We start from the raw sequence: 1,027,920 nt of genomic DNA, 5'->3' as shown, positions 1-1,027,920 counted from the left end.
GCAGCCTGCTGTTGCTCCTCGGTGCGCAATGCGATCTTGGTTCCCGAAGATGTGGAGTCTTCGTTCTGGAAAGGATTGGGCAACTTATCGGCTCCTTGGACGGTTAGAGAGGGTGGTGAGGTGCGACTAGGTTGTTTGGATTTATATGAAGGTATCTCGGGCAATGGCATCGTCGGCTTGAGAATTGACCGGGGCGCTGGTCGGGCGGGAGCTGCTAAGGACTAAAAAGACGTAAGTTAGCAACGCAATTTAGTAACAATCATGAGAATTATATCGCATACCACACGTCGGTTACCCGATCCTGGTTTTAGGGTGTCCAATCCACCAGGGCCCATACTCTTGCTTCGCGACTTCTTTCGGCTTCTATTATCGGCCAAAGAGCTAGCCACGTCGACAGTGATATTTTCTTTCTCCATTCTTTTGCGCACCGGCGAGTGCCCGGTCGACTTTCTAGGTCGGCGCGTGGCCGGCATGGTTGTATCTGGACGAGAAGACATTTTGGCGGTAAAAACAACGGAACAAAAGCTAGGATTTTCTTATATGCCGTGAAGTGAATGACGTCCCATACTCTAGGACGTGATTATTATATTGACTTGCAGCTTTAGTGATGTTGTCGCATAGCGGTTTAAAGGGCGTTCCAAGGTGAATATTGGCTATATCCTAATACCAAATACTTCACAAGTGCTTAGAGTATAGCTAAAACCTACTATAAGCTCTGTAGGTTGGCGGAAGTGGTACGTGACGCCGAAGCAAAAATCGAATTGCACATGTCTAAGTTAAGTGAATTTGGCGATCGCGTCGGCGAGATCCTTGTTTGTAAACAATTGAAATGCGAGGTGGGGGTTAACAGGCCCACCGTGCTACGCTGGCAGGTACGTACCTCTAGAATTCCCTGGTGCTCATAGTGGCCCGTGCACAGTATAGTGTAGCTGTACTAGCCACATTGTTCTAGCCCTCCTAAAGGTGGATTACAAGCGTCGGAAGCCACAATTTCAATTTGATCGGGCTGAACCTCGGAGAGTGGATCCGTTTCCTCCCACAAGCGAGCCCACACAACTAAACTTTTGACATTTTTTTCCACTTCCCAATTGAACCTTCGGCATCTTTTCGCAAAATCGCAACCACAACAAGACCAACGACTCCCCCGATCCCCAACCACATTTGCGACCTCGACAAAACATCGCAAACATGGCTACGGAATTGACTGTTCAGTCGGAGCGTGCTTTCCAAAAGCAGCCCCATATCTTCCAGAATGCTAAGGTCAAGGCCAAGTCCGCGAGACCTGGCAAGGTAAGCCGACGCCCTTCTAATCCTTCTTGTTCCCTTAAATTATTGGTGAAGCTGCGTACTAATGCATTTTACTCTCTTTTTAGGGTGGCCGCAGATGGTACAAGGACGTCGGTCTAGGTTTCCGAACCCCCAAGACCGCTATTGAAGGAAGCTACATCGGTACGTGAATACGCGAATATTAGTTGGGGAACGATACGGAACATTTTTCGGCGTTGGCAGTTGGGCACCTCTCGGAATGCGAAGCCTACGATCCAGGACAACAAAATTTTAAGATGTGATGGGAAAATTTGAGGCTAATTGTGTTGGCAATACAGACAAGAAGTGCCCCTTCACCGGTCTCGTCTCTATCCGTGGCCGTATCCTTACCGGCACCGTCGTTTCTACCAAGATGCACCGAACCCTCATCATCCGACGCGAGTACCTCAAGTTCATCCCCAAGTACGCCCGATACGAGAAGCGACACAAGAACCTCGCCGCACACGTCTCCCCCGCTTTCCGTGTTGAGGAGGGTGACCAGGTCACGGTTGGCCAGTGCCGACCTCTTAGCAAGACTGTATGTCCACCATTCTTCCATTACTCGAATTCCAAAGCCACCCGAGCCCTGTTACGTGCTATGTAACGATAATCATAAATATTTGGTTACTAATTTGTGCGACGCGATAGATTCGATTCAACGTCCTGCGTGTACTTCCCCGAACTGGCAAGGCGGTGAAGAAATTCAGCAAGTTCTAAGTTGGGGAATCTTTCCTGGGCATCGATGGCGTTGTTGCTTCATGGTTCTTCGAGATCTCAGATTCGGAATGGGCAATTCATAGGATTCCTGCCGGGGCACAGTGATGCATTATAGGCAGTTCTGAGAAATAAAAAAACGGATATACCAAACTTATTATGTGTCCTATGACATGGTGGCTGTGATACGACGTGGCATTCATGGTTATTTATTGCGGCAATCCGGACACAGCTTAGGAGGCGGCAAGGTTATTTGTACGTCAGGTTCCTAAGTCGTTTGGCACCGGACCAAATAACCTATTCTGATTTTCTTTACGGCTTCTCCTCTATTGTGACCCCAACAACGCTTACGGATTTCCAAGCCGCCAGCAACTATTAAGCTAATGGTATGGCCGTAACACTCGCTTATAAAGAATCGTATTCTAAATATGTGTAGAAGCGGACATCCCCTAGGTAATCAACTACGAAGTAGGTAGTATAACACCACGTCTAGACTCTTCCTCTTATTACTAATCTGAATTGTCATTTTATACGACGGCTACATATTTGTCTCCCCATTCTGCTTGCTCTATGGGCGCCACCACGCAAGCCAATAGATGACATTATTAAGAGTCATTAGAAAACAAGACCATATAGATCTGCAGTTTTATCCATTCTAGAGTCTCGCTGCACTTCCACAAGTATACAATGTTATCCTAAGAGCCATAACATTAGAGGCATAGTATCTAGGAAAACGTGATTAATCAAGACGGAGGACGGCTAGGGTCCAAACTCCCACCACAACATTTTATCACACAAAGTACGATACCATATAAATCCGAATAATAACTCGTCCTATAGGCGTAAAAGATAGATACATGTACCTAGGTATGTCTGAGAAATAGTTGTCGTTGAAGCATCGAGAAATGAAGACGCAGTTAATTGTGCTTAAGTAACGGCCCAAAATGATTGGTCTAAATCATTTGGCGGGCCGTTTATCGCGCTATTCGAATAATTCTACTTAGATACATATCAATCTTGATAACGAACTTTTTGGCATCACGGATTTTTGTCTCGAGCATCTTTTCCAGCTCTACGGAGCCAACTCGTTAATTACGTACTACTAGCTATAGTGATCCGTCATGGGCTGGTGGGATAGCCTCTGGTCGTCAAGCTCGGGCGATGATCCATTGCGAAAACTCGACCCCAAGCTCCGCGAATTCCTCGAACGAGAATCACCCGTAAAATACAGCGCCGCACAAACTGCCGCAGAAGAGAAGGAGCAGAAGAAAGTCGCAGCGGATAAACATGCGGAAGATAATAAAGAGGCGAATAAACCACTTGTACCCAGAGAGAGCCAGTTCCAAGACGGACGATATGCGCATTTATGGAAGACGTACCGACCTTTAACTGAGGTGGAAGCCGAGACCAAGAGCGAGCATGAGAAGTTGATGGATGTGTTAGAGGGCTACAAGGAGCGCAAAAATCAGATAGGCAAGGCGGCGTTGGAGAATTGCGCACTCGAGCAGGTCGATTGGCGACAGTGTATGACGAGTCCGAGCTTCACAGAACGAATGACCTTATGCCGAACACAAATTAAGAAGTTCGAGAAATGCTACATGACGCAAACCGTAGGTGCTCATATCGCATTGCTCTCTTTTTTACTGGTATTCGCAAGGACCATGCTAACACATTTATTCGTTATGCTGCAGAGATTACTGAAAGCCCTAGGCTATTTATCAACCGCCGATCGCTCCCCTGAAGTCGAGGAAGATATCCAACTGCACGCCGACACACTCTACCAGCGCCTACTATCCCAAGAGGCTGAGGTCGCCGCAGCGAAGGAAGAAGGACGTCCGATCCCAACATTCCCACCCTTAATACCAAGAGTCTCCATAGCTGCGAACCAACTACAACAGAAAGCGCAACAGCAGGAAGAATTAACAAAAGAACAACAAGAGATGCTAAGGGAACGTTTAAAAAAGGTGGACGAAGAAGACCGGCCCGCAGAAGAGGAGGCCATCAGAGCAGAATGGCGCGCAAAGGCCGAAGTCGCATCGCGCATACAAGATCTATGGAAGAAGCAGGATGAAGAGCGCAAGGCGCGAAAAGAGAGGGGAGAAGAGACACTATGGGATAGACTTAGCGGGACATTTGGTGGTGGTAATGAGAAGAGGTGACATTTGCTCATCACACTCACGAACTTATCACGAGAAATGTAAAATTGAGTTATGAAGCTTGTGGGATCTTAAAATGAAACAATTGTAAAATACTTGTAACGAACACCCACATCTACAAAATAATTCCTCGTAAAAAAGAGGTATTGAATCAACGAAGAAAAGACAAACCTGACGAATCCATGCGCCCCTCGCAGCTCCACAATTCAATTGATTGCTTATTCGGATTTGACTTCATTTTTGGCGACTTTCTTTCCCTCAACAGCTATTTCAATCGGTTTGATCCCAGCACGATAATAAAAAGGAAACAAAATAAAGGCAAAAAAGATGCAAAAAATTAGGTCTCCCTGGGAATCGAACCCAGATTGGCGGAATATTATACTCAACACGATTGATTGAAAGCATCAGAATCCGCAGTGCTAGCCATTACACCAGGAAACCAGTGATTGGTGCGTGATTTTTCGCCTCTTTATAGTGTATTATATAGCGTATGATCCATAGCACTGTGTTAACCATTTTAACGCCAACGGTGCATCTACATTAGCCAAGTCGGATAATTGATGTGCACAGTACGTATAGTGTTTATACCCTTTTCATGTCTGTTGTAGTAAGCGAACTGAGACAATCCTACGATAGCAGAAGGCGAAATGGCCATTGACGACGTGTTCCTTGCAGTAGGCTCGTATAGAAAAGCAAAGTAACGTAGCGAGACAATATTGTAGATGTCTCAGATAAGAATGGAGCAGTCAAAAAGGGAAACCGATGCAGCACTAGGTGTTGGCGAATAAACCCTAACAAATAGGCCAAGTTCAATTCCCAATCCTCCAGGATGATCAGCAAAAGACCTACCTCCAAAACATGACGAGAGGATGGCGAAATCAGGGACCCATTTGACAGCACCGCCAAGAGATCGCCAAGATGCGCGGCAAATGCTTAATTCAAGACCTGACTTAACTTTGGTAGAACTCTTTCTTCTTTTCTTCGTACCATTTTCTCTTAGGTCGTCAACACCTTTGGACGTGCGGAGAGGGGACCGATATGGCAATTCAACACCAATTCCAGGACTGTAAACGCTGAGGGTGTTGGCATCCTTAGTCATAAATTTATTGGGTTTCAAACATAATCACCATCAATTAACAACCATTATGACGATATTTTTGCTGGGGAAGAATTCGTTCTATTAACAAATAAAACTCTCAACTACCAAAACAAAAACGCAATGCAATGTACGCTTTCGATGATTGCTGACCAGACGGGTACAGCGTAATCTAAGTCCACCTCGAACATCCTAGCTATCTTTAATCGAGGCCATATCTCCCTTGCTGCGATATATAAATACGAGCTTTTCACCCTCGTGATGGTTCCATGCGGGGTACGAGATATCTTGTGCTACAACGTGGTAAAGCACTGTCCGAAATTCCTTACGAAAAGGAGATTGGGTAGCGACCGAGTAGTAGGAGGGGTTTGCTTAGCAGCATGCTTCGTCGCATGCACATAGACCGCAGCAGAATTCGCATCCGGCCTCTTTACAACTGTTTAGTATGAGGTTGAAGTGTTAGAATGGGGATTGCATACCTTCACCACCTCTCATTGTGCCATATACGATCGGGGGTTCTGAAGTCTGTTCGTGAAACCACGTTGTCAGTTGTACTGCTTCGTTTGGTGTGCTACAAACAGTAGAGGGGGGGAGGAAAGGGCAAAAAAGAACTTACAGGCTGCTGCGCAACGACGCCGTCAGTGGCAGTCATCTCCATAGGAGCTTGCTGTTGGGGCTCTTCAGCGGAAGGCATTGTGATGGATGAGTGGAAGATTTAGTTTGCGAAAACTAAGATGGTAGAGACTGGCGGACTGAAATCGATGCGAATATCACGAGTCAAATAGTGAAGGATCAATTGATGAGAAGAGCGGTGAAGTTTAAAAGCGTTTCTGTTGGAGAGGGGAAGAAGGGTGTTCTTATGCGGATATAACGGCAGACAAACCTGATCCCACGTCCCAATGCTCATCCACTCGTTCCTGACTGCGCAAGTGGACTAGGGGCGTACAACAACATAACAAGGAAAGGACGATAACCCCAGACCTTCATCCCAGAAGGTAGTAAGTGATAGGGGATCCGAACTTAATGGGGGGACCCTTGCCTTGATTGGAAACAGCGCGGCGCCAAAGTCCCTGGATAATATCAATTGCCAGCCACAAAACTTAGTGGTGTTAGTCGGGACTTCCTTCTTTACTACACATGTACCTGGGTACATGCATACGTAAATGATCATACGGCAACTGATGCTTGCATTGATGTTTTCATTGATTAATGTACCTACATGTACGCCCCTACATGCGTACACAAACATGAAAAGATAGGCTGCTGGTTTATCCATTCATCGTAAGCTTCTGCGTCACGCCGTTCATGCGTACATTTTACCTAACACCTCAATTGGATAGGCCCGCAGCCAATCAATTCCCCACGTCCGGGAACACGCAGATACGGAGAATAGTTAGGTACACCTTTGTTACATTCACACACCTGCTATCCCCAGATTTCAATCCTAGCTCAGCTGAAAGGAATGACTTATCATTGCTAATTAATAGGTTTTATACGTCGTATCTACGTGTCAATTTACGTGGGTGTCACTACATCTATCGGAGGGATAGTTGGATATCTAACCGTCAGAGTCTAGATCAATGTCATGTCCTGTAGGACTTTTGCAGGTATGAATTATGCAGCAGGCCGCAATTGCTGATATGATGAGAAGTACGAGTGAGATTTGTTTGATGATTTATAGCCGAGGCCTCCTTCATAAAAGTCATGTTGTGGAACGAGGATTTTCCTTGTTTATCAATTATCGCCAATCCGTGGCACAGTAAGGAACTTTCTTAATAGTAGCAGGTTCGAATCGCACCCACACGTTAATGCTCAACGCACGTATATAAATATGTTTGGGTAGCCCTGTAAAACATCTAACTGAACTAAAGCATGTTCAAATGCAAATCTCTCATCCTTTCATGAAACAACAGCAATAAAACCCAGTCATTCGGTCCGCTTAGCTAAAGCACGTGGAAACTCTCTTAAACTTGCTCGGATCGCTCTAGCCATTGGATGGCTTGCCGAGTTCCGATCCCGGCTAAGCCCGAGGGGTACATAATCATTTACGTACCCGTATCTGTACCTCCCCATCCTTCCCCCCTGAATACGACACTGCAATACACCACAAAAAGACCTCGTCGCGCATCAACTTATCACATAATAACACGAGCCATAGCCTCCCAAGAGTAGCAACCTAATTAAAACATACATATATGGCTCAATTGCTGCTATCAAGAATTGAAGAAAATACAATATCGAAGGGAGGCCTCACAAGAATCCAAGGACTTACGTACAACGTATAACGAAGATGTGGTTGTTTGCAAGGGCTTAGGTGAGCCACCCGGCTTTAACGTATTTTGTGTCTATCATAATAATAATATCGCTATTGTTGTATGGTCCGCGCGGGATCCGCGTATATCTGTGGGTATCACCGCTATAGTTGGGCAGTGGTTGAATTGTATCCAATGCTTGTTTGCGTGCACGAAATAAGCAGACGCCTCTTCCACCGACACTGCCACTGCCACCGGCTTGTATCTTTGATACACCCACCAATGGTAACATTCATCATAAATATCCCCTTAGAAATGGCGCGCGCGACCGTCAAGCTCGTAGGATCCAGGCGGGGCATAAGCTGCGGGGGCGAATCCGAATTGAGGGGAAGCTACTGACGGCGATGATAGCGGCGACTTGTATTCAGAGCTGGCGGCCGTCGATGGCCGGAAGTAACGGTCTTGCGGTTCCGCACCACCGTACACGGGGCCCTCAGGCAAGCCTACCGAGTGATCGGGAGGCGTGTAGAACCCGACCATTAATGTTCCCTTTCGCTGGCGGTGCACGAGAATGGCACCATAGATGAGTTGCATGAAAGAGGTTCCACTAATAATAGTATCAGTATATCGAATTTTCGTATATTCCCGAGGTTTGCACTCCATCGAATAATCCCACACCAAGACATCGGCACGTACAATAGGAATAGAATCAATACCGCGGAGACTATTGCCTCTGCGAACAGATTTGGGAGGAAGATAGCGCCCCAAATGGCAGATTTGAGACACGCGCCCGTCAGATACAGCCCCGGAGGCATGCGACTCGTGGCGATTAGGATGATCTCGACAATGTTGATAACGACGTTGAGGAGGGTGATTGCAATTGAAACACCGGAGGCAGCTCTGTAGGATTCCAACCAGTCTAAGGTTAGCTTATTTTCTCTTTACTTTTTCCTTCTGTTCCCTCCGTTATTCGGAAGGTCGTGGGAGCGCCTACGCTAAAAACCCATGATTGTGTTTTGTTATCTCGTCATGCCTGTGCTGATCCACGAACCATATGAGATACGACGCCGCCGCTAGCAAAATGATGCAGACGATAAACTGGATAACCCAAGCGGTTACATTGATGCCCTTCTTATATGGATATTCGAATCGTGCCATGGCGTCGGCTTTGAGGAGGTCGATATCGCTATCGCCCCCGTCGGTGTTAGCGTCGTCGTCGCGGTACTACGAAAGAAAGAAACTGGTAGATATAAAAATCACCGGAATAAAAGAGTGGACGAAGGGGATGAAGAACAAGATGGAAAGGAATAATCGGACGTGAAAATTAGCATTAGTTATGGAATGTGACAGCGGCAGAGACCGTAATTGCGGTTCTCCTGGTACAATGCAGCCGCAACTTCTTACCCCGTACAATACACCAATTTCTATGGATTGTTAGCTGTTGGTCCTCTGCTGAGCCGCCGCCAAGGAGGCCGGTGCGCTCTAAGGCAGACGTTTTCTCGGCGCACCCATTGGGACTTGGGAGTCCCCACGCTTTCTACGGTGGGCGTTACTCAGCATCTCGACCCAGATTTAATATCAAAATTTCCTTCTTTCTATGGGGGAAGTAGGCTAATTCAGTTATTAACGTTCGTTCGTTCAACTCGGCCGACGGCGTAGAGACGGTCGAGTTACAAAAGGACAACCCCTAAAATGTTCTCCTGAGACGTACATATCAAAATAATTAACGACGCGGGGATCCCAACCATTTTTCGACTTCGTTTTTTACGTTTTAAGCTTCTTTTCCCACTTTATTACTTAGGCATATGCCGAGTAGGAAATATTAGCTAGGGCTGTGCCACGGACAACCAAAGGCTCTAAGATTGATCGCCCAGGGTCTGAATGTTCTGCCAAGGCTCAGGGCTGAGAGCTTAGCTAGGGGTTCTAACTCGGCCGAGAAAAGCGATGGGTTATGTAAGGGTCTGCGAATTTCGCACATTGACCTAAATTCGAATTCGAAAATGGATCCTTCTCTCTTATATATTGCCGGGTATTAGATATCTTGGATGACGTATTGTGGCTGTGATGACGTCGAAGGCTTCGGTAGTGGTGTTAAGCATTCTACCTAGGTGAAGCTGAAAGCTTGGCGGCTCAAGTGATACCCCTGATACCCACATGGAAAGGCGGGATATTCCTAGATTAACCAATTTTTATCATCCATGTATTATTGCAATTATAATGATCAATAATCATGGTCAGCTACGGATTTAGTCGCCGACCATTTCATAATAAGTCACCGCCGTACGGTTTATATTAATTCCGATTCTGATGTTCTGGGTATCTTGAAGAGGCTACCTGTCGATGCTGCTTACTTTCTGAGGTGATTGAGAGCATCAAGTGAAATGAGATCGTATTGATCTGACTTCGTTCTCTTCGGCCCCCCATGTTATTTACTATATTACCTTCTTTCCAGAGCGACAGCCGTGCGCTCGAGGAAAGCATTGAAGTCTTTGATCTGTTTGAGGTTCCCACCACCATCGCCAGTAGCGCTAGCCTGACCAACCACCTGAGAAATTAACAATTCTAGATTGGAGAGTTCGGCTGCTTTCTGTTCCTTTGGATCAAGGTCGGGCGCTGATTTCCCGTTTTCGATGGCCAATTCGATATCATCCATCGCAGAGGAGAGTCCTAGCTGGTGCTAGTAGAATTATTAGCAACATGAAGTAAATGGCAGATAATTCAGCTATTGAGACATACCATGGATTCTTTATTGGCTGTTTCGTGACGAATCCTCACTGCATCCATTTTCAAGGCTACCTGTTCCCTCTCCGCTCGAATGCGCATGATTTCCGACCGAAGTGTGAGCTTTTCTTTTTGCACCGATCGCACCCGTTTCTTAAGCGCGTGCATCGTATCAAGTACAATAGTCTAAAAATCATTAGCCAGTACACATTATGGCATTACTATAATGACTTACGTGCTCTAACAGTCGTGTTCGTAGTTCTTCCTGAAATGCCTCTAAAGCTCGCAATTTTGTCCTAAATTCTTTCTTCGTAGCTGAATCTTTCGCGTTAATAGCAGCCTGTTGAAGCGTCTCTAAACTAGATTCAATGACTTCGTCGCATATTTGTGATAACACGTCAATCACATTAACGCCGCCACGGTTGGCGAATGGAATATCGGAATTGAGGATATCTGCATCGGTGTCATCTTCGTTGAGATGTATGTGTTTTGTATACCGCTGCACAATAATAGGAATTGCTTCGCCGTCGCTTCGTCTTCTTGAAGCCTGCTTATTCTTATTGTTTGGTGGCTTGGGATGTGATTGTCTCGCAGGGCTCTCTTGGGTTCTTTTTTGTCTGCTTTTCTTCCTTGGGCGGGTTTCTTCAACCCTCGAATGCAACTCTGGCGATGGTTCTCGGGGTGGACTAGTTCGCGGTCGTTTTCGACCAATCTTTCGGGCAGCTGTCTGAGCGTTGATTTCCTCAGCTCCCTCATCATCGGCCTCCACTTCTTCTCGTTGAACTTCATCTTCAGCTTCTTGATCCTCAGCCACGGGTTTAGATTTTATCCTCAGCTTGGGTTTTCTAGCACTACTAGTCCCTGCGGCCTCGGGAGGCGAAGATAGCTCATCTACTATACTAGGGGTATTCAATTTGTTCCGACTTCGTGTGGATCGTGTAGAGCCAGTGGTTGCTGTATCATCGCTCCTTCGTGGTCGTCGATTCGTGGGCGAAAGTTCGTCAACCTCATCGATTGGCGAACCAACTGATGTTCTCGCAGCCGTTCGAGTTGATCGTGCCGAAATCGCGCCTAAAGTAGCTCCACTTGCTCTGCTCTTTCGTGCTAATGGTGAAGATAATGTTACCTCGGCTGTACCCTCGGCTTCGTCGTTCGTCACAGTCCTTAAGAGTTTTGCGCTTCGAGTAAGACTTTCGGGGACCCTAATTCGTCGTCTATGCCCACTTCCTGGGGCTTCGGCTGGGCTTTCGGTGACTTCTTCGGCTATGGCTCCGACAGATACTCGCGAGGTTACTGATCCGCGGGATACTGGTCGCTGTACGACCGCCGGCAATGACTCTAATGTTTCCTCCTCATTCTGTGGTTCCTCTTGTGGTTCCTCCTGTAATACCGGACTTGGATCTGCTGAGGGTTCCGGTACATTTTCGGGACTCTCCTCTTGAATGGCATTGTAGGGATCTGCTTTTGCCCCACTAATTCGGGCTGATATCCTCCTCGATGATCTAGTGGCACTAGAGGACGGCTGCGAGTCTGGTAGGCCGGCATCTAGGCTCAATCGTCGTCGCTTCGCTGAAGTATTCGGTTCCGACCGTGGTATAGAGGCAGGCGGAGGAGGTGCTGGTGGGGAGAGAGTGGGAGATGCTTCAGATACTTCGGCACCGGGAAGGATGAAGCCAAACGAGTCATCGGCAACTTCATGACGTCTATACACCAGAATATTAGAATATATATCAATTTCAGCTTTCAAGGGGAATTTACATACCCAGCCCCGCGCATACGCTGTTGCATGCGCTCTTCACGACCTAATGTTTCTGTGAGCTTGTGTTCGAAATTCCCGTAAGTATATTTTGCTTACTGGTAGCCATGTTGTCTTCTAATACTAATTGATTAGTACAATCCAGAAAAAAAGCCTCTCGGATTACATCGCTTCCAATGTTATATGGTAAATACAGCCCAATAAAGTTGACGTAGTTTCCAAAAGTGCTAGACGCGTCGCAACACGTGCCACAAATTTAGGTAATTGATGGATTGAAGTGTGGCTTGCGATACGGATGCCCCCACCTTACAAGTCCGATGTGGCGCGTGGCGTTGTGGCGTCTCATTTTCGGACCTCCGATAATTGAACCTCTCCTCTCTCGTATCTCCGAAACGCATCATCTTACAGCTTCATCTTACAACTAACATCCAGTGGCTACGGTTCAATTCACCCGAAAAGATAAGATATTATAGACTATTTAATACTCATATCAAGCCGGAATCCATGAATATCAACCCTGTTGTCGAAAGTAATATGCACTTCTTGTGTCAGTGTTCCTCCTGAGTCCTCCAAGCTCGAATCTCCTTTAACGTGGCTATCTCATTAGTTCCCGCTAGCATCGAGATTAAATTTCGGCCCCAAAAAGTTAAAGAAGCCTAACCCAACGTTAAGTTCGGATTCTCAGGGGTGTTGACTTTCTGAATCATAGCAATCTCCTGAAGACGACTATGGGTGAATTCCTGCTCAGGTAGGTGTTCAGTATTGATACAAGGGTCGTATATAAAATCCTACTTTGAGGAACTCACGAATACGCGGGATCGGCATTTGTATTATGCTTCACATCCTAAGATATTCTAGAGTGTCATAAGCGACATACCATTGCAATATAATTGGGATAGCGGTAGATGGTAAACAACTCTCGGTGTGACCATGAGCTGACCCTTCCGCTGGAGATCCTGTGGTATTATAATACATCTATTCTAACATTTTATTATAGCATTTCCATGCAGATGGGTATATCTAGGTATATCTAACTAATTAGGCCTCAATACCTGTATGAATGTACGTTCTCTACGTATGTTGAAGTCACTCCATCTTTTACGGGCTATACATATTTTCCCGTCAAATCCTAAATAATGGATTACCTACTGTAGTAGATGCGCTACTAGATAGCATGGAAGAATAATAGGTAGTAATGATAGAATATTATTTGCATTCGGCAGATTAGCCCATATTTTATACCTAGGTACAATTTATCCTATAACTCATTATTGCCAGCAAGCTTTGCTTGGGGTTGTCATACACTTGCTGGCGGGCATACCATCAGGCGCCTTTATAGAAAAACCTGTTCTTTACTGCCAATATAGGGTGTTAACTATGGATACTACTATAGAAAAACGAGGAGTCGTTCAGGACAAGAATATAAATACTACAAATACCCACGCTTCCCTACAAAGCAAAAATTGGCTTCAAGACGTTATCAGGGTGAAACATTCACTCATTCTCTACCTAAGTACCTACCTAGGTACCTATATAGTAAGAAAAAACGAAATCGTGGTAGCTCCTATTATGTATGGTGGCTGCCTAGTTAAGGTAAAAGCTCGGACTTCACAAGGAGAGTTGCTAGTCTATAGGGAAGTAATGGAATGGGAAACTGCTTCTACGTTGTCTACTGCGACTGCCTAGTTATGAGATGTCCAGTTGATATGCCTTTAGGCGAGTGATCCAGAAGGCCTTACCCCTGAAGAATTAGGTGCGTATCAAGACTCTCAGTAACTGGATTCCCACGAACCACCGGAAGGTAACTTAGCTCGAGGCACTGTTTAACCCCCTTTTTGTGTTATGCCGATGGTGATTGGATGTTTAGGCCCTTGAACCCCTAGACGTGCTAAAAGGCCACCAATATGATGGGCTATAGCGTACTGAGGCTCCCAAACACCTAGTGTGCCTTCCTCTCTAAGTGATTATTCGACTAGAGTACCACGGCAACGGCGGGGAAAAATCGCACATCAAATCACCTAACCAGTGCCATCCCGTTCATTTCTTGTTTTCCTACCAAGGTCGACTGTTCCTTCGGAGAAAAAATATCTCTTCTTTCTTCGTCCTACCATTCACCCTTCACCCAAGCTTTCACACAATACACTTCAATCTTTCTCCTTTTCTTCGTGGCGCACGCTCTACTGGTAGCTGAACAACTCAGCTTCTAGGCGGTCGCATTTGTCTCATCATTACGGAATACTACTATTTCTTTTCAACATTTTGACATCGAAGCCCTAACTCCATTTTCCGAGTTCTTCTTCCAGCCTCACGATTTCTTTTTTCTTACCAAGGCCAAGCTGTCTCAAAGCCATTACACAAGGTAAACCTCAAAACTCCTAACACCCTTTAGCAATAAATACTAATTATGCAGGCAAATAGTATCCTGTCGCATTGTCGCATCCTGTTGCGTCCGTGATAGATCTTGTAATCAGTATCATGAACTTCAAGGAGCTTTGGCGCGTGTCGCAAAAATCACTAAAGCATTGTTTACGAGAGCTCCCTCTGGATTTATTGTGAGTATTCCACTTCTAGATTTTTACTTTCTTTGTCACTATCGCACATATTATGATGTTGTCGGATCAAAATCTGATTCTAACTGTATCAATAGACTCTCTATTCTCTTGACGTGATCATGTGTCGCCTCGAACGCCTTCACTGCCCCGATTGCGGGATCATAAGCGAGTATGGCTTCGGAATCTGCAAAAAGTATGATGAATTGGACAACAAAGATCTCATCAACGCGCACGACGAAGAATACCATCTCCTCGACAGAAATTTTTTCTTTCGATGCGAGAACTTTGCCTGGCCGCCAGTTCAACCAATTCCTTTGATTCGGCAAGTATGCGACCGTTGCGATCCTTTAAGGACTTACTACGATAAAACAGTCATTGGGCTCGGACCGCAGCTTCGCAAGGCAAGCAGATTGAACAGGAACGGAAACGTCGAGAAGATCGACGCGCCAAACACAGACAGCAACGCCTTGCGAGCGCGGCTTGGTGAACTCCCTCATCGAGTCCTTACTATTAGAATTCCCTACTGCAAGCTCTGCAACCAACCCGATATGTTCACCAAAAAATGCAGGGGTAAGACAATATTTGGTATCAAGGGAGTCGAGCTCGAGGGCAACTCCATCTTAGGCAAATGGTGGTGTAGTAAGGCAGCCCGCCCATGGGTCAGTACCGAGATCCTTACCGGATTCATTCACAAGCCATGCACTAGCTGCGTTGACCGCGAGATTGATATGCGCCGAAGAGTACTAGAGTTCCGACAGACGTGTAACTCACTTGAAGCCTGGGCTGTTTGGAACTGGCTAACCCTACGAGGCACTGGACTGGTCGACTTCTTCTCCCACGAAACAACTAACATCGGCCTACCTGATAGCGAACCTCCCGACCTAAGACAATTCCAGGCCATCATGGCCAATGGTTGGAAGGCTAGAACCGGGTTTCCATTCGAAGAGGTCATCGAATTAGACAATTTATGCATTTCGCTTCCGTTCACACCTCATCATAGACCCTTCTTGACGCTTTCAGAATGGAATGGGTTTGTGGGAGTTCGTCCACGCATGGTTCTCGATAGTGCACTCATGCCGCTTACCTCCGCGGGTTTCACGCACATGGTTACCTTTGATTCACTGACTCCTGTCACCGACGACGCCGACACTGAGATGGTAGACCGAAGACATCGCCGTGGCTTCTTTCGACTATCCGAGTTTGGAACGTGGCATCTACAGGGCTCGAAGGATGCGTTAGCCAGATGGAGATTATCACCTGTTGCATCGCAAATGTATATTCAAGATGCAGAAGAATCTGAGGAAGAATCTGAGGAATCCTCAGATAAGGATTCTTCGTCGGACGGCTTCTAAGTCGCAGAGTGACATGCACAGAGAGTAGGGGGTGAAGGGGTCTACCTGGATCAAACTCTGCTCGATCTGGTGAATTTTACTTGATTTTCCTTTTCCGGCGTGAACATAAGTAAGATATACTATTCGTCTTGATAAACTTTGTTGACCATTCTATAGGCATTTTGCTATTTCGATACTACCCTTTGGCAAGTTAGAGATTGGCAAGATTTAATCTCGTCGATTGGTTCGATGAATTTGACTACGAGTTCAGTGCACAGTTAGGTGGCTCGTGCTACGTTTCATGATTCTTTCGAGTAATGCTTCTTCGTATGCATGGTGGCTTACATCTACGCGACCGAGTAGAAGCATATTGATCGGGTGGTTTCTTGTTGTTGACTCAGGGAACTGGATGCTCGTCTGCGCTATAGGGTGCTTTCCCTTGGCGAAGAAAGATGTCACATAATTTGATCGCCCGGTTCTGATTTCTATGGTACTTGCCTTGTTTGTGCTACCATTTGGTTGTTCGGTCGTGAAGGAGGACGAGAGGAGGATAATAAGGGGGTGATAGGGGATAATAGGAGGTGGCTAATGTGATGAGGCGGGAATTCACAAGCCACACAATGCAGCTGAGAAGGTACTTAGGTACTTTAACAATACGCTTGTGCATATGTATATACGTTGAGGCTAGTACTATTACGGTAGCTTAGTGTAACAAAATGTCGGACCCACTTTCCCAGGATACACGTAATGGTCGTCATCGCTATGCAGGCCTGGCAGGCGTGACCTTCGCGACACCTCTCCTTATACATGATTTTAATTTCAGCTTTCACAATAAGTCTGCCTAAAACATACTAAACCCACATTTCTTTGCTTCATTTCCCCCCACGAAGCTCTTATGACTATCATCGTGAGAGTTACTATCACGAAATTCCCCGAAATATAGGTAACTTCTGCGGCTCTGAGGTATTCTTGAATCAGGGCCGCCGGATACAGCTCCATTCTACCTCCAACTGCCATTAAGAGCTAGGATAGCTCGAACCAGACCACTCTATCAAGATGACTGCATGGAATGTTAGTGATTATACCTGCACCTCTACATCCGCAATATTAAACGAGTTAAACCTAACGAATATGGTTGACAGGTATTCCGAATACTGGGAGACTGTTCCCATCTACTTTCCAAATGTATCCTCATCTTCGCTATCCATCGGAACCGGAGCGCTGAAGGTAAGTTTCCTAGCTGTCGAGACATCGTAAATTTAGGCTAACACAGCTCTTTAAGGTGTCTCATTCATCACACAAGTTTTCTACGCCGTCGTCTTCTGCACGAGATATACGGATTTCTTTACCGAGACGTCGACATGGAACTACTTCTTCAAGCTATTCTACATCCTATCGTCCTTCTACATCATAATTATTATGCGATGGCTATTCCCACGGACTAGAGAACGCGAGCTTTCTTGGAAGTTGGGCGCTGCCGTATTGATGGGGTCGCTTTTCATTTCGCCCTTCACCATGCTCATTTTCGAGCGGAAAATGGGTTGGGGCTTCTTCTCGGTTAGTCCCCTCCCTTCCCCTCCACTATACTATCCAAGCAAATGAGCAAACCATCTAGTCTGTGCCCAACCAACTAACACACTTTCTTAACAGTGGATGTACGACTTCTCCCTCATCCTCGAATCCGTCTGCGTCCTCCCGCAACTACTCCTACTCCGCGAAACCACCGTCCCGACCGTTATCGACTCGTTCTATCTAATCACGCTAGGCTCGTACCGCGCCCTATACATCCTGAACTGGATCCTGCGCGAGCTCGACGTCAACGATCGCAAGCCGAGCACCGTATCTATTATCTTCGGTGTCATCCAAACCGCGCTGTACGTCGATTTTTTCTGGGTATACTACACGCGCCAGCGCGTCAAGCTACGGGGTGGCGGTGTTGTCGACGCCGATGATATCCGTCGGGGCTGGTTGCTCGCGCGTATTTTCGGTAACAAGCGATTCGCGGCCCAGGCCTCTGCCGACGATGAGGAGAGTGCGCCGGCGTTAGGTGGACGTGGCGGAAATCAGCGCAGATCCAAGTGGGGATCTAGGGGTATCTCGATTAGCGCTGATGACGGTGTACATGAACATGAACGCGAGAGGGGACAGCAGCATGATGCGGATGAATTTACGGATGCTACGGTTGATCCTGATGCTAAGATGAGAGATCCTGATGAGCTGGCTAGGGCACTGGATGATGATGATAGTAGCGACGACGAAGGGTTACCGCCGGCTGCGTCGTCGCATGCCGAGCAGAGTAGGAGTGGTGTGAGCAACGGAAGTGAGTGGCGAGATAACTAGGCTAAGTTGTACTTAGCTTGGTAATATTCGCACTGGTATTTGGATGGTCAAGGAAACGGGCAAGGGAATTTGTACGACTAAACAAGTTCGATTTCCTCGTGCTTCAGGGATATGAAAGAGGAGGAAGATGTGTTACTCTACTGTACTGTTAGCATCACGAGGGTCATCAACAAGGCGTACGGTATGCGTGGAGGGAGTCATGGCTTCTACGCTGTGGGGTTGTTTCGAGGATAGCCAGTTCTTGAATTTCCCAACTTATTGAGATATGGATTCTCTCTGATTTTGTGTCCATTGTTTGTTTACGGACTTCAGAATTCTGGAGTCGCGACTCGGCAATTAGTGCATCACTACATTATTTCAGGTACCAAGATGGTTAGGTATTTGGTAATGCTAGACGGTATCTTGTATGCGGGCCCTGATCTAAGTGAAGCTATCTACACCGAATAATCGTATAACCCGACACCTGCGCCTCGTGCTCAATGACTATTGTCATTAACATCATGATCATTCCTCATGATGCCCCTGTTTATGCTCGTTTATGTACATTCGTATCTGCGTATATGCTATGTAATGTGAAGAAAAGAAGACGCCTCTCCGATTTGCTTTCCCACCTCTAGATGATATGCACCCCTCATCCCAATAGACCGACAATTGCCCTAGACATCAAAATTGCGGTGGCTAGGGAGACGCCAATATTCGTACCACATTTTGGGAGAAAAAAAGGAATTGAAAAGTCCAGCGATGAATCATAGGAGGACTCAAACCACGGACATCATCGTGAGCCACACTAGGTACCCGGGTAACTAAGGCGCATGCGCGATCTTCCAATATGCCCTTAGAAGCGCCAGGCCACCGCCCTGTGTCTCAATAGTCCTGCCGCGCCCGCGCCTATTCGGGTCCTTTACGGCGCTATTTTCATCTTGGCGTTTCTTAAGTTCACCCATCGGTGTGTCCTCAGCGTCGGTGTCAATGTCTCCATCTAAAGGCTTCTGTATTTGGTCCGGATCCGCAACATGCAGCCAATTCGGATGATGACTCTTTGGCTTGCCGCTATTGGGTGGTTGAGCGCGCCACGTCGTATCGTTCGGCACACCATAATTGCGGTAATCGACTTCGCTTGCATCGCGCGGCACCCCGTCGTCTTCCATGGTGGGCCATGGCCCGTCCCAGCTTTTGAGTAGGCCTGCTGTCCACCATTGTCCGAATCTTCCTGCCTTGTCGCGAGTACCCAGTGCTGCACGCACATTATGTTTCAACCAGCCTCCGTACGAGGAGCAAGCCTCACTGTGTGATTTTTGTATCTCAATGAAAGCGCGCATTTCGGGATCAGTAGGGGATTCTGGCGCAGATGTGGTAATAGGGGCACAGAAAGCCGTGAGGTGATGGAAGAAAATGCCTTTAAATGTCTGCCCGTCTTGGCTGCAAGTCCCGCTTGCGTCACACGGATCTTCCATAACGCCTGCGCGGCCCAGGCCGTGCCATCTTGGAAGCCGTCTAGGATATATCGTTGAAATTTCATCAACAGGTGTGTCTAAAGTCAGATCATAGCCGCTTGCCTTAATCACGTTTCGAATCAATTTGTGACCGTCTAAAAGGTACGACGCAGCTCCTGTCGCTTCCCAAAGTCCGCGAAGTCCGGTGAGAAGTACGCCTTGGTTGTACGACAGGACCATGTTATTTCTCCGGTCACATTTTGTATTGTTGTTACCCGTGTCTGTGTACCCACTGATGTGAAAGCCATCTGTGTATAGGCCCCGACTGTCGGTCATGTTCGAATCAACAAGCCATTTGTAGCCTTCCACAGCAGCCTTTAGATACTTCGCATCTCTTGCTCCAGTATTGGCACGATTAACAGAATCATCATTAGAGCCACCGAAACCAAAGAATGGCGACGTGTTGTCATCACCTGGGAAGTATAGGTACATCGATATAGAAGCGGCGATAAATAGTTCGTTGGTTATAGCGTTCTTGTATGGCAGTAGGCGAGGATTCCAGACCATTCCGCCGCCACACAATTTGGTGTCCCATCCAGTAGATGCGAGATCCCAGAAAATACGGGCTCGGTGGGCGAAAGCAGGAATCCAGAGATTTCCATGATATGTCTGGTTTAAAAAGAAATCACTGATCCTCTGAAGATTATCCGTTTTGGGTTGAGTGGCTGCATTTTTGATGTCTGATTTAAAATGCAAATCGCTATGCATGTTCACAAGCTGAATGGTCTCGAGCCAGCCGAGCACCACCCAAAGGATATCATCATATGCCTCGTTCCGGATGGCAAATGCATCTTGACCGAAGTAATACGCGGTAATCTGTGCGAAATATTTATCAACCAGATTTGACTGAAATTTCCAATCTATGGAGCTTTCCTCGTCCGAATTGATGTGGATCAAAGCCTCGGAAAGGCTACGCACTGCGCCGGAGATGTGCGTGCCCATGACGGCAGCTGTCCAGTCGATTGCGTCGGGCCATGTCCCAAGCCATGGCGTGAAATAGTCCTCCTGCATGACATGCATGGCATCCAATACGTCGACCAGCACATTTAGATCCGGCGAATGGGATTCCTTATCTCGGACCAATGACGCTCTATCTTCGGCCGTGTTAGGTAACCTATAAGCACGGCTGCCGAAAGCCAAAAGGATGGCAGAAGATATGACCCGAAGAAGAGGTGGAACCATCTTGGTCACCGTGCGACTGGAGCCAAAAACTATGTGGGTGGAAAAGGGATGAGAATTTAAAGAACCACCAAATCTCGAATTCCAGATTCAAACCATGATTAAGTAGAGAAAAGATTGATATCTAATAATATATATATAATTCAAACCATTGAGACCGGGGATGGTAAGCACGATGATTTCGTGCGGTTCGTTCTGTAGAATTTGAATCCGCCGAGGGAGGAAAATTCTTTGAAACTGGTCACGCGTGGCTTCGGGCGAAGGATTTTTGGCTTGGAAAAGGGAGTAAAAGGTCCGACAAGATACTTAAGCCACCATTGTATTACATACCAAATACGAAGTACTAACGTCGACTTCGAATTGTACGTAAGACGTATCAAATAATTGTACAGTATAGCTTAAATTTATTATGAACCCGGATAGAATTCTGAGCCATTAAAGGCGGGCAGTCTGTTTTAGCTGAGTGTGGGGTAAATGCACTAATCCATATTCATACTAGCACTTTCTTCACGGGTATCTCGGTATTGAACGGAGATGTACCTAAGTATTTCAAATAGGGGTTTCACAGTGTGTCTTGGTTTTATATGGGGTACTTACTCAGGAGTTCTACACATGTTATATACGCCACTGCGCCACTCTGCATATAACAGTTTTCTCGCAATTTAATCTTGATGTCATTTCGATCTTCATCGACATGAGGATAATTAGACAAAAATATCAGTCTATTGTCTTGTTGATCTATCTACGGTAGTTCCAAGTCTATGGACTCGGGTTTATATGAAGCAATTGACGGCCATTACAAGCTTGTCACAATAACGCCTTGTCCATCACCGGGAGGCTGGTACATTCCCTCGATAGTAAGCCCAGCAGTACCAAGAAGCTCTCGCCACTGAGACTCAGTCCTCTCCATAGCCGACAAGATGGTCAACATCATCAGATCCCATGTGGCAGGAAGCTGAGTACATCCGGTATTAGGAAGGATGAAATCGGTAACAACAAGCTTCGAGTATCCCTTCTTCATCGACGAAGTAACGTTTTTGAGGATTCGGAGGCATTCAGGGTCGGCCCAATCGTGCATAATAAATTTCATAAAATAGATTTTAGCACCTGAACAGAGAATTAGGTCAGCGATTGATGAAGAAATAATGTAGGTCTATTTCGCATCTTACCTTCCACGGGCTTATCAGTGAAGAAGTCAATTTTACGCTTCTCTACTGTGGATGGGAGCTCCACGGCACTATCAAGCACTCCTTGTTGATCATGAAGGACAAACTTTTCCCCTGCCATATCTGGAAACTCATCAAGGAACTCCTTAAGGTCATGCCCACGACCGCCAGCAACATCAACCAGCAACGGTACATTAGCATCGATGCTACCGCCAAGAAGCTTTTCCTTGACTGGGAACCACTTCACCCAAGACGGTCGGCTACCCCTGTCACCTTCAAAGAAGGTATTGGCGTCATCCCAACGCTCCTTGTTCTCCGGGCGTGTAAGCCACGGGAAAACGGCAGCATCGACGTTGAATGCCTTTTGGAAAGGACCATGTAGAGGATCAGCCGGGTTTTTGAAGCTCGTCTCTTTGAAGTATTCAGGGGTTATAGCCATGATTCGCATCGCAGTATCATAACTATGGGTATGTTAGTAAAAACGAGGCTACTTGTAATTGGTTGGGGGGTTGTATACATGAACTTGATCATGCCTTGTGTTAGGCGATCGTTCATATGCTTCGTCCATTTGCTGGTTCCATACAAGCCATCCCCCTTCTCGGGTACAAAACCGTAAGTCGTGAGGACGCGTAAAAGACGCCCTTTACCCTAGTTAGCAATCCACACGTATATTCAAGATTATACAACGGCCGATCGAACATACTAACTAGGATTTCGTCGGCACCATTCCTTTCGGCAATCTCTCGGGCGGAGGCTGTCCCCTTTTCTTCGATTATACCAAACGCATTCAAGGTCACGCAAGAACGAATCGCCATGAAGATTGACGGCTGCGATCCGACTGGTCAGATTAAACCAACACCAAAAGTTCTAGGCAAGCCACATACCAGGTAGGCAAATTTGATAAGCGAATCCTCGGGCTTCTCGAGGGATCGAGTAAGTTGGCTTGCAGTATGCAGGGCCTGTACCCTGTTTTCTTCAGAGCGAGAAGTCTCAGAGTTCTCGGATAAATAAGCTACAAGCTTCTGAGCGGCCTCAAGGGCCTCAACTCTTTCCGTATCAGAGAGCATGATGAACAATTTTTTTTACGAGATTGATTTAATTCGACACCAACAAGAATTTCCAGACAAAGAAAGTCGGTAGAAGAAAAGAAGAAAAGAAGGCTCTGAGTGAGTGATATTCAACTGCCTACCCCTAAGTACATCCCCAGGTCAAATACAGTAAACAGGTATATGCCAGGGTATGTAGCAGACAGCTCTCCATATTGAGGCGAATAACATCTAGGTTTTGGATCCCACACTGCGGTACGACATGGTATTATGGTTGCACCAACACCCATCCCTTCTCTATTAGCATGCCCGACAGACTGAATAATACAGAATTCGTGTACCGGGGAGAAACGGACTCTCCCGACGACCCAAATTTCATTACGGGACCAACAGCGTCTGTAACACCCGTGCGGAACCAATAGCAATGATGCTTGGGATTGCGCTGATGTGGAGAGAACCAACAGGGGAGCAGAGTCGGGAATATGTCTTCAATTGGTAAGAATGTTACATTTTATATGTAAAGCGCCTTTTTATTTACATATGAAATATTAACTAACATAATCATATTATTCTACGAAGTCTTCTTTGCATTTACTCAATAGTCGACTTCTTGTTAGCTATCCTGAGCCGTTTAAGAGCCACTATAGTACACAAGTAGGCAAGCATGATATATTTATATGCAGCAATTAAAATTCGACCGCGCGTTCTGACTACTTTCGCTATTTTCGTCCTGTCAGAAAAAGATCGTCATGTGCTTGGGCCTTTCTGCAACGGAGCACAAATTTTGCAATGAATAACATGGTGGAGATTGGTACGATAATCGAATGAGAAATATGAATCTTTACGGCCCCTGGGCGATGAATGAGGAGGCTCTCCATATTACACCAACCCGCGCCGCTTACTCCCTTTTCCGAGGAGTCTAAAATAGTCTGAATAACTCTATCTCAAGTTCCCACCAAGCTAACCATGATTGAAAAGAAAGCTTAAAGACGCTCTCGGACATCTTGGTGGTCCGGCAATAACAAATTTGAAGAAAATTATTCTACAGGGTCCACGAAATGCCAAGGAGTCTGGTAACTTTCCCGAGAGGTGTCTGCCTCGATCCCTGTATTCGGTCAGGATGACAGAAGGACCTTGTCAGTAAACTTCTTACCCCTACCCCCTTACATAGACCCAGGTATCTGATATGCACGGAATCATATTACGTTGGAACCCGGGGTATAGCCAATGAAAATTTCCCATGCAGTTGTGGGCGAGCCATATACTCTTTGCGGAAGTTGTCGTAAGCCGGTTAACCAATCGTATTTTTAAAAGGACTATAAGGGCTACTACCGTATGGATAGCCTTCGCCTCAGCTTTGTGTGAATACTACTCGCCTTGCTTCGAGTCTCAGCAACAACAAAATCCGTCATGGCTGACGAGACGGACTATGTCACGACGCTTTACGCGGTCTCTTGGGTGCTCGGCTCGATAATCATAATCGTTTGCACTGCGAGAATTTGCGGAAGAGCCTGTACGTCGAATCCTAAATTAAAAATTTTCTTTTGTTTTTATTCCAGAAGAGTTACGAATATAGAGTCGAAACCAATATAGTGTCTATTAATACGATCGCTAATGTATCGGAAACAGTTATTATTCACCAAGCTGGATGGGATGATTTCTTTATGGTTCTTGGGGCGGTATGTTGCAACTTTCGAGGTATAGAATTCGAAATTCTCTTGTTACTAATGAATCATCTAGCTGGCCGCAATCGTTTGTTCTTCGCTCGTTACTGTTGGTGCATCCCATGGTCTAGGCAAGCATACGAAAGACATCAAAGACCCTCACGATCTCTCCGAAGCCATCAAATACACTATTATCGCTCCCACTTTGTCTATCATTTCTTCGACATGTAGCAAAATTTCGATTATTATCTTCCTTGTACGGCTTATGGGGGTTACGGCGAAGAGATGGCAACTGTTTACCCTTTGGGGTTTATCTATTGTCATGGTCGCGTTAAACATTTTGGCGATCGTAGTTATTGTCCGCTTCTGCGATCCTCCTGCGAAACAATGGGATCCGTCTCTTCCAGGAACATGCCCAAGTATAAGCCCACAATTCCAGTAAGTTGCGACTATAATATTTTGTTGAAGAACTCCCTGTTGACTTTCCATAGGAGCGTTGCTGGTACCGTCCAAGCGGCGTATAATGCTTTCATCGACATTGTGGTAGCGATTTTCCCGACGTTAGTTATCACGAAACTCAATATTACCCGCAAGATGAAGATTGGCTTGTGTTTCTTGATGGGTGGAAGCATTTTGTAAGACATCGAATATTATTTAAATACCCGAAGTTGCTAACTGATTGGTAGTGCGGCCGTTGCTACCATCGTAAAAGTATATCTCATCGAACAAAATCTAGACAACCACGACGATATCACATTTGCCTGGGCTTCTATAACATTATGGTACACGTAAGTTTTCGCTGCCCTATTGTTGTAACGATAATATGCTAACGAATGTAGTGCTGAGGTACGAATTGATGATTAATATCGGATCCAATTGCGTTTATTCTGTATACTGACCTCATTTATAGATGGACGTCCTTACTATTGTCGGTACTGCCCCAGCACTGTGGCCTCTATTCAAGATATTCGCGAGTCGAAACGGCAGTTACGGCAGTAATTACGGACCGTACAAGAATGCCTCGGGCCACCCTGAACCGCTTGAGGGGTCAGAAGCCTTCCAGCTATCGAACTCGAAGAGTTCGAAAATTAGAGGGCCGGCTACGAGAGCCCTTCAAGAGGTGGATGATATGCGAACAAAGGTGGATGATTGTGAAGCATGATCTGCATTGGCATAAAGTATCGGGTATGGGATTTCAGGAGTAAAAAAAGGACATTAGGAGAGGGTATACGAGCACGGCGCGACGATACATATTCGCGTGCAACAAACAAGAGAATTCTAAGGTCGACATATAAGCTATGGGAAGAGCCTTTCGGAGGCAACTGCCCAAGTCTGTCTTCCTCATCCGCAGAGTATTGCCGGTAGTAATTCAACTCGTGTCTCCCTCATCGACGCCTCACGCTTGATTGAACCTAGGGCTGTTCTTCCTGTGGATAGAGTACAGCATATGCGACTTTGTGGGGATATTCAAACCACTATTAACCTTATCACTGTATTATTTAGCAGAACCTTGGTTATTTCGGTGGCTGGCTCCCGGTAGGATAGTAACATTCAAAATACTGAAGTTGAATTTCACTAATAAGACAGCCCGACCACCAATACGTTTAATCCGGGGTATGCCACACCACATATCCTAACTGTAAGAATCGCTACTCCGTAAATGATAAAATATCTATGTTGGCCAAATAAAATAAAGACTGGAATAGAGGATCTCACCGAAACCCGATGTCCTTAGCATAGCGTGTTTGAATTCCGAATTCCGAATCCCGGTGCTGATTTATATCAGCTGTAAAGCGTGTTGGCAATCAATCGTCGCTCTGAAAAAAATAATACAACATGTCGGCTATCAAGAAAGTCGTCATCTTTGGCGTAAGTAACGCTTGAGGCTTTTGAGATGGGAACCTCTAGTCCTTGTAACATGCACGTTAGCTCACTGGTGTTAGGCTGCGGGAAATTTCGGAACACCTATTACAGCTGCTCTTGTGAAAGCTGGCTTCGATGTCACTATAATAACTCGCATTAATTCTTCATCAAAATTCCCGGACGGAATCCCGGTTATTAGGACGGAATATACAGTTGAGAAATTGACTGCGGCGTTGGTAGGTCAAGATGCAGCGGTTTCCGTTATCGGCCCTGCCGGCATCTCCGTCCAAGTCGCCTTAATTGACGCTGCCGAGGCCGCGGGCGTTAAGCGCTTTATCCTTGACGAGTTCGGATGGGGTCCCGGTTTCTTGAGCCTCCCGGAATTCCACGACATTGGGGCCCAGAGGCGGGTTGCTTGGGACCGAGCGAAAGACATCTCCCAAGCTAATCCCAAATTTACTTGGACGGGAATCAGTATTGGCAATCCGATTGACTGGGTGAGGCGATTAGTCAATGCGTAATGTGGACCATCCAGGGCTGATTTAAACCCCCTAGGCGCTCAAGCGTTTCCCCACGATGGGGTTTGACCTTAAACAGCGGTCCGCGCTCATTTACGACGAGGGTTCGGAGACATTTACCGGCACTACGCTAGAAGGGATCGGACAGGCCGTCGTCGGTGTTTTAAAGCGCCCGGAAGAGACCGCGAACCGCTTTGTGAGAGTGCGATCAATCCAAGTGTCTCAAAATCAATTGCTCGAAGCTTTCCAACGAGTAACAGGACAGCCTTGGGAGGTAAAGCGCAGCAGTACAAAAGATCTCCTCGAAAGCGGAAGGAAAAAACACCAAGAAGGGGCCGGTGGTTGGATCCTAGACCTCCTTGTTTACCAGCTCTATGCGCCGGGTGAGGCGCGTTGTGTCTTGGCATCAAAAGAAGACTCAGATGCGCAACTCCTTGAAATCATAGAAGAGAATGCCGATGATATTGCTCAAATAGTAATACGCTCCGCTTGAGGTTGAGTAAAGATCGATACCGCGAAGGGGCTGCATCGTTACTAGCGATTCTAGAGACATATTGATTCCTTATTTCTCACATGAAACATGTCTAATCTAGAATCCCCAATTATCCCATTCATGTAATAGGTAGCCGCGCTGGCTTATGCTTCGTTAATTGAAATCATCTTTTCACAAGCTTAGAAAATACCTGGCTTTTAAGATCCCGCGAAAACTATTATAAATCTCCCATGTTCTGCGATCCCCATAGTCATTTTCGTCCTCCGCGAGGCGCAATTAAGTGAGTGATTCTTGTTATATCAATATTTGTTGAGGGTTCCGCAACGAGGGCATTCTATTAAACGCCGTTGCCCAGGGATGGGGTATCGGGTGTTCCACGGCGGCGACGGTGGGGTCGCACCCTGTTGGTTGCCCTGGCCTCTCTTATCCCCACTACCAGGATCCGGTTCAGCTGTGGGACCAGTAGGACCAGTAGGACCGGGGGGATAGGGAGGATAAGGAGAACAAGGACAAGGACAAGGGGGTCCTGGCGGTCCCTGAGGCCCCCGAGGTCTAGGATCACCACCAAGACAGTCACAACCACCACGACCATCACGACCGTCATGATCGACATTACCGTCAGAACTGTCACAGCCTTCGGGACCTCTGGGACCAGGAAGACCCGGCCATTCACCAGTATTAAGAGGATGGGAGGGGTCGGAAGGTATTGATGGTTGGTAGATCCTGTAGATGACAATAGCGAGAGTTCCACACCTAAGGATTAATGTGACGAATAGGGACGCGATAAACAGGAGCACGATGAATATGCGTGTGATAAGTAGGAGCGTAATAGCCTCGCCTGACGACATCGTCAAATTGCGAGTCAACTTGTGGAGCCTTGCGAGGAAAAACGAGACGGGCCAATTCAAGAAGATGCTTAGTATCTTCAAGCCTAAGCAGATCTTTGTAAACGACAGCACACTGTATTATTTGTTCCGAAAAGTGTTTTGTTGTGGAAGTAGGTAGTTGGTCTATATAGAGCGGACCGTGTCTGAGACCGCAGATAAATACCTAGGTAGGTAGTATTGGTGGCTTGATATATCTTACGTAGTTGGCTGCGCTTTTTAGTTCCTCTAACCATGCCGTGTTCGTGCCTAGGACAACACGAAATGCAGAATATACATCGCGACAATTCTGTTTTAATAACGAACGATAAAGGTTTTATGCTTTAGCATGGTCATATTTCAAGGTGTTTGCGGCTTAATATTGAGGATAGTAGTCTAAGTACTTATACGTATCCCTCCCCCTTCAGTTGCCTCGGCCTTTCGTGGCCATGATGAATTATCTAATTTTTCCATCTCACAACACATTGCCTCAAATTGCTGACGGCATACAGTTGAAGCCAAGGTAGGTGACTCGTCCAGGCTTGAGTAGCCATCCAGCGCCTGTTTAAAAATCAAACGAGCCTCGTCATACTTCTTCTGCAGGTAAAGTAAGTTAGCTAGGCTTCCAAGACTATCCATAACTGCTGACGAATGTGGTCCGTGAGCTTTGGCAAAAAATTCCACAGCCTGTCGCGCTTTTTTGGCCGCTTCTGCGTATTGTCCCAGACCCTTCAAACAGAAGGCAAAGCCGTAGGACCACAGAGCCTTGTGCTCATCCCCAAGACGCGACACCTGAAGCGACTCCTCAATATCTTCATAGAGAGATTTAGCTTTATCATATCTATCTTTGTAGCGTAATAGAGTGGCAAGGTTGAGTTTGCAATGAATTACATCACTGTGCCCGGGCTGATGATTCGCGAGAAAGCCGGCTAAAGCACTTTGATATAAATTCTCTGCTTCATCCCATTGCTCGAGTCGACGTAGGACCCCACCTAAATTGATCTTGATCCTAAGTACGTAGATATGATTTTTGTTGAGCTTCTTTTCATAGCCACTGAGTACTTGCCGATATAATACCTCGGCATCTTTGTACCTATTCTGCCTAGTGTGAATTGATGCTAAGGTTGCTAGATTATCAAGTGTATTTAGATTAGTAGGTCCTGAGCACTGAGTTAAACTCGCCCTTGCTTCTGTGATTAATTTTTCTGCTTGAGTACCATAGCCGAGCCTTTGTAGAGTAGTGGCAAGATCGATCATACCCACCAACGTATCTTGGTGAGTGTCTCCTAATACTTGCCGTAACATATTTAGCGAATCACGTCCGAGTTTCGCTGCCTCCTCAACTTTACCGGAATCTCTTAGCCCCAATGCTAAGTTTGCCCTCGTTTGAATGGTATCTGGGTGATTTAGCCCGAGATTCTCTGACCGCCACCCGAGAGCACGAGTAAGGAGCTCTATGGCTTCTTCGTTGACACTGCGCACAAGAAGAGTCAAAGCAAGATGAGCAACGCTGTCGATTGAGGCAGCCGAATCAGACCCCAACGTCTGCTCTCTAGCTTCCAAGCATTGCCGTTGAAGCCTCTCAGCATCTGCGAATTGGCCCAACCCGTGCAATGATAATGCATAGTTACCAAGACTTTCGAGCGTGTCTTTGTGCGCCTCTCCTAGCATCGACTTCCGCCCCTCCCACGCGCGGAGAGGAATTTCTGCGGCTTGAGAATGCTCCCTTTTCTTCTCTAATATGACGGCCACGTTGTTCAAGCTGCGGAGTGTTTCGGGATCGTGCTCCCCGAGACTATTCTGTAAACCGTCCAAAGACTCTTGAAGAATGAGCTGGGCGGTGGTGTATCTACCATTGTCCTGATATACCAGGGCGAATTTTGCTGCTACTCGAGACTGATCCGCCGTCAAGTAAGCAACATTCGGTTCATCGTTGCTGCTGCTTGAGAAAAATGCATCTATATGAGGGAGGAGGTGTCTACGCAAATCGTTGAGGCGATGCCATTCTATAGAATGAGCCAGTGCGACCCCAGCCGACCATCGGGCCCATTTTGCTTGGCTACATGTGAGGCGAAACTTAGCCCAGTCGTGTTGAAGTGGATGCATTGAGAATACACCGGACTTGAAATCACACTCAACCAAAGAAACGGAATCAAGTAACGCAAGCGCATCCGTATTTTCGCCATCCTCGGTTTCCGTGGTTTCCGGTAGCGACCGGATACAGTTGAAGGCCTGTCTAATGCCGACAGGGTCTTTCATTGTGCTTGGCTGTCTTGCATTCGGGATTGGCTGACAACCTTTGTGTTGAAGGAACGGGAAAAGGGGAAACGACCATAAATAGTCTACACAACCCGCCACTTTATCGATAATTCTTTGACCCCGTCCAGATGGCGCCGATTTGAATAGTTTATCCGGAATGTCTTGGAAATGGAGATACGCGTAAATTTGCAGTATCTCTAGAGCGCGATCAACAACGGGACCGTTTCGTTAAGAGATCATTGTTTCGAACGAACACTCAAAACTCGTGTAGACAGAATACCTGTATGTGTCATTCTCATGTTTTTCGGGGAGCTCAGCCATCAGCTTTTGCTTGTTTTTTTTTGGAAATATTCCCTGTAGTCTTCGAGTCGACATCGCTTATGACGAATTGGCACAGCGGCATGCGCGAGGGCCAATGGAAGGTAGCCAAGTTCTTTAGCAATATCGCTGGCTATCAACCTGTTACCCTGTGTATTTGGGTATTCGTGAACTTCCTTGAGAAATAAAGATATACCTTCTTCGGGATCCATGCTATCCAATTGATAGTTTCCTGCGGTCCCGGGAATAGCAAGGCGGTGGTTACGAGTCGTCATGAGGATGCATCCCCGGTGAGTGTTCGGGAAGTATTTCCGGATCGAGCCTTCCTTCAAGTCGACATTATCTATTATCAGCAGCCATCTGTCTTGACTCGTTGACAGATAGTCTATTCCATCATCACTAGTGGCCCTACACCCAATTTTCTCAGCGATGGCAGCAAAGTCCCTCTCAATGGTCACAGAGGTGCTGGCGTCTACTTCAAACACCCCTAAGAATCTTTTAATTGTTAGTAACTATATCAGTGTCCTGTACATGGTCCGTTTCCCATACTTATCTCGATGAAGCTCTGCAAATCGGAGACACACTTGAGTCTTCCCAGCACCACCTATACCATACACGACGAAACATTTCTGTATTGTATCGCCTTTTTCTCTAATTAGGCTATGCTCGATTGCATTAAGGCAATGGTCCCTACCAACAAAATTAACCCAAGCTTTATGTCGGACAAGATAGAGAGGCTTTTGCAGAGTCTGGTTGGCGGCTGATGATAATTAACGCCCGTATGGCCATGGGATTGATCACAAAAGCAATAGGTTAATTCTTTCAAAAAGGACGACTTACAGTCAATAGGTTCTGCTGGTGGCCTGTCTTGTGGAGTGAATTGTTCTAACACGGCCTTCGTAGCAGCAGCAGCGGTCCCAGCGGCGTAATCCTGCCACTGTTTGTGCTTGTGTGAGTCGGCATAGCCACAGACACCTTTAATAACAATTCCAGCAAAGCTTTGGAATATGCCAGCCGACTCCATCTCAAAAGCGATAGCACCGACGGGCTGGGAAATTCGGTCACGGTTACTGGCGCACTTAATGACCATGTCACCACATGCCATCACGCCAAAATGAAGCTCTGGGACCCTCTCTTCACTTCCATTGGTGTGGTTCACCCGTTATCTCCTCTTTGATAATCCCCTATGCACTTGAAGTGCCTCATCACATCCCAGTTCGGTACATGACGCGTTGCGCGCTTCCGAGCACGTTTGGTCCCCTTGTGAAGCGCACATAGGACACTCTAGGTCCCCCTGTTGGAACCCGCGATGTTTGTGGCGATAATTTGGTAAGAAGAGGACATCGGAGTCAATGCCAGGATATGAGTATATACCTTTGGTATCCCTTTGTCGTACATTCTCTAGATGCTGGGTCCAATGGTCTTCAAGCCGCTGACGTGGTTCCCCACCTTGAAGCGTCTCCGCAAAACAGGTAATGTGAGGACCTGATTTCATGTGTTCCCCTGTATCTATTATCTCAGGACCGTCGGAGTAGCTGAGCGCAAAGTCGTATTGCATAATCTTGTGGCTTATGATTACGTCACCAAATAGGATGTCCTGTGATGATTTATTGTTTCTTGGAGTTCCACCACATATTCCAACCAATAGCGCAAGCCTAATTCTCGGGAAACTCGTTTGGACGTAAGCTGCAGCCGTGGCAGCAGCCTCTTTGCCTATATGTGGTAGTTGAACAAGGACAACATTATGATTTCCAATTAAACCGGTAATGTATTCGTTCCAGTCCCCTCTGGCTTTCCCGTATTCTCTGCCATCGTCAGACCATATCCGATCGCAGACAAGCCGAACAGCATCAAGCTCTCGTCTCAAAGCACAGAAAATGGCCACCTCGAATCCATCGCGGGTCTCTGGAGGTGATCTCCAATCCATTGTGCAACTAGAGTGGGGTTATGGGACGCAACGGAGTGACTTGTCCAATACGGGTCGTCCCCGTTCGTGGGACCTAGTTCAAGTTAGATAAAAATATAGCAAAAACGTTCGAATGAATTACCATCAAAACTCCTGGAAAGGCCATGGCAACAGTTTATCTAGGCGTGAGGACCCCGATACTGCCTTGTCAGATAAATATCGAAATCCCTCATATTGCAGAGGCAGCAGATGGAGTTTCTGCCCATATCTGTCTTTTGGTAGTTGGGTAGAACAGAAGATAATTTTTGGGCTCTAAGAGGTAGGCTGCGCGCTGCACATAGAATGTCAAGCCATCATTGCAGATATAATCTTGCACCTTAAGTCAAATACTACCCAAGTAGTAACCCCATCTTACACGACGATACGCTTCTTGCATCGGTAAAACACCAACCAGGAATCCGCTTCGTAGTGCCTCCATTTAGAGAAGCCCAAGCTTGAATGGCTGTGCACGTCATTGGGGTAATAGGGGCGCAATGGGCGGGAGGCTCAATCGTTGATAAAAGCGAACCGCTAGTCGCGATTGTAAAGTCGTTCGAAGAGCGAGAAGGCTGGAAGGTTAATAGGGGATTGAATGAGTGCTGTGTTTTTGCCGGGGTACAACACCCTACATGGCAGAATAGCGTCAGACCAAGTGCCGACCGTATGGCGTATACTGTGAGATACTGTGCTACTAAGACACTCTTATTTGGACAGTAAGAGTCCGTACTATCAACACTTGTCGCACGGTCGGCACTTAGTCTGACGCTATTCTGCATGGATGTTTTCAGCCCCGAAGAGAGCCAATTAAAGTCATTTTCTGTGACTCAGGTAGGTCTCAAGCCATGCCCATGGATCTCGAACCCTCTGAAATCAACTAGAATCCTCTAGAAATAGCTACAGCTTTCTGGGGATAACTAGAGAAATCTTATTCTCTGTGAGTCGCATGTAGTCGTTATTTGAGTCGCTGCATATATAAAGACGAGCATTTCGCCTCTGAAACAGGTAAGTAAAGCAGCAAGACAACCTCAATTGACGCTTATTACAATATCTCCTAATCGCCGATCGCAATCTTGACCTTCACAATCATCAAATACCATTCTGCATTTTTCGAAAATGACTTACCAAACCCTTATCATCGGTCATCGCCTCCCCGGAGTTACTCCCTCGGAGTTCAAACGCCGCTACGAAAGGCACATGGCCCACATCCGAGAGATGGCGGGGGTACATTTCCCGCTGTTACACAGGAGGCGATACATCCAGCGCGCCGACGGAGAAAATGCCACCGTTATCGTGGGGCCGCAGGCAGATTTCGATTACGACGTTCTAGCCGAAATGGTGTTCGAGAACGAGGACGCGGCTAAGAAGTTCTACGGAATCCTTGGCGAGGAGGAAAATGCGAAGTGGATCGAGCAGGACGAGAGCGGGTTTTTCGACAGGAACCGGGTCAGACTAGTTGTGCTTGGGGAGGTGGAGGTCACCGAGCGAAAGGCGTGATTTTGGAGGGATATTGTGATGTGCGACGTGGTAAAGTAGAGAAGATGGGCGTTGGGATTGGTTATTTCGACTGTGCGAGAACAATGTGCTAACATTTGCTTTTAGGATGCGTTGCCAAGCATCGCTCCGGTGGTTTCGATTGAGGCGTCTGGCTTTTTTTTATTACAGATAAACCATGCGGATGACAGAAAATAAGAAAAAAAATTGGGGGTATGTTCTTGTTCTTCCATCGAAGTGATCGTAAATGAGGCGTCCCATCTTGAGAAGCCGAAATACATTGCACTTCGAAATGAGCAACCGGCGTAGATGCTAACACTTATACATAGGATACACGAACCTCTCATTTTAGAACCGCTTGGTGTATTCTTGGTACGTACTTATCGCTCATGCAGGCTCGTTACCCATCTACACAGTGCCCGAGAGGAAACTCCCACAGAGCTGAATAAACCGGTCTCGTTGCTCCCAATGCGACATGTGGCTGGCGCCTTCAATCGTTACCCATTTGACCTTAGGAATTACCCAGAACCACGGTTCGAAACACAAATCCTTTACTTCATCGTGACTCCCATTGATGAGTAGCGTTGGTACTTGGATATTATGGCCTTGTTTATACCCTTCCCAACCTTTGAAAGCGGTACCCTCAATTATGAATTCCGATGGACCTTGCCTGTGTCGCGTAGTAAGCATGGTGAATTATACTGAGCTCACTAGGAAACCACTTACATTGTAAGGTACGAAGTTGGGTCATCTTTCAGGTGTTTGAAGGCTGTCTGCACTGGCTCTGGCATAGGGTCAATGCGACAGACATGTTTCTTGTTAAACACGATCGCCGCCTCTTGAAACTTGTCGCTCTCATGATCGCCTTTCCTGTCGCATTCCTCTAAAGTTTCGCGGACCTCTTGAGGTAGTCCAGCGAGTAGTTCTTTGCAACCTTTGAGGTAGAGAGGAATGCTGGCTGGGGAACTGACCAGTACTAGCTTCTTCAACCCCCGAGGCTGGCGGGAAGCGTATGTACTACCTAACATACCACCCCAACTTTGGCCGGCAACGTAAAATCCTTTTTCGCGGAGCTTCAGGTGATCCACGAGATTGTCGAGTTCTTTCACGAAAAGGTCAAATGTCCAGAAGGTATCGTCACCCTTCTTCTCTTGAAGATGCGTCGACTTGCCACATCCTATTTGATCATAGAATATAACGGTGATCCCATATTTGTCATGAAGATCGGCCAGTGGCGTCAAGTATTCGTGGCCGCCCCCTGGACCTCCATGTAGTGTAATAAGAGGTATGGATCCGGAGTCAAGACTACCAACTATCTTGTACCATGTTTTACACGGCTTGCCGGCGCCAGGGACATCGTAAGCGACTTCGCCTTCTATAATATTATGTGCTGCCATTTCTGATCGGGGTACGAAATTTGCTGAAGAAATGACCAGTTTTCAAGATCGACACACGTGCGTGAAGGAAGCGAGGTGAACTCGAAGGTAATAACTGGGTATAAACATTCAAGAAGATACTGGCACGGCCGAGTTACATCCGAGGCAGGAAATAACATTTCCATCTATCTCCGTCTTTATCAAGTAAGATCCGACTTCGCGCGGGGAATCATTGAAGAGCAAGGAAGGTGATGTGCTGTGCCACATCGAAATATGCATACAATTGATGGTGCGTATGATCCTGCGAGCTGAATATGTTGGCATTCGCTAAGCTCGCTGTGTTCAATATGGCAGGTTTTCTTATGCTGTTGGTACAATTTTTAATTTGACCTAGGCCAACTGCTCGCGACCAACGTAGTGGGGCCGTCCTTATTTTTCCAAGCCAATTCAGCTTCGAAGAGAGACGTTCAATGCGTTATGTGAATCTTAGCAGGTCCCGTGATGCTGGAGGAGGGTAACTCTTATTCGAAGGATCGTGAGCGAAGAATCGAGTTAACACCGACGCAACGCTGGTATTTGCCACCCCATCCGCGAGTTTCAACCAATGTTGATTAGAGACAGCGGAATCATTCACCCAAGTATTCGAGCCGTTAGCCAAGGCTTTGTTGTAACCAATTTCATTTGCGTAAGAAAGGAGCCCCCCAACCCCTAACTCTGGCGAACCCTCAAGTCCCAGTATGCCGTATAGCGTGGTGACTGGATCCCAGGATTCGCGAATGGTGCTACATCGGCCTACGTACCATTGGTAGGCCGCGAGTATGGGAGATTCGGGCGGTGCGTAATTTCCTAGCCCTTCGCCTGAAAAGATGTTACCGCCAAGCTCAGCGCCGGAATAGGTGATAGGTATGTTTCGCGGCCAATTATTTACGACGTGATACGTCGCCGCGGGGTCAGAACCACCAAAATTGAACTCCCAACCGGAGGGGTATTGTCCACCCATTACGACCAACTCTTTGACCTTGGCGGATATGAGATCCGGGCCCGCAAGAGACGTGACATCATCAGGGGGGCTGTCCAATAGAGCAGCAAGATTAGTTAAAAAGCCTACCGAGATCAATGTTATACTTTGATCCTCCGACGATGATAGAACCGAGCGATACAATTCCACCGGACTCGGTGTCGAGGAAGTAATATTCAGGGCGCGGGGCCAGTTGTAAGCTACCTTAGCAGCGTATTCACCTAAACTACTCAATTATTAGCCGATGTTAATCGACGAGCGACACACAACATACACAAAACCTTGGGTATCGAAAAATGTATCGTCGGTTAACGGGCGGATAGTCGCGATCGGAATATTCCCATTTCCAAAATACGTATTTATAGCACTAACAGTTAATGCGCCATATGATGAATTTGTATTGACAGCAACTCCGCGCAAGTCCGCGAGTCCATAGTTATGCAGCACGTTAGCCACGGCTAGAGCACCGACATCATCAACATCGGAGAAGATGTCGGTGTCAATCACTATGGGCTTCCCGCGATGGCTCACGGCGCTACTGACAGCGACGGATAGGTGAAAGCCCCATAGGATGAGATTCAGTCGGCCGGAATACATGGTGAAGATGAGAAGGAACGATATCAAACGGAAGGCAAGAGAGGGGTATCTCCACCATATAATGTCAATCTCCGACTTCGACGGATCCGACCGGGCCCGAAACCCTTTGTTCCCCAATCTTAGGTAGGTTTACTAGATCATGGTGTTCATGGCCTTTTCATGATGCAAAAATGGCAGCGCTTATAATTACTAATTCTATTGTGTATGCCAATCACAATGTAAGGCGCAGGATTTAGATGACACATTTCGGTATTTAGTATTGTATTCAATTCAGTCTCAAATTAAAAACCGAATTTGTAAATATGTTGAATCACTGGAGTTTATACGATCTGCTCTAATAAACACTGCTTTATCGCGTTGAGCATATACAGAATCCGAGAGCCAGCAGGTTGGCCGCCCGTATTCTCAAGCCCCCTAAACTCCGACAAGTCTCAAGACACCACATACTCAAAACATTCAACATGATATACAATCAATTCAACTCGCTCAGCCGGCCATCAACTCCAGCTTGGCGCTTTGCGAATCATCCATCGTAGAAAGCTCATAAAAAGCGTCGTTCAAATTCCTGATACAGTTTCGGACTGATCTCATCACTGCTCATGCCGTGGACCTCCCATAGGACGCCCTTCTTCGCGTAGTGTTCTAGTAAAGGCTCGCTTGTCTCCTGGAATTTCCGGAAACGCGCCTTATATACCTCCTCGCTATCATCCGCTCGTTGCACAAGCGGTTCGCCCGTAATATCGTCAAAACCGGGTACCTTCGGCGCATTAAATGTGGTGTTGTAGACCCGACCGGAGGGTTCGTGGACCCATCGCGATGAGATGCGCTTCATGATGACATCAAGCGGCGTCTGTATGGAGACCGCCCAATTGATCGGTACGATATCATCCAGCTTTTCAGCTTGTGGCGCAGTACGAGGGAAGCCATCCAGTAGGAAGGAAGCAGCAGGGTCCTCAGTTGCTTGTGGGGACAAACGCGCTCCTGCAAGAGGATCTGCCTCCAGGGCCCCGAAAGTATCCGCCGCACCTTCTAACGGAATATCATCTCCTATCGTAGCCGACGACGACGCAAGTGTCATAACACTCGGTCGTCCGCCGAAGAGCCAACCGCGCCTACCCAACTCATTTGTAATCAACCTAAGTATTAAATCGTCGGATACAAGGCCACCGGTCTTCATCGTCTTCTCGACCTTAATGCCGAGGGGTGTGCGATTCTTGACATTTTGTCGGAGCAAGTCGCCGGAGGAGATGGCGGATAACTGGGAGAAGCGCGCGAGGAGTCGCTCGGACTGTGTGCCCTTGCCAACTCCTGGCGCGCCGACGAGGATTACGCGGGCCGCTCGGCGGAGTCTCATAGTACGCAGGGAAGATACGGGAGGAAGTCGAAAAAAGTGGGATGCGAAAGACGACCGTTATCCCTTGAGAACGGACTGCGGGATATCTCGGACGTTCCGGATAATGTGGTGGTGTAACACGGATATTTGAGGGCGAGATTTTAGATTGCGACGGTCTTGTGCGATAATGCAGGATTGGTTCGATACAGAATACTCCTTGATGCGCAGGTGGTAGTGGGCGCGCGGCGACTATCTAAAAAACCCGAGAGGGGAGAAAAGACGATGTATATCAACAAGGATCCATTGTGCTGAAAAGAAACGACAAGTATATATATAATACGGATCTAATAAGAGAATTGTTCGTTAATTTAACTCGTCAGACAAGAAGGACGAATCAATCCTCTAGTACAAAGTTAAACAAATAAGAAATAAGTTTAAAAGTGAGTCCTCGCAACTCGAAGGATGAATGTACGGGAATGTATGGGCTGATAATGATAGGGTCTTTGATGGGGACCCTGCCAATTGCGCGGGGAAGAGTTTCTTATGCAGAGAAAGATCAGCCAACCAAGTTTCTTGGAAACTCATCAAAAAGCTTGTCACACAATCTTAGCGTGATCTTTCTTGTTGAGTTGGCTAGATTACCCGAAGACCGGACTTTCCCCCCAGTCCAGTCCCGCAAGTCCCACGGGAAGCTCGGACCAAAATCAACTCGGTTAGGGATACCTGGCTTATCTAAGTACCTGTAACTAAGTACTCAAGTACCCATATACTTACGCACGTGTGTAAGTTCCCAATAGGACGGCTCAGTTTAAATAGCACACGAACAGTTGCTTATAATAGAAACTCCGACTAATAAGGGTTGATGTCCTGCCATTCGAATATTTCGGTGATTTCAAGTGCATGTATCCCTTGCTCATAGAAGGTATACGTTGTAAATGCGTTGAAGTGCCTTTGCATTAGGTAGTGATACTAGTCTCAGGCGTTTCATGCAGACGACTAGTAACCATGCAAGTTAGCCCAGTTCTATGTGTATTTGCCTTCTGTCATGTTTTAGTGCGTCGAGGTCTTCCCGTAAAACTCAATGGCGCCGCTACCAGATCAATGAATAAGTCTATTAGAAGATATTCACATGTCTAGACTTCTTATAAGGCTGTTTCCCCGCATATTCGGATACAACCGCACTGGAGTTCGAAGGCATTCAATTATGTCCCGATTTATCCCGGTACATGTGAAACCAGGTCACTACGGCTCTCAAGACCAGGTTGGTGGGATACATATGGTTAGGCAAGATCTGGTTGAACCTGTGAAACCCATCTATCCGGTAATTGCTTTCGACGACATAACAAATGCAAACCTCGGGCGAGGGCAGATACCTAAGATGCCGAGGCTAAGACCACGTCGAGGACTGGCTGAGCATTTGCTGCACAACCTGGTATGATGCATGTTCGTTAGTATAGGTTCGTTTTAGGGCCTGATGGTGCGATCAAGCAATATAACTCGAATTATGGCAAGTACGTAGCATCCATATGCGCTGTATCATAACCTTCTACGGTAATTCCAAGGTGGCCTAAATCTATTTTTTTTAGCACATTATTCGAGGGCATGTTACAATGGAAATTGGTCATGAGAGGAATCTTCATTTCTAAGTCCAGGTCGAGCAGGCCAACCTATTCCATAGTACAAGCGCCAGACCCGACGACCGGCACCGATCATATACCTACAGACTCGGAGGCGGAGCGACCGCGTACCACCATATCTAGAGCTCTTTTCCAAACTCTGCGTATACATATCGTACAGTCGTTTAGACGGTCCGTCGTGGCCGGAATCGTCATAACGACCAAGTGCGTCATAGTAGATGTAATCCTTTTCTCCGCCTTAACCACCAAAACCAAAACCACTGCCCCCGCCGACGCCTTTTTGTTGCATCTCTTGCTGTAATAACTCTGACACTTTCATGTGGACATCGAAGAATTTAGCAGCACATCGGTCGAGGCAGACACTTTCGCCTTTGTTGAGTTCGGATTCTCGGTAGTCATTGGGGACGCATTTTTTCGCACATGCCTTGGTGAGTCTATAATATATAATTAGATTACAATGTGTATTTTTAAACGGTACATCATCTCTGAAGGCAATACAATAGAATAGTTAGAGTGTATCTTACCGGTCGTGCATTTGCGTTAAAAGTTTTAGCTCAGCCTGGACGGCAGAGATTTTCTCCTCCGACGTGGGTTGCGGTCTTCCAAATCCGAGGAAAGACATATTGCTCTGATGTGTGAGTTGACGAGCTTGGAAAGAGTTATTGTTTTATTTTAGTTGACGTTATTGTTCTCGTGATAAATGAAGAGCTTGAATAAATTGTTAAGCTTTCAATCCCCACATTAAAAGAAGTATTACAGCACCAGCCACTAAATCGGGTAGGCGGTAAGCGGACTAATAGCAACTCCGGACAAACTCCGACAGAAAAAAAGGTAAAAATCTACAAATTACGGACACGTTGTGTGTTACGTCAATTCCGCTATCCCAATCACCAATTGAAAAATTGTAGACAAGAGTCTCAAAGGGCTGCTTTGCTACATTAGCAAGGCAGTCTGCATTGAAACTGTAAGTCTTATACTATTCCATATCACTCAATTGATCCGTATCATGATGAGATTGCTTTAAGAACCGTTGCGACTGACACCGCTCACGTGGTGCTTGATCTCAATTAGCCAGCATATCTGAACTTGATTCAAGATTTCCCCCATTTATTCACACGGCTCAATGGCACTGTAACTAATTGAAATACAAGTTCAGCAATGGAAGGTGGGCAGTGCCTTAGGTTCCTACGTCCATATCTTTTCCAATTGCCATCACATAGGACGCCTGTCTATGCGCGGTTCTTCTCCGTTAATAGCCGCAATCCGGCCAAGCCTGGGTGTTCACGTCGGTCTTCGTTACAGAAAGCACCACACAGCAGATGTATACAAACATCTACATCTAAGAGGACCACCGTAATCAGCTCTGATGCAGCAGAGAGTGATGCTGTCACCTTACCCACCCGCCGAGTCACAGTTGACAATCGGGTTCAAAAGTTGAAAGAGTACAATGCTCTTCACTACCCAAGATTAGGCCCCAGGTCTAATCGAATTAGCATACCCAGTTTTCGAGAGAAGTATCGGAATGTTGCCGATATACCAGCCTCGGAAGAGGTTATTCTTGAAGGTCGGGTCATGTCGGTTAGGCGGTCTGGGTCTAAGCTAGTCTTTCTTTCCATCATGGGTGGATATGAACAAGTTCAAATTATGATCAGTCTGAATCAATTGTCAGATCCAAAGCCAGAACTTGGCCAATTTAAGGACACCCTTCATCCATTCCTTCGCGGCGATATCATCTCTATCAAGGGTACAGCCATGCGAACAGATGCGGGCGAACTAACATTAAAAGCAAGCGAGCTTCCTACACTACTAAGTCCTGGCCTGGCAATATTGCCCGAAAAACTTATTGATCAAGAGAAGATGGTATTAAATAGGCACGTTGATATGTTGGTAAACCGTCGTGCCTCTGACGTACTTCGCCTTCGTTCGCACATTATCAAGTGCCTGCGCGATTTTTTCCATGATCAGGACTTTCTAGAAGTCCAGACGCCTATCTTAGCCGATTACGCTGGTGGCGCTGCCGCCCGGCCATTTTTGACCTCAGCCACCGAATTCCCACAAAAGGAGATCTCATTACGCATTGCTCCTGAGTTATGGCTTAAGCGCCTAGTTGTTGGGGGCAATGATAAAATCTTCGAAATTGGCCCATCATTCCGTAATGAAAGCGTTGATACCACACATAACCCAGAGTTCACCATGTGCGAGTTTTATTCTGCTTACTCCAATCTGGCCGACTTGATTGCGATAACGGAGAATCTCATTGCTCATCTTTTCGAAGATGCCGAACGCCTTATACAGATCAAACTTCAGTCTCTCGAGAAGCCAAGCATCAATCTACCCAAAAGCAGCTGGCGACAAGTTGAGTTCATTCCCGCATTAGAAGAGGCTCTCGGCTTTCAACTTCCGGACCTCTCACAACCCGATGCACTGCCAAAGCTTATCGATCTTCTACACGGTCGCATGGATTTTTTTCAATTGTCAGGATTGACATTGGTTAAACTCCTCGATGCGCTTGCTGGCAAGTACTTAGAGCCTCCATCCCGAGAGCAGCCTCTATTCATCATCCATCATCCTACTTGCATGTCGCCTCTCTCCAAGTCCTTTACCTGTCCCAAAACCGGTCAGCTGGTATCCGCCCGTGCCGAATTATTCATAGAAGGTCGTGAGATCGCAAATATGTACGAAGAAGAAAATAGCCCTTTCCAACAACGACGTAAATTCGAACTGCAGCTAGAATCCCGGAACGGCAACTCAGAAGTAGACGACGAAGGTCCTACCGAAGTGGATGATAGTTACATTCACGCCCTAGAGCACGGGCTACCACCTACAGGAGGATGGGGCTGTGGTGTAGATAGGATGGTTATGATGCTCTCCGGGTCATCGAGAATTAGCGAAATTCTAAGTTTCGGAAACCTGAGGAACGTCGTATCGATACGCCAAGCCGCAAAAGATGTATAACTTTTGTCAATTATTTGCAAGCTTCAGAAGACAGCCTGTACCCATCATAGACGATACCCGCCATATTAATCTATAGACCCGCAGCGAAATTAGAGCTTTCTGTACATTAGTATGGGGTTCTAGAGCTCTTTATTTGTATTCTTATCCTACTCAGTTTCATCTACACGGTGTTATTCGCAGTCACCGTCGATACATCTTGGGGATTTCTGAGTTTGGCGTTTCATAGCTTTAACAGCAACATGTTACCCCATGGTATTGGGGAAGCTACCACCCCCTAGATCCGGTTAAGAGTGGATACATCGGCACGGAGCTGTATTTCCTATTGTGGTATTCCCATATCCGGGTCCGCCGAAAGATCGGCATCCCAAGAAGAAACTCTATTTATCGGATTCGCCACGGTAAGATTACTTTGTCATTTTTACTTAATTCAATATCATACGATGCCTCATGGAGAGCGCATTTTTGCTTGTGTTTCATAAGTGTTTTTATTACTATAAACAAATCATCGCGAAAATTTCAAAGGACTCATCTCTCCTCGATCATTCGCTTATATCCCTGGATAATTTCCTCAGATTCCGATTCCGCCAGCGAAAATTCAGCCGTGAAATGTTACCGAGGCAAATGTCCTGCCAGTATGGATATGCGTCAATTGCGAATGCCGAGAAGGTGTCCTAGAGTAAGTACTTCTAGCCAGCAGAAGATCAATTCTCTCTTCCGGCGCACCAGGCGGCCAGGTATAACCATAAAAACAAATGTGTATGAGTCGCTCTCAAGACCATGAGTACCCTTTTATGTTGTCGCTAGAGTAGGTCGTTACTCGTGTATGAGTCATATACTGCAGAAGACCTGCTCCAGGCTGAAAAAAGGGTAATCAGTCGAGAGAGCTATGCGTCGAAGTTGGGTATCTGAAATAGGGTGAACGAAGAAATAAACCGTCAATCCGATGGTGTCGCAAGTAATGACATCGGATTTTCATACAGCCGAAACCCCATTCGGCCGATGATAAATGTCGAAGGAAATAAATCTACCAGAAGCCGGTAGGCGCAGTGTTCCATACGGTATTGTAAGGACCATTGTCCCTAATCACACCGCACGCCACCTGGACGGTCTGGCGATAATTCTCGATAACCGAGTCCCAATCCGAAGCAACCCTGGTGTCATAGACACCCCCCATCTGTCGCAATCCACAGCGAGCATATTCTTGGTCAATGTAACGCCGGATACGATCTCGTTCATCTCGATTCTCCTGTATTCTCGATTGGGAGGAGAGTCCAGTTTCATATTCCGCATCCAGATTTCTGATTCGTAGAAAGGCACGTTTGAATATAGGTCTCAGTTTGATGAATCCTCGATCAACATGAGTCCTAGCATACTTCATTGCAAGAAATGTTCGTTCACGCCATAGCCAAATCTTTTTGACCCTCTCCGGGAGCTTGGGGCCCGGTCGCAGACCCAGAACCAAACCGCGCTTTTTCTTGCCACTTGCCGCTAAGATGTCCTTGATAGACTTCACCGCGGTTAGGAAGAAAGGAAATTCGGGATTGCAAATTTCTTGCGCAGTTGCGGTTCGCGTTCCGTTAATGAACTCGTCAATTGTCCGGATTTGGCCGCGGTCAAACAGAATTTCCAGTACTTTTCTACGCTCTTGGTAGAAGTCGTCAACGTGGAGGTCCAAGTTAGTGCACAACTGACATCCCACACACTCAATCTGGCTCCAGTGCCGACTGATGGACCGAGTTGTGAAGAAGTACGAAGGAAGTTTAGCGTGGCAATAGGCACATTCGACTGGAGTGAACTGCCCTGTCGTGCCGCTTGTGGTCGCATACAGCGTGTCTTTGTCCATACATCCTCCGTTAACAGCGAGAATTAGATCGTTGTTGAGAGCCCGACGCATCATGTCGGCGTAGGCCCCCTCTGCGGGTGCAATGTCCTCGTAGTAGAGGTTGTACAGAGCCTCTAAGATGTATCTGATGGTACCCAATGCGAAGGGAAATCTGTCTAGGAATTGACGCATTCCAGTACCAGGCGTAAACCAGTCGATACCATTCTTCAGGGCGAGAGGTACAGCTATACGTAGGACCGCTACGATACCTCTGCGAGTATCAATCAATCCGTGATCCGAAGGAATCACTCCGTACTCGCCTCTGCGTCCATCCGATTGGCGCTGGATACCGTGGTAATAGAAAGGTGAAAAATCAGTTCTCACAAACTTCTTTCCCTTGGTTTCATTGTGCTCAATTATCATCTTGAGCATCGGGATGGTTGTGCCAAAGTGAAGGAGTTCGCAATTGTGAACACCTAGGACTTTCAGGTTCGGGAGACTCTCAAGAAACATTCGGACAACGGCCACATCTACGTTCGGAGTAGAGTGCAAGTGCAGTACCTTGATCTGGTGCCCGCGGACATCGATGCATTTCACTATATGTCTGTTAGTATATGTGCAAAGACGTTTATACCATGTAGACTTGCTCAATTTGTACGTGTCGATGACACGTCTAGCAGCTGAGGGGGTGAAGTACCATCCCTTCGGCTTGGCAGGATAACCAAACTTAAGAGGCTCATCTTCTCCATCCTCTGCTCCTTCGTAGGAACGTCGCACGTTGGACACCATGAGAAACGTGGGCGGAGACGGCTTCAGGAACTCTCCCTTCTGCTGAACGACAGCGGAATCCTCTCCCGCATTAGCCTCGTTGATTTCCTTGTCGGTAAATTCCAGATTGAGGAAATTGCCACGCGTCGTGTCAACTCGAGCCTGCCTAAGGGTCAGTCATGTTTGGTCGTTCGATGTATTAGAGAGAAACTTACCGCAACCTCATTGAGAGCGTACAAGACCATCTGACAGCTTCGACTAAAGTTGGACATATCAGCCCAGCGATCACCGATAGTCTCGATGAAGTGGAGGCACAGCTCCGGTGTCTGAAAGACACGAGTCAAAGCCGACGGCTGCGTGCTTCTCGGTAGAGAAAATTTGCCCTCGATTTGGGCCTTGCCCTTCATGTCGGCCTTCGACAAAGGGCTGCAACGGGGCAGAAGAGGTGCCTATACAATGGTTAATAGGAACATCGAGAAAAACAGCGGACCCTACTTACGCTCATGACAGAACGCGCGAGGAACGGATAGTTCGCAAGATCGAGCATCGCCCGATCGAAACCAGTTACCGACTTCGGCCGTGCTTCCCTATAATTCGAGTTGCTGTGGTCATTCTCACGAGGGTGGCGCAGAACATTCATCTTAGCGCACTCATAAACATCCTCGTTCGAACGGCCTAGGCCGTGGTCAACCGTGCCTCGGTCGCGGCGGAAGAAGACAAGTTGGTGGAACCCCTTTCCCTGGCGCTCTTGTCGGTACACGTGAGACAACGATCCGAATCCCGGATACTTGCGGACGATGGCGTTCTCAGCAGCCTTTTCTTCATGGGTTCGTCGGAGGAAAATCGGATCCTTGGGCTCCATGAAGTACGCGTGCTGGTTCGCGGTGGCGTAATACTTGATGAGATTAGGGTAGGGTAGGTCCCGGGTGGGACGAATATCCTGTATATAATCCATGGTGGCGAAGCCACTCAAGAGGTCGCGAACTGCCTGGCGAGTTTGATTAGTCGACGTACGTGTGTGATCAAGGTCACGAGAGGTATAGGTCTATGAAAGAAACTAGTTGAAGGGGCGAAAGAAGCAATGTGTTTAACGAAAAGTTGAATGAATAGGTGCGCCGATACGGAAGGAGACTATTAATAGCAATGTTCAATACGAAGCTATGATGAGTATTTTCTCCCCGGCGGGCGTAAGAAGGAAAGAGCCAGTTTATATACGCGTGGAAATAGGGTAGACAAAAGCGAAGCACCCCAGAATAGTAGAAAGAGTAACGTACCTAGTTGAATGTTTTCAATCTGTAGGATAGATATCGTCCTCAGAGAAACCCCTAGCAGCTAGGAACCTGGGTAATAAATTTTTGTTAGTATCCAGGTCAGAGTTAAGATCGGGGAGTTATTGATGGGCGTAATGGATTACTCAATGGTCCTGATAATAATGAAAGGCTGGGCAGCTACGAATGCTAAAATTCGTAGACAGGAAGGATCGCGCAGGAAGTGAACCTGCGTGTATAACGGGTAGTCAAGCAGTAATTGGTGTCCATGAACTTACCTGCAAGAGCTCTAGTTTGCCAGAATCAGTATCAGTAACCGAAGTCGCGACAGCTAAGAGTCGGGGACTAGACTGACGTGCTAGCCCTCGGAAGGATACGTCAACTAAGAAGTGTAAGATGTAGAAGCGATGATGACAAGTCACGATGGTAGAGAGGTAGGAGAATATTGGAGGCAATATTATCTACTCTCTTGAGGTAAATTGAGAGTGTGGTGAGGTGAGATTCGCGGAGAAAGAAAGAGTTAGGCTTAGGTATGGAAGAAGCAGATGGTAGAGAAAGGGTAGGCAGAGATAAAGTGGCGAGAGGGACTGTAGAGCATGCACAGGGCGCATATAGGACGGAACATTCGAAGTAGCAGGAACACTTTCAGGGCGCTATGCGGCAAACCACGCTCTATGGCCCTAGCTATAGATGTACCTTGAGAAAACACCGTCGAAGAACCTTGTAGGGGTTCAAGGGAGGTGCACTTACCGCGGGGTAGTAATAAGAAGCTGTACAAGTGTTGAAGGACTGGCAATATCCCTGGAAAGAAAGGGAAGAGTAGGCAACTAGAGAGTCGTCCTTTTGCAAGAGCGAAAAGATACATGTAAGGTTGTCGAGTAGGCGTGCGCCTTCCTGCCTCGACGCTTGAGTAACAAGGCAAACACCGCTACGAGTGGGCCCCAGTAGATGGAAAATCAGGTATTGTTCAAGTGATTTTTTAAGGGTACTAAGGTCAGTCACCTGTAACTACGTCAGTTTTCCTATAATCGATATACCAAGATGGAAAGAGCAGGAACCTTGTAGCGTTTATAGCGCCCTAGACGACCGCAAGAGAACAAGGATCAAACATGACCGCAAGAAACGGGACTATAGTGGTAGGCGGTCCACAGTTAAGACAAGAAGGTGCATTACCAGGTAACCGGTTGAAGACGAAGAAAACATGCTCATATATGTACTTCAGTTCCCGCTAGAATAGGATATGATGCTGGCGATGTGCGAACCCGAAAAACCATCCCATTTAACTCTATTCAAGGAATTAGATAAATCCCTAGGTATGTATTCACGCTCCTTTATTCAATATCTCACCTATGTTAAGGGGCATTGGGCCCATCAATGGATTGTAAAGGCGATATTAACCAACAGTTACTCCCAATGAAAGTTACTAATTATTTGTTTTTTTGTGAATATTCTAGCCCACGCCGTCCTTTCTCGTTTCTCTTGTCCTATTGGCCGTTTCCGCGAACCCAATCTGTTCGGGCACGAGAGCTTTCCTATATTCCAACGTATATACTCGTCCTCCAATACTCCTGGCGAGATAATTTCCACTTGAGCGATGGACGCGCACAACCATGCAATGGGCCTGTGACGTTCGCGTTATTAAAAAGGCCAGGAGAGTGTATCGCTATTGTTGCGCGCAATACCAATATGTATGGCTATGGCTTCTATCTGCCATAACACAGCTGAACAAGAGCTAAAAGATTACGCCCAATGCCGCCAGGCAAACCACCAAACTCAACATTGCCAGCATAAGATGAACCCCCGACTAGCACAGAAGGCCTTCCTCGCGGAAGACAAGCCATTACAACCCTTTCCCGCACCGCCAGTGTAGCCGTGTCCAACTGTTTGGTTGACCAGTAATTCCACAGCAATCCCTTGGGATGAACTGAACTTCCACCCCATGCCCCAAACAGGAGCGCGCATCAGACTAAGTAAGATTACCTAGGTACCTAGGTAGGTATGGGAACCTTCAGCGCCCACAATTTCAGTCTTGGGTTTGGTGTAAGGTGAGTCAAGATCCGGTCTACACCCTATACATCTTTGAATTCACGGCGTGCTAAACCGAGAAGAAGTTTCGATATATACTATTTCGGGCTCATCTTTACCCTTGAGTAGTCAACCTATAAAATAGTCTTAGTCGGAAGAATCTAAGAGCCAGTGTTTTGATTGTTTTGACAAACTATTACCTATTGTATACTCGGGTGATGATGCTCTTTAACCGATAGCACAGGGCTAAGTACTACTAAGCTTAAATGTGATCTAACAGTCTCGAGATGTTCAAAGCAGCAAGCCAGCTCTTTCTTTCGGTTAGAACTGTATGCGCTGAACTCCTATCGCGCAAGAGCATGCTAAACAAAGCCCATGGCCAAGACAAACTGCGTTCCCCAGGCGGCTATATCATCGAGTCGCCGTATGCTAGCACCCGTCACTACCCTATTGACGTCTAATCACAATCAATCGAGACCTTGCCATATTTCTATCAATCCCCTCTAGAAGGAACTGTTGCTAACGTTTCCTTGAATGAAGCCCAGATAAAATCACTCCCACAAATAGATTAGAGGGAGTTTTGCATCCCACCGGACCATGCCGAACCAACTTACCCGCCGACCCAAATAATCGCAAGAGGATAGGGGCAACGCTTAATAAAAGAAAGAAGGTTCAAATCAGAATGGTCGTGACCGATGATTGGAAGCATGATTGTAATAATTGACCCGGACGGAAGGCGGGCCTACGACCTGTCTAGCAAAGCAAGAATACCGATCGGGGTTGCTCTTTCAAAATCCGTTCTGCCGCCACACTAGAATTTTCGGAGGGTTATAGGGGAAAGAGCGGTCGGCTTCACATCACGTCAAATACGCAAGCGCTGTCGGAGACGAGCGAAAGGGACCGGGTACGCATTACCGGGGGTGCCGCATCCGTCCATACCGCCATTTGGGATAGAACCGAGGAACCTGGTTCACCTGGGGTAGGGCCGACGATCGAAAGGAGAAACGGTGGATACACGATACGAGCGATGGTACGAATTCATCAGGTACCTTGATAAGGGTCCCCCGTAATCGACGGCACATGCCATGCTCGCACATACATATGATCGATGAGGGGGAGGGGGGTAGTAAAAAAAGAAAGGGAGAGAGACGCAGCTACCATGTGTATCACACATATGCTCGACAGGATTTGTCCGGTTCGAGTCCCGGCGATGGCATCAAGTCTAACACTAAGAATCGATAATGCGATCGGCTCGCCATATGGTTGTCACGCGCGAAAGAAGTGCGTATCGACGGATAGATAGGCAGACGGAAATACGCCTGGCTGATATACATATAGGTTGGATGTACGCAAGCTGGGGGGATGAACGGCCGTCTTACGTATACTACACCATTCCAGTCTGTTGTTAGGGGGGTCTCGTCCAACTACATATGCACCCTACGTGCTCACACAGCCTGCAAGCCAGAGAGTGGGGATTGCATGAACTTCTACACACTCTGCTGCAGGCCATCAGAAAGAGGAGGATAAAAAGGGGGGTTGAGCCATTACAGTGCATTTACCACCAAAAAGTGTGGTGGGATGGACGGGATGATGATGCCAGATAGACTAGTCCCGGATCGGGGAATGAGCAGCTGTGCCGTCCTAATTGATACGCAGGCGAAGTTCTGATAACGACCTGGATGTCTGCCGGCTAGGTAGGTAGGTAGTTGGTCACCGCCTCTTACGAAGAGCTTGCGAAAACAGCTCGAAACGGGCAGGCAAAATGTAAAATAACCCCTTGTGAAGCTGCTCCCGAAATAAAAGGAGCTTCTCCAGATGCCTCTTATGGATTTCGAGAGATGCACGAATGGTGGGGAATCTAGTTGATCTGATGATGCCCACCCCTTAACATTCGTTATTTCAAAATATGAGAAAAGGAATCGGAGATTTCGACATTCGCGGCTAACGGGCTTTGCCCTAACAGGGGGATTTCGAAGGGAATAAATAATAAACTGTAGCAAGGATCACAAGCTTCGAGCTAGAAAGCGGGAGGGAACCATTTACGTCCAAATCTGGCCTGATAGGATGTAACACAGTTGATACTGCCCGGAGATTGTCCTACCCAGGTTGCATGGAGCTCAATTGCTTTTATACAGACCTACTCACCCGGATACCAAAGATATCTGAGACAGAAGGGAGGCGAAAATGTTGAAATTGTTACCAAGTGACCCGTGACGGTCATGAATGAGAAGAATCATCTATTTGCGATAATTGATATCGAAAGAGGGATGGAGACCGATCGCTCATCTCGAAATTATTCTCCAAGAGGATGTGCTACCATCCCTGTCAGTTCACCTGTGAGAGATAGATTTACAAATTGAACACCGCCTCTTTCTCCAAAATTTGAATTTGTGCGCAACGAGGGATCATGCGTAGAACTAGTTCAAACGTATAGGAAAAGTTTTCATCTAAACGATTACCTGCTGCCTACTGCCTACCTAGATATACTGTCTGATAGGACTTATGAAAGCTGTAATAACCACTTATATATATAAAATCTGGCGATGATAATCCTCTCATCTGACAATTAAAGGGATTATTAAGTTGAGATTCGCTGGCTTTCCGCCAATCGGCTAACTTGCTAGCGATGAGGGTGGCCTAGCTATAGTAACAGTCGGCTAGTCTATAGTATTTAGGTATTCCCTCCTATATAAGCTACTGTTATTTTAGCCAAATTGACGAATCGCCTAGTGACGATCGTCAATCACCCCACCTTGATATCGCCTTCGAGCAGCGAGTCACGAGCATATGTAGGTTATGAGAACGTGGATTGGTAGTTCCGTAATGATGGCTTACGCCCCCAAGCAGGCTGCTGAGACAGATCGGACTTCTCAGCTCCAGTCCCCAGGTTTCCAGCGGTCCTTACGGATTTTGGTGGCAGGTTGGCCAGGACAACGCAACGTACAACCAGTTCTGGCGTCATCAGACCAGACAGCTTATCTGTGTCCGGGCTAGCTTGAATGTATGAACTACCGTAAAAGATCATAGCGATCCCTGAGGGTGGTGAAATCCTATGTGTATTATTACACCGGAAGGAATCTAGACCCGGACATTCGATCTACTACTACGTATGGCGTATTCGGACATTGCATAAAGCCACACCAAGGAGAACCAAATCGAAACAAATGAGATGAAACATTATTAGGTATGTGATAGATTCATCTCTAATAGGCTAACCACATACGTATATGCAAAGGGCTCTCGCTAAGAGCCGGCTGCTACAGTATAACATATGAAGAAGCTACTGTAGTGAGCTCTAGGAAGTATATAGCCAATAAACCAGGTTAAAGCAATCAGCGTCGAGGTCAGCCGCTGGCCAACGATGGCGCAAAACAGCATGAGAAGGGAATGCTTTTCAAACAGCTAGGTCCACAACAACATCAGGGAAATCAAGTCATGCGCTTATTTTTAGGAGCTTTTTAAGAGCTCCCTTGATCGGAAATTCAGGGCCTAGACAGCTACACTACCTATAGGACACTTAAAGCACTGATAGGTGGGAAGGTCCGCGATAAACGCAGTTGGGTGGATTATGCCGTGTACAGGCAAGACAAGTACATCTGCTGTACAAGATGAAATGTAACCTAATCCCGATGCTTAGGTATTCGACGGGTGCGCTAGATGGCATCGTGACAGTGACGCTGTAAGACGAAGTAATGCATATAGAAAATTCATCGAAGCTTGAAATTATTTGCTACTTGATACTATATAATTCAAATAACTGACTACTTCCTCACCTTTCCCTTAGGTATCGTGTTCGCTTACAAACGCTAGCGCCTAGCACTGGACATGCTTCAAGTTGGGTGATAGAAACCGCCAGACTATGCATGTTGTGTTAGGGAAACCGAATTTATGGTCACGCCGATTTCAAAACCCATTTGTCGGGCCTCGTCGACTGGTATTTTGCGTAAGCTGTGACACGCGACCTATTGCACCATACTATTTGACGCTATTCATTGATCTAGCCGCTCGTTACGGCGCATATTTCATCAGGCGCCTTGATTTGTGAGAATTGAATACCCGAATAAGATTGAATCCGTTGGTCGTGCGCTCGTTTGAACTAAAACATCGAATCTATCTATTCAGCTTGGTTTTTATTGTTGAGCGGCGCATGTATGCGGTTCGGAACGTTCATTCAGACTTGGCAATCTCATCGCAAATATTTCGGCTGTCCTGATCAGATATATATTTAGGTAACAGCTAAGCCGGGGACGTCAATGTAGAAACTACAATGACTAATAGCGGATTCTCAGACGGCGACCGAACGATTAAACGTGCTGGTCCCTGGATTAATGGGTAAACGCCTGTCGCTCCGAATTTATCGACTCTAGCGCTGTAATTACGTATCGGAATAGCTTAGGAAGGTAGTAACTAGACGAGTCTAGAATATAGCGCCCGCGACTTAGTCGAACGATTTGCGCGGTTCTAATGAGCGTTGTCGGGCGGATCGCAAATTGGCTGTTGCGAAATCATAAAAAACCCACGGAAGTTGGTTAGTTCGCATCTAATATTCAGACTAAAAAGGAGAAGAGTAGGAAGCTATGAATATTAGTAGCACCGAATTCAAGATTATACCAAAGCGCATTTCTTGAACGTTGTAAATCAAATTCGAGGCTTCGAGCCAATGTAGGAGATACCCAACCTCAAGCTTCGCGCGCATATACCATGCTCTTATAAGGATGAACATTAGATACGCCCTTGTTGCGATAGGCATATTTAGATCGAGTAATCCGTAGATTATACCGCTTAAAATGATGGCGTTTCGGAATGAGGTTATTATCAGGAGTGAGCCGTGAGCGCCTAGCTTTCGCATACCAAACTCCACTTTCTCGGAAGACCCATCCCCATCCATGTCAGGGTCTCGAGGAATTATAAATGAACCACCGACCGGCCAGTGGTTAGAAATAAATGAAAACTTGAAACAAGAATCGCTATTGTAGAGATTTGATGGTAAATAAATCGTCGTAATACGATCCATCGCTTTTCTCGATGTAATAAAACTGGTAATGTGGATTGTTCCAAGATTCGCATACTCATCTCCATCTCTTCAAGAGTCCCTTTTCTTTCCTTTCTGGTATATATCGGTTGAAGGGTAGCTTCTGATCGACATAGTTCGAGGATGGGGGGCATCCACATCATTTTAGCATCAAGCCCATCTAGCCTGTTAGCTTCAAATGTCACATGGGTTAAGCGTGCACTGTCTGACCGTTTGCTGCTGTCCTGCAGCTGGTGGGTTGCTCCCCTAAGACCGCTGGGGACTGCTGTGTCGAGATAAACGTGCTTTAGCGTTAAATGATTAGTAGGGACGAGTAGGGACATGCAGGCAAAAGGCGTGGGCAAGCTAATACTCCTGTACGCGTCGGTACTTCTTAGGCAAGTACAGAACTCCTGACATTTCCTAGGCTGGCAGATCTACTTTCGCAATCCCACAATTCATCCGAATCATTACCCAATAAGCGTAATCTGCCAACCCCCCCTAAGACAATAGGAGCTATCCACACCCCGGCCCTATGACCGCGGGTTGCAGAACAATATGCAACAAGTCTGCATTAAGTCCTGCAGCAATGAGGGCATCTTGCATATCGGCTTCATTGGATGGATGTAATGGTTATTTTGTGTTGGAGTGGTATAGGCGCGATCATTGCCGTCCTATCATCAGCAGTGTCGTCCGATTCCAGAACCGAACCGAACTTGACGACTGCCAGGTTCGGCAAGCGGTGTCTTGTCAGACTGGAGGTGTGTTAGGGGGACTATGTATGTATTATGGTATTATGTATTAAGTAGGTCGTGATTGAATTGCGCTTCCCACCCCAGCTTATTGAATAAGCAAACAAAAGGGGGGGGGAGGGGACCCGGCTACATGTTTTCATGCGCGCAACAAATCTCTAGCACCAGCAGCGGCACAAAGGGGTAAAAAGAAGAGAAATGGCCAACGATCACCGCTTGGCGACTAAAAGGTATAATTGTTCGTTGGGTAGAAGAGGGTCTACCTTGAAGTAATATTCCGAGGTCTCGAACGAAAAAAAAAGTAGCGGTTGTGAATCAATAGCTGGTTAGTTGGACCTACTTGGGCCCCTCCCCCTGAACAAGAGAAGTCCTCGTACCTGGGGCAAGAAAAAAAGAAAAAGTCGAGGCTTTCCTTTCAATGGGAAATGCTTCCGTTCTGGTTTATTCCAAGAGGGAAAACGCTGGCGCTTGGTTCTGACCACGACTGTCCATTGAGACGACTGGGAAACGTCTTGTCCCCCTTGTGCCCCCTGTCAATAGCCCATGGCCACTAGCGCACCAGTGCATATTAAACGACGTTGTAATTTCGTCGAACGAGCTAGACAGGGCCTTCATTTCAAAGAAAAAAATATGTCGTGGGCACAGACCATAGCCGCAAGATTTGCACGATGACCCAGCAACAAGTTAGGTAAGGACCGGGTTCTCATGGGTTCTCATGCGAAGAGGAATCTGTACTGTAGCATGGGGAAATCTCCTGTATCCAGGACCCCAGACCCCTTGTGTATTAGTCCCGTCAGTCAGACCGAAGAATTTTTTCTTTCTGTTGTTGTATGTAGTGTATGCATAGTACGATATGACTATTTTGTATGAATAATAGCATCGATGGTGTTTGAAATGTTCCTGCCAAGATTGTCTGGACTTTAATGTAGCTAATGACTATGAAATTATGGATATTGGTATTTTGTATTTTGTATTTTGTGTGTATTGAAGATTCGGTCTGATGTGGATTTTTTTTTTTAGGAAAACATCCATTCATTTTATTAGTCAGAAATCCAAAATGGCGTTTCCTGTGAATAGGATAACGATATTGAAATAATTGGCGGGTCGTCATTCCCCTACCCAGTCGTGATTACCTCGACTGTTTTTTTTTCTTTGGCTCTTTAGAGTTTCCCTTATCCCCTGTGGGAAGGGAGGTGGAAGGGCAATTAGTGCTAATGTACTGTTGTGGGTCACCTGTTTTCGCTCAACACACCCGCGACCCGCCGGACCCACACAAACATCCCTGCTCATCTGCCACCGTGCACCAAATACTGTACCAGGTACATCCAGGAAAGCCCTGGTACAGGCTGTTTTCTCCTGTTTTCATGCTAGACCTTGCCAACCTCCAGTGGCTAGGAAGGTACAGTCGCAGTCACTGTACTTTCACAATCGCGAGACTGTGCTCCCTTCCATGTCACTCTCTTTCCCGTTAATCACGAGACAATAAATAAGGCCCGGCAGAAGCTGCTGTCCTTCCATTCGACTCTTTCCCTCCCACCCTTCTTGTCGTACTTGAAATTTTAAATAACAAGTCTTCTTGTTCTTCCACTTCTACCCGAAGTTTTCCTCCAAAGAACACTAACGAGACAACGAAGTGTCATTTAATACTACTCAATACCCCCGAGTAGCTTGCCTATAGTTTAATTTCCCCTTTTTTCCAGTGATACCCATCTTTTGATACCCAATTAGTTTTCCTTTTCAATCCCAAAAAATCCTTCCAATTCATCAAAATGTCTACCGAAGAGCAGAAGCCTGTCGAGGTCGCCGAGACCACCCCTGCCGTCACTGAGCCCGTCCCCGAGACGAAGCCTGCTGAGGACAAGCCCGCCGAGTCTACTCCCGTGGCCGAGCCTGCTGCCGCTGCTGATGCGCCAGCTGAGACCACCGAGGCTGCTACCGATGCCGCCGCCGCCCCCGCTGAGGAGGCCAAGAAGGAGGAGGTTAAGCCTGTCGAAGCTGGTACCCTTGAGCACAAGGGAGCTCCCGCCAACTTCCCCAAGTAAGATTTAAATGGAACTAGAATTGGACGAACACGACTAACCGGCTCCAGGAACTTAATTTACTCCAAGCAGCACTTTTGGTTCGGTACTGAGGCTACTCCCAAGGACAAGCTCGCTACCTACCTAAAGAATGAGAAGGCTACCGAGGTTGCCCAGCACGTCGCTGCCTGGGCTACTGAGACCGGAAAGGGTCTTCTCTTCTACGGCAAGGAGAGCGACAAGACCACCCCCACCGGTGCCATCCAATTGGTAGGGCTACTCTTAGTAGTATCGTATAATTAAAGCTAACGCATCGTAGGCGGAAGCTTCCGAGCCCACCACTGAGGGTGCCAGCAAGTTCTCCTTCACTGCTAAGGGACACAAGCACACCTTCAAGGCCCCCACCACTGCTGACCGTGACAACTGGGTTGAGCAATTGAAGCTCAAGATCGCCGAGGCCAAGGAACTCGCGACTACTATCACCGAGAGCGAGACTTACAAGTCAACCATCGAGAGCTTCAAGCCTACTCCCCCCCCTAAGGAGGACAAGCCTGCTGCTGCTGAGGGTGAGGCTCCTAAGGAGGAAGCTAAGGAAGAGCCTAAGGAAGAGGACAAGAAGGAGGAACCCAAAGAGGAGGCCAAGGAGGATGACAAGAAAGACTCCAAGCGCCGATCTGCCAGCCGAAAGCGCGCCTCAATCTTTGGTAACTTACTAGGCAAGAAGGAGGAGGCCAAGAAGGAGACTCCTGCTGAAGACAAGCCCGCTGAGGACAAGCCTGCCGAGACTACCGAAGCTGCTGAGCCTGCTGGTGAGGCCGCTGCTGCTGCCGAGACCCCTGCCGCCGAAGCTGCTCCCGCTGAGGAGGCCAAGAAGGAAGAGCCCGCTAAGCCCACCCCTTCCAAGCGCGCCAGGTATGTTATTTACCCGATTCAATCAGAAGTCATTCACTAACCTAGTATAGCCTTTTCGGTGGCCTATCCTTCGGTAAGAAGAAGGCTGAGACTGAGTCTGCCCCCACCACTCCTGCTAAGGAGACTGCTGCCGAGGCCCCAGTTGCTGAGACTGCTCCTGTGATCCCCGCTGTTGAGACCACTGAGCCTCTGTCTACTGACGTCGCCTCCCCGGCAACTGTCCCCACTGAGACAACTGATGCTACTCCTGCCACCAACGGTGAGACTAAGGAGGTCAAGAACGAGAAGCGAAAGTCTTCTCTTCCTTTCGGCTTCGGCAAGAAGGAGAAGGCCGCCACCTCTGACGAGGAGGGTGAGAAGGTCAAGTCTCCCCCATTCTTCTCCAAGCTCCGCCAGACCGTCAAGGGTAAGGGCAAGGCTGAGAAGCCTGCTGAAGAGGCTAAGGCCGAGGACAAGCCTGCCGAGACTGCTGAGGCTTCCGAACCCGCCAAGGAGACCACTGCTGAGGAGCCCGCTGCCGCTCCCGCCACTGAGGAGACTCCCGCAGAGAAGCCTGCTGCCGCTGCTCCTGCTCCCGTCACCGCTGCCGCATAGAGTGCGCGCCGTTTCGGCCTATGGGCCAATTAATGTTTTCGTAAAGAGTATCCACGACACTGGGTTTGGTCGGGAACGGATCTGCATTTCAAGATACCCTACGAGACTGGTTCTGAACTGATACCCCAATTTGCTGCTGATTGCCGACGGCCTACTGTCATCTTATCTAGATGGATAGTGTGTTCTGTCCGCAATGTGGAGGTGGCGTACATGATCTTTATAACTGACGCTTTTTGCATGTCTTGTTCCGATTTGCGCGGAGAATCGCTTTTGTTTTCACATCTTTTCCTAATACTCAGCTGATACCCAGTATACCCCCTGTCATTTGGTTGATGCGGATCAGAAAATACCACCGAAACAGTACATCGACGTTTCATCTCTTTAAGTGACGGAGTGGGTAGTGGAATTTGGAGTGGTGGAGGTGCTCAACGAAGAGTACGCAAAACCCTCACATGGATCAGATGTCGCGCATTGTGTTTTACCATATAGGGTGTTCACTTGCCGGCTGAAGCATTCTCTTAATAGCTAATAGAAACTCATGTGTTCGGCGTTATTATCTTTATTGCGGCCCCTTGTGACTTGTAATTTGTATTTATTTCCTTGAAATCTTGAGGTCTTCGTATATATTTTACATTTTTTCATCCAGCAGTGCATTTACCTTTGTAACACTGTTTTTTTCATCGCAGTACTGTGATCTATAAGCTTTTCATTGTAGTGTACTTTACAGAGAGGATACGACATTTGTTCCTGATTCGCTTTTACATCCTGTAGTGAGTAGTGGCCATGCCTTGTACTAGTTTAGTATTCTGATCCCCAAGTATCAACTAGATGGTATTAGAGGATACTTGGCATCATTCATAGTTCTGATGCGTTATGCCAATTGCTGAGACATATCTTACGTGTATACTCCGAATCACTTTACCAGAAATACCCCGAAGGACATCAAGTCACCCGTCACTACAAGTAAACAAAGAACTCTTGGCCAGTCCACTGAGTCAGTCCTGACGATTATTCACAGCCATGCCTTGTTCAGTTACGGGAGAGGCTTCGGGTAATGTTTGTTTAACGCCTTCTACTTCTCTCGTCTTCTTTTTCGCCTTTCTTATTTCCTAACGTATCCTACCAAATAGCCAAGACAAGGAACCACTACAATTCAGCAATAACAAGAAATCTTTGACACATCTATAAGAAACAGCTCGTACTTTGATTAAGTTCCAGGATCACGAGCACAACAGCCAGCATGGCGGAAAGATCCAGCATACCCGAGAAGTTCGGGCGACCCGCACGCCGTTATTATATTGATAGGGTTAGAGTAGGCAGAGACGCTAGGATTGCCGGTCAGGCCAGATCAAACGTTTATGCCACACTCAACAGACCTACCGAGAATACTAATCCTCGGGCACAGGTAGCAGCAGAGCCACCACACACCCCTTATGATATCCCGAGCAGACCTCAAAGCGCATCCACGTCGCCCATGGCATACACTCCGTCTGACAGGTCCGATGAGCCCGAGTTAATCGATACGCCTCGGAGATCCAGCCTTCCTAGCATGTATCGACCGATATACAAATCTAACGAATCCGAAAATAACCAGGAGCCTTTGACGGATCCCTTCGTCGAACCACCTCGTCCCATTCCATCGATTAACTCTCGAGGCACCCATGTGCGCCACAGATTCTATGGCCATCCCATGTCCAACCCGGTACACGAGTCCACTCTGTCCGACACATTTAGCCCACACACTGTTGACAACTTCGATGCAAGCTCTTGGGGAAATCAAGAGAGTACGCCCACCAGAGCCCCAGCGGGTGAATCCACCAAAGGACCATCTCGCCTCCAGAACGACCCCAGAGCATCGACTAATAATGCATCTACTCAGACCGGTTCATTCAATACAGCGACCAGAAACAGAAACAGTAACGGAAGGGCAGGTAGTGGCGGAGCACCTGTTAGAGAGTCTGTATCGAACGTAACAAACCCTTTCACTCACTCCCGCCCTGCTCCCGCTCCTCCTCCCCCTCGCTGGGAAAACAGAAATAGGGTAGAACGCCAAGAGGCGGCGACGACCACTACCAGACATCCCAGCAACAATGGTGACAACGTGGCGGCCACCGCCCCTGGAACTGATGGCAACCGTCGGACTCGCGTGTCAATCCCTATCACCTTCACGATTACCATTGAATATGACCCCGTTACTAGCTCAGTTGTCGCAACACCACAGAATGTGCCAGTTCATAGGGAACGGTGGGATGATCCAGCTTTCTGGCGCTAGGCCAGGGCGCTAAGATAACCTGTCTGGGAATATCGAAGAGTATGAAGGAGGTCCGATCCTAGGCTATGGTTAGTTACAATAGCAAATTGGTTGAAGTGGACGCAGAACAACCATACCTGCTAGATAGTACACGGCATAACAAGATTGAAACGCTGTATTTGGTTCCTACATTTTGAACATTCTCGAGTGATTTAGTGTATCTAGATGTAAGCATTCTCCATTTCCACTTCAAGATCCCACCTGTACGGAAAACTAAAATTCAATTATCTTGGGTATCGATGGTACATATTATCATTAATTTCTTGCGTATTACCAGCCAAAGCTTGTCCAATTCTTCATAGCCTTCATCCACTATATTCCCAAAGCCGAGGCAGGTTTAACTCCAAAGGAGGCTCATGGTCACCAAACCTAAGCCAAGGCAGAGATATCCCTTTCGTACACCCGAGTAAATCGAACCAGCACCCGAAGGCGTCGTTGTTGCCTCAGGACTCGTGCTGCTAGCCGTCCCCGATAATATCGTAGTCTTCGCGGCAGCGTCGGAACCTGATCCCGAACCTGAGCTAGTAGGTCTCGTCTCCGAAGCCGTAGTTATAGGCCATCCAAACTCATCCGTCGTAGCAGGCGGCAGCGTCGTGATCTGCGCCGCCACCACCGTAACCTCCTCCATCGCAGCCCCAGACTTATACGCCCAGAAGCAATACGGCGTCTCCGTGGGTATGTAATCGCCTACCGTGTTATCGCCAAAGCTAGCACTAGTATACGTGACCAAAAACGGAACCGCGTTCTTGGTATTCGTAGCCGCGAGGTCGGCCAAGGGCGTCGGTTTGCCCTCGGAGCACTCCGTGTACGCCGTAGGGAGCGGTTGGATACCACCGGTCTGTGGGCCGTTGCGTCCGCAGCACACCATGTCCGATAAGTTCACCGAGTGGTTGGTACCTTTCCAGAAGCTCGGCTTCCAGATGTCGTGCACCGTGTTGATGATCTCGCCGTCGCAGCAGAAGGTCTGGAAGTCGGATTCTTTGAGCCCGAGGGTTTCGTTCGCGCATTGGTAGGGCTCGCCGTCGAGTTGGATGGGCTCGGCGACACACCATTTTTCGATTGGGCTTGTGGGGATTTGGGTTGTGATTGAGGAGACCGACATGGTTGCGGAATTTGAGGGAAAACTTTTTTTTGGTGTTGACTATATGCTATACAAAATTGTGACTGTATGGGTGCAGTTTCTTATTAGCGGTACTTAATGTACAATAAATATTTTCGATGCCTACTAGGAGAAAAGACCTAGAAGTCTATAAGGAGAGAAAAGAAAATCTCATGATCATATAGGCAGCAGGCGCAGGTAACAACATATTGTTCGCTTGGCTCACCTAGCCCAGGCGCCATCGTCGAGCATCCACTTTGGCCTAGACTTTTAATTTCGGACCGCCCTGGAAGCTGGCCCTGGGCTTGCGATCCTTCATTTACGGCATAGAAAAAAGATTTCTTCTCTATTATATTACGTCGTAACGTTGCAAAACTAGAGAATTTTGCACCTCGGTTGGACACCGTCATTGATCAACGGTGACTAAATCGCGATGATGAGGCAAAAGTTGACGTTGATGAAGATCTTGAAGCTGAAGCAAACATCTAGCTGCTAGGGCTGGCACGCTGCCAGAAGTAAGTGAAAATGACGCGACCCACTATAGATAAACCTATTTGGGTAGATATCAGATTAATATAAAATTAATAAGATTTTCTCGGATAATTTAACCAAATATATAATATTATAAATTTAATTTCAATTTTTTTTAAATAATTATAATTTAATTTATTTAATGAATTAAGTTACATCATTATACAATATATATTAGAAAAATTGTGATGGAAAATGTCCGATAGCTTAAAGTAGGTCCGACGCGCCATTTTCACTTACCTCTGGCAGGCACGGTAAGGGTAGTTCTTCGTCATAGACTCCCCTCTAGAACCCTTGCAAGACGCCCTGGGCGCCTAAACTGGGTGCCTGGGTGCCTACCTAGGTACCTAGGTAGGCAATAGCGGTCGGGCCAGGTATTTAATGGGGTCTTAATACAGAGGGGCATCTAGGTACATTTTCTATAAAAACTCGATGACGCACGTGCCATGACCCAATTCGCTAGCATCAACCTTTCACTTAGCTTGGCTTAGCTTAGTCAACAACTTAATCATACTTAATATTCCTAATCTTACTAATCACACTAATCACTGATCAATATGGAGGACGATGAAATTACACGGCTGCGACGTCAGCTTGCAGAAAAACAGCGTCGACTTAAAGATGCCGAGAATCACGCAGCACAATTAAAGCAGAAGCTCCGTCCCACTACATTGATGGAATATATCGAATTCTGCCATGAGCTGGTTTTCACCAAATTTGTCGTCGAGACAAACAAAAGCCTTACATCGAAAGGCTCCATCACGAATTCCCAGAACAAGTTATGCCCAACGCGCCTTTTGCCCTGGCCGGATTTTCTGGAACAGCAGAGAACAGCACACGGAAAGCTTATTCACGTCTTTCCTTCCCAGACCAATGCGTTCCAGAGTCATGCCTATCTGCATGGCCTAGGCGAATGCATCTCCATGAAACCAATTGCTAGCGAAAAGGATCTGGAACGTTTCTTGCATGACGGTGTAGAAACCCCAGTCAGGCTTATTTTCGATCGCCTAAAAACTTTGCAGGAAGTGAAAAACCTGTTTGACATTGGAGACGGTATTGTTTTCGAGAACCACCCGAATGCTATAAGCGACACCAATGAAGAGGTTTGCCAGCGACATACTACTCCGCCACCACCACGAGATTCGGCTAGCAGCAGGCTGCGGGCAGATCAGATTTGCGTCTACAAACATAATAATACGGGTTCACTTGAACGCAGCATCGCGTATATCGTCGAATACAAGGCTCCGCATAAGCTTACCCTGCAACACCTCCGTCTCGGTCTTCGCCAAATGGATATCATCGACGAGGTCGTCAATCGCCCTACAATACCAACGGCCCAGAATCCAGAAGAGCGGTTCCAGTATCACGCAGACCGGCTAGTAGCATCTGCAGTTACCCAAACATTCCATTACATGATAGAAGCAGGGCTTGACTATTCATACTTAACAACCGGCGAAGCGATTGTCTTTTTACATATCAATTGGGCAGATCCAGGCACCCTCTACTATCACCTAGCCGAGCCGAGCTCAGAAGTACAGGCGCACCCAGACAGCTTTCATTACTGCACAGCTGTCAGTCAGGTCCTACCTAGCCTTCAGCCTTATGGCGCTTGAAACGCGAGGTCACAGGCAGGACGAGCGTGAGTCAGCAATCGCAAGCTTAGAAAAGTGGACTGTGGATCATGACGCCATTCTGCGATCTATTCCGGCTACCGATAAACCGACGCCACAGAGCTCAGCCTGGAAACCAAAAACATACAAAAACAAACGCCGGGCGCCTCTCCCGTTCGGAGAATCGCTAATAGCGCCGGTCGTGAAAACCCGCCCGGACACTAACATACCTAAGAAAACCAAGACGCCAGAATCATCTGATGACGAGCCCGAGAGCTGGGTAGGTTCTTCCCCGATCGCGAGCCGGCTCAGAAGCCGTGTCCAATCCCGCCCACGGGAACGTCAAGACTGTACTCAACAGCAAGGCGCTAGCGATGTCCAAAACTCGTCTCGCCGCCAATACTGTACGCAAAAGTGCCTCCTTGGATTGGTCCGGGGGAATCCCCTCGACCAAAAATGTCCCAACGTTACGTTCCATCAATGCCAACGAACCAATAACCATCATCCCGTCAAGTATGCAAAATGGCTTCAACTCCTGAAGCAACAGCTTCGCCAGACGTTGGATGACGGAGTGGTACGTCTCGAGAAGCAAGGAGCACGGGGCGTTTTGTTCCAAGTTACGCTGCTTATGTACGGCTATACTTTTGTAAGCAAAGGTACGGTACCGGAGTTTACAAAGGATCTCGAACACGAAGCTATGGTGTATCGTCAGCTGCAGTTTTTACAAGGGGACAGCGTGCCCGTTTTCCTCGGTGCAATCGATCTTCGGGACATTTCGCGAACTTACTACTATGACTTGCGAGTGCGCATCACGTACATGATGTTTCTTTCTTGGGGAGGGGGCAGCTTAGATGATACCGGGACAGCACATTTGATGGGGGAAGATCTTAACCAGCAAGTCGTCCAGTCTGTGCAGGCATTGCATAAAAGGGGAATAATCCATACAGACGTCAGGAAGCCGAATATTTTATGGAACCAGGAGAATCATAAGGTTATGATAGTAGACTTTGAGCGCGCAATCCTGACAGATTCCCAACAGCATTCCCTAGCTCCGCTGGTATCTAATAAAAGGGGACCAGCACGGGAACTCGAGGCTTACGAAGCTGCAGGAAAGCGGCGTCTACTAGCTAAGGATGAAGTGGAAATGAGTAGGGATATCATGCAGGCGAGGCTAATACTTCATTTCTAAACTGTAGAGCCTGATAGATTTTAGGGCAATGCTTACCTAGGTAGATAGGAGAACTCTTTAGCCCCTTCTGAATAATTACCCTTATTATCCGTAACTTATACAACTTTTTTACCTATTCGCTTGCTGTTTTTAATAACGATCAACTCTAGGAATTATTACTAAGGAAACTAGTATTATTTTTGAATAGTACGATCCAGATTGCCAGCCCAATGTCAGCTTCATGCGTGCACGTAGGTACCTACCTGGGTACCGTAGTATTGGTACGAATTTGAACTGTGCTAAACAGACTATCTGAACGTACAGACTGGCATTTTTTCTGTTCCCTATGGCGTCCCTTGCAGAATACCTAGTAGTAGCGCGTCAATCCGGGGTAAATTCAGTTAGCACTTGCATAAGCGAAGCTGAGCTTACAGCAACTTCAAGACTTCTACAACTTTTCTTGCTTCCTATCAATATTTTTTTTTTTTTTTTCGCAATCATTCTTAACTCGGATCATCTGTAGATTGGTCTTCAAATGCCATCTTACAATTTCTTTTAAACTTGTATCATGATGGAGTCCTCTACGGCAAGATTAGTTGCCATTAGTGATGGTTCTGGGACACTAAATGGAGATCTTTCGGGGGTCCCTATGGATTCCAGGACCCATTGATAGACATTTTAGTCAAGAATCAACTCCCTCGCCAAATTCTCGCTAAAGAGTTATAGAGAAACATAATTGACAATCGTAGCAGTTCGTATTGAAGAAAATGTCTCAAACACATTCCCAATACCTTGTCTTCACTCGTGATGCCCGAGCCTAACCGGCGCATCGCCCAAAATCTTCAAGATCGCTACAAGCGCACCTCGCGCACTTCGCGACGCGGAGCAGGAGACCAAAGCCGTACTTTAAACCCGCATCTCGTTCCAAAAGCACCAAACCAGTAGGAGGCATCTCCGAGATGCAATGCTCTCCAGGTCCATTTATATAGGATTCTGCAACTCAACTCCGAATAGCGGCAAAGCAAAGCCTTCCCCCAGATTGCCAACCCCAGCTTAGTGTATACAAGTTCCACGAATCACCACCAACTCAGAAATCCGAAAAAGAAAGATCGTCGGCTACGGCAAGCGACACGAACTATTGCACGAGGGCGCGGCACAGTAGTGTAATCCGCGAGATTGGTACCCCATCAAACCTGTTAAACCTCAATTCGCGTTGTGCGCCGTGAGACAGTTACTGGAGATATAGTGTCACGTTTGTTCCAGTGGTGTTACAGCCAAGCTAATAGTATACTAGACATAATTACCGTGGTGTTCAATAGACTTCCAAGGTTTGATCCGTCTTATATCTTGGTGGCTTGCCGTTGCGCTGTAGTTCCGGTTGTCTCTACTGATGGTCATCCCGTGTCTCACATCCTCCCACATGTGATAATTATCTTGCTACTTATGATCTTACCGACCCCAAGAACAGCCATGATAAGCGTATAGGGATATAAAATTCGCGCCAGTAGGCTTGGTGTAGATGTCTCAGAGGGTATCAAAAGAGATGCTTGATATCAACCAACATCTGTCGTCGCCAGCCCAATGCAACTTCCCCTAGACTCAAGATAGAGAGAAAAAAATAGCTACTTAGGTATAGGTATAGCGTCTTCAAAAGCTCGCCGCCTATTATAACCCTATCCATATTGACCGCCTGCCAAGAGATAGTACCTAGATAATTATAGCGACTTCAAGATCATGTATTTGGGGTAACTAGTCGTACTACCATAGAACTGCATTTGGTGACAGCAAAAGCACCTAGAGAACGCCTCACCCAACACCATCACAAACATCACAAATTGGATGGCAGACTCGGCCGCGTCGGAAGCAGTTATAAAAATAATGGTTCGTCCGTGATGTCATTCCCGTCACCAACGGCGGTGTGCTTACCATTAATCTATTCGCCGACTCGTCCGTCACATAAGTGAGACCTACCTCTTATTAGACACTCGTCCGAGATTCGTATGTATACCAAGTATCAATTACATTAGTGACGCGTAAGTACAAGTAGTACTATCCATTATCATATATATCTGTAGCAAGCCTCCAGCCGAAAAAAAAAAAGATAAAAATAAAATGAGATAAAAATCCGACGTATAGAATTAAAAAAGGGGGGGAAGAGATGTTATCGGAAGTTAAGGGGCAATGGCGGTATTTTGGGCGCCTCCTAATTTGTGTACCCAACCCATTTACCCAATTATATAAAAGGGATTACAGGTTGGTGGTTACAATTATAGATGAGAGCACCTATATTTCAGATATCAGCCGAATGATAGCTCGTCTGTATGGTGACATTTCCGCGTCACCGCGTCAGTAAGATTTTAAAGTGACGGGCGAACTTCGCGCGCCTATCTGCACTCCATCAATGCGCTCTGATAAAATTTGGAATACGAAAACTGAATAGTGATAGATCCTTCAAATATCATGATGATTTGGGCCTTATAGTTTATGAAAGACGAGTTTTTTTATGATATGTAACTTTGACTCACCTACCGGCTCCGAGGTGTGTGGCATCCCGGTAGTGGCACGTTGGATGGTATTCACGGCAGTTGGGAGACAAGCGAGCACGTTGCTATGATTAGAACGGATTACGGAATTATGACTCTCTATGATCAAATCATGTAACAACAAAAAAATGCAGTATCACCAGTATTATTCGTGTTCCATTAAACGCCATAGCCATGCAACCTCAATCCAGCTCTCTCGCGGGAACCTCCCCATCCGACATTACGGCTGCGCTGAAGTTCTGTAACAACCGAACAGCGTTTTCTAACCCGCCCCAATTACTTAATAAGTTTCGAATGGCATCTATCATTAGGTTTGGTATGGTAAGGTTTGGAACGGTAAAAAATATTGCGAACTATGCTGTCCTCTTTTTTTCGTGTACTTGGGAATGAGATCTTTTTTGACGCGGAAACCGTAAAGTTGCTAAGAATATGGTGATACGTGAAGTTTACTCCTCTTCGTCATGTTCGACAAGGGTGATGAAGGGTTTATCGCCCAACAGCGCCTTGCCCTTTAGATTTGTAATCTCAATCATGAAAAGGTAGCCCATGACTTTGGCATCAGAGAGCTCCACAAGTTGGCCGGCAGCAGCAGCAGTTCCTCCTGAATTGTCGAGTCAGTCGATAGGACGGGCTTGGAAAAACAAGGAAGCTGTTCCAAAGGCAAGAAAACAATGACAGTTCATGAATTGAGGGTTATCTGGTATCAGATGGATACTGGGGCTTTCCAGCTAGACTCTTCGCTTGTATGTATGTGAAAATACCAGATATCGACCCCGCTGAAATCGGTGTATGGCCCTGAGTGGAATACCCACCGCCGCCAAACCTGGCCATGGGTACACTCCAAGTACGGCAGTACCTTTAGGCACTGTCGTATATTTGATTCGCGCCCGTACTTCGTGGCGGGCGAAACGGTGAATGGCTAGATTTGCCCCTCATACTCATTGGGAATTTGCTAAGGCAGCAGGGTGGGTTTATCGTCGAAAGAGGGGCAGATAAAAGCCAAAAAAAAAACATGAAAAATTGGTCTAATTCATGTAATGACGTGTATGAAGATTTTAAGAGATATGGTGGGAAAAAAGAAAAAAGAAAAATAAAACCACCAAGCAATGCGACAGTGAGGCGTGGAAGACAAGGATTCTTCTACTTACCAGTAGCAATGATGTCGTCCACAATTAAGCACGTCTGGCCAGGTTTGATGGCATCTGTTTGCACCTGGAACTCGTCCTTGCCGTATTCTTTCTTGTATTCAACAGTCCTGCAAGCACCCGGCATCTTGCCCTTCTTTCGGACTGGAACGAATGGGCGGTTGAGCCTCAATGCAAGTGTAGGCCCAAAGAGGAAACCGCGAGCTTCCAGACCCACTATGACATCTGGTATCTGGTTTCCGAATCGCTCTCGTATTAGGAGGATGAGCACCTCCAGTAGGGACTCGAAGGCGACTGGGTTCTGGAAGATCGGGAGGATGTCGATGAACTTGATACCGGGGATGGGGAAGTCGGGTACGAATCTGAGCGCGTTGATGACCAGTTTCTTAGCAGCCTCCAGCTTCTCCTGCTCGTGTTCAAGCAGGGCAGTTACCGATTGACCGGCGAGTTCGGCGGTACCGGTGGCGGAGGAGGTGGGCTCTCGTCGCGAGGCATCGGATGTAGTAGTAGAGGACGTGATGCTTGGCTGACTTGGGTTGGCTGCCACAGGATCGACGGGGGTGTTGGAGGTGGCTAGACCGCTCATGCTGAGGAAGAGGAAAGGAAGAAAAAGAAGAGAGGAAGAGCGGCGAGGAGTGAGGGCGGGCTAGACGATATGTGTACCTGGCCGACAGGAAAAAATTTTAGGGGTGTGGCACAGTGGAATGCCCAAGAGAGGAGTAGAAAGAACGAATGAGATGGGCAGACAAGGCAAAGAGAGAAGGCCAAGTCAGACAGGACAGGCAGAGACAAGGCCGCCTTAGAAGTGACCGCGGAGTCACTCACGCACAGGGGGGGCCGGGATATGGGATAGTGTGTTGAAGGAGGTGTAGGCGGTAGGTAGCCTGCTTGCCGCCAACCCGGGTGGTAGATAATTATAATAATAATAATAATATCGACTGCAGCCCTAGTGAGTAAAAGACCTGCGGGATGTATGTATGTACGTAGTGGTAATGTATGTATCGTATGTATTGTCTGTATGTATGTACGTGTACTGTACCGTTAGATACAGTACGGTAGTATATACAAGGTTAGGGGGCAAGTAATAAGGAAGAAAGGGGACAAGAGAGGAAGGAAAAAGAATAGTGAGAAAAAAAGGATGCCTTGGAGGTGCGACGGTCGCTGGATAGGCAAGACGGGAAAGCTAAGACAACGAGGTTGCTCAAAAGAGAGTGGAGTGGATTGGATGAGGGACACAGAGTGGGATGAAGCTGAGGAGAATTATTTCTTTCCTTTTTTTTTCCCCTTCAATTTTTTTTTTCTTTTGGAGGGGTAGATTTTAGATTTCTTCTGATAAAGGAGCAAGGTATAGCTTTGTATCAATCTACTCAATATACCTCATCTATCCCTATTTCAACTGGTAATTGAGGGGTATCTTAAAGTACTCAGTACGCACGAAAATCCACCGACCAGCTAGCTGGGGCCCTAAGGCGGGACTAGAGCAAGCTTAAATGATAGCCCACTTACTAGGATAGGCAAGATATCCCCAAATTGGGTTCAGGTTGTTGACGGTATAGAATTACTGTACCTTGTACGCCTCTTGTAGCAGTTTGTAGAAAAAAGACCGGGTTGATCTAAGAAGTAATTTTAAGCTGCAGTGTGCAATAAGACATATCGGTGTGATGAAGAATAAAAAGTAATAAAAAATAAAAAAGAGCAATAATTATTCGGCTTCAAGGCACTTTAATTATTCCACATAATCAGGTACATACATACTTAAATAAATAAGACAATATCCAGGACGAATGATGAACCCCTCTGCCCCTCTCAGGACCGTAGGCATAACAGGTGGGCGGAGCAGGGGTTCTCTTTACTGTACCTAGGTAACTCCTCGGTGCCAGGGTGCTCAGGGTTTGTTCAGGGTGGCTCAGGTTGCTCTCTCACCACTACTTAGACAACCCCACCACGTACTTGCTTGGTTGATGCCACCATACCGAACGAAGAAGAACTAGAACGTCTATGGGATACATGGTATATGCAGACCTAGGCGCGTTATCAGGGATTATATTCTTTTGCTGATGGGTTGTTCCGGCCAACGCCGTGCTTTTATTAGTACCTACCTTTACCTAATCGTGGCCGTAGCTAACCAAACATACCGCGCAATGCGTTCGGAGAGTCGGTAAAGACCCAGTGAGCCATATTACATTACCTGCTCACCATAAGACTCTACATTCCGAGACGTGCCCGCAGAAGCGTGAGCAGCTATGCATGTATATGCGGTGTGAGGAGGTACCGAGTAAAAGAAAGAAAGAAAGAAAGAAAAAAAAAATCAGGGAACACGCAGCAGCATTGTTTCGCTGGCATTACTAGCATGTATGTACACACATGGATATATGTACCTACATACTTTTATACTAGGTAATTTGTTACAGAGCATAGTTACAGAGTACTGCAAGAGCTGATTCCTTCTAGAAGCATTGGAACCCTGTGAATTCATCCGAAGGAATGGGATGATCAGTGGGAAGGGTTGCGGCATACGAGTTTTAAAAAGAAAAAAAAAAGAGTAAAAAACATCAAATGTCGGACAAAAGGTATATAAGAATTTAACACCTTCCTAAACCATTATCTCGGTCTTTGAATAGGTTTACCGTAGGAACTAGTCTAGGTCTTGAGATGGAGGACCCGAATGGTACAGTATCTTGCTTAAGAAGATAGATTTGAGCAGATATCATATGTCGAAAAAGACAAAAATGAAGTGATAGAAAGTTCCTAATCATTCTTTATTAATGATAATGTACCTATGTAAGTACATGTATACACATATCAATACGTCTACAAATGTATGTATACGTACATAACATGCAGATTGCCCTATCTGTACGGGTGAGTTACGACTTATAAAAACAAATTACATACACGAGAAGAAGCATTTACATCGATGCTACCTGAGTATATGTACGTATACGGTAGGTAGGTAGTATACATTGATCCAACCGTATCGAGTTAATATACACTTGCATATAGAACTTTGATAGTTGTAGGTCAAAAAAACTCAATGCCTCCTCAGGTAGTACTAAGTTACAACTGAGTAGGGTTATACTGCTAAAACAAGTTTGAAATAAGGGTCAAGGATCAACAAGTTAAGCAACTGCAACTGCTGCAATTGCTGCCCACCGTCTGCCCCGCCCTGGACAGTTAGTATCCATCAAAGTATTTGGGAAATCGCGATTCGAGTAGAGCCCACAGAGCCTTTCTTTCCGACCCCACACTTTACTTCCCCAAAGGACTTTCTACCTCTTTTTACGAGCCATCCAACTTTATAGCCCCTTCAGCTTACATTACACCCATTACACCTACATCAAATCAAATTCAGTCAATACAATAATACATCAATACATACCATATCTACATCAAATAAAAAACATCTTTTCAACAATAAAGCCTGCTTCTTTTTTAGCCCCGAGGCCTCCTAAGTTCTGACTCATCGCAATGCTTCCCCCGTCTGCCCGTACGTCCGGAATATTCCATTACATTGATACACCCATAAACATACAATCTCCCATTCATCCTTGTACTGCACTGCACTGTACTGTAGGTAAGTCTATGTACGTGCGCCCGCCTCTCTCCGCTTTATGGTGGCTCGCAACAACCCTGCTTGCCTGATCAGTTTTTGTTTCAATACGATCCGGCCTTGGATTCCTTGGCTACCAACTACCTATGTATGTACGCCCCTGGATAGCTGGGGCAGAAACGCCTCTGCACACATAACGAAGGGGTCCTTAATCGCCACTTCGCCTGTCGTGTGGAGCATTTTGATGAGGTGATCGAGGTGATCATTGACTAACAAGGTGCTATTGATGCTGCCCGAAATCGTCTCGTCAACAACCGAACCTTTTACATACTCTTACATACAGCGTTCCGGAATTCAGTTAGAACATGCGTTAGAAGGGATCCCGCCCTGGCTAGCTAGTTATCGCTTCCAGCCTCTGCCAGTTTACTTACCAGTCAGCCCAGTCTACGCAATCATTAGGGACCACTTAATACACTATTATCTACAGCTAACAAGACTCGTATCCCACTAATCGACATGGGGCTCAAAGAACGGTGTTGCGCCTCAATCGCCGTCCGCTCTGGTAGCGTCGAATCAGACCCAACCGTTGGCCCGCGTTTCGATCGAGGTGGCACAACGCACTCTGGCACCTTGCAACCACATCTCTTACATGCTCAGCAACCGAGACAGGGGATCTCATGTCCCTGCTGTGACCTAACAGGTTATGTTTTTGATGTTGTAACCACACCACTTTCAACTCACATGCTTGGACTGGAACTGTAAAGCACATCTAGGCGCCTACGATCGTTCCGTCGAAGCTCTAACTAGTATCCGTCTAGTGTTCTGGCCAGGGAGGATACCCGGATGATTGGACGCCCAGCATATGGGAATTTGTGACTGCTACAGAGCAAAGTCTCATCGACTGGGTCCTATTCTCAAAACGCATTAGGATTTGGGTTGATACAGCCTCGCACATATCAACCCGCTGATCTCGCCGAATCACAGCTCAACATTCTACCGCGATATCTGCACTTAATTGAATTGCCAGGTTTATCTCCTCTCCTTTGCGTAAGCCGGCCGTTTTCACTCCTGGATTTGGCCGTCATACCTATTTAGCTAGGGACTAATAAGCATCGGCTCGTGTTCCTGAGCAAGGGATTCCGATAACGACAGACACACCATTTCAAGTTTTTTCTTACAATCTAACTGTCCTACCCACCGGCCAGTTTGTTGGCTGGCTGAAGAGAAAACGGTAAGCCGCACTCTTCAAAGCAGCAAGGCATTTTTTCTAAGCTGTGAGCAATGTACGCACGTTTCTATCTAGCTGGGACGGGCTCTTTGAACTATCTCGACACCGCAATTTGGCCCTTTGCGGAAACCCGGCTGGCTGAAAAGAAACGCTGTATCATTCCGAGATACTACAACCCACTTTCTGAGGTTCTAATTGAGCCTTTAGTATCCGCATGGGTTATTCAGCACTGGGGTGCGCACTATGTACTTTGCAACCTGCATTGGTTTCACCTCAACGCCCTCTATGCATGGAAGCCTTTGTCTTCTCAGCGTTTCAGCGTATCTCTAGCCTCCCCGCATGTTGAGGTACCTTTGACCGCGCTTTTATTACTGCCTTGTTTGTATAAATATGCCGGGAGGCTAAACCGCAAGTGAGTCATTGCATGCGCTCACCGCCAGTCTCCCGGGTTTAGTTGAGTAGATTTTTCCCTGTCGATCCATAAGGCGCCCTGGCTGGATCGGAAGCCTAGGAGATAGTCGGGGTTTCGAACATCTCAAAACCTGTCATAGGAAGTCGACACTAGACATTGACGGCCGCAGCCTTGTCAAATGGCGACGTTTCCCCCTGGTGGATCTGCAAATCCCGTCGATCACTTCGAACGACACATCACGTCCACTCATCAGCCCTGGGATGTTCCAGGCCTTTTAGCCAAACAACCAAAGACAAAATGAGACATTGATACCCGGAAAGCGTTGCTTTCTTCTCAACCTGCAGCGGTCTCGTCTTCCGGGTTGAGACGCCGTCCCGGGAAGTCGATTCCATTTCGCCACCAGTAGACTTTCATGATTGACAGACGCCACCCGCCATATCGGAGGGGGCGCACGACATACTGCAATCGGCCGATTCAGACATACGCTAATATGGTTTCATTTCCATCTGCTGGTGCTGCCGTGCGTTAGATGGCCGAACCCGATCTTGGGCGGATGGGTTTAGGCGACCGGAAGCGCTTTCGGATGTGTGCCATTCAGCAGATATCACCCACATACCTACACCCTTTTCGTATTTGCCGATTGCCCCCAATATACCAAAGTGTATAGTACTATGTGACCAAACCGGCGCCAAGCGCCCACGCTTTCCTCCGGCCGACTAGGTATCTCCACAGCGACTCTGGCGATGGCTTTCGGTCTCTTCAGAACTGGCACACCGGATATGCAGTATTTCGTGCATTATATATCTCCCCACCAATAAGTGTCTCCGCTTCTATGCAGAGATAAAGTCGCTGTAATGGAGACTATTAAGGTGGGCTTGGATAACCCTTCACTCAGCAAGCTACTCTACTCTTATCCTAGGGACGCGTGCATCGCGCGCTAGTTCTCCTAGCAGTGCAAAGTAATGAGGCACATATGCATCTCCATTTCAATACACGTCACAACTGCACACCATCTTCCTCGCAAGCCATAGCAAGATTTGATTAGCAGTCAAGGGATATCTATTCTTTGGTATTTATTCTAAAAAGGGTATCATCTACTCCGCCTTGGGCATCTTTGCATAGAACGGATAAACAGCAACTAAAAAAATAGCAAACAAGACGCCTATGGTCCTGTAGGTAGCCCGCTGCCTGACAGCCAGAATACCCGTCGACCGAGCACCAACAATTCCCTTTAACACATCTGATAAGATTTGATCCGCCCGTCCTTGGACATTGAGGCGCAACATTTTGCTGGCTACGCTTAACCGAGCTGCAAATATCTTTTGGGTCGCCAATCCAGGCTATCCACATCAACTCGACAGAGATCCCTCGTCCCTCCATCATCCTATCAACGAAAATGCAACCGGATGATGGAGAACAGCATGCTTTGCAACACATGCAACATGACGGCTACACTTGTAGGAAGCAGCTCCGGCCACACTGCTAGGTCCATCTTCCCCTCGACGCTAGCGTTTACCCCAAAGATCCACCGAATCATACCCCTGAGCACGATGCCCGCAGCCAACTCACAGGCCCAAGTAACCATGGACGCGTAAAATGTTAGTTCGAAATCGTACAGCTCGTCGGGATCATCGAAGGCAAAGTATGGATACACGTCTTTGTTGGCTCCGAAGTGCAACACCAGGATGCTCCCTAGGAATGTGAGCATGCTCACGTTTTCAGCCAAGAAGCGAATGAATACATTTCTGGTGCAGATCTTCTGGTACGAAGCGTATGACTGCGTCGTTAGCCCTATCATCGAGAGCACGCGGTGGTAGGGTTGCGTCATAGTTATCGGAGTGAGGACGATAAGGAACCCGGATGAAAGGGCTTGAAGCCAGATGAACTGGGAGGGTGAGCGGAGGCGCGCGTACAGGGCGCGAACGTAGGTTTGGTACGTCAACATGAAGTATCTGCTCACGGTTAGCTGTCTCTTCTGGGTAAGTCGGTGTACCCTCAGTTAATCCCTACAGCTTAAAGATCCAGCTCAGAGGATAGCTTCCTACTCGCTCCCCTTCGGTTGCGCCGAGAATCCAACCCGTAAGCGCGTCCAACAAATGGACCGTTACGACCCAGCTGTAGACGTAGACGATTGTTTCGAAACTGTTATGCGGTAACGTCCTTAGATAGATTTCGGCGTATGCCTCTCCTACCAAGTAGGCTAGCAGACCAACGGAGAGCGCGAGACAGAACCAGACGAAGCGTACGAAGCTGGCAGGTAGCCACCGGCGCCGCTGCATCAATACCGGTATAGTTGCCCGTGGCCGGTCCGTGATCTGAAGTGCAGCGTCCGGATCAAAGGAGTCGATACCTCGATTAAATCTCCCCCTCCGTCGATTGCGGTCTCGGCCAGCCGACAGCGTATCTGTCTTGCCTGTCCACCACGAACTAGTGAATATTCGTTGGGTCTCGCTGAGCGAGTGCCTCAGGCCTAGATGGCGCTCGTGCGTCATGAGAATGCAGAAGGCAATAGCTACAGGCATGGCCATGAGGACGAACGTCCAACTGATCCAAGCTGTATTGTGGATTGTTATGAAGCGCGCCTCCGGTATTAGGTATATCGGAATTGGCGCCGCAAGAGATATGATGGCTATCAACGAGACTGTCAGCGGGAAACCGAGGGTCGATGGCCACCAATTGAGAGAGTAGAGGTTGAACACTTTGGTGATCCATATCAATGCTGTTAGGTTATAGAATCCGTAGTACACCAATAAGAAGAACCAGAAGTTGACCTGTACGCGCGCTTCACCGTGACCGGGTACTCGATGCTTCGCGGGAGGCGGATCATTGTGTTGCGGTTTCGAATGCCCATGGGAGTCGGGTGGGAGGGGGTATTGCGGGAATGGAAGAGCGCACCATGCTACTGCCTAGATATTGCAATATAACATATTCGTTAGTTTACTTGATCATCTTGCTTCTCGGTTTCTCTTGCCATCTCATATATCTAGGGAACTTCCACGCCTACGAGACAAAGCGATAATCACATCACACAAGATTAGTAGCTTGAATTGCGACTCACCAAAGCAGCAGGCAGAAAAACCAAGACAGCCCAGCGACTCCACCACCGTTCAACCACGCGTTTGACGGCCGTCTGCCGCGGCGCAACCCACAGGTCCCTCACGCTCCGGCGCATAACCCTTATAAACCGCCGCCAGGTCCTTACCGTTCTCCTGGCCGCGTACGCGCATCCCCTACGGCCGGTATTACTACTATTACCATTATTATTATTACTATTGTCGTTATCATAATCATCGTTGTCTTCGTCACTTTCATCGTCTCCGCCTGAATCCGAGAGGTCGCCCGCTGCGACTAGCATCGCGCCGTAGCCGACGTGTACGCTACCGCGTCCGCCGTTTGCGGAGAGTAGGCCGAGATGTTGTTGTTGCTGTTGTTGGGAAAGAGCGCGGGAGGATGTGGGCATGGCCCGGAAACGGCCGAGGAGGGGGGAGGCGTCGCTTGCGTGTTGACGGGCGGCGCGGCCAGTTTCGGTGCCCGGGATGAAGGGGAAGAAGTTTGGCATGTTGGTTGCCTTCTCTTCTTTCGCTTTGGGTTGCGCCTCTCGTTTTTCCTGTTTCTACCTCCTAACCAAACTCTATTCTTGGATTGGGAATCCCCCACGAACCTCCTCGGGGTATGACTCCTCGCCGTTTGGTTTGTGGCGGTCTCACGCCCTTATTTATGGCGTAAGATTAGGACGTTGGTGGTACTGGTCCTGGGCCTAGAGGATACGGCGTACATGTCGAGGTTCTTTCGGGCTTATTGTTTTTCTTTTCTTTCGTTTGTCTCTTCCTTTTTTTAGAATATGGAGGAGGGAGAAGACGGAGAAACGTCGAGGACGAGGGTGGATGTATAGATATTGCGTATTCGTCGGCTGGATTAGGCGGCTGGTTTTCTTGCTCCGGGCTTGTTTGTTTGTTATCTACAAAGAGGTAGGATTCCGGTTATGCGAGCTGGTAGCAGATATGTAGGTAGGTGTCGTCTACGCGAGCTCGTGATCGCGGTTCGCTGCAGGCCGCCCGATTATGCGTCCGTTGTTGGTTGGTTGGTTCGTCGAACTTGCTTCGACCTACCTATGTATGTACCCCGAGCACGTGTAGAATCTGTATGTAGGTATGTATGTATGTATGCGGACAGACGGACAGACGGACATACAGGTAGCTAGACAAACGAGAACGAGAACGAGTATGCGGTACGGTACAGTACGATGCGATACAGAACGGGTACCTGAGTGAGGATGAGGTGAGGCGTACACACGATGTATGCAACTACCTAGATACCTCCAGCTACCTACCTATGTAGCTCGGTAGGTCTGGGGGGAAGGTATACGGTAGGTACAAAGTATAGTTAGTAAGGTAAGAGGTGGTGGTGGAAGGCCCGAGGAGGAGAAACACAAGACACTACAATACAAGGCAGGCAAGAGCCATGCGTGCCGTGCATGTGGATTGGATTGTCGCTGCACGAAGGGAGCGCGTGACGATGACGCTACGTAGGTACGTACATTACCTAGCATTTTAACACTGCTACACTGCATATACTCTGTACTAGGTACACATTTATTGGGTCCCTAGCCGAACCTAAACAACCTAAAAAGCTCCTGTGGGGCCGGCCCTTTTTTAATTCTTTATTTCCCATTTGTACATTTGTAGAGCGCATCCTCGAATCGAATTCAAGCTTCCAATTTTTTAACCGACACAATAGGTCAATAATAGAGGGGTCTAAACCACCATTGTCCATTCAAAATGCAATCTCCAACTTTGCCCGGTTTCCTGTGTGGCATGCTTTATACTTGATTCAGCTTTGTGGAAATAAACATTCATTTTCATTCATATACGACGTTTATCTATAATGATACACCCCTTCGAGTCTAAGTACTTGTATACTTAGAAGGCTACATATATGTATATAAGTACGGTAGGTACTGTACCTATGTAGATAGGTAAGATGATATGATTAGATTCGATAGTGGCTTATAAGTCAAAAGTTCCAAAGTAGGTAGGCTTATACCAGAGTCGTTTCATTATCACGAGAAACCGGTCTACCCTGACAGGTTAGGTTTGATGAGTTTCGTGAGATTTGCTAATGAGCCCATCACGTCAGATCGATGTACCTAGCCTTATACACGTGTATATGAGACTATATATCTTCCTACGCACGTAGTAGGAAGTGAGGTATGTACATAGGTTCATGGGGTATATCCCATTCAGTACAAGCCGACCCCAAACGTGAGCGTGGGCTGCAATGCAACATCAAGCAGCAAATCAATCCCAAGTTCATTGATCTTATTCCCCACGACCTCGAGTCTAATCGGTCGATCTCTGCTTATATCCATCACCCATGGGCGGAAATAAATGGAATAGTTCCGCTGGAGATAGCCTGCTTTACTTTCTCACTTCGAAGCAATGGGAAGCGAGGTGACACAAGATAATCCCATGCATTTTGGCATGTCCTTGTCTAACTCATTCTGCAGTACTAGGTACTGTCCCACGTGCTGTGATTGCTGAGGTCAACATCTATATCCACTATATTCCCATCTACAGGTTTTGATCTTAGCACGCCATAGGAGAAAATGACGAGAATATCAATGGAAAGAATTTCCTTGGCAAATAGTAAGAATAAGCGTGTAACAATAATTATTATAACTACTTCGGATTTTATAGCCATCAGCCACCGTGGAGTGCATTGGGGAGTTCATTAGAGATACCTCTAGCAACTGATCGGAGAAAGCCAACCCCAAGAAAAAGAAAAAGCGGCGTAGTCATTTGAGAGAATTGATAGCACGCGCACATACTCGATTCCTTCCTTCTCCTTATTGGAATCATAACCCGACATTAAATCCCGTATGCTTAACAAATTAGAAAAATTCTCCAGAAATATGCTTGGCGAACTACGCCAGCAATAGATCATTTCATCCCTTGTGCCTTGTGGGTATCGTAGGTTGCCATTTGTCAGCTACAACTCTACAATTACATACACCTACACAAATTCAACTCCATCCCAATCTTACGATTCTATCGGTCGAGGTTTCAGGGACATTTCACAGTGCTTACGTGCGCTGACTAATTCAGGGGGGGAAGGGGGACGAACACGGGGAGTGGGGCGTTCTACCCGCAAAGCCGACATTTTGGGGCTTTAATATAAAATTTCTGTTCAATATTTGAGGGGTGCCATCATGTGTTACGTTTGGAGAAGTCTCTGGGGGGCCTGCGCGTAATAGGCGCCGCCTGTTGAGTACTGATTAAGGCAATAGACTTCCTCGATAGAGAAAGGCTACGAGAACAGTAGAGGGTATAGGCCATGATTGGGTAATCAAACTATCAGCTAAACAAGGATTGGCCGTGCGTCGGATTTATAAATTCACGAAATGAGAGTACGATGGGCGGGCTAGATGGTTACACAAGTGGGCATATGAGATGGTCAAAAATGATACATTGAGCTTGTTGTGCATTAGGAGGTATCGAATTAGAAGTGATTTATGTAAAGGTGAGTAAAAATAGTACTAACAATGCCGGTCTCATTATTTAATTGAGGTCCGGGCCGGACAGGAGTATAGGGCTCTAGTGGAGCATCGGGGTTGATGGGGGTTAGCGCACTGCCGCCGGAGAGCACATGGTAGCAGTAGAAATCCTGCTGAACTTCGTCCGATGAGCTGAACTGGGGCCTTCCCGTGGGCCATTCCCGGGCTTATCCTGCAGCCTTACTGGCAGTTCCGACCATATCCCTGAAACCAGGGTCGGTTAATAGGCTATCTCACAGCCACTTTTTTTTTTAAGTATGGCAGAACGATGAATAACCTATATGCCAGGGTAAAGGCATGAATGGAGGGAATGAGATGGCGCCTGCTTTGATCAGCCATTGGAGATTAGACGCACGAGAGGCGTATGGATAGATGGTCGGTTAGACGAGATGGAACTTCATCGTCTCCGACATGATCGTCGGCTCAGCTTTTGCGAGTATTAGATTGAATTCTTCTATTTTTTGAAATGAGAAGCTGCAGTATGTCATCAATGACGTTGGTATAGAGGTCGTCTAGGACTGTTGCTCGGATAGATCCCGGCCTATCTCAATTTAGTATAGAATTGTAGATGCGGCGCTGCAATCCTAAGTACATCGGGTTTGGAGAAACAGTGATCAGTCGTTGAATTCTGCTTCCAATCCAGCCTCTTCTTCCTCGTACACTTCGGAGTCGTCATCTTCAGGGGTATCTAATGCTTCCACTAAAGGCTGCTCATCTTGAGCCATATCCTCAGGCTCGTAAGTGATATCGTTGTTCTCGTGCATAATCTCTACGGCAGGCTTTTGATCGTCAAGAAATCCAACGTGCTTTGTGGTCGGTGGGGGCGATCTCGTTTGCTCTTCTAAGACGTCCCCGCTCCATGGTTTGCATTCCTTTACTAGCTCGCCACACCGCAGACAGGCCCACCCTTCCCCTTCTTCACGTTCCAACCTGGTCGCTAGACACACATAGCAGTATATACAGCCACATGGGATCGTCTCATATGGATTCGTGATATCGGTCTGTGCCGATCCCACAACTCCGCTCGAGGCAGCAGCTAAAACTTCAGTCTCTGATACGGCCGAGTTTTGGTCCTGGTAGCAAATGGCGCACGTACGTTCGGGTAGGAATGCGTAATCGCCTTGTTTGCCGGAATTATCACCTTCCGTATTGACGTTGATAATCTCTTTTGTCTTTCTCCAGGTGCGAGTAAGCCACCTACGCCATCTGTTGATACCGACTAAAGGTAATACAAATAGTAAGAACTCGGTAAATGCATGCCATACTAGCTGTCGATTAAGGTACTCGAAGGAGACTTCTCGGCTGACTTGACTAGTAGGCGGTGCAAGACGCATTCTTAGAACTCTATCCAGGATTGTCCGGTACCTCCCGTGTAACAGAAATGCAAGAAACGAAACAAAAGCGGCTACCGAGTGGATAGTCGTAACTTTGGATGTAAGCTTTGAGAGCTGTTGTACCATTGGCGAGGGTTGGTCGTATCCATTATCGTGATCTAATAACCAATTCTCCCATTTAGTCCAACCATATTTGCCTCCAACTGTTATCAAACCGTAGAGGCTCTTCTGCCATTTGCTAGGAGGCGTTAAAACCGGTCCGTCTCGTCTCGCGTCGGTATATTTTAAGTTTTGTAGAGCAGCACCATAAGTCGCGTCATGATCCCACACCGTAAGTTTGAAGAGTATCATGCGAAGTGCAAGAAGTATCTCGGCCGACCAGTCATCTTTTAATGTTCCTCCAAAATATTTAAGTGCTTCACCAACTTGATCGCGTAGTTGCCCTACTAAGTCTTCGTCTAATAGCTCGGCGTCGACTTGACCGACTCGAAAGGCGGGCCGCGTACCCTCGCGAGATGAGATTACTTCCCATGCCGATAGGGATGAAGTTCCGAGTCGGTTCAAGGGGTATGGTAGTCGTGTTACCTCCGACCAAGCTCGGGAAGCTTGGTGATTAGCTACGATCCGAGCTTGAGCTTCCCGTTCGCGAGCCTCCCGTCGTGCAGCCAGCCGCTGCTGGGCTTGGGCGAAACTGGTCGAGCTCATCTGAGTAGCCGCATGATACCACGTTGGAAGCTATTGTTATTGTTGTAGATGGCGTCATTCATGCCATTAGCTCTCCCTCTCGATATCAAAATCAAAACCGTTGAGCGGCGTAGATATTGTAACGTGTAACGTTTAATGAGGCTTAGAAAGTCGGAAGTTGTGAATTGATTTCTGGGGAAGAGCTGCACGGGTCGACGCACGGGTTGATGGTTGATGCACGGGCTAGCACACTGCATAGTGACGTTGTGGGAATTTAGTGCTAAACTTTCGGGGTACGCCGAGGTAAAAGGCAGTGCAAGTTGAGTTTAATTGGACTTGGCCTGCAGCCAGCCTCGGTAGTACCGAATCTATACATGACTTACATAAGCTTTAAGCTAGGAAAGCACTGTATTCGCACGTGTCTCTTAATGCGTAATATAAGCTTATTATAGTGTATACCTCTCAATAGTTCACACGGAGTGTATCCACATACCTCAAGTACCATACATTTCCCAATGTGGATAATATGCGTGTCTGCTATTCCGTTCTTGATTTTTTTTCCTTTCTTCAACAATGGATCAATTGATATGCCTCCCCTAGCACTTACATATGGCCATCGTCTTAATCCCCTGATTCCGATTTGAGTTAACCAACACCTTCATCAAAAAGGAACATTACATTGGAATTTGGAAATAACAACTAATATCGGTAATGCAATATCTAGGATAATATTGCATCGCTGTTCAGCCAATGAATAAGACAAACAGCTTAGTCAATCTCTTGTGCGTGGCTTTTCATTTACAATAAGCTCGACCGCCAAATCCTAGTTACTTGAGGCCATCACGAAATTCAAATCTAAAGATGTGTACACAATCTACGCCATGCAGTGTAATTAGAGAGATATACCAAGCTTAGTTAGGCGACTACATGTTACAGACGCCGATGCTCGCAGGCGCTCTCTCGTTGGTGATTGGTCGCTGGGATCCCGGAGGTCACTCGTATTATTATGTAAAGGAAGCAGATTGTGGCAGAGTACCTGTGTCTCATATTACGATCTCAAAGTCAAGACAAGCATTAGATCAGTTGCATGTAGCCTCATCTCTTGAAGCGTAACCCCACGAGATACGTAGATATATACAGATATATGCTATTGTTATGTACTAGTATTATTGGAAAGTCCCGATTTGAAGTCTGAGGCTCTATTCGACGGTTGTATCCTTTTTTTACAAAAAGACAGGGGTTGATTTTTATGTTGATCCTCGTGGGTTTACCTCCTTTAGCATTACCTATCTAGGTACCTAACTTGGGTCACTAAACTGAAAATTCTAGGGCTTCCATGCATAAATGGACACCTGAGCATTATTGATCCTACGAAAACCACTCTACCTACTTCCTCATTTACCTCTAAACAACGAGTTGCAACGATTACTTACCTAGACAATTAGATCTATACTCTAGATAGGTATTGATGGTATGGTATGCGATGCTACTGAAACATTACTAAAAAGCGATGATGATGGGCTATGCAATTGTTACACCGCACTAGTTGAGTCCAAGTGTAGACCGCCCCCTAATCCTCACACCATGTAATGAGGTACCTACGGAGTAGTAGACAGGTATCTTACGCGCGAAATAACTGGACGGCAGTACACGTAGTAGGGAACCACGATCGCATATGGTACGCCCAAACTAGACACCCCCCTGTTACACAACACCCACCCACCACATTATCAAGCACATCCCGTCAACATAATTTTCCCCCTCCATCCCGTGCTGTCCGCCCCACTACAGGGCTGACGGCCAAGATATTTCCACCGCTGACACCAGCCCAAGGGGGGGCCCATGGGCCTCGTTGTCGGGTCCTCTCCAGAGAACCGTACCTCCGTACACAGCCGCTTGCTGCTGTCTGGACCCATTTAATGCCTTTAGAACCCTGCTCCTGACGGACACTTGTCAGAACTAAATGTGAAGCTTGCTCTCAGCTCTCATTATATACATTAGCATGAGAAGTCGCTCATCGGCTTTGCAGTTTGTCAACCGTGCTTATGCCGCGTTTCTAATCTTCCCAACGGACCACGAACGGAAGTTCGGCGCGTTCAAATACCTATGGTCGCAAATTCATCGGCGATCGCTGTACCAATCCGGCAAATCCCGTTCGCATCGTTGACGGCCTCATGGTGATGAGTCGAGACAGTGACAATACGGCAGGCAGCCTTAGCCGGCAAGGTTCCGCGGCCTCGTCGCCTGAAGGTTCGGAATCAAAGGCTGCCAATCGGTCCAAGGCAAATATACGGGTTTCGTTAGCATGCGTTCAGTGCCGAAGCAAGCACGTCAAATGCGACGCCACACTACCCGCATGTAATCGCTGCCAGCAAGAAGACAAGCCTTGCTATTATGCAAAATCAAGACGCGGCATTCGCGATCCCAAAAAACGGAGTTTAATATCGGACAAGCCACCAGCCACTTCAGCAGGGACCTTTTTATCAACGCCGGGTCTCTCATCTCAAGCACCATCGGTCCAATCCCTTAACGATGTACCCAGCGGTTGGACTGTTCATTCAACGCCATCCACTACGAGTGTCTCACCTAAGAGCGAGAAGGAGTTATTACTCGATCTATTCTACAGTTTTTTTCACCCTAGTTACCCGTGTCTTCCGCCCAAACGAGTCTTCTTTAACCAGGTAGAAACCGACCCGAATTCTTACCACTTTTTGCTCGCAGTCGTCAACTATTGCGGGTCGCTTTACACAACTCAAGTCCCATCGGATGACTTGAGAGAGGCAGCTTTTTCTGCAGCATGTGGGTCGTTACCCTTCACAGTGCAGTCCGTGCAAGGGCTTCTCATTCTGAGTATTGCCGCTTTCGGAGAGATGAAATTTGAGCACCACGCTGGATGGGCCAACAGAGCGGTCACAATAGCCGTCGAACTCAGGATGAACCATAAATCATTCGCTGATGGCACGTCCAATCCTGTACTTGCGGAAAGCTACCGTAGAACATGGTGGTGCTTAACTTTCCAAGACTCAACTCGAAACTTATGCGATGTAGGGTCTACACTCTCCATCGCAGATGTGGATTCCGATGTAGATTTACCTTGTGAAGAATGGGAATATGAATCAGGGGTGAGTGTTTTCCACTCTTATCACCATACCCAACGTGAATTAGTTTTTTAGGCTCATACAGCAAAATCCTTGGATCAATAATCTCAATATTCTAACATGTCTCAAGATTATACCTCAGCCTATTTCTCAATCACAATACGAGACACAGGTCAACCTAGGACGCGCCGATTTCTCTTCGATGGCATACCTCATTGATATCTGTAAGATTCAAACTGATTTGGTCTTACCCTACAATGAAGCCCCGGAAGACAAAAAGGCAGAGATATTCGAGCGAGCGGATTCTCGAATCTGCGATTGGCTACGGCGCGTCCCCAAATGGAAGATGAATTTAGTCGATCCAGATGGCATGGTTGACGTGATACTTTACCATGGTCTTGCCATTGCGCATGAGTGAGTTCTATTGAACCATAAAATAGATAAATATTTATTAACTTCTACGGCATTCAGAAACAGACTGCGTCTTAGACAATCGGCCCCGAGAAGTGGCCTCAATATTCGGGAATACTTTCCCTTAGGCCCAGCGAAAGGCCCCGACCGTAAGGGGCAAATTGTCAAAGGATTTGGTTGGAGCTCTCACCCTATTGACATCCAGGCCGCCAATGGATATTGTGACCTGTTCCGACATCCCTTCCCAACAATGAATCTGCGCGCCGTATTTGCGACCGGCACACTCCGAGTTTTGCTCGCTTATTTGGATGCCTGTGTTTTCCTTGGACTGGATTCGCCAGTTTTTCGAGAACGAATCAACAGGCTCGTACAAATACTCACAACACATGGGGAAACGTGGCCGCTTTCGCGTAAAATTGCGGATGACATCAAAATGGTCGCAAAGGAATACCTGACTCCACGAATAAGTCGGAGTTGGCGACCGGGTATCTCAGAATCTGAAGCATGGGCTGCGGTTTCGAGCTCTCTCTTGAATGAAACGCCAACTCTCGCTTCTGACTTCAGTTTTGAACCATACCCACAGGTTTACCAAGTGGAAGGCTGGGCCGTCCATGATAACTGGCCAGCCAATCTCAATATATACCAACCATGAAACAAGGCCGTCTACTCTTTGAATGGGAATGCATAGCGGGGGAGGGTTATCTTACTACATGGCACCGGAAATAAGGGAATTTCCGGCGGTGTAACGATGGGTAAGGGTCCGTATACGACACGGAGGTGATCTCTGTCCAGTCTAGGTGTATTATGATAGGTTACACCTTGGATATTCAAATGGATGTCCCGTTAGGAATCACGGGGGGAACGCGGGACTAGAGCAAGATAATGGTTGTAACCCTTTATGAATTTCTTAGTAGTATGGATACCAAACATGCCTCGTACAAATATAATAAACATTGATTGACGTTTGTTATTTTCCTAACGACCTAGGTACCTATCTCATCATTTCAATGCTATCCATGTAGTATACAATCTTCAGTATACATAAAATACATTAACAAGTTTTGTACCTTGGTATACTTAGATGCATCTAATAAACGTGGAGCCCTGGGTGTATCCGTAGGTACCTACCTGGCCGGGTACACTTTCAGTGGGTGCCTAGGTACTTCCCTCGGGTATCCATTAAGCGTGCTTCCCACGCGTCGCGGGTAGCTACCTAAAGGTTATTTTTTTATGGAGATCTAGAAACTCTCTAGGTGATCCCTGCCTTCTAGCCCGAGTTAAGGTTCCAATAGTTACCTAGGTACCTACCTACCCCACTAAACTTTCTATTCATCCCACCTTCATCATTGAAGTAAATACCTACTAGGTAGTTGCTAAATTCACCAACTCTTCACCTGGGCACTCTTCTTCAATAACCAACCCACCCACCCAAGACGAGTTCTACAACTTTTCAATTTCTATGATACCCAAAAGCATGAAATTATAGAAATGAATTTCGCTATTGAGGTTCCCGGCGCAGCGACGCCACTGAGCCTCTACGAGCTTTGTCGCACTCTTCAATACGCATCTTCCCACGACAACAACCTTCGCCAGTCGGCTACCCAACAACTATCAACTTGGGAGTCGCATCCTGAATACTACCCAACCCTACAGGTATGTCTCTGAAGCTGTCTAATACCCCATAAAAGTAGGAATATGCAACTAACAATCTTTTATTAACAGTCGGTATTTCTCGATCAAAGACTCCCCACGCATGCAAGATTCCTAGCTATTATCCAACTCAAGAACGGTATCGATCGATATTGGCGAGGACACAACGTACAAAACTCTATTCCGAAAGAATCCAGGCAAAAAATACGGGATAGACTATTCTCGGGAACAATTAAAGAAGGAGATAGGCAACTAGCTCTACATAACGCTCTGGTCATAGCAAAAGTAGTCCGCATCGACTTTCCCTCGGCTTGGGCTACTCCTTTCACCGAACTCGCCGAGCTCCTTAGAAAATCGAAGAATGGAGACCAGGTTGAGCTCTCTGGAACCTTGATGATACTTCTACGTATAGTGAAGGAACTTGGAACAGCGCGTCTCCGTAAGTCGCAGACGACACTCCAATCCATCACACCGGAGCTTGTGTACATCCTATGCGAGGTATATGATGCCAAAACCTCGGAATGGTTAGCATTCCTACAGAACGACCAGAGTGTCGCGGAGGGCGATGGGGCATTGTTAGCTATGGAAAATAGCCTTGACGCTATCAAGGTACTTCGCCGACTTTTGCTTGTGGGCTACGAATATCCACACAAAGATAAGACCGTCCAACAAGTCTGGAGTTTCTCCCAAGCACAATTTGCACAATTCCTCGGTTTCATCGAAAGTGATGATTCTAAGATACAGTGTTACCATGACCTCCTAGGAAAGCACCTATTGCAGTTTACGAAGCTCCATATCGAGATGGCGGATCAACATCCCGCGAGCTTTGCATCCCTCCCGAATTCTGTGGACCTAGTTCGTGCGTACTGGGACCTCACCGCGAATTTCGCAGTAGTGTTTAACAAGTCGGATGGAATACGACAAGAGTCCTGTGGATCTGGCCAATCAAAGGCTAAAGTCGAAGGGCCTCTTATAGAGAGACTCGCACTAAAAGGCCTACTTCTAGTAAGGGCTTGTTTGAGATTGGCCCACCGCCCGCAGCAATCCATCCGTTATCGTTCCAAGGAAGAAGTACAGGAACAAGAGCAGGCGATCAAACTCTTCAAAGTTAACTTGCTCAAAGATGAGCTCATTATCCAAATCGCCAATGCTATCATCACGCATCTTTTCGTCTTCCGCAAAGCGGACCTCGATGCATGGGAGGAAGATCCGCAAGAATGGGAACAGCAGGAAGAGGGTCAAGGTAACGCTTTTGAATGGGAAGTTCGGCCATGTGCAGAGAAACTATTCCTGGACCTCCTCATTTATTATAAGCAACTTCTACTGCAACCACTCTTGTCTTACTTCACGACAATACAAAACCCGGAAGCAGACATTGTTACCAGGGACGCAGTTTACACTGCCATGGGATTGGCTGCCCAGTCACTCAGTGAGGAATTTGACTTTAACAGCGTACTCAAGACGATAGTGACTGCTGATGCGCAACGAACTGGTCCATATTGTCAGGTACTAAGGCGAAGGATCGCTATCCTTTTGAGTCAATGGGTACCTGTCAAAATCACAAACGAAACACGTCCGTTGATTTATGAGATCTTCCGACATTTCCTCAACCAAAATGACCAGAATAACGACATTGTCGTGCGCTTAACGACTGCGAGGCATTTCAAAATTGTTTTCGATGATTTTGGTTTTGAAGGAGAAATGTTCTCCCCATTCGCTTCCGATGTGCTCGTGCAGCTCATCAATCTCCTACGAGAAGCAGAAGTCGATGAGGCCAAGTTGGCAATACTTGAATCTACAAGAAGTCTCATTCAGCGAATGGAAACACATGTTTCCAATTTCGGCGACTTGATAATGGATGCAGTTCCAGGCATTTGGGAGTCTGCTGGTAGTCTGGGTTACCTGATGAAGGGATCAGTTTTGGCTATCATCCAAACACTAGTGATGTCGATGAGGACAGAGTCTCAACGATATCACTCCATGATCCTTCCCCTCATTGCCGACGCGACACAGAAGGATTCCGAACTATATATCTATCTAATCGAAGATGCTCTGGAGTTGTGGTCCAACATCCTAACTCAGAGCCAACCTCCCTTATCCCCGGCTTTAGTTAGCCTTGCCGATACAGCTATCAAATTGCTAGCGGAGCAGAATGACCATTCTTTTGCACTTGCATCCATCCTAGGTTGCTACATTGTTCTCGCGCCCGAGACGATACTTGAGGATCAACACAGAGGACCGGCTCTTACTGCACTATCCTATTCACTCGAATCGAAGACCCGCGAACAAGTCTCCCTCACTGTTAGATACACTGAGTCGCTTATACGACTATCTCACGAATTGGGTGGCACAGCTGGATTGCAGGTATTAGTTCAGGACATGATGGCGACGGGTTTTCTACCCAAAATCCTCGAGGGAATCCATGATTCCTTTGAAGCCAAACAAACATCTGGTCCCAAGAAACGACATGCCCGTGTAAAATCTCTCACTCTCGTCGATTATTTTACAATCCTTTCCAGGATTGCTATCCTCGAACCTGCCATGTTCGTCGAGTTACTCGCGTCGTTAGGTCCACTCGATCAAGTCTGGAATTGGCTCAGTGCTGAGTGGTTTTCTTCATTCGACAGCACGGGCGACTACATCAGATTGAAGGCTAACTTCTTAGCCTTGACGCGACTACTAGAGCTCCCTGAGCCCATGCAAAATCTCGTCCTATTGAAGCTCCAAGACTACTTCAACATGTGGACAACTGTTATGCTCCAGATATTGAACTGCTCACCTCCTGACGCCGGTGTTGACACATTAGTACTCACTGCGGAGATAGAAGGCACTGAGTGGGATACTCCAAAGGACATCAGGGAGCGCGCTCTATTCTCAACTGATCCGACAAAGACCGTCCACTCCCTCCAATTTGTGAAGGAGAGACTCGACAGTCTAGTACAGAGAGTCGGCGGGGAACAGGCCTTCCGAGATAACTGGGCGGTTAATGTTGATAAGGAGGTTATGTCCGGTTTCGAGGCATTGCTGGCTCTTCCCGGTGGCGAAACTTAGTGCGTAGCAAAATTGGAAGCGCTACGGCACATAAAGAAGCCCGAGGACCTCAAGAACCCTGAGGGCTCTAAGAAAAAGAAGTCCAAGACGATTCCGCCGCATATAGCACGATTGAGAGAGCAGAGACTAAAGGTCAAGAAATGTGGCTGGCGACCACAACGCAAGGATAGGAAGACGAAGAAGGCGGAGATGAAATCGAGAAGGAAGCGCAAGCTAGCGAATCAGATGAAGAAGCAGAAACAAACCCAGAAGAGAGAATATCTTAGCTTGCTTGCTCAGACGAGGGTGCTGCAGATTAGCTAGACCGCCATTTAGCTTGCAGGACTACCTGACGCCCGAATTTACGCGCTTGCTAAACGAATTTGATGAGTTAATTAAGCTAGGTAGATATGCGAGGGCAGGTGTTTGGAAGATACCACGAAATTGAGGTGTTCTGCTAGAAGGCGGACGTAATTTAGCTAAGCAACTGTGAATAAAGAGCTATGATGCAAATATGGACACAGATAAGTGTAGCTTAATGCTGCTTTGCTAATGTTTGATTGAGGTTGGTGATATGTACAAGTGTGAAAAGATTGATAGTGAGCATTTGACTCGTAATCTTATGCTCACTTAATGACGCAACGCCTAAAGGGAACGAGATATGAGCCCCTGCTCTTATGGAGTGGCGATGCTAGTTTACAATGGAGTTATCACCACATGAATTCACGCTCTCCGTAACTATTCCAAGGTTTCTACATGTGTACGGAATTAATGTAAGTCCATGGGTGTGATCTCGGACTTATTCCTACGGAGTCCAGCTCCGCTCATTTGAAAGCGAGTGCGATCCAACCACTGATCACTGTATCATCCAACATGAGTTAGTATTCGATGATAAATAGATATCCGTTCATATACAAATGAAAAGGAGGCTGGAAGTATGAAATGAAAGTACGCACAGCACAGCCCACCAAGCGGCGTGACAGGACCCAAGAATCGAAACCGCGCGGGGTCAAGCACAAGCGCGTAAATACTACCGCTAAACATGGTCATGCCGCTAGTAAACAGCACGCCGGAAATGGGGTTCTGGTTCTGCGCTGCTACGAGTAGAGCTACGGAGTGGATTAACTGTGATCGAGATATGTTAGCTGGCTAGCTCGTTTGTATCTGCCTAACGCTACGTATCGAGCCGAGAAGGTATGAGAAAAGAAAGGGAAGACGGACTTGATAATGCGCGGCAGTAGCAAAACTAGCAAGTCTCGCTGGATCCGTAACGATCTTCTTCAGGCCATGAGCGCCGAAGGCTCCGAAACCGACAGCGGACGCGCCGTACAAACACCCGATGAGCCAGAACATGGCGCTTCGTCGGCGGTTGGTGGCAGCAGTGGCTTCGGGGTTTAAAAGAGGGGTGATTTCTACGTAACTGGGCATATTCCTGCGCTATTGTCGTTGTGTAGATGACGTCGCGTTGTTGACTAAAAACTAAGTTGATAGGTACAGTAGGTACTGGGTGGTTGACGGGTAGGCTGATGTGATAAATCCGAGGTTCAGGAGGAAAATCGGAGTTCCGGCGCCGATGTGCTGCGCAGGTAGTACGACATCGAGATTAGGTAAGAGAGCTTGGCGGGGCTTTTCTTACTGGGTTGGATTATGTAACGAGCTCTTTCGTTTCATCTTCTATTCTTTTACCATTCATATCAAGAAATCATTCAACGTCGGCATCCTGTCAATTTATTGAATCACTAGATATTTTTTGAAGTTTGACTCGATCGGCATGTATATTATGAGAGTGCGTTCACTGTGCAATTATTCATGATATTTACAATCGAATACTGTCTCCCAGTGGCTTCAGCCCTCCAACGCCCCCTTCGTCATATATCTTCCCCACCCGTCCCGTTTTCCAGGTAATGGAATCGTGTCGAAAGCATGAGCCCCCGGCTTGGTTGCCGCGTCTATAGGTTCGTCTTCTTGAGGTGGAGGAAAACCGGTATCTCCACAAACTCACATAACACACCCACTCATCACTCACTCATACTAGTGTTCGAGTTCTATGACCATGAAATCGATGTCTTCGCGTAGTTTCCCTCATCACTCCAATGTAGGCACAAGCCGCCCAACAATAGCGATAGCACAGGTTCCAAGGAGTCCCTGGCAGGGAAATCATCGAGTTTAGATGATCATTGGATCTTGTTTGCGAACTTAATGATGAACTTGGTGGTCTTCGTGATCGGATGGTGAGAAACAAGGTATAGAGTTAGAAAATGATGTTGACACAATGTGATGCTTCGAGATTGAAATTGGTATCATCGTTGATGTTGATGCTTAAACGACAAATGATTAAGGAAGATAGGTGGGAGAACTCATTCACGCAGCTATTTATACCATTTGGTCTCTCCGTAAGTTTACGCTATGAACCAAGCAATTCGGAACGAAGCTTCTTCGAAAAGTCACATCAAGTCTATTGAAGTTTATCGACTAAAGTTATCCAATAACTACCTGTCTAAGTAGGTATGCGATCGGACCAAGGTTCATTGTTGGAGGCTTGAGTTTACTAGTCTTACAACTACTGACCGGGTGATAGGTCACTGCCATAATGAGACGAGACTCACGACATAGGAGTGTAAATCACGACCTCGTACTGTTATTTCCAAGGTGGAAGGCTCAGAACAAATCTATGAATTACAGCAGTGGCTACCTACCTAAGCACCTAGGTAGTTAGAGCCTAACCCCTGAGTCAGTTTGGATCGAACGCTAATATCCGCACATCAGGTATTCAAGGTTAAGTTATACATATGGCAAGCAAGATGCGAGTGTTGAAAACCCCAAAGGCGCTCCATACGGCTTTCTAATTAGCATAAAAACCACTATTCATAGTATGATGGTCGTTGGTTTGTCAGGCTCTACATGAATTCTTGCCAAGATGTTTTGCGCTAAGATCTAACCGTCCCGCGCCGCATCTAGGATTTTAGTTCCCGTGAGCGACATCACTCCCCACAAGAGCCATACATCGGAGCTTTCCGAGAGCCTGGCACTCACGAGACAAAATATGCCTTGACGGTTAAGCATTCGGTGACAGAAGGGCTCAATATGGTCGCTATCATAATAGCTAGTAGATAGGTGCTCAGGTAATCAAGCCCTCAAACATAGCAGAAGGACGGAATGCGCCGGAGCGGTACCAACGCGTCGAGGTATGTTCTACTTATAGCAGGGTCCTCATGGTATCACAATGCTAAGATCCTGCTCCGAAACTCTGTTGCTACTCTTTGCGACCGCTGGCATAAACGTAATCGATTACGAACACGATAATTCGCCCCGTTATCTCTGCCACCGCCATGCGTAGAAGGTAACGCTGCAATCATCTCGTTTGGTAGTACAATTGGAGATTTACCATGACTTAAGAGAGCTGAGTCAAGGATTATGATTCTAACCCACTGGCAATATTACCTGAGATAAACAGAAAAACTTTCGAAGACTACATTCACGTCGCAAAGTCCTATAGATCTTAGCTAAGCTTCCCATTGCTTGGGAGATTACATCTCAAGGAATAGTAGGATATGTGATGGGTGGCCGCATGCAAACATTGGATAGGCTTTTCCGTCATAATATGCGGCCGATCGACAGTACCCACGTGGTACAGGCATTACCAAATCAAAGGATCCCACGAGAAGGGTACCGGAATAGTAAGCATACTTCGTCATGCCATCAACGGAGTTACCGGCTGGAGCATGGCTAATGCCATTTATATTGGTTCAATGCAGTACTACTTCGTAAATGACGGTCTGTCGAGAATCGCTGTGTCTTTTGTGTCACCGTTCTCTTCGGACCCGTCTCCTGTATTGAATGACCCTAAGTCGATAGGATACTCCGGTAGGTCCACATCAGGGACGGTGCGGAGTTCAAAGGTTCATATGCCCAAGTAAAAGTTTATGAAACTTTGCTTGGAATTTCATTATTATCTAATAGGTTTTGGCGTTTTAAGCCTAAGATCTAACTATCATGTAGTTATGAACCGGTGAGTAGAGGTTACACGACTCTCGTTTCATCTCCCACCGCCACACCATTACATCGACCGGAAGAATGAGGAATCATAAAACGCGGCGACCTCATGGCAAAGTTAATATATCGTCGAATTGGCTCCGGCAAATATTTGCCCAGGTATGCTAGGACCTTTACCGTATCCCGCGCAAGCGGCGCTGGGTGGTACAGGATCGACGCCGTAAAAAATTCCTTTTCAGGTAACAACCCGCGATCTCACAGCAGTTTTCCCCCAGCTAAGCATGCAACTACCAGGAGAAATGTGCGGTTTTCGTCCGCAACTGGACGTCTGACTTTCCAGAAATTAAGGACAATGCGCCGTCAAACAGGGGCAAGTTAACTCGTATGGGTATGAAGGGGCGAAGACGTTCAGCCTTACATGCGTGAGGCCTACCGCTTACCCCGGATTTTGGGTGTATATGCAGCTGAATAAATACGACAAGCCGCCTTATGATAGTCACCGAGTTTTATTATTCTCTTCTACCTATCTTTATCCCGACCTAGTCCCGCCTCCGAGGCTATCCCGAACACGAATGTCCTTCCGCTCGTTTTTAGTTTCTTAATCGGCCGGCCTGTATTGGAGAATGTTAGGTACACGGCTAATAAAGGGCGCTTCGCTATTCCTCTTAGGAAGCTGTATGATATTACAGATACAGGCCGCGGCAAAATGTTATCTTTTAGACGGCACGGAAGCAAGTTCGGAAAACACGTTATGCAATCCTAAGTATGCAGAATTCCATATTATTCACCTGCCTTATTTATGTCACCTCAAAATCAGCCTACACGAGCAGTTTTCGAGGACTGGGCTTCTGGGTATTTACTTTAAAACCCCAAGTTACGCCATAATACTTTCTGTGGGCATTATAAACTAACATCAGTTATTACAGCGCCACTGGTGAGGCAGGGTCCCATAGTGCTTGCTGCAATGAAAAAAATGGAGATGCTTGCCTATCGACGGGACTATGTCTGAACACCGTCTCAGTGCAACAAAGCCATCTGCTATGGGCGACAGCATGTACAGACCCTACATTCAAAGATCCTAGTTGCCCTCAATACTGCCAAGGAAGTTAGTAACTCCCTCCTTTAAACTATCGACACCTGTGGACTAATGGAAAATTATTAAAAGCCAAGCTTGACAATTCGTATTTGAGAACCTGCAATGATACTTACTTCTGCTGCGAGACTCTCGGGAACACCTTGACTACGGAACAATGCTGCAACCAATCATTCAAATTAGCCAAGACGAATGGTATCGGTACCATTGTCGCACAACTCAAGTCCGGGGTAGGAGCGATACCACTGGCCACAGGTTCTCCCCTAGGCACGGCTTCTCCTACCATCTCGGCATCACCAGAAACCAACTCTACCACAGCAACGCCGGGACCTATACCCTCTGGTGCTGTGGCAGGATTAGCCGTCGAGGCTGTCATTCTTGCTTTATCCCTTGCAGGGTTGGGATTCATGCTCTGGCGAAACAGGTTGTTAGATAAGAAGTTGAAGGAAGCGGAAGCTGCAGCGATAGCAGCCAGGAGCATACAGCAACAACAGCAGCAACAATTACAGCAGCAACAATACCATTGGCAACCTCCGCCCTCATCACATGCGTATAGCTATGCTAGTCCGACCGAGACGGAAACACCGAAATTAAGTGAGCTGCATGCGATGCGCGTTTACCCCGAGCTCGCCGGGACAGAGATCGGCACTGAACTCCCCTCCGAGGCGAGATCTCCGCGTACCCCCCATCCTGAATAATAAACTGGTGGTGGATATAGTTGGAATTCTTTTCGTTCACGACTCGCCAAGGGATAGAGATAGCCCGATCAAGTCTTGCTTGGCTACTATCTAGTTCCTAGGGTGGACTCGGGACTATTACTCATCAATATATAATTTTAATGCGCCTCGAATACGCAGTTGCTGGATTGAATTGCCGGCTCAAAGCCGGGTTTCCCGCATTGGGACATATTGTAAGCCAATGGGATCTTCCAAGACGCTTGGTGGTTGATCATATATAAGATACAAATTACATCACCGGCCCCCCCTTTTATTAAAGGGGTAACAACCTGTTATATATACCAGTTTAGATTGATCAAGCAATGATAGCAATAACGATATTTCGTTTGCTTAGCCCGCTTACAAGGCTGCACAACTGATGATTAAATATTCCGAGGCATTGTTTGATATTCAGCATGATTGTGCCGTGCCATGTCGATTGTTCTTGGATAAAGAACAAGTTGCAACTAGGTTAAATTGGAGGAGATATCCAATGCAAATTCAACTCATCCACTACAAAATTTACTACGAAATCTACTACTACGCAATCTACTACTACACAGACTACTGCACAGACTACTGCACAGACTACTGCATAGGTATCATAAGTGCCCGCCTGCTTCTGGACGGATAGTATACTTGTAGAGAAATCAGACACAATGGAACCAGAATCCTCGCAATCTCAACAGCCAGTCACCGTAGTGGATACCCACTATCTCCATGATGTCTTCGAGCACTTTGACGAAAGAGGCCGAATCATCGACGATAAAGTAAGGTTCAGTATTCTTTGCCGACTCTGTGGTGAGAGGAACCTTGCCATCACAAACAGCAAATTCGATAAAAAGTCACCCAAGACACACGAGCCTTGGGGCGTTCTCCCCAACTGTGGCCATGGCTTTGGATTGGAATGCCTCTATGCATTGATTAACACCGGAGTGGAGGTTAAAAAATTACCTGGATGTCCAACATGCCATACTCCGATTTTCGCATTCGGGAGAATGAACCTTTTCGAAAGCGTGAATACCAAAATGGCAGTACCGCTTACCGACGAGAACGAGTTTCATCAAATCAATCGAGCCAGGAAAGCCATATGTTCCCGGACCACCCCACTGGACAAGATGATAGAGATCCTGAAGAAAGGTGATAGCGAGCGCGTCGACTTTAACAGGAAACACATGATTGATGTTCTTAGGTTTGTTCGGCAGCTCCACAGGAAGGGAAAACCCGGGCCGGATCCAGCGAAAATGGGATACCTGCTGCAATTTCTTGACTACGAAGAACTATACGAATAACTTGATGGAATTTAGTTTCGTCTAGGAAGAAATCGCAAGAGGGGTAGGAAAACTCGATACGCCTTGAGGTACTCGTTCCTCAGATCTGCTGCTTTGCTCAGATGACCAGGGAGGTCCGCATAGTTCATTTGCCATGGACAGTAATCATAGACAAGTAATATCAGCACACCTCTCTAAAAAGAGCGGGTTAAGTTCGTATGTACCTAAATATTCATGGATTATAAACCCCGTGTATGTTCTACTTCGTGGGGGATAATGATATTGGTGATCTTTCTCAGGGAAATGGTTCAAACTGTGCGGATTCATTTATGTTGGGGATAAAACATATCCCTACATCTATGCCGAACTCACAATAACACCATCTTCATCCCCTATTCCAGGGGCATTCTCTGCTCGGCTTTTTCCCCTTTTCTGGTCCCGTTTGTACATAAAAGCCACCGTGGCCGTGATGATCGCCTGTGCTCCAAATGCAGCCGTCGAAAATATAAACCCCCTCCTAAATCTCGGCGCGTCTACCTGTGGGAATGTGAGTAATGGTACCCAGGCGTTGAAAGCGTAGCCCATTGAATTCATAATGCCGATGACGATGCTTCGCTCCTCGGCGTCCGCGCCACATATTTCGTTTGCCCAACTCATGCTGAGTGGTCCGTACGGCACGGCGGCATATTGAAGCAGGAATGCGAACCATTTCAACCCGTCGGGGATGTTCCAGATGGCTAAGACTAGTGCTGCGAAGCCACCAAGGAAAGTGGAGATGGACATGATGCTAGCCCGACGACGTATCGCATCTGAGATAATAGCGAAGGAAACTGTGAGAACGAGCTGGAGTGCTTTTGAAGCCGTAGGTATAATATTCTGTTCTAATGGTAAGTCTAGTTTATCTTAAGAGGTAGCTGGGGATGATGGTGCTCACTATTCGTTCTACGGACTCACCCTTCGCCTTCAGCCAGAGGGCAAATGGGTTAATGCTTCCTGAGGGTCCGATACTGATAAAAATTACGTATAAAATGGTTAAGAGATAAACATGCCATCGTCCTATCTCGGTTATTAGTGCGTCAACCCTGATCCAATCCGAGGAGGGAATAACTAACCGAATATGCGTTTGAACGCGGAGCGCCCAAGTTTTGTGCGAGGGGCACGTCCGATCTGGTCCATACGCTTCTTAGCTAGACCACGATCCTACAATTCTTGTTAGATGCTTCGAAATATGAGATGTTTTCACATTAAACTTACACTCTCGTTCAAGTAGAAGGCTCGTGTGTTTTCAGGGAGATCCGGCAATATAAAGAATCCAGCGAGACAAATCGGGAGACTTATAATCCCATCCACAATCTGCGCGCACCTATTAGCAAAAGCAACTAAAGAGTTTGAGATGTATTCTTGAACATACAAAAAGCCACCGCCAACCGGCTAAACCATTAACTCCATTCAAACCCTTATACACACCAGCTTGAAGATAACCCGAGAACATACCAGCCGCCGCCGAGGAAGCGTGGAAGATGCAAGCTCGTTTTCCTAACTCGGAAGGTTTATACCAAGACCCGAGGATAGTATGCGCGGCAGGGTAGAAAATGGACTCGGCCAAACCAACGAAGAATCGAATAGTGATAACGTGATTCGACGTCTTAGCAGCAGTGAGGCAGAACGTCAAGAGCGTCCATAATAACTCACACGACGGAACCCATATCGATGGCCTGACCTTCGTCATAATGATTTGCGAAGGAATCTGGCCGATCACGTAACCCACCGTCCACGCGGTGTCCACGAGGTTGAGTTCATTCCCATTCATCTTCAAATCTTCCTTCATACCGCTCACAAACGCGTTGGAAATATTGGTCTGATCCAGGTTTTTGATGAAATATCCAAATGAGAGCATGGTAACTAGGAAGATGTCGAGTTTGTGGAGAAAGGCGCGCTCTTCATGTGTCCGGCCTGGGTCGTAGTCCCAAATGTATGACCACCATGGTACCTTGGCCTTTTCTGATGGTTCTAATTCACGTCTAGAGGACTCTGGCAGATCGAGCGAAGATTCATTTACTACTACATCTTTCGACGTAGTAGGGTGTCGCTCAGACATGGTGATGAGTGAGTAGTTACCCCTTGAGTGTGATGGGTTGGGTGGTACCAATTGGTTGTAGATTTGTGTTACGCGCCGGTAACAGAGGGGAATGATGTGTTTATACAAGGCGGCAAACATCAATCGAAACCATAATGGTAAGTACGTCCGGGTATCCCTTGAACTCCTGATGTTATAGATCGGATATATGCCCTCGTTTTTTATTATCACGATACGTAATCTCCGGATTGATAACAATTGAATAGCTTAGGTTCGCCATGACGGGGTCGGCTGTCGTGATACCAGAGGGAGAGATTCCCGGTATTCTAGGGGTTTGATTGGTGCCAGACATGCTCATATTCCTTAGTTTCATGCCCAGATCGATGTCATGATTCACATATCCGATGGCGTAATCGGAGATCACGAGTCTGGGGAAAAAGTCGCGTGGGGGGTTACCAACAATGTACTTGTATTGGTATGATTAAAATAAAACCCATTTCTTCACAAATTTACATCTACTATTTTGTAAGCTTCGAACCACTAGGAACTCGGAGCAGCAAAGGGAATAGAATGACAGACCAACCACGTCGAGAAGTCTCGCTGAACAGCGAACCACCAACCCATTTCATGTCGCTCCCTAGTCGTCTAAGACTAATTGTCGAGAGAACCCTGAATTTTGAATATTCCGAGCCAGTCTTGGTAAGTACACGAGTCCTTACTACCTAGGTATACATGATGGTTGAGAATAGGTGCAATCCAGGACCACGTAATTGCTCTAAGTACATCTTCGTTTCGTACGAATTCAGTTTTCGAATTGAGAAACGATTTTTCCTTTTCGTCTACTAAAGGATGAAGAATAAACTGATCTACAAGCTTCTGCTAGCTATTATTAGTCCGAGTCAAGATGGGAAGTGTAGAATGTCTTAGAGAGTGAGAAGGGAGGGAGGGGGCGCAAATGCTATCGGACAATGCCTGAGGCATTAATATAATAAAAAAGCAAAATAGTTGCAACTCCGACCCTAACCCTGCCGCCTTGATTTTAATCCTAATTCCTCTAAACCTGCTGGGTAAGATTGTTAGAGCAAACAACCTCAGGTAGGAGTGTTTGAGTCTTGGCATCAGTATCTTGCTTTTGACAGATCATTGTGAAAAGAAAGTTACGAGCTATTAAAATCTTGATTAGTTACCGATTGAGTGGTATACCTTAATAATATTGGGGGTGTCGCAATTTCCAGCCAGCCCCTCCGTTTAAGCCAGCCTCGATTGAATTCCGACTGAGCTGAGGGTCTGGATATCTACCTCAGGCTCAACACTAGCAACCATCTTCACACAAGAACCCGTTGAAGATTCTCAGCGCAGAGTAAGACATTATAACGGAATATACCGAACGTGCTGGTGAAATATACAGTGGAGCGAAGTTGCAATGGCATAAAAAAATGAGATCTCGGCGTTCGTGACTTGCCTGCTTGTCTACTAGCATTATCGACCAGGGTTTACACCGTAAAATTGACCACTGTGAGCACCGCCCACGTGCTTCCAAGCAACAAATTAAAACAACACAAGAAACTGAGTGAGAATTTCATTGCAGTGTCTTTCTTCAGAACGAATTCTCTCGTGGAAATACATCCATAGGACTCAATTTATATTCTTGAATATTTGAGGTTTGTTAAATAGGTTATCCTAACTAGCGAACAAGATAAAGGCGATGGTGGAATCTTGATGTCAATTGGAAAAGTTTGAAGTTCTGAGTTGTCGTATTACAGGCTTGGTCGAGTCACATCACAACCAGGCCAGGAGGTAACCAACCTCTATTCATTGGCAAGGTGCTTGACCCGATCCCGGTTAGGTACTAAACATCTTGAGCAAAGATGATTTATACCCTTACTAACACTTATAAGGCTGATAGAGGGATAGCATTGTTAGTGCTATCCTGTCAGTGACCTCGGCTTTTGTTTGAATGAATACAATAGCCTATTACTTAAGGACTACAAAAACTAGGGGCCATAAGTGGTCTGCCGGCCCTTTAGTGAAGCTCTTATAGCACCTTATACCTGATTAGGAGGCTATGATTGGTAAGTTCGCGATATTTATAAAATCAGCCAGCCCTATCTGCCTATGCGTGTGAAAGAGTATGGGGTGATGAATAATCTGCAATGACCCTATGCCCAAACACGGCCGTCATGCCTCCAATGTTACCGAATGCTACGTTGTAAGCATTCCTTCCAAAACACAAGTCCCGATGCTGGTACTCGATTGGCGGACACTATGCGATCAAGGAGGCGAGAATCCCAGAAGAGTTAAATGGTCCTTCCAACTAGCAGGTGTCCTGGAACCAACGAATGTTGGGCTGGACCGATCGCCTACCGAACGATCGTCATTTTGCTTTTGCTGACACCCACATGTCAGTGCAGTATTGAAACATGCGAGGATTTACCCCCGCGTCATATAAGTACTGAGCTTGGTGTCAGCCAGATCAAATTGTATGGCGTAAGCGACGTGGATCTCGCTTCATCACTCCTCAATGAATCGCCCAGCATGCAATAGCTCTGCATTTGCATCGTTCGCAACATACTTCTTATGGCGAAACCACCAGCAGAGGTAAGTAAACCCCACATTGATGCTACCCACGATGTTTCGCTATCGCATTGCCGGAACCAGAGTGTCGGAACATACAGGTCACTAACAATGTCGCGATAGTTAACGGGCCCCTCGGAGGTCCCTGACATCCTGACGGGAATCATCATACCAATAGTCTTCGCGAGCTTAGTGGTTATTGGTCGCCTTTATTCGAGGTTAATACTAAAGAACCAATGGTGGGATGATGCGTTCATTTTGGTCGCATGGCTATTCGCCATTGCGGTTGTCACCATCGTCGGTGTCGAAACGATTTACGGACTCGGGCATAAGTTCAGCAATATCCCTCTCCATCTACGACCCGTTGGCATCCGATTATCTTATGCGACGATAAGCTGTTACCAAATAAGCTTGGTCTTGACAAAAATCAGCATTCTATTCTTCTACCTGCGAATCTTGAAGTTGCCATATCAACGTATTCTCATTTTCATCACCTTCGGCTGCGTCATAGCGTACGGCATCGTCTTATTCCTTCTCACATTCTTCCTATGCAACCCCGTGGAGAATCAATACGAGTTCGATATTAGGGTAGGTCAATGCTTGAAATATTACCCAATCATGACGGCGTCAGCAGCCCTACATACAGCGACCGATTTATGGTTAATCGGACTGGTGCTCCCTCACATTCTCAAGATGCATCTTCCGATACGGCAAAAGATAGCTCTAGCATTCGTTTTGACATTGGGTATATTTGTGGCTTGCGCTTCTCTGACGCGCATGGCTGTAGCTTGGGAATTTCTTAACCCTAAGTACGCGCAGTGGGACTCGTTTTCGTTCGCGATCTGGACCACACTAGAGTCGAGCTTGGGATTAGTATGTGCCTCGGTGCCGATGCTCAAGCCACTAGTTAGGCAATTGATGGGCATGAAGCCATCTTCGAAGCCCGAAACCCTGAAGAATGTCCCTCGAACTAAAGGTCCGGGTAGGGAAGAGAATCAATTTGACCAGTTTGTTTCCGACGCCACAACGTTATTTACGAGGACGGGGGTTGATGACGGAATACATCTACAACCGATGAAATCGAATCCGGAGTCGAGGCCCCCAACAGCCGCAATAGCAGGTACAATACCGACGACTCCGGAAGAGAGACTTGCAAATACTGTATGATACCCCTTGGTTTCGGGGAAGGCAACCGGATGTCATGGTTAATGAAGCAAAAAGTAACGAATTATGATTGACGAGATGTTGGCCATTCTATCACAGCTCAATAATAATAACTTAATTGTCGTTATTACGGCTTACATCGTAGAGCCTCACGAATGTGACCCAGAGCGTAGCATCTTAGGGTACGCGGGATGACCCGCATACTTTGTGCAACATCATGTCCTAGACTATGCCTTGGTTGGGCATATTAATCGGTGACTTGCAGATGCATGGTACTCCAATCGGTGACATCGAATCTCGATCATGATGCGCCTCCTGCGTATGTATCCCGAAAAATGATGCGCCACGAGGTTTATCTAGCTCAGCGGAGTATACGAACGCTTTCTTAGCCTTTCCAAAACAACACTTCTCGAGTCAAATAATACAAGGTGAATTTGCACGTCGAGGAGACTGTGGTCAGGCTCGGTCGTCCCTAGATGTATTTATTAGTACTAGGTCCATACACACCCCTACCTGATACTCCGGACGAAGATGGTGTAGGTAGACTGTACTATTGTCTCAGTACGATGATACAGATCACAGCAGAGAAGTGGCGGAAACCCCCATGCACCTCCCGGAAGATATCGGTGGCAACAGTAGCCGTCGGGCTTTTCAGCCCGCCAATTCACGCTCTAGCAAGCCTGTCTTTGACTGTCATAGTAAGCTGGGTGAAGAATTTCCAGCGGATTATATTCAATATGCACATCCCCTCTCTTTACATGCAAAACCAAAAGCAGACACGCCCCCAAACATTTATACAGGGTCAACACGCCTATATCTTTCGTGTTACCGGCACGGTCGACTCAACTCTTCAAGCCAGCTCAACAACAACAAATATTCCTTCACCTAGAGCAGCCCACGAGTTGGGGTCACCGAATTTTGAGTACCCTAGATACCTTCTATTCCAGCCGTAGAGCAATTATAGAACCAATCCGGCCGCCTGCGAACTTCACAACGAAGGACAGTGGATACGTTAAGCTAGGGCTTGAAAATCCATCATAGCATCAGTAAGGCATCCGCCAAACTCAATGCCAACGACTCATGGGCTTAAATCGGTATGAGGGCGTTCTTAATCACCGCCAAAGCAAAGGATAGTGGAATCGGTATAATAGCCTAGTACACCTAGGCAACGGGTCGTCAGATACGGTACACAGATTGGAAGAGAAACAACACACTAAGCCTATAAGGTGATTTTGTGATAGTATTTCTATTCATGCCCAGTCGATGATCTTTCTCGCATGATCATATGATACCTAGGTACATTTCATCGAAGACGCAAGGCTAGATACTACGACACGTAGTGGTCCGCTTCGGGAGCCACTTCGAGCATGGTGTACTAAGCTAGTATTCAAAGTGGAGGAATACGTATCTGCCTACGTATGCCAGAGCTAGAGTCTGAGAGGTTGTTTTTGACGAGGGCCCTAACACGGTACATCTATTGATTTTAGGTAGCAAAAAATGGCATGGTCGTACGTGCAATGTTAGTTGGAGAGAATATTAATAAGCTCATGAGAACGAAAGCCGTGTCACCGTTCCGCTCCAACGAATATGGTGTATATGTAAGCTGGAACTAGGATGCTCAGTTGTTAATCTGCGAAACCTGTATGATATCCGTAAGGGAGATTCGACCTGAAGAAGGTAAGGGGAATGGGGTATCCCTAATGATATATAACCTCCAGGGCCAGGTGATGGGCTGCAGCTCTTCAGCTCTTATAGAGAGCTTAAGTTATATTGATCCGCAAGTTATGTCTTCTACCCTTAGAAGATGCATGTGACTATTAGTCACCAAATTCTAGGTATCGAAATCACCATCCCTGGCTTAATTTAGCGTAGAAAAATACATTGTTTTCTTCTAGAACGTCTGGAATGGAGCCTCCTTCCAATCTAGAGGTGTATTTTCACGACTTACTACATGTTGAAGGATCTATTTAGACATTCCTTTAGCTATCTGGGTGAGTATAGAATGAATATCATGACATCAAAGCTCGAGTCTGCTACCTAAACAATATTGATCTATCATATGGCTAATGTCTTGGACGTTCGGGTGCCTGCAGCGCATAATCGATAGGTCCCGAATTTCGAGAGAATATTAATCGTAGGGCAGGGTACAAACACCTGGGATCCTATCGGTAGTGGAATGCAGCCAACCCTATCGGAACTGCAGCTGGAAGTTCGCAATACATCCCCCTCCATTACACGGATATAAAATTACTTGATTTCGCCGTGAGGGGTATCCATTGGATAACACGATCCTATTGGAGCAGAGCGGCGCCTCGGCGTATGAGAGGATATAACTGACCCAAAACCCAACCACGTGCGTCACTCACAGTAAGTCTTCGGGAATGAATAACATCCCAATTCCAAGGTTCCTGAAAACTCTTAGCTTTGCTTTCCTGCATCATGCACATGCCTAACTAACAACATGATTGTATCCCCTCTCCCCTCTCCATACACACGTAAGCTAGAGGGGACGTGGATAGGTATTAGAAAGCGAACTGATGCAAGGAGTAGCGGTCTCGATGAAGTTTGCAGATTGCGTACAACAATTGGCGCCGTCGCCGTCGTTGTATGGCTGCGATAATCCTAGCAGGACCACGACAGCTGCAATAAGCAAGATGACGTGGCAGTGACTGCACTACTGGAATCCGGCAACGAGCTAATAATCGGAGAAGAAAAAAAAATTATTCCAACTCGGTATGTATTTTCTGTCTGACTATTTCATAGTCCATCTCACTCGATTAGGTGACCAAAGCCGAGCATTCGCAAGATAGTAGAAATCCGTCAGTATATTGTCCTCGTCTAATTCAGGGAGTATAAAGTCCTTAGCCTTGGACTCTCTAGTAGCATTCGGCGAGATTTGATATCTTGGTAGATTTGGGATCTAATGATGCTAACCTTGGACCTAGAGAATGGAATAGTCAGCTGTCACAACGACAAGGTCAATTTACCCATTTAGGGGTCTTGTCAGTTTGTTTGGGCTTAGCATGAATAGCAATTCGGAAATTTTCGAGGTTGGTTCCTGACCCAATGAAAATTAAAGTCCCTTGATGTTCGTTGGCTTAGAGACCCCTTTTTGGATCCTCCTTTTTTACTATTTTATTTTTTTCTTCTTTCCTTTCTGTCGCCCACTAAACAAGCTTAGCAACATGTGAATAATACAAAGATTCTATATTAAGATAGGATGCGATCTTACCTTGATTTAGGTCTGATCTTTTTCTTTTGTGTCTCCACGGTAGTTCTAATTCACTTCCGGATCTTCAACGGCTTCTACACATTTTTGTGTCAGCGTAACAATGGCAATTGTGTTGATTTGATCTGGCCGATCCAGACGCATCCACAAAAAAGCTTGGTATGGACGAATTGAGTAGAGAACCTGGGGCTTGACAGGGACATGGCCTACCAAGTTCGGATGAGGATATGAGCACTGATCACATTATTTACCCGTAAGTGGACAATGGCGAAGTTAGGTAGTATTGTTGCGACGATTGGGGCCTTGTCATCTTCATATCGTCCCGGATGGAATGAAGGGGGCATTAATTGGCATAAATGTACAAGTAACAGAGAATGGTAGAAATTGGTGGGAGAGGAAAACAGGAACAGGAAATAATGAAATCAGATGAACCCCTCCAGTATCCAGTAGCCTAGGTAGGTACAAGTGGTGTAGTATACAAAATGGGTATGTGGTGTGTTCCTATTGATCGTTCCTGCTGTTCCTAGTCGTAATTGCTGGCTTAGCCGCAGATCCCCCTGATCTTAGTCCGTTATAGGATTAGAGGGAATAGGTGGGGTGTACATCTGCCACGCCGCTAAATTGGCTGCATCTTCGAAGTCACTAATTCATGCAGACGCAGGTACGAGTTCTAGGTTCCTACCTAACCCCTTGTCCGCTAACGCCCATTGGTCACTCAATTCTCATCCACCTACTGTGTACGTACTTGCTCTTACTACTTGCAGGTAGTAAAGTTATTCACAATAGCAAGCACCCTTGTTTTTTTTCCTCTGTGGCGTCTGTCTTGAAACCAACTTTCTTGTTCGCACTCCCTCCAAGTCGCCAAGGTTCAATGTTCCCTGACGCCGTTCTTTAATCTCAATTAACCCACCCCCTTTCCCATTTCTCTCATTAAGTTAGTGACCTGGCCTCCCTTTTCCCCCTCTCACATCTTCATTGTCGTCGCCTTTCTTTGCCCGGAAGCAATTCTGCTAAGTCACTCATTGTAAACCGGTGAACTTTTTCACCAAGTCGCTCCTTAACAAACATTCAATTCAGATCAGGCGTTGAGCACCCTCCATTGTTTGCGCCGCTCGATTCTGTTTCTGTGTGTTTGCTTGCCACGTTCGTTAGATAGCTATTGTTACTTCCTGGTCCGATTCTCGACAAGAAAGCCTGCATTCCAGCAAACAATTCAACGACCTAAGACAATTTAATCTGGTCAAGAAGACGCGAGACAGATAGCCAAAATCCATTATCCTTGAGATAACCTCACACTCGGGATTACCAGCAAACATAATTATCAAGGTCTCCCTGTCGCGACATCGAAATCATGAAGTATTCGTCCGCGATTATTCTGGCCGCCGTCACGGTGGCCAATGCCGACTGCAGTGCCTTTGAGGAGTTTGGAAACTTCTTCTGCAAGAACGCGGTTAAGCAAATCAAGTACAATGGCCTCGACCTCGCCGGCAAGTACCGTGCCGTCGCCTCGATGGATAACTCTGGTACCTGCACGTTCGAGGACAAGGACTACTCTGGTCCCATTGCCCCCTTTGACGAGGATGTGAGTATACATTTTCCTGTCGCGTAAATTGTCTCCGCCGCCACTAATCCCGATCACAGTTGACTCTCCACTTCCGAGGTCCTCTCAAGCTGGAGACCCTCGCCGTCTACACCCCGTCGTCCAGCAGCAGCAAGCGTGACGTCCCTAAGCCTCACTCCAAGCGCCACGGCCATCAGCACCTCCACAAGAAGTACCACGAGCACGAAGCTGAGAAGCGCGCTGACATGGTCTCGGCTTACATTGACGGAAAGCTTGTGTCCTGGGAGAACAACTATTTCGGTCCTAGCACCACTCCTGCTCCCGCAGCTACAGCCGCCGTCGCTTCTGCCTACAACGCGGTTACCAGTGCTGCTGAGTCCATCAAGAGCAAGGTCTCGTCTGCCGTCAGTAGCAGCTCCTCCGTCCCCGCCGGCGATTACGAGCGTGTCGCGTACTACAACGCCAAGGACCAGACCGCCGATGGTCTCGTTTTCCTCGCCAACTTAGGTGACCCGTCGCTTTCTGGTACCTGGGACACGTAAGTACAAAATTAATATGATTATATTAAATCCGGATACTGATCCACTTGTAGTGTTTGGGGTTCCAGTTTGGCTTACTCTAACGAGGACGGCACCAAGGCTGCTGCCTCCCCCACTGTCCTAAAGGATGCTACCATTTCTGATGACGTCGAGATCATTGTCGCTTCCGACAAGGAGTGCAAGGATGACTGCGGAACTGTCCGTCCTGGTGCTGTCGCTTACAGTAAGCTTTCCTAACTTTGATATAGTGCTGTCTTGACGATTTTATACTAACGTACATGCACAGAGGGTTTTGAGGGTGCTAACAAGGTCTTCCTCCTGAAGTTCTCTATGCCCCTAAGTGGTGACAGAAGCTTCAACGGTGACATGCCTGCTGTTTGGGCTCTTAACGGCAAGATCCCCCGAACTGGTCAATACAGCAAGTGCAGCTGTTGGTCTGGTGACAACGCGAGCCCTCAGCAGGGTGGCTGTGGTGAGGCCGATATCTTCGAGGTCCTTCGCTCAGGTGACACCAAGGCTAAGTCGACCTTCCACTTCGCCGCCGGTATTGGTGACTCTCACTACTTCGACCGTCCCACCGACGTCAACAGCCCCGTCACCGTTGCTGTTGTCTTCCAAGAGTCGACTTCTTCCACCACGATCAAGGTCCTCGATGACAGCTACGACATTGGCACTAGCCTCACCTCCGACCAGATCGAGGATATTGTCAAGGATGAAACCGACCTTGACCTCTTCAGCTTGATGTCTTTCGCTTTGTCGTAAAGAGATTACTAGCTACGAGGGACGCGGGGTCATGGGGGGTTACGTTACGGTGGAAGGAAGGTTAGGGTGAAGTTCTTGGTGCGGTGATAACGAGCATCAGTATTCTGGACTTGCGTTGTGATTTCTCCACGATGGATATAGGAGCAGCTTTGTTTGCGAGGTCTTCCCCCTGCTCTACATTACTTTTTCCTGCATACTAAGTCGATTGATTTTTCTGCATATCACCGCTTCGTACATTGCGCTAGTGGACGCTCATCTCTTCGATTACACTTTTTTGCTTAAGCGTGAAAGTAATTGCTATTGTAAAAGATTTAATGTTTTATTGTAAATCAATGGATATATACCCTTGTAGACGCCTTGCTAGGCCTATCGACGAAGATCTAAGCAGAAGTTAGTAGATGTGAGTGAGGTTCGTCGTGACACTTTGAGGCTCCAAGGTTTCGGGAGCATCCCGAGACAGTCGGTGCTCCGTACTACTGGGTCATTCAGCGACTCGAGTCCCGGCGCACTGGGAAGTGTATTGTAGTTTGTACTACATCAGGACTCGGACCCTCATGACGTAGGTGTTCTAGAATAATTTGGTAAAGTTGGGTTTTAGGTAATCATGGAATTCGTTTATTCTTTACCTGGGCATGCGCAGACGCTTGTGGGTGAGTTTCATCACCGCATATCTACAACTATTTGATGCGCCTCGCTTGGGTTTATACGGTTAATTTAGATGATACACCACGGAAATGTACGATATTTGGCGACATTTTGCATACACTTCAAAAAAATTGTCGAACTTTCGCCTATGATACCAAAACCCTCCCACCGTTGGTGTAACCGCCGCATCGGCAATATTCAATTTGACCCCAACGAGCTCGGAAGCGAAAAATTACCACTTGGAACTTTCTTGAAGACCATGAATAAGGAGCTTTCCTTGGACGCTTACTACCGGCAACGCCGGACAGATGTAAGGCTGCTTAGCAGAGGGGCGTTCGTAGGGCTAGGTTAGCTAACTTCGGGATATCCGAGTAGCGGATTGAACTAGAACCATATGCCGAGTTTCACTAGAAAGCGACCATATAAAAACCTGCTTCCTAGCCTCCCCAAGAAGTCTCGATCAAAATCGGATAGGACACATCTATATTCCGTTTGCAGGTGGAAAGGCTTCTAGACCTAACAAATCGGATATCTTAATATGCCGTGAATGAGGTTCTTAACTCGGTAGATGGAAAATCGACCGGAGAAGCTGGCGACGCGCGTACGATCTGGTGCGACTGAGTTCATTAGTAGCCCAGGAACAAAGTGAAGGTACTAGAAATCTCCAGTATAACCCCGCGGCGAGTTGCGTTCGTTAGCATCATGGCGTACAAATGGTGTACGGAAGTATTGGTGATGCTAAACTCGCGAAAGTAATTCGTGGATCCGATGAGGCTCCAATGGTGGCACGACGGTTTGGGCGCTTAGCTTTAGTTAGTTAGGCGAAGACCCCCCGACAGACTCCAACGACGTCACCGGGAGAAATAGCTAAGGGAATAGCGTTAGTCGCCTCAAATATTTTGAATTTTGCTGTTACGAGCTTTACCGGGAATACTATGTCATCGTGCTGATAATCTGAGTTTTTCCGTGTTTGTGTCTGTCGGTGCTTCCAGATATTGAACAGAAATGGAACATCGAATCTGAGCATCTGGTCCGGATTGGTGGTACGGGTTGGGAAGGACTGTGTTCCTATTGAAGGATACGATCGAAGATGGACCTGCAAGCTGCCGTGTTTTCTGCGGACCAGATCTCGAACTAGTGTTGCAACGGTGGGTAAAAATGGAAGCATCAACGCATCGCACAGGTAGGACAGGTACCTATCCGAGTTAAAGGTAACCTCGTAGCTAGTGATTCGCTCAGTTTTTGTTGCCGTCTGCGGAGTAAACGCTCCGCTTAAGAGCATAGAAGCACGTAGCCTCTTCGTACATCGCAAAATATTTGCAACAATCGAGAGTGACATCGTCGCTTCTGTTTAGAAATTGGGTCGGAAGACGTCACTAGATCATAGCTTAACTCCCGCTGCGGACATCGTACCTAAGCAGCTGAGCTCCATCCGAAACGCCTGGATGTCCTTATTAAATCTAAACCTCAGGAATGGCTTATTTAGACCGGCGAATGTCATTCGTATTCTAAGCCATACCCAATTCGAATTATATGAGTTGATCTTAATCGCCGTTGGGTGGAAGAAATACGCAACTCCTGGACCGCTACCTTGTAGGGTCCATAAATATTGCTCTTTGTTTGGAATAGAAAATAAACTTCCCTGTTATTATCACTAGAATAATGGCTGGTAGAAGGAGAACGGAACCTGCGGTTTCAATGAACCGCAGGCCTCGAAATGAGCTTCTCACTGCCGATGATGTTATGGAAAAGCCAGACACCGTTTCGGATGTCCTTCCGGATGTAGTCCAACCTGGGTCTAGTTTACAGAGGGCTACTCCCAATTCAAGAGAGTCTGGCCAGACCACCAGCTCAAGTTCGAGGTTCGCCGAGGCCGCGCGGCGAATCAAGGGGAAGCGAAAGAGAATCCCAATCGGTCGCATACCGGGAGAGAACCTAGGATGGGTTGAAGACGGCTATATTGAGCTAGATCCTTCACACAGCCGAAGAGGGAAGAAGCCGATTTGGAGTTTAGGCAGACCTTTGCCGCATTTAGTCCCCTCTTGGTATGACAAGCAAGCCGGGCCGTCTTTGGGCGCACTGCCGGAAGACCTTGCGGAGCGTGGGGCTAACCTACATAACCTGACTTTGCCGAGCGTCGAACAGCAGGAGAGCACGGCGGAAAGTGAGAACGCGAGAGCCAGGAGGACAGCGGCTGGAGTTGCTCACAGCGATAAACGGAACGACGTAGGGCAGCCTGTATTCGATTATCAACCAGGAGAGGACAATTCCACCCGCAGAGAGCGTACTAATGACACGCACGATACGACGAGGAGTAATAAAGATGATGGCCCCAACTATGCAATCGACAGTGAACCGCTTGGCCAGCCGGAGCATGATGATGAGTCAGACGGAGATCCAAGCAAAAACCCCAACTGGTGGGCCCGTATACGGGGGAAGCACCCGGAGCCGTTGGCTGAATTCCTTGCGGTATATATCCCTGTCCTACGTCCTATTTTGAACATCCTCTTAATGTGGCCTGGATTAACAGATATTTAGACAGGTATTGCCGTGTTCATGGGGTTGGGGGCAACGCTCTCAGTGAATCTTTCCGCCAACCAAGATGTCAAATATGGCACTTATGAAACTTCATGCTGGGCTTGGGGTTTCGCCTGGATGTTTGGTATTTATTTGGGCGGTGGAGTTTCGGGGGCACATATGAACCCGGCCATATCGATCAGCCTGTCGCTATTTCGTAAATTCCCATGGGGAACGTGTCTCGTTTACGTGCTCGTACAATTCGTTGCGAGCATAGCAGCCGCGGCTTTGGCTTATGGTATATATAGGGATAGTATTCGGTATGTCGATCCGACTATGACGAATACGGCGAAGACTTTCTTCTCAACCCCGAAGGAGTGGGTGTCGATGGGCACAGCCTTCTTCGCTCAAGTTGTTGGGAGTGCGATTATGATGATTGCTGTTTTCGCGTTGGGCGACGATCGCAACAATCCACCTGGTGCAGGAAGTGAGTAGCCCATTTCCCGTTGAATGTTAGATACAGCAATTGCTAACTTGCTGTCATTTAGTGCACGCTCTGGTAAGTGTTTCCTAGAAGGATTTCGTGACATTCACCTTACCAGTCCTTCCATTCTACCCTTACTCCTACACAATCAATTGCTAATAGAGGAATATAGGTGCTTGGCCTATTAGTCACCACTTTGAAGTTCACATTGGGTTATAACATAGGTTCGGCACTAAATCCGGCCTCTGATTTCGGACCTAGAGTCGTAGCCTGGGCCGTTGGCTATCGAACACCGGAAGTTTTCCAGACGGGATGGTGGTTTTACGGTCCTTGGCTTGCGACACTGGTCGGGTCCATCCTTGGATGCACATTGTATGATGGTCTCATCTTCGTAGGAACCGAGAGTCCGATTAACCATCAGGTCAAAGGCGGAATTAGGAAGCGCATGCGAAGGTTGTTTGATTTCACGTCGAAGAAGTGAGGGGATGCCTGATGTTGTTATTAGGATAATAATATCTATATTAGAATATGATCTTTTATCTGAAAATTCTTGGGGGTATATGTACGAAGCAAAATACCTGTAAATATCGAGAAATGTTCGGTAAGTCAGAGGCAATTACGTCACCATGCTGTCGTGATAAGGACTCAGTTTAGCGACGACCGCCAATAGGAATAGCGCTTTACCTTCCCTACCAATCTACCCGCTATTGGTTAGCCTGTGAATAGTGTACCGAGGTAGGTGCTGAGTAATTGGTACAGGTGGCTCGTGCGCCTAAACTGGAACCACTTTGGGCTTTACCGCAGCCGAAGGAAGGAATGGTTGGGGAAAGAACGGCGACCCATGAACAAAATACCGAGGGTCTTTGTTTAATGTACCTAACATTGAAGGTTTAACCTGCAACCTGCCATTTTCAACATCCTCGCCGATTTCTATCATTCCCTTTACCCAGGGTCATCGTAGCCGACGAACCTCTAGAGTCGCCATTTCCTTTTACCTCTTTCATTACCTTTCACAACATCTTAGGATATCATAGGATATTGCTATTATTTCGATTGAGATGGCGTCGCCACCCAAGCCATGGGAGCGTGCCGGCGCGACAGGTTCTAGTAGTAAGTTCCGGCGTTTCAATTTCACATGTCAATAGCCTCATCTTTTTCTCCATACTAATTTTTATCTCTAGCAAGCATTGCTACGCCAACAGCAGCGGCAACTACATCGCCGACCACGAACGCAATTACGGCACCCTCATCCGTGACTACTGGTACTACTGCCACCTCTACCACGCCGACCGTCCCTCCTCGTCCCGACTCCCTGAATTCCACGGTAGCTCAGAACGCGTCGGCGTATAGTCGAATGCCATATAACAATGCCTACAATCCATACTCATCCCCCTACTCCAGAATGGGGGGAGGTTATGGTGGTGGAATGTACGGCAACTATGGCGGCTACGGTGGTTATGGAAATATGTATGGAAACATGTATGGTGGCATGCCGGGGATGATGCCGAACGATCCGAACAACCCGAATAGCCTCACAAATAGGTTCAGCAATAGCACGCAAGCTACTTTCCAGCTCCTTGAAGGAATTGTTGGTGCCTTTGGTGGTTTTGCCCAGATGCTCGAAAGCACTTACATGGCGACTCACTCGAGCTTCTTTGGTAAGTCAAGTTGATATAAAACACATGCATCATTGTTGGGTGTTTCTAACCATGTGATAGCAATGGTGTCTGTGGCTGAACAGTTTGGCAACCTGCGAGATACCCTCGGATCGGTTCTTGGCATCTTCACCGTCATGCGATGGCTTCGTACTTTAATTGCCAAGATTACCGGAAGACCACCTCCAGTTGACGCGGTGGCACTCACGCCTGCATCTTTTGCTCGCTTCGAAGGTCGACAAGTACCATCTGGTGCCAATGGCGGTCAATCTAAACCGAGCAGAAAACCTCTTATTTTCTTTGTCCTAGCAGCTTTCGGCCTACCATATCTTATGAGCAAGGCAATCAAGGCTCTTGCCGCATCAGCTGAAGAGGAAGAGCGTAAACGACTCGAAGTCGCGGCGCAGAACGCGCCACTCGACCCTAGCAAGCTCGAATTTTGCCGTGTCCTATACGATTTCACCCCCGAAGCCGGCAATGCTACCCAGGGCGTTGATCTTGCTGTGAAGAAAGGCGACTTTATTGCAGTCCTCAGCAAGAGTGATCCCTTAGGTAACCCGAGTGAGTGGTGGCGTTGCCGTGCCAGAGATGGTCGTCTAGGTTATCTCCCTTCAACATTCCTAGAAGTTGCTAGAAAACCTGGTCAACCAGTTGCAGCCATCAAAGCCGCCCCGGCCGAGCCCCCCAAGCCAGCGCCTACCGTTCCCGAGTCCGAACCACCGGCCGTTACCAGCAAAGCAGGAGATATTTCTGCAGAGAGCTTCCAGAAGTCACAGTTTTACTCCTAGAAAGATAAAACCTCATTGGACGAATGGGCCGCGAAGGTAGCGGATCAGTCTAGAGGGGTGCGAGGGTTGCCTTTCACCTTTCGGCAAATGAATCCTCAGCAAGACAGACTTGAGTCATATCGGACACGATTTAGATCTGGTTTCGGAGATGAGCAATAGGAGGGTTAACTACAGGCCTTGAAAGACGCACTTGGCGAACAATTGTTTCTTACTCAACAAAAATTGTCCAACATGGCGCAAACTCTAGCTCGTCTCGAGAATCATCAATGGGTAATTGCTGGAATTTCCAAGGGACTCGTTCAGGAGGGAAGTATCGGAGTAGATACTGGGAGCTCGACGTCGAATTCTGAGGACCCAGCATCTGAGATCGAGGATCAAGTTGCCTCGCTCTCTATTGAAGTATCAACACCACCAAGTTCGCCATTCGCAATCAAGGATAAACAGTCATAATCTAGTTCCCTTTATGACTTGCGTCGCTAAAGGATACCACGCTTTCCTGTTGATCGTTATGATTCTATATTCGAGATGAGTGCTAGGATTCGTCCCCAGCAGCCTCGAGCGACGGAGAATGGCTATGGTGGTTGTCGGTACCAAAAGAAGAAACCACATCGGTACTTCATTCACTACGCCCCGGTGGTTTCATTAATGGTCATCCAATTAGTTATCCTGCCCCTCTTACCATATTTGAGGTTCCTAATGACCAACACCGGTGTATCTACATAAGCAGGCATCCCGGATGTCCTAATCTTTATGGTGATTACGTCAAAGATGCTTCTCAGTATGTGTCACCGGGTTGTCTCTACGGTAAACCTTCTAAAACGGCTTGGACGATGGTTTACGTTGAGGATCCTGACGAAGATTACTTTGACCATTTCAATCAGGATTATTTCGGAGTTATGTCGTCGTGGACCCAGACCTTGTATGCGCCACCTACGCACACGATTCCAATTGACAACGCGTGGATGGCTTTTTCGGTTTGATATTTGATTTGATGCACCGTCGGCGAGTATATTCGCATGTTGCTGTAGGTTATTGATTTGGCGTTTAAGGTTTCGTCAAAAATCCGGGGCGTTATTCGGTCTTGAGGAAGGGAGTGATGGGAAAGAGGAAACCCGTAATCACTCAATCATCGAGGTGGTGGTTGATCGACGCACATACAATGAGGAAGGCAGGCGCAGAAGCTGTTGTGTTGACGGTGCGGAGTATGGTGTTGGTACTACCCAGGCGTACTTGATTAAATGGCGGATTGTGAATACGATAGGCGATGATACGGGCAACCAATCATCATTTACGACAAGTAGGCATCAATTCGATGTTGCGCTACAAAACTTGACATGGATTCCGACATCTTGTCCTCCTGGGTGGAAAATAATAACCAACTGAGAAGCACAACCAAGTCTAGTGAACCGTTCCACTTTGACACGAGATACCGAAAGACTGTCAATTGGTTCGGCCACTAAATCCTACCCAGTACTCCGCTGTACACATCCCCATGTTCCACTGATTTCCTAGTTTTCACTTCAGCTTCTCACCTAGCTTTTTAGTGCAAATATTATCCTTCAATTTCTCCTAGAGGAATTGATGATATTTAGTTCATCCAACATGTGTTGGTTGGGCAAGTACATATCTTAGTTGGCCAGTACTAAGTCAAAAATTAGATACCCTTACTTAAAGAGATACACTTATGCTATTCTTTTTCCGCCTCGCATTACATTGCCTCGCAGTGATATTTATAAGTAGAATTGTGGAATAGGGGACACCACTGAGCCACCTTGCTGACATCAATTCTTGTATTTGATTGCTTCCCTAAAGTCAATGGCCACGTCGTTAAGTAGTACCACCAGCGCCGTATGTACTATACGAGTAACACTAACGACGCCCAGAGAACCCGTATTTATCCATTATAATCAGAGCAATGCACTGACTGAATAAAACAACACCCAAAACACTATAAATATAACATAAATAGAAGTCTATAAAAACACCCCACTCTGTTCATTTTCATCGTATTGAGAAAAAAATGGGTGGTATCGAACACATACCGTACCGTACATCGCGACCTCTCCTCTAAGATCTACGTAGGTCCTATCTCCCTCCTCTGATATTATGTGGCCATGCCACATCCCTATTGCTCCTCTTCTTCCGTCTCTTCGCCGTCTCTTGATATTGGTATACTCTTGATCTCCTAACTTACACCCCTCTACCCGCTAAGAGTAGGTCCAAGTACCAAAATCGTCAAGAAACAAAAACATGGCCTGCGAACGATCGCCCCTATACCGGGTTTTCGAACCCTAAAACCCCCGCTTTGGGTCTATACCATATGCATTTTTACTCGTTCAAGGTCATCTCCTCATCCATCCCTTCTCCACCGATCTCATGCCCACATAGCTCACAGCCGCAAACCCAAACGCAAGCTCGAACCCAATATCGGCACCGCAAAGTCCACCAATCGGGCCCGTGAACCAAGGCTGCGACATACCTAGTATCGCACCTAGAACACCCATGAAGAACGCCGCAATAGCCGCATATCCAGGTGGCAGGAGCTTCGCATCGGCGTAATCCTCAGGACTATATCGAGCGAGATCACCACGGCGGAAGACGAAGTGTTCGGTAAGCGACACGCCTTCATATATGGCAAGCCAGTAGCCGATGATAAGCATGAAGCTTTCGAGTGCATCTTCGAAGTGGTCGTAGCCGGGTATCGCGACGCCGATATAGACAGCAGTACCAACAAGCGTCCATGCGAAACGGGGCACGCGGCGGGTGCGTTCGGATAGGGCTTGTAGGGAGAGAGATACCGAGTAGGCATTCGGGCAGTTGTTACCAATAATCGATAGGCCTAGCAGTACGACGCAGAACTCGCCAAATCGACCCAGGGGCGGAACAAGGACTTGGGCTAGGAGGCCGCCAATGTGTGCCTCGTTGTACGCCGTATAATAGGCCTTGTTGGTAGCCATGGCTGTGGCAACTGCAGCGCCCAGGAGCTCGGTGAAACAGAGGGCGGTGAATAGACCGCCGAATGTCCAAAGGAAGACACTTCTTCGAGAGCGGTCTACGGGCTGATATACGGTGTAGTCGGCGGCGTATGATGTCCAGCCTGTAGCGAAACCAAAGACCGAAGCTGCGAAGGAAAGGACGGCACCGGCTTCAGTGGGTCCAGACTTCAGGGGCAGGAGGCTATTGAATTCCCCTTTATGGGCGAAGGTGCCAAGAACAATCATGAATATTATGAATATGGGGATCCATGACCATTTCTCGTAGGCGTGGACGATCTTGTAACCAAACGTCGTTATTCCTAGCGTTGCGAAGCCAATGACTAGAATACCGGCCCAACCGGGTACATCGCTGTTGACAGCATGGAAGAACTGTGCGCCAACAATCACATTGACAGCGGACCAACCAAGGCAAGCAAGGATATTGAATATGGCAACTGTAATTTACAGGAGTTAGAAAGGTGTCTTCCGGCCAGGGGGTGCTTGTGTAAACTTACTTAATTTCACACCATAGTAGCCGAAGAAGAATCTGGATAATATCATCTGGCGAAGGCCGAATCGGGGTCCAAAAGTCGAAAAGAGGCACACCGGCGCAATGCCTAGAAGGTTGATAAATATGATTGTTAGAGCGCTGTCGACGAAACCTAGGTTGTATACCGGCAGAGCTAGAGCACCGATAGCAAATGACGAAACCACCATATTCGCCGAAAACCACTACGCCACGTCAGCATATAATTTCAAGGGGGCATTTATAAGTATATAGTAGTTCATCATACCAGTGTTCCGACTTGTACCATACTTGAGTCCGTTCTTTCATCAGTAGGGACACGTTCGATACCTCGTTGTTCGACACCAAACTTGCCAGCGAAGCGCTGTAGTTTAGCATACATAGACTTTCCAGATGTGAGATCCTGCCCGCTAACGGCATTACCATCATTGCTGAATCCAAATCCATAATCAAAGGTTGTATGAATCTCCTTTCGCGAGCAATCAAGCTCGTTGCTAGAATTGGACGACGTCATCTTGACTTATCGCCTCTCAGGTTTCTTAGAGGTAAGCGAAGCAGGTAAGGCAAGCAAAGGATTTGTTTTTGCTATTTTCGTGAATCTGTTGATGAGGCAAGACAAACCGCAAACTTGTTGGGCTGAATTGAAGTTAGCGACGGATCAATTCCGCGCTCTAGATACCTAATAGCCACGTGGTAGTGACACGATCCGACGAGTTAAGGTTTTAGAGGTGCTGTAGGTTGACTTAAGTAGTTTAACTGTATCGTCGATTCCGTTGGAGGATTTCCTTTCAAGCTTTCGAATGGGCTCCTTAGGACAACTCCGCCATCCAGATAGCGGTCGGGAATGGTCAGAACTAAGCCAGCTAGGTAAGTCGGAAGACTCCGACCAGATCGACAAAAGGAATGGGAAGAAGAGTGTTCCCTAGATAGCAGGTTGCGTTGGCGTGTGTGGGTTGGAAGAATGGGGGGCGTATTCGCGGTAGCTGGTCCTGGCCGGTATTGGCGCTGGTACTGTGACACAGAGCAAGGCTAACTTGTAGTGGAACAGCGAAAATGCAACTGTATGGTGCAGAAGTTGTGTATCTGGAAAGAAATTCGGTCAGGCCTGGAGAAACGAAGACTTGATTAAATCAACAGACCATTGGCCAGAGAATCCAGATAAGCAAAATCGATGGAGGGATGCAAACTATGTAATCCTCGCGGCTGAATTGCGTTGTGGTTACAGCTGAAATCCGGGATGAGGAAAGAAAGTAGTAGTAGTAAGTAGTAAGAAAGGTAGCTAGCTGTCCAGTACCAAGTCCAAGGCTGATGGTAAACGAAATGAAACGAATGAATGAGAAAAAGGCCGCGTAATGCGGGTCTATATGCGCACGACATACATTATGTAGTTAAGCTGATGTTCGTTCAAAGTACGGCGGAAACGAGGGGAATATGAGTCGTCGGCGATGTTGACTATAGAGGTTACCTGGAGGTTACCAAATGAATGGACGGTTAAACTCGTAACCCTTTTCTTCTAAGCACAATGACCCATAGATACTATGGGGGAAATATCGTAACGATGAACCCAGATTAAAAGCAATATGATGTTCTTGAAGCATATATCATGACAAACTCTAGCGACAGCTTGTGCCATGGACGATCGTAACTTCTGTAAAGAGCAAGCAATCAAGCATAGTCGGGGCTAGTTGAAGAGGATCAACCCAGCAAACAAAGGGTATTTCCCACACAGTGTTCACCATTGAATGCCTCCGGTGAGTTGTGAGTGCGTCATGAGTAGAATACTTTGAATCTTGATCGTTCATTAGATCTAGCTCTACATGCTAGCGGCGAGTTTGATCTAACCTTCGATCTAGACTTTGAAGGGAAGTTGACCCTGCCTTATCCAAGTTAAAAGTATCGATTAATCCTGAATCAGGGAGGACCTACCTAGGATACACAGCTGAGCTATGGGGGAATCCTTGGAGGTGGCTGGGTTCAAGGATGATATCGATCCGATGTATCTTTTCCGATGAGAGGTGAGACATCCCGAGCGCTTACAAACCCATATACTGTATAATGATTGGGCGATAAGTAACACCACATATCTTGAGGCTTCGTACTATTATTCAATTCTGTTACGTCCATTGGTCATTCCTGATAAGTGTGGCTTTTATTTTAACGTCGCCGACCTTAGCTCCGTATTGTAATTGAAACTTATTACTTAAATAGGGAGGTGGGCAAGTGACTAAGGAGATAGGGGATGAACGGATGAAGCTTGAAGGTGAAGAAAGCTTCGCTCGCTCCCGGAGAAAAAAAGAGGAAGAAGACAGCGGAGTCGCCCGAAGCTCGGGGTATTTCTTAAGGAGAGACCCAGGTACTCGGGAACAACCCCAAAGAAATATAGTCTTAGTCTGCAGTAGCGGGCTTCCGAAGCCACTTCCCTATCAATCCGTCCCTTGTTCCGTCCCTTTCATCCAATGAGGAAGCAGCTGTTTATCGATCTCCCCCCATCCCGTCCTTGGCAATTGAGTTTGGGGGTGTTCAGCTTGAGGATCCCCCCACATTGTATGTGTGTGTCCGATTTCATAAATCTATCGCCATTCTACTTCATAAAAAGACATAAATAAGGAGATATGGAAGATGAGATGAACATGTTTGAGTTCTGTCGGTGAGAAGAGAATCCAACCACGTGATATCTTATTCTCGTTGTCTGGGATAGATTGCGGCATCCTGCGCGTTAGCTCGTGTAAGGCGACGAAAATCCAGGGGTTTAGGGAGCCCACGTCGCCGCTCAAGGAGAACTAGCGGACCGGAGCAAACACAACATCATGCCGAGCAAGGTGTCCATATGTGTGTTTGTTACAGCCAAGAAACTTCATACTATCTACATATGTTGGTATCCTATATCCTTGATGTGTTCAATTGGTTAGGCTTCAATTCCGTGCTCTATCCCTTTTGTCACAGCTGCTTGGCATATACGGCGAGGATGGGAATGACCAACGACTAGTATTACACACCCAATTGACCGACATGGGCATGAACAAGAAACATGTCAATTCTAAGTTAACTTCTAAGTTGGCTACACGACCTCATCCGTACGATCTCGGAATCCGGAAAGCTGGGGTTTCATCCACGTTCCAAGACTTCGGGAAGAGGTGTCACATCCTCGTGGTATGTGTGACCCGTGTTACCAACAACTCCGTACGACAGTTAGGTAGGTCCGGAATGGACGATAATTCCGCACATTAAATATATAACGCTGTAAGCACTGCACTAACGTGGTCATCCGTATCGAACAAGGACATCCTTGATGATATAAGCAAGCAACCCGCTGTCTAATTTAACTGCTAAAGCGTACAGAATAGGGAGACAAATACCAATATGGCCATGCTAGGGCATGGCTACCCTCCTAAGCGATTGATTCCATACTTAGGTACTATATTCACGCTTAATCTTCCATCTAATCCAGCATTTAGTAAAACTAAAAGATGCATCTAGGGCCGTATTAACCCATGAGGATCTCCCTCGATGAATGCTGCAATCTCCAGTATGGCCCGCCTATTCTTTTCGTTATGTGCCACTCTGTTTACAAGCGCCAAAACAAAGGTGATGTACTTTAGCGGGAAACAACGCTCGGCTAGGGCAAGCTCACAATCAGCCGAAGAATAGCAACTCTTCCCCCAGCCGACGATCCAAGGGATACCTTTATCGTCGATAATAAAGCTAGTTGGATCCAAGTGTGAATTCGTCAAGATGAATTTGTCGCTTCGATCGAATTTCATGTATTTGGCGCGGTCATGTGCTGGTCGCAACTTGTTGATCTTGTCGACGAGTGTGTTTAAATATTGCTCGTATTCTAGACCATCCATACGGAATGGAGCAGGGAAATCCCCATGCACTAGTGCCTGAAGGCGGTTCATTCCCACTGGGCCAGGGAATCGAGAGGTTTCCTTTTGCATGTACCCCACCACCTGCGTGATATCTAACACAGCATGGGTTCTCTTTCTCAAAGAGTCGCCATTCCAGACGTCGACAAAGGTATCACCGCTGATGTAGTCCATGATGATGAATAGGTAGCCGGTGAGCTCGTCTCGAAATACTCTATGTATTCTGGGGACGTGGTTCCTCATCACCCGCATCCCTTGGATGAGCCACATCATGTCTGCCTCCACCTGAGTGACGCCGGGTCCCCATTTAGCCACCAGATTGTGGGAAATACGCGATATAGTATTCCGAGTATCGTGTCTAAAGGATATCACTGGGGCTCGGCTCTTATCGGTAATGATTTTCGCGAGTTGTTTGTCTGGTATCCTTTCTAGCTCGTGAAAATCAAAGTCCTCCAACGGAAATGGGAACGTTTTGTCGAGGCTTCTGGTCTATAAGAGTTAGTCAGTAGCTAGACGAAGAGGATATTAAAAAGGACATCGAGCTCACATCGCGGAGTTGCAACCCGCCATCTCTACCGTGGTCATTCCGCCCGAAACTGCTACCTGGGAGCCAACATGGTGGTTCGGGTACCGGCGGGAGGTGAATAATGTATGCCTCGAAAAGGTGTTCCTCATCGGCCGAAGGAGGGATCTCAATCGCCTTGGCTGGAAGGAATGCGTCCAATAATCCCGGAGGCGGTTCTGGACGATGCCGAGACTCTGCAGGCAAACTTCTCGTAAGGCGGCGCGGACCTCTATGGGGTGGGGTGGGAGGGGGCATTGATCCCGCCCCTTGGGAGCGGTTTAGCTGAAGGTTTCTCGCCATAGGTAAAATGCCTTAAACCTGTGCTGGAAATGATACAACGAAAGTAATAGAAATCTGGGATATGAACAAAAGTTGAACTAGAATGCTTCAACATTGAAGAAAATGGACGGACTAAAAAATTCTATACCATTGCTATGACATATATGTATCAATTTTTGAAATTTAGCATTTGGGCTTCCAAAAGCGCTTGCTCAGTGTAACTAAACCGTGGTTGATTCCTACCTTCTCAATTGCACTGAATGCTGCTGTAGCCTGAATTCAAATGATGCCCACAGTCAATTAGACTTGAACGAGCCTTCTCATATAGGTATCTAACATTTAGTTGTAGGTGGCACTTGACCACAGCGTTTTTGATATTCGTACGACATGTATAATCTTCTCGTCCCACAACCTGATTCTAGACATCCCATATGCTCTCACATAGTCATTTGAATTAGGGCGCTCAGGACTGTCTTACATTTTAGGTATTCTCACAGAAAACATAATTAATATAGTACTCATAAACCAGGTCAGACCGTATGAATAATTGGTTTTGGTCAAGAGCGACTATATTTGATGGAGAAGAATAAAACCTGATGAAAATATGGTACACATAGAGATTGCGTGAGTGGATGATGTCATAGCGTTCTAAATGGCAAGAAAAGAATCCCTTTCAAATTACGTAGGGTGGATTTTATTTTTGTAGTGGATATACGATTATCCGATCCGTACACCCCTTGCTCTCTTGTACCCAACCCGTATTCCTTTAGAAATCCTCTAACCCAAATAGAGTTAGCGACCAACCCTTCGTTTCTATTTTTTCTTCTCGAAGCGAAATCTGAAATCTTGGAACCTTGAAAATTCCGTCATTCAGCGCCGCCGCCCAATTACGGGACTCGGCAGCCCCGGTACGAAAGGCTATGCTTAGCTTCCACATGGTCTTTTTCTTTTTTCGTATCGTCACTTATTTCCACTACAAAATATGGATTAGTACTAGTTTTTTATTAAATCGAATACTAAAAATTCACAAGTTATTCCTAGCAGAACTCGTCTCGCCGAGCGGGGATTTCGAACGAGATCGTTGGATGAAGTACTGATGCTTTTCCTGGTTGACTACTGGCACGCGAATGACGATCCTGTCAGCAGCCCTGATTGGAACCTCTGACAGCTGCTGACAACCCTATCTGGTCAGAATAGTGGTTGTTTGGCGAGATCTCTAAGTCATATTTCGTCATATTCCATGGCAATGAACTCACAGCCACAGACCCCTGGATCAACCAGCCTTTCAGCCGCGTAATAATCTGAGGGTACCTACCTTTTGCTCTCGCTACATATGTGTTATGTACAGTAAGTAATTGGGTAATTCGGTTCACATGGATTGGCTGTGATCGTGGCGCACATAAGGCGAAAAAAAAAAGAGACAAACTGTCTGCAGACTAAGTACCTCCGAATTTCTGACACCACCCAGACCACATTAGCGGGTATCCATCCGAACGATTTCTTATATTACGGCAAACCGCCGTTCGCTTCTCTTGGCCAAGTGATCCTAATATGATTCCTCTTTTTCTCTCTTTTCCCTCTTCTAGTCCGTGTTGGATTGGGCCCACTCGCTATCCCTCTTCTGAGTAGGTGGTAAAGAAGGATTCTACCCGTTACCTAACCCAAGTTTTATTTATTCCTCTACCTAAGGTAGCTCAGCTATCAAATAAATTCGGATCGCCATCATCCAATCTTCGATTCAACACTCGTTCGAACCGACACCTCTCTGGGCTACGGCCTAACAAAACCTTACGAAAATGCAATTCAACTTATTATTGCCGGTTATCACGGCCCTTTCGTTATTAGGAAATTTGGTTTCGGCGTCTCCCATCTTTTGCCCAGACGTACGTCCGCACTCAAACCTTCATTTAAATATGATATCATTACTAACAGCAAAACTAGTCAAAACGGGATGAAATTTTGAAGGGATCGATGCCAGCTGAGGAATGCTGTAGCTACGGAGTCTGCAGAGGCGCGGTCGTTGTCGCGATGGGACGAGCAGAGGAAAACGAGAGTTCAGCAATCCGTTACAACACGAAGCGATAATTCATCGAGATTCATCGAGATGGATATTTCCCCCCATTCGGAGAGCACTCCGTATCCATCACGACAACCTCAAAAAATACAGCAGCATGATATCGGCGTTTTTTCTAGTGGTTCTAGCATATCACCATAAGCAATTGGCGTTCGGGGAGGGGCGATCGGTAGCCCGAAATGATTTTTTGAAATGATTTGGCGGCATCCAATGAAGACTGGCATCTGCGAGATAGGGACGAGAAAGCGTTCTGCATTGCATAGGCACGGCACAGCGGAGTTAATGGCGTTGCATTCGAGATGGATCTCGACATTAGGAGGCCGAAGACGACGTTACATACCGTCTATCTATCTTCTTTTTGAGAACACTCACAAAAATAACCCCCAACCATTGTTGGAAAATCTATACCGGAATAATTACTCGGTAGCTTACAATACGACTATGAGGCTCAGTCCTTCCTAATTTATTCGTTCCAAATTATTGTTTTATTTTGCTACGAGGGTCCCATGAAGTTTAGTAAAATAAACAATACTAAATTGAATTCGATATTTCATCTCCCGGCACACTTAGTGGGTTCACGATATCAATTTGGCCGAGAGCCAAGAGAATAATAGCGCAGACCCTTTCTTTTATTGCTGTGCTAATTTCTCGTATCTGCACTGACAGCAGCAGCAGCAGCGAAATGCGGCTATTCTGTTTGATAATGCAAGCGAGATCTTATATCACGTCTTCTAATCTCAGTCATGCAACTATTGCTCTATTGTTAACATCAGAATAACATTCGAAGTCGAACCATGGTTCCGGACCATAAGCTCCAGCCAGGTGTGGTCAGCAATGCCATGTGCTTCTGTTGCAATTCGCAGCTTGGCTACCATTTGCTAATACATTGTCAGATTGTTTTTCGCTCAATGGAACTTCGATAATATTCTGCATTTAGATGGAGTCTTCGGTTATTCTAACTGTATTGCGATACAGTAAGAAAACATCTATCCATCTAACATGGATCTTGAATCAAGCATATTTAAGGCACAGACGACTAGTCGGCGCCTTACACTCATCGTCGCTACTTGGTAACTTCTTGGCTCAGACTAGGTATGGCCTAAGTCTGGTCTTAGTGTTTACTGCGCTCAGCTTATCACAAATTCTCATATACCCTAGCTCGTAATATCATCAACAAGCTATCTAGAAACGGCGAAGCTGATAAGAGCTGGCGTGGCTCGTATTGGTCGGGACGAATCAACGAAAGAAAGCGCCCAATTGAGCTTTTGATATAAATACGACCCCACCACCACCACTGCATCGTGCTATAGGTATAGACTTGCGGGAGCTAGTTAGCTCGCGCGTTATCACGAGGGCCTCACTTGCGTGGGGCTTCTCGTCTTTTGTTTTATGATGTATCGTGTTTACTGTACTACGAGCTGGATGGGATTGAGATAGGTCCGTCTAACCGAGGTTTCCACCTACGAATGAATAGACCGGAGAAACCTCTCGATAGCGTGCCTAAACTTACGAGCTCCGAGAGGGGACGAATGGGAATTGAAGGCGTATGCAGTACCACCCTCCCAGCCTCATTCAATCGCGAATACGCTGTCGGAGTTTGGTAGTACGCCACCCGATATCTTCACAAGCATAAAGGCTCGACTAGGTTAGTAGGAACACCTCTAAAATGCTTTTGTATAATAAGCAAAAAGTAGTTGTAAAATACCTACGTACCTAGGTAGATAACTCTAGATCTATCATGACTCCGTCTATGATTCTGGGCTGATCTCGAACATCTTAACCAAGTACCAATCTACCCTCAACAGACCCACCCGGACATGTATTCAACTATCATCAGAATTAGTTTGTCCGAGAGGCCCATAGCTCCATCCCAACCACCCGACTTAACAATCCGTGTCACCTTAGTCCCCGGCAGAGCACACACACACTAAACTCCACTTAGGGCAGGTCTAGGTCCCCTAACCACCCACACTCGTACCTAACACAACTGCATATAACTCATTGTAAGAGCGTTTGCATCCCAAGCAGCCGTGAGTAGAAACCACCGCGGACTCAATGGCCGGGGCGACTATCGCGCCAAATAGGGGCTTGTGGTTTAGTGGTATAATACTCCCTTAGCACGGACACACCAACGGCATCATTCACGATGTTTCTTTGCCAGAAGGTGTTCGTTTAATAACTTGGGAGTGGTCCGGGGTTCGATTCCCCGCGAGTCCAGTATGAAGAGGTTAGATTCCTCTTGTACCGCAATTTTTTTTCTTTTGCTTTTTGACTCAATAGATTAATGTTTTTGAATGAAGTAACAATTAGATGCCTCTATTTTCACTCTATGTGGCCACTGCACGCTTTCTTCCACAAGCGTAGCAACTTGTTTTTACGCAACTTTTAATGTCTTCTTCTATCTCTAGATGTTGCCTAAGTATCCCCCGAATATCTACATTGATTTCTATATACCACCACTCTTCCTCCTTTAAAGTAACACAACGACAATGCCACCCGCATCGTTAATGCTCGCTGTTCAACATATAAATCAATCCATCAAACAGCAATCATGGCCTTATTTCCGTGTATGTATATATATCCACTTAGATATCTAAGTAGTAAGTAGGTAGTTAAATGACGTCTATCCACATCCATCACAGCACAACTAAATTCCCAATCCTCAACCCTTGGCTTTCGACATGGTACCTCCTCCTCATGCCCACACTCTTCGCCGTCTTGAGCAATTCATACGCTTCACTCCCACCACCAGTCATAAGCATAGCAATAGGTCTATGCCTTAGTATGCCCGACGGCGTAGTCTGCGGTTCATCTAAAAGCGGGCGTATAAATTTCAGCGCACTGTCGCTTTCCCTTCCACCTCTTCTACCAGTCCTGCTCTCACCTCCGACCTCATCTTCGTCTTCATCCTCGTTTCCTGTACCATCGTCCTCATCATCCGAAACCACAACAACTACCTGTAATGAACCCTTTCCGGGCGCAAACGACGGAATATTCGCTAATTTCTCCGAGAACGAGCACCCACCTCTCCTCATAACAACAACTTGATGCTGTCGCGCCGCTGCATCGGGTAATTTACCATCACAAGCCTGTCCCGCGAAGAAGACCTTCTGCCATGACAGCGCGAGCTGCGCGTCCAGCTGTGTAGCTGCAATATTCGGATTTGGGGCTTCGCGGACATCCGGTAGAGACGCGGCGCCCACACCTACGGGTGTTATAGCAGGCAGTTCGATGTAGCGGAACTTAGGATGTCTGTCAGATAACTCGTCGGATTGTTGGTTGGAGCCGAATGAAGTCGTGGCGGGTTCGCGGAGGGCGGATGTGATTTGCTGTAGGAATGAGGAGAATAAGTTAGTGCTGCCAACGTCGGCGTCTAGTTCAATAGCCTGGGCTTCGAATGGAGTTTCCGGTTCGTCGGACGTAGAGTTATGGTGTTGCTGGGGTGGTTCTTGAGGAATCTCGGTCTGTACGAGAAGATCGACAATGACGGAGTCGCGGACGCGGTGGAAGAGGGGGTCGGACATATCCTCGAGGACATCGCGGGAAATGAAGACTTTTTCGTCACGGCCTAGTGGTAGATTGCCAATACTATAGACTCTCCAGGCTCGTTCAGACGTCTCCGGCGGTTCTTCCATGAGGAGGGCTAGCTTCAGACCAGAAAGACTATTGATCATAATACCTTCACTTCCCATGCGGACGAGGTTATGTCCGCCGAACATAATATTGAACGCACTACCGACGGATTGTTGGGCATTGGACGGGAATTCGATGACCGAGGTTTGAGCCTGCCTAGTTACGGCACAAATCCCGTCCGTCGGAAGCATATAAGGAGGTAAGGTCCAGGGAAAGTATGTATAATTTTCTCTCGGGTTTTCTGAAGGTTTTGTCTGTCCTTCAGATCCGCCCAGCTTCGCGATCGGGTCTTCTAGAGTGCTATGAATATTGGGGATTTGATGGAGTCGAATTAGAGTGGCCGCATTGTAAAGGTCCGGCCTTGCAGCAGCAGCGGAGCCAGATATTGGAGGGAGAATAGGTGGGCGCGGACATGTATTTGTGAAATGAGCATTGAAGTAAGGCTGGATGGCCTTTTCTGTTGTTTGTTTAGGCACTGAACGGCGAGTTTTCTTTCGAGGGATAATCAGTGGATGTCCTTCCGTAGTAAATACGTAAGAAGCATCAAGCTGGTTCAATGGGTGATCTGGGTCGAATAGCAGATACAAGTATTTGGCGGTCTCTCCGAGGAAGAAACTCTCCATTCGGTCGCTCTTCTCTCCGGTGCGTACATCCTGCAAACCAGACCAACCGCATTTTGTCCAGCATCGCCTCTTGATATCTCTTAGTACCATTTCACCTACATATAGATACCAAGGGTCCCGAGTGGCGCGGTACAGGTGATAGGTAGATTCGATGAACTCCGGCCGGCCAGGCCACCACCCAAGACCACCCTCGACGTTGCCATCACGGACAGACCATCGCTCAGGAAGAGCGGAATACCGCGTCCAAAGAGCCGAGTAAACTAAATGGGTCTCGATGGCTTCATCAAGTTCTCCAGCCAGGGCCAACAAACCAGAGTAATAGGCACCTAGACTATCGATCCAGTACGCCTGTGGAGATCCAGTAGACATATGCGCATTTACATAATGTGGGTGATGGAGACCAGAGTAAAGGTGTCGCTTAATGGCAGCATGAGCATGATGCCAGGCTTGTAGGAAAGAGTCAGGAGAGTTATCTTCGTCTGAGAGCGGACGGTAGATTTGATTTGGGTCGAGCCCATCTTCATCGGGAGTAAGAGGCATTGTTCGGTTAGGCAGCTCATGGCCTGACAACAGGATATGAGTCTTCAAAGCATATTCGAAGAAGCTGTCAATTCCTGCGCCGATACCAGAGAAACCCCCGATCCAATGTCCTCCTTCAGCATCCACACCAGCCCCAATAAGGCCAATATTGCTTCTCCTTGACCAGACGGCCCAGAAAGCCCTCTTGGCTGCTTGCTCAAACCTTGGGTCTCCAGTAAGACGACTCAGTACGGTGAACTCGAGCACCAAACTACCTGCCCCGGCGCTACACGTTTCCGTGATTTCAGGGTCCTCGGGGGGCTTCGGGTCTAGGTTGGATTTAGTGTGAAGCGGCGAGTTCAAGTAGAACGGTATTCCGTGACGGAGATTAACACGTGGATAGGGTAACCCGGTTTGAGTATAGAATGCCGGGAGCAAGCGCTGGGCAAGATCGAGGGCAAGCCGCAACAATTGCCCGTTATATTTGAAACCATTTGGCCAGGGTATAGGATGTTCTTCGATGTCATCATCATCGTCAACTATCCTCCGGGGTTCATAACCAGCAATAGGCAGATCTCCGACGGCAAATAGGTGGGCACTTAACAATCCACCAACACCCCTTATTACGGTTTCAAAGACTTGAACTTTACTATCAACATCAAAACCTCGACCGCGGGCACCTTGGCCCGAGGGACCGGACCGTCCGTCTCCGTATTGTGCAACCAACGCGGCAACACCGTCTCGGAATTCGCTAAGGGCTTTGGGTCCGGTATTTTGACTATCGGGGGGCGCGGAGGCAAGGATAGCTAGGGACGAGAGACTGTCGATAAGGGTCAAGGAATAATTCCCGAGGACGTCATTAAGCGCAATGTTTCTCGGATTGAGGGGATCTCGAGTTAATGGAGTACAAGACACGGGCCGTAACTATAAAAAAACAATTATGTATGAGCTAATGCACTTTTTCTCTACGTTTTGCAGATCGGAAACCTTTTTTGTGACATGGATATATACCTCATCTTCGGGAAACGCAATCTTCATATAGTTATCGAAGCCGTGGTAGAACATATCTACCGTGTCTTGTCTTAAATCGGCGATGCGACTGGGTCGCATCGACTCTACTACACCCAGCCATGACACCAACAGTAGCGCGTATGGCACGATCAACCTGGAAAAGGAGCCATGGTTCGTTGACTTGCGCGAGATGGCCAAGATCCAATTGCCCATGCCTAGCAAGGGCATTACCGGTAGGGAAATGCAGAAGAAGGCATGTGTATGAAGAGCAATCACCGGTGCGAGGAGGGCACGAGCCGATGAAGCTTTTCCCGGTATTCTTGGGATCGACGGAGAAAAGGAAAATGTTCGTTTTTTTAATATGGTTGGGACTTGTCTTTCTCTTCTAAATCAAAACCAACAAAACAACGCGAATGATGAATTTAGAGCATGATGGTCGAATGTTGGATGGGATGTAATTGTGGTGATTGTATTAGGTATGCGGTCATTCGACAATCGAAATCGAGACGAACTAAAGATACCCGTTACACTAACAATTATCTAGCTAAGATAACCTTATTTCACGATAACCTCCTTCGTACCTTCTACCAGTAATTGGTTCTGGACCGGGCTGAGGACACGTGCCAATGTCGGAATGCAGTTTCCAAGGTTACAAGCTCGGTTTATGTAATCATCCGCTACTATCGTGCTATCGATAAGAAGATGAAGAATGACGCCGATGGCTCGCTTACTTAATAAAATCTTACGCCAAGATTCTCTCAAGGCTGCGACAACGCCGACAACCTTTCCCTCTACATCATTTTTTTCGCTTCTATTTCAATAAGACTGGCTTCCAACCTACACTACATCGTACGATATGGTAGAGATCAAGCCCATCATTCACGTCGGTCTATCACATTTATTACCCGCACCGATATACGCAAGTACAATTACAGTACCTACCTACCCAGGTACAAGGCATACAGTGCGCAACTGAAATGTATGAGCTTTCTTCACTTAACTATCGTTACGTACGGCGCTCTAGGGTTCACTTCGGCTAGCTATCATATACAAAGCTGTTCTACGCCAAAATCGCCGTTACTACCTGGTCTCAGCTATGACATTGTCTCGCGGCTAAGTGCTTCGCCGCTGGTGAACATACGGTCCCACGTGCTCCAGTGCCTGGGCACCTCATAGCTACACCGACGGCTGAGACAGCCAGCGCACACTTCATATGAAGGTGGGCGGCTTAAGTAGACGAGGTAGAGGTACGTTCGTATCGGCTTGTTAATCAACTAGTCTTAGCTCTACCCGAGGAATTATGGATTCATACCCGGAGGCGTGTGAGAATATCTAAGCGAAAAAAAAGCACGCAGATGCACATCTTGGACGCAGAATGCTGTGTAACTCGCGGAGATCATGCGGTGTCTCCCTTACATATCAGCCTTCTCGGAAGCCGATTGGTAGCTTACCCAGCTTGTGTACGCGGCACATATAAAGTGCTTTCTTGCGCTTACTAGCTCAAAGACGACGTAAGGGATCATTCTCGAGCAGTAGCGTTACCAGGAATTCCTCAACAATACCTCCAATATTGCGATCTGCTTACCCTACGAGGCGATGAGATCCATTCCCTTGGGTTAACGAGGTTCTCCTTGGAATCTATACCTGAATGGATTCAATTTTGACGATTCCCAGGGCTTCGCAACACAATCATCACCTAAAATAACTTTGGTAGCCGCTATCGGGAGCATGTGCAACATTGCTGAGCCGCAATCCTTGCATAGGGTATTTGGCTTCAGGCATTGCTGGCCATAGACTTCTCGTGTCAAGATTAGTGGCTTACTAGGGGACGAAACATAATGTGCCTATTGTTTGTCCAAAAGCAAGGAGGTATAGGAATGCTACAGTTCTCAAAGGATAGGTATCATCCATTACTTGTTACTATTTATCGACCACTGAATATAGGCCGACGAGGGTTTCTCTCCTTCGAACTTTGACGACAGGGGAAGGATGCTTTGTAAGTTGTTCGTCACCCTGGAATCAATGTTTACCCTCAATTATGACGACAAAATGGAACTCTAACAATGGGTATCCCTTGGCCGAATTGATAAAACTCCACTAATGAAGTAGCATAATGTCGCCTAAGCCGGGATTCCAACTTCGCCGCAATTATTTTGAAAATACACTAGATGATGGGGACTATAGCCCGTAGCTTTCAAAAGTTCCATTGGGAACCCCCTATACAATTCAAGTATTCGGGCTTCAAAGACAACCTTGTAGGGGTCCTCGGACGTACTCGGAAATCCGCTGGTTCACCGACTACTACGTCGCCGAACACTAGTCCCACAAGATAGCCCGACGCCAATATACTATTCTCAATACACTACCTCTCGAAGACATCTAGTGGTAATTACGAGCCGACTTGGACATTAAATAGTAACCGATTCAAATTGACCTTCTTTCGGCTTTAGGACTCCGGCACCCGGCTTTTGAGACCTTGTTCCCAGACGTTACGATTTACCGGTAGGTATACGATTTGGCTCTCTGATCTCGGGTGTATATCCGCTAACAGGGGCCCCCCTAAGGCATTTCAAATTAGCAATTCGGACAAGGAACATGGGCAGATTTGTTTACATCGAATGGTCGCCAAGGCCAGCTAACGGCCCGTACGATGGGTCCTTGAAATGCTCCTTGAAGTAATGTTAGCGTCCCGTCCGTGCGATAATCAGTCGAGGACCTTCAAAAAAGGATCTCGAAAGTATTGCGAATTTACCTAGTTTCAAGCCGCGTAAGTCTCGTTTTCTTGAGAGGACTGACTAAATTATACTACCGACTTAAAAGCGAGGTCCGAGGCTACATGCTTCTCCCTCATATTTGAAACCTCGTAATTGTCTTCACATACACAGTAAAACAGTAAAACCTCCGTGGACATTACGTATACAAGGGTCCCCGTGGGAACCCCGGCGTTGATCGGTAGCCGATGCGAATGTTAACTCCGCAATGTCCTAAATACTGTATACAAAATATACAAACCTACGGCATTATCGCCATTATTGTACTTACCCTACCCTAAGTACTCAGTACTTCCCACCCTAGACAATTTCGAGGCCAGGTTTCCCTCATTTAACGTCTGTGCCTCATGATGCGTGACTAGGGCGTGCAGTAATATCCAGTTCATGCAGGTTCAATTACAAGTTTTGAGCATCTTAGAAGAGAGGGAAATAAAGAAGGTCATCTTAACTATCCAGATATCAGACGTTAAAAATCATCCTTGTGGTACATTGCAACATGCTTTAGCTGCTTAGGTGGTTTACTGATTATCACCAATACCCTTCCCCTTGGTACTCCACTGATCCGTGTGTCAAGTCCCTTACAAATATGTATGTCATGATACTACCTACCAGAGTGGCCGCCCCTCTTTCGAACGAAAGAAAAAAAAAGGTCTTGACCGCTATCAACGTCCATGTCAGCAGCGTAAGCTCTAACGCCTCGGCTCCAAGCTGTCGGGTTAGCTTACAGGCACCAGTCTGACAAATCTTCATCGGCAGTTGCACGTTTTTCTAGCAAAAAAAATTATGTGCATTCGATAAGCTTGTCAGTTCTGTGCCCCCTCCAATTCGGGCTCCGCGCGGATCGACCGCGGACAGATGGTAAAGATGAGCGAGCCGAGAGGGAAACATCATACACATCTACACATCACGACAGCACACAAAAAATGAAGGTAGGGAACAGAAAAGCGAAGATCGCATATAGTTCCTTACGCTTAATGGATGAATATAGCCCGGTACAAAATGAAGAAAGATAATCTATGTCGGTATGCGAATGTGTGCGTGCGTATGTTCTCGGATCACTCTTGGGATCCTGCTTTTCTCAAAATACTACATACATACCTGCAGCCCTGCTTCCTACCAAGTCTAGCCCCCCTTGCTCCTTGCTCTTCTACTGTAAGTGTACTTGGTGCCGCACCCTACCCAATCAAATCCGGTATAGTATTAGCTGGGCACGTTACACTGGCTTCTTCGAAAAGAAGCTTAACGTCGTTTTTTTTTTTCAACGTCTTTCCAGGGTTAAGTACCTACGGGTACTTTTTTTTTCCTCTCTAGCGTATACGAGCGAGTACAAATATATGTGTCAAATCTATTTCGTGACCGAGGAGCTGTAGCTAATAGCTAGGTAGGTAACAAGGAAGGATTTTCCCTATTATTACTTAGGTTTTCTGTCTAATGCTGTCATGTCATGTTCTTTTTGGCGTTGATACTCTGACTTTGCTCTTATTATTCTTTTTTCTTCTATCTTTCAGCTAGTCTCTTTTTTTGGTACGAATACTGGGGTGTGGGCAGTAAGCACCTACTAAGGCCCTGGCCCGGGGCCCTGGGATGAGCAGGTCATTCAATACACCACCACATTACCTACAATATTGAATGGTGGGAAAAAGTCAGAAGGATGTCATCTGAGGACGATGGTTATTTTATGCGAGGGGGCCAGAAAAAAAGACTACTCGGTGTGTAGTAGGGAATAGGTAATAGGTAGTATTGCATGCACATGGATTTCCTCGTTTGCACTGCTGCTTTATTTCGCGGGCCAGTGAGAGTCAGTCCAATCTCCCAAGGGCGCGGTTCACGGCAAGCTTCCTTGGACGCCATTACACCCCCCAACCAATGCGGGATACCCGGTCTTGGGGGATGCGTTATTGTTATTGCGGTATTCCAGCCCGGCTTTTCTGGCACGTAAAAGAGATCTTCCTAGGAAAAAGGGGCGGTGTCACTAACAGATTTCTTTCTAAACCACCTTCCCACTCCGTCTTCCGTCCTCTCTCTTACCTAGTTGATACGTGCACATCTTCCATATTCTTCTTCCGTTCGTTTTCGCTCCATCCTATCGTAGGAAGTAGATATATCCCGGTCCTGAGATGCGCCTAACCCGGTAGGTACCGTACATCCATCCATACATCCCTCTTATATGTGTACGTACGTAGTAGGCATCTTTCCTAGCCGTCGGTCCATACCAGTTCCGACCCTAAATTTTACTTGCATCATAAGGCTGGTTGATTATGGTCTCTTCGATTCCATGGATGTTATCAGATATACTCACCCATGTCTCCGCGGAGGCAAGGCTCCACCCCAGAGCTGAAATCTCTTGCTTATCAGTCGGTATGGAGGAATATCATGCCATTGTCGTTGGGCTTACACACATTTTAACGCAATAATACCGCTTAGAACGGGATGGCCGCGCGTGGGGAGAGACGGAGATCGAGTCAAGTCACAGGAACATAATGCCCATGCAACCATAATAGCACGTGGCTTCACGGCTCGATCGGCCCTATGGGGAGCTACCAAGTGCCGTGTATGCAACTCTATATCGTACTATGCTATATTCCATCTCTACGAACTAGTCCCATTTGCTTCATGAAGGATTATGTCGGTCCCCATATCTCATCTCAAGACATAATAGAAATGTACACTACTTTGCTAAGACATGTTAAAGGGTATTTTACCCCTGGATCCACAATCCAGGCAGAGTTAATATGAAAGGCGTCTCGGCATATCTCAAGATCCAAGTCCACAGTCATCCCCACGTGTCCGACTTTTTCCCACCATGCACAAGACAAAGGCGGTAAGGCGTCCGTCTCCAGCCCTCCGGTTCTCGTGTTGGAGTTGCGGAGGCTACTCCTAAACTGTATGTCTTAGTCACAGAGGCCAAGCTTTGCCATCCATGGAATAGTAGTAGAAGTAAAAGAAAGAAAAAAGAAGAAGAAAGGAACATCATTATAGAAGCCAATATTATAATTAGAAACAGGCGCAGCGCGCTTCCGTTGACTTGTTTTGTTTCAAACTTTTTTTTGTTTGTTTTTGCCTTTTTCTTTCTCTTTCCAGCCACCTTTCTTCCGCGCGGATGGGTCAATATGTTGGTTCTCCCTTGCAACCAACACTCAAAAATTCCGACCACGCTACTGTTCGCGTGTAAGTGTGAGGTAAGTAAGTGTGTAATGGGTAACGGTTCTGGGTGGGCGAAGGAACAGATTCGAAGCGGCACAGCAGCCGCCCATAGCTTTGTCCCTGACAAGTCACAGAAATAGCTACTCAGCCACTCGATTGGGGAGGAGAGCAGACGCCGTAGCGGAGACTTTTGATCCCGGATCTCCATTCTACGGATCGAAAACCAGACGGGGCGTATGTAGGGACTTTCTGTATGTTGATCTTGACCTGTTTCATGAATTGGAACTTTGTCCTTCATCATCGGTGTCCCGCCTTGCCCGAGCTTCGCAGGTCTCGCAAACTATTGCCTTGGAATAATATGAGGGTACATAGACATAGGTATTTTCCATAGACTTTTCGAGAAGACCTAAAGAATTATTACATCTGAAACACGATAATGACTCCTTTGCTCCTCATCAAAACGGCCACACCACCGTATTTTCATACCCCCCTTATTAAGCCAAACTAACAAATATCTTTTCCTTCCTAAAACGAAATACAAATTGCCACCTGTTGCCTGATGATGATAATGATGTCTGGACATGTCAAATAGTAAATTTAACATAGAACAGCTAATACCAAAATAGCCCTGAAAAAATGAAGGCCGCGAAGCTCGTGATAATGTACCCATGCTAAAGAGCAATGCATCCCAACGCCTTCGGTGAACTCATCCACACCCGAGCCTCCCCCTGAGCCCTCCCAAGATAGAATGAGGACCCCTAGAAACAGAAATTGTGCAAGTCCTTCCAGTAAATATTACCTCATTTTCCCTAGATTCCCTGCGAGGATGGGTACTCCTCTACGATGGCGATATGAAGCCTCCCGCCAACTCCAAAGCAATCGCTAAAATTATGACATTGAAGTATCTTCTAGTGATGTGTAAGCAGCCGCACAATTATTATAATGATGTCATGAGTAGCGGTGATGAAAATCCGTATACTATGTTGAAAAATTTGACAAAAATCGCCTCGTAACATTTAGTTGTGGTGTTCGCCCATTGGCAGGGCACCATATACATGATCACTCCTCTTTGAGAGTAGCTGCTCGCACGCTTGCTTTGCCACTCGCTCGCTTCGACTCTCCCCGGGGTCTCTCTCAGTGCTTCCTCTAGTAGGCAATGTATTCGGGTGCTCCATGATGCCGTTCATAGCATCTGGGTCAGGAGATTCGGGGTCCGGCTTACAGTAATTTTCTAAGATGTAGTTTTCCTGCTCAGAGGATATTTCGCGACCATCTTCGTACGGGAGGGTCACAGTTGGGTTGGCCCAGGATTGCTTCCCAGTCGGACGCTTACTCATGGCCTTCTTAGATTTTCGGCGAGGCTTTTTTGTTACGTCTTCGGGGTCGAATTCCTCAATGCCGAGATCGATCAACCGCTTGAGAATGTGGCCCTCCTTCCACTCCCACGCCTGGCAGCCCCCATACTTCTCTTTCATCAGTTTAGCTAAATCTGCGTAGCGGCGTCGGTCGAGCTCCTCAACTGCACGTCTTAAAGCTTCATCCTATTTATCAAGTTAGCTACCATAGACCAGTTATGCTGGTTCTGGTTCAGCTCCTAGCGCACTTGTCATGTACTTACCTCAGAAGCAGGCCACTCTGCGTATTTTAATACAGCGCGGGTAAGGTTCATTTGTAGTGACTCTTGTCGCCTTTTACCGAAGCGTTCTTCGTATTTCTTCGTAATTTCTTCCCAAATTCCCTTCCCCTTGTCGTTGTCCATTTGACACCTGAGTTCCAATATGAAACGGTCCTTTTCAGGAGCATCAGGCCTCAAGGTGATACTTCGACCGGACGGTTTCGAACTCGAAGAGGCGTCATCCGCCGATGTAAGCTGGGGGTCCACCATATCCGCATCGTCGCGTTTTGAAAGGGTTCGGTTTTGGGTCCGGGGTCTCTTCGGGGGTCTACCTGATCGGCCATTTCTCGAGGACTTGGAAGACTTTCTCCTGTACGGTGCAAAGTCCATAATCACCTGCGGCTGGTGCACAATGTTAGGGAAGTGATGATGCATATTGTCGATTGGTGTTACCGAAGGAGCTAGATCTCGTGGATCTGGAGAATGATGTAGAATAGGTACCTGCGCTGGAGCAGGAAGAGGCATATTTTGAGGGTGGATAGTAATCGGAGGCCTAACCAGATCCGTAGGCGCAACCGAGAACATTGACGGGTGCGTCATTTGCGGCTGCATGTCCTCGGGTGCCTCGGTGCTTGAGACAGTATAATGGCCCCATTGAAATTGAGGTTCCGAGACCATTTGTCCATGGTCACTAGAAGGTTGGTGCGCTTCTAGGCCGGGCATTTCTAGGAGGTCGGCGGGAGCGTTCATCTGATAGTTCCCCCACGGCCGTGACGTGTTTGGAGGGGTGGGCTGTTGGGAGCTTGCCCGGTGCTGGCTGTACGGATGCATGATCTTCGCAGTCCGTTCATTCATCGAGGGTGATCCCGCAACTGATACTGGAGTAGGGAGCGAAGAATCATACGGCACCGAATAGTTAAACGGAGGGACCTAAATAGTGTATGAGTTTACCACGCATTTGAAATCGTAAAAAGTTAAACAACAGAGACTTGAGACTTACTGAGGCGTAAGAGGTAGGAATATCGTGAGAGTATGCGGAACCAGCGGGAGATGATCGCCGGTCTTCAACCATGCCCGAGTCTCTCGAGAGACTGTTGCGCATTTGGTCTGACCTTGTACGAACGTATACTGTCTCATCCATTTCAATGCGGGTAAATAGTTGTATGTTGGGAGCAGCGCGCGTTTGGCGACTAACAGAAGCGAGGTGGGTGGGTTCGCCGTTGGAACTAAGAACAAGTTCGTGGGGATGGATGCTCCTTTAAATTTGTTTGTACTTATGGATCATTAAGCGTTTCTCAAAATGTGTAGAATATGACAACACAAAGCGGATGAAGTCAGTCGGACTGAGAGAAAATATGCCTTTTCAGGTCCCGGCCAAGCGCGAGGCAAGATCGGGAGGCGAAGGGGTATTATAGTCAAGCCGGAGCCTTGTCTTTCGTAGGGCAGTCAAAGTTGAGGTGGGAACCGGAGGACATATGTACGTCGTCGAGCGTGTTCCTGAGAGCTAGTACACGCTTTCGAGTCCCAGACCATGGGAAGAGCTCCACAAGGTACATTGATAGGTAAATGTACAAGAACATGTTACATAGTACCTCTATACCCACCTCTGCGTTCGAGATACATCCTCGAAAGGTTGACAGGGGTCAGAGGTGACAGGGCAAGCTATGTATGTATGAGGGGCTTGGATCTAACCATTGCTGGGGAGTGATCCAAGTGTTGCCTGTGGAGCCTAGAAAGCCAGACGCATGAATAGCCGCCGCAACGTATGTAAAATCACTACAACTTGCCCCCCCTGGTGGGCAGATTAGCAGACACCCCCCCAGTGTGCCGACTGATCAAGGGCCCCCGTCACCGGAATGCGTCCATTAAGCGCTCGAAACAAGGATCACACTGGCCGTCTGGGTATGTTCCATACCAGAACTGTGGGAATGGGGGGAGACAAGGCTCATCAAGGCTTAGGAGGGTGACTGGGAAGACAAAGTAGCGGGGTGTGCGGTAGACTAGGTGTGTGGGAGCTTTGGATGGGAACTACCTGGACTATGCCATGGCATAGCATCAAAGAAAATACGGGGCAGCCGTAGGGCAGGCGTGGGAAGGGAAAGCAAACGACTTCCACTTCATATTCCCCGTTAATCTTGACTGGGAATCGAAAGTTAAGCGAACGAGGATGAGGATATGTGCCGTAGACTGACAGGCATGATCAAACCGTACTCAGCACTGTGCTGGCATATGGACAGGAGCTCGAATATCCGCCTGTGAAGGTACCTAGGTATAACATGTGTACGTATCTGATGTAAATCGAGTACAAGGTACATTGGCGATTCATGAGGTTACATTGGGTCTTCTGCGGATATGGACCAGGGTATGTAGACCCAAGGGTACGGCGTTGAGGGTGTGTGGAAGAGCATATCCCTAAATTGGGAGTCGCATACAAGGTAGCTGACAAAACGTTTTACTTGGAAAGTGACGAAAGCTTGGTTTTTCTGCTTTCTTGTCTAGACCAAGGGCCGCGATGACGGAGAAGGAACGTCTATTCGCGACCAAGCTACTATAGAGCCTTTTCTCTCATAGGATCCGGATGCGAACTTGATCGAGCTTGGCATCAACGAGAAACTCAGTAGACATTAAAAAAATATGATGATTAATTAGAGCAAGGAGAATAAAAAAGGATAGGCGAAAGTAGCCGGCCAATGAGGAGAGATGACTGATCCCGATGTAAATGGAGCCCGTTAGGAAACCATGGTCCTCTGAGACAATGAAAATTGAAGCCATGGAGAACGTACTTCCACATAGAAAGTTACCTCACAAACTCGGATTCTCATTTCCCCCGGTCTGTGATAGTAGTTCACAGCACCCCTGTGGGGAAAGTCGAGAAACACAGTCGAAGAATTGTAAGGAGAGACGGGGTACGAATCTCCCACACATCTTTGAGTCACTCGGAACAACATGTTGCTGTGCAGATTTCCGAAGTGAAGAGCGACGCAAAGCCTCGGATAGGTCAGTATTCGAATTAATATGAAGATTAAGGGTTTTTCCAGTGCCGCGAATCACGCTCAATAATATCGAAGGGTTTCAGCGGTTGCCTGCGAGAATGAGAGTGGTTGCTACTCAGGGAGGCAGCCATTGCGCAGTTAGAAGCTTCAACAGTGTTGCAACTCTCCTTGAGACCGACGATGCTTCGATCATTTGCAACGTCGCCATCAGGCTGATAGCAGATAGCTGGTCTGCCAGGCCGGCCAAGCGCGGCCTAGCGTGTATAATACAGCTGGGTAAGGAATAGTTAGATAAGTAGGTATGTGGTTTCCTGACCATAGCGGCGACCACGATAGCGCTTGAAGCGTACCCTGGTTCGGGTGCGGCTATGAATGGATTGATTGACGACTCTAAAGCCTAAAAGCCGCGATGGCTCGAGCTCGGTGACGGAGGTGTTCGGCGTATGAACCACATCGTCAGGGTATACGAATCACTTACATGCAATAGCTCTGCCGAGCACCGAGCTCCGATCTACTAAGGTCCTGGGGACCGAGACGGTGAAGGAACATTTCAAATCCCTTCCAAGGTTCCCATGTATTCCCATGTAATTAGATAGTGGCCAAGGAATTTGGGGTCCGTTTGGGGGGGTTCTTTGGAGATGGAGAGGGGAACAAGGGTGCCAGGTAGGCCATGTATGTAGGTAGACGGGGAAGGGAGAGAAAGCGAGAAAGAGAAAGAGAAAGAGAAAGAAAAAAAATAGTGTGAGACGATTTGATCTTCGAATCGGGTGAGGTAGAAGGAGAAAGTGGTGGTGGATTGTGGATGGGCCATGAGGGAAGAAGGGGTTAATTGACCGGGGCATCTTTGAAAATGGGCTGAGTTATGTGAGAACGGATGGCGCAGTGCCCCACACGAACTAGTACATATATGGATTAGATAAGTACTATACTTGCGTACATCTATACCTACTTGAGATGATAAAAGTATATATGTATAAGGTATGCAAGTGCATAATAATTTGATGTGTGCCACACGAGATGATAGCTATGGTGGAGCCTGCCGTTGCCATTACGGTGTTTTCTTTCCTTTTAAATAATAATCTCAGCCAATCGCGGAGTCTCGCAATAATAATCCATACATCCATACACACAATACATACCTACATAAATTCTAAAAAGGTATCTGGGGTTGAATGTTTATGTATTATGCTAGGCATGTAGGAACTATAGAAATGGTAAATTTCCCCCGTTGTCAAAAGGACATGTCCATTTCGCTTGAATGCAGCACTATACCTAACTTACGTGTACTACATTAGAACCCATAAACCGTCCCACAGGCCCACAAACGGGGAAATAGCCCTAGGATACCGTTAGGTATACTTAGGTGGCTAGTAGAGTGGCACAGATCCGCTAGATAAACTATCCATACCTATTTTCTCTTTCTCTTTCGCCCTGGCCTACATTAGGTAGCACACAAATAGGCTAAGCTAAGGCTAAGCTAGCGCTATTAGTGTACTTACATGTAGGTACCTGGGAGACTATAAACACTGAATGTACTCGGATACAATATTTGCCGAACGAACTTGGAACTTTTGTAGATAGTAGTCTATGTATTTTTGAGCGTAATTCAAATAGATAGCTCTCGTTAATGCCTCTTACGTCCACACTCATACTAAAAAGATTAACATTTTAATATTACGTGGGGTCCAGCTATAGCATACTATAATGTCTATCAATTGAAAACTCGGGTACTTAAAAGATTTTAGATTTCGGGTGTTATTTACTGCGGGGACTAAGCCACTAGCGGTAAGGTACATCTGAGTGAGATCAATTAAGTAAGAGGAGGACCATGGGTGAGATACTCATTACATACATTAGGTAGCACAATATTTTTAGTTAGGAGGAGATTCGAAAGAGGCGGAGGGGAAGAAGAATTAGAGTGATAGTCGTTTTACATACCTAATACTTACTAGCAGTCGGCGTCTATGAGCGGCGACGCGATGTGCAACAACTATTTCCTTCCCGGGGTTTACCTAAGAGCCGACATACACGGAATGATTCTGGTATAAGTTATGCCGCTTTTTTGCGGGTGGCATCTATTATGTGCGAAGTCATAGGTTGTTGTCGGTTCCGAGGGTATGGGACGGCATACAATAACTATTGCGCAGCGATGCACCTGAGTGGTCGAATATCGATGCTGACTTCGACGAGTGGTGCATGGAGCGTCGGGCAGAAGCCCAAAGGAGAAGCGGAGATGAATGCAGTACATAAATGTGAAGAGATTACGACATGCCGACGGGACATCGATCAAATGACGGCAAGCCGGAGGGGACGGATCAGGGGTCCACCCATGCGTCTCAACCAGCTTGGGGCTGCTGGGTTAGCTTGGTTAGAGCCCGCGAGGCCGGCATACATAACCATACATACATACATACATGTAGTATGTAGTATGTACATATGTAAGTACACATGTATACATGTACCTTGGTACTGTAGTATACATCGGCAGTGTACTTAGCGTACCTAGCGTACTTACTTGAGATGAAAGGGAAAAAGTGAGTACAGTGCGAACTAAAAACGTGAGGTGGATACCGTTTTGGTAGGTCGAGCGGGGGTAAAAGGAAGGACCATGTTGCAGCACAGCGCTTAGCGCCTAGGAAGGTGGCACTGCACCCTTAACCCCAATTTACCACGAGCTCTTAGTGGTTGATCAGCGACATACCCTGGCAATAAATTTTAGGCGTTCCGGCCAGTCGGTAACCAATCACATCTGGCCACACCTTGTCCCATACAACGGCCAAGCAGCCTCAGCACCCCATCGCAGCCTATACCAATTTTCCTGTCATCTGAAGGATGTGTGACGCTGACTCGAACCATACTTGCGCACTTGAGGCATATAAGGTAACTTTTTACATCTACCTAATATGTAGAATGCTGGTATAAATTAATGATGATGCCAAGCAACCCTCACCGTCGAATAGTCAAGTGAGCCTCTAAATCGATTTTAAGTCGGGCCGTAATCCCTCTGTGCAGTAGCGGTAAGTCCGTGTACGTACTGTCAGCACTCTATTTGAAGGTTTATACCAAAGATGTCGGCACATAACACCAGAACCAGTAATTCTTATCCCTCTGCCTATACTCTCATATCTAGACTATAGGGCTGAGTTATTGTTGGTTCTATATTCGGACCGTACCGTAAGGAGTCATTCGGCATACTACCGAAATGTTGAAAGTCTGCAGTTGTCCTAGTTTTCTTATTCCTATTCCATCTGCCCGGTGACGCTTCCGCCCCTATCAAGGGATGATGAAGTTAGTTAGGAGATAGTTGTATACGAGATAGAGCCTAATCGAGTAGCGCGCTCGACTCTACTTTCCAAGATGACTCTCCCTTGCGGTTAGCTATGCCAACCATCACACATTCATCCGCGCGCTTGTTTGAAATCCATTTCCCTTATTCGCCCTCTAAGCCTCTGGCCGTGTTGGGAGTGACCTGGTAAGCGAGCCTGGCCCAACTCTTTTAAACCAACAAGTACTAATAACCGCGGTTCCACCTATTGTAGCCAACAGAGATACTAACACATTTGGTTAAGGTCTAAGTACTTTGAGAGAACACGGTGCACCGGGGATCCTCACTTAAAGTCAGTACGTCTCCATTGACTAGGGTCGGATCCCGATGGCAAAGCCCTCATTCATTACGCTCTCAGACACAGTACGGTAGCTTCTAGGCCACGAACCCGAGCATTTGGATATCACTTCATGCAGAGATTATTCTCAACCATGAAAGCCTTGTATCATTTCGCTCTTCGACCCTTGCGAGACAGGACTAGGACGACGTCTCACTCTCCAGTTAATCGGGAATATTGGGACTTTTAAGCATAAGGCGACCAATACATCCTACGAGATGAAAGGGTTTCAATATGAATGCATATAAGCGCCGTCCCCGTGCATTGAGACGTATGCAGTTTGCTCTTTTCAGTCTATGTACGTACAATTTCTATTCCGGAGGCAGATAGATCCGCGACTGGACTACAATTTGACGCGACCATCCGTGGCTGATGGCCCATGCTGTTCGTGTAGTTTAGGAACACAAGCTTAATTTTGTTTGTTTCCCCCCGGCTGGGGTTTCTAGCCGATCCCCAGGCATGCTACTGGTAACTACTACCCCTAAATGTACGTATCGAGCACATCAACACTCAATAGGGGTTCCTAACTATGATATGAATCTGCGCTTATGACGCTATAATGGAATACGAGCTCTATTTTCTCTCCGTGAGTGCGTCCCTTGTGGACTTGCGTATCTTCGAAGGCGTGATAGAATATGTACAGTATTTTTCCGTGTCGCTAAAGCTTGACGCTCTGTCATTTACATGTATGGTTGGCAAGGCGAGGTCATACGAGCCATCTCTAGACGGAACATCGTCTATTCGAGGTGCATTAATGAGGAATGGTTCATCTTGTGTTTAGGAAGACAATTCTCCTGTGCCCCTTTTCTCAGATGTACTCCATCTATGAAAACACTGGTTGGGTTTCAGGGGTTACCACCACCACCACCTATTCAAACTCCACATCCTTGCCATCATTTTAAAATGATAGCTATCGTTTAATTTAATTATTCCGAAGCCATCTCCAATAAATACGCCTCGATTAAATATGAAGCTTTTGGCAGGTGAGAATAATGATCAACAAAAGCATCTAGACTCAGCTAGTAATGAATTCGCACGGGCTTAGACCGAGGCGAAACCATAATTCTCCCCTAGACTAGCATCGACCATCTGATGCTCTAGGGCCCGGTTCGCCTCTCTCTTCCCTTACACAAGTAAAAATAGAGGAAATTCACGTATTCATTCCGTAGTCGGACTAAAGAAAGAAACCAAGCACCTAAAGTTATTATGGCTACCCACTCTATGTGAGAGAGCCCCTGCTTGAACTAAGCCCTGAACCCAGTCAGGGTCATCTCTAAAAAAGGAGAGGGGTGTTCTAGTGACCCCATGCCACGGCTGCTACGGTTCAACTGGGATCAGGGCGTGGCAGGTAAGTGGTGAGAACACTAAGTATTGAAGCGGACCTTTAGGATGCACGGGATAACCCCAGATTAGCAGACATCAGCAAGGTCTAAGCTTCAGTAGTATTGGATTCATCCCATGCGCGGATGAATGGAATTGACATTTCTCATTCACATATTCCTATCTTAGATAGCGTATGGCTTAAGGGGTCCCAAGGAAGCGGACTCCATCCACTTCGTGATTTTACTCTCCTTGCGTGTCATATGAGCCCCCCCAGAACACTTGAGGGTGATAAGAAAAGGACGTGGTGCATAGGGGTAACCTACATGGCTTGAAGCCAATCTCTGAACAGACACATATTCGCCGCTAGCTTCGGAATGTTAGCGCCGATCACGATATATCGAGTACATTAATTAGAATCTCTTGACATCCTATCCCGTATGTGCGTCACTTGGATTGGACGCCAATCCTTTGGTATCGCTGACACTATACCCCATCTATTGGCCAGCCCTATGATCTAGGCGGTATGGATGGTGAGAAAGTAGTCCCGGACTAGACCAAGCCGAAGAGGGAGGATCTATCTGTTGGTCCTGTTTGTAAGGCTTAGGACTTGGTAATGCCCAGTTTTCACATGGGGTTGGATGTGGACGATTCTATAATAATCGCCCCCAAATTCCTAGCTTGGTCTGTGCCGCATAAGGGCTGGGCGACGAAACACTTCATCTGTTGAGGGAAGATAGAAGCCGATCAAAACCCGAGCTCTGAAGGAAGAACAAGCAGGTCGGTCTGTTGATGAGGAGACGATAAACTTGTGTGTAATTGTTTTTCTCAGCCGTGGCAAGAGCGGGACCCGGGGAGTACTGCAAGTACACCAGAGACTGGAGAGGTATTAACAGTCGACCGAAAGCGTGCGAAAATGTAACCTTGGCCACCAACAGCTTTCCTTATTCGAGATGAGGTTTTATTAACTGCGCAGGATTGTACATATCCTCTTACTTCAACGTCACGTACATGACCCGGGACTGGTATTGGGAACTGAGTCCTTACTGAAGCCGAAAGAAGCAAGAGAAAAATGAAAGTGCAAAATCAGCCTGACCAGCATCGCCGCCGCAGCATTGCAGTGGCCCCCAGGTTTTCAGACAGCGCTTATTCGACAATGGAAGATGTCGTCTTCCTCGACCGCAACTTGTCGCTGATCAGCGGTGGCCTGCTACACGAATCATGCGACCGCTACGCCGGCCATTCTCCGCTTGGTTTCGACTTTAGGAGTTTAGCCATAACAGCCACCTTGTAGGGTCCGGTCGCCTATTAGATAGGTAGGCTCGCTGACTCGTAGGCCAGCATGCCTTGCCTAGTCTAGTTCGCTTTTACAAGGACCGAGGCGACGCCTAGCCCCGGGGTGAGAGAGCGAAATCGACGGCAGGGAAGCTTCTCTTTATGGAGTTAGCTTCGGTAATAATTTTTTCGCCGCCTATCACCGAAAAATCATAGTGGCTTTTCAGAGCTCCCCTCTTTTTTGCTTTTTTTATTGATCATAAATTTTCTTTTGAGGGGAAAAGATAACACGGGGACAATTCACCCCATCTAGCAGTCGTTTTAAGATCAAACAATTCACAAACTGGGCCGGTAACCTCGAGGACAAGAGGATCTCAGTTGTAACGTAGACGAGTGGCAAAGAGATGAGAAGGTCGTCATAATGGTCATGCATGACGCCGCGCAATCTCTTGCTACCACAATTCTCCCCATGTAGGCACTGCCGAGTAGATTTTCCAGATCTTCTATTGTTCCAGAACCACATTCTGCGACATAGTTGCCTCGTGGTTCGCCCGCCTTGCACTACTCCATAGCTGACTTCAATGTAATGGAACATATCGACTTGCCACGATTGCTTTCAAAGTGTAGAATTTCCATATATTTATTATATTAAAAATGTGTGAGGTGGCCTACGCCCGAACGAATATCCGCCCGTAGGGACCTACGTACGTACGTATGCCGACCTACCAAGCAGTTTAGGTGTCCAGCCAGCTCCGACGTCACCCCAGAGCTACCTCACTCATGCCACGAGGCAAGTTTGAATCCTTCGACCCTGCGTTCATACACGCCCCACGCCAAATTGACAGGCACATATGTAAGCTGGCATGTATTTACATACTTACAAAGTAATAGATATGAACTGGGAACCGTCCTACCTAATTATTCCTAGTCCCAACATCCCGACATCGTGGGTCCTCATTGGACCGAGCGTCTGATTAAGGAGCCCATAGCTTCGATAATTCAGTACTACGTCGGGATGCACAAGAGAAATTAACGAGAGCGAGGAACCAAATTAAGGAAGAATCTAATGTATATAGATCTGATAGACATTCCTACGGGAGTCGACTAGCCCTACGTAGCTATACTCCGTAGTACACCCTCGTTTTACCCCCATGTCAAGTCGACATAGTGCCTCATCGTAGGCTATTCTCGAAATAGATGAGAGATCTGGAACGACAATCCTTGTACATGGTACCAATCCCAATTACCGTCATGAAGGCATACTAGCATGTCCCTTCGACTTCAATTACATCAAAAGGAATGGCGGTAGATCATTTCAAAAAGCATGACAATTAGGAAAAATTCCGTCAAGGCGGAAACAAGCGTAGCATTGCAGAGTTACCACGCGTTCACCCTGCATCCAGCTGCTAGTAAACATACCTACATCATATTATGCCCTGTTTATCTCCGGCGGTGTTTTTAAACAAGCCGTTATGTTCCGCGAGCGCGGAAAGTAAACATATTCCTTTTACCTATATACTTGTATACCTACAAGTTATTAGATAGTATAGATGGAGACCGGGACGGATGAAATTCCCGCTGATCAAAGCTGAGACCGTCCCCCACTACTTTTGGGGATTTTCGGCGATAATGTCAGCGATGAGCGCTAAGCAGTTTTTTTTTTCTTTTTCCTTTTTCTTTTCCTTTCTTCACCACAAGGGTAGAAGAAGAAAAAAAAGATTAAACCTGTTTCTCCGGAGTATACAATTCGAAGTTATCCTAAAATTAAACCCAGACAGCGGTTCTCGTTCCCATCTCCTCCCCCACCCTTACCCATACTCCCTCCGTGGGCCGCGGATAACGGGGCAAGGAGAGCGGACGGACCAAGATGTCCTTGAACCACGTTTTTGGGGGCTGAATAGGCGGAGGTGAGGAGGATCAGCCCCAGCTTCGAAGTGGCTTCTCTAAATCCTTCTACCGTCTTTCTAATCACGGCAGGTCAAGTAGATCGCAGGGCGTCACATCGCGTCTCATCATCAGTAACAATCAGCAACGTATTCATTTTAATTGAACAATAATTAATACAACCCAAAATAAGTAGTCCAGGACCCCTGGGATCCTGGGATATGAACGATGGCACGGTACGGTATGGTATGGCATGGCATGGTATGAGATGAGATGAGATGGAGACAGGTAGTAATGGCAATTAGTATTAGTAGCTATACAAAGGCAAATACTATAGTACATCGGCGCTTAATGGCCATAGTAAACAAAGGCAAGCTACTAACTTGCATTCCCAACCCGGTACTTGCGCGCATCCGCATCCCATCCCAATGCCACGAGCCAACAACACACACACACACCCCGACATTTTCCAACCCCCTCCCAAGCAAGGAACCAAAAAAAGATCGAAAACTTCCAGATTGCAACGTTGTTGTCGTCGTCGCGCTGATCTAGGACCCAGATACGATGTACATCAATTACATCAACCCATCTACACACCTATTACCTAGGATGTAAGTAAATAAAAGACCACTACGTCAAGGAATCGCTTAACGCCCCCGGCATGCATTCAGGTCCGACTTGCCACGCGACTGGCATCTCCACCCATGATATTATGCTACTTACTTACTGTATGTATGCGACGCAAGAATGTACATACATGCATACATACATCCCAGGATAGCTGGGTAGGGCAGGAAGGTAGCAATCCGGAGCAGCCCTGTGCAGCGTCCTGAAACAACATCCAGTCTATCGACCCGAGAATTGAAAGAGCGGACGGACTAATCTCACCCCCAAATTCCTATCTTCCGCTTCGGGCAGGTAAGTCTTTTTTGGCTCGTTCGCTATCTTCGTCATTACGTCGGTCTGTATGCCGAGCTCCGAGCGCCTTACATGGGGGGTACTCTCACACAACTCCGGGGCTAATGCTAAAGGTTGCGCGAAAGAATGGTAATGATAATGGTAAAGGTGGTGTCGTCCTACTCGGTTTGACGGGTACCGATACCGAGCTGGATGAATTCCTTCCCATCCTGCTATTTCTAGTGCGTAGTTTTTTGATCTTCCCGACCCCTCATCAAAGCTTCTTGATCGGAACCAATATGGTCTCTTAAGGCCGGTATCAAATACTATTAGTTACATGATCGTGATGTGACTCGTGCTGACTCGTGCCATTCGCTGGTAGCGAAGTCGCGAATCGGATGGCGTATACTCTGCCAAACTCCATGACACGATTCGTGATGCTCGGTCCCGACTGTGCCGTAGAGTGCCTCGGCCTTCTAAGCTTCAATCTCGTTAAATCGTAAATAATAGATCCAACAACGTCGTAAGATCAAGTGGCTAAGCCTGGACTTTGATTCGTCTTGTGCACAAGTCTTTGCCCCTTTCCCGTATTCTAGAATGTCATGGCTTTGATCGTCGCTTTCGCTATTGGACTAGGTATAGCTAGGTGCATCTAGCTCTAGCTCGTTCGTTTATTCATATTAAGAAAACATAGCCTAGGATAGTGTTGAACAATTTCAATTTCGTGCCTGGCTCCGAAGAATGCTAACTACACGATGAATACACACTCCGAACGACCAAACTATACAGGTATATCATATGTAAGCAACCACGTTGAACCCCGACGCTCCTGGTATAGTATCTCCCCCGGCCCCTCCTTTTTGCAATACCGTTCGCAATGCAGAGGGATATTAGACCACACCTTGCAATTCGTCTCTCTTTAATCGTAATCAATCTATACCGGAGTGCCACTCCCGGTGTTGAATGTAATTAATACCCACCCGGGGTGGCAGATGAAATGAACAATCTCCTCGCATCTGCCCCTTTGTGCGAGTGAGGCTTCTGGTGCTTCGTCTAGTCTTGTTCTCGTTTCCTCGTATTCTCAAGATTATATATGTAGAAGCATGTTATGCTTTTACTCAACGTTTGAAGCGGGAAATTTAGATGTATGAATGATGCCATCGGCATCAGATAGATCCGGTTATTCAGTGGCGTTATTGGGATCTGGAAGCCAATCCTACATGCCTTCTAGAGGCTGGGCGAAAGTGTAGTTAAAATCTAACAAGCCATCGAGCATCCAGTGTTGAGGATCAAAGAAGTCATAATTGGCATCACTTCCATAGCCCATCCCAATCATGCTGTTAGCTCCAGCATTCAAGCCGTGATTCGCTGTCGGAGTTATTCCACCATTATTTGTCGCCATCGACGTTAAATTCGCTAGGTTGTTATGAGGCAAGAGTGTGCTATCCATATGGGTGGAAGACGCTGAAGACTCATTACCTGAGTCTGGGTTAGTTGGATGCTTAAGAGCTGCCAAAGAATCAGTCAGCCCTCCAGAGCACGCAAGCGTGGTATCTATGGAGAGGAAGGGAGTCGACTCACCATCAAGCGTACCTCTCCCTTGAGCTTGGTACTCTTCCCTCCAGCGCCAAATCGAGTCGAATACAAGGCTCATACTATGTCGGCATCGTACTTTCAGTTGTAGGCTATCGTCGATTAGAACTGAGCTGTCGTCGTCCTGGAATGTGTTGTTTTTATTGTCAATTCGCGCACCGTTCCACATCTGAACGATTAGCTCTGCTAGCCGCCATTGAAGGTCATTATCTAACACGCTCGTCGAACGGATTGCTTGGATAGTCTTGTGAAAGAGTGCCCTGCCTCTCTCGAATTCTATCGTCTTGGAGAAGAACGACCTCATCAACTTCAACAAAGCGAACCCAGCAGCAACAAGCATTTGTTGTATATAATTCGTAGCGTATAATAAAATGTTCTGGTTTGAATCTAGAAATAGGAGGTCTAGGAAACTTGTGATAGCTCGCCATAGGCCCATTAGGTCATCCATGTAGCCGGGAGTGCTACTTGAGTCGAAAAAGCCGGCGAGACGAAGGTGGACATTAGCCGCTGTTAAGTGTATCTCCACGATCGGTGATAGACGTTGAGAGAGGATCGACGTTTGTAATTCTTGGAAATCTCGGCGGTATACTCGCATTAGCATTGCTCTGTGCTCATCGCCAGCTACACCCCTAGGATCGCTTGCATTACTATACATTTCCTTCGATACTTTATCGCAGAACCTCTCTATCCTCAATCTGGCCTCAAGCTCAGGGGATAGCGTAAATGGGCCCTCTTCGCCAGGACGGATTGCTAACGTCCAGTCGTAGAGTGTACTAGCAGGCTGACCGTAACCTGTTCCGATTGTCTGAGCAACAATGTTGCAAACTGCCCACGTTGTTACGCGATCGTGAAGTTGATCCTTGTTTAACTCGACAGACACGCGGGAAAAGTCTTGAGTATGATTCGGTCGGTGTAGGCCAATGCCTGTGGCAGCTTTCATCATCACCCCACACAAGATATGAGTTGGATCCGCCGTGGTTGTGCTCGTTGGTAGTGGCCAAGTACATAATAAGCAAAGAGCTTTCACGACGAAGTAACTATTCGGTACGTCGCCTACAGTACCCCATAGTAACCTATTCAGAGGTCCACTTGAGAGTTCGTGTAGTATACTGGGCTTGGCATGATAGCGTCGAGAAGCAATGGCAATAATAGTCCAAAAGAGTAAGGCATGTTGTTGATAGTAAAGATCGGGTGACTGATGTTCGTTTAAGAAAGGGAGAAACGGGTGATAACATGTAAAGAACTCTTGAAATAGATTGTGGACGTCCTGTTCGGTCAGCCGCACTGTCTCAAGCTCATAAGCATAATGGGTTGCGGCTAAGCTATACGACCCTCCTCGTTTAAGAGTTAGAAGGGAGGTGACAGCTTCATCGGATCCCATGAGCGAAGGATTTCGGGTATGCGAGTACGCACTATTTGCGACGGGGGATTGCAATTGGGACTGGAGGTCTTCATCGTCTTCGATTACAAAGCCTTGCGCTTTCGCTTGTGATATCTTACGTCGTAATCGATCAATCTCCTTTTCCATCTCAGCATGCTTGGACCTCTTGCCGATACGTTTGAAATTGGACTCGATCTTGCACTCGAGTTTTAGACGATTACATCTCGAACAACTCTGAAATGGTTCTTGGACAACATCGCACCTCAGTTTCTGCTGCCTACACTCGTTACACGCACTGTCGAGACGATGTTAGTTAGATATCATATGTATATATATGTATATGTAGTAGTATATATATAGATGACATGTACATTATATATAGTTGATTTAAACAGTAATAGTAAGTTGCATGAGAGGTAGTTGGTAAGGGTTAGGTAAGTTGTGACTAGGTATGACATATAAGTAGATAGATTGGTTTCGTTCACGTACCGCTTCACGCCCGGTTGCCTCTTCTTTTCGGGCTCAGCTAGAGACTGGTCTTCGTCGCCGATAGCGCTCCCGGGACTACTATCGACTCCGATACCTCCTTCGCTGCGTTTCCGCTTCATGGAGCCATGGCGATGGATGCTCACAGGGCTGGTAGGGCTTGTAGACGGAGCCGAAACGGCGCCGACAACCGTGTGACCATCCATGCACTCTCTGGACTTCCCAATTGCAATTGACAAATAATATCAAGCGGATCCAGGGTGACGAGATGTGACAGGCCGTATAGGTAGTATATCTGAGGCAATTTTTGTTTCCTCCGTAAGGCGCCGTGCCGTTGTACCGGCCGAGGCTGATGCGTATTTGCTCAGCTATTTACTACTGCGTTGCGCGCGTCGAAGTCCGAGACCGATCACGGAAGAGAACAATTGGAGGAGGAGGAGGGGGGGGTCTGACTGGGCTAATAGCGATAAGAGGATTATGAATAGTAGGTAGGAAATTTTGGGTGGGAGAGGCGGGCGGCTCTCTACTCAATGGAAATTTTGGTTTTAATTTTTTTTTTGCCGCTAACGCGGGGTGGGCGCGTGGGAGAAAGCCGTGGGAAAGTGGGAAAAAGTAGCAGAAGTGGATACTAAAAAAGAAGTATACTAATCAAACGGAAGGTGGAAAACAGTTATGATTTGCCTTTTTTTTTCTTTCTTGTCAATTGACTTTAAAAAAATTTAGTATGCAAGAGTCAGCACTACTCTAAACTTTAAAAAGTCTAAAGTCAAACGGAGAAAAAAAAAGTATTCACAACCTTGGAACCTTGTGTGAACATCAGCAGGTAGAACCTCAATTGACCAAAGGGATGAGTGGGATTCGACCAGCTCAAAGGGGCTCGTAAGGATTTTGGGAATGCACGTAGGGTCAGGTACCTAGATTACCTAAGGCTACCTAAGGCAATTAAAAGTGCCCGAACAACAAATCAACATCCATCTAATAAAGAATGAGTTGTTCATTGTGAAAAGTTCTGCAAAGTTCAGTCGTTGAACTGCATGAGATGTACACCTCGCATGCGATGGACCTTGGCCACTTCCTGAGGACGAGTAAAAATGAGGGGTAACGCGGTCACACTATACTCTTCTTGGCTAACGGAATACTTGTTAAGGAAGGTAATCCCGGTCTAAGGGGTCAGGTGCTCTTACCCCAATTTGTTCTTTCGAATGAGAACCCTGACAGCTTGGGAAACAATATTATAATTCACTTCGCAAATTACTTACAACTTCCAATTGACTGCGAACAAACTCTTCTTACCTACTATAAAATGGTATAGAAGCTGAAAAATTTGCAATTGATTTGGTGTAGCACAAAAAATCAAAGTGGTCTCATGTTTGACACTTTCAATTCAACTAAGAGACTAATTACTTTAGTTACCTCTTTAGCACTTACGTAGGTAGTTTCTAATAAGCAAGGGACTAGTCTTTTATTATTCTTACCCTAAACTAAATAGGTAAGGTGGCTAGCTCCCCCAGGAGGTCATAGCGTTTTTAAACTATACGTATGACCTGTGCTGGAACTACCGAAGTATAAGCGGCCGTTCTTCGGCTCCCATCGGTTTGAATGTCTTAATTTCTTAGGTTTCTTAGGTACCTCGGATTACAACATCCTTGACTTTTAAATCCGACAACATGCGAATCACCTACATCCTTACAATCACATATTCCTACATTTATCGCTTGAATCCTGCAACACAATCACACTAGGCCTCAAGCTACAGCCAAAGGGCGACGCATATCTACATTTTTCATGTGATATATATTCTCTAATCTAATGTCTTCCGAACAACAACGGGAGCCGCCGTCGCCCCCAACACGTCGAGAGCTCTTCGAGGGCCGGTTACAACCACCATCTAAGCCGCCTTCAGCCAAGTCCTACACTATTGCTCCAGCATCAATCAATGAGGTTGTAGTAAGGCGTCAAAATGAAAGGCAGGCGGCTCGTACGTGCATATGATCAGCCAGACTTAATCTAACATCCCATTTTAACATTACTTCAGGAGATCCCGTTGAGATCTCATCCGCGGCGACGGCCCAACCATTCGTGGATCCTGCAGTTCTGGAACACCGAAGGCGCATTAGCGACCCGGATTAAACGCCCTATAGCAACCTCTGACCCCCAACTTGCAACGACACGGCCCGTCTCCTATCTACCTGGTTACTGATGCATCTTTTATCATCATGATGGGGATCAAGTCATCGTGTTCCCAAAATCGGAAATCGACGAAATATGCCAAGCCGAAAAGCTGCACGTCATCTTTCCCGTTTTGAAGACTTACGTTCGGACCGGAACCTCCTGGAGTACCCCCAGCCGCTACATTGCGTCTATGCCGGCGCTATGCATTTGACTACTCCTGCAGCTTATTCGTCTTCGACTAACGCCCACCCGCAGTCCCCGGGGTAGCACAAAAGCGCCCCTCTCGTCAATGATGCAGGTTTTGACCATTAATCGTCGGATCGGTCTAAAGCGGCGATATCTTGCATCCGTCAATCTAAGCATACTGTTTTGAACATACAGATTAGTTACGTACGTATCCACATATGTATCTGTATGTGAAGGAATATTGGGGGAGGTCGCCTATAGATGCTAACGATTCTAATTTGGATGGTCGTCCAAATTGCTTCATCCATGGCTTGGGCCTCCTACGTTAATATATTGGCTCTGGAGCGCGGGCCGGGCGTTCTGGTTACTGTATGAGTGTGAGCCGAGAAGGATCAAATATGCTGACATTCATTTCCACATGTTATCACCGGCTTATGAGCAGCCATCCGGTCGGTCGTGTAACGGGGGCTTCGGGTTCCTCGAAATGGTACCCGCAAATATTGACAATTTCATGTTGGGACAATATTCTCGAACGATATCTACTAAAATTCCTTAACCTTCACAGTTGATACGATGCTGATGAACAAACTCAGGCTTGGCTTCGGTTAAGTCGCCCCATGCACTGCAAAATTGAGTGCAGGAAACAGGAGTTTTGGTGCTCCTATGGTGTTTCTACGGGACACGGCATCACACGCGACATTATAAGGCTGGCCAATATACATGGTGGCAGCCGCTAGTGGTTTCGACGTAATTACAACGCTTATCCTAATGAGTCACCTTCGGACTTCCTAAATGCCCTACGTAACACACATGCTGTGTTCCTGTCTAATTTGCTCCAGGTTTGAAATGGCTTCATTGAGGTAATCCTTTGTGGCGCAACTTCTTGCGAAGGTCGAGTAGGTACCTAGGGGATTATATAGGCCAAATAAGGGGTACTCTTGTGAGGGCCGTTCAATTTTCACTTCATATTATCGGCCACCCAATGGAACACCTCGCGGTTTATTGAAAGAATAGCATTTAGATCGGCGAGTTGGTCTATATCGACGGTTAGGCACATTAAATACTACAGTTACACTTTCAGGGGTGCATTCAACATCCCTGTTGTTGATAGGATAGTTCCAGGGGACACCTGCGAAAATGTTACGCCAGAAAGACACGGCTACAGTTCACACTGCTAAAGCTAACTTCTTAGCTTTCTGTTTCTTTGAATGACTTTTCAGCAACTGTCGTGGTAACATACTACTTGAATAGTCCATTAGGAAGATATGAATCCAATTTATAGATAGTTAGATAATTGTATGGTAGCGAGAACAAAAAAAAAAATACCGACTTCAATTGAATTGAGTGGTTACAGCACAGAGCCGCTGAGCTCAGTGATAATTATAGTGGCTTTCAATAGGTAGTAGGCTTCTAAGATTATGACACAAATAAAAAAACAAACGAGGACGATGATAACATTTCACAACGAGTTGGCAATTTTATATTCAAGCCAAAATATTCACGAATATACGAGTCTATCCATCAATCCAGCCAGTTATCCAGCCAACCAGCCATTCCAATAGCCCTAGATATTTCCCAAATCCAAAAGTACCTAGATACGCGCAATGAATACAACTCAACATCCCAAACGTTCGTCATAACTCGTTAGTTTGCTCAGAATTGAATCGAATTGTGATCGAACCAAGCAAGCCTGCCTCGTCCAGCTAGGCCAACTTGCCCGCATCGCTGTAAATAAATTTAAACTCGCCGTATCTTCAACGCTTGAAGCTCTTCCTCGCCCAACGAGCAGACGAAGATAAAAAATGAAAAAGGTATAAAACTCCTTCAGCGCAAATTATTTCCCGCCCCAAACTTTTCCCAATCCCCGCTGATAAATTAAAAATAAATGGCCTTTGAAACCCGGGTATTGCTACAAGCATATTACAACTTGCCCTCTTCATCGTATTTTAAGGCGATTGTCTCCTCGCCCTATACTGACTCCCGCCACCTCCATTACCACCACTTGTATTCCGTCTACGCCCACTAAACAAGCGTTTTAACACGCCTTGTTTCGGCGGTCTCTCATCCTCCCCAACATCCGCATACGCGCCCTCGTACATGATCGGCGCCTGCTCCTGATCCGGGTCTTGCATTTGTTCATGTTCGTACCTCTGATCGTGCTCGTATTCATATCTCTGCTGATCGCGTTCATATTGCTGATCGTGATGTTGGTTTGCCGATGTCATTTCCGGTTCTGGTTCCGGCTCATCACTTTCCATATCCTCGCCCTGGTACTCGTACCATAGTCTAGGTACTAAGAGTCTATACGGAACTGTGATTCCAGCCGGGTCCTTGGCGTTAACCTCGACGTTCAGACATACATCGAGTCCGCCCTCAAGATCGACTTCATGATGCGCTACACCCTTCTTCTTCAACTGCTTCGTCGTGAGACCCGTAGGTGTGCGGTGGAACGGCCGCGTCGGCGGTGCATTCTCGTCTGACGAGGCTGGGTCGTAGTAATTCTCGTACTCGTTCCTCATCGGTTGCGTAACGGCGCGCTTAGGCGGGCGTGCCGTGAAGAATGCGTCGTCACCGACTTCATATTCGTCATTGCCTCTACTTCGAGGTGGTGGCTTGGTAAGTTTCCCGTTGCTGGTGCTGTGTCCGTAACTTGGTGCAGTTTGAGCATAAACGGTAGGTCGCGATGATTGCTGTCGTGCAGGAGGCGCTTCATGGACGCCGTCATAATCTTCATCCCCGCTATCCGCGCCCCAATCGCCGTTGATACCGCCGTCGTCGGGTCGGTCTGTACTATTCCTCCGCCCGAACAGGTTTCCACGTGGACGAGAAGAATCAGCTCGACCTAGCGACAAGGTTCGTAGGAGCTTGTTTGGTCGAGATCCTCCGTCGGATGAAGCTCGTCGCGAGAAAGATCGCATAAAACTACCACCAGAGAGGGGTGGCCGCGAACGGTCCGCGGGGTCGTGTGACGCATCTGGACGGACAGAGGGCCCTCGCTTCTTGGACAATGAAAACCTGCGGAGGATGCTACCACGACGACTACCCGGTGGTGTACCTTCAGGAGTAATTTCGTACTCCTCAGGTGGCGGCGTAGGCGGTGGTGTCTGCCCAGGTACATACTCACGAATCGAGCACCAATTACGATGAGGTAAGAGATGTTTGTTATTACGCGGCTTGCCGTCGACACCATTAGTGAAAATAGGAATCATATCCTCTTCGGTCTCCTTATCGAAATGGTGGACCTTGTTTCGTTTGTTAAGAATATCGGCCATTAGATCGGGAGGCGGCGTATTGACGATGGCAGATGAGATGATGTTAGGCATGTAACGGAAATCCTTGTGTTTAGCAAGGTTCTGCTTTGGATTTGAGTAGAACTGCCCGACTGCTGCTAAGTGCACATCACCACTCAATATCGTCACTCGGACAGACTTGTCTCCGGCGATATCTTGAAGGTCTTCGATTGTGAATCTCCGCTCGTTCTTATGGTTTTTCGCTGTCCAATGGTCGTCAAGGTCATCAAGAACTTCGACACCTCCGTCGAAGCGATTGAGGAAATTGCCCAGCATTCCCGTTTTTCCAAGGGCTTTGATGGGATCCATCAATCGCGAGGTCAGACTACAGATTATTAGTACATGCTGTATTGTATTTGTTGTAGGGAATAGTACTTACATGTTCTCTAGCCATACGAGTCGAGGGTAAGCAATAGGAACTCCTAATAGAACGAGCAAATGCTGCGTCTCGCCTTTGACGATATCCTCATAGCAACGTTCCGTGAGTTTCTTCCATGTATCCTCGCGTACCACCTCGTCTCTCGTGCGCTCAGTCCGGCAATCAACAGCGAGGAGCGCAATTTTGCTGCCTAGGGACATGAACAAGCTGCGACTCTGCTCTTGGATATACGGTCCTAGTTTGACTCCCAAAGCCCAACTCGGCTCCGTGTCTTCGGTTTCGTCGGGTATGCTCTGGTGTTGGAAGAGCATGTAGTACTTGAAAGCGACGTTGCCTAAGCCACTGAATACTGGCGATTTCATGAAATGGTGGGGATAAGAACCGAAGCCATCTATAATGTCGTGATCGTCATACATATTGACCATAGGAATTTGACAATTGGCCAAACCAAATAACCCCTGGGAGAACCACATCATGTACCGTTCCAGGTAGAAGTGTTCCATTTCATTTTGCATTTCATGAGTGAAAGGAGCATTATTCTTGTGCAGCGGATTCTTAATTTGTAGCCAATTCTGGAAGTGCTTGGTATCCCGCATGATAGCATCGTTGTAAATTTGGTCTCCGCCCCCGATCATCACATGGAATGGTCGAGTTTGATGGTTGTTAAGCACATCACGCCACATGGGATCTGGTCCACTGAACTCATCTGAATTCACACTTAGACTGAACCCATTACAACTGTGAAACATAATGTTCATCGATTGGCCTCGAGCAGGTACCCAAAAGCCTGTTGCGGGACCGTGATTAATGCGGTAGGCAATTCTTTGCTGAGTGCTCCCAAGTTCAACCTCGATGTTGAACCTCCAGAACGTGTGGCCCCTCTCAGCATGTAGACGGAATCCGCGTACATCCTTGTACTTCCCGAGCTTCTCACCGTCAACCGGAGTACGTCTTTTGCGACTAGCAAAAGAGCCAGGCGGATCGGGTGCGGTCCTCGTGATTTCGAATAGGCCGTCATCAGGGTCTAGCCTCGACACGTCTTTAGCTTCTTCCAGATGTTCCACTGGTCGCACATAGAGTGTCTCCCCCCGTCGACCAAGTTTGGGGATACCGGCAATTGGATCCACATATTCTGGTGGAAGGACTTGTTCTCCACGCAATTCGGCGGGTGGCGGAGGTAAGAGTTCAATGGGTTGAACGAAAAGCCGAAGGATCGGCGGGATATCGTAGGACGACTCTGAGTCTTGCGTAACGATCATAACGGTGCCTCTCCATATTTCTTTATCTAGAGATGCGTCGTTCTGACTTACTCGCGCAAGTGGCTTTTCATGGCGAATACCGCAATAACGCAACAGCGGTCCACATTTGAGATACAGTGCTGGCTTGAATCTGGTCGGACCCTTGGTTTCATCATACACCGCATTGAAAGCATCCAACTGCGGTGGCCGCGTTGTCGTACTACTTCTACGCCTGCCATGGTTCTCCCACCACGGCGTGTTCTTATCCCCAGTCTGAACAGGTTCCTCTTTAAGATCCAATAGAGCGCCACCCAATGTTCCAACTGTGGCTTTCTTCCATTCGTCTAAGTAACTCGGTGGTTGGTACATCCCTCGACCAGGCTTGAGCTTGCCTCGGTGCATGTAATCATGAATGCCAAACTCATGGGGGGTTCCATCAGAATCATACTCATCATATTCATCTGGGAACTTTACGGATTTTACTGTGCTTCTCGTGGGTGCTGGCAGAACTTCTTCATCCTGCACTGAGGGTTGATAGGTTGGTTGTGATGGAGGTGGATATTGATTGTTCCCTATAGGATCGCCAGGGCCGAACCCAGTTGTAGTAGCGAACCCTCTCTGTTTGGTTGGGGGTTCTTCATAGTAATCTTCTTGGTTGAATTGCTTTCCTCTTGCTGGGGGTCGGTCGCTAAATTGTGAAGGAGGCGCCCCCGGTAATGTCTCATTTCTAGGTTTGATAGTTGCCGTTGTCGCGCCAAAGTCTCTGTACGGCTCACTTGGTTTCTCAGCTGGTAAGCTGCGCCTCTGATAGGCTGCAGATTTCTCCTCGGCGTCTCTGCGCGCAGCATACCATGGATCACCAGGCGGGTTCTTCTTGAGTTTGTTACTTCCACTTCGGCTGATAGCGAAGCCCCCACTTGGTGGAGTGACCGGTGACGGTGGTGAATTACTATCCCCATCTTTTGGTAGATTGATGTCATTCTTCGCAGCTCTCTCACGGAAGCTTAAGTTACGCTGGGGTAACCCGGATTTTTCACTGTTTGTAACGTTTTGATTCTTAGCGACTGGGATGCGAGGGGGCGGGGATTGACTGGGTGGCTTGTCTTCCTCCAGCGAGTTCCGAGACAAAGAACTTTGGAATGCGGCCGCCGACGGCTGTGCTTGATTTGGATCAGCAACAACTGCACGCGATTCTTCATACTGGTCCTGAGGTTGACGACGGTCTCTAAACCGAACTTGTTGTCCATTTGAGCGCTCTGATTGGGGCAAGGGTTGAACTTGAGCCTGAGAATGAGGTTGTAGTTTCTCTTGAAGCAAAGCCTTTTCTTTTCGTGCTGCGCGTTCTCTTGCTCGATGCTCCGCTGCTTCTACACGGGCTCGCTTCTCCTCTTTGGTAATACTATCAAGTGTAAGTTCGAGTTTTTGAAGCGGCGATCGATCGTCGGCCCACGTCGGACGTTTCGATGGTGCGCTGAGGGTCCCTTGTCTTTTAGGTAAAGAGGGATCCGCCGGATCTTCGTTTGCTGCTCGACGTATGGATCCGGATCTCTCACTATCCCTATCTAATTGACCACCAGTCCCTCCATTTTCATCAAAATTCTGCCTGTTTCGGTCGAGTATGGGTGCTCTAAATTGCCTTTCAGCCTCAGGAGTAGCATCTTTGTAATAATGGTCTGACTCCATGCCCGCCATTCGAGCCTGCGGGGACCCGAATCGAGGAGAACCAAGGCCGGGAGAACTGAATCTAGGAGAGCCGAATCGGTAAGCTGATAATGGTGGCCCAGGTTGACCGTCGGCGTTGTAGGTGTATGTCGGAGTAAAAGCAGGGCTGCTGTGTCTGTAAGGGTCTCTGTAGCTAACTGGCGGAGCTCTGGGAACATCGGGAGCAGCTGGAGGAGGTGGAGGTGAGGCGGCAGTGATGATTTCGTCGTGAGGGCTGTCGTCTGCTTGGTTTCTACTGGTGCGTTTTCGCCGTCTCTCTTGAAGCTCCGGAGCGTATTGATTTTGTCCGTAAGGAAGAGAAGGTGGACGAGGAGCTAACCCGTTTCCTTGGAAATTCGAGGCCGCAGGTGACTCGAGAGGACTAAAGGTCGACTCTGTACGGGCGTCGGTATGTGTGGTTTGTACAGATGCCCGATTCGATCGCGACTGGGGCTGTGGTTGGGATTGGTATTGGGACTGAGGCTGGGAAGTGGATTGATCTAAGGATTGTCTGCGATCGGCATTGTCAAAGTCGCCGGACATGCGACGAGCTTTGGACGGGGGCAATTGGCCCCAATATGGCGTGGACATGATAGGCAGCTGTCAGGTTCAGAGATGATTGGGCCGCAAAGACAGGCTGAAGTCTGGACTGACTGGGGAGGCGTGTCGGACTAGCTCTCATATGCGGGTTTCCATGGTAGACCAATACGATGCAAACACATGCGACTCGGGCAGTTGTAGGTAGCAGTTAGTTAGGTAGGTAATTAACGCAGGGGAAACAGGAACGCCAAGAACGGAGTTGTAGTCGCGGACATAAGAGTCGTTCGAAGCTTTGGGTGTATTGTTCTAAGTTAAGGTGCTCAGAAGAAAAAAAAAAGAAAAGAAAATAAATTGGCTGGTAGAGCTCAGGGTATTTCCAAGCTTTCCGAGGCTGGTGAGAGTAAAAAAGAGACCAGGATCTTTTTTTTCTTCTTTCCTCTTTGGATCTCGGGAGCCTTGTAAGGCAAGCCTCTCGATTTTTCTCGTTTGAATCCTGGCGCGGAAGATGGTGAACAGCCCATGTAACCTGGTAAGAAGCAGATCTAGCTAGCCTCGTACAATTTTACCCAACCTCCGAAGAAGACGTTTTATTCTCCGTTATCATTGTGTGTGAAGATAGCCCATTCGGAAAAGAAGCGGTCAATCATTCGACGGAGTTTTCTTTTTTGTTCTGCTCTGTGTATGCAGGTGGATTCGTCTATGCAGACTAATATGTAGGTACATATAGTATGTTAGTTGAACAAGCTGGGAATAGGAAAATTTCCCTCTTCGAACGGTTAGGTACCCGGAGCTGAGGGGCTCTCTAAAGCTTGGATTTGTCCGTCGTATTGTGTGAGACAACGAGAAACCCGAAATAACGGTGGCTGGTCACAAGCGCGGATCTTGATGATTGAAACTATGTATACTGTATTTGATATATCATATAAGACATACGATAGTTTCCTTTCATGAAGGCGATATCATAAGACTTACTTGTTTACCTACTTAAGATACCTGATTTCACATCATCCAGATAGGCAGCTGTCAGGTTCAGCGATTCTAGGTAGGTATACTTAGATCTGTATGTTGAATATCGATTTCATGACCTAATCGCCTTGCCTCTTAGTCAAGTATTCGCGTCTTCTCGAATTAAAATTCAATTAATCCATTTTGGAAATTGATTGAGTCTCGGATTGATGGCGTGTCTCCAAACTGGTCAAACTCGAAAGTTTTTGGTTCTTTAATTAGATCTCGACAGTAGTGTATCTGTAGATCTTAGTTCGGTGGGTGATATCATCCTTGTAAGATGGAATGCATGCATTCCACCAATCGTGTCAAATCAACAGTAGACCTTAAGACTTGATAGACTTCAATGTTGAGTCTGTTTTGGTCTTGGGGTGAAATTGTATAAATTAGTCGAGGATCGAAGAATTGTTTCATGAGCAGTGATTAGTTGAACTTTTAATTTTATCGAGATGCGATAGAGTTTGGCTGAACTTGAAGCTGGGCAAGCGGGCAAGTACGAAGCGGCTGCATGCATCCGATTACGTAGTCTGATTCCGCCAATGAATCCATTTTCGTACTCTGCGTTTGTCACTATAATAAAGTATTAATAGTAACTTGGCCCAAACATCGCCGATTAATCTGATGTTAATTCTCAATTTTTGAGTCGCAGGTGTAAATAAATAGACTGAGCAATGATTCTAACCGTTAGGTGTTTAAGTTTCGCGTCTGTTAGTTCATTCATTCCAGATGCATTATGTGCGCGCAGAAACGGCTTACTCTAATGTACCCCTAGATGTTGCCTTTTAGGGGTCTTGGATAACTGAAAATAACCAATCATAGCCTTTGAAGCTGGGGTAATCTCCACTTCTGGCGCGGCCTTGTGGCTGAGAAGCGCATTTTAGAACACCTGGCTTTCTGCTTTACGTAAGTCAGCAGGGATTATCAGTTGGTATTCAGGGTAGGCAGGAGCAGAAAAGATTGGACGGAGCCTAGGAGCCGCCACCAACTTGCCCGCGCCCCAACTTGTAAACTGTAAAGTCTAAGGTGTAAGGACTGGGGGGAGATTCATCCTCTCTTCCCTATTATTTCTTCCTTATTCACTTTTTATAGGTTTATATCAATCACTTCTGTTTACGTGGGTATCAACAAATTTGTGAGATATATTCTGATTAGCACGTCTCTTTTATCCATCCTTCGATGGAGAGACTGCCATCTCTTAACTCGCCAAGACATTCTTTCAGTTTCATAAAGGGGTTTCGTACAGTGCCTTGAGCGAAGGCGTTTCGTTTCGTCTAGTCGTTTTTTTTCTGACTACCTACCTCCAATATTTATCTATTCATCCTACATACGAAATACTCGACTCGTTCGTCGGTTGCCGACTTGTCTTATTCGACCTCGTTCCGTCCAATCCTATCGATCCTATACCTACATCCCTCGAACTTCGAATTTCTTAGTGTCAAGAGTCGCGTGGCGTTTTGACCAACGCCTACTCTATCCCACGCCATGAAGCCTACTACTTTGGTCGGCCTGGTTGTTGGTAGCCTGGCTGGACTAGGAACCGCGTCCTTACAACGCCGAAATTTCGATTCAAATGACTATTATGTCCTCCATCTCGAACGCGACGCCCACCCCGATTTAATCGCGTCTCGATTAGGTCTACGAAATGAAGGTCAATTAGGTCAACTCCCCGGTCATTATGTATTCTCTACGTTGAAAGCCGAAGACGATGTCGTACGACGAGCGGTGCAAGAACGAAGGCGAAAGCGATCACTCGGTGGCATGGACGTCCTTGATGGTGTGAAATCCTCTCACAAGCAAAAACTACGAGCACCCATGCAAAAAAGAATTATTCCACCAGCGCCAGCCGGTTACGTTCCTCCCAAGCGAGCAGACAAGGCAGATGCGAAGGCCGTGGAGAAGCAGAAGTCTGTCATGGAGAAACTTAGCATTTCCGACCCGATTTTCAACGAACAATGGCATCTTTTGAATACTGTCCAAGTAGGGCATGATGTGAATGTGACTGGTGTATGGTTGTCGGGGGTCACAGGCAAGAACGCAACCGTAGCTATAGTGGATGATGGGTTGGATATGTACAGCAACGATTTGAAGCCGAATTATTACGCTGCTGGTAGTTGGGACTTCAACGATCAAAGGCCAGAACCCCGTCCGACTTTATCCGACGACAAGCACGGTACCCGATGCGCTGGCGAAGTTTCAGCTGCGAGAAACGATGTTTGTGGTGTTGGTGTCGCATATGACTCCAAGATTGCTGGCATTCGAATCCTGAGTAAGCTGATCAGCGATGCCGACGAAGCCGACGCGATGAACTACGACTTCCAAAATAATGACATTTACTCTTGTTCCTGGGGTCCACCGGATGATGGAAAATCAATGGACGCTCCTGGTATTCTTATTAAGAGGGCCATGCTGAACGGTGTACAGAAGGGACGTGGCGAAAAAGGGTCGATCTACGTTTTTGCTAGTGGCAACGGTGCCGCAGCCGACGACAACTGCAATTTCGACGGCTATACCAACAGTATCTACAGTATTACTGTCGGTGCCATTGATAGGCAAGGAGTGCATCCTTACTACTCGGAGAAGTGTTCGGCTCAGCTTGTTGTCACCTACAGCAGTGGCAGCGGAGATGCTATCCACACTACTGATGTTGGCGAGAATCAATGTTACAACGGACACGGAGGTACTTCTGCTGCTGCACCTCTAGCTGCTGGTATCTTTGCTCTTGCCCTCGAGGTTCGTCCCGATTTATCCTGGAGAGATATGCAATACATCGCATTGGAGAGTGCGGTACCTATCGATCCCGACAACAAGGACCTCGGATGGCAGACTACCACCATTGGCAAGAAGTTCAGCCACACCTTTGGCTACGGCAAGATCGATAGCTATGCTCTCGTAGAGATCGCAAAGACCTGGAAGAATGTTAAGCCACAGGCGTGGTTCTATTCGCCATGGTTACATGTCCACCAAGAGATTCCCCAAGGCGATGCAGGACTGTCAGTTAACTTCGAAGTCACAAAAGACATGCTAAAGGAGGCAAACCTCGAACGACTTGAGCATGTTACGGTGACAATGAATGTGGAGCACACCCGCCGAGGTGATCTGAGCGTCGATCTCATCAGCCCGAATAATGTTGTCAGTCACATCTCAGCTGTACGCAAGATGGATACTAGCAATGAGGGTTATGATGACTGGACTTTCATGTCCGTCGTGCATTGGTAAGTACACTACACTATTATCAAAGGGCTCATAAGTGAGCATTGAGGCTAATAGCAATATAGGGGCGAGTCCGGAGTCGGTAAATGGACGCTCATTGTACGCGATACTAAGGTCAACGATGATTCCGGTACTTTCATCGACTGGCATCTTAAGTTATGGGGTGAAAGTATCGATGCTTCCAAGGCTACACTATTACCCATGCCGAACGATGATGACGATGCGAATCACGATGTCACTTCCACCGCCACGCTACCCGCTGCGACCACCAGCCTACCTCCTAACCCAGACGCCACTAACACGGCATTGCCTACCGATGTTCCTTCAGACCACCCCGAACGTCCTACCAAGCCTAGTAAGACGTCTGGCGACGAAGTTGCGACGGAAACAGGCACCTCGGCTGCGGAGACCACAACCCCCGGAAGCTCGTGGTTGCCTTCGTTCCTCCCCACCTTCGGCGTCTCTTCTAGAACGCAGGCCTGGATCTACGGCGCTCTCGGCCTTATCGTTGCCTTCTGCGCTGGTCTCGGTGCATGGTTCTGGTTCATGCGTCGAAAGCAACGCCGCAACAACCCCCGCGATGACTACGAATTCGAGCCCCTCAACGCCGACGACGGTGGGGACGGTCTAGCCGCTACTGGCGAGAAGGGTGGCCAGAAGCGACGTGCGGGTGAATTGTACGATGCCTTCGCAGGCGGCAGTGAAGACGAGGACGAGCATGATCTAGAAAGAGATCATTTCAATATCGCTAGCGACGATGACGAAAGCGATGACGACGAAGATGAGGAAGAGGAAGTCCATAACGAGAAGCAGGGTTCTAGGTTACTAGGCGATCGAAGATAGTATCTAGGTTGGTTTAAACAGCTTTAGTAGAAGCAAACCCTTTCTCGGGAATTCATGAACTCTTCGGACTATCATCGAATCCTAGCATCACCGTAGCTTGCGTATTTGCTTGCTATTCATGTGTATATAAAATACTTATCATAGTATCGGCATATGGCATGTTCCCGTACGGCGTTTGGGTGGGGAGAATTGTATTCCGTTCGTTGATTGATCGTGTAAATTTCTCTTATGAAACATTGTATCCTGTGAATCCAAATCGTGTAAGTAAATAGGTATGTTAAATTGCAAATTCATCTGAAGTGGGATGTAAGTGACATTTGCCATGTTTATAAAATCATTTGAATAAAACGAGCAAGGCGATGCTTGATAAATATATAAATTGAAGCAGAAGCAGAACTAGTGCATGATAACATGAGGCTCGTCTACACAAGAGTTGATTTGAATCCCCCCAAACGCCCATGATTTCCCTAATCGCCTCCTTATGACCGACCCTTGCTATCTCATGTAGGCACGTTAAATGCCATCCTCCCCAATGCCGTTCTCCGAATTCTCATGAATCGATAATGTCCATTAAACACAATGGCCAATAATTTTTGTTCGTGGAGATGTAATATGTGTGTATGTAAAGGAGAACGACGCTTTTAACAAGCAGGATATCAAACCCTCCTTGGAACATCATCCCATCCCCTCACATTCCTTCCCTACCTTCACCCCGTATACGTAGACCCTAACCCCTCCTCCCTCTCCATATCCCTGACGTACTGCTCCCAGACATCCGCGACCGAGCCATAAAACTCGACATGTGCATCCGCGAGGCCACCAAACTGTTTCTTCAGCTCGATTCTCTTGATCCGTTCGAAATCAACTACTTCCTTAACGACTTCCTCATCGAAAGCCTCGCTTGTTTTCTTCGCACGCTCGGCTTCGGAGGTTAACTCATCGATCCGCATTTCCAGCTTACGCAACCGCTCGCGACGGCTCTGCTCGTGGTCGACGCCCCGCACATCTTCGATCTTGGAACGTATGTATCCACCGGCACCGCCGAGCGCGCCCGCAGATCCGTACCCGTAGCCCGAGGCCAGAGTGTCCCTGTCGGCAGTCGATTTATTGAGATACTCAGTCAACTGTTCATGATCAAGTTGTTTCTGCTCTCGCGCCTTGAGCAGATTCTTCAACGCCTGGCTATACGCCTGCATATCCCGCAGACTACCAAGGTAGTCCTGGTCCGTGTGTTCACGTAGCCGTTTCAACCCCGCCGCAGTATCTTCCACACTGGCAGCGAAACCATGAACCGCGCTCTCGACGCCCGGTTCGAGGGTGATGAGTTTCTGGAACTGCTCGGTGAGATCTCGAAGGTCTGTTTCGAGGTCTATTTCCCGACGGGCGACTCGCGCTACGACTTTCTCCACATGTCCTAGATCCTCATCCAATTTATCGCTCTTCTCGCGGACTTCGATGAATCGCTTGTCGTGCTTGTGTACCTTGGTAAAGGCATTAATAAATGTGTCGGCGAAGTTGTCGAAGACACCCCCGGTCCCTTGCTCCGATGCCGTGCTAGTTCTAGAAGCGCGGGATTTCATAGTCGCATTCCAGTCGGGGGATTCGAGGAAGGTGTGGAAAATGGGGGCTCGGCGGAGGATAGGGTGCAAGGTGAGGCGCGCTAGGAAGCGTTGTAAGGAGTAGGCTCGTCGGTTTGTGAAATCCGGACCGAAGCGATCGCCTCGCACATACTCCATACGTTGCTTGTCCGGCAAGGGGGGTACGGCGCATGCTGGGTAGTCCTTGGAGAGGGTTTTGTATAGAAAGACGAAATCGGTGAAGCGACGGCGGGAGGTGAATGTTGGTTTTTGGAAAGAAGGGAATGTAGACTAGTGTATGATAGAGATTAGCATATGGTCCTCTAAGGCATGGTAGATGTGTTGGCGTACATTTGTAGTAATTAGATACGATACGAAGGCATCTTTGGTGCCATCTTGCTCCTTGCGGGGCTCGGATACGGTACATTCTAGTATATCGCCTGATAGACCGGGATCTTGGTGTTGTAGATCCTCTCCGTGGTGTTGGTCTTCGGCGGTGGGTGGCTCTGCTTCTATAGTCGGTTCTGAAGAGCTGGACCCCGCCATCCCGGATTCGCTGTTACTGCTATTCCAAGGGATGTTGGAGAATGTGTCTTCGTCAATGACCGCCATGGTGGGTGGTGGCTCGGTCCGGTGGTTCGCCGTAGCCTTAAGCTGCAGCTCGGATGACGAGGTATTCTATTTGTAGAAGATTATATGGGGATAATGAAAACTCTGTCGCACTAGGCCGTTATGGAATGCGCTTAAACTTCAAGGCAGTGTAAAAGTAATGATAGCTCTAATTGTCGAAATGTGAAGTTGTCGAAGTTGATGCGGGATTGAGATTGGGATTGGTTGTAAGTGGGGAGCAGGTTGCGGATTGAGAGCTGCCTATCGGCCTGTAAAGCGCCCTGTAAGCCCTGTAAGGTACCTACGTAAGTCACTATTTCTGACACTAATGGTATGACGACGTCACATTATGCACTAATATGGTATAATTTTATGAATGTCTATCGATAACGCCTCACATCTTCCCTCTTCCTTCCTTCCATCAACCCTTTTATTCTACCTACTACCATCTCCATCAATTTGAAGTATACACATATTTAGCTAATCACTAATACAAACATGACACTACCAAAACTACCGCCAACCATGGTCCGTATTATCTCTACGAGAAAACCAAAGACTCCCCATCTTGACAATATCTACTCTTCTGGACTGATGAACTTTACCCTCTCCACACGCACCATATACCCCTGTCCCACATAAAGAACCGCAAGAGATAGGCACCCGTTTATGTCAATACTCCAGAAAGAGCTTTTCGTATCATAACACACTCTATCTATCTTCTTGTTTCGGGAAATGCGCTCCCTAGATGGCCCATAGCGCCTCATCATCTCGCCCAGGGTTTTTAGGAAATACTTGACTCCCATTGCGTTCAAGCACCGGGGATTCTCTTGAGAGAATTCCGTCATTGCTATAATGTTGGCATCTTCCACCCCATGACACAGCCCTATACGCACAGGTTTCTCCTCTTCGTCTGCTCGGACCATCTGAGTCGTAATGAGGTATGCCACGACTCCAGGAGCTTCTATAATCGAGGCGAGCATAAGGCGCTTTGCTTCCAATTTGACCATCATGGCCAACGGGAAGTATGGGATGTATTCACCCTCCTCCTCGTCAAGTTGCTCCAGGAAACATGCATATGGGCCCTTGCCGATCAACAATTTTACATCTTCGTCTATCTCGTCTTCCAGATAATCCACACCCAGTCCCATATCAGTTTCTGTATCGGTTTCCGTATCAATCTCTGGGGCTTCAACCTTAAGCGGTGCCTCGGGGGATTCTCGTGGTGGACTAGGTATGGGTTCGTCGATTCGAGGTCGCTTATTGCTCCGGCTAACAGTCGGAGTACTGGCGCTGGCGCGTTTGCTAGTCTTGGCTCGTGGCATCTTGTGAGAGCCCAAAAAGATAGAGGTAAGACAAGGCTTGTTCTTGTTCAACAACAAGTTACAACAGAAGAGTGAGTTACCGCAAAACCGAGCGAATGCAGCCTTTCAGATTGTTTTTCTGCAACCCCCTACCTGTTGTAGAACGGGATGAGCCGACCAATAAATAGCCGTGACGCGCCATCGAGTGGCTTCGGAAAGGAGTGTTTCCCGTGCCACAACGAAGTAATCGTCGCGTTTGGCGTTATATTATTGCTCGGATAGGAATAGATGGGATGCGGCCACCTGAATTCAGGAGGTTGGAGTCACTCAGCGCCCAGATGGCAAGCCACATCCTAGATAATTACGAGTAGAAAAAGCAAAGACGGCAGTGAACCACACCGGTGTAGAATACAATCACGGAGTATATTATTCTCACGCCACCCCCACCATTACTTTTTACAATACAAAGCCCAAATTATCCCTATTCTCATCAATCACCCTTCCCCACTCAAGTAGCAAACGGAACAAGTACACCTCCATATCCTCCTTTCTAATCGCCTTCTCAGCCCACTTCCGTCCCTGCTCCGCGATCCAGCGAGCATCTTCCCGGCGGCCATCAGTTAGTTGCTGACGCCCGTTTATCGTTCCCCTGTTCTTAAGCCCTACAAAATACGTCAAGGTACTATGTAACGCATGGTACCGCAGATCAATAGGTACAAAATGCACCCACGGCATCAGCCGCTCCGTGTACCACTCGCGAAATATAGAGGACAGTACCGGCACACTGTTAGACCGAAGCGTGCTGAGTAAATCCCGCGGTGGGCCGTCGGCTGTGTCTAGTAGCATAATATACCGATGTTCAAGTGCGTTTCCCGGTTCTTTGAAACCGAATTCTTGTTGCAATAGTTGACAATTTGGGTCTTCGCATGGCTCGGCGTTGGAAAAAGAGAACTCGAATGGTAGAGGCCCGTTTGCTTCTTTTAGGTGTACCCCTTCGTATTGGAATTTGTCTTTTTCTTTGACTTGGATGCCGAGGAGCATGGATACTTTGTCTACGGCACTGGCGTTGTTTGCAAAATGTACTAAACGGTGCCGATGCCCGCCGAGTAGGGATTGGGGTGTTACGATTTGAGAATCTCTCGCATCACCTTGCCAGAAGACAATGTCTTTTTTGGCAGCAAACTCGATCCCGTCCCGCTCTTGATTAGTGTCAGGACGAACAAGCGGGATCAGGATGTCATTGAAACTATCCGTTTTAGAACCACTGAAAAGAGGCAAGAGGTCCTGGTGGAGCTCGTAGAGATGAGGCGTAGTGTGTAAATCGTGGAGGTTGAAAATATCGGGTTGGTGACATGGATCAAGGAACATGTCCCAGTCTTGCAAAAACTGACCTTCGGAATGCGGTTTGACACATGAAGAACAGAAATCCCGGACGTCCCAGTGGACACCTCCGCGGGTAGCCGAGCCGGGTGGGCATGCTAAGGCTTCAAGTTGCCGAAACTTCTTTGGGGAAACGTAAGGCTGGGCGACTGACCCCAGATCCGCCTTCGATACGTCGATTGGGTTACCCCCTACTAGCCTGGGGTTGTCATTTTCGCGTTTGCGATGAGGGATTAATTGAAACCGCGACTTGCTCCCAGCCGCCATGGTTAATCTGTGGATATCGTCCCATGGAACCAAGACTCTCGGTCGCTCTTTGAGATTGATGGCAATCGACATGGGAGGAAGATGTTCAGCGAATTTAGAAATCATCAATCCCGCTTCATCCAACATCCGCTTCTGCGATGGGTCTGTTGGCTGATTGTGCGATACCTTCCCGTCTGAAATTTGAATGATTCCGATGTCTGGTAGCCCCTTCAATCGCTCTAATCCTTCTTGAATCTTCCGTTGCTTCGTGCCCCAAAATGGAAGGATATCCTTCTCAATCTGGTCGAATCTATCGACTACAACCGACTTTCGTTGTTGTGCGAATTCGAACCATTTATCGAAGTTTGGCGGTGGATTGCGACCCTGATGCCGATCCTTATATTCGGTAACCGCGAGTTTTAATGTTGTACTGACGGTCGCATGTCGGAGCCAACGATCCGCTTCCACCCTGTTCTTGTAGACAAGATCGTCTACCGGATGGCGTTCTAGCTGTTTACTCTTTGCTACAGCATATATTGTCGAAGTGGTTATAATAAAGGCAAGTAGTAACATGAGAAATACTCGCTTGAAAAAGACAATCCATCTCATGTTATTTGCGTATGTGAAGAGAACGAACCCGAGCGAGATAATAGAGAGCACCGCCAGCGGCTGACCGACCGAGGTCTGTTGATATGTTCCGATCAACAGAACATTCTGAACACTCGCGATGATTCCAGAGGTGAAAGTTGCGATCGCCGTAGGTTCCAATGCCGTTGAATCGCAAACCCAAAGGGACGTCGATATGATGAGAGTGGAAATAAGTAGCGCCGTACTAGACACATCGAAAAAATAGAGAGAACCGATTCCTCTAAAGGGGTGATGGCCGATGATCTCGCGATGCTGGGAGATCCGAGTCACCATCCATAGGAACGAAACGCCAATAGATGCTAAAACCAGCAATCCGCCAAGGGTCCGAAGACGGCTCTTCGTAGTTCGCGCCCACGAAAGTACCCTCCATAACATCACTATGATGATCGCATCAACGGAGATCCCTAGCCATTGCATGAGCGCAGTAGATGAGCTCTGATTCACCACGGTCGAACAAAAATATGTAGATTTTGCACCGAGATCGCCGGCCATGAAAACGCCATAACTAAAAATAACAGTAGTGAAGAGAAGAGTAATGGGAGAGCTGATGAGCCAGTTCTTGAAGTCTTCTAGAGGGCTGCCCCACATATCTTCTGGCTCATCAGATGGAATATGAGGGGTGCGATGAGAGAAGAATTCATAAGCAGCTAGGAGTACAGGAAGAAACGCCTATGTGATATCAGTCTCATTATCCCATATATATGTAGCTTAGATGAGCCGTGTTATACATACCTCTATGCCTTCGGTGGCGCATTGAAAGTCATTCATTACTTTATGCGCGATCTCTAGTCGGAAAACGATGAGAAATATGATACATGGTAGATAAAATCGACGAGGGCGGTGAGGCATGGATGACTGCATTCCTTTCAGAACAGCCTCCGAGTCTATTGTGTAATGTCAAAAAATGAGTTCTTTTTAAATTGGTGTTTTGAACATACCAAATCTACCATCTGCGCCTGGAAGCCATTTTGAAAACAGGCTAGCTACAAAAGCTATGACGCCTGAGATGAATAGGAGTAAAAATGAGGACAGTCGTGGCTGATCTGTACAATATTATGAGTCCCCAAACGTCTCGTTTGATAAAGTCGATATCGGAATGAGTGTACCTATTAAAGAATGTCTTTGCAAGGAAGATGATAGCCAGATATATGAGGCAAGAAAGCTATGTTGTGTTAGTTGCCATTCTCGGTTACTTGACGAGACTCAGGGGTTACATTTACTTACCAGACAGCTGTCAGCCTCGAGCCTCCTCCATCACGTGCCATTAGAACTACATAAAGAGTATTGTCTTATCGAAGCCATTCAATGAAGATATGGCATTTGATTATTTTCTAATTTCTAATAAAGAAGTGGATTGAAAATGCGTTGTGAATGGTAACCAAAAGAGAGCCATGTAAAAAGTTCCGAAAATGGAGATCCCTATTTCAAATTATTTCCTTAAACTGTTTCCTAAAACTGTGGCGCAGCTAATCTTAGCGCGAGTTACAGTGTTGATACTATCCCCTTTTAAAGCATATTACTAGCCGTTCAATGCATAATGCCTTGAATTAGCATACTGTCCCAGGCATCGTGTCAGGATTATAGAAATCACAAACGGCACAAAATATACAGACACTTATATTTAGAGGCATAAAATGTTGTGTCTTTCCTGTCGCTATGGAGTTATAAATATATTAAGTTCTATAAGAAGACTGAGGATAGGTTACAAAAGAGTCGAGAAGTGAACAGCCAACTATTGGGAATACGGCTTAGTTGAATATTTTAAGGAGTGAGACAGCATTGAGATACCTAGGTAGGACTATATTGTGCGACGAACTGGTATCGAGAATACAATATATCTTCAATGCTGTTTGAGTAATGATGGCAAGTAATCAACTTAGTACATACGGCTTTGGTCCTGAGGATTTGATATGCCTTTTCCATACTATATAACGGCGATCAAATCCAAGACCGTATCTTGTGTATTATTAATGGAAAGAATAGGAGAATAAGAATACGAGATACGCCCAAGAAATAGAAACTCCGGGTGAAACATAAAAGCAAATTAGTGTAAAGTTGAGGTATATTCGCCGTATGTTGCCTACCATAAATGGCATCAGATAGTGCTACATTGACTTTGTGATTTCTTTTCCTTTTTAATCATGGGAATGTCGACACTGCGTAAGTGAGGTTGTAATGCATCTTGATCGGCAATAAACTGTCATAACAAAATGTATGATAGAAAAGTGCAAAGTGACAGTATGTGTCATTCTATTTAGCCTCAAGAAAACGCCCATACCTGGATCGGCAGTAACCAAGTCGTACATTCACTTGGGCATTTTGGATTGCCGTTTATCGAAAGCCAACTTTATTCCATGAACCATGTGTTAAAAAGTTATTGGTTAGAAAATAATATCTCCCTGGGGATTTAAAAGACCCTATCCGGGTTGATGTATGGCAATTGAAACTCATAGTATTGTTTCCATGTGCCATGGAGATACAACATTAAATTCGTCTTTTCCCCAAGAGTATAGAATGGGATTGTATTTGTCCCTATTGTTAGCTAATGGGATTACCCTATTTCACCATGGAGCCATATCAAAATCGTAACATCCGGAGTTCTCCTATATGATGTGAGTTGGCAGCAAGAACATTATATTAAGTCGTTCTGCATACTGCAACTCACCCATTAGAATAAAATCACACATGGCTTCTAACCGCATTGAACTCGACTAAGCAACGTTACGGCACACCTTATCTGAAAATTGCTACAGTCTATCTTCTCATGTACGTCATCAAGGCTAAGGTACGATGAGAAAGCAATGAGCTAATTTAGTAGCTATCAAAGACGCCACCCCCATCTTCCATGGCTTTTGGTATAGAACCCCATTGGTTGATGACACCCATGCTACTGACTATTGGGCTTCAAGACGTGACAAGCTGTGTGACAAGTTGGGGAAGCGGGAATGGGGAATGTCCGTCGCGGTTTGAGACGGCATTTACTTCAATCAACTTCCAGAGCTTCACTGGCAGCCTTGAAAACTTGTCACATGCTAATCAAGGATCTACGCTTCTCCGAGTCGTGGGTAGTAGTAGATGCGAGCTTCAATCTAACAACGTGGTTGGGATCCTACACAAGAAGTTGTTGCCGGTCTTGGTAAAGAATTCCGAGAATATTCCTCGATGGAATTGTTGCCAAACCTACCACATGAGTTGTTAAGTTCCAATCGCGTTCAAGTACCTCGTATGCTTTTCTATTACCCAGACATCGCGGTTTTATTTTCCATTATTCCCGGTGTAAGTTTCCCCGAACCGCCAACACTTCGCCAGCTACCGTTGTAAAGGACGGAGAACAGAGTTAAGGAGGGGAGATATCGGTACAAGATACGACTCGATGGTAATAGAATGGCTTCAATAACATTATCCTCTGCGATATTATCGTTTCTGATTCTGGGCTTGAGTCTAGTATTTGGCATAAATTCCATAGTAGAGAATTTGATTTTCGTGGCATTGTCCGGATCTCCAACTACCCCCTGATGTTCGATGTTGAAATTGGAGGTTGGACAACTTGCTTTTTCTCCTCATATTGGGCATCAATTATTGCCATTCGAAACTCGGAGGCGCCGAGATAACAGACGAAATAGGCTGCAATGACAATTTCATGAACGCAACTGTTCACAGGGAAGAAGGACCCTTACTAAACGGCAGTAAGCAAATATTCGGTCGTCTTGGGATACCTTCGACTCGGCAATTCACCAATATTTCCCCTCTATTTTCTTCTTCATTATTTCTTCCCTGCTTCGCCTTCGCTTGACAATGTGATGCTGCTGCTGGTTGTTGTGCGACTTGAACGTACACGAATCTTGCCTTACAATTTCTGATAATGAGGCGTCACTTGGTTATTTGTAACTAATATCAATTATTATACGATCCGCAACAGCCGCCATAAAATTTCTAATAGGCTGCAGAGCTCACAGGTAGGGCTGAGTGATGGACACATCACATTGAGCGGAGGCGAGACCCTGAATACTACCGTCGCTAGATCAATTTATTGTATCGGACCCTTCCTGTAGCATTGGGGATCTGTTTTGGGAGGGAGCACGCGTGATTAGAGCTCTAACATTACGGACGGATTCCCAATTGAAGACATCCCTGACTCGTTTGTCAAAGATATCCTGCAGTAGGGGTCTTTTGGCGTGCGTCGGGGCAAGGGGACTACACCGAGAATACCCAATCATGAGTCAATTATTCATAGGTACTCCGGTGACTTACGACAAGTGCCGAATTGATCTATCGTATTTTGCGTGACAGCAGCGGACCGGCAATCTTGTTACTTTCTCTTTTTGAAGTTGACAAGTCAATAACGGGGAGACGGTCCCGCGCAATATAAGCCTCAAAGCCGACGGGTAGGCATGTCAGACTCGAACCTATCCAATGACAATAGGTAGCAGAAGAACCTTGGTGGAATTGTCTAGGCGAATTCCAGATCTCGTTCGAAGATTCTTTACTAGACTCTGTATGTCTTACAATCCTAAAAAAACGCTAATGTGACGGAACTGTACGCAGAACTAACCCTAATAGCATGGTTTTTCCTTGAACGCTTTGCTATTGGACGACGGAGGAGCTAACCCCATGATGAACCACCCTAGAACGACCCTGTGGTTAACCTCCATCTGCAGGTCTTGTAGACCCTAACATGGGTTCGCGGGGGATGGAAAACATGGCAAATGCGGGGATTCACAGCTTGGTAGCTTGGTATACAGCACATACGAGTTTCTTTACATGATCTAGTGAGGCAGCTATGCATTCATTGGGAAGAAGCCAAAAAGATAGGCGATCATGTGGTACCAGTTATATAACAAGGAATAATATACCCTGAACCACTCGCAGATTCGACCGGTTGAAACAAGAAATAAGAAAAAAAATATCAGACCCAGCTTTAAACCTCTCAACATATGCTAGCCAGCTTAGTCTTAAAAATGATCACCGAAAAAATTGAAGCGAGATATGGCAACCTTGTACGATGTTTTTATAATAGGGAGAACCTAGATAGCTGACGTTGCTAGCGGACCCGGATTAGCTCCACCACTGTTGGCTCGTCGTGGATTACCTGAATAGGCAATCCGAAGCCTATAAAATTGTTGCCCCTCGTGATGGACCGTCTGCTGATGAATCATCAGCGGTATTCTTTGTTCGACATAGGGCACGTGGGGGGTGATGCTAGGTTCGTGACGGCTAATAGATGTCAAAGCTACGGTATTTTTCTGCATTTCTGCAGCGTTCTGTAGCCTTACGGTGTCACCGAGACCCAAATTCATACATTTTTACAGACAGGAATTATATGCCCGTCGAGGTTGTCAATCACATATCGGATTTCCAAACTCTCACCGGTCCCCCTCACCCCAAATTTACCTAGTCAAGGCCAGTTATAGACACACACACACACACATGTTACTGTACCTGTGGAGTAGACCACTTCTAGCTCTAGATTTATCAAATCCTCGTCCGGCATCCGGGAACTTAGCCCCCCTCTCTAGTTTAGGAGGGAAGCGGAACCCCCATGAGCTGACTTCCTCATTTGCCTCACCGTTTAGTTAGTTCCAGGAGTAATTCCAACCGGCTTTGTCTAAAAGGGACAAGGGCAGGAGGGGCTAGACTTGGGTGCTATGAAGCACCTTGGCGGAAATGGCATTTTCGGCCCACGATAGCTCCTAAACCGGGGTTCTAGAGCTTCACTATATATGACGTCCCGGGAGGAACACCACCTCAATGTTCATAGCACCTCCTCATTCCTCATTCTCTAGTCCCCTTTCCACTCCCATCCTCGGACACCCAAACCTTCGACTATCCTTCGTGTTTCTTAGCTCGGCAGGCTATAAATATCACAGACGAGACAATACATTGTCTCGTATAATTAGAAACAAAGGAACTTAACGTCCTCCACATTCCACAAAGGACTATTCACAATGTCGAACCTAGCTCCGAGGATGTCTCGAGTTGCCCCTTCAGTGGGTAGACTTGCTCGTGCCACTCCCCGTGTAGCACCAGCAAGCGGTCTTGCCGCTCGAGTAGCTAGCACAGCCGCCTGCCAATTCCCTACCCCTCAAGAGAACACACGCCGCTCTTTCCACAACACACCGGCGCGCGCCTCCAAGCGTGAAACTATTCAGAACAGCCCTCAAGTGCTACCTGAATTCAGCTTGCAGGACAAGGTTATCGTCGTTTCGGGTGGTGCACAAGGTCTCGGTCTCGTCCAGGCCGAGGCTCTACTAGAAGCAGGCGCTAAAGGTATGAAGATTGACAATTTTCTTCCTCAAGACGATACTAACATTAGTAAAATAGTACACGTCTATGACAGACAACCCGAACCCGGCTCCGGCTCATCCTACCAGAAGGTAGCCCGTCGAGCCAGAGAGGAGCTAGGTACCTCATTAACCTACCACCAAGTCGATGTACTAGACGCGGCCGAAAAGCTTCACAAGGTCACCGAAGAGATCGTCGCCAAGGAGGGACACATCGACGGGTTGGTCGCTGCAGCTGGTATCCAGCAGGAAACCCCAGCTCTAGACTACACTGCGGAGGACTCGAACCGCATGCTCGGAGTCAACGTTACCGGCGCCCTAATGACCGCGCAGGCCGTGGCCAAGCACATGTACGAGAACGACACTCCCGGTAGCATCGTCTTCATTGCTTCCATGAGCGGCACCATCGCCAACCGTGGTTTGATCTGCCCGTAAGTTCTGCATCCTACTCCGAACACATTCAAAATTAGCACCAAAACTAATCTAGATTCCAGTGTATACAACGCCTCCAAGGCTGCCGTCCTCCAACTAAGCCGCAACTTGGCCATGGAATGGGGTATCAAGAACATTCGAGTCAACACAATCTCCCCCGGCTACATCGTCACCGAGATGGTGCAGAAGCTCTTTGAGAAGTTCCCCGACCGGGCTGTCGAGTGGCCTAAGCAGAACATGTTGAACAAGCTCAGCAAGCCCGAGGACTACCGGGGCGCCGCCGTCTTCCTACTCAGCGACGCCAGCCGCTTCATGACTGGTGCCGATTTGCGTATCGACGGTGGTCACGCCGCCTGGTAGAGAACCAAACTACATATAAGTAGAAATGCGTGAGAAAGTCCAATGAAAGGGAGATATAATGTCGATATCTACTTAAATTGGCAAGTATAGATATAAGCTAGGGCGACCCATCTCGAATGAACGAACGAAACGCAAGAGCGTTTCTTATGGTTCATGGCTGCGCTTGAGGATTATGGATTTGGAATAAGTGTACTACCAAATATGAATATATAGCAGCAAATGCGATAGATGGCGGCGCTTTGAACATACCTCAAATGCATTATATTATACACCCAAGTTTGATGCCTTTTCTCATAATCGTGATTTTCCGGTCCTTTTATTTTCCACATTATTATTTTTTTTTAGAACCGTGATATTCGTTAAACTTAGGCCAACGGTAAAGTAACGCCCCTCGGCCCTAATCTACCCACAACGCCGCTCTTGAGCCGTAATCGCCTCTCGATATCACCGGCCGGGGACCCTTGCGCCTGCATAATCAGCATCTGCCGTAACGTCCCGACATCCAGGAATTCCCTTCCCTGGCCGATGTTTTCAAATTCGATGTCCGCGCGGTCTTGTAATCGCTGTCGGGCGTCGAGCGCACTTAATGTGGGATTTTGCGCTGCAGCGGGGAAATTGGGTCCTGAATGCGGTCCCGGCCCTGTGAATTCGGGGTAGGGTGTAGCGGTGGATGAGTTCGATAGTGTCGGATTCGGCGTTGCGACGCCCATTTGCTTTAATCGTTGCGAGAATGCTGCGTTTGTCACGGGATTTGGGTCTGGATCTGCGCCATCTGCTTTAATTGCTGGGGGTGAGATAGTTGAGTCAGCTGCGCGATAAAGAAAAGAGGGCAATGCTGGAGTGCTAAGCTACTCACTGTCGTCCTTTGTGAACGAGGCACGTGGTTCCGAGCTTCGTTGCGCTGCCGGTCGCGATCGAGCATGTGGAGGAGCAGCAGTACCAGGCGTCCTCGTAGGGAATTTGCGTGTCGCCGATTGGGCGGGTTTTGATGCTTTCGCTCCCATTGTAAGTAGTTTCTGTCCTAATTATTGTCGGGAGAAAAGAAAAAAAGGTGTGAAAGTTAGAAGTTAAAAGAAATAATCCCAGATGACGTTATGATTGCGTTTACAGTGCATCGGCAAAGAATCCCAGGTGCCCTTCCCTTGGAGCTTCCTATCGGTAAGTCCCGGTAGAAGCCGGAGCTTGGGCCGTTGTATGTACCCAAGTACCCAAGTATCACTATCACCGTTCGATCTATAATCTTACGTAATCCAATTTCATAAACCTTCCCTTGCTTCTCGAGCTGAACATTTAAACTTGATACACTTTCCCATTCAAAAATATTTCATGTTTCATAGAAAAATATCTTTAAACCCATGATCTGCCTTATTCTACAAAGTTATACCTTCATTCGCATACGAAATTCCCCGTCCTGTCATTAGGATTGACTAATTTTTCCAAGTGATAGTCTTCGTTCGAACCCATTCCTCCAATCCCGTCTGTGTGTTGAATCGGCCATATCCGCTTGCTTTAACTCCTCCATGAGGCAGTGTTACTTCATCATGGATAGACATGTTATTGATATGCACAGCGCCGCTCTCGATACCCCTTGCAAACCGCAGGCCGGTTCTCAAATTTTCAGTGAAGACGGAGGATGTGAGACCATATTCGGTGTCATTGGCCAATTGTAGTGCCTCCTCTTCAGTCTCAACCTCGATAAGGCTCACCGATGGACCAAATGATTCTTGCTTGTATAAGTCCATTTCTGGCGTGACCTTATTGACCACTATCGGCCTTAGTCGCGTCCTCGAGCTCTCTTCGGCGTCAACGTCTCCATGTAGGAGCTGAGCTCCCTTGCCAACTGCATCCTTTAGAAGCTTTTTATTCTTTTCCACGGAATTGGCGTTGATTAAAACTAGGGCATCGCCGTTGGACGGGAAGACATGTCCGATTGTCGCAACCAACTTCTCTCGGAACGCTTCACTGATATTTTTATGCACGATTATTCTCTCCGTGCTCATGCAAACTTGTCCAGCGAAAATGAAAGCTCCTATGGTGCATTCCGTTGCGGCAGTATTTAAGTCCGCATCTTCCCATACAATCGCTGGTGCCTTGCCTCCAAGCTCTAGGACAAGGGGCTTCAGATACTGACCCGCAGTCTTCGCGATGATCCTACCCACAGCTGAGCTACCAGTGAAATTAATTTTCTTGATACTCGGATGTGCGATGATCGTCTCTGTGACTTTGGGCGCATTGGCCGGATCAGTCACAATGTAGTTGATTACTCCGTCGGGAAGACCAGCTTCGCTAAAAACCGAGACAATAGCGCGGTGAGACCGAGGTGACAATTCAGAGCCCTTGAAAACGGCCGTGCAACCAGCAGCGATAGGGTAGAGTACTGATCGTGTACCTAGGATATACGGCGCATTCCTTTGGATTTATCAGCTATAATTATCGCCAGCCATCAATTAAGAGAGGTGTTTACCATGGGGCCATAGCTAAGATAGCGCCATAAGGTTCTTTCACAACCATCGCCGAAAGATTCATAGCAACTGGAGGGACAGCACCCTCAATAGCGCCGACTCGCCCAGCTACATCCTTAATCAGGTCGATGCCGAGATTGAGATTACTCTCCGCCCATGCACGTGGTGCGCCGACTTCATCTATCAAGTATTGTGCCAGCTCACTTCGCCTATTGTTCATAATCTCAGCTGCCTTGAGAAGAATATCTCGACGTTCGCCTGCGGGCGATTTTCCCCATTCTTCGCTAGCGGCCGCAGCAGCCTCAACGGCTGCGATAGCATCTGCCTCCGTCGCTATGCCACATTTGTGTATAAACCTCCCAGTGTCGGGTGAAACCACATCGAAGGTCTTTTCAGCATGACGTTCTTTGCCATTAATGACGAATGGTACCACGTATGTTGACATTGTTGCGGAGACTTGATGAACGAGTTCAGCTTGGGATGTGTGCGGCGCTTTGCCGAATTATCTCTTAGTCCTTGGTGAAATGCTCTTCTCGGTTACGCTAAAAGAAAAAGATAGTAGGTTTCAGTTCGAGTATCACCCAATAAAGACTTTCTGAAACCAACAAAATCCGGGGAGATATAAACGTGGTTGTCACCTTTTGTATATACGCGAATTTCGGTGTATAATCTCAAGGTGATCTCAATATTCCCAAAGATCGATCTTAAAATACGACCTTTCATAGATATCCATCCCGCTTCCCACCTGACGTCGAGCTCATGCCCCTCATATTCCTGTATACCGTTGCTAATTGGCCCCGCATCTAGTTACATAGCGCTACCCCGAACCCCTTGTTTCCCGGTATATTCAGACGGGAAATGAATAATAAATTAGCTGTGATACCGGCTCCGTGGGTAAAGCCTATGTTACTTTCTCTCGGTTATTGAAGGGGGTGTAGGTACCTAGGGGTATTGTATTCCGATCGAGGTTCTCTAAGGATGGGCTTGCCGCTTTGTAAGCTATTAGTACTGACGGCATGTGACGGACAAAGGCAACTTATACCTATGTTCCGCAAGGACATAACTACATATGTAATCGTCACTTACATATGAGCTGCTACGATTTGACGGATAGTTAAAATACTACGGACCAATCGGATTACAGAAACCCTTATGTATCCAGTCGACTGCTGGCTGAAAAGCTCTAATTCGATGGAGATAATCGTCATATTACTAGAAGTTGAGCTCTCCACGTTTTTCGGAGCCTCTCGAGAAACGCCGAAAAGTTCCAAACAAGCGATACATCCCACGCTTAATCTACAGTGAAGCATACCTAACGCGGAGATGATCATTGTACCAGAGTGGGTTTCAATGCAAGTTTAGTCCGCCCGAGATGCTCTATAGCGGGTTCCGATCCATAATGCAGACAGCCCTAACTGGTACACCGTCCCTCTAGTTTTGCTCCCGAAACCACCTAAGCAGTAATCCGATATAATATTTTCTTCAGTACTTACGCCGGAGAGTCTTTTTCGGGTTTAGATTGATTTCTGCTTTTTAAAGAAATGAGAGTCGTGTTATAATGAAACCCACTATGCAGCTTGAGATATATGGGGTCGCATCTCTTACTTGAAAGGTTCGATTATGATATACTAAGCTATATGTTAACTTATTCGGACTGGGTTGAACGTTGAAAGTAGTGCCTATGAGCGGCTCTCCTGGGATAAATGGATACTGCTGTTTCGGTAAGACTCGCTATTGGACGCTTAGTTTTGTTCGAGGTGAGCATCATGGATTCAACCAATAGTAAATAGACCCGAAAAAGCCAGAATTGGTGTTTCCCTGCCACTCGGGAACAAGTAATTTGCTTCACAAGTAGATCGGGTCGCGCCCCTATTTGCGGTTTCTTTTGGTCGGGATGTGGTCACCAGAGGCTTTGTAACAGCGTTCATAACGCTACCATCTCTTTAATACTGATATCTGCATATGTGCGGGCTCTATTGGGTATCTTCGTGAAGCATTCCATTTATCAATACAACCTAACCAATTGGCTCTTTTGCCGTTTCTGGTATGTCTATGTTCCATTTCGGAAGTCGAATCCCCAACTCATCTTTCTCGCAAATAGTGTCATAACAAAATTCGTGAAAACTCGTGTCCTATCGTCTTGTATCCACAACATCGGGTCACCGGCCGCCATAAATATCCCGCCTCTCTAATATGGACCGGCTTCTCATCTGACTAGCGAATTGCTCGACCTCCATCTTAACGATATGTTCGCCGGGGATAACGACTAAACCCAGATACCGCGATGTCATATCCGCCGTTACGGTGGCTTGTCCCGATCCGGCTGCGGCGGCGGCGGCGGCGGCTTCGGCTAGTTTCTGTTGCGACGGTTGACGGTATTCGTAGGTGAGTGAGAGGACTACGTTACTATGCTGTATTTAACAAGGCCGGATTAGTATGGCGTTATAATATAAAGAGTATAATCATAAAAAGAGCACAGGACGACGAACAGTGTCGGTGCATTTAAATGTGCCTATGAATAGCCTTCCATCCGTCGTGTAGATGCGCAGGTTCTTGTTGATGAGGGACTTGAGGAATGTGTCTGCTTCTTCCTTCACAGGAATGTTCTCCATTACAGCAACATATATTTCCTATGCGAGTCGTCCTAGAAGTATGGAAAACGATGTTTCAATTGAAGAGTATGCTGGGTTACTCAAGATGCCTTGTGTATGATTACAAGGGAATATATTTTATGTGTACGACCATCGGAGTTGACAAGGACCGCATGTACCGCGGGGCTTATCGATAGAATACTAGCTTCCTATCGATTACGAACCCCTGTAAATAGGTACTTAAAGTCGCCGGGGCCGTCCCTGCCTGGACGCGATCATCGTCGCAGCGCGGCGTTGAGTCATCATTGCCATAATTATTTGTCTACAGCATTTCGAGGCGGCGACTTCCCTTATTTCTCTACTCTCTATTCTTAGTCCAACCTTCGACCTTCGCTTCTACAGCGAATTCATTAATCATGTGGCCACACCTAAACCACACATGAGCATTTCGCCTCCCTAAAACTACCAGACAGCTCATCCTTATTCCTGACCATCCTCCTCCCAAACCGACACCATGGGAGTAAACGGCCTCTGGACCGTAGTCCAACCCTGCGCGCGCCCAACCAACCTCGCGACCCTAAACCGCAAGCGACTCGCCGTCGACGCATCGATCTGGATCTACCAATTCCTCAAAGCAGTACGCGACAAAGAAGGCAACGCGCTGCGCAACTCGCATGTCGTGGGTTTCTTCCGGCGCATATGCAAGTTGTTATGGTTTGGCATCCGACCTGTGTTTGTGTTCGATGGGGGCGCACCTGCGTTGAAGCGTCAGACGATTACGGGCAGGAAGAGGAGACGTGAGGGTAGGAGGGAGGATGCTGTGCGTACAGCGGGGAAGTTGTTGGCGGTGCAGATGCAACGTATCGCTGAAGAGGATGGGGAGAAGCGCAGACGGAAGACGGAGCGTGAGGAGGAAGGGAGACGGGAGATTGATGAACCGGTTGAGGAGATTCCGGATGTGAGTAAACTGGTTTATGTCGATGAGCTGGGCATGAACCAAGCCGAACGGCAGAAGAGTCGGAAGTTTTACAAACAAGATGCGTATCACCTTCCCGACTTAGATGGCAGCATTGAAGGCATGGGCCGGCCGGAAGATCCGCGTATCATGAGTATTGAGGAGTTGGAAGAATACGCGAGACAGTTCGATAGAGGCGAAGATATCAATGTTTACGATTTCAGCAAGATCGACTTCGAGGGCGAGTTCTTCAAAAGTCTACCGGCTGTGGATAGATACAACATTCTGAATGCGGCGAGAATACGAAGTCGATTGAGAATGGGTTTAAGCAAAGACCAGTTGGATGGCATGTTTCCTGACAGGATGGCGTTCTCGCGTTTCCAGATCGAAAGAGTACGCGAGAGAAACCATCTTACACAAAGACTCATGCAAGAAGCTGGCATGGCTGGAACAGATCTTACGCTGGCGAAGAATGCTCGTATAGCTGGTGAGAAGGATCGCGAGTATATCTTGGTCAAAAATGAGGGAGCTGAAGGTGGTTACGCCCTTGGTGTTGTGAGCAGAGAGAAAGACCGCGGCGAAATCCACAAACCTATTGATGTGGACGCATTGGATTTCCAGTATCAAGCCAAAGAAGAGGATGAAGAATGGGAAGACGACGATGACTTTGAGGACGTACCTATTGAAGGGTTGAATAGGTTACCAAAAGTCCCTGAAGCGGCTCGAGCTGCCTACGACGCTGCGGTACGAAAGCAACAACTTCACGATGCTGGGTTGCAAAGTGATGAAGACTTGTTTGGTGCCAATGAAGATGAGGAATCTCTATTTGTTGGAGGTAATAACGGTGATGAAAACCTTTTAAATGATGAAGAGGAAGATCTCAACCGAGCCATCGCCTTATCGCTTAAGAATCAACATGGGGTAGCCTCGGGAGAAGAAGAGGATGAAGACGAAAACCAAGTATTTGAAGACGTCCCCGTTCCCGAGTGGACTCAAAAAGCCGTCGAGCAGTCAAAACCAATTGCATTTTCAAGTGGCAACATGATTGCACATATTGTGAATAATAGAGCCAATGCATCTGTACCAAAACCCACGATTCAGCGACGGGACAGTAATGATAGCAGCGACAGCGAGGTTGACTTACGGGCTGCTCTAGCTTCAAAAAGAAAGAAGAAAGCTAAGGCACCGACATTCCAACGGAAAGTTGCTCCCATTGTCTCGAATGTGAAGAATCCATTTGATGGACCTTTACCGTTTGAGAAATTAGATTTAAAGTCTAGTATTTTCGCAAATATAGAAAAGAAGCCCCCTGCCAAAGCTCCCGAGAATGGAGCTGGTGAAGAGCGAGATCCCGATGAGGAATTTGCTGGTGGATTCATAAGAGAGGATGAAGAAAATGATGTACAAGACACACAAGTGCAAGAAAGTCCAGAAAAGCCCCGACCATTACCACCGTGGATGATGCAGGATGAGACGGACATTCGAGAGTCATTAAAAGCCCAACGGGCAATTGAGAATGAAATCAACGAGCAGGACCGAGAAGCAGCACTTGAAGAGGAAAGACAGCGGCGTAAGGACGCGATCATTGAGATTGAGTCTTCCGACGATGAAAGTGATGTGGAAATTATCGAGGCTCCTCCAGTACCTCGTCAGAAAAGTCCTACAGCTGTGGAAGAGACTCGAAGTACACCACGATTATCTCCCGCTACTTTAACTAGAGTCAATCCTCCTATTGCTGACGAGGAAGATCAAATTGAGGATACGCGGCGAGCAGACTTTGTACAGGAAAAGACTACTTCTCAAGTGGAGGCGATGGATGACGCGGTTTCCAATCCAAAATCACCATCTAAATCATCCTCACCCGAACCAGTGTTTGAAGAAGTTGAGATTCCACAGCCTCCAGGTGAGCCTACCATTGATAACACTGACGCGCGAGCCGAATCTCCAGAACCAACATTTGAAGATGTTGGTGTACCAGGACCGGATACTATTGAACAGCCCGAGGCAATAGAAGCCGCAGCCGAAGATGTCAATGACGTGCTCTTTGGCGATGCCGAGTTCGATGACGGCGAATTCAGTGATCCCGAGGAAGAAGAACTTCTCGCCCAAATGGCCGAAGAAGCTGAAGAGCACGCGCGTTTTGCTAGCCAATTGAATAATAAGTCGGAGAAGGAAAATCAAGAGGCTTATGAGCGAGAACTCAAAGCACTGCGAACGCAACAGAAAAAGGACCGCAGAGATGCGGATGAAGTCACACAAATCATGATTACCGAATGTCAAGCTCTATTGCGATTCTTCGGTATTCCTTACATCACCGCGCCCATGGAAGCTGAAGCTCAATGCGCTGAACTAGTGAAACTTGGTCTCGTTGACGGCATAGTGACAGACGACTCGGATACCTTCCTCTTCGGCGGTACGCGGGTGTACAAGAACATGTTTAATAGTAACAAATTTGTCGAATGTTACCTAGGATCCGATCTTGAGAAGGAACTTTCACTTTCTCGAGAGCAGCTTATCTCACTAGCCCAGTTACTAGGCTCTGATTATACAGAAGGTCTTCCTGGAGTTGGACCCGTAACCGCCGTTGAAATACTTTCCGAGTTCCCCGGTAGAGACGGGCTTACGAAGTTTCGAGACTGGTGGCAGGATGTCCAGACCCATAACCGACCAAAAGAGGCAGACCAGTCTTCTACGTTTCGGAGGAAGTTTCGCAAGTCTCAAGGCACGAAGCTATTTCTTCCTACGATGTTCCCGAGTCCAGCTGTATATGATGCTTACCTGCATCCGGAAGTCGATAGCAATCCGGAGCAGTTCCAGTGGGGTGTACCGGATGTGGCTGGTCTTAGACAATTCCTCATGAGCACAATTGGATGGAGTGAGGATAGGACGGATGAGGTTCTTGTCCCTGTGATACGGGATATGAATCGTCGCGAAGCCGAGGGTACACAGAGCAATATCACCCGGTTCTTTGAGGGCGGCGTCGGCACCGGAGCGAAGGAAGCTTTCGCGCCGCGCCAGAGGGCTCAGGGCAGTAAGCGCATGGCCAATGCTGTCAATAAGCTACGCGCGAATGCAGTAGTCGACGGTATCACCACCATTACTGAAGACGCAGTGAGCCCTGCAGAGGACGAGGATCTTGCGCCACCGCCCCAACAAACCGGACGGCGGAAGAGGAAAGCTACAAATACGGTTACGATTGATGATGATGACGATGATGAGGATTATGCAGATGGCGCTGAACGGGATGGAAATGTAAATGGTAAAGGAAATGGCGTTCAGAAGGCTACGGGCAAGCAAAAGGGGAAAACTGGGAAAAGAGGAAAGAGGGCTAAGGCGTCTTCGTAAAGCTAGGATACATGCTTTGATATATAAATCACTTTGCATGTATATGTGCTATTCACTAGGTATGCGAATTTATATGCCTACGATGGATTTATAGTGTATAATATATATATGCCATATCCTCCTCCAGTGTGAAATTCCCTCAATATGTTCTAATGACGATGTATAAATACCGCAGGCATCTTAGCGGCCTAATGTACTTGCCAACCCACCGATTCGCACAAAAAGATAAAAATGTGATGCAAATATGCATTATAAGAACAAGAAAATATAGACCAAATTCTTTCAAAAGGCAAAAGATTGATCGACGCAGGGATCGAACCTGCGACCTACCGCGCTCACATATATACCATCGCAAACGGCGCTAATGCGTTGCTGCTTAGTATTAGTGTAAGGCGGGTGTGATAACCACTACACCAGTCGACCACTTGCCACTCGGATTTGTGGGTGCTAATCAGATGGTAAATTGCACCGCTGCATTGCTTTATATCTATAACGCTATGTGAGCCCGTGTGTTAGTGAACTAGCGCATACAGCTTTGTGGGGGCTTTGAGGCCGCTGAGAGTTTGTCTAGCAGTCTGGATATAGGGGAGTTTCTTTCCTCTAGCGCATTGTGATAGGTGTTAAGCGCTGTAGTTTAGATGTTTAATATACCTATTACTCGAAGCTTGTATGATGTCTGGGTACTTATCCCAAGCCAACTACAGAGAAGTATAATATTCAAGATTTGCAGGTAAACCTATTGAACTTTCTATAGTTGTATGTATAAGTCTTACTTAGAATACCAGATCACTCTTTCCCTCTCTACAATGCCGAGTAGAATGTGTTATAGAAGATGCCTTCCGGGCCCTGTGCTTGCTTCCAGAGACTATAGTAGGTCACTAATCGATAAGGATTCTGAAATAGGGAACTGTATGCAAGACTTTCCACCAACAAATCCAACTTAAAATTTAGCTCACGAACTTACAACGCTCAATTCAGTAGAAAAGAAAGAAAACAATGAGGAATACAACCGCTAGAGTAATCCTGCGGCATGCCCTCGCCCGTCCCGAGCCAGGAAGAGCGTTAGTTTTTCCCAATTGGTCATAGAAATCGAAATCAAAATATTTACCAAACCCCGCCCACAGAAACAGTTACGATGTAATAACTCGACAAGCCAGCCTCGCCAGTGCGAAACAGGCGCAATGTCTTCCTATACGAAGTTTCAGTCTTACTGCCTCTTCTCAACTCACCCCATACAATAACAAACAAAACCAACGATCCTTCCACACAACGAAGAACTCACCCGCCAAGGCAAAAAACTCCAAACCTCCTAAAAACCAAAAGAACCAGAAGCCGGAACCCGCACCAACAAACCGCGCCGAAAACGACAACGAAGATGGCGAAGGATCGAAACACCCGCGCGCAAACCCCGAGGAACCCCTCGACTTCTCAGACGTGCACTCGCGAATAAAGCAGCACGACGAGCGGTTCCGAGACACTCTCAAGAAGATGCGCACAGGCGGACGATTCAACCCCGATCTAATGGGCAATCTACGCGTAACGCCCAACCGCAAAGAACCCGATATCACATATCCCTTACGCGAAGTAGCGCAAGTGATCCACCGAGGCGGACGTACAATTTCAATCCTCGTAAACGAGGAGGCGTATATCAAACCCATCATGAGCGCCGTGCAGGGAAGCGAGGAGTTCAACCAACAGCCGCAGCGGGATCCTGATAACGAGCTCGAACTTATTATCAAGATCGAGCCGGAGAAGCCGGATGGTTTGATTCGAAGGATCAAGGCGGCTTGTCTGGATTGGAGGGATAGGGTTAGGAGTATACGGCATAAGAGGGACAAGCAGGTTACGGCGTGGAGAAAGGATGGGGCTATTGGTCCCGATATGAAGAGGACTGTTGAGAAAGAGCTTGAGAAGATTATTAAAGCCAAGATGACTGAGATTGATGAGGCAGAGAAGCAGGCGCTCAAGGCTGTTGAGGTTAAGTGAAGTACGATATAGTATGGACGAACTTCGACATAAAATCGTGACCAGTGGAGCATTACATAAAAAATAGTTGCAAAGTAGTTGATATTTTCGGTCATATAAAGTCAACAGAGATGTGCATACCCATGTGTATATATAGATGTACACTAGACTAGGTGTTGTTACAAGCGTCTCATGATGCTGCAAAATAAATCCAGACCCGTATCTAACATTCAGGATTCAGGATCATATGTACACATCTTAACTCTAGTAGAGTAGAATAGAGCTGAAGGCTTTTCATATAGCTATAGATCATGCCTTAGGTCTCACCTCCTTCGCTCTCGCACCACCAGCCTTAGCAGTAGCCGCAGCAGCTCCTCCGGCAGACTGTCCCAATAGACTCCTAACCTTCTCTTCAATACCCCTCTCCGCCTGCGCCCTCCAAGTGCCATGTCTCTTCATATAGCTCTTCAGCGTCCCAATCGTATCGCTCGGATCCGCATACTTAGGCCCATCATATTTACCCAGCAGCGCATCCTCCAACACCGCCGTCTTAACCTCTTCCGGTGCCTCAATCGGCCTATCCTTAAGCACCTGTTTTGTCCACAACCTAGCGTCATCCGACGGCGGCACAAAAAGACCCGTTTCGGTACTCTTGCCATACCACTCACGAATCGTATTCGGCCAGACATAGTGCTGCGGATGGAAATGCTGTCCCCCACCTAATACCCTCGCCTGTCGTAACGCCGTCTCCCCCTGCGCATACGAATTTCCCGTACCGACCGCAGGACCCCACCCGGCAAGTGACTCAAGGGTTAGCGAGGGGTTATACGGTAATGTTGACCCGGTATCCCGTTCTTCGAGGTACGCTCTCACGCGTGGACTATCGTCTATTAGGGGTGTATTATCCGCTCCCCCAAAGCGTCTATCCCCATCTTCGCCATCTCTACGGCGTCCCCTTCGCGGTCGGTCGTCTCGTCTACCTCCTCGTCCACCACCACGTCCCCGTCCCCGTCCGCGACCTCGGAAACCGCCGCGGATGATATTAGGAGCTCTGCCATCTGAGCCGGGTTCGGGGAATGCGACACGCCGGAAATTGAGGCCGCCGCGTGGGCTCTTGACGGTGATTACATTCGGGCCTTGAGATCGCGGCGTAAATGCGTTCGAACCCAAACTCTCCCCATTCCCCGTAGGTCTAGCTCCCGAGCTCGTAGCGAAAGTCTGTCGTGACGGGGAAGAAGAAGCGACGTTATCGATCGTAGCAATTAACTCGTCAACAGCAGCAGCAGCACGTTCGCGGCTACTCGGCCTTCGAGAAGGATTATCGTTATTGGAGTTGTTATCGGGACCGGCACTTCGGTGCGCGGATATGGAGAATTGTCTTAAGGAATTTGCGATGCCGTCTGTTAATCGGGTTATGTCGGGTCTTGTGCGGCCTATGGCCGTGTGTAGCGGATGCCGAATCATTGTGGCCTCCGAGTGATGTGGTTGTGTTCGATGGTGGAATTGAATTCGAATTCAAGTTTAATGGAAATTTTCGAGATTTCGATTAGATAAGCCTGCAGCTTTGGTGGGTGGTTTTCGGTTTGTTGAATTGTATACGCTAGTCAAATATAGTTATATCATGGATACAAGCATAAGTCCCTTTAGAGACATTTATAATTTCCATGACAGCGAGCTTCATTTTATTTCTTCAATGATTCAAATTCATAAAGTCATCTAAGATCCCTTTTTAATGACATGAAACGCCGGCCTTATTAATCATGTAGTTAAACATCACCTAGCTTTGCAATGGCTTGTTCATGCCTCCCCATGTTATCGTCTTGATATTCAAGTACTCCTCAATACCATACTTAGATCCTTCTCTGCCGAATCCAGATTGCTTCACACCTCCGAAAGGTGAAGCAGTATCGGAGATTATGCCGGTGTTGATGCCCACCATACCGACTTCCAGAGCCTCGGCTACTCTAGTAATTCGCTCCAGGTCTCGCGAGAAGAAGTAACCTGCCAGACCAACTTCAGCAGTATTTGCTAGATCCACAACTTCTTGTTCCGTTTTGAATGGGAACAATCCAGCTACAGGTCCAAAGGTCTCTTCGCACGCAATGGCCATGTCCTTCGTCATACCCGTGATAACAGTAGGTTGATAGAAGTTAGATCCCAGGTCCGGCAACTTCTGTCCACCAAGAACCACCTTAGCACCCTTCTTCTCAGCATCTTTGATATGGGCAGCAACTTTAGAAATGGCCCGGTCATGGATCAAGGGTCCATGTGTAATGCCTTCATCAAACCCATTACCTACCTTGAAGGCCTTGACCTTTTCGGCGAACTTCTTCGCAAATTCGTCGTAGATACCCTCTTGCACGTATATCCTATTGGCGCACACGCATGTTTGTCCGGATGAGCGGAATTTAGAGGCGACCGCGCCTGCAACAGCTGCATCCACATCTGCGTCATCAAATGCGATAAACGGTGCATTGCCACCAAGTTCCATCGACAAAACCTTCAATGTTGGAGAGGCTTGTTTCATGAGAAGTCTTCCCACATTGGTCGATCCTGTAAAAGACACTTTCCGTACGACGGGGTGAGTCGCCAGCGTCTCCCCAACTTCAGGCGTATTCGCCAAGGTCGTCACAAAGTTAACAACACCTTTCGGTATTCCAGCCCTATGCGCCAATTCGGCCAAGGCTAAAGCGGTAAAAGGTGTCTCCCCCGGCGTCTTGACAACAACTGTGCAGCCAGCTGCCAAAGCGGGACCCAACTTTCGTGTAACCATCGCAGCAGGGAAGTTCCACGGCGTAATTAGACCACAAACACCGACAGGTTGCTTAATAGTTAGAACCCTGTTACCTGGCACCGTAGCTGGTATCGAGTCGCCGTATGTTCTTGGTGCCTCCTCGCTAAACCACTCGAAGAAGCTTGCAGCGTAGGTTACCTCCCCCTTCGCATCCGCAAGTGGCTTGCCATTTTCCCATGTTATCAACTTAGCGAGGTCGTCTGCATTTTCGACCATCAAATCGTACCATTTGCGGAGTAGTCTCGCCTTTTCCCGACCTGTCTTTGTCCGGAAGCTAGGAAATGCCGCTGCAGCTGCGGCGATAGCTGTTTCGGTATCCTTACCGGTGAACTCGGGAGAGGTGCCGACGAGCTCACCCGTAGCAGGATCAAATACCTCAAAGGTTTTTCCCGATGCGGCCTTAACCCATTCTCCATTCACATAACAAACATCGGTTTTGAAGAGTGAGGGGTCGTTGAGCTGTATAATGTGAAAATGAATACATGCTAGCTATATGATACATATTATAAAAGTAAGCTTACCTTTGGTGCTCTACTAGATGCTAATCGCGTCATGACGAGTGGCAGGCTGGTTCTTTGAAAATTGGATCTCACAGCGAGTCGTGATGAAGAGGTAACAGTCCTCTGTATACCCCGAAGGAAACTCATTTTGAAAGATACGAAGGGTATCGGTTAAATAAAGCAGCTCGATCTCTAAGGAGGCGAACTTGAACGAGATCTAGGGGTATTAATCGGCCCTGTGCATACAACAATTTCGTAACCTATGACCCGATTTGTCATGATACTCTCAAAAAGATGAAAGAAATAGTATACAACAAAGTGACGTCGGTGGGATAGGTACCAGATACATTAAGCCTGACGACATCGGTCAGAAGGCAGAGACGCTAAACCCAGGGGAGCAATCACTGTGGGGTACCTACGGCACAGAGGGCAACTGCCTTGTCCCTTGCTGCTAATAGGGTAGGTACAGCACTGTCTCGATAAAATACGTTAACCCCGAGGGCGCTATCCGAGGTTCTAATATTTATCATCGAAAATATTAGTGAACGATACACCTACTGCAACCTTCAACTTACAACCGATTCCCTCACCTCCTTAGCTAATGGTGTGTCTAAGCAGACCTCGACTAAGAACAAATCGACACCATTTGCCTCATTAAGTAAAAACCAGAGGCGAGGAATCCCGACTCTTATAATGGTGTTTCTCAGGATGCAACGTAGTCATTCCCCCGCATCTCTTATACGATGCACTCCAAAGACGACGTGATCTTGAACCCCAAGTCAAGTTTCTATGTCTAAATAAGGTAGCTTTATTAGGTGAACTTATGTCGATCCAGCATGGGACCGGCAGAGATATTCCACCACTCTCTTAGCAATTCAGGGGACTTTTATCGGTTAGGGATGATGACCTCGTTCTTATATTCCGCCGACGGTATAAGAATAAGAACATGCTTCAATTCCCAGTAAACTTGAAGAGGAAAGTGAAGATCCCGAGGCAATTTGTCGCTAATTCATAATCTACTAAGACGGCCACCCGTATATACTACATGGAAACTCACATACACTCGGTTCATATGTGTTAAATTAATTTATAATTCTAGTTACTGCTAGAAGTCTACCATGTATAATCTCGCGATGCTGCTAACGCAGATTAGCCTGGTGGCGGCAAAGCCAGTGGCACAAGCAATTGTTAACACAGCGAATTCCGCAAACGCCATTGAGCCCTTTGATGGCTTCATAAGCTACTCCATCGAGTTTGCCTCCTTTCCAGATTTCGCTGGTAAGATCTTCGGCTTGTCGGATACTTAGGCATTGGATATAACTAATATCTTTTTAGGTAATAAGTCAAATCCCAACGATTTCTCAAACAACTTACTTGACAACCTCGGCGCCTTCAGTGGAATAAAGCCGTATATACGCGTCGGGGGAAACACCCAAGACTACGCCATATTCAATTCCGAGCTGACAATTGCGCTCAATGGTACCTACAACCTTTCAAGATCTGCGGATTATCCGACAACTATTGAAATCGGACCTTCATATTTTGAATCGTACGAAACTTGGCCCGACGTGAAATTCTCACACGGCTTCAATTTGGGCGGGAATCACGACAACAGAAAGCTAGCAACGCTCCTAGCGACCGTCCCTTTAGCTTGTAAAGCAATAGGAAAGGATAAACTGTACCTATGGGAATACGGCAATGAACCCGACCTTTTCGCCACAAGCTCCCAAGGCCCCGTCCGACCATCCAATTACAATGAATCGGACTACGTAGCAGAATGGCTTGAAGGAACCCGAGCCATCAAACGAGTGCTCAAGGATGCCTGTCCAGATCTTGTCAGCAACGATACATACGGATACTTAGCACCCTCATTTGCCGGCACTAGCAACCACCTCAAAGCCCCTCTCACATGGGCCGACGGCCTCGACGAGGACGGTGATATCAAGCTCTTCTCCTCTCACAAGTAAGCCAATTTTACTCCCACCTCGAGACCATAACTCACAACCTCCAAGCTACATATCCGGCGCCGAAACCCCGGGCGTAACCCTCTCCAACACACTCCTAAACCACACCCGCACAGTCCAAAGCATGTCCCAACACATCGCCGAAAATGCCTCCGTGCACCCCGGCATCCCCTACATCCTAGGCGAAACCAACTCCCTATACAACCAAGGCCGACCCGGCCTATCCAATTCCTTCGGCGCCGCGCTATGGACCATCGATTTCGCATTATACTCCGCCTCCGTCGGGATCCGCCGCGTGCATTACCACATGGGCACCGATTACCGGTACGCTTCCTGGCAACCCATAGAGACGAACAAAACGACGGTAGGCACCAAGGCCCCGTATTACGGGAACGTGGCTGCGGCCGCTTTTATCGGGGAGAAGGGGACTCGTGTTAGTGAAGTCGCGCTGCAGGGCGAGGGGGATAGGTTGGATGGGAGTACGGATGTTGCGTATGCGGCTTATGGGGCGGATGGGGGGTTGGTTAGGTTGTTGGTTGTTAATCTGCGTGAATATAATTACACGCTTAACGGCACCGGGGGTTCGGATTTAAATCCAGAGCCGAGACCTACGCGGACTTATCAGCTTTCTTTACCTACTTCATCAAATCTTGGGTTAGAAGAGGCGACGGTGAGACGGTTGTATGCGAATGGCAGTGATGCGGTTACGGGTATCACGTGGGATGGTTGGAGTTATAATTATGAACTTGATCATGGTCGACCGGTGCGCTTGGAGAATGTTACGGTGGGTGAGACGGCGAAGGTTGTGGGTGGTACGGTTGAAGTTGGTGTTCCGGATTCGCAGGCTGTGATTTTGGATTTTGGGACGGAGTAGAGGAGAAATGAAATGTGTAGCTATTTCCTTCTAGATAATTCGAGAGGCGATAAATATACTAGACGCACTTTCATCTACCCAGTACATTTGTGTGTTAAAGAGACGTATATACATGGAAATGATATGTGCGAATAGGCACTAGATAGGAATGGAGGCTGGTAAATGAGACTGGAGACGCGGATGAGCATTTGCGATGCTTCTATATGAGCACATCAAAGCTACCGTTCAATAACTTCATAAACATATATGCAATATGGTCTAGAAGTACATCGACATCAAAGCCCCCACGTTCGCTTCAATGTAGGTATACGCATTCGATATCTCAAGCATCACATCCCACCGGAACTACGACGTCACAAGACAAGTAGCAATACCGTAACGGCCCGCACATACCCCTGTAATCATAAGTGATGTCAGGAGAGGCACACGAATTAATTATGGTCGCAGAATCATCAGAATAGGGAAGCCGTCGACATGGACAACTCAAAAAAATACGAGAAATGTATCTCAGTTAACTCTGTGGGTAGGTAGTGTACATCGTACATGGGGGTTGACCCCTAATATCTCCCGTGGTATAAATCCGTTTTCACGGGCAACAGTAAACTCCAACTCCCTTAACACCAGACCATACCCCGAAATTCCTTTCCTTGTGAAACAAGAGTCTTATAAGATTCCCCCGGGCTTCTACATGGCATGCACTTCGTGGTATTATATCCTGGTGATATCCGCTTCCAGAGCGAGATGAAAAGTTCACCAACCATTCAATTTCTGATGGCGCTCTCCATAGTCATTAGACCAACCCTATCCAGGATCTGAATTCGGTCCCTCACGCATACTGGTCTCGTAGGGGAGCTTTACTTTCGAGCGTATTGAAAGCCGTCGTCCGTGGCGTATACAGCAGCCCACCTGTTCTCGGTGTCTGCGGAATTCCATGCATTTCCCAATTGCCTCCTTTTAAAGCTGCTGGCGAAGATGTCTCATCCTCGTCGTCCTCGTCAACTTTATCGTTGGCTGGGTTCGGTAGTAGGGCCCATATTGTTAGGCCTAGGTTAGCAAGGTAGATGCCACTATTATAAAAATTAGCTGAGAATGCCGACGATAAGAGTATGCTTTTCTCTGCTTACAACATGATACACGTCACGGCGAAGGAGCCTTTTGCTTGTCGGCAGTAACCCTGTATCTTTTGATTTGCTGCCACAGTACAGGGCTTAGCGATATACCAAGCTACTGAGCTTGGATACGTCGGATCAAGATGATCTGGGCCCGCTTGCCCACCCATACTCGCCGCGTATAATGCTATCATGGAGATATTGATAATCGCGGCAATAATTGGGAACCACACGTGCATAATGAACGCGATGAGTTTCGTGAGGAGGAGGAAAAGACTGAGGACGGATATGGCGACATTGAAATTAGTTAATCTACGTGTATAGTCAGCCTTTTGCTCTGGGTATAATAGAGGCTAGCCATCACGCACAATTGAGACCACACAAATGGGATATCCGGATATGGTTCATAGTTGGCGTATGAATAGAGGATAACATTTGGGCTAGAGTTGAAGCCGAGTTCATTGCCGGCCCGCCATAACTTCGTTCGGTATAGATCTGGTTGAGCAATGCCGAATAAAACCAGTACTGCCACAGTTCCGCCAAGCTCTGCTATCATCGTAATGTACATAGCTCTCGTCGACCTCCATTGTCGATGGAGTAGTTTGTAGCCCATTTTGAAACAACCCGCGCCACGAAGGATCTTTCAAGTGCGGTCTCGTGAGGGTCTAATTTCTCGAGCACCGTGGATACGGCTGGATCGCGACAGAATTCGGCTAAATAAATGCGCGGATTTCCCTAGGCTGGCTGATATCGCGACAACGCTGGACACCAGCAAATCGACTAGTACTTCACATTGGAACGCCTACAATGGCGACTATCGTCGTAGGAATTGGACCAAGATCTCGGCGGGAATGATGAAAGGTTTTTACGTCAAAACTCACGAAGGAGATCAAGGTTAAGAGGAGTTGGCGGTCGGTCGGCCATTTTTAAGGAAATGGGCGCTAAACGACGAGATGGTGCCGGAAGGGTGGCTGCAGGTCAATCACAAGGGTGCGCTGTGATATGTGCGTACAACCATTAAAGACCAATGAGAAGCGACAGCGGCGATGTCGAGCAGCTGTAAGCGCCGGCTTGTGGTTCGTTAGTGGGCGCTTCGCCCCGGCACACCTCTGGGCGAGGATTGTGTCCCGCAGTGGCATTGGTCAACCATTTCACCAACCAGCTGTTAGGCGAACCAGACGAGCCAATAGTTGCGAAAGACGCTGGTCGGGTTATGCATATAACTACCAGGATTCTCGTTGGATTGTGGCCCCCAGATTTTCTCATCCCTTTCGGATCTTGGTGACCGATCCCGTTCCGTTTTGATGAATGCAATGGCCCCCAAAAGCCAAGATAGGGAGCTAATTGACTGATTATCTGGCCATTCTGCTGCGGCCTCCATCTGATAATAAAAAGAATCCATCTTTGTCTAATATATGCGATAATTGATGCTCTAGTCATAATATCCTACGCTTGACTAGGGGTTTATATTTGCGAACGTGCGTTAATGTAATGAATGTGGAGTACTAGCCACGTTGCAATGCGAGTTAATTATGAACGGATACATAGCCCTTGCATGCGGCTACGAGGTAGAAATGAATGGCTGGTCCTCAGTGAAGAGGAATAACAAACATGTCGGATAAGACCTGCTACTGTACTAAGTAGGGGGACATAATAAAACAGCCCTGACAGGTTACTAAGTGAGAGATGACTTTTTTTTTTTATAAAAAATAAATAAATAGTGGAAATGAATCTCTAATGTCTTTACCTTTGTTGAGAGAATGGCATTGAAGTTATAATTATGCATTTATGAATGGTCATTTGGTTTTGAGATCTGGAAATGTCTTTGGAATGGGATAGTAAATTTAGATGCGTAAGACCCTGCATGTGGCTGGGTTTGAGAATGATTGCAAAGCAAGACAAGCATATTCGTAGAATAAAAAAACTCGAATTTTTTTACTGTGGATAGATAGTAGCGAAATTATGGAAATTTCAAGAAGGGAGATAGAATAGAATAAAGAAAGCCTCGGGAATGTGTGTTTAAAACAAAAACGAAACCTGTTCCAGGATAAGAACCTCAACGCAAGGAAGGTCGGTCAGCGCTTGTCTTTTTTGTCACCGGGAAGACCCGCTAAGATCGCTAGATGATGGCGTTTGATAGCTTGAATGATGGATATCCTGATTAGGATACTCACACACAAATAGATACCACAGCCTTCCAAGTCTCTAACACGCAAGCCAACAAAGCCTCCCCCCGATGATAAGCCGACGGGATCGAAGATCGAGGATCGCCCAAATCGGTCAGCAGCAATCAGCTCGGGGGATTGAAGAAAGGCTTCCCGGGCTCGTGACTTGCGTAACAGACACACCAACAAGTTCGCCGGACTCGCGCCATTTTGTGAAATCAGACTGGTCTAGACTTATAGATCGACACGACCGACGAATGCCCATTTGCTCAGCACAACGGAGGGCTCGGCCAAGCTTGGATAGGCTCCATCGTCATCGTTCATTATCAGGGGAAATGCTCCGTTAGAAGCTGCAACGAAATCAAGATCTCTTTCCTGCCGATTTCCCATGGGGAAACTACCTAGGTAGGCGTGGAGAATAGGTGTATCGAAAAAGGGATTGACGATCCGAAGCAGGAGAAATACGTTGGAGCCGGCATGCTGATGCAAGAAATCTTAGAAAGTTAAGAGATCAACACTGGGGGCTGGGGCACAGGGCACGTGGAGAATATAAAATCCACAATTGTCGAGGGTACTAGGTATTGTTTCGAAAGAGAAGAAAATAATAAGAGGAAATTAAAATAAAACGGATTGGGTGTTCGCTTCGTTTCGTTTAATGTCCCTGCCCAGATAGGAATATTTAGGTATAACTTAGGTAATAAAAGTTGCTAATGTAAGCAAGCCTATGGGGCTCTTACCTATTGCGAAGCTTTATGAGGTTTGTACTTACCTAAAGAGAGAATGTGGGATTTATGTAGGAACGGATAGTTACATATGCGGTACATCCGCCCCTCCTACACATATTAAAACAGAAAGAACTGTGTATATCAATCGTACGATAGCTATGATTACTAGAGGGTTAATGTAGAGTATGTGCCGGGATTATAGGCTTTTTAGTAGAGAGTTTATGTACCCAGAAAGGTTATGGCTGTCTACTGAAACCTAGAGATTTATAGTAGACATACCTATTCTTTGAACTTAAATAGCTATACGATGGTTTACGACGCTACATAGAGATTTCGTTTCAGTTTGTAGTTTATAGCTACATACATTATGTAAGTTGAATCAAAACGTATACATGTGCTTAATTTCTTCTTTTTAAGCACCGAGGCCGTACAATAAGCAGTATAAAAATTATCTGAGTACTATAAAATAGCGGACCACTAGCTCTGCATGGTGCATTCGTTCATTGAAAATCCCGAGAATCCTGCTTACTGCATTGATTCAAGCCGCCTTTTCTCGCTCACTACTAGTCATGCCGGCAACGTATTATATCATGAGATATGTGGGGGAATGTGTTGTCATAGACATTTACGTGTATGCACCTATGTAGGCTGTTTACCTTATACCTATATCGTACCACTGGAGGACAAGTACTTGTATTATTATAGATAATCTCTCATATTTATGCTTTTAAGGTTGTTTTACGCGGAGAGATGCTACTTGCGCACATCATTCAGATGTCCTGCTACCTTTATAAGGTTACGTTTTCCAAAGCAATAGGATACTTCGTGTAACACATCACGTAGGAGATGTGACGCCTAAAAGTTCTAGCCTCGGTTCGGTAATGTTAATGTACATGTTATACAACGTCAACCTTGAACGTCAGTTAGTACATACATATGTACTTCCCTAGTCCTATCAGTAATGCACATCAAGTACAGTAGAAGTAAACTCACGATGGGTCAGCTCCCTCCCGCCCATAATATAAAAGGTAGAGACGTGCGAAGGATGGTAATATTCAACTCGACTCTAAACTTGTTTTGACTCTCTTCTCTTACTTCATTTCACTTATTCAAGTGCATATCAACCGTAGGGTAATAAACAAAATAATATGGATTACTTCTACATCCATAAGGGATCTACTTGTCTCCAGCTTGTAAGATATATGTGGGTATACATAAGATGGATGTATTTTTCGTGTGGTACAATACTTGGGTAAGTACCTAGGTAGCATCTTCTCCCGCACGGAATTCTTAGTGGTTGGCCTAGTTAGGCTTAAGTGATCAACAAGCTCCAGAAACCCCCCTGCCCGCTAAGGAGATCTTCAGTGATACTTTCCCCAAAGCGATACCCGAACTGCTGGAGTTAAAAAGTCTACTAGAGGGTCTGGAACGTGAAAATCAATTAGACCCTTGTAAACCCAATTTCTTTCGGATCTGGATTCGACGGTACTTCTCCCACGCGAATGTTTTACTTCAAACCAAGAAAACGAGCCGAAGCAACTCTATTGCTGCTACTTGTTATGTACTTGCTAGCAATACTTTGCTACTTTGCTACTTTGCTACTTTCCAAGGTTGCTAGAGACATTGAACACAGAGCACACACATAGGCACATTACAGCGCAAGCACAGCGCAGCACACCAAACCCAAATCCAAACCTTCCACTCACATTTATTTCCACCTTTAACTTCTGTCCAGTTAAAGAGAAGAGAACAAAATATCGAGGAAAAGAAAAAAAAAAGTACACAGTTCACATTGCTACCCTACCAAACCTACTACATACATCCCATCCATTCCTACCTATTATCTTCAAGCCAAATGTTTTTGTACTCTTACCATTGCTACTACTATTACCGCTCCCTATTATTACTATTGCTCTAGAATCCCATTAGCTCTGATCCGCAACGAAAGAAAAAAAAATCCCTCTTACCTAAGCTACATATCAATATCATCCCATTCAGGACATCCAACCCTGTCGATAGATCCATCTCTATCAGTATCAGTGCATGTCAGGTCCTGGCATGGCGTAGGTTCCCGTAGGCGGCCAGATCACCTAAACCACGCAACCCAGTCCTACCACAATTTTTTCTGGCCTTAGCAGTTCCAGTGGGCTGGGCTTATACATTATACATCTATCTAACGTCTATCGTCTACCAACTCATCTTACATCTCGCCCTTCCTTCTCTCTTTCCCCTTCTCTCCAACGAACTGTTTTCCATCTAGCTGTACGAAGGGGATAAATCTAGCGTTGGTTTAGGTAGAGAGCAAGAGAAAAAGAAAGAGAAGGCAGAATAAAACATAGGAAATTTGGAAACAGGGACCATTCGTATTAATCACAAGCCAAGCCCATCTTCGTCTAAAAAGCGCCTCTGTCCGGTTTGGAAAAAAAAAAAATCGGAGATCTTCAAATGCGTATATGGTTATGAGGAGGACCTCGGGCTCGACTATTCGTATCCACATCTCTCATATCCGTCCTCGCCACCTCTTCTCCTCCTCGACCTCCTCTTGTCCACGGGCCTTACGCCATCCATGGCCACAGCCCGACGGTTCTCCACTTCCCAATTGTTGCTAGTAGGTTAATTCGGGGCTATTCTCAAAGTGAGGAGGAGAAAGCTTCGACTTTGGCGCCGGCGTATCTCGTGTGTTACTGAAAGGAGAAATATTTCCTTCATGACTCTACAAAGTAATCCAGACAAGCCTAATCTCCCAACCATCTCGGGCAGCCATCCGACCTTCGCCCTTGAAGACAACGCCCGTCCCGAAGTAACCACAACATCTGCAACAAGTGCTCCCTCATCCGCTTCCGCTTCTGCCGCTTCTGCTGCTGCTGCTGCCGCTGTCGCCGCCTCCACTCGTCCCTTCGCACGAGCGGCGCGGCAACGCCATTTTCCACTCGCTAATGATACTGCTGGCCCTGTAAACCGTATCCTGGAGGAGTATTCGACGGAGATTGGACATTATGGTTTAACACCTGCTGCGGCCCCTCATCAACAGTCGTTTGTTGGGGACTCGACGGTGTGGTCGCTGAACGAGTCAAACACGAGATCGAGGACAAATTGGGCGGCAAGCAGGGCGAATACCACGGTAGTACAACAGTCGCACTGCACTACCACTTCGGCGACAACACAGGGGAAAGGGAAGAGGTTACCGGAGGGTGAACCCGACGACCGGGAGACGAATCGGCGCGCACTCAAGAAACCGCGCGCTCGCCTGACGCCGCCCCGCAAAATTGACCTGAAGTCTTACCCCAAGCCTACGTTTCCACCCAAGCTCGCTGACGGCCTGACCTCCCCGCTATTCTTCTCGCATCGGAATAGACCGCCCATCGCAAGACCTCTTAGCTTTTCCGGGTCTGAGGGAGCAACCATGTTAAAAAGTGTGCGGGACGGTACCGAGGTCACGACTCTAAAGCTTGCTCGGGGCACCGTAAGCTCCACAAGTCCGGGGAGATCTTCCAGCACGCCTGGTAGTTGGTCTTCGATTGACGCCGGGAACCTTGCGCGGAGTCCCGAGTCCCTAGTTTCTACACCAGGACTACAAGCGCTACAAGGTATCGGTGTCCTCGAATTATTAGAGCGCGATGACAGGCCAACTTTCATTGTGGATATTTTAACTCCAATTGGTAACACATCAGACCCCCTGGCTTTACTTTATGCGAATCCGGCTCTTCAATTTTCGGATTCCATTCGTCAATTACTTTCGGTAGACTCTCGCGACAGCGTAGAAGCGCGGGATGAGTTTATTCACTTCAAGAGTTGGGTGAAGTCAGGCGGTGGCAACGTTGATGAAGGCGATATATTTCTCCCCTCATTTCGGTACGGGGGATTTAGCTGGACTTGCTCAACTATTCGAAATCGGTATCGATTTGTCAGTGTAAATACTAGTGTTGCCTCGATCGCGCGAACCTCACCTGAACCGTTATTGGACCGCGAAACTAGTATCGATTCGCGAACTCGGGACCTTACACCCATTGCTCAAGCGAAATCTCCTAGTGGTGATATCGTGTTACCCGATCGAGATTACTTTAGTATTGCTAATCCTATTGAGGTTGAGGGTCAACTCCGGCGGGACGTGAGTAGCGATGGGGAAATCAGCGCGCCGTTACATTACGACGACGGTATGACGCCGGAAGCCATCCCACCTGTGTTACAGCCTTCCTTCGACTGGACTCGTATACCATTTTCTCAGGATCTTCCGGAACACATACAATTCGCTCGCACAAGAGATTGGGCATCGACACCGCTCGGTCCAATTGAAACGTGGTCTTCGGAACTTCGCGCCATGGCGAATATGGTTATGGGTAGTCCTAATCCTGCTGCGATGTATTGGGGTCCTGAATTCACCACCATGTATAACGAAGCATACGTCGCTCTAGCTGGTGCGAAGCATCCTTCACTCATGGGTCAGAACTATAAAGACGCGTGGGGCGAGCTCTGGCCCGAATTGCAACCTATTTTGGAAAGTGCTTGGAAGTCAGGCCAAGCAACAATGAAGAATGACGACCGTCTCATTCTACGACGTAACGGTTTCGACGAAGAAACGTTCTTTTCGTGGTCGATCGTACCTCTCGTCGGCAATGATGGCTCTGTTGTTGGTTTATTCAATCCAGCCTTTGAAAATACTCGACGGAAAGTTGCTGAAAGGAGAATGTTAACGCTGCGCGAAGTGGGAGAAAGAACTGCCTTAGCTCGTGACGTGAAGAGTTTCTGGAGTCAGGTCAACAAGGGCCTCGAATACAACGAGGACGACATACCTTTTAATCTGGTTTATTCGGTTACTGAGGACTCTGACAGCGACGTTTCATCTATGCACTCGGGCAGCTGGGTCAACCCACCTCAGCTGATGCTCGAGGCTTCTCTCGGCGTACCTCAAGGCCACCCATTGCTAGTTGAGTCTCTCAATCTAAGGACAAGTAGCGAAGGTTTTGCTCCGTACATGCGGGAATCCATGTCAAAGTCGGGGCAACCTGTTATCCTATCCGCAGATGATGGATCATTACCCGATGGTCTAATGAATGGATTAGCGTGGAGAGGCCCGGGCGATGCATGCAAATCTATCGTCATTTTCCCTGTCCATCCGACTACCGGCAGCGAGAGCGTCGTAGGCTTCATAGTGATGGGTGTAAATCCCAGAAGGCCATACGATGAGGACTACCAACTTTTCATTAACCTATTATCTCGACAACTCGCAACTTCGCTAGCGTCCGTCGTCTTATTCGAAGAGGAAATTCGTCGTGGTCAGAAGGCAGCCCAGATCGCCGCAGCAGATCGCCAGGAATTAACAAAGCAATTGCACTTAAGAACACAAGAGGTTGAGGAGAGCGAACTAAAGTTTACGAGAATGGCCGAATTTGCTCCAGTTGGGATGTTTATCGCCGACGAGGAAGGTCACATTACATACAGTAACGATATGTGGTGGGATATATCAAGACACAATAGGTCTTCGGGTGTGGATACATGGATGGAAAGTGTCAAAGACGAGGACCGACCAGCTTTACAGACAATATGGCGATGTTTGCTTAGGGATAAGATTGCGATCACCCACGAGTTTCGGTTCAAGTGTTCCCGTCACGAAGGAGAAAATGTGATAGATACTTGGGTGTTGATGAGTGCATACCCAGAAAAGGATGCCGATGGTGGCATCAAAGGAATTTTCGGGTGCGTTACAAATATCTCGCAACAAAAACTTGCCGAGCAGATACAAATGCAGCGACGAGAGGAGGCGGTCGAACTCAAGCGGCAACAAGAGAACTTCATTGATATTACGAGTCACGAGATGCGTAACCCATTAAGTGCGATCCTTCAATGCGCAGACGAAATATCTGGCACATTATCGAACATCAAACCATCCGGAGAAACCAATGGGCAGAAGGAAGCCTTGAGATTGGCCATGGAGGGTTGTATGGAAGCAGCTAACACCATAACGCTTTGCGCCAGTCACCAAAAGCGAATAGTCGACGATATCCTCACCCTTTCCAAATTAGACTCACAACTACTTCTCGTCACCCCCGTCGATGTTCAGCCGTTAGCCGTAGTGCAGCGTGTTTTGAAGATGTTCGAGAGTGAGCTAAACACGAACGGCATTGAGATGAAGTTCCAAGTCAAAAATCGATACCTTGATATGGGCATTGACTGGGTCAAACTTGATCCTTCGCGACTTTTACAGGTCCTAATCAATCTGATGACAAATGCTATTAAGTTTACACAATCGCGTCCTCAACGATCGATTGTAGTGACACTAGATGCTTCCAGTCAGATATCAGAAAGGACCGATTCTGGTATTCAGTACTTTCCTAGCGACCGCGCCGACAGGGACGATATGACCGATCAGCCCGAATGGGGTAACGGAGACAAAATCAATCTTCATTTCTCCGTTCAGGACACCGGTCGGGGCTTAGATGAGCACGAAAGGAAACTCTTATTCCAGCGCTTCTCTCAGGCCACTCCCCGAACCCACGTTCAGTATGGTGGATCAGGCTTAGGTCTATTTATATCCAGAATCCTAACTGAATTGCAAGGAGGCCAAATCGGTGTGACTTCTCAGAAGGGCATTGGCAGCACGTTCTCTTTTTACATCCAGAGTAGGAAAGCAGACGGTCCGTCACCCGATGCGCACGCCGCATTGCCGATTGCTCCCCCTCTGACACGTGCTCCCGGGTCCTCAACGACTATCGAGACGCGGCACCCGAAAACCGCTTCTCAAGAAATGCTTAGCCGCTCTGCGAAGAGCATTGCTTCCAAACCACGATATTCGGAAGATGGCAGACGCCTGTTTGATGTTCTTATTGTGGAAGACAATTTAGTCAATCAGAAAGTGCTCCAAAGGTCACTTCGAAACGTTGGGAACAGCACCAAGGTTGCTAACCATGGAGGTGAAGCCCTGGAGGTATTGCAACAGTCACGGTACTGGACCGGTAAGGAAGAATCTGGCGAAGATATCTCCGTTATTCTGATGGATCTTGAAATGCCGGTGATGGATGGTATGACCTGTGCTCGCAAAATTCGGGAACTCGAGAGGAATGGAACGATCGTCAGCCATATCCCCATCATCGCCGTCACGGCGTATGCGCGGCCCGAGCAGATAGAGAATGCTAAGGCCGCAGGCGTTGTATGTATTCCTTTTATCCCATTGACAAATTTAAACAAAAAGCTAATCAAGTCATTCTAGGACGACGTCATATCTAAACCGTTTCGTATGCCCGAGCTCATACCGAGAATAGAGCAATTAGTTGCAGTCCACACACCATATGCCGAAGCTTTGGCAGCATAATAGTCATGATACCCAATCCAAACTTCATCTCGACAGCACTTCAAAAGGACAGAATAGAACAGAGCAAAATATTGAACAATACAATATTACCTACCCACCCACCTATACTTTTTCTCGCCCACGAACATCTATCTCCCAACTCGCTTCACACGTTTTTATCACGCAAGGCGTTTGGCTCCATTAGGTCGGACGGAATCATTTACTTTTTTTCTACGACTGGGGTGCCGTTCATCAAGACAATACAAAAGTTTAGGGGTCGGAGTTCGATTTTTATTTCGATTTGTCGTGATTACCATCGTTTATCGTTTATGATCATTATCATCATCTACGTCCCCACGCACGTAGCAGTTTTAAGTACAGTACAGAATTCAGTTCGGAACAGGCAAATTTTACATACCTATATAGACTTTTATTTCACTCGGGGATGATTGGTTTCGGGCAAGTACCTACTACGAAAGGGAGTTCAACGGCGAAATACGGGAGCAAACAATCTTGGGCCAGAGATACATATATGATACACATACGAGGAGTTGGCGTAATTAATTTATTATGATTTTTATGGAAAGAGAAGAGGGGCGAGACAGTACGGCGCGACTTTGTTACGCTCCGGTTTTTACGAAACGAACGATGATATTTAGGTACATTTTTAATGCTGCGGGCTCGATCTACGCTACATATACAATTTTTATATCTTCTCTCAAGCTTTCGGACCGGATACACACACAGCAAGTTAGGAGTCGGGTTAGTGATGGAGACGGGGTTACGAAGTCATGCCCGACATGACATGTTGTGACGTACATACGCAGATATATCCTCGAGTTCGCCTGCTCACGCATACATGTAGTAATTTGAATCAAATTTTGATCGCAATACGTTTTAATTCTCGATTTGATATTTTGAACCCGGATGATATGCCGTAGACCATATACACGATATTATAGGTAGAGTCATACCATCAATACAGCAAAGACTTAGCAAGAGGCAATTTAGAGATTAGGTTTGGGGTCAAGAACCCCCCGCCCCGAGATACTGCTGTTGAAGTAGAATAGACGCTGTCTATCTGGTACCAGAGCATGGTCTAGATAATACGAGTACTTAGCGCAATGCGCTCGAATATGCGATCAAGACCCGATCTCACCCTTCTTCGTCCCTTGTACCTTCCTTTCCTTTACTAATGATCACGCTTTTTCCTCGCTCGTAATGTCCTAAATCCGCAGTTCCCAAACCTCAATGCCGACACCAGCGACAACCACCCTTTTCTTTCCCTTGTCCTCGTCTTCATCCTTGCTCCCAAAGATCTCCAAATTCCCAGTGTCAGCAATGGAACTATATCGCTCGTCAAGCAGCTGTGCCTTTAGCTGTTTCCCCTCGTAGCCGGCTAATCGCCAGAGCTTAACGCGCTGATCATTGCTCCCGGTGACAGCATATGCGGCGTCTTCACCTCCGTCCAGGCGCGCGATAGCCACACCTGTGAGAGCCGCAGCATGTGCGGAGCGAATGATGGATTTACTCTTTATTGTGACACCTGGCTTTTCTTGGTTTGTGGGGGAAGAGGGGAAAGAAACGCGCATAGATCCTAATGCATTATCGTCGCCTCCTGTGACGATGAGGTATTCAGACAAGCCGCCATTATGAACGGCGGGCAATTGGCGCACATCGAGGGATTTAATGGTATTTTGGTGTAGTTTTGTGACAACTGGAAGGGGTTCGGAATCAGCGGAACTCTCGTCTAATCCCCGCTCTGTGTTTGTGTAAATAGTTAGATGCCCATCCGTAGCGGCAGCCAGGATGTGATGTTTTCCTAGATGCCGAACTTGTGTAAGACATGCTCCCGTATACGTATGTCTCCTTAACAGGCGAAACCCAGCTTGTTGTGTGTAGACATAAGTTTGTAGCGTCGAGTTCGACAGCGTCATGGATATGGTGAATTCGTATGCGCCATCACCACCGTCCTCGGCGCAATCTACATCAAAATCCGTAATACGCGCATCGCCTATATCAGTTCGATCAGGAAATACGGCTTCGCATACAACGGCTAGCCCACTGAAATCGCCGCTTTCAAGCTGGCTAAGCTTCCACACGAAGAATTCCTCATTTCCGCCACTACTGAAGAGGTACTCATCTTTGTACCACTTGAGAACCTGTATGCCTGTAGCATGTTTCTCTAGCGCCGCAACGCAGCGTAGCCTTGGGTTATCATTATTGGCGTCTTCATATCCCCATATCCGTATCACGGTGTCTTCAGCCGCTGTAGCGATGTAACGCCCAGCGGAAGCGCTCACCGCTTTGATCTCGCGCCCGTGACCTCCAGATTTCAGCGCCTTATGGGGTGCAAGCGTCTGTGAGAAGACATGCATCTGCCCCGCCTTGGTGAAAACGAATCGGAACCCGTCGGGGTAGTGTCTCAGGGGAGCCCAAGCGTAGCTCCTGGAGGAGCCTCCGCAGTCAACTGTAGCAACCTCGTGACGTTGTGTCTCATTCCAAACAACAAATTTATTGCTTCGAAAACCGCAAAGCATCAGATCTTGGGTTCCATTACCGTTATCGGAGAACCAGGCCCCTTCGACAGAAGATACAAATGGCGGTAAAGTCTCGTGAATTAGCGCGGCGCTGGATTCGCTACCCGTCGTAATAATTTCGTGGATCCTATATTTGCCATCGCGACACGTGCTCAAAATGTAATCACTTGGTTGGTTGTCCCGACTATGGAGAGGGAGTATTGAGGTTATTGCCTCATCTCTGTGTACCTCGATCGAAAAGTTACTAGAATACGTGCCATCCTCGCCCCGCTTGAGAACCGCAATTATTCCTTTTCTTGACCCAAGAACGAGATGCCCTTGAGTAAAGGCTGCAGCAGTGACCATAAAGCCCGGCTCTAGATCGAATTCAACATGTTTTATTGTCGATGTATTCGGATTGACCGAAATGATAACGGCTTTCGTATTGCGCAAGATAGTAACGAGGAATTCTAACTGGCCGCCATTCGATGGGATTCTGGAGTTAGATAGGCAGAAAATATCCGCAACCTTTCCATCCACCTTTGTCAATAATCGAAGCGATCGATTTTCCGATTCGCTAAAGTGATATACATCGCCATTACTTGTGCCGACGAGAGCTATCGGATAAGCCACCGATGATCCAAACAGAGCATGGGAAAAGACTATTTGGCCGATTTCCTCTGGCAAAATTAGCTCCGTCCATGTCAGCTTATCTTCAAATACACCGAGAAAAATCCGGCCTGAGTTTGTAGCAGCAAGTAGCCGGCTGTCGGAGATAAATGTATATCGGTTGAAGGCTTCTTTGGCATTTTTGGGCTTAGAGGCCCGCGGTGGTGAGACCAGACTGCTGGAAGGATCGATCGGCTCTGGGGTATCTTTTGTTGAATCGCTTGGTTGAGAAGATTGCAACACATCTGTCAGAGACCACGTAATAGCTTTCCCGTTTCCGTGCGTTCTATTGGCATTACCATTCATTATTCTCGGTGATATATTCTTCACCCCTGTCCCTATCAGAGCAATCTTTCCATCAGAGCCGCCAGTAGCAATGAGGGAGTCATCACCTTTGGATACCATAGCGTGAGACCAAATATGTTTCCCGCCATGATTCGACGAGGTCAACTGGTGTGTCAGCTTGGCGGCAGGTTTCTCGGAAGGTTCACCGGAAGTGATGGTGCCGGAAAGCTGTAAGTTTAGAGGCAGGTTCCATTTCTGAGCCGTAGCGTCTTCGCCAAATGAATAAAGTTCCACAATATTAGACGTCTGGAATAATGGTTGGTCTTCCGGAAACTCGACTTGCCATATCCTTGAAGCATGTCCCATAGCCGTCGCCAGGCACCTTGCCGATGAATCGTCTAAAGCTGTAATCTCTTCATTGTTGCCGAATCCCGTCTCTCGTGCATCCGATATACGATTTTCATATCCGTTTTGGGTTTGATCTCGATTTCTTTCAGTGATGTCCCAAACCCGAATGGTCCTGTCGTCACTACAGCTCACTAAAAGTCTCAGCGCCTCTCCCCCTGTGGTTTGTATTTCAGGGGAAATATGGACCCCAAAAATCGATCCTTCATGACCGGTAAAAACGAAGAGAACCTCGCAATTTTGTTGGTGTGTTGACGTCTCGAGGTAACATTTCCAGACTAATATCTCACCGAATACTGTACCGGCAGCCACAAGCACGCAATCCTGAGACACCCAAAAGAAATTGCCCGAATACAGGATTGGTCTTGAAGGGGATTGTATACTGTCGAAGACGAGTGAACCGGTTTTTTTATTTACATGCGCTTGTATCACCTCGTTATGGGCAGTGAGTAGGACAATACGGCCACCCCCAAAAGGTGAGATTCTCCCATCAAAAATCCAATCAGGTGCCCGGGTCTCGGTAATGGGTCTTGTCAGGTCCTGCTCGTTACTGCGGCCTGAAATCAGGGCCTCGATGATATCTCCGGGCAAAACCTTGATAGAGTAGGCACCCCACACAAGAACCTGACCGGGATGCTGGGTTGGTGGTACAGCGATGCCATGAATAGACTGAGCCCGAAACACGGGTAAGCAGCCACAGAGGCGTGAAGTTTGCACATGATAGATCTTGATATCCGTATCTTCCCCTGCTAGAACATATTGCTGCCCGTCTGTTGAAGATGTGTAAAAAGACAAAGCCGTGATGGGATTCAGGACATGTTCCCTGTGAAGGAGGCCGAAACTAGCCGGCTGCATGAAGGGTCAGTGGGTGATGCCCTGAGGCGGGGCGTACAGAAATTTTGCAAGCCCTGCAGGATAAATCGTAACTTACCTCGCGAGACATCGAGGCCAACTACTCTGCGTTAATGCCATACGATTCTGTAATGGGGCACCTGATTTTAAGTTTAAGTGCTCTTGCTCGATATAAATAAGATCGCATGTTACTGAGTTTACTATATTTAAACTTCAAAGATTTTCTGGGGAAATCTCGAGCCCAACTAAAAATAAGCCACGTGATTGGTTCATTTTCAAAGCTCTGAGTTCTAATTATTCGCAAGATCAACGCCCAGAAAAAACACACTAAATTACCTAGGTACGCAAAATAATTTGAAGGTTGATAAATTATCATCTCAGTTCATTATATCAGAATAGAAAGAAACCATCATAATGGTCCGGGTATTTTCCCCATCCCAGGAAACCTCTCGTCTAATCGATTCCTTTGATCTCCGGAGAAACCCGGCCTTCACTCAATCTTCTTGTCATACCCAAGCCTAAAACGCCGGTTTAATGCAAAATGCACAGTCCTGCAACCAACCAGCCTCCTTGCGTGCACTAACCACGTGTTTGTATTTTCGTAAATGGATAACACGTTCGTTGTTTAACGAGCGTGGGAATAAGGCTCGTAGGCCATGTCCGATCGGGCACCACCACGCTGCGGGACACCGTAGTTGTTGTTGTAACCCGAGTTGTGCTGCGGGTCACCGAGCGGGGCGTACGAACCAGTGGGTAGGAACTTCTCGGATTCGTCACCACGACCACGCGATCGTCGGTTGTACGGGCGGTGCTCAGGCTTGCAGCAGCAGACAGAGAAAAGCCAGAACAAACTGGCACCAAGGGCGAAGGCGACACCAATCCAGATGCAAGCCAAGAAGTTACCGTTCCAGCTAGCGTCTCCGCCGTACTTCGAAGTGGCGGCCTTGACCGCACCGACTACTACGAGAGACATGGCAGTCATCATAGCCGCCGCGGCGATGACGGCGAGGGTAGCAATGCCGGAAATAACCCAGGTAAGGCATGAAACTAGACGAGAGCAGGCGGTGAAGAGACCGACGATAAGCTCAAGACCGAGACCGACCATAGCAATGATGTAGACAACTTCAGTCCACTTCATAAGAGGCTTGAAAGTGTTTAGGGCATCCTTAATATCCTGAGGGATGGTGATGTTTGCACCGAGCTCCTTGCCGAAGTTGTCAATGTAGTCCGTGTTGAAATCCTGCTCAGCCCAGTTGAATCGCGCCTTGGTGCAGTTCTTGTTGGTACCGTTGGCGGGGATGCTGCAGTAGTTCCATAGGGTAACGTCGTAAAGCTTGTCGATTCCAAGTTCGGCGGCGGTGATGTTGTCGCCAGAGCCGGAGCCGGTAATTCCGTTAATAATGCTAGAGACATCTTGCGGCGAACGAGAGCTGATGTCATTCTTGGCGTTGTTAACTGCGTCGTTCACGTTGTCTTCGCCGTTGTTGACGGCATTTTGGATGCCGTCGGTGATACTTTCGGCGTTGGTAAGGTTGCCGATTAAGCTCTGAAGGGTAGCGGCGTCGACGCTAACGTTTCTAGTATCGACTTGGAATAGGTAAAGGTTGTTGTTGGCAACTCCGGTAAGACCGGCAATCAGCATACATATGATGCTGCCGACTGTTAATATGAATGGCAGAGCCACGCAAAAGTATCTACCGACACCCATGGTTTTTTACCAGTGCCCGAAAGCGCGACGTAGATAATAATATGGTGTTTGTATATGAATATTCTCGTAACGAATGCAAAACTGTTGATCGAAACGAGAGTAGGTTTGTTTTATCGTCAATAAACGATTAGGATGAACGAGTAAGGAAGATGAAAATCCCCAACCCGACAACGGCGTAGGCAAAATAAATAAAGATGTAGTACGAACGAACTTCAGGGAATCAAGTAAGCGCAAGACGGTTGTATTTATTACGCAGTTGGAGGGTCGATCTGGGTAGGACTGACTGGTCAAATTCACTGCAAGCGTTGCGTGGCGCAGTTTCCAAAACTGCTTGGATCCTAATGGCAGTACGGCAGTACGGATAGTATGGGTACAAGTTAGGTACCAGCCCTGCCAACTCACAGGCATTAAAGACTTTCCGGGCGGGTGTCCCTTCCTAACCCCTACACCCTTTCCCTTGAGGGAAGACGTCAGCTCACCTGGTCAATGGCTTGTCTGCTTGTTTAGTTCAATGCTCAGCCCCCCGTTTAAGACGCCAATTAGGTCAAGGGTATAACCCCACCTAGAAAAAAAGAAAAAGATCACTCAGCAATCCCATACTATGTACAGCCTTAACGAATGACAAAGAGGTTTACGAAAATTCGTACAACTCAATAGCTCGTGATTGTGATTGTGATTGTACATTTTCCCGAACCACCATAAATCATAAGGTATTATTATGCTATTACTACGGTCGCATATTTATTTTATTGTTCATACTCAAGATGCTTCATGTAAATTCTCGAGTCCTACGTTAAAAAACGCAGTTTAATTAGGTGCAGCAGCTGAAAGTTACAAATGATCCTGGCTTACAAAGGACCAAGATAAAGGCCTATCACAATTCCAGCTTGCACAACTGACCGGGGGGCCTTAATAGCCACAACTGGCTACGTACATTTATAGGGGTCTTAAGATCCCGGCATAACATCAAACTTTCTGCAGATACGCAGTATTTTTTTTCAGTATTCGCTAAGTACGGTTACATGTAGCGGCCTAATAATCCGGGTAGTGTCAGAATACCGAATTTTTGTACCATGGCTTTTTGCGACGATTAGAAACAAACTGATAATAGTGCAGGATGTTTGTTTCGTATGACGCAGCAATCAAACACGGCTCGGCAGGCGTATTTAGCGACGAAGCAGAAGTAGAAGCGAAAGACAAGACAAGAAAAAATGAGCGATCAGTGGATGGATACAGAATAGGGCCAAAGTTGGGTTGCAAAAAAACGTCAACTTGAAATGTCGATCGACGTGGCTAATTGTACCAAGGTATTTCGGAAAATTTCGACTTTTCGAACTTTTGTTTCTTGTTTGCCCCATAACATTGAAGCTTCTTTCAAATGGGGTGTGTTCTTGCGTTGCGGCCCGCGTGTTCGACTGCGTAGACACTGTGGCGTCAGCACACAAAAGTTCTTGGAGGAAGGCAATGCAAATGCCCTTGACGCGTCTTATTTTTTTTTTTCCTCTCCATTCCCCATCTTGAGACTTTGTACCTAGCTACTATATGTAAGACACAGCCATGTTCGAGTTTACGAAAAACATTTAACTCAAGCTAAGGAAATAGAGCTAAGTCGAAAAGAAACAGGTTTCCGATCTGACACTTCGAAAGCATATAATTTAAATTGCATCATGATAACGGAGGATGAGTATCAAAAACGGAAACACAAGAAGGATGACGATGAGGGGGATTCCCGTTGAGACCTTGTCAAGCCGGACTAGGTACCTGCCAGTGTACATTTGGATGGACTGATACATGTACTGCCCAAGTGGGCTCCCTCAGCTTCTGTAGTGTGGCTGGATGAACTTGCTAGGCATCTATAGTTCTAGGGACATGGTTAGCATGGTTAGTAGCTTGGCGGGGTTTTACTAGGCCGGCTAGGGCAGGCCGCGGGGCAGATCTCAGACGAAGCCGACCTAAAAATAGGGAAGCCTGATAGAGTTCCACAGAACATGTGGCTTACATAGTTAGGTGCAATTCCAGCGTACGTAATTCTTCGTAGCCAATCTTGAAACTCTTCACCATCTCGAGACGAACAACGACTACAACATCAAATATTATATAATAGGGCATATACCCTCATGCTTCCGAGTGCCGGGTTCCGAGAAGAATTCAGATCGGAACCCCACCCCTCTAATGCTACCCGCCGTATTCAAAAGATGGAGGGTTGACGATTCTAGATCCTTGCCCAATCCGGAAAGCACCGAGCGGACCGGGTCACCTCGGGGCTTATTTGTGGGTGTCAGGTAATGATAGTGATGACATTAACCGGTCGAGGTTATTCATACGCCGTATTCTACGTATTATTCGTCGTCGACCTAGGTGCCTATTCGTGTGCGCCTCAATTAAGAGGCTGTATCACTTCGGCATGATTGCTACGAAAGTAAGTAATCTTACTTACCTTAAGAACTTACACAACCCAATCAACATTCAACCCAGGACTTTTTTGTTGTTGTCACAGACGAGTGAATGACGAAAGACAAGAGACACGTTATATAGTCTTGGCTCGCAGCGGATGCAAGACTTCAGATGTTGGTGAACATAACACAGCACTAGGTCTGTCATGCGTTATTAACTCATTTAAAACCTCCATCAACACCTAATGTTGAGGCTTCTCACGGTCGAGACATGACGAACTAACTAGCCCCTTAACTCCGAGTCAATAACAATTCGCTTATGACGCATGGAACTATATTCCGAGTCAATGGAAGAAAAAACCTCAACTAAAGATATGGTAAAGCCTAAACGAATTATATCCCTCACAGGTTGGGACTGTACGGCTTATGATGTACCAAGGTAGAATATCCAAAGATTCGATAACACATAGGACGTCCTAACCAACCGCATCGGATTCTGATTGGACCATTCTTTTTATCAACAACGAAGGCAACTCGAACCTTTGTACATGTTAGCATTTCCTTATCTAGGGCATGTTCTTGGCTAATCAATTCAGACTTGCTAGAGGCCGTCGTATATGCAACTACCACGATGTCGGTATTAATTGCAGTGTCAAGCTTTCGCCAGACTCCAATAGAAGTGACAGACAGCGTTGGAGTAATTACCGCCAAGTGAAAGTAGAATTGACAAGCCGAAGCCAAGATGGTCGAGAAGACTACACTGCTTGCCTTTCGATGCTACGTACGGAGCCGCTTTGTAGGTTTCTGTAAGTGATCGCCACCGCCAAGCATCGTGATATCAAGAAAAGTGACGCGCGGGTTTTAGAGCGTTAGAACGGACATTAACATTTTATATGACATTATTATATGCAAAAATAAGCGCAGCCAGCAGCTTGAAACGAAAGCATGGATTAGTTGGAGTGTTCGTACCTATCGGACACCTAGAATCAACTGCCACTGTCCGTTTTAGGCAATACAACTCACAACGACGAACAAAAGCCGGGCTCGAAGTTGAGATCTTTGCAGGTAGGTGGCATCGAGTTGCCTGATCGACGACGAAGAATGTTTTTCATTGGAAGCATCGAAAATTTTACTAGATTGCTCCCGCCTGCATGTCACCTTGATCTACTTAACGTGCCCGCTCCAGCTCCGTCGTCGACCATTCGATTCTACCCATCCGTGCTAATTCGCGCCTTCTATGGATGTCTTAGGCACCAGAACGATATGGGGGGGGGCCCGACCTCCTACCGTACCTGGCATTATTATGATGGTGCTTTACCATTTAACCCCACACGATCAATTAATTTTTTTTCTTCCCTCTCTTTACAAGTGAACCGGGAATGAGGCACCAAACCGATCTTCCTCCGAAGTCTTCCTTTGTTTGTTACCAGAACGACGACCAAGTCAATGTGATTTATTGTTACAATCATCGTTTATTATTCTCTTTATTGCAGGTCCCCCAAAAAGGTAAACTCAGACGACTTGACTCGAGCCGGAACGACGGAGCCCCGCTAAAAACTACATAGGCGTTTTTATAGCGGTCTAGTGCGTTAGGTAACTTTCCCGCTAAACATCAACCACCTGCAAGGCGCACACACTAGCATCGGGACGGCGTGATAGACCATTTCAATCCAAGCATGGAAGCAGCAACTACCTAGGTACCTAGCCTACATACGACATCACACACTACCTAACATACGTAAAAAATCTGGAGGTGAGTTGGATGATAACAACCTTAAGCTAGGTGCCACCTGCTTCATCAAAGCCAGTACCTGCTGCAATTACGGTACATACACATATCCATTTAATTAGTCGACAATTAGTAGGCGAGACGAAGTACCCTTTTTTTTTTAACTTTCCGTTTGTTAATTTCAATCGAACGTTTATCTTCTTTTCCCTTTCCTCAATCCATCAACTCATCCGGGGCAAACCAAACCAAATCAACTTTAATCAACTTATCACGAAGCCCGAATTTCCAACGTGCTTGCATTCATTGTCCTACCCGATCCGACCGGGTAGTTCAAAGGGAAAGAGGAAATAATAATAATATACAACCGCGGAGCCCCTCTAAAATTAAAAAAGGGCGACATTTCTATTTGCAAATCGTGTATTGTAACAATCAGGCCAATCTAGCCCAACGTCTGCCGTCACCGCCGACCTCGAGCTGCACCGGAACGTTTTCCTCGTCATACACACACATATATAAGAGAATCCACAACATAACACAACGCAACACGCACGCGCGCATAAAGAAATAAAAAACAACTTTTTATTTAGGCACACCTTCGGCCTAGTGCGTATCACGATCAGATCAGGCTACTTTATTACTTACACGTATTTCACTTGTTCTTCTGTCTGTCCCGTCTCTACAGACACACATCAAGCTGGGACGCACGTACATACGTATGTGTATGTATGTTGTATGTACGAGCTTGACTGGTTGCTGTGTGTCTGTCGTCTGTCTAGTGCATTGATGGTATGTACCTATTTCTGCTACTTCCACTACTTCTACTTCCACTTACACACTTGCACTGCACACTTACATATAAGACGGTGAGACGGTTACCCTCGTTGCTTGGCGCCGCGGCCAGAGATCCACCAGAGTCTAGCACGTTCTTCTGACCTTCTTTCTTGGCTACAAGGAACCCCCCCTTGGCCCTGCTTGGGTATATTCCATGTCTTATCTTTTCCCTTTCCATACCATTCACATACCTTACTCATCCAGTTCGCTGCAGTAGCAGAGCAAAGCAGACTGCAGAAGGCCCAGAAGACCATTCTCCCCGCATTTCCCTTTCGTTTTTGGTGCATTACCCCCAAAAAGAGAGGAGAAGGGCAAAAAAATTAGACGATTAAAAAAATACATACACAGGGACGGCCCCAAACCTTCGTGATCGTCATCATTATCAACCTCCCTCCCTTGGCATACCCTCTTACCTCATCCTCTCTCTCCTCCGCAACTCTCCGGCTTTCTCTCTGGTTGCACTCAATTCTCCAGCTTCCACCTCCCCCGCGCCGCATTGATTCATCAACTGCCGACCTTCATACATGTACGACTCAGATACGCATGGCCCCGTAGCTGATTCTTCCGACCTACACTTTAGATTAATTACCTTACCTCCAGCCTCGACGTCGCCAGCATAGCCTCTTACGCAATACTGTCAGTCATACCTTCTCCCTCCGATACCTCCGTTTTGGTCTGCGACAGCACCTCTATTCTACCCCATCTCCATCTTCCTTTACTTTCTCCAACCTCCCTCTCCCGCAACTGCCCGACTTACATGCTCCATGCAGCAACGGCTTCCGCTTACTCTATATTCTAGCTACAAAGACGGAGAACAAAACGGCTCCCACCTCTTCCGCCGCCCTCCTCCTCTCTGTCCTTGACCGACTATTCCATCCTCCCTAGCAGCGGGCTGGGCATAGACGAATAATAATACCTATCGCACCATTGCGCCTCCATCGACAGAGTGGTGGGCGCCTGGGCTTTTTGTATACGGTGTAGAGAGCAAGAAAAATTTTCTGTACCACGAATCTATACCACATAGCTTTCAAAATCGTCGGCGCCTAATACGAAACCATGGGAAACCAAGCGTCAAAGGAAGGAGGAAGCTCCAAGGGCTCGAACGGCGCATCGGGCGATCGTGTTGACGAACTGCGATCGTATCCCTCGTTCGGAAAATCCGATACCAAAGAGTCCTCCCGCTCCTTCAAAAACCTCCGATCCAAAATACCCGGCGGTGGGAAGACGGACAGCCCGCGAGGCTCGGCGATCATGTCTAATGGGGAAGGATACGCCGATAAGTCGGATGCTGCATCTGTAAAATCTGCACGTAGTAGCAGATCGAGAGCTAGTCGTGCCGATTCCATTGCCTCGCCGTCGTCTCCTAGATCGCCGGATGTATCGAGCCCGCAGCTCGACGACTCGCAACCACCTCCCTCTCCTGTCCAGTCAGCTTCTATTCGAGCTGGCCACGGTGATATACATGCTGCACAAGCTTCCGGTGAAGTTGATCATGTATCTGACCAACCGCCCTCTGGGGTCGTGAACCCCAATCCACACATACAGCAGCAACCTGGAGCACCTATTTTGGTTAGGAGGGAGAATACCATTAACCCAATTATCTCTGTACCAGGAACGCCTTCGAACGAATCACCGGTGGGTGGAGTTGCTATGAGTGACATCAATGATATCGACCTTGATGATTTCATTAAGCGCCTCCTGGACGCCGCATACGCTGGAAAGGTCACGAAGAGCGTCTGTCTCAAGAACGCCGAAATCGTTGCCATTTGCCAGAGAGCTCGCGAATGCTTCCTATCCCAACCCGCATTGCTTGAGCTCGATGCGCCAGTCAAGATTGTTGGCGACGTTCACGGCCAATACACTGACCTAATTCGCATGTTCGAGATGTGCGGATTCCCACCAAGTGCTAACTATCTTTTCCTCGGAGATTACGTCGACCGAGGCAAGCAATCCCTGGAAACCATCTTGCTCCTACTATGCTATAAGCTCAAGTATCCCGAGAATTTCTTCCTCCTGAGGGGCAACCACGAATGCGCCAATGTGACGAGGGTCTACGGCTTTTATGACGAATGCAAGCGACGATGCAACGTTAAGATTTGGAAGACGTTTATTGACTGCTTTAACACTCTTCCAATCGCAGCTATTGTTGCAGGAAAGATTTTTTGTGTCCACGGTGGTCTATCACCAGCGCTTAGCCATATGGACGATATCCGCAACATTGCTCGCCCTACCGACGTTCCCGACTATGGTCTACTCAACGATTTGCTTTGGTCCGACCCCGCCGACATGGAAGCGGATTGGGAAGCCAACGAAAGAGGCGTTAGTTATTGCTTCGGGAAAAGAGTCATCACCGATTTCCTCGCTACCCACGATTTCGACCTTGTCTGCCGAGCGCACATGGTTGTCGAAGACGGATACGAATTCTTCAACGACAGGGTTTTGGTCACGGTCTTTAGCGCTCCGAACGTACGTCGACCCCATCGCGACATCCCATTATTTATATACTAACTGGATTCACTAGTACTGCGGCGAATTTGATAATTGGGGAGCTGTTATGTCCGTGTCTTCGGAGCTCTTATGTAGCTTCGAACTTCTAAAGCCCCTCGACTCTTCCGCGCTCAAGAGCCATATTAAGAAAGGCAGAAACAAACGGAACAACATGCTAAACAGCCCGGTACGTCATTTCCTTGCGTCGTATTTAACTCCTGCCTCAAATTAGCTGACGTTCTCATCCTTAGCCTGCGGCCGTGTACCCCCAGAGTGTGTAAACCCTTTTCTAAAGGGCTACACAACGGAAAGCCCTTACTAAACAATAATCATACGGACGAATTCATTTCACGTAGAAACGAATTAACCAAACCAAAGAGATAGAGTATGAACCAGAGATGCATTCTTATGCTAAAAAGGTCTCCTCTCGCCTCGAATAGTATCCATCACTACCGGAAAGAGAGCCAAGAAGTGCGGTGTGCGAGGAGAATATAGCGGCAAGTCCCGAAAGCCAGAGCCGAAAACTTAGCCAGAATCAAATCCAAACCTCGAGGCAAACGGTGCCATGAGAATGGAAAGGGCGAGGGTGTAACAATACCCGCAAAATACAAGGGCAGGCTGGATAACAATTGCCATATTCGCCAATAACAACAACTACTACAGTCCGGAAAGGTCTCCATCATCGCCGACGGCTGGAAAGGGGAGGAATGATAGATAAATCCTACTCATGAAATTATTCTAGTGGATTAGGAAATGGGGAGGAACAGGCGTGTGTCGTTGCTGTTGTTACCACAAAGGTCCTTGCCGTTTTTATTCGTGTACAATTATTATGGGGTTTCAGTTGTGTTGTTAATCACTACTATGGGTACGACCTCCTTAGGAAGGGTCTATGTTGGTTGAGATGACCGACCCCCTTCTTGTCGGAGCAATTATTAGGTAGTTATGGCAAAATTGGGTGGGTTTTTATTATTCTTGATGGTGTTTATGAAGTGTGTTTTGTTTATTGTGTTTGTTGGCTGATGATGATGGGTTTCTGATCGTGATGATGATGTGGTGTTGTGTCGTGATTGACGGTTTGGATGTGTGCGATCTACGTTCTTCGATATTTGTTGGTATATTAGATGCAGTGTGTTTAGGTACTGGCTTAGCTGTTCTTTAAGTTAATTAACTATCACCAACAGCTAACCTTAGTACCTAACTAACTGTCTCGTAAGATGGAGCTAGTAGAGCTCGTAGTACATCGCTAAATTCGTCTGGGGATTATACGAGCCTACGCTAAACAGACTGACTCGTACTGAGCGGTCTAATGAAGTTAGATCGATACATATGTAATATGTAAACGATTACTGATAATATCAAAAATAATAGATGTGTAAGATATAAAAATGGTAGAAAAAAAAAGCATCGTTTGATTAAAGTACTTAATACTCGGCTGCTAGAGCCTACTAGCTATATGTAATTAAAACAGCATATTCATCGTGTAAATCTGCAGTTGAGTCCATTGGTTCTGTTGTCTCGGACATTATCAGGTATCGTTCTCCCTCTTAGATTATCGTTCTCCTAAGGCCAGCAATACTTAAGCAAGTTACCTATAAGTATGGCGGGTTTTATCGTTGTGGTATTCATGTAGGTCCTTCCATAATGGCAGAAACCAAAGCGGTCGAAGCGATGGAGCCAACTGGTCCTGTAGGATGCTCCATTTGGATAAATCATCGCGTATTAACTAACTCAACACTGTCAAAAAGATGGGGTTCCTGGAGTATAAGGCCTAGTCCTCGTACCTGGCAGGCTTACGTCTGGGTCGCGAGCGGTCAATAGGCGCATCATCATCGTCGTCACTATCATCGCTGCCACCGCCGTGGTGTCTAGCCCCGTGATCATCCCTCCAGCTACTACCATTGTACTCGTCGTCGCCGCTTGCGACCTTCTTCATGCGTTCTCGCTTGGAGGCCGGTCGTGCATCATTATCAGACAAGTCGAGGCCGTTGAATTCGGCACCTGAGTCTCCTGGTGTCGAGAGTGGACTAGACTCCTCTACTTCCTTAACCTGTCGTCGAGTTCGGATGCGAGACGGCGTGTCTTCGTCGGCGGCCGAGTCAGAGTTGAGCTCTAGTCGGGCTTCCGTATGCTTAAAACGGTTACTGTTACTGCCTTGGGCGCTGCCTGGGACGCTACGTGAAGGGGGGTTTTTTGTACCCCCGATAACCACCGTATCCGCCTCGCCTCCCTTAGCTTCAGTATTGCTGCTCTCTTTTATATGCTTCGGTTTTCTACCCCGACGCTTCGGCGTAACTATGGGTTTGCTTTCTTCTACCAAGGCTTCGTCAATCTCATCCAACGTGGCATCGTCAATAAGTCTTCGGGGCTTCTTACGTTGGCGTTTCGGCGAGGCGTCGCGTTCGTTGTCCTCGTCGATTTTTCGGTTCTTGGGTGCTGTATTTGGGAAGCTTTTTCTTGCTTTCGGGTCTCCGAGTCGTTTTCTAAAACGGGATAGATTCTGCGTGGATGAACCTTCGTCAACGTTAATCATTACGTCGTCCTAAGAGTCAGTCCCGGGACTATACTCACGTTCATCGGAATCATCTTCGTCAACACCACGCTTTCGCTTGCGCGACTTGTCAATGTTAGGGAATAGTTCTTCCGGAGGATCAAGGACATCATCGTCATCTTGTTCTGAATCGACTGTGGCAAAAGTCTTCTTCTTAGGTTTGGGGCCTGGCTTACGACCCGGTTTCCTTCCCGGTTTGCGACCAGGCTTCTTTCTTGGCTTTTCACTGTCGTTCTTTGTTTTGGCGGCCTGCTCCTTGGCTTTGCGTCGTTTCTTCTCAGCCTTCTCTTCTTGTAAAAGCTTCTTCGTGAGATTGGGGAAATTCTCGCCGTAATGGAAAAATAGTTCCTCTCCAGCCCTTATATCCCGGAGAGAGGTGAATTTAATGCGGTATTCACCATTCACATAGAGGATCCGAGGGGTCACATTGCAGTTAGTTTCCTGATGGTTAATATAACGGCTGAGATTACCGTATATAGCGGCATCAACCCAGATACCTTCTTGTTCTAGCAGAGTGAAGAGATAAGATGAATTAGAGGATTCATCGAATACATCTCCACGGCGCGCCTCGCGGCGGACTCCTTCATCTTGACTGATAAGCTCACCAACATACTCGATGACGAACTCGTCCTGGGCGATATCCTCGGTTGCGAAAAGCCCGTAACCGGCAATTCTAGACCTTCCAAGCATGACTGACTTCGACTTGCCTCGTTGTAACGCGCAATTTTGACAACCGGTGTCATGCATATAGTCATTGTCTGCATTTGCTGGGTCGGCTCTTTCGGCCGCACCACAGCTTCCACATAGGGCAGGATCGCATTCTCGATTTAGCTGCACACATATGCAAGGCTTGTCCTTTTGCTTTGAGGTACACGCCCTTCCGTGTGAGTGGCAAGCGCAGCCGGTAAATTTATTGGCACAAATCGTTGCCGTACATCTGCAGAATCGTTCGCACATGATATGATTTTGAACGCATCCGCAGTTCTTGTACGTGCAGGGTCCATCGTGGTTGCATGGATCGAAATAATCCTTTTTCTGATGTTCGTGGGTGTTTGTATGATCTTGCCAATCCCCTATGAGCATCTTCCTCTTTCTATCATACCAAGGTAGTGGTTTTACCTGGACCGGCAGAGGAGAGGACTTAGGGAGAGCTAGTTGACTGAGCTTGCCTTGTTCCTTGAGCTTATCAAGTTGGCGGTTGCAATCCCAGCAGGGTCTCCCGGTAGCCACGGCTGTCGCGCATTGTACCGGAATGCCCGTATTTTTTAGGGTCGAGAAAAGCGAACTGAGGACCATTGTCTCGGTTTCGCTCCATCCACGAGCCCGTGTTCCCGGTCGCCCATTTAGATAGCAGTCTTCACCACAGGGACTCTTGGCTCTGCGGGAGGTAGGAGAACCTTCTCCCTTTTCATCTAATTTTGGCATCTTTTGCTGTTGCATCAAAGGTGTTAAGCCACCAACCACCTCAACGGAGAACCGTTTCCGCTCGTTATCGACACCATACTCACCATGCTCGCAAGAATGGCTTGTACAGATCAAGCAACCAAGTAGCGCGTACGTTTCTAGGAAAGATTCCACGCCCGTGTGTCCCTCCGCAACCTTAGACTGGCTAGGGGTGTCCTTCATCCATTTCTTAGAATCGACGATGGTGTCAACCGACTTATCTAGTAGGAGGACGTCGCGAAGGGCCACAGCGCGCTCACGCAGAGCTGGATTGTTGAAAACTCGATCGAATGCTTCTGTGAACAGCCCTACTACTTTAGCTGATCGCGGAGATTCGGGCTCATCGACACAAGAGTTCAGGATACTTGACTTTTGTTGAGGAGTGACATTATCATCCTGATTCGCCATATAACGGATGAGTGTAGCCTTCCTGCAGATCTCTGGGGCAAGTCTGTCCAGCCACGAATCGAGATACAGCAATAAAGTAGTAGCACGCTCCTTTTGAATGGTCTTGGTCACTTTCTGGTGCCTGCTTAATGTGGCAAAGCCAGAAGTCTTGTCCATATTCTCCAGATTTTCGAGCCAGCGGCGATAGACGCCCTCCTCATTGTCCGCAAGGTCTCTTAGATGAGGGACATATGTAAGCATAGTATTAGGAGAGAGGATATTTTTTCTGATCTCAACGTGATGGAAACTGTAGGAGGGGACAGTATCCATGTTGGTCTTGATACAGATGACTTGATGGTGTTCTCGCTTTTCTTGCTTACCAGACCTCCCCTGGCCTACTTGCTATAAAGTTGTTAGCCAATCACATTTCTGACCGCCTGGTGGTTAAAACAGCTAATTCAAAAATCTCCAGGGACGAACCTTTGTCTTAATTCTGATCGTATCCGGGGATCTTGTAGCGCTCTCCACGGGGGTACGCTTCATATCCTCGAACCAGTTCTTCTTGCTTATGAATCGCTGCTCAGGCGCCTCCTTTTTCCAAGCAATATGAATAAGGCGGGCGGTGAGATTAGCGGCGTCTGCACCGATCTCATCCGAGAAACCCCGTAGAGTTTCCTCGAATTTTTCGGCGGTCCATTCAATTTTGCGTGGAGTGTAGGATTTAGGAGTTCGGTGAGTTGTAGGAGGATTGTGTTGACTTGATGAAGGTGTTGCATCTGGTCCATTCGTGACATTGCTACCGGATCTCACCGGTAATGAGGCCATCTTCCCATCCTGGTTGGTGGATTTGGATGCAGATCCTTGGATTGGCCGAGAGGGTGTCGCCGTATAATTAGAAGTAGAAGCTGAGTTCTCATGAGTGGTTGCCGAAGTTGAAGTTTGTCTATCTGGACGTAACAGACATGTACCTGCCACATTGTGACTGTGTGACGCCGGCCTTGGGTGAGACTGAAGTTGGAGTTGGGGTTGCGGCTGTCTGGCCGTTTGAGGGGTAATCTCTACAACATCCGAGTCGTCCGAGTCGTCCGAGTCTGATACGACGGTGGTCAAATCTATATGTTCCCTCATCATCTTGATAGGCTTCTCCCCTCCTTCAGGGGGTATGCCTTCCAGCTGTGAATCGGGATGTTCCTCTAATCCTCCTCGCCCTTGAGTCTACCAAGGATGCCGTGAATTTGACTGTACTACACCCATCGTTTGGAATGAATTATCCACAAATAAATGAAGAATTTTAATCGTGAGGATGGTTGTCGCAGCTGGCACGCTTCAAAATACAGGGCGCGTTTTCTAGTGGAGCAAGGCACCCTTTAAATTCGATGGCATATGAAAAGTGTCCGAAGATTAATACATCAATAATACAACGTTAATGTAAGAGTAACGACTGGGCACGGTAAAGTCATTACACGTACGTAATAATATTTAAGACTAGGTAACAAAAGAATTACGACCTAGATGTGAATTCAAGCTTTAAGTGACGCGTCGATGAGATAGATGAGATTAGAGGCATCGCGTAAAATGTCCCGAGCACAAGCTATAATTTTGTCTTATCTAATCTCAATAATACAGTACAGTAGCCTGGATGGCTGCTTCCAAATTGTCGCCATAGCCAGACCTTCTCCACTAAATTACTACCTAAGTACCTAAAGCAACCTAACCTTCAAGGCTCCTGCCAGGTACAATGCTTCTGTAGATATTAACACAGGCAATTAAGACATCTCCAGGGCTATTTTATTCTACTGATCAACTCGAATAAACGCTCTATTGCAATGTACCTCACTAGCACTTAATTCTAGGATGATACATTGATCACCCGCTCTATTACACAAATAATTCATGATCACTCGCTATTTAAGCTTTTCTTTCGAGTCAAGTCCCGGCAGTTTTAATTGCCTAATAAAGAGAGAATTGATTTAATTGATACGCATTCAACCCGTAATAGATGTTCAATCGAGAAGAGCTTTCGAAGACGGCGTCGTTTTAGATCAAGCGCCAAAACAGCAAGGGCCGCACTAGAGGGTACGCTACTAACAGAGCCAATTGCTTCTTTGGGATTAGTACGCAATATTAGAGCCGAAAAGATACAATTTAGCAGCTATGACGTAGCAGTAGAAAAAGGGACCAGCCTTTTATTGTTCCCACTTTTTTCGATTGTCTCTGGAGCTTCTTCTCTGGCAGCCAAACAGCCAGCCCCAAAACCCACTGACCCCATCTTCTCTTCCAACTCTCCCATGCTGCTGCCCTGCCGTGGGACCACCATATCTCCATCTTCCATTCATAAATAGAAAAGTATGTACCTTACGTATGCGATCGTCCAAATCCGTCCACCTTTTTAAAACGAAGATCGCAACACTAAATTTCATCCGTCTCCTCCGCACACTTTCTCTTACGAACTCTTTTTATTTTGTGATTACCCATCATACCATACATATAATAGGTAATAGCTATCTCGCTACCGGCTCCGCCTCCGCCTTAAGCGAAATATAGCAAAACATCTAAAGCCTTCCTAGGCGCTTCTAGCACCACTACGTCCATACTACTACCACTATTCCCTCTGGGCTTTGTTTTCCGACGTCATTGTATAATCCTATCTACGGCCCGCCGTCCAATCCACCACCCACGATGCATCGGACATATTCTATGCGCCAGACTCGGGCGCCAACCGCCTCTCAGATTCAAGTCAGTCTCGTTATGATGTTCAATGTGGTCTAAGACACCATGCTAATCTGAGCACTCAACAGAACCCCCCTCCCCCACCATCGTCCACCAAGTCTGGCAGACTGTTCGGAAGGGGCGGGTTCGGTAAGTTACATGATCGCCTCTATTGCTTACTTCCTTCAGTCCAATGATAGGCAACCAATCTCTGACAAAAACATAAAGGACATGCGCTCCGTCGCAATGCCGCTGGCGCCTTTGGGCCCGACCTGGCCAAGAAACTTACCCAACTTGTGAAGATGGAAAAGAACGTCATGCGAAGCTTAGAACTTGTCGCAAAAGAGCGCATGGAGGTTGCCGTACGTCGCGCATCCTACATCCGAACTATGTCTTATTTCCCAAGCTAATGCGGTTATGTAGCAACAATTATCCCTCTGGGGTGAAGCCGCCGACGAAGACGTTTCTGACGTCACCGACAAACTCGGTGTCCTTCTCTACGAAATCGGCGAACTTGAAGACCAATACGTCGACCGTTACGATCAATACCGTGTTACCATGAAGAGTATCAGAAATATCGAGGCATCTGTGCAGCCTAGTCGGGATCGTGAGTGTTGCTAGGCAGAAGAACCCGTTATTTTACCCCACCAGCTAATACCAGGATAGGAAAACAAAAGATCGCCGATCAGATCGCTCAACTAAAATACAAAGAGCCCAATTCGCCCAAGATTGTCGTCCTCGAACAGGAACTGGTCCGCGCCGAGGCTGAATCACTGGTTGCTGAAGCCCAGTTATCCAACATCACCCGCGAGAAGCTGAAGTCGGCATACGCATACCAGTTCGATGCTCTGCAAGAGCATTGCGAGAAAGTTGCCATTATCGCCGGATATGGAAAACACCTACTCGAATTAATTGACGATACACCCGTAACTCCTGGCGAAACCCGCGCCGCGTATGACGGCTACGAGGCTAGCAAGGCTATCATTCAGGACTGTGAAGATGCGCTGACTAACTGGGTGTCATCGAATGCGTCCGTGAACCCGAAGCTATCCACAAGAGCCCGTACGCTGTCTACAAGAAGACGAAACAACATCAAGGCACGTTCTGAAGGTCTGGATTTATCCGGTCAAGACGCACCATTAAACGACCGTGAATCCTGGGTTGCGGCCGGTGATCACAGAGGGGAATATGAAGAAGATGAGGAGGAGGAAGATGAGCAGGCCCATTCCGTACTAGATTCCGACGCGGGATTAAACGGCGAGCATCGAGGTAGAGCCCCAGAGGTGGTAGCTTAGGCGACTTAATCGCCTTTTCTGGTGGACAGTAGTAATCCAATATTAATGTCTAATATGAGGAAGGTTGGTGGGGTCTTGCATTGCTTCATGGAGCACATCGTTTTTGTCTCAGCAGAGGGAGGTTTGGAGATGTTCCTGGCCTGGATGGGGACGGAATGAACGATTGGGGAGGTGACATGATGATGAACGGGCGGACGTACAGGAGATCTGAGTAGCAAAGTTGGAAGGGTTCGCAGCGAATATGAACGTTGATGATGGCGCTCTTCTTCCGTTTCTCCTGAAATTACCAGACAACAGCAACAGTGTTTTTACTGTACTTATGGTGAGAAAGAAAAAAAGAATATGGGGTGTAGCTTTGCTAGGAATGATATACGAAAGATAACTATTACAGAAGAGTAACACAGATACGTTAAACATTTTACATGAATACTTGCATTTTTCGATATTGACATATGTGTGGTGCATGTTCCTAGGAACAATTCTATTCGTTTCCTTGTGCAGCAACCCAGACATTACTTTCGGTTTGATGAAGCCTACTGATGGGGAAGAAAAAGGAAAAAAAAAAAAAAGTTGCATCCACCGGGATTTGCACCCGGGACCTTTCCAGTACCATCGCGTCTTAAGTAGATGTGAGAGGAACGGGTTAACTACTACCCCATAGATGCCTTCTTCTCAACCTTTGATCGTTTGCGGCAATTATCAATCATTATCTACAATGTGTTATAAGCTTTAGTAAAGCGTGTTTGCTGAGGAAGGAAGCGATGGATATGAAGGATGTACGCGAGGAAGAAGCCTTCGGACGGAAGGTACGGGGTGTGCATATTCTACTTAAGCCTACGTGCGTTTATTGGATCGGGTCGAATATGGCTTCTCCAAATTAGTTTTAATGGGAGAATATCTTTCGTAGGATTATTTTTGCTTCATTTTGTTTCTCTGTCCGCGCAAATTCTGCAGTAATAAGTTATTATAAATGAGGGTGCGCGGAATTATTCACGAAGTCGGTGTAGGAAGGCCTTCAATGAAGCTTCGTATTGTTATTGTGTAACTAGTAGACTATTTGAAAGGCCTTCCCATCATAAGCTCGTTCAATTTACCAACTGGTTCCTAATTCCGTAGGACCTATGTCGAAGCACCTTAATTATACTGCCTAGTCGTTTTTATATGGTAGGGAGATATATTGAAGCAAGCAGAGGAGGATTAGACCATGAAGGAGAAAGAGCATTCTCAAACCAAAGCTACTAGGATCATATCATTGATCATGAACCACGATCTACCATCCATACCTCATAATCCCCTATAATCACTCATTCAATGATCTCTTCACACATACCTCAACTTCAAACCTAGAGCAAGGCAACCCCAAAACTTATTCTCATTCAATTTAACGCCTGTCCTCCCCCTACTCCCTCTATTTTCCTGTTATAATCCCTAACTGTTCCCTGCCGGTTAGGCACCTAGGTAACTTAAGTCATCCATCTAGTTATAGATCGCTCGACTCCCCAACAGCACCCTAAGACTCTTCTCCCCAGAAAGTTCCTGCTTTCCCCGACCGCTCCTGGCTAACCTCTGCTTCAAGCGGCGTACTAGACCTCCTCCATCTGGTTGAGTCTTCATCTCGGGGCCGAACGAACGGCCCATATACGGCCCCTCCTCAGTGAACGCGACGCGCTGCGCCCGCGCTCTACGGTTTTCCCACCCGTCTGTCGGACTATCGGTCGCATGATAAATAGCTACGATCTCGCCGGCGACATTAACAAACGACCCATGTCCCGGACCAAAGGGGCCTGTGCCATGCTTCCGCGTTTGCACAAGTGGCTCCTCCCCTTTACGCCACGATTCCGGGTCAAGGGGGTCCCCTCCGATGTACTGCAACATTCCCATCTTGTATTCGTGAGTCCAGCTACCAGCACAAGAATATACCAATCCTTGCCATGAGATACCGCCATCAGGTGAGCGAAGAAATTGTGGTCCCTCGTTAATACCATGGTCTGTGCCATTACCCTCGTGCGTGATCTCCCATGGGTGCTGCGGGATCGATATCACAATAGCAGCGCTAGCAGCACTCGTCGGGTCCCCGAGCTTCATGATAAAGAGTTGTTGCACCAAATCGGAAGATTCATCCGGGTTGTCGAGCGGCCAGCCGGAATACGCGAAATACGTGTCACCATTCAATTCAAACACAGTCCCATCGATAGCCCACTGATCTGGCATCTCATGAATACGGCCTAGAAATTCCCATTGTCCTATGCATGGATCTTCAGATGCCGGGGGTCCACCTAGAACATACATCCGATGGCTTTTGTTGCCGTGGGCCGGGTTAGCAGCAGCATAGTAGACATACCATCGACCGTGTAGAGCATGCAGTTCAGGAGCCCAGAGATCAGCAGAGTGATCGGTACCTTGAGGTGGTGTCCTATGAGCGTTAGTACTATTTGTACCTATGAAGATGGCAAATAAATATTAAGAGGGTAAATGTACCAGACTACATGTCTAGAAGCAGAGCTTTCTATATCAGCCAGGCTCTGAGAAGACCATATCTCAACCCTATTTCCAGCAGTGAAGGTCTGGATATAAGTGATATTAGCATTAATTTCTAAAGACGCAACTGGTATAATATTACGAAACTGCTGTGTGCTTCATAATAAAATCGTGCGACTCACAAGATAGTAGCGCCCACGGAACACGGTCACGAAGGGGTCCGGAGTGCCCACCGAGGTGATAGTCAAAGTCGAGTTATCGTACTGCATGGCGGCGGGATCTTCCAGAGATAATAGCGACGCCAACGCGCGGCTCGCACCCGTTAGGGCCTCCTTGAATAAAATATACAACATTATGCTCGCCTTGCGGGTCTGACTTTCGGCCGAATGACGTACTATCCAGGGTATATTCGTTTCAGTGTGCCGATCGTGTGAGTGTCTAATTAGGTTTTGATGTTATTGGTTGTCAACGAGAAAGGTTTGAATTTGATGGGTCGTACGTAACCAAAGGCCAAGACGGGCGAATCGAAACACGATCTATATGCGAATACCGTTGGAATCCCGAATGCTATAAGGTTATGATCATGCAGGAACAGTTTGTTCTTGTGAGTACCTAAGGTAAGATGGTCGATCTTGTGGTAGGTAGATGACGACGCAAATAAACAGGGGGGAGAGGGAAGAGGGGGGACACAAGGAGCAAGACAGGCGACACAGACAAACAGATAGACACAAGATGAAGGATGGCAAAAAATCAACCTTTTTCGATTCGTGCACCACACAGCGATGCAACGGATCGATGCGTCTCTTTTTTTGAGTGTAACGTACAGAGAAATATGCAGTGGGTATGATTTGGAGAAGGACTCGATATTTAACAAAAATCCCAAGTAACTTCCAAGACTTCAAAAAACGTTGAATCTTCTTTAAGAGTAAAGTAGTGTGCCACCGACGCCATGGAGAGCGGACGGTCGCAACTACCCAAATCCACCCACAACCACGTAAGGTTTCCCCTCCAAATACCTTCAATGTTCAAATGTCCATACCTTCCCAAGTTAACTCCTTATTTCGTAACTCCCATTAAAACCATCAAGCAAGGCGTAGCTTCCCAAAATGTAAAAAAGAAGAATTTACACTTCAATGTTCCTTCTCCGTTTCTTCTCCCCTCGCACAGCATACATATGCAGGTAGATATGCAAAAATGGATAAGTCGAATGGTCTTTAGGTATAAAAAAAAGAGGAAGTAGCAAGTAAGTGAAGTAATGGCAATGACCTCCATCCTATCGCCGCGCATCGATTCGCTTCGCTGTAGAATCTTTTTGTATAAGAGAAGAGCGCAATGTTCAATGTTTGTTCCTTAACCTTCCAACGCCCTGCAAAAAATCAATGGTATAATTGATGACGAATAGAAAAGATGATGATAAGAAGAAAATAAAAAAAAATGAAGAAAATCGAGAAAAAGAAAAAAAGTCGAGGGCCGATCCGACCTGGGATTCATTCCGACAAAGGAGAAGTATTTCATGAATGTGTAAGCCGTTGCAAGGCAATGGTGTGCGTCTTGCTTCTCGTCATAACCCCCCAAAATATATATCCAAAAAAATTCCAAATTAACGCCTTGGTCTGAGCCGAAAAAAAAAGGTTGCTTATAAACCAGCGTAAACATGCTCTGCCTCCCATTTAAGGAAATCTCCTAGATCATGTCCGAGGTTATATCCCATCGGTACAACATCCACATCGTCACCGCCGGGACTTCGAATAACTTGAAGATCCAACATCGGGCTTTGTGGAAGACTGGCGTAACTCTCACGGCAGTTGTATTCCTTGTAGGACTCCTTGGGTGGCACATCGGGCAATTCGTGTGGATACATCTTGGACAAGTCCAGTTGGAGTCCGGACATGTCCCGACTATTCGTCCGGAGGCCTTGGATGGAAACTTTTCGTGGTGGAGGTACCTGCCATTGGTGGTGTGGACTATACGGGTTATCTTTCTCAATTTCAGTGTATGATACATCCGAGTAGTCCTCGCCTGATGTCGTACTCGTAGGGCTAGGGGCTTCGTATTCCTGGGTGACGAGTGCTCCGGGCCTTGCGAAATGCCACGAACTAAACCAATCAGCGAGATCTTCGACCTCCTCGGCTTCTCTACGGCGGATTGTGTCGTCGCTCTCGGAAAACCAATCACCGGCGCCTCCAGAGATGGCCATCTGGAATGCCGTCCAATCCAGGCCTTCGTCCGCCCCGACCTTCATATCCGGAATGAGGTCGGACTTTGCCAATCGGATTGGTCCATGCCTAAATATAGGGCTGGTCATGGAGCACGGTGCTGATTGAAGGAAAACATAATTCGAATCGGCGACTACGTCTCGCGATCCTGAGAGGTTTTGGCTGTTGAATAGAGTGTTGGTTTGTGGTGTAGAGATGGTAGATGTTTCGGGAATGCTGGGAAGCGCTGTCTTCAGGCTTCGTCTAGCGAGTTGCGCTGCGTGCCTCATGGGCGGCGTCGAAAATGTGGCATCCCTATATTCAATGGGTTCATCTCCGATATCTAATCGCGACTCACGAGGGTTAAATTTGTGTTTGGGCTGTTCCGTTGCGAAATCTTTCTGTGCAACAGGTTCAAATGGTGGTACAGCTGGTTTCTCAGCTTTTGGTGTCGCATCAGCTTCGAGTTCTGCTACACCAGCTGAGCCAATTCGGGAAGGTAGGTCTTCGAGATGGAAGGGCTCGAGAGGTGTGTCACTTGTCTCGGATTCGATTGTTTCCGTTGACTTCTTTGCGACCGACTCTTTCGCAGCCTGTTCCTTCAAAGCCGCCTTTTCCGACGCTACCTTTTCTGACTGCTGCATTATTGATTCCCGGCGCAGCTTGTACGCCTCTAATTGGCCCGGTGTGAGCATTTCATCCACCTCAATCTTGTGGAAGAATTTTCCGCTGAAAAGGTCAGTGACGTTATCGGATAACGCCCATATCGGACCAGTCTTCGCGGAGGACTTGCTCGCGGACGGTTTTCGGTACGACTTCATCGACATCGTCTTTACTTTCTTGGCCTTCTTAGACTTCTTCCTTTTTACTCCGGTGGATAGAGATGTAGGTCGTTGCGTTTTTTGAGGGATGGGAGAAGAGAAAACTTGAGGTTCTGGGCTAGGTGAGTTTCGCGTTATATACACAGGGAATTGAGAAGCCCGGCGTGCTGGTATGGGTTGCGGAATAGTTGATGGTGATGGTTCAGGTGTAGGAATCCTTGGCAATTCTTTGGAATTATTCCTGGATTTAGTAAACGTATTTTCTGCGAGTTGCACTTCGGCTAGAGCGCTTCCGACAGCTTTAAATGCTTCGTCGGCTTCTTGTATGAGTTGCTGTATGTTATCCGAAAAGCTGGAAGTTGATTCTTGTCGTCGCAGGTCTTGCTTCGACGATGTCGCTTTGTCTTCTAGTCGAGCCGATGGGGCTTCTAAGGTGTCAGAACCAAAATCTGACAATTCTTCCAGACGCTCGAGAGATTCCGATGATCTTGCACGGCCCCTAGGTGGGAGTTGTGGTGGAAAATCATCGCCCCCATAGCTGGTTGCACTGGAAAGTTGGAGTGATTCTTGACTTTGGTCGTCCTTTGACGATATGGAACAAAGAGGCGACTTTGACCTCTTTGAATCGATTGATTGAGATAAACTGGAGTCGTTGTGGCGTTCCGAACTATTCAACGAACTATCCGAAGATCGCGGGGTTTCGTACGAAGGAATTGGTGGTAAAGGGTCCAGTATATCATGAATGCTTTGTTCCCTACTAACTATAATCGGTGGCGGCGGTCGTTTTCTACCATAGGGCCGTCTCTTAGGGCCCACGGCCGTAGCGGCGGCGTCTTTCCGTCCCGCTTTGATGAGATCCAATCGGTCGGTACTAAACAAATCCCCATCCTCACAGTCATTTTCAACTCTCCTCTGGGAAATAAACCTTCGAATGCTAACGCCTGGTCTTGATAGCATCATGGTTGTAGGCAGACGCAAGGGAAGTTCAGACAGAACGGAAATGGGAACCAGCCGGTCACTGGGGGGCAGGACTCGACATATATTGAGGTGGGATCAGCGTTGGTGGGTGACACAAGGCTCTGGTAGACCAAGGAAAAAAGGGCCAGCTGCATTAGAGAGATAGAGTGAGAGCGAGAGTGAGAGGGAGTACAAGGTGTATACATGGAGGTATACAAGGGAAGAAGATACCTAGAAATGGTACCTTACCTACTTCCTCTGCCTACCTACTGCCCAGGCCAGGTAGTGCTGAGCGCATCTCTAGTCACTCGACCCCATGCCCCATGCGAGTGGGCGAGGGCAGGGCCCATGTACATCAGAAAGGAAGGCAATTGTATTGATAGATTGCGGGTGTCCTACCCTGGTAGCTAAGTACCCTTATGCCCCCGGTAGCTTACTTAGAGTACGACGTACCGACGTACAGGACGTACACGAGCGTGGCTCTGGCGAAGGGAGCCCTGCTCATTCTGCGATGGCGGGAAGAGATGGGGGTCCTGCAGAAGACACACACACAATACTGGAGACAACCCAGGCCCTGCCCTGTCCTGACAAGCCCAGCCAGCAGCACATCAGTTTTTTTTACTGGGTCGAGGGTATTCACTAGGGACAGTCGTTATTTTTATCAACGTATTGGTCCACCTCGGGAATTACTTTGAACCTATGTGCAAGTCATAAACTCCAGATGGCTTGAATCTATGTATGGTACATACATACGCATACATACCACAGTTCGTACGTACGTATGTAGGTACCTTTTCAATTCATTCCCCTGCTGAATTGATGCGGATCGGTCGGGATATTTGGGAACGATTAATACGTACCCCCGGTGAACATCTCATATCCACTTCCAATTCCACATCCGCATCGAATTGTACATCCATTCATCCATCCATCCCCCATGAAGCGGATCTGGATCATCAACTTATTTGCGCGAAAAGACCCTGGGGGAAGAGGAAGAGAATGACAGACTACTGACTGATTTCCTGCGCGTTCCTAGTATGGCACCACAAGGGAGTATCAAAGGGGAAGTCCCCAATTGCCATGCACTCGCTGGGTTACATTGATACGGGGGAATGGATGGTTGATTGAAACTAGGAGGTAGTCGTAAAACGGATAGGATAGGCACATTTTGGAAATTGAAATGACTGCTATTATGCCTAGCCCGTTCTTGTCCTATCAGCTGGTTTAGTTGGCCAATATGCGCTGTTTACCGTATCCTGGCCACCGTCATCTGAATTGGAATTTTTGCATATGTGTGTCTTGCCGGTAATCATAGCGCGTAAGCACAACACAACAATTACCATTATTTTTTTCTCTTTCTTTTCTTATCTAGGACCGACACACGACAACGGGAAACGTAATGCTCTAGACGATCATAGAATCGGCCACCGAGTTGCCCCCATGTCGCGCGCTGCACTGCACTGCAGATACAACACAACGGAGGCTTCGGTGATGAATTCCAGTTGTATCTCGGACACCGGCACCGCCCACTTCCTACTTCCCACTTACTTGGGGGAGCTTTTTTGAGGGGTAAAATGATGGGCCGGAAAAGCGATCAAGTATCGGATTAGTTGGAGTGTTGGTAGATTCAAGGTACTGTATCGTACTGTACCTACGGTCCCGGGACAGGGGATCGAATCCTTTAATACATATGAAGGTGTGAATAAAACGTAGGTAGAAGGGGAGAAATGCGACGTGGGATAGACAGGCAGGTAAGCAGGTAAGCATCTAAGCACCTAGTAAAAAAGGAAGGGAACCGAGGCCCTAAGCCAACAGGAGAAGAGGTGGATATGGATGTATCTCCTATGGAGTATGGAGTGATGGAGACTTAACAACTCGGTCAATATTCCCATATTCGTATCCTAAATGCCGTCAATCGATGGCGATGACGGAGATATCTTGAAATGACCAAAATTCCGGTCGGGGCTAATCGTTTGAAGCGCTCAGCCAAGACGGGGATATACTAAATTAATAGAGACAAAAGAAATAAACCCAACTTTGGCTATCATTTCGTGGAATGACAAAGATGACTCGAAAACCTCGATGCGAATGAGGGTGAGTCTCGTGTGAAGACTAAAATGATGTACTATATAAGAAAGTCAGAAAGTGTAACGTATCGAGAGAATGTAATTTCGCATCTGAAGCGTAGGAATGGACGTGGTTGGTTGGAGGGGGTCATAAAACAATATCTGTACTTAGGTACTTAGATACTTATTAAGTGAACGGCATACGGCATACGGCACCTTCTATTCAGGACCTAAGGACTCAAGTTTAGTGGCATCATGGATCACCTAACTTTCACGCTAGGGTACATACTAGGGACCTTTTTTTCAGCGATACATGAACAGGGCAGGCAGGCTTGTTTCTCTCCTTCCTCCACTTTTTCACTTTTATGGTTAGTACGGATCGGGAAACCAAGAAGAAGCCAAGCCAATCGTAATTCACACGTGATTCCCGAATCATTTTTGTCAAAACCAGCCCTACCTGCAGTAAGATTTGGAGTACAGAGTACATGCTCAGCCCGTATTTATGTCTTACAAACAAGCAGTACAAGTACACAATTCGTTTGTTCCAACTTCATACCAAAACTTTACAGGATGCTCCATGCAGTAAACCGCTGCCAAGACTTTACCTGAGCCACCACCATTTTAGGTACAATACATCATTCATTACATCAATTCTTTAAATGTTTCTCGGTAACTCACCGCGTATGCGACCGAGAAGGCCAAACATTCAGTCTCCAACACGAACTTATACATAATCGCCAATGAGATTATAGCTTATAGTAAAAATTCGTCTCTTTTCTCTCAGGTGGCTTCAAAAATCTTTTGAAATAAGCGCCAAGTTGAACATAAGAACCTATCGCATCGGATAGCCCCCATCCCCCATTCACATCCGGATCTCGTTGCACCCGGGTCCAGCAGGCCCAGCTAGGACCACCTACGATACATAACGTAGGTAACCACTGAACTGATCACGACTGTTATACATGACCAACTACATCACTTCTACATTACTTACACAACCGCAACACCGCGCCAATTGCAGTATAGGTTGTTCGCCCAGGTCAATCTAACGCAGGCCCTAATTCCGCATCGCACAAATGATACCCCACAACCTTGGAACCGACGGTCTTTCGTCGAGCGAGTAACCAATCATGTTTCCTGTAGCGGCTGTGTTACCAACGTATTTGAGATCCTACTACCCGGACGCGTAATTGATCGCCTTTTTTCCCCTTCTGCGACTTTCAGCGAGCGATTCCTACTTTCAACCTAAATTTCTTCTCCCTCAAATCAAGGAACGGGAAATCCGGTATTAAACAATGCCGAACACCTCGCAATTCACACCTCAGACGGGTAGAATGGACATCCGGCAAATGGGTTAACCTCCATGCCGATCTAAGCCTATTGCTCACTAATATCTGTAATATCTGTAATACCGTCCCGTCCGTTACCTATCCCGCTCTTGTAAGCTTATCGAACAATTGCACCGCCTTTCTGTGTTCTATGTATGTAACATTCGCTTTCGCACGTACGCCTGCCTACACACACGTACACAGACACATCCACAATCACATACACTTACATTAACGTATAGGCTGTAAATTGCGGAACGTTAGCTACGGAATCGAAACCGCACTCCATCCACATAGCCATGGATGTGTGTAATAGGTAGGTAAGTACTTGTTGTCCTGCTATTTTTGAGCTGCTAAGCCTTACTTTTCATTTGTATTTGTATCCCGACCCGAGCAGGGCCCTGTGATAGGTAACAACAAATTACCTGGGTACAGAATTCTCCACTTATTCTTTCTTCAGTACCCATTCCCATTCTCCATTCCTAAGCATCGGAGGGAGTTGATTAGGTATTCTAGGCATTGATCGATTGACTCAGTGTAAATCGAATTATGTAAGTACATGTATGAAATTTGTTCTTTTGCCAATTCTAATAGGTTACTATATTAGGAATCATCCGGTATACTCGGTTAACCTAACCCATATATCCCTAACCGGGGATATGTTCTTTTGAGTATACCCATCCCGAATTTCAACGGAACGCCGAACTACTTATGTACGATGAAGCCGACTCGCATAACTGGGCTTAAACATGGGTCGGACGCCGCTACGATTCTAGGCATATAAAACCATTTCCTTTACTTTTTAAACTCCCCTACATTATGTAAACCCGCAATTCCCGTAGTACATGCACATTTCACCGCTCAACGAGTGACGAGTGACGACTAATTCGTAATAGGATCGTGAGATGCCAAAAATCAAAGATGGATTTTCAGGTCCTAACTAAGCTAAATCCGTCAACCCCCGACGATTTGCATAATGAACTCCTGAAACAAAGGGTATAATAAGCCAGTTCAACCGAAACCTATCGCCAAAAATGCTGAATGTTGTTGGTATGGACCTCCCAAATTGAACCAAGTCCCCAACGCCAAAGTAAGTAAGCCTATCCCATCATGAAGAAAAAAAATGCCATTCTTCCTTCGTAAAAGAAAATTCCACGTGTCGTACCTATTCTTCTCCGCGGTTCCTCGAATCCGGGTTAGGAAGTTGTCTTTCCCTAAATACAACCACCCTTGTTAGTAACCATGAGGCTCCTCTTACCAAGTGGACATAGACATGCAAGTTGCGTGCTATTAATATCATATAGGGCTGAAGCAAACATATCCCTTACCTACCTAGGTATCTAGGTTACGGTGAATGTGCTAGTTTCGTTCATCAGGGCTTCACCGGTGGTCCTGGTGGCAGAAACACAGAATCTGTACTCGCCGGGCTTGTCAATCTTGAGGTTGGCGAAGACCAAAGTTGTCCTCCCGTTAGCATATTTGCTATCTTTACATCCGTCGACCGCTAGGAAGCCGGTGTCTGTCGCGGTGACGAGAACAACGCATTTCGAGTCCTTGGCTAGCTCCGAGTCTAGCCCGACGGTGACCGTGTAGTTGCCGTTAGAGCCCGAATGGCTGATGGTGGGTTTGGCAGGCATCTTGATGAATTCTTAAGTATGTAAATTGCTGATGGTGTAGTAGTAGATCGATGTTGGTAGATGTATTCTCGAGTGATTGAGTTACATTGTTCTCGAAAGGAAGAGATCCCCATCTTTGAACCTAGAAGCGAATAAATAGATTCGACATTCTTCTGAGGTTGCACTTCAATGTTGGGCACAGTGACTATTGTGACTACTCGTCTCCTTCGTGGAATCAACGTGTTGGTGAGAAATTCAAGGAGTCGCCATGGCGAAGGAGTGGTTCTTGCTTTTCGAGTCAAGTCTACGCCTGAATGCCATGGTAAGTGGACCTCAATCTTCATTGGTAACTTGATGATAAATGTCCCGTAGTTAATGCTTAGGTACTTATCCAAATATCATATCTCAAAAAACCAGTGAGGAAACCGTCGAGTAATATCTGACGATATAACACGAGGGGAGGAATATCTCCAACTTAAGCCTGAGTGTATGATGACGTCATTGTCATTATTCCGAATAAGTACAGCAACAGGCTATTGAAATTAACGTACGACTTCGTTAATCACGAAGGACCATCTACTATTCAGAATAGTTACACAATGTCAAATCACCATTTATGATCCGGGTATGTACGTGCTCTTGACATGGAAGCAATGAGACGACTTCAATCCATCATTTCATAATGAGGGTTAGGTACCTTAGTACCTATATCCTACTAGACATATAAGTAATCAACTGGGAAGCAGTATTCCTAATCATTTAGCGAATCATACAACGTTATTATATGACTCTTATCCCTTACGAGCTGACATAATAAATAGTATAATTCCAAGACATTTGATAATTGGTTGACTAGACCTTAATATAGACCAATCATCTTAACTATATCTTAGGTACAGTAGGTATCCTCAGCCAAACAAGAAGCTTACTAAAAAAGACAAAGGAATAAATTTGTCCACGCGCTATGGCGTTGATGTCTCATTATGTAACCCTTTGGCTTCAACGCCATGCAAAATGGCGCTGTATTTTTTATTGCTTGGGGTTTACATCTCCGTAATTCCGCCTACATACTACATACAAGGGGCTGACGCGTTCGTCCGCTCGTATGGTATCCGTCTATCTCTCCCCGCCAAAATTGCATCTCTTCCGCCGTAACCACTCATTTCCATTCTACCCCCTATGTAGGTCACCTACTATAAAACAAACGAAGAAGGTGGGTTACATTCGACCCCCAATCTTACCGATCTCTGACAGCTGAAACAGAAAACACTCACACGCAGCACTAAAGATCTAAGAGGCCACTTGAGTTACTTTTGTTCGGGTCCTTTTTACCCCTGACGCTTTATACTGTACAAATCGACGATCCGGGGGTTACCTATCGTATGGCATCATCCCCACTACCCCATACGGTAAGCCGCCTTCGGTCTTCTCAGATGCAGGCTGACCACGTGAATGAAGATTTGTATGATGATATGCATCGTCTGTGCGAATATGCAGTTCCGAAGCACTAAACATCTCCTTACTTTACAAAAAACCCTTGAAAACTACAAGTTCACATCACATCTACTATCGAATTACTAGGAGTTGACGACTGACCAGACTGGTATATCTACCCGAGATCCTGTGTCGAGTTTAGTAAGCATCACTCTAACGATTCTGCCTAATACTTGGGGCGTAGGCAGACAAACATCCGTCTCGAATTATACAGCTAATCGAATCCTCCATTTCTCTGTGTGACGTCGGAGGCTCTGATGAGGGCCTTTGATACTTTCAATATACAACATTCTCATGCGTCGACCCCCTGTCGACAAGGTTGGGAAAAGATCCCCGTTTGCTTCACATTTACTAGCGACTCACAGCTGTCAGTATCAAGAACCATGTCAACTATTGAGCATGTGCCGACAGAAAACGTGTTGCACATGGCTGTTGAGAGAATTGAGCTTATATCTACACCATGGGTTTCTATCCCTAGGTGTGTTCGGAGAATTTGGTGGGCATCACTCCCGCTCCTCCCCGCTGCTGTGCCGCGCTCTTCAATCTGCCGTCTCTTCACCCACAAACCACGAATCTCTCCTGAAAAATGATTAGAATTAGAACAGCCAAGGAGTCCAGATCAAAACCACATACACTAGTGAAGTAATTAGATCTAACTAACTCAGCCTCATAGATATGAATAACTTCATCTGGGACGATCAGTGCCCCGAGTAGGCAACGAGAAGCCACTCTCACACGAAGGCGAAAGCCGAGCTTGTTTCAACGGAGCTTGATTAGAAGGTAGCCGAGTAAGCTACTTCGAGCCCTCGACTCCAGGTTTGCCCAAGTTATGGTTCGATAGGATCACACACGTCTTTGCCAATACATATAATACATGCATACGCTACATATGTACATGTGCTTATAGACCTGCCTAATCGAGCCGCGGCAAGCGAAATCTGATCCACGTTTGAATAGAGTTAATTCGACCCTTATCTGGGAAATCTATTGAAAAAAGTGTACGAACCTGTACTAGCACCTAACATACATAAAAAGGTACACATGTTCATGCCTCTTGCCCCTGCAGCAAACCCGATCCTTCAGGCGGATCTGGCCCGTACGGACACCCTGGTCCAGCGTCTAGGTGTTCCACTCAATCTGAGACGAAAGCGAGGTACGCCCAATAAAAGAGGTCGGAAACAAAACGAAACGGCATCCCGAAGCGATCGGTCGATAAAAGCTTGGTGTAGGAGCGAACTAGCTAGCAGTTTGGCAACTGTCAACTGCGCTGTGCTATGCTGTACTGTAGTTGTTGCTCCGTCCTCGATCGGCGAGCTTAAGCCCAGCGTACATAATATCGCTTCGTTTTGCCCTGCTTGGCTTTGAACTTGCAGCAAGAAAACGCATCCTCTTCCTGTATATCCGATTCCGATTGACGTGGCTAGACTCTGTCTAATAAATCCCTTCCGCATTGTAAAGCAAGAGGCTATTGGTAATGGGGACATATTCGTGGGCTTAATCATTGGCATTACGTCTCCGTTCAGATAATTGAGGGCTAGGCACCATAATTGAAATGAATAAGCTACTTATGGAATAGGTAGGAATAAACGAATTTTCCGGCAAATCGGAAATAATGAAAATTAGGCACAGTACAGGGCCTGGACGATGTGATGGCGGAAAATACTGCTCTTCCAATCTCCGCCGAGTTGATTCATCGGCCCCCAAATTTGCGCCGTCTCATCGCATCGTCAGTAATAAAACAGAACACATATTCACCATACACAAAAACCGATGCCGCGGCTCGCGCCTATGAGTATTACACAAGCGCGGTACTACTGCTCAGATAGGTAGGTCGACATACCTACGTAAGCGCAGAGTCGTGAGCCGAGGCGCTTATATGTCATCATCGTCATAATTCACGGGCAGAACCGAGTCTTGACGATCGCTTCTCAACAAGCCCAACAAGAAGATCATGAAACAAACTCGTGCAATTTAGAAACGTCTATGGAAAAATTCTTTACATAGTATCCCAACTTCCTTCTCCATCATCGTAAGAGCCGCCTTTCGTCTTGTTTCCGACCCCGTCCCACGTAAGCATATTCGTCAAGTAGAGAAATCCAGAGCCCGGATGGCGGTATTATGTGGCGAACGAACGCGAGTTAGAGACTCGCACGTGTGTGATGTGAAACAAACAAGGTAGGAAGGGAAAAGGTTGAGAAGGACAATGACGTTGGTGATGACGAGATTTACTGGCGTTCTTTCGCCTTCTCTTCTGCCTTTTTCATTGCAGTCGATGTAGTCGTCTTGAGGTACGACTCTCTCGCATGCTGAGGGTCAAAGGCTGCGTGGCCGGGGGACGGCGTAGATATGGTTTTAGCAGCTTCTTTCTCGGCAGCCTTGTTTTCCTGGCTTAGTCCGGAGGATGACTTGCGGTTGAAGAACTGCTTGAGCCGTAGGCGGTTTAATCGGCTGCGGGAGAGAGATGAATCCTTCTTGGACCCCGCATTCTCTACATGTTCGGCCTTGGTCGAGTTTCCCATCTTGGTATTAATGTGTTGCCTTGAAAATGTGATGTCGTTTTTGTGTGTTTAGTGTGGTGAAGTAAGGCTTTTCCGATATATAGGACCTTGGTGCCTCGTTAGCTTTACGATAGACTAAGGGGGGTAGGGGCATCTTACCGATGAGTAGGAGCTGTTGTCAAGTAATCGTTGGATGGAATTAGACTTTAGATAGATAGATATAACTACCTCGTGAGTGACGTATAATAGTAAAGGCTCATCATAGGGAGGACAAGCCTGGGTGTTGGCGACGTTATATAATTTTCGTGCAACGGGAACGTCATCTCATGAACCCCTAAGAAACACGACAAGAAAACTACGCACGATCTTTAAAATCGTAGTTGCCTTCTTCTTGTTAGATCCCAACAAGAGTGAAGGAACCGATTGTTTCGAACATGATACTGAAGTTCGAGCCGCCGTGTGGGCGACGAAGACATCTGACTGATCTCGCGAACCTTAAAAAACATGTGACAGCGATTCCGATTTCCTGGCCTTAATTTGGGACGGTTAGAGAAGGGATTTGTGTACTAGCCATTGGACGTTAGTGTCATCTTGAATAGGGGCTTCCCTCCTATAACCTAACAATACGAGCTTCGCTTTTTCACGGCGTTGTTGGATAGCTTCTTATGAGGGCCGTGCGAGATTTGGTTTACGCGGACTAGCTTGGAGTTCATCATCTAGTCGTGGCTGAAATGTTATAGAGTAAGGAGCTTATAGCTTAGGCATCAAAAGGTACGTAGAGGCTATGCCGGCGTAGGGATGTTAATTGACTAATAGATAACCTTATTGTTAAGCTTCCTTTTCGAATTATGCTCACATCGTATCCATATGGCACTGAATCTCTCTCACTCGGGGCTGAGTAGTAGATTGATCAGATGACTTATCGACCGTTTCCTGTTAGGCATGGGCGTTACGGACCGGTGGCTTAGCCGCTCGGAATATGGTTCGCTATGACGGGACGATACAACTGGTTTGTTTCACCACGTAGATGAAAGCGGCCGTTAGCTGTCGAGCTTCGGCTCAACGACGACGGGTAGGCGGGAGGTTCTGTTTTGACACTTATAATGTTGGGCTATGAGGCTCAACAACCCAACGATGCCGCACATACCTACCTAGCGACGATGCTATGATCTGTTTTCGGGCCTATTCTCTATGTTTAATCGTGGTCACAGGGAGCGTCCTATGCTAGAATCGGGCTGACTTGCCGGTGCATGTTTTGGGGAAAGGGTAACGTAAAAGTGCAGCAGTTGAGTCATCTTGGGCATGAAATAGGTAGATCAGATTCAATTGCTGGATACAAGTAGCTGTTTAGCCTGGAAGTAAGTCGTTGGACGAACTCAGAAAGTACCTAAGCCAAGCATAGCCAACGTTGAAAAATAACCGTTACGTCCGATATAGCATGTGAGCGGCCCGTGAGTCTCTTAAGATGGATGCCATTTAATATTAACCGTCTTCCTCTTCTTCTGAGTCTGTTTCTTCATCTTCCTGCGTGACATAAGGAACGAACCGGAAATCGAGGAAGCTCACTGTACCACCTTCAACCTCTACCATGAATTGCAAGCTGAGTACGCCTTGGCCGTCTCCACGGAAACTAACTTTATTTGCTATACGCATAGCCTCGCTTGCTGATTTGATGAAGTCAAATTTGAAGCTTTGACCCCAACGCTCGCGTACTGAAAACGTCTCAAGAAGATCGCGGCCGTTAGAGAAATCCACACTGGCACTGCCGAGACCCCCTCCACTTGACAGGCTTAGGTATGGTGAATTGGGCGCGGCAGCAATGGCGATGCGTACCGGAGCCATGGGTGCTAACTCGGAAAGGGAATCCAAAAGCCATCGAGCTTGCATGATGATCTTGAAAGAAAGATCATCACGGTCAAAAGGTATGTCGTCAGGTGATTCGGGAGTGTAAGTGACCATATTACATTGAGTTTTCACTCCGGTCTCGTCTAAGATGATACTCAATGGAGACCCATCTTCCTCATACATAAAGCAGCATGTGCCTGGCATGCCAAGAGTCTGGTGGTTGAAGGCATCTGGCCGGTAGTTACGTAAATTGCTGCGGTAATTCTCCGCTTCGGCCTTAGCAGCTCGAGCGGCCACGTCCGTGGCTCCAAATATTTGCAGTGCTTCTAACAGAGCAATGATGTTCATTTGGAATTGTGGTAGGATGCCACCCTCTCCCGGCACGTTCAAAGTATAGGAGGTGAAAAGAGTCTTATCTAGAAAGGCGACTCCTGAAGATCTTGTTAGATCTTAGCTTTAATACGAGTAGTGCCAGTAGCTTACCTTGCATTACGCGTGAATGGTCAGCGGAGAATCGCATGCCATCATGTGTTATCTGGACGTGAACCTTGGGAGTGAAGCTGATACATTTTAGGAGTTGGTATATCTGCCTCGTTGAACTTGCTACTGCTCGGAACATTGGTTGGTCTGGATGGACGGATCCAGCCTGAGAAGCCATGGTAGAGATGTGTTACTCGACTAGAGAGGCCCTCTTTTGAATGCGGATATAGTCTTAGTGGTAAAGGGAATTTTGCTTGCAGAAGTAGCAGTAGCCCCTAATCACGTCAATGTAAATAATTAGGCAACCAAACGGTATGCACTCGTAGGCCTTAATTCATCTATAATACACACCAACCCTCCCTTGGCTTGAGGTGTTTCTCTCGGGGTATCTTCTAGACGTAAACTCCAACTGCACAGAACATGTACACCGTGCCAAATCTATCAATAGGTTAGGGAATTAGTCGGATATTTGGATATTATAGTAGGGGGACGTACGCAACGGCCAACGAGGCAGGGACTCCGTAGATAGGAAGGTTCACGAGAGATCGGTCTGGATACCATTAGTCAATTACCGGTAGAGGAAGGACTGGAGCAGTCGGGTACTTACTCAATGCGAATGCGCCGGTCAGGGAGAGGCCGAGGAAAAGGAGGACAAATCCAACTAGGAATTGGCTACCCTTTCCTACGGTGGGGAGAAATGGACTGCCGGGTGCAGTTTGCCAAATCTCATGCAATGAAGAATCCATGAAGAGTGACGAACGGTAGGATTCGGTGGTTTGGTCGCGGAATGGATAGGCCGATGGTTTGTTCGGATGTGAGTAGATAGAGAAATACGTCAAAGCAGCTTATAAGCTTTGCGCTGTCATAGTATGATTCTTGGAAAGAATGACGGTGGTGGTAGAATTTGGTGTGTGAATTGAATACGAAAGAACGAGCTCTCCTGTTCAGCTTTGTTTCTATTGGTTGTAGCTCTTGCACCGAACTTTACAATTAGGTGGCCTGTCCTTTTTTGGCTTAGCTCCAGCCTTATTAACCTCAGGACCATCCAAGCTACGGTAGTGTTCTTTCCACTTTTACGTAAGCGGTATGCGCCTGCATGGAAGATTTTATCCAATCAGAGGTCTAAACTTGCTTCCCCACGTACCTTTTTTAAGTCATTTCTACATGCCTCCGCGTCAGATCCCCGACTTCTCCATGCGCTTGTTCAACTTCAGCTTTGCGACTCGAGCGCATCAATAAAAGAGTCGAGATATCTCCTACTATCACAACGCTGTATTATACGGCGCTCGAGTAGTGATAATGCCGAAGGACGAAAGTGAGTTCTTAATTATTCTACCCAAACTAATCACGCTGCTAATCATTCTGGTTGCGATAGACGGTAAACGTAAGGCTAGCGACGAGCCTACATCCCCCGTCGCTACGAAGCGGGCGAAACACGACGGTTCAACAGAACCGGAAAAGAAGCCCATTATCAAACCTATTCCTTTCCCAGAGAAGGTACCTACCCCTGTTCTAATTCATTGCGATACAGTAACTGCACATTTCATTGTAAAATACAAAATCAAAATAGCCATTGATCGATCGCCTCCTTACCTCATCACTGTACAAGCAACCGCGGTGTGATTATGCGCATCCTCGTGTAGGGTGTAAAAAATGTTGCTAACATAATACTTTAGCCCGCGGTAATCGAAGAGCGAAATGGCGAAATTGAATTCCGTGTAGTGAACAACGATAACGAACGCGAATCCCTCATCATCCTTACCGGCCTTAAATGCATCTTTCAGAAACAACTACCTAAGATGCCCAAGGACTACATCGCGCGACTCGTCTACGACCGTACACATCTTTCCATTGCGATCGTCAAGAAGCCCCTCGAAGTTGTTGGCGGCATTACTTACCGACCATTTAAGGGCCGTCAGTTCGCTGAAATTGTTTTTTGTGCTATCAGTAGTGACCAACAGGTGAAGGGCTACGGCGCCCATCTTATGTCGCATCTCAAAGACTACGTTAAAGCGACGAGCGATGTGATGCACTTCCTAACTTACGCCGACAATTACGCTATTGGATATTTCAAAAAGCAAGGATTTACTAAGGAAATCACACTGCCCCGATCCGTATGGATGGGTTACATCAAGGACTACGAGGGAGGTACGATCATGCAATGTTCTATGCTTCCACGCGTTCGCTATCTGGAGATGGGACGCATGCTTCTCAAGCAAAAGGAGTGTGTACAAGCCAAGATCCGTGCCTTCTCTAAGTCTCACGTCATCCACGCACCGCCTAAGCAGTGGAAGAACGGTGTATCTCCCATCGATCCCCTCACAGTCGAGGCCATTCGAACTTCGGGCTGGTCACCGGATATGGACGAATTAGCACGGCAACCACGACATGGGCCGAACTACAACCAATTACTCCATCTCCTCAACGATTTACAGAACCACCAGTCGGCTTGGCCATTCCTTAATCCGGTTAATAAGGACGATGTGGCCGATTACTACGACGTGATCAAGGAGCCCATGGATCTCAGTACCATGGAAACCAAGCTTGAGGCCGATCAATATGGTACACCCGAAGAGTTCATCAAGGACGCGAAGCTCATTTTCGACAACTGCAGGAAGTACAATAACGAGTCTACTCCCTACGCGAAATCAGCGAACAAGCTAGAAAAGTTCATGTGGGCCCAAATAAAAGCTATCCCCGAATGGTCTCACCTCGAGCCCTAGATTAGCAGTTTAAGGGAAGCATTCAAGGAGCAGCTATTGGCTACACGGAACAGGCTCAAGCGCGGAGCTAAGCAACAAAGGCCGGACGATATGTATATCCCGGAGACTATGGAACGGGAAACCATTATGACGAGACAGGGAGTGCGCAGGAGGAGGGAGTCAGCGTCAGAGGCTTCAGGTACCCCACAACCCGCCACTGCTGCTGCTGGTGTTACCACCACCACTCCCTCGCATCAGATTTACACCAACCCCTCGAATAATGGCACCCGCGTCCGCGTCTCTGGTACTAATATCGTGCTTATTCAGAATCCTCATCATCAAACCGTCGCGGTCGACGCCGACGAAAAGAGTCCCGCTTCTGGACATGGGTATCAGAATAGTAGCGAGGCTAAGGAAGAGGAGAAAGTTCCTGAACCAACCCCGACTTCGACTTCAATATTAACTCCGGTTCCAGCTCCGGTTCCGGTCAAGAGGGGACGTGGACGACCTAGAAAGAATTTCTCCGATGTGGCCGCGACGGGTGCTGGGATACCGCGTTAGGTTCTCCCTAGACATTCTTTTACGCATGTCTACTAATGTACCTAAGTTATTCAGCCCGGCAGATATGGGTGGAAGAAACGGATGGTCAGGTGTTACGGTCGTTTAATCGGAACTACTTTTTTTTCTTATGGAGTTTTACGGAGTTAAGGCAATACGGAAATGTCGCCTTGGCTTGGCGGTGGCGTTATTACTCAGCTATAGGTTACGGTGGCTTTCTTTTTAATCATTTTATTGCTTATCTGCGTGAAGTTGTTTATTTTGCCCGGTCCGTTCGTTCCGAGTTCTCGGTGTTCAGGCCGGAGTTGCCGGGACGCGCGGGGAGGCGCAATGCATGCATCCATGTATATACATCGAAGTATTTTGCGAAGATGAGGTAATCCTATTATTACCTTAGCTAAGGTATCCACCACACAGTACTAGGGGAATTGGTCACGCGAGTAAGGCTAGGATAGGGTTGGCGCATAGCAAGGGTGGTTGTTTTTGCTTTGTGTTTCTCGTCGTCGGAGTTTAGGCATGAAATACCTGGTAGTTTAGGCAAGTACGTGATAGGAAGTACCAAATAAGCATTGTTGTTATTGCTATTATTCACTAGTGTGTCAAGTTATTGTTGTGTATGAATATGTGTCACCGACACGATACGGAGTAATGACGTGATTGTAGGAATTGATGGTTAGGCTGTACAAATGTGCCCCTAGCATGGATTACGGATTTGCTGACATGATGTGGGAAACGACTATTGGGCTAAGCGTGGCTGTTATGTGTTCAGCCTCATTCCATTATATTGGGTCTTTCGTTACTAGCATGTGAAATATTGTTTGAAACCCGGCCTTTTTGTTTTATAGTAGGTATGGGATAATGAGTTTCATTGATGCCATGATAGATACAAGATATTACTTTGGTCTAGATGGACAAATTAGTCAATTGTTGTGACTTGGTTTACGTATAATCACGTATAGATATATAGTAAAATAGGTGAATGGGTAGATATTATAAATGAATTCAAATTCTTTGTTAAAAACAACGCTCCTCGATAAGAAACATCAAAATCTCGCCAATAAACCCGTGAATGCAACCCGCCTAACTCCTCATGTCAACCCCCCCTATGTTTAAGTAACAAGTGAATCGATGCCTCCCTCCTTGTATCTACCGTCTCTCGGGAGAAGGCTGATACCCATTGACCCGTGAATGTCTTGTGATCAATCGAGGAATAGGTGCTCAGAAAATCATGAGTCCGACTGCAAATGGGGATTTCCGTCCACCATAGCACATAGGCCGTAGCAACGATAATAAGTTCGAACGCTTGAGGTCTTTGCTTCGCTGACCGGGGGTGTTGAATATGGACTGGGCAATGAAATATGTTGAATCAGTCCTCGCAGCGCTAGTCTTTATAGCCATTGCTCATCTTAAGCGATTGTCGTCCTACGAATGGATAATCCTAGAGCTTCCTCAAATCCTTGCTCATAAGTCTTCACTTAGCCCATTCGAAGCCATAAACGATTCCAAAAATCTCATCAATATGCCGTGGAAAAAGAGAACAACTCCGCACTTCAATATGCACTTTGGTATACGCCTAATTAATTCGTCTCCGAGAATACGTAATAGCCATCAAGGCTCGTGGTAAAATATCGATTGCAATATCAAGAATACACCGGGGGTGACCGTGCACTGGAAGCATATTCCAAGCTGATAGAACTTTTTAGGAATTAAGGGGTATCGAATAATTTCGCGCCTAGTTCTTCCTTGCATTCTCCTCCAAACTAGACACTCCGGCCTCGAAGGTCGGGCTCTTAGGGAAGAGAGACATAGGTTTGGGTGCCAGACTGAGCTGTTCTTTGTAGACGAACAGCCGTAGCACTGACGGTATTAGTTTCGCTAGCCGGTAGCCGCAAATCTGAATAGTCGCGGCGTAAGCCACGTGTACTCCTCCCTGGTAGGTAACTTTGTAAAGAACGCCCAGACGAACGTTCGTCTGAAGCCGGCGGCTCTTGGCTTCGACTCGGGGCTTCGTTGAATAGAGCGTACCGGAGTACGCCGTGGAGGAAGTCCGGAATGTCATTCCATTGACCGGCTCGTGCTGCGCTAAGCATCCGGGGCGGGAAGAGTGCTTGTGGGACGAGTGCGACGTTATCCTGATTCCTCACGATTTGCTCTGTAAGGAAAGGAAGTTCGCCGGACTCGATGGCATTCTTCAACCATTGTTCCCACTCTTCATCTAGGGGAAGCGAGGTGTCCCCCGCCTCATGGCGTGCGGCTCGTTCGCGGAGACGCTCATTCAGAGCAACCCCAACGCTCGTTAGTTCGCCATCACTATCTTCTTCCTCTTCCCCTTCCATATCTTCGTCCGGGGCCGTTGAATCATCTCCAACGTCCTCGGTCTGTGTTGCGCGGGCTGTTTGTGGTCTATCTTCAGGTTCAACCCATTCGGCAATGTCGTCGAAAGCGGTATCCCGGATTACTATCCCGGAATCCCGTTCAAAACGTTCCTTTGCCCATTTCGTGCCCTCCCATTTCGTTAGGTTCGCAATCTCGGAGTGGGTAAGCCGTAAGGCATCGAACGCGCGAAATAGTCGTCGGTGCCAAGGCCATCGGCTTAGTCGTATGCGGTGGATACGATGGGTATAATCTAACCCAGGGTATTTGGCTTCTTGGGTGTCGAGATGACCGTAGAAAGAATGGACTTCCTGGCGGACTTCAGGAATTAGGTTTCGGTGAAGGAGTGTGTGGAAATTCTGGGGATCGCTCGTTCGGGGTTTGGGGAACATAAACTCGTGGACGAGTTGGTCAACTGGGCGGCCCTTCATGTTGGCGGAGACGAGCTGTAAATTGTTGAAAAGAGTTAGGTAAATAAAATTTGGATCAAGTTGATAGATCGCTTTCTGCTTTTGAGATTTGAACTGGTGGTCTCCACGTAGGTGAATAACACCAAAGGCCGTGACTCGAATAGAATACGATGGAACGTAGTAGACGATGATTAGGAAGTTGAAATGTCCTGACAGGTGTGCTGCTTAACGTGACAGTACTCAGGGTAAGTTTCGCAAGCAGAGAAAAGGCGACACCTTAGGGTGACTAGGAAGAAACGCCCGTCTTCTAGTGTGTCGCTTAGTTTGGTTTGATTGTTTAGTTGTGGGTGCGTAAAGTGTTGTGTGTGTGAGTTGTGGTGTGTTGTATTGTTGTAGTGGAGGGGCTCCAGTTGGTCAGGATAGTTGCCCAAAACGATTGGGATGAAGGAACAAAAAAAAGGGATCTGTGCCTCGGATACGATACGATACGATTTTTTACGTCGCAACGGCCGAAATAGAGGCAAAGGGAGTGTGAATAGGGTATGAATAGGGGTCTAGATTTGCTAGATTCGTACTATGTAAAAAGGCGTTAGATAATGAATGAAGTGTGTAAAAAGTCAGCCTTTTCTTTGGTGTTAAAGTGTTAGAGGGGAGAAACTGAGGCGGCTACGGACCGAGATACGGAAGTTGGATAATTCTAAGCGTCGCAATCGCAGGCAGCGTAGGTATCGGGTCAATCAATCTTAGGCAGGTAGGGTACAAGCCAGCGTAAGGTCAAGTCAGGTACCTACGATACATTCGATACATACAATACCTTTAGTACACTTAGTAAGATTATGCTCGGGGTCCTTGATGCCCTTGATGCGCATTAGGATGAAGGTACTTCTCTACTTACAGCTTACAAGGGGGGGGGGGAGGCCTAAAGATAAAAAAGAGGGACTAGAAGGAGGGCTGGAGAGAAAAAGAAAATTTAGAAAGGAACGAATCATATGCTGATCACAGCGTGGATACAGGGATATAGGCCCAGAAGGGCGGTGTTTTCAAGCATCCACTATTGGCTAGACTTCCAAGGTTGTTAGACTTGTTAATGTAGACGTTACACCCAGCGCTACTGAAAGGTACATGTGGCATCCAACCCCTTCTTGTTCTACTCTTTCAATTCTACTGGCGGTAGGAACAACCAGAAATCGGTACGTTTATAGTTCTATATCGGTATCTCCTTCTATCTGCGGAGGCTACTGTACGTATCCGTACTATACCTGATCATTAACCTATCCTGGCTAGATATGGAGTTTAAAGATTTAACTTAATTCACTTTTTCTTTTTTCTTTCATAAAATTCTAGAATTCCAAACACGATCCATTGTACAATCCACCCTCGTTTCACCAAGTTCAACGGCTAACGAAACAATCCCACCGGCCTTAAATCGTCTATGTAGCATTTTAATCATCTGACAAACCGCTTACTCGAATCAAAAAGGGTCGCCAAATACCACGAGGAACAAGAGCCGCAATATAACCGAAAGTGGCCCAGAAGGCTATCGTCTGCCGAAAGGTTGTCGTGTCATATGTATTGATTCCCTTATACGGCTGAGATCGGCCTCAGACAATTAGATTGCTTCATATATAGGGTCTTCGATCCGACGCTCCTGGAGTACTACTACGGACCCTGATTTTCCTGGATTTCTACAGGCTTATGCCGACTCCGACGGAACCCCCACCATAAAAAGACATTCCAACCTCCATGTCTCCGAGGTCCCCCTTATCTTCTAGCAATATTTCTTAGTCTAAGGATATAAAGGAATTCGCCTCTATTTAGGAATCCTAGAAGTCTAGATGCTTAATGCGCTAACTCTCTTTCATTAAATAGTTCTATTGTCATGCCTAGTATAGTACCAAGGTACAGAACAACCGCTACCCGTTTTCCGTTTCGAGCCAAGGCGGGAAAGGGCTCGAGTAGAGCCTGATCTGCATCGGCGTTCTAATACTGAGCCTGTAAGTACCCGGAAGCTGGAAGGAAATCGGGAAATCGGCAAACTTTTCAATTTTTATGCATGAGTTTCCACCGTCAAGTCCGGTATTACTAGCCAACCTGCCAAGCCCATTTAACCCATAACACGAAAAATTCGAAAATTCTCCTTGAGTAAGGGAGGATCCAATATATTTCGTCAATTTTATCGGCCTAGTTCCTACAAAATCCCAAGTCCCCCTTCCTAATAGACCGGGGTTACCATTGAAATATCTAATGCTTGAAGTTTGATATATCGAAATTTTACGATGATAAAATCGCGAGACTTCATTGAGTCCTATGGAATTAATAACTAACTACTTGGGTATCTAGAATTGCAATGTGCAAGAATTAATATAACCTGACCAGCTCCTCGAAAACTACTCACCACTTCCCTGTCAAAACCCAATCGCTCTCTATTTCATTTATTGCCGCCTGGACAGCGCTCCTCACCGGCTGACGGTCTGTTCCCGGCCGGGGCCTTACGAACTCGGGACCGTTTGATCGGAGTGCCGCGATCCACTTGTTGTCATAAGCATCATTTGCCTTTCCAAGGTCTTTCCACGTGTATAGATACACCCCGATCTTGTCCTCGACTAAGTCGATAGTTACCAAGCCGTCAGTGCAACAGTCCCGACAATTCCATGTTCGCTCACTAGGCCCGTAGGTACTCCGCCAGTTAGTTTGTATCCCAGCCCACACTCCGGAAGAGATCCTTATTTTAGTCTTATATGACATGGTTGCTTTCACGAGCCCACGAGTCTTTTGAAATTCACACATTCGAAAGCGGTGCCGGTGATGAGGACAAGTCTGAAAAGTCCACTTGCCCCATGGCCATTGCAACATAACATACTCGCGTCCTAGGATACGATTCTCCTTCTTGGGCTCGATGACGAGCCTCACAATTTGCCGGAGAAGAACAGAGCCATCCTGCCAATATGGATCAATCCAATACGCCAATTCTGGCCGGCGGTTTCCTTCCCCTGTTACCACAGCGTGGCACGCCAGACTCCGTGCTCTCTCCATCTGTGCCTGTGGGTACCTCGCTCTTCGAATCCAGTCGAGATGGTAGAAAGCTAGAGCATATCGGATAGAAGGGTGAATAGGGTCAAGTGGGTCCACCGTAGCAAGTTTGGGAGGTAGTCTGGACCATATTCGCTCACTCTGCTGGACTTCATCATAATCATCCATGTTAGGCGGCCCGGGACACCTTTCGAGGATCCACCGTTTCTTGCTTGACGGAATGTGTTGGTTATACGCAATTGGCAAGAGTAGCGGGTTATGATGTGAGCAACCATTGTGTGGCCCGTAGACACAAGGCAGGTTACCGGTCCACCCCTGGTGCGCACATTCGATTTTGAAGGGATAACCCGTGAGATATTCCGGTTTTCTCTCGGTTTCCCTAATATCCCTCGACTTCTTTTCATTATTCTTCCTATAACAAAATGATGAATTCATCGGCATATTTGCACGACTCTGTGTGTGTATGTATGTAGGCTTTGAAGGGTTGAACAGTTGGTGGATTTATGAGTCAAAAAGGAAATAAGAGAAATGGAATCAAACCAACCATCTATGGAGGGAAAACGATATTTCTACCCTTAAGCTTTTCGCATTCGCGACTACCTTCAATTCGGAAATCTTATTTATCTACGATGATCGGTCTTCTTAATCGAATCTTGGAAACAAGCAAGGCTTGATAAAGTTTCGCTCAGGAGACAAAATTCTAAATCGCTCAGATGACCGAAGTTTCAATGGCACTCGACACATCTATTGCCGTGTTGCTGCCTGATTTTGTCCCAATAAGATAGTTACACAGGAAGTGGCAATGGAACTCTGGAGGGGAACATTGACGATGGTTGGACGCGTCGACTGAAACTCCAAAACCCCTCTCGGGAATTCTCACGCGACCATGGGATCCTATTAATGCGATTTGGTAGTTTTGTTTACGAAATCATGCCATCATTGACGTGAGGGTATCATGCTCGGACCCTGACCATTTGGGTTAACCCCTTTACTACCTGCCCAGATATTCAACACCATCGTTCGATGGCATGACATTTTAGGTTACGCCACCTGTCTATTCTTCCACGTTCCTTAAACAGTTAATGCAAACTAGGGTTCTAGACACCACGATCGAGCAAACCTTTATCTAGGCTTCGTAGCGAAGAACATCAACCCCGACCTGCTTCCATAAGCCGAAAAAGTCAGGGGCTATCTTCAATTATGCCTTAAGTTCACATTGCTAGGCAACATAGTTTTTAGAAGGTGGCCCTTTGCAAATTCTAATAACTAGGATTGGTTGACTCGGTACCGTTCGTGAGGGAAGGATCGGCTCTTGAGGTCTCAAACCTTCACTGGAGATGGCTAGACTCAGAGTTCATCATCCAGAACGTTAAGTAAACTAGCCCTTGCTGAGTGATGAGGTCGAACCTTCCAAGCTTGTGTGAAGACGGCAAATGTTATCGCATATAGGAACAATTTGGATCGAATGATGATGCGTTTTCGGATAATCGGGGATATCATTGCTCATCATGACTATACTTGGTAAGTTGACCCTCTTCTGGGGAGACCAAAGAATAAAAAACATAGGAGTTTATGGAGTAGATAATTACGTATACTAATTGACGATGTTGATATCCCGGCGTCGTCGAAATCAACAAGATTGATATCCATGAATCCCGGGTTAATAAAAAGACCTCGTCGAAGTCAAGAAGTTTAAACTACACCATATTCATATCTATTATTCTCAACTTTAGAGAATTATCAATATCTCCCTTGGTTATCCTCGAAACTTCAAAAACCACGGTCTTTCCCCTGATTGATACTATGGTGGCGGTACTTAGGTACTTCTAAAGATGCAACTTCAGCCTCAGCGGGAACTTCCGACGCATGACATCTGCTAGTTCTGCAAACGGCGGCTACCTGCGTCTAGCCACAACCCCATTAGGTACTAGGGGGATTTAGCCGCGGGTAGCTAATCCGGGGAGACAAACTTGTCCCTTTCCAATCTTGGCATTCTTATCTTTTATTTTATTTTTTGTTTTTATTTTTTGAACACGTCTTCGAATTAAGGTAGCTTGATGTCGACACCACACGCCCATATGTGTTGGTATTACAAGCTGGGATGGAATATATGAGGACATCCCTTCAATGGGCTCGCATTGGGTCGATTGCATTGTTTGTATTCCTTTTCTCGGTCCACGTGTTCGCATACGAAGAATTGTCCGATGATGCGCTTCGTAATATTCCTAGTGCTATCGCCGATTTCGATATTAAGACCGGTTCGTTGCTGTCGCCTATCCTGATACCGAGGGTACCTGGTACACCTGGGTCGACTGCTGCGCAGCATCATTTTGTCGATTTCTTCGCGCGACAACTACCGAAGTGGAAGATTGAATGGCATAATTCGACGTCGAAGACCCCTGCAACGGGCGATACGGACATTCCCTTTAAGAACCTCATATTTACGCGCGATCCGCCATGGGCTCAGGCTGGCGATATCGGGCGATTGACGCTGGCCGCGCATTACGATAGTCTTTATCGACCAGAGGGGTTCATTGGAGCGACGGATAGTGCTGCACCTTGCGCCATACTGATGCAGGTGGCGCGTGCAATAGACGAGGCCCTGACGAAGAAGTGGGATGCTATGGAAGCTTCAGGTGATGCTGGGTTGGGATTAGAAGAGGAGAAGGGTGTTCAAATCTTGCTACTAGATGGGGAGGAAGCTTGGGTTGAGTGGACTGCCACAGACTCCCTCTACGGTTCAAGAGCACTTGCTGAGAGCTGGGACACGGAATTGCACCCAGCTACTTCAACATACCGAAACCCCGTGGATTCAATCAATCTCTTCCTGCTTTTGGATCTGCTGGGAGCGCCAGACCCCAATATCCCCTCGTATTTCCTCCCAACGCACTGGGCCTATCAAGGCATGGCCAAGATCGAAGAAAGACTGAGGAAACTTAGCCTTCTTCATACAAAACCTAAGAAACCATTCCTTCCAGATTCTGAAAAGCAGGCACAGCGATTTACAAGAGCTTTTGTGTTGGATGATCATATTCCCTTCATGGATCGAGGTGTCAATGTCCTTCATATCATTGCTACGCCATTCCCGGATGTGTGGCATAAAATGGAAGATGATGGTGAGCACTTGGATATCCCGACTGTGGATGATTGGGCCAAGATCGTTACCGCATTCGCTGCTGGGTGGATGGAGTTGAATCAGTTTATGAGCCAACCGCCCTCATCGAAAAAACCCGAGGCGACAAGAGATAGATCGGAGCTATGATACCAATTCAGCTTGGGATGCTTAGCTACCATGTCTAAATACCTAGTAGACTAGCAAATAAAATTAAGTCCCTATATATTTTGTCTATTATGTATGTGATATGTGCAACTCGGTATCGGCCTTTACCACGTTATTTTTCTTCCCTTTGATAAATTCTAGGAACTATGACACTTGATTTGTTATAGCGTATTTATAATGGGCTAGCAGCTACAGGCTTTAAGGTTGTCGCTAACAATTCAGGGGACGCATGTTAACGCCGGGTGAGTGGGTACCTAGACTTATCGATAAAGGACTTAATTATCAAACCACGTCAGCCATAACGACGCAGTACCTAACCTAACAACGGGTCAACTGAAAAAAAGTGGAACGGGTGTTCTGTTCAATTCAATGTTGAAGCTCAATTAAGCAAGTCGCAGCAACATCTTGATTCACTCTCAAGCTGCCATTGCATTACAACAATACCGACAATGCGATTTTACAGCTCTTTCGTAGCACCCCTTATGCTACTGGCTGCCGGCGCGGCTCAGGCAGCTTCGTCGTGGAGTTTTGACGATGCTAAGCTCACTGTCAATTCCAAGAAAGCTGGCGCTGGTACTAAGGAGAAGTTCATTCGACAGTATGTGTCTAGGAAATAAAAAATAGGAGGAAAAGGACCAATTCTAATACATATATACTTATAGTTTTGACGACAAGTCCGAGCTCCCCAAGTCGCCCATCACCCTCGATAGTTCCGATAGCCTCAAGCTCGTGCTGACAGCGAAGGAGAACGGCAAGGGCAAGCGACCACACCAGGCATTCCTAGTTCTACGAGAACTCGCTTCCGGTCTCGAGGCTCCATTCCCCTTGACGGTGAAGGACAATGGGAAGGCTGTTGTTGAGATTGTATGCTAGCCCTTGTTTCTCACACTTTGCCTAGGATTACTATTCTGACAGAATCCCGTGTAGAAACATAGCGACCTACCCGTCCAACTCGCCATTGAGACCGCGCCCCTCGAGGCCTCTCTGATAATCGCCTCATTCGGCTCTTCCAAGGGTTTATCCACGATTGTATTCGACGTACAGCTCACGCGTGATCCGGCCGCCGCACCCATCGTCTACGAGAAGCCCCTCCGCTACGGAAAGCTACCTGAGATCCACCACATCTTCCGTTCCGACCCCACGAGCCCCCCCAAGATCGTGTCCCTCGTCTTCGTCTTGGCCGTACTGGCTACTGTCCCAGCTCTGTTCATTGCCGTACGTTTCCCCCTTTGGATTTATACCACAAGAATAAGCAGTACATAGATCACTAGCTAACTTATTTACAGTGGATCGTTCTTGGTGCCAACGTATCACACCTCCCCAAGGCTCTGGGTACTGCTCCTCTCGCCCACGCTGCCTTCTTCGGCTCTATCGTCGCCATGGAAGGTGTTTTCTTCCTATACTACTCTTCCTGGAACCTATTCCAGACCCTACCCGCCGTCGGCGTTGTTTCCGTCGTCGCTTTCTTGAGCGGTGCTAAGGCCCTTGGTGAGGTCCAAAGCCGTCGACTGGCCGGAGAACGATAAGCGGAAGAGGTGGAAGTAGCGATTACATGCCTTATTCCATCAATTAATGGAGATTGGTTGTTATGCCTAACTAAAGGCCAAGGAAGGACGCCAGTTGTGTCTACATGAGACTATTTGCTAATCTAGACGTATCATTTGGTCCCTTCATGATCTCGGCATCTGGAATGGCTAGGAAGAAAGTAAATAGGGAGGTAGATAAAATGAGAGATGATGAAAAGAAATGTACAACATGAGATTTAAGCACATAATTCCTTCCGGACTTGCTTCCCCATGGCCGGGTGCTTTTTCCGTCTCTGTGACTAGCTGTGATTATGCGTATACGCAAGTTACTAATTTTGATACCTCATTTTACCTTGCTTCAGGAATTTAATTGAATCTGATGAGGTATATCAATGATTACGATATAGCTTTAATTCCGGTTCAATAGTGCTGAAATCGAACTAGAATCATAGGAACACAGCGTTTACACTGAAGATACTTGACCAATCCCTCGCTCTGAGACTTGTCTCAACCGGCTGTTGTCCTACCTTCGTATTCATTTCTATTCCCTTTCTTCTTGATTAATTAACTAAATCCGAAAAAATAGTCACTATTTTCTTCTGCGAGTTATTTTATTTGATATTCTTTATTCGGTATGCTTCGCTACCAGCACCTCCAATGCTGCTACGTCCACTCATTCATTCATAACACGCTTGAGCGCTTTCTATATGTACTGAAGCGCTGCTGATGCCGCGCTCTGAGAGGAGATACCTAATAGTCCTCCAACATCCACGATTTTCCCATCCTCTAATTAGTTCGGGTAGGTAGCCCGCTCATAGCTGTAATAGCCAAGCCAAGCCAATGCGATGCAATGCAAATACGTACAAGAAGGCCGGTTATCTAACCACGGTCTTCACTATTAAAAACAGTATACGGAGGGTTAGGCCATTCGAAAAGCCATTCTCCAGAATAAAGGAGAGGGAACATTCCACTTTCCAGAATCGTACCCGCCTCGGCCTTAAGCTCTTCCTTTTCCTTTACTGCGCTTTCTTCCCATTCGCCGCCGCCCGTTCCTGTTCTAATTTCCGCTTATTCTCCATCTGCTTCTCATACGGGATCGTCAGACAATTGATGCCGAGGTAATTACATATACTCGTGGTAACGAGGTACGCCCAACGGGAGTACACGATAAACGCGAAGACGAAGTACGCCCATAGGTACAAGTGCTCGACCTGCGCCGTTACCGCAGGCAGACCAAATCTCGGCAGGTTTCCTAGGATTGCGCCGCCTACGAGGGGGACTAGCATGACGGTCCAGTAGGGAAAGGGCTGGCGGGTTAAGTGCGCGAGAATCATTTTCGTGGTCATGCGGCCGAAGACTAGGGACATGGTTAGGCAGAATAGGACGAGGTGGTTTTCGCGGAGGAGAGTGGAGTGAGGTGAGTATAGCCATGCGCCGATTGAGAATGTGTATACGCCCATTGGTATCCACTCGAGGAAGACGGGGAGGACGGGGAGGTTGTTCCGGCGCCGGGCTTTGACGACGTTGAGAACGCAGAATGGCATGTGGCCGAAGAGTAATGAGCCCACGATGACGAGGATCCAGATATCTCGGATCGAGTGGTCGCCGACTAGGTGTTCGTATCCGAAGAGGTTGTGCGCTCCGACTAGGTCTACGATGCGCTCGGTCCAGATACCGGGCCCGTATATACCCGAGAGCGCCATGAGACTGCAGGCGATTAGGAGACCTTCGGTTGGTCCGTTGACGTAGCCTAGGTATAGCGTGTGCGTGTGGTAGGTCTCCCAGGTTGAGAAGAACATGGGTAGGCAGGGGCATAGGGCGGTGAAGACACCTGATTTCGAAGTTCCTAGTGCCATCGCGGCTGTTTCTAACAGGCTGCCAAGGGTACAGTTTAGGGAGTCGATACCGTGGTCGAAGAGCTCGCCCAAACCGCTCGATGTGCCCGTTCGTCTCGCTTGTTTTCCGTCGATGTTGTCCATAGTCTGGTACATAAACAGACCAAAGGCAAAGCTAAGGTATAGCCATGAGGGACCCTAAGATCGATCATACAGTCGTTAGTGGAGTTGCGATCACGAGGGTCGTGTGTGGTAGCATACCGGTCCTACTAGATCTGGCATTACTATAACTAGTAGCGCAATATTAACTAGAATGAAGCCGAACCCGATCAGGGTCACCATGTTGGGTGCGAGCCATAACGGCATAAGCTCGACGAAGGCATTCCACTAAGCAGATATCTCTTAGCACTATGCGACGTTACGGCGGCTACGAGGAGTTAAGGACGTACGTATGGACGAAGGATATAGTATGATACGGGCGACTTGTCGACAGACGAGTATTTGTAGGATTTAAGGTGGATGAGAGCATCGTCCGAGATACATTCGGCAGCAGCCTTTTCTATATTTTGGTACTATGTTAGAGCTATATGGTTCCTTTTCGGCGGCATAGGAGTTGCCAAGGTTCTACATACTGCTATTATTCGGTGCCATCGTAGCGGGCCGGTTCTCTCCACTTGATCGAAAGTCGTAATATGCCGGTGATCGAAGTCGAAGCTGGTAACGATCTGAACTAGGTTGAAAACCGAAGAGAAGCGTAACGTGGTGTTAACGAAGAGCGGTAGAATACCTCGGAACAACTCTTCGCGAAAACCGGTTTCTCGTATTAACTGGATAACCTAAGAGGGAAAGAAATATACTTTCCACGGCAGCTAGCTGCTGGTTGAATCCATGGGATACACAATCTTTATTTACCTAAGTGAGGCTCCCAGAGCAGAAGATGTAAAGAAAATTAATACAACCGTGTCATAAAAAAAAAAAAAAAAAGGTTGTACGCGTAGTAGTTGTAGCTAGTGTATAGGAGAAAGGAAAGGTCGGCAAGTCGGTGTGAATTGTAAGTGGTAGAATGCGATGGGTTTAGATGGTGGGGCCGAGATTGATACTTGAACTTTCTTTTTCCTTTTTCTTGTTTACAGTTTAGTCCCACATGCAAATAGCGTGCCGTGTCCCAGAACGTGGGTTGTAGATCACGAATCAAATTGCCTGCTTTCTTGACACCCCCTTTTTTTTTCTCCTTTGATATGTTCCATTTAAAGCCCTGTCGATTCATGTACTGGTCAGGAACAAATCTTGGAGAAATAAAAATAGAGCAAGGAGAATTATCGTTGGTTGATTTAATTGTCAAGCTCGATTAACTGAACAGCTAATTTGACAGTTGACATGTGAATTTAGGTAGGTCCTAGGTACCTATGTATACTACCACAATCAGATTGTGTAACTGGCTGACTGGAAGCTCTAGGGGAGCTCTCCAGCGCTATCCACTATGACTTAATGATAAGCACTGCACAATGGCGTCACGACTACTATAAATCTTGAAGGATTCTCGATCATTGTTTGAATCCAGTCTCGGGTAAAACATCAAGACCTTTAAATCTCAATTATTAATTTTAAGCATATTGATGCTTAAGTTATTCCACGATGGAATATTGTTGTTAAATAATTTGCTGTATAGCAAAAATTTGTACCTGAATCCCTCCTCTACGCTCCCATTATTTGATTTGCTGTATTTCCCCAAGCTTTTAATCTGTTAAGCTCCCAAATATGATATTATGTCAGCACGTCGTACGGGTCTGGTGAGACCATTCCGACCATGTGACTCGAGTATTCACCCTTACACAAGGGTGAGGCTCGTGTGATGCCCCCCGGGCACCTTAATGAGTTGGTCTGTTAATCCAATAACAGCAAACATCTTCAATGTCGTCGAAGATACACCGGTGTCGCTTGTAATATGAAAACTTCAAATGTCGCTAGCAAAAAACCCAAGTGATTGGGTTCATATTGTCATTCCTTATAACAGGAAGACACCTAAGGAAACACTGGCAGCGAGAACGACGAAGCCAACCATGCCTTCGGCTCCGACGGCACGGTGCCCGGCGTTGCCGTTACCCGATGAGCCTGAACCATCATCACTACCCGCCAGACCAGTGTATATGGCGTTAGAGTCGGTAGCTTCGGAACCGCTCTTAGTAGCTGAGGGGGTTGAGCTCGAGGATGTGCTGTTGACTCTTGTCGGGTTCGAGGCACCACAGGGGTGGTCCTCTCGGCAGGCGCTGGAGCAGGTGTTATCCTGTCCGCACGCGGTGACACACTGGTCACCCCATTCTTGGCAGACGAAGTAAGGCAAAGTGAGAGAGTATTCGGAAACGTTAGGTTGTTTGTTGTCTCCGCACACGCAGCCGTAGGTTAGGGTTTTCTATCGAGTCAAAACATCAGTTATTGACACATCGTCGACGCCGTCCTACGAAGAGAACCTACCGGATCACAGTCGTTGACTAAGGTAGTCCCCGGAGTTGTCTGTTGGCAGATCAAAGGACATGTGCTCTTTTCAGAATTACACCAATTTGCTAGATATCGCGTTAGTGTCACTGTCGGGACACGATAGACAAGTATGAAGAGGACATACTCCTATCAGTCAACGACACACTGCTAGGGTCAATGACATAGTCAGCTCGAACGGACGAGACGAAAACCACGGCCGAAGCCAAGATGTTCCTTATCGAGGGCATTATGTTCGTATTTGTAATTAGGGCCTGGGTTTAAGATCCGGTCGAGATCGGGTTGTGATTAAAAATATTTTTATTTTAAAAGCGACTGTGTGGTATTAAATCCAATATACAAACAGGAAGAATTATTAGGTATAAATAATAAAAAAAAAGGTATTAGGAAAAAAAAAAAAAAAAACAAAGAACAAACTGATAGACCGACGACCGACTTTAAAAACGAGAGGAACGGCCCTGGGATACGAAGGGGGAACGAGTGGAATGTTGAGGGTAAAGAAGAAGATATGGTAGAGCTCCAGGATGAGAGATGGAGAGAACCGGGGGGTGCGTATCCTACATATTGTACTGTATGGGGTACATTAACTACACTGGACTACACCTGGGCATTCAATGAAAAATTAAAAGGAGATATTCCCTGTCCGGTGGTGGCCTCAGCGCTATCTATCTACGCTACTCCAACCTCATCCAGGTTATTAGTGGCTTATTTTTTAGCTGCTTCCGACAGGGATCATTGAATTGACAGCTACCTAGGTACTGTACTGAGCTATCGACCTACCTATTTGTACCAGTCCGTGTGTAAGTCAACCATAGCGATGCAAGTCAGTAAAAAGACGAAAGGCGAAAAGACTCTTATCCCCTGTCATGTTGTCATTGATTTCGTTTCTTTTGCATACGAGGCCGTCCCGTTAAAACCTAAATAACCCGAGAAAAACCTTGGCTTTACATATGTAGGCTTGGGGGATTATTAAAGACGACTTTCTTCATGTCCGCGTGGCGTAGGCTTGCTTATCGTAGTGAATTAACTAGTAGCTTCGTGATTTTGGATCCGAGGGTTCTCGAGCGGTCGATCTCTCATAATAATTCATTCAATCAAATCAATCAAAATCAATGCCACTTTCCCAGCTCCCCTTGCGCCCTTATCCGGAATAGGTCTCACCCGGCAAGGCCCCCCGGTCTCGTTTCAGAGCCTCAGCAGCGTACCATTCGAAGTCACCAACCCCAATAGGATTTGCAGTGTTTTACTCTCTCTTCTATTTGGACATACATAATATGTACATAGGAATAGAGTATGGTAAGGTCAGCGCTGATCATCTGCACTCATCGTCCGATATCCATAAAGTTGAAAGCGTCATCCAATATCGAAACTTCGGGCATACTCTTGAATTGTAAGCATACATACCTAGGTAACTTATTTTATTAGGTATATGTTGTATTAGGTGCTGTTGGAATCTACCTAGTAACAAGTACATAGAAATGTAAAGATAAAATGCATGTAAGAACCTACAGCAATCCACAATACCTAACCTGGCACTGATGTACAAACTGTGGAGTATTAAAGTTCGGCGTAGTGCGAGCAATTTTATTGGATAAGAAAAGGATCAGATGCCATTTGGGGAAAGCGATTTTAGTCTTTTTCCCTTTTTTCCCTTTTGCCGTCCTTGTACCTCCGCGCTTTTTTTTTTTTTATTCAAACTAGCTTGAGGCGACAATTCTCGTATTGCACGTACGAAAGGTTGGACTGCAGGTTTTGAAGCGGTTCAAGGTGATAACACATGCAACCTATCACGCATCCCCAGCTTCGCTTAGAAGCGATGGTATGGGGGGTTTGAGCGGCGATTTTATCATGCATGCTCTTTACGAACTGAGTCGGTTGCATCTCTCCGCTGATATGGGGATGGTATTGGAGCATTGAAGAGGCGCTTGGGTCTTGGAAAAAGACACACTGTGCGTACAATGATGCTAAAATAAAATCATGAGAATATGCCGGATTCCAACGACTTGATATCAACCATAGATATGCTGCCGACTTGACCCCGCAACGAACAAATCACTTCCGCTCCCGTATAAGACATATTATTTCTGTCTCTTAATTTCTAGACGAACAGCGGGAATTCCCATGGTAACCACAAGTATAGAGCAATGATGTCTAATAAGCTTAACAGCCTGCTATTTATCTAGGTACACAAGGCTAGGCGTTGAGGGTGTTACTGCGTATATCTCATATAAGATGCAGCAGGCTTCCCGATTCAATTGGAAACTTGGATGTACTGTGTAGTACAGATTTCCAGTTGGGCATGGAGATATGTAGGTCTCCAGCCCCTCAGTGGATTCACCCAGCACAGCATCTCGAAGATGTTCAAACGCCCGACCAGAAAAAGGAATGTCGTGCCCCGGATTATACACCAGGATGAGGAAGCACCACATGTGGGTGCTTGCACAGTACAACGGAGTAACGCCGATGTTGCGGAGGACCCTGAACTTCACCCGCAACCGACACTACGCCGTACTTCTACCGACTATAAGATCTCCGTAACTCCACACTCTCTGCCTCTGAAGAGCATCATATCTGCATCTATCCATATACATAGATAAGACACGGCTTGACCGCCTCGTCTTTATTCATCCTCACGATGTTTTATTCGAAAAACAATACCATCCTATCGACCTGTGAGCCTACAATTTAGGGGCTCATGCAACGTAGCCCCAGCCTGACGGATCGACATACGTAAGATGTTCCCTGCAGCATATTCAACTTCTTATTTCGGTAATCCAACGCAACATCATTCTCGCTACTCCCTTTTCTGTATTTATCAGTTCGATTGTTTCTTCGTTTTGTATCAATAATGTATGTGTAGTTTGTTGATATGTGATAAGAGGCCTAGGACGGTATCAATTGCGAAGCTCTAACTATTATACTCTAGGTATCCTCAGCATTTTTACTCTACCTATGGAACATTCAATTGGTATAAAGATTCAGACTCCGTTTCAAGAACCAACTAGGGCCTCAATTGGTGACCAAACTAGTATTTCTTTTAAGAACAACTGTTCCTGTTCTTATCAAAACACCAAACACTCACTCAATACAATCCACTTCAGGGTCTTCACGTTGACGATACCAATACGATGTGGAATGTAAATAAGTTTCCCATCCTACCTAGGTACACAGGATCGAATAGTACTTAGCTATACGAATAAGCTATTCGTCTCTGGGTTCCAGGTGGTATTTAGGTCATGCAGCTGCCGTACCCGAGAGTAGGTTCACAGTTGACTTGACGGCAATGGTGTAAATCGAATGCTGTAGTGGAATAATTCTAACGTTCGTCTTAGTGGTGCTTCCATAGGTATCCCACCTAGGTAGGAAGTATCTATTATCATGACGAATCCTCAAGACGAGTTATATCATTAATAATTTTACTAGCTTCATACGATACAATTGGTGAAAGAAGATTGTCTCAAAAATTAAAAGTATAATCGCTAACAAAGTCGTTTGCGGTTGCCATTGCGAACGAGATCCCCTAATGATTATAAGTGCCGAGCCCCGAGCGTGACGTGGGCTGTTGTTCTTCCCCCACGTCTAGCGCCATGAGATCCTAGCAAAGGGTAATTGAATGCGAATTCACAGGGGATACGTACCTACAACTACCCCGACTCGACTCTTTAATCTTCAATTTTCCCTAAGCGCCTAACCAACTCGTAATCTTGAAATATTTACACTTCTTGCGCTTCTCAATTCCATTCAATCCTCTTCCCCCCTCTCGCCAATCTTAGACGATAGCCCTAGTATTGCGACATCCGACTCGCGGATAACCGCATGTAGTTTTTTGCGAGAGTAGACACTCCTCCAACGTATCACCAAAAAGCCCGCGACAACCACGACATGGCATCCGCAGTAGAAACCCAACTCCCAAGCGCCCTCCTTAGTAGCAACCCTCTAGACAAAAGCGTAGCGCGCAAGAACCTATCACAAGCGACTTCATACTTAAACGCGCCTCCCTCCCCACCAGCAACCGAGTCAGACAACGAGAGCGAAAGCGACCAATGGCGAGGGATCTCAGATGTGATCTCGCAAATACGCAACCAGGAAACGAAGCGCGAGGACGACGCGCCGTCAGACGGCTTAATGGAACCAAATACTGCTCCTGATAACGCAGGTGGTAACGAACAGACGCGAAGAACGGAACAAGAGGACGACCAAGCCGATGCGCGAAACCAAGATACAGAACAAGAATCCGAGGACGTAATTTCACCAGTAACATCCCCGCCATACTGGACGCATAACCCAGGCCACACGCGAGTAGCCTCGAGTACATCTGTGGAATCTATACCTTTCGGCGGCATCACGCTGCGCGATAACGAGAATAGTAGTCTTGATGAGCGCGGTAGTGCGTGCTGGGCTAAGAGTGTGGAGATTACGGATCATGTTACGGTTAATGGGAGTGCGACGAATATTGGGGCTTTTATAGTGTGGAATATTAGGGTTGAGACGTTGAGTGTGAGTTTCACTTTCTTTGTATTGGGATTGGAGGGAGAGGGGAGAGAGCGCACGTACTAATAAAAAGGTATAGGGCAGCTATATGAACATACGGAAACGATACTCAGAGTTCGACGATTTCCGATGGCGACTGATACGCACGTTCCCGAATTTCGAGGCGGCTGTGCCTGAATTACCGCCTAAGAGCATCGTGTCGAAGTTTAGACCTAGGTTTTTGGAGAAGCGCCGGGCTGGCCTGCAGTATTTCCTAAAGTAGGTTGTATCGATCGCTAAATATTATTGCGAAGTGGTTGCTAATGAAGTGACGACAGCTGCATATTATTAAACCCTGAATTCTCGGGGTCGCCTATCTTGAAAGAGTTCCTCTTCTCATGACCTCTATGCAACTACTCAGACTGAGATGCCCAGTAGAAGGCATCGTATGATCTCGACGTATGTCACGAAGTAATGCTAATTCTGTACGAACACAATTGCTTGGATATCCGAACCCACAATTGGAAGTTGGGACGGATTCGGAACGTGCCCTTTTTACCCTTTTATTCATTTCATGGCACGTATCCAGTATTTATTTTTACGACAAGCCGATGTACTTTGGAACTCGGTGGACTTCAGATACGAATATCTGAATGAATTATGTTTTATATGTAAATTCTTCTAAGAATGTGGATAATCCCGTTCCTCTGTTTCTCTAGGCCGAATCCTCTGTCTATACTGTATAACTCAGCTGTGAATCGAATGATCGAAGAAAAAGAAATTATCCAAGGTGGTCTAGGGAGATCGTTTCCGAGTAGTGATAAATCGGTTGGAAGTGTCTCGGCCACCAACGCCTTGTCTATCACCGCCAAAAGTGGTCCCCTATCGCGCTCTTCGAATCCCGGGATATATAGATTACACAACCCCTGAACCTCTAAGGTATTGGATGGTGTCGCATCTAGTTCTGTAGTCCCATCGCCATTCCGATCCTCGGTGGTAGTACAAAGGGCTCCGGGATAATCTCATCTGGAACCAAGCCGGCGAAGAAAAAAACCTAGGTCGAATCCTAGCTCGCTCATTTCTGGCTGTTGATCATGCTAAGGTAGCAGTTCCAGCCAATACTGACGATATTGACGACGAGCACTCGGTACTCAAGAGGGACCAGAGTGAAATTACCCATCTGGACGAAGGGCCAGATGAGGTAATTAGTCTGGAGAGCGGGAGCATAGCTCTTGGCCAACTTCTCCTTAGGTGAACCACCTTCCATCACGGCCATACTGGACAAGAAGATACCGATGAAGGTAGGCGCGAATATCAACTGGTCAGCTGCTACACGTGCCAGCATCTCGGCCTTCTTATTGCGCAACACCACTGACCGCTGTAAGATCCCATACCAAGTTGTGGCTGCGGGTCCAAAGATAGCTAGAGTGGGAAATTAGCTTGTGTGGGTCTTTATTTTTTCAATTCTCGTGACTTGGTTTTTTCTTCTTCAATTTTATTCCAATAAATTTATGGATATAGTGGAGTTGTACTGGTTAGTTGTTGGGGTGAGGGGAAAAGATAGAAAGATAGGGGTGAGGGAATTGAGAGGACAAGACCCATTTGATGTGGGGTAGCAGTAGAGAGGTGTGAAGTGAGTTGGCCGTGGTAGGTGAGGTAAGAACGGTGAGCTCGAGAGAAAAAAAAATTGTGAAGCTTGGTGATGTTATTGTGATAATAGGCAAATAACAAATAAAAACATACCGCCACCATATAAAAACATTCGTCCAGTTCGGGCAAGCTCGTGCTTTTCAAGACCCTTCTTCTCGACGGCCTGTTGCGCCGTGATGTCGCCGACGGCGAAAAGCACAGCGGTGGTGACGCTCTGCGTCAATAAGGGCCTCGAGGCCAGCTTTCGTTGGTACCTACGAGACAACACCCCATCAGTAATCCACACGCATATTTATAATTTATAACATACAAAATGCCATCAATCAATCTGAAGGCATTTAATATATCATAAATAGAGTATGGTGACATTCATCCTACATACCAGCGAAGCATGGTTGCGTTTCGATGCCGTTATTGAAGGGAAAGGGTACCGAATATGAATTTTATGAATTTGGAGGTTTCTCCTCAGTGGTGCTTTGTTGCAAGTTTTTATGTGGGCTTCCACTAGACCCCTAAAACTCTAAATTTCCCTGCGAATTGCAAGCGTGCGGCTATTAAATTCTATTCTTATATCAGATCCAAAACGTAACATTTATACCCGTTTCTTGCCTATACACGCCAATAGGAAAAGTTTCCGGCGACTTTCCATCTAACCCTAAAATCATTCATCTAGTCAGCTCTTTTTCCCTTAATGAAGTAATTGGTAATCATCCATACCGCATATAAACATATTCCTCATCGTCACTTTCCTCCTTTTCATATCCTCCTCACGATTCTAGTTTTTCTTATATATGAATTGATATGGTTAAATTTGGGATGATTCCAATTCTCTGGAAGTTCGGATGAAATAGTAGTACTTGAAGAGACTAGCAAACTTTAAGCAAACATAAACCCCTTTTCAGGCTCCAGTTTCTTGAATATTCGGGAATTTGCTGATTAAGAACGTATTGCACTATATCTTCATGCTTTCGCTACGGCTGCGCGACTTTAATACATGTAACTATGCACAGGTAGCTACTTAGGTACCCCCAAAGTGTCATATGTTTAGATACACACTAGATAATCGACAGTCCACTTAGTGCTTACCTGTTTTTCGAGTATTAGTTCTTATCTAGTTGGTAGATATGAAGAAAACGTGAGTATTTGTTACTTGTCACATAAACCCCATAATTGACGTTGGTTAGAGATAGTATATTCTTCAGAGGATCATGTTACGGTCACCAATTAGATTCGGTGAAATTCGGACTTCGTCTAGTACCGATCACACCGAGATCCTTGATGTTACCCCGTGCGTGATCTGCTATACCCAACTTGAGGTAGGATGCGACCTACATAACTACTATCATGTTTTTAATAATTATCTACTTTTTCTGTTATATTATGATGTGTGATCGTTACTCACCATGGCACCGTTAAACATAGCCATAATAGGGGCTGGGGTAGGTGGACCGGCAGCAGCAATCGGTCTTGCGCGTAACGGTCACAATGTGACTCTCTATGAAAGAGACGCTTCGATAGGAGGCATAGGCTTTGCCTTCCGCATTACGCCCAACTCTGAACGATGTCTCAAATTTATGGGTATCGATGCCTTAGCTAGTGGAGCCGTGGTAGCCGATTTAGTGCGGATGATGAATAGCAAAGGCGAGGTAATGAAAGAGTTCCGAGAGAACCAGGATCCGAAGGTGGCTGAGAAGGGGATGTCTCTCTTTGCTTACAGAGTATGTATACGCCCGCTTATTGTCTCGGGGAGGGAATAAGGAGATTATGGTATTGGATTCTGATTTGGCGTGTTTTAGCCTGCTATCCAGAAACAACTTATCGACGAGGCCGAGCGTAATGGTGCTCATATAAAAATGGGAGTTGAGGTGGTATCAGTCGATGTTTCTCGATGCGCGATCAACTTCACCGACGGGTCCACGTCTATCGTGGACCTAATTATCGGCGCAGATGGCGTACATGTAAGTAAGAATGGCTCCCCAACATAACATCTAATAACACAGTTTCCAATATATAAAGTCCCGTGTCAGGCCACAAGTTATCGATAGTAGCGTACACTTCCCCAGAGCGTCGACAAGGCATAACTGCCTAAGAGCTGTAATTCCAATTGAAGCTATCAAGAACGATCCTATCACTTCGAATATGGTGAATGATGAACTCCGCATGGCTGCATGGCGCGACAATAAGCAGTTGATTATCGGTTATGTCGTGGACGAAGGTAGATTACTCAACATAGTTTGTATCCACCCCGAAGAATTGTCGGATCGGCAAGCTTCTTCAGGCAATGATGGTGAAAAGACATGTGAGAAATGAGCTATAAAACCTGCATTAATGAGCATAACTAATAATTATATAAACAGCGTATAACCAGAAGATCTCGTTGGAAACCGCACGAGATATATACAAGGATTTCGATAGAGTCGTGGTGCGTTTACTCGAACTTGCTGATCCCGGTGGCTTCCGAGTCTGGAAGCTTATGGACATGGGCGACATTCCTCGTTGGAGCGCGGGCCGCGTAGTGATTATAGGGGATGCGTGTCACCCAGTGTTACCATTTGGGTTCTCAGGGGCGTCAATGTCAATCGAAGACGCCGCGACTTTGGCTGTATTATTCCCATCCGACATTAGCTTGGCACAAGTGGAAGACAGGCTGCAGCTCTATGAGCATATAAGGAGGCCGAGAGTGACGAAAATAAGGGATTATAGTCGGATAATACCTTTCGAATTGAAGGCCCAGGCGGGTTTGAAGGATTTTAGGCAGTATTTGGATACCTATGACGCCGTGGCGTATGCGAAACAGGAATTAGAGAAGTACCAAGATTCGCTACCTAGTTAAAATTCGTTGGTATTTAGTCTTGAAAAAGAAGACAATCTAACTCATAGAATCTCTTGTGATCGCGTAGGCCTGCGATGTATAATGTTTACTCTTATGAGAGGATGATTTTGGTTTGGTAGGGCTGTATTTTCTCCCTTTGTCATCATAGTCCTGGGGGGGATTTCCGCGGGTTACTGACATACAACATCCCGGACCATTGGTATTCGAGAACTGCGTTACTTAATATTCGTTGTCTCATTCATTTCTTTATGGCTAAACTTTTGAAATACAGTCGCATATAGCGACTGGACTGGTGTAATCGGCGATATTGTAATTTCGTGTATTTAAGCTCCGCCCATGTTCATTTCTCTACCATATCATTACCCTCGTTGCTTAAATAGAAGACTTATCAATCGTTTGTCCCTTGAAACTTTCTAGACCCTCGCCACCCTGTGTAGACATGATTAGTAAGTCATCAAATCGTCAATTTGGACGGAAACTTACATAGCTTGTGAGTGGTGAAACCTCAAGGCCTCCATCAACATCTCCGTTCTTGACAGTAGCACCAGCGGCTTCCACCCATCGTCGACCTTGTTCCTTAATATGCCTACGGCTGGTGGTGGGGCTGTCCTCAGGTTCCTTCTCGAACGAGCCATCAGCTTTTTGGGCTGGGTCTGCGTTCTTCAGTGGAGAGAACTCCTCTTCACGCTTAACCTCAAAGCAAGCAAATTCGTTTAGGTTCAACCACTTGAAGTTGTCGAAGACGAATTGTTCGAGCTTGATACCATTCGGAGTCTTAGGGTCAACTGCTTCGCCCTTTTCGGTATCGAAGAAGGGGATCTTCTTCCGGGCAACATGTGGTGGGAGCTGGTTCACAGCATCTCCTAGGCCGTCTAGGTAGTCAAATGAGTAGTAGTGATTGACGATGTTGGCGGCACGGAATTTGAGAAGGTTGGGCTGCTTAGGATCCGTAGCGTGACGAGTGGCATCGTCAATCTCGGAATACTCCACTACGTCGGGCTTGCCATTCTTTTGGAGAATGAGACCAACCGACTCCTTAGCATCACGCTTTCGTACAACCTTGGTAGCAATCTTGACCTTCTTCTCAGCAGCAAAACCAATGAAGACTGGATCAGCCACCTTGGCCAAGCAGTTATCAACACAGTAAGCGTGAATGTGCTTGATGTTGGGGCGCATCTTGTCGAGAACACCCTCATCCTGTAGAGCCTTGTATAGACCACCGTTACCATCTGGGGCTACTGCAACCTTGCCCTTGCTAGCTAGCATGAATTTGCCATCGTTCGTGATGCAGGGGAGCACACCCTGCTCAAAGATTGTAACGTTCTTTGGGTCTAGGCCAAAGTAAGCGTCACCCTTTGCTCGGTTGGCGTTCTCTTCAGCGCTCAGCTCGTCAAGTTTCTCCTTCTTGAAGAACTTCTCGGTGGGCCCGCGTGTTGGGCCACTGGTCATGATAAACCATGGGATGACAGCCTTGCTGGGGTCTGCTGCTCGCTCAGCAGCCAACTTTTGAATCTTTTGGATCCTTTCAGCCTGGATTTGGAATAGCGATTTGTGGGAGGGGAGTTTGATGTCAAAGGCACCCTTGGGAGCTTTGCTTCCCAAACGAGTACCCTGACCACCGGCTAACAAAACTACCGCAACCTCACCCTTCCCAATTAGCTCTAGACCAAGATTATACCATCTTTCAATATCTTCGGGCTTCGAATCGATAATGCTAGCATTCGCCGAGTCGGGGAGGGGTTCGACGACGGCTTGGCCTTCTTCTTTCGGTGGGTTTAGAGCAAGTTCTCGTAGTCGGATGACTCTAGCGGGGTCGATCTTCTGGAGCTGTTCGAAGAAAGTCTTCTGTTCGGTTTCGCTTAGGGAATCGAAGAAGGTAAATACATGGCCTTGACCGGCTTTTTCGTATTGAGCCTTAAGGTTTTGTACCTCAGCTGGTGTAAATCCAGGCATTGTGATGTCAATGGATATGTCGTTGGGTAACAAGGGATGCTACAAGGCACTGCTATTGGAAATTGGAGAAGGAATTGGGAAAGATAAATCACCAATCCAAGATTTCAAGGAAGCTCAGAGTTTTTGCTTCCAAAGCTGACCTTTTAAAGAGGCGGAATAGGCTATAAAATTGAGAAGAGACGAGAGAGTCAGGGGACGGGAGCTAAATAGGATATGATGATTGGTATGAGGGGCTGAGGGGCAGCGACAAGGGGAGTCCTAGAGCTGATGATGGTGTGGGGGGTTAGGGGGGGAAGGTACCTTGACCGGGGGGCGCTAATGGGTACAGTTAGCAGCTTCAGCTTTGCATAGTACATCCATGTTTAGTGGTAGACCTCTGTGTAAATTGAGCTTTTTACCGCCTAGAATCTTCGTTTTTAACTTCCCGTCCTCTAAAACTGACTTCTTTAACATGGTTGGTAGCTACTGCATCTTGCATCTCACCGCTTCAATTGACCATGCGGCAATGAAATCACTTCTTATTCGTTAGTTCGCTCAGATCAAACTTCGTATATATTCCGAACATCTACATGGGTCCAGACGTTGTGCTCATATTTCAACGGTGATGAGCAATTGTACGCTGACGACGTGCAATATAGACGATATTGCAGCTTGAATTTTCCCGAAGAAAAATTCATATAAATACGTAATCCACACGAGTCAGGAATTGACTTCGCATAAATTCGCGCTACTACCTGATCTGCAGGTGTTCCGTAGCTCTGGAAGAATTGGTACATGCGCTGTCGGTTGTTACATGTACGAATATCCCTGACTAAGTATCTCGTAGGTTCTCTGATTCAATATTGAATACGAGGGCCTGAATCGAAATACCGTTAACCACAACCAACACGAAAATGTGAGTTTCTATGTAAATGTTTCACTATTTATACCACCTCTAGGCATTTGATAAGAGGTGATGAGGCAGTGCTGATGGCGCCGGGACGAATACGAACAGATCTGGTCTTTCTTCTAGGTACATTTGGAGAAACAGGGGAGAACCTGATCCGAGTGTGGGTACATGTATCGTAACCACATTAGACTGCATACGCAGAAGTTGGTACCCACCTACCTAAAGTAACCTTAGAACTCCAGCGCTATCTCTAAGTGGCGACTACCTACTACAGCTCTTCCAAAACGAGGCGACATCATACATCCGGCAGGCTAAGAGCTGAAGATCTTCAGGCACTGGCAGTTGCAATCCAAATGCAGTATCACACTCTCTTTTCTTCCCATGATGATTTTAAAGTTCAACCTCTTATTTCAATTAAGATTACAAGCGACATAAGCCGGCGGAATAATCAAACCGTTTAGGGGAATCTCAACTTCAATTAGACTTATTTCTGGTACCAATATAACGATATTGCCCGCCAAAATGGCGGCTGAGGACAACCAAGAAAATCCCGAGGAAGCAGATATTCTGAAAGAAACAAGCTTCAAAGGGAGGCTTCAATTGAAGGATTTCATGTATGCAGGAACAGGATCCGACCCATCGTCATTGTCACCAAGGCGTAGCCAAAGACTGTCAGCGCCTCAGTCTGCCGCTTCATCGCAGTCCTCGTCAGCAATACCAACATCGCCTCTGAAATCTAAAAAGCGAAAAATAAAATCAGAAGCATCAGATACAGAGGACAACACCAATAGCACCAATGGATATAAATCTAAATCCAAAAAATCCACCACCAAAACGTCCACCCCATCACCCAAAAAACGCATCCGCAAACCCTCCTCCTACGCCCCGCCCTCAACATACGCACACCTTCCCCTCCTCCCAGACGCCCTAGCACCAAACCTGCTCATTCTCTTCATCGGTCTAAACCCCGGGATCCGCACAGCGCAGACCGGACACGCATACTCACACCCATCAAACCTATTCTGGAAGCTCCTCCACAGCTCCGGCATAACACCCATCCGATGCCGCGCGCACGAGGACCAATCGATGCCGGCGCGGTACGCGCTCGGCCACACTAACATCGTGGCGCGCCCCTCGCGCAACGGCGCGGAACTGAGTAAGGGGGAGATGGATGAGGGTGTTGCGGTGCTGGAGGAGAAGTGTAGGAGGTGGAGACCCGAGGTTGCTTGTGTGGTTGGGAAGAGTATTTGGGAGAGCGTGTTTCGCGTTCGTCATGGACGTGCGATTGGGAAGGGTGAGTTTAACTATGGGTGGCAGGAGGAGAGGATGGGGGTTGTGAAGGAGGGTAAGGAGGTTAATGGGGTGAAGGAGGAGCCGTGGGAGGGATCGAGGGTTTTCGTGGCGACTAGTACGAGTGGACTTGCGGCTACGCTGAGGCCGGAGGAGAAGGAGAGGATATGGAAGATTTTGGGCGATTGGTGCGTCCAGAGGAGGAAGGAGAGAGCGGAGGTGAAAAAAGAAGACGATGGCGAAGCTCTTGTTAAGGACGAGCCGCTTGACACGAAATAAAGAATGTGTCCCAGCGCTTACCGGGGAGGCCAATAGCATATAGCGACGTTTGCTGATTCATTTGTGGGAGATACCCCTTGCAGATATATACCGTTTACTCGGTCTGAATTGCTTCGCGAGCAGAAAATCTATGCTCAGCTTATTTAATTATATAACCCATCATTTCGGCTACGAGCAAGTGATTGTAGAAAAATCTTAATTTGTTCAAGGATAAATGCCACTACTTGAGGCTATTCTACTGTGTAACGTATAAGCCATGTATCACCACGGCTTTCACCGTTTCTCTTCCCATCTCTAGTTTTTTCTCTCGATAATTCCAGCATTTTAGAACTTCCATCGGGATATCAACTCTTTTCGCGTCGCCGCATGCCTCATCTTGTCTTGTGGTGGTGGTATCGTACTCAAAACGTTATACGTACAAAAAAACAAAACGATAAACGGCAAGGGGAAAGACTACTCCAAACTCCATTCACGTCTTCATTATGATTATCGTTACGACATGCATACAATGGCAATTGCTGTCGTGATGACCGGCCACCAACCCACAGCACGAGCTAGAGCTTGCATATCGACAGCGGCGTTCGGGTCTTCGGTGCCACCGGCTGCTGTGGTACCATTCGGTAAGGTACCGAGGAGGTAGATGGTGGAGTTGTGCGTGGTCTCGTTGTCAGCTACAGTCACAAGCGATTTGTTGAGGCCGTTGTAACTACCGTCGCCAATGACGGAATTGAAGTATGTCTGGTTTCCGTTGTCGTCGCAACCGCAAGTCTCATAGGTGTCACACAGACAGGTGACAGGCTTGGTCTCGTTCTTGTTCGTTGTCGAGTTGTGATACCAGTAATGGTGCGTGTACGGGTAAGCGTACGCGCCGTAAGCCAGACTCGCGCTTACGAACCCTAGACCTCCAAGCGCGGCACCACCGAGAACAAACGGCGCGATGCCGGAAGGACTAGGCGAACCAGCTTTGTAGGGTTGTTTCGCACCACCGCCGTAATATGTGCCTCCTCCGTATCCTGGCCGTACACCGCTCCCCGTTGTTGTCGCACCTCCAACATTGGACGATGATGACCCTCGACCACCACTGGAAGAACCACCACGACCGCCGGAACTGCCACCGCTAGAGCCGCCAGTACCACCTCTACCACCACCTCCGCCGCCGCCCTTGCGCTTCCATAGTTCTTCGTTTGTTTCCGCGCGTTCCGAATATTGCGATTCTGGTTGTATATCTGATGATCGCGTATCTATTACGGCGGGTTCTTTGATGGCGACGGCATTGATACCCTGGCTACAGGCCGCCAAGCCGAGAATAGCGTGTGAAAACTTCATCTATAAATCGTCGTGCTCGGTCGACAAGCAAATTGGTAGCAAACAAGAGAGGTTGATGTTGATGCTACTATAGTCGATATTATGGATTTCGTCTGGATAAGATTGGTCGAACTGGGGATACTTGGAAATATGTCGGAAAAGCTGGATATATGTAGAATGGAGTTAGTTTTTACGAGTGAACCCTGGATAAGGTGATATGGTGGTATTAGGATGACGGCGGTGCCTACCTGCCAAGCAAACTTTCTTACTCCTCATTTCCTTATTTGTATGAAAGTAAGGAAGTTAGGACTCAAAAGTATTTGGAAGAGGGTGGCGCTGTGGCCATTCCTGACCTTCCGCCAAGCTTTCTCCATTGTGACTATTGACCCATGACACATAGCGTATATCTCGTACATAAAGAAGTTTAGAGTTTCCGCCTAAAACATCGTTTCCCCAAACAAAGTTCCCGGCGGACTCCAGCCTCCAGCGGTCTCACCAAGTACGCATGTACTATATTAGACGTTGGCTTATGGATTTGGTATCCAAATTATCCTATGAATTGGGGGGATAGCATTCACACACCTGCCTAGGCTAGCTAGGTTATTTTGATTCCAAGGATCATCACTGACAAAATATTATAGGAAATTATTAAGTCGATCGGATCGGACAATTAAGTCGAATTCATAGGTCTTCTGTACCTACCTGGGTATGTATGATGCGTTCTGCAGGTCCTATCAAGGGTCATTATGATGTATGTTAGGCGGAATAAGTGCTGATGGCTTGCAAGATGCATACCCTTATTAGGGTTAGCGTATACTTAATTAGGAATAGTATGTTGTAGGGTTATGCTGTCTAGTGGATAGAACCAATCGTATCAGGCATCTACCCCATTAATTGGTAGGGCTTGTGTAACTTGGGCGAGACGAACTCTGAATTTCATCCTTACCAAACTTGAAATGACATCACAATCTAAGATAACTTAGATACAAATGAACATTTTCTCGATAGTGCCGATTTGGAATAGCTTCAGTTAGCCTAACGAACCGTTAATTGCATTTTCTACTCAGCCTTGTAATCTAATAAGCGCCGCCATTCAACGGTTCCACTCGACCGCAGCCTCGGGTACCACTTGATCACTCAGCTTGCCTAGCTGAGCGTCAAACTTGGTTTCACCCGGTCCCGTCAAGCCACAATCATCTCACATCGGTTTCATTTCCTCTCTACATCACAAGGCTCATCATGGCCGACGCCCCAGGGCCAGATTCGGATCGAACTTTGTTGGACCGACTAAACGCCCTCAAACCTACCACGGTCAACCTAGACCCATCGTCAAAGTAAGGTAACCTCATATTTTTTCTAGTATGCCTCGTTTAAAATTATGACCGCTACCTAGATATGACTGCCCCCATTTTATTATAGGCGGCTTACCTTTACTAACTATCATTAGGTCAGTTGTTGGTTCTACTATAGAGCCGGCCAAACCTCTATCAAGGGAGGATGCACTCTCGGAAAGGCTAAAGAGCCTCCGAAATCAATCCGGTGACAAAGTATTCGCCACATCCGGCTCGGGGGCGAATAATGAAGGTGGTGATACCATTACTTCATCATCTCCGAACCAAACACCACAGCCACAGTCCGGCCCCCAAAGTTCGGTCATAGATCCGGAAGTATCGGATGCCGCACCCACGGAGGAAAGTAACGATGATGCCGATCCACTACTCTTCACAGATGACCAGACACTTGAGGAGCTGCTAGCGGATCTAGAATCTGATCAACCATGGCTCGATGAAGTAGTAGCCGAGGAAGAAGAGCACCGTAGAGTTATATCGCTTCTAGATGAATTAGGGAAATCATCCAAGACCGACGAAGATCCAGATAAGGACCCCGACACCAAAGATTCTTCTCATAATGACGGAGATGAGGATAAGAGTGATGATGATTCCGACGGTGAACAAATGACTCGTGAAGCTGACGACATACTTGCCCAAGCTATGGATGAAGTGGATTTAGAGAAGGCTAATGAACCTCCTCCCTCTCAGTCTGAGCCTGGACCAACTTCGCCAAGCCACGACGTAAAACCGCCCACCCAAGGTGACCAAATAGATAACCCCAAACCGGCGCAGGAAATCGGTGAAACAGACCCCTTCAACTTACCCGCAGTACCATCAGACCTACAAGACCAACCGGGTGTCCCGGACTCTTCCCAAGACGACAAGGACGACGCCGATTTCGCCGCATCCATCACCTCCCGCATGGCCGCTCTCAGAGTTAACGTTTCTACTACCCGTACTCTCCCCTCAGCTCCGACCTCAGCTGTGGACGATTTTGGTCTACCTGCAGCACCTACTTTCGCGCCGGCGGATCGGCCCGCCCCGGGGTTGATCAAGCGCTACGGGTTCACAGATGAGGACCAGAAGACGTGGTGCGTTGTGTGCCTAGAAGACGGGACTATCCGCTGCTTAGACTGTGATGATGATGTGTACTGTGCGCGGTGCTGGAGGGAGATGCATGTTGGGCCGAGTGCTGGGTATGATGAGAGGGGACATCGGTGGGAGAAGTTTGTTAGGGGGTGGTGATGTTATATACCTACTGAATGAATGTATGACTGCTTGTGATTTTTTATGGCGATAATGGATTTGATTGGATTAGGCTTGATTATATGCTAGATACCCTATTACGATGCTCTATACGAAATGTTCACCTTTTCACCGTGGTTCCACTTGAAGTTCTTCGATATGATGTCCTATAGTAAACCGCCGTGGAATAGCTAGTACTACTTTTACCTCAAAGCATTCGCAAAAACATATCACACTGGGAGGAATAAATACCATAATCCCGATTCCTTATTTTTTACCCTAATCACATAGACGCCCAGTCCAATCATACAATCTCAGTAAAATGACCGCCATCCAAATATGCTCTTCTGCCTGGAAGAAAAAAATCCGGTCCACACCCATACTCCGTACATGTGCCCCTTTACCAATGATGTTCCCTACCGCCTTACAATCGAGACAGATAGATATGTATGCTATACCGAAATCCTTTCGTGTATACTCAGAACTACTGGGACGAATTCCGCGGCCTGCAGAACCAGCCACTATTTCCCCCTCACTCCACAAACTCTCACGACCCCGAACCACCACCATTCCTCTCAGCACTCCCATTCTTCGGGCGTCCCGTAATATCCTGCCACGTCGCACCAAACCGTCTCCCGGTACTCCTCAACAGACCCTCCTCCTCATCAGCCTCAGCCTCCTCATCCATACCACTTAAATCCAACTTCGGCGTTCTAAACAAACTAGTCAAAAACACGATTAAGAACACCCCTAAAAACGCGAATTGCGCCCAAAACGCTACCGCACCGAAGAAGGGCCAGTTGAGGGTGACACGGTTTAAGAAGGTGGACATTACGGTCGGTGTACAGGTTTGTTGGGGTGCGCGGCCGTGGTTGCTTTGTTTGTTGCCGTCGGCCCATTCGGAGCACGGCTTTACGGCTTCGGGGGTTTCCAAGCAGTCTGGACGCGCGAAGGGGTGACGTGGCGGGAGATCGCAGAAGGTTTGTGTGCCGTAGCTTGCGTATTGTGGTGCTACCATCATGGCTACGGCGTAGTTGATGCCGAATGTGATGAGCGCTAGCATTACGGTGGCGACGAGTAGGGCTTGGGGTAAAGTACGGCCTTTGCGGATTTGGAAGATGCGAAGCCAGAGGAAGCGGATGCCGATCGCGGCTACGCCGGAGACGGATGCGCTGAAGAATAGTAGGATGAGTAGGGCCATAAGGACGTAGTCGACGGGGAAGGCACGCGCAGTTTGCACGAAGAGCCAGTTTATCGGCTGGAATACGTTGATGTGCGCGAGGATGTAGCCGCAGTGCTCTTTGCAGACCGAGTTGGCTGCTTTGTCGATGCCGGTGATGAGCATCGATACCCAGATGACAACTGCGAGAAGAACGAGGAGAATGCCTCCAATCAATTTAATAGGTCGGAATATAGCACTGATTTTCGACCACGCTCTTACGACGAATCCTTTACCCTCTCCTTGTGCCTCGGCGGCGAGTCGTTCTCGTCGAACGAGTGTTCGTTCCTCGCGGGCAAGAGCCTCTAGCTCACGGCGATCTTTAGCAGGCATACCTTCAGGACGACCCGCATTACGCATCTCGAGCTGGCGCTGTCGCTCCCTATTTTGTTCTAGTTGAGAGGCAGTATTTTCGGAGAGTTGGGGCGCGGATACGGAAGGAGCGGATTTGATGAATGAGACGGGGAAAAGGGCAAGGCCAGCGCCGGTATATAAGACGTAAAGGAGGGTACCAAGGGTAACGAGTAGACCGATGCCGAAAGTTAGTGCCTTCTCGCCGTGGTTCTCGTCGAGCAGTCGCTTGAAGAAATCGAGATCGAGGTGCTTGCCATCGCCGCGAGCACCCGCTGCGGGTACGAAGAAGCCGACGAGGAAGATGATGACGACTAGAAGTATGAAAGCGATGGTATACTTGAAAGCACCCCAAAGACGACTCGCGAAGGTCTGGTTGCCTTCCTGCTCTTCGACCTCATCATACTCTTCATACCAGAAATAGGAGAAGGGGATAATGAGCAAGCAGAGCAAGGCATCGAAACTATATAAAGAGTAATAGACGATCTTGAGAGTATATAGGATGTGTTCGACGCGATCCGGCGTGGCCCATTCTTTCTTGGTACCGAGGGCAGTGGAGGTAGTCGAGGAGACAAGGGCGATGTCGACGGGGAGAAGGAATACGGTCGCGAGAAGAGCCGTAAGACTGATGATGGCGACGGTACTAACGATCGCGGATCGTTCACGAGGTGTCTGCCATATAAAAGTGGTGATGCCAGCAGCAATGAAAGCCAAGACAACTGCGACGGCGTAGGCCACCCAAATAAGGGAGGTCTGAACGTAGCCTTGGGCAGCCATTTTGACGATGGCGAATGGTAGCTATGATTTCGCAACTGCAGCAACTACAACTACTGGGTAATGGGTGAATCGAAAGTAAAAATGATCAAAGGGAAATTGAATTGAACATTGGAGAGAATGAAGTTGACGCAGGCGAATATTACCCCGCGTTGCTGAGAGGATGGTGGAAGGATTGGAATGTCGGGAGTGTTGTTGTTGATGCTTGGATCTTTTTGCTTGGTGCCAGTGTCAATCAATGCTGGTGCTGGCCACAGGTGCTGGAGCTTCCGTCGTCATGACGTATTAGTTACAGTTAAATCCCCCCTATCTGCATAGCAGTCCTATCTTGCTTACGTACATTCCTTTTGTAATGGGGTGGTTTTACCAAATTAACGTTATATCCATAATTATATAAGCCCGCTTTGATGTATAAACCTACTAATCAAGGTCCGGTAAAGCTGAGCAGGGCTTACGGCTTCGATCTTTAACTTTGAAATTGTTCGTCAATTCTTCAATTATTTTTGTCAAGGTCAAAGCCAGGACTCTTGGTTATCTACGAATGGATAATTAAGTGGTATCTAAAATTATAAACTGGATATGAGTTCTTCCTATATCGAACACTAGTTATCCTGCCCCGCTTCTCCGAGCTGGCGTCGTTATCCTCAATTCCTTGCGCGTGTTACGCATTGATTAAGATGACACCGTCATTAGATGCAAAGAATCGGCGATGCTCGGTCATCTAGTACGCTAGTCGCTTAAGCTCCTATTGTCTTATCGTATTCGGTTTCGGATTTTATAAAGTGATTTCCGACTCCCCTACGACGCAAGGGACGAACGTGTACGCCGAGATAGGCGAGAACGAAGTGCCTTTGGAGATATCGCAAGCTCTGGAAGCTGTTGGATTCTGTGATGGTGGGTATAACATCAAAGAACCAAATCATTCAAGCTCCGCTCGTACGACATCCGTTTGGAGTTCGGCGGGTATCCCATTCCCCCCTAATTCTGCATGGTTATGAGTTGAAGGGCCTTCGAGTTCCGACCGTGTCGCATTAGCGTCCAGCTCTTGTTTTGTATACATCATAGGACTCGCAAGACTCCCATCAAGTTCTGGTTTGTATAATGGATAATCTTCCGGTCCATCATGGGGCTTCGGAGCAGCCTCCGCCTCCTGTACTCTGCCTACTCGTCTTCGACGATATCGCATTATGAGTAGGGCACCAAGGCCCAGAAGGAGGATACCTCCTATCGTCCCACCTACACTGGCGCCAATAACAGCCTTAGTTGACGGGGGGCTCTCATTTTCATTTCCTGGTGGTGGTGATGCTGCTGGAGTTGTTGCTGTTGCCTTGGATGGGTCGTTGGCCCATGTCTGACCCAGAAGGAAAATTCCCCCTGCTGATACCGAAACCTGAACATTGTCCAAGGGAAATATAGAAGAACTAGTCGAGTCGAAGCTAACAGTCATATCGCTCGTTACCGAAGGCCCGAAAGAAAATGTACTAAGTGTATCGCAGGAGTCGCTTGTTACCGCCGGGCCCCCCGTCAAAGTTGCTTGACAATTCTGTGAATCCCGATTGAATGAAAATCCACTATTCCCTTACACCGTTAGCGCTGATAAACTTAATGCTGCGCCGTGGAAAGGTATAACCTACGTGGGACAACACCACACGCCATCGGGAGATATGGCGCTCGCCGCAGTTTCCCAATACAAAGGGCAATAAAGTCCTGGTGAATATGTTTGAGATAGGGTTACGTATGCGTAGTTTGTGGTCGACTCAAACGAAGATGATTGTACTGGGAAGCATTGTGGGACGCGTCCATTGCAGTTGTCGGGGTTATCCGTGTAAGCTATCGCTGAGCAAGAGTCCGAATAATAGCAATCGGTGAAAGTTATGTAACTACATTCTGGCGCAGGTGTAAAGACTGTGGTGAGTGGCGGGTAACTGGTACTAGAGCTAGTCATAGTTGTGGTAAGAAGTTAAGGAGGCTGAAGCGATTGCTAACGAATGGACGATGTGTGAGACATCAACATTAGTATTACAATGTCGGGAGAAAGAGGTTTGGGGTCGCATGTGAGATTCTCACACCCAAACGAAGTTGGGTTCTCTTTCCAAATATGCGCTTCGAGTTCTAGTTGGTCGGTGGAACCAACCTTTGCTAACGTGCCAGGGCGGTATAGGTTTTGTCAGCACTACCTACGTTGCACGCGGTTTAATTCCGAACTTCGCTGCTCAGACAATAAAATTTGCAAGAAGGGGGAAAACGCGACCAATGGAGCCTTTCAGAGGGATGCCCTAGCTTATGAGAAAGGAGCATTACGTGCTAATACCATTAACATGGATGTCACGGGTCTCCTGTTGAATGAGAAGGAGATTTCGGACATACTAAACGTGGTACGGCGGAAGAAGATCGTTCATAGGGATGAGCAGGACTTGGCAATTCGCGTGGTTCGTATCCCTGTCTCCCATCAAATCGAATATATAGACAGTTAGCCTCGCTGCTTGTCTGACGATATTCAAGCTTTTGGCATGAACAAACATCCCCCATCCGACAGCCCTAAACGATCCCCCCATGGAGAGCGATTATGCTCCTAGGTCTCAAAGATGGCTGTGCCTCACATCGCCAACAAAAGTTTCAGACTCAGCTAGCCCATAGTGGAAAGGGGCTGGTTATGTTAGTCGGAGCCGATCCCTCTACCATGTAAGGGCCTATAAAAGTGATCGACCACATTACGAACCAACATCCAAACATCAGCCAATCAGGGTCTTAGGACCGACGAGCATTTTCCGCTTCGGGAATATTTTCAACATCTCGGCCAATCAGACTCTTGAAAACTGCTGTATACTCCATAATTCAAGGAGCTATGGCTACCTACGATATCACAACTGATGTGTGATGGCTAACTGCAAATAATGTCTAGATTCTATACGATAATTGATAAATGATTCCCTTACTTCTCCTCCCAAGCAGACAAACTCGAGGGGAAATATGAAGGAAGTTCAGCTAGGTAAATTCGCTCATTAACTGAGTGGTTTTGCTAGGGTTCCAAACACGCCATGATCAAGGATACCAGGTCCGTATCAAGGGGCCGTCGCTTTCGTCGAAGTCGTTGGTGAAAATGCTTGCCCAATCGGGCGGCGACTTAGGCCAACCATCGGAACACTATCCGCCCCCAATGCCATCGGAAATCGTACTACAGACTCGGGATACATGAGTATATCTTCGGAGTAATCGTCTTATCCTACCCAATCGAATACTTCCGGGTACGCAATACTGTGCGTCTCCTCGATTAGCCACTCTAGGGGCTCCCCACTATGGAATCAATTAAACTCGACGTATGTTGGGCGTGGCTGGGATAGATCTTGAAATTCACGATCGATTCATCGTACATAAGTACACCTACGACAACCAACCATTACAGTCTTGCGTGAGGTTCGGCTTTTGGGTCCGTGGTAAGGAACCCACATAGATACATTAATGGTGTGGGTTACATAAGGACCCCCTATTCTTAAGTTGCTGTGTGAAAAAGCGTCCCAATTCATCATTTCTAAAAGCTTGCGCCAAACAGGAGCGAGTAGCACAACTCCGAAAGACCATAATTGGCTTCGTTAACTAGAGAGCTCTAGGCCATCCGTGACGTTCCCCCATCGTGCAAGCGGCCAGTCAATCAGAGGAGTCACTCTGTCTTTCCAAAGGCCCCTATCCCCGCATACCGGTAATACGTCAATCGCCCGCTCGACATACGTCGAAGTGAGACTCCACATACGCCCTTTTTTTCATGTTCGTGCCATCAGGTACGTGCGGCATCATGCTCCGAAGCCCCTTGCTATCAAGGTATCTGAAGAGACGAACCAGGATGAAAGCAGTTGCATCAACGCCCATAGTCCAGGCATTTCGAGCGTAACCGAAGAGGAGCACCATGTTCGGAACACCACTTAACATCGCACCATTCCAGACGAACTTATCTTTCCATATTAATTCTTCGCCGTCGACCCTCATCTTTATGTTACCACCAAGCTGCATGCGGAAGCCGGTTGCGGTAATGGTTGTGTCCGCTTGCACAAGCCTCAAGACCGGTTGGGGGCGAGGACGACGAATAACTCTAGATGTTACTCACCACTTACGCGTTGATCCCAGATATTGTGTCGTGTCTGGAAATGGGGATCAAACGGTACCCAACTCGGAAGCAGCTTCTCGACAAAATTGCGTAGTAAGACTTTTGCTAACCGAGGGGTCACTCTGGCCACTATTAACCAAGCAGCTATCCAAATAAGGTGTAATAGACGTCTGGATAGATTAGTAAAAGACAACCTGACGTACTTATGCGCCCAGATGAGGTCGTTCCCCATTGGAAAGGTATGGGAAGGACTTCATTGAAATAGTATAATATATTGAACTGTTGGTCGCAGCTACCAATTATAGGAGCTCGAGAATGTAAGGGGTACTTCTTTGTCCCCGGACCAACAAACATGTTGGAGCCAGCACTTGCTACTTAAACTTCGGCACTGGGGAGAAGTACCTATTCATTCTTTGATTAATCTCACAATGGCAGAATCTCGCCTTAGAATTGCTATTATAGGTGGCGGTCTAGCTGGCGCCACCTTAGCAAACGTCCTGATTCAAATTCCGCATGTAGCAGTTCACGTCTATGAATCTACACCGGAATTCTCGTCGCGCGGCGCTGCTATTGTGCTAACCAATACTTCTCAGAAGAGCTTTCAGCGGGCGATACCATCAGCCCCTGATATCCTCAAAAAGACTGGCGCTGTTCCTAAAAACTCAACTCAGCTTATCTTAGTACGTAAATCCTCAATATTAAGGCGCGTTTCATACTGGTGGTGGTTAACAAATATAGGGATCTGGTCCGGAAGCCGGCGCCGTTATTGCTGATCTTGGGAACTCTGGCACTCCGGGCCTAGTAGTCTCTCGCTTTTCGCTTTTGCGCGAACTCCTCTCCCTATTGCCCAAGGAGATTCTTTATACTAGCAAGAAACTCACGAAAATCATTGCGGGAGGTGACTACGTTGACATTCTATTCGAAGATGGTACTTCGAGTCAATTTGATGCTGTTATTGGTGCCGACGGTATTTTCAGCAGTGTTCGCAAGCACGTTGTGGGGACTGCGGCAGACGAGGCGTATTCCGCTTCGCCGGCTGGTTTCTGGGACAGCCGGAATTTAATACCGTACGAGAAAGCCAAATCCGTTCTCGGAGAGGAGTACTTCAAGCTCGACCGTCAATATGGGTGGATCGGCGACGGAGCATTCATCATGCATGAGTTCTTGGAGGATCGCGCTGTGGTGCAGTGCGTCATTTCCGTTATAGAGAAAGATCCCCCGAAGGATCGCAGAAAACGACAACTCACAAAAGAATATCTGACAGAGATTCTGAGCAATTGGCTTGATGGTCCAATTGCTAAGGGTATGATAGAGGTAAATCTAGCCCCATATCTACCTAGGTAGGTATTCCATGAAAATAAGTGAGCTGACAGCCTTGATAGCTGACATTAGATCAACCCGAACCCTCTGGGTACTCGCAATGGGAACATAAGTTAACTCTGACCTACGCTAAAGACCACGTCTGTATCGTAGGTGACGCCGCGCATTCAATGACTCCGTGGCAAGGTTTCGGGGCCGGCATGGCGATTGAAGATGCTATGGTTCTCGGAGTTCTCTTCCGTAACATATCTTCGCCTCAAGGAATTAGTGCGGCGTTCAAAGCCTTCGATGCCATGAGGAGGGTAAGATGTGAACGAATCATCCATTCAAGTCAAGGGACAGGAGTGATAATGTGTGGTCGGAACGAGGAGGTTGGGTTGGATGTGGACAAGTTTAGGCAATCCCTTTTTTCTAGATGGGATGTTATTGATGCTATCGATTACGATGTTCATGAACAAGAAGCTCTAGAAAAGCTCAGAGAGACTTTAACTGGAGGAAATTAGGTTATAGATAAGGTAACCTTTCGAGGATTCCGATGAGCCTTTTTTTTCCTGGTTCAATGCGACCTAATATCATGCAACACGTCAGCAACGTCAATAACGAGGTCTACATTAATTACCTAGGCACTTAGCACATTGCGGATTCATCAGCAGTACCCCTCTTCTCAAAAGGTGACCAAGTAAGCCATTTTCCTTTGGTTCTTTTGCACTTCATAGATTCCTGTTCCTCTTCCGTTCGATAACAGGCATCACGATAGAAACATCTCGGCAGTGCTGTCCATGATGGCCGACACCAAACAGACTGATTTTTCTGTGAGCTTTTATTCACGTCCCATACTCTCCATATATCATTATATAATTCTATTCAACTTCACTTATATGTGGAAATGCTCCCTGATGTCGGTTGTCTTCCCATTCTTCAGTGAGAATTTCTCAGAGAACCATCTTGACTGCGGTGTAGCGGACGGATATTTTCCGCTTTCGACGTTACAACGACCCTATAGAGATCAAAAGAAGCAGCGCCTTACTCTATTGGATGCCAATGCCAATGCCTTACAGGTTGCGAAAGCGCATGTACTATCAGGATCGCCAGCAACGGAGATAAGGACGATCGAGGCCGACGTAACAGCACCTCTGGTCCAGGAACTTAAGGGCGTCAAGTTTGACTCTATCTCCATGTTTAACTTGTTCCACTGCATCCCTGGTGGTTCAGGGAAATGGAGGGCATTCGGCATCTTTAAGGAAGTGCTATCCGACGATGGTGTATTAACGGGCTGCACAGTTCTTGGCGAAAGACATGCCCCAAGCAGTCTTCCTTGGTGGTATAATGCCTTATATAACAGAATTGGCATATTCCACAACTGGGATGACACAAAATCGGATGTCGAAAGTGCCCTGAAGAAAGAGTTCGCAGAGGTGGACACTTGGCTTGTCGGCATGACTTTGCTCTTCAAAGCAAGAAAACCGCGAAAGGCTTGAGTGACTTACTTAGGCACACTCATATCCAGAGGCCAGATAAGATCGGCCGATTCAACTTGGCATCTTCGGTGACTTGGGCTATACAATGTGGTACTTATTCTCAGTATTGGCAGTCAACTTGACGGAGTTCCCTATGACCTGAGATTTCAAAGGATTTAAATACCGCGTGTTTTTTAGGTGCTATTTTAACAATATCAAGGATTTTTATCCGAACCAAACGAGATTCATCTCATCGGGAGTAGATATTGGCTATTTCACATAGGAAAGGAATATACACTTGTCTGACTGCTTCGTGGGAAAAAAATCATTCCTCCAGCCAAACAGGGGCAAGCTCCCTAACCTGCGGGGGCCACATATCTGGCGAAAGGAAGGTACTTTTCCTCTCCTTGAAAGCGTTATAAAATCTCTTCAGATTCAACAATTCAGGATCCGCCACAAGGCCAACCTGATATAGTTCCTTAGCGAACTGTAGAAGTGAGAACAAAACGCAGTCGGCGATGGTAACTTGTGTCTCCGGGCTCCCTTCCTCGTATCGGCCGTTGTAATAAGGTTCGAGGTTCTTCAGGTTCTTCTCTGCCCAGCCAATAGCTAACTTCGCGGTAATGGGACTTGTCGGTTCGCGTCCAAAGAAGAGCTTACTTCCCTTATGGCAAGCGAAGCCGAAGAAAGCTGCAGCCTCGTCGACTATAGCCAATGCTTCATTGGTTGTGGCTCTCTCGCGCGCACTTATGCCTCTCATTGAAGGTTTGGCAGTAGCAACGAACTCCTTCTGCCATTCTTCTTGAGGATTGTCGCATATGTCTTCGAGATATTCTAGAATAGCGATTGACTGTTTGATAAATGTTCCGTCTGGCAAGGCTAGAATTGGTAACGTGCCCTTGGGCTTTCCGGGAGCTGATGTTTCGAGAGTAGGGGATATGGTCACTGGTGTGATTTTGATGTGTGGGGAGTTGATGAGCCCCTTTTCGTGGAGGTAAATGAGTACGCGACGAGGGTACACTGCCCCTGGGAGGTCAAAAAGTTCTAAGTATGCCATTTTTATTCAAGATTCAGTAGTTGAATTTTGTTTGACTTTCATACACTCCTTACTCGCCCGCGGTTCGCATTGGCCCTTAAGTATAATGTTCTCGACCCTGTCTCATTACCGGCTAGATATATGAAATGTCTCCGAGAAATGTGTCCGCGGCATAACTAACTTGCGATGGGTCACTCCTAAATGTTTACCCGCCAATTAAATGTTTCCGTGATTAGTATAGCAGTTAGTAGGTAAGTAGAGAGTATTACTAGGACTCATCGTGGTTGTTTATATCTTTAATCCGGTGGTGTTGTGGTTACGTAGATGGCTTGTAAAAGGAGGCGCTTACCCCCTATAATTACCAACTGGATTAGTGCAAAAACCGCCAAGCCCTCCCCCAAACACTGCTGGGTTACGGGGCAATTGGGACATGAACGGGGGCTAAAAATGGGGTGGATAAAACATACGAGGTTCAGACGATTTAAGAACTCTCGAGCTGTGTAATCACCGCGCCTCTGATGTTTCTTCGCATTAAGAAATATGGTTGATTTTCAGTTGCTTCTCTGAAGCAACCTAGGGAGATGTAGGGGGCAGCCCGCAGATCCATGTAGGTGTGCAAATTAGGTACGTCGCACTCGGATTTCTTTTTCTCTGAGAAATACGAATGTCGCATACTGGATTAAACAGCCGTTTTATATTGGGCGATTAGCTGCTTTTAACTCTCGGCGGTATCCCGATCTTACATCACGAAGGATTCAGGAAGGAGCAGAGAACCTCGGCATAGCTCCGTTAGCCTTCGGCAGCGGGCCGATTCCGAGGTGGGGCTAGCTAAACCGACTTATACGGGATACTCTTAGCATACCCTCACCATCTTCATTTCTCTCCTCATCCACAATCATTTTAGTTGTGAAGCTACTCAACTACCGCTGCAATTTATTACTTCTTCTAATACCCTTGCCCTAGATCAAGTACCTAAAAATGGCCGACGCCAAGCTCTACGTCGAAGCCTCTGAGGCGCGTAAGTTCGTCGAAGCTGTACTAGCAGGGAACGGCGTTCCTGAGGCCAATGCTGCCGTCGTAGCCAAGTGCCTTGTTGCTGCGGATCTGCGGGGCGTCGATACACACGGGATCAACCGCATCCCGTCGTATATGGCGCGAGTGCGTGACGGCATCCTCGACGCCACTGCGTCACCAGAGCTGACTAAGATAACGCCTGTGGTCGGACAAGTCAACGCAAAAAATGCCTTCGGCTTCTTGGCTGCTGCAATTGGGATGGATGCCGCTTGCGGTATGGCGCGCGAATTTGGCATTGGTATGGTCAGCATCAAGCATTCGAACCATTACGGTATGGCTGCTTGGGTCGTTAAGAAGGCAATTGACGCCGGTATGATGAGCCTTGTGTTTACCAACTCGAGCCCGGCCCTGCCTCCTTTTGGTGGTAAGAGTAAGTTGATCGGAGTTTCTCCGATAGCTTGTGGTGCTCCTGGCGGCAAAGAAAAACCATTTATTTTGGACATGGCGCCATCCGTTGCGGCAAGAGGAAAGATCTATAAGGCAAAGAGGAGGGGAGAGAAAATTCCATTAGATTGGGCCCTAGATGCTGAAGGTAAACCGACGGATGATCCGGCTGCAGCGCTTGAAGGTGTCATGTTGCCAATGGGAGGGCCGAAAGGTTCTGGTCTATCCATTATGATGGATGTGTTTTCAGGTGTCTTATCGGGTACGAACTCCGTCTGGAGGGTTGATCATTCTAACATTTTCTAACCTTGTGTTGCAGGATCGGCATTTGCCGGTGGAGTTACAGGTCCGTATGATACAAGTAGACCATCGGATGTCGGACATTTCCTCGTAGCCATTAAGCCTGACCTTTTCATGAGTCTTAATGACTTCCGAGAGAGAATGGACTTTCTCTACCGACGCATTGTTGACTCGGAAAAAGCTGCTGGCGTTGATCGGATCTACTTCCCGGGCGAGATTGAGCAATTGACAGAGGAGGAAAGGGAGAAGACAGGAATCCCTCTTGTGCAGGCCGAAATTGACGCCCTTAATGAGGAAGCAAAGCGTGTCGGAAAACCTCCGATTGTTGTAAAGGGCCAGTGAAGTAGATCAGCTTTCGGCTAGATAGCCGCTTAGTACCTAGGTATGTTTCGGATCTATCCGATTTGGTGTAACCAACTTGCAAGTTCAAACCACTTGCATATAAAGCGCCTACCTATGTCTATATATGAAAATTTTATATGTGCGAAGTTATAATGACTTTACTGTAACCGTATGCCTAGCTGCTACCTCGATATTGAGCCTGTAAAAAATCAAAATCCGCCCCTTGGTCTGCCTGATTCACCGATCTCATGTACAAGCCCCTATAACCTCTCATCTTCTCCCTTTCCTTCCAGGGGTGCTCCGAGCCCTCTTTGCCAATCTCCGTGCGCCTAATTTCGCGTCTACGCTGGATCTCCTCGTCGCTGATCTCAATTTTTAGTAGGCGCTGCTCGATGTCGCATGTAATCGCATCTCCATCCCTCACAACTCCTAGCACTGATTCCGGATCTGCCGCTTCAGGAGAGACGTGAAGAGCAATCGTCCCGCCTGCTGTGCCGCTCATCCGACCATCTGACACCCTCAACATATCGGTCACACCGCGCGCTGCTAGCTTTCGCGGGATCGGAATGAGTCCGGCCTCCGGCACTGTAAGCACAAGTATCAGTAGATGAACCCCCTTATTCAAAGCGGCAAAAGGGATACATACTCCCCGGGTTTCCCACCGGACCAATATTCTGCAGCACCAATACACTATCCGGAGTGACATCCAAATTCTCATCATCAATCCTCGCCGCCAGGTCCGCCGAGCTGGTAAATACCACTACGGGACCTGAGTGCTTCAATAAGCGTCGATCCTTCGACGCACTGGCCTTCATAACCGCGCCCCCAGGCGCCAGATTACCTCGCAGCACAATAAGTGAGGAAGCCGGGTATAGCGGGCTATTGAATGGCTGGATACAGCTCAGTTCTCGGGGTACGGGAATCAGGCGCTCTGCATCGAGCTCCTGACCTAAAGTCTTCCCCGTGACGGTTAACGCTTCAAGATGCAATAATAGTCGCAGCTCACGCAGTAACGCAGTCATGCCACCCGATGCATGGAAATCGGTCATGTAATTCGACCCGCTAGGTTTGAGGTCGACAAGTAGCGGGGTACGACGGCCAACTTCATCAAATGTGTCGAGCGTTATAGTCCCGGCAATGCGGGGATGCCTATTGATAATAGCCATTAAGTGCACAACGGCGTTTGTTGAGCCACCAATGGCTTGGAGGACAGTAATGGCGTTGAGGAAAGACTCTCGTGTTAGTAAGGATTGGGGTTTTAGTTTGTTACCGGCGGCGATGATCTTGACGGCGTTGGCGCCTGTTTCTTCTGCTATTCGAAGACGAGCTGAGGAGACGGCGGGTGCAGTTGCTCCTTTGAACGGCATGAGACCGAGGGCGACTAATATGCATGCCACTATCGAATATATAATTAGTATGAGGGTTTCAAAGTGTGAAAGTAAAAATAAAATGAACTCCCAAATTTTCGGAGATTTGTCCGGTTACACAGAGGAAAGGGGGAAGGGGGTAATAAATAAATGAAACATCCTCACTTGTACTCGCAGTGCCCATAACGCCACAAGTTCCGGCCTACTCTCGAATTTATGTTTAGCATAGGTACTACTTCTCAAACATCTCGTCCCCTTTATTTTGTTCTTAATATTCTTCAGTAGGTGCTTACCGATGGCACCAACTCCTCATTCAACGCAGCAATCTCCTCAATATCAATAACACCAGCCCGATAATTCGCCCAGTTATTTCTACAATCAGTACAAGCTCCAATCCTCACACCCCTGTGGCTACCAGGCAACATCGGACCCGTAACGAGATGTAATATCGGTTTATTCGCCGATATCCCACCCATCAGCTGTGCCGGCGTCGTCTTATCGCACCCTGTCATCGCTTAGTATCCCTTCCTTTTCATTCCCTCTTTGTACATAAAACGCTCCCTTAAATAGCGAACCTACTTACCACCAACAAGCACAACCGCATCAACAGGCTGCGCGCCAATCATCTCCTCGGTATCCACACTCATCAAATTCCTCAAAAACATACTCGTGGGCGCAGCAAACGACTCATGCAAACTAATCGTCGGGAACTCCACCGCCAGTCCACCCGCAAGTTGTACACCCCTCCTAACCGCTTCTAACAACTGCGGAATATTAGCATGACACGGATTAAACCCCGACCTCGTATCCGCGACCCCGATAATCGGGCGTGAGAGCGAGTCGTCCGTGTACCCAAGACCTTTTATAAATGCTTTGCGAAGAAAGAGGGAGAAATGCGCGTCCCCGTAGGATGTGAGTCCGCGGCGCATGCCCTCGCCTTGCGTTGGGTCGATGGGTTGAGAGAGGTTGTAGTCACGGAGGCGCTCTGCTTCTGCCTCGGGCTTGGCAGTAGCAGCAGTGCCGGCGTCGTCTCCGGTGTTCGTCGGCATTATGGCTAGCTAGGCAAAATAAAACGATATAAAAGTTATAATTCTTCAAGACCGTCAAATTTCGTACTTCACGAGACAGTTACATTGACCTAGGTAGCGTCATGATAATTACGTTCATCCTTATTGGATGTAGAGCTGCGGAGCCCCGATATGGGAATCGCGTTAAATAATGCCGATGGCTGCGGGGGTCCTTCATCACGACATACCTTAAGACTTACCTAACGCTGCTAGGCTAGTCCGTTGTATGAATCAAAGAGTTACAATCATTCAGAGAGAAAAACACGTAGAAGTATAAATAAGTAGGTATATATAACGTAAGAACCATTAATTCATTTAGTGCTCGTTCCTATCGGATCACTTTTCCCTAGTCTACATGCAAATGCGCCGTCGGCCAGCATGTGGCCGTTTTTTTTTCGTAAAGGATGGGGAGGCAGTGGACAATATGAGTTCGGAAGTGCGGAAACCACCCGGAAGACTTTTATGTGTTTTCCTCCCTGCTTCGCCAAACCAAGCAAAGCATACGAGTTCCCTTTTTTCCACTCTCAGGATGCCAATGCCAATCCATCATCGTATAGATGTGCATCAGTGCCACCTATGACACACTAGGGAACCTAACCAGCCGCCCATCTATAATCCATGACCTAAAACTCGCCGAACGATGAAAGAGCAGCTTATCTTGAGGACATAGCCTTGGTCACTAGTCTCTTCAACGCCAACTCCTTCTTCTTTAGGTCATCAGCAGACGACTCCTCAATCTCGAGCTGGGCCATCGCATCGCTGAGCGACTGCTCGATCTTGTCCTTCTGGCCACGCTTGAACTTGAGGGAGGTGGTCGGGTCCGAGATGATCTCCTCGACACGGCTGATGTAGGACTCGAGTTGCTGCTTAGCCTCGAATCGCTTGCTGAAAGCCTCGTCGCTGTTCTTGAACTTCTCGGCGTCTGTTAAACATGGTTAGCTGTCTTGCATTTACTATATTTTTAGGTATGATGGGACTAACCGTTGATCATGCTCTCGATCTCAGTCGATGAGAGCTTACCAACAGAGTTGGAGATGGTGATGTTAGCACTGCGGCCGGAGGTCTTCTCAGTAGCAGTGACCTTGAGGATACCGTTGACGTCGACCTCGAAGACAACTTCGAGAACGGCCTCACCAGCTCGCATGGGGGGAATAGGAGCCAAAGTGAACTCTCCCAAAGAGGTGTTGTCCTCACAGTTGACACGCTCACCCTGGTAAACGGGGAATTGCACAGTCTGTTGGTTGTCGGCGACAGTGGTGAATGTGCGCTTCTTGATGGTGGGGACGGTCTGACCACGGGTCACGACGGGAGCGAAGATGTTACCCTCCATGGCAACACCGAGGGACAGAGGAACAACATCCAACAAGAGAAGGTCGGAAGTGTCGGCAGACGTGGCCTTGCCGGAGAGGATACCGGCCTGGACGGCGGCACCGTAGGCGACAGCTTCGTCGGGGTTGATGCTCTTCTCAAGCTTCTTGCCATCGAAGAAGTCGCTGAGAAGCTTCTGGATCTTGGGGATACGGGTAGAACCACCAACAAGCACGATCTCGTCGACAGCGCTCTTCTCGGTGGACGCATCCTTAAGAACCTGGGCAACGGGTTCCAAGGTACCGTTGAAGGCCTTGGCGTTCAAGTCCTCAAATCGGGCACGGGTGATCTGAAGGAAGAAATCCTCGCCGTCGAAGAGCGAGTCGATTTCAATGGTGGTTTGGGCACCGTTGGATAGGGTTCGCTTGGCACGCTCACAAGCAGTACGAAGTCTTCGGAGGGCTCGCGGGTCACCAGAAATGTCCTTCTTAGTCTTGCGCTGGAACTCCTTCTTGCAGTGGTCGAGAAGGTTGGTGTCGAAATCTTGACCACCAAGATGGGTGTCACCAGCGGTGGCCTTAACAGTGAAGACACCACCCTGGATGTTAAGGAGGGATACATCGAAAGTACCACCACCCAAATCGTAGATGAGAACGTTACGTTCCTTGTTAGACTTGTTGGAACCCAAGCCGTACGCGATGGCAGCGGCGGTAGGTTCGTTGATGATACGCAGAACGTTAAGACCTGCGATAGAACCAGCGTCCTTTGTGGCTTGACGCTGGTTGTCGTTGAAGTAGGCAGGTACGGTGACAACTGCCTTCTCAACCTTCTTTCCGAGCTTAGTCTCGGCAATCTCCTTCATCTACAATTATTGTTTGTTAGAATTCAAGGTTATTGCGATTGACGTATAGGGTAATGTGTACGCACCTTGACGAGAACCATGGCAGAGATCTCCTGGGGAGAGAAAGTCTTTTCCTGTCCTAGGTAGTCGACCTGGACAACGGGGTTGGTGCCTTGCTCGACGACCTTGAAGGGCCATGATTCAATGTCCTTCTTGACGATGGGGTCGCTGAAGGGTCGACCAATCAAACGCCTTTCGCATAACTGGGTTAGCTGCACGAAATTGAGAGTGCAATATTGCGGAGCTTGGTCAAAACGTACTTGACATCGAAAACGGTGTTTCGCGGGTTCATGGCAGCCTGGTTCTTGGCGGCCTCACCAATCAAACGTTCCTTCTCGTTGAAGGAGACGTATGAAGGGGTAGTGAAGCTACCCTGCTCGTTGGCGATAATCTCGACATTGTTGCCCTCGTAGACGGCGACACAGGAGTAGGTCGTGCCTATTGCCCACAGCGTGGTGCGATCGTCAGCGGATATTCATCCCACCACATGAATTTTTTTGGGGTGCGGCGCATTTGCGACAAAGTGATTTTGTGGGCGAAAAGAATTGTAATAACTTACCTAGATCAATGCCGATGGCACCATCGTAAACTTCTTCCGCCATTTTGAGAGATGATTCTCAAGTGAACAAATTCCTAAGGATTACTTGTGGTTGCGGGAGAATTTGTTCGGGGGACGATGGGTCAGAAGGTAGATGGAGGGATGTATGGAGGGGAATTTCAATGAATTTTATGCGGGCGGTGAAAAATATAATTCGATCCCTCTCAATTTTTTTTTTCTTTCCCCATCCCACCTTTGCCGCCGGGACCAACTTAATTCCGGTTTAGTGCGTTAGGGTACCTCGAGTACGTACTGTGAGGGGGGGCTGCGGACGGCGGGCGGATACTCCTAAGAAAAAAAAAATATTCAGGGTCCAGATACAAACGACCCCACCAAATACCTAATCTGTTTGCCTACCTAAGATGGTTCTACTCCGTAAAGTACATGTAGCTCTGCTCTAGCACTCTTGCACTCTGTAAATGTTTGTTGAGATACTAAAAGACCTCCGATTTTCTAGAAAACTTTACTATATACGGATATGCCCAGTACCTGAATTCCCCATGTGTTCATTGTAAAAATTGTGATTTATTCTTATATACCTCCAAGGGAGCTAGCTACTCGAAAGTAAAGCAATCGACTTGAACAGCCCTATTCTATGTAGGCCATAGCTACAGCATGAGCAAACACCTGCAAGATTTTTTTTCCAGCATCAATGTTGACAACCACTCCTTTTCCCTCTCTTTCCTGCGACGATGATTGTATAAATCAATTTCCACCTTTGTAAAAAAGCAGATTGGCAATGTCCCTTCGGCTACCTAGCTAGAAGGTACATAACTCAGAGAGATAAACCGAAAACTCCACGAAACTCACTAAAAAGCACATCCATCGTAAATTTTACCACCAGCCGTTGATCGAACGCAATGTCCCGAGAAAAGGAGACGTCAACAGCGTCCGCATAGACAATCACAACTACCTATGCGGATCATCCCTAAACACTTTCTAGTGCGGCTCGTAGCCTGAACCTACGAGTGTTTCAGGAGGTTGAAGTGAACCACGATTTTCTCCAACTCCATATTTAGACCATTAGGTGCTTTCTCTCCCTTCGGAAGGGCTGCGACTAGAGACACTTCAAGCCGATTGATTCCAAAATGCAAGGTGACATCGAACACCAGCTCATCTCGTCTGTCGAACGGAGCGGTAGGCGGCGGGTATAAGCGTAGCGTATCGTGAAGCACGTTCAACTTCCACTCACGCTGTTGGGCTTCTAGAAACGGCGCCACTTGGGGTTTGAGCTGTAAACGGAAATGACTTGCGGGTGCATTGAAAACAAGTTCTTGTTGTGTCTCGGTAGCACTAGCTGGAATCGTAATTGATAATCGATTATCAAGTTGGAGACCAGGGTGAGTTGTGATGATGAGCTTGGGGAGGAGAGCTTCCGATTCCTCTGTGACTTGGTTAGTTATATGTAATTAGATATAAAGGGAATAATCCTTACTAATTGGGTGCGGACGGTATTTCTGGGCTTCGAGCATCTCCGCAGGTGAAAGTTTAGGAGGGGGTAACGGCGGTGGAATTGCACCGTTAGGTACACCGTTTGAGGGTGGCATCACAGGAGGTACAAATTGTTGGTGATTTATCAACGCAGGTGACGGTCGAGCGGCATCGTCGGATTTTGTAAGCCCTGCTACCGACGGACTAGGAGGACCAGCAGAAGCTGACAGACTTCGAGCCTTCTCGAGTTGACTTAGATTGACTGACGTTGCTGAACCACTGAACGGATTCTTGGGCGCGGGTGTACCATTAGTAGCGGGCTCTCCCTCTCCAGATTGGCCTGTTACAGGTGCCGGAGAGCCTGTAGCGCTCGTCTTGCCGCCAACATGGATAGTAATCTTCTTAGGATGTACGGGAGTTTCCGAGTTGGGCGGCATCTTCAGCTTGATCTTTGGTTGAGGCGGTTCCGGGACATGAAGCTTAGCTTCTTTTAGTTGCTCGAGAAAGAATTGCTATTACTGTTATTAGACCCTAAAATGCCCGAGGAGTCTGGAGAAGCTTACCTCAAGTTCCTGGGCCATTAGGAAGATCTCACTGCCATCCTCATTGTAGTGATACGCATTCTTCCAAATTAAACTGGCCTGATCCTCAAAGGCAGCCCAGGCCTTGAAATCGCTAACATATGTTGCTGCACCTCTACCGTGTTGACCTCTGACTTGCTTCTGCAGTCCCTTAAGAGCTAGAGGTTCGGCAATGACCTCGAAATAATCCTTCAATGTTCGAGGCGGTAGATGAATGAATGGTTCAAAATAGGGGTATTCACCACTAAATACGTATTAGCCAAATGCATACACTAGGAAACCAAGGAGGAGTGTACTTACGTCTCATCTTTCTTTCGGAGCACTTCCTCGACAATTTTCTCCTGTGCTTGCTGGAAAGACAAGCCCTTATAAGGCACATTTTCGTACTGCGAAATGGCCTTGCCAGGGGTTGGACCTCGAGAGGCCACTTTCTTAGCATGCGCAACAGGGTTCTTCGGTGGTCGTCCAGGCCGTCGTCTTCGAACGGCAGGGCCCGGCTCACCATCATCATCATCCCCTTCAGCCTCATCGTCGTCGTCTTCAGCCTCCTCAGCATCCTCCTCCTGCTCTTCCTCTTCCTCTTCTTCTTGCTCTTCTTCTTCCTGGCCATCGTTCTCGTCTTCTTCACCGCCGCCTTCTTCCTGCTCTTCTTGATCATCAGCTTCTTCCTCATCAACTTCTGGTGTATCCTCTGCATCTTGCATATCAACTTCTTTCTTACCCTCTTCTTCGTCATCAGCTTCTTCATCTGCTTCATTCTCGTCTGGTTCGGGTGTCGGAGGCAACGGAGTAGCAACAGCCTGATAGTTGCCGCTCTTATACGCAGGATTATATTTAACCATCAAGTTGCTAACGGCTTTACGTACTCGCTCCGCATCACCAAAAGCCTGGGATGAGCGATCGTTGGTTTCCTTCGCATTCGAAACGAGTCGTTTGAAATCACTCTCGAGAATTGAGAGTGTGTCGTACTCATTGTTCTTTAGCTTTCGCTCGATCGATTCTAGGGAAAGGGGGAGTCGTATTTTCTTATAGTATTCCGGGTCTTCGCTCCGAGATGGGAGCTTCTCGAAAAATGGCGATACCGAACGGCCACTATAATATAGTCAGCATTACCAGGTACGGATAATATATCCAAATTTAATAGCTAGCGGGCACCGTATGATTGAATCCAACGAAATATCCGCAGACAATGTGAAAATAATAAATGGAGTAACCATACTTTTTGTCGGTGGTAGCTCTGATTGACTCTAAAATGTTCAATCCATATGCGGTCGTTGATTCGGCAGACTCGCCATGCGAAAGATCTCCGAATTCCTAGAGTAGCCGATCGTATTAGCGAAAGAAAAGGATTGTGGATTGGAAACAGCGAGGCATCAAAAGAAGCGGGATTTAAAGATAGGAGGTTGGAAGGTTTGCATGGAGGATAATGAACGGGCCTTTGGCAGACGAGCAGATGACATTGGCATGCATTTTTTCTTCAGTAGCTTCGTCTTAGACCCTGGTCAATAGCTTCAATTCCCCTTCTCCAAAAAAGAAAATCATAGGATGTTCGCATCAATGCTGCAGGACAATACACCGCGCCTGTATTCAAACCGATTCGACCAAGTTGCAACTGCGCATACGCGCAATTATGTGGAATATATAGATTAAGGACATAGGGGACATAACCTACCTCTTGCAGTCTGCGACGTTTTGCGGCTCTATCATTCGGATCATTCGAGTCAAGGCCATTTGCGCCGCTCGCCTTCCTCTTGTTCTCCATTACTGCAACGGGGAAATAATCGCGGGCGCATTCAGAATCGGCTCAAAGAGACACAGATAATTATCTAGCGCCCCAAGAAATCAATGGCGAAACGAATGGTGTTAATTCAGCAATATTGTCTGCGAAAATGATGGGGTTGCAGGACCCGACGCGATGCGATGGTGGTGATGATTTGTGGACTATCCGACGCGGCTGGCTGATGTGCCACTAGGTAAATACTGGGTATTTCCCGCCGGGCTAGCACAGGTTGATGCCGTTTCTAGTTGAAAATCAATGCCGAGACAAATAAAAAATAATACTGCAGTGCAGTGCAGTGCAGAAGAATGATTACATGAGTATGGGGTGGTTTTCTAATGCATCAAGCTTCACCAGTGCACACAAGAACGAATTATGGAGAAAGTTTCCGGCGCAAGCATTTAGGTGATGGGTGGCATTAACGATTGGAAGCAGCAGCTAAATCAGCTTGGACCAACGCAAACGCCGTTACCAGCCAGCCGCTTCCATTCTCGGTTTGCAGGTGGTACCTAGGTACCTATGTAAGTAACATTACCTAATGCGCCACAACCTTAGGTACATTTGATCAATGCACCTAGGCACATGGTAGGTGCGTTGTTATAAGTGCAGTGCCCACCGCCTATAGGTATAGGTACCTAATTATGTCATAGCCCCTTCCTTGTTGCCCGTTCCACAGGGCTGTTGCCATTGTTGTTCTGCCCCTCAGCCCTCAGTGCCTAGGGAAGTGAGATACCAGGGGTACCAATTACTTAGCACCGTTGGTAGGCAGTTTCCCAGCCAATAGATATCTAGCTAAGTACTATTATAACCTAACAATCTATATAACATGTGGCTTGTGCTCAATGAATGCCCCCACTTCAACACTGTTTACTCCCCTACATATGCAACTAAAATTTGGGAACCGCAACCTCAACTTTTAAGAAACACGCCTTTCTTATTTTCTACCTCTTTAAACCACTTCGATTCTTAAGTCGCGACCTCTTTTTCGTTTTCTTTCTTAACCAACATACTTTGGCTTGCAGCAACTAAACCCTCTGAGCAATCCAGGGTTTCGTCAAACAGTTTCACCTTTGCGCAGCAAAACTTATAGACGCCCGTCCGTCTCGGAAGGTGACGGCATCGTCTCTCGCTGACCCCTTCACGCGACAACATATATTGTTTGCTGATCAGCCTACCGCCTTGGAGACCATCCTTTCTCTCCTATAACCCTATCTCCTAGATATTGGCGCAACTTCGCGTGACTGCGAAACTCCACGAAAAGAAGAAACCCGCCATTTGCAACTATCTAAGCAGTATTTGACTGCTCAACTCGCCAAGATGCCGATGGACATTGATATGAGTCGACGAAATAAGGTACCCCGTCCTCTTAGCGATGACGAACGCGCACGGCTGGAGGAGTACATCGATTCTATCCACTACTCAGCTCGGTATGTTACTTGGAGTGCATTTTTCGTCACATAGTTCCCCTCCATGAAGCCTTGCTGACAAAGTGAAACTAGCTATTCGGACAGCGAATACGAATACCGACATGTTCAGCTCCCGAAAGCCATGCTGAAGGCCATTCCCAAGGACTACCACGACCCATCCAAGGGCACATTGAAGTTACTGTGGGAAGATGAGTGGCGCGCGATTGGTATCACCCAGGTAAGATTCTCCCATGCTAATTCCATAACCACAATTAGAGAGCTAACCAAGTTTAAAATCCAGAGTCTAGGTTGGGAACACTATGAGGTTCATGAACCGGAGCCACACATTCTGCTTTTCAAGTGAGTCTTCTCCGCAGGATTCTCGGCTTATTTTCTAGCAATGCTGACTCTGCCTAGGCGACCTCTAAACTACCAAGCACCTCAACAGTGATCCACGAGCAAGCCGAACTAGAAGTTCACCGACCTTCCTCATCCTTGTAGATTACCACTCTTGACACGTCTACGACTGCATAGCGACGTCTGCATTTACTAGGGAATAATGCTTCGCGATGATTTATGGCTATTCCTAACCGACACAAGTCTCCCCCCTATCTAGTTTCTGCTCGACCTGTTAGTGGATGGTTGCGATCGTTCTTTTGTTGAGATTGCCGTTAAGCTTATACGGCGAATTTCGACTAGAACATCAACAGATATAACAGGGGATGGTTAGTTATACGCGTTCGTTCTAAAGGAGGTTCGAGCAACATAATTGCGAGGAGCCCCCCCCACCACAATGAGAGAGTATGGAAACGCGGCACAAGCCTAGGCTCTATTCTTGATAGAACACGAGTAACCGTGTTATATTAGTTTCCATAGGTCTATGAAGACCCCTAGGAACCTAGATAGGAATAGAGCATCATGATGTCATGAAAACTTTTCTTCTTAAAGTTTGCAACCAACTGAGAATGTCTACGATAAGCTAAACCGGGTCAATAATGATATCGACTTCATAGCAGTGAATCGATCGCAGCATTGTTAAAGTGTAGCAATAGTGGTTTAGAGTGTTCACCCATCAACCCGGAAATTTATTTTTATCTGCAGGGTCTGGTTGGTTCACCAATGACTTTGCGGCCAAGGCTCAAATCCCACACGTCCAGACCAGCGATAGGTGCTGTACCTAGTGTATAGCGCAGGCGGTAGCCTCCGAGAAAAATCGTGTAAGCAGGATGGTCATATTAACACAATATATCCAACATATGATTCTATCTCACCGCGTTTATGAATAAAGACAGATCACAAAAATATTTGTATATTACATTAGGGGTATTTGACATTTATATAGGTACGACAACGTTGAATAAGAATGGCAGGTCGATGACATATATGAGGAAGGTAATCTTTAATATTAAATGCAGAGGGATGTACATCCGAATACACATAAAGAGTAACCAGGTACAAGGTAACTGCTAGGTGTCTGACCTGCCGTTTCTAGAACCTCCCGCACCCACCCGGAACATCGGGAGTTGCCAATTAGGTTAGTCAGATGCTGTTTGATAGGTGCAAAATGACCAAAATGACTTAGAGCGGTACTTAAGTACATTGCTAATGTATCACCTCGATAAATGGACCCTGAGGCGATGCAAGCTGGCAACATTCCATTATCCGTATGTAAATTTCCAGGCAGGAAGGGAAGGCTCAGCGCAAGTTGAATACGGGAAAGAAGCTACAGCCCATCATCGTATGACGTCGGGAATTATCTTGAAAAAGTAAGTTCACTCTTAAAAAAGTGAACACGTTTACACATTTCACACTTTTGATTTATTACGACGCGCCGTCTTTTCATTCAACTACTCATTCCATAGTTTGGATTATTTACTTGTCACTTGGAAATGGAAACCAAGGGATGGATGTGTTTGTACACCCAGTAGCGCATACACTTATAATATGTACATAAACCCATTTCGACACCATTGGAATTTAACCGTGTAGCACCCGCTTGGTTCCTAGGACTCCCAAGACTCGACTCCCTTACTACCTACCTCCCACACTACATCATACGTATCCTCCTACCAAATACCGAAGGAGAGGAAAGGTCTAGCCTTGTCTTGCCTTTTCTCCTCCCAATCTAATAATTATTAGGTGTCCATACCTCCACCTATATACCCGGCACGCGCCCCCGAGTCCGTCATGAAGTCCGCGAAACTCTTTTACCTGTCACTCTTTACGCTTTGGGGGACACCTGGGCAGTGTAAGAGCAAAGAAGCTCAAAATGATTCATGCGCAGTATGTCGCCTTCATTGTATAACGTAGTTATCTATTTCTCTCTCGCGGCCAGTTCTCTAGCTGCGACGCCTTCGCAATATCAATCCCTCATCTCTAACGAAAATGAAACCTTTCAGATCTCCCCCCGAGCCATCGTATCCGACGCCTGTGCTTCCTACTCTACTCTCGAGAAACTAAACCGCAGAGTCAAGCCTGACCTAGACGAACTGACCAGAGAAACCGACTTCTTCTCCTATTACCGCCTGAACTTATTTAATAAAAAATGTCCCTTCTGGAACGACGAGAATGCCATGTGTGGCAACATAGCTTGTGCTGTGAACACGATAGACAACGAGGAAGACATACCTAAAATATGGAGGGCGAGTGAATTGAGTAAGCTAGAGGGTCCATCGGCGAAACACCCTGGGAAGAAAGTCCAGAAAGAACGACCACAAAGGCCACTACAAGGTTTATTAGGAGAAAACGTTGGCGAGAGTTGCGTGGTGGAATACGACGACGAATGCGATGAGCGAGATTACTGTGTGCCAGAGGACGAGAGCGTCAGCGCCAAGGGTGACTATGTCAGTTTGGTTCACAATCCGGAACGTTTCACGGGATATGCTGGCGATGGTGCTAAGATGGTATGGGATGCCATCTACAGGGAGAACTGCTTCCAAAAGTCATCATTCCCACATTCTGCCTCCCTTGGAGTCAGCCCTCTGGCTAAGGGACCCGCGGCACAGGATTTCCGCAATGTGCTCCAAGATGCAGAGCGACAACAGATATTACAACAACACCAGCAAAACCCAAGCACCACCTTCACCCAAACCGGGCTGGAAAACGAGGGCGAGTGTCTGGAGAAACGTGTCTTCTACCGTGTGATGTCCGGCATGCACGCGAGCATCAGCACTCACCTCTGCTGGGACTTCTTGAACCAGACTACCGGCCAATGGCAGCCCAATGTGGGTTGTTATAAGAGCCGCTTACACACCCATCCCGAACGCATTTCAAACTTGTATTTCAACTACGCGCTCATTACCCGTGCGGTTGCCAAGATCGGCCCACACTTACAGGACTATACGTTCTGTACAGGCGAGCCGGGCCAGGACGCTGCTACGAAGGCAAAGGTTCTTGCCGTAACACAAGGAGCAGCCTCGGTGCCTCAAATATTCGACGAGAGTCTCATGTTTAAGAATGGTGAGGGCCCGTCACTGAAGGAGGACTTCAAGAATCGATTCCGAAATGTCAGCCGCATTATGGACTGCGTAGGTTGCGACAAGTGTAGGCTATGGGGCAAGCTGCAGACCGCTGGATACGGAGCAGCGCTGAAGGTACTCTTCGAGTTCGACAATGACAGCGAAGACATCCCAGTGTTGAAGCGAACAGAACTTGTGGCTCTTTTCAACACTTATGCCAGACTTAGCAGCTCTATGAAAGCTATTGTTGGGTTCAGGGGCATGGTGGAAGCAGAAGAAAAATCTAACAAGAACATTATCCCTGATCGAGCCAAGAAGCCACATGCAGTCGGTATCTCGACAACAAATGCAGCGAAAACAGCCGAAGCCGAAGCTGAGTCGGAAGAAGATGACGAGTGGGATGAGGAAGAAGATGATTTGCCACCCAAGAGGGAGCGCAAGAAGCCCGAAACATTCGGCGAAGTTTTCGATCAGGAATTTGGTAGAATAATGAAGGTATTCAAGATTGTCTTAAAATCATGGATCTCCTTCCCAAAGACCTTGTAAGTTGAAACGCATTAGTAACACTCCCCTAACAAAATGCTAATAAATCCAATAGTTACTATATCCTCCTCTCAGAACTTAACCGCCTCTGGCAATATTATATTGGGCTGCCGGTTACGCCACGTACCTGGACATTCCAAAGGCCGAGCCTGGACGAGCTGTAAAATCGTAAATGCATATTCGGGCTGTACAGGATTAGTGATCTACTAGGCGTTTATATCTGCATACCCTAATTACTGGCGAAAATGTCAAAACTAGCATTCGTGGGTGGAGTTCATGGCGTTTCATTGATGGATGGATAGTATTCAACCTACCCAGGTACTTAACACAAGTTTGAGGCTGTCATTGTGTATAGCAAATAAGCAGCGTTCACCCTACCACTACTATTGTAGAGGGTAAATTCGCAGAGTTACATATTGTTATTGAGAAAATAAGTTGTTGTCTCATATCGTCGTTACCGTGCCATTTCCGTATTTTTCAGCCCTCGTGGGTATCACATTACACTGGTGCCCGCATCCCAGTCACTGGCCCCCCTCTTCCCACGAACAGGTAACGCCACATGCGTCACCACGTTACCTATCTTGACTTTAATGCCGCTAACAGGCACCCGTATCGCTTGGGCCTCCTCTTTCCAACTCACAGGTAACGTAGCTAAAGTAGAATGGCTGGTATAAACCTGCTCTGTACGCTGCCTCATCTCGGGAGAAGGCGCAGCATGGGACCATGCGATGGAGATGTGGAAAGCGTCTTCGCTACCGTCATTTCCCTTGTTAGCATTATTCATACCACTGTTGCTATTAAATGCGTAAAGTGGCGGTTGTCCAAATTCTTGAGCTAGCGTATTACACCGCTGGAGCAACTGCGCGAGTTCGGGGTTCTGGCCCTGTTTTACAGCGGGAGAAGCCGCTGTAGCATCTCCTTCTCCGCGACTGCAGCGCCTGCTACCACTGCCGGTAGCACTATTTGCCCCACCTTCAGGGCACCCATAAGGAGAAACAACTCGTGCGCTCCCTACTCTCAGCACTAGAAATGAGCGCTCGGATTCCCTCGTGCGATGCCATTCTAGTCCTCGTGGTACGAGGTCAAAACTTCCACCGCCTAGAGCACCACCGCAGCGTGCTATCTCGGTTTCTAGGCGCTCAAGGAAGACGTCTTTCTGTGCAGTGGTTAGGGCTAAAGGCCGCGATAGACTGACATGCAAAGGTTGCGGCGCTCCAAGATCTGATGTTAAAAGGGATGTCACGTCCACTAAGAGAGAAGCTAAGTTTTGCTGCAGTAATGAGAGCAGAGAGGTCAGAGTGGTGCGTTGAGTGGGGGTAGGATGCCCTGTATATGTTAGTTATAAGCCCGTAAATGCGCCACCGTTAGATAATGGGGATACTTACACTCGATATATACATGGCTCGGCCAGTTGCCGACTTTATGAGGATTTACTCTCTTGCGACCTTGATGCAGCGTCGGGTCGTCGGTTGTACTCACACGTACAGTAGATGCGTATAGGTCATGGAAAGAAGCTGGTAATGGAGGTAGAGCTGATGATTCGCTAGATACTTCGTCATGACTTGTCTTCTGTCTCTTCGCAGTTGTCGCAGGTGGCGCCTCCCCGGCCTCAGACTCGGAGTCTGAGGAGTAATCTACTAGCGCCATCTACTACCTAGGTAGCAAACTGCGACATCGCGGTAGTCTCTACCTCTTCCGAACTGTGAAGTTGAATGAAGCTCACAGTAAGTTAAACGTCGCATAAGTTGAACTTAATGGCACCCTGTTAATAGACGGTGAGTTTATGCAGGTTCATGTTTAAGGTGCCTTAATGGTGTGGCATTAGTTCCTATTTTAAGTCTATTGTTACCTACCCGGCCCGCATTAGTGGCACCGCTGTGACGCATAGGGCTGAATAGGTTTATGTAATATCACATCTCTACTTTGAGGTAGATTACTAATAGCTTTACTCATTATTACACAGAAACCTAAGTGATGGAAGCAGTCGTGATTGTTTTTAAAATTGTTTGATTTCATTAGGTACTTCTGTTCATACCCCTACTTGCCGTATAACATAGTAGAAAGGCCATCTAGAATTGCAAATGCTTTTGTATGTAGCTTAGAAATAAGGTATGCGTAAGTATTACTTCCTATTATTGTAGATGCGAGTCCTAAGTTAGTAGACATTCCATATGTCATTTCAGGGTAAATGTCTAGGTATGAGGAAATAGGAAATATGTATCCGGTTTACATTAATGCACAGCGACTAAATGGGGAAGTATAGAGAGGGTGAGTGTTAGATTTCTATGGGTATAAAAATGTATGTAGTGCCATCTTCCATATCTTTATTTCCGGCGATATTATAGAAACCGTATACTAGTCCGTAGATATTACCAGAATACCATTGGTTATTTGCTACTGTCGGTCAAACAAAGAGAAGTCGCGTAACAGTGTGTGTAACTAATCGTGTAACGAAGAACTCTTAGATAATTACTTTTATACTATCATTTCGAGATGTGCAAATTTCAAGTCCTTCTATAGTCACTCTAATCCATCCGTTAGGTCAATTAGGCATGTTGTTGTAGGACTTAAACATGCGTATCCCTGAGACTCGAAATTTGTATCACCCACCAAGATGTATACCATCGCTCTCCGATTCGTTATATCCATTACTGAACGGTTGAGATGAATTTCCAGCTTGCCCAAGGATAACCGTACAGAGAAGACCCCTGGAAGCAACGAGAGTGAATAAGACCATACCCCTTAAGGATTTAAAGTTCACCGTTCGGTTGGTTTGACAGCCGTCAACACGTCTCAGGCTGGGCTTTTCTGCTCAGGGCTCTTGTAAGCCCTGGACCACACACAACCAATGAATCACTTGATTGTCCTAGGTAGGTGTAATTCACCATGTATTTCCCCCCCTCGGCGTTCCTACCTTAAGTGCGTTCTCTTACATATCTCACTTGTCGATGCGGTCCTTCCTTGCCATTCTTGACGGCGGTCCGTTCTTCACCACTAAACCCTTTCCCTACCTTGCACGGCGACCTTTCCCCCAATACTGAGAACTTATTTGCTTTCTTTCCATTCCCCGGCGCCAACCTTCTTTCTATCGTTGAGGATCTCTTTCCTTCTCTAGTCGCCGAACTTTCCTTCACTGGGGAGCTTTTTTCTTCCCCCGCCGTTGAAATTTCCTTCATCAGTCAGAGTACCTTCCTTCCCTCGGCGCCGACCATTTTTTCATCACTGAGAGCTTCTTTCCTTTGCCGACGACATCTCTCCGTTGGACATAATCCTTTACCTCGGCGATTGCCTTTTCTTCATCATTGAGCATTCATTGCCCTCTCCTATCGCCGATTTTTTCTTCGTTATTGGTGATCCCTCCCCTTCCTTTACATATTGATCGCCGACTTTTCCTTCTTCTCTGGCTTTGCCCACAACTTTCGCCGCAAGTGAACCTACAGGGTTTTCGGCGTCCACTCTTTTCATTTTTCAAGCTGAAAAATCATTACCGACAAGATGTCTTCGGTAAGTTCTTTTTTTCTAATCTTAACTCCATGCTTTGTATCACGCAATGAGCCGCTGCCATCTTCTACTTCGACGGTTTATGACGTGAAAAGGGTAAACCTTGACATGACATATAACACCGGAGCACCCAGTTCATGCTTTTTAGTCCTTCTTGGCTTCTTATTTGTATAATTTCCTTGATACATGATGAATGTATCTTAGTATTTTATACAAGACCCCTAATGACGACGTGGGGGTCATTAACCTGTTCCTGTTGATCTTGATCGTCATTTCCCTTGTCCCTGTCCGTTCCCGGCGCCACTTAAAGCTCCCCTGCTGCATGACGTCATGTGCGACTTAGGCGTCGGGGAGTGGGTCGACAAGGATACGAGGACCTGCAAGGATGGGAATAAGCTTTGGAAGTACCGGTTCGGCTCGGTGCCGCATCGGTGGTTACGTCATAGCCATGCCTCTGAACGCGTGTGTTGCAGGTATTGAGTTGGCAGGGCTTAACTAATCTTCGAAATTTCAATAGTACATTCTTCTTGCACTCCATGAGGAGGAAGCTTTCAATTTATACTTCCCTCCGCAACTCCCAGCTACTCCCAAGACCCCTAAACCCTCCAAGAAGACCAAAAAACCGTCAGCTCAAAAGCCCAACAAGGACAACAGCTCCCCTCAAACTCCGGACTCCATAAAGCGTCGCTTTTCTCTCGAGAAAGCTGGCAAGACTATCAAGAAAGTTTACTCTGACACTCGCGATCTAATCGGCAACATGTCTGAGAGACCTTTAGACGCAGTCAAGCGTGCGAGCAAGAAAGCCGACCGAGCCCCTCACCTTCGTAAGAAGAACCAAACTGGCATGGACACTATTGATGTTCTTGACGAAACCGGATTCGGCGGAGCTTATCATCACGATGGTCCCTACGACGCAACACTGGCTTCACGCAATCGCGACAAGCGATATGCTCCCGTAGAAGCTGTTAAGTACGGTAACCAAGAGGCTCTTAAAGCCACCCCGCGAGAGAACGTCGTCGACTCTCTAGAACGCCACGTCCCTCTTCAGGGAACCGCTACCATTCCTCCCGGCGCACGAGATTACGGTGGTCGCGTCATGAACTACGAGGAAGGCGCCGATTTAATGCGTGAGGCCGATGCGCCCGGCGGTGCTTACAAGCGATGGGACAATGTCGTAAGTCATCCAATCCAATTGCCATTTCCCCAAACGTTTAATAACTCAGACTAACAAATTTCCAGAAGTACCACCCCAACGATCTCAAGGGCAAGGGAGAGCCCTCTTACACCATCGAAGAGGACCAGAAGAAGCAAAAGCGCATGCAGAACCAGACCCTCCACCCCTCGGGCGTCTATGAGATGCAGCCCACCGCACGCACTAGCGGACGCAACGATAAGGACGATGACGTCGTTGTGCGACAACGCAGCACCAGTCTCGGATCCGCCGGAACTTCTTCTCCTAAGGGCAAGCGATTGAGCGATGGTATCAAGCGCCGCATTGGTAGTCTTCGCCGAAAGCACGATGAGCCTTAAGTAATTCGATCCGATGTACTTGGGTAATCTCGTTTGCTTATTGTGCACTTGTCGTCGCGCTATGACTTCTACTTGCACCCCCACTAGCACGGAATTGCATGGCATGCATGCATGGCTGTGCTTTTTGTTTCTTTCGGCGTTTTCTACTTCGCTGACTTACGACTAGATGCACGGCTAATTGCCTCCGGTCGGGTTTCGCAGAGTTTTCGAAGGAGCTTTATGCGAAAGGCTCTAATTATTTCGCACATTCAACTCAATGCATCAGCTAATTGAAAGAATGCGAGAACGAAGGAACAGACGAATTTCACGCTCTAATACACCAAAACTCCCCCACATTTTCCTTTGTATTCAAATCGGAATGATTCCGAATGGTCACGTTTTCTTAGACATGACGCCGCATGGCATGGCACGGTATCGCAGGAGGGCAACGTAATGAAAAGCACGGCGATGGAAGTAATGCATTTTTAATCTGGTATGGCATGTTCGGCCAGGTTTCGGAAAGATAGGAGGAAATAAAGGAAAGGAAGATGGCAAAGGTCACGATCAGTTCACAGAATGAGGGATACCAGATACTACTAGTTCCCACGATTTAATTGCTACACAATCGCCTCGGGTTCCTATAACCCGATGGCCAAAAGAAATACTTCATGTTTAAGCCAATTCAAATTCTGTGATTGTCAGGTATTATTTGTACACTAAATAGTGTCTGCTGCTGTCTCTTGATCTTTTCGGCGAAAGCAGATCTTTTAAGTGTCGGACTTTTGCGGTCGAGACTTCCAGAATACAAATCTTCACGAATCGATATAATTTCGCGAATCCGCATTCTACTTTCATGACCACCTCTCTTTTCTTCCTATCTTACTCAAAAACGCCCCTCGCTCCTCAACTCATCACAAATACCCTAATCCAGCCGCTCCTAGAACTTCTCTCAACGTATCCCTAACCTCCTCGGCGCCTGCCGCAAATCCAACTCTGCCGGCAATCTCCGCACGTCGACCAGCACCAAGCTCATTCCACCTCGCCAGCAGTGCTCCATCCACAACCGCACGTCCCGCACCGGCGTCAACCCCTGGAGGAAGACGACCCACGACACCTGCTTGGACAGCGGCTGGGGCGCGATACTCCTTGGGGTTGAGCCCACTGTGGTGCGGCAGCGATGAGAGCACTTGACCCGTCAGGAACGACAGCCGGCGGTACTGGGGCTCGGAGAGCGGTGCGAGTGTGGCAAGAGCACCTGTAGGAGAAGAAAAGAGGATAATAGAAGGAGGAGCTTGTGGAGAGGGAGATGATTCTCTAGTAGTGTTGCCATCGGTTGATGCTCCGTTGGCTGGAGTAGCGTTGTTTGTAGCAGATTGAGCTAGGTAGTCGGAGTCGGCGGGTAAGGTACGAGGAAGTAGCATGCTACGCGTGGGAGGATGCGCACCAGCTGAAAATGTGGTTCGGTGGAGAAGAAGATGGCCTTGTAGGGATTTTGGATCTATTGCGTCGTTAGCATGTGTTAAGCTGGAATAATTAGGACGAAGGAAAACTTACGATCGGGATTAAATTGTAGAATATGGATTCCACCATCTGAATCACAGGCCACGATCAACAGCTCATTCCCATCTGGGAGAAACTCTACCGTGAGTATCTCCAATTTGGTAGAACTCTTTCCAAAGAGCACCATCCTGTAGGGTTCTTCTGTGTAGCCTGTGAACCAGACACCCTTGACGGCATCAGCCATAAGGCAAAGACCAGTGCCCTTGAGTTCGCGAACCGCTGTCACGTAGCAACTCATATCCATAAATGCAACGGGTAATAGAGTCCCATCCTCCTTCAACCCACGAACCATGCACTTCTGCCCTTGAGCCACCAACATTAGACCTTGTGTGCCAATCTCAGAAAGAGCCGTAACTGCACCCCTAGGAATATCTTCGTTTGCGATCAGCTTGAGCTTCTTGTTTGTCTCTGGTTTTCCCGGTTCGGGAATGACGGTCACGATATCGTACACGAGGACTCTGCCTCTAATGGGGAGATCTTCGCCACGAGATACTGCTGTGCCGACAGTGATAAGATGCTTTCGTTCATTCGTCGACTCCGAGACTTCAAGGTTGACAGTCTCTACACACATTACCATCTCGCAGGGTTCCATCTCGATAGTGTCAATGATCGTCCAATTACTAGGGTTTATTAATTTGATCTGGCCGCGCCGAACTGAGGGCTTAAAGGCAAGATCTTTTTCTTGCTGCCATTCTTTATGATAGTCGTCTTCTTTCGGCAATTCGAACGGTTCTAGTGTATCGCAACCCACGACGAACGTACCAGAGGGTGGATGATGGGTAATAGAGTGTATGTCGGTGTTTAGAGGGATTTTCCTGAGGGACATGCCTATTTCGGCATAACTGCTGTTGCGGGTCGGTATCTGGGAAACACGTGCGATACCTTTGGAATCTGCATATATAAAGCCACGCTCACAGCCTTCAGTGTGAAATGGGCTCATGCCCCTAACCCCATCACCTTGTAATCTTAGGACCTTTGGCAGAGTCTTTGACGATTTGAGGACGAAGCTTGGGGAACTTCCTGGCAAGAATACTGTCTTATATCCGCCAATGTTGTCACATCGGCGCATAGGTGGTGTCTGTTGTTGTATTTCATCTTCATCATCTAAAGGTATTATTGGATCGTCGGCTAGAACGGGATTAGGAAGTTTCTGGAAGTGAAGAGTCGTAGAAAGCTCTTGTGACTCCGTTGAAGGGATACGGAAGGGTTGGTATATCGTTATGTCATCGTTATCATGTCGAGCCTATAGCTGATTAGTTGCGATGCCGTTGTTAACAGAGCCAGACTTGCTTACAATTAAATAGGGGTACGTCGATGTCAGATCACCAAGATCGGCTACTAATATTTCCTTTATGATATCTTTAGCAGTTCCCCGCCTTGCTGCAAAATTGGCTGAAAGTACTGGAGGCACGAATGGCAAGCCTTCTGCAACATAAACAGGACTCGAGAGATTGGGTAGGGAGTATACCTAGAATTATTAGTAGCGATACTAAGATTTCAGGAACCCACTTACATGTAGTGCTCCAGCCTTGCTGAGCAAAAACATTACTATATTTTCACCTTCCTTGAAGCCTTTATCACTGGGACTTTGAGAGAACAAGCCAGTTCTATCTTCGTATAAACAGCCAGTGGCCCATTTCGTGGATGTGAGTGCCGAGTCTTCCTTTTCAAGTTCCTCGAGTTCCAAGTTTTTGAATATTTTAGCAATGAAGACACTTGCGTCATCCCGTACTAGTAGAATGAAGGGATCAACAATGCTTGCGAAATTTACCCTTGGTTCTGCACCTGTCTCTTCGTCGAGCATTGGTAGGATCTGAGTAAGTCCAAAGTCTGGTCTGGTGTATTAGTAGATATCTAATAATTATAGGAGACGATCTTACCTCCATCGTAGCAGTGGACAGCGGTTTTGAGAACTTGAATGATTCTCATATGGTTGCCCATAGTACCAGCTTCAATGGTAAATCCAGCAGCGGGTTCAAATTCTGTTCCAGTTAAGGCCTCAAATCCTGCGCCTGTTAAAGCATATACGTCCGAGGTTTCGTATCCATCCAAGTCGATCTTGGGAACAATCATAAAACGGTCATGTTGCGCGGACGTATCATAGTCCGCGGCTATGGCTGTAACTCCCTTCTCACCCTGTAGCGCTTTCGGTATCGGTTTCTGCGCGTCCATAGTCCAGAAGCCCCGTGCTTCTGGGAATTCGAAGCGCCCAATAACTTTCGGTTGTATTTCTCGGTTAATTATAGCGAGAGATCCGGCTTCTCCTTGACCGCATGCACACACGAGGCTTAACTCGCTCGTAACACCGGCCTGATTCGTGTCATCTTCTTTTATAGGTGATGTCGCTTGCCCAAGGGCAAAATCCCTTATGGGTGCGATGCTTAGAAGGCGATCATGTATACGAAAGATGAGCTCTCCCGACTTCGACATATTCGTGGGCTGCTTAGCCGTTGTATCATCTTCGTCGTATAGATCATCGTCATCGTCCAGATCTTCCATATCCTCATCATCTATATCAAGCTCTAATGAGGAGTCTTGCAGACGTGGTTTTCTCCTCCCAGATTGACTTTGTTTGCGTGTCCAACCGATCATCAATGAATCGGAACCTTCGCTACCAGCGAATACACAAGTTTTATTCACTTTACTTAAGGTTGTAACGCCAGTCGGTATGATAGTCCCGCCGGCCTCTGGTAAAACTAATCGAACGCTTAATCCAGATACGATTCTACCATCAACTCTGAATGTAATCATGGCAAGGCGACCGTCTCGAAGAACCATTAAAAATTCACCATTTTCCGCGGATAAAACCTCGATTTCACAACCTTCCAGCCTTAGTGCAAGGTCGGATTGATCAGCTAAGCTGAAAGATGTCGATTGCCTTGCAAATTGATTTATGCCTACGCCATGCGATTTTCCAGACTGGTCGATGTGGATAAGTTCGTTTGTACCGACTAGGAGAGCACCGCCGACCGGCGCAGGCAGCGCGATGACGCGGAACAAATCTTGGGGAAGACCTGTCACTGATAGAATGGTTGTAGAGGCCTTCTGATTAAGATCCAAAGTAAATACCATATACGTTAATTGGTCTTTTCGACCGAGGACTAAAGAGGGTGATGTAGTCGAAGATAAAATGCCAAACGTCGGTTCCCTATACTCGTGGAGAAAGGCAAGATGTACGGGGTGGATTAGAGCAGGGTCAAGGTTAGGCAGTCGAAGAACAAATGAGGTTGAATATGGTGTCTCTTGACTGCTGCTAATTCCATTTGCGAGCGCAGTGGATAATTCTTTCGCTGGTCTTGGCCCATCCAACTCTTCATCCCAATCGTCCATGTCTATATCTTCTTCTGCACCCTTGAATTGGATAATAGCAAGGCTCCGCGCCCCAAATTTCAGGGCTGCACATCGGCTGCCCGGGTCTGCTGCTAGGAAATTGGCATATTGGCTTAGAGGAGCAGCCCACGGACTCCCTTGAAGGTCCTCTTGTTCATAGTAGTGTATGGAGGTGGTATTCAACGAATTCTTCTCGGGATCCCATTCGACCATACTAAGCTTCGCGTCTCTGAATGCTACCAACAAGGCATTCCCGCCGGATGCGGTCGTCTTCGACTCTATGCGCGCAAGTCCTGTTATAGTCCCAGCCAGTGGGAATTCAGCAACAAGTACCAATTTCGTGAAGTTGGATCGATCCGACCGAACGAGCAGGGATTCGCCGCCGAGGAAAGAAGCTTCGAGGCCATCGTCATCATTTACTCGAGAGTCGTAATGATCGGCGGACCTAGAGGATTGCAATTGAGCATTCTGGGCTTTGTCAAGCTCTGCAGATACCAATTTAGTGGTGAAGATCTGAAGGATAGATGCTCTTGCGACAACGAGATTGTTGCTTTGCGCCGAGATGAAGGATAGCACCAAGGAATGTGTGACAGCCGTCGGAGGCGTCAACTCGGCATAGCACTGCATTTTGGATTGCGTCTTCTCATTTCAAACGCAATGTTGTTTGGCGCAATGCGAAAAAGACGTGAATTGAGAAGGAATGGGAAATTGAATTGAATTGTCAATTCGCAAGCTATCAAAGGTGAAAGCGCGCTAAGGCTACAGCTCGTAACGTGCAGTTAGGTACCTAGGTGGGTACCTGCATAAGCCAGGCTCTTGATAAGGAGATAGCTCATTAAGCAAGATATGCATCTATACGAGTTGAGTTTACGTGCTGTTAATTTCATAATAATTAGATAATCTCTCTTTTTATCTCATAAGAACAGGCTTAGGTAAGATACTTGTAATCTCCCAGGTACCTTTGCTTTTCATGGTAGTCACTCCAAATGTTCATTGACGATCTCATCGAAAGAAGTCACAACATGCGCAACATGCGGGTGCTAACCATATATCTAAACTTTAGATACTTTAGAAGCTGCATCTAGGGGATGCCTTCTCATTAAATATTATACTATAATTAATTTTAAAATAGTTTTCTAACGTGTGTTGGTGTCATCTTCACCTCTCTTACTCCTCTACACCGCTAAATGACGAAGACTACATGACTCAAATCATCGCCAACCAACAAGCATTTCTCACAAAACCTCAACTAATTAACGAATATTTGAGCCATAGGTATCTATACAGGTAGTTAAACTACCAGAGAGCACTTAGAACCAACTTAGAAACCTACTCCATCAATTCATCAGGGTCATTTAGCACATCTCGCTTCCTCTCTCTACCTAGGAATATCACCACTTATAACGAGGGGCTGGGTCAGTTTCATATATCATGGCAATAGCGACAAGCGGTATCTTCCGCTTTTTCGATCTCCCGGCCGAGTTGAGAGAGGCCATCCTCTCACAGCTACTTGTCTCGGACAACGATATCATACTCCATAACACGACTAACTTCATCCCGCCGCTCTTAAATACCATACACTTCCTAAACTTCTTCCTCGTAAATATGCAGATGTACCAAGAAGCGTCCGCCATATTCTACTCTAAGAACCGCTTTACTTTGAACGGCCAGAGCCATCGCTTGCCTGTACATCTCACCAGCCGGGGCGGATTCCTTAGCGAAGAGGGACAAGATGCCCGTAGGCGCGTGCGCAGCTTAACGCTTCATCTCACGAGAGTGGGAGGCGAGTTTGAGAGAGTTCTAGGACCTGCAATCTCCGATATGATCCTCAGCGGTAGTCTGCGTGATCTAAGACTACGCCTAGGACCGCCGAGTTGGCGTGCTCCTATCCGGCCGGCCGACTCAGATATGGTACTACGACCTCCGTTCCAGGCGCTTTTAAGACTATTGGCCGATCCATACTTGGAAACCGTTGAACTGCTGGCTTGGAAGGTTCATCTAAGAGTTTTATGTCCATTTCACCGGAAAGCAACTACCTCGTCAAAGAAAGACACCGAGTCGGTAGACGACCAAGGAATAGCTATTTTGCGTGATGGGCCTGGTTGGATCGAATTAGATTGGAAGGCTATGGTCAAGGCCTTTGGTGGAGGACAGCAGATAGTCACAATCGGCGAACGAAAGTATTAAGACCTTAAACGAATGAATGCGATCGATCAGGGTCTTGGCGAGATGCATGTCTTCTTGCTATTCGGTCTAGACGACTTGGAAATCTTCCCGCGTGATCTTCCGAAGTCCATCGGTACTGCCAGGTCTAATGGGCGAACGACCAGCCAATTGGCCCCAGATTCAAATGGAAGGTTCATTTATTGGACATCTTAAGTCATGGGGCATATTCACGCCAAGCATGACTAGGTAATTCTAGCAATTTCGATGCTTCAGCGTATCGAAAATGTGACAGCCATGGCTAAAGTCACAACGCTTGATCAAATTTCGATTCTCAAAGCCAAGACACGACAAACTCCGTCGATAACCCAATGATGCCTTATCTACCAAGGTGTTACGTCTCATCGGACTTTCCGCAATACGCGACCTTTACCAAGGCCTCTTAGCCGGGGGCGATGGAAGGGAATATCAAGATACGCTGCCAAGAGGGCTCAGGTCCGTATAATTTATGTAGCCAGGCTTGCCCAATCACCATCTAGTTTCGGCATTCCCTTAGCTAGAAGCTAAAGCAGGCCCTGTCGATCACCCGTCGGCTACCATTCGTGAGACTTTACAGCTTACCCCCAACACGCCACCGTGCCCTGTCTTACCATAATCTGAGCCTAGAAGCTTGGCTAAATCTATTAGCAATGGACCGAGCTATGTGATGTATCCAGCAGAACACGATAGGACGGAACTGGTTTTCAACAATGAACGAAACCAATAGCATTTTTGATCCGTCGATCAAGTTGCCGGCTGCAGATTGGAAGACAAACCCCAGGGACGAGATTGCGCAGGCAGGAAGCACAATAACAAGTATGACTTATAGAGGTTCGCCTTGCGCAATCTTGGTATGCTTGGAATAAGCTTGGCGCGTCGTCTATCAAGCGGTGTATCGCGGATTTCGCTCTGCCGAGTAAAGGCTTATGCCGCCAGCCTTTTCATATCGTTACAATCCTCCTATCAACATCATAGATACATCCCTCCTTAAAGACATCAGGTACTTGTTCACGCTTGCCTGAATTCGCGGTGCTCTGCGACACGCGTAATAGCCTTGGCACCGAGGCGCATCCGAACAGTAATACGCAATATCTCGTTATCATAATCCTATGGTCCTACGGGAAGGCTTTCATATGTGCCAAGAAAGGGTCTTAGTTACCTGATGTATATCCGAGAAATATACATTGCGTATCTACCTTGGTACTCATATCACATATGACGTTTGCCTCACTCAGAATTTCAAATAAGCGTCGATCCGAAGCGTGGTGCTATCACAATAATTTACGATTATCAGATACCTCGGCATTTGCTCAAATTGGCTACCAAAAGTAAACATCAAGGTTCTTATCGTAGTAGGCACTTTTATTAGATTTGGAGTCCGGGGAATGCCTGTCGATACCGAATATTTATTAATAAGCACGACGTCATGGTCCTTTGCGTTACCATAATCTTGGGATCCCATACATCCTACAAATCCCATTTCCGAACGCAGCCACCAATTTACGAGATAGCGCTTTCTGATATAATGAATGGTATGTGACTCTAGGAAATGCTCATCCCTTTCAAGGTTGCTTCTTTTCATTACCATGCCCGTGCGACGGGATCGTAGCCCTAGTGTGCAATAGAATCCCCAACATGCTTAAGCTATCATATGTATATCTCTGAGGTGAGAATGGTCGCGTCGGAATTATGACGTTTCTTATTCGCTAAATCCTCTGCATCTTACATCCTTTTTCATATAAAATCCCGCAGGCTTGCAGTAGGCAAGATAGATCTTCATTGCGAACCCTGCTCACGAGCTACGTACACGTGTATACCAAAGACGATCGCGCTGATTTAGCGTAGCTTTCATATTACGGAAAGCGAGACAAGCTTAGAAAAAAATAAAGCGATATCTCAACAATTACATGGGCCAAGATAGACTATAGTATGAAGCTCATCTAACAGAATATTACATTTTCATAGGCTTACCTTTCCTTACCTCCCATCGTACTCCAAATTGCGTATGCGCCTCTTAATCTATCGTAAGATGTCGTACAACCGAGGGAAGCCAGCCTCGACGCAATCAGTCCCTCGCATCGCACCACTCACTCGATCTCCCCTCCCTCCCTTTCCGCTCTTCCATCGCGTACATGAAAAATGGTCCACGTGCACTAGTTCGGCAGTCAACCGAATATAATACTAGATAAAGACACCGTAGTTCCATTGGGTACCTCGTAAACGGAAAATGAGGAAATGAAAAGAAGGTGGTAGAAGAAGATTGAAAGGGGAACGCCCCAATTGGGTCGGACGTCCTTTGGTGTCGCTTTTCTTGTCACATTTCTCTTCGCTCCTGCGACTTATTGCGCCCGTGCGGGCGTCATCACGACCGAAAGCTTGGTAGGCTAAGTAGGGAGAGGTGTAAGCCGGTAGTGGTAAGGCGCGTGGGGTAGGGGGGAAGAGGGTGATGGGAGGAATAGAAATTAGAAGATGGATGGCATCCCAAGACCGTGGATAAGGTAGGGAAGCGAGACGTCAGGAGCTGCTCGTCCGTACTAAAACCTTGCGTTGCAACGCCGCCGGCATTAATTGTGCAGCCTACATAATTATAGTATAGTTCTATAGATGTATAGTTATATGTACGAGGTATGTATATGCGTGCGGGTAATATACTCATTATCCACCTCGCCTGAGAAAAAGAGGCTACCTGTAAAAGTCGGTGGGATATTATACCTCGCAGGCCTATGTGTTATGTCGATCGGAGATACTGCACTCAACTTACTATACACCGCGTCTACTATTATAGTAGGTACATAGTAATACTACTATCTATGCGTTGAAACATCGGCACGTTTCCTAAGCTATGGACAGGGAAAGAAAAGAAGATAAAATAAAAAAAGCGCCGCAGATAATAAAACAAAACAAAATACTACCGCCAAGCGTCACCATTTACTTGGCAGCAGCATCGATTTTCGTACTATATGCACAATGCCTAGATTTGGTTTCAAACTTTTGAGGTCAGAGAAAAGAAATGCTTGTTTGATTTCTGGGCATCTGGGCCTTGGCTTGGTAAGCTATCTGCCTCATCTAGCTACCCGGCCTTTATTAGCTAGGATGTGCTGCGTAAGATGCGCCTCTAAAACGCTAAGCTATGGGTATTTTATAGTGGGCGTAAGCTATCGAAACCCTAGAGCTCTCTATCTGATCAGCGGAGGGGCATTCATCCCGTGCAAGCGGATAAGGGTCCATCTCGCCCCAGTGTCTGATTGGTAGATTTGTTAAACTCCGTGCCCGTTATAGTGCTAATAATAATACCTATGACATTAATGGTCTCTGTCTGTTTCCCTGCCAAGGAAACACTCAAAGATTGTCTTCGCTAAAGTCCGTCTTGGTATGTTTTGCTAGGCCTGTCGTGTTTGTAAATTGTCTTGTACCTGATTAGTTGCTAGAGGCTGCGTAGGGGGTTACGATGCGGTCATCATCGGCTGTGGGTGTCTGCAGCTGAATACCTTGGTACATAATGTGGAAGATCCCTAAGTCAATCTAGCCACCCATTTCTTATTGTTGCTTGGTCATCTAGAAGCTTGGTGTGGTTTCGAAAAGCAAGGGATATAAGATGGGGGGGCAAGCTTGAGCTTCATAATTAAACTAATCACGAATTACGATCGCTTCTAAAACGAAAGTTAAGTTGTATGTGATGGTGGAAAATGTAACCAGGGGATTACCTTTAATTCTCATTGACCCTTACTCCTTGCGGATGTTGTATGCGGTCCCCTACTCCGCTATGCTGTAGCTAGCTAAGCTCCGTAGAACACGTCAACGTGATTGACGCCTCGGACATGCTCTAGCGCACATGGCTTACTGGCTGGCCCGCTTACACTTGAGACTACTGCTACATATTCGCGCAAAATAACAGGGGAGACTGCAGAGCACATGCTATTACTGTCATGTTAGTTGATTTTACCACCACATGTGAAATCCAAATCGTTCCACTTGAGATTCCAAAAATGCAATACATTTAAGCTAAACCAGCTAAGAATCCCATGTCTATCATCAAGGTGGGTAGAGATAAGAGTCAATCTCCCGCAGATAACCGCCAAGAAACCCAAGAACCAAGGTGTGTACCCATACGTTGTACGAATTTATGTATGTGTATGCATTTCAGATGTCCTAAATCCAACCCATCCACCCATCCCAGCCGTACCTATCCATCGTATCGCCCAAAAGGGTACCCTCAAAACGCCACGGGGAAAAACAAAGAACGAGAGGCAAGAGACCGGCCTCCCCGCCAATTTAGGTGCATGCTATGAAGTAGATCGTTACAATAATTTTGGCCATGTCGTAAAGTTTTAGTTCGTCGTTCGTAAGCGCTACGTTTTTTTTGTTCAACTTTTGTCTAGTTGGAGCGCGTGCTTGCTCGCTTGAAAAGAATAGGTAATCATGTTTGAAAGAAGTGTTGAAAGGAACCCGCCCAATGATGTTGTTTTATTGATTTACTCAACAACGGCAACCTCGTGATAATCTTCCTTATGCTCACCAGGGTGCTCGCCATAGTGGACGGGACCGAGCTTGAGGAAACGCAGGCTGCCGACGCTGCTCTGGCTGGAGCTGCGACGGGGGTGCATGGCGGGCTTGATGCTCTGGGCGGTGGGGTATGAGGCAGAGGTTGTGGGAGCTAGAGACAAGAAAGTCAAAGGCTGCTCCTTGCGGACGTGCTGGGCGAGGTTCTGGCTGGCGCTAGACATTTTTGTTGATAATGTATAGATGTTTAAACTTGTGGTGTAGTTTATGTTCGCGAAGATAAAGTTCGAGGCGCGCTCAAATTTTGTCAAAGTTCTCAACAGAATTCTAGTTTGGTCTGAGTATTGTAGGTCTTTGTTGGATGAAGAACAATATGAAGAGAGCAAGAATAGATTTTCGGGAGAATGGGATGCGTCCTTTATACCCGTCGACAATGGCCAGGCAGCCCCTACGGAGGAGAGGGCGGGAAGCCAGGAAGCCAAGGGCTTTGTCCCCCCACACCACCCCTATAACCATTGCACACTATAAACATTTTGGTGTACACCGATAAGTACCAGGCTCCGATCTCTCTGGTAGGTAGCAACCGGGGCATCGGTGCGTTTCTGGTAGTGAGTCGCCAAGACTTGCCAGAAGGGTTTGTATTTTTCTTTGTGCCGCAACCTGCGGGTAGTTTCAGCAGTCAGCATCCGCGCCCCCAGGAATCCTAAGAAATCCAATCCCGGCTCGACGGAGTGATAATAGGTAATGGTGGTGACCGGGGGGAAGCCCAGACCCTATCTTTTCATTTTCCATATTTTTCTGATTGGGCGCGCCGACCGCTTGCCCGCGGACATAGGCGGCACATGTCCGAGTTATGAGCGCATTGCACAAAAGGGCTGTATACGCACGCACGGGGTACACGTGGGGTGCTAATTGGCAACGAATAGCCGGGCGCAAAACAATCGAAGGAGCAGGTCAGAACACACGAGCCAATGCGAACGAAAGGGAGATTTTGCTCTTGTGGTATATTGTATCCGAGGTATAGTCATCGACTTAATCTGATTGGGAGGTGATTAGTAAAGGTTCGATCGCATCCTCGGTTTCAGGTGGCCTATGGTGGCAGACGGGCGGGTGAGCGGGACATGTTCGATCCAAGGCGCGGTCGCCCGCGGCTCATTCTGAGGCTTTGAGGCTCAAGACAACCGAGAACATATGATAATGAAACAGAAGGGGTGTGGAGAAGAGAGATGCGGCTCCTCTTGACTTTAAATCAACAGCAAAGGCACCCGATAACCCGGGGCATCACGGCGAGAAATGGCTCTGAATTCGGAGGTTGGACAGCTTACGATTGGGTGGGCCAAGCCGCTAACGGGAATGTTCGGAGAGGCCCTATAAGATCTCGCAGGGGCGCCCCGGAGATATCGGTCTTTCCTAAAATGGAAGCTATTCAGCGGAAGTGCCGTCATGCAATCACGGAACACAGCTGCTCCTGCTTCATAACTACGCAGTCACTTCCGTAGTAAGATGAGCAATAATCGGGAATTTGAACTTGGAAGCCACGTACCTGCACTCCGACTTATATGCATATATGCATAAAAGGTAGGTTCACTAAGGGATAGGGGATGTCGTATTAATAAAATGCGTATGATAGCGAGGAAAAGGAGAAAAGGGGGTATGGACATTTCCTCATATCTAGTTCTCAAGTTTGAGGCATCTTTAGTGGAATTAGCAAGGCTAACTGCTAATATGGGTTGTAGGACAACTTTGAACGGGAACGGGATACGTCGCTCCCATCAAGGCAAGATTGTGAGATGCCTGCGTGCTTCAGTCTGGCGAACTTGCCACCCCTATATCTCAACCCTATGGCACCATATTAGATTATATATACATTAAAATACTATAATAAAGCATTTATAGCCTGTGTTGAATGTTGGAGATATCTTTAAATACGCGAGGCTACCTAGGTGGGTATTATCAATGGGAACCAGCGTCCAGCCCCCAAGAAGCCCAGTGCTAAATTTGTCAAGGCTGGACGGAGAAGAACGTATTATGCGTCATAGTTCAAGCATCATCGTGCTCGAGTTCGGGCAGGCCCTCAAGCGCGAAGAGGTAGCGGTAGTGTACCTCCTTGAGTTCTTTCGGCTACATCGGCGCCGTGGGGGCTCCATTCGCTTGCGCTGAATGTGTCTGGGGTGAGTGTTGCTTAAAAATAAGATAGATGGAGCAAATGAGGCTAATAGATAATCATATCCTCATCAAATTGCACCTATTTGCCACGCGTCCCTCATCTAGTAATGTCGGTTAATGTAAGTACGTCGAACAACTGGGCTGAACGGCGAACAATGGTATCCTATTGCCCGCGCAAGTACCTAATGGGGACCATATGTAACCTTCCTACGGAAATGCCCGCGGCGAGGCACATCGTAAGGTGTGTGATGCTATGGTACTGGCTGTTCAATACTCGGTAGCTTTGTGGGCATAAGTAACAGTTGGGGCTGCAGAAGGTGAGTGAGGATCGAGAATACGGGATCCTGCAACTATCCTGCAGTAGATCCAATCCTCGGTGTTTGTTGAGTACATGTTCATGTTGCGGCGAAGGTAGCCTTGACCATTAACAAGAAACACGAATCCTACGTTGGTTCGGCCTCGGAAAGGTCTTCTGGTGATGTAGCACAACAGCATTTCATCTCGCAATGCTTAGGCTAATACAGAAGGCGATATCATGTACTTAGTTATTCTTAGTCCTACGAATATGATGGTCAAGAGAGAAGAGCGTGACGAAGCTTCCGAGAAAAGATAGTCCGGTATCAGGGTTTGTCGCGAGCGCGAGGACTGTACTTTCCTTCTTGGGTACTTGGAGAGCTAAGAGGGTGTCGCTCTATAAAATACATAGGGGAGGACGCCGCTGTATTGCGTATAGCAGACTGCCACAAGGTCCAGAGCGCACTCGATGGAATCTTTTGGCTAAACAGGATATCGGGTCATCACGACCGTAGACATACTGGGAGTCAGGAGCCTCGGGTCCGAACAATTTGCCTCTCTAAGGATACCTTGATAGCCCTGGATCCTTTAAGAGACGATATTCGTATCCCAAGTCCCTCGCCATAAGGTTCTATCGTCTAAATTGCTCTGTATGGAATTCTCTATCTCTCTTAAACGGTTGTACATCCAGGTCTCCTAGCAATTAACGCTTGACAGTAGGAAACCCCATCAAGGGCAGAGGCAGTGATTCTATAATACATTGTGTACTATTTTAGCCACAGGACAAGGAGTCGACTGCTCTCCAGTATATTCTTAAGGCTGGATTAAAGTGAGCTTCAACGCGACGAAAGCATCTTAGCATAACCCATAGCCACACCACCACCCACATCCTTCTCTCCATCTTCAATCCCCTACTCTTGTCTGAAATGCGCCTCTAAGTATATGCGGCACTCGGTTTGCTGACTATCGGATGGAGAAATCGGGAGGGTTATATGTCTAAGTTCAGACGGAGTATCGATAGGAGAGGCCTGGTGAAGTTATGGCTGTAAAGATGCCCTGTGAATCTAGGGAGCATCTTCTACGCCGTGTTTCAGGCGCTAGGGACGGGACTCATTTAGGTTGAGTGGTTTGAGGCTTTTCGCGTCTAATACATTCTACATGGGGTGAGTACGTTGCTTCAGGGGCAAAATATCAAAGGAGCCGTAGGCCCTAGGAAAAACCCCGAATGATAAATGAATTGTATTTGATTTGCCGATATTATAGCTAGACAGATAAAAATAGATGGTTTAAGGAGAATGGGTATGATGCTTTGTAGACTTCATGTGGAGAAAGAAGGGGCATAAGATATTGTCTTTTCGATGGTGTCCGTAAGGGATGATATGATCTGACTACGCTACCTAGGTACTCAATAACATCATGATACAGAGAATAGTTAGCAAGAAACTGAACATTACGACTACTCTAGGGCTTGAATAAAATGCGCCGGTTGCTGCCTCTCCCCTAGATTGCTCCTGTGCATCCCATTTGTCTATCATGAAGGAGCATGGCTTACAAATGACGCTAACCCTAGATACCATATTGTTATTAATCACTCATCTCACCAGAAATATCTTGCATGCGATTTAGTATCCATACATAGACTTAATGTTACATGTATATTCCGTTACACCGGTCTACGTGTACTACTCCATATACGATGGCTAGGTTGGTGATCAGTGGCATAAGACGCATCCTACCTGTGACTCCTACGCGTGGCATGCTCTTGGCCCTGTATGACGGCGAAGTGATGATGAGTTAGGGTTGGTCGGTATTAAGGGGGGAAGGTCTCCTGTACTACACGAGACGCTGAACATTGGAACCTTGGAGTTGTGGTAATCACACGTTTTTCACTTCTGTAAGGGTGGGAACACGGATGTGGAAGGGACATAGGGGTAACCAGGAATAATGGAAAGGACAGTGGTCTATTGGTTACTATCACTTGCATATGAAGGAGAAGGTGTGATTCATACAGCATGCGAGAACCAGCTGCAGTTTCTTGTTGGGACTAATTATTGTTGCAAAGCCATTCGATTACTGTTCTAAGTACACATATGTTCACTCTACATGTCTCTGCTCCCTCGTCAGTCAAGGTTTCATGAAGACTGAAAAAACTTGACTCCAAGTCGTTCCCGCACATCCGATGGGAAATAAATTCGACATCAAGGGTGTGAGTCTCAATGCTGCCACCCCTTTCATTGAGGTCATCAGGGTAAGGAAATATATCCACTCCAAGCCGGGGAGCTAGCATTCACACAGCCGTTGTGATCATGGACATGGTCCTCGACCAACCACACAGCGTAGTATTGGGACCACTGTGAACATGCTGCAGGTGACTGATGATATTCGAACTATTGTTACCATCTAAGGTCGTTCTGTCTGTTTTTGGTATTAAGCAGGGCCCTAACTTTTTCAAACTTTACGGGAAACTCGTCAACAACAGGGAGTAGATAGACCTCAAAAGGGTCGGGCCGAGGTCGGTAGCACCATCGAGGCAAGCCCACCGCCTCTGAAAAGGGGAACAAGCCTAAAGTCTGTTGGTAGCTAGATTTAGTAGGGAACTCCTGACATTTCCTACCAGGGGGTTTCCAGCCTCACTAGTGGTCCGAACGAGACGAATCCACGCCCCATGACTCCAGATGCACAATAGCTTCTCTGGGCAATACACGTAACGCATCTTTACTCCTTCGTCGACACCCGCGTTGGTTGGTCATCGCATATATCTCCTCTCCGAGGCCCCCATGTTCATCGACTAGGTGTCTTGCTTCTAGTAGAAAAGAGTCGACCAACATACACGGAAAGCCGTACCGCTTCCACGATAGGATAAATTTGCCGGATTTCCTTCGTAGTTGTATTTATGATCGACACTTTTGGGAAGATAGACGCGATATTTCCGCTACTAGTGATGACAGAGGTGGCCAGACCCGACAGTCTAGTACGCAACGCGCAGGCGCTTATTCTCACCACGCCGCATAGCGATTGGCTAATTTTCGCGCGTAGGGGACCACGAGCATGAAAACTCCGAATACTTTGCCAGGCCGAGATCAAAATAGGAAACTCTGCTAAGAAATCCAAATGAATTAGTAACTCATCTGAATTCCTGATTTGCTTGTGTGATGAAACGTCCCATTGCCGCTCTGTCCCGCTCTATCCCAGCGCGCCAAGTGCAAGAGCATGTATACTACGCGAACTCAGTAACTTAACTACTGCAGTGACTAGTAAAACATATCGGAAACTGACTAGGATCCTCCAATCTAAGAGTGATATATTCTGGGTAGAAAGGGGGAGAGTTGCACTGCTATTTCCAGTGGCCCCTGACTCGGGGCAGATTGAATTGTGGGATAGCGACGGCTTTAGGCGAACCACAAGATATGATGGGATTAGACAAAACACCCACACTAGTATTGCACAAAGATCAAAGGGTCAAGCGCAACAAGTCACACTTGGTGGATGGTATGTCCAGAAATTAGAGAGATCCAAGGTTGAACTCTCCCCGAGAAGAGATCTCGGCCATCCCGATGTCAGTTGGTCAAGTGGGAGGTCGGACTAAGTCACTGACTCCACGTCAGGCTCATTAAGTTGATACTTGGGAGTAAAGATCGAAAATGCAAATTCGCATAGACCGGTTAAAAGACCTTCAAATAGGTCAAGGGCTAGAAATATGTGAGTGATACGGCGAAATTGCCCTTCCGTCGTTATTAAGCCCCAGCGAAGGCTTTGCGCCAGGCAACCTCCCGCTGCAGACAATCCAACGTTACCTAGGTACGGCCGTAGGTTCGATATCCGATGGTGACTCCGGCCGACATAGGGCTCCTCAAGATTAGGGGGTCACTTGATCCAAAACACCTGTAGGTTAGAAGGAGAGCCCCGGCATTGGGGGCGGGACGTAAGAGCAGCCGATGATGTGGGTCATTTCTTCGGCTGCAGCTCTGCGAGACAGCCGAATACACATTCTTAAGGGGGAGGGATGGTCGCATAAGCGGCGGGCCATAAGGCTGGTTGTTGTACCAGATGAATGTTGGTTGGAAGATTATATTAACGGCTACATCAAAATCTTTCACTCTTAGTGCTTCTTTATTTTCTGACTAGTTTCTAAAATAGGATATACTATTAGCGTAGTACTTAATAAGATTCAGCGAATGACTCACTGTTCAATTTGAATTCAATTGTGTAACAGGGTGATTGACGCGAATGGGCTGAGCTGTTTGTCTTGAATGATCGTGACTGGATGAATTAACCTGTCGTCTATTTCATTTTTTATTGGGGGTCCACACCCGATCGAGAGAGGCAGGTAAACGAGTGCACTATTGCAAATACGGTCTGAACTTACAATTGGATAGAAGGCTGGAGCGATTAATCTTCGTCGTCGTCTTGATATTCAGATCAGGGACCGACGCTTAAGTCGCCCCTCGGGTGACAACGGCCACGACCCAACAGTTCCCGAATCTAGGTACTAGGCCGGCAGACAAGTTAAGTCGATGAAATGATGCCAAGCCAAAATAAGTGTAGGTACGTATGTAAGGCATGTATGTATGTGTGTATGTGCCGTAGATTCCCGTTCAACTCGATTTCTCCCTTACTTCATGCACAGCTGTTCTGCATCAGGCTAAGGATTATCATCAGATGGTAGACAACTGGGCATGCTGTACTTGGTCTCTCCACGGCAGTGTTGCCCCATAGTACGCATGTTCGCCCTGTACGAACGATGTTAGTCGTTAGTTGTTAGATGGTGAATAAACACAGGGCCTAGCAGTTCGTTCTATAACACCCCGGCAGATTGAGATGGACGGTAGCCGGCCCGTCCCATTCGGCTAGTTGGGCATACCGTGCAGGCATGTAAAACGCATCGAGAGGGTATGACTTGCCGTCTCCGGCGGATGAGAGGTACGGCCATTGGGCATTGGCATCATTACAGGTTGGAGCGGACGGGACTGGGCCAAGCGGCACAGCTTCACTCAATCGGGAGAGGGCGAAGACGCAATGACCCTGAGAGAAGTATTCTGGAAACTCCCCTTTCGAACACGAATCCCGGTAGTCTGCAAAAATTGGACGGGCGAATATTCTCTGCATGAAATGATGCGCCGCCGGCGGACAAGGAGCAGGATCGCAACGCATGTATGTCGCTCTACATGTAAGTAGTGTAGTGGTGTCGTGCGTGGGCACCCAAGCCCCGTGTTCTGTTACGCATCGGGTAATTTTCTGTTCTTGCTCTTTTCTTATTTATTCCTTCTTTTCATCTCCCGATTTTTACTGCAATCTACCGCATAAAATCGTGGGACAAAAACTGTTTGTGCCATGTCATGACTTACATCCCATATACACATACGATGCGGGTATGGATGATGCTTGGATGTTGTTGGAGAGAAGACTTGTAGAGTGGGTGAGATTAAGTTACGTACCTACCTAGGTACATATGTAGGTACCTAGGTATTTACGTACAGCCTGGAAGGTGTGAATTTTGGCCCCCTGTTGGTGGGAAATCTAGGCAAGTAGGGGTACAGATGTGCCTGCTAAGATATCCTACTCGGTTCCCGTTCTTGCTTGGTGTGCTGGAGTACCTATATTATATACGTAGATACTTAGATACAAGTTCAGGTACCTTGGTACTTGTTTATGAATATTTGAAACAAAGAGGTGCGGTACGTACCGAAAACCCAACCCCCCCTTGCCCCCAGAATTTGCTCCACCTGCCTGGACTTTGTGATTCTCCCATGTTTCGTTTTTTCCATTCTCCCATCATCTCGCCTTTCGCTATTTTATCTTATTTTTTTCCCTACGATTAGGTACCTATACCTAACGGGTATATGTATGGTTTGATAAAGCCACGCCAACTGGTGATCTAAGCCGCCTTGACAGGGTTATGCGCTTTTCTCCCCTACTTACTGTAAGCTCCACGAAGCAATGCCAGGGGCCTCACTTCAACTTAACACATGCCGCAGATGTTCTTGGTACCTACATACCTATAGATTTGCAGTTGGCTAGGTCAGGTCCCAACGGGAAGGATTCAGAGCACATCCGCCCAGACGGACGATTTATTATTGCCCTTTTCATTATTTCATTTTCTTATTTTTATTTTTATTTTTTCAAATTATCCCCCTCCTTTCCCTTTTCGTCTCGAGAGAAAAAAAATAATACTACATTTCGCACTCGGTCCATATCTAGATCTCCCTGTCTCATTGCCCATTGCTTGCCTACGGGATGGCCCACTTTCCACCACCCTTGGAGCTAGGTCAGGGCAAGCAATCGGGAAAGGATGGACGGGGGTTAAGTACGTAACCCTCTCACCCCAAATAAGCTGTCGGGTCCGGCGTCCAGTGAACACACAAACATCGAAGCTCTAGCTGTGTGGCGTCCCTAGGCAAGTCTAACAGCACTTGACATGCCTTCGGGGGCCTCGTGAAGTGCTCTGCGGGAATCCTTAGCACTAGGAAATCATACTATTGTTGGATACCCATAGCTGCCTAGTCCTTTAGCGGGCAAAATATGGTAGCACACATGATAACAACTAGGTATAATGATGAAATCAAAAGCAGCCAACGGTTACAATCAAAAAAGGAAGCAAACGCAACAGCCCCGGGATCATTCGCATGTTCTGCCAACCGGTTTGCAGGAACTGTCAGACGTATATTTCTACTGCTAGGGCAGTGGTCGACCCCTAAGGGCCATTGTCCAACTAGATTGGCCCGTCTGCTGGTGAGAAGAACGCCTGTGGATGGACTACTTGCCTACAGCACCGTGCCTTACCTAACCTTACAACCACGTCCTCTTCCTCTCTTGGCCGCCAACGCGCGCCCACACACTCGATTCAATCTCATTTTACATACTCCTCTCCACCGGTTTCTATTTTGTATTCTGTCTTCCTGATCGGAACGCCGCAATACCCCTGCTTTGTCCACGGGTAGTTCGACCCTAGTACGGGAACTGAGCCATTGACCTGCGTGGTGGAAATGCCTTAGGAGAACGACTTTTTCTAGAGTACCTTACCAGATGACGTCCGCTTCTACACCCAATGGTTCTTTTCCAAGGACCGACCCTAATCCCAACTTCTCCACCGAATTCACGGATGCATAAAGCTGCTGCCGCAGAACCCACGCGTATCTCGCGGCCGCCATTCCACACTTCCAACTGCAGCAAGCTCATATTACACTTTCCCCTTTTCTCTATAAGTTCTTCGACTGTCTAGATACATGTTGGAAATAAGGAGGGTGACTTCCAGTCTGATGATAGTCGCTAATTTATACACACCACCTGTTATTTTAGCCCGAAGTTGTTCTACTCCCAACAGGGCATTCTCGAGATCTGCTGCGGCGGCCAAAAAACACTTCGCGGTAGTCTACTACCAACTGAAGCATCCCGCGGCTAAGTCGCTTATATCACAGTTTAGTCGATCTTGTGACAAACAATCAGGGACCTGACATAGACATACCCGTCTACACAAAAGGTGATTCACGATCCCGCCTCGAGCAATATAAATTCCCTCTCTTTCCCACTACGATAATCAATATTGTTTCTCATCGTCATCACGCACTCTACTCAACATCTGATTCAAACTATTCGAATCAATCTTTACGAGTAACTATCTACATACCATATTCGCTCCGTCCTTGAAATCATCAAGACCGTCTCATCAAAATCACAAAGTTTCCTCTTGGATTTGAATATACCGTTCGTCTACCACCTTGACTACACACACGCTTGTACTTACTCGAGACGAATAGATCTAAATCATTTACATATTGCGATTTCCGTCACAATCCGAGAAGGCTCATCTTCAAAATGTGCAAGATTTACCAGATCACATACTCATGTGGATGCACCGAGCCACAGGAAGCCCCGTGTGCCGAGAGCCCAAACAGCATTGGAAGTTGCGCTAAAGGGATAAAGCCAGAAGCGGTTAGCAACGATGGTCCGTGTGATAAACACGCTTAAGCATCAAACGCTTCTATGTAAAGGGCATCGACTTTATAGTTCCTGTCCTTGACTGACTTGGCGTTCTGCTTGGAGATATCTACTGGTAGGAACCCTTCTGGCGAACATGGTCGGACGGCTGGGGAGTGAGGGCGCAGGATGGAAGAGCGTTTTGCGAGCAATCGCCTCGATACCTCAATTTGCCTTTCGTCTATTACCAATGGTTGTCGAAAACTCGGCCTGGCGTCAGCATTCGGCAACTCTACACATACACTCTCTCGAAGTGCTCGGAAAGGTGGACTACATCCGGTAGTCGTTGTTTCTATTATTATTATTATTATTATTTGCTTTCTTTTCTCTGGGAGCAATCTGACCCGGATTCCATTGACGCCATGGAGCGGGCTCTTAAAGGGGGGGATTCAAAAAGCTACTACTAGTTTTGTACTTGACTGGCGGGTGGGATAATTTCAGATAGTCTTTTTTTTCCCTTTGAATTACATTGTTTCATTTTTCTATAACTCCGAGTCCATTGCCACAACTCTTAAAAAGTGTTCACCGAAATTCGCGTCGAATGGCATGGCAGAAACGGCTACCAGCATGCGGTCAAGTCGCGGCCGTAAAACGTGACACGAGGAAATATAACGGCCACTTCCGCGGTCAAAAGTGGCCATCCGAGGGCACAGATAATTACTACAAGGCAGACGTGGAGGGAGTCATCGTCGCACTTAGAGCACAGAGAACACAGGAGAACAAGAAGCAGTAGAAGCCTTGATTATCCATGTCAGTTGGGTCGCAACCCCGAATGCGCGGGACTTATTCAACCAACATTGCTGTTGGCGGCCAACACGGAACAAGCGTATTTTAGAAATACAAAAATAAGGTGAAGACAAGCTGACGTTGCGAAGAAAATGCGCCGCATTGGAAGAATCCTACCGTGGCCGTGAGTTGAATTGCAGGTAATGAGGCGCTACTCGCATCCAGTATGCATCATGTGATTATTGAGGTGCAAGCGAGAGAAAGTAACAAACTAAAATAAAGAATTTGAATGTGATGGTTGGAAGAAAAAAAAAGAGAAAGTCATAATTTGGTGGGTGATGATTGGAGAAAGGTTACGATTTTGGCGAAATGATTGATCATTTAGCCTAGATCAAAAGTCAGTACTCTATCTCTTCGGTAGCATTATCCCTTGCGTGCCTGGCTACCCAATGTAGCATGTAGCATGTAGCATGTAGGTATACGACACATTTCAATTGAATGTACGTCAAATCGGCAGTTACATAATATTGGGTAGCTGCGACGTCGTACAATATGTATATTTATATTAAGGGTACATTACCATACCACTTTCCTATCTGATTGGCTGTTTGAAACGATACATTTGATGTACATCTCAATAGCGAATACTATTTAACGAGAGGGAAAAAAAAAAGAGGAAGGGGAAGGGGAAGGGGAAGGTCTAAAGCAAAGAGGAGACAGAGAACTTTCGGCGTCGGCAGGTACGGTGATTCATAGACTTGTCTCTGCTGCCCACCTTGGTCGTACCTGACCTGTAATAACCAGTTACCTAACCTAGCAGCCCTAGCCTAAGTACCTAATCAAATGGAACGATCGGATCTAGTTTTCCCACCTCCAGGTTTCTTCCCACACAACTCAATCTAAATCTCCCTTTTTCTTGCATCTTCTCCCCCCACACTCTACCACTACGGACCTACCCATACATCCGCCACACACAAATGAAAAGCGCAGTATCGGGGACCTAGTTGCCTAGGTAGATTAACCTGGATCAATGACTAACTACCTAGCTTGGTAATTCGTCTAGACCGATCATCCCTATTCAGATTGATGGTTACTCATTTCGTTCATCGCGGTTCTCCAACCAATGGCGACCCTACCGCAACCCTACATGGGCGCGTCAGCCCTGTCACATCGCGTCTAATTACATGACTCTGCCCGTAAGAGCGTAGGAGTATACCTTCGGCCCGACGACCAACAACCTTGATCTTCATTGGCATTACATTTCTACTTTACTTATTCGCTCATTTGACGTTACAGTCGGTCGAGGTGGGAGGGCGAAAGCCCGCCACTGGTTCTCTACTTGCTCGACACCGCGCCATCGTTAAATGCGCGTTGGCCCGTTAGGGCGGCCCGGTCCCGGCAAATACGACATTCTATCCTGTTCTGAGCATACAACATCGGATTACACGACATTTTACGAGCTTTTAGTCTCCTTTCCCCAAGGCAACCTACCTTTATGCCCCTTTATTCTGCCCTCTTTTTTTTTTTTTCTAGTTGTCTTATCCTATATTATTTTTCTTCCATTCCGCTGCCAACATTGTGTTACCCAAGTAAGCCCTTACTACCCCTAATGCAACCTATAATCACCGCCTATTCGATCGCCTTCAACCCAAGACTCGGATGGCGATGGAAAGCTGCGTCTATGGGCCGAATTAGGGCAGTGTGCTGACCGAACAATACGAATGTGTCAAACCAACAAACTATGGTCTTACGGTCTACGTAACTCATTCTAGCTGATTGCGAATTAGTCTTGGCAAACCAACGGCTGAGAAGTACCTAATAGTGGTTCTATAATCTTGATTATAATCCGGAGATACACAATTCCACACACAACCGTGCTGTGCAGTCGACCGCATTCGTTAAAATCAATACCCTGGATAAGTACATATTTTGCATCAGTCAAACACAAGGCGGAATATTGTTCGGTGGACAAGAAACGTTCTTATGTCTGCATCTTCATGGATCAACAATGCCATTCAAAAAATACGCTTGTCGCCAACGGCGCTGCCGTCATAGATCGGCTGGAGCGGATTCCTTCCCGCTTAACCTGGTAACGTACCTAGGTATCCTAGTGGAAAAGCTGCCATTACCCCTGCGTCCATCATCGCCTCATGCACAACCCTTGCGGCTCCGGGATGATCTAAACGTGTGGCGGCTACGGCGTGTATTCGGCGCGGTTAGAAACCGCCTCATGGCGTCTAGGATAGTTCCAACGTCGAGAACGAAAAGGAAATGAGTTTCCTTGGCTACCTAACTACCTACCTAGGTAGCCAACCTCGCTCTTACCTGACAAGCTAGGTACCGCTATCTGGATAACCCGGATTGTTCAACTTCCACAGGTTATACTGATGTGATAGAATGTAGCGTTGGTGGTTGCCAAGTGGGCTCTCCAGGTTGCGGATTGGCTGCACTGAAGTCACATTAGGCTTATCCTATAATCTTAAGTTCATCGAACTCGCCCTATCAGCCTTGCCTCAGATTTGTAGGCAGGCCAACCGAAAACCAGACCCATGGTTTGGCTTCGCCAGCCTATTAACTCTACCCGGAAAGCTCTTATTCCCATGCAACACACAGGGGTTAAAGAAGTAAGGGAAATTCCACAATGGCACAAAGTGCCTACTGCCCCCCAACTTGATTGGTCAATTCGGAGCGGTCTTGGCTTGTGGGGTTGCGTATAATCGATAATCGTTAACCTGATCGTTCCCCGTTCACTTACCAATGATCATACCTATATCGCACATACCTAGGTATAAGAAGGGGTATGCAGAATATGCATATCGCAATCCCCGAATAACTAACATATATGGTAAACAGAATAGGAAACTATGTTATTACGGATGATTTCCCAATTTACGCTGGATCCTCCGTGACACCGCCCGGTTAGGTATTCAGCGCGACAATCTTGCTGCAACAGACACCCGGGTGCGCGATTTAGCTATGGTATGAACGCAAAACACAACTGCTAATTGAACATGTTAGCACTTTGCACGGCGTGAGACCGGAACGACAGGACATTTCCTGGTTCCGCTGAGCTTGCAGGACACCTGTTCTTTTGCTCTCTGTCTAATGTCACCTTGTCTCAGGCTCTGTGGCGAGATAAGACTCACCGACAATGCTCATTTCTCACCGAGCTTGACGAATATGTCTCCTTGGCGGGTTTCGATATCCTCGTCGGGTTCTGTTATGGGGTAGTCGAACGGAGATTTGCTTAAGCTCGGTTCAAACCGCCCCACCGACAAGGTAAAATTCCTCGTGCGACAAATAGGTCGTGTCGAACTTCCGGAATCTCTATATCGCCCTATCGAGTCTACCCAGTTTGATATAGCTTGGTTTCCGTGGCCATTCCTTTATTCCCTAGTTATATCATGATTGCTAATCAATTTAGAAACCTCCTTATCCCCGAGATTTACTACCTAGGTACCGTTACTACAGTCAGATACAGATTGAAGAGATCATGCGCATCATGCGACTACTTGGGTTTCTCATATCTAATACCTTGATCACAAGCCTTTAACAAATGCTGTATAATGACTGAGCTATGCGGAGTTATTCCGTAAATCAATTGGGACTGTGTACATTCTGAAGAAAGCCCCACGAATACTACTTCCGTGGTATTCGGCGCTCGTTTTTGCATCGCGGCGGTGTTAGGATCTTCAATTGCCCTGGTCCGACCTTCCAATATGTTACTAGGTGACCCCGAGTAGAATGGCCCCCGCTCACTATCTTGCAGTCCTGAAACTAACCGCCCTGTTTATACTGGACAGAGATACTAAGCTTATTTAAATCCGTTCAAACATATAACGAATTGACATAAGCTATCTGGCTAGGGGTCCTGCGTAGGGATCGTGTTGCAGCCACTGCCTATAGGCTTTGGGCCACTTTGAAGCCTATTCCCTTAAGAGCCGAACAAGTAAGATTGATCATTTATAGAGCCATGCTGACGGTATCAGATCATTCTATAGGTATCATATAATTTGGAACACTATACTGGTTAGTATAATGTCGGCGTCGACTTACATGCGCCAATATCACAGTCAAGCGAAGGACTCGGGCAGCAGGATCAATCTTTGAAATTCAGCACAATAATATTATGTGCCAGAGTTATACCCTCTATTTCGTTCACGCTGACGCAATTAAAACTAGACTGGGAGGAAAGGTAAGGATTCTTTGCATCTCTCACCGCTGTTTATTGATAGCCACGCAGCCCTGGTGAAGTCTTCAGACTTCTCTATATGTAAGCTCAAAACATTAGAAAAGAAAAACACAGCCATAGCAGACTGGTTAAAATCGCCTGATTGACCCAGTTCACGTCAGTCTTGACAAATAGTTACATCCGTATATCGTCGAACCTCGTGGCCAAGAAGGACGCATGTGAGGGAATAGCTAACCTAATCATCGTCCCCTTGCTGCTTCTGGTACATTATAGCTGACGTACGCGTTCAATGCAGTCAATTCTATAGACGCCCAACAAAGGTTCCTGTCGCTTAACGTTTCTATATGTGTTCTAGTGTTACTGCGAAGGCCTTTCGGTTTCGACCGAATCTAGCGCACAGAATGCAGTGTGACTACTTGGTCGAGCAGTTCAATATCGGGGACTGCATCTCCCAGACGGCGATCTACCCATCCGGACCAACGTTTTAGTCAGCTTCATCACCCTGTTGATTACATGAAAAAGATAACCATTATCTTACCCGCTCTTTACGCCATCCCCAGTCGTGGGGGGCAGTTCCGTACTATTGAGATTAGATCAGACCGGGCACACCTTCAAACATAATGTCGCCCACCGGTAGCTTGCTAAGAAAACTGGTGTCGAATTCAGATATCAGCGGTCCCGAATTCGTAGAAATAACCAGACCATGGGGGGATATTTTCCGGTTGAGATGTGATTTCTACAGGCTCGCCTTGCCGAGCTGGCCGGAGGTTCTATAATTATACGAAAGGCTCAGCCGAACCTCCCGCCAAGTCTCCCAGTTTATGGGAATTGGCTAGAACAACTGACAGGGTGTGCATACTGATCTGCCCTTGCTTAGGTACCTAGTACTGCATGAACTATCCCCGGCTTGCCCCAGCTGCCCAGTCACCGGGCATAGCCCACTTACAACTACCGCCTTTGGGACATGGGCCCAAGCCACTATCCTTCCTCGCTGTTCTCACTACCAGCCTTATGGCCCCAGATCGGTACTCTTACGTTAGACACCGCGCCTATCCCGCACAATCGCTTTCGGACCCCAACCTTGTTCTTACTCACCTCCTTATTTACAAAGCACCTCCGGAAAGAGAAGGATGTGCCATGTGACAATATAATACATATATTTTTTGGGGCATTTTAGGCGGAAATCTCCGCCTTTCCACTCTCCTCCCTCACGTGGTGTACATGTGGTTTACGGCACATGTCCGTTTGCGCGCCGGCCGCCACCTTCTTTCTTCAATTAACTGATCGCACCCTGCGTCAAACATGAAACATGGAAAATGCAGTTGTTCCATGTAGAAGCTTTTTTCTTCTTACGTCTTTCCCCACCATCTTAGCTTATTGCTATATAGGGCACCCAGCAATGGTCCCAAACCAGATAAGAAAAAAAAATGAATAAAACGGACCTTCCAGCTGAGCTGCAAGTATGAGGCGAGAACGCCGAGGAAACAAAGGATCACGGCACATAGGATGGAGGAGTCTTACGTCTAACCAATCTACGTACGCACATACCAGACCAGGCTCAAACGCACGGAACTTTTCCAACTTGAAACAAAACGCCCCAATGATTCAACCCAAGACCCAACGTGGCGGATCTCGGAATACGACGTTGTTGGTCACTGAACCACCACGAACCCCTACGAAACCCTATGTACATACATATAGCATATGTAAGGTAGATTATAGTAGGATCGCATCATACATAGTAAGTAACAGGTACATGCCTCTATACCAGCATCTAGGGACGCACGTATATGCATGCATGCAAATCATCCCAACCCGCCGCCAATGCCAAATCGAAATCTGGTTCGGTCGCGAAAAGCTAACAGGTAATAATAAGAATAAGCCAATATAAAAACAATGATTTTCAGTCTTTCACTTTGTTGGTAATAGGCAATTACAACACCTCACATATAACCAGGGGGCATATTATAGGGTATCGTTCTCGTAACTACGACTTTTCACCGGTGGCTTATTCATTACCATCCGAAAGAAATCCCCTAAAGCCGGATCAACCACTTCGCCTTTTTTTTTTTATTTTTTCTTTCGCTTTCGCAAGCAAATTACGCGGTTCAACCACCATGATCATGATATGACGTTACAATGTTACAATCTTGTATGAATACGAGAATTTGCCAAGCTCGGTAGGGCAGACAGATGTTATAGGTAGGTAATTAGTTATTAGTATAGGGGTAGATTACTTCGGAAGATTCACAGGATACTATCGCGTCATTATTTGCAAAAACAAGGCAATCGGATTCACTATAGTAGTAGTAGTTCTAGAACCTAGGTAGCAACAGAACAAGCAACAACTAGTAGTGCGTTCGTTGTTTCGCACGCCCCAGCTCTTTTGCGTCCATCTGTGCTTTTATTTTTATTTTCTGCGCCTGTCCAACTACTCCCGACCGCACTCTCCTTTCATTTTTCCGCCTCGATCGTACCTCGTCGTCCCTACTTAGCCCTCTCCTTAAGAACAGGACGACCGCAAAATAAAACAACCCCACCCTCAAAATGGCGCAATGTCAATCTGCCGCCCATACATCGTCCGTCTGCCTCACAACAAAGGGAGGACCAAAGACGGGAAGGGGAAAAAATGGAGTAACAAGAAATCAAATGCCAGTCCTGCCTCTTCTGCTCTTTCTCGCGTCCCCTACTAGTGTACAACGTGGACTAGAGAAAAAAGATCTCCTTCGCCTTTTTCTCTCAAACGACTTCCTTTTTTCCATCTTCTGCGATGACTGCAAACTTTTTTATTCTAGTCTGATATATGTGTGGGTGCCTGGAAGGGGGAGGGGATCTTTTCCTCTATGATGATGCATTAAGCCTGCCTAGTAGAACGTGCCACTAAGACGGGGGAATAGTAGTAGTAATAGAAGAAAAGAAAATAGTAATAAAAAACCAGAACGAGAAACCCCTTAAATGCGAGTGTGAATGATGCGCGAAACGCCGTGAATGTATACTATGCAAGAAAGAACTAATCGTTCTTAGGGGAAGTAGGAGAGCTATGGATCTTGGTTAGCATACTACTATCGATTAATCAAAGGGGGATGTGACATACAACTTCGGGCTAGCACTACCACCAGGGCCAGGTGTCTTAGGAGAGTATCCAGGAGACTGCGAAGATATTAGCATGGAATCGGAAATTTCAGTAACATGGCTAGAACGAACCGTAGGCGAGTACTTGGGACTCGCTGGGGACTGCTGTGCTCCAGCACCCCGGTAGGATGGGCTCGTCGGCGAGTAGTGTATCGGCGAAGTTGGTGAGTAACTGGGCGATACAGGCGAATAAGCTGGCGACGCAGAAGCCGCATGGTGACGAGGGGACGTCGGACTGTATGTCGGACTCGTGGGAGAATAATTCGGTGACGCAGGAGAATTGATATTGGGCGAGGTCGGAGAATAATGCCTCGGGGAGGTCGGTGACGTCGGCGAGTAGTTCGGTGATGTAGGACTGTAAGTCGGGCTGCTAGGGCTCGGGGCTCTAAATCCAGGCGAGCTGGGAGAGAACGATGGTGAAGCTGGACTGAATTGCGGAGAAGCATTGTATTGACCTCCTCCCATTATCGGAGATGTAGGCGAATAGCTGCCACCGGGAGAAGTTGGTGAATAGCCTCCACCATAGCTACTGAATGGAGACGTAGGTGTTGCACCACCAGAGAAAGGACTAGTTGCCCCTGGGCTTCGTCCTCCGTAGGGACTGGCACTACCAAATCCACCATACTCTGTTCCGAATCCTGAAGGCGAGTCGGAGCCGGCCCCAACGATTGGCGAGAAGTTACCCATACCCATTGAAGGTGACGCAAGAGAGATACCGTAACCGGAATCGGCCATCGGAGATCCGGTATCGTAGGGAGTCGCAGCGCCTTCCACTGGGCCATCCTTCATGTTCATGCCGGGCATCAGAGCCAACCTGGAGTTGTCAGAGATGACAGTGTCCAGCATCTTCTGGTCTAGGAATACATCGAGATGACCAGTTCCCATTGGTGCGAGTTGACCAAGCATAACGTTCTCGGATATACCCCTGCAGTCATCAACTTCACCGTGGGCAGCAGCCTCTAGAAGAATCTCGACCGTCTCTTCGAAGGAACATCTCATCAGCGCACCAGTATCAGCTCGGTTGATACCATGACGAGTGACGGCGGAAATAGCACCGCGATATGTCATGACATCAACTAGGAGAGCAAGATGACGCTCGTTGACGTAGGAACCATCAAAAGCCAACACTCTTCGCAACTCATTCAATAGGGCAAGTCGTGCAGCTTCGATACCAAAGACATCCAAAGTTTGCCATAGATCGTTTGTAATTGTGCGTCCGCAATCAACCCCAGGAACTGCAAGGACTTGTCGTAGAGATGTACCTTGAGTGTCGAGATACCATTCCTCACATAGAGGGTTCTCTTTCGCTTGGATTAGGGCGCCGCTCTTGTCTACGGCTATCTTGACTCCCTTGTTTAAGAAAGCTCGCTCGATGCCGCGAATTCCTCGTAAGGTCAAGTTCTCAAGCAGATGTTCACCCAAACGCTTAAGCATCACGTCATCCTCGATCGCCTTATCGCCATCGTCCTTATCTTCTGTCATAGGACGAATTCGGATGACCTGGTTGTCCGCGTTGTTGTCGCTGCAAATGACAGCAAGATCGTTAGGATATTCCTCTCTAAGACGAATAGCCACATCCTCAACGGTAAGTCCCTTATCAAGCATCTTTTGTCGATCCAGAACGAAACGGAGAAGCCATCTTGACTGTCTATCAATCGCTGGCTGACTGTCGTCGGGCAGTAGGAAGTATGATGTAACGAAATCTTCATCAGCCTCGATGTTGGTAGACTCGATATCGGGATCATAGTAAATCTCAGTCATTGCCGTGACAGAGCGGAGATTAGTATGCTCAACTACGCTTCGAAGCGTCTTGGCGTGTTCTTGCGATGTGTCACCATCCAAGTAAACCATCATAGACGGGGTTTTGATGTTGCTCGCGACGTTCAAAATTTCCTTTAATCTGGGTACACCGAGTGTGATATTCTTAGACGAAATACCGGTGAAATGGAACGTGTTGAGCGTCATCTGTGTGGCAGGTTCACCAATGGACTGTGCGGCCAATACACCAACCATCTCGCCAGGGTTCACCATCGACTTAGACCAACGGGTTTCTAGCTCACCCATAACGTGTCGGAAGGCTAGCTTGTTAAGCCGATGGAAGACAGCCAGACGTTTGTACGCTAGTCGAGAACGTAGTAGAGCCTTGAAAAGAAGCGTTGAATTATGATCAGCTTCTTTGGAAACATCATCGGTACCGCGAACCATGATCATGCGGTCCAACAGATCCTTCACCACGGGAATGACATCCTGCGGAGAAAGATTACTGCGCTTGGCATCATCAACCTTGAGAAGTTTCTTCGATGACTCAATAAGCCGACCAATGTTAAGAGGAAGTTGGAAGGCATCCTCTAGCTTTTCGGCCTTGATCTTCAAATTCCGGAGGAAATCACGGTCTTTGCAAATCGCCTCCCACTCCATATCTAGGAGCTCCTGAACGTGCGCGTCACCCACGAGATCTTGACCGTACTCCAATGCTTCAAGCACCGGCGGACGGATACCCTCCATTACATCGAGACGGTAACGGTTCTCGAAATCCACATCCCGCAGAACCCAGTGATCCATTGGCTGTTTCTCAATGTGCATGGCATCGAGACCATCTTCACCGTAGATGAACTGGATGATATCACCAAGTGAGTTACGAACAGTTCCATCATACCGAGCGCAAACATCTTCGAGAGCCTTGACCAGACGACGTTGAATGTAACCAGTCTCGGCTGTCTTGACGGCAGTATCAATGAGACCTTCACGACCAGCCATAGCGTGGAAGAAGAATTCCGAAGGCGTTAGACCACGAAGGTAGGAGTTCTCGACGAAACCACGAGCCTCTGGCGAGTAATCATCCTTGGTGAAATGAGGTAATGTTCGGTATTTGAAGCCGAAAGGAATACGCTTTCCTTCCACGATTTGCTGACCGACAAGGGCACTCATCTGGGAAATGTTGATAGAAGAACCCTTCGAACCAGAACGAGCCATAACCACAGCGTTGTTGAGATCCTTGAGATTGTTTTCAGCGGTGGTACCCGCCTTGTCTCGAGCCGAGTTGAGAGCCTTGGAAACCTTGCTTTCGAATGTTTCTCGGACATTCATACCCGGAAGGGCCTCTAACTTGTTGGTAGTCGCATCTAATGTCAGACTTGCTACCTCGGCTTTTTGCTCGTCAATGTGGACTTGGACGCGCTCAATGGTTCCCTTATCCGGGATGGTATCACCAATTCCGATACTATGACCATTGTGGAAGAGCCAGTAATTAACTACTCGTTGACATCCATTCAAAAAGGCCATAGCACCCTCGGGTCCAAGTTCATTGTAACAAAGGTGGACAATACCACCACTAGCCGCACCAACATTCTTCTTTGTAAGCAGACCAAACAGTAGCTGTCCAGACTGGACAAGCACACCTTCATCCGTGGGCGGGTTCCAAGTACCCCCGGGAGGCTTGGTGTAAAGGCTGATCTCCTTGGGAATGATCATGCTCACAATCTGTTTACCAGTCCAACGAGGTCTTGGTTTGAGAATAGCGGGCCGGGGAATTATACCGTCCCAGCCAGGAACCCAGAGCATGATGTTATAGACTTGTTCTCTTGTCATGAAAACGTCGCGTCGGCACATCTTGTACACACCGGCTAGAGTATCTTGGACAATACCCATCAACGGTCCGTTTCGTTGAGGAGAAACAATGTTGAGGGGAACCAAGCAGAGTGTACGAATTTCAGCTCGCGTCTCCTCGGTCTGGGGTACGTGCAAGTTCATTTCGTCACCATCGAAATCGGCGTTGTACGGAGAAGTAACCGAAAGATTGAGTCGAAACGTGGAAAAGGGCATGACCTTGACTCGGTGTCCCATCATAGATTCCTTGTGTAGAGAGGGTTGACGGTTGAATATGATATAATCACCATCTTGAAGGTGTCGCTCGACCTTCCATCCATACTCAAGGGTAATCTGACCAGCGCGCTTGTGATGCTTCAGATCGATTCTAGTTCCATCGTGCCTGATCACATACTTGGCGCCAGGGTGTTCGTTGGGACCATTCTCGACTAGCTTGTGAAGGCGGTCGACGTTGTAAGGAGTGACCGTTTCGGGATAGGTTAGAGTACGCGCGATACTTCGAGGTACACCAACTTCGTCAAGCGAGATATTGGCATCACCAGTGATGACGGTACGAGCTGAGAAGTCAACCCGCTTTCCCATCAAGTTACCACGTAGTCGGCCTTCTTTGCCCTTTAAACGAGCACGGATGGACTTGACTGGTCGACCACTCTTCTGAAGTGCCTGAGGCTGGCCAGCAATGTCGTTGTCCATCATTGTAGCGACGTGATATTGTAGAAGTTGCCGGAATTCTTCAAGGATATGGGCCGGGGCGCTGGACTCGATGGCGGATTTCACATTGCTGTTCGCACGGATGATATCACCCAACTTGTATGTCAAGTCATCCTCGTTTCTCAGGCCTTGACCGGTGCCGTCCATCGAGATACTGGGTCGAACGGGAGGTGGCGAGATAGGTAGAATCGTGAGAATCATATGGTCTGGTCGTGCATAGCGAGGATCTAGACCCAAGTCGATACAATCCTCGTCGGAGATTTTCTTGAGGATATCAAGACAGTGAGCTGGAGTAAGCTCCTTCTTAGTAGTGGTTTTAACACCGTCCTCGTTGACTTGCTTGTAATTGCCCCAAAGTTGGAGGGCAGTCTGGCGAACGATAGGTTGAATGTTACCACATCCACCATGGCCGACGGCTTTCGGTTTGCTACCTGGCTCGTACTCCTTGTCCTCGTCTTTCGGTACCTCGTTACTGCACACTTTCTTGTCTCGGCAAATGGACCAGACCGCCTGGAAACGCTTTTTCGGATCTCGAATATTCATTGCTGCAGCAAACTCAGGATTACTCTATATTTGGTCAGCATCAACAAGATCCAGGTTAGTCAAGAATTAAGAGCTAGAATGGTACTGACTCTGTCTTCCTTAACCTTGCTGCAGTTCTCACAGACGCATTCCAGGATCTTCTTCGTTTTCTTGATGAAGCCTGGATGGAAAACAGGCACTGCCAATTCGTGATGACCGAAATGGCCAGGGCAGGTAGACATAGGTTGCAAACAAGTAGCACACTTGAATTGGCGGTCGAGGGAGCCAAGACGAGGGTCGTTAAGACCTCCCTCGCGCGGCTTGGTTCGGTTCTCATCCATAGTTTCTGGGTATTGAATTTGCGCGACACTCGCGGCCTTGATTTCCTCGGGGCTCAAGATGCTAAAACGAACCTCTTGGATCGTCTTGAGCGGCGCATCCGAGTGCTCGAACTGAAGATTCGCCATCTTGATTGATTTGCTAGCCAGAAGCTAGACTAAGTTAATTAAATTGGTGAAATAGCAAGTATTCCGATGGTTTGCGTGATTATGATGATACCTCGATTGATTCGCGAGGTAGAAAGAAGTGAAAAGTCGGAGTGAGGGTGACGCGAAAAAAATAGGTGAGGCGCGAAAGAATTCGTTGATTCGTGAATCGTAAAACAGAGAGCGGACGATGTCGGTCGAAATGAAATAATAGAAAAAAAAGTGTTATACACGACCGACCGCGCAGAGAATGATGGAAATTGCCGTCGATATTGGCATTAAGGATGACGCTGGAGGGCCCGTTGCCAACCAGGCCAAAGGCCCGAGTAAGATGATTGGGACCGTGCCAAGGCGCGCGCACGTCGATTGAAGAATCGCGCCGATCGAAAAATCACTATTCGGATGTGAAAGGCAATGTCGAGATGTCGCGGGAGTCAACTCGATGCGATACCCGAGGCGCGTCGTGATGTTCGGTCGACGGTAAGATTGTTGTTGTGGATTGGGAGAAAGACCTTTCCTGGGAAGGAGTTGAGGAAACTAAAGACTAAGGAAAATGAGGCAGAACCGCCACGGCAATGCACTAGTCCGTTTTCGGTACGATACTAAAAAATAAAAGGAAGTAAGTTTCTCCGTGCGGCTGACCGAGTCACAATGGTGGGTCTCTTAAAAATATGTACTCACGTACGTACCTTTGATGTATAGATCTTGTTCCCTCATACAAAGGAATGTCGAGGCTTCTCGTTTGAGATGCAAAGATATATGTATGCAGAACTTAGAAATAGAAAGTTATGGTGAAAGAATTCCTTTTCATGTCAGAATGGGATGAAAAGGTAGAAGTAGAATGTCCCATAGCTATTTAGTTTTTTCCGAAGATACCTGGGTATATGTACACATGTACAGGCCTATCCGATCAGTGAGTCAAGCACGGTGCATACAAACGGCCAATGCGCACCTTCTAAGTTTTTACAGTGTGTGAGCACAGCAGTGAGCACATTATTTCCCCATACCCAGACAGCCAGATAGTGCGAGCCACACAAACAGAATTTAGAGGTGCATCATAGTGCTTATCGGCCAAATTGATCTGCACTTTAAATACAGTGGGTGTTACTTACATCATGGGGATAAACTCGGGGACATTGTGCACTGTATCTGGGTAGGTGGTACCTACCGATCTACCTAAACGTCATATATCCCCTAAAACAGTGCTTAAGGCCCCTGGGCGCATAGAAACCTCACTAAATCAGACGCCACGGATGATACTCTCAAGATTTCTTTTTGATATTAGACTATCGCACTTATTTCTTCCTACCCCTCGTGCCCTTCGCAGGGACTGTTTTCTTAGTTCCAGCGGTCTTTTCCTCGTCGGGAACCTCGCCCTCCTGTGCCTCCCCTAAACTCCGACGGCGCACAGTACCCGTCGATACTGCCACAAATTCTTCCTCACTATCACTCTCGCCAAGGTTGAACAGTACCGGCATCCGAAATCCTGCGCCATCAATTTCCTCATCGTACCCTTTGCTCAGATCCAGAGTCAAGACATCAATATCCTCATCCTCTTGATCCAACCTTCGCTTATTAATCTCTTCCTGCGGGTGAATATCAAATTCGTCCTCTCTTTCGATATACTCCACATTTTCCTCTACCTCCACGAAGTCCGGTGCCAATGCTGACCACCGCTGTGGCGTAGTAACCGACCAAATGTAAATACGACCGGTTTCGAGTCCACACGCGGCTAGTACAGCTCTGTGGGGATGCCATTCGATGACGCCCTGTTCCTCTTTAGGTCCCTCCAGCATTCGAACCAAACTTCCGTGATTTCGTTCCCATATATATAATTCGTGATTGTTATACGTAGACGCTGCCACGTATTCTCCGGTCGCGCTAAAGGTGACGTGATTCCATGAAAGCCTATTGACGACATCTTGGAACTTGTGTTCTAGTGGCATCTGTATCGTATCGGGATCGAGGTCCTCCGCGGAGAGGTTCGGTAGGTGGAAGGTTCTAATGATGCGGTCCTGGGAATTAACTAGCAACTCACGCCCAGAACCCGTCAATCGTAGCGTAGTCACAACAGAACTACATATCTTCTCTGACCATATTATTCCGCGTGTGTTGGCATCTATGATGTTGAAGCGACCTTTGTTTGTGCCTGCAAGTATGTGATCTCCCGCTGCTGTCCAAACCGTCGCCGTGGTCATTTGTTTTGCGTCCTCTTTCGCTTGTTTTTCCTTCGTTGCAGCATCGGCATCGGTATTCGTCCGTTTCGGCGCGGAAGGAAGTGTGTGTTTGGCGTCGCTCGAACCGGTCATGTCGACAAGCGATGGGGCTTCGTCGAATATGGAAGCTACGAATAAGTTGCTATATTGATATTGCGGTCAGCACACGCTAGAAGCCAGGCTATAATTCCCAGGAAAAACTCACTGATTCCATGGATGTAAATCCGCTGTATAGATAGGCGCGCGAAAGCGCACCTCTCGATACCTAGTACCATCCTGTAGATCCCACAGAACAGCTCTCCAGCCTTGACAGGCGGAGAGCAAGTAGCGACCACATCTAGACCAACTAAGTGAAGTTATGGCCGCTCTATGGCCTCTTAACTTCCGCGCCACACCCATGGTCTCGAGATCCCAAACTACTACTGTGCCATCGACGCGACCCGAAGCTAGGCAATCGCCTTTGCGATTGAATCGAAGACATGTTGTATGACCGGATCGGATGGTGTTGGTGATATTCTCGGGATAGTCTTGGAGTAGGTAATCGTCGGACAGTAGCAAATTCATTTTGGCGCGTTCGTGTTCAGTGACTCGGGAAGGGGTATAATCGCGATTGCGACGCGTTTATAGTATGCTGAGGAAGTCACATGCACTCTTTAGAGTAAACTCGGAAATAATAATTTATTTGTGACCGTCAATTCCGATCGTAGTTGCTCTGAAGCTCGCGGCAGTTAAAAAGTATCTGTGTAGCCTTGCAGCTCATCCAGGTAAATCTGCAGGGATCTGTGCAGGGAGTCCCCGCTGATCCCCCACTGTAAACACACCCTAGCGGCTAGGCTTTGTACCTATCTTAGTACCTAATAAAGTTGAGTATAACTCATCTTGATACAACTTCAAGCTATTTTTTTCATCCACTGCAAATAAACGTGGTTTCATATCCTTTTCAAATCAAAATTCGAGAGTTTATATTGTCTCAAAGAGAAATTCTTTGAAGATGGCCAATTCAAGGCAGGATATCCCCTTCGAATAGGTTTCTAGATATAATGTATCTAACACTTACAATCTTAGATTTGAATATGTGAAACAATTCGAGCAAGTCGATAATTTACTACCAAATACTTGGATCGTGGTGCGAATAGACGGCAGAGGGTTCACAAAGTAATACTTCCCAGATATTCAAATTCGTTTCATAGTTCTATTCTGATTTGTTTTGTTGTGGTAGACTATGCGCCAAGTACAATTTCGAGAAACCCAATGACCGTAGAGCTCTTGACCTAATGAACGCTGCCGCTAAAGCGGTGGTGGCTGAACTCCACGATATCACTATCGCATACGGCGTTAGTGATGAGTTTAGGTACAACATCCCCTAAACTCTACTAAACAGTAGAACCTCGTACTGAGTGTTTTCAGCTTCGTTTTTCACAAGACTTGCACCCTTTTTGAAAGGAGGGCTAGGTGAGCCACTCGCGATACTATAATATCTACAAGCATCTTATATGGGAGTGTATAGCAAGATAACCTCGACAATCGTCTCAACATTTACCGCATATTATATCCATCTGTGGTCGACCTATTTCCCAGATACGCCACTATCACCACCGCTTCCTAGCTTTGATGGCCGAGCCGTTTGCTACCCCAGCGTACAGAACTTACGTGATTATATGAGTTGGCGCCAGGTAGACTGTATGTAATTTTCATATGTATCATACCGGTTCATGAGTGCTAACTGGCTAACTGTATAGGCCACATCAACAACTTATACAACACTACTTTCTGGTCGCTGGTCCAATCAGGGGGGATGGATGCGAAGTCTGCTGAGAAATTTCTATCGGTGCGTTATATTTTACTTCTTGATAATACCTAGGTACGGTCTAACTAGTATCTAGGGAACCCTTTCTGCCGACAAGAACGAAATCCTGTTCTCAAAGTTCAAAATTAATTATAATAATGAACCAGAGATTTTCAAAAAGGGAAGCGTAATATATCGAGATGTCAGTTTTACCACCTGAATCATCAGTTATAATTACATGCTGACGATAACTAGTACGAACTCGTCGAACCTGGTAGTCACGATGTAGCAAAGGCAGCCGATGAGCTGGCAGAGCCTGCCAAGCAATCGAAGACACAAGAAGAGGGCGACAGAAAACGGCGTGCGAAAGCTAGGGTGTTAGTCGATCATCTAGATATTATAAAAGATGACTTTTGGGAGAGAAGACCTTGGTTGCTATCCAACAAACCAGGAAAAACCCCCAAGGAGACGTAATGAAAGTTTAGTGTCTTGAATTATTTTCTCTTCTTATGAGGAGCTATCTTTAGTCGCGTATCTCTCGTGCCGTAGTCAACCGGATATATCCGACCCCTAACGGACCCCTGAAGCACCCATACCTGACACCACTGAAGCCACAATGGGAACCGAACGACTGAAGCTTAGAGAAGACGCCGCAGACGAACAAGTTTACAACGGTTTGTCTTATGGCGAAATAGCTGCTCTTACGACTGCCATCGTCATAACCGCTCTCGTCGGTATAATAGTTTATGTGAGAGAATGACATAGGCGGTATAGACCACAACAGGGTCCTCAGTCGTATGAGATGCGTTAAGCAGATTGCCAGTACTAGCATCTTATCGAACGCAAGCATATATGCCCACTCATAGAACTTGCGACGCATCTAGCCATGCCCTCTCGTATCTCCCCAAGGCGAAGCGTCCTCGAGCAAATCTTCTGTAGATCTCTTGTAGCGCATCCCTAGAAAAGCCTGTTCATCCACCAGACGCCTTCAGCTTTCTCTTCTCTTCTTTCCGCTTCCTCCTCGCATCTCTCCTAGCGCGACGTTCTTCCTTCGTCTCCCCAGCCTTAATTCGTTCCCGCTCAGCTTTCTTCACCTTCTTCTTCTCGACCTTTTTCGCAGCCCGTTCCTCCGCCTCCTTCTTCACAAGTTTCTCCGCTTTCCGTCGTCTCTTCTCTTCCCGTCTAGCCTTCCTTTCCCCCTTCGTCTCCTTCTTATCATCCTTCTCATCCCCTGCAGCAGAAGCAACCGGCGTCCCCACACCACTAACAGGAGGCGTCAAAAGTCCGGTAACCGCACCCACCGTGCCTTCCATAACCCCACCCTTAACAAACGACGAGTATAAACCTCGAGTCCCCGTATATTTGCTAGCCGCGCCTTTCGCAGTGATTTTCTCGAGAGCACCGCCTTTTAACGTCTGCTTCATGGTACCAGACTTAGTATCGATGCCCTTAAGCGCTTGATCGAAGGCGTTCAACCACCACGCGTCGATTTTGTGCTCATTCTTCTTACTACCCAACCCTCGTCCCTCGTCGTGTCTCTTGATTAGGATATGGTGCGCGAGTCCCGTATCGTCGCTCGTAGGGTGAAGCGTATGCCCGGAGCCCCGCCAGCCCTGGGCTGTCAGGAGGGCGTGCGCGTTCATCGCCGGAGGTGGGAGGAGTGATTTGTCGGTCGTATATGTATATGCTGTGCCGGATTGACCTTTAAATGTTTAATTAATGTTTCAAGAATACATATTATATTTCTGAATTAGAGTCGATTAGAATTATACTGGAGTTTTGTTATGTTGAAAGTTGAAGGATAAGGAAAAATTTAGTGGATCTACAAAGATTATCACCGATAGTGATTAAGCGCATATATTAATCTCCTTTGTCGCTTATATGCTTTACCACGATTTAGAGTACCCGGTAAATGAATCAAAGTCTGATTATGGGGGTATCTGTTTAACTGAATACCTACTTCTATTTCATGACTCTACAAATATTTCCAGGATATCCTCAAGTTGTAATGAATATATATGTTTCTTCTTATCATTCATATTCTCACTGCATAGTCCTATTGAATCTCTAGCTTGCTGTTGGTTATGCTCTCCTATAGGTGTATCTATACCAACCATACCCTCTTCAACGACCGTACGTCTTATTACCCCTGAACAACAACCCGCGAGCTTTGTTGCTTTGGTGTTGGTGTTGGTGGTTGGTGTTATTGGCCAATGTACCGCATGTTTCGCAGCGGCTACTGTCGTCGCCATGATTGTGGCGGTCGTGGCTGCGGCGGTTGTGGTTGTGCCAAACCTATCTCTTCTGCTCTGCTCCTATGCTTGTTGCCGCCGTCGCGAGGTATATACAGGGTTCCAATAACAACAACATTCCCTATTACCATCATAACACGAGCCCTTAATTAATACCAAAGAAGGGTACTAGGTATCATAAGAAGTCTTCTGTATAATCCTCATACTCAATCATAAATTCGTCCACGTTGAAATTAGAATCCAAACCCTTCTCCACCAGAATTAACCTGCCCGCATCGATATATGCTTCCTTGAAAACAGAATACAATTCAGGACTTTTTCGATAGTGTGGGATGAATAGTTGACTGTCGCCAGTTACCATTGCAACCTTGAGAGCCTGGTAGACCTCCTCGGGCTCCTCGGATAGGTCTACCGACTCACATTGCCCAAAATCGATTAGGTATAGCCCTACGGCTCGATGTTGTGTCCCAGGAGTCCCGGGAGGTCCCTTAGGACCTCTCACTGCCGACGTGCCAAGGACAAATTCGACGTGATCGCCGTTAACACCAGCGCCCCAATGCATAAGAGCATATGCCTTCCCCATTGAGGCTGCTATGTTTGGGGTGTCCAGGCCCAGGCGTTCCATAGACTTCAAGTAAAGAGGGAAATTCCTAAGAGAAAACTTCTCCCTCGTAAATACCCCATCATCTCTTCCGAGGTATGTCCTGGCGAGGCAGTGCTTGTTTGGCGTGCTATCGAGAATATGCTGTACTACACTTGGGTCCAGAGCTGAGGCGTCTTCACGAGGATAGAAGTAGTTGATCAGCGATTCCCGAACGATTTTTGGCAACGGGAGTATGCGTTCCATTTGAACCAGGGTGCCTCGAGTACGACAATCCTCGGGCAACTTAGGTAGGTATTCTCCCCAGAAATCATCGTTTGTGCGATTAACGATGGAGAATAGACGTGGGACTCGGACAGTACTCTCGACCATCTCCCCATATAGACCAAAGGCTTCCAGGACGGCACTGTGTAACGAATATTCCTTTTTTAAACTTGTTCGAAGCCGCTCGTTTCCTCGTCGTTCTTTCTTCATTGCTAGGGCGTGTCCAAGTTGTTCGAACACACTACCTTGGAGGCCTTTACCGATTTCTACGACGACTTGAAGTTCTGGATGGGCTACTGCATGGTGAAAGCGACGAGCGAAGGAAGATTTTATCGAAATAATAGAGTTAGGAGTAAGGGTACGCCTAAGGATAACCTCATGTGGCATCAAATTGAGCTCTGTTGCCATTATGTATTGATGAGACGCATAAGATTCGTCTTGGTCATATTGAGCGGCCATAATGCCGCAAATAATGGGAATAGAAAAGATAACCACATGGGAAAGGGTTTAATGTATCTCCCTTTTGAAAAACAATAACTATATGTATTAGCTTGATGCTATATAGTAGGTACTTAGGTAGGTAGGTAGGTATATGTAAGCCAGCAGTTGGTAGTTGTAAGTTGTTAGATTTATAGCAGAGAGACAGATGGAGAAAGGAAATTTCTCTTTTAAACACGCCCTCTTGGTTAAAGTTAAAACACCAACGTTCCTACCGCTTAGATTAAGCTTGAAAAAAGGTCTCATAATACTGCGCGTATGGCGCGACATTACTATATAAGAGACATAAGTAAACTCTATAGTTACATAATTGTAACACTTACTCCATTTGGCAGTATTTCAAGGCGACGGATCGGACGAATCTTGTTCTTTTCTCACCTAGAACCATTTCCTACTCGTTGGTTAAGCGAAGGAATCTGAAACTGGTAGAAGGCGAAAAGAGGGGTGGGGGTTTGTTGGATCAGGACTTGCCTGTTGTCAGTATCATACTACATGTACCCGTTGGCGGTTGGCATGACTTTAGCGATGCTAGGTTACTTGCTGTTCTTTCCTTTATCCTGTTTCTCCTCTTTTCGAAGAATATTAAGTTAGAGCATGAGATATAATACAAACCTATTCGTTTGGAGCTCCTTCTTTTACACTCTAGTTTTGGTAGCACCGTCTCTCTCATACACTCAAATCTAGTATCATGGTCGAGTTAATTAAGTAAGCCGCTATGATAGCATTGGTCATCCGAACAGTTTGGATTTCCTTTTAGATTTTCGCTACTGCAATGTGTCTAGGCAAGGTAGGTGGGATGAGAGCTGGAAGGAAGGTGTTGATTACTAAGGAGATAGAGAGCGAACTTTCGTGACTTCCAACCGTGGGAAACAAACAAGAAGGGGGGTTGTAGGGGAAAGGTGAAGACAGTTCTCCAGCTGTTTGACGTAGGAAGTACTATTGTATCCACTGATAGGGCTGAACCGGCCGGCGTAGGTACCTACCTACCCACTGTATCTAGCCCCCCACCACTAAATCCGAACCCCGCAGGTGGCCCCTCCACCCCTCCAATAAACGAACTTACGGCGCAAAGATAATGCTTTTGTTTTCATTCTTCATCAGCTACAACATTTTTGTCTTCTTTCTTCCCACACACCCAAAATAAATATTCGGCGTCTACAGTTCTTTTTTCAGGAAGAGTTGTATTAATAGTTATTTCTTGAAGAGTACTTCTATTAATATCCATACGCTCAATTCCTTTCACCAATTGTTCCGAACGGCGACCTTGATTATTTCCCTCCAGCAGCATCTCTTCCGCCGTTCACTTACGCTCTCTAACTACCGAAGCATTGCATATTACAGTAGGTAATCGCCATTCTTTATGTTCAGCCAGAGGGAGACGGCACACTAAATATGAACAATTGCTAGGCGAAAAAATAAAAATCACAATGCTCCGCCGTCCACCGACAACCCTCACCCTCACCGCCGAAGACGTCGCAGCCTACGAGGACGGTCGCTTCGCTGCTGTCGCCGCACAGGCTCAAGCACATTCTCGTCACAACTCCCGGGCGCCGTCGCATCAACCACAACCAACAGCAATGGACACGTCCTCATCATCGCCTACCCCATCCCCACCACAAGCTGCCGATGATGAAGACATGCGGGATGTCGACGTCGAAGAAGGCGATGATGCAAGCGATTCATTCATAACAGAGCCTCGCCGCGCTGCCCGTGAACAGATCCGTGGACGCGAAACATCACCCGGTCAAGCACGCGCCGCATACCTCCAACAATTACGAGCAGCAAGAAACCAACCCGGCGGTGCTAATTCTACCACTACTGCGGCGGCTCCCCCAACTCGAATGCAGCGTATTACAGGAGCAACCCAACAACCCCCTGCGACGAGAATAGCAGGTGCAGGTACTACGACACGCGCCGGCGCGAGCCGACAGGGGAGCACCGAACCTTCTGTTGCTCCGCGTATGATGACAAGAAGTAGAGAGGAAAGAATAGGCATTGCGGGGCCAAATACGGGGTCAGGGACGGGACAAGCCGCGGGGTCGAGAAGACGGTAATGCTAAGAAGCGAAGCTACTTACGACGATATCGAGCAAACCAAATTAAGATACAAGGATATCTCGTCGGTTATTGTCAATAGTCAATCAGGATACAAGAATGCGTTGGCTATGCTGAGTATATCAATAGTAGTAAGTGTTTTTGTTCCTGGTTATTTCAAAATGTTCTCTCTAGGTGGACTCGATTGCTAATACTTGATCCCATAGCAAAGATCTAAGATGGAAGTCCAACCACGAAGTTTTCAGCCCTCACTCTTCACCACAACAGCACTCAGTCACTTCTCCCCACCTAACATTTCAAAAATGTAGCTCCCCCCATGCGCCTCTAATCCCAATATCAAAGTACAGCGAAACCCTCAGATCAAGATATGATTTCTTCCGCCTTACAAGCTTACTATCGTACAACCGCACTGAACACCAGCGTCCCGCTCTGACGGGGCTGCATAATGGCTCTTCTTTGCAATCGTACCAGAAGCGACTTCTTCACTGCTTATAAGTCAAGCGTCTACCTACAAAGTAGGTAGGCTGCCTATTGCATTGCAGGTTGATTTAATGTAGGCGAAGAATCTATCTGGTTGGCTGGGCGGTGGAGACTAGGAAATGATACTTTCGGATATTTAGGGGCGCTGGGGTCTGCTGTGTGATTTTGTTTGTTAGCGTGATTGGGGGTGAGTCTGGGTGGCTGATTGTTAAGCTAATGGCAGAGGTCAGAGGATGTTTATGGTGCTCTGGGACACAACAATGGCAGGCTATCTCTCGTCCTTCCAGCGCTACCTACTCATAACAGACGCCACAACCGAAGCTGCTTCCAACGGATTCAGAATACTACTAGTAAAGCTGAAAACACGGGTTGGCATAAGCGTCTAGGTTAGAAAAGAAACCGAGGATAGGACCGGAACTTGGAAAGGAAAGGAAAATTGGATTAGATTCAAGTTCCTGTAAACTTCATCCTGAGCTTGGCTATTTTGAAGATGTTCGGGTGCTAGAGATTAGCTTGTCCCATATCACAGGATACACACAAGATACAATGCAACAATATCCTTTCCATTATCACATTTTGAAAGAGCATTGAAGACTTAAGTTATTTGCAAGTGATTAACGCCAGTTCTGAGGCTTCACTAATACTATACACAAGCGCGCCTCCCCCGATTAACCAGTCCATTGACAAACCTCCCCTATTCCGTCCCTTGCTCTCATTCTTCCTTCTCTTTCGCCCTCGCCTGCTTTCTTGTCGGCTCATGACCGAAGCCGATGCATGGGACGGGAGCAGGTGCATAACGTAACTCAACGCAGACGCAGCGCAATACTTCGTCCACTGCTAGAGCAATGCCTCAACGCAAGTAATTTGAAATCATTCGGCCTCCGCGAAAACAAAATAAAAAGGCGTGAAAGAAAATCAAAAGGAGGAAAAAACCGCAGAAGTAATGCATTTTTGGCCTGGGGGATCAATCATATCATATCCTCCGATTCCCTCCATTTCCTTTCCATTCCCCTTTCCCGAATTTTTTCCTAACGCCGTGCCATGCCATGCAAAAAGTGAAATAGAGAAAAGTGAAATTTCGAGGAGGGGAATCCTCGAAGAAATGCGCGTGTGGTATCATATAAACCATTTTTCGCGTGGATGAAGGGCACTTGTGGTATATTGTGCTGCGCCCCATCTGCCGTATACTCAAACAACAAAAATCATTCTCGACAGGTCAAAACGTGAGCGCAATGTGGGGAAAAAAGTAGAGCTGTTTTCGTCATCATAGCAAATCTCTATCTTCGTATAGTGTCCGCCTGGTCTTCATACCCTAGTTCGACGACCCTGCGGAAGGCTTTAGCTTGATCTTTAATTTGGTTGGAGCCTTTGGCGCCGTGGTGGTAGGAGAGGACGCGGGTGGTGGTGCTTGATGCTGCTTTGCCAATGGTGTGGGGTTGCTAGTCGGTGCTGCTGACGGAAGCGGCTTGCGCATATCCGGCAGGGGCTTTCTCGGCTTTCCACTGCTGCCCGAGATCGGCTGTGACGATTGAGGAGGGGGTTGAGAAGAGGCAGTGGGGGTGGCGGCCTTGTGAGACGATGAACGTGGAATATTTGAAGATGACGCAGCTGGAGCGGACTCCGAATGCTTAGTCGTGGGTGTACCTGGGTTGACAGACGGACGTGGGCTACGGCCTTTGGACTTGTCCTTGTCCTCATATTTTCGGTGTTTAGGCGTAGCCCGAATCGATGCAGCTTGAGATGTTTCGTGCTTTCTCTTGTGTATCTTGTCCCAACCCTTAAACTTCAACGTAACCAATTTCTTGGACTTCGGTTTCTTGCCAACCCTCTCTAAGTCCTTTCTAGGGATCTTTGAGGTATTGAGTTTGACAATCTTAGTCGGTCGTGGGCCGTCACTATCGGTACTTGCTCTCTTAAGCGGCCTCGAAGATTTCGCCGGTGCTAGAAGGCCATTCCCATTGGGTTTGGAAGTTCCTGCCTTAGATTCGGGTTGCTGCTGAAGTTCAATAGTAGGTCTCACAAGCGGCTGCACAGCGATGCTATCTCTCTGAGGTGTAGCTGCTTTAGGAACCTTGGGCTTTTCTTGAGAAGCTGAGGGCGTACCTGCTCGGGACGTCGAATTGGTGGCGGCTGACTGTTTCGCCTGCTTTAGGATGGGCTTTTCTTTAACCTCCTGTGGGACTGGAAGTTTGATAGAAGGAAGAGCTGATCTTTCTTTCGGTGGCTTCTCCTTTGGTTTCTCCTTGGCTTTCTCCTTTGGTGCAGACATCTGTTTCAGGGATGGCAGAGTCGTTTTAGGTGTTGGCTTAGGTGTATTGTTAGTCTCTGTGGTCTTTGGTTGTGTAGGAACGACAATCGGTAATGGAGGAGCTTGAGTGGCTAAAGGTGTTGCGGCCTTCGAGCTGGTGCTCATATTGCGGTTTAGATTTAGAGTAATCTTTCGTGTAGGCTCCTGTTTAACCGGCAGTGGTGGTGGTTGTACAGCATAAGGCTTGCGTGGTTTCGTCCTGTAGTGTCGTTTGAATGTTATAAGACATTTATGTCGACCCTTCTCACCACGCTCGACGGTCCAGTACGTGGGATATTTAAAGTTCACTATTAGTGAATGGTCTTCGTCGACTAGAATTGAGCAAAGTTCGAGGACATTGATCCGCTCGGACACAGTCAAGACGGGCGAGTTCATAGCGCTCCAAAGAGCCTCGTGCAAATCTTCGTCATCTGTAGTCTTCTCTTTTAGCGCCGCGAGGGCTGCAGGGAGGCTGTTTTTGCGCGCTTTTGCCTTCTTCCTCTCCTCGAGAACCGTGTCATCCTTTTCAACGATAAGTTCGTCACCATTTGACTCTGCTGGTGCCTGTTTCTCTGGTTCTTCGTCCTCTCCGATGGCCATGCTGGCAAAGCCACGACATAGCGCTTTAAATAGTTTGTCTCGGACAAATGGTGAAGAGTCCGTACTGGCTAGAATGAAGTAAAAACGTAGGAATTTCGGGTTTGTTAGCATTCCTAGTTCTACCAAGCACTCGCAAGCCTTTATACGGACAAGATCGTAAGTCCTATCTTGTAGGTATTGAATGAACATAATGGGATCATTCGGTATAACTTTAGCCTTCATGAGACGGCAGAAGGCATCAAGTGCTGCTATGGTGAAGCAGTTCTGGAATGAAGGAGAGTACTCATCCATTCTACGGTATCGCTCGATCTCCTCAATTGCCATATCGCGAAACTCCTCGGGTTCCATGTCGACGGCTTCGGCCATCACTTCGTCTTCGTCAGCGTCCCCAAAGTTAAAAGAGATGGACTTTTGCTGCTTGACTTTCTTTTCGTCCGGGATTTGGGATAAAGCTAGAGCTTTGATCAACTCGCAAATATAAGGTTGGTCCGAGTATATGTTATCTGTGTTGTCATTGCTCTGCAGTTGCTCAAGAATGAACACGCGCCCCTCCTTGGGACATCTGCCGTCTTCACCACGGACGCGAGCTACAGCCATTGGGATACTGCGCTGAAGAAAATATTGACGCTTATCCGAGAAGTCATTCGGGAGGGGTGAGTAAGTCCCCGGTTGACAGAAGAAGTATTTGAATATCTTGAGTAAGTGTCGGAGTCCGATCCATTCCACTGGGTCTTTCACCGCATGGTTAGGAAGTTCGTCGGCAGCCAAGAGGCGAATACCATAATAGTAATTTGTATCCAACACGGTACGGGTGAGTATAGTCGAAACGAGAGGGTGAGGGCCTGACTTGACGAAATTTCGTCGGAGGAACAGCATTGTATCTTGCTGCGCAACCACATCCCTATCTTGCTGTAGTTGCGACGCGTACATATATGCTGGAAGATTCGTCTGCATATCGCAGATCCACTCAAAGTCGGCATCCATGCGAACCCATTCGAATGACTCTAGGTCCATAGCCTTTTCAGTCTCTTCATCCCAATCTCGGAAATCCCATTCTTCGATCTCTTCGGGCTGCTGCATGACATCTCCCAAAAAGTAGAGAAGCCTGTGATTGTCGGTATCACCTCTTGCTAGTGCCCTCTCACGATTGCGGCGAGTCTTCTTAAGTCGCTTATACTTCGTGTTATAGGGTATTTCAAATTTGACATGATGCGCATTCTCCTCACGAATCTCTACTATATGCTCGTAAGGTGTGCCATCAGCCTCGTGAATTCGGATCGTCATCGGTCCCGTAAATGCTTGTTGTAACTCGCTAGCGTAGACTGCGTGGTTTTCTTCCAGCACGTCTCTCCAAAATTCGTATTTGTCGAGAGGCCTAGTCCGATCGACGTTATCTTGGACCTGACGAATCGTCATTTCCACACACAAGCGTTTCCGATTGAAACGTTGATGGACGTCAAAATATGGACATCCCGATGCAGTCACCCACTGGTTCCAGAAGGGCTCTAACTTTGTTCCTCCAGCCTTTTCACAAGCCCGACGGAAAGCGTCCGATCCAAGGACCTCATCAGCAGCTTGGCCAGAGGTATTGGCTTTGCTAACCATTCGGGATATGATTTTGGAAATTCCGGTAGAGCTAGAGGATTTAGATAGCCGGCGATCGAGGATGAATAACACCACCGGCGCCTTGAGATTCATGTATTCGACTTCAAAGCTGCCTAAGTGAAGATGTTCGCCAAGATCTTGCAAGGATGGACGCTTTGCATCAAGCTGGACGATTTTATCTGCCATTTCTTTCATTCGGAATCGGTACTCGTTGTTGCCGCATAATGCCTTCATGAAATGGTCGGTGAGGAACCATGCGATCCCGACGACAAGCCAAATATCTCCCTTCGTGTTGGGGACTATGTTGACTCCGAACCACTGACTCGCTAGTGAGTATATGAGGGTTCGCATGATTTCGATTTCGGTGTCGACAATTTCTTCGGGATGGAGAAGTCTATTGCTGCAGAGAGAGAACGCGCATAGTGGTACGGTATCCTCAACCATGTCGTCAATGAAGCAAACCTTGTAGCTCTCAAAGGGATAGCGGCCAAAGGTCAGGCAGAAATGGTCTATCGCTGTAGCGAGAGTGCAGCAGGTGTTTCGGACTTCGTCGGCGCGACCTGGCAGACAATACCCGTGTACTTTAACCGCGAATACACCGAGTTTCATATCATCTTCCTCAGTGCGAAATTCTGACCAGAGGTCGACATGTTCGAAAGGACCCACGGCGAACCCAATATGCTTAGCGGCCTTATTACGATCAACCTCGAATGTCATCGTCTTTTTCGTCTCGTCTTCTTTGTGGATCACTTCGCCCGTGAGATTTCCTGAGCATACTACTGTCATATCCAACATTTTATCTTCTTCCGCGAGCGGTACATCTTTTGGCCTAAGCTCCTCGTCGTTATGTTTCCTCTTATGGATTCCATTAACACCATTGGAGCCCTTAGATTGCTGCTGCTGCGCGGGGGTCGGTTGACGGAAGACATCACCGAGAGTTCGGGGGAGAGTGATAGAAATTCGCCAAGAATTTCGAGAACCGGGATCGTCGATACACGGAAAGATAGCGGATGCCGTTCCAGGCTCGATAGAATGGCGTGTGTAGACATGAGGGTATCTAGTATCGGCTTCGTCAACGCCAACAAACTGGAAGCCATCGTTGACGTTCCTAAGCTTGAAAGGTATGCGGATTCTGTAGCCACCTATGGTGCCGTCGGGATGTAAAAGAATATCTTGTTGATCAGATTTTTGGGAATTCCGATTCTTTTGTAGTACTTCGTCTTTGCTAGGAAGCTTGACCTTTATCGATCCGTTAAGTGGCGTACAGCATTTGAGATCGTGATCCAGCGCCGAGACTTCCTTACGTCGATGGTGCAGCAACGGCTCCATGCGGTGTTTCCTAATCCCCCATTGAGGTGCCGACCATTCGTAGTGTTTAGGAGTTTGTATCCATTCGCAAGGATCTTGGTAAGTCGCCTGGACTTCGCAGTTACTAACGGTGATTTGTGCCACGTCAATTTCGCATTGACGGGCATCGATGTAGACCTCGGAGACATCGGCAGTGGGCACAATTAAGATATCGGACCGACCGTGAACGCGCTTCTGGGCGAAATCGATTTCGATATCGACGTTCTGATTAAATACAACGTAGGGACGAGGAGGGGTATCGTCAATGGGGTCCTCGAGCGCAGGAGGTTCGTCAACAATGGCGACCTCTGGCTCTACGGTGCCCGGCATCTTGGGCGTCTGCGAAGCCGCTGTGCTTTCAAGTGGTCGTAATCATCGGTGAACCGTGCGTAAACAATATATCTTTATGCGAAGGTGGTGCGCGAAGTATGGTCTTGGGTAGAAAACAACCTGCGCAAGGTGACTCGGCGGTAGAAGGATGTTGAAAGGCGTCGGAAGATTTGCGGTGGAAAATAATGGTAGTGGAATAAAAGATAGCCTCGCACGCGGGTGAAAGAGCGCGCAACCAACGAATACGCAACGCCAATACGCGTAGAAATAAGACTGGCGGATTATTATTATGGAAAAAGAGAGGTCCCTAGCTCTATTGAGAGAGCAAAGAACCAAAAACTATGGAGACGGGAATTATTTATCGAAATATGTATTAAGTGACGATCAACGACGACAGCTTTGCGCGCCGTCTCACAGTTGAGCTGTAGAAATGATGTACTTAGCTAGGAGCCCTGGAGGTGTTGGTACTTGATTGAGAAATCTGGGGCTGCTAAAACTTGAGATGTTATGTGGTCTGTGCGTTCAGGTCTATGCAAGAAAGTGGAGCAATCTTATACTTATATAAGCGAGCTACTCGATGGTACGTACCTAAGAAGTTCGAACGAATATTCTCACCTAAAATAGATTAGTGGCGTACAAGAAGGTACCGAGCCGATGGTAAATCCCCACTCCACTCCAAGCCACTATGCAGCCAGGCTATGATAAAAGGCAAATTGTAAATTACAGTACTCATCAGTCACAAGAAGGCCTCGGATTTTACTATTTTTGTTGAATTTCGCTTTGACTACCTATGTGTATAAAGGTGAGTCACTCATATACATCATTCAACGCTATTTATTTCGTCTTATTTAAAGATTAGACGCGATGTAGCTACATACATTTGGCGTGTAATAGTGCGCATAGCATAGCAGTGTAAAGTACACTCCAATCTGTGCGGACAGACCCTCCAGCAGCATACCGAGACATGCGCCTGTTCAAGTCCGCCACATATGTAGCTACGCATGCATGTATGAATCCAGTGACATATATACTGTGTTCACATCGATTCTGTATTAATAATTTGGATGCGCCGCCAATCCGCACCCACGCCGGACAAATGTCCATGTCTTAAAAGCAAAGACAATTAATAGTCTTCAACCCAAATGTGTCAATTCAATGTTGTCGTTGTCGCCTCTCCCTTCTCTTTTGCCTCTCGTGAGCCTTAAGGGTCTCCATGTCTCGGTATTCCTCAGGTAACTCGAAGTCGGACTCCGGCATATCTGGGATATGATGACCCCAGGCCACGACGGTCCTACCTCTTCGTCGACCTTTGCTCAAAGCTGCGTCGCGTTGGTGTTTCTTTGCAAAAAATGAAGTGAATTCTTTCTCCACGAGTGGTTCTTGGTGTTTTGGAGGGGGTTCGCCGCGAGATTTCTTCGAGGCCGTCGCCGTGTATTTCGCCCGCGCCATTGCCTCATCAAGAAGTTGTTTTGCAGATGGATCGACATCACTGTAATCCGGTGGGTCGCCGTCGCTGACATCGCCTTCATCATCCGCGCCAGCATCAATCATCTCTACGTCCCCATCTGAGCCCTCTTCTTCGCTCAATTGTTCGTCCTCCTCCTCTTCGCTTGACTTGTCTTCGCTTTCCTCTGCTTCTTCTGCTGCGGCGCGTTCTTTCATAAGTTTTCGCCTCTTTTCTTCTTGGGTCCACATCCTGAACTTAGCAAGGATCGCCTGGCAGCCCTTGATGAAGTGATCTCGAGCAGGTTCAAATGTTTTCTTGCGGCTTTCCGTGACACCGCTAACACCCATTATTCTTAGCCAGTCATGGCCTTGTAGCTCGTTGAGCAATCGAATAATTTGATCCTTCTCATGTTGTGCGCGACCTTTCTCCGTATTTCGTATATTCTTCTCTAGCCTTTCGGCTTTCTTATGTGCAGCTTCAAAATAGGCATCTGTAAGAGGATCCTCGAATTTTTTGCCATTGTATTTCGGTTCGAGGAAATTAAAATCAATTCGTTGTGAATCGTGTAAGTCGAGGAAGAGATTATCGCCGTATGTTCGCACTGTGTGGCAGTGGGGCGAATGGGTAGAGTCTAGCGCTGTTCGTGGAGGGGAGATCGGAGGATGCGATTGATGGGGATGGAGTTTAGTAGTGGTATTATTACGGAGGGGATTCGTATCGACAAATACGATAGGGGTATCAAGATTAAGAATATCTAAATTGAAAGGATTTATCGTTAGCGATTGAATACAATGAGAAAAGATGGCAGGATGATTGAAAATGCGAAATGGTTGGTAACACGGGAATTACAATCAATTATAAATTTATAACATACGTTGTTCTTTAGGATCATTGCCGATTACTTCGTCATAATCGGGAAAATATGCCGAAAGCTCACTCTTGAATCGAGTCGCCTCCTGTGACCGCAACTTGCGACCGGGCCGTTCTGCTGCTGCCGAACTCGTATCCGCTGCATTTGGTTGTAATCTGTCCAATTCATGTTTAATTCCATTGATCGCCTTTTCCTTGTGTTTTTTAAGAACTGGTTCTGCTACTGTCGCCGTCTTGTTGGATTGCAGTTGCTGTCGCGCAGGAGCAGCAGAGGGTAAAGTGTTGGTTGATGCGACGATCGATTCGTTCGTAGGGGGTTGTTGAGATTGCGTCTGCGGTTGCGGTTGCGGTTGCGAATGAGGTTGAGGCTGTGTCTTTACGGTAATTGATTTAGGAGGGCTAGTAGGAGGAATGGGTCTGGCTAGAATCTCGACCGTAATTCTTGCCCTTTTATTCTTAGGAGTGTCGTAGTTATTCGCAATAGGATCGAGAGGACGTTTCATTCGAGGCGGACTGGATTGTTGTAAGATATTTTGGGAATTTCGCGTCCTGATTTGCGTCGCGATAACATGAGCGTGCTTAGCAGCCAGATTATTAACGTCAAGACTTGTTGCAGGGGAAGTTGAATTGATGTTTGGTTGCTGATGCTGGTGGGCGCGTCGCTGGTAGTGGTTTTGGGAGCGCTGAAGCGCTTCAACTCGTCGCGTAGAAGTGGCCATCAGTCGAGGTAGAGGCAGAGGTGGTGGGAATTGACATGACGATCGCTGGTGGCACAAAACAAAAAATTGATATGGTAATTTACCAAATGCGCATTGATACCTTGTCGGTAGGATTCTTCTTCAGATTTTTTTTTAAATCTTACCAAACCAACTTGGAACCTTGGAAACTTTTCTAGGCGTCGCTGTCATCAATTGATTGATTGAATTGTAGGTGGTCGCTGGAGCACGTAGTAGACATTTGCAGGTGCAGTTGCACGCGAAAGTCCCCTAATAGTGTACCCCCAAGTACCCTAAGGCATCCCCCTTATTATAGGGGTTTTAGGTGGTGTTTTGGCGTTAGACTTTCCCAAAAGATTGTTTAACGCTGTCTTAGTTCCCCTAACCACAAAGTACTTCAGGGTCCATGAGTCATTGTTCCATAGTTTGCACTGTGCCGTTAGCTTAGGTAATTGCAACCAAATTACCTAAGATACCTCACATAATAAGCTCCTTTTAGATTTGCATTTGAAGTTTACAATGCTGATCTTTTTCCTTATGCCTATACATTATTATCGCACATTTATAGAGGTGATGTCATATTAGTCCAAGTATCTAACAACCCAATGACTTCTTTTTAATGTAAGGGATACATATGTAATTCTACATAAGCCACTTGCTTTTGGTTGTTTCGTCAAAGAAAAACACTTGACATTACTAATACTTCTTGTCGAAAAGCATGAGTACTCTTTCACGCAGCAGGTACACAACTCTCTATCTTAAGAAAGTGGAAGCCAGAATTATACTTTCAGGAGGCATAAATAAAAGGGGTAACTGTTGATTATAACCAGTAAAATAACTAAATTTCTTAGATTCTAACTATAAGGCTTTCTTATATCTATTCCAACCTTCTTAATATATCTTACTAAGTCCAGTTATTCTTTTCAACGCCACTGATGCTAGACCTTATAGGGCCTCAGCATACCAATGCCGTTTAACCGGTATTAGAACAATTACGTCATTCTAAACAAAGCTATAGGCCGGACGAGGCATCCAAGTCGAATTAAATTCTCCTTACATTGTATATACCTACTCGAACCCAACTCATAAATACTACCTTAGATAACCTATGACAAGATAATTCCCGATTGCAATACTTTAACCCCAAGAATCACCTATAGCATCATGTCCACGTTATATCATAAACCTTCTTAATTCCCATTCGCAGTTCTTTTAAGTGGCAACATGATCGAAACTGAGCCTACTAACTATACGCCGCTAACAGCTTCGCCTACACGCAAACGATCGCCATCTCCAACCCTATCGCCTTCGCGGGGCCCGCAACATCCCGCCCCAGGACCGGGGTCACTCCCGCTAACCCCACCGTCCTCTCCCGGTCCGCCCAAGGAATCTAAAGCTTCTTCCGACACTATTACGTCCCATCAGACCCACGAAGAATATCTAGATTCTCTGAAACCTCCGTCCGACGAAGAGTTCCAAAGATTAGCGAAGTTGCAGGAACAGCGCGAAAAGGAACGCAAACATCGCACCCAAGAATTGCGCCGCCGGAGCGTGGCTCTCGCTCACAAGAGCATGGAAGCAAAGGAGGATTTCGTAGAAGCGAAGGCTGCTGCTGAGGATGAACAACTAGGAAGCCGGCATTCTATCATAGGGCTTATTAAGTCACAATCCAGACCCAATAATAAAGATGCGACAGGGGAGGATGCTGCGGAAGATTCCCTCAGATGTAAAGCGGCAACCCTAATACAACGGACTTACCGTGGATACCGTGTCCGAAGAGAGATGCAAGGATTAGGCTTAAACGCAAGTACAAGATGGACACATGCGATCAGGGATGCGCAATGGAAAGACCTAAACACACCACGAGCGCGACAGGCTAGTACATTTAGCATGGAGGATATAGATGCGCGGAGCCAAAGGAGACCAAGCAGCAGTCGATCCGCAGCGCGCCGGAATTGGATGAAGGCCGCAACAATAGCCCGACGCGCTGGTGGAGACGAAGACTCCGATCATTCGGATAGTAGTTCGTTATCGTCGTCGTCATCGCTCGACGAGCAAACCTTACAGAACATGAGCGCAGAACAGAGGGCAAAGGCAAAGAGGAAAAAGATGAAGGCGCAAGCGAAAAGAAGAAAACATGCAAGAATGATGGGGCTACAATACTTTCTCGAGATGTGTGATTTGAAACATCGCTATGGATCGAATTTAAGGGTGTACCATGAAGAATGGAAGAAATCCGATACTAACGAAAACTTCTTTTACTGGCTGGACTACGGAGAGGGCAAGCAAATAGATTTGTCAACTTGTCCCAGGGAACGGCTAGATCGCGAACGAGTCCGGTATCTCAGCCGGGAGGAGAGGCAATATTATCTAGTAAAAGTCGACTCGGAAGGTCGTCTAGTCTGGGCGAAGAATAGTATGCGGATCGATACTACGGAAAATTGGAAGGACAGCATCCATGGTGTCGTACCGGCCGACGATCCCACACCGGCATTCGCTCCCGATGTCGAGACACATATACAAGCCAAAGCTAGCGTGAGCTCGCCTCCACGACCACACAACCACTCAGGTTCGGATTTATCCTCGATATCCTCACGGGAGTCGGAGTTAGAAGCTGCGATGGCGGCGAAGTATGCGAACCCCAACCTCGATGATGCAAAGGGTGTTAAGAAGATCCGACATGTATCAGCCGCCACCATCTTTAACAAACTCCTCCGAAAGACTGTTCGCAAGAATACATGGATCTTCGTCGCCGACACATCGTTCCGTCTATATGTCGGCATCAAGAATAGCGGCGCATTCCAACACAGTTCATTTTTACAAGGATCACGAATCTCCGCTGCTGGTTTGATTAAGATCAAAAACGGTCGTTTATCGAGTCTATCCCCACTATCAGGCCACTACCGCCCACCAGCATCCAACTTTCGTGCCTTCGTGCATAGTTTAGAGGACGAAGGTGTCGATATGTCGCATGTCAGTATTAGCAAGAGCTATGCAGTCCTAGTCGGACTAGAAGCATACGTCAAGACGAAGAAGAAAAGTAAGGACGTGGTGCAGAAGATCACGCATCAGAAACAGAAACTATTAGATCCCGAAGAAGCTCGGAAGGTAGAAGAGGCAAAATTAGATACTAGCCAGAGCGCAGCTAAGGAGCGTAGGTTTTTAGAGAAGGAGAAGCAGAAAGAAGAAGTTCGCCGCACGGAGAATAAGGCGACTTTTAAATTCATGCGCAGGTTGGGGTTTCGGCCCAGAGTACCGAATGGACAGAAGGATGGTGATCCGGTAAATGGTTCTGGGGCTCATTAATGATGGAATGAATGGATAGCATTGGTTTGGTTGCGCTTAAGGGTCTTTCGGTCGCGAGAGTTGGCGGTTGGCGGTCGGCGTTCACCTAATGATATCCCTTGGGCTTCTAGAGGTGGTACTTACGTATGGATCCGGAGTATACAATAGCGTTCAGTAACTAGACCTACATTATAACGATCACATTTAAAATTGCAAGCCCTCTCGACCTTGGGATTGACTTGCTATTGCATATACTGCTATCAGGTATATTACAATAATCGCCCAATAGGTGGAATTTATCTTATGCTACCTAGGTATTTACAGGACTATCATGACTTCTTACCCGCCGATTTGATAGCAGAAACATGATTCGTAACCAGGCACGTCCACTCCGAGGAGCCGGTGTAGATAGTAAACCCATCATTGTGTGTTTGACCCGTGCTAAGCGTAGTTCCAAGTTGCCAGAACAAGTCCGCAGCCAGACCCTTAGTAGAGAGCGACGTGTTCTGCCATTTGCCTTCGATACCACAGTGGTCCGTTGAGGATCCATCTAAATATCTTCATTAGCTTCACGACATCTTTTCGCATAACTTTCAAGTTCAAGGGACGGGATTAAGTACTCACATTCTTCAAACAAACACGGCTTTCCCGCCGCAGCACAAGCCTTTCCATGGGCCTCAATCCAACCATTCCCCCAATCATACTCAGTACCCCAAGTACTAGGGTACAAATGGAAAGTTCCAAAATCCAGAGTCTCAATCTTCAGATTCGCCGCGAAATCCAAGCCCTCACCAAACTGGTACGGATAGCTTCCATCTCCAGCGAGTCCGAATCCCTCATCTCCCAAAGTGACCATATGATCCGGATCCAGGCTCTTAACGTATTCAGACGTCGTCTTAGCCCAGTTAGTCAGCACGCTGGTCTCGCAGCCGTTGCAGCGCGGCTCATTGGCGAGTTCCCATGCAAACACGGCGCTCGAGTTGGCGTAGCGAGATACGACGGCTTTGATGTACGCTTTGTATTGCGTCTGCGCGGCGGTGTTGGTGTACCATGTCTTTGCGCTGCCGCCGAAGGCCGTTACGTACTGTAGATCGGAGGTTCGAGGTTAGTGGATGGGGTTCGGAACGATCCGAAATTGAGAACTCACAGCAGCTATACCACCGTAATCACCCCAGTTATTCACGAAGTTGATGATTAACTTAATACCTCGCTTCTCCGCTGCTGAGACCACGTAGTCTAGGCGCTGCAGACCATTCGCGCCGGTATTGATAGTCGAGCCGCGGGCGGATAGGTATTGAAAGTACACCGTGCCGGACCCGGGTTGAGAAGTGACGTCGTTGAAACCCCAGACACGCAGGATCTTGTGGCCGGCCTTGACCAACTCGTCTAGCGTCTTATCCACGTCCGCATTGTTCGTTAGGAAGCTGATCCAGTAGCTGTTGGTACCTGCGTAGTACTTGGTCTCCCCGTCGATATTGAATAGTAGACCGTCTGTCTTCGCGAAGCCGGTAGCCTTGGGGGACACGGCGGTTTTGGAGCTAGTTGCGACGGCGCTTGATTCGGGGACTGGTTTTTGTTAGCATTCTGTGTTTTTTACTGCGTCTTTGTCGCATACGTACTGGGAACGCATTGCGAGTACCACTGGTTTGTAGGTTGGCAGCTAGAGCCCGAAGGGCAAGCCGACTCTCCCGTGAAACCTTGGCCGCCACATTGTGCCCATAATTGTACTTCGGCCGAGACAGCGCCGGCGAGGGAGAGGAGTCCTGCACCGAGATACTTCATTTTGATTGTTGATGGACGGGTTCCAGGTTAGCTCCTTCACACGGAGAACTTACTATGAAGACCTTGGGTACTACTTATAACCAAATATTTTAGATACGTAATCGACTAGACCTAGATATTTATATAATGGCTGTAGCCCGTCTGGCCGATGTTTGGCTGTCCCACCATCGCGGGTGAAGTCTAGGTTGGTAGCTCCTCGGTCAAGGCGGATCATAGTGCTCCATCCATACATTTGGAGAAAGGCTGTTTTGATTTTATCGATTATATAGTTATAGTCCTCCAATCATCTTGGTGCCCTGGAAGTAGGATCGCCTCTACGGATGCAATGCAACGAGAGATCGAGGAGCCCCCGGTATCACCCTGTGGATTCCCCACACGGTAAAGTGAGGAACGGAATTATAAAAAGCCAGGCACATAGCGGGTAGTACTTCGGTACGGTCTAGACTTCTAGGGGCTAATAATGTGAGATGTACTGCGGAGCAAGTGGTGCCAGTCCCTCACGCATTGAAGAGGCTCACGGGAGCTCACCCGATTCGGAAGGGATGAAGTCGGCGCAACGCTCTCCGAAATTTCTAATTTGAGCATAAATTCCAACCCTGTTTTGTAGGCCTGTTCTATTTGTAGAAGTAAATATTTGTTGGCGATGGTTTGTTATTTAAATGTCTGAATTCAATTGATATGTGGCATCCCTCTATATCATAGGATATATATCTGAAAATTGACCGCTGGACGATACCATGGTAAAGTATTGCTTGAGCGGCAACATGTTTGAGATAGATATCGAGCTTCGTTCTGACGTTGATTGCGTCCACCAGAGTCCTATTGCGCTGCTGTCGGGCTATTTCCGTTATTGGTAGACGTAGGCACCTTCTCGATGATCCCAGTGCTGTTTAATGGAGCTGAATCATCGTGGATGTATAGCTTCATCACCTTCGGTCCTGGATAATGGCGTGTCGCATGCACAACCCACCAGAATGCCGAAATGGTAAGAGTGCCAACAAGAATTACGCTGTTATAGTTCATAGCTTCAGCAGTCGTTGGTATCTCATATGCTACACAATTAAGTCAGTGTAAGTTATATGGGAATTGTGGGTTAGCTTACGGAAGCAGAAGAATACGTCGAACATTGTTATGAGCAACACCGCCACGAGGTTGATGGTATAGCCAAACTTCCCCATATGGAAAGGCCCTGGAGGAAAATACTTTCGACCAGTTATCATGTTTGCGGTGAACGGAATCGCATATGATACTGTCGTCAAAACGATGAAAGATCCCGTAAGAGCCAGGAACGCGGATGAGCTTCCAAGCGGGATTGCCCCGAGACCCGTAGCAATAACCGAGACGAACAAAGTCGCATAAATGGGACAGCTTAGCCCCTCATGAACTCGACCGAAAACACCAGAGAATGGCACGGCGTTATCCCTAGCCAATGCCCAATAAGTGCGCGAGTTGGTCAAGACGGTTCCTACGCAGCAGCACATACTGCTAATAAACAATATAAACAAGAGGCCGAACGTTGCGCCTGGACTTCCTGTTGCTTGTTGGTAGATGACGGCGAGTGGGTACGTATTAATGCCGCCTTGAAGTGCTGAGAGGTCTGTAATAGCATAGCTTAGCGCGATAGCAAAAACGAATGCATACAGGAACCCCAGCCCTAGTTGAAACCCGATAGCTTTCGGAAGATCTCTCCTCGGGTTTGGTAACTCCTCCGCTATGTGAGTTATGGCATCAGGAGTACCAATCGTGAAAGCGCCGTTTAGCACGCCCAGGATGAACGCAACACCCCCTTGCCATCCCGTCACTATATCGTCTTAGTCAACGAGTCGGGTCATTTTATGGAGACATGGTTAGACGGTCTTTGGGGATACTGACAATTATTTTCGTCAAATGAGCCCCATACAAAGTGATTGGAAGCGTGGGCATTCGGCTGCATCGCCGATATCACAATGATAGTTATTATGCCGCCGACAACAACGAAGAACATGCCACAATTCTGTGTATACGGAACGAGTTTGTTGGCAAATATCACAAAGATCGTCGAAATCCACAGGACACCAACGTACGTGACGTAAACGTGCCATGCATCCGGAACATAGGTGTCTTGGTGATAGGTTGCATATAACTGAACAAGGATATTGGCCGTGATCTGGACTAGAGCCGCCAAATCAAACATCCAGCCGTAGAAGTTGATCCATCCGGTAAAGAAGCCGACAGTTCGTCCCCAGTTCGGACCAGCTGCGATGGTTGCCCAATGGTAAACGCCACCGGCGGTGGGAACCGATGAAGCAAGCTGAAGGTATGTTAAAAATTGTCTGAGTTTTCGGAACGACCCGAAAATCTGGAATAATAAATAAGGAAAAATGAAAAAGTTCACATACTTCAGCCAAGCTCAGGCCTATGAAGGAATACCAAAACACTGCGACGATGAGACCGAAAATGAGGCCTGGTGGCCCTCCATTGACTGCAGGTAATTAAACATAAGTTAATTCGATGTTGTGACATGATATGATGGTTCCCCGGGAATATGGTGTTGCTTACGAATCGAAACTGATATTGACGAGCCTAGAGCTGCCCAGGCATTATCCACTGTAAGAGCAATGCCGACAATTCCTAGAAGACCATATTGGCGTTTCAGTTGATCTCGATAGCCAGCAGCATTGACTTGGACACCTCGGTCGACGGCGGCAACAGTATCATCGTCTAAACCTCCAAGCTCTGGTTTCTTCTCATCCAAGGCGGGTGTATTCTCCGATATGCTCATTTTGGCGATCGGAACGGTCCGAAAAGGTTCAGCGAAGGTGGGTGTAAGCGTAAATGGCTTGTTGCAGTATCGGATAGGCTCCGAAGACAGATTCTTACTCTTCGTCGTACATCAAGTACTCGGTATGACAGAAACATACAAAATAAAAAGCAAGAAAATAATGAGGGGGTTCACTTGAAATCAGATAAGCAGCATTGAAGTGTCGCATTGCAGACACATGCAAGTGATAGGTTGCATGTGTAAGATTCCATGGGGAAGCATTGGCACGCTCGTTCTTCTAAACCCGTCAGCCAGGTTGTGATTGAATTGTTGATCCCGGTTCAAGATATGAATCGAGAGAGATAAGTAAGATAAGGCGGTCCCTCATCCGCGACGCCCTACCGGAGGATATAACCCGATCGGATGAGATCGTCATAGCTAAGCTGTGTGCTTTATGATCAACCTAGCCGTCCTTTAGAAGGTGTTTCTCGATACGTAGACTTCTGTATATCGCAACATATCTCCTTTGATCGCGGGTTGTAGTTGGAGTAGCCAAGATAGGCGACGTAGAGGTACATATCAGATGGAGACGCAGAGTTGCTCCGCTGTAACATTTGCCAGGGTCTCTTCGGCTTTAATGGGGGGATAGGAAACTATTACAAGGGGGGAACCCGCTGTTAATTAGCACATATCAAGAAATATTGGTAAAGACTGTTTGTAAAAGACCCAAAGTAGATAAGAGAAAGGCGCACTAGAAAGACAACTAATAGATATGAATGGTCAATATCATCCCGTCGCCCGTTTGATGGTTGTTAAGATGAGATTCCAGGGCAAGAGGCGAAATTAAATAAATAAAATGCATATATCGGAGCAACTTGATAGATGAATAATTAAAAATCAACTTCGTATACACGCATGTTATGCAACAACTAGAAGTTGAAAGAATGCCCCTTTTCTCATGGTAAGCTTCCAAGTTTGTTCGGATCAATCTTAAAGAGCCATATAGGGGGAAAATATTTTGCTGTAATTTGCCTTAGTCATTTCAGGTTCTTGAATTTGACGCGCAATGTTGATTTCACCTCTAGTGTCCGACTCGCGTATTGACGATGGTGTGGAACTGAGAATGCCTCTTAGTCGACGCGTTGATACATATGTATATGTGTAAATAATAGGGGAGAAATTGAGGGTTCGAATCTGAGAGGAACATTCAATTTTGGCGTCTTTTTCTATTGAAGAAAAATGGAATAATCAATCATAAAAAATGGCAAAAAAAGCTCGGCAGGACAGGAGTCCATCTGTAGATCACCCCCGAAGGGAGTCTTAGACGAACTCCTGTAGCAGTTGAAGCCTACGAAAAGTCCACATACAGGAAGACATAGCGACAGGGTTTTTACTGAGGGGGGCGGCCATCTCACCACTAGACCACAGGGCATTGCCTGTGACCTACGGGAGATGGTCAAAAGCCTACATTATATTATGCTATTTAAACCTAGGGCGGGTGATTGGGTATTGCTTGCTGGGCTACTATTGCGTCGTTGCTGTACGAACACTGGTTCTCCTGAGGCATCAACTATTTAGTACAAGGTTGCTAAGGAACCCGAAGCACCTACTTAGGAGCTAGCACGCGGTTGGGGACCTCAACCTGCTTGACAATATGCATGGGCACACGTCTTCCGTACAGCATCGTCTACCATTAATATATATACCTCTCATTCGTAGACTAGCGGCGGCGTGGTTTTTCGAAGCTGAAAGTAGCGAGTTCGAATGAGAACATCTGTTTTCAAATTTGAATTAGGAGATGAAACCAAAGGCAACCCTCCCGGCTAACATGCAAATTTCTAGAGTGGCGTTAGCTATCGATCTACAAAACCATCATACATGAGTTACTTACTTCGATTCCAATTACGTAGGTAGAGTATCCATATCCCGTCATCGGTGAGTTCCCTTTGATCATTCACCCTCCCAGCTGTTACTCCCAGACTCCTCACCTTCTCCACCAGTATCAGGCAATATTCGACCAACTGAGAACTAAAAACCACCCGATCCTAGAATAAAAGACGTAAGTGAATGAAAAAGGTACAGTTGTTGGTGGATCATTCGACTATATAAATGATGATTACCAATCGACGTATTGAACCCCTGGATGACTAAGCAACTCCGTGGAATTCCGTCTCCATGCACGCCCCCTGAGTGTGAAAATAAATAGTAGACTGGTATTGCTTGAGTCCGCTATCTCATAATGGGATATAGACGATAAGACTACTATCGTATTCACGTATTACGATGGCTCAATCAATCCCGAAGACCACCAAGACATGGAACGTCATAGGTCAGGAGGGCATCGAGTCCCTCAAGCTTTCGGAGCAGCCTATTCCTGAACTTGGAGATGGCGAAGTTTTGGTCAAAAGTAAGTCTGCAACGTAAGAATATTTGGAATTCCACTAACTATCAACTATAGTCCAAGGCGCATCCCTCAACGTAAGTTCTCACATATCTTCCCATCACCATAATGAACTAACAATGAATCCAAGTTCCGTGACCTCATGGTATCCGAAGGCACATTCCCATGGGACGCCAAAGACGGCGTAGTTCCAGGTTCCGATGGTGCTGGAACCGTCATTGCCATTGGAAAACGTGTATCGCGTTTCAAGCCCGGTGATAAGGTCATCACAGTGCTGACTCCTCCACTAATTGCCGGCTCCTTCAAAGAACAGTTCCTAAAGTTCGGTCTTGGAGCGTCGGTTGACGGCACGCTGCGGTCGGTGGGCGCATTTGACGAGCACGGTCTTGTAGCAATGCCGAAAGGCTTGTCTTTCACGGAGGCGGCTACTCTTAGCTGCGCTGGTCTCACGGCTTGGAACGCATTGTTCGGGTGTTCGGGGAGGCAAGTGCGTGCCGGCGATTGGGTGCTCACGCAGGGTACGGGCGGGGTGAGCATATTTGCGATTCAATTTGCCAAGGCGGTCGGCGCAAGGGTTATTGCGACAACAAGTTCTAGCTCGAAGGCGAAGTTGCTTGAGAAGTTGGGTGCCGATCATATTATCAACTATCGCGAGACTCCCGACTGGGGCGCAGAAGCTAAGAAACTGACCGGAGGAGTTGGTGTCGATCATGTCATCGAAGTTGCAGGCCCGACAACGATGAATCAAAGTGTTGTGAGTCTTAGGCTCGACGGAACTATCACCGTAGTTGGATCTGTCGCTAGTAGTGGCGATGTTCCACAGATGCCCACTTTGCTGGATTGTTGGATGAGTCTCTTCACGTCTCGGGGAATATGGATTGGAACTCGGCTTCAGATGGAGGATATGTGCCGAGCTATTGAAGCCAATGTCAAAAAGCTGCGTCCTGTTATTGATTCTAAGGTCTTCAAGCTGGAACAGACGAAGGAGGCGTATGAGTATCTAGCCTCCGGTAAGCACCAGGGAAAAGTCTGTATTGAAATCGCTTGAAGTTGAACATATATGGTATATCAAAAAATTGAGAATAAAACCACACATCCAATAATGAGACCGCATAGGATAGTGAATAGAACACATATGCCTTTGGCTATAAGATCAGATGGTGGGTTTTCGGCCATGAATTCGTTCCACCTGCCGTACGGCATATTGGAGAATATTGCGATGGAATAATGGAGATCTGGGTTAACACGCTCAGAAGATTGCCGGAAGCACCATTTCATTCTGGGAAGCAACCTTTTATTATCTGAGAAAATATCGTCCGAGGCCGAAAAACGCTCGATCCCGCTCCTCAGCTAAAGACCGGGCGCGCTTTTCTGCCCATAACTTTTGATCTCGTAGGACCTTCGCCTTGGCGTCTGGATCAAAATATTCTGCTGAAGTTAGATAGGGGCCGTGCAGAGGGGATTCTCGCAACACTACGAACGTACCCTTACAGCTAGGACAATAGTATTGCCATCTCGTAGCCTTCTCAACATAACCTTCGCCATCAACGTATGCTGTGTAAAGCCCGGACTTTGTCACAGAACGTGTGTCCATGCATGAACAACATTTTCTAAAGTTACCGGTCGCTTCGCAATTGCAATCTGCCCAATGGCTGCAAGGCGGGCCGTGAACTGAGTGAGTGCTTCCCTCAGCTAAATATCTTGCATCAAACCTATCGTTTTGTTTTATAGCCTGTTGATACGAAGGTGGACCGGGGTGACCAGCTTGCGAAGTTCTAGGTCTAGGCTTTTTCGACGTATTCGCACTTGAATTGCTGTCGAACCTGTCCTGTCTTGCCCCTGATCGAGACCCCATTGCGATTTCGTGCGCGAGATTTTGTTAGATAAGACAGCGTGAAGATACACTACGAACGTCGTTGGGCTACTTGCTTACATATAAAAGAAGGAAACGAGGTCTTGACATACAAATTGCTTGAGAACACAGTAGTCATAGGCATGGCTTGGGGCTATGTATAAATTACAGGGGGTGAGTATGCTGTATGCCTCGCCGCAGCAACCCCACATTCAGCTTGATGCGTGTCGATCATGATATAATAAATCTAGATTGCCGAAATATGTATAGATGAGCGCGTGTCTGAGTAAATGAATTCTTTCGTTTTACAATTGATCTACAGCTATCTGCCTAAGTATTTACACTGTTTAAACTCGTTGGAGGAGCTCTTATGGATGATCACACCGCACAACAAATCCTCCGTTTCGTGGTTGTAAACATACACAACCCTGACGAGCCCGGGATGCGGCCTGGCCTCATTGATATCCTTCTGGGGCATAGCAGATACATTGGACGGAGGCCAGGACCAAAACATATAGCGCGTCCATTTGAACAATCCATTTCCTTTGAGGGGCGTCTCAAGTCTTCTGAAACCAGCATGCTCACAAGCTATACTGTTTAGGGGCCATTTAAACTCTTCGCGGTTCTCGAAATAGTGCGGGTAGACTTTAATTTGTATAGGTCCTGGCCCTCCTGGGAGTTATTGAATAATATGTTCTAGATAGTTTTTCTTATAGTAACTGGATCTGTTCTTATCATCTTTGCAGGTGAACCCAAATCTTCTACTTTGAGTGTCCTCTGGAGCATGTTCCTCACCAATTTGTCGCCCTTGAGCAAAAATTCGACCTTGTTTCTCAATATTTGAAAAATGTTGAAAGTATTCTGGCACATTAACTGTGTGAGAGATACTTTTCATCTTATATTCATCGTCGCTCTTGGGGATATTGGATGCGTGTATCTGGTGAGTTTTGCACGGACATCTGTGCTCCAAGCTGTTTGTAGAATTCAGTACAGACAGAGGATGGCTGGCACTGAGCAGTAAAGAAACGATGGTGGTAGGTAGTAGAAGCATTTTATGGGCTAATTTTAGGCGTAAGATAGTACTAAGGAGCTCTGAAGCCAGAGGAGCACAGGCGCTATTTATCTATCTAGGTGTGGGTGTCAGCTGCATGCTAGGGCTCTTTATAGCGACTCATAGTTAATGCTTACGTGGCTGAGCATGTTCCGCTCTAGGAACACTCGCTCGTAAATATCACCACCTGATATTATGGCATATTACCAACTCGCAACGGGGTATAGGGAAGATAATGTTTCAATTGTTAATATATGATTTATCTAAATAGTTCGCGATGTGTTGGCATTGATCTGTCTGATAGAAAGACCATCTTTGTAGGTATGTGCTAGATGTCTCACTTGCTGCGTCTGACTCTTATTGACGATGGTCACGTTTAATATCATAAATTGCCTCATGCTACAAGTTACTCGTACACGGCAATGGTACAGCAACTCTACCTAGGTACATATTCCATGAGTTTCGTTTATTAGTCTATTGAGCTTCGCCCTTCTCAGACTCGGCTTCAAGAGTCTCAACAGCATCAACGTAAGGAGGTGGATCTAACGATGAAGCGTCACCTTCAACCCAAACCTGCGCGAGCTCCTTTTCTATTTCCTCGCGGCGTTGCTTCCACTGTTCGACTTGTAATAGACGCTCATGAAGCTCCTGTAATTCGCGTTCGACTTGCATCTTCTCCCTCTCGGTTCCGATGCGCTCGAATTCCCATGCATCTCCATTATCGCCACCTCCAAGGCTAAGGTTGAAGGTATGGTACTTCTTCAGAGAAGCGCGCGTTGAAATGGTGATTAGAGCTATCAAATGTTAATTGAGGAGTTGAAAAGAGGACAATCATGGATAAACTTACTGATACCCCTTTCCTTGCATGTCTCGTACAAGAGACCCTCTACGTCGCTCGAGACGGCACTAGTACCTTCATCGATGACGGCGTATTGAGGCTCATGATACAGCAAGCGGGCGATACCAACTCTTTGCTTCTCACCACCACTCAACACATCTTTCCATTCCTTTCTAGTATCCCAGCCTCCTTCACGATCGGGTAGATAGCCAAGTTTAGCAGCGTCTAAAACTCGCTTCAATTCGTCTTCGCTCTTGCGCTTAAGACGCATATCCAATTCGCCATCCGGGTAGATGACCTGGTCACGTAAAGTACCGACACTCAGGTACGGTCTTTGGGGTAAGAACATGATGCCATCCTCGCCGATAGACTTAGGTCTACTAACCAAGCCACGGTAAACTGGCCAGAGTCCAGCAAGTACTCTTGAAATGGCACTCTTACCCACACCATTGGGGCCAGATATCAACAAGTGCTCTCCTCGTCGGACAATCATAGATAGCGAATCAAGTAGCTCCTCTCCACCCTGTGGCCACAGTCCAGGAGCAACAATAGGCACATGTTCGAATCGCACACCATCAAAGCCTTTCTGGATAGTACCTTGAACATCTGAAAGCGAGTATAACTCGCTACCGCTCGGACGAGTGAAGTATGCGTTGGCATGGACGCGGTGTAGCGTCGAGATCAAGGTATAAACGCGACTAGTGTAACCAGCGAGTTCGGACAGGTCCTTGATGGAGTACATCATTCGGCCACCTGCATCCGCAAGCGAAAGCATGAGGCGTTTATTCGTGATGAAGTCCTTCATCCGATTTCGTTCCCGGCCGCTTTTCTCAGCGCTCTCGACCATTTCCATTGCTCCTCCTAAGCCACCCCAAGCCGGGAGGAAGACTGGCAAGGAGGAAAGGAGGTAGCCGTAAGCACTCCAGCTGTATTTTAAGATGAAGTCTTCCATGATGTTATAGCGGATCTTTAGTAGGTATATGCCTTCCATCCAGCTCTTAAGGGACTTGAATTCTTTGTTCAAAAATGTCTTTTCCATTTCGGCGCCGCCATAAAAAGCAACTTCTTCGGCGTTCGCGATTAACCGGGCGTGTAGACTTCTGAAATCTCCCTCTTTACGTCCCTCAACTGCCTTTAACTTTCCGAAAGGTGGTGACATTCTCCGCAGAATACTCGCTGTTAAGAAGTAATTGCTCATAAGACCAGTTAACGCAAGCGGTCCTAACGATCGGTATAATTGGTAGTTGAATACGCAAAGGTCGACGAATGGTTTTCCTAGTGAAGAATACAGGTTCGCGGCGGAAGCACAGAATAATGTCAAGTCCTGGGTTATAAATTGGTCGGCTCCTTGTCCAACCCCACCATCTAAATTGGATAGCTTGTAGTAGTTTAGATTATCGTTTAGGTATAGATCATGGATATATCTCGTTAATCGGGTTCGGAACGCAATAGACACTTTCGATTCTAGGAATTTGATCATGGAGTTGGTGTAAGAAGCAAAACCTCCAAGTCCACACCACTTGATTTAAGAATTAGTAACAGGTTCATAGTAAGGTCAGTGATAGGTTTCATAGCATACCTTTAGTATACCCCAGAGGAATAACCGTCCATTGCCTGCAACTAGATCTCGAACAATCTCACCATCTAACCGCGCAACTACTAGCGATAGATAGGTGCGCAGCATTAGAAATACGCCGTGGCTTACTAACAACCCCGCCTCTTTGCTCGTCCATCGCGGTATCATGATACTCATCAAGCTTAGAAACTGATGTAAGAAGGCGAGATTCAGCCCCGGTTTCGTCTGCGCCGAAGGAACGGTGCCATCGCCGAGCCCCGATACCTTCGGAGGGTTCAAGAATAGCCGACGATGCGCCTCGAAGGTCAGCGGTTTCGTCCTATGTATGACGACCTTGGACGTCCCGTCCTTATACGGGACGTACACAGTCCTCGACCCATCCTTATTAAACACCCACGAATTAGTGCGCACAAGCTTACGACCTTGCTCTTTCTCTTGTCTCCTACGTTTCCACCATCTCCGACCACCTTCTGCGCTGAGAATTATAGATGCGGCGAGGGTGAGGGTCGCGAGGAGCTTGGTACGGCGGGAGGTCTTTCGTATGCGATTACGGATCAGGTTCGTGTATTTGTCGATAAAAGCTACGAGGATGTCTTCGGACGCCGAGTGACGAAGTGTGGATTGTACCGCCATCGTGTCATGACATCAAATGGGGTCCGTCTGTAAGCTGTTTACTTTGGTTGCCATTGGCAATGAAAGGTGATGGTTTATTACGGGATTGGTCTCTTCTAGGCTGTATAAGATCGATAGGTTAACGAAATAGTTTGGATATTTGTTATTATATAGTTAAGTATTATAAACATGTCTTTGAGGAAGGATTGAGGCGGAGAAGAATAAGAGATGGAATAGCCGGGATAGCTAGGGTAGCTAGTAACTCCGTCATTGGTGACGATTGAAAGCGACTTAGCTGAGGCATGTGATGACCCGAGGTATACATTTGGGAATGTACCTGAGTATATTCGGGAATCTAAAGAAGTTAACTTGATGCTATTGGTTAGAATTCAAGGTTAGGTTCGGATAGCATCATGTGATCAATCTCTTCAAGGATGAGCCACATTTCCCCAGGATCTACGACCAAGCTGCATGTGGTAGCTGTGGCTTAAACCATGGAGTAGAGGCTTTAATTACAAAAGTCCGGGGTGGAAATTAAAAATAACCTTTAAGGTTAGTAGCGTTTCTCCTATTCTTTCCTTTTTTCTGGATCTATTTTCTTCTTCTTTTTCTATTTTGTTCATTTGTCCGGATTGAAGCCCGTAAGTTATTAAGTATTATAGTTATGAAGAATGAGGATATCTCAACCTGGTTAAATTCGCGGGAAGGCTAACGGACCGATATTAAAACAGTCTTAAGATCCCGACTGGATGGATGTTGAGAGATAAAAATAACTTGAGATCTTGGTTCGTCCAACTTACTCACATAGATAATGGGCTGTATGGGTCATATCTCATATCTTGAGAGTTGGCATAATTCCCCCTCGTATCATCAATGTTTGTTAAGGGCTCACAATCGTTGTAATAATTATGGGAGATCAGTTGATCCCCGGAACCTCAGAAACTAAGGTAAAGCCATGTCTTGTGCTTTGGAATAAAAAGAACGAATAGCGTAGTTCCATTTCCATGGTTCTCAACCGTCACTCTGGCGGGCGCCAACATAACCAATCAGATCCCAACACCGAAAAGTTGCATACTTCGTTCGCCTCGACAGTCTCACTTTCCATGCAAACACTTAGGTAGCTATCCTAGCCCTCTCGACGCTAGAGGTTACCGGTCACTTATGCATAGTGGGCACTGGACACTGTTGTAGCGGTAGCGGAATGTCTCTCGCTATACCCGTGGATGCACTACTGAGATGCGGTGGGCAAGTAAGGTCACACAATAGATGGTTCTTATCATCTATTCGTCTCGGTGACGCTTTGAATGGCGTGCATGTTCTTTACTTGTGCAGCAGCCATGGTTCGATTTTTTCTGTTTAACATATCGGGTATCTTAGGACGAAGATAGATATGGGAGAAAAGTTTGTGTTATTCGTAGAAAGAAAATAGTAGACATGCAGCCGCAACACCCACCTACCTAACGTACTACCTATGGAGAAATATTCTGACCCTTGACCCTTGACCCCAACTTGGTAGGTCTTGTGCTTAGAGTGACACCAAGTCTGCATGTTAAATTTCATGTACATCCAAAGACATTTATAATAATGAAAATGGGAACACTCGTCAGCTATCTGCCTTGCCGTTGTATTACACAAAATTATCCAACAACTGACAACCCTCCAGCAAGTAGTACTAAATAGTATAAATAATATGTGTAGACTAAAGTGTGTACTAACTGTATTGTTGAGAAAAAGAGAGGAGCTATCGCAAGTAATGATTAGAAGCCGGCGAAATTGCAAATAATTAAGTACCTAATTCTTTGGTAGGGGCTAAGTTACACTAGACTGAGCGGATGGGGGCAGCACTAAGTAGTGTGATACCGAAAGTGGGCTAGCTTTTGTTAGTGATCTCTAAGAGATACTCGTCTTTAACTTAACAGATCCTAATGGCAAAGAAGTTCCGTCCTGGTCCGTTTCAGTAATAATTGTACGGAGTACACTGTGACCCTCAGAAATCCTACTGGTTGAATCGTTATTGGAGGGATCCACCTAAAGCGCCCAGCTTTTGGCCGCTATATGCAGTAACAGGGCTAACAATCAACTGGGGGGGCAGGTCTACCCCCGGTCGTAGTGATTTAAGCAGGCACGCTAGCGGCTTTCCCCCTGGTAAAATTGCTCCGTGCTCTCCCCCAATGTGGTTCAGTTTCTCTACGGAATCATTTCGCTTGCGATTCCAGACTTTCTTCAGCCTCTGCGAAACGAGACACCAGAAAAGAAAAGAGTGAGCGTGTGTGTGCGTGTGAGCGTTGAGAGCGAAAGAGAGAGCGAAGGGAGTTTTAACCCCATTCATCTTTTTTTCTTTTTCTTTTTACCACCTAACCTACATACTACACCACATTACAGCCAGCTCTGTTTGTACTTGTACAATACCTACAATACCCTTACCTTACCCTACCTACGAATTACCAAGGTACCAAAAGCTTGCTTCCCTCATGTTACCTTAGGTACTCCCATCTTCCAGCTCCAGGCGCTTGTTCAGTTACTTCCAACCTCAATCCCATTTTCAATTTCGTTTCTCCCTTTTTCCTAGGGTCTCTCTCCGGACTGTCAGGATTTTTTGGGCATTTGTGCCAATTTTTTCTTCTTCTATTATTATTACTTATTATTATTATTACTACTACGGCTATTTGTGGTTATTTTTCGAGATACCCGCATGAAGAGAGAGAAAGAGAGGTACCTTCCGAGGCTCGTCATTCTGTATCCGGGTAGAAATCATTTCGCTCCTAGACAAGCTTGCAACAAGTTCCAAGCCGCCGCCGACCCACTTCCTAATCCTTCCCTCGAATTATCAGAATAAGCCTCCTTCACGACGCGCGCCGGTAATCTCGACATTTTCTTCCTCATCGCATCGCTCTTTTTCGCCCTCCCTTACCTCGTGGCCATCCGAAATTCGGTCTACCATCTGCGCTTCGATCTAACCGTATCAACTAGCCTCCCATTCAATACGATCGTCGTCGCGGCCACGGCTACGATACCGATTTGGCCGCCCGAGGCCACCAATTGCTGCGTCAGGGGGTTGGGTACCTATCCAAGGTGAACTGTCGCTGAACACCGAGGTGAGTGATAACTAATGATATGTTCTTTTTGTTGATCGCAGCCATTCTTTTATCCGATTTACTCTACTTGGAAGGCACTGTTGGTTCCAATTGACCTTCGACGTGGCTTGCGCTAAGTCTGACAATCTTCTCGAAACCACCACGTCGTAATTCATTTGAGACTTCTTCGCTTCAAAGCGCCTTGGCTTTTTTCGCTCCTTGCTTCTATCCCGCGTCTTTGTCCAAGCGTGTCTAGTCATCTAACCAAGTATTGTTTTATAGCGCGATAGTGTACCATCCCCGACAATCAGCAACAGTTGGTGTTTAATTGAGGAAGATGTCCAAGGGTGCCGATGAAAAGGTACAGGCGGAGCACGACGGCTCGAGGGAAAAAGACACAGTATCGCCTGAGGATGGGTCAGGAATAAGAAAAGGTCGCGGTCTATTAAACGTCCCATCAAGATCATCGTCGCAAAAAATACAGTCATCTCCGGCGACAACGGGGCTAAGCGGGACTACCGCTGACGATCCAAGAGATAGTATTGGTGGCCATTCTAAGGAATCAAAGCACAGCATGTTGGGCCGGCGTCGGAACGGTAGCGCATCCAGTAATCATTCTGGGGCTGCCACGAATCCTACAACTACACCAAGCACATCGCAGCCAAATTCTCCGGCTGGGGCTCCTCAGCGGAGGAAAAAAGGCGGGTTACTCTCGCTTCTTGGCTGCTGTGTTGTTCCTAACAACGCCAATACTCTCGAAGGTGGTGAGGATCCACTTCCTTCACACAAACTCGACAAGATTCCTCAAAGACCCTTAACTTCTAGCCGGCGGACTATAACACCTTCCGACCAGACCGCTGGTAACAAGACTCAGGCCTATGAGAAGGAGAAGGATTCACAAAATCAAACGGGCACTGCTACTTTGGACACTTCCAAATCCACAAAACGAGCTTCGGCTTCTACGACTCAGGATCAGTCGACAGTTGGCGACCGTGAGAGTGAATCAAAACAGACTACTCTAGTCGGCGTGTCGGGCCCCAGCATCACGGTCAATCCGCCGGTTGCAGAGGATCATGAAGCGGAGGCGGTTGCAACCGAAGAGCCTTCCACTAGGGACGTTGACGGCGATGTTGAGATGGCGGATGTCACACCAGCCACAGCCGAACCCGTCAAACAACCTAGTGCGGGAACCGACGAACAGTATGCGAAGCCGGTTCCCCCTCCACCACCAGGGCCAATACCTGTTGCTAACCCTGTCCCCGTCACCGCGGAAGACACATCAATGGATATGGAACAAGGTCAACAGAAGTTCCTCTTACCGCCTATCGAATCCCATCTCAAGGGTAGGAAGTGTCTCGTGCTAGATCTTGACGAGACATTAGTACATAGTTCCTTCAAGGTAAGCTATGGAATGCTCTACGGAATAAGAAATAGGCTAATTTTCCCAGTTATTACATCAAGCCGACTTCACGATACCGGTTGAGATTGAAGGAAACTATCACAATGTATACGTCATCAAACGACCAGGTGTCGATCAGTTCATGAAGCGGGTGGGCGAGCTTTATGAAGTTGTAGTTTTCACAGCTTCTGTCTCCAAGGTATGTCCTGTATGCCATTCCAACAGTTTCGTGTCTAACCAAATTTCAACAGTACGGCGACCCGTTACTAGACCAACTTGACATCCATAAGGTTGTCCACCACAGGCTGTTCCGCGAAAGCTGTTATAACCACCAAGGCAATTATGTTAAGGATCTTTCTCAAGTCGGCAGGGATCTCAAAGACACGATAATCATCGACAACTCACCTACCTCATACATATTCCACCCTCAACACGCCGTGCCCATTAGCAGTTGGTTTTCGGATGCCCACGATAACGAACTATTAGACTTGATACCCGTTCTCGAAGATCTGGCCGGAGCCAACGTACAGGATGTCAGCCTGGTTCTCGATGTCACTCTTTAAACTTCGGTTAATAATTTTTCTATTCTACAAGGACGACAACTCCAATCAAAAACCACTACCTAGGTAGCAGTTTATCATAGCGGCGGGCGTTTGGTGACAATCAATAACTTCAGATTTTGGTGTATATGTACTGTTTAATCTTATATACCGAGTTGGGTTGCGTGAGCTCGCTCCGCCCTCCTTACCTTTACCTCCTTTCCTGTCCTCGACGGATTTATCTCGAGCTGGTTCAGAGTGTAACCGCGCAGCTACTACTCAATTCAATAGAGGGGTTTGCCGTTTCGAAATTCACGTGCGAAAGTGTAATAGTTCCCAAGGAAGATGCTCGGGCAGCGCGCAAGAGTATCAGTTTGGATTTTGGTACATGGTCAGAGGAAGGGTTCGGTGCTGCTATATGTGTCGGCTCCAATAAGTTGAGCCGCGCAGTCGCCGCCGCTGCTGCTGCTGCCACCTCGGTATCCGAAAGCGATACAACGTATTTGTTCTTTTTCATTTGTTTGTTTTTTTAATCTGTTTTCGACGGCGGTGCCCTATTAAGCTTTATACACACGAGAAGGAGTGAGATTCGAGTGCGGGAGCGAAGTTGCGTCTGCTAGCAGGCTGGAGGAGAAGAGGATCTAAAGCCAAAAAGGAGGGAGGGAATTCGGTACAGAAGCAAAGAAAGGGAGATCGAAGTAGCCTAGGTACTTGGCGGTCGGTTACAAGCAATATCATCAAGCAGATCTCGGAACGGCACGGGACAGCCCGGAGAGCTCGGCCACTTATCAAGTATTTACACATTGGAAGCTAGTTCGGTAGGAGCCGCGAACGGTGACGATGGCGGGAATAGGGTTGCTCTGCAGGACAACAATATACCAGATCGATGCAGATTCCCAAATTGATATATAAACCCTTGAAATAGAAGACCAGTCAGCTATGTATACCTGGACATTACGCTTCGTTCTTTTCGAGTTTTCTACTGCTGAATTTGAACTGTACTACTTGAGGTGAATTACAGTGATCTCGCTCATTGTAGGTCACATCCCATTAAAATCGCAAACTCATAAAAGGACGAGATAGACGGTAAGGGCAATTATAAGGTATGTTCCTAAATCGTTTATCAGAATGTCGATAAGTGCTCCCGTTAATCCCTATATATGTACATAGAACCATTTGTTAGGAAGTTACTCCTTAGTCTAGATAATCTAAGCAGAACCGCATATAGATACCCCCTTTAATTGAACACGACCTATGAAAGCACTAGCTACCGTACTAGATCCGCGATGTCACCAAACTAGTACGGAGAATAGATCCCGCCGATGAAGTACTACTAGTGTGACCAACGATTTCCTTAGTCCAATGCTAGCCAAGACCAAATAGGTAACATGATACTTTCCCCCCAGCAAGTAAAATGTCACGATCTACTAGATCTTGTTGCGGTGCGGAGATACATGTCAATCGAGAGGGAAATTGTCTTGTAACATTCCACCCAATAAACCCCATTAACACCAGTTTGTCGTTATCTTTGGTAGCAGGCTACGTACAGTCACCAGGAATAGTTATAACTATATGTGGGCGTATAATCATCCTAGTGATATATGGCAGTAATCCAGCGGGCGGGGGGCTAGGCCATTCCCTAAGGGTTAATACTTCAACACCACAGTCTTCTCAAGTAAAGATCACATCGCCCCTTATCCACATCACGTATTCATCATTCATTTCATTCATAGCTCCTTCACTACCTAGCTACATAAAAAGCACGCATGGCCAGCATCTTTCAATAAAGCCAGAACGATTTGGCGTCAGTGAGCCCAAGTGCTCCAGATGTCAATTAGCAAATACACAAGACAAAACAATCATGTAGCCTCAATCTTAGCACCACTCGAGTACCTTTTTTCCTTCGGGGTATTCTCCTGCGCTAATCCTCATGTGTCATCAATATGGCCCAAGGCGCAGTTCATTGCAAAAGACTGAAAGCGAATCGAAGAAAAGCAAACCGAAAAATGCCAATTTTGTTACAAATCCCTGAAATTCTGGACTTTGAGTTGTCCTAGTTGTAGTTTCCGTTATCCGCCTTGGTGTTTCCGACGTAAGCTTTCTGGCCTTGGTTGGTGTGGCGGTTGCGACAGTGCTTGGCGATGTGGCCGATCATGTTGCAGTTGTAGCAACGGGGCTTGTTCTGGTTACCGTTACCAGGCTTCTTGTTTCCGGTGCCGTTCTTTGAGTTTCCCTGGGGCTTCTGCTGGGTAGTAGGCTCAGGGTTGGTAGCCGGCTTATCCTCAGGGGTAGGTTCGGGGTCGACAACAGGTGCAGGCTTCGTAGCAGGCTCGGGTTCCGCGGTTGACTTGTCCTCAGAGATAGACTCAGCCTCGACGGAGGAAGAGGGCTCAGTAGCGGAATCGGTAGAGGGTTTAGTAGCAGACTGGTTGTCGGTGGCAATTCGCTTCTTCTCGAAGTCAAAGATACACTTCTGGCAGATGGAGAGTGAGCAGTAAGGGCACTCGAATGAAGTGATGCCTCTCTTGACATTGCAAGATCCACACTTAACCTTGCCTCTGTGCTGGGTCTTCTCACAGGACGAAGAGTGGAGACAAATATTCTGCTTCTCCTCCTTGGTCTGAGCGTGATGTGCCTCCCAGCGAACTTCCTGTTTCGCCTTCTCCTCCCTTTGACGGTCTTGCTTCTCTCTCATTTTCGTTTCCTCCATAATCACGCGGGCTTCCTCTCGAGCCTTCTGAAGGCGCTCTGTCTCGGCCTCTTTCTCCTCTCGTTCCTTTCTAGCCTCTTCTTTGGCCTTCTCTTCTTGCCTTCTAGCCTCCTCTCTACCTTTAGCTTCAGCCAATCGAGTCAGGAACTCCGCTAAAATATGCCGATTTAAAGCATCTACAGCCTCGGCGCGGCGTCTAGCCTGGTCGTCGAAGAAGAAATAGTAAAAGTTGTTTCCCTCATCCGAAGTTGCGGAGTCAAAGGGATCGAAGGAGGACTCAGAGCTGGAAGTGCTGCTGCGTCTTGATGAGGATGCAGGGGGGTTGAGACCTAGATCGTATCTGGTACGTCTCTGGGGGTTGGAGAGTGTCTCGTAAGCCAGTTGGATCTGTAGCAGGTTAGCATAGCTCCAGCGATAGTAGATGAAGGTGCGAAATTACTCTTTGAAAGGTTGCGGTCGCAGCCTCAACATTGCCGAAGTTCCTGTCGGGATGGTGGATTCTGGCAAGACGGTGGTAGGCTGCTGTGAGCTCCTGCGGCGTTGCAGTGTTTTCCACCTCGAGAGCGGCGTAGTAGTCGAACTCCGGAGTTGACGGCATGATGGGCAAACGATTTAAGGGTGAGGTCTAGAGATGAAATAGAGCTGATGTGTGGAAATGACAGATAATGAAGTATCCGGATAGACTATTCAGATAGCAAGAAACAGAACGAAAAGCCAAACCCTTGAGTGCGGCGTGCTTGATAGGATTTGGTTTGGAAAGGTGTAAAAGGGCGTCAAAATCTCAAATCAGTCGCACAGGAAGAATGATGCCGGAGTAATAATAAGGCACTCGGTTGAGAAGAATTAGAAAATGTTGTACCAAAGTGGTCCAAGTAACAAATGACAGTGTTGTTGACTAGTTCGCACGTAAGGATACCTAGGCAACGAAGAGATTAAGAGACAAGTGCGGGACGAAGCGTGGAAGGAGGTTCATTGTCGAATTAAAATCTAACAAAAAGTGCTTTGGTGGTAGGGACGAGGCACCTTCCTTCCATTACATCTATCCAGGCAAACCTACATCAATACATGCACCGTAGGCCGCATGTAGGTGGTTGAGGTGTGCTGTATAAAGTACCGTACATACCCAGATAGGTACTCGCTAGAGTACCATCCATTAAAGCACATGATTGCCCAGAATATTTCCTGTGTACCTACATTGAATAGAGCCATACTTCCCACGGGAAGATGGGATATCAAATGGATCAAATTCGGAGTCGTCCCGCTGGTGTTCAGGTTCGAGGTTAAGGGTAATAGGGCTATCCTTGACGCCGCGTTTGCTGTGGCTTGTGTTTGAGCCAATCATCTAGGTAGATAAGACACGATTGCACGTGATTATAAGGTTTAGCGTGTTTCGTACGGCTACGTGCAGATGTATTGTACCCCTCCAAATACCTTCACCTACAAAAGATTCTTCTTTCAGTCTTTCTATTCATTAAGAAAGAAAATAGATATGTATAGAAATCAATCGCGATAGCTCAATTCTTAGTACTCAGGTATCTGCCTAAAGAATTCCAGCATAACTTGAGTATAAACCCTCTTTTGTCCCCCTGTGGCTGAAATATGACATCAGAGTCTGAGCTAGGACTGTACGGGCACGGTACTTCCCGTCCTTGCCAAACACAAGAGGGCATTCAGTTCCATACTTCCTAAGTAGGAAATCCTTAAGTATAAGGTTATACCGATGTATGCATGATGATGTGGTTGTAAAGTATAAATCCACAATGCTGAAACCATTTTACAAGTATCATTCCAATATTTTCTTCCTCCTTTTCATATCCCTCTTCCTCGTTGGGAGAAGATACTACCAATTCTCTTCCATTCTAGCAATGTCCCTATCCGTGAGGGGTTTGCAGGCGCCACATGCACACCGGAAGCCCCATAAGATATACAGTTCTCTCGGAGATAGACGTCCGTACGCAACTGTGAGCTCGGTGCCCGCCGGTACGTCTCGGTTAACTCGGAATTCCATCGTACAGCCCGGTTCGACACGATAGGCGACTGAGTTGATCGGGTTACAGGCGTGGTTGAATCGCGCGCCGATAGAGTAGACACATGAGATACTTCCGACGCAGAATCTAACCGATCATTGTACTTGATTAGAGGATTCCTTATAAGAGAGTGTAGGGTAGGGATCTACTTACGCATTCGTGAGGAAGATAGCTTGGCGCACCTCGTGCGATCCGTATCGCTTGTGGCCGTGCATACGATAGAACGTCTCTCGTAGTTCCGGCGCAAGATTCTCGAGTTCCTCGTACAGAGTCATGGGTGTAGCCGTCAGCATAGGCCTCTCCACCAAGATAAGCTGGCCACTCTCCAGATCCGTCTTAGCGAATATACCGTTGCCGCCGAGTTGGGATGTCCTAACCTCGATATACTGGTTACTGTACTTCTCAGGGTTTGCCAGGTGCTCGATAGGAATCTCTCCGTAGTCCTCTGCATCCTCGTCCTCGACCAGGTGGTGGGGCTTTACGGTCGGTTCTTCGACTTCGTAGCTTGTATTCGGGCTACTGCTCTCCTCAATCGACTCGCTGTCTTTGGTATCAGGGGTTGATGGAGTGCATTGTCCGTCACTGGTTGCTGAACCTGCTCCATCGCCGCCGTGTGGAAGCTGGACGTCTTCAGATCCGTCGGACTCCTTGGTACTGAATGTAGGTGAGCATGGGGAGGATCGTGGGAAATTCTTTAGCCAAGCGACAAGTACGATCATCTGTTTCTTCAGATCCTCAATCTCGTCGTCACGATTGTCCCCGTCGCTATCATCGTTAACCGACGTCTTATTCTCTGCTGTCGGATCGCTTGAAAGGGGTGATACCTCTGTTCCAGCTAGGAGAAGCGGGGTCGCATCGCTATTAGCTATCGGAAGCTGAACCTCTTGGATCTCCTGATCAATACCATCTACGGTTGATAGGGACGACATCGTAGTGGGTCTGAATTTGCTGTTGGGGATATTGGCGGTTGGCGTATGCCTGATGATTAGCTCATCCTACGAGGCGGGTGTTATGGTATGACAAGGAGTATGCTATGGTGTGACACTAAGAAAATATTGTATGGTATGGATTATTCAACGAACTTCGGATTCGGAACTTGTTACTGTTCGTAGCAAACGAGGGTGTGCGCTTAGGTCCAAAAGGTACCTAAGTATGTTTCCCCTATACCTGAGTTAGTTCCTTCGACACCTGTGGGGCCTGCATACGCTAAAGATTGTGCGACTCACTGGAAGCTCCCTCTTTGTGGCACATGCCTGTTTCACAAATTGGGACGCCGATATAACAAGACGATATTATGGTACTTTCTTAGGTCATGCGATTAATCCTTTCAGTATTGATAGGTAGGTGAATGCGATCGGTGTATGGCTCATAGGGAATAGGGGGGTGGTAGCGTTAGGCAGTGGTTGTCTCAGATTATCAAAGGAGAAGAGTGTCGAGTGCTATTGGTCGTTATGCAAGTAGGAGAAGCTTAGGTATCCATAGGTGGGTGGTCTGCTAGGTTGATTACCTGCGTATCTAGGTAATGTTTGAGTGTCTTGGTCTAACAGTAATAGAGGTGAAACTAAAATCAGGACTCGGTATGTTATAATCGACAGTCCTTAATGGCTGATGAGAAAGAGCGCTATCGTGTTACATATATAGGAGGTAGCTACATGTAGGTGATGTGGGTTTGCTCCGTTCTTCCTGCTCATTGCCTCCAACACCAAGGCAGTAGGCTGTAGCAACCCCGTCCCTAGGTTAGGTAGGTGCTATACGTAGTAAACGCCGAGCTTCCTATGTCGGGTGCTTGTGATATATAACACGCCGAATAGGTAGTCGTGACCTAGCTCATGCAGTAAGCAACCGGACATCCAGTCAGTGATATCTATATTTACAATGGTCCCACCCCCTGAATGAGCATGACAAGTTGGCGAAACTCTACCTCAACCTTGCTCCGGCAGGCTCAATAGTAGCTAGCACATAAATACTATAACCTTCTGGTCATGGTTAATATTAAACCAAATACGTCTCACGAGTATCTTAAGAAGTTGGTATTGAACTTCATATGAATCATGAATTTCATCGGTTACGAGAGTGAATATTTTGCCCCCCTACCTAGGAGGACACATTTTCACGGCAGGCTAGGTTCACAAAAGATGGAGGCCATGTAGGCGGAAACGAGTATAGATCCATCATATCATACGACGAACGCCGCTTCATGGCACTTCTAGGAGAATATTCCTGTTCATATTGAGTTATTTGTAGGTACTACATTGTGCGAATCTGAATAACTCCTTCTGGATTATCTATGCTTATACTAGTGGACTTCTCGTGCCGTTTAATGCTACTAACGGTCTAGTCTCGGAAAGTGTTGCACAATAGAGGCATCAAAGCCTCCTATTGCGCGTTCTTTCGTTTTGGGGGTGGGCCTTGGTTTGAGGCACAGGGAGAAAGAACGCAATGCGAGAAAAAAGTTATTGGTGTTTGTGGAAGCGGACCCCGATGGCAATCGCCCAGGTATTTATGGATTTTTTGCACGTCAATATGGCTATTTCCTCCTACTATCGCGACTGGTGCCATTAAACAGCCTTTCCCTACTATACTTTGGTATCCATGTTATAAGATGTTTTTATTAGGAAGCAGCGAGTTTTGTTCTGACATCGTGCATCGTGCTACCCCTGAATGTAAGCCGTGGTATACCCACCGTTCACAAGATAATTATGTGAGAAATCCTTCACGATATCCCAAGAATGAGACGCGTAATCAGTCTTACGAGCATGAGGCAAACTTCTATAACAGATTTGAGGTTGATCCGGTTCGGATTAGAATTGTCACCGACCTTCTAAGAATGGAAACAAATATATGTCCGGTTGTTTACTAGGTGTACTAGGTGCCTAGCTAGGTATGTATAGGACAGTTCCGAATTCATGAGCACATCGACAGTTAGCTACGGCAGCTCTGATGATCCTTGAAGTTCATATTATACAACCCAACACCGTATCTGATTTTTCCCTCTCCTTTTCTTCGGGTATGGCTGAGTCCGGTAGCACACCAAACCCCTTTATCGTGCGTAAAATTCCATAACTTTTAAGAACCAATAAATGTCTATTCTAAAAAAGGGAGGTTAGACCACTGTTCACGCCTCCGGGCATTAGGCTTTCACGATAACCTGATAGCCCCCGCAAGGCTCTATAAGCATTGGGTGACATGGCCCCATTCGGTAGAAAAGGAGTAACAAAATTTGAAGTGTTGTCTGCCTCAGCCGTAGCACACAACCAAGAACACGAGTCCTATTTTGCAAGCCATTGGTGTATCACACAACATGATTGATTACGGGCTTATTTATTGTTTGTAACTCCTTGGGGGCTAGAAATAATATCTTGTTACTCTTCTGGATATGATATCCGTGAGGCAAATGTGGCATAAAATCAATATGCTTGAATGATCTGACCCTTATTTTGGTAGGGGTGTTTTATTATGCTCCTCATCACCTCATACTGGACCTACATATTGTCGTTTGCCGACACAGGGGGAAAGGAGGGTTATCAGGATTAGTATTGCATGTAGTATGCTCATCACCTGGTAGAATTACCACGACCAAACTTTAGTAAGCTATGGCTTGTTATACAAGGAAATTTGCCGCGATATGATTTTGATAAAAGGGACACATCGTCGGCATCTAACTGGCGTCGGAAGTTTCTGCCTATCTAGGAGTCCTGGCCGCCTCATGGTTACACTGCTAAACATTGGGCTTACACATCTATTTAGGTAATAATATCTAGGTAATCATGTTTAGTCAGTGTCTATATTAGTAGGAACATTCGACATTTGGAGGATTAGAATTATTCCTTCGATGACTCTTCCTCGAGTTCCTGGTTTGAGTGGCTTTGGCCAAAACTTGGAATATAAATATTAATTCAATAATAATAGTAACAATCATCTTAAATTTATACCTTGAATTTCATGTACACGGCAAAAGTCCAGAATTATGTATGGTGGGGTAAGTCTTGATAATGAGGGGAGAAGCATCTCATCGTCTTTGACGCGTAGGTCCTCAATCGGAATATACCATGGCGCAGTAGGCTTGACGTCGTAGTCAATACCAACAGGCTAATGCATTAATGATATGGCTGTATCATAGTTCGTATCCACTAGGTGTTACCCAACTGAATATCGTGGCCAAAATAGGCTGCGAAGGGGCCAGAGCCTTGAATCCTATTCGGACGCCTTCAACATGGCGATGGGTCTTCGAGTAGTGACTGAAGTAAGATTCACTTCTGCTATGGCGTACTAGCGTGGACTATCTACAGCTCATAACATTTGGGGTCATGCGAGAGACCTCGATTAGCCCTAACTTGACGGAAATCTCGATGGGAGCCCTATGCCAAAACATAGTGAGTCGACCCAAATGATCCTCCCGCCCATGTCGTGCATGGCAAGTCCCGCGGGGTCAACATGATGATTGAATGATAATTGATATGATCAGATCGTGATAAAATGTGTGATAGCTCACTCCTGAGGCATACCCAATAAGCCAAGGCGAAGGAGCTTCCTGCACGGTAAAAAATAGCGTCCTCGTATGTGAGACAGCGACTTGGGAACATGAAATCTAGATTGAGCCTTACGCGCGGGACTGTGCGTAAAGACTAAAGAGGTTTGATGAGCCCCGGCAAAAATAGCGGGAGGATCAATAAGCATACAACACTGATTTCTTCAGAGAAACGCCCCGAAACTTTTGTGCAAGGTATAGGCTAGCTTCATGAACCTGTCGGGACCGAATTCGGGTTCAGACTCGAGGCGGAGCGACCTCAACGGAAATCTAAGACGCGAGAGCGAGGGTATTTTAGTAAAATATGAATCGCCGTTGTCAGTCTAATCATAGCGTGTGTAGTGATTGGTGCTACGAGGTTTTGCGATAGGCGCGAATTTGCCGAGGGTAGTACAAAAGTTTTTTTAACCTTCATGATGAAGCCCGCAAAAATGATCGCCGACGAGAAACATGATACCTAACTAAGTTAGCGTTTTATATTTAATAGTAATGAGCGAAATGTTTCCGAGATCAGCTTCCTAAAATGTTCGAGGCTTGAATTTTGGAATAGTAAACATAGTACACAGCCAAGCTTACTCTGAGCTCATCTTCTATGTCCTCTGTGGTCAACAATTCAGCCTCTGTTTGAAACATGAAACGCGTATCCCAACTAAGAAAAGTACGTACGAGTAGGTATGTATGTGGTAGGGGCAGGGATTGGCATAGCTGACGTGCTGAAGTAAGCTTGCATTGCATCTAATTGATATCCAAATAGGGACAACGAAGGCGATATGGTTGCAGAGGCGACATATATTGATGGGAATGCAGTGTTACGCAGCCGAAAGCCGCGCAGAAGGTGACCAATGCGAGATCGGTCTTGTCATTGTCAGACCCTGTCGATGCGAGTAATTTGCGACCGCGTAGGCTTGAATTGGCGAGGTGCAGCTGAAACCATCAAAAAAACCTGCAAACCGGTGAGTTATATTATTAGAGAGTAGGCGTTAGCAGAGTAGGTAAGTGGTTCTGGAATGCGACGTGGTTGATCCGGGGTACGCCTCATGATATTATTCGTACGTATCTACTTAGGTAGGCATGCGACCGTATGCGGAACCCCAACTTCGCCCCTGACGCACCTATAATCAATTTACGGATAGGTGGTAGGTAGCTTTTGTTGCCTACTGTAATCTCTGTTCGCCCAATTATATCGATGCCTTCTTTTTTTACCCCCACGGCAAGGCAACGAATCGTCCACCCGGAACAGGTCCATAACGAGAATACTTAGAAAGGTTAATACAGCCCGCCGCGCTTTAAGTTCTCTCTAGGTGTGCTCCTGGGATATAAGTCTAGGCACGGCCCGGCTCGGCTCAACAAGCCGTGGGTGATTTATCGTGCATGACGTCGACATAGTAACACATGTTCCTTGCATAAGGCAGATCCAGGGTGGCTGAGGTTGTATGTAGATACCTACATGTAGGTAGGTAATTTTGTGTCCTCAAGTGTGACAGTGTCTGCAAGCTGCGCTGCGCTGCGTCTGAGGATGATCTGCATGCTACTTTGTTGTCCATCTACCGTTCATCGTACCATCTGTAACCAAAGGTTGCAGCAGCAGTGCAACAAAAACCCGCCGTTTCGGGACCGCGGCAGTCAGTACGTAGGGCCGATTTTAGTCAGCTCATATCATGGCAGTTGGTCCATGATATTGAGGACTTACTTTTATTGTCCCCGAGTCCATGGCACTTGATACCATTGACACTCAGTTGGTACTCAATGCCCTTGGCACCACGGCAGTTGCCTAGTGGAGGATCAGCAAGGTTTCCAAAGCCCGGGGTTGGGTGTTAGAATCGTCAATTGGTTGAGAGACCCTGTTACCAGCAAGCATTCAAAAACCGGTACCCAACAATTTGAAGGTCTTGATAAATTATCCGTTCCAGTCAGGTGCTTAGATCGGTGTTCTTTTCAAATCCCATGATGAGGGAATAGTTATCCATCCAGCCATCTCGATCTGGTTTGAAACCGGAGCGCGGGCCGGGGATGGATTCATATTCCTTCTTTCTTGTTGCGTCGTGCGATGTTGCGATCGTTAGTCGTTATCCCTCTCTATTGGCCTGTAGCCGGGATAACTTAATGATCATATTCCTATTTTGTTAACCCTGGCTTGCAATTAATTCGGGTTAGTATCAGTAGAACGCCCTCGATGAAGGTTGTAACGAGGGATTCAAGATTGCCTTAAGTGATCCTATCTGAATACCCTGTAATTTGAACGTGTTGGTTAGATATCTTGGGAATAGAGAAAAAAGGAAAGAAAAAGAAAAGGATCCAAATGTCGATCTTAGCCGAGCAATGAAACAAGCCTATAACAGCAGCATAACTTGCTGGTTGATGTTTTCTCTAATGTAGGATTAATGAACGAGATGTGACTATATCTCATCTCTAACCGAGAATAGCATAGTAGTCAGAGACGTCAGTTATGCATGCATCTGTCATAAGCTGGTAAATGCAACGTCACTCGTCGTCGAACCCTCCGCCGTTTCAAGGGGTCCTCCGAGAAGCCTAGGTTTGTTCTGGAAAGAAAATAGAAACTTCTATTTGTTGGGTGCTTGCTGTTACTGCAGGTGTTATTACCGGGTGTCATCAGAGACTATTCCGTTATTCCACTAGTTCAACATCTTCGTGGGCGCGCTCGTGGGTGCGGAGTGGGAATCCTAGCGGTTAACGCACCCCACGTGCCGCGACTCGATTTTGATAGAGTGAGGACGGGCTAATCCATTAACAGCAGGACAGGAGACGGGGGTGCAACGAATCCGAGTGTTGTTGAGTGGTGGATGACAAGTTGGATAGACCTATTCTGGTCTTATTCGGCCTGCTCGGTTGCAGGGATAGTACCGGATTTGGACTTTTGAAGGCTTACGAGTGGCTAGCTCGGAGGACGTGTGCGGCCGTATAATTGGTGTGGCACGTATTGTTACGAGCTCCGGGGTGGGATGGAGTTTTTTTTCTGGGTGAGAATCGATTGACATGCAAGATGCTGGCAATACTAGTAATGCTAGTAATTCTGGTAATGCTGGTATGCTGGTAAGATGCTGGTCCATGTAGTTGAAGGAAGGATTGAGGATTCTGAGATTGATTCCTCAAAGATTTGGAGTCAGCGGTCCAGCGCTGGTCGGGGGCTATTTAAGGTTATTATTGGCTTCACAAGCGCGCATGCTTGCCTAATCAGGGCTTGTCAGGCCGGGTTTACTGTGGCTAGGGTCCCCTAAACTTAAAGCCATGACGGGAAACTTCCCGCCCCCACGTTCATCACCTTAGTACGTTACCTGCCTGGGTACAGCAGCTAGGTGCTGGACGATAGGTACCTTTAGAGCATATTTGAGCGACTTAGCTAAGCCTAGGTACCTATATCTATCAGCTATATCAGCCACTTTAGCTGGGTTTGACTTTGCCTTAGCATAGGCCTATCCTTTTAAGTTCAAATTCACAGCTTGCATTAACAGCTTCTACCTAAGCTCTTTCATAATTCCCACGGAATTCCTTGCCGAATTAGGTAGTTTTGATGGCGCTAATGACCTACATAGCAACCATGACACGCGCCATTAGCGTTACCCATGGATCTTTACGTACCCAGGTACCTAGATGAGACGCTGATACGAGTCGAGTACCTAAAGTTAGGCAATGTAACGCTAGCACACGGGATTTACAGGGCGCATGCAGCGCATGTCGCTTAACGCTTAGCTTCCACGTAACCTGCCAAGTCCAAAGTACAAAGGTCCAAGTTACGAAGTACGACATCTCACATCCCACATCGTCGTCTTTCCCCATTTTTCCGTTCTCCGTTCCTCTACCTACCTATCTACCTTCTCTCTACCATACCGACATCTCTTCTTAAAGAGAATGGGATTTTCTAACGGCCCGCCCGTTGACCCAAACTGCCGGATTTGGAGTAAAGTCCGATGATAAAGTCTTGAATGTCCTCCAATGCCCTCTAACACTTGTCCGTCGGTACATCCGTCCTTGTTGTGGTCCGCACTTATTCCCGTGGAGCTGAACCTGGACTATCTAGGCAATGTTATAGCGATCAGAGTATGAGTTTTGCTGGAATGGTGCTACCATTGGTACACAGTTCCAACTGCTTCCCGCTTTTACTATATCTCTGAATTCGTCTTGCCGAGTCTGTCGTGTAGCTTGACTTGCATGATGGTGTTGCGAGAGGCTTCATGTCACTCTCATTTCAACATCATGTGTTAGCCTAATACGTTCAGCTTGCATGATCCTGTCCAGCCTTGGCTTGAGAATCATAGAGTTACATAGTCATTGAAACCTGTCTAGCCGTAGATCGTCGGTTCAATGCTACAGTAATATACTCTCCATGGTTCTTCCTCCTGTGCCTGGCGGGAAGAAAAAAATTCCCCCTTTGGTAACGTGTTTCTTGCGCGTAACGAATCAAACCAGACTACCCAGATGACTGACCACCTAGCTAGTCATCTATTCTCCATTCCTCTTTTCAACGAGAATGTAACCCCTCTGACTGCTTCAGGATGCGATCCTGGCGTAATCTCGTGCCTAGCCAGGCGGATGAGCTATGTACAAGGCGCAGTATCAATCCCGGACCCCAACCAACATCTCTATACCCGTCATAACGTCCGATGTCTTCCTGGTTCCACCGGATTTTATAGCAATTATTCCACTCCCGAGAGCATGCCAAGTCGTGCCTCGGCTTCCAGACCGGAGCTATGCGGCACGTAACCAACTTGTTGCCGTCCTCCTGGGTCTCTCGTCTGTCATCTGGTTCGAGCTGTTCCTTTTTTTAGTCCCCAGTTATCGTCTTACCAAACTTTGACGGATTTTTCCCTCCCGCCGTTCCGCACTGTCCGAGTGTCAGACCCAAACTTGTTGTTCTACCTACGGCGAGGCATATTCATGTAGTTCATGTAGGCTGACTAGGCTAGTATGATATACATGATGCAAACGCCCTACATACCCCCGGTTATACTAGCATGATACTGGTATGGATCCGGGGTGTGGTCCATGGATCCTGCCGTAGGGCTGATGTAGCGGCCTAATCTACCGTGGCTGGCCAATAACGAACCTAGTGTCAAGTCTCCGGATCATCTGGTTACACATGGAAACAGTATATAATGCCCACGTTCTCTCCCTAGTCACCGATCCTTTCCCCTCGACTCATCGCAAACCACTACTATCGCTCTCCTTCTAGCCTAAGACAACCATCCCGATACACGCTTGACGTTTCAGTCATAAACAAGACGCCCCAAGTATACACTCTAGTCAGTCGTACCGAGCAATAGCCGTTATCTAACGCACTAAGTATGATCTTCCCCTGAATAGCGGTTCGCCAATCAACGACTCATTTTTTCCGTCACGTTGCTCCTTACTAACATCTGCTGACGCAATCTACTTTAAAGGAGAATATATAACAAGTCATATCCCCACGTCGAAACAGCACAATCTACAGAAAAACCAAAAACATTACTACTCAAAAAGAGGCCTCGTCTTGTCAGATAAAAAAGAGAAGAGTGGCGAGAGACTTCGAAGCCAGCTAAACTCGAACGATCTACTCTCGAAAATCTAGCAAAGCGAGCCTGACGAACTTCACACTTCGGTCATTTCACAACCGCGACAACAACCAAACCCTCTACTACACATCTTCAAACCTACGACAAAATGCCTGAGTCCGGATCTGACGTTCCCACCAACGACACTGGCTCCAACGGCAATGACAGTGGCTCGGAGAGTGGCTCTAGCCGTGGAAGAAGCCGCAGTGGGTACAACTAAGCTACCAGCTTTTATCGAAATTCGGTATGAGGCATGATGGGATGGAGTTTATGCGCTTGATGGACTTTGCTTCTACTTCTTCCATCTTCCATTTCAAACACGTTCTTCGCGCTGGACGGTTGGTCAGGCAGGGATACCCGGTTCACCCCTATTTTCTTGGACGGCGGAATACTGTATTCTTTTCTTTCGATTTATATTCTCTTTTTTAACCGTTTCATTCTGTACTTTCACCGGGATGAATCTTTGTATCTGGGCGGAATACTATATTTTGGGATATACACATTTTAGATATAGACGATGATTTCGGATCAACCCCGAAGTCTATCTGCGCAAGCAGCGGCACACAGAGGACTTTCACGCGGTCTTGAATAAAAGTTATCATTTCCTTCCTCACGTAAACTAGAATCTCTCAGATACCCTCCAGTGATATTGGCGTTTATCCGACCGCATATACCTAGATACTTTGTAATCGTGTCCCGCGATGAGAACCCCTGTTCTAGCTAGGCACCTACGCAATGCCAAGCAACCGTACAGCAATCCTACAATATGCTCATCTGCAAAATTTTCTTTCCTTGTTAACCAAGAACAATATGACAAATATGTATCAAGCGTCTAGCCACGGCGTAGAGAGCACCGCCAGCGCTGTGCCGCTGACTAATATGGACATAGTGGGTATACCGAATATACCGAAGGATTACGCTCTAGACTGAAGATTTCTCATTTCTGCCGCACGGGATGGGCCGCCCCCATGATTACGCATTTTCATGACTAGTTTACGGGGGCGCCGTTCTTAGATAGGTAGGTAAGATGCTACGGTGTCTAGGGAGGTCTAGTTTCATGAAAACCCCCTATTTCTTATCTTATGTAATCGAATGCTGTTGTAATAGTTTCGTAGTTTCTTATACCATTTCTAAACCTTATGGAGAAGGTCAACTCGAATCGCGCTTATTGACCTATGGCGGAGATCGGCATACAGTACCGACGGGTTTATTTTCCGAGAAAAGGGGAGCCGGCCGTCGTCCCTATCCTCGTAATTTCTTCACATTGAACTGCCCTTTCTAGTTGGTAAATATTCGTAGTTAATCCAATCGAACCCGAAGTTAAGCATATGACTCACTTCTTCTTAAAACCTTCTTAAGAGGACTAACATACGAGACCGAACGTAGTTTCGGTTGACCGTGCGAATTATCTGATTTCAATGTCCAAATCGTATATCGTAGTGAATCTATAAGCTTAGAGAAAATTTGGTGGACATAGTGAGATTTTAAAATAGTGAGGGATCTCCCATATGGGTGGCTATATGCCGTTTTGTGGTAGCATTTTTCATGCTGACAACCTACATTAAGCATGGTATTAAGACTCTTGAGTTTTTATGATTGGATATGCGTATCTCGTTTGATTTCAATGACAACTTAATATGTCGCTGGCTGTTGAAAAATTGTTGCTGACGAACTCTGGAACAATGGGCTGGATGTTCAAAAATTTCCAAAATAGTTAGGGGCCCCTTGTCTAGGTGTCAGTGGCTTACCGTGTACTTCCAGGGTTATTAGGTATCAGGGACAATCGCTAAGTCCCTAAAACGGGGTGTAACTTGGTGGGATCGCGTGAAAATTTTAGAGTGGACCACGGCTCTGATATCATTGATCCATGTCCGATAGTAACCTGGAAAATAGGTACCTAGTAGATGGTTTCTGATCCTAGGTAAATGTTCTGTTCGACGGTGAACCGACTGATGGGTAATTAAGCAGCTAATGAAGAGTTCACCTACCTACCTAGGTACATAGCGGGGGCTTGACTGGTTCACGCTAGACCACAGTGTTTCGACTTATCTAGGTACCCTAGGTAAGTAGTCGGGGAAGTTGTAGTGTCGATGGGCTATCGCAATCAGCTATACAGCCTGTAATCGTGCCGTGGGGGAACTCAGGTGTCTGTAACCTGCTGTGCATTCAAGCCCCTAATTTCAGGTTCGTATGACATGGTGTGAACATGTCATAAATGAAACCTATATTCATTTAATTGATGGGAATAAGTAGTTCACGGAACTGGGCATAACTATTTCCTGATGATCACTCAAGCATTTTTGATGATATAACTGAATCAGCTAAGCAGAGACCTTGCGCCGCCTTGAATCTGATCCCGGGTATCTTGTTCCAGTCTGGTGGGATACGTAGGATGCTAGATTTACATGTAGGTACATAACATCATAGTGATCTCATTACATCATATCAGTCACGATCGAAAAAAAGTTCTTCTTCAATGTTACGTAACATGGCGCAGAATTAAGTGCCATCATCTATTGCTACCTTTCAAATAGAGGGACAAGACTTCCTATTTCTATCTCCATCATAGAACGGAATTTGATTATGTCAAGAATACTTTACATGTGACGGACGATCTACGTGCATGCACTGATTACGTACCTGCAGGTATCATACTTTAGCGCTATAAATAGACCCTGAAACCGCTAGAAAAGTGGACGTTCTAGCGCGGGTCCAGTACGTTGGTAACGAACCCGACTGGGCGGAAACTTTAACCTACCTAGGTAGACAGGTATTCTGCAAACTCTAACTTTAACAAACATGCCCCTTTCCTATCTTGAGGTTAGGAATGAATACGCGCCTGTCGTCGTAGCAGGATACTTAATGCTATCAACTATTATTCTACTCTAAAGCTGTGATCGTCAACATGATGTTCAATCAATGGATCAAGGCGCACCGCCCTTCAGAAAGATAACAAGTAGAATTGAATATTATGTCGTATACTGTGGAATAATATTATTTATTCAATCTGTTGAGTGTTACGGAGACCCCCACCCTCAAGTTTTTCCCTGATGTTACTAGAACCGTTCTCGACGATTTCGCGCCGCTTGCCTACCTGTATGCCTACCTACCTAGGTACGTTCTCGTTTTCGGTACGAAGGATGCGAGGTCGCGTTGCGAGCTTGTGCCGTTTGCTTACATACTCCATCCGAAAATCCATCCTCCACACGAGCTAACGATCGCGATGTTTCGGCTCGCGAAGCCTCGCGTTACCCGTACCTATCTTACCGCTGGTAATAATTGCCAAACAGGGTAAATTAATCCGTATTCGACCCTATCGTCGACCAAGCCGCAAACCAACTGTTTTTTATTCTCAACATGTTGGTGAGCATCACCTTTCACGATGAAAGCGAGCCGAAACGATGGACGAAATTACTTGTACGACGCGGAAACTGCTACTACCGAAGCGATAGATTAGGTTCTTAGATGCCTAGATACAGTGGCTTTTGTGCCATTAGCTAGACAGGTAGAGCATCTGTTAGGAATATACTGTTGCGTTAAGTTGGTTCTCTGTTAATTTAACTTGGCCTCCAACATACATATAGTATCGGTATATGCGAGACTTCGCGCTACAGCCAATTGGTTTCCTAGTCTGATCATCAGCTTTGTGGAGGCCGGGGTAGGACGTGATTGCGCATATCCCAAACATCACACCTGGTCGTCAAATTATGCCTAAACATGTCTCAGGGCTGAGTCGACGGCGCAAACAGGTTTTGTGTACCCTCCCCCTTATTTTAGAATGTTGACGGGGTGGCAATTTATGATGAAAACTCCTGTTCCACTATCGGCCTATGCCATGTTTCATTTTCCAGCCATGCCTACCGACTGAAGTTTTGCAGGGTGCCCGTTTGATTGGGGTTGACCTTGACGTGATTGACTGCCAACCTTCGGTGACTGAATTTGAGATAAGATGAACTTTCTATGAATAGAAACTAAGAACTTGACAGGCACTTCGTCATCGGAACAGCTCCGACGTGTTAGGCACCTCACAGAATATGCCGCAAGTTGTCTTTGGGGCACCCGGTGGCAGTACCCGGACGGCTATGACGGTGATACCCCAAATTTTCGAAGATAAGAGCGCTATACGTTGAATTATATCGTCGTGTTCTAAATCGCTCGAGACGCACTTCCGCAAGTAGACCGAGGAATCTTCATCACCCCCACACTGTTACACGAAGGCGGATGTTGTCCGACCAAACGGTGATCTTTTTCGGATCTAGCCGGTTTAGCAAAAATAACTGGCAACGCTATCTCTAGTTGGCCAGGCTCGGATCATGAATACAATATTAGGAGGCGCTTGATCTTCCATAGTTGAGCCGGCATACCTTTTCTACGTATTAGTGATGCAGAAGAGATCCCAGTGAAAAGACGCCGGGAAAACTCCGTCTATTGTAGAACTAACCTCGAGTTTACCTACAGGATGGTCCCGACTGCTAAGAGGATTTGCTTAGACACTACGGGAATGATACAACGAATGTCTGACTACACAGGCGCGATTTACAGCACTCCTATTTCTCAGTGTCATCAACGCTCCCATAGTCTAGCGAGACCGCCTCTCCGAATATTAAGCGACCGCGCGTCGGTAAGTGACGCCGGTCACGAAATAGGTAGCCACGTCAAGCCCGCGTAACGCATACCTAGCCCTGCGGACTTCCTTGGCGATATCTCGTTGTTCCTCGGCGATAATCCGATCGCCTGGATTACATCCTGGACATGTTTAATATCTCCGCTGAGGATGTTCGGGCCTCGGTCTATTTGTCACAATGTTAGATCCGGCCCGGGGAGCCGCTCCTTATACTCCGCCACATCTCAGTTGCAATCGTAGGTTGTTGGTAGAATATTTCCGGGTATTCGTCGCATCCTCACCGCCAAGCCCGATATGGGCTACGCCTTTCTCGGCGACTAGGATACAAACGCAGTAACACGTAGCGAGCAGGATTCTCTTAAGCTCTACTTCGACTCATTTCACGTAAGAGACACAAAAGCTGAACGATGAGTGAAATTAATGTCAGACCTGTTTCCATTCTTAGGTGATAGTATTTGAATAAGCTAAACACCGTGTGATAGGCTTCGGCCCTCCTGTTGCCATAGAATACTTGCCGCCGTCTATTATTCAGATAATTGTGAATCAAAATTCCTTCCATCGCGTTTTCACCCGCTAAAACTCTAATAGATAAGGAACAAACAGCATGTTCAAAGGCAGAGATGCCCTTGATCATGACCACATCCAAAGACGACCCGTCCCGTATAGGTCCGGATGCGTTCTCCCGTGCAGGTAATACTCCAAGGAACTTGAGTGAATGAGCATATTTAGTCATGCCGTTAGCCCCATATCATACTCCTCATTTTCAGCGCCGACGCATTAAACCCTCGCGGCGAGAGCGGGCAGAGCGTCCTACAGTTCTTGCACCCCGCCGTTTTATCATCCAACACATTCAAGCAATCGCATATCCAGTACCGCCCCCCATTTCGCGTAACTAGCTTGTCTCCGGGGTTATGGCAGCCCGATTGGATACCGCAGGGTATACAAAATCGCCGTAGATTCACGATTACCTGCTCGTCGGACAGCGACGTCCGTAGCAGAGCCTGTACGGGCTGGTCACTGTCGAAAACATCGCCTGATAGTACCCGGAAGCACATATAGCAACCCAATCTCGGTGAATTCGGGTTCACCTTAGTCTTAGTGAAGTGCTGTGGGAAGTCACGCTCGGCCCGTAGAACGAAGGATAGTTTGGTTTCGTGGGGTGCTAGCTGCGGGTCGATAACCTGGTTCATTGTTCGTGATAGTCGGTAGAGGCTTATTAAATCCTCGTACGGTACATACCGGCAGATTCGGTCGATTATGTCTTGGGGGAGGAGCTCAAGATGACAGTTGCCCCTCAGAAGAGGTAGTTGCACTGGCATAACGTTCAAGTATTGATGTATAAACCTCTTTGATAGACGACATGCGAACCACTGTACCCGATCCTCATGGCTTGGAATAGTAATTAGATTCGATACCGGAACTAGTAGCGGCTGGTTCGGGATTGGCGCTGTTTCCAGGGGTTGGTTGGATATTAGTTGAAGCCAGTGCCGCTGGTAGTTCTGCTCGTTCTTGGTTTGGTAGTTCGTTGTCATGGAAGAAGACTGATGTCGTTCTATTTCGCTTTGAATAGCCATGTTGAGAGTTAGGGTGCAGTTGAGAACCTGTGACTAGAAGGACCACTGAAAGTAGAGGCAGCTATGAAAACAACCTTACTGTATAGCTGAGAATTACCATCCAGTGGATTCAAGAAGGCGATTTATAACCTAGTTTATACTTGAGTCCTGAACATAGAACTGCCCAGGTAAGCAGTTTCTAGAATCAGTCAGCCACGCAAAGCCCCATGCAGGCTTCTTTAGGGGAGAGTGACCCGCACGATATCTTGAATGGCTACTTACATGGTTGGAAATAAAGGATGGAGCATTGTACTCGCATTCAGCTTGGCTGAGACACTGTAAGGCTTTAGCTGTGCCTACATTGCCATTTCTGCAGCCCAGCGTCATAACATCGAGATAGGCCAGTAGGTTCTCTGGTGCGACATTGCTCTCTTAATTTTACCAGGGTATTGAAGCTGCAACCATAGGATGACTGGCCCATAATGAACAAAGCGTCAACAAATTCTCAGCGCCATCACATCATATTACATATGTTTGTACCCAAGTCGTTGGGTCACCAGATATGTTCGAGAGGCAAATGGAAGTCTCACCGATACTAGTTGGCGCGAACACACACCGGGATCCTCATGATTGGCGTTAATTCGTTTAACTGCAAAACACCTTATTATGGTTCGTGTGAATCTGTACATTCAAACTACGGAGGTGACCCCATTGGATGCAAACATCCTTGGGATGCTGCGGACGTTGGTGCTGTCTTTCTTGACCCAACATATCGGGTTAGTAATGGTTCCATTCTACGATTCATATCTGTTCAACTTTGAAGATGAGCTAGTATGTAATGATGGTAAGTCATAAAGTGGATTAAAGAAAATACCTACCTAGGTAGGTTGATTACGCTAACCCTCGTGTACGGTATTCCGGATGCTTTCCGATTATGAGACATCAACATCTTCCACGCTCCCATCGCATGTTCAGAAGAAATATCAGAGACATCAACCTCTATCGGCGATAATTGATATTTTCTTCTTTTTGTGATAGTTGCCAATCATTTCCTAGCCACGTCATTCACATCTCGATGCAAGATTTGGAGGCTGACGCAAGGTTGACTTAGCGTTAAGCTCAACAATAACCACCTAAAGTAGACTGGAGGCGCTGAAGCCATAGTACCGAATCACTTGTTGTTAGGGGCGGGAGACTAGCCTCTCTCATCGTAGGATAAGTCGATAAAACAGGGGCTGGTACTTATAAAAGCTATGAGTTCATTCACGAGGCGGTAGGATACGATAAGAGCTCCAGTTCTTGAAATTACAGTCAGAAATAATCGAAACATGTTTTCTCCATGTGTAATAAAACCAGGGTTTGCAATGTGATATATCACATACGTCCTGCCCTCCTTATGTCCGAGGAGTTTGACTAGTTAGTACTTGGGGGTCATTTGACTCTAGTTGCATATGTACTACACTACAACGTGGACCGGAGGTTAAGAAACACTCTCTTTTCCGGGGCCTTGGGACCTATCGGCTTAGAAAAGTTAGCTATCCGGTTCACACACGACTCAAAGTCGGGATTGTTTTTCGATCGTCCCGAAGTCTCGGGACAGTTTAGCAATCTAATTAACTAGGAGTATTAGAGGGAACATCATGTTCAATCTACCGAATATATCAATAATATGGCCCATCTGGGGCGGCGGGTTGGGTTTCATCGTGCTTATGAAAAGAGGAAAGGCTCCAGGATTATTTATGGATGAAGATACCGTCGTCTAAACCGGTGTGCTTGTCGGTGTGAGATGACATAAGTGAACGGGCCAACAGCTGGAGCTGCCAGTTGGACCAGTATCTGAACGGACAGCCGTTGCTTCTGAAGACGGTATGCCGAATTTCCATAAAGTCTTCGATCTCCCGACCCGACAAACCCGCACCGATTAAATTTCCAATCAATAGATTGCGTGGCTCGGAACCGATTTCAGCTCTTTGCCTGAGTCAAGAATCAAGATGTGCGGGTATCTCCGTTGACAAGATGGGGGTTCAAACGGTCAAGATTAGATCTGCGAGTTTACATGCATAGACTAGGTACTTAGATATCCAATGGAGGACAACTGTCGGCCCTGTCGCATGTACCGAGAATGTGATAACCGAGCGTAGTTTGAGAATCGACAGCCCTGGAGGATCTGATCGTAAGATTTGGCATGGGGATGGCATCTTAATCCAATCTGCACGGCCCATCCCGTCTCAGTTAGTGCTGACATTAGATGCTGTTTCGGGGAACCATTGCGAATCATTACGATAGCAATCATAGTTGGGTGAATGTATTGGCGGAGGAGCAAGGGTTTCCTTGCATAACTGTCTCCCCCTTTCCTGCGGTTAAATCCTGTCCTTTGTCCTCCCAGCCGTGTTGATAGGCAGTAATTTAAAGAGGACCCTCTACCTGGACTGTACTGTCCCCGAATTATCAAGCCCTATCCTGGTATTCATCCATGTTAAAGGCATCTCACTACATAAAATATCGTCAGCTATTGCGCAGCCATGTGGTAAGCCTCGAAGATCCAGAGGCGCGGATATCAGTTACCCGGATTGTCGGATTATTATCATCATCCATATCATTATCCCGTTTGTTCAACTTGGGATTATTGATGATAAAGCTCCAATTATTCATTGGGACTCTTTGATGGTCTACGTATTCAAAGATGCTTGACCCCCTCGGAAAGGCACCTATGCCTGAGTACCCGGATCTCTGTCGGGTAGGTACCTAATATATCATTTCTCACTTAGACACCTACTGAGGTATGAATCCGAAGACCCTCAAAGGGTAAGCGAACACACGACCCAGCCATATACCAAATCTGGTTCAGTACTGGTTCCCCGTGATCTTGACGGTCATGCGTATCCCAACATGAACATCGAATTCCTTCGATACTACTCTATTACCTTAACTTCTGCTTAAACGAAGCAATCTTTTGCAAGCTTCTCCATAAACACTAAGAATAGCCATTCGGCGGTATTACCCTTGAAATATGGAGACTATGCGGGTCTTGAGCCCTATGACTAGGTACCTAGAACGAGAAAATATCTGCGGGATGCCGAAGTTGAAAGTCCTAGAGATGTTCACAGCTTTGCTATGTCGTTAAGATCTATATGGTGGGGCAAAGGCCCGTAGACGTAGTCTCTTGCTCTTGCCCGGGGCCACCGTAACATCACACATTAACGATAATAAGTGTCTGGCAGTGAGATCTGGTATGATCCCTCTTGGAACTTGAAGGGATTAAGTCTAGTGAATCAAGGCTTGGTGTCTAGACTCCTCAATTGCTCCACATTTTTGTTCATCGCAATTGCAAGGAGCCCTATATCGAGGTGGCCCAAGACGTATCGTGCACCTAAATCCCTTACCGCATGTCTGCATATATCGGGTCGAGAATACAGCCCGGCGATACCAAAGACCTTGCCCGACTTTCTTGCCGCCGCAGCCACTAACTTAAGGGCATCCCGAAACCGCGGGTGCTCCCACTCTCCTAAGATGCTTAGCTCCAATGATAGGTCATTGGCGCCGAGCAGCAAGACTTCGACACCTTCGACTGCTGCTATTGCGTCGATATTCTCTAAGCACATCTTGGTTTCGACTTGGACGAACACCGTGGACCCTACGGCATTGACTTGAGGAATCATCTCCTTCGCAGCAATTCTCCGAAAGTCAAACTGAGGCAGTGCCGCTGTCAGGGACCGTTGACCATTTGGGGGATACTTGGTCATGGAAACGGCGCGACGCGCCTCTTCTACTATTACTCAGACTCTAGGTACCAATTACAGACGTACTAGAGGAGATCCATACCGGGGGTACTAATGTGCGGAAACACGATGCCCATTGCCCCACCGTCAAGAACCCTTTGCACAAACCCACTTCCACATTCGTACGGCACTCGAACGAACGGCGTGATTCCGGATAGGAGCGACGTGGAGCATAGTCTACTTGCATCCTCAATGCTCATCACTGAGTGCTCGAGATCGATAAAGACGGAATCATATCCGGCGGCTCTAGCAAGAAGTATGATCTCATTAGAGGTTACAACCTTGACACCAATAGCCTAAGAAACGTCATAGTTAGTAATCTGGTAGTGAAGAGGTGCATAATATCCTGCCTTACCGTGCACATCTGGTCTTGGCTAACCTTCTGTAGGAGGTTGTTTTGCAGCATCTTTAATCGATTGGCGAAATAGGGGGTCATTCACATTATGGATGGCACGTGAGTTAAATGCTTGACAAGGAATTCAAATCCCGAGAACAAGGCATCCGAATGAACGTTGAAGACATAATTGACTGTATGGTGTGGACGTCCAAAAGAATATCAAGCATGGGTCAGCATCGCGGGAGCCACCTCAATGCTACCTTCGGGGACCCATAGCCGCTCGGAGACCCACTGCCGCTCCTACATCATCTCTACCCCTCGAACCCATGCCGAAGGGAATGTACGAGCACAGTGCGTTTACTACGCACTCTTCAATACGATGACTGCATGATGCGTGGTGACTAGGTGCAATTCACGGCTCTGTTCCTAGTAGGACATCGCTGGTATATTTCCTTTAGTGAACAACGCACGCCAAGCTACTGCACGTACTCTAGCCATTCTAGATTGAGCATATCGAAGCTGTACGCGTCTTCTGCTTCACCTAAAGCAATAGAAGGAGATTCTTCGGCATGTACCATGTTAGCAGCCGTTTGTTGCGGCGCGGATCTCCCTGTACTGCTTTGCGTTGTGACCCGTGTACCTTGGCCCCGGCCCATGAATTGAACATCGGGGTCTTTCGCCATGGTCTCCAGTCTGCCTTGAAGAGTTTCTGGTCGGCCGGCGGGCTTTTCTGGTGGATTTGGGGTTTCTATTAGGTTGAGAAATCTGACATTGAAAGAATCTCCATCTTGACTTGTCGTGACTTCAGTCCCCCTTTCATTCCGAGGGTAGCCAGATAGAGCCGCGACGGCTTCGTGGATACGTTTCAGGTCAGCCCCTAGAGCAATCGCAGTTGCACTTCCATATCGACCCATATCATGAAGGACGCCGATTGCCTTTCCAACACGATCCGATCCTGTCGGGGCTGGGAGAACGACGTCAATGAGTATCAGTGCTAGCGCGGCTAAGAATGTAATCTCAACGTTACTAAAGAAGAATATCTCTATGTCATTGTTAGATTTAGTCAATTATCAAGCGACCAAGAACGTCATAACTCACCAAGAAGATTCTGGTCGTGAAGCATAGCGATTATATCCAATGCAAAGTTTGCGGCGTTAGCACAGCTTCTTAGCACGGCGAATGAGGTTTCAAGCAGTGAACTAGCTAAAGCGGGAGGCTCGCCGCTACTCAAGCGCCGCCGTAAGAGGTATAGAAGGATCGGTTGGGCAGCGATAATAACACACTAGTAAATCTTAGCAGTTGGATTCCTTGGGGGGACGAAGACTGACTGACGTGGCAATACAAGAGATGTAATGTCGCTGCAGGCCTCGATATCGCATGGAGGGAATGTCCAAAGCGAAAATGCGGTAGGACACTTATACTCCGCCCCAGTAAATGCAGACATCTAAGCTCAGCCATTATTTCTTCCGTCAATGGAGAAAGCTTGGTATCGATGGTATGATGTTTAGAATGGACTGTTTCCCATTAGAGATGACGACGGACATCGCGCGCCAAAGGCTCTTACGCATAATGATCCTCGATAATCGACAGGCAATGGTAAGATTAAGGGACGACGTATTGTTTATGGCCAAACCCGAACTCTCATCTAGGAAGATGTTATCTACATCTTGCGTTGGGTAGTTCGGAAGCATTCCGATGGCGGCAGAATACCTCCGATCTAATATGCAGACAGTGTGCCATAACCTCCGCGCTGTCTTTGTCTCATCGCTTTCGATTCCAATGGGAGCCTTTCTCTGATCATCCAAATTGCGACAGCGCGCTATCGCTATCGTTTGCGCTATCTTCTTGGTATCAGCCCGTATCTTTTATCCATTAGGTAGACCTACATAGAGGTATGCTACCGCATGCATATCTGCACTATGAGCATATACGGAGAGAAGACAGAGAGCCTCTATTGCCAAAAGTGGATAGAGTAACAGTATAGTGTTGGATGGAACGGCGTCTGAGCCTTGTAGAAACTCTTGGAACCCCGGGGGTCGAGAGCCGGTCGCCCCCTTTTCTAGGAATAGCCTTCCAAGAGCCACAACAGCAGACACTTGCACAACCCAAATTTTTGATTCTGTATGCGGAAGACCAGGCGCCGTATCGTCGCCTCGAGGAATGGATATTGTGTGGCCATCGAAGAGACAGCCTGCGTGAAGATGGAAGTCGACTATATGAGCGAGGTAGACGATGTAATCGTGTTCTGGTAGATTAACCGCTGAAGTACTATCTCTCGACTCTTCTGTATCACCCACAGCATGGCTAGGTCGTCCGCCCGATTCCGTTCCAAGAATCCGACACACATCTTGACTCAACTTCCAAACGGAAGCTGGCGGTTCTTTCAAATCAGCGTTAGCTGTTCTCCCACTACTAGTGAAAGTAAACCCTCCTGGTGTTTGCTTTTCCTGGCCGTGTCCACTTATATTCGAGTCTCTCATCTCGGTATCGAGGCGGTATTGTCCCCTCTGGTCTTCCGCCGAAGCCGAAGCCGAAGCCGAAGCCAACACCGGGTCGGGTTCGCCGGGAGAGTCGCCATGAGAAATTGTTGCCCGACGCTCAAGGGCACGCAAGTGTCTAGCCTTTTGTTAACTTGGATAGCGCTCCACGAGGACACGAACCTTTCGGAGATCACCACTTTCCTGTCCGTCCCATCGAAAATACAGGATTGGTGCCGATTTGCACAGCTTACGCACGGTGTCGTTCCTGAACATTTTACTTTTCGTTGTCGGCACCGTCGGCAACTTATTGGGGTTAGCAGAGGTAAACTTGGTTGTATGTGTGAGACGTGCGCATTGATAGCTCTTCTCTTCGTGAAGTCCTCCTTGGCAGACATCGCATCGGACAAATTCCGTCCTAGTTGTTGTCGAACAATCCGGTCTGGAAGATCGGGGTTGACTCCGAAGAGATTACAGCAAGCTGTGCGGCCTCTATCTTCGTCTATTAAGAAACCTCACTTTGGCCCAGAAGCAGTTCGATGCGTAATAGGCAATACCTAAATACAGTGTACTGAATCGGGATACATACGTTGGAGACAGGGGTCCTTATTATGATGGAGTGGTTTGACAGTCAGGGGTATCGCCCCGCCTCCCGAGTAGGTAATATTCCATTTTCTACTTATTACGCGGTTGTTGAGAAGCGAATCTCTAGGAGACACACATGGACACATCTAAATCAATCGCTTCCGATTCTATTTCGAAGAGAGAGTCAAAAATACGTGAATTGGCATGAATGGTAACTAGTATGGCATCATCCTAATCTTCCCTCCCTTTCCCTTATTTTTCTAGCTAAAATTCAAGATCGTAGACTAGCGTCTCTCCACAAATCTTCTCACGAAGTTCTTGCACCCTAACCGAACACATCAGTAACGAATACCGACCAAATGGGCGCTGAACTGAAAAACAAGCGTGTTACCTACTTCAAATGTGCTGGGTGTGTCGCGTAGCCCTTGAGATCTTCGGCCTTTTCTAGCACAGATACCACACCCAGATTGCACACCCAGATTGAAACCCAGACTGAAACCCAGACTACGATGTGCCGTCAAAGCAAGAGGAGAGTTCACTTCCAATGAGACCAGACCTGGGACCTTACCCAACATGTCCTTGAGGAGTGTTTCCCATTCTCCTTTCTGTTCAACTGTCACACCAGGATTGAGTTTGGTGAGGGAATAGTAGGCTGTTAGATTCTGTTTGAGAGCCGTAAAATCATGATGGGCATGGACGAACCAATGTGATATATCGGCATGACGAAGACGGCGAGCTCGAATTGCAGCAGGATCAAATATAGTAAAAGGTAAGATACTCTAAAGAAATTCAATACTGAAAGGCTATGTAGGTAGGACTAGAAGCTCGTTGCATCTTATTTCGTTCTATCGGAAGCATATCCCGATTTTAACGCCGTGACTCACCGATGCTCCGGGTTTTCCCGGCAGGATTGCAGAGCGATTAATAAGACTATACGTTGTCGGCGAAGTAGTTATTCTCGAGTAGTCTTATAATAATCGCGTGGTGGTTTAAAGACTGGTGTAAGATAGTTGTAGATGCCGTCCAATCTTCAATTAGTTACAACTACAAGGCTTTGGGGGTTGGGGTTTACCCGACGACTTGGAAATAGCGATGAGTCTGCCAAAACGACGTTCTCGCGCCTGGCAGCAACGAAGACGATAACTTCAGCTACATCCGCCGGTGTTAAGGGTTCGTAGCTAGCATACACTTTGACGGCCTCGCCTTGTCTCCTCCGAACCAGGCGATCGAAAATTCCTACATCGGGCTGTCAGCGGTCGTTCACTCCTCGTCTAGCTCCCTCCGGCTTTACCGTTTGGGCCTGGCCCGGACCTACCTCAATCACTCTGATCCTCGTAATAATGGACTCTTCACTCGGGTTTTGCGTAAAAGGCCGAACCGCCGCTTCGGTGGCACAATGGATTAAGTCCTTCCACACAGATAACCTTTCTTACCGGCTATACTTCCGACGTCGGTGATTTCACCGGTGCCACCATTCGGTCTCGTTTGCATGGCTTTTGGGACCTCTTGTGTCATATTGGTCAAATCAATTATCCTGATATCCTCGGTGGCGATTTTGCGACGCCTTTGACTTAGCCAACAAATAGACTCCAGTGTTACATAATTCGGTCCCTAAACCCCCTTCGGCATCCTCGGACCGCATTCTGATGGTTTCTCTTGAATATGGTTTCGGTGCCTGTCTCAACATGACGGAAGTGATTCCGAAAATGAAGCTGTGGGAATTTGCTCGGGGTTCCACATCCGCAATGCGTTTTAGCAACTAATGGGGCAATTCTGTGTACGATGTCACAGCGTGACCAGCTTTCAACCTATAATCTTTGGTATAATCCCCTTGATTAATTAAGTGTCTCGGTCTCATCGCAGTAATTCGATACTGTATTTCCGCCTGAATAGAAACCGCCATGTCAGGGGTCGTCGCCCTCGATACTTTCGACCCAGAAGGCACGCAATATATGCGCCAGACTTTTCCGGATGTTATTGAGCCCGGTCATTCCTCGCATTCCTCCTGGCCCGAACATGCTGTCGGGCTCTTCGTCGCGAAAAGCAAGGTTACCGCGGACCTGATCCGGCAGACTAAGGAATTGAAGTTCATCGTACGCCATGGCGCCGGTTACGACAACATAGACGCCGAGGCATGTAGAGAGAAAGGTGTCATACTATGCAATCTCCCGGGCATAAGCGTTAGTACTCATCTATCTAGAGAAGATGACTCGTAGTCTTACGAGACCGATAGGCTCTAAACGTCGCCGAAGTCGCCCTGGCTCTCGTGGGCGCTTGCTCCAAGAACCTCGTGGAGGTATCGAGGCAAATGAGAGCTGGTGAAAGGCTTAATAAGAAGTTTAAAAGCCTTTACTCGGCGACTTTGCTAACGGAAAAGACTTTCGGCATCATCGGAGGTGGCCGAATCGGTCAACTCACAGCAAAGAAGTAGTATGTCCGCAACGAACGTCAACTTCTACTTCAACTTCTACCACGAATGTCATGCTGATAATTCTAGTATCGGCGCCTTCGACGGTAAGATCCTAATGTGCGTATTTTGATCCGTTTTGCATAGCCTGCTGCTGATCGCTATAGGTACGATCCCTACATTCCGACAGATGGAACGACCCCTTGGAGTCTGATCCCACATGAACGGGTTAACTCAATCGAGGAGCTGGCGCCTCGCGTCGACGTGCTGTCTCTTCATGTACCTCTTCTCCCTACCACGAAGGATCTCATCACGCTTCCGATAATGAAGAGTATGAAACCGACCGCAATACTTATCAACGTGGCACGTGGCGGGGTCGTCAACGAAGAAGACTTATGGTCGGCTTTGAGAGGAGGCGTGATTGCGTCTGCGGGTGTCGACGCATGGGTCAGCGAGCCGCCGATTAAAGGGGTTTACGGGGATGTTTTGGAACTGGAGAACTTGGTCATGAGCCCTCATATCGGCGGGTCTCCAGCGGAGATTCAAAGAGCTACCTGCATCAGCATGGTCGACCATATGAAGGGGATGATTGATGGGAAGCCTCCTAGAGATCGAGTCACATAGAACCAACTACTTTGGCTATATTGGTTACTTAGATACCGAGGTAGTTATGTACGAAAATGTCTATTGTGTTTATGAGGTTGCGATAACGCCCATTTAGTAGCGAAATGAGTTAAATGAAATTAGTGGGCGCGGTAGGCTTAAGACTTGACGCCGATTTCTTCCATTCATGTTGCGAAAATAATGAATATGGGATCGGGTTGGTACTTAGTTTCTCCTAGGCCCTTGGAGATATTTTCGGATCGCTTCCGTCTCGTGTTACACAAAGTTTTCCAGATGCAAAATATTTTCGGATACATCCGAAATCTGGGAGCTGTGATTTTTACAACTTTGGTTATCTTCTGCCTGAGACAGCCACCATATTGATCAAGACCTAGCAATCTTCAATTCTTTTTCATACCAGGCCATCATTGCCTTCGCATCTCCATTGACAACCACAAGGTCAAAGCGCCCCTTCGCCTTTTTCGCCGCTTCACCGTCCGCTGTTAATATACCTACTTTCTTCCCATGCTTCTTCGCGCTCGCGACTACTTTATCAATGGCTTCGAGAAATGCGATCTCGGTAAACTTGGCCGGGGTGTATCCCAAGATGGACAACGCAAGATCATTAGGGCCGATGAATAGGAGGTCTAAAATCTATCAGTCATAACTTAAACACAAACATGGGAAATCGGTAACTCACCGACGCCATCTACCTGGGCAATCCCATTGACATTTTCCACCGCCATCGCGGTTTCAATCTGAACCATTGTGATTACGTTTTCATTCGCCGTAGCGATGTACTCGGAGGGTGTTTTGAACCCATACTCTATACGTGCAAAGGGAGATCCTTGTCCTCTTACGCCAGCAGGAGGAAATTTGCCCAATCTCACGACTGATTCCGCTTCCTGGGCCGTGTTGACCATGGGTACCAATATCGCGCTCGTCGGATGTTAGGCTTTGTTGTACTCATAACAGCAGTGTGGGAACTTACTGGGCTCCCGTATCCAGGGCTCGCTTAATGACCGTTCCATCCTGACCTGGTATGCGGACGACTGGGGAGACGCCCAACCCGGATACCGCGGCGACCATATCATGCATATCGGCGTCGCTTATGTTACCTATCCACAAATTAATACAGACACCTGCTAGGTATCGATGTAGACGGACCATGTTCACAATCGATTATCACAGCCTGCGACTACGCGTTAGCCCAGATTTACCGCGTTACAGCCATTCCACTTACGTCAACGCCAGTCTGAGCAACTATCTGTGCCGTTCTCACCCCCTTAAGAGTCATGAAAGTCGCAATGATCACTTTCTTCTCGTCAAGCAGGTTCTTGAGACGAAGCCTGGGATTAGTTACCATGGTAATTCAATTCGTCCAATTGCAATATTCAATCGAACGAACAAAAATGTACTTCTAGTATAACTGAGAAAATACGCTGTTCATTTACCAGAAGGTTTGAACATATCAGACAATAGCCCTGGTGGGAAATACGCTCGGAATCCCATTAGACGTCGGCCTATTCGTGGCATAGCTGAATTAGGAGGGACAATATGGTATCATCGTCTCAGATATCGAATAAAGCGTATAGGATCGATGAATGATTACCGATGTTGACAATGATACCGGGAAGAAATCTTGGTGGGGTTCGGGAACCCACCACCGAGCGTAAGGGTGCGAACTCGACATCTCATCCCCTCGGAAAACCAGGCCCGACTGTTATTGTCAGTAGTTGAGCTGTATGAAGCGATACATCTTGGGAAGTACCGGTGGAGCCCTTATCGCCGATACAAGGACAAAGGAGCTCATGGAACAAAGAGGCTACTTGTGTATGTATACGATAGTTCCCGTAGCAGATACCTGCGATCTCTTCGCGCAACAACAGAGTTGTTAGCCCCCCATATGGTCGGTCTCATGACGGTTATGCTGGTGCCACTGATGCTTAATGGCAAGCTAGATAGATTCTGTTCCTGCGTGTATCATTAAATCCAGTACAAAGTATAATCCTCTGGGTTGGGCTAGCACGACGTTTAACCGAAGCATAGAGAAGAAGGCCGTAGCGTTCTCAATTATAAACATCATCGGTAATGTTCCGCACCTTTGTACGCCGTACCTGTATCACAGCGGCGATGAGCCGAAGTATCTCATCAGTGAGCGGTGGGGCGTTTGCGTTAATGACATCGCTAGTACTTGGACATCGCGATTCTAGTTAAAGAGAGACAATCAGGAGATTTGAAGCAAAATGCCTGCTGATAATCGATTTCCTCGTATATGACTACCTAATGAAATGACGGCATAGGTACCGCTACGATTTTTCAGGGGTTGGGGTTGAAGTTGGGGTTAGGGTTAGGGTCTTTGAAGCCATTCAGCTCACCGCAGATACCTACCGTTTACGGTAGACTTCGCTTCATCATTGAGGCATCGCGTTGGGGGCTATTTATGCCTCACAATTGAACGATCTTCATGATGCTGAAGTGTATATACCCATCTCACTGCATCTATAACTCAGCCTCTGTTGAACTATAGCATACTCTCGACTTCAGCTCAATCTTGGTAGGCCCTTATTAATGGCGCAAGAACGTACGTAAGGTGTTGTGCGAGTCATTCAAGACGACCCTATCTAAAATTGGCACCTAAGTATCAAATATCCGTCTTCTGATTCGTCAGTTCTTAAGATTATGGGGCTTGTCAGCACTACATTCAGCGGAGTTAGGGATTCGGGATACTTCCGATTGAAGTAAGTCTCCATATACGATGGCATAGTAGACCATTCGAAACGAGTTAGGCTTCGCATCATGGGCCTATTTTACCTGGAGTCCTCTTCTTATCTTACTTACCCTGGTAGTTAGCGTGCTCCGTTAAATAGACGACTATTCCGACTTCCAAGATTGAAAAAATGTCTATAGGATCATGGAATCAATTCCTTCCTGACAACACATAATAACGATGGTCGGCTATACGCGAGCGCGTCGCAACTCAAATGAGATTAGCGAGGCGTCGACTTTACTAGAGGGAGAAGAACGCTCTGATCGGCCTCAGCGCCCGTCGCATCGCCCCCATATATCTTTGGGCTCAATTCCGAGCGTGCACGTTCCCAAGATCCACAATGGGCGCACTATCATCAATTTGTTGACCCTCATCGCATTTGTTGCCTCTTGCTCGAGCGGGTTCATTGGAACCCCTGTGACGCGAGTCTTAGAAGACATCGTTTGCAGGAAATACTATGGACTTCAACAAGATGGCCCAATTGACGAGAAAGAATGCAAGGGGACCGAGGTTCAGGAACGGGTAGCGTTTATCATGGCCATTGCGGGCAGTCTCGATGCCGCAGTCGGTTTTCTCGCGGCTTTACCTTGGGGTTTTGCAGCTGACAGGTAAAGTGTCATCATGCCATAGGCATTAATGGGGATAAATCGACTTACTAAGCATAGGATCGGGCGAAAGCCGGTTTTCATTATCTGTCTCTTCGGAACGGTTCTGAACATTCTGTGGGGAGTGACGGTTTTGTACTTCAATAACGTATTGCCTGTAGAATTGATCTGGCTTGGCTCCGCCGGCTATTTGATCGGGGGTGGTAACGCTATTCTCATAGGGATTATACTGAGTATAATCACCGACTCTACTACCGAAGAAAAAAGGTTACTCGCCTTCCCCAATGGTAACAGTGGAGGCTAACTTGATTATAGGGGTGTTGCATTCGTACGTCTTCACGTCGCTAGTATGTGTGGTGTTCTGCTTTCGCCATCGATTTCGTCCTTCGTGATGGAAAAGCTAGGGCCGTGGCCACCAATTTGGGCCGCTATGGCCGCCCTAGTGACGAGCGCTATCCTGTTCCTTTTCGTCCCAGAGACGCTAAAGCACCAACCGGAAGGAGAAGCTGCGCGGGCGCCGGAGGTTCAAACAGAGCCCCAAGCCAAAAATCTCAAGTCACAAATATCGCAATCGTTTACCCGGTTCAAGGAGTCCCTGTCCATGCTCAAATCCCCATCCCTTATCCTCCTTCTTTTGACATGCTTGGGATCCATGCCAGTTTTGATCGCAACGCTTGGATTCATGGCCCAATTCATCTCAAAGAGATATGATATCAGACTCGCGCAGACAGGTTACATCCAGACGGGATATGGAGCGGTTACAGTCGTTCAAGCAATAGCTCTTCTACCGTGGGTTTCACGGTATATCATGAAGGGCACGGCGCCCAAGTTATTGCGAGTAAAAGATGAACACCATCGCGATCTCTACCTTGCGCGTTGGTCGTACGGGTTCCTAGCCGTGGGAATACTCATTCTTGCTATCTCGCCGAGCCTCCCTGGTTTTATCGTTGGGTTGGTTGTCATGGCTCTTGGTTCTAGCTTTAGCAGCTTGACTAAGAGTCTTATGAGTTTATACGTCGACCCAGAGCATCGTTCTCGGCTTTTCAGTATTGTGGGCATGGCAGACGTCATCGGTAGCTTGTATGCCCAGCCGGGTCTTGCCGGACTCTTTACATTGGGCATGCAACTTGGCGGTGGCTGGATTGGATTGCCCTACTATGGGTTAGCGATAGTCGTCGCTCTCGCTGGTTCCCTATTATTATTCGTTAAAGTACCTAAGCAGGTTAAGGATTCATCGTCGACACGCGAGGATGGGGATGATTCGGATTAAAGATTAGATGTGGCTGGGCTGGGTGAAGTGGGACGTCAAAATAGATGACATCGGTTAGACTGGAATGGGCCATCCCCATCTTTTCTCATTTTTACCTACCTCTTAGATGTAGAAATTATTACGATAGAATGACCTGAGCCTGGTGCTCGATAGAATACATATCAGCATAATGATTAACTTTATGGTTTACGACGACGAATACGAAACAGTATATAAGACGCTTCAAGGGAATGTCAACACTACCTGCCTTAAGCGCTCTTAAGCGTCGTTGACAGCCGCGTCACTGAGGGTTAACTGCGAAGCGGGGCGCATATCGCGGGGCAATCTTTTGATACTGTAGATACATAGGTAGGTACCTTGGAACGTGTCTCTTATCTCGAATATGTCCGGGGTAGAACGATGTTACTGTCGGGACTTCTAGCCTTTTGCCGGCATATGTCTCATTCGGTTACATATAAGAGGCTGAATAATTCGATAGAGCCTCATTATGCTTAAATGGTGGTGCCATGCCGAGAAAGGACCCCTTGAAGACATGGTGTTTTTTTGATATATAGTCGAACCATGTGTTATCTTCGTTATGGTATCCAGCTGTTAACTGGTTCCACGCAATCCATTACGAAGCCTTAGAATGATATGAAAATGTAACCTGGCAAACATTCATTCGTATGCTGTTATACTCGTTGGACGTATTTGGCTGGTGTATTCGTTGACTAGAGTTAGTAGTTGTATTGTATTGTTGAGGTTTGTCAGTTCAGGGGCCTTTTGATCAAATAGATCTAGACCCGATAGGAATATAGCGCTATATAAGGTAGGTAGTATTACATTTGGAGACGCAGGGAACCGGGGAGTAATAGTCGATTTGGAGAAATACCGGTCAAGATTACAAAGCAAAGCCAGAACGCCTCCTTACTCGTATCTACGTCATGAATTTTTCGTTGCTTTGTATATTCCTTATCAGTGGATAATTTCTTACTTTATTCTCTATCTTTCTGTAGTACAGGGAATTATGAATTTGTAGTCTACATAAAGACTTTTATGGAAGTATATGTTGTTATGATGAGAGCATCTTGCGTTAAGTCTTGTAAGTGACAGGGGTATTAATGATGGGTCTTTTTTAACCGAGTTTTTTACCGATTTATATGCTTTTTGCCGCGGCAAAAAGATACATCTTTAATAGCCATCACACCCTACTCAAAATAAGTACCCTTCTGGCCAGAACCTCCTTTCAGCTTGAAAAAAGGGATAGACTCAACTTTGGCAATGCTAGGAGGCAAATACGGAACAATTAGTCCTCGACTAACATCATTATTAATCCAATTCGGGGTAGCGGATTTTCTTCTGATTCGACAGTTTTGCGATCTTCTACATCTGTAGCGTGCTTCTTGATCCCTCTTTTGTACACTCCTCCACAACTTCTGAACCCCCTGGCTCTTTATCATGGGGCACGAGGACCGGTTGGGACACTTACCACGTGCTGTCATTGGTTCTTCTAGTTGACGGCTGCTCCATTCAAGGAAACCACATGGATGTTTCCATTTGTTCCAATGACTATACATTTGGTATTATCTCCGATGCAGCCATTCTTGCGCCAGTCCCTGCATTATGTATCTTAGCTGCTTGAACTACTTGTCTACATGTAGATACCCCATACCTCAGCGAATTCTTGATTCGTAAGCCTCCTGGTACTTTTCTAGTTTGCTTCGTCTGAACGGAAGGCGGGCTGACCGGAGCTACCACCATACCACCGCCATACTACCTTAACTACCATACCACCATGAAGATCGCCAAGGGCACCTAGACGGTCCTTTGTTAGAGGGCGTTTACTGGCGTATGGGGTATACCCCACAAACCCCACGACGAACTTCTCCAATTCCTGGGGGCTAATTTGTTTCCTTCTTCCTATTCCCATCTCAAACTTCCCTGTCCTCGTCCTACGTCGAAGCATTCGTTGACAGCGAGAGCAACCATGGATTATGTACCTGTCACAATGTCTTCGACGACAGTTGAGACTGTGGAACCCAAACCCAAGTCCTCAGCAAAGATGCGCAAGAGGGCGCCAAAGGCTTGCCTGTCATGCCGAAGTCGCAAAGTGAGATGCGATGTCTCTCAGCGCGGTAGGCCATGCATGAATTGTTATCTCGACAACGAAACATGCGTTGTTACTGGACGAGCATCCAGATTGTGAGTTCCTCCTCATTTATTAGGTACTTAAAATTGCTTTTACTCATCTCAATTACTTAGTAGAAGAGGCCAGCGCGGTGAAAACGATAATTCGCAAGTATCATATCCGCCTTACGCAGGAGACGAATGCGCGCATGGACGGACTTCAGAAGATGTAGTAAACTCACGAACCGGCGGACAAATGCCTTCCGCAAGGGCAGAGGAAGAACATGATCATTCGTCACGCGACGCACCCGATTTAATGAATCAAAATGAAACCCAGACCGTGGAGATTGATGTAGACAGATGGACCGCCACGGGATTAACAGCGACAAGTGTACTCAACGATCAACGCGGCAATAGGATTCCAAGTCCTCCCCCCATAATTCAAGGTGAGCCTCATTTAAGTCCCGATATCACGACAATTAACTGAAGTTAACATAAGAACCAGAAGCCACAACTATACCACTAAATACGTTCAATTCCTTCACGTCCCCAGAAATACCCCTTTGGGTAGGAGATCAGCGCATCGCAATGAATGCCGATGTCACATACTCATACTACCCGTTCATCAAAACCGGCAATCTTCATAACATCATGCCTCAAGATGTCAATTACTTAGAATCGCAAGGCTGCCTCCGAGTCCCAACAAGAGCGATATTAGACGAATTCGTGCAACAATACTTTTTGCACATCCATCCGATCATGCCGATACTGAATGAAGGCGACTTTTGGGACATGTACTGCAATCCATCATCCGGGTCAACCGACAAGATATCTCTAGTTTTCCTTCAGGGGCTCTTATTTTCGTCTTGTAACGTGAGTCACATAACCGTCACATATTATTTCCCATGACGATAAAATTAACCCGTATTCTCAGTTCATCTCGAAAAGTAGTATCAAAGCCTTGGGGTTCCCCAACATACGCACTGCCAGGGCTACATTCTACAGGCGCACGAAGGTACGGTGACACAACTTCTCACCTAACCCGATTAATCACAACCACTTACAAGAAATAGCTCCTCTTCGACTTCGACACCGAGACCTCCCTAGTCGACCTAGCGCAAACCGCTCTCCTCTTATCCTTCTGGGCGACAAATTGGTCTCTCGCCGCAAAAAAGCTAAATAGCACATGGCTCGGCATCGCCATCCAAAACGCAAAAAGTTCCGACGCGCATCTCTATGCAGTGAAACAGAATTACTCAGCGATAACGGACCCGGTACAGCATAAGAAGCAAAACATACTCAAGCGATTATGGTGGTGCTGTCTTATCCGCGATCGCATATTAGCACTCGGCGTACGGCGGAGTTTGCAAATCTCCCGAGCGCATTTCGATCTCGACGCGAACCCCGGTCTCGGATACACGGACTTAGCCGATGAAGTCGACCGGTCAAAGGTGTACAATGCAGAGACTAAGAGGTGTCTCATCGAGATATTCGTCCAATTGGGAGAACTCTGCTCCGTGTTGACGGATCTCGTGACCTTAGTATTCCCTCTCGATGACGTACCTGGCTGGGATAGGGAATTGGGTTCAGAAGGAACCGCGAAGTTGAAAGAATGCAAAGCAGCGTTGAGAAGGTGGTACAAAGCCACGACACTCCGGTTCCCCAGGCTTTGCGGCGGAAATACGCCGAGGATGACGAATGCGCAGAATCAGCTTCAACATGATTCCGTGATCTTGTACACCAATTTGATGTACATGCATTACCAGTAAGACTCCCATTCCCGTAGACCCCCACTATCGCATCAATCGCTAATATCTCAAAACAGTTCTGCCCGAGCAGCGCTCTGTCATCATGAAGTCCTACAACTTGCTGTAGCATGCACTTCACCCAACCTAAGCAGCAATCTCCGCGAATTCTCTAATATCTACGAGAACAGGCACGAGCTCCAAGACGCAGCTTGCAGCGTAACAGAATGTCTCAAAGAACTCCTGCAACTGCGTCTTGTCCGGTGGCTTCCGATCAGCGCGTAAGCTCCCCATTTGTACCTAACCCCCTTTTTGAAGTCCACTAACACAGCAATAATAGCGTCGCATGCACCGCCCTCCCGCTAGTCCTCCACATAATCGACGTAAAACTCTCCTCCCAAAACAAGACCAAACCCGGTAACACAGCAGATTCCGATCCGCACCTAGCCGCCAAACAACACCGCTTGAACATCCTCATCGAAGCGATGAAAACCTACCAACCACAATACGACGGCGTAGATTACATATCCGAAACCATCCGGCACATAATCAACCTTGCACAACTCGATGCACCCGCCAGTGCCGGCGGCGGAATATCCGGTTTACGCAACGATGGTAAACAAGCGAATATCTCGGACTGGACCGATATTCTCGCTTCGCAGCCGGGGTACTACTTACGTTTAGCCATGACTATGGACTTATGTTTCAGCAAAGGGCGATTAGTCGAAGAATCCGATTTCCCGGCGAATTTGCGCGGGCTCTTCGCTGCCGACTTCAGTTCCATTAGAGCACTTGTGGCGGGACGGAAAGCAGCGGCACAGAACCAGGGTTCGTATTTCATGCCGAATCCAACTGCGAATATAATACCGGGTACCGTACGCTCGTTATCGTCGGACGAGGAGTCGAATTCACCGGATTCTCTGCAGGGTGGAACTACGAACAACCCTGTAAATCCGAATTCGAATCCGAATCAAACGTCTGATCCGCGGCATCACCCGCATCTTAACCCACCTTCTACGAATGAAGTCGATATGTCTGGCATGTCAGGAATGTTCAACATCGACAACCTCGCCAGCGAGGTCCTTGCGGCGTGGGGCGCGGATGCAGTGGATCCGGACCAGCCCATGTGTTACGAGGGGCAAGGTGAAGATGATTGGATCGAGAGAGCGTGGAGCGATGAAGAGATCAATGATGGCGGACATGGGCAAATGCACGGACAAATACATAACCAAACCCCGGGACAAGGCCCGGGACAAGCGCAGATGCACGACCAAAGTAGTGGCCCGGATAAAGAGGCCGCCAGAGTATTACTCGATGCGTTAAGAGACGATGGTGTAAGTTGCGGCGTATGATCGTGGGCTTTCTTGGCTGTGAATGATGAGCATAGGCGTCCGGATTGCATTAGGAGGAGTTAAGTTGGATTCACGAGTTAAAAATGGGCAGAGGCGGACTTTCGTTTCAACGTTTTAGGATATGGGAACGAAATTGAGGAGGTTCAAACCTCGGGTGTTCCTAGGAGGATGGAAAGTATATAGGGCATCCCTGCGGATGGATTACGGGGAGCATGGACATACCTAGGTACATACCATCAAATGCATATACGTTTTTTCTAATTCTTGGGACCGGGCCAAAGATGCTTGTTTTAAAACAGTAAAATAGATATTAGTCATTCGAAATAAGCAAGATGAATGGTATAGGAGACGGGAAGAATGCAGTTGATCGGGCGTTTTGGGAGTCGCCTCAGGGATATAGAAAGGTCATGATGTTTCGCGCCGTGCGTTCCACTACCATTCCATGCAGCCGCGCAGCTTGTATTTATAGGAGCAACTACCAAGGCTAATCAAGAAGTAAGCCTCGGCAATATAATGTCGGCAGGAATTGTAGACGTAACATCAGCCGTTGATTGGCTCCCTAAAGAGCCATTGGCCGTCATCCTGCTGCACCAATTCGATCTCTGTACACCCGACGCGTCCGTTCAGCCCCTCTGGAACATCCATACCATTGCCTACCTGTGCATAGATGCTCGGGTGGACATGCGAGAACAACATAGGTAATGAGTCGCCTTTCCATGCGCAAACCCGGTCGCGTGCAGTTCTCTACACTGTCTGTGCGAGATAACAAAAGGCCAAGACCATTAATGTCAACGGATAGATAATCCAAAGCCAGTTAACCCGAACGTGGGAGGCCATGACGTACGGTGTCCCAACGTATTCAAGTGTTTGTTCCTCATCGGAGTCTCCGGTTTGCCGAATATGATTGGTTATACTGAGTGCAAGTCTTGCTACCCAGTCATCTAGGTCCGGCGTCGCGTTCCGTACGGCTTCGATCCAATCGGATGAATACTTCACTACTCCAGCAGTCTCCAATGCGCTACCCGACATCAGCGAGTTCATAAAATTCTTTAATGCGTGGATTGAATCCTCAGGAACGGAGTAGCGAGTCTGATTCCGAACATGAAGCTCTGGCGGGATATCCACAAACGTAAATTCACCAGAATTTGCATCAAATTTTGTGGATAATTCAGTCTTGGACCAATTTGTTAACATATCGCTTTGTTGAATGCCGTTTCCAACTGAAATGTTGAGGTTTTGAAGGCAGAACCATAGGGCGCATTCGTGGGCTTGGGCTTCGATTCCTGAAGAGTTTTGCGATATGGACATAATATCGAATATTGAAAACAATGCTTTTGGATCTGAGTTGAAAATGCCCATGATGCCGTTGGAGGGCGCAACGATAAAATCTAGGTCGGGACTGGCAGAACTTTGCTTGAGTATTGAGGTACCCGATGGCATGGTAAAATTACAGTCATTCTTCGTATCGCAAGATAACTTAATGGCGGATTCGGTGCAATTCCCGCATACACCTAACGTAGGAAAAGGCGGCCATATGCAAGCTGTCCCCGAACAAGACACCGGGGCCGTTGGTATGGCGCTAGATATGATTCCCTCATAAATCGCGGCCTTTGTGGAAAGGCTCAAGGACAAATCTACATCTCGTTAGTTATAAGTGATTTACTGAAGGCGTTATTGCGAACCACTAGCCGCGCTCCTCGAAAAGCCGTGATGCCACGTCTCGGCCCTGGGGGGTGGCGGGGCTAATGAAGCATTGGCATTGCTCCCATTCAACAATGGCGCATTCTCTTCATCGAAACTAATCATCGCCGATGAAAATGTCTCGAATCCCTGGGCGAGGATCATGATGGCGGCTCCAACGCACGCTAAATGCCTATTTTTATCCGAAAATTAATTTCGCAACGGTATTCTGCGCGTGTTATGTCACCTACTTTCCTTTCATTCTCCATATGAGGACTAGACTCCCCTACAGTCCTGTCGCGGCTTCATCGAACATCTTGAAGTCTTCCAGCTTGGCTTCCACCTTTCCTTTGCGGAATCCTGATACCCAGATCCAAGCACCCTGGCTGATACACGACTCAATTACTGCCTTAAGCGCCATACGGTAGCAACTCATGACAGCGATGACGGCGGTACTGAGCTTGAATCTGGTGTTCCATTCGGGTTCTAGCGCGCCATCGAATAAATACATGAGAGTGATAAGCGTCCCCGCAGTTACGAGGCAGACACCACAGTAGAAGTATTCCTGTCGCCACTAACCGAGGGTTGATTGGACTGTGCGTTCTAGCTCTGCCGCTGAAGGAATCGAAATGTTTAGGGAGCTCCTCTCATCATCGACTTCGGTGTAAGGACTTGGGCTCGCTTTGGCTGATGGGAAGATCCGAATGTGTGACTGAACCGCCGAAGTCATAGTGAGAGATTAAAAAATCTTGATTGGATTATAGGTTTACTGAAACGTGGATATGCTACGTCGTCGTATCGGTATTTGAAGTAAAGTAATTGTTGAGTAGGGTATAAAACTTAATTCTAATGAAAATTGAGGAGTGGGAGAGGTATAAGATCAATGCGATTGACGAAGACCAAATATCTAGAAAAGAATAATCATGATGGAGGTTTTAGAATATGATTAGAGATGAAATTAATTGAGTTGGGCGATAGAGTTTCAAATTGAGTAGATTTGATCTCCCATAACTCCTTCCTCGAGGCGACAAGAACTTACGACCGTGGGGAGCCACTCCCACTTTTGATAGCGAACTATGATGTTAAGGATGACGAGGGTTGCGATAAACTCCGGGCTTGCATGATGTTTTAGGAAAGCATATTACCTAGGTAGGTACGAGATACCCCTCTTTCATGATAAGGAAGTGAGACTTGACTTACCCACTTATAAGATGTAGATCTGGAATTGTCGCCCAAAGATTTTACTTTTACTATATGCGACTTAAATTAAAAGGAGCAGAATTCGAACAGTATCAGAGTATGCACTTCCGAAATTTATTCTTTGTGTTTGGTGTAACATATATCGAGGCGGCGTGGCAATTTCCTCAGAAGCCTATATCCATCGGACAAAAGCCGATGTTCGGGATAGATGATGTTGATATTGTTACGGGGAGTCAGTTTAATGGCTTAGTAACATATGCGAATTTGCCGTATCTTAATTGTCTATCGGATAGCGAAGCCGAAGGAAAGAAGTATGATATTGCAATTTTGGGCGCACCTTTCGATACTGTAAGTACCTAGGTAAACATTATTCAGTCGGTTTTGTTCGGTACCTAATGTTGAATAGGGAGTCACGGCTAGACCCGGAGCCCGCTATGGCCCGAGAGCAATTAGAATTGGAAGTGAACGGAAAGAAGCCGATTTCTCATGGAGTGTTTATACTGGTAAAATACACCTAGTAATGCTCGAAATGGCTATATTTAACGAGATACTAGGTAGAAATCCTCTTCGGTCATGGGCAACTGTTGTAGATTGCGGCGATGTGCCGCTGACTTGGTTGGATAATAATGTCGCCCTAGCTCAGTTAGACAAAGCTCATGCAGTCAGTATCAGCTGCCACGAAATAAAAGGAAAAGCTTACCGGAAATTTTCAGGTTGTTTCGGGTAGAAAAGCATCTAATGAAAGCTATTCTACTCACCCGAGAATCATAACATTAGGCGGAGACCATACCACAACGTTGTCAGCGTTGAGGTCGACTTATAAGCGGTGGGGAGAAGTTTCTGTTATTCATTTCGATAGTCATATTGGTTCGTGTTCCCACAGTTCTATACGATCTCCGGCTCACATATTAGCAGATACTTGGGATCCCGCAGTATTAGGTGAGTTACATATATTATGGTCCGCATGGGGGCTAATACACTTAATTATATAGGGGGTGGCCTGTCGGATTATGCGTGAGTAATGAATGTCGTGAATGCTAGCTTTGGGGCTAATGGTACTTTTCAGAGGCTTGAATCATGGAACTTTTCTTCATATCGCTCACGAGGAGGTAAATCCCTTCATATGAGTTGAAATATACTTGACGATACTGATGACTCCCTTAGGGGCTCATTCGTAATACCTCTATCCATGCGGGTATTCGCGCCCCTCTCTCGCGTAGAAAAGGTGATATGAGGAACGATGTTCGTTGTGGGTTTTCTACCGTAAAGGCTCGCGACTTAGATAGGAATGGCGCCGAAGGCATCATTTCGCTGATAAAAGACCGAGTTGGAGATTCGAAAGTCTATATTAGTGTAGATATCGATGTCCTTGATCCCGCGTTTGCACCAGGTAAGTCCTGACATTTATAGCCAAGCGATATTGCAAAATTGGGGTTTCGCTGACGTTGTCCGATACCAATTTAAGCAACCGGAACGCCCGAACCCGGAGGCTGGTCATCAAGAGAGCTTCTCACAATTCTGGACGGGCTGAACGGTCTTGATATCATTGGTGGTGACGTCGTGGAAGTGTCGCCTATTTATGATACTTCGGGACAGACAACAGCACTTGCTGCCGCCGAAGTCGTTTACTCGCTGATCGAGTTGATGGTTGAAAACCCGGTGAATCACTAATCATACATGTTATCATGGCTTTCATAATTGGATGAGATTTTTTTCTTGGGAATCACTGCAGCATATCTACAGAAAAATGCTCCGGGAAACCGAAAGGTATGCTATAGTCTAGTTATGTAGACGAGAAGACCCTAAAGAAACGACTCGAAACAATCCGACCTAATACACCTCATTAAAACAACCCGCTCGGTACACCATATAAATAGAGCACGCAGGAATGTAGGCGACTAGGTCCCAGGCTCTTATGTACAAAGGGGGAGGGCGAGCACTCGCCTTAGACCCGATCCAACTTTCGTCGAATGTTACGTGTCCGCTTCATCAGCTTCTTGTACTTCTTCTTCTTCATCTTCAATTTCTTTTGTCTTCGCACACTAATCGCGAGCATGTCTCGATTCTGACCTTCGCGCCACCGGATCTGGCGTTGGGCCATGCGTTCAAGGAACGTACGCGGCGCCGGCGCTTCCTGAATCAATAGCGGGCTATGTGCCATGATCCGAATCTGGCCGTTCTCGTCTGTCGTCTCCTCGAGCGTTAACATAGCTTTGTAGACGCGATGTTGCGGTACATCTTCTATAACCTCGGCGGCGGCGGCGGCGTCAGATTGGGGTAACGGAGGGGGGCGAAAGGGTAAGAATTGGCCGGACATGGCATTAAGTTGAACATAGACGCTCGAGTTGGTGCCATCGGGATGCTTGAGGTCTATCTTGTGTATCGACTCGCCGTTGGCGTCTGTAATGGCTTCGCCACCTTGCTGAGCATCCAGGCTTAGGTTCTCCATGGGCTGTTCAAGCTCATCGACGGTCCTAGAGATAGTGGACATAACATCACTGTACTTATTGTTTTTCGTGCGGGGGGCGAATATTTGAGCAAACGCATCGTCGGTCACTGTTTTCGGAAAACTGTGGGTTACGGACATCGGTCGATGTAGAGAGAAGAAAGTTGATAAGGCCACGGCTTTTTTTTCGAACGTCAGTACTGGCATTTTATCACTGCATTTGCGAGGTTTGATTTAGCCTATACTAACCCTCTTGTGGTACATGTTGTGTACTAGGAACACTTGGGAGGTTTTGCTGAATGTCGGTCCATTCTTTGGCCTTGCTCCTTCGCTTCTCTCTGCTTTGTTTCGACGATTGGGAGGGCGTAGCCGTTACTTGGCCGTCGGGGATACCTTTCGGGGAGTCGTTTGGGCTCGAAGGTTTCGACGAGGAGTAACGGCGTCTCTGTTGGCCTCTCGGGTTACAACAGAAAGTGAGGGCAGCTGGTGTTCGAGTGCTTGTAGGAGCGAGGTTTGATAAAAGTGATGATTGAGGTGCGGCAGAAACAACCCGCCGCACCGAAGAGGGCAACATTATGCCCAAACTAATAGGCGTAGGGGGTTTGCCGGGAAGTTATGGGGCGGTTGAGTATCCCGTGGCGAGATAATGGTGGATGTTGAGGAAGAAGTTGAAAGAGTTTCGGAGGAAGAGTATGCGATCACAAGGCTTGCACTAGTATCTTGCAAACCTGGTTCCGTTCCGACGCGCTTAGCGTTAATTGGTCTTGGCTTCGGCGCCTATCGGCCCATATGACCTAAGCCTCAGTGGCTAAAAACGGTCTAATTTTTAAATAGGGCTTAGCTACATATTAGTCATTACGTAGACATATTATCTATATACATATTAAGATAACGTATCAAAAGTCCTCCTTAGGTGCATATGCTCTACTAAACTCTCGTCGGGATGCTTCTTACTTCATCAGACATTAACAACACTTCAACTTAATTTCTCAACTTAACTTCCAAATAATCTTCAATAAAAATATTGGGCACCTTCGACGCCATGTATTCTTCCTCATTAATAACCACTTTTTTCATTCCAATAGTTGTAAATTCATTTTAATACCCTAAGTACCTACCTAACTTACCCTTGGTCCTATCCGTAGGCACTCAACTCAGAATGGCTTCGTTGAGAGGTCTCGATGAAAATATTATTCTTGAAATCCTAGCAAATCTCCATCATGTCTCCGACCTTGTTGCAGTATCCCTATTAGATCGTCGTTTCCACAAGATTGTGACCGAGAATCCTCAGCTCTTCCACAGCACAGACCCATTAATCCGCTGCTTCGGACTCATATATTCCGTGGTGGCGGGTGATCGCAAGACTACGAAACTAATCCTCGATTCCGGCATTGATCCAAATGATTATCATTGCGGTCCTACGGCTCAAGATAAGCTCTATCTCAGGCAGCCTGGGAGGGGCTCTTCTATCGTTGATGAGTCCGATGAGCAATTGGATCAAATTGAAGAGGCTGAATTCTGCAATGACGAAATTCGCTGTTGCTGGGAGCATCGCCGTTCCTGGGATGACTGGTATGCAACACCAATCCACTTTGCAGCATACTACGGACACGATGACATCGTATCGCTTTTAGTGGATTATGGGGCGAATCTCAGTCTTCTCTCTGTGGGCATCTGCTGCTGCTGGTTCTCCCCGCAGCTTTACAGCGATATTACCAATGGTGACACGGAACTCGCACCGCATCCCGCCGCCGTTCGGCCTGCGAGCGCATTGCATCTCGCCCTCTGTGGAAGGCATATATCCACGGCAAGGCGAATTATTAAGTCTGGCGCGCCATTGCATTTAGGCTAGGTGCCTCGTTATCCAAAAAAGGTCGATTTTTCCACTACATTCTATCGCCCCGACCTCTTCGAGGGATACGAGCGTGAATTCATCAAAACATATCAAATTACTCAAGGAATTCCCGAGTCATTTTCTGATCCCCGATACTCCCATCGACTGCATTGTTGCGAATGGTTAATTCACAAGGAATATGGAATACAAGATGCAAGTAAAAAGTATACGGGCTCACATTCATGCCCCGCCGATGTGAGTCTCCTCTTTTTGAAGACCGTTATGTCTTGGACCAACGCGGTCTTCATTCTGATTAACATTGATAGGACTGTAGCCTTATCTCGTACGGCATTGACGTGCAAATAGCTTGGCGAGAATATGGTATTTCTAGGCCACTTATCCACGTATGCCTCCAGAGAGGTACAACAATGCCTAACTGGCGGGATCCTAAACTCGAGTTGGAGGTATCTGGCATAGATGTCTCGAAACCGTGTTTCAGTTTACTCGAAGCCCTTGTCAAGAATACATCTTGTATCGAAGCGAGAGACACCCGCGATTTCGATTGTACCCCTCTCATTGCTGCAGCTCGAAGTGGTCTGCAGCAAGTCTTAGACCTACTTCTTTCTCGCGACGCAAACGTCAATGCGGTAGATGAGAGAGGATTCACAGCCCTCCATGGAGCCTGTGTAAGTGTCAAAACAGGGATCTTTCTAAGACTTCTCAAAAAGCGGGCTAAAGTCGACGCAATTACGGACGAAGGCTTGTCACCTCTACACTTTCTATGTTTGAGGATCAACAAGCGTGGGTACTACAACTCCTTTAGGATATTCAACATGCTCCTTGGCTTCGGGGCTAATCCAATGCTCCGTGCTAAACTCCCCGAGAATCGGTCTGCCTTAGAAACGTCAATCCATCGAAGACAGTTAGAAATCGCCAATATATTGTTTTCAAAATGCCCTCCAATAACAAATGAAATCGACATCTGGCGTTTATTCAACGTTTATCTCTCGAACCTCGATCCGATTTATTTAGGGCTTATTCTCGGAGCGGATCAACATGGGATTCTTCTCCAGAACAGCCAATGTCTTTTACGCCTCCTACAATCTGAGCGACCCACAACTGATTCCGCAATGATGCTATTAGATAAAAATATTCCCTGCGATGGTATGTCCGCAGATGATGGAAATACGGTATTTTGGGCTGCTCGGAACCAAAAGGGTCGAGACTTGATTGAAAGACTTCTTGCGGATGGCACAAGCCCCAATATCCCATACAAGACCAATAGTATATGGCAGTGCTCACTCCTTGAAGCATTAAAAGTCAAAGACATTGTGAGCAGGAGAAGATACGTTGAGCTCCTCATCAATAATGGAGCCGATATCGACTTACCCCTCAACGCTACGTCTAGTTTCACTACCTTTTCGTATTTGATACACTCCGAGGTGCTCATAGTTAGTGAAAGCGTTGCAGACATTTTATTTTGCCCTCGTTCGCTTGAGAAAATACCTGAGGCCCGCCAAATTTTCTACCTGAACAGCACGTGCCGCCTGACACACGTGAAGCTTTTCCGAGAGCTATCAAATTCCGTATCTGATACAGTGACACGGAAATTTACAAATCAGTTTGCGCAAGCACTTCCGGTATCTCGCCTTGTAGACGTCACCGAATACGCCGAGAAAGTCAACCTCACAATAGAACACATGGATGCCGCCGTTGATGTCCTAGGCATGCTTGTAGACCGCGGCTCGAGTTGGACATCCGAATGCCCGGACACCAAGATGCGCGCCGTTGATGTTCTCGAAGAACTCACGGATACGAGTCCCGACGACGTTCCGATGAAGATTGCCGCCTCGTGGTTATTAAAGAAGAGAATTAGCATTATCAGCAATGATATGAATCATACTAAGGTGAGATTAAGTACCGAATGGGCCTCGGACGAGTATCTGAAAACAAGAACACTTCAACAATGGGGACTAGCTCTCGAAATTTTGAAATCAGGAGAAGCCGAATCGGACTTTAAATCAGACTCTGGGTCAGACTCCGACTCGGGATCGTTGTTCTAGAAAACATCTGGTTTGGTCAGCGACATAAATTTGTTGTTTCCTTTTTCTTTCTTTCTTATTAGAGGTATTTCTAATCAAGCGTAAATTCATAATACGATTCTCATTTGGGCGTGATTCGGTAGGGATTAAGGCGCTATTATCCTTCACGTCATGACCAAATGATTGCCGAGGAAGTCTCGAAACCATGAATTCCATCCCAGTGGAATCAAGCTCTATTTTACGAGTTCCTATATATGGAATATCCTCAGTTCTTTGAATTCGACATTTGAGAAAGAGTAACGGAAGGATTTAGAGGCGTGTATGGGTAACGACGACTGAGGTCCGCTCAATACGACATTGGAAGCTAAAACGTTTCTTAGGTCTGTATCAAGTGATACAGCCGTTACTTCGTCGAAATCTCTCTGCCGGTGCAGCTAACAGGCGACGGCAACTATCTACCAAGCCGAGTACTACGTAGGAAGCGCGAAGGCAGAAGTCCCGTGCCGATTCGTTGGGTGATTCCCTCATCTCCCCGCTCCCCTCCTCTCCGCATCGACAAATCCCCACGCTACGGGAAGACACCCGAGGTAATAATAGTACTATGCAGAGTACTATATTGTGCGGCTACCCTGTTGCATATTCAACAGGCTTTCAGCTCTGAAAGGTCTTAGGAATTCCCTAGAGTGCAGCTATTTAGATAATATTATAGGAAGAGAACACAATGGTCGCTCGACACATCAAAACAGCGGGCTTAACACCAAATACCACAATCAATCAGAAGATGTCGGATATTGTGAAGGGCGTTATTGATGATATTCGTGCTAATGGGGATAATGCCGTGAGGTCATATTCAGAAAAATTCGATAAATGGTCACCACCGTCGTTTAAGTTGAGCGAGAGCGACATCCAAGAATGCATATCTAAAGTGCCCGCGCAGACGATCGCGGATATCAAGGAGGCGCAGAAAAATGTGCGGACATTTGCCGAAGCGCAAAGAGCAAGTATCAAGGACTTCGAGATTGAGATACAGCCGGGTGTGTTTTTAGGTCAGAGGAATAATCCGATTAGTACGGCCGGCGCTTATATTCCAGGTGGACGGTATCCGCTGTTTGCGTCGGCGCATATGACGATATTAACGGCGAAGGTTGCTGGTGTCAAACATGTTATCGCTTGCACTCCGCCTATTGCGGGACAGATACCTAATGCTACTGTCGCGGCGGCGCATTTCGCCGGCGCGGATGAGATTTTCTTACTTGGAGGGACACAGGCCATTGCCGCTATGGCGCTAGGGACGGAATCTATTAAGAAAATTGATTTTATCGCTGGACCAGGGAATCCTTTTGTGGCGGAGGCGAAGCGACAGCTTTTTGGTGAGATTGGAATTGACTTACTGGCTGGACCGACTGAGATTCTCATTGTCGCTGATGAGCATGCGGATCCTTTTACCCTTGCGACGGATTTATTATCGCAGGCTGAACACGGTCCGGATTCACCTGCTATACTCATCACAACATCAGAGGAAGTTGGGCAAAAGACGATTAAATACGCTGACCAGATTCTGGTAGATATGCCCACGAAGGAATTAGCGGGAACTTCGTGGCGGGATTACGGTGAGGTGGTTGTGGTGGATAACTTGGATGAAGCGTATCAACTCGCGGACGTGTACTCAAGCGAACATGTGCAAATTTTGACCCAAAACCCCAGAGAGGCGCTGGAGAAGATGAAAAACTACGGTGCATTATTCCTTGGCGAGAAGACTTGTGTTTCATATGGTGATAAGGTGAGATTTTCTGCGGACGATCTGATGTCTTTTTTTCGCCCCTCTGGAGGGGAATGGAATTGACATATCAGCAGTGCATCGGAACGAATCACGTTTTACCTACTCGGAAAGCAGGTCGATATACCGGTGGTCTATGGGTGGGAAAGTATTTAAAAACGCAGACATACCAAGAAGTTGTCGACGAGAAAGCGAGTGGTGAGATCGGACGTCTTTGCGCGCGCTGTTCACGAGCCGAGAACTTCGAGGGGCATGCGAGGTCCGGAGATCTCCGAGCGCATAAATATCTTCAAGACGCTTATTCCTGGATTGATGAAGCTAGGGTATAATGTGTACTAATTACTACAGCGAAATGCAAATACGAAGAACTATCTCAAGATAAAAGCGGCCTATTTTATTGATGCCTTAAGAACTAATCACAACATTTTCCTAGGCCCCGGAGCCTTTAACGCTTCTAGATCTAACTATACAGGTAATAACACAAATTACGTCTACAGGCACGCCGTATATGCAGCAAGAATGGTAGCCAACCCCGCGATTAACGACGCCGATGCTAGAGAATGCGACGACAAAAGCGCAGCAGCACCATTGTCATGATCATCTTGGCCATTGCTGAAAGTGCCAAGAGACGCCCTCTCCGGTCCCATGACCTTGACACACGTCAAGGAAGCGTCTGTGTTGCTAACCAAAGTACCATTATCCGAAGGGTAGAAGACGGTGAGAATAGGTGTAATAGCCCATTGGGCTTTCTCCATGTCATCGGCATAGACACTCCCCTATTGATTGTCTGTTAGATGGAACGATGACCTTATCAGCAGTAAAGGAATGAATACTTACCGGAACAGTATATTCGCTAACTAACGTGAGAGAGTCTTGTTTAGGAATAATAGGCCAGCAGTTCGAAGTTGTATTCTCCTGCTTCGTTATGGGTTGCGGCGCGCCATTACCAGTCAGAGCTAAACTCGTGTTAGCGATCCACACAACACCGACAATATTGAAAGGCAGAAACTTACCAGTACCAGTGAAGTTAGTCCACGTGCCATTCGAGATCTTGGAACACACATCGTCATTACTACTTTCCAAGTCTTTACGCAACTTCTCGCAGACATCCGAGATCGCGGACTTATTCCCGCCGCTATTGTATCCGTCTACTAGCGTACGAGCTCGCGAAACCAGCGCATCAACACATGGGCTTCCCATGGCATCCGCGCATGTCCCATCGGCAAGCTGGTAAGGGCCATCGCCCGGAAATGAGATCGCGCCAGATGCGCCGTGCATAAAGATCGCACATGCGCCCGTCGAGTCGTTCAAGGTTAAACTCGGCGGGGCGCCCAGGTAGAACGAGCTGTGAAACGTGCGCCCGCTATTCAAAGCCGTGATATTAAAACCCTTGGTCCATGACAGACCAGAGAGCGCCGGGGCGTCGGCAGTGTTGGTGTTGGTGTTGTTAGGTCCGACGACAGGGATGCGGGTAACTCCGATGGACCCGAAAGAACCAGTATGTGCGATTGTGCAGTCATCAGTTGTTTTGTCTGTAGAGCTGCCCGGGCACTCAACTTCAACGCATCCAACTATTGTGCTGTTGAGGTCTTGGGCCTGGACTTGGGCTTGTGCCGCCGCGAGGGCGAGCGTGAAGAGGGTGGAAGATATGTGCATTTTCACTGCGCCAGAAAAGAAATTAAAGGGTTGATGTGGTGCCTATTGCCAGCTGACGATAGGTTTATGGCAGAGAAATGAGTTATATAAGTGCGCCAAGAAGCATAGGTCTTGGTTTTGGCGAGATTTGCCTTCTGGTCAACTAACTGCGTCCTTCGGTTAACGGACTTCTTTTATAGTCCTGAATCTATGCTGCTGGTCGCATATATCACAGCACATATTGGCGCCCCCAATTGTTCAATCAAGGCCGAGGGCGAAGTTGTATATGATATGGACCAGTCCTTAATGGGGCGGTGGGTTGATTGAAAGCAAATGTATGGTCCGGTTGACGAGATGAGAGGTCCAGTAGAGTGGCCTTAAGGGCATGTTGTGTTACACAACGGCGGTTGTACGACAATATATCCATGAGAACTGCTGACGTCTTACTATATCGCCAGCCAAATAGTGATAGACAATTGGATAGCAATTGATTCGTTGGTACGTAAATAGCTGCCAAGGATGTAACGTCGTCATGATCAATTGTACTCTGGGCCAACTCTTGTGGAACCAAGATTTTCAGCTTCACCTGAGCGAGCTGTGCCGCAAAGGGCCGATCGGGGCAGTGTAAAAGCATATTAGCACATGGATGTTGAGGCTGAAACGGGGGTATAATGCAAGACACTTTAGGTTAGGCAAGATGGATGCATCGCATAAAGGGGATCATGGCTGGCGCTACATTCTTATAGCGATTTGCACATCCTCATTTGCTTACTATCTCGACCTTCCGTAGAGGGTTGTCGGTCGATAACCCCAGATTCTTGAATGGAGTCGATCACCCGTTAAACCCAGTTTCTAGAATGCAGGCTCAAGGATAATTACTCCATCGGACATAGCGAACCGTTTCATCGAGAATCCTTCGCCCCAGAGCCTCAGCGATCGATAACTATTAGGGAGCTCAATTGGCTAGATAGACTACGAGATGCGATATCTGGTGTTCTCGATGTAACAACCATTCTCGGTGAATTTTCTAAAAATTCTTTATTCGAAATGACGTCTCGATCCTTTACCAAGCCATGGGCGGCTATCCTTGTGTGCTAGATAGCAGTGAGAGCATCATGTAGATGATAAGAGTAAATACCTAGGTAGACAGAAGATACATCTTGAGATATAAATGACACTTGGACCCTCTCCGGTAGCAGTATGATATTGGAATAACCTATCCAGAGCCGTCTCGGTCATCGACATCTAACTATCTACATTCTTTACGACCAAAGCATATCACTTTCCTTAGTGTGCAATATACGATACACCACTCATTTTTCATTAGACACAAAATGGCTGAAGGAATTATCCAAGCAATTGGTGTGGTTGCAGGTGTACTTGGAATTATCTCGTTTGGTGAAAACAACTTTCCTCAGCAAAAGTCAGTGGAATCCACCGTCAGGGTCACTGTAGGGCTAGACACCAATGGAGGTCTTAACAACGCCGGTGGTGATCTTCCCGATGTCCGGTTGTTCAACGAGGGCGGAGAGTTCCTCGGGATAGAAACCGACCCCGGCAAAGTCAAGGACGGTGGATACGGAGACATTACCGTAAAACACAATGACGATGTCAACCAACAGGGTACATATGCCCTATTCTCCGCCAACAACGATGCCATCTGCATTGCCTTTGTCTCCATCACCTTCCCGAGTTCAGACAAGTACTCATGGGTCGGAGATTGGGGCCACCAATGCGGAGGATCTTGGTATGTAGTTCTGACTCCTATCAGCCTAACTCGCATGCTAACTATAGTCAACTAGGTATTACTCAAACGTCTATGTCCAAGGTAGTGACGAGAAACCGGACTGCCTATGGATCGACGGCAACAACGACCAACCCCAAAGCGGGTTCCAAGTGCACTGGCCCGACTTCTACGTCAAACAAGGCGACTCACTAAACAATACCGACCAAGCCGACAAGGTGAACAAGCTCTGCGGTGGCGGACCGCCGTTTAAATTATACAACTATGCCGATGTCAAGGACCCTCACTCGATTACCTACTATACAATCAGCAACAAGCGCTCCGAAGAAGAAGTAGAAAGCAGAGACACAGCAACTGCTTTCGGCCCATCGAAGCATGCCAATTCCGCTCGATTCCGAAATTCCCCTCTTTACCCTAGACAGAACGGTAGCTATCCCACCAACGGCACTGACACCGGAAGCAACCCTCACGCCAACCGCTTGGTCATTAGCAACACTGCTAAACACTCAGCACAAAATCTCTGCGACAGCGAGACTTCGCACGGTCCGGACTTTGTTAACGTTAGCGAAGGGACATTCTGCCGTATGTCTGACAAGACGGTATGGCCGGTCTGCAGTGCCGCTAAAGTCGACAACTGCTTTAACACGGACTCGCATCAACTTGTCGTCAATGGTGTCTCGGCGAGAGACACGCCGTACTCTAATGTTTTAGACTGGACCGCTGGTAACTAAATGGTGGGGCGAGGCGCAATTGGTTAGAGATGGGAAAGGGGCTTGTACAACACTAGAAAGGGGGGTATGCTTAGTCAGCATTGACCACCTTTAAGGATAGAGGACAGAATCTGTATTACTAATTAGACTTATTTTCTTGTATAGAGGACAGTTACGATAGCAATGCGTATGATGAGTTGTCAGTTTTAGAGACTAGAGTGAGAGTTGACTGTAGTGCCGAGGTGCTTGAGGTAACTAGTCACGAACTTGAAGTCGAGAGACGACAGCCACGACGTATCTAGGTAAGTTCGTTATGTTCTTAAAGTGAAAGTTTGTGTATAATTATAGTGTAACTATATTAGTTGAGAACGCGGGGTAGGGGGTTCGAATCGTTCTCGAGTCGATATTTTATTTCTACACTTTCCTCGTGCAACTATGGCCGAAAAAAAAAAATAGATAAAATAAAAAATAAAATGAGGCAAAAAGGAAGGTGGTGAAGGGGATAGGGAAAGGGGAACGGATGAGAAGACACAACGTAGCCGAAGCCAGAGGGGGGTCGGAAAAGCATCATCCTAACCGTTACCATCGCGAGGATCGAACTCTCAGCCGGTTTCCCCATCTTTCATCTTGTGAAAGATAGTACTGCCCAGTAAGCCAAGTTAGGGTTACTCCTCTCATTTCTTGAAGACCCATAGAGTTACTAGTACTTATAAGCCGTTGCTTAGGGTGCTAGGAATCTAGTGAATAAGATGTGGCTGGTAGTGGTGCACGGATTTCTCTGGCGTGTTACACAGACTTTGGAAACCTTAGGTACTGACTATGAGTTGGTTGCCCTAGGAAACAACAATGCGCCTTTAACATTCAGTCTATGGTCCCGGTTACACATTGTAAACGATTAGTTTAGCTCCATGGAGGAGTCACATCATGTAAGACCCCCTTACCGCCCTAGGAGGGAGAGCATTGGCCCAAAATATAATAATGAAGAGGGCACTAGGACAGGCAGCCATTGTCACTTGCGTACTACTCGCATGGTAATGAAGTTGCTTCCACCTCTTTACGGCTACCTAATCTTGTGGCGGACCGTGTCCTCTCATAGTTGAAATATACCTTGTGTAACACAAGATACGCACAAAAAGCATTATAAATGAGAAAACTTAGGCATAGCTCACTTGTTCATACCGCCGTGAGACGTAAAATAATTAACACTACTGTATCAAATCTTATTATACACGTAAAGAATCCAACGTTGAGAAATTCCATAAACCAAGACTATCCTTCTGTCTCTTTTAAAGCAACACTATGTCATTTAGTTACCAACTTAGTTAACCAATACTCCTCATATTTAAGCCCAGAGCGAGACACTATGGAACCCAAGAACGCCCATCATTATTCAACAACTTACAACCTTCAACTATTAGAATAACTACAACTACTACAATGATATAGTGGAACTCGACGCGACGCGACTGGATATCCATTTCATCCACCGTTCAATTTCGGGCAAATCCACTTTTTAACCTATTAGTTAGTTTCAAAAGTACAGTGCATGGATCACGGTAGAGCCCGTCAGGAGTACCCAAGTACCCATGCCAGTAGTCATTATTTTTAGCAAACGCAAATGTAAATAATCCAAAAGCTCAGACAATTTTATAAACACCTAGGCACTTTTTGCGGGGACCCACCGCACATACTCCTTAAATTTCTAAACCATACCAAAAATCCAATATTAAAAAAAGCAAGGCAAAAATAAAAAGAATGAAAACAAAGCTGCCCTTCCTGGGGTCGAACCAGGGATCTTCTGATTTTCTTGTGTATGAAGCTTCGAAGCAAACATAACAGTCAGACGCCTTAACCACTGGGCCAAAGGGCACACACTGTGTGGGAAGTGACAATTTGGCCAATACTAAGGTTTATGAGTCCCGTTTGTTGAAGTTCATGGCCCACAGCTGGAAGCTTCTAGTAGCTTCCTTAAATTAGGCGGGAATGCTTGGCTAGTAAAAGTATAAAGGTTGAAACGGTAAATCAAGAACAGATACGCCAAACTCTGAAGTCAAAATGAGAGATTCGAAGGGTAGGTATCGATAGTTGAAAACCTTGTGCCGCACACGTAGGGTCGGCCCGTGTGATAGATGGAAAAAGAAAAGGGGTAATGGGTCATTGACGTACGTGGCTTTATGCTGGCTATCTTTAGCTTCGGAAGATGGCGGTATTGACCTTGGAAAAAAAGGAAAAGAGGATCGATTGGGTACCAGCCCCCAACCGTCGTACGCCTATGTCGGGCGGAGAGATCGCCATGCCTCGAACGGACGGGAATTCGATTGAAAATTTCATTCAGAGTGTTGAGGCGGATAGGAATACACCATAAACGACCTTGCAGAAGGAGAACAGATACTCAAGGAGGCAAGTCCGGGTGCTTTTAGAAATTAATGCTGTGTTTTCTTGATAAGTAAGATGAATCTAAGAAATTGAAACTCTGGTAGTATATGGATTATAAGCGGTCCTAGCTTGTTTTGTTTTGTCTCCCTTTAACCCAGATATGGACAATAGCACGGGCTCTCTTGTCCCAAGGGTCTGGATGGATAATTGGATCGAATATTTTGCGTTGTATAAGGCTTAAGAGAGGGTGGTATACACGTCTTGGGTTGACATTTTGAAGGAAAACTCCAAAAGGGATTATCACGAACATCAATAACCCCTTTCCATCGGATTACTAAGCCGCCGGGCCGTTACCACGTCTTCGGTACGAACAACTCGCGTAACGTTTACCTGGGTAGGAAATTGCCGGTTATAATCATGTGACGACGATCCCATCGTTTACATCCAAACAGAGTGCTATATAATGGCTCAGCTATAGCATATAAGACGTTTGAAATACAGCCCCCCCTGGCAGACACGCAGGGCTAAGACATTACGTAACTTGGAAAATCATCCTATCCAACCCCTTTGCGATACTCCACTACATCTAGCCTATTCCTTTTCTACCCATATAAACGTTTACAATAGCAATATATGGCGTTTTTTTCTAACCGATTAGCATAGGATCCAGTTAACTAACACCAAAAGAGAAAAGAAGCCTGGACCCCAGCAAAATGCAAAACTACTGCCAGTAAGCACCCGTAATGGGTCTTGAATAAAACCCAAGCTAAATCTGTTGGTTACCGTAACAAGACTCAAATCCACTCTTGCTGCTTCGTCCGAAGTAAGAAGCAAGCCAAGCGCTTGCTCGTTCCACGGCACCGCATAGGGATAATCATATGATGTGTGACTGCGAGCCTGATATACATGTTATCCCGGTTTTTCGAAAGACGCGGTACCATCACATCGGTACCATGACATTGTCTTGCAGAAGGGACATCGTATACCGTTTTGGGGGTCGTTAAACCAAGTTTAGGATTTGCAGAACGCAGTAGTCTATGTGTCTGGACGTTCTGGGTGTGTTCAATTCATATTTCCCTATCCATGTGATAGAGGAGATGGGAAGACTCCTAGTTATCACTGGTATAGTACCATAGAAATACTTAACGTGTGTGGCTTAAACTCCCATCCAATGAGAGCGTCGCATGCCAGGTCTAGGGGGTTAGAACGTCGTACAAGACGCAGTAAGAATGACAGAAGTTGGGTACTATCACCAATTAGCCATCTCCGCGAGGCCATTTCAAGTCATCTTACCAACGTGGCTCGACGCAATTGTGATCTATCGTAGCTGCATTATGAAAAGGAGGGTGGACCAGCTCGGGAGTTGTAGTGTCGTACGAATGACCTAATAGTCTTATACGTCTCAATGTGCGCAGAGACTCTCGTATAAAGTCTTACCATAATAGCAGATTCCTGGTGCAACCTGTCATCGTCATTCCAATCTCATACTAAGGCTGTTAATACCAAACGAGAGTTGGAAGAGTACTAAGCACCAACATTTATACAATGGCTTTAATAGCGATCTTAAAGAATGCTTTCCGCAAACCCATTAAGACGACAAAACTGTCAGACGATATTCGCGAGCCTGTGACTGATGTCAACCTTGTGATTAACCCTGGGTCTCTCGTGGTCGTGACGGGCGTCAACGGATATGTTGCGAGTCACATCGCAGACCAACTTTTGCAGCGAGGCTATCTTGTCCGTGGTACCGTGCGTAATGTTCCCAGGGATCAATGGCTCAAGGATTATTTCGATGAAAAGTATGGCAAAGAAAGATTCGAGTTGATCGAAGTACCTGATATGGCGGTGGCTGGTGCGTTTGATAAAGCTGCCAAAGGAGCATCTGGTTTTGTACATACGGCAGCGCCAATCATGTCCAATCCCGACCCACACGCTACGATCTCCACCGTTGTGCAGAGCACAATTGGATGCCTAGAATCAGCAGCAAGAGAGTCGTCAATGAAAAGAGTGGTCCTGACCTCTTCTTCAGGGGCATGTATTACCCCTAGACCGCTGAGCTCGGACGTCATCATAGATGCCAATACCTGGAATGAGGCATCTATCCAAGAAGTTAATGCCATGGTGCCGCCATACGAAGGCAAAGACAGTTGCCAGGCTGCCTATTATGCGAGTAAGACAAAGGGCGAGCAGGCAGCGTGGCAATGGGTCAAAGAACATAACCCGTCTTTCACACTGAATTCGGTCCTGCCTAACGCTAATTTCGGCCGGCCCCTAGATGCGGCCCGTCAAGGCTCCCGCAGTACGATCAATTGGGTCAAGGTTGCGCTAGAGGATAGCGATTCCCTAGAGGAAAAGGTGCCGGGGATGGTGCCGCAGTTTCATGTCGATGTCCGCGATGATGCCGCATTACACATCGTCGCATTGATATTTCCCGACGTTAGAGGGGAACGTCTTCTTGCTTCCGCAAATCGTTTTAATTGGAATGATATTTTGGGAATATTAAGGAAGCTGTACCCGGACCGTTATATTCTCGCGAAGGCACCTCATGATGGAAGAGATGAAAGCAAGGTAGCGAACGAGAGGGCGGAAGAACTTCTCAAGAGATTGACTGGAAACGGGTGGATTAGCCTAGAAGAGAGCCTCAAAGACTCTGTCGAGGGATTAGGTCTTGCTTAGTTCTATATGGTTCAATATAGCGTATCGTGAGCCCATGGAGTATGGATTTTCAATGATGGATTTCGGAGGAAAGGGGAAGAATATTATTGAAGCAATACGAATTTACGAATTTACGAATTGAATTTTTGATTTGAAATTCTATTCGTCAGTTACGCCGAATCTGAATATTACATAATCGGTTCTTTCCCACTCAGCTGGACATCGTAAGAGTGGAAAAGCAAGACGGAATCCAAACAACTGGAGAAATCTGCACGAACTTTCTCGATCGTGTAACCTCAAGAGTGGGGGAAAGTGGGATCAAAATGCCCCCGATGGCGTAACAATAGTGTCCCAATTTGTCATGCGACTTCTTCATCAGATAGCTACGTAATAAGCCCAAAGGTATAATTATTAGGTTCATGTCTGCATATGAAGCTTCATTGTTCTTACCACATCAAACATACCTAGGAAGGAACCATCGTGAATTATCCTTCCTCAAACTTCGTCATAGTTTCGAATCTTCCCTACCTATTCATACCTCTCCCATACTAAATATTTAGGAACCAATTTTACACTTTTGAGAATGGCCCCCAAGATCTTCCTGTAAGCCACTCTAGACCGGTGTAGAAATACAAGGATTTATTAACAACTAACCTTGTCATAACAGCACCGGTGCCACAGGTACGCATCCGAGACACATAAGACGGCAGCATCTCATATTACTGGTTCAAAAACTAAATATTTGAAATTACAGGCTACATTGGCGGCGATGCTCTCTACTCGCTAGTCAAAGCGCACCCGGAATACGAGTATACCTTGCTGGTGCGGAACGAGGAGCGGGGCAAACCCGTAGCAGCGGCCTACCCCAATGCCCGTCTAGTCTATGGGACCCTAGACGATTCCGAAGTCATCGAAAAAGAAGCTGCTGCCGCGGATATTGTAGTTCGTACGTTTCTTTTCCTTCAATTCTTTACTGTGTCACAAATACCCTCAAAGAGGGGAAATGAATGTAAATTACTAACGCCCACCAGACACTGCTGACTCAGCCGACAATGTGCCGTCGGCCCGTGCCATCGCCAAGGGTCTCGCAGCCGGCCACAGCGCTGAGAAACCAGGTTACTGGATTCATCTGTGCGGGACCGGCATTCTAACCTGGTATGACGCGACGCACGAGCGCTATGGGCAACCACCCCTACCCGAGCAGAAGTACCACGACATCGACGACATTGATCGCATTCTCAACTTACCGGATACTGCTATTCACCGCGACGTTGACAAGATTGTGATCGCCGCGAACGACAACCCCGCTGTCAAGACGCTGATTGTAGGACCCCCTACTATTTACGGCGTGGGTCGCGGTCCGACCAACCAACGCAGTATCCAGGTCCCTGGGATCATCGAGTACACGCTCAATCACGGATACGCGCCAATCCAGGCTCCTGGGTTAACCGAGTGGGACAACGTGCACGTACATGATCTGGGTGCATTCTACGTGCTGGCTGTCGAGGCCGCGCTCGACCCCTCCAAGAATAGCAACCCTGAGATCTTCGGACCCAAGGCGTATTTCTTCCTCAACAACGGCGTGCATAAGTGGAGTGAAGTGTCACAGTGGGTTGCTGCAGAGGCCGCAAAACAGGGTCTTATTCCAGAACCGATCACTAAAGAGATTGACATCCCGAAGTTGGGCACCAACTCGAAGAGCGTAGCGGTGAGAGCCAAGAAATATCTCGGCTGGGAGCCTAAGAGCCCGAGCTTGAAGGATGAGATCGCCGGCGGCGTAGCTGCCGAGGCGAAGAAGTTAGGAAAAGCTTAAGCTGGGGTAAAATGCTATATTCGTGAGGATAGCTTAACCTTTTCCCACAATAAGTTGGTGATAATTGTTGATAAGCTAGCAATATCCGAATACAAGCGTTAATGCGATGTATTTAGCATTTCATGTAGCTTCCTAATCTAATATTGGCTAATAAGTCGGAGGAACCAACTAAGCCGTATCCGTGTCGTTTATATCATTCTCGTCATAATCATGCCATACCGTCCAATCCAACCTTTACCCAATAAAATGCCTAAGTCTACAAGTCACAATTAGGGATATTCGATATCGAAGTAGACTTTGACTTCAAGTTCATTGCTCCATCCGGGGTTGATATTCAATTCCCTCCATGCCGTTTCAACATCGATACTCAACACGTGGTTATCGGCCTCATTTACGGCAACTGTATGAGGCGGGATCGGTTGGCCTAAAACGGTAACCATGAAGTCTCGCTCAATCGACATATCGGGTAGACTCGAGATGTATATTCCTACGAGATGAATTAATATTACGAGTGACTTCCCTGCGTGGGAGAAGGTACTTACCGAGAACTCCTAGAGCCTTAAGCCGCGTATCCAAGAACACTCTACCTGTATGGAGCAACTCGGACTGATCTGTGACAATCGCAGCGGCTCCTGTCATTTTACCGATGAGACCCAAATTGGCGACGTGTATGGTATCATTTGTTTCACTCGTGAATTGTGTCACTGGAAAGGCTGTGAGTATATCGTAACCATGAACATCTAACGATACTTCTAGATTGGCTGCGTCAATCCTGGGTTTGATAGTAGGTGTGACAAGGCCGCTACGATGGGAGCGCACAACGTATTCAACCGACGGAAGCACGCCTGGGAGATTTGCGAGCGCGATTAGCTCTGTTATAGGTTGTTTGGAGATATTGAAAACACCTAAAATCGGCGTTCCCGTTCCGGCTCTGCCGTGGTAACTCCCAACTTTGAGGAGAGCGTGCTCATCGTAGCTCGTGTAAGGATCGATGCTCTTTCCAACAACGCTGGGCCTGAAGATGACGGTTTTTCCTCGAAGGGTTGTTCCCGTCATTTGGTCGATAAGGTCTTTGTTGTGCTTTCCCGGGATATCGGTGATGTAAATGGGACCCCCGCTAAGACATCGTGCGGCGGCATGGAAACCCGCGAACTCGTGGTCGGTCTGAAACATATCCCAATCTGGCAACACGTTGAGATGTTGTGTGAGTAGGGCGTTGTGAGCATTTGCGAAGAGATGCCATGGATGGGAATCTGGAACATCGGGGTAGAAGTCGTCGGAGTTTCGCACGACCATGGGCGGTCGATTGCGCGGTAATTGCTGGTGGAATAAGAGTTGAGGTGCTTGAGACATGCATGAAATAGCCTTGATACTGAAATGTCTCAAGGCCGAGATCATCCAGCTATCGAGATACGTCTCCGTAAGCTCTCGGCGGCCTTTGGCGGAAACCCAAGTATCCATCATGTATTGGACGTCTGTCTTGACGGCGTCAATTCCACAACTAGACAAGAACTTATAAAAGTCATCGTAGAATTGGCCAACGTCTTCTTTGGCAATGACCGTCATGGGTCCTTCGAGGTTGGAATCATCTCGACCAATCTGTACTGTTTTATAAGTCTTTGCGAGATCACCACCGCTCGATATCCCTCCCCAATACCCTAGGAGGGCATGCCAAACGGCCACGTGCTGAATACTTGGGTGCTTTGAGCGAATACGAGACACCGTATCTCCAAGTCCATGAGGGAACGCATTGGGTTCTGCCTCAAAGCTTTTCCAGCCACGTTGATATTGGTCTTCGCCTTCGTAATCGATATCTTGCCAGTTGTCATCTATAATGAGACTACTGATATTGATATGATCTTTCGCTAACTCCTCAACGGCGTGTAGTATTTTCTCATCGGTCAACTGTTGACCTAGAGCATTCCAGGTGCCTATCCATTCGTTAGTACGTGTTCGCAGAACGAAGAACTGATATAACACTCACAATATCCTAATCCATCATACCAATTCTCATACCATTCTGGTTTGATATCGCCACTGAGGCTTTTAAGCTGTTGGGTGAACTCATCTCGGTTGTCCCCCGCAGCAAGGACAACGGTTCGGGCGTGATACATCACAGCCGCCATTGCATACTCAAAACTATCACCAACTGCGGCAAGAACTAGCCCAGATGATTCGGCAACATCATCATTACGTATCTATAAGTCATAAGATTTTTATTTCGAAGGGGGCCAAGTCTGAATTCATAATTGTACTTACATGCAATTTCACTGACCCTGAATCTGAGCTACAAAGGAGTGTGGTTATGCCGGCTACCCCACTGACTCCTAATAGAACTAGATTTCTACCATCGTTGCTTAGAAACGAACACATCACAGCGTCTTTATCTAAGCTGAATGGGCTGCTACCATGTCTAGGCCCCAACCACGGAGATCCGTGACGAACTAGGGCAAAATACCTGAGGCATGTCAGCCTCGCAGTCATAATGGACACTAATAAATGAAGTCTAAAATGACTTTGGTATTATGGCTTACCGTAGAGCACCACCCCATGGACTCCCAAGCTCGATATTGGCGTAGGCAGAACGGTCGTCTTCGGCCGGACCGACATCGGCGTTAATAGTCCAAAGTTGAGTACCAGGTGTTTGACTTGAAGCATTTTTAACTTTTAGGTCTGGGTTCAGTTCATGGATGATGTTCGACAAGGGTTCATCATCGATTTTGGAGAGAGTGTTGACCAAGACAATCCCATCGGATGTACCCGATATATCACGAGCCCACGTCCAAGGTTGGCTAGGGGCATTGCGGAACTTGAGCGTAAAATTTATTGGCGACGAAACAGAAAACGTTGCATGGAAGTATAAGGTGGCATCCGAAGGGTTAGAAGCTTGGAGGCATGATGGAAAAGCAACATCGGTGTCAGGATTATCAGATGTAGGAGCTAATAAGTCCTCGATCCAATCCGAATTACTAGAAGAGCGCCAGATAGCGACCTCCCAAAGATCATCCGCAAGATCCTTTTCTACTTCTAATCGAGCAATAAACCGGAAAGTTTTGTCTTTTAACTGAGTGACTTGGCCCAAGGGTGGGTAGCTTGAAACGGTGACTTTCATCCTCACAGCTGAAGCAAAATATCAGAATGGGAGTTTAGAAGCGAAATCACAATGACCTCTGATCTGATTCAGGCGATGTTTTTCATTATAAAAATATAGAATAGCTATATGGGGGTATTAAATGGAGCCATTCAAGTTAAAGAAAAGACCTTGGGAAGAGGTCAAGATATGTACTGAGAATAACCTATGAGCTGTCGATGGTGGTGAATAAATGAAAGTTAAGTGTGAACTTGGCAGAAGTTGAGAAGCACAATTGGATACGTCAAAACCCGAGCTAAGATCCATATAAATACAGCTAACAGCCAATCAGCAGTTGATTATTCCAAGATTAGGCCTGTTAAGCCACAAAAAGATGACGCTAGACGGAATTTAGCGGGTAGATGCTTAAATTTGTGTGGCTTACGTCTGATTATAGTGAGTGGGAAGGTGGGTCGGGGGTTTTCCCACCCGGCGCAATGGTGTGGACGCCTCAGGCCAAATCCAAAATTTGAGCTTTCGAGCCGAAACCGAACCACTCCCAGTCCAAGATTTCCGATTTCCCATCAAACCGCTCACCTTCCGTAATTTCTACTCTCCGCAAAACGCACCACCCCTAATGGCGTCTAGGAGACTTGCTTTTAACCTCGCGCAGGGCATGCGCAGCCGTGCTGCCAATTCTGCCATCCGACCATTTAAGAGAGGTTTTGCTACACCGGTGACGTCTCCAGTTGGCGCGAAGACTCAGACCACAACATTGAAGAATGGTTTAACAGTAAGCTCTACTTGGAGGCCAATTGGGTTGGTCAATTCTTCTTAACGTTACCCCTAACCATATATAAAAAGGTCGCGACCGAATATTCGCCCTGGGCGCAGACTTCGACGGTGGGAGTATGGATCGATGCTGGTTCCCGAGCCGAGACAGACGAGACAAATGGCACAGCACACTTCCTAGAACATCTCGCCTTCAAGGTAGTAACGAGTTAAAATTCCGAAAAAAATAATCAATCTGCTCACGATTTTTCAGGGCACCCAAAAGAGAACTCAACAACAATTAGAACTCGAAATTGAGAATATGGGTGGTCACCTTAACGCCTACACATCGGTGCGTGAAATATGATTATCAACGCCACAATTTTAAACTAATATATAATTAGCGTGAGAACACCGTCTACTTCTCGAGAGCATTCAATTCCGACGTTCCTCAATGTGTCGACATCCTCGCCGATATCCTCCAAAATTCGAAGCTCGAGCCCTCCGCAATTGAACGAGAACGCGATGTCATTCTCCGAGAAGGAGAGGAGGTTGAGAAGCAACTCGACGAAGTTGTTTTTGACCACCTCCACGCCACCGCTTACGCACACCAGCCCCTAGGACGCACAATTCTTGGGCCCCGAGAGAACATCCGTGATATCACACGAAAGGAGCTCACCAACTATATCAGCACCAACTACACAGCTGACCGCATGGTCCTCGTCGGTGCCGGTGGTATCCCTCACGAGAAGCTTGTCGAGTTAGCCGAGAAGAACTTCTCCAGCCTCCCCACGACATCACCTCACAACGAAGCCTACCTTCTATCCAAGAGGAAGCCCAACTTCATCGGATCTGAGGTTCGAATCCGAGACGACACCATTCCCTCCGCCCACATCGCTCTCGCCGTCGAGGGCGTAAGCTGGAACGATGACGACTACTTCACAGCTCTAGTTACCCAGGCCATCGTCGGCAACTACGACAAGTCTATGGGCAGCGCACCTCACCAGGGAAGCAAGCTTAGCACATTCGTCCACCACAACGAATTAGCCAACAGCTTCATGAGCTTCTCTACCAGTTATAGTGACACTGGGTAAGTTAATAGCAATTGTGTCATTATTATTAACTAAAGCTGATTCGATAATAGTCTATGGGGTATCTACCTGGTGAGCGACCAACTCACTCGTCTCGACGACCTAATCCACTTCACCCTCCGAGAATGGTCCCGCCTCTCTAGCAACGTCACGGAATCCGAAGTCGAGCGAGCAAAGGCCCAACTCAAGGCCTCCATCCTCCTTTCCCTCGACAGCACATCAGCCGTCGCCGAAGACATCGGCCGACAACTCGTCACGACCGGCCGCCGAATGAACCCCGGCGAGATCGAGCGCGTCATCGACCACATCACCGAGAAGGACGTAATAGAATTCGCCCAGCGAAAACTGTGGGATCAGGATGTAGCTATTAGCGCCGTCGGCAGCATCGAGGGCATCCTCGACTACCAAAGAATCCGAAACGACATGAGCCGAAACTTCTAGGCCGATAGATAGATTGGTGGCGGCCGGCTTCTTTTCCATTGAAAATAGGAGGACGGAATGAAGATTAGGGAAAGGAGAAGGGAGAAGGGGAGAGAAAACCCGGTCATAGAGTGTATCAGATAATCATCATCGCACGCTTAGTTGTACCATACACCATAAAGATTTCTCATCTGTTAGATTTTCTCGACTCGTCTAGGAGAGGGTATTTTGTGATATTGTGGGTTAACCTCATATTCCAATCAAGAGATGGTAGGTTTACTCTAAATGCCTAAGGGTTAATCGTTGATAGTGAGATATTCTTCACCAAAGTACGGGATTATGTAAGTTTATCCCCCTTCCCATTCCATAAGATTAGTCAGCACTACAAGAAAGGAGTTATTTAGAGTCAGTACGCTGATTTATATATACCTAGGTAGGTATCCAGTCTACCTATTTATCTAAATCTAATATGGGGGTATCTCCTGAACGCGCGATATAACCCAATGCCGTTACTATTAGAGTCGAATATATCCAAATGTCACTCGCTGATTCTCCCTCTTCCCGCCATTCTCCCCATCAGCACACATCAATAACTCCATCGCTTTAGTCGACTTTCCGCCTTCTGAGCATTTTACGCCGCTAGTGAGGGGAAGATCAGGTGTTTCCCCTGGGCGCATTCGCTCATTTCTTTGGTGCAGGCGATCCCTTATATACCCATTACGAAGGCTGTCGCTGCTTCCTTAGGTCCGTAGGTCTATCCGACATCTATTCAATTTCGTAGACCCTCTCCTCCGCAGTATGCCCCACGAATGTGCAGCATGGCGTGAACCACCATTCGAGCGTTCCCTGCAGAGGAATGCAGCCCCAGACAAACCCTGGCCCCCACAAAGTGAGAGGTCTCGTGTTGATAGTTACCACATGCGATGTGGTCGTCGATACGTGCGGGACGTTATAGATCCAACAATTTCTCGGATCAAGAACTTCGCTCTGCTGATTGCAAATCGCGAAATGAAGTCCGATGGCCCCGTCCATGTCGAGTAGTTCGTCCACCATATCGAAGCGGATTTGCCCCACGCACTCCCTATGCCCGTCCGTGTACTCGCAAAGCATACCGATGATAGGCTTATGTGGCTTGTTCTTGTCGGTACATAGAGTGACCTTGGCGAGTCCTACCAGAGAACAGGACGAATAGTACGATTGATGGTCATAGTTCAATGCTGGGTTATCCTGCAGTGGGAGGATATTAGTTGGGATCTCACACAGGACGCGATCCTGCGCATTCTCCACCGCTAGAACCCTGGCTTTCCTGTCGTATTCTACCGCGCCCATTTCGTTAAAATATATCTGGGTTTCTGTTTTGGGCGGGCTGTGAATACGTTCAAACCAGGTGTCTGTCTCCATCAATGTGCGATGGGATCCGAAAACAGTTGTTCGTCCACGATTTGTGGTTAACTAGACATTTCAGTTAGTATGACTCGATGAAATTAGGGATTATCATTTATCTTACCGTAAACCCGTCATCCCATTTATGCGCTGGGTTTTGATACCTGCATACTTCCGTCAAATATTCGCCCTTGTCAATAGGCATGTAAAACCAGTAAAGAGGACCCTTTATTGGGTCCAATCGGCGGTAAGGTTCCGCGTTCCCCTCCCCTTTACGATGGGCGTGTATGTGGAAAAAGCCACAGGGGGTTATTGCCACTGAATAACCCGTGGTATCCGGTGCATTGCAGCTAAAGGATCGCATCCGCAAGTGACTCGCCACATCGTAGTGATACCAGCCTTCAGTGAGGATTGGAGTGACATTCGGGATGTTCCACGTCGGCCACCTGAAAGTGTGGGCAGCAGCTACCCGGGGAATACCGATACATAGTGGAAGTGTACCGGAATTGATATCCCGGAGTTTGTATCCCTAGATAAATGTTAGCTTTTAACTGAAGAGGGAGTAAGTCTGCTGGGTTTAATATACGTACGTCGGTCTCTGCTACAGACTTCTTCCAATTGCCCTCTTCATCCACGGGACGAAAGGACCTCCACCACAACCCCTCTGTATTAGGGATAGATCCGGATAGCACATCACCATCACGGAGGGACTTGATTTTGCGAATTCCGTGATGATCCTCTGCTATAAGAACCTTCCAATCCCGGCACTTCTCTTGGCCTTCGATGAGGAGCTCCCATCCTTGACTTGTCGAAAGGTCTGTGCTGGACAGTTCTTGGAGGTACAACTTCCCCTCGAATACTCTGTATCGTCCGTAGACGTTACAGGAAAAGTCGATAGGCGTGGAGCGCGGCGATGGAGGCGCGAGCACCCGTCTCTTAGCCGCTAAGACAGCGTATTCACGAACCATGTGTCCAGAAACATTTAGGAGTATTTCGTCAGGGAGGTGAACTGGCCAATTCTGTTTCCTCAAATCTGACACCATGAGACTCGCTAAGTTGTCCTTACGCTGTTCCTCTCCTTTTCCTTCCAAAGGGAGTTCGAAGTTCAACCACATGGAATCTAGAAACTGTTCTGAGATGTCGAAGTCTGCGAGCTCATAACAGCGGGCGTGGAAATAGTCCCATGGGTTCCTGAACCACTGCCAAGATCCGGGAGGTCGTCGGTGGGATGTCCTGACTTTAACTTCCCGTGGTTCTGGTGTCTTCTCCCAAATGCTCTGATGAATGCCTCTCACCACCGATTCGCCATGCTCTAAAGGAAATAGACATTGTCTACATCGGCGGTGAAAGACATTCTGACCCGAGTCGAATTGCGCGAAGGGTTCAGAAGCCCTGTCGTAGGTGATTGTCTCTGTATGGAGGTACGAAGACATGTTGTTTTTTATGGTGTGGAAAGCCTGTAGGTTAAGTTAGGATTAGATATATAGGTGAGCCAGGGAAGAAGAGTGTATAAACAAAAACTTATTACTCACTCAATACTGGAGATGTTATAAACGCTCGTCGTGTCCCAAGGTCGTGTTTATTGTGGTGGATAGAGAAAATTTCCAATGTAGAAAGCAAGTTAAGCTATGGGTATAGATTATTAGATCAGTAGTAAATGTTTGCAGTCGTATTTTGGCTTGTTCTAGTACTCCCCGTGATGTTTGTAATTTTGCACTGTAAGCATAGACCAACATCGGAGGTGAGTAATTGGAGCAATGGTCAGGACTATGCGTCGCTTTGACTCCGAGTTTGCGTCTGCGTTTGGCACATGGCTCATATCTTCATCTAGGCACAGTGTTGGTTGTCAAGGGGCAACTGGATACTAAATCGTGTCATCTCGTGTATCTAAGCCTAGAGACTAGCTACCTTACCCCTGAGCTTTGAGCAAACTTAAACTCAACGACAAAATGGGTACGCGCGAATCAATATTTTTTATCTTCTATTTAAATTATATCTCAAACTAAAGGAGTCAAAGGTTAAGCCACAAATTCACGAACAACCATGCGAATAACATTGTCAGTAGTTGAGCTGTATGAAGCGATACATCTTGGGAAGCATCGGAAGGGCCCCTGATGGCCAATATGAGGACAAAGGAACTCTTAGAACCAAAAGGCTACTTGTGTATGTATACGATATTTCCCGTAGCAGTTACTTGCGATCTCTTCGCGCAACAACAGACTCGTTGACCCCTGGTATGGTTGGTCTCATGACAAAGATACTGTGACAAAGTAAAGTTTACCTACATCTACTATTAGTATTCTTTTTTTTTTTTTTTTTTTTTTCATAAAAAATGGTAGCGTTGAAGGGGTTCGGGTTGTCTAGATGCGCGTCAAGATACTTGGATATGAAATTCAAACCCAGACGATATACTTCCAATAGCAACCTCATGAGGCTCACATTAATGCACGACTCCGATGAAGAGACGAAGCTACCCCGTTTCGAAGAGAGAATTCGTAGTGGGCCCGAAACTTGAACTCTAGGTTTTCATAAATCTATCTCGGGCCAATTACCTTCTCGTGTCACGTCTCTGAGCGGCTAAACTTGTATGCTAGAAAGTGGCTACCTAGAGTGGTCACGAGCTATACCTGTATAACATCAATCCGCATTCATCACGATGAGTTAAGCAGGTGGTATATGTATGCCGCGGACCTATCTTCGGAGTCGTCGTGGGGGTTGAGAATCAACGACGTAACCCACCTGTGCCCCCCTTTTTTTCTTACCTACCTTCCAAAAGTGATAGTGACGATCGAACCATTTTATCCCCTTTTCCCGTCTTTGGAGTCAATTCTTACATTCTGTCGCATTCGATCAGTACAACTGTAATTTGACGTAGCATAATCGTGATACTTATCTTTTCACCGACCTCACTCGATGCCAAGTCCGATATCCGAGCCTACGATAACCCCAACGAACTCACCCTTGGCAATGTCCAGCCATCTCTTAGCCTAAATCTATGAATCTAGAAGCCCAAAACTGAGGACGAAGAAAAATGTTTTATTAAGATGAGCACCGCTCAATCCACCAAGAATAACAGAGACATACCACTCTTCGTCGTAGCATCATGTCCAGGTAAACATACAACGGTATAAGTGTAGGTATCTACAAAAATAGGTATCGAGCCGCCACAATATTCCCAACATATAAGATTATAAACCATGCGAACAAACATAGGAGCCCCCATATCCCATATACATATCCCAAATATCTATCGAAAGTCTTTCCTTCTAGGTGGGTCAGGTATCCGTCGGTCCGTCCGTTTTTTTACCCCTCCTTTGCAGTCGTAACCCCATATTCCTGCGCGTTGCCGAAGTAATGGGCCAAGTAATTATACTCAGCATCCATCTCCTCCTGTACGGTTCTCCACAGCCCCGTCCGTAGGGTGCCGGAGAACCAATAGTTCCCCGCGGCGTCCTTTCCGACAATCGGGAACGAGTTGCGCGTGGGTATGCCGCCAAGCAAACCGTGGGGCTGGATATACGACGGCCGGCCGACCTTATTGAGGCGTCGGGCCGGGTCGATGTTGCCCGGTCGGATTACCGCTGCCGAGAAGTCCGTCTCGAAGAACTTGGCTTTGCTCCAGTTCGATATCATAACCGGCACCATCTTCTGGTCGCCGTAGACAGCCGTCTTTCCCCTCTTGCCAGCGGCACGGTCCACAGCAGCACGAGCTTCAACCTGCGCTCGCGTGCCTTGCTCAGCAATTGACCGACGCACAGCGGCAGCCGTATACCCCAGCGGTCTCGCAAAGAGATCGCGCATAGATACAAAAGCATACACACCCGCCACAGCATTCCCCACAAACGCATGAGTCGGCGGGAGTAAATCCTTAGCAAGCACAGATCTCATACCAAACGCATTCATAATCGACACCGTCTGCTCCGTGCCTCTAAAATGCAACAAAGCCAATCTCGTAACCCAGCTCGAGAGTACATCGCCCTCACTAACAAACGGCTTAACCTTCTCATCCTCATCAACCTGCGCAGCTAGGTAATCCAACGCGCCTTTATGCAGACACTTTAAGTGTGATGAGGGCACGCATACCATGCGCGTGTCCTCGCCGCGCGACCAGAATACCGTGGTCCAGATATAGGAAATGGCGAACAGCAGGGCCTGGAGCGGGGACAAGCGACGGTGGGCTAGGACGTACGGTTCCTGGGGCTCGGTGCCGAGGGTTGCGAGGGGGTCCTGGAATACGCCTTGTAAAGGCTTGACGTCGTCGTCTCGGCCTTCGAGAACTGCGATCCATGCATCGAGTAGCTCGCGTCGGCCCATGGCGTCGAGGAGCGTGTGCGGCCACGAAAGGGAAACGATAGTCGCGTCGGTGAAACTGACAATGTGCAGACTGAGCTGCGGGAGGTCGGAGTACAGATAATCGCTGAGACGCCGTGGTGCGCCCCATCGGCGCAGGAGTGGTGCGTAGTCCTCTGGATCACTTAAGACCGTGGGTCGTCCCGTCGGCCGGGGTAGTCGACTGCCGGTTGGGTGTCTAGCGATCTCGAGGTCGTGCGCTACGTGCGAGTAGGTGAACGACGGCCTCTTCTCATCGAAATAGTCCGGGATGTGGTACTCGAGTTTATTGTCGCTCTGCATATCACTCTTAGTTACTCGATCCCTGAACATCTAGGCGAGGAGGAATCTGTATGCATACAGTGAGCCTTATCCTAGCGCCTAGCTTGCGCCAGTCATCGCGGCTGAGCAGCTTCTCGAGTGCGTAGCGAAGCTTATCGGGGTCTAGCACATCGTCGAACCGCATCGTAAACTCGACGATGACTCTCCTGTTGATAGGGGTGTCATCGAAGCGGTGCAACGGGATGACAGTGTCCGACGATATCGTCAGAGGCGCTCGTCTCTGGACCTTGGTGTTAGACAGTAGGTTACCCATCTTGAATATTGCGATTGCGTGATTTCTGCTTAGTTACAGCCTTAGTTACAGCAGCACCAGGGCTGTCAGTCTCTACTACGGCCGAAAGCGCCAGGCGAGGGGGATATGATTTATTTTTCTAAGTGGCGTTGTCCCTATAACCCGGGTCGCCCACGGGGTAATAAAGGACGGGAATGGTCTGGCCACCAGAAGAGTTGCCGCATTTCATGAACTACCTTACACTTCGGGCAAAAGGTCGTGTCAATCACTTATTATCGACACCCAGCTCACTTTTGATACCCGAGATATACAGGCTATTCCCTGGCGATCTTCGTCATTCTTGAATATTCCGGGTCCACAGGAATATATAACATCGTCAATAGCAACGTAACATGTTTGTGAGTTTGTGCTGCACGCGCGGGAAGGACTCGATAGGAGAGTCGTGGAGTTTTCATTGGCCTAACCGCCGACCTTCCCCTTTCTGTCCATCGATATCTTCGAAACAGTCTCCTTATAAATCTTGGCACTCTTGGCGGAGCAAGGATCGTGAAGCGGGCTTGCGTAATCTTGCTGGTTATTTTGGCGAAGACTATCACCTTGATAGCGTGTTACCACGCGGCCGTAATTCATGTCTCAGTTATGTACGTGAGAAGAGATACTTAAAGCAGGTGGCTAATAACACTATACAAGCCAATTTGGATGATCAGCATTTCCTTGAATGCCATCCCGAAGAATTTAACAGCCTCAACTCAAGGACGAGAGGGAATAAGAAAACGTTGGAAAAGAAAGAACACAAGAAAAAATTGCTCGCTAGGTCAGCCAATATCAATTATAAGCCGCAGGGTCCAGTTTGATCGCACATATATGCTTAACCACGGTTTACGGAAACATCCGTACGGATCATTGGTTATCGAATATACAATCGGGAAAGGTGTGGGTCTCGATCGTCGCGCGAGGGTATAAATGCATGCACAATGTATGCGACGAGAAATCCCTTGATCTGGTAGGTGTCTAGGTGAGCAGGGGGGATATGATATATTCAAGGGTATACGAGGCATTCCAGGGTCTTCCAGTTGCACAAATAACGTTATCTCGATGATCTTTTCATTAACTGGGGTGGCATTTGGCGGCGTTTAGTGGCATTTTCGAGCTCATGGCCGCAATTTACCGGGTAAGCAGATAAGCGAAACGATATCAATGTTTTTCGTGCCTAGATCTGTCTCAGCCACTTTATTCAATCAATATTTGGTAAGAGTCTAGTGCCATGTAAGGGCCGTAGCTGAATTTTTAATTTTTATTATATAGCGCCTTTTCCTAGAGTCGTCTTAGTTATGGATTCCTGAAAGCTAACGGATGATATTCTCGCGAGACCGGACGTCTACATCTATAAGGCAATGAATTCCACGGAGCCTACCCCCGAAATCCCCGGGGCTCATTAGCCGGAGCTGTAAAAGCGGGTTTCCGCAACGTTCGACATCGGTTGGCGAGATGGCGTCAAGCCTCGTTAAGCATCTAACAGCGGTTTACTCCGCCGTTGCTATTCACTAACCAGGTATACATGTACGAAAAGCTTGTCTACGGTGCCATTTGATTCAGGTTTGTCCGTGTCGACCTTCATTAAAATAAAACGATATCGTGCTTGCGTGGCCCGACTTCGTCTTATCCGCCTAGCAAAGCCTTGTCGATTCGACTCAACTAGGAGAATCACTAGGCTTTCCGGAGATCAAGTTCCGTGTTAATCATAGCTGACAATAGACGACATATGCTGGTTTCAGCCACATCACGTAGAAGCGCTATGGGAGGCATCCGGTAGAGCGGACCATAGCCGTGACCAACAAGATGCCACGGGTGACCGTGCATGACCTAAATGAATCCAACTGCCGCTATTGTGGCTTGAACATTTCACTATGCCCGACAGCATAGCTGGATCTGGAACCTGTATAACTTCATTAATCCATAGATGTGCATCGTAGGCTGGACGTACAGACAATGTTCCATTAAGTAATACTTCGCCTCACGAATCCCGCATACAAAGATAAAAAAGATATAAGGAAGGAATACTATCCACTCTAGTTAAAGAGCTCATATTGTTCTTCCCCCCTTCTTCATTTATATCTCGACCTAGATCTGATGGATTGTTACTCGGCCTGAAGAGAATTCCACGGCAATGCGTCGAAGACGATAAGGAATTTCAAACTCCCTAGGTGCTAGAACGCATCCGATTACTCATATGATTATCTCATGAGAGCAATATTTCCATGGTAGTATCATGGGGATTCCTCGTATCCCCGAGACATGCTAACGTGGTAGAAATTTCTTTCGGTTGCTTAGATAATCATAATTATTGTCAAAAGTTGCCGCCCATCAAATGATAATTTCTTTTCCACGGAGTTAATCCAGTAAGCCAACCCCATGGATTCTCATATTTTCGTGCGAGGCGTCGTTGGCCAAGCTGAATCTGAACAAGCGTCAAGCACTTCTGCCTTAGGATTTGGGCGCAGCGGTAGGATGGCGTACTGGGATTGGGCTGGCAATGTTGAATGATGATCGTCTAATAAGGGTTGCTTTTTCAGGCAATCGCTGCTCGTGCCGTCCGCTCTATTGTATTCAATTCGCCCTTGAAAGCCATGTCTCACCCCAAATGCATACTAATGCTTACTGGGTTACTTGCGGTTATTGTTTCCAAAAGTCAACCGGGTTCTTCCACACGATATTTAACACACCGCAAATGCCATCTATGCGACGGAAATGAACGAACAAGCGGCTTTTGAACTATGATGGATAACGCGCCATAGCCACACATGTTCCCGGCTCCAATCACATTTCGAGGTTCAGCGGCGGGAGGCCGCGTTAGAAACTCCGGGCCAAGACCCTCGATTGCGGAGAGACACCCGACCGTAGTTGGCTGTCAACCTTGAGGAAGCCAAGACACTCCCACGTCGAATTAACATTGGCATACCTTCTCGGCTAAGCTGCAACGACAACTATGACGTAACAAGTGCGTGAGAGCTTGTGTCCTTCGGTAAACTACATTGGCTAATGAAGGGGAGAACCACGATTGCACATACCTTCCGAATAGCATGCAGAAGTTCGAGATGAAATTCGCCCAGAAAGGCATCGGGAAGGTATGGTAAAGGTATCGGATTATGCATCCGACGTCGTACGATATTTTTGTTGGGAGCTTTCAGCCCATTCTTTCGAATCAGGTCGTCTGACCGGGCTTTCCAACCTGATCGGGTGAGTTTTCTGGGAATACGGTACCCTGGATCGCCGAATTCATTATCGCGTTTGGACAATTCCATCTGCGACCGACTCGGCATGCAGATCAAGACATAAAAATTCGCGTGGGAGAGTGGATCAGGGGTATCAAGTTGCGGAAGCTCACGTGGACATCCCACACGAAATTTCAAATTTTCGAAGCATGTCATCGACGATCGATTCAAAGCTCCGCGTATAGGCCGTGAGTATGTTTAAAAATCAGCCCAGTCACGGACGTGGGTGTCAAATAAGAAGAGGCGGGGTACGTGGTAGGGAGATCGAAAAGGATTGTCATGTTTGGTCCCATGGAACACCTGACAACTCATGCAAGAGTGAGCCTTTGGATTCCTATCCATGGATCCTATTCGTATCGGAACCGAGTTTGCAAAAAAAATTTCAAGGTGCGTTTAACGTCCGAGTATTAATCCTAGTTGTTGACGTCGATTTATTATTATGTGTATTAATGGGTAGATTGAGATTTCCATGTTGGTAAATGTTTTACTTTTCAATCATTTTAACAGTCTAGGCAATAAAGGCCAATTGACGAATTAGCATGCCTGCATATGGGAAACTTGGTGCCACAGGCATACCTCCCGACCTAAGACAATGAAGAATAATCGTATTGACTCCAAATCACTGTTCTGACACGTCGAATCGTAGGTGAAACGAGTATTATCCTCATTCGAGGGGCCAATCGGGTTTACACATGCGCTGAAGAAATTCTGTGCGACAAGAACTCGGAAACGGACCTTCTGCCCTCACCTCGAAACATCGTATCGTTGTGAAAAGCCCCGGAAACAGCCTTTCTTGTTACCGGCAGCTGTACATCGCAGCATCTATCGTAGAGTTTCTGACTAAGTTCCGATGGAACTAGCTCATCCTTAGCAGCTTCTAAGATAAATATTTCCGGCAGATACTTTTCGGATGTGTATTTCTTGGCTATAAATCCCAGATTTTGCCAACTGTCGAGGTGATTTCGAAGAAACGGCCAGAGGTACCGGTAAGGCAGCCACTTTTGCGGGTAGAGGACCTCCAACATAGCTCGGATAGATGTGAAAGGGGTTTCCAGAATCAACGAGTCCAGATGTACGTTCGCGGGCATTGGGGTCTCGGCAGCAAGGTTGGTGGCAACACCCGCTCCAATACTTTGGCCCCAAAGCACGAGCTTTGCCGACGGTCTCGACTTCTGACCTTCCCCGCAATAAGAATTACGGTGCAGCTGAGAAATCCAGCTTAGAGCAGCGGCAGCGTCCAGGTTTAGACCTTTCTCAGTGGGACGGCCTCGTGACGTCCAATAGCCCCTATAGCTTAGGCATACCATAGTGCATCGAATACTCCTACAGTCCCATTGCAGCGAACGCCGCTTCAACATAGACAGAGCCGATGAGAGATCGGGCAAGCGTGGGGGAATCGATGAAGCGTTTCCTGTTATTAATGGTAAGCCCATCGATGAGTTTCTACCCCACAGGACGGAGGTGCATGCAGACCCTGAAAATAGAGAATATAAAATGCAACATCTGGCTGGGTAGAGGTTGCATACGTTGCATTAGGAGCAAGCTCCACGTCCGCGATACACAAGGCCAGGTTTGTGCCGTCAGCAGCGCGGATTCTTTCCTCTCGCCATTCAACACCGGCGCACCGTTTGGCGTAGTCTTCAATCTTCTCCCAACGGGCATTGGGCGGTAGGCCGGGCATGTATATGATCTTGTTCTGAAAGGTAACCATCATAAGGCACTTCCACGTCCACAATGCTACGAATAATCCGCTAAAGACGACCGGGGCGAGCATCAGCCCCTCGACGTGGTACCTTCTCCTGGTGCATAATAGACACAGTAGGCTGTTGGTGATGCGGGGTGTCGTGGGAGGTCGTGATGGGATAATTGATACTAGCTTGGGCAGGCTCCGAATGGGTATTCGGGAGAGACGGCGAGAGTAGAGCATCGTGATTGGGGACTTGATGGCATGGCTGAAGGTTGGTTTGGTCTGTATGGATTATGCGGTGTTATGCGGGGTGAATCGACGCGCGAGATATGCGAGGGGGTTAGATGGGGGGACGGATGGAGGATGAGTGGATGGTTCCAAGGATGAGTGATCGAGTGAGTGGTCGAGTGGATGACTGGATGGGTGATCAAGAATTAGGAAGATGCATTTCCTGCCATGCCATTAAATTAGGTAGTTGGAGAAGCTGCACGAAAGCAAAGTAGGTAAAATTTTCGATAGTAATCTTATTGCGTGTTGGTTTCATCGTACGGGGGGTCGAAATGGAAATTTCTTGGTGTTTGGTCCAAGATGGAAATTGGAGGATTGAGATCGAGATTTGCGATTTTGATGCTATTTCCTAGAAAAACTGTTTAAATTCCCCCTTTTCGTTTGTGATCGTTCCTTCAATGGATTTCGTAGAACTCTGTTTTATTCAATCCGATATCTGATGCGTATTCAAAGTTTATTCAATTTCATAATTTGAATTAGGTACGCGCGCATACACACATACATGATACCTGAAGTAAAATAAAATTACGTTGGACGTGTACTTCCTAAATGTAAAGGTGGTGCAGCATTTAGGTATGTACTTATACTCTACAAACAACCCCAAGGTCACTCCTTCCTGTCAGTGACAAACGGCGTCATCGAGAGACCCTGCAGTACAGTACTTGCACGTGGTACTTCAATGTTGTCAGTCAATTTCTAGGTTGGGCTAACCATTCCCCGCTTTCAAGCAGTGACAATCCATATCAATTCCAGCTGCCTTAGGTACATTACACCAAATTACAGAAGGCTAGAACGTCATTGGAATTAAGCGACAGCGATCCACTGGACTACCTACCTAGGTACCTGTACTAGCAATACAAGCACCTGTAACCAGCACCTCTGCACCTGTACCAAGCTTAATTAGGTACTTCCCGTACATACGACATTACCTACCCACCTTTTAGCGCAGCAACTTTACGCAAGACCAAACCGAAACTCGCGCCGTCATGTCTCCCAACATTCTACAACTTTCTTCCTGTTTAGCGTGCCCGCCTCCGACTCCGCGCTTCTTCATCTTCCGTCCGTCTTCGCAACACATCACCAAATCCTGCATAATGCCCGGTCAAATCAACGGAGAGACGGGTCACGCGGTACCCTCCCACCCCCATCACATTGAAGTGATTGAGGACGAGTCTCGTTCCGAGAAGGGGGATAACCAACCTAGCCCTGGATTGAGGGATAGCAAGGGTTGGGATGGCAAGCTGCGTATTGACCGCAACGCTCTGCTGCAGAACCCCGAAGCGCTTTCCGACCCTGAATATTCGGACGAGGATCATGTAGTTCCTGGCCAAGAGATCGATGCTGACGAAGGTAAATTGACTCATTCACTATGCTTACCTACCCCCTTACCAAATATCGATGAAGTTCACTTATATATATTAGCCCCCCGATGACGTCCGTTGCTGACCCACGTGTTTAGACCTCCTAGATGATGAAGATCCCGACACCGATGATATTAGTCTAGCACATTCACGAATCGCCTCTATTCCCGCTCTTCGACTCGAGCGATTTAAGAAGGTTGCACGACTCTGTCTACGACAAAATCTCGTCCAACACATTGAGGGGCTATCAAGTCTAGGACCCACCTTAGAGGAACTGGACCTATACGATAACCTCATTTCGCATGTCAGGGGCTTGGATGACCTAACTAATCTCAACACACTCGACCTAAGCTTCAATAAGATCAAACACATCAAACATATCGATCATCTAACTGAACTTACCGATCTTTTCTTCGTTTCCAACAAGATTACCACTATCGACGGACTGTCAACATTAACAAAACTCCGACAACTCGAGTTGGGATCCAACAGGATAAGAGAGATAAAGAACCTCGATGCGTTAAAGAACTTAGAGGAGCTATGGCTGGCGAAAAACAAAATCACCGAGCTTAAGGGCCTCGCCGGTTTACCGAAGTTAAGGCTCCTAAGCATTCAATCCAACCGGATCAAGGACCTAACTCCCCTACGCGAAGCCCCTCAATTAGAAGAGCTCTACATATCACACAATGCTCTCGAGAGCATTGCCGGTCTAGACGGAAACCCCAATCTAACGATCATCGATATCTCCAATAATGCGATCAAGAGTCTGAAGGGTCTCAGTAATCTTAAGAACATCGAAGAAGTTTGGGCCAGCTACAACCAACTGTCCGACTTCGCCGATATCGAGCGGGAGTTGGCGGATAAAGAGAATTTGACAACGGTATACTTCGAAGGCAACCCAGTTCAATTGCGGCAGCCCGCTTTGTATCGAAACAAAGTACGACTAGCGCTGCCGCAAGTCCAGCAGATCGATGCTAGTAAGTATTGAGCATCACATCGAACAAAGAATAAATAGCTAACACCAAGAAACAATAGCCTTCGTGAAGACGGTCTAATTATACCTCCACATTAAGACAAGATGTTTTAAATGCGAGGTTTTTGATATTGCATAGCATTGGCGTTTGGGGGGTATTCTACTATTACAAAAAACTAACTTGGGGTCAACAAGCGAGCCCTCGCTGCAGTGTTGGGATAAGCCTCCATGTAGGCAGCTGGCAATGAGTATATGAATTTCAATACTGTAAAGGGAGGGCGAGGAAACCATTTCAAAACAAAAGAGCCAAACAGTGCTCAATGCTGAATTTGTGTCGAAGATATCCATAAGCTCACGCGAATGGGAATTCCCAAGTTTCAGGGTACATTGATCCAGTCGAATTTGATATCACGATACAGGTCAAAAAGCCTAATCTAGACACCGTTCTAGCGAGATGTTTCCTTTAATCACGCCGGACTCTACAGTAATGTCCACAGGTGGTAGAGAGATTAGTTCGGTCCATGTCAGCAAGCAAGATCCTCTTGTAATTGGTATCCAGCTTGTCCTCATCTAATTCAGTCGCGCTATGCACCCTAGTATAGACGGTGATAGAACCCACGATCCCGTTATAGAAACCGTTTAACCAAAGATCCACATCTTGTCTGTGGGGAAGTACTAGACATCATTATAGTCATTAGCACATGTCCTATTTAAAAACCGATCAACCCGATTGGTGAGGAAAAGGGACATCGAAGTCCGAATTACGAAATGAAATAAACAAGGGCCTAAGCGCAACTTACGTTAGAAGGCTGGTTGAAACGAATGCCTGCATCCTTGGCAGTGATGCTGTCAAGGTCAGCCTGCTCAAGATCAAATCCAGTGCAGTCCAAGTTCTGCGCCATAACTTCAGGTCGGACCGTCTTGGGGATAACAGCAAGGCCGCGTTGAGTCGCCCATCGCAACAAGATTTGCGAGGGTTGCTTGCCGTACTTGGCTGCCAGACTTGTAATTAAATCGTCCTTCATCAATGGCACTAGAGCCTCTGCGTGCTTGAAGCCGAACTCGAGGAAGGAAGCAGGGCCGAAAGATGAGTAAGCCGTCACAGCGATACCTTCGGTCTTGGCAAGGTTCAACAATTCTTGCTGAACCAAGTATGGGTGGTGCTCAATCTGCAGAGCAGCGGGAGGAATCTTTGCATATCGCAACAGGTCGTAGATCAACTGTGCTTGGAAGTTGGATACACCGATTGACCTTGCCAGTCCCTTCTCCACCAGCGACTCCAGAGCAGGCCATGTCAGGTGCAACGGTGTGCTAGACCGCTCAATACTAGATTTCCCATCGTAGTGCCATCCCGGGGGATATCGCACAGCCGGATCGACGTACTTCAACGCGCCAGGGAAGTGGATCAAGTACAAGTCGAAGTATTCGAGACCCCAGTCGGAGAGCGATCGCCTGCAGGCGGGCTCTACCTTATCAGCATCCTCGAATACAGGCCACAGCTTAGACGTGATGAAAAGGTCTTCCCGCTTCACAAGGCCGTCTTTGATAGCTCGCGCAACACCATCACCGCATTCTTTCTCATTGCCGTAGTCTAAAATAATCATTAAAAACAAAACGGATTAGCGAAAACCGTTGATTGACTAGGTTATATGTCCCGAGGAGTCCACATCTGGGAGGATTGGCAGCACGTTTCCGATCTGCCCGAGATGCAAGCGAGCGAGTTCTTTCAGGGGTACCCCTGACGATGCTAGGTAGCGGGGTAATATATCCCGAAGAAGGGAGGGGGCTTGTAATTACTCGTTCTGGTAATCGTCTCGCGCCAGCCTCGGAAGAGATGCATGAATGTGAGGTGAGAGAAGATCAGAACTTACCGCAGGCACCATCGAACAACCTGTAACCAGCCTTAATAGCATTGTAGACCGTGTCCGCAGCAGTAGCGTTATCAACCTTCCACAGACCGAAGCCCACCTGGGGCATCTCGTGACCGCTGCTCAGCTTGATAGTTGGACCCATTGTGATCGGCTTGGTATTGATGTAACGGCGATTACTAGCAATAGGGTGGTGATAGTTGAATATCCCGAGGCTCCTCGATGGCACAGCAAGGCGGCGGGAGAGTAGACGAGAATAACGTGAAGGGATGAGAATGGAAGAGGGCATGACCTTTCACGGGATGTGTGCCGGTGGGAGCAAGTTCTAACTTTATACCTCTCACTCCAGCCGCAGAAAGTAAATAAAGCTACCCTGTTGTCTATTTTACATCGACGAGCCCTTGCTACCCGCTGCTACAATCCCCCCCCCTTCTACTATGTATGGTATGTGGAGATAGCCGCTCGTTAGAAACCGTTATTTTTCGCCAAAGGGTTAAAAAAATGGGCTGGTGGTATCTCGCCGAGCAAACCCCATACACCACAGTACTATCATGGAACTCATGACTCAACTGATTGGCATGGATAATAGCTACTCACGACTACACAAGCGCTGTCCGCTATACGAAAAGGATGGGGGGCATTAGGTCTCCCCTCATTTGCCCGTTTAAACGCAAAGGCCTCAGGCCAGAGTCCAGCGGCCGCCGGTGATCCAATATGCCTGCGGAGGGGAAAGTCAGAAGGAGAAAGGGGGGGCAGAGACAAAGGTGGGTGTACGTTAGGTAGATTCGAGGATGGAAAAACTCGCAAAAAACTCGCTAGTAAGAGGGCCGACGAGGTACAAAGTAGCAAGCTTAGACGCTATCTCTTGACGAACCCCCCAACTAGTAACGTTGACCACGATGTCTGATTTGCTTGGGAGAATGATTTCGCCGGGACCCGACCTCGCTAACCCGAATATCTTATAATGCCCTCATCCTATCCATTTAGCCTAAATTCCAACTCGTGGATAACTATGGGGGTCCACTGCGGCTAATTCTTCATTATCTCTGCATGACCGATCTAACCACGTCTCGTATATCGCGTGGTTTCATCCCACGTTCGCTCGTCAAGATCGACGGTACCCGTTAGTTTTCTAAACATCCGATGATTAACCGACCTCGTCGCTGATCTTCGTAGACTCGATTGGGTCAACTATTACTAACCGGGACGTCCCATTCTAGGAGATTCGTGAATATTTTCTTCACGAAAGAACAAGACAAGAAAGTGAAACAACTAACAATTAATAAGTAGATTGTCTTACTCCATATTCTCGGGTAAACTTCGGCTATCACCGGACCAGCGGACTTGTAGGTACATATGTACTTGGTCTCTTAGTAACGTACCTGGGTGGGATCTTGATTATGTAGCTGGCCAATCACAATGTACCAAAAAGCCTTATTCAGTTAGCCTTCGATTTAAGGTGGGGGAAGCTTGAAGTATGATCTCTCTCAATTTAATCATTTCTTAGACTAAACTTACAACAACTTCAATACTATTACATTATATAGGTAGCTTGCCTTTCAAGCCGAATGCTTTCTCTTATCCTCCAAAGACAATACATATCCAGATTTAGGTACATTTATACATTTGCTTATCTGGGTAGGTACTTACAAAGGCAGGCAATTATCTAGGTAACCGTCGATAGACCACACTCGGATGAATACTCACCTAGTAATCTGGGTAGATATTTTTAGGTGGGTTATATAGAATTCATCTCCAAGCAAATCCTAACTAGTTCAAGAGATACAACCAGCAATTATGACTTCGCTATAGTATTTCTCTTTCACGCGATGCATATTACCATCGCCTTGTCAACCGTTTTCGGATACCTACCTAGGTAGTTATTCAAAGATGTTGTCACATAGTCTTTGTCCGGATAGAGTCGCTTTTTCTTCTGCTTCCTTACGACCCCCCCATTTAAGCACGTTCACTTAATGCATCGCGTTGTTTAAACAATTACATAGCTTACAATTATTATGAACCTTTTGCAAGGTTAGCCGGCGGGTAATCAATCAGAAATAGATGTGGACGGATTCCATTCCGTCAAAATACCGCCAAGATGCCTATGGGAGACACCCCCGTAACGAGATGTAAGAGTCAATCCAATACCCTATACAAGATATCTTAGACTCACGCTTCGTGGAAATAGTGATGCGAATTCAAGCCCTGCAAGGACCCCCCTCAGGTGTTGTCATAACCGACTCGTTTAGAAGAGCTCAAGCAGCATGGAAAACAGCCAAAGATTTTTTTGAAACCGAAATAGGGGGAGCTCTCAAATATCAAAAAGTCCTCGGCTTTGGTGGTTATGGAATAGCCTTACTTGTATGAGATCCCATTGGTAACTATACTCTACCGAACCGCGTACGTACAAGTACGTGTAAAAAGGGGGGTGGGAGAGAGAAAAAGACACGGAATATCTGCAATGAACTATGTTAACTGATATATTATGCTACAGTGGACAGTACAGGACCCTATAGGCGGTCCCGTTCGTGATATTGCCGTCAAGTTCCCTATCCCTCGCGGTAAGAATGACGGCACTAACGAAACCCTCACTGAAATTCATTTCTTGACTGTAAGCGCAAATATTCTACCTCATTAGATTTGATATACTAAAATCTAGTAGTTGCTCCGCAACTCGGAACATATAGTTAACCTTGCGAGAATCGGAACCGACACCAAGCTTGAAAAACAGAAAATGTATAACAATGTGGAGGCAGAAGACCCTATAATAGTCATGGAAGTCCTCAACCGGGGTAGTCTGTGGGATCACATCACTAGGATAAACGCGGCGATGGATTGGAACGAAGCCAATCCCGGCCTCCCTCTCCAAGAATATACCCTCGAATATATACCGAATCGGGTCCTATGGAGATACTTCTTATGCCGTAAGTAAACAGGAGCCTATTTTCGCCTATCTATATCTTCTACGAATAGTCACTAAATGAGAGTACCGCTAGTGGTTAGGGGTGTTGTCGCGATGGCCTACCCAGCCCAGGCACCCACGTGGGATCCTGATGCCATAATACGAGAGTCTGTGCCCAACACGGGTGAACCGCCATCTAATTTGGTTCACTACGACTTGGATCCTTCGAATAGTCAGTCAAATCTTTGCCTTTGTACTCCGTATTTATATACCCTGGGTTGCTAATGAGTGGTAGTATTATGCGGAGAGCCTGACTTCACAGGTGATGATCGCGAGCATACTTATGCCCCGATATTAAAGGCTCGTTATCATCCATGCGCATCAAGTCAATGTCCACCGATACTAATTCTTAACATAGATAACTGATTTTGGGTTGGCGGTTCCATTCGACGAGAACTTTTCCGAAGGGGTGTAAGTTTTCTTGCCTCTGTTTCTTTCTTTCTCCTGTTCCCTCGTCCTTTCATTGTCCTTTTATTTGGTGCTTGGCCCTGTTTCAGCTTTATGCTAACACCAGACTACAGAAGAGCAAATCTTGCCTACAGAGGGAAAGAAAACTATTTTGCACCAGTAAGTTGATGGGATTCAATTTCAAAGTCGGTTTGAGGCTTACATATATTAGGAGCAATTCTATCCGGAGAGAATGATCCTGGCCCGGGAACATATTGGACATGAATTGAACTTATGGGGCATAGGATTAGTATGTTTTAATTTTTCTTGACTTGTGAGAAGCTTTTAGTATGAGCTTCTTTGATATTCTTTTCTCTTCTTTCTTATTAAATAACAATAGGTCGCTAACATTCTGATGTGCTCTGTTCTAGATTATGTTTAATCTTATGTCATTAAGCCATCCAAGCCCAAACCCAAAAGACTGGCAGCCTGCTCTCCGCTACGTGAGTATGAGGGGCATGAAGAATTATCCGCTTAGAACCTGGGGAGGAAATCTCCTTCCAGCAAAAGGCCACGGGAATACTGTCGTGCCGTATCTAGAGCCATACGATTACGACATGCGTTTACTGATCGCGCAGTGCTTAGCTGATTCAACCAGAGACCGGCCGGATCTACGGGTGCTACTAGAAGCTTGTGAGGAAGGCATCAGGTTGGCAGACGGAAGAGCAACAGAATTTCAACCACAACCACCTCTTCCTCTGTCGCCCGGTGGACACGGTGGTGGTGGCGGAGGTGGAGGTGGAGAAGGTGGGGGATCGTCAGAAGAAGACGGGACGCCATCAGATCCGAGGATGTCATTTAACTGGACGACATCGGGTGGTAATGATGAAACGGCAGTGGAGGGGTCAACAAAATGGGATACGACAACTGGATCAAATAAAGATAACGAATTCGGCTCAGCGACACAAAGTGGAGTAAGATTAGGAGAAGCGGTGGTAAAAGGAAGAGTATGGGGATTGGGAGGAGGAGATTTTGGATCATTAACGCTACAGGGAATCAAGAGAGGAATGGCGGGTGTAGGAAACAGCGGTGACGGTAGTAGTGATGGTGCCGGTGATGATAGTGATGAAGTTGATAGTATTAGTCCGCCTCGTACACATCGCAGCCATGGTCGACAGCCCCATATCGATCCTGTTGATGCTCCTGCTGCTCCTGTAGCTCTCCGCCCCCCTCCCGGATTCGGATACTCTCAGGGTCGGCCTCTTCCTACTCCTATGGGTCTTCGTCCCCCTCCTGGATTTGGATATTCCCAGGGTCGGCCCCTTCCTGTTCCATTTCCTGAGGGTCGCCCACCTCCCGGATTTTCACAGGAATCCGCGGAGAAAGTCGCGAAGAGAAGGGTTGTGACTGATTTGGGGGAAGTCACTACTGATTATAATCCTATCGTCGCGATTACGCCTTCGGCCGCGGAGGCAGTAGCAAGGGTGATGGCAGAGAAGAACAAGGAAAATAAAGAAAAGCCAGATATACAGATGCAGAGAAACAAGTTTCGCATTTGGAGGCATATTCCCTCTCCTGCTGGACAACATGTAGGCTATAGAAAAAGATATTTTGACAGGATCAAGGGCTTGCGGGGACGCGGGGGTGGTGCTTCCGCGTCGAATCCCTCGGGTCGTGGAGGTAATAACGTGGATGCGAATCCTACAAGGGCAATGAGATACGGGAAAATTGCTACCAGCGCACTTGAAGACGCGATCTCAAGGGCGGGTGGCGGTCCTGCGCCAAATGTTCTCGATCCCTTCCGACTCGGCGTTAGGGCGGCTCAGACGCCGGGACCCGTTACACAAACTGGAGCCTCACCGGGTCTCACAGTAGGACAGCCAGGTGGAGGAGGTCCCGGAACTCAACCACCAGGCTCGGCAGCTGGACCATCGCGCCCGGGAACTGGGCCGCCGTTCGGTCTAGGAGTGAGGTCGCCAGCAATGCCGATGAGCCCGGGATTAGGATTGGGGGGCTTGTTCCTTGGATTAGGCAATCCAAGTATTCAACCACCAGGTTCATCGGCGCCCCCGCCCCCGCCCAAACCCTCCGGTGGTGGCACCATTAACCCCGGCGTTCCACCCAGTGGCCCTAGTCAACCAGCTAGCACTAAGCCCGATGACGTTAAAATGGCCGACGACGATTCCGATGATAGTTTTGATGAGACTGGATCTGGCCCTGGCGACATACCTGATGAGGATGTTGTGATGGATAATGCTAGTGTAGCTAGGCCAGCCAGCGAGAGCAGCAGTAGCTCTCTCATCATTGCTTCACATCCAATCATAACTCGTCAATGGGATGAAGCGGGCCGTAATCAACAAGGCGGTACCGCTGCTGGTGGTAGCGGCGCAGACGACGATGGTCCTCGGCCGACAAGCAGTGTATATAGTACCCCTGATGATCCTGGTCCTCGACCAGCCAGCAGTATGCATAGTGCACTCAGTGTTCGATTTAAAGAACCCAGTGGAGCTATTAATAAACCCGGCAGCTCTACGTCCTCGCTTCTATCCTCTAATCGCCCATCCGGCCCTGGTGCGTCTCACGCTAGTATATCTCGGACCGCTTCCGATCCAAAACCCAATACGAACCTCTCTGTCGGGTTGGATGGCAATATTCGTGTGAAGAGTGGAGGTTTATTCAGTCCCACTAGTACTAATCGAAGGAAGGGCAAGGGTGAGGCGGCTGTTAAGAGCTCCGCCTCAGCTCCATCGATTGAGCATGGTTCGGCAGCGCTTCACGTCCATCGTGATGCTGATGATGATGTCGTTATGGGCGGGGTTAGTGGCACTGGCTCGAGTGGCGGTGGAAACTCTGGCTATAGTGCAGATGGCCTGGGCTCCGTCGAGCTGGGTGAGCCTATGAGTTTAGGAGGTGGCTCTGGAGGAGGCAGCAGTATGAGTATAGGTTCCTCAATGTCCGGGGTCCTTAAAACATTCGGGCCCTCGGGCCAAAAAGGCTCAATAGCTGATCTACGTCCCCTTATTGGCGCGTCGGGAAAGCTCATCCAGAACGTCGGTAAACCCCCAGCGGCACCTCAGCCGGAACCTCAACCACAACCACCACCACAATTGCAACCGCAGCCGCAGCCGCAACTACAACCAAAACCAAAACCTCAACGCCAACCCCGACCCCAATACCTACCCGACCAAACACAACCAGGTGCATCCCTAGCGGAAGAACATTATGTAAATCCACCCAAAATCGAGTCGAACGATTTACTCAGGAAGTACTTCAACGATTACTTCTTGACACCAACGAGAAAGGTGGACAAGTGGGAAGACTATTGGTCGAAGAGTGTCTAGTGTAATGGAAGTAGAATAAACTTATAACTACTTGGATAGATAGGTAGACACAAATATCATGCTTGCACTTATCAGATATGCCATATCTGCGCAAGCCTCTTAGATACTGTAGCATTTAGTATATAAAACAAGTTTTTAGATAACTCCTACGTAATGAGTAGCCATGTATAACATTATTTCCCTTCCCATTTAACTATCCTTTTATTTCATTTCCTACTCTTATGTTTGCCCTTATCCTTGTCATCATGAACATCGTCCACGGCCTTCTCCATGACAACCAGCCATAATGTGTTAGCTCCTATTTCGAGATTAGCTGCCATGCGCACTTTTAGCTCTGCAATATGCGTCCCCAAGAGAGCGAGCTTTCCCGCCGCATCCGCATCTTTGTTGGCCCGCCCTAGCTGGAGTAGTTCATTCAGCGGTAAGCCGAGATTATGGCCTAGCTCGGCCGTATCTAAGAGGTGGGCCTCGAGACCTCGACTGTGCAGCCACTTGACGTTGGCGGCTGCGGCGTACGCGACGGCACGCTCCCGTGGTGTCTTGGGGTCCTTGGTGACGGCGCCGATGGCCGCGAATGGGAGGGAGACGACAGCACCTGCTGCGCGGATGGCAGTGGCTACGGGTAGGGCGATGGCACCACCGACTACGCGTGTAGCCGCGCCGATGTAATTACCCTTCTTGGCGCTGTCGCTAATGTTGTGGCCCGTATGTTTGATATGGGCTAATGTTTCCTTACCGAAGCGCTTCGGCACGTCGCCGATATGTTGCCCGATCTCGGCGGCGTGGCTAATAGCTTTCTCGGACACGGTCGCGGCTAGGAAACCCGATAGCGTGCGTAAGAATGCGACCCATGTGTCTTCTGTGACGCCATGACGAAGTAAAATCTGGGTGTAAGCGTCGAGGAAGGGTGATGTGAAATCTGGCTTAAGCTGAGGAATGGCAATAGGGCGTTGTTGCTCGGTAGTGGTAGGAGACGCTGTATAAGAAGGTAGATTGGAATCAGAAGGGAAGTTGAAAGGAGATGCTAGAGAAGGCCCTTGCATCGGCGCGTCTTCTTGGCCTATATGTGCGAAGGATGAGGGACCAGAGGCATCCTCATAGGAGGGGAGCGCATCGCCTCTTGCTTCTGCTTCTTTTGAACTCATATTGATATTGGTGAGGTGTCGGGTGGCGGTAATGGTAGTGGTTACTTAGATAGACTTGCGTACTTGTTATGTTACGAGAGGTTAATGTGTAACTTATTTCAACAAACCGCACGGGAAAGCTACAGTATTAATACTCAAAAATTTAGCAAAGCCTAGCGGGTTTTCTACACTCTTTCAGGTACGATTCCGAATTGATGATGATGCGATGCTGCTGCGCCGCCGGGCGGGGGCGACGATTTTCAGCTAAAGAGGGGCCTGAAGGACCTGACGAATGCGATTCCGAGACCGGGTTCAATTCTATGCCTACCGTTTGTCGGTGATAACTATCGGTATCGGTAGCTGCCGATGATTACCTTAGTCTCGTCGATGCCGGATTTCGTAATATACGATCCCGAAGAATCTACGGAGTTGGTTTTAAAGGATGTAATAACATCGGATTAAATGACTCAATATTAGGTAGGCAGAGAGAATTGCGCATTGTAAATAGGGCTGAAAAGGTACTAGCCCTTCTATATATAACACTACCCATAATTCATTACGGCACAGTATGCCCCTATAATAAAGCACTCTATATTCCGAACAATTACAGGATAGAAGTCGTACTAGAACACTTCAGCTCCTTCAAAACTTGAATTATATAATACATCTGATTACATGCGAATTCTATACTACTGTAAATGTCGATGTGACAATAGAGACAATACTCCCTACCTAATACTTTAGGTATGGTGTAACATTTCTCGTCTTGTTACAGTGAACGTGGTCCCCCAAAACACCCCGCAATACTACCTAACGTGCCCTAAACGTAACAGTCTTCAGAGAGATCGAGCTATAATCTACTCAAACAGTTGAGGGCCTACGTACCTACCTAGGTACCTAGGTAGGTATTATAAAAGCTACCCAGGTACATTACAACTGCCACCTATGTAGATTTCAAGATACCTAGATATGGCTTTTCATGCTGTAAATAGGCCTCTTCACAAGGAGGTCGCTATAATAAATCGGCGAGAAATACTTTATTAATAAAAATTCGCTTCTTCAAACCCATCACCGCTAATAGCGTCTAGGAACTATTCCTTCACTGCTAGTATTTTGACCGAGAACTATAGAAGGCAAAGTAGACTCTCATTGGATGCACCGGTAGTCAAGTTAAATTAGGGGGAAACAACGTGGAATTAATTGTAGAAGATCTGCAAGTCATCGGGAACCCTAGCTAGAGACAACCCCAACCCCCTAAAATAGGATGATACAACCTATTAATTAGTGGCTTGTGAGCACTACCCGTCATATGAATTATAATAAATAGGAGATAACTACAGCCCTATCAACTAGCCCGTAAGGTGGCACGACTATGTGACCTACAGGTATAAAGTGCTACCGATGATCACTACCAAGTGGTGTGATGCAGTGTGACGAGGGCATCATCCCGCCTTATCCAACAAGGCGGCTCCTATTGATTGATTTCGGCTCTTCTTGTTTCATGTTCCTAGGAGACGCCGTACCTTCTCATTAAGTGGTCAGCTTTATTAGCCCCTATCCCTTGAGAACCTGGGGTAACGTTTATCTCGACTTTCCCTATTAGGCAGTTCACCCAGCCGTGGCCCGCTCCTGATGGGCTGCAGTGCTACCCCCGGACTCCTTAATCACAAGCTACTACCTACGTAGCATAGCTATATTCATTTGACACCTTCGATGAACAAGCCAAGGCTTTTTTCTTCATGGTGTCTATTTGTGACTGCTGTGGCTGTTGGGTGTGTTCTAGACAGATGAGAAAAAGACTCAAGGAAGTTTTACGTAGACGTAATATATAAGGTTTTCCTACGCATGTGATGCAGCTCGAACATGGTGATTGGTTGCCGTGGGGAGAAAATAGCATGTGTTCCTAAGTAAGACATGTTCGAAGGAATGACATGAGGCTCTAGGAAGTTAGTCTAACTACCTAATCTAGAATGTAACTAAAGGATATTATTAGGAGATACCGAGGAGATTAATGCTATTCAAGGTTCTTAACGTTACACCTCATTCCATCGCGGGGGAGGTCTTAAACATAAATACCAGCGACCGCCCTTCGAACCACAGATGATGAACTTGAAGATTGTGGTACCAGCCTTACTTGGTAGTTGAATTCAGGCATTCGGTTTCAATATGCATATTCCCCGCGCCGTAACAGCGGCGTCCGCTGCCGCGGCAGCGCCCCGATTCGCTATGTACTACGATCAATGGCACACTGCTTCTCCTACTAAGGACCAAACAGCAGGTATCACACATGTTATTACCGCCTTCGCTAGCACGACTCTTTTCACAAGCGATCCGCCCGGAACGTACACTCCCTTCACGGATGTGGCTACGCTCCGATCACAATTCGCCGATGGAACCAAGGTTTGCATGGCAATCGGTGGATGGGGTGACACGGCTGGTTTCTCAGTCGGTCAGAAGGATGATGCCTCAAGGAAGCTGTACGCTAAGAACGTCGCATCTACTCTTGACAGCCTAGGATATGACTGTGTCGGTGAGTACACCCCCGCCATTAAGTGTTGAACGTGGACTAGCGACTAACTAAAGTTCAAGATGTTGACTGGGAATACCCTGGAGGAAACGGTGATGACTACAAGACAAACCCCAACTCGGGCAAGACCGACGAGATCGCCAACTACGCCTTACTTCTACAAGAGATCAAGTCCGCAATCGGTGACAAGGAGCTTTCCATTGCCGTTCCCGGTCTCGAGCGGGATATGATTGCGTTCACCTCGGAGCAAGTTCCGAAGATCAACGCCGCCGTCGACGTCGTCAATGTGAGTCCCGACCCCTCTTCAAAACACTTCTCTAAGTATAAACTAACAAGAGATAATTAGGTCATGTCTTACGATCTGATGAACCGTCGGGACAACCAAACCAACCACCACACCTCAGTCAAGGGCTCCCTCAACACCGTCGACAAGTACATCTCACTCGGCATGGACGCAGCGAAGATGAACCTCGGCTTCGCCTTCTACGCGAAGTGGTTCAAGACCCAAGGCGAATGCACGCAGCCGATCGGATGCCCCGTCGTGGCTCTCGAAGACGCAAACGGCGGCGACACAGGTCAATCCAGCGCCGTGACCTTCAAAGAGGGTCCTACTGTGCTATCTAGCGGTAAGGCTGATACCGATGAGGGCGGTCAGTGGTTCTGGGATAGCTCCACTAGCTACTTCTGGACTTGGGATACGCCCGATTTCATTGCCCAGAAATTCGAGCAGATTGTTAAGGCCCGTGGTTTGGGTGGCGTTAGTAAGTTATAACCTCTCTGCTTTTTTGTTGGGGATCGGATGATCTCCGATGAGTGAATGATTAAATGCTAATTTTTGCGCAGTGGCTTGGAGCTTGGGTGAGGACTCTTCCGACTGGACTTATGTCAAGGCACTCCAGACTGGATTGGCTACTCTATAAGTTCTTGGATGATATCCCTTAAGAGAGGGAGATTGCATACCGCTTCATTGTATATACCTTTAGTTGAGACATCAAATGTTGAGTCTCTGTACATAGCAAATTCATCGAGGTGAAGTTCAGAAGGCGTTGCCAAAATGTTGTCGAGAGTAGAAATTATCGGATAGATCCGAATAAAAGTTACGATTCAATAGAAAATGGCGGCCGGACGTCCGAAACTAATGAAGAAAGACTGCTATGAATTTTGGCCATCGGAAAAAAGGCCGAAACAAGTGGCTGCTTATCTACTTCTTTTCGGATCCATCCGTCCTGTATAGGTCGCGGAAAGTATCCGAAATATTTCTTTCGGATTTGTTGCCGAAATTTGACGTGGCACAACAATTCTTGCAAATAATTTATCGGAGACATCCGTATAATTGAAAAAGGTACCCATTCGAGGCTTGCCAAAATAGAGCGAGAGCAATGCTAGGTCGAAGATATCATCGTGTCTGACCATGGACGACGTTATGATTTATTAACCATTTATTCCTATGTGCAAATCCCTTTTCCGAACCTAAAAGATCACTCTTCGTCATCGGAAGAACCCTCGTCCTCATCATCCAGACCATCAAAGTCCTCCATGTCCTCATCTTCATCTTCATCACTTGACTCAGCTGCATTCGCCTCAAGTGCCTCCTGCTCTTCCTCCTTTCGTTTTTGCTCATCTTCTTTCCTAGCCTGTTCTAACATCCTGGCCTTTTCAGCGCCCGCTTTCCTCTGCGCAACAACGTAAGCACCAACAGGCGTCTTCTCCCACTCAAAGTCCTTTAGGAACGCATCGACCTGCGCTCGGTTCTTGGGTGCGAATTCGACCTTGGCACGTTTACCCTCGATGAACTTCGCGTTTGCCTCTAGCTTCTGGACAAGTAAGACGAGACCAGAGCGGACCTTGCCGTTATTGTTACCACCCATCTTCTTCCTCGACTGCTTGAGCCATCGCTTAAGCATGACGATAACAGGCAATGCAAATTCAGGGAATGCTATGTTCGTAGACCAAAGAACGAAATATTCAGAGAATAACTCTACTATTTGTTCTCCTACTCCATCTTGGTAGACTCGGGTTCGTAGATATGATTTAGGCGCTTTATAGGCGATGTGGAAATCGAGAGGCTTAATAGTCGACTGTTTGGGCGACTTCCTCATTTCCGCAGAATTCAATACTTCTAATAGAGCAGATGCTAGCGGTATGTAAGTTCCGGTTGATCGCGAGATTCGGAGAAGAGACCGGACCATATGAAACCGGAGAGGGAAATAAGTGGCGGTTGGTATTAGACGCATGGCTCCAAGGGTGACTTGAACTAGGGGATAGATGAGGAGTTTGAGCTGAGACTCTTTTCCGGCTTCTGCCTCCTTTAGAGGACTGCAGTGTTCCGATAGTACACAGGACCAGAAATCCAGGGAGTGGACATATTGCCAATTGTAGATAGTCCGGTACGAATCGTTTTGGTTGTGAACAATGCTGCTACGTAGGTGAATAGCGAGTTGGCGGATGAAAGCGAATGCCGTCGTATAACCAATGTTCTGATCTAAGCCCCACAATTCGGCGGCTGAATTTTTCATTAAGTTAATTCCCTGTATCGTGTTGATATTTGTTACGCGAGACCCAGCGATCAATCCTTGATAGGTTGCCTTTAAGACAGCTTCTCGGATGCCTTTGTCGCCAACAACAACCAGTCGTCGAAGAACCAAAAACGCAGTGATTCGCGTTGAGTCGCTGCTCATCGTTTGTGACCAGAATCCAACAACAGTTTTGATCAGGTTTTTAAGCAACTTTCGGAAACTTAAGAGATAAGGGATAAGAGGTGTGATGGCCGACAATGTTAACTTGAGAGTAGCATCGTCTGAAAGTGTGCGAAGAAGGTGTAGGATGGCGGATACATAAGATTTCAGAAGTATCGAGAGGGTCTTGAATTTTTTAGAATCTGTAGGGACGTGAACTTTGCCGGACGAAGTCTCTTTGATGGGAACGTGGTGTTGGAGTACTTCGGGGACTTGTTTAAGCGCCACAATGAGAATCTCATGGAATACTTCGGGGCTCGAGATTTTGTATGGCAGTTTTCTCTCCTCGTCTTCGTCTTCCTCGTTGAGGTGCGCAGCAGATCGGAAAGCAAGGACAACTTGTCGAGCAGCTCTTAGTGATTGTCTTTCTGACATTGCTGTTTTCCAACGGGCGACCATAGCGTGTGTCAGCTCGTTGTCTGCGCTCTCCTCTTCGTCGTCCTCTTGCTGTTTCTTGTCTTTCTTGTCCTTCTTGCGTTTCTTCCTGGGTTGTTCTTCCTCTTCTGCTTCACTAGCGCTCAATTCGTCAACCTCGGCTAGGTCAGCATCGTCGAATTCTAATGCCTCCGGATCGTTCTCTTTCAAGAATTTGTAGAATTCGGGATCGTCTTCAGCAAGTGCGTCCATCGCACTCTTACTCATGCCAACATCCTCGGCTTCTTCATCGTCGTCAGAATCTTCGCTAGCGCTCGCTACGGGTAATTCGTCGGCGGAGATATCAATATCACTACCCTCTTCCGATGCGCTTTCGTTCTCATCTCCATCCTCGTTAGGTTCGTCTCTCTTGCGTTTCCCTAACTTCTTGGATGTCTTCTTGCCGGGTTGGGATTTCTTAATGATCTCGAAACCACCACTGAAAAAGTCGTCGACGCTCATATCATTGACATGTTTCGTTTTACTAGAGCCATTGGGCTTGGTGGCCTTCTCGGCATCCTCGCCGCCCTTGTAGAATTCGGCATCCTTTGCCTTTTTAGTTTGTTTCTTGGTCTTGAGTTGCTGTCTCTGCTTTATCTTTGCTGAGGATTTTCGCTGGTCCAAAACACCTTTAAGATGATTTTTCTCAAACTTCTTGGTCGCCTTGAAATTCTTCTTTGCGCCCGCCATTGTGAAGGTTGCTGGCAAAGTTGCGACGAATTAGGTAGAAGTTGAGGCGTGAATGTAGCGGGTAACGATTTTATTTTACTGCTGCGAAACTAGAACAGGAACCAAAATTTTTTGGATAAGCTTATCGCGGGGTGCTTATCTTAGCGTGGAGCTAGCCCGGATACAGTATAGCTGATATAGACGCATAGGCATAGCGCCGTTCGCCGACTGCCTTAGCACTTCATCAAGGTTGGTACTAATCAGTCGTAACTTTCCTCTCAACACCAACCAACTCGACGCTTCTCTCCATCAATATTTTAACATTTGCTCACCAGATATCGTACTTGGCAGGTGCGAATGATCACAGTGGATCTAGGACTGTGCAAAGTATATAAGTACCTTGACCCGCAGAGGTTACTGTGGCCACTTTTCTACTTTTCATCCTCGTACAACATTACAACATCATATCCCACTTCAATAATATCAAACGTGTAAAACAGACAAAATGAATAATCGGCAAGCCTACGCCCCGACCCCTCATAGCTATGTCCCAAATACTGCCCTCTCTGCCACAATAAACCTAGATGAGGTAGGGTCATGGTCATCTATCCCAAATTACCTCGTAAACTCATAATCTTTATAGGAAGTCAAGTTAGCGGACACCCGTGCGGAGAGAGACCTACTAGACTCTCTTGCAGAGATCTTTTCTATTATCGTCACCTTAGATGAATTAGAAAAGGCATTTCTCAAAGATGCCATTCCAGAAACCGAATACACTGAGATCTGCGAGCGATCTTTAAAGCAGTATAAGTCTATCCTGGCAGACGAGGCTGTAGCTAAAGCGTTTGTGGGCTTAGAGGAATTCAAGGCTGAGTGGGATGTAAGAAGGCCCTGCCTATTTTATAGGTGGCAATGCTAATTGTGTTCGCATAGCTCGAAGTACCAAGGGCTACGGAGCGTCTGAGAGTGGGCATGCCGTCTACAGCTGTAACCGCATCAACAGGAACATCTCAACCATCTGCTTCAACTAATAATAAATCCGGTGCTCTCATTCTCGAAGCGACACAAGATTTTATTACTTTCTTAGATGCTTTGCGACTCGGACTCTTAGCGAAAGATCAACTACATCCCCTTTTAACCGATGTTATACAAAGTGTCAACAAAGTGACGGATCGAGACTTTGAAAATCGGGGAAAGATTGTGCAGTGGCTGATTACATTGAACCAGATGAAGGCGACCGAAGAATTGAGCGAACAACAAGCAAGGGAACTCGAACTCGATATCAACTCTGCGTACTTGGGGTTTAAGAATACCCTCAATTAAGATATCTAAACCGGGTATAACACCCAGTCAATTGTCAGTGATGTGTTGAGAAGGATAAAGAAGGTCTGCGAATGAATTCTAGTGAAGGGCGCTGAGAGTGGGTCTTGGATCTCGTCATTGACTGGTCAATTTACCTAGGAACTCATGCGATCTCCACTGCTAGGGCGCGATCCTGTCAAGTTGCAAAATCATTCATTTTTGTCTGTCTGTCTGACTGCTGACTGACGAGAAGATATCGAAATATGCCATATTGGCAGATATTTAATCCCCAATCTCCTCTTTGCCTTCTCTAATACTTAATCCTGCGCAACGGCTCAAACATTATATATTATCAGCGAAATTATCGATATGCAGCGCACTTATCTCGCTTTTCAGCATAACGCTAAGCTCCATGCTCTGCAGACTGTGGTCACCACAATTCGATCGGTAGCAGCGCTTGAAGAGGCTAATAAGGGGCTCTACAAGCAAGGACAAGAAGACGACCATGTGGTAGTCACAGAACAAACTGTTTTTCATCCCCAAGGCGGCGGTCAGCCTTCTGACACCGGCATTATGGAAAGCGCAGATGGGGCGAGCTTTGACGTATCCATGGTACGCATGAGCGCTGTGGTAGATGGCGAAGTATTACATTTCGGCAAATTCAAGAATCCATCCTCGATATTTAAACCTGGGGACTCTATCACTCAAACCATCAATAGCGAGAAGCGACTTTTATACTCCCGTTACCATACAGCTGGGCACGTGTTAGGATCAGCTGTTCGTCATCTTCTCGAAAAAGAGGTGGCTAATTTCGACGAACTGAAAGCTTCACATTTCCCCGATTCGGCTTCATGTGAATTTCAAGGTCTCATTGAGAGGAAATGGAAGGATACCATTCAAGGTCGTGTGGATGAGTATATCGACAAGGACATGCCTGTTGAAATTGACTGGTGGGATGAGAACGACTTCAAAGCTAATGGTCTCGAGCGATTGATCCCTGATCGTAAGGCAATGGGTATGGCGGATGACGAGAAATTTCGAGTCGTGAAAATCGTCGGCGCTGAAGTCTATCCTTGTGGAGGTACACACGTCGATAGTACACAATTGTGCGGTAAAACAAACGTCAAGAAAATCAGTCGAGCGAAAGGTGTTAGTCGGGTCAGTTACATGCTACCGTAATAAGCGTACAGGTGAGGACAGGTTTATAATGCCTGTCTTGTCGGGACGAAATCCTCGAGTTGTCGAAGTAGCCTGCCGCGATTTTACTACGGGATCTATCCGACGTCCGATGCCGCGAATGGGGAACTAAAGACTACCCGATATTCGGCAGCAGTATCGTACAACGTGTTCCGTTTTACAGGCATGAGGGTTCCAATCGTATAAGGCTCTTGGCAATTAGGATTTCGCCGTGAGCAATTTTACCCAATAGACTCAATTCACGATAGTCATGTTTTTGGCGGTTCTCGAGCCAGTATTGCAGATCTTATCAGAATAGCGGTACTCACAAGCCATAGTCCCGTCCTTTTCTCGGTAACAACGTTTGGCCAGCCTCGTCTGGCTGAAGACCCGTAATCCATTCCGAATTCGAGCTCGTAACACGTGGGTGCAAAATTCTGGGGCACGACAGTCAAAGTTCAGTCCATTGGGAAGTTAGAAAAAATCTAGATGCTTCATCTAGTTCCCGATGTATACGATGTTTCAACAATCGCAACGTGCATACTAGTAGCACGACATACTACCTTATGTACTCAGTTACTAAAGTACCTACCTATGCATCGATGGATAGGTACGGTACAGTACAGTATAGCACTTACACATGTAACAACCCGGATGAATGGACAAGTAGGTACCGATTATAATTATTTCTCCGTAATAAAGGACAGGGTATCATTTGACCTGTAGTTCCTGTGGGCCTTCTGCAGGACATGCCGTGGGATGGATCGAGGGAACCTGGATTTTTTTTAGTTGAGCCTATGTCGAAGTGTTTGGGACAACGAGTAGGATTACCCGCCTAACGTGCTAGTTTTCATTAAATGTCCCCCGCAAAAGAATATTACAGCGTATACGATTCGCTAATGTGCACTGTCAACATTTCTCAATAGCCAGCGAAAAAGGCCAACAAAGTCACCCCAACTAAGGAAGTTAGCGCGAATCGTTGTCCTCTAATACAGCCCTGTCAGACACGCCAGTTTGTCCAATTCGAGCAAAAAAGTCAATGAACGACCATGTCTAGCGCAGTCGGGACTTTAAGCGATGCTGCTGTACATAGAACTATACCTGCTTAGGTACATTAAGTACCCTATGTAGGTATCCTCTCTCCCCATTGGATTGGGGCATGTGGTTCAAATGATTGGCTAAGACTACCAGGTATTTAGTTGAACGCAGCCAGCCATGGGCCGTAACCCATGGGTGCAATATACTATGTACAACAATGTACAACAACCCAACCAGCCAACCAGCCGACTTATTCAATCATGGTGGGGTGGACAACTCCAGTGGGGTAAAAGATGCAACAGATGTGAAAGATTCAGGGTCCTTGTACTGAAGAGGCAAAGAATTAGGATAGTATTGCTACCTTCTACATGCAAACAATCGAATAGATTTGCTTAGCTGCTTAGGAGGACATCCCACCCCGACTAGGTACTTACATTACCTACTTTACTTAGCCGTGGGGAGTGTGTGAGAAGATGAGGAGTAAGAGTACTTACCTAACTTGACATAAGAAGAAATGGGAAAAATTCAAGGAAAATACAAGTGGCCGAGAGTCTATTCGTTGGCAAAAAAGGGTGGGTATCTTGGTACGCGGGATTGGTATATATCTTCTCGTACTTCTGCTGTCCATTGTGACCCCCCTTCTCTTCTCCTTTTTCTTGTTTCTTCGTACTATATACATATTGCATAGTCAACGATTTCAACACCGCGTAGGAAACAATTCAACATCCCGCTCTCATTCCCATAGCAATGAGAGAATATCATGGCTTCTCTTGGTGGTAACATTTTACCCCCCGATCCGCATACTAAAATCTATCTTGCTGGAGTAGCTGTCGTCCTATTGGTCGGCATATGCTACTCTACTTTATTACTTGCGAAGAAAGCAAAGGACGATGAGAACCCGACTCTCTTGCAGTCCTTGTGGCTCTTCTTCTACACGTGCTTCCTCAAACCGCACGATGGCGACAGCAACGGCAACCAGCAGGATGCCTTGGAGAGCTTCTACAAGAAGCAGGCTGGAGCTTACGATGCGACGAGGAGGGCCCTTCTGAAGGGCCGCGAAGATATGCTTGCTCTCGCAGCGGCTCAACTCTCTTCCAGAGGAAAAAACGGTGACGAGAAGAAGAGACGTGTTTGGGTTGATGTTAGTAATTCCTCTTATGAATTGATTCTTTTGCATGTGATTGGACCTGGGATGTAAATTAACTAGTTCGATGTAGGTTGGTGGAGGTACTGGTTGGAACATCGAAGCTATGTCCAATTTCGTCGATGTACCCCAGTTCTTCGACAGCGTCTACCTGGTTGACTTCTCTCCCTCCCTCTGTGAAGTCGCGCGCAAGCGTTTCGAAAGGCTCGGATGGGATAATGTGAAGGTCATCTGCCAGGATGCGAGGAAATTTCGCTTAGAGGATCATGAACCGACCTCTCAAGGCAGACGACCCTCCGGGTCCCCGATCCGGAGCTACTTCTCCCAGGAAAGGCCTAAAATTGGCGGAGCTGACTTGATTACCATGTCCTACAGCTTGTCTATGATCGTGAGTACCAATTGGTTCAATTGAATTGTATAATTGCTCACCGACTTATAGCCTGATTATTATTCCGTCATTGACTCGCTACCTTCTCTGTTAGCTCCGAATGGCATTGTCGGTGTGGTTGACTTCTACGTTCAATCTCAGGTCGATGTTAGCTTCCGCAACTACACTGGCGGTCTTGTCAACCGTCATGTCAATTTCTTCGGTAGAACATTCTGGAGAGCTTGGTTCGACATTGACCGAGTTGCTCTAGAGCCTGGCCGACGTGACTATCTGGAATACTCTTTCGGGACAGTTCTAAATGTTAACAAACGGAACTACGTTCTCGGAGCCATTCCCTACTACATTTGGTTGGGAACTCATAAGCGGCCATCGTCATCCAGCCTTCCACACGAAATTGTTGAGAAGGTGGATGCTTTGGCCACTGAGTCGCCCTACTTGCACCCCGCCAATCATTCGGATGCCCTGTCTCGTGCGGTTGAAAGAGCTGCGCCAGAGATCCGATCTAAGGCTTTTGATGCTGCTATTCTCAATCTTTCGTCTAACTTGCCTCTTCCGTCGTTCTTTTATCAGAACCATCACTACCGAATTTACTACGATGACCAACTCAAGAAGCACACTCAATTCAATGACGAGTACATCTATGCTTTCACCTGGGAAGATACTCGCGTCGACGAGCGCATCTTGAAATTGACGTCGGATGATGTGGTTCTTGCCATCACTAGTGCTGGTGATAATATTCTCTCTTACGCACTTCAAAGCCCGGCTCGAGTCCACGCTGTCGATCTAAACCCAACGCAGAATCATCTCCTCGAGCTCAAGGTCGCTGCTTTCTCGTCCCTCCCATACGAAGATTTCTGGAAGATTTTTGGCGAGGGCAAGCACCCTGAATTCCGCTCTTTGCTCGTCTCAAAGATGTCCCCTCACCTATCCAGCCGTGCATTCCAATACTGGCTCAACAACCACCAAATCTTCACCACCTCCAAGGGCGGACTTTACGACACCGGTGGTTCAAAACACGGTATTCGTATCTTCCGCTGGATCACCCGCGTCTTCGGCTGCTACACCGCCGTGCGCCAACTCCTCGCCGCCAAAACCCTCAACGAGCAACGCGAAATCTGGCGCAACAAGCTTCGCCCCGCCCTACTCTCCCGCCTCGTATCCAAGTTCGTCGTAAGCCAAGAATCATTCCTGTGGACCGCTCTCGGTGTGCCTAAGAACCAACTCGCCATCATCGAGGCCGACCACGCGGTCTCAGACGCGGTATGCGGACCTGAAGCCCGCGCTAAGAATACACGTTCGCATGCTATTTGGGAGTACATGGTTAACACCCTGGATCCTATGGTCGAGTCCACGCACATCGCAGCCGATAACCCGTACTATTTGGTCTGTCTCGATGGAAAATTCAGCAAGCAATGCCACCCCGATTACTTATCACCCCAAGCCCACGCCCGCCTCTCGCGCGAAGGCGCATTTGAAGGTCTACGTATCCATACCGATGAAATCGACGAAGTCCTAGCACGTATCAAGCCCGGCACTCTTACCGTCGCCGTCGTTATGGATAGTATGGATTGGTTCGATCCCGGATCCGACGCCGCTGCTAAACAGATCTCAAAACTCAATCGTGCGCTGCGGACTGGTGGTCGGGTTATGCTGAGATCGGCTGGGCTTCGGCCTTGGTACTTGGATGAGTTTGAACGACATGGGTTCACGGCTAGATGTATGGGGGAGCGGTCTGGCGGTAAGTGTATTGATCGTGTTAATATGTACGCGAGTTGCTGGATTTGCACTAAGCGGGAGGATTTGGCTCCGTCGACTCCTGGGTCCGAGGGGAGTGGGAGTCCGGAGATTACGTCTTTGAAGATTTGAGTAGGCTGAAAATTGAAGGTATAAAGATGTGTGAGGAACGGCGAGCTGTTTAGCAGGTGTCGCGCGGTCAGATTGGTATCGATTATAATTCTGTCATTCGTTTATATAAAGCTCGAGATGAGCGGGCGTTGATTATGCTGTGATGCGCATATTCATTGTTGATATGCGACTGACACAGCAATTTCTCGCTGCTTTGAAGCCGTTACGCCAACAATCTAGATTGAATAAAATTTTGTTTGGTGAATCTATATCCTTTTCATAGTTAGATAAAAAAATGATTAATTTACAGACCTTATACAACACGAGATATTAGGACGACCAATGATTCTATCCCCTGGTTACGTGCCTTAAATACAAGGCTGCCAATCTGGGAACTGAATGCTGCCTGACATACATGTACCCATGCCCTCACATTCACTGCGGAGGCACCCAAAGTTTCAATATGCATCCGCCATTCGTGTCTCGATCTATGAATCAATCAGTATTCTCTCAAAAGCGGCATAATTCCTCTTCTATCGTTACCCAGTCCCAAGCCAATTCGTACGTTGGTTATTAGAAATATGAATCTCCTTGATCTTCCAAATGAGGTTTTCTGGGAAATTCTACGCTGTGCAGTGAGCTGCCGTGAATTAAACAGAGCTCTAAGGTTAAAATTGGTCTGCCGTAAGTCTTGCTATATCCTCACAATAAGCTCTTCATTTATTCAAACCTCGCACATTTAGGGCTCTTCTATAATTCCGTTCCTCGAGCCATTTTTGAAGTTGGGCTAGATGACAATGTTAGGGCACGGGATTACACAAACATGATGTTTATGAAGGTGAATTGGCGCACGTATAAATCTTACGGATACAACGACTTCTGGCATGCCTACCTCGTATATCGTGTTCGGACCGAAACCGACCCCACCCAAGGCCAATATGTGAACATCCGACAGGTGGTAGACGCATGGTGCGGGTACACAAACGACGCCTTCGAAGCCACAGTGGATGCCCTATGTTGGCTCGTCTTAGAACAAGGAGAGATGACGCCTGGGCACCGATCGCCCTGGCAGGAGGGTGATGAACCACTGAATTTAGGTCTAAGCCTATTAAGTGTCGCGGCTCACTTTGGTCATATACCATTAGCGAAGAAATTTCTAGCAGAGGTTCGTTATCCCGACAGTCTTTTCCCCTCGCCTACGTTCCTCGCCGCGGTCACTGGCAATTTCGACATGTTAGAACTCCTCCAAGAAGCATTACTAAATTCCGGAGTCCGTGATCCATGGGATGGTCATTGGGAAGCAATCAGAGCCGCTTGCCAATATGGAGATGTGGATATTTTTCGCCTGGCTATAAAGTACGAAATGGAAGAATTTCGGTTATATCCGAGGTCATACGGACTCAGGACCCTTACCAAGACCGTTTCTCTAGAACTATACCGATACATTTGTAGCCTTGTAGGCGAGCCTACCGATGGCGAGAAGGGTACTATTGTAACAGCCCACACGAAATTTGGCAATACGGAAATGGTTCGTTACCTCTTGGATGGGGACGTTCTTGAAATACGTCCAGGGAAATTAAACGAATTGTTAGAAATCGCTGTCAAATTTAATCATGATGAGTTGGTCGATCTACTCCTTAAACGCGGCGCCGATACGGACTATTGGAGACACCGGGCGTTGTCTACAGAGTTGTGCCTAGCGGTGTCGAGGGGTAGTCTACCCATCGTGCGCAAGCTGTTAGATTACGGCGCCAAAATAATGTATTGTTGCCTCGAGTGTGCTGTGATGCTCGAACATACTGGCATATTGACCTTGTTATTAACGAGAGGTTCGGTGAAAAATTACAACAAAGTGTTTAAAGCGGCGAGAAAAAATGAGCTATGGTCCATGGTTGATTTTATGATAGAGTATAACAGGTCTCAGCCGAAAATCAAGGTGCCGAAAAGACGGAAAGACAGAAAGGTGTTCGTAGCAAATTTATAAACAGGTACATAGATTGGGATTTCTCGGGCGTACAGGCTTAAACACAGATAGCGAATATTTGATATGATATTATATGACTGCCTAGTATTAAATGGCGGGATCTAGACTCAATCACGGGTTGAAATTATGCCTTGTTTTGGATTAATTCGGCTGCCTGGACTGCCTGGAGCTGACCTGCATGTTCTATAATTACAAGGCGTTTCCCGTATTCTGCGACTAGGGGATTTTCATATTATTTATGGGAATAATTGGGGAAAATCTCGACACTCTTTCTAACAATTATCACAACTTGTTAAAAAGAAGGAAAATCCCATGAAATTAATGAATCACTTAGGCCGACATCGAATAATACCTAAACAAGGTACTTAGGTAGGAGAGAAGCCGTGATAATGGCACCTCTTACCAACGAGCCTGACGCCATTCGAGTGGTGCTCAATCTCGCCCGGCGCAAGGTCTTTTACAGTCTACTCATTGAGATCGCCGCATACATGCGATCGCAACTCGAACTTGACTATAGCCCAGAAAACTCACCTTCCTCCTCTTCTTCAGCCCGCAACCCGCCTCCATATTCAGAGACGGCAGATGCACCTTTATTCTCCCCCCGCACCGACGATCAGCACAATAGGAATGCGGATACCCCGCCGGCGCAACCGCCGCGACCCAGAAGACCGCCTCCCAGTCCCGCACTGGTGAGATTGAGGAAAGCGGCGCTACTACACTTTGACTCATGGCGCACTCAGACATTAGCCAAGATCAAAGAAGTTGTCGCAAAACCCGACGACCAAAAAGTCTTAGATGCCCGTCGGAAGCGCACCGAAGAACTACGCATTAAGACCAGAGAAGAACCCTCTGATGGCGAGGACCTCCTCAGTTTCGGCGATAACAGCCGGTCAACGCAGACCAGCACCGCTTCTACATCTACATCCACCAACAATGCAGCGCTTCTATCCCCTAATGCCACTGGTCCAACTAGTCTATCTGCTTTCCAAAATTTATACCACCCTATTCCTACACGCCTCACTACAATCCCTATGGAAGACCGGAAGGAAGTCCTCAGCGCAACTCTTATCATTCTCCTATCTATCGGGAATTATTCAGCATACTCGCGCACTATGGTATGCTACTTAACCTCCGCTCTCGAGATGTCACCTGCATTCCTCGATAGCGAGGAGACCGAGATCGCGACGACCATGGTGGAAGCCGCGCAGAAGGCCGAGCAGAGCGGCGAGGGGGCAGGCGGTGGTATGTCGGCAGAAGCCGAGGCGCAGAAGCGACGGGACGAGGGAAAAGTCGGACGATTTTGGAAAGTCGGGCTGGCTTCTGTGGCGGGCGCTGCTATTATCGGAGTTACAGGTGGTCTTGCTGCGCCAGCTGTAGCAGGTGTTATAGGAGGACTTATGGGCTCCGTCGGACTCGGTGGACTCGCTAGTTTTCTCGGGATATTTTGGATGAACGGCGCACTAGTGGGTACTTTATTCGGTGCATTCGGCGCGAAGATGACGGGCGAGATGGTTGATCAATACGCCAAAGAAGTTGAAGACTTCAAGTTCCTACCGTTAAAAGAGGAATGGGGCGAGGGGTGGTCTAATAAAGAGAACGGAGCGCATGCACGCAGACTTCGCGTCACGATTGGTATTAATGGCTGGCTCACCTCGGAAGAAGACGTGACGAAACCGTGGCGAGCCCTAGGCGATGAAACCGAAGTCTTTGCTCTACGCTACGAAATGAAAAGCCTTATGGCGCTTGGAGATAAACTGAAAAGCCTCGTTACGTCAGCGGCGTGGAGTGCCGTCCGAGCTGAGATCTTGCAACGTACGGTTCTTGTCACTTTAGCGGGAGCCCTTTGGCCTATCTTTTTGTTGAACTCGGCGTCCAATATTGATAACCCGTTTAGTCTGGCAAGGAACCGGTCTGAGAAGGCCGGTCGCATATTGGCTGATGCTCTTATCAATCGTGTGCAAGGTGAACGACCAGTCACGCTGGTGGGGTATTCGCTGGGCGCTCGTGTTATTTATGCATGTCTTAGGTCGCTAGCTGACCGCCAGGCTTTCGGACTTGTTGATACGGTTGTTTTGATTGGAGCGCCGGTGCCGTCGAACCCGATTCATTGGCAGATGATGCGCACAGTGGTCTCCGGCAAGCTGTTCAATGTATACAGTGAGAACGATTACATCTTAGGATTCCTATACCGTGCTACTAGCTTGCAGCTAGGTATTGCAGGGCTACAGGCTATTGGCGGTAACGGGATTGAGATAGAAGGAGTCGAGAACCTAAACTTGAGTAATGAGGTTACAGGTCACCTAAGATACCCAGACCTCACTGCAAAGATACTGAACCGCTGTGGGTTCCCTGGTATCAGAGGTGGCGCTGGAGCGATTGAGAAGGATGACGGGCGCATTGAGATCGAAATGCGGGACCGTGATTGGGCTGAGACGGGGAATCTGATCGATGTGGATTGGGGAAATGATGGTCCACCGAAGCCACCCCGGCGAGGCGATTGGCAGAATGAGAAGTTCGACCCGGCGGTGAAGAATGTGTTAGAGTTGAAGAGTGACATGCTAGTGAGGGATGCTAAGATGGGAGGAAAGAAAGATGTTAAAGAATCCAATGATGCGTCGAGGGGGGCAATGGAAGCGCCACCGACAGCGCAGACTTCCCGTGCTACCCCGGATGTAATAGTCCCTGCTGCCGTATCGGCTAGCACTGCAGCCACATCACATAACGAGGCTCCGCCCGTGTATTCAGCGACCAGGACAGTCTCTAGTCACGATGAAGATAATTACGTCTACGACTACGATTCGGACGAAGAAGGCGGTGGGATTAGGATGATGGATAATGATTCCGATGGAGGGGAAATGACTTTCATCGATCCCCTACGTATTGAAGACTAAACAATACTAGATTCAAGTTATAGGAGATATACCCGGGGAATGCGTTAAGCTGTATAGTAGATTTGTAATGTATTTGTTCGAAGATATGAAAGTTTCCAGGTAGTACTAGATGACTTGCTAATATCGCTCTATGTCCTGTCCCGTCCTCTTTTTGATACATCGAAAAATACTCGAGTATTTCTTGGGAGGTACAATACACCTTAACAACGCCATCGGATAGAGGTATCACTAAATCTAGGTATGTAAGCACAGAACATGGAGCGACCAGGTAGAAAGTCTTGGAAATAGATTAGTTGGTGAAATTAATGGCGTAAATGGTGATTGCTAGTTGGCGAGATCGTGGATCACATCGGTCATCCTTATCAATACCCGGAGATACTCAACGATACCCTGGTCACCTAAGAATTCATGCACTTTACTGATAGCTAGGTAGATGTTCTCCTCTGAGGTCTTTAGTGAATGGGCGGCGTCGCCTCGCGGCTACTATGCTTAGGGTTAACAGTACTTTCTGTAGGTCTTTCTTACCGTTCACATTCATCTCGAATTTGAAAGCATTAGCTTATTTTCCTCATTTGCACAAACCAAGCATATTGATCTTGACACTTACTCCAACCCCCAGTTACTTTCAAGATTATAGAAAGAAAATGGTTACCATTAGCCTCGCTTACACGGCGCCCATCAATCCCCCTAACACCTCACTGGTCCTAACCCCAGCACAGGTCTGAGCGGGATTAGAACGCAAAGTCCGGTCCGCACAGGAGTTTGTCCCTATTATTAAAGAGTGCATTGTATTGTCTGAGGAAGCTATCCCAGAGACTGGCAACCTCAAGATAGTCCTCAAGGTGCTGTTTGCCGCCGGCTCTGAGCAGGGAAGTAGCACTAGTAGTGAGGATGGCAATTGGGTTAAGGAGACCTGCATTCACTTCCCTCCTTGCCGCGTTGACTTCGAGCAACCGGACGGCAGCACAATCTCGAATATTGTTAGTGAGGGCCCTGGTGGCGAGTTGCTTATGACGTACGCTTTTGAGTGGAGATACCCTGGTGTGGAAGAGAGAAGCGAAGAGGTAAAGAAGCTTCAAGATAAGGGTTGGAAGGTGAGGTTCCATTTCATTATTTATTTCTTTTGTCTCAGTGAAGGGGCGGCCAGTGGATTTATATTTCGCTCTTCCATCTTGCTAACCAGCTCTTTAGACAGCCAAGATGGCCGTCCACGGAAGTATCGATACCATTCGTCGACTGGTCGAAAATGGCGATATCCAGTGATTTCCCATGTGGGCACCACGAAATATTGCGACGTCGTTACTTTTGATTTATTTATCTTGGTTCTATAAGGGCGATAACGCGGATGTATCTCGTTTGGCCACGTCAAATCATCATACGCATAATTCGGAATTAGAATGAGAGGCTAGGTAACTAACTAGTCTGCTTCATGTAATTGCTCCTGCCCCGATTCCCGCATCGGATGTGTTCGTTTTATTATCAAGCGGGATTGGTCTCAGATCTACCTACCTAGGTAGGTAGGTATGTCTGTACTGCTCGGCAAACCGAAACGTTTTGGATCATCGTGCCATATGATCCTAGAACGACCCTTAAGCCCTTTCCAAGACCAAGCCTTCCCTTGGTCTTTTATGAATTCGCGTCGATCCTGGTCCCCAATGATGGGGAACCAATTATGCAAACCGGGATGCTTCCATGCCTTAGGGTCGTAGTAGCATTCGGCGTCATCCCATCTCAGCTCCTTTGAAGGTAGTTTATTAGAACTGTACGGATCGTCAGGGGTGTCGGAGTACATCCAGTCTGTGTGAGCTGAGAAATCGAGAGGGAGATAACTGGGAGGCGTGTTACCCCAAGCACTATACTTCAGGAGCCATAGCTTCGTCCGAAGTTCGTCGTGTGCGTGCCATGGCCATTGGGCTACCTCACTCTCTCCACGGCCAACAGCTTTGCTCTACGTCGAACCTATATTGCTAATAAGATATGTTGCCATTATAATCCATAGTCGTACATTATGGAGTACTTACAATTCCAATCATACAACCATGGCGCGTTCCATTGCGTATCGAGAATGAAGCGCTGGGCAGCATTCGTTTCGCGCCGTGGAAAAAAGTCCCACCAGAGTTGAACCCATAATTTTTGAATTTCACGGTCCTTTGGAATTCGGTAGAGTGTGGCAAAAGATGCCTCCATCATGTAGAAGACTCGTCTCTGTCGCGTGATTTCGGTGGCCGTGTATGTTTTATCTTTCAATTTTAGAGGCCACAATGCGGCATACGTAGCCATCCAGTTGATGAGGAGGTCGATGCCGGTGCTCATTTTAGATAGGAGTTTGAGAGAATCGAGTCGGCAGAAATCGAGCATCCTTTTATCCTCACTAATACATGTCTCGACGATATTGCGAGCGCTAGCGATAGGTAGGTCGGGAATGAGACGGGCCCGACATGCCATCAACGCCAATCTGACTACCAAGGGATCATCATCATCGAGGATTTCGATAGCAATACCGTAAGCAATGAAGCATTCATGCTCCTTGAGGATTTTCTGGAGCCTGCGTGAGGTTCGACCAAGTGATACGGCTGACTTGACGATTGACACGCTGGAAAATATATGAATGATTGTTTCGACGGGTAGGCGGTCGAAGGGGCCGCAAACTTCTTCTTTGGTCATGATAATGATAACCGTGGAAGACAAAATATTGTTGGCTTGGCGGAAGAACTCGTCGGTCTCGAAAATGTAGTTATTAATGCTGTCGCGACGTTCAGTTTGGTGAATTGAGAAGGGAAACGCCGACCCTTGAGTTTTCCTTTATCTATGTTAAAAGTGGGTTGGTTTGTGAAATTCACGGTGCAATTTGGATTCTACCTCAAGAGTTATCAGAAACAAACAAACTAGACTTAGTATGAAAAAATTTGCAAAGCATTGGCCCTACCTTGAAAGCTTTTCAAGGTGATGTTTGTACATCAAATCCAGTCTCACTGTGAATTTCTCCCCCTTCTTTACCTCTTGCCCTGAATGCCATAGCATTCGTTGTTGGAACACGAGGGCCCTGCCCATCTTGGGTTCGACGTCCAAAAATGCTTCATCCTTCACCTGCTGGTCATCGTTCTCTATATTTCCTGATTTCTTTCTCCCCATACCAACACGACTAGACCAGAACCTCGTCTCACCGCCCGAACTTCCACCGTCGCCCTGTCCTCCCGGCATGTCACTCAGGTAGATCTGACATGTGAGGAAGCTCTTTTCCTTGTCACTAGCAGAAAATAAGGCATCGCAATGAGGCTTGAAGTGGTTCCCAGATCGGTACCGCAAGAAGCTAAGCCTCTCATTGGCCCCGGAGAACCTCCAAACAGTTTTCTTAACGCCTTGACTGGCCTTCAGATTTGATGAGCCTGCGATATCCTCAGATAGTAAATCGCCCTTCTTCAAAGCTTTCGCTTCGTCGGGGAGATGCGGCGCGAGCCTTTCGGATAGGGCATTGGCCCATTCGGGCGAAACGGATAGAATCCGTTGGCACTCACGCCATGAATCACCGATGTTGAGAGCCTTCCAGTCGGAACCGGCAGATGCGATGATAGCAGCGCACTCTTCTGGCGTAAAAAGATTGTCTATGACCATTGCGAAGTACGGGCTGTAGTGATCTGCTAGTGGGGTTTCGGAGAAATCGATACGTGTTACCGTTACCGGAGGACCTTCGGGGCCTTGAGGGTTGAGAAGGGGACCCTCGCCCCGATATGCCTCGGAAGCCATGGTGACAAACGATCCATGAGTAACGGGATTATGATTTGTGACTGAATTTTTCACTAAGATTTAATATCAATATAATCAAATATAGAGATGATAGGGGGCCTGGTCCATGTTTTCGGTGACAAAACTGAACATCTTCAGTTTTTAATGAAGGGTTAGACTGGGAAGTAACGTGGTTGCAAAATCTTTATTTTTGTAATTTGTAGCTCGGGAGCACAATCAACGAATTATCGTTGAGGAAGTGTATGAGCTGAAATTATCCTCTGAGTCTAAGGAAGTTTAAAAGGGTTTATATACATGTTAAAGAAGGAATAGATATTGAATGAGTCACGATGGTGTGGATTGTGAAGGCGCAGTCGGCGCAGTTTAAGGTTGCTTATAGGGGTCGTTACTGCTGTAGATCATGCGTCCTAGGTACCTATCATAGGCATTCTTAGGTACGGGCTACCTTCCTAATTCACCACCCCCACGCAACCCCACTTGAATAACTTATTATTTAAGTTGTGCAAGGTATTTATGCTGAAACTGAGCAGACCATTTCTTAAAGAAGGGCCCCACTCTAACCCACCACTGCGACAACCCAAGAACTTTTGCTTCATTACACCACTCGTAAAAAAAAAAGAGCCTTCTTTTCTTTTGAAACATAACACCAACGCGAAACACCCTGACTTTTGCCTGGCGCAAAGTCCTACTTGAATTCCATCTAACGCACGACTACTAGCGAAAGTCCAAATCACCTTGGCTTCCTTTGTCAATCGTGCATTTGTACATTGATCGTCACGGGCTGCGACAAGCGACCAGCAACTAACAGCCCCTCCATACCTGCCTAGGAGATTGCTGCTTGGGTCTTTCCTAGATAATCTCTTCAACGCGAGCCTTCCGTATTCTTCATCTCCTAAAAGAAGAAGCAGCGTCATACGTACCTAGGGATCGTCGTAATTCCTTCCCTCGGCCAGAAAAAGATCTAGGCGCAAATATCCGCATCCGACTCCTCGTCTCAGAAACATCCTAGTCGCAAACACGCCAACCACCGATATCCCCCTTCGTCATCTAGACTCTTCGTCTACATCGATCGTATCTCCCCTTATTACCAAAATCACAATTCAAGATGTCCGAACAAGTCGACCTCACCACTATCCCCATCTCTCCTAATGGCGATAACTCAACGTCCAACGATTCCGACAGCGGCGGCAAGCTGATCACCGTGTTCCATGACAAGGATAACTTCAATGTCAAACACCCCCTCCAAAACAAATGGACTTTATGGTTCACTAAGCCGTCAAGCGGAAAGGTGGGTTTTCCTATTACCTATACGTTTGTGAGTTTTAGTACTGATATTATCTAGGGCGACAACTGGAATGATCTGTTGAAGGAAGTCATCACATTCAACTCCGTTGAAGAGTTTTGGGGTATTTACGTAAGTATCATTGTCAACATATTATATTGGTTTATATCTAATACACATGCCCTTAGAACAACATCGCTCCCGTCTCTGAACTTGCACTGAAGTCCGACTACCACCTATTCAAGGAAGGCGTACGACCAGAATGGGAGGACCCCCAGAATAAGCATGGTGGCAAGTGGTCCTACCAATTCAAGGACAAGCGCAATGTCGACATTAACGATCTCTGGCTACACACCATGCTCGCCGCGATCGGCGAGACCCTCGAGGAAGAAGACGACGGCGAGGTCATGGGTGTCGTCGTCAACGTCCGCAAAGCTTTCTACCGTATCGGCGTTTGGACCCGCACTATAGGAAAGAGCATTCCTGGCCGAGGAGATGGCGATGTGTCGGGCGGTAAGGGCCGCTCGGTTGAGAAGGGCCAGAAGATTCTGCAAGCTATTGGCAAGCAGTTCAAGGAGATTCTCAAGCTACCCCCTAACGAAGTTGTCGAGTTCTCGGGTCATACCGATTCTGCCCACAGCGGAAGCACAAGAGCTAAGGCTAAATTCACCGTCTAAGTTACAACTGCTCAGTTGTCTCGATGGACGGCTCCGACAAGAGCGGTGTTTAGATGGTCTCCGGCTTTTGACATAGATTAGCAGCTATGCCCCTCGGTAAAATTTGAGATCCCGAAGCAAAAAGCAAAAGGTCTAGCACGTTTGTTGCTAATACCAATGCGGGATGAGCTATGATTTAGGTGGTGAGGTGCAACGAGAGGAGATTCTAGACTATGGGGCGTCATTAGTACTTTTCGTCCTCTATCATGATACACCAAGTACCATTGGCGCCGGAGGGCAAGGATACGAAGGGAAATCCAGCGGAATTCACTCGTCACTTGCGGTGCCTTTTTATCTGCATATGTAGTGCTATGGCATCTCCTTTTCCCAGCAGATAGCAGGCAATATCAATTAATAAGCGAACCTTTCTACTAATCAACTGTAATGCGCATATGATTCGACATACCTTTCCTTAACTGATGGTTTGTCACAAGTATTAATGTCAATTTAGAGTAGAAACTAGGCATTTAACACGGCGGCGATCGAGCCTCTTTCATTCTAACTCTACGAACTGAAGGATAGATAAGGCCACCAGAAATGAAGTAGAGGTGTAAGAACAAGAAACGAGGGAAGTAGAAGATATCCTATATACAGGTCAAGCCATTGGAGGTGGAACGAAATAAAAGTATAGACATAAATTCCCGCAAGTCTTGATCTATCCGATCTCGATCTTCAGCAAGGAGGTATCCCATCCACCTATCATCCATCGTCACATATACATAATTTCTCATCTTTCTCATTTCATCTTTTCATTCCAATTTCTCGTCTGATTTGTCTTGCTTATTCGTCCTTCACATGTTGAAATTAGACAAGCTCGTTGACTTGTTCATTCTCATCTTGATGTAGTAGATACTTCCGCTCGCTCTCCATCCCCACAACTTGTTTGAGGACGTATTCTGACTTTATGTCCGGCTTCGCCTCTCGTTCATATAAACATATCCAAAAATCACAATACCGCCGACGTCCCCGTAGAACAGGGAGATTATAAATACCTATATAGTTTACCCAACCACATCATTACAACCCGACCCTCTATCATTCCCGTCCCCTTTACATTTCATCACCACTGAAGTCATCCAAGAAGACCTTTTGTAGAAGATTCTTCTTGTTCACCTTACCCATGGCGTTTCGCGGGATGTGCTCGACCACTCTCAAGACTTGGGGAATCTTGTAATTAGCCAAGCGGCCCTTGAGCGCGCGTCGCATATCCAACGGTCGCCATGAGGGGTAGCCGGGCGAGTGAATCACCACTGCGCCGACCTTTTGTCCCCATTTGCCTGATGGCACAGCGACAACGGCTGCTTCCGAGATCTCGGGTAGCGAAAGAAGTTCTCGCTCTACTTCTAGAGCAGATACCTTCTCACCTCCAGATTTAATAATGTCCGCGCTCTGGCGACCCAGGATATAGTATAACGGACCTTGTGCCCATTCCCCACTAACGCCTGTTCCAGCCGTTGTAGAGGGCCGGCGCACCGCAACATCACCAGTCTTGAACCAGGGCCCCTTGCCATCATCCGAAGGAATGAATTCCTTGGCCGTGGCAGTGGGGTTGGCCCAATACTCCCTGAACACATTTGCGCCTCGGAGTTGGATCTCGCCCGAGCGCTCCTTCCCGTCTTCCAAAGGAGGGAGATCATCTGTGATGATGGTGCTCGTCTCGTTGTCGACGAGGCGTGCCTCCACACCTGGTAAGGGCCAGCCGACGCTACCATCGACACGGTCACCGAAGTCGAGACCGCATGACAGTGCCATGCCGACTTCGGTCATACCATATCGCTCAAGTAGCACATTCCCGCGGCTGAGGTCCTTCCAGGCCCGCTTGACGGGTGTGGGGAGCGCTGCCGATCCAGAGATGGATACGCGCATGTGTTCAGGGCTGATGGCAATGCGACCGGCTTCAGCAACATTGGCAGGGAGCGTCTTGTGTGTTGAAAGTAATCGTGTGTACACCGTAGGCACCACGGTAAAGAATGTGATCTTAACCCGCGATAAGTTTTTGTACTTTGCTTCGTCGACCGGATCGGATTTGACCGCTGGCTTCGGTGGCTCGGGTTGTTTAACGGGGGCGGTTTCGACAATTGGAGTGCTGAGACCATTCGTAGACGCAATTGGAGTATCGAAACCGTTCGCCGATAAGGCCGGGGAGGGAGCCGCGTTGGTGGTTTGTTGGGAGATGGCCTGGTTGAGGCCGTTCGTCAGCGCGACGGGTTGGCTTGGTTGGCTAATCTTAGCGGCTAGGTTGTTGACTTCGGCTGCGAGGTGGCTGATGACGGCGGCGAGACGGCTGATCTCCGACGAGACAGGTTGACCGAATCCGCTTAGTTCTAGAGAGGGAGTGGTAGTACCATTGGTTTCTGTGACTGGAGTAATGTTTCCGTTAGCCTCGATGATTGGATTGTTGAAACCGTCTGTCTTCACGACTGGTTGGGGGAGTCCGTTCGTAATACCGTTGGGCTTAGCGATGCCATTCGCTTTGATTGGGCGGGCGACGCTATTCGCAAGGCCGTTCGTCTTCACTGGCTCAGGAATCTCGGTCGTCTTGGCCACAGCAGCTGCAACCTGGGGCGAATCCAAGAATGGGCTTGCGAACCGTCGCCATACAGTGTCGGCATTGAACGGGAACAGGAATTCGATGCTGCTACCTGCAAAGAGTGGCGTGAGCACGGCGTTTACGGTGCCGTGGATGTGGTGCAACGGGAGCACATGGAGAAGTCGGTCTGATGGTGCATATTTCCATGCTTCGATCAGGGCGCGAGCCTGGGCTGTAAGGGCGGTTTCCGGCAATAGTACTCCTTTAGGTCGGTTGGTGGTGCCGGACGTGTAGAGCATCATACCGGCGCCCTCCGCATCATCGTCTTCTAAGAGTGTGACCGGCTCAAAGGTTTCCGAAATTGCACCGAGACGCTTCGGTAACTCGACGGGGGTGGGCGAAGGAGTGACGTCGAGTTCCTTACTCGGGGTAGATAGGACTTCGTCGACTTTCGCGGCATACTTTGGCGAGTGCAACAATAGTATGGCTTGGGATTGCGATAGGATGTATTGTAATTCGGGAGCTGGGAAAGGAGGGGATAATGGCAAAGCGATTGCGTGCGCTGCTAAGATAGCGAGGTATGTGACTAAGTTACGAGTCAGTAAACAGTTCCGAAGAGTTGTAAATACAATTAGAAAGATATTCGATGCGCTAGCAACTAGATAATACATACCAACATAATCGTAACTGTTCTCTATAAGAAACGCAACTCGTTCACCCCGGATGTCCGATTTTCCTGCCGCTTCGAGTATGCGGTCACGCGCGCGACTCACATCTGGGAGGAGTTCGCCATACTTGAAGGTTCGACGGGATAGACAATGGACGATGGCTGTTGATTGTGGGTTATGACTGGCGATAGCTTCGAAGATGGGTAATTTGGGGAGCGTCAGAGTGGAAGCCATCCTGACGTGGGTGGTGGTATATTTGCCGAAGTGGTGGAGGGGAGAAGAGAGATTAGGGGGGTTTGGCGAGGGACAAGGACGTGGGACGTGGGCAGCAGCAGAGGTATATGTAGCAACAGGATTAAAAGCAGAGGTAATAAAACAACCGCTTATACGATGCGTGGCTGAAAAAGACCGAAACAGCAGAGATGATGACGACGATGGTGCATTAACAATAAGATGAAGCCCAGTACCACTCAATCGCATCACGGGGTATAAAAAGGGAAGCGGGAAGATCTAGGAAATAAGTAGTTTCACAGCCGCGCGCTCTTCTTTTTTTCGACATCCATATGGATAACCACTCCCCATGCAGGATCCTCTGAATAGGCAGGAGGATGAGCCGGAGTATGGATGGGGGAATATGGGTATTTGAAATACCAAGAACTCGCGAGCAGGGGGTGTATAGAGAGAATAGATGGAGACAGGTACTGTAAATCGGCTCAGTCAGATCCGTGATAGGTCTAAATGGGTGCGTTCTAGGCGTGAAAGATAGTGGCGGTCGAGGGGGGTTCAAGGGTGGGAATTGGGACACATACAGAATTATCGGACAATTGTTTATGAATTATGACCGAGATCATCAAATTGGTTGTTTAAAACAAGGGATGGAGAAAGCATATACACAAGGGTGGTAACATAATAGTAAAGAAAAAAAAGGTATGGATGAAGCTCACCTCACTATGATTCTCACATACCTAAGGCTAGCTGGGCTGGCTGCTAAGGCAGTTAAGGTAAGAGAGTGGATAAGTTCCAAGTGTGGGACCTGAGTTATTGTGATTGTTGAGAATTCTCGGGGTCGCTTTTTTGACCGTAAATTGATATGATTGGTCAATTAGTTTCAGCGACGGTTAGCTCTTCCCGGTCTACCCTTGTCACGCATCGGCCGGCCGAAAATATCCTAGTCCATCACCCCACCGTTTCATACTCTAATTCTCTGTACGTACCCTAGGTACCTACCACTCAGTATTGTACCTACTGAAAGTGACTGAAAGTGGGCTGTCTCACTACCATTTTCATTCTTAGATCTTTTACTATTCGCCGGCGTATCGTCTTCACTGATACCCTACCTACCCTTTTTAGTCCACACCATATCTCATCGGGACTTTAAAAGAATCGATCCTTGGGGCTCTATTCGAGAACTACCCTAAGAAGAAAGACTAAAAGGAAAGAAAAGTAGGAAAAAACAAGGGTAACCCTACATAGTGTACATGCACATGTTGCAGAAACACGTGCGAATCTGGACCAGCAAGGCAACCAGACAACTCGCTACTATGGCATCATCAGCTACGTCCAATACGCCGATGGAAGATGCCATTCGGGCCAAGGTGAGTTTGCACACTCAGCTCTGCCTCCGACTGAGTACAACATAGTAAGCCGTCTCACTAATCCGTTTACTATCTTATCACTCAGATCAACGAGGCACTCCAGCCTTCTCGCTTGGAGATCTTTAATGACTCCCACAAGCACGCACATCATGCCCCAATGGCGAAAACCACATCCAAGGAGACACACTTCAGACTGGTAGTCACCTCCGAGGCTTTCAAGTCCAAAATGCAACCCGCTCGGCATCGCATCATCTACCAACTGCTCAAGGACGAGATGGCGAAGGAGGGAGGTATCCACGCTCTTCAGCTGCGGACTATGACTCCGGAGGAAGAACAGCGGGTACGGGAAAGAGAGCAACAGAGCTCGACTCATGCGGAGACAAGCTGAAGAGGAAATCCGGGGCGCGGGGGATAATCGATATGTACGATACGAGTGTGTTCATGGGGATATCCTTAATTTAATGAAATATTTATTAATCATGGCTCATGGTGTTGGTGAGTATACGATGCTTTATAAATTTGATTATGAAATTTCTTTGAGTAATGAGGGGTGTTCATCGAGAGTTGAGCCCAATGAGCCTCTATCATGCCATAATCTGTAGAATGGTTTGGGATGGAACAGAATGTGGGTAGCCTCGTCTGTATTGCAATCTGTCAAGGGCGTTCCTTTAGAACCTTCCAATAGTAAGACGATTATGTAGGTTGATATGCATGTATTTTCTATTAAGGACCTAGGTACTTAGTTACATAAGTAGTCCTGGCACTCATCGGGCATCAAGCAAAACCTCTTTGATGGGAAATCCCGTTTCCACAAATGATAATAAAACAGGGTATCTTTGGCTCTATGAGCCTACTATGCACGCAATAACTCCTAGTGCCACAAGCAGAAACGCCCTATACCTCTTTCTTACACTACTATTCATTCTCTCTGACCGGAGGTCGGCGTATTGCTTACAGGCGCGGAGCTCGCAATGCCATCCATTTCCCGCTGCCTTCGCTTTATTACGAACTTCTCCCAGTCTCGAGCTCTCTTCAAGGGGTCGTTATCGTATCTCTTCTTCTTTTTCTGGCTGATGGGATACAAAGAGGGAAAGGGGGATCCAGGAGGCTCAATCATGCTGGCGTTACTCCCCGAGTCGGATCCGGCGAGCGAATTGACTGAAAGTCTCTTCGATGCACCATTAGTTAGGTCCTTGCTGGCTTTCCTTTTATGGTAAGTAGCCTCAGAAAGCGATCGTTGGAGCCCTTTGGATGTAACAAGCTTTTGATCAGCTTCACTCATTGACTTATGAAGCTGTATGATTTTTTTGCTTTCTTGGTGTAGCGTGGAAATGGCTGGTTTTGGCATGAGACGCAGGCCATCTCCGACCATTTTGGGGCTCGTAATGGGTGAATCTTCAATTTTCACCTTAACATTCTGCGTACCGTTATCCTGTGAAGTCGATCTATGGCTCCTAGCCAAAAGAGCCGCATCTGGGGTGCTTATCGCTGTCTCGGAGCCTCGTATTTTGGGTGTGCCCAAGGTACTTTGAATCAACTGAACCTCCTCGGGATAATGCTCAAGGGTTGACTCGAGATTTTGCCTCGTAATGACCCGTGAAGTGTATAATGGATCATCATCTATGTTATTGTACCATTCTATTGCATTTAGAGCCTTCACGGGAGGGTCTGAGTGGTCGCAATCTCTCACATACTGTTCATACCCTTCGTTCCAAGCTCGAATGAAGTCATCGTACAACGATGTCCGTATTCGCCACCGTTGTAATTGCAGTTGCTGTTGAATGTATACACACGGCTTCAAGAAGTCGCGGAGACTGCCCTCGTAATTTATATATGTCAAACAGTAGCGGATGAATGGTTCATGCGACGCAGACAGTGGCAGAGTAACGGTTGATGGCGTAGTTTGGGCAATAGGTGGTGCAAGTGGCGAAGATCTAAGTCGCGGTGAAGTTGGTCTGTACTCGGGGGAAGATCGTCGGGTCGGCGGAGATGTTGGGGCACTAGGATCTTCACGATTGATGGGTGACTCCTTGGATGTGGAAATCACTGGATTAGCACGCCAGACAGGCAGGCGACCGTTTCCTGGAGTCCGAATGGGTATCGTCGATGGTATTATAGAGGATGATGGGTTCATTGTTGAAGTGGAGCCTTGGCTGTCGGTTGAAGAGTGGTCTGGCTTTGCGCTGTCTGCTTTACGATGCATTAAAGATGACGATTTCTCTCCTGGGCGATAGAATTTGGGGGTTTTGTAAATCCTTTGTTCTTTTCCCTTTGTCTTCGAGAGTGTAGATGATTGCTCCGACTGTTGAAAGGTACATGGTATAATCTGGGCAGAAGTCGGCGTTGTAGATTTCTGAGCAGCCAATGTATTGAGAGGAGGAATTTTATCACCAATTGCAGTTGGTACTTCGATATCCAGGGTCTCCTCTTGTTCCTGACTGCTTGGTGGGAAGGGTGGTAATGGTTTTCTTTGGATAGGTGTAGGTACTGTAAGTCGAGGAGAAGAAATGGGTTGCTGTAACTGGGTGAGAAATTGCTGTCCATTGTCTTCACTGCTTGCCGTCCGGATTTCCCTGGGAGGACGCTTGTGCGATTCGGGACTCTCTGCCCAAGAACACGTTTCCTCGGCATCACTGTTGTCACCATCGTTACTATTAGCATCAGGCTCAGAATGAGCGACTTGCGACGAAAAAGAGACGGCATCCTGTTCCTTCTCGTTATTATCTGATTCTTCTTTTGGATCGTCCGGGGAGCTCGGCTTATCCGACTGCGTTGGTTGTAATTGTCTAGCATGGCAGTTTTTTAGATTCTCTAGTACTTCGGGGGGCACGTTTAGAAAACGCTTAGGGCCAACATTAAGGAATTGTGCCCATGATTCCTGTCGATCTAGAAGTTTGCGTTGGTCTCGTGGAATTCTGACTAAGTGCCGTCGTATATGTGTTTCCCCAAAGAACTCGGGCGGATCGAGTTGGGGATCCCCGCCCAATTTCAGATTTGTCGCCATATTCAATTGATGGTTTTACTATCCATCAAGATGCACCAAATTTGAGGCTCCAAAGTATTCGACCGAACATCTTCATTTCTTAAGTGCCCGATTATTTTTGTCGACGTTGGGTGACGGGCCCCGTCAATGGAAATAAAGTAAAGTGTCAGAGTGTTGAGCGCGTTTTGGAGCGCGTGGGAACATTAATAGGGTGGGGTCAAAGCTCCACGATCAAATGCGAGATCACGTGCATAGTGCATATAGTTCCGAGTCAGTGGTTCAGCAGCTTGGACCTACTTCCAAGTTGAAGTTCAGCTGACACTGCGGGGCACTAACTCGTTCTTTAAGCCCGGACTATACACCCATTTACAGAAGACTTACAGCTAAATATAAAGTACCGCGCTAGTTATAGCGGACAATGACGGGAATACGTCAGGCAGCTGCCACTTGAATCAAACGGTGAAAAGTGGAGCCGCGGGCTGGATAACGCTTCCTCGTGCCCGCCTCTTGCGTCGGATTTTCTGACTGGTCTTCGACTTAGACTTTATTTCTTTGCAGCTTCCAAAGGACCCTTACCCCATGTAAAAGGAAGGTTTATTCTCGTTTTTTTTCATGGCAACTGCTGCCACGCGTTGCTAATCAAGTTTATGTTTGATTTTGTTTGATTTTGCGCAGTTTAAGTCAAGTCTGTTGTTTCTTGTTTTCAATCATATGCGCGAACACCAACCCACTAGGAACCTCTGCTCTTCGATGACAAGATTGCTTATAGCTATAAGGGTAGACATTGATAGGCAAGCTTTATGCTGTCTACATGGATATGTATAGTTACAATTAATCAACTCACATTCCTCCCTTCTTACTGACGGCTATTGTGTATTGGCTTAGTGTCTTGATAAATCTCATTGCGTCGCTCATGTCTCAAACCGATCATCGTCATGTCTGACAAGAAGCCTCCCCTAACTCCGCTTTCTCCCCCAACGATAGCTTCTGTCCCAAAATCTCGCGATGATTCTGTTGCTTCGGGCTCTTTTATCCCTCCCGAGATCGACAAAGACCAACTCGCTGAAGCGCTCGACAAAATCCATACCTCGGCAAAAGAAAGAAGCGTCCTGACCACCTTCAACGACCTTGCCCCGCCTCCCGATAGTACTGCTGCTGCCGAAAGCAAGGGACTCGCTGGTGATCTGGTGCAAAATGGCTTGAGTGGACTTTATTCTCGAATCAAAGAGGCGGTCAGTGGGAAGGATAAAGTGACTGCATCTACAGTTTCGAAAGAGAATTCCGATCTGAATGATGGCGATGCGGCATCCAAAAAGAGCTCAAGTACTACCGCCACTGGCCCCAAGCCATCCAACACTTTGCTGCGTGTGGATACAGGGGCTACTACATCAACTTTTAATTCGAATATATCCGACCCTATGGCTTCTACCATCGCATCTTCAAGCGCAGCCCCAACGAGTGAAAGCCAATCTCAGCAGCCCCAGTCCACGATAGCTTCATCCGTTACTAATCTAAACACGGCCCCCAGCTCCAAGTCTGCGTCTTCGAGTCGCCAAAGTATACCAAATATGACAAAACCAAGCACCACCGCTCTCCCCGCTATCGCGCCCGTACATGCTAGTGCTTTCAAGGCAGCGCCGCGGATTGTATCGGAGGAAGCCGAAGATGCTCCGAACAAGGGGAACAATAGGAGGAGTATTAGCAAGCCCAAAGACGGACAGCCTGCTGGTCTGGCTTCCAATGCATCATCACTCTATGATTCATCGGGGAACAAACGTGGTCCAACTCTTGACAAAATTACTATCCCCGCCCATTCTAGCCACTCAAGACGGGAGGAAAGATTGAGCGCAGATGGGAATACAGATTCTCCTACTAGCCCTATAAAGAGGTCGAATATCACGCCGTCTGTTTCTACTGGCCCGAACTCAGCTACCTCGGAGCCTCACTTGTTATCGAAATCCGGCCGACTTTCTACCAAGGATGCTCTAAGACGGCCAGCTCTTATTGACCGAATCAGCTATTCTCGAAACTCAGGCGACCTTTCGAGATCTTCATCCCTATCCCGAGGCACTACAGAACATAGTCCCATAAGTACATCTGCCCACAATAGTGTTCACCATGAGTCATTTGTGCAAGTTCCTGAACCTCAAAGGATGAGGTCAGGTGAATACAGAATTCCGGGTACAACTACTGACGAGGGTGCTCCGGAGATGGTCAATGCAAAATTAGCTTCTATGCGAAAGCAAGTCCTAAGTAAAGAGTTCTGGATGGCCGACGAGACTTGTAAGGAGTGTTTCCTGTGTGCCGCTCCATTCACCGCCTTCCGCCGTAAGCACCACTGTAGGACTTGTGGTTGTATTTTCGATAGCGGTTGTACATCTATTATATCAGGTCAACGATTTGGCGTCCAAGGCACCTTGCGTGTATGCAAGTCCTGTCTCAGTATCATTCTCCAGAGACAAGACGGGGCATTGTCTGATGAAGACTCGGCCGATGATTCATATTTACCCGCAATATTTCGCCATAATCAATCCAAACGTGGATACTCTCCATTTCCAAAAGGTGACCGGGACGATGCTAGCTTTTCTGAGAGGACTGAAGACGCCGATGATGATAACAGGTCACTATCCGCGCCAATGATGGCGATTCCTGCGGCTAGGCGTATTGGGAGTTCCTCGAACCGCAACTCATCCGTGCTTGAGATTGATGCCCCTCAGCTCAGCAGACCGAGCTCATCCAGATCCTTGAAGTCGAGTACTTCTAGTAGGCCCCAGTCTTCTGGTCATCGACGCCATCACTCGAAGCACAATTTATGGAATCGCCTCAAGGCTTCTCCCGAGCAAAGGGCACCATTCCGGAATTCTGCAAGAGAAGAAGCAAGTAGGAGGTCTGGTTTACATGCTTTCCACGATGACAATGTCATCGACCCGGACCTAGCCCCTTTCATGTCGGATGAGTCTAGTGGTGATGAACAAATGAGCATTGCTGGAGCGATGGCCGGGCCTGATCTTCGTGCGTCACCTATGACGGATCCTGAAAGGTCGAGTGTTGGGGCGCTCGTAAATGCTGGAAGGAGGATTAGGAATAGAGCACAGACAGAGAAGAGTATTAGTGGAATGAGTTTTACTAGCCGTGGTCTCGACGAATTACATTCAAAATCGTCCCGACGGCGAAACATGAGTATTGCTAGTGGGCCCCACGTCCGCTCTCCTCGGCCTAAATCCTCAGCACTGAGAGGCCCGACCGGATCAGCTGAGACACTCCCACTATTTGACAACCCTGGAGGGCCCGAATTACCACGTCTTACTCGCAGTTCATCAATGAAAGGAGAGAGGGAACCTCGATTAGAACTTAACCCGGCGAGCTTATTGCACGTCCGAAAGCTCTTGCGGCAATTGCTCCAAGACGACGGCGTGCCAAATGTAACAGCGTGGGAGAAAGCATTAGTACCAGTACTTCTGAAGTGTACCTCTTCGGTAGACCCCGATATCGATAGGGGAGATGACATTGACATTCGACACTATGTCAAACTGAAGAAGATTCCTGGTGGTAGACCTAGTGATACCTGTTATGTCTCCGGTGTTATATTCACGAAAAAGCTCGCCTTAAAGAGTATGCCGCGCCGCATGCGGCATCCTCGCGTTGTAATTGTATCTTTTCCCATCGAATATCAACGGCAGCAGCAACAGTTTATGAGCCTACAGCCGGTCATCGAACAGGAGCGGGAATTCTTAAGGCAACTAGCCAATAGGATTATCACTCTTCGTCCTCAGTTATTACTAGCTGAGAAGAGCGTATCGGGCCTCGCATTGCAATTTTTGTCGGAAGCGGGAATCTCCGTTGCTTACAACGTAAAACCCTCAGTGCTCTCTGCCGTTTCGAGATGTCTGGAAACCGAAATCATTTCTTCCGTAGATATGCTGGCACTGCCTACGAATGACTTTCAGCCTGGAAGAAGTACAGGCTACGAAGTAAAAACATTCGTCAACGAGGACATTCCTGGTAAGAAGAAGACATATATCTTCTTATCTAGTAATCAGGAAGAGCTTGGATGCACGATTGCTCTTAGAGGGGCATCCACGCCTATCCTCGCGAAGCTCAAGCGTATAACTGAGTTCATGGTGTATGTGGTATATAACCTCAAGCTCGAATCGTGCTTGATGCGGGATTCGTTCATTCAACTCCCCACCAGCGAAGACATATCGAGGGATTCTACCCAACCTTCAGACGCAAATGTAATTTCTTTCAGCACAAAAACATCCACTGCTAGCGACGACGGGCAGAAGAGTCTACCCACGACTCAAGATGAAACGCCTTCGAGCCAAGAAGATCATTCTAGCAAGATAGCTGAGGCGATGCAAGGCAGCGCAATACCGCAAGATCAGGCTCTCTCACAGTCCATCCAACAAAATGACCAGTTAATTTCGCTTCACGAATCACACTCCCGAACGGCCCACGATAGTATTGTCCCGGAAGATATTCCCATGCCCACGTTTTACAGCGATATGGTAGCCAAGTACGAGACAAAAATCCTTTCCGCATCCCCGTTTGTAAAGTTCGCACAACCATATCTGCTTATGAAAGCTCGGGAACAGGAAAGGAAACTTTCACACTTAAAGCGCTTGCGGGACCAGGATGTCATCGACGAACGTATCGATACCGAGAAACCAAATCTCCAGAAGTTCCAACTAATAAAACCTCGGATGGTACTCGAAACTGCCCACAAAGCCCCACGGCAAGTCATAGAAATTCTCCATGCAGTTCATGATGCCGAATATGATAAGGCTCTTTACAACTATCAGACGCAGACCCGACAGTGGGAGAACTATATCCAAGGCAACATCGGTCTTTTCGAACCCTATGCGCACCAGAATATCGTCGTCTTGCATTCAATTATTTGCACTGAAACCAAGATTCCATGTTTGGAGCCGACCCTAGTCGCGCTTGGCTTTTACGACGAACATGTCGACAGGGCTAGCAGCATGTCTCCCGATTGCACGCTGGGCCAGTTCATAGAAGATCTTTGTTATACTGTGGATTCGACGTGCACGGCTAATGGTTGTGACCGTAAGATGTGCGAGCATCATAGAACTTACGTTCATGGTGAAGCGCGCATTACAATTTTTACCGAGCAGGATGTTAGGGGTAGACTCCGCGGTGACAATATTATGATGTGGAGCTACTGCAAGCTGTGCAAACGGGAAACAAGTGAGATGGAGATGTCTAAAGGAACCTGGAAATACTCTTTCGGTAAGTATCTCGAATTGTCGTTTTGGAGTAGGGGCACACATTTAGTCAAAGACGAGGAAGCCGATGGCTGGAACTGCCCTCACGACCACCATCGCGACCATATTCGCTATTTCGGAATGCACGACAAAATCGTCCGTGTCCATTACGACCCCATTGACCTCTTGGAGATTATTGTTCCCCGAGCTAGGATCACATGGAATGTCGAACACGATCTCAACATGAAGAATGAGATTTTTACTCATGCGCAGGATCGATGGGCCCGATTTACGGCTTCCGTAAAAGTTAGACTGAAGGCTATCAATACGGATAATATCCTTCCTGAGAAAGCAGAACCATGCAAGGCCGAGATGGAACGATTATGGAAAAGGATACAAGATGACCACACCTCGCTCGTTCGAAAACTCCAGGAAAAATATATGAACTCCAAATACTATGAGGTTATTCCATTCAACATTGTTCTCCGAGAGATGCTTGTCAAAGTAAACGAGTGGGACACCGCCTTCGCAAAATTCGAGGTCGATTTTCTACCTTCTGATAAAGATATTCGAAAGTTAACAATGATTCACCTACGTAAAATGTTCACCGATGAATCGAAGGAGTCTCTTTCTAGCAATGATATTTCGAATGAGACAACCGACAACACTGAAGAGAGCACACAGACAAGCGTGCCAGAGAGCGAATCCAAACCGGATTCTCAACAATCAGAAGCTGTGACTGATACATCGCCCCTTGACACCATCCAAGAGAAGACACCTCTAGATGTTCCGCCCCAGGAAGAAACGTTGGAACGAGTCGAGCCGCTAGACCTTGCAACGCCGAAATCTCCCGTGCCCGCCAGCTCTGTCCCAAATCGGCCAGATAGTCATATTGAAATCCCCTATGCGTCCCCTCCGGCAAAAGCAACTTCAACTCCGATTGTATCTCCTAATCTCGCTGCGACGTCGACGACCACCGTGCCGCCGACGATATCGTTGACCGAGCAAGTTGAGCAAATTCGCCGCCGACAGCAATCAGTGCCTGAGAACTCTAGTGGTGTATCTACGGTTGGTAATGAACCAAAGACGCTCGCTAATCATCCAAAGACGACAACAGAACGCGGCTCTTCTCGTAGAATGGGAATGAGCGTGTCCCCACCCATGGTTCGTGCGCTATCGCATCCGGTGAATAGTGTGCCAACCCTACCTCGCATGCATTCTGGGATCGGCGGGAAAAAGATGTTCAGTGCCAACAAAGACAAAGATAAAGTGTCCTCTATCGAGGCGCCGCCAGGAAATGAACTCCGAAAGGTTCCTACCAATGAATCCGCCAAGTCGGAGAAAAAGCTCTTCAGCAGTTTGCGACCTCACCGCAAGGGGAACCAATCCTCTATCCCACGCTTTGTTGGTAAGAAAGATTCAAGAGTTTCCACCATTCGAAAACATTTCGAGCAGCTTAGCCGAGAATTCGAAAAGGAGCGCGAGAAAGATCGCGAAAAACGAAAACAGAGAATGTCGCATTCAAGACCTTTCCTTCAACATACTACAACTAAGGCCATAGTCGAGGTATACGAAGATGTAGACGAGGCCGTGCAGGAACCAAGTCCCGTCGAAGAAGAACAGCCGGTTGCGGTAGAACCAGGTGGCTCTAAATCAAGTGATGGCGTAGAAAACAAGGAGCATCAATTAGCAAGCGAACCCGGCAAAGACTCATCTCATGACGCACAGTCTCTCAAGGACGGCCACCGTCGCGCCGATGGAGCTACAACTGAGGGCGAAGTAGACGATCTAACGCAAAATAATAGCCTAAACGCGACAGATGACGAACAGGGAGAGAGCGATACCGAACACTCGTTGATTGACGGCACCACGCTCGAAGAAATTGCTGAGTCATTCGACTCTAGCACAGAGATTCCAATGGAATTACCGAAACAAGATAAAAACAACTTCATGAAAGTGCTTAATACCTTCTGGAACGAGCGGTCAGCTAGTCAATGGCCTCCGTTAGAATACCCTCTCAACGCAACCGACCACATTTTCATTGATTCCGATATCATCGTCCGAGAAGACGAGCCAAGCTCTCTTATTGCTTTTGCTCTCAGTTCTGAGGATTACAAAGAAAAACTACGGAATTCCTACCAGAAGAAGAATGTCGATAGTGAAGCATCTTCGGAAGTAGGAGATGACATCGTAGTGTCCGACGCGTACTCGGATATCGGTGAGAATATCCTCGGCGATCAATTAGAAACGAAACTCGTCCACACCACGAGCCGTCATTATCAGTACCAATTCACCGAAGGGACGGCGAAAATGTCTGTCAAAATCCTATATGCAGAGCAGTTTGATGCCTTACGAAGGAAATGTGGCGTGGCTGATCGTATCATTGAATCCCTGTCCCGATGTCTAAAATGGGATTCGAAAGGTGGTAAAACAAAGTCAGTCTTTTTGAAGACGCAGGACGATCGACTGGTAATGAAGGTAAGACAAAGTTGAATTCCCTTTTATAAGGGTACACAAGCTAACTATTCATAGTCATTGTCGCCAGTAGAACGGGATGCTTTCCTTAAATTTGCCCCAGCATATTTCAGCTTGATGGCTGAGGCACTTTTCCACGACCTCCCATCGGTGATCGCCAAAATGCTGGGGTTCTTTCAAGTTTACATAAAGAACCCTGTTACGAGTACAGAAATCAAACTTGACTTGCTTTTAATGGAGAACCTATTCTACGATCGGGCTCCAAGCCGAATATTTGACCTGAAGGGTTCGATGAGGAATCGAAAGATACAATCAACAGGAGAACAAAACGAAGTCCTTCTCGACGAGAACATGGTAGAATATATCTATGAATCGCCACTGTTCTCGAGAGAGCACTCAAAGAAACTTTTGCGGGCATCAGTCTGGAACGATACACTCTTCCTCGCTCGTCAGAATGTCATGGATTACTCTCTTATGATCGCTGTCGACGAAACTAAGAAAGAATTAGTCGTAGGCATTATTGACTGCATCCGAACATACACTTGGGACAAGAAATTAGAAAGTTGGATCAAGGATCGCGGTTTTGCAGGTGGCGGTCGCAACAAGCCAACAGTAACAAGTCCAAAGGAGTACAAGTCAAGATTCCGGGAGGCTATGGCAAGGTATGTTGCTTTCCTATTAACAATTCGAGGGAATTATAATACTAATCTTAAGATCAGGTATATTCTCGAAGCACCGAATTGCTGGCACCAATTCCACGTGCCATTGCTCGCATCTTCGAGACCTCCACGGGGAGAAGTTCGTGTTGTACGAGAAGACGAAGCTACCACTGCAGATGCAGGCGCGGCATAAATCTTACATTACTTTTTTTTTTTTTTTTTTTCAAGGAGTACATCAGGCATAGCATTATTGTACGAGTGATGCATATTGGAACTTTCGTTACGGAACGAGTTACGAGGCGTTTGGGGAGTGGTTTTAAAATGGACGAACACAGGGCAACCTACCTTATTAGTATGAAGATCTTTACGAGAGGCATGTCGAACGAAGGAAAGCATCATGCAAGCTAGGAATTTGTAAAGGCATGGTTTGATTTTCCATTTCTCATTCTTTTTAGTTACTAGTCGATACCCCCTTTTAATGATGAACACGATGATTTTGAGCTGTATTTTGGGTGCTTGTGATGACCTATTGCAGTGAAGGTTTAGCTCTTTAGCGTTACAGGTAGCTCTACAATCGCCGCTCAAGACTGATTTTACAGCTCTTAGGTAAGGAAAAGAGCCAATCAATGAACAGATATGTAGCTGTAGGCACCTAAAACAGTTGGAAGCTCCGCGCTAAAGGACATTGGTGGCAGTGGACCCACAGGCACTAAAACAGCATTTACTGCTCTTGGTTCGCTTTTTGATGCTTGATCCAGAAACATCTCATCTCACGAAAATGAATCAAGCTCATCAACATTACAAATAAAATCGTCTCTTCCCATCTCATCTCATCAGCAATATAAGAAATAAAGGCGCGACATAATTATCAATTATAATGAGATCCAGGATAATACATAATCACAGACCGCTACCCTCATCATGTCCATAGACCTGAATTGGGAGACGCTGACAGGCGGACCTGATGGAGCGGCACTCGCCGAACGGATCCGCGATTTCATCCACGTCAAGTTTCAGTCGGTGCCGCTACCACGCTTCATTAAGTCTGTTACAGTCCACGACTTTGCATTCGGCGATATACCGCCGAGTATTGTGTTGAAGGATATATGTGACCCACTACCAGACTTTTACGAGGAAAACTCGGATGTATCCGATGAAGATGACGATGAAGAGGAAGACGAGGCGAATTTCCAGGATGAGATGGGAAAGCATGGACATGTGAGCGCGGAGGATGTGTCTGATGCGATTAAAGCCGCGGAGCGAAGGAGAAGAGCGGATCAGATTCGTAGATTGGAGGGTAGGGGTGGGAGTGGACGCAGGGGTGAGGGCGGAGCTGCGACGGGCGCTTACAATCTGGAAGGTCTTTATCCGCCGCATATTCATGTCGCTGGCTTGCGGAGCGCTCCTGGAACGCCCGACATAGCGAACCCGTTCCTTGGACTTGGTGGGCCGAGTCCTGGTGTGCCTGGTGGTACTGCTAATATGCACTATTTTCAGTCGAAACTGGCTACGAATTGGTCGGGTACACAGACACCGTTAGCGGCCGTCGCAGGAGCACAGCATCTAAACGGCTGGCTGGATGCAGGAGGGCCGCATTCTCCCTCCGAGGCAAGATATGCACCAAGCCAGCGCAGCAGACACGCATCACAGAGTTCTATATCAGTAGCAGATTTCCATCCACCCCTAGCCCCAGTCTCAACATCACTCGCACCCGGACAGCATCCTCTTAGGGAGAAACACAGCGTATCAACACTTGCACCTACCTCAGCTGGAGCTTCACGACCGCCTACTAGGGATACGACGGCCGGACACCCACATGCACATTTTGGGAGCTCATCCCGGTTCAGCGAAACATTGTATAGTCCTAGCTCTGGCGTCAATGATAATGAATCGGCTGTGGAAAGCGAGGGCGAAGAAGAGGGCGAGGAGGAAGAACCAAAGAAGTTCCGCGAGCCTAGAATTGATGACTTACAAGCGGTGTTCCGCATCAAGTATGCGGGGGATGTTAAGTTGATGTTGACGGCTGAGATCTTACTTGATTACCCGATGCCTAGTTTCGTGGGGATACCGGTTAAGCTGAATATCACGGGGCTTACGTTTGATGGGGTTGGTGTTGTGGCCTACATTCGAAAGCGTGTGCATTTCTGCTTCTTGAGCCCTGAGGATGCACTCGCCGCTGTGGGGCAAGATGATGATGAGAATGATGGCGACGTGGACGGAAATGAATATAGTGCCGGCCCCGCCAGTGTACAGAATCAGCATAGGGGAAGGTTAGGAAGTTTGCTACAGGAAATCAGGGTCGAGAGCGAGATTGGTCAGAGGGAGGGCACCAAGCAGAGTCTCAAGAATGTGGGTAAGGTGGAAAAGTTCGTCCTTGAGCAAGTCAGACGGATATTTGAAGAAGAGTTCGTGTATCCTAGTTTCTGGACGTTCTTGGTATGAGTACCCAGGTAGACAGGATATTTGAACAATACTTACTCCTTCGTACACTAGAGGCGTGTCTATTATGCAAGTTCCCTAGCGACGACTCGCTAAATAAGTTGAGAGTTGAGCGGCTTGGCTATCCTAAGTTCAATTCGTAATATAGCTCTTTTCGTCTAAGACTCCGGTAATTATTTCAGCGTCAATATATATTGACCCAAGTAGACACCCAACGCTCAGTCTATTTCGCCGTATATCCGTACCTAAATACGTGTAGGATTTCCCATCCGCCATCACAGTGTTAGAATAATCCTCGAGTTATGATAAGTCAACTATAGTGCTAACCGATCATAAAATGACCATCTCAAAGTGATCTCGTGCATACACCCATCGGCGATGCTTCCGAAACCCGAAACTCTCTAGAAGATATGGTCTCAGTATTACTACTTGGGCTTTAAATCGTGTATCTATATTAACGCCCATACCGCTCTAAATGACTACCTAGCTGCCTAGGTACCTAGATGGGTATGTTTGAATGCCATTTCATAAATCGACTTAAGTATCATAGCTTAGCATCTCTCACCTGGGGGATTTGTTGTTGAGAGCTGGCGCCTAGGTGTTCTACTAACAATCGCGCCACCCCCTCAGCAACCCCCCAACTTAACTCGTAACCACGCCCGCCCAAGCCATAAGCATGGATGATTTGCTTTCCCCCTTCTGCCGTCTCTTTCTCTAATCTCATTCCACCCTTTCGAGTTGGCCGTCGACCGACAATATCCCTAATTACAGTGAATTTACCTTCACGACCCAGAATCTGCGGATAGGTAGCAGCAAACTTCCGTAGAAGCGTCTCGCGGACCTCCAAGGACGGATTTGGATCCCAATTGTTGGGCTCTTTCGTACCACCAATGATCGTACCCCCATCGAAATTTCGCGGTACACAAAATGTCCACGACCCGTCTGCATTCTGTCGTGTCACAGTCACCGGACACGAATTGGCAACAAGGCACGTCTGGCCCCTTGTAATAAACATATTCTCATCGCCAAACCCATTTCCCGAGGCATTAACCAGTACATCCACTGGTCCCGCGTCAAAAGTCCAGGAGAAGATTTCCTTCGGATCTCTCACTTCTTTGCGTAATACTTTACCACCTTGGATCGCAAACTTGCGTAACAGAAAACTACAGTAAACCATCGGGTTGACGCACCAAGTATCATACTCGCACCCCCACTCCACACCCTGCGGTAGCTCCCCTTTCCCTAGCACCCTAAATCCCTGCATTCCTAATGCACGCGCCCGTTCTTCCGAAAGTCCGCGGTACGCTTCGCTGGGCGCTTCGAGGTACTCCACTCCCTTCATAAACGTAATGCCGGCTTCCGGATACCGTGCGTGTACGGCACGCATATGGTCGAAGGTACGCAGACTCATGGCGTGTTCCCTTTCTTCAGCGGGGTTGGTGGGGGGTACTAATCGGTTATGTGCCCCGCCCCATGGCGATGTGTAGTTAATCTGGCTCCCATCAATGGTTTCGGAGCCTGATGGGAAGTCTCGTGCTACGATGGTGACGGCATGCCCTTCAGCTTGGATGCGTAAAGCCGCGCTGAGGCCAGTGATGCCGGCGCTGTGAGGGGTTAGGTCATTGTGTCTAATAAAACAAGGTATAGGTCAAGGTACCCTAGTACGACTATGTGTGGCATATCGGGAGATATCTTTAAGGTGAATGTTCAAATTGGTTTTGGTGTTAATTAAGCAGTTATAAAGTCATGACGGATATCGCATTATTTCCGACTGATGTCGTGTATACCAATTCTCTGAACAATAAATGCTGATAGCAAATCAATTGCCTTCGCTCGCCAAAATGGGATTTTCAATAGAATAACATGAAGAAATCTAGTTTCTAAGATTTGAAGAGAGACCAGCTGAATTCAGCTCTAGGTGTAACTTGCCGAGGATCCGAGAAGTGGGGCCGGATAGATCCGATCGCCCATACGGTTCTCCGTCGGCGAAAGTTCCGAAGGTGGATATTATAACGGAGAATATCGAGGATACTACGACCGAGGACATCAGTAACGACCCTTACTTTTCTCGTACTCATAGGCTGTGATTAGAACGACAAGCATTAGAAACCAATCTAGGTGCCCGGCTAACGGCTACAATAGCCGATACCCCCACGAAGAGGTTGGTCTGCTAGGCGCCAACATGAAGCAAATTTATTGGCTTTGACGAATGCCATTAGAAAGCATCAGACAAATAACCCCCATCCAAACAGGTAATCAGATGGAGTATCTGAAGTTGGTCTGAAACGACACCCATAACCCGCCAAGGCGCCAAGCCGAACCGACTAACTTCAGAAATCGCGAAATCGCTTGGAGATTACGCCAGCACGTGGATCCCTTCGGCTGCAATGGAAATCTTATGATTTGCTTCTGGGTACAGGGTGATCTCCCATGGGATCTTCATTGGGGATGAACCTGGCTTGGCAGGGTATGTACGCATGGGAGACGGGGCACAAGCCAAGCTACCAAGGAGCCTCACGATACGAAAGGGGTAAGGATATCGAACCACGCCTCTACTTCAATTAGGCCAATAGCTATATGATTTGGTGGAGAAGCCTTTCCTGCATTATGGTATATCAAAACAAGATTCGTCACCTCAACCCCTAACTGCCAGGCAATATGCCGCTAGACTTCTATTCCTACTTAGATTCAAGGGGGAAGACGATTTCGTCCCGGAAGGAAAAGTCAGGGAGGGTATCGCTAGCCCGCTTAAAGATAGTTGGAAGGCTATATTGCGCCGAAACTGTCGCGGTTGTCAAAATCGCTCCTACTTCGGTTAGTGTCCTTGAACGAGTTTTCAAGCATGGTCATTATATATGGCCAAGGTGAGCATTCGACTCGAGAACCGAGTCTATCTCCTTACTATCTAGTCTAATCTTTCATTCATTCCCCTTCTTGAGTCTCCTAGTGAGAAGTTAGCCGTTGAACGGTTTATTTACAGTCCTTTCGATTTTGTTAGAGTTTCGATTCCCCTGCCGTTCGTTATCTCGTAGTACTATCGCCAGTTTTCTAGTCGCAAAGATGTTATTCCTTGCTGGTTCTATTCTCTTCGCTGCTGCTGCTAGTGCCCGCCCATCTAGGATAATATCAAGACAAGAGACCGTCGATGTCGGAGGATTTAAGAGCAGGTATCCTCTAATTGCTACTGATGTTTTCGAACTAACAATGGGTAGTAAATGCGGCCAATAGGATAATTCCGGTTGTCGTTGGTGGAACACAAGATACCTTCGTACCCAACACAATAACGGCCGCGGTCGGGGATATCGTCCAGTTCCAGTTCAGCAACGGCAACCATACAGTAACCCAAAGCTCACCGGATGCACCCTGTACTCCGCTCCAAGCAACGGTGGCGACCGCTATCCACAGTGGACACATTCCATTCCAGGATGGACAGACAACAGTCGGAACATTCAACATGCCCATAACCAATACGGACACTATGTTTCTCTACTGCGCGACGGGCCCGCATTGTCAAGAGGGACAAGTCATGGTAGTCAACCCGTATGTACTTGCGCTTTCCTTTCTCTTGCTCTTTTTGGGCTATTGGACTAACAGGTGATAGCACCAACGACCAACAAATCGTCGACTACGCCAAAGCCTCAGCCGGTACGAGTTCCAGCGTCGACGGCAACACGGTCACCGGCGGAACGGTCGCCTCGATCCCTCTTGAGGCGGCCGCTTTTGTTCCTGCCCCGGCGCAACAGCAGCAAGCGCCGCCTGCGGCTACTCAGCCAGCCGCTGGAACCACCATCTCGACGGTTGCGCCGGCGGGGTCAACAATTACCATTTCGTTAGGAGGTGGCGTCGCCGCTGCGGTACCCGGTACGACGACGGTCGTTGTCACTGTGCCGGCAGCGACTGCTTCGGCGGCTTAAACATATTGGCCCGAGGAAAGCTATGGTATATGGGAAGGATGTGAGATGTCATCCTACTTATTGTATGTATTAGATTTGGTATTGTGTAGATGGTATATTTCAGGATAGGTGGTAGCAAGCTGCTTAGCTTTGTAAACTCGGAGCCAAGGATATTGAAGCCATTTACTTAATTTCACATAGGCTCCATTTCCCTAGTTTATCCCATCTCTCGCGATCTGATTTCCCCAAAACGTCGTGGGCTTGGTGGAACACTCCAACTCGGACATAGGAATTGCCTGGGTCGCGCGTTGACTTCAGGATAAGATAGTAGGTAAAATCTAGCGTAACCCCATCACTCGTAAAGCTCTGGCCGATCTCGAGTAAGTATAATCGTCGGACCGCGAACCAATTCCGCTCCGCGGGACCGGAGTCGAGAGTAAAACCCCATCGCCCTTCTTGTGATAAATCGAACTTGAACAGGGCCCTTCGGCTTAGGATCCAGAGAGAATCGGTCCTTCGGCCCAAAGCTGAAATTTTCCATAGACGGCCGTCGAGGACTAGCTTACTCCTCGTCGGTACGCCAAACTGGTTGTCATTCGCGTAGCTACACTCCGCCTCTCGCACTTCTGCAAGGTAGTGAAGTGGTCCTGGTGTCACCACATCCCGCGTATCGGAACTGAAAGCCCATGACCAGCTCGGGACCCCTGCGGTTTGAGTTTTTGCCGCAGACCTTGCAAATACCTCAACAACCTCCCACAGGAGATCGCGCAGGAGATCGCCCGACCAGAGCCCAGCAAGGTAATTCTCGTTCGGTCTGAGCTTCTGGAAGTATTCGGCTATACCCGCTATGGCAGGGAGGCGGTCGCTTTTCATGGTAATGTCCATGCTTATATATATTTGGAGTACAGTCTCCCAGTCATTTAATAGTTTATTGTGAGCCTGACCCTGTTTCCCAGGAACCGGAAACCTCTGTTTCGGGGAGGTCATCATGGAGTTGCATACTACGTTATCTCGTCCGCATTCGCACGACGCTACTTCAAAGCACTGGAAAGCGACTTCGGTAGGAGTATAAAAGAGGATTCTAGGAGATATGAGCCGCTCTTGATAACACCATGCACGTTTTAGGAGTGGCAGTGCCTCTCGCATCTCGAAGTTATCCCAGTCGTAGAAATGAAAGTGCTGTGCTTTCCTCATGTATAATGGCCAAGCTGACCCCGTACCCTCAAGTCGCAGGGTTGCGAGTAACTTAGGCTTCGGCTCGTCTGGATACGCCGAAAAAAGCCCCGTCGTCGGATCCTTGCCGAAGGCAGCCACAATCGTCACATATGAGTTTTGGTAAACTTGGAACATTTTGCCAGATTCCCGAAGCCAATCATCTCGGTCGCCTTGTAAGATACAGACACTATCAATCCAGAGATAATCCACACCAGCTGATCGCGCCCAGTGAATTGCATCTTGGAAGGTTTGGGGTAGGGTTGACCAAGGTATGTTAGATTGACGCTGTGCGAGCGTGGTTTTAGTTGTGAGACAATCTGGCTTGACATCACCCCAGCAATAGCTAAGGGCGCAATATCTTGAGCCACGAGGGACGGAAGCCCCATCCTGCAGGAAGACATCGCCGGCTACGTTCTCAGGGCAAATGTTGATAACCCGGGTTGGCATAAATGAGTCATCTAGAGAACGACAGCATGTGTGGGTATTGACGCAATTGTCTATCTCACGTCGTGTCCACTCCAAGGATTCGGCAGAGGAACTATGCGACGACCATGTCGTATTTCCTCGCGGTAACCATACGGGCGGATCAATACAAGCATCGTCGACGAAAAGGTCGAAATCTTCGTACTCGCCATCTGGGAGCTTCCGTATACCAACGCTGTCTTCAATTATTATGTGTAAAGGCGGTTGATAATCTGGACCTAAATATTCCAACAAAAGTTTGAGAATTCGACATCTTATGCATTTTTCGGTTCGTATTACTTGTTGCGCATCAAAGCCTTTAATATGTTGATTATGAGATGAGGGAAATAGATTCGAGGGTTGTTGATCCTAATGACACCTTTCGCAAACTTCAGCGTTGTTACCGCTGGACGCTGTTATCCCAGCCTCGTTGCTAGGATCCACGTTCCATGTTTCCGGTAAAATAATCTCGATAACATCGTCATCTAACATCTGAGCTATCTAAAACATCCATACATGTATGTTATTACCGTGCGCGCATTTAATTGATAGGAGGTATGTTGTATGTTGAAAGAGTTGTTAGATTATCTTGACGGTGTTGCGCTTGATCGTATTGCGCCGGTCTTGTGGCACTGTTGGATGTTGTATCAGGCAGAAAAGAAATCGATGATCCTAGTTGGTTACGATTCTTTAAAATGTGCTCTGCATGGCCCTAAATCCACTGTGGCGTGGATGTGTCGTCCTTGCCATCCATGATGTTTTTTTCGCCTTGAAATTAAAACTTTCACGAAAATCCTCACTAGTGACCTGCAATCGCTCCTGCCATGTCTTGCATAAGATAAGATACATGAAGATGAAGGACGATCACGTGCACTGAAATCGGACCTTTCCGGCTTCAACTTTTTAGTGATCTGCCTCTTGTTCCTGCAGCTCCGCGTTGGAGCAGTGATCATCATCACATCACACCTCAACGCCAATGTGCCCAATCAATCCACATTTGCAGGTGACGGAGCCTAACGGAATTGAATGGCCTTTTCTAGTAAAATTGAGATAATTGAAAGCTGAGAGCTAACAACACACCGCGCCAAGGTCTACGGCTTATTGTCTATGGCAGCCTACCTGGGCAGTTTGTTTATTATCGCATCGGAGTCGAGCCGAAGAAAAGTACCCCTCGCGCAGCTCTTCGCCTTATGTCCGTTTGGATCCTGTAAAGGCTGCTGGAACTTTTCTTTACCGCCCCGTGGGATCCAACTTGTCCAAATATTCATTAGCACAGGTAGATCCAATCTGCCATGTGCCGGCCGAACTACTCTTTTCTGTTTCTCTAGAGAATCACCTGCGTGGGATTGACAGGTTCGGATCTGATCTCCAATGTCGAGGGTTGGTTATTCGACCCAACCCCGCGCGCGCTTCACGTATCCTGGCTCTGGTTTTAGTTACCGTCATCGCTAAGTCAGCTCCCTGAGCTGGGCGGCTAACATGTAGTGTGATTCTCGCTCTGATTGGTTCGCCTATCTTTTAGAACCTGCAAGCAATCATCCTATTTTAAGAGGCGCAAATTAGATCCGACCGTCTCCCCCTTCTCCGCCAATATTCTTTATGCACCCTGTCTAGGATATAATAGATACAGGTCGCTGCCAGGGGACAAGTCCCGTGGTCGGCAACCTTCTACAGCAACTCTTCCCCAAGTGGCTGGTTGAGATGCCTCACCCCACTTTCGAAGGCGTACAAAGCGCTTAACATAATACCCTTAGGACTTTTGCTGCATCTTATTGTATAATGTGCCCGAGACCTGCACACCATGGACGCTGCGAGCGAAGCTCCAGTGAGCGCTTGCTGCATGCTTAGGTAGCACATACATATTTTCGTATCTCCCCTTGCTTCGCGGACCAAAATAATGAGAACCCTTTTACCATTTTCGTCTTTTTGAATCTATCTTTCAATTGTTGGTACCACTGTTGGATCTGACCCCTAGCTTGTTGATGCCTGTGCGAGGTTGTGACCTGCCTCGTCGAGTTATATCCTGACTGCTTTGATATGGATAACGAGAAGACGGTCCGGTAGCTGGCTAATTCCGCCCTTCGAGACGGTACACGGTACCGATAATAACCCCGGTGTCTATTCTTGTTCACGAATATAGAAATTAATATTGGAAGTGGTGGCAACATATCCGACAGGAATCGAACGATATAATGTCGTCAAGCGGACCCCCAGGAGGGTTATCCCTTTTCCCTAATACAACGAGCTCGCCACCTCGGAAGGCAACTCCGCGACCACGCGCTAGGTCTGGCTCTCGGTCTCGAGGGCAAGGCTCGTCTTTTGAAATGATACCACCGCGAAATGGTCGCAATAAACCAGAAGAACTTTCCGATTTTGTGATTGATGGGACACCGTCGATGCCTAACGAGTTACAAATGGCTTCAAATAACCCATTCTACCAGAATGAAGCTGGGCCGTCTGTTTCAAGGCCAGTGCCAGCATCAGAAGTGCCACCGCGAGCAGACACGGCATTTTCCGGGACAAGCACATTGGTGAGAAGTGAGAGCGGACGGTCACGAAGTTCAATCGCAAAGAGGCCTCTTGGAGAGCCAGAACCCTTACCATTACCGCCCTCATCATCTCCCCCTACAGAGCCAGCCATCCGCTCTATATTTCCACAATATGACCACACACTGCCATTCGATCGCCAAGAATATTATCCCACCCAGACCAGCCCAACCCATATCCCAAGAACCGTCATCAGTAGACAATCCCATGTGCCCGAAAGCCGGAGTCCGCCGGTTCGAAGTCCCGTACGGAGTCCCCTTAGCGCAGGTTCGGCGCAACAACGGTGGCCCAGACGACCTCAAGATCCTCCCGTAATCCCCGCTGTGAGCACAACGGAAGAGTTACGCGACCTGTGGAAAGCAGCAAATGGGTGGAAAGCCTCCGCGGTAGAAGGACGGACATTTTGTTTGAAATTGCTACCAGAGAAGGATACACCTATTTACAACCTCACATCATCGAGCGCTCAACCTTTTTATCACATGAAACTAGACCCGACATCGACAAGTGCATATATGACGCTTAGTCGACATGATCCAAGCAAACCATTCAAAGCAAAAGACCCGGCCGCAAGTCCCCGGTCATCAACTGGACTCTTAGGAGCTCTTCGAGAAGCTGAAGCTAAGTCATGGCAAGAAGCTTTGACTACCATGTTAGAAGAACCTTCACGTCGGCTACCGCCCAATGACGGCCTAGTCGCACTATTATATCCCTCCGTGGCTGCCAAGGTAGCATTGGATAGACCGGGCGATATGCAAGCAGTTATGGCCGCGGAGCGAGAGTGTGCGCGTCTGGTCTGGGATGAGGATAGCACGAATTATTTCTTAGTGCACCCCGCTTTGGCGACACCCTTTTGCATCACAATAGAAAGGAACACGGCGTGGAGCCGCACGGAATACACAATTGAGCATATCGAGTCACCACATCATATTGCGAAGCTCACGCGGGATGGGACAGGCGAGGGCTGGCTAGAACTCGACACGTTGGTCGCGGGTCGCATAGAGAGCTACTACATCCTGGACGTCGCCGTATCCGCATTACTCATCGTAGCCAACATCGACGAAAAAAACATCCTAGTCGAGCAGTTTGAACCACCACCTCCAGCGCACCTCCGGAAATCTAGTTCTAACCCCGACTTCCGGCGAAGTAGCAGTCGACTCAGTAGTAAAATCCTCGGCAAAAAGAGTAGCAAGAAACGCGGCCGTATCGAGGAATTAGAACTCGATCTCGAGAGCCAAGCCAGTAGTCTAGGCGGCAAGTTGAATATTAAAGATAAGGACAAGGAGCAATTACCAGGCTCGGCGCGCACAATTATCAAGCTACTTAGCTTCGGGTTTAAATGCGTTATATGGGCGCTTACACTTACGTTTAAGGCGCTTTTGGCGGTTGTAGTTGGATTGACTAAGTGCTTGACTAGTGAAAAGCTGTAATGAGGTATACGAAAGAACGATGAATTAAGTCTCTAGATTACGGATATTTGGTTTTGGGCGCGGATACCTACTATTTGTATACTTTTATCGCCCAAGATGTGGGTGTGGGCAGAACATATTAATGAAGCAGGCCGGCCATTTCCTCTTCTACACTTGGACTGCTGGACATAATAATAAAAGTTGCGGAGATCGAGCATAATAAACTCTAGAATGGGGATTGCGCTCAAGAATTGATCGTTTAAATGGGGTTAATTTATTCCTTTTGGGGTATCGCATCGATAGCTCTAGACGATTTGAGACCCTATACCTGAACGCCGTCTGTAAAATCAATGGAAGAGAACCCGGCTCCGTGGGCTGGCATCTAATGCGTCATATGCTGTTATGTCTTCTCCAATCTGTGATAACTAACCGCTCGCCTTATCGCTTTCGTTCCCGGACCTTAAATTTCTTGCCCGATTTAGTAACTCCATTCCGTGATGTCGTCGTCTTAGCCATATTCGTTCGCTGCGATTCCAATTCGTGCTCGGTCCGCGTAAGGATCTTAACCTTCTTCCTCGCATTCTGCAACCTCCTTTGCAATTTCGCAAGTAATTTCTGCCGTTGCTCAGCACGTAGTGTTCTCGGGTCTTTCTTCTTGTCATCATCGTCATCGTCCATATCAAGGTCCTCCCCAGCATCCACATCTTTCGGCGTCTGCCGTTGTAACACCTCATCACGCTCCTCCACGCCCTCGGCGAACACAGTCTTCTTCGGCTTAATCGCCTTCCCCTCAAACCCCTCCCACTCATCATCATCCTCCAAATCATCCGCCGCATCCAAACTTCCGCCCAACGCAAGTACTCGTTCTTCAAGCGCCTTCACTTTTTTCAGCGCAGCACTACGGACCGTGCGTATATACCCAATATCTTGGGTCTTCAACAAGCGCACCGTATTCAAGTCCATAACCCTCGACGTTCCCCGATCGCCGTCCACGGTACCCTTCCATCGACGGCCCTGGGATAACGCGTTCCCGGGGCCCCGGCGCGACATCATGCCGAAGTAGAATTCATCTTCGTTGCGATCGGCGGCTTTGCGGCGTAGAGCGCGGAGTTGGGCTTTTTTCTTGTTGAAGTCTTTGGCGCGGAGGGAGTAGTCCTGTTATAATAAAACAAGGTCAGTTCATGAATGGGGGAGGGGGGAGGGAAGAGAAAGGGAATAAGAGACGGACCTTGTGCTTCTCGAGTAAACCGAGGCGTTGTCGCTCTTGTGGTTGCGACCGCTCCTTGTGGACGCGCCGCTGGACGGCGTTTCGGATCGACGACATGGCGTCGGTGTGGGAGATTAGACCGTGACGATATTAGGGAGGTGTCTAGGAAGTAAGAGCGTCGAAGTGTCTCCAAATATGGCGATAATTCGTAGCGATGATGGTGGGGGTGACAAAGTTATTGAGGTTTGCTGAAGGAATTGAATTGAGAAATTTTAGTGGAGTCCGAGAACTGGAAAATACCTGATAAGATAAGACAATTATGGGGCTATAATAGAGGCATCTCCAGGGCTTCAGCATAGAAAGTCTTTCTTCATAACTTCAATGGTAAATTTTATTATTGTTCATAAATCTCTGGTGAATAAGCAGGCAACTGTTCTACAATTTAACTTTTGAAAATAATAATAGATGAAGAGTTTTCACCTACGGTTTTCTACTAAGGGTGTTACTGGGAATTTACCAACAGGACAATACCAGACAGGATACCACCGCCAGTCGGTACTGTGAAATCAGTGGTACGGAAAAAAGTGGCCTATTACATAACTCATCCAACTCAATTAGTCTAGGCGATGCCGAAAGCTAATCGCAGTTGCCCATCGTATTCGATTCGGTTCAGGGTCTCTTGCAGGTAGGCAAAGGCTCTGGAGAGCATGCCGTCTTGTATTGGGGTCGATGATGCTGTGATACGACCGGACGTCCGAGAATTGTAGGGTTTTAGCGATTCAGCCCGGCACAGGTCGCCATATTGTTCCTTCAAGCCTGATGGTACGGTCGCGACGAGAAACGTCGGAGCTTCGGCGAATATCCAAGAATCTATAGACAATTTCCAGAGCCTTCAACATTTTAATACTCCGGGTTCGACTCTACATCTGCAAGCCCCAAGGCCGGACTTGAAAAGGTCAGGGGGGTTAGTAACCGACATGCATTAGGTAAAGAGGACCAGTATAACCGTAGACGTTTTATGACCTACTAGACGTTCACGCAATATAATTGTTAATTCATTCTGGAGGATCCCACTTCGTTCCTCCTTCCCGCGATTCGCCCATTTCGTTTCCTACGTATCCCATATCGTGTCACGTCGTGTTACGTCAACATTTTCCTTATCCTACCCCTCATGCAACTAGAAACCTCTCACTAAAGATCCTAGGGTTTTAACTCTTCGTTGTAATGTTCTCAGTAAATGCTTAGATGAAAATGTCATCCGTGCTTCAATGGGATTCTCAGAGACATCGAGACTGGCACTTTTTGGTACTCTGAGGAATTGTGTCGTTAATTTGTTAGATAGTGCCTATTCGTAGGGATTAGTAAGATGGATTCTGGCCATGCCATTGATTATTTCCATAATCCTGGCCCTGTTGGTAGCTCTGTGGTTGGTACTGGTTCGGCGGAGGATAAGTCTGCTGGGGCGGTTGGTACTGGTCAGGTCGATACTCTTGATGAGGTTGGTTCTGGTACTGATGATAATCCGGTCGATGATTTTGCTGTTGTTCGTATTGCGGAGAAGACGCCGGTTGATTGCTACTTCCGGGCTGCGTGCTAGGCTTCGGAGCTCCTATGTTCACGCCCTCGTTTCCGATATCGTCTGGTACAGTGATCCTCACCTTGGGCAAGTACTTTTGCACCTTCTGTTCGACTGTGGTCTGCACGAAAACCCAGCTCTCGCGTTCGAACTTGCGATGGCCTCCGTTCACGACATCCAAAATGCTCTTGCGCAACATTTCCTGAACCTTTTGCACGAGACCGCGGAGTTTAGTGACCAACTTGGTCTTAATATCATCTCCAAAGCCGCGGTCTGCATTAGGTGCAGCGTCGCGCTCGAGTTGAGAGTCAAAGGGATTGCCACCAAGAATCTTCTCAAGAGGGCCCTGAAATTCGTCGGGGAGCAACTCAAATAGTTGCTTTTCAATGCCACCGAGTATCGTGCGGAATTCCAGCCTCACATCCCTGTGTACTCTGGCTAAGCCCGTGCTTAGCTTTTCACTAATGACTTTGGAGAAGCCGACGCCGCCGCTACTACCACCTTCACCTTCGCCGGCATCGCGATCGTGGTCGCCGAGGCCCCTCGAGGACCCTTCGCTGCGATCCTTCTTGTGTCCGAACAGGCCTCCGATACCTTTAACCAAATCCTTGACGTGATCCTCGATCTCGCCCTTAGCACCATCGCCGATATCACGTGTGCTCGTGTTGCCGCGTAGCCAGCGTTTGATGTGATCTAGGGCAATGCGGGTAAACTGCTCGGCGATTGGTGCATGTTGCTCACGTAGCTTCGCAGCGACTTTTTCTTTAATCTCAGGGCTAATACGGCGCGCTGTGTCTTCTGGACTGCGTGCAACATCTTTGATGTTACTGCTGAGAACTCCAAGAAGGCCGTCAAGCTCGAATCTCTGGCCGCCCGACCCTTGGTTATTGTTATCTAAATGGTCTTGAACAACGTTGACAGCGGCGGAGAGGAAGCCCCGAACTCGCTGAGATGAGTCGGAATGGTCCTCTCCAATGGATCGGGTGTCGCCAGATCCAGTGCGTCCTTCAGTTAGACTGAAAATGTCGCGTAAGTCATCACTCGTCCCATCGGCAATATTGCTGAAGCTGCCTGTAAGACTGGCAATCTCGTTGGCGAAAGGTAGAGATTGGCCACCGTAAGCATTCGGAATTGCATCATCTAGGCCCCTAGACGCTCCCGGAGGAGTTGGCCCGTCGCGATCGAAAAGGGAGCGAAACGCGTCGATAACTTGTGTTTCCAACGCATCGATGGTCTTCTGTTGGAAAACATCCAGCTCTGTGGCAATGCGGGGTTGAATTTGCGGGGTAAGTGAGTCGACGTATTCGTCAACTTTCTTCATTAGCACCTCAGGGATACCGTGAGAAGACATGATTTAGCTGCGATCCTTAAAAATTGGTGGTAAGACGTCGAATGTTGTATTTCGTAGGTTTTAAGTTCGGCTAGAGACTGTTGAGATTGGCATTTATCTTAATAGTAACGCACCTAGGTATCACCTTCCATTCGTCACTTAAGATACAATCATGTGTAACCCGTATTATGCGTGATGACGAACTTAATTAGGTAGAGTGTGAATCACGTGCTGTTAGTTATTTCGTTTCGCTTGGCACGGATGGCGCCAATGCCTTTTCTGAATCTTTAATTTTCATCCAAACGCATACAAGGTCCGTGAGAAACATCAATTTGCTAAGATGTTGTGTTTTCATCCATTGAACTTAAATGCGTGGGGAGGTAAGTCAATCTCATCTGATCACCCATAAATGGCTAGGGTTATAAGACCATTATTGCTGCTCCAGCAATTCCAGCAATAGACTGCAATCTTTATGTGAAGCCATGACGATTCCTCGTTATTTTGAGCAGAGAAGGTCCCCACGCAGTGGAAATCGAAGCAAATCCAATCCGAGATTAATCGCAACCAAATCGAGTCAGAAAATCAACACCAAGAGCAAAGCTCAGATAAAGATGCCCGACCATCAAATTAGGCCCGCCCAAGATAATCGTCTGCAGATAATACTATTGGAGGACGAACTTGCCGACGAATTTGAAGAGCTTGCAGCTATTGTGAGCGAACTAGTCAGTTTTTGGATGCCTCGCCGGAGACAGATCTCCAATTTCAACCCCGGCTATCCTTTCTCTCTCGGGCGTATGGATAATGCCCAACGAATGTTATATCCTGACCGTCGGACTTGGAGTACTTGGTCGAGGTTGCGCACAACATTTCATCATCAGCTGAGGGCTGTTAGACGGCTAATGGCCCTTCATCGTGAAATGGTACCAGTGGGATCGGACTAGATGTCCACAGTCGGATGAGGAGGCTCGAGGACATTCACAACGCGGCGTTTACTGATTGCGATGTTTTTTTTGGATGTAATCCATAAATATTTCAATTAAGCGTTGTCAAAAGGAATCATCCAGTGATAATCCGGAACGTCCCTCGATGTTTTAACACCCAATGATCGCGCTTATCGTACAATGGACCCTTTCTATTTTTTCCCAGCAAGACCTGTATTCAAGACTTAATAAACGTTGGGTCCATGGTCAAACGGCCATCAAAAAAATATAGCCACCATCGAAGACCCAAGCAGAACGTTATAACCGAATGTTTTCCACCAATTCCTTAAACCAGTCCCTAAAATATCCCAAGCCGACCCGATTTTATACGCCATCACTAACCAGACCCTCACGGTGTTGTCGATCCCGATAATAAAGCCCTAATTCCTCTCCATATTACAGCGCGCCCTATTCCCCCACGTGGAACTTCGCACTATCCAAGTCTTTGATGTGTTCCACAGAAAAATCATCCCTGCCCCCTCCAATGGCCGGTGGGCCGTAGATGTGTATTCTGATATGATAGGAACCGGCTTGGGTCACTTTGATTTTGAATTCCATAGTGTCGACGTCCCGACCGTTGCTAGTAGAGCGGCGCAGGTCCCAATTCCCAACGGGTTCTCCCCCGATCAGCTCGGGTGCTAACGTTAAGTCCCCCGAACGTGATGACACGCGATAGAGTGAAAGATATCCCATGTCACCATTATTACCGCCGGAGGGGGCTTGTATGATGACTTTGAACGATTTGTTGACTTTAACGTGTGCGGGGGGTGGTCGGCTGAAGGTGATCTCCGAACGTTTTCTTGATGGAGACATCTCGTCGTTTTGATTTTTCGTGTATGTATTTTTGATGAGAATATTATATTGTGGGTCGCTATCGTTCGTTGCGTTGATTTCTTATGTGCTCGAAAAGTTGATTGTGACTTCGAAAATGATGGTGCTTGCAAGGCGGTAGTTGTTGATCTCAAAACTCTGGACTCTAATTGCAAAAGATCTGGAGATAATTGAGAGCGAGGAACTTCCTGGTATTTATCCTTTTCTCGTCTGCCGTTTGATATCCCTTCTTCGCCCGAAAAATTTGTATACAATCGCATTTGCCATCTCGGGCTCCAACGGAGAAGGTTCTTCCTTGATTTCTATACACCGACCTTGGCTGAATCTTGTTATTACATGGGATGAATGGTACTGACATAAGTTTCGCACCTAGGTAGCCACGTTGTGTCATTCTCTTGGTTTCGTTGGCAAAAGTGGCGATTCGTGCCACGACAAATCACCCACCTTCGTTTCAATGGCTCCAGTAAGCACGGCCGAATGATTTTTTAAATTATACCTTGACTCTCGAGTGTCTGTCTATAACGCGTGGGAGTGGCGTGGTGCGTATATAGTCCCTACTCTACTTGAAGAAGAGTTTCTATTTTTGTGATTTTCAGAATTGAAACGTGATCCTCCTCGCTAATAATACTGAACCCATGAGTATGTAACACGACATCCCACTGCGAACGTCTTTGCACGGGTGGGAAATCTTATAGGATATCGGAAAAACTGCAAACCTGTCGACTCAAGCATTTCGCACTCTATCGAGCAATTTCCATGGGGATTCTGCCGATTACGAACTAAATTCGTATATTGAAATTGCAGCTGAAACTTTTCGTAAAGAGTCATCTAGACAAGCCAATTTCCATCGTCCTCATTAACATTCCCATCGTTCATTCCCCGATACATCACAGATTTCCCTATTTAGATGTGCACCCCTAAGATTATCAGAGATCTCTGTTCAGATCTCCTGGTTCAATGGCTCAACATTGCAATGACTCTTTGATAGACGACAACGCATAATTGCTCGGATGACCATTGTCAAAAATAGGATTGCGATGAATTTGATATTTGCCGATGATGATTCTGTGTCGGTGTTAGGTTCTAGGCTGCTAATAGATTTGAATATCAAACTCACAAATTAACATATCAGTGTATTCGCAGAGCCGCACTGCTAGTGGCGTGGCCTCCTCCTGTTTGTCGGCCTAGGAACTATCAACCTATCGGTACCCACTAGAGGCTCATAACCGACACTCTCTAGAAGAGGCAGGATGATAGGCCAACTTAACGAAGTCAAGAGGTGGCGAAATCGTTATGTTAACGTAGAGGTTAGGTACAGGCACAACGGGATCTGTTATAAATCCCCTATAGGAAGCATACTCCTATTTTATGTGCCTCGAAGCAAGACATACAAAATCGCTGGAATGTTCTAGAAACCAAAGCCGGAGAAAAGGCAATAACGAAATACCTGACTGTCGGAGGTGAACCCTCTCACGTGAAGACATCCAATCAACACCCATTGGAGGCTGCAAACCAACACCAACCAAACAACTCTACCATAGATGGCCTGGCTTCTTAGGCGAGGGTGTACGAACCTCAAAATGTAAGAAATTTATTCTCACCAGTTCGGCCTAGTTTTCAACTTCTGTTTCCCAACCACTAGGCACCCCAGTAGACATGAATGCTCCAGCATGAGATCTTCATATTAGTTGAAAATTATGTAATATCCGTCGACCAAGATACATTCATCTACAAATTTCATCCTAGCTTATATTTCCAAGCCGATTGGCCCTCCTTCGGAACACGATGATTTGTTGACATTTCTCGATATCTCACATGATGAATGGTATATTCATATACCATAAGCGGATCTGTGTAGGTGTGCGGAATCAATTTTGGTGCGAAATGACGCATTTCGATGTCGCTATAAAACTGTTAATAGGAAGAAAAGTAACTTGAGGGACATAATAACCGCATATCACCTCGGCGTTTGTTCTAGTGCTTGGATTCCAATTATAAAATGGATCTCGGGAATCTGGAGAGTTTTGAGATTTGTGGATGATGTGGCGAATATGAAAAGGGGTGTGTCGGTCTTGTTGGACCCCTCGAGATTATAAGATGACGTACACCCTAAATAACGCGTCTATATCTAATATTTTATAAATCTAGCGGTAGATATCTCGGAAAAGCGTTTATCTTTTGGTCAAATACCCGAAATTTTTGACTTGCACTTCTATCCGAAGTCTTCATTGTGGTTTCCTATCCCATTGCCGACAGAGTTGAATCGCGATGAGTTGGTGGAACTTGAATGACTGCATACTTACTATGGGCCGGTCGAGAAGATTTCCATTGTGTGCCTTGTGATCTCTTTGCTGAGAGCATATATGGATGATATAAATAGTGTACGACCTGGAGTAGCGTTCGCACGGCTTTGAAGGGAGCCAGAGAAATTGAATATGAGAGCAGCCAATATGATCGAGGGAGCTTCAAGCAAAAGGAGTCGTTACAGAAACTGCCACGCCTATCTCCTAACTATCTCTGTATTGTGAGCTTTACATGCGCTTGGCAGGAAACGCTGATGCCCAAACCTACTAGCACCTGTCCATTAGTGGAGATACACCGTGCATGGAGGCTTTAGGACACGACTTACAAGCTATGAGGCATTATAACTGGGTTATTAGTCGTAGAACGTACTAGAATGGGGACTTGAAGTAAGCGTCCTTATATCTGTTTGCAATTGGTTTGGCTACTGCTGTTGGTGGCTGAGTGTAGGAATCGCATTGGTTAGTATTTGGCACTGTCGGCTGTCCTCCAAGCACCTAGGCGGATACTGAATCCGATATGACAATGAATACCTTGAGCCTAGCAATAACTAGGTTCTCCAAGTCTCGCTACGAGTTACCAAACTTACCGAAACGCGTCACAAGGTCAACCGTATGGTTTAGGGGGTTGTTGGCAACGATTTCGTCATTCGAAGGGCTCGCAGTCGATTGCTATATAGATGCGGGAAAGAATGGAAATCTCAGGACGAGTGGTAGTTATGTGGATGCGTACCCGTGGGGATGGGTGGTAAGCAGTCAGATTCGCCTATAACGATCGCTCTATCGTCATCGATACCCCAAGGCAGTTATATGACATCCGCTTGAGATACATCGTAGTTGCCCATCTTACGTACGAACACCATTTTGTAATATTTTCCCAAGTGACGGTATATCCGATCCTCAGTCTTGTGTTCTTTCTGGTTTCCAAGTGGTAAACAACAACCTCGTTATCTCGTTTGTTCGATCGAGCACCGTGTTAGGTATCACCTCGAGTCCTTTTCATACATTCTACACTAGAGGGAAGAGTTGACAATACTAGGTACGCTTTCGGGTTTTCGAGATTCGAGGTATCGTGATAGGTTTTCTGTAGTGCAACTTTCGCAGAGGCTTTTAATAGGCTAGAGTTAGCAAGTAGAGTATCTAGGTAGGTATTTAAGAAAAGAGGGCCTACCTTTTCAGCGCGAAGTTGCAATAACTTACCTGATGCTAGCTCGATATTGTGAGGAAACATTCGATAGAAGTAGCCATTTAATCGCATCTAGTTATGTCTGAAGCTTGCTTTGGGATGGAGGGCTATGTTCACATTGGGGACTTAACTCGATAGTGACTCCTATTGGCTGTAATAGGCGACCCTTGAACGAGAATTAGCGAGCCTATCTAGGTACACTTGATAGCTCGTTTTTTTATAAGCCACGTTCATGGCTTCATATCTGCACTCGTGTGCCTAAGTGCCGACGTATCCGAAGAATCTCCAAGATTTTCATTCAAAACGTTAGCAGGTGAAAGCTCGTGGTCCTGATCTTACTATGACAATAAGAAAAAGAATTATTAATTGCAAGTGGTCTCGTTAGAACTCAAGAGTACTAGGTCACCTGTTGCTACGTGCTCTAGCCAAGGGGAACAGACCAGCTGAGACTTAGGTACATGGTCTTTAACTAGATCTAGCGGATTTTATGTAGTGAAACCACGCAGGTATCTTTATTTTTCTTCCCTTTCCCTTCCCTCTTTTCATGTCTAGGTGTGTGGTTAGAAGACTAGGTAATTAGACCGTATGGTAAAAACTAGCGTAAGTTGGAGGTCCGTATGATAGAGTCAGGCTTCTGAAGAACCGGAATTCTCACCATCGACTATATTGCCTAGACTATATGCTATACCAGCTCTCAAGCCACACGTTCTGTTAATTGCTGAATACCTGTCTTCGTCTCCGTATGCTCCGTGCTCATGTGACGATGTTTGATGAAAAGGCTTGGCACTATTGTAACCCCCGCTATGCAGGTGTACATTATGAACATATTCCTAAGGCTTCCTGCGAAAGCATCTTGTATGACTTGGCGCTGCGCGGCATCTTGGATGGATCCGACAATTTCTACGTTAGCTGCAGCTTGATCGCCGGACAAGGCGTTGAGGACGGGTCCACTGAGACCAGCGGCGGCCAGAGACGATTGGCGGGCAGCCATGCTATTCTGAAAAACCACACCGCCAAGCACAATTGATAATGATGTCGCTAGGTTACGAATGAAGCCCAAGCTCGCGGTGGCTGACGCAGTATCGGCTTGACTGACGGAATTTTGGATGGCGAGCATTGGTACTTGGAATAAGAGCGCAATGCCAATACCGCCTACAATTTCGAACCCGGCGATCATCGCGATAGATGTTTCCGTGCGGAAGTTGATATACAGCCCAGTACCCAACGTCATTAATGCTGCCCCAAGCCATGCGATTTCTCTGTAGCGGCCCGTCCTATGAATTAGAATGCCGGTAAATATGTCTACCACTGCTTCTGTAACAATCATTGGTAGGATTAGAATGCCACTGCGAAGAGGCGACGCTTGCTTGACGCTTTGAAAATATAGCGGCAGGTAATATTCTACGCCGATGGAGACCATGCTGTGCGCGAAGCCAACAAGGAAAGCTGCATTGGTGGACCTGTTCTTGAACATGCCAAGCGGAATTAGGGGATATTTGGCCAGGCGCTTTTCGCTGAACAGAAAGAAGCCTATCATAAACGCCCCAAACACAATCAGGCAGATGACTTTCGGGCTGTTCCAAGGAAATATCGCACCTCCGAAGTCAAGTCCGAGAAGGAGGAGTAGAGTAACCGCCAAAATGGAAATAATTCCGTACCAGTCGATAGCTTTGACGCCATCGCGCAGTTTTGTCCGGGGATTGTGCACATCTAGAAAAAGCAACAAGAGCACGAATGAGAGTCCGCAGGAGGGGAGATTGATCCAAAAGCACCAGCGCCAATTCACGAGTTCGGTGAACGCGCCGCCAATTAGGGGACCAGCAGACGCAGCCACGGCCCACATAACGCCTAGTAGGCCGAGATACAGCGGTCGTTTTCGCATGCTAAAAAGATCCGAGATAGTGATGGTCACTAATTGGAACAACCCAGCACCAGCCGTGCCCTGTAGCGCACGTCCAGCAATTAACATTGGCATGTTAATACTTAATGCCGCAATTATACTAGCGACAGCAAAGATGCCGACTGCCCCTAAGAGAGCAGGCTTCCGACCCCAAATGTCACTACATCTAGCCCAAATTGGACCCGCCGCGGCGTTGGCCAGTAAGTAAGCGCCGCCAATCCAGACATAGCCTGAGGCGGATTGTAGAGAGGCAGAGATTATAGGAATGGATGTAGCGATGATAGTTTGATCAAGGGCTGCTATGAACAGGACGAGCTGGGAAGTACATTAGCTAGACGGATCTCGCTTAAAACCAAGACATGTGGCGTACATAAAGTGCGAGCAAGATGGCGTAGATACGTAGCTTGGTTCGGACTTCGGACTCCTCAAGTAGATCGAGTGGCTCAATGACAGGCTCATTGTGGGGGATTTCCACAGGGGGTTCAACACCCGTCGGATCAGACTTAGCAGGCGTGATAGTATCCATCGTCGCTTGTAGTTGATGGGACCTAATCAAAACAATTTAGTTCCTCTTCCGAGAGACGAGAAAATGTCTTTGTTTATAAACCCGCATCAATTTACTTCACTAGCCAATCATAGAGCATTGTAGGCGCTGTGCCCCTCCATCCATGCCATTACGCCTTTTAAAAGCACGTCTCACGCCCTTCGGAGTTATTTACGTTGCCTGGAAATTCAGGGATACGCCGCTTTTAAGCCAACCGAAAAGAAAAGAAAAATAGGGATTTTCTCTTTTAAAATCTACAGAGGCCTTATATTCTTCCATAATCCATGCTTGTTCCAATTTATTCCATTAATACTGTCGTGTCTAGCTTGACACAAGATTAATTCATGTTTCCCGAAATTCCCCTAGCGATATGATCTGCTATGGCCATGATAGTAATCATCGGGTTGTTACCAGTCGTTGAGGGGAATACACTTGAGTCGGCGATATACAAGTTTTCCGTACCAAATGCCTTTCCGGACTCGTCTACAACACCGTGCTCGCTGCTTTTGCTCATACGACATGTGCTCATCTGATGGCCGGAGTTAAGCACAGCCGATGATGGTTTGAGATCCGCTCGCTCGAGTTTGGTAACCCATTTAACAAACTCTGGATCATTCAAACTTCGGTCCTCGGCAGGCTTGGAGGATCGAAACGATTCTATTCCAGGTATACCGGAAAATATTTCGGTCGCGCCTTGAATATAACAAATTTTGGCACTGCCAATAAGGCCAGTGATGATGCTCCGACGATCAAACTTGGAGACTGTGTAACCTATGGCTGGGCTTCCATTTTCTGGGTTCGAAAAGACGTAGCCCGTGTCACGGTCCCGAATTATCGACATATAGGCATTCATTCGTTGGTATTTGAGTGCGTCTATCTTAAATTGTAAGCCACCTTGCCAGGGAAGTTGAGTCAACGTCATTAATGGCTGCGTTTAACGAAGTTAGCTGCGTCTTGCTAGAGATGAGGGTGTGGCTAGAAAACCTCACGTACAAGCATAGAGCAAGGCTCAATCTTAGCACCATGACCATGCCCATCGAGGTCTTCAAACTCCGATACCAGACTGGTTACGATCTCACCTATTAATATGTTAGCGTAGATCTAGGTCCGTTGTACACTCGCCTTACCTTGCCAGCCCTTTATCGGTTCTCTAAATACAGCGGTTAAACTGTTCAGTGGATGTAGATGGAGATGTCTCCCGATGTTGGGGTTCTAAATACACGTTAGCGAGTAACACCAGAGCATACTGGCCTCGAAGAAGCTCGCCTTTAACCCGCTCCTTAATAGTATGAGGGGGCTATTCAGTGCGCCACTGGAAATGACAACTTTCTTGGCTTTGATGTGGATGTCTCGCTTCGTCTTCGGCTTCTCGGTGTTCATCTTTCCATCCTGGTCGCGCGAGGTCCATTTGCCTATAACTCCAGTGGCTTTACCTACCCTAACGTTATCATCATCAAAAGTGACTCGGGAGATATCAAGCCCCTCGATAAAGCGTGCTCGGCCGGTTCTTGCTGCCGTTGGTAACCAGGAGACGGCTGGGCTTTTTTTGTTAGCGGCCCTACAACCAAGGCCACAATGACAGCCACATTCATGGCCAGCCTCGGTGTTTTGAGGAACGGATCTCGCCCCCCAGCCGAGTTTTTCGGCGCCCTCAAGCAGGACTCGGTTGCTATGGTTATGTTTAATGTTGGCATCGGTAACACCCAGAGCATCGCATACCCGATCCAAGCAGTCTTGGAACTCCTGGCTTGTGAAGAAACCAAGACCGCCAGCTGCCCATTCCTCCCGCACAAATTGTTGTGGGTGTAAGCTCGCGCTCCAGTTGATTACACCCCCACCACCCCAGCACTTTCCGGCTGTAACCATGACCGAGCCATCTACAGTTGACAGACCTCCGCCTTCCCATAAATTTAGCAGGTCTTTCGCTTCTACTGGGAGTTGGTTTGGGGGGTAATAGTAGCCCTTGTCAACCACAAGGACACGATGGCCAGCTTCAGCGAGGACTCTCGCGCAGACACCCCCGCCACAGCCTGAACCCACGATGACAACATCAGTTTCAATAACTGCAGGTTCGGGAGAAGCCTCAAATTGGACGAAATCGAAGTCGAGAGTAGGACCCGGCTCTTGAGAGGGTATGCTATAGTTGTTAAGCTGTAGGAATAATGGGTCTGCTCGGCACCAAGCAACCTTGGCCATGAGGGTAAATGTTTTTGCTAACGTAGTCCATAATGATAGCCAAGAATTTTCCCATGAATGAAGGATGGCTTCTCGGATGTTAAGCGGCTGTGCGTTGATAGCCGACCAATAGCCAGTACTTACGAGGCTTCCGAGATGTGTCCTAGCACTTGTGTTGGTATCTTCTCTTCGTCGGAAAAAAAAAGGGGGGGGGGGAGAGAAAGAGGATAACTTACGTCATAAAACCTAGGAGAGCACGCAACTGGCTTCTTATGCTGAGCGGAAGACTCACTACTGTCTTTCGGACTGTGTCTCTAAATATGGGGTTGTCGACTGCTCTGGCTGTCATATACTCGCGAAATTGTTCAATGTTTGGGGAGTTACTTGTCTCATGTTTGAACTCATCGCGGGAAAGCTTAAGATGCATTGGACTCGTCTTCACTCCCAAAGAATCTTCAATCGAGATAGCAGGTACAACGGCATCTAGGAGTGCAAATAAGACCTGCCAATGAGTATCAGTAAACTGAGTATTTGAGTGGGCCATGATTGAACTGGTAGAGTTAGACGCGGTGCTCACGGATATACTCTGAAGGAATTATATTAAAAGCAGTTGGCTATGAGTTACGAGACTGCCTGAGTATTTTTGAAGGTGAAAGAAAGGGATGAAAAAAGCGTAGCCTCCAACAGCTAATACTTGTGCAACCTCAAAACACCAACTTGCATACCTACCTAGGTAGGTATTTTATAGGTTACCAACTCATACGAAGAGAAGCTGGGCCTGATTACCATTTGATTGGAGTTGAACTTCGTTTCGCTCTGCGTTGATGCGTTCCTCCGTTCCTCGATTTGCCTGCCGCATCTTTTCACGGGTATCCCAAAGACGACAGTGTTTTTTCCCTAGCTTTTCGTCGGTCGTGAGCTAGTCGTGGCAAGCCCTAGGGAACCGATGTTCGAATGATGCTGCATCATTCATGAGAAAGCGGCAGGTGGCGAGTGGGAGCAAGGGCAGAACAGTCAAACAATACCCCTGTCCATAGTACTTCCAACACGTCCTTGTATTCGCTATTTTGATTAAACAATTCGAGCGACTCACGGGAAAATTGATGCCAATTGATATACCGAGTTTGCGGTGGTGAACTGATAATGTGGCAAATCAGCACCTATTGTACTACCTCCGGGGGGGCTTGAGGAGGTCTAATGTTCTGGCGGTTCTAGGTACGACAGGGGACACTTAATGAGTGCCTAGGTACAGTACACTGATCACAGACGGAATTGGTGATATACCTTCCTAGGTAGGTACCTAGTAGGTACATGTAGCTTAGAGCTGTAAAACCTCGTGCAAAATTGTATTTTTTTATTTTATTTTTATAAACCCTCCGATGTGGTACAATCTAAATACCTAATCTATCTAAATCTAGTAGAAAAATACCTTGGTAATTATAAAGTATCTATAGAACGATTTAATCAGCACTCTATCCAGCAGATGCAGGCGAACAGTCGACAACTGAACCACCCAGAAAGAAATCAGGAAGCACCCCAACCTTACCTACCTAGGTAGGTAGCCTAGCACCTATGAACCTACAGTGGGTAGCTTTTTTCTACCCACTGTAAGTAGGTTCACCTAGGTACCCATTGCCGCCTAAATAATCTAGTAATCCGCCATAGTTTTATGTCTAGCGCCATTCCACCTAGTATTCCATTCTCATTCTACCAATTTTCAAACATAATTGATGCCAAATCAATCGTCTCAACACCGGCGCCTTCTAAGCTCCAACAGCGACAGCTTTTCCGAAGAGTTTCTCCCGCTTCATGCACACCGCAGCAATTAGCATAACGCCCCCAGCAATAGGTACCAGAAGAAAGGTCATTTGCATTGCCTCAGTGATGGCTTTGGTCGCTTTATCCCGCAATTCACCATTCAGTGTCGCGAATAAAGCGCTTTGCGCCCCTGCCACCGCCCCTCGGATTTCTTCTTCCGAAAAGCCATTACCAGCTAGGGCTGCCGATAAGTTTCTTGTGGCGGTCGATTGATAAATTTGTCCGGCGATGGCAAGTGCAATAACCTGACCACCGATTTGTGCAACGCTCTGTAGGTTGATCCCGGCCCCCGCATCCTCTGGTTTTAGTGTTAGGGTTGCGACCGTGAATGAAGTTACCATTGATATCCCGCTGCCAATAGCAATGAGCACTGTTAGGCCGTATATGGTTCCAGTACTCGTGCTAGGGTCAAGGTAAACCACCAGCGGGCCGCCGCCCGCAATCAAGAAGATGCTAGCTATAACAAAGAGAGCCATATACATCCTGATGAGGTGGAGGAAGGACCCCGAGGTGAGGTTTGCCGTCACAGCAACAGCAACAAACGGGAGCAAGCGCACGGCAGCCATAAGGGCTTGGTCATTATTGACGAATTGGAAATAAATAGGAAGGTAATATACGACGACAAATAACGTTGTGGTGCCGGCTGCTGTTGCTATGTAGAGCAATACCTCTGTACGGTCGCGTAATAAGTGGCCCGGGAAGAGGCGTTGGGCCGGGGTAGTGAAGACGGCGAAGTACTGTTGTAAGGCATAGAGAGTTAAGAGTACACCGAAGACCACGAAGGTAGCGATGGTACGTCCATCTTTCCATGGCCATTGGCCCCCCGCCATGGTAAATGCTAGCAGAAAAGTAACCCAGACGCCAGCTCCGAGAATAAACCCCACGAAATCGATAGTAGCCAATCGGGTCCGAATGCTAACGCCTTGCATAGGATGAATGTTTGGAAGAGCAAAGAGGAAGGCTGGAGCCGAGACGGCTCCTATAACAAGGTTGATATAGAACGCCCAACGCCAGGTTGCAGAGGATACAGCAAAGGCACCACCAATTACTGGCCCTAGCACTGCTCCAACCCCCCAAAATACACTTATAAGGGATATATAGAGCCCGCGTTCCTTCTCGGCGGTCATAACCGCGAAGTATTGCAGTGATCCGAGGTAAATACCACTGCCACCGGCACCGGCAAAGATACGACCGACAATCAGGGCATTCATGGTCGGAGCAGCACCGCAAATAGCCGAGCCGACTTCGAAGAGCGCCACAGTCGCAACGAAGTTCCACTTCATGTTGAAAGTGCGGTAAAGAGCGCCGAGTAGGAGGAGAACACAAATTGAACCTAACGGAAAACCAGCCCCAACCCAAGAAAGTTGTTCAACGTGACCCAAAGTCTCAACTACGGGGCCTTGAACATCGGCCGCGATTGTCGTATCGAGTCCGTATAGAAAACAAGTGGCGTAAATGGATATACATAGTATGAGCCACTGAAAGCCACGTATTGTCCTCCCCTTGTCCTCCGACTCTGTTCCAGATAAATATCCTTCGGGTTGTTCCCGGTCGGTACCTTCTTCTTTCTCGACGTCTCGGTCGCGACCGTCATATTGTTCCCGTCGATCTGGTCGACTTTCGGGTTGGTGAGACGCCATCCTATCCTCCACTGGTGGTGTTTGAGTAGTATTTGGCATCTTTAAAGACGTAATGACAAAACAGGCAAGCCGCGCCGCTCACAGTTCGCCAGCTGTAGCCTAAGGGGTGATTCGATGATTCAATGGGTACTTGAATAGGAAGAAATTAGAGGAAAGCCGTGTGCTAATTTCCTTTATATACTACGCCACGAAGACATATACAAGGGGATTCAATGATAATACACGCCATGCTTACAGAACTCCCAAAAGGACCTTACGTAAGAGATAATTTCCAATATAGCGCTTCCGTTTCATAATTGGCGGTATGCACTTATGATATCACCCCCGCGGAAGCTTCTTATGTTTATCGCACCTTCCTTCGGAACCTCATAAACGGGGCAGGCGTCTAAGTTCATAAGCGTCGCTTCCGCCCCGCTTCCGTTAGTTCGCCGCATTTGTCACCGGAGCCTCCGCGGAACCTTAAAATAGCCCCACCCCCTTTTTTTTCTCAAGCCAACCGCAACTTTTGGAGATAATTATTACAACAACATCACTGCACACTTATATATCATTTAAAATTATCGAATCTAAGCTTATACAAGTGTTATAATGCATCCATCACGCAAGGCCTGCGATCTATGCTACCGCAAGAAAATTAAGTGTGATGGAGAAACACCCCGCTGTTCTCCCTGCGTGATTTACAAGTCCGACTGTACCTACAAGGCTTCTAGTCGGAAGACACCATCCAAGAAGCAAGCCGCGGCTCAGAGACAATTTCGGGAGGACTCCTTACAGTCTCGGATCAAAACTCTTGAAGATCAGCTAAGCACAGTCTTGGAAAAGGTTGATAAGTTAGAAAAACAGTCCGGCTCTGAACAAAATACTCCAAATTCAACGCCGCGCCATGCGAGCGAAGAAGATACCATGGTAGCTAACTGGGCTTCGAGCCTGCCTCCTATCCTAGAGCTACCTCCACTTCAAGAAGTTCTGCCTATAGTTGAACACTACCTCGCCACTTTCAATACCATCATGCCTCTATTTCACTCGGAGACGCTATTACAGAAGATTAAGGACTGGTACGAGAATTCGCATGTAAGGGATACAGTTACTTGGGCAATGATTAATGTCGTCCTTGCACTTTCTCCCCATACCGGTTGGTCCAATAACGTGGCTCAGACTGGCAATGCCGCCGTATATTTGAACAATGCACAGTCAGTCCTGACGGACGTTATTATGGGTAAAATAGATTTGATCAATATCCAAGTACTTCTGGGGATAGTCATATTATTCCGGACAGCGGATGATTTGAGGCCAGCCTTAATTCTGACTTCAACCGCTCTACGTCTAGCTCATCGGCTTGGGCTTCATAACCGGAAGGCTTCCGAGTATCTATGTCCAGTGGTATCCTTACAGCGAAATCGAGTCTTCTGGATAGCTTATATCCTCGACAGGGATATCAGTTTATTATCCAGGTTAGCCCCCATTCAGCTCGACGGCGAAATCGACCTTAGTTTGCCACCATCAGAAGCGACGGATGATTTGACAGGGTTCGTCTTTGCGGCAGATGGTCGTACCAAGTTGAATTTCTTTCGCGCCCGCGTGGAACTAGCAAGGATCCAGGGGAAAGTCTACGAATCTATTTACTCGCCATCCGCGCAGAATGCTAATTCCGAGGAGAGAACTAAAAACGTCTCGCGTACCTTGCGAATGCTCGACGAGTGGAGCTCTGGACTTCCTACTGAATTCAGCCTCGCGAGTTTGTCGCAAGCCAACGTCCCCGAATTATCAAGATACCTCTGCCTTCTCTATGCGACCCCTGTATCGTGCCGGGCTTTACTTTGTTGTGCTAGCGCGTGGGACTCATATCACTATTCCAAATGGGTGGGACGCGTACAAGATTATGGAGAGCAAGTCGTCACAGGACAAGTTGTTTCCCATGCACCAACACTACCGCACGGATGGAAACAGCTTGTAGACGAATCTCGAGAATACCTAAAACTCTTCGCAACTGTTATTCCGAGGGATTCATACTTTATCCGGTACGCGTTCTCCCACTTGGCCAAGAAAAGTTTAGTAACTAACCTGACATACCGCAGGATGACTTTATGCGCATACAATTCGAGTACAATCTGCCTTATGGCCAATAGTATAATTTCCGCCCGCAACAAACGGACCGAACAGAGCAGCGAGTTCGCATGGACAGACACGATCTTTTCGGATGATATGGCAGAACATAGCTATCGTGAGATACGGGATGCTGTCATGCGACTAGGGTTCTACGCGAACAACAGATCCCAAATGGTGCCCCTAAAGTGATGTCGCTAAAGTAGAGCATTGTAATGGATATACCAAGTCTTAGATAGCTTGTCGGGATGTCTAAGTCGCAATACCTAGACGCTTAATAATAATAATCTGGGGGTAACTGACAGGTTTGAAAGGGTAATATATTGTCAGCCGGACCCTCGGCTTCATATTGACGTAGTACTGTTAGCAGCGTCAATCTTTGTTGCACACCATTAGTGGTCTTTTCAAAGGGCAGCGAAATTGATTCATCGAGAGCCGATCCTTCTATTTTCCCCGCCGAAACGGTGGGCGTCACGACATTAATCTCGCACGCCGATAGTTCTAGTCGGATGGCTGGTTACTACATCTAATACGGCTACCTACATTATTTGAGTAGGATCTCACGGAAGACTACGTACATCAAATGTCTTACATAGTCCATGATCATTTACCCCGAACTCCGGAAAACGCGTGGCACACTTTCATATTTGCTTTAGTGGAGATGTCATTCTTGTTTTCTCGATTGATGGATGCCACGGAATAAATCAGCCGCTGTCGTCATAATGTCTGAGATTTTATTGCTTATTAAATCCGACCCCCACACCAAACCCAACATTCACATTTTTTACGTTGAAAACTAACTCTACCACGATATCATCGCCTAGACAGATGCGTAAGCCATGAAGAACCGCGGGTACACGAAGCCCATAGCAAAACATACCTCAATTAACCCCCCCATTAAGTTTCGACTACATTCACGATTGGGTTGATTGGGCTAGGTACGTAGGTGAGGATGAAGACTGTGGATGATATTCCCCTCATCTGCGCCACTTTACTGAGACTTGGTACCTAGGTACTTACCTGGGCGGTTATTCCTTGTTATGAGAGTTGGTAATCCCAGCTTAATAGTGCATAAGACTATTTACATATGTACGTTGTTCATAGTTATGCATACTTTATGTACCTAGGTAAGTACCTACTCTTATGACAGCTCTATAGGTAGGATGTTAGCGTGGACCAATCGGCTTGCTTTGACCTAACTCTTATTCTGGTATGTTAATTAACAATTTTGACAGTATATACTGACTTTCTGCACAAGTACTTGTAGCCTTGCTACTATAATTGGAACAACATGCGCTGGCACCAAAGCAGCCCATTTCGCCCTGCTTGGGTCGGAGCTCTACATACTTGTCCCAGCAGCAGTTCTAACCATACCATGTCTGAACTAAATCTCTCCGTTGATCGCCAAACATCACATGCTCATCCTCGTCGAGAAAGGCAAACTAGGTATCCGCGATGAGACTCAGATGGCCATGCCGATTTCATTTCAAAGGAGATGGCGAGAACCCAAGCCAACAAGCTCTCCAAGGCGGGGTCACTCAAAGTAAAGAGCTATCCATCCCACCCATAACTGTCGTCAAGGTCAGTCTCCTATTACTTAGCGATAGTCCTTATGGCCGACCTAGGTCGTAAGCTGATTGAATCTAACGTCGGAACTAGACCTGTGAGAAACCCGAGAGGTTTGGACTCTTTCCAGTCCATGTTTCCGACCCCTTCGACGTAGAGTAAGCGATCAACAAACTGAGGCGCGACCGTGAAATCATTGTTAACTTGACGACAATAAGTGTGGTGGCTGTTCACGGTCTCGGCGGCGATTGGGAAGAGACCTGGACGGATAGCGACACCGGAAAGATGTGGCTTAGAGACTTCCTACCTCTCCAATTCTCGAACATTAGGATATGGTCGTTTGGATACGACTCGTCGTATACGCTAAGCCAGTCCGTAAATACAATCGACGATGCCGCCCGATCTCTGATTGATGGGCTCGCTGGCGAGCGCCTAAAGCCCTCCGCGAAGAAGAAACCAATCATATTCATCGCCCATAGTTTAGGGGGGATCATTGTGAAAAAGGCACTAATTCTTACGAATGAGCGCTCGGATCACTGGGAAGACCTGCGAGACAGCGCAGCCGGAGCCATCCTCTTTGGTGTTCCGCATCGTGGATCCGACATTGCATGGTGGGCTGATTTCGTAACAAGCATCTTCAATTACGGCACTCTAGGATCCGTTGGAAACCGGGAAGTCGTTAAGGCATTGAAGCGCAACTCTCCCGCTCTCTCACAAATCTCAGATTCATTCATTCAGCTAGCCAACAACTTGAAATTGATCCGCACATTTTATGAGACAATGAGAATCGGAAACCAAATTGTTCGTCAACTCCATTCTAAGGACAATTCCCCAATTATTTTGCTAATACAAGCCGCACAGATTGTTAACAAGGACTCCGCAAATCTTCGACTCCATAACGAAGTTGCCATACCTATCCAAGGAGCAGACCATCGAAATTTGTGCAGATTCGGGAATGAAGAGAGCCAAAAATACAGGCCTGTGAAGAACGCATTGTATGATATGATGAGAAAGGTGACAGAAGACAGCAGCCCATGTACGTGATGAAACCAACAGGGCTTCCACGAACCCCCTGAATCTCAAGTACTCATCAACTAACATCACTCGTCAAGCTATAACAGAGCAGTGTATGTCCTAATCCATATCCATGTGAATGTCTTATGTTGAAAGAACCTACACGTTTTGGCTTTATCACCACGTGAATGAGTTTATGGTAGATTTTCTCTCCGAGTCATGAGACAAGTCTACCAGAGAGGAGAGATGGGAACCCTGAGGCTAAATAGTTTCCTTAGCTTTGCTTATATCCTGCGTGTATAATCCTAGCTACTAGTGATTTCTGAGGTTTACTAATGAATATGTTTTCAAGGTTCCAGCTGTTACCAAATACCGTTCAGTCTGCAAGGTGTATCAGTGACCATGAATTTCGTTCCACGTCCATTTGATACAGCCAAAATCGAACAGACTCTTCTTCCGGGATGTCACTCTCATGGACGGAAAATATTCGTCCTCTATGGTCTTGGCGGCATCGGGAAAACGCAACTGGCGATCGACTTTACTCGACACCATCACGGGAAGTTCAGCGCGGTATTCTGGCTAGATGGAAGTTCAGAAGATAACTTGAAACAAAGCCTTGCGAGCTGCATAGCCCGTGTCCCAGAGGGACAAGTTTCTGAAGAGAGTCGAAAGTATCTCTCACATGGCAAAGGTAATCTAGATGCGGTTGTCATAGAGATGATGGAATGGTTGAGTCGCCCCGACAATACTGATTGGCTTCTCGTGTTTGACAATGTTGACCGGAAATATCCAAATAACAATCCATTTCATGGCGCATACGATATAAACCGCTACCTCCCGAGTGACCACGGATCAATCCTCATTACCACTCGTCTAGCTCGGCTCGCACAACTTGGTGACTCGAAGAAACTCGAAAAAGTTGGGAAAGTCCAAGCACATGCCATATTTCAAAGATGGTACGGGATGAATTTAGGTAAGTTCTAACTACTATTCCTATGCAATTTCTTTTCCATATGTATTGGTACTGACCACCACTGAATAGATTTGGTCGACACCATAGATTTATTAGATCTGCTTGACGGCTTGCCTCTTGCCTTGGCCCAAGCTGCTGCATATCTTAGAGAAACCAAGCTTGAATTTAGTTCGTATATTCGGCACTATAAAGAACAATGGAACTTGTTAATGAAAGATGAGCCCTATCCACCACTCATAGACTACGAGAAGCAACACAGCCTCAGCACAACTTGGTGGATATCGTTCAATGCCATCAAAGACATCAGCGTGGAAGCCACAGAGTTGCTAATGTTGTGGGCATTCCTAGACAACAAAGTTCTTTGGTATGGCCTGCTTCAATCCGTCGCAAACTCTACGATGAACCTGCCCGAGTGGCTCCGGAAGCTAGCAACTGATCAACTTACGTTTACCAGGGCCATAAGAGTTCTACTAAATTATTCAATAATCGAGGAAGGGGAGGGGAAAGAAAGCTACTCTATGCACCCGGTCGTTCACAAGTGGGTGTTAGGAATACAAGTTGGTAAGCGAAGAGTCGAGTTCATGAAGTTGGCCGTCATAGTGGTCGGCATGTGCGTGCGAAGCAGAAATGGCAAGGATTGGAATTTCCATCGAAGATTAGTCCGACACGCGGAAACTTGTCGAGCCTGGATCTCATCCGACAAAGGCGCGATGTATAGGATGGATACGGATGAACAACCATACGAGAAAGGCATCAGCGCGGTGCTCAACGCAGCTCACTACTTGGGAGACCTCTTCCGGAGCCAAGGGAAGTTAACAGAATCAGAGGAGATGTATCGCTATGCATTAAATGGCAAGGAACAAATTCTAGGACCAGATTCCAGATCGACTCTCGACACAGTAAATAACCTTGGCGTTCTTTACCAGAATAAAGGACAGTTGGAGTCGGCGGAAAAAATGTACAGACGGGCACTGAAAGGAAGAGAACAAGAACTAGGGCCCAATCATGTATCAACTCTCGGTACAGTCAACAACCTAGGGCTCCTCTACGTGGATCAGAACGAATTTGATAAAGCAAAGGAAATGTACCAGCGCGCATTAGAGGGCAGAGAAAAGCATCTAGGGCCAGCACATCCATTAACGCTTCGAATCATAAGCAACTTCGCCGTTCTTCATATGAAACAACACGACTTACAGAGAGCCGAAAAGATGTACTGGCGCGCCCTTGACGGATATAAAAACACATTAGGGGCCGACCACATATTGGCCATTAACATAACATACAATATGGGTGCTCTTTACACTAAACAGGGCAAGTTAAGAGAAGCGAAAGGGATGTACCAGCATGCTTTAGAAGGATACAAAAAGGCTCTCGGGCCCGGCGACGCATTAACCTACAGCGCAGCTTACAAATTAATCAACCCTTATGCCAAAGAAACACCCATGGAATGGACTATACCTGAAGAAGAATCACATGTATCTACATCGAGATCTCCCTTAGAGGATCTCGAAAGTAAGTTTTGACTGTCTACTAAGCCCTCCCGATCCCATGTTGTTTACTGCGATTGTTCTGACCTCCGCTCACAATACGTCGTTCCAGACTTTTGTCATGACTCTGGCTGGGGAAGCCCTACCTGCGAGTGTTCGGCGGGCATATTAGGCTACACTTGCAGAATCCTTATTAACAGGAGAAGGGTTCTATCCTATGGACCGTGCGAATCACCCCAAATCGCCAGGGAGCGCGGGGCCCAGAACACCCTGCTACTTGGACGGCTCTTATTCACCAATGAACCGTACGAAAACTACAAGAAATTTATCTCACTACCAAAGGAATACCGCAGGCCTCGGTCCATATTTCAAAGTTCGTACAACTCAGGCTCAACTACAGCTACCGGCAACAAGCCTCGGTCCGACTTTCGAAGTCTGTACGGCTCAGCTTCAACTACGGCTGCGGGCAGATCAGCCTTAACATGCAGGGGCTGGGAAATGCCGCGCTTCTTGCCACCCGAAACCACCGTATCATTGGAAATGTGAGAGCGAGAAAATAATTGTTTTTATACTCAGCGACAACATCACCGCAATAATCATGTTCACAAAGAATATTGTTTTTATAAAGTCTTTGGGGGGGTTTTCTATAATTGTATGTATGCTCTATACCCTACCTAGGTTTTTCTTTTTGAATTTTTTTTTTCTTAGACCATTACTCTTTCTCGACCTCCTCTTCTATCGTATCCATCTCTCTGGTGTAACGAGTTTTCTGTGATAGATACCACTATACAACGTCTTAACCACGGTCCCTGGCAACTCACCGTCACAATCCATAAAATCGACCTTGAATCGATATTCACCCGGCCATTTAATCTTCAGACCCTTGAACATTAGTGAACGGCGCCCGTTCCACCTCTGAGCCGTGCTGCCTCCCAATTGCCCACCCCATGCATCTTGAAACTGATCTGGCCTGGAGTTGAACCTATTAGGGACTGCCCTTTGGAGGGTTAGCCTCACGTAATCGTATGGGCCTGGAGCAGTCCAGCACATAACGGGTAAGGAAAATTCTTCATCTGGCTCAAGCTGAAAGCGTCGGTTGTGTGAAACCCAGTACCAACTTTCAGTGACATCCTGTGTGGATGATAGCGTAGCTGGGGGTGCAGGCGAAGGCTGTTCTGATGAAGTAGTTGACGTAGGTTGTGTACCTGCTGATCGATTAAGAGCTCTAGCTCCACGTCTCCTTGATCGAGAATACCACTTTGGCTCCCAGTATGATTTACGTTCAGCCATATTGTCTTTGCTTCAGATTATACTGACACCTCTAACTAATAATTATTGCGATGCTAAAAGGGGTTATATAGGAATTGATAGGCGCGGGCTACAATTGGATGGTACAGAGACAATTGATTTGTTACGAAAATTCTATTGCTGTTTTTGAACAAGGCGTTATTTTTCATATAACTAGCATGTGCAGCTATGAATCTGCTGTGGGGTACTGAGCACGATGGAGTGGCATCAAATAATCAATACCTACCTAGGTACCTACCCATATACATTCTAGAATAGTCGTGAGTTCATAAGTTGGCAGAAGGATGGCCGATGAATTAATTCCAGTCAAAGTACCTGAGGATGTACCTAGGTAACAAGTGTAAGAAATCTGTCATATTTTATATAGTGTTGCATTTATTGGTTGGTCCCATCTCTGCCTGGCATCTAAGGCAGGAACGTCCACTACCTAGGTACGGCACACCTTCCCTTCCACTCAGTCAGTAATTATGTCCATCCGGCCCAGCGACGGGATAGATCCTTTATATAATTAAATAAATTGCTGCTTTCCAATACGAACTCAGTGCCTATGGAGCAGTAGTTAGCTCGCTCCCCTCCCATTAGCCTAGCTGGTGAGAGACAAGGGAGAGACCCGGGTGCAAATCTCCGGTAGGCGCAAATATTATATTTTAAGGACATCGATTCGAGCCGATGCTGAATGATTCTTTTTTATTTTAACATTTCCATTTATTACAACCCCGTGAGGTAATTGCTTTTATTGTATTCATATAATTACTCTTGCGTTTGATTATTTTGCCCTCCTCCCAGTGTCTCGTCCCAGAAAGGGGTTACGTAGCCAGGTACCTAGGTACCTACCCCCTTTATAAAATATTCATTTTGACACACAGAATGGACTTTTTTTCTCGTTATTTAGGTTCATTATAAATAAAATAAACTTTTACAAAATGGCCTTTAGCTATCTACATTTTGGTGACTTCTTGCTAATACCAAAAATTTCTCCCACTGAATGTGAAGATCAACTATATCTCTGATGAGTATAATGATGGGGCTGGGATAAATATAAATCTATTCGACAAATTTGTGTGCTTTCTATTATGTCAACGTCTATCGAGACAACTTGGCGTTCCTCCTGAAGAGGAAATCAAGGTTCGTAATAATTCTAGTGGTAGGAGTATTGTGCCTTTTTATCCCCAATATGAAGCGATGTGGTGCCCCATGAGAAATATTCAGTGACTATTTCTTGCTGCTATGGTGACCATAGTAGCCACCGGATTTTCCTCCCTTCGCATTGTCGGTGCCGGTAGTGTTGTGGTGACCACCACGATGCCCCGAGGCGTTCGAACCGGTACCTTCCTTCGTTCCTCGAACTGCCTCCTTTGCTGCCCGAGTTGTTTCGGCTGCCGCCGCCGTGGTTGTTACCGGGCATTGTGGGCCGATATGTAGACTCTTGTATGATGCTCGGATATGGGTTGAAGATCTAAGATGGATCTATTTCTTGCTTGTTGTGGTTGATGGGTATGGAGAGTGTGGGTTGGTGGGTTAGGAAGGGTGCTTCGAACGTCGGAGAGCACCTTGTATATGTATATTGTGATGGAAACGTCTCAGGACCATAATGCTACTCCTAATCAATTTGTTTCCACCCCACAGTGCTGCGGAATCTTGGATAGTCACTATCAATCCACTGGCTAGTAAGTGACAGATATGAATCATCGGGGCAAAATCGTAGGTCGAGCTGATAATCTAGTGTTTTTGATAGCGATATCAGTAGAATGCACTCAGGTTAGGTGTATCTTACGAGAATCATCATCGAGAGATCTACCTAGATCCTTACTCAGTACCTTCCATACCTAGGTACGTAGTCGATATTTCGACACCGTTTTGCTGTGACGATTTTCGTGGTAATATCGTAAGAATAGATGCGTTGGTAAGTAAATAAGGGTTAATCTTGGTCAATTCAATATCTCGTAGTGTGATTCTGGTAAAGTTTATCTAGGTAAATTTGTCCCTTTTCTTCCCCTTCCGTCGCGAACCCATCATTTCTGAACTTTCTTACGTCTGTTACATCCTCCTCGAATGGTCTCGACAGCCAGGAAGGCGTCGAGATACCTCCATCGGACACACAGAGCATGATTGATCCGAGCAACGATGCTGCAGCTTCAAACTCAACTTCAGCACGCTATTCACTTGGGATATAAAATCTCTGCAGCTACTGCACACGGGGCTGCTAACTAATATAATGGCACTCTCCAAGGTTTCTTCTGGGGATACTCCCCGTAGGTCTGCAAGCCTTTCCCTATATTCTCGGTCCATCCTTCTTTGTTTCTGTTCTGTTGATTCCCTATGGTGAGTCTTGAAAGCGATAATTCAACCCCCGACTCCGACTCTTCAGGGCCGGCAAGTTCATGCTCTAGGAATAGGTGTTTATGGATGAAGTATGCGGCTAACTGCTTCTCTGCATGGCATGCGTTGTATTGCCCTGGTATGCCCCGGTCATAGTAGTGGGGTTCCAGGTCGAAACCGGGTATCCTACATAGAAATAACACTTCGTCTGTCCAGTCCTTACCAGCAACATGGATGCTCTTGTTTGGTTCGTGTGACCAACCGCTCATAGCGGCGATATCTGGAAGCCCCCCACCCCGGATTAAACGTGCAACCGTCTTCCACTCGTTGGGGATAGTATAGTAAGTAGTTAGGGAGAGCAACTTGCGATCATTGGGCGAGTGTTAAAAGGCAAATATATCTAATTGGGGAATACTTGGCTCGTCCGCCACATCCTCAAGAAGCCCGACGATAATTCTGCGATCATGGTCCTTTACATATGTATTTTCTTTATAGAGGCCAGAACGCCTTTCTTTATTTTCCTCTGACGGTTTTTCAAAATAAGCGGCACATCGAAGATGGTTGCCGTCGATGCACACCTTAGACTTATCAGCTCCGTACTCCATAAGGGCTTCAACATTTCCCAGTCGTCCCCACAGCGCCGCCTCCATGAGAGCGATTCGGCCATAATTGTCAGCAGCGTTCGGATCAGCACCCTTTCAGAGGAGAAGTCGCACCATTCTAGACGATTTTTTGCATGCAGCCAGATGTAGTGCGGTCTTTCCTGATGTCTCGACGCCGTGTAAGAATATGTTGGCATCCGAAGAGGATTCGAGGTACTTGCGGATATATCCGATATCGCCTTTTACCATCTTGTCTCTTGCAATAATTATTTTCTCAACCGGGTCATCGAGGAACATTTCAGTCTCGACTGCCTCTACCCACTTTAGTTTCGCCTCGACACTATCTTAAAACTAACCCTCAAATCTTCTGCCTCGTTATCGGAGATGCCTTCGACAGGCAGACGAGCCCCGCCTGCTACGAACCGAAAATTTTCCTTATCGATTTCGTACCGAAGCGTTGATGCTGTACCAAGTAGGAATCGTATCTCGTACTCAAATACTTGGGTACTGTCGCTGTCCACTGAAGCACAATGACACACATGTATATGGCGTTGGTCATAGTTCCCTTCAAAGCCATGCTGATGGATTCCGTCGCACCATGGGCATAAGATGTGCATGGTTCGGTGATCCCACCACTGAACTCTGGCTTTCTTGTATTTTTTTTTTCTGCGTTAGACATCTTGCTCTAAAACTCGATGATGTATTGCCGGGATGGAATTCGATGTACTCGTGCGATGGAGTTTCCGTCTAAATGTTGCGTGAACATGCCGAGAATACTTAGGCACCCCTCCTCTGTGACACGCTACAACTTCCGCGCTCCTACTCCTATCCGGAGCACTGCAAAATGCGATTCCTCCAATTATCTATCGCTGTGGCGCTCCCATTAAGCTTCCATTGGAGCCCAATGCCGAGTACGTACCCTACCTATGTGTATTTCTACGGTGGTGGCTTTGCAAAAGAGCCAATGGCCTTTGTAGGCGAGATTGGTTATCAATGGGATGGGTTCTCAAGGGTTTCCCACCCGTATTTAGTCAATCAATAGCACGGGGAGTATCATATACTCACTTTGGAGGTAGATGGCTTCTCGGGTAATATTCTTTGCGACGGGTAGCTTAACGGACTTCAGAGACCGTGCCAGGAACGCCTCTATCACGCCTCAGCGCTATTTGATATGCGCTATTAAAATACTGCATCCCGTATCCGAGCATTATCATTCTGGCACTGTTCTCAATCGCGACCAAGCCTTCGCGCCTATCCTACACTGAGTACAAATCCACCCGCAACTCCCCAACTCCCATTACCAGAATTAACCTAATCTTTGTATTCAGAGTCGTAAAGTATCCATAATGCGCATAATATTCGTAGCCTCCATCCCAATCACCCATCAATCAACCGATCATTCTCCCGCGACTTCTGCAATGCCTGCTGCAGCCTCTCATTCTCCTCCACTCGAATCCGACTCCGTGCACTCTCCAACCTCTCGACACCAGCATTAATGGTCTCGATATGCACACTTAACGGAATCTCCGCTGTGCCTGCCACTACCCCGGGAGCCGCAACCCGATCCCTTAAATCGCTCAGCTTTGTCTGAATATCGGTCAAGTCGTTGATCAAAGAACCAAGACTTTCGACAGCCGTGTGTCGCTGAGTTTCGACTTGTTCCAGAAGATTCAGTTGCGACTTCAGGTTATGTAGACGACGGTTATTCGCGCCAACAAGCGTCCAGACGTTCCATAATACCTCGCTATGTTTCTCCTTGACCACATTGCCCGTATGGACGACGTGTTCATTGATAAGCCCAAGACTGTTCTCTGCTTGATTAAACAGACGTAGCACAGCTTGAGCTTCAAGGATGAGGTTTGCGATCTTTTCTGACACTAGCGCCGTGTGTTCGATGTACTTATCAAGAAGTGCGCGCTCGTCGAAGACTGCTACTTGAAAAGGAGCGAAGAGCCAATTAGAGAAGCGGGACACCATGTTGTTGTTCGCTTCGCGGTTTAATGCAATGGAGTCGATAAACCGTGATGTCCATCGGTTGATGCTGATGACGCTGTCGACTGCGCCGCCGACGTGAGTGTTGAACATTTGTAAATCGTTGGCACTAGCGCGGATAAACCCGATGTAATTATCAAATTCATGCACTAGGTCGTTACGAGTTGGTAGCTCGCTGTATTTGACCATCGTACGTAAGTCGCGAACGGAAGTTTCTGATCGCTTCATTTCCATCGGTAATGAAACACCTTGCGCGGAGTCCTCTAGGACCTTCTCAAACTGAGACTGCACACTCATCAACTCATCAAACTCGACCGAAGATGCATCGTCATGTGATTTCGAGGACCCCGTGGCTGGACAAAACGGTAGGTTCATCATAGATGCACCAGGCACCGAGCAAAGTGGCGCTAGCGGCGCCGACACTGAAGTGACGATCATATCCTTAGCGACTATCAACGCTCCAATGATCATGTAAACTGCAAGTAGCATCCCTAGAGGCCACTTCGCGTAGCGCAGGGCTACACGGAGGATATCAAAAGTCCAGGCAGCAGCGTCGAATAGAAATTCGGGGGCAGATGATGTAAATCTTTCCGAAAGAGATTGTCTGCGGGGTGGCTCATCCGATCTGTACTGAGGACTTCGTATGGTTGAGACGCTATCTTCTTGACGGTTACCTCTTCTCCTTAATACCCGCGGACTAGTCATAACTGGTTTAGCACCCCTGGATGAACGCCGAGTGCGCGGCGGGCTGTCAATGTCCACTGTAGGCATAAAGAATTCCGGAACGGGGGTTGCGTCTTTGTCATGTATGGATGTGTGCCTAGTGGAAGGGAGCGAGGGTTGAAAAGGAGCCCGTAGTATAACTTGATCTTCGTCTGCCCTGTTAGCAAAATCGCGAATGCTTTCCTGGGACCCTACACTTGGATCCTGAGACGATGCGGAGGTTTGTTGGGACTGGCTGCTGAAAATGATGGCGTCGCCTTCGAATGGATCTTGGATTATGGCGGTGTCGAAGCTATCGTTATCACCTCCTTCTACCATGCGCCAAGAATCCTCAACGGAGAGGTTCGATTGCTGATTCCGTGTCATGTTTGGGATAGGCAGTTTCGAGGGAATCCAGAACGGATTCTCCTAGCTCCTGGGTGGTGTTGTCTCTTGAAAGTGAGACAAGAACCAGCCTCCTCCGAATGGTCGAGATGTTAAATATTTAGAATCTACCTCGCGGGATGTTTGGTAGTCATAGTTCTTTTGCAAACGCCGGTGATTAGGTAGGCAACCTTGGAAGGCAAACGCGAATATTATATACTAATGCCAAGATGGTCGAGTCTAGTGTTAAACCATACAAACAGGGATCGCTGGTTTCTAGTGACTCATAGAGAAATGCTGGTAGATCGTAAAATTTCGAGATGAATGTGGAAATAGGCAGAGTTCTGGAAAAAGCGGTCGCGTAGAAATTTCATGTCTTGAAGAAGGAGCGCATTGGATGGAGGCATCCATTCGCCTTATGTGAGTTTAAGAGATATCATCAACTGGTCGCGGGTGACATTGATGTCACGGGGCTAGCGTTGCAACTTGTGATTGGGTGCTGTACCATATCCAGTAAAAAATATACTTTCACCAAGATAGTGTTTGTGATGTATGAAGTACTTCTTCTAGGCTCCTGAGACAGACTAAGGTGAGAGTACCCCGTACTTATGACGTTAGTCCGTTAACTTATGTCTTATTCGGACTAGTGTGCCAAGCCTAAGAAGCTCCGAACCCCTGTCACTCTCCAATTAGTCCACGCGAATCAATTTAGTGAATTTCTTTAATTTTTTGTTCGCTATTTCTTCTCGGAGCTTGAAAAAGTCCCCAGTCATGCTTTGAAAATTGACAACTGATTGGCGGCATGTTCGCGCGAAGGGTATTGAGGATACGCCCTCAAATATCGAGATGTGTGCTTCGAACACAAACAACCATCGGGTCACCCTTGCATAAACACCTCTTGATCCGAACCTGTTCGTCCCACGCAACTTCGGGTCTCCCACCAAAACCCCCCGCAGATCACCGACAACTCGGCCTCCAACAAGAGCTATTTACGACCTCGATATATAGCCCCGGATCGCCGATACTGCTGCCTAATGGTGCGCGAATATTCAATCGTCTTGTAGAGTTTCTACGAAAGCAATATGTACGATATGGTTTCGACGAGGTCATCACCCCCACCATATATAAAAAGGCACTATGGAGGAAATCGGGCCATTTAGAAAATTACAGTGATGACATGTATACGGTGACAAGTACATCGCCCTCACGTAGCGATAGTACGAAGGCTGGTGACGAAGAGGACGAATATGGCCTTAAGCCCATGAACTGCCCAGGTCATTGCCTGATCTTTGCATCCCAACGACGAAGCTACCGACAGTTGCCTATCCGATATGCCGACTTCTCCCCCCTCCACCGGAACGAGATATCCGGAGCTCTCAGTGGCTTAACCCGAGTACGACGTTTCCACCAAGATGACGGTCACATATTTTGCCGGCCGATACAAATCGAGGAGGAGATCAAGAAGACACTTGACTTCGTGCGTGTCGTCTACTCTACCTTCAAGCTAGGACCTTACCGATTAGCCCTCTCGACGCGCCCGGCCGATCATTACATTGGAACTGCTGAAGAGTGGGAGAGGGCTGAGAATGCTCTTAAGAGAGCGTTAGATGCATCCGGTCAAGAGTGGACTATAAACGAAGGCGATGGTGCATTCTACGGACCCAAAATCGATATCGTATTAAGAGATTCAGATGGCAAGGAGCACCAAACTGCTACGATACAGTTAGATTTCCAGCTACCGAAACGATTCGACTTAGGCTACCTAGCACCAGCACCTGAATTCGAACGAAGGGGCGAAATTACTACAGATGCCGAAAAGCTAGCTGAGTTTGGGCTTGTAACCCCCGTCCTGATCCACAGAGCTGTGTTGGGTTCGGTGGAAAGACTGATGGCCTTACTTATTGAACATTACGATGGCAAGTGGCCATTTTGGTTGAATCCAAGGCAGGTAATGATAGTTACCGTTAATGATAGTGAACCAGTAGTGAGATTAGCTAGGTTAGCCCAAGATATTCTTATGGGTAGAGATGGGTCAACCGAAGGCCCAGTCGTAAACCCCTCTCAACTTATAGTAGATATTGACGATAGCCAGAGGAGCCTACCGCTCAAAGCAAGAGAGGCTAAATCAAAGGGCTATGGCGTAATCGTCACCGTGGGTCCAAAACAGGTACCAAACGGTACAGTTACGATTGGCATGTCGGGATTGGGGAATGACGGGAGTGGGACCAAGCAAGATATGTTACCGAAAGATCTATTTGCACTCCTGAAAAATAAGGCCGACTCCTACCAATAATGGGGGCATGTTCTCCATAGCCATACCCAATTGAACCTAATCCATAACGAAAACACATTCGCCTCCTGCCTGAGTCCTTTCAATTCCAAACCGAAGAATTAGTCGTAGTTACCTAACTATCGTCATCTAAATCATGAACTCCATGCACTTTCTGCAATTCCTTTTGTCGGGCCTCCAATCTCTCAAGGATCTTGACTGGTCTAGAGAACCAATTAGTATGATGATCGATTTGGGGGCGGGGAAAGAAGAAGAAAAAGGTGGCTTGCTCTTTTAGGTGATCCGGAACGGTGATCCCTTTCGCTTCCGCCTCCTCAACTAATTCGCGGCGTCTACCAAGTTGTTCCCGCATGTACTTTACTGTTTCTTTCAAGACATAACCCTCAGAGCGACCATGACCTGCCAATCCAGGTACCAGAGCGCAGAGGCGATCAAAGCCAGCCCGAATAGCTTCCCTACGCTTTTGTTCTATAGACACCCAGTCAGTTGGTTTCCTTACAAGGCTATGTGCGAGCAATAGATTAGTCACCTGATGCGATATGGTTCTGCTTCTTTTCCTCTTCGGTCAAACGTGGCTTGTCGTCTTGCAACCCCGAAGACTGGCCATTCTCGCCATCCTGAGGTGATTTGGACCGAGGCTCCGACATGTTGTTCGAAAGATCTGAGACAAGTTCGGCCGGAGTAAATTGCGCGCCGATTATTGATTATTATATTATTAACCGTTTTGATTCGTCCTTCTTATACGTTTAACTAGTAGATATCCCAACAAAATCTGCTCGCGAATGTCTAGGCTTGATATCTGGAGACATGAGACACGTGCTGTACAGAATAAGATGCTGCTGGTCTGCGATGATTGAGAGCAGAGATCCCTGGTGCGTACATTTTCCAGGAAGTACAAAGAGAAGGGGTGGTTTCTCCAGAATATCGAAGAATTGTTCGCTATTCGACGATATGAAATCAGGCTTCGATAATTTTTGGTTTATTTTTTTGGTGAAATAATTGAGATTCTAAGTTATTCTAAGTTTAGACTTACGAATGGCATCTCATCTCGGGAAGTGCATGTGACACACGCCCCCACCAGACCCAAGTTGAGTATCCCTGTCCACTCTAATTCATAATCAACTTAAACCTCTTAATTCCAGCCTCAGCTGAGCCACGAGGAGCTTTCTTAGATTGAGATACGCCCCTCCCTTCTATGAATTAGGTTACTAGCTTGTGACGCAAAGCTTCCCCGGACCTGCATTTAGAACCCCCACCGTAGAAGCCGTTTACACCTCCTATTCACCTTCCTCAACTTCTTCATATCAAAGTCGAAATAGCCTCAATCCGACTTACATCTTCTTATCTTCCCCGCTATTAACTATTTAAAGCCAAGCAATCCCCACTTCTGAATATCATAACCCATCTACATCCAATTCACCTATCTACTCCAATTTCATCCCCTCCCCCACTAAAGCTTCACCTCAAACCTCAAATCTCACCACCACAATGGACGAAAAGAAACCTCTGCTCCCCGAACAAACCCCCTCCGACCCACCGCCAGACTACGCAACCTCAGCACAAGAACATGGGCAATCCCTCCCAATCCGGCCACCACCCCCAGTCCCACGCCGGCCTCCACCAGGCGCACTCCTCGACCTCCCAATCCTAAAATACATGCGCACGCACCGCGTAATCCTCGCCTCCGCCTCCCCACGCCGGCGCGCCCTACTCGCACAAATGGGCTTACTAAACCTCGAAGTGCGCCCCAGCGGCTCCCCCGAGAACCTCGACAAAACCTCGTTAGGACCATTCGCATACGTATCCGCAACCGCGCAGCAGAAAGCGCTCGACGTATACGCATCTCTGATCGACGAGGCCGCTACCAAGCAATCCGAGCCCGTACCTCCCCCACCAGTAGATTCCACCCAAGACCCGCGCTTAGCAGCCGAGTTCAGCGCAAATGAAGAACGGTCGCGGAAAGATCCGGATCTGGTTATCGCGGCTGATACCGTGATTGTCACGCGGGACGGTATAATCCTTGAAAAACCAAGTTCCGAAGCCGCGCATTTGAAGATGTTGAAACATCTCCGGGACACGAGGACACATCGCGTGCTCACGGCTTTATGCTGTGTAGCGCCGCGCGCTGATGCGCAGCACCCTGGGTACGTCCTCTCGTCGCATGTCGAGGAGACGAAGGTCGTGTTTGCAAAAGAAGAAGATGGGCTGCCGGATGATGTTATCGAGGCGTATGTGCGAACGCGCGAAGGCGTGGATAAGGCGGGTGGGTATGCGGTGCAGGGTCTTGGGGGCGCGTTGTTGGTGGAGAGGGTTGATGGAGCGGTGGATAATGTTATTGGGTTGCCGGTGCGTAAGTGTCTGCAGCTTTGTGAGAAGGTGGTTTTTAGACAGGATGAGACGAGTGATGATGAAGGGGAGGAGGATGAGGAATAAGGGGGTGTGCTGCCTTGAGGGCATCTAAGAGCCATGATGAGGTAACGGTAAAAAAAAAGGTCACTAGAATATGCCTCCTTTACAGGGAAGGGATATAGAAACTTAGAAATCCGAAGCAGGTTAGGGGTAACAACTATTAGGTGGAAAAAACAGGTTCGGGCAGTCTAATAGGAATTGCATGATGGCAACGACAATAGAGTATAAACGAGCGGCGGCAGGTATTAGAATCTACGATACAATTATTTTTCGTAGACCAGGTCGACGTGCTAATGCCGAGGCGTAGATACACTAGAAGAATGATATGATTTGAAGGCAACATGCCTCGCAATCCAGCTTTCATAATCTAATTCGCCAGTAAGGTGAAGTCTAAAAATCATTGCCGCATAAAAGTGTACTATATACCCTGAACTTATAGGTATCGTACAGGTGCATTGCTCTCCCGCCGTCCCCTCGGTCGTTATAATCCAGTACTGTTGTCCTGTCCTGTATGCTCCGTAATGTAACCTATAACCGTAACCGAAACCCAGTTGATTTAAAAACCCGATGCAATAAAAAAATAGAGAGCCCATTCCTGGTACTCAAGAAAGAATAGAAAACTAAATATACACTATTGTCGGGGGTATCTCGTTAAACTCGTTAAATAGCATGATATAATCCATCATTAAGCATAAATGCGTTGATATGTCGTTGGAAATGATTTCGTTGATGCGGTATTGGTAGTTTGTAAATGTGTGTCGTGAAGAGATGTGTCTAAGGTATCCATCTGATTAAGAGGGATCGATGTGCCAAGGCGCGGTGATAGGGTGAAGTTCCTTTATGTAAGTACTACTTGCCCGAAAGTCAAGGTTGCAAGGATGCCCAGTACTCCCTGCCGTTCTCGGGGAGTACCTGTCCATGAACAGTTTTAACATGCGTTCGAATATTGTCCGTCCGTGTATGGTGAAAGATCTTGTTGCATATGGGACACGACATATCCCTACCCGCTTCTCGGTGGCTTCTTCTGTGTCGGGACAAATGCGAACTGATGTGCTTGCCCCTGAAGGTCTTGCCACATTCTTCGCAATGCGCGGTACTAGTCAGAGAGGGCGTTGTATTAGTGGTTCTAAGACTCGTCAGACATAAAAGCCGCGGCTAAATTGGGGATGTACATACGGCTCGTAGACACTCGATCCCTCCGTGGCAGTATCCAGACCATACCTGGAAGAAACGACGCTAGAAAGCGTGGGTTGATAATTACTGGCTCGAGAGGATTCTTCATGTTGCAACGTCCGCCCACCGCTCGGCCGAGAAGAACGCGGTCGGAGGAGAGGTTCAGGGTTGCATTCGCCATTGAATTCATTTTCGATTTGGTCTAAACGTGACCTAAGCCCTTGCTCTTGTTCTTGAAGTTGTCCCCTAGATCCCACGAGTCCATTATATCCCTCCCTCGTAGAAGTTTTCGAGACAAACCGTAGTACCGTTCGGGCGAAGTTGCGACAAGATGCTTTGGTGGCTAGTACGTTCTAATTATTGTTAATGGGTGGCAGGCGATGACATGAAAGAATCAATGTACTGACTTTACTTAGATGAACCATATAATCGCCCGTTTCTTCAAGCGAGCGTAACCAACCAAGAGCAGCTAATGATCGCGTAGTCGTAATAATAGCTCGCACCAGAGAGTCTTGTGATATTTGTGACGTCTCTATCGGGGTGAAGAGGGAGCGTTCGGCGTCCATGAGGAACTCACTTTGGGTAGCTCGGCCATTGTATGTGACGGGTATGTTAGCTCGGTAGGTAGTACCTATACCGTGAGAGAAGCGACGATGTAGGTCGCCAAGGTTCATGAAGCCTAATTAAGTGCTTATAAGTATGAAGTAGGATCATAAAGTACAGCTAATACGCACCATCCAAGAACTTCATAAATGAGATAAAGGGAATTGATTGGTCTAAATCGGAAACGCCAGGTTGGTTTTCGGGACTAAGGTAATTGAACGATTGGGTCGGTCCGTATAGCTGTTCAGGGCCCTGTTGCGACGAGAATGGGCTTAGATCGGGTTGAAATGAATAGTTCACATTCGGGGAGAATATCGAATTTCCGGGTGCCCATGGAGAGGGCGAGGTAGGTGTGTGAGGAGGGTTGAAGAGAGGGGAGCCGCTGTAATCCTTCGGATCTGATGCGAATATAGAATTAAGCGGCGAATTCAACGAGGGTACATGGACATTATAGTCATGGGATCCATAGTTGCCTGGTATATCGGATAGTTGGGTGTCGGGTATTAGGAGTGGATATGAAGAAGGATCTGGGAATCTAGCCCCGGTCCCCAATACGCGAGTCTCGGAGATGTTATAAGAGGGTGATAGTCGATCATCCGCGTAGGACGGCTTGTTGGACATGGCCAATCGTTGTAATACAAAGTTAAGAGTGTCTCGCTCGGGCTGCGACAGTGAGCTTATGTTACTCCATGTATTAAACGCAGACTCAACATCTTCTTCAAGCACATTTCTCTTCGAAGGAGAATCGAAAATAGCGTGTTGCACAATAACAGCGCAAAGGATTTCGCCAAAGTTAATGACCATATTCTTCTGTTGTATATCTACTAACGCGCGTAAGCCGACTTTCCTAACTTCCTTCGACTGGCGGTGATGCATTAACCACTCTTGCAAGTCGGGTGGGACGTCTTGGGTAGGATACTGTTGAAGAGACTGGTAGTCGGTATCAATCTTTTGTATGAACCATCGCAATAGCTTCCACTGTGAACGTCGTCCTTTATTTTGAGGATTGGATGAAACATCTTCCGAATTCCAGGGTTGTTCTTGGTAGTTTCCTATGAGTTGGTCATGTCGAGATGCGGGCATGGGAAAGGCTAGGTCGGGTGTTGAAATGGCGGCATCTAGATGTCAAGCGGTCAGCCAACCATGTTAAATGACAGTAGCATAATTAATATGTACTTACCGTCTGCGATGCTCACGCTCGTACACACTGAGTCGAGGAACTCGCAAGTGCTTATGAACATATTAATTTTATCCAAGCCAACAGCATTGTAATTGTGGTCGTATGGACTTTGCGACAACGGCGAACTGGAATAGTTCGCCATGTTGATATCCTCCAAGAAAAAATCGCTCTCGAAATTCGGCTTACGGCTGGTTGCGATGAGGAGTTTCGGCAAATAGCACTAGGAACGGCGGGAATTATTCAGCCTTTGGAAATACCAAAGGATCGAGTTCGAGGAATAGTATTGTGACGGAGGCAATGCCATTGTAAGAAAGACTAAGATTCATCGTAGAGAAGCGAGAGTTGATATAAGGAAACTCGGTTGTCCTAAGCTTCGCAATTTAGAATAGTGTCGGTACTAAGTACCCTTGTCCTGTTACCGCATTGTCCTAGAAGTAGGGTAACTGGTTAAGTAGTGAGATGGGACAAGAGGTAATGTAGAAAACTTCTGGAAACTAAGAAAATATTTCAATTCTCAGGAATAACACTTTTCAGAAGTTTGCAACCGAAGTTGCAGAGCGAAATAATGCCGCAATTTCCGTACTTTCTTCGCATTTGCTGTTGTATATGGTTGAATCTATCGTCGACCCGAGCGGGGTAGCTCAATTGCAAAATGCGAGTTACTTAAGTCGTATAGGACAGGTGGAATTGCAGCGCCACACTCTTCGGGTTATTGGAGGACCCTAACTACCCAAGTCGGTAGGTAGGTAGCTACTTCTAAGCCACTTTGATGATTATGGTCTATGGTTACCAATAATCTAAGTGTCATTCTTCACATCACCGATCTAGCATCCTATTACTAACGTACGATTGTTCTATACTGGTTCGTCCAAAGACTCGGGACAAGCATCTAGAAAGTCGGGCGATTAGCCTCAAAAAAGCCACGCCATTACACACCGATAATCATGGTATAGGTGTAAGGTGAGGACCGAACTGGGCGTGGGGCACGAACGGGGGGGCTTATGTTAGGCATTGGTGCAGCACTGGCAGTTCTCTCAACCATTCATCACAGTTAAAAGGCCGAGCCAGCTACAGCCCCGGATCAGAAAGTGTTCTAAGAAAGATGCCGGGGTGAGAAAAAAAAGAATGGAAACGGCGCCCGTCTGTAGTGTTAGGATCGTAGAAAACATCGGGAACGGTTGAATTGTCGGGCACCGGACCCCATGAGGCGGCGCGGTAATGAGGTCATGACAAACAGTTAGGATACTACCTAGGTACCTCGATAGCCCTGGTCGCAATATGGGGTATCGACTAAGCATAATTTGAACATGCCTGTCCAACGGTTTTGGCATCATCAGTGAATCCATTTAGGCCTAAATCAGCATATCCGATGAGATTTTAGCAGCAACGCTGGCCTCAGATGATTTTCATTCGTGCCTTTACACCTGTTTCCCGAATCAGCAATACCATCGGAATTGGGGTAACAAGTGTTATGGATTGTGGCGCGGATGTCCTCCGTCCAAGGAATTATGTAGTGGGCAAGGTAAGTTAGGTAAGAGGACAACAAAACCACCTTATTATTGATAGGATCAGGGGAAATTTGCGAATCTGCGAGGACAAGATAATCACGGGAATTTTGATATTACGCAATTCCGAGAGCAACCAAATCTCTTGCCACCACTAATGTGAAATACACACTACCTGACTAGGTACCTAGATACGCGGAGGCTGTGGTAAGGGATTGGACAGATCAGAAGCTGCCAGCTCATAACCTTAGGAACCAGCAATTCCTGCATGAAGGCTGTGCATATTAAATTCTCGTTAGGTTGCATATATGTCGATCTTTTGAGGCTCAAATGATTTAACGTTTCAGAAACGGAGAGGGGAAACTTGGAAGTTTGAAAGTTTACCAAAGATATAGATCTTGGTAGTTATTCTTTATTTCGAACATGATCTGAAGTTGTTGTAGCTGAGAAGTTGAATTTGAGTTTAGGTAGTTGTTAAGACATAATGTACCTAGACCTAACTAACATATTGAGTTATAGTGGGTTGTGCATTTGTGCTTATACGCTAAGATCTTCAATTCAGGACCTCCCTAAGCTATAGCTTAAGAGCTAGTCCAGGGGGTTCAGCTTCTAAGCTTCGGTTTGCTCGGTGTGACGCCATTCATCCAGTCCATTTTAATACCGATTCCCGAGATATCTAGATAAATATCCAGAAGTTTAGATATGTCTAGTTTGATTTGTCTTAGATTATGCACCCTTAATTTGAGTCATAGGTACCTAGATACATAGTAAAGGTGTTTCCACCTGCTCATTAACACATAGAAACCTACGCAAGGCTAGCAAGAACACGTGGAATTCACTCTATGCAACGTTTCCACTGAGGTGTCACATAATATCAGGTGGCGAATTAGTATACACCCTATCAATTCATTTGTCAATATTATCATTAATTCTAATAGAATTATGTCTATCCTTGTCCGTGGCCCGTCGCCGTCTATATACATAGGTACTCGTAAATACCTTACGCAGGTAAGTAACCTCCGATCATTAATCATATGGCTTCAAGATATCTGATGATCTGTGCGTTCTAGCAAGATCTCATAGATTCATAGGGTGTCCGTAGGACATTCCATAAACTCCGTTCGTAGATATCGCAAAGAACCTGCAGATGAAAGATGCCAAAAGCAACCAATCCGCATCTTAAATGCAACGCGGTGACAACAACTTCGTAAAAACTACCTCTCACCACACCGCTCACCTAGGTCGTTTCAGGGGGTGGGCCTCCGTGTTCAGGACATATTCGTCCAAATTGACTAGATCGGGCGAGGAGAATGTTAAGTAAAGGTACCTAAGGGTCTCGGCCAACCAGAAGCTCTGTAACAGTGTCAGCCAAGGCTCAAAATCGTATACTTGCATGAATTATGTACTGCATTGACTCACCTCCATAGAATCCGTCTTATCAGTAGGGACATCTCTGACGGATTGAATTGAAGAGAACGCTAGGTCTGTCTCAGTCGCGTTACGAATCGCCTGGAACATCCTCCACGCCATTTCTTGATATTCGGGGTTTCCAGTCATGCGATACATGAGGAAAACACTCTCGACGGCTTCTGGCCGGAGGAGATAACGCGAATCACGGGCGTTTCTGAAACCCCTCGGCAGTTGTGTATTGCCTTCATCTTGCCACTGGTCCTCGTCCCATTCGCAAGGCTCTAGGGACTCGCATGTAAATAAATTGAATATTTCGGGCATGATACCCGTGGGCATTGCGTCATAACCCCAGACACAGCCTCGTGTAATCTTTTCGCCTATTTGGACGTGTTCTGGAATATTAAAAAGTTTTCCTCCGAGTCCAAACATTCCTCCCACGAAACACGCAAGATGTTGCCCTTCTGCCGTCAAATGGGGACCCGTGTCTGGTGAAACGTATACATTCCCCGAGAAAAGGATATCGTCCTTATTCGGTGTCATAGGTCGAAACAATAAGTTCTTTGTAACCGTATCCATCGACCCTCGGTAAAGTTTTTCGTATATAGGTTCGAGGCCGCCGAGGATAGCATATGTTTTTGGTAAATATTCGTAAAGACTATCAGCTAATGCGCCGAGCGTAAAGCTACTATCGCCATCCAACTGCATCTGCGCAAAGTCGAAAAAGGTTGGCCACATCCCTGGTAATGTTGTTTTGTTCTGCCATTCGTCTAAGACTAATGTAACTCTGTTAATAGCATCGTAATATTTGTTATTGCCGGTGAGCTGTGATAATCTCGTAAACTCGAGCGAAGACGACGTGACGGAGGCCGACGGGTCATGGTATCCGGCGACCTGTCTACCATGTTTGGCATCGTCGAAATCTAGCCAGAATGGGGGCATATGGGTCGGAGTATCGTATGCCATATAGAGCATATCGCCTAACTCAATGGCTTTCTCGAGTAACGCCGTTTCCAGACTCAAATCGTAGGCACCCAAGAGCCCGCCCAGGTGTCGAATGGTGGTCTCGAAGAAGTTGCAGGAGCTATCCCTTGTTTCGGACCAATCGATGGTGACGGCAGCAGCGGCAGCTTCGTAAAATTCGTCCTTAAGGCCCATAATCCAAAGCGTGGAAAGGGAGTCGACGAGAGTAGCTCCCCATCCACCGAAGCCGGGAGCATCTCTTCCTTTGCCAGATACAGGCATAAGCTCGTCGTAACCGAAGCCAACATTTTTATAGCTCGTCCAACTCTTCATAAAGGCGCTTTTTACCTCGGCCCGTCGACTTGATAGCACCTCCTCCCTTGCAACACCTTTGGGACTCGTATCGGTAGTGAATGCATATTGGACTTTAGGTAGCGAGCGGGGGACACCAGTTGGTAGGGGCGTGTATTCTGATACGGGATACGCAAGTTTCTGCTTGGACCAGTCGTAACCACTTCTTACGTAGGTGAAGCCGAATAGGGTATCGCGATGTTCAGGAATAAGACCGACGAGAAGATATAATATTAATACAAGAATAAGAGAAGCGACAACGCGTGTCTTCCGTCGAAATAGGGCGATCATGGCGTTATGAGGTTGATGTCGAATTTGCCATTCCACATTTTCGACCAACATGGAGAGAGGGTGGATGTCTCTCGCGCTGTTGACCGATGCGGATAGGAATAGGAATAATAACCCTGATACATAACCGATACCGATACTAATACTGTGTGTAGGGGGGCCAAGAAAAAAATAATAATAAACGGCTGTGCTGGCAAACAGATATGGGTCTGACCTGTGATCTGACTGCGCGCCGTGCAATTAGTGAAACAGAATTGGTAACAGGAATTAACAAAAAAAATACCTTAGGTGTAAAGAATTGAAGGTCGCTCCTTGGCGTGGACCGGGGGGGACAGTTACGCTATAATATTAGTACAGCTAGCACAGTCATTAGTGCAAAGGCGCAAACAAGCTCAACCTCCACGGCACGTTTTATTATTAGTTAGTGGATTAAGATGGAGTGGTTTAGGTAGTCCGCCAGCAGGACCATCCGGAATTTTAGTGCCGAGTGACACCTGCCGAACTCCGAGCTAGTGCATTTACATAGGCTACCTTAGGCTGTCTGCATGCACCTGTTGTACCTACCAAACTTTCAGCAAACAGGGAAGACCGCCGTATGAGTCCGTTCCTAACTGTACCTCTAAGTACCACTATTTATCTGATTCACGCACATCTAAATAAACTCCATATTAGATGAAATAGAAGTTATGAGGAAGCACTTGTGATTAGACTATCAAATGTCCCAGAGTAATGTTTTAATCATTATCATGCCCAGCAGAGTCTAATATGTATTCGGATCTAACCAATAACGCCTGTCTATACCATAACAGTCGCTAAACCGTCCACTCTAATACTCTAATGACATCTAAAAAGAAGAAGAAACAAACAAAGAAAAAGCTCGAAGTTGGGGGTATTAGCTAAAAATAAACATGGTTAAAAAATCAAGACCACAGAAACACATCTAAGAAACTCACGGAAGATAGATCGCTGACAGCATTATAAAAAAAATAGACTTTCAATGCGAGAAAGCAGACATACTCCGTATCTCAGCGTCTTCCTCCTCCTCTTCCGCAAGCTTCTTCCCAGGTAATCGCACAGCACGATCTAAAGCGACAGGCAAACCCCTGTGACGCCCTCGCAGCATCACCAGAATCATGAGGATTTTACTTCCGGTGTACATACCCCCGCTGAAACAATAGCTCTGATCGGGCAGGCCAATACTGATGCCAATGTTGGTGTATCCCGAGACGATCTCAAATAGGATGTTGAAGACGCTGTACGTCGCTGGGTCGGTGAGTGAATGCGCTGTCTCGATGAGTGTGATGGTGAACAACATCAGTGCGATAAACCATACGTCGTGGCTGAGTTGACCCCGCACCTGTTGTGATACGAGACTCGGCGGGGCAGTTGTTTGTGGGTGATCGTGGAGAGAATGGAGTGAGACTTGTCCGAAGTCCATGGTTTGTGCTCGTCGAAGGGGCTTGATCGGTGCTTGCGTTGGTGCTGCAGCTGCAACACCAACACCTTGGAAAGCTGCCATACGTCCTTGAATTTGACGGCCCACAAATGCTGTGCCTCGTCGACCGACTGCGTAAAGTCCCTTAATCGATACGGTAGAGGGTGCGCGCGAAACAGCATCCCAGTTCTTCCTGTTATTAGTGGTGGTTCGTGGAAGCCCAGGTTCGGGCTGGATGTCAGCATCAACATCGTAGATACTGCTGCTTGCGGAGTGGAGTTGCTCCTCTTCCGTTTGGTCGCCCTCGTATATGCCTAGGGATCGTTCTTCGTAGACGTTGGAGTTTCGCATGGTGATAATATTGGGGTAAGCCGCTGTGTAGTACACGACTAGCCAAAGTACTTGAACATCGAAGTACACGGATGATGGCGAGACGATGGCATATCCTCCCGAAGGAATCGCTGGTAAGGAAAAATTGATTAGTTCAAATTCCAGTATAAAGCTTTGGTACACTTTTTTGGAGGGGCACTCACAGAAACCTTGGAAAAGGGCGTCAAAAATTCTCTGGCCAAGGGGTATAGCTTCCATGGTTGGATTGCCAATGCTGAGGATTAAAATCAAGAACCAATCCGCTATCACGAAACTCCCAAATGTTGCTGCAAACGTCCAAGTGTCCTTAGCAGGAAACATACTCGTGTATACACGACGAGGAAATTTCAGGATAAAATCAAAACTCTCCTTCCAAGGGCCGTAATCGGGGTCTTTAGAAAAGAGGTTCAGGAGGCATGACATAATCCATATTATAAATCGCATAAAAACAGGGAAAGCGGCTGGACCCGCCAGCGATAGCAGGGTAACGACAGTAAGAAGGAAATAGGAAGACTGGAAGGGTACGAATCCCGCATCTAATAGGGTAAAACCGGCGTTATTATATGCAGAGATGGCGAGGAAGATGCCCGCCCACCATGGATTTTGTGTGTTGACGGCTGCGGTTGCGGTTGCGTGAACGGACATCCAGGCGCCAAGGGCGATGGCGCCGAAAAATTGGCAGAGTACAAAGTAGCTGATGACGAAAATGGAGAGAAATTTGAGGGCGCGATATTCGACACCACCAAGATATTCTCGTTGGTCCTCTGTCAAATTGAAGAACTGTCCATTTCTTCCAATGTTGCGCTTCTGTTCATTCAGGAATGTTTGTACGTTGAATCCTTCACCTGCTGTCCTCGATTCTGTTGATTGACGCCTTCTTCTTGTTTGTCCGGTTTGGTGGGATTGAGTCTGATAGATTGAATGCCCAGTTGTCGCCGATTGAAGTTCAAGGGATTTTCCTTCTCGAACGGGTTCGAGGAAACCAACATGTGGGTGTTGACTCCTCATACCTCCTACCTGGGTCTCCGGAGCGGACGAATCCTCCGTCTTTTCGGTTGATGATGCCAAGGCATTAATATTCTCGGAGAGCCGGGGCTTGCTTGGCGGTTTTCCCTTTCCGAAGGAAGACATCACCTGCAAACCGAACATAGCACCCGTCATGCCAACCACGGCTCCGGTTCCTGACATCTTCTTTTTTCTTTTTTCTCGTTCCATCTTCACGATATCTTCAAAGCGCTTCTCGAAGATGTGTTGCCGAAATGCGATTGTGACATAGGAAATCAGTACTTGACTCCCTATTATCATCAACACGCACAATTCAACTTGCTGGAATGTCGTCAATTGACTGAGATTGACCGTATTGAGACCCGTGGTGGTAATCGCCGACATGACCATGAACATACTATCCCACCAGCCGATGCTATAACGCGGGACCGAAGAGCCCCAGAATATGAGGGTGGCCAAGATCGTAGTGCCGATGAAGTAGGCATAGTGCAGGGTGATGTAGTTGATAGGCGGCAGATACGGCCTAATGGCGCGCGCTACAGCAGCCAATGTGCCATAGATTACAGGGTGCTGCGTGCTGAAATTCTTCCACCACTGAAGCCCCATGATGAAAGCCGGGCGTAAAGGCGACTCAATCTTTCGGTCCAGCCGCGAGAGTTCACAAGCCCCCAGAATAAGTACAGGAAGAATAATTGATGAATCTTGGGAATGTTTTTCTTGGCCGAGACCTTGTTTAAGTTGCATCTCTTTTTTTTCACTGCTCAAGGGAGCACGGCCTATGCCCTGCCCAAACCGCAGATTAACTTGCCAGGGTACGGGTTACGTATCCGTATATGCGTGTGGTCCGTACCCATCCCGTCTGCCCTATCTCTGAACTGGTGTCTTAGGTTCCGTTGTGCCACTAAATACCTGGATTTTCCCAAGGGTTCAATGGGGGTTATTGAGTCGCTAGTTACCCCTGAAATGGATCACAACCCCGGTCAGCCCAAATAGGATATTACAGATAAGAAGACAATTGGATGTTTTAATTGGGTGTTTCGTAAGTCCTCGTTTTTCTTAATGCTAAATAACCATATAAATTCGGTATGTAGACGACTGTTCCTGAATACAGTATCCGACTGGCTACACAACATCGCATTTATATTCGAGAAACGGTATCAAACCCCGCATCATAGATGATACAGTAGAAAGAATAGTATGGCTCGTGAGCTTCAAGTACAAAAGGCTCTTTGATTTCTTAGATCGGATTCGGAATCGGTACCACTCCTGCTTCCACCGCAAAATGCGCCTTTGAATGGATAATCTAGCAGCATCAACCGATCTTAACCCCTTATTTTTCAAAAACTGATATCGAACCAACCAACACCTCACCTTTGAATCATGACTCTTAATTTGGGGGCGGCGTTTAGAATACCTGGGTAATGCCAACATGCGTTGGCTAATGCCCCCATAACTTGCTTTTCATTCAAATTCCTAGAGGTAGGTATTGATGGATCCTCAAAGATTTTCAATTTCAAACTATCCACACTTACATAATATTAGAAACTATCGTGTGTTGTAACCAAGTTTCTACGACATCTTTGTCGGTTAAAACGGCAAAACCGCATAATTCGCCTTCAAATAGGAGGTTATCGGGCGTCGACGCATAGATCGGCAAGTTCACGATTTCTACAGACTGACATCGCGCCTATGGCCAGAAGCCTGCTTCGCCTGAAATGCAGCGTATGCCCTTCCACCCCGAGCAAACATGTCTCGGAGATCACCCACTAAGTCTTCTGGCTTTTCCCAGGCAGCGAAATGACCTCCACGTTCATGTTTACGTTCGAAAACGACATCGCCAAGCTGCTTATTCCACGAGCTCGGAGTACACATGATTTCCTTCGGAAAATACGAAAAGCCCTGTGCGATACTGTCAGCCGGCCGCTAGAATTGGCAAATTGGAGTAAGACTCACTATGAGAGAGTTACGAGGAGGGTAAATGCCAGCGCCCAAATTAAATTCTCCCCGAAAGACTTCATGATAAATCGTAACACTAGCAGCGGGACCGGCTCGACTGAACCAGTAAATGCTAAGCCACTCACAGACCTCATCATCGGTCCACGGATACTCATCAGTCCATGCCACCAGCTTATCATATATCCAAGTCAACAGCCCGACCGGACTATCCGCCAGAGCGATTCCAATAGTATTCGGTCGCTGTCTCTGGATTTTGTAGTAGCCATCTCCAGTCTCCATCCAGTTCTTATGTTGTTCCTGTACCCGGGCTGCATCGGCTGGATCTACGTCGGTCGGTGCCGATGCCATTACAAGATTCAGATGCAATGCGAGAACAGATTCCGGGTACAGAACTCCCATTGTTCGTGAAATAATACTTCCCTATCATGGCAATTCAATTAGCAAAAACTTGCGACGAATACTAGCATCAGCATACCCAGTCTCCTCCTTGCGTAGCGAATTTCTCATAGCCGAGGCCTTGCATCAATTTAAGGCAAGCCTCAGCATACTGCTTTATGCCGAAACCCGGCTTGGGAGTTAAACCTGAGAATCCATAGTTAGGCAGCGAGGGTGCGATGACATGGAATGCCGGATCGCTTTTCGCAAGTAGCGGGAGTATTTTGGTTACTTCTATGAAGCTACCAGGCCCTGTGTTACCAGTGTTTAGCTCTTGTCAATTCAAAGTACCAACCGCTGAGCTAGCATACAGCCATGAATGAACAAGAGCGGAATTGCATCTGCCGCGGCACTTTTGTGATGAATGAAATGAAGCTGAAATGGGTCGAATCCATCTACAGAGACCGTGGCTTCATAGTTATTGAGTTGATTCAATTTCTCTTCGAACTGGGAGAAGTTGAAGGATTCGCGCCAGTGAGTAGCTAGACGCCGGATGTCCCGGATTGGGGGCCCTCGGTCCCAATTGTTTTCCCCAGCGAGCCCCGGGAACCTTGCATTGAGCAATCTCTGCTTCAATTCATTTACTTCTGAAGGTGGAAATGCGATGTTGTAAGGCACGATGTTAGTCGCCATTTTGGATGTGGTAGGTTAGTGATTTAGTTGGGGGAAAGTGTAGAAGTATAACGGACTATATCAATGCTTTATGGAACTACTAGAAAAATCACTTTCAACTTTACCTAAACCTCCTTCCTACGTATCCGCAATCGCTCAGACATGTGGGTGTCGTCATTTAGATCAGTGTAATGCAACTTGTTCCTCTCTAGGTAAATAGCTACTCTGCAATCCAACATTATGTCTTAATGGCCGGCTGAGTGTGGGAGTACCTAGGTAATAATAGTTGGAGTGACTGGCGTTTACGATCAATCAAATAACTCCTCAGTGGAACTTCACCCCAATATGCAGTCTTCAAGCAGGGAAAACCTTGGGAATAACCGGATGTAATTGAATCCGAAAGCAGATGCATAAAGGTGTTTGCACAGGCGGAGGGATAATTGTTATTGAGTAGGTCAACATTATTATAGACTTTTAACTCGTTATTAGAGTGTTTAGACCGAAAATTTACCTAGTAACTGTTCAATTGAGTATAGCAGTCCCCTTCATCCTATAGGGCTATAACGTGCACTGATAGGCCTAATTGGAGTAGACCCTAAGCTTCTATTCAACCACTAATTCCGCGCTACTAATTGCACACAATGATATCACATCTTCAGCCCCAATAACTTCCTCTTAAATCTTCCCCAAACCCCCCATAATCTTTCCTTTTTCTTTCGCCCTATAACGTCTTCTCTATTCCTCTCCGTTACCCCGTCTTCATTATCATCGTCCTCTATATCTTCAATCTTCCCCACATTCTCCAAAACCCACGCAACCTCCTCAGCCACCACATCCGGCCGGTCCCGAACAACATGATGGCCGCAATCCGGAACCTGCACAAACCTCTTCTTCCCCTTCTTTTCCACAAGCCCTAACTGTTTCCTCTTCATCTCCTCATCCGCCTTATCCCAAACCTCCAACATCCCCCTCCTCTGTCTCAACTGCCCTCTTTTCAACTCATCCCCCACCTCCACAGCAGCCTCAGCTTTCCTAAGATCCTCCCACTGCCTTATAAGCGAATTCCCACGAACCACACTCAACGGCTTCGTCCCAAGTATCCTCCGCCCATACTGCCTCTCCTCAACCTCCGCATCAAGCCCACCCTCCTGGCCCGTTTCCACGAGCACTACCCCCACAACCTCTTCATCCCCATCAGTTTCAACAAACCCCCTAGCAAAAGCACCTCCATACGAATGCGCAACCACAACATACGGCCCTCTAATACCCTCCTTTCGTAAGTACTCCCACATCTCCCCCACCGTCCCCACAACCCCAGTATTCTCCTCCCTACGATCATACATAAAAACCCTTAAACTCAACGGCGCCCCCCTCAATAACCCCACCAGCCCATCCCAAGACGGCGAGCACGACTCCCCCGAACCATGGAAGCATATAACAAGCGGACGCCGGTCATCCCCCACTGTCTCGGTTCCGGAATTTGGTAGTAGGAGCCTATGTCTTGAATCCGGCGGGAAATCTATTCCATTAAGAGCTTCAGTTGTGTTCTTGGCGATTGATGACGAGGCGGCGTCGGGATCAGCATCAGCATCAGCATTAACCCCACTGGTACTATATGTTTTCGCGGACATTGTGTCGCGTGCTTATCCGCGCGATAACTCCGATGAGTTGCTTGGTATTATCACCTTGACGCGACTAAGCCAGGATTTGTTTATGCCTTTCAAGCTAATGTTCTACCCGAGTTCAAAATAAGTGCTGCCTGATTACGTGAGTATTCCGGATCTACAGGTCAGATAGAATGAAACAGCAGAACGGGTCGATCTGCACGGACCACTTCGTATCCCATTTTGGATATGATGTGTTTACAAGCATTTGTACAAGTGTGAGCATGATATTATATGACAATGGGAATTTACTTTTGTATTCCTTGAGAAATATTGATCGCGTCGAATCTGGGTATATCCAAGCAGTCTTCATATGCAGTTCCGAGTCCTTAATATACCAACCAAGACCCCGCGTCCAAGATGCCCAAGACACCAAGAAATCCAAGATCCCTTACGAACGCCCCAGTAGACTTTATATCAGCCATAATATGCTTTGCCATTCCCCCAAATCAAACGCCAGACCATGCTAAATGATGCCCCAATCCTTTGGTGTATAAACCTGGCCCCTGAACCTTTATCTAAATCCCGGGAAGACTTTTAAAGCCGTACGTTTCCCTATCGGCCGGTTAGTTTTGCAACAAATACTGAGTTAGGAAAACTCGCATTGAGGTCGCCCGTCGTCGCTATTCGTTTCGTCCACGGGCACAATTAAATCTCGCATACGCTCCCTTGTCATCCCAACAGTACTAGACCTATCAACCCTTGGCTGCTCTTGCAAGTCGACAGCTTCCACTGGATTTGGAGATGACACTCGACAGATATGTTTCTTCATAGAACTACTCCATGATGATAATCTCTGGCGACCTCTTTCAACGTCTATGTGTATCATGCCACCCCGCGACCTCAACCTCCGAGTACCAAATTCCCTTCGTACCATCGAATTGGTAATTTTGGGGCAATAGCCAGGAGGGAGCATTGATGACTTGCAAGAGGGGCATAATGAGCTAAGTTGGCTCAAGAATTCATCGATACATTCGGGGTGGTATATGTGGCCGCATGGTAGTTCTCGGATGATTGTCTTCCTAGACTCAAAATCTTCTCCGCAGATAAGACACGCGGGTTGGTAATTAATAGCTGGTTCGTTTTTCTCATTTGCAGCAGCCTGGCTGACTTCCGATGATCTCCGCCCTTTCCCTTGTGGGATCGTTGGTGACGAAGGTGACGTAGGTGATGTAGGTGACGCCGGTATTGGCGGATCGTAATTATATGTAAACAACGTAAAGGTTTGAACGTGGTCAAGCGGTACTATTAGTCGCTTGATACCTAAAGCTTCCAAGTTCACTTCGCCCCGCATTACTCGACGTCGCAATGCAGCTCGGCGTCGATTCTGGACGAAATGCATAAGTAGTGACGTGCTACCAATGACAACCACAATTACTCCAAGTATGATTAGGATAAAAGCCCAGAGTGGAAGTGTTGTCGATATGGTAACCACTGTTAGTTCCGTCCATACGCGTACGTAATCTGCTGGGTTTGGAGAATATGTCGAAATAATCTGGCTGCTGAAGGGTACCTGGGATAAATCACCAGAATAAAGGCTAAGTTGTCGCATCATTTCAGTCCCGGAAGTACTGGGAATTGCGTAGACAGGATAATGGTTCTGTGTTTTCCAGGCACCTCCGTCCCCGAGATCCCAGGCGCCATCGTCCTCATCTGGTGGTTGGCTGTTATCACCATCTGGCAGATAGACTAACATTCCTCTAAGGGGATCCTGTCTGGCCGAAGCAAGGAACGACTTCGTGCAGTCGGCATTGATCCATGGCGCCAGAGCTATAAGGTTGTAATTTGTAGTCGGTAAATTTACTTGCCGCGTTGCATTTTGCGGTATATATTTTGCGGATAGATTTTGACACGGATCGTTATCGTCGAGGTCTGGTACATATAATAGACCTTGAACGACGCCGTTCTCCGTCGACACTGAGGTAGTTGAGAGAGTAGTAATATTTCCAAGTAGATCTTCGGAATACGCTATCTGACTCTGCAATACACGTGTAAGTAGGTAGTCAAATGTTTTTTTTAGATACTTCTCCTAGACTTCAAGCCTCGAGACATACAGATAACGCGGTGATATTTCTGAGAATGGTACTAGGAACTGAATGGCCACCCGACCAGCTGGGATTGCTGAACAACAGTCTGTTCAACAGTTAGTACATAATGATATTAGTATGTTAGCTAGTCGACATTAATGAGAAACACGACTAGGCAAGGCATGTCGGGCGGACAATGATGATGACGATATTATGGCGCCGAGAGATAGGGCGAGGCTAGCCACGACGAGGATCGGTGTGATGTTACGTAGTACAAAATGCAAGCAATGCAGCGATCGCGAATGCACCGCCGATGCACTTGGCACCGTTGATCCCATCACCATCACCGGTCAATCAATCAGGCAAGCATTTATAACAGTTTTAACGCATCGGACCAACCAAGAAACAGCGTGGGCATTAAGCTTTTGATAATGACCCAGCAATCTGCTTGGCGGTGCCCATCAGGATGGAAAAGAAAAAAGAAGCTTTTTCTTGGCGACGTACACGACATTCCGGACGGTTTGGAGTGCTGTATGGTAAACGTCAGCTGCCGCCTGCCAAGGGATTCTAAAAGGGCTGGGTTGGTGCCAAGAAGATCAATCGCAATAACAAACACTTCTCGGCAGCGGGGAAAAGGGGACCAAAATATGCTAAGAAAATAAAAATATGACGAAACTGTACGAGTTAAGTCGCTAGAGGAATAATTAAAAAAAACAGGGTCCAAGACATACACATGCTCTTGTAATCATTACTATTTAAAGGATTGTTGAGACATTACGGTCGATGAGCAGCAGCGAAAGAGAGACAGATGCTCAGGAACGTGGACGACGCGCGAAGAGGGAAGGGGGGGATAAAAATTGACAACGATTATTATGGATGAGGTAGGTTAAGAAGCGATGAAAATGTTGTTCTTGGCAAGTTTGGGGGTGAGCAATTGGGGGAAAAGAAAGAAGGAATAATAGGGGTGTCAGGGAATATTAGAGCAGGGATTAGGGGGGAAACGGTAAAGGGAACTAGAACTGGAACTGGGGGAAGGATTGAGAACTTGGGAATTTAGGAAGGGGAAGAGAGACGAGAGAGGACCCGTCGTCAGCTGAGGGAAAGGGAAAGGAAGCGAGAGTTTTTTTTTGGGACTTGCCTGTCGCAATCAGTTGTACCTACCTACAGTACATTAAAAACTCGTAGTGCGTTTGTAAGGTGCTGTAGCCCGCATATAAATGTACCTACCCTATTCAAATATACATGGGGGGTGGCCCGTTAGTTGTTTGATTTGATGAGCCGTTATGCTGTTCTACGTTACTCTACTAGGCATCAAATTAAGTGGCTAGGTGATACGACTTGATAGACCAGCAAACCCAATACTTCTCCGTTAGTACTGTTTAAGGTAAAGCGTAACTTAGTACGACATTAGACAATAACCTAATTTAGTTAGATTAGCTAGAGAATTAGTGTTAGTAGGCTCCATAGCGCGACGAGCTAGGGCAATGACTGGAACCGACGTAATAAGTCGTATCAGAGTATCTACCCGGCCATTGTTGATCTCTATGCACACATATCCATGTAATATGTAAGGTATACATTGATACTTCTATTGTTATGTAAGTATCTAATAAGCTACGTATAAAACAAATAATAAAATAGAAAATGTCTCGTTTAGGGATTCCGAAATACTTAAAGATGTGGATCAGGACCGGTCCGCTATGAAGTAAGAATTAATGTCTCATATGTAAAGACGGGAGAGACCAAAAAGGCTTGTTTGTCTGTTGAGTACGGGGAAAGCCTTGATTAGTGTCGCTTCGATATTGAACCCCTGTCAATCCCGTCGGGCTGCCGGATACTCCTTCGCACCGCTTCGAAGATCAAAATTGATAAGTCCAAGTCCGTTCAATGGGAAACTGACCTAATTACGTTAGGGGAAACTCCATTTCCATCTCAGCTATTCCATGCAGTAGCGTATTGTGACAGGGGTGCTTTATGATGTATCTTGCTTATTGCGTTTGAATGTACAGGAGAAAGTACCACTTACAATCTCCTCGTGCATGAGATTGTTCATCGTCATATCACTATCATACAATTAAATGTGTAGTACTTTCCCTGATCAAATACATTGATGTAAGGTGAAATGTATATGGTACGAGTGACGTTCGGGTAGGCGACTTCTTAGCTTGAAGTTAAGACAGACCGGGCCAGACCAAAAAGCTTGTCGCGCTGGACGCCTTAAAAAAGCTTGTCTTTCCTCGTGCATAAACGAGTGGATCCACCTCCACATCCCACCAACCAAACCCGACCATATACATCGGTACGTAGCAGTGCGATGATGACATCGTAACTATCAGTTCAACGTCGAAAGCTTCTAGCAAATTAGAGTGCGCCGTTGCCTTACCGAGACCCCATGAATCCGAAATTACTTCCCTCGAAGCGCGACGCACTTCCATTTAATACTAGTCTCTTTATTTCTTTTTTATTTCCAATTTGGTGGATGACCAACAATATCGACCCAATTCTGCATCCTTCTCGCACTACCTGACCAATCTTTGTGTGAATAATCTGTTAAATTGGCTGAGAAATGCATGTTCAAGATGATAAGGACATTCATTGGTTTACGGATACAACTTGTCTCGGATATTGCTAGAGACATTCCCCCGAGCTTTCCGGTTGTCAGACTGAAATTGACTGATCGAAGGAATCAATTATCCTAAATCAGTGTTCCGGCTTCAAAATATGACAACGGGTTACATGTGAAAATGATTAAATAATTAGCTTCACCTGATTTGAATAACTTCATTCTATCTAATACTGTCACTATGACCTAGCTATGGAGCACAATAAGTCACGCAATCATAGACGCCTCATCGACTACACAGTATATGTGCCCTAGAAAAAAGAAATAATATGCGGGGAAAGGCTTACGAATCTGTTAGCCCTTCGATACAAAATATTGTAACGTAACACGCACAGAAGTGCGGGAGAAAGAAGGAAGGGGAAAAAAATCAGACCAACAAGGTGATGGGATCGGTCACTCCTCCGAATTGTTTCTAATCATTTCCATGGGGTTACACCTCTAACCCATTCGCCGAGGCTCGATCGGGAACACAACGGGGAAGCCAACGGGAAAGCCAAGAAAAATTCTCAACAGCATCTCATCGGTGTGGGCCCCGAATGTCCGTCTGTTGGCCCGATATCTATCGGCCGGTTTTACAAGACTCATTTTACGGTGAGCAAGTCATTGACACTTTCAATGTAGAATGAAGTTCTTCGCGGTGTATTTCCTGCTGCTTCTAATTGTATGTTTCTCCAATTGATCGGGTACTTTTCCCTTAAGCTAAGGTAGTATCAATAGACTGTAGGTTACCGAAGGCTACGCTAGTTGGGTTGCTTCGGGTCAAATACTAATCAGTGGCATATTTCTTGCGTCAATATTGTCCACCTAGGAAACTAATGGTTCGAAGGAGCCCGTTCCAAAGTGTTATTTGGCGAGTTTCATACTCAGAAAGGGGACTTTCGGTATGAGGCGTAGCACGGAAGTATCATCAAGTAATGGCTATGGGTTGTCCGTGCTTCACCTACGCGTAATGTCGTGACACGGCCCAACCGACAAAGTGACCCATAACAAAAAGATGTTCGAATCCCTCGGTTATCAGGACTGGCGGTGTCTAAACAAGGGCTTCACAAGAACTTCCTGCTGATGTATGTATGTTAGTGGGTTCTCATCCAACTCCGGCATAGCGTTCGATTCCTAACTACCCCGAACACGTTCACCTACTCCCCTACTCACTTGAGCTCAGGCTATATTTCGACTGTTATTGACCCAATAGCCCGTTCCTCTCAAGTTGACCTAAACCGTTTCCGATCCGACCCACAATGGTTCACTAGGCTCCTAGTTACCACTGTGTGATTGTATGTCGCTTGATCCCTTTCAACGGCCCGTCCGTTTACTGTTTGAAATTGTATTTAAGCTAATTTTCAAATCCCGGTTTAGATTTAGTTTGTTTTCATTAACTCTACTCCTCGAGTAAAATATAATCCCCGTGTGTAGAAATAGTGAGGAAGGGACGTCGGTAGCATGGAACAAAGTTATCAACCATGGGATCTCGTTAAAACATCCGCTATCCAGTTTTTAAGAATTTTAATCCCAGAACACACGTGGGGTAAGTCTTCGAGTTCCCGATGCTTTGAAGATAGCGTAAACCTCCGTTATCCGTTGGAGGATTAACACACAGGTGTGACCACACCCCACGGGAAGTGCTCAGTCGTACATATAGTATACAAAAGACCCGTGCTTGATAGGCTCGCTAAAAACTACGTCGCGCTCTCGGCAGGTAATAATGAATGCCGAAAGCCTCGACAGATAGTGATACGTCATGCCAGTTCAGGGGTGAGCAAGAACTATGGAATCCTAAAAAGGGGTTGTAGAAGAGGAGTCGTATCGGCTACACTTGCTAGTGATTAGGAATTAAAATCGCTCTCCCTTGCTTTAATACTGACAATATCATTTTTCTAAAATGATATTACAAACTTCGGTTTGGGGTAATTAGTTGGAAATTATAGTAAGAGCACGAACAGATATCCCTTCTGCGAGCAATCTCCTTGCCATTCACAAAAAACGGCGCTAATTCGGCCAATCTTCTAGTTTAGAATACTCTTTCAAATAAACTCACTGGCGGTGATACTGCGTTGGCTGACCTGACGCGATCACGCTCCTGTTCTAAGTATCGATTCGGGTTTTACCATTATCTAGGGAAGAAGTCAGAAAAGAATTCTATTTAGCCCTAGTCAGACTAAAGTGTATCTATATGGCAAACTAATGGATGGTGGGATACATACGACCACACTGGATGCATACGTACATGATAAGGGGGTAAGGGGCTATATCCCGCGCCCACATCCGCGCGTGGGCCGCCACGGTTCCAATCACTCGCTCGGTCATATCAGCTAACTTCTTTTCATTTCAGTATAACAATGATGGCCTTAGGAAATACGAAATACTCCGCATAAACTTCTCCATCTGAAGTTGTCTTCGCTTAAGTTTACCCGCTGAAAGAAGTTTAAGCATAATGACCAATATTAATATTGGCATTTCGGACCAGCGTCCGACGATTGTTTCATTCGCCCTCTGGTGAAAAAATACTTGTATAGTAGACGCCAGACCGTTTTTCTTGCGCTTGGGTAAACACTTCGACTTGTCACTAAGTCTTGGCCCTTGCACGATATATGTTCGTTAATATGCACATGCTAAACTAAGAACACATGGATGACTACGCATATAGACGGTGTTGTGAAACATTTAACGTCTTTTTGAGCTTTCTGTGGTAGAATACTAAAGCATGGGATTATATGTAAAGCATCCCATCTTTACAGCTAAGAATAACCCAACAAATAGTATCAAATTACATTAAGAACGCCTTTAAAAGACGTCTATACATAAGGCTCTAATACATAATCTAATTGCACTTTTGTACTTCCCCTATTTATATTGATCTAAGTACCTATCAAACTATGAGCTCTACATAACTCTTTTTAGTTCCTAATTATCGCACCCCCTTCCCCTTTAAGTATACATTACTAAGGAAACATACATAGGTAGCAAAGCCGACACGGAATCATCCAATTCATCAACCCCTTTCAAGTGTTACATAATTTAAGCCCTAAAACCAATGGAAACTAGTGATTAGTCTACCATAGAATGCTGTAAGTGATATTAATTAAAGAATTTATAATTTATAATTTTGTGATAAGTGCACCGGTGGGCTATCGTAAACTGACGGTAAAGACGGTCTATTTTTGTTTCTCCCGCGATGCGTTCTGCACAATCACGAGAGACTATTTAATAAATACATATACCAATCACGCTTTACACTATCCTATCATCGGTGGGTTCCTCCTCTACACGGTTGGGTTGCTGATGTTTCTCTAGGCAGCTTGGGTGCTGTTTGGAGGGGGAGGGAAGGGACCTCCGGTGGGGAACGGGCCGCCAGGAGGGAAGCCGGGACCGCCCGGGGGACCACCTGGGCCACCGGGTCCAGGGAATCCACCACCGGGAGAGGCAACGCCACCAGTCTCGTAGTAGTGGGCGGCGGCGAAGGCATAGGCGGTCTGGTTGGCCTTGGTGTCGACGAAAACGGTGAGGTAGGCGAGGAGACCGTCCTGGAGGTTGTCTCCGAGGAGGACGTAGTCGGCGAAGGGGTCATACTCAGCGGTCGAAGTCTGAGCGTCGATACCGTCTTGCGAGTTAAGAGTCAGGGGCTGCGTGTTGGTGCTGTAGGGCTCGAGCTTCTCAACTTCGGTGATGAGACTCTGGTCAAAGAAGAGCTGACCGATGTGGTTGGTCTTGCCGTTGGTGAGGTAGGTCTTGTTAGGTAGGACGGTGGCGTTCTCGGTGCTCATGACGTGGATGTGAGGCGTTCGGCCGAAGTAGTGACCCGGGAAGACCGTGTCAAACTGGACGAATCCATCATCGTCGGTGATCTGGATACCACGGCCGTGGGTGCTGTTAAGGCCACCGCCGGAGGCAATTCCGGAGTAGACACCAGTGGCATTGCAGTGCCAAATGTCGATAAGCATGTTAGGGATGGCCCCACATGTGTTTGTATCTATGAATTGTAGGTCAAGGTGAACGGGTACACCGGCCTGTTTCTCAGTGACATCGACCTGTGCCATAAAATGTTAGTAGTGTCCCTCGCAATCCCAAGTAAAGGCGTTTAATATATCCACAACTAAACAAACTTACCCGGATCAACTCTCCCGCAACCCAGTAGGGACCAATAGTAACCTCGGGAACAAGTGACCTTAACAAGAGTTAGCTTTTTTCTCTTTAAGAAAGAAATTTGCAAACCCAAAAGTACGAAGGAAGTCCCTGGTGTTACTTACGCAGTCGAGTTCGAGTCGAATATCACGTCCAAGGGGGTATCCAGACTGTAGCCGGACTCCGATACATCGTGGGAAACGTTTAGGTACTTCTCAAGTTCGGCCTGACCTCGCTTCTTAAGACCCTCTAGGAGAAAATGGTTAGTCGATTCGATAGCTAAGAAGGTTGAAAGATCTTACTCCCAGGTAGACCACGCTTCTCACGAAGGTTCTTAACAGCGGCGGCACGGCGAGCAGCGGCACGTGTCCTGAGAGCAGCAGTCTCAGAAGCTCCATTGCAGCCGGTAATGGCACGACGGGCGGTAGTCTGGGAATGTTTGCGCAAGGCTTTCTCGTATTTGACTACCTCATGGCTGTCGCCAGGGTGGGCGATAGTGGCTCCGAGGAAAGAGGAAAACGCCAGAGAGGCGGCAATCGTGCGAATGTTCACCATCTTAAGTCAGAGTACAGAACCCCTATATCTCCTGAGAATGAAACGACACAGAGGCAAGGCCAAGAATGCTCAATCTCGAGGGACGTCGACATCTTTATATATTCAACCGTATATATAAATGATCTACATAATTAGTTTATACAGCCGTTCACTCAAGCCTTCTACTTGAGTTTCTATCACGCAAAATTGGCTGCGGTTTTGTCTTCCTTTGTCCCTAATGGTACCCTCCCAAATTGGTATCGCCGGGGGTCCCCTCCCGTTGGCCCCCTAGGATCTATACAGATTTACTCCAGGATCTCATATCGAATCATATCAGGGGTGTCAACCCACTTCGGCATATTGGCCAAGATTGGTAGGTATCAGTAGCCAATGAGAAACCGGCGGTTGAAAACACAGCGATGCGAAAGGCTGGTCCGCGCCAAAAACGACGTCAAAGGGTCTTTGGGTAAGTTCATATATGTATTTGGGATGATCCAAGTAGATTTTACGCGACCGCCAAATGTGGAACTAAATATTTATCATATAACCAACATGTGACTTTTCCCATTACCACGAATTCACGTGCTATATAAGTCTCTATGGCAGGTTACTTGTTAGAAGCTATTAATTCTCTTCTAATCGCTGAAACTTAATGGATCATGTATGTCTTCACGCTCTTTACATACCTAAGTCGTCATAAGAGGTTCATACGCGTCCAAATAATTGTCAAATAATAATGGAAGAAACTTCGAGATACACTCATAATCCTAGAACCAGCGTCGTTTCCGTGGCGGAAGTGAATTTCCGTACCATTATAGAAGGAGATTTATTTTCTAACGTCAATTTTTCCTACATTAGGCCCTCGTGGCCATAAGTCGCAAATTTTCCTTTAACAAATCACCAGATTAAGAATTTTTTGCAGTATCGATATAAGTTCCAACCTAACACCGCTAGAACTAATGTAACCTGGACGCGCGGCTCCCCTATATGGCCCAATCTTAAGATAGCGCCAAGAAGTTGTAGTAACATGTAAAGTATTCCCTACGTAATACAGGGCCTGAGGCGCGCTGAAGCGATCTTGCATGCCTTTTACATCTTGTGAGCCCAGTATATGAAGATTTGATAGGTACGGATATCCAAATGCAGGTAATGACAAGATTCATGGGTTTTTAACAACATATAGAACGTAGTCTTTTTCATGCGGAGCGGTAGTTGAGATCCACTTCGCGATCCTGAGCCAAGACCGTCTGTAACCCCTTGCATATAATAACCCTTGTTCAAACTATGCACACGATAGAACGAGACTCAACTCGACTAATGAGAGCCTTCATGATGGTAAGCAGAGATGAGTCCGAAGGGAAGGTGAATTCATGTCGACGGCAGCCAAGATTTATTGCACATCCATGGGCCGAATAGCATCTTAGAGATAGCAGTCACTCCAAAATCACCTTCCTTGAGAATGTCGGTGGAGGATGGGGATCAGTTATCATTGGGACGAACTACGAATGTTGCATCTAGGTCTCTTAGACGTACCAGGAAACCGGTCAATTCCAATTCGACAATTTGCCTGATTCACAGAGTTGATTCTATCAAATCCACTATAGGCTTGGCGGTATACGTACGCACCTTCACGGTACCAAAGAAAGGGTATTGTTTTCACTTTTCAATTCTTCGATACGAGTTCTCAGCTAAGTTGTTGGTATTGACTAATGTACCTTAAGCCCGCAACCCAACCTAAAAAGGGGCAACGAGAGAAGGTTAGACGGGAAACCAGCCGGTTCGGTTTCGATAAACAACAACCAAGCTCATTATTATTCTATATGTCGTGATTTTAAAGGATTTCCCAGAATTAACAGGGTTTTCGTTATGTCTTCGAAATTTTAGTCTTGAACCATGTGTCTATCTCGTAACTCAGCTAACAGCATTAGGAACAATTATCTCGAGAGAAAAGGAAGTCAAATTTCTCGTCACTGATTTCGATATAACCACTTTGTAACCTTGGTAGTATCACTTTCAACAAGAGTGAGTCCTTAGTCTCGAAATTCCGCTCACTACGGTCCGAACCAAGGAGAAGGGGTCAATTTGAGCTTCATGCATGATAAAGTGCTATCGTCTGATTAAGATAAAGTGGCAGAAACTAGGTAGGATCGAGAAAGCGTCGAATGCCGCCTCCAGTCTTCATTTTGTGTTAACTCCAACGGCGGCCTCATTAGTACCTCCATTTATGTAACGCCTCTCGCCCCTGCTGGCGTACGAATTGCAGTCCTCAGTATTCTTCTAAACCGGCGCGTATTTTGTCGATACCTAGGTAAATAGGATAGCCCTGAAGCACTGAAAATGAAATAAAATTTGTGTAACAATTCCCAGATATACATTCAAACTTCGGAAAAGTCTGGTTCGATGTATACCTAGGTTATGGGTAGGTGGGTAGTGAGTGAGTGAGTATCGCGAACGGATTACAGGAGCGTCTCGATCGATCCCCTCTCTCTGGTGGCTGTAGGTAACGTTGTAAACACCAAATGTTGCCATCGCCTACTGACCTGTCGCCCTCGTCTAGAAACTTATTATAGCCATATTATAAGGCATTTAACTGTAGACAATTGTCGTTTAATATTATTACGTAACACCGCAAGACAGATACCACTGCCGTACCGACGTAACGACGTAACGAGCCGCAATAGGGTAGCATCGGGTTTCGCTTAAGACATATACGTCCAAGCCTACATATATCAGTGTAAAGCAAAAAAAGTTACGCTTGCTAAAACGACATACGCGTTCCCTATATATTTATATTAGCCGGTAACTCTACGCGTCACACTCTAATGATCGACGGTGGTACGTTAATTGTGACCCAGTACCCAGGGGCTCCCCCGCAAAAAGACCCGAACCGGAATCAGAGGCTCCAAAGCGAAAATCTCGGCATTAGATAGCGTAAATGAGATTTTGGGGGTCTTTGAGGGTTTAATAGACCCACTATCAGGTCTATGAAAAATTCGGTTGTAGATGTCGTTTTGATGGGTTATTTTGATTGATCACATCATGAGATTTTTCCTGGGCGAGTTACACCAGATAGCCTAACGAAACGACTCCGAATATGATGACTTGAAATGGATGAAAAATCTAGGGGACTTGACAATCTGCCAATATTTCTCTTTTGGTGGGGTATCAAATTGGTTATCGATGTTAAAAGTAATACCTAGCTCTTGCTATCATGCGTTGGGCAGACGTCCATCTATCATTGGCCCGGTTTACTCGTCAAAAATGATTCCCGGGCACTTAGGGAGCTTTCCGATACCCGTATTGAAGCATCGCATTAGATCCGACCGAACTTTGGTTGTCGAGCTTTTGCGCACTCTCAACCCCCGCGACCGGAAGACGATACTCAAAGCGGGTATCGGGCGCCGCCGATTCCTCTCCAGCGACGGGATACGGGAACGGGAGGTAATCAGGTAGCAAACCCAACTGCTTCAATAATGTCGCTTGATCCCAGTTAATATGTTCATGATAGAGCCGGTCGCCACGTATGTTAACCACACTCGTAAAGGGGACGCTGATATGCTTTCCAGTTGCTGGAACACCGGGCGCACTAGTGGTATATCAATACCTGTGTAACAGTTCATGAGGGTAGTACATACAGCCAATCAATCATTCGGTCATGAGTCGCTTTGAAGAGAAACTCATCCACTACACGGTCTATACCCACAGTTCGACTAATAAGCTCGAGTTTCGTGTCGGGTGGATTGCTGAAGATGAAATGGTCCCTGTAGAACTTCGTTAAGGCCTTTCGCCCAACTCCGCCGGTTAGTGTCGGGACATGATTAACGTATGGCTCTTCCACCATAGTCGCCATGGTCTCTTCTACTGAGCGCGCTTCGAACTCCCAATACGTATGCTCATCCCAAATCGCCTCCAGGTCGAAGTACGGGCCATCGAGGAGAGGCTTTAAGAAGGTAAGTGTTCGCGTATGAGCTACAGACGCGTGAGAAGCGTGGTAATGATCATGCGCTGGGATAGCGAAGAAAGGTTCTGCAGATGGGTAGAAATATCGCTTCGCGTTGGGGCTTTCGGGTGCACCCTTTTCTTCGGTGCCGGGTACGTGAGATAAAGACGGCGGTGTGGTAGCACCGATATCTCCCGGCAAAGCACCGTAGAAGACTATAGCGCAAATTTGTTTACAGGCCTCAATCTGGCTTAGTATAGCGGGTGTTACAGTGGCCATGTAAACTTTTCGTGGTGGCATTATTAGCTGGTCTCATGCAGATTATTTTTGTATGCGAATATATAAACTAGCTTCCTTACCAATAATTCCGATTTTCTGAATCTGGTCGCACGAGGGCGAAGCCGACAGATGAATGAGTGTCGTAGTCAATACATCGCATAATCGATCTATTTGGGAATTGAAGACCTTTACCTCCGCGACGGCAAAGCCTTCCTCGGCCCATTTGAGTGAAGGCGGTGGGTCTAAGGTCTTATCGTGCTTGCGAAGATCAAGGTCCCCGTCGATGAGGAGAAGTAGGCCTGGGCCATGACCCCGTCTCGAGGCAGCATCTGTTATCTTAAAAGACGAATTTAGCTCCGATGCCATTATTTTCATATGTAAATGAGGAGAATGATGAGAACCTCAGGGCATTGGAAGGATGTCTAACTAGATATGCACGTAGTATGAAGCGGGGTTAGGGATGAATATATATAGCTTATCATCCCGATATGACACGTTGTTATGCCTAACGCGGCTCGTAAAAGGTATCATCAAACCGAGTTCGCAAGGGTTATCAATTGTGTCTAAGTTATGAGCTTCAATGGTCGTAACTCCTTGGGGTGAGATGGATAAGATAGAACAGGTGGTAGACTCACAACAAATGGTGCATGTGGCCTATTGATTGAAAAAGGCCACATATTATTAGACCATTTCCATCGAGAGACCATCAATGGACTGAAAAATAAATATATATAAACTTTAACCACCAACTCCATTGATTGAGATATTCGATCCAATGCTATATAGGTAGTGATACACCCAGTCTAAGAGTCCATCAATGTGCGTCAGGCGTAATGCGTTACTTCATACCGTCTCAATATATCGCTTCAATTCCCAATCCGTGACAGCCTCATCCCAAAGTCGTATCTCATTTTCCCTGGTCCCACCATAATGTTCTACGAAATCGTCGCCGAATACCTCACGCGCGATGCTATCTTTGCTCATGAATTTGTCGGTGGCTTCTCTTAAATTTCTCGCCAGACGAGCGCCTTGGTCACTATTGCCTCCAACATCTTGGCCCTTACCGAGCGGTGGAATTGAGATCTCAAGTTTCTTTTCCACGCCGCGCCAGCCAAGCGCAAGAATAGCTGACATAACAAAGTAAGGATTTGCGTCCGCACCGGGGACACGGACTTCGAATCGGGTGGCTCCGGGCTTAGAGGTCGGTGGTGCGATCAGGCGGACAGAAGCAGCACGATGTTCTAAGCCCCACGAGACCGTGACTGGTGCCCAGAAATTCTCGACCAGTCGCTTGTAGCTATTTATAGTGGGCGCGAGCATCGGCATTACGTCAGGTAAGCCTTCTAGAATACCGGCTAAGAAATGTCTCCCGAGATCGCTTAGGTGAGCTATGTCGGGGTATTTCGCATTTTCATCCTTCGTTTCTCGGAAAAACACATTTTTGCCATCCTTATCTACGACAGAGACGTGAGTGTGCCCGCTGTTCCCAGGCAAACCATGTTTGGGCTTTGCCATGAAGCAGGGCGTAATGCCGTAACCGCTTGCGACCGATCTGACAACATACTTGAAAAGAGATGCTCGGTCGGCCGTCTCCGATATTTGTCCGAATTCTAGGGCTGCTTCGTAAACTCCGGGGCCGCTTTCCGTATGCCACCCTTCCAAGTCGCATTTGAATTTGCCGCATGAGTCGTAGACCTCATGGTAGTATGATTTGTTCAGCGTCGGTCGCGTGATGCTATATCCAAACATACCCTCTGTTAAGGCTGGTAGCGCATGTGGCGTATTATCGTTCAGGAACGCAGCGACGGACGGAGAGGGGGAATCTGTGGTCGACGAAGACGACGAAGGAATTTTGAATTGGAAGAATTCAATTTCGGCTGTAAAACACTCGCACTATTAATACTGGAAAACGCATGAAAAGGAGGACGAATGAAAGAGCTCAAAGTCGTCCAAAAATGCAACAATAACGAACCTCCTGCCATGGCGTTATATCCTTCCTTTTTCAACTTCTCGACAGTGGTGTTAAGCACACCTCGAGGATCGGCGCATACCGGTTTCGAGTCATCATCGAAAAAGCTAACCAGGAAGAAAGGGATGCTGTCTTCCCAGGGAATGCGCCGGAAGCTATTCAAATCGGGTACGGCGATTATGTCTCGGTAACCATTCTGTTTGTTGCTAATCTTGAGCTCTTGATCATAAGTCTTATCGTGCATATCCCAGCCAAAGATGACACTGCAAAAGCCAAAGCCCTCTTTAGCTATCGAAAGGAACTTCTTTTTGGATACGACTTTTCCTCGTAGCATTCCATCGACGTCAACTCCTGCCAACTTGACTTTCGTGTCATCTTTGAGTATATCTGGCAGAGCCTCGACTGTAATTGGGGGTGTCAGAGCCATACTGAACGAAGGTCTGAGAAAGTAAAGGAACTATAGGAATCGTGCAATCGGTCGACGGACAGTTTCGGGTACAAGAAAATAGGGAAGAGAAGAGGAACTGAGACAAACTACTCTCGTCGCACAAGAGTTGCTATTTAAGAACCAGAAGGGATGGTCTTAATGAGTAGAGGATATCTAGCAGTCCGAAGGGGGATATAAATATTCAACCAAGTCGTCGTACCTAGGTAGAGGTAGGTATATGAGTAACCACCTATAGGTATGTGTATACGTGTAAGATCATGTGGATAAGTATACAAGAGAAGAAAGAATGCACTATAAGGCTGAACGAAGGTAATGGGCGGCGGGATGGTTCGAATGGTCGTTATCGGGTTGGATGGAGCGGAGCATGCACAACGCTTGTAGAGGGGAAGGTAAAAGCAATTACTTAGTGCTGCACTATGAAAGGTTCCAATACATAACTTGAGATCTCCAGGGTTTGCCGGCGGATTTAGATTCACTAATATGATTGGTAGAGATAAGCTGTTGTGGGTCACAAGCTCCATATTAAGTTAGGCTAGGTAACCTAGTTTGCTTTTCGTTAAGCCCTGTCCTGTCAGCATGGGTGGTTGTACCAATAGAACCAATCCGATATACCCAAGGAACTTTACAAGATATGGTCATTTTTGTTTTTTGACCTATTACAACTCTTACGTCTTCTATGCATCCCCCCTCCAAAACTTGCATCGTGACCGTCCCATGGATGCCTATCCTTTACGTTGCATACATATCGTGTATAAAAAGGGTTACATTGGCCTTATAGCGGCTCTAAAAAAAACATGCAGGTTGGGATTCGCACGCATGAAGATTTTGCTTTCTACAGCCCGCCACGATCCGTCTGTGTTCATCGAATTTTCCAAGCTCGAGTCCAATTAGATGAGGCGAACGACACTTTTAATTGCTCAATCACAGGGTTCCACTATCTTACAACCATCGGTGAGGGCAAGCCCTATGGCTGACAAGTGGCTGACTGCTTCCTCGTACACCAGAAGATATTCACAACTTCGACTCTCCCGCTTTTCCACCAAAACCCGCCGATTGAAGTAGCCAGAGTTGTTGAGGCATTAGTCAAGACGTCATCGCGGCACCCCGCGCTAACCCCCCCGGACTAGCGACGCGGGCTTGCTTACATACGTATGTCGACCCTGAGTAGGCAGTCTGACAACTGTAAGTAAGATGATGCTGACCTGTCACCAACGATTTACCCAAGGATGGCGTCGGCTCTGGTATGGTGGACGAGAGAATGGGTGAATACGTCTTGTGAAGTCTATATCAAATGCCATAACTGGTATGGATATCAAACTCCGAGGCTCTCCACCAGCCTTTCCACGGCCCGTGAGCGTCGTATTACGCGGGCTAACGGACTATTTGAGTGTTGGTAGTTATTGTTCATGGAAGGGTTTGGTTAATTTCCAAACTTCTCAATGAGGCTGACTACTTCCCCGCTGTAATCCGTCGTATCGCGCCGCGATTTTCTGGTGCCGAACCACGCATTTCTGCGAAATTTCCCTCCCGAATGAGTGGAACTCCCTATTTTCGGTACGATGACTCAAGATACTGGGCATAGAATCGACCCGATGGAATGGGTCAGTGTTACAGTCATCGACCCTCTTCACCGCTGAAAAAAAGTTACGTTTGCGGGAATTCCGCGCGAATCAGTCTTTAACGAATCCTACTATTGCCTCTTCTTAAAGTAAAGGCGAATCGGTGTATTCTGCTCTCATCAAGTACGCCTTATTAACGACGGCCTACTCTTATGCCCTTGTGGGATCCGACGAAAGTGGTTGTGATCCCCGAGCCGCCCTCCGCCATTCTCACAATGTCGCCAAGCAGATGTTACTTACTAACGTGCCTCGTCGAAAGGCAAATCATTCTAGTAACGTGTCGATTAACGCCAGGAATGGTGTGGATTTCATGATGTGGATTTTCTCGGTTCGGTGTGCCGGGCCTAAGGCGTCATGGTGCAACAATTCATGGATACCGAAACTTCGCCGCGTAAGTCATATTTAATTTATTGATGACGAACCTCAGATAGTCGGCTGCCTGAGTAAAGCCAAAGCATCTCGTATCATCGTAACTTCGGGCCAATTCTAAGACCCGTGGAGTACTCTTACCAATATCCGTTCTACCAAGATGCTCGATTATATCAAAATCTGCTCGTCACGTTGCGGTCTGAATTATTTCCGTTCTTAATCCTTTTACATAGTTCCGGACTCGAACTAGTTCGTGTTTTGACCTTCCGCCACGATCATTTCGAATTCAAATTGAGCAATTGATGAAAAGAAATAAGCAAATTGGCAACACAAAGGTACCCACCTAAACACGGACACCATGAAGACCATAAAGTTACGAACATCTATCGGTTTCTTCGGGCTGCCTCTATCTACCTAGGTAATTTTGCAGTTTCATTTAGGCCATAAGTGTAGTTTTTCTTATTTTTGAAAAATAAAAAGTGCCAAGCCACTTCAACCGATAAAGTCCAGAGACAAATTGATCTCAATCAGCTCCTCTCAACTTCGACAACCCTCGGTTGGCTAAGATTATAAAGTTCAAAGGCCTTCTTGACATGGAAATATTTAGGGGGTTTCCAACAAACGTACCAGACTCAAGCAAATATTTTAACTATAAACTTACACCAGACATTATAAGTGTTGCCTACGAATAGATATAAAGGCACGTTGCAACAATGTGGGTCGGGTCAAGACACACGACACCCTACTAAAGTAAGAGCAGCATACCTAAAGCGGAACATGTTACCGGGTTCGTGATAAGACACGGGATCTCCTCCTTATCATTACTACGGCGCCGTTGTCGGATGTGGAGGGGCTCTGTATGAGAAACTGCCCCTCCAAATCTTGCACAATGCCACATAAGAGGGTCCAGAAATACCTACTATCTAGCGTGGATAGTACATATCTAATAGCTAATAGGGCTATCTCTGGCACTATCATACATCCGAATCACCGATAGACGTAGACTCGTAAATACCTACAACGTTAGACAAATAAGACTCCATCGTCCACTTGACTCTTCTTGACCTCTAAGCTGACCGCATTTCGTACCTGTGCGACTTCTCGAATTCCGACTTAATCTTCGACATAGCCGTTGAAGAACAAAGACCCCTACTTATAATAAGAGTTCTATAGTGCGGGTAAAGATGGCTTCCGAGAGCAAGGGTCGTCTAGCGGGCAAGAATGCCGTCATCACAGGAGGTGCAGGGTAGGTTTCCCGTTATTTACTAGGACAATAAAGGGTGATGATGGAACTTTACGGAAAATAGAGGCTGATGCGGTAATCCTCGATCGCAGTGGAATTGGCCTCGAAACCTCCATTCTTTTCGCTCAAGAGGGTGCCAATGTCTTGCTGGTGGACATATCCGGGCCCGCGCTCGAGAAAGCTAAGGCCAAGGTCCTGCAACTGGTCCCCGGAGCTGGCAAGATAGAAACTAAGGTAAGTCGATACGATCGTATCCCACTCAATTCCAATTGCATCAACTCAACAAAATCCACATTCAGGTAGTCGATGTATCCAAAGAAGACCAAGTAAAAGCCGCAGTCGACTTCCTCGACGCCTGGGGCGGTCTCGACATCATCTTCAACAACGCAGGTATCATGCACGCACAAGACGACGACGCTATCGGCACCCCCGAAGCGATCTGGGATCTTACCATGTCCATCAACGTCAAGGGGGTATGGTACGGATGCAAACACGCCGTTCTATCCCTACGCCGTAACAAGAAAACTAAAGGCAGCATTATAAACACCGCGTCCGTGGTTGCTCTAGTCGGATCCGCGACCCCGCAGCTCGCGTACACGGCTTCGAAAGGTGCGGTCCTGGCACTAACTCGCGAGTTGGCGATTGTGCATGCACGCGAGGGATTTCGTTTCAATAGTCTTTGCCCGTCGCCGTTGAATACTCCGTTGTTGCAGGACTGGCTTGGTGATGATGTGCCGAAGCGTATGCGTCGCGAGATTCATTTCCCGTCTGGTCGTTTCGGTGAGGGTATCGAGCAGGCACGCGCTGTACTTTTCTTGGCTTCGGATGATGCTGGGTATGTTAATGGCCACGAGATGGTGGTTGATGGTGGTATGAGCAAGGCGTATGTTACGCCTGAGGGCCCGCCGCTACCTGCGCCTACGAACAATGCTTTGAAGGATGCGCTATGAGCTATAATATGCTCACCATTTATATCGTGATGGATTTTGGGCGCATGCATGGGTTACGTCAATTTGGCCAGCATTAAGATTGTCGTCAGAAACGATTTCTATCTACTTATCTGGAAGCTGTCTTGCCCAAGCACGCAATTTTGCAGCTGATAAGGTATCTCGAGATCCAAACAGACCAACACTCTAGACATAGCCCTACCATATAAACTACCTTTTTGGGAATGAAAGACTCCCTCAACTCCGCTCCAATGCAGACTATCCACTATGAAGTGAAGTCAAATAAATCTAGAAAAGAGTATTTTCAGTGAAATTGACCCTCTGTGTTTCCTTCACCCATACTCTTGCTTCCGCTGCTACCGCTCTGGATCGCACCCACGATACCATCCATGTAACTGGCGCCACTCCACTTCTGATGCGTTAGAACATCACAACCGAGTTCCTTTTCGCGTCGCTGGACAAGGTTGACATAAGCCAGCATACCATCTTTCTTATACTCTTTGGCCAACTCATTCGTGATAGTAGCGGTACTGTGCAAACCAGCAAGCGAAATCAATTGCAGCACAAAGCCCTCCTTAGCAATGTCCCAGATGAAGGACTTAAGTGTCACATCGGTGAAGCCGTGGGCCATCCAATTGAATGACGGCGATAGGTTGTACACGAGGCCCTTGCCTGGGGAAGCTTCCCTTACTGCGCGACCAAGCTTAGCTGCAACCTCGACTTTTGGATCACCGGTCTCGACCCATAGAAGGTCGGCATAGGGAGCGAAAGCAATGGCTCGCTTTGTAGCGGCTTCCATACCGGCACGGTAGTGGTAATGGCCTTCTCTAGTACGCGGGATATCCCAGCTAAAGGCGATGGGCTTGGTGGCGTACTGGTTCGCGAGCTCACGACGTTTTGTAATACCCATGTTGCGATCGGCCTTAGTAGCTCTGAGGTAAGCATCGATCTTGTCTTGTGATACGCCCTGCGATGTCAATTGCTCGACAGCAGCCTCGTCGAAAGTCATTAATCGGGTCTTCTTCACCCAGTCGGCTTCGAAAATGTCAATTTCTGCACCTGATGCACCTGCAGCCTCCATCTCTTGTAATGTCTCTGCTAAGGGCGCTGTGCCCTCTTCGGCGACACCGAGTATGAATTCGTGATCCCGTACGTCGACCGCACTTGAAATGAGTCTACCACTTTCTGAGTCGGTACGCGCAATTACTAGATTCTCGGTGCCCATGACGTCCCATTGGAAGCGGGCAGTATTCAATCGGTTGATGTGTTCGCCTATAGGTACTAAGACCTTTCCTGCCAGGTGACCACATTTCTTGCCGCCATGTAATTGATCCTCAAAGTGAACAGCGGCGGCGCCATTTTCAGCAAACAATTTCGCGAGTTTCAGCACAGCAGTCAGCCCACCATGGCCAGTATCTCCATCGGCGACAATAGGGCGGAAGTAATCAATATACGGTGTATCCTTCCGGCCTTCCGGTGTTAATTTCCGTCGCAGGTCCCATTGTTTTCGGTCGTGCATCGATTGTGCTTTAGCGAGACGTTGGACTTGGTTCGGTACGGTATTATAAGGGTAGTCGCCAAAGTCGGGGGAAACTTCGTTGGTGGTGGTGAGGACGGCGGAACATGCCCAGCCAGAGATGTAAAGGACTTCTTGATGTGGTGCTTGTTGCGTCATTTGTACGGGATCGATAGCGCCCACTGTTTACGAGCGAAGGTTAATAGTTATTAATATTTGGTATTTTGTTATATGGTATTTTATATATCAACGTACTAGTATGTATCGGTTCCCCTTTCGCTAGTCTCTCTTTGATTAAGTTGAAGAGTTTCCTCGCCATAAGGGAGCTCGGATAATTCTGGAGCTGTGATCCTCGTTTCGATACGACATCGGCAGCACTGTACGGCCTCTTAATACCTTCGAACCTAGGCGACGCCCACCATTCTTTTACATCTTTAATCTGTTGCTCGTATAGAGCATCTTCTGTGGCACCAGACTTTTGAGTTTCTGGTAGGAGTTGGAACGAATCGGATGGGAGTGTCGCAGATACGGGCGGATTTACGGGAGGTAATGACATTCTCGTCGCTGTGCAAGATAGTGTTCTGGAGAAAATCACACGGCTCGAGGGACGAAGAGGAAGTATGGCGCCTCGAGGAGCTCGAGTTACTGCTCGGCGGAGCATCATGATCGTTTTCGGCCGTCAGATTGGAAGCTCGATGTAATGTGACAACAGTGTACCTAAAACGAATGGAGGAACTTCGAGATTCACCAAAACACAATGCCCATCCTGTCGCTACTTTGGTACTCCTTCAGACGGTCGCTATATATGCAAATGCATATACATCAGTAAGCAACAATTCAACGTTGTTAAAAGATCGAGATGCTTCAGTAGAATTATTAGAGTTGACAAATCTCGACATTACGCCGATGGCATCCGACCAGCCGTAACTTAGCGTGGGGCACCCCGCGGTCGAACAAATGCCCGACCAAGCTTCCCTAACTTCCAAGGTTATGCCCCGCGGGGCAAACCGATCAGGGCCGATTCTAGTTATGTACCTCCACCACTATCTGCACTATTTAGCTCGGTACCCCATGTAAACCTTGGTCTGCAACTTTCCTCGTGCTGTTTTCCGTGTCTCCAAATGAGGTCATAATGAAGAATGAAAATACACGATCCCCTCATTCCCATTGGGCAATTCCATCAATTTATTTCACTTTTCTCCGGTCTTAAAATGTACATACGTATATCCGCACAGATCTATGTAGGAACATATGTATCTTCACAGTACCTACATATGTACACACACACATAATGAGGGGATAAGCCAGCCCGCAGCCGAGGTGATCCCGCTTTCAGGGGTTGAAGAGCGACATCCGGGATGGTCGATTGTCGATCTTCTTGTTGATCCGAGGTCGGTTATCTGGTTGTCTGGTTACATGTTTTTTACCTGTTTTGTACCTTATGTAGGTGTTGTACTTATGGGTGCACATGCGGCGCTATCTTAAGTTTATACGTACATATACCTTAGGCGTACCTTATACTGGGAATTGTCAGCCAACGGGCAAACGGGGTAAGGGGGTAGCGCGGGTTCCCTCGGTTATGCGTGGGGATGAGTTACCATCGTTGCAGTCTGGGGAAGTAGCTTCGGTGGATATAGTACTTAAGTTGGTAGGTACCTTGGTGTTCTGTAAGCTCCAACTCTCTCCCCCACATCAGGTCATATTGTCTCGACTTGGGAAGTTGCTAGGCGTCCGACGTGTTTTCCTTGTTACTTTTTTATTCCTGCGCATATTTATCTTTTTACCTTTTTCTTTTTCTTTTTCTCCAGCTTCTTCCCGTTTTGCCCATTGACGACGCAGCTTTCTCAATTGCGACGGCGTTCCGAGGTCTTTGTGCTAGAAATCCACATGATACCTTCGAACTAGAACAAACCCCCCAATTACAGCGCCACTACAGTGGTTGATTCTTCCCGTGTCCACCGAGAATATACTCCCTTGTTACCAGTTCTTCGTGACTTAAGATGGCGATGAATCTAAGAACCACAGCAAGGGCTTTAAAAGCCGTAAGGGTAAGCATACCCTACAGAAAACACAAAACAATACATGCATATTGTCTTGTCGCATTTAATCATAGGAAGAGTTGAAATAACTAATGTTCTGGATAGCCACGTGCCGTTCCGGCCGTGCTTGTGCCCACAGCCAAGTCATACTCTACCGCGCCTGAGCCCGATTTAAAAGAGACCTTAAAGCAAGTCATCCCGGCTAAGAGGGAACTTCTCAAAAGAGTGAAGGCCCATGGCTCAAAAGTCATTGGCGAGGTGAAAGTTGAAAATACTATCGGTGGCATGAGGTAATATTCCGGGTAACACAGCATATCCATTTGCAAGGACTAACCTAGACATAGAGGATTGAAGGCCATGGTTTGGGAAGGATCCGTACTCGACGCAAATGAGGGAATCCGATTCCACGGTCGAACAATAAAGGACTGCCAAAAAGAGCTACCAAAAGGCAGGTCGGGAACAGAAATGCTTCCAGAAGCTATGTTCTGGCTCCTCTTAACCGGCCAAGTGCCGTCTGTTAACCAAGTTCGTGGATTGTCACGCGAGCTCGCCGAGCATGCTCGACTTCCCGACTTTGTGAACAAGATGCTGGATAGTTTTCCTCATGACTTACATCCCATGACTCAATTCGCCATGGCTGTCAGTGCTTTGAATTACACCTCAAAATTCGCAAGGGCTTATGAGCACGGTTTGAACAAGGCCGATTACTGGGAACCCACTTTTGACGATGTTATCAGCTTGCTTGCCAAGCTACCTACCATCGCCGCCAAGATATACCAAAACTCGTACCGCGATGGCGGTGCATTGCCTGGCGACGTCGATCCCGAACAGGATTGGGCCTACAACTTCGCCTCCATGCTAGGCAAGGGCGGCGAGAAGAACGAAGACTTCCAGGACTTGCTAAGGTTATACCTTGCACTTCATGGAGACCACGAAGGCGGTAACGTCTCAGCTCACACCACTCATTTAGTCGGAAGCGCTCTTAGCGACCCATTCCTAAGTTACAGCGCCGGCCTCCAAGGTTTGGCCGGACCTCTTCATGGGTAAGATTCCGCCTTTTGAGTTTCGGCTATCGTTCGCGATATCTCGCGATATCTAATAATTATTCGTAGGCTCGCTGCGCAGGAAGTTTTACGTTGGATTCTCCAAATGAAGGAGAGCATCCCGAAAAACTACTCCGAAAAGGATGTCCATGACTACTTATGGTCGACGCTTAACAGTGGCCGAGTTGTTCCCGGCTACGGACATGCCGTCCTTCGCAAGCCTGATCCCCGCTTCGAAGCCCTAATGGACTATGCAGCTACCCGCCCCGCAATTGCTAACGACCCTGTGTTCCAACTCGTCAAGATCAACAGCGAAGTTGCTCCTGATGTTTTGATAAAACACGGCAAGACCAAGAACCCGTATCCCAATGTTGACTCAAGCAGTGGTGTCTTGTTCCACCATTACGGCTTCCACGAGACTCTTTATTACACGGCAACGTTCGGCGTGAGCAGAGGACTTGGTCCTCTAGCTCAATTGATCTGGGACCGTGCTCTCGGTCTACCAATTGAACGACCCAAGAGCATAAATCTAGAAGGCATATTGAAACAAGTGGAAGCATAAACGAAGTTGGGTGCCTTGTCGAATTTCTTTAGCGCTTCTAGTAAATAGCTCCGAGCATTAGATTTTTTGGTCTCGCTGATGAAAGCATTGCTGTCATTTTTGGATTATAACGGTTCTCTTCTTGGATAGTTCATTAGAGGTGGCGGAATATCATCAATATTGTAGAGGGAATGAAGCTACGATGAGAGATTATGAAGGTTCGATGAGCTTCCCGATTTATCGCCGCTTTGAGGTACCCGGTCGCAATTGTGAAGAATCAAGCGGAATTGGCATTATCGTCAATAAAGTTATCATTGTGAGCCCTCAGCTTTAGCAGATGGACTTTTCGCGCGCCATTAGTGAATGACGACAAGAGTCAACATCGCGCTCTTGATGGCACGATCAAAATTGTATCTACACTTTGTTTTCTTGACGACATAGCTTCCAGCCTGGCCCCTCAGCGGGGTGCCAATGCGACATTGAAAGCTCCGATTGTCGAAATGAGCTAGTTAGGTGATTTGATATTGTCTCGGCATGCCTATAAGTGGGAATATTTATATTAATCGCTAAAAACTTCTTAGTTGCTAGATCGCAGGGAAATATTCTAAATTTGGGTCCTGACTGGGTACGGAGCGTATTGCGATAGTTACTATACGCCTGCGCGTACGACTCTGTTGTGTCGCCCTTTGGTATCGTTACATATGTCAGGTGGTCGAGACAACTTCAGCTGCAAGTCCAGATCATGCAGCTCTTCGTTTGCACAACTATTCAAACGGTACATCGTCCATCGGAACCCACTTCGTCGTCACGAACTAACTCGGTGAATAGGCGATCTGGCCCATGAGCGATATCCCCATTTGGTTCACTATCTAGATGAGAGAGTATTCTCGGGACTGCCTGGAACTATCGAAATAAGAATACGGACGATTCATCGTGATCTATCCTTGAATAACCCTTGAATAACACGTGTGAGCAGCATGCGTCTTGGGCCTAGCGCGCATTTTCCCCTGGCGCTCGTCAAGGCGGCTAAAGAGGTTAAAGAGGTTTGAGGGACCAAACAGGGAGATTTTCCCTCGTGCTTACGATTAGAGTCATACATGATACTGTGTTCTAGCCAGTGTTCGCCAGCGGAGGCACCCGGGTCAGCATGGCGTCCCATTAGTATTGCTTCTGGATTTTCCCATGCCATCGAGATCCTAATTCTAGATCCAGAAATTGTCGCCCATTGCTATGAACCCTCAGTCCGGACACCCAAAGGGAGTCAAGTCTAGTGGTTACCGGTCCGGAACCTTGACACGACACCATCCGACCTATGTTCGAAGCAATCTCACACTACGACCAAGTAGGACGAGAAATATCAAATAGAATGGGCTTTGATTCTCGATCCGAAAAGGCTGTAGTGCGCTTTCCCTCTAATATGCAGTGTGACGAACGATCCGCTGTGTAGGTACAGCTGCTACATTCTAATGTGAATAATCCATGTTAGCATACGGATAGGCGAACGGTATGAACAAATAATTAAGCTTAATCTACGATCACCTCGAATTCATTCAAAATAGCATCAGGTATGATATCCATGTCCGGATATTCGGTAACTTTATGAAACTGCCATACGAACTGGGCGGTAGGTCTAATTAGATCTACCTTGTCCATATTGCTCGTATCCAGCTTGGTGTTTTCAGAGCCTCCGTAACCCACACCTCGCCCGCAGGTTCGAACCGAGTTCCAAATCGTTGGATGATGCGTTGCTTCCCGGCTATGTCATGTGGCCAGGTTCACAGTTGTCACCAAGGTCCCGATGTGCTGATGTTTCTATAAAAAGAATTCCGTACCGAACCAGCGGACTAGCTATATGAGCTAGGCTTCCTGGTCTTAATATGAATTCATCTATTCTTCCTCGACCATCAATTCAACCGCAAATTTATAGATGAGGCTGGATGGTCCATGGCTAGGGTTTAGCTCCCACAGTTCGAGGTCTAGGTTCGCAATCTATTCCCGAAATTAATCAGCTTGCGTTCTTACGACTTCTCACGACTTCTCGTCATGTTGTCTAGAGCGGCTTGGTTCGCTAGGGCCTATCTCCGTGACGACCGGAGGACCAAACTTGATCGTCCGGCTAGGCTTCAGCATTGAACTCGATCGACATGCTTGTGATGACGATGAAAATATTATAAATACGACCTCATCCCGCATGGAGTAGATCCTTTCCACATCAGCACAATCAAACAGTTCCTCACTACCGGGTCTCAATTAATTCGCATACTCACTTCCCTACACCAGCTCTTCCAACTATAACCAATCAAAATGCGATCCTTCGCCGCTCTTCTCGTTCCCGCCCTTGCTGCGGCCAACCCCATCGGAATCATCAGCAACGGTGACACTCCGTCCCCGGACTCAATCACCATCGTCTCCGCTTCCGCTAGTGGAAACGGTTGCCCCCAGGGAACCGTAACCACCGATCTCTCCGTTGACCGAAAGGTAAGAATGAGCCCTCTGACCGGAATTGAACCCATAACTAACCGGCCGACTAGGTCATCACTTTCGGTTTCGATGCCTTCCAGGTCTATACCGGACCTGGCACCAAGCCTGCGGACAAGTCCAAGAACTGCCAGCTCCACTTGAACCTCAAGTACCCCGGTGGCTTCCAGTTCGCCGTCGTCGAGTCCACATACCACGGTTACGCCCAGCTAGAGGAGGGTGTTACTGGTACCTTCTACTCCACCTACTATTTCTCCCAAGATGCCGCTGCTACCGTAAGTCTCCTACTCCCTAACCTTGCGCAGTTTTAGTGACATATCTGTCAGACCACGACACGAACCTCCATCGACGGTGGCGGCCTCTGGGTCGACGGCCAAGTATACACCAAGCAGGACCAAGTCCCAACCGCCTCCGTCATCTGGTCGCCCTGCGGCGCCACCGGAATTCTCAACGTTAACAACCGCATTGCCTTAACGTCGAGCAACACCACCGCCTCCGGCCAGATCTCCGACGACGATGCCACCGTCGCTTTCACCCAGCAGGTCCACGTCAGCTGGCAAGCTTGCAAATAGGGGGCGAGATGAAAGAATTGGTTGCGCATGGTTACCTGGGACAACGGGGAATTTGGGAGAGGGGTGGTTGGTTTAGGGGATCAATTTTTGGGGATAAGGGGATAGGGGACTTTTTGATTACATGAGGAATAACCTATTCGTACACGCTATATAGGATAATCCAACTGTCCAACGTGTTTTATTTTGTCCGTACCTATTTCTTCCCTTCATTGCCTTGCTATTTTTTCCTCGCCCACCAAATAGGCCTTGTAAGGGGGACCTAGGAACTAAATGAAGGCGAGGCATTTGAAGGACGTCGTGATGTCGCCTTATCGAGATAACCGTAGGGCTACTAACCCCCACGACTAGCTCATGCGTCGTTAGGAGGTTAAAATTCAGGTTACATGCAACCCTCTCATCCAGAGATAGCATATCTTTGGGTTGCATGGAGAGGGCGCCAGGACCATTTCTAGTCCTTATCAAAAATTCACGATTTTGGGAATCATGCATTCTAAGGACGAAATGGCTAATCATACTATCACGAACAGCTCCATACTATTCACCTATGTGCTTTCTTAGCGACGATTTGAAAAACATCTAGGATTCAAAGCACCGCGATGCGTCAGATACAATCAATATTGATAATATTCAACAGCACTATATACAAGTAGTAGTAAAATCGCGCTTGGGAAAAACTTGACAGACAAATATCACAATAAATCGCAATATGGGGTATTCAAAAAATTAGATGACCTCATGAACCTATCGTAGCCAGCCGAAAGATGGAATGAGCATCTCTTCCTCACTCTCCCCCTAAAGCACATTCCGAACGTTCTCCTCGGTCAAGCTTCCAACGGCCGCACCTTTCGTAATAATCCAATCGAAAGACCCAAAGAAATCCATCTCATTATTTGCAATTGACATCGTTCAATTGCGACGATCACCGGTATCCTCCGTATTGACCATAGTTAGGTCCTGGGGAAGCGGGGCTACCAGGGCCACGGTTAGGCGCAGGGCTGTTCATTCGCGGACCTCCATAGCCACCATTTTGGGGACCTGGAGATCCCATCCGCATTGGCGCATTAGCAGGCGAGAAACTTCGGTTCATAGGTGATTGCGGGTTAGGAGCCGGGAACTGTGGCGGCAAGCCAGGGCTTTGCGAACGTATCGGGGATGCGAAACTGCCATTTCGTGGTGGACCACCTGGACCCGGTCGCGGACTAGCGATACGAGGACTCATCGCATCATCACGGAGTAGCGGCATGGCAGCGCCTGCACCAGCAGCACCGGAGCTCGTCGGATCCCAAGCCTTCTCAGGCGGGCCGGCGGAGCTTCCGGGTGGTGAGTCGGGCACAGCGTATGTCGTGGTAACAGCTCCTCCGGTCTTAGCATCGTATTCGGCACCGTTGAAAGCGAGCGCATCGGGGTCTCTTCCTTCTTTCTTGAATCTCTCGAGTTCCACGCGTTCTTGCTCTTGGCGCTGTGCTGCGAGGGCGGCCTCTTGCTTGCCACGACGCTTCTGCTTGAAGTAGTAGAAGACCAGAGCGACTAAGAGGATAGCACCGACACCACCCGCGGCGGCATAGACACCGGTCTTGGTGCTGGCGGGAAGAGCATCCCACTTCTGGGACAGGGTCTTCTCTGGCTCCTTGTTTATGTTTTCGATCGCAGTCGAGTTACCACTAAAGTCCGAAATGTTAGCTTCAAGTCAGTGGCACGCGCACAGGATATTCTCTATCCCTAATCTAGTGAGTTGGCTTACCTAGCGATCTTGATGCTTCCCCAGCTGCCGCTGTGGTCGCTGTAGGAGTATTCTTTTCCGGTAGAAAAGTCCTCGACGCGAGCGCTCTGAACGTACATCGTGTAAGGCGAGGAGTAATCAGTTACACCTCCAGCCCATTCAATGACACCCTTCGGTTGGTCCGGATCACCACCAGCCCAAATACCGAGACTGAGCTTCATCGGTGTCTGGGGATAGTTCCTTGTGTTGTTGGCTTCTTTCGGAGTGAGCGTACGAACAAGCTGCCCGTCAATATGCCACTCCAACTTGTCTTCAGTCCACACGCAAGTGTAATTGTGAAAATCGTCTTGCACTCCTCCATTGACTGGGTAGTATATCGCATTATGATAATCTTGTTCTCCCTTTCCAAAGTAATTGGTAGATACGTGTGTTGTGTTTCCTCCGAAAAATTCCCAATCAACTTCATCGAGCACATCGGAAGACCAGACGATGGAGCTGATGATTCCGGTACCAGGCGCTGCTTTCAGAAGTACTTCCGTCTTACCACCGAAAAAGTAGAAGTTCGAGTTTAAGGTCGGCGATTCGCCCTTTTTGGCGACTGTGAAGGCGCCTCCCTTGTCAACACTGTAGTCGACAGTACCGGCGGTCATGTTGAAAGTGCCATCTGGTGGAGTGGCATTGAAGTAGAAGGTATGTGCTGTGCTTAGCGCTGGGTCGGGGGGACAGGTTGCGTTCAATGGGTCGCAATCGGTATGAAGCTGGGCGGCGACGGGAGACACGAGGAAGGACGAGACCAGCGCAGTGGCCAGCACCAAAATCGATTGAGTCGGCATCGTGGTAGATGATCGAGGGCTCGCCCTCGGATTATAGTAAATTAGGAAAGTAATGATCGAATAATCGAGTCGGTCGTTTCGTTACGAAGCGAAGAGAACGTGATAGCCCCGTTATCTTGGCTAAGGGGTTTCGTTATTAAGATGTTTACTAGCTGTTGTGGTATCTTGTCGACTGCATAGTCTATAGATAGTAACTGGTATAATTCTTAGGTATGAACTAAATAGTATTGAATATAGCAAAGCCGGTTCGCTGTTTGACGGGTATGGGGGTTAACCCGTATAGAGAGAGCGACTGTGAGGGCCGTGATAAAGAGCGTCGTCGAAGGAATAGTTCGCTTCGAGGGAGTTAGGTAAGTACTAGAGAATATTGTATATGTCGGCAGCGCCGAGGCCACACGGTTAATTCAATTAAGTGATAAGGATCGTAAGTGTGTCGTTTCAAGTGGTTGCGCACACAGAAGTATCAAGGAGCGTGGGTATGCAGCTCTTAGGCTGTGCTATGATGGTAAAGCAGGTAAAGCATGAATGAGCGACTTAAGTGACTTAAGGTTCAATTGGGTAAGTGGATAAAAGAATGAATCAATTGACCTGGTCAACCCCTTATTCGACCCGTCTGCCCTTGTCTCCTTTGGAGGGCGCCGGTGATTGCGAGGGCCGCAAAAAGGCAAAGCCTGTTTGTATGGTGGCTTTCAGGAGAAAGGGGGGCTTTCTTCCCACCTTCCCGCCAGTCGGCTAGCTCAACATCTGGGGTCCTTGTAAAAAGATGCAGTAAGAATGTTAGATAAGACCGGGATCCTCGTCGATCTTGCAACGGGTACCGTTCGAAGCGATACTTGATACGGTTTAGATGATCGGCAATTAGCAGACCAATTCAGGGCGGTCGACTCCAGAACGCGGAGACGATGATGAAGTAATAATTCAGCCTAGTTAAAAAGTTGATAAAATAATTTCTTTGCCTTAGATATTCATTTTTCAATTCATTAATAAAGCATGTCTAAGTATTATAATTTCCATTGAGGTCTTCATATTGTTGGCCACACTAAGGGGCTACGAATACCTTACTATACGCGGCCTACGATATCTAATATGTGACAAAGATGATGCAAGCCCGAAAATAAAATTACAATACGACGCTATAAACGACTTTAGCGTTGTATATAGCGCCGAGAGCTTCGGCTAAGTCCAAGTATGTTTACCACACCAACAAAGCTCTAGTGAAGCTATCGATTCATATCACCACTTCATACCTAGGTAGTCAGGTAAAGCTTCAAGGAATCTTTCCATGAAATCCGACTTCACGATATCGCGATGGTTGCTATTCACTGGAATTAGCGGATGCTGTGCGGTGAACCGTGTTGATGCGGATATCCGACAGCTCGGTCTTAAAATATGAGACCAAGCGTAACACAAGTTTTTCTTTTTCCTCTCATTAAGGGATTGATCTTCCGCCAACCTCGTAATATATCATGTGTACCTAGGTACCCATCCGAGAAGACGATCATGTTTGTGACGTGCGGGGAGAGAAAAAAATCTCGAGAGCATGTATTTTCACAGGTCATTTGTCAGAAAGGATTCATCGCGCAAGTCATCTCTAACCAAACTGTTAGAGGGCGCGGATGAATTTATTATTCCGATGGTCTATGTAAAAGACATCGGCATGATGAGCTCGGCATTTCGGGTGAAATACCTTAGGTACATAGATCGACCCGAATGCCCCTCCGCCTGGCTGCATTATCGTCATATCCAACTGAATGGTTCATCATTTCTATTCGGGTGTCCCCTCTATGTATCCCTCATAACTCAAAACTCTTTCCTTCATATATACATTTAAACGAAGACTTCACGTCTTGCGTTGATTATATCGCCCTATGCTATATACGGGCGTTCTGTATTATTCCCAAGCCAGCGGCTCAGATATATATTTGTAATGGTTGGTTGATCACCATGAAAATGTCATAAGCGCCGGATTTAATGCGAGTGGCAATAAGAAATGACTGCTTGCGACGGTGGCCATAGGTAAGATAGCGACGAAGTCCGTTATCCGCCAATTGTTGGGAACAAACGGTGCGACGGCAATGATGATCATAGCCACGAGAAATACGAGAGAGAAAATCATGGAGAATTTAAACTTCTTTATCACCTTCGGTACTTCTATAAAGAAGTTAGAGAACTCGGCCTCTTTTGAAGTTGCTCCCCAGCTCATATCGATTTCCAGCATATGACATACGAGCGCTTGGCTGAGGTGAAGGGAGAGACCCCCCAAAAAGATAGCCAAGAGGAACGTCCACTTAAAGTTCTCGTAAAGGGCGTATCCGAGAGTACGTTCTCCGACACGATATCTCATGATGGCCAAAGCGACGTTTCCGAGACCATTGAAGACAATGATGATAGAGAACCAGACTTGCCAAGAATCGATATAGTACTTGTCCAAGTAACCATTGAACCAGCCCATAATAAAATAATTGGCAGATGTCATGATCCATGCGGCGCCGATGGCATAATAGGTACCGATATATGAGAGAATGGTGACTTTAGATGTAAGGCGGATGCTGGAGCCGAGGAATCGGCGGAATAAAGGTGTGAAGGGGCCCTCCCAAGGCCATTTGCGAATTGGATGGAAGAGTAATTCGTTACAGCCGTAAGCATATTTTTCCCACCGGGCCAATTCATCATATACGGTCAAAGAGACGCCTTCTTTGAATTCGTCACCCGCCCACGCAGCCAAACGAACGATATACCCGTCACATTGGAGGCGAAGTGACATATCGAAATCCTCGGACACGTGGGATTCAGACCAATATTTCTCATAGCCGTCCTCGTCCTCGTATGCAACTTGTTGAATCGCACTCCAACGGAGGATAGCGTTGTGGCCAACGAATGGCGCGACATCGCCGTTGGCCACAGTATATCTAATAGCGCTGTAGATAAGGTTGGTGAAAAACGTAATGCCATTCTCGAAGTAGGTATGGACGACTTGCATGACGCCGGACGAAAATTGCAAGATACCGACTTCGGGAGACTGGTCCATTTCAGAGACGGAATCCAAAAGGCAATCAGAGGGGACACGCGTATCAGAGTCGACTGAGAATGTGTCAGTAATATTGAACCTCGGATTTTTAGCTTAAGGGTTGGGACTTACCAATAAGAATGTAGTCACCGACCCGGATGTTGCCATCGGCCCAAGCCCGCCCATCCTCTTCGAGTACGTCTTTCAGTGCCTTTTCATAGGCAATGGCTTCATCGGTTTGCGACCAGTCGGGACCGCGATCGTACACGGATAACTTCTCTTCCACTTTACATGAGATCATAAGTGCAAAATTCATGTTAGAGGCCTTCTTGAATTTGCCGCGACGTTGAAACCCATTCTCGCCGTGTTTAGGTCGAGCAACCCAACCTATACTATTATCGGAATAAAAGTCAATACGAGCTTGCCGTTCTTCCTCTGAGATAAGTTGAAGACCGTCATCGTTAATGAATAGGTTCGCAGAGCCACCTTGTAGTTCATACGTGCTGATGGCTTGTTTTATAGATCGGACGGTTGGCTGTATCACAGCCTGGAGACCTTCCTTGTAAACTGGGCATTGTACCGTCTTACAAGACTCAAATGTCAGCATGTGACACATCGAGGGGTTTAGGTCAAGTCAGACACGATGTCTCAGCCCCAGGCTTAAGGGAACATCCGATGGTATCTCAATATGTGTATAGAAATAGAGATATATTATGTAGGGGATACTTACTACATGTGGCAGCGTCGGGGTTCTTAACCTCGGCGGTGGTATGGCGGAAAAGTATTTGGAGTTGACGGTGAGCTGACGGATTGGCCCAAACATCTGGGCCAAACATCCAACCATGACTTGGGCGAAAAAAAGAGAAAAGAAAACTTGGATTAGAAGAAGGCATACGAGGCCTAATCGCGCGTAGTTTCCATCGACAGTTATCTCAATCGCAAGCTGTCTCCATGCGGCTCCTAACGTGAGTACAACGAGGATAATTACCATGGAGATGAGGCACGCATTTAGCAGATGAACCGGCCTTTTTTCGAGGTTGACCCGGCCACTCTCTTCGTCTACTTCGGATTCCCTGACGACGGTCCCAGGCTTTTTCTCATCGCTCCCCTCTTTGACTCGACCAGTCTTCCAGACCAGTTCCATCAACTCCGACTCGATAGCCGCAGCTCGTTGCACCAGGTGGAGCGCATCATCATCCCAGACAACCAACATGGCTTCTGAAGCAACAAAAGCGGCAAAATGATGTTTTCTTGCTCTCGCTAAGTCATCAATTGTCGGCACGATCTGGATTCGGAGACCGTTCATCAATGGCACGTCCACCGCCTCCGGAGACCATGACAAGAAAGTCCTGATTACTCTAGAGTTTACAGTCATGGCGCACTATAAAGTTAGCAAGAATCATCTTAGGAATTAAGGGAGGGCAAAAGTACCTGGATATTTAGGGCAGTACAAGCCATCGCGAGCGTCGAATGCGACAGGGCGGGCGGGCAGGCCCTATATGCTCCCCGGGTTCTACGAAGTAGGACACCCTCAAGTTCACCGGTTCCCTCGCTCACCCACAAGCGGGAACACTGTTGTTGGTACAAATAATTGACCATTACTTCGTGTTTTATGTCGTCCACAAATAGCGAGCTGCTACGCGACCGCGTGGAATGGCCCGATATTGAATTTCTCGACGAGCCGAAAGTTGACGGCGGGAGATTGAAATCGAAGTCGTCTATATCCAGCGCATGCGCGGCCAAATTCTCTGCCCAGAGTCCTCTTCGCGGTCTGAGCGGGAGAGGTGGTGGTACTTCCCTCTTTTTCTTCGGTGGCCTATCGGCTAAGAAGTAATTATATAATCCCATAGTTATCTTCTCGGAGCGCTCTCAAGATTTGGCGGGATACTATTGGACAACTGGCCTCGGGAGCGGCATACGATCTCCCACGAGATGAAAACTATGTGTTGCGTCAGCGACCATAGATTAGGAAGAGGCGCGGTTTGCCGCGTCGTGAAAAATATGCTGTTGTGGCGGCTATTATAGCCCATCTATGAGAAGAGGTTCAACATTGGACCATCGAGGATGGGGTCCTAAGACCATAGGATGTTTGTTTTGTTTTGTTTTTTTTTAAAAAAAAGGAAATATTAAAGGGAAAAGTGACTAACGGTGGCGTAAATAGGACAGAGTAGGCTTGGGAAGTCCTAAAGTTGAGGTTGTGTGAGTCAAACGAAAAGATCAAACTAGGCCCCGCTATAGCTTCATTGCTCCATGTTAAAGTTAAGAGAAGAATCGATAGTAAGATTTGGAAAGTAAATTAAGGAACGGGGTAGGAAAAAACCAGAAGGACAAAGAAATGGGGATGGGAGCAAGAAGTCTAGTCTAAATCGTCTCCTACTGCTCTTTCTTGGTAGTCTGGAAGTCGGGATGGTAAGGAGAAAAGCTTACACAGGCGAGAATACTCCTTATTTAGGACGAATATGGTATAACATGGACTGAAAACTTTGAAGTCTTATCAAGCAAGTAAGTTAAGTAGTGTATTGCTCTGAGTTTAGCCAACAGCCACAATACGCTCAGATACCATTTAACGAAAGACTAGAACGAGCGCAGTCGCCGAGCTGGACAAACAATATTTCGGTGGCTCATAAAAATGACAGACTCAGCGTTAAGAGATATAAGCCCAGTGATAATAAGGTGTCAATGGGTTGGAGGCTTGAGACCAGAACGGTGGTCCAGCCGCTTGTTGGTATCCACCCCACGCCGAGGCGGTCATCTTTCAGGAGCATGGATAAGTAAGAGAACGGAGGCTGGCCAAATAGTTCGAACAGCTTGAACGACGAAGGACTGACGATGTAACAGGGGTCTAGAGGCAGAATGTCAATATGATGTTCACAATGAAGTATTTCAGAAGTACCTGATAGCTTTGGCAAGGTACCCAGTCGCCCACATGCAGCTAAGATCTCGATATCCCAGTCGGTCTAGGTAGCTCTAGGGGCTCTCATCGAGGTCAGTCGCTAATCATGATTGGGTCTCATCCTCCTTACATGAACGAAGCGACCTTTCAATATTCTTATCAAAAGGTATGCTCTTGGCATGCATGGTCATCCTGACCCGTCAGTAGGGCCCTGGGGGCCGGAAACTATTCGACCAACCTCATCGAGTTTCGGCGTTGTGGCATGAATACCATTATTTTTTGGATATGATGCGGATGGTACATGTTGAGACTAATCCAACAAATCCTATTTGGAGCCTAACTAATTCGGTGGCCTTTAAACTTTGCTTGACATTCGAGAGTACGGGTTGTGGCGTCTAGACTTCACCTAAGTGGCGGCCCAAGCACGCTTAGGTCGCTGTAAGAGGCAATATATTGATGTTTGTGCGCTTTAACTTCTTGACCCTTGCAGGCCACTTGTAATCCGGATAGAAATACCCACCAATGTTGTGCTTGGGTGATGGCATTGATATGTCATCAATTAGGTACTGTACCTAGATACCTAGGTAGATTAGGAACGTGCGTTCAGATAGGTGATAAATTTTCAATGTGATCAGAAAAGAAAGAAGAAAAAAAAACGCCATATTCCCATCTACTACAACATAGAAATCTGTCGTGATACCGCTTGACGAGACCGGGGTGGTGAGATGATAGTGCCTTATTGGTGTGAACTCGAGATCCCGCATATTGTGGCTATCCAATGGTTGGATGACAGGGGTTCTCTGCCCTTTTTCTTTCGCTGCTGTCGTCTTTCTCGTATTCTCAATGCAAACTGCATGCAGACGCCTCTCGGCTCGACTCCGAAAAAGTCCAGATACATTTTGGCCACAGATTCGATGTGTGAACGCACCAGCCATCTTACTTCGGATTAGTGTAGTAAACCAACAATGTACGGTCCGATTCATGCCATACAGGTTACATTGGAGTATTACAACGTTTCGCAGCTTTCAACCTTTAAGATCTGTCGGCACGAAGTATTGCGGCTGGCGGTAAGCGGTTAATTTTTGGAGTCGAGTCGGTTGATACCAATCGTGAAAATCAGGAAGGGTTTATCGTTACGCCATTTTTCAATATCCAAGACACGAAGAGGATATGAATGGGATCGCGACGAGCCGCTCTTTGTTGAGGTTAGCGTTAGGTAGAGGTAGAAGTAGAGGTATCAGCATTGCATCGCTGTGTTGTCCTCGCTATTCTTTGCCGCGACCTGTCGCTTACAAATTCGGTTCATTTAGAAGAAGCAAAAAAAGAAGATTGCTTTATGCCGCCCAATACCCCTTCGTATTACATGCATATGGCTTTGCATGAAGAGCTCAAGAAACTTTCTGTAGCTCCGAAGCAGCTGCTTAGTTTCTTTTGATCCCATTCGGTGCTGAAGTCCACCTTATCGCGAGGAAAGGGAAAAAAAAAAAAGAAGGCATGCACCAGGGCTGTCGGCGTTTGAGCTGACTGCTATCTATTCTGTTAGGGTTAATCGACCGATGTTGTGGTGTAAATACGGCTGCGTACCTACCTAGGTAGGTAGTGTGGTGGAAATTAAACGCCCAGCGGGTTTGATAGGACAGTATACCACTAGCGGTATTATTAGCTACCTATGTAGGTAGCCACATGGTTCTCGCTAAGGCTTAACACTAACCAAGCGTAGAACTTAGGTACTGGTTGTTGGGCTTGACCATCGGTGGGCACTATCTACCTGGTATGAATTAGCGCAGACAAGATTCCTGGAGCTAGTGAAGACGGTATAAGAACATCTATAATATAGTTCTAATCTTGAGTTAGGCATATTGCTACATATGTACCTAGGTAGATATCCTGCTAGGAATGTACTTTTTGGGTTTACCCTCAGGGAACAATCTGTCTATTCATGATCACAGTTAAATTTTGGATACGGGCTTGCGAAATTATATCGTAATGATTCAAAATACAAACTCCTTAAGGCGGAACCCATTGCCGCACACCGCACTACAGAAACTGATGTTTTAGACGTGACCCCCATCTCTGGACTGCGGCTGAATAAATGGATGCTTGCCGCAGGTTGACTCACTATAAATTACCGCTCAGATAGCTGTTAGCCATTTTAAACTAGCGAGACAAGCCGCTAGATAACAACCTAAGACAACGTGGAATTCAGGGATCTCTAGCTCAGCATCCAGGGGTTCTCAACCCCTGGCTCGCTAACAGCTAAAGCTTCAAGAATGTTAATTAGCCGACCTCAGTCTACATTACAAGATGTACACAATAGTAATCTGTATGACATCGTGTAACCATTCTAATACAGACAAAGTGTTGATGATGATTAATTCATCATTACTGTAAAAATGCTTTCTATCGCCGCGTTTGGACCCGAGGTTGTCCAAAGCTCTGCGTACGCCCGTGTAATTAATCCGTGTGCTAAAAATATGCCCTAAGACAACGCCAATAATCCGTTTATGTTTCCCAACACCTCCATCTTAACTAAATGCATCGTTTTTTCTTCTCCCATCCTTTACTACCTAATTACAATTGCTCGTCGCCGTCGCATTGCTGCAACATAACAACCTTACTAACTTCCATGGCTGGGGCAACCCACGTAGGAAACCATGAGTTTTGGGAGTTCCAGAAGTCCTTCTTAGCATTTGGGCTGATATCAATCCAGGGCTTTCCGCTTTTCGCGTCTTCGAACCAACCATTCGTGCCACCGACAGCGACGTTCAAGATTAGATAAAAGTTTTGGTCAAATGGAGTATTAAAACGACCCGTTACCGACCACGTGTCCATCAAGCGTGTACCGTTGGCGGTTGCCTCTGGAAAATTGCCCCTCTGAAAAAGCGGTTGGTCAAAGTTCGTGTAAAGGACTTGCAACAAGCGCGAATTGACATAGGTAAAAATGTACTTCTGCGACCATTCAACACCATAAGTGTTGAAGCCGGCCGAGTATGTCGTGTGCAAGGCTTTTCGCTTCACGTTAGTCTTCCACCAAGCGTCGTTATTAGGGTCCGGTCCCCAATGTAGTGCTGATGATACGATATCATTACCACCTTGGCCATACGTCCAATTGTTACCTCGGCTCTCCATGATATCGATCTCACCGCTAGCGGGCCACGGTCCGTATGTATCATTGACGGGCATCATCCAAATAGCCGGCCAAAGCCAATCTCCCTGTGGAAGTTTAGCAGTCACTTCAACGCGACCGTATTTGATAGTCGCGCCCTTCTTGGTATGAATGCGACCGGATTTAGTTGGAGGTACGATTGTTGCATTCCCAACAGTGGTATTAGTCGCAGCTATGCAGTCGGACGGCTGCGTAGAAGTGCAGGTTCCATCTTCCAGGAGATTGATTAAGGAGTCTTTTTCGACGAGATTAGCGTCCTGAAGTGTGGGCTTGATGAAGAGGTGGCCATTTTTGATAAAGACATTCTCGTCATCCCCAGTCGTCTGTTCAAATTCGCCATTGCTATATATCGCGTCAGCTCCAAGCCGAACATATCATCAAGGCAAGGGAGACTTACCCAAAGCCGCCGACCTGCACTTCCTTCGTCCATACAGCGTCATTGAAAGTCGAGAAATTGTCTTCGAGCACCAAACAGTAATTATGCTTCACAACGCTATGAATCCCATCCCATACGAAAAAGCCAGAAAGAGCCAAGCCGATCAGCAGGCCTGACACCGGAAGGATAACCACCCACTTCTCTCTAGGTTCCTTTTTGGCAAGCCAAGGTTTCTCTACTTCCCCTTTCTTTATCCTTCGCGAGCGGAAATATGGTTTTCTGTCAGGCCGCCTAGGGTTGTCGGAGCTATCGATACTAGATTCTGGCCTCGAGATCGAAGGGGATGTGAATGGATTTATTGGATCGGCTCTCCGCGAAAATTGAGTGTCTGCTCTCTCTTCACCAGGACTCCGATCCGTACTAGGTGTGCCGGGTTGCTGAGGTGTAGGTAAGGCTGTCGAGTGGAAAGAAGAGCTCCCCACTTGATCAGGCTCCATCATGCTAATGCGTTCGTCTGTTCGAATTTTCAACGAAAAACAAATATGAATCAAGCCCAATGCAATAACCAAAAAAGAAAACCCTATTAATGAAGAAGAGAGTACGTGATGATGTAGGAGTACATCAAATACGACGTTAAACGCTGGCCAATGTCAGAATTAGGTGTCTCCTTTCATCCCAGCAGCGAGATAGCTAGATAAAGAGGAGATATCTAAGTAGAAGTTGAAGTATTCAAGAGAGCTGGATTCCAATAGTGCCAACGCTTTCGAGCACCTCGTATCTAGCTTTATTTCCTCACGACTTCTAGACCCAGAGGTGATTGCCCAATACCACGGTACAGACTGATGTAGATGCTTTGTATATCAGATGTACCTTCCAGATGCAGGGGTCAGGTAGTGGAGGCGCCAGGGATTAAGCCATACATATCCCTTATCTGGCCCGAGAAGGGAAGTGAGCTGGACTACATGATGTAGTCATGCTTGCGGAGGCACTCAAGAAGATAGAAAGTGGTACGCCACAAGAGTCTATTCGGAATGAGGCTTCGCGCTAAAAGAAATAGGTAGGTGATTACTTTTATACTATGCATCTGGGTCCAAAGTAAGCCTCTAGTGGCATCGGCCTAAGGAGGTACCTCCTATCTGTACATATTCTGGTCGCTGATAAATTTCTGAGATGAATATTTCTACCTACCTAGGTAGAGACTAAATACGGCCATATTAACAAGCCCGGAGAGATTGACAATTAGTGCTTTTACTGATCTGCCGCCTAAGAATTACGGTCGCTTCGCCCGATTCTAGCGTCGATCATCCATTCAACGTTGAGCCGCAGGAATAACAGAGGACGGGATGTCTACTTCCCGGTCCCCTCTATCGGCGGCCGGCCTGTGGGCGGAACGAAGTCTGGACTAGTAAAATAATAAAAAATTTGTTGGTTTACCGAGCTGCATATGGACGGCTTGGCAATATTGACCGACGTGGCGCATACGAGCAACGCTGGAAACTACAGGAGATAACTTTCAGATTCTAACTCGATATAGTTCATTATTTCGGTGGCTGGATTATTTCTAGCGTATCGTTGCATCTTGGTGTAGCATCAATGCATACCCAACGGTTCGGGGGGGGATTTATCATCATGACTGCTTTTCAGCTTTTCTAAACGAATTGACAGGTCATGGAATCGAATCACTCCGAAGGATTTCCATCGATATCAATAAACAACACCATCATGACGCCTCTGTTCACCACCGACGGCTAGACTCATCACTATTAGTTGAACTTACCCCTTGATTAGAGGGTGAGGCTCTAGTATCCCCCCTTTTTTTATCCACTTAACATCTCGCCCCTCGGCAGGTAATGCCGGGTGACCGGTCCTCAATTCAATTTCCCAAGGTCCTCCTCTAAAACGATAAAAAATGAGAATACGGGCAAAATAACTCTTGCGCGCATCCAAAGGAACTGGAAATTAATGTCACTAGTCTATTGATAATTACCACTGTAAGTCGCCAGTGTTGCTACTTCGATTTATTAATTGCACGTATATGTGCCATAGCGTACCCCCAATATGGGGGGCGTGTTACCCATTTGACAGCAGTACACCCGGGCGCACATACCGAGGTAAATCGAGATGTAACTTTGACACCGCTTTCCAATTCAATGGCAATATCTGGTGAGAACTGGCGGGCTTAATATGATATTAATGAGATATTCACACCGTGTGATTCATCTCCGGCCTCATGTAAGTGCTTGGAATAATTATATCACATAGGTATGGGCGGGCCATCATCTAAGTGCGCGAAGAATCTACTCCAAGGTCGACCATTGGGAGCTACATATCGAAATGGTATTGTTTTTTCCACTAGTATCATGCGTCATGCTGTCACGAGGTATGGCAGGTTTATATCTTATATATACCGTCATATCCTTCATTCGGAGTTACCTATCTAACCCTAGGTTCTATGTCGAGGTGTATAAGGCTTTGGTGAGAGTGTAGATTCGAGCACATAAGTACTTATAACATACCTTCGGACAGTTTGTTACCTAATGAATTGGTGAACCTGACGTCTTCTACTAGAGTGTATAGCCACGATTAGTCGAACATGCAGCCTATACTCTCTCGGTTTTATGCCGCTATACCACTATCAATTTCTAACCTAGAAGTTCTAGTACTAGTCGTCAAATCGGGCCAGGCATACGCCGATCCATGGCTCGATGAAACTAATTAACCTCGATGATCCAAAGCGAGCGGCATATGCCGCTTTATCTTATACTTGAAGGGAAGACTTCAAGACGCATTCCATCTCTGGACGAGGACATGAAGTACTTGTTACGCGCAACTTGTTCAACACACCCCAGCATTTTCGCTCGCCTTGTCTTCCTCTTACTATCTGGGTTGACGCCTTATACATCAACCAAAATAACGATAAGGAAAGATCAAGCCAAGTCGCTATAATAGATCGTATCTATAGAGAGTGTGAGATAGCGTACTTGTGGCTAGGATGTGTCGAACCACCCTTGACGAATCATCATAGTCCCTTCGCACTCGTCGAGCACTTTCGCGACAATAAACACCTTTTTGAATGACCGGGTTACTGATGGGACTACAATGAAGCTTCCTGGAAGTGTAATACAGAGGATCCAGAATTTCGCTCTATGCTAGACTCATTCATGCTAGTTTATAATAGCACTTGGTGCGCTAGGGCCTGGACTGTCCAAGAGGCGATTCTCCCTAAGGTGGCTGTTCTTCGATATGGCGATTGGGCCATGCTGTTAGATGATTTCTGGACCTGTCTATTTAATCGATTCCGCCACGTTGGTGAGTTATGTTGCGCAGTCGCGTATCTAGCTGCCGGTGATGCTCCCGACACACGAGTCGCGATTGACCATATTCTTGCCAAGGTAGATTGCGTCAAATTAATGCAGGATAAAAATGGACCCTACAGAACACTACTCGACACCTATCGGCGGTATGCAGAGCGAGAGTGCTCTGATACACGCGACAAAAATCTATTCCTTGTTAGGATTCCTCAGTCCCAATATGCCTAAGATCGTACCCGACTATACTAAACCCGCTGACGAGATATATCACCAGATGTTCTGCGTAATGACCAAGGAGAGAGAATACAATTTGTCTTCTCTCTTAGGCGAAGGATTTAATAGCGGCAAGTTTAGTCTTCCCTCTTGGGTCCCTGATTTCTCAAGCAGCGGTGGCGCCCCTGGGTACTTTATCACAAGAGCTTCACGGGCTTACCCTCTCTTCAATGCTTCCAGGAGCAAGCCGGGAAAGGTGAATATTTGTGACGACAAAACCCTTCTGGTAAATGGTGTTTGTATCGACAAAGTTGAAGCAAAGTCTAAACTCATGAACTTGGGTTGGGCACCTAACCGTGGCGAGAGCCTACAAGATTGGCGTCTCACACGCTGCCAACAGGGAATTACTGTGAGCCCAACTTCTAGAGTCTTCTCCTAGTAGGTGAAACGATCGAGGATTTGTTAACCACCAACTACCGCCTGCTGCGGACGGATAGTCCAGATTTACCAATCGACTCTCAGTGGGAGAGATACATGCGCCTGGGAAGCGAAGGATCGGCGGTACCTCGCTCGTATCATATTACTGTAGGTCCTATGGTAGATCGTAAGGTCCTTTTCGTAACGTCGGGCGGACGCGTTGGACTCTCTTGGCCTGTAGTAGAAGTGGATGATGAAGTCTGGGTCTTGGATGGAGCCAACACCCCTTTTTTACTCCGGAAACGATAGCCGTGATAACGCTAGATTGTTAGTGGGAGACGTATACTTGTATGGGTTGATGCATGGGGAGGGCGTTGATGAGACCACGACGAGCAAACCTGTTATCTTAATATAGATGTAGGATTTAATATTTACGAGGTTGCGCGCTTGAACCTCTTTTGGAGGGTGACAGGGCTTCAATTACCTCTATTCTCACCGTAGAAGGAGAGGTAACCATAGAAATCGCTAGCAATAATGGACTTGGGACACTACGTAAACCTACGTCGGCCTGTTATTCGTTATATTAACTAGGTAACTAGGGTGCTACAAGGTATGCATGAAATGTTTTATAAAGAAAAGGTAGTTTATTTAAAGCTACCTAGGTAGGTACCTAATTAGGTAGTCATCAAAAGGAATGTATTGAAACCGTATAATGTATTCCACTAGAAGCCACCGCAATTCCCCTTCTATATTTGTCAAGGAAAGTCCTAATAACAAATGGCTTCCACGATATTCTTGCCTAGGTAGTAAGCCGCTCCAGCCCCTAACCTACCCTAACCATGGTAAACCGATTATAGCCCCTACAACCAAGCCAACATGGTACTCGTCGGCGCCCCTTAGGACATAAGTACTATTTTCTATGGGTCTGAAACGTAGTTGACAGTCAACTCTCCCGTGTTGACGTTGTTTCCTGGCTCGGTAGGGTCGCTACCGCATTTGCCGCAGCCGTGTGCGAGCAGATCTCCCACGAAGCCCTTGATTTGAGCACCAGTCTTTGTCCCCTGAACGTTCTGCAGGAAGGCGCAGCAGTGTCCGGAACAGGCAATATGAGCACCATTAGGAAAAGTCTGAGTGTCAGATAGGCCTTGGATACTGGTGTTGATTTCAGAGAGAGTGTGGGCTGGACAGGTACTACATAGAGCACTGCCTTGACAGTTGATCCCTTTGGAAGTCACTTGAGGGACAGTGGAAGCAATAGCGAAGATAGCCATGATGGCTTTCGAAGAGAGGGGGCAATACATGGTACCGGTTCCTATTACAGTGTTAGCAAAGTACTTAGGTAGGCATCATTAAAAGGGCGCTGGGACCAGTACGTAATGATTCAGAGGCTTTTGAAGCGATCTTAAGTCTTGGACCTGGGCCTTTGCGCAGCTTAATTTCTTTGTAGAGAACTCGAGATGGATGGAAACTCACAACCATGGAAAGAATGTGTCCGGGTATTTATATGCTTCTACTTGCAAAATACCCAACTCTTCTGACTGTAGGCACTCGTCTAGGACTACGGCCTGTTTCGTAATATGTGATAGATCTTCTGTATTTTTAGAAAATAGTCTCACAACCCGGGTATACCGCTGTACAGTGATCTCGCATACCGCATATCGCCGTCGTACGACAATCCATGGAGGAGGTTCGTACTACGGGGTTAGACGAAAAGGGGGAAGATGGGAAAGCTATAACCATTTCGGGCATCCTTCAATAGGTGTTCTCCAGCGCGTACCTAAGGGAAATTCATGCTCCTCTTATCGTGTCGCCAACTTCTATTAATACGACACGTCAAGAGTTTATTGGTAAGGAAATTATGAGTTTTTGTGAAATCGTAAGCGGAACTTGTTATCCGGTTTAATGTAGGCGACTTTAAGACCTAGGACCTCAGCGATTCCATCAAGTCAATTCAAGTCATTCATGGACCAGTCAAGTTATTCTCCATTTTTATTCCATATGTCCATGATTTTATGCGGTATAATTAGTCCAATTTTGAGAATAACTTGATGGTCTGTGAATAACTTGACTTAATGGAATCGCTGACCTAGGTGTACGAGAGCTCACCGTCGATAATAGATTCGATTGATTCGTCATAGGTGTTACACAAGGTTGGCTACTGACTTGAATCCTCAATATATCCGGCAAGATTTGAAGCTTGGATTGGACAGGACAGGAGTGATTATCAATAAATTGATTACCACCTACGTAAGGGCTTAGTAGAAGGACAATCCTGTGCCGTGCCACCCATCTTTCCCCACCCTCCACATTCACAGTTCGTACTCCAAAATACATACTGTCATCAAGTCAACAAACTCACAACAATTATCTATTCCATTAATCGCGGCATAACTCATTTCCCTCAATAGACCAACAACAATAAACCACGTAGGTGGTATCATTACCTACCTAGGTACCCTTTAATAAGAAATACCAACTTTTCGCTGACTATACCTAGGTAGACGGAAAAGATAACTCGTCCTTATTTACTTTCATACTCCTAATAGTTGCTATCATCTTGAAGCCATCTAAAGTTACTCCGAAGCTCTTGTGAACATGGCCGCCTCCCCTACAACCGTTCTATTCCGCATCGCACCTCTGCTGTCTTCCACAGCAGCTGTCTCCATGACGCTGTGCGAGGATGTATTTTTTCGACCTCTCGGGACGCCACACTCGACAGTGCGACCGCAGGCGAACCGAATTCTTGCTACCAACTTCAAGTCTTGCGCGCCGTATGCCATGTCCATGACAGCAACGTATTACTTCTCGGCTATTGGTGTTGCAATTGCAAATGTGACTCTCCGAGGCGGTGTACTGGCACTTTCCGGATCATCGGCCGCGGTACCACAGCGTCTTGCTGCTGGCTTCTATATTGCCGGTGCTATCTTCAACGCCTTGCACTTTGCTTTCGCTCCAAGTGACATATCCCTCATGGACATCATCATGGACCAATCTAAGGCCGACTCGGATAAGGGCAAAGACAACTGTACTGCTATGGCTGATTGGGTTAAATTGAACGTGTGGCGCGGATTCTTGGCGGATTTTCCAGGTTTTGTGTGCAACCTCATTGGGTTCACCCTGTCACTGACTTAATTGAAAAGAGGCATTTATGAAGTTGGTACTTAAGGATTTTTCAAAATCAGATCATGGGAGGCTATTTTCGTTAACTGGATCAGTGGTGAGGGGGTTTTCAGGTCGACTCGTTTTTCTACGCCTCTGCAATAATTATAATATTTACGACGCGGCTAGTACCCCGAATTCGGGTTGAATTTTACCAATTATTATATGATATATGTCCGTTACCCAAGTGCAAAGCTTCAGCATTGCTATAAATAGATCACATACTAGGTACCTAGCGGACCCATTAGGAGGTTCTCTCGATCAAAGCCTCACCGCCGCTGCCAGGGGATTCAGTCCCTGTTCCAGCCCCCTTCTCTGCATCCTTACTGTCACTTTCCTCCAAACCGAACTTAGTCTCTAAATTCGTACGTAGGGGGATTTCCTTCACCACAAGTGACATAAGGAAACCTAACAAGGCGAAAGCGATGCCCACTTGCCAACAGCGTGCAAGACTATCGGTGTATATGCCTTTTACGGCGTCCTTAAGAGCGGGGTCATAGTTGAGGGAGGAGATAAACTCCCCAGATGCCAAACTGTATGCACCTCCGTTGGATAGTAAGTCCCGCATGTGAGGATCATCAAGCCGACCCACGAGCGAGTTGACCATGGAATTGAAGATAGCAGCCGGAATAGCTACGCCCCAAACACCACCGAAGCTTCTCACGAATGCCCAGGTTCCCACCGAAACAGCCGCATCCGACTCGGGTAGTGGGGCTTGGACAGCGGGTAATGTTGTTGTTGTGAGCACTCCAATCCCAATGGCACCAATACACTGAGTACCGGCCCAATATGCTTTGCTTGAATTTTCGTCCAGCCGCGAGAATAGCCCAAATCCAATTGCCAGAAAAGCGAAACCGATGAAATGCCAAGGACGGTAGCGGCCGAATTTACCCAATCCAATTCCAGCAATAATGGTGAATGTCATGCAGATAATAACCGTGGGCAGGAGATAGACTCCAGAAGTGATGGGTGATGCTTCGAGAGCTGACTGGAAGTACAGGGGGAGGAAGTAGATCTGCCAGTACATGAGGATCGAGTGAAGGAACGTCAAACCAAAGCAAGCGAGCGAGGTTCTGTTAGAGAATAATCTCAAAGGCATCGTAGGCTCCGGGACGAGATTTAAACCCTCCACTACGAGAAACGCGACGATTCCTGCGAAACCGAGAATTAGAGGCACCAACGTCTGCCAGGCCGACCAAGGATATTCGACACCACCCCAAGTTAATGCAAGTAATATCGCGACGACGGCAGCAATTAGAAGCAAGTTTCCGCTGAAGTCGACCCGCTTTAATGAATTCTTAGTCGTATCTTTCTCGTAACGAACCCTCAGCGAGAATAGCAACATAACAAATGCGATAGCAGCAACGGGAAGATTGATGTAGAAAACCCATCTCCAAGTGACACGTTCGGAAAGAGAGCCGCCGATGATAGGTCCCAGAGCTACGGCAATGGCGTACGCCATAAATATCACACTCATATACTTAGGTCGCTCGCTGAGTGGCAATAAATCACTAATGACGATATCAATCATGATATTAATCCCACCACCACCGATACCTTGAATCGCACGTCCGGCTACGAGAGCGCCAAGATTCGGAGCAGGGCCAGATATCGCAGATCCCACAGCAAAAGACAGAACAGCGAGAAGGGTGAGACTGCGACGGCCAAATATGTTGGCAGTCTGACCATACAGTGGTTGAAAAGCGGTCATGGTTAGAAAATAGGCGTTAGCGATCCAGATGTAGGCGAACGTTGAGCCTAAATCCTTCACCATAGAAGGCATCGCGGTCGAGATAGCCGATGCATCTAGGGCTGACAGTATCGACGAGACGGTTAAGGAAATGAAAATGGCCTAGTGTAGATTCGGGTCAGCTACCGTGATTCATAGGGCTGGGAGGATTGAGATCAAGATCCTACGAACCCAAAAACGCCATCCTTGACCCGGCTTGGGGGCGACAGCCTGCGGGGGATCAGTGGTGGATGACATAGTGAGAAGAAAACCCAGCGTCTAAGCTACCAAGTTGAAGTCAAGACAGCGAAGAGAAAACGACGACACAAGTTTGGATAGATTAGATTTTAGGTGGTCTCAAAACCATGCGACAAAGTAAATAGCCGCCTGGCCTCGACAGAGTTTGTGTCTATGAGTCCGAGCCGCAATTAATTAATTGTTGGAGAGTTAAGGGAAGTGATAGGGGTGGTATTGGCCCAGCGATTACTCCATCCATGTACACCACCCGTCTACATGTAAATACATGAAATGAGTGGTAACACAACATATCATTTCAAATATATAAATACGTACCGTATGAGGACCGGTACATGCATTCCTAAGGTACCTGAATTACCTAGGTGTTGGCTGTATATGTTCGTTATCGTATCCCTCTACCACCGATCAGAATACCCTGATGATTCCTGTGACAAGGGTATATTCGAACAAGGATTTCGGCTACTTTTCACCGTACAAATCACACAATTCCTGGCTATACCTATTGAATTATATCATCTACCGTATCCCCCTCAACTTGTAACCCTGAAGTATTTATGCCCTTATTTGGCGGTTAGGGGCGTGTTTTCCTAGTCTGGATCACCTCTTCGATTCTTGCCATTTATAGAGGCACATATCAGTAACTAACACCCAAGGTATCCATCTCTATTTTATCCCCCACCTATCTCCCTTGGGGTAGCCCGTGTGGGTACCGATGTAGGTATCCGTACAGCGGATCCTTGTGCGCATTTATGGACCCTGGATAGACCCACAGGTACCTCGCAAGACTACTCCACACTTGGAAACCGGCAGTGGAAACACTTCATACTTAGCAGATACAACCCTCTAGGGTAAGGGAGCGTTAGCTTCATATTCACGTTGAGAATTTAATAACTATCAGGCAAAAAGCTCGCTATAGAGTAGTATATGAATACTAAAAGAGTATCAAGCTAAACCTGATCATGGGCCAGCTTTGGAACTATCGAAAATATCCTCGAGGATTGTCCAGTGATTTACTTATTCTTCTTTGAACAACTGTACCTAAGGTAGGTAGGTACCTAGTTAGGTAGGCTGGTAGGTACCCTAGTCGTTTTCTACGTGAACAAACAGCAAATGTAGATCTCCAACTCCAGGATCATTTCTATCCCAAGCGCCCAGGTGAGTCGATCACCCCAGCAAAACGAGCGGTCATATCTGATTTTTTTCATGGTATAATTATGTCATGTGCAACAGCTAAGCATTTTCACAGCCGTGTCCAAGATGTTGCATAGAACAGAGTATGCTTGACAACGTCGGGGATAGAAAATACTAGCTGTGCTCCGACGCTCTTGATTGCCCATCTATCTCTGTAAGACCTGCCCTCGCTAGACCCCAATAAGCTTGCCTAGCGCCATGCCTACAGACTATTCTGATATTCTACTGCCTCTTCGCCAAACCTGTGATCGATGTCGCGAGTTAAAAGTTCGATGTAAGAGAAGCTCGCCATCTAATATCCTTGAAGACGATTCTTTAACGTGCTGTATACGATGCACCCGAGCCGGTGCCAACTGCACGTATAGTCGTAAGAGTCCCGCAATCCCTATCAAGACATCCAGTTAGCATCCAGATAGCTGTCGCAACCCTACTACTCTGAGACCTCCCTAGGTGGAGATATCAAATGTCTTTTAATCAAATATGATTTGAGGAATTCCTATACTAAGATTCAACAACATATAGCACAGCAACGCAGCGGCCGGCCACCTCTTCCGAGAAACGGAAGACCCTTCTCATCCCCATCGGCACGAAGAAAACACCGACAGAGTATTCAAACCAACGTGACCCCGCCGTTAACAGCTTCATCCGACGCTCATAGCGAAGTCTTCCCCCAGTCTAATGAGCCCCTCGGCCTTGAGCAAAGTTTGATCTCACTTCAACCGTTGATCACACCAGAACATAGCGAGGCACCAGCGGTTGGGGTGAACAATGGAATTGAGCTAGATGATGCATTTTCCAGTGCATTCGATACTGGTGATCAAGATGCATTTTTCGACCTGACTCTTGGAGGCGATGACAGCTCGAACTTCAACTACGATGGTGGCAAAAGGTTTAGTACATCGGCTCCAGATCTACTGGTACAACCCCCGGACGAATCCGTGTCAGATCCGACAGAAACCAGCATAAGAGAACTAGCAGATCTCGACCTTCGCATATATCGTGCGGGTCGGGATTTATGCAATCGCTCTACTTCATCATCTGCCCGGTCTCCACCGCCGGAAGAGTTAATCGACTTCACTCGCACCCTACTCAGAATACTTAATAGAGTCGTCGCAAGCACTAAAGATCAAGGGCAACTGCCCTTAGATTTCTCACCATCCGACCTTGGGGACCAATCTCGACGCTCTTCGACCTCATCCTCATTCTACCTTGATGGCCCGTCGACTGTACGTGACACCACGGATACTAGCACTGCATTAACGGTGTTGGCGTGCTACCAACGCCTTCTAGATTTATTCCAAGGCGTGTGTCACGTCATCCACCCCCACTTAGGACCCAGGCCGCCAGAGCCAGGTATAAATATAGACGAAAAAGATGGACGAAGGGGCTCAGCACAAGCACCGAACGCCCAAGTTGTTATGCTAGTGGAGCTCATGACTCATCTGCTGGACAGACTTGATCGTGGCCAGTACCAACTAGCAACAGCTTTAAGGAGGAACTCAGAGTCTATTACCCAGTCTTCATCATTCGTGTCTCCGAACTCCAGCTTCCCTGAAACCCCGGCTTTTACATATGGGGCGCGTATGGGGCCCCATGACGAGTCAACAAATCATCATAATATTGACAGAATGGAGGATGGAACCGGTCGGAATAGGCCGCGCGCCTGTACCCAGGTGGCCAAGTGTGTGGTTGACGTGATGGTGCAGAAGCAACTCGGGCTTCAGGAGCAAATTCAAGGAATAAGGCGTTTAATGTGGAATTTAGATGGTATTTAGGCAACTTCTTGCATTTAATCACTATTCCATGGATGTTATTCTGGGTTTAGGCGTAATCCGTCAGCTCGTAAGCCCTAGTTTGGCTCGGGTCCTTTCCGAGATCTATATAGTCTAAGCTGATTCTCACGTTTGTTACTCAGCGCCCTTAATTATACAAATACTTTCTTCGTTTAAAGTTGGTGTGTTGCTGTGTAGTGACGATAGTTTCTTCAGCAGAGCTCGTTAACCGTACCTGCGCATGGAGCCGCAGAGCTGGTTCTCCCGGGTTTTCTAGTTACGATATCACCTAGCCAGTTCCACTCGACCTGTTTTTCGAGACCGCCACATGGTTTTCCCGAAGGCGAAGCAAGGTCCCGCTGAACAGGGATGACGACTATAACAGAGGGTATACTAATAAACACCAAACTTGCGCCAACCGGCACCCTCGGTCCTGTAAGAAGATAAGCTTCAACATCAATGGAAGGGTTCCAAGGCTAAGAAACAGGGGCGAGACGAGAGAGGTACGTAAAAGGAGCCGAGCCTTAATTCTGTGGGGGTGGGGTTGCAATCGGATGCGGATAACCTAAGATAAGTAGGTTAGTTCTCGAAAACGCTTCCCGAAAAATCATCTCGATCAGTAATAGTCTACACTAACAATGCAGGGCATATTCCCACTAACTCACTAGCCTTCTAAACTAGCACCTATTTCGTACGATAGATTTACAGGATAGGAATACTAGACTTGCTAGGTTTAGTATGACGCAACTCGATTAGGCTTTGGCCCCCACGCTTCTAACTTTCCTTGGTCTTATGATAGGTATCCAGGTACTGCCTATTCATTTCCCATGTACAAATCTTCCTCGCGCATTGATTCTATTTCAGGATATGATGAGACCTATATATAATTGGTACGATTTAACCTTTCATTGACAATTGGAACATTCTCAACATTACGCAGAAAATAGTGAGTGGTTGTATGAATGGTTGTGTTACCCATCTTTTCATTCTCTACAGGTAGATACGTCGCTACGTAGCTTGTATTTATATTACCTTTATAGTTTAGGTGCATACAATTCCACGTTGCTTCGAGATGATTGGACCAGCCCTTTCTTGAGCTAGCCAATCATACACAATTCCTCTCTGCCGAATTCCAGCTTTTTGGGTAGCATTTTTTAACTTCGCGGCCCCTCACATAAGCTTATCCACCACTGCCGGGTCTAACGCGGCAGCATGCATAATGTACGTCTTGTCATTGGTGATTGGCAGCAAACCCATCACATGTGTCGGTGCATTCGTCCAGCTCGGTGAAATCCTAACTCGCTCGTGCAGCCGCCGTACTCTGCTTCCACTACGACTCTACTAACGCGAGACTGGCTTTCTTGGCCGGAGTAGAGTTTCAAAGGTGGCGATCGTATCTCGTATGGGGGCCAGATCTTGGAGGCTCGCAAAGAGGAACAGGTCGTAATCGTCCCTAATGAAACAACATTTCCGATTGATCAATTTGACAGCGCTTCAACTCGAACTCCGGGACGACATAGATCCTTCTAGAGATAACGCGTGGTGTGGGAAGGTAAGGCTACGTTGATCACATGAGATAGTTTCATTAATACCTACCCCCTAGGCACCTTAACGGTGATTTCATCGCGATCGATGATTGAATTTGATTATTATTCACGTTGCAACGTTGACGCCTCAAAATAAAATGCAATCCGAGTCATCTCGGTGTCCAAGCCACGGATAATATATTAAAATAATATTATTCATCATAACAAGTAAGAATTTGTAATTAAAAAGCATTGCCGAGCCAGATATGACCACCAAGTATCTCAAAGTATAGACGTTCAATCCTAGATAATTCCAAGTAATTGAAAAATGGACATATTGTCGTTCCACACCTTGGGGCGCTTTGCGACGCAATCGTTCGGAGATCACGTCGCGGCTCATCATAGCTATCTCATAATTCTGTAGTAAAAGTCGTAACCGCAGCCACCACAAAGCAGACCCACGCGGCAATGTCAGAAGTTAAACTCCGAATGACATGGATGCGCAGCCATGCATGAAGACTCTGTATACTGTTCTCCTTGCCACTATCATTTATGATATTCTGAATGTGAGGCAAGATGAAAGGCGCAAAAACAAGATGGCTTGTCGCGAATCCTGCACCGGCTAGGTACCAAGATCGGGAGCCATACCGCTGTAATTCCTCGCCCGAATGTTGTAGGATAGCCCCTGACGATACAATACTTGCGAGAAGCAGGCCAGCAACGCGAATTACGCCGTATTTGGCAAACTCGGTGAAGTAGGGTGGTAAAATTTGGCTTGCATGCGCGCGCTGCTCTGGCTTGGTGAAGATCTTTAGAAAAAACCATTGATCATGAGCAAACCAAAGAGAGCAGGTCGATGAAAAGGCTGGCACAAGTCGGAGGAGCGTAACGAGACTTGGTGATAATTGCGATGTCATCTTGGCAACTGATTAGTTTCCCGTATAATTTTATATATATTTAATTAGTTGCAGCATGTTAATCGTCTCAGTTCACGAGTTGCGCTCGCGACAGAAATACTCACCAACGGCAAGGTGTATTCCTTAATGAAAAACCTACCTTTCCAGGTATGCACCGATATCAGCTCACAAAATCCAAAGTAACAATAGACACGAACAGTTCCCAGTGTAACCCGCCCAAAACAACATAAAACTCGCTTTACACCGACCAAACCTCGGCTCGGACCAATTAGCTGCCAAATATAGATTAGCTTCTACCGACTTCTGTTCGTGATCTATTCCACGTTGTTGAAAACCTCCGATATAGAATTGTGAAACTTATAAACGTTACGGTCTCATCGGATGCGTTGCAAGCTGGAGTATATTCGGAATGCTTTAAATGCAACCGTGACACGGGAAAACAAGTAGTGAAAAAAGAGTAGTATTAAACGACGGATGTTGGTGGGGAGTGTAGACTTTTTCGAAACTAAAGAGGCGTTGTGGCTACAGTAGGTACCTGGCAGGATGCTACATTCTGGTCGTTATATAGCGTAGGCGCACTATAACTTCGGGTCTAGGCAGCTTATGGTTGATCTTACCCCCCTATATCAGTGATTACTGTGCATAATTCTTAAGGGATGATCGCATCCTAAACTTGTATTTACTGCAACCCACGAGAATGGCAGGAATAGAGAGCCATAGGATGGCCACTGCCACCCCACCATCAGACAACACCCACCCTGGCATAGCCATTCTTACGTGACCCCCGAAGCAGTCGACCTGCCGCATATGTCGCCGCTGTCATAATGGGGAGGTATGACACACGGGGATCTCATTTCTTTCGATGCTTTCCCCCGGAGGAGTCTTGGTTAGTCATTCCCGCGTGGCTTCTCGCTTCTATGATCCTTCTGTCGTACTTGAGAAAATAAAGTGACGATCGAGTTTACAACATCCAAAGCGACTCGAACCTGGCGCTGGCGCTGTCCAGAACTTGTTTGATGCGGTGATAATTGTTCTTTTCTCATCTAGGGCGTCTCTCGTCGACTCTTCTGTGATATCAATCTTGCGCCCCAGGAGTCGTCGCTATGGCGAAAGTACCGACCCCAGAAGAGCTCGCCTACATGCAGGCACACGAGAGCGACACATTCGTCCCAAACATTATCGCAGCCGCTTCAATTTGCGGCGTAATCTCCACCATTTGTGTATCCCTACGATTGATATCGCGACGACTAGCCCATAGGCGCTTCTACTTCCAGTTGAATGATTGGCTTATTGTTGTCGCTTGGGTGTTTTTTATGACCATCAACATATGTTGGGCCCTTTCAACAAAATGGGGAGTCGGGCGGCATATTATCTTCGCGACGAATATACGAATGATACAGATTGTTAGTCCAAAGCCTCAATTATGTTTCCTTGATATCCCTCGGGTTATTTTGCTAGCGACCTTATATCACATATTGCTTTCGAATCATCGTCAACTAACGAGCCGCAGATGAGCGTTATCGGCGAATTTCTATACGTTTTCACCATCGCCTGCATCAAATTCAGTGTTCTTAATCTCTATGCGACTATCTTCCCCCAACGAAATTTTCACTACTGCATTTGGGGCATGGCCGCTTTCATAGGCGCATGGGCTCTCTCCGGTGCTTTTACTGCGTTATTTCAATGCACGCCGTTCTCTCATGCTTACGACCCTGCGTCTTCGCTAGACGGTTTCTGCATTAATTTCGGTCTCCAGAACCTTGTCTCGGGCATCGTGAATGTCATTACCGATTTCATCATCGTTGGGATGGTTATCCCCTTGGTATGGAAACTGCAAATTTCCCGTCAGAAGAAATGGCTCGTTATTGTTACCTTTATCATAGGTAGCAGGTAAGTTTGGTCACCATTGGCGTCGTCAATGACCTCATGCTGATGCTATTTTCCCCTCAGTGCATGCATTGTCAGTTGTGTACGACTTGCTTTCTCACTGCAAGTCGGTACGGCAGATGGAGCGTGTAAGTAACAAATTATTTCCCCATTTAAAAGCCACTGCCCTAATAAGCCTGCCTATAGGGGATGCCGCACCAACCATTATAGTGTCAATGGTTGAGCTTACTGTGGGTATTCTTGCCGTGTCTATCCCGACCTACCGTCCCGTGTACAGGGCTATACTGGGCAAAGGGAAACATGGAAAGTCAAGCGACGGCTACAGTAACAATAACAGCAACGGAAATGATACGAGCATAAACATAAGGGGCTACAGCGCTGCCGTTCAGAATAACGTCAACGTCTCTGCAACTGGAGGCTCTTTCGGGACCGGTCGACCTGGAATCAACATCACTGATTACATAGAGTTGGTTCGACATACGAATAGGGATGGGGCTTGGGTGAAAGTAGTGGATGACGATGATGTGCAACCGATTGGCACTGCAGCTAGTCGAAGCACTACTATTCCGGCTGACGCTCATATGTCACATTCAGATACAGCATTGGTGCAGACGAAGTCTAATGTATAGGTCGGATATGGCTATATTCAGGATCATAGGGATCCTAAAAGGGGTGGCCGTGTCGGTACTAGGACATGTTGGGACATGTCATAAATGGGCCTGAGATGTGGTACACACTCATGATATATAATGTGCATATGAACGAATCTTATGGGAGGAAAGCGTTGAAATTAATTAATCAGATACCCTTCACTACCAATGCCATTGGGCTACCGTCCCGATTATCATCTAGCGCACGCACGTCCATCGACTCATCAATCGTATGCCTACGACGACGAGATTTTCAGCTTGATAGCCACTTTATTTCGGATAATGGTTCTAGGCTCGCCATAATGGGAGCATTCTTGATTGACGACGAGTGGGATGGTCATGGGTCTCACGTTGATCATATCGGTTGTGGATGAACTAAGCTGGCTGACATTATCGGCAGGAAAGACCAAATGATGCGATGTTATGTTGATTCCTCTATCCGTGAGGACCTCGTATACTCCCTGCCTCCTCTATGCTTGGATAGATAAGCACGCAACTTGAACCATTATTTCCTCTTATGGTTGAGGGGAACGAAAGTCGAAATTGTCTCAAAAGTTCAGGACACACCAACCAGCCAAATACGTATTTTTTTGGAGGGGTATGGAATACACCCCTCTTTGGTGGATCCCTTGGCTCGTCTTGCCCGACAGACCTTCTGATTTAGATAACTTCTGTTCTGTGGTAGGATCATATCCTAGAGCGCAAACCTAGCTCGGAGTTATTATACAAGTGATAAAAATTCGTGAATAAAAGTTACTGAGACGAGCGCTAATAGCACCGATATGATATCCAACTACCCAGAAAAGGGAACACAACATTCAAGACGTTCCAATACACACTAAGATATACAAGAAATGCTCAAACTTCAACTCCCTAGAAATTATTTGACCCCGTTAGCCCCATTGACTCCATTGGTTGCCTTGATCCCATTGATACTAGTGAGTTCCTCCCTTTTGATTTCAAAAACTCGGTCAAGAAAGGCGAAGAGCTTGGCTTGGAGGTGCGAAAGCGCTGCCACCTTGGCCTGGAACCCTCCGTTGCCCCAACCCACTGGCTCCCACAGCTCTTTTTCGCGCCCTTCAGCTAGCTGTGTCAGGCCATTGTAGATGCGCAACGTTTCCAGTGGGTAAACTGTGTCTCTTGCTCCGGTAACAAGGGTGGGGCAGGTGATCTTTGAGAGTAGCTTATCGCCGTTTGGCTCAAGTGTGAAGTCTCCGAACTTACGGAACGCCTTGGAAGGTGAAGGGTCTCCGAATGTCAGAGTCCCGTGTCCGAATTCTAGCCGCGACTGGAACTTGAGCTTCCCGACGACGTTTAGTATACGGTCGGCGAAGCTGTCGCTCAGGTACTTCCAGAAAAATGGCGTCCTAGAACGGACTATGTTGCCGAAGTCATAGAAGCTATCGCTGCACACACAGGCCTTAATCCTTGGATCAAGTGCACCCCGTAGCGCGAAATGGCCTCCCATGGATGAACCCGTCAAAGCAATTCTAGAGAGGTCTAAGTTCCATTCTGGGTGCGCTTCTGATTGTTCGAATAGACTGTCTAGTACAGCTGAGATAACAACTTCCCAGTCCGGTCGCATGGGGAGCTTGTCACGGCGAAGTGGCAGACCCTGGCCTGGGCCGTCAAACGAAAGCGCAGCATAACCACGTGTTCGAGCACCGGCTGGGACTAGATAGTATATTTCTTCTTGGATGGAATCGAAACCCCCCGTACAGAGAACTACAGGGAGCTTCCCTTCAATTTTCTGGGCATTATTCGGTAGATACAGGTATGCCGGCAGCTGGTACTTTTCATACGGGATTTCGAGGAATTCTACTGGGCTGTCGAAAAGTGCACATGCTTTCCTGAAATTATCGGTCGACTGGGAGATAATCTTAAGGAGACGGGAGTCCGTGGGGGTGGCGTGCAACATGCTTTTTCACCATGTCAGCAAGTAGGTATCGCAAAAAGAAATACTAGTACAGTGGGACTAATCATACAATTCGCTAGCCCTCCGATAATTACTGGCTCGTAGAAACGCCCATCTGGCCGCCTCCTTGTCGCCCTTTACAAGCGATTCTTTCGCTAAAGCTTCAGCGCCCTCAGCGGCTGCTGTCCAGGCCCGGTACCAGCTTTCTGGATCATTATGTTTGATCTTGGATTCAGCTTCTAGACACTCGGCTACGTCCGCACCGTGCATCGGCGTCATGCCGAGGACGCGGACATATTCAAAGTGGAAGAAGTCTGTAGCGGCTGTTCCCTTCATGTTGGATCATAGGCTTGTGATGAAAATAGCTTATTTGGTGGCCCGAGAATACGGGCTAGAAGCTCGATTTCTTGCATGGCGGGCTTATGGAGTATCTAATTACGTGACTATAGGTGGTGAGTAGCTGATCGGCGCGGATGCCTCTCGTTCGGTGGGTTATCAAGAGCAGACAAAGTTAGAGTCGGTGGATTGGAACGACGAATTCTTCATGCGTATCCCCAAGGAAAGACGATTATGACCTAATCTACCGATTTTGTTCTTGTCGTATGTAACTTCAACGTCGGCTTATTACCACCGACCAAGACCTCGGTGTGGTAGCTGAAATCGCTTCGTGTCGGTAACGGTAGATTAATATGGCAATCCGTAACCTATACTGGGCACACCCGGAGGATTCTTTGGGGCGCCAAGTTAGGTGTAAAAGCAGTTACGTACAGCGCATTTCCTTGTTCAGAACGCTCCGCCCCCTCATTTCTAGGTACCTAAGGTGCCTACATGGGTACCTAGGTAGGTATGTACTGGCAGGTTGCTCTTAGTGTAGGATAATCCATCAGCCAATATCTTCACCTTATCTTCGTGCCACGTTGATGTTGAATTCCTGGGCTTATTCATAGACCTCGTAATACTAACCAACGTATGCTCTCGATGGTAGCAGAATCTTCCCGCCTTGCAGCAATATGGTTTTGCATTTGGGGACATCCGGGCGTATGGAAAAAGAGGTGACATCGCATTGTTGGAGAGCACTGTTCAGGAACGCGCGTTAGTGTACCAAAAGAACGGAATAATGGTTCGGCAAGGGTCAGGTTTGAGTGACCTATCCTGGCAATTTTCTTAGCTTCAGGAACACTGATGTTACATTAACCATTCGTGAGGCATCACGCTTAACTAAATACATTGTCTATTACGCCAAGGGATAAACCAATTTGGATCCCCGTACAAGACCTTTGCGAACATCATCAATTCCAACTTCGAGTGCCTCTAAACCTCCTCCCCTGACTGTCAACTCGGGTGGTTTGAGTAACCCCTCTTCTACCAAACGCTCTACCGTCGGGGCAAATTTTCTCGCTAGCTGGCGGTCCAGGGATGTGGCTGGCCTGCCAAATAAACCAGGAAATTTCACAGGATCGCCAAATAATGTGAAAGCCAATACCCAATCCGCGTACACGTCTCTCCGGGTGTATTTCACACGAATTGAAGGTGGATCTAGCGCTGTATACCTGCCTCCCGACGTTCTGATTGCCTCATAGCACATACTCATGGTCTCTGGGGTGGTGATACAATCGAGAGCGTATTCTAAAGAATTCTTGGTGTAATTCCGAATTTCCATCCCACAACTTGGAGAATGATAGTCAAAGGTTTTAATCGCACCTGCTGACTTCACTTTCTCCATGCTGCCTGGGGAACAAGTGGCGATTGGCTTTAGGCCTGATCTGCCCAAGAGCATTAGATGGCAGGCTTGATTGAAATGGGTTCTCTCACAATTTTAGTAGTTGAATAGCCATAAGTCCAGAGGCGGTCGCGCCACCCGACACTAAGACATAAAATGGCGCCTTTGCAGGATCATCAGGCATTGGTAATCCCATAATGCTGTACAACGAACAGCATCCCGTTCCGACAGCGGTAGGAAACGTTGATGCTTCCTCGAATGTCATCCATGCTGGCATATGATAAGTGAGATCTTCAGTTGCCAACGTATACTCGGAAAATGCTCCTGTATTCTTGTCATCCGGATTGAGGCCAAACGCGAGGCCGAAGACACGGTCCCCCGTCTTAAACCTCGTTATGTTCGTCCCAATCTCGACGACTTCCCCCGCAAAGTCGCAACCGCCTATCGAGCCGTGTGATGGGGAATAGTCGATCATTTTGGCGTCGGCCGGGTTTACCGCCACGGCAGCAACCCTACATAGCATCATACTCGGCTTCACCGCCGGAACTTCTGCGTTGTCAACTAGTGCATATTTTCCGACTGAAGAGCCAACCAAGGCCTTGCGTAGCTTCATGTCGACGTCGACGTGCTTTAGGGAGTAGAACAGAAAGGATATTCATGGTCAATTGCCAAGTCGACAAGACTCCAATCTTGTGTCTAGGCGAGTTGGGTACTCTTCATCATTTTCCTGTTGGGCTAAATTAGGTGATTCCGGCAATATGGGGTTATCGGTATATTTATTACGCCCCCTTGGCCTAGGAAATCCTGGAGTGGCTTCCCGGATCCAGGTAAGCTAGACTTGTCACATCCTAGTAAGGCAATCGGCATATTTTCTTAAGTTGCATGCATACGCGCCAACCTCACCTTACCGAAAGATTTATGCTTGACTGGCGAGTCACGGGACATTATGTGTTCAAGGCCATGGTATAGTGGTGAAGTCTCTGAGCCTAGTGTATGACAACAGATCAAGACTTGCAGCTCGGTTGACGCCATACGGTCTGCTAGGTAACTCACCGTTTGAGGCAGCTAGCCAGGTTTCGATTCCCTCCACGTAGATATACGTGGTTGTAGCTGCATGACGCAGATTAGGGGACCTCAGTCTCTGCCTCAATGAACGCGGGATCAGCATAATGTCTGAAGCCGGCCGGCTGCCTGAACCGCTTGCCGTCATCGGCAGCAGCTGTCGGTTACCCGGCGGTGCAAACTCTCCTTCTAAGCTATGGAGTCTCTTGAAAGAGCCGCGTGATGTTTCGGTTGAGATACCTCCTAGTCGTTTCAACCCTAAAGGATTCTACCACTCGAATGGAGAGCATCATGGGGTGAGTTGGCTCTGACTTAGCCTAACCCTATACCAATTTTATTGATAAAATGCCATAACTAATAATGTACTAGAGCACCAATGTCACTCGTGCCTATCTACTGGGAGAGGATCCTCGACTATTTGATAATGGCTTCTTTAACATCAACCCTAAAGAGGCTGAGGCTATGGACCCTCAGCAGCGTATCCTGCTGGAGACTGTCTACGAAGGTCTCGAGTCAGCGGGTTGCTCTATGAATGAGCTAAGGGGATCTTCAACATCAGTGTTCGTGGGTCAGATGACAGACGATTATTACGAGCTGCTGCTTCGAGACTTAGATACCGCCCCTCAATATGCGGCAACTGGTACCTCCCGAGCCATTATGGCTAACCGTATCTCATATTTCTTTGACTGGAAAGGACCATCTATAGCTATAGATACAGCGTGTTCTTCAAGTCTTGTTGCACTACATCAGGCAGTGCAGACACTCCGCAGCGGTGAATCCCAGATGGCCGTCGTTGCTGGAGTTAACTTAATTCTAGGTCCTGATAAATTCATCTTTGAATCCAAAGTTAGTTGCAGAGTTAAACCACCGGGATACTTTTGCTAACCTCTCTTTTTAGCTTCACATGCTTTCTCCGACGGGTCGGTCTCGTATGTGGGATTCGAAGGCAGATGGCTACGCGAGAGGAGAAGGGTTTGTGTCCGTAGTAATTAAGACTTTAAAACAGGCGCTTGCGGATCATGATCATATTGAATGTATCATTCGGGAAACAGGAGTGAATCAGGATGGTCGCACGTCTGGTCTGACTGTCCCAAGCGCTACTTCGCAGGCGTCGCTTATCCAATCAACCTATCAACGATCTGGATTAGATTCCCAGAAGATAGAAGATCGTTGCCAGTATTTTGAAGCCCACGGAACTGGAACCCTGGCTGGAGACCCACGAGAGGCTGAAGCTATACATAACACCTTTTTCAGCGCCGATGACACAGGCGTAGCGGACTCCGGTAGCTCCGCTCTGTATGTTGGCTCGGCCAAAACAGTAATCGGGCACCTTGAAGGAGCAGCAGGGCTGGTGGGACTTTTGAAGGCATCTCTGTTAGTACAACATGGTGAAATCCCACCGAATATGCACTTTGATGAACTCAACCCGGCGATTGAACCTTTCTACAAACATCTACGCATACCTACAACAATACAAGCCTGGCCGAAACTTTCTCCAGGAGTGCCTAGACGCGTTAGTGTCAATAGTTTTGGGTTTGGTGGTACTAATGCGCATGCGATAATTGAGAGTTGGGAAGACATACAGGTCAGGGAAACCTCCAACACAATATCTGATCAACCATCAACACCACTGCATGGACCGATAACCCTATCAGCCCATTCCGAATCATCGCTGGTTGGGTCCTTGACGTCGCTATCTAATACGCTTAGAAACTCCGACGATATTGACTTAGAAAACTTGGCGTGGACATTACAGACTCGTCGCACGGAATTTCCTTTTAAAGCAGCTTTCTCAGGAGACAGAGCCGAGCTGCGAGCGAAATTGGACGCCGCCCTTAAAATGGCGAAAGACGGTCCTCAATCAATGCTATCCACCAAACCAATTCATATATCAACAGCACATCCACTGCGTATTCTTGGTGTGTTCACGGGGCAAGGCGCGCAGTGGCCTTCAATGGGCGCGAACTTATATATACGATCATATGGCTTTAAACGCTCTTTCCAGGTTCTTCAGCAGTCTCTCAACGACTTACCGGATGCTCCAACATGGTCCTTAATTGATGAGCTACTAGCTCCGGTGGATTCGTCCAGAGTCCAAAATGCCGAAATATCCCAGCCATTGACCACTGCGATCCAAATCGCCCTAGTTGACCTTCTCAAGGCGTCGGGGGTTCTTTTTAATGTTGTTGTTGGCCACTCGTCGGGTGAAATCGCCGCCGCCTATGCTGCCGGGTTCATTGAACCTTCAGACGCCATTCGCATTGCGTATTATCGTGGTTTTCATTCGCGCCTAGTTGGTGAAAGACAAGGCAAGATGATGGCCGCCAAGATGACGTTCGAAGAAGCTGAGAAACTTTGCCAACGCGAGCAATTTCTAGGCCGGCTCAAGGTCGCTGCGAGTAACTCCAAATCGAATGTTACTCTTTCTGGGGATGGAGATGCCGTCGACGAAGCGAAGAGGATTCTCGACGAGACGGAAACTTTCGCAAGAGTCCTCAAAGTCGATACTGCTTACCATTCCCACCATATGGAAGCGTGTGCACCCATCTACTTGGAATCACTTCGCCAATGTAAAATACAAAATCAGCGTGTACATGCGAAGGGTAGTTGCAATTGGTATTCCAGCGTCTACGGTTCCAATGGGGGAAGTATCAGTGACTTCAGTGCTCTCAGAGACACATATTGGGTGGATAATCTGACGAAGCCTGTTCTTTTTTCTCAAGCACTCGAACGAGCGATAGGAGAAGAATATTGTCTTGATTTGGCACTCGAGATAGGGCCCCATCCCGCCCTTAAGGGGCCTGCGATGGATACTATAAAGGTATTAACGGGGGTTGACATACCATACCACGGCGTGCTGAAAAGAAACGAGGACGATGCGATCGCTTTCTCCGACGCACTCGGCTTTATCTGGAAGAATACGTATCCGTCGACCGCCATCCCAAACTTTAACGACTTTAGACAGATAAATCAAGAACATCCAAATCAGCCCCAGGTTCAGAAAAATCTCCCCGCGTATAGTTGGAACCACGACAAACCCCTTTTTAAAGAGTCTAGGACATCTAGGACTTTTCGCAGCCAAGATAGCCCCATTCATGAGCTTCTTGGACGAGCGACTCAGATCGGCGACGCGAATGAGGTGCAATGGCGTAACATACTAAAACTTGACGAAATCAGATGGCTCGAAGGCCATCGGTTTCAGGATCAGGTGGTTTTCCCAGCAGCGGGTTATATATCTATGGCAGTCGATGCGGCAGTCCGCTTAATCAAGGATGAGCCAATCAATTTGGTTGAGTTACAGGATCTAAATATTCTTCGGGCGATTACTCTTTCGAAAGAGTCGTCTGGGGTCGAAGTGAAGTTTCTCATCAGAACCACAAACCGGGATTCCAGTTATGTCTCGTTTGAGTTTTCATGTTACAGTACAGATGTCGACGGAAACTCGCGGCAAGCAGAACAGCTTCATTTCAATGGTCGCGGGGTCGCGACGCTCGGTAACCCAGATGAAAATGCGCTACCTCACAGGAGAGCCCCGGGGCTGCCCATGGAAGCTGTCAACAACAATAGATTTTACGAATGGATGAGCAAATGTGGGCTGGATTATTCGGGAGAATTTGTGGCTGATTCTATAAAGCGTCGTTTGGATTTGTCAACGGTAACAATGAAGCAGACAGCCCATATTAGCGTTCAGATACACCCACCAACATTGGATACAGCCTTCCACAGTCTCTTCGCGGCCTTTTCATTCCCCGGAGATGATAGGATGAGAACTCATTATCTCCCTACAAGTGTTCGACGGGTTCGAGTGAGCATGCCATGCCCTCAGAAAGACCTACACTATGAACGCAAATTCTTCGCGGATTGTCATCTGTTGGAAGGGTCGAGCAAGGAGATTCGTGGTGACATCGATGTTTCATGCGCTGAGGATGGCCATATGGAAATACAAATACAAGATATCGTATGCTCATCATTCACGAAGTCAACAGAAGAAAACGATCGAAAATTGTTCGCGCGCACGGTTTGGAAGAAAGATATTTCGTCAGGGGTCGAAGCGGGGCAATCAATTACAAACCCAAGCGATGTTAGGATATACGAAATATGCGAAAGAATGGCATTTTTCTATTTACGAAAGCTCCGCCAAGGAATTCTCCAGGAAGAGGTTCCATCTTTTCAATGGCATTTCCAATGCCTTTTCGAATGGACCGTTAACCATCTGCTCTCTACCGCCGAGTCAGGGGGTCATCCCCGCTTAGCCTCGGCCTGGGCGGAAGATACTTACGAAACGATCATGAGCTGGAAAGATGGATATCCGGGTAGAGTTGATATCCAATTGATACATGCGTTGGGTAGTAACATATCTCGCATAGTTCGAGGGGAATTGGCTCCCCTTCAGATCATGTTGGAAAATGATATGCTCAATAGATTTTACAAGGAAGGAAATGGCTTGCCTCAGGCCAACGCGAATCTGGGAACAATCCTTGGTCAGCTTTCCCATAGATACCCCAGGTTGCGGATTCTTGAAATCGGTGCCGGGACTGGCGCTTCTACTGCTGTGGCCTTGAAGCATGCGGGGTCGCATTTCGAGTCTTATACTTTTACGGACGTATCGCCGGGTTTCTTTGAACACGCACAAGCAACTTTCACGGAGTATGGAGAAAGGATTAAATACGAGGTGCTTGATATCGAGCGCTCACCAATGGACCAAGGGTTTCGGGAGCACTCTTACGATGTGATAGTCGCTTCCAATGTGCTTCACGCAACTGCGCGGCTATCAACGACTATCCAGAACTGCAGGAAGCTCCTACGCCCTGGAGGCCATATGATTTTACTCGAACTCACAAGCGAGACACTATGGACTCAATTCATCTTCTCCGTCTTACCAGGGTGGTGGCTTGGGCGCGAAGACGGTCGTATTCACCATCCATCAATCTCCGAAGCCCGCTGGCACTCTATCCTAGAAGGCAATGGCTTCTCTGGGGTAGATCATGTACTAAGGGATACTGAAGTAAACTCAAGCTACACATTTTCCACTATGATAAGCCAGGCGGTAGACCAGAGAGTGGAATTATTGAGAGAACCGCTTAATACCATCAATAATGAGCTAGGCGGGGCCCGGCGCCTTACGATAATAGGGGGTCAGAAATTATCGGTAGCCAAAGTCGCGTTAAAAATCCAGCGCATACTTCATCTATTCATGGAACAAATTAGCATTGTGGATTCCCTGGTTGCTATCCGACCCGGCAGTCTGCAGGCGGACTGTGCGGTAATTATTCTATCCGATCTCGACAAACCGATATTCAAACATCTGGATCACAAGAGTCTCCACGCTCTACAATTAATTTTTAATGAATCGAAATATGTATTATGGGCCACCCAGGGCTGTCGCAACGTCGACCCATACGCCAGCATGTCCGTCGGCGTGGGCCGGTCGATTATGACGGAATCCCCTCATGTCCGACTTCAGTTTGTAGATGTTGATTGCCTCCAAAAGAATCTTCCGGAGGCGACCGCATTCTCCGAAGCATTGCTTCGCATGATATACTTGGATCAGCCCGATTTTCAAAACCTCCTATGGTCTAAAGAGACCGAGCTTGCGATAGAAGACGGTAGCGTCTATATTCCTAGGGTTATCTCGGATAACATACTGAACGATCGCTTTAACTCTACGGAGAGAGTCATCGAGAAGGAAGTCTGCCCAACAAGCACACCTGTCTTAGTATCTCAACAAGATGGGAAACTTGTGTTTGAAGAGGCGTCTCATTCGCATCATAATGTCGGTAAAGACGATGGTATTGTGACGATAAAGGTTGATTTATCTACTTCGTTTGCATTATCTTGTTCGGATGCTACGCCGATTTACTTGTGCTTGGGCTCGGTTTTCGGATCTAACCGAAAAATATTGGCTATGTGTAACACCAATTGTTCGGTAACAACCGTGCCACTACACGCAACATTTGATTGGGATGGGATGCACGACGACGAGGAAGCACTAAAATACATTCTAAGGGTCCTATTTCTAGAAAACCTCGTAGCTGGGATTACTGGCACTCTCTGGGTTCATGTTTCGGATGTCTCCGATGTTACGGTCCTATTGAGAATATCAGAACGCCAGGGAGTTAAGCTTCTACTGAGCACCTCATCTCCATCTCCGCATAAAATTTCCGAGTTCATCCACCCACGTACCGCCGATCGCGAGCTTGAAAATATCGTGCCTCATGATACCCAGCGGTTCGCAAACTTAAGCGACGTCGACAGTAGCAATTTAGAACACTTCGCGGCCACGCGACTATCAAATAACGTGGAAATAGAGAATAGGGGCATTGGCGTTAACAAAGATGGAGGATTTATTTACGATCTTCGTGTAAGTTATGCCGCGATACACGAATTATTAGGCAGAAGCTTGGACCTAGATCCATTGCCGCCGTCCGAAGAGAGGCGCGCCGAGGCCTGGAACGTCAAGAACATTTATGCCGATCCGAGCTGGACGAGTTTGATCAATTGGCGCGATCTCGAATCTGTACCTGTGAGAGTAACGCCTCCTGACGTTCGAGGAATACTGTCCAGCGAGAAGACTTACTTCTTGGTGGGTTTGACAGGCAAAGTGGGCCTATCATTATGTGAATGGATGATCCAGCAAGGCGCCAGATACTTCGCGTTTGCCAGTCGAAACCCCAAGGTAGACTCCGAAACCGTAGAATATCTCCGGCTCAAAGGAGCTTCGATACGATACTACTCCCTTGACGTTACCGACAAGAAGGCCCTTCGTGATGTTCACCAAGAAATCTTGGCATCCATGCCGCCAATTGGGGGTGTCGCTAACGCTGCTATGGTATTACGAGATAAGCCATTTAGCAGCATGTCTGTTGAAGAATTCGAAATTGCAACAAAGCCGAAGGTTGAAGGCACTCGGAACCTCGACCAGCTATTCTACTCTACAGAATTAGATTTCTTCATACTATTCTCATCCATGGGATGTGTCATTGGAAATGCAGGTCAATCGAATTACGGAGCTGCGAATATGTTTATGTCAACCCTAGCGGCCCAAAGACGGAAAAGAGGGCTGGCGGCTTCCGTCATGGATATCGCGATGCTCCTAGGTTTCGGCTATTTGGGAACCCAGGATGAATGGCTCGAAAGTCACCTGCGGAAAACCGGTTATCTCCCTATATGTGAACCAGTATTTCACACGATCTTTACCGAGGCCATTATTTCCGGTCGACCAAACTCTGGTTTAGATCATGAACTCATTACCGGACTTGGCGATCATCCCGATGCGCCTTGGAGGGGTCTCGCTCGATTTTCGCATTGCTTCTCGCAAGAAGCAGCCGCCGTCCATGTTAAAGATTCAAACCAGGCAGCAAGAAATCTCCAGAGTCAGCTATCCGACGCTCAGGATCCAGCAGAAGCGCTTTCAATACTGCAAGCCTCATTTTCGGTGAAACTGGGACGTACGCTCCAAGTTCCAAGCGATGAAATTGATATGAGTACACCATTGATAGGACTAGGAATTGATTCCTTGGTAGCCGTTGAGATCCGAAGTTGGTTTCTTAAAGAAATAGGGGTTAACGTACCTATACTCAGCATATTGAGTGGTGCCACTGTAGACGACCTATGCCAGGAAGCAGTTGGAAAGCTTCTAGACTTGTCGAGAAAGCCACACGCCCAACCTCCGGTTGAATATGACAGTGAAGAAAGCAAGAATCCCCAGGATTCGTCTTCCAGCACAGCACAATCAACTGCACCCTCGCAAGATGGAGCGGACGAAGTATCCGTGTCAACTGGTTTATCTACACCAACTCTAAATTCGGCGACCTCGGCGGCTGTTGACTCTATACCCTCAGATTGCTCCAGCATCCCGCTTTTGCGAGATACGACTTATGAAAGGAGCGGAGAAATGTCGCATGCACAAGCACGCTTGTATTTCTTGCACGAGTATTTAGAGGATAAGTCGACCTATACAGTGGCCTATGTCGGGAAGTTCCACGGTCGTCTCGATGTCGTGAGATTACAAAAATCATTGCATTATATTGGCATGAAACATGAAAGCCTCCGCAGTTCGTACTTCGTCGACAAGGAATCTAATCAAGCCCTTCAGACCGTCAACGCCAAGCCTAATATTACTATTAAGCACAAACATATTACGAGCAAGGCTGAAGTTCGAGGCGAGATTGACACATTGAAAAAATTCGTCTTCGAAATTGAGCGTGGTCAGCTTATGCTAGTTGTCGTGTTGACAGAATCCCCTACCCTCCACCACGTCATCTTTCTCCATCATCATATCGCGCTTGACGGCCTCAGCTGGAACATTTTCTTGCGTGACTTGACCCGGGCATACTCGGGACGGCAGCTAGATAGTTGCCTCCAACAAGCTATCGATATGTCGGACAGGCAGAAGATATCACAGCAGCCCGCCAATTTGAAGGATGAGCTAGCGTACTGGAGTTGTATTCATCAAGACCACAAACATCCCTTGCCGCTATTTCCATTCGCCAAGACCAAGGCTCGGCGGATGTTGACGGTATATGATACAGAAACGTTTTCTATCGAATTAGACGCCAAGTTAGCTGGTATGGTGAAACAGCAAGCTTCCGCCCTCCGAGTCACATCTTTTCACTTCCATTTATCATCTTTAGCAATATTTCTCGCGCGATGCCTTAATACCAGCGACTTTAGCATCGGGATCGTGGATGCAAACAGAACTGAGCAGGAGGATCAGGATACAATAGGATATTTCCTAAATATGTTACCACTGCGATTTCAATTAGCACTTGACGAATCATTTCGCGAGCTCGCTCAACGGACGCGACAAGGCGTTTTCGAAGCTTTGACCAACTCTCGCGTGCCTTTCGACATGATACTTGACAATCTCGAAGGGGCACGTTCCGGTAACCATCATCCAATATTCCAGGTGGCAATGAACTATCGTATGGGATACGCAAGCCAAACGCCAATGGAAAACGGCAAATTTGAGTGGACTGGAGCAATATACGCAAGAAATCCCTACGACCTAGTCGTTGATGTCACGGAAAACTCCGATCGCACCTTATTATTCTTTACCACCCAAAAGTATTTATACAGAGCCTCCGATACCAAACTATTGATGAATTGGTATACTCGCGTCCTCGAAGGCCTCGTTGAAAACCCCTCTTCTCGGGTTTCTGATTGTCCGATTTCAAATGAGCTTGATACTAAGCACGCCGCAGCCCTCGGCAATGGGAAGTCAATGACGGTTGAATGGGATGGTACCCTCATCCATCGAGTTGAAAGAATGGCCGATGAAACTCCCGATTCAATCGCTGTGAAGGATGAATATGGCCACACATATACCTACAGCAAAATGATGGCACGGACCCATCATATTTCCAATCGACTTCAGCACAGCTCTGCCCCTCTTGGCTCTCGCGTCGCTATGCTATTAAACCCCACCGCAGATGCCGTTTGCTGTCTCATTTCAGTATTGCGCCTGGGTTTTGCCTGGATACCACTGGATCTTCGCAATCCTATTGATAGGCTTTCTGTCATTGTGTCGGAGTCCCGGCCCCAAATTCTCATATGTAACAACGAAACAGCGGCACAGGCACAACAGCTTGCTACAGAGATAGATATTGTCAATATTGACGATCCATCGCCTTCGGACCGGTCCGATAGTAAAAATATCAGCGTACCCGATCAGCCAGCGGTTGTACTCTATACGAGCGGTTCGACAGGTACTCCTAAGGGAGCTATCCTGACCCACTCAAATCTATTAAATCAAGTATTTTGCAACGCGGCACTCTTTTCCGTAAGGAAGGAAGTCGTTCTTCAGCAAAGTTCACTAGGATTTGATATGGCACTAGATCAAATATTCCAGGCACTAGCTAACGGAGGAACACTTATAATAGTGGGCAAGGAGGGCCGCGGCAATCCGACACATATCGCCGAACTCATGTTGTCGGAAAACATCACGTACACACACTTTGTGCCATCGGAATATCAATCGCTCCTACACTATGGTTCCCATATCCTCGAAAAATGTTGTTCGTGGCGTTTTGCATTCTCCGGCGGAGAGAAGGTCAACCAAGAGCTGCTTAGGGCATTCCGAAAGCTGAGCCTTTCAGACTTGCAGCTCATCAACGTCTACGGCCCAACTGAGTGCACCATTTCCATAGCGCGGGGCATCATTCCTTATCAAAACGAGGATGCATCGATTCACGGCGATAGCCTGTGGACGCTGCCAAATTATTCAATTCTGATTGTCGACGCTCAGATGAATCCACTTCCCGTTGGCTTTCCCGGAGAAATATGTGTCTCGGGAGCTGGAATCGGCCTTGGGTACCTGAATCGTGTCGAAGAGACCGAGCGTAAATTCATCGAAATGAGTCAAGTTTCTCAATCCTCTGACGCTAAATCTGGGACGAGGCTTTATCGCACCGGTGACTTGGGAAGAATATTAGAAGATGGCTCGCTCGAGTTGCTTGGGCGCCTGGAGGGCGACAGCCAAGTCAAAATCCATGGAATCCGGATTGAACTTGATGAAATATCTAGCACCATCATTAACGCAGCTGATGGGGCCATCGATAATGCCGCGGTATCATCGCGCCAAGACCAAATCTTAGCAGCCTTTGTCGTTTTTAGCCCTCAGTATTCAGGAGACAAGTTCGAGTTCGCGAACCAGTTGAAAGCAAACCTTCCACTACCTCCCTATATGTGTCCGTCATATATCATCCCAGTTGACTCAATTCCGACTAATGCCAACGGCAAGAAAGACAAGGGAGCTATCGACGAGATCCCTCTGCCTATTGAGGAAGAGGTCGTCATCTCAGATAATCTCAGCCCCCAAGAATTAAAAATGAAAGAAGTTTGGGAGGAAGTACTAGCCCATCGTATCCCGACCCCACGGCTTGACGTAGACTCGGACTTCTTCCATGCCGGCGGTAATTCTTTGCTGCTTATAAAGCTCCGATCGGTAATCCGGGGGGCACTCGGTGTGGCCGTTTCGCTGCCTGAATTATTTCGATCCAGCACACTTCGCAGCATGAGTGCGCTTGTCGAGATAGGTAGCCAAGATGCGCCCAATCTGACTATCGATTGGAATAACGAGGTCACGGGATTATGCCACGGACTCCCTCAACCAAATCGTAAAATCCCGCCAAAAACACAGTCAGGCAAAGTAATCCTCCTTACGGGGGCGACCGGGTTCCTTGGTACACGCATCCTAAAGCGCCTTGTGGTTGACGAGAACGTCCGTAAGATTCACTGCCTCGCAATCCGCCCTGACGAATTTGGTCGACCACGACACGTGGCTATTGGAAGCGAAAAGATCGTAGAGCATTCAGGGTCTTTGTCGGATCGCTTTCTGGGCCTATCCAAAGCACAATTTCGATCTCTAGGGAATGAGATCGACTTAATCATCCATAACGGCGCGGAAGTGTCACTTCTCAAAACATACCAATCGCTTCGACGCGTCAATGCCGTTTCAACCAAGGCGCTCTGCGAGTTAGCAATCCCACGGCAGATTCCGTTCCACTTCGTGTCAACAGCCACGGTCGCAAGATTTGCGGGCCAGCAGACGGTATCTGAGGTTTCAATGTCTAAGTTTGTGCCACCTTCTAATACCGCCGACGGGTACGGCGCATCAAAATGGGTCAGTGAGGCCGTGTTAGAAAGAGCAGCGGCTCATCATGCTCTCCCGGTGTGGATCCACCGGCCGACAGGTATTGTTGGTGATGGTGCTCCAGAGTTAGATTGGATTACTGCACTGTTCAAGTATTCGCAGATACTTCGCGCAGTACCAAGCCTGTCTGAAGAGTATATCATAGGTTCATTTGATTTCATTGGTGTTGAGGATGCCACAAGGGAATTGGTAGAGAGAGCGCTCAGCTCTAGGCAACCCAAAGAACAAAACCCGGCGGCCAGCTTTGTTCACCACTGCAGCGCTACCAAGGTCGCCCCGAGTGCCCTGGGAAGTTATATCGAGGAGTTGGCTGGAGAGAAATTCTCTACCTTTTCGCTGAAAGAGTGGCTCGACGCGGCGCGAGCAAAGGGTTTAGAGCAAGTCATGTATGACTTCCTATTAGATGCATTTGGGGAAGGAAAGAAAGTTATACTGCCGATGATAACGAAGTAGGCTTGGAGGCTATCTTTTCTAGGAGTTTTTAGTTCCTATTTTCTTTGGCGTTATTTTCGAATCTATGTCTGGATATGTTTTTTGATTTATTTATTTCCTAGATTCCTAGATATACCACCAACACTCATCTTTGATTTGAAACCCCGTTTACAGTTCTAATAAATACTACCATCGCGCACCTTCACAAGAATGGATAATAAGGAGTACAATTATCAACGTCACTTCTCAAATTAGATAAATGGGTTGCTTCCAGACTCTTCGGGGATTTCAATCTTTCCTCCTAGAAATTAAAGAGCCAGAGGGTGTGTAGTAGATTGGAGCTAGAAGTGAAACATGCACACCACCACCTCAGTGATCCCCTACAAACCCCGGCGTCACACAGGACTCTCAAGTCATCTGGTTAAACAAAATAAACCATAAGTCTATCCAGGTTTCCTCCATAAAACTACATACCTAGTAAACGTCTTCCTCCAATGCTAAATGAACTTAGTACGTATGTGGTGGACGTAGCTTAAGGTCTTCCAAAGTGACATTCTACATAAGCTTTAGGCTCGGTGTATTAATTAATAAGGACTACCTAACAGGCCTCTAGGTATAGCAACTAGGGTACTACCTCACCACTAAAACTCCCCTGTACTAGACAACTGGGGTAGAGCAGGTAGCCAACAGGCTTCACTACTAAATCTTCAGAACGTATAGGTTGTGGAGGCTATCTAGGTAGGTAATGCAAGGAAATCGAGCTTCGGATATCAGATTATTTCCCAACTAACAAATCAATCTGATTAAGACCAACATACCTACCCCTCTACTTGGCCCCTCCATGATTGTCCGTCGTAAGCCGCCGTTACACATAATAAATACCCCGACGTTACTTAGAGCGATGAAAAGAAAATGCTCCGATCTCTGCTTTTTTAGGCCAAAACACGCCGCCCCCCTCATTGCTAATAAAAAAGAGTCGTATAGCAGGGTTTATAAGCAAACCACGCAATTCTATTCCCCTAAACCGTCGCGAATATCACGATATATCGATACATAACAATTAATCAACATGGCAGACGAAGCATGGAAAGATTCTCACCAGTTTCTAAAGCTGTCGGTTATCCATTGGCGCGTACCAGGCGTGTCCGAGGAGGACTACCAGAACTGGATCCATAAGACCATCATTCCCCCAATGATGCGCCTTGTGGAAAAGCACAACATAGTCCACTATTCGGTGGTATGTAAAACTTGCTTTTTTTTCGACAGGCTACACCGGTCAAGCCATGTCTTAGCCAAGAGAGCCACTCCAATCTTACTTTTAGGAGACTAACTAATATCCGCCGTATAGACTAGCACTCCTTCTTCCCTGCACCCTGAGTGGAACGCTATGATAGCCGGACTTGGGAGGGGACCCGCCTGGAAAGTAGTTGACTGCGATATGATTGTCAACTACTGGCTACGCAGCAGCGACGACCTGAAAGCCCTAGCGACCGACCCGGACTATCCGAAAATAACAGCCACAGAAAAAGACTTCAGCGACAAAGACCATGCTGAGATCATTGTCGGGTACGAGACGCTATACTTGGTAAACGGCAAGGTCGTAAACACCGTAGCCACGGATATCTGAGGGAGGCGTTGAGTGATGTACGATCGTAGATGGTGGCGATGTTCCAGTACAGAGGATTGCATATGAAACTCCGAGCGGAATGCTGGCCGATGACACGGGATAAGCAATATTACTTCTTGTGAACCTTATAATACGGTCTTTATTTAACCATTTCCTGGGTATCCTAGGTAGTTACTATACGAATATGAATTTTTGCAGTATGATAGGGCGGTTCGACAATCGATGTTGCTGACAATTCTTTTGGCTCTCACGCGTATCCTGAAGGATGGCGTAAAATGTACCCGCTAGGTATGCTGGTATTGATTATCAACCATCCCTGAACATGTATTCTTACAGATTAATACTTTTCTATTACTCATTTTAACATTACTTGCGTGTGAATTTTGACACACTGCACTTGTTCGCATCGTTGTCTATCGCTGCCGGTGTCGCCGTGGTTGTGTAGACGTTTTGAGGTTTTACACGAGTCCAATGGCTAGCGCCAGCCATCGAAAATCAAATGTCGTTCTAAAAAGGGAAAATAATAAACAAAGAATCCTGCAGATAGATGAATAAATGCGCCCAGTCAACATGAAAAGATAGCTCAACCTATTCCCCTGGGAGAGATAAAAAAACATATTGATAAAATTCGACTACGTATGCGTCGGAACCTACCCATACGAGATGTACGAGATGATCTATTTTCAACTATCTCCACTGAGGGGTCTTACTCGACTTAGCTAGATATGATCTACTCAGGGGTCCGTTCGACCCCGGGAGGTACGCGGCATCCCCAACGAACTTTGTATCGGGAATTTATTATTTCCGCATTTGGAAATTTGGCTTCTCCGTTGCTTAGACTGGGACCTCTCTAAACGTTACCGTCGAGAGGGCTGACGCGTGAAACGAAGTGATAATAGAAATCAGCCTTATGGATTCACCGTCGGAACAACCCCACGTGCTATAAAAGCGTGGCTATCCCGAGATGTTTGTTGAACCATAAGCATTCAGTTCGTACGAGTTTGTAGCCACTTTAGATGCAATACGCCTTATTGTTTCCGGTCTAGGGGCTTTCGGAGATCTCTTTACGCCACATATATCGCCGATCTACCATTACCTAGGTGCTTAGAATAATTCTGATACCAGTTTTAGGTCTCGAGCTACACTAAAAGCCTAGTGTCCTTTCTCCCCTAATCGACTCGTTGTATCAAGGTTCCAACGGGTATATCTTAAAAGAAGGTGGTCCGGATCCTGCCCACTATCCCGGTCGTAAGAAGTGGGATCTCATTGCCGTCTTACAGTGGAGTCTCTAGGCAAAGGATCTCCCCGAAAACGAAGCATTTTAATCCAAGTCCCGTCTAAGCGTAAATATGAGATCTCTCGTCTCCAGGTTTTCCCCGCGTCGTTGGTCGCACAGACTTCCGCAGCTGTTGTGTTACCCATGCATCAAGCGATGTCCGGCCACCCACTTCATATTTCTACCTTACGGAAAACACAACTACACTCGTCAGCTGACCGGCTATAGGTATCTCTCTAGTAATAAATCTCGTCTGATTTAGTCATGAGCATTATTATGAATGAGTATGGTCGTAGTTGTGGAAAATGGCATCATCCGAGTTGATATCCACCGATACGACGATTCCCTTCCGGGAATTGAATCGTTACCGCTTGATAAGATGATGTTGTCATCAACAGTTTGAAAGATTACAATTACGTACCTAGGTAGATTAGATTTAGAAATTCATATGTATAGCATCTTTTCTGTTTTATTATCGAGATATCTTAGGATCAACGCCCTACTATGGGTTGGCGCATGCCCCTAGTCGTAGCGTCAGGGGAATGGGTCCCACGACAAACCCAATTATCAATCAACATTAGGAATCAAAAAATCGACTACTTTACCTCTAATATTAGACACCTTCACTAGGATTTCTTTATAGCCTATAGCTTCAAATTTCGAAAATTTCAACATCGTAATTACCTAAGTCAAACGGCGGTAATAGGACTATGATACTAATAATACCCCTATTCATGTTTAATTGTAGGCTATGCATATGATATCTTCGTTTGATGGGGTCGAGGATGCATGCGCTGGGATTGGAATATCAACTACATACATACCCAGTCCGGCCCACCTATAGCGATCATCTTAAGACAGGAACAACGGCTCGAAATATGGCTAACCGAGCGCTATAGGCTCATGATATGGTAAATTATGCTATAAAAGTAGTTCTATATTAGTATACCTGACTTTTGAGGAATAGGCTTCGTGTATGCCATCCAAATTGTGAAGAATTTAGGGTAGAAATGAGAAATCCTGAGGGTTTATCCCTGAGTAGCCATTGTTTCCGTTCCACTTTATTAGAAATCCGAAATAGAGACTTCCCATGACCTACGTTTAATCCTTGGAGTTTATGAGGATTAGATCGAAGCTACTAGATATAATTATGTGATATTAGTGTATAAGGATGTTTAGATGATGGTGGAGCAATTTGAGTAGCACGGTGTCAAACGACTCTCGACGCAACATTACCAATGCTCGGAGATAAAATCGAGTCAATTCAACTTGTGGATCATACCTAAGTAACTCTTATTAGTAAAGGATCTAATGAGTTCGTCATACTATGTGGCTCTTCAAAACTTGCTATCAGTAACTCAAGAACTCGTACGATTGCGATTGCGATTGCGATTCCGCTGGAGCGGAATTATTTGAGGATAATCTGAATGCTGCCTAGAAGGAGAGTAATAGTTGCACCGTTGAAGATATTAGGTAGCTGAGATGAAGTTGAGTGAGTCATCCTGTAAATGTATGTTTACTAAGAGCATACAACAGTTGATGGCAACGATATTGGTTCCATAATCCAGTGTGATCAGAACCTAGAGGATCGGTAACGCCGTCGAGAGGGGGCTCGAAGGAAGCATGTATACTAATCTAGGAAGGGTAGAGGATTATGTGTGGTGTCTATATAGCGGCAGCCACTGTATCCGCGCCATTGAAGGTGTGCCTGTTTTGGCCTCCCATATGTCAAACCACGTTGTCGTTTACACGTTTCAAGTGCACGATGTCTTCCTATTCAAGCTGCCCCACCCCCACTCTCACGACGGGAAGCGGAAGTATTGTTGGCGATACCGATTGTATCATCATATATCTTCAGGGCAAGCGGCGCGAGGCCTCGGGTAACTTACCTCAATGGGTAGTTATTTCGTTTTCGTTGGATGAGTCCACGCAAGCCGGCTTAGATTACTCCCTAATTCGGCAGCCTGCGTTGTCCATTGCTTCCTATTACCGCGCCTTCTACCCTGCCTTGCTGAACGCGCTGCAGGAGCTTCAGCTTAGTCGCCAAGTATCAAAAATGCCTGGGTCCAAGATGTCACCTGCTGGCTGGTACGTGAGACTAGCGGCTTCCTAGGTAATATAGTTAAGTCAGGTACCCCTCGTTTAAATGTGGCACAGATCATGTTGGCAGTTTTGACATTGTCCTAGCCGAACGTACGGTCGCGGCACGTACTGGGATTGGACCCATAGAGCGAAGAAAGACCCTCGCCATGGGGTGTCAATAGGCGATAGCGGACTTGGAGAATGTATAACTTCCATGCTGGTTACCAACTGCCGCCGAGTTTGCACGCACGGTGCCGCCGGTGTACTACAGTAAGACCAGCTGTCTCGTGACATCATTATGGACGTAAGATATGCAAATTAATCTGTACGCGGTGAGAGAGTGACACCTCGGTACGCGATGAAGAAGATGACGGCCAGGGGCAGCCAGGAACGTCTAGTCAGTCAAGTCAAGCTTTGGGAGGGATGGGAAAGAACATGGGGGACAAGGTGCACGGGTCCGCCTACGGTCAACAAGAATTAGCGCAGATGCGCTACTTTAGGTAGTGAGTGTATGTAGGTAATTATGTGGATCTGGGGCCGGAGGGTTTATGATGATGACAGCTCAGATTGCGATGGGGAGTAATTCCGATTGCTGCGGTCGTGGGTATGGTATGTCGCTCTTCTTTCCTAAGGCTGTAAATAGCAGCTGAGTAGTTCGTTGGCGTTTCAGATAAACATGTCTTTTTGTCGAGATCCACCACGAATGCTCAGAATAGGAAGACATACAAGACGGATAGTTGTTTTTTGAATTGAGTTGAATTAATCTCGTCTTCGTACGGTAGATGTCCTGACGATCATAGCTATACTGCGGGACCGAAGATGAAATATGTAGCAGCAGTAGCAAGAAAATCATGCGTTTGTCATGCTTTTCTGAGTTTCTCGCTATTTTAATTAGAAGAATAGGTATTGTAAACACTGACAAACGTGACGTGTTTTCACGTTTACTAATCCTTTTTTTTCTTCTTTTCTTCACACGTTCCTCCGCTGCCCGTTGCCGCTTCTAGTAAAATCGATCGAACACAGCATCAGAAGGAATGCAAGTTAGCGAATCGGGTACCTAACCATATAGGAAGATAGGGAAGTCGCAGTCAGACCCAGCTGAGCATAAATAATTGTCTCTCAGAGTCGCTGATTGGCTGATTTTATTCATTGTGGCTAAAAAGATCGACGGCCCCCATGCAGGCAGTACTAAATGAACGTCCCCCCAAAAGAAAAAGAATGTGAGCGTAACACCCGTTCTGACAATAGATATCCCCGATAACTTTCCATTTATACCTTCGCCGTCTATCCATGGAAGTTTGAAGCCCTGCCCAAAAAAACCTGCATGCGACCTGCGCAAACATACAGATCAAATCCCGTGAAAACGCCAAGAAAACCAAAATCAACCTGTAGAATCGCAAGAACACAGATAGGAGCGTAATCCATCGTACACTAGTAGTAACAATGTCCCTATTTTCCCCACTCTTCCTCCTTTTGTTGGTCCCCAATGAAAAATAGGGGGGTTCTTCCGTGAGGAAGGATGCTGCTCGATCTAGTAATTCTATTCTATTCTAATGTTAACCGATACCACATACCATAAATTGAGAACAGAACCAAAAAGAGAAGACGAAGAAGTAGAAAAGAGAAATAGGGAAGAAGCGAGAAATGAAAAAGAAGAAGAAAAGGTTGGGGTCCATTCCGCCAGTTTGGTGACGAACCCCAAAAGTCTATAGAAGAAAACGGCGCGGAATAAAAAGATGAGAGTAGCGGAACGAGATCGAGTGAAGTGAAGTGCAAAGAAGAGTTGGTCGAATGACAGCTCGCAATCGATATAGCGAGGCATGGCAGTGCGTATGCCGTGCAATATGCACGTCAGCGTCGTACTAACGCACGCCAATCGCATGGATCAGAAGCCATTCGGCCGTATAATTTGCTGGAACTCACTCAGTAAGCGGCAGCGAGCTAGCTTCTGATGTACTTTGAGAGCCGCTTACTTCCCGAGTGCGAATTGAGCATAATTCCTAAAAACACACGGCCCAACCGAGCTCACGAGAAGAGGCGGGCCGATCGATCAGGCCGACACCATCGAACGGCGTGGCGATACCTGCTGGGGCCGAGCTGCCGTGAGACGGATATGCGTGTTGTCGGCCGAGCACTGCAAGAACGGGAGCTGTTTTCGGTGTAGGGGGTGTCTGAGATGACAGACCTTGACGATCGGTCCTAGCAGGTACATCTGTGATGGCAGATGTGATAGCCATATTGGACAACCCCTGAAAAATATCGAACGAATCAGGACGCGTCTTTGCTAGTTGCCCTAATGATGGAGCCTGGAAATGGCCTGAGTCGTTCCTAAGAGTTCCAGTACCGATATAGAGGGTCTGGTTTGAAGAATATGACTCGTTCGCTGTGTAGGAATCGAGGTAAGACATGTGGGGATCTGATACTTGCTTGGGGGCTAGATTAAAGATGGCAGCACGCAATAATCTCGTTTCACTTGGATCATCCGGACAATCGGTAAGCTTATTATCGTATAGCTCTCCCTCGTTGTCCATGTTGGCTTCTTCGCGCGAATCATATGGCGACTGCGTCATCTTGAGAAGCGAAGTAAACATATAAGGCTGAAAGGCCAAGTGTTCGTAGAGCACCTGCCCCAACAGAGTCGTGCCAAGGTCACTAACTTTGATGTCGACATTACTGTAATTCGACTCGAGATTCTTGCCACTCGCTAGTCTCCGTCGTGGACTTGGCGGGGGCGTAGGTACGTCTGGTCGAGGGCCTATTGGTCCTGGTCTATCACATGGCAATGGATGCGTTAGTTAGGTACAGCCCACGTAGACTAGTAGCTTCCTAGCGGGGGAGCTCTAAAGAAGCTACGTAAGGGACCCAAGCCATGTTTCAAGGTAAGATGTACGGGTAGGAGGAGCAAAGGATGTCTGCTACTGACCTGGGACCTGGTGTAGGTGGGCGCGGGGGCTGAGGAAGTGAGACGGGCCCGCCTGGGGTGAACCAGACATCGAGAAGTCGCACAGCAATAATAGATAACTGCTTAGTCACAAGCTCCTCGAGCCACTCCATTTCCGTTGAAGAGTTTGGACTGGGTGGCGGTGTCGGTACCGGCGGACGGGGAGGGATTGGGGGTGGCCGTGGAGGTGGCCCTGGAGTTGGGGGACGTGGCGGATCTGGAAAGGATATTTTCTTCGGAATATTTATTTTGAATGATGTAGAAGTGAGCCTTGATGGCTCGTATTGTGTGGTCTCAATGAGGTCTTTATCAGAAAGAGAGAATGACCATGGGCGAGAATAAGAGATTTGTAGCATCTTGAAATTGGCGTGTCCGTGTGAAGGTTATTAAAGAAATCTAATCAGTCATCTATAGGATTTGAAAAGAGGAAGTGAGTAAGGTAGCGATGGTGGCCAAAGGAAGCTCATTCGGATGTATTCCCGGGCGAGACTGATTTATATTTTTTCAACGATTGCTGGTAGGCATTCCTAGAGGAGGAATAGGGGCACGGAAAGGAAGCAAAAGGATGTATGGTAGGGAAACCGGCTCGGCACGAACCGTACCAAACCTCGCTGCCTAGGAAATAGATCAATCATGATCCCCCTAACAAAGAAAGTATCTCCGAGAACCTCTCGATGACAGTCTCGTGAGAATAAAATAGCCTACCATTGTTTGCTATAGTAAGAAGCAGGTCCTACGATGTCAATACCTTCTCCACTAGAAGTCCCATAAGTAGGTACTTTTGATGATTGTATCTGTTACAGAAAGTTGGACCTGCGCCTCGAGGTGTGCGGCTAAGTTGTTACCTAGATAATTCTGTTTTAGAAGGAGATAGAGAATGGGACAAAATGAAGTCATCTCAGGACTCTCGTGGGGGTGCGGGTCTAGTACTCAAGGTACTTACTCTCGTTTTCGTTACTTCACGAACGGCAATCAATATTACAACACGCCGCAAAACCTGTCAATTTTATCTATAGTACGCCGTATCAGGAACTAGCTAGGCACACCGGTCGAGATAAACCCAATGAGATTCGAAACTTGCACACATATTGGGCCCCTCGTGCTTGTCGAGCACGCCTAGCTTCAAAGATGAATATGAGGCGCACAATATTACTCAATCCGATCTTCAAGGGAACATGTATTACTCTGACCTTATTCTTGAAGCACGCACTGCGACTCATTCGGTGTAATTCGGTGAGAGGTGTATGAACGAATATATAATCCCGAGGCTAACAATTCAGCCCTAAAACGTTTTCTCTATAAAATCTAAATTTCTAGGTAACCGTCTAACCAAATATGCGCAATCTGTGGTGATCATCCATGGTAATACGAGCCGCTAAGAATGCGGCTCATATTAACCAAAGAGGGAATGGCTCGACCTGTCGTTGGCTGCCTTACGCGCCTCGAACTTCATACAAGCGAGTTTGACGCGGAGGCCTGGTCGACCAGGGTGTCACAAGTATCCGGTAAGATGGATCAAGGGATAGGGTAGTGAGCCATTCAATATAATTTAATTATTGCCGTAGCCGCGCCGTTAACCTGCCGGCGCCGCTGAAACCGCGATTGGCTTACTGGAGCCATGCGTCATTTAGGACGGCATTTTCCACCTGAGCGGAGGCACTTGATCCCACGATCGGCACGCGATTGTCCTCCGACCCGACGACCATAGCGATCACGCGAACCCATTCATCAGTACGGTTCGATAGGCTATATATAATTCGTCAGTACTCGTGTTTATACGCACCCAAGATACCGGAAACAGTATGCTACCCTGGTCTGACTGTTTTGTTGTAGAAACTTACGCATGCATGATTCCACGTTGGTATACGACATCGCCAGGCTTGCAGGTCGTCTCGATAGTCTCACCGTAAGTACCTCGCCCGTCCACCACGTCGAAGGGTTTCGGTGGTGTTATGAGGCTCAAGGTTCCTTGTAGCACGACAAGATAATCTGTCGAGGTAGTGCGGTGCATGGCGCCCTCAGACTTTGGGGGAATATCCAAATAGTACATGTTGAGCCCTCCTGGTACTATATCAAACAATAAGGGTCAGCAATTGCTATTTGTGGGAAGTGTCAGATGTGGAGTACGAAGTGCTGAGGCCGATGACAAGCTCTATAAACAGGCCAAAATGGGTAACTTGGGGGTTGACAGCAGAGCAAGTGGGATAAAACCTCAAAAGGTCCACGTACACACTATTCCCGGTACATCGTCAAGTTCCAATTTACCACTACAAGGATTGTCAGCTCTTCCTTTCATTTACTTACGACACCACAGCCGCGGATGAACGGAGTGTGGATGATCATCGTAGAATCTCGGTAGGGGAAACTTATAGCGAGACTTACTGTCCATCATTGCTGGGTGGCAGCTTCTTGCTGCTGGATATCCGAGCTCTCCTGTATGCGCCTCCCATAATATCTTCCGGCTCGAGCTTGTCCACGAGGACCTCGACACCAGGCTCTGAATGTGGTACAGCAGCATTAGATGCCACAAGGGGTAGGTTCGAGACAGTGATGCGTGTAGGAGCTGACGGCTTAGATTGAGAAGACATTTTAATTAGCGATGTCGCTTAGGCTTGAGTCAAAGAAGTGAGTCAACGAATAGATGTGTGTATAGTGAGAGAGAAGATGGTAGTTTGTCCGATTCATTGTTTCACCGTCGAAGGTTTCACGGAAGCTCCTATATATACCTAAGTACCTTCGCGCTTGGTACTTTTGTATGTGGGTAACTAACAAGACTAGTACCATGCGCTATACCCTGTCCCTGTAGTTGATGACAAATATCGTGAATTATTCAGCAAGGAGTGGCTTCGAGTACCTAATGGGCACCTTATTAATTAAGGGAGATAAAACACCCGTAGTTAGCAATCATGTATTGAGAATTCACTACTGAGAATTAAGTCGAGAATGCCGATGATACTCAGTCGATTATTTCCAGCCTTGTAGGACAGAGCTTGACGGTGATTACGAGGCACACTAACACCGAGACCAGGGGTGTGTGTGGGGGGATGATCAGCTTGTCATAAAACCACAGGAATTGGGGCGGCGTCTCGATAAATCAGGTAACCACTAGAACGAGGGCGACTCCTTCGATTTTAATGGACGATCGCATTTGCGTACGGATGTATAGCCTAGAAGGATTATAAGTAATCAATCCAAGGCAATTCAACCGAAGAAAAGTACCTAGACATATTACTGCCAAACTTCGCAGAAATCATTAAACGGCAGGCAGCATAAACTGTATTCGGCAAGCTTCTGCGCCATGACCTGGTATCCCTAACTATTCCCTTTCAAATGCCCATCCAAATGCAACAACTCTGCTTTTTCCTAACCTAGCGAAATCCTCTACCGCGGCTACGCGAACGACTTCGGCCTCGGAGACTGTCATAGCTGGGGCTACGTCGTCGATCACCGTCGTAGTCATTATAGCTATCTCTCTTTCCACCTCGTCGTCGCGGGGGAGAGCGAGATCTAGACGCGTAAGAGCCCGAGGGGCTACGGTTACGGCGGGGAGGGGATCGAGATCTCGAGTAGGAACGCGGTCGATAAGTGTCGAAGTTGTCACGACCAGATCGACCATAGCGCGGGGAGCGAGGTGGCCTTCCGCCAAATCCGGCACCCCTTCCGCCACTAAGAGGACCACTGCCTCCTCCCGCTCGACCGCTGCCTCTTAGACTAGGAGCGGGGAGGCGGGGATCGATGTTGGCGCCTCGGCTTGCGGTGGGAGGAGAAAGTGAGAACTTGCGTCGGGGTAGCACAATGGAAACGTTGATGACTGTGCCATCAATTATAGCTTCGTGCATGTGGGCAATAGCGGCTTCGGCATCAGCTTCATGAACGTATAGGATATACGCCGTACCACGGTTCGTATTAACTGTAAAAAGGTAAAGTTGGTTAGTCCGCTCATCTATGGGCGTGTTATACAATACGAGAGTCCGGCTCCGAAAATTTGCTTACATTGTCGGTTCATGGGCATGTCTAGGTCTCGAATGGGTCCGTACTGCCCAAAGATCTCGTGCAAATGATCCTCGTTGATGGTCTTAGTCAATTTCTCAACTACGATCTAGAAGTAAAACGGAGCTAAAGTTAGCATCTATGTTTAGATAAAAGGATCGCCGCGGAGGTGCGACAATAGAAACATGCAAAAATATATTTAGAGGAAATTGGCTGACCTTGGTACTGCCTCTTAGAGGGCTCTCGCTTCTGCCACGGTCGTCACGGTCACGACTCAAACTTCTGCTGTCACTACGAAGTCTCCCGTTGCGACGGGGTGCGGGAGAGGCGGATCGAGTAGGGGATCGACGTCGGCGGACAGGCGAGGCTGATCGCGAATAGCGCGACTTGGGCGTTGGGGAACGCGAATCGTAACGGTCACGCGAAGGCGATCGATCATCCATGATTGAAAAATAATACCTTTTCTTATTTCTTAAGGAGGGTAGGAGTTCATTCCTAGCTCAAGTTGAATAAAAACAACTTAAGCGGCTTTGTAGAATACCAATCCCGGTCCCGAAGAAGGAAAGGTGAGAAAGTGGGATGCGTAGGAAATTTGGTGGTGGCTTAGGTGAATGAATGATGATAATAATGGAATGAGAAATGTTAAAATGAATCTCATAGCTTTCAGAGCTTCCCGTCCCAAAGTTACCTAAATTTGGTAATCTCGGTACGTACCTGCGCTTATCTAACGGTGACATAGCCCGTGCAGTTTGAACTTTGATTTAGGTACGTACACGCGACCCCCACCTAGTAACAAATATCATCCATCCATGGGAAGTTACGAGCTACGGGAGCTCCAGCTACTAGATAGGTACATCTCCAATCTCTGTATTCTACCCCACATCCATTATACCTTAACTTTACAACTCACTTCCATTTAACAACTCTCACAAAAAGCTTGGAACATTTCCACATTCTTGGAATAAAAATAATAACAAGAAGAGCACATGAATTTAATACTCAAATATGATATATATGCTACTCACACCGCTACCTACTAAATTCCAAACAACATAAACTCATACCCTCAAATACTCTCTAATACACATATCTAAAGTTGGGGTTCTCCCTATCCGTCAAATCTTCAAAGGCGTGGGCTAGTCTCTCATCGTGAGCCTCACTAACACCAGCCGCAGCCAATTGATCTCTCTTCTTATTCTGTCTACAAAGATAGAAGCGGAAGAACAGCAGGATAAGCACGAGAGCCGCGTAGCACCCAAGGTGGGTTGCAAATGCAGTAAAGTACTTCGGAGCCTCACGAGAAAGGAAAACCCTAATATTCCAATTAGTGAAGATACTTTGAACTTGATATATGAGAGGTTGCACGCACATTGGCCCTATGGAATTTCCTGCTGCCCAAAACAGAAATGATGTAGCAACAACAACAGTCTTCTTCGTCTGGCCGCCGACGTTTCGGGACATCATAGAAAGACCAAGGGTCTGCGCCGCCCAAAAAGAGAGCGTGATATAATAGCTGATGAGCAAACCGACGTGCTGAGAGAAGGTATTGTTAGGGACAGTCATTAATAGGATGGTGCCAATAAATGACCTAAAACGGGGTAAAAGTCAGCCACAATCGCACTATATCAATTGAGATACCAAGACAGGTTCTACTTACGGAATTACGAAACCCAACATAGTCAGGATGTTCTGGTTAAACTTCTTCACCAGCCAGACCGATCCCAACAACACAATTATGATGTAAAAACCAAGGACCATGGCAAGGAGCTGTGTTTGGAGGTTGGTGAACCCCAAACTACCCGAGATAATGAGATTAGCAAATGCGCCAAGGCCGCTGGTTGGTAGGGTCGTCGTGAACTGGATTCCAGCATAGCACCAGGTTTGGGGATCGGTCAATGCATCCCAAACTTGCTCCTTCTTGAAGACACGGTTTTGCAAGCCGGTTTGGTTTCCTCGGACACGCTCAACCATCAAGTGTTTATCCTCTTCGGTGAAACATTTCGCACGCATAGGAGAATCAGGCATCCACCAGAAGACGAAGACACCAAAAATAACGGAGATGATACCGTAAGCCATGAATAGCCACTGCCACGACTTGAGAGGGCCATCTGTGATCAATGTAAAGCAGTAGGCAAGAAGACCGCCAACAATTTGCTGCGCACCGTTCATCATGTACCAGTAAGTGACTCTCGACGCCTGCTCCTCGCGCTTGTACCACATAGCCGAGAGTATAACGAACGCAGGCTGGCAAGCTGATTCAAAGAGTCCCAACAGTATACGAGCAATCACCAGCCCGGTGAAATTCTTGCAAGCAGCATGGCATGCCAAGACAACCCCCCAAGCAATGATGGAAAAACTGAGGTATTTGGCAACAGGAACACGGGCAATGATATAATTCTGTTATTTTCCAATCGTCAGTATACTATTCGACTAGCTCAAGTTTTTTTTTTTTTTTTTTTTTTTTTTTTTAAAAAAAAAAAAGGAAAAGAGCAGGTCTCACTTGCGGGTACTCGACAACGAGAATGGTGATGTAAATACAGGTTGTCAACCACGAAAAGTCCTGGCTTACTTTACCCTGGGGGGTAAGCATGCCAGTGTCTTTTGGAAGGCCCATAATCGAAGAGAAGGACAATGTGCCCTTGTCAATTGCCTGGAGGAAATACGTCGTAATCATAACAACCAAGACACGCTTGTCAATCAATTTTCGAAGCCTGATATTCTCTTCGGGTGATATTTCAATTCGGGCGGCCGATGAGTATTTCGCGACTTCGCTATCAACCTTCCCGTAATCTGCGCGTTCACCCTTCTCCTCGATATCTTCGGGTGCCGAGCGAGCCCGTTCGACCTCCGCCATCGAGTATCTCTTCGCCGCATCGTCCTGGTGAGGAGCCATTGGCTGAACCATGTCAGGATCGGGAACTTCCGTGGATGACATGACGAGAATGACAACCTAGACTGCTTTGACTACTTTCAGGGGTTAAAGATCTCTTTGTAGTTTTTGGTTGCTCAGCAGGTCTAATGGCGACGGACGTGCACCTCACAGAAAAATCTGCACCGGAGGATAGAAAAAGGGGAAAGGATGAGATCAAGAATTGGGAAGGAGTTGATATTTTTATTCACATCTCGCATCATTAAACCCCCGACACTATCGCGTACATAAATCTGTCTTGTTTTGGCATCGTAACACCGCAAGCGAGCTATTCGACAAGGGGCCAAAGGGCCGTCCATACTGGAAGCGCTCATTCGCTCGTATTAGCCTGGACTAGGAAGCACCTCATCGGATTAGCACTAAGGTGGGGTATAGTGCAGGAATTATCATACAGCAAATCATCTCAGAAATCATTACTCGATTATATTCAGCGAGGTAATAGTGACTTTTTAGCGCCAGACTAGAGTCTGGGCATTGTGGGCAGTCCGGGGCTTTCTGGGGGGGGACCTAATGGAGTCTTTCTCCAAAATCTGGGGGATGGGGAACAACCCCAAGAGCCCATAATCTGGAGTACGGAGGGCTTCTGATCTGACCCGAAGCGAAACCCTTGCTGCTACCACGGGGCTCCAGCTCTGTCGGGTCAGACAAAGCCTGCTTCCGCCGGGGTCTTCTCCCTGGGGAAGTTAGACTCGGTATCAACTGCACCGAAGTCTTCCCCATGTCTAGAAGGATCGGGTCCAGATTTTCCATCCAAGATCAGCAGCAACCGTGTAGCCTAGGCGTACTCCTTCTTCGGTTTAAAAGGTTCCAGTGCTCATACTCGATCTACTATATTCGACATACAATACAACTTTTCGAAATAGGTAAACAAAATCCCTATCACGTGGCATATGGCATGATGTCTTTCAAACCTGGAGGATTGAGAAAGAGTGGGTGGGTATCACGAAGAGATGATAACCCGACGACTGGAGACACTCAAGACGCTACCATACACGTGTGGAGTACATTGAAGGCGCACCACTCTTGACTCCTCACGAAAGCAATTCTTAGCAACTACAACTCCTTACCCCTTAAAAGGCCCTTAAAAGGGCTTTGGTACAGTTCAGGAACAATAGAAAAAAAAATATTCATTTTAAATTGAAATTTGAAACATCTCGAAGAAATACCCATTTCATACTCGAAAAAGGAGTGCCATATACCTATTTGAACATCAATCCAGCTAGAATACCCCCGCTTCATCATAGTACACGGACCTTAGCACGCATACCTAGGTAGCTAAAGAATCGCGGAATTTATTTCGCCCAAGATGCCGGCAGAGGTCCACGGGATTAAATCTAGCGACATACACGCTAAGATCCAGCTTCTGATTGACGGGCTTGTGAATATCAAAGACAACACTGGCGAGTTCCTCCTAACATTAGAAGATGGTCGCGTCATAGACACCAAAGGATGGAACGATTGGGAATGGACACACGGCATCGGCCTCAATGGAATTTGGGCCTACTATTCTTTGACTGGAGATGAAAAGTATCTCAAAATTATCGAAGACTGGTTTGCGAACCGCTTCGCGGCTGGTGGCACCACTAAGAACATCAACACTATGGCCGTATTCTTAACACTGGCCTACGTTTACGAGAAGACTGGCAACCAGACCTACCTCCCGTGGTTAGATAGCTGGGCCGAGTGGGCATATCACGACTTGGAGAGAACCAAATACGGCGGCATGCAACACATCACATACCTGGAAGTGAACGACCAACAATTATGGGACGACACACTCATGATGACGGTCATGCCTTTGGCCAAGATCGGAAAGCTACTCAACAGGTCGCATTACGTCGAGGAAGCGAAGCGACAATTCCTAATCCACATTAAATACCTCTTCGACACAAAATCGGGGTTATTCTTCCACGGTTGGACCTTCCATGATGGAGGACATAACTTCGCAAATGCCTTGTGGGCGAGAGGCAACGCGTGGCTAACGATTGTAATTCCCGAGTTCTTGGAGCTACTGGACTTACCAGCCAACGACCCGATTCGAAACCACCTTTTAGACACGCTTAATGCGCAATGCGAGGCTCTCAAGCCCTTACAGACCTCCTCAGGTCTATGGCGCACGCTTCTCGACCAGCCCGAGGAGGAGGGTTCATATGTGGAATCGAGTGCGACGGCAGGATTCGCCTTTGGTATCCTCAAGGCGCAGAGAAAGAAGTATATCAGCAAGGAATACGAAGATGTGGCGCTCAAGGCGATACGAGCGGTGCTGGACAATGTCGATGCTAGCGGTGAACTACTGAACACATCTTTCGGCACGGGGATGGGACACACATTGCAGCACTACAAGGATATCCCGATTACGAGTATGCCGTATGGACAGGCGATGGCTATCATCGCTCTAGTTGAATTTCTAAGGGTGTTTATCTAGATCTAGCCTCTAAGCTAATTCAATCATCTATCCCGAAGTCTCGTAGTAGTCTCTTTTTCTAGTTTAGAAGAGCATTCTTGACGAAATCAACATCCTCGGCCGTGCCACACACCAACCCCGCCGTCTCATTCAGATCTTCCAACTGTCTATCTAAAATATTCGTCCCATCCGCCGGGTCAACTGCCTTTCCGCCCGCGCACTCGACGACCAGGGCTAAGGGGAATAATTCAAACAAACGTCTTAGCTTCGCTTTACTTGCCGCCGTTACCGGCGATATGTAAACACCATGGCCCTTGACCAGCGCGTGGACGACATCCGGAACAAGACCACCGCTGTATCGGAGGGCGTATTTGTTCTGGATGAAATGCGTGACTAGACTCATATATTTCGCGTCATCAGCCGCGGCGCGCAAGTTCGCGGGCGCAAAATAGCGCGTCTTGAATGGTGCCTCGGCAAGACGAACAGATGGTCGAATAATCTCGGTACCGTTATCGCCGACTCCGAGCTCAAGACAAGCTGGTGCAGATCCGGGTACGCGCAGTGCGACGATAACAGTGGTACGCGGGCCATAGACGCCAAGAATCGAGGCGACCTGTTTGCTTGCCGGTGGTTGATTGAGGGCTGTCTTGCCTTGCCAGACACCGATGATAGTTCCCACAGTCCAGTTCGATGCAATAATAGAGCTACCATCTAGAGGATCAAAGGCGAGTGTATAATGCTCTTCGGGGATATCGCCGGCTGCAGTATCTTGTGTGTTTTTTTCCACCGGGTCTTCTTCACTGCTCGCAGTGACGATGAAAGGACATTTCGAGCTCGCTTTTCGGATGAGATCCTCAGCTATGACGTCCACGTTTAGTTGATCGTCACCAAACGCATTGGCGCTTCCTGCCCGCGCCACATGATGTGATTTCCTAAGGGCCTGTGCGATGTCCGAGACGCAAGTGATGAGACTCGGTATTACTGATTCAACTAAGCCCTTATGCGCATTCGACGGAACGGCATTTCGGAGAAGTTGTGCTAGGTCGGAATCAGCCATATTGATTTAACAGATTGATGATGCGGTGAAGATCAATATACCGCATCTTCTGGGTCTTGTTTTCTCACCAAAGTCAGATAAAAGCCTCAATTTTTATGCAATTATCGGGTCACTAACCAAGACTATCAAGACTATCTCCTCACCTGAAGAACTGACCTAATATCTTTCTAAATTTTAATTAAGCTAGCCACGACTCTGATCTCGTTCGAGGTTATCCCGAACCCCATGGGACACTAGTAATGGGCTATTCTAGACTGAAGTTGGAGAAATGGAGACTAATTAAAGACTCCTCGCCACGACGCCACGAACTAACTCAAGCGAAGAGACTATCGCTTGATGTGAAATAACAAAGGTGATGACAATTTCGGAATAGAGCCGGCAGAGTATACTGCTATTAGAATGTCATGCTCATACATTCATCAAATAATAAATTGGCGAATAGACCGGTGTGAGAAAGCCAATTTCGTAGCGCAGTAATCATTGTCTTCCCACTTACGTAGATGGCTGCTTCCAAAAGTACAGTCTAGATTAAGTGTATTAGAACACGGCTATACTCGCCCTATCGCTTGCCTCGTGCCCTTTTTTGACATGCCACTAAGATTTTCACCGCCTAGACCCCCCGTCCTCCCTGATTAAGCCTGATTAAGGCCTCTGGATGGCTATAAGGAGGAATACGGACTAGGCTACGTCGATGGCGTTAAGTAGGGGCATAAATAATATTTAAATGTATCTAGGTATGTAATAGAATTTACATATGCCAGACGTATCAAGAATGGTGGGTTGTAGTAATAATTACGTTTTTCAGACATCTACTCCGTGGGACGCCAGTGAGATCTGTGTACCTCGATTAGTACTGCGAATGCACCTAGGAGCAGCTGATGCTCTAGAGGATCAGTGAAGATCAAACCCACAGTAATCTGCCTCCACTGACGTTATCATGGTCGGAAAGACGAATATGACGGCCGACGATACCCACGTCTCAAGGAGCGGAAATTGATGAGGCAGTCACGATACTTCCGTGTTCCGCGATCCGAGTTCCGATGATAACATTTGGTCCCTAGCCAAGTTTCCTTAAATACGTGATCTTTTCGTAAACATTTCTATGAAGCAATTGAGTTTTCGTTGTTCTAGCTATTAGTATTGCTGTTTAGCGTGTTTCTTGTTTTGCAATGCCTAGTCGTACTCAGCCTCCACTAGAAAGTAACGAGGATACGAGTCAATATAACTTACTCCGGGACTATTCCGTATCGAAGAATGGGTTCCTTCCTGAGCAAGAACCTTTGAGGCGCCTACCGAGTTCTTATTATAATCCGTGGGAGACCGTGTTAGACGATTTACCATCTTTAATAAGGGGAAAGACCATCCGAAAGGCCATAGACGGAATACAACTGCTTTCGACGGGTAAACTCCACACAGAAGAAGAATGGCGCCGAGCCTACGTGGTCCTATCCTTCCTAGCCCATGCATATATCTGGGGAGGTGACAATGCATCAGAGGTATGACCCAACCTTACTACCAGATCCCGATACTTAACTCCTAACCGAAAATCAGGTACTCCCTCCAGCGATATCAATCCCCTTTCTCCAAGTCTCTGAGCATCTTAAAATTCCGCCGGTTGCTACATACGCTGCACTCAACCTCTGGAACTTCTCTTGCAGCGGGAGCGACTTCGAAGACCTCGATAAACTAAAAGCCCTGCACACGTTTAGCGGCACGGATGATGAGTCCTGGTTTTTCATGGTGTCGGTAGCGATGGAGGCTCAGGGAGCCTACATAATCCCGGTTATGTTCCAGGCACTTGAAGCTGTCCAACATCGGAACTATCCGATGATAGTAAGGGCTCTAGACGAGTTTGTCGTGTGCATTGGAAAACTTGCTAAACTTCTCGACCGAATGGATGAGAAATGCGATCCAATGATATTTTACTACCACATCCGCCCATTTCTTGCTGGAAGCAAAAATATGGGTGCGGCAGGCCTTCCGACCGGGGTCCTCTATCAAGACGGAGATGGGGCGCTCAGCTGGAAGCAGTTGAGGGGTGGCAGCAATGGCCAAAGTTCTTTGATCCAATTTTTCGATATCGTTCTCGGAGTAGAACATACCTCATCTGGCGGAAATGCGACGTCTCCAAAAAAGGCAACTGGTTTCCACGAAGAGATTCGATCATATATGCCAATTGCGCATAAGGAGTTCCTCGAATATCTGTCACGTATGGGTAGCCTTAAGGATTTTGTAAATGAGCCTGGTGAATCAGAGGGACAAAGACAGCTTCGGCAATCTTTCCGAAACGCCACCAATGCCCTCGGAGACTTCCGAAACAGACACATGCAGATTGTGACAAGATACATTATTATACCATCGAGAAATCGGAGTCAAATCCCGATGGTCAATCTCGCTAGTGCATCGTCGCAACCTAACCAAGGACAGCAAAAAGAACTGACTGGGACGGGAGGGACGGCTCTCATACCATTTCTAAAGCAGACGCGCGACGAGACATATTTAGCGGGAATACAGACACAACAGAGTGTAGTGCAATAATATAATAATAATTCACATTAATTGCCCCTTTAAGAATCAATTCAAATGGTGTTGTCAATTGGTACTTCGGAACGTAGCGATATAATCGGAGCTGAACACCTATGTAGGTATTGTAAGATGCATCGAAGCTTATATCAGACGAATCTTCGGAAAAAATCCGATGGAAGGTAGAAACCAGATCGGATGCATCCGATGTAGAAGTTGAGAAGGTGCATCGTGTGCAAGTGAGACGGAAGTTCGGATGTTAACCGATGGAAGGAACTAGCTAGCATTTTGGTAGCGCACGCCCACGCTTAGATCCGTTCTTTCCTCATCTTCTTCCGAAGTTCCGACATCCGCTTATTCCATTATTCTCGATTTCTTGCTTTCTATGATGTTTGTAAAAGTAACAAAAAACAATCACGAGTCTCTTATGCCTAGAGAAGAGGAAATTAGCCCCATGGATTCCATAATAAAAAATCGAATGAGTAAGAAGACAATATGCCTTCTCCGATGATCCGTACGCGAGTTGCCAATGCCTGCGACGCGTGTAAGCAGCGTAAAGGTAGGTCATTACCTGGGTAGATATTCACATTAAGAACTATTTATGTTTCTTAGGTAATCTACAATCGCGATAAACTGACTTATATATAGTCAAATGCGATGGGAATCTGCCTTGTAGCTATTGTAAAAGCCGCCGAGGGAACTTGATTTGTCATTTCTCTCCTGTAACTCGCCGACGGGCGAAAAGGCCACATCTACCTTCACCCGAATCTTCTACGGCCCATTCATCTATTCCATCATCTACCAGGGCGGACGCATCGCCCGGTATTTCCGCTGCTCCAATTCCTACGGCTGTACCACCTCGCATATCGGATGATTTCACCCGCCGTAGTGATGTCTCCGCGGAGGAAGAAGCAGATGTACCTCGGGAAGCACGGTTGTTATGTGATGCTCAGGGAAAGTTAAGTATGAATGAATATATCCTGCGTTTCACATCAACAATGTGGCTGATTAATGTGTTGTCTTAGTTTTTGTCGGGGACTGTGCGCCGCTCTCACTTTTTCAGACCGTCCGTCAAATTGTGACATCTCGGATAGATCCGAACGCCTTCACCCCTCAGACAGGCCGAGTCTCGATGTTAGAGAATGCCTCTTCTCATCCATTAATTCCGGTCAATAATAGGGAGCCGCCTGTGAATATCGCCAATTCAGAGCGGATAGTATCAGTTTTTATTTCAGTGGTAACTTAGTTGGGTCATGCAATATGCTAAATAGTGCACGCCGTCTTCTAACCGTTGCTGCAGACCTGTGGGTTGGTTGACCTATTCGACAATGCTCACCTCACGGATAACATATCGACGTGGATCGCCGAGCAAACAACATCAAAAGATGCGGCGTCCTCTATCAACTATCTAATCTTAGCTATTGGATCACAGTCTATTGATGAAGAATCTTCCACCGCATACTTTCAATACGCCAAGACATTGGCATTATCATTGCTCGGAGGCGACTTAGGGATTGAGACAGTTCAAGCTTTCGCTCTCATAACTCTATATATGCTCCGAGCATGTCAAATCAATGGCGCATTCCTTTTCTTTGGTAAGAAACGCGAAAACTGATGATTGATTCCCGTTGCTAAATTCAAAAAGGAATTGCGGCTAGGGCAGCATATTCTATTGGCCTACATAGAACTGAAGTTAATTCTCGATTCGGACCGAAAGTACACGCTCACAGGTATGGCAATTGCTATAGTTTATTATAGCTAGTGCTAATACTGCCCAGGGACAATCTTTGGAAGAGTTTGCGAGTCTTGGATCTGTTTCTCAGCATATCAATGGGCCGACCACCATCAATGTCGGATGTAGACTGCACTGTACCCTGTCGAACCTTAGATTCCGACGGCCAAGAGCAATTTGACCTCTTAAATTCGACGGTACAGATACTTTCTATCACCGAAGAGATAGTACTCCAAGTGTACTCTAGAAGGAAGATTTCGCTTCAACTGACCGAAGGAATTTCACGCCAACTTCGAGATTGGTCAAATAAGTGGCTTCCTCGGTTGAAAGTAGTCGTCGCCGAACCATCGCGGGAAAATGGAGCAAATATCACGGGTGCGTGTCAAGCCATGTCTTCTTACTATTATGCCGTGATGCTAGTCACGAGGCCCTTCCTCATGTATGAGTTGTGTAAACGCCTGCCAGAGAGCACTGCTACAATCAATACGCCCAGTAGCAGTAGTGACAACTCAGGTAGGGCAAGACTGGCGAATGCGTGCATTGACGCAGCAAGCTTAATGGCCGAGTCGGTTTTGGATCTCATAAATCAACAACTTTTAGACAGACGCATGCCTCTAATAGTGTAAGTTGATGATCGTAAACCTTGGGGGGTTTTTTTTAAACTAATCGTCTCGAAAGTTCTTGGCTGTTCGCATCGTCCTTGGTACTCGGCGTGGGCCTTCTTGGAGGTTTCGGACGCATCCTAGAGAAATATGCCGAAATGTCAATTTCGGCGCTCGAGTATTTCGCAGAAAACGACGCGCACGCCATGCAGTATTCACTTATCGCCAAGTCTCTCCTTTCTAGCGCACTGAAATACTTGGAAAGAAGGGATATCAACGAACGTCTTCGGATTACTGAGAGTTCATCACAATTATTCGGACTAATGCCGAAGGAACGTCCACCTCGCGAAGATCGCATCCCAACAGAAACTACTCAGCCAGGCGCACCTGTCGCGGATTCCGGTATGCCGCAAAATTTATCATCCCACGAGCTACTTTCTTCTCCTTTTCACGACATCGACCCAGCACTTTTGTCCTTAGGTTGTTCCTTTGATTCCACACCGGGCGCTCCTTTTCCAGGTAGAGAGCAGCAGGATCAAACCGACCAGGTTTTCGGGGCACTCAATTTGTTCCCCTTACTAGATGGAAACGGCCACATTGACCTCGCTCATTATCTCTGAGCCAATCTTGTCTCTACCACGTTAACTACATGAATCTAGCGAATTTTTGTGTTATTAGCTGTGTGGGTATGTGACAGGTAGAGTTATATTTCGAAGGTATTACACACTAACCTCATACGTTCACTTAACCCTGTAATATAGTACTAACATCTTAGTTTCGGGTTCAACTTTTCAATTAGAGCCATGGAGAACACCAATCTCTTCGACTGGCTAGCATTCCAGGTGTACCTAAGTAACTTGAATTGCTAATTCGTTATATTATTGCCGGTGTCTAGTTGTTACACAATATTCTTGCTTACCAAGATATATGTCAAAAGACTGAGTTTGCTCCGAATATATTCATAAATAATAAATCACCTAGGCACTCATATGCCATGTTGCGTTTGTAGAACGAATGCCAATAATTGAATGGTGTGAAGCTTAGATGGTGTTGTTTGGTATATGGGTTGGACACTAATTTGAGGTTTGAAGTACCTGGATACAGCTACCTAATAAGACCATCACAGAATACCTAAGCATACAGTATTATTGTAGGATGTCGCATATACCTAGGTAACTCGACATAAACTATTCTAATTGGATATAAGGGAATGCAATGTCCATATCAATATTACGTAGCGGGTGAATAAGTCCACCATATTCGTTGACGTCATCGGGGCGAGGTCTAGGGATATACTTGTACAGCTTAGGTCTTCCCTTAACCATCTTGAGGTTTACTTAGCTTCGCAATAACACACATTCTACTGCCTACGTATACAGCTAGAATCAGCGTTCAAGTAAGATGCCAATCGACTACCAAGGCACACAAATCCCAACATGCTACGCAACCTGCAGCATCGGGCACAAGGAGTCTCACACACTCCCTTTAAAATTCAAAGCCATAGCAGACGCCGGCTTCGATGCCGTCGAGCTATCAATGCCCGACATCTTAGCGTACGGCAAGCTGCTCAATGGTCAGGAACCGGACCCGAAGAACTACGACACATTAGTCGAAATTGGGAAGGAGATCAAGACCCAAGCAGCAGAGCACAAGCTTAAGATCCTCATGTTACAGCCCTTCGCTAATTTCGAAGGGTGGCCGAAAGGCAGTAACGAGAGGAAAGACGCGTTTGACTGCGCAAAGGGCTGGATGCGTATCATGCAGGCTGTTGGGACGGATACGCTACAAGTCGGTTCATCGGATGCACCTAGTATATCGTCGTCATTTGACGATCTCGCCGGCGACTTAGCCGAACTAGCGGACCTGTGCGCGGAAAAGGGCCTGCGCATTGCGTACGAAAATTGGTGCTGGGCAACGCATGCGCCGAGCTGGAAGGACGTATGGCGCATCGTCGAAAAAGCCAACCGGCCTAATCTCGGATTGTGTCTTGATACATTCCAGAGCGGAGGTGGTGAATGGGCCGATCCGACGACTAAGTCTGGGTTAGTTGAGGGTGTGTCGCTGGATGAGCTTGAAGTTCGATGGAAGAAAAGTCTATCTGATCTGAGCAAGACGGTTCCACCGGAGAAGATCTATCTTCTGCAGATCTCAGATGCGTATAAGATGGAGCCGCCAATAGAAGCGAAGATAGATGAGGAGGGGCTGCGGCCGAGGGGTCAGTGGAGCCATGACTATCGGCCACTGCCCTATGACGGGGGCTATCTTCCTGTACAGGACTTCCTGAAGGCGGTGCTGGGGACTGGATTTAGGGGTTGGTTGTCCATTGAAGTATTTGATGGTAAGGGCCCGGAGAAATATTCCGATATGCTTGAATTTAGTAAGAAAGCGATGGCGTCGTTAGGGAAGCTCTTAGATCAAATTGTCTACTTGGTAAATTTGCAAAAAAGGGACACCCTAGCTGAATAATAACACTGCAACATTTATACAGATTGGTGCTCTTAGCTTGTATCTAGTAAACGGCGTCGATTCGCCGTTGAAGGGAGTAGTAGGTTTGCTGCAATAAGATAGGTCAAGTAGGTCTCTAATGGCACTGAAAACAGACTAGAAACATTCGGTGTGGACCTCGGGAGGTGGCATAGCGGTAAAGCCCGCTGTAGATGTCTCAACTTCAACAAGTTTAGCGTGCTTATATGCCGGCTGCCTACCTACCTAGGTACCTATCATATAGGCTGTTAGGCGTAGTTATAGGGATCTCGATCAGAATTAGAGGATCAAGACAAGGAAATTTGGTGGCTTCAACCCAATTAAAGTCTTACTGAGTTATTAGAGTTAATAGGGAGAGTCAAGATACCTAGGTAACTACAATAGCAAGGTAATTCCTACCAAGATACCTAATTTTGTAAGGTGAGCAAACCAGAGACATAAGCAAAATTCACCCGTCGCAGCGATCAATGCCTCTCCCAATTTCCGATCATGCCGAGGAGCCGTCAGGGTGTTTCTATTCGTTACTGCGTATGAGTATACAACACTAAATTAATCTGCTACTCGGGTATAATACACCTATTTGGAAGGAGTTAGGTAATTTTGATGTTGTTATTATTTACTAAGTCGCGTCATATTACTATACCTACGGGAGTACTTTAATGGTAACAAAAAAGGGCGCACTGCAGCACAACAGGATCGTTGTTTGTATTCTGTGCCACGAGGAAGAAAAGGGACTTGTCGCACATAGGAAATTACGAAGTCTATTAAGACTTCTGACTCAGCGGCCTTTTGATCATACCTAGGTAAGTGAAGAAACAGGGATTGGAAATTGAATCTGTAAGGCACATCACATCATTTTGTAGCGATCGACGTTAGGCATTAGTTTAATTGTATTGCCGTAGCACTGGACACTAAAGTGTGCTAAGTGCTGGCTGATCGGTTCGCCCTATCTGAAAGTAGCTGAATACCTAGGTAGGTACCGTGCCTAAGAGCTTGCATGTAGCTTTGTTGCCAGGTTAGGTTATGATCTTGGTTTTGTATGGAATCCGACCAATCATATATCAGTAAGCAATCAAAAGTTGCTTGAGATAGATAGGGGAGATTGCTCCAAGGGGCTTCATTCCACAACTGACCTGCCGACAAACAAGCATGAAAAGCTTGAACAGTGACGCCAGCAGGACCCGAGAAGACGTGCTGTTGTAATCTAGCTAGGATGCTGCAGCGATAGTCGTGTACAGCCTCATCCAATGGAACACAGCACCTTTGCAGCAAGGGGTAGGATTGGGGTCTGGTTATCGGCTTGTGTCAATCATGACTGAGCAGATTCTGCTGGACCTGGAACGGCATACGTATAGGTATCCAAGCGAGGAAAAAGAAAGCAAGATAGATGTAGAGATCTTGCTTGGCATGCAGTTATAATCTAAATAAACATTCATGCTTACACATCTCATATATATAATGTATATAATGCATAGCCCCAAACAGCTAAGCTCCATCCGCTGATCTCTTCATGCTGTGCTACCGACCCTGGACAGCTCCACGGGCCCCCAAATTGAGGAGAGAGATCTCTACCGGCAAAAGTGAGAGGCATTTCACCTACCTAAACAGGTAATCTCCAGGGTACCTACCAGACCAGGGGATTAGGTGCTCGCGCTCATTACGTGGGGATTATTACTTATAAACTCGTGCCTGTGCACACAGAGCACCGCTTTGTCACCTTTACTTTGTTCACCTTCATTTGCCCCCCTCGCCCGTCAAGCACCTAGGTGAACAAGTGAGTTGGTAGCAGTGAAAGCAATTGTTGACAGCCATGAAGTCCTCCGCTGTCAGCGCCGTGGCACTCGCCTCATTAGCCAATGGCTCCCGGATCGTCTACAGAGACACCAACACGACAACTTCAGCAACTCCGACTCCAACGGAACCTTGTGCGATTGTGAGCGCCTCGTGGTCTTCCCAGATTAGCGCGACCGCCACACCAATAGTCGAGGCGTCAATTGCTTACGAATGTCTCAATTCGGTCCCAATTAACAAGGATGCCGCTCTTAGATTCATCGACGAGCTAGCACCATACATTGAATGGCAATCCGACACCGTCTTTTTGAAAATTCCCCCGGCCGATTATTTCTACCCTCCCACAGACCTTTGGGCGACTTTGGACCGCATAAGAGCTGATCTCGAAGCCGATAAGTACTCCAACGAATATGAATGGCAAGAAGACCTATACAAGAACTTTTTCGGCCCCGCGCACGACGGCCACCTTGTGGTATACCCGGATGCCTTGTCCGCCGCCATTGAGTGGCAAAGGCCCTATGCTTTAGTCTCAATCAGTGAGGAAGGACCCGCCGGTTCCGCACCAGTGATTAAGGTGTATGACGATGTAGTTGCTGGCATCGAAAATGCATCTGTAGTAAAACTCATCAATGGTGTTGATGCCTCCACTTTCATCGGTGATTGGATTTACCAGGTGTCCAGCAACCAAGATGCCGATGCTGCCTACAACTCCGCGTTCTTCGAGAAGGCCTCCGTTCTGAACAAGAACACAGGCTACTTTCAGAATGGTGGGCGTCCAAGGTATGCGACCCAACTATTTTTCTGCTCAAGTTGGTATAATATTGACAATTGATCAGGTATGTCTTCCCCGGCAATGCTACCTCGTTCACATTTGAGAATGGAACGGAGGTGGTTCTGCCGAATCAAGCGAGAGTGAAGAGTTCCTGGAACGGTGTTGTCGATGGGCCATCATTTTTCAAGAAGTTCTGCTCTGGCGCGAACCTCAACCTCAGCAGTGTTGCGTCTACTCCGGCAACTACTACATCTGAGCCCACATCGTCTGCATCCGCGACGGCCGCGGCTACAAGTTCAGTCCCTGGATACCCTGAGCCGCTCGTTATCTCGAGGGATCAAGTCATTTCTGGTTACTATATTGATGAGCCGGGTTTCGAAGATGTAGCCGTCATCTCGATGCTCTCTTTCTCCAGCGACCCGGTCGATTTCCAGAATGTCGCTCAGACCTTCTACGCACAAGCCAAGAAGGACGGTAAGACTAAGCTCGTGGTCGATGTGCAGGCGAACGGAGGCGGTTTCATCTTCCTTGGTTACGATGGGTTCCGTCAATTGTTCCCGGATATTGTGCAAGAGGGTCTAGGACGATGGAGGAACCACGACGGATTTGACGCCATCTCTCGTGTATTCTCTGACATTTCCGCAGATTTCGACCCTGACACTGCCTCCTCCGATGTTATTCTGGCTGCTGAATCGGTCTTCAACTGGCGATATGACATCAACGAGACCGACGGCAACTTCGTATCCTACGAGGATAAGTTTGGGCCGCACGAGTTTGGTGGTGACAACTACACTTCTCTCATCCAGTGGAATTTTACCGACGCGTTGAGCACAAGCAACGAGACCTATGGACTCGGCACTGACATTACTGGTTATGGTAGTCGTAAAAACTTCACGCGTCCGTTCGGTGGCCCCGAGAACATAGTGCTCCTTTATGACGGCTATTGCGCATCGACTTGCACGTTATTCTCCGAGTTCTTGAGGTCTAATGCCGGCGTAAAGTCCATTGCTATGGGCGGTCGACCCACCAAGGAGGGCCTAATCCAGGGCGTAGGAGGCGTCAAAGGATCTCAGAGCTATGAATTCAGCGACATCACATCTCAAGCCCAGCAAGCGCGCAACTACACCACCGACCCTAGTATTCTTGCGACTTTGGACAAATATACGTCGTATGTGAGCGTTCGTAGCACAGCAGCGAGTCTAAACGTGAAGGATCAGATCCTTCCCGGAAACCTAGAGGATGGTATCCCTGCGCAGTTCGTAACCGAGGAATCAGACTGTCGACTTTGGTGGACTGCTCCCATGATCACGGACATCACTGAACTGTGGAAAGCAGCTGCTACCGCGGCCTTTAAGGGCGGCAAGTGCGCATACGGTGCGATCGATTACCCGACGAATGCTACGACTAAAGCGGCGACCGGGCCGAAACCCTTCGGGAAGTCTAGCAGCTCGACCAGCAGCACAAAGACCCCGACGAAGATAGGGACATTAACCCAGTCCAAGCAGCAGGCCACATTGCAGAAGAGCCAAGCTTTCATGGCTAGCCAGCATATGCACGTCGTTGACTAGAATAATCCGTCGCGACGCCTACTAGGATATTAATTTCGAGCCTATCGTTATTGGGTGTATACCTGCATCTAGACGTAATGTAGATTAATAACAGCTTTTCGAGTATAGGAAAACTACATAATGTCAATGTTATGAGATACGAGATACTATTGATGAACGCTTAGAATGACGATATCTGTACCAATTGATAGATAAAATCGGTACAAATCGCATCGTACTTTGCCAATCTATGGCTTATAACTAGGAACAATAAGTCCTCGAGCTAACCTACTTTGCGCTTCGGTCTATACTAAGACGCCCACCAAAGTCTTTTCCATTGGGCAATGCGCTCGAGCGGCGAAAGGGGGGTTCGCGTCCGAAAATCTTCCAATGATGGTAAAAATCGCTCAACCTGGTAACATGAGAGGGGAATAATCGGTGGTCGATATGCTGACTATCACCAACACTCATGCTTAGTTGATCACAACATCATGCTAGGATCTGCAGCTAATTTTTCTTCCAAGGAAATACTTGCAGCACGATGCGAGTAAGCGGGGGTTCCTCCCATTATACATAATACTCGCAGGTCTAACAATGTAACTTGACCGATGATGCCGACCCTCTCGTAGATCATTCTTTGCTCCTCGCTCTATAGTATAAGCGCGGAAGCATAGTGTCTGCCTCTTGTCATCGGCCCGGTCTGCATCGATCCGGCGCGGTAGGTCCACGATCCTATATATAATTGGAGGTGCGAATTTGGTTATTATAGGTGTAGGTACAACTATAATATCCATATCTTCGCGTTGCTAGTCGTAATCATGAGGTCTTCTGATGAGGGGGAAGAGAGGGACCAAAGGGGGGAAACGTGCGCAAGAGGATTCCATCACTAGCATGAGAAACCTACCTTACTTCTTGGAAATAGCCTTCTCCGCGGGCCTCCGCTCGAAGATTACTTGAAGGCTAGATTACATTAGCGAAACTTTTACTTCCACCTTCATAATACTTACAGAAAACCGAATACGTCAACCCTAACTTGGCAGATTCGGTAACTCGAAGCACGAGACTTAAGATCAGCCCTAAAGGATTAGGGCTAGCTTCCTGATACACACGCGCAGTCAATGTAATCCACGTGGCCAAGTTGTCACATGGTGTGAGCCTCCCGTTACCTATATGTACAGCAGCCAGTTGTACCCTAGGACGCCATGTTGAAGATTTTCCTAACTGCAGAGGATAATCCCTGCGGAGAAGCGGAACCTAGATCTTGGAGATTCAGCGTTTGCCATAAGATTCATATAAGGCAAGGTATTTATATTAATTTGAAGAGATCACGAACTCATCTTCAAACCAACGGAACTAAACAAAAGCCAAGCGGACGATCAACATAATCATTAACCAAAGATGCATGCTAGAAAATATTCGAGTACTTAAGCGCCAGGATCGGTACTTTAGACGAGTCAGTGTCAGAAAAAGTGATGCTAACCGCCGCTACCCACCTACAGGCATCATATAGTTACATTAGGGGTATTTTGGCCATGGTAAGCCACCTAACCCACGACGGCTACTGGCCCTTGGCTCTGCAGGGACAAGGGCAAAGAGCCACCACATATGCCATTCAGAAAGTCTAGAAGATGAGAAAGCCACCCTACGGTTACAATGCGTACGTACAGTCAATGTTCGCTGGACGAGTTAGAAATCTACGTGCACAACACCCCTATGTCATCTGGTGGCCCGTTGCATACGGGAAATGCCTTTTTTCGCAACGACATCATCGCTTCTACCCGTGTATCGCGGATAGCTAGGGGCCGAAACTGTCAGTACTACAGTATGCATATCTCGACTCGGCATGGTCGCGCTCTCTAGCCAGTAGGAATCGGACCGTTCTAGCCTATCCACATACCGTTTTTCCCCAGAGTGGCCCTCATTGACCCTCACTCTGCAAAGCACAGCGCGGCCAATGCGACTTTGACCGCAGCACCCGTTACACCTCTCATTATTATCCTGTCGCAGGTGGGATCCATCAGCTGCCTACCTACATGTGCATTCCGGGGATTCCCTGACGTGTTCGGGCTCTGGCCATGCAGCGACTTGCGGCTTTTCATATAGTGGAAGGGAAGATGGGGGTTGCACAGATCTGACCACCCGAATCGATTCCTTAGCCGACATGGATCGGCTCCCTAAGAAATCTTCGGCGTGAAAAGGTAGGATATGCCGAGGGGCGCCGGCGGTAATGTTGGTTCGACGAGCCAAAGATAGAGAAAATAAAATGTAAAAATTGTAATACCGGCATCGCTCGCCTGACTGTCCACCTTTACACGTTACTCAATGCCAACACGAACGGGGGAATGTCTTTGAATGGTATTCCGACTCTGGTAGAGTCCCAACAGAAGAGAGTGTAGTAGATTCGGTGGATCCTCCGGCATTTGCACCACATAGTCCACATAGGACGACATACCCGAAGTGCACAAAGCGGCGCACGCGATGAGACATCAATATATCAGACCTTCCTTAAAACACTGCCGACGGCATCTTTCTAACTTGCCGGGGGAGATCGAGCTAGTCGATATTGAGTCAATGAAATACAGCAAACATTAGCCATTCACCAAAAGAAGCAATCGGGATGGAAGGTCAACACGAGGTAAGTAAATTTAGTCCTCGAAGGTCATACTTTTACCCGATTTTTAATGATTCAAAAATTCAGGATAACCCAACTACAGCGGAAAATAGCGAGTCCAGCTCGGATGTCGATGCTGTTGACCCGAGGCTAGAAAGCATGCCATTCATCGAAGCCTTCGGTCACCGTTACCATGCCTCAGGCAAGATTTATCTACCCTTCGATCAACACGAACGGGAGAGATTAGAAATATTACATAAAGTCTTTCGACACTGCCTAGATGGTGCTTTGACCCACACACGGTTGCCGTTAGATACGGCGCAAATATTAGACCTAGGTACTGGGACCGGGGTATGGCCCGTGGAGATGGCAGTGCGTTACCCCCAGGCTCAAATAACCGGTATAGACGTATACCCAATACAGAGGAGGAATGGGGTACCGCCCAACGTCAAATTTGAGATTGGAAACGTTGAAGAACCGTTAGATTGCCCAGATAATTCGCTCGATTTCGTCCATGCACGAGGAATAGCTGGTGGCATACACGACTGGCCGGCATTGCTTCAACAAGTATACAACAAGCTTAAGCCAGGCGGACTTTTTGAGATGACAGAGGTCTCTCTCAACGTTCTCGACTTCGACGGCAAGTTCGCCGAAGCCGACCTATGTCCCGAGTTTCTACGAATATTTCGGGAATTGTCAACTGAGGTAGGCGTGGATTTCGACCCGTCGCGACGCGTAACCGACTGGCTACTGGACGCCGAATTCGAGAAGATAGTCCAACGGAGCGAGATACTTCCCATGGGAAATTGGGCACAAGACGAGAAATTAAAGACGCGACAGAATTTAATTAACCAGATGACGAATGAACGACTAGGTATGTGCCTTCTTTCCTCTTTCTAACTATTTTACGTACTAATTTTTAAGAAGAATCCTCCTGTAAGATAACCCCCTAAGAATACGATATATACATCCTTCTAACCATACTAGTTATGGACAATCATTGCGGCTTGCTATTCCAGAGTTGCGGCTGGACGAAAGAAAAATACGATGAGATAGTCCCCTCATTTTGGCAGGAAATCCGAGCAGCAACAGGAAGGCCCTACATAACAGCGTGAGAAGCCCCTTTTCGGACACCACTCAGCGCATACTGATATAACCTAGCGTTTTCACCACTGCGAGAAAACCTCGCGGGGAAACCAACGCTTGAAACACCTTAAGACCTTACAGAATCCATTTACACATTGCTATCACCTTCGGAGGCAACTCCGGCTAGGTATCTACTCAACGAAGTAAAAACAGCCTCCTTCAACAGGGAGTGCATTTAGTGCATAGATGGTCCCCCGATTAACGGAAGCAATCTGCAACCAGACCGAGATTTTCTCTGCTTACTACGGACACCTACCTACATTCGATTACCCAGTCCTAGTATACATAGGTAATTCGCCAAATCATAACAATGCACGGACTGGCAATAACTTGAATTACGCATGCGCCACTTAGTAGGAAGCTACTACGTTCCACAAAACCTCCTTATAGCGACTCCTCAGTAGGTTACCTTAGGAATGCAGCCCACATCACATCACATCACATAAAGATTGCAAGAAACGACCTATCTATGCATTCAAATTAGCACAAACGCTGGTCTCTCGGGACCGTAGCTTATATAATAGGGTAATAGTGAAGGAGGAAGAACAAGAGTAGAGACAATTACTCTAGTATCACGGTTTAAGGGGGGACGAATGGGGGTAGAGTGTTAGCGACGCGGCGTACACACAATGAGAAAAGAGAGACATACACCTGCCTATTCGATACTCGGGTCATGTGCCACCGCAGGATTCATTCACATCATGTATAATGTATGTACATACACATCCATCCATCCATTTCAACCGTCCGTACATACATACACGTACATACCATGCATACATTCTATCTACCTACCTTAGGTACCTACACTTTTCCCAAGAATCCCCACATCCACCAACGGCGCGTGGATATCCACGCTGAATGGTTATCATCAAACCCCGACTCGCATACCACGCGAATCGATGATCCGTAAGTCGACCCGCTGATTTGCCCACACTTTTTTTTCTCCCTTCCCGCACTTCTTGGCTTTGCTCGTGAAAGAAAAAACTCTGCCAACATCTCGCCAGTCTAACCGTGACACGCGTTTTACAGTGGCTTCTAGAGCTGTATGTCTCAGAACTTTAAAGCAGCGAAGTTCTTGGAAGGCGGCAATTGTGTGTCTCTATCGCCACGGGTTCTACCCACTGATATTGCTACTTGTCGCTGTTACGAATTTGGAAAGGGGGATGGGTCGTCCCAACAAGTCCTCGCTCGAGGAACGCCCCTCACGGCACAGTTAACGAGCGTAAGCGCGGGGGGTAGGGAGGGGAGGAGGGCTTAGCACAAGAAATGCCTAGGCAGCTAGACTACCTAGGTAGTTATGACGGTATAATGCGGGATTTAAGATGACGATATATCTCCAGAAAAGCCAGGTCCGGGTATCGAGTATGCGCGAGGCCCTATTGTCACTTTCGTGGCGGACGAATGAGTGGACGGGGAGGCGAGAACGGCGTCTTACGGTCTCAGACAGATCAGATTGTTTGTTAGAGGCCGAAAGAGGACCAATCGCTTCGCTTACCGGGACATCCACAGGGCGATTTTCGAAATCATCGGCGAATTTCACCAAAGAACCTTGTCTCAGAGTGGGTGAACTATTGTCCTGTTCTGTCCTGTCTTTTGCCTTACATACGGTGAGTTCTCAACAACGTGTTCACTACGCCACAACCTTCCGATCTCCTCGCAGATCTATTCCATCATGCAGCAACGTTTTGAACTTATATGTATAAAAGAGCCAGGGTAGTAAGAGGTTACTTTAAGATATAAGAAGGTTGCCATAGATGGTGGATACCACGGTTTGGTTTCATGTAGGACGTTGTATTAACCGCTCGTTCAACCTCTTATTACCGAAGCACCCGAAGTAGCAGAAGGATGAAACAACAGCAGAGGCCAAAAGTGTGGCCTCCATAAGTATTGAGGTCGGTAGTTAACGAGGAATAGTAGCCCTTGCTTTCCACGTGGTAGGGTAAACCCGAGATAAGCAGGACATGGTGAGAAATGCATATTAGCCCTGGAAAGTAACCCTACACCGAGAATTAGCGAATTCACCTAGATAATCGCGCGGTATTATATTGCGCATGCTTATGTAAAAGGGGGTGCCGTACCACACTCAGAGTAAAGAATATTTTACGATAGTATCGCTAGACCACCCACTACCTACCTAGGTAGGTAGCCTGCTACTTTAGGTAGTGGATACGGGCTAAAAAGGAGCAAAAAACAGTAAACATACAACACCGAGGATTCGCTGATCGTCACCGACCCAGCTACTGATTCGGCGGTATCTGGTTTGTCTAGGGGAGAGCGGACGGGATCCAGAATTTTCCAGATCCTATGGTCGTATGTGAAGATTTGTGCTCCAATTATAGTATATAAACTAGATGTCGGCGCTATCAGGCCTATTTGTAGGCGCTCATACAAGTCGGTTCGGCCGAGAAACCAGACTCGGCAATGCCTAACTTGTGGTCATTTTAGGACTTATCTAACGTATATCAGAGGTACATATAACAACTTGCTAGTTGGTGTCTCATATATACACCACAATTGTTGAGTTGGAGGATGCTACGAAGCGTAAGCAAGTATTTCGTAAGCCCAAACGTACCCTTATTTTAGGTATGTAACCAATTCCATCGAGAACCCAGATTACCCATAGTATTCATTCATTCTAGGTCGTATACCCTTCGTGATTATGTATTATACAGAGAACAGATTTCCCGTGCGAAATCACGATTCCTGCGCGATCTGACCTTGATCTATCTTGAGCGAGAAGTCTACGTGCGGCGTACCTTGGTGGATCGAACTCGTGGAGATGATATCGATATCTAGCAGAAGACCATTAGCAATACGAATTGAATGAGGGACAGGTGGCGATTTAAGAACATAGAAAGAGAAATCATGGGAAGAGGTGGAGGAGAAGGAAGAGGAGGCCACTTACCATTGTTGGCGTAATCAAAAACATTATCCTCCCTCAAACCACCCGAAACCTCAATCAAGAATTCTCGCTTGCCCCTCCACTTCTCTCTCAAATTCTTCGCCGCGATCTTGACGCCCTCGCCCGTGAAGTTATCCAACATGACGATATCCGCACCCGCAGCGATCGCCTCATTAGCCTCCTCCTCATTCTGAACCTCAACCTCGATCTTCAGCGCAAATCCACCAACCATCTTCGCCGCCTCAACAGCTTCCGTGATACTACCCCGACTCCAGACGTGGTTATCTTTTAGCATGATCATCGAACTCAAATCCATGCGATGCGTATCCGCGCCACCAACCAACATGCCGTACTTCTCAACCAGCCGAAACCCGGGCGTCGTCTTCCGCGTACCCGCCAGCACGCCCTCGTACCCCGCGCTGCGCAGACTGAGCAGCATATCCCGACTCACGGTCGCAACACCCGAGCAGCGAGCAAGTAAATTAAGACCAACGCGTTCACCTAGTAGCAGGCCTCGCGCTGGACCACTAACGGTTGCTACCTTAGTCTTCCCAGAGCCATCTTTCGGGCGGTTGATATAGCTACCCTCCTTAGCATGCCATTCGACCTCGCACCCGCATTGTTTGAAGATCTCAGTAAAGAACGGGATACCAGCAATAATACCTGCGCTCTTGCCCCAGAGTGTAGCGGTGCGCGGGTGTTCGCCGACGACAAAGCCGGCGTAATCGTAAGAGGGTATGTCTTCGGCAAGCCAGGACATGATTTGGGATTTCCAGCTTGGTGGTAGGAGGTGCTCGAGAGAGCCGTGGTGGATGGGTTGGTCCTTATGCATGGTCGGCATCGATTCCGAAATAGCTTGCGGATAGACGAGGAGGTATTCGGAGTAGTCGAAATGATAGATTGACGTCCTTGATGCAAACGAGCGATTATTTCGTTACGGTTACGTCGAATAGGAATGTTTCTGATTAAAGAAGGGTAGGGTTTGTATTGGTCAGGATGAAGTCAACGGGGAGCAGGAGCAAGGTAAGGTAACAAGTACCCGCGGCAAGCCGCAGCGGGTAGCATATCTTATCTCTCTAGCTACCTATCTACTTGAGCCGTTTCAACCCGCCCAGTAAAGAGCTACCGCGGGGCTCTCCTGAGAGCGGGGGCGGGGTAGCTTAGGTATAGAGATTACCTAATCATATCCGAAAACAACGAACAGCTGGCACCTCCAATCTATCATCTTTCCGTCTCCGTCTTCCTTTTTACTTTCCCCCTTTATCTTTGTCTCCGTTCTCCAACTTCCGACTTCTACGACCCCAACCCCGATCCCGACCACGATTATCGCGACCGCGACCGCGACCACCACCATCATGACTACCACCGCCACGAGAGCTAGGATCAACACGGCGTCCACTGTCATCGCGGTCATCGCAATCATCATCCCTAGCATTCCAACCCCCACGATTACCGGGGCTGCCAAAGCCAACGTCTTTGTAACCACCGCGATCACCACCACGATTCCCACGATTGCCACGGTCACCTCGACTGCCTCGGTTGCCCTGACCGGTATAGGTGTAATGATCACCCCAGCCACCGCGTCCTTGACCTCGACCACCTTGGCCGTCGCCTCTATGTCCTCCGCGTGGTGTGCGTTGATCCCTCTGGTTCGGCTGGGGAACCTGCTGGGGAGTCTGAGGATGCTGTCCTGGGCCATCTTCTAAACCACCACGGCCACCTGAACCAGTTCCTCGCTTGCTTCCACGTCTTCTTCCCTTTCCACTTCCACTTCCACGATCTCGACCATGTTCCTGTGCTTGATCCGGAGATGCTTGTTGATTCTGCGTGGTCTGTTGGTCGAAAAAATGCGTTGTGGTGTCTAGCGCCTTTTGATATGAGTAATCTCGGGTGTTGATCGTCTCCTCGTATCTTCGATACTTCTCCGGATCCAACTGCTCCGGGCTCGGTTGGGGAGAGCAAAGTTGTAGTTGATTGTTAAGTTGACCCTGCTGCTGACTTTGTTGGCGCGTGTAGTTATGCCATTCGTTGAGCAAGAGTACCTGCTGTTGTTGCGGTAGCTCATGGAGCGGAACCATTTGGTACGGGTTCGCCGAAGAAATCCACGGCCACGTAATGAGCAACTGCGGTGGAGGACGTAGCGGAGGAGCGAGTGCGCAAACTGGGAATAGTGTAACCCTTCGGTCACTTTGCTCGTAAGTGGATAGCTCATTCCAGTCTTGGGTGTCACGGTTCCATTCCTTAGCACAGTCGAAAATGACTTCGTTCGATGAGGCGGGATCCAGCGTGCGCAAACGTAGACGGCATATCTCCCCGGTCTGTCGGTATTTCTCCACCCATGCTTGCTTGACCCCCATAAGCAAATCGTAGGGATTCGGGTCCTGGAATAGTCGGATAACTAGTCTTCGAGACTGCTCGTAGACGACAATACCGTATTCACCGACAGCTCTGACTTGGATTGGAAGCGAAAGGCGACTTAGGCATATAGCCCGGAAGTAAACTCTGGACCATCTATCGGGATGTCGATGATCTCTTTGCTGCATCATGGCGTTGAAGTCGAGTCTGTCTAAGTTGAGCTCTCGATCCAAGTCGGGCAGCGAAGAACGGTGTCGGGCCATCGTGACTATGCCACATGTGAGTATCCCCAGAAATTAAATAGGTGCAGTACATACCTGAGTAGCCTGAGAGGTAATGTTAATTATCGATAGAGCAGGGGATGTAAATATTAAGGCTGAAAAAAATAATAGTGATAGAAACGATATGCCACCAGGGCTACGAAGAAAAGTAGGTATTTTAGGGATAGAGAGTCGAGAAGCGAAGATGGTGATGTAGGAATCAAGTAGGATTAGGAATACACGTTGAGAGGATTTTAGAAGAACCTGTAGCGGTCTGTGCCGAAATTGGCGACAGTGACCATACGGATACTAGACTAACTTATAATCCTCGACCTCGCGCATGTCACATGTAATGGCGGGGCGACGACTAAGCAACGACTAAGCTTCAAATCCAATTCCCCAGAAACGAGGATGGCCGTATAGTCGGCGATCGAACTTCATCTTTATTCCCCTAGAGGTTGCTCGTTCTTCTACAACACGTTATGCCCTTAGCAACATGTGCTAGAAAGCGACGATGAGGTTAGCAGGCCGTAAAGAGAACGGCGAACCCGACATCAAGTATACAAGCCAGCAACTTCACTTTAGAATATACACAAGTGTTTATTTGTGTGAATTTCATATCTCACACAAGCGCCTCAAAAGCTACTATCACTCTTATAGTAGTTTGCTACATAGGTAGTTACCAGGCATCTCTTGAGGCTTTACAAAAGGCATCTACACGGCGAAACCGTTGAGTCTTATGAGAACTGCTAATTCTAATACGGAACTGGGTTCATATCTATTCATAAGGTAAGGATCGTAATCTACGTAGGTAGGTAGTGATAACAACACATATACAGTTTATAGCAACTTCTCACGAAATACTCCAACATATATCTCTACTCGTCAGACTTCTCTTAACACACACCGTTCGAAACCAAATTACCGGCGGAGGTACGGGTCTTAGGACCTACTTTACTGTTAGTTGCAAGAACGGGTTCTCTTTGAGTCAACATGGTCAAACGAAAAGTCAGGCTCATAGAGAAATGTGAATTCCAACAGGGAAAGAACGTCAGACAAATTACCGAGCGGTAAATAAAAAGGGAAGTTAAAATGCCAAAGCGACTTTTTTTCCGTATAAACATAAAGCGAGAGGACTAAGTGAGAAAAACAAAAGAAAACGCCGATGTAAATGCTAAAGAAACGAAGGACTCCAAACCATATAATGATATCCCATGCTATGCCATGCGATACAAGAAGAGAGAGAAAAAAAAACACCTGTAAATGCTCATGAACCTCCAAGACCCCTTTTTGTGCAACGGATCCAACGCCTTGCCAATGAGAAGTTCATATAACGAACGATAGAATGCGACAAATCGAACGAGGGGCAGATAAAAGCAAACGAAAGGAAATGGCTTTTGGGCTTAGTACCATGTAGGTGCGACAGGCCAGTGTCGCAGCATATTCTCGACAGCCTGCGTCCACTCATACTCGAAGCATTGAGCGAGCTGGTCTGCCTCCTCCTGAGTGGGATCACGACCACCCCACATCTCTTTTCGCCAAGCATCTGCTTGCGCGTAACTTGGGATTAAACCGCTTTTAAGAAGTTAGTTTTAAAAGCGATACGGAATTTTATAAAAAAAAAAAAAACGGACGATGAGGGGGGTCTCAGAATACGAGGCTTCACGAGTTATACGTGGGGGATTGAAGGACCAACTCGGACTTACTCGTCGCGAATCTTAACAAGGCACAGCCACGCCAGATTCCAGCTACGGTTCGAGTTCGGGTCGTTACGGACTAACTGATGCGCCTGGTCGACTAGATCTCCCGAGATAGGGTAGTTCGGCGTTAGACCTCTCAGCTCCGTCAGGAATTGGTTACTATTCACGTAATAATCCCACGCGGACGTCATCGGCGCCTGAAAAGCTAAAGCGTCTTCCTCGTTTTCGCAGCTAGCGGCAACTCGTTCGATACGGCAAAGTTCAGTCAGCGTATTAACTCGGTGGGTTCGTAAAGACTCGATTAGTTGTTGAACAGAAGACTAGAAAACTTCGTGTTAGTTGTGACAAAGCACTGGTAATTGCGCGGATGAGAAGTCACAGGTAGAATACTCTACCGGGACTATTAAATCGCAGAGGGGATTTACGAATTGAAAGCCGTCACGCACTTGTCTGCTCTTGCCGCTGCGAGAGCTACCGTGGCCATGTCTGCTTGATCGTGATGAAGACATGATATTGGTATTTGTCGATTTTAACTTAGAAATATCTCTCCAATCGTCTTAAAACTAAATGTCGAGTTGAATACGAGGCGTGTAGTCTCCGCTGGTAAGAGTAACCCCGGAAGTAGGCTGGTGAAATTGTAGGTAAAACCGAAAGTCTTGATTGTTAGTCGTCCTCAGAATTAGTTCGCTCTGGATGTTTCGAAGATGCCTGGTATACGAGCTCATCTACCGGAGCGAGTACTCGCTGTTTATATTTTCAAAAACACCAAAAAAGCCCCCACGAACGTCGTTCTGTTTGTCAGATATCAATCGTGAGTTATTCTAATTAGGATATTATCACCGATAGAACCACTCAAGAACGTAATACTCAATGAAAGCCGAGGTCATCGTTCTCGATATCTAATCCTAGAGCGCGTGTAGACGGATAGAATGATGCCGAAAGCTATATTGAGAAAAGGTAAGAACTAGCATTCTCGACATATTCGTGGGATTTGGCCGGTGTTCGACCGCGAGGACGATGAGATCTCATGGTTAGAGATACACCCATCCGCGGCTGCGAGCCGGTCATGAAGCTATCAACATATGACTGTTAGCTTCTGCCAATCATACACGTCCCAAAGCTCACCCCAAAGGTGTATCGTGCTAGGGTATTGTTAAAGCGAGTGATAACTCCGGCAATGATTTGTGAATTAAAGCCAGATAGGCACTCTGTTTAACCACACCCAGGCCGATGCTGACGACAGTCAATGTCCATCGTACTGGGGGTTCGCATGGCCGTTCCGTTCATCTAGTTAAGTTGCCTAGAGTATAGAAATAGATTATTAACATTGGTAGCTATGGACTCTAGGACTTTCAACTACAGAAGACATTAACACTGTGCCGTGATTGGATAATCTAGATATAGAGTCGCTAAGGAAAAGGCAGCTATTTGTTAACCTAGATCTGTAAAGACGGCCTAACTGGCTAGAAAGGAAGCTGTCATAGTTAAGCAACCGTATGTTTAAAAAAGAATACTGTTACCAATGGCCAATAGTGTGTGAGAGTACCAGATTTCACGCTCGGCTTGTAGTTGACAAGTCAGGGATTGGAATGGTAGAGAAGTCGGTCATTCCGCGGTAGCGAGAATGAACCCTGTCGGTTGACGCATTTGCTGACATTTTAGTGTGATAAGGCTGGGGAACTGGGCTCGACTTGGCTGCTTGGGAAGTACCCATGACTCGACTCGACTCGCGGTTCGCGGCTGAGTTATCCATTGGATCCCCCTGCTTGACATCCAAGTATGCCCCCTTGTCATTTTTAAGGCCAACCCGGAGAGCCAGGTTAGCAAGTAGCTAAGGTTAGTAACGATTTGGATGGTTCCCCGCGAGATTCAAATTCCTACGAACGTGACCATGTCCGGCTGGGTCTGGAATCACACGATTCCGAATCGGTGGAAAGCACCCTGTATTGATGCAAGGCTCTACTCGAGCCGCAATTTGTCTACTTCGATAGACTATTCTAATACTAGACAATAGAATATTTGGTAATCTGTTCTTTTCCGGGTATTGACCCGTCTTTCTTCAAGGGATGGGTCCTTGGCGAAAGCATGCCATCGAGTTCGTGCTACCCGGAGATCGTCTCCAGACTGCATTAGACATGCACAAAGCATTGACCATCGAAGAGGCTCAAGAAAAAAGGGCCGCGAATGATGTCGCTGATCTCTACTTTCTAGGCGAATGCGATATAATTGGAAAGATTTGTCAGTGAACATAGATAGAAGATTCTTGGATGCTTGTCTGTGCTTCGCATATGCACAATGGGATGATCTTTACCCCCCGCTTACCTAGGAATCCAGAACGTCTACCTGGACATTGGGCAGCTAATGATCTTAGGAAAAGAAGAAAAAATGATTTCTGAGGGTGGTCATAGGCGGCCTCGTGGGCGGGGTGCCTAATCTGTACGTGAGAATCATAATATTATAATTATATTATATTGTTATTATAACTCCTAAATTATAAGGCTGCTGACGGAAGATTAGGAAATATTTGGTCAGTTACCACGGCGTTGGTTCGGGGTGATGACGGAAGACGAAGAATTGAGAAAAATGTTGAAGAGAGAGGAAATTCTTAGTACGTAAATCACTTAGTAAAAACGGGGGGTAGCGTCGATATCCCAAGAAGGGAAGAAGGGGGGTGCATTATGCACCTAACCTTGTTTGGTTTATGCTCTATGTTGAAGGTATAGGTACCGGACCTGCCGCAGCTATATTGAATTCAAGGGACTGTACTTTTTTAAGGTAAGGCGTGAATTCTACCAATTAGACTTTTGTATTTGATCTAGCTGAGAGGTCGCTTAGCGGGTAAGGCTGGTGGCAGTGCATATGCAAGATTAAACGTAACCTCCTATTGGATAAATAGGCGCATTCTTACTATTCTAGGAAAATAGACCGTGCTTGAATTCGTATTGGTACTTTCGAACTAGCTACATACATCCACAATCACCCGTGGTACAACCAAAAGTCCCAATAACTTGGGTGCGGAAGATGCGTATTCCGGCTTGTCGTCCGTCTTCACCGTGAATGAACCTAGCAAGAGGTTCTTCGATTATAACCTCCACCGAACCCAACGAAGGCAATTATAAAGTGCCATGTTCGGAATCGGCCCGTAGACTGCTTGAGAGACCTCGGTATATCGCATGGCCCGGAAATACACAATCGTCACCTACCACATCGGCTTTAGGGTATTAGTTATAGGTTAATGGCTATTAGCTCCTGCATGCGTTTGCAGATCCGGATGATTTATGTCAGCTACTTGTTATTTATTTCAACGGTTCCTCCCGTTATCTACACACCACCATTCTCTGTAAGAGTCGAAGAGCCTCATGAATGTCTTAAAACATGATCATCGGCCGCCCCCGACAATATAGATTCAGTAGACCCGGACCGCCTCCATAGCCACACGATCTGTACTGCCCTGGCGTATCTTACTTAGAGTTGGACATTTGGAAATAAGTTCGGATAGATGAGTGACCCCGAGGGGAAACCCCAAGCAGGAATAGACAGGAGCATTGCCAATCCTACTTGTTTAGGTTATTTGAAAATCATCGCAGATGATGATAAATCGGCTATTCATTCAACTCAACGCATGTGTTGGAAGTGGAAAAGATGAATGGCTTCATCATCTAAGCCCCAGTACGCGTCTCGCTCATACGATCGTCGAGCATCAACCCGTGAGTCTTGCGATTGTACCAGGAAGAGCATGGCATCTAAATATGGTGCCTCATGGTGTGGTACCCTCTATAGTTCTCTGGAGCCTTGCATCTCCATATGGGGAAAATCTCCGATTAGAAGCCGCTGCATCACCGTTGCTAACACAATAGTGGAAGGTATCACAGTCGGATTTATCAAGCGGATATACAATCAATCGCTAAGCAAGTCTAGGTAAGCTCTAAATTTGTTTTCTCATCGAAACCAGATTCGTTCCACTCCGGCTCGTTCTGGCTAAATGCCTAGGATATACATACCTAGGTACGCATGTACATTATCATTCATCGTTATCATTATGGCCGCTCATGCGTACAAGCAAGGTCGGAATCGACCGTCCAAACTTCGACGTGACAGTATGACCACCCAGTCCTACCACCAGACCCGGCAGGAGTCAACAGGCATGAATGCCATGAGAAACGCTTACGCGTATCATCTGCTCTCTCATGACTGCGTTTGAGATCTGCCTGTCTAATATAGTCGTGCAGAAATCCCAGCCCATTCCTTTGTTGTGTAACTCGAACGTCGACTAAACTGTCGTCTTTGTGGGTGTGGCTGCGCAGCGGCGGAGTCACTCGTTTGTCGTCATCCAATTACCGGTAAGCTGAATATAGGAGTTAGGATAAAACAGTCAGCTATCGCTACTCTTATAGGATAGTACTTTTGTCGGCAATTCCAAATATGTATTCACATGAGCGGACCTTTATATTAGTATTATACCCCTTGGGTATCTGACTGACATCCACGAAATCATGCGGGAGCATTGTCCGTGGGTTCCTCAGGGTTTACCTCCTCTTCATAGCCGTCATCGGTGCTCTCGAGTCCTTCGCCATGAATCGCGTAACTCCCCAGCCATCCTGCGAGGGCTATCCCCGCGAATAGCCCCCAGGCAAGAGCTTCGCCTTTGGGTTGGACGTGTGTCGAGACTGTGAAGAGTCCACCCGAGAGGAAAGGGCCTACGCTTCTTCCGGCGGCCGAGAGGGTTTGCGCGATGCCATTGAGCCTACCCAAACTCGCGTGAGTCGGCGCTGAGTTGGTTATCTAGCTGATTGTTAGCGAAGGAATGCGACGACTCATTGTTTCAAAAGAAAAACTTACTAATAGCATAACGCTAGATAGGCCACCAACGGCACATATATTCTTAATGATGAGTATCGCTCCGATTTCCACGTACAGCCATAATTTACTGTCTCCCACACCAAATGGTGGGCTAGAATCCACGTAACCGACGAACGGCATCAAGGCCATAGTGACTGCAAAACCAAGCAAAGAGCCTCGATACGACCGAACATTGCCCAAATGGGATTTCAACGGCCCGAAGAGGAATAATTGGAACAGGATAGTAAACGCCCCAGCAACAGATAACGAGACTCCGATAACATCTGCATGTAGGTCTCGCCCCGTGGGTGTTTCCCCTGATGCAAATATAGGATACAGACTGTTGAAGGAGCTGTTGGATAACTGGAAGACCAGATGCGTAATGAGTAGAACTATGGTCGTCCGATTTAAGAGTTGGCGCCACGTAGTAACTTCGTGTGTTGATTTCGGGTCGCCTTCATCTTGTTCGTCCTCGTTAGGCTCAAGAAGAGTACTCTCCTCTCCTGCTTCATCCTCGTTTGCTTCCCTTTGCTCATTATCAGCATCTCTACCTCCGGGCCAAGTCCATGAGCGCTTAGATCCGGGTTGTGTTTGCTTTGAAGAACCAAATAGCCACGGAAGTTGCTCGCGCCAATTAGGAATGTCCCCCTGATCTTCTAGGGTCTCCTCGAACCAAATACCCAATACAACCACACTTAGGGCGAGAAGTGAAGCTCCGAGAACATTCGGCGCAAGGAAAGGATATTTATCCTTTGCGATCGTGCCCACTAACAAGCCCCCAAGGGCGGGACCTGTAATGCTGCCTAGGCTATACACGACGGGTAACCACGTGAAAGCCTTGCTTTGATTGCTTCGATCAGTCAATTCGCCGAGGCAGGTAGGGACAACAGCAGCGTTTCCATTGAACAATCCCATAGCCACATGTGCTAAAACAATATGGAAATATCTCGTGCAAAACCCAAAGCCCGCGAAGCAGAAGCACAGTAGTAAAGTGCCTAATAACATGACAGGTTTACGCCCGATCACGTCGGATAAGTATCCCCATAAGAGATTGGTTGCGAGTTGGGCCAAAGCAAATGCGGAGGCCAATAGACCAACGTATAAACCGACTTCATCGTGGCTAACACCGGGGAAGGACTCGATCATTTCGGGTAGATAGGGCGATATAGAGTTGAGAGCCGTCTGTTCGGATAAAGATAGGAGGGCCAAGAGGGCAAGCTGCTTAACAGGTAACGGTGTTTTTGCGCCATGGTGATCGTGGGCTTGGGATTCGGAGGAACTAGAACCTGTATCCGGTCTTCTGCCAGCGTTCCTCGGTGGCGGCGTCGGAAAGGTTTGGTAATGATGTTGAGTGGATACACGACGTAAAGTTGAGGATAAGGCTCGATTAGATGGAAGGGTAGGTAGAGGAGAGCCGGCGCGAAAACTTCCTATAGAACCTGATCTTGTTTGTGTTCTGCCTGGACGAGTAGCGGGCGAGACAGCCGGCACGATGGTGGCGGCGCGTACCATCTTACCCGATGGTAGAATAAATCCGAGCTCACGCGGGTTTAATCGTTAATCGACTGAGGGGCGCTTTGAGGCGTCTTTCATGACATGCGGAGTGACGTGAACTAGCCTAATTGATCACCGATCGACGATTGCGAAAGTCAAAAAGTTGAGATCGACCATGTATAGAGTAGACAATGGTAGAATTATACACTATTTGTTTTTTTTTTGTAAGCTTTGAGTAATAAGTTTTGAAGGATGAAGAAAATAAGTAAACGGGCGAATTAATCTGAACCTACGGCCGAGAAAGTTTAAAGCGATTCTCCAATCGGAGATACGATACGATGATGTAGTTAGGTAAAAAAAAAAGAGTTCCAACCATGGATTTAATCACCCCATTTTCTTTCCGTTTCCAGGGGCCAAGCACTATCGATAGCCTGTCCCTGGTACTTATAGCACCTGCACCTACCTAAATGATTGCCAGGGGTCCCTAAAGATGCAGCTACGAGGTTGGTGACTGGTTGATTTGACTAACCTGACCTTCGTCACACCGAAGATTAGGTACATTAATTACCCCACATCCAGTACCTAGGTGTACAATATACAGAGCCATGTGCTTCTAGATTTAATTATCATGACTTGTGATGTCCACGTTTTGACTCATGACGTATACTCCAATCAACAAAGACTAGACACTCACAAACAAATACGAAAACGTCTACAAGTGTAATTCGTACAGGCATAGATTCCATGCTATTATGTATTTTCTTTTTCCTTCTTCATGCGGTTTCACAAAATACGAAGGTAGGATTTTGTCACGTTTACCTAACAATTATATGCACATGCTAAACCCCAACCACCGTAGGGAAGTACCTGGAAGTAGCGTACCTTAGTGCGGGGGTACAATATTTTTAGTCCTGAACAGGCAATCCGCTGAATTGAAGCTAGGGATCTTCCGCGGGGTCAATTAAGCACCTAACTTTGTTTTTCTTATTCTCTAAGTTAAAGACTCTTGAAGCCATTATAAACTGAATCAATTATAACTCAGTTATCAACTTCAAATGAAGCATCGTAACTATGCTCTATTGGTTAGGATTGTTTCTGTTATATGAAAACAAAATGTTGGGATTTGAGAAGAAAAAGCAGAATCACAGAACAACCGAAGACAACTCATGTAAAGGTTTTTCAACCTAGCTCAACTCCTGCAATCGGTGATTCAGTATAACGTCTTCTGTATAACGCAAACATTTCCATCGCTTAAGTACCTACCTAGCTAGACAATAGGTACTGTTCAACCTGCAACTTAAGGAATAATAGTTCAGTTCCTTAGGTGCTGATCCGATGAAGAGAAAGTTATAAACGTGTAGATGTAAGTCATTCATTCAAAATACCTATCTCCTATCTACCCTATGCATGACCAGTCTAGATCCTGTACTATAGTAAAAGTCTCGTATCTTGAATTATATGAATATGGATTAAATGAATGCGATTTTGTTTCGTGTCGTGCCGTTTCGTTTCTCATTGAAAAGGGGATAAGGCGATGCTTGACTAAAGAGACCTCTCTCATAGGCCTCTTACTATAGGTCTAGTAACCCAGCTGTAGTAAATAGATCTCTTAGACGGGCGATCCGATCATGGGCATTCCCGAAAGTATTAGCGGCATCAATAGCTTATAGCTAGAAGAACGCCACCAACCAGTTGGAACAACTCATCAATCCTTCTTCCAATTGAAAAGGTTTGATAACGTCGCTGACAATCTCCTCTTCTCCCTAACCGGGATTTGCTTCGGATCTACGTCCGGGCCAGTGCCCTGTAGATGGGATACGGGATTTCGCTGCACCGTGGTGCTGTCGGTGCGTAGGCTTGTACTACTGCAGCATCCACTTGCCTGGTGTGTACCATTCGGCCCCTCACCGTTGTAGCACGGCACCAACACACTGCTCTCGTTTCTTGTACTCGGCACGTCTAGCGCCGGGTTGCTAGCGAAAAAGTCTGCTGGTCGTAGATGGAACTGATGGATCTCCACGGGCCTATGTTGAAGTTCATGAGTTAGCTACGCGGGATGAGAAGCAAGGGAAGGAAGAGAGAACGAAAAGAAAAAGAAAAGAAAAAAAAAGAAAAAAAAAAAGCAAAACGGGGCGGGGTTTATGCTCACATCACAGGCCAATCCTCAACGCGCGGATTATGTGTCAGACCAAACACACTCCAAACTACAGGGCTACTCTTCCTCCCCTTGTCCTTCCCGCCAACACCATTGGTGTGCGTCTCTCCATTTGTCGTCCCGTTTGCCTCTCCCTCCTCATCACCAAACCAGTCTCCCCTCTCCACCATCGCTTTAACACCGCCCTCCTCATAATGCGCCTGATTCGTAAACTCACCCGCAGCCCATAGCTCACCATCACGGTACCCAGTGAACCAAAGATGATGCTTTGCAAACGGAGCCCTAGCCGCCTGCACGCTACGATCATCCGCAAGCATCAACTGTGTCGCACTCGGGACAAGCTTATACCCAACATTCTTCCCACTGACCTTATTCCTCTTTGACTTACTCTCAAGCCGAACCACACGATTCAGCCTCGGTTCCGCGTCCTCGAACCCAGCGCGCGAGACCCGTCTCCGACGAATCTCATACCCATTGCCATGGGGATTCGTCTCAGGGTTCATAGGCACAGGATGGCTTTCCTCAATAATAACATTCGTATCATCCGCATCATACGAATCAACGGCCGGATCAATGCGCACCGCGAAAATATGCTGATGGTTCTGCGCAAGTACACCAGGGTTGACGATATTCCCGTATCCCGACGTCTTACCCTCATCGATCGGCACCACACTCACGATCCCCGTAGCGCGGGTCTCGACCGATATACCACCGGCCGTATCTAATTTAAACGCGAAGACGTACTCGTAATTCGCAAGCGTAGCCACAAACTGAATAACCAATTCACGCAAGCGCGTGACGACCGCACGGCCAGTCCGGAAGTTCGTATGTTTCCAACCGATACCGTTGTCCTGCTCATGCAGGCATATGACGTTCTTAGCCAAATCCGGGTTACCCTGCGGATCCGCGAGTAGAGCGTCGAAGTAGTAGATTGCGCCTAGACAATCACATCCCAACTTCAGGTTATTGGCCGCGCGACCGACACCACCGTCGCCAAAGTCGAAGGCTTGCTTTCGCTGGAATGGTGGACGCGGGTCACCGTACGGCACCGTCATTTCCGAGAAGGAGAGACGGTAGAGGATAGGCCGGTTCTCGTAGCATAGATCGTGCAATACGGCACCTTCGCGGAGCGTGAAGCTGAGGCGGAAACGCCATTTTTGCCATTCGACTAAGTTATCAGGGTGCACCTTGAATGAAGCACCCTCGGGTTGAACAACATTGATTGGTTTTTGGTCGGTTCGGACAGGCTGTTCTAGTAACTCCGGGACATACTCCGCAGGGCCACAGTTTTCGAAAAGTTTCTTAGGTTTGTCACCTCGGGGTTGCGGGTATAAGCCGTCGCCAGATCCTCCAGTGGCGAGGCGGTCAATCCTAATTAACTTTTTGGTGGCGAAGTCCATCACCGGAATTATAGGTAGAGGGTAAGAGTAGTGATTGGAGTCGATGTTATTCTTAGATGCATCACGGGCATATACCAAACCCTGCATATACCGAGGGATGTTCTCATCCGGATCTGGGCCTCCATATGGCCACGGATCTATCGTGACGACGAAGTTTTCTGGTAGGACAAACTCCTCTAGAGCATCCTTAAACATCTCTGAGGAGACGCACGCGTCTTGAAAAGTGGCAAACTCTGGTGCTGTGTAGCTTGTCTGGTATCGTTGCTCAAACGTCCTAGTGCTTCGAATGACACCGGCATCGATATCGACGATGCTCTCGGTGAGTTGAGCCTTGCCGCCCGTGATCACATCATATAGCAATTCGACTTGTCTCGGCGGAATAGCCTCGGGTATAAGACCCTCATGCTCGGCGGCAAGAAAGCTTGCTAATTCAGCTCTCTTCGGTTCATCGGCGTGGGCCGAACGAAACCATACAAGAGAACCATCAGCATTCTCCGCTCCGACAACAATTTCCCGAGCTTTTGAAAGCTCATCGGCGGAGAGTGGTCGTAAAGGATGAGGTATAGTTGAAACTTTATCGACAGTCATGTTTATTGGTAAGTTAATCTTATTTTATTCTATGACTCTGATTCTTCTCGTTTGGAATGAGTAGATGTATCGAGCACTTATACTAGAGAAACAAAGACTAGTGACGACAAGATAAGGACTGGTTGAAATATGACAAATAGTATACTAGATATAACACTACCTCAACTTAGGTACCTAGATAACTAGCAGGACCCTAGCCCGAACTTATACCCAATTCATATATGGTACCCTGAAGATCCGGGAGGCCTCGGGCACGAACAGGTGAAATAACTGATTGGGTAACGTGGGACGCTGTTGATATACATTTTTAGTTAGCTTCTAAGGACAATATGCACGTATGTGATCTTTGTCGGGTTCGGTACCAAGACGAACAGGCATTGTCTTAGATCAGAAGACCGCCACCCGGACCGGGTACGGCGCAGCGGTGCGGGCTGGAGTGGGGTATATTCTACCCATCGTAGGGGTTCTTAGGTGTTTGTAGGGGTAGATATCTACTTATATCTACATGCTTGTTGGTATACTACCTATACGTATCGTGGTATCTTGATTCGGCTTCAAACACGCAGATCATCCATGTCCAATCCATACGCAGTCGTACGTCCCCATGTGGGGTCAAAGGCGCTCTTCCTCACCTCTTTTTCCTTTTCCTTTTCGATGTCTCGCCCTGTTGTTTTTTACGGGACGCCATGCGATAGCTTATAGATAGCTTATCATCCGTGGCATGGTTGGCAGCTGTAATGTAATGTACCTAAAACTCACCTACATATATAAGCGTAATAAGCTATATCGGGCAAGTCCTTGCGAGCGCTCTTTATTTCCTCTCTCTGCCCTCTCGACTGCCGGCATCCGCTTAGGTCGGTAGACGGCGTTACTGAAAACCAGCTTGTATTCGCCAAGCGCCTTGGCTTTTTAATTAAAGATTTCCCAGCAGACGGGCGAGTCGCACATGGCGATATTATGCATTGGAGATCAAGTACGGAACGCAACCTAGCTACCGGTAGTTTGCAAAGACTACTTAATTAGGAATCCATACGCTACTATTACTACCCGACCGCTGGTCGGCCTACGTAGGCCTCCCACGCCAACGCCCACATTCCCATCGCCGAGGCACCAGGGGGGTTCTTGATGGAGGGGTAAGAAATCCATAGATTTCGACAACCGAGTCCGCCCGATTCAGGCTTGCGACGCTGGGAATTCCCGGGTTGACGTACCAATGATCGACCCCTAATGCATTCCACCCCCCAGCTTATCACAACGTATTCAGCCGCATGTGCGTGCGTGTGTGCGACCCTCCTACCATCTAGGAACATATATTGACGGGCGGTACGGATGGGTATATGTATGCAAGTCTTTACTGCGGACCGGCCATATCAGTTGCATGATATATCACGCATTCCCAATCCTCCTCAGTTGTCGGGCGTCGTTGGTGAGTCGATTGCCAGGACACCACCATACCTATCATGAACGCCAGGCTGTGTCAAAGTGAGGTTATACCACCTGCAAACGTTAGGTGACAAGCACTGCCGAAATCCGATCAAACTGAGGGAATATTTAGTCGTCGTCACAGCAATTAAATAGGATTTTATTTGACTGCCGAACGCGTCGGGAATCATCCCGGTGGGAGGACATGCCTACATAGGTATCATAGGAATCGAAGATGAGCAGAATAACTCTCTGGCTATTGATGGACAATATTGTACTCCAATCCCGCTACTATACAAGGCGATCGCTGGTTACTACGACTTCAGCTTCAAAACACGGGCCAGTTATGTGCCGTGGCAGTGCGAACCGACGAACGGAATCAACTGCTGACATCCAAATATATCGCGCTTAAGCATAGTTTGTACACCGTCTATTCATGTCTCGGTGTGAGACTGTCCTCCTGCCAACGCATCAGCACGAGTCTAGATTTACCGCTGAGAATGAACACATGTTTATGTAGTAATTGAGATGTTCAAAGTTCAAACAATATCTAGGTACCTACCTAGCTAATCCTATTTTCAAGACGTATACGGGGTATCTTTTCCAATCCACAGTCAATCATACCAAATCCTTCCATCCTAATTGGCAACCCCTTATTCCCAGAGTCTCATGCTCATTCACCCTTTTCGCCTGTCTCTGTAGTAGCGGGCTCCTTCGAAACAGGTGGGGTCTCAACGCCCGACGCCGCCTTTCCATCAATCGCGGCAGTATTGTTTTCCGCGCGAATTGTGGTAACATGTCTCTTCCCCGACAAGTCAAGCACGATAGCTTTGAATGTTCTCGCCAACGTCTTTCTTCCCTCGAAGACAGGGAAAATTCCAACAGCGCCGAGCGAACAGAAGATCCAAATGATGCCCACGGTGACCCAACCCGTGAAGAACGGCTTGGAGAACACGTAGTTGCTACCATACATGGGGAACGGCCATAGAACTAAGAAGGCAAGTGTGAGTCCCACCGTCGTCCACTTAGAAATCTTGCTAGCCCGTGCCAGCTTCGATTGCTCTACCACGAACTCGTTGTCTGTCTCGACGTGTCCTCCTACTGTCTGCTCCAGATCCACACCCGCTGTCGCAGCAAGGTCGTGGTCATCACCTCTACGAATGTTCATCATCGACTTCCAGTCGTAGTTATCCATTCCGAAGATAAGAGTGAAGATCGGGATGAGGACAAGAGGGGACAGAAGCGCAACAACATTTCCAGCAAGCATGGGGTTGTTAGACCCCGTGCATGCGACATCCAAGGAACCACATTCATTTCGAGCGGTCACGAGCCATGCGACCAAAGCGAACGCAAGCCCGAAGATGGGAGATAGTGCTGCGGCCCACTTGTTCTGTCCCTTCCACACAAGCGTCAAAGTGGCGGGTATCACAGCAGAAGAGATGATGCAGCCCATCATGAGGTATAGATAACCCATTGAAATCCCCGCGTAGTAAAGACCAACAGAAAACGTGGAAATGAACAATGCATAAGTCACGACGATAACGTGCGACATGTAAATAAGACGTCTACCACTAGCGTCGGGCTTGAAGTAAGTGCGGTAAAAGTCGTAAGTGAAGATAGACGAGACAGCGATCAACTCGGATGAAGTCGCGGACGTGACAGCCATAAATATGATCAATAGTGTCGCAGCTGCGCCTCCTTTTCCTAGAAGAGCGACAGCAGCATACGGGAGCACGAGACCAGCCGATACATCGGCCTCGGACATGCGGTTAGGGTACGTTGGGAAAGCTGGTGTGTTCTCTAGAGCCAGAGCAGAGAGACCCATGGTCGTCGCAGTCAGCCAAGGGATAGCAAACCAGCTAAGGCCACCAAGGATGTAGCCGGGGAGCGCATGAACAGGCGATGCTGCAATAGCCTTATTATAGTATCCATTATCAAGGAATACGGTGCCGAAGTTACCAACGATATTGATAACGAAGAAAATAGCTCCCTCTTTTGAGCGCATAGTTAGGTAGCTACCCTGTGCATTACCTTCGACGGGGTGATTGAACGCTGCCTCCACCAATAGATCATATACAGCTGACGGAGATCCAAGTCTGTCGGACGAAGCATAAGCCGTCAAAGAGAATATGATTATAATGATGAGTAGAATGAAGGTGTGGATCCAATCCGTTAGGATCGTTGCCTTTAGACCACCGACCAAAGTATATGCGATAACACCAATGGGTAGTAGGTATATAGCCGCGATAGTGTTCATTCCAGTAAGGGCGCTCACTGTCGCAGAACCGCCGACTACTAGCATAAGACTAACGAGGATGTTTGTCGCAAGACCGAACATCATGAAGACGATGTGGGCGACAGTTCCGTATCGAGCTTTTATTCTACTCAAATTATAAGTATTAGGTCCGCAACCGCACAGCGAGTGCTAGGAACCCACATTTCGAGATAAGTATGCGCATTTGGAGCGCGTCGCTTCAATTCAATGGCTAAGGTTGCGAAGAGTAGAATCTGAACGGTCGCTCCCGAAGCATACCAAAATGGGCCAGAAACACCATATCTATAGCAAACACCCGAGCTCTGTAGAAGTGTAGCCGCCCAAGTCCACGAAGAAACAACGGCAGAACCAACTAATCCACTCTTAACTGTTCGGCCGGCGGTGTTGAACATTTCGGACGTTTGGAGTTCTGAGTTATATCGCTTGAGGACGAATGTAACTAGTATCTAGAAATCACAACCAGTCAGTACACTCAATTGGTGTCACACAGCTAATAAGGTTGTAGCCATCGTCATACTTCGTTGGTCCAACAAGCTGTTGGACGTGTATAACGAATTACTCAGGCAACTAGACAATTGGGAACTAAAAATATGAGTAAATGAGCTTTTACTTACCATTCCGAGAGCAAATCCAAACCCCAGACCAAGGACAACACCATATCCGACGCCCTGGTCTAATGGCGCCGCCACTGTTGCGGTCGCCATTCTGTCTTTCTGCTATACTTAAGACTGGAGACAAGAATGCAATGTCAGTGTATAGGACTCGCTAAACAGACCGCGAATTAGACGACTAAGTGACTAAAATGCGCAAAATTTGGGAATGGCGGTATTATATAGTTTCTAAACTCGTTGGACCGCGACTGCGGAACGCTATCAAGTGTATATGTAATATATATTTTGCTTATCAGTAGGTAGCTTAGGCCCCGAGGCTCTCCCCATGCATGCCCCAGATTGGCGTACTGATATCGCGGTCTTTGTGATGGACTACCCCCCCGCATGCAGGGTCTCACCTAGAAAAGGTACATGGGGGATAGATAATAAGCCGGCTGTCTCATCAAATATGAAAATTATTAATAACTGAGCCTATCATATCCCAAGCCATATAGTTGGTAGAGCCCGGGATCTATCGAGATGGGATCCATTGCAGCTCTGGCGAATGTAACTTCTTTACCAAGTCGATGACTGGAAGATTTTTGTGTATATCTATGCTAGCAATAGACTTCGGACTTCGGCTCTTCCTAAATCAATCAATAGGCTTACCAATAAACTTAGAAACTACATGACGAGAGTTACACAATAACCACTTGCGTAATCTAAAGAGTATTGTAGCACGAACCGTAGGTAGGCTCCGTAGATCATGTTGGTATACACTAGTCTTTGAGCTATGTTCTCTCCGTTAAGCATTTCCTAATCCGTGGGATATTGATAAGGACTGCAAATAGAATCGCATTGTCAGATCCAAAACAAAACGAAACTAGGATAAAGGGGATAAAAGATCGATGAGGTCGGAAATCCGTGACCCCCATGAACGTGTAAGCGGAAACTTATCTAAAGGCATTGACCAATCACAGAGTCCGTGCAGAAAACGAAACTGATAAGACAAATATGGGGCAAACCTTGGAACTCTAGATACATCCCGGAGCGATTACGTCACGGGTATGGTGGTCCGTGCTCTAATGTATGTACTATATAAATACAATTTTTGCAAAATTTGACATCAGTCGCGTAGTGTAGTTGGTTATCACGTCAGTCTAACACACTGAAGGTCTCCAGTTCGAACCTGGACGCGATCATCTTTTTGGCAATTATTGCACATCATTCTCACATATTGAAAATTTTGCCCCAGTCGGTTCAGTCGAAGTTGTCAGGTTGGCATCACTCCATTTCAATAATTTTCAGCCGCTGGAGGTTTGCGCATTGATATAGGTGAGGCACCTAGGTAGATATATATTAAGCTGCCTTGGGTCAGAATTGTAATACCCCTACTATATCCTTTTTCTTCTCTAAATGCACCCCACACCTGATATATTACCAAAAAACTCCATTATCACTTTGCCATATTGATCACCAATGGCTAGTGCTACTTCATCCTCTCGAGATATCGTCTTCTCTTAAGTTGACTTCTTACCTCTTTTTCTTCTTATGTCGACTTTTCCTCGCCCCATCGCTCTTCGCTGTATCTTTCATACCATTGTCTTGCTTGGGGTTTTCTTGCCTCGGACTATCCTTCCCAGACTTGCTAGTCTTTGAGTCGGTCGAACCATCATCGCTTGATTGTCGTAGAGATTTTCTACTGAACCATTTAAAACCCGCCAAGAAGTCACTATAGCCCATCGTCGACGAGGAACTTGCAGATGTATTCTCAGTAGTTGAAGTGCTCAAGATCTTGCGTTTGGGATCTGCCTAGAATTTGATAAGTCGATAATATCATTTGTTTCCCTACTGTCTACCTACATTGTGTTTTCGGGCGTTTGGATCGACCATTGCAGTATACCTGGGTTGTTCTCGGTCAGAACGCTAGAATATCATAAGTTAGTTACTGGGCGTAGTCTTTCACAAGTAGGGGAGCCGGGCACCAGCATACATCCTCTCTCGAATCAAAAGAGTACATATTAGGCTATTATCTCAGTTGCAAAGCGGACCTAGGGGTCTCATTTAAGGGTTCAATAGACAAGATGCTGGTAGTCCCAGTGAGAATGTTGATAAGGTTTCCATCTTGGACATCATTTACATTAAATAGAAATGCAGGAGGCGTGATAGTCACAATTCTCCAGTCATGTCTACTGGATCCCATGTCTAGATGCATGACTCGATTCTTACGATGAATATGATAGGGATGTGTCGGAAAGACATGACAATGGCCTACCATGACGTTTACCAAAACAAATACGGAAAGATCTTATATTTTGCTAGAATCAGATTAAAATACTCGTCGAGGATGACAAGCTTACGGACTCCCTTCAAATCAATACTATGCAAGCTTGGCTCAGGCTCTACTCATAAAGGGGTTCAGCACTAGGTAAGGTGTAACCATAAAATAGCATGACTTTTCGCTATACAAACGGCTAGTATAACTCCTAGGTGAAGACTGCAAAGCTTATCCCCGTATTTTAGAGTAATATCAAACTGTCGTCGTTCGCCCCCTTTCTGGCAATATGCGATCCGACCTAGGTGGTGGCTAATCTGTCTCTTATATATGGGTACCAGGTATCTATAGTTTCATATAAACTACCTAGGTAGGCTTCATTTACGATATTTGGATAGCTTTCTTGACAAATGAACCAACTTGCTACTTTCCTAGTCTCAAACTACACTAGTTTATCAATTGGGGTGCGAGAAGTCTCCTAGCAATAGTCTGAGCATGTATCGAGGGTACTAACTTCATTACGCTATGAGGAGCTCGCAATTAACTACTACAAGGATTCAATTTAATATACAGTAAGAGTCTCTTTATTCCCATTTATTATAGTAGGCCCATATGACGGCTGTGGATGGGATTGACATCCCGATATCCCCTATGACACACCACTTCTACAAGGCCAGACTACTAAGACTAAATAAATTTCCAACGGCTGCCAGCGTAAAGTATATTAACTTTAAGGTACCTAGAGAACCGGGAGAGCTCTATAGTCCAGTGGCCCTCTTCTCCCTAGTGTGATTTCTGTATCGTTTGACTCATGAATACAAGAAGCACCCCCATGTACCTATAGCGTAATTAGCCAGACGAATACACAGAGTATTGGTTTGATTACTAACGCTACAGTGCAAGCAAATAATTCATGCCTCCTTGGTCGCGTCAGATATTTGAGACAACAGGCAAACAAACATGTAAATGCGAGCTGAATAAACATAATACCAATCAGGGTGCCTTCAGTCATATCGCCTTGACTTAGGGTGTATAAAGGGTAAATCGGGCCTACGAGTAGCACGATTAATGGAATTCCTAGAAGAATACCCCTCGCGATCATGATTTTGCGAGCGTTAAGGACTATCGTATATTCGTGTCGACCACTATGCTCCTAGGATCAAGTTAGAAACGGATCCCTAGCCCCTCATTACACGTCTAGGTAAAGACTGGGACATACTCTATCGTTAAAAATCCTCTATACATATAGGCGTCAGTTCATCTAATGGCATTATCATCTATGGGGTACCTACACGGGTGAACCTGTTAGGTGCGTCCAACAGAAATTTCATCAGGCGTACATCGAAACCCGACGTGTCTTCTCGCGGCTTAATTGCCATCAAGTCTTCCTTGTAGAGATAATACTTGTCCTTTTCCGGAAGAGGGTCATGTATATCATAAAAATGTTTTAGACTCTTGAAGTGCGTTTCTAGGGGTTCTGCTCGAAGAGAGAAGTACGACACGTGCTGCAGAATTGAGACTAGAGAACGTCAATTAGAATTTAGATATAGCTCTAATGGCCTCATCCTCGAAAAAGGGTCTCGGAGTAGTGAATTTACCATATGTTTTGAATTTATCTTCGATCTTCTGCAATAGCCCAGTACGAATTCGTGATGCCTCGTCACTCGCCTGGCTCGAATGTAGAGTATCGCTATACCTGTCAAGTGACTCAAGCTCCTCTTCATATGCTCGGAGCTGGTCTTGAAGATTAAGCAATACTCTTGCTTGTAGATAATTGAATCGGCGGAATATCAAGTTATTCTTATCTGTTGCGATGTATGCTCCAAGCCGTGGGTATCCATTCGGATAATCGTCCACTAAGCGGCGTTCAGTTGATTCCCCCCGTAATATCTCGTGGAGATAAATATATCATTACCACTCACTACTCTTAAATATATCTTCAGGAGAGTCACATGTAGATTCTGCTCGGCTACTCCTGAATCTGGTTATAATCCTCCTAATAAAGCGACAGGCCCCAAATTCCGATCTAGAACGGGAAGAGGAGGTTTCTCCACTGTCTTCAGTCACTCAGCATGCGATTGCTTTCCCATTCTTCTATACCGATAAACATACCATTATCCAGTATTCCTTCATGCGTAGGGTTGTTCAAAACCACACCGGTTTCAATGTCGATATTATCCGCCATTTGTCGTGTTAGAAGTGGGTTTACCTTGGGGAGGGAGCGTGGTAGTTAATGCGCGTTCTGCTGAATATACTTTGATTTGGGATGTAGTTAGGTCTATAAAGGTCTTTAAGTACTCGAGGCTCCACGGGCACGACGGGGGAGGGTTTACTTTGTTATACCACTATACTCGGGGGGGGATGACTAGTATCAGTTCATCTCACGAAATGCAGCCGCCCCAGGGTTCCACACCGCAAATTCTACGAGTCCGTATTACGCATTGCAACCCTTTTATGTTTATTTGAGGGTAAATTTAGATCATTAAAGAGTTCTAGAACGGCACTTTCAAGTGCTGTGTATATAGTTGTATGTGATAACATACCTAGAAAGGGCGTTCTGAATTGGGGTGTTTTCCTTTCTTCCCTTTAGTCTCAACTTCGGTGTCTCACGGTTTATGTTGGCCCATTCTATCATTAATAGGAGGCAGCCCCCAAGAACCATCGAGATAAATACCTTCCCCATTTCCCGCTTGACAAGTCGACATGCAACTAACTATACTCTGTGAATATGTTTTTATGTCGGGACCGGGCCAAATCTGTACTGCGCCCACGCCACACTACCCTCATGCAATGTCCATGTCCTCTTACCGACATCAACTCCCGCTGCGCCAGCTGTGACGTAGACGGGCATCAGATGGTCAAAGCGCTAGAAGGGTTAGCAATGTCTAGCATTAGACATGTATGAAACTCACTGGATGAGCTTGTCTAGCATCTGGCCGCTCAACAACTTCATTCATACGAGCCTGGCGCTCACTCGGTGGCGACTCAGTAGCGTCTTTCAGAGCCTCGTCAAACGAAACGGCGTAAGGCAACGGTCTAGGATCACCTCGGGTAGCGAACATGTCTCTCAGATTATGCACGGACATTCCCGCGCCAATAATAACGATACCTTCGTCCCGAAGGGAAGCGACGGCCTGGCCGAGCCGATAATGCATGTCGGCATCCTGATTGGAGTACAGGCTTACTTGCACCAGCGGAACGTTGAGAGGGTTCTCCTTTGGATGAAAGGCTTAGGTTATGTGAGTGAGACGTCCATAGGTGGTACAAGAATCGGGAGCCTACCGACGTGGAATCCGGACCATACGCCGTGGTCGAGACCTCTAGTTACACCCTTCGCCTTGATACCGGCGTTCGCCAAGAGACTTAGTATCTTGGACGCTAGTTCAGGGCTTCCCCTATTCGGGTACTGAGCCTTGTAGAACTCTGGTGGAAACCCGTAGAAGCTGGGAACTTGTTAATATGGATCATGGTGGATTGCTGGGTTTGGTGGGATACACACTCGTATATCAGATCCGTGTGTTCCGCGGTATTGACCTCGATGACACGAGGATCTGATTCCCAATGACCTGAGAATACGACAACAGCTTTAGGCTTTACCTTCTCAGTGATTTCTTTTCCGATCTTCTGGAGGACGGAATAGGCGGGATGTTCCGTCCTGTATTGCACATCTGGCTATCCCATTATGTTAGGTTACTAGTAATACGGGAAAAGGTACCACTAGGGTTGAGATAGAGAAGACAGGAACGTACCCCTCCATGGCTAAAAAAGTAAACTGGGGGTTTAGTGGATGTCATTGTGTGCGACGAAGAGAATGTAGATATCTGATTGTGTGATAAAAATGAGGATATAGGTGCCCAGGTTGAAAGAGGCAAGAAAATACGAGACAACGGGGTTGAAAATAGGAAAGCCACAATTGCGACAATCAGCGACACTATGAGAAACGATTTTGTAATTAATTTAACGGAATCCATAGGGGAATTTTATAACTTTTTATTTAAAGTACACCGGAATAATTAACGAGAAAGAGGAAAGAGGAATAGGCGATAATGAAACCCATTTGTAATTCGTTCCTAACCATTTTGAAATGTTTGATGCACTTAAGTTACTGAAAGAAGCCCACGATGAAGCAAGCACCTGAAGCCCCGGTGCCCCTTACCATTATCGATTTTTCAGCGATTACCAAGATCAGTCAGCATCACTGTAAGCAGCTGTACTAGTACCTGTAGCTGTCAACTAATAGGGAGTAGGTACCTAGCTAGGGTACCTAAAGGTAGGTTGTGTTACCATCTTCGTGCTAAGTATTACGCTATGGCGGTGAAGAATTAGGTAACCACACCTCTAACTAAACCGCCCTGTTCCGGGTAGTCGCAGTTACCCTAACCAATTGAATTCCGGTCACACACACATAACGGAACACCCCCACCATTCCGCCTAGAAACTGTAGAAACCTGCAGTCGGAGTTAGTGAGTTAGTGCCCCTCCATCTCCTTCTCATCAATATCATGTACTCAACCTAGAGTACACCAACACAACTTGAAACAAAAGCCCGAGCATTGATTGACCGAGGTGGATGCTCGTGTTCCCCTCTTTACACAGATTCATTCTTTCATTTGCCACATTTTCTCTCACCACAGCCGCGTTCGCTAACGCACGATCCGATCCGACCATGGCAACGCGAATAGCCCCACCACTGCTATTCCCGGCTGCGGCTAAGCATACAGCTACCGTTATTTTCATCCACGGATTGGGAGATACGGGATACGGATGGGCTTCTGCCGTAGAGAACTGGAGGAGGCGTCAAAGATTGGACGAAGTCAAATTCGTTCTGCCTCACGCCCCGCGTGTACCTGTCACCGCTGTAAGTAGGGTTCTTACCGAAGGTTAATTATCGATACATATATGTATCTGAAAGCTCACTTGTTGAGGACAGGCTGATGGAATGCCTATTCCCGCTTGGTTCGATCTCGTAAGTGGCCACCCCCCCTCCTTACCTTCCACGAGACCCTAATACCTTTCCCTAGTTTGCATTGAACGGGAAGACAGACGATCTCAGAAAGGAGCAAGATGAGAGAGGAATACTAAAGAGCAGAGACTACTTCCACGAGCTGATCCAAGCCGAAGTCAACGCCGGAATACCTGCTAACCGCATCGTTCTCGGTGGCTTCTCGCAGGGTGGTGCCATGGCCCTATTCGCAGGACTAACAGCAAAGGCCAAGCTCGCTGGCATAGTTGGATTGTCATGCTGGTTGCCGTTGGACTCCAAGTTCGCCGATTTCGTCAAGGAGAACGATTACAACCGTCAGACACCGATATTGATGTGCCATGGCGATGAAGACCAAGTCGTACCTACGAGCTTCGGCAAGCTCTCGTCGGAGTTACTAAAGGAGCAAGGTTACGATGCTACCATGAAAATCTACCCGTGAGTTTTGTTCTATTTAAATCCTACTAGGTGGTTGAATTGACTGTTATGATGTAGTGGTATGCCCCATTCGGCTTGCATTGAAGAACTCGACGAGGTTGAAGCTTTCTTAAGAGCGCATCTGCCGCCCCAAGATGACGGGAAGTCGGAACTATGAGACGCTTTGAGGGGATGGCGAAGGCTTCATAAAGCATAAAAATACAGAAGGGGAAAAATTAGAGATATAACTAGATTATCAAGTTTGCGATGAACTGAGAATCTTTTTATCGCAGACGGCGGGTGATAAGACAATTGGAGACGCGAATGAGAATCACAGGACGAGAGCATCGCATGTTTCAGGTAACAGCGGTAAGGCCTGGGATTTTACTGGTTGCATGTGCTAAAGTAGCATGCAATGGGTGTCTCAGCTGCCTGAGTCCATCTGACATCGCAGAAATTCATATGAATTCTAAGCCAATTTGCTTCCTTTTATCTTATCATCAGTATATTTTTTCTGCTCTTATGAGTTTTTGTTGACTTTATACGGAATTGAGTATAACTGAGCACATTGGAATTAGCACCTGTTCCTACCGAGGCACATAGCGATGGTAGCTCTAGGACTTAAAAAATAGGGGAGTGATCGCCTAAGAAATAGCTTATCTTATCGTGGGTAGAGTTGGAGACGGTGGAGTCGGATCACAAGATAGCTGCATAAATCGTAAGCTAACCACCTAACCAACCTACCTAAGATACCTACCTAACCCAAGCCTTATTATTCGCTACCTAGGAGCCTAGTATTTTAACCTTTGCTTCCGAAACAAGATTTCCAAGGGTTTTTATATCATTTTCTCTTATCAGCTGCTCAACATTTTCTATCTCTGATTCTCTAAATTATTCAACTTTTTGTCCCGTCGTGCCCGGCTGTCAAAACACTCTGCTCTCGCTTCATACGCTCTGTCCGATTTGTGTTATCCTCTATTTTGAACATGATGATCCAACCTATACTATTGCTATTAGCCTACTAAGCAACAGCCGACTCTACTACTCGAGCGGCTAGGTATCATCACCAACCTATCCATAATCTATACTACCCTAGACTATTAAAAGATAGACCCAACGAACCCCGTTGCTACGCCATCGGATCTCCTCAGCCCTCAGGATATTACCAACGTAAACAAACCCCACCGACCAGTAGCATCCCTCCGATAATTTACCCTACGAAAATCCTCACACGAAAAGCAAGGCAAAAAGCAAAAAAATGGCAACGGCACGACCGGCATCGGGCCGGCCGCCGTCTCCCTCCCCCTCTCAAGTTCCTCTTCCAGCATCTCCAACATACTCCTACGCCTCAACAGCCAATCCGCTCTCATCCTACAACCTACCTCTCCCACCACCACCTCGGCCCGCACACGCAGTCCTTACCAAAGCCGACCTCGACCAATCCCAACTCGCATACTCCGACCTCCTAGCCACAGCCAAATCATACCGAATCGCTCTCTCATCCCTCTCCACCGCAGCCTCAGCCTTCGGGTCCGCACTCGAAGCCTGCGCACGACTAAAAGAATCGCGCGCGGACGCCCTAGGACCACCCGGCGGCGCTAGTCTAACGAATAGCTTCACGACCAAGAACTCATGCACAGCGGACCTCCTCCTCAGCGCTAGCGGCGTGCACCACCTAATCGCAAACCACCAACAAATCCTCTCCGAAACTGTATACCGGTCCTTCGAAGTTCCCCTACTCCACGAGCTCGATCGATGGCGGCGCGCAATCGAAGATGAGGACGAGACCTATAAACGAGAAGTCGCTACGCGAAGTAGGGAAATCCGTCGACTAGAGAAGGAAGGGTTGAAATTGCATAGACAGAGTCGAAGACGCGATGTCGCTAAATTTCGCGAGCATTTGGTTACGCTGACGAGTAAATTGGATGGGCTGACTTCGTTGCATGCCGGGCATGCGCGGACTTTGCTGCGCGATTCCCAGGAAACGTCGACGAGGATCTTGGATGCGAGTTGCTCGTTGGTGCGGGCTGAGGTTGATATTTTTGAGGGTTTGGCGAGGAAAGGTTGGACTGGAGGTGGGCTTGACGATTTATTGGAGAAAGGTCAGGATCTATTCGCCAGTGAAGAGGATGTGCCTGCTGCGGTAGCGACGGCGGGTGGTGCGGTGGCGGTTGTAGCGGCTGGGACTGGGAATGCGATTGATGGGGGGGCGAAGCTGTTTAGTATACTACCGCCTAAAAGCATTCTCGCGAACGACGCTGCTTCGGACTCTGGACGTACAGCACGAGGCCATGGGCGTGCGGATAGCCTATTGGTTGATTCCGAGGACCAGTATCAAAGCCTAACAGGGGCTATAGATCACCAAGATCGCGGGAGAGAAGAGGGTGCTGGGAAGAAGGGAGGTGACACAGAAAGCATATTCTCCGAATCAAACACGAGCCGCGGTCTACGGCCGTTTAGTCCACAGCCTATACGGCGGCGGCCCACGGATGTCATAATGGACCCGGAATTTCTATTATCAGGTGATGACGAACCTGGAAACGGTACCCCTGAAGATGATGGCGATGATGATTCATATGATGCTGCGACTGTTAAGGGCGCTAGGGACGCATCAGCTCAGGGGCTAGGTATAGCGCCAGGAGCACGAGGGTCCGTACAACGTATATCATCAGATGATGACAATCGAAACGGAGAATCTGAATCACCATGGAGGGATGAAAGGACACGGCAGAGGTCAAGCAGTAGTGTCAATCGCGTCCAAGGTTTCCCTCCACTGCCAGCAAGTGAAGATGGGATGGATGATAGATGATAGATTAGGGTGTTTGTCTAGTTTGGTTACATTGGAAGTATACTCCTAGTATTGATACACAAGACGGGTTTAAATATCATTGTTACACGAGTATGATTAAAGATGATGTGGGTAGGGAGGTCGACAATGCGATAGCGCCGTTATGAGTTACGGTACACGCATACAGATACAGATGGGATGGATGAGTTGGTTATTACTCTCATCATGACTATAAAGGTAGATCAATAGATGAAAGACACTTCATCAGTTCAAACAAGTTTAATACTGACATTTCATCTTGAGTGTTTATGTTTGTACGCTTGATGACATCCATCTCTTTGATGATTAAGTCACGCAGTACACATATATCGCTAATTGACTAGGTACATCTCAAATCCTAGCATAGTTCTATTACACTCATTCGTTAAGGGTGGATAGATTATATCTTGATTATAGCATGCCTATTATGCTGGTGCAAGTACCTAGCGAAGCTCCTTTCCACGTCTAGCTTGTCTGTCTGTCTATAGTAGTAGGATTAACAAATGTCAAGCATAGCACCGCTCTTATACTTTGCTGTCGATGCAGGACGCTAGACTGATTCTAACGCGCATGTGCGTCTCGCATGCTTTTGTCCCCTTAGAAGGTAATGATCTTGTTCCCCAACTCCGATTCCAAAATGCGTGATTACCGTGCCTCACTCTTTTCGTCTCCCTCTCCCTTTGTGTCGCCGTCGTGTTTAAAGCCGCCTGAATGTCGGCAAAGTAAATAGTTCAGGTCAAATCAGTTGGCTTGTCGCGTCAAATTAAAGCGCCTAAGTAGCCGGTCCGTTCGTCGAGGTAGAGTAGTAAGATCTCTCAATCGTCTTTGTCGCCGCTAACGAGTTCGCGACTGAAAAGACCAAACCACAAGTCCAGAAAGAACATGAGCTTCCAGTACAAACTAGCGCGGTTAAAATCGAATTCACCGATTTCGTTTCGAGGGACCTCATTCCCAATCATGGAACCGCCGAACCAGCCGATTAGAGGAATCCATGATAGCAGCCATTGCTGTAAAGTTGGCTGCGGTGCCAGAGCCTGCTCTGCCGGCAAGAGCCTAACCCGCCGGGCCTCTGGAATACGTCGGCAGTACGCGCCGTCCGCCCCCTGCTCCTGGTTTTGGGGTTGCTGGTCTGCACCTTCTGGAAAATTGCCCAAACCTGCGGGGATTCCCGTCACGGTCGCAGTTGAAGCGGTGGCCGTATCCATCGTTTGAGTTGAACCTTGGGATCCTGTTGGAGACTCATTTTGCTTGCCAGCCCGCTCAACATTAGGTGTTGAGAGAGATCTAGGAAATGATGGAGCCTTCTCCATGCGAGGTTGTGATGGCCGTCTAGCTCTGCCCCGTGATCGGAAGGGGTCAAGCATGCCGGTATCTCCCGCTATATCTAACACTGCAGCATCTTCCTTAGGAGGCAGGCCAATATAGGGTTCGGCGTAGACGAGATGGCCCAATATTTTTTGCGGGGAGGCGTACAGCGCAGCCTCGGCAGCTTCTGCTGACTCGAATGTGATTTTAACCCAGTGTTCCCCACTAGCTACTCTGCTGACCTTTACTCGTTCAGTAGATGATAAAGGCTGTCGTCGAGTCAGCGCAGGGTCTCGTAGGTCCGATTTATATCGTCGCGATTCGATCGGTGGTTCCCTAGAGTAGTCTTCACATATCCTTCCCGCCAGTTGCTCGTAGTGGTTGATAGCCGCGTACTGTTGCGATGGGGAAGAGTAGCCTCGAAGAATGATTTCCGTAGGCTCTTTTCGATACGTAGAGGCTTGCGTGGTAGAAGCAGAGTCTTCTTGTGATTGTGTCGCGGTTTGTCCTAGAAAACTAGACTTACGCTGCGTAGGGGCAGCATTTGAGGACGCTGTGGCTGTTGTTGTCGCGTTGGAGGCTTGCTGGCGACTCGATACGTAGTTGGAGAAGAGTTTATCGGCATTTTGCATAGTGGCATCTTCGCGTTTCGGCGGCGCACTGCCCGTTCTCGATCTGGATCGTCTTGTCGATTTACCGAAAGAACCGGATTCGGTCACCTCTCGTGCGCGCGTGCGCGGTAAGTTTCGCTGACGATCGCCCCCTCTATCCTCCATAGTGGTAAGCGGGTGTGATTCAGAGGCATTGTTTTCTTCAAGGGAAGAAGGGTCAGGATGGTGTACGTACTCGGGCCAATACATAGCATAAGGGCGTTGAACTCCATCATCGCCAGTGTAGAGTTCCTCGTCCGGGACGTTATGCAGTATCAATGGCCTCATTGTCCTCGTCGTCCGTTCCGGCGAAATGTGGATGGAATTCCAGAGAATTAAGATACAAACAATGGCCAAGACGCACGAGGCAGGAAGACAATCGATAGGTACCTTATCAAGGAATTAATGTTTGAATAATAAAGGTGCAAGCGCGCGTCGGGTGGTTGCGAGCAGTGACTTGAAAAATGATTGGGATGAATTTATTGAGAAGATGTTACTAAGGAAGAAAAAAAAATAAAGTATGTAGGTCAATAGCTGCAACGCGATTCCACATCCACTAGATTATGTACAAACGCCTGTACCTGCCTACCCCAGCAACGGCGAAGGAAAGTGCCTCCTCTAACCTAGCATGGTGTTTTAGTGGGCTAGGTACCTAAATATGTACCTAGTAGGTCTGGGTTGAACTTGGACCGTGCTCCTTCTCGACGGATCCACTAGAATTTAGCGGTAGCTGGTAGCTGGAGGTACAAGGTACACACCTAAGTGAATTTAGGTAACCCTGGAAAAGTACCTAGATATGTACCCACTTAATTCCCCGAGCTGCATGTGGCTGATTGAGCTCGACGTCACTTAATTTTCGGGAAGCTTGATTGTAGCTTCTAACTTCAACTATAAAACTATCCCGAATTGGCAATTTAACTACCTTTCTAGCCATAAAGTTCCGGCGTCACCTCCGACTTCATACCTCTTCTCCGCTACTTCCCCGATATTGAACCGATTCAGTCATAGTCAAGATGTTCCGTTTTGTAGGTTCTCATCGCCAAGCCACGCACACTTATAATAGACTCAGTAGATACTAACATGAGAGCCAATAGCACAAAACCCTTGACATTGTCACCCTCTTCCATAAGTCCGGATCTCCGGCCTCACTAAGAGCAGCCAATATCTTAAAGCAAGTTTCTGCCAATGCTACCGAGACAGCAACCGAGGACCAAGCTAGTGATCACTCTCATCAGACTCACCCCAAGCGCTCACGCCAAGAGTTTGAATTGAACATCACTGAGGACCCTCCCACATCAGATCAACTTAGGACCATCTTGGAATACGTCGGCAAGAATAACATCAGCGCTGTCGTTCAAGGTGCTTCGACAGAGAATGAGGCACTAAAGAAGTTCAGAGAGAATGCGGAGAACTTCAAGAGACCAGTGGTACGTCTGCATTCATATGATCAATTGCGCTATTACGGCAAACTAACTGAGGAACAGATTGTGGACTGGAATAATGGAAAGGCTGTTGCTACCGACAAGGAGTCCGAAATACTCAAAATGCTAGAACAGGTGAATGGGAAGGAATGATCCTAGGGATATATATTTCATCCCCGCGCTATCTACGCATTACCAGGGCTGTATATTAATTGAGATGGAATGCCCAACTTGTGTTTGCCTTGGCTTCTTCAACCTTAATGTTAAAGATAACATATCCAACTCAGGATATTACAAGCAAACTCAATCTTGCTCTATTAGGTAACTCATCTGTGTCCAGTCAGTCCTACAGTTTGCGTAGGATGCTAAGGGTACATAATTGGCAACTGTATGTATAGGTAGTTTACTCATTATACAAATCTCTACTCTAGATCCCGGAGGTAGTAATGCCATACTATATAAATAGCTATACCCTCAATACCTTCTAAGTGACACCACCAGAAAAAAAAATTAGGGGTAGGTAACCAGAAAGATATCATCCGATTCTACGAGCCCCATGCGATCTCCCTAAGCATCATCAGTGAAGTCGGGAAGGAAGTCGCCTTAATACTTGACCGGGAACACCTTGCTTGTTCCTAGATCAGTCTGTCAGTTGAGGCACCCACTCTACAAATTCGCTAGGTAGAGTAGCTGGAGACAACTCCCATCTCAGGGCGCCACGGGTACCTTCCTCCTTTAACTCATACTACCTAAATTCCACAATACAGAAAAGCAGTTGCTTATACTGTTTGTACATGGGGCTACACATCTATACACCCTACCTAGGTACCGAAAGTCACCGGGGCGGTCACCACCTGCCTCCATTCATATTCTTGCCGGGGTAAATACACAATCACCCACGACAATTGTTTTTTTTTTCCTATTTATTCCAGTTTCCTTCTTCCTCCACGAACTCCCATAACTCTCCCACTTTCATCTTCTTTTCATTATTGAACTCTACCCTTCTTCACCCCACCACCATCACCTACACCTACACCCAGACCAGACCCTCGATCCCTTCTTAATACATCCCACATCAATCAACCTCATCTACCCAATCACATTATTATTTTTTTCGCCGTAGTCTACGCTGTCGTCAATTGCCAAGCCAAAATGCCTCCCCAGTATCCTGGTTTCACCATTGTGGATGCCATTAAGGCAGCTGGTCCTGCTCCTGACCTCGGCGCCTATGGATTTGATCCCGAGCACACAATTGAGCCGCCTGTTAACTTCTACTGCGATGTTCAACCTTGTCGCGCTGTCTTCTCAACACACCATGGCACCAAACCGTTTCAGACTCCTGAGAACCCGCAGCACACTGGCGCGCGAAGATTCCGCAAGTGGAATGCCGGCGAAATCCAGGCCTGTTGCGATAACATTCGCAGCAGTTTTCCCGTCGATGTGATGCACATCACACCTTTGGAGAATTACGCCGGCCTTTACGAGTATTTCGACGCCCACGACTTGTACCATCTCGGCACTCACAACCTCTGGAACGTCATTCACCACCTTCATTTCGAGAACCAGTACTACATACTGAATGAGGCCTGGATGTCTTCGCAGGTCGAGCGCATCATTGCGACCAACGAGGTAGTCCGAGAGAAGCTTCGCAACTTCGACCCCAGAGTCACCAACGACATCTTGTCGATGTTCAAGCCCGAAGAGCTAGGGGATCTTGCGCGCGTTAGCGTAGAGCAGCAGGGTGCCCTTCGTGCTATCTTTGTAACGCAGTACATGCGTCTTAGTCGGGGAGGATCTGTTCGACGTGAGTAATGTCATCGTTCTCTAGAGTATTCTTTCTTATTCATCTCCTGCATTTACTAACATGCTAAAAGGATCCCCCGATACAATGCCAGCACACGGAGGTGCTTAGAGTGTGCCTCCAATCGTAGTCGATGGCCGGTCCATGTTGGGGAAGACGACACCACCTATAACGGATAATCCTCGACCTTCTGATGATCTGGCATTTTCTGAACCTTCGCTGCAACCATTATCCGAAAAAGAAAAGTCGCCGAAAGAATCTAGTATCGGATGGCAGGCGAATGGTTTGGATTTCATACATGGTCCCACATCTGTATATACAAAGAATAATGGCCACAATAACAGTGGTCAATGGACACACAGGCAACGGGGGTCAGTCTCCCGTAAGGAACATAATCATCGTTTCATTCGGTGATGGATTTCTAAGATGAGTATTGCTGAGCAGGGCAATTACCTTTCCTCCCAAGAAAGTTCTGATATCGACGTGCAAGCCGTCAACTGGAGAGAGCGACGACCTTCTCGTGTCAACAAGGAGTACGTACCAGCAGCATAGCTCTCGTTGACTGGCATGGGAAGTCGATTTGGACGGATGAGGAATGGAAGAATGGTAGCTTTAGGGACAAGCCTTATATAGATAGGTAGATATGAAGAGTTAGTGAAGTCGCAATGGATTCTCTTCACCTTTTTATTAGCATACACATACCATTAAATGTGTTAGTAGTTGAACCATACGAAGCGATCCATCCTGGGAAGTATCGGAAGAACCCCTTATCGCTGATGTGGAGGCAAGGGAGCCCTTAGAACAAAGCCGCTATTTATGTATGTATACGATAGCTCCCGTAGCAGTTACTTGCAATCTCCTCGCGCAACAACAGAGCTATTAACCCCCTCGTATGGTTGGTCTCATGACGAAGTAAACCTGATTTAAGTATTTTCGTCCCCCACTATAGTAAGACCACAAGGACCGTTTAATAATGACACATTCGATACTTTGTATTCACAAGGTTGGTTTAATTCTCATTATAGTGACATGACGGCGTTTCTTTATGCCTAATTCTCGCTCTCGGCGGGTCTAGTCGTTGATATTCATGCGGTAGATTCGCTCTTGACTAATTGCGTAACGGCCTCTTCGATTTGCTTGTCCGTGAGTCCTATATCACATCATCAGCGTCATATTCCACGTGTCTTGTCTTGTTTTTATCATGTGTCATACCTTCTAGTGACTTGCTGCTCTCCTTTCCAAAATCTGCCAGTAATTCGTCAGCATCATTCGTGTTGCTCCAGGTGTATATGGTGGGACGGACCATATCTCGCATAGACCTTAGGTAAAGTACCGGCTGCTTCGCGCAATAGGATGGGGGTATATGGGTTGTTCTTCTTCATCGTAGGGTACGCTCTCGTAAGGAATGTCCTATTTATTTAACAGCGCATAATCAGCCTCATTTTGCTCCTTCATACGAATGTGTGTAATAGGTATCATAGGATTGGTCGGATCGAATTCCCTCACCTTGTAGCAGCACTTCCCTCCCCACTGTGGCAGAATAGGAAGCGAACCTCCTTTAAGGCCTTCGCGAAGGCATATTTGCCCGACATCTTCGCAATTGGTATGTTGCGGCGGGATATGGCGGGTCTTTCGATATTAGTTGTTGTAGATTGAATGATTTAGAGCTTGAAGCTTTGCGGGTTGATGAATTGACGTCGCCATGCATAAAATTATCAACCAATGAGAATGGTTGCATAAATATGTGCCATCGATTTATACACGTATCATTATGTAATGTTTCCCAACGCCCCTGCATTGTTTTCCCAAAATAATCTTATCAGCCTTATCTCCGGAGCCCCAACTAAACTGGGATCCAACTAAATTTATCCTATTTCCCCAAATACATCGGACCTTTCTAATCTGACTACAACAACCACCTATTCATTATACCCAATACCATCACCAAAGTCGAAAGGGAAAAGAAAGCAGCAAAGAAGGTCATAGGTGTTTCGCCTCTACGCTCATCGGGTTGATTTCCTACCAGCTTCATTCCTAATTAGACTCCGACCATCTCCGCTCAGACAAAATGCCCGCCACTACAACTCTCTTCCGCACCGCCCGGCCGGTTTTCCAACAGTCCGTATCACGGACCGTTTTCCGCGCCAACTTCTCTCAGACCGGTCGACGCTTCGCTAGCACAACGACACAAGCAGGCGAAGCCGCCCAGCAGAGCTTTTTCCAGCGCATGTGGAACAGTCCGGTTGGCCTCAAGACGGTGCATTTCTGGTGAGTCCGCTTAGTCACATCCCACCCTCTCTATATCCCTTACATAGGTCACGAGCGCATTTGTATCTAACGCTATGTGACTATAGGGCCCCAGTAATGAAGTGGGCGATCGTCATCGCCGGTATCACAGACTTCGCGCGACCCGCTGAGAAGCTCTCGTTAACCCAAAACGGCGCTCTAACGGCTACCGGTCTGATCTGGACTCGGTGGTGCTTTGTCATTACTCCTAAGAACTACCTTCTCGCTGCTGTCAACTTTTTCCTCGGTATCGTCGGTATCACTCAGGTTGCCCGTATTGCTATCTACCGCTCCTCTCAGAAGAACCTACCCGCCGCTGTTGAGTCCGAAGCCACTCAGGTCAAAGAGGCTGTCAAGTCATAAGGCAGTTGGATTGGATTGGGGTACCGTGAGTTGGCATGTACGAGGGGGGATGAAATAAACGCATTAGGGTCAACGAAAAGGTCCGGTTGCATACGGAGATGCTGACCAAGAGACTCGAAAGTCAAGGTCACGTCCCGATGTTCTATCAAATAACTATAGACTATGGGGTACGAATATTCTACAAGATGTCTTACCTCGAGACGAGAGGATTATAGACGATGGCACGGGTAGGGGGTTCCCTCATTGACCCTCCCGGCTGGATGAGTTTGGAAAAAAGAAAAAGAGGGGGTTTGCTTGTACCATCACAATTACTACACGGTGCATTATTCAAATTCAACATGCAAGTTATCTGTTTTGTTCACATTCCGATTGGTACCCTATTATCTTTTTCTCTTTTTTTTTCGTGGCCGATTTCACTGGTGTAGGCCATCCAATAAACCCTCCGTTGAAAGACGGACCCTCTTTGGGTGTCTAACGTAATCCTACATCCTCTTCAGCCCGTCTTATCTGATCCTTAACTCCAATCTTAGATCGGCTTGTCTTCCTTGTTATGTAAAAAGTTGTATTTGTTTTTACATCATGAACAACGACTGTACCACCCTTGAAGATCTCAGTTTGAGCGATTGGGGGCTACACGTATCCAATAGTCTGCTGCATCCGGACATTTATTGCTGGATCTACCAATCACGACGAATGTAGCTGTCGCATCAGGGGTCCCTGCGGGGTTCCCGTCGGTTCCGGAGTCCAAGAACACAGAAGAATACATCCGGGTAGTTCATCCCGAGCAGGGCATCCCAGACGATTCCAACCAACGGGTTTTGATGGGGGTCAATCAGGAATCGATCTCAGGCGAAGACATCATATTCCAAAGACTAAACGGCAACCTGCATATAGGTTACAAGGAATCAAAGATTTGTAGGAATTTCTTTCTCCGGTAGCTACCCCCTATCCTTGCCTTATCTAGGTACATACCCGAAATACACTACGTTCCGGTAATGCAAAGTCGATATTCCGCCCGTGATTCGGCGAGTTCCGCCTACAGCTAGGCTCTCATTTTAAGCCTCACATAGACGTCAAGGTTCGCGAACCACGCAGTGATCTTCGGTTGCCTACATGCTGCCTACATGTCGCCTACATAGCGAAGCTTCGTTTTGTCTAAATGAGAGGGCGTAAAGCCACGCGTTTCAGGTATAGGTTATATGCATAGTCCCTACCTAGGTATCCAACGCACCTACTCGGCGTGAGACTCTACGATCAAATTTGGGACGCCGCCATCGATTCAATTTTGGCGGTCAATTTCGAGGCTGCTGAAGTTGCAAATATCTAAGACCGGTGGAAAGGAATGTGAAAATGAGGCGAACTTCGGTTCGCATCCAGACCGAACCGATCCACAAGGCATTCGCTCCATCCTGGTTTTCCAGGTTAAAAATTTTTTTGAGTTGGATGGATTAATTGACAGCTCGGATATGTCATATGCAAGCGATGCTCATACCGTCACCGGCTCGTAAGTTTTGTTCTCGAAGAAAATGGAAAAGGGGGAATGAACTCCGCTTAATTAGATACCTAGGTACTAACTACTTCTTAGTAAAATATCAGTCTAAAGAAGAATATAGCGATACAACTTGTTAATACAGCGCTAATGTAGGAACCCGTAGGGGGTGCCCGCGCGCTAGGAATGTCCCGAAAACTCAAAGCTCTGTTGAAGGTAACTTTATATCGAACTCTATCTGAGGGCTATGTAGGTATTGCCTAAGGAATAAAATGAACTATTCCGGTTAGGTATCCCTTAAGTACTAAGAACATTGAAACAGTGAAATGGGAAATGTTGAATTTTGGAAATACTGAGGGCTCTGGTAAGTCAATCTGTGAACCCCCATCTCGCACTGTTTCGCGATGTTACTGTCGTCTGTGCCTATGTGCTGTAGCATGGCGTATGGTGTATATGGTACACGCTTTTTAATGTCATGAATCATGAATAAACCGATGTGACTTGTGTCTGTTGAGCCAGACACTGGCACATACACATAACTCCATTCCCACCAAATGCCGCTTTCTGCCGGCTTGTTACCTTCGTCGAGAATGCCTTTGAGCTACAAAGTAGAGAAGAACTCTGGTGAGGGCCGGGGAGCGGGGAAACGGCGCCGCCAGCCCACCACGACGGTGGCGTAAAATGTCTCGGAGTTTCGTCGATGATCCTATGTCCGTTGAAGTCATTACCCCGAGCCTCGTAGAGTCGCCTCACACCGTCGCCATCAGACTCCTGTATCTGCATCATCCTTGGGTGGTCGTGATAGTTCATGATCGATAGCCTATTACGTTCCCCCAACAGTAGCGACGGTTCTTGTTTCTCCTCAGGGGATGCTTGAGCGAATTCATGTCGTAGACCAAGAACGTGACCAAGTTCGTGGCAGAAAACATTCGCCAAGTAGTCATAGTTCCCCTCTTCCTTGTTGAAAGACGGCGAGTATACCTTCAAAAACTGTTCTTCAGGCACGTCTCCTGGAAAGAATGCTCTCGCTAGCTCTGATTGTTTGCCTGGGCTCCAGCGTTCGAACATGACTTGGAACACAGCTGGCTTATCGTCCGGAACCCTCTGAAACTGTACAGCCTTTGGCTTAAGTCTTTCATTCCATAACTTGGCTGCTTCCTCGATGCACTTGATAGCATGCGTTGCGTCGGAAGGAGTGAAGAAACTCCGATAATTCACATTGTATGTGATTATGGACCCCGGTGCCCACCGGTGGATGCAGCCCTGATCCCTGACGTTGACGAACACACTGCTGATAGATCTCGACTGTGTCGCACAGCGGTAAGAGGGTGTTCTTGGCTCCCTCGTAGAGGCAGGGGCACGTCCAGGTATTACTTCTACTTTAGCAATTGCCAATCCAGACTTAGCGTTAGCCTTCATGAGATCCGACGAATCTTCCTTGGCCTGGGGCCCAATCTTCAACCCGTCAATATCCTGCCCCGACGAGATTCCGTTATTTAATATAGATTCAAATAGCTGATTTTGGTTTTGAAGCTCCCTTGCGGCATCTTTTTCCAAAAAAGCTTGGCCGTCTGATACAAGGACTCTGTCGTACACAGGGGCCTGTGTTGTCAAAAGACCTCCACCTTTGCCTCTAGGTTTGTCATAGCCAGGCGACGGCGGTCCACTATCGTAGCTTTCGGCAGCGATTGAGGTTGATACATCGTCTACCGCGGGCTTTCGAGAAGAGGTATTGCTTTTGGACGGCGTGGGTATACACTAACGGGCAGGAAAGGAAGTCAGTCTCGAGACTAGGGATAGGTGGGCTAGTAGCATTCTCGTAAACTTACAAACTGCGAGTTATCTCCAGAGTGAAACCCCCACGGCGGAGTTAATGTGGATATGTTCCTATATTCAAGCCTACCCTTGCAAGGCTTGGAATTTAGGTAGCGCTCCGGAACCCCTGTGAGAATCCTTCGTCCCCCATCATCGTCAACATCCGCGAGGCATCTGTACATAGACCGATGTGAAGCCGTGGGGGAATCTCCCGAACCCGAAAAATCATCATAAAAATCGATTTCCCAATCAACCGTATTTTTCTTATGGTAGGAATTATCCCCATCCTTCCCCCTAAATAGGTCGTCTGCCAGATCCGGTAATTCACCCTGCTTACACCATCCCGATCCGATGCTAGATCCTTCATCATAGTTAAAAGCCCCCAAAGTCGTCTTGAAATTGTAAAAAGTTTCATTTTGCAGATTAGTGACGGTGGCTGTCATGGGATTAAATGGTTAGTTTCGTAAGATTTCGTGGCAAATGAGGGATAGGGCTTATGGAGGAGTGAAACAGGGCTATAACATGATATTTTTTTGGCCTTATGCACGATCCTAATACTATAGGGGGCCATAGGTATGTAGAGGCTCACTTACAAGTCATCATTGACCCACACACACTCCCTCCCTATCTAGTTAAGAAAAGTACCAAGCAGTGATCAAATTATAGTGGCTAAGTACGGCTGATTTGAGCAATAGGGAAGAAGTTAGCGATCATGAGGTCAGGTGACGTACTGACGGTGCCTAGGTAGGGCTAAGTGGATGTATCAATGTAGCGGGCGGTTATCAGGCTACAGTGTTGTTCAGATGATGTCTCGGCAGGGCGAAATTCCTAACCATACCAGGGCCATATTCGAAAGCCTCTTTGTAATATGTGCGACATGTCGACGATTTAAATATTCAGAAGAATATCCCAGGATATTCCATATCATGATACCTAGCTGGTTTCCAAGCTGTGAACCTATTAGACAAGTGGAGGTGAAAGGAAACAAAGCAAGTCAGCCCAGGACCAGAAGGCAAAGATATCTGCCTATTATTTCCCAGCCAGCCTCATCCGCGCAAAATAGTCCTAGCTGTTACCACCAGTAGGAACCGGACTAGGATACGAGTTGACATGTGCTTCTGAGTTGGGTAGTGAAATATTGAGGACCTTTCAAATCCTTTACTAATCGTTTCACCTCGCTCTCCGAACTGTCTCCTCAGTGTCGGCCACGATCTCATCGATGTATACCGTACACCTCAGGGATTGACCCACTCGGTGAAGGCCTTCCTGCGTTTATCTGATAATCTGTGTAACAATTTGACGTGGTATCGTCCCCGAGGGATGAAGAACCTGGTTTGACACTACTACCTCACTAGCAAAATAGTTATTGTTGCCAACAGTTACCGCAGGTGAAAGCAGGATCGGGCAACAGCATAGTTACATCAGCTACCTAGGTAGGTATTATGTGTACGTCGCGCCGATCCAGGTCCTATCAAGTGTCGGAGCCGAACTCTGAAGGCAACAGCCTTAGAGGCGCCATACGAGCAGTTGGAGTACACCCGTTTCAGCGAAGGGGGCGACAGGCTGCTTTTGCTAAATGGACCGCTAGCCTTTGTTATACAATGCTTACTTAGGTAGCGAGAAGGAAATGCACCTGGGGATCGTTGTTGTCTAACCCTCTACGTGGATAACCACTTCGCTGGAGTTTCTAAGCAACTGCCGATGCTTACGTAGCTCGCACATTTTTCTCGCCCCGTCTTCAAACAACGCAACCCTCATATGAAGAGCTACATAAGAATGGTCAGCACGACTGCGTAGGTGGTGACGATCTGCTACCTTGTGGTTTCTAGTGCGTTATTATATGAGCTCGGCCGCCCATCGTGGAAAGATATAGGTGATGAACTGTTATATCTTGTAAATCGAAACGTAGTTCCTGGAACAACGTGGCTGTTGATAAAACATAAACAATATTACGTACCTAGATATCATGATGCAGACGGAATGTCTATCTAAAAATGATGCGCTACATATGTAGGGCTGCTTTGTAGCTCAGGGGTATATACCTAGGTACTCATCCTGCTAGCTTGGATAGCTGGCCGTCTCGCCTGCGGCATGTACGTGGGCACATCCGTCAAGATAGCTTGGATTCCCATTGGCCGCATGCTACTCACCGTTCCCATGGTTCTCATACAAGCCCGCTGACCTGGTAAACACCATACAAAAAAAGCCCACGGAAATTGTACCAAGATGTAATAAAATACCTATCATGTTAATCTACGTGTCTTCCAGGAGTCGTTATACTTATAGAACTTGCTTTCTTAACCGGCAAGTCACCTTTGTTCCGTAGAATATCGCGAAACGGAACCCATTCGGGGTCTGAAGAAGCTCTCGTGGGCCAATTGACCTAAAACCAGGTAATAGGTATGATTAATTTAATTTCTCGACAACACCTCGGCAAATATTTAAAATCAGCTATTTTCAATGTACCTATGCATTTTCTTAAGAGGTCAGCAACGATAGAAACTAGTACTAGTAAGAGGTAAGAGGCACACGAACAAACTGCTTATGTAAAATCGCTTTTTATTCATGGTATTATATAGCCCCAAATTGGTGTACGGGTTTGGGACCAGTTACATGTCCAACTAGCGGGCATGGATCCTTCTCTATTTGCTCGACTTTGGTATCTTGAAAACGCTGAACCCCTGACATTTCCCCCCCGTTAACTAAAGTTACGAGACCGCTAAATGCTATTAAATACATGCGACAATGGCATTATGCAAAGCAGATCAAGCCATGCTGGATTGGCGACCGCTCTGTCCGGAAGTTGAGAGAAAATATGGTCATGCCTGTATCTATACCACAACTAGTGCAGTGAAATTCGATGTGACTCCAGGGCGCCAAGCAAACCGTAGTCGCTTAAATCGGTATTCTAATAATTGGATTTAAGGCTTCTTGGTGGATTGTTGATTACCAATAGCTCCCAGGGCTACCGATCAACGTGCCATTACCACGGCCGGCCGAGTTCGTTTTGAGCCTGCAAGATGACTTGCTTGATTCCGTGCCGAAAAATTATAGGTTGTGTGGGTATAGTCCGAGCACTCTACATCACGGAACATTCGCCCTCTTGTTGTTTACCAATCTTGCTCCGTGAAATGCGTTCACGCTGGCGGGGACCACTTCTGCCTGACCGCTTGAGGTCTTCTAACCGTTCTCGGGCCTTAGGGAAATCTTGGCCTAAATATTTGTTAGCTTCAATCGCACAAGGCTGGACTGATGCCGAAAGTGACTCACTTGCTGCTCTCCAATACCATCGTTTTGCATCTTCTAGGTTGGCAGGCACGCCAATACCAACCTCGGTAAAGTAACCCATGGCGTACTCTGCCTTCGCTAGACCAGCTTGAGCTGCTTTTCGGGCCCACAGATATGCCTCGGTGTCACTTTGTTGCAAAACGCCCTCGCTTCCTGTTAAATACCACCCACTAAGTGCCAGCTCAGACTGATGTTCCTCTTGCGTGGCAGCACGGCTATACCACATAATGGATAATCGTGGATCGACAGGGCATCCCATCAGACCATATTCAAAGGCACACCCCATTCTAAATTGACTGAATTTGTATCCAAGTTGGGCCGCTTGCTCAAAAAGCTGCAGAGCATATGCCTCGTCACGTACAATCGCATCGTTTGGTTGTGCTGACTCGTATAGCAGCCCCAATTCGTGTAGCGCGTGGGGGTTTTCAGCATCCGCCCGCTCCGCCGCTCTCTTAAGCCAACCGACAGCCTCCCGCGGATTTTTGGGTTGACCAAGCAACCCCTTCAACAAAATCATTCCGACTTTGTACATTGCGGGAGTATCGCCGAGAGTCGCGGCGCGTTTATACCACTGAATTGCTTTCATCGGGTCCTTCCGTGTGCCGCCTCCCTCATCGTTGCCAAGTTCGCAACAAACAGCCGTCCGATAAGCTGCCGCGGGATGTCCTAATTTTGCAGCGGATTGATATAGAGTGAAGGCTTCCTTGCTATCCGTTTCGCCTAATACACCACGGCCATTGCAATCGGCCAAGAAGAACATGGCGTCCGGGTTCTGGGCGCTAACCAGCTTCTTTAAAATCTTATGCGCATCCATGACATATCGTTCACGAGATCTAGCTCTTGCTTTAGGATCGGGCAGCCTTGGAACTAGTACATCTGCTGCTTCAACTAACTTTTTAGCAAGCGTGAGAGCGGACTGTTGGTCGTTTGGATCATTCTTCACGATGGTGCGCAATCGCTCTAACTCGTCAGGTGTGACAGGAGCTTGCTCGACAGTGGAAGAGGGCCTTCCATTTTGTGGGCCTGGCGGCGGTCGTCCTTGCGCCCCAGCAGCTGCAGGCGGCGTACCACCATTATAATTTCGGATCGGCGCGGGTTTCTCGTTCAGGTTTACCATCGAATTTGGCATCAATCCAGGTCTGATAGGTGCGGGATGTCCAGAGCCTGGTCCGTTTTGGGGGGTCCCTTGAGAACTACGCCTTGCAGGACCAGGATTGCTGGGCAGACCTGGACCAGCGCTAGGTGGTTTGTATGCTTGGAAACCACCCGGCGGTACCGGCGGCATATCACCAACCATTTCGAAAACGGCAGCTTGCGGTTCGCGCAGGTTGGGTTGCGACTTAGCTCGTGACATCTCAGGTTGGCGTGCAGGTCCGGGTTGGGGCATTCCAGGCTGGCCAGAATGCATATGTTGATCGAACGACTCTCGCGGGCCTTGAGAGGGCACCGCATCGAAATCTGGTATATCTTCACGGAATTGGTTTCCTGGAGGATATTGTTCACCGCTCACTCTCTGGTCGTAATAGGAATCATAGAAATCACCAAAGGACCCTCGGTCTGGTTCTTCATTCCATCCCGGAGGCTGTAATGAGCCATTATATTGTCCTGGGGGTCCCTGAGGGCCGGGAGGGCCCTGGTTAGGATACATTCGTTGTGGAGGTGGTCGATTGCCCGAAGCCGTAGAAGGACGCGGTGGAGGTAAATTGCGTCCGTGAGGTCCGGGGGGTCCATTGTATGGCGCGCTATCCATGCGCTGCGGTGGTGGCATCGGCGGTTGCATACCATCTCTCATGTATTCGTTGTTTGCAGGCATCGTCATGCTTCTGCCCGGCGGTCCAAATCCATCCCTTGCAGGAGACATTGGGGCTCCATACCCATCATCATGATAACCATAGCCTTGATCGGGCGGTGGTCCTCGTCTTGGGTCTGGATATCCTTGCGGAGGGCCTCTTCCACCTCTTTGACTGTCCATGGACGGGCGTCCGTAATCCTCCATTGTGGGTGCTCGCCTAGGTGGTTGTCCCGGTCCTGGCCCTCTTGGTGGCGCGGAGCCGTTCTTAGGAGGCATACCCGGTCTTCCTCCTCCCCCTCCTCCATTAAGATCCATTCCACCCATACGATTCAAAATATCATTCTCTTCGTCCAGGTCCGATCTTCTGTTATGACCAGGGAAAACGGGAAATGGACTACCAAAATCTTGTTCGTTCGGGCTCACTACCGGAGGTACATGGCGGCTCACTACAAGAATTAGCTCTAGTCTTCAATTCCAACACTATTTTCTTACTATTGGGATCTGATGAGACGGTCCGATCTGGAAGACCGGGTCGACCACCTCGACCAGAAGGTGGGTAACCTCTACCAGGACCTGGGGGAGGACCGCCACCGCGTGGAAACGGAGGGCCACGCATCGGTCCGCCTCTCCCTCCTGCGCCGGGTGGTGGACGACCTCTACCAGGACCACCCGGTCCGGGAGGGCCGTACATATCTTGAGGAGGATAGCCTTGATTAGGAGGGGGTGGCCGTCTGCCATAATTCATATCTTGCGGGGGCGGACCATAGTCCTGTTGGTAACCATTATCATATTCATCGTAACCGTAATCGTAATCATTTTGGTATTGGTTATATTGTTGCTGTTGGGGATATGGTTCTCGGGGAGGTCCACGAGGGGCTCGTGCTGCTGGTCCTGCGTAAGGCCGTTGGTCGTATCCGCCATTGTACGCCATTTTCGCAATTTGAGACTCGAGGATCGTTCGACTTTACAACTTGAAGCGCCGTAAGCTATGATACCCAGCAATATCACCACTCAGCTGTGGGCTTTGCCAAGCCTTCCCTTAACACCGGATTTTCTTTGTTTTTCTGAGCGACAATGCAGATTCGTGTTTACACAACAAATAATGCTCAATCGTCGAAATTATTCGTAGTGCTGTTGAATATTTAGGCAAGACGAGCTGAAAGTTGTCGCAAGGATTTCGAGTTATGGATTTCTTGTAGGTACCCGAGTGTTTCGGCTCAGTAATGATCGTCGGTTTCGGCAGGCCAGCGTATGCAGAAACACAGCGAAACCAGGTTCTGGATTGGCTGATGGACTTTGTCCGAGACGCGCTGCAAGCCTAAACTTTTAAGGACAGTACGGTTTAGGCCAGCAACGCACTTCGAAAATAAAGAGTGTATACACTCAGAGTTTAATATATCGACACCGCCGGTGGATGAAAGACGCCTTGAAGAAAGTTGTAGTGTTAGAGAAATGCGACTCTAGAGCATTGTATGAAAGAACGAATGCGATATTGCTATATTTTCGCAAAGCGTTACTACGGTTATGGGCAGCAGGCCTTACGCTCGTAGTGTTTCATGCGCAACGAGGTAACGTCGGGCTGGGCGACAATATCTGTCGAACGAGGCTTGAGAAGGAATGGAACGGCGAATGTTCGCCGATTACCCGACAATGAGGTGGAAATAATAAATAGGTAGTTGGAAATAGGCCGTGATGAAAGGAATGCACTAAAGTTGGCGCACAGGTTATTAAAAAATGAACATGACCTTATCCAGTGCCTATTATTATGATTATGTCTGCTCTGCAGAAAGAGAAAGAGAAAAAAAGAAGAGTTGTGGTGGTAGGACAAGTATGGAAGGACGATCTTAGTGGGAATTGGTAAGAAAAAGTGAAGTTGAGATGAATCGGCAAGCCGGGCGGGAGGGATTAGGTACAATGGACCTTGAGGATCCTAATAATAAAATGTAAGTAACTTGCGTCGTGACTGCCCCTCCTAAGCAATCCTCCTAAGAAAATAGACAGAACAAATGGGCAAAAAAAGGGCAAATGGCAGGTGCGCCGGTTAAGATATCCGAGTCCGGTCGGGATGCACCACGCGCTAAAATAACTTATGTACCTGCATGTACATTTAAAATACCTAATGAGGTATGTATCTGGCGCATTCTTTCAGTCAAGGAAAGTTACTTTTCAAAGTGACCTATATTCGTATCTAATATATACGCCAATACGATAATACAGGTACGTGACTATGATTAGGAGGAGTTAGGTTAGTCGACTTGGTGCAGTGCCAAGAGACCGACAAGGAGGCCTGAGAATGGGTTGTTTTACAATTTTAAATAACTGCATCTCATATTGGTCGAATCTTCAAACCCCCATCATCCCTCTTTTTAACACCCTGAGTACCTAACATAATTTACACAGCTGACTGAAAAAGGTATTATTAGCATTATTTGGCTACTATTGTGTGCAAAGAAGGGCCTTATTTGACGAGGAGCATCTAAAGTTCAACCGGCTTTAATAATATCAGCCACCTGCACTTAATCCTAAGATCGTCTAAAGATAAAACACAAGGATGGCTACACCACATGATCCAAGCTACCTTTGAAAGGGAAATAGCACCTACAGCACCTACATTGTACTATGCGAGAACAGACTCAATTTTAAACCTTAAAAGAGATACGTTCATGATAGGCTTTTCCAACTCATGCATATGCACGATATGTATGTAATATTATATGTATGCGAAAACTCTCAACTGTTACAGAGGCGGAAATGAATTCGTGGCATCCTAAGACATGCTACATTACCTACGACGGCCAGGGCGGGAGAGTCATAGCGAAGTAGAGGCTTGGGTATCAAAACTAACAAGGGCTAAGGTCCTCGCGGCAACTGATTGACGTACCAACCCCTTCGGGTACCTCGCAGAGATGAGGCCAGCCTCATCCGCCCCCTGTCAGCATGAATCGACACGTCCACTTACAATGCCGGAAGCCAGGTGACGTTATCAAAAATGGCCCCTGAGTGCTGTACCGTTCAGCATGCCCTAGGTATGTACCTACTATAACTGCCCAGATGAAGATGCGAATACGCGAATACGGAAAACCGTTTATATTATTTGAAAAAAAAAAAAAAATAAAATAAAATAAAAATAAAAATAAATCGGAGACATTTCGAAACTTTCTACACATTTTGTTAATACCTACAAATGTAGGACTTGTAAAATTATCTATTTCTTTAAATTGTGCTTGCCCCTCGTCCGACTTTTTGGTTTCATGTTTGCTGCTGTGTCTCTTTCGACGCACAGTTCTAAATGAATATGTTCAACACTGCGGGAGGACCCGACCCGGTGAACAGATTGGAAATAGATGGGCGACAACGTGCCTTAGCCGCGGTTGGATGATTTAGAAACGCAAAAGACTGGAAGAATACTATACAATGCGGTTGGCTATTCGCTAGCCACACGTTTCTGTACAACACCAATTTCAGCTCTTCTGCCACTAGATAGTTTCACCTATTCACTTATTTAAAGCGAATGTGGTGTGACTAGCACATAAGTACGGACGAGAAGGGATAGATTAGGTGCATTGACTAAAGCACAACTAACAGCACTAATGTTAGTTAACCCAAGGTCCTGGGATTGCGAGAAACCTGGGGTCCGCTATTTCTTATATCGTGGGGTTCGATTGCTTGAAGTGATTTAACCGAACAAACATATGTGGTCCTCTTCGGTTTGAGAATTGAAATATCCAAGATACTTTTACGCCTTCCGATACCGCAAGAAAATATACTTCGCGATACTATACAAGTGGGTGGGTTGACGAGGGTATTAGACTCTACACATACATGTACCGATGCAGTACCATGCAAAAAGTGTGGAAGTCGCAGAGAAACGGAACAAAACCCACAGCCCAATAACATAAGATGGATTTGCGATGTTTTACATCAGCCACAAAACACTAGCCACACTAAATTACGTAATAGAGACCCTGAACAATGGAATTTCGTCATTGACCATTCAATTGACTGGTTCGTATCGAATGCAAGAAACATAGATCTGCACGCCTCCTCGACAACCCCACGAGCGTCGACCAACCGACGCAACAAAACTTGTCGCGATATCTACAAACATGGCGGCTAGGTCAGGCAGACTAGGAACATGGCTTAAAATGTTGGCTGTGTAAGTAAGCGCGCTCTAATACGTCCCGCCCTTCTGATCTACCCCAAAATGTGTGCTTGAGGCCGCCCAACAGCATCATTAAGCGCCGCCACATGACTACAAGCTAACGCCCACATCTCGACATATAGTGGCGGTGTGGTATGCGTAGGAGGCCCTGCATTCGTCATGTGGGTGCAACCGACTGACGAGGAACTTTTCAAACGATACAACCCCGAACTTCAGAAGAAAAGTCTGGAGCGCCGATACGAGAAACAGAAGGACTTTGACGATTTCGTGACTCAGCTCAAGGAATATTCAAAATCAGATAAACCGAGTACGTGCGACCATTCCCCCTATCCTGGATTCGATCCGAATCCAGTATCCAGTCAAGCACCCAATTTTGTCATGCGAGGGAGGAAGGGAGGACTCTGAATATATTGGGTTGGTGTTATAAATATATGCATACTAACGTGGCAATAGTATGGATAGTCCAGGAAGAGGCCGCACGGAAACGGAAAGAAGAAATGCTGCGACAAGATTTCCTCAATGCTGAAGAAGCAAAGGCGAGAAAGGAAGCTTTAAGAAAAGAATCTGGTCTATCGCCAGATGCCAAAAGCTAGGTGCGCTGGCGACATATTTTTCGACCCGCCGTTGTATTATGAGATACCTCTAAAACGGGATTTGGAAAAGTAGGGCATTCAGGGTCTGGGAGCATAAAAAGGCGTTTGGGCAAAAATTGGGTGCAGGTCAATTTGGTGACTTGCTATGTACCTGTATATGACATGAACGCCAATCAACACTCAATAATTCACCCTGTTTAACTAGATTGATTCTATCCTTCTATCAAATAAGCTGATCTAGATATATTTCGTTTCTTTTATAAGACGTGTAATATTCGCATCAAGCAAATCCTGGATCTGTTTCCACCTCTTAACCAGCATCTCCCTTTGTTCCGGCTCACCAACACTCAAAGCTTCAACCTCAGAAATGGTCTTTTCAGCTTTCTGCTTCTGTTCCCTTAAAAGCTCCAATATCAAGTGATCTGCTGCTTTCTGACTGCACTCCCCATCATCAACCCCGTCTACGAACCTCTTCCACTCCCTAAACCCACAGCAGAGCAACCTTGCGGCGATTTGCGTCCTATAACAAACCGTCTCCTTATCAAGGACATATTTCCCGAGGAAACCAACTTCCTCTAGCTTATCCTTTTGTCGATCGCTTAGTCGTGGAAGTAACACATCATCAAGCAGTGCCTCGTCCCATCGGTTATCGTCCATCACGAATCCATATTCAACAAGCAAGAAGTCGCTACTATGCCTACCATAACAGATCTTAACCTCTTCCCCTTTAGCATAGGGACGTAAACTCTTAATTGTGAAACCTTCGTGGTCAAAGGCCACATTACAACCCCCTTCATCGGTATGGTTGAATAGATCTGCTACGGGCTGTAGGCACATGTGGTCATCCTTGGATTTTCTCTTGCTCAGTTTTGTGTTGATATAGTAGAAAGTTCTCGTATTCACAAGCATCCAAGCGTATCGGTACTGGGTCTTTTCGAGCTGATCCTGTTGCGGAAACGCCGCCGATACTGCGGCCCAATCACGGGCTAGCTTGATTTCTTGCTTGGAAAGCATTTCCCGTGCTGCTAAGGGAAGTAGAGCGCACAGTTCTCGCGGCCAGACCAGGGGCATGCCGAAGAAGTCATCGGGCGTCGGACACACTGCGTTCCAGAGAGCATACTTGGAGGATGCATCTAGAGCTAGGTCGGCAGCTAGTAAGCCGTGGACAGACATGGTTTTTGGAAGATGACGGATCACCGGCTTGCGAATCGTGTCTATGCATCGTAAACAAGCAGTAGATACTTCAAGCACGGCCTCATCGGGCTACGAAGTTCGTTAGCTAGCGCTACTTTCCAGGGGCGATCCAAGAGGTATAGAGTTTTGCGCACCTTAATCGCCCGAGTTGCAATGAGACCAATACCCCTTCCGGGGATTCGTTTTGGTGTGATTCCATTAAGTCTAACACCTTGGTCGGTCGCCCAGGTAAGAAGTTCTTCGTGATGTTCCATAGTTCTAGTCGCGATTACTGGATGGGTTTCTATATCAAAACTTAAAGCGCCGACTTTATAGGATCAAATAAACGATGTGAAATACTACCAAGGCAATTATATCTTCCTATGGCAGCCATGATGAAATCCCAGGACTGTCATCGTTGTTTATAGCAAACAATAGGGTTTGGGTTGAACGAGTGTGAGTGTGACATGAGGGAAGAAGAAAAAGTTGGCAGAAATTTGTATTTCCCTGGGTCCGGAACACGCCACTGATTAAAAAGGGAAGCCACGAGCATCACCAACAGAAAGAGCCGGATCAGGATCAGAATAATGAGTTGTATACTACCGGAGTACCCACCAAGCTTCTTTGATTATGGAATATGACTATGAGTTATAATGTGGCCTTTCACCTATTTTATTCCGACGTTGCCCTGTTGTAATCTTCATCATTGATGTACCTATGTACTTATTCAGAATGTACCGATAGCTCAGGTACTTTATTTCCCCTATGTCGGTTCCAATGTTGTTTGGCATATATTCCTTGTTTTCCAGTTCCACATATCGATCTATATTATTTTCATCACTCTACAAATCACTGGAGCTTTAAGATTCTAACAAACCTCAAACAATTAACGATTAATATTTGCCGTAATATAAAGGAGTTGTCGAAGGTAAATCTGTACTTAACGGGAAAGAAAGTTCATATTCTTAAGTCCAGGCCTAAAAGCCGACGCTAGCTCTTTATTCCTTACCAATCACAACATCGGATTTATTATCTTGGCATTGACCTATTCCACTGATAAAGCTATTAGACACCCCGCCAATGCGCTACGAGGAGCAAGTACTGTAGGTACCCGCCAACACTGAACTTCGGGAATACCGGTGTCGTCATGGTAAACCATAAACCTCACAACTTCGATTGTCGATATCCCGAATAAATAAACGAACATCAGAGTCTTACTCATATCCTTCTCTTGTAATTAATCATTTTTGGACAATCTATATCCTTTTGTTATAATACCTTGGCTTCTCCGTTCCGAATAACCTGCGGGACTTGTCCGCCGATTGGAGATCCGCTTCTAGTATCTATAATCTATCGATATCATTAAGCATCTACCTATCTATATCTAGCTCTACCAGAGCTTACGCCCTAGTCACGATGGATCACTCAGAGAGTATGTTTCCTCAAGACTATTTCGAGATCGAGGACGAGGACGATTACCGGAATCCCGTCTATTACGAGAACGAGGAGATCGACGAAGAGGATGAGGATGAGGACGACGACGAATTTATGGAACCCGACGAAGACGATGAATTTCACGGTATGTTTGGAGCGCAGCTGAGTTAGCTTGCTACCTAGCTAACCTTTGCCTTTTTGTATACAGACGCCGAAGAAGGCCGTGTCGAGTTCCTAATCCAGTTTCAGCACGACGACGACGACGATGATGAAGATGAAGACGAAGACGACGATAACGACGGGGAAGGCGATGAAGAAGGCGATGAAGAGGAAAGCGATGGGGAGAATGCGCAGCCCCGCAGGGCTGATGACCCGGGCGTACAGCAGCGCTTAATTAACCTAATAAGTAGTGCGTCCCTACCCTTTTTAGATGGAGCTGTCTTATACTGACTATTACTGTATGATTAGGTCGTCGTACCGGTCTACTGTCGCGGCGTCAAGTCTTGGATTTTCTTAGGAGGTCGAACCTTGGACACCTAGTATTTAGTGATGGCGACGACGATGAAGACGTTAACTTGCACTTCTATAGAAGACAGCGCCATGGATTAAATCCAGAGAGGTTTCCGAAGGTCCCAAGCGAGAAAGGAAGAGAGTTGATGCAGTCTGGCACTTTTGGTTCGAACGATGCTCCTTCCAGTATAACCACCAAGAAGCGGCTGGCCCGGAGAATACTTGATCGCGAACTCGGCGTAGGGAATCGAAGGGTTCGTCAGGTTAACCAAGGCTTAATGGCGCAATCAACGATCCCCAGCTCGAACGCTGAGATGATCATTAACTATGGCGACAATGTATATTCCGGCCAATTCTCGGATGACGGCAATTTCTTCTTCGCATGTGTCAAGGATATGAAAGTCCGGATGTACGATACCTCAAATCCGTATAATTGGCGACATTACAAGACGGTTCCCTTCACCTTTGGCTCTTGGACGTTGACGGATGCTTCCCTTAGCCCGGATAACAAATGGCTAGCATATACTTCTATACAGAGCAATGTTTGTTTGGCGCCAACTGATCCAAATGATACGGGCGACCCATACATGATGAATTTGTCCGAGAGCGGGAGGGTAGGCTGGCGTGGTGGCTTCGGTATATTCTCGATCCGCTTCTCCGGAGATGGACGGGAACTGGTGGCTGGAACCAACGCAAATTCCATCGTGGTATACGACATCGAATCGCGACGAGTTCTACACACGATTGAGGGACACGACGATGACGTAAACGCCGTGTGTTTCGCGGACAAGTCGTCGCCACACATCCTGTACTCCGGTAGCGATGATGCTACGATCAAGGTCTGGGACCGACGCAGCATGGGCGATGGACGTGAGGCTGGTGCGTTCGTGGGTCACATAGAGGGTCTCACGTACCTCGACAGCAAGAATGATGGACGCTATCTACTTAGCAACGGCAAGGACCAGAGTATGAAGTTGTGGGACCTCAAGATGATGTATACAACTGCGAAGTACGAAGAGCTAAATCCTCGACAACACACCCGCTATAGCGAGTTCGACTACCGTTGGGGTCGATTTGACGACAACGACTGGTTCCCCCATCCCAATGACAACTCAGTCGTTACCTTCCGTGGCCACCAGGTCTTGCGTACCTTAATTCGTTGTCATTTCTCGCCTCCTGGCAGCACCGACTCGCGGTACGTGTACTCTGGTAGCCACGACGGCAAGGTATACGTGTGGAACATGGACGCCACTATTGCGAAGGTCATCGATGTTAAGAAGACGTCTTCGCAAGCCTGGGGAGCGTCACATAACCAAAGTGTGAGTGGTTGGTCCACAGTTGTTCGAGACGCGAGTTGGCATCCTACTGCTCCTTTCATTGCTGGTAAGATTCCCTGTCAAATCCTCATCCCAAACACATATAATTGACAAGCATACTAACTTTGACAAATAGCCTCGTCATTGAACGGGTGGAACAGCTCCAGGGGAACAGTCACAGTACATTCGTACAATGAGTCGTCGGATGATGAAGGAGAGCCCCGTATGGGCACCGAGTACGACGAGAAGCTTAGGCCTTTAGGTAGCGAGACAACTCCCCGTGGGGATTATTGGGAAGAAGAGGACGAGATGGATGATGAGCGTGATGATTTTTGGTAGTAAGGGAATTTGGGGTGATACGGCTTTTTGGTTATTCCCCGCAACAGCGACAACGGGTCCCCCTTTTCAGGCTTGATGCTTGTTTGCTACGATATGACGACTTATTGGACACTAACCTACGACTTTACGGACATATTGGCATTGAAGTATTGGGGCGTAAAGGCATTCATTTTGGGTGAAGCGTATCATCATGGCGTTTTTTTGAATTGGGTTTTTGGATCATCATTCGCTTTTTGGGGCTCAAAATCAAAATGTAAATTTGTACAGTGAACTAGCGAGATCCCAAACTTGACAAGACAGAGGAAATACAGAAGCGTATTTTTGGTGAACTCCTTCCTGATCAAGCGAAATGGGATACTAGTAACTTTTTCCTTAACCATGGGTGGGTGGCAACTGTAAATCGTGTACCACATATGATCGCACAACTGTCGATATCTCTTGGTATGACATTAGAGGTGTTTGTATTTTTCGCCTTCCTCTTTCGTGTTTCCCACGATGCATATCCTCTTGTTTTCATCCCCCATAGTTGCTCCATTCTCGTCTGGTGTCTCGTGACAACTCCTTTTCCTTGGCATCTCATTACGCGGCACCGACTAGAATGTTGTTGACGGGGATATGAACTGCAACGCAAAACATTAGTATGTGATTCTCCCTGCGAATATGTAGAGGGCGAGGAAGATCATACTTAATTTTATTAGATAGCCGATGGCACCCATGACCAAGAAACCAACACCGACGGCCTTGGAGATTTGTATGAATTCGCGCTTGTCCGCTATAATGACCGAATAATGTTAGTAATCGTGTACTCCTTGCGTCCTCATGTCGTTAACTCTTGGCTCCTCCCCTTTTTCACTTATTCTTATTTTTCCTTATTCGATTCGCGAGAATCAAGTACCGCGACGGGCCCCCAAACCCAGAGCATTCAGGTACGGACGAGTATATAGAAATAGGATACACGTACGCTTAGTACACCGCGTCATGAACTGGGTGCCATCCTTAATGAAGTCCTTGGGGATCTCGAGAAGGTCCTGAACGTCCGACATTGTGAAGAGAAGAATCGGGTAGCGAAATCGCGATTGGTGGGTAAGAAGGCAAGAGAGGTTATTTTGGTCGTCGGGTATTGAGATAGAAGGAATATCCCAAGTGTCGTTTCGCGATTAAAGATAAAAAAAAAAACCGAAGCAATAGAGGTGATGGAAGTAACGATGGATGCGGCCAGATTTCCTGGTAAATGTAAATGTCAGGGACCACAGAGCTTATCTCCAAAAAGTGCTAGCGCCAAAATTGTGCCAGGTGCAATCTGGCCTGCCCGGTGAGAGCTCCAGAATGTAAATTTAGGTAAGCAGCATCTGACTGCCCGAACGAATAATGCGTGGATGTACCTCAGGCGCTATAGGTACTTTCATTCGTCGAATTTACAGAGGCGCAATACTAATGTGACCCACTTATGCTATGTACTCGTCCGTAGCCTCAGTGCATATATGCAGTTTATTACAGGGTAGAGCCTTGAACAGTGGGCCAACGGCTCCCCAAACTCAGCCCATTTTGGCGCTAATTCTTTAGGCTCTCTTCAACTATTAACTCGCCCTTGAACTTTCTTGTCGGGACTTCAAACTGTCGAGTCCTAAACCACATCCACTTTCCATTAACACATCATATTCGCATCGGCTGAGACTTCCTCACACAATTTTACTCATCCGATACGAAACAGCCTCTAAAATTTCGACAAACTAGCAGTAGTGTGTTTACTGACTGCTGCTTCCCCGACTATGCGTATCTCTAGGTAATATTCTACTCTTGGACCCGCTTACGACGCGTTGTCACAACTCCTTTCTCCATCCCACCTGCTTGACTCCTAGGTTCGACTTGATTTCTTTCTAGTCATCAGGTCCGGTGGTCGATCTTGCTACAGGAATTGATACTCTTCTAAGTCATTCTCTTCGGAAGGAACTTGCCGATTTGAAACCTTTTTACGTTCTACTAATACACCCATAATTTCGAGAAGAGAGTCACAAGGAATTGGGGATCAATCCGTTTCGCGTCTTTCTACTTCAGACATCAGGTCAACTGTACACTACTATACTACATTACTATCTTCATCGTCGCAGTCGCATGACGGTTTCACTTAGTTTGGAAGAAGACCTGCATACACGATTCTTTCGAGAGGACAGTGCAAAAAAAAGACTGCAAGCATAGAGCTTCGTCTTTGATATCTCCATTTGTTCAAGACAGAGACACAAACATCGTTCGGAAGGACACTGGGAATATCTGACATCAAAGACTGCTGAGTGTACGTATTCGATATTTGTGAGAATTTCTTTTCCTCGTTCGTTTTGAATATTTCTACTTTTTTTTTCTTGGTTGAGGATTCCTTATTATGTATTTCTTGTTGACTGATGATATGGAATGGAAGACAATAGGCACCTCTTGTATTTACTCTAAATACACCCTCACTTGACAGACCGTCAACCCAAACACCTATATTTATTCCTTCTTAGTCCCTCCTTGACATTGTATTGTTGTTCACCACCGGTTATTCCAAGATGGCGGACGAGGATTTCGAGATTGACGTCTATGGCGACGCAAACGAGGCAAACGATACCAATGTCGAAGGTGATGATTCCAAAGTCGACGACTCCAACAACCATGCCTATGAAAGCAACGCCGCCATAACTATTGCCAATGGTTCTAATCCCGATTCTACCGCCCACGCGCATAACGAAGACTACAATGCCGACGATCGTCATGAGATGGATACACGTAGTACTAGCGCAACTCCTGCGCAAGGCGTAAAGCGCAAGGAAGGTTCAGATGACAGACCTATTGATCCCGGCGCAACTAGTGCACTATTGCTTTCTGAATTGCAGTGGTGGACTACAGATAACGATATCCGCAATTGGATTCGAGGAGCATCTTGTGAGGATGAGATGAAGGACATCACTTTCAGCGAGCACAAGGTCAATGGTAAGAGTAAGGGGTAAGTGCTTTAACATTATATTGGCCTCTCCGTCGCAAAAAAACACCTTGCTAATAATTTCAATATAGCCAAGCTTATGTCGAGTTTTTGTCCCAACAAGCTGCTACCGCCGTTAAGCGACAAGTTGAGACCATGGATTCCAACCAGCCGGGCGGCAAGAAGATCACCGTAATCTACACATCACATACTACCAACCCGTTCAAAACTCTACCGAAGGATGCACCGGCGAGGGCCAATAAGGATGGAGGTTCCCGTGGAGGTTCTAACATGGGTGGCTACAATGATCGTGGTAACTTCAGAGGTCGCGGTAACTTTAATGGACCCCGTGGAGGATTTAACCGCAACTTTGCTGGTAACAATATGGGTGGCGGTGGATTCCATGGAAACGTACCCGGTGGATTTAACAACAACATGGGAGGCGGAAACTTCGGTTTTAATAACGGTGGCGGTGGTGGAAATTTTGGCTTCCGTGGCGGTATGATGCCGGGTGGTGGCATGGGCGGTGGCATGCGTGGAGGTGGAATGCGCGGCGGCCGTGGAGGTGGTATGAATCCTGGTATGAACGCGGGCATGAGCAATGGAATGATGCCCGGTATGGGAGGTATGGGTATGCCTATGATGGGCTTCCAACAACCTCCGCACTTCAATCCGGCCTTCTTTGGTGGTAACCAATCATCGGATTGGCAGAACCCTCACGGAGCCAAGCGCCCTCGGGAGAACTAGTCGGAACCCGATCGCCGCCTCGCGCGCGGATACCACCAAAACCATTAAGGTTTCATGAAGATGGGATGTTCTATTAGGCAGGGTATGCATGGCTTTTGCGGTTAATGGTTTTCTTACTGGCATTCAGAAATTAGGGGGGGAAAGGTTCACGAATGAGCAATTAGGTTGTAGTTGCATGCAGACGTGCCTCGTCTTTACGAGAATGAATTCCCCGATCTATTTATGTACTGGTTTTTCTACATGATCTGACCTTGAAACCCGTACCAGCATCTCCTATGATTGGCTAGATACAGGCAATTCTATGGTAAGATTTGATCCGATAAATCGGAGAACCTTTTACGCCTTCTTCTTGGAACCGGCAACGGCCTTGCGGTCCTGGCCAAAGAGCCCGAGAAAGTAAAGCGTTCGGCTCAACCAGAGGAAGGACTTTACGGATCATTCTTGTTAGTATCATATTTCTGTACTCGGAGAAACATTGAAATCGGGTAGAATCGCAACTTACAGTGAAACCGACGTTGCCCCACGTCACGGCGTTCCACGAACCCACATCAAGGGTCCTGTCATACCCAAGTAGCCAGACAGTCACTCCGACGTGGCTTATGTCCGCGATCCTGTTTAAGTAGGACATTGTTAGAAAGTTATTATTTATTTGGCTTGAAACGAGCACGAACCATAGAGCAACTAGATAGTTTCGGACGACCTTGAGCTCGGTGGTAGTGTATAGCACCGCAACACCGAGTAGAAATAATAAGAAGTAGGCATTGCCCAGCTGAAGCGCAATTAAACGCGCATTGTCGTCTCTTGGTACGATATCGCTAGCAGGAATATCGAGCTGCGAATCAATGAACCATGATGGGTTCAGGAATGGGCTTATAAAGCCAGCAATGCTAAAGCGCACGTTTGGTTAGTAAAGTGAAGATAGCATGTTAATTAATATGCAATTACGGCTTACAGCGACAGAGGCTCAACAATGGTAAAGATAGTGCGAGGGAATGCTGGGAGCTGAGAGGCCATCGTTTCCTTTTTCTTCTTTCAGATAAATTGACTTATATGAAGTTGCTATATCAAGCTATGTAATCAATAAGATGAGGTAAGAAGGTAGGTGTGGAATAGGAAATGTAAGTAAGCGAGCTGGATAAAATGGGCGTATGAGAAAAGCGACCTTTGGGTAGTCGTCAGTCGTCAGTCGGAGCACGGCACAGCAGGATCAACAAAAAACTTGAAGTTGGTTGAAGAATTTTTTTCCAAATTTCACCCATACGGATGCTACGCTTGACAAATATATACTCTGGAATCTCACGATTATGGCCTCTTATTTCGAAAGAAGTAAGCTTGGGGGCTGAGTAAGATGTTTGAAGGATTTAACATGGAGTTGTCTAGCCTTGATCAAGTTTCTATGTCGTGCTAGGTGGTGTACCTGTGGATTGTTAGAGGGATGTTAGGGAGGGTAGAAGAAAAAAAAAGTAGCTGCTTAGGTACATACAGTGGTATCAAAATAGGGGAAAGGGGCACGTACTTTAGCGGCGGCACGGTCCCGATTGGGTAATAAATACAGGTACAAGATTGCAGAAGGATCGAACGGTAGCAAAAGACAATTAAAAAAGAATAGGAAATACATCAGACTGTTCCATCGCGACTGCAGATTTAAGAAAATGCTTGGCACTTTACCCAGCCGAGAAAGGGAAAGGTAAGGAAGGTATGATGATTAATTGAGTTTTCCACTTGATGATCCCACCGTTAAGAAAGCGTTATCTCTAGTGTAACCAGACATCCTCCTCTTTTCTCCCCCCTTCCACTATTTTTTATTTTCTTCAATGATTTCTCAATTTTTCTTTGCAGCCAGGCAGGCCAACCAACCCCCCTAGTCCGACACCCCGAAAGCAATTACCAATATAACCTAATCGGTTCATTTTATTATTACTCTTGTTAGTCAGGTACCTAACCTACATATCTCCATGTATATACATATACATATGTATCTAGGTATGTAGGTAAGGTGTCGACACGCATCCAATACTCTATCCTATACACCCACGCTAAGTACCTAGGTAATAGGTTAGCAGCAGCGGAAGAGGTAGGGAACGTCCTAGGAGGGATGGCATATTCACGTGAAGCAGTGAGCGGTTTGAGAAGGGAAATGCAAACGCGGCCAACCCGCACTAATAACTAATACCCTTTCCCATTTTCCTAGCACCTGCATAGTAGTATGTAGGTAGTAGGTACGGTTGTAGGTATCAATGAGAGGAAAGAAGTCTCGACTTATTCTCCCTACCATCCTTCCTACCTATTCTTCGTACCCTTTTCTTTCTTCCTCACTTTGTTTTATTTTATTCATTTATTTAATTCCCTCCCCTGAACCTGAAACAAAGCGGGAGAGGAGAGAGAATACCGCGAAGACAGTCGAGGCTCTGGTGGTTTATCGGCGCTGATTGCCTATCTAAGTAGATTGTTCCATCTTCAAACTATTTTTCCTCTTTCTTCCACTTCTTTTTTCGCGCCATTATTCAAATATTTTCCTCTCTCGTCTCTTGTTGTCTGTCACGGATATTCAGACACGGCCGACGAGACAGCATTATACCGTGTTCATTTATCGCGGCATTTCTCAATCTAACAGTAGTGCTCTCACTACTTGTTACTCGTCTGCCTTGCCTATCTACTTCTTTCCCGGATCTAGATTCGACCATTCGTTCCTCTTATCGCCAATCCCGCCCTCCGCTTCTACTCCTCCCCCCAGTCCGTCCTCGCCCCTCGGTCCAAAAACAAAGAGTCCGTCCGGACCCTTTTTCTCTCCCAATGCCCTTCACTTGTTCGCTTCCATCGACTCACGATGGCTACCATCGAACCACGACTAATTCATCTGCTGAACGAGTCGACTACTACGCCACGGCCTCGCCATGCTGAACTTCCACCAATGAAAATTCTCCCACCTCCCAAGTCCTCTGGCCGCTTCCATCCTGTCGAGTCCGATGCTAATCAGAGGTCCGAAACTTCGGACACCACCGTGAGCCAATTGGCCTCGCAATCAATGCCATCCTTATATTCCATGGTTGACGAGAGTTCTACCTCAAATTCTTCCGGACTGAGAAACGATGTCGGTTACCCCTCGGACCGCGCTCTATTAAGTCACATTTCGTCCCAGGACCTACGCATGATACTTGACGACGTACCAGATAATGCCGAAGATCTAGGGAAGAAGAGGCGGCCAGTAAAAGAGGATTTCGTGCAGCTACCACAGCCGCTCAAGAAGCAGAAAGCAACTACGCAACAACATAGATTCCCTCCAATTATAGTGGGTTTACTTGAACCACCATCTGATGCTTCACTATTCCCACCAATCTCCTCCGGATCTTTTGACAATCGTCCACACTCCGAACCTCCGCAAGCTCTTAGTATCACAAAACCACCCGAGCCATCAAATCCGGTTGAAGAAAGGGCAAACCCGAGTCCTCCACCCGAACCCGAACGAACCCCAACAGGGAAGGTTAAGCGACGGGCTGCCAAGCCGCGACGTAAATGGTCGGAAGAGGAAACGAACCACTTGTTGCTCGGTGTGAGTAAGCATGGAGTAGGAAGATGGACGGACATCTTGGAGGACCCCGATTACCAATTCAACGACAGGACAGCGGGAGACTTAAAAGACAGGTTTCGGACTTGTTGCCCCGAGGAACTCCGTGCAAGCCCAGCAGTCCGGGGTGATATTTCCAAGGAAAAGCAGCCAGTGGGCCGACCTAAGGAAAAACCTACGAAAGGGCTGATGTCCGAAAATATACTCAACGAGACAGAAGAGGAAGCCGAAGCTGAGCAGGCCCAGTCAGTCCAGAACGACTCTGATCCTGCGCCTACGAGACAGCGGAAGAGCCGAGCTCATCGCAAGAAGATGGAAGACCTAGTTGAACTGGGCATCAAAGGACCATTTAAGAAATCGCATCGAAGGGAGCGACGGCCATTTTCCGACCAAGATGACAGGGAAATACTTGAAGGATTTGAACTTTATGGCCCTCAATGGACCAAAATCCAAAGAGATCCTAGATTCAACCTTTCCACTAGACAACCGACAGATCTACGAGATAGATTACGAAATAAATATCCCGAAAAGTTTGCGGGTACAGAGAAGACTGCCATGCAAGTCAGAGAGCCAGGAAGAGGCAACAACTTATTGGAGCCCTCTGTTAATATGGCTATCGAGAATTCGTTGCATGTTTCTAAATCGACTTTACTTGAACCACACCTAAATCGGGCTAACTCAAGAGAAGATATGCCAAAGTGGCCTCTACCTTCCAGTCTCATGGAGAATGGCGAACCGGCCCATCCAGGTCTTTACTGGACTGATGGTTCTGGGGCAGCGTTTACCTCTGGCGCTATAGGAGAAATGGATATATCCCGTCTTCTCCTTGACGATTCACAAGGTACAAATGACCCCTCTCCGGAGAGACGCGGTCTAGGTTGAAATAATATCTATACGTTAAAAGAGGTTAAAGATTGAAAATACGGCTTAGTTACAGGTTTATTTTTGACGGAACGCTCTCAGGAAAGCCAGCGTCGTCGATGGATACGGCCAGAACACAACGTTCTACACGTTAGTTGAAAGGACAGTACAGGATAACCCACCGCGTGGATGAATTCAAGTCAGTATCTGCCATAAACCGACCCAAGTGTGTCGAGGCCTTTCGGGAGAAATTTTATAGCCGATGATATATTACATCAGACATGGAGCCCCTAGTATTACAGGACATGTATGTGTATAAGGGTGGATCATGAACCAAGGTTATGAGTAAAATAGGTATGATACATGCAAGGAGATGAAAAGAGGAATTGAAACTGTACGAAAGCAATTCAAGGCTTAATAGCTACGCCTGAGTAATACCAAAATTCATTTTGACACCTTCTATGAAGCTCTTGAATGTGATGTGATGTGATGTGATATAATAGATAGTGTCTGGCTCGGAATTCAAGATTATATAGCCTAAGACCAGCTTCGGGATTCTAGGGATGCCTTCTAATATTCATTCGCCGTGAAATAAAGTGCATATCGAAGTACATCAACGGATGTACCTTCTGAATTTGGCTAATGGTGGGACCCTGCAGAAAGTCTAGAATACCCACGTGTACATCGATGTAGGTACCGGAAGTATCTTGATAATTTCTGGGGAACACCTGCCAGCAATTCTTACAGCCGTCAGGTGCACAGACCACACAACTCTCACCGCCCGGGTAGGACCCACTAGGGCACAAACCCACACCTTTTCGCTTCCAAGGAAATTCTAAACTAGGCGGAATCAATTCATTCAACTTTTTTTTCCTAACAAGTCCCAATTGAGAGGAAGCCTTCCCATACTCAACCTGCCACTTCACGATATTCTTCCCGATACCTATCGTTGAGCAGTCAAAATGGCACGCGGACCGTAAGTAATTCTATTTATACCCAGTCTTGATAATTAAACAGATGTACAATGCGAAACAACAGCATCCGAAGAATTATTATAATTCCTACGATGCGCGCGCATTCGCGTCGAAATTTCCGATCGTTGAAATATTTACGACCTATACTAATTAAATTTCGATATATAGTAAGAAGCACCAGAAGCGCTTGAGCGCCCCCTCCCACTGGCTTCTCGACAAGCTGTCCGGTGTCTACGCCCCCAAGCCCTCCGCCGGTCCTCACAAGCAGCGTGATTGCATGCCCCTCATCATCTTCATCCGTAACCGCCTAAAGTATGCTCTCAACTACCGCGAGACCAAGGCCATCCTCATGCAGCGCCTTATCAAGGTTGACGGCAAGGTCCGAACCGACATGACCTACCCTGCTGGTTTCATGGACGTCATCACCATCGAGAAGACTGGCGAGCACTTCCGACTCATCTACGACACCAAGGGTCGCTACACCATCCACCGCATCCAATCCGAGGAGGCCGAGTACAAGCTCGGCAAGGTCAAGCGAGTACAACTTGGCAAGGGCGGCATCCCATTCTTGGTCACGCACGATGCGAGAACGTAAGTTCTGTCAGACATCATTCAGCCGTTGGATCAAGCTTTGGTTGAACCACCTTTTCCACTTTGTGATAAGATCGAGCTTCGAACTGATGGCTGGTATGTCCCCTACTCCTTCACAAATGCTAACATTGTTTTCTACTACAGCATCCGATACCCTGACCCTTCGATCAAGGTCAATGACACCGTCAAGATCAACCTAGCCACCGGCAAGATTGACGACTTCATCAAGTTCGACACTGGTGCCATTGCCATGGCCACTGGTGGTCGTAACATGGGTCGTGTTGGTGTCATCACTCACCGTGAGCGTCACGATGGAGGTTTCAACATCGTCCACATCAAGGACGCCATTGACAACACCTTCGCCACCCGTGAGAACAACGTTTTCGTCATCGGTTCCGAGAAGCCCTGGATCTCCCTACCCAAGGGTAAGGGTGTCAAGCTTACTATTGCGGAGGAGCGTGACCGTCGCCGAGCCCACGCTCTTGCTGGTCACTAAAGGGGTTAATCGGTAAAAATAACAAAAACGGGATCAGGCAGAGGGTTGTCTTTCACAAAGCATGGGAACTGGAGTCTATGGCATATCCATTTTCGTTCTTACCAAATGAGTAGGATTCGTAGCTAAGGGTCAATGATAATGAGGATTAATTGACCAATGATCCCGCCCTCTTGTGGCAACTGATCTTTCTTGATTTTCTACTTCCGCATATTCGAGTTGTCATGTGCTTTTTCTTGATCTGTCGTATTCCTAAATATCGTTTACATGCTTCCCGTTCATCCACACCGATGAGGCCCAACTAACTGAGAAGTTCGATACTACCCTTCCTACACCGCATTGACCAACCAGTATCAAAGCAAGCTATCTCGGGCTCAACCTGCAGAGCTAATGACCTACTTACACGAAGCATGGATATAAGAACGCCACCAAATGAGTTATACTGTGCTAGCCTGCCTATCACGTCTTCGGCCCTTCGCTGACCTTTAAGTGAGCCGAGCTCGAACTTCCGTTTTCCCTCACCGACTCTCTTGAGGGTCTTGCCCCCTTCCCCCATCTTAGCTACGCGTACTTCCAATAGAACACGAGAAACACGAGGTGGCGTCTGTCTTCTTTCCGTCCCGTCTGCACCCCCTTGTTGACCGTTTTTTGTCTAGCTTGTGAGGAGGGGAAGAGGTTGGGGGTCGACGGGGGTTCTCTATGATGGCTTGGGAAAGTTGTCTGTATGGATGGCTATAGACTTTTGTGTAGCCAATGACTATATTATACATGAGTTTACAGGGTCCCTACTGGTATCTTGAGCTACGTGAAGGTATTAGAGAGCCCTAGGAACTACGTTAGAGAGCGATCAGGCACGTGGGAGTATAATACGTGTTCATCGATCAAGAGACTTAGGGAAGTTTTGCTTCATTTGATTTATTTGGTATGACAGACCACCACATGGCAAACACGAGTAGGTAATTTTCGGCGAGATAGTGTCCTTGGTGTTCGTAGTTTTGATACCCTGGGCCATGCTTGGGCGTCTACTAGCCGGCTTGGGGGCGGCGGTTTGCTAATGAAGCACTGCATCGTGGATCTGGTACCCGGGAAAGAGATTGGTCTATGGTAAAAGTGGCAATTTCACATATCGGGAGTATATGTGGGAAGTGAAAATCCCTAACATTTTTTAAAAGTGTCTTGTCCTGTATAGTCATGAGAGCCTTGCCGGGCTAATAGGCACTCTCCAAAGTCATGGATATTCTACTTATGGATACGAGAAAAAATTATCTTCACATATCACAGCAGAGTGTGATACATGTGGTGCCACCCATGGAGCTATATTTGCGTAGAGATATTGGTTACTCACCGGTGAGGATGTGTAGCTTAAAGACCCGTTCTAATCAGACCAGGGAACGCCTTTGCCGGGTGATTGGCATATGTCATTAATGTGTGATGAACTAGGAGGCTTCACGGAAGGGTATGATAATGCGAGATAAGGTGGAATCTACTGTAACGATCAGTCCTTTTCGGCATCAGTCAAGCCATATCTTAGGGTCGCAAAGTTAGTTAGTATTACATCTTGGGTCTTCAACCGGGCTGGACGTATGTTGGCGGGTATGGTTTTCTTTTCTTCTTTTCCTTTCCCAAAAAGTTACGTCGTAGACTCCATCGCGCCAAGTAATAGTGAGATTCAATATTGCTCTAGGTCCTTCATTTTAGAACATAAAGTAATTCTAGTTTCCGTATTCCCCGAGGATGGCCACCCACTAGACCTCGACGAATAAGGAATGCTTCCGGTGTGTAATTCAGTGTCCCATATCCCTGGATTCTGGGAATATCCGCCGAGTCGACCCATAAAAAGAGGCTCTGTTGAGACTACTGGTGCTCTAGTAAATGACCTATCGAATATGATTCCGGATAATCTGCTCGTATCGTTGCACACCGTAGACTCCGTATCCCACACCCGTATCTCTACTCACCTACCACAGATCTGCCATGTAGATGATATCCTTTTACGAACAAGTTTCAAAAAAAATGGTCAGGAGATAATGACGTACATGAGGCGAAAGCTAGGTCGGTGGCTCCCACCTCTCTATCTCTAATCTAGAAAGCCTATTGGCCGTGTAAATATATACGAACGTTTTTAACGTATCATAGGTATCTCATTAAATTTCTAGAAAGTGAAGATTAGTTTTCTATTTCCCCGGAAGCCTGGTGATTTGTGCGGGGCAATAATATGTAAGATCTAGAATGTGACAGGGTATATAGATAGAGAAGGTCCTAGACATACAGGCTGACTTGTCGTAAATTCCATAAAGAGAAAGAATAAGAATATACTTGGTAGACATTCTCGTAGCCCCGTATGATAGTCAGTGGAGAAACAGCCATAGCCCAAGAGTCTGGTGCCGTTGAAACTTCTAGGACGAAGGCGGTGTTGCGGAGCAAGACATGGTGTGGGCCGATCCGCTGTGCTATGTTCGTCAGGACAAGACATTGCTTTCTGCGGGGAAACCTTCTGGCCTAAGAGTAGAATCGTTAGTAGCAGGAATCGGTCGGCAGAGCTAGCCATGCCTTTTCTATTCTAGAGATTCGATCTAGGCTGGTCTGGCCAGTCTTGTCTCATGTAATACAAGTGGTATTTGGGTATTGAGTTTGTGGATATAATCTAATATATTGCTACCTAAGTATAACAGCAGTCGCGGGAACTATGCGCCTGCTAGACCGCCGAAGAATGTTACTTGGCATCCTTTATCGAAAAAAATCTTCGGGCGCAGCTCTGATCGGAGGAACTTAGTTGTCTCGGGTTCTTCGGACACAAGCAGCTTCTAATTATCAGCTGATTATTGTGGCTTGCAAATAGTGGGATTTTCCTCTAGAGGTTAATTATTTGTTACCTAATTTGTTGCGTCAAGGCACGATATCGTAGGCCTAGGATATCTAAGTCCAAAGTGTTGTGGTATTCAGGGGCCTTCCCATTACCAGGGGGCGTCCGTATATCATCCCTTAGCGCTAACGGAAGACTACTTCCTCACACAGAGGTCGGTGCGGATAATCCACTTCTCGCCTGCTGTTACTTCACGACCTTCATGCTAGAGACATAGATTAGTAACTCCGTAGCGGCCTAGGTAGTTATTAATGGAGGGGAGTTCCTATTCTTACCAACAAGCAATCATCCCCATGTTTGTGGAGCAGGAGTAAACCTGTCTCAGGGGCAATGGCAATTTCTTCTTTTGGTGATTTACGGTCGTGAGGGTAGAATACGGTTTCTCCGCCGATGCAACCCTCGGCGGCTGAGGTCAAATATAATAATAGCGTCCAGGTTGTTTTAGTGCTGATGGTAGTACAAGACCCGTTCGTCTCCGATAAAGCAACTATATTTGAGTCGTCATCTATAGCTACGGATTAGTGAACCATGTTCTTGTACGAGGAAAATATCCTGAGGCGTTGGGGATGCTGTGACATCAATTGTCTCTCCAAGATATGGCAGGGTACCGCGTTCCGCTATAGGTTCGCTATCGAAGCCAGCTTTGATGTGATGAGTGTTGATAAGGCATGTCAACGTTATACAACGATCCCTGGGGCTTGAAGAATGCAATGTGAGGAAGTTTGCTGCAGAAACATCATCCACACCATGTAAGCTTGCCCTGCATAACCTATTATCACTAGATGGATGCAATTTTGCGCGAAAGGTTTCGAAGTATACTCGGAGATCTACTCACAGTGACAATCAAAGTATTGACCTTTGGAGTAACGATAAACTCGGATATTAGGATTTAATGCTACCACATCACCGCCCCTATGCATTGCTGGTCATTAGTATCGTTTATGTCCCACCAATGATGTAAGACCCTTGCTAACCATAGGTTCATCACGGACTCTTCTGCTAGGGCCTCCTTGAGTCCTGTTCCATGCCACAGTCTCTGAGCGAACTGTACGTCGTCAACTTGGAATCTATCGTTAACCCTTAACGCTTCGCCACGTTTTGGTCGACCAGGTGTGGTGGTCAAAGATAGTGTTTTTAGAAAGTTAACATAGTCTCGGCAAAGATTCTTAGGCCAGAAATTCCGTATTAGGATTATCTTGTCCTCTAAGTCCGGGACGGGAGCCTCGGGGTTGAATTGCACGACGGGTAGGGTTGGTTTGAATGGTGGCCAGTTTGGCGGTTGAGTTGCAGCCGCCACCGTAGCATTTTTTGAAGATTGATTTTTCTTAGCTGATTTATCCTTGCCCATAACAATGGCTTTCACAGTGTCTATGCCCTTTCAGTTAATCGCGATGAGAGAATTATCTTATTTATCAACGAGTCTTTAAATCTCAGGGGTCAAAGTAGGCTCGATAAAGTTCCAACTATGATATAGAGTTGAATCCGGTGGGATGGAACCTTTAGACTCCCGCGTTTTGGATAGATCATAGATTTCGTTAGATTGGTTCCACTTTATAAGTACATACCGCAAGCTTAGTATGCACATAGACGAAATAACCCGGGACAAAATCTCCATGTAACTTTCTTCGATACGCGGCATCTACTCTTACAACTATTAGTATTCATCTTGACTCAGATCTACGACATGAAAAGGCTTATATGTTTCTCAATCCATGCGGCTAGCTGGGGTAGTTGAATGTGCTGGGTAGATGGTATATCATACGACACCCCATGTCCATCATATTTCCCTCAATATGCTGATATATACCATCCGAAGTGACTTGAAATCCGGTAAATACCTCTTAAGAAGAATACAATATAGTAGAATAGTAGAGTCTCACCGCTCTATCTATCATCGTCTTCCCCTAGCAAAAGAAAGACAAATTCGTCAGGGTGCAGACACTAGTACAGATAGTCCTTACCGGAGGCTTGCTTGTTAGAACATTATGGATGACGTTAGCTCAAGCTTCTAAAGCCAATCAATACTACCCTTCTATCCCTAGACCCTGTTTCCATTCTTGTCTATATTGCTTTTTCTTTTGTGCTTCTATGCAAGCTGAAAATAGAACTGTAGCATTTTTTGTTGACGATTCGCCGAGCCCTGGATTACTCGGAAGAATGTACTTGAACGCTACCTATGCGCCCATTACATTTTCGTATCTATCTCCAAGTAGAAGAACGATGGAGCCTCATAGCGCATCAATACAAAACCATGTCGTGCATAATTCAACTCTCACTGCTTTACCATCGTTCACCCCTAGCTGAAAAATGAGTAGATTCGCGACATATTGCGAATGGATTGTCACTGTTCGCAAGTGCCTGGATGGCGAACCGCCTCCAAGTCATCTCCGCCCACAACGCCGTTGAAGAAATACGGGAATGGATCGGTTCGATTTCGAGGCTTCGGAAACCACTGGCCCATGTTCATCGAGCTCTGGATTTGACGACAGAATTAAAGGAGTACGACGATAAGCATCCCGTTCATTGGTATGAAGTATTCCCAACCGAAAACACACCCAGTCAACTATCACCGAACGACCTCTGGCTCCATTTTAAGCTGGAGAGCCTACGCCCGTGCTTATGTCTTTTAGTGCGGCTGTTTGGGTTCGTACTTCCGGATTGTAAACATATGTGGGATGAATGCGAGAGCAGTCTGGTTAGGAAGCAGTGGATACGTCAGTTTATTCTGGATTTCCTGAATCCACCAAAGGTCCCGCCAAAAGTGCCAGCCGCCTTTTTACATCTTCTAAGGACTCGTCAACCCATCAAATCAAACTTGGGATTCTGGCAGGAATGACGTTACGACCGGAATATAATGTTAAGCTGATGGTCAGGATGGATCGAAGTTAGTTCCTTGTCATTATCTTGGCGGTTGATATTTGATGCTAACCCGAACAGATGGGTGGGTGTACCTGGAGAGGAGGGGATAAAATCGATCGAGACGTTAGGGTGTCATTATTGACGATACTTGGCAATTCATAGTTCGCCTTTGGAATGTATCTCGGGCGTATCAACTCGACAAGCATAGTATCGCATTCTTTAGTTATGAACAGACTTGGTTTGGAAGCAGGAGGTAATGTGTGAAGGGTAAAGGCTTGGCTCATAATAACCATAGATATTGGGATAGCGATGTTCTTTTTTATTGAATTATGCAATTAAGTGCTTGTTACGAAAAAAAACTTTTCTCCACTTTGTTCGCTTGGTTACCCCAGATTTTGGAGGCAACTAACATCGAATTTTGGAAGGGAAAGACTTATCAAAGAAATTCCGAATTCAAATTGCGGCACGCGACATCGAAAAGTCTAAAAGTTATTTATCCTTCTTCTTTTCAATTTTCTCGCCTTCTAACTTGTTTCTGTTCTACGGAGCCGTTGTAACTTCAATAACAAAATAATCTGTCGCGATTTGAATTTGATGGCATTGATTCTTATATAGCTCGTCGTTCCCTCGAATAAAATCTGAGCGTTCGTTCCGTTCGTCCCCTCTTCGTCGCAATTATCGATATAGACCGGCCAATGTGGTCATTCGGAACGACTATGACCATGGCGAAGGACAGAGAGCCTTCACATGCTTCCGCACAAGATCAGCCTCTTCAATCCTCTCGACCCTCCCAACCTCTTCAGAATACAATAACACCACCCGAACCTCGACCGTCGATATTCTCGCAACGTTCACTGAAACAATTGGGCTTGTTCTTTGCTGGAGCTGGCTTTCTTACTCTCTCGACCCTAATCACAAGACGAGCAGTAGTTAGGAAACGTATAGCGACGATACCTAAATTTTACAATCAGAGCAATCGAACCGTCGACAAAATGCAATCCGATAGTTCTTTAATCGCTCTCGAGGCACTAAATCTTGCGACACTTAATGTTATGGGATTTGGTATCATGGTTACTGGTGGTCTATCATGGGCGTTTGACGTCTCGAACATTGACGACCTAAGGCGGATGGCCCGGGGACATATTGGCCCTGACGGTGGCCGAACCGACGAGGAGGCAGAGCGGGAGGTCGAGGAATGGGTAGCTAAAGTTTTGTTGAGAAAAGAACCAAAAGAACAAGAGGCCAAACCGCCACCCAAAAAGGACGGTTAACTGTCCTGAGCAATTCAAGCTGTTAAGAGAATAATTCCAGTGCCTAGAGCATCCGTGCTACTCGATATCGGCAGTCGATGACATGCGTATTCGCTGGCATCACAATTCGAAGCTCCTTCACCGGTGTATTATTAACCCTTCGGTGATGGGTGACGCACTTAAGAGTGCCCGTATTAGCCAAGCGAAATCCTGGTCTAAGCAAGCCACACGGGCATCGGGCTGTCTTGCATATCGCCATTTGGCGTAGGAGCCCACACTGTGTCGTCGGCAGATGACTAGGGACTTTTACAACAAGGTGGCGTTTATGACCTTAGTAGCATGCACGATCTTCAGATGCGAATTCCGACCTATCATTCCTTTCCATGATTGGGTTCTATTGGGGTTCTGCCTCCCTCCCTTCGCATCCGGGCATTGTTCTGGATGGTCTTCCGCTGATACTAACCCATGGAATCTCATTAGTCAACCCTTCTCATCATGGAGGTGTTAGCTATCAATCATTTATTTTCCCAATTTAGCTCAACTTCACCGCTGAGCCTCTTGCAGCAAGCCAGTTTTTCGCAAAACTATTCATCACATTCGGTTCAAACGATATACCACGAGTACATCCTCGATGGCATGTTGAAAATATCCAATCGCCTATTACAAACCCTTGGAATCGGCCCTACATATTTGCTTCTTTAGGGGTTTGCGCATATTTCTAGCTTGACTGAGAAGAGGCACATTTGCACGCTTAATAAGGATTTTACAAAAATCATTCGAGCCCCTTGGGATGACAGCAACACCATCACCAACAAGGGGAAAATTCGTCGACTTGGAGTTGATTTGCCTGCTTACTTATTAGCACGTGTTATATGGTTCATACTGTGGACTGACGTGACAATTATGGCCAACTATCACGTATACGTCAAGAATTATCACTGGTCCCACCAAAATACCATTGTTCAGTCTCCAGTTCTCGATTTGGGCGCTCCCGTCTCTTCATTAATTGTTCGACCGCTGGAAGGCACCAACAAAAATGAGCCTCGGATAATCTGTAACGTTACTGATTTAAAAGACGATATTCAAGAAAATGAGTATCAAACCGAGGCACACGGTTTATTTGTTTCGACAGGTTCACAAAGACAAGACTTCTTCCCAATCTGGGTACCTATCCATAATTACAAATGCAGAGATGGCGAGATTTACGGTGTCAATCTGATAGCGTCCGAAGCCTGCAAGGCTTCTATAGCAGATGTATGCTGGGTTCCTGGCTATGAAGCACCCAGTGGCGATCTGTATACGGTAATAGGCGCCCCACGGATGACAATCAGAGAGACTCGCGTTCTAGTCCTCGCTCAGCAATTCGGGTCTCCACGGAAGGCCAAACTTGCTCTCTTCGACCCTTCTCTACTCGCAGGCTTCGAGGAAATTGACGATGCTCGAAAGAAAAAGGTGTTTGAAATACAGCTAAGAGCTCTTCGAGTTGGGCGTCATTCAACTTCAAGCCCTCTTCTAAACACATATCGCCTCTATATGTCTTCATATAGAAATGAGAATGGGAGACGTCCCCTGGAAGAAGTACTACGCGATGAATTTGAGCCTTATCGACCTTCCGATTCTGATGGTTCGAGAAGAACAAAGTTGGACAACTCTAGAGATGATGATTCACTATATGCTAGACCTTCGTATGTTTCTCTAGCGAAAGTTCCGAATGTAAGTAGTCCATGCTACATACAATTGCGTTAGAATGGGAGATGGAGGTCTTACTGAACGCCAACGTCCCTTGCAGCATCTATGCGACTGCGATTGTAAATATGTAGAACTTCTACCTACGTATTTCAACCCACGCTCGAGCCACACACACGGTACGGACGATAAATGTTCTCTCGGTTCTGCCCATAAGCATTGTATATTCGCCGACCACGACCCAGGCGCATGCATCATTCCTACGGCAAGGGAACCGCATAAATGTTGTGTTCACCCTTCAGACGATCTAATGTCCGATTTTACGGGGTATTTTGGGCCAAATTGCCTAGATGAGGCGACTGACATACACGACCGCGCGAATAGGGAGCCGACTGTTTTCGATCCCGCTTATCTTGAATTGGCCTTCGTCAACTCCCCCTTGCCTTTACCTCCGCCTTCGCTTTCATCCTCGTTCTCATCTTTGGAGGCATCCTCATTTACTATGGGAAGTTAAAAGTCAACTTGCGATTATTATTCATGTCGGCCGATATAGCCTTAGGAACGAGATACTTCAATTAAATCCCTATGCTCGCTACAAGGGCCACAAGCAGACGGACGATAGGGCGAATGGGTATACATGGTGTTTTGGGATATTTTAAGAGGGTTTGCATCGGGAGGCTAGCGCTATATACATGAATATTAGGAGAGCATTCACTCTTTAAAGCATGATCTATGTCTATGAACAGATGTATGATCTTATTAGAACTTTTCTTCTTACTAACCCTACTTATGTGTTCCTTTAAACATTTTCATTATTGACAATCATGCTCCGTTCTAACTACCTCTTTTTACATCAGTAGAATCGAAAAAGTATTCAAAGCGATGGTATTAATCTGTGATACCATGGTATAGCTTGCGCTACGTACCTATAAACGCTACCACTTACCCCCACTTAGGCCCGCTTGTGTAGCAAATAGGGCTCTAGTTAGATCCGATTATACTATAGCGCTCCCCACGGAGGAAAAGCAAAGGCTATAGCGGTATATTACGGACCAAATTCCCAGTCAAGCATCAAGTTGGTATTCTCCTCCTCCTTGCACAGGGTCGGATGGTGTAGTTGGTTATCACGTCAGTCTAACACACTGAAGGTCCCCAGTTCGAGCCTGGGTTCGATCATATCTTTTGCATTTTTGCTATATTTATTACTCAACTACCTTGAGGTTATAGGTTTTTATTTTTTTGGATTGTGTGTATTCAAACGTAAATCTCGGATCACCTAGCCGAACTAACCCTAGCATTTTCTATTATTTCCAGGCTCTACTATTGGATACATTGGCACGTATGGAGTCACACTGCCTCGCAAATGATGTCCTATGCTTTATGATTACTGAAATATTGACATAATTACTTTTTGAAATCACAGTGGAATGTATAGTTCATAATAATATTGGTATCTGTCCTGAATTCCCGCATCGGCGTGTCTTCACGGCTGCGATGTATATATCCTATCCAGTAATTTAATACAAAGAAATGCCTCAATATTCCATAACCGTGACATTTTGACATAGATATAAGAACAAATATGTTGGCAGCCAAGTGGTAAGGAGTTGTGGTTCGGCATAATACATACGGCACTGATATCACATCAGCGTCGCGTGTAGTTACTCCGTGAGGGACTTTTTAAGAACCCGCCCAGGATGTGCCTCGTCCCACTCCCATGGCTTCGCGATTACATTATTCATCATAATCAACAATCCAACCATGTTGGTAGGCAGTGCCCGTGTAGGGACTATCACGAAGCATTTGGCTCTGATCGGTCCCTTATCCTTTCTTCAAGCCCATCAGTCGTCTCTAAGCTACCTCGGCGGCCCCAGTTTCGGGGCTGGTGCTTGAGGAATGCACCTACAGCACCTAGATATCCTTCGTGTCGCAAAAAGTAGGCCTGTTTCTGACCTTTACTCCAAAACTTGATGGCGTAGCTAAGCGTGTTCATGGTTTGTGGGTGCCCGCGAATAAAGGACCCGCCAAAATAGATGCGCGACAGCCCATGCACTTGCGACTGTAGGAATGCAATCTGGCCAATGTTGTTACTGATAGCGTATAGTAAGGAACGTGAGATATCAGCGCTAGAGAAGCGCGATCGTGCCAATTCACTTGCCCTGGAGGATGTAGGACGCTGTGGTTGTGGTTGCGAAGGGGTAGAGGAAGAGGATTGATCTGAGTTTTGCTGCTGTCGACGGTTTTGGTCATCGCCATTTGCAAGACCACCCATATCTTCAGCTTCGTTCTCTGCTTCCCGCTTCATGCGGAAGACTTTACCGAAGGAACTGGCGATCGTTGTGCTCTTCAAACCGATCTTACCATAGTCGGTACCATAAATGTCGCCGACCAACATGTCCACTTTGGCATTGTCGCCATGCGCGGCCATGTCTAGCATCTCATCGAATGACTCGGCAGGTGTAAGAAGCGAAAGTATACCCCAGAGGGTACCCCCTCCGAGTGATGTACCGCCCACACGTTCGTATGTTCGGGGGCCGGACACTTTGAGGATACTGACGCCGGATCCTATGTTTACAAGCATATAAGGGTAGATATTAGCATGAGGTGTCGCAAAATGCATGGGATCTGTCTCTGAATATGTGAAAACTTCGCGGGGTATCTCGGTGATGAAGAAATCAAGACCTGTCACGCGACAACCACGTATTAGCCTCTAATACTTTGAGTGAGGATATGGTAGGATATGGTTAGGAATTACCAATAATTAAACATTCCATCTCGTCTTCTCGCAAAACATCGACGCCCAAACGCTCTCGTATTCTTTCGTAGAACTTGTAAGCACCACCCCCGGTCGCCATGACGCACAACTCGCCCGGTCTAGATCCATTGAGGGCGAGCTGCTTGTCTTTCAGGTGTCGCATAAATTCAATACAATCGTCAATGCGATCGGTCTCGAAAGACTGGAAATTGAGTCGGCCGCCGGGTTCGGTCGAATGCGCTTCGCGGGAGAAATATACAAGCTTGGCTAAAGAGCCACCAATCTAGTAAAATTGCATGTTTAGCATTGCTGGCTCGGAATCGCGGTTTCAATGGCGCACTAAGGGAGCTTACATCAACAGCGATATGACTGATAACGGCTGTGTGGTTGGGTAAGCGAATGTCTTTTGTCTCATGATAACTATTTCCGCCAGAGCCGGGCAAGTTTGCTGGAGTGCTTGGTTGCGAAGGGGTATCGACAATGAATGCGCCTTTGACGTTTATACGGACAGATCCGGGATGTGTGATAGTATCTTCGATCTCGGCGGTGCTAGTCATAGTTCGCGGTCTTCCGGCCGCGTGTTGCGCCGCAATCGCCTTCCCGTCGTCTTCACCATCTTCAATCGCAACTTCGGCTTGGTAGGTATCTCCAGGCATTTTGACCTATTCATCCAGGGCCAAACTATTTGCGCCAATATAAACGAACGAACAGGAGGGGTAAAACTATAGTAGGATAGTCCTAAGAGACCAAAAAGAACTGGAAAATATTGGAAAAGCTTCTGCTGGCTCAGAAGCCTAAAAGTGAAGAAGAATTCAAGGAGGCATGAATTCCACTTGATCTAACGTCAGATCCAGCTTGAGCTTGGGGAGGACGGAGAAAGTATTAGAAGATGCAATTGAAGCATGGGGGAATATTATTAAGATATAGCGGGACAACGGATAACGGATAGAAAGAATAGTGGATAGGAGACAGAGAAATCGAAGAAAGGAGTCAAGTGTAATTGCAATTCAAAAGGTGGTGGGACAAATCGAATGGATCCATTCCTTAGGTATGTGTTTTTTTTTTTTTGGGCTTATCCTTTTGGCTTAGGTGCTTAGGTGCTTCGGGTCAAGCTGATGCAGCCAACAAATTCTATTTGGCTGGATTGAATTTCCCAAGATTATTATTACTCCGCAGGCTTATTTTTTTATCGATAAGCTATATGACCCCCAACCATTCCCCATTGGTCTCCACTTACCATGCTTTAGAACCCCTCCTACGTAACCCGTGTAACGTGCCAATATGCGGCGGCCCTAGCCGCTACTGCGACTATCCGAGGTCCCTCTCTTTTTTACCTTTTTCACGTTAAACCTTGCCGACAGCCGCAGAAAGCCGAAATACCAACCACCCCTGAGCCCCTATTCCTTTTTTTACACTCAACAAAAAAATACATTTAGAAATAATTCCCAGCAGGAACAGCCACAAAAATAGCTGTCAACACGCCCGCGCCTAGTAGCGCCATCAACATGGACTGCACAAAAATAACATCCTGAATCTGCCTTAAAGCCGGCTCCTGGATCCAGACCTCGCGATCAAATACCTTGCGTATAATGTTGCGCTTCTCGTATCGTGCCACCCACGGCTCGTCTTCGTAGCTGTTACTCGAGCCAAACGAGTCAAAACTATTTCCCTTCCCTTCTTTGCCTTGTTCTTCGAGTTCCGACTCGTCGGGTGTCGATGGCTTGGAGGATGGAGTGTCGAAGAGTTCCCAGGGCCGCACGTGCCGATGGTGTAGCCCATGAAGAACTACGCACATACCCTTCGCGCCCGCGATAAGTGTGGCGATGCCGAGTGTCCAAATGATTGCGAAGAGTGCGCGGTAGCCTCGTGGGGCGCTGCTGAGAGTCAGGATGAGCGCACCGATAGTAGCGCATACAATTAGCCCAGCACCGAGGCTCACGGCGAAGCACACACGCGCCGGGTTGCCGTTGCAAATAGTCCAGCGGATGAAATTCGGGTGGGCCTGACGCCGGAGCGTGTCCTCTATGCTGCGTGCGATGGAGCGTAAGGCCGATGGGTGTGTTGTGTATGCGAGAGCTAAGACGGCGCTCTTGGTTTCTTTGTCTGAGAGGTTGAGTTGTCGCGGGGCGTCTTCAGTGATATAAGTTGCAATTACTCGATTTATTTCGGCCCGGAAGGGTTGAATTGTGACTAGGTAGGTTTCAGGTGTTAGTGATGGCCCGAACAATCATTTTTCCCCGGAGACGTACATGGCTGTGCTGCACCGGCTGCACCGAAGGCATCACGAGCTGGTGTCCTGCGACCAGGTATACCAAAGTTCGAAATAAATGAAGGGGCATCCTTTTTCCCGGGGGTAGAAGGTGGTGTCGAAAAGGGGTCTCTGTCTTCTATCACGGCATCCGATGCTCCTTTCTCAAAGATGGTGCCTTTGAAGATCTCAGCGGCTTTCGGTTCCCTTCTCATTTTATCGACGGCATCTTTTTGGATCCTGGTAATCGTTTCGTCTTCCATCTCCTGTGTCCACTCCGGGGAGAGCCAAGTATCCGAGGTGTCCGCTTCGTTGAACCGCTTGACATAGTCCCGATACCAGAGGTAAAACTGTAAGTTCTCGGCTGCATGTTCGATGTATAACAGGTAGTTCATGAAGTCACGGATGGTACATGGCTGTGAGGTATGGACGTATCAGTATGCAAATCGGGCTTCGTTTAAGACGAAGTAACTTACTGGGCATGTTCCACCGTTTATGATTCGATCAAAGGTAAGAGCATCGGGTATACCGGATAAAGTGCCTGATCGGCCTGATTTAAGCGATTCATCGCTCTCATCGTTTTCAGAGAGGGAGGTATCGCTCCGCTGGAACTTTTCTCTATCAATGTACTTCGGCCGCCGATACTTGGGTGAAAGAAGGCCCATTTAAAAACACTATATTCTAATGATAATCGAAGATCCTATCTAGACCGCGAAACAAAGTCTAGTATGGTTAAGGAACGAAAGTCAGAAAGGATCGGCAGTCGTATGAGATTAGTGAATAAGTTAAGAGCTATTGGGTATTATATACCCCAGAACAGTGAAAATCGAGCTGAGTAGGCTAGAGGGTATAACTTGAATAGGACCAACTATTTTAGAGGCGAAGAGATGTCTTACAGTCAAGAACAAGTGTATCCGAGAGGGCGAAGCTAGCATGCAGATAGCTAGCTGGGACTAGACGATAGCTTCATCTCTAGTCCCAAGAACCCCGAACCAAAATGCGGCTTTGGGTACCCAGGTGGCTAATATCATTTGGCAGTATATCAACATACGATGACCCTGATATACTCCGGTGTCCTATCTCACGAACAGATTCAAGGCAATAAGTTTTAGGGGCGCGACCACCAACGCTTGAATTTACATAGAATGGCAACATATTGAAAGGTCATATAGGGTCATAACAAGGACTGATGCCACCTTGCCACCTTGCCACAGTTAAAATATGGAGGTCGAGCCTCCGTAGTTAGTGCCTCTGCTTATCACGTAATAAGGCGGAGATGATGCGGAAGCTAGTTCAGCTAGGATCCCTCACAATCCAGCTAGCTAACTAAGCTCAATAGTAGCCAGGAGATGAGCATTACTACTATAATGATTGATTGGTTAAGGGATTTTGGTACTGACTCAATCTCGCCGAGGCTAGAATCCGCTAAGAAGCAAGTTAGAAATAGACCAGTTAGCCTAATGAAAAGCTGAGATAAGCCTCTTAAGATGTTCATAAAAGACGAATAGCCTCCAAGATAGTACCATATAAGCAGATTTTTAGGGTCGGATTGGAATTGCGGGAGTTAGGGCTACAGTCCATAGATATGTTCCTACTTAGAACTCGTCAAAGAATGTTCAGAGTATAGTGATAAATAATCGTAGCCATGACAAAATAATTCATATGGATAAACCTTACTAGACAATGTTAATAGTATTTGCAAGATTAAACGAAGCTGAAAAGCTAAGAGTATGAACATAGAATGAGACTTCTCCTGGCCCAGACCCAGCGATCTGGAAGCTACCCTTGTAGGGTTCCACAATAGGGATCGGGGATAGAAAATCTACGAAGATCGCTACAAGGGTCTTGATGTCATGCATCGGGACTTGATCTTGTACCTTTACCGGTTCCATACCCGCGGACATGGCATACGTCGTACGGCAGGGTAACAGCCGTCATGTAGTAAGTTAATATCTCTAGGTATAATGGTCCCATCGAATGTTACATGGTAGACGCTGCAGTTTGAAGCTATCGCCGTCGGCGTATGAAGGAATAGAAGGTCGAGCGGGATTTGAACAACTACTCCCCTTTTCAGCTCGCAAACTCCTTTATGTCCTCGATGATTTCAGTATGCCAGAAGACTTGGATTAAACCCCGAAGTGCTGCAATCTAGCTTCCTAATTAGTAACTCGACCCGAACTAGATTAGTAGCTCCCTTACCGAAAAGCTCGGCCTAGTGTAAGTGAAAGTGAGATGTGATAACGAACAAACCTGAATTAATACCTATCTTTTATAGGGCCTTTTCGAGCCCATTGGCTGTGTGAATTATGCACTTTAGGTGGCCATTGTACGGCTTATAGATTCGGTAAATAACCGAGTAGCCTCTCCTAAACTAGGCTCAGTTGGTCCTGTAATCCATGTTAATGACTTAGATATGGGAAGGGTATGTTCAATGGGAGCGGGCTCTAGCAGTTCTAACTTCTTGATTAAGTATCTTGCCGTCCCGACCACTTCCGACCTTGGCTTAATGTAGGAGTTCAAGTTCAGCTTGTGCTCATACGTGTCATCCGTCGTACGACAGGTAAGCCACTCTCAGCCATCGGGTAACACTAACTTGTTACGGATGACCGGCTGCAAGACATGCATTTCGTCCCCTCGGATTAATATATGATGTGGAGGCCCATCCTGCTTATCCCGGTTTTGGGTATCTCCCATGGCCCTATGGGTAAATGCCATGTGGTCGAGACTAGACCATGTGGCTGGTACCTGAAAATGTCAGTCTGCAATGCCAACACTTCACGGGAATAGGAATTTCATTACAAGGATGAACCTGCGGCTCTATTCCCATGGTTAAACACTGTATGGGCGCGACTAATGAATCATATCATACGAAAGCTGAGGGGAGATGCTGTTTCAGTATTTCCTCCTTAATCTGATTCTCTGGCATTTCTCCTTGGGATAGTGTTGGTTATATGAGGCTAGAATTCTAAGAAAAGACTTTTATTGGAATTGCAATGACTGTATACTATTCCAAAGACTCGTTTTCGGAAGCTCGTCCCCTTTTACCAATGCTTCTCTGAAATGGGGACCGTGTTCACATCCACGCCATCCTTATACCATCTCTCCTCGTGGGTGATTTTAACGTCATTTCCGCTCACTAATGATATAGAGATTAACAGACACATCCCAAGCTATTGAAGTTATTGAAGGCACTTACTCTGACGCTTTCTCATCAAGCCGTCCTCGGCGAAAGTCCAATCCTCAAGTCCATAGGTACGCCACCATTGCCCCTCAGCATCATACCACTCGTACCAAAATTGGACAGCAATTTTGTTGTCAGTGAAGGCGAACAACTCCTTGCGAAGTCTGTATCCCTGCTCGCGCTCCCACTTCTTGGTCAGGAAGACTTCAATCTCGTCCCGTCCCTGAACGAAGATGCCTCTGTTACGCCAGACTGAGTCCGGCGTATAGGCCAACTTCACCTTTGCCGGGTTCCTAAGTTTTATTAGTTACATACCACATCTATATTTTCGGAAGACGTACTTGGTATTCCAAGCATCTTGAGCGGCTTTCACTTTGATCTGTGCAGTTTCGGCCGTGAAAGGCGGGTACGGGGGTCTCCCCTTGTTGTCGCTTGCCATTTTGTTGAATTTGTGTTTGTTTATCTATTTGCTGTTACTATTGCAGTGTCACTATCAATTTCTATTCTTCTACAAGCCTCATCGATTGTATCATTTATATCCATCAATACCTAAATCATTTGTAATGGTCAAAGTGAAATTACTGATCGCGACGGCCGGGTTTTTCCCCGGAGCGTGGATGAAAGAGTCACGTCGGGCGCCGGAGAAGTCTATTCTGAAGCCAGCGGTGTTCGTTCGGCGGTTATCGGAGTTTTTAAAGACCTCAATTACTTCCAACATGCCTGGTGTCTAGCCTATTCTATCCTAGACGATCCTTTCGACTGGGTCGATTGACAATTCAGTTGAAAAAGTTCCATCTCGAAAGGCGCGCACGCGCACATAGTTTAGGTAATTCATATTACACTTTATTTTTCCTCGGGTTTCGAACGTATGGATTACGTAGGAGTTGCGGCGATCAACTCAGGTTATATGGCTGTTGGTTCAATCCCCGGCCGGCAAGGTCCGATATCGAAGCCAAGCAACCCTTGAATTGACATTGATAGCCTCGAGCAATCCCCTTAATTATTGGTAATGTTATGAACATTTGACCTTTAGAAAATTCTTAGTTTTTTTTGGATAATTCATCGTCAGATGGTTTTCACGAACATCACCGTTGCCCCCCTTGTTCGATATTTGGCCGAGGATTTCCACCCACCAAGAATCAAAATCAAAATATAACAGGTCATACACAATTCAAATACTACATTCTTGACTCACATACACTCGGACTATTGATATGTACGTAAGCTGCAGACTAAACCACCTAGGTAGAATTCCAAATTGTATGATCCTTCAGGGCGTATAGGTAACATCGTCTGTGTCACATTCCAAATACTGTTACCTTCTTAGCTAATACCTCTAAGTCTTTTATGTCATTTTACATATTTTATATGTTACTAGTTACACAATTTTCGAAACTAAAACAACTAAGACTGGTTTATCTATTATTATCTATATAATTCCAAATTTTCACATGTCCATTTTTAGCTTGGCAACTTAACATCAAACTCATTACCTTGCCTATTCCCACGTTTTTCGGTGCTTCTCCGGGTCGGTAACCTGGACCATACATGTAAAGTCTCCGAAGTTAGTAACTTGAGGGTTACCCCCTTTCCCAAATGTTGAATATATCGATAGGAATTATGTGTTAATAGGTTATTAATTTTATTCCGAGAGTAACAATTCAATAAGACATTCGCGTGTTTGAAAGATAAGTATTACTAAGGTATATATCGGAAGGTGATGCGGATACTCCGGAGCTATTATCGTAACAAGGTACATAAGGTACTTTACAAATGACGAAATACTCGTACAAGCTCACGAATGGCACGAATAGCACGAACGGCCGCACCTGCGTTTGGGAAGCACAGAGCATATCTAAGATTGGTAATATGGACCGAGCTAGTCTTTATCTGATCTTGCCTCGCTACTTCTTTGGTTGTAATTTCGAAAAAAAAAGAAGGGAAAGTCCGCAGTTGCTCTAAGAAATAAGCTAATAATACAATGCAAGATACCCCTCCTCTTCCTTGCCCATCAGGGTTCCTCCTTGCCCCACCAAAGCAAAGAAAGCATCTAAGACCCCACCACCACCTTGGCAACTTCTTCGGAACGATGATGAAGACAGTGGGATGATTTATTCCAGTGGGTTTATTCTACATGTACTAGATGTATCAGATGTATCGATACACACACAAGGTTTATGTATGTCGTGATCTAAGAAACACTAGAGTAAAAACGGTCCTGCGCCTGCATTTGCACCTCACAAACACTAAGGCTACATACCTATGTACATCGCATAATACCATAGGTACAAGGAGGTAGGATCGATCAATATAGCACGGGATCCTGGTTATCCGAATTCGCAGCGTCGTTCGCTCGTTCGCTCAGTGCTACCATCTTACTGTAACAACCCGCAAGAAGAAAAAATAAAGCTGTTTCCTAATCCAAGAATCTGGAATTGCGTTTGATAACCTGGCTATATTAAACAACGAACTTCCGCAATTTATTTCTCTCTCCTTCCTTTGTCTACAATCTCTAATTTAAACAATAATCTACGAGTCACTTCTTAAACCCTCGAGTTGCCGTGTCTCAAGCTTCGTCCGAGACATAAAAGCAAGAACAATTATCGTACATCTAGAACCTACCAATCAACTACCTCCAACATGTCTGCTCTCAAGCCTGGCGATTCTTTCCCCGAGGGTGTGACCTTCACCTACGTCCCCTACAACCCAGACCAAGGCGCTGTAACAGCATGCGGTATTCCCGTCAAGTACGATGCCAGCAAGGGTACGTACTCCTCTATATCCAATTAGCTACTAGAAGGGAAAGAATATGTGGAATTAACAAACCCGCAGAATTCAAGGAGAAGAAGGTCGTCCTAGTCTCCGTCCCCGGTGCCTTCACACCAACCTGCCAAAACACACACATCCAGGGCTACATCGAGAAGCTCCCCCAACTAAAAGCCGCCGGCGTTGACCAAGTCATCGTGATCGCCTTCAACGACGCATGGGTCCAAGCCGCCTGGGCCAAGGCTAATGGCATTAAAGACGAGATTGTGAGTTGCATTTCCTCCCGCCGTTTCACGACATACATATCCAATGATATAATTGGGTGCCACAATGCGCGATATACCTTTTACACGGAAGACTTGCATCCCTAGAACCCGTACACAGTGCTATCCGTAAATTTCCCACTAACCAATCCCCCCCAAACCACAGATCTTCGCCTCCGACGACGGCGCCCCCTTCAGCAACAGCATCGGCTGGACCCTCGGCGCCCGCACCGCGCGCTACGCCATCGTCGTCGACCACGGCAAGGTCGTCTACGCCGAGAAGGAGCCCGCCAAGGAAGTCTCCGTCTCCGGCGTCGACGCCGTCCTAGCTAAGCTATAAATATTCCCCACCAATCCCAAAACCAAATTTCCAAATACCACATATAGATAGAATGCCGGAGGAAAAACCGTTGCTAGCAATAGAAATGGGGTGGCTACTACTGCTCGGGAGGGGGGGGGGCAATGAGGGGTATGTTTACTACGCGCGCGAATATCACCCTGAGATATGGGTGTGGATCTAGCTGGGATTGAACAAATTTATATGCGGGATGGCTAGCTAGGTGGCGATCTTAGAAAAATCTCCCCTCAATGTTACCTCTCGGTGGTGCTGATTTCGCAGCATTGGAGGATGGAAGCTGGTAGACTACAGTTAATAGACTCGGCTCAATTCATTCTACTAATTATATCAACCTTCAATTGAGATGCCGAATGTGAATTATCCTGTAAATATCGAATGACCTACGTAGAAATATGCAGAAATACCCCTTCGGAGGGCTTTAGGATTAGTGAGGTAAAAAGGCAACGACCTAGCACAGTAATATTCACACAGAAGGACCGTAGGAGCAAGAACACAAATTCAGACCGTAGAACGAGCTGGTATTAAGAAGCTACCAGGATAGAATTCCCATGGCCATGAGAGATTCCATGCATGCATTCCTTTCCCTCTCCCTTAACCGAATGGATGTTCGCATTTTACACACAAATGCGCGCGCGCGAGTGAGTATTTGTGTGTCAGGTTCGTTTTTTTATTCAGCAATCGAGGTTAAATAAATTCCCACCGAAGACGCCGCCGGACGCAAGAGGTTACCAACTAGAGATGTATGTATGCGTATGGGCATGAATCACATATCATTATCATCTCGTTCCCCCTTTCTATCCTCATGAATTCCTCCCTACCCCCTTAAACGCAAAAGTCGGGAATCTTAACGGGTCTTGGCCTGGACCTTCTGCTGAGCACCTCGGGCTCCTTGCTTGCCGACGATACGTTGGGTCTGGCCCTTGGAGGCTTGAGCGGCGCTCTTGGCCTTCTCGGACTTCTTGGCGGCAGCAGCCTCGGCCTTCTTCTCCTTGGACTCCTTGATGGCTTGGGCGCGGGCGGCGGAACGGGCTTCCGGTCGCATAGATCGCTTCTCCTTGATTACATCGAGAGAGGCACCAACGATGGCTCGCTGGGACTTGACGGTACGGCGCGTGCGCTTCTTAGCGACTTCCTGTATATTCTATCAGTGTCCACCTATTCTCTGCTTTTCCTTCCCAGCGTCCAAAGGATAGATAGTAATATCCGTAGCATTGGGATAGGATATATAGGGAATCGTACCTCGGAGATACCCTTGCGGTGTTGTCGTCGGAAAAGAACAGTCCATGAGATTCGGCGGGGGTTCTTTCGCTGAAGGAAGAGGGACTCGGATTTACCGTTCTGGAATCGGAAGATCTTGCTGTCGCCTCGGACGTAGAGCTTACCCTGTTATTTCATATTTCAATTAGCCTTCATATCCATCAAAATAATATCGCATTGACCGAGAATAATTGAGACGGGGAGGAGGTATCGTAGCCGAGAGTCACGGGTCATCAATGTGTCGCGTCCATCTTTCCCATCTCTTTCGTTCCTTTGTTCAAAATGTATGGTCGGATTCATTCGTGTATGGTGGTCGCAGCGATGGGAATGTTGAAAGTGATAAAAAACCAATAGCATACCTTGCCAGGGTAGATTCTCTGGCCAGAGAAGGTGTCTTCGTAAGTTCTCATGGTTGCGGTTGATTTGCGCAGAGAACTTCGGTGGACTGCTGTGTTGAGGTTAGTAGTTTGATGGTTGGTGTTTTCGGTTGGATTAAATCGAGAGTGGCCGAATTTCGTAAATGTCAAAGTTGCGCACTTGTGTGGGCAGAATGACTAAGCCCATCAAATCTTTTTTTTTTGTTCTTAGGGTCTCGCTAGATGTGGCTCGTTTGCGAGAAGAAATGTGGCTTAGCCGACCAAGCGGAAGCACTGGCCAACTTAAATTGAATTGAGTTTGGTCTCTGCCCCTTTACTAAAAATAACTCAATTGTTGCATACCCTACCGTCACTCGCTTGGAAATCTTCAAGATCACCGCAGATTATTTTATGATTTTTAGTGAATAATTGGCCCTTTCATATTGGTGTATTTTCAATGAGTCTCTTTGTTGAGTAGGGTCCACTCGAAATCATTAATCAAACAACGAGCACCTCGTCTAAGAGCTCAATTATGATCCAATGACTGTTACGGCGGACGATATCGCTGCGCTGGTATTAAAACATTATGACGCGCTGCCTGCGAAAAGGAAACCCGTTGTTAGAGGAAATGGGCTTAGAGAATGGGTTCCGTTGGCGGGTATAGTGGCGCAAGGTACATATTGACTTTTGCTAGCATTGCTATTGGGTTCCTCGATGTATATAGAATAGAGCGATAGCTGATGCGTTGCAATAGGAAAAGATGATGAATTATGGTGTTTATCCCTCACGTAGGTTAGCTTCTCGTGATTCTTCGATGCTGGGCGTAGATCTGATGGTTGATAGGACTGGCATGAAATGCCTTCCTACATTAAAAATATCACAGGCACAAGGAAATATCCTACATGATTGGCATGCTGAAGTACTAGCCATTCGAGCGTTCAATCGGTTTGTGCTAGACGAGTGTAAAGTCTTAGCTGAAGGAGGCTTTTCCGAGTACTTACGATGGCGAACTCCTCTGGGCCAACAACAAGATGAGGCATGGCACGCCCAACCTTTCACCTGGAAACAAGACATCACTTTACATATGTATTGTTCTGAAGCGCCATGCGGCGACGCAAGCATGGAATTAATAATGGCCTCACAAGAGGACGCTACACCATGGGATCTACCGCCAGCAACTCTCCCTAACACCGATCCTAATACAGCCTCCACCCTTTCTACCCTTCCAGGCAGAGCCTACTTCTCCCACCTTGGCATCGTCCGGCGCAAGCCCTCACGCCCCGACGCCCCCGCTACCCTCTCCAAATCCTGTTCCGACAAACTAGCTCAGAAGCAATGCACATCTCTACTCGCTTCAACGACTAGTTTGCTCGTTGACCCTTCCCATGTATACATACACACCCTTATCCTCCCAAAATCCCGATATAGCGAGTCCGCCTGTCGGCGCGCATTCTCTTCCGAAGGGCGTATGAGAAGCTTGACTCATCCAAGCCACAACGACGAGAAACGAGGAGGCTATACCTTCCGCCCATTCACCGTCGAAACTACTACCCTTGAGTTCGAATTTTCGCAAAGGAGTGTGGCCGGACCTGCCGACTCTAGTAGCGATGACAAAAGCATCGATGAACAGGAGAATCGAACACAAACATTAGTGAAGATAGCACCTAGCAACATATCCGCAGCATGGACACGCACACAACCCTCAGAAGCGACACTAGGTGGGGTGCTACAAGGACGGAAGCAATCAGCCGCGGACGATAAGGGGGCGAGTTTCGCATCACGACGACGGATGTGGGAAATTGCTGTTGAGGTAGCTGATGTACTTCCATTTTTGCCGAAAGGAAAATTGGAAGACGAAGGCGTAAAGGGCATCCGCAGGGCACTTAGATCGGAAACATATGGTGGGATAAAAGACTCAGTGCTACTGGAGCCCCGAAGGAAAGCTAAGGAAGAGGCTAGAGTAGAGGCGCTGAAAGGATGGGTGAGGAATCTGGGAGATGAATCCTTTACGTTAAAGTCAACGTGACTAGTAGCCGCTACTTAGCTACTACTCCTCGATAGAATGGAATCCGAGATGAAATATACGGAATAGTCACTCAAAAAGACCACGGGTTTGAAACAGATTTCTTCTTTTTGGTACAGGCTGCAGCGTCGGATTCCTCACTACCACGCTGCTCACGAAAATAGGTGTACCTAGATAACCTCGCTAGCATAACTTGACGAAAATCAACGTAAGTTGCTGTTATAGTTAGGAAATGGGGGCGAAGGCATGATTTGTGTCGCGCGAGGAGGAAGAAAAGGGGGAGCAACACAACAAACATGCCAGACTACCTAAGGTGACGACGTTGGGAATACCCCCCTTTTCATTCATAAACGCAAAGGACCAGCGGCTACCGAGAAACTCCCTTCCCAACCCTTTTTCTCTTGCGGGAGATGTGCGAGAGACAAGATAAAAAAACAGAACCACCATCAACCGGTTCAACCAAATGCCATACCGTTTCCGTCGTATCTTTCCTTTTTTTTTTTCTTTCTCGCATTATTCATTCCGAATCGTTCAAATAAAAGGAGGGGAAGAGGAAGTAAGTGTGGTGTCTGGTCCGTTTGTAAAGGTGTATTGTCGGGTTGTTTATTCGACCTTGCTCTCGAAGTTCTCGCCAGCGACTAGGTCAGGGATATCATCGTCATCAGCTTCCTTGTTCTCCTTCGACATGCTCTGGTAGCTCTCAGCCAATTTTCGAAGAGAGGCGAGCGAGTCGGGGCCCAGCTGGTTCAGGATGCCAGGTACGAGCTCCGTAAGCTCCTTATCTTCACCGGCGCCGTAGATGGCAAAGGTGTTAGCCGGAACGGCAGCGTGGACTAGGATAAAAATGTTAGTAGGTGCATATAGCCTTGTGGTTGTTGACAATCGAGTGGCGAGCATGCATAGCATCGTGTTCTCGATATCAAAGCTCGGAAGAATTGGGAGGTCAGGTGTTTATGCGGCGTAACCCACCCTTGGGAGCAGAGAAGTGGATGACGTTTCCGTCGCTCTTGAACATGTTGACTTCCTCAATTGCCTGGATAGGCTGGGTGTTCAGCTTCTTAAGGGTAGCTTGTAGCTTCTTGTCGTCGTTGGCGCTTCGGGCGACGTTTCGCTTTTGCTTGTGTCTCGGGGTACCCTTTCCACCTACACACATTTTTCAAATTATTATTAATAATCATTTCCCCTCGGCAGAAAAAATGGTAATCTTCTTTCTATAATAAAAAAACATACCAGTTCGCGCCGGGGCCGCACCACCGAACTTCTTCTTGAGAATCTCCTGTACGTCCGCCATAGTTGTGAAGATGAGAGCTATCTCTTTCGGTCGATGTTGGGGGTGGTGGGTGGTAGGTTATTCGGCGACAAAGCTGGTGGGATGGTGAGTTAGCTAGGTATTTTACTTATTTGTCTGTGCCTGTGTCTTTGGTTTATTGCGGGACAACGCCGAATGTATTCGGGTGGGAGGAAGTAGAGGGGTAATTGGTCTAAGGGTCTATTCTTTTGGTAATAAAACCAATAATCTTGGTCTTAAACTCACCTAAAGGAAAAAATTACTGCGAGATTTTACCGTCGTCAAGAGAAATAAGTTGTAGCTCTAAGATCTTAAATCTCGAATTGGGGCGATGAGGCCTGAGGTTGGGGGGAAGAGAGGCACATGGAAATTGTGCGTTGCCAAGACTTTTACGCACTTTTTTCGCTTGAGGATCAACCCTCTTCCGTAATACCCCGCCGTACGTACCTGCCGTACTTTACTTGTGTTACCACCTTTTATCCTTATCGTAGGCCCCTAAGCAGCCCGCCAGCGTGATTTCCTTCCGCTATATCACATCATAGCGCTCTACTATTATGAAAACCAATGCGAATGTCACTTAGATAAATCCCTATAAGCTAAATTTGCAAAGAGCATATCGCATTCGTTACTCACTTTCCCCTATCTGACAATCCCTTTCTCCTTTTCTGTTTCTTTTTAAGTTTTAAAATGTGCAAAGTGTTGCCGTAATAGCAATCCTCAAACCTGATATAGTGTCAACCCCCTTCGTCCAGTAACTAGCTAACGCATTTTCAAGGAAAATGATCACTAGTCTGCCTCAACCAATAATTTCGCCAATTCATCCATGCTTGTCTCCCCATCATCATTCAGCTCAACGAGCTCTTCTCCGTGTGTTTCCGATGTTTTCTGTGCTGTTTGCTGTTGGGCACCCTTGATCATATTTGCGACGTTCACGAGGAACATAGGGTTGTCATCCATCTTGTTTTCATCCTCGATTACGCCAGCACCGACAAGCCTCTCGAATTCATCCTCGTCATTGCTATTATCGTCATCTAGCAATGCCATTGTCGGCTCTGGTACATTCTCTAGAGCAAATTCCTCCTTTGAAGTGGCGATTCTCCCGAGCTCCGGCCCGAAAATCCACGGAAAACTGATCAGCGGCATCTCATCGGTTGCTAACGCCTCGCTGCCTGATGTTTTCTTCTGTATCGCTTGAACCTCTTCCCATGTGACGAAATAGGTAGCAGCTATGATGGGGTATAGAACGCTCATCTCTCGGGACCCCGCCAACTTAACACATGCTTCTCTGAACCGCTCTCTGTGGTTGACCATCACAGGTTCCATTGATTCCTGTCGTTTGTAGTCACTTCCGACTAGAGGTTTAGAGAGTACGAAGGTCGACCAGACTTCGAACTCAGTTCTAACGTCGTGTTGGTTCATGATCTGTTTCATAGCCTTGTCATGCTGTCTCTTGACCATCCTAACCGTCTTCAGTTTTTCCTCATTCATGACGTACCGACGAAGAATCCTCTCATCAAAGGTGCCGTCTAACTTCGGTCTGAAGTCTACCTTTGCTACCTGATCATAGAGCCGACCGAGGATTCTTTGCGATCGATAAGTTTTATGTGCTGGCTTTTCCATAAAATGTGGAAATCTCCTCGGTCGCAGTGATGCGTCTAGCAACGCCTCTCGGCCGGTCTTGGGGTAATCGACGGCGTTGGAATGTAGGCGTGCCAGCTCAATGCACTGTGGATCCTTAGGTCCATCTTCTAGCATATCGGACTTCGCTACGTGTGCATGGGCAATTGTACTTAGTGCATCGTTCTTCATATATCGTACGAAAAACGAAATAAGATCCGAAACCCTTACGTCCCGGTCGAGTTGTTCCTCCTTTGGCTTCAAAGCGTCATGCTCCATGGGAGGATGATTCCACTCATGTGGTATAAGCTGAGGATCCCATACAACAAAGTAATCGTCGCCGTCGAGATCCCCTCCCGAGCACATAGAGGGGATATCACGGTCTCCAGTAGTGGGAAACACAACGACGTCGCGAATATGTCTCAACGCTGGAACGTCTACTGCTTGTACAACTCGGATATCGCCGGGGTGCAGGGATGGGTTTCGGCCTAGCATGCATATGCCAGTAATTACTGTATATTCCCCTTGCTCTCCCGGGTTGGCACCTACCCTGGGTACCTGCAGGAAGATTTGTGGTAAGGTGTTGGGATCTTGCTTATCGCTAGATTTTACATTGTCGAAATGTCCTCGGAGAGTGCGCGTCTCATCCGCGCAGCCGAAGACGAACGCACCTTGGTCCACTACTATTCGAGCTTTCTCTCGGAGTAATCTCATAGACCAAGCGCGCCAGACTTGTAAAACAGTCACGAAGAATGGCTCTTGAGTCAACATAAACCCATCTGCTATCATCTGCGCCATAGTGGTAGTGATGCCATTCTGGTCAACGTACTTGCTGAGTAACTGCATGGCGGTTCGGGGATCTTCCATCGCAAGTTCGTAATCCGCCACCTGTTTCTTCATCATGTCCTCAAAAACTTTATCCGGCACACCCAAACAGCTTAGAATGTTAATGGTCTGCCTATTCAACGTCGCAATAGAAAATCTGGATGACTTGATAATCTCGAGGCCTTTGGAAGTAGAATTGAACTTATTTTGTGAAGGTCGAAGGTGGACTTCATTGAAAGGCACGTCTGGCCACTGTACCAAAATTCCTTTACTACCTCCGAGTCTAAACTGAAAAACAGACGGGATTGCCTTGCTCTTATTTGCTGAGAGATTCTGTACGAGGAACCTAGCACGGCTAGGTGCAATTTTCCCAACTCCATCGGTAAAGCACCGACCATTCCGCTCAATATCTTGAATATGGACTATGGTTTGACCGATTGGTGATGTTTTCGGAATGCTTGTCGTTGAAAAGCATTGTCCGAGCCTGGCGGCGTACTTGGCTACGTTACGGATGTGGTTGACATCACCCATCCAAGCCCGAATATTATCGCAAGTCAGAAAGTCAGTAGGGCAGAAGAAGTACGCGCCGTTCTCTCGAAATTGGGAGTTTCCAGTAGCAAGATATTGGAAATGACGACCGCCAATGCGAATACCGTTCCGTAATGTTCGATGTACTCTATTGAATAGAGCATTGTCCTTCGTATTGTCCGGAGCAGGGAAAATACGGCCCTTCGTAATTTCGTCGGTGAATTGAACACGTATAAAGTGGTCTTCATGGTTGGCATAATGGCGAAGGACACGGTTCGATGGTTCCGGTGCCGGATTACTAAGATACATAGTCGTAGGGGTGACCACGACTTTCCTCACCCATTGACAATGCTCAGGTAGTGAAATCTCCGGGTAATGTCGCATAGCTTTCTTATCCTCGAAGAGCGACATCGGGTCGTAAATTCTCTTTCCGTCTAACCTCGCGCTGTCCTCCGGGCGATTACCGATGCGAGGTTGCGAAACATATGATAGGAGATCCCTAGCCCTATTACGACGCTTAGTATGGCTCTTGGAGAGGTCGGCCAGTCTTTGCAAAAATTCAGTTGTGATGTTAGCTTCATTGAAGAAACCCTGAGAAATGCAGGTTTCAAGCTGATATCGAACATCATAGGGGAGACGGATATCTTCGGTGTCAGCTAGCAGGGCTAGATTCGATCCGGACTTGGTATCATTAGATCTCCGAGGCTCGAGCTGATCCCAGAAATTCAATGCCCGCGCAGGGACTATCGAGAATTCCTTCGAGGTCGTTCGATCGATACCAATGTTGAAACTTTGCAAGGCTTCTCTCATCATTTTCCAATTTGGAAGAGCGGACTTTGCGAAGGTCAGTCGATATGTAGTCCATCTGCCAATATCGATGAACTGATTGACTCCGCGCAAAGAGACAGGGTCGTCCTTGAACCATGCTGTGTCATAAGTAATATCGACCGTTCGGTTCCAAACATCTCGCATAGACCAGGAATTTTTGTTCTCCGAATGAGAATTAGTACTGTCGTGCTTGATGTAAAAAAGTGGTGGGCTTGGTAGGGGAATTATCAGGGCCCAGGTATCCTCATCGACATCAATTTCGACTAGATTTTTGAGGTGTATAAATGGGATATGAGTTTTGTACTCTTGAGTGTACTCAAACTTTCCAATGGGTTCAGGATGTCGCATACTAGGGTTCTCACGACGTGGATCCTTGATATTGCACGCAAATAAGATCTCAAGTTTCTTGCTTTGTAAGTTAGTTGCGAGGAAAAATTGTCCTCTCTTGTCGTTCCGGACCGTTTGCAGCGGCATCATTTCGTTCTCGCGGGTCAGCATGCCGAATTGCAAGGCCTCCATCGTTATGCGCATTAATGATGGATAAACACGGCCATTCGATGCACGGATTTGACGATTACGCCGGTCTTCCATGAGCTCAATCCTTACTCTAACATTTTGGTTCGAGACCGTAAGGTTCATAGTATCATTCCAGAACTGCTTGGAGGGAGGCGGGGTGTAACAGATACGTGCGGCTCCATCTCGTTCTCCGCGTCTTCCCTTAAAAAGTTCCACGTAGTCGAGTTCGCCATAAACCTTAAAGATTGTCCGTATTTCCAGAGGTGTCGCTTGAGGTGGGAGACCTCTTATACGAAGGCTGATGCTGTCCCAGTCTGTCCATTGTGGTTTGAAACTGGTATCCAAAGCTGATAAGTGTGGACCTTGCCCAGATTTACCATTCATACTGGTAGGATTTCTTCTACTTCCTGCTGCAGAATAAGTTCTGGCACTAATAGGGTGTGATAGTTGGCCTGGAATCGACTTAGGCCTTTGGGGCACTGTTTGAGAAGCTCCGCTAGACGCAAGATCGTATTGCGTTTCACTGTTTTGTGAGGATTTCTGGTTGGTTGACTCCCGTCGATAGGGTAGGACAAAGCGAGGTTGTTTTTGAGGGGGTAAAGTGTGCATAGAATCGCTAATGCTAGATGATTGATCGGTATCTTTTGTAGTAGATGCTTTGCTTTCCTCTGCGTTTCTGATGCTGACACTAGGGAATTCTGAAATGGGGAGCTCAACCGGAGGTGAGCCCCCTTGGGCAGGATGCGAGGAGTGATTCATCAGGCCTTGGTGAGTTAGGCGTGACACTGACTGGGAAGCTAGTGGTATGTCAGTGTCTTATTTTAGAGTTTCTAAGATTAAGTAGTAACCTTCGATAGAGCAGTTGCGTGGTGATATTATATACACACGAAGGGAATAATATTGACCCCCACATATGTAGGTAGGTAACTAGGACGCTATGGATTGAATGTTGAAGGGTAAGGCGCAAGCGATACGTGAGCCAAGATATTGTCGGCAGGACGAGCCTTACATATAATACCTCTGTAAAACGGCAGACGGGAAAGGAAGGGAATTAATTACCTGTTAACACTATGTGCCAATTGAAGCGTAGATAGCAGTGGCGGCGTGGTGAGTGAGTTGCGCGTGCTGGCCCGGCACCGACTCACAAAGCTAGAGACGTGAATATAATAAGATTAGTATCTTGAATGTCGAAATGACGGCGTAGAATGCCCCCTCAAGGTAAATAAGAGCGAATGGATAATTGACGGCTTAAAGAAAGCGGGCTGCACTAGAAAGATTGTCGGCGATGTATGCTATTGATGGCGAAGTTATTGGAGGATGGGTTTGGAGAGGCGTATGTTTGGGGGATATATGGGATGTAGGTCAGGCAGGCAGCACCTCCGGGGTAAAACAAACTCCGGAAAAGAAATCAACAGCAGTTAGTGCCTGCATCATAGGCGGCTATAATGAATATTTTAACCCATATGATAGCGTGCTTGCTGTATATGGCTTCTACAGGTAGGTACGTGCTAGAGGTAATACTGGACCTCAAAATATAGACTAGAAGTAACGATCATGAAAGAAATTAGAGTTATATTAGTTTATGAAACCTGCTCATGCTGCTCTTTCATGTTTTCACCAATCCTGCCAGGTCTCATGCACCTAGCCGAGAAGGCCCAGTGAAGTGCGTTTGTACTTTAAACCATGATTGACGGCGTGAACTTGCCGTGTCCTTCGCAGATACTACTTTCCTAGATACCTGAAGTGGGTTTGCTACGAACTTTATATCAGAATTCATCTGAAAAGGGGGATCCTCTTTCTCAATTGATAGTGAACCCAGTTCATGCCGAATTGATGGCACGAAGCAACTCCGATCTCGACGCCGGTCCCGGACTCAGACCCACCACAGCTGTTGGCAACTACCTAGGTACGGATGAGACTCGTTCGTTTGGCCATTTATTCCTAATTTCTGTCGAATCCTTGAGCACTTGGTAATGATATCCCATTGATCAAGACGACCGCACGATTGAGAATAGTCCGCAGGCATAAATCGGGTCATTTGGATATACTACCTATGGCCATTCAACGTGGTTTGGTTGTTTTGTTGAGTAAAAGAAAGACTGCTTATGTTCACAGTCAGCTAATCGTTGTATTTAGGTCGAGGGGTGACGTGCATAACATACTTTAGATATGACGGGTATCCAAACCACGTCGCAGCGGAATGGCGACTAGCTCAATCCTATACCAACTGAGCTATTCTCCAAGGTTGAGGAGAACTGCTATGAATCGATAGAAGCCTAACTAGCACCGCTAGATATGCCATTCAAGAGTATCAGGTCAACCATGGTATGTAATCCGTTGTAGGATAAAACCCGTGAACCACCATAAAAGCGAACTGGTCGGTATAAAATTTACTTGGGCCAAAGAGGAGGTATAAGAAAGTGAGGTCCAAAATCTAGGAGACCAAGACCAGTATCACCATCGAAGTGCATAGATTCGTAGAGCCCATGTGTGATTTCATAGCGCACCAGGCACTTCCAAATCCCAGCCTCCTAAAAGCCATACCACCATACACAACACGCGAGACCATCAAAATCCACAACATCTCCTTTCCACCCCTCGCGGTACCCAGAAACCACCAAAATTGCCCAATGCACCAAACTCAAATTCCCCCTGCATCCAACCAGGCAACAGCACCAGCCGACCAATCCCCGGCCACCTGCCAACCAAATAGCAAGCCTTATATTAAAATAAAACTATACTTTTCCAACGCAGCAGGACTCGGAGAGCCCTGTAACAGCCTGTTTGGGCGGGACTGGCTAATCCCGCTAGCTGACAGCATGCTTGACAAAACTCCCCCTTGGGGTCCCGAGGGGATTTTGGGGAGGTGGCACGCCAAGAGGGTGGGCTAGGGTACGTGCGGCATCTCCTTTTTTGCCAATTTTTTATTTTTCTTGGTCGTACCAGGGCATCGTGGTGCAGAATCGGGAGGGAGAGAAAACGAGGCAGCATCGAGCGTGATGCCGTGGTGATGGAACGCGGTGTTATGGCCTTTTGGCGCAGTGGGCAGGACAGCGAAACCACCCCCAGAAATTCGTCGCCCACCATAGTACAGCACAGGTTCTCTGTTCAACTCAGCTATATGCTGCTTCTTTTTTTCCATTTCTTCCCTTTTTATCTTTCCATCCTCCTTATCCTCCTTGCACATCGACTTCCCACCACCCTTACCCCTTCCCACCTTCCCGACTCCCACCAGCAACGCGCTGCACACCACGTATGCAATTTTTTTTCTTCCACCCATTTTCTCACAAGCAAAAAAGTCATTCGCGTCAAAGTTCCGTGGATTGCATCGTCCAAACTCGTAATTCTTATCGTATTTGCCCCTTAACAAATTTCTTCCCCCTACCAAATACCCTCGCCACGACGGAACCCCGAATGCATCCCACGGCAACAACCACATATAACCTTGCTTTGAAGAGTTGATGCCACTTAGCCACAAAAAATATCTTAGAGTATAGTGATAGGTTGAATTATGAATGACAACAATAGGACTACCTAAAGAAATATTTTTATGCGTCGCCACAAATTATCTGGGAAGGGAAGACGTCACAGAGCCCATGTGATAAGTCCACCAAGAAAAATACCAAAGGTGCTTAAACACGATGAAATGATTCCCAAATGAGGCCCCTTAAAGAGCCTCATTGGTACTGCATTGAGGTATACAAATCCCTCTTTACCCATCATCTAAACTGAAGGAGATTTTTTTCATTCAGTAAACCATATGCAAAACCCAATGTCAATGAATTCCTACCGTCTTCTGTTCTTTTCGTACGCCATAAGTGCATGTATGTTTCCCATTCGCCACAGAGTTCCTTGCTCTGTCGTGGAGGGTTATATGTAATGTCTTCGACGACTGAGAGTAGACCTTCACTGACTGGACCACATCCAAGCTAAGGAAAGGGTAGAAGAAAGGGTCTAGAGAGAGAAAAAACAATGACGGGTGTAGGTATGAGGGAGGACCTAAATGTAGGCGATATAAGAAGGAAAATAGGAAAGGCATTAAGGTAGATCCATGATCTTCCCTGGGTTCATGATCCACTGGGGATCAAGTGCAGACTTGATCTGCTTCATGACAGCTAGAGTGTCTGGACCTACCTCCAATAGGAGTGACTCCTTTTTACCCCAGCCAATAGAATGCTCGCCCGTGCACGTCCCTTCCATATCCAGCGCCCGCTTGACCATGTTCTTGACACACGTCTCGACTTTTTCAAGTTCGTCTTTCTTATGTCGATTATATATGATGCTCTCGTGGAAATTGCCGTCCCCGATGTGGCCAAGGATACTGGCAAATAGACCTAAGTCATCCATTTCCTTTTTGCTGATTTCAATGATGTCCGCTAGTCTGCTGAAAGGGACAGCGACATCAGTCGACCCTAAAAAAACAACACGTTAGACTCTATAGTATTTCGTCAAAGTTATCGGATAATTAAATGATCAAATGCAGCCTAAGGAATCGATTTTTTTTCAACATATTCGGGTTTGACTTACAGACTTCTTCGCCTTCTTTTCTCAGCGCGAGCATCGACCATAGAGATTCCTTCCTTGCTGACCACAAGAGTTTCTGTTCTCGGAGGTCTTTAGCGAATTCGAAGTTGCTTCCCTTATTTTGCTTGGTTATTGCCTGAACGCGGGAAACATTCTCTTTAACACTCGCTTTTGTCCCTGAGAATTTGAAGAAGAGCGTGGGCATTTCTTTCCATACGCGTGGCGCAGTTGCCCCACCAATGTTGACGACTTTCATTTGAACTTCGTCCATGATCTCCATAGCCGCGATTGGTATCCCGGTCTGCATGACTTCGGCAGCAGCCGAGGCCGCATCGCGTATCGTAGGGAATGTTACCACAGCTACGGAGAACTCTTCCGGAACAACTGCGAGTTTGAGAGTGGCTTTCATTTTCATTAGTACCCATTTTACTTCCGATGAGAACAATATTTGAGAAGCTTACCCTCAGTAACTAAGCCTAATGTTCCCTCAGAACCCACGAATAAACCGTTGAGATTATAGCCAGCTGAACTCTTCCTAGGTCGTCTTCGCGTCTTGATGACGGTCCCGTCTGCTAAGACTACAGTTAAATTGATGACCCAATCTTTCATGGTACCATATTTAACTGCGTTTGTGCCAGAGCAATTGGTGCCAATCATGCCGCCAATTTTAGCGCTCGGGCCTATAGTTTGCAGTCTGTAAGTCAGCTTAGTTCTCTGGAAAAGATTCGTCCTGACACGGTGAAGGGATGCAATATGTGGAATTGATTCCTATACTACATACGTATGGCACCTCGGAATTACGTAGGAAGGGGGTAACGACTTCTAATGGAAAAATTCACTCACCAGGATCAATAGGGAAGAAAAGACCACTACCCATTCTATTGAGTTGGTCATTGAGGTCCTGCCATCCAATACTTGGCTGGACTACAATATCCATGTCTTCCTTGTTGAACTGGACAATTTGGTCCATGTACGCGAAATCGACGCTGATACCACCGTAAGGTGCTGAGAAGTTTCCTTCCAGACTCGATCCCCCTGAATAGGGGATAATCGGTACGCGATATTTATGACAGACGCGCGCAATGGTTGATACCTGTTCTGTAGAACGTGGGTATACAACAGCAACTGGCAATCCATCGGGGTTCGTTGTTGACCATTCAGAGTAGCCATGGGCGAGAAGGTCGTCGGGATCTGTACTAATGATATCCTCCTTCTCGCCTGAAGCTGCAATCTCACGGCGGATTTGCTTAATTGCCTAGCAATTTATTTAGTAAAAGGCAGTGCACTGTTTAAACCCCGCAAGTAAAAGCTCGGAGTTTCAATGACATCGAAAGCATTGGCTTACATCTTCCATATCATCTAGTGATGCATATTGAGGGGTCGGCATCTTGCTATCGAATAGTGTAACAGCACGTTTTGGGGGGCCCTGGAGCGACGCTATAGCAAGACCAAATCCCAGTACACCAGCAGTAGCTGTCAAGGCAAACATAGAGCGGCCAGACCATTTTTGGTGATTATGGGCCTGACCCGACCACTCTCGTTCGGAGCCTTGTCCATTTCCAGGAACCGGCTTCCTTAACCGCGAGGAAGTAGAAATTGTGCGTCTCCAAGCGCAAGGGAGACGCCCAGCAAAGTGTTTGGCCGACATTTATTCCGACGTTATAATACTAAAGCCTAAACGTGCATGGGCCAGGACAAAATATATTAGATATGGTAGTATCGACGGTTAGACTGGGGATGGCTAATGGAGGTCCGAAGTAGGCCTAGGATTCCCGAACTACAGCAACAGGCCCCTTATCGACCGGGCTTGAATCCACATAAACGGCCTGTCCGATTTCCTTCGGGAACTAGAGGGCTGAATTGACTGTCTGTTCGGTTCCATACAACGCCGTAATCCAGGCCTAAGCTAAAGCAGTCCCGTCAAACAAGCAGTCTCTCAGGAGCCAAACCGAACAAACGAGTACGGACAACTGGAAACCCTTAGGAAAACCGAAAGAGGAAAGCCGAAAGCGAGCTTAGCGGGCGGGGGAATAAGCTTTCTATATATATATTTATAGTAGTTATGACTATGCGTATAAAGAATAGACAAGACTGGCCGGACGTGTAATCTCGCTTCGACCCGGTAAGAAAACGGCAGAAAGGAAGGAGAAGACCCAGAAAGCTCGTAAGAGCGGCCGGGTTTATTAATAAACCTGCGGTGCTCGGTTGAAACGAGGCCCGAAAGCAGCTGAGGCAACGTGGGCTGGGTGTAAAAGGATTCGTGGAAGGAAAACCAACTAGTTCTATTCGTCCTTATGGGAGGCACTTGTGCCCGTTTCCAGGCTCGGTGAACCTACCAAAACATGTCGAAGCATGAAGCGTGTGACTCGTCGAGTGGATCGAGACGCCAGAGCCGATCAAGGGCCCAATCAGTCACGCGGGAAGAGCATCGGTAGCGAACTACCTCTGAAGACCCTGACCAGGTATAGAGAAGGGGAAAGGCGGAGGAGGCAACAAGTTAACAGTGGAGAGAGACAATACTAGCGGACACTAGTAAAGAAGCTCGGGATAGGGAAGATATCCGTAATTGACAAGAAGCGTACACCGTGTACGCCCCCAGATGACTTTTTTATAATAGAGGCATAAAGAACCTACCTAGGTACGTAAGTGTAATACAAGGACGGCTTGCCATGTGGGAGGCAATCCCACGATTGGAAGCTGGTTGAAGGACCATGCCACGCCATGTCCTATTATCCCTAGATCTAGGTGAGGTTGGCGGTTGCTAATGACAGCAATGGGTAAGAACAAGGTCCACAAGTACCTAGCTAGGTATGTTGACGTTAGAACCAAACCGTCATCTGCACTACTGTACGGCAACGAATGAGGATTAAGGCCGAGTTATAGACCAGGGACAAGGGTGGGCACCGAGGGTGTGGGAGTGGGAAGATATGCCAATGTAGCTATTTAGTATGAACAAGGAGAATTGAGGGGCAAGAAAGGCAGAAGAGTCGTATGGCCTATTGCTATGATGGGAAGTTGACAGGGCTAGTTGAAGGAGATGTTGGGAGGTGCCGGAAAAACGATAAAGAAAAAAAAAAAAAAATAAAAGGAAAAAAGGAAAAAAATAAAATTATAAAAAACAAGGCGGAATCGAAAATTCTGGTCTTGGTACCACATCCGATCCGTGTACCGTGGGGTTCGTGCCGCTACATACCTCTGCAAGCCTCTTATGTAGTGGGCGTTTTGCCCAGGGCAGTGCAGTTCCATCGCTATGAACTACATGTAGGTACAAGAACAGCTGCATCTATACGTACTTCAGGTGCCGTGAACGAATTGAATTGGTCGTCCTGTCAGTCTGATAAAGAAATGATTTTCCTACCATGTTTGGTCCAGTACCCAAAAATGAGTATCATAGGAGACGGTGCGATTCGAGATAATAAATACTGTTATCTCGTTGGAACTCTGACTTACATACGCCCCAGCACGCGACACAACGATTCTTGTATGCATGATAGACGGCCTTTTTGCAGAGATAGGATGCCGAACTAGAAAGCTGGGAGGCTACCGGTTGGAGGGTTCGAGACCGATCTGCCGCTATAAGACCAGGTAGTAGATGGTAGCACACAAATTATGTTGTGTGTATGTGTGTGCGTATAGGGTGTACCTGGGGTTAGAGACACCCTGAATGGTCGGCAACGTGCAAGCATTCGAGACCCTTAAAGGAATATACATGCGTGATATTCCACACCACCATCGCGAAAGACGATATGTGTATGGTTAGTCAAGAGGGAAGAGAGGTATCGACTTCGTATAGACTCATGAAGAGGAACGGGAGAAGAGGGTGAATTGAAGAGGAGGTGGAGGGGCAAGTCACAAAGTCAAGACCGCTAGTTAGGTATTTAGAGTGAGGGGTAAAAAAAGAGAAAAAGACGGCGAAAAAAGACAAAGTATTTTATTAGTGATACAATTATCAATCGAATCGTCGAAGCTTTTAGTGGATACATAGTACAGAAAACGGCGTGATACCCCTGTATTTTACAACATTGGGAAAGTATACCTAGGTAGACATCATTGCACTTTCCTAACCATCTGTCCTAGTCTTGCTAATTGTCTACGACGTTAAGAGCGATCACTGAAGGCCGAACCTTTTTCCTATTCGAGTTAGTAAACCGTTTTGCGGCTAACACCAAAATAAGTACGATGTAGCAGCCAGCTTCACTTTATGTAGGTATGGCTATATTTGTGCTACCTAAGCTAAATATCTGCGGAAAAAAAAAGTTGAGTCAAGATCGTCTAATGTATTTGCGCGTTTATTGTATAATCCTCGAATTCTAGTCATCTACTCGACTCTAGGTACGATCTACTGTGTCCCAATTGATAGCGTGTACATTGTTATAAGTTCAATGGGTGGCCTCAGAAGGTCAACTTCATCTTGGCTTACTAAGCACAGTATATGGAAACTGCTGCATATCGGCCGGTATATGCATTCATGATGCGTAGATCCTGCATTCTAGAGCCCAAGGATCCGCGATGCACTTCAAGGACAAGGATAGTGTCATTTATGTCGTCTCATCGATGCATAATCCAGTCCGAATGCGGCCGCCCCAAAGCCTCGGATGCCAAAGGCTGAACTCAAGCCATTAATATATGTAAGATGATTGGTGCTGTGTCCTCGCTGGATCTAGTATAGCTTGCGATAGAATGGCAGGCTTACATGTCGAACTCCTGGCAAGAAGGGTCATGTGGAAGCATTTGAAGAGAATGTGCTACCTGACAATCGGGAAATGGCTCAAAAGTCGGCAGTCTCTGCTCAGATTACCCACATTATTATATTGTGTACAAAGTCTTGATTTAAAACTCCGGTCGTTGTCTCGTTGCTGTTCCCGCCGACTGGACTGAGGACAACCTATCCAAAAGGGCATATCCTACCCAATAAAGGGGAAAATAAAGGGAAACGCAGCTTTCACTTACTGCATGTCAGAGCTACATATTGCCAGCCACGACAATCGAGGGAAGTAAATGGCCTATGACAAGAAGACAACACTTTCGAGCTAGAATAAGCCGGTCCGGAGGGGATAGAAATAATGGCGACTGTCAACCAACCACCAATTTTAAACTTTTAATCGAAGCAAACGCCGTTCTAGTTCCCGTTGTGTCATGAAGTCGTCAGTCATCGCTGCGGTGTAACAGCCATGCTAAACGACACCAGACGTGTAATATATCAAAGGTGAGTCTGATTCAGGCTGATTCTAGCTGCGGTGCAAATGTTGCCCTGAAGTAACGTGAACTGCACGCAGCCGTCCCGGGACTTGGGAGCCTACCCCAGACTTTTACATATTTAACAGCCCCATGAGCAATTCTGCAGGGGTTGATGATAGCCTTGAGAGCTTCCCAAAACAGGGAGCTCCTAGGCCCACAAGATTCTAGTGTAGTAGTAGCTGTTAGTAATGTGTCTAGAGCGAAGCCTAACGAGTCCTGCAAGAGTAATATTGAACAACTACTCTTTCGAATCTAGAATGTTTTTATGGGGATCAGCTTATCCGTCAGTAATTTATGGGAGTGGTGGGGTGTTACCCGAAAAATCTCACGGCATCTGTTCAATATAGTACGCACAGATTCGCAATGAATAAAAGAAGGACGTCTATTTGCTGTAATGTCCTTCAAGATTTTTTTCCCAGTGACGACCAATGCCAAGGATAGGTGGAAATTTTCTTGTCGTGATCGGAAGTAACTCGACCTTGGTGGGATCCTCGAATTATTTCTCTCATGCAACAAACAGCCTGCTATTCTGCCAAGATTGTCCAAGGGCCGAAGACTTTTTCAAGGACGCAAATTGAGAGATACTTACTATAAGAAAATAAAGATAAAACAGCAAAAAAGAGACCTGTAATTTCCTAATACGCATGAGTACCTGGGACTTGACCCAAATCGTGTTAAGATCTTCATGCGCGACTGCTGGTAAAGGGGTGGTCTCACTTTCGCTATTGTTGGAAATCTTGCCCGCAGCTCACCAGTTGCAACCCATTGCGTAGCTCATCACAACGCTTATCGCCGGCTGAGAAGCCCAAGGAGTGGTCCGGAGATACATGAACAGCCTGCTACAACCCGCACTGTATTGAGCTGGCTAACTTAGACCACTCACTCTCTTTAGATACAGTAGTATTGTAGGCGGAGATTGACATCACTATACGTAGAGACCATTGTACGACCTCCGATACCCAAGACTTGCAATGGCTGTTTTGCTAAGTTGTCGTACACGGATGACCCGGACAAAAAATGAATGAAAGTCGGTCAGAAGTCAGGTAACAATCGGGCCGCAGGCCAAGAAGACAAGGAGAGAGGAACGAGCCTACACACCTGCAGCTCGCGTGCTTGCCGTAAGTTCTAGAGGGGTTTTCCCTCACCTGATATCCAAGAAAGCAGAACTGTGACTCTGCGGGAAACGGAGCGGCTGCGGACTTTTTTTCTTCTTCTTCTTTTTCCCCTTCTCTCATCCGTGTTAAAGGAATGGGCTTGCAGAAAGAGGACGCAGAACGCGTAACGAGTACTGGCTACCATAAAAACTTGTACGTCGGTACGGAACATGCAATTGTGCTTCTGAAGCACAGATCTTGACTGGATTCGATAGTGTGCTGCAAGGTCGGACAGAGCTTGAACGGGAAGCAGTAGGCGATGCTTGACCGGATCAGTGTAACCCTCATACCAAGCTACAGCCGTGCCAGGTCCAAAACTTCGGGTACATTGGTGGAAAGTAATTGGGTATATAAGAGAGATAAGTCGATGCAAGAGGAGTTGATAATGAGAATTATGGATGATTAATATCCATCGATGACCGGTGTTCTAGGGAAAGTGAACCGCGATTTCGGGCGCAGATTATCCACTTTTGAGATGGGAATGGAAATGTCGACATGCCCAAAAATCCATCCGATGCTTGGGCTAAAAAGGTGTGCTCCGGCGAACAAGGCCCCTGGTCGCTCGGTGTGGATATGTGCGCGTCATGATTGGATTCTCGGCCTTCCCGGTCGATCAACTAACTACTTACGTATAAAAGATCCTACAAATTGTGATGAAGAATATGAGGCTGACGGGAGATCTCCCGGGCCCTGACAAAAGGAAGAAAAAAAAAGTAAAGAAATAAGGTAAGATTCAGCGGGTATGCTTCTGTAAAAGTGCAGTAAAATTCAGGGGCACAGCGGGAGCGGCGGGAGAAACCCGGTCGGAATTCGGATATCCCCCATGTGATTATATAATAAAAGTACATCTTCTTAAGTACCTACAGGACCGTCACCTGCAACTTAATCTAAAGAAATCAACCACAAAATGCCATCCGATTTAATATCAAAAAAATTTCTTGCTTCGAGAAAAATCTAATCAACTCTTCCCCGCAACCTAACAATGGATGAGGTCACGAGAAGACCGTTTCAGCTGTACACTTCACCAACATTAAACATTACAAAAGCGGCTCGTATCGATATTGCTTACCATACCAAGCAGAACCTAGTATGCCTATACATTCCACACATCCCATACGATAATATCCGTTTGATTAAAACAGACCGCCATTTGACTTCTATTAGACCGCATTACATCCACCTGCCATCCCATCGATACCCAATCTTGTTTACCTATCTGGGTTATTTTTCGATCACACGACTTGAACGAAAACATCATATCTTGCTAGAATACCAAGACACGGGAAACAAGGTAACAGTAAAAATAATAACCCTAATACCTCGCTGTGACATGCATGTCGCCCTACCACCTCGACATGATGCTACTCTCCCATATGCCAAATGGTTAATTGATGTGCTACCCCCAGACTACCGTCGTATCTAAGCCTACAAAGTTTTAAGCCATCGCATTATTGATTGGTTGGAGGCGTCTCCATACACATCGTGTGGGCATCAGTGGCGAATGTACGATCGACTGTGCTCATGAGGTCGCAAATTAGATTCACTCCGCCCGAGCCTTATTATGACTTACATTACTAGCATAATTACACCGGTCGAAATGACCAAGGATCGCATTTAGCTAAATGGTTTTTGTCTGGTCAATTCTACTATGACAGAGCCTACCGCGGCTAGCTATATGGGCACTTTGTGCGAATGGGCAGCGTTAGCTGTCAATGCATGTTGAAAAGTCTTAGCCGGAGCTAAACCAAGTGCAAGATAAGGGGAAACACAAATGCCAGCTTATTGTCGAAGGCTACATCATAATCATGCGATTCCCTTCCCTGAAAGTGGATACGGATATCCGGACATAGGAAAGGGGTCGTTGTCGTGGTGCAAATTCTAGAGGCTCTATACATCGTCAAGACGTAGACCTCGATTCAATCGTAGATTCTCTACCAGCCCAAGATTCAAACGAAATACGCATATTATAAGTGCCTTTTGTTGTGGGACATAAGGCTGCATTACTATGGTGGAATATACACACCAATCTCTAGTCTTGCTTGATCTTCGTCATCAATCGCAGCAGTCCTAGGATATGTATTTACTCGTCTTATGAAGTAAAACCAACTAGGATGAAACGAATCTCGATTCACTACTTCCGATAAATGTGTCGTCGCATCCGCCTATCCACCTAGGTACTTATCATATGGTAGCCATAATACTGAAGCCTAAATCCACAAAGATAAAACGCCAGCTAGATACCCACGTCCACACAAGTTGTGCGATGTAGCAGTCTCAAAATGACAACTCGCCGATGCATAATAAGCTCAAATGTGACTACCAAATTCTACGGATCGATCCGAATTGTCTCAGTCACTATTGAGGTTGTGGTTAGGTGACGTGAAACAGGTATGGATAGTATAGGCCGATAGGGGATGAGGGTGAGGCTGTTGGTGAATCACTGGGGTGCGATCCGGCGAATAAACTCTCCCGAATGGTATAATAAAAGGGGTCTTTGATATTAACGCAAATTTGGTAGTGAGACGGTCCTTGGTGCTGTGCTTCTTGTTATTGCCACCTGGCCTAGATATAAGCACTGGACTTGAGTTTGTTTCCGGCCTTAAATGATATCTTGGGTATAGTATGAGATCTCACGAAAGCCATATCTTTTAATGTTCTTGATTATTTTTTATTTTATCGAAAGGTGCGCTCCTAGCTTTATAACCTAGAGCTTCTATATATATAAACTAAAGGTGAGGATCCCGGCTCGAATTATATACTGTTGAGCTAGGCACTTAACCCTTAATTGGTCGACCAGCGCCGACGAGCAACAGTATGCCTAGCTGAATGCCCGGCTTCTGTTGGTGTCGCATAATATGATCCGGTGCTCATGCCGGTAACGTTGCGTCTGCTTGAGCCCACAAGTATTGAGGGACATGCCTTCCGTCCCCAAACCGGCACATCTGGTATGCTGTATTAGCTCCAGCTTGGCCTATCCTCAAGGAATTATGCGGCACTTACTCGACTCATAATAACTCTTCTAGTTTCGTGCTGCGGAAACAGAAGACATCCACTGCTATTACTTCGGTAATAATCAACTAGGGATGGTGAATGATAAGTGCTACGATTCTCAATCGTCACTTGGAAGTTTTCTTGTTCTTTCTATCCCTCTGCCTCTTCCCATCCTTTTTCTCTTTCTTCTTTTTCTTCCGCGGCGCTTCTGATTCGGCATCAGATTCAGCGCTAGGTTCGGCAGAGGGGTTGTTGGAACCTTCGGCTTTACGCTTGTCACCAAGCTTCGCAGCCTTCAGGGCAGCTTTAGCACGCTCTTTGGCGATCATCTCGGTCAACTTAGTATTGACAACCTTGTTATTGTTCTCCGCTAGGTCGGCTCGGATGAATCGAATGGCGGCTTCCTTATTCAGGCTTTGTTCGGGCTTTTGCGGGGGGTTCTCGGCATTCTTGATTTTGTCGAAGTATTGTCGTACGCGGCTAAGTTCTTTAAATACGGGATGTTCTTTCGCGTTGACACCATTGAGTCGGAGGGAAGCTAGATAAATAGTTAGAATGATAAGGGTGAGGGAAGGCAGTAATATGCGCCTACAAAATAGCATCGACTCGAGGGAATAGGTCGCAAGAACATATAGCTTGGCCTTGTCGAGTAAGGGCAGCTTGTTAGCTACATCTGAAATGTTGCCGAGAATAGGCTGTAGAGCTTCTTCGAGATTATCAATTTCATCATCTAATTGCTCTAATTGCGGCAAGATATTTGTAGGATCCATCTTGAAAGGATCTCAAGCTGTACGCCGGAGATGCGCGATTGCTTGAGGATTGGATGAGTAGGTCTAAGATTATCGCATTCTCGGCACTGGCAGGTGTCGCGAGTGAAAGAATTATGGCGGTGACGTATGGCAGAATATTTAAATCGGATAAAGATAAGAGCGAATCTCAGATAAGGTTCCGAATAAATGGGTCCCAACCGTACCAATCACAGGCCTTCTAATTCTTGACCATGTTAGTGCAATGGGTCCTTTCATGCCGAATCAGGTCTCCCTCTAAGAAAAAAAAAATAATATCGCCGTCATGAACGTCAAGACGTCGAAGGAACGGATTCCACCAACCTACGATTCAACCCATTGAATCCGTTCTATGAATGGTCTGACGGCGACTTCCTGGGTATCGCCACTCTGAAGTTGTAGTATATTCTTTCTACTTCATCTTCTCTTACAATAGTTTATTTTTTATTCTTTTTTTATCTCCCTCAAATGGTTCAGGTTCAACCACAACCATCCTGACATCGATCTCGTTGTCTCGAGATTCCTCGCCTCCGCCATACCAATGACATGACACCATACAGATAACCACCACAGTCTTCCATCCTGTATTCCCATATTTTTCGCCGGCCGCTTTCGCGGGCACCAGCGCGAATACCCAACAGATCTACAGTATGGAATCGCGATAGCCTCTTTGTGGGCCGGGGGGCCTTCAAGCGCCTGTCTGCTGTTGCCAGCATGGCATTGAGCCTACAGCCGCGGACCGATGGTTTTCGTCTCGATCCTCCTCCATATTTTCCACCTACTTTCCCGGCCCAAACACCACCGAGTCAAAGTCCGAATGAGAATTCTCCAAAATATCCCTTCTATAGGCCGCCGCCACTTGTCAGGCCGGTATACCCACGATTATCCTCGCAAGCAACGGCTACGGTAGAAGAAGTCGAACCAGATGTGGAACCGGAAGTTGTTCAGGAACTACCAACGGTCAAACTGTCAAAAAAGATTCATGTCCTTGGTTTCGATCCTAACGCCAAGTTTGTCGTTCATGCTCTCGCCGCCGTACCAGGGCTTCCTCCAGTTCAACTGCTTACCCACCGTACTCAAACCATGACATGTTGGGGACAAGAGGGCAGGGCCATCACTGTCTACAATAGTGGGAAGATGGGAAAGGGAAACATAACCTCGCGCGAGATTCCCTGTCCAGAGCATATCGGTCTTGGGCACAGCATAGCCCAGCTCGAGCGTGGTGGCTTCTTCCTGCATAATATCGTCGTCAGCACTATAAACACAGCTATCTGCAACAGTCTTTTTGCCCTTCGTCATCGTATCGATCGTCGAACGACTATTTGCTTGTTGAATACGGGACTTGGAATGATGGAACAATTAAATGAACGTGTCTTTGATGATCCGGGTACGAGACCTAATTACGTATTAGGCCATAGCAGACATATACTTCGAAGACACTCTCATCACAACAAGTATTCTCTTGACCACAAATCCGGCAATTTACTGCTTTACGCTGTCCCTAGAGACTACGAAGACCCAGACCTAGATTTAGAGACGGCACAACATCTCAGCAAGCAACATGTCCACAACTTGATCGCCCTGCTCTCCTCGGCCGAGGATCTTAAAGCAACTGAGGTATCATGGGAAGCGTTCCTACATGCAAAGTTGCCCGGGATGATTTTCCAATCCCTCGCCAACACGATATCGGTGATTATGGGTTGTAGTTTTGACCAACTCCGGAAAAACAAGCACGCGATGGATTTTTGGGAGAGGTTGTCTCGTGAAACGCTGCATATCGTCACGTCACTTCCGGAATTCCAGAACAATGCGGACCAAACAATGCTTAAAGCCTTCACGAAGGAGTCATTTGCAAAGAGACTCAAGCAAAGCTTACGTCAATGCGACAAATATAGTACATGGATCTCGATGATCCGGAGGGGTTGGCTTCCCCCTGTGGATCTTATCAATGGGTACTTCGTAAAGCGGGCTAAGGAACTCGAGCTTAGCTACTCAATGAATAGCTTGGCGATATATATTGTTAAAGCAAGATATGCGAGCAGACGTAACGAGCTCGAAGCTGATATTCCTCTTAGCTTGATGGCAAAAATGGACGATCAAGATAAGATCAGTAGTAGTCAGGACGGGTACGATCCGAACGTGGACATAGAGCTAGATTAAGCGAGCCAAGTCCCCCCTATTGTATATATTGTACACTTGAACGCACATCATCTGTATAATGAATTATAGATAACGTTAGAACATGTTAATTGCATGAAGATTCGCTCCCTTCCCATCGATGAGATCTTCGAAGGCTACGGCTCACAACCTATAGCAATTGACTGAAAGATTAAGAGACGAGCTATTCCAATATTACCAATCATGTTAGACTAGATATCATAGCCCAGTTACTCCCGCAAGAAACGCAAGAAATTACTGGAAAAGTTGTACACATAAGCATGTGGGACTTTTGACAACCTGTATGCAACCTACTTCGACAGGTATCTAGTCGTTCTGGCTAAGTTGAGAGAACTACCTAGCAAGGCATTGTCCTACGCAATTTTCTCAGGCATATATACCAACTAAATCTACGCACCCACCTAATCTGATTGATCACCGAAAGGGCACACACAAGATTAGAGGGGAAAGTAAAGTATTTACTTGAGTGGATCGTTGGGCAATACTATACAAAGCCACACGCCCCTCATCATCGTAGCCCATGCTATGCACAAATAGGTACGTAATTCTTGAATACATCATAAATGAGGTCTACACGCTCGCTTCTCTAGGTACCTAGCGACGAACGAACGTAGTAGCAAAAGAACCGATGTGTGTTCCTTTTTTTTTTTTTTTTTTTTTTTTTTTAATTTCCTTCCTTCCATCCTTCTCCCCAAATCCACTCCTTCCTATTCTAGATCAATGATCTAGTACTGGCTAGCAGCAGTCTGGCAAGCCTTCAGCTGCTCGAGGTACCAACCGCAGATCTGCATGTTACCTGAGTGGTCATCCATGCACTTGGTAAAGTTCTGCGTGGCGCCCTGGCAGTTGTTGCCCCACTGGTTCTGCTGCTGGTCCTGGGTGTTGACTTGCTGGGGAGCAGCCTCGGCCGGGGCGGAGGAGCCGCCGCCGAAGAAACCACCGATGGCGTGGCCGATGGAGGAACCTACTGCGACACCGCTGTTGATATGTTAGTTAAAGTCTCATCTCTAGAGCTTTGTATGAGGGGAGAGGGGAAAGGAATGAAGACGTACGCAGCAGTGCTGGCCATCTGACCGAATAGACCGGGACCTTGCGAGGCCTGGGGAGCGGCCTGCGCGGGAGGATGTTGCTGTGCGCCTTGAGTTGGGGCATACGTCGCCGCTGGTCTCGACTGCTGAGCGGCAGGAGCTCTGGCGGGAACGGAAGGACGAGCGGGAGCGGGTCTGGCGGCGGAACGGTTGCGAGGCATCTTGATTTATGGTTTGTGGTTGTTCGTAGAGATAGTAGGTGTAGTTCGGGCGAGTATTGAAAAGGTTGAAAAAGTTGTTGAGGCGATTCGGCTTATTTTTTGGAAGGAAGATGCTAGACTAAGAAGAGTCCGGGATTTCGGATTTAAAGAAAATGCAAAGTCGAGGCCAATGGAAGCTTTAGTGGAAGGAACGCCCCGGATTACCGGGAGTTACAGCTAGGTGGCGGTGGCCAATGAAGAAGCGTCAATTGACCATCCATCGTTCTTAGTCAGAATCGATCCAAGTATCTTTACAACGGTGCATTACGTAAACAAAAAGCAACTCGATTTATGAATACATGCACAAATTGAAAGACAACCATCAAGCTTCTGTAAGCTCACTCCAGCTTCAAACATACGATACACAGACACAACAACTTCTCAATTTTAATTTTTGGAAAACTTCCTTACTTGAAGTCTATGATAGGGACCTTAAAGAGGGATTGGTTCGAAATTCAGAAGGTAAAAAGGGTGGAAAGCCTTCTAAACCGCAAGGAAAATGAAGGCCCTCACACCCGGTCTACGCTCTGTATCGAGCAAACAGGGTTTCATACAACATCGCATACAATCACTCCCTATAGGGTCGGCAGCAACAATGATATCACCCGCTACACACGACTGTAGTAGCAAAAATAGAAGCAACAGAAGACAATTCTCAGTCCTCAACCGGCCACTACCAAACTACCCCGGCCACGTGCCACTCACGGGCATAGAGCGTGCAGCCCTAGCCGTCGGGTCCGGGGTAATGTCCCTAATCGACCCATACCGGCACGACATGATCGCAGCCTTAGGCGAAGCCACCGCATCACCATACTTCATCCAGCGTCTGCGTCGGGCCATGCTCTCATCCCCCATAGGCCGACGTATCCTACGCGACCGTCCGCGCATAACCTCCACTTCTTTGAACCTACCCCATCTGCGTTCCTTACCCAAGAACACAGTCGGCGCTGCATATGTAGCGTGGTTGGATAGAGAGGGCGTGTCCCCGGATACGCGCGACGGGGTGCGGTATATCGACGACGAGGAGTGCGCGTACGTAATGCAGCGGTACCGTGAATCGCACGATTTCTACCACGCCCTAACCGGGCTACCCATTGTGCGCGAGGGCGAGGTTGCACTTAAGGCGTTCGAATTTGCAAATACGTTACTCCCTATGACGGGGTTATCGATGCTAGCCGTAGCAACACTAAAACCGGCGGAGCGACAACGGTTTTGGAGTATTTACGGGCCCTGGGCGGTGCGCAATGGGTTGAAGAGCGATGAGGTCATTAATGTCTACTGGGAGGAGGAGATGGAGACCGATGTAGATGCGCTTAGGGCGAGGCTGGGGATCGAGAGACCGCCTGATCTTAGGGATATACGGAAAAGAGAGCGCGAAGAGAGGAAGAGATTGAAGGAGACTGCTGCTGCGCAAGCGGTCGCGAGTTAACTGCATTTTAAAGGAAGGAAATAAAGGGTTCGTGTTATTAGAATCTGTATACTATTGTACCAGAAACCGTATAGAACATCCATCAAAAGGTAATTTTGTGTCCATAACGCCATGCCATGCTAGTCGCACCGCTACCTATCGTATTGTGCCATCCTCTCTCTTCCTATCCTGGATATATTTTATTGTCTCGGTACGCCTTCACCCCGGGAACCATTGCTGCCGTAATCATAGGTCCAGCAAATCATCATCCTCATCATCCCAGTTCTTGCGCCTGTTAACAACAATCTTCTCTTCCTCTTTATTATCGGCGACGGCGTTTAGGAGCTCTTTGAGCTGGGCTTCGGTGACTTTCTGTCGCAGTTGACCGGTTCGCGCCAGCATGATGAGTCGGTTTTCGACGTCGGTGGCGCGCTCCTCTTTGACAAGTCGGATTCGGCCTAGGCGGTCGGCTGCCTCTGGGTGTAGGATCTGGTTCAAGATGGACTGGCGGGCTTCGGTATCTTGTCTATCATAAGGGTCGTTAGCTGGTGTTTCATATTATTCTAATAGAATATTTGGCGACGCTGGCTTACTGCTTCTGCTGTTCCGCTTGATTCCCTTGACCTGCACCTCCAGGGCTGCCTGCCCCGCCGCCTTGCGCTTTCAGCTGCTCCAGGCGCGCTTTGCGAATCTGAATATCGAAGGCATCAGTTAGCTCTAGATGAAACAAGCATTATATTCAAATGTGCCCGTATTAGGCGTACCTGTTCTAGTTCTGCGTCAGCCATGTTTGATTCAGTTTTGTGATTTTCTAGTATAAGTCAAGGTATAAGGGTTGGTAAGTTAGCAGGTTAGGCACGAGATGGCGTATAGATACCCCACTAAGTGGGATGGTTTTAGGGAATGTTTTAGCGGGGCAATCCGATAAGATCCCGATACTGTATCAATCCCTATGCCGAAAACACACCCTTATAAGATATTCCATCTATTTGAATGTCTAAACTCACGATCTTCATAACTTTTACTCAACTCAAAGTGTCATAGAAACGTCACTCGTTACTGAAATGGATTGTAATTTCTATTTCCAGTCGAAAAGCAATTCATACTCATGTCCTATTGGGTGGTGGTGTTAATATCTTGGTTCGTGGCGTTGACCACCCCTGCTAGCGATGCTTCATACCATGACTATACATGATTCTACATGGTATGAACTGCATTTTTCAGAGATATCACATTTGAGTCCTATTTTAAGGCAAATGCAGACCACACCGTTAGCAATGGAGCGGTGTCTAGGTGTTGTTGCCTGGCCAATGATTTATCTGACATATACTCCCTGAAGCGCCTGACCTCGCTTCGTATTGACGTCCCCATCTTTCTCTAGAATTATGACTCTATACTCCTACTTGGGCTCACCTGTGCTGTTAGTCTTAGCATATTCATATAGGAAGTTCCTGAATTGAGTTAATTCTACTTGAAACTATGGCAAGTCCAACGACTCCTAGGACGCCTACCGAAACCAAAGGAAAGAAGCGCCGCGCAACCGACGATGAGGACGAATCTCCTCGTAAGCCTCATGTTTCCCCCCGACGTGGGTATCCCAAGAATTTCCAGCCATTCTATAAATGTAACAAAGCAGCGTAGGTCCTCAAACAGTTCGGAAGGAGATTACGTCTCTGTATCCATCAATAAAAGCTCCCGGTCGTCCATTTAAAAAGAAGTCGATCGAAGCATTATTAGACTTGCCTCAACGGTTTTTCATGGCAGAAAATCCAGACCGGCCAAAGAATAAAATGTTCACGGTTTTCAGTCCTAATAGGGACTGTTAGTTAGGTTCCTACCGAAACGACTATAGGGGAACACTGACTAGAGATTAGTGAATATCATCGCCGCGTGCGTACAGGTCTGCGGCGAATCACGGCTTAATGAGAAGCGATGTACGACATGCGCTGCTGGTCAGGGTATCTGGACTCAGTGCATGGTCGAGCGAGATATTCCCGATCATCCTACCAGGGTGTTAGGCGGTGCATGTGCCTGCTGCTACTTTGACGGAAAGGGGAAAACTTGCTCGTTCATTCTCCGTACGTAAATAATAGAACTCGCCGACAACAAAAACTAATGAGTGTTATTTTGGGGTATAGGCGACTCTTCTTCACCTCTCAGCTTTACTTCGACACCCAGCGTATCCATTGCTAGTTCCCCTCTACCTCTCTTAGGGTCATCAGCCCCTTCGGAATTCATTACATTTCCAACCGACCCATGCCAAGTTGCTTACTACCAATGCATGTCCCGAATAGAGCGGTCCGAATCTCGAACCGAATTAACGAATACGAAAAATTCTCTCGAAAACCACCTCGACGTACTGAGAAGTGTCGAAGCGAAGGCCGACGACGACGATTCACCCCTAATACTATCCGATAGGAACGCTCTTTTGATTGCTTCTCGCCGTATGAGTTGGCCGAAGACTAAGCGGGCAGAGGCCCAAGCTCATATAAAGGGGGTCTTGGCTGCTTTAAATACTGCAGAAACGAAGCTCGGAGATAACAAGGGAAGAGACGGACACGCATATTAATTGGGAAGAAGGGATATAAAGAACAATTGCCTTATGTTACTTTAGCGACCCGAGGAGGTTAAATAAGAAATTTCCGCATTATTTGCTTTCGTTTACGGCTTCTGGTCTCAAGGAGGAGATCAATCTTGGTACACGTACAGGGTTTGGTGGGCACTTAAATCCCGATAATAAAAACAAATTAGCAAGCCGCCATTCAAGCCATAAAAACCTCTTGACTATTGATTCCCACTATGTTCGTCGTCATCGTCTCTTCGTGGTTCAAAGTTCAGCTATAGAATATTAGCATCTTTGTAATAGATTTCGGCATAGGAGACAGAAGAGAAGCTCACCGAATTTCCGTTATACAACTGCGCGTCTCGACGTTGATCATCCTCATTCTGAAATCCTCTGATCCGCGATGCTGTTCTCGCACCCGCCAAATTTTGTAGCTGAATCCCTTCTTGTTCATCGTCTCGTCTGCGACCGAAAGCCCCCGTGAACCCACCTAGCACACTAGCCAAGAGGCCATAGCCCGCGCCGAACAAACCCAGGATATATGCGAAGGTGCGCCAGACAAACCCATTGGAGTTCGCATAGGCAGAGCTATATTTGGCAGGGACGAGGACGAGGGTTGCGGATGGGGCTAGTCCGAGCGATAGTAAAGACCTGATTTCCTCGGTGGGTTCGATGACCTTATTGGGAAGAGGAGTCAGAACCACTCGGAAGGTGTACGGGGCGTCGCCATCGGTTCGATCTTCGTCGATCCATTTTCGGACTTCGGTGTTCAAGGTAGCGTCGCTCTTAAAGCGAGAGCGTATCGTTGAACCATTAAATAGTCGGACCTGGAGATTGCAATGATCTCCTCCCGATGCGGCGCGTGGTATTCGATTTAGTTGGATAGGTGCCGCCTGAGTGGTAGCTCCTTCACCTTCTTGCGCACCGCTTAGAAGAAGTCTCGCCTTTTTCTCCTCTGCTTCACGTTCCCTTCGTTCCCGCTTATCGTCCTCGATACGTTTCAGAATTCGTTTTCGTTCTTCAGCTGCATGTACCTTTCGTTGTCTGACTTCCTCTGCGTAACTTCGCTCTGCAGGAGTGTGAGTAGAGGATTGACTCTCAATACTTTCATTTGTATTCCGTCGTTCCTTTCCTTTGCCTTCTCGCTCCACCTTTGATTGGGCCTCCTTTTCCGCCTTTGCTTTGGCTTCCTTGGCTTTTTTCTCGGCCTCTTTACGCTTTGCTTCCTGTAAACTTTGACCCTGCGCCGAACTTTCCGGAGGAGGGGCAGAGCTTCTAGCTGGGATTTCGTAGTTGTCATATAGATCGTCTAGACTATTATTCCTGGCTAGAGCTGGAGCCTGGGGAGCAGGTGCTAGTTGACTCGCTTGTGTTGCCGGAGTTGTTGCTGACCGACTTTGGGCGGCTGTTGCTGTGCTCAAAATTGCCGCGACTCTGCGAATCAAATCTTGCTTCGCCGTGCCACCTTGTATGTACTCTTTCAACGTGCCATTCCTGCAAGACGAGTAAGCTATGGATTTTGTATGAAGATAACCAATAGTTGTGATATAACGTACTGAATCATTACTATTGTGGGCTTCTTTGGTATGGGAAATAGTGCCTCGAGAAAGCCCGCCTCTTGTGATCCTGCTTGTAACCTCAAGGAAATGGCTTGATTTGCGAGGGGTGCTTTGAGCTGCCGACGGTCAATATTAACAACTTTATTGTAAATAGATATTTACTCACTGTATCATTTGTTTGGAGCTCCTCTTCCCAGGACTGGCCCTCGTTGCTAACATCTATAGTTATATTAGTTTAACGATCATATTAAATTCACGTTACCCATACTCACCAGTCACAAAAGCGAGTACCATCTTTGACTCTTGGATAGCAAGGGCAATGCCACCTTGCAAGGTTCCTTGAAAGAATATGGTATCACCCATGGTCGCTCGATTGAATATGAATTCAGAAGCGCGAAGGTGGGTAAGAGACTTCGAGTGAGGCTGGCAGGTGAAGTATGTGAACAGGCCCTGTGAAGTGTCCTGTTTTCTAGCCGCCGAGATATTGAACTCGAATACTTAATCCGGACCCTTTTGTATTATCGAGCTCAAATGCTCTTCAACTAAAAGATAATCAAAGTTTCGAGGTAAATTCCCGGGAATTATCTGGATGTGTGATTTAATCTCTAGCGTTGTTAAATTCACGATGTAGCTTGTAAGTTGCGCGGGATGAAGTATGAGTTAACTGCCACGATGATGTAAATAGGCAGCCAGCTCTATGCTGTTTTAAGCTATCATAGGTACTAAGGTACCTAGAGCTAGTGCTGTAGCGGGACCCTATCCGAGCTCCGATCCCCCGGCCCCCACTAGAAGACCCTGGTATCTCGCCAATGCAATTCAGAAGCTTCATCAACTTTTGAAGAAAACGAACGTCATCATGGTTCTCACGACCACAGCGAGCATATTCTCATAATTAACTCGCTCATAGACACTATGAAGTCTGGCGGGCGGATAACACCCCAATTACTCGCCAGGCAAGTTGAAAAAGCCCTCGAAGCCCAAGCCCGCGCCTCCCATATCCACAGCTATAGCTATAGCACACAAACCTGGACATCACGATGCTGTAATAAACCCACCAACACCATTCTCCGACAAACCACCCCTTCCCTCCGCCGCCCCTTCACCAACACAACCCACCGCGCCGCGCGTCCTCCCGCCGAAGACCCCTCCTTCACCTCCATCCTCGACAACCCACCCGAACTAGTCCGCACCGGCCGACGCCACGGTCCTGGTCTAATAATCCTCGCCATCATCCCAGTAACCGCATTCTTACTCGGGACATGGCAAGTACAACGTCTAGGTTGGAAAACTGAACTCATCGCTAAATTCGAAGACCGAATCGTGCGCGAGCCCCTTCCTTTACCACCCCGCATCGATCCTTCCGCAATCCATGATTTCGATTTCAGGCGTGTACTTGCGACGGGAAGGTATAGACATGATAAAGAAATGCTGGTAGGCCCGCGGATGCGTGATGGTGAGCAGGGGTTCATGGTTATTACGCCGCTGGAGCGGGGCGGGGATGAGAGGGCGACGGTGTTGGTGAATCGTGGGTGGATTGCGAAGAAGTTCCGACGGCAGCAGGATCGGCCGGTGGAGGCATTGCCGCACGGGGAGGTAGAGGTTGAGGGTTTGTTAAGGGAGCCGTGGAAGAAGAATATGTTTACACCAGAGAATAGGCCGGATATTAATGAGTTCTATTTCCCGGATGTCAAGCAGATGGCTGCGCTGACGGGGAGTCAACCCGTGTGGATTGAACAGACTATGGGTATGCATAAACATCACTTCAATATTGGACATGGGCTTGGTTATTATGTTTATTCATGCTAACGTCATTCATTCGTGTAGAGCCGGATTTACTCCAGACTCTGGACATGGAAAATAAGGGCATTCCTATCGGAAGACCAGCAGAGGTCAATCTGAGGAATAACCATGCCCAATACATTTTCACATGGTATGTTTCCCTATTTCGATCTCGTCCCTTTTCATCGACTTGCTACCATGCTGACAATATCCTAGGTATGGACTCGCGGTAGCGACGTCGATAATGTTCTATATGGTAGTCAAGAAACCCCCTACAGATATCTCGCGAAGGGTACGGATGAATAAGGAATGGTCATAGACCTCCTCGTGAATACACGCTTTGTATTCCTTTATCAAAAGCCGTAATATGTTCCGGGCTCATGTTACTTCATCCTCCTCCACGTCCGCATGACGTGGCTGTTTCTTTCGAGGAACTTTTGTCGGCGGAGGGACCGACATGCGCAACTCCTGAAGGAGTTCTCTCGGTAGATGTCGTTGCGCCAGGGAAAATGGTGTTGTCGATGTGTTAGTCTGCCGTTGTCTGCGCCGCTCACATGGTTAATATGTATCACTACGAAAATAGATATGTAGATATGAACATACCTTCGCATAAGCATCATCATATCACTCTCGTCTATCGTCTTTCGGCCGGCGTGTTGTGCATAGGCCGATAAGTCGTCTCCTAGTTGCTCAAAGAACCAGTCTGTCGCTTGCATAATCGCATCCAGTGTATCTGCACTGATCTTCGCCTTGCTCACTCCAGCTGTCTTTGCAAGGGTCATTGCTAATCGTTTTACCACGCCTTGTGGTAAAGAAGGATACTCGATACCATGCCGCGATACCTTCTTGCCAACTTTCCTCCTCGCTGAACTCCTCTGTGGGAGATCGGCGGTCTGGGTTTGAGAGATGAATGTCTCAAGTAACTCGCCATTATTACTATCGCCGTCGCCATCCTCAAGCCCGGGAAAATCAAACGGCTCTCCTATATTATCATCGTCGTCGAAGTCCTCAACCTGCGGCTGTTCCTCGGCTTCAATGCCTTCTGTCATTGTTGGTTCTCGCGTAGGTGACTCTACTGGAGCCATAACGAAAGTGCTCTCGTTACCAAGTTCGGGTATCTGGATCGGACCGAAATCGTCCTGTCCGCCCATAGTTTGACGTCTCGTCTCTTCGTCCACACTAGTAACCATTAGCATCCCTTAATTCTTTATATATGAATTGTAGGAAGATAATACCGTTCAAAGATAGCATTTTCATCCAAGCCTACATCTCCGGTATCGTCGTCCAATGCCGGCGGTGGAAAGAAGCCAGAATCGATGCCCACGTCATTATTAACAGTACCATCCTCTATTTCCGGCCCAATGAAATCACTCATTCGTACGCTCCCAAGACTACCTCTATCCAAGCGACTCAACGGTGCTTCGGTCCATGCTCGACGAGGTAATTCGATAGACTGGACAGTGTAGTTTTCATCATCCAATATACTCGATCGGGGCGGCTTCAATTCACTATCGTCATCATCATCATCGCGGTCCAAGGGAAGCGAAAAACGAGGCCTCTCAATAGGGAAGTCATCGTCATCATCGCCTTCCTCTAGGAGAGTCTGTAGCGTCGAATCATTATTAGGTGGGGGAGATGACGAGGACGAGGAGACTGCTGTTGATGTTGGAGCTAGGACCCGACTAAGGTTCCGGAGCAGATCTCGTGGTGTTTCGCGTTCGCGCTCACGGGCGAGACTGCGCCGACGTCCAACGCGGCCTGGTGTGAAGACAGCTGCGCGCCGCTGGTCAAAAGCTCGAATAGCAGCGCGGGCATGTGGTGTATGGGGATTATTTCGACGGGCTGAGGCGGATAGCCGTAGATTCGAAGAGGGTTCAGCGCTGATGCCGCGGCGGTTCGGGGTTGCGATGTTTCGCGGTGTGCTTAAAGGTGGGAGACGGCTATTATTTGCGCCCGGGTCCGCCATCGTGAATATGCCGATTTATTTCCTTTGCTCGAATATCAATCCACGACACGCCGCCGTATTGACCAACAGCTGGAAATGTTTGCAGGTGCTGCCCTGTGGTTCATGGCAGTGCAAATTCCAATGTTTGTCTAATTGTTATTCAATTAGCCCCTTATCAAAGATGGCCCCGAAAAATTGGAAGTATTCCAGAAGAATGACGTGAGTGTTGGTGATTGTCCGACGCGGTTAGTACTTGAGCTTAGACGCGTCTGGGTTTGTTAGGTACGCCCCAGAATTGCATGTGGGATTGGAATTGGTAGGTCATCACAATGGAGAACAGGGACCGCACGTGGCACTTCAGCACTGTTCAGTGCGGGTGGGGCCACTATAAGTTAAATGTACTGAGGGGTTCCCTGCTCCAGGTGCTTGCCTGCCCAGACAGCTCTGACGCCGAAACTCTCTAGAGCAACTTCCAAACGCAAAGATGCAGTCTAACCTTCTGAAACACTTTCGGTTCATATTGCTTGCCTTTTCTTCCTACTTGCACCCCGAGATCTCTCCTTCCTTGTTTCCGTCACACTCGGAAACTTTCCAGTCAGACCATCGAATGACGACATAGTCTCACTTACCACATTATCATACATACGTGAAGTAAGAAGCTTCTTAGTTGCTAGAAGTATATAAGGATATGGCCTATAACTTATACTTATAATGGTAGGATCTCCCGCCTATCCAGCATTCTAAGCTTGATTGGCGGGGGATCTTTGGCATACTAGGTATCTCATCCACTAATCTACTCTTGTCAGATGGTTCTAATGGGACACCTACCTTATCAAGCAAACTAATTAGTTTGTCCATTTCCAGTCTTCGAATCCGGGGAATACAAGGCGACATTTTGAGACGATTTTTCGGATTGCTAGAACTGGGTAGAATACCTATTGGTCTACCAAGCATAAGCTAAAACGTCGCCAGTAGGGCAACGACTGGTCTGGAGAGCTTCTTGGAGCTAGCATTGATCAATAGTTCGATGTAATGGTTTTCTAACATTCGTCAAATACCAAGTTATAATCGCCACTGGCCCTCAAGAGCCTAGCGAATCATTCGAGTTCGTTCTCTAGCTTGATGCAAGAAAGCTTCGGGACCAAATCCCTGACGCCCAACAACATGCAACCAAGTCTTCGGATGTTCCAAACAGGTCGGGGATGTTACAGGTGACGCTTCAAGTGACGCCTCGGCCTATCGCATAGTATCGAGCCACCTTTCTACAGCTATCTTCTCCAAAGTATAAGCTCTTTAGGTCTATTGGTCTAGAAGACTATAGCTTCCAGCTTGTGCTTCATTAGGCTAGAGTAATATATAAGTGCTTACAGGATATACCTACGTAATGTAAGTGATCTCGCCTACTTGCCTACATATAATCATGTACCTACTGTGTTCACTGCATACGCACATGCACATGCAAAGCGGGAAGACCTACGGCAGTCAGATAGCTCTATGCGAAGATCGATCTAGGCGTGTAGGTGCTATAAATGATCGATTCATTGAAGGTAATGAACTGTCAGTTACCTAATTTTATAAGCACTCGTAACAGTATTTTATGACATTTAATATAACATTTAGTATGACATTGCCGTCGCAATCTTTTTTTATTTCTTTACGCACTTGATACGTACACACCTTATTTGATATTATTTAGTATTTAGTGTCTGTTGCTTTTGACATACATCATAATAAGAGACAAGTTGATACGTTAGGCACTTAGGCAGGTACATAATCAAATTGAATATGCTCGTTTACCAATCTTGGTTGAATACATGTAGGAACGAAAAGGTAAGGTAGGTACAACTCAGTACCTACCTCCCTAAGGTGTTGATTTATTCCACGGCAGAATATCGTTGAGCCAATCAGAACGATTAAACCACTAAATTCTATACCCCCTTGCCTTAGTAGTACGTGAGTACATAAGTACCCGGTATCCAATCCGATGCTGAAGAGCGCCGTCTCCCTATCCCAGTTAGGTCCCCCATTTCTTCCTCCACCTTCAACTTTTTCCGACTGGGTTAATAAATTCCGACTTATAGGGGCTCAAATGCGACGGTGTCTCTTGAATCACATTTCAATTGGTTTCTAAAATTCTAATATCGAATGATATCAAGACTTTTCACTTAATACTCGTCGTTCCGATTCGGTATCCGCCGTTCGTAGTTGTTAACCTCTTTAGCAAAAGAGAACCATCCTCAGCCAACCCAACCCAGCCTCTCTCATTGTAAGTTGTCATATCTCTCTTCTCTTCTTTGTACTGTACTGTTGTATGGCCCTAAGACGCGCCCCCAGCCGCCGCCATTGCCGTTTCTTATTCTACCCTGCCTGTCTGTCCATTATCAATTCGATCTACCCATACCTTATCCTTCTTCGTCCGCCGTGCACCCCGTTTTATCTATCCAACTATTCCTTTTTTTTCACCTCCCTTCACGCTTAGGGTGATAGCCCTTTTCAGATATACATACGTAAGAAGAAAAGTACATACGAAAAGGGGGACAGGATAGATACTTAGGTGTACATACGTATATCAAGTCAAGTTAGTTCCTTGTTCCATCGCCGCCACACCTTTTTTCCCTTTCCCCTACAAGTTCCATCCGCAAAGACCTGGGAGTCAAGACGCTCGCGCCACCACATCCACTCAGATCCCCTAAATCTTCGAATCAACCGCCGTTGTGTCCGTTGGAGGTCCCACACCCCCCTAGCACCAAAGAAGCTCCAGTATCCCTATCGGGACACCCTACCTACCCTATCAGGACTACCTGACCAGCTATCGTTCCAGCTTGCGAACCGTGCTGCACACTTTCAGTTACGGTACAAGCCAGCAGGCCCAGGTCCTGTTCCCAGTCCTTTCCCAGTCCCCTAACCTGTCTTGTCCCAGTCCCATCCCCCCCATGATAAGTACTAGAAGGTAGCGCCGTGTGCTTCAGTGCTCCATCCTGCCAGCTTGCCCACCTCCTGCGATCTGCGGCACCACACCCTTCCGACCCTGTGTCAAAACATTTCTAACCCTTATGCAACGCAAGCTCCTTCTACAACACTTCTATTCCCCTAATTGTATTGTATCGCCGATAGCTCTTGTCTTCCTCTATCCCTATCTCTAATCTTTTTTTTTTTTTTACAATCCACAGAATTTACAATTACCATAACCAAGACAAGGATACCTACTCTTTCCGTTTAAACTACCCGACTTTCGGTGGAATTGCCATAGTCGCCGAATAATTCGAAATCTACCAAACTTAGAAATTTGCCAACAATGGCAGCCCCTGGAGTTCAGTCATTGAAGGTATGATAACTATGATGTCGCTTTTAGCAATAGACAAACGCCGCATCACTAAAGTCAATATACTAATGCGAGATTCTACTGCAGTGCGTCGTTACCGGTGACGGTGCTGTCGGAAAGGTCCGTCGATACCAATTTAATACCACCCTCGAGTCATGTTCCCAAGTCTAACATTAGTGTCAGACATGTCTCCTTATCTCCTACACGACGAATGCCTTCCCAGGCGAATACATACCTACTGTGTTAGTATATCGGCGCTCTTGTCTTTTTCTACCCCTCTTTTAGTACCTATGCTGACGACGACCCTCTAGCTTCGATAACTACTCGGCGAGTGTGATGGTTGATGGCAAGCCCATTAGCTTAGGACTCTGGGATACTGCTGGTCAGGAAGATTACGACCGATTGCGACCGCTCTCGTACCCTCAAACCGATGTATTTCTTATCTGCTTCTCCATCGTGAGCCCGCCTTCGTTCGATAACGTAAAAGCCAAGGTATGTGAACCATCTAAGAGATAAAGCAAATTTCTTCAGATGAAAGTTGGCTAATTTGCTTTAGTGGTACCCCGAGATCGATCATCACGCGCCGAACATTCCTATCATCCTAGTCGGTACTAAGCTGGATTTGCGGGAGGACCCAGCCACTCTAGAAAGTCTCCGATCTAAGCGAATGGAGCCCGTTTCCTACGATCAGGCCTTGGTTTGCGCAAAGGAAATCCGTGCTCACAAGTACTTGGAGTGCTCTGCCCTCACACAGCGAAATCTTAAGAGCGTCTTTGATGAGGCTATTCGGTATGACCACCCCCTGATGCCACCTTGACGCCGGTCGCGTGCTAATAGGTATCATAGAGCTGTTCTCAACCCGAGGCCCGTCCCAATGAAGGGCGGTAGCAAGAAATCGAAGTGCACAATTCTATAAACAGCATAGAAGACATTTTTCAGTCACGTTTTGCAGTTGGGTCAAGCAAGCCATAAAGATTTTTTTTGCGAAACGATGAAGGCGTTTTTGGTGGACATATAGGAAAGATCACTATCCTCCATGAGGAACCGACGTATTCAGGCATCTTCGAGTTGGCCGACTACCTATATTTCGCGTCCCCTCATTTGAACCTACATACCCACAGACGTTTTTGGTGGCCATTTTTGTTGTTGGAGTGGAGGCCTATGGATTCGACCTTGACAGAGTAAGGGGAGGAGGGAGAGAAACAAAGTTGCAGGATCGGAAGCCATCGAATAGGAAGCATATGGTGGATCATGAATATCGTATTTCAGAGTTTCGGCACTCTTACTAGTTTGTGTCCTACTCGTACGATTTTGGTCCGGTCCGACTGGATATGCAATCATTGGTTTAGTTCCGTTGTGTGGGGGAGTCGCCCTGAACTAGACGGCAGCAAGAGTCGCGATCCCTCGAAGATTATTCAAACTCGCCTTTTCACAATTCTGTAGATAGCATATTTGCGAGAGGAATCCAAATTTTACAACATGCCCCCAAAACTTGAGTCAAATTCGTATTTAATACGTGAACACTTGAATTTAGTACGTGTATGAAAATCATGAAATCATATTAGGCCGGGTATCACTACGTTATAGGTGTAGAATAAGTAGCAAAGCATCTATGGATCAATCAACTAAAACCCAGCTCCAGGCACCCGTTGTCTACGGCTCGGATGAACACTATCCTCGATCCCAGCTTTCTCCTTGCCATTTTCACCACCCTTCTCCTTCTCCTTCAACTCCTTAGCCTTTTGCTCCTCAGCCGCTCTTCGCGCGCGCTCCTCATTCAACTTCTCATTCTTGGCGCGGATCTTGTCCTTACGGAAAGATGTGTTACCGCCGCCACCAGCCGTGAGCTCGACGTTTATCTTTCGCTCTTCGGTTCGCGTTTTTCCGGTGCGGGAGTCGGCGGTGGGACAGGTGAATGTGCTGTGGTGGAGGGTTTTTAGGCAGGTTTTCATGTAGTCGTATCGCGCGAACTCGACGAAGGCGATTCCGCGGGAGCGTTTGGTGCGTGGGTCATGCAGGAGGCGGACGGAGGTTGGGTGTACGCCGCTGAAGTGCGATTCAATTTGTTCAGTTGTCGCGGCGTAGGGGAGGTTTCCGACGAAGACTATGAAGCGCGGGGCTTTTTTGTTGGTGCCGGAGGTCTCATCGTCTTGTTGGCCTTCTTCGGCGGCGGGCTCGTCAGCTTCTGTGGTGTTGGGATTTGCGGGTGCTTCGTTGGTGGAGGCTTGCACAGAGGACTTCTTGTCCTTTTTGGCCTTTTTCTCTTTCTTATCCTTCTTGGACTTTTTGTCCTTCTTGCTCTCCTTGGAAGGCTTCTCATCCTCTACGGCAGCATCGCCGTTAACGGGAGTGTCCTCGGTTGTGCCATTGGTGTCGGGCGCAATGTCTTCTGCGCCGGCTATCTCGATATCGGCAGGAGTTTCTTCCTCGGCGGAGGTCTCGTGCTTGCGATGCTTCTTCTCTTTCTTGGATTTTTTATCCTTCTTTTCTTTCTTCTCCTTTTTGTCCTTCTTGGACTTCTTTTCGGCTCTAGGAGGTTCTTCATCTGCGACCGCTTCGCTCACGCGTCTGCGCTTCTTGCTCTTGCTAGCATCGTCGGCACCAGTCGCAGCGACGCTGGTCGTGGGGTCTTCTTCCGACTTGCGCTTCTTGGAAGTCATTGCGTTTGATTCTTCTTCTTCTTAGAAGTGTAAAATTAGAAAATGCGGTGTCTATGGAAGAAAAAAGGATTCAAGAAATCTTGATCCAAGAATCGTATGAAAGAGATGTATTGGGATTGAGAACGAGATCGCAGGGATGCGTTCTAGAGTCTGTAGATAAAAAAACACCGACAGAAATTTTAGTGGATCCTTTCACTGCGACCGGTTCTAGAGACCGTGCTACTAGGTACGTCGGTACTTGCACAGTATCGATAACATATTAGCGTCTGAGCTGATGAGTAATCTCTTATCTAAGCTGCACATCTTATATATCTTAGGTAATGAAATCCTCCTTCATCCAGACTTCCTTCAACATCTACAACACCCATGAATTCTAAAATTTGTGTACTCGACGGGCTTAGTTTGGTGTTGCCCATAATCTGGATTTCATAAGCAAACTCGCGCCGAGGGGTTAAGATTGCTTCGCAAACAGTGTCACATCCTCGAGCAACATAATGAGCCTCCTTTCATCCCCCCAGAAGTTTGCTTCCTGGTATGACGACATACCCGTTCATTGCAGGATCTCTGTTCCATATGATTAACTTAGATCCCCGGCACCAGGGTTTGTAATGTGACAGAAGACGAGAAATACCCACGGAACCATGTTGCTTCGCCGACATACCTTAGCAATGCTACCCAGAGTGTATATAGCGTTTCCTTGGTCGACTTGTTTGCCCTTGTATCCTGATATTCGGCTCCGAGGTACTACCGTAGTCTCAGAAGATACAACAGCACTCTCTACATAAAGTACTATACGAAAATGGGGTAATTCTAGTAGAACGAACTTCCATGCAAATATTGTCCTGGTACTAATTGGGTATATTAATTAGGATGTCCAAGTACCTGGTTACCTTCTGCTGAGAATGAGTACTGGTAGCTAAGATCTCGTTGGTGGGTGAAGAGAAAGGCGAAACGATACAATGTAAGGGAGGAATCTAGTGGCGTCATAACACCACGATCTTTTTATAATCGTGATCATATAGGCAAAGGCCACCGTAGATAATTATAGATATTTAGGAGTATAATATAAATGCTGTTCTGATCTCCGTTGCGAAAAAATCAAATATGATGGTTCTTGAAGTGACACGGCACCATATCCTCACTATGCGCTACAAAACGTAATGCGAAGTCTAATATCACTATAGAAATCTACGGAAATCCACCGCATACATCTAGATTGCTCTAAGTGTTGGGAAGACACGATCCCCGTTTGATGGTATGGGAAGCGACGATGAACTCGGGTACCATCCTACCTTCCAGTACGTGGTGGAAGGAGGCACTTTCTCTTAACCCAGGAAACTCTATGTATCCAAGCACCACAGAAGGGATAGAGGCGCTCTTGCCTTTAATAGACGACTACAATCAACGACATCCCATCGACAGTCGGCGGTCTTCCAGCTTCCCTCCGTCTCCTTTTCATAGCACACTACTAACAACAACATCTGATCCCTCTCACCGTATCCCTCGTTTTTTGGATTGCCAAACATCGACATTCGTTTTCTTTTCGGATTGGTCTTTTTGGTGATCATCCTTAACCGTCTACAATCTTTCGCTTTGTACGATTTATGGAGTCTAGAAAAGCAGAAAACCATAAAAATTCAGACGAGGAAATACTCGATAAACCTCATTCTCTTCTCGATATCATAGAGGAAATTGGTGTGTAATAGGATGGCAATGTTCATTAAGATCCTCCTTGTGCGGTTACTCTTCGCAAACCTGTGGCAATTCGCCCTCGGCATGGGTAATAGAACAAATGGCACGATCACCGAACCACCTCCCGAACCACCAAGTGAGTCCAGTGCAGTCTTGGTAGTCTATAAAGATCGATATGACTTTTATTAACAACTAGTTGAGGCTGCGCTTCTCGTTGTATGGTTGATAGCATGTTCGCAACGCAATGCCTCGATACGAGATGTCTCTGCAACGAAAAAGACTACCAGCGGGTCTGCATTCCCCCTCTAATGAGTAGTCATACTCAGCTAACCCTATCCCGTATCCAGTCTCTCTTTCAGTGCCTCTACTCTCAATGCGATACCAACAATTACGGACCCGCACTTAGCCACTCCATATCGCTATGCATGAATCTCGGCGCCGTGATTTACATGGTAGCGCCAGGCGTAGTCGACAATGACATACTCCGGTCCCGCGAGGATGACTACCTTGCCGGGCGCGAAGTAGCAGACGTCCCAGGCTTGCAACTACGACAGGAGAGCATCGCCGGGCACGGACAGACAACTACTGTAACAACCACGGTCACAGATTTTATCACGGTGTCCTATGCCCCGGTCACGTACTTTTCGACAGCTAGTAGCGAGCTCCTCGAGACCACGCAAGCAGCAGAAGAGGTTCCTCATACCACCTCTACCTCGGCGAACCGGCCTTGGGTGGTTCCTATATCAAAGGCTGCGAGCGAAAGACCCTCATTTTTCGGGTTGGTGTTGTGGATCGCGTTGGTAGTTGCGTTGGATTACTGGATGAACAGCTAGTAGAGCTAGATGGGTGCCGTCGCTAAATCACCAAGATTATTGCTGAATTCAACAAGTTTCACTATCAAAGGATAAGGGGTGGGAATTAATGTTAATGAAGACGGCTGATGATCGATTTTATAGGGTTAATCATGCTGGCAATTGGCCGTCTGTAGGTAATTTTAGTTGACTCGCCCATAAGCTTTTTTATATCTGCCGGGCCGACCTATGTTGATATATTAGGGTCGGTTATTTCTGCCTAATTCTGTCTTCTTATCTCACTCGTGCTCGTATCTTGAATATAAAAAGGGATGAAACGCGCACGAAATCGATTACCGCTCGCGAGACATTTTCGGCGAGATGAGTCAGGATCGCAGTTATCGTTGTCCATTCCGATCCCGGCCCCTGACAAGAGTCTACTTCGTATTCAATATTCATGAAAAGGGTGTCATCTTATTCCGATGGAAATGCTTAGGTGAAACGCCAATAGATATAATAAATGAATCATCAATTTTTCTGGGTATCATATGCAATTGCCTTTATACGTCCTCGGGAAGGCAAGCCGGCCTTGATAACTCTGCTAGCCCCCTCTACCTCGGGGTATCATCTAAAAAACCGGACTCCCTTATTGGCCTGCTTAATAAAATAGGAGCTGAAGGCCTTTCTCGGGATCCGCGTATCGCTCCTTGAACTCAGTGCGAGCTAACCAGCGGGCTAGAGGTAACATGGTCTCCTTCATGTCCATGACACCGCGCTTCTTCTGGTCGATGTGAGAGGCATCAACAACTAGGCGTTCCAGCTTGTCTAATTTAAGAGAGGCTGTCCATCTGTTAGAATTTGTGAAGAGATAGATGAGAGGAAAAGGGCTTACACTTCTCGACTAGATCAGATAGCCGCACGGGCGTGCCCACAGCGATGCCCGTGCGGTGCTTCTCGAGGAATTGCACGCTTTCCTCTATCTTGATGTGCTTTGCGAACTGAAGAATCTATCAGTTAGGGCCGCATACAATTCGATTCGGAGGAACATACCAATTTCGCGACTGTGCTGTGTTTAGTCTGGTATTTACGAACGGCCCTATACAGTGTTAGAATTCTCGCGATTGGGACAAGATGAGAATAGTCGAAGCCGTACCTGGTGATTTCAGCAGCTCTTAAACCCGCGCCCGTGACGATGATTGTGTGAGGCGAACCATTCTGCTTCGGCGCCTCGCTGAGCTTCTTTGGGTCTGCGAATTGCTCTAGAAAGTCTGGTAGATTGTCTAGGCTTCGCGTTTTATCGAAGGATGTGGTATCTTTGATGTAGCTTGCTAGTTTATATGTTAGCCGATTTACTCATATCTTCATCAGTGATAGGGTGAAGCATACGTGATATGTCTAGCTGGCTGAGCTCGACGGGTTTCAGATCAGTACCGAATCTCCGTATTTTGTTGGCTAGATAGTCTGCGAGTAGCAAATTGTCAATCTGAGCGACCTTCTTGTTTACCCCGGCGTCTAGATCGAGAAATTCTTCATCTTCCTCGTAAGTTGTCGGCTTTCTTCGTTTTCGCGAACGACTCTCATCGTCCTGACGGCGCTTCTTAGGTTTTGCCTTTGGGGCTGCAGGTTTATGTCTTATTACTTGTGTCTCGGACATTTTCGGTCACTTATCTCAGCATTCAATTTTGTGAAAACTTGAGATATGTTGCGGTGGCGTGAGGTTAGATGTGATGGGGATGATAATAGTATGAGAAAAAGGTGAATGAGAAGAAAATTCAGTTAGCCGTTAGAGTTGAAAATCCTTATATGAAGAATTCTCTTATCGGCGGATGATGTAAGTAAATTCAACTAATGAAAATGGTACCCCACCATATAGAAAATTGCCCCGCGTCACACGTTGACCGGAAGAGTCAGAACTCGCATTATCCGTCGTACGTTCCTTCTATTATTCATTGCGATTATAAGGAAGAAGGAGCGTCTGCCATTATTATTTGAGTTCCTCCCTCTTTCAACACCAATTGACTCAATCCTACCAGAAACATCTTCAGAGAGTCGCATCATGTCTGAAGCTCCCGTCGACCCAGCCCAAGCTTCGGGTGCTGCCCCTCCGGCCGAAGGTGAAGGTTTTGCCCAGTCCAAGAAGGGAGCGAAGAAGGCCGAAGCCAAGGCGAAAAAGGAGGCCGAAAAGGCACGAAAGGCTGCTGAGAGAGAAGCTGCTGCCGCCGCCCAGAAAGCTGCTTCAGGTGGTAACGAGGATCTCGCCAAGGACAATTATGGCGACATCCTACCCTCTACGAAAGTCGCTGCCGACAAGGTACAACTTAAAAACTTAGGAGACGAACATATTGGAAAGACAGTGAAGCTACGAGCTTGGATTCAAAATGCCCGTATGCAAGGAGCCAAGATGGCCTTCGTCGAATTACGAGAAGAGCGAAATTGGACTATACAAGGTGTTGTGTCTGCAAGTGCCGAGGGAACTCCGGTTAGTAAACAAATGGTTAAATGGATTGGTGCGCTACGACTCGAAAGTTTTGTGCTCGTTGAAGCCACCGTCCAGAAGCCCCTAGAACCTGTTAAGAGTTGTCGCGTGAGCAACTACGAATTCCACTTAACCAAGACTTACCTGATTTCCCCTGGTCCTGAGGTGTTACCTCTGGGCCTCAACGCCGCCAACCGAGCTATTGCAAGTTTCGAAGATGAGGACCCCTCCCAGGCTGCGGCGGCACCCACTGAGGCTGTCGAGAATCTTTCCTTAGCTGAATCTGCTGCTGCGCCATCTGCAAGCTTATCTACGCATCTAAATAACCCCGCTATGCACAAGCGAGCCCCTGTACAGCAAGCTATCGCCGATGTCCGAATGACTGTACGCAAGCTTTTCAGTGAATACCTCGAGTCCAAGAATTTCGTCCAATTTGAGGCGCCTTGCCTTATCGGTGCCGCATCCGAAGGTGGCGCAAACGTATTCTCACTACCTTATTTCGAAAAGCAAGCCTTCCTTGCGCAATCGCCCCAATTCTACAAGCAAATTGAAATTGCCGGTGGACGGAAGCGTGTCTACTGCATAGGACCCGTATTCCGAGCCGAGAACAGCAACACCCCGAGACACATGACTGAGGTAGGTTATTAATGTTAAACTTATTCTGTAGCTAGTATTAAAATACTAACCATAATTATTAGTTCACTGGTCTCGATTTAGAAATGGAAATTGAAGAAAACTACCACGAGGTTATTGACATGATCGAAGGCGTCATGCTGTACATCTTCCGAGGCCTCGAGCAACGATGCAAGGAACAAATCGAGCTGATCCGCGCAATCTACCCATCCGACGATTTCTTACTACCTGAGCCTGGAAAGGAAGTACGACTCACTTTTGCCGAGGGTCAGAAACTATTGCGTGAGGAGGGACCGGAGGAGTTCCGCAACGTGTCCGATGACGAGGACATGAGCACGCCCCAAGAAAAGGCACTCGGTGCTCTTGTACGCAAGAAGTATAATACTGACTTCTACGTACTGGACAAGTTCCCCGAGGGAGCGCGTCCCTTTTATACTATCGAGGATCCCGAGAATCCTAAGGTCACTAATGCCTACGATTTCTTTATGCGTGGCCAAGAAATCTTGTCTGGTGGTCAGCGTATCCACCGTCCTGACTTGCTAGAGGCGCGTATACGCAAGAAGGGCATTGACCCTGCCAGCCCTGGTATCCGCGAATATGTCGATGTGTTCCGATCTGCGGGTGTGCCACCTCACGGTGGTGGTGGTATCGGTTTGGACCGTGTGGTTGCGTGGTACCTGAACTTGCCTAGTGTACACTTGACAAGTTACTACCCCAGAACGCCGAAGAGGCTGTCACCTTAGAGTGTGGAAAATGATTGGTGTGATTTGTAGATGGGATATACCGATGTGGTAGTTGATACGATAGATACTAAGGGGACTATAGAAGTCGATGAAGAATAAAAAAAGTCATAGTATTGGCACTTCCCATTAACTGTGAACTACAATACTGGAAGGACTATATTTCTAGGCTATACCACGAAGCGATCGCCATGCATGCTCTAAAAGCATCAGGTCTCAGCTTTAAGTCACAAAATACGTAGGCAAGTAAACGTGAGAATCTATTCGTCGGCCTTAAAAAACCGCTCCTCTAACCTGGGCTCGGTTCCTCCGGCTCATTTAATCGTAATATCGCCTGCTATACTGTACATTTACCATCATCGTTACCTTTTTCCTTTTTATCCCTGTCGCTTCTCATCTAGAGCTATTTAGACAATATGGAAAGTAAGGTAAAGATACAATCTCATTCCACAAATTCCCCCGCGTTTTCGTACGTTTATGACTTCCATCGGGCATCGATCTGCTTCTTGCGAACCTGTAGTTGAATCATTAGCATACTATCCTCTGCTTCTCCTCATATAAGAAAGAGGACTTACCATCGGCCTTAAAGCGCCTACACCAAACACAAGCGCTGCCACTGTACCGAGCAAAGCTAACTTATTAAATCCCTTGCCTAATACATCAAACGCCAAACTCGGCGCAACCCTCGTTCCGAAAACATCAATTCCGTACGCAAATACCAAACTTGTGCTTTCAAGTGCCGCGGGTGTGGCTATGATATCCTTGACTCCGAAAATTTCGCGCTGGTGCGTGATCTGCATACGCGGATCAAGTTCGATGGCGGGGATGTATTTTGAAAGCCCTTCCTCGAGCTCGGCAGGGGTAGGATCACGACCTGCAGGACGACGCGGCTCGAGAGCAAGTTTGGGGATGCCAACAATGGAGTGGGATTCGGGTAGGTATGCTAAGAGCTGTCTGGATGTGATGCCTTGGCGAGTCTTGGTTACTTCTAGCGCGGCGATAGGCTCCGATAGAACAAATGTCTTCGATACAACGGAAGGTAGGTACGGGCTGGTAGGTAAATCAACTGGGTCCAAGGACGAGAGGTTAGCCGCGTCTCCTAGCGGGCCGCGGTCGTTAGCGTTGTCGGATTCGTAGAGGTCAGATACGACGACTTGGTAGCCTTTTAGTTTTTGCGCCGGGGAGTCCCGTAGGCTATAGTCGCCGAAGAACGAGCATAGAAACCAGTTCTCAGCAATAGCGCAGGAGGTTTCCTTGGTTGGATCGATGCCTTCGTATGTTGCCGAGGTTAAAACTTCGCCAGAAATAGTATCTAGTAGATAAACAGAGAGAGAGTTTGCTTTTTCGTCGGTCGCCGCAACAACTAGAGTGTTAGGATTGAGGTACTTGTACTTGACTGTTCGGTCTCCTAGTACTCGCCCTATCGATGCGATCGGGTCATACTGGGATCGGCTCGCTACCTCAACAATCTTCTGTCCCGCGGGAGGTGTAAAGATCCAGGTTGGGACTTCAACAGCTTGCTCGCCCTTAGACACAAATTTGACACCCTTGAGTCCGCCATCGCTCGTTCGTGTAACGATGGTCTGCTTGGGAGTGTGCGAACTTTGCACTTCGGCAATCTTTCCGTCCTTGCCGATGGGGAGTAGCCAAGGTCCGGCCTCACTATCAACCACAACAGCACTCTCAACTGGTGGGAATAGGCCAACCGGTATCGACTCAACAGTCTTGCCAGTGTCCGATTTAATGATAATGAATTCACCGTTGGCTCCGCGGACGGTGACAAATCCATTTACGTCATCAGCATGGATAGCCTTTACATCCCAAGGCTTTTCTCCGGGAGTTTCGCTAGCGGGTTTCGACCAGACGATTCTTCCGTGGTTGCCGGCATCAAGACCGTAAAGCTTCCCACGCTTCGTCGCTAGAACGACAAGTTTGTGGAACCCAAAGCTATCCCGTGTAAGTTTAGTGCTTGGTCCTGAAGTCTCGGCGCCAATAACACTAGCCACAAGACGCTGAGGAATGGTTTGCAAAAAGGCGGGTAAGTATTGTAGCTCATCAATGTGGCGAGTAACCCGGTGGACGAAAGCAGACCAAGGATCAGTGTGGGCTTCGGCCTCTAGTGTCTTCGCCAAATCTTCTGACTCGGGAATCTCCGCCCAGGTAGCAGCCACAACACCGCTCAAGCCTTCAGTTCGAGTCCAAGCCAGGTCACCATTGATAATCTGAGTCCAGTCATCATCATCGGTTACAATGGCGGATCGTACTGCGTAGTTATCTTCGGCCTTCTTGATCACTTCGGAAACACCGTGCACAGCAGATAGCTTCTGCGTTCCGGACTTAAGAGGCCAGCGACCTAGGATGCCATGGGAAACTGAAGAAGTGACAATGACCTCGTCGGCCGTAACTCGAGTAAAGTAGACGTTGGCAGCAGATGAACTTGTTGAGAAAGCACTTGCACCTTCAAGTAGAGGTAGATCGTATGCTTTGCTGATCGCATTGCTCTTGAGGTCGATATGGAACACATCCGCTTTGCTTCCCGTCTTAGTTCGGGTATGTACGAGGAAATGGGGCGAAGACTGGACCGTATGTGGAGCATGGACTTCCACATCAACTGTGCCCGCCACAAGGGGGAATTCCTGTCTGCTCTTAGAGCCAAGAACATTGACCTTCAGCTTTGTCAAGGTGTTATCCGTCCAAGCCACAACCGGAGCAGCTGAGTTTGCGCCCACGAATTGAACATCCTCTGGTTTTTGTACTTCGCCTTTCGTGCCGATAATAATCTCGTCAAGCTTCTTTCCTGTTAGGGTATCCAGGACAATAACCTTGAGGTTGTAGGACAGTAGGGAACCATGGAGCGTAACGACAAACACCTTTTCCAGGTTGGTGCTGACCTGCAGCGGCAGGTCCTTCGTGACCTCCCTGAACTCCCAGACCACGCGTCCCTCCGCGCCGTTTATTCTCCGCGCGGCAGTTGTACCGTCCTCCTCATGTAAAGCTAGAACATCCTTCCTCTCACCCTCCGTCAACGCCATAACCTCAAGGTCCTTCACACTCCCATCGAAATCCAGAGTCCAGACATTCCGTCCACTAATCGCATCCCAAGCATGTACCTTACTCCCCAGGGCACTAGCAAGCCAAGTCTCGTCCTCGGCCGCTCGTAAATGCCCCCCTTCTGTGATATTATTATTCAACAACTGTCTCCAGACCACTGCTCCATTGCCCGGATTCACAGCACCCAACACACCTAAATCGCTAAGTGTGTATAATAAGCTAGCTTTTTCGGAAGGTCTAGGTCGGTGGAAGAATGTAGTTTCGCGTTGGGGCACGCCGAGGAGTTCGTGGTGGTAATCGATGTGGCCGACCTCGTCCTTGAAGACGGCGCGCACGGCTGCTGGTAAGGCTAACAGCAGCGCGATGGATAGCGTGCGTGCCGGTAGATGCATCTTTGCAAGATGCGGCTCTTACGCGGCGGGATGCTATGGGAGTCGGGAATTGTCGAGTTAAATGACTTCGAGCATTGGTTAATCGTGTTCGTTACCTTGGATAGGTAGTTGTAGTTGTATAGCTTAGGTATTAAACACGTACGTAAGTAAGTTGTCTTAGAAGGATCCATCAATTGTTGATAGCACGCTAGGGGATCCACTATGAGACAATGCTTACCGTAAGCCCGCCTACTGACATGTTTATGTCAGTATCAGGTACATATTACGTAACTCATAATGCATGTATTAAGTGTATGCATATAGAAGGTATTTATAAAGCTTTGTTATGGAACAAAGCTACCCCTTTATTTGGCACTTTAAAAATAAATGTGTATAATACGTCAGAAGTGCACTATTGGCAACTTTCAATTTCCATATGAATAGTAGCTAGTATGGAGTTGTGAATAGTCTCGAAGAAGCGGCAACAATCTATGGTGTCATTAATTGGTATCTTTCCGAAGCATAGCACCTATCCGTGAGCTCTTCCTGCTAGTATTACACAAGGTGCCACGGAAATACTCCCATCGACATTTCCTGGCACGAATCGTATGAACCCGCCCAATATGAAAAGAAAAGCTCATGACTCCGGATAGTGCGAAAATTTCCTCCAACAGATCAAGCGAAGAGCAAGTGGATGATGGGCCAACGGAGATCTCCGAAAGCCAGCGACTCTGCGTGCTATATATGGCGTTGGTCTCAATGCTGACCCATCAATCCCTCAAGTTCCTCGACACCACCTACCGTGTTAGATAGAACGAGAAACTTAAGCCTTCTTAGCACGACCTCGGCCGCGTTTTGCTTTGGGAGCAGCAACCTCTTCCTCTTCCTCGTTCTCCTCAGGTTCTTCCTCCGGTTCCGCAACCTGAGCCTTGGGCTTTCGACCAGCTCGAGACTTGGGTTTGGCCTTCGACCCGGCCGTAGCCTTGGCCGGAGCTTTGGGTGCAGCCTTAGCCTTGGTCTTCTTGACGGGGGCGGGTTCGGGTTCGGGTTCCTCGTCTTGCTCTTCCTCGTCCTCCTCAGGCTCAGGGGTCGGAGCCTTGGCAGCTTTCTTACCTCGAGCCTTCTTAGCGGGAGCCTTAGTAGGGGCGGGCTCCTCTTGCTCCTCTTCATCGTCCTCGACAACCTTCTTAGCTCGACCTTTCTTGGCCGGAGCTTTGGCGGGGGCTTTAACAGGAGCCGGCTCCTCTACTTCGTCTTCATCTTCGTCGGCAGTTTTCTTGGGTTTACGACCTCTGGCCTTCTTCTTAGCAGGCTGGGCCTCCTCTTCCTCGTCTTCCTCCTCAGCCTTCTTGCGGCCTCGTTTAGCGGGCTTTTTAGCAGCCTTCTTAGAAGACTCGCCTTCGTCGGACTGCAATGATATGTAAATAACAATAGGACTAGAATAAAGGTGAGTAACTAACCTCGTCTTCGTCCTTTTTTGCCTTAGCCTTCTTGGCACGGCCACGGATAGCTGCCTGGCCAGGCTTGTTGAACTCCGGATCCTACCCGATATTAGTTAGAGCCTGGGAAGTCATGCTCGGTAATAACTTACACCCTTGAAATCCTCAGGATCGATGTGGCCTTGGGTTATAACACGCTTGATCTTCTCCTGGAGCTCAGGATGATCGCTATGACCAATGTTAGCAAAGTTTCAAAATAGTGGTATATTTTCATGGTAGAACTTACTCTAACTCGTCAAAGCCATCGAGCATGTCCCACTGGTAGCCATCGTCTTTGGCGATAGACTCCTGCATGTTGGCGACAATCTTACCAGAGGTACAACCCCTAAGAAATGGTTAGCCAAATAATTCGGAATATTTGAAAATTTTGATATAGTGAGGGAGTACTTACCAGTGTCGCCATCGCCAAGTTCCGTGTTCCTGGATCTCGACCCAGGTGCCTAGGCGCAGCTCACCCTTGTCGATCTTTATTTGCTGCTTCTTGCATTCCGTGTCTTGACATAGAGCACGGTTGCTCTTAGAGAGCTCTGAGAAATAAATCAGTTATGCTGCTTGAAAGGTGAAATGGAAAAAAAATATTGGCGTGCGAATCATGACGATGCATCGTACGACATAAATACCTAAGGTAACATTTATCTTAGGCGGCTACCTAGGGAAAATGATTAAAAGCTGACTTACCAATACGATAAGGCATGATTATTTCAGTCTCTTCAATTCTTCGGTAGATTTCTGATAGAAGAGATGTCCGTAAAATATTTCAGTCGCTACGAGATGAAATATGAAAGGGGATTTTGTGTATTGGATGGTGTCGATGTTACGCCTTTGTGTGCGAACGGCAGATCAGAAAGGACGGGCGGAATTGGTTTGTTTGCTGATTAGATTTCCTGGATTCCTCGAAAAACAAGGAATTTTTAATTAATTCCTACTAGGATTGAGAGAATGAAAAGGAAATCAAATCAAAAACGAAATAATGTAAAATGGAAAAGGGAAGAAACAAGAATAATGAGGAAGTCGAGGGGAATGCGAAGTGGGAAGAGAGAAAAAGAATTGGTTGGAGACGACCCAAGCTTTGAAACGCGTGTGGCGGGCGCGTCAGGTACGGAGAAAGCTCCAGAGATACCCCAACCTGTCAACCTAGCAACTATAATTCAGTAGTCTTAGCGGTCCTTATAGCGGACGAACGCTGTCGAACGGCTGATTTAGGTGGTTGTTAGGTACCTGTTAGGTGCCAACTGAAGGGTGCCTAGTGCATATCGCAGGTACCTAATTATTTCCTTGATAAGCACTAGGGATACCCTATCCGCCTAATCCAACCAGCTAATCCGATCCCTAATGGTCCTACCAACGCGATAGGCACTTCCCTTGCTTGATCGTCAATGTTGGATCCGTATGATTTGCGCATATTTCCAGAGGAAACGATCGTCTTTTAGATGAAAAATCTTCAGATTTTTACGAATATCCATGTTTTATTCTTTTTATCTAGGTTTTCATCCGATTTAGACAGTTTAGGTATGTAGATGCGCCTCTTTCATCCCAAATGCATTTTTCGTGCCTCATACCAAGCTCCAAATTTCCGTCCTAGCCTTAAATATTCTATCGCGTCCTCGGCCTTTGGTCTTATAGAAAAGGACACCAGCCGATGTACATAGAAGTGAGGTTCTTTGGATCGACAGCCTGTTTGATTAGTTCTTCCACCTGTCCTTCAACTCCTAGGGGGATGCTCTCATCCGGTAGTAAACCCCTAACTTTCCTCTTAATACTGTCCACAACGCTTTGGGGGTTGAGTTTGACTGCCTCATTCTTCCTACGTTTGTCTCGCTGCAAATCCAAGGTCGGGTCGTAAATAAATGCCTCTAAAATTGTCATCAATGTTTCCTCCTGCTGCCTTAGGATACTCAATGTCAACTCCGAACACTTCCTAAAAGGGCCCTCGTATCCGTAGATTCCCATTGCTGCCACCATGTTGTGGGTTAGGCGGAACGGTACTCGCTCGGGTTGTGCGAACGTAAGCCCCTTATCAAAGAGACAGTTGAAATCGACGTGGAACACTCCGCCATTGCCTTCTTCAAGGAGTACGTTCTCACCATGCCTATCACCAAGCCCCAGGATCGTCCCCACCATGGACATGACAGCGCATGATCTTGTATATCTCAACCGAGCCGTGAACCAAGTTGAAGGGTTCGGGAATTGCGAGATGAACCAGTTCGGAAGCACCGGAGGGAACATCTTCAGTATCTTTGCCGTAAATATAGAAATATTATTTCCACCTAATGCGGCGTCTTTCATCATCGACTGGAGTTGTTGATAATTAGGAACAATCCCACGAGATCGATAGATGTTAAGGAGGATATCTCGAAGTGTTTTGAGCCCGTCGACCCATTCGATGATACCGCACTCCTCATTCAGGGGTGTCACTGCATATGTCTTTATGTAGAGTTGTCTCTTACTAGACTCAGCATCTCGCTTCAGTGATCGGTTGATCATACTGTTGAACTCCATAAGACGTTGGTCCGTCCGAAGATCATCCTTTGGTTTAATCAGGAGACCGTAATTTACCCCGTTTGACCCACGGGCTGTGAGTTTCCGAGGTTTTGCTAGAGAGCCCAATACCAAAACTTCGTCCAAAAATGCTTGGACCTGAATAACGTCTCGCGAAAACGCCTTGTGCTTTCTGACGTTATCAGTGAGAGTAGGGAGTGTAGCCGTGAGACATGCCTCGATCGGGACGACCAAGGGACACGGCGTACACTTATGGTTGAAATGTAAGTCGCGTGTGATGCTTGCAATTGTTGACCTGTTGCTCTGGAAATCTCCATTATTACAGGCCATGAGTAATTGCTCAGCCAATTTCTCTCCCATACGTAGCAAGGTCTTCATGTCATATGTGCCCTTCTCCGCCTTCTCTGCTTTTGTGCTCCTGCTTCTAAGCTTCTGCAAGAGTTGTTGGCCGCGAGCCCTTCGCTCCGGATTCCTTTGCTGGGAGGTCATGATAGCAAATAAACTCCACAGTGCTTGTCTCGGGTGAGCTTCGACAACTCTCAAAATGATATCTTCTAGTAATAGATAGACTTCAGTATTCGGATGAGCAACGCGAGCTACGATTTGAGGCAAATTCGTGTAGAAAATGTATGCGGGCAACCGTTGGATACTTTTGGAGAGGTATTTGTGTAACGAGTCGAGCTGCGTTTTACGCCGATAGTGGAGTTCTTTGGAAATCGACATTTTCCCTTCGGGTGCTTTATTGACCTGCGCGCCTAGTTCAAGCCACAATGTGAGGATTCGAGGGAGGGTCTGATAGAGGTATTTAGTCCCATAATTTAATGATCTGATGTAATTTTCGATTACGAGTTTGGCTGTTTCACCGGTCAAATATTCATCACTCTGGTCGTCGGGCTTTAGCGCTCTTTCAGACTCAAGTACTTTCTTGTAATGTCGGCCGAGATAATAATGACCCTTTTCCCAAGTGCCGTAGTTTTTAGGGACATTCCGGTAATGCTCTCGCAGTGCACTAGCATGTGTTTGACCTGCACTATCTAGCCATTTTGCTAGAAGCAACTGAGCGCGTGCGGCCAATAGGTTTTGTTGCGATTCGAGGTTCTTCTCCGAGGAATCTTGTTCAACAAAACTCCGGTGAGTAAATTTCCCAGTGTCAATAGCACCTTGGAGAGCTTGAATTGCCTTCCTATTGTGGCCTTCTTTCCACAAAAGCCTTGCGTTCTCGATCGTCGCCGAATGATCACCAAGCTGGGAAGCGTGGAGTACTGCGTTAAAAGACTGGTGCATCAAATTGCTTTTTCTCGCAAGTCGGGCACTCGATAACCAGAGCGCTGAGATATCCATGTTACCAAATCTTGGTCTAGTTGAGTTAGCCCTGGCACATACGAAATGAGATTCATTAAAATTTCTGTACCTTTTCAGCTCCATTGCCGCCCGTCGGATACTTAACACGTATTGCTTGTCGTTTACGTATGACCCAAGTACTTCGAGACGTCGATCAAGAGTCTTCAGTATTTCTTGAGGATGTTGATTCCCGTCGTTGTTGATGCCAGCAATTAATTCTAGGTCAGTCAGCACATGGCATTTCAGCATCGACTCGTGGCAGGCATGTAACGATGACGTGACTGATAAATTCATCGAAACATTAACCCTATCCCTCAGTACCCTCATTTCGTCGATGAATTCCTTAGTCCATCCTTTTCGCAGGTAAAGGAGGGTTTGGGCAATAGACACGTTGAAGTTTTCCGTGCGATCCCCCTGATACTTCGCGATGAATTTTTCCATTGTTTGCCATCTTCCGGTTGCCCAAGAGGCTTCTACGGCAAATGGCACTATCCGGTTGATTGTTGTGTTAGCTGTATGCTTCTCGATACCTTCAACATAATTCAATAGAACATCTGTCATAATGATTAGTTGTTGCCCTATAGAGGACGTGTCGGTCTAAACTTACCGTGTTGTCCCGATTCCTTAAGACAAGTTAATAAGTCAATTTGGATCTCGGCATTGTCAGGGTCTTCAGCCAGCTTGATTTCATACCAAGTCTGTGCTGCCGCCCATCGCCCGGCTTTCCGGTGGCCCAGAACCTGCTGGTTAACATCGAGTATGCGTTGATGCGCAGATATACCCTCGAGCCCATCGGGTTCATCAATTTGCGGATATATATCTTGAAGTCTTTGGAATAATCTCTCCCGCAGCAGTCTCGCCTGCTTGCGAGGATTTTCCTCTTCGGTGTATATTGCTTTCGGATCTGGCACCACACCAAACTCATCCACGTGACGGATATGCTGTTCGAGATGAAATAGAGCACGCGCGTAGGCCTTACAGTCCACGGCACGTTGGGATATTAGCTCAGAAGGGATTGAGCCAAGCACGGCTTGTATTTTATCCATAGCGAGGATATCTCGGGGATTTAGATTAGTTTGTCCCCTTTTTAAGTGTAGCCACCGCATCGCATAATCAATGAAGCGGAATATAGCCTATTGCGATCAGCCTGGGTACCCTATATCGAACGTATAATTCAATATCTTACCTCACAGTACAGTTTTTGGTTTTCCTTCTCTTCATATGTCGCATCAACAGGAACCTCATGCTTGAGCACGTTAAGTAACTCATTTAGCACATTAGTGCGTAATTCCTCTGTTGCGTCCTCGCCAACGACAATATGAAGAACTACGTATGGGAATAGGAATTCGGCTATTGAGAGATCTTTGATCCGGATCACTCGGCATAGAGGATCGAATATGAGTCCTGCAAAGGGAGTTTGGGGTTTGCGCATAAGATCGAGAGTAAAACTCCGCATCCAATTGGCGTACTTAGTCCTACCGGGTCGGAATAGCGGATATTCTATCTGTTGCGGAGCCATCGGTTGGACGACGTACCTCGAGGTTAGGAACGGTGTTAGGACCTCCCGGGCAGTCACCGACATCGACAGCCATTTTCGATATACTGGTCCGGCTTCTCTTAAACCTTCCCGCTCGACAGCAACTTTAATATCAGACCTGTCTAGAAGCTCTTGCATGGCAAACGAGAGGAAGCCCTGCGGTTTTGTATCTGTTGCAGAAAGGAACGATTTGACCAATACCTCCTCTAGCAAGTGGATGACAAAGTCCGTAGTTTCGCCGGAATGCTCAAAGTTGCTTCGCACAACAATCTGTTTCTCGGCACGAACCGTTTCTACGCGATTAGGGTCTAGACAACCCATTAAACCTAAGCACCGAGTACAGAGGTCGCTAATTTCGTTATGGATACCATTGAATCGTGATGCGCAATCGAGAAGCGAGCGAGCGAGAGTAGGTACAACCGAGTCAGGTTGTTCGCTGACGGCCGATGCTTGTAAATAACCTTGCTGTCTCTGCAAATAAGATGAAAGCTCCCTTAAAGCTAATAGGACAACCCCGTCATTTTCATGCCGGATTCTCTCTGCTAGCAGAGAAAAGGCTGTTCTGCTGTCAACGGGTTGACGAAGTTCACTGAGCCTTGCTTCAAGGTCAGACAAACTGTTGATATGGCTGAATGATGGCAGTTTGCTTATAGTCGATTCTAGAATGTGGTCGTCACTCGTTAAAAGAGACTCAATCAAATCCCTGGCTTGCTGTTGAGTTGCTTCGTCAAATGAAAACCAGTAATTACTAATGAGGAAAAATGTTGTTTCAACAAGGGCTTCGACATCTCCCATATGAAGAAACATAGCAGCCCAACATGAAAACGCGGCGGATCGGAGTTCGTCGTATTGTATTGCGCCTTGAAGGCATGCGGAAATCTAACTCGGAAATCAGCCGGTATCAGATATAGTAGCAAGATCATGACTATACCTGAGGACGAGCAATTCGGATATAATACTTGCCAGTCCGAATCATTTCCTCCATCGCGCGGATGTAGCGTTCCCGTATTTGTGTTGGGGTTTTGTTTGATATGTCGTTTATGACCTGGGTTAGCCCTGCCATAATGGCTAGAGCGTATCTCTGTAAGAAAGGACCAGAAGCATGTACTTTCTTCTGCTTCACATTCGCACTCCCTGCTAACATCATACTAGCCACCTTATTTAGCACATTTCGGATCTCCAGCGACGGTTAGCGTAGCTCATATAAGTTTATTGAAGTATTCAATGCTTACATGAGGTTTACGATCTTCCTCAGCATCACCAGCCGTAATTAGAAGTTCCAAAGTTGTCCCAATTGGCTCTATTCGAAGTAGCTCAAGAAGGCCTTCTGACTTGTTAAGATGGGGTGATACGTGCCGCAGCAACTCCATAGAATGTTGTTGGACATCAGGTACCTCCTGGATTAATAAGAGAGCCAATATCGGACCTAGATTAGCCTCATCAAGACATGGTTGCCAGATTTCTTTCTCGTTTCGCGCCTCGGCAATTTTCTGGATAACACCTCGCTTCTTCGTGAGTACTAGCCAAGGCAAGGCGGATTTCTCTATATGTACAAGAAACTCCGCTATGGTCATGTCCAATAACTCTGCCAATAATCGTGTCAGCTTTGGCTGGGACAAGAGATCCTTAGTGGCAGAAAACGCGAGATATCTCCAGAATGGCTCAAAGAATTGCCTCGTAGTCATGCCTCGGGAACGAGCGAGTCTTAATATCTATATACAGTAAGACATATGACGCAAAGTAGAAAAATAACTAGGATTCATACCTCAGCGAAAGCTGCTGCAGACGTGATCATACTCTCAGAGCCCAGGTATTCAACCAGCTTGATAAGTACGAGGTTCAGTTGTCCTTCGGGTATGACACTAATATGTTCGCTCAGTATTTATGTACCTAGGGAATGGTTTGTCGGTACCTACCTTCCTACTTGAGACCAAGCCATGATACAGGTCTCTGTGAGTTGAGGCGTGCTCTGCTCGGAAAGTGATCGGAGAATGTTAAGAATATTCCCACAGTTTTTTTGCATAACCTTCGAAAATTGAGGTCGATTGGATGCGCAGAGAAATGCAGCGATAGTCCGTCTATAGCCGTTAGATATATCTTAAAATAGGATCCTGGAGTCAACTCACCCAGCCGCAATGCGAAGCTCTCTAACAGAACTTTGAAGGGACTTTAAGCACCATTGGGCAATTACAGAAACCTCTATGTCTAGGAGTGAAGGATCCCTGCAGTGCTTTGCGATGCGTCTCACAGCTACCATCGCAGTTACACGTGGCTTTTGTGCTTCGAGGAATCCAGGGGACTTGACTAGTGAAGTAAAGATTTTCACAACAGATTTCTTTATTCCATCATCGAAGGCTCTCGGTGGTTCAAGCGAAGAATGAGGAACCCGGCAAATCCGACAATCGAACCCGTACACTTTATCCTTTCCTTCGTGGATTGATATTGTGTTATCGTCCGCAGCACAATAGGTATAACCTAAGAGCTCGATGAGCCGGCAAAGATCGGCTTCGGACAGTTGTTGGTATTTCTCCCTGCTTCAGTAAGCAACTCGTATGCAATTGACGGCAACTGGTCAACATACTCCATAAATTTTACCACGCTCACGAATACAAAATCCGGATTTTCTATTGGAAACCGCTCATATATATGATCTAGTATGATCTCGATCGGGTACACTTTCGAAACCCTCCTGCGCTTTCGTTCTCGATCATACCGTTCCATTATGTCAGAAGGTGTGGGGTCTATGTCTAACTTATTAACTTGTTGGCGAACGATTTCGTCAGAAAATTTGTCGGCCCGCATCCTAACTTTCGGTTCTACGGACATAGACTCAGCGACTACTTTCCGAACCAACTCCACGGATCTCTGAGCTAAGATTAGTAGCCGCCTCTTGAACTTGATCATAATACGTACCCATAGGTCAGTTTCAGAGGTAGCATCATCTTCGACCCATGTCAGTTTCTCTAATACCGGAATTAGCAGTGACTTGACAAGCCGCAATATTGGCTCAAATTCCATGCTAAGTGTGGACACCTTAACAAGCGAAATGCAAAATAATTGATAGTTTGGGTTTTCTTGGCCGTCAACCATAAGTTCCGGTACAAATTGAGTCGACATTTCCACACAAAGTAGAATGAAGGTGGTATACATTTTTCGTTGGATGGATATGTCGGCGCCATCAGTGGTCTCATGCACCTTAATAAGTTGCACGAGGTCCCGTAACAAATCAGGGAGCACGCTAGGGGATATGTGTTGCCACCGTGTCTGAGTCTTGTGAAAAGAAAGGTAGGCATCAAGTAGCCATGGTATATTCTCCTGGAAAGTGGATATGGTGTCAAATTCGGGACGTTGGTGTGTTAGAGGAATTGCCATGATCGACAAGAGTCCAGAGGCATGTTGCAAAGCCTGTGACGCCGACGGTACAGCATGAGTACACTGTTGCTGAAATAGCTTCAAGTCACCACAAGCTATCGATGTGAAAAACGAATCCGGAGGTAGTTGTAGGCGAAAAGAGACGTCCCTTTTATCAGAGGCCGCCAATTCTCTGAAGTGATTGATAATGGCTGAGCAACACGTCAGCCGACTCTTCCCATTGGCGAACCCAAGTCAAAACCATGCTTACCATTAAAGCTTGACATGATATATTCGAGAAACCGCGGTAGGGCGAGCCACAAAAGGCCCGTAGTTGACGCTGTCAGGAAAATTTCGCGAAAGAATGAGTTTATCTCGTCCCTTAAATCAGCGCAATAACTATTCCCAAGCATTTTCACGATCTTAGGGAAAATCCATAACCAGAGAGGCTCGCTCCCACGAAATAGGAAGGAAGATGAGTCGGATTCAATGAGGACTTCAGGGGTCTCTCTAATGGCGATCTTCAGAAAGTTCACAGCCCTTGATGCCTCGGCCCGTAACTGGCCCTTATCAGCAAAAGGATCATCCCACTTAAGGCCTTCTAAAACGACTCGAGTATAGACATAAATCAGCATGTGATTATGGTCCATTCGCTGCTTTGGCGTTTTTAGCAGATCTGGCTGGTTTTTTACTTCTTCGATAGTGCCGAAGAATCTCTTCAATTCTGCCGTCTCGTCGGGTCGAGAAGAGCGCGTCGAAGCTGATATGTTTTCCACCAACTGGGCGGCTAAAGTTGACGGTGGCGGTCCATAGTTATTATTATTGTTCAGCGATACATTTGCCAAACCTTCGCGACCCATCGGCCCAGCTCTTCCGTTTGAGGTAAGAGCCATGGCGTCATGCTCGCCATCTAAGATGGAAATGATTTCCAGATGAAGGAGAACAGCGAGAGTTCTTGTCCTAGAAGTGAAAGTTGAAGGCGCGTTTCACGCGAATTGATTTATCGCGGAAGCACGTGATTCAATTTGAACAATGCATTGAACCTTATCGTCCGGAGTATTTGAAAGTCCGGCTGTATGAAAGTGGGGTTTTCAAGCGAAGATGCAGCGCTAAGATAGAGTACCTAGGTACATAGCCACTGTAGTTTTCAATGCTACAGCGCATTTTATTCGCTATTTGATGTCATACGATTCACTATCTACATCAAACACACGACCTACAATAAGCTCGATAATTAGAACATCCTTCACCCCCCTCGCCCTGCCACCAAGTGTTCGTAATTTATAAAACCACACCAACTCAATCTATACGACCCAACCCATCCCTTTTTTCGAGATGACAGTATTCCAGGCCAAAAAGTATCGAAGTGCCGCAGATGCCAATACATTCGCAGTACGATACCGCGCATTGATGGCGAAGCATCCCTTCTTACTGTTCGGCTTGCCATTTATGTCCATCATCGTGGCAGGTTCCTTCGTCCTTACTCCAGCTACCGCCGTAAGGTATGAAAAGCATGACCGACGAGTCAGGCAAATGACTCGAGAGGAAGAACTGGGTGTTACCAAAGGAGGGCGCAGAGTTAATATCAAGGACGAATATTATGTTGGTTGCTCTTCCAATAAACCTAGACACTCGTGCTATATGAAATTTGAAGGGCTTTTCCTAACATGGCTACACAGAGGCTGGCTGCGAAAGACCTCGACAACTGGGAGCAAAAGCGTGTCAAGAGACTTCCCGGAGAACACGACGGCGTATTATAGATGAACTTGACCAGCGGCCGAGACCACGTTGCCCCAATCGGGTTCCAGCAAGATTGTGCCGTATATGGGAATACCTTCATACATACAACGACTACAGTGCGAATGATCAAGGAACAAGGCAGTTTAAAACGAAACTCGAATTCAAATGCCTCATCAACCGTGGTAGCGAAATACAACAAGATATACCTATAGAAGAAGCGTCTGGCCACATAGCCTCGGTCGTTTGAAGGCTTAGGTTGTTGGTTTCAGTTCCATCGCGGTATTCTAATACTGTACCCGATACCATGATTCGGTCGAAGGAGCTAATATTCTAAAGAGGGGGTTTAATCTAATACTCGGTGCTTAGATTGATACGTCTTCAAACAAGCTCAACAGGACCCCCTGGCTACTAGCTAAGCACATATTAAGGTTCGGCAACTTTGCTCCTCCTTGCTGTCCTCCACAACGGCCAAGGGGAGGGGTAAACTTGGACTGCTGACGTGTTGGTGTGGTACGGAGTCAGAATCATACGCAATACAATTAACAATCTCACCAAATTCACTTGCAGGCTACATATGAAATCAAGATAACACTGCTCCGACACTGCTCCACAATGCGGTAGGCCTAGACTCTGAACATCAACGGCGCACCAATCAGGTTGATTATCCCTGAGAGCTTCTCGACGACAGGGAGGTCGGTAAGATTGACTCTGACTTTGGCTAGAAAGTCGGGCCCGATTTAAACCCCAGACGACGAGAGACGGGGCGCCATAAGCGTCTTAAATCATGAAGATAATCAGTTCGTTGATACCTCCTATTCGACAACGTTTCTCTCCACCTAAATAAGCATATATTCCCACTATTCTTAGTTCACAAGTTTTATCGCAAGGAAAGCTTTATAAATATTCACCACTTACGACGCTGGCTTTGCGAGCGGGCCTGACTCGTTCCCTGACGGCTAGAAATAGGTTCATATAACATAGAATTCAGGGCTACCAGTTCAAAGTCAACAACCAATTATATCCTTCAGAGCATTAGCTCCACACATTTATAGTCCGAACTAAGTGGACGAGCGAACTCTCCGTTGGGACCGGACGTTAGGCCATCTAGAACCTGCGAACCTGTACCTTGGAACGCCAAAGATTCTCCACCTCGATAGAAAACCCTAATCTAGGTGATCGATCTAATTTATTATTCAGAAGAGAAAAAGGAGGGGGGAAGGAGGGAACCATAGCAAGTTACGAATAAAAGCCCTGACTAGCGACGAACTAAGAATCATAATACTCGACATTGAGCAGCAACGAACTATTGAGATGAAAGAAAACATCTTAAAGGTAATCATCGACAGTCGGGTGACATCAGCGTAAATATATTCGTATTCAGCCGCACGCATAAAGCTCCCCCTTGGAAGCATCGTCCAGCAAGTAACAGGCTTGACGTAACAATTGTCCTGCATTTCTAGATATGAATCAGCTAAGAGCCTTACTATCAAGATCATTATACATTTTCATTTTCATTTCCCCACCCTCCTATATTGAGCTTGGCGGGAAACATCTAGCGAGCATGTAGCGAAAAAGGTTAATTAATTCCCAATCGCCAATGAAGATGGAGATTTTAGCTTATTTAGCTGAAGTCCGAAATAACACTAAGGATAGTTCGGATGAGATGGGAAAAGTTGTTTGCTAAGGCCGAACAAGAGTTGCGAGATGCGAGTTGTGATTGAGTTGGGTATTAAGCCGGACTTGGGTTACTCCCCCACACGGACCAACCAGCGTAGCAATTTGATGATCCGCCTATCGAGGATCTACAAGATCATCCAAACTGATGGGATCATAGGTATGACATGGGGGGTAGGTTAAAAAGGTAAATAGCCTTGCGAAAACCCTCGTCACTTTTGACTGACAATACGAATTATAGTAACGGTAAACGGAGAATAAATTCAATTATATACCTTCGTCTCGAGGGACAAAGAATACAATAACTTGTACAAATAACCTGTTTGAAACATTTCGAAAGTCTATAACACGAGAGGGAAAGAAGGAATTATTTCGTGTTCATACAGCATTCCATTCTAAGCTGGGCAATGCTCACAAATGTACATCCCATACATCACTTATTACGTGCATTACGTGCATAAGGTCTCCCTCGTCCACCCTTACCCCCCCCCCTTCCCACCACACAATATGCACAATATGCCAAGGTTCAGCCGGACTTCTGAGACACGCGACCCGATGATTGGCGGGGCCTATGACGGGATGCAATAGAGTTGCGGCCACATGCCGCTATTGATCAATGACGCATTCGGTCCACACACACCATCACAAGCTTAGATTAGCGCACTAGCGTAATAGTGTAGTAGTTCTTGGTAGCTTGGTTTCGAGGTACCTAGTCAAGGCAAGTAGGTACTTTTTTTCTACACTATAATCATTCTATAGTCAGATTTCCCTGCTGACCCGGGGGTCATCGTCCGCTTTGCTTCTTGCAAGCTGCAAGAAAAAAAGAAAGAAAAAATCAAGCTACTCGAACTAGCTGCAAGGCACCCGAGTCTCCTCTTTTCTCTTCACCAACCGATCTACAGGGACGATCTAGATGGATCGTTAAAGTCGGTATTAAAAGACATATTCCTTCCTCCTCCCCTCTCACCCCCCAAGTCCCCGGGACTGAAGAAGAAGTGAAGAAGCTCTACCTTCCATAACCAGCTCCTCTCCTCGGCACATTCCAACTACCAGCTTTAGTAGCTGGTTCTCTACCTTGCACGACCTTACTTAAGCGAAGCCTTCGCTGCTTCTCAATGATCCTCTACTACGATACACAGTAGCATCTATTTCCTCTTTTCCTTCTTACATTCATTAACATCTTCCTCGACCAAGAGGATCATACATTTACCTACCTATCTATATCTCTACTACATTTACACGTCACACTACCGCAACCATGCGAGGCCTAACCCGATCAACACTCTTTCACAAGAAATCCAAGAGCAGTCTACGAGGCGGAAATTACAGCTTCGAGGACCACGCTTCTGCCCATGCTCGGAAATGGAGCACTTCCAGCACTGCCTCTCACGCATCATCTACCGCAAGCGGTCACGATAGGATGTACGACCCGTTATCCCTACATCCACCACTAAGCCTCAACACGTCACCTCACATTATTCCTGAGTACGATGAGGTACGATATCAAGAAGACGAAGAACGCGAGCACCGTTTCTTCAACCAAACTCGACATGTCGAGGATCACATCCAGGACTCGGCCGCATATTCGCCTGTCAAGGGCCAAAATTGCTACTTCCAACGGCCGGCGGGTGGACGCCCGTACATTTACGACCAGACTGTCCAATGGCCCCTCAAGGACTGGCAAGCTATCCCTCCGGGGCTAGCCGAGCTGGACTCTTCAGCCTCATCAGCTTCATCGTCGTCTGCAGGCTCACCGACCAGGCCTACCAATCACCGTCGGCGACCCACTGAGTGGATGAATGACAGGGACGCCCTGCTAAAGAGGGGTGACTGGAAGCGTCGGGGTATCGTATTCCACCTCGACTCCGAGGAGGAACAGGAGCAGGAGCAGCACTTTGAACTGCCGCTTTCTGAATGAATGAAGGATTCATAATTGTACTACCACAATGCTTACCTTCGAATCTTGTCTTACTACATATTATATCTTCTATTACTACCAGCACTAAGAGTTTGACAGCTGTGCTTGATGACGACGGGAAGAGATTGGGAATGAAGGGAAAGATTATTACGAAACCGGGGGACAGAACGGCGAATTTGATGAAAAATGCACAACGCATATGCACGGAAGATTGATGGATCATCTTGGGTACTTTGTGCCTTACTTTCTTGTATATCACACTACACATATTAGGGCTGCATATATTCGGGGTGCTAGGGACTAAGATACCACTTGATATTGATAATTTCCTTATACTACATCCACTACTTTACTATTACCTACGTATCTATCTAGATAGCTTGACCTAATTCGACCAAAAAATTCTTTTTTACACATTTACCATGCCTCGGCATCCCGATTCAATTGTTTCTCAACCGTTCGTATTCTGATTCGTAACGTAATTACTAACGTAACCAAAAACACAGCTGAACCGTTCGCCGCTTACTGACCTTCCGTTCTCGTTTTTATGACACCTTGGAGCCAGCCATAGTGACAGTTAAACCGACTTCCTGGGCCCGTAACGGAGAATCTATCGTGCGCAACAGAGTGTCGGCTGACGTTTGCGTCACGCGGGCGTTGCGTTGTCTCACTTTCCCACCATGTCTCAGACCGAAAGTTCCTAAAATGTAAAGTTAAGTGCGTACATAACCAGCCGTGGCAGGTAGAACTGTCTTCAGCCCAAGACAATTCGGGCGAAACTCGCAGAGTTTTTTTTGTGTGTGCTCGGCCCCTGCGTTGAGGTTACGGCTCCGAGGTGATTCATAGGTAGGTACGCAGGTACGAACACATGACTGGTGATCGATGTCGTGTTCACCCTCGTCTTGACTGAGACCAGAACTGAGACATATGATTTGGGGAGTCTGGGCTTCAATGTGTTCTCTCGCGTGTGACGGAGACTAGCGGTGCCTGGTGTGGTAGTTAGTCAGTCAGGCACAGGTACGGAATAGAGAGTAAGTACAAAGAAGTTTCAGCATCTCCGAGGCATGAACGGAAGCAATGGAAGCTAGCTAAGGAGGTAGGGGTAGCTTGAGTTGGGAGCACACTTAGGTAAGGTAGGGTAGAGCTCTAGAGATATGCCCGCTTAATCGCGATTCGAGCTTCGAGTCAGAGAAACGCCACCGTTATCATAAGCGACGCCGTTTTCTTCATATGTAACGTGCATTATCAGATTCTATATCTCTTCGGTCGTGTCCTTGTCTTCACTTAGGCAATATTGATTGATCGAGATTGCGGACGTAAGGGGCCGAAGAAACGTGAGAAGAGGGGATTAATTGATCCGCCTCGTCCCTTAAAGTTGTTCTAGAATTGTCGTGGCAGACGTCGTCGTGGGGGTTCGAAGGTTCGATTTGTTCACCTGATCTCTGATCGCGGGATCGTCTTGGCTCCCACCATCTATTCCGCATTCGTTAAATAGGTTTCATACCGTAGGGTCCAATATTTTAATGACTGACTTCTTTACCATCGGGACCGACTTGACCCACGATATGAGACCCTTGGTTTCTACGAATTCTTATCTCAACTTAGTCAGGGGCCGCCCGACATTGTCTTTCATTCTGCTCCGATGTGGAAATCCACAAGCACATGTCCGGCTCGGCTCGAACTCATTGACACTATTTCACCTGTCGATCAGGACCAAAACGCACCAATTGATCACTTATACTGGAACAGAAATCGAGATGACCATATAAGTTTGAAGGGAGTAAAGATTGACGTAACGAATAAAACAAATGATTTTGAGCAAAAAAATCGCTCAATCACCTCCGAATTGGGCCAATTCATCATAACGAACAGACACGTATTCCCTCCTGAAAAGAATCGAATGAATAGCACTTCTATTCTAACGACGAACACCCATCACCACCAGATCAACGCCAATTAACTAAATCCATACCAACTAATGTGTCTAGGTTAGGAGTAGATATTCGTAAGATCATTATCGTACATTCTGAAGTCCGAATTGATATCTCGGATCTATGCTATTCAGGATACTCATTCCCAAACGGATCTACCGTAACATAGTCCTCCCCATCATCAACTGTCCACTCAGGCATAATACTGTAAGCTAGCTTTGACACATCAGCGCTTAGCTTCCTACCTTGAATCATCTCCGCCATAACCTTTCCGGTTCCTAAACTCATACTAATTCCCCACGGCCCATGCCCAGCCGCGAGATACACACCGCCCGCAGGGGCTGGTCTTACATCGTAATAAAGACCAAGGCATATATCCGGTATGCGGCTCAAGAATGGCGTGCCTTTCTCCGTTACAGGCCGAAAGCATAGTCCCTCTCTCACCACTTCTACATCGTCCTCCCCGACAACTTCTTTGACGGTATCTCTTAATCTGTCAATAGCGTCCTTGCGTATCTTCCCCTTAGCGTCCGTAGGTAAGTCCGGCAGCGGTTCAGTCGCTGAATTTAGACCCGCAATGTATATCTGCCCACCCACACGGGAAAATATCTCTGGTGAGTATCCCGGTTCACTCGTCATGAACACAGCATGGCATCCATCTTTCTCATGTTCCTGTGTCCAGCGCGGTGATTTAACAACCAAAGAATGTCCGGCGAGGCTCGAAACAGGGATCTCGAATTCAGCGGACGGGAACAGAGTTTTGAAGACCTGCGACGACCATGCCCCTGCTGCGATGACAATATTGGTACACGGGATGTCGGTCTCGGTACTAGATGTCGTACTTGCAATACAAATACTCGAAATCTCGTCGCGCATGTCGGTTTGGACGGATAGGGCTTTCGCGGGGTGGTGCAGGTGGACGCCGGCCTCGATGCATTTCTGGAGGAGGAATTGGGATAATTGGAGCGGATCTCTTGATTTTTATTGTTAGATATATTTATATGATATCGAAAACATTAGTTATTACATACAAGAAGACGTCTAACTCACACTTGCGCGACAGTATCATCATCACTAATAATCTCCACAGCATCACCCTTCTTCCGTCTCAACCAAGCCGGCGCAATACCAACTGACGACTCACCACTCGCAGCCTCAGCACGACTAGCGCCTTCACGACACCAGACGTCTACTCGCTTCCCAGACTTAGCAGCCTGCGACAGGCTAATCGACGTGCTACGCGAGTATCCCCATTTCCTCGCACCGTCTTCTTGCTCGGCAAATTTGCGATGTTCTTCGAAGCTTAAAGCGCCGAGCTCCGCGACAGCAGGGGAAAACCAGTCTTTCGCTAAGAAACCCCCTGCATAGCCAGAGGCCGAAGCGAAGAGCTCTGGTGAAGGTTCAACTAGGTGGATGCTTGATCCTGGCTGGTGTTTAGAAAGGTAGTAAGCTGTTGAGGTGCCAATGATGCCGGCACCGAGAATTACGGTTGTAGCCATGTCGTGGGCATCTCTATCCTAAAAATTATCGTCGACATTCCCTAAGCAGGCAAACACGGCGTATATATACGAGTTAAGAAGCTATCTTTATTAGTGATGTCAGCCCCTCTTGACCCCCACCTCGCCGTAAAGCTCCGATAAGATGAAGAAATTACCTAAGTACCTGCTACATTTACCTCATTGTGCGACTTCATACTTCCACACAATCACATCTGTTTAACCTTAACTCTGATACTTACGGTCATCCTGCTCATTGTTTGAGAAACACCCTTGCGCGGCATAGCTACAAGCGCAATAACAACTTATTTTGAGCTATTGTGTCCGGTTGTTGGATCTATTGCTATGGCATCCAAGGTATTCATAGTGACCGGTGCTAGCCGAGGCCTAGGACTGGCTGTAGCAGAAAAGTTGCTTCAAACCTCACATAAAGTGTTCCTTGTAGCAAGAACGGAAAAAGATTTGCAGGCGGTCAAGACAAAACACCCATCATCGGTTGACTTCCTAACCGCAGATCTATCAGACGTAAAGGTGTGTAGGAACTACATGAAAGAGCTGCACCGCAGGCTGTGAATGACCGAAACAGAACACGTTAACTTACATCACGACTAGGTTACACCGAGCATCATTAGCTCAACTTTGAAGTCATTTGGCAGGATTGACGGTATCGTTGTAAACCACGGTGTCCTAACACCAATCACAAAGATATTTGAATCCAGTGTTGAGGAATGGAAACATGCCTACGATATCAATTTCTTTAGTGCCTTGGCACTGGTGAGCCTGCTTGAGCAGTGAATCACCGCTGATTTGTCATACTGACTCAATCGCAGATCAAAGAAGCTATTCCTGAACTTCGAAAATCCCAGGGCCGCGTCGTCTTTATCTCTTCTGGCGCAGCATTTGGCGCTTACGCAGGATGGGGATCTTATGGCACTTCTAAAGCCGCACTCACTCACCTATGTACCCACTTGGCCGTTGAAGAACCATCCATTACTACAGTCGCAATCTCGCCCGGTAAGATGGATACGGAGATGCAGAGGGAAATAAGAGACAATGGTAAAGCTGGAATGGCGCCGGAGGTTCACGCCAGCTTTGTGGAAGAGCACACGAGTGGTCGACTGGTAAACCCTAAAGATTCTGGCAATGTTATAGCCAAGCTAGTCATTGGAGCTACCAGTGATCTAAACGGGAAACACTTCCGGTATGAAAAAAACGAATGCCCCGAATATGAATTGAGCATGCTAACAAATACAAAGCTGGAACACGGCCGAGCTAGCCAATTTTCAAGGACAATAGGGAGAGATAAATCGCAAGTTACTAGTATCGCCCACCAAGTCAGTGGAAGTAGACAATTTAGACGATAGACGGGGCAGAAGGGATGTTGCTTCAGGCGAAAGATGAAAAGACTAAGTGATTTTCAACATAGAAATTCAGTTCGAATGGATGTCATCATAAGCAATTATTGCTAGGGCAACGTATTTACCATACCTTACGAAAAAACCGCTTCTAGAGTCTAAGATCGAAGCTCACAAATATCAGGCTTGCAGTAGGGAAAAAAACCAAAGCTATACCATATGTATTAGCCTTCCAATCCTTGTGTAATAGAGGCAATATTGTGTGGGTAATGGTAATCGGTCAGGGAGTTTTAGGGTCCATCACGTAAAATCGGTATTTGATAGTACTAAAAATTTTCGGCATCATGTTCGAAGGTAATGTAGGGGACGATGGGCGCGAGTATGTATACCTTTATCGCAAAAACAACCTATGTTTCCATTATCAGCAAATGAAAGAAGTGTCGCATCAAATGTAAAAATAGGTAACAAATTAACTCAGAAATGTCGTTTGGCTTGACGTGTCGATCACCATGTTGCCATTTGGCTATAGTAAGACTGGGGCGACAACATGTTCATCATAGTGAAAGCAATGTGGTTGCTGGACGGAATAGAAAAAACAAATATACCTTGAGAGGTTGTAGAAAACTTGACATATTGTTGTTGCGAGCTATAGATTTGCCGGCAGGGGACGCCAGTAACCACTAATGGAAGACCGAATCTTTCATAATTCAGTACTGTAAGTAGAGATACGGATACTCTGTCATTAAAAATCCGGGAGAGTGCAAGAGAAAAAGAGGTCGCTGTTGTAATGTTGAATGAATAAACCGATGTAGAATGAAAAGTTGCTTGGAAAAAAAGGATTTAAAGATTTGCTAGGAGAAAAAAAAAAATAGAACTAATCTTATCGAGCCGTATGATTACATAACAATGCACTGACCATTATATGTACCTATGTATATAGCTACTGCAGTGTGTTACTAGCCACAATTCCCCCACTAACATGCCGGCGACTTAAGGCTACAGTGTGCTACTACACTGAATATAAAACAACGCCGATCCCAGTCTCTCTCTCACCTTCAAAGAAAACGGCTGCCTCGTCGACTTGTTTTCATTTTATCCCCTTCGTCACGATTTTTAACGCTCGCCGATACGACCTACTCATCGCCGCGATTATTTTGAATAAACTTGCAAAAAGAAACCCAGTTACAAGAACTTTGATCCGATTATTACTTTAACGCCGATTTAATTGTTCAATATGTCGGACCACGAATATGGTGGTAAGTCATGATCATATCTCCTTCAATTTTACACCCCTCAACTTTGCCCAAATCTACCCAAACACGCATACAAAGGAGGAAAATGAAAGATCATATCGTTCCCTATGAGTAGCCGTCATGTCAGTTACGATGGATGAAGCAAAGGCATTCCGTGTGTCACAGCCTTGAACGCGCAATTATTCGAATTTCCATCCCATTACTTGGTACACCAAACACACGAATATGACCATAGCAATGGCCAGAGTCAGTCGCACAATGACTCCTTTCATCGTTATGAAGGGACGTGTTCAGGGAATGGCCCGAGAGTCAAAGTTATTGTCATCATCGCACTCTATATGATCGCTTTTCTTTCGTAGAAGATGGAGCATATTCGCTCGCTAGCACTTTTTCGCATCGCACAAGCACATCTATTATCATATGAAACCATTTCCAGATTCACAACATGGCGCGACTCGACAAGCACGAGAGACATTTACGCTTTGGTCACACTGGCTACAGTACTAACATATCTTTTTTTCTTTTCCTTTAGCGTAGAGATTTAAGGATTGCTAACTTATCGCTGTTTAGGTAGTGACGATCTTTCGCTCCCAAAGGGTATGTGATTAACTCAATTTCTATGTATAGAGACATATTAACGAGATATAGCAACTGTCCAGAAGATCGTTAGCGAGATCTTACCTGCTTCGAGCGGTGTTTCTTTCTCAAAGGAAGCTCGAGACCTGCTCATTGAATGCTGTGTCGAGTTTATTACCCTTGTCTCATCTGAAGCAAACGAGATCTCCGAGAAGGATGCGAAGAAGACTATTGCCTGCGACCACATCACCAAGGCTTTGACCACGTTGGGATTTGGCGACTACGTCCCTGCTGTTCTTGATGCCGCAGCTCAACATAAGGAGACTCAAAAGGTTAGTCGAGCTCTTTGATATCTCGTGATGAAGATTCTAACGAGAATAGGTCCGTGAGAAGCGTGGTAACAAGTTCGAGGAAAGCGGCATGACGCTCGAGGAGTTGGAGGAACTTCAAAAGCAGCAATTCGAGGCAGCCCGTGTGCGACACGCTTAGGTTTTGCTTCCTTATGAAGGTTACTGTTTACACCTTGCGTTATGAGATACGGAGTTCTAGGGGCTGGGCTGTTACCTGCTTGGGTGTGATGTGCCGCCACATCCGATGGCGATACTACGACAGGGTTAATGCATTTGGAGGCGTTGGGTGTTGAAATATGGAATATTTGCTGGCTTCAGTAATGCACGTTTGCACCCCCATAGGAAAATTAATGAGAACCTCTATTTCTAAATTCCCCAACTCCTACTGACTATTCTTAACTTGCGATATCTAGGCTCGCTCGATATTTTATACCTCATTACTGGTAGCTTAGTATACGCCTGTATTATAGATCCACGTATGGAGGAGGCCCCTAAAACATTGCTGAGTTTCTCAACCCCTGCCACGCTAATAGGCGATGCTACCACGTAGCTGTCTATAGAGGGTCTAAGCCACCTAAACTGCCCAATCCTTCCTAAGCAGAAAGGCATACAGGACAATTGCTGCGCCCAGATTCGAGCGTCGAGCTGCCTCCATGTCGTGTATCACTATTGGCTAGCATTTGGTGCCCATGTACGCCATAAATTATTCATCAACATTTGGCCCCCTACGAATTGTCTTTCTCTTTTTCATCTTGACTTATGTTTAGAGGCACCCAAAATGGAGGTCATTTCGGCGGTCGCCAGCTTCATCGCGATTGGCCAAGTGCTTGCCGCTACTCCCAAAGCCATCGATGTAGTGAGGTCTGTGGTCGAGGTTAAGCAGGAAATGCTTCAGCGGCTAAATGAGGTTGGTTTCGGTTTTAATGTTATTGAAATGGACCAACCAACTAACTGAGTCTTCCAGGTGGAATTATTAGGTGCTATGGGAGCAGTTGTTAGAGAGATAATTCAACATTTATCGAATGACAATGATCTAACAGCCGGATTCTCAATACACTTACTCAATGTGCTGCGAAGCACTGAGGCTGACCTGGCGTCGGTTACGTCGCAGCTGAAAACGCTCATACTTGGCTGCCAGGCAGGAAGAAAACCGAATGGCGAGATCAAAGTAGACAGATTGAAATGGTTCCGATATAGAACGAGAATCGCTTCTCTTAGCGAAAGAGCGAGGAGATACCTTGAGGCTCTACACCAAGTTATCAGCTGCACATCATTCTTCGCCATAGCGTATGATAAAGCATCCACCGCTACGAATTTTTGGTAATATTCTTACTAACTTTATAATAAAGGTCTAATAGAATGATACTCGCGGGTATTCACAGGAATCAGACACATTTAGCTGTTCCCCCTCCGCTCCAAATAAAGTCTATCGACCAGAATCATGTTATGGATGAAGCTGTATCTCATCTTTCTGAGGTTGATAGCGAAGGAACGACACAGGGCGATGCTATAATTGAAATCGACTCTGATACCGAATCAATACCCGACGATACCTACAAACCGAGCACATCGGTTGTAGTGGGACATTCATCAGTTGTGTCTCGCAATGGAGGGGTTATGGAGAGCCAGGAATCTTTACTACAAATTACAGCTGCGATGCGAGGAGTTTGCGCTCGGAATTGTCCGTGTCGATGTCACTTATCTTCCAACAGAAGTCGAGCGGATCCTGCTACATCGTCTGTATACGGTTGGTTGAAGCAAGCTTATAACAGCATTTCGCAGTTCAACGCGCCGAGTTGCAACGTATTCACATGCCGCCGAACGAATGACCCAGTTTATTTCAACCTTCGGTTTCCGCTTCTATTCTGCTCTCGGTCGATTGAGGCGACTATTTCTTTCAGCAATGTGGTGGGCGCCGGCGCTTCACTTCATTTGCGCGTCGCGCGCGCTCTGTCGGTAAAAAGCTATATCTGGGCAGAAATAGAAGAGGGAAGGATTGAAAGGGTGCAACAGGCGATAGCTCGAAGAACGATCTCTCCTTTCGATGCTGATGAAGACTGCAGTGTCATAGAGGTAAGGTTGCCTACATTCTAACAGGACTTAAGACTCATAGTGACATGATATTCTAGCACGCCCTAGACAAACACCAAGTCGATATCGTTATGATGCTCATAAGAGAGTCAATGGCAATTCTTCGAAACACCGATCTTGCAAAGTATGTAACGAAATAGTCCAACAGCTATGATCAAGGCAATCATTCTTACCCTTTTTAGATACTTGGCGACATGCGCCAGAGTTGCCTTAGAAGATCATTATCCCGTTGAACACGAGGTAGCTATGTTACGGAACGTAATTGAACTCGACGAAGACAGCGAGGATTATTGGCCGATCCACCAGGCAGTACGAGCTGGAGGTGCCGATCTCGCTGAAGTTCTAGAGGAGCATAGCTCTGAAGACATCAACGCACTTGACAACTTCGGCCGAACACCATTGCACTGGGCCGCAGGATACGCATACGATAACTGCGTACGACTTTTACTTCGTCATGGCGCAAATCCAAATATTCTTGACCTAACTTCCAAGAGGACGCCGTTGATGGACGCCGCAATAAATGGGTCTGTTGGTTCTGTCAAGGCTCTGATTGCCGGAGGATGTGATGTCAACATCGCCCGAGCGGATGGCGAGGCTGCTCTTAACTATGCGATAATGTCGTACGTTCAGGGCTCGGCGGAAATTACGAGAATTCTTCTGGAAAATGGAGCTCGACTTACCAGTCCGGATATGGGAAATTTAGTTCACATACTCGCGCGCACTCTGACGGCAGCGGAGGTACATGAAAAGTTCGACTTGATCGTCGGTGCTGGGGCGGGGCTCGAAGAGAAGGACCCTGTTTACAAGTCTACGCCGTTGACGCGCGCACTGGCATTCAACAACATGGTTATGCTCCGACTACTATACGATGCTGGTTGCAAGTTCGAAGAAGCTCCGAATACACATAACGACTTATTCTGGCTAGCAAGCTTTAGTGAGGCTGAAGCCATAGAATTCTTCAATGAATCCGGGTTTACAATAGACGTACGTGTACGTGATAACGGAGGAGATACAGCATTGGACGTAATGGAATGGAGGTTACATACAAATCCTTTATGGTTACCCGGTTCGTTTCGACCGCCAAGTTATAACGACTACCACGCTTTTAAAAAATTACTCTGCGATATAAGAGATCGCTATCTGACCGCCGAGATCGAGAACTTGGAAATAGTTGTCGGCCACTTAAAGTCAGGTAACAGCACTCTAGCGCGAGAAGCCCTTAAACCCGTCATCCAAGAAAAGATCCACTGGGATATCCCAGCCGAGCGTAGAACGTTTCGGGCTATCGATGTTCAAATTAAAGAAGAGATGATTGAGGCTGCTATCGAGTCAATTGAGGAATTCATCGAAGTATCAGAGTCGCGGATAAGAACTGACCCTTTCGTCGGTAATTACTTCCGCAGCTGTGGTCTTCAGGACGATGGTGTGGTTGTTGAAGATATTTGCTATAGGCCGAGGGACTGTGAGGAGGGAGAATGATAGACCAGGCAAGAAGTCCTAGTTTGAGGGCGTATTGACGTTTCCGATACGGAAGCAACATTTATATAGTTACGACTTCAGGAATAATGGAGATATTGAAGAAATAGAGGGAACTAGGGAGGTTCAGCGCACATAACTACTCGCAGCATATCTTGAACGGTCGTCTTGGAAAGGAAGTTAGAACGATCTGGAAATAGACCATGGGATATACTCACACATACCAATGCTTCAAATATATTTGAAACAGCCGGATGCGCGAGAGTGATAGAGCACTACATACCTGGCTCTATACGTGCGTACCTAGGTACATATGTAGATACACGGCACACAATGTCAGTTAAATGCTATAGTCATAACTCGTGATCAATTTCCATACCGCTAACTCACAGCAGTCTAGATACAACACTTGACAGGAATAGTAACATTAAAATGGTGCCATTCATTCATCATCTCCCCGAAAAAGAAACACAATAAAATTACCCCCTCTGCTCACTCACGACATGGCTTAACATGATTTGATCATTGCATTGTCTTCGTAACCCCGTGGCGTCATTCATGATATGAAAAAATAATAAATAAAAAAGAAATAAATCTGATATATTCCATCCTCCTTAAAATAACCACTTCGAGAATAGCTTCGGTGTGTTGTCAGATACATAGATCGACCAAGTAGGTGGTGGTCGAGGGGGTCTCGGTTATCTGCTTCGCTTTGTCTCCGTTTGTTTGAGTTGAGTGGCGTATAGTGGCATCATCCCCACAAGCGGACTCTTCATAGTTCATCGCTGCTACTCACCGCCACCATAGCTCAAAGGTCTCCCGCATCTTCTGTGGTCAAGTTTAACGGTATCCGCGGTAAGTTGGGCGGTCGTAGACAACCTCGCGCTCAACAACACGTTCATCGTCAATCTTATCCCATCCGGCAGAGCGGCGATGGCGATGTCTTCGGTCCCAATCACGCTCCCACTCAGCCTCCTGGGCACGACGTCTACGTGCGCGACGGATGTCATCCGACTGGTTGACGAGCTCAAGAACATCCTCCTGTAACACATCTCGTTAGCACACTACCTTCGGAAAATAAAAATAAAAGGCAGCAAACAGGAAAACAGTGCGACGTGCTGCGACGTCGTAGGTATCGTACCACGACACCTACATACACTAGCAAACAGGACTGAGACTTACATAACGTAGGTACTGCATAACATAGAAGAACCACTCTGTCTCCTCATACTCATACCCCATCTTCTCAATAGCCTCGCGGACGACGAGATCCTTGGTGATCTCAGTCCACATATCATTACGCCTGCGCGGCGCACGATCGTCGTTACGAATCGTGATGCGGCGGTCTTGGATCTCATCGACTTCGACTTCACGGTCTCGCGACCTCTCACGCTTGTCGAAGACTTGGATACTAAGACGATCCCGTTCCCGCTCACGCGGGGGGTCGGGTTCACGAACAGGTTCGCGAACAGGCTCGCTGACGGGCGTGCCTTCACGCTCAGGGATAAATTTCGAGCGTCGTACGCCGCTGTACCGCGACCAGTTGACTTCGGCGCTGGCGCCGCCCACGCCGTCCATCCTGACACGCTCGGTGCCGGGCGGCACGTCGACGATGGCCCAGTCTTTAGTAGCGCCGTGCCAGGCCTCGCCCATACGGCCTCGTGCATCGATCTTATCAGTGATGTACTCGGCTTCCTCGTCGTAGTCAATCTTGGGAGGCGGGGCTGCGGAGTGTGCACGTCGGCGGTTGCCGTCGGATACGCGGACGATGTCGTGGTCCCGCTCGATTAGCAGGTCGTCTTCTTCATAGTATGATTGAGGACGCGGACGAGGACGCTCGCGTGGGCGGGATCGGGAGCGGGTGCGTTCGCGGATGTCTACGTCTGTTTCATTTCGGCGGATGTCGATGTCGATGTCCAGATCTCGTTCTCTGGTTTGAGGAGGGGCAGTGCGTGGGGGAGGCGGTGGGGTTGGTGGTTTCGCGCGAACAACACCTATCCAAATATTAGTGGTTTTATTTTAGACCTATTTTATGGAATTGAGACTTACCATGGTCGATGTCACGATAATGCGTGATCACTTGACGTTCGATCGTCGGGCCTTGGATGACTGGTGGAGCGGGCGGAGGAGGCGGAGGTGATGGACTAGGAGACGGAACCCTCTCCTTTTCTCTTTCGCGTTCAATCCGTAGACGAATGAGATCAATATCTCTATCGGGAGTGGGTGATCGTTCCCGTCGTCTTTCGATTTGTCGAGTCTCCACTCGTACGGCTGCTGGGGATGGCGAAGGAGATCGTTCAATATATCTGGGTCGACGCTCCGGAGGCATGGATGGGGCGCGGTCTCGCTCGACATAGCGTTCTCGGTATCTAACAGGGCTGGGACTGCGACGTCGGCGGTCGACAGTTTCAACATCACGCTGGCGTAGTACTAAAGGTCCGGCTTCCGTTCTTCTTGCATCTTCCTTTAGAAAAGCGGGAGTCCGGTCTACTCGGTCTCGTTCCCGGTCCCTGACTTGTATGTCTATATCTTCAAATTCTCTCACAGGTGCCCGACGGGGTGGGCTGCGACGTTCTCGTCGCTCATAGAGCTCAAAGTCGTCGACTTCCCGAGCCGGCGCTCTCCGTGCGGGGCCTGGAGTATAGTCCCTGTCCCCCAAATCACTCCGACTAGTTCTGTACGACATCTCCTCAAGTCTTGAGCTTGACTATTCTTTCTGTGCTCAAGGAGGGCCGACTGAAAGATAGACGGAAGGTTGAGCCTATCAATTGAAGGTGGTGAAAGATTCACCGCTGGAGTGCGTCACTCTTGCAGCTGTAGCGGGGTAGATGAGGAACTTCAATAGTTGTAAGCCGATGGGGAAAGGATCAACACTTGGAATATCTATGTAGCTTGCTGCGGCTCGCCAGCCTGAAATCTTTTGAAGCGCGGTAATCTCTAATAATGAATATTTGATGTTTGATCTAAAGTTAAACGAAGATCGAAGAAGTGTAAAACGTTGTTTTGTTTAAGAATTGTTGGAGCTGAAGATGTCAGAAGGACCACGATGATGGAGGGTCACACGATTTAGAACCCGGGTTTGTGCCGTTGCAGGTAAGCTAATAGCAAGGCCTAATCGGATTGGGTGCCAAAGCAGTCCTACAATATTAAGAGATTCGTAGACGAGAATGGAAAATGATAGATTTCGTCGGGAGGAGTTTGAGATGTAATGTAATTCTGTACTTGAGGGAAGTTAGGTAGGGGGAAAAACAAACGTCGTCATATTACAGCAAGCAGTAAACTGGGAGGCCCGAGACTAATAAAGCATACGAAAAAAAATGGCAGGGGGGCTGGCTTGGAGCGGTGGGTGGGAATCAAGGCAGGTTCTAGGGCTGTTCAAGCTAAGCTAGGATCCTCTCTTCCAGGCGATACTACACTACCTATAGTACGAGAGGTGGCCGGGGTTTGGCGGATGGTGCAGTGACGAGAAGAATGTCACGGAATCAAGCGACAAGGCCACGAACGAGCATCGATACATAGCAAGATGCCGATGCTAGTAAAATATGTGTAAGTACTGGATGTATTCAAAGTGTGGCTTCGCCCAGAGAACGAAAATAGAGAGGACCCGTCACGGCGACTAGTAGAAGCGCTAAAGTGTCTGTCTTGAGATTCTGCGTGCACTTGTCTTTCTTGCCGCTCACTCAGCAGGTTGCTGCAGGCCGAGCGTGACGGGTCGCCCTCGTGAGACAACAGGACCGTGTGTAGTATGAAGTGAGACAAAACAGCCAGGCAGGACATATTCGGGCGGCCCAATGAGCAAGACTGCGCCTCCGAGATCAGTCAATATTAGGCCAATATGTATGTACATATGTATCGTATCCATATTTTATTATGATACAAATTCGACCATGCGATAGATCTGGACATGCCACGCGCCACTCGTGCTCACGATACCGCTTTTGCTGCGTCAGAAATGCCGAACGCTGTTTTCGCCGAATTTACGCCAGACACTTCTCTTCTTTCGACGTCGAAAGGAATCGAATGCATCATACACAACACTTGTTGCATATTCCAGATGCCAAGTCTGATGGGTTCTGACAGATTGCCGAGGGGTTTGCTGGTGAGTGGCTGGCGGGGGGCTGCGAGGGTTGGTAGACTGCAACGGATGACGGATAGACGCAGAGAGACCTGAAAGAAGGAAGAGATTTGATGGTGGGGTCAGAAAACCACTGCGGAGGGGCGCTGACGCAATGATGCAGTCCAATCCCAGTCTTGTTTTCCGTCAGGCCTCCGTAGCCGCGAACGAGCTCGGGCCAGCTCGTGATGGTTTAGCAATGTAACTTCGTACTGACTTCGCTGTTGATCAATACATCTGCACGATTAGGTAATTGTGTACTTGGGTACGAATACGTGAGTCCTTGTTGTTCATCTTGAAAATATGGAAATCATCAAGTTTGCTTAGCCGGAATCACGGGATTATAATTCGACAATTGAAGATAACACGAAGATGGCCATTCCAAAATTTGGAAGGATTTTCGGTTTATTGGGTATTCCTTGGACTCCCCATATATATCCAGGAACTCCCTTACGAACCTAGTCGCGATAACTTGGTCATTGGGCATCAAATTAACCATTAATCATCGTCAATTATTGAAATGGGCTGTTCCTCACACGAACCCCTGGATCGTTCGAAGGCCTTTCTCGACTCTAGATCTCATAGGATATAAGATGAGTTCGCGTTGTCCTCCCGTCGTTTGTATAATATCGGGTAACCAATTATATCTCGGCGCCGAATCGTCCAGACGGGATCCACAGATCAGAGTTCACGGGCCGTGCCGAATGCCGTTATGATATCGGATGGAAACTACACTTAGCCATTCAAACTTTATGATTATTAGCCTACAACTCTAAATACTTCATTCAAGCCAGTCGAGTCCCTGGGCAGGAGGCGAGCCATGATCGTTTGAGTGAAGAGTAGGCGCCTCTATCACGTAATGCTCATAATCTTAATATATAGGAAAAATTACTGGACAGTACTGTCTTAATTCCTTGTAAATTTGAAAGCTATTATCATATAAAGTCCTCTATATGCAATACCATGGGTATATACCTATACACATATATACAATCCATCCTTTCAGTCATCCCCCTATTTTCCCCCATAATTGTGCACCGTAATAAATAATCCTTCAAATCATGGTGCCTCCTTATAATGTCCCTCCCCCATCATCTCGACCGGTCTTCTTTGATCCGGCATCTCATGTGCATGTTCCGGGTAGTAATACGGTTGTTGTGGTGGTTGCTGATGTTGCTGTTGTTGCAACTGCTGCTGGTGCCGTAATTGCTGTTGCTGTTGCTGTTGCTGTTGCTGTTGCTGTTGCTGTTGCTGTTGCTGTTGCTGGTGTTGTAATTGTAATTGCTGGTAATATTGCTGCTGCTGGTGCTGATTCATCCCCTCCGTCGTCGGCGCAGCGTATGCCCACCCACCATCCTGGGCCACGAATCCCGTTTGCGGGGGGTACGGTGTGAGTCCTATCTCCGTGCCCATTGCCGGACTTCCTCCGTATTTATATGCTTGGCCATATGGATCCGTCGCTACCGCGTAACCATGTTGCGCATATAGTTCTTGTTGATGTTGTGGCACATACACTCCTTGTGGTGCCGCAATCGCGTATCCCGCGTATTGTTGATGTAGTTCCGGTGAATATACTTCCGGCAAATCGTGTCCGTGTCCAATACCCACGTTTCCATTCATATTATGTGCGCCATATGCATTCATTGTCTCCGCCGCACTAAACGCCGTTGCGGCCACCGCCGGGTCCGCCCACCCGCTATTCGGACTACCCGCCATTGCTCTAGCTCTTTGCCTGGCAAGTTCTTGTGCTCTTGCCGCCTCATGAATACCCAGTTGGCGCCTTCTTATTAACCATAGTATGAAAAACGTGCCTCCCACTGCAATAACGCCGAGTGTGACACCCACACTAATACCGGCCTTCGCTCCGTCGCTGAGTTTGCTGTCATCCTGGGCTGAAGGCGGTGTGCCGGTGACATACGGAATCTGCGCGGAGCCTGTAGCCGACTCGCTTCGGCTCTGGCTCTGACTTTGGCTCTCGTTGAACGTAGATATCGTACTTGTGGCTCCCCAAGATCCTCTATCGCCGACAACTTCGATCATGTGCCCGCCACTAACATAGTATAGCCGTAACGCACCGGTGCTGCTGGGGTCGCTCGCGACACCAATTGGGGCGCCGGGTGTATCGGCCAGGGGCCATGCGTTGTCGTTGGAGGGGCGAGGCGACACATTCCACGCAGTACCCGAGCTCGTGCTGTTGACCTGGTACAACTTTCGATCCGTGCCGATATAGAAAATGCTGCGCGAGGAACTGCTGTCAAGCGCTATGGCGATCGATGATGCGCTACCGTCCCAGGCTGGGAGACTGAAAGATGAGGCAGCTGAGTTCACTTGTAGGTCGAAGGCCGCAGTCGCGTTGGTTGATTTGTTGCCTGTTAGTGTTAATGGTTGTGGGAGCGATGCTAGAAAGAATGGTGAGCATTTTGGTTGAATAATGAGATTAAATATATTTAGGGGTGAACCCACATATGTGCCACAAGTTATCGCTATTCCATTGCGACACACCAATATTCTTGTTGTCTCTAGGTCTTACAACCGAGATATTGTTATGAGAGAACGTAGAAGCGATAGCCTGAGTCGAACTATAATCGTGAGAGACGACGCCATAATGCGACCATGAGGACGAGCTAGTGTATCCGAGTTGGTGTAGAGTACCGTCGAGGTCGTTGTAAAATACGCGATATCCATCCGTCGCTCCTAATAGAACGACCGATAAGCTCGAGTTGGATGCCACCTTCGGAGAGCCTCCGGATATGATGTATTCGCCCGTATTTTGCCAATGACCCGTATCCCAGTCGCACTTCAACACCGCATTGACAATGTTTTCGTTATTATCCATGTAGAATATTGACGCCTACTCGCTGGCGTCAGCTATAATTTCATACACCATGTCCTACTCCACCTCAACCGTATAACAATAATGAGAATCTTTTTTTAGTTTTACTCACCCAGGCGGTCTCGCTGTCCGTCCATCCTGCTGCCGTCAAACTCGTTTGATTCTTCGGTGGGTGATTCGTGAATGGTGTCGTGAGCGTTTTGTCGTCTGGAAATACCGGCGTGTGATTCCCATTACACAAACTATATCGTATGCCACCAGTATCATCGTCTTGTACTATGAAGCTGGGCCCCCTTGTGTTCCACCACGCCGCAATGGAGCCGCACGACACTTGCCCGGCGAGCAGCCATACCGACAAATGAAATAGCGACGTAAACCTCGTAGTCATTGTCATACCGAAGCGCCCGGGGCTCTTCGGCGATCTTCGCAACTTATAGGGACTAACAAAGGATAACGCCAGACATCGTCGTATCTCGCGAGATTCGACAAATGGCGCAGACAGGTAAGGAAAACCGAGAAGAAAAATCAGCAGTATGAAAAAAAAGCAAAAGATAAAAATTCAAATCGGAAGAGACAAAATCAAGAGACTAGGGAAATAAGAGATACACGAGGAGTGGAACTGCAGAGAGATCTAATTGAATGTTACCTTCTGGGCAGGCCAATGGATATCTACCTAGGTAGGCTACAAGAGTTACAATATACCCCAATTGATCGATTTGGGATCGGTCTCGAACGGCAGCCTTCGCCCTTTAACAAGCAGACATGCTTTTTTACTTGCCTAGCTTGTTTCTGGCATCGCCATATGTGTACCTGGTGTGTGTGGTGAAGCTCGTATATACATACGTTGGACCCACAAAGGGAACCCAGGATCCCACTCCTGGGCCCCGGGAACTGCAAGTCGACGTTACAACGGGAAGGGGTTCGGGCTACTCCCGATCGACACCGAGTTCATACATGTGTGCGCCCATCCTATGGAAATTGTCATATGCAGGTGAGATATTCTGCGTACCCAATAGAAGGCATAAACGAGGCCTTTACCAGTAGGTAATCGATTACTACCCTCAGGAAATTAGGAGCACTTATTCGTAGGGTATTCGTTGAATAGAGTCGTTAGTTATAGCCGGATTAGGGAGTTGGTTTATGCTGTGCCGGGCAGGCGAGTTACATCGAGTTATCTTAAATGCCCGGCTGATCGTCGAGGCCTGCTGGGGACCCCGAACCATGACGTTAGGTACCTAGGTAGCCGGCGGCGTTATTTGACGGTGCGAGGTACATTATGTACTCTACTAAGGTGTTTGCTTATTAGAAAGGGGAGAGAGAGTAGTACCGAACAGGCGTTGAATGTCCGAATTGTCTGAACTAAAAACACGCTAAACCATTAAATACCGGAATTTAGAGCGGACCGTAGCTATCACTACCTAGATTGAGAGATCAGATCTGTGTTAAGCTGCTTTCGTACGGGTATCCAGTATCTTAGCTGGAAGTGTTAGTTTGCTAGAAAATAGATATTCTATTAGCGGTCAAGATATTCATGCGAATGTAACTTATTTTACCTGATACGTTTGAAACGCGATTAATAACCAACAGAAAAGGGTCTGACTGTGCATTTTTCTCTCTCCTGATTTCTTTCCCTCTTGGGGTTGTTCTGGAAGAAAAGAGGATTGATTGGCTTCCAAGAATAGATAAAAGGTAAATTCGAGCGAATTAGCACGTGCTGTCGGTCGGGTGTGCCGAGGAGTGTACCTCTCCTTCCTATTGTGGTTGTTTGTGGCTTGTCAGCGCGGTATATTCTGAAGGTTGTGGCGAAACTAAATCTTAAATCTCCCGTCTCATCTCTTTCTATCCGGTAGCCCCTGAAAAAAATATAACTAAACTTTCACTTTCTTTTTCTTCTTTACCTTCAATAAACCATATAATTTAATCGCAATACAAAATATGAACAGACATTTAAAGGGAGTGGAACTAGTTACGGAGAAGACAATCCAGAGTCCACAACTTGACGTCAACTTGGCTTTTAGGATGATGAATCCTCACTAACATTAGTACCTAGGTAGCGCCGGCCTTTCCCCGCTATATGGCGCTATTAGGGAGCTGTTAGGACCGGTTTTGATGGCGCAGCGCATTCCCCCCTCGCATTTTGTAATTCAATTGGGATTACGAAACACCTACAACAAAAGTGCGAACAATAACGGACCCGAAGCTTTGGGTTTCATGGTATAACCATTTTACTGATATAAGATTCTAAATCGTCTTAAAGTCTATTGAAACATAAGTATGCACATGTATTTATCTTATTATGTCCAATCACTATCCATCTCTACCCTTGTATGTGCGTATCTTGACGTACATACCGATATGGTTAGGATTTGTGGACATGGAACTGGGTTAAGCTTCCTGGCTATCCCATCCAGTATAGCTCATGCTTCATATGCAAGGGAAGCTTGTGTGTAACAATCGAGAACGGATAACGGTCTTGCTTTAGAGCTTCGGTTCGAGGAGTACGGAGGTTAAATTAAACAACTAATTGTTACAAGTGTCAAAATTCCGCTCCTACCTTGATCCTCATACCATCCACGTGCCAATGGTGCATTTTTCTAATGCTAGGTAGGATCATCTAGTCGATCTGGAACCGTCAGCAATTGCCCCTGAGGGGGAATGCAGTGTTACAATTGACTTCCCGGTATTGAGGTTCGACGATGACGGGATATACTAGCCGAACTCCTGGTAGGACTTTACATAACATATTAGATAAAAACGCACATTACTATTCTATACCATTCTACGATCAGTCCTACATTATGTTGCCGATAATAGCTCGATACGAGTATCGTTTGGAAGAAAGGAGACGCTGAGGCACTTTAGACGATATGATCACGATGGTCCTACCTTGGCATGCACCCGACATCTTGTTGTAAAGCAGCCGGCTCATCGACTGCGGCTATTCGGATAACTAGGTGGGTTGAATGCTAAACTGACATGTCGGTCCGTGAAGGGTACCTAGGTAGGTTTCTGGGACTGGCGAGACATTTTCAAGCCACGTAGATCATCTACCTAGTACGGAGAACAAAGCCGATAAGAAGCGGCACGTAACAGAAAGCTGGATATTCGGAGTAATGAATTTATTTTGATAAGTCAAAGCTCAACCTTATTCCCGAACGAATGCTCATAATCATGCACGCATAACCGTTCCAATCTATCTACCTGAGGTAATGCGCCAATGTTCTATCCCTTAAACCCCGACCCAGCCCGCCGCCCATCCGTCCCCTTAAGTAGCCATTTTATTCCTTAATCAGCCCGCGTTTCGCGTCCTTGGCCGTTAGACCGACCAGGCTTTTTTCTGGTAACGGGTACGTCGGACGCCCACCAAGGATATCTACGACCTCCTTGTTATCCAGCCACTGAGCCGCCGTCGGACGGCGGTTCTTCCAGTCGGTTTCGTTCACCTCTAGTTGTTCCATGGGCGAGAATGCCACGTCCGCGCCCTTAATACCGATAACAGATGCACTTAGAGGATCCTTGGTGATGTTCTCGGGTGTCTTCTGAGGCTTAGGCCCGTACTTCTCGAGATGTTGTATGCACTTGATGGCTAGCCTGACAGCACGACACCTGTCCATTGCTGACGGAACACCACCCTGTTGAACATGGCCCGGAATGCTGTCTCGAGACTCGAACCGATCGTGAGCTTCTTCGCGGATAATGTCCGCGATGAGCTTAGCGGAGAAGACTTTGCTTGCCTTCTCATTAACAAGGATCAATCGACCTGCTCGTGATTGACCCCTATCCTTTCTGAAAACCTCTTTTAGATGCCCGACATCTGCGTTTAGCATCTCCAAACTGATACCCTCCTCTGGGATGTAAACCGCACTGGCACCTACACCTAGCCCTCCTAGGACCGCCACATATCCACATCGGCCACCCTGAGTTTCGATGACGAAAACTCGTCTTCGGGTGGCTGAAGCGGATTGCTTGATCTTGTCACAGTATGCAACAAGCTCGTTCAAACAAGTATCAGAGCCTAGAGAGTATTCTGTTCCCGGGACATTGTTCGAAATAGTCGCTGGCAACAAGGTCATGGGAATGCAAAGCGAGGGGAACCTGGACCTAGCCTTGCGTAGTTGTGAAATCGCATGGAAGGCTTCAAAGCCGCCGATCAGGAACAAGGCATCGAATTCATACTTCTCAATTAACTTGGCGATCAGCTCCATCCCGGATTCTTCGGGGAGTTCACGGTTCGTTCCGATTTCCGAACCTCCTTTGCTCGCCCAGCCGTCAACCTCAAGCCAGTCGAAGTGTCGTACGGCACCGAGAGGCTCATCGCCGTGATGCCTTGCAAAGCCAGCGAAACCATTATGGATAGCGAGAGGCTCGTGTCCACCTGTAACATTACTGTTAGTACTCTGGAACTCTGGCCCCTTTTCTACTCTATAAGTTAAGGGACGTGGGATCTACTTACGAGATCGACAGTAAGCCACACCTGCACGAATAGCAGCGTTCATACCGCCGGCGGGTGCTCCAACATTTATAAACCCAATCTTCATTCTCTATAAAGGTGTTAGTTCCGGTTACTAGCAGTTGTAATATTGATATTCCACCTACTTTATTGACTTCTAGATGTATGTCTTGATCAAGGCCCATAGTAGTAGTCATCATATAGGACTTATATTGGTCGGAGAATTCGGTGTCGCGCAGAGACATGGCCTTGTCGAAATCTTGGGCCTCGATAGCTTTAGCTACCGATTTGGTCTCTTGTACGGCTGCCATTAGAGGCTTGCGAACGATCTTGTTCTCGGTGATAGCGATGAAGCAAGTTTCGGTCTCAGGGGTTGCCTCTAGTACAGCTTTGACAGCCTCAACTCCTTGTAATGTAGCGAGCATCCTGTCATACGCCACCGCTGTTCCTCCTCTTTGGACGTGGCCGAGGGTTGTAATGCGGGTGTCGAGAGCTAGACCCTGTTTATCCGCAAGAAGATCCTTTACCATTGATGGCGTAATCTTGTTTCCGTGTCTATCGAGGGCACCTTCTGCGATGATGACGATGGTTTTACGTTTTCCCCAGTCACGGTGCTGGTGACATTAGCACGAGCTTCATTTCGAGGCGCCGCAAACTTGGAATGCTTACCTTTCTGATGACCTGTCGCATCTCCTCCTGCCAGTTATCCTCCCTAGGTTTCTCCGGAATAAAGATGAAATCTGCACCAGTAGCCACACCTGCCATTAGGGCGAGCCAACCACAATGTCTTCCCATGACCTCTATAACGAAAGCGCGCGAATGCGAAGAGGCGGTTGCCTCAATATAATCTACCATTTCACAAATACGCGCCAAAGCCGAATATGCACCAATTGTTGCGTCGGTTCCGGAAAGGTCATTGTCGATGGAGCCAACGAGCCCTACAATGTTGAGATGTTTATACGGTTCGACCTGTTTCGCTTCTAGCTGACCGGTCGATACGAGCTCGTCGATTAGGGAAGGCCATTCGGCTCGGAATTTGTCTGCACCAGTAAGAGAACCATCACCACCGCAGATGATAAGAGCGTCAATTCCGTTCAGGATCATGTTCTTAGCGGCGGTTAGACGACCTGGGCGTTCGTAGAAAGCCATACATCGGGCGGTGCCTATGAGGGTACCACCTTCGGAGAGGTAGCCTCGGACATCATTCCATGCCATCTGTCGGATGAAATTTCCGCCTTGAACTAAACCTTCGTAACCTTCGTAGACGCAAAAGGGATCGCACCCCATGTGAATGGCCATTCGTACGACTGCTCGTACGACTGCGTTCATGCCCGGCGAGTCACCACCGGAGGTCATGACGGCGATCTTCTTCTTCGGCGTAGCCATGTTGATAGATATGAGGAAGCGTATAAAGGTATAATATTTTAAAGGATATGGAAGTTGGATATGTAGAAGAGAGGGATATATGTAGAGATAGGAGCTTTCTAGCTTTACTGGATAACTATGGGTGGTAGTCCAGTCAATGTATCTTAGGTTGAGATCGGAGGTTGAGCTACATGTGAGGACGAGTAAGGGGGTAATATACTAGCGAAGCCGTCCGATGCGTTCTTTTCGAGCTCGAATCAGCCCACGGGGATGGCCTCGAGCAAAAAGGGTGTCAGGAGATACCTATAGATATGTAGTTCGATAGGGAACGAACCGTCTTTGGTTCGTGTTTCGTAGGTTGTAGTACAGAGAATGTGATGTGACGAGGGAAAAAACAGAAAAAAAGGAGGAAGGACGGCTTACCTTCCTTCTCTCACCTGCATTAAAATTGTGAGGTATAAGGTATGTCATTCCTTTAGAAGGAAAAAATAACCTATAGGTACGTAATTTTTGGTGAAGAAAGCTCTTATCAATTATCGGTGCGGGGGAGCTAAAAGGATCCCACCACTCGCTCTTTTTCTTATAGACCCCTCTTACGTAGGAGGTACCATTAAACCCCTCACTAGTCCGGATTTCGTACCTATCAGGTACTCTCAATTCCTATTATATCACAATGCAGCTGAGCATGATGAGGCTAGACCCAGAGTGCCCAGTGCTGAGTTATTTTTACCCCATTAAGCCTTTTGCTATTTGCAAGCAGAAATAGTATTTTAGTAGGAGTTAAATCTTTTTATGATATAGTATCTAAGTTGAAGTGCGGTGACTGAGCATACGAAGTTATGTAGACAATTGGGTGGATTTAGAATGAGAGGCGTTCCGATACTTTGGTTTTGAGGTACATCCTTGTACCTAGAAGGTGAAGAGAGGTACATAACTTACCACGACACGACACGACACGACACGGCAGTCAAATTAGCGTCAACGATGACAATCCCAAAAGGGTAGTAAACATTGAAGCTGTTGACCAGCCATATAAAACTTACTAGTTAAAAAAAGACACCGGACTTTCAATACGTATATTGAAATTCCCGCAGAATAGACATGTACCTTCGACAGATGTGCGCGAGGATAGATTGGTTGGTAGTTATTGCTTCCGTCCTCCATGCGACCTGTAGTTGTATCAAGCACTATCCGATAGGCTCGGCTCTATATTGAAGCCTGTTGCTGTTACAGTGCTTCTCGAGACGAGCTCCGACAACCTGACCTGGTAGTAACACAGACTCGAATAACACAATGCTGGATTCTGATAATAGTATGAGATAGCATGATAGAACGCTCAGGCCGCATATTCTCGAATGACTCGTAAAAATTCCACTGGCGACGGGTGTTGTGCTCAACGACAACGTTAGCTGTTGTGATGTAAATTAGAGGTGCGCTTGAGTAACGTGGATCGTCCGACGAGGCTCTCGAGATTCAAAATTAGTAAGGATTCAACTTTGGAAAGCGACAGTATCTGATAGTCCGTTGAAGATTGGGCACATCGAAAAGCGGCGCTTTGCGCAAGTGCTGGATGTTATTCGGAGCTGCCCTCTCGGAGACGAATAGGACTTATAACGGGCTGGCTCTTGCATAGGAAGACGTTTTTTTAATATCGCATGGTCCATATATCTGCCTTTAAACAATATCATTGTCTGGCGTTGATTTTTATTTATAAGATAGGGAGATGTAGGCGTTCTTTAAGATTTTGAGATGAAGAGAAAGGAATGCGAGTGAATTGGATATTCGCGGCAAGAAGTGAGAAGCTTAATCAGTTACAGGGTGTTGGGTACGTACCCAGGTACCAGCGGGGCAACTTTAAAAATCTGAGTGCTAATTGGGCGGCCCCATCGCCGATCCAGTGGGTGCGACCTAAGCGTAAAGCTTAAGGCTGGAGCTGGGGTACTTTATACTTTGTACTCATTTCAATTCAACAACTTTGTTTCCCATTTAATATGCGAATGGCTTCGCCCTTTGTTTCCCGATGCTATATCACGGCAAGAATACGTACGGATTTTGATAATTCTGAAGAAATAATATCAAAATGACGTCCCCGGGTACGCCGTTCTCCCTGCGACCTTGGCCCATCGGCGACAAGAAACCGAAAAACCTTGGCGAATTCATCGCGCGTGTCAACGCAGAGTGTGGTGGTTTTCGCAACGTAACCGAAGCTAAGCTACGCGAGGAGATCGCCGCTGGGGAAATTGGTACCATCGACACACAAGAGCCCGAGGAAGAGGACGAGGAGGACGAGGAAGAGGTAGATACCGACAAGACCAAATATGCTGTAGGCGCGCGAGAGGAATTCTTGAAGAACATCGAGTAAGTCTACTTTGTCGATAGGAGGTGGTTACCGATGGTAGCTTATGCTAACGGCACTCATCCAGATTCGCGCATCAATCCGCCATGTTAGCCCTCGATTGCGTTTCCCTCTTATGCTCTAAACATAAGCCACAAGATGCGGTTAGCACCCTCTCGACGGCGCTGCGAGAACGAGTAGGCCTTGGTACGCTAGGAGCTTCCAGGGTGAGCGAGACGAATATTACAGAAACGCGCCAACAGGATGATCTTGTTGTGTCCACAGGATGGCGACTCATGGGTGTCAACAATATGGTGGACTCCGTCGTGGCTGCTGCCGAGAAGCTAGAGAAGGAAATCGAGCTGGAAACGAAATATTGGGACGCTATCCTCTCAGTTAGCGAGAGAGGCTGGGCTGTCTGTTCTATGCCGCAGGAACCGCATACACTCGGTGTCATGTTCGGCTTTGCAGAATCCAACCCCGAATTCAGGAAATGGAGTCTTGCCCCACTAAGGCGCAACGACGATGGAACCGTTCGTATGGACCTTGGCCGTGTTGGTAAAGGCTCACAAAGAGTTCGTGTTACTACAAAGAAGAATGGTATTATTGTAGACCAGTCGCCTCTACCTGGACGAATATCGGACGATGCGCCACTACCAGACCGAGTGCTCGAAGCCAGGAATACCGCTTTTCACCAGGAGCTCTGGTATGAGATCAACAGAGAAGCACGCACCCTACTCTCTTCAAGTGTATACTCCAACTCCTCGAATGTTACTTGGCAACAGGATGAAGAGACAGACGTCATTTTCACCCTTGAAGACCTTTCCGAGCCAGATAACTTGAACGAGAGAATATCCGTTGTTGATTGTGCGTGTACCACGCATTACGTTTACATGCAATTCCTTCTATACCAAGGACATAGACAAAACTACCATAGACGCCGGACTATGGCTCAGATCCCCTCTAGCCGCGTAGCGATGCACCAACCCTACGCTATTCTCCGCGCGGTGATCGCACACTCTGAATACACGAAAAACTGCAAGACTATGGCCGACTTCCTGGAAAACTTAGTATCCTTACTTCAGCGCGTTGGTATATCTACAGCTACCTGCAGATCAGCCTCCCAACCACTTCCCCCAGCATTACTTCATAATACCTCAACCCGGCGCAATCAAAAGATGGAACTCAACTTCATTAATCACCTTGTCGGTCGCCTCGAGTCCACCTTTGAATTGACCATCACGCCGGAGACGCGGCTTTTCGTACGAAGCCGCATAGTAATTGTTCCGTACATAGGCACTGTCTTCGGCGTCTCCTTGACGCCATTCACCTTCCAGATTAATGGAAACGAGAATAAGAATCTTAATAATACATACCAAGGAACAAACGGAGCAAACAACGGGGTATCGAATCCCCTCGAGACCTCGTATCCACCATCCGACCCTACTAGAGACCCCTATCCTAACGCGAAGGAAGCTGCATACTATATCCGACAGGCTGCCGCTCGCGCTGTAGTGACAAAGGTTATAGAGGAGATATCAGAGCAACTAGATCGCGATGACATCTCATGGGCTGAAACGGTTAATGGCCCCGGTATTTCGGACCGCGATGATAAGGAAGCGCGAATCGAGATTACGGAGGACCAGGATGGACGGTTAATGCTGAGCCTACACGCCCAGTGGCTAGCCGGCAAAGATATCGTCAGTCGTACCTGGACATGGCGAGCGGACAGACAGGGCAGTGGTGATGCCAGCGGCGAGAGTCTTTCGGCACTCGTATTGAAGGTTATGCAGAAGAGTTCCACCATAGAGGGCATCAACGTGGTGGCGACCTAGAAAGCCGTTACTGACGATGACGATCTTGGGGACCGACAGTGGCCTCCGGTTTCTGTGCTTTCTTGGTTGCACGATCTGGAGGAGCCGGCCCAAGACAAAGGTAACGAAAAGGATAAGGATAGTGAAAAGAGTGGACATGATGGTGTGTCTAGGTTTAACCCTGGCTGCTCATGGGCTTAGGACCCCAATGTAGCTTGCCCACCGTAGTAGGTGCTCGACTTATCGAGAACCTACAATGTGCTCTTTGGATGGATCGAAATCATCAACGCTTTTATATAGCTGTCCAATCGAGGGTATTGGAGTAGCTAATTACTCGATTGTCTGGCTAGCTGAATAGCATAGGTTTAGTTAGGCAAATAAGAATCAGAATTAATGAACCCCCTTCTATTGTGATAAAAAAACGTGTTTGCTAATTAGCGCACAATCAGGGCTATTCCTCGATACTTCGCGCAGCTTCTGTCTACAGCACTTGGGAATCCACGATAGTTACGCAACGGCCTTAAGTTATACGCAAACGGTGCGAGCAATTCGGCAAAGATCTACCGACCTAATCATCTTATTCTTTCGAATGAACCTTAACGTAACATATCAGAACTTTGAGCAACTCAAAAAAAAAGCTGTCCGAACGCGTAAGGGATTTTTTAGAAATTTTTTAATCATTATATCTATTTAACAGACTGGCGATACGATATGATCCTAGGGTCGTGAAATCAAGCCAATTCTGTAGTACTCAAACAATGAAGCAACTCTCAACGAGTGCTCTGGGAAAAAACACTTTTACACACCGAACGCCCAAGCTGCGTCGATTCGTAACTCATCCGCCCCGTCTAACCTCAATCCGTCTCACCGCCACCATCAGTAGAAACCTCACACTCGGACGAAGATCGAAGAAGTTAGGAGAATCAGAGAGAGGGAGCAACCATGAGGAGTCCAAGCAGCTCAGTTGCGGTAAGGGTGCTCGCATTGCGGATAGCACCGGACTTTTCGCCTTCCCTTACACTCTCGATAACGTCTCGCTTCTCTTGCTGACGCGCGGTGATCTGGTCCTCAACTGTACCCTTGACTAGGATACGATGTACAGTGACCTTACGCGTCTGCCCAATTCGATAGGCGCGGCCGATTGCTTGGTCCTCGACGTAAGGATTCCAGAAGGGATCCATGATGATAACTTGGGAAGCAACTGTGAGGTTCAGACCCGCGTTACCCGCTCGAAGGGACATCAAAATAATCTTGGCTTCCGGATCGTTATTGAATTCGTGAATGCGCTTATCGCGCACCCTACCCGAGAGACTGCCATCGTACCGGGTAACCTTAACCTTCAGTCGGTTAATGATGTAAACTTCGATGAGATCGAGGAAAAAGGTCCAGGAAGAGAAGACAATGACTTTCTCCTGCGTGGTCTTTAGAACCTCCTCGATGATGTCCGCACATTTGGACACCTTTGCCGAGGGTTTCCAGTTTTCATGGAGATATTGCATGTAGTGCTCACGGGCCTGCTGGTTGCCTCTGGACTTTTCACGAAGCTTCTGGACGACGTTCATACCTGTATCGTCATCGACCTCGTCTTCCCAATCACCTCCATCGTCGGTGTCACTATCACCGTCTTCCTCATCCTCGTCATGATGTTCGGCTTTGCCTTTGCCGTGCTTTGCTTCCTTTTTGGCTCCATCTCCTAACGGCAACGCATCTAAGAGCGCATTATCGGCCTTTCGGGAGTCGTACAGAGCCTGGATAGCATCAAAGGAGGTCATCTCGGAACCTTTGGGACCTGCATGGCTAGTGCCGTTGACACATCTGACACAACGGAACATATTCTTCTTTTTGTCCGCACGGCGACCCTCCTCTAACTCTTCCTCAATGAATTCGTCAATGCACTTGTCACAAAGTGAGTGTCCGCAAGGAGACATGATATGCGGTGACTTGATCTTGATGGACTTGTCACAGAAGGAACACTTGAAGGCATCACTACCTTCAATGATACGCTTGGTTCTGTCCTCTTTTATGCGCTTTGCTGCTCCGGCTGTTCGAGAATCAAAATTTTCCTCGCCGGCGAATCCATCGGTAGGAATCAGCTGAGGATGGCAGCATGCCTGTCGGAGTCGAAGAAAAAGCGTCTTCATCTTTTGGTAACGCAGTCCCACTGTACCATCATCCATATAGGTACTGATCTCGATTTGTGAGTTCTGCTGGAGGTCGATGTAGAACTTTCGCTGGACTTCGTCAAACACGGCGTGATCAACTACCTCGACCTTCTGAACCATGTCCAAGATTGGCTTTCCGTCGATCTTCGTACGCATATTACGCTGAAGCGTAATATCGTTCAGGATGGCGGATAACTGCATCTCTGCGGCACGACATTGAGTCTCAGAGCCACGGTTTCTGGGCTCTAGGACCTTGAAGTTCTATTTTCCATGGTTAGCTATGAAATCCCATGTGTTTTATGGTTAACTTACCTCAGAGAACAAATCGAAGCTAGACCAGGGTGCGATCTTCAAGAAGTGAATCAAGGACGCGAGATCCTTGGGGCCATTTTGCATAGGCGTACCTGTCAGGCACCATCGATAGGTGGCCTTCAGAAGGTAGGCGGCGCTCGCACACTTAGCCTTACGGTTCTTGATGTTTTGGGCTTCATCAAGAATCACGCGCAGGAAGACACAGTGTGGGCCAAGCAAAGGACAGCAGCGGGTGAGCTCGTCGTCGCTGATGTCCGGATCCTTGCCATCGGTCTTCTTCGTCAGCTGTTCTAGTGTCTTGAGCTCAGACATCAGACTTCCGTAGGTTGTAAGCACGACATCGTGCTTGCGGAGGACTTCCCATGATCCCTTTCGTGTGTGGTGTTCAAAGACACTCATGCTGTGCCGCGGCAAGATCTTTTTCTTGATCTCTTCGGCCCATTGCTTGAGGAGTGCATTGGGCGCAACGATCAAGTTTGTCTACGATACTTAGCAATAATCACAATATACGGATTCGAAGCACTCACCTTCACACCGGGCGAAGAGGGATCAGCCTTGTGGCTGAGCATCAGGGATATGGTCGTAACTGTTTTACCAAGACCCATCTCATCCGCGAGAATTCCTCCCTTATTCTTCCTGTTGAGCTCTTTCTCCTTCATCCACTGGAGAGCAGCCTCCTGGTGACGGTACAAGGTGCATGAGAGCACTCCGTCGGGTAGCCCTTTGTCTGCGGACTTGTTAGCCGACTCGGCGGAAGTCGAACCAGCACTAGCCATACCGCCGGTCGGCTTAGGCTTGGCGGGTCCAAGAGCGTTCACCATGCTCGTTAGGTCCGATGGCTTAGTGCCACCAAAGCTGTGGCGGGCCTTCTTAACCGAAGAGGAGGAGTCCGTGGACGATCCGGCGTGGTCACTGTGTGATCGCTTTTTGATGTCATACAGGATGTTAGAAGAGGTTCCAGGCGCGCTGCCCTTTCCAGGCAGTCTGCTGCCAGTCGAACCAGTTAGATTGGGCCGATACTTGCCGGGCAGTCTGTTGGCCATGCTCGAATTCAAGCCTTGGGCGCTAGTATGAAGACCTAGGTGATAGGGAAAAAATTAGCCGAGTTGTTGTGCGGAACATATCATTAGATCAGTCAATGATTTAGAGGAAAATCAACAGTACGGCGACGTTAGACTAGAGCGCCGATGCATGGCAATGGTGACACTTGCCACTCAGTACGTTCGCCATCGCCGAATTGAGTCCGGGTCGGGTTTATGGAGGGAGGTACGAAGCTAGGGGGATAAGGAGGGAAAGTTGCGACGGCGTGCGATTACCATCGTGTAACAAATTGACTATTGGTCGCGACTGCAAAAGAAACACGTAATTAAGGAAGGGGAAGAGAAAAAAGAGAAGAGAAGAGAGAAGACCACCAGTTATGTATGGCACATACCTTTCTTGGCCTCTTTAGCCTCATTTTTGGCTTGTTCGAGCTTGTCTCGACAATCGTCCATAAGGCTGGTAAGTTGTTGAACTTTCTCACGGGTAGCCTCTGGCGTACCCTTAATTCTCTCAAGGGTATCCTTCGCCGACTGGAATTCTTCCCTCAGCGTGTCAGTGAGCGAGGGCGCCATGACTGCTTCGGGTGCGGTCGCCGTAGCGGTGAATGAGGTCTGGTTTCGTTTGAGAATCGCCGTCAGGTCTAGGTGACGCGACACCGACAAGAAAAAAAATAGATCAAAACACCATAAGGTGTAAACGCCGGTAGAAAAGAGGATAGACAAAAGCCAATGCGTGAATAGAAGTGAAAGAAGCGTCGCCGATTGAAGGCAGCTTTTGTAGGACCAACCTCCAGACACAATGGTGAGTAGGAGTGAAAAAATGGTAAGGTGGGAAGAGAAAGAAGGGAAGAGGAACGCCGGTGGAAGGAGGGAATTAAATATTGACTCGGGCCCGGCGTTGTTACTTAGGTGATTCCACGCTCTACAGTGCTCTTGCCATTGTTGACATTTATCTGTGGTCTGTTCTAACTGTGGGGCGCCGTAGATTTCTCACTGTTCGGCGGGCGGTTGCAAGCTCCTGCTTAATTATGGAAGGTACGATACCTAAACTACAGTGTATAAGGGGTCGGCGTGCAAAAGTTCACAACCAATTCCTACCTAGGCAGGCACATCCCATCAACCAAAGGCACGCACCACCCAATTACCTAGGTAGGTATAATCAGGTGTATGAAATAAGTTCTTAAGCATTGAATTACATAATATATAGAATTTACTACATATTGATTCTTCTATTCTATGGCACCTTCATGGCACCTTCTTTAGTATAGACTATTGCTACTCGTATTGATGTTTGTCATATATCGATTTGACTGGTCACACAGTACTAAAGAACCTACTGCATAGAATAGTATGTGACTGCTGCCTATAGTACATTCACGCCGTGCCTTCCAACCTTCGTTTCTAGAAAAAAATAAATAAAAAGCCCCGCCATAAGATAACACCATGTATCTATCGTGGCTTCCTATTTCAACCGCATGGCCGAAAAGTTTTTTCTTGTCAGTACGCACTAACAGTAAAGATTGTAACAGCTATTTACAATTCAACCCTATTCGTGCCCACACCGTATCTCATTGCTCTTTCCTCGCCCCAAGAAGATTCCCATATTCCCGTGCCTCCAAGTCCCACATCCCACAATGTTTTCTACTCCTTAGCACCTACCAAGTTTTGTTGTTGAGTAGAACGACAGGAACATACACTACGAGATAAACGCATGAACTACACTATTAGGATTGAGCGTGTAAAATTTTTTGTTGCTAGCAGGGTCAAAATTGTTACAGGAAGTAATTTCTTGATAGAAGCCGCACTTAAGTCTTTTATCAACATTTGCTCTGCCTGATCCTGTAATGGGTTCGGCTAAAATAATGACGACGATACTTAGGCAATTGTAGTTGCCCGCTGTGAGCGGCGTCCTACTATCTACTTCAAAAGAACCGCATTTATAAGTGGTATGGGCGTGATATAATATATCGCAGCACGAATCTGAAACGTAGTTCATACACAATTATCAATTAATGAAGAGAGGTGATTCATCACCCGTCCATGACATAGCCATGTAATAAAAAAAGGCAAGAACTCTCAATACCAATTGGAGAAAAAAAGTTATAGCTCCTCTTCCTCTTCTTCTTTCTCTTCCGCGATCTTCAGCTTCTTGACGCGAAGGACCTCGTCCTCCACCCAGGCATCACCCATTGACACCTCTCCGGGCTCGTCGTCTCCCGCCTCTCCTCCTACCGGGCCAGAGGGTCCAGCAACGCCCTCGTCGCCGCCGTTATCGCCATCAGCAGCCGGGTCTCGGTAATCGCGGAAGGCGTCGTACTCACGTACAGCGCCTACCTTGACAGGTTCCTTGCCCTTTCTGGCTACGGAAGCCTTAGATGGGCCCGCACCCAGGAACGCATCACTGCGCTTCGACTTGCACTTGGTGTCGTAAAAAAATAGCTCTTCGTCCGGCAAGGCGGAGAAGTCTACTTCCTCCTCGGGCATTTGGTCGGCTTGCTTCCAGGGGATGAGCTTGTCTTGACCGTCTCCCAATGCGTCCGGCTAGAGTAATAGGTTAGCAAACAGTATTCTACTATTATATGGGAATATGGCAAAGGAATACTTACGTGAGTGAGGTCCCATGGGAAGTATTTCTCGTGTACTTCCAGGTTGGCAGAGACTTCGTCGTTAACTTGCTCGATAGTCTCGGGGGAGACCTTCACTCCCTCGAGTAGGACTTTGCTGTGCTCGATTAGGTACGCTTCTAGAAACAGGTCCTTGAAATGATCGAAGGCGTCGGTCAAGGGCTGTTTAGGAGTCTTGATCCCTGCAAAGACCACGGCAGTGTCGAGGAAGAGGGCTCTAGCGTAGAAAGCCTCGTCGGAGAATTTTCGCGACCAATCGAAACAATTCTTGGTTCTCGTGAAAAATTCTCGGGGCTCAAGTTCTCGGCAGAGGTGAATTCTCTCGGTGACGAAATCGTAAATATCCGCCAGAGCGATGCTAACGATACTATGACATTAGGAATTAGCAATTGTCATACTAGATAACCATTTTCAACATCTCGGGGGTGTTAAGAAGAGGCTCTGGAAATTACATACGGTGGTCTGGCCGTCCTCAAGCCCTTGAATAAGACCTTAGCCACGTGAAAAGCGTAGGGATTCTGGAGGAGAACTATAGAACTGAGTGTTAGTAATTGTCATAATTGGTAGTTCCACCCTCGAAGTTAATCGGAGGTAATAAATAGTTCTGAAAATTACATACAGTGACACTTCTTCACCGTACCGCCATCATCAAGAGCGACATCCTTGGGCTTTGTCTCCCATCGGAGACCGTAATTAAACCCCTCGAAGAAGAGGAGGTGCAGACGTGGAATGTTCTTAGACATGATGAATTTTTCGGTTTGGGGGAATACAATAATGTAAGGGAACTAACAAGCTAGATATTGTCAATCGCGTAGTAAAAATAACGAGGTAATATAATATGTGGTTGGGTGACGAGGATAGCGACACGGAAATCCTAGGCCAGAAAATGGTGTTGTGGTGAAGAAAGAAAGAAAATGAGAAAGTGGTAGAACTTTTTGTATGCTTGAGGCGAGAGTGTAGTAGGAACTAGTTCACGGTATTATTTCAGCAGGTGGCAAGGTAGAAATGTTCTTTCCTTGATCTTTCCCCGTAGAATGTACAGTGCAGTATGTAGATGCGTTAGATGCTAATTGGGCAACGCGTACTCGACGCGTTTAGTACTGGACGCGGACTGCTTTAATCATATAAATCATAATTAATGTTCCTACTCCCAACAATTGGCTGTTAGCTGAATGGTCATAGGCTGACACTCTAAATTCAATTCCCGGGAAACTGGCTGTTGAAATGGTCGGGGGTTCGATTCCCCTAGAGGTCATCTGAATTCTTCTAGTCGGACGGATCCAAGACTCCCTTGTACAACTAGGGCCCATATACAGCTTGGAGACAAATACATACCGACACTTGGGTTGAGAACATATAGACAACTTTGCGTTTATCATTGACCTCCTTGTCTAGGATTGGTATCCCATGATCAGTTGGACTCAGAGGACATAGGCTGGCACCAGGGGGTATATCATAGAAATAGCCAATGACCAAATTTTTTTTTTTGCTTCCGTCCTACTTTTCTTCCTACCATTTTGTAATCAAATAAATTTCTACTTTTTTCTTGTATATCCCACCCTACCTATGTACTTGTCCCGTACTAAATCGTTTCCTCAATTTTTCCACCACAATATTTAGCCAACTTTATTTATTTTTTTCCCGCGCCTGAGAATATTAAATCAACCAACCGCCTTCATATTAATTCGTACCTACCATCCTAGGCAACACGATCATTAGAAATCATAATTCATCCCATACCATACCCACGCATTCTAATGGAAGTCGATCGGGCATAATTTCGGTTACCCACCCGGACCGAGTCGGCGACGGAAGTAGTTATCAAACCCGACCGCCCCACATTCTAACACCTCCGGTTCTATTTTTAACCCTCGTACATGAGGTAGTCACCAAACATCCACCTTAAATCAACGTTTAAATGGATTATACTATACGTATTTGGTACCCCGCGATTTTAAGCCTTAGCGCTAAAGATAGCATTTGCATTGCAATTGATACCTACGTAGATGGGTACATATGGTGTTCATAGGATGTTCATAGGATGGAACCAACCGCTAGAGCCGCATCACCAAGTTTAGTGTAGGTGTACAACCTGGAAAGTAGCAAAGGTAGGGATTTGTTGTCGATTGATTTCAATTAATTATTCTATTTATTGTAGAATGAGAAATTTTCTATCATTACTCTTGTAGAATGTCCCCTATTAAGCGCAATCTATGAGACGGGGTATTTGGAAGTCTATGTGGGGTATACAATGGAAGGGGTGCCGGGAATGGCCACCAATCCATCTGAGGCCGTAAGAGCGCATGGGTCGCGATGAATCTAGAGACCCGGTAGTTGCGAAACTTATAGCTTGAATCGCTTGGCACATTCGATGCCTTCGGCGAACGTGCCTACCCGAGCGTCGATTGCGCAACCCTCTGATTCGAGCCTCTTGCATTCGTCATAGAGGTTTGTGAGCGGAACAAGGAAAACCTCAATGAACTCGTCTTCTTCTAATTCGGGTTGGAGATTCTGGTTTTCAGGCAAGCTCATATCAACAGTAACATGAACCATTCGCAAGTTGGTGTTACAGAATCCCGGGTCTAGCCTCAGCGTTAGCACATCATTAGAATCTTCTCCGAAGTAATGAAGGTCCCGTTAAGACGTTGACCACCCGTAGATATGAGAGAGTAGCTTACCGTTAAACATCATCGGCGAAGTTATAGCGGCCTTGGCCACATAACCTGTCTCTTCCTTCAATTCCCGGATGGCTGCTTCTTCGACTGTTTCACCCTCGTCGATAAGGCCCGCTGGAACTTCGATCGTAATTCTATCGATCGGTGCTCGATACTATTGCGAATAAGTATTGACTATGTCTCCTTATATGTAGATCATTTCCACAAGCGGTGACCATACCCCTTAAGGTAGTACAACGGCTCGCGCATGTCCGACACGAAGCCTTATAGGTTGGTGAAGTGTATAGAAGGAAGTTAGCTACATACCTGTTTTTGGAGGATAATCTCGGGGCCTGTTGGCTTCTCGAGGATGGCTACAATTCCTACACCATCAATATCGCTGTTTTTAGGCCTTGTTGTTCGCTCAGCCGATTCCCATGTTCGCTTCTGATTCTTCGGATCAGTATAAGTCAGCCTAGAGGAAGTGTGATATTAGTAAAGCGAGACAAGTCGAAGCTCACTAAGAGATGCTTCACCGCTGCTTACTTCACCATTTTGGTCCACACAGCATCGCGATTGGCCTAAGAGTACGGTATTAGAAAATCGACATAATCAGATGGATAAGGGTTATACATACGAGCAGTTCTGTAGACAGAACCTTAGCATTTTCGAATGACATAGCTGGTTGTAAATTTCTGTTTTCAATTCGTGGGTATGAGTTGTCTTAGGAGAAAATTGTGATGCAGCTCGGGCTGGAAAACCAATTGGCGTCACCGATAGTTCGGCAGCTGTGCGACAGCTGGCGTTGAAATTGTCAGGTGGAACATCTGGAGGGATAACACATATTACGGTACTGAAGTAAATACTTTTTTATTCTCTCATCACTAGTTTTCCTATTTATTATCCTATTTGCGTCCCCATTGTCATCATTCGTATAATGAAAGTGTAGTGTGGTATTTAGACTCGTCCTAGTAAAATGGCTGCGTTTCTGAAGATGTGCGGGGACCTTTTAAGGGGCTTGGTGTGGGGCAGGCAAAAAGGGGTCGCCTATTAAATAGGTACCTGGGCATAGGTATCCTAGAATGCGAAAACGACATAATATGTTACCATCGTAAGATAGAGTCTAGGTTTTTCAGTCAATTTTGATTAGGTATTTAATATGAACCTTAGAAGTATATGGAAGGAACCTGGCATAACCTCCGTACGCACCAACGTCATTATGACCGTCTAGATGCGATGTATATATGGGATAATAGGTACCTATAAATTTACATATGCAGGTAGGTTGGTTGTTCAATCGCCGAAGTACATTCGCCTCTAGGATAAGGGTAGGGGATCTTAATAGGTAATAGGCGGGCAGCTATGCGAAAAATTCGAGAACTTCTAGGATAAGGTTGTATAAAAAGGGGCATGACGGTTGGGTTTAGATTATTAAACTTTGGTTAACATCCCTATATTAATATTTTCATGTTTAGTATAGTTTACTATGCACGTAATTTATGTTTACTGATCTAAATTACTCCATGGCGTCATGGTTGCTTCTTGGGTATAGATGAGTAATCAATATGATGGATAGGATTGTGTATCATCCAAGTCTGTCTGGGCGACAACGAAAGATTCTAGTTTAAATTTCTGAGCAAAAGCATCTAGAGTGCTCTATGTTAAAGATTATTGATTAATATTCCTACTCCTATTGATTAGTTGTGTATCTTGATAAATTAGGAGTGTCGGAAATTTTGTGTACCAATGGCTGATGATGGTGGCTTGTCGATAGAATAATCGTAAAATACTACATGTGTAGCAATTGAGGGACTCGTTTTTCAAGCTATGTTATTGTATGGCCAAAGAGTAAAAGGTAGGTCGACGGCGAGGACTTCAGAAGGAATATAAGAAGCTTGAAAGGTCGGGATGAAGAGACGAGATTCAAAATCAGAAACATCAAACACCCAAATCAATTACACTGCCTTGTTTAATAGAAACCAATTAACTACCTATTCTCCCGAAAAATGTCAGCACCTCGCCTCATCGCAGTTATCGGCGGCACGGGCGCCCAGGGCATCCCCATAGTGAGAGACCTAGTCAAATCAGGCGACTACACGGTCCGGGCACTCACCCGCACCCCCTCCAGCGCCCGTTTCCGCAAGCTGCAATCCTTCGGGCCTGTGGAACCTGTCATCGGTACCTTTGCCTCAGAACAGGACCTGCGCGCTACCTTCCATGGTGCTTGGGGCGCCTTTGTCAACCTCGATGGCTTCAACTCAGGAGAGAAAACTGAGATGTTTTGGACTATTCGCGCGTATGAACTTGCTATCGAAGAAGGCGTACAGTTTTTCGTCCTTGGGAACCTGGACTATGGGTACAAGAAGGGTGGCTATAGGCCTGAGTTCAGGTGAGTTGTCATGTTTAATATAGCTGATCCCTGTCACCTGCGCCCCCTATATTTAGCGGTTGTCCCCCTCTACCCGCTGTCCCCACCTCCCTAAAAGCAACAATCCTGCATCGGAAGAAGCACCGAAGTTTTATTACCCTTCCCACTAAGCAATACACCACGGCCATGCTAACCACCAATCACGCAGAGGTGGCCACTACGACGGCAAGGGGCGCATCGGGCAATGGATTCTATCACAAAACAAGGACAACCAATCGCGCATGAAAGCCGCGCTCTTCACCACAGGACCCTACCTCGAAATGGTGATCTCGCAGAACACGCCCATGAGCCCATCCGTCGAGGACGGTGTAGTAACCTGGCGGTTCCCAGTCGGCGACGGCGCAATGACATACGTGGCGCTCGACGACTGCGGGCCTTACGTCAAGTGGCTGTTCGACCACCCGGAACTATCCAATGGTCTCGATCTCGAGGTCGCTATCGACCATATCCGCGGCGCGGAGCTAGCGCGTGCTTTTGAAAAGGTTACTGGACATCCGGTGCGCTTTGTTGATGTCTCGCTTGATGAGTACTTCGGTAAGGGGTTTGGACTTGACCCGTCGGGCCCCGCGGGTTATAACGCGGATCTTAATGATCCGGCGACTTTGACGATTCGGGAGAATTTCTCTGGGTTTTGGAATTTGTTCCGGCACTCAGGTGGTAATAAAGGTGTTCTGCAGAGGAATTATAAGCTCATGGATGAAATTCATCCTAATCGCATTAGGTCCGCTGAGGAGTTCTTCAGACTCGAGGAGCAGAAGGGTCTGCGAAAGGGGCTGGGGACTCTGTGGGAGAGAGTGCAGCCGGAGAATATTAAGGACATCTTGAAGATTACGGAGGATAACCGAAGCGGTAGGCTGTAAGTGAGGTTGTATTGAAGATGCGCGAAGGGTGATTGGGCCTGTTAGAGTTGCACAATGGTTCGTGGGTTGGCCGAGTTGCTACCAACTAGCTTCTCAGAGAGGATATTGTAGGCGTTTCGCGATTGGCGAATGGGATAGCTTATGAGGTTCCATCCCTCTTTATCTGGATCTACAGCGATTACTCTCTTTAAATTTATACTACATTATTTCTTTAGTATTGGAGATCCTCTGGCCGGAGTTTATTCTGACGATAGTCAAGGGCTAGGATGCTTGCTGTCGGGACTAGATCATCTAGTGGTGTAGTAGAATGGCCGCTAGAAAGTGACCGGCTGTGGAGATATTCAATCTGACGATGCCATTTCGCTATTCTGTAGTCGTGCGTGTCATCATTACGACTTCACGACGACGGATTGATACTAAAACCCCCACTTGCTTGAAGGCTGTTTTAAGATATTTAGGAAAGAATTATGAATCATGACAGGCAAAAGTCTTGCGCGACTCCCTATGAAGGGGTGGCTAGCTTACCGGAGATGGATTTAAATTATTGGAGGGGCGCTGCGTTTAATTGTACACTCAGGCTCCCATCAACTTCGTACTTCCTGAATTGAGAGGAACCTTTAATCACAATGAGTGCGATGTACTCCCATGCAGGCAGAAAATCATTGGATGAACATGTAGAGCATCCTCAGCATCCTCAGAGTCGTAGGCTAAGCGCACACCAACAAGATGAATCGACAAATCGTCCGCCGAGTCATACTCCTGTCGAAGTCGCAGCGGCCCAGCATGCGAATCTAGGTCCGGCGCGAAGGCGGTCGTCTGCGCCCGGAGCAAGTGGGGCCGCTACGATTGATCCTGCTGCAGCACGAACTCATCGGAAGCCTCTACCGGAAAGACCGGGTGGGAAGGGTATAATGCATATTAGCAGCGCAGCTGGAGCGAATAAGGCGCCTATACCAAAGAAATCACCGTTGAGGGCTCAATTCCGCAATGGCATCAACGCCAGCGCCAATACGAGGCAAGTGGCTCCGGAGCAGGAAGCGCCTATACAGGAGGTAGTGCATGTGGGAGGCGTCTCGAATGCCGCCTATGAACCTGGACGCATGTTACGGCAAAATGCTGAATATTTCGACACCGATCGCGATGGAATCATTTGGCCTAGAGATACGTACAGAGGATGTAGGAAACTAGGCATGTTTCAAGCTAGCTCTGAAGGTGAAATAATCTACTAATAGGGATTCTAGGATGGGGAATCCGATCATCTTGCTTCGCTATGGCCGTATCTCACGCCATATTCTCGTATCCGACCTGTCAGGGATATATACCCGATCCATCTCTTCGAATTCGGTACGACCATACCCTCGTTGATAGCCACACATCGCATAGCGAAAAGAGTTACCCGGGGCCTAATAGCCCTTGCGAAAATATCCTTTCCACATACGACAGCAGTGGTAAAGGCGGCATGTTCTTTCGTGACATGCTAAGTTTCTTGGGTTATCAGAAGCCTGTATTCAATCTCTATTATTTCAGCGTTGCCATCATCGAATGTAAGTTGAGCCATCTTCGTGCTGGGTGAGTCTCAATCGCTGAATCAACGTATAGGGTCAACCCTGTACTTTACTTTGTGGCCCCACAGCGGCGTGATGAGTAGCGACGATATTCGCGCGGCATTCCATGGTAGCCTCCTTTATCAGAAAGCCGAGGAATACCAACATGAAATGGAGGTCGACAGTAAACGAATAGGATACGTGCACGGAAACGAGAAACGATTTAGACCAGTCACATTTGTGGTTGCTGTTATTGCTATATTTGCTATCTTGATCTTGGCTGTGCAAAACTTCGCGAATACTTCATTGGACAGGCCGTCGCACTGGTGGAAGAAGAGCGGTTATTAAAAGACAAAGAATCAGCTATATCTGGATATATAAAACGGTCGATGGATTAAATTGGTAATTAATCGCAAGGTGTAGAGAATGGATTAGAATGGAGGTATTTGATCACAATCAATATAATGGGCGGGCGAGACGTTCGTAATAAGTGACCGCGAGTTTCATTCGGTTTGGCAAGCCTCCTCGCCATCCTGACAACCATGCTATCTAAATGATATTTCGTGTCTATCTGGATACTGCGACGTATGACGGCAAATCATACAAGGCGAAGACTATCAAACAAAGTGCTTTGGGCATTGGCTCATTCCTAATTGAACCAGAACACGAGGTGTGCTCAATGAAGTTGTTGATAGATATGTTTGTCCACATCAGCTCTTCTGAATTTTACTCGGCGCGTCAGGCTCGCGAATAGTGGTTAATGGAACCTTGAGCTCTAGCCAAGATGGCCCTTAACGTTCTTCTTACCCTTGCTAGTTGTCAACCCTCGTCGATTCTCGATGGAAAACAACGGGGCTAGGGTCGCATCATCTGATTGAAGGTGAGTGTCGACTACTCGGAAGCCATCCCCGTCCTTAAATAGAGTAGCATAGAGCCCAGCCAACGCACCGGCCAAGTTATCAATGGCATGAACCCGCCCGGCATCAGCATCCGACTCAATCTCTAGGACTCCCGTTTGCTGGTCAATCTTACCCTTGATCTTGCCATCTATGATCAAGAAGCCTAATATATCTTGAACTTCCGTCTCGGATATCTTGAGCTGACGCGCAACCCATGATAGCTTCATACGCGTATATGGTGCAATTAACTTGACGATTGCCTTGGTACGCATGTTACGAGTAACTTCGTCTATGTTTTCTGCAATGAAGGGGTCGGCCAAGATATCTTGGTTCTTCTGCAGTACGCTGACATAGGTGTGCATGTCGTCTCGCTGGTATGCGTCTACAAGTTCCGTCATAGCCGCTATGCGGGGATCATTGCGATAAGGCTTCGTCTCTTGCGAATCGAAGGGGTTGATGTCAGATTTCATGAGCATGGTGGTAAGCAGTAGGTATTTGAGGACCTGAATTCGCTGTAGCGATCCTGCCTCATCGTAGTTACGGAAAGATTCGAAGAAGTCACTTTGCGCGTCCTTCCAGTTCTCTTCACTCATATGCATCTTGCCTCCACACTCGCGGATGATACCCATGATTTTTGGGTGAGGTACAGCAGAGCGCACCTTAAGAGCTCTTTGATAAAGTACCTTCAACTGCTTGTTGTTGCGTGTCTCGGCGTACATCTGAATCTCTAAGGCGTAGATCTCCAGGGAATAGGTACCCTTGCTAGGGTCATCTGTACCGTCTTCCCGCTGGCAAGCCTTTTGAAGCTCTCGTAGCTTCTTCGTAACCGAAAGGTATTCCTTGCGGTCAAGGAGGAGTTTGGCTAACTTTATGTTGGTCTTGAGCCATAGTCGTTCGTTATTCGTATTCTGGAAGCAGTTCAAAGTCAGGGAATAGAACCGCTCCATGGCCTGGCGAGCTTCATCATTCTCTGACTCTTTCTCGATGTAGTCTAGCATGTTGTTTATTGACTTCTCTGAGTAGTTACGGGTGACGGCGGATTTGACGTATGTGAGGAGCTCGGTGTAATGGTCGACGGCCTATATTGCTGATCAGTCGAGGAACAGGAAGGGGAATTTCTTGATCAATGAACCACTTACCTCTGCATATTTTCCAAGTCGGAACTCCAGCTTGATGGCTTGTTTCAGACCTTTGAATCCCCAATCGCCCTTCTCGGGTTCGAGCTCCGGGATTCCTAAGAACTCTGTGATCGCCTCTTCCGCATCAGTAGCCTTTACTTGCTTGGCGTTGTAGTATTTGTTTTCGATATCGACATCTCCGGAATCGTCGGCGTCATCATCTTCGTAATCGAAGTCGTACCTGCAAGTAATTAGCTGCGGGCAAGTCTTGTCTAGACATGGGATATAGCATACTGCTCCTCGTCGGATTCTTGCATGAAATCGTCGTCGGACATCTTGGCGGTATTTTGGAAAACAATACAAGATGTCGTGAAGGAGGGGTGATACTATTTGGATGAGATAGACAAAATGAACTGCTTCAGAAGGCTCGTAAACTCCGCGTACACTAGCAATAATCGGGTGGTATATTTGGCAACTATTAAAAATTCGTTAGAGGGGCGAATAATTTCGTTATTGTAGTTGTAACGTTGATCGTTTGCACTTGTAGGCTGCGATTGAGTGTTCAGGGAGGTACGCCGATATTCTTATCTTATCGGAGCTCTTCATCGGATACGTGAATTGAACGACGTGGGGCTAATGACTGCTCAGCGGTACGTACCTTTTATACTCCCCGCATTCTAATTCGCCTTATCCCTGACCCCTGTAGGAACCTAAATACCTAGTGCACTTTCCTTGTGAAATAAATGTGGCTGGGCCACTTGGTGTGGCAACTAATTATTTGGGGACAAACAGCCCAAAGCCGTCATTTTTAATTGTTTCAACACCCATCTTATTTATCCATCAACAACATTCCTTCTCCATCGCATTACCTCCGGTTATTTGCGCATCATTTTCTTCTAGCCAGATAGCCCAGGATGTTGCAACTGAAGAAATCCTATCACCCCGCGCTTCTGCGCAATCAGCGCCGCGTCTATGAGGAGGAGCAGAAGGCGTTAGAAGAGCGCAAGAAGACCGAAGCCCGTATCCAAGAAATCAAAGAAGAGCGCGCCAAGGAAGAACTACAACGACAACTCGCCATATCTGGAGGTCGTAAAGTAGTTGATCGCGTGGATTGGATGTACCAGGGACCTAGCGATGGTCAAAGTGGTACGACTGAAGAACTCGAAGGCTACCTACTAGGAAAGCGACGAATCGACAATATCCTTACAAAGGGCTCCGACCATGACAACCTCAAGAAGTCTGCCGGATCGGAGAGTTTTATGGCTCTACAAAATGCGAATACAGAAAGAGATACTGCGATGAAGATCCGAGAAGACCCTCTCCTAGCTATTAAGAGACAAGAACAAGCAGCATACGAAACAATGATGAACGATCCCATAAAGAGACGGCAACTCCTAGCATCGATGGGCCAAGGGGAAGAGGAAAAGTCATCACGCAAGAAGGAAGATAAGCATTCGAGGCGACACAGACACAGATCACATTCAAGAGAGCACCGCCGTCACCGACACCGTCGATCCGACACAAGAGACAGAGACGAATCACGAGAGCACCGACACAGACGTAGACGAACGGATTCAAGAGATAGATCAGCAAGCAGAGACCGCTACAGCTCAAGGAAAGAACGCTACCCTGAACGCTCCGACCGAAGGCGATCAACATCTCGAGGGGATCCCAAAGACGATGATAGACAGCGAAGAGGTCGATCGCGTAGTCCACGTCGCAGTGATGATAGAGATACCACATATCGACGCCGTCAAGAATATCCCGACGAAACATTACGAGGAAGGCGACGGTACTCTAATGATCAAGATGATCGAAGAGATAACCGACGAGACGACAGGCGGGATTATCGCGACCGGCGGTCATTTAAGGATAGACCTAATAATGGCCGCTACAATAAACCCAATGAAGCCGACGGCTCTGCCGAAGCAGCTGCAGAGGAGCGCGCCCGTAAACTCGCAGCTATGCAAGAAGCCGCCTCCGATCTCGATCAGGATAGAGAGAAGCGATTAGCGTCAATCGCGGAGAAGGAGCGCTTGGACAGAGAGGCGGATGATAAGGCTCGGGAGCGTTCTGGCAAATACGGTGATAGGGAATTTGTGAACGGCTTAAGAAGGAAGCTTATCGAGTAAGGGGTGATGGTACTAGTGGTGACAATGAAAAGTCGAGACAATGTCTCCTCGATTCTCATTTAGAGGACTAGGACGGACTTGTGGAGGTGAAGATTTGGGTATTGCTATTGCGAATCGATCCCAAATCAAGCACGAAAACGTTTTTGGCAAGTTCGATGCAATCGGTATCGACTACCGCATTATTTTATGGTTACAGGGAATAGAAAAGACGCTTGTACAAGATGAATCAGACGCGAGTTCGCGAGGTTGCTTGCGATGCTTTTAAACACGGCACGGATAATCCTGACGAATTCATACGAAATAGCTAGCAATAGAAATTACGACTTCAAATTACGAAGGGCTCGTATCCGACTTTTAAATTTGAAATAAGTTATTATATTAGGCACGTAATCGTAGTTGAATTTGATTACTCGAATAGCGAGGTAATACCGCGATGAGGATCTAATACCCAACGTCGTTAAGATTGCGTCTAGAAGATAACGAAAACAAATCTAGCCGACCAGGATTCCCTATTATGCTGTAAAAAACTCCGCGCCAAAATGCAGACCTCATTTCTCGGTATTATTTCCTGAACGCCTCACCAAATGTCTTCCGCGGCCTAGCAAACACGCAACTGATTAACGTCGTCCATTCGAGGGAGACTTCGCATTTCGTTCGATCGACCTCGAGTCCCAAGGCATGCACCATATTCCGGTTTCTCTTCACCTTTTTCTCATCCTCTTCACTATCGCCTTGACTTGTACCGTCATCTTTAAATGTAACTCCCCTAGACTCGACGACGAACCCATCACTCCCTATCACCGGGTGCTTCCAATGCGTCCAAGCACAATCCGGACCAACCGTCATCTTCAACCTGCCCTCCGTAGGCCGCACACCCGGCGGCGGGATCCCACGCGCTGAGCGCAACCACTCAGCCACGACAGTATTATCAGTACACTCCGGCAACCCACGCGCTATCGCTTCCCGCAGCTCCCTTTCCCCACCATCCCCATCTCCATCCCGGCGGTACCGCCAACTCCTCATCCCACCGCCCAGCACAAAATACGCACGTCTACGATCCGGCGAAAAATGCGAAAGCATCAATTTCAAAGGCGTAGGCGCATTACTCCTAGTCCAATTCCCGCGACGCCACGGATGCAAGCCCTCGGGAATTGGCAGATTCGGGTTGCTGACGTATAGCCACATGCAAGATAAATGCTCGTCGGCGAATGCAGTTTCGAGGGCTGCTTTTAGGGTATGCGATAAGAGGCGTATATCGGCCCATAATTCTGGGAGATCCTCGACGGCGTGTAGGATGAGTGCGCGCACTATCTGTGTCCATATTTCTAGCGGGAGGGGCGGGCACCGGGAGGGTGTTGTGGTGGTAGGTGAGGTGGGAGATAAGGGTGCCGAGGGTAAGGTGGTGGCGGCCCTCGATTTTCGGGGCAAGTTCATGCGCCTTAGCATTGCGCCTATTCGGACCCTATTCCGGTATCAAGGGATGGTATGTATGTAGGTTGGTTGGTGGTTGCGTAAGAAAATTGCTTGTGCCTTGCGTTTTGCACTTTGGTGTAGCACACGCGATACAGCTGAGTTCAATGTTGTTGAGATAACGACGTCACTTGTCGGCTTTCGGGATTAGTTCACTCTTACGACAGGATGCTGAAAATTGATAGTTGGTGAAGGCTGAATGTAGTCACAAACCTCATCCTCGAAGTAAAAATTATTACAAATTGACAGTTAGTAAACTGGCAGAAATGTGAGTTACTTTCCCGGGTTTATCGCGCAATCAGACCATTCTATGGTATCTATCAATCAGATGCGCATATGTTGTACTATGCAGCCAGCACTTCTAATGGGTGGGGAGGTTCCGTCCCGACCTACTGTAATAATGGGCGTTTTGTATGTCCGAAATTTGGTGCTACGCGGAGAATCTGAAGGGTCGATCAATATGTTGGGGGGAACATGGAACTGCATCGGGCGTGGCGTGGCTTGACGTTTGCATTATATACAGCCGTAGAATTGTGTCGCATAACGTCTAGAACAATGGAACGATCTGGCTTACTTTTGAGCCTTTGTATTTGTTCAGCTGTTATGAATTGAATGCCCGTATTCTCAGCCATGGTGCCTAGAAATCAAAACTTGCTGCTCAAGAATGAGTAGCAGGCAATAGATTTGTGTTCATGGGTTGAGAACAGATGATCGACTTTGCAGATAGTCTAGCGGCTGCATGCATATGTCTAATATATCCAAGGTTCGACAGGTCCTTTGAAGAGGGGGTTCTTAGAAAAGAAAATTCTTGATGGTTCATCCGATGGTTTTAAACCAGACTGAAACTATTCAAGCCAGAGTTTTCATTAAACACCTGATAAAGGAGTTAGGCGAAGCGGTAATTTATCGAGCCTTAGAAAATGTAACTATAAGACCCAGTTAGCCGCGAGCTTCTGTTGCATTGCAGGGCGGAATTGTAACCAATAAGCAGAAGTGCCGGGTGGCTTATGAAGATCCTCATGATAGTTGACTCGTCAGCCCGCGCCGCTCCTCGAACCGTGTCCTCGGGGCTGCATTGTTAAGGAGTCTAATTTGTGACAAAGGGGATTAGTTATCTAGGGTCATTTAGCGATATCTTCATTTGGCGAAGTTCGTATGAGAGGAACCAACTTCATGTTGAGGGTTAGCAAGTAATTTAGTTGGCCATGGAGCTCTCGTGTAAGTGTGGCGTCCTAGCTGATGTTACCACCAATTATAAGGAGGTACCTACATCAGTAAAATTCACATGATTAGTTCTTTTTCCTTCTCGTCTCGGTTACTATTCTCAGCCCCAAAACCTAGGTAATCCGAGTAAATATATCGAGATATATCGAGAGTATTGAGAAAAGGAACGGATGATGAATAAAAAAGTATTAAGGAGAGAAAATGGTTACACTTTTATTATGCACGTAATTGCCTCTTGCATATAACTGGATACTTTGTAGCACGCTTCAAGCAGGAAAGTTTATAGAGCACACAGAACGCAAGGCAAGCGAGACGGAGAAGCACGTACCTAAGATATTTTGGAGAACATCACTAAATATAGCGCTTATGCAGGCATAACAGAGCCTTTGAAAATGGCCCGTGACCTCAACTAAATCCACTAAAGTCCACTCGCGCCACAGAGTACGTATACCCCCATATTACTTAAGTTCTCTAGGTATCCGCCCGCTAAACCCCTTTGCGACATGCTGAGGCTTATGATTACCCTGTCTGACTTCATTTCCGCCAACTTGAAAAAGGCGATGATTACCTTGCGATTTAGTTAAAGTTAGGTTAGTCTAGCCCAGTCTAGCCCTTCGAAGCTGGGATTAGTTTACTGTTAGTTACTTCATCGTAAACTCCTCACGATTTCCTCTTCCCTACCTTACCTATCTACCTTCTTAGTACATTCCATCTCCCATAGTCGTTGGTCGATCTCCCTTGTACCCTTTGGGTTATTCTTCAACAACACGCGAGACAACCTATTTGGTGGTTTTTTTTTTTTTCCTTCGACTCCTCACGACCAAATTTCTGTCACCAATTCAATCACATCACGTTCGATCGGGATTGCGCCGGCCCTCCTCCAATCGACCGACACGACCCCCAACTCTTCACTGCACTGCAACGTTTCTAGTCGTATCGCCGAGCCCATTTAATTCGATCTCCAATTCCAGACCCTCCCCTTTTACTATCTACTTCGACGTCTATTACGCTTATCCCATCTCGTCAGCATACCCTTTTTGACGGTTTTGCGACAACCTCAAAATGCCGTCGCTCTGTGGTTTAGGAGGGTCCAAGACCGTCCAGCGCAAGCTAGTTCTTTTGTAAGTCTAGTCGCCGTCGCGAGAAATTGTCGCGTCCCAACCCGCGCCAGAAATTCACATTTAATCTACTAACACCTCAACTTCACCAGGGGAGATGGTGCGTGCGGCAAGACATCACTATTGAACGTCTTCACAAGAGGTTATTTCCCGACAGTCTATGAGCCTACGGTCTTTGAGAACTACGTTCATGGTACGTGCAACATTCCTACAAGCTACCCCCACATTTAAGGAGCATGTTCCGGCGCGTTATACTTGAAATATGACAATGAAATTTCAAATAGTTCAGGGTTAGGATCATTCGCTCACTAGATAATAGATATCTTTGTCGACAACGTGCACATCGAGCTTTCACTATGGGATACGGCCGGACAAGAAGAATTCGACCGCTTACGAAGTCTTTCCTACGACAACACCGACGTGGTAGTCCTCTGCTTCAGCGTAGATAGCAAGGACTCGCTAGAAAACGTGGAGAGCAAGTGGGTTGGTGAGATTCAGGAGAACTGCCCCGGCGTCAAGTTAGTCTTGGTGGCATTGAAGTGTGATCTACGAGAGAACCACGACGAGGATGACGATGCGGCGGCTAGCGGAACAGACGGTCCCCAACGGGAGAAGAAGCCTATGATCGATTACAACCAAGGTCTAGATGTTGCGCGACGAATCAAGGCTATGCGATATCTCGAGTGCTCGGCCATGAGGAATCGGGGCGTAAACGAAGCATTCACTGAAGCTGCTCGGGTAGCTTTAAGTGTCAAGCCTAGCGGCGAGAACGAATCGAAGTGCGTCGTTATGTAAGATCAGGATGGAATTGATACCAAACAAACCCGACACGAATTTCCTTCTACCGGCCGAGCACGAGCGCAGGAGTCTGGGACTATGAAAACATTAATTCCCCTTCCTTTTTCTTCTACGAACGCTGGCATACATCGGCCACCTCTATATCCAAGTGCGCAAGCACAGTACAACACTTGGAACATACCATGCTTGACGAGATCCACTTTGTACCATCTGATGATCACCCCCTTCCCTGTACATATATTTATTTGTTGGACTCCTGCGCACATACACCGGCTTCTTACTAGGACTTGTTTTTATCTGTTTTGTAATCACAAGGGACGGAATTCTGTTGATGAGGGAGTTCTATTTTCGGAGAAGTGGCTGCTGTTATTTGTGTTTCTAGTATGGTTAGATGAGGTCACCACGAGAATCACCTCGTCTTTCTTTTGTCCTGTTAGGTAACCGGGGATGACCGGCTGAGTCAGCACGGAACTGAGGAGTCAGATATAGTAAAAAGCTAATTGTCCATTTCTGGTCCTTATTTTTCCTTTTGCTTTCCCTTGAATTTGCGCATATCCTTACGGTCTAGCCGAAGGAATCGACTACTAGTCAATCAGCTCAAAGGGATGAGTACCTATGTAGGCTCGAATGTCCATACCATTATAAAACTCACTTTTCAGTGAACTTCAATGGTCTGCTATCTCATTCCGTTCACTACAATACTCTGACCAGTCAGCAAAGAATTGATAAATGTTCAATCGTATACCTCGGCACAGGTCCTATTCGAGAGTTAGTGGCGCCCGAGAGCTTTTCAAGAAATATCGGTGCTTTGAACGTACGCCGCTCTCACCGCCCCTTAGTTCATTACTATACACCTTTTGACGAGCTTCTTCTAGCGCTCCCAGAAGCGTTTCAAATTTTGACAAGTCTTGGGACCATCCGTATTCAACAGTTTCCCAGTCCTGGCCCCAGGGACTAATACCAGAAAGTTTGCACAGAAGTATTGACTGCATAGACGCCGCGCGATAATTTTCTGTCTTAACATAATGACATATCAATTCGATCAACGTGAGCGCCGGGTGAGGAAGCGAGACCTCGGTATCGGGGTAGGATCTGCTGATATATTTTAACGTCGTTACCAATGGACTAACATAGATTTTCCCTAACGGATTCGAGCCAATGACATGTCCGTATATAGCAGATGTGTTTGTATCGACAACTGGAGACCCCGAGTCCCCACGGGTTAAGTCTGGAAGTATAAGATTGTAGATTCAACTCCAGAAAGGGGACGACCACTCACCTTCCCCGTCATTTAAGATGATACACCACACTTCGGAGGGACGGTCACCGTTGATACCACCTAGAAGGGCAGTCGACGGTTGAAGAACGCCGCGTTTGACTACATATCGCGATACCACAATAAAGACATTCCTTTTTTGCCGAGGGAATTCCGCAGCTTTTGTTAACATGAATTTCTCACGCCCAGGGTAGTCCGGGTCCACGAATGAGTTTGGTCTATGGTTAATGTTGCCTTTATGGTTAATTGCGACGAGAGAGACTATTACCCAGAAAGCTTTCCTACAGAAGACTTGAGAGCAAAATGGGAATCCACTCAGACTTTCGCTGACTTTCTCAGGAATGTATTCCAGCAGCAGACAGGTTCCAAGATAACCTTATATGCAGATGAGAACAAATCTCTCAAGGCATGGAAGCTTTCCAAGAGATATGGTATTAAGATCAGGGACACAAATAACTTGCTGGAACACCTGTTGTATAACCCGAGGGAACGGTCTCTCCTATTCTTTCACCAAGTTGAGTATTTACGTTCTCAATTGCGACGTTCAAGGAGTATGGACTTGGATTCGGAATTTCCAGAGAGTTTGACACTGCAAGCGGATTTATATACACACTTGAACTGATGCCAACCTACATCCCCACTACAGGAAGACCCTCCCACCACAACTTCTTCTCGAGACTCTGCTATCGGTGCATTCAATCCTTTTCCCGATAGCCAATTACGGAAGCAAGCGATCCATCTCCCTTCTCAAGAAATACCTCCGAGACCAGAACCTTGATAGCGAGCTTCTCTAGGTTGAGTCTATACGGCCTATCCCCCCTAATTTCGTGTTTAAGTACTGGGGGAGGCGGCTAGAGAAGCTTCAACAACTCACAAAACGACCACTACCAGGGAATAGTCTGGTATCTTGGATAGAGAGACACACATCAGAAAGAAATGCATTGACGGTTGCTGTCGTCAGATTGTTTCTGGCTATTTTATTTGGTTTTCTTGGGGTTGTTGTAGGGGTACTCTAGCTCGTTGTAGAATGATTGGCTTATAAGAATCATTAATGAATGCAAGGCAGTAATATGAGAGCTTCTGTATAACTCATTGTCTGGTAAGCTATCGCATATCTACTCATATTAAGAGTATAATCGGAGCAGTTTACTTCCAGCCGTGTCCCCCTTTAGACCTTAGGCTTCCTTCCAATGACAGTGCGGCGCGTAATAGCAAAGCAAGCGCCGGCCACAGTCTCCTTATGCACCTCCGGCAGCAACCGCTCTACTTCGTTCCTCACGCTTTCATTACGAGTCTGCCGCGGGATAATCTCATGGATGATCAATTGACACTGATGCATCGCAAAAGCGAGGTGGGGCTCAGGCTTGCGGAAGTCCATCTCAACATCCTCGAATCCAGCTTCTGAGAAGAGTTGGGTCATTTCGCCCACCCAGGTGGCCTGTAGCCTTAAGTCCTGTCCCAGCGTCATTTCCATTAGTCGTTTATGGGCGTCCGTTTTGTTGTCGGGATGAATTTTATCAATGCGCCAGTCGTGAATATCTGACTCCCCCCACTGCAGATAACCACCTGGCTCTAATGGATTATCGCCGTTAGCGTGCACGAAAGTAATGAACTTATAATTTTGCTTACTGAGTATTTTCAACAAGTTGGCTAATACGTGCTTTATCTCGTCGTTCTTGATGACGAAAACAAAGTTTCGCATATTGACAACGTCATAAACTCCCACAAGGTCATCTAGTACGTCTCCCTTGACATCCCAGTGTCGGACGGTTACGTTCTGAGGGAGCCATTCTTTAGGCGGCAAGGCATGGAACGAAACATCTAGTGCGTCCAACTGTACGGAGGATGGGAGACGGGCGCCGAGATCTGTAAGCCATACTCTGTTGCCGAAACCGTTAGATCAACACGCTATGAAATACACGGTACTTACCCCGTGCCTGTTCCAACATCCGCTATTCTCAAGTCCGAACCATCGATCGGGATCTTGGGATGCGTGCGGTAGCCAAATACATCGATCCAATGGTAGTGATAGAGATTAAGACTAGCAACGAGAAAATGTATAGGTCAGTTGGTTATATTTTCATTGCTGGTCTCATAGCATGGTGGACTAACCGACTATTGTCAAGGTAGTCGCGTGCTAGGACATAGTCGTTTTCGGAAGGCATGATTTGGTTGTAAAGGACCTGAATCGATAAACTGCTAAAATTTATTTTATTCTATTGAAGTGCTACGTTGAATCAATGAGTATCTCGATATTGGCGAGCTATTTTATCGTTGAGCCAGAGCGGAGCGCCGGATAGCAGGATGTTATTCTATCTACATACGACAAAGGAGAACGCAAGGGTTACTGCGGTTCAAAACAAACAGCATTATTCGATGTCCTTCCAACACCTGCCTAGGTACCTATGTACCGCCTATCCCAACTTGCCCACATCCCTGGATACAATACATAGAGGCTTTGTACTACACTTCTTTTAATAGACACATTTATGTAAGGAGAATGCCATGTCTCGCCAACCGCCACAATGGTACGCATACCTACATACGTACGCCTTTTCGAACAAAGTGCTACATGATTTTATAAATTAAACCCTTAATAGAAGAATACCTAATCAAGTCATTATCCCTTTGGTGGTAGAAGATCGTAAACCTCACGTCACGTACACCGTATCCGATATAAAGGTAAATAAGCATCATTCTCACGCCAGGGGGGGGATGATTACGTAACAGTGCCAGCTTCATTAGAAATCCCTAACATTAATAGTGTAATGAGGGCCAAGCGAAATATGATGTTCTAATACGATAGGTGTAGGCCAGACAACCCCATTTTCTTCGAGTTTTATCCAGAACGTTCCTTTATGATAGCGATTCAGAACATGGGTGGAACCATAAGGATTGGTATTGGCAATATATTATATGCCCCAATTCTAGACAACAGCATTTAAAGTGCTACTATTAGGTGTGCGCCTGTAGCTCATGAAGGTATCCCATGACTTGGGCACCTAACGGTCGAGGGAAGAGTGTGGAAGGCCATCTTGAGATTTATATATCTGTGTTATTATCACAATATAGAAGAATATAAGACGCTTTATTTAACTGTAGTGGGCGTAAGCCCAATTACGTATATGGTTCTCGTACCTAGGTAGGAATGAATCGTTGGATCGGCCCGAACCGATATGTGTACGAACTCTCTTCGCCACGTCGACTCTCGAAGTTATCTCGGCCGCATCGATTTGAGGAACCACAACACAAATAGCACTTATGTAGAAAGGGATAAAGTTCTAGGGACGGGCCAATGACATAATGGAGTCGTCTTTTAAGATCTTCTGTTATACCATCATCAAAATTCATTCCAGGGTGCCAAACGCAATTCCATTAACCTTTTGATTGAGAAATTTTCGGCTTCGCACGATCATCGTAAAATATCGTCTTTCATAATGTGATCCACTCGTTACTACTGATATCTATGTCGAGCCCCGCCACCCAAGTCTCAAAGTCGAGGTTATCAAAGTTATCCATGTTCATAATTTCAGTATCACCTGACCTTTCGGCAGAAGAACTGGCTTGGGTCTGTTGCAGGATTGACGCGGGACTTCCTAGGCCTATCGCGGTGTTTGAAGGCGTTGTAGTAGCCGATGTAGTTAAGTTATCCAGGATCTGATCTAGTTTGTGCGAGATAATTCTTGCAGCCTGTGTACAGAACATATGGTTCGTTTCTCCAGGACTAGATACACTCTCTAGCTGATGAACAAGTACCGAAAGGTTTCGTATTAAAAGCGACCGGTTTATGTTAGGTGGGAAGGTTTTTGTCATGTCCTGTAGTACTGTAGTAAGGATCGCAGACGATGGTAGACCATAGGATAGGATCTTACGCTAGTTAACAAAACAAGAATCGACTGAGGCAGGATCAAAGGAGACGCGTACAATTGTAGGGAGGTCGCGGGGGAGAAAGAACGCTCTGCTCCGAGCGTTTGCTATTTGCACGACCGCTTCGAGCATACGTGCCGACACTTCAATTATTTCCGGTCGGGGGCTTAAGCGATCCTTTTCGAGTAGCCGATAAAGTTGAAAATTAATGTGGAGGTATGCGAGATATACCTTTGCCAGCATAACGCAGATTCCAGTTGATAGATCCGATGTCCAACAGTCCGGGTTATATTGAAAATGGCTGGGTAGGGATTTCCAGGTAAGTTGAAATTGACTCAGTAGGTTCCTAAAACATATGATTATCTACACATTGATATCAACGGGAGTATTTCTACCTTATCTCAGCATCGTTGTTGGATTGTTCCGACCTAAATTGGAGCTCAACAGTTTCTTCGCGGAACCCTGCTAGAATGTAGCGTATTCGAGCCCATGTAGTTGGCCTGTGACCTCCCTGTATGTTCCACCCATCTGGTGAGAGGTTCTTTCGTGCCTGCTCCAGTATCTCTGGGACGGTGGCGAAGAGTTCGTCCTCTGATAAGTCGAGAGGTGCCTTACAATCCGCATACCGCGCAGGTATTCGGGGTGGTCGATAGAAAACTGCCGCAAATATTTTATCGATATGATATACGGTGGCAAAAGTCTTCCTTCGGGACTCGGCAAGAAAGAATGGCACTTTTTCAGGGGAATATGCTGCTTCGCGATGTAGACTCAAGGCAAAGATATCGGTAGCTAGGTCGCCTGCTCGTCTCCAAACTCCAAGACCTCGCTTATTGTAAGTATCTGAGAATTTTTGTTGTAAGGGAATAGACAACGTAACTCACTTGCGTCTCCTTCAATAAGGGTTGTAAGTTGTAGGTTCTCGTGAGCGAGCCATATTATAAGATCGTTCGATTGCGATGAAAGTTCGCGGGCAAGCCGTAAGCATAAGCTACCGCACCTAATTATCTCCTCAATGAAGCCGTCACATCCCTTCCCATCACGGTCCATACCACAAAAGTAAGAGCGCGCTGCGGTTGTATATAGAAGACCCAGCGTCTCTATTCGTAGATTCGCTCCGCAGAACAATTCGCAAAAGCCATTAACGTCTAAGGATCCTGTGACATTGACTTCAGTCGACGATGAACGTAGTAGGTCTTTAGCAAGCTTTAAAATATCAGGGGTGGAACCCGTCGGACTATCTCCGATGTAGTCCGAGGTTGCCGAACTATCTCGGATAGATTTGACGAGTTGGGAGATAATTGGCCTTGGTAAGAGTGCGACTTGGTTAAAGGAAAGATATTGATTGACAAGCCTTTCTATGTGTGTTAGGAATTTCAATTGAGACACAATATCCTTTGCGGCAGCCAAGTGTTCTTGGTAAGCCTTCTGATGGTAAGTCTCATGTATAAGAGCTCTTGATGTGCCGTGTGGGTCATTCAACATGAAGGGCCAAGTATGAAATTTCGGCAGTCGCTCAGTTGAAGAATTCTCTACAGCACTAGCCGTAACTTCATTTCGTTCAATAGAGCTCGGTTGGACAAGGATTGGTGAATCGGATCGTTGCGGCCTTCGTTGTTTTGTAAGTGGCGCGGGATGGTACCAGCATTGCAACTCAAGCCCACGACGTTGGCAGGGGCCACAGATGGGTCTCTGATGGTCACAACGAATTTTGGCCTTCCGACAGCGCTCACAGGAAGCCTGCGAGCCATTACGCCGACGACTCGCCGTCGACATGATAGGTTCTATGAGTGAATGTATGGAGGATATAACAAAGCGAAAAAGCAATCAGTAAGCGCGGATATAATCGGACATGATGAAATGTCGCCATAACATCGGAATAGTTCCGTCGGACTAACCGGCATAATCGGACTAGTCATACCAACTATGGATTAGCTACAAACCCATGTCATCATGTCATCTAGGGAGTGGAGATTATGAAGCGAATTACATCTAAGCCGAATCAACGGACTAGTATGGCTCGAAATATATGCAGAAGTTTATCGATCGATGTATTTTGTTGGGAGTACTGCCAATGCCTACCAAAATAAACATATACACATACAGATATTCGGAACGATCCGACGGTTAGAGGCCGACGCCACGATCGGACCGTCGCCGATGTGTATCTACGTACTTAAGGTAGGATAGCGTTGACGAATCAGAGGGCAGCGACATCCCCAAAGAGGAAATCCCATCGGAACATCTCCGATAGCATCGAAGAAGGTTCAACCTAACCTGTCCAAAATTGCGGTGTATTCTCACATTTTTGCAATTTTAATGGTTAGCAATTAAAACTGTTTTCGTTATATCTCGTTTCATTTTATGGATATAGAATTTCGTGGGTGATACGAAGATTGAAGTGATTCCCGAGATTTCCTCAGCTAGCTAAAATATTCATCATCGGAAATAAGTCCGAAAAATCTCTTGACTAACTCTTCTGACCCCCGATACTCTTTTTCTATGCCCCACCCTATTTCAAGCTGAAAACAATACCTAACACGAAAGGATCGATCTCTGGGCTCGTGTTACTCGTCGGTCGCCTTCTATTCGCCGAGGCATTGGGTGCGGTTTTCCCTGGGCGGTAGTTTTGGCCACCACATGGTGGCATTTTATAGTCCTTGGCACCGGCGGTAATGTTAATTTCTGTGCTCAACGGGATCTATTCCAGCTATTTGGAAGTCTTACCTCGCTATTGATGTTGGATAGAGCTTGATGTAGATATGCATGCTTCTGGTGCAAGATGGGCGCTGATTGAGGACTTGTTGAACTCGGCGACATCTTCGAGTTCGATCCAAAAGTTTGTAACATAAAAAGGCCAATATTTTTATCAAAGCTAGGTGAGAGACATAGGTTCTATATCACAGCAATATTTTAGACTGGAGTTGGAAGATCGAAGATGCGAGATTACAGCATATTATATATGCATAATCCATTGTAAAGATTCGCGCCATAACCGGCCTAGAAACAGGTTTTAGGGACGTATATCGGGGTTGATTTCCTATATGCTCTCGGAATAGTTGGCATTCAGCACGGTTTATATGTTATATGTTCTAAGTAGGCCGGACTAACCTCAGACGAGGCCAGACTCCACTACACGGAATAGGCAAAACGAGGATTCCTATTAGCAGAATAGCTACTTGTTAGGGTTCGTACTCATAGCGACGTATGCCTCTAATCTGCCATCCATAAGGACTGCAGCTAGTCACTTATTTACTTGTAACAGCCCAAGGATCCCTTCGCCATAACACATGGCAGCCAATAACGACAAAATTCAGATATACCATTTAGACTCTCCAATAAAGGGTTATTATTATAATAACTGATTATCCAAGACATAATAGCACCCTAGAAAATGCTATCTACGGGAGACATACGGGTCTTTGTTCCGTTGACTCTTCACATATCAACAAAGAGCATGGAACATCTTGTTCGAAATCAAACACATTGTTTCGCATCAATAAGTCTGTCCTGAAAGAGTATTTACTGTCTGGTGGATGATATTAACCCCTCTATATCTAGATTATGGCTAACTTCACTCTCCACATATCTCCACCATGTCAACCTTCAACTGTGGTCACACGCTTCCAAAATCCCGCGTCGGCGCGAAACTTTCTCAGATTCCTGGCAAGCGCTGCCCAGAATGTCAAACCAGGGCTGTCAATGGCGTTCTTGGATTGCTGACAAACATGCAGAAGCCCGAAAACGTACGCGATCCCGATGTAGACGAATATCTCCTGACGTACATCTTTGATCGGTTTGTGTCCCAGCGAAAGTCTACTGCGGCGGGCTTCAGGCAAAGATTCAAGGAGGTTCTTGGTGCTTGGAGTCAGGCGACTTATTGTCTCCTGGACCGAAAGCGGATTTCGAATTGCCTAGATACCGCAAGAAGCCGATGGGGCAGCGACGTTGCAACCCAAGCACTACGAGCTCTAGGAGCAACAGCACTCAAGATGTGTGGCATCTACTCTCCTATTGAACCAGTTGCAGTAGACTTCGTAATTCCTCTTAACGGGATGATTGACCTGTTAAGGACACGAGCTACCACCGTAGAGTCTTTCGATCAACTAGAAGTTATCTTTGATAACGCCGCGACTCTCCGGGAGGCTGCTGACGATGTTATTCGTGCATTCGCACGAATTAATGACGATTTCGATAGGTGGAATACCACGGTTAAGAGGTAAGTAGTCGATAGGAGTGAAGTCTATGCTACTTACCCCGGCAGGGTTCTTAGTTTACTAAATGAGATATAACGTTGCATCTTCAATTTCAATAACAGTTGCTATATGGTTGTATTTAATGCATCTATTTTTAGTTACTGTTTTTTAATTGATTTGCTGTTTCCTGGGAAAATCTTCATAGTTAGCGGGCATGATATATGAATGAATATAGCAATATAATTAAATTTAAACCCATTCTCTTAATAAATGATAAACAAGGCTATCTAAACAAGTTGTTTTTTATGTGAAATCCTAAGTGAAATTGTTAGAAAAAAGGGAAAAAGTAGCTTACCTAATCCAGACTTGGCTCAGGGGTAAGGTAACCAGCGCCAGGCCTAGGTGACTAGGGACAACGAAAAAAGAGAAGACCTCATAAATCAAAATTGTCCACCCCCCCTTGGCTTACTGCTAAAATTAGATATGATCTCGATTAAAGTTATCAGATCGTTGAGGATCATATTCGGTTACGTAAGATTAACCAAAATCCGATCCAAGGAGATAATTATCTCCTTTTGGAAATATCCCTAGAGGAATCTCCCATTAAAACCGACTCCTTTCCTATCTCGTGCCAATAACAAGGCCTCTCGCCCGAGCCCGTCGGCCGCTGACATAATGGCGATGTTTCGCGACGACCGCGAACGCGAAAGGATCTCGTAGGTCAGCAGAACGGTGCATATTCGCGTAGACTTTGGTGAGGAACGATACGATCTTAGCGTAAGATGGACCAAGGATAACGTCCGTTTCAGCACAACATAGCCTCATATTATTACCAATAATGTGAGCTGTCCTTCAGCTCCTCCAGCAACTCGCACTAATATTCAACACTACTAGTTCCGAGCATTAGTTACTATAGTCTATGGACTAGGTGCTTCATGCGGTTACTTGCCATACCGCAGTATGCTTGGGCAAGAAACGCGGCATTAGGAGTTTGCTGGTTGAGAGGCCGAGAGCAGTTGAGATGAAGAGCTCGAAGGTGACGTAACAAGATGTAGATAAATACAGCTAAGAAACTCCTCACTTACTCTCTTGAAATCACACATTATCACCATTGGTTACATCAGTCCAAGAATCTCCATATCCGAATTTACAAATCATGTCTCCTACCATAGTCCTCATCAGCGGCGCCGGCAGGGGTCTAGGTAAAGGCCTTCTCGAGCGGTTCCTCGCCAAGGAGAATCACATCGTCATCGCCGCCAACCGTGACCCCGAAAGCCCAACCTTCAAGGCTCTTAAGGAACTCCCCGCGGGCCCAGGCAGTCGCGTAATCGTTGTTAAAGTTGATGCCTCTGTCGAGTCGGATGCATCCGCAGCGATCGACGAGCTCACCTCCACCCATGGCATCGATCATTTAGACATTGTAATTGCGAACGCTGGGATAGCTTACACGTTCCCCACGGTATCGCAGCTTAAGGGCGAGGATTTGATCAATCATATCACTCCCAATGTGCTCGGGTTTGTGTGGCTATTCCAAGCTGCGATACCGCTCTTAAAGAGGTCGGCGAACCCGAAGTTCGTGACTATGGGCTCTGCGACAGGATGGCTTGGGGTAAGTCTTTTCGTTAATTAATAACTTCACGTTCGATTAGCTGACATACTCCATAGTAAGTCTATTAGCAGGCTTCGGACCTACTCCGAAATCTTGTGTTACTCGAGCTAAAGCTGATATTCTCATAGGCAACAGATTCCTGTAGCGAACGCCGCGTACGCACCTACTAAGACTCTAACGCATTGGATGACTAAGAAAATCAGTGGGGAGGAGGACTGGCTTCTTGCTATGATTGCTGATCCGGGGTGAGTAACATTCTTCTAGTATTCCGAGTATCATTCTAACCGATGGGGTAGCTGGGTGCAAACAGACATGGGTAACAGCAGCGCGCGCATGCTCGGTCTTCAAGAAGCCCCCGATAGGCTCGATGAATCCTGCGATGGTATCGTGAAAGTGATCGATGAAGCCAAGAAGGAAATTCACGGCGGGAAAATGTGGAGCTACCATGGAAACGAGCAGCCATGGTAAAAACACTCAATTTTCATGCGAGCTTAGATAGACTTGCTGCTTGCAAGCCAACTCCTCTCAATCATGTTGTTATTATGTAGAAGTATATATAACGAAGATTAGTCCGCATGCTGTTGTTACCTGCCCAGGTGGATAAAAAATGGTAGCCCACCTGAGGCCCAGTACAATATGTAAATGAAGTAAAGACCCAGGTATATCCTCCCTCAACCATATATAAGCGTATAATATTCATTATTCCAAACAGACTTTCTTCAGTGATGCAATGACAAGTTAAGAAAATTCCAGGGTTGTCAGTGATTCCAGCTCTTTACCCCATCATCCCAGCCCTCATTCATAACCCACTGTCAATCTGATTCGGCACGGCCTTCTTCGTGAAATCATTCCAATCGTGGCAAGTCTGCCGAGCGTCATGCGGTATATGGTAATTCAGCGTGGCTAGTTTGTCGGGTTGGAAGAGCAGCTGTGAAAAGAAACCGGCGGACGAATGCCATGCGGTGTGGCAATGGAAGGGCCAAGCCCCTGGGTTTTGCGTCGCGTCGAGTTGTACGACGATATAACCGTTCGCACCGACCATTTGAACATCACGACGCGTCGGGCTTCGTGTATTAAGTGGCGACGTCTCGGTGTAATTGCCTGTCCCGGCGGCTAGGATGTACATGTTAAGGCCGTGAGCGTGCATTGGATGGGCACTGGAATAAGAAGTTAGAGAAATGATTATTCCTGAGGCAAATTAGAGGGTAAGTACATACGCCGGCGTGGGGTTATTTATTATAAGACGTATAGATGTGTTGGTGCCGTAGTTGATTATATTATACTCAGGATCGAACTCGAAGCCCGTGTCGGCGGCTCGTAATAGAACTGGATCGTTGTAGTCTACCCTCGCGGCGACTCCCTATATTTCACAGCGTAAGATGAAGGGCCAATTCCCACAACTAAGAATGAAATCTTACACCGAACTCCCAGAGAAAATTGCCGCTTGAATTGCGATAGGCGCTGATGTCCATGTGCTGTGTCCATGATGGCTCGGGCAATTTCATGGGGTAGAGGGGTTCTGCAAGGTCTGTGTCGTCGGTCTCGCAATTGTCTGGGCTCGCAATAGGCCAAGGTGTGCTAGTCGGCATAGTATTGTTATCGGCACCCTCATAATAAATTGCAGCAAGGGCCAACGGCTGTTTACTCTTATTACACTTCAATTGAGTCAGCAATTGTTTCTTGAAGAGGCAAGGGGTCTAAAACCCTTGGTATGTCTTAAAGCAATTATCTTCAATCAACTTAATTGGGACGTTTAAATAAAGCAAAAAAAGGGAGAAAGGCAAGACTTCTCGGTGTAACATACAGACGTGATGTTTGAGCGCAGCCAAAATGCAGAACCCGGTTCGGCATGGGCATGGACAACGACATCGACTCGTTGACCCACGCCAAGGACGACCATTTGCGTCTCGTAAGGTTCGACAGAGACGAAGTCATTTGCTATAACCGTCATATTATGTCCGTCAATAGTAATCCGTTGGGTGCCTTCCGCGCCGGCATTAATGAAGCGGAGACGGTGGTTCATGGATGGCGTAAACACAAACTTGGATAGACCAGCATCATCAGTACAGGGAGTCGTATCGTCAGCATCGACAGTCGAGCAGTCAAAGTTCATTTTTCCGTTAATCAAATTAGTATCTGAAGTAGTTTGGCCGTTAAAATTAGGCGACATGACTTGTTCGACGACGGCAAAGTAGTCTTCATGCCACCAATCTGATGAAGTCAGTTAGTAACTCTTTGGCGTCTTGTATGCATACCCAGTTACATACCGTTGATCATAACTGGTCCGAGATCGATATCGTATCCCACATTCCTGGGGCCATATATGACGATAGGACCATATAGACCGCCCGCGTATTGCGCCGAGTAATGAGAATGATACCACGACGAGCCATACAACTCTGCTCGAAACTTGTACGTGAAGCTCTTTCCGGGCGCGATAGGGCATTGGGAAACGCCAGGCACGCCGTCCATCCAAGGTGTTCCAGTCTGAAGGAAGCCATGCCAATGAATCGCAGTACCTTCAGGTCTTTCGTCCCCGATGGAATTAGTGACCTCGACCTCGATTTCGTCGCCCCAATTGGCTTCGATTAACGGCCCTGGGAATTGATCGTTGACGAGTAGTACGGGCTTCTTGTACCCATCCGGCGCGATTACTCCTCGACTGATATTAAACTCATATCTGCGCGTTATTCCGGTGTGTGGCGCGTCGGTATAAGGATTGCTTGACCCGGCCGACCTGTCGCCCCATGGGATGCTACCCGATCCTTCGATCCATAACGGAAGGGTTGGGACCATAAGCGTGCCCCAAAGCGACACTCTAGAGAGTATTTGGTTAGATGTCTTGAACTTCTAGGATGTCCGGATAGTTGTTATTGTCTTACCCATTCTGAGCGGTCAACGAAAGTTGTCCGATTAAGCTACAACAGGAGTTGAAGAAACCCATTACAAAATCATTAACGATCGGACGGCTTCATAGAAGCCAAGGAATTAGGGGGTTAAATTCAAAGTTGAACGGAACAATTACGTGGAAGCCATGTGGATTTACATGAACAGATTAATCTGTAGCAGAAGAGGAGGATGTCGAGTCCATTATAAGATTCCGATTGTTGTTGCATCGGCAAGCTTTTCCGCAAGCGCTCACCCGGGAATTGTGAGACATCAGATATCGTGGTATGTGCCCTCACTAATGTCTATGATGCTTGTTATCTTGGAAACCGGGAAAGGGGCCATTCTCGTTATAGCCCGAGTAGGCAGAATCTATGTGTTGTAAGTGGATTGTATCCTGGTTTTTGTCAATCAAAGCTGCATGCAACATGCTATTAGTTGTCAGACCTAACCGAAGGAATAAGTATCACCAACGCTGAAGCGACGATTTATGCCCGAAAGAGTAATGTCGCGTCTGGAAAGCCACCTAGTTGACATGAGTATGCGCCGACTGTCTTAGAATATGGCTGATTCTCCCATAGCTACGGCTAAGGGGCTTGAGACATGGCCGCCACTATCGATAAAAATCCCAATAAATCTCGGACCGCGACGTTGACATCGGGATTACCTGTATTCTCCCCTTTAGGTACCTGCCCAGGTAGGTAATTCCATAGTGGCTATTGGTAGCTTTCAACACCGGCTAGTGATAGAAAAAAAGTCCGATCTTCGTATTTTTTTTTTCTCTCAACAAGGATATGCTGAGCTGTTATCGTGAGAATTTTCCGAGCAGACGATATATCAGCTCGAGTAGCACACCCTCGGATAACTGATCGTACGACACCGAATATTTCGAGTAATATCGGAATTCTAATATTGGCTGACTAACCAGTGATATACAATATGAACAAGAGTATTTAGGGGTGGAAATAAGGGGGAAGAGCCGGAGAAACTCTGTATGCATATTGTTTTGAAAGTTTAAGGACGAAAAGCCTTGGTTGATTGCCTTTTCGAGAAATCCCTTCGGTCGATTCAACTTCACCGTCTTCCCCTGAAGGAATGGTTCGATGTGGCTGTTTTCGGAGATTTGATGGGGTAGGTCATATATACCTATGCGTGGTACTTATGTCGCGCTAGGTAAAAAACAAAATTGAAGATGAATATTTAAAAGGAAGCATATATGACAAGCTCTCTTCATCGGAAGCTTTTACGAGTTGTTGAGCAAACTTTGATGCTGAGCTGATTACCTTGCCGAATCAATAATCTTACTAGGTTAATATGGTCTCCTGGTTTCTTAATACACGATTTTGGAGAATAATATATCGCAAAATGCTGTTCAGGACTTATTCCCGTTTGTGGGTGCATCGTATGCTAAAGTGGTGGAGATATAGTTGCTTTTTATTGTCGTAGCCGCAGCAGAGAGCACTGCTTGACAGCATTCGTCTCACCGGGTCCATAGTATTAGCTTATATACAAGTAGTCAATATAGTACAACTTGCTGATTCGTGCAATGTGCATTGGCGGTCCTGGCTGTGCGATGTACGGCGAAATCGTAGCTTTTATCCAGTTGATCGTTGGTGCATGATGACGAACATTCCTAAACGACCTGTGTTCGTTTAAATAGTATACCCATCCCCTCCGGACTTATAAACTTGGTGGGAGTGGAGTCAGCGAGGCCTGGCCATTATTATGCTTTTGTATGTATTCTGGCATGATCGTATAGTAGGAGCGGAGAGCTATTGGCTTCGTGGTCGGTATGCGCCGGATTTCGAATCCATGATGAATGGCCGCCGTTGGGCTCGGGCAAATGCTTCGACCGCAATGGGGGACGCATCGGTTCTGATAACACTACCAATCGACATGAAAAAGCTACCCGTGATATATTAGTTTGTCATATGCGCTGGCGCCGATGGTATCATAGACCAGCCTTACCCAAACGTAGCACCAGATCCTAACATGTATTGTCCCAATGTTCGCATTATACCGTTCGTGCCGGCGCCGTATCTAAAGATGTTGACAGTTCCTACCATCACCGCATGTTAGCCGCACAGGATCGATTCGATAAGGCCAGGTCTGGACGAGAATGAGGAATAAAGCGCACCAAAGATGAAACCTATAATAACACCGACGGCTACGCAACAGTTAGTTAAGAAGACTATTAGGTTAAGGTCTTATCGTTTCACATACTACCACCCATCATAGCACCCATCTTCACTATAATATACAACAATATTAGCGACGACAAACCCCGCGCATCCAAAGCTGTTGGGAGAACGAACGTTTGTCCACTGTGGAGGGGCCTTGAGGGCCTCGGTTCGCTGGCATTGGCGGCATCTTGAATTATTTTATTGAGCCACTCAATCTTAGAGCCACAGCTTTGGGACTATGCAGCAGCTTCAGATAAATATCTTACAGATATTATCGTAAAGGTTTAGGCGAAAGATGTTTCTAATTTGCCGGCCGGGGGTGGAACCACTTTGATGCTGATTCCGGCTCTGGCATTCGAATCTCTGGGACCTTTTTGGAGCTTTGGGAAAAATGATTTCATAAGTTCAAATTCAGTCAACCGTTGTAAAGCCGAACGAACGAACGACCATCTCCAGATTCTTAATAAGTGGGGTATTCTCTATCGATAAGAAAAAGGATTTAACTGAATGCTACCTTACCTTACCTTATGTAAGCGGAAACTTGGTCGCTCTAGCCGTTTGCTGGAATTTAAGGTCACGTGATATGGGGTAGCGATCCCCTTTTTAGTTAGGAGTACTTGGTACAAATATCATACACGTATTGCGTTGCATGTGTTTTCCTTTAGTTACGTCGATCTACTTGGGTATTTGGGAATCAATCCTTTTCAATGTCACGAATAATTTTCTATTATTCAAAGAAATATGTGATTTATGTCCATATACAATCACTTTCACTATAAAACGTCATTCAAATACATATTTAAAAGTTCGTTATCCCTACACGTATATATACATTAGGTACATAATACTAGGTTCGCAATGAGGAAGGAGAGAAAGAAGAAAAAAAAAAAGGTTAACTGCAAGTTGCGGCTCACATCGGATCTTCCATTCGTTGGATTGGCCCCGTAATCATTGCCACACTAAAAAAGTACTAAGGACGCAAAGCGCTTAGTGAAGTAAACCGGGTACCGGACAAGACACCTGTAACAAGGTCAGCCAACCGTAATAGGCCAAATTAGTTAGTAGGTACAGTAGTACAGTTAGGTACAAACAGTAGGTTCTGGGTAGTGGCTACTGGCCCTGGAGCAAACCCGACCTCGACCGGGGGCCTGGGAAAGAGAGACTGACAGAGAGAGACTCTCCAAACTATCCAAACTAAATCTTTGAACGACCACAATCCTCAAAGTTGCTCCTCTCAAATCGCCTAAAAAGTAATCCACTACATATTTTCCAAGCCATACGAAGCCATACGAACCACACGGTCGCCCTCTACACTAGATACCCCCCCTTTATCAAATCGCATGGTATGTCTCCCTAACTTCTTTTTTACTTTATTTTATTTTTTTCCCCTTTACAGCGCACAAATTATATTGGCGATGCGCCCGTCACCCCGGCGTACCCGCAGATATTAGCAGCAATCTGTTGCTTGTTGCGTTGCTTTGCTTGTCCTCCTCCACGCAACGCAACTCGACGAAACCCCTTAAACTAATTAATTTTTCATCTTAACCACAGACCACAACATCAGCAAACACTTCGCTCCTGCGTATGCCGTTATTTCTCGATCGCTTTCTTTCGACCGTAGCAATATTTTCATACTTGAGCTCCTTCCGGTCGCGTGCATGATCAACAGAAAGGACCCGCTCAACCCTCCGAATCAACTTCCTCGCCCTCCGCGTCTCCATCCCCATCCACACGCTCCTTTTCCATCACGAAAATCATTGCGCCAGTCTTCCTCATGACGGCTGTCGCGAGCCCGCCGACTTTTAATCAGCATAACCGGCCGGCATGGAGTATTAACGGCGGCCACGCCGGTCAGATCAATCCCACGAGTTCCGACGAGCTGACCCGTATGTTTTTGCCTAGAAAGAATTTGCAACGAAACAACTCGTCATCTTCTATCTCCTCCCAATCATCCGTATCTTCTACCTCGACCATCGCCACCACTGGTTCCCAAACGAATGGAAATTCTATGCCAAATCCTGCTGATATGGGCGCGTGGAATAATGGTGCTGGAACGCGAAAACGACCTCAACAGAAGAACCCCTGGCCTTCTCCGAAACCAGACGCCCAGTCCGATTTTGCTAGAATGTCCGCAGGACGTCCACAGTTGGTTGCTGGCTTGAACGGATCTACACCTATGCATACACCATCTTCGATTCTCCCTTCACAAGGTCTCGTCGGGGCGCAACAGGCTATGTCTCGCCCTATGTCTGATTTACCTGCCGGAAACCAACCTGTCCTGTATCTATTATCGCTAAATGGAACCTTCGAGCGCAAGACGATTTCTGTACCATTCTCCCCTGATACCCTTAGGATTGGTCGTCAGACGAATGCTAAGACAGTTCCTACTCCGATAAATGGCTTCTTCGATTCTAAGGTCCTGTCTCGTCAACATGCTGAGATCTGGGCAGACCGTCAAGGAAAAATATGGATCCGCGATGTGAAGTCTTCCAACGGCACTTTCGTCAACGGGACGCGTCTATCCCAGGAGAACCGAGAATCCGAACCACACGAATTGCAGACTGGAGACCATCTCGAGTTAGGTATCGATATTGTAAGCGAGGATCAAAAGACGGTTGTCCATCACAAAGTGGCGGCAAAGGTTGAACACGCAGGCTTCTTGAATCCTTCGAGCAATTTGCTCGATATGAATTTTGGCGATCTCGACCCCGCGAACGGGTCTATGATGATGATGGGGCCGCAGGGTGCTGTTCCTGTTCGACCACGCACTGGAAGCCAAGCTTCTATGGCAAGCAACGGAAGGGTTCTAGCGGGTAACGGCATGGTTGGTCCGCAGGCCAACGCCATGAACCAGCGGGGGCTATTCTTCTCGCCTATCAGCACAGAGCAGATTGTAAAACGACTCCAGGTAAGTCTAATTCGTACTGTTCCATATGGGCATGTCTAATCCAAGATACAGCATGAAATGCGAACTCAGCGTCTCCAATCGCATGATTTGGGCCGAACAAATCAATTTGTTCAGGGACTGCTAACCAAAGAGGATATTAAAGATAGTGAGAAGGTGGAGGCTGCCGAGCAACCGAAGTCGCAAATAATTAATGGGAATGGGATCTCCTTCAGGTCCGACAACAAAACTAGATTTTCTGATCCTCCAGCACCTCCTCCACAGCAACCCTTACCCGAGAAGCCGGATGTTCCATCTCTTAAGCGAGGCATCACAGAGCGCCCTAAACAGCCCAATGGCCAAAGTATGTCGCCAATTCGTCAGGACGGCAATACGAGCCAAATCCTACAGTTGACGGAGGCACTCAACAACGCGAAGCGAGAAATAGAATCCCAAACTTCGCGCATGAAAGATCTTGAAGAAACTCTCCAAAAGGAGAGACAGGCTCGAGAGCTTGCCGAGGAATTGAACAGGCGACTAGAGGAGGCAGCAGCAGCAAAGACGAATGGTGCCCCCGTAAAACCAGAAACCCAAGAGACTGCCTTACAGGAAGCCTTCGAACCCCCCGTCGACGAAATTTCCTCGCCCGCAACCATTACGATACCCAACGACATTAGCAAGACGGCTCCTCAACCTCAGGCAGAGGCTATCGAAGCTTCTGCCACACATTTACACGCTCAGATCGAATCGATGGTGCTCGAAATGAAAGACTTGCGACAACAGCTAGAAGCCTTCAAGCAGCGGGCGGAGACTGCCGAATCAGAAAGAGACGCAGACCGCAAGAGTCTGGCTGAGATGGCGTTGCAAATCCGAAGAGATATCGAGGCTAAAGAAGCCGCTGCACGAGAAAAGGCTCGTTCAGACGCCCGCGTCGAGACTTCTGATAGTTCAACTACCACGAAGGAGCCTCCCACTTCGACGAGGTCGACGTCGCCAGATTTGAAAGAAGGCCAGTCAACCCCCAGCGATCTTAATGGGCAACCAACGCTATCAAGAACCAATACTATAACGCCTCAGTCGGCAGCATCTGGCATTATCCAGCGCGACCAGGTGTTGGCAAACAGCATACCTTACGCGTCGATGATAGGTGTAGTACTCATTGGCATGGGTCTAATGGCCTATATAAACGGATGGCAAACCCAACCAAAACTCGAGCGATGAACCACCCATAGACACAGCCGAGTATAGTTCATGCGCCCGGGCACCGCCGAAACCAACCAGATATCGATTTCATCCATTCATCACATACTACGACTCTTCCCTTTGTACCTATTCTATAATAAGCTCGTTCGACTACTGTATCTCGAGATACTAGTCTTTTTGTAACAAGGCATCGCTTTGGAACCGGCGTTAGGGTAGCGGCAAGCGGTTTACGTCAGGAAGGCTAAGGGTTCAGGGACTTTTTCTTCTATTCATCTTTTATACTGTTTACGGTGCGCAGCGCCTATCAGTGCCAATGATCACGCGGTCAGCCCCTTGGCCTTCATGGGGATTCATTTGTGTTAGGATACAGGGGAACCAAAATCAAAACGAAGCAAAGCTCTATGGCTGTATTGAGATCGCCCTGTTAAGGCATAGTGGCTAGCAGAAACAGAATGCAATGTTATGCATTTCAGAACCTAGAGTCTGCATATTTCTATGTAGTAGGGATAGTTTAGTCGCAGAGCTCGGTAGGAGATAGTACAGCATCATCATCACCTGCTGACCGACTACATGGTCGTTAGTGGTAGTATTTGTTGCTGTTTGCTGAGTTGGTATGGACAATGAAATACTTTTACTCCTATCTCTTACTTTTGCATTAGTAGTGACTGCAATAGAAATGTATGATTATGTATAATACGTCAGCTGACGGTCATAAACATGACAAAGCTCACATACAATTATTATAGACTACCTTTTTCAGATGAGGTTAATTTGACTATACATGACCAACTCATTTGAATGAACTTTTCAACCCTTAAACAATCCTCGGAATTGAGGTTACTACCCGTTACCTAGACAGTATTAGCCCTATCATCATAGATATGAAGGATTCATAATACACCGCTGATAGCCCCCGCCACTATGCGGAACATAAAAATGGGAGCCTTCCTGTCCAAAATGCCCATTTTCTTATTCCTCACCTCCGTCGCATTACTCCACGGAGCTGGATAACCCAAATTATAAGTCGTATTCCGCCCACAAGGATATTATCTAGGCTTGGAGGGATCAGATTCACCAATATTGGTCTTTATCAGCTGAGGCATTTCAACTACATTCGGTCGTCGCCAGCGCAGCCTTGAGATTTCTTAGAGCTTTATCCTTTCTAGATGTTTTTCTCAGCTCAAATGAAGTCATTGACGCTGCTGGCGTGTCTGGCCGCATTTTCAGGCACGGCCTTGGCTGACAAGAAACGGCTCATAATTGATACCGATATGCTCAATTTTGATGACGATCCATTAGCTATTGGCTTGGCAAATATCTTCCAAAATTGGGGGGAAGTGGAATTAATCGGCGTCTTCTCAAGTACAATCCCTTTCTAAATTTCGTCGCTAAATCTTGAAGTCGTTGCAGTTAATAACAAGATGAGCAGGTATCAATAGTCGATATGCACCACCGGGCATCGATGCTATCAACACGTATTTTGGACACCCGGATATACCCGTGGCAATTCAGAAGCCCGTTGATAATCTGGTTAGTTCTCGCAGCGGCAACTTTCCAACTTAAGTATAGAGGGTGGGATTAAGCTCATCGCACGTCGTTGCAGACACAATGGCCGGACTTCCCTGAATACGGCGATTACCTCACGGGACTAACCTATAACTTCACGGAGGATATCCGCGACGGCACAAATACCCCCGATCCAGGTACGTACGCTCAACCACCCCCCTAAAAATAAATCTAATCTCGTTAGTATCCTCATACCGCTACCTCCTCTCCATCTCGAGCAACTCCTCCATCATCCTCGCCGTAATCGGATTCTTCGACAACCTCTACCACCTCCTACACTCAGGCCCAGACTCTATATCCCCATTAACCGGCGCCGAGCTTCTAACCTCCAAAGTGGCTGAACTAGTAGTCCAAGCCAACGATGTGGGATACTCATACAACACGGACTACCACAACGCTACCTTCGCACAGTACGTCCTAAACTGGTGGCCCGGAAACCTAACCTTTGCATCGGATGATGTAGGCGAGAATACGCTTATCGGAAGCCGTATCACGACGGAGTTAAACGTAACGACGAACCCGGTGGGCTATGCGCTGAGGAAGAATATTGGGTATGGAGAGACGCATTATGTGTGGGATGCTGTGGCGGTGTATTATGCGGTTTGTGGGCTTGATGATGTGTTTAGTTGGAAGTATCCCGCTGGGGGGCATGTGAGGTTGAATGGCTCGGCTTATGCTACTTGGGAGAATGGGACAGGGAAGGGGACGGGATTGCAGAATTCGATTGAGTTCAGGGTTCCTAATACGACGTTCGCAGAGAGGTTGGAGGATACGCTTCTCTGGGAGCCAGGACAGCGTGTGCCGGAGAGGAGTTGGTGTAAGAATTGAGTTGGAAAAGGGGGTGAGGTTGATGCGTGAGGACTGTGATATCATGTGGGATGGGCTCATTAACTTCAATTCTTTACCTAAATAATCATAATACTATTAATTTGAAGACGGCGTTTTCTATATTCGCAATACATGCTAATGATGCTATGATTCAAGACAGGATGTGGTTGATTTCCGTATAGTCAAGTTGCTGATCTCAGCCGACATAATTGGGGGCTATATCTAATCCTAGATACTCATTAAAACCCAACTTTCCCCTTGCTCCTTCGGCTTGTTTCCTTCTCTCTTTTTTAAAAGAGTCAATTGTTTAGCTATTCTCGATTAACATACTATTCTGATGAGTACATCAAGTGATTGGGCGGCTTGGGAGCAATCGCTCAAAGTGAAAGGATGTCCAGCTTCTTGTTGGGTTCGGAACCTTCCGATGCCCAATATCCAAGATAATTCGGAGTCGAATAACCAGACAAAGCCACCTTCAGTTGACGAGAAAATAAGAGAGGCTGCTGCTAAAAAGTTGTACCAAACAATAAAACCATGGCAGACCCGAATCCTTCGCGTTGACCCCGCCACCAAATTCGAAAATCCTCTTATATGCACGCTTCTAGTTGCCGACGTTATAGTTCATGAGGGTCTCGGGGTTGTCGAGGAAGACGGTCCTCGAGAAATTCACTATGAAGCACTGTCGTATACATGGGGTGCACCGATCTTCTCACGGCCGATTCAAATAAATAGGATCCAATTTTTCATTACGGATAACCTTGACTCCGCCCTGCGTCATCTTCGTCTGGGTGATGCGAAAAGGTATTTATGGGTGGATGCACTCTGTATCAACCAATTTGACGTCAAAGAAAAGTCGGTTCAAGTAGGTCGGATGTTTCCGATATACCAGAAAGCCCGCAGAGTCGTTGCGTGGAATTCGGGATGGACAAGAGAGAAATGCGACATTCTATCTACAGTCCTCGAAAACATGTCGAGCAACCAGAAGCATAGTGATGACTGTCTTGTACGTCTGAAGGACCTACGTCAATTTCTCTCAAGTGCCTGCGAGCCCCCTTTATTTAAGCGGACTTGGGTTAGACAAGAGACATTCGCAGCGAGGGAATTAGTGATGCAGTTCAGTGATCTCACGATCTCCTGGAGAGACTACGAGCGCATTAAGGACTATATCGACTCAATACGGGGACGTGTGGATGCGGGTCCCGAGTCCGGCATCCCAGATTTTACAGATTTTACAGACGCGCTCTACCTCAAGTCCCCCTTTAACGCGATCATGACATTGGTGCAACCCGACTACAAACACGACCATAAATCACGTAACGAACGACACAAGGCGGCGAGGCATGCTCCAGTATCGCTCCTTGATGCACTTATATTTTCATCGTCATTTGGAGTCACGGACCCCCGAGACTTGGTTTACGGGATACTAGGATTTACGACGGTTCCCATTTCACAAGGGGTTACAAATACGCATCGGGCAACATTGAAAGTTGACTATAGTCGCTCCGTTTCTGAAGTATACCAGGATGTTGTCAAGTACGAGATTAGTCGGTCAGGATCGTTAGCCATTCTTGACTTTGCTGGATCTCGTCCGACACCGGATCTTCCGTCATGGACCCCTGACTGGAAGACCTATGACCCAAAGCTTGCGCAGCATCGTGTTTTGAACAGAACTAACTCGTGGAAATACGGGTTCATCGATGTTCAGAAGATCGGAGCGTCCTGGAAACCGGCCCCACAACCGTCAGATACATACGGAGTCCTATACACCCGGGGCGTCGTTCTCGGCACCATACAAGATGACATAGACGAAAATACGGGTTGGAAGCCGTTCGTTTCTCCATATTTCGAGGCCGGTTTTAAGGAGAGATTCGGAGGAAGGGGCTTTGACGACGAGAAACTTTTCCCGGGCGTGAAGCGCGACTACAAATCGACATTCCACAATCTTTACGATGACGTGGGTCTACCGCTCTATGGCGGGAAAGTTTCAGGAGTGAGACCGAGCAAGGCTTGCGAGAGGTTGTTGACCTTGGCACAGGTTGAAATGCTCGATAAAATTAAATCGACGGTTCGAAACCGAATCATTGTACCACCGGAACCTATCCGATGGAACCATATCATCGGATTAGCATCGCCGAGCATATCATTAGCACCCAAGACATCTTTAACTAATGATATCATCGTGTTGTTCCAAGGAGCACGCTGTCCATTCGTCATTAGACGCATTGGTCAGGAAAAACATATTTTGGTAGGGAGGGCCGTATTTCCTCTTTGGTATGAACATAAGTCGGCGTCTTTTGATGATTTGAGCGTGTATGAGAGAACATGGTCCAGCAATAACGCTGTTTATACGGAGACTTCCGACGTATTGGAAAGTAGATTTTTATGGCCCGAAACAATGGCATCAGTCTGGAGACCCGTTCTTGAGGATGCCGAGTTTCTGGGTGCGTTGGAGGATTTCACCCTTACATAAAGGTGAAATCCTTACATAAACCAAGGGATTCTTAAAATGAATTGGTAGAAATTATTGGTTAAGGGAGAGACAATTAAGTTGAAGCTAACATACTGAGTCAATTGCGTTAGTGCCAAAGATGAATGACTTTTGCTAATCCGATGTCGGTTAAGTTCCGAAAAGATTCGGTATAGATCCGAAAATCTTGCTGCACGATTGCATAAACTGGGACAATAAGGAAGCTGCAACTGCAATCCACCTCCGCATCGGCAAATTAGCCGATTCCAAATCATTATCAGAGTCCATCCCGACTGCCTGACCTGACCGTATCTTTTGACTCTATCGGGTAGCTCCAAAGATTCTTTGTTCTTTCATGTACCATTCAACCTATCTGACTTCGATTTGGGTTCTCCAACACTCGAAGCCGTACTTATCGTTGACATATACAGACGTGGAGGTCGTGTAAGTTACTATAACCTCCTCTCTCACAGCACTATTGGGAAATAGCAGTTCCTCTTTTTCACCATATTTCTAATTGATCATTCACGATGGGCGCGTTTTTTGAAACCATCTCGGATTCCCTTATTGAATGGACTCTTCAACAAAAAGTCTTCTGGGTCTCTACGGCACCATTGTCGGGAAAGGGCCATGTCAACGTCTCCCCGAAAGGAGGTAAGGCCTTCGGTATTCCCAATAACAAAACATTCTGGTATGTGGATATGACGGGTTCCGGCAACGAAACCATTTCACATCTTTTAGAACCGGGCAATGGCCGAATCACCATCCTCTTCAACGCCTTCGAAGGCCCACCGCGCATCTTGAGATTCTGGGGTAAGGGTCGTGTGCTAGAACATGGATCACCCGAGTTCAACGAAATTGTCGAACGCGAGAACATCGAAGTCATTCCGGGTACCCGTTCGATTATCGTGGTAGATATTCATCAAGTCGGCACTTCGTGTGGTTATTCGGTACCATTCTTTGACTTTAAAGAATTCCGAACTACCCTTAACGATTTCTTCAAGCGCAAGGAGGAAAAATATCTAGCGGGGAATGAAAAGGAGAGCATGGATCGCTATTGGGCGCTAAAGAACGCCTGGAGTATGGACGGCTTGCCCGGCATGCAGAGGGGTCTTAAGGCTGGACGCCTCTACGCTATCAACCCTGTAAAGAAGATGGTTGGACCGTTCGCTCCCAAAAATGGCGTCAACTTACGAGTCTTCAATAACTTCCAAGTCGAACACTTGATCATCATAGTATTATCTCTCTTACTCGCCATCTCGCTTGCGACGCATCCTGCTTTACAGCTCCAGGCTCAGACACGGATCCGAGAAGCTATGCAAGCTGTGCCGGATGCACTACCGAGTTCTGTCAGATTCCGAGACTGATTTTGAACGCTAAATGGTTTTCATGACACATCGTTTTCGCTTCACGAATGAGAAGCACGATACAAACAAAAATATTCGGCGAGGGTAATGTGGGATACTCTCGGGGGATACGAATGATTAACAATGTCTTAAGGGAAATGCATCAATATCCTTTCCTTGAACTGGTCTTAACGGCGAGCAGCACTCGTTTAAGATATGGGGAATGTCTTGAGGAGTCAGCATTGCCAGCTGCTGAAAATGTTAACGACAACGAAACGACAATCAAATACTGACTCCTTATATATCAGCATCGGTCTGAAATGGAATGACTTTTGAATATAGGCTAGCAATTGAGGATTACCATTAACAAGTTCCCTTGCATGGTGCTGACTGGAGGGTAGGTATTCTGTGCCGCTCGCGCAAGTACGGATTTCGTTTAGGTAGGCCCGTCAGGTACGGGTTTCGTATTTGTACGCCCTTTGTCACTCTCGACGCATACCTAGAGTCATTGAATTGGTAAAGTTGGGACAGAAGAATAAAAGTAAATAACTAAAGGATAATAGGCATTTCTCATCCAACTAAGAGATAGCATCATGTCCACGTCCATCTTCGAGCTAATCCCCCAGTCTTCTCAAGTCTACCGGCGTAGTGGATCTCATTTTAAGTAGATGGTGGGATCTGCAGTGTATGTCAACTATAGCTACGGGGTTCCATTTTAGGGGTTGTCCACTAGGGCTGGTGTCGCGAGAACAATGCGATTGGCGGAAGGAGACGCTATAATATCAATATGCACCTCGTACAACCGCTAATTTTCCTTCCCCAGTCGACCAAGTTTAGGTACGGTCCGCTTCTAATTATTTCAAGGTTAGCCTTCAGCGCTTTCCCTGAAAACCTACAGCGTCGCATTCAGCCTCGGTAGAGCCTAGGAAGGGATGAGGGGAAAGCTACAGTGATCTGTTGTTAGTGCGGATTTATTCTTGCATTGATACCGAAATCCGGCTGCGTTATGGCCCCCTATGATGTTATAACATTAGCAGGAGACCCCTGGCCACTAAACTGCAACCTAGTTCCTTTCATATATCACCAACTATGTTGTGTAACTTCACACATTGTTTATGATCCGGCGGTGAGCACTTATTACTTGGCGTTATTAGACGACCTCTGTTTGTAGCCGAGTATACACTTCGAATCATTATCATCGTCGCGCGTAGTTTAGCAAGTTTTTGGTTCGATATTCGAAGCATCGCAAGGCTGGCTGGTGTGGATAGTGTCGTTTGTCATATAATTATTACTTCCACCTACAATACAATGGCTTGTAAGTTTTAATTTTTATAACTCTACGTGTTAATGGTAAGTACTAATTAAATCAATAGTGACCATAGCAGGAGCCGCTGCAGGCAGCGCTGCTCTTGCGGCATACTTGGATGCGAAGTTTCACATCCGCAATGATATCAGAGGGGGTAGCACGAAGATGCGAGCCCTGGGATCTGCGAAACTCATCATGGAGAAGCACCGACAGGGAAAAACACACATCTACCATACATTTGAGAGTCATGCGAATAGCTCCAAAGGTGATCTCACTTTCTTGGTCTTCGAAGGTCGCGAGTGGACATACAAAGACATTTTCAAGGCCATCCAACCCGTCGGCAACTGGCTGATGAAAGACCTGGGAATTGAAAAGGGCGAGATGGTCGCGCTGGACGGCGGAAACAGCCCCGAATTCATCTTAGTCTGGCTTGCTTTGGAAGCCATTGGCGCTCCCGTTGCCTTCATAAATTGCAACCTCACAGGCCAACCATTGGTCCACAGCGTTAAAGTCGCTAAAGCCCGATACTTGCTCTCGGACTCAGATGTTCGTCCCCTCATCTCTCCAGTCGAAGAAGAGCTCGCTTCCTCCGGAACGAAGACCATCTACTACAGTCCTGAGTTTATAAGCACACTCAAAGACACAGAAATGCTCCCCGCATCACGTCGCGCTAATGTTACCCCTAACGACGTGGGGGCCCTGATATACACTTCCGGCACCACGGGGAAGCCCAAAGGCACAGTTATCACCCGTGCGCGGTGGATGCTCCTCGAGAATTCCGGCTTGATGATGGGTCTGAAGCCTGGCGAAAGGATGTACACCTGTCTCCCACTCTACCACGCCGCTGCGCAAGGTCTGTGTTGCCTACCTTGTGCAGGTGTCGGAGCTACTATGGTTCTATCGCGGAGGTTTTCGCATAAGACTTTCTGGCCCGAGGTTCATGCTTCGAAGGCGACGAGGATACAATATGTCGGCGAACTAACGAGATACCTCCTGAACGCTGAGCCAAGCCCGTTGGATAAGGGTCACGTATGTAACATCTAGGACTCAAATTTGTAGTTACTATGGTTGCTAACATCTAACGTAGCATGTCTACCTGGCGTCCGGTAACGGTATGAGACCAGATATCTGGGAGGCCTTTCGAGAAAGGTTCGGTATTGAAACAATTTTTGAATACTATGCTGCAACAGACGGAGTTGGAATGCTGGTATGTAAAACATTCACTATTCCTTAAAGCAGACCCCTAACTAACGCCTGTGTAGTACGTAAAACGCTCCCAAACTCCACCCACTGCCCACCCCAGGCGATCCTCTAGCGCGCTAAAATGCGCCGAAAAATAGAGCATACCTCCTAAATTGCAGCGTCTCAGTTCACTAACAAACTTCACCAGGATCAACATAAACCGCGGCGACTTCGGTATTGGCGCCATCGCAATCCGCGGACCAATCTTCCACCTCCTCAACGGGTCCAACGAAGTACGCGTGCACATCGACCCAGACACACAAGAAATAATCCGCGGTAAAAACGGCTTCGCCATAAAATGCAAGACAAACGAACCCGGCGAAATGATCGCACGCGTGGATCCAGCGAGCATATCGAATCCAGGCGGTACGCCGAAATACTACGGCAACGCGGAAGCGGGTGAGAAGAGGTTAGTCAGAGATGTCTTCGCGAAAGGTGATATATGGTTCCGATCCGGCGACGCCATGCGTTTGGACCCCGAAGGAAGATTGTTTTTCGTGGATCGCTTGGGTGATACCTTTCGCTGGCACTCGGAAAACGTATCCACGACTGAAGTCGAAAACGCGGCGAGTTCGTTTCCGCAGGTTGCCGAGGTCAATGTGTATGGAGTAGCCGTGCCGAATACGGAGGGAAGGGCTGGGTGTATGGCTATTGTTGCCGCGGAGGGCGTTTCGACGACGTTGGAGGATATAGAAAGTGGACGGGGTTTGGATTTGAAGGGGTTGGCGGAGCATTGTCTTGCGGAGTTGCCGCGGTATGCGGTGCCTATTTTTGTTAGGGTGGTTAAGGAGTTAGAGTACACTGGGACGATGAAGATCCAGAAAGGACGTTTAAGAGCAGAAGGTATAGAGTTAGAAGCTATTGAGAAAGCAGCAAAGGAAAAGGGAGCGGAAGTGGATGCGATATATTGGTTACCGCCCGGCGGGAAAGCATACGTTCCGTTCCGGAACAGAGAGTTACAGGAGCTTAAGAGCGGTACAGTTCGATTATGATTACCTGGGTATCGAAGAGGTACGTGTATAAGTATTTAGTCAATTGTGGGTATAAAATTCAAGAATGCAAATGCCTCGTGAGATTGGCATGTCTTTGCTGTACTATGCGTGGCCTACGCGTGGCTTACGTGCTAATATTGAAGTCTTGAAGATCTTCGAAGAACGGTAAATTATTGACCTGAAACCTCGGATCTAGGGCCGAATATTGAGTTGTCGAAGTTGCCTCTATAGGCTTGGTTACCATTCAAGAATTCGATATTCTAGACAGCCAGCATTTCACTTTGTTCCTTGTACCACTCGAAAGCTTCGGATCTAACAAGCCGATCCGACGTTTGTCGGATCATCTCCGAAATATTTTAAAGCTTATGTAACGTTCGGAAAGGGAGACAACTTGCTTGCCATGCCTAAAACGACCAATTTGCCAGACTCAAATCGATTTTTCATTGCCTAGCATCCACAACATTTCGTGAAGGTACGTCGTTTATTATTACTAGGTCATCATAAATCATTGCAATTTCCGGGGCTAAGCAAGTAACCAGCCTCACTACCTAGCATAGAAAGTTATAAGAAAGTCGATAATCCAGCGCCTGTTCACTTTAAGCTATACCAGCTCATAATCCCTAATTCTGCCTGAGTTCCATCCTGATTTCAGTTTTCCCATAACCTCAACGTAATCCCTCGCTGTAAACCCTCCGCGAGCGCCTAATCCGTAATCCCGAAAAACGCCAATGAAAAAAATGAAAAAAAGATTCAAGCATCAAGCCCGAAGCGTGAAGAGCTCATTTCCAAAAGCTGGTGCTTCCATCGCAACTCCTCCGGGGAGAAATTAAGAAACTTCTCCTGTGCACATATATGGAAATAGTTGCAATCGGGGATAATACGCTCCGACTCGTACACGACGCGATACCACTCCGCTCCCGCAGACAAAGGGACGTCCTTCATCTCACGCCAACCCGCTGCGAGGGTTGATTCCGGAGGAAAACCCTGATATCCTTCAAAAACAAATAGTGAGCCACTAGGATCCTTAATTCATATCCCAAACAAACATACCAGATGAACCACTCCGGCCCGAGGACGAACTGGACGAAGGTGTCAAATCGATACCATCCGACGCTAACAACTCCAATCAGCCATTTGTGAATGAACTAAAGCCGCCGGCTCACTTTTGGCGCTCCCCAAAATGACCATGAGTCTCCGAATTCATTAGAGGGGGGCTCACAAGGCGAAGTATCCTCCGGGATGCTGACAGTTTCAAAATCCGGACTCTCGATCAAATCACGTCTCGATTCTTCCCCTTCTCTTATTGCTTGTTCTTCAATTTCTTGTTCTTGCGCTTCTCTCACTGCTGCTTCTTCCTCCGCCAGTCTTGTTGATTCCTCCTCCTGTGCCTTCATTCTTGCCTCTTCCCTTGCTTGCTTCCTCGCTGCCTTTCGCTCTTTTGTCCATTTTGCCTTCTTTTTGGGTTTCACTGCCACCACTGCACCGTCTTGGGAGTCGGAATAGGTTGCAACTGTAGATAGACGGTCTACTGAGTCTGGCTGGGGCTCGCAGGCTGCTTCCGTCGCGGGTTGAGGGTCCGGTACCATTTCAGGAATAGTCGCGACTGTAGTTGGCTGAGGGTCCGGGTAAGTCTCCATTGTAGTTGGCTCAGCTTGGGCTGCTTTCTCACGACACATATCGATCATGAGTTGGAAGAGAGCCGTCGTGATTGAGTAAGGCGCGCTAGAATTATCCGGTTGCAGAGTAGGGGTAGCTTGACCGTTGACAACGGGTTCAACTACGGATTTCAGGAGGAAGTCATGGAACCATTTATCGTCAGCTTCGACACGGCGTGCATATCCCACGGCGTTAAGAACGTGCCGCAGCGATAATTGACCCCCAAACCGTTCCATTTCAACCTTTGCGAGATCTTCGAGGATAGGCATTTCACATTCGCGCGCAAGCGTGTATACTTGAAAGCTCGTCGCAAATTCGGTAGCTACCTTCTCTTCTGGAGAAGATCCCGTCGGTTCTAGGCCCTGATAGGTGCCAGTGTAGAGGAAATGAATTAAAACGTGACCAGCGCCGATACTACCAACGAACCATGCACTCTTCCTGTAACGAGACTCTAGCTTAGGGTACTTGAAAAGGGCGGTGTCGGTTACATGTAGGCAACCCTCTTTAAATCCAAGGCGGAGTGAGATGTCACCTCCATATGGGCTAAGATGAGGTTGCTATTGTTAGTAATGCACAAAAGAGTAGGTTGATGGCACCTTACGATTTTGTAGGCCGTTCATTCGACACGTCCGGCCGGGTTTCTTGAGCAGTCTTCGCTTCCATTGTATCTCTTCGAAGAGTTCCACAACTTAGCTAGTTGGTCTAGTTAGGAAGCTTGTTAGTTGGTGATAGTATCCCCCAAATCGAATATGGAAAATGAAGTATGGAGGATGAAGTATGGGGTTTTAAGTACGGGAGCTGAATGCTAGCCCTGGGTGGTGAGGGGTCTTGTTTTGTACTAGAGCTCATGCCTGTGCATGCTGGGGTGTGCGTTATAAGTATAAGAAGGTTCCCCTCTTTTATTCTTACAACTAGGCAACTGCTAGGCAGCTACCCGCTAGGCCGCGCAAACGCCATTAGCTAGAGGTACATGCACCTAAAATACCCACTATTCCCTCCTGTAAGAATCAACTTAAATCGTGGTTATCTTGTAAAGCGGCCAACAAGGTTGCACAGCAGCTAACCACGGACCAGCTAGATATATTATGTGGCACTAGCTGTTCCATGTGTTCCTTAAGCATTGAGCACGGTATCTTAGATGCTAGACGTTAACCAATTCACATGCTGGAGGATAGACATGCGATCATAGTACCAAGGCAATTCGCACAGATTTCGCACATTACCTAGGTATCAGTCATCATTATCAATACTAGTTTCGAAATAGCAAGTGCTTCATAAGGATATCAACTTGAGGATGCGCGCCGTTGTTTTAGAATGCCCAGTACAGCTTAACTTTAACGCTCTGGACGTTATTGCTCCACCCTCCAAATCTTGCACGACCCCAAACAGTAATCATGTCCCCGAATTTCAAGTTCCTGATAAATTCGCCATTGCCAGTACTTCTACCTCGGCCAATCTCTTCCAATTCGTTTGCTGCTGGAAGTTCTGGGTTGATATTGTCGTCCCAAGACCATTCAATATGATGGTGTTGCATATTCTTTTCGGCGTGTTTGTTCCGTTGTATACAATGATCCTCAGTGGGAAGTAATTCATGTTTGTACTTCATAGCGGAATCGTTGCTTGTGTCATTTATAACAGGAGGCCAAACGGAACGGATTGCACAAGTTGGGATGTTTGCGGTCTTGCTTGAGCTATCCGAGTTTTGTCGATCAGAGCACGTGGGGGGACCTAAGGGATAATCAGCGTTTTGAGTGTATAAACCATGATCCACGCTCTGTTTCTCACATTCATTATTCATATCGAAACGCTCCAATCCCACATCAAACCAGGTAAAAGAATTGCGATAGGTACCGTAATCGTCATGGTGACTACTCCAACCCTGGTCGCAACTCACAATATCAAAGACCACTTTTCGGAATGGATGCTCCAATGTGGAAACGGGTCCTTCTATGAACTCGTGTAAATTGGACTCAGGATACTCCTTTTCAAGAGATTTTGGGGCAGACTGAGTTTTCCAAAGATCATGGCTGAGCGGTGACCATTTGTTAAGGCCCAGAGGTTCGGTGCGAAGCTATTAACCAGTATAAGCTAAAGCTAACGAGAGATATAAGGGCTACCGATATAGATGTAGTATTGTACTAACCAAGAATTGATTCTCGCCTTGGCCTCCACCACGAATCGAGATGCGACCGTCCGGGCGATCAGCACAATCAAGCACGGCGACGGAACAAGCCCAATATTCAGCATATTCGAGTATCATATCAACTAGCTCAGGAGGTAGGTTCCTATCCTCGGACAATATGTCCCTCACCTCCAAAGCATCTTCAGGTGTGATCTCATATGAGGTAGTGAAATTTGGTGGCGATACGTCTCTGCGACGGAATAAAGGGTTCCTTCGCCTAGGAATCCTACCAAGCATACCTCCTCTTCCGCGGTCCATGATGCTAGGTGCGCCTAAGAAATCAAGAGTAATATCAACGAGATGTAGAAGTTGAGAAGTGAACAGTATAGATATTAAGAGGAGAAATAGGGTAATCTCGACGAACTCGAACATGTTTAAAGTAGAAATGCCTGGATAGGCAGCAAGCTAGGATATGTATAATAAAGTGGCCGGGTGGGGACAAGACAAGCTGGAGAATGAACTACCTAGGTACTACTTCCCAAATAAGGATATGTCATAGGCAGCTACAATCAAGCACTACCTCTTGGCGCAAGTTAAGTCCTACGTCAGTGAATACTAGTTACGTCAGCGATTTCATTTTTGCCTCATTAACAGCAAATATCACCTAAATATCACGATATAGAATCACGATGCCTTCTTACTCAGTAAATAATCGTATTATCAAGCTAAGCTAGATATTTTATTTTCGAAATTAGTCAAGTGCAACTTGATACAGCACGTAGCTCGTAGGTAGTATGTACCTGGGTTCATAGCACCTATAGCTTAAAATATGGAGATAATAAGGCGGGGTTCTAGAAGTCGGAGCCCGCCAGCCCTGAAGCTGAATAAAATACAGGGGTGACTTAAACTTCCTAGGATCCATGTTCTTTTGCCTCCATACGCTAAAGCTGCCCCGCCAAGAAAAGAAGCATTAGGTATTCCCTCTTCAAAATTTCAATCATGAAAATAAACCTCATTCTAGCACCCCCTTCGCTGTGGGTTTGTATACCTTCCTTTCGGGCTAGGGTCTTCTATGGCGGCCCGGACATATAGCGCTGTTGCGCTGCGACGCGTATCTACTTATTTACAACCATCTCCCAATGCACGATCACACACATCACTATTCCGAGTTCGGCCTTCAATAGCGTCTCCCAAATCTTCCAGTTCGCAACATGGCATACGATCATTGCACTCGCACCCCGCTAGGCGAGGTAGCGCAAGCCAAGGCGAAGCGTCGAATCCTGCTATGGCATTTCCATGTCTTGATGCGATAGAAACCCGATCAGCGAAACTAGAAGCGAAGTCGCTATCGACAGGACCCGAACCCGCCTATACCACCGGTGCCACCGAAATCTTTCATTGCAAGGACCCTCTTTCTCTAGATTGGGGTGGCCTCTTACCCGAATTCGATATCGCATACGAAACATGGGGTAAGATGAACTCGGACAAGTCCAACGTGATACTTCTTCACACGGGTCTTTCCGCCTCATCGCATGCTCACTCGACCGAAAGCAACCCGCAGCCGGGATGGTGGGAAAAGTTCATTGGACCTGGCGCATGTCTCGATACCGATAAATACTTTATAATATGTACAAATGTTGTCGGGGGTTGCTTCGGATCAACCGGACCTAGTAGTATCGACCCTGCCGACGGTCAAAGATACGCTACACGGTTTCCAATCCTTACAATGGAGGATATGGTAAGGGCCCAGTTCCGGCTCCTCGACCATCTCGGTGTGCAAAATCTACATGCAAGTGTCGGATCTAGTATGGGAGGAATGCAATCTCTAGCAGCTGGCGTTCTATTTCCTTCAAGGGTTGGTCGCATAGTATCTATTAGCGGCTGCGCAAGAAGTCACCCTTATAGCATCGCGATGCGTCATACACAGCGGCAAGTGCTCATGATGGACCCTAATTGGAACCGTGGGTTCTACTATGGTAAAGTACCACCGCACGCCGGGATGAAGCTTGCGAGAGAAATCGCTACTGTAACATATCGATCTGGGCCCGAGTGGGAGCAACGGTTCGGTCGCAGGAGAGCAGACCCAACAAAACCACCGGCGTTATGCCCAGACTTCTTGATCGAGACCTACTTAGACCATGCAGGCGAGAAATTTTGTCTAACATATGATCCAAACAGCCTCTTATATGTTAGCAAAGCTATGGACCTCTTTGACTTAGGCCTCGAAAGCCAACAAGCAGCCACGCAACGACGAGCGGAGCGCGAGGAATTACTTCAATCCGGGTCTTCCCCGAGATCGAATGATCCATCCTGCAGCCTCACGCTGCCGGAGTCACCGTATTCCGAACAACCAGGAGTCGTCCCGGATGATTCTAACCCTCCCGTACCTGGAGACTTCCGTCCGCCTGAGGACCTTATTGCGGGGCTGGCATCATTAAGAGATATCCCTATACTTGTAATGGGTGTCGCTAGTGATATACTATTTCCTGCTTGGCAACAGCGGGAGGTGGCCAACGCAGTACGTCTTACGGGTAACAGAAACGTGACGCACGTCGAATTGAGCGAGGAGCAAAGTTTGTTCGGTCACGATACATTCTTATTGGATCTGAAAAATGTTGGGGGCAATGTCAAAAACTTTTTGGGATAGGCGTGGAGTCATTATCAATATACCTGAGTTCTTCGCATCCAGTTCGCGCCCAGCAAGACAGAAGCCTAATAAGACTCAATTTCGGAGTGGCATATGAGGGTGTAGAGGTTACTAAAAACGTCAAACTAACTATGATAAGTAGCACCAGAGCATCGCATAGCATGGTGAATATACACGAGGCACGCGTTGCTTATACAGACACGACTATTACATACTTATAAGTGTCGACACCAGATGCCGCGGAAATGACTCACCTTCACCGTACTTAAGATAATAAAATTCACCAATGAGCGACCGGCGGCCTTACTTAAAGGAGGACGAGGCGTTTCGACTACCAGGGTAAGTCGTGTGTTTGCTTAGTCTTTATGACAGGTCAAGTCAACTAAAATGGCTATTATACCTACACAATAGGGGAATACGTGTAGCTGCCTAGTTGCAACTCGAAAAATCCGAGACGCGGTAGACGTAAACATTGTCCTTGTCTTTTTCCAAAAGCTAGAGAGCTTCAAGACAAAGGAGTTTTCTTTTCTAGATTTTATCGATCACCATTTAGATATTCATTTTCGGCATCTATTGTTCTATTGCTCTTTGCAGCCTATAATTGGAACTAAGCTTTACCTATTCCTATATACCAAAATTACCTAGGTAGGTAGCTCTAGGACTAAGCAGGAGGTATCTTGATTTCCTATTGCGACCGAAACCGCAACACCTTCCTCGTAGCATATTGTTCGAACCCAAATTACCATCTAACTCATCCGAGTAGTTGTACCTAGGCGCTGTGTTGTATGGGCAGGTGGAATCAGGTAATAAATCTATTTCTGTTGCGAACTTATTATGCGATTTATTACCATTTTTCTAAACAATTCTCTAGGGCGCCTGTAACGTACGTGTTCTAATACCTAACCAACGACATGGCGACAACTAAAAACCCGACACTTCAACACATGACAGTCGAGACACGAAAACTTATACGCTTTGGACTAAAAAGTAGAAACTACGGGCGACCTCAAAGACCAGGAGATGGTAAATACGAAGAAAAGTCTCTGGCGAGAGCAAAGGTATACCTTAAATGGTTGGAAACCGTCGAAATGACACCCGAGATTCGGGATGAAATCAAATTCGACAAAACCTTCGACTTCATAATTAAAAATATCACTGTCTTCTACTCCGACGAGATAAAAAATGCTGCTCGGGCTCTATATGAGAAATGGATCTCGCAAAATTGGGGCGCTAAAATAGGTAGTGAAGACGAGGATATATCGCCTGACCAGGAATCCCGAAGTACAAGCCTAGACTCGGTGGCTTCAACGGAGGGCTCAATCTACCAGGACCAACCGTCGGATACCACACCCGATGCGCCGACATCTCCTGAGTGTAATCGCCCGAGTTTACCCCCGGAGTCGGAAACCAGAGATGAGACGCCTACAGATGGAGTTATCGTCCTCCAAACTGAGCTTCCGCCGATAGATAACCCCATGTTTAGGGAACGGAGTATCATGTACGGAATCATGATTCTTCGAACTGCAACAGGTCGACGAACTTACCGTTTAGACCCCACAGTACCTAAGCGGACTGCCAAAGTCTTCGGTCACAACGGCATACCAGTAGGCGCGTGGTTCGCGAACCAACTTGTCGCGCTCCAACGCGGAGCACATGGATCGCGTGGTGGTGGGATTCGGGGTACGGCGGACTCTGGCGCATACTCCATTGTAGTATCTGGTATGTACGAGGACTTGGATAACGATCGAGGTGAAACGCTTCACTACTCTGGTTCTGGAAGCCATGAGAATGGCGACCGCATGAAACCTGCACCATCGACTATCGGGATGAAGGCTCTGAAGACTTCGCTTAGAACAAGAAAACCGGTGCGTGTACTCCGCGCGGGTGGCTCGTCGAGGGCGAACCGCTGGTTGCCGAGGTGTGGGTTGAGGTATGATGGGTTGTACCAAGTTACTGCGTTGCGGGAATGTAAGAATCGAAAGGGTAGGTTCTATCTATCACGTCCCCGAAGGGGTTTTTGGACTCATCTTGCATATCGGAGTGCTAATCCTCGTATAGGAGGGCTTTATGAGCAATTCACCCTTGTTAGAGAGCCCGGTCAGGAACCACTCGAAAAATTGGTCGACGTTTCGCCCACAATGCAGCAAATACATGAACTACAACATATTCAGAAAGGAGATTGATGTGATGATGGAGAACTTTCGCCTTCCGGCGCATCGCGAAGCTGCCGAGGCGGATGTCCGAGGTGGATTGTGTTGAGCGAGTATCTAAATGTCCAGCGAGCGAGTTGCATCTGAATTCGAAATCCGGCAGTCGGAATATTTCCTATATGGTCGTCGGGTGTCAATACACGAGTAGAAGAATGAGAGGAAGATATATGGATTGTCGTTGATTTGCAGCTCAAGTTATTACGTTGGTGTATGGCATATACTCTTACTGTTATTTGCGGTGGTATTCCCGTTTGAAGGGTGGCATTATCTCCATTCGCAAGGATATTCCCAGCGGATATATAGCTTATTCTCGTTCATGATGGTATTCCCGATCAATGTATAGTATGTAGCCTTGCTTTTATTCGCGAATGTTATTCCCAGTTAGCATACAACACATTTATGGTCTTTTTCTGCATTCCTGATGATCCTCATGATTGATTTTATACTGCATACCTAATACGGAGCTTATTTGCGAGAGTATTCCCGAGTTTGGCGCAGTCGGTTGGTTACAGCAACACCACCAGGGGGCCTTGATTCGTGATTACAAACCCCTGTTACTGATTCCTATTGAACCTTGATTCGTTGAGGGTATCCGATCGGCGATAAAATATTTCATGACAGCCTCAACTATATAGCGTGTATTAGCTTAGACGAACTCCAAAAAGAGTAAGTCCTTAATCCGTCCCGACACTACCACATTCACAATTCACATCAACATCCGTTAACTCCGCCCCCACCTTGTTAGAGAAAAATTAGACCTACTATCTAGTAGAGACCGGCTAGAACACGGGTAGAACAAGAAAAAGGAATGGCTAAATGAGGTTGGGTATACCCGGGTATTTCGTGTTTTGGAGTCGAGGACGTCAAAGGCGCGTGTCTTGCATGGGGGCGCTATGCATTAGACTTGGAGAGTACATACATAGATCCTCTCATGCAGGGTCGCGGACATAATATCACCATACCCAACACCCCGAGTCGGATAGTTACTATAGATGGGATTATCACCAGAATATGATCAATAATCACTCGTAGTTTAGGGACTTAATATTTCCTTCTTCGCGTTAGCTTTGTTCTTGGGGTTGTTAAATATCGAGGTTGATTCCTCAGCAGTTGTTTTTAATCAGTAGCTCGACAGCATCAATATTCTCCTCTCTACAGTTGAAAACAGAAGTATTACAAGATTACATCTTCTTTAGTGAAAGAAACTACTAAAACTTAGTCACAATGGCGGCCAAATTCTCCAGCAAACTCACGGGCAAGCACGTCCTTGTCATCGGCGGTACTAAGGGTATCGGACGTGGTGTCGTGGAGGGTTCCATCGAAGCTGGTGCCCGTGTTACCATCTCAGGGTCTTCTCAGAAGTCCGTCGATGTTACTCTTAGCGAGGTCAAGGCCGAATACCCCGATGCTCCTGTCACCGGCGTCCCTTGTGACTTATCCAAGGAGACTGTCGAGCAGGACCTCGAGGCCCTCTTCACTGAAGTCGAGAAGCAACAGCCTATCGACCATGTCGTTCTTACCGCGGCGGATGTCTGTACGTACTCCTTCACAACGCCACACATACCTTGACACATACCTCGACACTCACCTATCTCATACTTACGAAACAAGTAATCGCTAACCTCTACTTAACACCACAGTACCCGTCATGAAAGTTGAAGACTTCTCCTACGACAAAATCCGCAAAGGCTCACACATGCGCTTCATCCTGCCCATCCTCCTAGGAAAAATCACCAAACGCCACGTCGCAGCCAGCGTCAACAACAGTCTCACAATCTCCACCGGCGGTATTGCTGAGAAGCCGAACGCCGGTTGGAGTGTAGCGGCCTACATGGGCGCCGGACTAACCGGTCTCGCGCGCAATCTAGCCCTCGATCTAGCACCTTTGCGTGTCAACGCTGTAGAACCTGGGTTCGTTGATACACCGCTATGGGAAGTGATGGGTCTCGATGCGGCGGCGCGCGAGAGGGAGTTTACGAAGTGGGGGAAGTTGTTGCCGACGGGGAAGGTTGGGCAGGTTGTTGATGTTGCGGAGGCGTATTTGTATCTTATGAGGGATCAGAATGCGACGGGGGAGATTGTTAAGACGCGTGGTGGGCATAATTTGATCTGAGCTAGTGCGTTATCATGAGATTGAGGGTTGAGGGATTGCTAGACTTTGGCCTGTGGAGGGTATAGGGAAATGGTCATGGAGGATTGATATGCATGGGAATATTCGCTAGTTCCTTTGAGGATAGTAGATAGATATTTTGCTTGAAAAATGAGACACTCGTTTAAAGTCGTTCCTTTGACGTCATCGCCAGCTTTCGTACGAGAACATCTGAATTAAGAAAAAATAATTCCACACATTGTTCAAATGGGGAGAATCATAGTGTAGACCAAAGACCCGAGTAGAGTGTCTTCTATGAATGAACATAATACAGAATATTTGAAAGGATTAGACCAAAAAACTGTCTTGTCTCGCGAGAGAGAGAAAAGCAGAGAGCGAAAAAGTAAAAAGTTTATTCTCCGGTACGGGGAATCGAACCCCGAGCTCCTCGGTGAAAACGAGGTATGTTAGCCGTTACACTATACCGGATGAGATCTTCATGTCAATGGTTAAGTTATAATGTCCTATATCGATTAAAACTTCGGTAGAATATCGGGGTTCGTACAAGATAATCGGTGTTTACGTAATTTGGCTTTGTTTTCGTAAAATGCATCATGATGAGTTTGGGTATTTTATCAGATGGAAGATGGTCAGTGTGTAACAAATTTTGTTATTAGGTACTCGTGAATATAATTGAGGGGCTTTATACGAATCTAGTTGTCTAGAAGAGACGCAAACTTTCCAACTTCAGAAAGAAAGTGAATCCCAGGATCTTTGGAAGTGGGGAGACGTCATTGTACATTTAAAGAAAACCAGCTATCTTCTATGTGCTACCTCATACTATAGATATTTAATGCTGTGAACGAAAACAAAAACTCTACAACATTGAGATGCGCATTTCTTTACTAAGACAGTTCCCTCAGAAAATCAATCGCAGAAAAATCTTGAGTAGAGAAATCAGACGCGCAATGACAACAATCACCCTTAAACAACCTAACATTCCGGTGAAGCTACCAGAGGGGCTTTCAGAAGAGAAGCTCTTAGCATTCTCTCCTTTCAACGTAAGACGCCTTTATCTCATTCGACTTCATATAATTAATTACTAACAAAACTAAGAATTGGGTCAAAACACTCACCAACTCCCTCTCTCTTCAACGCACCAATACTTCGCATCCTTTTCACACGGATCCATATGCGCTGCGCTCCGTCACAATCCAGAGCTTCGACCTTTTCGGCCGGGCTCCGAACCAGCGTCTCGGATTCCTCAAACTCACCGCCGAGGTATCCAACGATGCCGGTGAGACCCTTCCCGGTAGCATCTTTCTACGCGGGCCTAGCGTCGCCATGCTCGTAATCCTCGTGCCAGATGACGTACAGAACGAAAGCAATTCAGATTACGGCGAGCGCTACGTCGTACTCACCGTACAACCCCGCATCCCAGCCGGTAGTCTAGAATTCGTGGAACTACCTGCAGGCATGGTCGACGAAGGCGGTACATTTGCTGGTACAGCCGCGCAGGAGATTCGCGAAGAACTCGGGTTAGAAATCCCGGCTTCGGAGCTACGTTGTTTGAGCGATATGGCTATTACGGAAGAAAGTGGAGTGAAAGGAGAGGAGGGTTTGCCGTTTGCGATGTATCCCTCGGCTGGTGGATGCGATGAACATATCCCGATTTACATGCACGAGCGAAGAGTACCGCGAGATACCTTGAAGGAGTGGACGGGCAAATTGACGGGGCTAAGGGATCATGGTGAGAAAATTACGTTGAAGTTGGTGCCGATGAAGGATTTATGGAGGGAAGGGGCGCGGGATGCGAAGTGCCTAGCTGCACTAGCGTTATGGGAGGGATTACGGCGGGAGAGTAAATTGTAAGGGACGTTTTAGCGGATTTACGGCAATTTATAGGCGGGCGAGCGCTGGCGATTAGGGCAATGCGCCACTAAATACCCGGAGATTGGTACTCACGGCGCCCTAGAGAATAGGGGATGATTAAGTACGATTGGATCGGCCTCGGAAATGCGCAGCGAAATCCACGATCATCTATATTTTTCGTACTTCGCGGTATCTCTAAGCAGCGCCTCGACCTTCTCTACCGTGACTGGGTCATATACTTCCTCGGGCGTCTTGTCTCCTCGCAAAATCTGTTTGTCATGCCGTATTCCCTCTTCCTTGGTCATGCAAACAAGATCCTCAAGTTTAACGTTCGAAGACTTTTGCTCATCGGGACACTCCCCTATTCTTACCAGAATGGAATCCTTCGGCTTCCGCCATCTCATTAAGGTCAATCGAGTCGTGAGTCCAGTGATAGCACTACGCCCCTTGAAGATCTCTTCAACAAGGAATGCCATATCCGCCGTCGTAATTGGTACTTTTAGACCTAAGGTAATGCTGGGGTCGCCGCCCGTCATATGTCGGAGGACTTTCTCTTCACCTCCTTGAACCGCTGCAAGAAGACCCTCGTACATCTTCTCTCGACCCTTTGCCGGTACGTAATCATGGGGGTATCCTAAGTAATATTTAGCTTTGAATGCAAGAATTGAAGGCCGAATGAAAACATACCAGTAACAGAGAGTATGACGTGGTTCGCTGCCGTGTATCCAAACACAGCTGGCATTGTCCCCAGTACCGGCAATATTCGCACTCGGAAATCTGGCAAGACTCCTAAATCACCAACTTGGCCCTTTTGGAATTCATCGTCGGGAAGAGGGAGCAGCTCTGCTTTCCCCTCCCCGGTTTTCTCTGTCGAATATACAGTCGGGATTCCTTTGGTAACTCCTAGTAACTTTAATCGGCGTCTGGTAGATCTCGATAGCCCGTCGTCGGTACTAGTTCCGATATCCCCTACGATGATCCGGGTAGGATCGCTCTTACATCCCGCGCCCATAGATGATATGACCGGTAGTTCGTGGTCGTGGCAATATTTCAGCAGCGCGACTTTTGTATCGATATTGTCGATAGCGTCCACGATATAATCCGGCTTCTGCCCATTCTTCCACGGTTCTAACAGTTTATCTGCAGCCTTATCCCAGAACTTCTCTTGTCGCAAGTCGAAATGCACCCATGGAGCAATAGCTAGAAGTCGCCGCTGAAGACAGTGCACCTTCGGACTTCCCACATCAGCTAGCGTGGCGACCGCGTGTCGATTTAATGAGCTTAGCGAAACCTGGTCAAAATCGATCAATCGAATCTTGGAGACGCCCGACCGCGCCAGTGCCGCTGTGCAATGCGATCCCACACCTCCGCACCCAACTATTATCACGAACGAGTTGCGTAGCTTGTCCAGTCCCTCCGGCGTGAGGAAGACACGGTTTCGCGCGAGTTGTTCGAGGATTAATTCGTCGTCGTAGTCGCCCGCTTGTGCACGTCGCGCGAGGATTTCGTTTCGTAGGTCTTCTTTATCGGCTTTCGAAGCGCCGCCATAACTATTAAGCTACCTTGCGCTGGTCAGCGAATTGTTCCTCAGACAGGCCAGTGCAGATGAGGGGCTATCCACCCTTCGTAAAGCTTCGCCTTCGTCGAGTATAGATGGTATCGAGTCTTTGAGTTGGTGAACGCGCTCTTCTCGCTGAAGACGTTGGTATCCTAATATCGCGCCCACGACGACGGCGCCGGATGCAATGGCTGTTGCGGCGAATTGGACCTTGGAGCTTGCGGAAGCTCGTTCTATGAATGACGCCATATTGGGTCTTGCGACACTCGATATTCCGTTCGGCTGCTTTCCGATGAACCTAATCACGTAGGTTCGGGTATATGATATATGAATTAGTATAATATGGATTAAATACTCTAGGCCGTACTACATTTCTAAAGAATTTCGGAAGGATTGGTTGTGAGTGTGCTTCAGGCAATCTCAAAAAATATTTTTACAATTTGAGAAAAAAGGCGGGATGACGAAATCTGTAGGTAACCCTTGTAGGCAGGAACAAACCTAATAGTTCTAATAGTGGCGTTATTTAGGGCGTACACGCCACACCAAGTCACCCCTCGCAGCCCTAGCTCCCCCTAAAGCATGGCCCTATAGATACGGTTAGTCGGCACCTTCGAGATCTTGCCAAGAACATCTAAGGTTTCTAAGAATATGAACTTAAAACACCTTGTTGGCCAAAGTTTAAGATATTTAACTTCACTCATTCTCCTTCACTCCTGTCTCTACATGAGGGTATCTTCTTGAACTTGTACGAAAATATGCTGATTATTCTAAAAGTTACACATATCTACATCAAGCCTCCTCTCCAATTATAGGTGATTAATATGCTTCATCTCTCCTCTCGTCCCCATTGTTCTCTACGCGGTGGCATTAGCTACTGCTTCCGCTCCACCTGATGCAAGCGCGAGAAGGTTCTGTTCTCCGAGGCTGTTTTGAGGGTATCGAGCGTTAAATCCAACAACGTCACGCACTGTCTGGTATGTTGTCTTGGAGAGTAGGAGCTTTTCCGTTGCGACGGACCAAGCTACACCCTCAGAGCATGGCGGGGTAGTAAGAGAGCCGGTGTATCGCTGGAAGCTTCCCGTATTTAAAAACTGGACTAATTCAGACATAATCAGAGGTTTAGTCGTCGTTTTCGCACCAGGAGATGCAATTTCTCCAATCGAAGAGAAGATGGTCTCGAGCAAGTTGGACGGCGAGTTTCGGGGAATGATATGAAGTTGAACAGTTGTGGGAACATCCACAAGATCGACATAGACACCAATCACGGCGATTTCTTCCTCCTCCGAGGTAAACACCATGTGCATTTCCACTATCGCGCTTATTAGCCAGGCAACCTACACCGCACAAGATGATATCCACTTACTTGGCAGGCTGACACCATTGTCCACGTGCTCGCTAGGGTGGTGAAAATGGAATTGTTCGAACGAGTAGACTTTGTCCTCAAGAATAAGCGACGCTCCCACCCCCTTCATAACAACCTCTATCGTGGATCCGAGGTTCTCGAATTCGGCGCCCTCAGGAACGTCGGGGATATAAACGTCAAGTTCGGAAGCCGGGACGAGCGTGAATTGCCCCTCAACCATGTTAATGGGCGACTGATTTCTGCCCGTTGAGCACAGCCCGTTGGCGGTGGAGTTCAATTGGGTCCATAGAACCGGTCCATCTGTTCCAGTGTACCCAAAGGTGGAAACTGGTACATCCTCTTCTCCTTCTGCTCTTCGATCAAGATGCGTATGGGCGCCGCAAAAGGCCAGGGCCGGCGTCACAGACGCGGCTAGGAGAAGTAGACGAGAGAATAGCGAACACATATTATCCAAATAAGAGAAAATGAAATCTAGGGAAAAGAGGCAAACAAATTATCCTGATAAAAAAGGAAATGGAAATGACGACAAGGAAAGAAATATCAAATGCGATCTGAAGTGACACGAACCACCAACAACACGGCGAGGAAATATCGTTAATAAATGGAAAACCCGAAGGCTCGGAAAGAATGGGTCCCGTCTGGTTTGTACCCGTGCCACATGGACGAATAACAAGCTCCGCCAGTATGATTTGCTATTTATGCTGCAAGACGCAGTTTGGGTTAGGACCTCAACTATTCTTGGCCGAAACTTTGGCCTCGAAGGAGAAACGGTGTTGGCATTGCTACCTCATTAAGCGACAGCCGTAAGATAACGCATTTACGGTCAAGGCTACGGTAAGCACCTTGTTTCTAGGGTTGGGAAGGCTTCAGAGCAATCTACTCCAAGTTCAGGGTTCTCCAAGCCCAGAACATCGTCACGATCCTAGATGGATAAGATGAAGGTCCCACGTGCAATTCCGACTCCAAAATTGACTACTTACTAGAGCGACGGTATCTAATAAGCAGGTCAAGGCGCCAGCATGGAATAGGATGCTTGTATTACAGCATATCTCACACAGATGAGTATGCAAAAGCTGCCAAGTGAAGTTTCCTTACATTGCCAACTCTTGGGAGAAGAAATAACAATACTGGTTGGTGCCCGTTTCTCTTGGCCGACGTTTCGATCCCAAAAAATCGACTCATTTCTTCAGTGCAGAAAAAATATGCAGCCAGGTAAGGGCTCGCGGGTTCTTGGAGAACCCCTGCACGATCCTCAGGCCCCAATCTCCGTATATCAAAATCAAACTAGACCCATATAGTAAGATGCTTCCAACGGAAAAATCTGAAGGAATTACTCTGCACTAGTGTACTGTTAAAAATACATAGGCAGCCTGCCAGGTAAGCTTGCGCCGCACTAGAATCGGTTCTAACCATTCTGAAAAAGCTGACCAGTCAGTCGATTAGGAAACATTCAGTGAATTGATCCAGTAGGCACAATAACATTATCTGAAGGGAAGCGATCTCTAGATCATTCTCATCGCCCTAATTGAAAAAGGAGTTGGATCTATTTGGTAGCTAGTAGATTGTTATTTCAAGGCAAGTTTGGTTCACCATACCTCTTTAGCAAAAACATCAGCCCATTCTGCCCCTTTTGAAGGCTTGGTGTTCTTGGCTTATGAGCACCTTGGTTGAGAGGAACATGGTGCTTAGCGAATTACTTCCATTAAGTGCTGACAATAATGAGATTGACCCCCAAAGAAGCGCAATACATCGTCTATCTTTGCGCTCAAGCATTGCGTGCATTATCGATTTAAGCTATTATCCCAGATTGCACTTGTATCGACGACACTTTTGAGGATCCAGCAGTCATTATTAATATGGTAGTGCTTTTATAAGCCAATCACAATACGGCGTTTTCTCCAGACTTGCCCGAGTAATAGCGGCTGGACCCGCTAAGTTCTAGACCTCCTAAGGATCTCAGGGACCGCTTAGCTACCATTTACAGGGCTGAGGTAGGTACCTATAGTCTATTCTTTCTGTTACCGCCCGTCCCTTTTTTTTCATCCCATCTCGGTGTTTGATGTCCCAGCAAACATCAAACAATACTATATCGCATCGAGCCAATCGGTGATCGCAGAGCTACAAGATCTACGTTGATAAGACCCAGAACGTTCATCTGATATGGTGATAATTGCGTACCCCAGACCGATCAACAATCCGCTTAACCAACGGTCTAACCACCACTCATCAACACCCACGATACTAACAAGATTTGGTAACTACACTTATTAATATAAACTTATCATGTAAATATGCCTCCATTATTAGGTATCACGAGCAAAACCGAGAGCCGTTATATTATATAACCAAACTCCGTCTCCGCAATTTATATTCTCCTTCGTTTCTCGGAGGGGACAAAGGTGAATCCGCCTTATCGCAGACACACTCTGTTCTCGCGGACACTACTAGTCTATCTGACATCATTTAGACTAGCCTAGACTTTCACCATAATAGAAAGGAAGTAGTCAGGAACAGGAATTAGCCAATATCCATTCCTCGTCCCCGGCGCTTGTTCACGCCTATACGCCAAGAGGATGAGGTGAGTCCTCAGTCAGCATCGTGACTTGCCCATAGGTTAGCCTCGCTATCGCCGGGCCAAGATGTCTGAATCCACTTGGCGCCAGGGGCCCAGGGAATAACTCATTGTAGAGACTGCCATCCACGTGCTCTCATCGCAGGAGTAGGTCACGGGTGGTTTTTACGCCTACCTGAGTGGGTTGGTATACTCATCCACGAAGTCTTTAGTCTTCCAGTCACCGAATATCTTTTTCTCCAGTTCGAAATACAATATCCAAGCTCCAAGCAAACAGCCATGTGGAAGGGGTATGGTTTGAATCGAATACTAACGACAAAGCTACACATGATCAACTACAGTGATGAACAACTGATAATGCGCTACTGTCTCGCCGTGCCGAGACTGGTCGATATGACAAAACATAATAACGTAACAATTTAGCACACTTATCAACGTCACTAATACCCTATAACAAGGAACCTGCGGGTTAGGGGGTATGGTTGGATGTCTTAATTTAGGATATCTTCGTCAAGATGACCAAGCCCTTTCACCTGCGTCACCCTTCATGGCGCTATTCATGGGATACACTGTCCAAGGTCTTAATTCGAACGCGACGAAGTTTCTCTGAACTATTCCCGCAGGTTTTCCGGGCGAACTCGTCCACTCTAGGTGCAGGTCCAAAACTAGACACCAGGCTAGTTGATTGCATATCAGGAAACTCGGCCAAGCTGGATGGTCTCCGTCCCGAGCAATGAAACCCCTTAGCGCTAGGCGCCATACGCGTCGCGGCCTCCGAGAGATACACTGCCACAAGAAACCTAGGTGACAAGACCAAGAGAGCATCGCATAAACTACGAATTTTCAAAATTTGGATACTCATGCGCATCCCCTTACCTAGGTGCACATTTCAACGCTGTTTCACACCCCGAAAAGACTGACCAAGTATCACAGCAAACATAACGCAGACGATAGCCTCTCATGGATGTTTTTCTTAGTATATTTCACACTCCTATCTAACATGTCACTCTCACCGAAGTAACACAACCTATCCTCACGCGACCGGATGGTTCTTCGCGAAAGTAATCATAGACCCATTCGACGACGCCGCGATATCCCGATCGCCGAGGAACACGCAGTACTTAGCGACATCCTTGAGCTGTATAGCCTGCTCCGGCTTGAAATTGGCCGATACGCTCATCGCGTACGCCTCCGCGTTGAACCCGCCCAAAGCCGCGAAACCGTCTTGGATGTTGGTGTCGGGCATACCACCGACTTGTAACCCGATGCTGTAGATTCCTTTCGGTCCATAGTACCCTGCTGTGCTTTTTACGAGCGCGGCTACGCCGTGTTTGCTTGCCTGGTGTGGGGTTAGTGAGGGTTTACCGATGGAATATGGAAATAGAGGGTTGGTTTGCCTGTTTTTTCGTACGCATAATGCGGGAAACACGAATATAGAAATCGGCAAAGAAAGAGGATAAAAGAAAGGACAGAAAAGGGCGGGGGAAGGGGGGTTCACTAACCGTATAAGCAGCACCAGCAGACAGACCATGCCAACTCGAGGTCGACGCAATCTGGATAATAGTACCACTGGGCGGTGATTGCTTCTCCATCGTATTAACAGCAGTCTTGAACGCCAAAAATGAACCCGTCAAGTTGAGGTTGATAATACGATCCCAGTGCTCCTTGCTCAATGACCCGACCGGGTCAAACTTATCCGTCATACCGGCATTGCTAACCAATATATCTAGACGGCCGAATTTGGCAACAACATTCTCCACAAGCTTTGTGATGGCCGCCTCGTCTGTGATATCCGTCTTTTCGGCAAGAAATCGGCTTGTAGGCCCGAATTCGCTTCGGACTTGCTCCAATCGCTCATCGTTAATGTCGCAGACCGCTACATTGGCGCCCGCGTCGAGATATCCCTTCGCTATGGCTTTTCCTAGACCACCGGCAGCGCCAGTTACCACAACAGTCTTTCCTTCTAGTGATGTTGCCATTTTATTTGTTTTCCGTCGTTTCGGGAAATATTGCGGGGTTGATTCTGATTTATCACTGCCCACGGGTATAACTGATCACTTCAAATTTCAATGTTAACAGATGGAATGCTGAGATACTATACTCTTAGATGGAATTGAGATGGTATTATATACTCAGATAGGTTTCGAGTAAAGAGGTGTACGGAGTATACGCCACCAACCCGCGTATTCGGATTGGGCTGGATCTGCCACTTACGTATGTTAGCTGCCGGTTTAGCTCCTCGCGGAGTTAGCGGTGTTGAGGGGTGGATGGGGATGGTGGTTCGGCAGCGATACGCCGCAAGTTCTAATGTCCTGTCGTATTCGTATATGGCTCGGATCCGGGATTCTTAGGCTTTAGCCGCTCCACCACCTCCATCTCCATACGATCCCTACATGAAATTTCTAAACCAATTCTATAAGAATATCTTGATTCGCAGTAGTGAACCTTGCGCGACATAGAGACCCTGACTTCTCAAACAAGTTATAAGTCCTTGAGTGAGGATGGATTGCAGATGCTATACCGGCCCCGCCGACAGCATCGTGGGCCGCGCTTTACTGCCCACTTAGGTAGTAAGATTGTCACGGATTCGGGTCCTTTTCATAGGGGCATATGAATTTCTAGCTAAAAATACTACCAATGTCCCTTCGGAAACCCAACCTTTACCCCTTCTCGAGCCTAAGTGATTCGATATCACTTGCCCAGGACTTGGCCGTGTTAACTATCAAAGTGACCGGACACCGAGCAAGCTCCCCGAGGCGGTCCATGTTCCTCCGAGTCACGATGATCGAATATTCCGATGACGAGAAGAAAGGATAGGAGCCGAGATGGAATTCCTCACTTAAGTGGTAAAGTGTACCAGCTTAGTAATCAGGCGACTCGAGGACAGAGTAACGAACGAAAAACCGCCGTTCATCTCAAGAACACACATAGGCTTTAAAGTGACGTGTGTCTAGTCGCAACTAGTGAAACGCGGGTGGCCAAGCTTCAATCTCATCAGGATGCTAAATGATCGAGCCATAGAACGCGAGTCACTATGGAATCAGTGTAGGGGAACAAAAGCATCGCAGAGACCGCGTTCTAGGCCATGCATGATGATATTCACCGATAGAATATATGGACAGGACATGCATGATAAAGGGTTGGACTTCTTTCACTTCATCTTCTGGGAACTGTCGATTCGGAAAGCCCAGAATCACAGCGTCATGTTCAACTAACCGTGTGATACACACGTCAGGGAAAGGCACGGTAGAATGTAGAAATACACACCTGAAGGTAAAAAGCTTCGAACCCCAAACTTCAATTTCCGTAGACCTCTTGATCCTTCTCATCAGCATGGCGCAAAACTTCGCGATAATTCATCTTGACCAAAAGGCTATATCAGTATTGCCAAAAGAACTTTACATTGCCTGTCTTCCTGTTGGAGATTAGTTACATCAAAATGTTACTCGGATTACTCTTTTCGCTACTGGCGGCCGCCGTTGTTGCCGACGATCCGCCATCAACTGGAAGTCCCAACACACTACCGGTGATCTTACCACCATTTGACTACGGTGGCGCAATCGAAAAGGGGCTTATGGAACATCTTCCGCAAACCCCGGTCCAGGTAGAAATTATAGCAGGCCAGATACCCCAAGACTGCAAGGATCGAGCCCAACAGCAGAATATATCTATTTCTGATATCGAGGTCTTTGCGGCGTCCTACAACGATTGTGATCATCCTTGGACCATGTGCCGTGTCAAGTCGGCAAAGACCAACGCAACTACTATGGCATCTGTAAGTATCCTCTATCCATACAGCTTGGTAGAGCTATAAAACTAACGGTGGCTCAATTATAGATGTTCGGCAAGATGCCGTTGGGTATGCGCGAGTACATCAGACATGTGATGGTAGTCGAACCGGAATCTATTCCCGGTGCTGCCGCTGTATCATCTGGGGACACTATTTTATTTTCTGATACCTCCTACCGGCTTTATATCTTCGCGCATGAGATGTCTCATTCTCTAGACTCCCACGTCCCTGTCCCGGGCGTTACGCTCGAGGGACATGGCGGTCTAAGTATCAGTCAGAGGTGGGCCGATCAGTTTAGGATGGATACAGCGACTGTCAGCGACTATGCTCGTAGTGCATGGCAGGAGAACCTAGCTGAGAATGGCCCCATTGCACTCTATAATATCGTGGTGCCTGGTGGTATATTTAGCCTCGAGAGCAATGCTACTCAAGTAAGTTGTTTCCTAGTCTTTCATTAGAAAACGCACTTGGATCTTTGTACCAATTCTGATGAACTTAGGTATTCCATCAATTCGCTACCTATACGACATACTACCGTGATATTATCACCCCGGGCGGCAAGAAGAATTGCACTGGCCGGCTGCCGGATTCCCCGCTGGTTAAATCGGGGCTTGGGTCGCCAGGTTTCATACGACCAGAGGGTGAGGACGTGTTCAAGGCAAACATCACGAGGATCCCGCCTGGACTTTTCCACAACGATACGTTCATCTTTCCTCTCGATCATACTCATAGCCACTAACCCGGCGCTTGAAACGGTCGGATTAGACATAGGTTATGATGGCAGGGAGTTCCAGGCACAGGGGGGTTAAAGTCACTAGAAAGTATGTGACACTTGAAGATGCCCAGGGTTTAACAATTTGGTATTTGATGGATTCATCTTGAGATGGTACCTACAGATGATACTACCCCAATGAGCGCTATTTTGGTGATAAGAAAATGATACCAACACAAGCGGATTAGGTTGTCTTCAGATTTATATAACTTAGATACCACCTAGGTAAAATTCAGAAGTCAATAGAATGGTACTTTTCTCAATTGAACAGGAGGTATTAATGGATTGCTTGTCAACTTCGACGTAGTACAGAGGCGGTCTAGTCTCTTACCCCTTTCCGGTGCCGCAGTATTTACGGCATGGGAACTCACCATTCGCGGGAACAAAGTGTATGTCCTGACAAATATCCTGGTAATTAATCCTTATGTTAATTGTCAACTAAGTGCGTTTTCGTGTTGCTAGAGAAAAGCAATGCAGCGACAGTTTCCCTGGTAAGCTTGCACAGTATAACGACACCCCGTCGCTGAGCGAGGTCGAGTAATATATAATTAATGTAAGGCAGCTCACCTACAAACTTGTCTTCGCTTATTATAATCTAGTATGGGTTTCAAGGTGATTGGAGCTTGAGGTAAAGTTGGTCTATTCCAATTTATCTATCACAGGATGTCCTTACCTACTTTATTTCAGCGAGGTAGCGTTCCCTTAAGTCAAATTCCCAAACATGAACTTAATAAATACATCTTAAATATGAAACGGGGGAACTTTAAATCTACGAAGGGAGATAGAAAGGTTGTTTTACAATTATATATTCTTCAGCAAGCACCTGAGATCGAGTTACACAAGCTCGTACCCCTTACTTCCCACAAGGGGACGGACACTACGGTAGATGTATGAGATAAATCACGGGATAGCGATAACGACCTAATTTGAGAAAACAACCCATGCATAGGCATTCATTGACAAGGTTGTAAGTCTAAGTTGTATATACATTAGAAAGCATAATCACCAATCTACCTAGCGCGCGCATCCATCTTTCCCCCTTATTTGAAGCGGCAGCGTGTTAACGAAATGGTTCCCGTCTCCTTCCCTGAGACACGGGTGTTCGACCAATCGAGTCGTAAATTGCGAAGCGAATTAGAAGCGAAGTCGTGATAATATGTGGAAGTCTCTGACTCGCGAATTCATAGCGTGCTGTGCGTGCGTAGTCTCGTTGTCAAACTTTGGCAGTTTCTCGTATCGGAAGCTCCAGGTTTAGAACTTAAGCTCCCCAGAAAGCAGAAGGGGCCGGGAGAGGAGTGGTGCGGGTGAAGCTAACTGGTCCCGAGTACCCGCCCGTGGGGTCATGGTGGTGGTGGTGCGGCGGGAGACCACTGGATGGCTGGGTAGGGGGAGCGGTACCACCTGGGAAGGTAGGGAAAGGGTGAGGAGCGTCAACTTGCTTAGCATTGACGGGAGGCGTAGGGACCGAGTCGAAGATCGAACTGGTCTCTGGGAGACGAGTCGCCTGGAAAGTGGAGAAGGTGTTCGGCGCAGGCGTGAAACCCCCTTGGCTGGACGAAGCCGTAGTAGTAGCGTAGGTGATCGAAGGGTGGTACACCGATGTTGGGTCGGCTAGGGCTGGGAACGCCGTAGGGCCACCAGTCGGTGCGGTGCCAGGAACCGTAGGGAAGGACGGGATCGAACCTGTGCCTACTGGCTTCTTGAAAGGCTGGAATGGCACCGCAAGAGCCGCGGAAGCGAGAGTGATAACTGTGAGGAAGTGCATTTTGAAAGCTGGTTTCGTGATTTTATTGTATCGAGCGAATGTTTATCGTGGCAACCCCAATATCTATTAAGAAACTTGCAACCGGACGACCGACTGGATGATTGAGTGACTGAGCGACCGAAGATTTTTGGTAACGACTGAATTGGTGACTCTACAAGGAAATCCTCGACGGAGGGCGTGAGATGGTGGTTTCTATATACCTACGAAATTGCCCCCTTCCCGGCTCCGTGCCAAGTTATGAGGTGCATCCTTAATACATCCGCCCTTGGACGTCATCCCTATGGTGTACCCTCTCAAGGCGCCCCAACTATCACAAAACACTTCCACCACTGAAAAAAATTGATATGTTTCTATTCTGAGCAATTTCGCGTGCATGTTGATCGACTACTAGAAAGTATTAGTTGAGAGGGGGCCCCGGTCCAACCCTAGCCGCACTCCCCTGCGCGAAAAAATGTAGATCGACGTCAGTCCTTGTACCATGTTCCTTGTGGGTTGGCAGGATATGGTTGCTTGGTGTTGAGGCTGACCCAAGCTTTAATGAATAACTGATGGTGAAGTGACGCTGTCGTCCCCTAATTTGATAGGCTCGGTAAATAAACAACTGGCAATGAGTGGCGCCAAGTCTATGTAATGGCTCTCTCAAACGTCCGCCACCATGATGGCATAGTACCTAAGTAGCGAACGAACAATGGCAAAAATATTCAAGATCGACACACGATATACCATAGGAGTAGAGGCTCCCGGCAGAATCTTCAGGAATAGGCAGGTATACTCACGAAGGCTCCCGAACTAATTGCGGATTCCTACTGGATTGGACTCCACGGACCAGGGACGAACCAAATTCGAACATGTGAATTTCCTGTTTAATGCTTGTCTATTTACCAGCGAACGTCGATCTGATTAACTAATCCCTTCTCGAAAAAGGCGGCTCCGTTTGCCAGCATCTGCAGGGCCAATCTACATATCCCGGCAGCTAAAGTAGGGGCAGACAACGCCGGCGTTTTGACTCGCGCACTCCCCTGGATCCCACGGTACCTTTACAGCGCTCTTGGCAAAGCTTGGAGGGCTCCCACCCTTGCTAAAGTCGAAGGGAAAAAAAGGGTCCAATCTACTTGTTTAAATGGAAAGGAGTCTAATCCCTTACTTTGTGATGACCGACAGCTCGATTAAACTCTGACAAACATCTGTAGTGTAAGTGTCGTCGAGATATCTAGTCTCGAATAAACTTGAATATAGATATAAAACGCACATTTAGTTAGTAACTATCTGTGCACTTACGCAGGTACATGAATCAGAATCGGAGCGACTTGAGTAGCTTCTTACTGCTCGGTTTAATCCAGGATCACCTCTGATACATGACTCGCCGGCTCCGAATTGATAGCTATAATCAGGTATTCAACTCGCTATGTTTTCGGTTCTGATCTCAGGAACCCTCTTTTTTGACATCGCAGTCAGCAAATAAGATCCGAAAGCCCTCACAAAACTGATCAGTGCTGTAGGCAAGAACCATAAGGTCCTGAATTCCCATCGTTCCAACATTCCAGTAGGTACCTATATCCCACCGGCTCCGCAATCAAAGGCTCCACGTAGTATTAATTGCACCCAACCGACAGTAGGGTGGGAGCCGGAGCGGGCTAGCCAAGCAAATTAAGGATTTATGCCCAAATGCTTGGAGATCGCAATGGAGTCAGAGCTACCACATGTCGGTGTAAAGGGCAAGATCGTCGACGTCAACATGCGCAAGGATTTAAGACAAGATTATTTCATGAACCCTACCTCGCCAATTTTCCTCGCAGCATTGTACGTAAAAAGCTAGCCGTCTGTGCCTGCATCGCGGATGCCGGGACTTCGCCCTATGAGAAGCGATACACGATGCCGTTTGAGTATAGTCACGGTCCGAACTTCACCAATGAATAAGGTCCGCGCGCTAATTCGTGCTTCCCGGCTGTGGCTTCTAACCTTAGTGGCTTTCCATGAACCGTTCGAGTGGGAAGCTTAGGGTGCATGTTGCAATAACTACCTAGTTGTAGGTGAGCTGATGTGCTTTCAGCGAAGTTGGAAGAGAGATATACTGCATATTCCACTCAAGGACCACCTACCTTGACACTAAGGCAGTGTGATAATGGTCCTGTTTACATCCAGGGGTATGCACGGTAATACAACATTACTCTAGATATAGGACACCTTAATCCCTTCCTAGAGAATGGAAAGCAAAATAGTCGCTTCGAGTAAGAACAACACTATGCCTTACCTCAAGGCCCACCGGCAAATAGCATGGCACTAATCACGTAGTGCCGGCTTTGACCAACTTTTATCAGGGAAAAAGCCCTCTACTTCACATTCTGTACGGGTGGTTCTGAAACTATCACTGATATCTTACAAGTCGGATCTGGAATTGTTTCGCAGGTCCTCACGGCCGGATTAGGTACTCCGCACAGAAAACATCTACGGGTCTGATGCTATTCGGTCCTCCACCTAGATACACTTTAGGGATAAGGTAGCGATGCGCTACTTGCCTTGCTCGCTTGACTTCTTAATAAACTTGTAAGTCTTCGGGTTCATGACGCACAAGATTTCTCCTTCATCAACCAGAATCAAGCGACACAGGCCGGTAGTACGTTCGCTCATCGTCAAGAGTAGTTGAACTTCGATGGGCGGCACATAATCCGATGCGCACTACAAGTAGGCCTTCCCCGCGAGACCATGGGAAATGTAGAACCCTTTGACTGAGAATGATAAAATTCCTCTGTGTTTTGTTCCATAGGGGAAATAGGCGGTAAACTTCGTGATTGTTGAAAACCGACCCCTTATTAACTCACCTCTATTTCCGTGTTTCACCGCTCCCACCAGCTATCCGATTTCTCTGGGTATAAGTGAATATAATCCCTCATCCTAGACCTAACTATCCTCTGATATACAACCCCTCAGTTCCTAAATACCTACTCCCCTCACATCCAAAAAAGAACTCGAGTGCCCCCAAGAATACGCCTTATACAACCTTTATTCGTAGCCGTTTGTATCATATTTCAACACTTTTCGGTCCCGAACCCAAGACTTCAACCTCTAGCTGAAGCCATTAGGTGATCAAGCTTCGAGTCGAACTTCAAATAAACTCGAAAGCACCGATGGAAGTGGCCTCTAATATTTAGATACAATTTTCTAGATATTGTCATGACAAGGGCTCACCACCGTCCATCGGATACTTCCGATGTAGACCACGACCATCACTCGAAAGCAACAATCACATTATCACATCCACATATGCAAAGAAGTTTGGTTTTAGTGTTTTACTTTTTATCTTTATTTATTCCGTAATTTTTTTCTTTTCATGCCTACTCCTGTGACCGTCTATCTGAGGGTATACCTTATCATCGTTGAGTCTTGAGTACCCCGGGGACATAAAGAAAAAAGTGTATCCCCTATCTTTTCCCATCCCGAATCACTTGATTGGGTTAGGTATCGCCCGTAAAGGGGGGTGGCCATCACCCCATTGCCATTTCATGCCTTGACTGGATATCGATCGAGCCGCCCCACCGCCTTGCAATGCTCTATATATGCCATAGACTCCTTGTGTCCCTTAGGTGCAAACCCCTTCCTAAACAATGTACAACCTTAAGAAATCAGCTTTAGACCTCAACCTAGCCGGAACGACCTTTCATATCGGAAACGGTGCTCGTATGCATATGCTGGGTAGGTTAGCCAACATCGCCCCACCAATCCAGCGTTGCACATATAATTATCGTATCCACCCTTCCATCTATACCTGTCTGATCTGATTCCCGAAATCACTTGAGAATGCTGAGCTCAAGGATACGTCTGTCCTATCTGTAACTCTGTGGCCATATAAAGTTGCGTATAGACAATATCGTTCCTCCTGATGAGCAGAATGATAGAAGGCAAAGACGTTGTATGACCTGGCGGAAAATATTATCCACATGTGGAGATAAACCAGGCCTTCAATCATGTCCAATATAGCACCAGGCGTCTCGGATTAGAGATTCATATTGAGACGATGTATATCCGCCAACTCGCCATTTGGGTGTATATCCAAAGTCCGTCAGGATTTATGGTTCAGCCCCCCTTTCTCTCCGAGTCGTTTTTCGGTAATTGCTCGCTCTGCGGATAAGCATCGCCTCGTGGCTTTGAATCATCGGCCTTCTTTTTACCTCGACTCATTTTTTGCCATCTATTTCCGGTGTTATCGCTCTCGCTCTTAGCACCGCGAGTGTGCCCGTTCTCTCGAGCTAAACCATTAACCCTTGGATTCGAGGGCGCGAAGCCTTCATGTCTAGATGAAGACGCCTCAATCGATGATTTTTGTTTTCCTTTCGTCGACTCGGCCTTAAGTCCGGGGTGATTGTATGGCGGGACTGAAAACGCTGGCGCTGGCTGCTCAAAGGGTATGTCCGGCCTTCGAGTGAGATTCGGAGATGGGCTGTTGGCCTCGTATACGGGCGAAAGCGAAAGATGGGGGAACTCAGACGACTGAACATGATTTCCTGTTTCGAGATCGAGGGCAACCAGTTGGCCCGGCAGCGGACGATACCGTTGGAAAGAATTTGGGTAAGCCCCCGCTAGATTGCCGTTGACATCATGGCCAACTGCAACTTGTTGGTAACCTGAGGGGGCCATACCCACATCGTGAGAAAATTGGGATCCATGCAATTGGTTATTGATAAAAGTGCCAGCGTTCGAAGAACCATTAACAACCACTGGTCTATCTGATGTTGGCGAATTTCCTTTTCCGGGTGTTGAATGATTAGTGAATGGCGTCTCAGTGACGATAGAGCTACTGGCATCGAGTCGTTGATTGATATGGAGCGGGTTGTCATAGCCAGCGTACTGGCCTACTGGGATCTCACCCTGGGTAGGTTGACGTGGCGAATTACCGTTCGATAACTTGGACATAGAACCATTGACGACTAACGGTGTGGTATCACGAGCCTGCGATCCATTACCCGCTGGGAAAGGCGCAGAAGCGAGAGGGGCTGAACCTCGACCCATAGAGTAACCTCTATTGTGGCCCATTGGTGAAGGAGAACGGGAGTTCTGCTTGATCCTATCCAGTATTGACTGGGGGAGTTGATCAGAAGACAGTCGCCCTCTGCTCTGGTTAGGGGCTTGGGTATTGATATCACCGAAAGCCGGTATGTTACTAGTCGGAACGCTTGTCCGCCGAGGTGGACTTGAAGGGTCGGCGTAGTAGCTATAACTCCTCTCTTCCTCAGGTGGAGTGGTTGCCGTAGAACCATTCTGTTCATTATCATGTGCCTCGTCTGGAATAAAGCTAGGCATGGGGGCTCCATTAACGTGTCTCGCAGGAATACTAGTCATTCCGGTGGGTATCTGATTAGCCCCAGTTATGCCCTGAGCAGTTGGCACGCCGGGAGCGGTTCGTGATGCTGGCTGCGACTGGGATCTCATAGTGCTTCCGGACAAACTGTGACCTGAATCGCTACCATTTGTGGTTCGATGAGAGCTGCGTCGGAAATCGCCGGTATGATTGGTTGATGGCGAGGGTGGGTACATGTAGCCCTGTTGTTGCAGATAGAAGGTCTGAAGATTGTGAAGGTAAGCTTGATGGTAATTATTATACATTTCCGTTCGTACGTCTGGACGCAACGGAGCGCTTAATGGCGGAGTGTCGAACGAGTTGGTACGGGAACGCTCCGCCGATGATGGTTGTGTTTGTGAAGCATTGCCCTGCATCATCTGAGTAGGCGGTACGTTAAATCCTGCATTCTGGGCATACTGGAGAAAGTTAATATTATTCTGCTGCATGGCCAAAGCGCTAAACGCTTGCATTATATTCGGGTCTTGCACGTATATAAACTGCCCCTGGGGCGTCATAGCCACCTGATATTCGGGGAAAACCATTGCGTTCCCGTTATTGTCGTATTGTATGCTGGATGAAGCCCTTCGACTGTTGTTGTTGCTGTTGTTATTACCATTATTCCTGTGCTGTCCTTGGCGGTTACCATTGCGATATGAGCCGCCTCGACTCCCCCGGTTCGACTGTTGGTGCGAGGCTGATCGCAAGAGCACCGCCGGGCGGGATGTTTGCGCTGGTTTTTGATAGATTCTCTCCTCCTCTTTAGGAAATACGTATTGATCACAGCATTCATCGAGTTTTCCCTGTACAATTAGGTCAAATGCACGACGGAGCTCCAGGTGGATACCTCGAAATGCGTAACTATCAGCAGTATTGCCGAGATTGCGGCCGACATTAAATGGCTCTTCGACACAAAGCTGATTGGTCATGTTCATATGCCAATTCTTGTTTTCCTTCGGTATGATCTTACCCAAGCGAACGGACAACACGTCTTTACGATAATCAACTTCGTGGGCGTAAAATAGGAAGAATTGAAACAACAACTCTCCTAAAGAGGACTTGTTTTCGTCTCCAAATCCTCGTAGTTGATTTATGTCGTCGGCAAATGAAGCCATCTCGCCGTCCTCCCTGGGGAGCTTCTGGTGGGGCCTCTGGTGTAACGCAGGCAATATGGGGGGTTGGCGTAGTTGTAAAAACGCGATGATCATGCATATCCAGGTGTAAGAACTCAATGTTCCGCCATACGCTGTACCTTATTAGCATAGAGATTTCAAAACATATAATATGTAGGATCTTACCAGCATCGTTGATCTTTCTCCGTCTCGTCCAATACTTAATGATCATAGCCAGCGGCCGTACTCGTTCATCAATTTGGACGTATGTCTTAATCATACGCGTATTTTCAAGGGCCAACGTATTATTAACGTTCATATCGCAAGATAACTTCAACTCGGGATCCCAAATCTTGACGATCGGAACCTTAGCCGAAGACACGCAGACGACTTTCTCCATTCCACCTAGAGGGTATTAGCAGGTATATAAGTAGTTAAAAAGGGCGCCATCTCTTACGCTTAGCGAGTAACTCCGCAAGCATGCAAACACCCTCGAGCTCTTTCCACGGTGTCACGATGCATATATCCACTAAGAGACCGAGGTTAGCCAAGTAATAAACGTTTTCTAGATGCATATACAAACCATCAGAGTCATCCGAGCATAACAAGTTCCCTGAGGACCCAAAAAGATGTACACGGATATCATGCCCAGGCCAAGCATCATTAAGCAACTTCTCTAACTTCTGCACTAGCTTTTGTCTTTTTTCCTCTACTTCCCCTGTCGGTTGTAACCGGTCGTAAAGTTCGCGCATGTCTGTAGATAGCTTTCGCTCATCCTCTTCAGAAAGTTTGCTCTTGATAGTCTGTAAGTCTACCTTCTCCAACATCTCGTCTGAGCTATAAGGCATTCTTCGACGGGAATGCTTAAGACCTGTCTCGAATTTGCAAACACCTTGTCGCGGGGGTAGAGGTCGTAAAGAAGGAACCGCACCGTTGGCCTCGGAATATGCGGATCTCGGGGAATGGGACGTGTTGGCATTAGGGGAATGATCTCTCGACTCGAAGGAAAATTTGCGCGCATGTTGTTGGGGGGTTGACGGAACAGAATTCGGGTGAGGGGGTAAATTTGAAGGCGAACCAGACTGCTTCGGCTTCGGGGGAAGCTGCTGGCGGAAGTCGGGCTTCCTATTTTGCATTTTGGACGGCGTATTCTTGCCTGTTATAAGCTCGCGATCGGCTTCTCTGGTCTTGTTGTGGTTGCCTCCAGAAGCATGGCAGCTCGGGGAGGCCTGCCTAGCACCACCTTTCTTGTTCGACACTTTGGATGCTGAGCGAGTTCTAGGTCCGCCCTGGACGTTCTGAGCCGGAAGTGCGGACTTCGGAGACGTGGTCTGACCACCTCGACGCGGCACGATGTTCGTATCGTAATGAAGAAGATGCTGTGTCTTAAGGTGCCACTCTCTGACGAGTTCTTCTCTGATGCGCTGTTCTTCGGCGAGCTGCTTGTAGTAGCGGCGGGAATCAATGTAGATTGGTGCCTGGCGCGGTAAGAAGGTCGAAACCTGCTCTAAATTGGTGTGTGTGAAAGAATTAGGTCCAAGATTTGTTGGATTTGACCGAGTCCCAAGAGCTGGAGATGAATAATTATGTTCTGAGTCTCCCGTCATAGGCTGGTCTTCCATTAAAGATGGGCCCCGCACAACAACCGAAGCGGCCTTGACTGGGGATGGGCAAACGAATGGCTACCTAGGCAGGTAGTGACGCGGGTTACCGACAATAAAGGGTACCGGGTACTCCTACGTGCGCACTTCCTTGTAGGTTACGATCGTCGGTAGTAACTAATCGGCGCTCGTGAAAGAGGGATAAATACAGAGTGAAGTGAACGTATCGTCGACTCGCGGGCCTGGGCCGTCGATAGAGCCGGCGGTAGGAGTTTTGGGCGATGGGGGGAAGTCGGAGGATCGGCGAGACGAGGCCAAAAAAAAGGAGCGAGTCGGAGAGCTTGAGATGACAGCTCACTAAGGTAACGCTCAGTTCGGAACAAGCCCGAGCCAGTTATCAATACAAAAGATTATGGAATGTCTTTACCGCTGGAAGATATAAGATCTCATGAGGCAATTCGTTCTGTTCTCAGCAGAGGTCGAAGAGCATCAATGGACCGCTTTTTTTTCCCGCGTACAACTCGCATAGACTAAGAGCATTTACGGTTGGTTGGAGACAGAGGCCAGCCACACTAAAAGGAAGAAAGAAACAAAAGATTCAATTGAGGAAACGATTGAGAATAAGCAACACACGCACACGAGTCGACGTGTGGGTATAAAAGGGGGTATCGCCAGAAAATAAAAACGAAGTCTGAATCCGTAAAAGACAAAAAGAGTGTCGTCGTAATAGTAGTAACAACAGTAGTAGCAACAATCGTATGAGTCGTTATTGCTCTGTCGCCGAAACCTTTTATTTTTCCACTTCCACTGCCACTTTCGCTTCCACTTCTAAGAGGAGAGGATGGGGGGGATTAAAGGTGAGGGAGGAGAGAGGGAGGTCGGTTGGTAAGGAGGAAATATAGAAGTCGTAACACAACGTAGACTATAGCATACAGAAAAAAGAAGTAGTAGTAATGGAGATAATAGTGGTTAGTGGTAAGTGGTAAGTGGTGGTGGTAGAGGAAAGCGATAATAGTAAAAAAGGTAGTAAAGGCAATCCCGATGGCCGAGCCAAAAACAGAGTTGTTTCTAAGTTGGTGTATGGGGTGTATGTAATCTGCAGAGGAGGTGGTAATGGCAGGCGTAGTCTAGATTACAGAATACGTTAGTTACCCTAGGTGTAGTGGAGGCAAGGCAGGAAATCGGCAAGGTACCTAGGTATGTACGTACAATGTAGGGGTAGTGGCAGCAGGCACATACAGGTAGGTTAGGTAATTTGAGTGAGGGCTGTCAGTGTGTCTCCCCACTCGCTTTCTATGCATTTACTACCTAGCAAAGTGTCTAGGTTATGGGCAGGTGCCTCGCCTGCCTGCTTAACTAAAGCCAAAAAAAAACAACGCGACGCAAAGGAAAGGGTTGTTGTGCGTAATACGGCAACAGAAGTAGGTACAATCAGCGTAGCGCGATTCTGTTTGACCAGGTGGGTAAAAAGCGCGAAGTTCTAGGTAGTTTATAGGTACATATGTAACTAGGTGTGTGCCCTAAATCAATTTCATAGGGGTTATCGTGTGGAGGGTGGCTCGTGCGCCGTCTCTAAAAAAACCCCCAGTTCATACGCTCATACACTGGCAAATGACAATAAACATGTACCTCTATAAGTAGCACCTAGCACATATAGACAGACGTATTTTGTTCAAAGAGCATGTGGCAATATCCGACATGCAAAGGTGCACCGACATCCCTATAGAGAAAAGGGGGCCAACAGGGTTCGCTTATAAAAAAGACATTAGATAGAATGCATACATGACCACATGTGTAATTTCAAGCAGATTCTATGGCAGGGCAGATTAATCAGTCCTTATAAAGTACCCAAGTACTTAGCTACTCTGAGTATGGAGCATGTACCTAAATTACCCATACCAAATAGGCATAACCCGCGGAGGTAAGTTATTACCGTATGTACCGTTATCCTTGCATCCCTCTTAGTTGTAAGTAACTACCCATAGTACTAGATGAAACGTATAAGCGTAAATTTAAGTCAGGTAGCCTATTAGTATTTAGTGCTATAATTGGTGGCATTGGAATTGTTATACGAAACATCAATGAAATACGACAACGTAAAAGTATTCCATACGAGGTAATCTCTACAGAACACGACAAACGTAGTGAAAGAGTTACGATCAGCATCGGAGACTTCGAAAGATTATTATCTTCTCTTTCTTCATTTCTTGCATTTTCCAATTCTGCATGTATCAATTTGGTGTCGCATGGGGATCGAACGACTCCCATCCATTTCAGCTGCGCTGCTCCCCCAGATCACGGATACATAACAAACGCCCCAATCCTTCACCGGCTATGTCCATGATAAGCCAACATCATTAACATCAAACCTTACAAAGAATCGCTTTAGGTATACAAGCGAAGGGCTGAATCTCTCATAATTGGTCGAGCCAGACGCGGATTGCCTGACTCGATCACAACAAGCAATTCCTTAAATTTGTCTTTGCCACCCGCATCTTTAAGAAGAAAGTAGCATTGCTCTCGCCGGTCCCTTATCCGTAAGGCTGCATTTCTCTCGCTCATGACGCCCATTCGCTGGTTGATGATATTAGAATCAACCCTAACATGCGATGAAATATCCAACCTGACTGACCGATGACCTTTGTCAAACCGCGAACCATTCATACGGGACAGCCCATGTCCCTGTCGATCAACTCCTAAAACTGCATTAGGTTGGTTCCTCTTCAATTACATAAAAAGCTAACTTGTCATGAGGCTCTTTAAATCTTATTATTCATTTCGTGGTCATGTATAGTTGACTGGTTAAAATTTTCATTTATACAATCGTCATAGAACCGACTAAGGAGAAAGGGGAAGAACCAAAAATGAAGAGGTTTTCAACACCAACCCTCCTTAGGGTTCTTCAGAGATCCACCAACCTACCAACGCGGACAGTTGTACAAATGGATATATGTGATGTAACCGACCTCGTCAGCCTCTCGCCTGTCATCTGCAATAGGTCGAACTGTGCAACCCTATCTTTGCCCTTTTGGGGCTATCTTGGGAAAATACGAAGCAAGGCACCTGAGAATTTCGCTACTTATGGAAAGACGAGCCTACCTAGGCATTCTGCCCTCTCTAGATTGGCTGGATCTTGGGGTCCTTATTTCCACGCTACGACACCCTACCTACGTAGTACGTACGGTCAGTTTCTTTGACGTCATACGCCGGTTCCTATGGATGGGGGCCGTTGGCTTAGTGTGATGGGGATCCTTTTTACTTGGGTTGTAGCCCGCATTCCCGGTATCATTCAGCACATCGGTGTTCGATGCTTCAACCGACTAGGTGGGCTTAGCTAGGTCACGTCCCCAGCAATGTCCGTCAGCGAATCTGACGTAATTCTATCAAGGTAATTTTCTACGACTACCATTTACTCAACATACCACATATCACATAACCATAGTTGTTGTAGGCTGATGCTGAAGGCCGAGGCGAGTAGCTAATTACGTTGCATTTTGTGGCCATACGTCCCTCGATTTTGTCTTTCAGTTCAGGGTCGTTGCTAGGAACCGACGGCATCCAAATTAGCCCAAGCATGTTTTATACCTTCGCCTTGAAAACGGCACACGCCATCAGCATGACCTAAGCCGATAATTAGGAGCACTGCTGATGTGAAGCCACAAAATATCTAGTGTGATCAGGACTCTCGTTACACAAAAGTCGGCTACACCGTCTACTTTCCTATTAGGACATCAAAGGTGCATCATCAAGTTGTCCACCACCTCAATCCACCGGGCTAGCCAAGATATCTCCCTCTTTTGGAAATCACCTAGGCGTGGAAGAATTCAGGTACAATATCTCTGATACTACCGGCCTCTACCTGGAGGATAACTAAGCGTTCTAGATCATGACATCTCACATTTCCGCGCTAGGGCTGCCAAGTATCACGATGAATAATTTACTCCTTACTCCTTAAAAACTAGTCCTATCTAAATTTATCGTCAGACAATCTAGACATGAGATTCGACTGCTCGGGATAATGAGATGCGAGCCGTCAGACTCAAACCACTCACTCATATCAACTGTCAAAATCAAGATTGCTGCGGAATGGAAGTTCCGTAGATTCATCGCAACTCCTCTTCCGTCGTCAAGGTTAGCTCACGTGGTAATAACGTTGTCGCCGGACAACCCCCCGATTCCTAGCAAAGGATCTCCATGTTCCCTATATGACACTTTCAGCCGGTATTCCAAATCCATGGTGTGGGGGCTTGGTAGCCACAGCCATTATACAGGGCACTGGGGACACCGAAGCGCTGGCTGCAACACGAAGATTTACCCGTAATCTTCGTATGCGCACAACGAGGCAATTCAATAACACGAGCTTAGCAAACCGTCTATTGACAGAAGCCCAGGCTTGGCAACGAAGACCCCGCGTATTCGCTACCACAGTTGGGTATGCAGCTATTCCCGATTGGTCCCAATTTCAACTGATTGGAACGGCGCGTGTTCTTCGAGGCGCGCTTGGCATCAGCCTCGCGAAATTCAAGGGGTCCAGCCAGGGATTCAATCTTTAGACCAGGATCGGATCTCCAGACGGGCAAGGGTTGAGACGGTCCCTGTATCAAGGAGCTCCGTCAGCCTTGTGCTCTGGCGTAAGGGACGTTTCTTTTCGTTTTATGATCTCCTTTTCCTCTTTTGACATTTGGAAGATCTTTGTTCGAAAATTTTCTGTCAATTTTTTTTCTTAAGATTAGCACGCTGTGACGATTGTGGTCTGATCCGCGCAATTTCTAAATTCAGTTGACGTTTTTCCTGACGTTAGTGTTGACGTGGACGCCGACACTATCATTTTTTTAATATCAATCCTGGTCCTTGGGTGAAAGAAAAGTCAAGATGTTCTCAAGTTTGACAACGAAGCTGGCGATGAGGAAGGTTGGGTTGTCGAGCGACAGTCTCGACTTCAATTCCTCATCAAAATCCAGCAAGCCAAATGACGGGTCTGTACCGGGTCTTGATGAATTGGAAGACTCAAATGGAGGATGGCCAGCGTGGATGAGCACTAAAAAACTCCCACTTACAGCGCAAGCCTGGTTATCACCGGTACCACCACCAGTTCCAGTCGCTGAATGCCCCAAGCCAGGCGACCTGGCCCCGCTAGACCGCGACAGACAGCTCATATTCGGTGGTGGAAAGCCGGTCATCGTTCTCTTTATGCGATGTGTCGGGTGCGCCTGTATGTGTTCTTAACTTACTATCACATCTCACTCTATGGCATAATATTAACTGATTAAATTCGTAGTTGCGCAAAAGTCCTTCCTAGCCCTCCGCGACCTCGCCATCAAGAACCAAGGCAAACTCACATGTATAGCCGTATCGCATTCATCGCGCGAGGCGACAAAGAAATGGGTCGATATATTAGGTGGCGCGTGGAACGTCGAAATAGTCATCGATGAAGATCGCGCGATCTACGCGGCATGGGGCGTTGGTCTAGGGACGGTATGGTCTATGTTCAACCCCACTACACAAATGCAAGGTTGGAAGGAGAAGGGTTGGTTGGGAATCAAAGTCGCCAATTCCCTCCAACGGACGGGCAGTCTTAAGCCTGATGGCACCGCGCCAGCCGTGGGAGGGGATATGAGTGATGGACCGGCAACAGTCATGGGGAATAAGTGGCAACAGGCTGGCCTGTTTGCCGTCGATGGACGAGGGACTGTAGTATGGGGAGCAAAAGCACTGCGCGGCGATGATGTAATGGATCTCGATGCGGCAGCTGCGGTGCTCGGATTCTAGTTGTCGTTTTGAAGTAGCATACAGCGTGATGAGTTAATGTATGATGATCTATGAATACCTGGATCTATGGGGTAGGAAAGCGGTTGAATTTGGTCCTATGTTACACAACTGTGCTTTATAGATGCCCAACAAGGGGATGTATTAAAGAGTAGGGGAGAAGGGAAAAAAAGCAAAAAATAAAAAAATAAAAATATGTTGGCCATCTAGGGAATCGAACCCCAGGACCTAGCGATACTAGTAGAGATATTTTTTAGGTATAGGGCGCTGGGTAAAAGTACCACGTCGCTAAATCGCTAGACCGTACCAACCCGGCCTTTTCGCCTATTCTTAGGACTCCTAGAGTTATTCTAATTTATATGTCTATGTTCTCTTGGGTTTCAAAAGATTTAAACTCGTACGCTCGAGTTGAGGGTGAAGCTAAACTTAGACAAGGTTGTGATACAGGCCTCTTGGGAAACTCAATTCTACGACGATGCTAAACAAACTACCAACGGCGCCAACGGCCATAGCGATACTTAAAGTTACCGCAATACTATAAACGTTTCCTTATGTACATAGGTAGGTCAAGGTGAAAACATTTTTATACGTCGTATTGATACAAAAGGTTTAAAGCCAAGTTAATATGTCCTCTCAACAACTTAAAACTCACTAACTGGAGTGTATGAAAGGAATATCTTCACTCGCTCAGCCACCATCCCCATCCTCATCCTCCCAAGTTACAAGGAAGTACGTATATACAACAAAGCCAGCCACATGAATAAGTAAGATACCGCGACCTATATATAGATAAACCTGATGTCTTAGACCGGAGCAACGTCCACAAATAGCGGGACTCAAAGGGAAACGACGAGACAAAGGAAAGCGAGTCTCACCTATATGCCAAGACCAATTCCAAGAGAGGGACTACATGAAGAGATGTTAGTAGAGAATGTATGGATAGACTAGGTACGATAATATCAGTTCAGACAGAACTTCCATAGATCCAACGTGATAGCATATGGCGAAAATGTTGCCTCACTACCTTCATAGGTTAGATATGAAGGGTAAAATCTAACTACATACCTACCTAGGGTAGGTACCTAGACAAAATCCGAAGTACCTGCTGTTTCAGTCTACCACATTGCCATCGATGACCACTATATGCAATGAATACATATGGCAGGTCTTCTATCGACACCAACCTTCACGCCTTGCATTACTAACCCTTCATTTATCACATAACTAGAAACAATGTCTCAGCACAAATATCACATCACGAAAGAACGCAAAAAGAGACATAATGCCGAGTATGTGCCTGTCCATTTTACCAGTGATGATGCCGAATCAATCGATGTGCCAAACTCCCTCATGCGGAAACACAACGCGACTGATGAAAATTGAGAAAATCCCTCTCCCTAAATGCTTACAAGCACCACGCACCGTTGAAATGAAAAGCCATCTCTACACACAACCTTCTCCCATTACCAGCCCTTTTGTTTTTTGTAGAAAATAAATTGCAAAGAAAAAAGACCCCACCATGCCGCCAGCTGAAAACCACCCTTCCCCTTTCTGTTTAATAAATCCCCCTCCTTATCATACGCCGTCGGTTGTTGAGATTAATACAACGTTTGAGGAGGGAAAGCAACCAGGGCCCATCAAGAGTAACTTCGAGTAGACCTCGAGAATTGCTCTGCATGAACCATCGAGTGCCAATCTGTAGATGTTTCTCATTTCATGCGAGGTCCGAGGTATTCGCAATCGTGATCGAGGGGAATAAGAAAAATCGCAACTTCATCCCGTAAACACAACCGCCACTATGCCCTGAGCCATATCCCTTTGCCATACCTTTACCAAACCTTCTTTTCCATTCTTTCGGATACCTCCATCCAGCCGGACCTTTCCAGGTACCAACGAGAAAAACAAGACGTCTTATATATCGTTCTTGCGTGGGTTTGGGACGTGTCAAGATGTCTGAGAATCGAGAAATGTGAGGTATCGTAGGTCGAAAAATCAGAAACGCAGATAACTCCGAACAGAAAAAGAAAAACGATTTTCCACCCCGGTTTTGCCAAAATCTTTGTTTCCGTGTCGTCAAAGGCCTAAACACCCATGCTGATGCTGGATATACGTTATCCCTCGTCCGTACCCAACCAACCTGAACACCGATCTTTGTGCTGCTCCAATGACCGTCATCACCCGCGAGAGGAAACACTCCTTCTAAGCACTAGCCCCCTTGCCAATGCCGAACTGATACTTGTCGCATTACCAGATCAACGTTTACCGCTGCTCGAGCTTTCGTTACGCTGATTTGAGATCTAGCCCCAGACGCTTGCCTGAACGCCCAAGCTTGATTTATTTCCCCACACGCCAGAGCGGTTGCCCCATCCGTTATACCCTTCTGCCGCAGCGCTAGGTGGGTTAGAGGGAGCGCCCGTGGTCGAGACGCCCTGGCTATTAGAATCATCGCCGTTTCCCGAGGCGGAAAAACCATGACTTAATGGTGACGGTAGGGGAGTTGTAGATCGCTTGTTCAATGCCGGGTTCTGCGCTTGGGAAGCCGCTGAAGGACGTGTGCCAATAGGGGCTACGGTACTGCCACTTTGCGTTGGCTTAGTAACCCCTCCGGCTCGAGGGGGGGATCCACCAGTGGGAGATGAGTTACTGGTGCGGTTAGCCTGCTGTCCAATAGCAGAATCGAAGATGCCAATATTGGCTGGCGGGTTGGACTGAGGGCTAGCATTGCTGTTTGCACGAGACAGGCCCTGGAGGTCAGAGGGCTGCGAAGCCCCCTCAGGGCCATTAGGCGCATTCGGCCGTCCATAATCATATGCTAGGGGCGAGGGACCACGGTGGCCCGACGTTCCAGTTGGCAAGCTAGGAACCCCCTGTCGATTCGTGGCAGATTCGTCGGGATAACCAGCTTCGCCAAATAATGCAGTACGCTGGCGATTAATCAAGTCACGGCGTTGGTCGTCCTCGGACATACTGCCAGGGCTCAAAGCACGGTCGGATTTGCCATTGTAGGACATATCAGCGAGGACATCTGTAGTGGATGAAGAGTTAGCATCTCTTCGCCAAGATATAACAGATTTGCAGTGACTTGGGGATTCATCGCAACATGCCGAAACAAAATTTACGGGAATTCAAGACATTGTAGAAACATCGCGTATGGAAATCAGGGTAGATAATAGAACATGTTGACTCCGCCGAGCGAATTTTCTTTTTTTGATTTGCGAGGAAAGTCTTGTGCTATACAGAAGAGGGTGGCCTACTTCGGTGTAATTGCTGCTCTTGATGATAGTTGCGAAGCTCTCGCTCCCGCTGAGCCGCCATCCTCCGCTTGGCCTGCATCATCTGTTCCGCCTCGTTGGAACCACGCGAAGGTTGGTGTCGTTGCGCAGCATAGAAATTCTGCAAGTTAGGGCCAGGGTGGCCAGCACGCGGGTCGCCAAACTCCAGGGAATGTGGTCGCGGCCCATGTCCAGATGCAACTCGACCATCTACATAACTAATTAGTACTACTCAAGCGAAAGTCCCCCCACGTCCCGAAGCGTTTTCAGCGCGCCTTGACTCCTTGCTGAACCATAGTCGGGGTGAACTCACGTCGTCCCGGCGGACCATACATCTTGCCGCTCTTCACCAGATTATCAACGGCTCGGTCGACCTCTATCAAACGCGTCAGCTTGTCAAATATCTTCACTGTCGCACCTTGGGGATATATCGTGACGCGCAACCTTCACCAAAACCAATGTTTGCGGTACAGACTTTGGGCTGAAGCCCTCGATCGCGCGACACCATATTCAACATGCGCCGTTTGGGTGTAGTCCCTATTCCAAATGTACGTACCCTCAAATTGGTAAGAGAAAGCGACCGACTCGACTTCGCGCAGGCTGGAAGAGCTACCACCTATCATAACATTGTTAATTGGCCTGATCTAAATAGTCCTAACCGCCAATGACTATCTTACCGGTTCGCGCAGGGGGCGGCGGTGGGGTCTGATGATCCCACGTCGGTTGAGAAGGACCCGCGCCAGCCCATTGCGATTCAGTGTAATATTGCTGTGACATATTGTTTCGTCTCGGCGAATATCACTCGTCCGCTCACGCAATCGCTCGCCTATGATATCGATATCACGATTAAGAAAATAGGTAGTCGAGTAGGGCCGATCAACTGGGAATCTAAGGTCAGTCCTGTCATATCGAAACCCAGTACACAATGGGATAAATAGTAACAACGAGAATGTTGGCACAACTATGCGATGGTTGACGCCTTGCGTAGAACTAGTAATGGAAATATTAAGACGTTCTATCCGTGAAGGTAGGATGTATAGATGGTATTCTCTTAGTAGACCTGTGCCCAACAATAGATGCAACTATAAGAATGGGGTCGGCGTTGTCATCGACCGACCAAGGACAAAAAACAGTTAAGTTTCCGCCTCGGCTGCTGTTGTCACTGTCCACATTCATACTCCGAGCGCGCGTGCATGTAGACGCAGACACTCCCTTTGGTTGCCGCGCGAGAGAGGGGGCGGGAAAAAAAGAAAAAAAAATTAAGTAAGATGAAAATGTCTCTCATTCCGCAACTTACCAGAAATCTTCAGCCCAAAAAATTTCTAGGCGACACCTGTTTGATTTTTGGCGACGAAATATTCGCCTAGTTCTATGGAGAAGATAGGAAAATTAGAAAAGTGAAAAAAAAGAAAAAAAGAACTGCACTACACAACTGCGCAGCACACACACGCGACGGGGGGACGAGACGTGGGTAGGAAAAGGGAGGCGGCAACGGTAACGGGAGATGGGCTACCTTCAAGTAATTTAATAGGAGTAATAAGAGAAATTATCGGAGGGGACAAGTTGTAGTTGATCAACCAGAACTGGGTCTGAATGGGGGAATGGGGGGGTTAGGTACATACCTGGTGTATGTATCAGGGCGTACTCCGTGTACGAATAGCTTCCTAATACGGAGCCGGTACTTGGCTTCTCACCGTTAGTTCCTATACCCAAGAAGTACCTTGTAAGGCACTGAGTTGGGAAAGGTATCGTACCTAGACACTTAGGTACATACGAAGGTGTTTCCTATAGATCGGTACTTTTCGTGCGACTCCTGTAAGAGAGACAGACAGAGAAAAATAATCACTTATTTGTAAGAGCTCCTCTGCCCCAGTCTCTGTCTACAATGTATGTATCCCGTTGGTGTGGTCCTCCGTCTGGTGGGTGTGATGGCGGTGGTAGTGGTAGTACTAGTACTTGGTGTGGACTGATGAATGATGGCGGTTTTTTAATGGGGAATAGATTAGGTGGTATTTTCTACTGGTCAAATAAAAGAAAAACGTTTGGCTGCTGATGAATTTTTCTCGACTCTTTCCTTCCTCTACCTAGGTACACTAGGGTATTGTTCTGTTCCTTCTAAGGAAACTGCCTAGCAGAGACCAGTACTGAACAAGTAAGGTTTATACCTGGTAAGATGGTACATGTAGGACAAGATGCATGTGGAGAAGAAGGAGAAGGGGACTGCACGGGCTTATAGTTTCAAGGTTCCTACATCCAGTCTGCTGTTCTCTAGGGCTGTAGGCAGGTACTTTCGACGCTGCATACTTTAATGTCCAGGTACATTTAGAAAGAGCCCTCGTACTTCCTTCCTCATCCCTCTTCCATTTATTCGACAAGGTAACACCTATTAATGGCAGCCGCCACAACGATTGGATTTAGAATGCTGACTTCCTCTTCCTAGGAGATACAGCGTCTAGCGAGGTAGGTAGGTAGGTACCTAGGTAGTTGTCCAGGTGTAAATGGTGTGGGTAATTGCATGTAGGACTAATTTGTGATGATTATATAACAATAGCCATTAGCGTTAGTCACTGCATAATGATTTCTTTATTACAAATATTTTAAGAAATCGCCGCGAGCGTTTAGAAACTGAGTTGATTTATTTCCCTTTTTTTTTTTTTGTGACAAGGGATGTAGTCATTGTTCATTTTAATACCTATCTGCCCCGATATTTCGCTGATAGAATATGGATTCTAAATTCAAAATGATGGAACGGTCAAAGCTGAAGAAGTAGTCCCCCTACCACTACCTTAAAACTCTACTATAGTGTAAAATTACAGGGACATGCCTGCTAGTAATCAACGGGAACCAGTATTTGGCAACTACCACAATACATAAAATTTTGTGCCTATCTAGGGGACTTACGTTACCAGTTACATATCTCATGTAACTACACTCGTCACCATGCAGATATCTTACATCAATTGAATCCACCATCATCATTTCCTTCATTTACCCAAGGCAGGTACACTCATAAGTATATGTAAGGTACCCAACTCATATACTTATAGTAAGCTAGGTACTTTAGTAATTACCATCTCAACCTCTATGTTGTAACACAACGTTTAGCATTTATAGATACTTCTAAGTATTGCGCTTGTATATGTAAGAGTAAAAGTACGATCATATCGTTTCATGTAATAAAACCAAACATCCCAAATGCCTTTTGTCAACTCGGCAAAAATAGATCAATGATGAGAGATGGGATGAAGGGTAGAGCCTTAAAAGGCTGAGCACAGAACCAACACCGGAGTTCGTTGCCGTCTGGACCGCTACGCAAGTTGAAGTGGACAAGAGGATTTCCCTCTGTGTTTGATTATCACGACCCCCACATAACCCACCCGTTCTCTCCACAGGAGTACAAGATATATACATGTAATAATACACCTTGCCTAGGGCAATTACCTAGGTCATAATCCCCACATTTCTAGATAGGTGCTAAATCTTGTTCAATTTCTTTTTTATGATGGGAAAGTTTCCTGAGGTTATTGTCTCGGGTCGCATCTTGGACCCTGCAGGACCCGTTGAAACTTGCGGCTCCAGTAACGTTTCAAGCTTCAAATCGCTTCAAATCCTTACACTTTTCCTTCTTCTTTCCCTTCCATTCCTTCTAACAGCACGAGCCTCATCTTGATTCAACTCAACAGGTATGACCTTCACCCCATAAATACTTAGGTAACCGAAAGGGACGAATGAGTCGAATCAACCCTTATTCACGCCAATATGCATACGATTATTATTGATAAAGGAGTCGAAGTCGGTTAAATCAAGCACAGACCGTCGCAAGTTCTTTTGTCATTAGTATGTTGTCGAAGTTGTCATGGTTCGTATGTCGTGGCATGTCAAATTCCATATTTCCTTACTTTTCCTTACTACATTATTGTATAACTTGATGAAAAGGGGCTCAGGGGCCACTTTGATACAAAAAATATTCGACTCGGATCTCCTTACGATCCGCTTATCGTCACATGTGTTAGAGGGGTTATAAAGCGTTATTCAACCTGTGATAGGCATTCCCTATGTACGGTGTAACAATATCCAAAAATACCCCTTTAACGGCGCAGATACCGCCAATTCAGACCGCCACAGAGCTGCTGTACAACCATGAAAACGCTGCAAGTCCGCACACGCACACATACAGATACAATTTAACACGTAAGAACCAATAGTCATGAGGACGGCTTTATTGGGATCGGTACATAGGGCGTCAACAAACTCCGATTCCCCAACAGGTTCTCTCGGATTCCCGATGATCTTCAAATAATGAAAAACTGCATATTCTTATGGGAAACCGAGCTGGCCGAATTTTGATATTCGTTCGGTTTAGCACTCCCGAGGCGATATGGATATTTCCGGGTTCAAATCTAGCCTAACGGCGCGCCAAATCTTGCACATGCATACCCATACATTACATGGAACTACGCCCCCTTGCCCATAGCCTCACGGATGAGATCAAGATCCCGGTCTTAAATAGTAAGCGACACTTCAATCGAACTACCGTAAGTACATAATATTGATATAACATACTTGGAGCAGGGCTTCCCGAAACTACGGAGTAGACCCTATCAACAATCTACCATCACGATCTTGCATCGCGGCCTACCTACCTACCTACATACAGTACCATGTAGGTACGAGGCAACACACCGCAGATATCTAGATGTATGTGGGAAACATAATTGCTAATCGTAAATAAGCCAACGGTCAGTCTAACATAGGGCTTGGCATCTCCCATCTCCCAAACAGGGATTTTTATGCATACTTGACAATCCCAAGACGCCTACATACAAGGGAATACATACACTAGTAGTTTTCTATACAACCTCGCGTGGCGACCAACTCCCAAGATTCTACCCAGCGGTGCGGTTCACCAGTGAAGAAACTACTCGGGCGTGATACATCTGTTCAATATGGGGACCAATTCAAATGGTATGGTATACCAACCGATCGTTGTAATCCAATCCCGAGAGACTGGATACTTGGCTCAGGTGAAATACTGCCATCCGCATCTCCGGAAGCTCACAAGATGCTACTCTTACAGCACGTTTTTCCCCTCTTATGTTTCCAGCATTCTGCACTCATGGCCCCTCGATAGTTAGGGGACCCGGTTGTTCTAGGATTGGAGACAGGGCACACACGCGAAGTCTTGCCGATAAATAATACCTCTTTTTAATACTTCTGGCTCCCGTTCGTCGTCCTTTTCCCAAAATTCCCTAATTTTCCGTTTAGCGCCCTTAGCGATGATTAAATTCGGGGTGCTGCGAAGAGCTAGCCTGGCTCAGTGGTTCTAAATACCCGAGGCTACCAATTTGTGGGATGGTCCGTCAATTCCACCACTTGGATGGCTTTCACATTGTCATCAATTAACGAGTGGCCTGATTACATTACAAGGTTCTTACACAGTATACTTCATGATTCGGGGTGACAAGCAAAAAGAGGAACCCTTCGGCGAGCCGATCGAAGTTGCGAAGAGGGCCTAACCGTTATATGTACCCATGAGCTTCCCGAATTGGAAGTCTGCTCCTTTCGGTTCAATGGCGCTCGCAATTCTTGAACCCACGGCCCACGACCCCATACCGCCCCTTAGTGCAGCCCAACACCCTAGCGATCCTAGCACCCTTGACGGAGGTGTTGAGGGTTGAGGTATTACGATTCTGAATACCACCTTACAACTGACGAGAATCTGATATTCAGCACATCTCTGGTGCTAATGTCTATCACATTCAAGAATGTACTTTACAGATCCAACACATTGCTTCCCATGGACTCGGTCTGACGCGCAGATCCGGAGCGGGAATATTTCATCACCATCGCTGGCCCGTTAGATTAAACCAACAGATCTGTCTACGGTGGCTGCGGGTGAAAGTACATACTTATGGCCGACCTAACAGTTCGGGTATTTATTTTCCTCCTTCGGATTCAGCCGAGTTCTCTATTTTCACCACTCGAAAATTGGCTTCGTATTACGCCTAATATTTAATTAACATTCGGTGGTTGCTCTACTCAATTTCGACCAATGTCGGTTCTCATGATGAAGTCGACTTTAATGCTTATGTACCTAGGGTATAGGTACATAACGACCTCTAGTACCCATTTTCAGTCGTTATGTTTTTCGATGTTCCAGCTCGTCATCTGTATTCCATTGGTCGGATGTTAATGCCCTCTAATGTAGCCCGACCAGATAATTTCGTTGGTCAAGGCCAGGGATACCCGGAGTCACAAGCCTTCGTGGCTGTACAGTATTCCTACTCCTCAAATTAGCAATAACTTCGCTCTCCTATGGATGACTCGAAAAAGAAAACTCGCGAACGTGGCCAATACTCTCGTCGCCTTCGAGCACTAAGAGAAAGTAGGTAATCAGACCTAAACGAGGCGAACCCGTGAATCATTACTATAAGTAGATTGAACAAATATTATCGTTTTAACCTAGGTAGATGTTATCCACGATTCTATCAAGATCTCAGTCTATTCGAAACCCTAGATGCGTCTCCCTGCAAGGCGGATGCAAACGCTTCTTACGTACGTTCATATCGGGAACGACTAGCATACCAGTCTAACCGCACCTGACGTTTGCGTGATATTATGTTCTCCAGTAATGACCATTGGGAGAGTTCCTTTGCAAGTAATGATGAGCCCCCCACGACCAACCGATCTTTAAAGATTTCCTCCTCGCTTCCTCGGTCACCAATCTAGCAAAGGATGCTTCCCCGCGTTCCAGCTTTTCTTGCTTAGGATGCGAATCATTTCAGTTATTCGTTCAACGATGACATACACGATCTTCACTAGACAAATTTCAGGTTCGGCAGATGCACCAATAAATCGTATAGGCTTCTTGGAGATGGCGACGTATTCCTACCTATCATCGCTTCATCAAAGGGAAAAGAAAAAAAATCCCTCCAAAAGTAGTCGATACTGTGACTTGTTAGCGTTATATCGCTCTTGCCCCTTGCCCCCTCTTACTTTACCAAGGCCAAGGTACTGGCTCTGGGGAGTACCCGCCTGGTTCTTCAAAGCCCAAGTTGCAATGAAATCTTGGATAAGGTAGGCGAAACCCCCTACATCACCAACGCATCAGATATCGGAGTCGTGAATACCATTGGTAAGGCATCAGGCACGTGCTTTGACTTGCACCCAACGACGTATGCAGGACTAGCCGCCAAGATTATGTGAATGTGCTCTAGCGCCCATCTGTAATGTCTAAATCGGTCGCTGATGGCATACGTTCCAGTCGATCCGACAGGTTCCAGCTTTCCCGTCCGGAGGGCATACTTCTTAGCTTGCTTGCTATTCCCCGATTGATCCCGCTGCTGGATGTGAGAGTAACTTACTCATCAAAGCCTCAACGGTATTCGTTGATTCTTCATTCCATAATACAGCTGCATTCTTGACGACAAATCAACTGCCGTGGCTAGGACGAAACAAGCTCGAAGCCAAATTCCTGGCTCATGGTGAAGCTCGCCAAGTTCACGCCCGTGATACCTAATTCCTCAGGAAATTATCGGTAGATTGATCCAATGCGTAAATCTATCGGTGCGTAGTAGCGGTGATGGTGACGCTCGGATACTGGTTCCTTAAGACTTTAACCCTATTTACATGCCAGTATGGGTTGTTTAATGGAAGCAGCATATCAAAACTCAATATATACAGCTCCAAGTAGATTGAGTAGCAACAAGGGGTTGCTTCAATTCCAGTCTGTCTGTTGATAATTCTAGAACCTGCGATACATTTCGCTCCGGTACCACCACTTTCGGCGTTATCTATGATATGAATACCCATATACGTTTCATCTTGGTAGAACCCACCTCAGCATTACATTCAGAATCTACCCATTATCAAATCATTCCGTGCGGTTGTGACAAGTAGCTGGGCGGTAGCCGTTGTTTTCCTAGTCCTCATAGGGACTATCTGGATTTAAGGGTTTAGGTTAAGTTTAGTCTCATGAACACGGGATATTGATGTAATATACTCGCCTATTCATATAGATTATTCTCTCTCGTTGTCTCGACTAGATAAGTAACAGCAGAGATGGATCCGACATCAAGCCACAAGGACGAAAACATGGCCACTTAAAGACTCTGAACGGAGTGTCACCATTAGCATCGTTCAGTATCTTCTAAAATTAGCTTCCATGGAACTCTTTTCTCTAGAGGCCTTCCCGATAAAGCAGTCATATTATCAACGTCATACCACAGAGTGTACGGAAGATAGGGAACACCGATCCGTAAGAACTGAACGGTGCGATTTGTCCGGACTTTCACGTACGAATTATCCAGCACTCACTTTGAAACACACTGAGCCATATAATGAGCCCCGAGACGCTTGAATCTCCCGCGTGCTTATAGCGGACTGCTTTCCACCTCGCGAAGAGCCCCGGCCGCCCTAACACTGCTCACCTTAATCCACCACATGGTTACGGCGATCCTTCAAAACGTCGATAATGTCAAGTTCATGGAAAGATCGCAGTCCTCTCTACCCACCCACCTTGACCCCCACCTGCGCCACTGGGAGCTAATGCAGCTTGCCAAAGTGCTCGTGCTACCAATTTCGTATGTGGCGTTTTCGTAGTTTCAGCTCAGACGATGCTGTTGGTGATACCCTAATTCGCTGATGTCTCGGAAGACCACCTTCGTCGCTAGATCTCATATCTTTACGTGATTAAAATATCCAATTGCTGTCCCCCCCCCATGGCTAAAGTTGTTGTTGCTCAACTGATTTTCACTTATTAATCGACCTTGATATGAATTCATTTCGTAAGTAGACTGTCTTTTTCCGCCCCACGCCGGAGTCGCCAGGACACTATAGAAACCGTAAACAGCAATATAATTACACAATATCTTGATTTCTAAATCATCTTAAGAGATAGTGCGTAAGGAGAAAGAGAGAACTGATTACGTGTATAGTAGAAGCTATGTAAAGTAAAAGAGAGAGATGATAAAAAGATGTAAAAGTTAAGAGGTTGGTTGGGCGCTAAGAGTTCACTAAAGAGCTAAAATCCAATGGGAGCTCCTGCTGGCGAGGCCTGGAAACATGTGCTATTCGGTGGAGACCGGCGATAATCACGGCCTGGCCCTGGGCTAGCCCTGCTAGTTAGCTGAAGATGAACTGGGGCAAGATAATACTGACCAATGAGATGTCTTCTTTTGACGATTTTACGAAAGGAAAGCGCATTCCTAGCACCCCACCCTCCACGGAGGTTGCTTCCCAGATCTCTCTAACCTCCCACGCCGACCGACCGACTTACATCGATCGACCCAGCAGACCAAGAGCGACGGACCGGACCCTTCTTTTTTTCCTTTCACTTTTTTTTTTCTTTGGTCAAGTTTTCGCCTCAATCTTCAGCTAACTATCAGACTATGTGTGCATATACTGGGCTACACATGTACTAGTATATATTCAAGTCTTTACGTTTCACGAATACAACTCTGTTAATGTTCTTCGGTTCATTCCTCTCAACCCCGCCGTCCGTTGTCCCACATAGACTGCGCGCATCTTCACATGTGCATTCTGGTCTTGCGGTAACATTATTTGCAAGCGACTTGAAGTCTTTGCGCTTGCATTAGGAGGAGGAAGAAAGACTTATACGAAGGATTGCCCGTGGCTTCGATTTTTTAATTGCTATTAATTGAGAAGCCCATTTTTACTGTTGTTCTTGCATGAAATTCCGGGAGATTTCTACCAACCCCCTTCAGGTATTTCGAGAGACGTTTGGACAAGATCGCCAACATCGAGGTTATAGCGAGATTCAACAATTTGAAATGGCGTACTATACTAAACCGGGCCAATTCCAAGGTCCTACTACCACCGTTGAGGTGACGGCCGGTAGCAGCAATGAGAGCCGATTCGGCGACGACAATGCTACCAACGAAGCTGTTGGTCACGGTTTACAGCAAATAGAAGCCACGAAGGTCCATTGGTACTCCTATTTGGCCACCGCCGACTTTTGGATCGTCCTTTTGCTCGGTCAAACGCTGGCACTCTGCATCACTGCTACCAACACCTTCTCAACCTTTCTAGCGAATTACGGTACCTCTATCCCAGCCTTTCAGTCCGTCTTTACGTACATCCTGTTGTCGCTCATCTACTTGACATATACCTTGTACACATACGGACCTAAAAAGTACGGCAAAATCTTGCTGGTGGACGGCTGGAGGTATTTTATCCTCAGCTTCCTCGACGTACAGGGCAACTACTTCACCGTCCTGGCTTACCGCTACACGAATATTCTTTCCGCTCAGCTGATTAACTTCTGGGCGATCGTCTGTGTCGTCATCATCTCGTTCCTCCTGCTGCGTGTGCGATACAAGATCTTCCAGATTTTGGGTATCTTGATTTGCTGCGGTGGCATGGGCCTCCTACTGGCTAGTGACCACATCCAAGGAACCAACGGCGGTCCTGCAGAGAACATGTTGAAGGGTGATCTCTTCGCCTTGCTCGGAGCCACCTGCTACGGCCTTACCAACGTTTTCGAGGAGTGGTACGTCAGCAAGCGGCCAACGTACGAGGTGCTGTCGTTCATGGGCCTTTTCGGTATGCTTATCAACGGTGTGCAAGCGGCCATCTTTGACCGGGAGAGTTTCCAACAGGCGACGTGGAATGGAAACGTGATAGGATATCTAGTAGGGTACACGTTGGTGCTAGCCTTCTTTTACTCCGTGGTCCCGTTCCTATTGCGCATCGCTTCAGCAGCCTTCTACAACATCTCGCTCCTGACCGCCAATTTCTGGGGCACTATTATTGGCATTCACGTCTTCGGTTACGCCATCCACTACTTGTATCCCATCGCCTTCGTTCTTATTATTATTGGCCTGGCCGTTTACTTCCTTGCTGGTAGTATCCTTGGCGAGTCCAAGAAGCCATGGCTAGGCGACAATCAAGAGGAGGGTGTCGCAGGCTTCGGCACAGCCAAGCTGAAGGCGCTGAACATGGCTCGAAAACAGGGGATTGCAGCTTCGACTAGTGCGGCTGAGGTGTAGATTTTTTGGGGAACAAATACCTTTTTGGGTAATCAGGGTAGGATTGGTGTTGATAGGATTATATATAGGGATTCAGGATACCAATGACTTATCAGCGATACGTTTTAATTTGAACATATCATCACTTCTAAGCTTAGCGGTGTCCTTAGTCAGCCTATACGTGTGTAATACAAGGTGAGGCCAATGGTCTTACCTCGTCACCTTTAAAAACAGGAGGCCTGATTTGTGAATAGACTCCATGGCTACTATAAATATTGATGCCTGCTGCATCGCCGTCGCAGTTAAAAGAAGCAAATCAACTCAAGAACCAAAGACGAGCGTTTATCACATATCAGCCTTCATCAAACGACATTTGTTATTCTTAAATACAATAATTTTTCATCACTAGAATCTTAACAACGCGAAATCAAATAAACCTACTCTTGGCGCCTCCCCTATTCACATCGACCCTCAAACATCCATCTTACACCAGACGGACTACGAACGCAGCTATGTGTTACCGGACTCCAAAGCAAGCCTGGTGTCCGCTGGGTTCGCACTTCTACGGCGATGTAACAGTCGTCGAAGAGGAGTGCGAAACGGCAACAGATATAGGAGCCGGTTTTGGTTGTTGTGGGAATATCTCCGAATTGTTGGAAATGGATCCGGATCCGACGCAGGACTGTGATGAGTGCCTCGCTAAACAAAATGCATAATGATCAATTGGGGGAACCTTGGGGACCTGTGGCACAGATGATATAATGCCTAATTCCGGTATGAGTGGGTAGGGGCAAATAGGGGACCCGGGGAGTGAAAGGACGTTGTTTTGGTATGTGGAAGAGGACTTGTGTCGGATTCGTTTTCCGTCTAGGTTTAATAGGGATGCTTTAGACTTAGACTCAGGCCTCGCGCAAGCATAATTCTACAAGTCTTGGTACTGACTAATTTACTTTATATGATATAATGAAGGAGTGTTGAATAGTTTATGATAGTACGCGATGAGTTTCGTCCCTTCTGATGTGCCTGTTGAACATGACTACTGTTCCAGCTCACCAGTGCGATCATACCCGGGCCATAGGTGTTCATGAACAACTGTACTTGCCTCGACGGAGATCCGACAAGAGAATTATAATAGATGAGTGATATATCCATTCACTCATGATGCAGGACGGCCGATCGGGTCGGGGCTGGGTAGAACAACATATTGTTATAAATACTGCTACCAACTCACCCAGATACTGTATTACCTATCTTCTTTTTAAGCAGAAAATCATCGATAGGTTCCACTGATCACACCTTAATATTCTTCAAGCGACTACTCTCTTTCGAAAACCACAGCGATAAATCACTATCAGTAGGTAAGGAAGCCGAGGAAAACACTTTTTACACATCATCATATATTCTACACGGCCCCAAAGAGACTGGTGCGAAAAACACGAGGGCTACGTTGGCGAGACGACCTATATTGAAGATATTTGCTCTGAAGCGGAAAAGATTGGGAAAGGAGTTGGTTGTTGTGGCTTCGTGAAGGTCGAGCCGCAAAGCAAACGCAGTACAGTTGTGTGCTCTTCCTGTAGCCAAAAGAAATGAATGGGGTCGTCTTCGGGAGAAATGGTTCCCATGAGGAACACACATCGCGGGCATGCATGGTGCCTAGGTACCTAGGTAGTGTTGCGGATAGGGGGCTGGGGTGGGAGGGGATGGATATGCTAGATATGATAATCTACGTCACACACTAGAGGCTCGCGCAGGCATAGTTCTACAGGTCTTGATATTAGCTAACTCTGAATAAAAATTGATATAATAAAATTTACGAGTGTTAAGTAGATTATAATTATGGTTGAAGTTTAGAGATTTCACTATCTGTGGGGGTGAATCATGATGGGGATTAACGAGGTATTATCTAAAGGTCTTATACAACAGGTGGATCAGTAGCAACACCATGTCAGTCTGGAAAGATTTCCACTTCTACGGCCAGGAGCACATGATGAGTTTCGTCCCTTCTAGAGTGCCTTTCAACGCTATCCTTCCGGATCATGACTGCTATTCTAAGTCACTAGTGTGCCTATTCCTAGGTGTTCATGAACAACAGAAGATGTTTAACATAGTCATGGTCGACTACTTGTATAGTGACGTGCGAATAAAACAAAACAATACTATAAATGCGTAGGTACCATCCTCGTTCCTAGTAGATAGAAGATAGCCCGAAAACCAACGATACATTCTGAGCACGCTCCAGCATTCTTCGAGCAGACAACTCCTTCCCAAACAAACAGCAATCCATCATCAACAGCAGCCAGCTAGGCTGAGAGAACATTCTTCACGTAATTTATTGCAATCTTTATCTGCTCCGACGCCCACACTGCCCCGCGATTACCACTACCACCTCACATTACACGAGATACAGTCCACTTCAGCATAACATTTCACCATGTGTTATAAGTGGCCCCAAAAGGACTGGTGCCGGAAGCATCAAGACTACGTTGGCGACGAGACTTGGAATCAGAGTATGTGTGACCAAGCGAGGAGAAAGAATGGAATACTCGGGTCTTGCGGTTTTTTGTGGATCCAGGACCTCAAAAAACGCAATATAATTCTATGCTCTGCGTGCAGCTAGAAGTAGCGAAGGGAGAAACACGTTGCGGACACGATGTCTAGTATTGCCGATCGAGAGCCGGAATGAGAGGGGATGGATATGACAATAATAATAATCGACGTCGCAGACTTGAGGCTCGCGCAAGTATAGATAATTTATAAACTTTGATATCGAATAATTTAGACCACGATGACAGTAAGGATGCTGATTGAAGCGTCGGTTGCCACGTTGATACCTCGCTAAGGTAACCCGATGATGTGTCAAGGTAGGCCATAGAATATATATCCATGAGACACGAGGGTTGAGAAACACGAAGACAATTCACCATGACCATCTAAATTTATCAGCTGGAAAAATTAGGAGTCTATCATAGATTGTCTATCGTACGAATCTTCTAAGTCCATCCCTGTGTAACATGTTATTTCTTCGCTGCCCGCCTGTTGGCAATTTTGTAAAATATGCTACCGTCATAGATACCCCGGATATCCTCCTTCGTCATCTTTCCATCCGCCGGCCAGAGCATTAGGTATGTCGCGAGCCCTGTTAGTTCTCGGGTCAACAAATCTTTTTACACTAGAGCATACTCGGGTTTCTCCTTAATGGGCCACTCACATTCGAAGAAAGCTCCAAACCAACCTATCGGGTCCGCGATAACCCGCTGACCTTTGAGCAAATCGAAGACGTCCCAGATAGTCAGATAATCACGACCCTCTCCATACTTGGCGAACATATCCTCGAAGTGCTGAGGTGAGAAGCGGCCCTCGGTGTCGTATGTGCCTGAATCACTGCCGTGTATCCTTATGCACGTTGGCTATGCATACCCGGAAGAACGGGTCTGGCAGCCAGCCCGATAGTGTCGGGTAGGAGAAATTGGCGTGGATGATAAAGACGGCGACGAGTGAGAGAATAATACCGAAGCCAACGCTGTGGAAGCCCCAGAATGTGTCTTGTGGCCATATCACACCATCGTGGTCCTGGTAATGTTGGGGTTAGTTACCTAGGTAGTGATTAAGGGATAGGGTGTTGGACGAGGGGTAATCTGCTCACAAAGTCGAAGAACTCGCAGTGCTGTTGGAGCACCGTCTTATCTTGGTGGCGCTTGGCCCATTCGTCTTCCGTCGTTCCATAGGGCTTTTCGTAAGTAGCTGCGACGTTGACTCGGGAAGTTCCTGTATGCTTGTTAGTACGAGATAGCTTAAAGTGGGTGGGGGGATATGAGCAGTCGCATACCGGTATGAGGTAACCTCTGGTGGTCGTCTGGCTGGAGGAAGGGTCTCCTCTCAACCGTCACCTTTACATTCGGTATCGAAGCCTTGACTGGCGGAGTAGGACTCGCATCCACGCCATTGATGTCGTCTAAACTCTTTGTCTCGATAGGCATTATTAATTAATACGACTGAGTCTATTGGATCTCTGGTTCTAAGTCTAACCACCATCGACGAAAATCATTCATTGGCATTATGTCCAATCGACCTTTTTGTATTTATGAGCATCTAGCCCTATGTTAACCTAGCTGTTTGGGATATAGGTGATACGTGAATATGACGTCATTGAAGTCCAGGTCCGGAGCAAACCTACCATCATGATCGCCCATCGGAGGGCTACGCGGGTTAGATCCAGTTTAAAACTGGAGAGGAAGGCAGGCCCGCTGTCTGGTAAAGGTCGACCGGAACATCCGCGGCATGTGAATATGTATGACGATTCACGCCGGGTATGAAATTTCTACTTCCTTCGTTTCTAATGAGACTAATTTGATTGGTCGTCGTATCAATGCATGGAATGTCGTATATCTCTAGCATCGTCGTGCGAGTTATGAGCAAGCAATTACATATTGCCTATGTGGTTTGTGCTGTTATCGAGATGATATAATACATCATTGATGTTGACTACCAACACTGGCGGAATTGGGTGATATTCGATATATCACGATTGGCGTCCAGAGTGTTGATGTTATAATGTAACGGGAGTTCTGCAGGATATACAATTTATGATATCAACCCTCTGAATATCGCCGGCTGGAAGCGTTGGGCAACACATTGATCTGGATGTGGATTGTTAAGTGTGTAACCTGTACCTAACCTGCCTGTGCTATAGAGGGGACCTAGCGTCGCATTAGTAACTGTAAGGTACTTGCCTAGGTAAACGGATAACTGTCTTGATCTCGAAAGATCTAAAATGTAACTTGATTTGCTTCCACTTTATGAAATTAGAGAGACCTTGATAACGTGTAATTCTTGGGTCTGCTAAGAAAATAGCCTTAATGTTAGCTAAGAGCATTCAATGTGTTTGTAGAAGAGTTTGGCTGCTTGGAGCCAGGTTAATGATAGTACTAACTAATTACATTAGAATATATGGTACCTATCAGGTAGGTTAGCTGAGTCAAGTATATATCCACTAGGTACCTGGTAGGCTATAAAGGGAATTCGAAGCAGCATGAAAGAGGATGAATGATCACTGCGGCTTGAATCTATGCAGTGGAGATTAGTTGCTGAGATTCAGTGCAGATATCAGTTAGGTAGGTGTCTCGCTGAGTGCTGCAATTTAATCACAAGCCCCCTTCGTCATAACCAACCTAAATGCGTTGTATTGGAGATACCATGTGGGCATATTGGTTGTACTGATTGGCCATGAGCACCTAGATGTGTGAATGAGGGCTGTTTTTGCTTTTGATGTCTTAGACCGGAACGCGGGACAATATCTCACGATCGCGGGGTGTATGCCTACAGAGTGGCTGGTGGCTGGTTTCGCTTAAAATACGCCGGAAGAGTAACGAGCTAGTGAGTCAAAGTAGGGAATATAAGGCTACTCGTGAGCCTATAGTCTCACTATCGCAGGCCTCGAACATTTAGCGACTTGACGAAGGGGTCTAAAATTGCACGAACTACTCGTAAGCCGCAGACACTAGAACATTCAAGATTCGAAGTTCCGAATAGCTGGCACCGGTTGAGCAGTTTGGTCAGGGTCTTTTTAGCGCAATGGTTCGGAAGACTCCGAGCTACGCAGCTTCATCCCTGTTCTGCTGTTTGCTCTTCAGACTCAGTAAACAAAATTACCTCGGCTTATGATAAATAGGTATCTACACATATTGACGACCGCAACAGAGATGAAGCTTTCTCAATTGGCCCCGAAATACCTAGTCTTTGTTATTTGTTCTGTCATGGAAGCTTTCCTCCCTTGGGTAGTACGAGAGCTGACAGGGTCTTCATATATGAATTCAATTTAATTGAGAACGGCCATACCGATAGATTTAAGAGCGTATGTATGATAAAATTTGATACGAGAATGGTGTTTGATTTGGTTATACGCAGGAGACTATATCATCTCATACATATTATTCATGCGCTTCAAAGACTTCGCTTCCACTTTTTCAGTTTGAAATATCTTCATATCCACTATAGCAGCACGGACAAAACAAACCGAATCTAATGACACAACCTAGTTTCCCCTGCCAAGAACATACAGGGGTTAACCGTCCCCAGTTCAGCTACATATATCCCCTGAATTTTATGGAGCTCTGTCCCCTTTCCTTTTTGGGTCTTAGATATTCTGTGATATGGTTGTCAACTCTCATCATTTGAATGATCGATCGTCATGAAATATCTATTCTATTCATCCTTTATCGACTTTGCATAATATCTAATACCCATCGCTGTGGTCTTATTAATGCTGTTATACACACTTTTCTAGTATTCACAACAGACTTTATTCATGCCCCAACTACGTCGTTAGAAACGAGAGTAGAGTTCTCTTGGGTTTCATCAGAAGTAGAGCCCTCCTTGGCTTGGCACTTTTAATACCACATAACACACACACACACACACACACACACGCGAGAAGAAATATCTAGACGAGGCCAAGGGATTTACCAAAATCTCTCTCGTGGACTCCTTCCTAGGTTTGCACCTTGGGAGCTTACTATGATTTCTGCAAATAGAAACCATTTGCTTCCAGATTTATCAAGATTCGAAGGATCGCACATGGCATCCTGTCAGACAACTTTCCCATTGTGACGCTGTACCTTTTGGTCGCTATTACGATCGACATGGACTCCTAGCATCCTCGTTTCAACCCCGCTGTTCAACACGTCCCTGTCGCGGTCCTTGGTTCCGAATCTGCGGTCCGAGCATATCCTTCCTGAATCTGCGAATAGCTAATTTTTTCTTAACTCTTGTTATTCTACTCCGCTGCCGTTTTGATTGTTCAAGCGAAAGTACGGTAATTCTGCCGGGTGGTGGAAAAGCAGATGCTGGCTTCTGAGGAGGAACAATGGTCTCATTTTTCGGGTTCAAGATTGGTGGTGAGAAAAAGAAGTAAGTTCTAAGCGATGAAAAAGAAAAAGGGCGAAAAAAAAGAAACCTCATGGTGCCTGAACTAACACAGAGCAGGAAGCCGGCAAATGACATAGATACCTCACCAACCCAACTACGCAGAAAACATGACCGAGAGCCCATAGAGGATGGTCAAGTTCCCAGTAGGGAAATTGGGAAAAATATGCCTTCGGGTGGAAATGCCCTTTCGGCCTCGCGCCCCGATACGTCGCATTCATATAAAGTCACGACTTCGAGGCCGAAACTTTCTCCCTATAGCTCACATACTAACAACCTTGGGGCTATGAGCATGTCCGAATTGTCTCAATCAAATCATCCTGGCCTCAAGCAATATGCGTCGAATCCTAACTTAGGCACAAATCGGTTCAATGCCTCAACTTCGGACTTAGTACCACCCGTTCCCGTGCGAAATCCTTCCCGGCCGGCCACACCCGTGAAGCAGCAAACAATCTGGATGAATCCTCTTGAGATGCATTCCACCAAGGTTTGTTCGCCAGCCCTGATGTCTGCGCCAAAATCACCTATGGGACAGTCTGCACTCAGAGTAGATACCACTACCGATTCGCCTCCACGCTTTGCCAGCGATGGCGACGACAATGACGACGAACCGAAATACCCAGTACCCTTACGGATAAGGAAACCGAGTCCAGCCCCACATTCCACCGAGTCTTCTAATAGGAATCCTTCACCAAGGAAACCCCCATCTCCGCCGCAATCTATTAAGGATACAGAAAGCCCGGTTCTCGGACGTCCGGCATTTCCCAAGGATGATTTCCGGCCATCGAGTAGAGGCAGCCACAGGAACGTGACAACTAATCTCAAGGAAGTTCAGAACGCCAGGGACATGCCAAACTTTGGACCAACGTCGATCCCGTCTCCTGTATCGACACCACGTGGTAGCGAGGATAAACCTACAGATAGCATGATGACGAACCTATGGGGTGAACCGGTGATTCAGATGGTTAGGGCTAGGCGCGATACTCTGACATCGATTGCGCCGAGGAGGCGTAGCTTGGAGATGAAGGTGGAGGAGCTTGAAAGGATGCAAGCTGAAGAGGCAGCGGCAGCGGCTCAAAGGCCGAAGACGTCTAATGAACCCCAAACGCGGAAGCTCATGCGGCCTCCGCCCTTGAATCTGAATCCCCGTCTGAGGACACCTGATCGTGCCGGAACGTATCCGCCTGCCGCTCCATATATGTCGGATCGACCGCATACTCCCACTGGCCAGGGTACACGTAGCAAATCCACGAGGGAAAGGACAGGACCACCCCCAGCCGCTGTAGGAGCGCATGGAAGACCTGGCCGACCGAATACCAGGAACGTACGGCGGCCCGCTGCCGATGAATATGTGATCCAATCTCATCACCACCACCATCATCCCCAAACTCAACCACATCCGCAGCCTCAATATCAAAGCCAAAGTCAAACCCATTCTCGCGGAGCATCTCAAGACAGTTCTAGTCGGCCGCCTTCTCCTGACAGTCCTTTGATGCCACTTTCTGGTCCACTCGCTAGTCTAGTCTTCTCGCCAATCGAATCACAATTAGCCCCACCGCCCCTCAAGAATGCTCGGTCACTCCTACAGCTGCAGCAACAACAGCAAGAGATCGAAGCCTTGGAAGAGCCCCTCGCTATGCCGCGCTTAGGTCACCGAAATGTACCTACACCCGATTCCTCAGATTGGCCCCTGCCATCTCCCACAGCATCTTCATTCGACGCAGCCTCCATCTCCCAGTCCTACCGAGCAGAGTCGCCATTCCTCATCAACGGCGCCAGCACAGGAGCAGGTATGGGGGGTAACTACTACCGCTCCGAATCACCCATCCCAGGCTGCGAATCCCCACTACCAACGCCTCCCCGTGTCCTTCCCCAAGGTGTCGTAGCCCCACGCTCAGATTCTCCTTTCGGTATCCGGTCATTTAATTTCAGTCGACCTATGACGCCGACGTTGGACCAGCCACCTTTACGACGGGATTTCAATGGAAGCTCTTCGAATCTTAGCCAGACTTATGTGAATCACGGCTATAATAGTAGTAACTACGGCGGTAATAGCGCGGGCCCGGCATCACCGTTTGCGCCAAAACGCTCTGAAACCGTACCCTCGCCTGGATACCGGGAGCCGAGTACACCGTCACGCACAACACGCGCAAATACTGTGGGTTCGAGCAGTAGCGGTCGCGGACTCCGGAGCCCGGCGATTGTGGGTGATGATTTCGGAGGCGGGTTTATTTAGTCCTATGTCCTTTCATTTCCAATCATTTACCTTCCCTTCTACTTGCTCCTGGGTTAGCAAGAAAAATGTAGGGCATGGCAGGGTAGGACAGGACAGGAACGCGGGCGGCATCGGAATCGGGTTTCTGAAAGCATTTGCTGGGCAGCATTAGCATTCGTTTTGTCATTTCTCATCATCTGCGTCTCCTTTGTCTACCAAGCTTTCATCGCATCGCGTCGCCTATTCGCCATTGCATTTTTATTGCATTTGCAGCCGAGATACCCCCTTCCTTACGTACATACTTCCTTCGTACGTTACGTTCTTGGGAACATACCCTCCATTTTTGCTCACATATGTATATTCGAGTTGGGCGTTTTTCGGATTAGGGCTCGGGGGTTTTATTAGCATTATTGTGCATCATCATTTGTCATCACCAGCAAGCATCTTCAGCGGCATTTTCAAAAATATTGGAACCTTTTAGGCAACTTAGTTTAGCATGTACTTGGAGGAATTAGGGAAAAAGAGAAACCAACCTCCAGTTTAAGGATGGTTCGTTATCGGATGGGGTGGACGGATGGAAAAGTGACATTCTTGTCGACTAGGGTTAGTGTATATTGATAATGGATTTATTACATAGTATATACATCGTGTATATGCGTATCTAATGCTGCTCATTTGTGGTTGTGTTGGCTTTTTAAGTGAGATATTATGTTCCAGAACTTGTCAAAATAGTAACATTTAACACGGAAGATACAAAATAATCTTGTCTGACAGATGTTGCCATACCGTAAAGCTAAATCTAGAGATATTTTAAATCAAAATCAATTTCTGTTACTCCTTACAAATGCCTAATGCATACCTTGCGGCTAATCTTCTCAATGTTCGCAGAACAACATGAATACATCCTTCAGAAATACTCAACAATAATGGGTATATCATCCGCGCCGAGACATCTATACTATATGCTTCTCCAAATATAGATGATGTATAGCCACACCGGAAAAGACAAGCCGCCTCACCACCAATCTACTCGCCCTCTAATAGACCAAGTCTATAGCGCCAACTCGTCACCTCGATTCTAGTTTTCCTCTGTGACCGGCCTCTCCGCAGTAGGTCCCACAGGTTCGTAGCTCAGCGGCGGTCTAGAATCTCCAACCTCCTCTGTCTTGTCCTCCTGGCCTTCCTCCTGAGCCGAAGCTCCCTGTTCCTGCTTCTCAGTATCCTGCGCTCGAGATTCCACACTCTCATCCACGAGCTTCGATGCATCAGCATTCGCAGTATCCGTCTGAGTTGCACGTGCCGTAGAATCCGATCCGCCTGGTGCGCCATCCTCCGCGAGACCCTTTTCCTGCTTGCCGACGTTAGCATCGGGTTCGTCGTCGGAGCCTTCGGATATGTCCAACTTATCCTCCACATCCTCAATCAACTCCTCCACCTCATCTCTTATAGCGCCCTCCATCTGCGGGTTTGATACTTGTCGATCCGCTTCTTTCTCACCGACCATACCTCGCCACATACTCTCCAACTCCCCCCGCCAACCTAATTCATCCGCCAGCTTGCGAACGCCAGAATCACAGCTTCCTAGAACCAAAACATCATCCGCGCGCGTGCCAAGATCACCCACACGTTCAAGGTTAAACAACACCCGAGGCACGCCCTCTGCCGCGCGTTGCGGAAGACTAGCAAAAGGGTGAACCTGCAAGCTCGTGCCCATAACAAGGACTAAGTCGGCGAGTCCAGCGACCGGGATGTTCTGATAAAACGACTCGGGGAGCTGTTCGCCGAAAAATACAATATCGGGCTTAACGAGTCCGTTACACCCTGAACGGATACAATGCGGGGGCTCGCCGCGTGTGACGTACTCACGCATCTTGCCGTCGGGGAACGACGTCCGGCACTCGATGCATCGCTGCGTTGCGAAGCTGCCGTGCGCCTCGATGATCTTGTCTCCTGGTACGCCCGCGGCGCGCTCGAGACAGTCGATATTCTGGGTGAAGAGCATGCGCAAGAGGTTTTTCTGGGCTAGTAGTGCGATGAAGGCGTGCGATATCGTCGGGCTGAAGTTGCCTGGATACAATTCCTTGGCAAGGAGGTAGAAAGGTTCCGGGTGATTACGGAAGAAGTCAATCTCGAAAACAGCCTCCGGGTGTGGGAGATTGAAGCGAGAGAGGTTGTTGTAGAGCCCCGTCTTGGGGGATCGGAAGTCCGGTACTGTGTGCAGTGATAAGTAACATGATTTATAAAATGAAAATTATATGGAAACCATCAAGAAATCATATGTAATGATAAATCGCGAAGAGATACTCACTTCCGGCTGCGGTAGAAATGCCGGCACCGGTCATAACAACTACGCGCTTTGCCTTGCCATCATTGATGTAGTCGGCGACAGCTCGTAGACTGCGGCCAGAGAGTGTGTCCGGTGGTGTATCGGGGTCGACGAGGCGAGATTCCTCTTGACCCATTTTCCTGGAAGACCACGGGCGTGGGTGTCGCCCTTTTTGGTGACGAGGTTTTTTCTTGCGACCTATGTTGGATATTATTTTGGGGGGAGGGGGAGAAATATAGTCTGCACAAAGAAAAGATGAGCTTAAGTAGATTCGTCTCAATTATAGGAGAAAGTTACTTTTGACGAGGCTTCAATTAGTTGAATCTTAAATAAATTGATCGGACGAACTGAAAAGTTACATCACTTTTTAGAAAGCGCGGCGTAACCCGACCGCCGCACTAAAATAGTCCTAGGCAGTCTAGGCAGCTATCCTAGCAGTCAGTGGGTAGGTACTTGTACCTGGAGATATCGAATGGCGGGGTGGGGTACATGTTATCGTATGACGCCGCGGGGCACCTAAGCAGATAACCTGGAAGTATCCCAATACATAAAAATACATGTATATTCGTATTAAGATCTATCACTTCACCAGCAAGTCATGATATACAACATATAATAATGTCAAATCATTTGTCACGTTATACGAAGTTCCTTTTGAAGATAAGTAAAAATATAATTGCTCATGTTGTATTCTAAACTGTAGCTCATACTACAGGTTTCCTGATATTGACCGCACTGAAGTTTGACCGAAACCATCTATTCCGAGGTCCCTTGCCAAATAATGTACACAACGATACCAACTGTCGATAGAGCCCGAACTCTGTATGCAGGGCGGATGTAGCAACGCCCGGGCCTTGGGTCCGGCGCATTAGCTTAGCCCTATCTAAACATATTCAGCCAACAAGTGGCGACGAGATCAGATCCCAACCGGGGCAACGCTAACGCCTTTCGAATTGAATTCATATCGCTCGTCGCTCTAACAATTTCCTTTTTCCTTTGTTTCCTTTTTACATTTATGGTTTTTCTTTTTCTTTGCCGGACGTCACACATAATATAGTACAGGTAATAAAAGTAGTCGAATGACAAGTTTGCTCATAACTTGGCCCATTCAAGGGTTTCTAGGGCCATCATGACAAGTATCAATGTTGAGGGGAGGATCCTAAATATCGTTAGCATTCAATTTAATTCTGTAAGACTTTCGTTCGATAACTTACCAGATAACGTAACTCTGGAACAGGATCTTTGACATGACCCCTTCGTACACCTCGTTGATCTGGCAGATCTGTGCTAGTTGTAGAGCGCTTGGTGCTCCCGTAAGGAGGAAGCAGACAATAATGAAGATGGGATCGTCAAGTATGCTGACCGGGATGTACTTGGCGCAAAGAGCCAAAATCGGAGCCATGATTAGGGTGGGAAGAAGCATCCGGCTGATGAGCGAAGCTACAAGTAGCTTCGTTCCAATCTGCCCCTCTTCCGGATCTCTGGTCTCCTGGTTTTGCGTATTTCTAGCCAAGTTTGCACCCAATACAACAAGGATAAGGGGGACAGCAACACCGCCACTTTGTGATACCGCCCTTGTTACACTGTTGTTGATGAACGTTCCCTCCTGGAAGAATAGTCGTTGTAGGTCAGGCACCGAAGCGACAACGATGGCGATAAGCATTGCCCATAGAGGCGGGTTCATGAATTCCCATATGAAGTTGTATATCCGAAGCCATCCTCTCCATAGCATGGACAAAGCCTTCTGAACCGGACTGGGGAAGCGCTCGTATATACGTTTCGAGAGACTGACAAAGCATTGCTTGGTAGATGCGGCGATTCTCATGACACCGAATTTTGCACGAACATAGTAGCCCATAATTCCTTCCGGGATTTCCGGTTCGTTCAAATCGTGCATTCGAGGGAACAGCATAATCTCGCCGGGTCCAGGAATGATATTGCGACCATCGGAACCGTTAACACTACCTCCATATTTCCTTGCTGAACGCTTCCTTGGCGAGATAGCTTCATCATCCGAATCAGCGGGCGATGCTACCGAAGTCCCAGCAACTGGAGTACGACCGGCTGGTTCGTAAACATCCGTATCGTCCGAACCATCCGAGACGTCGTCGTCAGTTACATTTCCGTCGAGACCCGGGATTAAGGCTTCATCTTGAGGCGTGATGTCTCGATATCTGCCCTCTTCCACGGTCTCATCTTGGTATTCGGCGTATCGACTCTTCGGCGCCAGCAGAACGTGGTATCCCCAACTCCATCTTACTAGTTGACCAAGTTGCTGGAATATGAGTAGGTACAAAATACCTCGCGCGCCTACTTCATCATCGTTGTCGCCTGGTATTCTGTCCCAGTGGAGCCCCTTCAATGTTTGCGATAGCGAGATGACTAGCGATATCGGTAGGGAGTTGGAATTGCCAAATACACCCATGGCAGTTAAGAAATTTGATGGGCGCTTCTTGAATCGAAATGCTTTCGATACACCAATGGATACCAGATACGAGACAAGAGTTTGTACGATAAAGATGAAGGGTATGACTGCGAGATCGAGGAGCTTGTCGGCGTTCAATTGCGATGCCAATTTCGTGAAGACTGTTTGTATGTTAGTAGATGAATCATGGTAGGTGCTGTTAATGTGTTTGCATACTTAGGCATGGCGTGAATAGCATGACGTTGAGATTTGCTAGGAACTTTTGCTTTTCGGCATCAAAATGCCCTAACCTGGCGATAACATATCCAGGCAAACTAACACATACAACTTCCAATACAGCCTCAAAGACTAATAATATTAAGTGGTCAATAGAGGGATGAGAGTTGTGGGTTTGCTGTATTACCGCCATGGATGGTGCGTTGGACGTCCAGTCCATAGTGGGATTATTAGCCCGGAATGAAGCCGGGTTGGCGGTTGGCCAATCTATCATCTTGTCTAACATGAGGCGATAATGTTGATTAGGAAAGAGAACCAAGTGTTACAATGGTTGTTGTTGGGCCTTGATTGCTGGTTGAGGAATGCTCGGGCGCAATCGTATGATGGAAGCAAACAGGATTTGCCGGGATTGAACTTCGCCCGGCGGATCCGTTGAAGGACGGGTCGAGAGGTAGAAAGGTTGGGCTTGCGTCGTCCAACAATAATGTTGATCGGCTTCTTGATCGTCAACCTCTAACAAAGTTAAGTCGATCTGTCAGTTCCGTCAAGGAAACAAAAAACCAGCGCAACTCAGGCCAGCTGTATGAGCCCGTCGAGATAAGATCCAAAAAGAGGGCCCCCGTCGGATCTACCTGGGGAAAGACGGGTTGCGGAATTCTAAGGGAAGAATAAGATCGGGAGAGAGAACAAAGAAAGGGAATAAAAAGGTAGAGAAAGAAGAAATAGTAGCTACTTGATTGAGACTACTACTACTTATTATTGTTACACTTGGGACTCTGCCCAGAAAAAATAAATATTAATCGAATAAGTGGATGGGAAGGAATAGAAGGGATAAGATGATGGATGAAATGAATAAAAAGCATCAAAGTCAGAGCTTAGGAAGGACATGGAGCTCCGGGAGATACTGCATTTGGTTTCTGCCCTGGAGATCACTAGAGATCCCTAGGCGAATGATGTACCGCGATGTACGAGGATGTACCAATGAGAGACGAATTTACGAGCTTCAGGGAGGCTAGTACTGCGTTTAGAGGCTGGCTGGAAGCTACCAGGCATGGTTGGGACATTGGTCGGGTTGCAGCTGTGCGGCAAGACCTGCAGGTCCACTATGAAACAATTTGGGTGGAATATTTCGGAGGATTTAATTGGCTTGTCAGGGTATCCAAACGTTTTCTCAGGGCCTTCTCGTCGCAAACGTGGTCTGTGTGTGGGGGTAAAAAGCCCCATACTCCGATACATTATACTTGAACGATACGTACCTACGTACCTACGTACTTTACAAGCCTGTCGGAGTCCTCAATTGAATAACCGCCACTCTATGACGCGCTCGCTGTCTCGGTACCTAATCTACTAAATCTACCTTACAATACGGTGTGCAAGTCTTAAAGCAAGATGATCACGATCATGATCTGAGAAAAAAAAAAAAAAGAAAGGCTAGACACGACCGAATATTGTCGCCGGTGGAAGATTATTTTGTTACGATGATGCGAATAAGTCGTAACTTATGCGAACGGAGATACCCAACCTATACAACTACTACAATCGACCGGCTTTTCTATGAGTTAATAGCGCAAAATCTCACGATACCTACCGCTTAAGCCGCCAGTGTGCAACGGCGACAACCTTGGCTAATTACGCTTATTCAGTACACACCTTGCTAAGGTATCATCCGCTCCACCACCAAGCCTTGTTCGCGCAATTTCGAACTAAGAACAATTACGATTTTGTTTCTACATTGATAAACGTTCGGCTCCCATTGCCTGTCTTAATTGATAGTATTTGACTTACATATAGCATGTATACAATGTATACAAGATGTGTTTGTCTATAAGTAGATGGCCATGGTCGAGGAATTCCCATCAGATCATCTAATCATCTCCTCTAGGCCAAGTTTTAGGTACTATGCGCATATTAACTAGATCTTATTAGTTCCCGTCCTCTTATCTGTGTTTCCTGTTAAGGATGTCTCTAGGCAAACACGCCGTGAGTAGGTAGTTATCCCACAGCCAATAACTTGCCCGAATGCCCAGGTGGTGTAATAAACCCGCCGTCTTACGTTGTAGTCCTTGTTTTGAGTCGCTGGCGTCGGTGTTGGCGACGTAAGGTGTACGACTCAGCCACGAACAAACGACGTCGAGTAATAGCCAACTCACTGAACGGAGACAAGCTCCGACACGATTTTACCAATTAGCAAGTCATAACCACGATTAATTATTAGCATACGTGTGTTCTGCAACAGAATCGCCGATAGCCCAAGCTGAACACAAATAAAATGTAGCATCCATCTTTACTTGGCTTGCCTACTAACCAGAGAGGCATCTGGGCATCTGGAGCTAAGGCAATTTGACTATTTTGGTCGAAGGTGATGACGATGGTTGGCGATGACGTTATTTGATCTTATCGGTTTTATCATACTTAGGTAGGTGGTGGTCTACACACGTAATCCATCTAAATTCCTTGTGGGTAGGTTAGGTAGGTATGTAAATCTCCAATTAACTAGAAGTTTCTATGTATGTATTTGTTTAGAGAACAAAAAAAACAATGTTACTACATTTCCCTATACTTGTTTCCATATTAAGGATTGGCGGGTTTTATTTGTGTATCTCGTATGGTAGCTGTCAAAATTGGCCGACAGACATCATGATGCCTTGGAATGCCATGCAGCTTATCTACAATTGCTACTTTGACAGCATCACTTGCGGGGTGGTCAATTATCATAAAAGGGAAAGGATCGTCGTTAACTCGTTGGTATTGGACTTGTCTGTGATGTGATGTATTGCAGCATACCCCCAATCACTCCCTGACTGCATCTCCAAATCGGCTCGTGATAATTGCGATCCTCTCTAGCCACAAGGTCGACCTCATTTGAGAACTTCGCATTTCCTTCATCTTCTTTTTCTAGCTAGTTCGGGGGGACACTATTATCGCCAACCAAGTTACTTGGCTAACTGGCCCCATATATGTGACGCAAGGGTTTCTTCTTTTATTCTTCATCGCTTGGAACCGGTCAAGCAACCATCAATTTTTTGACATGATTTAGTAGAACGTAGGTTGTCGACATATGAATTGGATTTATTACAAATTTACAAAAAGAGAGAGATTGACATTGAGAGATCGCGGTGACAAGAAAACCGATCTCTGATGATCTGCAATCATTGTTTCGTCCTTATTATCAAACCTATCCTTGTTTTCTGATTGGTCAAATCGTCCAAGTACTTACCGAAAAAGAGTTGGAAGAAAAGCTAGAACCACGTGAGTTTCGTCAGGACTTGTCAGGACCTTCCCAGCGGCTCAGGTCTAACTCTACTTAGGTAGTTTACTCAGTCTACTCAGTTGTCTCAGACAGGTAGAAACGCGGGGCATCGACCCAAGCCATCCACTAAAATCTACGGACCACCAACCCATTGACGTTTTCCCCATCATTAAATCATTCTTTTCTCCAACCAAGCACAAGCATACAACAAGCATACCAAGGGTTGATCGACCATATTCCCATACCATACCATATTTCCATACTTCGTTGCTATACCAAACTTCTCAAAAAAAAAAAAAACCATTCCCTCTTCTTTTCTCCAGCTTATCCATCCTTCTTTTCTCGAGGGGTCCAAGGACGAGGAGCCACGTCTGAAAAGGTTCCACAATCTGACAAACTTGCTTTGTCAACATGCGCATTTTCTAACACAATCCCCATTTCATAGTCCTTGTATTCTATCTCTTTAGTGTAAGTAAATCTTATCCCATGGTTGGATGTCAGTTATTGTGGGAAAGGAAAAATATACCCCATCAATGTTGACCTCGGCCGCTTACACCCGCTCACTCGCTCGATCACCTACCTTACTTCTCTACTACCTGACCTACCTACCTTACATTACATACATATTATCACACTGCTACCCTACTACTACCCTTACCGTCCCTATTACATCCCTCGGAAAGAACCTCACAGCTGATGAATATCACAATTGGACAGCTCAAGCTAGTGTCTCGGATTTGACAAGGTTCGTGCAGCCCTACAACGAAGGGTGTATGGTGGTCTGGTGGTTTTTTTATTCTTTTTGTCCATGACAGATGGAACCCAAGGGACCTAAGGGACCCAAGAAACCCAATCATCAGACACCCTACCTACCTGAAGAGTCAAGCAAGCTCGGGCTCCGACTCCTCCGTGAAGGGACTATAAACCGCTAATAAACATTACCATTACTTGTAGAACGACTCAAGATCCTTGCGCCGACGAATCGGGATCGCGCCTTTGCCACTTAACTTCCCGTGTAGAATTTTTTTCGATCCTCACAAAAGTCAACCACCTATTATACCTATCTATTTCCCGTCGCCGCCGTCGAATTAACCCCATCGTTTATAACTTTTACTCGCTTGCTGTATTATTCCCCGCCAAAACGGCCCACCCGAATTTCGTCCTGTTCAGCTATTCAGCTAGCAACAAAGAAAGCCCTCACTACTACTAGTACCCACTGCTCGGTGATGATAGTAAAACCGAATCGTTAGACGTCCTTTTTCTTTCCTTTTTTAAAACTCAAGATTTCACCATGGCCGGCGTTCATGACGATTCGGATTCGGTGCCAGCTACACCTGACGAGCTGAGCGATAAGGAACTTCTAGGCAGCCCCGCGTCTCCCGGTTCCGTCGACTCCTCCTCAGAAGCCAGCACACCGCTCGAGACACCCAGCGAACCAAACGCCGAACCGCCAAAGAGAATGCCGTCCTTACGCTCCGTGTCCGATCCTCAGAACCCGGGACATCCAATGTCCGCCTCGTCTACCCATCTAGGTGTTTTATCCAATGCGAGACGCCCCGCCGCAGCTGGCGCGCACATGTCGAGCGGCCGCCTGCCGGAGGATATCAATGCCAAGATGCGGGCTTTTCACTTATCACGACAGGGTAGCTCGCCTTTGACTTCTCAACAAGGTACCCCGCCATCTGTCCCTTCCCCAGCTGGTCCTGTCATTGGTGGTTTACCTCGGAATCTCCAAATGCCTGGAGGCCCTCAAAGGCCCGGCGCCCCGTCGTTTCCCAAATCGGCTCCTACTGTGCCTTCGATGGCACCGGGAGGTGGGGGTTTAGCAGGAAAAAGGCGGTTTGGACTCAAACTTGGGGACATGGGCGGAGGAGCCCCACCTCCCTCTCCTGGGTCTGGTGGTCCCGGCGGTGTTCCCCAAGTGATGCCCACACAAAACGGTGGTGCTCATTTGTCGCAGATGAAGCAATTCGAAGAATACATCGACTCCGAAAAGGGCTATTTGACTTTCAAAGGCAAAGCGATTATTACCAACAAGGGAGTCGACTTTTCAGATGGGTCGGTCTTCAGAATATCACTCGACGAAGTTGAAAAACTAGACGAGTTGGGGAAAGGAAACTACGGTACTGTCTATAAGGTGAGACATACTAAGCCACGAGTACCGCGCTTCGGCCCGGGCCTCGCTGGATTTAAGTCTGCCTCTTTACCAGGTCTACCGACTGGCGCACAAGATAAGACAGATGGTGAAACCAAGACTGGGTCTAGTGGGATGGTTATGGCTATGAAGGAGATACGCCTAGAGTTGGATGAGGCAAAATTGACGACTATTTTGAAGGAATTGGTAATTTTGCACGAATGCGCATCCCCTTATATCATTGAGTTCTACGGGGCTTTCTTCCAGGAGAGCGCTGTGTATATGTGTCTCGAATATATGGATGGTGGTTCTATCGACAAACTCTACTTGGGCGGCATCCCAGAGAATGTGCTTCGAAAGATCACGTACTGCACTGTGATGGGCCTGAAAGAGTTGAAGGATAAGCACAACATCATTCATCGCGATGTGAAACCTACAAACATACTCATAAATACTCGAGGACAGGTCAAAATCTGCGACTTCGGTGTGAGTGGTAATCTGGTCGCAAGTATCGCCAAGACCAACATTGGATGCCAAAGTTATATGGCCCCGGAGCGAATCTCTGGCGGAGCCTACATGCAGGCTGGTGCTGGAGACGGCACGTATAGTGTACAAAGTGATATATGGAGCTTAGGTCTGACGATTATCGAATGCGGCATGGGGAAGTACCCCTATCCCCCGGAAGTGTCTTCCACTATATTTAGTCAACTTAGCGTAAGTGAATTCATGTCGCTCAACCTCATTTGAAATTTTGGCCATCTAACATAAAAATTGTAGGCTATTGTTGAAGGAGACCCGCCTGACTTACCAGATCGATATTCTGAAGCAGCACGGACGTTCGTACACGGATGTCTTAATAAAGTACCAAAACTGAGGCCCACGTATCAAGCGCTGTTAGCATCGGAGTGGCTTAAAGACCTGACGAAGCCAGAGACCATCACTGAAGAGGACGAAGAGGCAGACGAAAACGACGCCAGCGACGAGGCACTCGCCGGCGCGGCTGGGAAGTTAGACCTCAGTCATTCAAGCACGGAAGATGAAGAAGTTGCCAAATGGGTTAATGAAGTACTAGAGAAAAAGCAGAATGAGCAATACGGTGAAACGGAAGGGCAACCCGCACTTCATCACGCCCCTCTGGATGCTGTGAGCCCATTGGCTAGTCCACAGATCGGTTAATGGTAGCGACAAAGAACCCCACGACGGAATTAATTAGATCGGGACGGGAAAAGTACAAGGTAACTAAGGACAATTCTGCGGCACAGTGGAGCAGGTTCTCCGCGATCCTCTTTTACACGATTACTTCGAGAACATAGCATTATTCCGGCGTACACATTTTTCTTTCGATACATAGCAGGCCGGGCGGGGCGGCAGCATTCGTCTCGACGTTTCGCAATTTTATTTTCATATCCGCAAAGGTGGTTTTAATGGTTTTAAAAAATGGCATTCGGGCGAAAAAAGAGGCTTCCCTGTATACGTATTCGGGATAAGGATGGGTTTTTGAGATACGGACTGGAGCAACGAAAACGGAGAAAGTAATCCGTGTGACATTATAAAATGCTCGATTGGAAGGAATCTCATCGAGATGATTAGATGGAAAGAGAGCGCCCCCTTCGTTCAAAGCAACGATTGTACATTTTTATTTTGCCTTTTTTTTTCTCTTCTCTCCTAGCATTACCAGGGAGAAAGATGGAAAGAAAGTCGGGATCTTGATTTGTTCTTGTTCTTGAGTATCCTGCGTCGTATCTCCAAGCAAAGTTTTTAATAGGGAGGATGATTTCCACAGAAGCAGAAGCAGATGAAGATGAAACAAAGAGAAATAAGATGGGAATTCGCATTCCGCATGAAGTTTATATGGGCAGATGGGAAATACATATATGAATGATATGGAAACATGGTTGACAATTTGCTTGCTTACGCGCTTGATTGATCGATACTGTTTTGTTGGCCAGATTGATGAAGTACTATTAGGTACTACTATTTGTTCTTTATGGATATTTAACACCTGGGAGATGAAGTGGTGGGTGAACAGGGTGAAGTAGGGAGATGAACGAAGAGACAACTGATGGATGATGAGATAGAAGTAAATGAAATCCTATCTAGTTGTCCACCTATCACATTGATATTGAAGCGTGCTGTGGTGAGATGTGAAATGTAAAATGTGCCTATGTGATGGTTATGAGTCATTATAAGCAATGTGGACGCCGTAATGTCGATCTGGAGACACATCATCTATATATCAAGTGAGGCCAAATGGACAAGGGATAATGTGAGGTGGGATCCTTTTTGAGTCCAGGTCATATCACTCTAAATAGAGGTATTCATTCATTAATACTTAGACTACAAAATAGGATGGCGCTTTTACATCACTCAGTCTTGCGAAGAAATTTATGCAGTCAGATTTTTTTTATCTAACGTAACGATCGAGCATAAGCGTAGATAGCTTGAGCTGTGGTATCTCAGATTTATTACATTTCCTCTTCCTCATTACCATCTATTGCACGCCTCTCCGCAACTCAATTCCTAGCAGAAGAAAATGATTCCGGTAAATCACGACCGCCGTTATCCATTACGCCGAGCCTGCCGCAAACTCCGTAAAAACGTAGGGTTGAATAGCCTCATTAGTATAGATTTCGTTTGTCAGATCACGTCCTCTCCTCATTATCTTGGCTAGTCGGTCGCAAAATCATTATTTACGCCGTCCTGCTCTCCCGTTCTTCTGTCTCCACCTTTCAAGCATAGTCCTCCTTGACCCTTCGACCGTTCAGATCGTAGCTTCGTCGGCTTCGTACGCTCCTCTGACGGCGGCCCCATCGTCGACCACCGCCACCGTATGTGTCGCTGCTTCCACCACGGATGCCGAGGCAGAATAGTAGCGTAGCGATCAATAGAGCAGCCCAACTTCCCCAGCTGAAACCAAATGCATATTTTCCTAGGCTTGCAGTTCGTCCATTCGCGATGAAAGCGTTGCGCATCTTAACGAATACGGCAGTCATCAAGGACACGGCGATAGTGTGGAAAAATAGCGCAACGAGGGCACCGAAACCCGCGATTGCAGAACCCAAGCGTCCACAGCATGCCACGAAGCCGGCGAAGAAGGCCAATACGGAGAAGACGAGGGCGATCAGGTAGAAAACCCATCCGAAGCGCCACATGTAGAAGTAGTACGAGCTAGTCGTATCGCCGCCATGCGAGCCGACTAACTCCGAGGGCGCATTGGACGGGTTCCCGGACCAGGCCCATCCTAGCGGGGGCGCGGGCCATGTGCGGCTACAATCCGAATTGCCTTCGCCGCAGATGTAGAAGTACGCCCATTGCGTTACGGAGCGGGCGCCTGTGATGCCGGATGTGTCGGCGGAGAGGAAGTAGGTTTGTCGCAGAGGCGAAGTGTTGGTAACGGCGGAAAGGATAACGAAGAAGAGCATCACAATGGAGCCCGCGAGGAAGATGAGGGAGAGGGGCGCGAGGTAGGTGTCTGTACAAAGAGATAAGATATTAGCGACGTCTCATGTGATGTGGTGTAGTAGATGGGGGGACTTACTGGATCGCGCCATGATGAATGATGGTGTCCGGTCAAACCGGAATGGATGTTGAGACGAGCCGGCTTGCTGCTAGATTTATTGAGGAGCTGAGCTGATTTATCTAGATCTAGTGCTAGCTGTCAAAAAAGTTAGAGTTTTGGTCGCAAACCTTGAAAGGGATTAAGTTCAGGTCGACATGGGAGGGAACAGGGCAACAATAAATTAAAATTGAAAAATCGGATTGAGGGAAAAAGTAACCGAGCAACATACATCTTTTTTTTTTTCGTCTCTAATGAGACTGTGTTTGTGTTTTGTTCCAGCTTACACTAAAACTAAGACACGCTTCCTCAGATTGAAATGTCTTAGATACGAATCCGGAATATGGGAAGGGATCAAAGCCGATCGGGGTAGATACTAGATTGTAGGGGTATCTTATTTGTCGGAGGGGTTATTTGATTGATTGATCGATTGATTATTTGCCAGCCCTACGAACTCCAAATTGAAAATTAGGAATCAGGTATGCAGGCAAGATGGAATGTGGTATTATCGCAAGGTATGTTATGCGCCCAAGGACAAAAGAAAATTGAGAAATATCAGAATTATAGGTGCTAGAGAAAGACGAAGAAGAAAAAAAATTAGGTGAAGTCGACTTTTGATCATGGAAGAACAACGTCGTCAAAGGTGGCACGAGCCAACGCCTGGTGGGGCAGCATGACGACACTGACGAAGCTATTGGAAGAGCTTGTTACTAAAACGGGACTAGTCTTGTCGATTAGCCTGAAATAGTACCATCCCAACTCCTTCCGACGCGGGCTTTCCCACGGTACCTAAGTAAGAACCTTCTACTTTTTCAACAGTATTAATTCCCAACCAGTATCAACTAATAAAGGGCTAAATTTCCACGTAGGATTAGCGCATCGCTGGTTCATTAACCTACTCATTTTTCTTTCATTTCGATTGCTACCTACAGCAGGTACACACTACACTATGACACCACACTACGAAATACATGTACGTAGCGTAGTGCTGTACCCGCATTCATTACTTGACGCATACAATCATGACAAACAATACCTAACATACACTAGATGAGCCACTGTTATTCATACGTCATCCCTATGGCGCGCATTCAAAGAAAAGGAACGGTACAGGAAATGGGACAAAACGAAGCTAAATCATTTACGTCGTGATGGCAGTCGATTATCACCATGATGCTGAGTCGTCGTCACCTCCGCGGGGCTTAGTGATAGCGATAACGTGGTTACCCACGAACACTCCTCAACAATCCTGACAATCCAGTCCCGTCCCGAGTTTTCCGCGATACCCGAGTTCCGGTTTCGACATTCATATGATGAATGATTAGGTACGCATTTACTACCTACATATGTAGGTAAGCACTTACGTAAGTATACAGTTGTGTTCATATCATAGTACCAAGATACGTACCGGATTTTAATTGGTTTGAGACATTGAGTGAGGATAATGAAACAGACAGAACTCTATCAACGCACCACTTCGTCCGAGGATTCAATTTATACAGCCCAATTCAATAGTAGCACCACACGATGGAAGTCCTGCATATGCAAGGCACACCCACCATGGAACCTGTCCCCCCTGAGCTGATGTGCCGAATCTTGTCGGATCAATGCATCGAGTTACACCGGACGATGTGTGTGAGTCGGGGAGGAATTCGTCTTATTCCCCCCCATATTACTAGACCAAAGGCTATTAGTTAGGCCTTAGGATTATACCTTAGATTAATGTTTCTATCGTGTGTAGCTGAATCGTTGATAGTATCATAGCTGAATCCCACCAATGCCTAATGTATGTTCCGAGGGTTTCATAACATGATGTTCTGGGGCATTACATATTCCTTGGCCAGATAAGGCGACCATCTCAATGTTGAGCTAATAGCCTTGTTGATGTTATGTTAGGTCTAGTTTGGGCCATGCTGAGCGAGTGAAGTGGGTGAAGAACCTTAGCACAACCATCAATACCGCCGTTGTCTCTTGAAAATGGTTAATCGTTGTTAGGTGTAATAACGTTTATGGCTTGAAACAGAGTTTCTATTGGAGGTGCCAGATAAGTAATAACGATTCGATGATTTGCTTCCTCGTCAGATATTATGTCAAGGCGCAATTACACTACAAGACCGTCGAAACAGAACATGGGATTTTTCCATCATTCCAACCCTCAACAAAGTCCGTGACACCGTAATGTCAGCCAAAACTCCCATAGACTTTTTTATTTCAGATCTGTCGTCTCATCAAAGTACACCCTCTTAAAGTTTGGTGTCCGTGGCATCGAGAAACCGCCAGGTTATTCTATTCAGGCTCCAACATAAGGAGATGCCTAGGTTACGATGCTATGAACATGATTTCGTCCGTATTATGAAGTATAATTCCTCAACAACTCCATGCCTTAGGCTCTCGAGCCTCCCATTTGCCGTCTATAAGATGAGAACTTATCCCAGATAGCATTCGACGGTAAGAATGGTTTCCGGATCATAACCCAACCCCCCTTAGACATACATCCATCTATCAAAAAACCCGTCAAGCATTTTATAGATCATGATATGCGTTAGAGCATCCCATTGCATATTTCTATTTCTCTTCAACAGAGATCTTCGATAGAACCTCCGCGAGTTTCATTCGTTTACTTCAAATACACACCCCTATTTTCTATCCTACACATCTTATACCCAAGCAAACCAATATGATGCAACAGAACATCTCCAAAGGGCATACTTTCGTATGGGAAGTCGAATTTGCGATCGCCTGCTGGGTGCTTTTCGCTACCGCCAGTGGCCTCATGCTCATCTCCGTTGTGCGCTGCTGTGCAAGCGGCGTAGTTTTTGAAGAAGATACGCGGCACAGACGACGACATGAAGATAACACAGTTCCCGACGAGCGGACCAGACTTACGGAAGAGAACCTTGAGTATCTCGCTGATGATGAACTGAGCCCCGATGAAGAATATCCTCAGGGGTATGGGTCGACGTTCGCGTCGGAGAGCCCACCGCTATTGAATCCTAATGCATGGGATATGGTGTGATGGGTTGGCTTCATGGTAAGTGATGATATGTATTCGGGGATTATCTTTTACTGATTTGTGTCGGGCAGATGTGCCTAGAAAACCATCAGCTCGAATGCTTGGAGCTGGTTTCAACCCAGATCTGTTCGCAGATGGGATTGACTATGGGTTTAGATGGGCATCAAAAAAAGGGTACATTTTCAGCCTTTTTCTTCAAAATCACCTCAGAAATATGATACGGCCAAAAAAGGTGCAGGAGTTTAATGGTCTAGAATAGTTCCCGGGGTACTGCTTTCAGAGTTGATGGGAGTTGAGGAGTTCGCCTCGATCCTACCTTTCAATGACCACATTATCTTTACTAAACAGCTTATGAATAGCCGATCTGTCGGGGTGGAAGTGATTCATGTTTTTTTTAAGGTAACGGCTGGAAAATTGCCGGAGTATTTGAGCGTTGTGAGAGATCGTGTATTCGATGATCTCGGCGATGTTCAATGGTGGAAGTCACGACATGAACGGGGATCGCGATCTAAGAGGATTTAGGACGCAATTTCATTTGGAAGCTACCTTTAAGTTATGAAATATATTTTATTGCCGTGGGAATGGCATTGCATGGCAATTGTGTCTCCAGCATTTTACACGATGGTTTTCCATCGTCCTGGATGCTTCGATGATGAGTGACAACCAACCCCTACGTATCTCAACTAGGTAATATATAATGATTATTTCACGCTATCGGCAACCTGAACATGCCTAATATCGAGATAGAAGGTATTTAATGGGCTCTAAAATATACTATTGCCCTTATACAGGCGCAATATGGGAGTACTTTGGTTACAGAACTGAATAGTAAACGGCTCTAAATACTCAGTAGCGGTATGAACACCCTTGACACGATGCCTTCAAGCCCCATTTACTCTGGTTTAATACTCTGACTACACGTCTTACTGTCTGTGTGGCTCCTCTTTGTTATTATTGCCTAGTATTACAAGTAAATATGGATAACACCCCACGAGTCTCTGAGCGAAGCATCGTTCCCATATAGTGGAAGAGAGGGCTCAGTATGAGTGCAACTTGGAATAGGTTATGCAAACAATCACTTCAACAATATTAATGTGAATGAGAAACACATTCGAGAGAGCTAAGGCAACTATATTCTAGTTGGGATCAATGTCGTTGCTGTGCGGTACTGATAAGCTCAAGTTGCAACGGCATCTGTACAATTCTCGGGCCTCTTGGTTATCCGCGTGCGAGCGCAAAACCCAGGCGAATTATATCTACTCCTTAATATTATGCTAATTATTTAGAACATAATTAGTAAATATTTCTCTTAAGGTTACCATTTATTTGCTTTTCATCCGAGCCCATCTCATTTCGATCTCATTTCGACCGTGCCATCGCATAGCGACGAGACCGTCCAAGAAGTGTGGCTCACTAAAGTAGGCTAGGATTGAATTTACACAAATCATTGGGTATATAAAAGGTGAATCGTTCGCTACTTAGGACAACATGTTTAGGTATCGATCATGGATTAGACCAAGGGCCTTATACTACAACAAGTCAATATGGGCATCCATTGCTAGCTTCTCATCAGGCATTTACACCTAAGTACTCTGCAAGTGTAGGTTCCAAATCGCGAATAATCATATGCGGGCCAATGGGAAGAAATGTTGGAATTGCAGGCTGGATATTTGGAGAGTAAGCTACCATTGCCAGAATCGATCAGGGCGAGGCATTCTGCCTTGGAATCCAGGCCTTGAGTCTGGGTAAAAGAGCACAAGTAGGATGTCCTTGGATATTCAATGCCTCGGGCCGACAAGAACTGCACTATGCAGCTTCTATTGAAAGCCTACAGCAGTCGAATACGATAGCCTTACTTTCAAGTAAGGGCTGTGACGGTAATGGGATGTTAGTTGGAGACTACGTACTCGTATTTAGTAAGGCAGCAAATGACGATGGAGGATAATTTCGATTTCCCGAGGCTAGGCACTATTTTTTGAGGTTGCCTCTACCTAGGCTTGGTTATATCTGGGCCTGTGATAAAGTCGAAATTGTCCTTCTCGTAACTAGTTCGACACCTTAGGTAACGTGTGGTTACCCAAAAACATTCGCCCATTCATGGTTGGTTCCGCCTGCTTATTCCCGGGGGTGCTATTGGTGGAACATGGTCCCTTGTTACCTGGGATCGTCGAGGCAGGCTGTCGAGAGCCGTTGGACGGAAAGAATTCGGTAATGGGGCGATAATGCCCGATAGGAGCCGGGAATAAATAGTGGCCTCGAGACCTTGAAAGTTCTCCTCGTCCGATCCATCAGGAACCATCTGATTCGTAAGCTAACAGCAATCTCGGGCCGTCCGGCCGACTTTTCTTAAGGCGCACACTCTTTCCCATGTTCTGGTCGGCCGGGCGTTGGCGTGTAATTATTAGACAAGTGTATGGTACGCTGTTACACGTATGCTCGGCTCCGCCTTCTCTGGTCCATGGTTTTGCAGTTTTTGGTCCCTAACGGAGCCGCACGAGAGATTACTGTACCGTAGCGTACTTTCTTTCTTGCTGCACGTATGGTATGTACACATACGAAGAAATGGAGAAATGACAGACCGTACTTTTGCATTAGATTCACTCCCCCCCTTTTTTCTATCCCGCCCACCGAGAGATGCGGATCATAGCCACCAATCAGTCCTTGGCGCCAAATCTACGCAAATCCGGATTCGGCAATGAGAGGTCGGGAGTTGCGGGCTCTGACAGGTTTGTACCACCGAGGTAGCCATGGCTCTCCATGACCCTCGCGGAGACAACGTACTACCTATCTAACCCGGGAATGAGTCACTCAACTCTGGGTAATTTGGATAAGGGGATGTAGTTTGCGGCTGATGTGAGCAAGAAGGAGGTGACCCTTCGGTGATCATGTGCTCAACATATCCTGCGGTGAGCGAGGTGGGATAGGTTGCAACGCACAAGTGCTTACATGTATTTCGGGATTATTCGTAAAAAAAAAAGAAGAGAGATGGACGTTATTTCATGTCGCCAAGGGGAAATTATTGAACATTTGGATCGGTAGATGGTACTTGGCAGCGGCACAGTCCCTCGCAATATTTCCATCGTGGGACCATGTGTTGTTGTATTAGTGACGAAAGTGACGAAGATCTTGAATTATTCGAATTTCTAGAAATGTACGTACCTATACCTACATATGCAAGCACGTGTCCATGAACCCAATTGCAAGAGAAAGATATAAAAAGAAGAAGAGGAAAAGGAACTAAAGGGACCAAAGGGAGATTGGGTATGAGCACTAATCTTAGATAGGAAGTACATAGACAAATAAACTTTTGATATACATTTGCTAAATCGTTGAAATATGACAGCTCACAAAAAGAAGTTTGTGATGGAACCAGGATCATCCCAGGCCCCCCTGCTGGATCGTCCCGTGCCATCTTGAACGTTGGGAAGCTTCCAGGCCCTGGTCCCAACCAACGTGGTCAGAGCTTAAGCTTAGGTTAGCTTAGTGTTAGCTTAGGTACCTAACCCACTTACGAAAGCCCTGGGAGCCCTGGAGCTTGGAGAAGCTTGGGCCAGCACATCGACCGGGGCCTAGAACCTGGTCCCTTGGCGCGCAATTGACTTCTTAAATTCGACCAAAACGGGTTAAGATCATATACACCATTACCTAATTAAGTAAGATTTTCCGTTGATTTTCGATTGACTACCGTCATATTTTCGCCTCTGACACCTTTCTGAACGGGACTCGCTCCGTGGCCAATTCGATTCGATTTGATTTGATTTTGTAGAGACAGTTAACCAGGCCCTAAAGTAAAATTTTCTTTTCGCAACTTGCTTTCTGCAAGCCGAGGAAAAAAAAAATTGGTGTATCGAAACCCAATGCCCCTCCGCCACATCGCTATCCCCTCATCGCCGGGGCGTATTCCTCCTAGGTGCCCGACCTACGCCCTTGCAAACCGCATCCAGTCGAAACTGCAGCAGGAATTACTTGCTTGGAAAGCTTCGCCGGTTGCCCCGCCTCCCGTTCCCGCCTTGATCTCCTTTACACCCGCGCCTACGTATACCCTCGGTCGACGGCAGACCGAGCCTCTATCCACCGAGGAGCTTGCGCGCCTACGTGCCCCACTGCGCGTTCTCCAGTCTCGTAGCGGCGACGCCGATGATAAGGTCAATGGCAACGACAAGGCATTCGCTTTCACACCCGAAGTCCTCCACGCGCCCCGCGGCGGTCTTGCGACGTACCATGGTCCAGGACAAGTTGTTTTGTGGCCGGTAATCGACTTGCGATCACCATTACATACACATTTCGGCGTTCGCGAATATACGTGTTTGCTGGAGAAAACGACGATCGCGACACTACGGCGGCTGTACGGCATTGAGGGATTCACGACGTCAAATCCGGGGGTGTGGGTGCGGCATTCGGGGACTGAAGAGAGAAAGGTATCGGCTCTAGGTGTACATCTTCGGCGACATGTCACGGGTCTCGGTGTTGCTATCAACTTTGGTATGCCAGTTGCTGGACCCGAAGATGTTAATCCATGGGCCCGTATCATAGCATGTGGGCTAGGCGATAAAGGTGTTACGAGTGTAGCAGCACAACTTAAATCGCCTAGCACACCTCGCGGTGAAGATATTGCTACGGCATGGGTCGCTGAATTTGCTACTCGTCTGGAGATACATGACAATACGGATGGCGGCCTTGCTGTTGAGCAACATAACTGGGATCGCCTCGAGACGGAACTCCAGATTGGTCGAGAAAGCCAAGACTATATCGAAGCTCGAGAATTGCTGACGTAATTGGTACCACCACGTTCTCGAACCTCTATCGTCTACACAAAACCTCACTTCCTCCAATGCCATTACGTGAGTTCATCACGTGCCTCGGAGCTGGAGCAATGGATTACGGACATCTCTTTGGGAATGATTATTCTATAATGAAAAGAATCTCCTTAGAAATCCCGTCCCACGACTTAAGACCGGGCCTAGCTGTTTCATCATCTGCAGATTACCACGGCCTACTCTACACTGGTCGTGACGTGAGAGGCTGCGCTCCACCCACGCGTCGGCGTATACGCAACACCCCAACGTACCTATCCAGCCACCCCAAAAGCCAAGAGAGTCAAAAGTCCGCAGAGAACTCGGCATCCTACGAGCGAGCGGTTCCAGCCATCATCCGCCCGCAATATTGTTGTCCGGCTGACCGGTTCGCGGCTTTGCGATTCGAAAAGGCAATGGTGATGTATCAGATTCAGGGGGCTATGTAATATGCAGCGTTCCGCTGCCGAGATCGGCGTGACCGTGACCAGCTAGGCAGGTAGAAGAAGTACGCACTCACTTCGTAACATAACATACATAAAACGTACCGGTATATGTATTATGTATGTATATACATACAGTATACATTGAGATAGCGGAGCGGCAAAGTGCAGCTTGGAAATCAGAAAAGACAACGTGGCTTGCCGTCCTAAGGTATCCACCTAAATTTCTTGCTTGCCTACATGTACTTCATGAAAGTACCTAGGTATTTACTTACCTAGCAGCGGATTTGATGAAAATGAGTTGGTGGTCTTCTATACCATAATCAAGTCATTGCCGGCTAATAAATGTCACATATAGAACTTAATACACCAAAGAAAAGATATTTTGAATGAAGATATCGTATTAATTTTAGCTGGATTTATATCAACTTAATCCGCGTCCAGCCTCGTCGATTCGTTTCAGGGCAGCGGGAATAAACGTGACCTAATTCTTGCTGCTCTTGTGTCCATATTAAGTACCAAACTCATTTGTGGATCCCGTTTCTTATATTAGGATGCCGCGGGGGACCACGCCTCATTATTTCGTCTCAGTGGTATAAATACGTACCAGGTCGTAGTAGTAGGAATGACCTCGTATCTCGCAGTCTTTCATTACCAAGTAACGCCATGGGGGTGAAGTAAATGGGAAGTGCTGCCGACCCTAAACGGAAGAATGCTCATCGAACCAGGAGGAAAACACCCTCTCTAACCCCTGTTCTCTTTTTTGATGACCGCGCAATGCTCGCTACTCCGTTTCCGGCCACCACCTTTTCCATGTGGTATTTCTTCATCCGCATCGGGCCTGTACATCTCAGGCTGAAAATTCATATTGTTATAGTGCGCGACATTGAAATGACTATTCTTGAAAGTATTAGTTGTGAAAGAAGGTTCATGGAAGCTACTCGTCTCTACTAGGTCGGGAAAGTTGTATTTGCTGAAGCGCAAAGGGTGAACTGTCATAGGCGTCGTGGGTTGCTGATGCGGTGGGCTTGGCTGTTGAGGCGGAGGTGCAGCCGGCAGCCCTTCTGTATAACCTTGCGGCATCCATGGCGATTGCGGAGAAGGGGCGTAAGGATCTGTCATAGGAGATGGCGCAGTTGGAGAACCCAAAGGAGACATCTCGGGAGCAGCAAAACCAGGTATCAAGGCCAATGCGCTCATATCTACCGAGTAATCTTGAAGCGGAGGCATTGTGCTCTCGATCTCGTGGTGGTGCGTAAAGGAGGTTGCCCGGTTGATTGACAAAGTAGTAGGTGCGGGCGGAATAGGTGCAGCTTGAATCACTGAATCGCGATACAAGATATCGTAGTGACCTGGGCGATATAAAAGGTAGATGATAGGTCCTAATAAGGATGGATCTTGACCGTTGGCCTCCTCTGGCATCCGATGTACATTAACTTCCACACCTTCACTCCGGTCTAGGTAGGCGATCTCGAGCACGATGTTCGCTGGCTTCAGTAGGACGTCGTGGAGTAGCACTACACCAATGTGGTCAATCTCCCTGTCGATCGGCATGATAGTATCTTGGACGTAGCCCTCGACACCACCGGTTATCCAAGGTTCATATTGAGCATAGTTGCCCTTCAACCATGAAGACGCAAGCAAGCGCTGGTGGTAAACGATGGACTGCGACAACTCGGGGTTGTTGAACTTTTCTATTACGAACGGCATAGCATCTTGTCCAGCGGACATAGCATTGGCGATCGCATTAAATAGGTCGAATGTTACGGAAACCATATCCTCGAACAGCCAAGCACTGTGGCCACCGATATTCTCGATAAATTCGTTTAGGCTAGTCACTCGGGCAAGCTCGCCTTGGACTTGATTTATATCGCCGCATCGTACGAGAGTCTCGAAATAAGCGAACGCGATTGCTACAAAGACATCATAAATGTTAACTCAGTTCTTCTACGTGATAGTAATAATGTGGGCGAAAAGAAATCGGAGAAGACCTAAGGGTTAGGCTTGATACTTGGGTTCGTCTTCATGATGGTGGATCGTCGATCGATCAATCAATCAATCAATCTGATCGAAGAGCATCGTAGATAAGGCAATAGACCCAGATCCTAGTTTGGCATGGCTACCTACGCATGAACTGCGGGGTATGGCGTATATGATGCAGGAGGATCATCAAGATGAATAAAATGATAAATGTGTTTAGAAACTTAGAAACTCACCTCGCCAGCCGCAATTACCGTCACCCTGAACGGGGCGGTAATGGGAGTAAGTCTGGGGTAACGCCTACGATATCATCAAGAGTCAATTGGCGGGGTTCGATTTCTAAGGCTTGGATTGGGATCGATTGACTAACCATAGTTTTGGCGACATATATCGGATCTGATTTAGCATACTCCTCGGTAATTACGGTGCTTGGTCTTCTGTCGCCGACCAAAGGACCCTAAATGCGCAGTTGGTATGTGAGCATATACATCATCATTTTTCGGTGAAGACAAAATTGCGATGGGAATAGAATCTGCGTGTGTAACATAGCTGTGCATATGGCGAATGAGAGCGAAGGCAAAGAAGAACATGACGCAAAAAATGCAACGGAATTTTACTAACCTCGAGCTGAGGCTTGAAGTCGCGGGCTGCAGCCTCCTGCTGAGCAAGATCGTTGGGATGTTGTGGCTCCATCTTGATATTGCGACGGTTTTGGTGATGGTGACTATTGTGGTGGGGTATCGAAGAATTGATGTCGGTATTGCTGTATGGAAGATGGCCGGGGTTGTTGTTGGCGGGAGAAATTAGAGAATTGTGGTTATGAAAGATTGGAGATGTGAATAGTTCGGCCGCTGTTGGTCTGCCCGCGATTGCGCCTGCACCGCTAGCACCAGCACCAGCATGCCCTGATCCGAATTGTCCCAGCGGAGTGGGCTGGAAGGCGTATTCGGGGACCTCTGCGTTGGCTATGTGGATTCCATAGGAAGCGTAGGAAGAATACGGGGTGGGTTGAGGCTGGAACATGCCTGTGCCTGGGTTTGACGAGCCAGAGCTTGACCCTGAGCTTGAGAGCTTCGGGTCATGAAAGCTCTAAGCCTTAAGTGTCTTTAGTTTGAGGTAACGGGGGATTGCGTTGTGGTTTTTTCTTTGTCTTTGTCCTTCTTAAAAAGATTATGCGTTTAAGTGCTTCTCTTAGCTTCGGCTTAGAGCTGATAGATTATAGGCTGTTGTGTTGCTCTCGTGCGTGAATTATTAAAGGTTCCCTCTCCGGGCTGTAACCAGCAGCAACAGATGAAGAGAAAAACCTGCGAGGTACGAGAGACCGGGCGGGAAGAAAGAAGGAATCGGCGGAAAAATAGAGAATTATTCTTTAAGTTAAGAGAGAAAAAAGAGGAAGAGCGAAAGGGGGAGGAGAGAGGAAGGAGAGAGAAGAGTAGAAACAGGAGGGGATCCAGAGAGTTGGTAACGGGCGGGCTTTAGTCTAAAAGGAAGATGAGGAACCGAAAATCGATTGATTGATGAAAATGGTTGCCGTTACACCAAGCCAGCGGCAGTAGTACACCTAGTACACAACCCCCTGTCGGATTGCTTATGCGGTACGGTTAGTACATGTGAGTACTACACCATGCAAGTGCGTGTAGGGAAGCTACTTACGACATTGATGTATAGAATATATTTCGTCAGGTACCTATCTCGGTATACATGTAGGGGTAGATATAGTTTACGTGTACATACGTAGTTTGTCTGCCTTCTTTTTCTTGACCTATTACAATCAATGCTAGGTAGTTGTATTATAACCTATATGCCTACCAGCATAGCATACTACATACATTATACATATGATACCTAGGTGAAAGACGGAACAAGACAGGAATAAAGAGGGGAAATTAGCTCTTGTAATATGAAATAACAACGTTACCAACCATATGTATGGATGGATAATTTGTTTTGTAACACCCGCAGCCCCAAAACGGGTTCTTTTTTGATCTACCTAAGGTGAAATCGTGACTGACTTGCGTTGACTAGTAGTATTGGACATACATATATGTATATAGTTGGTTAGGTATGTAGCTCTAGAACATATTTTACCTTACTTATGACAATTGAAATATTCTTCAATTTAACTCTGAGGGATACGTTTTCGAATTGTCAATAGGAACTTCCCGTTTACTTCTCGTCTACCTACCATCCAAAGATATGGTACTTACCCCACCTATACGACATGTACCTACCTAACCTACGTGTAAGTGCCTTAAAAGGATTGTCGGTACATTGCCTATTGCATGGTACTTTGATTTTTACTCCGTACCTAGCTCGCATAACAGAGCTTGCAGGTAGAAACTCCTTACGAAGCTTGTCCCTATAGGACGCGAAGAGGCCGCTAGAGATAGAGAGCATATGTAATATGTAATTGCTGGCCTATCCAATCTATCTGCAATATGTAAGAAGACAAAGTCCACGACTTACATGTGCAGGAAGAACCTAGACCCCTGAGAGCCTAAGCAAGCCAGTAACCAGCAGCCCTGGCCCCCGGGGGGTGGGTTGGCGGGTTGGTTCTAGGGGAGGGGTCTGGGGGGAGGTTACCTAGAAAGTCCCCTGTAAATTAAAATAAAGGTCTGTGCACCCGCACTAGTCAGGCCTGACGTCGGTTAGCGATCACAAGTAACGGTACCAAGTAGCACCACATGTCGGACTTGTCATAATAACGAATGAAGCTAGGATCGAAGCTTGAACCTTTTGACTTTCAACTATCTTTTTTACCTTTCTTCCTGCATGTATGGATAGCTGGGGGTTAACTTTTCTATGTAATTGTACATATTCCTAGGTAATGCAATGTACATTACATCCTGATATCCCATCCCACATCGAATGGAGATCCCTCTCGACTTGTTATCCCAAGAAATCCCAATCTCCATCCACTTCTCTGCCGTCAGCCAGCCCTAACTTCGGGAACCTAGCAACTTACATACATGCTTTCTATCTTGGTATTATTATTTGATTATTTTTATTATTCATAGTAGCATTCCTGGTATTTCGTAGTATTCCCATCCTTCTTTACCCCCCTCCTCTACGGTATTTGAGAGGCGAAAGATCGACGGACAAGATTCCCATGTTGAATCATATTCCTCGACTTTATACATACACTATTGAAATTTCTTCATGACCTTACGTTCTATCCGCATACATATACCATGTCTACTCATGTAGGTATCGTCAAGACTTGCCCAGCTGGATGCCTGATACCTGGGTGGACGAGTAACTACCTAACGTACGTAAGGCCTCGCTTCGTGTTGTATACGACCAACAACCTGGATACCTAGGGACTTACCTAGCTATTCAGCATTACTAGGTACTATACTCAATACAGGCTAAAGAGCGACGACCAGCCAAGGAATATGAACCCTACGCTACTACTAACTACCTAGACTAACAGAGGTGAGGTGAGGAATTGTTGGGCGCTGACTCTTATCCTTCTACTGTTTAGATATCGTGACTAGGTATTATCATGATCCTCAGTCAGCGCATCATTTGCATCATATGAGCTGCAAAAAGTTGCTAGTTATCAGCTAACACCAACTCATCGACACCACGACTCCACGATAATAATGATTATTATGTCCGGCTGACAAGTTGAGCTGGGCCAAAATAGTAATCCCGAATTCGGAATCTCAACAATTGGTTGTTAAAATTCGACTTATCAAAACCAAGAAGCATCGTCTCCTTACATACCTAGGTACACTAACACCGGACGCTCTAAAAACGATATGATACGATACCAATATAGGATGAGGATGAGGATGTACCGCGGCCGTACTCCGGTTCACCTTTGTTATGTATGACCGTGGGCTGAGGCAGAATCCTTCACACCTTAAAACCCGAGGGTTCATCCAGATCTTTCCTTACCCCAGACTGGTGCTTACGATGGATGCGGCACCAGACTGCGATGGGTAAGGTATACTAAATAAGCCAAGACTACTACGTACCTAAATATTATGCTATTGTCATGCTCATGGGAAACAGGGATGAGATGAGTGAGCAGCACCACTATTGCACGACATCGTGAACTTCATATGGCCTCAAAAGAGAGCGTGGGCTTAGTAGCGGCATCGTAGCGCTTTGTCTAATCCTCATCCGACCCTAGGCTTTCCAACGGATCATTCGATTCAATTTGGCCACAAAACCGGCACCACGGCACAGGCGATAAACTAGCTCTGGCCTCGGCGCTGATTCAAGAATCAAGTTTCTCCGGCGCAAAAAGGAAATCTCCAGCGGCTGATGCGTTACAGATTTTCCCATCCGGATAGAAGCGCAAAATTGAACAAACAAGCTGGCAAACTACGGCAGTAAGGCACGTCATTTGGCCGCAACTATACCCGCGGAATACTTAAGCAATAGAGTGCTACAGTGGGCGATACACCACGTCTATGCGTATGCTATCGGTCCATCAACCCACCTGGAGTAATACCTATGTGCTAGAGATGCATGGGTCGGGGTATGTGTTGGTAACACGGTGCACACCAACGCAGCGCAGAGCACAAGAAAAAAAAAAACACCCACTGTAGCACAGCATCACAAGCAAAGAGACCCTAAGTATTATTGATGTCGTCCTCTACAACACTTGAGTATGAAAGATCTACCTACCAATTCGCGCAATATTCTGCGCCGTAGGCTTTTTGAAGGTAAACATAATTCATGCTCAGGTCAGCCTCATCTAAGTGCGTGAGAAGAGCTTGCCAAATACCCAGGTAGCTAGGTAACTAACGGATTACCTAGGTAGGTAGTGATTCGTACAGCAAAGCTGGTAAGCAAGGGTACTGGTTTCTAGTGGACAATTAACCGAGATACAAAAATGATAGAAAATATCAAAGGCGATCAGGTAGGATTCTGAGTTGTTATATCTTGCTCTTAAGAGGATTCAACTAATACCCTTAGGGCTGAAAAGACGGTGTGAGATGAAGTCATCTACATACGTCTTCATACATACGTTGTCCCTCAACGAGAATACTCCGGTGATCGCCCAAAACTGGACAAAGGAAGGTTGAGATTGACGATGAGCGTAGATATATCAACCTAACATGGTGGCCTCCTGCCCGCCATTGTGTCTTATATATGTATGTATGTAGGTCGTAACGAAATTCTCACTCTCGTATCTCATTTCCACCTGTCGAAGGATCGTGGATGAACTCCAACTTGCGCCAAGCTCTATTACTACTATGTTCTGGTTTTGACCCCGCCTTTCCTCCGCCACCACGATATGGTACTGGATCAATCTAAGACTTACATGGGAATGGACAGGCACCAATATGTACGCCAAGGACTAACAGGGCGAAAAGGGGGTTGAAATGTTTGGTAGAATATGTCGCTACCATCAAGTAAAAGTCCCTTCATACATCTGTCAGTTTTTAATGTTCCATCATCGTTTAGTATTACTGATTGCTTTCCAGGTATCGTCAATCCTTTTTTCTGAGCTAGTGGGAAGACACCGGCAATAATTACTCCTGCAAGGGCTGTTCGTGAACCACCCAAAGGGTCCGGGATTCCTTCCAGAATACCTACCTAGCTGGGTAGTCTTACTTGCATATACGTCTACAACTTATTTACTTCCACTTATTACTTATTGTTCATACCAATCCTAGCTAGCGTCGAGATTTCAAGGGTTATTGACAGCGCACGAGACGCCCGCAATATCGATTGAGCTCGAGTTTCACGTCTCCCTGTTAAACCCGACGGCGGTGGGAAAAAGAGATCCTTCACTGGTTAGCCCGGAATGGACCTGTGATTCTATGCTGGAATGACAGTCCCTCACTTGCGCCAAAGTCACCCACCCTCAGGCAATAGTAACACATTTCGAAGTACCGCGATATGTGGCTCCTATACATTGAGATTACGGCTACCGTTATTGTGATTCGTCGGATTTCATTCAATCTAATACTACGGCTACCACGCTTCGGCTTCCACTCAAAGTCCTCGGGGACTATTCCGCAGTCGGCAGTGTCCTAGTGTATCCGGAACTCTCGGATGAGAAGCACCTATTTCATTACCACATGTGTTAAGTGTTAAGGATACCAGGACCTGACAAATGAGCTACGGAGTTAAGGAGAATGATGGCGGTTTCCTCCTATCTTTGTTCTCCTGTCGCCTTTCTGCCGAATGTATTTGCTATACGGAACTAATGTAAATCTTCTGACAACATCACCCGTGCCGCCACGCCTGGACTGGGAGCCGGAACTAGTTGTGGGGGACCATGGAAGTCCCCAGATTTGCCGTGAAATCTGCACATAATCAATGAGATCGACATCCGTTCTTCAACACAGAATTAGGATGGTTTAATTAGGGCCCTCATTGGTTATGGCTAGCACTATGAGCTCGTCGTACAATTCCCCATAACTGGGTAATTGAAGCACAATGAGCTTTTTTGCTCCTATTTTGCAAATCTGTGTACGCGCATAGCTACGCGGCCTCCCACAATCCCTCGTGCGTGAGATTTAGATCGCACAACCCCAACGACGTCTGTCAGTTTTTTTTTTCTCTGCTGTGCGCTCTTGTCACGTACGACTTGCTTAGGCACTTAGTGTTACTACATGTGCTCGCGCCATCCGACCATACAGCTATCTAGTAATGTGTATTATCTGTACACAAGTGTTTTCGGATGGAGCTTACATGTTCAGCTGAAGCTGGATATGATTACATACATGGCGCTGAAATTTGTTGGTTCCAAAAGGAATGATGCATTCCCTTTTCGAACGAGCTAAGTCCAGATCTAGGGGAACGCCTCGAAAACGAAGACTTTTCAAACTACGTTTACTCGCCACGATCTAAGCTCCAGTAACCCTTATTACTCCGTAAAATATTTATTATTCTATGTCATTAATATTATTTTTCTATTTCGAACTCCAGTTATATTTCGACAAGGAATATGGACAATTCAGCACAGGAACAACAATATGCGGACAGGGCCAGGCTGGCCCACGGGAACTTGCAGAAAATCGCGATATGTGTTACGCCAAGCCGGTGAAAATACATACTCTCAAGACAAACCAACGGCCGCAAATGAAGCAACATCCACCTGGTTGTCTTACCTCCTGCAAATAGACACGAAAGTGACGAGCTTCATACAAACCAGAACATCTTCCTAGTCTCACTACATCACGACGAGGACGCGGCGATGCCCGTTGCGACCTGTCACGTAGGTCAAGATGAGTTAGGAGATGGATCTCCCGATAGTTCCCTTTCATCTACAATTCACATTATACTGGTTCCCACTCGGCATACCTCATTCGTCAGTCTCGACTTTCCCTGCAGCCATCCCGCAGCGAGGAGTCGACGCCCTGGGAAAAAAACTGTCCATCCATATCCCATTTCCCAACCAATCTCCTACCCCCCCCAGTAAGTTACTTTCCAGTAATTAGGAAGCAGTAATTCTTCGCCCTGGCCCTCCATTACACCCACCTATTACTTTACAAAAAGGAAAAGATCTTTTAGCGTCTGTGGCCCAGCAAAACACGGCACACAACTCAGGACCAAAGCACGCCCATTTCATCCAAGAAAATTCCCGAAACAACTACATACCCTTGAGGTTGCTAGCGCGAGACACGTTGCACTCGCTTCCGGGCCGCTCTACCCACCGCAGCCGTTTCGACAGCCGCGTTCGCTGATCTTCTGGGTCGCCGACCGGGGATAGATCGCGGTTCCAAACGAAGCCCCGAAACTTTTCTCATCTCGCCCCCTTGTAAACTACCAAGCCCTTTCTTCCACATGCCTCTGCGGCTTCCGCGCATGGCCCTCTTTCTTACGTTTTTTTCCCTCCCCTCTTTCACCCCCTTGGCCAGTCTGAAATATATATATGTAATATGCAACGAAGCAGAGATTAGAACCAATCACGTCAAAAGATGGACCGCCGATCGGGAAGACAATAGGAAAGATGGGTCGTAAGCCATTCCAAGACACGCATCGCGTGCATCTAGCCACAGCTGGGGTTGAAGAAGGGTGGGCAAGGGGGGAGGAAGAGGGGGCATTGGGGGGAAAAAAGCTGCTCGCCCAGTCGCAAATCCGCTTCCTACTCCTCAATAAAAAATTGTGATTCCATCTATTCAGATCATACCTTTCTACGTCCTGTTCGCCAACCAGAGCGAGGCGGGTAAGGAGGCAGTTCATATATTTCTGCCGCGGGTGTTACTTACCAAGTCTTCATCGACCCCGATCCCGCCCGCGGGGGCGTACCTTGGGATGCGACGGTGACTCCGTTTTGACCCCGCTATCACCAAGCTCGTGCTTGTAGCTATGATATGCCATTCTTTGATATGCTCTGACTTCTGTCATGGGATTCTACCTCCTGCTCACTAATTACTGCACTCCGGGGACCACTTGACGGTAAGTAGCGTGGAATGAGAGGTTCCCTGCAGTCGTTAGGGCCGGTGCTATTTCCTATTTGCTGGATACTTTCTCTTTATTGCGTTACACGG

At 47.1% G+C, this 1,027,920-nt stretch overlaps 331 protein-coding genes, 8 non-coding genes and 1 pseudogene across 340 annotated transcripts in view; 148 read left to right on the top strand and 192 right to left on the bottom strand.

Moving 5' to 3' along the window:
• The window catches only part of F4822DRAFT_142154 (Spc7-domain-containing protein), a 4,869-nt gene extending 4,268 nt beyond the window's left edge, over positions 1 to 601 (bottom strand). Inside the window, exons 1-2 of the mRNA XM_051452869.1 lie at positions 282 to 601; positions 1 to 221 (exon numbers count right to left, since the gene is read on the bottom strand). The exon at positions 1 to 221 is cut by the window's left edge and continues 2,713 nt beyond it. Coding sequence (XP_051318595.1) covers positions 1 to 221; positions 282 to 497 — 437 coding nt within the window. The 5' untranslated portion in view covers positions 498 to 601. The remainder of the gene's footprint in view (positions 222 to 281) is intronic.
• Positions 602 to 985: 384 nt separating this feature from the next.
• On the top strand, positions 986 to 2,391 carry F4822DRAFT_142133 (ribosomal protein S17-domain-containing protein). The gene is made up of 4 exons (XM_051452868.1): positions 986 to 1,290; positions 1,374 to 1,449; positions 1,605 to 1,843; positions 1,954 to 2,391. Exons 1-4 carry the CDS (start codon positions 1,189 to 1,191, stop codon positions 2,020 to 2,022), a joined length of 486 nt encoding a protein of 161 aa, XP_051318594.1. The 5' UTR covers positions 986 to 1,188; the 3' UTR covers positions 2,023 to 2,391.
• A 663-nt stretch (positions 2,392 to 3,054) lies between these two features.
• On the top strand, positions 3,055 to 4,268 carry F4822DRAFT_142127 (uncharacterized protein). The gene is made up of 2 exons (XM_051452867.1): positions 3,055 to 3,629; positions 3,711 to 4,268. Exons 1-2 carry the CDS (start codon positions 3,141 to 3,143, stop codon positions 4,176 to 4,178), a joined length of 957 nt encoding a protein of 318 aa, XP_051318593.1. The 5' UTR covers positions 3,055 to 3,140; the 3' UTR covers positions 4,179 to 4,268.
• A 246-nt stretch (positions 4,269 to 4,514) lies between these two features.
• Positions 4,515 to 4,616, bottom strand: F4822DRAFT_t34. Its single transcript has one exon. It is a non-coding gene; the product is annotated as a tRNA-Gln (tRNA).
• A 1,027-nt stretch (positions 4,617 to 5,643) lies between these two features.
• On the bottom strand, positions 5,644 to 5,965 carry F4822DRAFT_426023 (uncharacterized protein; the record flags this gene model as incomplete). Its single annotated transcript, XM_051460464.1, has 3 exons — positions 5,644 to 5,699; positions 5,751 to 5,796; positions 5,888 to 5,965. 3 exons carry the CDS (start codon positions 5,963 to 5,965, stop codon positions 5,644 to 5,646), a joined length of 180 nt encoding a protein of 59 aa, XP_051318592.1.
• Positions 5,774 to 6,553, bottom strand: F4822DRAFT_392321 (uncharacterized protein). The gene is made up of 3 exons (XM_051457190.1): positions 6,155 to 6,553; positions 5,888 to 6,023; positions 5,774 to 5,796 (listed from the first exon to the last, which is right to left on the bottom strand). Exon 1 carries the CDS (start codon positions 6,545 to 6,547, stop codon positions 6,206 to 6,208), a length of 342 nt encoding a protein of 113 aa, XP_051318591.1. The 5' UTR covers positions 6,548 to 6,553; the 3' UTR covers positions 5,774 to 5,796; positions 5,888 to 6,023; positions 6,155 to 6,205.
• Positions 6,554 to 7,669: 1,116 nt separating this feature from the next.
• Positions 7,670 to 8,457, bottom strand: F4822DRAFT_141893 (uncharacterized protein). The gene is made up of 2 exons (XM_051452866.1): positions 8,220 to 8,457; positions 7,670 to 8,130 (listed from the first exon to the last, which is right to left on the bottom strand). Exons 1-2 carry the CDS (start codon positions 8,336 to 8,338, stop codon positions 7,833 to 7,835), a joined length of 417 nt encoding a protein of 138 aa, XP_051318590.1. The 5' UTR covers positions 8,339 to 8,457; the 3' UTR covers positions 7,670 to 7,832.
• Positions 8,458 to 9,730: 1,273 nt separating this feature from the next.
• F4822DRAFT_141828 (uncharacterized protein) lies at positions 9,731 to 12,225 on the bottom strand. The gene is made up of 5 exons (XM_051452865.1): positions 12,100 to 12,225; positions 12,007 to 12,046; positions 10,480 to 11,947; positions 10,260 to 10,430; positions 9,731 to 10,200 (listed from the first exon to the last, which is right to left on the bottom strand). Exons 1-5 carry the CDS (start codon positions 12,107 to 12,109, stop codon positions 9,961 to 9,963), a joined length of 1,929 nt encoding a protein of 642 aa, XP_051318589.1. The 5' UTR covers positions 12,110 to 12,225; the 3' UTR covers positions 9,731 to 9,960.
• A 2,446-nt stretch (positions 12,226 to 14,671) lies between these two features.
• F4822DRAFT_426021 (uncharacterized protein) lies at positions 14,672 to 15,904 on the top strand (the record flags this gene model as incomplete). The annotated part of the gene is made up of 1 exon (XM_051460463.1): positions 14,672 to 15,904. One exon carries the CDS (start codon positions 14,672 to 14,674, stop codon positions 15,902 to 15,904), a length of 1,233 nt encoding a protein of 410 aa, XP_051318588.1.
• Positions 15,905 to 16,834: 930 nt separating this feature from the next.
• On the top strand, positions 16,835 to 18,730 carry F4822DRAFT_141799 (ER lumen protein retaining receptor-domain-containing protein). The gene is made up of 4 exons (XM_051452864.1): positions 16,835 to 16,954; positions 17,026 to 17,110; positions 17,166 to 17,440; positions 17,534 to 18,730. The coding sequence occupies exons 1-4, from the start codon at positions 16,940 to 16,942 to the stop codon at positions 18,221 to 18,223; spliced, it is 1,065 nt and encodes a 354-aa protein (XP_051318587.1). The 5' UTR covers positions 16,835 to 16,939; the 3' UTR covers positions 18,224 to 18,730.
• Positions 18,597 to 21,310, bottom strand: F4822DRAFT_392296 (glycoside hydrolase family 76 protein). Its single transcript, XM_051457189.1, has one exon. The coding sequence runs from the start codon at positions 20,896 to 20,898 to the stop codon at positions 19,027 to 19,029; it is 1,872 nt and encodes a 623-aa protein (XP_051318586.1). The 5' UTR covers positions 20,899 to 21,310; the 3' UTR covers positions 18,597 to 19,026.
• Positions 21,311 to 21,566: 256 nt separating this feature from the next.
• Positions 21,567 to 22,829, bottom strand: F4822DRAFT_392293 (S-adenosyl-L-methionine-dependent methyltransferase). Its single transcript, XM_051457188.1, has 3 exons — positions 22,579 to 22,829; positions 22,065 to 22,522; positions 21,567 to 22,002 (listed from the first exon to the last, which is right to left on the bottom strand). Exons 1-3 carry the CDS (start codon positions 22,614 to 22,616, stop codon positions 21,692 to 21,694), a joined length of 807 nt encoding a protein of 268 aa, XP_051318585.1. The 5' UTR covers positions 22,617 to 22,829; the 3' UTR covers positions 21,567 to 21,691.
• A 1,036-nt stretch (positions 22,830 to 23,865) lies between these two features.
• F4822DRAFT_141699 (uncharacterized protein) lies at positions 23,866 to 26,543 on the top strand. Its single transcript, XM_051452862.1, has 7 exons — positions 23,866 to 24,620; positions 24,737 to 24,786; positions 24,848 to 25,209; positions 25,263 to 25,406; positions 25,458 to 25,559; positions 25,611 to 25,617; positions 25,682 to 26,543. Exons 1-7 carry the CDS (start codon positions 24,518 to 24,520, stop codon positions 25,931 to 25,933), a joined length of 1,020 nt encoding a protein of 339 aa, XP_051318584.1. The 5' UTR covers positions 23,866 to 24,517; the 3' UTR covers positions 25,934 to 26,543.
• A 64-nt stretch (positions 26,544 to 26,607) lies between these two features.
• F4822DRAFT_426016 (NAD(P)-binding protein) lies at positions 26,608 to 27,645 on the top strand (the record flags this gene model as incomplete). Its single annotated transcript, XM_051460462.1, has 3 exons — positions 26,608 to 26,640; positions 26,715 to 27,131; positions 27,190 to 27,645. 3 exons carry the CDS (start codon positions 26,608 to 26,610, stop codon positions 27,643 to 27,645), a joined length of 906 nt encoding a protein of 301 aa, XP_051318583.1.
• Positions 27,646 to 27,794: 149 nt separating this feature from the next.
• F4822DRAFT_141752 (uncharacterized protein) lies at positions 27,795 to 28,771 on the bottom strand. The gene has a single exon (XM_051452863.1). It carries the CDS (start codon positions 28,491 to 28,493, stop codon positions 27,945 to 27,947), a length of 549 nt encoding a protein of 182 aa, XP_051318582.1. The 5' UTR covers positions 28,494 to 28,771; the 3' UTR covers positions 27,795 to 27,944.
• Positions 28,772 to 28,842: 71 nt separating this feature from the next.
• On the bottom strand, positions 28,843 to 30,927 carry F4822DRAFT_141451 (uncharacterized protein). The gene has a single exon (XM_051452856.1). It carries the CDS (start codon positions 30,765 to 30,767, stop codon positions 28,905 to 28,907), a length of 1,863 nt encoding a protein of 620 aa, XP_051318581.1. The 5' UTR covers positions 30,768 to 30,927; the 3' UTR covers positions 28,843 to 28,904.
• On the bottom strand, positions 30,928 to 32,520 carry F4822DRAFT_141461 (P-loop containing nucleoside triphosphate hydrolase protein). The gene is made up of 3 exons (XM_051452857.1): positions 31,926 to 32,520; positions 31,635 to 31,845; positions 30,928 to 31,580 (listed from the first exon to the last, which is right to left on the bottom strand). The coding sequence occupies exons 1-3, from the start codon at positions 32,188 to 32,190 to the stop codon at positions 31,088 to 31,090; spliced, it is 969 nt and encodes a 322-aa protein (XP_051318580.1). The 5' UTR covers positions 32,191 to 32,520; the 3' UTR covers positions 30,928 to 31,087.
• F4822DRAFT_141466 (uncharacterized protein) lies at positions 31,588 to 33,128 on the bottom strand. The gene has a single exon (XM_051452858.1). The coding sequence runs from the start codon at positions 33,010 to 33,012 to the stop codon at positions 32,248 to 32,250; it is 765 nt and encodes a 254-aa protein (XP_051318579.1). The 5' UTR covers positions 33,013 to 33,128; the 3' UTR covers positions 31,588 to 32,247.
• Positions 33,129 to 33,975: 847 nt separating this feature from the next.
• Positions 33,976 to 34,727, top strand: F4822DRAFT_141635 (EthD domain-containing protein). The gene has a single exon (XM_051452860.1). The coding sequence runs from the start codon at positions 34,144 to 34,146 to the stop codon at positions 34,522 to 34,524; it is 381 nt and encodes a 126-aa protein (XP_051318578.1). The 5' UTR covers positions 33,976 to 34,143; the 3' UTR covers positions 34,525 to 34,727.
• Positions 34,727 to 36,330, bottom strand: F4822DRAFT_141658 (proline-specific peptidase). The gene is made up of 2 exons (XM_051452861.1): positions 35,248 to 36,330; positions 34,727 to 35,191 (listed from the first exon to the last, which is right to left on the bottom strand). The coding sequence occupies exons 1-2, from the start codon at positions 35,916 to 35,918 to the stop codon at positions 34,930 to 34,932; spliced, it is 933 nt and encodes a 310-aa protein (XP_051318577.1). The 5' UTR covers positions 35,919 to 36,330; the 3' UTR covers positions 34,727 to 34,929.
• A 42-nt stretch (positions 36,331 to 36,372) lies between these two features.
• On the bottom strand, positions 36,373 to 37,512 carry F4822DRAFT_426009 (nucleoside hydrolase; the record flags this gene model as incomplete). The annotated part of the gene is made up of 2 exons (XM_051460461.1): positions 36,373 to 37,141; positions 37,190 to 37,512. 2 exons carry the CDS (start codon positions 37,510 to 37,512, stop codon positions 36,373 to 36,375), a joined length of 1,092 nt encoding a protein of 363 aa, XP_051318576.1.
• Positions 37,513 to 37,743: 231 nt separating this feature from the next.
• F4822DRAFT_392261 (adenylate kinase) lies at positions 37,744 to 39,355 on the bottom strand. Its single transcript, XM_051457187.1, has one exon. It carries the CDS (start codon positions 38,864 to 38,866, stop codon positions 38,054 to 38,056), a length of 813 nt encoding a protein of 270 aa, XP_051318575.1. The 5' UTR covers positions 38,867 to 39,355; the 3' UTR covers positions 37,744 to 38,053.
• A 996-nt stretch (positions 39,356 to 40,351) lies between these two features.
• F4822DRAFT_392260 (mitochondrial import inner membrane translocase subunit TIM10) lies at positions 40,352 to 41,188 on the bottom strand. Its single transcript, XM_051457186.1, has 2 exons — positions 41,007 to 41,188; positions 40,352 to 40,916 (listed from the first exon to the last, which is right to left on the bottom strand). The coding sequence occupies exons 1-2, from the start codon at positions 41,102 to 41,104 to the stop codon at positions 40,721 to 40,723; spliced, it is 294 nt and encodes a 97-aa protein (XP_051318574.1). The 5' UTR covers positions 41,105 to 41,188; the 3' UTR covers positions 40,352 to 40,720.
• Positions 41,189 to 41,385: 197 nt separating this feature from the next.
• On the top strand, positions 41,386 to 44,036 carry F4822DRAFT_141393 (lysyl-tRNA synthetase). The gene is made up of 3 exons (XM_051452855.1): positions 41,386 to 41,446; positions 41,554 to 43,835; positions 44,010 to 44,036. Exon 2 carries the CDS (start codon positions 41,641 to 41,643, stop codon positions 43,435 to 43,437), a length of 1,797 nt encoding a protein of 598 aa, XP_051318573.1. The 5' UTR covers positions 41,386 to 41,446; positions 41,554 to 41,640; the 3' UTR covers positions 43,438 to 43,835; positions 44,010 to 44,036.
• Positions 44,037 to 44,461: 425 nt separating this feature from the next.
• Positions 44,462 to 46,982, bottom strand: F4822DRAFT_426005 (uncharacterized protein; the record flags this gene model as incomplete). Its single annotated transcript, XM_051460460.1, has 3 exons — positions 44,462 to 46,189; positions 46,243 to 46,476; positions 46,527 to 46,982. 3 exons carry the CDS (start codon positions 46,980 to 46,982, stop codon positions 44,462 to 44,464), a joined length of 2,418 nt encoding a protein of 805 aa, XP_051318572.1.
• Positions 46,983 to 53,618: 6,636 nt separating this feature from the next.
• F4822DRAFT_141282 (uncharacterized protein) lies at positions 53,619 to 54,582 on the bottom strand. The gene is made up of 2 exons (XM_051452854.1): positions 54,563 to 54,582; positions 53,619 to 54,512 (listed from the first exon to the last, which is right to left on the bottom strand). The coding sequence occupies exon 2, from the start codon at positions 54,332 to 54,334 to the stop codon at positions 53,873 to 53,875; it is 462 nt and encodes a 153-aa protein (XP_051318571.1). The 5' UTR covers positions 54,335 to 54,512; positions 54,563 to 54,582; the 3' UTR covers positions 53,619 to 53,872.
• A 1,941-nt stretch (positions 54,583 to 56,523) lies between these two features.
• Positions 56,524 to 58,656, top strand: F4822DRAFT_141182 (Pleckstrin homology domain-containing protein). Its single transcript, XM_051452853.1, has 4 exons — positions 56,524 to 57,121; positions 57,173 to 57,371; positions 57,421 to 58,013; positions 58,064 to 58,656. The coding sequence occupies exons 1-4, from the start codon at positions 56,853 to 56,855 to the stop codon at positions 58,605 to 58,607; spliced, it is 1,605 nt and encodes a 534-aa protein (XP_051318570.1). The 5' UTR covers positions 56,524 to 56,852; the 3' UTR covers positions 58,608 to 58,656.
• Positions 58,657 to 59,711: 1,055 nt separating this feature from the next.
• On the top strand, positions 59,712 to 61,226 carry F4822DRAFT_141169 (uncharacterized protein). Its single transcript, XM_051452852.1, has one exon. The coding sequence runs from the start codon at positions 59,848 to 59,850 to the stop codon at positions 60,877 to 60,879; it is 1,032 nt and encodes a 343-aa protein (XP_051318569.1). The 5' UTR covers positions 59,712 to 59,847; the 3' UTR covers positions 60,880 to 61,226.
• F4822DRAFT_392239 (uncharacterized protein) lies at positions 60,616 to 62,679 on the bottom strand. Its single transcript, XM_051457185.1, has 2 exons — positions 60,996 to 62,679; positions 60,616 to 60,937 (listed from the first exon to the last, which is right to left on the bottom strand). Exon 1 carries the CDS (start codon positions 62,018 to 62,020, stop codon positions 61,256 to 61,258), a length of 765 nt encoding a protein of 254 aa, XP_051318568.1. The 5' UTR covers positions 62,021 to 62,679; the 3' UTR covers positions 60,616 to 60,937; positions 60,996 to 61,255.
• A 426-nt stretch (positions 62,680 to 63,105) lies between these two features.
• Positions 63,106 to 65,347, top strand: F4822DRAFT_426001 (uncharacterized protein; the record flags this gene model as incomplete). The annotated part of the gene is made up of 2 exons (XM_051460459.1): positions 63,106 to 64,119; positions 64,181 to 65,347. The coding sequence occupies 2 exons, from the start codon at positions 63,106 to 63,108 to the stop codon at positions 65,345 to 65,347; spliced, it is 2,181 nt and encodes a 726-aa protein (XP_051318567.1).
• A 2,564-nt stretch (positions 65,348 to 67,911) lies between these two features.
• F4822DRAFT_392236 (adenine phosphoribosyltransferase) lies at positions 67,912 to 70,319 on the bottom strand. Its single transcript, XM_051457184.1, has 2 exons — positions 69,018 to 70,319; positions 67,912 to 68,470 (listed from the first exon to the last, which is right to left on the bottom strand). The coding sequence occupies exons 1-2, from the start codon at positions 69,598 to 69,600 to the stop codon at positions 68,316 to 68,318; spliced, it is 738 nt and encodes a 245-aa protein (XP_051318566.1). The 5' UTR covers positions 69,601 to 70,319; the 3' UTR covers positions 67,912 to 68,315.
• A 4,774-nt stretch (positions 70,320 to 75,093) lies between these two features.
• Positions 75,094 to 77,974, bottom strand: F4822DRAFT_141012 (uncharacterized protein). The gene is made up of 3 exons (XM_051452850.1): positions 77,263 to 77,974; positions 76,215 to 77,110; positions 75,094 to 76,156 (listed from the first exon to the last, which is right to left on the bottom strand). The coding sequence occupies exons 1-3, from the start codon at positions 77,761 to 77,763 to the stop codon at positions 75,592 to 75,594; spliced, it is 1,962 nt and encodes a 653-aa protein (XP_051318565.1). The 5' UTR covers positions 77,764 to 77,974; the 3' UTR covers positions 75,094 to 75,591.
• Positions 77,975 to 80,759: 2,785 nt separating this feature from the next.
• F4822DRAFT_140991 (Pex12 amino terminal region-domain-containing protein) lies at positions 80,760 to 83,039 on the bottom strand. Its single transcript, XM_051452849.1, has one exon. The coding sequence runs from the start codon at positions 82,794 to 82,796 to the stop codon at positions 81,372 to 81,374; it is 1,425 nt and encodes a 474-aa protein (XP_051318564.1). The 5' UTR covers positions 82,797 to 83,039; the 3' UTR covers positions 80,760 to 81,371.
• A 1,455-nt stretch (positions 83,040 to 84,494) lies between these two features.
• F4822DRAFT_392219 (uncharacterized protein) lies at positions 84,495 to 87,263 on the top strand. Its single transcript, XM_051457183.1, has 3 exons — positions 84,495 to 85,897; positions 86,004 to 86,287; positions 86,345 to 87,263. Exons 1-3 carry the CDS (start codon positions 84,950 to 84,952, stop codon positions 86,934 to 86,936), a joined length of 1,824 nt encoding a protein of 607 aa, XP_051318563.1. The 5' UTR covers positions 84,495 to 84,949; the 3' UTR covers positions 86,937 to 87,263.
• A 366-nt stretch (positions 87,264 to 87,629) lies between these two features.
• F4822DRAFT_392217 (ARM repeat-containing protein) lies at positions 87,630 to 91,493 on the top strand. Its single transcript, XM_051457182.1, has 2 exons — positions 87,630 to 87,937; positions 88,007 to 91,493. The coding sequence occupies exons 1-2, from the start codon at positions 87,773 to 87,775 to the stop codon at positions 90,983 to 90,985; spliced, it is 3,144 nt and encodes a 1,047-aa protein (XP_051318562.1). The 5' UTR covers positions 87,630 to 87,772; the 3' UTR covers positions 90,986 to 91,493.
• F4822DRAFT_392213 (DUF423-domain-containing protein) lies at positions 91,494 to 92,523 on the bottom strand. The gene is made up of 3 exons (XM_051457181.1): positions 92,186 to 92,523; positions 91,921 to 92,089; positions 91,494 to 91,823 (listed from the first exon to the last, which is right to left on the bottom strand). The coding sequence occupies exons 1-3, from the start codon at positions 92,390 to 92,392 to the stop codon at positions 91,789 to 91,791; spliced, it is 411 nt and encodes a 136-aa protein (XP_051318561.1). The 5' UTR covers positions 92,393 to 92,523; the 3' UTR covers positions 91,494 to 91,788.
• A 2,806-nt stretch (positions 92,524 to 95,329) lies between these two features.
• F4822DRAFT_140942 (uncharacterized protein) lies at positions 95,330 to 96,915 on the top strand. Its single transcript, XM_051452847.1, has 3 exons — positions 95,330 to 95,720; positions 95,884 to 96,062; positions 96,123 to 96,915. Exons 1-3 carry the CDS (start codon positions 95,581 to 95,583, stop codon positions 96,746 to 96,748), a joined length of 945 nt encoding a protein of 314 aa, XP_051318560.1. The 5' UTR covers positions 95,330 to 95,580; the 3' UTR covers positions 96,749 to 96,915.
• A 510-nt stretch (positions 96,916 to 97,425) lies between these two features.
• F4822DRAFT_441601 (uncharacterized protein) lies at positions 97,426 to 98,237 on the top strand (the record flags this gene model as incomplete). Its single annotated transcript, XM_051462883.1, has 1 exon — positions 97,426 to 98,237. One exon carries the CDS (start codon positions 97,426 to 97,428, stop codon positions 98,056 to 98,058), a length of 633 nt encoding a protein of 210 aa, XP_051318559.1. The 3' UTR covers positions 98,059 to 98,237.
• A 157-nt stretch (positions 98,238 to 98,394) lies between these two features.
• F4822DRAFT_425992 (MFS general substrate transporter) lies at positions 98,395 to 100,135 on the bottom strand (the record flags this gene model as incomplete). The annotated part of the gene is made up of 5 exons (XM_051460458.1): positions 98,395 to 98,913; positions 98,972 to 99,093; positions 99,150 to 99,237; positions 99,292 to 99,390; positions 99,449 to 100,135. The coding sequence occupies 5 exons, from the start codon at positions 100,133 to 100,135 to the stop codon at positions 98,395 to 98,397; spliced, it is 1,515 nt and encodes a 504-aa protein (XP_051318558.1).
• Positions 100,136 to 102,691: 2,556 nt separating this feature from the next.
• F4822DRAFT_441595 (uncharacterized protein) lies at positions 102,692 to 103,965 on the top strand (the record flags this gene model as incomplete). The annotated part of the gene is made up of 2 exons (XM_051462882.1): positions 102,692 to 102,712; positions 102,812 to 103,965. 2 exons carry the CDS (start codon positions 102,692 to 102,694, stop codon positions 103,853 to 103,855), a joined length of 1,065 nt encoding a protein of 354 aa, XP_051318557.1. The 3' UTR covers positions 103,856 to 103,965.
• Positions 103,966 to 107,914: 3,949 nt separating this feature from the next.
• On the top strand, positions 107,915 to 110,289 carry F4822DRAFT_140835 (putative TOS1-like glycosyl hydrolase-domain-containing protein). The gene is made up of 4 exons (XM_051452846.1): positions 107,915 to 108,663; positions 108,723 to 109,180; positions 109,235 to 109,404; positions 109,468 to 110,289. Exons 1-4 carry the CDS (start codon positions 108,433 to 108,435, stop codon positions 109,941 to 109,943), a joined length of 1,335 nt encoding a protein of 444 aa, XP_051318556.1. The 5' UTR covers positions 107,915 to 108,432; the 3' UTR covers positions 109,944 to 110,289.
• A 1,650-nt stretch (positions 110,290 to 111,939) lies between these two features.
• On the top strand, positions 111,940 to 114,104 carry F4822DRAFT_140823 (aquaporin-like protein). Its single transcript, XM_051452845.1, has 4 exons — positions 111,940 to 113,057; positions 113,127 to 113,592; positions 113,654 to 113,664; positions 113,762 to 114,104. The coding sequence occupies exons 1-4, from the start codon at positions 112,251 to 112,253 to the stop codon at positions 114,068 to 114,070; spliced, it is 1,593 nt and encodes a 530-aa protein (XP_051318555.1). The 5' UTR covers positions 111,940 to 112,250; the 3' UTR covers positions 114,071 to 114,104.
• A 325-nt stretch (positions 114,105 to 114,429) lies between these two features.
• Positions 114,430 to 116,407, top strand: F4822DRAFT_140638 (uncharacterized protein). Its single transcript, XM_051452843.1, has 3 exons — positions 114,430 to 114,699; positions 114,771 to 115,247; positions 115,308 to 116,407. The coding sequence occupies exons 1-3, from the start codon at positions 114,648 to 114,650 to the stop codon at positions 116,030 to 116,032; spliced, it is 1,254 nt and encodes a 417-aa protein (XP_051318554.1). The 5' UTR covers positions 114,430 to 114,647; the 3' UTR covers positions 116,033 to 116,407.
• Positions 116,264 to 117,012, top strand: F4822DRAFT_425987 (uncharacterized protein; the record flags this gene model as incomplete). Its single annotated transcript, XM_051460457.1, has 2 exons — positions 116,264 to 116,447; positions 116,582 to 117,012. The coding sequence occupies 2 exons, from the start codon at positions 116,264 to 116,266 to the stop codon at positions 117,010 to 117,012; spliced, it is 615 nt and encodes a 204-aa protein (XP_051318553.1).
• Positions 117,013 to 117,696: 684 nt separating this feature from the next.
• Positions 117,697 to 120,352, bottom strand: F4822DRAFT_140811 (purine-cytosine permease). The gene is made up of 3 exons (XM_051452844.1): positions 119,802 to 120,352; positions 119,523 to 119,739; positions 117,697 to 119,462 (listed from the first exon to the last, which is right to left on the bottom strand). The coding sequence occupies exons 1-3, from the start codon at positions 120,045 to 120,047 to the stop codon at positions 118,375 to 118,377; spliced, it is 1,551 nt and encodes a 516-aa protein (XP_051318552.1). The 5' UTR covers positions 120,048 to 120,352; the 3' UTR covers positions 117,697 to 118,374.
• A 2,410-nt stretch (positions 120,353 to 122,762) lies between these two features.
• F4822DRAFT_140620 (uncharacterized protein) lies at positions 122,763 to 124,494 on the bottom strand. Its single transcript, XM_051452842.1, has 2 exons — positions 123,947 to 124,494; positions 122,763 to 123,888 (listed from the first exon to the last, which is right to left on the bottom strand). Exons 1-2 carry the CDS (start codon positions 124,262 to 124,264, stop codon positions 123,007 to 123,009), a joined length of 1,200 nt encoding a protein of 399 aa, XP_051318551.1. The 5' UTR covers positions 124,265 to 124,494; the 3' UTR covers positions 122,763 to 123,006.
• A 3,907-nt stretch (positions 124,495 to 128,401) lies between these two features.
• F4822DRAFT_t36 lies at positions 128,402 to 128,534 on the top strand. Its single transcript has one exon. It is a non-coding gene; the product is annotated as a tRNA-Ala (tRNA).
• A 419-nt stretch (positions 128,535 to 128,953) lies between these two features.
• F4822DRAFT_436303 (glycoside hydrolase family 47 protein) lies at positions 128,954 to 132,316 on the bottom strand (the record flags this gene model as incomplete). Its single annotated transcript, XM_051462295.1, has 2 exons — positions 128,954 to 132,016; positions 132,104 to 132,316. The coding sequence occupies 2 exons, from the start codon at positions 132,314 to 132,316 to the stop codon at positions 128,954 to 128,956; spliced, it is 3,276 nt and encodes a 1,091-aa protein (XP_051318550.1).
• Positions 132,317 to 138,861: 6,545 nt separating this feature from the next.
• Positions 138,862 to 140,969, bottom strand: F4822DRAFT_140418 (uncharacterized protein). Its single transcript, XM_051452841.1, has 3 exons — positions 140,634 to 140,969; positions 139,637 to 140,563; positions 138,862 to 139,559 (listed from the first exon to the last, which is right to left on the bottom strand). The coding sequence occupies exons 1-3, from the start codon at positions 140,772 to 140,774 to the stop codon at positions 139,035 to 139,037; spliced, it is 1,593 nt and encodes a 530-aa protein (XP_051318549.1). The 5' UTR covers positions 140,775 to 140,969; the 3' UTR covers positions 138,862 to 139,034.
• Positions 140,970 to 152,733: 11,764 nt separating this feature from the next.
• Positions 152,734 to 155,736, bottom strand: F4822DRAFT_140303 (uncharacterized protein). The gene is made up of 3 exons (XM_051452839.1): positions 155,128 to 155,736; positions 153,246 to 154,933; positions 152,734 to 153,173 (listed from the first exon to the last, which is right to left on the bottom strand). The coding sequence occupies exons 1-3, from the start codon at positions 155,328 to 155,330 to the stop codon at positions 152,881 to 152,883; spliced, it is 2,184 nt and encodes a 727-aa protein (XP_051318548.1). The 5' UTR covers positions 155,331 to 155,736; the 3' UTR covers positions 152,734 to 152,880.
• A 1,019-nt stretch (positions 155,737 to 156,755) lies between these two features.
• F4822DRAFT_140266 (uncharacterized protein) lies at positions 156,756 to 157,364 on the top strand. Its single transcript, XM_051452838.1, has 2 exons — positions 156,756 to 157,102; positions 157,160 to 157,364. The coding sequence occupies exons 1-2, from the start codon at positions 156,934 to 156,936 to the stop codon at positions 157,252 to 157,254; spliced, it is 264 nt and encodes an 87-aa protein (XP_051318547.1). The 5' UTR covers positions 156,756 to 156,933; the 3' UTR covers positions 157,255 to 157,364.
• A 2,064-nt stretch (positions 157,365 to 159,428) lies between these two features.
• F4822DRAFT_425979 (uncharacterized protein) lies at positions 159,429 to 164,681 on the bottom strand (the record flags this gene model as incomplete). The annotated part of the gene is made up of 2 exons (XM_051460456.1): positions 159,429 to 161,097; positions 161,152 to 164,681. The coding sequence occupies 2 exons, from the start codon at positions 164,679 to 164,681 to the stop codon at positions 159,429 to 159,431; spliced, it is 5,199 nt and encodes a 1,732-aa protein (XP_051318546.1).
• A 1,933-nt stretch (positions 164,682 to 166,614) lies between these two features.
• On the top strand, positions 166,615 to 170,042 carry F4822DRAFT_140242 (peptidase S8/S53 domain-containing protein). Its single transcript, XM_051452837.1, has 2 exons — positions 166,615 to 168,847; positions 168,911 to 170,042. Exons 1-2 carry the CDS (start codon positions 167,118 to 167,120, stop codon positions 169,686 to 169,688), a joined length of 2,508 nt encoding a protein of 835 aa, XP_051318545.1. The 5' UTR covers positions 166,615 to 167,117; the 3' UTR covers positions 169,689 to 170,042.
• F4822DRAFT_140234 (uncharacterized protein) lies at positions 170,042 to 172,109 on the bottom strand. Its single transcript, XM_051452836.1, has 2 exons — positions 171,617 to 172,109; positions 170,042 to 171,556 (listed from the first exon to the last, which is right to left on the bottom strand). The coding sequence occupies exons 1-2, from the start codon at positions 171,875 to 171,877 to the stop codon at positions 170,396 to 170,398; spliced, it is 1,422 nt and encodes a 473-aa protein (XP_051318544.1). The 5' UTR covers positions 171,878 to 172,109; the 3' UTR covers positions 170,042 to 170,395.
• Positions 172,110 to 172,142: 33 nt separating this feature from the next.
• On the bottom strand, positions 172,143 to 173,416 carry F4822DRAFT_140092 (uncharacterized protein). Its single transcript, XM_051452832.1, has one exon. It carries the CDS (start codon positions 173,197 to 173,199, stop codon positions 172,453 to 172,455), a length of 747 nt encoding a protein of 248 aa, XP_051318543.1. The 5' UTR covers positions 173,200 to 173,416; the 3' UTR covers positions 172,143 to 172,452.
• F4822DRAFT_140091 (glycosyltransferase family 90 protein) lies at positions 173,417 to 177,383 on the bottom strand. The gene is made up of 5 exons (XM_051452831.1): positions 176,677 to 177,383; positions 176,559 to 176,614; positions 176,391 to 176,495; positions 176,185 to 176,336; positions 173,417 to 176,121 (listed from the first exon to the last, which is right to left on the bottom strand). Exons 1-5 carry the CDS (start codon positions 176,715 to 176,717, stop codon positions 173,635 to 173,637), a joined length of 2,841 nt encoding a protein of 946 aa, XP_051318542.1. The 5' UTR covers positions 176,718 to 177,383; the 3' UTR covers positions 173,417 to 173,634.
• A 3,690-nt stretch (positions 177,384 to 181,073) lies between these two features.
• F4822DRAFT_140111 (NAD(P)-binding protein) lies at positions 181,074 to 182,708 on the top strand. Its single transcript, XM_051452834.1, has 3 exons — positions 181,074 to 181,719; positions 181,774 to 182,164; positions 182,228 to 182,708. The coding sequence occupies exons 1-3, from the start codon at positions 181,398 to 181,400 to the stop codon at positions 182,523 to 182,525; spliced, it is 1,011 nt and encodes a 336-aa protein (XP_051318541.1). The 5' UTR covers positions 181,074 to 181,397; the 3' UTR covers positions 182,526 to 182,708.
• F4822DRAFT_140094 (uncharacterized protein) lies at positions 182,530 to 183,634 on the bottom strand. Its single transcript, XM_051452833.1, has 2 exons — positions 183,382 to 183,634; positions 182,530 to 183,309 (listed from the first exon to the last, which is right to left on the bottom strand). Exons 1-2 carry the CDS (start codon positions 183,527 to 183,529, stop codon positions 182,891 to 182,893), a joined length of 567 nt encoding a protein of 188 aa, XP_051318540.1. The 5' UTR covers positions 183,530 to 183,634; the 3' UTR covers positions 182,530 to 182,890.
• A 224-nt stretch (positions 183,635 to 183,858) lies between these two features.
• On the bottom strand, positions 183,859 to 185,798 carry F4822DRAFT_140060 (aldehyde dehydrogenase). Its single transcript, XM_051452830.1, has 3 exons — positions 185,626 to 185,798; positions 184,990 to 185,529; positions 183,859 to 184,934 (listed from the first exon to the last, which is right to left on the bottom strand). The coding sequence occupies exons 2-3, from the start codon at positions 185,430 to 185,432 to the stop codon at positions 183,953 to 183,955; spliced, it is 1,425 nt and encodes a 474-aa protein (XP_051318539.1). The 5' UTR covers positions 185,433 to 185,529; positions 185,626 to 185,798; the 3' UTR covers positions 183,859 to 183,952.
• A 1,348-nt stretch (positions 185,799 to 187,146) lies between these two features.
• Positions 187,147 to 187,599, bottom strand: F4822DRAFT_425971 (uncharacterized protein; the record flags this gene model as incomplete). Its single annotated transcript, XM_051460455.1, has 2 exons — positions 187,147 to 187,398; positions 187,477 to 187,599. The coding sequence occupies 2 exons, from the start codon at positions 187,597 to 187,599 to the stop codon at positions 187,147 to 187,149; spliced, it is 375 nt and encodes a 124-aa protein (XP_051318538.1).
• Positions 187,600 to 187,870: 271 nt separating this feature from the next.
• Positions 187,871 to 192,321, top strand: F4822DRAFT_392115 (PIN domain-like protein). Its single transcript, XM_051457180.1, has one exon. The coding sequence runs from the start codon at positions 188,093 to 188,095 to the stop codon at positions 191,876 to 191,878; it is 3,786 nt and encodes a 1,261-aa protein (XP_051318537.1). The 5' UTR covers positions 187,871 to 188,092; the 3' UTR covers positions 191,879 to 192,321.
• On the bottom strand, positions 192,177 to 192,301 carry F4822DRAFT_t33. Its single transcript has one exon. It is a non-coding gene; the product is annotated as a tRNA-Val (tRNA).
• Positions 192,322 to 192,712: 391 nt separating the features above from the next.
• Positions 192,713 to 194,008, top strand: F4822DRAFT_140013 (ribosome recycling factor). The gene is made up of 3 exons (XM_051452829.1): positions 192,713 to 192,787; positions 192,857 to 192,939; positions 193,009 to 194,008. Exons 2-3 carry the CDS (start codon positions 192,875 to 192,877, stop codon positions 193,862 to 193,864), a joined length of 921 nt encoding a protein of 306 aa, XP_051318536.1. The 5' UTR covers positions 192,713 to 192,787; positions 192,857 to 192,874; the 3' UTR covers positions 193,865 to 194,008.
• Positions 193,993 to 195,351, bottom strand: F4822DRAFT_392112 (uncharacterized protein). Its single transcript, XM_051457179.1, has one exon. The coding sequence runs from the start codon at positions 195,305 to 195,307 to the stop codon at positions 194,153 to 194,155; it is 1,155 nt and encodes a 384-aa protein (XP_051318535.1). The 5' UTR covers positions 195,308 to 195,351; the 3' UTR covers positions 193,993 to 194,152.
• A 71-nt stretch (positions 195,352 to 195,422) lies between these two features.
• Positions 195,423 to 197,528, bottom strand: F4822DRAFT_392111 (Aldehyde/histidinol dehydrogenase). Its single transcript, XM_051457178.1, has 2 exons — positions 197,159 to 197,528; positions 195,423 to 197,096 (listed from the first exon to the last, which is right to left on the bottom strand). The coding sequence occupies exons 1-2, from the start codon at positions 197,282 to 197,284 to the stop codon at positions 195,621 to 195,623; spliced, it is 1,602 nt and encodes a 533-aa protein (XP_051318534.1). The 5' UTR covers positions 197,285 to 197,528; the 3' UTR covers positions 195,423 to 195,620.
• A 551-nt stretch (positions 197,529 to 198,079) lies between these two features.
• Positions 198,080 to 200,122, top strand: F4822DRAFT_139986 (glycoside hydrolase family 79 protein). The gene is made up of 3 exons (XM_051452828.1): positions 198,080 to 198,415; positions 198,473 to 199,100; positions 199,150 to 200,122. The coding sequence occupies exons 1-3, from the start codon at positions 198,256 to 198,258 to the stop codon at positions 199,973 to 199,975; spliced, it is 1,614 nt and encodes a 537-aa protein (XP_051318533.1). The 5' UTR covers positions 198,080 to 198,255; the 3' UTR covers positions 199,976 to 200,122.
• A 679-nt stretch (positions 200,123 to 200,801) lies between these two features.
• Positions 200,802 to 201,697, bottom strand: F4822DRAFT_425965 (uncharacterized protein; the record flags this gene model as incomplete). Its single annotated transcript, XM_051460454.1, has 3 exons — positions 200,802 to 201,042; positions 201,100 to 201,396; positions 201,453 to 201,697. The coding sequence occupies 3 exons, from the start codon at positions 201,695 to 201,697 to the stop codon at positions 200,802 to 200,804; spliced, it is 783 nt and encodes a 260-aa protein (XP_051318532.1).
• Positions 201,698 to 206,681: 4,984 nt separating this feature from the next.
• On the top strand, positions 206,682 to 211,280 carry F4822DRAFT_425964 (uncharacterized protein; the record flags this gene model as incomplete). The annotated part of the gene is made up of 2 exons (XM_051460453.1): positions 206,682 to 211,118; positions 211,179 to 211,280. The coding sequence occupies 2 exons, from the start codon at positions 206,682 to 206,684 to the stop codon at positions 211,278 to 211,280; spliced, it is 4,539 nt and encodes a 1,512-aa protein (XP_051318531.1).
• Positions 211,281 to 211,831: 551 nt separating this feature from the next.
• Positions 211,832 to 216,347, bottom strand: F4822DRAFT_139574 (WD40 repeat-like protein). Its single transcript, XM_051452827.1, has 2 exons — positions 216,069 to 216,347; positions 211,832 to 215,986 (listed from the first exon to the last, which is right to left on the bottom strand). The coding sequence occupies exons 1-2, from the start codon at positions 216,078 to 216,080 to the stop codon at positions 212,486 to 212,488; spliced, it is 3,513 nt and encodes a 1,170-aa protein (XP_051318530.1). The 5' UTR covers positions 216,081 to 216,347; the 3' UTR covers positions 211,832 to 212,485.
• Positions 216,348 to 216,490: 143 nt separating this feature from the next.
• F4822DRAFT_139520 (SUR7/PalI family-domain-containing protein) lies at positions 216,491 to 218,274 on the bottom strand. The gene has a single exon (XM_051452826.1). The coding sequence runs from the start codon at positions 217,695 to 217,697 to the stop codon at positions 216,615 to 216,617; it is 1,083 nt and encodes a 360-aa protein (XP_051318529.1). The 5' UTR covers positions 217,698 to 218,274; the 3' UTR covers positions 216,491 to 216,614.
• A 5,432-nt stretch (positions 218,275 to 223,706) lies between these two features.
• On the top strand, positions 223,707 to 225,418 carry F4822DRAFT_425961 (phosphoprotein phosphatase PPZ; the record flags this gene model as incomplete). Its single annotated transcript, XM_051460452.1, has 3 exons — positions 223,707 to 225,116; positions 225,172 to 225,324; positions 225,389 to 225,418. The coding sequence occupies 3 exons, from the start codon at positions 223,707 to 223,709 to the stop codon at positions 225,416 to 225,418; spliced, it is 1,593 nt and encodes a 530-aa protein (XP_051318528.1).
• A 1,097-nt stretch (positions 225,419 to 226,515) lies between these two features.
• F4822DRAFT_392078 (uncharacterized protein) lies at positions 226,516 to 231,062 on the bottom strand. Its single transcript, XM_051457176.1, has 3 exons — positions 229,996 to 231,062; positions 227,706 to 229,917; positions 226,516 to 227,648 (listed from the first exon to the last, which is right to left on the bottom strand). The coding sequence occupies exons 1-3, from the start codon at positions 230,644 to 230,646 to the stop codon at positions 226,906 to 226,908; spliced, it is 3,606 nt and encodes a 1,201-aa protein (XP_051318527.1). The 5' UTR covers positions 230,647 to 231,062; the 3' UTR covers positions 226,516 to 226,905.
• A 1,003-nt stretch (positions 231,063 to 232,065) lies between these two features.
• Positions 232,066 to 233,573, top strand: F4822DRAFT_139503 (Eisosome component PIL1-domain-containing protein). Its single transcript, XM_051452825.1, has 5 exons — positions 232,066 to 232,251; positions 232,314 to 232,374; positions 232,453 to 232,586; positions 232,648 to 232,831; positions 232,891 to 233,573. The coding sequence occupies exons 1-5, from the start codon at positions 232,195 to 232,197 to the stop codon at positions 233,517 to 233,519; spliced, it is 1,065 nt and encodes a 354-aa protein (XP_051318526.1). The 5' UTR covers positions 232,066 to 232,194; the 3' UTR covers positions 233,520 to 233,573.
• Positions 233,574 to 234,090: 517 nt separating this feature from the next.
• F4822DRAFT_t32 lies at positions 234,091 to 234,184 on the bottom strand. Its single transcript has one exon. It is a non-coding gene; the product is annotated as a tRNA-Val (tRNA).
• A 386-nt stretch (positions 234,185 to 234,570) lies between these two features.
• F4822DRAFT_392068 (glycoside hydrolase family 43 protein) lies at positions 234,571 to 236,814 on the bottom strand. Its single transcript, XM_051457175.1, has 3 exons — positions 236,180 to 236,814; positions 235,998 to 236,083; positions 234,571 to 235,932 (listed from the first exon to the last, which is right to left on the bottom strand). The coding sequence occupies exons 1-3, from the start codon at positions 236,348 to 236,350 to the stop codon at positions 234,996 to 234,998; spliced, it is 1,194 nt and encodes a 397-aa protein (XP_051318525.1). The 5' UTR covers positions 236,351 to 236,814; the 3' UTR covers positions 234,571 to 234,995.
• Positions 236,815 to 237,623: 809 nt separating this feature from the next.
• On the bottom strand, positions 237,624 to 240,073 carry F4822DRAFT_139479 (uncharacterized protein). Its single transcript, XM_051452824.1, has one exon. It carries the CDS (start codon positions 239,971 to 239,973, stop codon positions 237,634 to 237,636), a length of 2,340 nt encoding a protein of 779 aa, XP_051318524.1. The 5' UTR covers positions 239,974 to 240,073; the 3' UTR covers positions 237,624 to 237,633.
• Positions 240,074 to 249,729: 9,656 nt separating this feature from the next.
• On the bottom strand, positions 249,730 to 251,624 carry F4822DRAFT_139381 (DNA repair exonuclease rad1). Its single transcript, XM_051452823.1, has 2 exons — positions 251,301 to 251,624; positions 249,730 to 251,248 (listed from the first exon to the last, which is right to left on the bottom strand). The coding sequence occupies exons 1-2, from the start codon at positions 251,473 to 251,475 to the stop codon at positions 250,455 to 250,457; spliced, it is 969 nt and encodes a 322-aa protein (XP_051318523.1). The 5' UTR covers positions 251,476 to 251,624; the 3' UTR covers positions 249,730 to 250,454.
• A 65-nt stretch (positions 251,625 to 251,689) lies between these two features.
• Positions 251,690 to 252,043, bottom strand: F4822DRAFT_425954 (uncharacterized protein; the record flags this gene model as incomplete). Its single annotated transcript, XM_051460451.1, has 3 exons — positions 251,690 to 251,735; positions 251,793 to 251,847; positions 251,905 to 252,043. 3 exons carry the CDS (start codon positions 252,041 to 252,043, stop codon positions 251,690 to 251,692), a joined length of 240 nt encoding a protein of 79 aa, XP_051318522.1.
• Positions 252,044 to 252,596: 553 nt separating this feature from the next.
• Positions 252,597 to 254,020, top strand: F4822DRAFT_425953 (uncharacterized protein; the record flags this gene model as incomplete). Its single annotated transcript, XM_051460450.1, has 3 exons — positions 252,597 to 252,612; positions 252,673 to 252,914; positions 252,974 to 254,020. 3 exons carry the CDS (start codon positions 252,597 to 252,599, stop codon positions 254,018 to 254,020), a joined length of 1,305 nt encoding a protein of 434 aa, XP_051318521.1.
• A 90-nt stretch (positions 254,021 to 254,110) lies between these two features.
• F4822DRAFT_425952 (uncharacterized protein) lies at positions 254,111 to 254,560 on the top strand (the record flags this gene model as incomplete). The annotated part of the gene is made up of 1 exon (XM_051460449.1): positions 254,111 to 254,560. The coding sequence occupies one exon, from the start codon at positions 254,111 to 254,113 to the stop codon at positions 254,558 to 254,560; it is 450 nt and encodes a 149-aa protein (XP_051318520.1).
• A 1,633-nt stretch (positions 254,561 to 256,193) lies between these two features.
• On the bottom strand, positions 256,194 to 257,829 carry F4822DRAFT_139333 (uncharacterized protein). Its single transcript, XM_051452822.1, has 2 exons — positions 257,555 to 257,829; positions 256,194 to 257,376 (listed from the first exon to the last, which is right to left on the bottom strand). The coding sequence occupies exon 2, from the start codon at positions 257,359 to 257,361 to the stop codon at positions 256,348 to 256,350; it is 1,014 nt and encodes a 337-aa protein (XP_051318519.1). The 5' UTR covers positions 257,362 to 257,376; positions 257,555 to 257,829; the 3' UTR covers positions 256,194 to 256,347.
• A 1,902-nt stretch (positions 257,830 to 259,731) lies between these two features.
• On the bottom strand, positions 259,732 to 260,811 carry F4822DRAFT_425950 (uncharacterized protein; the record flags this gene model as incomplete). The annotated part of the gene is made up of 1 exon (XM_051460448.1): positions 259,732 to 260,811. One exon carries the CDS (start codon positions 260,809 to 260,811, stop codon positions 259,732 to 259,734), a length of 1,080 nt encoding a protein of 359 aa, XP_051318518.1.
• Positions 260,812 to 262,382: 1,571 nt separating this feature from the next.
• Positions 262,383 to 263,708, top strand: F4822DRAFT_392034 (glutaminyl-peptide cyclotransferase). Its single transcript, XM_051457174.1, has one exon. It carries the CDS (start codon positions 262,472 to 262,474, stop codon positions 263,630 to 263,632), a length of 1,161 nt encoding a protein of 386 aa, XP_051318517.1. The 5' UTR covers positions 262,383 to 262,471; the 3' UTR covers positions 263,633 to 263,708.
• A 269-nt stretch (positions 263,709 to 263,977) lies between these two features.
• F4822DRAFT_392033 (Oligosaccharyltransferase subunit Ribophorin II-domain-containing protein) lies at positions 263,978 to 265,571 on the top strand. Its single transcript, XM_051457173.1, has 4 exons — positions 263,978 to 264,248; positions 264,313 to 264,514; positions 264,578 to 264,865; positions 264,937 to 265,571. Exons 1-4 carry the CDS (start codon positions 264,100 to 264,102, stop codon positions 265,174 to 265,176), a joined length of 879 nt encoding a protein of 292 aa, XP_051318516.1. The 5' UTR covers positions 263,978 to 264,099; the 3' UTR covers positions 265,177 to 265,571.
• Positions 265,572 to 266,042: 471 nt separating this feature from the next.
• F4822DRAFT_139303 (CDP-alcohol phosphatidyltransferase) lies at positions 266,043 to 267,811 on the bottom strand. The gene is made up of 4 exons (XM_051452821.1): positions 267,644 to 267,811; positions 267,461 to 267,570; positions 267,273 to 267,398; positions 266,043 to 267,209 (listed from the first exon to the last, which is right to left on the bottom strand). Exons 1-4 carry the CDS (start codon positions 267,660 to 267,662, stop codon positions 266,193 to 266,195), a joined length of 1,272 nt encoding a protein of 423 aa, XP_051318515.1. The 5' UTR covers positions 267,663 to 267,811; the 3' UTR covers positions 266,043 to 266,192.
• Positions 267,812 to 268,548: 737 nt separating this feature from the next.
• F4822DRAFT_139278 (uncharacterized protein) lies at positions 268,549 to 269,873 on the bottom strand. The gene is made up of 3 exons (XM_051452820.1): positions 269,632 to 269,873; positions 269,484 to 269,572; positions 268,549 to 269,421 (listed from the first exon to the last, which is right to left on the bottom strand). The coding sequence occupies exons 1-3, from the start codon at positions 269,732 to 269,734 to the stop codon at positions 269,017 to 269,019; spliced, it is 597 nt and encodes a 198-aa protein (XP_051318514.1). The 5' UTR covers positions 269,735 to 269,873; the 3' UTR covers positions 268,549 to 269,016.
• A 3,226-nt stretch (positions 269,874 to 273,099) lies between these two features.
• F4822DRAFT_139160 (Phox-like protein) lies at positions 273,100 to 274,519 on the top strand. The gene is made up of 3 exons (XM_051452817.1): positions 273,100 to 274,001; positions 274,075 to 274,253; positions 274,313 to 274,519. Exons 1-3 carry the CDS (start codon positions 273,387 to 273,389, stop codon positions 274,374 to 274,376), a joined length of 858 nt encoding a protein of 285 aa, XP_051318513.1. The 5' UTR covers positions 273,100 to 273,386; the 3' UTR covers positions 274,377 to 274,519.
• Positions 274,520 to 274,976: 457 nt separating this feature from the next.
• On the bottom strand, positions 274,977 to 276,697 carry F4822DRAFT_139143 (uncharacterized protein). Its single transcript, XM_051452815.1, has 4 exons — positions 276,342 to 276,697; positions 276,007 to 276,279; positions 275,718 to 275,878; positions 274,977 to 275,396 (listed from the first exon to the last, which is right to left on the bottom strand). Exons 2-4 carry the CDS (start codon positions 276,015 to 276,017, stop codon positions 275,050 to 275,052), a joined length of 519 nt encoding a protein of 172 aa, XP_051318512.1. The 5' UTR covers positions 276,018 to 276,279; positions 276,342 to 276,697; the 3' UTR covers positions 274,977 to 275,049.
• Positions 276,698 to 276,765: 68 nt separating this feature from the next.
• On the top strand, positions 276,766 to 278,688 carry F4822DRAFT_139147 (FAD/NAD(P)-binding domain-containing protein). Its single transcript, XM_051452816.1, has 4 exons — positions 276,766 to 277,342; positions 277,421 to 277,582; positions 277,641 to 277,923; positions 277,982 to 278,688. The coding sequence occupies exons 1-4, from the start codon at positions 277,028 to 277,030 to the stop codon at positions 278,455 to 278,457; spliced, it is 1,236 nt and encodes a 411-aa protein (XP_051318511.1). The 5' UTR covers positions 276,766 to 277,027; the 3' UTR covers positions 278,458 to 278,688.
• A 141-nt stretch (positions 278,689 to 278,829) lies between these two features.
• F4822DRAFT_436290 (nucleotide-diphospho-sugar transferase) lies at positions 278,830 to 280,410 on the bottom strand (the record flags this gene model as incomplete). Its single annotated transcript, XM_051462294.1, has 2 exons — positions 278,830 to 278,886; positions 278,941 to 280,410. The coding sequence occupies 2 exons, from the start codon at positions 280,408 to 280,410 to the stop codon at positions 278,830 to 278,832; spliced, it is 1,527 nt and encodes a 508-aa protein (XP_051318510.1).
• A 998-nt stretch (positions 280,411 to 281,408) lies between these two features.
• On the top strand, positions 281,409 to 283,026 carry F4822DRAFT_139250 (DNA glycosylase). The gene has a single exon (XM_051452819.1). The coding sequence runs from the start codon at positions 281,822 to 281,824 to the stop codon at positions 282,866 to 282,868; it is 1,047 nt and encodes a 348-aa protein (XP_051318509.1). The 5' UTR covers positions 281,409 to 281,821; the 3' UTR covers positions 282,869 to 283,026.
• A 24-nt stretch (positions 283,027 to 283,050) lies between these two features.
• F4822DRAFT_392011 (uncharacterized protein) lies at positions 283,051 to 284,444 on the bottom strand. The gene has a single exon (XM_051457172.1). It carries the CDS (start codon positions 284,192 to 284,194, stop codon positions 283,361 to 283,363), a length of 834 nt encoding a protein of 277 aa, XP_051318508.1. The 5' UTR covers positions 284,195 to 284,444; the 3' UTR covers positions 283,051 to 283,360.
• A 663-nt stretch (positions 284,445 to 285,107) lies between these two features.
• On the top strand, positions 285,108 to 286,864 carry F4822DRAFT_392007 (uncharacterized protein). Its single transcript, XM_051457171.1, has 2 exons — positions 285,108 to 285,507; positions 285,621 to 286,864. Exons 1-2 carry the CDS (start codon positions 285,413 to 285,415, stop codon positions 286,747 to 286,749), a joined length of 1,224 nt encoding a protein of 407 aa, XP_051318507.1. The 5' UTR covers positions 285,108 to 285,412; the 3' UTR covers positions 286,750 to 286,864.
• Positions 286,865 to 287,002: 138 nt separating this feature from the next.
• Positions 287,003 to 289,341, bottom strand: F4822DRAFT_392004 (uncharacterized protein). The gene has a single exon (XM_051457170.1). It carries the CDS (start codon positions 289,094 to 289,096, stop codon positions 287,297 to 287,299), a length of 1,800 nt encoding a protein of 599 aa, XP_051318506.1. The 5' UTR covers positions 289,097 to 289,341; the 3' UTR covers positions 287,003 to 287,296.
• Positions 289,342 to 289,747: 406 nt separating this feature from the next.
• Positions 289,748 to 291,038, bottom strand: F4822DRAFT_441581 (uncharacterized protein; the record flags this gene model as incomplete). Its single annotated transcript, XM_051462881.1, has 2 exons — positions 289,748 to 290,664; positions 290,728 to 291,038. The coding sequence occupies 2 exons, from the start codon at positions 291,036 to 291,038 to the stop codon at positions 290,013 to 290,015; spliced, it is 963 nt and encodes a 320-aa protein (XP_051318505.1). The 3' UTR covers positions 289,748 to 290,012.
• Positions 291,039 to 293,484: 2,446 nt separating this feature from the next.
• F4822DRAFT_139090 (FAD/NAD(P)-binding domain-containing protein) lies at positions 293,485 to 295,153 on the top strand. The gene is made up of 3 exons (XM_051452814.1): positions 293,485 to 293,872; positions 293,931 to 294,506; positions 294,575 to 295,153. Exons 1-3 carry the CDS (start codon positions 293,621 to 293,623, stop codon positions 295,013 to 295,015), a joined length of 1,269 nt encoding a protein of 422 aa, XP_051318504.1. The 5' UTR covers positions 293,485 to 293,620; the 3' UTR covers positions 295,016 to 295,153.
• Positions 295,066 to 296,029, top strand: F4822DRAFT_139082 (methyltransferase). The gene has a single exon (XM_051452813.1). The coding sequence runs from the start codon at positions 295,292 to 295,294 to the stop codon at positions 295,988 to 295,990; it is 699 nt and encodes a 232-aa protein (XP_051318503.1). The 5' UTR covers positions 295,066 to 295,291; the 3' UTR covers positions 295,991 to 296,029.
• Positions 296,030 to 296,172: 143 nt separating this feature from the next.
• Positions 296,173 to 297,190, bottom strand: F4822DRAFT_139032 (uncharacterized protein). The gene has a single exon (XM_051452812.1). The coding sequence runs from the start codon at positions 297,024 to 297,026 to the stop codon at positions 296,295 to 296,297; it is 732 nt and encodes a 243-aa protein (XP_051318502.1). The 5' UTR covers positions 297,027 to 297,190; the 3' UTR covers positions 296,173 to 296,294.
• A 793-nt stretch (positions 297,191 to 297,983) lies between these two features.
• On the top strand, positions 297,984 to 299,105 carry F4822DRAFT_425933 (putative malate/L-lactate dehydrogenase; the record flags this gene model as incomplete). Its single annotated transcript, XM_051460447.1, has 2 exons — positions 297,984 to 298,725; positions 298,783 to 299,105. 2 exons carry the CDS (start codon positions 297,984 to 297,986, stop codon positions 299,103 to 299,105), a joined length of 1,065 nt encoding a protein of 354 aa, XP_051318501.1.
• Positions 299,106 to 299,262: 157 nt separating this feature from the next.
• On the bottom strand, positions 299,263 to 301,927 carry F4822DRAFT_391994 (dihydroxy-acid and 6-phosphogluconate dehydratase). Its single transcript, XM_051457169.1, has 5 exons — positions 301,056 to 301,927; positions 300,766 to 300,977; positions 300,638 to 300,674; positions 299,752 to 300,501; positions 299,263 to 299,690 (listed from the first exon to the last, which is right to left on the bottom strand). Exons 1-5 carry the CDS (start codon positions 301,519 to 301,521, stop codon positions 299,281 to 299,283), a joined length of 1,875 nt encoding a protein of 624 aa, XP_051318500.1. The 5' UTR covers positions 301,522 to 301,927; the 3' UTR covers positions 299,263 to 299,280.
• A 40-nt stretch (positions 301,928 to 301,967) lies between these two features.
• Positions 301,968 to 304,483, bottom strand: F4822DRAFT_391906 (hsp70-like protein). Its single transcript, XM_051457168.1, has 5 exons — positions 304,308 to 304,483; positions 304,009 to 304,186; positions 303,775 to 303,940; positions 302,521 to 303,709; positions 301,968 to 302,461 (listed from the first exon to the last, which is right to left on the bottom strand). Exons 1-5 carry the CDS (start codon positions 304,348 to 304,350, stop codon positions 302,193 to 302,195), a joined length of 1,845 nt encoding a protein of 614 aa, XP_051318499.1. The 5' UTR covers positions 304,351 to 304,483; the 3' UTR covers positions 301,968 to 302,192.
• Positions 304,484 to 304,766: 283 nt separating this feature from the next.
• On the bottom strand, positions 304,767 to 308,571 carry F4822DRAFT_391904 (Bromodomain-containing protein). The gene is made up of 6 exons (XM_051457167.1): positions 308,031 to 308,571; positions 307,578 to 307,672; positions 306,659 to 307,450; positions 306,341 to 306,602; positions 305,782 to 306,289; positions 304,767 to 305,730 (listed from the first exon to the last, which is right to left on the bottom strand). Exons 1-6 carry the CDS (start codon positions 308,118 to 308,120, stop codon positions 305,309 to 305,311), a joined length of 2,169 nt encoding a protein of 722 aa, XP_051318498.1. The 5' UTR covers positions 308,121 to 308,571; the 3' UTR covers positions 304,767 to 305,308.
• Positions 308,572 to 308,808: 237 nt separating this feature from the next.
• Positions 308,809 to 310,474, top strand: F4822DRAFT_391903 (regulatory subunit of cyclin-dependent kinase). Its single transcript, XM_051457166.1, has 4 exons — positions 308,809 to 309,562; positions 309,635 to 309,779; positions 309,843 to 309,901; positions 309,959 to 310,474. Exons 1-4 carry the CDS (start codon positions 309,453 to 309,455, stop codon positions 309,990 to 309,992), a joined length of 348 nt encoding a protein of 115 aa, XP_051318497.1. The 5' UTR covers positions 308,809 to 309,452; the 3' UTR covers positions 309,993 to 310,474.
• A 735-nt stretch (positions 310,475 to 311,209) lies between these two features.
• F4822DRAFT_391902 (endoplasmic oxidoreductin) lies at positions 311,210 to 313,978 on the top strand. The gene is made up of 3 exons (XM_051457165.1): positions 311,210 to 311,824; positions 311,941 to 313,541; positions 313,598 to 313,978. Exons 1-3 carry the CDS (start codon positions 311,729 to 311,731, stop codon positions 313,704 to 313,706), a joined length of 1,806 nt encoding a protein of 601 aa, XP_051318496.1. The 5' UTR covers positions 311,210 to 311,728; the 3' UTR covers positions 313,707 to 313,978.
• On the bottom strand, positions 313,979 to 315,344 carry F4822DRAFT_391899 (uncharacterized protein). The gene is made up of 2 exons (XM_051457164.1): positions 314,928 to 315,344; positions 313,979 to 314,868 (listed from the first exon to the last, which is right to left on the bottom strand). The coding sequence occupies exons 1-2, from the start codon at positions 315,187 to 315,189 to the stop codon at positions 314,036 to 314,038; spliced, it is 1,095 nt and encodes a 364-aa protein (XP_051318495.1). The 5' UTR covers positions 315,190 to 315,344; the 3' UTR covers positions 313,979 to 314,035.
• A 2,138-nt stretch (positions 315,345 to 317,482) lies between these two features.
• Positions 317,483 to 319,206, top strand: F4822DRAFT_391895 (uncharacterized protein). The gene is made up of 2 exons (XM_051457163.1): positions 317,483 to 318,217; positions 318,283 to 319,206. The coding sequence occupies exons 1-2, from the start codon at positions 317,801 to 317,803 to the stop codon at positions 318,571 to 318,573; spliced, it is 708 nt and encodes a 235-aa protein (XP_051318494.1). The 5' UTR covers positions 317,483 to 317,800; the 3' UTR covers positions 318,574 to 319,206.
• Positions 319,207 to 324,194, bottom strand: F4822DRAFT_391893 (CPSF A subunit region-domain-containing protein). Its single transcript, XM_051457162.1, has 5 exons — positions 321,993 to 324,194; positions 321,626 to 321,942; positions 321,407 to 321,580; positions 320,107 to 321,355; positions 319,207 to 320,050 (listed from the first exon to the last, which is right to left on the bottom strand). The coding sequence occupies exons 1-5, from the start codon at positions 324,067 to 324,069 to the stop codon at positions 319,464 to 319,466; spliced, it is 4,404 nt and encodes a 1,467-aa protein (XP_051318493.1). The 5' UTR covers positions 324,070 to 324,194; the 3' UTR covers positions 319,207 to 319,463.
• Positions 324,195 to 324,700: 506 nt separating this feature from the next.
• On the top strand, positions 324,701 to 325,992 carry F4822DRAFT_138921 (uncharacterized protein). Its single transcript, XM_051452810.1, has one exon. The coding sequence runs from the start codon at positions 324,874 to 324,876 to the stop codon at positions 325,627 to 325,629; it is 756 nt and encodes a 251-aa protein (XP_051318492.1). The 5' UTR covers positions 324,701 to 324,873; the 3' UTR covers positions 325,630 to 325,992.
• Positions 325,993 to 329,916: 3,924 nt separating this feature from the next.
• F4822DRAFT_425923 (uncharacterized protein) lies at positions 329,917 to 330,368 on the bottom strand (the record flags this gene model as incomplete). Its single annotated transcript, XM_051460446.1, has 2 exons — positions 329,917 to 330,043; positions 330,121 to 330,368. 2 exons carry the CDS (start codon positions 330,366 to 330,368, stop codon positions 329,917 to 329,919), a joined length of 375 nt encoding a protein of 124 aa, XP_051318491.1.
• A 10,307-nt stretch (positions 330,369 to 340,675) lies between these two features.
• On the top strand, positions 340,676 to 341,311 carry F4822DRAFT_425921 (uncharacterized protein; the record flags this gene model as incomplete). The annotated part of the gene is made up of 2 exons (XM_051460445.1): positions 340,676 to 340,843; positions 341,132 to 341,311. The coding sequence occupies 2 exons, from the start codon at positions 340,676 to 340,678 to the stop codon at positions 341,309 to 341,311; spliced, it is 348 nt and encodes a 115-aa protein (XP_051318490.1).
• A 7,195-nt stretch (positions 341,312 to 348,506) lies between these two features.
• On the bottom strand, positions 348,507 to 353,934 carry F4822DRAFT_425920 (DNA-directed RNA polymerase II subunit RPB1; the record flags this gene model as incomplete). Its single annotated transcript, XM_051460444.1, has 4 exons — positions 348,507 to 348,534; positions 348,591 to 348,646; positions 348,701 to 353,512; positions 353,578 to 353,934. The coding sequence occupies 4 exons, from the start codon at positions 353,932 to 353,934 to the stop codon at positions 348,507 to 348,509; spliced, it is 5,253 nt and encodes a 1,750-aa protein (XP_051318489.1).
• A 1,119-nt stretch (positions 353,935 to 355,053) lies between these two features.
• F4822DRAFT_391863 (WD40 repeat-like protein) lies at positions 355,054 to 356,957 on the bottom strand. The gene is made up of 2 exons (XM_051457161.1): positions 356,374 to 356,957; positions 355,054 to 356,310 (listed from the first exon to the last, which is right to left on the bottom strand). The coding sequence occupies exons 1-2, from the start codon at positions 356,730 to 356,732 to the stop codon at positions 355,248 to 355,250; spliced, it is 1,422 nt and encodes a 473-aa protein (XP_051318488.1). The 5' UTR covers positions 356,733 to 356,957; the 3' UTR covers positions 355,054 to 355,247.
• Positions 356,958 to 357,051: 94 nt separating this feature from the next.
• On the top strand, positions 357,052 to 358,462 carry F4822DRAFT_391862 (tRNA guanylyltransferase). Its single transcript, XM_051457160.1, has 8 exons — positions 357,052 to 357,173; positions 357,234 to 357,323; positions 357,388 to 357,519; positions 357,576 to 357,620; positions 357,676 to 357,848; positions 357,908 to 357,996; positions 358,052 to 358,156; positions 358,210 to 358,462. Exons 1-8 carry the CDS (start codon positions 357,160 to 357,162, stop codon positions 358,426 to 358,428), a joined length of 867 nt encoding a protein of 288 aa, XP_051318487.1. The 5' UTR covers positions 357,052 to 357,159; the 3' UTR covers positions 358,429 to 358,462.
• On the bottom strand, positions 358,429 to 359,742 carry F4822DRAFT_391860 (uncharacterized protein). The gene has a single exon (XM_051457159.1). The coding sequence runs from the start codon at positions 359,595 to 359,597 to the stop codon at positions 358,926 to 358,928; it is 672 nt and encodes a 223-aa protein (XP_051318486.1). The 5' UTR covers positions 359,598 to 359,742; the 3' UTR covers positions 358,429 to 358,925.
• A 606-nt stretch (positions 359,743 to 360,348) lies between these two features.
• F4822DRAFT_138610 (uncharacterized protein) lies at positions 360,349 to 361,679 on the bottom strand. Its single transcript, XM_051452807.1, has one exon. The coding sequence runs from the start codon at positions 361,528 to 361,530 to the stop codon at positions 360,382 to 360,384; it is 1,149 nt and encodes a 382-aa protein (XP_051318485.1). The 5' UTR covers positions 361,531 to 361,679; the 3' UTR covers positions 360,349 to 360,381.
• A 1,116-nt stretch (positions 361,680 to 362,795) lies between these two features.
• On the top strand, positions 362,796 to 364,288 carry F4822DRAFT_138613 (uncharacterized protein). The gene is made up of 3 exons (XM_051452808.1): positions 362,796 to 362,909; positions 362,977 to 363,754; positions 363,830 to 364,288. Exon 2 carries the CDS (start codon positions 362,997 to 362,999, stop codon positions 363,621 to 363,623), a length of 627 nt encoding a protein of 208 aa, XP_051318484.1. The 5' UTR covers positions 362,796 to 362,909; positions 362,977 to 362,996; the 3' UTR covers positions 363,624 to 363,754; positions 363,830 to 364,288.
• A 390-nt stretch (positions 364,289 to 364,678) lies between these two features.
• On the bottom strand, positions 364,679 to 370,705 carry F4822DRAFT_391854 (uncharacterized protein). The gene has a single exon (XM_051457158.1). It carries the CDS (start codon positions 370,270 to 370,272, stop codon positions 365,416 to 365,418), a length of 4,857 nt encoding a protein of 1,618 aa, XP_051318483.1. The 5' UTR covers positions 370,273 to 370,705; the 3' UTR covers positions 364,679 to 365,415.
• Positions 370,706 to 371,046: 341 nt separating this feature from the next.
• On the bottom strand, positions 371,047 to 373,480 carry F4822DRAFT_391853 (something about silencing, SAS, complex subunit 4-domain-containing protein). Its single transcript, XM_051457157.1, has 2 exons — positions 372,594 to 373,480; positions 371,047 to 372,473 (listed from the first exon to the last, which is right to left on the bottom strand). Exons 1-2 carry the CDS (start codon positions 373,306 to 373,308, stop codon positions 371,425 to 371,427), a joined length of 1,764 nt encoding a protein of 587 aa, XP_051318482.1. The 5' UTR covers positions 373,309 to 373,480; the 3' UTR covers positions 371,047 to 371,424.
• Positions 373,481 to 376,797: 3,317 nt separating this feature from the next.
• F4822DRAFT_138539 (carbohydrate-binding module family 1) lies at positions 376,798 to 378,781 on the bottom strand. The gene is made up of 4 exons (XM_051452806.1): positions 378,210 to 378,781; positions 377,738 to 378,156; positions 377,215 to 377,674; positions 376,798 to 377,140 (listed from the first exon to the last, which is right to left on the bottom strand). Exons 1-4 carry the CDS (start codon positions 378,370 to 378,372, stop codon positions 376,920 to 376,922), a joined length of 1,263 nt encoding a protein of 420 aa, XP_051318481.1. The 5' UTR covers positions 378,373 to 378,781; the 3' UTR covers positions 376,798 to 376,919.
• Positions 378,782 to 379,191: 410 nt separating this feature from the next.
• On the bottom strand, positions 379,192 to 381,440 carry F4822DRAFT_441567 (amino acid transporter; the record flags this gene model as incomplete). Its single annotated transcript, XM_051462880.1, has 5 exons — positions 380,911 to 381,440; positions 380,751 to 380,833; positions 380,245 to 380,662; positions 379,475 to 380,173; positions 379,192 to 379,424 (listed from the first exon to the last, which is right to left on the bottom strand). Exons 1-5 carry the CDS (start codon positions 381,131 to 381,133, stop codon positions 379,192 to 379,194), a joined length of 1,656 nt encoding a protein of 551 aa, XP_051318480.1. The 5' UTR covers positions 381,134 to 381,440.
• Positions 381,441 to 383,395: 1,955 nt separating this feature from the next.
• On the top strand, positions 383,396 to 384,561 carry F4822DRAFT_425909 (zinc-binding dehydrogenase; the record flags this gene model as incomplete). Its single annotated transcript, XM_051460443.1, has 3 exons — positions 383,396 to 383,519; positions 383,571 to 383,590; positions 383,644 to 384,561. The coding sequence occupies 3 exons, from the start codon at positions 383,396 to 383,398 to the stop codon at positions 384,559 to 384,561; spliced, it is 1,062 nt and encodes a 353-aa protein (XP_051318479.1).
• A 249-nt stretch (positions 384,562 to 384,810) lies between these two features.
• Positions 384,811 to 385,368, bottom strand: F4822DRAFT_425908 (uncharacterized protein; the record flags this gene model as incomplete). Its single annotated transcript, XM_051460442.1, has 2 exons — positions 384,811 to 384,941; positions 384,999 to 385,368. The coding sequence occupies 2 exons, from the start codon at positions 385,366 to 385,368 to the stop codon at positions 384,811 to 384,813; spliced, it is 501 nt and encodes a 166-aa protein (XP_051318478.1).
• A 1,304-nt stretch (positions 385,369 to 386,672) lies between these two features.
• F4822DRAFT_138503 (ABC transporter transmembrane region 2-domain-containing protein) lies at positions 386,673 to 389,812 on the bottom strand. The gene is made up of 3 exons (XM_051452805.1): positions 388,834 to 389,812; positions 387,264 to 388,773; positions 386,673 to 387,210 (listed from the first exon to the last, which is right to left on the bottom strand). Exons 1-3 carry the CDS (start codon positions 389,461 to 389,463, stop codon positions 386,891 to 386,893), a joined length of 2,460 nt encoding a protein of 819 aa, XP_051318477.1. The 5' UTR covers positions 389,464 to 389,812; the 3' UTR covers positions 386,673 to 386,890.
• Positions 389,813 to 392,775: 2,963 nt separating this feature from the next.
• Positions 392,776 to 394,593, top strand: F4822DRAFT_138486 (NIF-domain-containing protein). The gene is made up of 3 exons (XM_051452804.1): positions 392,776 to 393,915; positions 393,965 to 394,114; positions 394,167 to 394,593. The coding sequence occupies exons 1-3, from the start codon at positions 392,854 to 392,856 to the stop codon at positions 394,476 to 394,478; spliced, it is 1,524 nt and encodes a 507-aa protein (XP_051318476.1). The 5' UTR covers positions 392,776 to 392,853; the 3' UTR covers positions 394,479 to 394,593.
• A 1,362-nt stretch (positions 394,594 to 395,955) lies between these two features.
• Positions 395,956 to 398,457, bottom strand: F4822DRAFT_391840 (DnaJ-domain-containing protein). Its single transcript, XM_051457156.1, has 2 exons — positions 397,604 to 398,457; positions 395,956 to 397,551 (listed from the first exon to the last, which is right to left on the bottom strand). Exons 1-2 carry the CDS (start codon positions 397,760 to 397,762, stop codon positions 396,508 to 396,510), a joined length of 1,203 nt encoding a protein of 400 aa, XP_051318475.1. The 5' UTR covers positions 397,763 to 398,457; the 3' UTR covers positions 395,956 to 396,507.
• A 547-nt stretch (positions 398,458 to 399,004) lies between these two features.
• F4822DRAFT_425904 (SET domain-containing protein) lies at positions 399,005 to 400,120 on the bottom strand (the record flags this gene model as incomplete). The annotated part of the gene is made up of 2 exons (XM_051460441.1): positions 399,005 to 399,278; positions 399,345 to 400,120. The coding sequence occupies 2 exons, from the start codon at positions 400,118 to 400,120 to the stop codon at positions 399,005 to 399,007; spliced, it is 1,050 nt and encodes a 349-aa protein (XP_051318474.1).
• Positions 400,121 to 414,306: 14,186 nt separating this feature from the next.
• Positions 414,307 to 415,827, bottom strand: F4822DRAFT_138348 (uncharacterized protein). The gene is made up of 2 exons (XM_051452803.1): positions 415,725 to 415,827; positions 414,307 to 415,641 (listed from the first exon to the last, which is right to left on the bottom strand). The coding sequence occupies exon 2, from the start codon at positions 415,461 to 415,463 to the stop codon at positions 414,627 to 414,629; it is 837 nt and encodes a 278-aa protein (XP_051318473.1). The 5' UTR covers positions 415,464 to 415,641; positions 415,725 to 415,827; the 3' UTR covers positions 414,307 to 414,626.
• Positions 415,828 to 418,714: 2,887 nt separating this feature from the next.
• F4822DRAFT_425901 (Pyruvate/Phosphoenolpyruvate kinase) lies at positions 418,715 to 419,627 on the bottom strand (the record flags this gene model as incomplete). Its single annotated transcript, XM_051460440.1, has 3 exons — positions 418,715 to 419,208; positions 419,265 to 419,517; positions 419,577 to 419,627. 3 exons carry the CDS (start codon positions 419,625 to 419,627, stop codon positions 418,715 to 418,717), a joined length of 798 nt encoding a protein of 265 aa, XP_051318472.1.
• A 407-nt stretch (positions 419,628 to 420,034) lies between these two features.
• F4822DRAFT_425900 (uncharacterized protein) lies at positions 420,035 to 424,135 on the bottom strand (the record flags this gene model as incomplete). Its single annotated transcript, XM_051460439.1, has 10 exons — positions 420,035 to 420,600; positions 420,657 to 420,840; positions 420,891 to 421,072; positions 421,123 to 421,399; positions 421,445 to 422,174; positions 422,932 to 422,945; positions 423,016 to 423,399; positions 423,557 to 423,616; positions 423,693 to 423,856; positions 424,054 to 424,135. 10 exons carry the CDS (start codon positions 424,133 to 424,135, stop codon positions 420,035 to 420,037), a joined length of 2,643 nt encoding a protein of 880 aa, XP_051318471.1.
• Positions 424,136 to 424,521: 386 nt separating this feature from the next.
• F4822DRAFT_441561 (D-3-phosphoglycerate dehydrogenase) lies at positions 424,522 to 425,832 on the top strand (the record flags this gene model as incomplete). The annotated part of the gene is made up of 4 exons (XM_051462879.1): positions 424,522 to 424,800; positions 424,854 to 425,050; positions 425,118 to 425,147; positions 425,195 to 425,832. 4 exons carry the CDS (start codon positions 424,522 to 424,524, stop codon positions 425,649 to 425,651), a joined length of 963 nt encoding a protein of 320 aa, XP_051318470.1. The 3' UTR covers positions 425,652 to 425,832.
• On the bottom strand, positions 425,833 to 427,266 carry F4822DRAFT_138205 (Pyruvate/Phosphoenolpyruvate kinase-like domain-containing protein). Its single transcript, XM_051452801.1, has 5 exons — positions 426,874 to 427,266; positions 426,798 to 426,822; positions 426,622 to 426,748; positions 426,331 to 426,569; positions 425,833 to 426,277 (listed from the first exon to the last, which is right to left on the bottom strand). The coding sequence occupies exons 1-5, from the start codon at positions 426,994 to 426,996 to the stop codon at positions 426,015 to 426,017; spliced, it is 777 nt and encodes a 258-aa protein (XP_051318469.1). The 5' UTR covers positions 426,997 to 427,266; the 3' UTR covers positions 425,833 to 426,014.
• Positions 427,267 to 427,851: 585 nt separating this feature from the next.
• On the top strand, positions 427,852 to 431,024 carry F4822DRAFT_391785 (MFS general substrate transporter). The gene is made up of 3 exons (XM_051457155.1): positions 427,852 to 429,008; positions 429,066 to 429,272; positions 429,321 to 431,024. Exons 1-3 carry the CDS (start codon positions 428,581 to 428,583, stop codon positions 430,273 to 430,275), a joined length of 1,590 nt encoding a protein of 529 aa, XP_051318468.1. The 5' UTR covers positions 427,852 to 428,580; the 3' UTR covers positions 430,276 to 431,024.
• A 1,012-nt stretch (positions 431,025 to 432,036) lies between these two features.
• F4822DRAFT_137941 (fungal-specific transcription factor domain-containing protein) lies at positions 432,037 to 435,757 on the top strand. The gene is made up of 7 exons (XM_051452799.1): positions 432,037 to 432,456; positions 432,520 to 432,827; positions 432,887 to 433,254; positions 433,316 to 433,396; positions 433,455 to 434,146; positions 434,207 to 434,407; positions 434,467 to 435,757. The coding sequence occupies exons 1-7, from the start codon at positions 432,242 to 432,244 to the stop codon at positions 435,476 to 435,478; spliced, it is 2,877 nt and encodes a 958-aa protein (XP_051318467.1). The 5' UTR covers positions 432,037 to 432,241; the 3' UTR covers positions 435,479 to 435,757.
• Positions 435,758 to 436,222: 465 nt separating this feature from the next.
• F4822DRAFT_425895 (uncharacterized protein) lies at positions 436,223 to 437,888 on the bottom strand (the record flags this gene model as incomplete). Its single annotated transcript, XM_051460438.1, has 4 exons — positions 436,223 to 437,112; positions 437,161 to 437,351; positions 437,449 to 437,644; positions 437,738 to 437,888. 4 exons carry the CDS (start codon positions 437,886 to 437,888, stop codon positions 436,223 to 436,225), a joined length of 1,428 nt encoding a protein of 475 aa, XP_051318466.1.
• A 569-nt stretch (positions 437,889 to 438,457) lies between these two features.
• F4822DRAFT_425894 (arginase) lies at positions 438,458 to 440,029 on the top strand (the record flags this gene model as incomplete). Its single annotated transcript, XM_051460437.1, has 8 exons — positions 438,458 to 438,706; positions 438,765 to 439,019; positions 439,072 to 439,225; positions 439,274 to 439,297; positions 439,351 to 439,372; positions 439,425 to 439,467; positions 439,523 to 439,748; positions 439,824 to 440,029. 8 exons carry the CDS (start codon positions 438,458 to 438,460, stop codon positions 440,027 to 440,029), a joined length of 1,179 nt encoding a protein of 392 aa, XP_051318465.1.
• A 274-nt stretch (positions 440,030 to 440,303) lies between these two features.
• F4822DRAFT_425893 (uncharacterized protein) lies at positions 440,304 to 441,378 on the bottom strand (the record flags this gene model as incomplete). The annotated part of the gene is made up of 2 exons (XM_051460436.1): positions 440,304 to 440,983; positions 441,054 to 441,378. The coding sequence occupies 2 exons, from the start codon at positions 441,376 to 441,378 to the stop codon at positions 440,304 to 440,306; spliced, it is 1,005 nt and encodes a 334-aa protein (XP_051318464.1).
• A 372-nt stretch (positions 441,379 to 441,750) lies between these two features.
• On the top strand, positions 441,751 to 442,906 carry F4822DRAFT_137906 (uncharacterized protein). Its single transcript, XM_051452797.1, has one exon. The coding sequence runs from the start codon at positions 441,964 to 441,966 to the stop codon at positions 442,654 to 442,656; it is 693 nt and encodes a 230-aa protein (XP_051318463.1). The 5' UTR covers positions 441,751 to 441,963; the 3' UTR covers positions 442,657 to 442,906.
• Positions 442,748 to 445,051, top strand: F4822DRAFT_137933 (ankyrin repeat-containing domain protein). Its single transcript, XM_051452798.1, has 2 exons — positions 442,748 to 442,893; positions 442,973 to 445,051. Exons 1-2 carry the CDS (start codon positions 442,838 to 442,840, stop codon positions 444,699 to 444,701), a joined length of 1,785 nt encoding a protein of 594 aa, XP_051318462.1. The 5' UTR covers positions 442,748 to 442,837; the 3' UTR covers positions 444,702 to 445,051.
• A 350-nt stretch (positions 445,052 to 445,401) lies between these two features.
• On the top strand, positions 445,402 to 446,786 carry F4822DRAFT_425890 (histidinol dehydrogenase; the record flags this gene model as incomplete). The annotated part of the gene is made up of 2 exons (XM_051460435.1): positions 445,402 to 446,460; positions 446,535 to 446,786. 2 exons carry the CDS (start codon positions 445,402 to 445,404, stop codon positions 446,784 to 446,786), a joined length of 1,311 nt encoding a protein of 436 aa, XP_051318461.1.
• Positions 446,736 to 448,233, bottom strand: F4822DRAFT_137903 (uncharacterized protein). Its single transcript, XM_051452796.1, has 3 exons — positions 447,471 to 448,233; positions 447,295 to 447,413; positions 446,736 to 447,233 (listed from the first exon to the last, which is right to left on the bottom strand). Exons 1-3 carry the CDS (start codon positions 448,111 to 448,113, stop codon positions 446,949 to 446,951), a joined length of 1,047 nt encoding a protein of 348 aa, XP_051318460.1. The 5' UTR covers positions 448,114 to 448,233; the 3' UTR covers positions 446,736 to 446,948.
• A 1,193-nt stretch (positions 448,234 to 449,426) lies between these two features.
• On the top strand, positions 449,427 to 450,567 carry F4822DRAFT_425888 (uncharacterized protein; the record flags this gene model as incomplete). Its single annotated transcript, XM_051460434.1, has 2 exons — positions 449,427 to 449,839; positions 449,895 to 450,567. The coding sequence occupies 2 exons, from the start codon at positions 449,427 to 449,429 to the stop codon at positions 450,565 to 450,567; spliced, it is 1,086 nt and encodes a 361-aa protein (XP_051318459.1).
• A 1,746-nt stretch (positions 450,568 to 452,313) lies between these two features.
• On the bottom strand, positions 452,314 to 452,416 carry F4822DRAFT_t31. Its single transcript has one exon. It is a non-coding gene; the product is annotated as a tRNA-Asn (tRNA).
• A 2,051-nt stretch (positions 452,417 to 454,467) lies between these two features.
• On the top strand, positions 454,468 to 455,598 carry F4822DRAFT_425887 (NAD(P)-binding protein; the record flags this gene model as incomplete). The annotated part of the gene is made up of 1 exon (XM_051460433.1): positions 454,468 to 455,598. One exon carries the CDS (start codon positions 454,468 to 454,470, stop codon positions 455,596 to 455,598), a length of 1,131 nt encoding a protein of 376 aa, XP_051318458.1.
• Positions 455,599 to 455,842: 244 nt separating this feature from the next.
• Positions 455,843 to 457,561, top strand: F4822DRAFT_391758 (NAD(P)-binding protein). The gene is made up of 4 exons (XM_051457154.1): positions 455,843 to 456,180; positions 456,245 to 456,258; positions 456,332 to 456,523; positions 456,609 to 457,561. Exons 1-4 carry the CDS (start codon positions 456,161 to 456,163, stop codon positions 457,388 to 457,390), a joined length of 1,008 nt encoding a protein of 335 aa, XP_051318457.1. The 5' UTR covers positions 455,843 to 456,160; the 3' UTR covers positions 457,391 to 457,561.
• F4822DRAFT_391756 (glycoside hydrolase family 36 protein) lies at positions 457,562 to 460,733 on the bottom strand. Its single transcript, XM_051457153.1, has 5 exons — positions 459,925 to 460,733; positions 459,650 to 459,848; positions 459,375 to 459,588; positions 457,933 to 459,321; positions 457,562 to 457,877 (listed from the first exon to the last, which is right to left on the bottom strand). The coding sequence occupies exons 1-5, from the start codon at positions 460,500 to 460,502 to the stop codon at positions 457,660 to 457,662; spliced, it is 2,598 nt and encodes an 865-aa protein (XP_051318456.1). The 5' UTR covers positions 460,503 to 460,733; the 3' UTR covers positions 457,562 to 457,659.
• A 364-nt stretch (positions 460,734 to 461,097) lies between these two features.
• On the top strand, positions 461,098 to 462,763 carry F4822DRAFT_436279 (mitochondrial-processing peptidase subunit beta; the record flags this gene model as incomplete). Its single annotated transcript, XM_051462293.1, has 5 exons — positions 461,098 to 461,253; positions 461,325 to 461,450; positions 461,506 to 461,583; positions 461,636 to 462,321; positions 462,376 to 462,763. 5 exons carry the CDS (start codon positions 461,098 to 461,100, stop codon positions 462,761 to 462,763), a joined length of 1,434 nt encoding a protein of 477 aa, XP_051318455.1.
• Positions 462,764 to 463,507: 744 nt separating this feature from the next.
• F4822DRAFT_441552 (uncharacterized protein) lies at positions 463,508 to 465,558 on the bottom strand (the record flags this gene model as incomplete). Its single annotated transcript, XM_051462878.1, has 3 exons — positions 463,508 to 464,194; positions 464,250 to 464,654; positions 464,716 to 465,558. 3 exons carry the CDS (start codon positions 465,556 to 465,558, stop codon positions 463,508 to 463,510), a joined length of 1,935 nt encoding a protein of 644 aa, XP_051318454.1.
• Positions 465,559 to 467,276: 1,718 nt separating this feature from the next.
• On the bottom strand, positions 467,277 to 469,234 carry F4822DRAFT_137580 (uncharacterized protein). Its single transcript, XM_051452793.1, has 2 exons — positions 468,816 to 469,234; positions 467,277 to 468,751 (listed from the first exon to the last, which is right to left on the bottom strand). Exons 1-2 carry the CDS (start codon positions 469,047 to 469,049, stop codon positions 467,429 to 467,431), a joined length of 1,557 nt encoding a protein of 518 aa, XP_051318453.1. The 5' UTR covers positions 469,050 to 469,234; the 3' UTR covers positions 467,277 to 467,428.
• A 3,752-nt stretch (positions 469,235 to 472,986) lies between these two features.
• Positions 472,987 to 474,227, bottom strand: F4822DRAFT_425881 (alpha/beta-hydrolase; the record flags this gene model as incomplete). The annotated part of the gene is made up of 2 exons (XM_051460432.1): positions 472,987 to 473,711; positions 473,774 to 474,227. The coding sequence occupies 2 exons, from the start codon at positions 474,225 to 474,227 to the stop codon at positions 472,987 to 472,989; spliced, it is 1,179 nt and encodes a 392-aa protein (XP_051318452.1).
• Positions 474,228 to 475,152: 925 nt separating this feature from the next.
• On the top strand, positions 475,153 to 477,043 carry F4822DRAFT_137591 (protein phosphatases PP1 regulatory subunit sds22). Its single transcript, XM_051452794.1, has 3 exons — positions 475,153 to 475,625; positions 475,735 to 476,613; positions 476,672 to 477,043. Exons 1-3 carry the CDS (start codon positions 475,262 to 475,264, stop codon positions 476,689 to 476,691), a joined length of 1,263 nt encoding a protein of 420 aa, XP_051318451.1. The 5' UTR covers positions 475,153 to 475,261; the 3' UTR covers positions 476,692 to 477,043.
• A 205-nt stretch (positions 477,044 to 477,248) lies between these two features.
• F4822DRAFT_425879 (Aldo/keto reductase) lies at positions 477,249 to 478,622 on the bottom strand (the record flags this gene model as incomplete). The annotated part of the gene is made up of 3 exons (XM_051460431.1): positions 477,249 to 477,284; positions 477,410 to 478,200; positions 478,481 to 478,622. 3 exons carry the CDS (start codon positions 478,620 to 478,622, stop codon positions 477,249 to 477,251), a joined length of 969 nt encoding a protein of 322 aa, XP_051318450.1.
• A 1,597-nt stretch (positions 478,623 to 480,219) lies between these two features.
• Positions 480,220 to 485,270, top strand: F4822DRAFT_137551 (uncharacterized protein). Its single transcript, XM_051452792.1, has 10 exons — positions 480,220 to 480,606; positions 480,666 to 480,838; positions 480,972 to 481,088; positions 481,140 to 481,401; positions 481,474 to 481,611; positions 481,675 to 481,739; positions 481,798 to 481,850; positions 481,961 to 482,006; positions 482,059 to 482,136; positions 482,258 to 485,270. Exons 1-10 carry the CDS (start codon positions 480,576 to 480,578, stop codon positions 485,165 to 485,167), a joined length of 3,873 nt encoding a protein of 1,290 aa, XP_051318449.1. The 5' UTR covers positions 480,220 to 480,575; the 3' UTR covers positions 485,168 to 485,270.
• On the bottom strand, positions 485,271 to 486,520 carry F4822DRAFT_137519 (uncharacterized protein). Its single transcript, XM_051452791.1, has one exon. The coding sequence runs from the start codon at positions 486,310 to 486,312 to the stop codon at positions 485,374 to 485,376; it is 939 nt and encodes a 312-aa protein (XP_051318448.1). The 5' UTR covers positions 486,313 to 486,520; the 3' UTR covers positions 485,271 to 485,373.
• A 1,736-nt stretch (positions 486,521 to 488,256) lies between these two features.
• On the top strand, positions 488,257 to 489,855 carry F4822DRAFT_137497 (glycoside hydrolase family 18 protein). Its single transcript, XM_051452790.1, has 4 exons — positions 488,257 to 488,821; positions 488,881 to 489,104; positions 489,165 to 489,579; positions 489,662 to 489,855. The coding sequence occupies exons 1-4, from the start codon at positions 488,458 to 488,460 to the stop codon at positions 489,736 to 489,738; spliced, it is 1,080 nt and encodes a 359-aa protein (XP_051318447.1). The 5' UTR covers positions 488,257 to 488,457; the 3' UTR covers positions 489,739 to 489,855.
• Positions 489,856 to 490,225: 370 nt separating this feature from the next.
• Positions 490,226 to 492,717, bottom strand: F4822DRAFT_137493 (Noc2p family protein). Its single transcript, XM_051452789.1, has one exon. The coding sequence runs from the start codon at positions 492,655 to 492,657 to the stop codon at positions 490,297 to 490,299; it is 2,361 nt and encodes a 786-aa protein (XP_051318446.1). The 5' UTR covers positions 492,658 to 492,717; the 3' UTR covers positions 490,226 to 490,296.
• A 189-nt stretch (positions 492,718 to 492,906) lies between these two features.
• Positions 492,907 to 494,133, top strand: F4822DRAFT_137186 (ESCRT-1 complex, Vps28 subunit). Its single transcript, XM_051452786.1, has 3 exons — positions 492,907 to 493,225; positions 493,280 to 493,516; positions 493,570 to 494,133. Exons 1-3 carry the CDS (start codon positions 493,142 to 493,144, stop codon positions 493,957 to 493,959), a joined length of 711 nt encoding a protein of 236 aa, XP_051318445.1. The 5' UTR covers positions 492,907 to 493,141; the 3' UTR covers positions 493,960 to 494,133.
• On the top strand, positions 493,907 to 495,360 carry F4822DRAFT_137427 (ThrRS/AlaRS common domain-containing protein). The gene is made up of 2 exons (XM_051452788.1): positions 493,907 to 493,992; positions 494,098 to 495,360. The coding sequence occupies exon 2, from the start codon at positions 494,308 to 494,310 to the stop codon at positions 495,115 to 495,117; it is 810 nt and encodes a 269-aa protein (XP_051318444.1). The 5' UTR covers positions 493,907 to 493,992; positions 494,098 to 494,307; the 3' UTR covers positions 495,118 to 495,360.
• Positions 495,361 to 496,535: 1,175 nt separating this feature from the next.
• F4822DRAFT_137295 (uncharacterized protein) lies at positions 496,536 to 499,830 on the top strand. Its single transcript, XM_051452787.1, has 3 exons — positions 496,536 to 497,293; positions 497,370 to 497,684; positions 497,736 to 499,830. The coding sequence occupies exons 1-3, from the start codon at positions 496,913 to 496,915 to the stop codon at positions 499,548 to 499,550; spliced, it is 2,511 nt and encodes an 836-aa protein (XP_051318443.1). The 5' UTR covers positions 496,536 to 496,912; the 3' UTR covers positions 499,551 to 499,830.
• Positions 499,831 to 499,839: 9 nt separating this feature from the next.
• F4822DRAFT_391714 (ankyrin repeat-containing domain protein) lies at positions 499,840 to 501,590 on the top strand. Its single transcript, XM_051457152.1, has 2 exons — positions 499,840 to 500,213; positions 500,273 to 501,590. The coding sequence occupies exons 1-2, from the start codon at positions 500,111 to 500,113 to the stop codon at positions 501,511 to 501,513; spliced, it is 1,344 nt and encodes a 447-aa protein (XP_051318442.1). The 5' UTR covers positions 499,840 to 500,110; the 3' UTR covers positions 501,514 to 501,590.
• A 79-nt stretch (positions 501,591 to 501,669) lies between these two features.
• On the top strand, positions 501,670 to 504,550 carry F4822DRAFT_391713 (DUF726-domain-containing protein). The gene has a single exon (XM_051457151.1). The coding sequence runs from the start codon at positions 501,903 to 501,905 to the stop codon at positions 504,402 to 504,404; it is 2,502 nt and encodes an 833-aa protein (XP_051318441.1). The 5' UTR covers positions 501,670 to 501,902; the 3' UTR covers positions 504,405 to 504,550.
• Positions 504,551 to 505,708: 1,158 nt separating this feature from the next.
• F4822DRAFT_441550 (uncharacterized protein) lies at positions 505,709 to 508,148 on the bottom strand (the record flags this gene model as incomplete). The annotated part of the gene is made up of 3 exons (XM_051462877.1): positions 505,709 to 506,363; positions 506,426 to 507,204; positions 507,331 to 508,148. 3 exons carry the CDS (start codon positions 508,146 to 508,148, stop codon positions 506,353 to 506,355), a joined length of 1,608 nt encoding a protein of 535 aa, XP_051318440.1. The 3' UTR covers positions 505,709 to 506,352.
• Positions 508,149 to 509,047: 899 nt separating this feature from the next.
• Positions 509,048 to 510,189, top strand: F4822DRAFT_137128 (eukaryotic translation initiation factor 4E). Its single transcript, XM_051452784.1, has 3 exons — positions 509,048 to 509,436; positions 509,491 to 509,562; positions 509,619 to 510,189. The coding sequence occupies exons 1-3, from the start codon at positions 509,254 to 509,256 to the stop codon at positions 510,105 to 510,107; spliced, it is 744 nt and encodes a 247-aa protein (XP_051318439.1). The 5' UTR covers positions 509,048 to 509,253; the 3' UTR covers positions 510,108 to 510,189.
• An 852-nt stretch (positions 510,190 to 511,041) lies between these two features.
• Positions 511,042 to 514,048, bottom strand: F4822DRAFT_137139 (acetyl-CoA synthetase-like protein). The gene is made up of 2 exons (XM_051452785.1): positions 513,350 to 514,048; positions 511,042 to 513,262 (listed from the first exon to the last, which is right to left on the bottom strand). The coding sequence occupies exons 1-2, from the start codon at positions 513,822 to 513,824 to the stop codon at positions 511,197 to 511,199; spliced, it is 2,541 nt and encodes an 846-aa protein (XP_051318438.1). The 5' UTR covers positions 513,825 to 514,048; the 3' UTR covers positions 511,042 to 511,196.
• Positions 514,049 to 514,885: 837 nt separating this feature from the next.
• On the top strand, positions 514,886 to 515,327 carry F4822DRAFT_425866 (bola-like protein; the record flags this gene model as incomplete). The annotated part of the gene is made up of 2 exons (XM_051460430.1): positions 514,886 to 514,939; positions 515,025 to 515,327. The coding sequence occupies 2 exons, from the start codon at positions 514,886 to 514,888 to the stop codon at positions 515,325 to 515,327; spliced, it is 357 nt and encodes a 118-aa protein (XP_051318437.1).
• Positions 515,328 to 515,626: 299 nt separating this feature from the next.
• F4822DRAFT_137105 (uncharacterized protein) lies at positions 515,627 to 518,097 on the bottom strand. The gene has a single exon (XM_051452783.1). The coding sequence runs from the start codon at positions 517,941 to 517,943 to the stop codon at positions 515,859 to 515,861; it is 2,085 nt and encodes a 694-aa protein (XP_051318436.1). The 5' UTR covers positions 517,944 to 518,097; the 3' UTR covers positions 515,627 to 515,858.
• Positions 518,098 to 518,159: 62 nt separating this feature from the next.
• F4822DRAFT_391702 (uncharacterized protein) lies at positions 518,160 to 526,787 on the top strand. The gene is made up of 4 exons (XM_051457150.1): positions 518,160 to 518,741; positions 518,808 to 525,625; positions 525,680 to 526,284; positions 526,342 to 526,787. Exons 2-4 carry the CDS (start codon positions 518,858 to 518,860, stop codon positions 526,472 to 526,474), a joined length of 7,506 nt encoding a protein of 2,501 aa, XP_051318435.1. The 5' UTR covers positions 518,160 to 518,741; positions 518,808 to 518,857; the 3' UTR covers positions 526,475 to 526,787.
• A 248-nt stretch (positions 526,788 to 527,035) lies between these two features.
• F4822DRAFT_391699 (uncharacterized protein) lies at positions 527,036 to 528,965 on the top strand. The gene has a single exon (XM_051457149.1). It carries the CDS (start codon positions 527,203 to 527,205, stop codon positions 528,721 to 528,723), a length of 1,521 nt encoding a protein of 506 aa, XP_051318434.1. The 5' UTR covers positions 527,036 to 527,202; the 3' UTR covers positions 528,724 to 528,965.
• Positions 528,966 to 529,040: 75 nt separating this feature from the next.
• On the bottom strand, positions 529,041 to 530,500 carry F4822DRAFT_136621 (FAD dependent oxidoreductase). Its single transcript, XM_051452781.1, has 2 exons — positions 530,378 to 530,500; positions 529,041 to 530,324 (listed from the first exon to the last, which is right to left on the bottom strand). The coding sequence occupies exons 1-2, from the start codon at positions 530,398 to 530,400 to the stop codon at positions 529,265 to 529,267; spliced, it is 1,083 nt and encodes a 360-aa protein (XP_051318433.1). The 5' UTR covers positions 530,401 to 530,500; the 3' UTR covers positions 529,041 to 529,264.
• A 1,280-nt stretch (positions 530,501 to 531,780) lies between these two features.
• Positions 531,781 to 532,634, top strand: F4822DRAFT_425861 (uncharacterized protein; the record flags this gene model as incomplete). The annotated part of the gene is made up of 3 exons (XM_051460429.1): positions 531,781 to 531,887; positions 531,949 to 532,260; positions 532,322 to 532,634. 3 exons carry the CDS (start codon positions 531,781 to 531,783, stop codon positions 532,632 to 532,634), a joined length of 732 nt encoding a protein of 243 aa, XP_051318432.1.
• Positions 532,635 to 532,796: 162 nt separating this feature from the next.
• On the bottom strand, positions 532,797 to 534,782 carry F4822DRAFT_425860 (heterokaryon incompatibility protein-domain-containing protein; the record flags this gene model as incomplete). The annotated part of the gene is made up of 2 exons (XM_051460428.1): positions 532,797 to 534,607; positions 534,668 to 534,782. The coding sequence occupies 2 exons, from the start codon at positions 534,780 to 534,782 to the stop codon at positions 532,797 to 532,799; spliced, it is 1,926 nt and encodes a 641-aa protein (XP_051318431.1).
• Positions 534,783 to 535,864: 1,082 nt separating this feature from the next.
• On the top strand, positions 535,865 to 538,446 carry F4822DRAFT_136590 (uncharacterized protein). Its single transcript, XM_051452780.1, has one exon. It carries the CDS (start codon positions 536,483 to 536,485, stop codon positions 538,262 to 538,264), a length of 1,782 nt encoding a protein of 593 aa, XP_051318430.1. The 5' UTR covers positions 535,865 to 536,482; the 3' UTR covers positions 538,265 to 538,446.
• A 125-nt stretch (positions 538,447 to 538,571) lies between these two features.
• On the bottom strand, positions 538,572 to 540,174 carry F4822DRAFT_136687 (U3 small nucleolar RNA-associated protein 11). Its single transcript, XM_051452782.1, has 3 exons — positions 539,935 to 540,174; positions 539,472 to 539,880; positions 538,572 to 539,398 (listed from the first exon to the last, which is right to left on the bottom strand). Exons 2-3 carry the CDS (start codon positions 539,565 to 539,567, stop codon positions 538,682 to 538,684), a joined length of 813 nt encoding a protein of 270 aa, XP_051318429.1. The 5' UTR covers positions 539,568 to 539,880; positions 539,935 to 540,174; the 3' UTR covers positions 538,572 to 538,681.
• Positions 540,175 to 540,808: 634 nt separating this feature from the next.
• On the bottom strand, positions 540,809 to 542,377 carry F4822DRAFT_425857 (uncharacterized protein; the record flags this gene model as incomplete). Its single annotated transcript, XM_051460427.1, has 1 exon — positions 540,809 to 542,377. The coding sequence occupies one exon, from the start codon at positions 542,375 to 542,377 to the stop codon at positions 540,809 to 540,811; it is 1,569 nt and encodes a 522-aa protein (XP_051318428.1).
• A 1,367-nt stretch (positions 542,378 to 543,744) lies between these two features.
• F4822DRAFT_425855 (uncharacterized protein) lies at positions 543,745 to 544,149 on the bottom strand (the record flags this gene model as incomplete). The annotated part of the gene is made up of 1 exon (XM_051460426.1): positions 543,745 to 544,149. The coding sequence occupies one exon, from the start codon at positions 544,147 to 544,149 to the stop codon at positions 543,745 to 543,747; it is 405 nt and encodes a 134-aa protein (XP_051318427.1).
• A 3,862-nt stretch (positions 544,150 to 548,011) lies between these two features.
• On the bottom strand, positions 548,012 to 550,118 carry F4822DRAFT_391678 (major facilitator superfamily domain-containing protein). Its single transcript, XM_051457148.1, has 2 exons — positions 549,924 to 550,118; positions 548,012 to 549,868 (listed from the first exon to the last, which is right to left on the bottom strand). The coding sequence occupies exons 1-2, from the start codon at positions 550,077 to 550,079 to the stop codon at positions 548,348 to 548,350; spliced, it is 1,677 nt and encodes a 558-aa protein (XP_051318426.1). The 5' UTR covers positions 550,080 to 550,118; the 3' UTR covers positions 548,012 to 548,347.
• Positions 550,119 to 553,184, bottom strand: F4822DRAFT_391674 (long-chain fatty alcohol dehydrogenase). The gene is made up of 6 exons (XM_051457147.1): positions 553,002 to 553,184; positions 552,509 to 552,774; positions 551,364 to 552,435; positions 551,225 to 551,309; positions 551,091 to 551,176; positions 550,119 to 551,025 (listed from the first exon to the last, which is right to left on the bottom strand). Exons 2-6 carry the CDS (start codon positions 552,697 to 552,699, stop codon positions 550,435 to 550,437), a joined length of 2,025 nt encoding a protein of 674 aa, XP_051318425.1. The 5' UTR covers positions 552,700 to 552,774; positions 553,002 to 553,184; the 3' UTR covers positions 550,119 to 550,434.
• A 440-nt stretch (positions 553,185 to 553,624) lies between these two features.
• F4822DRAFT_391664 (MFS general substrate transporter) lies at positions 553,625 to 556,216 on the bottom strand. The gene has a single exon (XM_051457146.1). The coding sequence runs from the start codon at positions 555,767 to 555,769 to the stop codon at positions 554,036 to 554,038; it is 1,734 nt and encodes a 577-aa protein (XP_051318424.1). The 5' UTR covers positions 555,770 to 556,216; the 3' UTR covers positions 553,625 to 554,035.
• On the top strand, positions 556,045 to 558,595 carry F4822DRAFT_136499 (fungal-specific transcription factor domain-containing protein). The gene is made up of 2 exons (XM_051452779.1): positions 556,045 to 557,748; positions 557,806 to 558,595. The coding sequence occupies exons 1-2, from the start codon at positions 556,319 to 556,321 to the stop codon at positions 558,023 to 558,025; spliced, it is 1,650 nt and encodes a 549-aa protein (XP_051318423.1). The 5' UTR covers positions 556,045 to 556,318; the 3' UTR covers positions 558,026 to 558,595.
• A 693-nt stretch (positions 558,596 to 559,288) lies between these two features.
• Positions 559,289 to 563,419, top strand: F4822DRAFT_425851 (uncharacterized protein; the record flags this gene model as incomplete). The annotated part of the gene is made up of 7 exons (XM_051460425.1): positions 559,289 to 559,414; positions 559,493 to 559,557; positions 559,618 to 560,200; positions 560,261 to 560,435; positions 560,766 to 561,386; positions 561,456 to 562,898; positions 562,986 to 563,419. 7 exons carry the CDS (start codon positions 559,289 to 559,291, stop codon positions 563,417 to 563,419), a joined length of 3,447 nt encoding a protein of 1,148 aa, XP_051318422.1.
• Positions 563,420 to 566,093: 2,674 nt separating this feature from the next.
• On the bottom strand, positions 566,094 to 566,870 carry F4822DRAFT_136324 (uncharacterized protein). Its single transcript, XM_051452775.1, has one exon. It carries the CDS (start codon positions 566,767 to 566,769, stop codon positions 566,389 to 566,391), a length of 381 nt encoding a protein of 126 aa, XP_051318421.1. The 5' UTR covers positions 566,770 to 566,870; the 3' UTR covers positions 566,094 to 566,388.
• A 399-nt stretch (positions 566,871 to 567,269) lies between these two features.
• Positions 567,270 to 567,832, bottom strand: F4822DRAFT_136336 (uncharacterized protein). The gene is made up of 2 exons (XM_051452776.1): positions 567,324 to 567,832; position 567,270 (listed from the first exon to the last, which is right to left on the bottom strand). Exon 1 carries the CDS (start codon positions 567,717 to 567,719, stop codon positions 567,426 to 567,428), a length of 294 nt encoding a protein of 97 aa, XP_051318420.1. The 5' UTR covers positions 567,720 to 567,832; the 3' UTR covers position 567,270; positions 567,324 to 567,425.
• Positions 567,833 to 568,087: 255 nt separating this feature from the next.
• Positions 568,088 to 570,649, bottom strand: F4822DRAFT_391649 (uncharacterized protein). The gene has a single exon (XM_051457145.1). It carries the CDS (start codon positions 570,181 to 570,183, stop codon positions 568,480 to 568,482), a length of 1,704 nt encoding a protein of 567 aa, XP_051318419.1. The 5' UTR covers positions 570,184 to 570,649; the 3' UTR covers positions 568,088 to 568,479.
• Positions 570,650 to 570,895: 246 nt separating this feature from the next.
• F4822DRAFT_136216 (class II aaRS and biotin synthetase) lies at positions 570,896 to 572,529 on the top strand. The gene has a single exon (XM_051452774.1). It carries the CDS (start codon positions 570,983 to 570,985, stop codon positions 572,471 to 572,473), a length of 1,491 nt encoding a protein of 496 aa, XP_051318418.1. The 5' UTR covers positions 570,896 to 570,982; the 3' UTR covers positions 572,474 to 572,529.
• F4822DRAFT_136215 (uncharacterized protein) lies at positions 572,530 to 573,529 on the bottom strand. Its single transcript, XM_051452773.1, has 2 exons — positions 573,000 to 573,529; positions 572,530 to 572,938 (listed from the first exon to the last, which is right to left on the bottom strand). The coding sequence occupies exons 1-2, from the start codon at positions 573,115 to 573,117 to the stop codon at positions 572,586 to 572,588; spliced, it is 471 nt and encodes a 156-aa protein (XP_051318417.1). The 5' UTR covers positions 573,118 to 573,529; the 3' UTR covers positions 572,530 to 572,585.
• A 429-nt stretch (positions 573,530 to 573,958) lies between these two features.
• F4822DRAFT_425844 (Maf/Ham1) lies at positions 573,959 to 574,903 on the top strand (the record flags this gene model as incomplete). Its single annotated transcript, XM_051460424.1, has 1 exon — positions 573,959 to 574,903. The coding sequence occupies one exon, from the start codon at positions 573,959 to 573,961 to the stop codon at positions 574,901 to 574,903; it is 945 nt and encodes a 314-aa protein (XP_051318416.1).
• An 840-nt stretch (positions 574,904 to 575,743) lies between these two features.
• F4822DRAFT_425843 (uncharacterized protein) lies at positions 575,744 to 577,977 on the bottom strand (the record flags this gene model as incomplete). Its single annotated transcript, XM_051460423.1, has 5 exons — positions 575,744 to 576,005; positions 576,056 to 576,405; positions 576,460 to 576,731; positions 576,787 to 577,773; positions 577,836 to 577,977. 5 exons carry the CDS (start codon positions 577,975 to 577,977, stop codon positions 575,744 to 575,746), a joined length of 2,013 nt encoding a protein of 670 aa, XP_051318415.1.
• Positions 577,978 to 580,245: 2,268 nt separating this feature from the next.
• F4822DRAFT_391639 (glycoside hydrolase family 47 protein) lies at positions 580,246 to 582,696 on the bottom strand. The gene is made up of 2 exons (XM_051457144.1): positions 580,760 to 582,696; positions 580,246 to 580,693 (listed from the first exon to the last, which is right to left on the bottom strand). Exons 1-2 carry the CDS (start codon positions 582,401 to 582,403, stop codon positions 580,574 to 580,576), a joined length of 1,764 nt encoding a protein of 587 aa, XP_051318414.1. The 5' UTR covers positions 582,404 to 582,696; the 3' UTR covers positions 580,246 to 580,573.
• Positions 582,697 to 583,343: 647 nt separating this feature from the next.
• On the bottom strand, positions 583,344 to 585,764 carry F4822DRAFT_425841 (TrkH-domain-containing protein; the record flags this gene model as incomplete). The annotated part of the gene is made up of 2 exons (XM_051460422.1): positions 583,344 to 584,245; positions 584,318 to 585,764. The coding sequence occupies 2 exons, from the start codon at positions 585,762 to 585,764 to the stop codon at positions 583,344 to 583,346; spliced, it is 2,349 nt and encodes a 782-aa protein (XP_051318413.1).
• Positions 585,765 to 586,707: 943 nt separating this feature from the next.
• F4822DRAFT_136178 (alpha/beta-hydrolase) lies at positions 586,708 to 588,290 on the bottom strand. The gene is made up of 4 exons (XM_051452771.1): positions 587,861 to 588,290; positions 587,590 to 587,801; positions 587,112 to 587,534; positions 586,708 to 587,057 (listed from the first exon to the last, which is right to left on the bottom strand). Exons 1-4 carry the CDS (start codon positions 588,180 to 588,182, stop codon positions 586,827 to 586,829), a joined length of 1,188 nt encoding a protein of 395 aa, XP_051318412.1. The 5' UTR covers positions 588,183 to 588,290; the 3' UTR covers positions 586,708 to 586,826.
• Positions 588,291 to 588,672: 382 nt separating this feature from the next.
• F4822DRAFT_136159 (Alpha/Beta hydrolase protein) lies at positions 588,673 to 590,230 on the bottom strand. The gene has a single exon (XM_051452770.1). The coding sequence runs from the start codon at positions 589,790 to 589,792 to the stop codon at positions 588,809 to 588,811; it is 984 nt and encodes a 327-aa protein (XP_051318411.1). The 5' UTR covers positions 589,793 to 590,230; the 3' UTR covers positions 588,673 to 588,808.
• Positions 590,066 to 593,111, bottom strand: F4822DRAFT_136137 (uncharacterized protein). The gene is made up of 6 exons (XM_051452769.1): positions 593,014 to 593,111; positions 592,584 to 592,603; positions 592,357 to 592,381; positions 591,880 to 591,958; positions 590,429 to 591,803; positions 590,066 to 590,380 (listed from the first exon to the last, which is right to left on the bottom strand). Exons 1-6 carry the CDS (start codon positions 593,022 to 593,024, stop codon positions 590,340 to 590,342), a joined length of 1,551 nt encoding a protein of 516 aa, XP_051318410.1. The 5' UTR covers positions 593,025 to 593,111; the 3' UTR covers positions 590,066 to 590,339.
• A 4,500-nt stretch (positions 593,112 to 597,611) lies between these two features.
• Positions 597,612 to 599,276, bottom strand: F4822DRAFT_136095 (aromatic compound dioxygenase). Its single transcript, XM_051452768.1, has 4 exons — positions 598,897 to 599,276; positions 598,720 to 598,843; positions 598,580 to 598,637; positions 597,612 to 598,500 (listed from the first exon to the last, which is right to left on the bottom strand). Exons 1-4 carry the CDS (start codon positions 599,147 to 599,149, stop codon positions 597,763 to 597,765), a joined length of 1,173 nt encoding a protein of 390 aa, XP_051318409.1. The 5' UTR covers positions 599,150 to 599,276; the 3' UTR covers positions 597,612 to 597,762.
• Positions 599,277 to 602,056: 2,780 nt separating this feature from the next.
• On the bottom strand, positions 602,057 to 603,956 carry F4822DRAFT_136043 (uncharacterized protein). Its single transcript, XM_051452767.1, has 3 exons — positions 603,428 to 603,956; positions 602,764 to 603,352; positions 602,057 to 602,714 (listed from the first exon to the last, which is right to left on the bottom strand). Exons 1-3 carry the CDS (start codon positions 603,720 to 603,722, stop codon positions 602,405 to 602,407), a joined length of 1,194 nt encoding a protein of 397 aa, XP_051318408.1. The 5' UTR covers positions 603,723 to 603,956; the 3' UTR covers positions 602,057 to 602,404.
• A 234-nt stretch (positions 603,957 to 604,190) lies between these two features.
• On the bottom strand, positions 604,191 to 606,249 carry F4822DRAFT_441508 (putative glutamine synthetase; the record flags this gene model as incomplete). The annotated part of the gene is made up of 2 exons (XM_051462876.1): positions 605,320 to 606,249; positions 604,191 to 605,224 (listed from the first exon to the last, which is right to left on the bottom strand). Exons 1-2 carry the CDS (start codon positions 605,741 to 605,743, stop codon positions 604,191 to 604,193), a joined length of 1,458 nt encoding a protein of 485 aa, XP_051318407.1. The 5' UTR covers positions 605,744 to 606,249.
• A 2,384-nt stretch (positions 606,250 to 608,633) lies between these two features.
• F4822DRAFT_135500 (NAD(P)-binding protein) lies at positions 608,634 to 610,096 on the top strand. The gene is made up of 3 exons (XM_051452765.1): positions 608,634 to 608,998; positions 609,088 to 609,229; positions 609,295 to 610,096. Exons 1-3 carry the CDS (start codon positions 608,937 to 608,939, stop codon positions 609,943 to 609,945), a joined length of 855 nt encoding a protein of 284 aa, XP_051318406.1. The 5' UTR covers positions 608,634 to 608,936; the 3' UTR covers positions 609,946 to 610,096.
• A 150-nt stretch (positions 610,097 to 610,246) lies between these two features.
• On the bottom strand, positions 610,247 to 612,014 carry F4822DRAFT_436263 (isocitrate lyase; the record flags this gene model as incomplete). The annotated part of the gene is made up of 2 exons (XM_051462292.1): positions 610,247 to 611,640; positions 611,714 to 612,014. The coding sequence occupies 2 exons, from the start codon at positions 612,012 to 612,014 to the stop codon at positions 610,247 to 610,249; spliced, it is 1,695 nt and encodes a 564-aa protein (XP_051318405.1).
• A 1,360-nt stretch (positions 612,015 to 613,374) lies between these two features.
• Positions 613,375 to 615,529, top strand: F4822DRAFT_135147 (citrate synthase). The gene is made up of 4 exons (XM_051452763.1): positions 613,375 to 613,506; positions 613,603 to 613,787; positions 613,842 to 614,540; positions 614,610 to 615,529. The coding sequence occupies exons 1-4, from the start codon at positions 613,459 to 613,461 to the stop codon at positions 615,100 to 615,102; spliced, it is 1,425 nt and encodes a 474-aa protein (XP_051318404.1). The 5' UTR covers positions 613,375 to 613,458; the 3' UTR covers positions 615,103 to 615,529.
• A 1,856-nt stretch (positions 615,530 to 617,385) lies between these two features.
• F4822DRAFT_425831 (uncharacterized protein) lies at positions 617,386 to 618,131 on the top strand (the record flags this gene model as incomplete). The annotated part of the gene is made up of 3 exons (XM_051460421.1): positions 617,386 to 617,559; positions 617,613 to 617,834; positions 617,886 to 618,131. The coding sequence occupies 3 exons, from the start codon at positions 617,386 to 617,388 to the stop codon at positions 618,129 to 618,131; spliced, it is 642 nt and encodes a 213-aa protein (XP_051318403.1).
• A 919-nt stretch (positions 618,132 to 619,050) lies between these two features.
• On the bottom strand, positions 619,051 to 620,684 carry F4822DRAFT_425830 (glycoside hydrolase family 16 protein; the record flags this gene model as incomplete). The annotated part of the gene is made up of 2 exons (XM_051460420.1): positions 619,051 to 619,792; positions 619,873 to 620,684. 2 exons carry the CDS (start codon positions 620,682 to 620,684, stop codon positions 619,051 to 619,053), a joined length of 1,554 nt encoding a protein of 517 aa, XP_051318402.1.
• Positions 620,685 to 622,569: 1,885 nt separating this feature from the next.
• F4822DRAFT_135800 (glycosyl transferase family group 2-domain-containing protein) lies at positions 622,570 to 625,830 on the bottom strand. Its single transcript, XM_051452766.1, has 4 exons — positions 625,123 to 625,830; positions 624,422 to 625,072; positions 623,824 to 624,274; positions 622,570 to 623,765 (listed from the first exon to the last, which is right to left on the bottom strand). Exons 1-4 carry the CDS (start codon positions 625,537 to 625,539, stop codon positions 622,624 to 622,626), a joined length of 2,661 nt encoding a protein of 886 aa, XP_051318401.1. The 5' UTR covers positions 625,540 to 625,830; the 3' UTR covers positions 622,570 to 622,623.
• A 2,722-nt stretch (positions 625,831 to 628,552) lies between these two features.
• On the bottom strand, positions 628,553 to 631,308 carry F4822DRAFT_391569 (glycoside hydrolase family 16 protein). The gene is made up of 2 exons (XM_051457143.1): positions 630,148 to 631,308; positions 628,553 to 630,092 (listed from the first exon to the last, which is right to left on the bottom strand). The coding sequence occupies exons 1-2, from the start codon at positions 630,624 to 630,626 to the stop codon at positions 629,156 to 629,158; spliced, it is 1,416 nt and encodes a 471-aa protein (XP_051318400.1). The 5' UTR covers positions 630,627 to 631,308; the 3' UTR covers positions 628,553 to 629,155.
• A 2,003-nt stretch (positions 631,309 to 633,311) lies between these two features.
• On the top strand, positions 633,312 to 634,203 carry F4822DRAFT_134316 (uncharacterized protein). The gene has a single exon (XM_051452762.1). The coding sequence runs from the start codon at positions 633,550 to 633,552 to the stop codon at positions 634,087 to 634,089; it is 540 nt and encodes a 179-aa protein (XP_051318399.1). The 5' UTR covers positions 633,312 to 633,549; the 3' UTR covers positions 634,090 to 634,203.
• A 488-nt stretch (positions 634,204 to 634,691) lies between these two features.
• Positions 634,692 to 635,538, bottom strand: F4822DRAFT_391565 (killer toxin, Kp4/SMK-like protein, core). Its single transcript, XM_051457142.1, has one exon. The coding sequence runs from the start codon at positions 635,366 to 635,368 to the stop codon at positions 634,985 to 634,987; it is 384 nt and encodes a 127-aa protein (XP_051318398.1). The 5' UTR covers positions 635,369 to 635,538; the 3' UTR covers positions 634,692 to 634,984.
• A 730-nt stretch (positions 635,539 to 636,268) lies between these two features.
• On the top strand, positions 636,269 to 637,398 carry F4822DRAFT_391562 (uncharacterized protein; the record flags this gene model as incomplete). The annotated part of the gene is made up of 1 exon (XM_051457141.1): positions 636,269 to 637,398. A coding segment is annotated over exon 1 (532 nt), but the record flags the coding sequence as incomplete, so codon positions are not given.
• F4822DRAFT_391560 (putative multidrug resistance protein fnx1) lies at positions 637,399 to 639,497 on the bottom strand. The gene is made up of 2 exons (XM_051457140.1): positions 639,148 to 639,497; positions 637,399 to 639,078 (listed from the first exon to the last, which is right to left on the bottom strand). Exons 1-2 carry the CDS (start codon positions 639,211 to 639,213, stop codon positions 637,471 to 637,473), a joined length of 1,674 nt encoding a protein of 557 aa, XP_051318396.1. The 5' UTR covers positions 639,214 to 639,497; the 3' UTR covers positions 637,399 to 637,470.
• An 851-nt stretch (positions 639,498 to 640,348) lies between these two features.
• On the top strand, positions 640,349 to 642,284 carry F4822DRAFT_134231 (uncharacterized protein). Its single transcript, XM_051452761.1, has 2 exons — positions 640,349 to 640,771; positions 640,927 to 642,284. The coding sequence occupies exons 1-2, from the start codon at positions 640,603 to 640,605 to the stop codon at positions 642,177 to 642,179; spliced, it is 1,422 nt and encodes a 473-aa protein (XP_051318395.1). The 5' UTR covers positions 640,349 to 640,602; the 3' UTR covers positions 642,180 to 642,284.
• Positions 642,285 to 643,856: 1,572 nt separating this feature from the next.
• F4822DRAFT_391558 (uncharacterized protein) lies at positions 643,857 to 645,125 on the bottom strand. The gene is made up of 2 exons (XM_051457139.1): positions 644,759 to 645,125; positions 643,857 to 644,619 (listed from the first exon to the last, which is right to left on the bottom strand). Exon 2 carries the CDS (start codon positions 644,617 to 644,619, stop codon positions 644,113 to 644,115), a length of 507 nt encoding a protein of 168 aa, XP_051318394.1. The 5' UTR covers positions 644,759 to 645,125; the 3' UTR covers positions 643,857 to 644,112.
• A 106-nt stretch (positions 645,126 to 645,231) lies between these two features.
• F4822DRAFT_391554 (uncharacterized protein) lies at positions 645,232 to 647,309 on the top strand. The gene is made up of 4 exons (XM_051457138.1): positions 645,232 to 646,022; positions 646,130 to 646,509; positions 646,570 to 646,634; positions 646,693 to 647,309. The coding sequence occupies exons 1-4, from the start codon at positions 645,723 to 645,725 to the stop codon at positions 647,133 to 647,135; spliced, it is 1,188 nt and encodes a 395-aa protein (XP_051318393.1). The 5' UTR covers positions 645,232 to 645,722; the 3' UTR covers positions 647,136 to 647,309.
• A 276-nt stretch (positions 647,310 to 647,585) lies between these two features.
• Positions 647,586 to 649,804, bottom strand: F4822DRAFT_134185 (alpha/beta-hydrolase). The gene is made up of 2 exons (XM_051452758.1): positions 649,142 to 649,804; positions 647,586 to 649,075 (listed from the first exon to the last, which is right to left on the bottom strand). Exons 1-2 carry the CDS (start codon positions 649,405 to 649,407, stop codon positions 648,037 to 648,039), a joined length of 1,305 nt encoding a protein of 434 aa, XP_051318392.1. The 5' UTR covers positions 649,408 to 649,804; the 3' UTR covers positions 647,586 to 648,036.
• A 413-nt stretch (positions 649,805 to 650,217) lies between these two features.
• Positions 650,218 to 651,518, bottom strand: F4822DRAFT_134198 (alcohol dehydrogenase GroES-like domain-containing protein). Its single transcript, XM_051452759.1, has 2 exons — positions 650,884 to 651,518; positions 650,218 to 650,834 (listed from the first exon to the last, which is right to left on the bottom strand). The coding sequence occupies exons 1-2, from the start codon at positions 651,402 to 651,404 to the stop codon at positions 650,306 to 650,308; spliced, it is 1,050 nt and encodes a 349-aa protein (XP_051318391.1). The 5' UTR covers positions 651,405 to 651,518; the 3' UTR covers positions 650,218 to 650,305.
• Positions 651,519 to 651,960: 442 nt separating this feature from the next.
• F4822DRAFT_425818 (hybrid PKS-NRPS PsoA) lies at positions 651,961 to 663,959 on the top strand (the record flags this gene model as incomplete). The annotated part of the gene is made up of 4 exons (XM_051460419.1): positions 651,961 to 652,149; positions 652,223 to 652,699; positions 652,752 to 654,674; positions 654,726 to 663,959. 4 exons carry the CDS (start codon positions 651,961 to 651,963, stop codon positions 663,957 to 663,959), a joined length of 11,823 nt encoding a protein of 3,940 aa, XP_051318390.1.
• Positions 663,960 to 664,483: 524 nt separating this feature from the next.
• On the top strand, positions 664,484 to 666,201 carry F4822DRAFT_134107 (uncharacterized protein). Its single transcript, XM_051452757.1, has 2 exons — positions 664,484 to 665,175; positions 665,287 to 666,201. The coding sequence occupies exons 1-2, from the start codon at positions 665,008 to 665,010 to the stop codon at positions 665,563 to 665,565; spliced, it is 447 nt and encodes a 148-aa protein (XP_051318389.1). The 5' UTR covers positions 664,484 to 665,007; the 3' UTR covers positions 665,566 to 666,201.
• Positions 666,202 to 669,388: 3,187 nt separating this feature from the next.
• On the bottom strand, positions 669,389 to 669,806 carry F4822DRAFT_391542 (uncharacterized protein). Its single transcript, XM_051457137.1, has 2 exons — positions 669,650 to 669,806; positions 669,389 to 669,569 (listed from the first exon to the last, which is right to left on the bottom strand). Exons 1-2 carry the CDS (start codon positions 669,774 to 669,776, stop codon positions 669,445 to 669,447), a joined length of 252 nt encoding a protein of 83 aa, XP_051318388.1. The 5' UTR covers positions 669,777 to 669,806; the 3' UTR covers positions 669,389 to 669,444.
• Positions 669,807 to 670,779: 973 nt separating this feature from the next.
• On the bottom strand, positions 670,780 to 672,220 carry F4822DRAFT_441489 (uncharacterized protein; the record flags this gene model as incomplete). Its single annotated transcript, XM_051462875.1, has 2 exons — positions 670,780 to 671,692; positions 671,847 to 672,220. The coding sequence occupies 2 exons, from the start codon at positions 672,218 to 672,220 to the stop codon at positions 670,924 to 670,926; spliced, it is 1,143 nt and encodes a 380-aa protein (XP_051318387.1). The 3' UTR covers positions 670,780 to 670,923.
• Positions 672,221 to 673,291: 1,071 nt separating this feature from the next.
• F4822DRAFT_134037 (uncharacterized protein) lies at positions 673,292 to 674,816 on the bottom strand. Its single transcript, XM_051452756.1, has 4 exons — positions 674,247 to 674,816; positions 674,094 to 674,131; positions 673,706 to 673,931; positions 673,292 to 673,610 (listed from the first exon to the last, which is right to left on the bottom strand). The coding sequence occupies exons 1-4, from the start codon at positions 674,450 to 674,452 to the stop codon at positions 673,472 to 673,474; spliced, it is 609 nt and encodes a 202-aa protein (XP_051318386.1). The 5' UTR covers positions 674,453 to 674,816; the 3' UTR covers positions 673,292 to 673,471.
• A 57-nt stretch (positions 674,817 to 674,873) lies between these two features.
• Positions 674,874 to 676,485, bottom strand: F4822DRAFT_134021 (RNA-binding domain-containing protein). The gene is made up of 3 exons (XM_051452755.1): positions 676,073 to 676,485; positions 675,858 to 675,963; positions 674,874 to 675,774 (listed from the first exon to the last, which is right to left on the bottom strand). Exons 1-3 carry the CDS (start codon positions 676,295 to 676,297, stop codon positions 675,233 to 675,235), a joined length of 873 nt encoding a protein of 290 aa, XP_051318385.1. The 5' UTR covers positions 676,298 to 676,485; the 3' UTR covers positions 674,874 to 675,232.
• A 412-nt stretch (positions 676,486 to 676,897) lies between these two features.
• Positions 676,898 to 679,145, bottom strand: F4822DRAFT_133769 (MFS general substrate transporter). The gene is made up of 3 exons (XM_051452754.1): positions 678,355 to 679,145; positions 677,512 to 678,251; positions 676,898 to 677,442 (listed from the first exon to the last, which is right to left on the bottom strand). The coding sequence occupies exons 1-3, from the start codon at positions 678,787 to 678,789 to the stop codon at positions 676,932 to 676,934; spliced, it is 1,686 nt and encodes a 561-aa protein (XP_051318384.1). The 5' UTR covers positions 678,790 to 679,145; the 3' UTR covers positions 676,898 to 676,931.
• An 804-nt stretch (positions 679,146 to 679,949) lies between these two features.
• F4822DRAFT_133708 (glycoside hydrolase family 105 protein) lies at positions 679,950 to 681,237 on the top strand. The gene has a single exon (XM_051452753.1). It carries the CDS (start codon positions 680,090 to 680,092, stop codon positions 681,206 to 681,208), a length of 1,119 nt encoding a protein of 372 aa, XP_051318383.1. The 5' UTR covers positions 679,950 to 680,089; the 3' UTR covers positions 681,209 to 681,237.
• F4822DRAFT_391529 (sedoheptulose-1,7-bisphosphatase) lies at positions 681,164 to 682,933 on the bottom strand. The gene is made up of 2 exons (XM_051457136.1): positions 682,362 to 682,933; positions 681,164 to 682,299 (listed from the first exon to the last, which is right to left on the bottom strand). Exon 2 carries the CDS (start codon positions 682,242 to 682,244, stop codon positions 681,267 to 681,269), a length of 978 nt encoding a protein of 325 aa, XP_051318382.1. The 5' UTR covers positions 682,245 to 682,299; positions 682,362 to 682,933; the 3' UTR covers positions 681,164 to 681,266.
• On the top strand, positions 682,830 to 685,085 carry F4822DRAFT_133686 (indoleamine 2,3-dioxygenase). The gene is made up of 2 exons (XM_051452750.1): positions 682,830 to 683,740; positions 683,796 to 685,085. The coding sequence occupies exons 1-2, from the start codon at positions 683,414 to 683,416 to the stop codon at positions 684,780 to 684,782; spliced, it is 1,314 nt and encodes a 437-aa protein (XP_051318381.1). The 5' UTR covers positions 682,830 to 683,413; the 3' UTR covers positions 684,783 to 685,085.
• F4822DRAFT_133700 (uncharacterized protein) lies at positions 685,023 to 688,141 on the top strand. The gene is made up of 8 exons (XM_051452752.1): positions 685,023 to 685,326; positions 685,416 to 685,730; positions 685,793 to 686,001; positions 686,068 to 686,362; positions 686,413 to 686,497; positions 686,546 to 687,121; positions 687,178 to 687,817; positions 687,877 to 688,141. Exons 1-7 carry the CDS (start codon positions 685,263 to 685,265, stop codon positions 687,719 to 687,721), a joined length of 2,088 nt encoding a protein of 695 aa, XP_051318380.1. The 5' UTR covers positions 685,023 to 685,262; the 3' UTR covers positions 687,722 to 687,817; positions 687,877 to 688,141.
• On the top strand, positions 688,142 to 689,583 carry F4822DRAFT_133689 (xylose isomerase-like protein). Its single transcript, XM_051452751.1, has one exon. It carries the CDS (start codon positions 688,503 to 688,505, stop codon positions 689,565 to 689,567), a length of 1,065 nt encoding a protein of 354 aa, XP_051318379.1. The 5' UTR covers positions 688,142 to 688,502; the 3' UTR covers positions 689,568 to 689,583.
• A 1,812-nt stretch (positions 689,584 to 691,395) lies between these two features.
• On the top strand, positions 691,396 to 693,921 carry F4822DRAFT_441486 (uncharacterized protein; the record flags this gene model as incomplete). Its single annotated transcript, XM_051462874.1, has 2 exons — positions 691,396 to 692,156; positions 692,213 to 693,921. 2 exons carry the CDS (start codon positions 691,396 to 691,398, stop codon positions 693,714 to 693,716), a joined length of 2,265 nt encoding a protein of 754 aa, XP_051318378.1. The 3' UTR covers positions 693,717 to 693,921.
• Positions 693,922 to 695,903: 1,982 nt separating this feature from the next.
• Positions 695,904 to 697,530, top strand: F4822DRAFT_133632 (S-adenosyl-L-methionine-dependent methyltransferase). The gene is made up of 4 exons (XM_051452749.1): positions 695,904 to 696,330; positions 696,394 to 697,180; positions 697,234 to 697,242; positions 697,294 to 697,530. The coding sequence occupies exons 1-4, from the start codon at positions 696,313 to 696,315 to the stop codon at positions 697,419 to 697,421; spliced, it is 942 nt and encodes a 313-aa protein (XP_051318377.1). The 5' UTR covers positions 695,904 to 696,312; the 3' UTR covers positions 697,422 to 697,530.
• A 2,238-nt stretch (positions 697,531 to 699,768) lies between these two features.
• F4822DRAFT_391513 (putative nicotinate-nucleotide pyrophosphorylase) lies at positions 699,769 to 701,365 on the bottom strand. Its single transcript, XM_051457135.1, has 2 exons — positions 700,361 to 701,365; positions 699,769 to 700,247 (listed from the first exon to the last, which is right to left on the bottom strand). The coding sequence occupies exons 1-2, from the start codon at positions 701,196 to 701,198 to the stop codon at positions 700,150 to 700,152; spliced, it is 936 nt and encodes a 311-aa protein (XP_051318376.1). The 5' UTR covers positions 701,199 to 701,365; the 3' UTR covers positions 699,769 to 700,149.
• A 239-nt stretch (positions 701,366 to 701,604) lies between these two features.
• F4822DRAFT_425803 (uncharacterized protein) lies at positions 701,605 to 702,975 on the bottom strand (the record flags this gene model as incomplete). The annotated part of the gene is made up of 1 exon (XM_051460418.1): positions 701,605 to 702,975. One exon carries the CDS (start codon positions 702,973 to 702,975, stop codon positions 701,605 to 701,607), a length of 1,371 nt encoding a protein of 456 aa, XP_051318375.1.
• Positions 702,976 to 704,038: 1,063 nt separating this feature from the next.
• Positions 704,039 to 705,209, bottom strand: F4822DRAFT_441482 (uncharacterized protein). Its single transcript, XM_051462873.1, has 3 exons — positions 705,119 to 705,209; positions 704,679 to 704,992; positions 704,039 to 704,547 (listed from the first exon to the last, which is right to left on the bottom strand). The coding sequence occupies exons 1-3, from the start codon at positions 705,179 to 705,181 to the stop codon at positions 704,376 to 704,378; spliced, it is 549 nt and encodes a 182-aa protein (XP_051318374.1). The 5' UTR covers positions 705,182 to 705,209; the 3' UTR covers positions 704,039 to 704,375.
• A 3,954-nt stretch (positions 705,210 to 709,163) lies between these two features.
• F4822DRAFT_425801 (MFS general substrate transporter) lies at positions 709,164 to 711,023 on the bottom strand (the record flags this gene model as incomplete). Its single annotated transcript, XM_051460417.1, has 2 exons — positions 709,164 to 709,454; positions 709,512 to 711,023. 2 exons carry the CDS (start codon positions 711,021 to 711,023, stop codon positions 709,164 to 709,166), a joined length of 1,803 nt encoding a protein of 600 aa, XP_051318373.1.
• Positions 711,024 to 712,710: 1,687 nt separating this feature from the next.
• Positions 712,711 to 715,148, bottom strand: F4822DRAFT_425800 (copper amine oxidase 1; the record flags this gene model as incomplete). Its single annotated transcript, XM_051460416.1, has 2 exons — positions 712,711 to 713,029; positions 713,155 to 715,148. 2 exons carry the CDS (start codon positions 715,146 to 715,148, stop codon positions 712,711 to 712,713), a joined length of 2,313 nt encoding a protein of 770 aa, XP_051318372.1.
• A 1,964-nt stretch (positions 715,149 to 717,112) lies between these two features.
• Positions 717,113 to 720,027, bottom strand: F4822DRAFT_133488 (Na+/solute symporter). Its single transcript, XM_051452748.1, has 3 exons — positions 719,460 to 720,027; positions 719,008 to 719,291; positions 717,113 to 718,951 (listed from the first exon to the last, which is right to left on the bottom strand). Exons 1-3 carry the CDS (start codon positions 719,547 to 719,549, stop codon positions 717,244 to 717,246), a joined length of 2,082 nt encoding a protein of 693 aa, XP_051318371.1. The 5' UTR covers positions 719,550 to 720,027; the 3' UTR covers positions 717,113 to 717,243.
• Positions 720,028 to 720,563: 536 nt separating this feature from the next.
• F4822DRAFT_t37 lies at positions 720,564 to 720,637 on the top strand. Its single transcript has one exon. It is a non-coding gene; the product is annotated as a tRNA-Val (tRNA).
• Positions 720,638 to 720,968: 331 nt separating this feature from the next.
• Positions 720,969 to 723,895, bottom strand: F4822DRAFT_425798 (uncharacterized protein; the record flags this gene model as incomplete). Its single annotated transcript, XM_051460415.1, has 8 exons — positions 720,969 to 721,247; positions 721,299 to 721,361; positions 722,765 to 722,863; positions 722,930 to 722,947; positions 723,003 to 723,229; positions 723,309 to 723,566; positions 723,633 to 723,767; positions 723,823 to 723,895. The coding sequence occupies 8 exons, from the start codon at positions 723,893 to 723,895 to the stop codon at positions 720,969 to 720,971; spliced, it is 1,152 nt and encodes a 383-aa protein (XP_051318370.1).
• A 249-nt stretch (positions 723,896 to 724,144) lies between these two features.
• F4822DRAFT_391496 (LigB-domain-containing protein) lies at positions 724,145 to 725,849 on the bottom strand. The gene is made up of 5 exons (XM_051457134.1): positions 725,460 to 725,849; positions 725,210 to 725,382; positions 724,993 to 725,153; positions 724,623 to 724,939; positions 724,145 to 724,576 (listed from the first exon to the last, which is right to left on the bottom strand). Exons 1-5 carry the CDS (start codon positions 725,679 to 725,681, stop codon positions 724,445 to 724,447), a joined length of 1,005 nt encoding a protein of 334 aa, XP_051318369.1. The 5' UTR covers positions 725,682 to 725,849; the 3' UTR covers positions 724,145 to 724,444.
• Positions 725,850 to 726,375: 526 nt separating this feature from the next.
• On the top strand, positions 726,376 to 727,285 carry F4822DRAFT_425796 (Phospholipase/carboxylesterase; the record flags this gene model as incomplete). The annotated part of the gene is made up of 4 exons (XM_051460414.1): positions 726,376 to 726,567; positions 726,640 to 726,675; positions 726,731 to 727,128; positions 727,186 to 727,285. 4 exons carry the CDS (start codon positions 726,376 to 726,378, stop codon positions 727,283 to 727,285), a joined length of 726 nt encoding a protein of 241 aa, XP_051318368.1.
• Positions 727,286 to 727,791: 506 nt separating this feature from the next.
• On the top strand, positions 727,792 to 730,198 carry F4822DRAFT_133361 (uncharacterized protein). Its single transcript, XM_051452747.1, has 2 exons — positions 727,792 to 727,825; positions 727,895 to 730,198. The coding sequence occupies exon 2, from the start codon at positions 728,366 to 728,368 to the stop codon at positions 729,914 to 729,916; it is 1,551 nt and encodes a 516-aa protein (XP_051318367.1). The 5' UTR covers positions 727,792 to 727,825; positions 727,895 to 728,365; the 3' UTR covers positions 729,917 to 730,198.
• Position 730,199: 1 nt separating this feature from the next.
• F4822DRAFT_391488 (uncharacterized protein) lies at positions 730,200 to 732,487 on the bottom strand. The gene is made up of 2 exons (XM_051457133.1): positions 732,086 to 732,487; positions 730,200 to 732,004 (listed from the first exon to the last, which is right to left on the bottom strand). Exons 1-2 carry the CDS (start codon positions 732,175 to 732,177, stop codon positions 730,750 to 730,752), a joined length of 1,347 nt encoding a protein of 448 aa, XP_051318366.1. The 5' UTR covers positions 732,178 to 732,487; the 3' UTR covers positions 730,200 to 730,749.
• Positions 732,488 to 732,705: 218 nt separating this feature from the next.
• F4822DRAFT_391487 (DUF1687-domain-containing protein) lies at positions 732,706 to 733,781 on the top strand. Its single transcript, XM_051457132.1, has 3 exons — positions 732,706 to 732,914; positions 732,984 to 733,316; positions 733,374 to 733,781. Exons 1-3 carry the CDS (start codon positions 732,903 to 732,905, stop codon positions 733,461 to 733,463), a joined length of 435 nt encoding a protein of 144 aa, XP_051318365.1. The 5' UTR covers positions 732,706 to 732,902; the 3' UTR covers positions 733,464 to 733,781.
• Positions 733,782 to 734,205: 424 nt separating this feature from the next.
• Positions 734,206 to 735,213, top strand: F4822DRAFT_133346 (uncharacterized protein). The gene has a single exon (XM_051452746.1). The coding sequence runs from the start codon at positions 734,463 to 734,465 to the stop codon at positions 735,120 to 735,122; it is 660 nt and encodes a 219-aa protein (XP_051318364.1). The 5' UTR covers positions 734,206 to 734,462; the 3' UTR covers positions 735,123 to 735,213.
• Positions 735,214 to 735,707: 494 nt separating this feature from the next.
• On the bottom strand, positions 735,708 to 736,834 carry F4822DRAFT_133319 (NADH dehydrogenase, alpha subcomplex, subunit 2). Its single transcript, XM_051452745.1, has 4 exons — positions 736,618 to 736,834; positions 736,415 to 736,521; positions 736,324 to 736,356; positions 735,708 to 736,261 (listed from the first exon to the last, which is right to left on the bottom strand). The coding sequence occupies exons 1-4, from the start codon at positions 736,701 to 736,703 to the stop codon at positions 736,197 to 736,199; spliced, it is 291 nt and encodes a 96-aa protein (XP_051318363.1). The 5' UTR covers positions 736,704 to 736,834; the 3' UTR covers positions 735,708 to 736,196.
• Positions 736,835 to 737,179: 345 nt separating this feature from the next.
• Positions 737,180 to 737,760, top strand: F4822DRAFT_425790 (UPF0041-domain-containing protein; the record flags this gene model as incomplete). The annotated part of the gene is made up of 2 exons (XM_051460413.1): positions 737,180 to 737,379; positions 737,466 to 737,760. The coding sequence occupies 2 exons, from the start codon at positions 737,180 to 737,182 to the stop codon at positions 737,758 to 737,760; spliced, it is 495 nt and encodes a 164-aa protein (XP_051318362.1).
• A 1,969-nt stretch (positions 737,761 to 739,729) lies between these two features.
• On the bottom strand, positions 739,730 to 741,507 carry F4822DRAFT_441479 (uncharacterized protein; the record flags this gene model as incomplete). The annotated part of the gene is made up of 2 exons (XM_051462872.1): positions 739,730 to 741,007; positions 741,079 to 741,507. 2 exons carry the CDS (start codon positions 741,505 to 741,507, stop codon positions 739,730 to 739,732), a joined length of 1,707 nt encoding a protein of 568 aa, XP_051318361.1.
• Positions 741,508 to 744,143: 2,636 nt separating this feature from the next.
• Positions 744,144 to 747,075, bottom strand: F4822DRAFT_425788 (uncharacterized protein; the record flags this gene model as incomplete). The annotated part of the gene is made up of 3 exons (XM_051460412.1): positions 744,144 to 744,277; positions 744,335 to 746,590; positions 746,637 to 747,075. 3 exons carry the CDS (start codon positions 747,073 to 747,075, stop codon positions 744,144 to 744,146), a joined length of 2,829 nt encoding a protein of 942 aa, XP_051318360.1.
• Positions 747,076 to 749,631: 2,556 nt separating this feature from the next.
• On the top strand, positions 749,632 to 751,115 carry F4822DRAFT_391470 (CBP4-domain-containing protein). Its single transcript, XM_051457131.1, has 3 exons — positions 749,632 to 750,300; positions 750,429 to 750,613; positions 750,760 to 751,115. Exons 1-3 carry the CDS (start codon positions 750,251 to 750,253, stop codon positions 750,897 to 750,899), a joined length of 375 nt encoding a protein of 124 aa, XP_051318359.1. The 5' UTR covers positions 749,632 to 750,250; the 3' UTR covers positions 750,900 to 751,115.
• On the bottom strand, positions 751,116 to 752,740 carry F4822DRAFT_391468 (SET domain-containing protein). The gene is made up of 2 exons (XM_051457130.1): positions 752,228 to 752,740; positions 751,116 to 752,162 (listed from the first exon to the last, which is right to left on the bottom strand). Exons 1-2 carry the CDS (start codon positions 752,345 to 752,347, stop codon positions 751,137 to 751,139), a joined length of 1,146 nt encoding a protein of 381 aa, XP_051318358.1. The 5' UTR covers positions 752,348 to 752,740; the 3' UTR covers positions 751,116 to 751,136.
• A 748-nt stretch (positions 752,741 to 753,488) lies between these two features.
• On the top strand, positions 753,489 to 755,671 carry F4822DRAFT_425785 (WD40 repeat-like protein; the record flags this gene model as incomplete). The annotated part of the gene is made up of 4 exons (XM_051460411.1): positions 753,489 to 753,651; positions 753,715 to 753,915; positions 753,975 to 755,399; positions 755,469 to 755,671. The coding sequence occupies 4 exons, from the start codon at positions 753,489 to 753,491 to the stop codon at positions 755,669 to 755,671; spliced, it is 1,992 nt and encodes a 663-aa protein (XP_051318357.1).
• Positions 755,672 to 756,250: 579 nt separating this feature from the next.
• F4822DRAFT_425784 (protein translocase SEC6) lies at positions 756,251 to 756,714 on the bottom strand (the record flags this gene model as incomplete). The annotated part of the gene is made up of 3 exons (XM_051460410.1): positions 756,251 to 756,291; positions 756,357 to 756,443; positions 756,633 to 756,714. 3 exons carry the CDS (start codon positions 756,712 to 756,714, stop codon positions 756,251 to 756,253), a joined length of 210 nt encoding a protein of 69 aa, XP_051318356.1.
• A 1,500-nt stretch (positions 756,715 to 758,214) lies between these two features.
• Positions 758,215 to 759,371, top strand: F4822DRAFT_425783 (uncharacterized protein; the record flags this gene model as incomplete). The annotated part of the gene is made up of 2 exons (XM_051460409.1): positions 758,215 to 758,648; positions 758,717 to 759,371. 2 exons carry the CDS (start codon positions 758,215 to 758,217, stop codon positions 759,369 to 759,371), a joined length of 1,089 nt encoding a protein of 362 aa, XP_051318355.1.
• A 336-nt stretch (positions 759,372 to 759,707) lies between these two features.
• On the bottom strand, positions 759,708 to 760,385 carry F4822DRAFT_425782 (uncharacterized protein; the record flags this gene model as incomplete). The annotated part of the gene is made up of 4 exons (XM_051460408.1): positions 759,708 to 759,797; positions 759,874 to 759,982; positions 760,043 to 760,258; positions 760,324 to 760,385. 4 exons carry the CDS (start codon positions 760,383 to 760,385, stop codon positions 759,708 to 759,710), a joined length of 477 nt encoding a protein of 158 aa, XP_051318354.1.
• A 1,614-nt stretch (positions 760,386 to 761,999) lies between these two features.
• On the top strand, positions 762,000 to 764,263 carry F4822DRAFT_133120 (uncharacterized protein). Its single transcript, XM_051452744.1, has one exon. The coding sequence runs from the start codon at positions 762,199 to 762,201 to the stop codon at positions 763,816 to 763,818; it is 1,620 nt and encodes a 539-aa protein (XP_051318353.1). The 5' UTR covers positions 762,000 to 762,198; the 3' UTR covers positions 763,819 to 764,263.
• Positions 764,264 to 764,644: 381 nt separating this feature from the next.
• On the top strand, positions 764,645 to 766,007 carry F4822DRAFT_133078 (ribosomal family S4e-domain-containing protein). Its single transcript, XM_051452743.1, has 3 exons — positions 764,645 to 764,773; positions 764,940 to 765,362; positions 765,507 to 766,007. Exons 1-3 carry the CDS (start codon positions 764,760 to 764,762, stop codon positions 765,856 to 765,858), a joined length of 789 nt encoding a protein of 262 aa, XP_051318352.1. The 5' UTR covers positions 764,645 to 764,759; the 3' UTR covers positions 765,859 to 766,007.
• Positions 766,008 to 768,485: 2,478 nt separating this feature from the next.
• F4822DRAFT_391450 (uncharacterized protein) lies at positions 768,486 to 770,255 on the bottom strand. The gene is made up of 4 exons (XM_051457129.1): positions 769,693 to 770,255; positions 769,554 to 769,630; positions 768,994 to 769,223; positions 768,486 to 768,923 (listed from the first exon to the last, which is right to left on the bottom strand). Exons 1-4 carry the CDS (start codon positions 770,064 to 770,066, stop codon positions 768,855 to 768,857), a joined length of 750 nt encoding a protein of 249 aa, XP_051318351.1. The 5' UTR covers positions 770,067 to 770,255; the 3' UTR covers positions 768,486 to 768,854.
• Positions 770,256 to 770,888: 633 nt separating this feature from the next.
• Positions 770,889 to 771,598, top strand: F4822DRAFT_132959 (uncharacterized protein). Its single transcript, XM_051452740.1, has one exon. It carries the CDS (start codon positions 771,081 to 771,083, stop codon positions 771,552 to 771,554), a length of 474 nt encoding a protein of 157 aa, XP_051318350.1. The 5' UTR covers positions 770,889 to 771,080; the 3' UTR covers positions 771,555 to 771,598.
• Positions 771,599 to 771,973: 375 nt separating this feature from the next.
• F4822DRAFT_132977 (uncharacterized protein) lies at positions 771,974 to 772,984 on the top strand. Its single transcript, XM_051452741.1, has one exon. It carries the CDS (start codon positions 772,273 to 772,275, stop codon positions 772,846 to 772,848), a length of 576 nt encoding a protein of 191 aa, XP_051318349.1. The 5' UTR covers positions 771,974 to 772,272; the 3' UTR covers positions 772,849 to 772,984.
• A 549-nt stretch (positions 772,985 to 773,533) lies between these two features.
• F4822DRAFT_133023 (uncharacterized protein) lies at positions 773,534 to 774,718 on the top strand. The gene has a single exon (XM_051452742.1). The coding sequence runs from the start codon at positions 773,731 to 773,733 to the stop codon at positions 774,571 to 774,573; it is 843 nt and encodes a 280-aa protein (XP_051318348.1). The 5' UTR covers positions 773,534 to 773,730; the 3' UTR covers positions 774,574 to 774,718.
• An 897-nt stretch (positions 774,719 to 775,615) lies between these two features.
• F4822DRAFT_t38 lies at positions 775,616 to 775,689 on the top strand. Its single transcript has one exon. It is a non-coding gene; the product is annotated as a tRNA-Val (tRNA).
• Positions 775,690 to 776,192: 503 nt separating this feature from the next.
• On the bottom strand, positions 776,193 to 778,385 carry F4822DRAFT_132886 (fumble-domain-containing protein). Its single transcript, XM_051452738.1, has 3 exons — positions 777,622 to 778,385; positions 777,269 to 777,551; positions 776,193 to 777,195 (listed from the first exon to the last, which is right to left on the bottom strand). The coding sequence occupies exons 1-3, from the start codon at positions 777,922 to 777,924 to the stop codon at positions 776,306 to 776,308; spliced, it is 1,476 nt and encodes a 491-aa protein (XP_051318347.1). The 5' UTR covers positions 777,925 to 778,385; the 3' UTR covers positions 776,193 to 776,305.
• Positions 778,386 to 778,700: 315 nt separating this feature from the next.
• Positions 778,701 to 780,181, bottom strand: F4822DRAFT_425775 (uncharacterized protein; the record flags this gene model as incomplete). The annotated part of the gene is made up of 3 exons (XM_051460407.1): positions 778,701 to 779,458; positions 779,518 to 779,932; positions 779,993 to 780,181. The coding sequence occupies 3 exons, from the start codon at positions 780,179 to 780,181 to the stop codon at positions 778,701 to 778,703; spliced, it is 1,362 nt and encodes a 453-aa protein (XP_051318346.1).
• A 2,037-nt stretch (positions 780,182 to 782,218) lies between these two features.
• F4822DRAFT_391435 (DUF1348-domain-containing protein) lies at positions 782,219 to 783,910 on the bottom strand. The gene is made up of 4 exons (XM_051457128.1): positions 783,214 to 783,910; positions 783,039 to 783,160; positions 782,713 to 782,990; positions 782,219 to 782,652 (listed from the first exon to the last, which is right to left on the bottom strand). The coding sequence occupies exons 1-4, from the start codon at positions 783,238 to 783,240 to the stop codon at positions 782,558 to 782,560; spliced, it is 522 nt and encodes a 173-aa protein (XP_051318345.1). The 5' UTR covers positions 783,241 to 783,910; the 3' UTR covers positions 782,219 to 782,557.
• Positions 783,911 to 784,716: 806 nt separating this feature from the next.
• F4822DRAFT_391433 (Redoxin) lies at positions 784,717 to 786,420 on the top strand. Its single transcript, XM_051457127.1, has 3 exons — positions 784,717 to 785,461; positions 785,530 to 785,729; positions 785,893 to 786,420. Exons 1-3 carry the CDS (start codon positions 785,338 to 785,340, stop codon positions 786,064 to 786,066), a joined length of 498 nt encoding a protein of 165 aa, XP_051318344.1. The 5' UTR covers positions 784,717 to 785,337; the 3' UTR covers positions 786,067 to 786,420.
• F4822DRAFT_391429 (ribosomal protein L24e-domain-containing protein) lies at positions 786,421 to 787,869 on the bottom strand. The gene is made up of 3 exons (XM_051457126.1): positions 787,701 to 787,869; positions 787,324 to 787,467; positions 786,421 to 787,216 (listed from the first exon to the last, which is right to left on the bottom strand). Exons 1-3 carry the CDS (start codon positions 787,749 to 787,751, stop codon positions 786,929 to 786,931), a joined length of 483 nt encoding a protein of 160 aa, XP_051318343.1. The 5' UTR covers positions 787,752 to 787,869; the 3' UTR covers positions 786,421 to 786,928.
• Positions 787,870 to 788,055: 186 nt separating this feature from the next.
• Positions 788,056 to 789,981, top strand: F4822DRAFT_132792 (adenosine deaminase/editase). The gene is made up of 3 exons (XM_051452737.1): positions 788,056 to 788,370; positions 788,452 to 788,485; positions 788,541 to 789,981. Exons 1-3 carry the CDS (start codon positions 788,238 to 788,240, stop codon positions 789,721 to 789,723), a joined length of 1,350 nt encoding a protein of 449 aa, XP_051318342.1. The 5' UTR covers positions 788,056 to 788,237; the 3' UTR covers positions 789,724 to 789,981.
• F4822DRAFT_132775 (uncharacterized protein) lies at positions 789,759 to 790,170 on the bottom strand. The gene has a single exon (XM_051452736.1). The coding sequence runs from the start codon at positions 790,016 to 790,018 to the stop codon at positions 789,794 to 789,796; it is 225 nt and encodes a 74-aa protein (XP_051318341.1). The 5' UTR covers positions 790,019 to 790,170; the 3' UTR covers positions 789,759 to 789,793.
• On the bottom strand, positions 789,803 to 791,277 carry F4822DRAFT_391427 (NAC domain-containing protein). The gene is made up of 3 exons (XM_051457125.1): positions 790,951 to 791,277; positions 790,690 to 790,863; positions 789,803 to 790,553 (listed from the first exon to the last, which is right to left on the bottom strand). Exons 1-3 carry the CDS (start codon positions 791,009 to 791,011, stop codon positions 790,324 to 790,326), a joined length of 465 nt encoding a protein of 154 aa, XP_051318340.1. The 5' UTR covers positions 791,012 to 791,277; the 3' UTR covers positions 789,803 to 790,323.
• Positions 791,278 to 791,545: 268 nt separating this feature from the next.
• F4822DRAFT_391420 (RdRP-domain-containing protein) lies at positions 791,546 to 796,616 on the bottom strand. Its single transcript, XM_051457124.1, has 2 exons — positions 796,382 to 796,616; positions 791,546 to 796,119 (listed from the first exon to the last, which is right to left on the bottom strand). Exon 2 carries the CDS (start codon positions 796,079 to 796,081, stop codon positions 791,795 to 791,797), a length of 4,287 nt encoding a protein of 1,428 aa, XP_051318339.1. The 5' UTR covers positions 796,082 to 796,119; positions 796,382 to 796,616; the 3' UTR covers positions 791,546 to 791,794.
• Positions 796,617 to 799,060: 2,444 nt separating this feature from the next.
• On the bottom strand, positions 799,061 to 801,846 carry F4822DRAFT_132680 (FAD-linked oxidase-like protein). The gene is made up of 5 exons (XM_051452735.1): positions 801,192 to 801,846; positions 800,690 to 801,101; positions 800,308 to 800,526; positions 799,850 to 800,248; positions 799,061 to 799,734 (listed from the first exon to the last, which is right to left on the bottom strand). Exons 1-5 carry the CDS (start codon positions 801,492 to 801,494, stop codon positions 799,361 to 799,363), a joined length of 1,707 nt encoding a protein of 568 aa, XP_051318338.1. The 5' UTR covers positions 801,495 to 801,846; the 3' UTR covers positions 799,061 to 799,360.
• Positions 801,847 to 808,884: 7,038 nt separating this feature from the next.
• Positions 808,885 to 810,130, bottom strand: F4822DRAFT_391403 (Sas10/Utp3/C1D family-domain-containing protein). The gene is made up of 3 exons (XM_051457123.1): positions 809,822 to 810,130; positions 809,239 to 809,767; positions 808,885 to 809,180 (listed from the first exon to the last, which is right to left on the bottom strand). Exons 1-2 carry the CDS (start codon positions 809,997 to 809,999, stop codon positions 809,355 to 809,357), a joined length of 591 nt encoding a protein of 196 aa, XP_051318337.1. The 5' UTR covers positions 810,000 to 810,130; the 3' UTR covers positions 808,885 to 809,180; positions 809,239 to 809,354.
• Positions 810,131 to 810,254: 124 nt separating this feature from the next.
• Positions 810,255 to 812,382, top strand: F4822DRAFT_132628 (uncharacterized protein). Its single transcript, XM_051452734.1, has one exon. It carries the CDS (start codon positions 810,729 to 810,731, stop codon positions 812,172 to 812,174), a length of 1,446 nt encoding a protein of 481 aa, XP_051318336.1. The 5' UTR covers positions 810,255 to 810,728; the 3' UTR covers positions 812,175 to 812,382.
• A 234-nt stretch (positions 812,383 to 812,616) lies between these two features.
• On the bottom strand, positions 812,617 to 813,592 carry F4822DRAFT_391397 (uncharacterized protein). The gene is made up of 2 exons (XM_051457122.1): positions 813,245 to 813,592; positions 812,617 to 813,170 (listed from the first exon to the last, which is right to left on the bottom strand). Exons 1-2 carry the CDS (start codon positions 813,439 to 813,441, stop codon positions 812,918 to 812,920), a joined length of 450 nt encoding a protein of 149 aa, XP_051318335.1. The 5' UTR covers positions 813,442 to 813,592; the 3' UTR covers positions 812,617 to 812,917.
• Positions 813,593 to 813,789: 197 nt separating this feature from the next.
• F4822DRAFT_391388 (Coq4-domain-containing protein) lies at positions 813,790 to 814,938 on the top strand. Its single transcript, XM_051457121.1, has one exon. It carries the CDS (start codon positions 813,980 to 813,982, stop codon positions 814,907 to 814,909), a length of 930 nt encoding a protein of 309 aa, XP_051318334.1. The 5' UTR covers positions 813,790 to 813,979; the 3' UTR covers positions 814,910 to 814,938.
• Positions 814,939 to 815,901, bottom strand: F4822DRAFT_391386 (double-stranded DNA-binding domain-containing protein). The gene is made up of 3 exons (XM_051457120.1): positions 815,653 to 815,901; positions 815,482 to 815,579; positions 814,939 to 815,414 (listed from the first exon to the last, which is right to left on the bottom strand). The coding sequence occupies exons 1-3, from the start codon at positions 815,674 to 815,676 to the stop codon at positions 815,135 to 815,137; spliced, it is 402 nt and encodes a 133-aa protein (XP_051318333.1). The 5' UTR covers positions 815,677 to 815,901; the 3' UTR covers positions 814,939 to 815,134.
• A 466-nt stretch (positions 815,902 to 816,367) lies between these two features.
• F4822DRAFT_425762 (uncharacterized protein) lies at positions 816,368 to 817,457 on the top strand (the record flags this gene model as incomplete). The annotated part of the gene is made up of 4 exons (XM_051460406.1): positions 816,368 to 816,452; positions 816,530 to 816,709; positions 816,763 to 816,966; positions 817,027 to 817,457. The coding sequence occupies 4 exons, from the start codon at positions 816,368 to 816,370 to the stop codon at positions 817,455 to 817,457; spliced, it is 900 nt and encodes a 299-aa protein (XP_051318332.1).
• A 247-nt stretch (positions 817,458 to 817,704) lies between these two features.
• Positions 817,705 to 819,673, bottom strand: F4822DRAFT_391380 (uncharacterized protein). The gene is made up of 4 exons (XM_051457119.1): positions 819,283 to 819,673; positions 819,177 to 819,229; positions 819,008 to 819,126; positions 817,705 to 818,945 (listed from the first exon to the last, which is right to left on the bottom strand). Exons 1-4 carry the CDS (start codon positions 819,371 to 819,373, stop codon positions 817,727 to 817,729), a joined length of 1,482 nt encoding a protein of 493 aa, XP_051318331.1. The 5' UTR covers positions 819,374 to 819,673; the 3' UTR covers positions 817,705 to 817,726.
• A 155-nt stretch (positions 819,674 to 819,828) lies between these two features.
• On the top strand, positions 819,829 to 821,392 carry F4822DRAFT_391379 (SURF1-domain-containing protein). The gene is made up of 3 exons (XM_051457118.1): positions 819,829 to 820,754; positions 820,835 to 820,940; positions 821,006 to 821,392. The coding sequence occupies exons 1-3, from the start codon at positions 819,923 to 819,925 to the stop codon at positions 821,106 to 821,108; spliced, it is 1,041 nt and encodes a 346-aa protein (XP_051318330.1). The 5' UTR covers positions 819,829 to 819,922; the 3' UTR covers positions 821,109 to 821,392.
• On the bottom strand, positions 820,992 to 822,923 carry F4822DRAFT_132475 (uncharacterized protein). The gene is made up of 3 exons (XM_051452733.1): positions 822,025 to 822,923; positions 821,393 to 821,968; positions 820,992 to 821,330 (listed from the first exon to the last, which is right to left on the bottom strand). Exons 1-3 carry the CDS (start codon positions 822,753 to 822,755, stop codon positions 821,168 to 821,170), a joined length of 1,470 nt encoding a protein of 489 aa, XP_051318329.1. The 5' UTR covers positions 822,756 to 822,923; the 3' UTR covers positions 820,992 to 821,167.
• Positions 822,924 to 825,917: 2,994 nt separating this feature from the next.
• F4822DRAFT_132440 (P-loop containing nucleoside triphosphate hydrolase protein) lies at positions 825,918 to 827,068 on the top strand. The gene is made up of 6 exons (XM_051452732.1): positions 825,918 to 826,059; positions 826,144 to 826,176; positions 826,240 to 826,298; positions 826,368 to 826,548; positions 826,613 to 826,845; positions 826,903 to 827,068. The coding sequence occupies exons 1-6, from the start codon at positions 826,030 to 826,032 to the stop codon at positions 826,970 to 826,972; spliced, it is 606 nt and encodes a 201-aa protein (XP_051318328.1). The 5' UTR covers positions 825,918 to 826,029; the 3' UTR covers positions 826,973 to 827,068.
• Positions 827,069 to 827,585: 517 nt separating this feature from the next.
• Positions 827,586 to 828,882, bottom strand: F4822DRAFT_391372 (uncharacterized protein). Its single transcript, XM_051457117.1, has one exon. The coding sequence runs from the start codon at positions 828,714 to 828,716 to the stop codon at positions 827,682 to 827,684; it is 1,035 nt and encodes a 344-aa protein (XP_051318327.1). The 5' UTR covers positions 828,717 to 828,882; the 3' UTR covers positions 827,586 to 827,681.
• A 1,547-nt stretch (positions 828,883 to 830,429) lies between these two features.
• F4822DRAFT_425756 (uncharacterized protein) lies at positions 830,430 to 831,241 on the top strand (the record flags this gene model as incomplete). Its single annotated transcript, XM_051460405.1, has 2 exons — positions 830,430 to 830,544; positions 830,610 to 831,241. 2 exons carry the CDS (start codon positions 830,430 to 830,432, stop codon positions 831,239 to 831,241), a joined length of 747 nt encoding a protein of 248 aa, XP_051318326.1.
• A 516-nt stretch (positions 831,242 to 831,757) lies between these two features.
• F4822DRAFT_132322 (U3-containing 90S pre-ribosomal complex subunit-domain containing protein) lies at positions 831,758 to 833,054 on the bottom strand. The gene is made up of 5 exons (XM_051452729.1): positions 832,586 to 833,054; positions 832,353 to 832,527; positions 832,250 to 832,295; positions 832,092 to 832,197; positions 831,758 to 832,039 (listed from the first exon to the last, which is right to left on the bottom strand). Exons 1-5 carry the CDS (start codon positions 832,851 to 832,853, stop codon positions 831,858 to 831,860), a joined length of 777 nt encoding a protein of 258 aa, XP_051318325.1. The 5' UTR covers positions 832,854 to 833,054; the 3' UTR covers positions 831,758 to 831,857.
• F4822DRAFT_132344 (aspartyl-tRNA synthetase) lies at positions 833,055 to 835,250 on the top strand. Its single transcript, XM_051452730.1, has 2 exons — positions 833,055 to 834,311; positions 834,374 to 835,250. The coding sequence occupies exons 1-2, from the start codon at positions 833,256 to 833,258 to the stop codon at positions 835,049 to 835,051; spliced, it is 1,734 nt and encodes a 577-aa protein (XP_051318324.1). The 5' UTR covers positions 833,055 to 833,255; the 3' UTR covers positions 835,052 to 835,250.
• Position 835,251: 1 nt separating this feature from the next.
• Positions 835,252 to 838,634, bottom strand: F4822DRAFT_132347 (DUF1620-domain-containing protein). The gene is made up of 2 exons (XM_051452731.1): positions 835,624 to 838,634; positions 835,252 to 835,562 (listed from the first exon to the last, which is right to left on the bottom strand). The coding sequence occupies exons 1-2, from the start codon at positions 838,489 to 838,491 to the stop codon at positions 835,524 to 835,526; spliced, it is 2,907 nt and encodes a 968-aa protein (XP_051318323.1). The 5' UTR covers positions 838,492 to 838,634; the 3' UTR covers positions 835,252 to 835,523.
• Positions 838,635 to 838,867: 233 nt separating this feature from the next.
• F4822DRAFT_391366 (uncharacterized protein) lies at positions 838,868 to 841,032 on the bottom strand. Its single transcript, XM_051457116.1, has 6 exons — positions 840,648 to 841,032; positions 840,361 to 840,496; positions 840,196 to 840,294; positions 840,062 to 840,137; positions 839,931 to 840,011; positions 838,868 to 839,878 (listed from the first exon to the last, which is right to left on the bottom strand). The coding sequence occupies exons 1-6, from the start codon at positions 840,661 to 840,663 to the stop codon at positions 839,294 to 839,296; spliced, it is 993 nt and encodes a 330-aa protein (XP_051318322.1). The 5' UTR covers positions 840,664 to 841,032; the 3' UTR covers positions 838,868 to 839,293.
• Positions 841,033 to 841,329: 297 nt separating this feature from the next.
• F4822DRAFT_132287 (phosphatidyl inositol 3-kinase) lies at positions 841,330 to 849,717 on the bottom strand. The gene is made up of 12 exons (XM_051452728.1): positions 848,969 to 849,717; positions 848,260 to 848,909; positions 847,928 to 848,211; positions 847,473 to 847,877; positions 847,263 to 847,424; positions 847,112 to 847,208; positions 846,579 to 847,058; positions 846,278 to 846,523; positions 844,996 to 846,225; positions 844,417 to 844,942; positions 843,880 to 844,363; positions 841,330 to 843,825 (listed from the first exon to the last, which is right to left on the bottom strand). The coding sequence occupies exons 1-12, from the start codon at positions 849,588 to 849,590 to the stop codon at positions 841,587 to 841,589; spliced, it is 7,425 nt and encodes a 2,474-aa protein (XP_051318321.1). The 5' UTR covers positions 849,591 to 849,717; the 3' UTR covers positions 841,330 to 841,586.
• A 315-nt stretch (positions 849,718 to 850,032) lies between these two features.
• On the top strand, positions 850,033 to 850,457 carry F4822DRAFT_425750 (cytochrome c oxidase assembly protein COX16-domain-containing protein; the record flags this gene model as incomplete). Its single annotated transcript, XM_051460404.1, has 2 exons — positions 850,033 to 850,299; positions 850,377 to 850,457. 2 exons carry the CDS (start codon positions 850,033 to 850,035, stop codon positions 850,455 to 850,457), a joined length of 348 nt encoding a protein of 115 aa, XP_051318320.1.
• A 2,912-nt stretch (positions 850,458 to 853,369) lies between these two features.
• On the top strand, positions 853,370 to 854,029 carry F4822DRAFT_425749 (uncharacterized protein; the record flags this gene model as incomplete). Its single annotated transcript, XM_051460403.1, has 1 exon — positions 853,370 to 854,029. The coding sequence occupies one exon, from the start codon at positions 853,370 to 853,372 to the stop codon at positions 854,027 to 854,029; it is 660 nt and encodes a 219-aa protein (XP_051318319.1).
• A 2,008-nt stretch (positions 854,030 to 856,037) lies between these two features.
• Positions 856,038 to 857,567, bottom strand: F4822DRAFT_132056 (nucleotide-binding domain-containing protein). The gene is made up of 2 exons (XM_051452727.1): positions 857,011 to 857,567; positions 856,038 to 856,933 (listed from the first exon to the last, which is right to left on the bottom strand). Exons 1-2 carry the CDS (start codon positions 857,457 to 857,459, stop codon positions 856,087 to 856,089), a joined length of 1,296 nt encoding a protein of 431 aa, XP_051318318.1. The 5' UTR covers positions 857,460 to 857,567; the 3' UTR covers positions 856,038 to 856,086.
• F4822DRAFT_391357 (NAD(P)-binding protein) lies at positions 857,531 to 859,437 on the top strand. The gene is made up of 4 exons (XM_051457115.1): positions 857,531 to 857,987; positions 858,069 to 858,230; positions 858,287 to 858,657; positions 858,713 to 859,437. The coding sequence occupies exons 1-4, from the start codon at positions 857,802 to 857,804 to the stop codon at positions 858,750 to 858,752; spliced, it is 759 nt and encodes a 252-aa protein (XP_051318317.1). The 5' UTR covers positions 857,531 to 857,801; the 3' UTR covers positions 858,753 to 859,437.
• Positions 859,438 to 859,847: 410 nt separating this feature from the next.
• Positions 859,848 to 861,368, top strand: F4822DRAFT_391353 (histone-fold-containing protein). Its single transcript, XM_051457114.1, has 4 exons — positions 859,848 to 860,067; positions 860,635 to 860,661; positions 860,713 to 860,972; positions 861,022 to 861,368. Exons 1-4 carry the CDS (start codon positions 860,046 to 860,048, stop codon positions 861,127 to 861,129), a joined length of 417 nt encoding a protein of 138 aa, XP_051318316.1. The 5' UTR covers positions 859,848 to 860,045; the 3' UTR covers positions 861,130 to 861,368.
• Positions 861,369 to 861,553: 185 nt separating this feature from the next.
• On the top strand, positions 861,554 to 865,148 carry F4822DRAFT_131994 (ankyrin). The gene is made up of 5 exons (XM_051452726.1): positions 861,554 to 861,897; positions 861,955 to 862,277; positions 862,340 to 863,063; positions 863,120 to 863,205; positions 863,264 to 865,148. The coding sequence occupies exons 1-5, from the start codon at positions 861,769 to 861,771 to the stop codon at positions 864,558 to 864,560; spliced, it is 2,559 nt and encodes an 852-aa protein (XP_051318315.1). The 5' UTR covers positions 861,554 to 861,768; the 3' UTR covers positions 864,561 to 865,148.
• F4822DRAFT_131991 (uncharacterized protein) lies at positions 865,138 to 867,637 on the bottom strand. The gene is made up of 2 exons (XM_051452725.1): positions 866,607 to 867,637; positions 865,138 to 866,551 (listed from the first exon to the last, which is right to left on the bottom strand). The coding sequence occupies exons 1-2, from the start codon at positions 867,241 to 867,243 to the stop codon at positions 865,716 to 865,718; spliced, it is 1,473 nt and encodes a 490-aa protein (XP_051318314.1). The 5' UTR covers positions 867,244 to 867,637; the 3' UTR covers positions 865,138 to 865,715.
• Positions 867,638 to 869,574: 1,937 nt separating this feature from the next.
• On the bottom strand, positions 869,575 to 872,082 carry F4822DRAFT_131964 (uncharacterized protein). Its single transcript, XM_051452724.1, has 3 exons — positions 871,617 to 872,082; positions 871,135 to 871,522; positions 869,575 to 871,070 (listed from the first exon to the last, which is right to left on the bottom strand). Exons 1-3 carry the CDS (start codon positions 871,896 to 871,898, stop codon positions 869,731 to 869,733), a joined length of 2,010 nt encoding a protein of 669 aa, XP_051318313.1. The 5' UTR covers positions 871,899 to 872,082; the 3' UTR covers positions 869,575 to 869,730.
• Positions 872,083 to 874,608: 2,526 nt separating this feature from the next.
• Positions 874,609 to 877,845, bottom strand: F4822DRAFT_391344 (6-phosphofructokinase). The gene is made up of 4 exons (XM_051457113.1): positions 876,624 to 877,845; positions 876,101 to 876,568; positions 875,958 to 876,045; positions 874,609 to 875,879 (listed from the first exon to the last, which is right to left on the bottom strand). Exons 1-4 carry the CDS (start codon positions 877,338 to 877,340, stop codon positions 874,783 to 874,785), a joined length of 2,370 nt encoding a protein of 789 aa, XP_051318312.1. The 5' UTR covers positions 877,341 to 877,845; the 3' UTR covers positions 874,609 to 874,782.
• A 1,447-nt stretch (positions 877,846 to 879,292) lies between these two features.
• F4822DRAFT_131874 (subunit 17 of mediator complex-domain-containing protein) lies at positions 879,293 to 881,940 on the top strand. Its single transcript, XM_051452722.1, has 2 exons — positions 879,293 to 879,677; positions 879,743 to 881,940. Exons 1-2 carry the CDS (start codon positions 879,400 to 879,402, stop codon positions 881,487 to 881,489), a joined length of 2,025 nt encoding a protein of 674 aa, XP_051318311.1. The 5' UTR covers positions 879,293 to 879,399; the 3' UTR covers positions 881,490 to 881,940.
• Positions 881,941 to 885,174, bottom strand: F4822DRAFT_131903 (SNF2 family N-terminal domain-containing protein). The gene is made up of 3 exons (XM_051452723.1): positions 884,470 to 885,174; positions 883,943 to 884,422; positions 881,941 to 883,891 (listed from the first exon to the last, which is right to left on the bottom strand). The coding sequence occupies exons 1-3, from the start codon at positions 884,983 to 884,985 to the stop codon at positions 882,392 to 882,394; spliced, it is 2,496 nt and encodes an 831-aa protein (XP_051318310.1). The 5' UTR covers positions 884,986 to 885,174; the 3' UTR covers positions 881,941 to 882,391.
• Positions 885,175 to 887,082: 1,908 nt separating this feature from the next.
• On the bottom strand, positions 887,083 to 888,349 carry F4822DRAFT_425739 (uncharacterized protein; the record flags this gene model as incomplete). The annotated part of the gene is made up of 4 exons (XM_051460402.1): positions 887,083 to 887,523; positions 887,589 to 887,973; positions 888,063 to 888,135; positions 888,226 to 888,349. The coding sequence occupies 4 exons, from the start codon at positions 888,347 to 888,349 to the stop codon at positions 887,083 to 887,085; spliced, it is 1,023 nt and encodes a 340-aa protein (XP_051318309.1).
• Positions 888,350 to 888,765: 416 nt separating this feature from the next.
• On the top strand, positions 888,766 to 888,861 carry F4822DRAFT_t39 (annotated as a pseudogene). Its single transcript has one exon. The product of its transcript is annotated as a tRNA-OTHER (tRNA).
• An 860-nt stretch (positions 888,862 to 889,721) lies between these two features.
• Positions 889,722 to 891,254, bottom strand: F4822DRAFT_391336 (MutT/nudix family protein). Its single transcript, XM_051457112.1, has 5 exons — positions 890,898 to 891,254; positions 890,807 to 890,841; positions 890,588 to 890,735; positions 890,285 to 890,435; positions 889,722 to 890,188 (listed from the first exon to the last, which is right to left on the bottom strand). Exons 1-5 carry the CDS (start codon positions 890,937 to 890,939, stop codon positions 889,950 to 889,952), a joined length of 615 nt encoding a protein of 204 aa, XP_051318308.1. The 5' UTR covers positions 890,940 to 891,254; the 3' UTR covers positions 889,722 to 889,949.
• Positions 891,255 to 892,028: 774 nt separating this feature from the next.
• F4822DRAFT_391334 (NAD(P)-binding protein) lies at positions 892,029 to 893,872 on the top strand. The gene is made up of 2 exons (XM_051457111.1): positions 892,029 to 892,649; positions 892,837 to 893,872. The coding sequence occupies exons 1-2, from the start codon at positions 892,267 to 892,269 to the stop codon at positions 893,546 to 893,548; spliced, it is 1,095 nt and encodes a 364-aa protein (XP_051318307.1). The 5' UTR covers positions 892,029 to 892,266; the 3' UTR covers positions 893,549 to 893,872.
• Positions 893,862 to 895,440, top strand: F4822DRAFT_441467 (Caleosin related protein-domain-containing protein; the record flags this gene model as incomplete). The annotated part of the gene is made up of 3 exons (XM_051462871.1): positions 893,862 to 894,760; positions 894,790 to 895,092; positions 895,148 to 895,440. The coding sequence occupies exons 1-3, from the start codon at positions 894,175 to 894,177 to the stop codon at positions 895,438 to 895,440; spliced, it is 1,182 nt and encodes a 393-aa protein (XP_051318306.1). The 5' UTR covers positions 893,862 to 894,174.
• Positions 895,441 to 895,867: 427 nt separating this feature from the next.
• F4822DRAFT_425735 (PCI-domain-containing protein) lies at positions 895,868 to 897,444 on the bottom strand (the record flags this gene model as incomplete). The annotated part of the gene is made up of 3 exons (XM_051460401.1): positions 895,868 to 897,070; positions 897,131 to 897,350; positions 897,404 to 897,444. 3 exons carry the CDS (start codon positions 897,442 to 897,444, stop codon positions 895,868 to 895,870), a joined length of 1,464 nt encoding a protein of 487 aa, XP_051318305.1.
• Positions 897,445 to 897,874: 430 nt separating this feature from the next.
• Positions 897,875 to 899,599, top strand: F4822DRAFT_391330 (Pre-mRNA splicing factor-domain-containing protein). The gene has a single exon (XM_051457110.1). The coding sequence runs from the start codon at positions 898,024 to 898,026 to the stop codon at positions 899,239 to 899,241; it is 1,218 nt and encodes a 405-aa protein (XP_051318304.1). The 5' UTR covers positions 897,875 to 898,023; the 3' UTR covers positions 899,242 to 899,599.
• A 3-nt stretch (positions 899,600 to 899,602) lies between these two features.
• Positions 899,603 to 900,854, bottom strand: F4822DRAFT_131778 (uncharacterized protein). Its single transcript, XM_051452721.1, has one exon. The coding sequence runs from the start codon at positions 900,685 to 900,687 to the stop codon at positions 899,803 to 899,805; it is 885 nt and encodes a 294-aa protein (XP_051318303.1). The 5' UTR covers positions 900,688 to 900,854; the 3' UTR covers positions 899,603 to 899,802.
• A 2,143-nt stretch (positions 900,855 to 902,997) lies between these two features.
• F4822DRAFT_436240 (putative RHO3 protein) lies at positions 902,998 to 903,848 on the top strand (the record flags this gene model as incomplete). The annotated part of the gene is made up of 3 exons (XM_051462291.1): positions 902,998 to 903,056; positions 903,146 to 903,246; positions 903,373 to 903,848. The coding sequence occupies 3 exons, from the start codon at positions 902,998 to 903,000 to the stop codon at positions 903,846 to 903,848; spliced, it is 636 nt and encodes a 211-aa protein (XP_051318302.1).
• A 668-nt stretch (positions 903,849 to 904,516) lies between these two features.
• Positions 904,517 to 905,299, bottom strand: F4822DRAFT_425731 (uncharacterized protein; the record flags this gene model as incomplete). The annotated part of the gene is made up of 3 exons (XM_051460400.1): positions 904,517 to 904,609; positions 904,670 to 905,079; positions 905,131 to 905,299. 3 exons carry the CDS (start codon positions 905,297 to 905,299, stop codon positions 904,517 to 904,519), a joined length of 672 nt encoding a protein of 223 aa, XP_051318301.1.
• Positions 905,112 to 906,002, top strand: F4822DRAFT_131716 (uncharacterized protein). Its single transcript, XM_051452720.1, has 2 exons — positions 905,112 to 905,641; positions 905,774 to 906,002. The coding sequence occupies exons 1-2, from the start codon at positions 905,348 to 905,350 to the stop codon at positions 905,903 to 905,905; spliced, it is 426 nt and encodes a 141-aa protein (XP_051318300.1). The 5' UTR covers positions 905,112 to 905,347; the 3' UTR covers positions 905,906 to 906,002.
• Positions 906,003 to 906,271: 269 nt separating this feature from the next.
• Positions 906,272 to 907,310, bottom strand: F4822DRAFT_441465 (S-adenosyl-L-methionine-dependent methyltransferase). The gene is made up of 4 exons (XM_051462870.1): positions 907,240 to 907,310; positions 907,058 to 907,168; positions 906,757 to 907,007; positions 906,272 to 906,699 (listed from the first exon to the last, which is right to left on the bottom strand). Exons 1-4 carry the CDS (start codon positions 907,290 to 907,292, stop codon positions 906,296 to 906,298), a joined length of 819 nt encoding a protein of 272 aa, XP_051318299.1. The 5' UTR covers positions 907,293 to 907,310; the 3' UTR covers positions 906,272 to 906,295.
• A 903-nt stretch (positions 907,311 to 908,213) lies between these two features.
• Positions 908,214 to 910,767, bottom strand: F4822DRAFT_441461 (uncharacterized protein; the record flags this gene model as incomplete). Its single annotated transcript, XM_051462869.1, has 4 exons — positions 908,214 to 908,994; positions 909,052 to 909,340; positions 909,390 to 909,816; positions 909,876 to 910,767. The coding sequence occupies 4 exons, from the start codon at positions 910,765 to 910,767 to the stop codon at positions 908,560 to 908,562; spliced, it is 2,043 nt and encodes a 680-aa protein (XP_051318298.1). The 3' UTR covers positions 908,214 to 908,559.
• A 1,820-nt stretch (positions 910,768 to 912,587) lies between these two features.
• On the top strand, positions 912,588 to 913,214 carry F4822DRAFT_425728 (uncharacterized protein; the record flags this gene model as incomplete). The annotated part of the gene is made up of 1 exon (XM_051460399.1): positions 912,588 to 913,214. One exon carries the CDS (start codon positions 912,588 to 912,590, stop codon positions 913,212 to 913,214), a length of 627 nt encoding a protein of 208 aa, XP_051318297.1.
• Positions 913,215 to 914,343: 1,129 nt separating this feature from the next.
• On the top strand, positions 914,344 to 915,469 carry F4822DRAFT_441458 (NAD(P)-binding protein; the record flags this gene model as incomplete). The annotated part of the gene is made up of 3 exons (XM_051462868.1): positions 914,344 to 914,796; positions 914,932 to 915,041; positions 915,093 to 915,469. 3 exons carry the CDS (start codon positions 914,344 to 914,346, stop codon positions 915,262 to 915,264), a joined length of 735 nt encoding a protein of 244 aa, XP_051318296.1. The 3' UTR covers positions 915,265 to 915,469.
• Positions 915,470 to 918,113, bottom strand: F4822DRAFT_131607 (putative multicopper oxidase). Its single transcript, XM_051452718.1, has 6 exons — positions 917,679 to 918,113; positions 917,064 to 917,614; positions 916,601 to 917,007; positions 916,215 to 916,451; positions 916,014 to 916,156; positions 915,470 to 915,953 (listed from the first exon to the last, which is right to left on the bottom strand). The coding sequence occupies exons 1-6, from the start codon at positions 917,738 to 917,740 to the stop codon at positions 915,596 to 915,598; spliced, it is 1,758 nt and encodes a 585-aa protein (XP_051318295.1). The 5' UTR covers positions 917,741 to 918,113; the 3' UTR covers positions 915,470 to 915,595.
• Positions 918,114 to 919,044: 931 nt separating this feature from the next.
• Positions 919,045 to 920,189, bottom strand: F4822DRAFT_131667 (reactive mitochondrial oxygen species modulator 1-domain-containing protein). Its single transcript, XM_051452719.1, has 6 exons — positions 920,132 to 920,189; positions 919,998 to 920,052; positions 919,906 to 919,932; positions 919,820 to 919,849; positions 919,651 to 919,741; positions 919,045 to 919,587 (listed from the first exon to the last, which is right to left on the bottom strand). The coding sequence occupies exons 2-6, from the start codon at positions 920,050 to 920,052 to the stop codon at positions 919,455 to 919,457; spliced, it is 336 nt and encodes a 111-aa protein (XP_051318294.1). The 5' UTR covers positions 920,132 to 920,189; the 3' UTR covers positions 919,045 to 919,454.
• Positions 920,190 to 920,999: 810 nt separating this feature from the next.
• On the top strand, positions 921,000 to 924,711 carry F4822DRAFT_391308 (uncharacterized protein). The gene is made up of 3 exons (XM_051457109.1): positions 921,000 to 921,208; positions 921,417 to 922,773; positions 922,825 to 924,711. Exons 2-3 carry the CDS (start codon positions 921,640 to 921,642, stop codon positions 923,968 to 923,970), a joined length of 2,280 nt encoding a protein of 759 aa, XP_051318293.1. The 5' UTR covers positions 921,000 to 921,208; positions 921,417 to 921,639; the 3' UTR covers positions 923,971 to 924,711.
• Positions 924,712 to 924,716: 5 nt separating this feature from the next.
• Positions 924,717 to 926,472, top strand: F4822DRAFT_391297 (uncharacterized protein). The gene is made up of 4 exons (XM_051457108.1): positions 924,717 to 925,314; positions 925,382 to 925,482; positions 925,556 to 925,655; positions 925,703 to 926,472. The coding sequence occupies exons 1-4, from the start codon at positions 925,119 to 925,121 to the stop codon at positions 926,344 to 926,346; spliced, it is 1,041 nt and encodes a 346-aa protein (XP_051318292.1). The 5' UTR covers positions 924,717 to 925,118; the 3' UTR covers positions 926,347 to 926,472.
• Positions 926,473 to 926,770: 298 nt separating this feature from the next.
• Positions 926,771 to 928,816, top strand: F4822DRAFT_425722 (heterokaryon incompatibility protein-domain-containing protein; the record flags this gene model as incomplete). Its single annotated transcript, XM_051460398.1, has 1 exon — positions 926,771 to 928,816. The coding sequence occupies one exon, from the start codon at positions 926,771 to 926,773 to the stop codon at positions 928,814 to 928,816; it is 2,046 nt and encodes a 681-aa protein (XP_051318291.1).
• Positions 928,817 to 929,216: 400 nt separating this feature from the next.
• F4822DRAFT_131533 (uncharacterized protein) lies at positions 929,217 to 930,824 on the top strand. Its single transcript, XM_051452717.1, has one exon. It carries the CDS (start codon positions 929,344 to 929,346, stop codon positions 930,178 to 930,180), a length of 837 nt encoding a protein of 278 aa, XP_051318290.1. The 5' UTR covers positions 929,217 to 929,343; the 3' UTR covers positions 930,181 to 930,824.
• A 643-nt stretch (positions 930,825 to 931,467) lies between these two features.
• Positions 931,468 to 933,699, top strand: F4822DRAFT_425720 (fatty acid transporter; the record flags this gene model as incomplete). The annotated part of the gene is made up of 4 exons (XM_051460397.1): positions 931,468 to 931,474; positions 931,533 to 932,494; positions 932,553 to 932,614; positions 932,856 to 933,699. The coding sequence occupies 4 exons, from the start codon at positions 931,468 to 931,470 to the stop codon at positions 933,697 to 933,699; spliced, it is 1,875 nt and encodes a 624-aa protein (XP_051318289.1).
• A 750-nt stretch (positions 933,700 to 934,449) lies between these two features.
• Positions 934,450 to 936,018, bottom strand: F4822DRAFT_425719 (uncharacterized protein; the record flags this gene model as incomplete). Its single annotated transcript, XM_051460396.1, has 4 exons — positions 934,450 to 934,691; positions 934,750 to 934,812; positions 934,919 to 935,898; positions 935,957 to 936,018. The coding sequence occupies 4 exons, from the start codon at positions 936,016 to 936,018 to the stop codon at positions 934,450 to 934,452; spliced, it is 1,347 nt and encodes a 448-aa protein (XP_051318288.1).
• Positions 936,019 to 936,444: 426 nt separating this feature from the next.
• On the bottom strand, positions 936,445 to 937,975 carry F4822DRAFT_391285 (uncharacterized protein). Its single transcript, XM_051457107.1, has 3 exons — positions 937,499 to 937,975; positions 937,141 to 937,426; positions 936,445 to 937,083 (listed from the first exon to the last, which is right to left on the bottom strand). Exons 1-3 carry the CDS (start codon positions 937,907 to 937,909, stop codon positions 936,665 to 936,667), a joined length of 1,116 nt encoding a protein of 371 aa, XP_051318287.1. The 5' UTR covers positions 937,910 to 937,975; the 3' UTR covers positions 936,445 to 936,664.
• Positions 937,976 to 938,409: 434 nt separating this feature from the next.
• F4822DRAFT_131409 (homoserine O-acetyltransferase) lies at positions 938,410 to 940,232 on the top strand. Its single transcript, XM_051452716.1, has one exon. The coding sequence runs from the start codon at positions 938,550 to 938,552 to the stop codon at positions 940,122 to 940,124; it is 1,575 nt and encodes a 524-aa protein (XP_051318286.1). The 5' UTR covers positions 938,410 to 938,549; the 3' UTR covers positions 940,125 to 940,232.
• An 803-nt stretch (positions 940,233 to 941,035) lies between these two features.
• F4822DRAFT_425716 (PUA-like domain-containing protein) lies at positions 941,036 to 942,307 on the top strand (the record flags this gene model as incomplete). Its single annotated transcript, XM_051460395.1, has 2 exons — positions 941,036 to 942,107; positions 942,183 to 942,307. 2 exons carry the CDS (start codon positions 941,036 to 941,038, stop codon positions 942,305 to 942,307), a joined length of 1,197 nt encoding a protein of 398 aa, XP_051318285.1.
• An 885-nt stretch (positions 942,308 to 943,192) lies between these two features.
• F4822DRAFT_131403 (NAD(P)-binding protein) lies at positions 943,193 to 944,785 on the top strand. The gene is made up of 2 exons (XM_051452715.1): positions 943,193 to 943,868; positions 943,975 to 944,785. The coding sequence occupies exons 1-2, from the start codon at positions 943,559 to 943,561 to the stop codon at positions 944,445 to 944,447; spliced, it is 783 nt and encodes a 260-aa protein (XP_051318284.1). The 5' UTR covers positions 943,193 to 943,558; the 3' UTR covers positions 944,448 to 944,785.
• Positions 944,786 to 944,840: 55 nt separating this feature from the next.
• Positions 944,841 to 944,912, bottom strand: F4822DRAFT_t30. The gene has a single exon. It is a non-coding gene; the product is annotated as a tRNA-Glu (tRNA).
• A 479-nt stretch (positions 944,913 to 945,391) lies between these two features.
• Positions 945,392 to 946,295, top strand: F4822DRAFT_425714 (uncharacterized protein; the record flags this gene model as incomplete). Its single annotated transcript, XM_051460394.1, has 2 exons — positions 945,392 to 945,484; positions 945,540 to 946,295. The coding sequence occupies 2 exons, from the start codon at positions 945,392 to 945,394 to the stop codon at positions 946,293 to 946,295; spliced, it is 849 nt and encodes a 282-aa protein (XP_051318283.1).
• Positions 946,296 to 946,377: 82 nt separating this feature from the next.
• F4822DRAFT_131388 (ubiquitin-protein ligase molybdopterin-converting factor) lies at positions 946,378 to 948,301 on the bottom strand. Its single transcript, XM_051452714.1, has 3 exons — positions 947,917 to 948,301; positions 946,983 to 947,853; positions 946,378 to 946,929 (listed from the first exon to the last, which is right to left on the bottom strand). Exons 1-3 carry the CDS (start codon positions 948,100 to 948,102, stop codon positions 946,460 to 946,462), a joined length of 1,527 nt encoding a protein of 508 aa, XP_051318282.1. The 5' UTR covers positions 948,103 to 948,301; the 3' UTR covers positions 946,378 to 946,459.
• A 349-nt stretch (positions 948,302 to 948,650) lies between these two features.
• Positions 948,651 to 949,752, bottom strand: F4822DRAFT_131353 (carbonic anhydrase). The gene is made up of 2 exons (XM_051452713.1): positions 949,217 to 949,752; positions 948,651 to 949,162 (listed from the first exon to the last, which is right to left on the bottom strand). Exons 1-2 carry the CDS (start codon positions 949,659 to 949,661, stop codon positions 948,708 to 948,710), a joined length of 900 nt encoding a protein of 299 aa, XP_051318281.1. The 5' UTR covers positions 949,662 to 949,752; the 3' UTR covers positions 948,651 to 948,707.
• Positions 949,753 to 952,821: 3,069 nt separating this feature from the next.
• On the bottom strand, positions 952,822 to 953,767 carry F4822DRAFT_425711 (NAD(P)-binding protein; the record flags this gene model as incomplete). The annotated part of the gene is made up of 2 exons (XM_051460393.1): positions 952,822 to 953,127; positions 953,291 to 953,767. 2 exons carry the CDS (start codon positions 953,765 to 953,767, stop codon positions 952,822 to 952,824), a joined length of 783 nt encoding a protein of 260 aa, XP_051318280.1.
• A 1,348-nt stretch (positions 953,768 to 955,115) lies between these two features.
• Positions 955,116 to 956,613, top strand: F4822DRAFT_131340 (uncharacterized protein). Its single transcript, XM_051452712.1, has 3 exons — positions 955,116 to 955,563; positions 955,626 to 956,009; positions 956,078 to 956,613. The coding sequence occupies exons 1-3, from the start codon at positions 955,228 to 955,230 to the stop codon at positions 956,315 to 956,317; spliced, it is 960 nt and encodes a 319-aa protein (XP_051318279.1). The 5' UTR covers positions 955,116 to 955,227; the 3' UTR covers positions 956,318 to 956,613.
• Positions 956,614 to 957,288: 675 nt separating this feature from the next.
• On the bottom strand, positions 957,289 to 958,780 carry F4822DRAFT_391267 (uncharacterized protein). The gene has a single exon (XM_051457106.1). It carries the CDS (start codon positions 958,113 to 958,115, stop codon positions 957,609 to 957,611), a length of 507 nt encoding a protein of 168 aa, XP_051318278.1. The 5' UTR covers positions 958,116 to 958,780; the 3' UTR covers positions 957,289 to 957,608.
• A 3,028-nt stretch (positions 958,781 to 961,808) lies between these two features.
• On the bottom strand, positions 961,809 to 966,818 carry F4822DRAFT_131319 (uncharacterized protein). The gene is made up of 4 exons (XM_051452711.1): positions 965,143 to 966,818; positions 965,017 to 965,088; positions 964,746 to 964,964; positions 961,809 to 964,693 (listed from the first exon to the last, which is right to left on the bottom strand). Exons 1-4 carry the CDS (start codon positions 966,179 to 966,181, stop codon positions 962,187 to 962,189), a joined length of 3,837 nt encoding a protein of 1,278 aa, XP_051318277.1. The 5' UTR covers positions 966,182 to 966,818; the 3' UTR covers positions 961,809 to 962,186.
• Positions 966,819 to 971,032: 4,214 nt separating this feature from the next.
• Positions 971,033 to 971,929, top strand: F4822DRAFT_425707 (uncharacterized protein; the record flags this gene model as incomplete). Its single annotated transcript, XM_051460392.1, has 2 exons — positions 971,033 to 971,372; positions 971,439 to 971,929. 2 exons carry the CDS (start codon positions 971,033 to 971,035, stop codon positions 971,927 to 971,929), a joined length of 831 nt encoding a protein of 276 aa, XP_051318276.1.
• A 2,294-nt stretch (positions 971,930 to 974,223) lies between these two features.
• On the bottom strand, positions 974,224 to 975,975 carry F4822DRAFT_425706 (uncharacterized protein; the record flags this gene model as incomplete). Its single annotated transcript, XM_051460391.1, has 5 exons — positions 974,224 to 974,951; positions 975,181 to 975,408; positions 975,512 to 975,574; positions 975,755 to 975,814; positions 975,876 to 975,975. The coding sequence occupies 5 exons, from the start codon at positions 975,973 to 975,975 to the stop codon at positions 974,224 to 974,226; spliced, it is 1,179 nt and encodes a 392-aa protein (XP_051318275.1).
• An 8,757-nt stretch (positions 975,976 to 984,732) lies between these two features.
• F4822DRAFT_131108 (DUF914-domain-containing protein) lies at positions 984,733 to 986,453 on the top strand. The gene has a single exon (XM_051452710.1). It carries the CDS (start codon positions 984,888 to 984,890, stop codon positions 986,205 to 986,207), a length of 1,320 nt encoding a protein of 439 aa, XP_051318274.1. The 5' UTR covers positions 984,733 to 984,887; the 3' UTR covers positions 986,208 to 986,453.
• Positions 986,454 to 989,200: 2,747 nt separating this feature from the next.
• F4822DRAFT_425704 (Caleosin-domain-containing protein) lies at positions 989,201 to 990,163 on the bottom strand (the record flags this gene model as incomplete). The annotated part of the gene is made up of 5 exons (XM_051460390.1): positions 989,201 to 989,322; positions 989,395 to 989,542; positions 989,604 to 989,756; positions 989,830 to 989,951; positions 990,013 to 990,163. The coding sequence occupies 5 exons, from the start codon at positions 990,161 to 990,163 to the stop codon at positions 989,201 to 989,203; spliced, it is 696 nt and encodes a 231-aa protein (XP_051318273.1).
• Positions 990,164 to 992,812: 2,649 nt separating this feature from the next.
• On the top strand, positions 992,813 to 995,603 carry F4822DRAFT_131047 (uncharacterized protein). Its single transcript, XM_051452709.1, has 2 exons — positions 992,813 to 993,092; positions 993,168 to 995,603. Exons 1-2 carry the CDS (start codon positions 993,049 to 993,051, stop codon positions 995,341 to 995,343), a joined length of 2,220 nt encoding a protein of 739 aa, XP_051318272.1. The 5' UTR covers positions 992,813 to 993,048; the 3' UTR covers positions 995,344 to 995,603.
• A 430-nt stretch (positions 995,604 to 996,033) lies between these two features.
• F4822DRAFT_391237 (NAD-dependent deacetylase sirtuin-2) lies at positions 996,034 to 998,035 on the bottom strand. Its single transcript, XM_051457105.1, has 2 exons — positions 997,631 to 998,035; positions 996,034 to 997,533 (listed from the first exon to the last, which is right to left on the bottom strand). Exons 1-2 carry the CDS (start codon positions 997,782 to 997,784, stop codon positions 996,401 to 996,403), a joined length of 1,287 nt encoding a protein of 428 aa, XP_051318271.1. The 5' UTR covers positions 997,785 to 998,035; the 3' UTR covers positions 996,034 to 996,400.
• A 705-nt stretch (positions 998,036 to 998,740) lies between these two features.
• On the bottom strand, positions 998,741 to 1,000,563 carry F4822DRAFT_425701 (auxin efflux carrier; the record flags this gene model as incomplete). The annotated part of the gene is made up of 3 exons (XM_051460389.1): positions 998,741 to 998,807; positions 998,863 to 1,000,234; positions 1,000,290 to 1,000,563. 3 exons carry the CDS (start codon positions 1,000,561 to 1,000,563, stop codon positions 998,741 to 998,743), a joined length of 1,713 nt encoding a protein of 570 aa, XP_051318270.1.
• Positions 1,000,564 to 1,004,538: 3,975 nt separating this feature from the next.
• Positions 1,004,539 to 1,007,054, top strand: F4822DRAFT_130984 (kinase-like protein). Its single transcript, XM_051452708.1, has 2 exons — positions 1,004,539 to 1,006,387; positions 1,006,451 to 1,007,054. Exons 1-2 carry the CDS (start codon positions 1,004,831 to 1,004,833, stop codon positions 1,006,847 to 1,006,849), a joined length of 1,956 nt encoding a protein of 651 aa, XP_051318269.1. The 5' UTR covers positions 1,004,539 to 1,004,830; the 3' UTR covers positions 1,006,850 to 1,007,054.
• A 930-nt stretch (positions 1,007,055 to 1,007,984) lies between these two features.
• F4822DRAFT_391230 (SUR7/PalI family-domain-containing protein) lies at positions 1,007,985 to 1,009,819 on the bottom strand. The gene is made up of 2 exons (XM_051457104.1): positions 1,009,212 to 1,009,819; positions 1,007,985 to 1,009,145 (listed from the first exon to the last, which is right to left on the bottom strand). Exons 1-2 carry the CDS (start codon positions 1,009,222 to 1,009,224, stop codon positions 1,008,403 to 1,008,405), a joined length of 756 nt encoding a protein of 251 aa, XP_051318268.1. The 5' UTR covers positions 1,009,225 to 1,009,819; the 3' UTR covers positions 1,007,985 to 1,008,402.
• A 2,087-nt stretch (positions 1,009,820 to 1,011,906) lies between these two features.
• Positions 1,011,907 to 1,012,286, top strand: F4822DRAFT_441438 (uncharacterized protein; the record flags this gene model as incomplete). Its single annotated transcript, XM_051462867.1, has 1 exon — positions 1,011,907 to 1,012,286. The coding sequence occupies one exon, from the start codon at positions 1,011,907 to 1,011,909 to the stop codon at positions 1,012,243 to 1,012,245; it is 339 nt and encodes a 112-aa protein (XP_051318267.1). The 3' UTR covers positions 1,012,246 to 1,012,286.
• A 3,590-nt stretch (positions 1,012,287 to 1,015,876) lies between these two features.
• F4822DRAFT_130790 (uncharacterized protein) lies at positions 1,015,877 to 1,017,083 on the top strand. The gene has a single exon (XM_051452707.1). It carries the CDS (start codon positions 1,016,100 to 1,016,102, stop codon positions 1,017,015 to 1,017,017), a length of 918 nt encoding a protein of 305 aa, XP_051318266.1. The 5' UTR covers positions 1,015,877 to 1,016,099; the 3' UTR covers positions 1,017,018 to 1,017,083.
• Positions 1,017,084 to 1,017,858: 775 nt separating this feature from the next.
• Positions 1,017,859 to 1,020,999, bottom strand: F4822DRAFT_391223 (cysteine proteinase). Its single transcript, XM_051457103.1, has 4 exons — positions 1,020,080 to 1,020,999; positions 1,019,829 to 1,019,915; positions 1,019,695 to 1,019,758; positions 1,017,859 to 1,019,391 (listed from the first exon to the last, which is right to left on the bottom strand). Exons 1-4 carry the CDS (start codon positions 1,020,479 to 1,020,481, stop codon positions 1,018,223 to 1,018,225), a joined length of 1,722 nt encoding a protein of 573 aa, XP_051318265.1. The 5' UTR covers positions 1,020,482 to 1,020,999; the 3' UTR covers positions 1,017,859 to 1,018,222.
• Positions 1,021,000 to 1,027,920: the final 6,921 nt, after the last annotated feature.

Source organism: Hypoxylon trugodes (assembly GCF_022578975.1).
Source record: "Hypoxylon trugodes strain CBS 135444 unplaced genomic scaffold F4822scaffold_2, whole genome shotgun sequence".
NCBI classification, from domain to species: domain Eukaryota; kingdom Fungi; phylum Ascomycota; class Sordariomycetes; order Xylariales; family Hypoxylaceae; genus Hypoxylon; species Hypoxylon trugodes.
The sequence above is the reverse complement of the archived record's forward strand: the minus strand, read 5'-3'. Positions and strand labels throughout refer to the sequence as shown.

Coding starts and splice junctions, on each gene's coding strand:
- F4822DRAFT_142133 (XM_051452868.1), top strand. CDS start 1,189: ATGGCTACGGAATTGACTGTTCAGTCGGAGCGTGCTTTCCAAAAGCAG. Junction 1,291..1,373: donor AGTCCGCGAGACCTGGCAAG/GTAAGCCGACGC, acceptor CTCTCTTTTTAG/GGTGGCCGCAGATGGTACAA. Junction 1,450..1,604: donor TATTGAAGGAAGCTACATCG/GTACGTGAATAC, acceptor TTGGCAATACAG/ACAAGAAGTGCCCCTTCACC.
- F4822DRAFT_142127 (XM_051452867.1), top strand. CDS start 3,141: ATGGGCTGGTGGGATAGCCTCTGGTCGTCAAGCTCGGGCGATGATCCA. Junction 3,630..3,710: donor AATGCTACATGACGCAAACC/GTAGGTGCTCAT, acceptor GTTATGCTGCAG/AGATTACTGAAAGCCCTAGG.
- F4822DRAFT_392321 (XM_051457190.1), bottom strand. CDS start 6,547: ATGGATAAACCAGCAGCCTATCTTTTCATGTTTGTGTACGCATGTAGG.
- F4822DRAFT_141893 (XM_051452866.1), bottom strand. CDS start 8,338: ATGCCTCCGGGGCTGTATCTGACGGGCGCGTGTCTCAAATCTGCCATT. Junction 8,131..8,219: donor GTATTGATTCTATTCCTATT/GTACGTGCCGAT, acceptor TACTATTATTAG/TGGAACCTCTTTCATGCAAC.
- F4822DRAFT_141828 (XM_051452865.1), bottom strand. Junction 11,948..12,006: donor CAGCGTATGCGCGGGGCTGG/GTATGTAAATTC, acceptor TCTGGTGTATAG/ACGTCATGAAGTTGCCGATG. Junction 10,431..10,479: donor GAACACGACTGTTAGAGCAC/GTAAGTCATTAT, acceptor AATGATTTTTAG/ACTATTGTACTTGATACGAT.
- F4822DRAFT_141799 (XM_051452864.1), top strand. Junction 17,111..17,165: donor TCGGAACCGGAGCGCTGAAG/GTAAGTTTCCTA, acceptor CAGCTCTTTAAG/GTGTCTCATTCATCACACAA. Junction 17,441..17,533: donor TGGGTTGGGGCTTCTTCTCG/GTTAGTCCCCTC, acceptor CTTTCTTAACAG/TGGATGTACGACTTCTCCCT.
- F4822DRAFT_392296 (XM_051457189.1), bottom strand. CDS start 20,898: ATGGTTCCACCTCTTCTTCGGGTCATATCTTCTGCCATCCTTTTGGCT.
- F4822DRAFT_392293 (XM_051457188.1), bottom strand. CDS start 22,616: ATGAACGATCGCCTAACACAAGGCATGATCAAGTTCAT. Junction 22,523..22,578: donor CAAGGCATGATCAAGTTCAT/GTATACAACCCC, acceptor ACATACCCATAG/TTATGATACTGCGATGCGAA. Junction 22,003..22,064: donor CACTGATAAGCCCGTGGAAG/GTAAGATGCGAA, acceptor TTCTCTGTTCAG/GTGCTAAAATCTATTTTATG.
- F4822DRAFT_141699 (XM_051452862.1), top strand. CDS start 24,518: ATGGCTGACGAGACGGACTATGTCACGACGCTTTACGCGGTCTCTTGG. Junction 25,210..25,262: donor AGTATAAGCCCACAATTCCA/GTAAGTTGCGAC, acceptor GACTTTCCATAG/GAGCGTTGCTGGTACCGTCC. Junction 25,407..25,457: donor TTGATGGGTGGAAGCATTTT/GTAAGACATCGA, acceptor ACTGATTGGTAG/TGCGGCCGTTGCTACCATCG.
- F4822DRAFT_141752 (XM_051452863.1), bottom strand. CDS start 28,493: ATGTCGTCAGGCGAGGCTATTACGCTCCTACTTATCACACGCATATTC.
- F4822DRAFT_141451 (XM_051452856.1), bottom strand. CDS start 30,767: ATGAAAGACCCTGTCGGCATTAGACAGGCCTTCAACTGTATCCGGTCG.
- F4822DRAFT_141461 (XM_051452857.1), bottom strand. CDS start 32,190: ATGGCATGTGGTGACATGGTCATTAAGTGCGCCAGTAACCGTGACCGA. Junction 31,846..31,925: donor ACCAGCAGAACCTATTGACT/GTAAGTCGTCCT, acceptor AATTATCATCAG/CCGCCAACCAGACTCTGCAA. Junction 31,581..31,634: donor GCAGAGCTTCATCGAGATAA/GTATGGGAAACG, acceptor AACAATTAAAAG/ATTCTTAGGGGTGTTTGAAG.
- F4822DRAFT_141466 (XM_051452858.1), bottom strand. CDS start 33,012: ATGGATTGGAGATCACCTCCAGAGACCCGCGATGGATTCGAGGTGGCC.
- F4822DRAFT_141635 (XM_051452860.1), top strand. CDS start 34,144: ATGACTTACCAAACCCTTATCATCGGTCATCGCCTCCCCGGAGTTACT.
- F4822DRAFT_141658 (XM_051452861.1), bottom strand. CDS start 35,918: ATGGCAGCACATAATATTATAGAAGGCGAAGTCGCTTACGATGTCCCT. Junction 35,192..35,247: donor CCAACTTCGTACCTTACAAT/GTAAGTGGTTTC, acceptor TACGCGACACAG/GCAAGGTCCATCGGAATTCA.
- F4822DRAFT_392261 (XM_051457187.1), bottom strand. CDS start 38,866: ATGAGACTCCGCCGAGCGGCCCGCGTAATCCTCGTCGGCGCGCCAGGA.
- F4822DRAFT_392260 (XM_051457186.1), bottom strand. CDS start 41,104: ATGTCTTTCCTCGGATTTGGAAGACCGCAACCCACGTCGGAGGAGAAA. Junction 40,917..41,006: donor TTAACGCAAATGCACGACCG/GTAAGATACACT, acceptor TATATATTATAG/ACTCACCAAGGCATGTGCGA.
- F4822DRAFT_141393 (XM_051452855.1), top strand. CDS start 41,641: ATGGAAGGTGGGCAGTGCCTTAGGTTCCTACGTCCATATCTTTTCCAA.
- F4822DRAFT_141282 (XM_051452854.1), bottom strand. CDS start 54,334: ATGGATCGTATTACGACGATTTATTTACCATCAAATCTCTACAATAGC.
- F4822DRAFT_141182 (XM_051452853.1), top strand. CDS start 56,853: ATGTCTACCGAAGAGCAGAAGCCTGTCGAGGTCGCCGAGACCACCCCT. Junction 57,122..57,172: donor GCTCCCGCCAACTTCCCCAA/GTAAGATTTAAA, acceptor AACCGGCTCCAG/GAACTTAATTTACTCCAAGC. Junction 58,014..58,063: donor ACCCCTTCCAAGCGCGCCAG/GTATGTTATTTA, acceptor AACCTAGTATAG/CCTTTTCGGTGGCCTATCCT.
- F4822DRAFT_141169 (XM_051452852.1), top strand. CDS start 59,848: ATGGCGGAAAGATCCAGCATACCCGAGAAGTTCGGGCGACCCGCACGC.
- F4822DRAFT_392239 (XM_051457185.1), bottom strand. CDS start 62,020: ATGTCGGTCTCCTCAATCACAACCCAAATCCCCACAAGCCCAATCGAA.
- F4822DRAFT_392236 (XM_051457184.1), bottom strand. CDS start 69,600: ATGAGCGGTCTAGCCACCTCCAACACCCCCGTCGATCCTGTGGCAGCC. Junction 68,471..69,017: donor GGACGACATCATTGCTACTG/GTAAGTAGAAGA, acceptor TCGACAATTCAG/GAGGAACTGCTGCTGCTGCC.
- F4822DRAFT_141012 (XM_051452850.1), bottom strand. CDS start 77,763: ATGCCAAACTTCTTCCCCTTCATCCCGGGCACCGAAACTGGCCGCGCC. Junction 77,111..77,262: donor TTTTTCTGCCTGCTGCTTTG/GTGAGTCGCAAT, acceptor TGCAATATCTAG/GCAGTAGCATGGTGCGCTCT. Junction 76,157..76,214: donor CTGAGCTGGATCTTTAAGCT/GTAGGGATTAAC, acceptor AACCGTGAGCAG/ATACTTCATGTTGACGTACC.
- F4822DRAFT_140991 (XM_051452849.1), bottom strand. CDS start 82,796: ATGAGCTCGACCAGTTTCGCCCAAGCCCAGCAGCGGCTGGCTGCACGA.
- F4822DRAFT_392219 (XM_051457183.1), top strand. CDS start 84,950: ATGGTGATGAGTCGAGACAGTGACAATACGGCAGGCAGCCTTAGCCGG. Junction 85,898..86,003: donor AATGGGAATATGAATCAGGG/GTGAGTGTTTTC, acceptor ACATGTCTCAAG/ATTATACCTCAGCCTATTTC. Junction 86,288..86,344: donor GGTCTTGCCATTGCGCATGA/GTGAGTTCTATT, acceptor TACGGCATTCAG/AAACAGACTGCGTCTTAGAC.
- F4822DRAFT_392217 (XM_051457182.1), top strand. CDS start 87,773: ATGAATTTCGCTATTGAGGTTCCCGGCGCAGCGACGCCACTGAGCCTC. Junction 87,938..88,006: donor AATACTACCCAACCCTACAG/GTATGTCTCTGA, acceptor TTTTATTAACAG/TCGGTATTTCTCGATCAAAG.
- F4822DRAFT_392213 (XM_051457181.1), bottom strand. CDS start 92,392: ATGCCCAGTTACGTAGAAATCACCCCTCTTTTAAACCCCGAAGCCACT. Junction 92,090..92,185: donor CTACTGCCGCGCATTATCAA/GTCCGTCTTCCC, acceptor TCTCGATCACAG/TTAATCCACTCCGTAGCTCT. Junction 91,824..91,920: donor GCCGCTTGGTGGGCTGTGCT/GTGCGTACTTTC, acceptor TGGATGATACAG/TGATCAGTGGTTGGATCGCA.
- F4822DRAFT_140942 (XM_051452847.1), top strand. CDS start 95,581: ATGTTAGGTACACGGCTAATAAAGGGCGCTTCGCTATTCCTCTTAGGA. Junction 95,721..95,883: donor AACACGTTATGCAATCCTAA/GTATGCAGAATT, acceptor CAGTTATTACAG/CGCCACTGGTGAGGCAGGGT. Junction 96,063..96,122: donor CCCTCAATACTGCCAAGGAA/GTTAGTAACTCC, acceptor AATTATTAAAAG/CCAAGCTTGACAATTCGTAT.
- F4822DRAFT_140835 (XM_051452846.1), top strand. CDS start 108,433: ATGAAGTATTCGTCCGCGATTATTCTGGCCGCCGTCACGGTGGCCAAT. Junction 109,181..109,234: donor CTTTCTGGTACCTGGGACAC/GTAAGTACAAAA, acceptor ATCCACTTGTAG/TGTTTGGGGTTCCAGTTTGG. Junction 109,405..109,467: donor TCCTGGTGCTGTCGCTTACA/GTAAGCTTTCCT, acceptor GTACATGCACAG/AGGGTTTTGAGGGTGCTAAC.
- F4822DRAFT_140823 (XM_051452845.1), top strand. CDS start 112,251: ATGGCTGGTAGAAGGAGAACGGAACCTGCGGTTTCAATGAACCGCAGG. Junction 113,058..113,126: donor CGTTGGCTGAATTCCTTGCG/GTATATATCCCT, acceptor ACAGATATTTAG/ACAGGTATTGCCGTGTTCAT.
- F4822DRAFT_140638 (XM_051452843.1), top strand. CDS start 114,648: ATGGCGTCGCCACCCAAGCCATGGGAGCGTGCCGGCGCGACAGGTTCT. Junction 114,700..114,770: donor CGGCGCGACAGGTTCTAGTA/GTAAGTTCCGGC, acceptor TTTTATCTCTAG/CAAGCATTGCTACGCCAACA. Junction 115,248..115,307: donor GACTCACTCGAGCTTCTTTG/GTAAGTCAAGTT, acceptor ACCATGTGATAG/CAATGGTGTCTGTGGCTGAA.
- F4822DRAFT_140811 (XM_051452844.1), bottom strand. CDS start 120,047: ATGACGTCGTCCAATTCTAGCAACGAGCTTGATTGCTCGCGAAAGGAG. Junction 119,740..119,801: donor TGGTACAAGTCGGAACACTG/GTATGATGAACT, acceptor GACGTGGCGTAG/TGGTTTTCGGCGAATATGGT. Junction 119,463..119,522: donor CTACTATGGTGTGAAATTAA/GTAAGTTTACAC, acceptor TGTAAATTACAG/TTGCCATATTCAATATCCTT.
- F4822DRAFT_140620 (XM_051452842.1), bottom strand. CDS start 124,264: ATGGCGAGAAACCTTCAGCTAAACCGCTCCCAAGGGGCGGGATCAATG. Junction 123,889..123,946: donor GCGGGTTGCAACTCCGCGAT/GTGAGCTCGATG, acceptor TAACTCTTATAG/ACCAGAAGCCTCGACAAAAC.
- F4822DRAFT_140418 (XM_051452841.1), bottom strand. CDS start 140,774: ATGGATGAGACAGTATACGTTCGTACAAGGTCAGACCAAATGCGCAAC. Junction 140,564..140,633: donor TTCCTACCTCTTACGCCTCA/GTAAGTCTCAAG, acceptor TACACTATTTAG/GTCCCTCCGTTTAACTATTC. Junction 139,560..139,636: donor CAGAGTGGCCTGCTTCTGAG/GTAAGTACATGA, acceptor CTTGATAAATAG/GATGAAGCTTTAAGACGTGC.
- F4822DRAFT_140303 (XM_051452839.1), bottom strand. CDS start 155,330: ATGGATGGTCACACGGTTGTCGGCGCCGTTTCGGCTCCGTCTACAAGC. Junction 154,934..155,127: donor AGGCAACCGGGCGTGAAGCG/GTACGTGAACGA, acceptor TCGTCTCGACAG/TGCGTGTAACGAGTGTAGGC. Junction 153,174..153,245: donor AGGGAGAGGTACGCTTGATG/GTGAGTCGACTC, acceptor ATTCTTTGGCAG/CTCTTAAGCATCCAACTAAC.
- F4822DRAFT_140266 (XM_051452838.1), top strand. CDS start 156,934: ATGTCTTCCGAACAACAACGGGAGCCGCCGTCGCCCCCAACACGTCGA. Junction 157,103..157,159: donor AAATGAAAGGCAGGCGGCTC/GTACGTGCATAT, acceptor ACATTACTTCAG/GAGATCCCGTTGAGATCTCA.
- F4822DRAFT_140242 (XM_051452837.1), top strand. CDS start 167,118: ATGAAGCCTACTACTTTGGTCGGCCTGGTTGTTGGTAGCCTGGCTGGA. Junction 168,848..168,910: donor TTCATGTCCGTCGTGCATTG/GTAAGTACACTA, acceptor ATAGCAATATAG/GGGCGAGTCCGGAGTCGGTA.
- F4822DRAFT_140234 (XM_051452836.1), bottom strand. CDS start 171,877: ATGGCGGTCATTGACGAAGACACATTCTCCAACATCCCTTGGAATAGC. Junction 171,557..171,616: donor CGTATCTAATTACTACAAAT/GTACGCCAACAC, acceptor ATCATACACTAG/TCTACATTCCCTTCTTTCCA.
- F4822DRAFT_140092 (XM_051452832.1), bottom strand. CDS start 173,199: ATGCCACGAGCCAAGACTAGCAAACGCGCCAGCGCCAGTACTCCGACT.
- F4822DRAFT_140091 (XM_051452831.1), bottom strand. CDS start 176,717: ATGGCACGTGATGGAGGAGGCTCGAGGCTGACAGCTGTCTG. Junction 176,496..176,558: donor GCAAAGACATTCTTTAATAG/GTACACTCATTC, acceptor AATATTGTACAG/ATCAGCCACGACTGTCCTCA. Junction 176,122..176,184: donor GCGCCACCGAAGGCATAGAG/GTATGTATAACA, acceptor GATATCACATAG/GCGTTTCTTCCTGTACTCCT.
- F4822DRAFT_140111 (XM_051452834.1), top strand. CDS start 181,398: ATGTCGAACCTAGCTCCGAGGATGTCTCGAGTTGCCCCTTCAGTGGGT. Junction 181,720..181,773: donor ACTAGAAGCAGGCGCTAAAG/GTATGAAGATTG, acceptor TTAGTAAAATAG/TACACGTCTATGACAGACAA. Junction 182,165..182,227: donor AACCGTGGTTTGATCTGCCC/GTAAGTTCTGCA, acceptor TCTAGATTCCAG/TGTATACAACGCCTCCAAGG.
- F4822DRAFT_140094 (XM_051452833.1), bottom strand. CDS start 183,529: ATGGGAGCGAAAGCATCAAAACCCGCCCAATCGGCGACACGCAAATTC. Junction 183,310..183,381: donor CTCGTTCACAAAGGACGACA/GTGAGTAGCTTA, acceptor TCTCACCCCCAG/CAATTAAAGCAGATGGCGCA.
- F4822DRAFT_140060 (XM_051452830.1), bottom strand. CDS start 185,432: ATGTCAACATACGTGGTACCATTCGTCATTAATGGCAAAGAACGTCAT. Junction 184,935..184,989: donor ATCTTAGCTATGGCCCCATG/GTAAACACCTCT, acceptor ATAAATCCAAAG/GAATGCGCCGTATATCCTAG.
- F4822DRAFT_392115 (XM_051457180.1), top strand. CDS start 188,093: ATGGGAGTAAACGGCCTCTGGACCGTAGTCCAACCCTGCGCGCGCCCA.
- F4822DRAFT_140013 (XM_051452829.1), top strand. CDS start 192,875: ATGAGGAATACAACCGCTAGAGTAATCCTGCGGCATGCCCTCGCCCGT. Junction 192,940..193,008: donor CGTCCCGAGCCAGGAAGAGC/GTTAGTTTTTCC, acceptor CCACAGAAACAG/TTACGATGTAATAACTCGAC.
- F4822DRAFT_392112 (XM_051457179.1), bottom strand. CDS start 195,307: ATGATTCGGCATCCGCTACACACGGCCATAGGCCGCACAAGACCCGAC.
- F4822DRAFT_392111 (XM_051457178.1), bottom strand. CDS start 197,284: ATGAGTTTCCTTCGGGGTATACAGAGGACTGTTACCTCTTCATCACGA. Junction 197,097..197,158: donor CATCTAGTAGAGCACCAAAG/GTAAGCTTACTT, acceptor CACATTATACAG/CTCAACGACCCCTCACTCTT.
- F4822DRAFT_139986 (XM_051452828.1), top strand. CDS start 198,256: ATGTATAATCTCGCGATGCTGCTAACGCAGATTAGCCTGGTGGCGGCA. Junction 198,416..198,472: donor CTCCTTTCCAGATTTCGCTG/GTAAGATCTTCG, acceptor ATATCTTTTTAG/GTAATAAGTCAAATCCCAAC. Junction 199,101..199,149: donor AAGCTCTTCTCCTCTCACAA/GTAAGCCAATTT, acceptor ACAACCTCCAAG/CTACATATCCGGCGCCGAAA.
- F4822DRAFT_139520 (XM_051452826.1), bottom strand. CDS start 217,697: ATGGGTGTCGGTAGATACTTTTGCGTGGCTCTGCCATTCATATTAACA.
- F4822DRAFT_392078 (XM_051457176.1), bottom strand. CDS start 230,646: ATGATGAGGGAACATATAGATTTGACCACCGTCGTATCAGACTCGGAC. Junction 229,918..229,995: donor CGATCAGAATTAAGACAAAG/GTTCGTCCCTGG, acceptor ACAACTTTATAG/CAAGTAGGCCAGGGGAGGTC. Junction 227,649..227,705: donor CGAAGATGATTCCGATGAAC/GTGAGTATAGTC, acceptor ACGTTGACGAAG/GTTCATCCACGCAGAATCTA.
- F4822DRAFT_139503 (XM_051452825.1), top strand. CDS start 232,195: ATGCATCGGACATATTCTATGCGCCAGACTCGGGCGCCAACCGCCTCT. Junction 232,587..232,647: donor AAGAGCGCATGGAGGTTGCC/GTACGTCGCGCA, acceptor GCGGTTATGTAG/CAACAATTATCCCTCTGGGG. Junction 232,832..232,890: donor TGTGCAGCCTAGTCGGGATC/GTGAGTGTTGCT, acceptor ATACCAGGATAG/GAAAACAAAAGATCGCCGAT.
- F4822DRAFT_392068 (XM_051457175.1), bottom strand. CDS start 236,350: ATGTTGTATATTTTATTCAAGGAGGCCCTAACGGGTGCGAGCCGCGCG. Junction 236,084..236,179: donor TCCGTGGGCGCTACTATCTT/GTGAGTCGCACG, acceptor ACTTATATCCAG/ACCTTCACTGCTGGAAATAG. Junction 235,933..235,997: donor GCTTCTAGACATGTAGTCTG/GTACATTTACCC, acceptor TAACGCTCATAG/GACACCACCTCAAGGTACCG.
- F4822DRAFT_139479 (XM_051452824.1), bottom strand. CDS start 239,973: ATGATGCTATCAAGACCAGGCGTTAGCATTCGAAGGTTTATTTCCCAG.
- F4822DRAFT_139381 (XM_051452823.1), bottom strand. CDS start 251,475: ATGGCTTCTCAGGCTGGATCCGTCCATCCAGACCAACCAATGTTCCGA. Junction 251,249..251,300: donor CCATTCACGCGTAATGCAAG/GTAAGCTACTGG, acceptor CAAGATCTTCAG/GAGTCGCCTTTCTAGATAAG.
- F4822DRAFT_139333 (XM_051452822.1), bottom strand. CDS start 257,361: ATGAAGGGCCGCCCAGTTGACCAACTCGTCCACGAGTTTATGTTCCCC.
- F4822DRAFT_392034 (XM_051457174.1), top strand. CDS start 262,472: ATGGAATATATGAGGACATCCCTTCAATGGGCTCGCATTGGGTCGATT.
- F4822DRAFT_392033 (XM_051457173.1), top strand. CDS start 264,100: ATGCGATTTTACAGCTCTTTCGTAGCACCCCTTATGCTACTGGCTGCC. Junction 264,249..264,312: donor AAGGAGAAGTTCATTCGACA/GTATGTGTCTAG, acceptor ATATACTTATAG/TTTTGACGACAAGTCCGAGC. Junction 264,866..264,936: donor TCCCAGCTCTGTTCATTGCC/GTACGTTTCCCC, acceptor ACTTATTTACAG/TGGATCGTTCTTGGTGCCAA.
- F4822DRAFT_139303 (XM_051452821.1), bottom strand. Junction 267,399..267,460: donor ACTATATCCTTCGTCCATAC/GTACGTCCTTAA, acceptor ATATCTGCTTAG/TGGAATGCCTTCGTCGAGCT. Junction 267,210..267,272: donor TGCCAGATCTAGTAGGACCG/GTATGCTACCAC, acceptor GATCGATCTTAG/GGTCCCTCATGGCTATACCT.
- F4822DRAFT_139278 (XM_051452820.1), bottom strand. CDS start 269,734: ATGCCCTCGATAAGGAACATCTTGGCTTCGGCCGTGGTTTTCGTCTCG. Junction 269,573..269,631: donor TGTGTCGTTGACTGATAGGA/GTATGTCCTCTT, acceptor CGCGATATCTAG/CAAATTGGTGTAATTCTGAA. Junction 269,422..269,483: donor TAGTCAACGACTGTGATCCG/GTAGGTTCTCTT, acceptor TTGACTCGATAG/AAAACCCTAACCTACGGCTG.
- F4822DRAFT_139160 (XM_051452817.1), top strand. CDS start 273,387: ATGGCATCCGCAGTAGAAACCCAACTCCCAAGCGCCCTCCTTAGTAGC. Junction 274,002..274,074: donor TTAGGGTTGAGACGTTGAGT/GTGAGTTTCACT, acceptor AAAAAGGTATAG/GGCAGCTATATGAACATACG. Junction 274,254..274,312: donor GGCCTGCAGTATTTCCTAAA/GTAGGTTGTATC, acceptor AAGTGACGACAG/CTGCATATTATTAAACCCTG.
- F4822DRAFT_139143 (XM_051452815.1), bottom strand. Junction 275,397..275,717: donor AATGTTTTTATATGGTGGCG/GTATGTTTTTAT, acceptor TTCCCACTCTAG/CTATCTTTGGACCCGCAGCC.
- F4822DRAFT_139147 (XM_051452816.1), top strand. CDS start 277,028: ATGGCACCGTTAAACATAGCCATAATAGGGGCTGGGGTAGGTGGACCG. Junction 277,583..277,640: donor TCGGCGCAGATGGCGTACAT/GTAAGTAAGAAT, acceptor CAATATATAAAG/TCCCGTGTCAGGCCACAAGT. Junction 277,924..277,981: donor CAATGATGGTGAAAAGACAT/GTGAGAAATGAG, acceptor TTATATAAACAG/CGTATAACCAGAAGATCTCG.
- F4822DRAFT_139250 (XM_051452819.1), top strand. CDS start 281,822: ATGGCGGCTGAGGACAACCAAGAAAATCCCGAGGAAGCAGATATTCTG.
- F4822DRAFT_392011 (XM_051457172.1), bottom strand. CDS start 284,194: ATGAAGTTTTCACACGCTATTCTCGGCTTGGCGGCCTGTAGCCAGGGT.
- F4822DRAFT_392007 (XM_051457171.1), top strand. CDS start 285,413: ATGGCCGACGCCCCAGGGCCAGATTCGGATCGAACTTTGTTGGACCGA. Junction 285,508..285,620: donor AACCTAGACCCATCGTCAAA/GTAAGGTAACCT, acceptor AACTATCATTAG/GTCAGTTGTTGGTTCTACTA.
- F4822DRAFT_392004 (XM_051457170.1), bottom strand. CDS start 289,096: ATGGCTGCCCAAGGCTACGTTCAGACCTCCCTTATTTGGGTGGCCTAC.
- F4822DRAFT_139090 (XM_051452814.1), top strand. CDS start 293,621: ATGGCAGAATCTCGCCTTAGAATTGCTATTATAGGTGGCGGTCTAGCT. Junction 293,873..293,930: donor ACTCAACTCAGCTTATCTTA/GTACGTAAATCC, acceptor TAACAAATATAG/GGATCTGGTCCGGAAGCCGG. Junction 294,507..294,574: donor TTGCTAAGGGTATGATAGAG/GTAAATCTAGCC, acceptor CAGCCTTGATAG/CTGACATTAGATCAACCCGA.
- F4822DRAFT_139082 (XM_051452813.1), top strand. CDS start 295,292: ATGATGGCCGACACCAAACAGACTGATTTTTCTGTGAGCTTTTATTCA.
- F4822DRAFT_139032 (XM_051452812.1), bottom strand. CDS start 297,026: ATGGCATACTTAGAACTTTTTGACCTCCCAGGGGCAGTGTACCCTCGT.
- F4822DRAFT_391994 (XM_051457169.1), bottom strand. CDS start 301,521: ATGCCGACGAACACCGGAGACGACGCCGGCACTGCTGCTACTGCCAAG. Junction 300,502..300,637: donor TATGGGCACTGCGAGTACAA/GTGAGGATGTTT, acceptor TATATTCGATAG/TGGCATGCATATTAGTCGCC. Junction 299,691..299,751: donor TCCGGTGGGAAACCCGGGGA/GTATGTATCCCT, acceptor TTGTGCTTACAG/TGCCGGAGGCCGGACTCATT.
- F4822DRAFT_391906 (XM_051457168.1), bottom strand. CDS start 304,350: ATGGCGGAAGAAGTTTACGATGGTGCCATCGGCATTGATCTAG. Junction 304,187..304,307: donor TGCCATCGGCATTGATCTAG/GTAAGTTATTAC, acceptor TGTGGGCAATAG/GCACGACCTACTCCTGTGTC. Junction 303,710..303,774: donor CTGCCATGGTTCTCGTCAAG/GTGCGTACACAT, acceptor CAATAATTGTAG/ATGAAGGAGATTGCCGAGAC.
- F4822DRAFT_391904 (XM_051457167.1), bottom strand. CDS start 308,120: ATGGAGAACAAGAGGAAGGCGAGCGGCGCAAATGGCCTTGACTCGAAT. Junction 306,603..306,658: donor CTCCGAAAGAAAGATGAGAC/GTAAGTACACTC, acceptor ATACGTATTTAG/TGGTGAATACCCCTATTTTG. Junction 305,731..305,781: donor ATACCGTCCGCACCCAATTA/GTAAGGATTATT, acceptor ACCAAGTCACAG/AGGAATCGGAAGCTCTCCTC.
- F4822DRAFT_391903 (XM_051457166.1), top strand. CDS start 309,453: ATGCCGATGGACATTGATATGAGTCGACGAAATAAGGTACCCCGTCCT. Junction 309,780..309,842: donor GCGCGATTGGTATCACCCAG/GTAAGATTCTCC, acceptor TTTAAAATCCAG/AGTCTAGGTTGGGAACACTA. Junction 309,902..309,958: donor CCACACATTCTGCTTTTCAA/GTGAGTCTTCTC, acceptor GACTCTGCCTAG/GCGACCTCTAAACTACCAAG.
- F4822DRAFT_391902 (XM_051457165.1), top strand. CDS start 311,729: ATGAAGTCCGCGAAACTCTTTTACCTGTCACTCTTTACGCTTTGGGGG. Junction 311,825..311,940: donor CTCAAAATGATTCATGCGCA/GTATGTCGCCTT, acceptor GAAACCTTTCAG/ATCTCCCCCCGAGCCATCGT. Junction 313,542..313,597: donor ATCTCCTTCCCAAAGACCTT/GTAAGTTGAAAC, acceptor TAAATCCAATAG/TTACTATATCCTCCTCTCAG.
- F4822DRAFT_391899 (XM_051457164.1), bottom strand. CDS start 315,189: ATGGCGCTAGTAGATTACTCCTCAGACTCCGAGTCTGAGGCCGGGGAG. Junction 314,869..314,927: donor GAGCCATGTATATATCGAGT/GTAAGTATCCCC, acceptor TAACATATACAG/GGCATCCTACCCCCACTCAA.
- F4822DRAFT_391895 (XM_051457163.1), top strand. CDS start 317,801: ATGTCTGAGAGACCTTTAGACGCAGTCAAGCGTGCGAGCAAGAAAGCC. Junction 318,218..318,282: donor ACAAGCGATGGGACAATGTC/GTAAGTCATCCA, acceptor ACAAATTTCCAG/AAGTACCACCCCAACGATCT.
- F4822DRAFT_391893 (XM_051457162.1), bottom strand. CDS start 324,069: ATGCAGTGCTATGCCGAGTTGACGCCTCCGACGGCTGTCACACATTCC. Junction 321,581..321,625: donor GCAAGGCTGGAGCACTACAT/GTAAGTGGGTTC, acceptor TAATAATTCTAG/GTATACTCCCTACCCAATCT. Junction 320,051..320,106: donor TCTACAATTTAATCCCGATC/GTAAGTTTTCCT, acceptor ACGACGCAATAG/ATCCAAAATCCCTACAAGGC.
- F4822DRAFT_138921 (XM_051452810.1), top strand. CDS start 324,874: ATGGCAATAGCGACAAGCGGTATCTTCCGCTTTTTCGATCTCCCGGCC.
- F4822DRAFT_391863 (XM_051457161.1), bottom strand. CDS start 356,732: ATGAATTTGCTACTGTCCGACGATTACCTACTCCAAGACTATCCCGAG. Junction 356,311..356,373: donor GATTTACATCCATGGAATCA/GTGAGTTTTTCC, acceptor ATATCAATATAG/CAACTTATTCGTAGCTTCCA.
- F4822DRAFT_391862 (XM_051457160.1), top strand. Junction 357,997..358,051: donor CTGCTGAGAAATTTCTATCG/GTGCGTTATATT, acceptor ACTAGTATCTAG/GGAACCCTTTCTGCCGACAA. Junction 358,157..358,209: donor GAAGCGTAATATATCGAGAT/GTCAGTTTTACC, acceptor GACGATAACTAG/TACGAACTCGTCGAACCTGG.
- F4822DRAFT_391860 (XM_051457159.1), bottom strand. CDS start 359,597: ATGAACGCGCACGCCCTCCTGACAGCCCAGGGCTGGCGGGGCTCCGGG.
- F4822DRAFT_138610 (XM_051452807.1), bottom strand. CDS start 361,530: ATGGCCGCTCAATATGACCAAGACGAATCTTATGCGTCTCATCAATAC.
- F4822DRAFT_138613 (XM_051452808.1), top strand. CDS start 362,997: ATGCTCCGCCGTCCACCGACAACCCTCACCCTCACCGCCGAAGACGTC.
- F4822DRAFT_391854 (XM_051457158.1), bottom strand. CDS start 370,272: ATGCCGGGCACCGTAGAGCCAGAGGTCGCCATTGTTGACGAACCTCCT.
- F4822DRAFT_391853 (XM_051457157.1), bottom strand. CDS start 373,308: ATGGCCACTTCTACGCGACGAGTTGAAGCGCTTCAGCGCTCCCAAAAC. Junction 372,474..372,593: donor CAATGATCCTAAAGAACAAC/GTATGTTATAAA, acceptor CTTTCAATTTAG/ATATTCTTAATCTTGATACC.
- F4822DRAFT_138539 (XM_051452806.1), bottom strand. CDS start 378,372: ATGAAGTATCTCGGTGCAGGACTCCTCTCCCTCGCCGGCGCTGTCTCG. Junction 377,675..377,737: donor ATTACGGTGGTATAGCTGCT/GTGAGTTCTCAA, acceptor TCCGATCTACAG/TACGTAACGGCCTTCGGCGG. Junction 377,141..377,214: donor GCCGTGTTTGTTTGAAGAAT/GTGAGTACTTAA, acceptor GAAGATATTTAG/ATGGATCCTCAACGGACCAC.
- F4822DRAFT_138503 (XM_051452805.1), bottom strand. CDS start 389,463: ATGGCGGTACAATCCACACTTCGTCACTCGGCGTCCGAAGACATCCTC. Junction 388,774..388,833: donor TCCTCTGGGGTATACTAAAG/GTATGCTATGAA, acceptor TCTTAAATCAAG/TGGTGTGGACTTGGAGGTTT. Junction 387,211..387,263: donor ATGCAAGGAAAGGGGTATCA/GTAAGTTTATCC, acceptor AACATTTGATAG/CTCTAATCACCATTTCAACG.
- F4822DRAFT_138486 (XM_051452804.1), top strand. CDS start 392,854: ATGTCCAAGGGTGCCGATGAAAAGGTACAGGCGGAGCACGACGGCTCG. Junction 393,916..393,964: donor TAGTACATAGTTCCTTCAAG/GTAAGCTATGGA, acceptor TAATTTTCCCAG/TTATTACATCAAGCCGACTT. Junction 394,115..394,166: donor TCACAGCTTCTGTCTCCAAG/GTATGTCCTGTA, acceptor AAATTTCAACAG/TACGGCGACCCGTTACTAGA.
- F4822DRAFT_391840 (XM_051457156.1), bottom strand. CDS start 397,762: ATGCCGTCAACTCCGGAGTTCGACTACTACGCCGCTCTCGAGGTGGAA. Junction 397,552..397,603: donor CGACCGCAACCTTTCAAAGA/GTAATTTCGCAC, acceptor AACCTGCTACAG/ATCCAACTGGCTTACGAGAC.
- F4822DRAFT_138348 (XM_051452803.1), bottom strand. CDS start 415,463: ATGGCTATTCAAAGCGAAATAGAACGACATCAGTCTTCTTCCATGACA.
- F4822DRAFT_138205 (XM_051452801.1), bottom strand. CDS start 426,996: ATGGTAACTAATCCCAGGCTTCGTCTCAAGAACCTGCTTGACGAGAAG. Junction 426,749..426,797: donor GATAATCGATTGTGAACATG/GTCCGTCTACAT, acceptor ATTTGTGGATAG/GTAACATAAGCGACGCCGAT. Junction 426,570..426,621: donor GCCCTGGATACGGGAGCCCA/GTAAGTTCCCAC, acceptor ACATCCGACGAG/CGCGATATTGGTACCCATGG.
- F4822DRAFT_391785 (XM_051457155.1), top strand. CDS start 428,581: ATGGTCGGCTATACGCGAGCGCGTCGCAACTCAAATGAGATTAGCGAG. Junction 429,009..429,065: donor TGGGGTTTTGCAGCTGACAG/GTAAAGTGTCAT, acceptor TACTAAGCATAG/GATCGGGCGAAAGCCGGTTT. Junction 429,273..429,320: donor TCTACTACCGAAGAAAAAAG/GTTACTCGCCTT, acceptor ACTTGATTATAG/GGGTGTTGCATTCGTACGTC.
- F4822DRAFT_137941 (XM_051452799.1), top strand. CDS start 432,242: ATGGATTATGTACCTGTCACAATGTCTTCGACGACAGTTGAGACTGTG. Junction 433,255..433,315: donor TCTTATTTTCGTCTTGTAAC/GTGAGTCACATA, acceptor CCGTATTCTCAG/TTCATCTCGAAAAGTAGTAT. Junction 434,147..434,206: donor TTGATGTACATGCATTACCA/GTAAGACTCCCA, acceptor ATCTCAAAACAG/TTCTGCCCGAGCAGCGCTCT.
- F4822DRAFT_137906 (XM_051452797.1), top strand. CDS start 441,964: ATGGCTTCGTTGAGAGGTCTCGATGAAAATATTATTCTTGAAATCCTA.
- F4822DRAFT_137933 (XM_051452798.1), top strand. CDS start 442,838: ATGGAATACAAGATGCAAGTAAAAAGTATACGGGCTCACATTCATGCC. Junction 442,894..442,972: donor CACATTCATGCCCCGCCGAT/GTGAGTCTCCTC, acceptor ATAGGACTGTAG/CCTTATCTCGTACGGCATTG.
- F4822DRAFT_137903 (XM_051452796.1), bottom strand. CDS start 448,113: ATGCACATATCTTCCACCCTCTTCACGCTCGCCCTCGCGGCGGCACAA. Junction 447,414..447,470: donor GACTAACTTCACTGGTACTG/GTAAGTTTCTGC, acceptor ACACGAGTTTAG/CTCTGACTGGTAATGGCGCG. Junction 447,234..447,294: donor TTAGCGAATATACTGTTCCG/GTAAGTATTCAT, acceptor GACAATCAATAG/GGGAGTGTCTATGCCGATGA.
- F4822DRAFT_391758 (XM_051457154.1), top strand. CDS start 456,161: ATGGCCCCCAAGATCTTCCT. Junction 456,524..456,608: donor TGCCGCGGATATTGTAGTTC/GTACGTTTCTTT, acceptor AACGCCCACCAG/ACACTGCTGACTCAGCCGAC.
- F4822DRAFT_391756 (XM_051457153.1), bottom strand. CDS start 460,502: ATGAAAGTCACCGTTTCAAGCTACCCACCCTTGGGCCAAGTCACTCAG. Junction 459,589..459,649: donor CAGGGTCAGTGAAATTGCAT/GTAAGTACAATT, acceptor TATGACTTATAG/ATACGTAATGATGATGTTGC. Junction 457,878..457,932: donor TAAGGCTCTAGGAGTTCTCG/GTAAGTACCTTC, acceptor TTCATCTCGTAG/GAATATACATCTCGAGTCTA.
- F4822DRAFT_137580 (XM_051452793.1), bottom strand. CDS start 469,049: ATGGGTAACCTACTGTCTAACACCAAGGTCCAGAGACGAGCGCCTCTG. Junction 468,752..468,815: donor GCGCTAGGATAAGGCTCACT/GTATGCATACAG, acceptor AGTGATATGCAG/AGCGACAATAAACTCGAGTA.
- F4822DRAFT_137591 (XM_051452794.1), top strand. CDS start 475,262: ATGTCTCCCAACATTCTACAACTTTCTTCCTGTTTAGCGTGCCCGCCT. Junction 475,626..475,734: donor AGAGATCGATGCTGACGAAG/GTAAATTGACTC, acceptor CCACGTGTTTAG/ACCTCCTAGATGATGAAGAT. Junction 476,614..476,671: donor AGTCCAGCAGATCGATGCTA/GTAAGTATTGAG, acceptor AAGAAACAATAG/CCTTCGTGAAGACGGTCTAA.
- F4822DRAFT_137551 (XM_051452792.1), top strand. CDS start 480,576: ATGCCTATGGGAGACACCCCCGTAACGAGAT. Junction 481,612..481,674: donor CGACTTGGATCCTTCGAATA/GTCAGTCAAATC, acceptor AATGAGTGGTAG/TATTATGCGGAGAGCCTGAC. Junction 482,007..482,058: donor AAGAAAACTATTTTGCACCA/GTAAGTTGATGG, acceptor TACATATATTAG/GAGCAATTCTATCCGGAGAG.
- F4822DRAFT_137519 (XM_051452791.1), bottom strand. CDS start 486,312: ATGAGTTCAAAAGAAGCAGAAGCAAGAGGCGATGCGCTCCCCTCCTAT.
- F4822DRAFT_137497 (XM_051452790.1), top strand. CDS start 488,458: ATGCATATTCCCCGCGCCGTAACAGCGGCGTCCGCTGCCGCGGCAGCG. Junction 488,822..488,880: donor CCTAGGATATGACTGTGTCG/GTGAGTACACCC, acceptor CTAAAGTTCAAG/ATGTTGACTGGGAATACCCT. Junction 489,105..489,164: donor CCGCCGTCGACGTCGTCAAT/GTGAGTCCCGAC, acceptor AGAGATAATTAG/GTCATGTCTTACGATCTGAT.
- F4822DRAFT_137493 (XM_051452789.1), bottom strand. CDS start 492,657: ATGGCGGGCGCAAAGAAGAATTTCAAGGCGACCAAGAAGTTTGAGAAA.
- F4822DRAFT_137186 (XM_051452786.1), top strand. CDS start 493,142: ATGAATAATCGGCAAGCCTACGCCCCGACCCCTCATAGCTATGTCCCA. Junction 493,226..493,279: donor CCACAATAAACCTAGATGAG/GTAGGGTCATGG, acceptor TAATCTTTATAG/GAAGTCAAGTTAGCGGACAC. Junction 493,517..493,569: donor AATTCAAGGCTGAGTGGGAT/GTAAGAAGGCCC, acceptor GTGTTCGCATAG/CTCGAAGTACCAAGGGCTAC.
- F4822DRAFT_137427 (XM_051452788.1), top strand. CDS start 494,308: ATGCAGCGCACTTATCTCGCTTTTCAGCATAACGCTAAGCTCCATGCT.
- F4822DRAFT_137295 (XM_051452787.1), top strand. CDS start 496,913: ATGGCTTCTCTTGGTGGTAACATTTTACCCCCCGATCCGCATACTAAA. Junction 497,294..497,369: donor AGAGACGTGTTTGGGTTGAT/GTTAGTAATTCC, acceptor AGTTCGATGTAG/GTTGGTGGAGGTACTGGTTG. Junction 497,685..497,735: donor CCTACAGCTTGTCTATGATC/GTGAGTACCAAT, acceptor ACCGACTTATAG/CCTGATTATTATTCCGTCAT.
- F4822DRAFT_391714 (XM_051457152.1), top strand. CDS start 500,111: ATGAATCTCCTTGATCTTCCAAATGAGGTTTTCTGGGAAATTCTACGC. Junction 500,214..500,272: donor AAGGTTAAAATTGGTCTGCC/GTAAGTCTTGCT, acceptor TCGCACATTTAG/GGCTCTTCTATAATTCCGTT.
- F4822DRAFT_391713 (XM_051457151.1), top strand. CDS start 501,903: ATGGCACCTCTTACCAACGAGCCTGACGCCATTCGAGTGGTGCTCAAT.
- F4822DRAFT_137128 (XM_051452784.1), top strand. CDS start 509,254: ATGTCCGAACAAGTCGACCTCACCACTATCCCCATCTCTCCTAATGGC. Junction 509,437..509,490: donor CTAAGCCGTCAAGCGGAAAG/GTGGGTTTTCCT, acceptor GATATTATCTAG/GGCGACAACTGGAATGATCT. Junction 509,563..509,618: donor AAGAGTTTTGGGGTATTTAC/GTAAGTATCATT, acceptor ACATGCCCTTAG/AACAACATCGCTCCCGTCTC.
- F4822DRAFT_137139 (XM_051452785.1), bottom strand. CDS start 513,824: ATGCGATTGAGTGGTACTGGGCTTCATCTTATTGTTAATGCACCATCG. Junction 513,263..513,349: donor GAACAGTTACGATTATGTTG/GTATGTATTATC, acceptor CTCGTAACTTAG/TCACATACCTCGCTATCTTA.
- F4822DRAFT_137105 (XM_051452783.1), bottom strand. CDS start 517,943: ATGGCGACAAATCTGAAATTGGGCGGGGATCCCCAACTCGATCCGCCC.
- F4822DRAFT_391702 (XM_051457150.1), top strand. CDS start 518,858: ATGTCTGACAAGAAGCCTCCCCTAACTCCGCTTTCTCCCCCAACGATA. Junction 525,626..525,679: donor ACGATCGACTGGTAATGAAG/GTAAGACAAAGT, acceptor AACTATTCATAG/TCATTGTCGCCAGTAGAACG. Junction 526,285..526,341: donor TTCCGGGAGGCTATGGCAAG/GTATGTTGCTTT, acceptor TCTTAAGATCAG/GTATATTCTCGAAGCACCGA.
- F4822DRAFT_391699 (XM_051457149.1), top strand. CDS start 527,203: ATGTCCATAGACCTGAATTGGGAGACGCTGACAGGCGGACCTGATGGA.
- F4822DRAFT_136621 (XM_051452781.1), bottom strand. CDS start 530,400: ATGCCACACATAGTCGTACTAGG. Junction 530,325..530,377: donor CCACACATAGTCGTACTAGG/GTACCTTGACCT, acceptor AACCCCTCACAG/CGCCGGCATCACTGGCCTCA.
- F4822DRAFT_136590 (XM_051452780.1), top strand. CDS start 536,483: ATGTCGTCAAGCGGACCCCCAGGAGGGTTATCCCTTTTCCCTAATACA.
- F4822DRAFT_136687 (XM_051452782.1), bottom strand. CDS start 539,567: ATGTCGTCGATCCGAAACGCCGTCCAGCGGCGCGTCCACAAGGAGCGG. Junction 539,399..539,471: donor GTTTACTCGAGAAGCACAAG/GTCCGTCTCTTA, acceptor TTATTATAACAG/GACTACTCCCTCCGCGCCAA.
- F4822DRAFT_391678 (XM_051457148.1), bottom strand. CDS start 550,079: ATGGATACTATCACGCCTGCTAAGTCTGATCCGACGGGTGTTGAACCC. Junction 549,869..549,923: donor CCATCTTGCTCGCACTTTAT/GTACGCCACATG, acceptor TGTACTTCCCAG/CTCGTCCTGTTCATAGCAGC.
- F4822DRAFT_391674 (XM_051457147.1), bottom strand. CDS start 552,699: ATGCATCTTAAGCTTTCCCGCGATGAGTTCAAACATGAGACAAGTAAC. Junction 552,436..552,508: donor GCTCTCCTAGGTTTTATGAC/GTAAGTTATCCT, acceptor CACAAGTGCTAG/GACACATCTCGGAAGCCTCG. Junction 551,310..551,363: donor TATTAAGGAGCGGGTTAAAG/GCGAGCTTCTTC, acceptor ACGTGTATTTAG/AACCCCAACATCGGGAGACA.
- F4822DRAFT_391664 (XM_051457146.1), bottom strand. CDS start 555,769: ATGCCAAATACTACTCAAACACCACCAGTGGAGGATAGGATGGCGTCT.
- F4822DRAFT_136499 (XM_051452779.1), top strand. CDS start 556,319: ATGCATCCATCACGCAAGGCCTGCGATCTATGCTACCGCAAGAAAATT. Junction 557,749..557,805: donor AGGGATTCATACTTTATCCG/GTACGCGTTCTC, acceptor GACATACCGCAG/GATGACTTTATGCGCATACA.
- F4822DRAFT_136324 (XM_051452775.1), bottom strand. CDS start 566,769: ATGAGCGGTTGGTCACACGAACCAAACAAGAGCATCCATGTTGCTGGT.
- F4822DRAFT_136336 (XM_051452776.1), bottom strand. CDS start 567,719: ATGCACATCTTATGCCCATGGTGCGACGGAATCCATCAGCATGGCTTT.
- F4822DRAFT_391649 (XM_051457145.1), bottom strand. CDS start 570,183: ATGACACGGAATCAGCAATCGAACCTCTCCGTTGAGGATTCTTGGCGC.
- F4822DRAFT_136216 (XM_051452774.1), top strand. CDS start 570,983: ATGTTCGCGCGAAGGGTATTGAGGATACGCCCTCAAATATCGAGATGT.
- F4822DRAFT_136215 (XM_051452773.1), bottom strand. CDS start 573,117: ATGTCGGAGCCTCGGTCCAAATCACCTCAGGATGGCGAGAATGGCCAG. Junction 572,939..572,999: donor GCAGAACCATATCGCATCAG/GTGACTAATCTA, acceptor GGGTGTCTATAG/AACAAAAGCGTAGGGAAGCT.
- F4822DRAFT_391639 (XM_051457144.1), bottom strand. CDS start 582,403: ATGTTGGTCGAAAATGTGGAATGGCAAATTCGACATCAACCTCATAAC. Junction 580,694..580,759: donor ATAAGACGGATTCTATGGAG/GTGAGTCAATGC, acceptor ACACTGTTACAG/AGCTTCTGGTTGGCCGAGAC.
- F4822DRAFT_136178 (XM_051452771.1), bottom strand. CDS start 588,182: ATGGCGACTAACATCGTGCCTTACAACATCGCATTTCCACCTTCAGAA. Junction 587,802..587,860: donor GCTCTTGTTCATTCATGGCT/GTATGCTAGCTC, acceptor CTGGTAACACAG/GGCCTGGTAGCTTCATAGAA. Junction 587,058..587,111: donor CTCCTCGTAACTCTCTCATA/GTGAGTCTTACT, acceptor AGTATCGCACAG/GGCTTTTCGTATTTTCCGAA.
- F4822DRAFT_136159 (XM_051452770.1), bottom strand. CDS start 589,792: ATGTCCGCGAAAACATATAGTACCAGTGGGGTTAATGCTGATGCTGAT.
- F4822DRAFT_136137 (XM_051452769.1), bottom strand. Junction 591,804..591,879: donor GAAATATCACCGCGTTATCT/GTATGTCTCGAG, acceptor CGTGTATTGCAG/AGTCAGATAGCGTATTCCGA. Junction 590,381..590,428: donor CGACGACGGGCGACCTCAAT/GCGAGTTTTCCT, acceptor ACCGGCCGATAG/GGAAACGTACGGCTTTAAAA.
- F4822DRAFT_136095 (XM_051452768.1), bottom strand. CDS start 599,149: ATGGTGAACATTCGCACGATTGCCGCCTCTCTGGCGTTTTCCTCTTTC. Junction 598,844..598,896: donor GAAGCGTGGTCTACCTGGGA/GTAAGATCTTTC, acceptor ATTTTCTCCTAG/AGGGTCTTAAGAAGCGAGGT. Junction 598,501..598,579: donor TTGCGGGAGAGTTGATCCGG/GTAAGTTTGTTT, acceptor TTTATGGCACAG/GTCGATGTCACTGAGAAACA.
- F4822DRAFT_136043 (XM_051452767.1), bottom strand. CDS start 603,722: ATGAAAATAATGGCATCGGAGCTAAATTCGTCTTTTAAGATAACAGAT. Junction 603,353..603,427: donor TCAGAAAATCGGAATTATTG/GTAAGGAAGCTA, acceptor CACCACGAAAAG/TTTACATGGCCACTGTAACA. Junction 602,715..602,763: donor GACCGAATGATTGATTGGCT/GTATGTACTACC, acceptor ATATACCACTAG/TGCGCCCGGTGTTCCAGCAA.
- F4822DRAFT_135500 (XM_051452765.1), top strand. CDS start 608,937: ATGGCTTCCGAGAGCAAGGGTCGTCTAGCGGGCAAGAATGCCGTCATC. Junction 608,999..609,087: donor GTCATCACAGGAGGTGCAGG/GTAGGTTTCCCG, acceptor CCTCGATCGCAG/TGGAATTGGCCTCGAAACCT. Junction 609,230..609,294: donor CTGGCAAGATAGAAACTAAG/GTAAGTCGATAC, acceptor ATCCACATTCAG/GTAGTCGATGTATCCAAAGA.
- F4822DRAFT_135147 (XM_051452763.1), top strand. CDS start 613,459: ATGGCGATGAATCTAAGAACCACAGCAAGGGCTTTAAAAGCCGTAAGG. Junction 613,507..613,602: donor GGGCTTTAAAAGCCGTAAGG/GTAAGCATACCC, acceptor TGTTCTGGATAG/CCACGTGCCGTTCCGGCCGT. Junction 614,541..614,609: donor TTGGCCGGACCTCTTCATGG/GTAAGATTCCGC, acceptor AATTATTCGTAG/GCTCGCTGCGCAGGAAGTTT.
- F4822DRAFT_135800 (XM_051452766.1), bottom strand. CDS start 625,539: ATGGGATTATATAATTACTTCTTAGCCGATAGGCCACCGAAGAAAAAG. Junction 625,073..625,122: donor GTACTGCCCTAAATATCCAG/GTACTTTTGCCC, acceptor CTAACTTTATAG/TGCGCCATGACTGTAAACTC. Junction 624,275..624,421: donor CCCCGACGCTGCCACATGTA/GTAAGTATCCCC, acceptor GAGTCTTGTAAG/ACGGTACAATGCCCAGTTTA.
- F4822DRAFT_391569 (XM_051457143.1), bottom strand. CDS start 630,626: ATGATGGAGCCTGATCAAGTGGGGAGCTCTTCTTTCCACTCGACAGCC. Junction 630,093..630,147: donor GTGCAGGTCGGCGGCTTTGG/GTAAGTCTCCCT, acceptor CGCGATATATAG/CAATGGCGAATTTGAACAGA.
- F4822DRAFT_134316 (XM_051452762.1), top strand. CDS start 633,550: ATGGACCCTACAGAACACTACTCGACACCTATCGGCGGTATGCAGAGC.
- F4822DRAFT_391565 (XM_051457142.1), bottom strand. CDS start 635,368: ATGTATTGCCCCCTCTCTTCGAAAGCCATCATGGCTATCTTCGCTATT.
- F4822DRAFT_391560 (XM_051457140.1), bottom strand. CDS start 639,213: ATGTCATCCACCACTGATCCCCCGCAGGCTGTCGCCCCCAAGCCGGGT. Junction 639,079..639,147: donor GTCAAGGATGGCGTTTTTGG/GTTCGTAGGATC, acceptor AATCTACACTAG/GCCATTTTCATTTCCTTAAC.
- F4822DRAFT_134231 (XM_051452761.1), top strand. CDS start 640,603: ATGCCTACAGACTATTCTGATATTCTACTGCCTCTTCGCCAAACCTGT. Junction 640,772..640,926: donor TGCCAACTGCACGTATAGTC/GTAAGAGTCCCG, acceptor AACAACATATAG/CACAGCAACGCAGCGGCCGG.
- F4822DRAFT_391558 (XM_051457139.1), bottom strand. CDS start 644,619: ATGACATCGCAATTATCACCAAGTCTCGTTACGCTCCTCCGACTTGTG.
- F4822DRAFT_391554 (XM_051457138.1), top strand. CDS start 645,723: ATGGCGAAAGTACCGACCCCAGAAGAGCTCGCCTACATGCAGGCACAC. Junction 646,510..646,569: donor ACCTTTATCATAGGTAGCAG/GTAAGTTTGGTC, acceptor TTTTCCCCTCAG/TGCATGCATTGTCAGTTGTG. Junction 646,635..646,692: donor CGGTACGGCAGATGGAGCGT/GTAAGTAACAAA, acceptor GCCTGCCTATAG/GGGATGCCGCACCAACCATT.
- F4822DRAFT_134185 (XM_051452758.1), bottom strand. CDS start 649,407: ATGAAGGGAACAGCCGCTACAGACTTCTTCCACTTTGAATATGTCCGC. Junction 649,076..649,141: donor TATCGGAGGGCTAGCGAATT/GTATGATTAGTC, acceptor ATGGTGAAAAAG/CATGTTGCACGCCACCCCCA.
- F4822DRAFT_134198 (XM_051452759.1), bottom strand. CDS start 651,404: ATGAAGCTACGCAAGGCCTTGGTTGGCTCTTCAGTCGGAAAATATGCA. Junction 650,835..650,883: donor GCTATTCAACTACTAAAATT/GTGAGAGAACCC, acceptor GCTCTTGGGCAG/ATCAGGCCTAAAGCCAATCG.
- F4822DRAFT_134107 (XM_051452757.1), top strand. CDS start 665,008: ATGGCAGACGAAGCATGGAAAGATTCTCACCAGTTTCTAAAGCTGTCG. Junction 665,176..665,286: donor ACATAGTCCACTATTCGGTG/GTATGTAAAACT, acceptor TCCGCCGTATAG/ACTAGCACTCCTTCTTCCCT.
- F4822DRAFT_391542 (XM_051457137.1), bottom strand. CDS start 669,776: ATGATTTTCTTGCTACTGCTGCTACATATTTCATCTTCGGTCCCGCAG. Junction 669,570..669,649: donor AAAAAACAACTATCCGTCTT/GTATGTCTTCCT, acceptor CGAACTACTCAG/CTGCTATTTACAGCCTTAGG.
- F4822DRAFT_134037 (XM_051452756.1), bottom strand. CDS start 674,452: ATGTCTTCTCAATCTAAGCCGTCAGCTCCTACACGCATCACTGTCTCG. Junction 674,132..674,246: donor CCACCCAGCAATGATGGACA/GTAAGTCTCGCT, acceptor CAATCCTTGTAG/TGGTAAATTGGAACTTGACG. Junction 673,611..673,705: donor CAACGTGGAATCATGCATGC/GTAAGTTTCTAC, acceptor AATTATATATAG/CCTATCGAACCGTACTGATG.
- F4822DRAFT_134021 (XM_051452755.1), bottom strand. CDS start 676,297: ATGGATGATCGATCGCCTTCGCGTGACCGTTACGATTCGCGTTCCCCA. Junction 675,964..676,072: donor CTCTAAGAGGCAGTACCAAG/GTCAGCCAATTT, acceptor TTTTACTTCTAG/ATCGTAGTTGAGAAATTGAC. Junction 675,775..675,857: donor CATGCCCATGAACCGACAAT/GTAAGCAAATTT, acceptor ACCTTTTTACAG/TTAATACGAACCGTGGTACG.
- F4822DRAFT_133769 (XM_051452754.1), bottom strand. CDS start 678,789: ATGTCATCCACGGAAGTTCCCGATCCTGACATGGTTCAGCCAATGGCT. Junction 678,252..678,354: donor TCGTTGTCGAGTACCCGCAA/GTGAGACCTGCT, acceptor GGAAAATAACAG/AATTATATCATTGCCCGTGT. Junction 677,443..677,511: donor ATGTTGGGTTTCGTAATTCC/GTAAGTAGAACC, acceptor ACCCCGTTTTAG/GTCATTTATTGGCACCATCC.
- F4822DRAFT_133708 (XM_051452753.1), top strand. CDS start 680,090: ATGCCGGCAGAGGTCCACGGGATTAAATCTAGCGACATACACGCTAAG.
- F4822DRAFT_391529 (XM_051457136.1), bottom strand. CDS start 682,244: ATGGCTGATTCCGACCTAGCACAACTTCTCCGAAATGCCGTTCCGTCG.
- F4822DRAFT_133686 (XM_051452750.1), top strand. CDS start 683,414: ATGCCTAGTCGTACTCAGCCTCCACTAGAAAGTAACGAGGATACGAGT. Junction 683,741..683,795: donor GAGGTGACAATGCATCAGAG/GTATGACCCAAC, acceptor ACCGAAAATCAG/GTACTCCCTCCAGCGATATC.
- F4822DRAFT_133700 (XM_051452752.1), top strand. CDS start 685,263: ATGCCTTCTCCGATGATCCGTACGCGAGTTGCCAATGCCTGCGACGCG. Junction 685,731..685,792: donor TGATGCTCAGGGAAAGTTAA/GTATGAATGAAT, acceptor GTGTTGTCTTAG/TTTTTGTCGGGGACTGTGCG. Junction 686,002..686,067: donor TAGTATCAGTTTTTATTTCA/GTGGTAACTTAG, acceptor CCGTTGCTGCAG/ACCTGTGGGTTGGTTGACCT.
- F4822DRAFT_133689 (XM_051452751.1), top strand. CDS start 688,503: ATGCCAATCGACTACCAAGGCACACAAATCCCAACATGCTACGCAACC.
- F4822DRAFT_391513 (XM_051457135.1), bottom strand. CDS start 701,198: ATGCCGACCATGCATAAGGACCAACCCATCCACCACGGCTCTCTCGAG. Junction 700,248..700,360: donor TTTTGATTACGCCAACAATG/GTAAGTGGCCTC, acceptor GTCTTCTGCTAG/ATATCGATATCATCTCCACG.
- F4822DRAFT_441482 (XM_051462873.1), bottom strand. CDS start 705,181: ATGTCTTCATCACGATCAAGCAGACATGGCCACGGTAGCTCTCGCAGC. Junction 704,993..705,118: donor GCAGCGGCAAGAGCAGACAA/GTGCGTGACGGC, acceptor GAAGTTTTCTAG/TCTTCTGTTCAACAACTAAT. Junction 704,548..704,678: donor CTTGTTAAGATTCGCGACGA/GTAAGTCCGAGT, acceptor ACTTCTTAAAAG/CGGTTTAATCCCAAGTTACG.
- F4822DRAFT_133488 (XM_051452748.1), bottom strand. CDS start 719,549: ATGGCGACCGCAACAGTGGCGGCGCCATTAGACCAGGGCGTCGGATAT. Junction 719,292..719,459: donor TTGGATTTGCTCTCGGAATG/GTAAGTAAAAGC, acceptor TGTGATTTCTAG/ATACTAGTTACATTCGTCCT. Junction 718,952..719,007: donor GCGCATACTTATCTCGAAAT/GTGGGTTCCTAG, acceptor TAATTTGAGTAG/AATAAAAGCTCGATACGGAA.
- F4822DRAFT_391496 (XM_051457134.1), bottom strand. CDS start 725,681: ATGGATTCCGTTAAATTAATTACAAAATCGTTTCTCATAGTGTCGCTG. Junction 725,154..725,209: donor CACACGGATCTGATATACGA/GTGTGTATCCCA, acceptor ACAAGTTCCCAG/CTTCTACGGGTTTCCACCAG. Junction 724,940..724,992: donor ATGGTCCGGATTCCACGTCG/GTAGGCTCCCGA, acceptor ACATAACCTAAG/CCTTTCATCCAAAGGAGAAC.
- F4822DRAFT_133361 (XM_051452747.1), top strand. CDS start 728,366: ATGGCAACGGCACGACCGGCATCGGGCCGGCCGCCGTCTCCCTCCCCC.
- F4822DRAFT_391488 (XM_051457133.1), bottom strand. CDS start 732,177: ATGAGGCCATTGATACTGCATAACGTCCCGGACGAGGAACTCTACACT. Junction 732,005..732,085: donor TATGCTATGTATTGGCCCGA/GTACGTACACCA, acceptor TATGGAGGATAG/AGGGGGCGATCGTCAGCGAA.
- F4822DRAFT_391487 (XM_051457132.1), top strand. Junction 733,317..733,373: donor AGAACTTCAAGAGACCAGTG/GTACGTCTGCAT, acceptor ACTGAGGAACAG/ATTGTGGACTGGAATAATGG.
- F4822DRAFT_133346 (XM_051452746.1), top strand. CDS start 734,463: ATGCCTCCCCAGTATCCTGGTTTCACCATTGTGGATGCCATTAAGGCA.
- F4822DRAFT_133319 (XM_051452745.1), bottom strand. CDS start 736,703: ATGTCGGGCAAATATGCCTTCGCGAAGGCCTTAAAGGAGGTTCGCTTC. Junction 736,522..736,617: donor GAGGGAAGTGCTGCTACAAG/GTGAGGGAATTC, acceptor TTAAATAAATAG/GACATTCCTTACGAGAGCGT. Junction 736,262..736,323: donor GAGCAGCAAGTCACTAGAAG/GTATGACACATG, acceptor GATGTGATATAG/GACTCACGGACAAGCAAATC.
- F4822DRAFT_391470 (XM_051457131.1), top strand. CDS start 750,251: ATGGCGGCTAGGTCAGGCAGACTAGGAACATGGCTTAAAATGTTGGCT. Junction 750,301..750,428: donor TGGCTTAAAATGTTGGCTGT/GTAAGTAAGCGC, acceptor CTCGACATATAG/TGGCGGTGTGGTATGCGTAG. Junction 750,614..750,759: donor TTCAAAATCAGATAAACCGA/GTACGTGCGACC, acceptor ACGTGGCAATAG/TATGGATAGTCCAGGAAGAG.
- F4822DRAFT_391468 (XM_051457130.1), bottom strand. CDS start 752,347: ATGGAACATCACGAAGAACTTCTTACCTGGGCGACCGACCAAGGTGTT. Junction 752,163..752,227: donor TTGCAACTCGGGCGATTAAG/GTGCGCAAAACT, acceptor CGAACTTCGTAG/CCCGATGAGGCCGTGCTTGA.
- F4822DRAFT_133120 (XM_051452744.1), top strand. CDS start 762,199: ATGGCTACCATCGAACCACGACTAATTCATCTGCTGAACGAGTCGACT.
- F4822DRAFT_133078 (XM_051452743.1), top strand. Junction 765,363..765,506: donor GTCACGCACGATGCGAGAAC/GTAAGTTCTGTC, acceptor TTTCTACTACAG/CATCCGATACCCTGACCCTT.
- F4822DRAFT_391450 (XM_051457129.1), bottom strand. CDS start 770,066: ATGGGCAAGGATAAATCAGCTAAGAAAAATCAATCTTCAAAAAATGCT. Junction 769,631..769,692: donor GAGTCCGTGATGAACCTATG/GTTAGCAAGGGT, acceptor AGCAATGCATAG/GGGCGGTGATGTGGTAGCAT. Junction 769,224..769,553: donor TCAATACTTTGATTGTCACT/GTGAGTAGATCT, acceptor CCGTAGCTATAG/ATGACGACTCAAATATAGTT.
- F4822DRAFT_132959 (XM_051452740.1), top strand. CDS start 771,081: ATGGCGAACCGCCTCCAAGTCATCTCCGCCCACAACGCCGTTGAAGAA.
- F4822DRAFT_132977 (XM_051452741.1), top strand. CDS start 772,273: ATGTGGTCATTCGGAACGACTATGACCATGGCGAAGGACAGAGAGCCT.
- F4822DRAFT_133023 (XM_051452742.1), top strand. CDS start 773,731: ATGGCCAACTATCACGTATACGTCAAGAATTATCACTGGTCCCACCAA.
- F4822DRAFT_132886 (XM_051452738.1), bottom strand. CDS start 777,924: ATGCCTGGAGATACCTACCAAGCCGAAGTTGCGATTGAAGATGGTGAA. Junction 777,552..777,621: donor TCAGTCATATCGCTGTTGAT/GTAAGCTCCCTT, acceptor CAATTTTACTAG/ATTGGTGGCTCTTTAGCCAA. Junction 777,196..777,268: donor GATGGAATGTTTAATTATTG/GTAATTCCTAAC, acceptor GTCGCGTGACAG/GTCTTGATTTCTTCATCACC.
- F4822DRAFT_391435 (XM_051457128.1), bottom strand. CDS start 783,240: ATGGATATAAATGATACAATCGATGAG. Junction 783,161..783,213: donor TAAATGATACAATCGATGAG/GCTTGTAGAAGA, acceptor AACAGCAAATAG/ATAAACAAACACAAATTCAA. Junction 782,991..783,038: donor CAAGATGCTTGGAATACCAA/GTACGTCTTCCG, acceptor AATAAAACTTAG/GAACCCGGCAAAGGTGAAGT.
- F4822DRAFT_391433 (XM_051457127.1), top strand. CDS start 785,338: ATGTCTGCTCTCAAGCCTGGCGATTCTTTCCCCGAGGGTGTGACCTTC. Junction 785,462..785,529: donor CAAGTACGATGCCAGCAAGG/GTACGTACTCCT, acceptor ACAAACCCGCAG/AATTCAAGGAGAAGAAGGTC. Junction 785,730..785,892: donor ATGGCATTAAAGACGAGATT/GTGAGTTGCATT, acceptor CCCAAACCACAG/ATCTTCGCCTCCGACGACGG.
- F4822DRAFT_391429 (XM_051457126.1), bottom strand. CDS start 787,751: ATGAGAACTTACGAAGACACCTTCTCTGGCCAGAGAATCTACCCTGGC. Junction 787,468..787,700: donor AGAGAATCTACCCTGGCAAG/GTATGCTATTGG, acceptor ATGAAATAACAG/GGTAAGCTCTACGTCCGAGG. Junction 787,217..787,323: donor ACCGCAAGGGTATCTCCGAG/GTACGATTCCCT, acceptor TAGAATATACAG/GAAGTCGCTAAGAAGCGCAC.
- F4822DRAFT_132792 (XM_051452737.1), top strand. CDS start 788,238: ATGACTGTTACGGCGGACGATATCGCTGCGCTGGTATTAAAACATTAT. Junction 788,371..788,451: donor GGCGGGTATAGTGGCGCAAG/GTACATATTGAC, acceptor GCGTTGCAATAG/GAAAAGATGATGAATTATGG. Junction 788,486..788,540: donor TTATGGTGTTTATCCCTCAC/GTAGGTTAGCTT, acceptor GATGGTTGATAG/GACTGGCATGAAATGCCTTC.
- F4822DRAFT_132775 (XM_051452736.1), bottom strand. CDS start 790,018: ATGTTTGTTGTGTTGCTCCCCCTTTTCTTCCTCCTCGCGCGACACAAA.
- F4822DRAFT_391427 (XM_051457125.1), bottom strand. CDS start 791,011: ATGGCGGACGTACAGGAGATTCTCAAGAAGAAGTTCGGTGGTGCGGCC. Junction 790,864..790,950: donor TGCGGCCCCGGCGCGAACTG/GTATGTTTTTTT, acceptor AAATGTGTGTAG/GTGGAAAGGGTACCCCGAGA. Junction 790,554..790,689: donor CCACTTCTCTGCTCCCAAGG/GTGGGTTACGCC, acceptor TTTTTATCCTAG/TCCACGCTGCCGTTCCGGCT.
- F4822DRAFT_391420 (XM_051457124.1), bottom strand. CDS start 796,081: ATGAATCACTCCTCGCATCCTGCCCAAGGGGGCTCACCTCCGGTTGAG.
- F4822DRAFT_132680 (XM_051452735.1), bottom strand. CDS start 801,494: ATGTCGGCCAAACACTTTGCTGGGCGTCTCCCTTGCGCTTGGAGACGC. Junction 801,102..801,191: donor CACTAGATGATATGGAAGAT/GTAAGCCAATGC, acceptor ATAAATTGCTAG/GCAATTAAGCAAATCCGCCG. Junction 800,527..800,689: donor TTTCTTCCCTATTGATCCTG/GTGAGTGAATTT, acceptor TGCAAACTATAG/GCCCGAGCGCTAAAATTGGC.
- F4822DRAFT_391403 (XM_051457123.1), bottom strand. CDS start 809,999: ATGGATCCTACAAATATCTTGCCGCAATTAGAGCAATTAGATGATGAA. Junction 809,768..809,821: donor CCTCGAGTCGATGCTATTTT/GTAGGCGCATAT, acceptor CTATTTATCTAG/CTTCCCTCCGACTCAATGGT.
- F4822DRAFT_132628 (XM_051452734.1), top strand. CDS start 810,729: ATGGCATTGAGCCTACAGCCGCGGACCGATGGTTTTCGTCTCGATCCT.
- F4822DRAFT_391397 (XM_051457122.1), bottom strand. CDS start 813,441: ATGCCTCGCAACCGTTCCGCCGCCAGACCCGCTCCCGCTCGTCCTTCC. Junction 813,171..813,244: donor CAGATGGCCAGCACTGCTGC/GTACGTCTTCAT, acceptor ACATATCAACAG/CGGTGTCGCAGTAGGTTCCT.
- F4822DRAFT_391388 (XM_051457121.1), top strand. CDS start 813,980: ATGAAGGCCCTCACACCCGGTCTACGCTCTGTATCGAGCAAACAGGGT.
- F4822DRAFT_391386 (XM_051457120.1), bottom strand. CDS start 815,676: ATGGCTGACGCAGAACTAGAACAG. Junction 815,580..815,652: donor CTGACGCAGAACTAGAACAG/GTACGCCTAATA, acceptor TTCGATATTCAG/ATTCGCAAAGCGCGCCTGGA. Junction 815,415..815,481: donor CAAGCGGAACAGCAGAAGCA/GTAAGCCAGCGT, acceptor CCCTTATGATAG/ACAAGATACCGAAGCCCGCC.
- F4822DRAFT_391380 (XM_051457119.1), bottom strand. CDS start 819,373: ATGGGTGATACCATATTCTTTCAAGGAACCTTGCAAGGTGGCATTGCC. Junction 819,230..819,282: donor GGTACTCGCTTTTGTGACTG/GTGAGTATGGGT, acceptor ATATAACTATAG/ATGTTAGCAACGAGGGCCAG. Junction 819,127..819,176: donor AGCTCCAAACAAATGATACA/GTGAGTAAATAT, acceptor GACCGTCGGCAG/CTCAAAGCACCCCTCGCAAA.
- F4822DRAFT_391379 (XM_051457118.1), top strand. CDS start 819,923: ATGAAGTCTGGCGGGCGGATAACACCCCAATTACTCGCCAGGCAAGTT. Junction 820,755..820,834: donor GTGGATTGAACAGACTATGG/GTATGCATAAAC, acceptor TCATTCGTGTAG/AGCCGGATTTACTCCAGACT. Junction 820,941..821,005: donor GCCCAATACATTTTCACATG/GTATGTTTCCCT, acceptor ACAATATCCTAG/GTATGGACTCGCGGTAGCGA.
- F4822DRAFT_132475 (XM_051452733.1), bottom strand. CDS start 822,755: ATGGCGGACCCGGGCGCAAATAATAGCCGTCTCCCACCTTTAAGCACA. Junction 821,969..822,024: donor GAAAATGCTATCTTTGAACG/GTATTATCTTCC, acceptor AATGGTTACTAG/TGTGGACGAAGAGACGAGAC. Junction 821,331..821,392: donor ATGATGATGCTTATGCGAAG/GTATGTTCATAT, acceptor TGAGCGGCGCAG/ACAACGGCAGACTAACACAT.
- F4822DRAFT_132440 (XM_051452732.1), top strand. CDS start 826,030: ATGGCAGCCCCTGGAGTTCAGTCATTGAAG. Junction 826,060..826,143: donor CTGGAGTTCAGTCATTGAAG/GTATGATAACTA, acceptor ATTCTACTGCAG/TGCGTCGTTACCGGTGACGG. Junction 826,177..826,239: donor GTGACGGTGCTGTCGGAAAG/GTCCGTCGATAC, acceptor CATTAGTGTCAG/ACATGTCTCCTTATCTCCTA.
- F4822DRAFT_391372 (XM_051457117.1), bottom strand. CDS start 828,716: ATGACTTCCAAGAAGCGCAAGTCGGAAGAAGACCCCACGACCAGCGTC.
- F4822DRAFT_132322 (XM_051452729.1), bottom strand. CDS start 832,853: ATGTCCGAGACACAAGTAATAAGACATAAACCTGCAGCCCCAAAGGCA. Junction 832,296..832,352: donor AGAGCTGCTGAAATCACCAG/GTACGGCTTCGA, acceptor AACACTGTATAG/GGCCGTTCGTAAATACCAGA. Junction 832,198..832,249: donor ACAGCACAGTCGCGAAATTG/GTATGTTCCTCC, acceptor TAGATTCTTCAG/TTCGCAAAGCACATCAAGAT.
- F4822DRAFT_132344 (XM_051452730.1), top strand. CDS start 833,256: ATGTCTGAAGCTCCCGTCGACCCAGCCCAAGCTTCGGGTGCTGCCCCT. Junction 834,312..834,373: donor CCCCGAGACACATGACTGAG/GTAGGTTATTAA, acceptor CATAATTATTAG/TTCACTGGTCTCGATTTAGA.
- F4822DRAFT_132347 (XM_051452731.1), bottom strand. CDS start 838,491: ATGCATCTACCGGCACGCACGCTATCCATCGCGCTGCTGTTAGCCTTA. Junction 835,563..835,623: donor TAGGCGCTTTAAGGCCGATG/GTAAGTCCTCTT, acceptor ATTCAACTACAG/GTTCGCAAGAAGCAGATCGA.
- F4822DRAFT_391366 (XM_051457116.1), bottom strand. Junction 840,138..840,195: donor GATGGCTTTGACGAGTTAGA/GTAAGTTCTACC, acceptor CATTGGTCATAG/CGATCATCCTGAGCTCCAGG. Junction 840,012..840,061: donor ATCCTGAGGATTTCAAGGGT/GTAAGTTATTAC, acceptor AATATCGGGTAG/GATCCGGAGTTCAACAAGCC.
- F4822DRAFT_132287 (XM_051452728.1), bottom strand. CDS start 849,590: ATGGCTCTTACCTCAAACGGAAGAGCTGGGCCGATGGGTCGCGAAGGT. Junction 846,226..846,277: donor TCCGAATTGCTCGTCCTCAG/GTATAGTCATGA, acceptor TTTCCGAGTTAG/ATTTCCGCATGCCTTCAAGG. Junction 844,943..844,995: donor ACCAAAAACTGTACTGTGAG/GTAAGATATTGA, acceptor TGATCGCAATAG/GCTATATTCCGCTTCATTGA.
- F4822DRAFT_132056 (XM_051452727.1), bottom strand. CDS start 857,459: ATGGCTACAACCGTAATTCTCGGTGCCGGCATCATTGGCACCTCAACA. Junction 856,934..857,010: donor GATGATACTGTCGCGCAAGT/GTGAGTTAGACG, acceptor ATAAAAATCAAG/AGATCCGCTCCAATTATCCC.
- F4822DRAFT_391357 (XM_051457115.1), top strand. CDS start 857,802: ATGGCATCCAAGGTATTCATAGTGACCGGTGCTAGCCGAGGCCTAGGA. Junction 858,231..858,286: donor TCTTTAGTGCCTTGGCACTG/GTGAGCCTGCTT, acceptor ACTCAATCGCAG/ATCAAAGAAGCTATTCCTGA. Junction 858,658..858,712: donor CTAAACGGGAAACACTTCCG/GTATGAAAAAAA, acceptor ACAAATACAAAG/CTGGAACACGGCCGAGCTAG.
- F4822DRAFT_391353 (XM_051457114.1), top strand. CDS start 860,046: ATGTCGGACCACGAATATGGTG. Junction 860,068..860,634: donor GTCGGACCACGAATATGGTG/GTAAGTCATGAT, acceptor ATCGCTGTTTAG/GTAGTGACGATCTTTCGCTC. Junction 860,973..861,021: donor AACATAAGGAGACTCAAAAG/GTTAGTCGAGCT, acceptor TAACGAGAATAG/GTCCGTGAGAAGCGTGGTAA.
- F4822DRAFT_131994 (XM_051452726.1), top strand. CDS start 861,769: ATGGAGGTCATTTCGGCGGTCGCCAGCTTCATCGCGATTGGCCAAGTG. Junction 862,278..862,339: donor ACATCATTCTTCGCCATAGC/GTATGATAAAGC, acceptor TTTATAATAAAG/GTCTAATAGAATGATACTCG. Junction 863,064..863,119: donor AAGACTGCAGTGTCATAGAG/GTAAGGTTGCCT, acceptor ATGATATTCTAG/CACGCCCTAGACAAACACCA.
- F4822DRAFT_131991 (XM_051452725.1), bottom strand. CDS start 867,243: ATGTCGTACAGAACTAGTCGGAGTGATTTGGGGGACAGGGACTATACT. Junction 866,552..866,606: donor TTATCGTGACATCGACCATG/GTAAGTCTCAAT, acceptor ATATTTGGATAG/GTGTTGTTCGCGCGAAACCA.
- F4822DRAFT_131964 (XM_051452724.1), bottom strand. CDS start 871,898: ATGACAATGACTACGAGGTTTACGTCGCTATTTCATTTGTCGGTATGG. Junction 871,523..871,616: donor CGGACAGCGAGACCGCCTGG/GTGAGTAAAACT, acceptor GCCAGCGAGTAG/GCGTCAATATTCTACATGGA. Junction 871,071..871,134: donor CGATAACTTGTGGCACATAT/GTGGGTTCACCC, acceptor CATTCTTTCTAG/CATCGCTCCCACAACCATTA.
- F4822DRAFT_391344 (XM_051457113.1), bottom strand. CDS start 877,340: ATGGCTACGCCGAAGAAGAAGATCGCCGTCATGACCTCCGGTGGTGAC. Junction 876,569..876,623: donor TGCGACAGGTCATCAGAAAG/GTAAGCATTCCA, acceptor TAATGTCACCAG/CACCGTGACTGGGGAAAACG. Junction 875,880..875,957: donor TGTGGCTTACTGTCGATCTC/GTAAGTAGATCC, acceptor GTAATGTTACAG/GTGGACACGAGCCTCTCGCT.
- F4822DRAFT_131874 (XM_051452722.1), top strand. CDS start 879,400: ATGACGTCCCCGGGTACGCCGTTCTCCCTGCGACCTTGGCCCATCGGC. Junction 879,678..879,742: donor GAATTCTTGAAGAACATCGA/GTAAGTCTACTT, acceptor GCACTCATCCAG/ATTCGCGCATCAATCCGCCA.
- F4822DRAFT_131903 (XM_051452723.1), bottom strand. CDS start 884,985: ATGGCCAACAGACTGCCCGGCAAGTATCGGCCCAATCTAACTGGTTCG. Junction 884,423..884,469: donor CCTCTTCGCCCGGTGTGAAG/GTGAGTGCTTCG, acceptor TAAGTATCGTAG/ACAAACTTGATCGTTGCGCC. Junction 883,892..883,942: donor GCTTCGATTTGTTCTCTGAG/GTAAGTTAACCA, acceptor CATGGAAAATAG/AACTTCAAGGTCCTAGAGCC.
- F4822DRAFT_391336 (XM_051457112.1), bottom strand. CDS start 890,939: ATGTCATTCGAAAATGCTAAGGTTCTGTCTACAGAACTGCTC. Junction 890,842..890,897: donor TTCTGTCTACAGAACTGCTC/GTATGTATAACC, acceptor CCGTACTCTTAG/GCCAATCGCGATGCTGTGTG. Junction 890,436..890,587: donor AGATTATCCTCCAAAAACAG/GTATGTAGCTAA, acceptor TATTCGCAATAG/TATCGAGCACCGATCGATAG.
- F4822DRAFT_391334 (XM_051457111.1), top strand. CDS start 892,267: ATGTCAGCACCTCGCCTCATCGCAGTTATCGGCGGCACGGGCGCCCAG. Junction 892,650..892,836: donor GGCTATAGGCCTGAGTTCAG/GTGAGTTGTCAT, acceptor CCAATCACGCAG/AGGTGGCCACTACGACGGCA.
- F4822DRAFT_391330 (XM_051457110.1), top strand. CDS start 898,024: ATGTTGCAACTGAAGAAATCCTATCACCCCGCGCTTCTGCGCAATCAG.
- F4822DRAFT_131778 (XM_051452721.1), bottom strand. CDS start 900,687: ATGCTAAGGCGCATGAACTTGCCCCGAAAATCGAGGGCCGCCACCACC.
- F4822DRAFT_131716 (XM_051452720.1), top strand. CDS start 905,348: ATGGTTAATGTTGCCTTTATGGTTAATTGCGACGAGAGAGACTATTAC. Junction 905,642..905,773: donor CTCTCCTATTCTTTCACCAA/GTTGAGTATTTA, acceptor TCCCCACTACAG/GAAGACCCTCCCACCACAAC.
- F4822DRAFT_441465 (XM_051462870.1), bottom strand. CDS start 907,292: ATGCCTTCCGAAAACGACTATGTCCTAGCACGCGACTACCTTGACAAT. Junction 907,008..907,057: donor GATGTTGGAACAGGCACGGG/GTAAGTACCGTG, acceptor TTTCGGCAACAG/AGTATGGCTTACAGATCTCG. Junction 906,700..906,756: donor CAACTTGTTGAAAATACTCA/GTAAGCAAAATT, acceptor ATAATCCATTAG/AGCCAGGTGGTTATCTGCAG.
- F4822DRAFT_131607 (XM_051452718.1), bottom strand. CDS start 917,740: ATGGGTTTCTTCAACTCCTGTTGTAGCTTAATCGGACAACTTTCGTTG. Junction 917,008..917,063: donor CGGACCAGTTATGATCAACG/GTATGTAACTGG, acceptor TGACTTCATCAG/ATTGGTGGCATGAAGACTAC. Junction 915,954..916,013: donor ATAAATAACCCCACGCCGGC/GTATGTACTTAC, acceptor TTCTTATTCCAG/TGCCCATCCAATGCACGCTC.
- F4822DRAFT_131667 (XM_051452719.1), bottom strand. CDS start 920,052: ATGCCGCCAATGCCAGCGAACCGAGGCCCTCAAGGCCCCTCCACAGTG. Junction 919,850..919,905: donor GGGTGCTATGATGGGTGGTA/GTATGTGAAACG, acceptor ACTGTTGCGTAG/CCGTCGGTGTTATTATAGGT. Junction 919,742..919,819: donor TATTATAGGTTTCATCTTTG/GTGCGCTTTATT, acceptor CGGTGATGGTAG/GAACTGTCAACATCTTTAGA.
- F4822DRAFT_391308 (XM_051457109.1), top strand. CDS start 921,640: ATGACGGCTGTCGCGAGCCCGCCGACTTTTAATCAGCATAACCGGCCG. Junction 922,774..922,824: donor AGATTGTAAAACGACTCCAG/GTAAGTCTAATT, acceptor TCCAAGATACAG/CATGAAATGCGAACTCAGCG.
- F4822DRAFT_391297 (XM_051457108.1), top strand. CDS start 925,119: ATGTTTTTCTCAGCTCAAATGAAGTCATTGACGCTGCTGGCGTGTCTG. Junction 925,315..925,381: donor ATTAATCGGCGTCTTCTCAA/GTACAATCCCTT, acceptor CAAGATGAGCAG/GTATCAATAGTCGATATGCA. Junction 925,483..925,555: donor AGAAGCCCGTTGATAATCTG/GTTAGTTCTCGC, acceptor ACGTCGTTGCAG/ACACAATGGCCGGACTTCCC.
- F4822DRAFT_131533 (XM_051452717.1), top strand. CDS start 929,344: ATGGGCGCGTTTTTTGAAACCATCTCGGATTCCCTTATTGAATGGACT.
- F4822DRAFT_391285 (XM_051457107.1), bottom strand. CDS start 937,909: ATGTTCGAGTTCGTCGAGATTACCCTATTTCTCCTCTTAATATCTATA. Junction 937,427..937,498: donor AAGGCGAGAATCAATTCTTG/GTTAGTACAATA, acceptor ACTGGTTAATAG/CTTCGCACCGAACCTCTGGG. Junction 937,084..937,140: donor TTTCGATATGAATAATGAAT/GTGAGAAACAGA, acceptor ATTATCCCTTAG/GTCCCCCCACGTGCTCTGAT.
- F4822DRAFT_131409 (XM_051452716.1), top strand. CDS start 938,550: ATGGCGGCCCGGACATATAGCGCTGTTGCGCTGCGACGCGTATCTACT.
- F4822DRAFT_131403 (XM_051452715.1), top strand. CDS start 943,559: ATGGCGGCCAAATTCTCCAGCAAACTCACGGGCAAGCACGTCCTTGTC. Junction 943,869..943,974: donor TCTTACCGCGGCGGATGTCT/GTACGTACTCCT, acceptor TTAACACCACAG/TACCCGTCATGAAAGTTGAA.
- F4822DRAFT_131388 (XM_051452714.1), bottom strand. CDS start 948,102: ATGGCGTCATTCATAGAACGAGCTTCCGCAAGCTCCAAGGTCCAATTC. Junction 947,854..947,916: donor AAGGCGAAGCTTTACGAAGG/GTGGATAGCCCC, acceptor AGCGCAAGGTAG/CTTAATAGTTATGGCGGCGC. Junction 946,930..946,982: donor CGTCATACTCTCTGTTACTG/GTATGTTTTCAT, acceptor AATATTACTTAG/GATACCCCCATGATTACGTA.
- F4822DRAFT_131353 (XM_051452713.1), bottom strand. CDS start 949,661: ATGTGTTCGCTATTCTCTCGTCTACTTCTCCTAGCCGCGTCTGTGACG. Junction 949,163..949,216: donor CAATGGTGTCAGCCTGCCAA/GTAAGTGGATAT, acceptor TAAGCGCGATAG/TGGAAATGCACATGGTGTTT.
- F4822DRAFT_131340 (XM_051452712.1), top strand. CDS start 955,228: ATGTTACTCGGATTACTCTTTTCGCTACTGGCGGCCGCCGTTGTTGCC. Junction 955,564..955,625: donor ACGCAACTACTATGGCATCT/GTAAGTATCCTC, acceptor GCTCAATTATAG/ATGTTCGGCAAGATGCCGTT. Junction 956,010..956,077: donor TCGAGAGCAATGCTACTCAA/GTAAGTTGTTTC, acceptor TGATGAACTTAG/GTATTCCATCAATTCGCTAC.
- F4822DRAFT_391267 (XM_051457106.1), bottom strand. CDS start 958,115: ATGCACTTCCTCACAGTTATCACTCTCGCTTCCGCGGCTCTTGCGGTG.
- F4822DRAFT_131319 (XM_051452711.1), bottom strand. CDS start 966,181: ATGGAAGACCAGCCTATGACGGGAGACTCAGAACATAATTATTCATCT. Junction 964,965..965,016: donor TGCGGAGTTACTCGCTAAGC/GTAAGAGATGGC, acceptor AATACCCTCTAG/GTGGAATGGAGAAAGTCGTC. Junction 964,694..964,745: donor GAGAAAGATCAACGATGCTG/GTAAGATCCTAC, acceptor AATAAGGTACAG/CGTATGGCGGAACATTGAGT.
- F4822DRAFT_131108 (XM_051452710.1), top strand. CDS start 984,888: ATGAAATTCCGGGAGATTTCTACCAACCCCCTTCAGGTATTTCGAGAG.
- F4822DRAFT_131047 (XM_051452709.1), top strand. CDS start 993,049: ATGGTCTCATTTTTCGGGTTCAAGATTGGTGGTGAGAAAAAGAA. Junction 993,093..993,167: donor ATTGGTGGTGAGAAAAAGAA/GTAAGTTCTAAG, acceptor AACACAGAGCAG/GAAGCCGGCAAATGACATAG.
- F4822DRAFT_391237 (XM_051457105.1), bottom strand. CDS start 997,784: ATGGGTCAAGAGGAATCTCGCCTCGTCGACCCCGATACACCACCGGAC. Junction 997,534..997,630: donor CATTTCTACCGCAGCCGGAA/GTGAGTATCTCT, acceptor CACTGCACACAG/TACCGGACTTCCGATCCCCC.
- F4822DRAFT_130984 (XM_051452708.1), top strand. CDS start 1,004,831: ATGGCCGGCGTTCATGACGATTCGGATTCGGTGCCAGCTACACCTGAC. Junction 1,006,388..1,006,450: donor CTATATTTAGTCAACTTAGC/GTAAGTGAATTC, acceptor TAAAAATTGTAG/GCTATTGTTGAAGGAGACCC.
- F4822DRAFT_130790 (XM_051452707.1), top strand. CDS start 1,016,100: ATGCCCCTCCGCCACATCGCTATCCCCTCATCGCCGGGGCGTATTCCT.
- F4822DRAFT_391223 (XM_051457103.1), bottom strand. CDS start 1,020,481: ATGTTCCAGCCTCAACCCACCCCGTATTCTTCCTACGCTTCCTATGGA. Junction 1,019,759..1,019,828: donor TATATGTCGCCAAAACTATG/GTTAGTCAATCG, acceptor ATGATATCGTAG/GCGTTACCCCAGACTTACTC. Junction 1,019,392..1,019,694: donor CGGTAATTGCGGCTGGCGAG/GTGAGTTTCTAA, acceptor ATGTCTTTGTAG/CAATCGCGTTCGCTTATTTC.